General features: G+C 46.9%; 97 protein-coding genes, 13 long non-coding RNA genes and 3 other non-coding genes across 304 annotated transcripts; 60 read left to right on the forward strand and 53 right to left on the reverse strand.

Annotated features, from left to right (window-relative positions):
• Positions 1–6,037: 6,037 nt before the first annotated feature.
• On the forward strand, positions 6,038–19,822 carry slc38a10 (solute carrier family 38 member 10). 3 transcript variants are annotated; one of them, XM_086138670.1, is made up of 18 exons: positions 6,038–6,226; positions 6,369–6,623; positions 7,952–8,069; positions 8,361–8,406; positions 8,589–8,682; positions 8,783–8,926; positions 9,591–9,715; positions 12,892–12,994; positions 13,063–13,245; positions 13,774–13,885; positions 14,705–14,811; positions 14,902–15,055; positions 15,881–16,051; positions 16,119–16,517; positions 16,703–16,768; positions 17,194–17,214; positions 17,693–17,833; positions 17,960–19,822. In XM_086138670.1, exons 2-18 carry the CDS (start codon positions 6,534–6,536, stop codon positions 19,105–19,107), a joined length of 3,222 nt encoding a protein of 1,073 aa, XP_085994796.1. In that variant the 5' UTR covers positions 6,038–6,226; positions 6,369–6,533; the 3' UTR covers positions 19,108–19,822. The 3 variants fall into 3 exon arrangements, with proteins under 3 accessions (XP_085994796.1, XP_085994797.1, XP_085994798.1); XM_086138671.1 differs by lacking the exon at positions 9,591–9,715 and adding an exon at positions 10,282–10,406; XM_086138672.1 differs by lacking the exons at positions 6,038–6,226; positions 6,369–6,623; positions 7,952–8,069; ... (1 more) ...; positions 8,589–8,682; positions 8,783–8,926 and having other exon boundaries at positions 9,588–10,406.
• A 129-nt stretch (positions 19,823–19,951) lies between these two features.
• ndufaf8 (NADH:ubiquinone oxidoreductase complex assembly factor 8) lies at positions 19,952–20,862 on the reverse strand. Its single transcript, XM_086138673.1, has 3 exons — positions 20,579–20,862; positions 20,229–20,339; positions 19,952–20,164 (listed from the first exon to the last, which is right to left on the reverse strand). Exons 1-3 carry the CDS (start codon positions 20,657–20,659, stop codon positions 20,144–20,146), a joined length of 213 nt encoding a protein of 70 aa, XP_085994799.1. The 5' UTR covers positions 20,660–20,862; the 3' UTR covers positions 19,952–20,143.
• Positions 20,863–21,226: 364 nt separating this feature from the next.
• Positions 21,227–24,652, forward strand: tepsin (TEPSIN adaptor related protein complex 4 accessory protein). Of its 3 annotated transcripts, none has more exons than XM_086099413.1 (13): positions 21,227–21,330; positions 21,642–21,714; positions 21,802–21,893; positions 22,079–22,172; positions 22,240–22,307; positions 22,382–22,463; positions 22,610–22,681; positions 22,771–22,959; positions 23,049–23,241; positions 23,343–23,456; positions 23,540–23,618; positions 23,816–23,950; positions 24,041–24,652. In XM_086099413.1, the coding sequence occupies exons 1-13, from the start codon at positions 21,292–21,294 to the stop codon at positions 24,518–24,520; spliced, it is 1,710 nt and encodes a 569-aa protein (XP_085955539.1). In that variant the 5' UTR covers positions 21,227–21,291; the 3' UTR covers positions 24,521–24,652. The 3 variants fall into 3 exon arrangements, with proteins under 3 accessions (XP_085955539.1, XP_085955540.1, XP_085955538.1); XM_086099414.1 differs by having other exon boundaries at positions 23,073–23,241; XM_086099412.1 differs by having other exon boundaries at positions 21,642–21,893.
• A 343-nt stretch (positions 24,653–24,995) lies between these two features.
• LOC147189905 (uncharacterized) lies at positions 24,996–26,692 on the reverse strand. The gene is made up of 3 exons (XM_086099415.1): positions 26,091–26,692; positions 25,701–25,806; positions 24,996–25,627 (listed from the first exon to the last, which is right to left on the reverse strand). Exons 1-3 carry the CDS (start codon positions 26,105–26,107, stop codon positions 25,370–25,372), a joined length of 381 nt encoding a protein of 126 aa, XP_085955541.1. The 5' UTR covers positions 26,108–26,692; the 3' UTR covers positions 24,996–25,369.
• A 1,693-nt stretch (positions 26,693–28,385) lies between these two features.
• LOC147189906 (monocarboxylate transporter 7-like) lies at positions 28,386–32,478 on the reverse strand. 2 transcript variants are annotated; one of them, XM_086138112.1, is made up of 6 exons: positions 32,329–32,478; positions 31,035–31,274; positions 30,541–30,684; positions 30,332–30,460; positions 29,349–30,260; positions 28,386–29,248 (listed from the first exon to the last, which is right to left on the reverse strand). In XM_086138112.1, exons 2-6 carry the CDS (start codon positions 31,270–31,272, stop codon positions 29,046–29,048), a joined length of 1,626 nt encoding a protein of 541 aa, XP_085994238.1. In that variant the 5' UTR covers positions 31,273–31,274; positions 32,329–32,478; the 3' UTR covers positions 28,386–29,045. The 2 variants fall into 2 exon arrangements, with proteins under 2 accessions (XP_085994238.1, XP_085994239.1); XM_086138113.1 differs by lacking the exon at positions 32,329–32,478 and having other exon boundaries at positions 30,541–30,643; positions 31,035–31,180.
• An 832-nt stretch (positions 32,479–33,310) lies between these two features.
• arsg (arylsulfatase G) lies at positions 33,311–38,481 on the forward strand. The gene is made up of 10 exons (XM_086138114.1): positions 33,311–33,531; positions 33,610–33,845; positions 34,951–35,065; positions 35,358–35,510; positions 36,036–36,232; positions 36,315–36,395; positions 36,596–36,704; positions 36,883–37,003; positions 37,252–37,342; positions 37,973–38,481. Exons 1-10 carry the CDS (start codon positions 33,311–33,313, stop codon positions 38,242–38,244), a joined length of 1,596 nt encoding a protein of 531 aa, XP_085994240.1. The 3' UTR covers positions 38,245–38,481.
• A 164-nt stretch (positions 38,482–38,645) lies between these two features.
• Positions 38,646–45,369, reverse strand: LOC147189908 (WD repeat domain phosphoinositide-interacting protein 1-like). Its single transcript, XM_086138115.1, has 12 exons — positions 44,951–45,369; positions 44,156–44,238; positions 43,683–43,852; positions 43,422–43,518; positions 42,620–42,717; positions 42,441–42,533; positions 42,297–42,367; positions 42,021–42,128; positions 41,676–41,840; positions 41,484–41,591; positions 41,167–41,306; positions 38,646–41,059 (listed from the first exon to the last, which is right to left on the reverse strand). Exons 1-12 carry the CDS (start codon positions 45,028–45,030, stop codon positions 40,947–40,949), a joined length of 1,326 nt encoding a protein of 441 aa, XP_085994241.1. The 5' UTR covers positions 45,031–45,369; the 3' UTR covers positions 38,646–40,946.
• Positions 45,370–45,979: 610 nt separating this feature from the next.
• LOC147189909 (cAMP-dependent protein kinase type I-alpha regulatory subunit) lies at positions 45,980–51,732 on the forward strand. 2 transcript variants are annotated; one of them, XM_086138386.1, is made up of 11 exons: positions 45,980–46,127; positions 47,342–47,550; positions 47,745–47,915; positions 47,991–48,082; positions 48,283–48,344; positions 48,431–48,477; positions 48,612–48,770; positions 48,846–48,906; positions 49,193–49,314; positions 49,428–49,509; positions 49,701–51,732. In XM_086138386.1, the coding sequence occupies exons 2-11, from the start codon at positions 47,377–47,379 to the stop codon at positions 49,871–49,873; spliced, it is 1,143 nt and encodes a 380-aa protein (XP_085994512.1). In that variant the 5' UTR covers positions 45,980–46,127; positions 47,342–47,376; the 3' UTR covers positions 49,874–51,732. The 2 variants fall into 2 exon arrangements, with proteins under 2 accessions (XP_085994512.1, XP_085994514.1); XM_086138388.1 differs by having other exon boundaries at positions 45,995–46,127; positions 47,347–47,550.
• On the reverse strand, positions 51,732–56,330 carry fam20a (FAM20A golgi associated secretory pathway pseudokinase). Its single transcript, XM_086138385.1, has 11 exons — positions 55,829–56,330; positions 54,924–55,117; positions 54,798–54,848; positions 54,390–54,468; positions 54,218–54,310; positions 53,738–53,853; positions 53,133–53,313; positions 52,940–53,049; positions 52,557–52,638; positions 52,398–52,457; positions 51,732–52,273 (listed from the first exon to the last, which is right to left on the reverse strand). Exons 1-11 carry the CDS (start codon positions 56,173–56,175, stop codon positions 52,003–52,005), a joined length of 1,584 nt encoding a protein of 527 aa, XP_085994511.1. The 5' UTR covers positions 56,176–56,330; the 3' UTR covers positions 51,732–52,002.
• Positions 56,331–62,787: 6,457 nt separating this feature from the next.
• Positions 62,788–79,952, forward strand: LOC147189911 (myoferlin-like). Of its 3 annotated transcripts, none has more exons than XM_086138324.1 (54): positions 62,788–63,014; positions 63,577–63,632; positions 63,827–63,918; positions 66,222–66,330; positions 66,402–66,495; positions 66,571–66,725; positions 66,993–67,121; positions 67,211–67,273; positions 67,362–67,412; positions 67,505–67,535; positions 67,684–67,793; positions 67,883–68,009; positions 68,081–68,184; positions 68,272–68,340; positions 68,410–68,453; positions 69,044–69,126; positions 69,302–69,340; positions 69,965–70,089; positions 70,205–70,318; positions 70,411–70,588; positions 70,662–70,786; positions 70,881–70,990; positions 71,071–71,263; positions 71,412–71,567; positions 71,657–71,788; positions 71,944–72,107; positions 72,505–72,619; positions 72,726–72,828; positions 72,891–73,273; positions 73,422–73,515; positions 73,614–73,691; positions 73,771–73,952; positions 74,035–74,193; positions 74,338–74,439; positions 74,519–74,680; positions 74,856–75,021; positions 75,137–75,213; positions 75,340–75,396; positions 75,913–75,924; positions 75,996–76,094; positions 76,229–76,357; positions 76,441–76,596; positions 76,680–76,771; positions 76,844–77,014; positions 77,219–77,367; positions 77,518–77,657; positions 77,735–77,823; positions 77,908–78,003; positions 78,103–78,244; positions 78,405–78,504; positions 78,604–78,797; positions 78,869–78,978; positions 79,059–79,206; positions 79,447–79,952. In XM_086138324.1, the coding sequence occupies exons 1-54, from the start codon at positions 62,927–62,929 to the stop codon at positions 79,483–79,485; spliced, it is 6,285 nt and encodes a 2,094-aa protein (XP_085994450.1). In that variant the 5' UTR covers positions 62,788–62,926; the 3' UTR covers positions 79,486–79,952. The 3 variants fall into 3 exon arrangements, with proteins under 3 accessions (XP_085994450.1, XP_085994449.1, XP_085994447.1); XM_086138323.1 differs by lacking the exon at positions 75,340–75,396 and having other exon boundaries at positions 72,891–73,033; positions 73,103–73,273; XM_086138321.1 differs by lacking the exon at positions 75,340–75,396 and having other exon boundaries at positions 66,402–66,725; positions 72,891–73,033; positions 73,103–73,273.
• aarsd1 (alanyl-tRNA synthetase domain containing 1) lies at positions 79,776–82,857 on the reverse strand. The gene is made up of 12 exons (XM_086138325.1): positions 82,736–82,857; positions 82,087–82,215; positions 81,801–81,960; positions 81,675–81,732; positions 81,412–81,568; positions 81,133–81,249; positions 80,892–81,022; positions 80,719–80,785; positions 80,548–80,639; positions 80,403–80,457; positions 80,236–80,330; positions 79,776–80,104 (listed from the first exon to the last, which is right to left on the reverse strand). The coding sequence occupies exons 1-12, from the start codon at positions 82,772–82,774 to the stop codon at positions 79,966–79,968; spliced, it is 1,239 nt and encodes a 412-aa protein (XP_085994451.1). The 5' UTR covers positions 82,775–82,857; the 3' UTR covers positions 79,776–79,965.
• Positions 82,858–83,083: 226 nt separating this feature from the next.
• Positions 83,084–84,442, reverse strand: ptges3l (prostaglandin E synthase 3 like). The gene is made up of 7 exons (XM_086138326.1): positions 84,340–84,442; positions 84,159–84,272; positions 83,997–84,063; positions 83,820–83,918; positions 83,631–83,720; positions 83,489–83,551; positions 83,084–83,396 (listed from the first exon to the last, which is right to left on the reverse strand). Exons 1-7 carry the CDS (start codon positions 84,372–84,374, stop codon positions 83,388–83,390), a joined length of 477 nt encoding a protein of 158 aa, XP_085994452.1. The 5' UTR covers positions 84,375–84,442; the 3' UTR covers positions 83,084–83,387.
• Positions 84,443–85,244: 802 nt separating this feature from the next.
• Positions 85,245–90,149, forward strand: kat7b (K(lysine) acetyltransferase 7b). Its single transcript, XM_086099334.1, has 14 exons — positions 85,245–85,439; positions 86,206–86,356; positions 86,439–86,687; positions 86,768–86,850; positions 86,967–87,050; positions 87,130–87,228; positions 87,333–87,443; positions 87,554–87,745; positions 87,830–87,919; positions 87,992–88,132; positions 88,456–88,549; positions 88,628–88,774; positions 88,969–89,075; positions 89,505–90,149. Exons 1-14 carry the CDS (start codon positions 85,422–85,424, stop codon positions 89,604–89,606), a joined length of 1,668 nt encoding a protein of 555 aa, XP_085955460.1. The 5' UTR covers positions 85,245–85,421; the 3' UTR covers positions 89,607–90,149.
• Positions 90,150–118,253: 28,104 nt separating this feature from the next.
• LOC147189915 (uncharacterized) lies at positions 118,254–119,403 on the forward strand. The gene is made up of 3 exons (XR_015104035.1): positions 118,254–118,308; positions 118,485–118,576; positions 119,337–119,403. It is a non-coding gene; the product is annotated as an uncharacterized LOC147189915 (long non-coding RNA).
• Positions 119,404–130,794: 11,391 nt separating this feature from the next.
• itga3b (integrin, alpha 3b) lies at positions 130,795–170,880 on the forward strand. Of its 3 annotated transcripts, XM_086138691.1 has the most exons (33): positions 130,795–130,925; positions 133,575–133,619; positions 133,706–133,865; positions 142,440–142,621; positions 147,405–147,464; positions 148,093–148,165; positions 149,133–149,208; positions 153,367–153,591; positions 155,013–155,139; positions 161,369–161,496; positions 161,684–161,766; positions 161,995–162,244; positions 162,320–162,424; positions 162,663–162,867; positions 163,354–163,547; positions 163,847–163,935; positions 164,014–164,150; positions 164,245–164,331; positions 164,407–164,474; positions 164,558–164,703; positions 164,933–165,079; positions 165,178–165,275; positions 165,369–165,537; positions 165,680–165,754; positions 165,855–165,934; positions 166,026–166,103; positions 166,529–166,631; positions 166,812–166,988; positions 167,475–167,609; positions 167,766–167,879; positions 167,959–168,057; positions 168,143–168,268; positions 169,280–170,880. In XM_086138691.1, the coding sequence occupies exons 8-33, from the start codon at positions 153,564–153,566 to the stop codon at positions 169,445–169,447; spliced, it is 3,216 nt and encodes a 1,071-aa protein (XP_085994817.1). In that variant the 5' UTR covers positions 130,795–130,925; positions 133,575–133,619; positions 133,706–133,865; positions 142,440–142,621; positions 147,405–147,464; positions 148,093–148,165; positions 149,133–149,208; positions 153,367–153,563; the 3' UTR covers positions 169,448–170,880. The 3 variants fall into 3 exon arrangements, with proteins under 3 accessions (XP_085994817.1, XP_085994816.1, XP_085994818.1); XM_086138692.1 differs by lacking the exons at positions 130,795–130,925; positions 133,575–133,619; positions 133,706–133,865; ... (3 more) ...; positions 149,133–149,208; positions 153,367–153,591 and adding an exon at positions 168,408–168,564 and having other exon boundaries at positions 154,800–155,139; positions 169,280–169,428; XM_086138690.1 differs by lacking the exons at positions 130,795–130,925; positions 133,575–133,619; positions 133,706–133,865; ... (3 more) ...; positions 149,133–149,208; positions 153,367–153,591 and having other exon boundaries at positions 154,798–155,139.
• On the forward strand, positions 136,442–139,632 carry dlx4b (distal-less homeobox 4b). The gene is made up of 3 exons (XM_086138738.1): positions 136,442–136,995; positions 137,745–137,938; positions 138,977–139,632. Exons 1-3 carry the CDS (start codon positions 136,653–136,655, stop codon positions 139,238–139,240), a joined length of 801 nt encoding a protein of 266 aa, XP_085994864.1. The 5' UTR covers positions 136,442–136,652; the 3' UTR covers positions 139,241–139,632.
• Positions 144,012–146,368, reverse strand: dlx3b (distal-less homeobox 3b). Its single transcript, XM_086138663.1, has 3 exons — positions 145,844–146,368; positions 145,359–145,543; positions 144,012–144,888 (listed from the first exon to the last, which is right to left on the reverse strand). Exons 1-3 carry the CDS (start codon positions 146,202–146,204, stop codon positions 144,574–144,576), a joined length of 861 nt encoding a protein of 286 aa, XP_085994789.1. The 5' UTR covers positions 146,205–146,368; the 3' UTR covers positions 144,012–144,573.
• LOC147189919 (uncharacterized) lies at positions 151,454–154,935 on the reverse strand. Its single transcript, XR_015104115.1, has 2 exons — positions 154,836–154,935; positions 151,454–154,522 (listed from the first exon to the last, which is right to left on the reverse strand). It is a non-coding gene; the product is annotated as an uncharacterized LOC147189919 (long non-coding RNA).
• A 332-nt stretch (positions 170,881–171,212) lies between the features above and the next one.
• ace (angiotensin I converting enzyme (peptidyl-dipeptidase A) 1) lies at positions 171,213–182,186 on the reverse strand. Its single transcript, XM_086138689.1, has 25 exons — positions 181,655–182,186; positions 179,535–179,702; positions 179,364–179,451; positions 178,917–179,060; positions 178,589–178,780; positions 178,344–178,441; positions 177,931–178,100; positions 177,565–177,788; positions 177,342–177,486; positions 176,774–176,872; positions 176,136–176,258; positions 175,857–176,062; positions 175,636–175,772; positions 175,257–175,415; positions 175,096–175,183; positions 174,876–175,019; positions 174,585–174,776; positions 174,126–174,223; positions 173,704–173,876; positions 173,388–173,611; positions 173,076–173,220; positions 172,891–172,989; positions 172,545–172,667; positions 172,152–172,336; positions 171,213–171,415 (listed from the first exon to the last, which is right to left on the reverse strand). The coding sequence occupies exons 1-25, from the start codon at positions 181,874–181,876 to the stop codon at positions 171,213–171,215; spliced, it is 3,849 nt and encodes a 1,282-aa protein (XP_085994815.1). The 5' UTR covers positions 181,877–182,186.
• On the forward strand, positions 182,182–196,059 carry abi3b (ABI family, member 3b). Of its 26 annotated transcripts, none has more exons than XM_086138717.1 (14): positions 182,182–182,313; positions 185,664–187,340; positions 187,506–187,673; positions 187,776–187,955; positions 188,038–188,108; positions 188,436–189,873; positions 190,548–190,690; positions 191,031–191,146; positions 192,081–192,499; positions 192,626–192,706; positions 194,047–194,175; positions 194,370–194,428; positions 194,750–194,801; positions 194,847–196,059. In XM_086138717.1, the coding sequence occupies exons 2-6, from the start codon at positions 187,206–187,208 to the stop codon at positions 189,169–189,171; spliced, it is 1,290 nt and encodes a 429-aa protein (XP_085994843.1). In that variant the 5' UTR covers positions 182,182–182,313; positions 185,664–187,205; the 3' UTR covers positions 189,172–189,873; positions 190,548–190,690; positions 191,031–191,146; positions 192,081–192,499; positions 192,626–192,706; positions 194,047–194,175; positions 194,370–194,428; positions 194,750–194,801; positions 194,847–196,059. The 26 variants fall into 26 exon arrangements, with proteins under 26 accessions (XP_085994843.1, XP_085994844.1, XP_085994845.1 ...); XM_086138718.1 differs by having other exon boundaries at positions 194,047–194,147; positions 194,367–194,428; XM_086138719.1 differs by having other exon boundaries at positions 194,047–194,147; positions 194,367–194,428; positions 194,867–196,059.
• A 1,334-nt stretch (positions 196,060–197,393) lies between these two features.
• Positions 197,394–198,277, reverse strand: LOC147189922 (uncharacterized). The gene is made up of 2 exons (XR_015104116.1): positions 197,680–198,277; positions 197,394–197,525 (listed from the first exon to the last, which is right to left on the reverse strand). It is a non-coding gene; the product is annotated as an uncharacterized LOC147189922 (long non-coding RNA).
• A 2,463-nt stretch (positions 198,278–200,740) lies between these two features.
• Positions 200,741–202,930, reverse strand: LOC147189923 (uncharacterized). Its single transcript, XR_015097454.1, has 9 exons — positions 202,920–202,930; positions 202,698–202,833; positions 202,250–202,291; positions 202,082–202,173; positions 201,534–201,693; positions 201,389–201,452; positions 201,201–201,304; positions 200,964–201,049; positions 200,741–200,885 (listed from the first exon to the last, which is right to left on the reverse strand). It is a non-coding gene; the product is annotated as an uncharacterized LOC147189923 (long non-coding RNA).
• Positions 202,931–203,899: 969 nt separating this feature from the next.
• ascc1 (activating signal cointegrator 1 complex subunit 1) lies at positions 203,900–208,365 on the reverse strand. 3 transcript variants are annotated; one of them, XM_086099308.1, is made up of 10 exons: positions 208,026–208,365; positions 207,817–207,919; positions 207,639–207,736; positions 207,255–207,433; positions 207,025–207,158; positions 206,832–206,951; positions 206,639–206,763; positions 205,693–205,766; positions 205,475–205,592; positions 203,900–204,147 (listed from the first exon to the last, which is right to left on the reverse strand). In XM_086099308.1, the coding sequence occupies exons 1-9, from the start codon at positions 208,138–208,140 to the stop codon at positions 205,476–205,478; spliced, it is 1,065 nt and encodes a 354-aa protein (XP_085955434.1). In that variant the 5' UTR covers positions 208,141–208,365; the 3' UTR covers positions 203,900–204,147; position 205,475. The 3 variants fall into 3 exon arrangements, with proteins under 3 accessions (XP_085955434.1, XP_085955437.1, XP_085955436.1); XM_086099311.1 differs by lacking the exon at positions 203,900–204,147 and adding an exon at positions 204,802–204,963; XM_086099310.1 differs by lacking the exon at positions 203,900–204,147 and adding an exon at positions 204,802–205,403.
• anapc16 (anaphase promoting complex subunit 16) lies at positions 208,356–210,060 on the forward strand. The gene is made up of 4 exons (XM_086099314.1): positions 208,356–208,501; positions 208,708–208,852; positions 209,708–209,782; positions 209,856–210,060. The coding sequence occupies exons 2-4, from the start codon at positions 208,711–208,713 to the stop codon at positions 209,963–209,965; spliced, it is 327 nt and encodes a 108-aa protein (XP_085955440.1). The 5' UTR covers positions 208,356–208,501; positions 208,708–208,710; the 3' UTR covers positions 209,966–210,060.
• dnajb12b (DnaJ heat shock protein family (Hsp40) member B12b) lies at positions 209,549–223,343 on the reverse strand. 3 transcript variants are annotated; one of them, XR_015097461.1, is made up of 10 exons: positions 221,145–222,791; positions 220,068–220,245; positions 219,789–219,934; positions 219,454–219,621; positions 219,313–219,383; positions 218,929–219,038; positions 218,679–218,851; positions 218,386–218,538; positions 218,078–218,184; positions 209,549–211,408 (listed from the first exon to the last, which is right to left on the reverse strand). XR_015097461.1 is itself a non-coding variant. In XM_086099307.1 (10 exons), the coding sequence occupies exons 2-9, from the start codon at positions 221,275–221,277 to the stop codon at positions 218,417–218,419; spliced, it is 1,101 nt and encodes a 366-aa protein (XP_085955433.1). In that variant the 5' UTR covers positions 221,278–221,501; positions 222,799–223,343; the 3' UTR covers positions 216,866–218,184; positions 218,386–218,416. The 3 variants fall into 3 exon arrangements, 2 of the variants coding, with proteins under 2 accessions (XP_085955433.1, XP_085955432.1); XM_086099307.1 differs by lacking the exon at positions 209,549–211,408 and adding an exon at positions 222,799–223,343 and having other exon boundaries at positions 216,866–218,184; positions 221,145–221,501; XM_086099306.1 differs by lacking the exon at positions 209,549–211,408 and having other exon boundaries at positions 216,866–218,184.
• Positions 213,393–215,464, forward strand: ddit4 (DNA-damage-inducible transcript 4). Its single transcript, XM_086099313.1, has 3 exons — positions 213,393–213,542; positions 214,254–214,416; positions 214,679–215,464. Exons 2-3 carry the CDS (start codon positions 214,257–214,259, stop codon positions 215,149–215,151), a joined length of 633 nt encoding a protein of 210 aa, XP_085955439.1. The 5' UTR covers positions 213,393–213,542; positions 214,254–214,256; the 3' UTR covers positions 215,152–215,464.
• A 285-nt stretch (positions 223,344–223,628) lies between the features above and the next one.
• scd (stearoyl-CoA desaturase (delta-9-desaturase)) lies at positions 223,629–227,484 on the forward strand. Its single transcript, XM_086099312.1, has 6 exons — positions 223,629–223,795; positions 223,980–224,258; positions 226,016–226,146; positions 226,230–226,435; positions 226,684–226,916; positions 227,214–227,484. Exons 2-6 carry the CDS (start codon positions 224,018–224,020, stop codon positions 227,411–227,413), a joined length of 1,011 nt encoding a protein of 336 aa, XP_085955438.1. The 5' UTR covers positions 223,629–223,795; positions 223,980–224,017; the 3' UTR covers positions 227,414–227,484.
• A 2,775-nt stretch (positions 227,485–230,259) lies between these two features.
• sec31b (SEC31 homolog B, COPII coat complex component) lies at positions 230,260–240,585 on the reverse strand. Its single transcript, XM_086138835.1, has 27 exons — positions 240,450–240,585; positions 239,581–239,680; positions 239,370–239,493; positions 239,091–239,286; positions 238,902–238,997; positions 238,555–238,695; positions 238,338–238,480; positions 238,154–238,253; positions 237,925–238,086; positions 237,658–237,810; positions 237,353–237,583; positions 237,183–237,257; positions 236,890–236,982; positions 236,665–236,776; positions 236,415–236,593; positions 236,142–236,268; positions 235,920–236,065; positions 235,557–235,730; positions 235,350–235,478; positions 235,056–235,239; positions 234,593–234,985; positions 234,422–234,460; positions 234,001–234,059; positions 233,540–233,665; positions 233,336–233,455; positions 231,737–231,808; positions 230,260–231,071 (listed from the first exon to the last, which is right to left on the reverse strand). Exons 2-27 carry the CDS (start codon positions 239,657–239,659, stop codon positions 230,892–230,894), a joined length of 3,633 nt encoding a protein of 1,210 aa, XP_085994961.1. The 5' UTR covers positions 239,660–239,680; positions 240,450–240,585; the 3' UTR covers positions 230,260–230,891.
• A 143-nt stretch (positions 240,586–240,728) lies between these two features.
• ndufb8 (NADH:ubiquinone oxidoreductase subunit B8) lies at positions 240,729–242,530 on the reverse strand. The gene is made up of 5 exons (XM_086138836.1): positions 242,405–242,530; positions 242,049–242,175; positions 241,784–241,883; positions 241,540–241,695; positions 240,729–240,894 (listed from the first exon to the last, which is right to left on the reverse strand). The coding sequence occupies exons 1-5, from the start codon at positions 242,493–242,495 to the stop codon at positions 240,802–240,804; spliced, it is 567 nt and encodes a 188-aa protein (XP_085994962.1). The 5' UTR covers positions 242,496–242,530; the 3' UTR covers positions 240,729–240,801.
• A 517-nt stretch (positions 242,531–243,047) lies between these two features.
• On the reverse strand, positions 243,048–244,371 carry gpx9 (glutathione peroxidase 9). Its single transcript, XM_086138585.1, has 5 exons — positions 244,160–244,371; positions 243,859–243,952; positions 243,630–243,760; positions 243,439–243,569; positions 243,048–243,292 (listed from the first exon to the last, which is right to left on the reverse strand). Exons 1-5 carry the CDS (start codon positions 244,289–244,291, stop codon positions 243,235–243,237), a joined length of 546 nt encoding a protein of 181 aa, XP_085994711.1. The 5' UTR covers positions 244,292–244,371; the 3' UTR covers positions 243,048–243,234.
• A 30,028-nt stretch (positions 244,372–274,399) lies between these two features.
• Positions 274,400–392,789, forward strand: raraa (retinoic acid receptor, alpha a). 2 transcript variants are annotated; one of them, XM_086138191.1, is made up of 11 exons: positions 274,400–274,718; positions 281,685–281,812; positions 311,223–311,397; positions 328,010–328,611; positions 377,234–377,382; positions 383,172–383,313; positions 388,383–388,543; positions 388,628–388,804; positions 389,260–389,464; positions 389,612–389,770; positions 389,868–392,789. In XM_086138191.1, the coding sequence occupies exons 4-11, from the start codon at positions 328,458–328,460 to the stop codon at positions 390,062–390,064; spliced, it is 1,344 nt and encodes a 447-aa protein (XP_085994317.1). In that variant the 5' UTR covers positions 274,400–274,718; positions 281,685–281,812; positions 311,223–311,397; positions 328,010–328,457; the 3' UTR covers positions 390,065–392,789. The 2 variants fall into 2 exon arrangements, with proteins under 2 accessions (XP_085994317.1, XP_085994316.1); XM_086138190.1 differs by lacking the exons at positions 274,400–274,718; positions 281,685–281,812; positions 311,223–311,397; positions 328,010–328,611 and adding an exon at positions 356,078–356,811.
• Positions 277,153–278,489, reverse strand: LOC147189933 (uncharacterized). Its single transcript, XR_015103860.1, has 2 exons — positions 278,424–278,489; positions 277,153–277,933 (listed from the first exon to the last, which is right to left on the reverse strand). It is a non-coding gene; the product is annotated as an uncharacterized LOC147189933 (long non-coding RNA).
• A 1,341-nt stretch (positions 392,790–394,130) lies between the features above and the next one.
• Positions 394,131–402,693, forward strand: mki67 (marker of proliferation Ki-67). 2 transcript variants are annotated; one of them, XM_086099209.1, is made up of 14 exons: positions 394,131–394,275; positions 394,580–394,678; positions 395,093–395,174; positions 395,321–395,436; positions 395,566–396,185; positions 396,276–396,502; positions 396,582–397,410; positions 397,589–397,719; positions 397,807–397,984; positions 398,064–398,207; positions 398,285–399,180; positions 399,337–399,379; positions 399,502–400,707; positions 400,820–402,693. In XM_086099209.1, exons 2-14 carry the CDS (start codon positions 394,590–394,592, stop codon positions 402,370–402,372), a joined length of 6,114 nt encoding a protein of 2,037 aa, XP_085955335.1. In that variant the 5' UTR covers positions 394,131–394,275; positions 394,580–394,589; the 3' UTR covers positions 402,373–402,693. The 2 variants fall into 2 exon arrangements, with proteins under 2 accessions (XP_085955335.1, XP_085955334.1); XM_086099208.1 differs by having other exon boundaries at positions 397,589–397,984.
• A 309-nt stretch (positions 402,694–403,002) lies between these two features.
• tut1 (terminal uridylyl transferase 1, U6 snRNA-specific) lies at positions 403,003–410,704 on the forward strand. Of its 2 annotated transcripts, XM_086137785.1 has the most exons (10): positions 403,003–403,185; positions 403,575–403,765; positions 403,869–404,075; positions 404,243–404,357; positions 404,606–404,730; positions 404,814–405,046; positions 405,123–405,232; positions 405,818–405,940; positions 406,186–406,278; positions 406,760–410,704. In XM_086137785.1, the coding sequence occupies exons 1-10, from the start codon at positions 403,110–403,112 to the stop codon at positions 407,875–407,877; spliced, it is 2,391 nt and encodes a 796-aa protein (XP_085993911.1). In that variant the 5' UTR covers positions 403,003–403,109; the 3' UTR covers positions 407,878–410,704. The 2 variants fall into 2 exon arrangements, with proteins under 2 accessions (XP_085993911.1, XP_085993912.1); XM_086137786.1 differs by lacking the exon at positions 403,003–403,185 and having other exon boundaries at positions 403,623–403,790.
• Positions 410,705–411,610: 906 nt separating this feature from the next.
• pyyb (peptide YYb) lies at positions 411,611–415,099 on the forward strand. 2 transcript variants are annotated; one of them, XM_086137794.1, is made up of 4 exons: positions 411,611–413,147; positions 413,316–413,506; positions 414,494–414,574; positions 414,844–415,099. In XM_086137794.1, exons 2-4 carry the CDS (start codon positions 413,328–413,330, stop codon positions 414,866–414,868), a joined length of 285 nt encoding a protein of 94 aa, XP_085993920.1. In that variant the 5' UTR covers positions 411,611–413,147; positions 413,316–413,327; the 3' UTR covers positions 414,869–415,099. The 2 variants fall into 2 exon arrangements, with proteins under 2 accessions (XP_085993920.1, XP_085993919.1); XM_086137793.1 differs by having other exon boundaries at positions 411,611–413,506.
• Positions 415,100–415,350: 251 nt separating this feature from the next.
• Positions 415,351–428,010, forward strand: mpp2b (MAGUK p55 scaffold protein 2b). 5 transcript variants are annotated; one of them, XM_086137791.1, is made up of 14 exons: positions 415,351–415,654; positions 417,795–417,907; positions 418,903–418,982; positions 422,526–422,626; positions 423,163–423,315; positions 423,419–423,574; positions 423,781–424,008; positions 425,140–425,271; positions 425,376–425,478; positions 426,136–426,204; positions 426,306–426,467; positions 426,560–426,762; positions 426,914–427,042; positions 427,136–428,010. In XM_086137791.1, the coding sequence occupies exons 3-14, from the start codon at positions 418,952–418,954 to the stop codon at positions 427,310–427,312; spliced, it is 1,644 nt and encodes a 547-aa protein (XP_085993917.1). In that variant the 5' UTR covers positions 415,351–415,654; positions 417,795–417,907; positions 418,903–418,951; the 3' UTR covers positions 427,313–428,010. The 5 variants fall into 5 exon arrangements, with proteins under 5 accessions (XP_085993917.1, XP_085993916.1, XP_085993918.1 ...); XM_086137790.1 differs by lacking the exon at positions 417,795–417,907; XM_086137792.1 differs by lacking the exons at positions 415,351–415,654; positions 417,795–417,907 and adding an exon at positions 418,563–418,581.
• A 2,840-nt stretch (positions 428,011–430,850) lies between these two features.
• On the reverse strand, positions 430,851–442,724 carry LOC147189938 (uncharacterized). Of its 43 annotated transcripts, none has more exons than XR_015103928.1 (6): positions 442,483–442,695; positions 441,697–441,779; positions 440,447–440,547; positions 440,153–440,211; positions 439,993–440,033; positions 430,851–432,139 (listed from the first exon to the last, which is right to left on the reverse strand). XR_015103928.1 is itself a non-coding variant. In XM_086138093.1 (6 exons), exons 1-6 carry the CDS (start codon positions 435,876–435,878, stop codon positions 432,120–432,122), a joined length of 417 nt encoding a protein of 138 aa, XP_085994219.1. In that variant the 3' UTR covers positions 430,851–432,119. The 43 variants fall into 43 exon arrangements, 16 of the variants coding, with proteins under 16 accessions (XP_085994219.1, XP_085994216.1, XP_085994217.1 ...); XR_015103927.1 differs by having other exon boundaries at positions 430,851–432,136; positions 442,483–442,694; XR_015103942.1 differs by lacking the exons at positions 439,993–440,033; positions 440,153–440,211; positions 440,447–440,547; positions 441,697–441,779; positions 442,483–442,695 and adding exons at positions 432,445–432,614; positions 432,739–432,832; positions 434,198–434,280; positions 435,774–435,893; positions 436,194–436,922 and having other exon boundaries at positions 430,851–432,321.
• Positions 430,905–432,871, forward strand: LOC147189939 (uncharacterized). Of its 2 annotated transcripts, XR_015103943.1 has the most exons (8): positions 430,905–431,050; positions 431,257–431,298; positions 431,375–431,466; positions 431,871–432,175; positions 432,260–432,400; positions 432,463–432,511; positions 432,591–432,650; positions 432,729–432,871. It is a non-coding gene; the product is annotated as an uncharacterized LOC147189939 (long non-coding RNA). The 2 variants fall into 2 exon arrangements; XR_015103944.1 differs by lacking the exons at positions 430,905–431,050; positions 431,257–431,298; positions 431,375–431,466 and having other exon boundaries at positions 431,882–432,030; positions 432,112–432,175.
• LOC147189940 (uncharacterized) lies at positions 434,891–437,051 on the forward strand. The gene is made up of 3 exons (XR_015103947.1): positions 434,891–435,198; positions 435,280–436,152; positions 436,920–437,051. It is a non-coding gene; the product is annotated as an uncharacterized LOC147189940 (long non-coding RNA).
• On the forward strand, positions 438,591–440,581 carry LOC147189941 (uncharacterized). 2 transcript variants are annotated; one of them, XR_015103946.1, is made up of 9 exons: positions 438,591–438,737; positions 438,817–438,971; positions 439,044–439,250; positions 439,594–439,753; positions 439,835–439,898; positions 439,983–440,108; positions 440,171–440,217; positions 440,299–440,358; positions 440,437–440,581. It is a non-coding gene; the product is annotated as an uncharacterized LOC147189941 (long non-coding RNA). The 2 variants fall into 2 exon arrangements; XR_015103945.1 differs by lacking the exon at positions 438,591–438,737 and having other exon boundaries at positions 438,823–438,971; positions 439,044–439,135.
• Positions 442,725–443,235: 511 nt separating the features above from the next.
• Positions 443,236–446,667, reverse strand: LOC147189942 (nuclear distribution protein nudE-like 1-B). Its single transcript, XM_086099466.1, has 9 exons — positions 446,545–446,667; positions 445,891–445,981; positions 445,543–445,696; positions 445,072–445,220; positions 444,850–444,986; positions 444,617–444,784; positions 444,460–444,545; positions 444,226–444,371; positions 443,236–444,138 (listed from the first exon to the last, which is right to left on the reverse strand). Exons 2-9 carry the CDS (start codon positions 445,974–445,976, stop codon positions 444,045–444,047), a joined length of 1,020 nt encoding a protein of 339 aa, XP_085955592.1. The 5' UTR covers positions 445,977–445,981; positions 446,545–446,667; the 3' UTR covers positions 443,236–444,044.
• A 722-nt stretch (positions 446,668–447,389) lies between these two features.
• trnar-acg (transfer RNA arginine (anticodon ACG)) lies at positions 447,390–447,462 on the reverse strand. Its single transcript has one exon. It is a non-coding gene; the product is annotated as a tRNA-Arg (tRNA).
• A 122-nt stretch (positions 447,463–447,584) lies between these two features.
• Positions 447,585–468,569, reverse strand: LOC147189944 (rho GTPase-activating protein 44-like). 4 transcript variants are annotated; one of them, XM_086139148.1, is made up of 23 exons: positions 468,296–468,569; positions 460,592–460,631; positions 460,389–460,508; positions 459,595–459,671; positions 459,409–459,520; positions 458,978–459,054; positions 458,669–458,786; positions 458,320–458,388; positions 458,166–458,247; positions 457,604–457,731; positions 457,337–457,448; positions 456,464–456,545; positions 456,301–456,381; positions 455,630–455,743; positions 455,012–455,103; positions 454,729–454,909; positions 454,085–454,102; positions 453,338–453,529; positions 452,041–452,529; positions 451,338–451,444; positions 450,765–451,148; positions 450,497–450,533; positions 449,806–449,954 (listed from the first exon to the last, which is right to left on the reverse strand). In XM_086139148.1, the coding sequence occupies exons 1-22, from the start codon at positions 468,346–468,348 to the stop codon at positions 450,526–450,528; spliced, it is 2,736 nt and encodes a 911-aa protein (XP_085995274.1). In that variant the 5' UTR covers positions 468,349–468,569; the 3' UTR covers positions 449,806–449,954; positions 450,497–450,525. The 4 variants fall into 4 exon arrangements, with proteins under 4 accessions (XP_085995271.1, XP_085995272.1, XP_085995275.1 ...); XM_086139145.1 differs by lacking the exon at positions 450,497–450,533 and having other exon boundaries at positions 447,585–449,954; XM_086139146.1 differs by lacking the exons at positions 450,497–450,533; positions 468,296–468,569 and adding an exon at positions 461,233–461,315 and having other exon boundaries at positions 447,585–449,954.
• On the forward strand, positions 461,712–466,260 carry LOC147189945 (uncharacterized). 2 transcript variants are annotated; one of them, XR_015097512.1, is made up of 4 exons: positions 461,713–461,909; positions 462,269–464,625; positions 464,767–464,906; positions 465,085–466,260. It is a non-coding gene; the product is annotated as an uncharacterized LOC147189945 (long non-coding RNA). The 2 variants fall into 2 exon arrangements; XR_015097511.1 differs by having other exon boundaries at positions 461,712–461,909; positions 462,269–464,906.
• Positions 468,570–469,727: 1,158 nt separating the features above from the next.
• stx4 (syntaxin 4) lies at positions 469,728–473,598 on the forward strand. The gene is made up of 10 exons (XM_086139153.1): positions 469,728–469,961; positions 470,847–470,951; positions 471,080–471,179; positions 471,276–471,350; positions 471,471–471,541; positions 471,637–471,745; positions 471,832–471,905; positions 472,094–472,231; positions 472,399–472,509; positions 472,900–473,598. Exons 1-10 carry the CDS (start codon positions 469,932–469,934, stop codon positions 472,975–472,977), a joined length of 891 nt encoding a protein of 296 aa, XP_085995279.1. The 5' UTR covers positions 469,728–469,931; the 3' UTR covers positions 472,978–473,598.
• A 429-nt stretch (positions 473,599–474,027) lies between these two features.
• srcap (Snf2-related CREBBP activator protein) lies at positions 474,028–496,078 on the reverse strand. Of its 3 annotated transcripts, XM_086139152.1 has the most exons (33): positions 495,879–496,078; positions 494,486–494,562; positions 492,403–493,745; positions 491,368–492,294; positions 490,859–491,098; positions 490,412–490,738; positions 489,895–490,087; positions 488,842–489,011; positions 488,506–488,599; positions 488,246–488,335; positions 487,886–488,056; positions 487,597–487,811; positions 487,199–487,376; positions 486,976–487,112; positions 486,571–486,740; positions 485,867–486,196; positions 485,609–485,795; positions 485,364–485,533; positions 484,968–485,200; positions 484,445–484,660; positions 484,039–484,197; positions 483,575–483,697; positions 482,996–483,313; positions 482,378–482,595; positions 481,492–481,808; positions 481,064–481,266; positions 480,742–480,911; positions 480,226–480,422; positions 479,990–480,104; positions 479,790–479,915; positions 479,269–479,445; positions 479,071–479,154; positions 474,028–478,965 (listed from the first exon to the last, which is right to left on the reverse strand). In XM_086139152.1, exons 3-33 carry the CDS (start codon positions 493,528–493,530, stop codon positions 474,898–474,900), a joined length of 11,451 nt encoding a protein of 3,816 aa, XP_085995278.1. In that variant the 5' UTR covers positions 493,531–493,745; positions 494,486–494,562; positions 495,879–496,078; the 3' UTR covers positions 474,028–474,897. The 3 variants fall into 3 exon arrangements, with proteins under 3 accessions (XP_085995278.1, XP_085995277.1, XP_085995276.1); XM_086139151.1 differs by having other exon boundaries at positions 483,590–483,697; positions 491,368–493,745; XM_086139150.1 differs by having other exon boundaries at positions 491,368–493,745.
• Positions 496,079–496,574: 496 nt separating this feature from the next.
• fbrs (fibrosin) lies at positions 496,575–509,656 on the reverse strand. 3 transcript variants are annotated; one of them, XM_086138870.1, is made up of 18 exons: positions 507,907–509,656; positions 506,511–506,675; positions 506,263–506,289; positions 506,131–506,160; positions 505,741–505,789; positions 505,084–505,420; positions 504,432–504,655; positions 504,044–504,339; positions 503,896–503,940; positions 503,574–503,675; positions 502,790–502,873; positions 502,571–502,609; positions 501,850–501,921; positions 501,614–501,767; positions 501,208–501,288; positions 500,942–501,025; positions 500,025–500,241; positions 496,575–499,848 (listed from the first exon to the last, which is right to left on the reverse strand). In XM_086138870.1, exons 1-18 carry the CDS (start codon positions 508,213–508,215, stop codon positions 498,273–498,275), a joined length of 3,891 nt encoding a protein of 1,296 aa, XP_085994996.1. In that variant the 5' UTR covers positions 508,216–509,656; the 3' UTR covers positions 496,575–498,272. The 3 variants fall into 3 exon arrangements, with proteins under 3 accessions (XP_085994996.1, XP_085994995.1, XP_085994997.1); XM_086138869.1 differs by having other exon boundaries at positions 500,025–500,244; XM_086138871.1 differs by lacking the exon at positions 502,571–502,609 and having other exon boundaries at positions 500,025–500,244.
• Positions 509,657–510,924: 1,268 nt separating this feature from the next.
• Positions 510,925–512,382, reverse strand: mrm1 (mitochondrial rRNA methyltransferase 1 homolog (S. cerevisiae)). The gene has a single exon (XM_086138812.1). It carries the CDS (start codon positions 512,195–512,197, stop codon positions 511,136–511,138), a length of 1,062 nt encoding a protein of 353 aa, XP_085994938.1. The 5' UTR covers positions 512,198–512,382; the 3' UTR covers positions 510,925–511,135.
• A 297-nt stretch (positions 512,383–512,679) lies between these two features.
• chmp2a (charged multivesicular body protein 2A) lies at positions 512,680–515,610 on the forward strand. Its single transcript, XM_086138847.1, has 6 exons — positions 512,680–512,828; positions 513,684–513,851; positions 513,934–514,113; positions 514,477–514,607; positions 514,769–514,830; positions 515,009–515,610. The coding sequence occupies exons 2-6, from the start codon at positions 513,684–513,686 to the stop codon at positions 515,128–515,130; spliced, it is 663 nt and encodes a 220-aa protein (XP_085994973.1). The 5' UTR covers positions 512,680–512,828; the 3' UTR covers positions 515,131–515,610.
• Positions 515,611–515,760: 150 nt separating this feature from the next.
• msl1b (MSL complex subunit 1b) lies at positions 515,761–521,147 on the reverse strand. 7 transcript variants are annotated; one of them, XM_086138840.1, is made up of 11 exons: positions 521,048–521,147; positions 520,500–520,554; positions 520,346–520,405; positions 519,255–519,858; positions 518,688–518,887; positions 518,206–518,507; positions 517,994–518,118; positions 517,846–517,913; positions 517,445–517,569; positions 517,252–517,324; positions 515,761–517,058 (listed from the first exon to the last, which is right to left on the reverse strand). In XM_086138840.1, exons 4-11 carry the CDS (start codon positions 519,819–519,821, stop codon positions 516,968–516,970), a joined length of 1,551 nt encoding a protein of 516 aa, XP_085994966.1. In that variant the 5' UTR covers positions 519,822–519,858; positions 520,346–520,405; positions 520,500–520,554; positions 521,048–521,147; the 3' UTR covers positions 515,761–516,967. The 7 variants fall into 7 exon arrangements, with proteins under 7 accessions (XP_085994966.1, XP_085994971.1, XP_085994969.1 ...); XM_086138845.1 differs by lacking the exon at positions 521,048–521,147 and adding an exon at positions 520,780–521,000; XM_086138843.1 differs by lacking the exon at positions 521,048–521,147 and adding an exon at positions 520,773–521,000.
• A 386-nt stretch (positions 521,148–521,533) lies between these two features.
• snf8 (SNF8 subunit of ESCRT-II) lies at positions 521,534–526,077 on the forward strand. 8 transcript variants are annotated; one of them, XM_086138519.1, is made up of 10 exons: positions 521,534–521,858; positions 522,053–522,103; positions 522,220–522,358; positions 522,433–522,537; positions 522,620–522,692; positions 522,914–523,055; positions 523,133–523,207; positions 523,370–525,197; positions 525,281–525,347; positions 525,482–526,077. In XM_086138519.1, exons 1-8 carry the CDS (start codon positions 521,805–521,807, stop codon positions 523,505–523,507), a joined length of 777 nt encoding a protein of 258 aa, XP_085994645.1. In that variant the 5' UTR covers positions 521,534–521,804; the 3' UTR covers positions 523,508–525,197; positions 525,281–525,347; positions 525,482–526,077. The 8 variants fall into 8 exon arrangements, with proteins under 8 accessions (XP_085994645.1, XP_085994646.1, XP_085994648.1 ...); XM_086138520.1 differs by having other exon boundaries at positions 523,370–524,524; positions 524,988–525,347; XM_086138522.1 differs by having other exon boundaries at positions 523,370–524,524; positions 525,005–525,347.
• calcoco2 (calcium binding and coiled-coil domain 2) lies at positions 523,773–527,709 on the reverse strand. Of its 2 annotated transcripts, none has more exons than XM_086138516.1 (11): positions 527,467–527,709; positions 526,995–527,139; positions 526,421–526,523; positions 526,099–526,265; positions 525,829–525,954; positions 525,664–525,768; positions 525,477–525,593; positions 525,209–525,325; positions 524,963–525,128; positions 524,842–524,873; positions 523,773–524,515 (listed from the first exon to the last, which is right to left on the reverse strand). In XM_086138516.1, exons 2-11 carry the CDS (start codon positions 527,136–527,138, stop codon positions 524,351–524,353), a joined length of 1,242 nt encoding a protein of 413 aa, XP_085994642.1. In that variant the 5' UTR covers position 527,139; positions 527,467–527,709; the 3' UTR covers positions 523,773–524,350. The 2 variants fall into 2 exon arrangements, with proteins under 2 accessions (XP_085994642.1, XP_085994643.1); XM_086138517.1 differs by lacking the exon at positions 527,467–527,709 and adding an exon at positions 527,354–527,462.
• ttll6 (tubulin tyrosine ligase-like family, member 6) lies at positions 527,051–540,022 on the forward strand. Its single transcript, XM_086138526.1, has 18 exons — positions 527,051–527,172; positions 528,745–530,103; positions 530,454–530,590; positions 531,011–531,136; positions 531,381–531,421; positions 531,504–531,622; positions 532,088–532,218; positions 532,289–532,445; positions 532,999–533,142; positions 533,260–533,345; positions 533,419–533,644; positions 533,905–534,083; positions 534,294–534,482; positions 535,326–535,467; positions 536,606–536,812; positions 536,881–536,946; positions 538,036–538,153; positions 538,583–540,022. Exons 4-18 carry the CDS (start codon positions 531,012–531,014, stop codon positions 538,768–538,770), a joined length of 2,118 nt encoding a protein of 705 aa, XP_085994652.1. The 5' UTR covers positions 527,051–527,172; positions 528,745–530,103; positions 530,454–530,590; position 531,011; the 3' UTR covers positions 538,771–540,022.
• Positions 527,682–527,754, reverse strand: trnar-acg (transfer RNA arginine (anticodon ACG)). The gene has a single exon. It is a non-coding gene; the product is annotated as a tRNA-Arg (tRNA).
• A 1,652-nt stretch (positions 540,023–541,674) lies between the features above and the next one.
• Positions 541,675–543,669, forward strand: hoxb6b (homeobox B6b). The gene is made up of 2 exons (XM_086138639.1): positions 541,675–542,208; positions 543,086–543,669. The coding sequence occupies exons 1-2, from the start codon at positions 541,749–541,751 to the stop codon at positions 543,346–543,348; spliced, it is 723 nt and encodes a 240-aa protein (XP_085994765.1). The 5' UTR covers positions 541,675–541,748; the 3' UTR covers positions 543,349–543,669.
• Positions 543,670–544,062: 393 nt separating this feature from the next.
• Positions 544,063–545,661, forward strand: hoxb5b (homeobox B5b). The gene is made up of 2 exons (XM_086138590.1): positions 544,063–544,792; positions 544,861–545,661. The coding sequence occupies exons 1-2, from the start codon at positions 544,186–544,188 to the stop codon at positions 545,106–545,108; spliced, it is 855 nt and encodes a 284-aa protein (XP_085994716.1). The 5' UTR covers positions 544,063–544,185; the 3' UTR covers positions 545,109–545,661.
• Positions 545,662–551,884: 6,223 nt separating this feature from the next.
• LOC147189958 (uncharacterized) lies at positions 551,885–553,340 on the forward strand. Its single transcript, XM_086138834.1, has 2 exons — positions 551,885–552,074; positions 552,718–553,340. The coding sequence occupies exons 1-2, from the start codon at positions 551,885–551,887 to the stop codon at positions 553,287–553,289; spliced, it is 762 nt and encodes a 253-aa protein (XP_085994960.1). The 3' UTR covers positions 553,290–553,340.
• Positions 553,341–554,168: 828 nt separating this feature from the next.
• Positions 554,169–555,614, forward strand: LOC147189959 (homeobox protein Hox-B1b-like). The gene is made up of 2 exons (XM_086138798.1): positions 554,169–554,967; positions 555,103–555,614. The coding sequence occupies exons 1-2, from the start codon at positions 554,463–554,465 to the stop codon at positions 555,417–555,419; spliced, it is 822 nt and encodes a 273-aa protein (XP_085994924.1). The 5' UTR covers positions 554,169–554,462; the 3' UTR covers positions 555,420–555,614.
• A 7,729-nt stretch (positions 555,615–563,343) lies between these two features.
• On the forward strand, positions 563,344–593,889 carry skap1 (src kinase associated phosphoprotein 1). Of its 4 annotated transcripts, none has more exons than XM_086138665.1 (13): positions 563,344–563,521; positions 564,183–564,288; positions 564,741–564,766; positions 565,186–565,302; positions 578,170–578,250; positions 578,615–578,698; positions 578,782–578,906; positions 579,082–579,145; positions 580,410–580,631; positions 583,429–583,482; positions 583,587–583,693; positions 592,645–592,748; positions 592,932–593,889. In XM_086138665.1, the coding sequence occupies exons 1-12, from the start codon at positions 563,473–563,475 to the stop codon at positions 592,735–592,737; spliced, it is 1,128 nt and encodes a 375-aa protein (XP_085994791.1). In that variant the 5' UTR covers positions 563,344–563,472; the 3' UTR covers positions 592,738–592,748; positions 592,932–593,889. The 4 variants fall into 4 exon arrangements, with proteins under 4 accessions (XP_085994791.1, XP_085994790.1, XP_085994792.1 ...); XM_086138664.1 differs by having other exon boundaries at positions 593,641–593,889; XM_086138666.1 differs by having other exon boundaries at positions 593,659–593,889.
• Positions 593,890–594,808: 919 nt separating this feature from the next.
• LOC147189961 (uncharacterized) lies at positions 594,809–596,865 on the forward strand. The gene is made up of 8 exons (XR_015104109.1): positions 594,809–594,953; positions 595,134–595,402; positions 595,927–596,086; positions 596,169–596,232; positions 596,317–596,418; positions 596,481–596,527; positions 596,613–596,672; positions 596,751–596,865. It is a non-coding gene; the product is annotated as an uncharacterized LOC147189961 (long non-coding RNA).
• On the reverse strand, positions 594,955–599,854 carry LOC147189962 (uncharacterized). 5 transcript variants are annotated; one of them, XR_015104111.1, is made up of 5 exons: positions 599,767–599,854; positions 598,988–599,070; positions 596,761–596,827; positions 596,463–596,521; positions 594,955–596,193 (listed from the first exon to the last, which is right to left on the reverse strand). It is a non-coding gene; the product is annotated as an uncharacterized LOC147189962 (long non-coding RNA). The 5 variants fall into 5 exon arrangements; XR_015104110.1 differs by having other exon boundaries at positions 594,955–596,196; XR_015104113.1 differs by having other exon boundaries at positions 594,955–596,196; positions 596,733–596,827.
• A 1,424-nt stretch (positions 599,855–601,278) lies between these two features.
• On the reverse strand, positions 601,279–608,863 carry snx11 (sorting nexin 11). 2 transcript variants are annotated; one of them, XM_086137866.1, is made up of 7 exons: positions 608,715–608,863; positions 604,818–604,923; positions 604,479–604,565; positions 603,589–603,689; positions 603,233–603,328; positions 602,528–602,755; positions 601,279–602,299 (listed from the first exon to the last, which is right to left on the reverse strand). In XM_086137866.1, the coding sequence occupies exons 2-7, from the start codon at positions 604,830–604,832 to the stop codon at positions 601,672–601,674; spliced, it is 1,155 nt and encodes a 384-aa protein (XP_085993992.1). In that variant the 5' UTR covers positions 604,833–604,923; positions 608,715–608,863; the 3' UTR covers positions 601,279–601,671. The 2 variants fall into 2 exon arrangements, with proteins under 2 accessions (XP_085993992.1, XP_085993993.1); XM_086137867.1 differs by lacking the exon at positions 608,715–608,863 and adding an exon at positions 605,876–606,077.
• Positions 606,473–609,759, forward strand: cbx1b (chromobox homolog 1b (HP1 beta homolog Drosophila)). Of its 2 annotated transcripts, XM_086137868.1 has the most exons (7): positions 606,474–606,678; positions 607,587–607,669; positions 607,914–607,995; positions 608,440–608,596; positions 608,743–608,896; positions 609,011–609,105; positions 609,242–609,759. In XM_086137868.1, the coding sequence occupies exons 3-7, from the start codon at positions 607,947–607,949 to the stop codon at positions 609,381–609,383; spliced, it is 597 nt and encodes a 198-aa protein (XP_085993994.1). In that variant the 5' UTR covers positions 606,474–606,678; positions 607,587–607,669; positions 607,914–607,946; the 3' UTR covers positions 609,384–609,759. The 2 variants fall into 2 exon arrangements, with proteins under 2 accessions (XP_085993995.1, XP_085993994.1); XM_086137869.1 differs by lacking the exon at positions 607,587–607,669 and having other exon boundaries at positions 606,473–606,678.
• A 772-nt stretch (positions 609,760–610,531) lies between these two features.
• nfe2l1b (nfe2 like bZIP transcription factor 1b) lies at positions 610,532–622,915 on the reverse strand. 3 transcript variants are annotated; one of them, XM_086137864.1, is made up of 7 exons: positions 622,717–622,915; positions 621,102–621,860; positions 620,292–620,495; positions 619,773–619,862; positions 615,857–615,991; positions 614,007–614,648; positions 610,532–613,580 (listed from the first exon to the last, which is right to left on the reverse strand). In XM_086137864.1, the coding sequence occupies exons 2-7, from the start codon at positions 621,648–621,650 to the stop codon at positions 612,936–612,938; spliced, it is 2,265 nt and encodes a 754-aa protein (XP_085993990.1). In that variant the 5' UTR covers positions 621,651–621,860; positions 622,717–622,915; the 3' UTR covers positions 610,532–612,935. The 3 variants fall into 3 exon arrangements, with proteins under 3 accessions (XP_085993990.1, XP_085993991.1, XP_085993988.1); XM_086137865.1 differs by having other exon boundaries at positions 619,773–619,823; positions 620,292–620,528; XM_086137862.1 differs by having other exon boundaries at positions 620,292–620,528.
• A 621-nt stretch (positions 622,916–623,536) lies between these two features.
• cdk5rap3 (CDK5 regulatory subunit associated protein 3) lies at positions 623,537–626,802 on the reverse strand. Of its 2 annotated transcripts, none has more exons than XM_086138750.1 (14): positions 626,670–626,802; positions 626,479–626,524; positions 626,107–626,238; positions 625,897–625,997; positions 625,755–625,803; positions 625,484–625,662; positions 625,244–625,380; positions 625,019–625,163; positions 624,862–624,942; positions 624,684–624,747; positions 624,511–624,611; positions 624,201–624,406; positions 623,776–623,947; positions 623,537–623,647 (listed from the first exon to the last, which is right to left on the reverse strand). In XM_086138750.1, the coding sequence occupies exons 1-14, from the start codon at positions 626,673–626,675 to the stop codon at positions 623,582–623,584; spliced, it is 1,485 nt and encodes a 494-aa protein (XP_085994876.1). In that variant the 5' UTR covers positions 626,676–626,802; the 3' UTR covers positions 623,537–623,581. The 2 variants fall into 2 exon arrangements, with proteins under 2 accessions (XP_085994876.1, XP_085994875.1); XM_086138749.1 differs by having other exon boundaries at positions 626,479–626,527; positions 626,670–626,801.
• Positions 626,803–628,352: 1,550 nt separating this feature from the next.
• On the forward strand, positions 628,353–631,124 carry prr15lb (proline rich 15 like b). Its single transcript, XM_086139108.1, has 2 exons — positions 628,353–628,501; positions 630,044–631,124. Exon 2 carries the CDS (start codon positions 630,069–630,071, stop codon positions 630,375–630,377), a length of 309 nt encoding a protein of 102 aa, XP_085995234.1. The 5' UTR covers positions 628,353–628,501; positions 630,044–630,068; the 3' UTR covers positions 630,378–631,124.
• On the reverse strand, positions 631,122–640,450 carry LOC147189968 (uncharacterized). 3 transcript variants are annotated; one of them, XM_086139105.1, is made up of 13 exons: positions 639,101–640,450; positions 637,525–638,061; positions 637,100–637,395; positions 636,784–636,964; positions 635,708–635,847; positions 634,758–635,326; positions 634,340–634,613; positions 633,912–634,104; positions 633,359–633,543; positions 633,059–633,154; positions 632,756–632,914; positions 632,465–632,558; positions 631,122–632,326 (listed from the first exon to the last, which is right to left on the reverse strand). In XM_086139105.1, the coding sequence occupies exons 2-13, from the start codon at positions 638,046–638,048 to the stop codon at positions 632,263–632,265; spliced, it is 2,775 nt and encodes a 924-aa protein (XP_085995231.1). In that variant the 5' UTR covers positions 638,049–638,061; positions 639,101–640,450; the 3' UTR covers positions 631,122–632,262. The 3 variants fall into 3 exon arrangements, with proteins under 3 accessions (XP_085995231.1, XP_085995233.1, XP_085995232.1); XM_086139107.1 differs by having other exon boundaries at positions 634,758–635,323; positions 639,101–640,449; XM_086139106.1 differs by having other exon boundaries at positions 637,525–640,450.
• On the reverse strand, positions 633,606–633,687 carry trnas-gcu (transfer RNA serine (anticodon GCU)). Its single transcript has one exon. It is a non-coding gene; the product is annotated as a tRNA-Ser (tRNA).
• Positions 640,451–649,710: 9,260 nt separating the features above from the next.
• sbk1 (SH3 domain binding kinase 1) lies at positions 649,711–660,535 on the reverse strand. Of its 2 annotated transcripts, XM_086138219.1 has the most exons (5): positions 659,846–660,535; positions 654,907–655,151; positions 654,536–654,738; positions 653,483–653,967; positions 649,711–653,317 (listed from the first exon to the last, which is right to left on the reverse strand). In XM_086138219.1, the coding sequence occupies exons 1-5, from the start codon at positions 659,881–659,883 to the stop codon at positions 653,140–653,142; spliced, it is 1,149 nt and encodes a 382-aa protein (XP_085994345.1). In that variant the 5' UTR covers positions 659,884–660,535; the 3' UTR covers positions 649,711–653,139. The 2 variants fall into 2 exon arrangements, with proteins under 2 accessions (XP_085994345.1, XP_085994344.1); XM_086138218.1 differs by having other exon boundaries at positions 649,711–653,967; positions 659,846–660,530.
• A 1,731-nt stretch (positions 660,536–662,266) lies between these two features.
• Positions 662,267–664,950, forward strand: LOC147189971 (retinol dehydrogenase 13-like). The gene is made up of 7 exons (XM_086138220.1): positions 662,267–662,406; positions 662,820–662,938; positions 663,074–663,229; positions 663,332–663,436; positions 663,628–663,840; positions 663,983–664,084; positions 664,643–664,950. The coding sequence occupies exons 1-7, from the start codon at positions 662,342–662,344 to the stop codon at positions 664,948–664,950; spliced, it is 1,068 nt and encodes a 355-aa protein (XP_085994346.1). The 5' UTR covers positions 662,267–662,341.
• On the forward strand, positions 664,682–669,710 carry decr2 (2,4-dienoyl CoA reductase 2, peroxisomal). Of its 5 annotated transcripts, XM_086138221.1 has the most exons (10): positions 664,682–664,830; positions 666,266–666,367; positions 666,490–666,558; positions 666,763–666,814; positions 666,892–667,027; positions 667,326–667,450; positions 667,667–667,760; positions 667,829–667,933; positions 668,098–668,286; positions 668,798–669,710. In XM_086138221.1, the coding sequence occupies exons 1-10, from the start codon at positions 664,787–664,789 to the stop codon at positions 668,827–668,829; spliced, it is 948 nt and encodes a 315-aa protein (XP_085994347.1). In that variant the 5' UTR covers positions 664,682–664,786; the 3' UTR covers positions 668,830–669,710. The 5 variants fall into 5 exon arrangements, with proteins under 5 accessions (XP_085994347.1, XP_085994351.1, XP_085994349.1 ...); XM_086138225.1 differs by lacking the exon at positions 664,682–664,830 and adding an exon at positions 664,884–665,015 and having other exon boundaries at positions 668,098–669,710; XM_086138223.1 differs by lacking the exon at positions 664,682–664,830 and adding an exon at positions 665,633–665,745 and having other exon boundaries at positions 668,098–669,710.
• A 188-nt stretch (positions 669,711–669,898) lies between these two features.
• Positions 669,899–689,426, forward strand: rab11fip3 (RAB11 family interacting protein 3 (class II)). 2 transcript variants are annotated; one of them, XM_086138410.1, is made up of 14 exons: positions 669,899–672,500; positions 675,665–675,758; positions 677,073–677,149; positions 679,301–679,473; positions 681,593–681,793; positions 683,202–683,339; positions 684,186–684,221; positions 684,330–684,423; positions 684,519–684,763; positions 685,040–685,121; positions 685,231–685,368; positions 685,521–685,676; positions 686,065–686,205; positions 686,294–689,426. In XM_086138410.1, the coding sequence occupies exons 1-14, from the start codon at positions 670,998–671,000 to the stop codon at positions 686,405–686,407; spliced, it is 3,192 nt and encodes a 1,063-aa protein (XP_085994536.1). In that variant the 5' UTR covers positions 669,899–670,997; the 3' UTR covers positions 686,408–689,426. The 2 variants fall into 2 exon arrangements, with proteins under 2 accessions (XP_085994536.1, XP_085994537.1); XM_086138411.1 differs by lacking the exon at positions 683,202–683,339.
• Positions 689,427–689,721: 295 nt separating this feature from the next.
• On the forward strand, positions 689,722–696,566 carry telo2 (TEL2, telomere maintenance 2, homolog (S. cerevisiae)). 2 transcript variants are annotated; one of them, XM_086138915.1, is made up of 21 exons: positions 689,722–689,819; positions 690,451–690,821; positions 691,194–691,474; positions 691,623–691,691; positions 692,102–692,249; positions 692,380–692,482; positions 692,560–692,628; positions 692,829–692,970; positions 693,079–693,215; positions 693,376–693,461; positions 693,614–693,724; positions 693,894–693,982; positions 694,085–694,176; positions 694,788–694,904; positions 694,982–695,053; positions 695,143–695,301; positions 695,423–695,514; positions 695,611–695,710; positions 695,792–695,856; positions 695,972–696,087; positions 696,419–696,566. In XM_086138915.1, exons 2-21 carry the CDS (start codon positions 690,481–690,483, stop codon positions 696,538–696,540), a joined length of 2,511 nt encoding a protein of 836 aa, XP_085995041.1. In that variant the 5' UTR covers positions 689,722–689,819; positions 690,451–690,480; the 3' UTR covers positions 696,541–696,566. The 2 variants fall into 2 exon arrangements, with proteins under 2 accessions (XP_085995041.1, XP_085995042.1); XM_086138916.1 differs by having other exon boundaries at positions 689,758–689,819; positions 690,468–690,821.
• A 1,030-nt stretch (positions 696,567–697,596) lies between these two features.
• ift140 (intraflagellar transport 140 homolog (Chlamydomonas)) lies at positions 697,597–715,255 on the forward strand. 3 transcript variants are annotated; one of them, XM_086138914.1, is made up of 31 exons: positions 697,597–697,746; positions 698,286–698,520; positions 698,620–698,841; positions 699,031–699,152; positions 699,221–699,351; positions 699,621–699,796; positions 699,877–699,968; positions 700,057–700,163; positions 700,365–700,507; positions 700,571–700,774; positions 700,997–701,069; positions 701,289–701,380; positions 701,449–701,576; positions 701,652–701,769; positions 701,944–702,065; positions 702,130–702,265; positions 702,438–702,569; positions 702,713–702,748; positions 702,975–703,189; positions 711,567–711,744; positions 711,842–712,032; positions 712,131–712,226; positions 712,300–712,432; positions 712,528–712,671; positions 712,824–712,952; positions 713,246–713,428; positions 713,498–713,701; positions 713,930–714,139; positions 714,217–714,380; positions 714,524–714,665; positions 714,762–715,255. In XM_086138914.1, the coding sequence occupies exons 2-31, from the start codon at positions 698,374–698,376 to the stop codon at positions 714,939–714,941; spliced, it is 4,350 nt and encodes a 1,449-aa protein (XP_085995040.1). In that variant the 5' UTR covers positions 697,597–697,746; positions 698,286–698,373; the 3' UTR covers positions 714,942–715,255. The 3 variants fall into 3 exon arrangements, with proteins under 3 accessions (XP_085995040.1, XP_085995038.1, XP_085995039.1); XM_086138912.1 differs by having other exon boundaries at positions 697,606–697,746; positions 698,372–698,520; XM_086138913.1 differs by lacking the exon at positions 702,713–702,748 and having other exon boundaries at positions 697,606–697,746; positions 698,372–698,520.
• Positions 704,127–710,924, reverse strand: tmem204 (transmembrane protein 204). Its single transcript, XM_086099370.1, has 3 exons — positions 709,821–710,924; positions 708,891–709,046; positions 704,127–705,289 (listed from the first exon to the last, which is right to left on the reverse strand). The coding sequence occupies exons 1-3, from the start codon at positions 710,098–710,100 to the stop codon at positions 705,045–705,047; spliced, it is 681 nt and encodes a 226-aa protein (XP_085955496.1). The 5' UTR covers positions 710,101–710,924; the 3' UTR covers positions 704,127–705,044.
• A 119-nt stretch (positions 715,256–715,374) lies between the features above and the next one.
• ccdc78 (coiled-coil domain containing 78) lies at positions 715,375–722,058 on the forward strand. Its single transcript, XM_086138792.1, has 12 exons — positions 715,375–715,437; positions 715,565–715,690; positions 715,786–715,872; positions 716,121–716,465; positions 716,552–716,602; positions 716,730–716,818; positions 717,000–717,063; positions 717,392–717,517; positions 717,592–717,788; positions 717,883–718,217; positions 718,290–718,372; positions 718,482–722,058. The coding sequence occupies exons 1-10, from the start codon at positions 715,375–715,377 to the stop codon at positions 718,064–718,066; spliced, it is 1,332 nt and encodes a 443-aa protein (XP_085994918.1). The 3' UTR covers positions 718,067–718,217; positions 718,290–718,372; positions 718,482–722,058.
• A 2,865-nt stretch (positions 722,059–724,923) lies between these two features.
• On the reverse strand, positions 724,924–729,744 carry metrn (meteorin, glial cell differentiation regulator). The gene is made up of 4 exons (XM_086099228.1): positions 729,449–729,744; positions 728,150–728,589; positions 726,585–726,644; positions 724,924–726,096 (listed from the first exon to the last, which is right to left on the reverse strand). Exons 1-4 carry the CDS (start codon positions 729,535–729,537, stop codon positions 725,783–725,785), a joined length of 903 nt encoding a protein of 300 aa, XP_085955354.1. The 5' UTR covers positions 729,538–729,744; the 3' UTR covers positions 724,924–725,782.
• A 7,195-nt stretch (positions 729,745–736,939) lies between these two features.
• stub1 (STIP1 homology and U-Box containing protein 1) lies at positions 736,940–744,202 on the forward strand. 4 transcript variants are annotated; one of them, XM_086138901.1, is made up of 11 exons: positions 736,940–737,090; positions 738,325–738,474; positions 738,874–739,052; positions 739,139–739,229; positions 740,337–740,559; positions 740,837–741,035; positions 741,119–741,284; positions 741,379–741,454; positions 741,537–741,593; positions 741,865–741,981; positions 742,416–744,202. In XM_086138901.1, exons 5-11 carry the CDS (start codon positions 740,446–740,448, stop codon positions 742,539–742,541), a joined length of 855 nt encoding a protein of 284 aa, XP_085995027.1. In that variant the 5' UTR covers positions 736,940–737,090; positions 738,325–738,474; positions 738,874–739,052; positions 739,139–739,229; positions 740,337–740,445; the 3' UTR covers positions 742,542–744,202. The 4 variants fall into 4 exon arrangements, with proteins under 4 accessions (XP_085995027.1, XP_085995026.1, XP_085995028.1 ...); XM_086138900.1 differs by having other exon boundaries at positions 738,874–739,229; XM_086138902.1 differs by lacking the exon at positions 738,874–739,052.
• Positions 744,203–744,402: 200 nt separating this feature from the next.
• Positions 744,403–745,905, forward strand: LOC147189980 (C-reactive protein-like). Its single transcript, XM_086138904.1, has 3 exons — positions 744,403–744,507; positions 744,583–744,649; positions 744,824–745,905. Exons 1-3 carry the CDS (start codon positions 744,505–744,507, stop codon positions 745,432–745,434), a joined length of 681 nt encoding a protein of 226 aa, XP_085995030.1. The 5' UTR covers positions 744,403–744,504; the 3' UTR covers positions 745,435–745,905.
• Positions 745,906–759,867: 13,962 nt separating this feature from the next.
• On the forward strand, positions 759,868–768,066 carry prr35 (proline rich 35). 3 transcript variants are annotated; one of them, XR_015104125.1, is made up of 6 exons: positions 759,868–760,012; positions 760,924–760,981; positions 762,727–764,180; positions 764,326–766,960; positions 767,666–767,724; positions 767,833–768,066. XR_015104125.1 is itself a non-coding variant. In XM_086138854.1 (5 exons), exons 3-4 carry the CDS (start codon positions 762,874–762,876, stop codon positions 765,113–765,115), a joined length of 2,097 nt encoding a protein of 698 aa, XP_085994980.1. In that variant the 5' UTR covers positions 759,868–760,012; positions 760,924–760,981; positions 762,727–762,873; the 3' UTR covers positions 765,116–765,143; positions 766,790–766,917. The 3 variants fall into 3 exon arrangements, 2 of the variants coding, with proteins under 2 accessions (XP_085994980.1, XP_085994982.1); XM_086138854.1 differs by lacking the exons at positions 767,666–767,724; positions 767,833–768,066 and having other exon boundaries at positions 764,326–765,143; positions 766,790–766,917; XM_086138856.1 differs by lacking the exons at positions 767,666–767,724; positions 767,833–768,066 and having other exon boundaries at positions 760,927–760,981; positions 764,326–766,406.
• Positions 767,399–771,542, reverse strand: LOC147189982 (dihydropyrimidinase-related protein 2-like). 2 transcript variants are annotated; one of them, XM_086138858.1, is made up of 15 exons: positions 771,300–771,542; positions 770,897–770,985; positions 770,409–770,593; positions 770,170–770,334; positions 769,899–769,960; positions 769,688–769,768; positions 769,558–769,626; positions 769,363–769,483; positions 768,947–769,103; positions 768,738–768,879; positions 768,554–768,638; positions 768,364–768,449; positions 768,109–768,288; positions 767,825–767,990; positions 767,399–767,722 (listed from the first exon to the last, which is right to left on the reverse strand). In XM_086138858.1, exons 1-15 carry the CDS (start codon positions 771,540–771,542, stop codon positions 767,631–767,633), a joined length of 1,923 nt encoding a protein of 640 aa, XP_085994984.1. In that variant the 3' UTR covers positions 767,399–767,630. The 2 variants fall into 2 exon arrangements, with proteins under 2 accessions (XP_085994984.1, XP_085994983.1); XM_086138857.1 differs by having other exon boundaries at positions 770,170–770,561.
• Positions 771,543–772,180: 638 nt separating this feature from the next.
• jakmip3 (Janus kinase and microtubule interacting protein 3) lies at positions 772,181–778,809 on the reverse strand. 2 transcript variants are annotated; one of them, XM_086138852.1, is made up of 23 exons: positions 778,669–778,809; positions 777,721–777,902; positions 777,402–777,644; positions 776,967–777,206; positions 776,628–776,792; positions 776,270–776,383; positions 775,759–775,914; positions 775,546–775,683; positions 775,274–775,309; positions 775,124–775,195; positions 774,913–775,017; positions 774,603–774,731; positions 774,432–774,515; positions 774,281–774,343; positions 774,095–774,193; positions 773,927–774,025; positions 773,802–773,855; positions 773,591–773,656; positions 773,457–773,525; positions 773,294–773,371; positions 773,003–773,236; positions 772,800–772,925; positions 772,181–772,665 (listed from the first exon to the last, which is right to left on the reverse strand). In XM_086138852.1, the coding sequence occupies exons 2-22, from the start codon at positions 777,853–777,855 to the stop codon at positions 772,809–772,811; spliced, it is 2,496 nt and encodes an 831-aa protein (XP_085994978.1). In that variant the 5' UTR covers positions 777,856–777,902; positions 778,669–778,809; the 3' UTR covers positions 772,181–772,665; positions 772,800–772,808. The 2 variants fall into 2 exon arrangements, with proteins under 2 accessions (XP_085994978.1, XP_085994979.1); XM_086138853.1 differs by lacking the exon at positions 778,669–778,809 and adding an exon at positions 778,506–778,641.
• Positions 778,810–779,376: 567 nt separating this feature from the next.
• LOC147189984 (rac GTPase-activating protein 1) lies at positions 779,377–784,239 on the forward strand. Of its 3 annotated transcripts, XM_086138861.1 has the most exons (17): positions 779,377–779,493; positions 779,925–780,019; positions 780,098–780,300; positions 780,385–780,524; positions 780,600–780,672; positions 780,736–780,789; positions 781,499–781,597; positions 781,732–781,864; positions 781,971–782,059; positions 782,129–782,287; positions 782,360–782,455; positions 782,520–782,718; positions 782,804–782,909; positions 783,492–783,624; positions 783,711–783,813; positions 783,932–784,025; positions 784,107–784,239. In XM_086138861.1, the coding sequence occupies exons 1-17, from the start codon at positions 779,483–779,485 to the stop codon at positions 784,153–784,155; spliced, it is 1,836 nt and encodes a 611-aa protein (XP_085994987.1). In that variant the 5' UTR covers positions 779,377–779,482; the 3' UTR covers positions 784,156–784,239. The 3 variants fall into 3 exon arrangements, with proteins under 3 accessions (XP_085994987.1, XP_085994985.1, XP_085994986.1); XM_086138859.1 differs by having other exon boundaries at positions 782,129–782,455; XM_086138860.1 differs by having other exon boundaries at positions 782,129–782,455; positions 783,711–783,801.
• A 712-nt stretch (positions 784,240–784,951) lies between these two features.
• On the reverse strand, positions 784,952–789,770 carry syde1 (synapse defective Rho GTPase homolog 1). 2 transcript variants are annotated; one of them, XM_086138851.1, is made up of 14 exons: positions 789,634–789,770; positions 788,786–789,021; positions 788,365–788,704; positions 787,998–788,288; positions 787,754–787,916; positions 787,496–787,659; positions 787,353–787,427; positions 787,195–787,283; positions 786,943–787,080; positions 786,725–786,851; positions 786,406–786,581; positions 786,084–786,339; positions 785,629–785,898; positions 784,952–785,422 (listed from the first exon to the last, which is right to left on the reverse strand). In XM_086138851.1, exons 1-14 carry the CDS (start codon positions 789,716–789,718, stop codon positions 785,241–785,243), a joined length of 2,592 nt encoding a protein of 863 aa, XP_085994977.1. In that variant the 5' UTR covers positions 789,719–789,770; the 3' UTR covers positions 784,952–785,240. The 2 variants fall into 2 exon arrangements, with proteins under 2 accessions (XP_085994977.1, XP_085994976.1); XM_086138850.1 differs by having other exon boundaries at positions 788,786–789,027; positions 789,634–789,768.
• LOC147189986 (transcription factor COE3-like) lies at positions 789,622–799,516 on the forward strand. 2 transcript variants are annotated; one of them, XM_086138862.1, is made up of 20 exons: positions 789,622–789,770; positions 790,046–790,130; positions 790,936–791,155; positions 791,350–791,644; positions 791,757–792,479; positions 793,411–793,567; positions 793,659–793,722; positions 793,803–793,858; positions 794,241–794,314; positions 794,398–794,466; positions 795,035–795,116; positions 795,577–795,694; positions 796,546–796,679; positions 796,743–796,869; positions 796,937–797,025; positions 797,984–798,049; positions 798,114–798,276; positions 798,338–798,532; positions 798,690–798,854; positions 799,096–799,516. In XM_086138862.1, the coding sequence occupies exons 5-20, from the start codon at positions 792,358–792,360 to the stop codon at positions 799,125–799,127; spliced, it is 1,713 nt and encodes a 570-aa protein (XP_085994988.1). In that variant the 5' UTR covers positions 789,622–789,770; positions 790,046–790,130; positions 790,936–791,155; positions 791,350–791,644; positions 791,757–792,357; the 3' UTR covers positions 799,128–799,516. The 2 variants fall into 2 exon arrangements, with proteins under 2 accessions (XP_085994988.1, XP_085994989.1); XM_086138863.1 differs by lacking the exon at positions 799,096–799,516 and having other exon boundaries at positions 798,338–798,585; positions 798,690–798,838.
• A 3,535-nt stretch (positions 799,517–803,051) lies between these two features.
• On the forward strand, positions 803,052–807,844 carry LOC147189987 (uncharacterized). Of its 4 annotated transcripts, none has more exons than XM_086099345.1 (4): positions 803,052–806,820; positions 806,982–807,023; positions 807,392–807,454; positions 807,538–807,844. In XM_086099345.1, exons 1-4 carry the CDS (start codon positions 806,781–806,783, stop codon positions 807,666–807,668), a joined length of 276 nt encoding a protein of 91 aa, XP_085955471.1. In that variant the 5' UTR covers positions 803,052–806,780; the 3' UTR covers positions 807,669–807,844. The 4 variants fall into 4 exon arrangements, with proteins under 4 accessions (XP_085955471.1, XP_085955470.1, XP_085955468.1 ...); XM_086099344.1 differs by having other exon boundaries at positions 803,054–806,820; positions 806,898–807,023; XM_086099342.1 differs by having other exon boundaries at positions 804,371–806,820; positions 806,898–807,066.
• On the reverse strand, positions 807,840–809,861 carry rpp30 (ribonuclease P/MRP 30 subunit). The gene is made up of 12 exons (XM_086099341.1): positions 809,747–809,861; positions 809,482–809,540; positions 809,337–809,393; positions 809,186–809,251; positions 809,039–809,110; positions 808,883–808,972; positions 808,689–808,805; positions 808,595–808,624; positions 808,478–808,515; positions 808,330–808,409; positions 808,174–808,257; positions 807,840–808,097 (listed from the first exon to the last, which is right to left on the reverse strand). Exons 1-12 carry the CDS (start codon positions 809,826–809,828, stop codon positions 808,021–808,023), a joined length of 852 nt encoding a protein of 283 aa, XP_085955467.1. The 5' UTR covers positions 809,829–809,861; the 3' UTR covers positions 807,840–808,020.
• A 468-nt stretch (positions 809,862–810,329) lies between these two features.
• LOC147189989 (uncharacterized) lies at positions 810,330–812,524 on the forward strand. Its single transcript, XM_086138919.1, has 4 exons — positions 810,330–810,649; positions 811,262–811,421; positions 811,497–811,555; positions 811,624–812,524. Exons 1-4 carry the CDS (start codon positions 810,476–810,478, stop codon positions 812,452–812,454), a joined length of 1,224 nt encoding a protein of 407 aa, XP_085995045.1. The 5' UTR covers positions 810,330–810,475; the 3' UTR covers positions 812,455–812,524.
• A 256-nt stretch (positions 812,525–812,780) lies between these two features.
• Positions 812,781–818,530, forward strand: noc3l (NOC3-like DNA replication regulator). The gene is made up of 21 exons (XM_086138918.1): positions 812,781–812,897; positions 813,523–813,727; positions 813,815–813,923; positions 813,991–814,145; positions 814,281–814,352; positions 814,502–814,635; positions 814,779–814,940; positions 815,027–815,120; positions 815,327–815,502; positions 815,581–815,709; positions 815,824–815,955; positions 816,039–816,119; positions 816,247–816,347; positions 816,426–816,498; positions 816,576–816,639; positions 816,712–816,783; positions 817,032–817,213; positions 817,283–817,411; positions 817,485–817,582; positions 817,675–817,762; positions 817,834–818,530. Exons 1-21 carry the CDS (start codon positions 812,889–812,891, stop codon positions 817,948–817,950), a joined length of 2,382 nt encoding a protein of 793 aa, XP_085995044.1. The 5' UTR covers positions 812,781–812,888; the 3' UTR covers positions 817,951–818,530.
• A 1,075-nt stretch (positions 818,531–819,605) lies between these two features.
• On the forward strand, positions 819,606–822,392 carry acta2 (actin alpha 2, smooth muscle). The gene is made up of 9 exons (XM_086138920.1): positions 819,606–819,740; positions 820,138–820,292; positions 820,370–820,498; positions 820,588–820,698; positions 820,937–821,021; positions 821,115–821,276; positions 821,453–821,644; positions 821,718–821,899; positions 821,979–822,392. The coding sequence occupies exons 2-9, from the start codon at positions 820,164–820,166 to the stop codon at positions 822,120–822,122; spliced, it is 1,134 nt and encodes a 377-aa protein (XP_085995046.1). The 5' UTR covers positions 819,606–819,740; positions 820,138–820,163; the 3' UTR covers positions 822,123–822,392.
• A 329-nt stretch (positions 822,393–822,721) lies between these two features.
• On the forward strand, positions 822,722–824,678 carry ankrd22 (ankyrin repeat domain 22). The gene is made up of 6 exons (XM_086139173.1): positions 822,722–823,082; positions 823,380–823,571; positions 823,785–823,892; positions 823,971–824,048; positions 824,116–824,214; positions 824,286–824,678. Exons 1-6 carry the CDS (start codon positions 823,062–823,064, stop codon positions 824,361–824,363), a joined length of 576 nt encoding a protein of 191 aa, XP_085995299.1. The 5' UTR covers positions 822,722–823,061; the 3' UTR covers positions 824,364–824,678.
• Positions 824,630–827,941, reverse strand: lipf (lipase F, gastric type). 5 transcript variants are annotated; one of them, XM_086139170.1, is made up of 11 exons: positions 827,788–827,941; positions 826,783–826,926; positions 826,605–826,716; positions 826,314–826,512; positions 826,133–826,242; positions 825,910–826,046; positions 825,684–825,830; positions 825,528–825,599; positions 825,265–825,333; positions 825,091–825,201; positions 824,630–825,023 (listed from the first exon to the last, which is right to left on the reverse strand). In XM_086139170.1, exons 2-11 carry the CDS (start codon positions 826,912–826,914, stop codon positions 824,901–824,903), a joined length of 1,212 nt encoding a protein of 403 aa, XP_085995296.1. In that variant the 5' UTR covers positions 826,915–826,926; positions 827,788–827,941; the 3' UTR covers positions 824,630–824,900. The 5 variants fall into 5 exon arrangements, with proteins under 5 accessions (XP_085995296.1, XP_085995295.1, XP_085995294.1 ...); XM_086139169.1 differs by having other exon boundaries at positions 827,659–827,807; XM_086139168.1 differs by having other exon boundaries at positions 826,783–827,035; positions 827,659–827,803.
• Positions 827,942–828,261: 320 nt separating this feature from the next.
• Positions 828,262–832,148, forward strand: bbs1 (Bardet-Biedl syndrome 1). Its single transcript, XM_086139163.1, has 7 exons — positions 828,262–828,538; positions 828,967–829,369; positions 829,643–829,825; positions 829,893–830,024; positions 830,148–830,254; positions 830,323–830,443; positions 830,620–832,148. The coding sequence occupies exons 2-7, from the start codon at positions 828,992–828,994 to the stop codon at positions 831,442–831,444; spliced, it is 1,746 nt and encodes a 581-aa protein (XP_085995289.1). The 5' UTR covers positions 828,262–828,538; positions 828,967–828,991; the 3' UTR covers positions 831,445–832,148.
• An 11-nt stretch (positions 832,149–832,159) lies between these two features.
• minpp1b (multiple inositol-polyphosphate phosphatase 1b) lies at positions 832,160–835,536 on the forward strand. 3 transcript variants are annotated; one of them, XM_086139164.1, is made up of 7 exons: positions 832,160–832,729; positions 833,120–833,311; positions 833,399–833,593; positions 833,678–833,775; positions 834,076–834,206; positions 834,296–834,429; positions 834,499–835,536. In XM_086139164.1, the coding sequence occupies exons 1-7, from the start codon at positions 832,297–832,299 to the stop codon at positions 834,750–834,752; spliced, it is 1,437 nt and encodes a 478-aa protein (XP_085995290.1). In that variant the 5' UTR covers positions 832,160–832,296; the 3' UTR covers positions 834,753–835,536. The 3 variants fall into 3 exon arrangements, with proteins under 3 accessions (XP_085995290.1, XP_085995291.1, XP_085995292.1); XM_086139165.1 differs by having other exon boundaries at positions 833,198–833,311; XM_086139166.1 differs by having other exon boundaries at positions 834,283–834,429; positions 834,499–834,648.
• A 178-nt stretch (positions 835,537–835,714) lies between these two features.
• On the forward strand, positions 835,715–837,729 carry rnls (renalase, FAD-dependent amine oxidase). Of its 2 annotated transcripts, XM_086138795.1 has the most exons (8): positions 835,715–835,904; positions 836,123–836,228; positions 836,326–836,468; positions 836,682–836,707; positions 836,819–836,840; positions 836,962–837,147; positions 837,215–837,393; positions 837,472–837,729. In XM_086138795.1, the coding sequence occupies exons 1-8, from the start codon at positions 835,772–835,774 to the stop codon at positions 837,622–837,624; spliced, it is 948 nt and encodes a 315-aa protein (XP_085994921.1). In that variant the 5' UTR covers positions 835,715–835,771; the 3' UTR covers positions 837,625–837,729. The 2 variants fall into 2 exon arrangements, with proteins under 2 accessions (XP_085994921.1, XP_085994920.1); XM_086138794.1 differs by having other exon boundaries at positions 836,682–836,840.
• Positions 837,730–837,767: 38 nt separating this feature from the next.
• ptenb (phosphatase and tensin homolog B) lies at positions 837,768–841,874 on the reverse strand. Its single transcript, XM_086138793.1, has 9 exons — positions 841,326–841,874; positions 840,375–840,459; positions 840,237–840,281; positions 840,115–840,158; positions 839,547–839,785; positions 839,229–839,370; positions 838,982–839,145; positions 838,552–838,791; positions 837,768–838,369 (listed from the first exon to the last, which is right to left on the reverse strand). The coding sequence occupies exons 1-9, from the start codon at positions 841,402–841,404 to the stop codon at positions 838,184–838,186; spliced, it is 1,224 nt and encodes a 407-aa protein (XP_085994919.1). The 5' UTR covers positions 841,405–841,874; the 3' UTR covers positions 837,768–838,183.
• Positions 841,875–842,765: 891 nt separating this feature from the next.
• Positions 842,766–846,034, forward strand: atad1b (ATPase family AAA domain containing 1b). 2 transcript variants are annotated; one of them, XM_086137719.1, is made up of 10 exons: positions 842,766–842,878; positions 843,301–843,523; positions 843,641–843,739; positions 843,832–843,952; positions 844,035–844,235; positions 844,385–844,491; positions 844,562–844,651; positions 844,837–844,887; positions 844,993–845,123; positions 845,222–846,034. In XM_086137719.1, exons 1-10 carry the CDS (start codon positions 842,781–842,783, stop codon positions 845,340–845,342), a joined length of 1,242 nt encoding a protein of 413 aa, XP_085993845.1. In that variant the 5' UTR covers positions 842,766–842,780; the 3' UTR covers positions 845,343–846,034. The 2 variants fall into 2 exon arrangements, with proteins under 2 accessions (XP_085993845.1, XP_085993846.1); XM_086137720.1 differs by having other exon boundaries at positions 842,767–842,878; positions 843,297–843,523.
• A 245-nt stretch (positions 846,035–846,279) lies between these two features.
• On the forward strand, positions 846,280–853,164 carry LOC147189999 (kinesin-like protein KIF20A). 2 transcript variants are annotated; one of them, XM_086137705.1, is made up of 29 exons: positions 846,280–846,398; positions 846,805–846,918; positions 847,044–847,127; positions 847,206–847,325; positions 847,415–847,553; positions 847,629–847,813; positions 847,908–847,950; positions 848,056–848,201; positions 848,304–848,376; positions 848,462–848,573; positions 848,653–848,727; positions 848,800–848,946; positions 849,066–849,228; positions 849,411–849,689; positions 849,871–849,974; positions 850,046–850,136; positions 850,213–850,338; positions 850,478–850,676; positions 850,753–850,880; positions 851,033–851,155; positions 851,255–851,382; positions 851,632–851,777; positions 851,852–851,926; positions 851,995–852,179; positions 852,270–852,344; positions 852,412–852,471; positions 852,609–852,687; positions 852,769–852,878; positions 852,957–853,164. In XM_086137705.1, the coding sequence occupies exons 2-29, from the start codon at positions 846,811–846,813 to the stop codon at positions 853,044–853,046; spliced, it is 3,393 nt and encodes a 1,130-aa protein (XP_085993831.1). In that variant the 5' UTR covers positions 846,280–846,398; positions 846,805–846,810; the 3' UTR covers positions 853,047–853,164. The 2 variants fall into 2 exon arrangements, with proteins under 2 accessions (XP_085993831.1, XP_085993832.1); XM_086137706.1 differs by having other exon boundaries at positions 850,216–850,338.
• Positions 853,165–857,420: 4,256 nt separating this feature from the next.
• Positions 857,421–868,543, forward strand: asah2 (N-acylsphingosine amidohydrolase 2). 11 transcript variants are annotated; one of them, XM_086137715.1, is made up of 27 exons: positions 858,005–858,087; positions 858,252–858,395; positions 858,461–858,555; positions 858,636–858,779; positions 858,852–859,028; positions 859,111–859,238; positions 859,307–859,384; positions 859,466–859,586; positions 859,752–859,877; positions 859,951–860,037; positions 860,119–860,223; positions 860,295–860,376; positions 860,457–860,572; positions 860,652–860,746; positions 860,839–860,878; positions 860,969–861,067; positions 861,144–861,239; positions 861,534–861,683; positions 861,765–861,821; positions 861,941–862,029; positions 862,114–862,839; positions 865,781–866,107; positions 866,176–866,684; positions 866,780–866,848; positions 866,947–867,198; positions 867,431–867,671; positions 867,770–868,543. In XM_086137715.1, exons 2-21 carry the CDS (start codon positions 858,266–858,268, stop codon positions 862,310–862,312), a joined length of 2,214 nt encoding a protein of 737 aa, XP_085993841.1. In that variant the 5' UTR covers positions 858,005–858,087; positions 858,252–858,265; the 3' UTR covers positions 862,313–862,839; positions 865,781–866,107; positions 866,176–866,684; positions 866,780–866,848; positions 866,947–867,198; positions 867,431–867,671; positions 867,770–868,543. The 11 variants fall into 11 exon arrangements, with proteins under 11 accessions (XP_085993835.1, XP_085993834.1, XP_085993841.1 ...); XM_086137709.1 differs by lacking the exon at positions 858,005–858,087 and adding an exon at positions 857,421–857,723 and having other exon boundaries at positions 866,947–867,671; XM_086137708.1 differs by having other exon boundaries at positions 857,812–858,018; positions 866,947–867,671.
• Positions 860,138–861,657, reverse strand: LOC147190001 (uncharacterized). Its single transcript, XR_015103881.1, has 2 exons — positions 861,509–861,657; positions 860,138–860,733 (listed from the first exon to the last, which is right to left on the reverse strand). It is a non-coding gene; the product is annotated as an uncharacterized LOC147190001 (long non-coding RNA).
• LOC147190002 (uncharacterized) lies at positions 865,295–869,493 on the reverse strand. Of its 9 annotated transcripts, XR_015103879.1 has the most exons (13): positions 869,129–869,493; positions 869,038–869,049; positions 868,854–868,936; positions 868,570–868,770; positions 867,928–868,416; positions 866,750–867,827; positions 866,591–866,669; positions 866,355–866,482; positions 866,174–866,278; positions 865,903–866,088; positions 865,757–865,819; positions 865,643–865,694; positions 865,296–865,560 (listed from the first exon to the last, which is right to left on the reverse strand). It is a non-coding gene; the product is annotated as an uncharacterized LOC147190002 (long non-coding RNA). The 9 variants fall into 9 exon arrangements; XR_015103880.1 differs by having other exon boundaries at positions 865,295–865,560; positions 868,854–869,258; positions 869,424–869,452; XR_015103878.1 differs by having other exon boundaries at positions 868,854–869,049.
• Positions 869,494–880,166: 10,673 nt separating this feature from the next.
• Positions 880,167–884,647, forward strand: a1cf (apobec1 complementation factor). Of its 3 annotated transcripts, none has more exons than XM_086138947.1 (13): positions 880,167–880,317; positions 881,011–881,159; positions 881,234–881,368; positions 881,484–881,614; positions 881,683–881,921; positions 881,992–882,156; positions 882,221–882,318; positions 882,387–882,533; positions 882,840–882,990; positions 883,493–883,719; positions 883,804–883,940; positions 884,022–884,167; positions 884,256–884,647. In XM_086138947.1, the coding sequence occupies exons 2-13, from the start codon at positions 881,058–881,060 to the stop codon at positions 884,402–884,404; spliced, it is 1,827 nt and encodes a 608-aa protein (XP_085995073.1). In that variant the 5' UTR covers positions 880,167–880,317; positions 881,011–881,057; the 3' UTR covers positions 884,405–884,647. The 3 variants fall into 3 exon arrangements, with proteins under 3 accessions (XP_085995073.1, XP_085995074.1, XP_085995075.1); XM_086138948.1 differs by having other exon boundaries at positions 883,517–883,719; XM_086138949.1 differs by having other exon boundaries at positions 884,022–884,177; positions 884,256–884,403.
• A 339-nt stretch (positions 884,648–884,986) lies between these two features.
• Positions 884,987–894,173, reverse strand: acsf2 (acyl-CoA synthetase family member 2). Of its 2 annotated transcripts, XM_086138946.1 has the most exons (17): positions 894,007–894,134; positions 893,466–893,512; positions 892,967–893,162; positions 892,394–892,522; positions 892,271–892,324; positions 892,085–892,203; positions 891,854–892,016; positions 891,635–891,730; positions 891,400–891,553; positions 891,219–891,308; positions 891,049–891,125; positions 886,994–887,101; positions 886,583–886,734; positions 886,040–886,181; positions 885,745–885,855; positions 885,302–885,370; positions 884,987–885,145 (listed from the first exon to the last, which is right to left on the reverse strand). In XM_086138946.1, the coding sequence occupies exons 4-17, from the start codon at positions 892,460–892,462 to the stop codon at positions 885,083–885,085; spliced, it is 1,467 nt and encodes a 488-aa protein (XP_085995072.1). In that variant the 5' UTR covers positions 892,463–892,522; positions 892,967–893,162; positions 893,466–893,512; positions 894,007–894,134; the 3' UTR covers positions 884,987–885,082. The 2 variants fall into 2 exon arrangements, with proteins under 2 accessions (XP_085995072.1, XP_085995071.1); XM_086138945.1 differs by lacking the exon at positions 893,466–893,512 and having other exon boundaries at positions 894,007–894,173.
• Positions 887,098–890,777, forward strand: chad (chondroadherin). The gene is made up of 3 exons (XM_086138953.1): positions 887,098–888,290; positions 889,272–889,435; positions 889,567–890,777. Exons 1-3 carry the CDS (start codon positions 887,385–887,387, stop codon positions 889,709–889,711), a joined length of 1,215 nt encoding a protein of 404 aa, XP_085995079.1. The 5' UTR covers positions 887,098–887,384; the 3' UTR covers positions 889,712–890,777.
• A 186-nt stretch (positions 894,174–894,359) lies between the features above and the next one.
• On the reverse strand, positions 894,360–899,306 carry LOC147190006 (antigen peptide transporter 2-like). Its single transcript, XM_086138944.1, has 12 exons — positions 899,049–899,306; positions 898,057–898,554; positions 897,729–897,840; positions 897,518–897,648; positions 897,110–897,315; positions 896,831–897,028; positions 896,626–896,754; positions 896,199–896,390; positions 895,964–896,137; positions 895,608–895,767; positions 895,374–895,510; positions 894,360–895,097 (listed from the first exon to the last, which is right to left on the reverse strand). The coding sequence occupies exons 2-12, from the start codon at positions 898,544–898,546 to the stop codon at positions 894,903–894,905; spliced, it is 2,124 nt and encodes a 707-aa protein (XP_085995070.1). The 5' UTR covers positions 898,547–898,554; positions 899,049–899,306; the 3' UTR covers positions 894,360–894,902.
• A 245-nt stretch (positions 899,307–899,551) lies between these two features.
• On the reverse strand, positions 899,552–903,278 carry slc16a5a (solute carrier family 16 member 5a). Of its 3 annotated transcripts, none has more exons than XM_086138952.1 (6): positions 902,776–903,278; positions 901,867–902,176; positions 901,321–901,464; positions 900,937–901,243; positions 900,329–900,828; positions 899,552–900,252 (listed from the first exon to the last, which is right to left on the reverse strand). In XM_086138952.1, exons 2-6 carry the CDS (start codon positions 902,084–902,086, stop codon positions 900,032–900,034), a joined length of 1,392 nt encoding a protein of 463 aa, XP_085995078.1. In that variant the 5' UTR covers positions 902,087–902,176; positions 902,776–903,278; the 3' UTR covers positions 899,552–900,031. The 3 variants fall into 3 exon arrangements, with proteins under 3 accessions (XP_085995078.1, XP_085995076.1, XP_085995077.1); XM_086138950.1 differs by having other exon boundaries at positions 900,329–900,831; positions 902,776–903,277; XM_086138951.1 differs by having other exon boundaries at positions 900,329–900,831; positions 902,602–903,277.
• An 801-nt stretch (positions 903,279–904,079) lies between these two features.
• On the reverse strand, positions 904,080–907,384 carry LOC147190008 (BTB/POZ domain-containing protein KCTD5-like). The gene is made up of 6 exons (XM_086138018.1): positions 906,699–907,384; positions 906,317–906,425; positions 906,147–906,238; positions 905,964–906,059; positions 905,767–905,892; positions 904,080–905,521 (listed from the first exon to the last, which is right to left on the reverse strand). The coding sequence occupies exons 1-6, from the start codon at positions 907,014–907,016 to the stop codon at positions 905,492–905,494; spliced, it is 771 nt and encodes a 256-aa protein (XP_085994144.1). The 5' UTR covers positions 907,017–907,384; the 3' UTR covers positions 904,080–905,491.
• An 82-nt stretch (positions 907,385–907,466) lies between these two features.
• On the forward strand, positions 907,467–912,516 carry tubgcp2 (tubulin gamma complex component 2). Of its 4 annotated transcripts, XM_086138015.1 has the most exons (18): positions 907,467–907,665; positions 908,152–908,305; positions 908,376–908,504; positions 908,671–908,850; positions 908,945–909,098; positions 909,221–909,428; positions 909,541–909,740; positions 909,820–910,009; positions 910,124–910,269; positions 910,400–910,580; positions 910,677–910,857; positions 910,959–911,131; positions 911,198–911,326; positions 911,404–911,524; positions 911,585–911,728; positions 911,812–911,892; positions 911,988–912,142; positions 912,316–912,516. In XM_086138015.1, exons 2-18 carry the CDS (start codon positions 908,156–908,158, stop codon positions 912,389–912,391), a joined length of 2,598 nt encoding a protein of 865 aa, XP_085994141.1. In that variant the 5' UTR covers positions 907,467–907,665; positions 908,152–908,155; the 3' UTR covers positions 912,392–912,516. The 4 variants fall into 4 exon arrangements, with proteins under 4 accessions (XP_085994141.1, XP_085994139.1, XP_085994140.1 ...); XM_086138013.1 differs by having other exon boundaries at positions 911,404–911,728; XM_086138014.1 differs by having other exon boundaries at positions 911,988–912,516.
• On the reverse strand, positions 912,457–918,318 carry LOC147190010 (inhibitor of nuclear factor kappa-B kinase subunit alpha-like). 2 transcript variants are annotated; one of them, XM_086138017.1, is made up of 22 exons: positions 918,195–918,318; positions 917,787–917,915; positions 917,619–917,713; positions 916,981–917,098; positions 916,826–916,895; positions 916,560–916,648; positions 916,242–916,331; positions 916,033–916,157; positions 915,846–915,953; positions 915,574–915,709; positions 915,304–915,498; positions 915,123–915,225; positions 914,815–914,938; positions 914,583–914,734; positions 914,447–914,508; positions 914,086–914,195; positions 913,858–913,907; positions 913,679–913,784; positions 913,454–913,601; positions 913,243–913,379; positions 912,991–913,090; positions 912,457–912,908 (listed from the first exon to the last, which is right to left on the reverse strand). In XM_086138017.1, the coding sequence occupies exons 2-22, from the start codon at positions 917,892–917,894 to the stop codon at positions 912,843–912,845; spliced, it is 2,292 nt and encodes a 763-aa protein (XP_085994143.1). In that variant the 5' UTR covers positions 917,895–917,915; positions 918,195–918,318; the 3' UTR covers positions 912,457–912,842. The 2 variants fall into 2 exon arrangements, with proteins under 2 accessions (XP_085994143.1, XP_085994142.1); XM_086138016.1 differs by having other exon boundaries at positions 913,243–913,382.
• Positions 918,319–918,663: 345 nt separating this feature from the next.
• Positions 918,664–931,790, reverse strand: LOC147190011 (PH and SEC7 domain-containing protein 1-like). Its single transcript, XM_086138482.1, has 17 exons — positions 931,523–931,790; positions 929,466–931,125; positions 929,097–929,202; positions 928,275–928,818; positions 927,648–927,932; positions 927,416–927,547; positions 927,266–927,334; positions 927,003–927,115; positions 926,596–926,654; positions 926,345–926,434; positions 923,031–923,074; positions 921,857–922,059; positions 921,695–921,765; positions 921,454–921,611; positions 920,888–921,032; positions 920,524–920,667; positions 918,664–920,399 (listed from the first exon to the last, which is right to left on the reverse strand). The coding sequence occupies exons 2-17, from the start codon at positions 931,017–931,019 to the stop codon at positions 920,178–920,180; spliced, it is 3,939 nt and encodes a 1,312-aa protein (XP_085994608.1). The 5' UTR covers positions 931,020–931,125; positions 931,523–931,790; the 3' UTR covers positions 918,664–920,177.
• A 792-nt stretch (positions 931,791–932,582) lies between these two features.
• LOC147190012 (microtubule-associated protein tau-like) lies at positions 932,583–939,774 on the forward strand. 3 transcript variants are annotated; one of them, XM_086138491.1, is made up of 11 exons: positions 932,583–932,749; positions 935,434–935,573; positions 935,747–935,784; positions 935,893–935,938; positions 936,021–936,268; positions 936,365–936,457; positions 936,590–936,682; positions 937,305–937,386; positions 937,470–937,576; positions 937,937–938,051; positions 938,238–938,415. In XM_086138491.1, the coding sequence occupies exons 2-11, from the start codon at positions 935,450–935,452 to the stop codon at positions 938,264–938,266; spliced, it is 975 nt and encodes a 324-aa protein (XP_085994617.1). In that variant the 5' UTR covers positions 932,583–932,749; positions 935,434–935,449; the 3' UTR covers positions 938,267–938,415. The 3 variants fall into 3 exon arrangements, 2 of the variants coding, with proteins under 2 accessions (XP_085994617.1, XP_085994616.1); XM_086138490.1 differs by lacking the exon at positions 937,937–938,051 and having other exon boundaries at positions 938,238–939,774; XR_015104052.1 differs by lacking the exons at positions 937,937–938,051; positions 938,238–938,415 and having other exon boundaries at positions 936,866–937,386; positions 937,470–937,545.
• A 991-nt stretch (positions 939,775–940,765) lies between these two features.
• Positions 940,766–954,246, reverse strand: kansl1a (KAT8 regulatory NSL complex subunit 1a). 3 transcript variants are annotated; one of them, XM_086138484.1, is made up of 16 exons: positions 954,205–954,246; positions 953,330–953,412; positions 948,265–949,618; positions 945,547–945,688; positions 945,176–945,238; positions 944,640–944,728; positions 944,432–944,567; positions 944,146–944,302; positions 943,861–944,016; positions 943,340–943,498; positions 942,880–943,016; positions 942,673–942,797; positions 942,543–942,600; positions 942,293–942,405; positions 941,942–942,176; positions 940,766–941,806 (listed from the first exon to the last, which is right to left on the reverse strand). In XM_086138484.1, exons 3-16 carry the CDS (start codon positions 949,548–949,550, stop codon positions 941,579–941,581), a joined length of 3,084 nt encoding a protein of 1,027 aa, XP_085994610.1. In that variant the 5' UTR covers positions 949,551–949,618; positions 953,330–953,412; positions 954,205–954,246; the 3' UTR covers positions 940,766–941,578. The 3 variants fall into 3 exon arrangements, with proteins under 3 accessions (XP_085994610.1, XP_085994611.1, XP_085994609.1); XM_086138485.1 differs by lacking the exons at positions 953,330–953,412; positions 954,205–954,246 and adding an exon at positions 952,556–952,785; XM_086138483.1 differs by lacking the exons at positions 953,330–953,412; positions 954,205–954,246 and adding an exon at positions 952,278–952,785.
• Positions 954,247–956,255: 2,009 nt separating this feature from the next.
• crhr1 (corticotropin releasing hormone receptor 1) lies at positions 956,256–971,647 on the reverse strand. 2 transcript variants are annotated; one of them, XM_086138488.1, is made up of 14 exons: positions 971,029–971,533; positions 969,155–969,248; positions 967,895–967,960; positions 967,691–967,819; positions 963,341–963,426; positions 962,543–962,649; positions 961,396–961,516; positions 960,852–961,005; positions 960,340–960,400; positions 959,564–959,636; positions 958,643–958,728; positions 958,441–958,576; positions 958,315–958,356; positions 956,256–957,461 (listed from the first exon to the last, which is right to left on the reverse strand). In XM_086138488.1, exons 1-14 carry the CDS (start codon positions 971,041–971,043, stop codon positions 957,321–957,323), a joined length of 1,311 nt encoding a protein of 436 aa, XP_085994614.1. In that variant the 5' UTR covers positions 971,044–971,533; the 3' UTR covers positions 956,256–957,320. The 2 variants fall into 2 exon arrangements, with proteins under 2 accessions (XP_085994614.1, XP_085994615.1); XM_086138489.1 differs by lacking the exons at positions 956,256–957,461; positions 958,315–958,356; positions 958,441–958,576; positions 958,643–958,728 and adding an exon at positions 958,744–959,436 and having other exon boundaries at positions 971,029–971,647.
• Positions 971,648–973,196: the final 1,549 nt, after the last annotated feature.

Below are 973,196 nucleotides of genomic sequence, written 5' to 3' on the forward strand. Positions count from 1 at the left end.
TGCGCAAGCGTGTGTGTTGTAGCGAGAGTGGCGATATTGACCCATCAGTGCTGCTCTGTCACCTCTTCTCTTTATGAGTCTGGCCTTTGAAAAACAAACTGGATTTATGGTCAGTTCGAGACTGCGTGTGTGTGTGTGTGTGTGTGCGTGTGTGAAAATAGGGAGGTCGGGGTTGGAAGAAAGCCGGGGTAAATTAGTAAGGAAATCATTCCCAAATGTAGCAAGAACAGAACGGCAAATTGTCACTGCTTTGAAAAAAATAAAAAAAATATATATAATGCAGTGGTGCCTTGAGATATGAGTGATCCGACTTGCAAATTTCAATCTTTTTTGCTTTGATTTGCAGACAAGCGTTTGAGATACGATTCAGCTCATTTCACACTAAGAAGCAGTTTGACAGATTTTTTTTTAAGGACTTCATGCCACTCCCAGTTGACGTTTACTGTCAAACTAAACAAAACAAAGAGAAGGACGTGTGTATTTAAAACAATAAGTTTGCCTTCAAGGCTGCTAGTTTAATGCTAACGCGTCAGGAAAAAACATTGCCAGGATGACCAATAGCATTAACGTGATGATCTTATAATGCTTTAAAGAATGGATATTTGAACACAAATGTGGAGCAACGCATGTAGACAGGCAATATAATACACACAGGCATTTATTAGATGAATATGACTGCTGCTACTGAGCAATTGTGACAGTCTCCCTCATGTCCCTCATGTTTGTCATTTTTATTTTATTTTTTTGAATATATATACTGTATATATATATTTAAATGCGTGATACTAATTGGAAGCCTTGGCCATTTCCTTAAAGGGGGAAAAAAAGCAAAAGACAATCACAAAGCTTCAAATGGATTGAAGGAGAAAAATTCCACTAAGTACTTCAAACGGGGATGTTGCCGTTTTCCAAAGCATTGATAAAGTGAAGGCATTAAAAATGTTTTCAAAGCACAGCAGCGCGTTTACATTGGAGGTAAACCATTCGAGTGTGTGCTGTTTAAACGTGTTGACCTAAAACCGTGATTTTCAGGGGTAGGGCGGGGCTGTAGCATAATTTCACGCGTAAACACGGTGATAGATGTCGATATTAACGCGTAAATGCTGCTCGGTGTGCGTGCGCGGCGTGCAGATGGCGACCTGGCATCTTTCTCTCCCCACGTCAGCTTCAACCCGCTCCGCTTCAAAAAATTGATTTCGCAGTGCGACCACCTACCCCCCTCCCTCTCCAACCCTCCCTTGGAGATGAACAGAATACACTTGGCCTGTCCATTTTTCTTAAGATTAAATCATACCCGAGCAGAAATGCGGGATTTTTCTTTTGGGCCTCTATTTCGAACGGGAGGGCGACGTGATTTGCTGATGAGTCTAACGTGTGGTCCGTTGGCCTCATTAATGAGACTGACACACGCCGCCCTGGCCGAGAAAACGCCTATTGTCCTCTTTACCTCGGGAGTTCTTAATGTGCAGCATTCGTTGTTAGTGCTCGACTGTAGTGCTTTGCTGATGGTCAAATGACAAAGTCTTAATAGAAGACAGAGGGGACGGCCGGGGACAAAGGTGGGCAATGTTCGGTGGGATGTGGCCAATTCCAGCGTGAGAGGCCTGCCTAAAAACCCCATTCACGGGCCGTCTAATGCTGGTGTGTAATTAAATGTGATTACTGGAGCAGAGGGCTCCTCTCTGCCTCTCCGAGGGCCACACACAAGCACTGGAGGCGGCGCGCACGCGCTCATTAAGGAGCCGCTAACAGATGTACACAAGCGGCGACCACAGGCGGACCTCGAATCTCTCAGGCTGATGCACGCACTCAAACAAACACACGCAAGAATTAACTCGCCTCCAAGGTTTCGATATGCACCGGGATCAGGATTGGAAGGGGTATGAAAGACCAAAGCTGGCTTTGTTTGTCTTTTTTTTTTTTCCACCCCTCTACGATGAAGGAGTTTTTGGATTATTTGGATTGGAATAAAACGTAAATTAGAGTGGCAAAGTTTTCATCAGTCAAAGTAAATCTTTCCCCGGGTGCACGGAAATCAAACGCACCCACATGGAAGGTAGCAAATAAAAAAAAATAAAATCAGGGCATCTTGTCAAGGATAATCACACATCAAGCAACTCGAAATCCAAACAAAAATCAATTACGCCGCACGCACACACACGCACCTCGTCTCTCCGCCTCTCCTTTCCTGGGCAGACATAGTCCCCTGGCGCTCATGGGAAATCGTGAGCATGCCAGGCACCACAAAGGCGTCCTTTCAGCCGCCCGCATGCTTGACCTGTGCGGGGTCGCCGCTCTGCTTTGTGCCCCGTGACCCCCTTGGTCACTTTGGGGTCACGGCAAGGACCCCGGGTCAAATCCAGATGCCTGCGTCTAATTTCACCCAAAGTGGGTTATCCGTCTGAATCTGCCCTAAAATGTGGCCCTCGCCCCGCTCCGATAACCCACTACTACGACCAAACACATGACTGACTCTTTGGAATATACGTCGCTACGCCCCGCTGTTAATTGGACTACCGGGGGAGGAAAAACTCAAGCATTCACACGTACACACACAGGCCTGACCTCTATAACTGCGCCAATGCCCCAACCCGTGGCTTGTGCTCTACCCTGAAGGATTAGGTGCAGAAAGACTCAGATGCAAGTGCACGGATGCACGGCACGCACACACATACACACAACACACACACAAGCGCATGCGCACACGCACACTTAAACGCAGCAGGCCTGGCCGAGGGTCTACCTTGAGGGATTAGGTGCAGAAAGACAGGACCTTCCAGCCAATCAACTGGTCTGTCACATTGATTTGGAGGGGTCACTGGTGCAAAAGGAGCAGGGCTTTCCTGTCTTAACCTCTCTGATCACACACATATGCACACTTACACACGCATAGTGATCAGAGTTTGTATTCTTCGAAATTACATTTTCGCCGTAAAATGGCCAAAAGTTGTCAGCTTGAGACACAAGATAAAATGGTATTTGCTCAAATAGGGTAAAAGTTAGATTTCCATCAGAAGTACAGTGGTGCCTTGAGATACGACTTATGTTGTGCGATTAAAGATAGAAGTAAAAACAAATCATCAAATGGTTTTGCTCAAAACAATCGGATCACACATCGTCGTTCCCCATTGAAACAAATGGAAATGCCACTAATCCGTTCCACACACACGACAGCAATAAGCAATTGCGCATTGTGCATTTTTTTTTTAATGAGAAGAAAAATAGCTTTCTCCAATATTTTGATTCTTAAACACATACCGTAATATGGGGCGTTGGATTTCCATTGATTTGTAGGCGTCAAATTGTCACTTCTGTGCACACCCAATGCTAACGGAATATGTAACCGCCATACAGAAGCAGTACGTAGTCTTTCATGACTCGCTTCTATCAATAATGCAGTGCAGCTCGAGGCAGAACTAATTGTTTCCCTACCCACTTAGCATTGACGCATCTGCCTCAACAGCACATCCGGAGCTGACAAGCGTGAGCGCTATGGCGAAGTAGCATCTTGTTAAATGGGATGTTTGTATTGTTCAACTACTAGCAAGATTTGAACGTAGCCTCACTTCACTACCCCCCCCCCCCCCAACATGCATGTAACATTTTATTGCTTTGTAGATGCTTATTTACCAACAGCTATCTGTGGTGAAAGCTGTACATAATGTAAACATTCATAATGGATACAGATAAGTAATGTAAAGAAGCCAATGTTGGCCACAACCGCTACAACAGTAGCATGACTTATTGGCAATGGAGGGTTGCGATAACACGGAATGTTCTCGGTTCAATGTTTGAATTATTTTGAAAAATGCAAATAGAGTAAAAGGCAATTCTGACTGTACGCTCATGCTTGTTCGTTTGCTCTTCCGTCTTTTTAGCTTTGTTGGCTTGGTTGCGCTGCTTCTGTTTTCTAGTCTTATGCCCAGTTGTTGCAAATGAGGGATAGGCATTTTATTTCGACCTGTACTCCTTATTTGCTATAGATTTTGGAAAGCTTCCAAAGCACAAGGTAATAGGTCAGCACAAGGCTGCAGGGGGAAATGATTGACATCTCGGCGGCCACAGCGTCTTGTCTCTGATTGGTTATTTTACCCGGATGTGGTTTTAATTGCAAACGCGCCCTTTAAGTTTGCAACAATGGCGCCCCCCCCCCCCGCTCCTTGCAGCAGAGAAAAAAAAGAATCCATCCGACATACACTTTCATTCATCCCCCAGCTGCCTCCCTAACCATCACATCCCAGCCTCTGAATAACCTTGATCCTTGGAGATACAGCGCAACCCTTCTTGGGCAAAATGCTCTGGGTTCCCCCTCCCACTACCCCGAGAGTCTTTCTTCCATTTCCTGGTCAAACAACACAATAGTCTTTTATCTGAGAGGGCAGCAGGCAGGCAGCAGGAATAAACCATCACAAGTTACATTTAAGGTGCTGGAGTTGAATGCCCCCCCCCCAAGTGTGTTTTAGGGTTTTTTTTTGTTTGTTTACCCTCACACCTTTAGCCTCGGCATCCCCCCCCCCCCTTGTTTCCCTTTCCTGACCGGAATCTGAAGGCTGGAAAAACAGGATCTGCTTATATACATAGATATATTAGTGCTGTTATGATTACAAAGCCAATCAGTGTAAGAGGAAGAAGGCTGCACTTTCTGACTAGAAGGGCACCTTGGTTTTATGACATTAACGTTCCGTTCCTTTGACCCGGACATGAGCCGATTTTGTACGCAAGTCCCTAATGCAGGAGCGAATTCATAATTACATGAAAAAAAAGAGAACATTCCTTACCTTTGCTGCTTGTTGACCTGCATGCTGGAAGCGAATGAGTTCATAGCATAACCAGATAACCTCGAACGTCGGGACGGTCGTAGACCGAGGCCCACCTGTAAATATAGCAACACAAGTTAGAATATTCAAAACGCACGTTACTTCTCAAAAGTACTGAATTTTATGACTGAAAATAAACTGCTTTGGACGTTGTTACGATTACGGCTGTTTTCACTCTCCAGTCTACATTTCAGTTGCTTTGTCCATATTTTTGGAGGCTATTATTAAGGCAACAAAGAAGAAAAACATGAATGCTTGAAACAGTTGATGACGGCTGTGGTCCACAAGCAGTTAGTTAAATGAAACCATCTGGGAGGTTTTTCAGTGATACTATCTGCCGTCAACTGCTCTCAACCGAGACATCTGAAACCTGGCATCGGCATCTCAATTTATCAGATGAAGAGATGAAAGGCTGAAAAGGTTGGAAACAAATGAGTGGATTAGATTAAACTTTATTGTCGTTACACGTCGCAAGCACAGGGCAACAAAATCCAAAGTTCCCAGTTTGAGAACCACTGATTCGTAGTAGGCCTTTAATTGTGGTATCAAATAGAAGTAGTGCAAATATATTTGTGCATACAAACTTCAAAAGGTTACAAACTCCTGGCAATTCAAGTAGAGAACGATGAAGGCCTGGTGGGAAGTACAGTCATGAATTACTTCATTGTACTTCATTACAGTAAGATTTTTCAGGTGTTTGTACTTTCCTGCAGTACTGTATTGTGGTGATTCTTAAAATACGGGACGAGTACTGCTCCTTTCGTGTTAGGCAAAAGAAGCATTGCCCCAGTACAGATCTAGGTATTTAACATTTTAGGGCAACACCTTAGCATTGAATTTTTAAGCACAGTGAAGAACGTTTCAGTACATTTTTTTATTTTACTTTTATGTGTCATATACAGTATTTAATTGCATCAGTATTTAAGTTTTATTGAATAAACTTTAAGGAGACAAACCTCTTTATGATGACTAGAGTGTTTTTTTTCTTTTTTTTTGAGGCGGTACACGGTGTCAACTGTTTGAGAACCTCTGCTGTCAAGTGTTTTTCTTTTACACCTTAAAAACACAGATCAAAAGCGAGATGATGCCTCATTGCATCAAACGCGCAACCACGAGAGAGACGCTTGGGGGCGCCCCACTGTTTCATGGAAGGCAAAATGCAGGCTGTGTTGTCTTTTTTCACTTCGTCGACTCCAATCGCTGCTTCCTGGTTACGACAGCGAGCAGGAGGTGGGGGCGGAAACAGTCAAGGCGCATTTTTGATTTACTATTTCGAATTAGAGTTGTTTTAAAACTATTGCGTCCACGTTTTTAAAGGACACAACTCTATGGACATAATCGACACGATGACATCCATGATTACGCAAACAGACCGACGCTTCGATCAGTGAATGATGAACCTTTTAACGGTTAAGTTGTTATCTTTGTGCTTTCGTGATAAACTTAACTTTGTGCGACAGGCGCTGACACAATAGTATGTTTTATTTTTATTTTATTCAAACGTTAAAAAGTAGTTGTCAAATGGGTGACGAATGTTTACTATCCCCACAGCGCCACGTCACTGGAGCAAATTGAGGCGCCCCGGAACTGAGACGAACCCCGCTGTGGCCAAGAGATACATTTCGACGTGTTCTCGTGCTTTCGTGCACTGCTGTTCTTTTACCGTGTTATTTGACATTTGCCTACCGAGGGAAAGAAGAGGTTGCATGTCCCAAAATGACGGCCTCGAACTGGGGTCTCATCATGAACGTGGTGAACAGCATCGTCGGTGTGAGCGTGCTCACCATGCCCTTCTGCTTCAAACAGGTGCGTCACCTGTGCGACGTGCGCGTGCTCGGATTTGACGTGCGCGCTCCAAGGCCGCCATCTTAGCCCACCTGTTTAAAATTGAAATTGACTTTTTAAATGTCTTATGTTCAAATAGTTGTCTTTTTGGATTGCTTACCCCCTTTAATTTTAGAAAAATCCACAAAAATAGCCGCCACTCGGACATTGCTAGCCTGACACCCCGTTGGTCTCATCTGTCGCTCATAGGTAGTTCTTCCTTGGTCTGCTTGTTTCTTTCAAAATAAAATAAAAATAAAAACTGCAAGGTCTCACTTTTATGGTTATCGTAATATGCCGACATGCTGTTTACACTAAATTCAAATATTGGATATGCATGTACAGTAAGCGCCTTCCAAATAACCATGTAAAGTATCTCACCACCTAGCAAACCTGTTCCTATGAAAATGAAGCTTGTGTCTGGATTTAGCCACACAAATATCCCTTGGGATATTTACTGCAGTGATTGTCTTGTTTCACTTGCCAACAAGTTCATGAAGCTTAGGTAGTAGCTTCTCAGTCTTAAACAGTAAGCGTGATATAGCCCAAGGTGCAGGACTTTTTTTCCTTTTTTTTTTTTAACAGTAGTTTGTCAGGAGTCAAATTAAACGGAAGAGATCACTTTCTGAAGCAGAAACCCATTGAGAATCTTTCATGAAGGATGACCAGTCAATGCAACAGTGCACGGAAATAAATCTTGTGACAAACAATGCAATGCTGTGGTCAAAACTGGAAGCAACACAACCAAATATGGAAGGGCGTGTCTTCTTTTGTGTAATAGTAAATGTGTTTCATGTGCTTAATTGTGCATACCCATGTATATTTGCCTAAGGTAGGACAACGTTAAATCTGTCAACACTAAGATCAATGGATCCTTTGTTGAACTCAAACATTGTTTCATCCACTGTGAACACCAACAGTCCTTCTTTCACACATGCGATGCCTACTGCACGTGCGATTCGGGGTTTACGTTACTGCCGTAGGTATGAAATTTCGTCATTTGCTGTTCATTTCCTGCCTCATTTCTGCTCAATTGTGCGTGACTTGAAGTAAATGAGTAGAAAGGAAGTTCAGTGCGAGAGGCGAAGAAGAACAAGAACGAGTAAATGCAACGCTCTATGATATGGCAGTAGAAATGACATGTCAGCAGGTTGATATGCCATATTGGAACCAATGTGTTTTCTATTAACTAGTGTGCAATACGAATGTACCCTTGACTCCTTGCTCTGACATTTACTGTATAATGCAAAGTACATTTCAAGATGGATGCACGCATGTACTAGCTTTGACTTGTGCTTGTTTTTCCTCAGTGTGGGATCGTACTGGGAACTCTCCTATTGTTCCTTTGCTCCTGGATGACGCACAAGTCATGCATGTTCCTTGTCCACACCGCAAGCAACACCAAGAGAAGGACCTATGCTGGATTGGGTGAGATGTAATCTGGGAAATTGTGCAGAAGTGACGTTTTTATAATTCGTTTTTTAAGTCATGCACAAGACAGGCTAACCCGTTTAGCCAGTTAGCAGCCAACTTGACACTTTCATGGCTTACGCCCACGTCACTCACCAGGTCTTTGACAAATGTATCAAATGATGTTTCGATACGCACACAGTGAAACACCAGTCTGTCCAGTGTGTTTTTAGTGCAACATTTGCTTTGTTTTGCTGATGATAATATCAAGACAGACCCCACACGCTAACTTCGTATTTGTCTTTGCAGCCTTCCACGCTTACGGTAAAGCAGGAAAGACACTGGTGGAAACCAGGTAAATATACTGTTAATATATACTGTTACCCATACACCTCAACACATTTATATTTGTAGCATAGATTGGTTTTGAGGAATTTATTGTATTTTTTTTACCTTTAACATAACCAATGTTTACAAGTTAAAAAATAAAATAGACACAGTAGATTTGACATGCCGCTTCACCTTGTGTCCTTACAGTATGATCGGCTTAATGTTGGGGACCTGCATTGCCTTCTACGTGGTCATTGCGGATCTGGGCTCCAATTTCTTTGCCCAGCTGTTGGGTTTACAGGTTTGGGATTTTGAGTCAACATCTCAACGGCAGAATTGAAGGCGCCGCAAAGCCAATTCGTGTTTGGGTTTCTGAACCGCCTCCGTCTTATTTTCTCAAGGTGACAGGCAGTTTTCGCGTGCTGCTGCTGATCGCCGTGTCGCTCTTCATCGTGCTCCCTCTGAGTCTGCAGCGGAACATGATGTCCTCTATACAGTCCTTCTCGGCGATGGCGCTCATGTTCTACACTTTCTTCATGTTCACGGTGAGCCGGTCGCTCCTCTCTCTGTGCCGCCGACTTCAAATTCGAATATCAGATGCATTTTGTAAATGCCTTTTGTAGAAGATAAGCGGATTAGAAAATGGATGGATGGATGGATGTTTCAGCCCTAATTTGTAGCCCTAAATGTGACTTTGTTACATATTCCACTTATTATTAGTAAACACCATCCTGTCGGCAGCCTCTTATTGATGAACCACCTTCGGGTAAAAGCGAATGCTTTTTTTAATACTCAAGAGCAGATGCACAGAATATACCATGCTAAGATTTTCTTCCTTTTTTTTTTTTCCTCCCCCCGCCTGGAGTCCAGCACCCATTTTCTGCCTGTTGTAAGAACTCACCTGTGTGTTTGGGTCCTCACATGCACTCCCGCTTCCACAGACTTCCCACTGCAGTTTACAGTAACTCTGTAGGCAAACCCGGAATACGTTTGGCGATGTGTGTCTGCTATTTAGTAGATGCAGGTCCAGCCTGGTCCATGTATAACCCCGAAGCCTCTAACAATCACAAATCTCCTTCTCATCCCTCCCACTCTTTCCTTCTTTTTACCTTTTGTGTCCTGTTTTCCCTTCATTTTGACTTCCTGACCCCCCACCCCCTCCTCTTCCCTACTTTCTCCCTGCCGTTCTCCCCGCTGCTCATGTTGTAGATAGTGTTGTCGTCCCTGCGCTACGGCATAGTCTCAGGCTCCTGGTTGGAGCGGGTTCACCTGTGGCGCTTGAAGGGCGTCATTCAGTGTCTGCCCATTATCGCCACCACCTTCTGCTGTCACCCGTAAGTAAACCATTGGACCCACCCCCTCCTCCGGGCATCTTACACCATCAGGAGGGCAGTGAAGGAGGCATTGGGTGAAGGAGCCTGAATTTCATGACCTCATAAAAAGATCTCCCACAATTGCGAAACATTTGGCCAGCTTCTCCTCACTTCTCACCTTTCTTTAATTCGGCTTTTTCCTCCTCAGATCACGTGTGTGTGTGTGTGTGTGTGTGTGTGCGTGTGTGCGTTTGGACAGCAGTAGCGGTGTTAATAGTCAAGTGAAATATTTTGGACCCCTTTTCATCAGGTAGAGCGAGTTGGATTTAGTTGCATCATTTATATTGACTGTATTATTTTTATTTATTTTTTTTTTCATCGCCATGCTCTACGCGCCCATCTTTTTGATTCTGGCAGGTGCAGCATGGGGTGTATCCATGTCCTCATTTCTTCTGTTTCTCTCTCCTCATGCATGGGAGGAGCCCCCCCCTCCCCCGGCCGGCCCCCTGGCCACGCCCCTCTTTCCATCTTCCTCCCCCTGTCTTGATTTGGTTTGCGCTGTAACCCCCCCTCCTCCTTCCCCTTAGATGGTGCTGTCTTCATTCAAACACGAGCTGCTCAGTGGCTGGTGGCTAGGGCAGGTCAATGTGGTGCGCTGGGAGGGGGTGTTTCGCTGTCTCCCCATCTGTGGGATGGCCTTCGCCTGTCAGTCGTAAGTACACTTCTTGCACTGGACCGGACTGTAAACGTCTCACGAGCTCAGTGACTGACAAACAGTGGTCCCTGTAAACCCGATGGCGGATGGATGGGCACACTTTATCCTTGCATGATTGCAGAAAGCCACAACAGGGGGTGGTGGTGTTTGGGGGGTGGGGGGGGATCTGACAATATGCAGTGCAAGAGAATTATAATTGCACAAAGAGATGGCTGATTCTGCTAATGTGCATCTCACAGTCACGCGGTAATTGAAGCACATACGACTCCGTGACATTGCCAGTATTTGGCACATGACAGCTATTAAATTAGGAAATATATTCAAGAGGAGTTTTGCAGCGATTTTCTTACTCCATTAACTTTTGTAGTGGCACCACCTTGTTTAAATTCTAAAAAAAAAAAAGAAAAGAAAAAAATGTTTCTATTTTTCTTCCCTCACATCCATGTGCATGCTGTTTCTCTTTCTTTGTCGTCTTCTATTTTAGTCTTTGGTTTGAGGTATTTCCAAAAAAATGCAATTTGAAAACAACGTTGGAGATAGATTTAGCGATTGTTGCTGGGAGGTCAGCAGGATCCGGACTGTGTGCATAAGCGTCGGTGTGTGTGTGTGTGTGCGTGTGCGTGTGTGTGTGTGTGTGTGAGTGAGGAAGTGACAGCAGGGGGTGACAAAGCCCGGGACTGAAGCGAGACCCTGTAAAGCGCACTCACAGATTTGCTCCAAAATACCTTCTACATGTTTGAAGTTAATTGTCAAAAGTGTGCAGAGACGCAGTACTCAACAATTTTTCGCCATTTGTTTTCCTGCCTTGTGCTAGGGACTTTGGATTTCATCATGAGTCCCTCCCCCCACATAATATAAACTAGAGTGTCTTCGTTCCCAAAAACACATCTGCTGTTCGAGGTGGCGGTTTAAGAACGCCTCGTTGTACGCAATGAGTGTGCGCACATCGCGGTGCGAAAAGTGGAAGCGGCAGGAGGGGAAAAATAAAGGGAAATAAAAAGAAGTCCGATTTCGGCGTGGCTGATCCGGAGTGCCTTGTTGTCCGCCATGAGTGCATGCAAATCACAGTGCAAAAGTCCGATATGTTTTCAAGGGATATACGTGTTATGTTTAGGCATAATAAAGATGCTCGACGAATTAGCATGAGAGTGGGGTGATTTCAGCACATTCGGTGGCTTTGCCGACAGCAATCTGATACACGTTTTTGAAGCCTCGTTTTATATCCATTCAAATTTCTTTCTTTTTTTTAATTAGGCAGGGTTGTTAACACTCTTCTCTGCGGTGTGTCAAATTCACAACACGTTTATTTTCCCTTTACAGGGGGGCTTTAGTCACTATAATGGGACAAAACTAGCCAAATGCGACCGTCTAAGCGGGCGGGTTCATTAACGAGCGAGGTGCGCCCACGCTTAAAGGGGAAGGACGCCTCCTCATATGTTTGTACGCTCGTGTGTCCAGGCGCCAGGTCCCGCTAGAGCCGCTGAGTGATATTTGGCAGGATGATGCATTTGGCCCGTTGTCAGGGCCGAGCGAGCGAGGCAGGAGCGCCGTTAGATGGCAGGCAGCCGAAGCCAAATCCACTAATCAACACGCTGGACCGCGGCCCTCCTACAGACACACATTGATGCATTCACAAGCTGATTAAATAGCTCTCAGCACATTGGAGTTTTATGACATTCATGAACCGTGTTTACTCCCCGTTACATCATTACTTAACATTGCCATTATGATGGAATGGGAGCCGGACTTGTTTTTTTTTAAGATAAAGATTTGGATGCTCACGGGCGATCAGCTCACACATGGACAAATACAGTATATGGATAAAGAGTTTGAGACTTACGACCTGGACATTTTTTTAAAGTCAACTAATTACGACGAATCTCAATACATATTTGCCCCTCAGCTTTTTTTTTTTTGGACTGCTTGAAACAACTGTAAATGAAATCGCAACGGTCAACGCTTATTGGGAGACCGTTGACACACCTTAGCTCCCCACTTACAGTGCGCCATTTTATTTCACCTTGGCATTGAGATTTCATGGATTGTGGATTAAGCGCGGAGCGGGAGTGCAGGACGGTTCTCGCTCATAAACTTCCCAAGCGTATGAAAGTGAAAGAGAAAAAGACGAAAGTCACGGTCCCTCCAAATTTCTCAAGAGCGCACAGAACAGAAAAAAAAAAAACGTGGGAAATCAGACACACGCATGAACCACACACGTCCGACAGCCTTGAGCGCCGTCACCTCCTTCTGTCACACAAACTGCCTTTAGGTCATTTCCATCCAGTGCCGTTTTGAAACTGCCTTTTTATTCTTCTACATTTTCTGAGTATTCATATGAATTTGAATTCAATGTGAGAATTTTACACTGACACACCGATTATTTATTATTATTATTATTTCTTTTTATTTATTATTCCTAATAATTGGCTGAATGATTCCATAAAAATGCAATTTCTCCCGCCGCGCGCTTTGTCTCTCGCAGTCAGGTGCTTCCGACCTACGACAGCCTGGATGAGCCGTCCGTCAAGCGCATGAGCACCATCTTCACGTCGTCCCTCAACGTCGTCACCGTCTTCTACATCACCGTAAGTGGACGCGCACCTCAAAACGGCGCGTCCGACTGACGACGCGAGCAACCGTTCTTTTCTTCCAGGTGGGCTTCTTTGGCTACGTCAGTTTCACGGAGAACATCGAGGGCAACGTGTTGATGAACTTCCCCTCCAACCTGGTGACCGAAGTGATCCGGGTGGGCTTCATGATGTCCGTGGCTGTCGGCTTCCCGATGATGATCTTACCGTGCCGCCAGGCCATCAACACCATGCTCTTCGAGCAGCAGGTGATCTCGGGAGTTCTTTTCCGACGGCCACGACGGTCTCGCGGTGTGTTATGTGTGTTTGCTGTGCTTGATGAGAAACCGCTGAGTCATTCTCTGGGCGTGACCCGTGTCGGCACAGCCCTCCTCAAACATACCGGGAAAGGAACTCATCCGCGACCTCAATTTCAGTTGGGTTTTTTTCATATCCACACAGCTTCGGTGCACAAACATAACTGACTTTAGTTTGGCGGACAGGATTGAGGGACATCAAACACAAACGGGTGTCAAAGTGAAGGCTCGGGGGCCAGATCTGGCCCGCCACATCATTTTATGCGGCGATCCGAAATAAATCAAGTCCGTGTACTTCTTGTTCCAGACTCAAATCTGGACCACATTTGCAAATTATTTTCTCGGTCTGTGTAGATTCTCGGTTTTCCCCAAGTCATCGTAACCAACCCGTCGAAACCAAAATCCAATGGCGTCGTAATGAGCCCCATTTTTCTTGTTTTGTTTTTCCAAGCGTTGTCATCCCTTTTTTTTTCTCTGCAGCAAAAAGATGGGACGTTTGCAGCCGGTGGCTACATGCCTCCTCTGCGCTTCAAGATGATCACCCTCGGCATCGTCTTTGGCACCATGCTGGGAGGCATTCTCATCCCCAACGGTACAGTCGCCGTGCGTGCGCATCGCCGACCGGGGGTCTCGAAAAGCGCACGTGTTTCTTTGTGTGGGCAGAGTCACTGGGACACTTTAACGACCCGCGTGAATGTGACTTTACGAGTCAGTGACTGTCACAGCGGAACGCAGTCCTTAAATCAGGGCTCTAACTTTTATTTCCTTACAGATGGGTAGGCAGAGGGTCGTGGGGGGGCTGGGAGAGTGCACACACAACCGATCCACATACACACACCTGTGCCGTCGCTGACATTGCGTCAGGTTGACGGTCGGTCCCGCTCGCAGCTCGGAAACGGTGCAAGAGTGAGTTCTCGTGCATTCGTTCGTCTTTTTTATGGGCACTGCGTGTTAAACCCTTGATAGGTTGGCCGCGCAAACAAAAACAAAACCGCGCTTGGCTCTTTGTGTATCTAATCAGACTAATAGACTGAGGAGAAGGGAGGTAAGGACCCTGGGGAGAACAAACACTAAATCTAGTGGGAGACAATATGGTGTCCGTCCTCTGGATAAGCAATGGTTTTCCGGGGGGGGGTTGGGCCGAGGCCCGTCCGCCGCCAGGAACGGGATGCCGGAGATGCGAGCCCGGAGCCAGGGGCTGCGCGGCAGCTGATTATGAATGGCGCCCACCGATAAGGAGCAGGCAAGAGACAAAATCCTCTTTGCCATTGTCTATGATGACAAAACCAGGTGACTTTGTGTTGACAAGTGCTTTTTGCTCTCAAAAGTGGACCGGGACCGAACCAGGTCAGCTATTCAGTATTTAATCAGTAGTGGATGGTGAACATGAATTGCTGCTGTGTCTCCCCAGTGGAAACCATTTTGGGTCTGACTGGAGCCACCATGGGCAGCCTCATCTGCTTCATATGCCCGGCTCTTATCTACAGAAAGATCCAGAAGAATAGCATCATAGCTCAGGTACCATCGTCAGACTTCTTGTCGCCCAAAAAAGGAAGAAAAAAAATCCTTTTCAACAACTTACAGCATGTCTCTTGTTTTTCCCAATAGCTCGTGCTTTGCGTGGGTCTGGGCATCCTTCTCATCAGCACCTTCACCACTTTGTCCATCTCGGCCCAGGGCCCCGCCACCAAAGTCCAAGCTCCCCCTCCCCCGGCACCCGACAAGAGCAACGTGCAACCACCGGACGTCATTGAGCGGCACGGTAAAACACGTGACCGGCGGCTCCCAACGCGTTAAGCTAATGAGGCTCACGTTTACTTTGACGGTGGTCGCCGTGTCCTGCGCGAGCAACGTAAGGAATATGTGATTCCATAGTAAGGGTCCAGGAAAAAAAAAAAAAGAGATAAAGCGATATTATTTTTCATCCCATGCCCAACAGAATGACTGATAGGGAGACAGGCAAGGCAAGAAGATAAGACTTTGATAGTATCTCTGAGCATCTCTGAGCTGGGTGACATTGATGGAGCAAGAATGATGCCCTTCAGACTGAGGCAATTTTCTCGACACCCCTTTTCCTCATTTCCTCTTGACACCCCCTCCACCCCCACCACCACCACCACCAGATTCTGTCTTTTCACCACCTTCTTCCAATATCTCCCCGGGCACCTCAAAAAGGCCTTGAAGCTGCGTCTCTATAAAGCAGAAGGAGGTAATATTAGTTTGGTAGCGAGAGCGACTGGAGGTAAAGAAAGAAAGTTGATGTGTTCACTTTCCAGATCGTTTCGCTTGACCGCGATAGTTTGACAGTCATCTGTTTGTCACCTCCGTTTCATCTTACTGGCATGGATGCAATCTGCGTCTTTTATTTTTTATTTTATTTTTATTTTTTTGTCCCTTGTTGTTCTTGCCAGCATAGACTGCCACCTAGTGGACGTATTGCCGTCGACATCAATGCATCTGCATTGCACCGTTCAACATATTTTAAGTTGTTCGGTCAATAAATTTATATCAGGGCCGAATTGAAGCAGTGATTCGACACGCGTTACGTCTCGGAACTCATGTTGCATTTTAATCTTTCTGGACACAGAGAATCTTCCCAATGTGAAACCAGGAGACATCGGCCAACCCGACCTCCCGGCGGTGGATGAGCTGGAACCAAACAAAGGGCAGCCGGAGGAAGCCCTCCAGATTAAAGGACCAGTAGGACTGCCGGAGAGCAAGAAGGAGGAAGAAGTGCAATTGGACCGCCCCGATGCCGGTAAGGAAACTGAACCCGGATCGGAACATGACCCGGCTTCTAAATTGGACCTTGTCCGCTCACACAGGTGTCGCCGTACCGGAGGGAGAAGCCCACCGCCACGAACCGCCGATCCCGCACGACGAGGTCCAGATAGACACCAAAAAGAACAATGCCGAGTTGGAGGAGGAAAAGAAATTAGCGGAGGACGAACGCAAACGAGACATGGAGCCGGGCGGAGGTCAGGACGCCGCGAAAATAGAGGAGAGTGCGGAAAGCGTGCTGAAGCCGGCGGCAGTTGTTGTCAAGAAAGAGGAAGTGGACCTGGGCGGGGGCGAAGGGCGTTCCAATGAGGTGCTTGAGAAGGTGGCGGAGAAGAAACGAGAAGTTGTACCCCTGAAAGAAGCGGAGAGGCTCGACGCTGTGAAAGACCAAGGGGACGAGCGAGTCGACAAAGTGGACAACGCTGCGGAGGCTGCGGGGAAACGTGAGTGATTGATATTTACATTAGACGAGTCATTCCCAACTCGGCTCGAGCCGCTTGCTTTGCCTGGAAAACAAACGCTGCATCTGTTTCTAGCTAGGAGACGTCATTGCCAAACCCTTTGGTTAAAAAAAAAAACAACGTAAAATAGATCAGAGTTCCAGCCTTAATATTTGATGTGATTTTAGCGCCACCTGCTGGTGAAGAAGCCCAAGCGGCAGACAGCAAAGATGCTGGAGATGAGAAAATGGACGGTGAGTAGGAACTTGACATTTCATTGATTTGCAATGAATAAATAGACAGCGGCAATCACGTACGGCGAGTTACTGTTAAGAATCCGGCAATGCGCATCTCCGACGTATTGTGAAGGTCAACGTTTTGTGTCACCAAGAACGTCGGCAACGGTCTGCAGTATTTGCCACTTGCTACTTTTAATCTCACTCGACTTCTTTTTAATCATCGCTGTGATCCCCTTCTTGCTTGTTGCACTCTTGAAAGATAAACGTGGGGGATGGACTAAGGCAGAGCCGCTCTTCTCTGACTTTCCAACATTTCAGGATGCAAGGCTTGCCATTTTTTGTTTTGCCACTTTCTCATTATGTTGTTGACTTCTGCCCCCCTCTCTCTCTCTCTCCTCTTCAATCTTTGCCTCTTTGCTCCTTTCTCTGCCGGATCACAGTGATAAAAAAGCTGGTTGCAGGTACGACATCCCCTTCTCGCTCCGCCTTCTCTTGGTCTGTTACTAAAATCTCTCAAAACACCCATCGAGCCGCGTCTGTTCACCGATGTATTCATAATAATATAGCACCTCGTGTGATTTACTAAACGCACCATCACCACCCGTCTAACGTAGTTCTCGTTAACTGGTTCTTGGTAGTTGATTTGTGTTAGATTCATCTGTCCAATTTGAAGACTTTGTACACTTGCTGGACACTGCCTGAGCCAAGCAGTTTTTAAAATGAATATTGACATCTCGCAGTAAAATGAGCATTTATTTATTTTTTTTAAACAAAGGCAAATAAATTGCTATATTTGGAAAGTGTCCAGTATGTGCGTAGCGCTTCCCCAGTCCCCCTCTCCCATTGAGACCCTCGGTCATGCTAACTTAAGGGCTTGTACGGTCTTCCCCCCTGAGTCGACTGATGATTGCGTTGTCCCCCCCCCCGCACCCCGTGTAGAAGGCCAGCTGGATCACGCGGTGCTGCTGCAGGTCATCAAGGAGCAGCAGGAGCAACAGAAGAGGCTTCTTGACCAGCAGGAGAAGCTTCTGGCAGTCATCGAGGAGCAGCACAAGGAAATCCACCAGAAGCAGCCGGGCGGTAGGTCGACGAGATAAAACGAGATCTGGTAAAAGGGCCCCGGCGGGAATTGCGAACAGTCAACGTCAAGTTTATTTCAATTTCTAAAACAAGTGTTTCATCCATGAAATGCGCTGCTTCGTCCAGAGCTCCAGGAGCACGAGGAGGAGGCGGACGGAGGAGCGGCGAAGCCCCGAGACTCGGATGCGCAGCAGCCCGAAGAGCCGGCGGCCGCCGGGGCTCTGCAAGTTGCCGCCGTGGAGCCTCGCGGCGCGCCGCCGAATCCAGCTCAGGCTGCTGAAGACAAAGGACAGGAGGTAGCCAAGGTAGCTCTTGCGGCGCCTCACAAAGAGAACAACCCAGGTGAGTCCCATCAGCAGAGTGAGCTGGGGGCCAGAGGGGTGCCTCTAAAGAGGAACCTACCCACCGTCCATCCGCCGGCAGCGAACAACGAGCACGTTGCTCAAGTCAGAGTTGAGGAGGACAAGCTAGATGATGAAAAACAGAAGCTGGAGAGCGCGGCGCGAGCCAAGATGGAGCAGCTTGAGGGGGAGAAGAAGGAAAAGGCGGCGGCGGAGGAAAGAGAAAGATTAGAAAAAGAACAGCTGGAGAGGGAGGCGAAGGAAAAGCTGGCCAGAGAGCAGGAGCGGCTCGAGAGGGAGAAGATTGAGAAAGAAGTGCAGGCTCGAGTGGAAAAGGAACGACTGGAGAGGGAAAAGAGAGAGAAGCTGGAGAAAGAGAAGGCGCTGAAGGAAAAATTAGCGCAGGAGAAGGCCATCGAAGACAGACGCCAGCAGGACATTGAAAAAGCAGACAAAGCTTTGCTGCAGAAAAAAGAAAAGGAGGCGCAGGAGCACTTAGCTCAGTTGGAGCGAGCCAAAGAAGCCCAAAACGCCGGCAACGCCGCGCAGGGGGGGGCTCCGAGAGAAGACGGCGAAGCTTTGAAGAAAGGAGGACGAGACCTCAAAGAGAAAGTTGCCGCTCGGGGGGACCCGGGAGAGGATGGCGAAGACGGGCCGGTCAAAGCCGCAGCTCGCCCTCGGGGCTCTCACGAGAACGCCAGGGACGACGAGGGAGAGCTGGATCTAAAGCGGAGGCGCAGGGCATTGGAACGCGGCGAAGACGGGCCGGCTCCGCAGGGGCCCGGCGTGCCCCAGGCCGTGCGCGGGCTGGAGCCCCTGCTGGAGCTGGGCGGGCCCGACCTGCACGTAGCCCTGGAGGAGAAGCTCCTAGCCGGGGCAATGGTTCACTCGCGGCAAATTAAGCAGACCTCGGAGGACGAGGAGATGAAATAACACGCATCACTCGCACATTCTCTTTGACACGCCGACCTGGACAGCCTCCGGATTGACACGAAGGAGAGCGCGACATCGTTGTCTTCGACTCGCTTGCCTTCGGAATTGTTACACGGACGTACGGTGGTGCCTTGCGGCGCGAGTTTCATTTTTGACCACACGCAAAACAAAAGTTTCAAATTGTCCAAATTCCTTAGTAAGCAAAGAGTTTGTACATACTAACTTATTGTCTCGTGGGGCGGAATACAAATGATTGTTAAGTTGTTTAAATGTACATACATCTATGCAAATAGATTCTGTCAAGGGTGGGTAATATCTACCATGAGTCACTTTATTTTTTTTGGGGGGGGCTGCCCATTCTTGTTTTCTACATCCCGCCCACCGAAATTGAAGTGTAAATATTGTAAATCTTGCTGTGTCGATGTCTCCATTCAATGTAATGCTGGAGCTGCCTCTTATAATGTAGGGGATTTTTTTTTAACTGTTTAGTGACGCTTCAGTCATGACTGAATGTGCAGCAATGGTCATGTCAGGTATTTTTGCTGTAGAATTACAGTCATATATTGAACAAGCATCAGTATTGTATCAAAAAATGGAGTGCAAACCATTTTGTCAGCACATCTCGCTTTTGTACAGAGGTTATTTTCTGACTATTTTCCTATCGACAATGTTTTAATGTGCACTCGGATGATAATAAAGGCTCCATCACAACGTTGCAAGTCGTTCTCTCATGTAGACATGGAACCAGTCACCAATCAGAACACACGAACAACCATCATTTACATTAACACCTGCAGGCAGTTTAAACCACATGAGATTCGAACCCAGAACTGTGAGGCAGCTATGCGCACCACTCGATCAGTTTATTAACATTGTTTTAGAAATGTTTGTGAGTTTTCCATTAATGGCACATACGCCGTCCTTTTTGAGCGTATTATGACGCGTACATTCAGTACGTTCCTTGTCAGACGTGATTTCGCAGCATTGTTCATCTCTCAGTTGATTTCTCCAATTGCATCCAATCGGGATTTCCTGCTCATTTGCAGTTTTTCTTGGCCTGTAACAAGAGACAGTTATCAATAAAACGGACCTGCAGAACAATTTCAGACTAAGTTACTTACAGCATTTGCAAAGCACGTTTTCAGGGCAGCAAATTCTTTAGCACAATGGTCCTTCTTCAATTCCTGCTTGCTTGCTGTGGTAGCTGCCACACATTTGCCATAAGCTGCTGCCTGAATAACAAACAGGACGATGGACCACACGAGAAGTGTCATATATTCTGCATTTAGAAAATCGGTGAAAATAACCAAGTCCAAACTTATTTTACGGTTTGTTGTGTTATGGCTTGTCTGAGGATTTTTAAAACTACGTCCGTGACGTCACCTCGCCGCTCAGTGAGCTGGTTTTCAAATGCGTATTCAGAAAGCGAGCTCAGAATGAACTGTGAATCAGCAGGAATTTCAATGCTTACCTCTTCCGTACATTGTGCAAAGAATTCTGGAAAACGTCTCAATTTCTCCCGGCTGCGATGCCAAACATTTGACCCAGACATAGCGCTGTGTTATGACCTAAACTGCAATTGCTTTATCTCAGTTTGATAATATTAAGAACCTGTGGATTCCGGAAAGTTATCTGACTCGTCGTTTTTTTCCCAATAAGTCAAACATTTCTCTTAAACGTGGAGAAAATACAAAAATACTCAACAGAGAGGAGCACTTCGTAAATACGAGGGCAGCGCCATTATGTTTTGCTTAAACAAAGACCAGCGGCGCAATATTATGCATTGTGATTCGCTCGTTGTTTTGTCAATCAAGTGACAACGACAGTTTTACGTTATGTGATTGGTTGCTTTAGCTTTTTAGGCGTTTCCAAATCAGCCTCTTTTGGGTAGCCGTTGACTCGGCGTCAAGACGTTTTAGAAAGTGGAGGAAAAAAAATAATGACAACGAAAATACCAGATGGACTGAACTATTTCTGTATTCTGATGTGCCTGCTGATTCGTCTACCAAAACACAATATCAAATTTGCGTCCCGCGATTGGTTGCTTTAGTTTCCTAAACAGCCAATTAAATGTCTTTTGTAGTTCTCACTTCTTGTCCAATGATTGGCTGACTGTCACATGCAGCCCCGCCTCCATTGGGCCCTTCTGAAAGATGAGTAACCCACCGCTAGGATTGCTAAATCATGGCTTCATTCATGGAACGGTTAGCCTTCCTTCAGAAAGTAAGTGACTGTTGTTTTGATCACAGGTTATTAAAACAGACTTCAGCTAAATTCTCTATGAACTGTTCGGCATTTTTGTTTTCGTGTCACAGAAGCTATGTGGCTATGCCAAATAGCTGGCTTGCAACATAGCCTGCTAGCTGAGAGACTGAATTGTTGTCATTTTTCCTCATCATTGCATGTTGCCAGAGTTCCAAAGAAGGGGGTGCTTTGGCGATAACAATAATCTCACGTGGGGTCTTAACTCAAGATCTAAATGAATGTATGTAGATCTATTTAAAAAATATCTCTACCTTCCTGCACGACTGAAGGTCCCGACTCTAATGAAGGCGACAACGGATGACGAGAGCCCCTGTCCTGGCTATCTTTTCCAAGAAATCGGAAGTATCCTTTGCATTCCACGTTTGTTGCAGGAACAAATTCAGCAGGGATGCACATGTTATCGAGTCCTTAACTTGCCTTGCTTTGCAGAAATCTCCCATGAGTCTTTGGCGAGTGATCAGTGTCTGTTGGAGTACCTGCTGGAGAGGCTTCAAGTCGAATCCTGTCATGTCAAACTCAAGGTGAATCGGTTTCTTAGTGTATAGTTTATATATGCATATTCTTCGTCTATCTAGTGCACTGTCGTGTGACAGGCATAACAATGAAAAGCTCTTTGAGTAGATAGAAGAAGGTATGCCTATGTTAGCCTTCTGTTACCATTCATACACTTTTTTGAAACGATTCGATCCCGGTCTTTGCGGTTCAGGTGCTGAAGATCTTTGTTCATCTGTGCGGCCATGGCTCCAAACATTTCCTGACTGAACTCAGGAGGAATTCCACCTTTATTCAGCAAGCATCAGGTTGGACATTTCTTAACTCTTCTCTGACGTTCTACGAATATTTAGCTTCTGTTTTTATTGTTTTAAGTATACAGCGGCCCTCCTGATCCCATCCACGGGACGGCTTTGTATCAGAAAGTGAGAAACAAGGCACAGGTAAAAACAAAAAAATATTTCAATATTCCCAAGCCATTTGCACACGAAAAAATTCTGCCTTTTCCTGTTTACAGGAAGTTGCACAGCTACTTTTCACTGATTCATTTTATGTAAAAAGTGGTGTGCTGCCATTGAACGTGACAACGTCATCAATGGGTGAGTAACAATCGATATCCTTTCAAACTAGAAAATCCCAGTTAAAAATATAAAAATGTCACGATTTAACGGTATGAATAATGGATGACTTCATTGTACAAACTAATTCGATTCAACTTGTGGTTATTTGGTGTCTCTCTGTCCAGGTATGGGATCAGCAGCCTCCTACAGGGCAGGAATGCAGGGCTTTGGCTACAACCCCGGCAAGCAGGGCACAAGTGAGTCACTCTTTGTACAAGTCTCATCTTCTCCCCATAGCTTTTTCTTCACCCCCCCCCCCCCCCCCCCCCCCCGGGGTTTTCCGCAGGCAACGACTCACTTCTGGATAAGATCCAGAAAGCTGCAGAAGTAGTAGCCAACGCCGTCCTTCCCCCGACGGAGCACCAGGGCATCCGTCTCCACGACAACCACTACCGGGCCGTCGTGGCGCCATCTGCACCAGTAGAAGTGGCTGTACCGGCGTGTGCCTACAGTCTGCCTGCTCGCAGACTTAAAGGTCCAGAATTGCTTATTTTTGGGTTGGCAATCAATTAATTGAACTGTATTGTTATGGATGATTTTTTTTTTTTTTTGTACATGTGACAGATGAGGTTTTACTACCCACTACAGGATCGACCCAGCGGTGTCCAGGGCAGGTTGGAGGTGGCTGGGAAGAGACTGACAGTGGCAACATCTCCTCTCACAATTCATCTCAGGACATCTCGGCGGGAAGCAAGTCGGCCTGCACTGGGAGCCAGTCGGGGGCCAGCAGAGAAAGCAGCGGAGACCTCTCGGAACGGTGAGCGGATAGGCCCGTTTCCACTTGAAATTGACCAGGCAACTCCTGTTTGTAATTTCTTAACAGGTTAAATCTCGTTCTTGTGCTTCTCTGTTGGTCAGGGTGGAGGCGTTGCAGTTGGGAGACTGCGGCCAGGAGATGGCGCTCATTAGCAAGCTGATGGAAGGCTCCAGAGTGTTTCTATCCAACGAGGAGAGCCAGCACTTTATCAAAGAGTCAGTCCAGCAGCGTTATTGAGTCGCGTTCAAGTTCCCTATTTGTATTTGTTGACATTAGTGTGTTTGTTTAATTCTGTCAGGTGCGCCATCCTTAACTGTGAGGTCGTGGTCGAGTTGCTCTCGAGCAGGCTGCGAGATCCCTCCGACACTGTTAACATGGTAAGGATCATTGAGCAGCCATCTGTCCGTTTCCGAAATAGTCAACCCTCCTTAGGGAGCAAGATCCACTGCAAAAAGCAAAACATTTGCAAATAATGGATGGCCCAAAATATTTATCTTTGCCTACATTTATCACGGGGAAAAAAAACAATATTCCAAACAAATTTTAATATTGTTCTTCTCATTTTGACTTACAGAGGGCGTTGTGCGCTGTAGCCTGCCTCATGACGACCGACCTTCTGTCTCTCGAGCACATTTTTGGAGCCACGCAACACAGGCTCCGTCAGCTCAGTGAGGGCCCACCAGGACCTGTGGCCAATAAAGCCACAAAGGTATGAGAGCCAGTAGAAAGCTTTAAACATTTAAATCCAATAAGCCGGCGGGAGATAACACGGCTCCCTTTTCCTATCTGTTTCGACCAGATCCTGAGACAGTTCAAAGCCCTGATGGGTGGAGTTCACCAAGCCGCCAAACAAGATCCAGCCAGCAGCAGTCATCAGATCAACCACGCATCCAGCCAACTTCTTCCATCTCCATACTTGGGTTCTTTCCAACCCGCACTCTCTCTCCATCATGATCACGTTCATCATCCGTCCTCGCCGTTCGCTACGGACACCTATGAAAAGCCTCCCCTGACGGAGCAACAACTGCTCCTGGCGCCTATTAGGACTGAGGTGACAGCCGCGCAAGATGAGTGTGTTCAGCCTTGTGTCAGCAGACTGTCCCTGTTCAGCGGTATGAAGCTGGTGAACAGGGCGAGGCCTCTGTGCGAGACTACAACGTCCCACATGGACCCAGACTCACTACAGGACTTTCTAAAAGAGAACCAACCTGACAGCCAAGCTTTGGTTGCGTCTGACAGCAGCCAGCAGTCGTCTGCCTTCTCGTTTCTCAACTCTTGACCTCTAGCATGACACTTTGCGCCCTTTTAAAACTGTTAGTTATATCATTGAGTCGTCGTCAGGAGGGATTAGGGCTTGCCTTTTCCTATGAGGTTCCAGAGGCCGTCTTGAGAATAAATGTCAGTTTCGAAACCTGCTTTCAGCTGTGGAAACGCAAAACCAATTTCTACAAGATATTCACTGGATTTGCAGAGAGTATAAACGCACAAAAAGGAGGAGTCAATCGTAGCTATTTTCTAAAGTGGGATTAAATATGAATTATTAAATATTGCAGCATACTACAGGGTCACTTACAGCAGTAAATAGTTGTAATCGTACACGGACATACTGTATATTATAACCTGGGACTACCAGTGACCTCTAAAGTCAGAGGGCAGCCATCTTGTGTTGCCAGTTATGTGTTTCATATAAATTTCGTACATGGGTACAAATGTGGTGTGACGGTTGACGAGGGGGATAAAAATGGACACACATGTTGGAAGTAAAGTGCAACGCTTTATTTACTTTTGCAAGCACTTTGGATCCCACTTCTCTTGTGATTAGCACCAATGAACATGTCCACACATCAATGCACGCATGTCAAGAGAATGATACCTCTTTATAAAGTGCACAGGTCACGTACATACGCACGCACACGCCGAACAATACTGCACAATAAACCACAGTGGCTGGGCCATGACAAGGCAAATGTGCTTATGGTCTTCACAAATGGTATATGGCAGGGGTGGGGATGAGCCTTACAGCCCATAATGTGTAAACGTCCCCACTCTTCATTCACCCCGTTTGGACCCGGGGGGTTCCCGCTCGACTCGGCTGCGAGACTTGAAAAGGTGTCAGGGACGTCGCCGGTCATGTCGAACCTGGGCGCCCTCTCGTCTGTAGACTGCTGAAGTGCGCCTCCCTCAGGACCTTGTTGATGGAGTCGTAGGAGAAAGTGCTGCCGTCGCCATGGAAACCGTGCTGCGCCGAGACCGCCGAGTCCTTGGGCTTGCCACTCGGGGAGTACTGGGGGATGCGGGTGCTCTGACTGTGGATGCACGGCCTGCTCGTGACCACCATCGGTCTTTCCGTACTGCAGATGCCACTGCTGCTATCGCTGCTTGAAGACTTGAGTACACGACACAGAAACGAGCTTTTACTAGGCTGCTGAATAAAACATTGTACAACACTGCACATGTACCTCGGAGTCCAAATCGGATACAAGCAGGCACGGACCCCTTCCTGACCTCTTGGCCTGAGAACTCAGCTGTTGATTCTCTTCACTGTCGCTGCTCCGATGCCGCTTCCTGGACACGGGGAAACATGGAAAAAGGAAAATGTTCAAATGTGGTGTGTGTTGGAAGGAATGATGCAGTGAGCAGCGGAAAGGGAGGGGGGTTAAGGGGGGGGGGGGCGTGCATCTAAAGGAGCACCGAGATGAACCAAAAATAGCTACGGCTACACACAATCACGGCAGTTACATGATCGAATATGACAGGGACACTGACGGTTCACTAAGTTCTTTATGGAGTTGATGACATGACACTGGCATGAAATGTCAAAAATAAACCACACAATGCATTTACTGTACCTGTTATCTGTCAGCATTGCTGCAGTCTTGGCAGATGTGGCAAAGAGAAATGTGGACACTCCCTGTGAGCTGAATTTGAACGTATAAAGCTTCTGGCTCGGACTACAGCTCCACAACTATACGGCAAGACATACTCCTCATTCCTTATTTAACGTTTGTATATATGTGCGGTGTGTGTGTCTGTGATGGGGCTCCAGCCGGCTCAGCAAGATGCAAGATCACACTTCCAATCGTAGCGTTCTTGCTCGGTCGCTAAGTGGTGAACAGCTAACAGTTGAACCCTCGTGAAAATCTTTTTTCAAATATCAGCATGACAAGCAAAGCCTGCGAACGTTGACACAGCTAAATGTTGGAGCTAACTAAGCCCCCAAACGCTGCACTGTGACCAAGTTCTTCCGCTGTCGTATTCCACTCGCCCTGCTGGGGGAAAAAAAAAGAAAACTGGAGCTGGCTGTTCTTCGGAAAGAACTAATATGGTTAAATCTTTGAATGAATGTGTAAAAAAAACACGATAACGTTTAAATTGTCGAGTCACATAAGCGACATTTTAGCTTTGCAATGACATGAGCTCGCCCGCTCGTGTCAACTACAGTCGTCTCCAACGTTTCCCTGACGTCAAAGCCCCGCCCCGATGTAGTGACGTCGCCAACAAAGGCGGAAGTAGCTACGTAACATAAGAAGTAGCTTTTGGGTCAAGACGTAATTCTCTTTTTTCGTAACTTGGGTGTTATTTCTGTTGTTTGCATGCCTCACCCTGGATTGCATGGCTCATCCAGGCGGGTGGTTTACAGTTAGTTCATCCTGTTATTAGTCTTTCACTGCGTATACACGCGGATGAATACGATTACTGCTCGTCTGCACAGTATTGTCATCTGTAATATACGTGCACACAAAATGCTCATATTTGGTCTCCAAATGCATTTTTTCTACAATATACTAATTTGTGACCCCGCAACACGTATACTGTACTGGGCCCACAAAACAAAGAAAAATAATGTTTTTATGATTTATTTTAATTAAATTACTTCTTCACTTACATACACGTGGCGGCCCGGTAGTCCAGTGGTTAGCACGTCGGCTTCACAGTGCGGAGGTACCGGGTTCGATTCCAGCTCCGGCCTCCCTGTGTGGAGTTTGCATGTTCTCCCCGGGCCTGCGTGGGTTTTCTCCGGGTGCTCCGGTTTCCTCCCACATTCCAAAAACATGCATGTCAGGCTGATTGGACGCTCTAAATTGTCCCTAGGTGTGAGTGTGGGCGTGGTTCGTCTCTCTGTGTGCCCTGCGATTGGCTGGCAACTGATTCAGGGTGTCCCCAGCCTACTGCCCGGAGATGGCTGGGATAGGCTCCAGCACCCCCCGCGACCCTAGTGAGGATCAAGCGGTTCGGAAAATGGATGGTTGGACTTACATACACACACACATATATATATATATATATAACGAGTATATATATATATATGTGTATATATATATATATATATACGTATATATATATGTATATATATATATATACACACACACACATATACAGGGTGTTCTTTCAAAATTAACCACGGCTCAGCACATTTTCAGCTGCAGTAATTGGAAATATCCACTTAAAGCAAAGTAGACATCACATATAAATGAACCATGCCAGTTTAAATTGCTTGTTAATTTCGTTTGATCTATGCTTTGTTCACACGATTGCCATTTCTTCTGGTAGGTGACTTGCTGCAGTTTTTGTGGAAGCGGAAACCAAAACTTGCTTTTTGTGTTGTTGGAATCACAACGATTGAGCTGTACCCAGAAGACTCTTTCGACTTGGACAAGCATCTCTTTATAGGGGTAAGATTTTACTTTGTAATTCATAAATCGCACAAAGAAAATAACTAATGCGGGGCAGAAAGGTTCGCCTCGTGGTTTGCACGTCTGCCTTACAGTGGAGAAGATTGCGTGTTTCAATCTCAGCCCCCAGTCTGTCTGGAGTTAGCTTTGCAGATCATCTCAACAAGTAAAAAAAAGTAATTTGTGAATACAGTTTAATATAGAAAGTAAAACACTTTTAATGATTTCCAACGCAAGAGCTGGATAAAAAAGTCTACCTTAAAAAGGACAACAATGATCATCTTGTTTATAAATGTCGGCGATATTGCAACATGAATGCGGGTGAGGGTGATGACGATCGTGTAATGTGGTTGTGACACCACTCGAGGGCGCTCCAGGGAAATACTTCGCCCCATGTCCAAATTAAGGGGTGTCAAACTTTATATTTATTGTATTACTACACAGTCAAGTCTCGTAAAATAAAAACCACAGTTTAAAGGTTAAAACAATCTTCCTTTATTGCTCGTGAACATGTTTTTTCATAACAAAAATAGTGCATCTTTGACATCTCACAACACGTGCGCATTGGTTCAAAAATAAACGTTTCAATCAATCACACATTTCTCCTGAGCTTGTTGGGTTTCCTATAACACAAACGCAAGCGTTGATGTTACAGAAGTTGTGCAATTCCATGTACAGTATTTGCTGCTACATTGGCTTCACAGTTTGCCCGGCTATCAGGTAATTATCAACAATGACCCTGATTCCCTGAAGACTATTTCCAAAAATTTTTTGGGGTAAATTAAAGCCATTACAACAGAACAGTATTAACCTGCCCTCGAAATAAAACACTTTTTGGTACATTAGGCGTGCAAGTCAAAATTGTATCGTACATTTCTGATCCCCTCAAAGCGACCAGTCAGCATCTTAACCCTTTCATGTGCACCCTGTAACCTAATAACATGATAAGCTATCCACTGTAGTAACCGCAATCCCTCAAAGGGTTAAACAATTTTGTCAGTTTTTTTTTTAACCTCAGTGTCCACCTTTAGATGACCTTTGCCACCATATTCTTCACTGTTAAGACTCAAGCAACATGTAAAACCTGCGTGTCATGCCACATGACATCTGTCGCAATCCGGTTCAAGTTCCTCATGAGCCTCCGTCAGCGTCTTCCGTAAAGTCCCCTCTCGCCACATCAGGCCTGTCTTCGTTTAGCCTCCCTGTCCTCTTCCTGCAAAGTAGTCCTCTCTTTGCGGGTCTCACTAAGCCCAGGAAGACGGCACTCACCGCCATGCCCACTGCACACGAGTAGAAGGCTGACCCGTAGTTCTGAGTCACGTCCACTAACACACCTAGAGAAGAAGTCAAAGTGTTCAGCGCCGCATTATTCGGATCAATGTGAGGATTGATCGAGTCTCGAAGAGAAAAAAAAAAACTTGCAATGACGTTTACCTCCGAGTGGTGGTCCAGCCAGGCCCGCGAAGCTTTGTATGAACACATAGACTCCGGCGGCGGAGGACATCCTCTCCAAGCCCACCACGTCAGCCTCCGCCAGCATGGGAATATGCGTGCATGCAAGGGTCCCCATGAAGAACCCGTACACGCCGCAGCAAACCGCTAGGCCGTAAAACTCGGTGACCAGAGTAAATCCCACCAGGTCGGCGGTCATGGAAATGACGCAAGCCAGGAGGACGAACAGCTTCCTCTTCTGGATCCGATTCCGTGTCAGAAGCCATCCGATAAAAAAGCGACCGACAATTTCAGCTACCGCCATGGTGGACAGCATGTAGGTGGCGCGATCGCGCTCGACGCCGCGACTGACGCTCAGCTCGATGATGTAGAGCTGAGGGGCGAAGAAGCCCAGCGTGGCAAACAATCCGAAGAGCGAGTACAAGATGAAGCTGCACTCTTTGAGTATGGAGAAATCCAGAAGTTTAAACCTCTTTGCGGGTTTCTCATCCACTTGTTTCTCCACATCGTTCTTCTGTCCTCCAGCGTTAACGTCATTTTTGACACCCGGGGGCAACTCCGCTACTTCATTTGTTAGTAATGTCCTCTCATCTGGCTTGCAGTTGACCTCGTAGCGGACATCAGCGTTCCTCACAAAATCCCGTCCATTTGTCTCATCGACAATCAAGTCGCCTTTGGCGGCTCCATGTCTCCCACTGACATCCACGTTCCCTTGTGTGCTTTGGGCGTCCCCGTTCTTCGGAGAGGATCTGTCCGTCTCCGTCTCCTGCCTTGTTTTGGGCCGGATGACGATTGGCCGAAGCAGAGCGCCGCAAATAACGATGGTGCCTTGCAAAGCTCCGATCACCGCCATGGTGTGACGCCAGCCGATACGATCCCTCAAAGAGGAGAAGGCTGAAGAGAAACAGCAGGCGGTAAGTGACCCAAAGTATGAGAGAGTCCCTCGCCGTTCGTTCGAAACGTACCCGGAGCGAGAGCAAACATGGACAGGGCCTCTCCGGTGGACGCTATGGCGGTGACCAGCGACCGGCGTCGGCTAAAATAATGTGACAGGATCGTCACCGTGGGTAAAAACGTCAAGCAGTAGCCGAGACCTGCGAGCAGCGGGACGAGAGGCGTGCTCAAAACCGGCCGATCGTAGCTTGCTGAAAAGGCAAAAGGAGTCATTTCAAACCTGCCACCGTGCCGTAGGTGATGTACATTTGATTGACGGAGGTGGTAAAGCTCGTCGCGACGGTCCCGGCGGAGATCAGGGCTCCTCCGATCATGACGACAAGCTGGAAGCCAAAGCGGTTGGTCAGCATGGAGCAAAGAGGGCCTGCGCAGTCGGATAAGTTCACTTTAGGTCAGTCAAGGTAGGAATTCACGTCATAACACTTGGACGTCAAAGTTGGTGATATCGTGTACTTTCCAAATGTCCCGAGGGGGAAAATTCTGGAAAAAAAATATTGACTTCCCGCGTCACACAATGAATGAGGTTGAACAAGGAGCAAGTCTCATGAGACTCGTGCATAATTTATCAGAAATCTCTTCAGCCAGAATGAATTCAAAGCATGCTTGTTTTTGTTTTCTATTTTTTGTGGCTTTTTCAAAAAATATAAACGCGCATAAAATAAATCCATGACTTGAAAAATCATCCCGCACTGCAGTTGATCCACTAACACTCACCGTTAAAGGTCATGACAAAGACACAGATGGAAACGATCCAGGACACCCGGCTGTTGCTCTCCCCAAATTCCTTCATCAGCTCTTGGAGGAAGATACCGAAGCTCTTGATGGTGCCGTAGGTGAAGACCTCCACCAAGAAAAAGGCCACGGCCACCACCCATCCCCAGCCTCCATCTGGGGGCTCCGCGTATACGTTAGGCCCCAAGAAATGTGGTCTCTTGAGTCCACACAGCACCATTTCTTAAAAAAAAAAAAAGTTAAACAATCATCACTATTAATCTTGTGAAAAACACATTTACTTCTTGTGACAAATTACAAATACAGTTGATCTTTGTTCTATCTGTGCTTGGGACAGACTTGCAGAACAATGAAATGCCCCTCATCGCAGGCCTACGGTTGGCAAACATCAACACCATCCCCTGGTCTAACCCCCCCCCCCCCCCCCAAAAAGAAATCCTTTTCCTGTGGGAGAGACCTTGAGAAGTGGCCGCAGATGGAGGAACCCCCTGTCCAGAATGACCAGGTTGCAATAGAGGCCGAGTAGGCAACATTTATCACTTAGTATGATTCTCCCGCCTCCAATTTTATTGAAAACAACACGAGAGTCTTTTTTTTTAATATTGAGATGAAAAATGCCAACCGAATGAGTCACGGCTTCCTGCGTGTACACCAGATTTGTGACAGGCCTAAATTTGACATATGACGACCATTTCAATACACATACTTTTTTTATGACATTTTGTTCGGTGGCGTAAATTGGCTGGCCAATATAGAAATGGTCATTTAAAGCAGAAAGGTTCAAATGACTCTTATTTCAAGACAGCGTTTTATATACACCATTTAAAGTTTTATTCGGGTACATCGAAATCATGCACTTAAAGTGATAAGTGACTGAATCTTCTTAAATGTGTCACAACACGACTGGGGGGGGGGGGGGGGGGGCTTTTGCGTTGTTGGGAATGTTTCTATTAGTAGCGCACGTTGAATTGAACGGTGGAGCTCCGGCGAGGCTGCAAAGTGTGAAGGCGGCCGAGTGTGTGCGTCCGCGCGGCTGACGCAATGCTCGCTTCACCCCCACCCACCCCCCAGCCCTACGCGCGTGTTTCCCCAGGTTCTCGGTGATCCACAGTGCGACTGCAATCACCGCGCGATCACAGTACTCCCCGTGGCTCTATTATTTGCTTGCAACATGTTGGGAAAGGGTGCGGTGAAAAAAAAAACAACAATCTCAACAGCGTCTCATTTTTCTCGCTCGCTGTGCAAAAATTGAAGCCGCGGTAAAGTTGCGTCTCACCTGTACGGTCCCTACCGCCAGCATAGAAAGGAGTCCCGGTGTCGCCACACGCGCTTCCCACTGCCCCTCATGGGAATTAGAAAGCGAAGGGTTAAGGACAAATCTGGTTCCAGCCAGTTTTTTCTTCACACAGACGCCCAAACAACATCCCAACTTGCACACTGTACGCCTTTCGAGGGTGTGGAGGCGCTGTTCGGGCCGCGGATGTCATTGGTGCGCTCGGAATCCGTCATTCGGTGACAAGCGTTGCGTGGTCGCATCCAAATCGTTTCCACGAAGTCGAACCGGGTTGTTTCATGGTAAGGCGTGGACAGGGGCGTGTCTAGGTATTTGGGTGGCCCCAATTAAGGCGCACCCGGTCATGGGATCCTCAACATCAGTTGAAGAAAGCCTGATAATTATTTACAAATATAGAGGGAGGGGGGGGGGGGGGTGACTGTTATTAGCAGTGGTAAGCACAGAACGAAACGTCCCTGGAGTTTTGCCATTTTGCCAAAATGACAATCACCGATCACCGATTTATCTGCTCAGCCAATCAGCTCTGCGTAAAGACAAACGTGTTATTTTCCTGTGACAAATCTGAAAGTTATGATTGTTTAAATGCGCTTGGAAATACACCAAGGGGGGGGGGGGGGTGAGATCTTTGGTGTAACTTTTTTTTTTGGCTCTTCCCTAATGTTCTTCATCTTTATCCTATTTTGAAAAGACTAGTTTCAGTGGAAAACTTGGCCGCTGCTTCAGCTCTTTAAGACTAAAATGATCATTTTTAGTCGGGTAAAAATAACCCAATCTACTGAAAATCATCAGCTACCCAACGAGTGGTTTAAAAAAAGCAACCTAGCAATTGTGTAGGTGTGTGCGTCCGTGTGTACAAACGTCCTCATCCGAACCCATCTCATTTAGCTAAGCAAACAAAACTTGTTGAATTTAAAACAAACTTTGTTTCTCCAAAACACGACTCTTTTTCAGGCTCCGTGACAAAATGCTGGAGGGATTCGCCCCGTGGCCTGTGTGTCGGATGCTGCTGTGCGGCCTGTTTGTCCACCTGGCGTCAAAGCGGGCTGCCGGGGCTCACAACAAGAAGCCCAACTTCATCCTCATCCTGGCTGACGATATAGGATGGGGTGACTTGGACGTGAACCACCCTGAGCAGAAGGCCAACAATACACCCAATCTTAACCTGATGGCAGAGCAAGGATTAAGGTCGAGCCCAATGATTGAAAAGCGCATTCAATGGCGGCGGTCTGTAAAATCTCCCACTTTCATCATCCTTCATTGCAGATTCTCAGACTTCCACTCTCCGGCCTCAACCTGCTCGCCATCCCGCGCTTCCATCCTGACCGGCCGCTACGGACTCCGGAACGGGGTCACTCACAATTTTGCCGTGAGCTCCGTGGCTGGTCTGCCTCTGTCCGAAGTCACCTTGCCGCAGCTCCTACAGAAGGCGGGTTACTATACCGCCATGATCGGGAAATGGCATCTCGGCCATAATGGACCATATGGCCCAACGAAAAGAGGTAAGGGGGGACTTTGACCTGATCGGGTAGTAACCGTACAAATGTGGAATTTGCACCATCAGCCATGTAGGGATGGCCTTGCCAGAACCGGCATCGTCATCAACAGCACGATAGGTTTCAGTGACACCTTCAAATCGGTTATCTGTATATTATATTATTTCAGCCTTTGCGGAATTATTATTACGTTTGTGTAGATATTTGTTTGGTTTTTTTTTAATTGATCCATCATAAATACTACTGTAAAATAATTCATCAATAAAAAGCCAATATACATGTATTTTAAAACATTTTGTTTATGTAATAATGAATGAATTATAATCCAAATAATTCTGAATAAAAACATTTACGGGAAAAAAACTAAACAATATTACAAGCATTTTTTTTTTTACCTCATCATTTAAATTTTTTTTTTTGTACTACCTCAACAATGACCTGGCCCACCCGTCCATTTTAAAAACCAAATGTAGCCCTTGCGCAAAAATCGTTTGCGCTTGAAACAAATCAAGAAAATGGCTTCCATGTTTTTCAACGTGATGTCATCATTGGGTGTTCAAAGGTTTGTGTTTGTGTTCAGTCTCGAGGCAAAACCAAACCATGTCACTGCATCTCGACTTTTGACTCCTCGCCTGATATCCACCCCCCCACCCCCTGCCCCCTTCTCTGCTCCTCTTTCCAGATGCTTCTTTCCAGCCTCAGCGCTTTGGGTTTCATATCAATAATTTACAAATGCGACCAGCGGCAGCCTCGCGGGTTCGTTCAAAATGGAAAATCAACCGCATGTAAAGAACGCAAAATTATTTGCTGGAAAACGCTGAGATACACGAACATGAATCAAATTAGCGCGCTAAGTAATGAGGATTTGAAAAGCAACAGTTCAATCGATTCATCGTTGATGAACTTTAATATAGCCCAAAAAGACATTCTTTTTAAAGGGCGCAGATAAACACAACGCGATAGAATTCTCAGTCAACTCGTGTTCTTGGGAATGTTTTTCAGGAAGTAGAAATGTCGGCGACCGACAGTTTAATCGTGTGGTTTGGCAACGCCAATTGATCAATTTCGGGAGCACAAGACAGAAATGAGCCATTTCTTGTTTCTTGAACAGGTTTCGACTACTACTTGGGAATTCCCTTCAGCAATGATATGGGATGCACCGACCACCCTGGATATGATATTCCCCAGTGCCTCGGTTGTGACTCTTCTGGAGGGCAAATCGTGAGGTGGGCGGGGTTTGATTTTGCAAATAATCCAGAGTGTGGTTTTGCAAGTATTTGATTTCAAACTCGTGAAATGAGCTCCGTGTTGCATTGTGTACCGAAACTTCACCCGAGTCTCCTCATGACAGTTTTTTTACAAATGACACTAAGACAGTTGGTCGTACATTCACTGTTGACTTCCTGCGCCGCCGAATCTCCTGTAATCTGTCGTCGAGCACATTAGCTGCAAAAGCCGATTCGCCCCGTGTGGTCTGCGCACCTTCTACATTATGCATGGCGTTATTCTTTATTGTAGATTGCGGGGGAGTGAGCGCCAACAGACGGACTGCTATTCCAAAGTGGGCCTTCCTCTGATGGAAAACAGCCGCGTTGTGGAGCAGCCGCTCAACCTGTGGAATCTTACGCGACAGTACCGCTCTGCCGCGCTGAGAACGATGCGCGAGGCGAGGTAAAGCGCGTGCAAATCATCTTGACGCTGAACATGAGCAAAGCTGCTAAATTCTTCGGCGCTGGTGTTGTCGTTTGTGTGCGAGAGGAGCGCCAGCCCTGCTGGTCCGCAGCTGTCTCGTGAAAATAAACACGTTATAAAATTCAAGGCCGCGCGAAAGATTTCAGTGGCGGCCACGAGAATACTCGTATTCCGGCCAGGAGTACGATTATGTGATACCGATGGAGCGTGACGAGCGGCCGTTGAAGTTCACTGTCAAACTAAACATAAAACAACATCATAAAGCAGCACATGTAGACAGACAATACAAGAGCATGCCCGATCATATTCTTTATCCTCCGCACAGAGCAATTGATTTTTAGTGCTGTACTGATGAGCTGAGAGAGGAGTTGAGACGTCTCACTGAACAATGCTAGCTGATGCTGTGCGATTGCATTTACATTACACGTTAGAAATTTTTTTTTCAATCTAAACTGCAACTTGCGTCAACATGAATCGTCTTTTCTGTCCCGCGTGTACTTGCAGAGAGCGAGGACAGCCCTTTTTTCTCTACATAGCGCTAGCTCACATGCACGTACCCTTGGCCCCGCCACTTGCGTCCGGCGCCACCCCTTCGCCACCTCACAGCCGAGCGTACGCTGCCAGTCTGCAAGAAATGGATGGCCTGGTGGGGTCCATCCGGAGTGCCTCAAACAAAGATGATACGCTCATCTGGTTCACTGGTAAGTCTTGCGCTCCTCGACTGTGACCGGTTTGTCCGCATCCGGGCACACCCATGATCTGAAAATCCTCTCTCAAATGTAGGTGACAACGGTCCTTGGGAGAAGAAGTGCCAGTATGCGGGAAGTACAGGACCATTCAAAGGAAAATGGCAGACCAAAAGAGGTGGAACACCAAATTTGTGCAATTTTTGAGCGAGGAGCTTTTTACGCAATGAAAAGCCTTCCTTCCATGTCGGATTTTTTTTACCCAAAGTCTTGAAAAGTACCTGGGATTGAATGTGTGGAGTCTCAAAAGACAGACAAATATGAAACACTTGATGGAATGAGGAGTTTGAGAATGGTTTTTTTTTTTTTTTTTGTAAGGTGGGAGTTCAGCTAAGAAGACCACTTGGGAAGGAGGCCACCGAGTGCCGTCAGTAGCCTGCTGGCCCGGTGTGATCCCTGCAAACACGACTAGTACCGCCTTGCTCAGGCATGTTCTTTCAATTGTAAATTCCTCTGGGGCTTGAAACCACGCTGGCATCCTGCTCCCATTGTTGACTGCGGCACACAAACTATTTCTTTGACCGACAAACGGCACGCGTACTTTCCCCGTGTTCCTCGGAAAATAAATGACGTCCCGAATGAAAAACAGAGAAATATTTTCACAGCGGGATGGACATTTTCCCGACGCTGCTCTCCCTGGCCGGGGTGACGCCACCTTCTGACCGGCGCTACGATGGCATGGATGTTACAAGCGTCCTCCTCGGCGGTGAACAGACTGGCCACAAGGTAGCAGGGCTCACTGTCTACAAAGTCCACAATGCCGTCGTGACTTATTCAGACCTCAAGAGATTAACATTTGATCATAAAATGCATCAAGATAACACGATGCCTCCTCCCAAATAAGAGCCAGGCTTAAATTACAAATGTGCTCGGTCGGCGCCGGAGTTGGCGAGGAGGAACAAGTTTAACAGGTTAAGAGGTGATAAGAAAGCAAATGCCAGTTTGAGTTGTTATAATAATCAGTTTTTTTTTAGGTCCTCTTCCATCCTAATAGTGGCGCCGCAGGCCGGTTTGGTGACTTGCAGACAGTGCGAGCTGGGAAATACAAAGCTTTCTACATGACAGGTAGATGGCACGCACGTCTCCTTTTTCGTCACAGTTTGTCAGCACGGGCATCAGGCCGTGTTTGTGTTTCTTCTGTCACGCAATCGCATTTGTTCTGCTTGAATGGGCATATCTGCGTCATTGTGTGCTGGACAATTGGGCTAAGGGCTCTCCTGCATATGAGCGTTCAAGGATGGCACAAAACTGCTGAGCAAGAAATCAACATTTAAGTGCAAGAGCTCATTTTGTATTTTTTGTTTTTTCCTCCACCAAAATAAACACTCAAAAAATTAAAACTCGGTTTGTCATTCCAAATCTACAAAAAAATTTACATGACCTCTTCATGTTGTACAAGAGGGCGGTGTGTTAGAAAACTGGAGTTTGTTGACATTCAAATTTGGCTCGTCGCAAACGTGAGTGACATCATGCGTGCTGTGCTCTCGAGATTTCAATTTCTCCTCATTCTACAAATTTCAATTTTATCTCTTGTGAATGACTAGTATATATATATTTTTTAATCGTATTGTTATTTCAAACGCCGTGTTTCACATGCAGCGCTTTGTTACAGCTGCCGTTGTTCTAAAAGTGCTTTCCAAGTAAATTAGAGTTCTGTTTTATACTGTTCTAATAACCCAGGTGTGCATGTTTTAGGTTCATCTGAAGCATGCGGCGGTGACGTAGGGACACAGGAGCTCCACGACCCACCGTTGATTTTTGACTTAGAGCGTGATGAGGCCGAAGAAACACCCTTAAAGGTCGGAACACCTGAATATCAAGCGACAGCCGAAAGGGTCGCCCTGTGGAGGGAGGGGTTGTTATGGGACATCGCCACCGACCCATCCGTGTCCGAGGCCGACTACACCACGGACGACTCGGCCACGCCTTGCTGCGAACCCACGCGTCCCGTTTGTCGTTGCCTCTGACTGGGCCGACAGCAGGAAGCCTTCGTGGACAAGAATGCAGACGCAAATTTTGCAGTTTGAATGGGCACTCGGGAGTCGTGGGGACCGCCGTGGTCTTTGGCGGGTACAATGTCCAGATGCGACAAGGAGGCGTGCAAACAAACAAGTAAACAGAAAAAGCAAAGAGCAGCGGGCGGCGAGCACAAGGTCAGAGGGAGGCCAGTTGCCTGTCGGATCAATAAAGCAAAGAGAAAAATATTTGTTTTGTCGGTTGTTGGGCATTCATCGTGCATTACTGCCAGGTCATGACTGAACATGTGACAACATGTGATTTAATAAAATTTTTTGCAAAGTCCCCATTTTTCAAAAACCTCCCCCCCCCAAAAAAAAACACGCGATAGCCAAATAATACTCAGAGCGAATTGATTCTTCATCAGCTTTATTGTTTCTTCATTGTCAGTATGCAATGTAGTGTAAGGGGTCTCAACAGCACCACCTTTTGGCAAAATTCAAAATATCACCCATACACACCGATCACCTAAAGTTAGTCTGTCAAATTTTTGGATGAACATAAAATGGACTATTTCCTCTAAAGGTGACCTTATTTGGACATTTTCGACACTTTTGAATGTCCAGCTGTAGAAGGTTTCAGTGTGTGTGTGTGGTTGTTGTTTTTTTTTTTTTTGCACAATTTGCTCATCCGTAAGAAGGAACTGGAATGCAAAATTCCAAACAGCTGTTTTATCCGTGAATTGACCAGCACGTGATCACTTGTCAATCAGCAGGCTGCACCAGGAAGCCCAGTACCTCAAACTTTTTTGTGAGTAGTGGATGCGATTTATATACACATTTTACACAATGTAAAAAAAGAAAATATAGGTCTGCATGGTCAGTTTGCGTTGACGTGTAAAACCTTTCCCCTTCATCAAAAATAACCATATTGAAATTCAAGGACCTGTCTTGTCACTTGGTCGTGCGCCGTTAAAGAGTTTCACATTTAACCACTGGCTCCTTCACATATCTTCTCATGTTCCACTCGCTACCAGAATTAGTATCACAGCTGCATCGTTAATCGTAGCGTTATCCGTAAAAAAAAAAAAAAAGTGCATGATTTGAATGCTCTTATTTGAAATACTCTTTGTCTGGAGGTGATGGCGACTCAAACTGTGAGGCTTTGTTGATGAAAAATATAAATGGAAATACCCTTATGGTCGATCTTGTGCAAAAACAGAAACTACCCTATCAAGCAGACTCAACTGCAACAATGCACGCTTTGCAAGGAGCCATTTGCGTGGAAATGTAAAAAAAAAAAAAATCCTAATTAAGACTAGACATAACAACCGCCACGAAGGAGGTTTCCACATGCTTCCTTTGGTTTGTTTTCAGCAGGATACACAAAAGCTATTCCCCCCCCCCCCCCCCCCTGCCAGCTTTGTGCTATGGGGTGTAGCTGGGCCGCGTCGTCTGCACTTTACAGCATGCATGCTCCCTGGATGACATTATGATTATACCGCTGAGAACTGTGGATCATAAAAATATCAAATCATAAATCAATAATAAAATCATTAAAAAATACTCTCGTCAAACGATTGAGTTATTTTGTGGCTGTGCCAAAATGTTAATAGGGCCACGCCGAAAGGAAAAAAAACAAAACCTTGATTCTCGTAAAAGGCCAACTTTTCTCTCCTAAACATTTTTTAAAGATGATTTATCATAAATCAAATCCAATTTTACGTTCATCTGATAAATGTCCATTTAAAAAAATGTTATCAAGTAATGAACTTCATTCTCTATAAATCATGTCTTTTCCTAAAATTAAAAATGACTTTTTTTTCCCCCCTGGGAATGTCTGACAGTATTCATTTATTCCAACCTTCAATACTTAATTTGAAAGTTACTATTTTATTCTCATAAAAGTCCAACCTATTCTCTTAAGTGGCAATTTGATTCTTGCAGAATCACAAACTTATTCTCTTTAAAATTAAGATTTTTTTTCTCGTTAATGTATGAATGTATTACTTTTTAACATAATACAACATTATTCTCTTTAAATGTTTGTCTTTATTCTCGTCGAGTCCAAGATTTTCTGTCATAAAATTACAATTTTATTATCTTGAAATGACAGCTATTTTTCTTGTGAAACTATCGACTTTCCACCCATACCGATGGCTTCATTTGTGTAATTCTACTCTTACTTCTAATTTCTCTCTTTTCAGTGTCGTCTCGAACATAAGCCGAGCAACATGCAAGGACCACTTTCAGGGAATGTCGACCTTGTCAAAAGGTCGGTGCTTCTCGTACGTTTTGATCGCTTCCCAAACAGAACCTGCTCGGAAGCAGCTTAAGTCGATGTCACGCGACGATCTATCAAAAATCACGTAGCCTGCGATTTGCTTCTGTGACGCTGGAGGCAATGTCACTCCCAAATTCGAACACTGTACCGTATTTTGTGGCGTGATAGTGTAGATTTTGTCGAAAACAGAATGTGAGACGTTCCTATTGAGTAAAATGTCCGCTCCAAGAATGTATTTGTAGGTCTCGACAAAATCCCAAAACACCCGGATGGGACTTTCTGGTAGGGTTAGTCCCCTTGACCTGCAGGGGTATGTGTGGAAGGAGGAAGCGGCTGGTTTTCATAGTGCCCCCCACCCACCTCCCATTCTCTCTACGTCCAACAGTGAGGGATCAGTAGTGAGGGGTGTAGGGGGGCTTTGAGAGTTTATCTAGTTACTGACTGGAGGAAATTCGTTTTCGTCATCCAGACACACGGGGCCCTCGGCGAACTCGTGCTCTGGGATGACGTCCCCCTTCTGCGCTCCCCCGTCCTCCGAGTACCCTGGGAATTGAAGAAAGGAGGCCGAGATGAGTTTTGTTGGTAGAGATCAGCCGCCGCCCCCCCCCCCCCCCCAAATCCTGAAAAGTTTTAATTCCCATCTAACTCACCCAAGAGTGTGGTCGAGCAGGGCGGGCTGGAGGGAAGAGCGACGGTGGCTGCGTACGATTGGCCGGCCGGTTGACTGGAGACCTCTACTGGCGTCTCGTCTTCCTTCTGTTCCACCTGCTCCTCGCTGCCATCGAACAACCTGCCGGGTCCCGTGCAGACACCAAGTTAAAGCGGTAATAGGTACAACATTTTCTGAATCGGTGTTTGTTTCTAAATGTACTCTGAATCTTCTGCGCAAACGTCTGCCCTCTAGTGGGAGAACATGTAATTGCTTGGTGATTTGTTTGCGGGAAGAATGTCTTTACTGAAGACACACCTGTGTTTTTGGACCAGCATACATTCACCTCCATCCTGCGGATCGACATTATAGATGTAAAGATGGCCGCACGAAGACGCCACCAGCAGGCGAGGCAGCTTCTGAATCCTGCCGTCCAAAATGCACCAAAACAGGATATGAAGATTCATCCGTTTTTTTTTTCCGCCCACCTCAAATAATTTTCTGTCTTACGTCGCCAGCGCGCAGATGTTCTTCAGGCCGAACGTGTTGAGTCGCACGGTGGCGAAGGCTCGGTCCTGATGCATCATGTCGGACACCTGAGCTGGCAAGTAGGTGCTGGCAGCTGTGAACATTTTCCCCACGTACGCAGACCACGTGGGAGACTCCTCCTCTTGACTAGAAAGCCAAACGTAATTTTGTGATTCAAAATAGAAGATATTGGCCCCGGCACTGTGCGAGGTTGTTTTTAAAACTGGGTGAAAGGCTTATAGTCACAGGAGTCCGAGTAGAAAACTCATTGTCGTGGTTTGGTGGGATTAAGTAAAGTCTAGTTTAAACTTATTTTCCTTTTCTTACCTGGGACTGTGCTGTTCCAGTTTGAAGATATGGACCGTCTCGGTGTTGCTGGAGGCACACAGAAACTGCGCGTCGGCGCTGAAGGACAATGAACTAATGCTAACGTATCTGAAAAGGAGAAGGGCAATTTGTCAGCCATGAACAAAATCTTTTCATAAAGTCCATGCAAATGGTTTCGCTGTTATTTACTTGCATCGCCTCTCCCAAGATATCGGTTAACGGCCAAACGTGTTCATCGACTCGTCATCTCTTTTTTTTGGCGATATGATTGCTAACCTTTTCATCCCCCGCCGGAACTCAAACAGCCTCTGTCCTTCGGGAATGCTGAACACCCTGATCACGGTGCCCTGTGGAGGGAAACAAGACGCCGGCGGGTCACGCCGGTGGATGCGAAGGAAGACGTTGAAGAGAAGGACTCACCTTCTCCGAAGCGCTAGCGAGTTTGGTGCCGGAGGCGTTGAAGGCGAGCGCCGCCAGGGGACTGGCGTGGGCCTGGATCAGCGTCACAGTGCTCTAAACGGAAGGTAAACAATCACGCTATCGGCACAATCGCTTGCCGCGATGTCACTTTTGACGATTGCGGAAAAATGAGGACTCACCAGGTTGTTTGCATCGTACACTGTGATCTCGCCAAGAGTGGCGCTGCCTGGATATGCCAAGAAAGAGTTGCCGTGGTTGACGGACAGGGCGCAGAGACCTGGGAAGGAGGGAGCAGGAGTTCTTTTTTTTCACACCGTCCCCTTCTTTTAATCGGTCCACCCAGCATTTACACAAAACAAGGGTCCTGTAATATTTGTTGCATTATTTCGCAGTTTTTGGTGAAATGAAATCAACCTATGATGTACGCGGCCTGACTAGGCAAAACGCTGTATCCCTGATTAATATTACGTTTATGGAATATGAATTAAGCGACAAAATCGACCCGTTTTAATCCATCTCAGGGGGGGTGGCCATTTTGCCACTTGCTGTCGACTGAAAATGACATCACACTCAAGGCTCCGCTAAAGCATGACCAATTTCAGAAAAGAAGTTGTAAGTATCAAATATACCACAGCCTATGATGCCAAAACACTTTGCTATCCTTTCAAGCTCCTCTTACTACCCTTAAAAAAATGGCTTGCAGATGATGTGATTTAAAAAAAAACAACAACAAAATAAAAGCCACCAGAAGTGCGCGTGTCCATGCAGACGTTACAAAAACTCTCGGTATCTTCCAGCTCACAACCCAGGCTAAACTTAGCTCCTCCCCAACGTTCCAAACATTAGTCTCTCAATCAAGATGTATCACTTCCACTTACTTCCTTGACACCAATTACGACTACTTTCCCATTAGCTGTGGCTTCGGAAGAAACTTTATTAAAGAGCACCAAACTATTCGTTCGTAGCACCACGTGCGCTTACCTGACGGGTTGGTGGGGGTGTTGAGAAGGGTCTTGAGGAGTTTCATGTCTTTGATATTATGGATGTAAATGGACTCTTCCAGGCACACCACCAGTCGCTGACGGGGAGACGGACTGGGAAGTTAGCGGCCGCGCTTGTTGACCCGCGGAAGCCGACAACGACGAACTATCAACAGCGATTCGCCGACATGGCGAGAATTCCAAGGAACACCGTTGCCGCCCCGCAACACGGGTTGGCCGATCGATGATACGACCGTCTTACCTGCCTGTTGAGCTTGACGGAGAGGATGTTGTTGGTGTAGCTGTAGTTGCAGATCTCGGTACCTTTCTTGAAGTGATAGACGTTCATCCGCCGCGGCACGGATTGGCTCACCACCACCACCAGGCTGCTGGAGAACAGCCGCTCCACGATGCACACATTGGGACACTCCACTGGGGTGAGAGGAAAATATCGGTTTGCCCATGTCACGTCAATCGGAGCCTGCGGGTTATTTCGGCGAGCATCTCGAGTACTAACACGATTTCTGAGCCACAGGTGAAGGCGGTGTTTTGCGTTGGATCATTTCACGACTGAATGCTGTCGTTCATGTAACATGGCTTCAGATATTATGTGCATGCCAGCTGCATGGCCTTCATGCTTTACCTCCATTTTAAATGCCGTGCTGCGCGAACAGAGGGGCTTCATTGTATGTACTAAATGATTTTGTATGCATGAGGAGAAGCATTTTTCCTCACCTCCCTCATGGATGCAGTCCAGTTTGTCCACGGCGGTGACTGAGAAAAGACGGTAGCCGGTCTTGGTGCCCACCGACAGGGAACTAAAACACACACACACACAAAAGGATCTGAAACCAAAGGGCAGAGTAGAGGCATCATTTTGGTTTACCTTCACTGATTTGTTTACAGATCTCACATAGGGTGTGTGATTCACTCATGTGTCAGACAGGAAATCTGAGCTGTGACACAGCCTGCAGTGCCATCTGGACCTCTGAAAAACTTGCTTTGTTCAAAACAGATGACGACAAGAACATGACGGTTAAGGCTGTGCAGCCCACCTGCTTTCTTTTACAACCAGCGCTAGTAAAACCTTATGAAGAGGTTGTTCTTGAATCAATAAATATCTCTGTATTTGCATGACATTTTATGTAATTATCTCAGTTTTTACGTTGCAGGTTGTTATTTTCTATCAAAGGATTTTTTTTGGAGGGGGGGGGGGTGCTGCAGCATTTCATTGTTCTCGCACGACAAATTATATTTGCACTCTGAATGTGATACTTTTTTAGATTAAAACATGGGTTAATACAGGTAAAATCAGCAGTGTAACAGCACTGTAGTTAATATGTAGGTGTTGGGGAGGACTTTATGGCAAACTGCTTCGGGGCTAAGATTTCGAGGAAAATTGATGAATAGACTGTTCTTAAATTTAAATCTAGAGCTCTTTTAAGTGTTGATCAAAGTGATTATACAACAAGCAGGTGCGTCAATGAGCTTGCGTTCGTGCAAGGCAATGAAGGCCCTAAGGTTGCTTACGTAGTATCCTGATTAAACGAGGCACAGATGAAACCTCGGAGCATCTCGGGTCCGCCGTCCGCTTCGTCCTGGGAATCCATCCGAGCCGCCAGTTTCCCCAGTCCTCTCGCTGGCCGAGCTCAGAGGCCTCGTGATCGGTTCGATCCACACCGGGGCCTCCTACGCTTTCTCCTCCTCCTCTGCCCCGACTCCAAACGCCACGCTCACAGTCCTCCGGGAGAGTAATGTCCGGACGGACTAGCCCCGGATGGTAAGCATGCAAGCACCGACAGCGAACGATCCTCCAATCGTTTAAAACTGTGAATGAGATAAACGATACTGATCGTATCGCTTGGGGGTGACAAACAACGACGGTGCTGTTTATATGAATATTAACTTACAGGCTCCATACAGCAAAACAATAACAACTGATGGGAGAAAGCGTCACTATAAAGTGCGTTCCGATTGGCTGGAAGAATCATATAAGACCCGCCCCCTGTGTTTTGGCAGGCAAATTTGTTTAACACAAGTCAGTGGTTTGTCAAAGTGACTGTCAGTCGAATAAGATTACGTAGCAATTCACTGATTGGTCAATGATACAATCGATGGACTGTTTTGGTGAGGCGATTGGCTAACAATTTTATCAATCTGTGTACAGTCATTTTCTTTACACAGACTATGTCACAAGACTCCAACGAAGTGCAAATATCACGTCAAAAAAGCACATTATCTTTCAAATCTTTGTATTTCAAACTTTAAAGGGGATCGTTAAAAACGCGCACCACTTTAGCACCCAAATAGCATATGGTCCGTAGACTTTTTTTTATAGATACAAAATGGCTCCAGGCTCTCTGTTACAACATTTAAGCACATTCAATATTCCCGCCGTACTTATGTGGCTTTCTTTCCCCCCCCAATCTCCATTTTTTCAGTTCAAGTTGAGCGCCTTGACGTCATTCTGTTGAACGCGGCGCCTTTAAGGTTGCCAGGGGTTACTGGCTCACATGTCAGAACGAGGAGAATTGACGTCAGTGAAGGTCGCTGATTGGCTCTCAGGCGTATCCGGTGGGGCAGCGGTCCAGGGCTCGGGGAAAAAAAAAGATCGAAGAGAGCAGAAGCTGCTAACGGTTACTGCTTTGACAAACACCACCCGTCCCGAGTCGCTGTCGTAGGGCTCGGTAGGATTTCACGACATCTTGTGAGTATTCCTCTTCCCTTTCGCCGATGCAACGTCATAACCTCTGAAATTTGTTTCCCCTTGTCTCGCGTTTGTTTATGATGGAACCCAAGATGGCGTCAAGAGGGCTTTGCCTTTGCACGGAGCTAGCAAGCGATACATCAAAACCTCGAACAAGCTTTTTAACGTGGAATTTACCCCAGGCGGAGAAGTAAAGCTTTTCTAACCACGTTGATTTTAGTGTCTAATCTAGGATACGTGACATTCACCCAGTGGTCAAGCTTTGTTTTGGCCAGCACTCCCTGACCTAGACGTCATTGCATACTGCACACAATGTTAACTTCAAAGATTAATTTTGCAGGAATTATTTTCATATTGCTTATTCAACTGCCACTTGTTTATTAGCAAGGTCACTGAGTTGTGCAATTGTTTCTTCCAAATAACTGACGACCGGAATTGACCCGGAATTGGGTCATTCATAAGTCCAAATGCCACTGTATTTATTTTTAACATAAAGAAAAAGTGAACGATATAATTTATATATATATATATATTTTTTATATTATTCGTCACCTGACATTAAGCATCTGATGTAAAACGTCATGCAAATGCATGTGCTTATTTATTTGTGGTTGAAATTTAATTTAAATGTCACACATCCTCGTAGTGTTGCTGCCACAGGATGCATGTGGTTTACAGATTCTTGCAGTTTCAAAACGTAACTTAGAGTCTTTCCTGTTTGATAAAAGTCCAAACCATCTCTTAGCACTCCGCTGTCATATCAGACTTTGATCACACGATCATGACCAGCTTTTCTGAGAAGCGGTTTTCTGTTTACATGGAACCTCAAACGAGAGGCTGGTCACGCTTTTGGTGTGTGACTTGATTTCAAGCAAAATTGCGCACGCGTTGTGCATGACCCACATTCACAGCCGGTCTTTGTGACATCAAACTTGACTCGAGCAGATGAAAAATGTTGCGGTCTGAAGGCAGACATCATCTGACCGTCTTCGGGGCTGTCGCTAAACAACACCAAACGTCTCTTCGCCTTCTCGCTCCGGTTCCACTTCTCTCACGTTCTTGTTATTTTTGTCCCCGTTTCTCACACAGAAACTAAAAGTGCCACATGCCTCATTTAGAATCCTGTAACTTATGGCATTGAGAAGATTTCATCACATCTGTTTTTTGGGGCTTTTCTTTGCCTCTTCCTGTTGGCTCTCTCTTGTACTCCCAAGGTTAGAGGTCATCGAGCAAGCTTGCGATTGTCGTCATGGCTTCTGGAAGCACGAGCAGCGAAGAGGAGAGGAGCCTGAGGGAGTGCGAGCAGTACGTGCAGAAACACAACATTCAACAGCTGCTGAAAGACTGCATTGTCCAACTGTGCACCTCCCGGCCCGACCGGCCTATGGCCTTCCTCCGGGAGTACTTTGAGAGGCTTGAGAAGGTGCGTACCAGCCCTTTTTGGTCACGTTATTGCCCGCTAGACAGAAAGAGAGTCAGCATAATGTGAAAAAGTGTGCGAGATATATTCAGTAGTCTTTTTGGAGAATGATTGGGGAATACAATAGGCAATCTTGAGCTTTCAAAACTTTTCCGGAAAGCCAGTCTTTTGATTCTTGCATCCCTCCTCCTGGTCAGGAGGAGGCCAAGCAGATCCAGAACCAGCAGAAGGCCAGCAGTTCGCGCTCCGACTCCCGCGATGAGGAGGTCTCCCCTCCCATGAACCCCGTGGTGAAGGGCCGCAGGCGGCGGGGCGCCTTCAGCGCCGAGGTTTACACGGAAGAGGATGCCGCCTCCTATGTCAGAAAGGTACACACCAAACACTTTAGATGTTCAGGGACGAGCTTGTCCTTCAGTCCATAGTGACGCGTGACGTTTCTTCAGGTGATTCCGAAGGACTACAAGACAATGGCGGCCTTAGCCAAAGCGATTGAAAAGAATGTGCTCTTCTCTCACCTGGACGACAACGAGAGGAGGTACCTGACTTGAACTTGATTTTCCTTCAAAAGCTTGAGTTCCTCAAATTTTTGGGGCGCGGGGAATGCCGACTGGGTTTATTTGGTCAATTTTTGCCAATTGCCGCGATTCGTAGCGGGGCTCAGTCCAGACAGCGCGCGGGGACAACTCATCTCCAGGTTTGTGCGACTGTGCCTAACTCTCAAACGTTTCTTTGCAGTGACATATTCGACGCCATGTTTCCTGTCACCTACATCGCCGGGGAGACCGTTATTTTGCAGGGTAGGATCCCGTGGGCAAAATGACAAGACTATCAAATCGAGGCGCATGCTTGCGAGGGTCAGTCGTTCGTTATTTTCTGTCCGCAGGTGACGAGGGTGACAATTTCTACGTGATTGACCAAGGGGAGATGGATGTGAGTATTTTCCCCGTTTCATTTCTGAAGGTTGATCGAAATACAAATTTGGGCCAAACGGGAAGCGCTCTGCTATCCGAACACAAAATGCGATGCGTCCAGGACTAAAATGTGCCTCGGCTTCCATCACGCAGGTGTACGTGAACAACGAATGGGTGACGAGCATCGGCGAAGGCGGCAGCTTCGGAGAGCTGGCGTTGATATACGGCACCCCGAGGGCCGCCACCGTCAGAGCCAAGACCAACGTCAAGCTGTGGGGCATCGACAGAGACAGCTACAGGAGAATACTCATGGTGAGGAGGCGTCGGGAGAAAATCGCGCGCTTGCCGAGAATCTTGACAAAACGATGCTTTTATTTTGGAATGCAGGGAAGCACTTTGAGGAAGAGGAAGATGTACGAGGAATTCCTCAGGAAAGTGTCGATTTTAGGTGGGTTTGTTTTTATTCATTGACAGTCGAGATGAAATCAGCAGAAGAACTTATTTCTGCCTGTTGCATTTTCGGTATCATTCTAAGCAAATGCAACATGAGGCACAGTGTCAGGCTCTATTTTGTGAGCGATCGATTCTTTCACGAACCACTGAAGGGAGCCCACATACCACACATTGAAAATCCCTGTCATTAAAAAAAAAAAAGGTTAGGAAGTAAAACAAAACTAATAACCAGTAAGTTGACTCTTTTTCAAACGTAATGTGTCATGGCTGCTTTTTCTCAGAGTCCCTGGACAAGTGGGAGCGACTGACCGTCGCCGACGCCCTGGAGCCGGTCCAGTTTGAGGATGGCCAGAAGATTGTGGTGCAGGGAGAACCCGGAGATGAGTTCTTCATCATTTTGGAGGTAAATGCCCCTCGCTGCCAGCAAAGAGGAGTACGCACGAGAGCCTCGAGTGACGACGGTGTGCTCGGCGTTGGATGGAATTCGAACGCGTGCGTGTTGTGTGCATATTTCAGGGTTCCGCCGCAGTGTTGCAGCGTCGCTCGGAGAACGAAGAGTTTGTTGAAGTGGGAAGATTAGGACCTTCAGACTACTTTGGTAAAGAAATTAATTATTTTTAGACCAAGGTTTCCACCAATAATGACAAAATAGCAGGTGGTAATTATCGGGGGGAATATTTTCATTTAACGTTGTTGGGAAGAAGTAGCAACATTCCTTTTTTTAAGAGTCATCAGAATACATTTGGTATTGTCGGCGCTGACCTCGTGTTGATTGCGTTTTTCACGCAGGTGAGATCGCTCTGCTGATGAACCGCCCCCGCGCCGCCACCGTGGTCGCCCGCGGCCCCCTGAAGTGCGTCAAGCTGGACCGGCCTCGCTTTGAGCGCGTCCTGGGCCCGTGTTCGGACATCCTCAAACGCAACATCCAACAGTACAACAGCTTTGTCTCGCTGTCGGTCTGAAGGGGGCTCGCGTTACACCCCCCACTCCCCCTCCCGTCCCCCTCTTTTGCTCCTTTCTGACCTCGGGTCCACCAACGCAAGTTGCTTTCCGCCACTTCCTGGCCTCTCCTTTTGCTTCTCCTCTTGAGTTTCCCCCCTTTTCTTTTCCACACACACGCCCCCCCCCCCCCTTTTAGCCGTTCACCAGCGCTTGTACCAGCTGCTGTAACGTTACCGTGTAGGCACAGTTGCATCACGCTACCCTACGTCATCGATCCGCCGGTTCCGCTTTGTTTTTTTTCAGAGAACGCAAAGCAACATTTGTTTGGAGATCTGGGCTCTGAAGGACAGGACAATCAAAAACCTCACATGGCAAATTAGTTACAGACGGATGTTTTATTTTTTTCCCCCGAGTCCCGTTACAGACACGCAGCAGGAGCTCACGAGCATAAGAGACGACGAATGCACCAAATGTCAGTCAGGCGTGACGGCTCGTTTTTGAATCCTTTTTGTTTTTTTGCTTTCCGAGCGGTAGGACGAGACAATGTCAAGATGTGGAAAAAGTTTTGAGTTTTAGTGTGCAGCTTGGAGGCTGGTGCCAAATGTTTATTACACGGTGAGATGAAATGTTACCGCCGTCTGTTTGGAGCGTTAAATAGGATTTTTTTTTTTCTCCCTCAAAACCTTTTTGTCCTAATCAGTAGAACACCTTGACTTGAAGAGAAAAAAATATATATAAAGGGGAACCCCCCCTCCCCCCTGAAACAAAAGTATTGTGTATTTCAGTATTCTGTTTTTTAGTATAAGCCAAATAAATTGGTCATTTATGCGCTATGGTTTATAATCAAAATGTTCTAGTTAAATGATCCATGACTCAATGACTATTATTCTTCTTAAATTTATGGTTCGGAGTGATGATAATCTTTAAAAGAAAAAAGAAAAAAAAGGTTTTCTCTGTCTTTTGTAAACACTTATTTTTCCATAAATTCTATTTTAGCTTTCCAGTGCCACAAAGTAAATAAATGCTTCTTGTCAATCGACAACAGTATGTGATTGTATTGAGTAATAATGGGTTCCGCCCCCCCCCCTTCCTCCAACTAAATGAAATGGTGTAAAGAAACCTATTTCAGGACATCTGAGGTATTTATGTATCAAGTGCGAGTTATTTATTTCAGACTTTTGCTTTGTTGCCTACTGGAAAACGCTGCCTGTCGTTTCACCCGCTTGTGATTTGGTCTCTGCGCTTTTTTGGCATGTTGTTGTGACACATCCTCGGCGCGAGAACAGCAGCTTTGTGCAGAAGCGACACCGTTATTGAATATTCCATTTGTTCCTTCATGAGTATCTTATCCAAGTGATTTCAGCCTACCTTCATTCCTGTCATTTTTTTCCCCTGAAGAGAGAACATTGTGATGCTGATTTGCAGTGTAGTTTACCCCGATTACAGCCCGATCATCCTCACGACGTGTCGCCCTTTCGCTCAGGCGGTCCTTAAGTCACTTCCTGTCCATCCCGCTCCGCAGGATTACGATTCTCGATAGGGCCGAAGGTGTTTTGTCGAACTACTGTCTCCGTGTAAATAGCAGCAACATCAGCAATCGGTTTTAAATGTTTTAGCCACACCGCAGTCGTCCCGGTTTGCCTTAGCTGAACTTTTCCTGGGCTTACAGTAGTCGTCAGTCACTCCTGCTGGTTCTGACCTACAAGCGGGTCCGTGTGGGACCTGTAGTCCTCCGAGCCCGCGGGTGATCAAAAAGGACCATTCTTTTTCTATTCTTCCCTGTATTCATTTTGACCTCCTATATCTGCAAAGATGTTTATCCTTTTTTGGTATAGATTGTTCCAGATGGCAGTTTAAGCAATAAAAAAAGTCAAAAGAATTCAAACCCGCCTCAGCCGTTTATTTTGCATATTTATTATTTATTTTGCATACTTTACCGTTTTTTTTGGGGGGGGGGGGGATATGTTCATTTTCCACATTGGCCAGTAGAGTGTGACATGGAGCTGTTAAAAAGTCAACACATCCCATCTGTGGCCAGGTTTTGAGAATAACCCCCCCAAATTCTGACTTGTTCCATTAAAATTGAAACGACTGAACTTCATCACGAAGTCTTAAAAAAAAAAGCCGAGTAGAGTTCCATCCTCCGCCGTTACCTGGCCTTTTTGCTCTCTGCGTAGGCCCGAGGATTCACTGCGGCTCGAACAAAGTCATCAGTGATGACCCGGGCGTCGCCCTGCTTGCGCGTGCAGCGCTGGACCGCTCTCAGGATCTTTATGAGCCGGCGATCCAGGGCTGAGAGGTGCGATTCTGTTAGGATGGGCTGCAGGGGGTCTTTTTGCAGAGACTCCCTCATCACGTCGCTCAGTCTGAACTGTGGTTGGGCCAAGAGCTGGAGCCTCAGGAGGGTGGAACGCTTTATCCTGTGGGAGAATAATAAAAGGGGGCTAATACAATCCTGGCTATATCAACATTCATTCATTCTGGACAAGTGCAATTGAAAACAAATAATTTTTGTTTTTCCACGCAGGATAGAATTTTGCTTACATGCAACACTGAGATAATGGGGCAAGGATGGAGATCTCATCTTTGCTGTGCTTCCCAAATCTACGATCACATAAAGCAACGCGTTTACATAAGGTCATACCAGCATTAATTATTATTATTTTTTTTTAATGGAATAAAGAAAATGATTTTTGCTCTCACCCTCTTGCATTGTCCAGGTGGAGAAGAAATCCTTCGTCACCAAATTTGGTGAAAATCTCATAGTGGTGTCGGTCCATGTTGCCTGTAAAAAAAAAAGAGAAGGCATGAAACATCACAATTGATACGTTTTATTATTTATTCACAAGATTTCCACAAGCAGTCATTTAATGAGATCGTGCTTGAAAATGTTCACAAAACCAATTCTCTGGAGTAAAAAAAAAACTGCAAAATGAATGCATTGGTAAATTATTTTAAATATTCTCTTAATTGTGTGAAGCACGTTGAGTTAACTTGTACTCATTTCATTTAGATTGGATTTACATTTCTATACCATAAATACGGGTGTTTTAATGAAGTGATCATTTATCACAATCATAACATACCCATAAGAAAGTCAAAGATGGACATGTCGATGATGTTGAGGAGCCGGTTGCCCGAGTTGTAAGGATAAAGTTTCTTTATGGTGTCGCAGTACGATGGATTCACCTGCCACCTTTTCCAGGAGATTGACAGCAAATTATCCAGAAATGCTTCAGTTCGGCCGTTCATGAGGTTGACAAAATGGAAGATTCTTACTCTTCCTGCCCGGTGAAGGTGTACGAGCGTATCCAAGGGTTGGGGATGGAGATGCGGGGGGCGATGCTGAGGCCGGGGAGGTAGGCCGAGAGGGAACCTTCCAGGAGGTCGGGGCTCCCGCAGACTGCGTATTCTGTCTTGCATACGTACAGGCATTTGGCGAAAAAACACGTGTTGTTTGCTGGAATGAGAGGAGAGGAGACAAAAGACTGCTATTGTTTCAATGCTGAAGAGCAGTGTGATATATCAAATTCCGATTTTACACCCAGCTTTATTTCATGTGACCTGCTTCACTTCCATAATTTATGCTTCTTTGTCCTTTGCATAAGGATGGGTGCTCTTTGGCAAATTCATCGAGTAAATTAGTTTTTCTAATATTTGACTTATTGAAAGACAAACGTTCGTTCCGTCGATCTAGATGTATTTCTGTTATTTTCCCACTAGAGGACGCCAATTCCCCAAAGAAAAATCTGGCATAGTCGAAGAAGAAGTCGAGCTGAAAGGTGCCCGTCAACTTGAATAAAGGTCAGCGAAATCCATATATATACTATATTACATTTTGAGCGCTACACGAGACCATCAAATGATTCTTATTTATTTATTACCAGGTGAGGTGAAGAAGACAGCCCGTAGATCGTCATTTCGGGTCACTTGGAGAACTTCGCCGGTGAGGTTCAGAAACCTGCCAACCACCGGTGGAACTCTTCGGAAATCCAGGATCCTAACAGTAATTCACCCACAAAAAAAAATCTCAGTTCTCTAAATTAACCCTCGTGTCTCTGTTTTATGCTCTCGTTTTAAAATGAGGACGGTTCTCTTATGAAACATGAACAAAATTCCGATTTTGACCCCCTGCGCCCTCAGAAAATGACAACAATAGATTGTTTTTCTATCTATATAATGTTGTTTGTGACATCTTTCTTGTTGTCCGGTGCCGAATTGATGCTTTACATCCTTATGTTAAGTGCCTTAATGATCACGTCAAGTCAGCATGACTGTACTTGTGTTAGTCACGCTGCCTCAGCTATTGTGCTGTTAAAATGAAGTGAACTGCATGGGAAAATGTGTGCGTGCAGGTTCTGTACCTGTCCAGGTGAAACGCTGCAATCTCTGCATTGTGTCTCTGGACATCGACAAAGAAAAAGACATCTTCTGGAGTCTCCTCGTCCCTCTGCTGCCTGATACCCGCGCATGAAAACATAATTTACAGGAGCGCTGGTGAAGATGGACGATGAGTCTCAGAAGACGTGAGCTCACCTCATTGGCTTGAACATGGCCTTGCCAAAGTTCTGCATCTTCAGCGCCAGTTTCAGGTGGTGTCCACTGGGCTTCACCACTGGATAGATAGACAGCAACCATTACCCTAAAATTTCTTCGAAGAGGGGTCACTTTTAGAAACCCGATAAACCAGATTAGTGTCAATAGTGCGGAGTATTTATAAGCGTTGGAGCTGGAGGATATTTGTGAAACTAACTATGCGGTGATAACTAATAGCACCCTATAACATACAAAAATGACACAATTAAATAGAATGTGGACATTGTACTGCTCCTTCTGGCGTTTTTTTGTTTTTGTTTAGTTTTTTTTTTTTGCAAAGGATTAAAAAAAAAAGGATAAACTTTGAATGCACATGAGGTGACTATTAAAAGCTTGAACTGACCTTACCTTGGCTGCAGTCACACGTTCCTTTCAGGGCCTTTTCATCTTGAGTGAAATCTAGAACAATTTCCATCATTACAATCATGTTTGAATTTCAGAAGTGAGAATTAGCAAACGTAGTCCACGCGTCACCTGAGTTGATTACTGTCATGTCGCGCATGTCCAGGAGCAGCCGTGCAATAGCGGGGTCATGGCGGGAGTACAGAGCGTGGCGGCTTATTCCCCCGTGGAATTTGAGCCAGTTGGCGTCCGGGTCGAAGGCCACTTGGTAGTCGGTCACGGTGATGTTGGAAGCGGCTACAGCTTCGTTGTATAGCTTCATGTGTCTGAGGACGCGTCGCGTGGCGAACGTGCGGTGCCGGAAATATTTGACACAAAGATGAACGAAAAAGAGAATTAATTTTGCTAGTTCACCACGTCAATGATCGAGACGATATTCTCTTGCATTGCGTCAAACTGATTTTTAACCACATCTTGCTGCTTTAAACAGCAGTCGAGAAAGTGGAAATAGCCATCAAGTAGAGCTTGACTGCTCATAATTCTTCTCCCTTTCCAGCTCAAGGGTCCAAAAATCTCCCAATCTTGCTGCACGAGCAGTCAGACAAGCGTCCCACGCCAAGACAGCGTCTTTTGTCTCCCGCACACGAAGACGGACGTCGCTTCTTTCACAACCTTTTCACCTTCGAGCGCGCCAGACGTGGGATCTCAGAATAACACGTTTGCGATATGGACTGGACCGACGCGTGAGTGTTGGCTTAATCGCTTTGCCCCAAAGCAAACACTCGCTATTGTCTATTGTGATTTTACAGCTGCGGGAGCGCATCTGTTACCGATGCCAAAGTGTATTTATACTCCTCGCCGTCTGTGCGCGTTGGGTTGAACGGCCGTAAAAATCGGTAATTCTGCCCCTTTCGCAATGATGAGAGAGAACTACGTTCTTTCTCATTCAGTACCATTTGCAACACACGCGGCAGAGATTCTTCACTAAACCTTAAAATCGGTGTTAACAAAAATATTTGAAGAAACCAGAAGCTGACCTTTCCCATCGTGACACTTTTTTCCTGTAGTAGTCCATCAGCTGGTCCGACTGCAGCAGCCTCTCCGCTGGTGCCACCGTGGGCTTCTCCATGTTATACAGAGGATGGGTGAACAACCCGTCAAGCTTGGAGCTCCCATTGCCGCGTCCGGAAGGGTCTAGGTCCTGGAGCGTCAAAGAAGTCCAGTTGGAGAACTGACCGGGGAGGCTGAAATTGCTGCGGCGGCACGAACAAAAGCGTCCCGATCCGTCTCCGGCGTTCCGCAGCTTCGGCAAGAGGATGAAGTAGAGGTCGGCGGAGAAGATGGCAGTGAGGGTTACGGCCAAGAAGAGACGGTCTTTTCTCATTATTGAAGAAGGGAAGAAGAACGAGTTGACTATAAGTGCTCTCTGCAGGTTGGATGAGGCATCACTGGATGGTTCGACGCTACTGGTGCACTCAATCCCCGGGCGCACCCTCCGGCACGTCCCTCGGCAGTCGCTGAAGAACCGAGAGCAGGCTGTGAGTGTGTATCGGCAAAAGTCACTGACAGCTGGGCCGCTTCCTGTGAACTGCTGCACTGAGAGTGAGGGAGGGAGAGACTGTGTGCGCAACAGAGTGGGTGAGTGAGGGAGAGGGAGGAAGTGGGGGGGGGGGGCGAGGCGCCAGCATGCAGGTATGCAAACACCGATTAGGAAGGTTCTTGGGGTGGGCGCATCGGATGCAGTCCCCCAGTTCGGGGTGGAGGTCTGAGTGACAGCGTGTTAGGCTGTCTCTGTGTGCAGTTTTGCAGGTCCAAAGTTTGGCTTTTAGTCATTTGGACTCTGCGCTGGTTTTCCAGAAGTGTTTGCCTTGGACGCTGCAGCAGTGAAACTCTGCGAATAATTGACATTGATGTCATATTTATGTGATAACACGTCAGAATTATTTTAGAGATTTTGTTGGGAGAAGTATTCTTCCGTTGTATCCATAAGACCTCATTACAATTAAAAAAAAAAAAGAAGAAGTTAAAACTACAAAAAAAAGCTAGCGACGTGCTACGTGTGTTGTTGTGGTATTTTGGAATACGTGTGGCGTGTTTGGGTTGTTTGCGCGTCTGCCGGCGTGGGTGTGGGTGGAGGAAAAGCCGCACGTCAGTGTCTGGGAGTTGTTTTAATTCGTTCTGGAGGGAAAACAAAGTCAGGAGCCTTTTGCCAGCGTGCCATTAAACCGGATCAGCGCACGCATGATCTCTCCAGCACAAACACGGAAAGCGAGAGGGGAGATGTTGCGTATAAATTTGAATAAATGACACAGAGTTTTTTTCTTTGACGCGTGTCAACAGTGTTTAACCACGGCACTTGCGTCAAATGGGGCCTATTTTGATGTTTGCCACCGATTGAAAATACTCCAAATGTCATTAGTTGATGCGGCCGACGGGGTCAAGAGTGCGCTCGGCACACTGCCTGTTTATATTCGTCACTGATTTTCCAGAAAGGCGCCACACCTTCGCCTTTTCCTCTGCGGCGCGAAAAAAAGATGTTTTCAAGGAACGAATGATTGCAAAAGGAGGTATTTTTTTTTTTTCAAATCGCTATTAGATTTCGATCAGGCTTTTGGTGTGAAGTGGAAAGTATAGCGCTAAAATGGTGGCTGAAGGGAAGGCCCGCCCTGCGGTTTTGGGAGAGTTATCATCTTGTAACCATTAATTAGAGTTGACAAATGACAAAATGTCATACTCTGATTTATATATTTACACTTTTACAAAACTCAGGCTGTCTCCTTGCATATATTCTCATGGAGAATCACGTTTGCTGCCAAGGGAGGTTTTCAAAATATATATATATACAGTATATGACTTCGTTTGGAACAAGCACCGCCCTCCGAATGCTTGGTGATCACATGACACACAGAAATGTGGATCTAATTCAGCATTCGCAGCTTCATTTCTTTTTATTAAAATAACTAGTGGGAACAATGGAACAAAATTTATCGTCCCCTGTACAGATTTTCTAATGCGGATCATTTGATTTACAATATTTTCCCGAGGGGGGGGAGGAGCAAAGCAGTTCTCATGTTTGAATGAGTAGAAAGCAAGCTAATTTTTCTTTGGCTTTGGCTTTTTGACTACTCTCAAGGGACTGCAGGTAAATTTTCACCCGCCCGAAGACGAATATGAGAGAGGAAGTGTTTGGGCTGCCTTGGTAGCGTCACACGTCTTATAAATAGTGGATGAAGCAGAGAGACATGCCCATCAAAGCATTCCTTACATGGCAGAAGATCTTTTTTCACATCTTTTACAAGCCCGAAGCGGTCGGTCTAGACGACTGGCACTCTTGGCCGCAAACTTCTCAACGAGACAGCAAATCACAGTTTCACGGGAAGCAACGTAGACGCATCGGAGGAGCCGAAGCCAGACAATGAAAAATATACTGCGATAGGCCTCACTTGGAGCCCCCCGCCCCACCCTCCCCCCCGCACATCAAATGCACCTAAAATATAACTCCTTCCTCTTCCTTCCTTTCCTTGTGGGCAACCTCCGCCAAACAGTGGAAGTCTGCAGCCACAGCGCTCGCCCACAAGTGCGGCCCACTAGCTCGGCGCATTCCTGCACACTTGATAGAGCCTTTTATAGTCGCTTGTGCTCACCGCTGGTGGATGAGCAGAAGCTGTAACCCGCGCACATGGCAGGAGTGCATACAGAGAAAAATGAAAATCAAATTTGCTGTGGTTTTTTTTTGGGGGGGGGGGGGGTTGTTGTTGCAGGGATTTGCAAAATGCACCATGTCCTAAAAGTTGTTCTTGATGGAGAAAATAAGTTGAATCATTCAAACGAATTAAAACAGAAATATCTCACATCTATTTTGGCAAAATGTCCTTTTTTTTGGGTTGTTTTTATGATGAAACACTGTGACCTTTTTTAATTTCTTTGCAGACAAATACCCTCGGTGCTTTACCATAAAACTAAAACTAATACCAAAAAAAAAAAAAAAAAAGCAATTTGGGTAAAAAATAAATACATAAAAATTTAAACTCGCAAATCCCCTCTATAAACTAACTAAAATAAGAGTCAAACCACCATTAAAAAAAAGAAATCATGAAAAATCCCAAACTCATCAACCCTTGCGTGTCTCTGCAAGGGTGTGATTGCGGAGCACCCATCTGTTATTCTCTACACAACGGGTTTCCATGACAGGAAAACAAATTGTTTGCAATCACAAGTGCACGCGCCCTTTATGAGTGCCATTTAAAACATCTGCACCTCCAGATGTTCTTGACTCAGCACACTGCAGAATTCCTCCTGCGAAAAGGTGATCAAAGGGGAAAGTTGAGCTCCAGACCTTTTTGTTTTTTTGTGTGCAAAACATCTGTTGTTACAGTGACCCTCGGGACAGGATTGCTCCTGAGAAGTCCGGTCACACGGAGTGGAGCTCCTCATTTCAGTTTCGGCCTCGCTGTCATCAAGTTTGAAATGAATCACTTCAATGATACTTCCTTGACACCGATTCCAATTTTGCAGGGCGTCGGCTGGCCTCCTATGTGAGTTTTTCATTCTATTTGCATACGACACTGTTTTTATTAGCAAGGATGTTGATTTTTTTTTTTTTTTTTTTTTTTGATCGGCTTTCTAAAAAAATATTTTTCAAAGTAGCCTGAAATGAACCCACAGAAGCTTCTCTGTTCCGGGCCCATGAATGTCTCTCACTATGCAACCACACATTTTTTTGCTGTTTCTCATTTTCTCTTCAACTACCGCTTTCTTATTCGCAGTCCCGTTTATATCCGACATGTGTCCCAAAAATGTGACATGACGGAGCCAAACCAGAGTTTACGAACTTTAGTCAGTCTTCAACTTGGTGGCGAGTGTATTCTAGGGATGAAAAGTCTTGGCCGAATGGTCAAGAATGTGCAACTTGAATCCACTTTTTTTTTTTTAACCCATATCAGCTGAGTTAAGGGACCTACGGTGGGTCTAAAAAGTCTACACACCCCTGTTCACATGCCAGGTTTTGGTGATCGAAGAAAAACTAGAGCAAGATATAAATAATAAATAACCGACATTTTACATGCCAGTTCCTGGAAAAGGTGCCCATTACTTGAACATATTTCTTCATGACTCATTTATTATTATTTTTTTTTTTAGATCTGGAGATAGTCTGCCCCTTTTGTCCTCAGAATTTGGACTATATAATTTGATATCCTTAACATCTGTTTTCTTTTCAGTCTTTTTTTTTTTTTAGCATTTATGACTTTGTTTACGACGATGATGACCGTGCACCATCTTGGATATCGCCGGTGGGTCACACTGTTAACTCTCAGTGGGCCTAACAAAAACACAACAGTCAGTTTTGTTCCCTCCCCCACTGATGTCTCGACGATTCATACATACGGGTCGTTTCGCCATGGATAAAGCAACCACAACAATTCTGAGTATGCTCTGAGACATCTGGCCCCGACTTGAGATCGAGCCAATGTAGAGAAACGTATGAGGTTCACCTCTGGTATGTTGTTGGCTCTGTGATGTTCCACATCGAGTCCAGTCCAGAGAAAAACCCGCATGATCGCCCTCCGTTGACCACAGTCCAACTGAGCCATCTGTGGAGTCCGTGAGGAGAAAGTGTTTGTCGGCCACCTTCGAGGATGTCCGCACTTACCGGCCTCGCCTCCAGCAATGAAACACTGGCAGTCAATACTGTCGTAAAATGTGCATTTAAAGCAATTGGGCTCCTCTGGGTTGTGGAGTACTTTCAAGCAGAGATTTACCACTGAAGATTTGGGATTAAAAGTGCCAAGCGGAGTCCAGTTGCCTCGATTCACCTTTTGAGGATAAAGTTGATTATATCTTCTCTCCTTTTTCCTCATTTCCAATCCATTTTGGAAGGAGTTCCCAATCTGAAGCGTATCTTTGGTGTTGCCTGAGTTCACAGACCAGAAAGTTTTACTGATCTGAGGCTGCTACCCCCCGCGCCCCCAAAAAACAAACAGTGCTCCGAAATGCCTTTTGTAAAATCTAAATCAGTTTCACCATTGTGTTTTGTTTTTATAGAAGTGATTCAGTCAGTACTATAGACCAGGATATTTCGATCGCAACCTCGTGTGACCCACGGCTGCAGCGTGGCATTCTTTCTTTTGTGTCAGCGCCATAAATAGCAAGTCAAGGCAAAGAAAGTCAAAGTAAAGTAAGAATGTGAAGGTTTTTACTTGTGCTGACCAACATTTGCGCTGCCCACATTTGCCAGATATAAAATATGGGATCGTTTCAGAACACTGCAGTCTGTTCGAGCGGAGGCAACAACAGCATAAATGGGACCCAGTTGGTTTCCTTGCACAATCTACAGTACTTGCAATTGTACCTTTGATTGATTTGGAAGAGTTGGCATGTAAAGTAAGGTCGGGATCACCTGATGTGGCAGAGCGCTTTGACAGAGGACCCTCTGACCGCAATCTGATCAGAGGATTTCAAGATTTCCATGTTATCGTACAAACAACACAGTTGAGTTCAATGGTGGAAAAAGTTATGCAACGGTCACATTTTGTCTCGTATAACAAAATGGCATTGGAACAAAGGTGTGTACACTTTTTTATATCCACGTTATGCTGCTTGTGCCTCCCCTAGATTGCAGAAAATTGCATTTAATAATGACAACAAGTAGGCGGTGGGGAGTGGCAGTTAGAAAGATATGACCGCGCAAGGTTATGGATGGCCTTAAAAGTTAGGATGAGTATTTCAGATTGGATGCGGTACCAGACGGTGAGCCAGCAGCGAGGCCGCAGGACGGGAGTGATGGCGGAGGCTCTGGTGATAATACTGCCGGAAGGGTTCTGGAGCTGTAATTTGTGGAGTGACTGATGGGGGCAAACCAAACAGAAGAGAATTGCAGCAGTCGAGATGGGAGTCGACGATGCTGTAGATTAGTTTGGCAGCCGTGTGCGAGGTTAGGGATGGGCCAAAGTGATTAATGTTTAGTCAATGCAACTAAGTGGACCGGGTGAAGTTGTTTATGTGGGTTTGAAAAGAGGATTCCAAAAGAGGAGTTGAAGGGAAGTGAAATCATGAAGTACGCACAACAAGTAGTTTGAAAGTGGCAGTGTGAATTGAAACTGGATTCGGGTTTAGAGAACACATTTGGTACCCTCTAGTGGAAAAATAAGGGATCACACGCTCAATTTGACGAACATACTTTACATCACTGTACTGTATACCGTTTGTTTCTCTTAAAATAACCCTTCCCTGGAAAGGAACACGAGATATTTCTCACTGGCATATCAGGAAATACACGACCTACACTCAGCCTACACAATCCGGTCTTCCACGTCATTTAACATTGATGTGTAATATTTGAGTACGCCGGGGGGTTAAAAGAAGACATCACGCATTTGTCTTAGTCCTTCATAAATAAAATGATGAGGATTACTATATGTTACATATTTATTTATTCAAACAGGAGTGTTTGTGTGTTCTAGATGAACATTGCAAACGCAAATAATAGGCACGAGAGCGGTCACGTGACCACGCAACTCGAACCAGGTGCATATCATTCGTCACCCTGGACTGACATCAGGAGGCGGCGATTGGCGTGAATAACTTGGTGTCAAAACGGCAATGGATGGTATTTTACATATTTTTTAAACCAATTTATGGACAGACTTTTTTTAACCACGCACAAAAATGTCGTGCTCCCTGGTACGGTACTCATGGGGCGATGGAACCGCGCGGCCACTAGACGGAGACAAAGTAAAATATATTTGCTTAAACTTGTGGGGGGGAAGTCAAGTGAAAGTTTGGAGTTAATTTTTGTTTAGCGGTGCCCAAAGTCCGTTTTACAAATGTAATAGTTAATTTAAAACATCCCGCTTATGTATTTGCTAGTTGAAATTCGGTGTTGTGTCAGCTGATCGCAGGATGGCAGCAGCTGCCCACTATCTGTCTCCACTCAGGATAATTACATGCCCATGGCCCGCCCTCCTTTCCACTTCTCAACGCTGCACTTGGAAATAAACGTTTGTTTGCGTCCCGGACGCGCCTGTGAAGATGTCAGGGTTGATCATTTCTCCAGGGATTGACCATTTCACTCAATAACTAACGTTTGTTTCTTTTTTTTTTCTCTCTTCTTTCGTTTTTTTTTGAACTGGATCATCATGTTGCGGATTTTGGTAGAATCTGCTGCGGGTCTGCCAAAAAAGAAAGTTGGAAGTCCTGATCCAATCGCGACAGTGGTGTTTAGAGGTAAGGCTTTTTCTTTTTTTCCCAAAGAAATACAGGATTTGAAAAAAATTAATACTTCTATATTCAATGGCATTTGTGCTGTGCTATGTACTTATTTCTTTTTATCCTGTGCTTCAATTAAATAAACGTTTCCCAAAGTTACTCATGCTATTTGAGGACAAACCCGAGCAAATTGTCTCAACGTGCCCAAACATTGCTAGTGGGATGTCAAACGGGAAAAAGAATGCAACGTTGGAATGAAACAGGGTTTATAAATGGCTGTCAAGTTGGGTCACCGCTCTCATATTAAAACTAACAGACCAGAGGCAAAAGGGATTCAATCCTTCCAAGTGTGTCAGCTTCGCGGGCACCTATAACCTGCAGGTGTGGTTTCTTCCCTTCCTCTTCTTTTTGCTTCCCCTTATAAGGGAACAACTGCAGCTCACTTCTTGTATCAGAAATAATGACTAAAAAGAACACTTCTGAAGGCACGACTGCTGCATTTTGTCTTATAATGTCATGAAATTCTTGCTGTCATAACTTGCGATTGTCATCAAATGTGTTTTTTCCCCCTCCTTTTCAGATGAAAAGAAAAAAACAAATTCTATTGATAGTGAGGTGAATCCGGTATGGAACGAGGTAAATGTTTATGTCCAACAACAACCCACCGCATTTCAGTTTCTATTTGTTGCCATGTCATTCAAATCTTGAAACTATTTGGATGGAATGTTCCGGTTTTCCTTCAATACCATTTTCTTGTTAGATTTTATGCAAAGAGACTTGCTGCAGTCTTTTGCTACAATAGCTGACGCTTGCTTCGTCTTGCCTCGCAGGTCCTTGAGTTTAATCTAAATGGAGCTGCACTAGAACCCGACTCCCACATTGATGTGATTGTGAAAGACTCGGAGACCTTTGGGAAAGATAAGTAAGTGGCGTGTCTTCCCCCCGACACTCTCCCCAGAGATTCGGCTCCCAAAAAGTCGATATAGTTGGGCAACTGACTAAATAGATTCTATAGATTGATGTGGCTTCTGTGATCAGTAGAAAAAAACAAATGCTTTGTTGGCTGCCTCTGCCCCCTCACGCCGTGCCGAGACTTGCCGAGTCGTGTGGGACGACTGATCCTGATTGGGCAACGATAGACAAGTCAATCGCTGCTTGTCTTCTCAGCCAGAGAGAATGGGGCAAATTCTCTGCAGCATTCGAGTTCCATCATGTCTGGACTACATGACATGTTCATGTTTAAGACCGTGCAGGAAGAAGCGTGTAGTTGCTCCAAAACGGCTTTGGTTGAAAGTGCAGAATCACATATGGGACTAATTCAGAGCAGCCACAAAGAATGTTTCCTCCGGCGGACTAATTACTGCTGTGCAATTCTTAAACTTAGGAACAGATTGTTTTTTTTGTAATTTATTTCTTTATGATTTTTCTCTTGTATGTTTCTTTGCATGTCTTATGTCTTTGCTTGGTCACCCACATACATGTGGCGGCGTGAAGTGGGGGGGAGGGGGGGCGTTTTTCCAAATGTCTCCAGCGTATGAGTCCACGTTGAGCAAAGTTTTCCGCTGGCTTGTCTGACACACTCCCCGAAGATGCAAGCAGTCATAGCACGGGGCTTTTCCCCCCTCTCTCTCTCTCTCTCTCTTGAGTAGTTTTCCAGCCCCTGTTTTTGCACTGGGCCTATGTTGTTATGGCAACGTGAAAGGGGAGGAAACCCGCCCATTGTGCCCTCTGGACTGATTCAATTTTCCAAATTAGAAGCAACACTGTCATGATCGCATCATCTGATTCGCAGATTCCTTTAGTGACGACCTTAACAGGTTACGGTCAGTGTTGGCACCAGTATTTTTTTTTAAAAATGGCTGATGAATGTCTGAATGAATTTGATGCTAACACTTGCACCATCCATATTTGACAGGACCTTTATTTGTTATACAGGCTCATCACTCGAGTGAGTTCTTTTTAATGATTGTGTGAAAGCTTTTGGACTTTTATTCCTTCATGTCCTCTTCACTCATCACTAATTCGCCCCCTCTTCCATTGTACCGATCGCTATCCTGGTGCCGTCCGGTGTCAAAGGTCTTTGCACACGAGCCTTCCACGAATCAATCGGGACCTCATGAACCAAATGTAGCTCAATAAGTTAAGTGTGCCGAGTCACATTTGAGTGTATGCTTTGCTCAGACAAACAAGTCAGCGATGGTTCAACCCAGCACTGAAGATCATCAGATCGGTGTCATCGCTTGTCGGCTATTAACGAAACAGTCCTACTTTGTGACGTCATCCGTTTTGGTCAGAAAGCAACCGAGGAAGAGAAGATGAATCTTGAGCAACACAGTAAAATCATTCTTTTGCCTGTGTAAGTTATGTCACTTAAACCTGCAGTGAAGCCCCCCCCCAATGCCGAGTAAGATCCCATTGGAGTACGCAATAAATATTGTCGGACACTCGTGCATCTGAGCAAACATACCAGGCCTGTGGAGTCACTGACACAAATCAGCGTCCTTCTTGATGAGGGACGCAAAGTCCTGCCAAACCCCCCCGATGCTCTATCCTCCCAATAAAAGTCTCTCGTCCAGCCGTTTGTTTGGCCACAGCGTGAATGTGCGCAGCTGTCACCGCCTCTCGCAGAGAAAGCGAGATTGTTGATTAGAAGCTTTTATGATGCTTAACCTTCAGTTATTTAATCAGCCGAAAGGTCATTTTACAGGGGTGCACCAACCCTCGGGGGGGGGGGGGGTGTAAATGGAAGAATTGGATCAAGTGCGAAGCCTTTTGGGGAATTTTGTATCTTATGTTAGCCGACACATGTAGCATTGGCAGTCAAGTCGAGGCGCTCAAAAATGCTTGCTCAACTAGTGGTAAAGCTTCGCTTGGGGATGTTGAAATTGTCAATGAAATGTCGTAAAATCTGTTTACCCGCTGCTTTGTGACTGCTCGGCTTCTGTTTCCGCAATTGTTTGCCTCAGCAGGCAGGGCTTGTTAGCTCTAGGTGGTGACCTTAATTGTGCCCCCCCCCCTTTTTTTTTTTTTGTGAATGAAGTCTCTGAGCACACATGCGGCACTTAATGACCACGGGGCCCATGCATTTGACTAATATGTTGGCTCGCCTGGTTGGCAGCCAGCTCGAGTTGACTTGACAAGGGGAAATCAGTGCAGAGGCGTCACCGAAAACACAAGATAAGGTTCTATTGATGAGGTTGCGTGTGTTTTTTTTTTTTTTGGCAGATTCATCGGGTCAACAAGAATTCCTTTGAGAGAACTTGCCTCTGGCCAACTGAGATCACTCCCGGCCAAAAATGTGCATTTGCTTGACGAGAACAGCCACAATATCGGCGTAAGTACATTTTGTGATTTTTGGCCGACATTTGTTGCATTTAAAAAAAATACATGATCATTTCCTTGCAGGCGACTATGAACCTCGTCATTGGGTATGATCCTCCACCCAATGCGAACCCAAATGCAGACGAATCCCACGATGGTGATTCCACCGTGGATTCCGGTATGTTCAACTCCAGGACTTCATTTTATGACAACACCAAACTCTACGTCACCTTCACGCGTCCCTCCATTTCAGGCAGCGGAGAGCAAGGTGACGAGACGGCACCCGACGGGGCCCCGAGCGGTTCTGCGACCGGCCCCTCCGCTCCCGGTCAGTCTGTTAGCCTCCGCAGGCGGATAGCCAGGTCGCAGAATCGACACCGGCTTGTCAACAAACCTCAGGACTTCCAGGTAACTCCAGGGACTGTAAATTGAGTCTCGGAAAAAAATGAACCGATCGAAGCTTTTTAACTTTCGGCAAGGCAATTTTCGCCAATTTGCTTCACTCTGCCAAAAACCACAACATCTAGAAGCATTTACAAGTAGAACAGTTGAAGACATTCAAAGGCAGAAAAGAAGCACTCAAATCTTAAGATTGCTAAAAGGATCTCGATACACAGCTTCACACATTTTTTGGGGGGATTTTACTCACACTTTCCGATGCCGTCTCTCGATCAGATCCGCATCCGCATCATCGAGGCCCGTCAGTTGCCAGGCAACAACATCAAGCCGGTGGTCAAGGTCCAGGCGTGCGGACAGACCCACAGGACAAGGATTAAGCGGGGAAACAACCCCTTCTTTGACGAGGTACTCCAAATTATTCTTTTTTTTTTTTTTTTCCTCTTGTTCACATGGAGCGGTTTCAACCATTTTTCACACATTGTGCTTTTGAACAGATGTTCTTCTACAATGTCCACATGCTTCCATCAGACCTGTTTGAACAGAACATCAATTTTCGGGTAAGCCGACCGAAATGAGCGTCTCTGCCTACTGTGAAAGTTGAGTCTTTTTGAGTAATCAACTTCTTTTTTTTTTTTCCTGCTGCAGGTTTATAATTCCTACTCCCTGAGGGCTGACAGTCTCATGGGAGAATTTAAGGTACCATTGTGAATTGATATGGATTTGCCCCAAGTGGTTTGAAATGCGTGCGTTTCGGTAGTCGAGCTCACGTTTTTTGTCTTCCTACACAGCTTGACGTCGGCTATGTGTATGATGAAGCAGGTAAGCTTGTGACAAAGCACCGCTTTCCATTTTCCAAGACTTTTAACGCACTCGGGGGGTGGGTCGCAATGCTGTTTTATAGTCACGCAATTTATTCAATGCAGTCACTCGGTTGATGTTCGAGTTCTAATTGCATCTTGCGCTGCAGGCCACTGTGTCATGAGGAAGTGGCTGCTCCTGAATGATCCGGATGACTCCGGAGCGAAAGGATACCTGAAAGTCAGTCTGTTCGTGGTCGGGGTCGGCGATGAGCAGCCGGTAAGCAAGGAGCTTGCTGGATGTTTGAGGAGCCATCTTCTCTCTGTCGCGCAAATAAATGTGTTGCCTCTTTCCTCGTCCTCACGCAGTCGGAGAAGAGGGAATCCGACGAAGACCAAGATGACATCGAAAGCAACCTGTTGCTTCCAGCCGGTGTCACTTTACGATGGGCCACGTTATCGCTGAAGGTGTTTCGAGCGGAAGACATCCCGCAAAGTAAGACGCTTTTGCAGAAAGCCGTCAGATTCACGACAAGAGGAAGACTTAGAGTCGGTCCTCTGTTTTAGTGGACGATGCCTTCATCCAGTCACTGAAGGAGGTTTTTGGCGGAAATGAGAATAAGAAGAACCTGGTTGATCCTTTCATCGAGGCCCGTTTTGCCGGGAAAAAGGTCCCTAATCATTCGTCTTTGAAACGGCCTCACATTTATACGCGAGGTACCATGGAAGGATACGTCTGACTCCTCTCGTCCGTGCAGCTACGTACTCAGATCATCGAGAGGAACGCCAACCCGGAGTGGAACCAAGTGTTGAACCTTCAGGTCAAGGTGATCCATTTTATATCTTAATAGCTCGTACCAAAGTAGGTCATGACGAACGACTGTTTTCTGTTCTAGTTCCCCTCCATGTGCGAGCGTGTCAAATTGACAGTCTTTGATTGGTAAGTCCCGAATGAAAAAGCGCATGCCGTTACTTGGTATCGCGAAGCGTCAAGAAGCTTGACTTTGCAGTGCGCGGGTGCGCTCCATCACCAGCCCGATGAGAATTATGTGGCCTATGAGTCAGACTGCGCTGGCTCCTCCCTTCCCGTCACAATAACAAACTGTAATCCTGTTGGCACCGTCTTCCTGCTCATTTTCATCACCGTGTACTCCCGAGCGAACAATACGTCTGATAAGGCAGGAGGGAAATAGATGGAAGAGGAAGTGCGAAAAAAAGGTTGACTGATTTGCCGGTGAAAACTTCTCACCCAACATGCTTTGCTGAGTACTCGACATGAACAATTAAATGTTCATGCAGGTCACATTAAGTGATCAATTCAAGAGCTGTATCACCCCAAAAAACTAATAATCATGTTGGAGCGGTGTGTTTAATATTGTGGGGTGGTGATCGCATAGCCACCATACGGCGATTTTTAAAAAGCACAGCATGCTAATCCATTGTGGGCTTTGCACCTCATGCATGTTTATCTTGCCACCTGAATGTGTGCGCTGAGCTGTGTGTTAAGGAATGTGACTTGTGTGACTGCAGGGATCGCGTGACTGGGAATGATGCTGTTGGTACCACGTACCTCAACTTGGCCAAAATAGCCTCCTCTGGGGGCGAAATTGAAGGTATGGTTCATGATTTAATTTTGCACCAAAACGATGCTTGATTTATTTTATTTTTTGCACCCTGCATCACTTGGACTTAGGTTCATGATTTTCCTGTGAACAGTGTTGCCACTTTTTCTACCGACTTCTAAATGGTGCCTTCGTTCTTGTCTTTTTTTTTTTTTTCCTGAAATAGAGGAGCATGCAGGAAGTACGGAATTGTCGTCATATGAAGGTTCATCCGTGCTCTCCTTTGCCGTGTTGCCTCTGTGCTATGAATATAGTGCAGGCTAACTGCTAAATACAGTGTTCCCCCAATCAGTTGCACTTTGTTACCCCCTCTCCCAACCTGCTACAATCCGTTATTTTCTTGGAGCGCATCTGTTTCAGAAATCCCTGCTTTATTGTCGAAATTTAAAGCAGTCTTTTTTTTTTTTAGAGATACAGATTTGACAGACATTTTTTATATGATTCCCATTTCCTATACACTTTATGATTGCATTTTTTTCTCCAAATCCATTTACATTGCGTTTAAAGTTGTTTTAATTACTTGGAATGTTTACAATACAATACATGCTGATTTTTTAAGCATGCGGGAGGGGTAAAACCACCATATTTAAAAATGCTCACCTACAGCAGGTGTATCTTGCCTGTAGCCCTTGTGACTGGGGGTTCACTGTTAAATTTAAACGCTGCAAATGCTTTTTTTTTGTGCATTCGTTCTCAAACATGATTTTTGGGTTGCCTGATCAAGAGCTGCATATACTGCTTACTAAAAAGCTTTTCGCTGCCTATTAACTTTTTTTTTAATCCTGCAGAGTGAAATCCAAGTCTAATTTGTGTTTGTATCTCCATGAAGCCGGAACGGGAGAGTCGGAGATCGGTTTCCTCCCCGTCTTTGGTCCCTGCTACATCAACCTCTACGGCAGTCCCAGAGAGTTCACTGGACTACCCGACCCTTATGAAGATCTCAATTTGGGAAAGGTAATGGTGACAAATGCACCGTTGTTGTATAAGCATAGTTTCTCCATGGAGGGGGGAAAAAAAAAAGAAACTGTTTAAATGGGTTTGTAACCACCACCCATGTGCTTTTGAACAGGGTGAAGGCGTGGCCTACAGGGGCAGGGTCCTGGTCGAAATGTCTACTAAGTTAGAGGGCAAAGTTGACAAAGCAGTAGACAGCATCCCCAGTGATGATATCTTGGTGGTGCAGGTGATATTCTTTTGCCAAGAGATTCAAAGAGGCAATACAAAAATTCTAACGTGTAACTTATTTTTTTTTGCTGTTTTCCTCTTTTATGTCAGAAGTACCAGAGGAGAAGGAAGTACTGCCTCTGTGCAGTCTTCCACAGTGCTTCCATGATCCAGGAACCGGGCGAGCCAATTCAGTTTGAGGTCAGCATTGGTAACTATGGCAACAAACTGGACAACACCTGCAAACCGCTGGCCTCCACCACTCAGTATAGTTGCGCTGTGTTTGATGGTGAGCGAGCCTCAATTCAAATTCTTGCCGAATGAAAGATTAATTTTTTTTTAACGGCGCGTCATGTTTCAAGGTAACCACTACTATTATTTGCCGTGGGCGGGCACCAAGCCAGTAGTTGTGGTGACGTCATTCTGGGAGGACATCAGCCACCGCATGGACACGATCAACATCATCCTTTACATCTATCGCCGCCTGGTAATGCTCCATTTTATCCCCAAATAAAACATTCCATTTTGGGGGGGGGGGGGGGGGATGAGAGTTCATCCAGGCATTTGATTCCCTGTTGCAGCAATCTAACCTGGAGGTCTTCAGAACAGCGGTCTCGGCGAAGGCACCCGACAAGCAAATGTCTGGCATATGGGTGAAGTTGCTGACTCAGCTGATTGAAGACATAGCAAAGTAAGTGAAGGATCGGAATCAAGCGGCGCTTAAACCTGATCACGTTGGATTGTGAAGAACCTGTGGTCTCCTTTCCCCAGTTTCCCAACACCGGAGCTGGAGGGCCGCTCCAACCTGACATCCTTGGACATCCAACTCAAGAAGCTGCGAGACAATGGCCTGAAGGGCATCCAGCAGGCAGCTATTCGCATGAGACAAGAGGCCCAAGACATTGCCGACACTCTGGCCGACATCGAGTCGTGGGCGGACAAACTCGCAGCGCTTGCGGAAGAGGTGAACGACGGAGAATCTGACTTTAATGTTTGAGTGGTCATGCTTATTCGCAAGTGGTTGATGATTTTTTTTTTTTGTTTTTTTTTTTTTGGGCGTCGCTCAATTTTGTAGCATCGCATGCATAATTCCCCACTCTGTGTGCCTTCAGCCTCAGAACAGCATGCCCGACGTGATCATCTGGATGCTGCGCGGCGAGAGCAGGGTGGCCTACAGCCGCGTACCAGCTCACCAAATCCTCTACTCCACATACTGTGAGCAGGCTTGTGGGCACCGCTGTGGCAAAACCCAAACCATATTTTTAAAGGTACAGATTACAATCGAAACATATCGGCAAAGCTCGCCGACATCCCTCCTGTCGATCCAAGTCGAAGCCGGCTGTCTTGTTTCTCTCAGTACCCCATGGACAAGAACAGAGGCTTGAAGGTGCCCGTTCAGATCCGAGTCAACATGTGGCTGGGTTTATCTGCACATGAAAAGAAGTTCAACTCCTTCTCCGAGGGAACTTTCAGTGTGTTTGCAGAGCTGGTACGTTCATTCAAATCAATCTCAAAGTCGGGCACACGCTCGGCAGGCAGAAATTGCAGGCGGAGGAAAGGACATTGTTCGCTTTGTTTTGATTCTGAGTCCTGGAGCCGGCGCGCATTTGAAACTGAGCCATGGTGCCGTTTTGTTTTTTGCAGTACGAGAACCAAGCCAGTATGTTTGGAAAGTGGGGAACCACAGGACTGGTGGGGCGCCATAAATTCTCTGACGTAACAGGCAACCTCAAGCTGAAAAAGGAGTATTTCATGCCCCCCAGAGGATGGGAGTGGGAGTCGGACTGGTTTATCGACCCGGAGAAAGCGTGAGTGTAGCTGCATACTCATCGGTCAATAGGCATTTGTCCTCCATGAAAACCGAGGGGGGGGGGTGGGTGGGGGGCGAGATGACACTGGCTATTATGAATGCCTTCAGGGTGGTTATTTATAATGTTCATTTTCTCAGCTCTGCAGAGGAAATGAGTCAGCCGCTTGTGTTAACATTCCTCTCGTGCCACTCACTGTGATTTCTTGAGAAAATAGCAGTCCTGCCAGGGTGGTCAAAGGGTCACTTTTTACCCCTCTCTGTCTGTGTTACAAAATGTGTATCTGTTACCTGCATCTCCACTGTACGGTACAAAAGCCATCCAAGGTGCAACTGAATACGGCAGAAGATATACAGTTTTTGTTTGCTTGTTTCTTCTGATGCGACTTTTGGGTTAGTCTCTTAACGGAGGCCGACGCAGGACACACTGAATTCATGGATGAGGTTTTCCAAAATGAGACCCGCTTCCCCGGTGGAGAGTGGAAATCAGCCTCGGAGCCCTTCACCGACGTGGTGAGAAAAGCGCAGACGTGCAAATATCCCGTGAAGCTGTCAAGTGCGCACACAAACGTGAACGTCGCCACGAGGTCACGAGTTCATAAAATGCCTTGTTGCGCAGAATGGTGAGAAGAGCCGAAATCCACGGGAGTTTGATTGTCCTCCCGGTTGGGCGTGGGAGGACGAGTGGACGGTTGATGACAACAGAGCTGTGGATGATCAAGGTGCTGTCATGAATCCATTGGCCCCGAATGGCAAACTCCAAGGAAAAATGTATTTTCCACAGGTTGGGAATATGGACTGACCATTCCGCCGGATGACAAGCCCCGGTCCTGGGTGCCGGCAGAGAAGGTCTACCATGTCCATCGTCGGCGACGAGTGGTTCGACCTCGCAGGAGAGCCGCACTTCCTGCAGGTGCAACCGCAGAGGTCAGCATTTCGTCGGTGTCGCTCCGAGTTGAGCAAAATGGCTCGAACGACGCGTCGCTTTGCGCGCAGAGGCGGGACCAGGGCGACCCGGAGGGTTGGGAATTCTCTTCGCTGATCGGCTGGAAGTTCCACCGGAAGGAACGGTCGTCTGATACGTTTCGTCGGAGGCGTTGGAGGAGAAAGATGGCGCCGGAAGACCGCTTGGGAGCGTCGGCCATCTTCAAACTGGAGGGGGCACAGGTGGGTACAAATCTGTTTGATTCCGAGTCCTTAGGTCTGGCTGAAATCATGAACCGGTTCTAGTATTAAATATTGACTTGTGCATTAAGTGTGAAGTGTGCCATTTCCCTCAGCAGTCTTTGGATCCTATGTTGATTTTACTTTGCAGGGTGTTGATATGGAGGAGAAAGAGAAAAGCTCCAAGGGCGATGTCACAAAGATGTTTGGTGCTAACACACCCACTGTGTCCTGCTCCTTAGACAGTGAGTGATATGCAGCGTATTGACTAGAGGCATAAATAGAAATGACTGTCCACAACGTGTTAAAGTGATTGTGTTAACCCCCCCGCCCACTCCTTCAGGGTCGTGCATGTATCACCTGCGTGTTTATGTCTATCAAGCAAGAAACATGACATCGATGGACAAAGACAGTTTTTCTGGTATGTTGACACATTTTAGTGAAATAAATTCGAACAATCTTTGGCCACAATCCACCATTTTTTTTTCTTTTCTTTACAGATCCCTACGCCCATGTCTCCTTCCTGCATCTAAGTAAGACAACAGAGAAGCTGCGTGCCACGTTAAACCCAACCTGGGACCAAACCCTGATTTTCAACCATGTGGAAATTTACGGCGACCCGCAGGCTCTTGCGCAACATCCACCGGATGTTGTCATCGAGTTCTACGACCATGACCAAGTGGTAACGCTCCACAAAGGGAGTCATTTAGTTCATCCGGTCTGAGAAAATGTTCCTTCCCTGACAAGATCATTGACTGTGCCAGGGCAAGGATGAGCTGCTGGGTCGGTGCGTTTGCGTTCCACTGGTCAAGTTGAATCCCAGCATGGATCAGATAACCAAACTGCTATGGCACCCCATCATGCAAAGGGGACGCCAGGAAGGGGAGGCACTTGTGGCCGCGGAACTCATCCTGAAAGATAAGGTCTGCACCCCATAAAAATGCCTCTGGACTTTGTCAAGCGTTGAATTTTTTTTCCCCAAAATTGTTGCAAACTTTGATAAGTGCCATGCAAATTAAAGGAGATTTATTCCAGGATGATCTCAATCCTCTTTGCTCTCTCTGCAGTCAGGAGAGTCAGATCTTCCTCTTGCTCCCCCAATGAGGGCAGAGAACCTCTACATGGTTCCGCAGGGCATCCGCCCCGTTGTGCAGCTCACTGCCGTGGAGGTAACACCTTGCATTTTGTCCGTCTGACAAATTTGAAACGCAAGGTCTCTGAGTGTGTATTCGTCATTGCCACCTGCAGATTCTAGCATGGGGTCTGAGGAACATGAAGCCCTTTCAGCTGGCCACCGTGTCCTCCCCCAGCCTGGTGGTGGAGTGCGGCGGGCAGAGGGTGGAATCGACAGTCATCAGGAACATGAAAAAGAGTCCCAACTTCCCCAGCTCGGTGCTCTTCATCAAAGTGGTAACGACCAACCGCAGATTGCATTGAACTGCATTTGGTGAAATGGCATATCTGAATGATCGCACTTGTCAAGTCAACAAATGAGCAACACCTGTTTTTAAGTTTCCAGTGCTTGTTGAAACTTGGCCTCAACTGGCACGTGGACCGACTCGTTTCATCTCTGTCAACCCTCCAGCTTCTACCAAAGGATGAGATGTACACGCCTCCGATCGTGCTGAAGGTGATTGACCACCGTCCATTCGGCAGGAAACCGGTGGTGGGCCAGTGCACCATCACCTCTTTGGAGCAGTTCCGTTGTGACCCATACGTCATCACGGCTGAGGGAGCGATGGCTTCCAAAAGTAAGCGCCGCAAAATAACTCCACTTGAGGGGCCATTTGACACAGCGGAGTACACATCTTCAAGTTCCAAATGAAAAATCATCAGTCCCAAATGCTTGATGTTGTATCCTTGCAGTGGCCCTCATGGCAGCGACTCCATCCGGACACCTCTCCATCAATATGGAAGAAACGAGATTACTGTTAGAAACTCAGGTAAGTCGTATTAAGAATGTTTTCAGCCGATGTTTTAATGATTTAATCGCAAAGGATTTTGAACTAAAAAGTCAGAATTTGACCTGCGGAGTCAAATTTGACCACTGGTGTCACTCTGGCTTGCAGTTAATGTGCAGCATGTCGGCTGCTGTCAACAAAATGACTCCCCCTACCTCCTACTTTGTATGTATGGATACTTGTTGTTGCTATTTTCGCTCTATCACAAAGCTGACGCAGCGCTCGTGAAGTCACAATGCCATGAATGTGTGCTGGAGACGACACGCTTTTGCAATCTCTTGTTCATTTATGGAGCACATCTAATGAGCACATCTAAACTAATCCAACTTGTCACTGAAGGAGAGTAGCGTGACCATGGCCCGGAACCTACAAGGCCTTGACGTTTGTATCAGTAGCACAGTGAAAAATGGAACGCAAACGTCCAAACTGAATGCTGACGTGCAAGTCATGCATTTGGTTGGCAAAAAAAAAAAAGCTCTTGCTCAACAAAATTGTTTTACGGGTGGTACCAATGTGCTTGAGATACAAACGTTCTGGACCAGTGGCTTTGGGCCTCGTCGGTCCTCAGTCTGCAGCTTCATTTTCACAATGTATTATAACTGCTGCGACGTCTTTTGAGGAAAAATGTCTTAATTCTATAAATAAGTCTTTCTCTTCTTTTTACTTCCTGTGTATGCACAGCACGTAGAGAAGGTACGTTTCCGTTGATAGATTTCTTTTCAAAGTGAGGAAAATGGATTGATTGGGCAAAATCCACTTCCTAGGAAAAGCAAACGGTGGATTGGTGGAGTAAATTCTACGCTTCAGTGGGGGAGAATCAGAAATGTGGCCCTTACCTCAAGAAAGGATATGACACCCTCACAGTAAGAGTTCGCTTCAAATGTACACAAGTTGACTCTGTGGTGTTCCGAATCGTGTGGTTATGACGCTTTCTCAATATATGCAGTCCTTGTCGTCCTTTGGATTTCATGAGCTTGACTCCCCCCCCCTCCCTCAGGTGTATGATTGTGAATTAGAAGACATTCAAGAATTCAAAGGCCTGACAGACTTCTGCAACACTTTCAAACTGCAACGAGGCAAGAACGAGGATGGTGACGATGACCCGAGTGTGGTTGGGGAGTTGAAGGTACTTTGACACAATCACAATAAAAAATTAAATAAAAAAAACTCCTGATCTGTGAAGTGATATTTATGGTTTTGCACCTGCAGGGCTCTTTTAAAGTGTACCCGCTGCCAGATGACCCCGGTGTCACCCCTCCTCCCCGGCAATTCCGAGAGCTCCCCGACAGTGGTCCTCAGGAGTGTCTGGTCAGGATTTACGTGGTCCGGGCCATCGATCTGCAGCCGAAAGACAATAACGGCAGAGTGAGAATGATTTGGCAACAAACCACATTTTTTTTTTTTAACAAGGTCTACGCAATGTGTTGAACTTGTCGCTTTGCTTTTAGTGTGACCCATACATGAAGATAACCCTGGGAAAGAACACAATAGAGGACAGAGACCATTACCTCCCCAACACAACCAACCCCGTGTTTGGAAGGTAGTTGATGCCCGGGGGAGGATTTGTTCATCAGAATGTGGTTCATATGCCCCACCTTTGGTTTTGTCGTAGGATGTTTGAGATGAAGTGTTTCTTACCCCAAGACAAAGACTTGAAAATCTCCGTGTACGACTATGACCTCCTGAGTCGCGACGAGAAAGTCGGGGAGACCGTGATCGACCTGGAGAACCGCTTCCTGTCCCGTTACAACTCCTACTGCGGCCTCCCGCAGACCTACTGCACGTAAGGCAACCGCGGATGAGTGAAATACGCTTTGTTTGCTCTTCTTGTACTTTTTTTGTTTCGGGTATCATTGAGACAGAAGGGAAGCAGTCAGAATTTGATAGTTTGCTTTTTTCTTTTTTTTTTTTGCAATGGAGCTCTGCATCAACAAAAACTCAATGACATCACGATAGTGTCTTTTTATCCGTATTTGTTTGCTGCCAGTTCTGGAATCAACCAGTGGCGCGACCAGCTAAAGCCATCCGAGATCTTGGACAACCTAGCTCGTCTGAAAGGCTTTTCCAAACCTCGGAGTGAGGACAACGGCACTTCGCTCACCTTCAACGGAAAACAATACACTTTGGCTCACTTTGGTCAGTTGACTTGCGACTTTTGCGGGCATTGATCCAAGTGTGACGTGCTGCACTTGCACCGTCATTGGGACCTGTGCTTTTCCGTCCCCAAGTCCAGATGTTCAAAAAAAAAGACATTAAGAAGACGACATGACTTGTTTCCCCTTCCAGAGGGCAAAAAGGAGATTCATGAGCACTTGGGTCCAGCCTGTGAGCGTCTGTGTCTGCACATCCTGCGAACGCAGGGACTGGTGCCTGAGCATGTGGAGACCAGGACACTTTACAGCAGCTTTCAGCCCAATCTGTCCCAGGTTTGTCCAGATTGTCATACACGCATCGACATCCGCGTTATGCGGCCTCTTCTAAGAACCTGTCGGTGCGTGTACAGGGAAGGCTTCAGATGTGGGTGGACATTTTCCCCAAAAGCATGGGCGCGCCCGGCCCACCTTTTGACATCACCCCACGCAAGGCCAAAAAGTGAGCGTACGCTAAAACGTCTTGCTTTTTCGCTCGCAAAACATGCCGTCAGCGCTGATATCGGATTTCATTTTTTTATTTCAGACATTTCCTGCGCGTCGTCATTTGGAACACGACTGATGTGATTCTGGATGAAACCAGTGTCACCGGAGAGCACATGAGCGACATTTACGTCAAAGGGTACAAATGACCCTTTGACCCTTTTACTCTTCCCTCATTAAAAAAAAAAATGCATGTTTTACGGAACAGTTATTTTTTATTTTATTTTTTTTGCTGCAGTTGGATGCCAGGAATGGAGGAGGACAAGCAGAGGACCGACGTCCACTACAGGTCTCTCGACGGAGACGGCAACTTCAACTGGAGGTTCGTCTTTGAGTTCGACTACCTTCCCGCAGAACAACTTTGCCTCGTCTCCAAGAAGGTGAGCGCCCTTCCTCGTCTGCTTTTTATGTTAGCCTCCTGACTTTCGACCCAGTCGGTCTCAAAAACGACATCGTTTGCAATAAATTGTGCGACAAATGGGGGGGGGGGCAGGAGGAGCGTTGGTGCGAGAACATCAAACTGACTCACTGATTCAACAGGAGCACTTTTGGAGTCTGGACAAAACGGAGTTCAGGATCCCACCGAAGCTGACGATCCAGATATGGGACAATGACAAGTTCTCACTGGATGATTATCTCGGTGAGAGACGTACACTTTTAACAAATATGTTTACACTATTTAACGGTTGGGAAACTCATTCTTCAATAACCGTTGTTGTTGTTGTTGTTTGGATCCCAGGAACGCTGGAGCTCTATTTGCACAACTTGATTCCGCCCGCAAAGACACCAGAGAAGTGTACACTGTCCATGATGGACAACGTGGAGACCGACGTGCCCCACAAGCCCGAAGCTACCAAGTGCTTGTTTACCCAGAAGTCAGCGAGGGGCTGGTGGCCCTGTTCCATTGAGCGGAATGGGCACAAGACCCTTGGGGTGAGAATGGACTAAATTAATTGAAGAAAATGAGATAATCAGGCCCCTGAGCTGCTGTTTTGCGTCCGTAGGGCAAAGTAGAGATGACTTTGGAAATTCTCAGCGAGGATGACGTGGATGAAAAACCGGCAGGAAAAGGCAGGGATGAACCCAACATGAACCCGAAACTGGACCTTCCCAAGTAGGAGCCCGCTAACAAACGCTTTGGTCGTCTTTTTTAACGTGGGCGTCATCTTTATGAAACATCTCCATGACCAACAGGCGCCCCGAAACATCCTTCTTTTGGTTCACCAACCCGTGCAAGACCATGAAGTTTATCGTGTGGCGACGGTTCCGCTGTCTCTTCATTGGACTCATCGTTCTCACCGTTGTGCTCCTCTTCCTCGCCATCTTGCTGTACTCTCTACCGGTAAGCGTTACCCATCGTGTAGGTGTCATAAAAAAAAACAAAAAAACATAGGATTGCAACTGGTACAGTGCAAAAATGAAAATCTCACATGAAGTGGTCACCCAAGTTAAATTGTCTTGCTTTAATGCCAGATACTCTCTCAAATAATGTATTCCTCGTGCCATTTTTTTTCCAAGTAGTGTATCCCTCGATGCCTTTGTACTCGATGTTAAATGATTCCATTTCTTTTGCCTTTTCCAGAATTACATCTCAATGAAGATAGTGAAGCCACTCAAATAAAACGGACGGCCGCCAAGGTGCAGTGGACCTCTTAAGGACGATGGAAATGTCCAAAGGATCAAAATGCAGTAATGTCAAACTATCTCACTGTCTTTTTAATCACGTCATCTTATCTGAAACAATTGTGAATGGGAAGGGATGCTTGCTTGTTTGCACTATTTCAACATTCTGCCACGCACAAAACTGTGATTAAGTCAACAGGAATGGTGATGAACTTTTCCGCATGAACACTGGTATCACTCAGTGGGTTCTATTCTTAACGTTAAAAACATGAGTTACAAACACAACACTTTTGAAAAAAAATCATACATTTATTATTTTTGATTAAATTAGAAATAAAGATTTTTACACATTGAACTAGTGTAATCAGCCAAAAATTGTGATATTGGCTTCATCAGATGTGCTCCACATTTAACATGTTCCCGCAAGTGCTTTTGTATTATTGTTAATAAAGAACTATGAAGCTATGTTAAGATGGATTTATTCTTCTTGCAAGTTAAACTGGTTGCAGCGTTGTTGCAAGAAAGCTTCCACCTCCCCTCTTCGCGCCAGGCTGTTGGCTTTGCCTTGGAAGCGGCCATTTTTTCCGGCTCCCTTCCCTTGAAGCAGTTCTAACAGCCTGCGGGGAGAAAACGATGGATAAAATAAATGTCGTCCCACAATTGCATCATAATTGGCACTTGATGACAAAAATGCTGTGCAGCTTAAGGGATAACGGGATTTAACCCCCCCCCCCCCCCCCTCCCTTACCGTGGTCCCATCTGTGTTACTTGCTCGCTCGGTCCAGCTAGTAGAAACAAACCTGGCCCCTTTTCCTCCCCAACAGTCAGGAAAACCAAAGTTTCCTGGGAACAGTCAAAGGAGAGATTGCCGATAATTTATGCAATACCAGAAAAAAAAAAGTTTTACATTCTTACCTCTGTGTTTATTTCATTGACGATGATGTTCATGAACTCATGGTCCCCTTCTTTTCTGTTGGATGGGAGGAGACCATTTTGTTGATGCTTTGGGAGAGGGGGGGGGAAAAGCTGACCATGTAACAGGACAAGAAGCAGCTCTTACTTGTGCAAACTGAAGAAATTCCCTCTGCGTGGGTCATTCTTAAAGTTGTGAGCGATGAGAAGGGCCATGTCCCGAAGTAGGTTCAAGTTAGTCTGCATTTTACAACAAAATGTCTCGACAAAAAGATGACGAAAGCCTCTTGTGTGTAAATCAATGAAAATGTTGTCTCACTTTCTGCACAAGCTTCACAGACTTTTGCAACTTGTCCACGGCCTCAACGTGTTCATCTGGGCCAGTTCTGGTGACAGAAGCGTTTTCATTCACACAAACGATTGGTGGTGGAAAGTAACAATTATGGTTCTTGACGGAAAACAATTGCCGACTGTTTTGATGGATCAGCTTACTTGAGCAGAGCCACCAAAGAACGCTCGGTGCTGTAGCTCTTCTCTGCATATTTCAGCACTCGGTTTCCCGCCAGGAAGATCAGATTGGTTTTATTTTTCTTTCCTTTTTCTGTCCCCAGCAGCTTAATTACCTAAAATCCAAATTTATTTCTGCAATTACTGGAGGTTATGCAAACAAAGTCTAACACTGTATTTTCCTGAGCGTCAATGGCGGAAATAAAGGCAAAGTGTTTTTCGGCACCTGCAAGTGACTGAGGTTCGACACGTGCGTTCCACAACACATGTTGGCATCGACCCCCTCGATATCAACAATTCGAATTGGCCACGCGTGGTCGTCTGGCAGTCCTCGACTCCTCACCTGCGTCGTACACACAACACGGATAAGCACTCGTTGACATCGAAGCCGGCTACACCGGCAAAAATTGAGTCAATACATTGCAATTTCAAGATCTGCAATACTCGAATAAGATCATACTCAGTCTTATGCGACTTATACTCAAATGAGCACTGACATACGCACCTTTTCCAACTCAGGGCTGTCATTATAAAGTAGCTTAACATTGACTGGGACGTGAGCTCTGATCTTCTCATTGACAGCTTCCTCCAGTGCTTGTACTTGGGCTGCTTTAACAACAGGGGTGTCCAGTTCAATGGTGCTTCTCTGACGTCCAAGCTCCCTTAAAAAAAAAAAAGATGCAGGTGTTCTGCAGTAATGTGAAGTGTTTTCATTTTATACAGGCAGCATACAGTGCTCCTCAGCTATATAATATACACAACATATACCAAGATGTGGTCATGTATCCAAACATGCTTTCTGCCAGGGCTGTGATCAGATGTTGTCCTAAAAGGGGAAATAAAACAGCAATTAGTGTCAATAATTAGCTCTTGAAAACTCTTTGCAAGGCCCACCTGAGTGTTGCTGCATGTGGTCAAACCTCCTCTCCCAGTCCACCTTCACTCGCACTTCCTGACCAACTTCCAGGGGCGAAGCCACAAAGTGAGCGGCATCTTGGCCCTGTCGGGTCACCCTCAAAACGGGGATGTCCGCTATGAGCCCGTGGTCATCTGGCTAGTGGAGGAAGTGAGAAAAAAAGGGCTATGAAAAGCAAATATTTCTGCATGTTTTATTGCCGCTCCTCCCATATCATCATGCCATTCGATTCAGAACTTCACGTGTTTGCAATATCATGCATACCTGGCCACCTCCCTCGGGGAATAAGATGGTGTCTTGCAGCTTGACAGTGAATCCACTCACACTTTCTTTCTTTCCACCAATTTCCTGCTTGAGCTCCGCAGGACAGCAGGAAGCTACAGTTGTGACAAACTAAGAGAAAGTCATGCGGAATTGTTTTCCATTGTGCCAAATTATCATGAGTATATTGCATATAATAATTGTATAAAATTTTTACTTCTCACTTTTACACAAGTAAATTTCAGTCTATAATTTTAAAAAAAACTTGCACAGGAGTGAAATTAGTACAGTATCTGCAGTTTTAATTTTCTTTTTTTAACAAGGATTCATACGTACGTATTTTTTTAAAAATAGAAAAAACATTTATGAAACTGAAATGCTCCATTTTTCATAGGTTCATGAGGTCAACTTTGATCATCTTGCAGAATGTGTGTCATTTCTTGAAACTACGTTTGTAAGTTGACAGCACCCCCCCCCCCCCCAAAAAAAAAGAAAACCCGTTAGTCCCACAAGTAATAATATCACAATAGACAGGACTGTCACTTTTGGCAGCCGTTAGCAATCGTGCTAACCACTTCTGCAGAGAACACAACGTTAGCGTTATTGTTTCAAAGAATTAAGCGTTGACATACGACCCCAGTCATGCTCTTACTTCTTTCATATAGCAGTCCCGCTGACATTGGAAAGCCATACTGACTTATTTTTGAAGAAAGGCCGTAAATGATGAGAAACAAAAGTACAGCGGAGTCTGTTGCAAGTGAGCTGACATTCTTCTACGGGGAGCGGGATGGCCAAAATCAACCAGGCGAAAACAAACCTAATAAATCTGACATTTTCATATTAACCGATTTGGATATGTCTTTAAACCACATTTCTAAGGATAGCAGGAAGATGCTGTTTACATGTATCTCCAGGTAAAGGAAACAGTTGTCGGGACAAAAAAAAATTATATTTCATTAAATAAATACAGTCTTTGACACAAGGAAACCTTTTTATTCAAAATGACAATGATTTCATGACTTTATACAAACAAAAATGTTTATTTAATATATATATATGACAAGATGAATAGTTCAAAAGACAATTACAAGCACCAACAAATACCCTCCTCTGCAATAAACGTGGTAGTTTCCAACCTACAGATTCGGATTGTTTAGATTAAAATTTACAATGATGTATGCATGGAAAAAAGGCACAATGAATAAATTATTACATTGAAAGTTCACTTTGGTAAATTGTTCACAAGAGACTTAAAAGCACTGAACACTGTGGTGGTTTCCAACCTGCAGAAGACACTGTAGGTCTCAGTCAGACTGTGCCGCAAGTGAGATGATCAGTGATCAATGTATTGTACAGCAATATGCTTAAATTCTGACATTTTATTTTTGCATCACACTGGACTTACATCACTAAGATCCCCCATGTCTGGTGCTGCTCCTTTATTACTAGTGGCCATGTCCTGGATCATCTAGGAGGGGCAGAAGTATTTCCGTGCACAAAAAGCACATGCTTTGAGAAATACTGTACTACTAAATGACTTTACTTACATCGACGTATTTTTCATACTCTTCCCTTCCATCTTCTTCTTCGTTCTCCCAATCCCTCCAGTTATCAAAGTCCACAGAAATCCAACTAGGCTGCATAAGGAAGGAAAGCATGGAGTCCTTTATCTTTTCTACAAATGCAATTGTCCGACTGTCCTCAATTAAAAATAAAATACGAAAATAAAAATGTACCCTTTCTGGGTCCTTCTGAAGACGAGGCCACGCATAATCAGGCTTTATTTTCCTGAGCAAGACATTGATGGTGCGGTCATAAACTCTTTCCCTTGAATCCTTTGAAGAAATAAAATATTTTTAAAGACCGTTTGCAATAAATCTATTAGATTTGATTTCATATAACCGGACACTGACATGAATTTGGACTTTTTCATAAAAGTGGAGTTCATTGTAGATCACATCATCTGTGTCATTCTTGCAGCTGTTGGAAAAGATAAAGCAAAGCAGGTCCAACAACACAACACGTGCTTACAATTCCAAGGGATGTACACATATCGGTTAAGTTTTTAAACTTACCACAAGATCATTTTGTCCGTCTGGATGTGAACCTGGACATCTTTAGGTTTCTGCACTTTAAAGTTAACGGTGACATATTTCTTCCTGTCAAACCACACCGCATGTGCTGGCTGACTGTTGAAGAACAGAGGAAAATGTGGAGATATTTTCACAACATTAAAGCAAAAAGGGTATCACTTACCTCTCTTCTGGTCTAACAATGTTAAGTTTGTTCATTGTAAAGATTTGAAGAAAAGCACAACAGAAACAATTATACTGAGTATTGCTCACTCTTCCAAGTTCGCTGCTCAAATGGATCGCAAAGGCCTGGAAGATGCTATTTATAGTAGCTGGGAGAAGTTGGTATCAGCTGTTTGGGGGAGGGGGGTTAATGGAGGGGTTCCCACTACCTTTTATGGTCATCCAGTGGATTTCTCCAGGATGCATGTATTTTCTGGATTACCCTTGATGGCTACCCCCAGCTGTGCGGAGCAGACACGGTTTGGTACCCAGCTCTACCCGTTTTGTTTTGATGCTGTGCCACCTGTCACATGACTCAAGTGGGCTTATTATCAGCACTTTAACAAAGAAACAAATGAACATCAATATGCAGCCTTTTTTCCATTCATCTCTGCAAATGTTTACATTTACAAATGATCACTTTCCAGAATTCTCAGGAAATCTTAGGAAATCAGAATATTATTTAACAGGACCGTGGGCTAATCCAAGATTTTTCCCTCCCCTCTTTACCAGTCCCACAATGAGCACAAGTACACTTGAATGTCATGAAAGTCAAGTCATTAATTCATACTCAGCAAATTCATGTTGCATCTTCATAAAAAAAAAAAAAAAAAAATCAGTGATGGGTTGACATTGGCGATACTGGGTAACACATTAATTGCCTCTACTATAAATTCATTTCTTCATATTTACACATTTTGAAACGTTTCTGATAAAAGATGATCAAATTAAAACTAAAATAAATGAAACCAAACGAATGAAACGTGGGTTTAGCCTACTCTCCAGTCCACTAGGTGACAGTAAAGGGCATTAAGTTACCACGAATATACACCACAGAAAACGAAAGAATGCGTGAAGGCGCCGACTGCTGGCCGCGTCGTTTAGTTTTAGTCCGTTTGGGCGATGTGGCGCCAGAGCCATACTACACCGTTTAAGTTTAGCTTATACTTGTACGATTTTACGTTCCTTTGACTACCTTTAATTTAACGAAATTGTGGCCGTTGTTGAGAACGTGCGTCCAAGCGAATCTTCATCGAGCTGAACATGCCTCGCAGACGACAGGTAAGGAAAAAAAGCGTGCTAGTAAACAATGTCAATGGGGTTAGCTCGTTAGCGACAGTGTTGAACTCGAATTGTGGGAAAAATGTTCCACTAAATCACACCGCACGTCAATATTTAGTTTGTTTGAATATCATTAAGAAAGTATATGTGACAGGGAAGTATAAAATTGTTACAGTTAAGATTTGGCTTGTAATTCATTAAAAAAAACAATCAGCGCAACATCGTAGCCACAGCTGGTTGAGAAGAAGCTAATTATTATAGATAGCTTTGCTGTTAACATTTTTGACGAAGCGTTTTTTTTCAAACGACAGCCGCCTTACTGAAAAAAAAAGCCCGCGGTAATTGTTCATCAAGGGAATTGATACAGAAACGGCTGCTGGAAATGAAATTAGTGAATGTAACGTATGAATTGGCTGATTGAGTAAGGTACGTGTGTAAAACGGGTTCGAAACTGGGCGCCAACACGCTACGATAAACCACCATTAATCCACAACACACAAGTCTACCCTTAATGTGATTGAGACGGAATTTTATATAAAAAAATACTTAGTGTTCAGTGGGTCACGTAGCATAGGCGGCTAACTGTGGCCTGTCCTAAAGCAAGACCACAGAGGTTTCGGAATAAAGAAATAGCATAGCACGTAATTCGTTGCTTTGTTGAATAAACCCAATTGTCAAGTCACTAGCAAAAGTTAAGTCATTTAACTCGTTGAACTACCAAGTCTTTGAGGCAAACGTGCCTCACATTGTTTGTTCATCACAACAGAGACATATGGCAGGGAGTGGTTCTGATGGAACTGAAGATTCTGACTCTTCTGCTGAGAGAGAGCAGACCAATAGTTCAGAAAGCGATGGGACCCGGACCAAGAGACAGCGTCTCACCAGAGCCTCCACACGCCTGAGCCAGAGTTCTCACGGTTTGTGTAATTGAAACACCACTCTTGTCATTCCATTCGCTGAATAGATATTCTGTTTTGACATTTTTTTTGTTTAACACAGATACGGCTGACTTAAAGCAAGCTGCGGATCATGATGAATCCCCGCCACTGACACCAACAGGAAATGCGCCATCCTCCGAGTCTGAGCTGGATATCTCCAGCCCGAATGGCTCTCATGACGAGAGCCAGGCCAAAGATCAGGTCAACCGAGACTCTGATAAGGACCTCTCCCACCGACCCAAACGTCGCAGGTGCCACGAGACGTACAACTTTAACATGAAATGCCCAACCCCTGGATGTAATTCACTGGGTAAAGTTGCCTTACATTTGGCTCAAGTTGCTTCTGAAAATCTCGATCAATTAATGTGTTAGTTCAATGATGTCAAACAGGTCACCTCACAGGAAAGCATGAACGACACTTTGCTGTGTCAGGATGCCCTCTGTACCACAACCTGTCCGCAGATGAATGCAAGGTGACAATTGGGTGGGGGTGGGAGGATGTCAGCTATTTTATTTTATTTTATTTTTTTGCGCAAAACCAGCCCACAGTTTGTGTTTATAACATGCACACCTTGCTTTTCATTGTCAGGTGAAAGCTGTCAGCCGTGAGAAGCAAGATGACGAGATGAAGGGACAGGAAGAAAGCAATTCCCGCCATGCAACCCGTCACCAGGTCCGGTTTGGGAAAACTTTCAAGCAAATTTAGTTGGCTATGTAATTAGTGGAGTTGCTTTTGTTTGTCTTTTATTTAGACGCCAACATTGAAGCAGAGCAGATACAAAGAGCAGGTGGCTGAACTGAGGAAGGGGAGAAACTCTGGGCTGCAGAAGGAGCAGAAAGAAAAACACATGGTACCACAGCGGCTCTTCGCCTCCGTCGCCATAGCGACCGGCAGTTGAGTTGGTCATCACTTATGTGGTCTCATCTTTACTGCGCCTTTCTGCGTGATCCGCAGGAGCATCGGCAAACGCACGGCAACACCAGGGAGCCTCTGCTGGAAAACATCACCAGCGATTATGACTTGGAGCTTTTCAGAAAAGCTCAGGCTCGTGCCTCTGAGGACCTGGTAAAAATCCTGCTGTTTAACCTCAATCAACCGAATTAGACATTTTTGATCCAAAGTTTGTATCGGCAGGGTAATCATCAGTTTGCTTCTTGATTTTGGCCCGCTCGCAGGAGAAGCTGCGCATCCAGGGTCAGATCACGGAGGGCAGTAACATGATCAAGACCATCCTGTTTGGGCGCTATGAGCTGGACACCTGGTACCACTCGCCCTATCCCGAGGAGTACGCCCGCCTGGGTCGCCTCTACGTGTGTGAATTCTGTCTCAAGTACATGAAGAGCCAGACCATCCTCAGGCGACACATGGTGAGAATCGCAAATGGGTGTCGTCACTACTGCTACACCTACTGTGTAAATGCTCTTGAACCATTTTTTTGAATTGTTTGTCAGGCCAAGTGTGTGTGGAAGCATCCTCCAGGAGATGAAGTGTACAGAAAAGGCGCCATATCTGTGTTTGAAGTTGACGGCAAGAAAAACAAGGTGGGCTAATGCAGACTCGTACATAACTGCGACATGTTACTAATTGATGAAATGGGTTATGGGACTCCACAGATCTACTGTCAGAATTTGTGTTTACTTGCCAAACTCTTCCTGGACCACAAGACGTTATACTACGACGTGGAGCCTTTCCTCTTTTATGTCATGACTGAGGCCGACAACACAGGCTGCCATTTGGTGGGATACTTTTCCAAAGTGAGTACCGAACCGAGCCCCATGGGCAATGGATTAGTTTGACAGCAAATAATGGCGGAAAGGTTGAAAAAAATGTGAATATAACCTCGCAAAATAATTTGGAGAAAAGTGTAATTTCCTTCATTACGTGTAAAAATACCAACAATGACACCCATGCGGTTTTACTAGCCTGAGCTTTTTAATGGCCATCCGACACAGGAAAAAACATATCCATGAAAGAGCAAAACTATGCAGTGAAAATGGCGAATAGCTGAGGATATGTTCAACAGGGGAAAAAGAATCACTGTGATATATATATATTTTTTGTGTGTTTGTGTTTCTAGGAAAAGAATTCCTTCCTCAACTACAATGTTTCTTGCATTCTGACAATGCCGCAGTACATGAGGCAGGGCTTTGGCAAGATGCTCATCGACTTCAGTATGGATACATGCCCCAAAAGTTGTCTAAACGGTCAAAAGGCATCCGCGCTGACCGTTGTCTGCTTCACTTTTGTAGGCTACCTCCTGTCCAAAGTGGAGGAGAAGGTGGGTTCGCCAGAGAGGCCTCTGTCGGACCTCGGCCTCATCAGCTACCGTAGCTACTGGAAGGAAGTGTTACTCCGTTACATGCACAACTTCCAAGGAAAGGAGATCTCGATCAAAGGTAAGACTGTATACACTGGAGGACATGCAATTTACACAGTTGTAGGGCAAAAATAAAAATAAAAGTAAACAAATCCATGGAATAGAAAAACAAAACACAAAAAAGCAGTGTGGCAAAAGGGATCGCGCAGACAAACAAACCAAATGTTGGGCAAAAGGCTTGGAACAAAGTTGTGCTGTCTACTTGATGCACAGAGATTAGTCAGGAAACTGCCGTCAATCCCGTGGACATTGTGAGCACGCTACAGTCTCTTCAGATGCTCAAATACTGGAAGGGGAAGCACTTGGTGTTGAAGCGACAGGTGAGATTTCAATTTTTTTTAATTTTTATTTTTTTTATTTTAAATTTTTGGTAATTCCATCGCATGTAGTTAGTGTTTGTGTAGTCAAGCCCCCCCCCCCCCCCCCCCCCCCCCGTCATTGTGCTGATGCTAATGCATGTCATGATTACATACCGGCATGATTGTGCTCATAGTTCTGCATGCAGAGATTGTGTAGACTCTCCGTCGATTTTACCTTGCGTATTAGTCAAATAATCTAATCTACTAATCTTGAAGCTTTTAACACGTGCCTGTAAGGTTTGCATGCGACTCCATTGTAGATAATACATTTCAGCTCATACTAATGCAAATTAACACGTGCTCCTAAAGATGTGCCTTGTGATTTGAAAATGATTTCTGACCACTCCACATACGCTGGCTCACTCCTCTAGTTTATTTCCCTCCACACAGGACCTGATCGATGAGTGGAAAGCAAAGGAGGTCAAGAGAGGCAACGGCAACAAAACCATTGACCCCAGCTCACTGAAATGGACCCCTCCCAAGGGGACTTAAGCGCTCACGCCCTCAGGCTACTCAATAAACTCGCCTTCAGCATCACCAGCCGCAAGTAGCCTCGACCTCCTGTCATTGTAGATCAGGCTGTCTTTCTTCGTCGTTGTTTTTTTTTTTTTCCCAGCTTCTTACTTTTTTTTATATTGGATCCCTTTTGTCCATATGTTTCAGTTAAATCAATAGGTGGAGAGTCTCAAGTTGAATTTTGAATGTTCAATGACAGTTGATCACATGAATGTTGTGCCCTTACAAAAGAATACATAACTACATTATGGAGCAGTTATTGTCCTTTTTTTCTCCCTCTTTGAAGCCGAAGAAAGCAAATGATAATGACGTTGTCTTGAGGTGCGTCGCTCATTTTTTACGCGCTCCCTCCCATCAATACAGGATTCATACCCATTCCTCTGGTAAACTTGCCTGATAATGAAAGAATATAATTTTGGAGTTGCTGCAAATTGAAATTCTGACAGTACCACTGTAAAAAAAAAAAAAAGCACATAAAATCAAATAAAACAACCTCAGGTTTTTATACTGCTACAAACACATCCTGTTTGTGTGGTTTATCTAAAGAATGTGTTGTTGAAGACTCTGCACTTGCTATGAATTTTGTCGGACACACTAAACAAAATGTCTTGGCCTGTACATGTGAGTTTTGACATGGACTTACAGGATGTTCTATTTTTAGAATGCATTCAAGCAGTCTGTATGAAGTTTATTATTATTATTTTTTGTATTTTTGCTCACCTCTGGGCAACGTGATCCCGAAATATTAAACTCCTTGATCAGTAATTGGACAACTAGTCACATATTTACGCAAGGGTTTCTGCAGTACTGTGTATTTTGATTACAACAACAAAAGTGAAAGATGACATGCCCAAATACTTGGTGCCGGCACACTTTTTCGGGATGTGAAGTGTCACCCCGAGCGTTTCCCCATGAGTCCGTAGAAGCGCAAGGCTTTCGATCTTTTCACAAGGGTTGCAATGGGCCAGAGCAGCGCCCCCTCCGTTGATTTAGCTTCGCCCTACACCCCAGCAAAGAAAAAAATAAATCTGTGTAAAACTCTCTCAATCCAGCACAAACACAAACTCACCTGCATGTGATGCGCTAACGGCTGCTGCTCTTCCTCGTCGCGAGACGCCCCCTCATAGATTTGCACCAATGTGCAGAAAGTCACAAAAACAAACATAAGCCTCCATTTATCCATTTCTCCTCCTTTGCGCTGAACGGCTTAGTTTGAAAATGTGGTAAGCGAATTATTCCCTCTTTATTGCCCTCATCTGGGTCTCCGGCTGCCTTTTATACCCTTTCGACAGGATTAAATACAAGCGTCCAAATTCAGTGGCTCCATTCTGCGAAGCGTCGCACGCTTTCATCCGAGCGCAGGTGCTTTGAGAAACTAGAAAAGCCGCGGCAATTACAGGCTAAAAGGCCGTTACAGCCGCATGGCCCCTCGTGACTGAGCGGCGTAGGGCACAGTTTAAGCCGCAGCGATGAATCAAAAGAAATGTGCTTCAAGTGCAAATCCTGCCTGATTTTGCTGATCAAATAGTTGCGTCTCAAAGACCGCTCATGATGACAGCGCCGCATTTCCATGCGACATTGTTGAGCCGGTCAATTCAATGTATTCATCTAAATCTTGTGATCTCCCGGAGGTGACGATACTGACACAACCGTAGGCCGAGCTAGTCCGAATGTTATTTAGGCAGAAAATGCAATCGAACGTGTTACATTCCATACGCTGTGGCAGCATCACAAACATTAGTTCTCACACTGGGCTCAAGTGCGTCGAAGAGATTATTTAGATTATTATAAAAAAAGAGCACGTATTTGAACCAATGGGATTTTATCTTTTATTTTTGAAAAATCTTTGTGATTTATTACTTGTGGTCAACACCTCCTGCGGATACTTTCAATGCAGTCTTGTTTATGACTTTGTGCGCTGAAATAATGTTGCCAATTCTTCCAAATGCAGCCTACTGAACAACTGCGATTGTCATCCCTCGGGCTTGGGAAATTGTCAGCGTATCAACTCATAATTTGTCTGTGGTTGAAAGTAATATGAAACATAAATGCTTCCTGTCAATCTTATGACTAGCTGCTGTCGCATTCAGTTTGCTACGCGCCAGACTTTTACTACACAGTACTTGCAGTCGCCCCCCCCCCCCCCATAAAACTGATTATAAATCATGAAATGACCTCAGGTATGTCTATGCAGATGCCACCAGGTAGAGATGTTTGACAAAAACCAAAGTTGAGATTATTTGAGTGAACGTAGCCGCGTACTGTGAAATTTTGGATTTTAACCGCCTTTTGTCAGCTGACGGGTCGTGAATGGGTCTTCAGGCATGACCGAGCATAGTGCCAGAGAGGAGCCCTTTGAGAAGAAGCATGTCAAGGTCCAGACCTCAACCCCAGGAAGGAGAAGGTTCCGTTTCCAAGTGGCAGCCAAGAAACTTGATGCGATTTAGAGAATTCTTGTGGGACAAAATCCTTTCTGAGCAGTTTTTAAACCTGGTGACCAGCTACAGTCTTATTATTACTCGATATTCTCACCGGTAGCATTTGAGTGAGCAAATTTACAGCACGGGTTCAAACTTATATTTCTTCTTCTGAATATAATTTGGACCATTTCAAGGTTCAAACTTATCTACCATTTTGTCGTTATATCAAATATTTAACGTCTAATACAAATTGTTACATGATTTCCTTAAAAAATATCCAAAAGGAAAAAGGTTTGTTTGCAACTGAAAACAATAATCAACTCCAGTAGGTGGCAGTGTTGTCCCACACACGCTATGAGCCCTCTTTTTTTTTTTTTGAGGGGAATCTAATTATTTCATCCAGTACCTTAATAATAATAATAATAATAGATTTTATTTATAAGCGCCTTTCAAGACACCCAAGGACACTTTACAATAACAAAAAACACAAAACAATACGGGTTAATGACATATTTGTAAGTTATGTACATGATATCTTTCTAAATAACTGACCCATATTGTTTCTTTGATTCAATGCAGTGCTGTTTGCCAATCGTCCATTAAATAAATGCAGGATAAATATTCTATAATATCTAGAATATCACAAAAACACATTTCCACCCGCTCCATAATTCATCTCTTAAAATGACAAAAGAGACTCGAGGACAAGAGATTCCAGACAGTGTGGTGTCACAATTCAAAATGTTGTTTTCAAATTGAAAGATATGAAAATGATCATCAGGTCGGCTTGTCCGACGTCGAATGGAAAAAACAAACTATGGACGAAATAGAAAAGAACAAATATCAATGATGATTTTGCTCATGGCTTGAATTAAATCGTAGGCAAAAGTTTGCAACAGATGACTAACCGGTTTAATGTTGGAAGCTTGGCACGCCAAACTAGAGCAGACATGATGCGATGAAGACTCCATCCATACAATGGTGGGCGGTACAGCCTCGCTGACATGATGTCGTAAATCATGGGAGTCTTCACTCTGTTGTCGGAGTGCCACCAACTCTCTGGTTCCCTCAGTTGTTTTTCTCGTTTGGTGCCCTGTGGCACTTTCCTGTGGTTTTTCCTCTCTTGAGAAGAAGAAAAAAAAATGGCTCATCAATGTTCTCTTTTGAGTGAAATACTGCTTTTTCGTGTTTGGCTTTGACTGGGCGCTTCCAACTGGTCTCAGACAGGCTCTGCATTCCCCGTGATGGAAGCGCCTTTTTGACTTCCTTTACCAAAGGCCCAAGGGGACGCGATGTTGTCGGCGACGCCGGCGCAGACATCAGCAGTCACGCTTTTTGGGGGCGACATCATGAGCAAACAGATCGCCCTCAGAGGCCCGAAAAGCAGCTGACTGAAAGTAAATCACAGTGTGTCGACTTGTGACTGTGTGGTCATACCCAGTGAAATGATTCTTCATACTTCCTCCGTGTTCCACTACTGCTTTGGCATCGGGCTCGATTGAAATGTCACTCTTTCGCAGTCCGTCACTGTGAGCTAAATGCTTCAGTTTGTTTTGCAATGCCACAGTTGAGCTTTGGAGGGGTGGTGGGGAAGAAAAATCTCGGAGTCCCTTCAGGTGAGCAGGGAGGTTGCCTCAAACATGGCAATAATTGTGAGCTTTTCAAATGTACTGAATGTCATGGTTTTTGAGCAAAACCTTTTTTTTTTGGGTGGTGGTGGTGGGGGGGGGGGGTTATCAAAGATAAAAAGTACCTCAAGAGTTGCATTAGCAAAAGGACAAGCAGCAGTCAGCCATAACCCACACAAGGGAATCATATTATTTGTAGCTGTCTTTGCATTTGCTGCATCCATGTCTTCGATTCAGTTGTGGGTCCAATTGTTGCAGAGCTCAAGGCCCCGAATTTGGCCCTGTTATCAGAGTTGTTGTGTGTATGTGTCTTGTGGCTTCCTTGACACTCTCAGCTGATGGGAAAGGCCCACTTTGGTCAGATGTGCTTACTTTGTCCAGGAGCCACTCACCAATTCATCCTCCAAAGCCTCAGAGGCTCCAAAGCCAAGTGCGTAATTGCTCCTTAAGTCGATCTGCAAATTTTGTGGCATCTGAGCAGCAAACATTTGGCCTGGAATCATTTATTCAAAAGCAGTGGCTGTCCAGGGTGTGTTTAAAGTTGGTAGAGATACTCCTTTGCTGGTCTTGGCAGAAAAAAAATCCCATTAGAATCAGAAAATACGCTCAATGTTCAATTATAGGATTGCGGCTTGCCTACATTTTTCATTTAGCTGGATACAATTCATTTCATGTGTTGAACCTTTCTGGGTATCTTTTGTGTTTTTGCGGTTCTCTGGAGAGAGCAGTTGTGCAGCCCGGAGGTTTCTCCCAAACTTTGCAGTGCCCGCTTTCTAACCAGCTGCTGCAAGTGTGTGTGTCTGTGTGTGTGTGCGTGTGACTCATGAGGCAACAGTGCGGTTGCAGCAGTGTCGCATTAAAGAACAGACGCATCTCAAAGCCCTCCATCTTTCGAACAGCTCTTCTGACACCCGGCTTTTTATGAGTCTCCTTCAGTGCGCACGGTCCTGCCCGCCGATCCTTTTCTTTTTAAATTTTTCTTTTCTGTCTTGTCTATCCCTCCTTCCGGCATCCTCTCTGTCTCCTCGATCCTCCTCCTCCTCCTCCTCCTCCTCTTCCTCCTCTCCCTCGCTGTATTTGCAGGCAGCTTTAGTGCCAGACACCCTGAGGCAGCGGTAGCGCCAGCGAGTCTTCCCACCTCTGTTTTTGTGGTGGGAGATGACATGTCAAAGCTTTGAAGGGCGGGAGGGTGGGAGGGAAGGCGGGAGGAACGGGAAGGAGGGGAGGGAGCACATCACTCGGCGCAGAGGCGAGCGAAGGACCCAGAGAGAATGTCATGTGGCTTGCAGTCAGCCTCAGATACACTCTCTTTTCTCCGTCTGTCTATGTGGGCAGGCCAGAATGGCGACAGGAAGCAACCCCTCCCCTCCTTCCTCCTTCCCACACCCTGCCTCTCTTCCTCCCTTCCCTTCAGCACTCGCTCCCTCCCCTCTGTCAACCACCATCCACCTTAACCCCCCCCTCCCACCCACCCCCCAACTCAAAACGTGGGCCCGATTTGGCATAGGTGAATTTCCCTCATAATTTCTCTTGTCGCCCACAGGCGTGCCCGTGCATCGTAAGTCATTCTGTGATGAAGTGTGCCGAGGTGTATCGAGGCGTGGTGAGGTGTGAACGGAGGGCGGTAGCAGACAAAACATGTTGGGTTTCACATCCTTGGGCATCGCTGAAGTCTAAGGGGAAGAACAAAATGTGCGGCAACCATATACAGGACAGTATGGCTAGTATACATCCAAGCTCTATTTAGTTTACGTTTTTTAGTGGAAGTTGTTTCACCTCTATGACGCGACGCGGTTCTTGCTTTTCTACATTTGCTTTTAGATCATGCGTACCAGTTTATTAGCTGCAGGTTTGTCCAAACAGTTTGGAACACGTTTGGAATTTCCTTACGAATCCAACGCTTCACTTCACAGCGGCAGTGTTTTCAATAACAGCCGGAAGCATTTGTAAACAGAATGAAGATGCGGCGACCATGATTCGCCGGTGCGAGAGACCACACGACCACAGTTTCGGTATATGGCGACGCTTTTCGTCCGCGGGGGGAGATGCCTCCACCTTTGAGCTTTTCTTCCTCCATTTGAGCCTGCGTGAAATTGACAGTATGCACAAATCAAGTTGTGAAGAGACACTTCAGAATTGCTCGTATGAACATCTAGAATTTCTTGGAAGGAGATGATCAGTTTTAACTGGACTACAGGCCGGAATTGGGAGAGCACCCAACATGATGTAGTGAAATAGTCAAGCCGTTTTTGTTGAGTCACATTGATGACATTTCAGATCTGGGAGGTTTTTTTTAAATTTTCCAGGAATGGACAAGAATTCAGTCTGTGGTCTCTGCATGGGCACTGCTTTTTGAAGGCTGAAAAAGCCAAAATTAAAAAGCAAAAAGCTTTATTTTCATCGGAATCCTGAAGAATTGCATGCATGTGGAGTCTCGATTAGTCTCGGCATGCGCAAATGCGTCACTATTCCTCAAAAATGGTGTGCCACAGGCACCGAAAAAGGTTCATGGCTCACCGCCTGCGCCCTTCTGCTCTGTTGGTTTAAATGCCCAACTGCATATTGTAGCATTTTGAATCGGGGCATTGTTTGCTCATCATCTAAACACATTTCAAGCCTTTTACTCTTTGGAAAACTGCAGTAGAGTTGACATTGATTTTAAGAAGTCTTGTCATTAAGGGTCTAGCTGTTACTGAGAGAGTTTGTCGTTGCAGGTGACCCGTTTGTGCAATCATTTCAATGAGATTTGCACACCACAAAGTCACCAACGAACATCCTAGATATGCTCGGTTTCCTGTTTGGCCTTTGTTGGAGCAAATAAAATGATGAAAGGAAATAGAGGCCTTTTACTGTGGCCGTTAAAAAAAAAAAGACATTTGGCTTTGATGAGTCTCAGACAGCGCTTGAAGTATACCTTATATGTGGCTGCTGATGAGTTTGTTTTGAAGCACCGTCTTGAGAGAACAAAGATTGCAACATTTCGCAAGGGCATTTTTTTTGAGTACAGTATATAAAAATGTGCCTGACAACACACCTTGCCATTTTTCAGTTATCAATCCCTCATTTTGAGCCGGAAAGACCAGCTGCAGGCAAATAACCTAAAGCATAAGCCCCGCCTCCACTCATAGATGCGTTGTTTCCATGAGGCAAAACAATGCAATAAAAATATTTGAAATGCTCCGCACGAGTCAATGCGGTTTTGCACAAATATCATTGAGTGGTACCTATGGCTCAGTCCAAGCCGTTTTTGATCTTGGCGGAGGCAGACGTCTCATAGCTCTTGTGTTCGATCTAATTTGATTCGACAATATTTCTCGCATGTTGTCGCGCGCTTAGGTGCGGAGTGAACATTTCTACGCCAGTTTGATATTTCTTAGTCATTACCAACATGTGAAAAGTGAGAGATTACAGGGTAGTGCAGCCGTAACACTCGCTATTAGCAAGTCAAGGTGTAATTATGAGACATCAGACGCCGTGTCACTCATACAACCGCTGTATCGGCACTCTTGGCATCATCGACAACTATGAGATGCGTATAAATCTTCCCTGCTGACAAAAGTCAACCTTGGATTCAACAGTCCATTTAAAAAATGATTCATATAATTTTGTGCTCCCCGTTATCCTCACCGACTGCCGCGGTGCAGTTTCGCCTCATTCCCTTTTTACAGTGAATGTGCTAAAGCCATTAAGAAAAGGCTCGTGGCCACAGATGTGAATGAGCATGAGAATGAATACAGCCCACCTCTCTTTTTTTTTAATTTTATTTTTTAGTTAACTCCCACCCTCCCCTTCGCCGACATCTTTCGTGTTGCGTCTAAATTTTCCATGCCTGGCCTCCCTACTGCTGAGAGTGCTGTTCCCTGAAGCCGCAGTATATTTTGAAGCAAGGTCGGGAGAGAGACAAGAGTCTCCAAAATCAGGCACAAGACTCCCAGTGTTCCACTGTTCGGCTTGCTTTTGGCAGCGACTCCTGACCAGAGAGGTCTCGCTGGCCACAGCCACTGTGTGCGTGTGCGCATAACCATATGCATCCCCCAAACCCTCCTATATCCAAATATCTTTGGTTGACTCATTTATGAGCTCGCCCACGCAGCAACAGTACCTGGATGTGAGTCAGGTTTTTTTTGATTCCTAAAATCCATACCCTGCTCAAGTTGTATCCACCATAAGAGAGGGTGTCCATGCAGCAGAGTGGATGTGGCTCCAAATGTCTTTTGACATTTTTGTTTTGACAGAGCGAGACACACGAGTGATTCCGGGGGAGCTCCCTTAAATTGGTTCCATACCTCGTTCTGACAGTGGTGAGGTCATCCCCCAAGGAAAGGCGCTCAAACATTGTGATTCTTGCGACACTCAAATTGCGTGCGTATTCTGCCGCTGCCTTGACACAAAAAAAAAAATCACACAAAATGTCAAGTCATAAAAGTGGGTCCGTTTCTCTTCTATCATAGCCTGACAGACTCTGGATATGATTTAAAAAACAAAAAAGGCGGAAGGGACCACACATCATAACCTCACACTCGATTAACATATCCATTATGGATGTGACATTAATCCCGTATAGTTTGTTTAGTTTAGAGTTATAGTTTTTATGTATGTCAAATGGAATGCCATCCGTCCATCTCCATCCTCAGATGGAATATCCACCCCGGGTCTGGAAGTCTAGGACGTAACACGCAAAACCACAGCGAATATAAATAAATTGGCTGTATTTCGCTCCCTGCTTTTGTCTGGTCAGGACACTCCACGGAGAGCCTGCCAAGTTGAGCATCTACATTTGGGTTTGGCTGTTCCCCTCTCCTGACAGCTCGGCCCGGGCCAAACCACAGGAAAAGGAAGCAAAAGGTCCTCTCTGAAGGGCTTGTAAAATATTGGACCGAGTTAAAATGGCCGAAATGAATGGCAACCTTCAGTCCTTTCAATACAAACAAAAAAACCTTTGAAGGAAGGACATGGGGCAAGTCTTTCTCCTGCCCAGACCCTTGTTGTACTCTCTCATGGCTCAGGTCTATTTCAAGGTTGTAAGGTTTTTTCATCTACTGTGACAATTTGCTGATGTTGTTTCTAGGAGGTCATACGGGATTGTATCGTATTTTCCATTCGTTGTCATCTATTGGCTCTTTAAATTTAAAAAAAAATGAGTCCGAGCTTTATAAATATAGGCGCACTTCCTTGAAGAGGATTTGGTTTCGTAATCTTTTGGGGTCACTGAAAAAGAGAAGTCAAGTCAAAACTATTGTGCTCCCATTTGGCTAAAGTCGTTACCATGTTTCATATTTTATTTGTGGAATATGAAGTAAAATCCACCCATTGTCCATCTCAGGGGGTGGACATTTTGCCACTTGCTGTCGACCGAATATGACATTGCAGTGCCTCAGGCCTAAATCGTCCGTAGGTTCATATAATGTGTTTTTGAATGGTTGGAAAACTTCTCATCTTTTCACCCTTTCTCACTCAGCGAGTCCATGACACAGTTCGGTGTCCTCGAAGTGAATGAAAGTTGCTGATGCATGACGGCTCATTAGGACATTAGCGCGTGGCTACTTGCATGTACGTCAGCGCTCGGCGTGCACATACGACTTGAGCCCAGGGCCATCTGGTCACCGTCGCCATGCCGTGGTCCTTTCAGCGTGGCCACTGTGGTCTTCGGTGGCGACTGGAGACTTGCTGTACAGCACTTCCAGGCCAGGCAGCAGACCTCAGAAAAGGAAATTTGGGTCGCTGAAATGGAGGGGTTGCTCCAGTGCTATTTGCAGAGCCCTCTACTGCTCCAGCGCCACCCACGATATTCCATATGAGAACCGCTGTGTGTGTGGTGCCTGTGGTGTGGTGTGCGAGTGTTGGGGTGGGGGGTTAAGAGGAGAAGGGGGGCCGGGAAGGAGGCTTCGTTTGTGTGCCTGTGTGAGTACACAAAAAGTTTTATGAGAAAAATGCACACAAGTATTTCGCTATTGTCTGGAGGTTTGCATGCCGTGTCTTGCATCAGCGTCATTATTTTTATTTTCAATTTAAAAAAAATTAAAATACCAAGTCTCCCTTACATTTAAAGCACAACTCATCGAAGCAAAAGTGTGGCTCTCAAATGCATATTCATATCAAATGCAACAGACAAGATCCCCCTCATGAAATTTCACAATAAGGGCATGAAACCACAGTTCATATTCCTTTTAGACACATCATGAATCACTGTCACATTTCAGGATATTGACTATTCAGCACGCCTTCTGGAACCGAGACTGACTTGATCCTTTTCTCAACTTGCCCGTATAAATATCTGCGGCATCATGGTCGCTGGAGATGGAAATAAGATGAGGATATGGAGACGAGAGGAGCCCCTGATTAATGAGAAACCTGAATGGTGGAAACTTTGCTTCTGGTGAGATCATGGGCATTTCTCTTGTGATACCCAACGTTGGGCTCGGTGGATTTTGAGATGAGCTCAGTAGGCGATGGCCATGGCGCACAGGATCTGCCCTGTATTATATACGCCGTTTCAGTGATGAATCGCATTTTATAGCCGATTCTAGCATGACTCATCCATTGCAGACTCTCATGTGTGCATCATGCTCACAGCCATTTCGCAGGCTCTATTTGGGATGGTTCACGGACGGTTCAATGAGCACCAAGTCCACATACCCTCGATGTATATGAAAGATAATCAAGTAAACAATCTTTAAAAAACTTGTGGACTTATGACAGAGCCCACTGCCACCCAGAGGGAGACCTCCAGCATCTCTCAAAGTCTCTCTATGGTGTGAATATTAGGTTAAGGTTATTTTAGGCTGACCCGTTGGAGAAGCAAATTACAGTGCAAGAAAGGGGGTGAAAAACCCAAGTGGGTTGTCCACCATGTAATTTTCCTGTTTCTCTTTCAAAGGATGAGGTATTCCTCGAGGAAGCCTTGTGAAATTTACAAGCCATGACCCCACATCAGCGGGAAGGAGGCTCCTGTGACTAGGGAATAGGAAAGAAATGATGGAGCTTCTTGATCTCGTGCTTTATGGCGCTGCTTAGCTCCATAAGTGCGGGCACAAGCATAATTATCAGAGCATCTGCTAATTTCTCCAGAGCGACATGAAACTGATAGAACATAGAGTAAGTCTGCAGCTAAAACACCTTTTTCTCCACTATGAAACTCTGGATTGTATCTGTGAATATCTGCCCGTTCATCCAGACGAAATTTGTTAGAAGGGTTGAACTCGAGCCTCTTTGGTTCTTCGGTCCCCAAAGTCCTCCAAGCATATCTTTATGCACTGTGCATTATCATGCCGCAACAGAACAGGGTCTTCCCTCAACTCTTCCCTCAAAGCTGGACACATGTTGTCCACTGAACAAAAAAGCCCGAGCTGGGCTTCCACCTAGACCTCCGTACCCCCAGAAGCAACAAAATGACGTGCTCCCTCTTCGGAAGCGAGCAGCGGCATTTTAAGACAAAATCTTAATGAGTTTGAGGAACGCCTTATGCGTGCGCTCAAAGCTCAGGCATCCCAATGTAGGCGGCAACGTGATTGAGAGATCTGAAGAAACCTCACCGACATACGTCTCAACCAGTCGCACCAGGTGCCCCAATCATTGCTTTTAATACACAAAAACACCTCCTCTTATCATATGCCAGTGCTTCAACCCTTTGATGTTTGTTGCTGTAATTATATGTTCTGCGTTGCATGCTAATTTGCCGCTAAGGCATTCGTGCCCTTCAAGAGAGTGCGACGGCAAGCTTAGACGACTAATGCTTTGCCTGCACACATACTGTACAAACACACGAGTCCAGAGCATCTTCCTCGACAGGCTGCAGCATTGGGCCATGCGCAGTGTGCGTGTTTCAAAGGGGGGCCCCTCGCAGTACTGTGGGGAGCGGGGTAGAGGATGTGCGCTGCAAATGCGGCTTGCTGCTTAATTATGGGTCGCGAGCTGCAGCTCGGCTGGCCTGGGCGGGTGTTGGAGCCAGTGGGTCTGGCACAGGGAGGTCTGGCCACAGACCCCGGCGGTGACGGCATGAAGTCTGGGACGAGTCAGAACACCAGCCTGGGGTTTGGAGCATTCCTCGCATTCCCTCCACCAATGGCTGCCGGTCTGTGTATGTGTGCGTGCGTGCGTGGGGCGGAGTGGGAGGGGCGGCGTTATGAGTGTGTGTGTGTGTGTGTGTGTGTGAAACGGCGAGTAGGGAAAGGAAATGAGTGGAAGATGCAACGGTTGTGCATATATGTTAGTGCTTATACACAGCTGTACCATGTACATGTGTTCCACCCAGAGCGGCATCATTGCATGCAATGTGATGTCACGATAGAATATTTTGGACAGCTCAAGTCACTTTTGGCAACCAGTAAAACATCTCACAGAGCTGTTGCAAATTGAATGCGGCTTCGTCCAGTGGCCGTACTTTAACCTAAAAGTAAAAATATAAACGACAGTTGTTTTTATTTGATTGATAATGCATGATTTCTTGAGGACACGCCGTGCACTGTTTCAAGGTGTGTTTGTTCCACCTGTCATCAAATAACAATGTTGGTCGGAACCTTTGACAGACTCTATTTTTAAATCCGTGTGATAATTATCGAGTGGTTCTATTGCAACACAGTTGTACTTGGAAACCTATCTTGTGCAGGTGTATCGTTATGTTCAGCAAGCGTTGGCACAACTTGGTAACTCTTGGTGGTTTTGTACTCAAGTTTTGTGGAAGAATTCGTCTGATGACCAGACTCCGTGTTACCTGCACTCACATGTCCGCATCATCCAGAAGACCTTTTGGCGGCTCAGCGTACCTTCAAGTTGTCGTTTATTGTTCATAAGTCCTCCTCACCTGCCAGTCAGACTGGCTCCTCGCCACACCCAAATCCAAACAGGCTGCCTGCCTGTCATGTTTTCTCCCAAGGCAGGTGTGGCGAGAAAAAAAAAGGATGTCTGAGCATTGCGTGATTCCACTAGTGACATTTGTTTTGTTTCCATCGTAACAGCAGCTGTCAGGGAGCGGCTTTGGAAGGCAACCAGCCAAGTGCATTCTGGTTCTTTCTTTCTTTATTTTTTAAAACTTCATTGAGCAGGTTTTATAAATAGACTTTCCTGTAATGAACCACAAGATCTCAATGTTTTTCCTTCGCATCTCGCTGTGGCTTACAAGTACAAAAATATAATAACACTGCATAACAAAAATAATAACGGCGTCTCTGGTAGAGTAGCAGTACATATTGCTGACTTTCATTGATTCCCACTCAGTGACTGTATTTTTGCAAGTATACTCGAACTCTGCCCAGTCAATCCAAAATTTGCTCTACGTTTGCGAGCAACAGTGAGATTCGGGCTTTAAAAATCTGAACGCACACCTTTCTGCCTGACCAGTTCCTTCTGTATAGTTTTACGGGAATCCATTTTTAATAAAACCGGCTTCCTGAAATTTATCTTACTTTTTTCTCCCAACTGTTACTTCCTTAAAAACATTCAGACATCAAATCTTGAGGCGACGTTATGCCACACGGCTCCTGCGGAGTGAGGAGAGAGGGCGATGTTTTACTCAACACTTCTCAGGTAATTAAGTGTTCAAGAGCGCTAATGTATCTGTACTCAGGCTGCTTTCAACACTTAAAATTTATTAATAATGTATTAAAAATAAGAAAATGTGGGGACAGATCAAGGGGATCGACTTGTTAAAAAAAAAAAATCATGACATTGACATTTGGACCGTGATGGGAAAAGAAAAAGGCAGTACACGAACATCTGGAATTAGATAATTTGAGTCTTTTCTTCCTGCCCCCTCTGTGTTGAATGTAAAAAGAGAAAAAAAATCAAGAAAATAGAATCGAGCTTTGTAATCCCAGTAGAAATTTAGCGAATGATGCTTCAGTCTAAAGCCGAGCCAGCGTTTACCCGTGAGAGGCAGGTGACGAGAGCCCTTTCAAAGCATTTTTGTGTGTTTTGAGTGGCGACTAGACACACACACACACACACACACACGCACACACACACACACACACACACACACACACACACACACACATTGTAGACACAGACAGGTAAGTGCAATGAAAACGAGGAAGTCTCAGCCCACTGAAACACACACATCAAAGCAGTAACGCATCAACAGTATCCCGTGTACTCCCCACAGCTTAAGGGCCTTCTATGCACATCATACTTGGCAAGACTTTGCTCCATACAGGCGTCAGATCAGCTCACCTGTGACTTATGTGACCAAAGCGACTTGTAACAGCCGCATTTGTTCACTTGCTAAATTTTCTAACCTCGGAAACCAAGTCATACCATTTTTTAAAAATCATCTTTTGGTGTTGACCCACACTTGAGTCTGTGGGTCAACACTTGAGTCTTCCTTTTTCATACCTTTGGAACTTCACCCAAAGTTAGTTTGCTCCAAAATAGCAACAAACCGGGGCCGATCGACACCGAGCGGAGCCTTATTTCTTTCTTCCAGCGCGACCTTTATTTTGACAAGGCTGCAAGAAAAAGGGTATTTATATATGGGGCTGTGTGCTGTGGTTTCCCCACAATTACAGAGTGGCGGTGCTTAGACTGGGAGGCGTGCTGAAGGTTTATGGAGGGGGACATGAGGGAAACGGCCCTTACTACCTGCCATACAGACACAAATACCACACATTCATACATTATCGTGACGTATGCATAAAACCCATATGAGCTGCAAACAAATCACCCAGTGAAATGACTCGAGTTTGTTGTGATTAGAACGCGCGCGCGCCGTGTTTCCAGGCAGACTCAAACCTCAAAACGTCACGTTGCAATGAGGCTCAATTTCTTTGTTTAAAGGTGTGGTCAGTAATGTTTTTGAACGGGTCGGCTTTGTAGGCCGGAGTGCCTCTTTGTAGACCCGCCATGTTATGGTTGCGACATAAACAAGGAATTGCGACCAAACGTCTTGCACAACCGCCGCAAGCCGCATCGGCGAGAACAGTGGGAGTTTGTGTTTGTTTCGGAGATGCAGTGTTGAATCTGGCGTCGGCCTCTGTGGGGGTGAGCGGAGGGAGTCGGGGTTTGGATAGGAGAGGGGAGCAGGATTTTGCGGTTCTGCCGAGGAGCCTGGAAGTCAGTCAGGGCGGTGGCTGAACCACCTTCCCTCCAAAACATCCACCTCACGACTAAATTGTACACACACACACACACACACACACACACACACACACACACACACACACACACACACACACACACACACACACACACACACACACACACACACACACACACACACACACACACACAAGCATACTAAAGTGAACATGCATGTTTTCATGATCATTATTATTGCAGCATACAAGTACAGACAAAATCTCAGTGTTTGGCACCTCTTGTAGAGTTTACACAACAGTAACTATGTCATTGTAATTATGTATTCCATTATGTCAAATGGATTACAAAAAAAAAAAAAAAGTCCCCCACTAAGCTCCGGTAATAGTCGTCACTCCCACAGTAGAAGGTAAATATCCGTGTGAGTATCGTTTTTAAGTGCTATTTGTATGCGTTGCTGCTCGGTTAGTGTAAAGTAGCAGTTTGAATGTTTATATTATCATCATCACATTGCGTATGATGTTAGCATTAAGCATCTGATTGCTTTGACCTTTTCCTCTTCACGTCTTCTGTAAGCGGAACTTGTATTTCCCATCATCCCCAAAGATGCTCACCCTGCATCTTTTCTACACACGGCAAATTTCTAATTATTGACGCTACACGATATTAAACCATTTCAATTTACGTTTTTAATTTTAGAGGCATATTATTCCCCTAACTCAGCAACAGCAATAAAGTAGCGCTGCAGCAAAAGTATTTTGGATTGGATTGGATACAACTTTATTGTCAAATGTGCTGTATGTGCATACAGCACAGTATGCTGTTGCATCGGACGGGATGGTCATGATGGTTTTTGGACCAGTCATATTAGTTAGAACGCCCTTTGCCTTGACACTTCTGTAGCAATTTTGATTCCGTACTTTTATTCCAGCGTCGTTCTCTCGGCCCGCTCTTGCTTGTATGTCTACAGGGGTGTGAGCGACCACAATAAAAGGCCGCGTGCTTGTTGTCTCTCCGCTCGGATGACACACACTTACAAGGGCAAAGTCAACAAAAGTGGAGCAGGTGATGATAGATAAGCCTTCGGCATGTGCCGCCACTTTTTTGTGTGGCGGCATGTCCCTTAATTGTTACTTGTTGATGGTACACTGGTGTGGTAGAGGGAAGTCAGAAAAATGGGACCAAGGTAATCAGGAAGTCATTCTATCAGGAAAAGGTGGGTGCAGTTACACTATTTAGCATATTAAGATTGAACAGTAAATGGATAATAGTAATAGATGGATATGGTCTAATATAAGAGGGGTGCCAAAAATAGATAGCACTTTATATATATTTTTTAAGTTTGCATGTAGTATAGTCTTTACCTGTTCATGTTAATAGATCACAATTTGTAGTATTATTTTAATACAGAATGAGCATTTATATCTCCACTGGCTGTTGGCCTTCGGGCTAGCCATGTTTACAGCTTGAGCCCCAGAGTTGTGTGCGCACGCAGGAATTTTATTTTCTCCGCTTCTTCCTGTTCTCTCAGCACTCGCTGGCAGATCAAATGAGAGCTGCACCCGTCACCTGTCAGCGTAATGTTCCAGTGCTCTCATCCGTCAACGCGACTAGAACAGGCATAACTGTGACCCAGTGTAGGCCTCAGCGAGCCCCTCGGGCGGCATCACCTTACCTGGTGGATCAGCCACGCCAAATGTATATGCGGACCGATCGTCACACAGGTTTACCCCCTCACGCGTGCTTAGCGAACGCCTCGAGACAGCTACCGGCTCCATCTCGTAACCCAACATGTTCTGCCCTGCTTGCCGGCCTATGTGATGTCTGAGCTTGAGACAGGGCGTTCCAGTTTCTTCACCACCAACCTCTGAGAAAGAGGAGGATTTGGCATGTGTCAACAAGCATACCTGTAACCCAGGAGATGAGCCCTGAGGGCACCTTGTGATTTGCTCATGATTGTGATGGCCAGATGCAGATGACAGGGCTTGCAAAAGTATACTCCTCAGCAGAACCGAGGTGGCTTAAAGTGGCGTCAGACGCACTTGCGCCGCGGCATTCTCACGGGATGCTCACTGTATGCAAAACAAGAGTATAACTCATGCATATTTGCGTGTGTCTTTCTCAATTACCGTGAGTGTTTGTGGCGACCTCGGACTGACATGCCCAACCCTCAAAACAAGAGGAACCCGATTCGACGTCAAGGGACGTACTGAGTTTAAGGGGCTTTGGCCCGGCCCGACAAAACACTAACGTACTGTATGTGCTGTCTCTGTCGTTGTATAATAGAAAACAAGAACTTTGGTCGAGACACTGAATCCAAGGGGGCACCCCAAGGCTTCTACCTGGGCCTCAGCTTTTTGTTCTATACCTCACTTTTGTTGCTGGCTTTGGTCATGTTGAAACAGAACTATTTCCCCACCACCCTTACCTGCCTCCGCGTGAAGTACTCTTAAACTGTCAACTGACATTCAACAGAAATGCATCAAAAACGCCGCCGTAACAAACATAACAGTAGACCTCCAAATCCAAGGGGTGATTTATTTTACTTGAGGCTTCCTTTCAGAATGGGAAGCATAGCTTACAAAAGTGAAAATCAATGTCTTCTAAATTTGATGCAGTCGAGAAAGTCCTGACTTTTTTTTTTGCATCACTGCAAACTACAGTCACCATAATACAAAAAAATGGTTTAATGAAGACCTCTGCGACTGTCAGTCCAATGTTTTTTGACAATGACCTAATCAATTGTGACTCCTCTTCATCTTATTGTATTCACCCCCCTCCCCACCCAGTGGTTTTGAAGATGTCCCATGAAAATTATTCATGTACCTCAGGCGGTCCGAAGACAAATGAACGTTGTGTTGATGGAAGTTGCTGCGTGTGAAAATCCGGGGCGAGGGGGCGCTTTGCGCGACAGATTGCGTTGCAAGACAGAGAGGCTACTGATCGCTATCAGCTGTCATGAGCCTGGAGATGATGGAGAACGTCATGGCTCCTGCTGCTGTTTGAGTCATGTCACTTCTAAAGACGCGCCGTGTTTGAAGTCGCTTTTTGCCTCTGTGAGTGACAGAGAGGGGTGGCCGGCACGTACGCTTTGTTCTGTAACAGAGTACTTGTGCATTTCAGGCTATGCGTTGATGCGAAAGCATATCGGAGGACCAATTAGTCGAGGTTAATAGCTTCTCGTTTTCATGCCCCCATCTGCCTTCTGATAGCAGTCACTATGCTGGGAATGTTTGACTTTCTCCTGTCCTGTTATTTACGTTTGCCGAGCATTAGTTGTTCTTTTATATCGACACGGGCAAACTGATATGATCATTAAGATAAGGCGACTGCAGACCCCTGAGGAGAAGCTTTCTGATTTGTGTGTGTGTGTGTGTGTGTGTGTGTGTGTGTGTGTGTGTGTGTGTGTGTGTGTGTGTGTGTGTGTGTGTGTGTGTGTGTGTGTGTGTGTCACAGTCATAGCAGGGCTCCTCCACAAGCGGGCACGTGGAGTCGGGGAATCTCTAATTGCCCCAATTATCAAGGAAAACCTCCATTCCGGCAGGGGGTTGTTGCATGGACAGAGATGGCTGTTGAGTTTTTATAACGTTAATTGCCGCATTAACTTCTCGCCAAATTACAACACTGAAAGTGACTGCAGCTCAGTTTCACCTGTCTGACTTGTAAGGATATGGCACGAGATTTGATTTTTTTTCTTTTTTCTTTTTTTTTGGGCATCTTTCGCATTTGATCCAAAGACAGGACGAGAGTCATGAAAAGTCGCATGAGTTGAAAACATGACGGCACGCACGCCGTTTGTAAGCTAGCATGCTGACAAAATGAAATCAAATATTTACCTCAGATGAACCCGTCATTAGCTCGACGCGCTGCTTAAAGCAATGTTCTAACTGCCAGTTTCTGTGTTGTGCTGCCAGGTTTTCACTCTGGATGGATCAACTGGTTTCATAGTTAAAAATTAAAACGAAGCAGAAATACGTGCTGGGCTCAAGATTTTACCCATGTTGCTCTCTGTAGTTGGAATAAACAGATCCACATTGACCCCAAACACCTCTTGGGTATTTAGAAGTCACTCTCGAGGAGACTGTGACACGTGCCCGTTGCGTGTCGAGGATTAGTCACACTCTGACAGTCTGACGTCTACCTTGCACATTATTTATCAGCGGGCTCCATTCTCACTTCACTCCGCTTCAACCAGACTGTTAAGATTCATAATTATTGCCATGCAGGCAACAAGCGCACCCGTTCAGAAAATCGAGAGCAAGTATAGCTAGACTGACAAGGTTGTTTTCGGCTAAAAAAAAAAAAAGATTAGATATGACACCTGTCAGCAGGACAGTGTGAAAAGTGCATCGAAACGCCATCCCTATACTTGCGGTGGGGGCGACACGCTCTCGCGTTTTCAACAAGGTACAAAGTACTGTTAGGCCAGAGGTCTTAGAGGAACTAATTGACGCTGGAAGGGGTTTTCAGCGTCGGGATGAATATTTCATAGCGCTCGTATACATCCAAATGTTCAGGCACATGCCACCAAGACCTTGCTTCTTCTTGCGCAGTGGAAAAGAAAACTAACACCTGTAATCACGACAAGGTGTAACAGGCCGCAACGCTGAGACCCAAGTATGTTTTGCGGATCTGTGTTCCCCAGCTACTGTTTCCTCCCTGTTACTAATTACAGCAACGTTCTGACAGCCCGTCCACCTTCCCACTAATGAAGTGCCTTCTATTAGGATAATAGCAGAAGACAATGTATTAAAAGTCTTTCAAGGAGGAGCCATTTTATTCCTGCCTCCCCAATTACCCGCTGCGCGTCTTCCCTCTTTCACAGCCCTCCGCATAAGTGAACATTTGTTTTTATCACTAACACCTGTTCTGCATCGAAGTTCAGCCTGCAGACATTTTCTTCCACGCAACTTGTCAGTACGTTCAAGGAAGCGACAATTGGCAAATTGTCCCAGCTCGCGTTAGGGGATAATTGCTTTGACTGCACATCGCAGAAAAGGAACTTGCTAAGCTACTTTCTGATGCCAGCGCGGCCAACTCTGTTTCACGCACATCATAGCTGGAACACAGGCCGAACAGACAGTCACCGCTGAGGAATGTAATTGAAGATCGCAGGAGGAATAAGAAACTTTTCTGAAACCTCCACCCATTTTATTTGTGAACAATCACAACACTCTCATTTTGAGACTCAACCCCCCCCCCCCCCCACCCCCTTTCCTTTCAGAACACTTAGTTTATTCTGCATGGGTAACGTGAGACTTAGGGCGCAATCAAAAAACTCACCTTGATTCTCTCCCACCTTTTGGGACATTGAAATGATGATGTCTCCTTGAAGACGGCAGACTGTTAATTCTCCAGGCTGTATCACTAGGGGGCAGTCTTGAGCCAGAAAAGAGAGACACGGAGTGGAAGGGGACAAACCTCCATGCAGACACAGCAAAATATTTCCACACAGGATGGAGCAACTTGAAGCTACCACTTGGCATCCTTGTCCAACAAAACTTTGGTCACTTTTCTTCCGGGTGGTGGGGAGGGAGGCGGCGGTATGCAAAAAACCCCCCAAAAAAAACAAATGCATCAGCCACCTGTCAGTTTTAGGTGTAAAGGCAGTCAGTATGCAGGATGCCCGCACAACGCAATCTTTTCGATCTGAATGACACCATTGTCCCACTGAGGCTATGCGAGAGACTGGGAGCATTGTGCGCCGCTGCAAAGTCTGAAGGGACGTAGCTGTCACCAGCAATAGCCTAGAGGACACGCCGCTGTCTCTACTGTGTTTTGCCGGCGACAGGAGGACAAGGGGGCCGCTTCTAGGGGGAACCTTGTTTCCCTGATCAAATGATGAAGTGAGCTGCTCAGGATTCCCAAGCGTCGATGACGGCTGTCAGCGCTTGTTTGATGCTGGATGTCTCTCCTGGAAGGCCAGCGGATTGATAGATGATGCAAATCGGGGATAGAATAAGCCCTCTCTGTTTTTACATGATTCTGAAGTGCCCCGTTTTGTTTTTTGGACAACTGCCTAATTATTTGGTTCCACGTCTTCCATATGTGGAAGTTCTGATCCTTTACACATTTTTACGCGAGTCTCTGAGTCAGTCATTCTGGAATGGAGACATGCCCAGCTCTCCTTAATGGCCCTTTGTTCAACCTGCGGGCTGAGAGGTCAGGGGTCAACAGCACCTGAGGCCGATTCCCACAAACAAAAGCGCTTGTGTTTACTGGCACCAGGCCACCACTTCCATGTCTCTTCCAGAAAGGGAGCCCGCTGAAATTGACGGGACATCTTGATTAAGCACCTTCCGCATGATAATGTGAGAATTAACCCTTTTTTTCCATGTTTGTTTGCTAATTGCGTAACTGTAAGTTATCCTCGGTTTCTTTGTGAAACATTTTTATCAATCTTATTTTTCCGGAACAAATACCGCCTATGTCTCATTTTATTACAGCTGAAAAATCCGTCCTTGGTATCCACAAGCAATCGTACTAAAATGTAAAATAAAAACAGTATTTGTGTCTGAAATGAAACGCTGTGAGATGCATTCACTTGCTGAGTCGAAATTTCAAAGAGAGCGAGAAATAGAAGACTTTAATAGTGTGCTAATAAGGCACGGTGTTTATCTGTCACTACGTATCATGAAGGCAGCAAATAATGTAAGAATAGGCAATTTCACTGGAAGTAAGTGATTTAAAACAAATGAATAAAACGGGTGTGCCGCGGGCCACCCGATATCTTCAGATCCCTATTAAAATTATTTACGGCGAATAGTGTATCTTTGCTCAACTATGCCAGTGACATTTAATCCAGAACAGGTAGCGTAATTAAATGCTGCAGGCACAGTGGATATGAAAACTCTACACACACATCAAATGTCAGGTTTTTGTGATACAATATGAGACCAAGAGCAATCATTTCGAAACTCCTCGCACCATTGTGACCTATAACCTGTACAACTTGATTGTGGGAAGGGCAAAAAAAAAGTTGCACTGGGAAGTTATATTTAGCAACTGAAATAAACGAATAGTCGCACACCTTCTGATCCCGTCGCTGGGTTGTGGCTGTGTTCAGAATTCAACACTGCCCATTTAAGCTCATGTGGAAGTACCTCTGATTAACCACCAAATAAATGTCACACGTTTCTAAATCTCCAAGCACGCGGGAAAATGTGTGATGGTCTGACGAGACCAAAGTTAAACTTATTGCCCCATAATTCCAAAGAGTATGTTTCCTGCAAATGCGGCCCCGCTTCTCACCAAAAGACGACGTTACCTGCAGTGAAAGCTTTGCTGTTGGCAGCATCGTGCTTTGGGAGTGTTTTTCTTCAGCTGGAACCGGGGCCTTAGTCAAGACTGAGGATTAAGAACAGTTCCAAATAGCAGCTGGTGTTAAAACAAGACTTTGAGGCTTCTGCTGGAAAGCAAAAAAAAAAAAAAATCTACTAGAACATCTGAAATTGATGGCGGGTTATTCAGAGGCACTTTAAATGGTGGCAGGTGTGTACTGACTCCTATTTAACATTTGTTTGAATATGAATGGTGAATTCGTAACCAAGGCACAGAGGGCCAGTTGTGTACGTTTACTCCCCCTTTCAAAGATGAAAAAAAATAATAATAACACATTTACATATTATAGGTTGTAGGCCACATTAGTGGTGGAAAAAGTTTTCAAATTTGTCTTGGTCTCATTTTTTAAATTTTATTTTTTTAAACACTCACACCAAAAAAACATATAAACTGTGAGGTGTACAAAACAGACCTGCGTATCCACTTTTTGTGACATTTTTGTTTGGTGGTATGCCGTAAGGTTTTTCTAAAGTCATGAGCCTTGGCTCAAGAAACGTTGGGAAACACTGAGTGACGTGTTCTTAGGGGAAAAAAAATCTAAATTCGTATGAAGAGTATTTGGGCAAAGAAAACAAATTACTAACCCGTATTACCAAGTTCAAACCTATTGAGTGATGCTAATTATAAAAGTAAAATGTGTTTTTTTTTTGTGGGACGCACAGCAGCATGTGAAAGCTTTTCTCTCAGCTGCCAGACAGTAACCGACTCCATGTTGCTGTCGTCACTTTTTTTTATGGGACATGTGCAACAGTGACAAACGGACACAACCAAGAAATGATTGCAATCAAGTGTTTGATATTCCAACAACTATGGCAAGTATCAATATTTCCCTTTTACTCCAACACAAATATCAGTGACGGCTTTCGTCGGCCATGATCATGGAAGAAAGCTCAACAATTCCACTTTCTGGCATTCCCGCCGGCTTCTCTCCGGCACCGATTCAAGGACAACAGATGGGAATCTTTAAGCTGCCACACATCCGCGCTTGAGCTGTGAAGTATACTTGGGGGGGGGGGGGGGGGGGGCTGAACAGGACAGACTGAACTCCAGGAAGGAATAAAAGAATTGTTGGGTACTGGGGACCGGGTGGCGGCGGCGGTTGGGATGTGGGGTGGGGCTGTTGGGGGGGGGGGGGGTCGTACCTGTCACGGCATGAGCGCAACAGGTGAAGCTCGTCCCCGAGGCTCTGCCTGGAACACCCAAATGGGCCAGCCCCCTCCACCTGTCACATTGTCACACGAATTGGGAAGCAGCAGGGTGCCCCCCCCCGGCCCCCCGCCCCACCTTGTCCACTCCCACTCCTCTATTGCTCTTAATGCATCAAATCCTGCATGCTTGGAGCGACTTGGGTATGCCTAATCATTAACTTTAAAATTAAGAAAACATGTTTTTTTTCTTTGCATGTATTCCAGCAAAAGGGAAAAAAAAGAAGCAAATATTCTCTGAATTGACTTCCAAAGATTAATTTTGCGTCTCACATTCTCAGTGATGGCAGTTAGCATGAGAAGTGACATCTGCTACTTTGGGAAAGACAAATAAAAGAGAGCCAACATGTGGAGAAAATGCCAAAGCGACACCACTGTTCCGCCCTAACGCTTTGATATCGCAGAGAATGTCATTGCAATAAACAAGAGACGACTTCAGACACCGGTAATGATATAGATTCTTTCAAACATACGACTCGGAATCCTTTGTGACATAATGCGACAGAACCCAGCAGCTACTCGTCAGGACTCACTTGGGGATTGTTTCTCTTCTAACTGTGGGTCAGGCCTTGCGAAATCCTTGACACGGTCGTGAATTTCGACATTCGCTTTTGGAGAATTTGAAGTTATTCTTCTAATAACATCTTCTTGAAAAAAAAAGAAGACTTTATTCTCGTAACTTCACCCCCCCCATGATTTGACTCTCCTTTTCACTGCACCTCTTATTTTCGCGCTTACATTTTGCCATCGCTCCCCCTGCTCTTTAATGGTAACCTTTGTTGACTGTAGCCGGAGAGGCTTCCCGGCCAAGCTTTGCTCTTCCTCACGGCACCTTCCCGTGCGACACTCTAGTGCTTGCCGCTTCAGTGAGCAACACGTGACTGCGCTCTTTCAGGCCGCCGCTGTGTGGATGAGCAACAGGCGGCCGGCGGTCACTTCCACGAGGTGAGACGACGTCTGTCTGACACACCTCAGCTGCAGTTTAGCCGCAGGGACGTTATTTGAGTTACCTTGCTAACATGCCTGCCGAAAAAGAATTTCGGATTATGATTGTGGTTATGAAGGCTGGCCCGACTTGTCCCCGCCCTTTTGCGGCTTGAGCAGTCTCTGTTCTACCAGTAACATTGAGCAATCCAAGTTCTTCCACATCAATCTCCACCCGACCTGGCGCGGAACCAAAAACATGCAACAGAATGAGCCGAAACGTAGTTTATTTTGATTCACTTGACTGACTTATCGTCGGTATCACAATACCTGTATGCTAAGCGAAGTCTCATGCGGGGTTTGTTTGTTTTATGCGGGCTTTTAAAAATTTCTGTGGGATTAAAAGCGGCTTGACGCACACAACACACTGCTATTTCCCTCCAGGCAGGAGAGGAGGAACCTTTCCACTCTCGGCTCTTACACTCTGCGCTAGTCACGCAAGCCTCATCAAAAACACACCGCGTTACACACGTACACACGGGCAAAACCTTGCACTCGAACAGAGTGAGTCAGCGTTGCAACCCCGGCCGGGATGGTGAAGTCTCATATTGTGTAACGTTGAGTTTTGTGTTTTATGTGGCTATTGAAATGCTCACCACATGTTACGGATACAACTACGTGGGCGACTTAGTTTTTGTTACATTGCCCTGCAGCTAGTTGACTTCACGATTCTGAGGTTTTGTGTCATTTCACGTGAGGGGACGGCAACGGCAATGGACATTTGTATTGGCGTGCCAGAATGTATCGAACATATGCACTTGCACACACACACTGGATTAGATGCACCCGCATACGATCCATAGAAATCGAATACAAATGTCAAAACAATTCGATAGGGAGTCGAGCAATGTTATCGTCGTACCGACACACATTTCCACGTGATAGGTCACAAATGATGACCCCTGAGGTCCCAGGTTACCCCCGTCAATCCCCAGACTTGTGAAAATAAAAATGGAGCAAAATTATTTCATGGATAAATATAAATATTATGTTCGGCCCTAATTTGGAGGGACTTGCTTTTGATTTGACAGCACTGACACATCAATGACAATGTGAGCAAAGAAAAAAATATTTGAAAAGCCTCAGTGGTGGAGTTCGAGACAACCTACTTCAGCCACTGCAATAAACATGTTTTAAATGAATACCCATCTCTCATCTGAGCGGCGTGCTGTCTTTGTAATGGGAGAATCTTGAAAACTGGTGCTGGCCCCTTTTGTTGTGCATGTGTACCTAATAAAGTGTCCTCTCAACGTGTATTGCATTGATTAATTTGAGTGGCGCGATGTTCACTTTCTGGCTTGCCAACTTGTACAAAAACAAAGCAATAAAAGCAAAGCTGGCAGCGTGCTTCAAAACGACCCTGGAGGGAGGGCATTCGTTGCTCAATGTCGAAAGAGAAAGATGCACCACCCCGCAGTCAACGAGTAGAAGTCACGTCTCGCCAAATTCGCATGAACTTACCGTCCGGACGCACGACATTGGCTGTAGACATATAATTCATGCAGCTCACGCATACACAAACACTGTCGTTTTTCATCATCTTGTCTACACAGTGCGACTGGGCGGGCGGGGGAATAAGAACTGCCCATAGTCTCAGTCAGAGGTCAGACACTGTCTTGTTTGAGGTAGAAAGTGTTTTTGGCGCAGATGTACATTTCATTCTGCAGTCTTGGGGTGTTGCCCGTCCGATTTCAGAAGTTATTTATTCTCAGATGCTCGGCAAGGGGAGAACGGGGGGTGGGGGTGGGGGTGAAAATTGTGTGTGGTGTTGCTGTGAAAGTGAGCTTGCACACATGACAGTCAGGACAGGGGGCCGAACAAAGAACACTCACGCTTTCCTGAAATATAGCAACCCCTTAAAAACTGTCGATTAAAATGATGGCATCAAAGTGCATTGCGCATTCGTGAAATGAAAATTTGCACCAAAATATAATTTTTCAGTGAAACGTTTTGGAAATCCCAATTGTGTATGTTGCCTGTCAATCTACCATAAAAGAGGGCCTCGTGCCACTCACGATAGTCGTTTGTTTCAGACAACTGAAAGGGCCCGATTGAAATGTCACAGTCATGCCAAAGCAGTGTGGTCATGCGTTTTGGCACCTCACCCAATCAAGGGCGGTCTGTGCTCGCTGTTCTTGGAATCCCACATTGTGTCAAATGCTTCTCCAAGCCCGAGTATACCGAATTTTAACATAGCCTCTTCTGAAAGAGCCGTCAATGTGTCATGAGCGGAGGGAACCCGACACTCGGGGCAGTGTTTCTTTGCCTCCTCTGCAATGAGAACCCATGATGGCAGCTTGGCCCCTCGCTGTAGTTCGCATACAGTGCGCTGCAGGAAGTGATTAACAGGAAAAGATCAAAGTCGGCGAGTCAGGATAAACACTCCTATTCCTCTGGGGTAAACAGCACCACTTCCTCTTTTTACAGACTGACGGCTGTCTCCTCTGCTGCAGCGCAGTGCACACATTGTCCCCACATGAGGCGCTGAACCAGCAGCCAGGAAGCGAGTGTGATGGAGAGGTTGCCCAAATGGTAGGGGGGGGGGGGGGGGGTGTCGCAATGTCTGCGTGTGCGAGATCCTCGAGCGAGTCAATATACAATACAGTATATATAAACATTTCACTGGCAGAAGGACTTGCACTTAAGCAGAAGAAAATATATCTTCATATATATTTTTTGTTCGACTGGAAATACAGAATTTTTACTGTCAGTTAGCTACAGTGCTCCTTTTATTTTGATCATTTGAAATGCTGATCTAATGTCTTCCCATAGCTTTGCATTATGAGCTGTTTAAAAAAAAAAAAATTGGCTCATAATGCCAGGAAAAATAACACACCTTTCCTTTCCCCGAAATTTCATAAATGTCAGAAGCTTGTGGTTTTTATGCCGCCACAGCGTTATTTGCCACCAATCATTCCTGGAGCGGTTCACATCAAACACTTGTCTTAAATTAGGCCACCGTCTCTCCGTCTGTTGCATCCGCGCGTGGTTTACGGTCCGTCTTTTGAATTCAATCAGTCAATCGAAACCTGAACCACAGTTGACGTTACGTCGTCATGTGTGGAGGTTTAAAAAAAAAAAAACGTAAGGAAGCTGCTTTCATAAAAAAGACGGTAAAGATTGCAGTTTTCAAAATCTAGTGAGTCGTAGTAAAAAGTTGACTGATAAAATGCTCGAGGAAAGTCGAGTCCAGTGGCACTTGAGTACTCGCCTTGTTTATCCTCTGCAAAAAAACAATACTCTTCTTTGTTCTTTGCACACACGAGAAGTAGCTGGCATAAATAAATGAGGCTAAAACGTTTTTTTTTTTCTTGAAACATTCCATTTAATTATTACAGCAAGCGTTTTTCATGAAGTACAATAATATAGATATTATATATTTTTTGTCGGGAGCCTTAAGCGGATGATTGCCGTGAACATTTATTTTAATGGGGAATTATCATTGGCCATAAGTTGTTTTTCACAGAAGACGTGGTCACAAAACAAATTGAACTTGTTTTTGAATGTATGACTGTACCTCAGAAATTTATTCAAGCACAGTAATGAAGTAATTGTGCGTCATTACTTCCCACCCCTGTTGTTGGTTCACAATTTTTGCGGTGGTGACCTCACCGTATGCAAATTTTCTCAATTGGATGCATTCGCCGGTGCAAACCAACAGCTGTGCTTTCAGGAGCTTTTTATGTGTGTGTGATTCAGGCAGATGTGCAGGTGTATCACTGCGAGGCAGGAAGCGGAAGCTATGAAGTGCAAACTAGAGCCAAAGTGCTTACTATGCATTTTGGCTGCACGTGAGGGTGAGAAAAACACCTGGTGGGATGAAGAATACCGCGTGGACCAAAGTAAAGGGGGACCGTTACACATCCCAACGGCAAAAATCCTTTTCACTACACCATGAACCGCTTCTGGAAAGACATCCAACAAGATTGCCCAAAATGTCTTCATAAAAATGAAGATTCCTTTGGAGCCGCACCAGCCCTTGGGTTCATCAATTGAGTTGAAAAGCCTCACAAGTTGGGTCGCTCGTATCCGAAGCCACCCGCTGTCATGAATCGTGACATTCTGATCCCTGGTAGGAAACGTTTTGCATATTTAATACATTCGTACTGAGCGACTGCGTTCCACATACCGCGAGACAACGATTTGTCGAAAGAATCTGGTATTAACCTTTTGATGTTGTCGCTGTGTTTACGTCAATGTCAAGGCGGTCCTTGTTGAATCCCCCACCCCTCTTCTCTCCTTCCTTAGGTGAAACATAACCTTCTTTTGGGCTCAATGGATGGCAGATCACAGGCCCTCGAGATCTCAAAGAGACAATTATCCTCAATTGAAGGCCGACGGTGAGAACAAACACTTTGCAAGCGGCGCAGGGGTCTTTCTTCTCTCAGGCAGTCAAGGGGGGGGGGGGGGTTCGGGGGGGGAGGGGGTCTAGTCCACTGACCAGGTCAAACTGAATCTTCACCAAGGTCCTGGCTGGCGTGTTAAAACGTTCCGGGAGAAACGAGACACAAGCGCGAGTGTCGCTAAATCCAGACTGTCACAGCTCAGTCAGTTAAGCTTTTGCAAGTCCGTGTGAGCGAGAACCGGAAAGTAAAAATACAGCGTTTGGCCTTGTTGGTGCTTTTGAGGCTCCAGCCTTTGACATTGTCTTTGTGCTCGGCTTCCATGATGGATCGCGCAGCCTTTGCTGTGGTAGGCATGCAGCTCCAAGGCCAAATGTGGGTTTTATAAATAGCGAGCCCTGTGGACGCGCGGCTTGCTCGCACTGTTTCTCTTGGCCCGTCGAGGCCCCGACACATTGCCATTAATCCGCCTCAAATGCAAAGCAACACGAAATGATTCCTTGTCATTGCAGCTTGCCAGCTCTGCTCAGAGTCGATCACATTTGAGTCGGTGATAGAACAACTCAGGCTAACTGTGGGTTTTGTTCTGCTGTTTTTCTGGAGCCACTCAGACACCAAACAACAGCAAAAAGAAAAAGAAAAAAAAACCTTCACACACAAATGATTTCCTGTAATAGAAAGATTTTTGGGCTTCTCTGCTTGCCATTAAGAAAAAGAAAATGCATCTAATAGATTCATTTGTCTTTGCGCCTGACAGGTCCAAGGGACGCTTCCATCGTTTAATTGGACGGGAGGTTCATTGACATCACAAGAGGTGAAAGGTCAGTGCGGGACAACCTTTGCCGCTTCTTTGGGTGCCAAGTTGTGTTTGAGATTTGCCAGGTGGGAAAGGTTTTTGCTTGTCTGGGCGGGAGTCTGATGCGAACATCTGCGCCGAACATCTCGCCAGAGCAAGAGAAGTCGGATTCATGCTGAAGCTCAAATGTGGACTTAATCAGATTGGGGGAAAGGGAGGCGATTTTTCGGAAAGTCTCAACAACAACAACTCACCTGTAAAGAAAAAAGCTGAGCTGCCCCTCCAAATGTTGTACGACGTGACAGCCAGGGGCTTCACCGTGAAATGGCTCTAGATTCCTTTCGAGCGCCTCATTGTATTCCAGCCAGTGGAGGCTTTAAGATGTTTTCACGCCTCAGCTTTTAGGAAATATTTTGTCACAAGTAAGACGCTAGACAAAGTTGCATCCGTTTTTTTCAGGATGTAGAAAGCCACCCGTCCAGCTTCATCATCTTATCACCAATTTCTGGCTGTTCTCAAATTCCATTTGTGTTACCCATATTCTCTTCATGTGAGTCAGTGCCACTGTTGCATCCAAAACGTAGCCCGCTTTCTGCCTCCTGATATAAATAGACAATGTTTACTCACACGTCCAGTTTAGCCAACAAGCGTCTAACTCTGCGCCTGACCCCTAACATAAACACGACATGGCTCCTTTCCCCAGCGACCCAGAGGGGCGCAGGTGGTCCACATGGACACCTCTATACGGGTTCTGACCCCGGTTCAAAGGTCACACCCCTCAAATGACGACCTTCCTCGCCGCCCCAAATTGCCCTGTTTATTTTTAGTCCGCACCGGGCTGTGTTGGGCTATTATAAGAAACATGAACATGAGGCCGTGTGCTAATTACCGTTGGGCCAGCAGACCCCCACTTTTGCTGATTGCTGCCATATGTCAGCCCACTCAAAGAGCGCAGTCTCGTCTGTCACCTTCACTGTCTCTCAGTGCTGCGGCGGGATGGCACTTTGCACAAAGTGCGCATTATTACGATTGCGGGCTGGAATCAGCCAAGTGTTGGATTTCCAGGAGAAGGATTGACAAAAAGTTTCACACTGACTGTTATCCCATGTCTGTATGTAATATGGGCGCCGCTCATTGGTAAACAACTTTGAAGGGGGTTCAAAACGAAACATATTGAGCAAAGTAGAAAACACTTTAAAATGGCTTAAATAAATGTTCAAACTGTGCATAAATGTATCATGTCTCAACAGTGCAAGCACTGCAATATATCAATTGAAAATTAAAACCGTCGATTTCTTGTAACATGTCCCAGTGATGTTGGATGGCATCTCAAAAGTGGAAATCAAGTAAAGAAGAGCACATTATCACAGAGCCCGTTGCTGGAAAGGATCAGTAAACGCGGTGCAAGTATTTAAAGAGGCACAAAGTAATTGGGTCGATTTAGGCCTATTTGTGGTCTGAAGGAGGTTTGAAATAAAGCAGCCGAGGTGTCGGCGGCCCCCAACTTGTGAAGTTTACAAAAGGTTTGATTGGAGTAGGAAGCTGGTTGTGTGGATTAGCACAAAGAGAGCGCATGCTTCTGTTTGGCACTGCGGACATTTGATCTGACGATTACCGAGCCGTTAGGCACTGAGCATCGGGGAGCAAAAACTATCCGTTCAGTAAAAAAGTGATATCATGCGAATCATTTTGAATTTGTATTCATATAACTCTCCATGTCTTCGACCATATTGGATGCAGAGTTTTCATCAACGCTACTATCAACCTCAATTTTTTTCTAACATATGTGGATTGTTTCAGTTTTTAATTTTTTTTTTTAAATTCCATAAACTTTCATGACTCAGCCCTCTTTTGCCCTACGTTGCCGGGTAACATGTGCATCGGTGCTGTGGCCGGCCGGGGCTGTCACCGAGGCGTCTGGCCAGTATCAGACAGCGCTGGCCCACCCGCCTCGATCTTCCCTGATGGATTAGGTTTCCATCGTGCCTCAAACCTGCAACTTCCTGCGCAAATGAATCATTGAGAGAAAGAAAGCAATGCGTTATGCTTCTTCTCAGACCTGCTAGTTAGCTATGATGTGATGTTTCCTGAGCGCATAAATGACTTTTAGGGAAGCCAAAAAGCCCACCTGTTTCGTGATCCATTTGGATGTGGATATACAGTATATCGGTAGAAACACCTGAGTCAGTGACGAGTTAAGGAAATATCAAGAAAGTCACTTTGTTTGCTGTGGTTAAGGCTTTCAATTTACCTATTATAACATTTTCTTACTGTTTTGTGAAGTGAATAGAGTGATATTTTCCTCATAAAAAGTACATTACATTTTTTCAGTTTTTGTTTGGGGAGGTGGAACGGATTAACGGCACAACCATTCATTTCAATGAGGAAAGATGATTTTTAGATACAAATGTTTTGAGTTACGTATTCACTAAATGTTTTTAAAAAAAAACACTGCCGTCGCATTTACAGTTTCATCCAAAAGCCACGTAAAATGCTTCGTGTTGAGAATCTAGCAAAAGTGCAAAAACACTGTCCTGCATCCTCACTTACAAATTTGAACAGCTGCTGCTTTCCCTGCAGTCTTTTTGTAATTCTGTGGAAATTGTTTAGAAATAGTCTTGTTGTTAACAGGCATAACTCCAAGGAATTATGTATGACTGTTTGTTTTGCACCGACTTTAAATTTCCCGTTGGCCGTAGTCAGTCAGATATGATGCTTTACGATAGTTGCACGCAGTGCGCAGGTGGGCTTTGCAACTTCAGCGTTTCATTTATGTTAATGGCACCATGCCAATGTAAGGAGCTGGGGGCCTTTTATGATCTCGTTGCACCTTTCCCCCCCCCCCCCTCTTTTTTTCCTTTTTTTAAAAATTTGCTCTTGGCTATAACTACATTTTGTGCAACAGAAACGATGTCAGACTCATTCGTTTGAATATTAATCTGAATGAATAATATTCCATACATGTATGACCCATGTTTGTTTATACAAAGGCTTCAAAGCCAAGATAGGATCGAGCGCTAGTTGGGCTGTGGAAGCATCTGGCAACACTTTGCGGTAATGGTTGCTAACTTTGGTTATCAGGACTGAGCTCCCTGGATTAAGCTTTTATCCCAACGCTGGAATTTCAAACTTTCTGCTTTGTGAAAGCCTTAATTGAGGAAAGTTTTTTTTTTGTTTTTTTGGAAGGGGTGGGGGTGTCTGCTGAGGTAACACCCAGCGAGTAGAATGTAACACCCAGCCAAGAGATGTTAATTTCTGGAGTGTCTCAGGAGCTTTTCTAATCACTTTTTGCTGTTTGTCTTTTCTGCTTTTTCTTCTACCTCTGCTGCAATTTTATTTGGTTGAGGTAATCCTTCAGTGTGCCAGGCAGCTGTACAGTAGATTTTAGTGCTCTTGTCTTTGGTGGAAGACTTTCTTTGCCACCACTCATGTATAAAGGGATGTGGATTCATTATTTCTTCGACAAACCTGCTGAATTTCCATATTTTCTGTGCAAATAAAAGGGCGAGACGCGAAGCGCGGCAGCAGACAACAACTCGCCGTAGATTGCGCAATCCCTCACCCAGCGGCCTGTGTTGGCAAGTTTCTGCCTCTTTATGTCTCCAACATGTTTTCAGGCACGTCTAAAATAAGCTCTAATTTCCCCCTGATTTGGCGAATGTGTTTAATATTCGAGTCTTACACGTTAGCTTTGCCAATTGCATAAAACTGCGCATAAACGAAAAACAAAGTGCGCCACTTTGCCCCCGCGCTGTGGCAACCAGGTTACAGTCGCTGCCATTCTTCTTCCACATGAGCCCTGGCCTCTCTGCAAATTTTGCACCCATTTTTTAAAAATATTTTCAGGTTGCCACGCCGCCACTCTATTTGACTCAGAAATCTATAAACCCGACGCTTATGTCGGTGCCTCACCAGCCGTGAATCTGACTTGAGCGATACCTCCTGGGAACATGCATATGTGTGTGTTTTCCCCCCCAGTTGTGAATCACTGTTGCCACCTGGACATCTGTTGTGGGCCACCTGATGAGCACCTAAGCAGGGCCAGCACACCTGATGGTGCCCCCCTGTGGTTCTGGCCTCATAGGAGCCTCCCAGATGCTCCAAACACTTTTGGGCATCAGTCCAACAACAACAACAACAACAACAACAGAAGCAGCAATGGCGAAGTCAATGGGGCTTTGAAAATAAATCCCAGCACTTCATCACTCGTGTTTGTGTTTGTGACGTCTGCTGCCATTGAGGGAAAAGCCCCTTGAATGAGACAGAGTTTGGTTCTTAATAATGAAAGCGCTGGTAATAGAAACCCCCGCTGTCTCGCTGCGAAATTGGTTTCACATTTTTGAATGATAGCCAAAGCAGTGAAAGATAAAAAGCTCGCAAGGTTGTTTCAATACAGCATGAAATTCAAGAGGAGTTCTCCTAATTCGGTTTCTAGTCCCCCTCCAGAATACTGGAATACTCTCCACCCAGGATTGACGACTGCACACAGTTCTTCTACTCTTTCTTTCCGGTAATCTTCCTGAGAAACCAAGGTGGGACTCTTGGTTGAAAAGGTCACTGTCCTCCAGCATTCTTGGCTTGGCAGGGGGGCAAGGGTCGGGTTGAATTGGAGGGGCAGGTAACCAAGGGCATTGAAAGTCCAGGGGAGGTACCGAAATCGGGTTTGGCCCTTTTGGCTTTTTTTTGTGATGTTTTGTGGTCATTGTTGGCTGGGTTTTTATGCAACATTCCTCCTGGCCCAACGGTCCGTTTAGACGGCAGAAGTTTAGAAGCGAGTGGGGGAAGTGGCCATTAAAAAGGCGGACTTTAAAATCTCAGCAGCAACAATAGACGCTGACCCCTGAAGCAATTTTTGCGATTGGGTACCTTCAGCCCCCCGCCAAAAAAACCCTAAATAATAAAAATGATCACAAGACATTGAAGGTTAACTCGGACAAGAAAAGGAAAGAGGATAGCGTGAGGAAATGCAGTGATGGCTTTGTTCTTTGTTTTGCTAGAATGTCATCCAATTTGTCAATCGCTCTGAGACTCTTTCTCCTGCCTCGATTGAAAACGGCAAACTTTTATTTATTTATTTTTGGGGGTCATCAAAACAATGTTGTAGTTTGCCCAAAGGGATGCAGCCAGAGCAAACGGGGTCAAGCTGTGGTCAATTGAAGCTTCACGTAACCTCTCGTCTTTCTATTTTTCCAACACTTAACGAGAGTCTCCTAAGGCAGGGCTCCCCTGAGACGGCTTTGTCGTCGTCCGCCGACCCGCCTCGCTCCTCCTAGGCGGCTTTATAAAACAGATTACAGGTAAAATGGGTTGTTTTACCCTGGAGCCTGCTGTCACTGAAATATGGATGCGTTTGAAGTGCGAGCCCGTACGCAGTCAGCTCAGAAGTGACATGTATGTATGAGCGGGATCAGTCATTCCGACGGCGCTATCGCTACCCAGTTTGTCTTGTCACGGTGAAGCGTGGCCAAATTCCTCAAGCCCATCGCTATCCTACGGTTACTGCTTGCTCATCGCTTGCTCTCTGCGGCTTTGTGCAAACGAGAGATGAAGCCACAATTCCGACAGTGGATTTATGCGGCAGATTGTGTTTACGAATTAAGTACTTCTTGCAAAACAGCTTGCCCAATATAAGGGACGGCAAGTATGCGCACTCTTTGCAAAGCAGCAGTTTTTTTTTTTCTCAGGCGCAAGATCTGTAATCTGCCTCCATACAGGAAAAAGTTCCAAACCCTCTGGCATCAGATAAGTGTGTTTTTTTTTTTTTTTTTGTATCTGGGTCAAACGCATTTCTCTTGGAGCGTTTGGAGCAATGCCTTTGCTAGACAGAGGTTATTCAAGGCTGGCCTACAGGGAGCCGATTATGACTAATGAGTTCCAAGTTAATGTGACTGACCAGAGGCGGCAGCTGTCGGGAAAACCAGCCCAAGCGTTATCGTGAGATCTCGTCACAAGCCCACAGGAAGTGCACCGCTGCCGACGCCGCTCACGTCGGACACGGGATGTTGCGAGCTTCGTCGACTTATAAGGAAATATTCATTGGATGTTACGGGCAACTTTATAGCACAAATGCTTTCATGATCATGATTTTCAGTACGTCTCGGCATCAAACCGCATGATCCAATTGAACCGCGCGTTGCCTTTGCCGCCTGTGCTTCCACTCACAAGTCTGATTTTGTACGATGCGACGCTAGTGTCACGTGTGGCGCTGTTTCAGCTTGCAAGCAGCCAAGATGCGCTTTGTGGTGGTTGTGGAAAAATGGTTAGGCGTTGTGGGAACACAACAAACCTCAGCGTTAACCCAAAGTACGAGGCATTGACGACGATGAGGCAGCAGAGGAGAGCACCGAGGCGTTCCTTCGGTGTTGCCGGCAGGGACTGAGGGAGAAAGTATGTTGCTGATATTTTTCGATATACCAGGCACATTTCGGTGCATTTGCCCAGATGACCTGGAACAGAATCGCTTTTGCCGACACCAGCTTTCTTGTTTTCAGATCGGAAAGAATAGAGGTGATAATGAATCTCATTCTTGACTTAACCCCTTTCAAGGACAGCGATTACTACAGTGGACAGCATATCATGTTATCAGGTTACAGGGTACACAAAAGGGTTATTAATACAGCATATTGATTCTTCATGATTGACGTTGCCATTATTGTTATTGCGCAGTTAATTGAAATAAAAAAAAGAAAGAAAGTGAATACTGCTCTATGCGTATATCTTGGCAAGCTGCATCCAGTTTGATTTTTCCCCAGACGGAGACGAGATCCCTAAAGGTACACTTTTGTTTTCCCCTATACTTGCTTTATTGAAAGCTGCGCTGTGATACCTGACAAACAGAGATAAGTGATCAGTAATTGCTTTGTGGTTCCAGGCCCTCCAATCAATTATTTTGCCTCCCCGGCAAAAATTAGAGCCATTTATTTGAACACAAGCTCCGCTTAGGTGAGTCATCAGGGCTAATTGAGACCTGGGGATGGTGGCCCTTGTTGGCAAGCGACGGAAATGTCGCTGTTAAAAGTTTTGCTTGTGCGGGATTATACAAACTTGAGCCCACCAAAACGCATTAAACCGTGGCACAGGACAGCCGGTCAGAGCGCCGAGGTGAGAGCGACAGGTGTAGAAATGATCTCAGACCCCACCCAGTTTTGCCGGGGCTCCTATTCACCCCTCGGCGAAGCTGCCATACGTGCATTTTGGCCGGCGAGCAGCAGAGAAACCTGGCAATTAGAACATTACGGCTGGCTGACTGAGCAACGTTCGCAGCTGGTGAGAAACAGAAGGGAGAAAAGCACCAGCAGAGTGCGAGTGTTCCCACCGGAAAGCGATCCAGCACATACAGTCTGGAGACTGCGTTGATGTGCCTCGGGAGGGAGGTGGGGGGTGGGGGGGGGGGGGGGGGGGATTCCGTGATGCCACGCCACCCCTTAGGGGGGACAATAGGGTGTGGCCATTTAATCCATCAGTGATTTGCTGCGGGTTTAAAATCGTTAATTAACTTTGCGTGCGACTCACTCGATTCTAAATATCTTTTTCCGACAGAGGAAATAGTTGTCTACACCGTATGATTAGAGACTTGTCCAGATCACGCCGTGAATGATTGTAGCACATGCCTGGCGTCAATCTGCAAAGAGGTGTGCATTCTTGGCGTTTTCCAAGGAAAGCTAAAACCTGCTCATTATTTATTGATTTTAAACAAGAACGGTCCGTGACTTCGTTCTAACAATTGGTGCTTGAGATTAAACACCCCCACGGCCTCTCTGGTTCTTTTATTCATCGGATTTCAGTTGACAGATGGATGCAGTCGTAGCTGCTCAGAGCGGCCAGATGTGGGAGCAGACGACCAATGTTTTATTGACAAATCAGGAATGTACAGTATTTTGTAATACGAGAATGTATAGTCATTATTTTGGGAGGCGGGGCTAGTTATCTGCATAATGCACACACAGCGTTTAATTAATGAAACAAATGAGAATCCACAGGTTGAGATTGCGCTGCTTTAGATCAACTCAACTCAGATGGACGCGACTGGATTCCGTCCTGGTTCAACTCAACTCGCCCCAACCCGAACTTGACTCCGCCGGAACGCAACTCCACCCAGCTCAATTCAGATGAACTCCCCACATTTCCCTCAGCGACACCCCACCCGAGCTCGACTCAATTCCAATCTTCAGCCCGACTTCCATTTCAATTTTAATCTTATTTTTAAATCAAATCGATAGGCTACACATCACAATCAATTCATTGTAGCCTGGGTCTAAATATACATTGAGGTATTAACCGATCTAATTGATTTTGTCCCATGTTAAGTCCTTTTTAAGGGTCTGTTGGTTTTGTTTTGTTTTTTTCTTTTTTAATACGCTCCACCGCGTCCACTTGCATACCTGAACCGATGCTATAAGTAATCAAATAGGAGCCTTTCATGTGATGTCCCACCCAGAGGCTTCTTCTTCTCCCTTGAAGGAGACAATACGCCAATTCATTACCGGAGCTGCCTCTTCAAAGCCACTCAGCCACTCCGCATCGAGAAACTCTAAACTCACATCCCAGACGGGCTCCTTGAAACACCCACTCAACCCCCTCTGGGCGCTGAGGTGACGGCTGGATGAGTCCACATAAGTCACGGTGGCCTGCACACATCCCCTCCTTAAAGCCTGCCGCGCCACACCTATCCCCCTCGAGCGACAGGTGGATTATTGGGCACTGGTATTTTTGCATTCCCTTGCCCGTCTTGCAGCACGCACGTTAACTGCGGGAAAGGCAGTTGAGATCCCGATAGGTTGAGTGATGCAACTTCCTGTGGAGCATTTGTCTTGCAGAATACAGGACTGTATTCCAATTTTTTCCCGTGGTGGGTCGAAATGATTTGCTGAGGACATGACTCACGTGTGAATTTAAACTTTTTTTTTTTTAAAGAAAATAAAATATAGTTGGGAAATGGAGTAGCAACAACACTGTATCCCATTTCTAAAGTCTAAATTTTAAGTAGCAGGGGCAGGCAACACATGCTATCAATCCAATGTTTACACTTGTTGACTGACTAAATCATAGTGGCCATAAACGCCGCCAAGATGTTTCCCGCTCCCGTCATCGTTGAATTTGTAGCATCCTTTTGTGCCTTCGTTAAGTGTATTCAAAGCAAGTCCTTTCCGCCGTGTTTGTTTTTTCTCTGTCATGCTTTGTCACGACCTCAGGAGGCCGTTGAACCACTTGAGGGAAACAAAAGTCGCTTGACCCTGTGCGCTTGAGGGGATTCATGAAGCGAAGCGCTGTTTGTTCACCATCCGCCGTGAGCTTTACTCGGCACGCGTTGTTTTGTCTGGCTATTTTGATAGCGCTTTAGGATTTTTTTTTTTTTTTTTTGAACTATGAGGTTTTTTTTAAGATTGTAAAGCCTGAACAAACACAGCTCGACTTGAGTCATCTTTTCATCTCCGCAGCCAAGTCTCCTAATTGTTATTCTTTGGCGACATGCTTGTATCGCTGCAGATCACTTTTAAGCACGCTCACGCGACACATCGATTTAAGAAGCGCTTCCTTCCGAGGGTGGCAAAAAATATTGCATTATTGTCTCTCTCTTTCTCCCCCGGTTCAATTGTTCTTTGCCAAGTCTGATGTCAGCCCACGGAGCGCGCGTGTACAGTTTCTGTTTTGACACAAGTTCCTAATTACACATGTAAATGATTGATCACCTGGTCTCCTGGCAAGCGTAGATGGAGGTCCTCGTTACGAAGATGTTTCTGTGATTATGCCCAAGTTCAGGACACTCTGTCCGCCGCCGGGTATGAATGAAAGCGATACCTGCGCAAGGCCCGCGAGGTGGGCGATTAAGTTTTGAGCACCTGCCGTTTGGACCCAAGTTTGTCTCTTTTAGTCGGCTCCAGCCCCACAGGTGTGACTGGGTGTCTGTGGCTTTTTTTTGGGGGGTGGGGGGGGTCTAATCCCACACAATTTAAATCCGAGCTGGCCGCTCGCACCTCTAAGCCGACTCTTTGACACCCGAGGAGCCTGAGCGCTTGAAGGCACAACGGCGCGACTTTTGTGAAATGCGATTTGGCTAATTGATTTTGGAGTGGCCAGTTTAGAGCGCCCGTGGTGGGAAACTGAAACCGCTTCCCCTCCGTGTGATACGAAATGACGCTGGATGCAAAACCCTTGCCCGTGCTGTCTGGAAAATAAACAGCGGGCCCGAAGTAGCCGCTATTCCCCTGCTTTCACAGATGCGTTTAGAAGCTCTCGTTTCCCTTCTTCGTTCGGCAACAGCTGTTGATTCATCTGCACTTTGACTCAGGTATGGAGCCAATCTGAGGGCCAGGAGGGTTTTAACCCCAATCTTCTCCTCTCCTCCGTCTCGCGGCCTGGCCCACATGGGCCGAGCAGCTGCACTTCCCATTGATGTGCCGGGCTGCCTGGATGGCTGCCTGGCTGGAGGGAGATAGATTGGAGGGGAAATGGCTTAATTGTCCTCACTCTCACTGCTGGAATGCAAATAGCCCTCCACTGTTAAGCCTCCTCGGCGAGGAAAACCCCACGCTGAGGAGCATCAAGGTTTTGTTTTGTTTTTTCCTTTTTGTCTTTGCGTGGAGTTTTTCCTTATTTTTCCGAAGCGTGAGAGAATGGCCGCATTTCTATTCAATAGTCTATTGTTACTAAAAATGTATTCAGAATGATGTATGACCATTTAGGGTGGGGGGAAAAAAAATCAATTGTGATTTTTCTCCCCAGATCCTAATGATGGTGTTACACCCACATGGTCACCAGGGAGCCCTCAAGTACTACGTGAGTAGCCCGCCGGCCAATTCCAAAAATAGCTCACCGGTGATTAGATGTTGTGACTCTCCAGGAATATTGTCGAAGCGATCGTTTCAAAATGTGAACACTGGCAGAGGTGTGGCCGACTGATATTTATCTGTTTCATCACTCTTGTGAGAAACCACTAATGTGATCAATGTCTTCTCAGAAATGAATAGCATGGATCATTAATTATAACCGATGGAGGTAGTTTGAGCAAATTTATTCCAAAAGTGCATACTATCAGTAGCACCCCCCTCACATTCCAATCCAACAAGTGCTGTGAAAATTTGAGTATGTTTGTCGGCACTGAGTTTGTAATGCGTATTACTCCCACCAGCATGGCTGGAGTGGAGCAGTATTGTTTAGTTTCTTCAAAGGAGTCATGTTTAGGCTTGTTAAACGTTGGCCGAGGTCTAGTCATACCTGTTTTTTTTTTTTTTCCTCGGCATGCAAAATCACCGTTTCATAGCCCAGTAGGCTTCGCCATTCATCATTGCGAGGTCAAGCAGATAGACAGGTGAGGGGTCGTGACTCGTGTCGAAAAGGTTGGAGATGAAAGAGTTAAATGCCGAGGCGTATGTATCCTGTCTGACTTTGATCTCTGCCTCAGGTAGCTCCTTCCTGGTCATCAGTCTTGGCCCCCGAGCAGACGGGAGGCTGCGCCTTTCTCAGAAAACGTTTGCTCAGACGCAGACTGTCTCCTCACCTCCACAAGAGGGCCGGCGTGATGTTTTCAGCCGTACACGCAAAGTGACACGTGTAAGAAAGGTTGTTCATTACATTTCAGTTCGGTCACATTGTCGGTTTCGTGTTTGCCAACTCTGTGTTACAGTGTTGGCAGGCTTCAGACAAACACTGAGAGTGATGCTGCATTTTAAAAGCCCTGGCCCAACCCGGTCCCGGTGGACTCGCCCTCCAGTGACAAACTCTTTAATATGACAAGGTTAAAGACCTGAAGCGCTGCAGCAAAAGGCGCACGACGAAGTCGGGGTCAAGTGAGCAAACCAAAAATGGCGGCCAGCAACGTTTGTCCTTATGTTGTTGTGTCGTCTTTGAATTGGGACACGTGCGCTCAACGAAGTGAGCTATGCTGAGAGTGGTTAATTGGGCTTTTGCATCAATTTCTTTAATTTACCATTTGCTTTTAAAATGTCATTTTTCCAAACAAAGAGAAGAAGAAAGGCATAACACCCCATATTGTAATATCCCCTCACTGTGTTTCTCTATGAAAGTTGTCATTTGATCGGGCGTGAAGTCTGGCTGTCGCAGAGCCTTTGTGCCGCGTTGTATGTCACAACGGAACTTAACACTTGACACAATCGAGGCTCGTTGTCAGCCGCCGAACTTAATCCCTTCAATTCGTTCCCATCGGAGAGGGAAAAACGGAGATGTGACTTCATCAAAATGTTGACGCAGCAGTGACGGCTGATAAAAAGAAAATAATACAAATGAAAATACTTCATTGGAATAACACTGACTGCCAAAGCGACCGTTGACGGACTCATCCTGAATAATGATCACATTAGCAAATTTATTGCTATATACGAAGAATGTCTCTTGTAGCTTGTCCTGGTCTTAACATGCGTGCCACGTTGTGGGGCTTTTGCACTGCGGGCTCGAGATGTATATCATCGCCCCCAAAAGCATCAGATGAGTGCATTTTCATATTTGAGCGATCTCTCTCCACTCGCTTTGACATTTCCCAACTCCCATTTAAAGTGGTCGGAACTCGGAACCTTTTTTATTTTTATTTTTTTAACCGCCTTTCCTCACAACCGCCCCTTGTCCCGAAGGCCAGACAGATGCCCCCTTCCTCCTCCACTTGTCATCCTGGTCACCTCTGGCATTTCAAACCAACGCTTATCTCGCACATTGTTGTCTGTCGGGCCACAAAGGTGGGTTCACGTTACCCAGAGGGGGGTGGGGGGGGGGCAGGTAACTCCAGGAGGATAATCCTCGGACCTGGCAAACCGGTCCTTTTGTGGGACCCGTAGCCATGTTTCATTGTTTCTGCGGTTGTGTGTGTGTGTGTGTGTGTGACTCCTCGGGGTAAATGATTGTCCGCTTGCGTCGCTGTTTCCACCTCCATCTGTCAGCTTGTAAAAATAACTCACCAAGCCTGAGAACGTCTGCCTATTTTACATGTAAGGATATCGGCAGCTTGTTAAAATGTGTTATGGATTATTATTTGCTGACTTAAAGGCACTATTAATTTGTCTGCCTTTTTTTCAGCTGCTGAAGTGATGCAAGACTATTCTATTACTGACATTAACTCATTATTATTATTAAATGCAAGACACATTTTTGTCTTCAATAATTAACCCGCAGATATCATGATGACTTCACGGGACTTCCGATGCCACCTTTCAACTTTCCAGCAGGCGGGATTCGGAGTCGCAATTCTGCTCGCCTCTCTCTTCCCCCCTTTTTGGGAGTGATGCGTGCCAGCTTATGTTTTATTCCCACCTCCCCTGGCTCTGTGGCCAGGATTTACAATGGAAAAAAAACATAGCACATCTACCCCCACCGCCGTGTTGAGCTGGTGAAACTGGAATGTGTGCTTTGGCAAGATTTTGTGAGGAGCGTGAAGAATTAAATAAGAAAAAAAAAACACTGTGCTGTAAACACCCAGCGTGCACCCAGACTGGCTTCTTTGTTCCAGATGTGGAGGATGCATGCATCCATGCATGAGGCGGCGCTATTAGTGCAGCTACATTCCAGCAAGCACAGTAACGCAAAAAACACTAGCACTACTGTACTCTGCTGCATGTGCATCAGCTGGGCCTTGGACACCGTATAAAAAACTCTACGCCAGTGTGCCCAGCTCTCCAAAGTCCAAACCGGCACCGAGTGCACTCCCAAGCGGCCATCCAAAGTGGAAGCCATGCAATTGCCCTAATTGTCGCTATTTGAAGCACACGTGACCGTGTGACAAGAGTACTCTCATTATTGCCCAAGCTTATTGACTTATTGTGCCTAATTGGTTCCAGAAGTCCTTTTTTTTCCCCAACTAATCAATTAAAAGTTGACACCGAGCGATGATGCTGTCTGGCAGTCATTATGTAAGGGAGTCGTTTAAAACGCAAGCTTAACAACCGAGCTTCGGTGGAAAACGGGCGTGTTGCTTTTGCAGGGAATCAATTCGAACCGTCCCAGTGAATCGAAATAGCATTACATTGCTTTTAATTGAATCAAATTTCAGCCACAATGTGGAATACATCATTGAACTTTGGTAATCATTGTCCATGAAGACATGTTTTTTTTAGCAAGCGTGTCTGCGCTCAGAACATCGAGCGCTTACTAAGTTGGCTGACGTAAAGTTGAACATTAATTCTTTTTCGTTCAGGAGCATAGTGTTGAGGTGCAAATCGTGTTTTGAAAAATCTCACTCTTTCTGTTTTGTTTCAGGTATCATTCAGACCGGCGTGAGGCCATCGACATTTAAAAGCTTATGTAAGCACATCATTTCTATACCTATGGCTTGCCAATTGACATTGGAGCAGTGTTGGAAGGTTTTTTTTTTTGGTACCCGTTTTCAGATCAGCGCCAGTTTGAGACACTTCATGACCACTCTAACAACGCGTAGTGCAATGGACGCGATTCCTGGCAAGGTTCTCCAACCAGGACCAGTTCTCGACCTGGACGTGCAGCGGAGGGCCTGCTACTGCCACCACCGATGAGAACACGGGGCAAAGCCAGGTAATGTCTTTTCGAAGTCCTGCACGGGAACTCGGCATGAACAAAAACCCGATCGAGCAGATACTTTGGAAAGTGAGAAAGCTTCACTCGTCGCAGCATTTCGTGTCGACCTCCATCTTGAAACGCCGCGCTGAAATGGGTCGGCGTGTTTGTAAAACATGACGTGCTAGCGTGGAAGATCAGAGCCGCTACAGTTGTTTGGGAATGCGCTCTTTGGTTTTAGGCACAAAGAATGTCGTCAATCTGCGTCAGAGCCGCATGACGGACAAACTCGACTGGTGTGCGCCGAGGCCACACACACCTGTAGTGGAACAGGCCCCGACGCGGGCCTTGTGTGTGGCGTGTGCTTAGACGCCGCCGAGTCTGGGCTACGTTGGAGAGCGCTGATGTTTTCAAAATGTTTGTATTAAGAGAGACATGGCGTGGACCCATCCCTTTGCCCCATGACTGCAGGGCTCGTCTTTGTTCTGGGCTCGTTGTACAGACATAATTACAAGCCTGGCAGGGCCTCCCGTCCTCCTCGTGCGTGTGTGCGTGCGCCTGCGTCCACACCTTAGCTCTCATGCAATGTGTTGTCTTCTCTGTTCTTCTCTTCAATGCGGAACACTCAACGCCGTCTTTGCTAGTCTTGAGCATGTTTTTAACCTCTTTGGAGCCGTTTTTTTCCCCTGGACTTTTTATGAGTGCCAGTACACTCTTTGCTTCTCGTCAGCATAGAACACGAAGAGGTCTATTCACTCATCCTGGAAAACCTTTTCAACCTATTTGATGAAATATTTTTTCCAAAATAAATCAAAATCATCCTTAGGCTGTTCTGTTTTACCTTCTTTATTCGGAAGCTCAGATCCCTCACAAAGAGTCATGCCCCACCCCTAAAAAAAAAAAAAATTCATCATCCTGCCCCCAAAATGCTTTTGATGTTAAAACCAGAACAATATGAACCAACACCTTTTTTAAATGTCAATAAAGCAATGCGCCGCATGCCGGCGGCCAAATACGATGAATGCAAAGTAACCATATGAACTTGCAGTGTAGTGCCAAGGAGGCGTCAAATCACAATTTATACCCTCTGAATCAATTTTTTTCCCCCTCTGGTTTCTAAAGTAAGAGTTCACACTCACGTTGTATTAAATATTATTTCACCAGTATCTCAGTGTTGACGCTCACATTTCTAGCTATGAATGAAATTGCCCCGTCATGCTAATAATTTGTGGCTTTGTTCTGGCGGCCTGTTTTGGCTGCGTGAGGCTCGGGAAGCAGTCCAGCCCCCAGCAGGCAAGCCTTTGCCATGGCCGCGTAGCTGCAGGCGGCGTTTAGTAGGACCTGACCAAAATGATGGGTTTGGACAGCACAGCAGCAACACGCTCAGCCCACCAAACACTCTCGCCAATGACACCATATCTTATTGTACATAATACATATGCGTGAACACATGACGGCTCTATTTTGATCAAGAAATACCTGTGTGTGTGCGTTTGTGTGTGTGTGTCATCATGTTTTCATTCACAGTGCATTTTTTGTCAAGTTGAAGGGAACTATGAAGACAGCATTACTTTTAAGACTCAGGGTTCTCTCCCATGTTTCTGTGTGTATGTGCATTTATTTTATTTCTTTTTTGCTGAAGCAGCACCACTCTCCCATCCTCTTTTGCCACGATGTTTATAAACCTTGTCACAGCCCCAGTGCATCACTTGTTTAACAATTGTTTTTGACGTGCCGTATTTGTTCTGTTGCCACCATCATCTTTTTTTCCGTTGCTGGGAATATTTAGAAATGGTCTAATTGTTTAAAACACATAGGAAAATAGATGCATTTTAATGACATGAGCTTATGTATGACCTGAAGCTGCATCTACAGTGTCTAGTATGAATTTAATTTTGCCCTTCAAAATGCAACGTGTATTGAGGAAGTCAATGATTTGAGCTGTTTTGAGAAAATATCCTTGAATGCAAAATGAAACCTGGATACATCAGAAAGTTTGTGCAAGCACAGACAAAAATCAAATATAACAAAATATAATTACCTATAGCGAAAATACAACTATTCCGGCCAACATCGAGGATATAATCCTGCCATTCAATTAGATTTGTATTTTCTGCAGTCATTTGTATTAATAACTCGTGTCAGGTGATTGATTTCTGCATTTCGTCTAGTCTTTTGTCGGGGTTGTCTCTCGGTTAAAATGCCCCGTGGGTACAAATATTCACTTCAAATCTTTCCAAGCACTTTTCCTTGTAGCCGGAATTCTCTTCCAGAAAACACGAATAGCTAATAAAGACATCTTTTAATGATATTCGTTGTGCGCTCCGGGCGCTGTTTGGCCGCCGGTGTGGACTCGCAGACCGCTCTCGTCAGTCACCGCGAGCATGACACGATGAGGAACATGATTGAATCTGTTGCTCTTGTATGGAAGGGAAGGAGGGCCTTGATTCGTGCGTGCGTGCCGCTACGGCGCTGCATCTTCGCGCATGTTAATGAGGTTGCAGGAGCTCCAGTGACAGTTTGCGGCTGAAGACCAATTGGGGGGGGGGGGGGGGGGCGAGAGAGAAAGAGTGAGAGAGAGAGTTTGCATGACACAAGACAAGCAGTGTGTTAAATAAAGCGTTGCCCGCAGGAGCATTGTCAGCTGGGAAGAACGGTTTTATTTGTCAAACTTGCTTTTGTTGGATTTTCCGTGGGAGCTGCGGACGCGCTGCCTTTTGGATCTTCTCGCCATTTTCGTGTGGATTTTGTACAGGTTCTTCCCCACCTCCTCCTCAGAACTCATGAAACCATCTTCCCCTTCTCATGATGTCTATGGCTCTCATGCCTGACACTCTCAATGGCCCCGACCCGTCCAAATCGGCTTTTCTCGAGTTTGCACACGCGCATCCGGCTCACCAGCAGCGCTCGCCGGGGCTCCCTCACGTTTACCCCGTGCACGGCTTCCACGCTGCCGGCCATTCGCAGCACGACGGCTCCTTCCCCGCCACCGCGTCCTATGGCCGCTCTTTGGGCTACGCCTACCCCGGCGTCTCGAATCCTCATGCACAGTCTTCTTACATGCCCTACCAGCACAACAACAACAACAACAACAGCAGCAGCAGCTCCAGCAGCAGTTTGAGCCTGCACGGACGATTAGAGCACACAGGTACGTACAGGGAAAAAAAATCACTCTTGGACGCACGAAAAATGCCTGTTTGAACGAATTCAAATTGAGCATATCGTCTCGAATTTCTCCATTGAGTGCTCCTAGTTTTCTATGTAGAATCATGGATGTTTTATAGAACTAGTCTACAGTGGTGCCATTTACAACCGGGAGTGCAATATTGAGCTATACTGAAGCGAACCTTTCTTTTTTTTTTAGTGCTTGTTAGTTAATTTTAAACAATGCATTGAATTTGAAATAGGTCATGGAAAATAGTGACAAGCAATTATTTTCGTGTTGTATAAAACTGTTGATCAATTCATCCGAAAGGATTTGGTTTAAAAAAAAAAGCTTCGAAAAACTGCACCAAAGAAGGTAAATTGCAGTTTTGATCAATCTGCCAAATTAGGCAAAACATGAGGCACTTTTTCTTCTTTGGTGGACCACAAAAAAATGACGTGGGCCAAATCTTGCCCATGGGCCTTGAGTTTGTCAACAGTCTTTTACAGCAAAGAGGAGCTGTCGTCAACCTTGTTTTTTTTTCGCTAATTCTCACTAAACACAATAGCAGAAAGAAGTCCTTTATATTGTCATTAGGAAATGTCATTCTTAACTGTAAATAAGTATAGATAGGTTGTGCATGCACAAATAAGCACGTGAGTCTTTTGTGTCATCCTGCTTCAATCTTGCACATCGCTTTACAATATCATCCGAAATGGTCACACTTCATCTTGAACTGATTTGATTCCCAGATCACGACAAGTCCCCCGCGCTGGAAAACCGGGACGTGCGTTTAAACGGCAAAGGGAAGAAGATCCGGAAGCCCCGCACCATCTATTCCAGTCTGCAGCTGCAGGCTCTGCACCAGCGCTTCCAACAGACCCAGTACCTGGCCCTGCCCGAGCGCGCAGACCTGGCGGCCAAACTGGGACTAACTCAGACTCAGGTGGACGCCCAAAACTGTCACTCTTATCGGCTAGAGAATAACTGAAAAGTCACTTAAAAAAATCTAACTTGCCTTGCAGGTGAAAATAAAATGATCAGGAATCATTCCAGACACGCCTGGAGATCAAACGTGTGGAGGGGGGGGGGGGGGCAAATCCCAAAGCATAATTGTTGTGATTTGTCACCGGATCTCATAACGCCTGACTTATTTACTCCACTAATTACACTGTTTGATTAAAGCGCCTTAACCACAAGTTAAGAAATAAGATCACGAACGCTTCATGTTTACGCGACACATTAGATCCGGTGTACGTGTGATAATTGGATGCTGTCTAATTACATGTAGCTACCTGAAATTGGTTTTTGGATGAAGTGAACACTGCGTTCGATTACGTGTGAGAATGTGAAAGGCTATGAATCGTCTCATTAAGATGCAGTAAAAAAAATAAAATCCCCCCTTCATTTAGTTGCTCTAATTATATACATGCGAAGTGTAATGAGGAAGTAATATTCGTTTTGACTCGAAATAATAATTTAATGACGGTTTTGACACCCAGTAGAGGGCTGTTACTCATATTTTGACTTTCATTTGTGGCCTATAAAATTCTACGCGCTGTCGTACTCCTCATAAAAAAAATATCGTTAAACAAATACCTCTTTAAGAGTGCCAGAAGATTATAGCATCATTAGTTTATGAATACTTTTTTTAAATGCACTTTTAACGTATTAGGTTCCATTGTTAAGTGATGCGATCGTTTCCATTTCAAAAAAATCTTACTCGTCAACAACGTCCCAAAAAGTGGTCGTGGGAGAGCATTTCAACTGTTGCTGGCTTCATAGATGAACGAATGCATATCATATCGTGAATTAATTGTGATTTTCCGATCATGTGAGCAAAATTGCTGCGTTTGATAATCAGGCACCGTCACTTGCTTCAATAAAATACAATTGTTTAATGTTCAACAATCACATCGAATTGAATTGGGTTCCAGCCGATCGGACAATAAAGTGCAACGTTTTTTTCCTCTCCTCTTTACAGGTGAAAATCTGGTTTCAGAACAAGCGCTCCAAGTACAAAAAAATCATGAAGCACGGGAGCGGAGCCGAAGGCGAGCACCTGAGCAGCACCAGCTCGGCCTCGCCGTGCTCGCCTCACACTATGCCGCAACTTTGGGACGTGTCCATGCAGGCTAATAAAGCAGGTGGCCCGATGTACCCCAACAATTACATGAACAATCTGGGCCACTGGTACCCTAACCAACATCCTCATCAGGAGGGAATGTCCAGGCATCCGATGATGTGAGTGGATTGTCTACTGCAAACTCCGCAACACGAATTTCTTGGCTGGATTACGCGCTAATTTTGCGCATCGTTTGACTGGACATTTAAAAGACATTGAAGAGGACTTTTTTTTTTCAAACAGCGCAATGTCTGGATGAATTCGTTTTGAACAGGTCGCGTGCATGATTATTAACAAAGGCGTTGAACACATTCTCTTGAGTATTGAGCTAACGAACAGATGTCGGGAGCCTTGCTGTGACTTTGCAATCGGAAAATTGCGGAGATGGCTCCTTGAAATGCGCAACACGGCTCAGCGTCGTCTTCAGCGAGGGGACGCTCGAACTGGACCCGGCCAATCCGTCGCAAATGAAACACTGTCGCTGTTTTGAAATGAACACATAAAGATTGGTTAATTGCTGCTATGTGTTTGTGACGACTGCAGTCTCTTATTCCTTGTACAAAAGAATCGGCATTTAATGCAGTTACATATGTACTATTTATACACAAGACTATATATATATATATATACATATATATATATATATATATATATATATATATATATATATATGTGTGTGTGTGTGTGTGTCTACATCACAGAAGGGATATTAGAACTAAAACAAAACATTTTAAAAGGAAAACAGCTGTTTAAAAAAAGAGGCAAATTTATCACTTTTTCCCCCCCATCAATTTCCTTTCATAGGACATCATATTTAAATCTCATCCCTGTTAAAATCACATTGCAAAGCTGTTACACTGACTTGTCGATGTTTGGCTCCAATAATTTCCGACAGTACGCGTAATTATGTTCATTACAAATAGCTTGACTCGGTCACTTCAAAAGTTGTGTTCCAGCAGTTTGTTAAATTCATCATTATGCCTTCTGGCTTTTGGGCCCATTAAAGCTCCCGATACGTAAATGTTAAGTGTAAACACTTGCCAAAACCAACATCATAAACAGTGCGCCGTTGCTTTTTAACCACCTAAAAATACAGATCGCGACCTCACAATGTGACTAAATTTAAACCCACATTTCTTCCAAGTGTCCCCTCACCTTGTTTGGTGCTCCATTTGTTTGAGTCAGGTCAGGAGAGGAAGAGCTGAAGTCACTTTATAACCCCCCCTCCCCCAACTTCACTCTTTTATAGTCCCCTTTATATCTGCAATATGCAAGGCCTTTCCTCGTAGATGACGATTACGCGCCTTGTTGAGCATTGTGACTGGCCGTCTGGGAAAATTACAGGCAATTTTACATCTTCAGATTAGAATAATGGCTGGTGGAGTTGGACCGATGAATCTTTCAAACCAATTATCATGCAAGCACAGTGAAGGGGACAGTCAAAAGGGTTTGTGGAGGTCTGAATAAAGCCGCGTAGATACAAAGTCTGTTCGGTTTTGATTGTGCATTCGGCGATAGGATGCAAAATGTCTGGAAGAATCCAAGCGGGCCTCTCGGGTGATTATCATTAACTGCAGCGATGTGACATGTGAGCGTTTGAGTGAGCAATTTGGTTTCCTCTCAAGCGAGTCTTGACTTCACAAAGTCCACGGGACACATCGCGTCGTTTTCTCGAGATTCCGAGGCAGAATCAAATTTGGCAGGCGTCAGGCTCGCGAGCGGAGGACATGCAAACACACCATTGTGTTTACATCCTTGCAGATGACATTATGTTGACTTATACTCACTCTCTGGAGACCCCCCCCCCCTCAACACCCCCAAAACCATAATCACTACTTTGCATCTCCAACTCAAGTCTTAAGCCTCAAATGTAATGATTTATGCGATGGAGACTCGCGCTTTGTTCCCGGAAGGGTTGGATTGGAGTCACTATGATGTGGGTCAATGTGCTGTATTCTTATGAGTAATTCATAAGACATTCAACAACAACAAAAAAAAAGCTAAGTATAATTTACGAGCATTCAAAACATCCCAAACACTGAGTGTTGCAGTAACGCATTGGAGGAAAAAAAATGCACGCCAAGAACAACACAATTTCCCGCAAAATTGCAATTAAAACGTATTTCTATTTTATTAGAATATATGCTGCTCTGCTGCAAGGTTATGACCACGTGCTCAGGCTGCGCTCCCAATGCAAGATTTATATGGGGGGGGGGGGGCTCCATTAAAAAAAAAAATTGTCAGTATGGTTTGCGGTCATGGTCGCTCTCACCATGCGACGAACGTCGTTGATACAGCTGTTGTTGTGCCTGTTGTGCTCTAGTCTCTCTCATGGCTGCGCCAACCTTCTATCTTGCTCTCTCTATCTCTTTTCCACCTTCTGTCTATCCATCTCAACCATCCGGACAGTCACTCGACAGAGCCTGGATTCAGTTCAAGATTACTTCATCGCTCTTGCTCATGTGTTCGGGAATGGGGCAGGAGATGCTACACTGCAAAAAAAAAAAAAGAAGTAAAATAAACGTAATTTCATACAGGAAGGCATTTCTAATATTTTGATATGCAGTCAATACCCGTGTCAAAATATGACATGGTTCAGCATGCCGCAGTGCACTTCTTACACCAGTGCAAGCCACAGCAATGAACGGATCTTAACTGATGTCGATGAAAAGCGAAGAGGATTATCTTGGCGAAGGCCGGATTTTTGTTGCAAGTTGGCTATTGTCTTTTTCCAGAGTTATGATCATGGCAAGTTATTTTTCAAGGGACATGCCTTGTCTTAAATCCTGTCACACCAAACATCATTATAAACAGATTTGCAGGCACCACATGGACATAAATAAGATTGCAGCATTTACACGCTTGTTAATCTTTATCACATGTGCTCTTTTCCACAATGTAATATATACTTCATGTGCTGGGGTTGATCAACTGGTGGGCACATCTGCCTGAGTCGGTCGGGCCGTCCTGTGTGTAGTTTGCATGTTCTCCTTGTGTTGTATGAGGTGGCTCGGGCATCTGTTAAAAATTCCTCCCGGGTGGAAGATCCAGGACACGCTGGGAGAGACTGTCTCTCCCCCAGAAGAGCTGTCTGAAGTGGTTGGGGACAGGGAAGGCCGATTATGTTGCTATTTCCATGCTAAGTGGGGAAAAATGGATTGATGGAGAAAAATGCATTGAAAAGTCAAAATTGTCCTTTCAAATTGCACTCGAGATATCAACTGGACCAAGCATATAAAGCTGGCTTTGCTCAGGGTCGGCCAGGGTTCATAAAGTGCACAGCTGTCGCCTCATTGCTAATATATTTCTTTTGTGTTTACAGCAAAGCGCAACATTTGAGTGATCCGAGGCTCGGTCCGGACCCGGTCTACTGGTCGGACAGCTGCTGGAAGTCTTTCCGTCATCGCGTCAGCCTCGCCGAGGAGCTCTCGACCTCCACCTAAACCCGCGTTGTAGCCCCCTCAGAGACTGGCGTTGACACCGTCCTGCTGACTGCTGAACGAGGTAAGGGCCTCACTGGTAGCTCAGCACCGCTTCTATTTAGAGCCAAGTGGGTTTTGCTGTTGTTGGGGTTTTTTTTGCCGTGCAAGATCAGTTCAAGTTCAATAGTTCACCTTCATGGCTGCCCTCCACTTGTTCATATTTCGAGATAATGTGAACGTTGGAGGGCCCACACGCTCGCGCGCGTTTGTCTTCAGCACAAATGGTTCTCCTGATGAAGGGTGGGCGAGGACCACACATGACGGGTGGTGCGGCGGGTTTTGGGTCAACTCAAGGAGATCACATGACCCTGTGATGAGAATGAATTGATAGCGGAATACAAATAATTCACATCTGCTAGTGAAAGCACATCCAACACGGCAGAACTTAAAGGCAGCTGGTGGTGAGTTGAGTGGGAAAATAGGTACGAAGTAGTCCGCCTACTGTTTGGATTGCAAAAATATTTGAGTGAAGTCAATGACATAAATCCTTTGCAAATCAAAATATAAAATTCCGAGTGTGACTTTTATAACTCCTCCAAGTTTATTGTTGAAAACCAAGCAATTTCATTTTGAATATAATGAGGAATCACTTAACGACACCCTTTGTTTTGCTCCTTTACAGCAACAATGTGACTGATATAGGACATGAATTATTGACTTTTTTCCCCCTTGAACACCATATTAACACAGACTACCGTTCAAATAATTTACTCATAAATGCCATTTTTATCAAAGGCATTTCCTTTTTTCAAACAGCAATTTAAATAAATATACAGTGTCTATCTCGTTAAACGGTTTGGATCACCTTGAATAGTTATATGAACTGTATTGGAAACGAGCGACTCCAGCCTGCATGCAGTTGCTTCGCCTCCTCCTGCAGTGGCCACATATACTGCCAAAACCTACTGATCTGCACAACTTGTTTTTTTTTTTGTTTTGTTTTTTTTTTTTTTGCACTACGCGATTACTGACGTCAACAACATTGTTCAGCGCTGTCAACAACCAGTTCAATTGGCAGGTTGACGCTACCAGGAAACAAATGAAAGAATTAAAACAGGAAAAAAAATTGACTTCGTGTCTAGTTAGGCTTTGAGATTAAGGGCAAATATAGGAAAAAACGTGTTTGGTTCTACTAAGTGAGTATTATTTTTCAATTGAGCGGACATTCACCGGACAATTCATTAGGTACGCCTGCACAAGCAAATACAAAAATACGATGCGATGCGAGCTGTTATTCTTGAATGCATTTTAATATGATGAGCCACTTCTACACCACTATAATCACATTAATAAATCCATTCAATTATTACCGTTTTTTTAATGTGTCGCTTGTATTGTTTCTCATTCGATTCTGCATTTGAAGGCACCAGCATCGATAAAGGGGCTCGACACACACGCACACACACACATGGTGCAATTAACACTTTTATTCAGAAGACAAGAAGGCAACGATCGTGGGCTAATTACAAGAAAATAAAAAAAAAAGACTTCTGCATGGAGAACCGCAATTGAGTCGTTCAAACAAATATGATCATAATAGTGGTTCTATATAAACACGTATTTACAGCCTTCGACGCTTTGTACAAAACCTTATAAATATGACCTGAGTTTAAGTAATGTGACGCTCGCCGTGAATTATCACTCGAACGTATTAACTGCATAGTTTTATTTCCATTCTTGCGTGGTTGCTGTTTAACAAAAATATCGTTGCATATCTTTTTACAAAAAGAGAACATAGGGGAATATAACAGAGGAGATAAATTACATATATATATATATCTAAAAACAAAAAGCACGTCAAAAGTCCTTTAAATACGTCGTTAAAGTGATCACGAATCCCTTTGTGAATGGAACAAGAAAAAGTTCTGATCTGGGTGACTGGATCACCTCCTCCGGCGTGTTCCCGGTCCAAACGTCATTTTTTGGTTAGACCTCGTAAAAAAAAAAAAAAAAAAGAAAGGCTTGGAGTCACTGTTAATAAACAGCTCCCACGCTCTGCGGCGGGACCGGGTGGTGCACGGTACCCGGATGATGTAGGTGGGATCCCTGTTGGTACCAGTGGTTGCTATAATCGTCCATGTAAGGCGGCGACGAGCTGTGCGCCGGCTGCGGCACCTGAGCTCTGCTGAGGGGGGTGCTTTGGGGGGTGCCGTTGTCCCACGCGGCGGGGGAGGGCGGCGAATTGCACGCCATGGAGTCGCTGGCGTTCGGGCTGTGGTCGAGGGGCACCTCGCCGTTCTTGTACAGCTTCTTGAACTTGGATCTCCGGTTCTGGAACCAGATCTTGACCTGGGGAAGATAGATTTTGCACTCGTTAAAAGGAGAACATGTTCGCGCCGTGCCTAATTGCGCAACGCGTTTAAGACCCACGGTGTAGCAAAAAAAAAAAAACATGTGAGTGAAGTCAAAAATTTCAATTCAACAAAATATTTATCAAGTGTTGCTGTCGTGAAAATTAGCTTTCCTGCACTCCACAACAAGGAAGTAAGAGGTGGAACAGAACTACTGGTTCCTTGTATTGTCCCCCGACTTGGAAGATTTGAGTAAAACCAACTCAAAAATTTGTTTTGGTTTGCTTGCTTTGGTGTGCTAACTAACATTCATGCCATACATGTAAGCATTTATATTTTAAAATTGTTCCGATTTTAATTATTGTTTAATCCCCCCAATAAATTTCTCAATTTTCTACAGTGCAATTAACATTCAGGAAAAACAGACTTTTCTCTGCTATGGACTCTGTCAATCCACACGTATCGTACCTGTGTTTGGGTCAGGCCCAGTTGGGCCGCGAGTTCGGCTCTCTCGGGCAGAGCGAGGTACTGCGCCTTTTGGAAGCGCCTCTGCAGAGCGGCGAGTTGATAGCTTGAATAGATGGTCCGGGGCTTGCGGATCTTTTTCGGTTTGCCATTCACCATGCGGACCTCGGGCTCTGGCTCCTCTTTGACTAGAAACGAAATCGTAAAAAAAAATCAAATGAAATAAATTGCTATTTAATCAAGCTAAGGCAAATCAAAGACTTAAAGTGCTAGACCATTTTAACAGAAAATAATTCATTGTGACATCGTCCATTGGCTCCTTTATCGGCATCACCAAACATGCATTTTATGCCTTGACAATAGTACTTGACATATACACGCACACAATATGTGTGTGTGTGTGTGTGTGTGTAGTATATATATATATATATATACTACACACACACACACACACTACAGTATATGGATTGATGGTCATTTCTCCTTACCTGAGCTCGCAGGTGATGCCTGCAGGTGATCTCTGTTGTAATGTCCGTACTGTCTGTAGCTGTTCGTGTAAGGGTACTCTGATTTCGTGGCGTACACTCCAGCGGCTCCCATTCCGTTCAGGTTAAACTGCGGGTGGTGATGGTGGTGGTGGTAAGAGTTGACGGGCTGTCCGTACGCCTGGCCCTGGTAATACTCGTGATGGCCGTGGGCCGACTGCGCCGCGCTGTAGTAGCCCATGTCCGTCACGGAGGACTCGGGCAGAGTCGGGGAGTCCTTGGGAGTCGGGTGGGAGCTCATAGATCCGGGAAGGTCGGTTAGAATACCGGCGAGTTTCTTCTCGTATAGCTGCTCGGTAGTCATGCTTTTTTTTTTTTTGGGAGGGGGGGGTTGGCTGCAAAGGTGGGTGGGCGGGTAGGGAGGGGTGCTCCCTCGAAGGGGTAAATCCACGCGTGGATGAAGGAAAAGAGCTTCTTTTTTTTTGGAGAGGGGGGGAGAAAAGTCCACTTAAAGTCTTCCAGCTGCAAGAAGTTGGTTGTGGCATGGCTTGGTGTCTGTGACATGAAGTTATAGAGAAATGGGCGGGATGCTGCGCTCCCATTGGCTCCCCCCCCCCCCCCCCACACACACACTACTCCCACCCCCTCCCTGCAGCCTTCAAGCCAAGCGCGCCCGCACGCAATCCTCACCGCCTTGAGTTTTTTATGAGGGTTTTTTTTTAATGACGCATTTGCATTTACCTGTTCGTGGTGAGGAAACACAACATCAGAAGCTCTTTCGGGCCTTGATCCAACAAGATTAGCCTTCAACTACTCAAATACACTTATTTCATTTTCGCAGCTTTCCAGTAGTTGCCCGGAGCTTTCTTTCTTTCTTTCGTCTACTTTTATTGTTTGTGTTTTGGAGACTTATGCCATCGCCAGACCGTCTCCTTGATGCTTTTATGCAATCTTTTGCCAGGAGATGACACTTTTAGTCATCAAAATGAAAAGGTTCCCCGCTGCTAGCCATTGTCATTCTAATGTGATGGAGAGGCCCAGGAGTCAACTGTAGGGTGAGAAAAACGAGAAGGAACGATATAGCTTTAAAAAAATGCTTTAGCTGATGCAGCCCACAGGGTGAATTCCTCTGAAGTGTTTATGCGTGTTTTTTCTGGGGTGTGGGTGGGGTGAATAGGCGTGTTAAAAAAAACCAAAAACGGATGGATTACAGAATATCACGTCGAATGATTCGGGGTAATATTTCAAGCTTTAATTCTGCTTTTTTTTCCAGTGGTGACCTTTTTTTCCATAAAACGCAACAAGCTTTTCGTTGCGTTGCTTTGTCAACCATCTTTCCTGATGCTCTGTCGCCCTCTTCTGGTGGATTCACACAGTGCAACTCCATATTTCAAACGGGACATTGTAAAATGCGGAAGCGGGATGAAGGCGGACAGCCCATTGCGACACAAAAAAACCGCTGAATAAATTTCAGTGCGCATTCACACTCATGTCCAGTAGATGGTGCAGATGAATCAAATATGGAGTTGCACAAATAACGTTCCCTATTGTTTTTCCATTGCAGCCACTACTGCTGTTAGGATCCAAATAAGAGAAGATTCCGGGTTGTTGCAGAAGCACTGAAGTAAGAATTCTCCTTTCACTTCTGACAATATACCTTTGTGCGTGGGGGTTAAAAGGTTCTGTACATAGCCAAATTAATTCCTATATACCTTCGCAGTAAGCCGACATATTAAAGCTCAGCGTTCCGGTAACTTGAGAAGGCTTCAGGGACCATTGTTTGGTACTTTACTAACACAGTAGGTTGAAGTAGCACCGCTGGCCTGGTTCCAGCCTTGGACCAAAGCTCAGCTAAAACAGCGACAACATCCAGGAGGAAGTTCAGTCACCATCAAGAAAAAATGTCATTTAAAATGTACTGAAATAATTTCCTCACATTTATTTACTCAGTGCGAAGTCTGGGCCTGTTTTGTTGAACACAAAGCTAACTAATTAAAGCAAAAATGTTAAAAAAAAAACCCAAACTAAAACGAATAAACTATAAATTGCACCTTCTGCCACCAACCAGGAAATAATTAATTTCATCTCTTTATCACCGTACATTGCTGATATAGATGACCGAAGATACATGACGTCAATTTGTAGAAATATCAGAATGATTTCTATGCCACCTCTAATGAGCGTTCACACACTAACGGACACAGAAATTGGGAATCACTCTGTATGATTTTCTTATTTCTTCTGCATTGCAGCTGGAAGAAGCAAACATAAAAGTGAAAGTGGGGACACTGTACAGCCATTTTCACAGGACCTTGAATGCTTAAGGTGATCAAAAATTCCACCAGGGAACAAAATCCATCTCTCTTGCTCTTACTCTCCCTCCCTCTTTCTCGCTCCTCCCATTCCTTTGTTGCCGTTTTATTTCAAAATACCACCTTCTGCATTCCACTTTCAATTGAGTCTCCTTCAGGCTGTCTCATATTGTACTGCCGCTACGCGTAATAATATTGGACCAATTGGACCAGGTTTTATTGCACCCTATGAAAGGATCACAAAAGAGTTATTATGGGGAAGTTCTGCAGACTCCTGATACGTTATGCAGTGGAGTAAATAAACACACTAGCACTAGAGGAAAACTGAATAGAGCAGAGCCTTGATAATACACATCCTATGTCTAATCCCACTGCAGAGGATGTTTACATGTTGTAATTACGAGGGGCTGACGGCCACGCAATCGCTTCCTATTGGCCCCCGCTGCAAACAGCGACGCAATTTCACCACCCTTTGAAAACTTCAAGCAAGTCTCCGTAATGAAGCGCCACGGGCTAGTTTAAGATGATCTGATTGAATGGGAATCAGGCTGTCTGGCGAGTGGGAGACCTGCAAGTCTTATTTACTGCCAACTCTCTCTCGTTATCTCTCCCCCACTCGCCTCCCCACAACGCTCATACCGCCCCCTCGTCAGTGGTTCTGACCTGAGATAAAAAGAGAGGATGGCAATGAGTCAATCTGGAGTTTTTAATTGTGCAGTGTGGTTTATTTATTTTCTTTGTCTCAAGGGTGGCATACCCAGAAGTTGAGTTTTTTCTTGATGTGAACCACAAAGTGAAACTTGAAGAACTTGTCTCTGTTAGTCTGAGCCACTCTGAAACTACATCAAACCAGCCACAGACATCCAAAGTGAAAATACAATCAGATTTAAAAAAAAAAAAAAAAATTTTACCGAAGCATCCAAGGAGTATTGTAAATCACCTCTATTGCTTGTGTAACACTGAGGCCTCCATGTTCTCAGGTGGCGTTGCACCAAAGTCCAGCTTTCTGTGGAGACGTGTGTTGCACAGTGATATGCATGAGAGGCAAGAGTCCAGGTAAGGCTTGTGCGTTGAGCGTTTGCGCAGGGCCCCGCAGCTGCCCACAAAGTGCAAAAACTTAAGCTCTTTTTTGCGACTCATTGCATCTCCCAAATTCCAGACCATCTCACTCCCTACTAATTTAATCTTCTACATCGTTCCCAAGTACATCCTGACCCTCACCCCCTTGTCGCCATTCCCGTTTGGGGGATTATCACAGAAAATAAAGTGCGACTGCGTGGTGATATTTGGACTGGTGTTGATGTTGTCTCTCCCGTGGATCAAGCAGGAAACTCCACCCTGAATCAGAGCATGTTTTGACTCGGGGCAAGATGAAACTGCTCCCTCGCGACTTGGGAACATCTTGACAACACTGTCCGGTTAAAACATTCCATCCTAAAGACAAATGTTAAATGTTTGAACAAACATCCCAAATCGAAAAGACATCGACTATGTAATGTATGAAAGTTAAAAAAAAAAAAAAGTCTGAATTACATACAGTACTAAAAAAGACCTGCTCACAAAATAAGAGCTTGCATCGATCCTCTAATATTCCGAGACCCGACCCCACTTACAGCCTGTCATACAGGATAGTCGAAAATTAGCTCGCAATTACAACTTTCAGATTTTGGAGTACTTCAGTCACACATCCACCTTGTCATTAGGTGGCCTTGTTAAACATCGCATCAAGACTAGCAATTCTATCCAGGCATGCCTGAGCTTGGCCCATTTGGGGAGTTCCCGTTTCTGCCCCCGTTTTCCTCTCCCGACTTGGTTTGTCATCTCCATGTTGTAAACGTACCATTTTCAAATGAAGCAAAGTGTACACGGTTGGCGCATTTGTGTGTCGAAACGCCGCCGAATGTGCATTGTGGCGTTGAAATCTTAGCCCCCCGTGAGGACACTCCTTATCTGCTCCGCAGCATCTGTTCCCCTCAGGCAGGTGATGACGACTTCAAGTGCTTGTCCAGGATAAAAGCAGCCCACAAAGATGAATGACTTTTGAGCATAGAATGGTTACTGTTCATGGGGGTGTGTACAGAAAAAAAAGTCCACATTTGATCCAGGAATACAAATCGAAAGACACCCGCTACCCTGTTGAGAATGAAGAACAGAAAACCTTTTGGGGCCCAGAGAACCCTTTAGCTATGACTTGCCGACCGATGACCCCAGTTTGAGAACCACAGATTAAGACGAGCAGAAATAATTGACTAAAATTTATGCACGGTCATATGTCAGGTGAAATTCAGAGGCCACCACCACCCACGGCGCCACAGTGCCCCCTCCTCAGAGACCCCCCTCCCCCCCCTGCCCAATGTTTGCCTTGCAGCTGAGCCCCTGCTAGTGTCCCTCACTAATGAATGGACGCTTAATGATCTGAGCAGGCCATTCAATTGAGTGGAAAATGTGCGAGCATCTCTTGCACTTTCTCACTCTGCTCCATTTATCATAGGAAGGTAACAAAAGGCCAAGTTCGCCTTTCACACGCTCTCTGCTAATAATATTATTTTACTTCCATGTTTATGAATGATAACAAATGAGGCCACTCTGTGTGTATTCTATGTGTATATATATATATATATATATATATATATATATATATACTGTATATACAGTATATGTTATATAAACAAATACTGCATTCTGAATGTCATTGTTTCGAATAAAAACCATCAAGTAACCGTAGCACCCGAACACACAGACGACATATTTTTCATTTTTGCACTCGTGACTATTTTGCCGTTTTTCCCCTCAACCCACCGGTGAAATCGCTCTCAGCGTCCGTCCTGTTACAATGGCACATTTTATTTGTACGACATGCACATCCGCTGATAAACAAAACGTGGCACCATGTGGATCCGAGCAGCAGCTGCTCCAAAGACGAAAGGAAATAAAGTTCTGAAGGATGAGCGCTGAGGGATTGGACCCTTGCAACAGACAAGGGGGATCTTGACAGAGCGGTGTTGTAAATCATGTAAACTCACTTTACCGCGGGCAGGGTACGCGAGCAATGTGAGGGCAAGGCGATGTTGTGTTTACTGCTCAAGTGCCATTTTTCAAGTCTGCTCACAAGATTAATTAGGCTTAGCACAGGGGGCGAGTTTTAAACTGAGTAACAGTTGATGAATGTGGATGGGAATGTGATAATCATTCAACAGGATTTTTGACTTAACTTCCATTTAGACTGGAACAAAATGTGCATTAAATTGTCACCAGCCACGTAAGGGGAACGGAGAAGCTACCAACAGACAGTTACGAGGCAGGCAGAGTAAGGCAGCTTTATTTATAGAGCACATTTCAAACACAAGGTTTATGATTTAAAAGCATTTGCACGCAACAGAACTGAAGACCATTTAAAAACAAACTCATAAGCAAGAACAGCCAAAGTTACTGAAAGACTTGAGGATAAACAAGAGGATACATAATGGTAAACACCATTCATGGGCTAATGATTAGCATCAGCATTGCGGGTTATCACCTATTGAGCAACGGATATCTGAACGAAACAAAAGAAAACACAGGACAACAAATATAGACTGATTATATGACAGTACTCATTTGCATACATTCTTTATCCCCTGCAAAGAATGAGTAACATTGCTGCAGCTTACAGAGGAGTCAAGCCGCACCTTCAGTAAACATTGATGAGTGATGCAAGCCATTGTGTGGGCTTCACGCTGGGCTAATTCAGTATCAAGTTCTGAGGCAACTTGTCCCACAGCAGCCGGGTACGACGTTGACCCGGGCCTAATGCTCTCAGTGTCGCTGTCAATTTCAATAAAGTTAACTTTTGTGACGGTGCCGAGAACACAGGAAGAGCGCGTGTGATGAATGAACTCTGGGTAAAGGTCAAGCTGGTGTCACGCTCCACAGACATGGCCCCTTTTTACCTCCGACTCTAGAATGTACGCATGCAGCACGTAAAGAGCTACTTTCTTCGTGTAACAAATCTGTGCTCAGCCAAATGAAACCTCCCCTCGAATATCGTTTCTTTTGAATCTGCGACTCCTCCGCACATCGCAATCTACTGTGATTCATTTAGAACAAGAGGAAGACGAATTCGGTCCTGAACAACTCCCTTTTTTTTTAATGATTAAACAACACCTCCAATGCACCGCAGTGCAACAGGTGTTCACTTATTATTTTTCTTGCAATAAAACATTAACTCAGGACAGATTCTTTTCACTGGTAAGAGTCAAGGAAGTGGAGGTGGATGGAGGAATTTATTCCGTTTTTCGACCTCATTCACTGTGAACTGTAAGAAAGTAGCCTGATAACTAATAATCACACTGAACTATGGCAACTTTTCTCGCTCTTGTCTTGGTAGTTATGAAACTCGCTCAGCTTTGCTGTCTTAGGGAGTTCCACGGGGATCACTTTTAGGGCCACTGCTCTTTTGTATTTGCAAAGTCTGGCTTCATCTTGAGAAAACATGGCATTTCCTTTCCAGATTGATGTGCCACTGAGGAAGAAAAATGCATTTGAAACAATAACACAATAACAAAATGTTTTGTTTCCACAAAATGCTGAGTGTGTCCCATGAACTCCTAGCCAGGCCCAAAGCTAAACCAAAAAACAGGTGCCACTGGACAGTTCATGGGAGAGTTCTGAGCCGCGCCTTCTTCCTCGGGCTATACATTCCTGGGCTTTGCACAAACCAGTGACCTGTATTCTGTATTAGCAAGAATTTCAGTCACATTTTTTTCAACAGTCGTCACTAGAGCGTTTGGAAATGTCACTAAATATAGCAATTAAATCACCAAGATGGCAACACTGACTGCTTTTGTTAAGTACTTATTCTTAGTTGATGGCCCTGTTGTTGGTGCAAGCAGTGCATGTCAGCTGGTGATGATTGTTGAATATATTTCATCCAATTCATTTAGTGGTACAGTCGCTATGGTTCATTGGCATTGGGATTATGATTGGTCTTTTGGAAAATGTTCTCCACTTAACTGGTCCCGGGCCCAACAGGTTTGAGAACCCATGCAACATGCATTTCACCTTGCTGTAATCTTGTTCCGTGCTATCCAAGAAGGAACTGACAAATTATTAGATTTAGCTCATTAATCTTTGATGATTTTCTCCTGCAATTAGATTTCATCCTTGCCAGCCTGATTGAGTTACAACAGGAGAATACTCACTTACAGTACGTCCGAAATTCTGTTTGTGTTGCAGTCTGGACCTGCATTTGATTCCCGTTACAGCGTAACAAGTGGCTGGCCCGCCTCAGAAGATAAAGTTTGATTCCCGTGGAAAGGTCATCCGAGCCCAGCGAGACTCCTGGTTGAAGTTTAAACAGGCCACGCTGTCTTCCTGCTCTCCAGAACATACTGGCTTCGTAGCAACCCCCAGCGCCATGGCAACGGCTGCCTATGTCATCGCAGAGGGAGCGACTACTCGGTGAGTGAGAACATGCTGTGTTTCCTATTCATCCAATGTCCTGCTTGCTTTATTTATTCTCCCTCCTCCAGTAATTAAGGATTAAAATTCATAAGGTACCAAACACGGGACTGACATCGAAATCAAGTTTATTCTCTCTATTTTTACACTGTGTTTAGTCAAAGACTGTACCAGTGGTAGAGCAAATGGACCATAATTGCGCATATTGTGTGCATTTGTTCCAGTTCCAGAAGAGCATTTGTGCTATCGCACATTCAGATCAGAATTCACCTGCAATCCTGTTAGGCCTTCAACAATGTCTCAAGGCTCCAGAAAATGAGATGCTGTTCAGGTGTCAAAAGGGTCAGATGAGCCCACGTTCAGAATCAGATTCCCTCCCAGCCCTGAAGGGGGTGAAAAAACCCCCCAAAACATGCAACTTAATCATTGCTAAACATGAAAAAAAAGACAGTTCCTCCCTGCTAAAAACACAACAGCACGGCTCTGTTGAGTGTCACCGCTGTCGATGGGGGCCTTGATTAAGGCAGCAGGATGTTGACAGTGTACACACCGGCATGTTGTGCACTCATCTTCAGGCTGATGATCATGCTCCCGAGCTAGACAGTAACATACAAATGCAGACGCGATAATGGTTGAAGGACAGCGGTAGACCTGGTTCCATGATGTGGCCTCTGCATGTCACACACACTGGCCTTGTGTAAGCACAACTAAGCGTATTTTGACAGCAACTTCAAGCATAATGTCACAATTGAATGCACACACTTTAATTATCACCTGGACATGATGAAAGAGGGCACACAGCTTTGGAAATTGGACACATTCTGGTGGAAGGAGGTTGTGGTGCCGCTTCCAAGGCCGCTATGAAAGGCGACTTGGTGGACTCAAGAAAGCGAAAGAAACTCTTTATTGCCTCCGTGAACTCTCAAATTCTCTGGAAAGGGATTAAGGGTTGAATGAATGGCCGGTTCCAGGCCACAAGTGCGGCTGATAGGTGGACACAGGGTGGGCGTTACAGGAGAGCTCATGTGAAGGTGGGCCCACTTGAGTATTAGTGGGATTAGGGGAGCGTTTTCAGGGGTGCCAATGTTCCAGGGAACACTAACAGAACACCTTAAATTCACATAAACGAAATGCAGCACACAGTTTTAGGGAGGGAGGGGGAGAGGGACGGAGCGTGACATACAAAGACAGAGAGGGGGGGGGGGAGAAAGACAGAGAGAGAGAGAGAGAGAGAGCGCGCTCACCTTCTGAATGAGTGTGCGAGTGCGCGTCGCGACTGCAGTTCTTGCGTGGGGAGGTCCCTGCTGTGTGTGTCTACCTGTCGGATCCGCGCCGATCGTGGATCTGCCGCTCCTTCTCACAAACCAACAAAATGTCCCTAAGGCTACTCTTTTGCCCGTTGCTGCTTTTCATCCACGCAGCGACGGTGTGCCGTGGATTTAACGTGGACGAGCGCTTCCCCGTGATCAAAGAGGGCAAAACCAAAGGCAGCTTCTTCGGATTGTCGGTGGCCATGCACGAACAGACGGAGGGGTCCAGGAAATACCTGTAAGTTACTTTGTTCCCCCTCTCCACTTCTTTCTGGTTTGATGGGTAGTGGCCTGGAAACAACTGACACCTGCTTTGACCCAGTGGGCGGAACCAGATACTACCGCCTTAACAGCGGTCTCATTCTCATTCAGTGGCTGACTGAGCACGTAGAAAAGCTGCGAGCCCCCCTCCAGTTCTGCTAAACTGCAGAACCTGTTCTCTATTTTACACGTTTTATGTTTTAGTTCCACCCGCAAAGCACCCGTGAGAGGAACTTTTGAACGGTGGTTCTCCAACTGCGGTCACAGGGCCCCTGAGTTTCCTTCAACTGTAACTTTGCAATAAATTGGTTTATATTTTTAAAAAGTGCAGACAGAGCGTATGGATGTAGCCTTGCCATAAATAGTGAAAATGTGTGAGTGATTGACCTTTAGAACAGTTGACAATCAAAATAAGCCAAAAGGTGATGGCAAAACACGACCATTGTCTAAATGAAACTCCTCGACTCACTTTGACAGAGCTCCTTAGCACCACATGATGGTCCTAAAATACAAGTTTTGTCGATTTCGCTTGAGTTTGGTGCTGGACCAATTAAAAGCCCTAATGTCGGTGAACAAAGATATGTTGTTTGTAGTCAGAAACTTCACCCAGCTGAAGAGGGACAAAGATGTGCATTAGTGTGAGAAGAATGGAGAGCAGTGTCTAGATGACATGGGATCAATGTGCCATCTTGGACAAGTCCCAGCTGAGATGCAGTCATCCTCAGTGGACTGACACTCAAGAGGTGGGACTACATGCTAGGAGCACAGAGGAGGGTCCCACACACTTGCTTATAACATGCCGACAATTTGTATGGACCCATAGTAATGCAAGTTTTGTAAGCTCTCAGAAGCAATGCGCTGTGCAGTGAAAGCCGACTGAAATGTGTTACGATGCTAATATGCTAAAATGTAGCAACCTGAGTACCGAAAACACAAGGGCAGATCAATAAGGTGTGGTGCCCACATTGGGTCCTATGATCAGCTATTGCACTGTTTGTAGCTATAGTATTTATAGCGCAAATGCTAGCAGGGTCGCGTGCAGTATGTATATTGGTATGCTAACATTTATATACCAAGAGATAATGTCTCATTGATTTTTTTTCCCCACTATTATTGAGTGCACTTTTGAGAAATACAAGTGTAGGAACCAGCTTCAACAAGTCCTAGCACTTAAAGTGGGCGTTCTTTCTTGCAGGCGTGAGTCAGACTGAGGATGGGATGTAAGTCAAGGGCCGATTGCCACTTCCACTTCTGCAATAAAGTAAATGCAATAAAATTGTGAACCCTTGACGCCATGAACCAATTAGTCTGGCAGTGAATCTTGGCTCTGTCGGGCCAGTTTAAGAGTAAATTTATGACTAGCTTGAAGTTAAAGTTGAACCCAAAAAAAAGTCAAAGCTACCGGAGGCGAGATTGTACGGATCCCTACTACACTACTAGTCGCTGAGTCGAGTCTCCTCTGTGGGCTTTTTTTTGTTCTCTTTTGTAGCCAGGAGGTGGGACTGGGCAGTCAGCTGGCCACCTATTGGCTCTTCCAGTTCCCTGACCCCACGGTATGTGTGGAATGTATTAGCCTTCTGTGCACAGTCACAACCTGCCAGGTTTCAGGTTGAGACAAGACAGGAGTCAGGGTGATGATCTGTTGGAAAACGCACGTGAACCCACCAAAATCTGGAGTATGCTTATTTTGCAGCCGACACAATTCCTCCAATTTGTAGTCGAGACTCATAGTGGCCTGGCCCCAAAAGCCTCAAATTAAAATCCTCTAATGAATGAATATGGATTCCAAATTGGAAGTTTTTCTGCTGTTTTCCACCTTCGTCTGACTGGATCAGCCCCAGGCTATGAAAGTCCGCCATTTAATTAGGTGGTGCTGTTTTTTTTATTTTTTTAACTGTGAGCGCAGATTAAGCAGGTCAAACTATGCAGGGAGTTTTATAAACACAAACAAGCTCATGCATCTGTCGGTCTACGTGTGTTGTTCGGTCCCCACGTCTGTTGGTACTCCATTCTCTCTGATTTACCAGAAGATGAGGCGCACATGGAAGTAAATGACGCCGATTCCCAGCGTGGCATGTGTCCAAACATTCTTTATCACCAGCGCGCTGGTGGTCCCTGTGCCAGCAGGAGGTCTACTGTCATGCTCAGCGAAACATTGAGATAACGATTCATTCTTGTTTCCTGCAACGTCGTTCATGTTTAACATGACTGTGACTCGATATAAACTCTTATTGCCTTACATCAGCCAAATTTTAAATTACAATTTGAAAAATGCAAAATATCATGATTTATTTTTCTCTCCCCCAAACAAAATGTTATACTGTTATTTGAAAATTGTAGTTCACTTTACTTTTAGAGAATAAATGGTTTGAAATCTGTCCATGGTGATTGCTACTCACCCTCCTGCTATTTATTTTGTGGGTCCAATCAGTTTGTTGTGTCCCGACTGAATGAAGGACGCCCTCTAATAATTACACGTTGAAATGGATCCCAGCAGGATGTTGCGCTTCCCACTATTCTCCAAAGAGAAGATTCTCTCTCTCTTTACCGCTACCCGTCGAGTCAACTGTAGCACCACTGCAAGAGATCCTTTTCCTTTTGCTCTTGTGTGTAAAAAAAAAAAGGGAAAAAAAGCTGGTGTAAGTTGGCTGGCCTGCGGGTGGGTGAGGGTCACCTGTCTGGAGAAAAACTATATCCTTCAATACCTTTCGGATCATTTTTCATCTCTGACACGGAAAACGAGTGTTGACTTACACTAGGTACGCGTCTGCGGACCTGTGCATACGTGCAGTGTGTTTTGCAAGAATAATTTGCTTAACCTTACACCCCAGCAAACGCCACTTGCTTGTAATGTTTGCGAGTGGGCTCCCCACCAAAACATAAACCAACCTTGTCAGATGAGGTTTTACGAGTTGCTAATGAAAAGCAAGTTAGCGGAATATCAGGGGGTGGGGGGAAAACCTGCCATGTTTTATTTGTCGCCCGGGTCCGAAATGAGTTTGTTCTCTTGTTACTGTTTCACCGGTGGCAGTTGGTGGGCTGCAAAACAGGATGTTTGGCCAGCTGAGATGTCTGCTTGACGAGTGTTTGAAGAACAGGCGTTTTTGTCATTTGATGTGATCCGTTTTGCCATCACATTTGATTCAAATGTGTCCCTTTTGTCAAACAAGAAAATGATCATCGATCAAACCTTGTTCAATTTTAGTGCTGTAGATGCTTGATTAAAAAAAAATATTTTTTTTTATTAATATCATTATTTCAGTCTTGGCGGCGTTCTCTGCGCTCAGCTTGTTTTTGTTTTGTAATGAATATGACGTCGACGTTTTAATCATGCTCCCCGCGCTTAATTCTCGTGATGAATGTTTTCCGTTGCTACGGAGCAATTTTAATACATTTTCATCCTTCCAGGTGGCTGCGTCACTGTGTTTCCATTGCCAGTTCACGTGTGAGTCACGGTGGGGGCACCCGCTCAGTCAATGGCGAGGCACGTTTGCTCTGAATAGTCTGATAGCAATGTGTGTGTTTACCCTCTCCGGCTGCTCTCTGACACTGTTGCGCGAATGGACGGATTCCAATCATCATTGTGCCATTGTAGCACACCGGGCACAGAGAGGTTATGGAGTCGCACGCAGAAAGTATACGTGTCACCCCCATATATTTATGATTTAATACTCATGAAATTAAAAGAATGTACAGTATATATTGGTAAATATATTGCAGATTTGTTTTTAGATGAGTGGGATATATATTCATGGCGAGTCAAGTTGTTTTGTTCATCTGTTGTGACATGTTTCCGCCCTGGGGACACAAAAGTCTTGACGCAACGGGGCCTCTCCAGATTTTGGTTTTTGCTTCGGAACTTTCCTATCTGAGCGAGATTACTTGGAAATGTTTGGATAAAAGCTTGTTTGAATTCTAAAAATGCTGAGGAAAGGTGCCCTGATGCAACTTTTAACCCAATTTGAGCATAGGTTGCTCCTGACCATCAGTAAGGCTCAATATCGTGGGATTATGTTGGTTCTTAGGTTGGAGTAAAGGAAGCACCTTTTTTGTCTCGCCAAATCCACGAGATTACAGAAGGATGCAAGCGCCAATGCAGAGTCAATATTTTGGATCGTAGAGGAGAATGGACCACGTCAGCAGGTTCATACGACGAACTAACCTCCCACCACTGGGCTGAGGTTACATCTGTCTGTCATTGAGTGTGGCTGATTGACAGGTCGAACATTTGTCATAATAATGGATACGACCGCTTTCAAATTGAGTCATATGCAAGTCCTTTTTGTGCCGATGTGTAGAAGGCAGCTACTCTCACCTCTTCCGTGTGTTGTAAGCCGCACTAACCACACGCTTCGAGCAGCAAGTTCGCATCACCTGCTGAGGAGAACAGGGCAGATTTCAACACGTCCCGTGTACTCAGTTGGAATGCAGGAGCTCAGTGCCCACTCGCTATCCCTCCCGTGGGCTCTTTGTCAGCGCATTTATGAGGAGGTGATGAGTTGGCAAGGAGGCGGGAGGTGGACACGCATTGTTGGACTTGACACCAAGCAGGATATGAGTTGCGTTGTCCTGGCCGAGTCAGGGCGTCTGGAAGTTGAGAGAGAGGCTTGTCACAAAATGCTTTGTTTTGTTAGCAAAAAAAAAAAAAAAAGGATTATTGTTGATGTTTTATGATTATGGTTTTAGAAGGTCTACGGTTATGATTAGCTTGTCATACCTTGGCATGCCAAATGCATGAGTCTATTCAAACAGATGGGCCAGGTTGTTCTTAGATCAGGGGTTCCCAAAGTTAGGGTGGGGTACCGAAACTGATCTCAGGTCAGTTTTTATTTGTTCCCTAGCATGGGTCAAGCGACAAATTAATATCTGCCTTAATAAAGCCTGATACATACCACTGCATAGGAGAAACGTGTTCAAGACTGAAGCATAGGCGGTGGCTCTGATACTCTACATACTGTCACTCTGTCATGTCTTCAAACCTTTGTGGAATCTCATTTATCAGACGCTCCAATCACCGCCGGCAGCCCTTTCCGAAGGCCATCTTGGCTCCTGCTAGTTGTCATCACTTGGGCCAGATAATTGGCTCAGGGCTGATAATCTCCTTCTGGTGGCAGAGTGACGAGATAACTTTCACGTTGTGAACATCGAGCATTGTGTTTGCTGCAAAAGGATACTCTTTGGTTTTTATTGCTTTTGAGTCTAAAAAGTAAAAAAAAAAAAAGTTTTCCTTTTCCCACGGCGTTGTCACGGGAAGACATCAGGGATGGACGAAGTTGTGTCTGGCTGCATGTTGATGTTCTGTTGATAAGATTGCAGGTGTCTGTAAGTAGACTGATAGAATTGGCAATTTCGAGGCTGAAATCGGACCCAAAAAGAAAATCTAACATCCACATGCATGAATTGAAAGCAACGCAGCTAAGAGATGACAAAATGAGGACGATACACGGTTGGGAATGCATGAATGCAATTTCATGAAGCACGTGACTACAGTATGTAAAATTGTCGGCTTTTGTCCCAAAAACGTCTCACTTTGCTTGCGCTACTTTTGTCTCCCTCCACGCATGATGAAACGATTCAGCAAACAGCTCGGCCAACCTAAACAGGTTTGTCCTCACCTTCTGCCTACAAGTGCAGATAATAAATCTGGTGCTGACAGTCAACCGTGTGTCCCAGTACACGGCACCATGGCCTTAATCCTTCCACTTCAAAGGTCGCCGTGTTGAAAGGCGCCGATACAGGGCGTGTCAATACGTGCGCGACAAAAAGATTGAGGTCCACCACCAACAACCTAGCATGTGCGTCGTGTGCTGTTGCCCGGACTTGCCAAAGGTCCAGCTCGAGCTTGCCCTCTCGAGAGAGACTGCTTTCTTTTTATAAACCGTCCAACCCCCCGTTTACCATGGGGGATACATTCCAGACCCACATGTATTTTTTGTAAAAATAGTTTTACTCCTCCCACATGCTTAAAACATATATGAACATAATGAAACACATTTTGAATACATTGTGAATGTTTTCTGGAGAGAAAAAAATTGCAGGCATAAAATATATACCAAATACTTTTAGCAATGTTTTTTTTTTTTGCATGTGACAAATTTTTCATGCTGCTATCATCTTTGTATACTGTCACACACCATGACACGGCTGCGATGCAATCGTGTAATCTTTATCTGCCACCGTCTTTGTGTGTGTGTGTGTCCGTGCAGGCTTTTAGCAGGAGCCCCCAAAGAGAAAGCCTTATCGCTGGCGAACGTCAATGAAACAGGTGCCGTCTACTCCTGCCCCATTACCACGGACGCCTCGGACTGTTCCAGATTGGACCTGGTCAGCTCAAGTGAGTGAGGAGAAGAGTTTCCAGGCAATCCCTGCCCGTTTCTCCTCATCTTCAACTGCATCGAGGCTCCAGTGCCTCTGCATTTTTTGCGGTTGCGTGTCAGAATGTGATTCACTTTGCTTGGTGCTTGTTTTTACCGTTTCGGCAGAAAGCGACTGACAAAAGCCCTTTTATGACGCATTTACAGCAGACCCGTCCGAGATGGTGGAGGGCATGTGGCTGGGCGTGACCGTGGCCAGCCAGAGAGTACAGTCGGCCGGGCGCATACTGGTGAGAGGGTCGCCATGTTTTATTGTCTCCTATTTAATGCTAAGTTACACGTTCAGGGTCCTTATGGAGTCGCTTTTGTTTGTCATAGTTTATAAAATGTTGCAAATAAACAATTCCCATTTTTCCTAAAATCTCGTCGGGGAAATTACCAACGTTGGGTCTATTGTGTCATCGGGGCTGGCCCTCGTGTGTTTTGATGAAAGCAAAAATCTTTTTTCTGGCGTGCAGGCATGCGGCCATCGCTACATCAGGATCTTCGGAAGTGGCGCAGAGGAGCAGCGGCGGATGATCGGAAAGTGCTTCGTGAGGAGCAATGACCTGACCTTCGACCGTAATGACGACTGGCAGACTCACACCTACGAGGTGTGTGACCCCACTTCCGACATGAGAGACGAGGGCATGTGCAACATGGGCATCTCAGGTGGCATGACGGAGAATGACATATACATGGGCAGCCCGGGCAGCTACATGTGGCAAGGTGGGCACTGGAATTAAAATGGATTACTCTCAGGCTGTCATGCATGACGAGTCACTTGTTTTCTGTTTCATGTAGGAAATGTACATGTCATATGGAGAAATCCTGATCCTGCCAATTCGTGGGACTCCATTGAGAAAGACTTTGGCTCTCTGAAAAAACAATACAAGCTCTACTATATGGGTAAATGTCTCTTTCTAATTCACGTGTCTGGTGAGGAAACTGTGTAGAATTAAAAAGAAATGTAGCAAGGAGAAGGTCTGCAATGGGTTTCGAGCGGAATCCAGATAGAAATTTCTCAAACATTGATTATTGCTCAAGTAGGGAATTTATTGCGTTGCATCAAGGATCAGCTCGAAGCCCCTTCTTGTTTGCTACACCATGTGGAGCTTTAGCTCATCTTTAAGTCTTTCCCCTTCAGGTTATTCCGTTCTTCAAGAGAAGCGTCTGCTGGGCATTGCCAACTACACAGTGGTGACGGGCTCTCCTCGGTATGAGTCCAAGGGTTCGGTGGTCCTCGGGGTGAGAACTGACAACAACATCGAGACGGTGCTCATCATCCCCGGGAAACAAGTAGGCTCGTATTTTGGGAGCAGTCTGGCTGTCGCTGACCTCAATAACGACAAGTACGTGAATTAACAATTACATCACAAAGTAAAATGTAAAAAAACTGTTCATTTCAGGGCCACATTAAAAGTCAGAGGCCACAGCTCTGGTCTACATTGTCAAAAACCACAATACTTTATTCACATGATACCAAATGCTTCAGTGGAAAGCACAAAGTTCCAGAGGGAGACTAAGGACGACCTTGCTGCCGTGTTATCTTTTGTTGCGCTCAGCTGGCGCACCGCTTGAACGCTTTGTGGCCGTGAGCCGTCGTGTTTTGTGGAATGGTCACTGAAGTACATCTAAGCAGAGTCGAAGAGCCGTCCGCAAGGCCGTTCAAGATGTTTGCTATGATATCATGGCTCAATCACCTTCTGCTTCTCCTTTTCATGCCTGATTGAAATTTTATGGAGTCTGACAGAAGGGGAAATGTTGACGTTACAGGGCGGATTTCTTGTTCAGATTTATAGCGTTTCAATTCATTTTTGCGTTTCCTGTGCTTCCAGTTGGAACGACTTAATTGTAGGGGCCCCGTTTTACTTTGACCGCATGAAAGATGAGGGAGGAGCAGTTTATATCTACATGAACGAGAATGGCTCCTTCCAGAAGACTCCTACCGAGGTGCTTAAGGGCCCCACATCCTCTGCATTTGGCAATGCAGTTGCCGCTATTGGTGACATCAACCAGGATGGATTCCAAGGCACGCACGCGCAAACACACACACACAAACAGTACATATTACATTTTATTTTCATGAAACATTAAAAGTATCATCAGCACCATAATACACTTTACTCCAACATTAAAATGCAGTAGCATAATAAGCCCAAGTGTTTCTGAAAAACAAGACAATCATTATGTTCGCAATTTCTAAATTATTTTGCATATTTTATGGACTGTCACTTTCAAAAAATGTTGGAACGACCGTTTGCCCACTTTACAGTGTCAGGTTGTCACCTACTGGGCTCTCGCTGTCATTGCATGTCTTTATATCTGCAGACTTTGCCGTGGGAGCTCCGTTCCATGGCACAGGCGAGGTCTACATCTGGATGGGAAGTAAAGAGGGAATCTCAGAGGAGCCGAGCCAGGTAACACATCTCATGATGTGAAGAACACTTCCAAGCTCTCCTTGACCGCCGTCCACATTTACGTCTGGCCCTCAAAAGGTGATTAAGGGCAAGTCGGTCGAGAACGGAGGATTCCAAACGTTTGGCTACTCCATCAGTGGAGGCATGGACATGGACGACAACGGCTACCCTGACATTTTGGTGGGCTCCCTTGATGACCGCATCGCCTTGCTCAGGTGGGAAATATAGGTGTCCTCGAGGAGTGACGGTGGTGCAACATTGAGAGACAGGGCAACACGCATTAAAAAGCGCCATCTTCATTTATGACAGGACTCGGCCTGTCATCCACTTAACTAAGAGCTTTGATGTGGAGCCAAAGATTGTGGATCCGAATCAGTGCCAAGGAAGTACGCCATGGTGAGCGAGTGTCATGGTCAAAGCGGCTCATGTAATAGTCTTTGCAGCATTTTTGAGTTTATTTGTGTTTCCCAGCATCGTGGCCACTATCTGCACGTCGTTCACCCTAAGCAACGGCAACAAAAACTTCAAGAAAAACATCAGTGAGTCGGTCCGCCGTCATCCAATGACTGGTTGTGCGTCTCGCTTGAACAAAAACGCACGTGACCCATTGACAATGTTACAGCGGTGAAGTACACAGTGGAGGCCGACATTGATCGGAGAAGGAGCCCACGCGTTCGTTTCCAAGACAACGGTGATAACACGTATACAGGCCTGTTGACGCTGCCGGCCTCCAAAAGTCAGTGTCATCGTCTCAACTTGAATGTTGTGGTAAGTTCTTGGTATGCAGTGGTTCTTGAAAATTGCATCATTTGACCTCAATTATTTTCTCCTATCATTTTAAAAAGAGCATACCGACACAGGGGGACCAGCTGCCAGTTAAAAAAAAAGACCAAATTACCTATACCTGTATCTCCCTATACCGTAACTTTAGGCCAGTTAAAATTGCTGATATAATTGTGACGTATCATCACATAAATATCCTTGGGTGTGTTTTAAGGTGCCTGTGAGGGACAAGCTGGAGCCAGTGGTCTTCTCCCTCAACATGTCCTTAGATGAACAAAAACCGAAATCAAGACGCGCCATCCAAAACCTGGACTCATTCCCCATTCTCAGTCAAGACCAGAAACTCACCCAAAGAAGGGAGGTAAGACTCAAAAGTGCACACAGGTCACTTTACAATCCTGCTGCCATACCTGTACCAAATGGAACGTCCACTCATTGTCCAAACTGGTTGGTTCTCAGATTAACTTCCATAAGGAGTGTGGTTCTGACAACAAGTGCACCAGCAACCTGCAGCTGACGGCCCATTTTGCCGACAATAAGGAAAAGCCGTTCCCCAGGTGAAAACCAAGAGCAAATGGTTTATTTAAACACAAAGAAAAATGGAAGCATCGTGTTATACTGTATATCAACCGCTGTGTTCCTGTGCCCAGGCAGGAAAAATCCCAAATCCTCCAGTTTAACAGCAGCATGAAGATCATACGCCTTATGGTGGAGGTGACCAACTTTCCCGCAAGAGGGAAGGTGGCTGAGGACGCCCACCAGGCCACGCTCAACGTCAGCATCCCTGATGCGCTCAAATACTCTGGCGTCAGGTCCCAGGTACAGTCAACAGAGGGCAGCAGATGACACTGTAGCTACAATTGTATACACAGTTCTTGCCTGCTGTTCTACATCCCTAAATTATTTATATGGCGCGTTCACAAAAGCTGTTAAATTGTTTTGGTTTTTTTCTCCCATTTAGGATCATGATGTCGAATGTCGCTATGACGGCTCCGTCCTTTGTGAATTGGGGAATCCACTCAAAGGCAAGGGAAAGGTACGGCATCTCAGCGCTGACGTCCCGTCAAAGTTGAACTATTTTGGGCGTTTTCTGAAAATAAAATAATGTTCTCTTTTTCTCCCCCCCTTGTCAACAGGTGTCACTTGCCTTGAAGTTGGAGACGTCAGGCATCGATCTGTACACGCAGGAGATTCAGAGTCAGCTGCTTCTGTCTACGTAATGTTGACGTTCCCAACGTGTGTGCAATAATAATAATAATGATGATAATGACTTTAACGCAGCGCTGTCATTTGATTGGCTCCTTCAGTCTCAGTGAACAGAGCGACTTGTTGCCTGTGCCTGTCACCCTGCTGATTGAGAACACCATCCTCCCCTCCTTCTCCATGTGAGTTGCTATCACGAATACAACAAAAGACCCAAAAAATTGATTAATAGCTTTAAAATAACTTAACAAAATACCTGCAAGAAATCTTTTTTTTTTTTTTGGCACTTACATGACTTGAATCCAAAAGTGGATAATTCTGCATTCAAATAGATTTTAGCCACTATTACTGCTCTTAGCGACTGACACAATCCAGGCTTCAAGCTTCTGCAATTTCAGCCCCTCGCTCTCCTCCGCCTTCAACTTTCCCGTTTTCCATCCCAGATAAATCCAAAGACCTGCTGGTAAAAACATTCAAAGACCTGATGATCAAGTATCCAAAACGTTTAGCAATCATTTTGAACAACAGCCACATTTACAAAATCATTACATCTGGTTTTTCAATTGACCTTTATTCATTTTTGTTTCACCTCTTCTCTACTGTGCAGTGAAAACGCGCTCATCCAAACCAAATTTGGCGGGGCGGTGATGGGCGAGTCGGCCATGGTGAACAGCAGCGACGTGGGAAGTCTGCTCGAGTTCACCTTCAATGTGAGTCACCTCGACCGCTCAGCTTTTTACTCCCTCGTTGACGCTTTTTACTGTCAGATGGTTAATATTATTTCAGGGAACACAAGTCATGGCTTGTGGCGCAGCCGTATGCAGGGGCGGATGCTATTTCGGGGGAAAGAGGAAGTGTGGCTGTCCATTCACGTGGTGACTTTACACTAGGTCAACATGAGGGGGCCGGCCTTGGGGGACTTGGGGATCCTGGCCGTGGAGTTTGAGTGGCCCTTTGAGGCGTCCAATGGGAAGTGGCTCCTGTACCTGACTCAGATCATCGTTCAGACGCAGTCCCAGAGCGAATGTCGACCGCCTGGAGACGTCATCAACCCGTTGAACTTAACTGTGAGCTTCCTTTTTGGCTTTGTTGTACGCTCGAGACCGTATGCACTTTTTTTTCTCCATCCCAATAATGGCTAATAATTAGCAAACAGCTGCAAATCGGTCTCCCAGAATAAACACGGAGATGAATTTGTGAATGCTGAACTACGAATAATCTAATGGGCTCCTTCCGCTCTCAAAGTTGACACTGTCTGGCAGCATCTCTTGTGTGCAAGCTCAATTCTGTATTCCGCTTTCCGTCCGAATGGCGGTGGTGTGACTGTCTGAGCGGTGGTTTAGAAAGTGCTTCACATGCAAAACAAAGCCCGCGTTAAAGTCCTTGAGGGAAGAATGTCCGATTCACCACATCTGAGCCTCCCCTGGCCGCAAATCGAAAATAGAAGTAACGGTGCTATTCTGAGAATCTGATCTCGCGATCAAACCCACTCGTTTTGCCTCTGACGTCTCGTCTCTGTCTGCACTGCTTCCTTGCCCGCGTTTCTATTGCAGCTGTCAGAAAGTGCATCGAAACGTGTGAAACGGCAGATCGAGGCAGACGATCTGGATGGTACCGCCCCGCCTCAGAGGATCGAGCCACAAGCGACCCTCACGCTGCTCACGCCACGAAAAGAATCACACCTGTTGGTGAGCTCGGGAGTAACAAACCACACTGAGAGTGTGTGAGAGAGTTTGGGTGGGGGCGGGCGACTTGGTGCCCGTCTGTCCTCCCTCAACCGTGTATGCGTGTGTCTGCGGGTGTGTTTTTACCCATACGGTGACGTTTCCTCTTTGCGTTTGCAGGAATGCGCCGAAGGAACGGCGAGATGCGTGACCTTTACGTGTCCTTTGTTGAACATGAGCAACTCAACCAAGATTCACGTCCGCGCCCGTTTGTGGAACAGCACCATGCTGGAGGTGCCTTCACCAGCTGCGACCACGCGGATCGCGTTCAATAATAATAATTTATTCATTCATTCATTTATTTATTTTGCAGGATTTTGCCAATGCTTTGTGGATCAAAGTTGTAGGTGCAGCCACCCTGAAACTCATTACAGACAAACCCACCCTTAAAATGAAAAGCCAGACCACTCCGGTAACACACGTCAAATCAATATCATCGACCGTTACGAACAGCTTGGCGCTGAGTTGAAATGGCCGCTGTCTCCACTCCGATGCAGTTCGCCGTAGATATCGAGCCGGAGGCGCGGGTGGAGACGCCCTATGAACTTCCCCTGTGGATCATCATCTCCGCCATCGTCGCAGGTGTTCTACTTCTAGGAATCATCATTCTTATACTTTGGAAGGTGAGCCGACACCATGGGTCAGTGGATTTGCACACGTTGAAAAGCTCGCCACATGTGCTCTTTCTCAACCCAAACCATGCTGTCCCGGAGACTCGCACTGACCAATTGAGTCTTAACCTCCTCCGCCTCCTCCATGCAGTGTGGCTTCTTCCAGAGGGCCAACAGGAGGGAGATGTATGAGGCCAAAGCCCAGAAGGCTGAGATGAAGATCCAGCCCTCTGAGACAGAGAGGCTGACCGAGGACTACTGAGACCCACTAGGGGTGCTCAACTGCACACAGCATTTGGGGCTTTTGGGTAACAACACCCCTCCGATGAATGGATTTACACCTTAACTCCTCCTCGTGGCGTTCTGGCCTCTCTCTTTCCGACCCTTCGCTTGTGCGCAATATGTCTAACGTCTCCTCGCATCCTTTTCAGGCTGGAACTTCAGCGGCTTATCATTGTGTGAACGCTGAGAGTATTGCTACGATGCACTCAAACATACTGCGATTTGTCTCCTGACGACCAGCGGAGTTGTAGCATTCAACTTTGGTGGAGTAATGCGTCAATCTGAGAGGTGTTTCAAGCTCAAACGGGTGAAACTAAGTGGCTTGGCTGAACAAACGTTGCGAAACACCGATCTGTGAGGCAGCCGTGTTCGAAACAGGTCTCAGTTTGATGCATTGTTTTACGCTACATGCTACAAGCACAATAATAAACATGAATAAACTGGTATATCATAGCACATACCGATGTGTTATATTAACCAGTTTATTCCAGTCTTTCTTACAAACGTAATCTCTCAGCATTTACATGCATTTTCTATGGGAATTAGCAGTGTTGTATACCTTGCTTGTGCTTTCTTTCCACGTCTTCCTCCTCAGCGGGGAGAGTGGGGGGCCACCCCCTCTCGCTCTTTTCCCCGACGTTCCGTCTCTATAAGGAATCTAAATCTCCTAAATGTCGTTCTCAAGCTGCCATTAAATCTTAGCTGTGCTTTAGTCTCTCATGTCACCTCTTTTCTCCCCAGCTTGGATTCTTCAAGCGATCCCTCTACTACCGGATAATGCCAAAGCACCGCGGGGTGAAACTTTGCAAGGCCGATCGCTATCAGTTCAATGTCGGATTTGAGCCGGAGGAGCCACACAGAAAGTATTGGATTACCAACTGGACAGAGATGCAGCATATCTACTACTGAGGCCGTGATTTAGACCTCTCAGCAACTGACTGGCCAAACGAAAGAAAACTCGACCCAGTCTGGGCCAACTGGGGATAAAAATGCGTTGATTTTATTTGTAGATTTCTCAGTGCAATATGTTGAACATTTTTGTCTCAGAGATTGTAATTGTTGAGTATTCGTACTGACTGCAGTGTTGTGAATTGAATATTGGCGCTCTCAGGTCGTCCTTTTCCACGTTCAGGATTTGGTGCGATAGCTTCTTCCTCATGTTGACCTTTTTTTCTTTGTTACCCCAATCAGCCCCATTTTTTTTTCGCAGTGATGCCTTGAGATACAACAATTCCTCAAAAGAGTGTCTTCAAGCGGTTTCATGCAAAACTTGTACACCTTAATGCGAACAAGCAATGCAAAACCTCAGGCAAGCTCACAAATTGCAGCGGATATTTGAACACAAATGGTGCATTAACACAGGTAGACAGACAATATAACATTACTTACAACAGGCATATATTTTTTAATTTTCTGCGGAAACAACTAATATTCCTGCAGCTTACTGAGCCTCTTCCAGTAGTTGTGAAACTCTTCTTCGTATCTGTGTATGAGTGCGTTATACTGCCCCCAATGGCACACCAATAAAAGCAGCAATGAATTATGACGCACACATTCTTTACATTTTCTTAAGTGTTGTACTTCATATTTTATAAACTGCAATATTTTTGTGTCAAAACACATTCCAAACATTTTGAATTTCTGGGGTAAGGTGGAACAGATTAATGGGATTTCCAATCATTTCAATGAGGAACGATGGTTTATGTTACAAGTGTCATGTCACAAATGAACCTTGTATCTTAAGGCACCATTGGACAGTATTTGTGCTTCTGTGTCATTGCTATCAGCGTCAAGCGGCGGGCTTTATACCTTCAGCAGTTTTTTTTTTTTTTTAAATCTGTTGAACTGATCTCCTGTGCAGAATGCGATGAGTTCATTTTTGTTTTGACAACTCGTAAATGTTTCGATTGTGATATGTGTCATCGGTACATTATCGCTCAGCAAGTTACCCCCCGGTAATCTGCTAATGTCATGGCCAATGAGCGGAGATCATTTGTTGTGTATATTTGTACGAGACTTTGGGATGCCGTCCAAGGCTTTTGGGAAGCTTTTAGGTCCGAAAAAGCGGGCTGGACTGAGAAGACATTGATTCAGTCGTCTCTCGTGGGACAAATGTTGCCTTGCTGCTTTTTGCTCATGTTACCTGAGAGCTACCAGGTATTCCGCTGTGGCACTGAGAACTGCAACCCTTACAGAGGCCCCTTTGACTCCTCAGGATGGAGCGGGCGGGGGGAAGGGCTAAAATGCACAAACTCTGCTCTGATGATTTTTTTTATACTGTGCAGTTTTGATGTGATGTAATTGAATTGTTCATAAGATCGTTTAAATGAGTTCTCTGCAAATGTTTGATGTCTCATTCCAAAGTCAGTCAGTTTGTTTGTTTTTTTTATTGTAGAAACACAAAACAAAATCAAAAATGCTGACACGATCAATGACTTTACAAATATTTCCTCCCTACATATTAACATATTCCTAATAAATTACAAAATTGCAATGTTTTTTTTTTTGCATATGGAAATATATAATTGGAGTATACAATAAATATAAAAGACGTAATAGGAAGGCAGACCCAAAACGAATATTATCAAATCAAATGTGATCAGATGCACTGTACAGAATGACAAAACACCGATATTCACATTAGGCTCGTTTCCGTCCAAGCTGCAGTTGCCACTTAGTCTTTTTGCTTGAGCTCTATCGTTGATAATGACATGTTGGACCTCTTTGACTTCCTGTATCTGTACGCCAGGAAGATGGTGGCAACCAACAGGACCAGGCCCAGCACCAGCAGGACCCACTGGCCCGCAATGGCGGCCGCGCTGTCCACGTTCATTCCCAGGAAGTCCACCGTGCTGGTCTTCACCTCGGCGTCACCCGCTGGACGTGCAAGGAACAATATGTAAGCTTTTCAGACTTTGTCTTTATTTATTTTCATTGAATGGTACACACATTTTGCAAAATACCAGATCCTTTTAGTTTATTTTTTATTTTTTTGCAGAGGATCAAGAATACATGACTGGAAGTAGGATTGGGCGAGTACCGATACCGGCGTTATTTCAATGTATCAGGTTCTTGTGAAAGCTGGCGCTAATCGCCAGCTGATACTTAATGCAAAACAAAATCTAATGTGGAGTAAGTCCTCCTTCCCAGTAGTTGGCGTTACACTGTGGCACGTTGACATATCGGTTAGGTTAGGGATAAGATTTAAAAAAAAAAAGTCTGACTAAACCCAAACTGTGTGTGTGTGTGTGTGTGTGTGTGTGTGTGTGTGTGTGTGTGTGCGTGCGTGCGTGCGTGCGTGCGTGCGTGCGTGCGTGCGTGCGTGTGTGTCGTCCAAACAGCAGCTGCTGTTGTCTCTCCCTGGCACTCTTTCACTCCCATCAATCTAATCTGTTCACATCCTTTCATCAGGAAAACAAGCAGAGGGAGAAAGATTTTGCTGTAAACTGCAACCCCTCCACCCCCCACCCCAGTTGAAGTCTTCCAGCAAATACTTTTACTACTTCCTCTTGGAAGGACGTTCACTAGGAAATGTGCTTCCCACATGTTGGACTCCCATCTTGTACACCATGAGACTGTCACGTCTTTTAATGCGGCCGTCTGAAAGACTTACTCAAAGGCTTCCAGTCGTAATCAGGCCACCCGCGTATGTCCCCGTTCTTATCGTTCTCTCGCTCCAGCCATTTAATGAGAGGTTCGAAATACTCCATGAGTGGCTTGGCGCTCATCTTGGGCTCGCCTGTGATCATGGTCATGGCCTCGGGCCAGGGCTTGCTGAAACCCAGCTTCATCACGTCTCTGCGGGTACGAGCAGGGCGTCAGAATGACACATCATGACAATATCGCGATGAATCACTCAGTCGTGGTGAAAAATTTAGGAGAATAAATGAAGCTATGAGGTCTAAAAAGTGGCCCAACATTTGCACAATGTTTCAATGATAAGGCGTTGTGGTGATTTAGTCTTTTTTTATTCATGACATGATTCGTGTTTGTCGTGTTCACTCACCCTAGCAGCTTCCCAGCCTCCTTCGATTTGTAAATGTCGCACGTGTGCAGGGGCCCCACGTGCTTGGCAGTGTTACACAGGGCCTTGTGGAACTGAAACTGGATAATGAAGCTGACAAAGTACCTGAGGGGATGATAAATATACTTATCATAAATGCGCTTATTAAACCGACTGGCGCTGATTATGGACGCGACATATGTTGAGTCACATGGAGAGAGATCGTGGCCGCCTGCCGTCACGCCGCCTCGTTTATCTTATCTCATCGTCATGTGTTTGCACGCCGTCGGTTCATCTGTGATTAATTATCAGATGCGTTTGTTTGTTTACCGAAGAGAACGGCACTTACCTCACGTAGGGAACGTTAGCCGGGATGTGAAACTTTGCACCTGGGTCGAAGTCATCCTCGTCGCGGGGGACGGGTGGACACAGGCCTTGGTACTTCATTCTGCGTTGACAAACAAGCGACGCATCGGTTGATGTTTCTCAGTCTGGTTCTCAATCTCCGAACTCTTGTTTGAGTGCTGACTTTACCTGAGGTTCCACCATTCTTTATTGTACTCGGACGGCGGGATGCGTCCATCAAACACTTTCCATCGCCACTGGTCCATCAGGTAGCCAAACGGCAGGAAGGCGATTTTATCAAGCGCCATGTTCATCAGAAAGTTTATGTCACTCTCTGTAACATTAAAACAAGGATTTGTAATTGCTGTGTATGTGTAGATACACTGTCTATTTGTGTAGAGGTGTGTATGTATAAATGTAAATGTGGTCCGGAAAAAATGGCACCGGTCAAGGCCCAGTTATAACGCGCATACGCTCAGATTTCAGTTGATGCCAACTCACCGTGATTGTTTTCCACTTTGTCCAGGAGGCCGATACTCTTCAGGTGCTTGGGTGTGGACACGGACAAAGCCAGGACATCGCCGATGGCCTCGTGGAAGCCAGGGTTGGCGCCCTCGCGGAACGCCACGGGCTGATCCTTATATTGCAGGAAGTACTGGACGTGGCCCATTTCGTGGTGGACGGTGATCAAGTCATCCATGGTCACAACGGTGCACTGTTTGATTCTGAATTTGGTGGCACGAGGTAAAATTTAGTCACATTGCGAGAGACATTTTCAAACATGAAAATCGTGCCGTTTTCTTTTTTTTTTTTTAACCTGAAGTCTTTTCTGTTGTAGAAGTCCCATGCGGAAGCGTGGCAGACCACTTGGCGCCCGTCGGTGGGCTTCTCCAGCATGGATTTGTCCCAGAACTCTTTTGGCATTGGCAGCAGCCCCAGAGAGGTGAAAAAGTTATCTGATTCCTGGAACATTCTTTTGGCATTCCAGCCCTGTAAGGAAAAAAAAAATCAGTGATAATGTAAAAGCCTCATGTTTGAAATATGGAAAAACAAAAGGACAGTCTAGGAGAGGAATCGTTTTGCATCACATGCTTACTGTGCTTGTACAAACTGAATATTTGGTGTGATTATGAGGAAGTTTTGACGGAATGATTGCAAGGAAAACTTGGATTTAAAAAAACCCTGCAGCTTGTTTTCTGTAAAAGCCGCTCAAAGAACGCATGCAGTCAGCGTACTCACCTTTGCCACCATCGCTGGCGTGGCATCAACTTGCGTAGCGTGCGGATAAGGCATGACCAGATCCATGATGCCAGACCACGTCTGCGCCCACATGTTACCTGAGGCGATACACAAGACGTGTGATTTTCCTGTCAGAACACACTTCTGCTCTGTTGTGCTTATTCAAGACACGGAATTCTTGGGAGGACCAGTTGAATTCCTAACTGTGTGGAAGTGTCGTACACAATCTCACGCTGGACGCCTCTGAAAGAAAATGAAATCCTTCCCAACTCCAGAGGCATTTGCCGCCGGCCGCCAAATATTAGCGGGGCTATGCCCGAACACAAAAGGAACATTTTCGCTGGGTTGACTGGCTTGTGATTGTGTATGGTCTGATTAAATCAAAGAAACATTTCTACCCGGCCAAATAATAAAGGTAGCTGACTATCGGCGCTGTCCGTTCGGGTTGTGCCGCCTCACCGAGCAAGTGAGCAGGTATGGGCCCCCTCGGGTTGACGCGTTTAGGGCCGTACTTGTTGTACAGACCCCTGCGAACATAGGAGTGCACGTTCAGGTAGAGCGGCTCAAGTTCTTTCCAGAGTCTCTCCAGGTCCTCCTCAAAGGTCGGCGTTTCGTACAGCGAGCGCCAGAAAGCACCGTTGTCGCTGTGACCTATAAATAAGGACGGATGGTGAGAACGAGAAAATGTGATATCACATAGGAACATTTTAAAGTGCGTAATCTGAGATTCAAAACATGGCCAGTTCATACCGTTGAGTCTGGCAGCTTGGTTGGCCAGTTCCACATATCGCTCGTAATCCGAGCGAAGTACTTTGCCGGCTGCATCTCGCCAGCCCTTCCAGGCAAATAACAGCTCGTCATAATCTCTGGACTCTGCCATGATCTTCTGAAGGTCTGAAAGAAAACACAACACGGTCACTGTGGCGTCAACGACCACGGATGATGCACAACGCATGATTTGAGTTCTTACCGGGATCCAGTGGGTGGCATTGGCCATTATCTCTGCACACTTTTGCTAGGCTATATTTGGTCTCCATGTTGGACAGGAGATTGTTGTACTAAAATGATCAAAAACAAGGCTCAGTTACATCCTCTCTCCTGTTGGCTGGCGCAAAGTCAACTTTTCCCCACCTCCTCAAGCTGCGCTGACGGCAACGCGGCCCTCTCGATGTCGCTGAGTTTTTTGATGATGCGTTTGACCGCGTCTTCCTGGAAGTCCGCCGTGTCGAACCGCCGTGCCCGTTGGCCATATTTTAATGTGTGGGCTGACATGGCCAGGTTCTTCTGGAGCTGGTGAACAAAATTAGCTTTCAGTCAGCGGGTGGATGGATGGATGGTTGAAGGGTGAAGAAGGCGTGATAGATGACCAATGGTGACTGCTTGGGTGGTGTTGTATTTATAGAAGGAAGGTGGTAGGAGGAACGGAATAGTTGGATGTGTCTGAAGATGACGACTAGTGATAAATAGGTACTCAGCAATGGCGGCTGAATTCGGGGAATTCATCCCTCACCATGTTCTGCTTGTTGGCTTCATTGATGTCAGTGTTGTACGCCCAGGAGGCTTCCGTATAGGCATTCCACACCACTTCCGCTGTACTATTGTATTCATCCAGAAGATTCTTGGCAGCCAGCTCATCTGTATTCTTATCTGCACGGACAAGGACGACATAAGCCACAACGCGGGGTCAAGGAAAACCGAGCATGAAGCCTTTCTATGCACGGTTTGTCTTACCAATGTCCTCCGGATAGCCCTCCGGAATGGGCGGCACCCAGTTAAAGTCAGGCCATCCCAGGACATCGTTGACATTTTGTTTTTCCAGCCACGCGATAATGGGCTGAAAGTATCTCATCAGTGCGCCGGCGTCCATCTTGTTCGTCCCGATGGCGTCTTGAAGCACTTCAGGCCAAGGCTTGGAGGAACCCGCCTGAAGAACTTTTCTGGAACAACAAAAAGCTTATGTTGAACACCGCCACCTTTCCTGAGCTTGATCCCACGTAATATAAAACGTACTTTAAAATGGCCCCCGCTTCTGCAGAGCGGTAGATGTCGCATGTGTGCAAGGGTCCGGCGTGTTTGGCCGCTTGGCACAGTTTTTCGTGGAACTGAAACTGCAGGATGAAGCTCACAAAATACCTGCGGAAGAAAGAATTTGAATTGAATTTTGGAGATGGAAATGACGGACGGTCTGCAATGTCACAGTCACCACGGATGCTGATTATTAGATTAGCGTGTGCAGATCGCAACAGATGTTGGCCTTTAGATGGCTCGCGACCGGTACCCCCCCCCCCCCCCATCCGCGAGCACAGGGCGAACGCGCACGCTCGGTGGCAAACCACAAGCGCCGCTGTGCCGTCTGACTAAAGAAATAATTCCCTCAAGGTAGGAATGCAAATGTCCTGCCTACTACTCGACATGTCCTTTTGTGGTTAGCTAAGTGCAGCTGGTTTCCATGCCGCCAGTTTCCTGCTATTGTAAAGCTTTCGTATTGCTGAAAATCCCATTACCGGTATTTCCGATGACAGATCGCAGTATGCAATGACACCTTTATTCCCATCTTGCGCGCATTGTGTTTTGCGTTTTAGTGTGCAGCGCCTCGAGGTACGCGCGCCCTCAACATTTTAGGCACTGCGGATAAAACAAGACGCTACCTGATGTACGGTGTGTTTCCAGGAATGTGGAATTTAGCGCCGGCATCAAAGTGCTCTTCGGTGCGCTTGGTGGGTGGGCTGATGCCTTGATATTTTGTCCTTGAGAGGAGAAGAAGAAGAAACAGATGGATGGCGCGGATTATGTAAGACATCGGTCCTGGAAAGAATGACTTTTGTGGTCGGATTTGAACAACAACAACACAAACAAATAGTGGCACGTTATTTTCACAAAGCAAGCAGCTGAGAGGACAGTTTTCAAAGGATGGGAAGTGAAAACTTCCGTCGGAGAACATTTGTCGTAAACAGCCAGAGGCTAACGAAGCCAAGTTCATGATGCTAGCGTAACATTTTTTTGTATAGTGCAGTTTCCCTAGCATAACCACAAACACTGACTCATTATTTTTAAGGGTCCAGTGAGGTTTTTCCACTCACTTGACTCAATTTGGAGGAGTAATTGCCGCCATGGCAATGAAAGAAATGCCATTGTCCTAATTGTTTGCATCCCTCTATATCATTGTAGCTTCACACTCACGGACTGGCTTGGAAAGTCAAGTGAACCGAAGCCTACCTGAGGTACCACCATTCTGCATTGTATCGCTCCGGGGGGATGTTGCCCCCAAATACGCCCCATCTCCATTGGTCGATAAGGTAGCCAAAAGGAAGGAAGGCTATCTTCTCCAGTGCCATCTTTAACAGGTAGTTGATGTCGGATTCTAGAGGAACACCACGTGGAACTCGAGTCAAAACACTTCCGCTGAAATGATCTGCACGTCTCTCGTACTTCTCTTTACCAGGGTCGGACGTCACCGACTCCAGCAGTCCGATGGTCTTCAGGTGTTTGGGGGTGGAGACGGACAGAGACAGGACGTCGCCGATGGCTTCGTGAAACCCGGGGTTGGCCCCGCCGCGGAAGCCCACGGGTTGGTCCTTGTACTGGAGGTAATACTGCACGTGGCCCATCTCGTGGTGGACGGTGAAGAGCTGCTCCATCGTGACTGTGGTGCACTGCTTGATCCTTACCGCGTGCGAGAGAGACCGACCGTGAGATCCAATATCGGCGCGAAATAGAATCGCAGGAATGTTCTTATTGTTGGAAGAAAAGCACACGCGGACCCCCTTGAATAGCTACGCATGGTTCTCGGTCCAATCCCGGTTACCTGAAGTCTTTGCGGTTGTAAAAGTCCCAGGCGGACGCGTGACACACCACCTCTCGATCATCGGGCTTCTCCAGCATGGATTCCTGCCAGAATTCTGGAGGCATCTCGGCTAAACCAAGAGATGTGAAGAACTCCTCCGCAACGCGAAACATGGTCGTCGCGTTGTAGCCCTGTCAAGTGCGGGGAAACAAAAAAGGCCGTCTCAGTTGAATTCATCAAATTTGGGGGCTCCTCTTCCTACGATCGGGGGTTGCTCGGGACATCATTCTCGATCGGAGAGACTGCAGATATCTTAATTCAAAACATTTTGTAATTCTAAAAGATTTAGGATACTCAAAAGCCAGTAAGTGTCAGCGTTTCGCTTGTAGAAACTGTTTTTGTGGCGTGATCCTCGGCTCACCCCTCTCCCTTACTTGCTTGAGCATTTCTTCAGTCACGTCCATGTTGGGTTTGTCAGGAAACGGTATCATCAAGCCGTAGATGTTGTTCCAGGTCTGGGCCCACATGTTTCCTGAGGGCGAGGAAGAAAAACACACTTGAGCAACAATCCGTCCTCGAGAGGCGACGCCGCGCTCGCGGGCTCGAGAGGAAATGCCTGCTTGAAGCGCCCGGCGTCCAACGTGACGAGATAAGCCGCCGCGACAGCGCGCGGTCGTACCCAGTAGATGAGCGGGGATGGGTCCTCGCAGGTTGATGTACTTGGGGCCGTACTGCTTGTAGAGTTGCCGGCGCACAAAGGCGTGCAGGTGCTGATAGAGCGGTTCGATTGTTTTGTACAGTTGCTCGATCACTTCCTGGAAGTTGTCCGTCTCGTACCAAGAGCGCCAGTAGGCCCCCGTGTCTTTAAATCCTGTCAAGTGGAACCATTCAGCCCCGTTTGACTCGTTGCGCGCTCATCTTTGAAATCAAAACCGACGTTCCGATTCAAATAATTTTTTTTGGGGTGACACAAACGACATTGCCGTATTTGCATGTGGATTTCCTACCGTCGGCTTGCGAGGCTTTCTTGCTGAGCTGCACAAATTTCGGGTAGTACGCCTTGAGGGGGACGCCCGACGTGTTGTGCCAACCTTCCCAAGCGTACAGCAGCTTCTTGTAGCTGCGGGAGGTGGCCATGATGTCGGTGAGATCTGCAAAGAGGACACACAGACCCACGAAAAGCTTTGGGCTGAGTTTTATGACCAAAAGTGACTTTGGGGGGAACTGCATCGTGCATGGGAAACGCTGAACGATGTTGGCAGACAAAACATCGGGCCATTGTTCCCAATGCACGGCACAGTTAAGGGCAATTAGCGCGTTGTTGTTCCAGCATTTTACTCAACACCCGCAAGCACCTCGATAACACTTGCCCCCGGGGCAGTCACTTTGCCCCATCCTGTTACTCTTTACATTTTGCGCCGTCAAACTCCCGCCATCAGTCAGATTTTACTCACGAGGTTCCAGGCTCCAGCTGACGTTGGGCTGCGGATGCACTTTAGCGGTTGAATAAATACTGTCCATGGTGCTGAGAATGGTGTTGTACTGCGCACACGCACGGGAGAATCAGAGCTCAGTTCTTTTGGCAGTTTCGTGAGAGAATTGACTCGAAACCGTTCGACACCCACCTCTCCTCTTTCTTCCGGAGGCAGGTTGGCGGCTCCGAGGACCATGACGTTGCTCATCAGTTTCTGATCTTTGGGGTCAAGGGTGTCAAGCAGCTCACGGGTGAACACCCTCTTGGCCTTGAGCCCCCAGGCCTCGGTGAAAGCTTGCTCCTCCAAGGATGCGTTTACCTGAACGCAGCGGGGGGGCACGTAAGAAACTTTTTGTGCGTCTTGCTCCCTCTGATTATATGGTGTGTTGAAACGTGTTTGTGTGTTGAAAGAACTCAAAAATGAATTGCCCTAAAAGGTATGAAGACACGCCTAAGAAATATTTACTGTACATCTGTATCGCGTATTTTGCTTATTGTGGGGCCGGTTTGGACCAGAACCCCCGTGACAGAGGCGGGGATTAGCGAGGAAAAAAAATTTTTTCGGGTTTAGCATGTCCAGAATGTTAATGCAGTCGATTGTTGTTGCACAAGGAGCTTGTGCAGGTGCAAAACTTCAATCCCCTCCTAAATTCCCGCAAGACCAAGATGCTGTATGTTCCCACGCTTTCTTTGTGTGTGTGCGTGTGTTGCAAAGAAACATTTCGCTATCCAGCCTATGTTGCAACAATGTTCATTTTACACAAGGTCAAGAGTGCCAAACACTGATTGGCTCAATCACAAATGGGAAAATATTTGCACACATGTGTTGTGATTAGGCCGCACCGCCGCTCGTTTCCAGCCCGGCTTGTGTTTCTGCTGCGAGCGAGCGCTCTTATCTGCGGTTTTCTCAGCGGGCTGACGGAGTGGGAAAGCGGCGACGCTCGAGTTGAAGCGTTAACGCTAACCTTTGTGCACTTCCCCTCCGTTGCTGTCTTTTTCTCAATTACTTTTTTTTTTTCTTCAACCGCCCTCCGCCCATTCAAAACAATCATTGCGCCCTCCGTGGTAGGACAGTAAAAATCAAGGAAGCGGATTTGTCTTGATCGCGACATCCAGCCTGCACGTGGCCATGCGTTGAATGGCCAAAACATTAGGTACACAAGCTTCGACTGCTATTCCTCCAAAATACAAAACATACAGCAGTGACGTTGCAGCATCAATGCTATTTGTTAGCCTGTCTATGGTGTTTCCCATTCATGGTTAGCATGAGGCTAACTGGGAATCTTGCGATCATTATTTCTACTTTTGTGACTTTGTTGCAGCATGCAGTTGCTTATATTGTGAATAATTGTCTTGACTCTCATAGATTTCTCAGGTGTTAGATAAGTAAACACAATTATTTAAAATAATAATTATGAATATATTTGTCATTTTGCCAGAGGAGAATGAGCCATCAAATCCCTGACAATCTTCTTGGTAAAGCATCCATCCTAAAAAAAAAGTCGCCAACAATGAAGTCTATTTGAGAGTCTTGACGCCGTTCATAAATCTCATCTATTTATTTCCCGTTAATGGCTTTTACTCTGATGCCAGCCGGTATGTCATTTGCCCTGAAATCAAATCCTCCCCGACTCCGATGCCGCACTGATGGCACTTAATGTGTTTTAACGTTCCATTGATGCACTTCTCCGTGTTTGTTATCTACGGAACCGCAGGCTGATTACGGGTTCCAAATGGGTTCTCGTCCCACTCTATGACCCGTTCTTCTTTTACCGTTCACCTTTATAGGCTCAACGCTTTTGAGGCGCAAGACACGTTCTGCGTTGTGACCCTGCTGGCTTTGGCATGGCGGGGGGGCGCCTGCATCTCCACCTGTTCTCCAAGACTGGATGCGATACAGAATTCCTGCTGTGACAGCTGTATCAGCACAGACATCACAATAAAAGCCTCAGAGTAAGTCTTTTTGGGGGGGGGGGGGGGGGTGATTATTCAAATCTCACTTGGTGACTCTTTGGCTTCATCGGTGAATGGAAATTTACGACATTTTAATGTTCATATCCTGGCTTGCCTTTAGGAGGCCGCTGTCACAAAAACTCGCCAACTGTAAAAGTTGGAAATATTTGCACCACAGGCATCCTTTCATCCAAGCCGAGTTGTCTGCTTTTCATTTTTCCGACAGATAAATTGTGGCCGGTGCTCCGTTTGCACGCACCGCAGTTGTACACGCAGCGCCGGCAGGGAACTGATCGGATATTCCAGGAGCGATCTTACCTGCTGTTGAGAGTTGTACTCTGTCAAGTTGGTGTTGTAGTTCCAGCTGGCCGACACGCTGTAGAAGAAAACCTCCTCCGCCGTGCTGTTGTAATCGCCGAGGAACCTCACGGCATCGGCCGCCGTGTTGGAATACTCTCCTGGCAGCCAGCTGGCTGGCAGAGCGTCACAGTGCTGCACCACTTGCAGCACCAGCGCGACTGACCAAACAAACTTGTCCATGTCTGCCTCCCAGCAGCAAGTGTAAATACAAAAAAAATAATAATTAAAATAAAAATACACCTGAGAGAACGCCTCTCACTGAAGCTCCTCTCCTCTGGTCACCAAACTCCGCAAGTGTCTTTTAAAGTAGAAGCGTGACCCAGCCCACACGCCTCTGCAGGCTGCACTTGCACCCGTTTACGACAGCGAACATAATCCCCACCCTTGAACACGGCGCAAACCAATGCCTTACGTCTCTCTCTCTCTCTCTCTCTCTCTCTCTCTCTCTCTCTCTCTCCCTCCCTCCTCCCTGCTTTCCTCCAGCCGGGCAGCATCAGCATCCGGAGGCCAATCCGAGCACGGGGAGATAAGATACGATCCAGCAGCTGAGCCGAGAAGAGACTTGTCACCACCTCGCGGACCGGCACGAGGAGGGACACGGCATACTTTGCTCTCTGGTGCCTCTCTCCGTACAAACACACACACACACACACGCGCATGCACGCACGCACAAGCTCAGAGGGGAGTGACGAGTAGGGGGGGAGCTAGTCATTGAGGGGGTAGAAAGCAGAGGCTTGACGGGCTGGGGGAAATTAGAAAAGTGAGATGCACACAAGCGCTAAAAATTCAAATGTACACTCACTGAAAAGGTATTCCCCAGTTCTGTTTTTCCTAAAATGTGCACCGACTGCTATTTCAAAGTTTGGTCGTCACCTTGAAAATAGAAAATGCCTAGTGTGGTATATACTGTTTTGGTGCTAGGAATAAAATGTTTCAATTGAAGTCAGCACATACCTGTTCCCATTTAAAGTGCCTGTGATGAACCCAAAATGAAGTCCAGCTGTTCTCGTGGGCTTTTTGTTTGCTTTCTGGCAGAAGCCTGAAGGTTTTGTTCTCACACTGACTGTAATTTGGACCTGTTCATCATTCATCCTGGTTGACTAAAGCCCCCCCGCCCCCCGTTTCAGAAAAAAAATTAAAATAAAAAACAGCTGAGATCCTTTAGAGAGGGGAAACAAAAACAAACAAAAAAAACCCTAAGATAACGTAATTGCGCAAAATGTGGAAGAAGAGAGAAAAAAATGAATAGCATAGTAAGCCAAAGTGTTCACAAAAATGAGACAAGTTGTATTCCTCAAGTATATTTAATATTATTCTAAGCCACACGAACAACGAGAAGTTTAAAAACAAACACTCCATAGAGAATAGATACAAATGTACTCCAAGTGCGTGGCTTCTCACTGAGATGCACAGTAGGCCTATCTTCGCAGAAGATAAAGAAAATGTGCCCGTTGATGATTATTGTGTCCACGTCTTCAGACAATGATTCTTTCCATGAATCTTTATCTATGGTCTATTAATTATACAACTGCACTGTTTAATATACCCTGACACACATGCCCCGAGTCCTTGTCCAATAGCGTTGCCCTATTGCTTTTTACCACTGATGACCGTGCACGTGGCAGCCCGACTATGCCTTGGCCTTGACTTTGGCGTGACCCCGCTAAATTCATTTTGGCTTTGCCGTCCCCATTTTGTTCAACCGCGTCGTAATTAAACCGAAAAATAGTTTTCTCTGGAGCCACGTGTTAAGTTTCTCGAAACTGCTTGGACCCGGCATTGCTGAACTAAACCGTTGAAAAGAAAAAAAAACCTATGGAAGTATTCAAACCCTTTGGGGTGACAAGGTGGTCGAGTTATCGAGTTCATGGTCACATCGTCTTATTTTTTGGACTGAAAACACACAAAGACAAGAACCAGCCGTCCCGTTGGATCTCCATAAAGATTTACGCCGCTGATTTCAAAGATATGCGATATCTCCACAGACTTGCTGATGTCTACGCAAACCAAAGCTGGCAACTTATTGACAGCCTGACCGATTGTAAACTGATGTTTCGCCGCTCGGCGAGTAAGTTAAGAGATGCTGCGGAGGTGATTCGTGATTGTTCGCCGCTTGGTTTTCGCGGGATCGTGTGCAAATGATGAGACCATCTAAAGCCGCCGGTGGGGAGCGATCAAAGTTTTATCCATCCACCGGCAATGTGTTTACTGCTGTTTTGTATTCTGAGCGCAGGCACGGGTGTGTAAATCTGTGTGGGTCCTGCAAAGGATTTTCTCTGCATTCTTCCCAACCCCCAAATAATTGACTGCCCCCCCCACTCCCCAACCCCCCGTAATGGAGTTCTGTGAGGTGTGAAGGGACTATGATAGCTTAAAGGAGCCAATCTTGAGTGTAGGTTGCACACCACTGGCCGTGAATACTGCTGTGTAATGCGTTGTGTGTGTGTGTGCGTGTGTGTGTGTATGTTGGAGGAAGGTCGCGTGTCATCAGGTGTCACATCTTATCTAATATTGACGTGTTCTTTATCAGTGATTCACAACCAAGATGAAGAGATCATTGATGGGGAAGGAAATGATCCAATTTAACTTCATTGCTCCAAAAAACGATAACAACTCATCTGTGTATCGACCAGGGTTTAAATAGTTTGGGACTTTTCATCGTAGTTACTTTTTATTTCATTTTGACTTTTGTTTTTATTTAGTTTTTGGTGCAGATTTGTTGGATTTTCTTCTTTTTTTTTTCAAAAATGTTTGGTTTTAGCGTAGTTATTAGTTTGTATTTTAGTTTTATTTATATATATTTTTTTTTACAAACTCACAAGCTCTTGTAGCGACTTTATTTTTCTGTTTGGTTCATGTTCTAGGTCGTTATGGCCGTCGCTCATCGTGGCATGCGCGTGGTGTACGCGTGCACGTGCGATGAGCGGGTCAATCGCGGGAGGTCGGTTGCTCGAAAAAATCGATCTTCGGTCGAAAAAGATTGGGCACCCTTCATCGAATGTAAACGACGTGCCTTATCCATCAATCTATCTAACGTCAAGATAGAGAAGTGCTTCAAAAGTACCCAATCCGATGGTCGCACGTGTTAGTTGCCGAGGGAGGAAGGATGCCGCGTAAAAGAGCCGCGCTGACTGAAATGTGCGTCGTCCCATCTGAATGCAACTAATCAGCGAGGGAGGCGTGCCCCCACGATAGGATATCTTGACTCGATAATGCTATCATGTCCTTTGATTAATTCATGTTCAAATTGCCCATGAGACGCAAAATGCGTTCCGTTTTCAAATCCCCGGGTTTATTGAGTCTCTTGTTAATATTTTTCCCACAAAATGCGGCGTTTGCATTGAGCTTTTTTTTTTGCGAGCGCGAAAATGATGATTGATGGTTACCAGATTCCGGTTGCGCATTTGCGGCTCTGACACGACTGACATCATGTCTGAGGTCGCGGAGTGTGACTAATGTGTCAACTGGAACCATATTTAAAGCACTGAGGCGAACTTCTGCATTGAAAAGGAAACATTTTAAAGGAAACTCGACATAACTTGTGCGCTCTGACGTCTGCTCGGGTGAACGGTTAACTTTGACGGCGCTGGTTTCTGGGAGGAGGCCAGTAAAATTAGATTAGATTAGATTAGATTAGATTAGATTAGATTAGGGTGAAAACCACCAAAAAAAGGGGGGCGGAGCGGACTAATCGCTGTGACTTGGAAAAAGTTCTTTTCACCATTTAGTTTGATCTTTAGCCTCAAACTGAGTAGATCAGAGGTTGATTTGGGTAAAGTTTAAAGATAAACCATGCCACTACTCTCACAAAAACAGGTTTTTATGACAGGTTTTTGTTAAGAAACAGGAAATGTACCAGCGATAGCTAAAAAATGGTTCAGGAAACGATGAGAATCAAATACCATATAAAGCTTGGCAGTGTTAGTAGGCTTTTCTTGACATTGTTTTCTTACAATTATACTTTCAGGCTGAAGATTTTGCAAATGCGTGCACACTTTCAATAGTGGCGGATGTGTGCTGACTTCTACTTAACATCGGTTTGAATATTAAAAATACTCCCCCAGGGAAAAAAGGTAAGTTCAGGTAAGTCATTGAAAAGCCCTCAATGAATACGCGAAGACATTTGTAGGTAGCACTGCAACAGCGTCTCGTTATTTTATCACTTGTGGTCAAAAGGGTGCCTTGTTATGAGATTCAATTCAACCAAAGCGTTGAGCATCTGACGCATTTATATGTTGTCGTTCCCTTTTACTCAAAAGTTCACATCAATGTGTTTACACACCTGTGGTTGTGGTTCCGAGCCAACCAAATGTTTTTGCACTTTGTCACATAGCTCAATACGGACCCAAATAGTCAGTTGATAAGCATGGGAATCTCTTTCTAACGTGCCGATGGTTTTCCCATTCATGGATTTTTTTTTTTTAGATGCAGAGCGTTGCTGTCCCAACTCCAGTGGAATCTCGCTGATTTTTTTTGAACTGTGTAGGGTAACTGGCCAACCGCCCACAGGGACACACACTTGGTGCTATTACGCAGTAATTGGTCTACTTCCAACTGTTCCGATAGCATTTCCTGAAAAACATGAAGCGCTTTGACTCTGTTGTTCCACTTGTCAAGTGGCACTGCTCCCCTCACACTGGCTACTTTTTAGGAACCAGTGAAATCCTAACCACTATATGAAATAATAAAAGGGGAAATGGAAACTTTAACCTGAGAAAGGAGCCTTAAGAAGGGATGGATCATCATGAAAACAACAAATCCAGTAATAATGTTGAGTACAGCGTACATAAGGAGTCACCAAGCATTTTTAAAACTGAGGGCTACTTCTTTGGCACAAAGTCATGCAAACTGCTGCTCTCTTGATACGCACTTCTGAACTGACAAATTTGCTCAGTTCAGCTTTGTCGACGGCCGGGTCAACGACATTCCTGCCAAATCGCTATTATTAGTGGTACGAACGCGCTCTGGTGGTCCGATTGTGCAGCTACGGAGCCATATTTGTGGATCGAAATACGCATTTGTTATCGTTTTAGTGACAATAATTGTCCCATTAACGTCTTTGCGAACTTTGAAAAAAAAAACCCGATGAACAAGAAAGACTCACTTCGTCCGCACACTCTTGCACACCGTTGCTCACTGAAATATGGTCTTAACATTTACTGGCGTCATTGATCATGTTTGTCCACTAGAGGGAGGTATAAAACAAAAAAAACACGCGTGTGACTTAGGGCGTGATGCTTTGTGGATCAAAAATTTGAGTTGGTAATTTGAGTTACTTTTAAATGTCTTAATTTTTTGTAGATGCTTTTATGTTGTTTGTGTTAACGACGTTGAGTTAACTTGTGTGCATTGCCTTTCCAAAAGTAAGATCCAATTGCCAAAAGAGACACGCCCTCCTCGCCAGTGGAGCAACGCCTCTGTTAGAGCCCAGAACACAACGCTCCTCCTTCAAGTAGCAACATGAAGTAGTGTGAAGTCAAGGATTTTTTTAAAGCATTTTGAAAGAGCAATGGCGGAAGCTAAAAACATTTCTCAGATTATTTCTCAGATCTTCGAAGAGGTGCCAACGGCCAGGAAGAACCTGATTGAGAACCACAGCAACCTGCAGCAAGTGGCAGACTACTGCGAAAACAACTACCTGCAGGTGACAAATGACCTCCAACCACACGTCAACATTAAATATTATTAAAACGCCAGCACTTTATGATACTAACTGTGATCGAGTAGGATATTTGAGTTCTCTTTCGACTTGTTCTCTAAGGGAAGGCAAACCCCGTATGTGTGTGCGCGTGTGTGTGAAATTCTGCAGGCAGATGAACCAACAAAAGCTCTTGAGGAGGCCAAAGCTTTGGCCACTCAGGCGTTGGCTAGTGTCACCTATCAAATCAACAGCGTGGCCACTCTGCTGCTCCGACTGCTTGACTCTCAGGCCATTCAAATCAAGAAAATTGAGTCCTCCATCAACCTCATGTCACTAGTGAGGAGTGGCGTTGGCCTTTGAAAACTAATTCAGTTACTTTTATACCTAAGTATCGGTACTTTATTTTTACCAAATGTTTTTTTTCCCCCTTTGATCCAGGCAGCTTCTATCCACTATGAGAAGGTAGCCAGGAGAGAGATCAGCATCTTCACGACATCTAAAAACAACACGCGCGCCAAGCTTGTGGCTCCGCCCGCTTCGGGCAAGGAGCTAGAGAGAAGCTATCCACGAGTACCCATATCGTACTCCAGCTTGGACGCCATTGGACACTGTTTCCAGGTAACCTTAAAGGTCACATGGTGAGTGCCATGCGCTGACTGTAAAGAGTACAACAATGTCAGCCTCCCTCCACCGCCAACAGGTCTCACAGGAGCCCCCCAGAAACAGGACAGGGACCACCGACAGCACGGAAAGCCATGCAGATGCTCCTGTGTACGTCAACAACTTTTTTTTTTTAGTTTGGAAATTGTCTTTGGGTTTGTGTAGTTTCAACAGCAACAGGCTCCTTAAGAGGAAGCAAACACAGAATAGCCTACTGGAACACTTGAAATGTATTTAAGATCAATTCGAGGCACTGAATGTTGACCTATAAAAACTGACGCAATACGGATTTCACCATGCATTGTAAGATAAAGCTATGATGTTTCAGAAAAAAAAAGAATCCATTTTCAATCAATAGAAAATAAAAACAGACAATAGTTGATTTTATTTATGAAATAAAAATGTATTTCTCATTTTTCGTCAATTATTTGGGTGTAGCTCCAACCAAGGCATGGCTGTGCCGATGCCATCAGTCCCCACCTTGCCTGCTGACGCCAACTTCACTGACGACCTCCCTCCTCCTCCACCTCAAGCTACAATCGACACCCTTTCATCTGCTCCTCCTCCTCCTCCTACCATGATGGACATTGGCCTGCCCCCTCCACCTTCCTTGACCTTGCCAACATGTCCGCCGCCACCTCCTTTGCCGCCACCAAACAACCTCAACTCACCCGTTTCACTTCCCCCTCCGCCACCTCTACCTGCAGAAACTGCTCCTCTTCCTTCACCACCCCCTCCACCTCATTTTGCAGGTGGTCCTCCACTTCCTCCTCCTCCACCACCACCTCCTCCTCCTACCATGATGGACATTGGCCTGCCCCCTCCACCTTCCTTGACCTTGCCAACATGTCCGCCGCCACCTCCTTTGCCGCCACCAAACAACCTCAACTCACCCGTTTCACTTCCCCCTCCGCCACCTCGACCTGCAGAAACTGCTCCTCTTCCTTCACCGCCCCCTCCACCTCATTTTGCAGGTGGTCCCCCACCTCCTCCGCCTCTACCTCTAGCTGTCGCAGGAGCTGCCTCACCTCCTCCTCCGTCTTTGCCTCCACCTGTTGTGACAGCTGCTACTCTTCCTCCGCCTCCTCCTCCTCCACCGCCACCACCACCCACTGGTACTTCAAGTAGTGTGCCACCACCTCAGCCCCCCCCACCGCCACCTCTGCTACATTAACATCCATCCATTGATTTTTTTTTTGTCGTGCTTCTCCTCAATAGGGTCGCAGATGAGCCAAACCCAGCTGACCAGGCATGTATCTTTTTTGCGCTGTGGGAGGAAGCTGAATTTTGGCAAAAGGCGGGATACCCCCGGGATTAGTCTGAAGCACTACAGATTTTCCTTGTGTATGAATTAACCATGCCATGGAGTGGTAATACTAATGTGGAAAAAGTTTTATAGTTTGAGCTCCCTCTTGCACGTTAACATAATTGAAGACACGGGGGGCTGTGATACAGCAAGACCGCGACAGGAGAAGCATGAAACACCAGGGATTACTGTTATATATAGTATGCTAATCATACATTAAACTTTATGCATGGAGTCGTCGTGCACATTTCTTGCCTGTTAAGATAGTATATTTTTTATTTTATCTGTCCCATGTACTGGCAAACTATAGAGCAGCAGCAGAGCAACTGTCAACATGTTTCAACACTTGCCTCACAACATTCCAAAGAAACAAGCTCAAACATGGATTCTCACTTTTCCCTTGTTCATCTCCGAACCTCTTCCTGAGTAGGTCTCTGTGTTTTCTGCCAGGCGGGGACTGAACCACAAGGAAAAATGGTCATTATCATGCTAATAGTTTAAAAAGATGTTTGCATTCTTTTCAGGTAGCCCTAAAATGTCAGCGAATGGCTGATCCAAAGGTGCCAAGAGGTATTCATTTACTTCTTAATATTTGGTTATGGTTTGGGATCAGAAAGCCACTCTAGGCATTGCTAATATGATTAAAAAATTGTGAAGGGTTGTGTTTTTTTATAAAGACAGGAGGAAAAAAAAAAAAAAGATAAATAAAGCACTTGCCGACCGGCAAGGCCCGGTTCCGAACTTGGGTTTAATAGTACGAAACTGCAGTCACATACCACTGGACTACTGAGTGACGTGGATATAACTGCAAAAAAAAGTCTTTGTCGTCATCAGATGGTCAACTATGGAAGCGTGTACAGAAGCGATATAAATATAACCAGCCACAAAGCGGTTTACGGTGGTCGCATGGTTCATAATGTTTTGTGGTGACTGTAAAACCTGGGTTCGAATCTTGCTCAATCTATAAATGAAGCAGACGGTGGGGTTCAAACCCAGTAAGCCTGACTATCACATGTCCTCTCTTACCATTAGACCAATCTGCAGCTGAAATTTGTGTTATTTTTAACGTAACTATGGGCCACATCCATACATGAGTGAAGGTTAAAAAAGGCAACAAAAAAAGGTTTGCATCCAGACAAGACCTGCACTCGAACTGACACCCAACAGGCGAGAATCACTGTCGCGTACCACTTAACTATTGAGCGACACTGATATTGTTGCTATTAATTCTTTGTCGTCATCAGATGGTGAAGCATGGGCGTTTTAAATGTAACGCCCCAACACGGACTCGCGTTCCTTTGCACAACGACCAGACGTGGTCACCAGGACAGCCGGGTTCGATTCTTGCATAAATTATAAATGGAGCAGCGAGTGGGAATCCCACTAGGTGAGATACAGTTCGCAGAATTACCACGCGATGCCCTTAACCATTAGGCCATGAAACGCGTAGTTTCTGGAGCTACTAAAATACATCAGTGGATGGGTTGTGTGTCGGTGGGCGGAGGGATGGCGGGGTATCTGCGGCAAAGGATAGTTTGCCAAAATTCTGTAAAGCGTTTCATTACAGCTGTTGTGTAAGGTCTGTGGAAATCAATATGTATTGTACTGTGCGCAATTACTGCAAACTCACATACTCGTTTACATAAAGACGTATTTTTCAAATTGTCTTGATGGCAAACGACATGTCTTCCGTTTCATCTTTATCTCCTGTTCACGCAAATGGACAGTAGGGGGCGGTACTGACCAAGGAGATCGAATCCACCAAAAGGAGAGCAAGAACAAGAACGGTGCCACATCCGGTTCAACGAGCAAGTTTTTCCGCTGACTATAAGCCCGATTCTCAGTGAGTAATTTTAACATTTTAAACTGACTCTTCGCCATTTATCTGTAAATGTATTTACGTGTATGATTTAGCAGCATAATTACGACACATTGCTCCTCTAACTTGTTTATTGTTACTAAGTCACTGGAAGTTGTCGTAAAAACAACATCAACAAAGGTGGCCAGTTATCTCGCCCTCAGTTGTCAATCAGAAGCAAACCTACAAGAGCGTTTGGCTTGAATGTTATTTTGTATGTCTACCACACCAATGCTGCCGTCCACAGTGGAAGTGTGATGGGTTCACATACGGGGGCAGTTTTCATTTTCACACGTGTTTTCGGATCCCCAAATCCACTCACGATTTTCACGTGTTTCTTTTTGTGGTGTGTACATTTTTCATTAATTTGAGATCCTTTCCTCGTCCAAATTCGGGAATTGAATAAATGGAAAACGAGCCATGATCTGACCTCTTAACGCGGCCGTAATTTGTTTACCTCAAGCTTGTTTCGCTTCGACACGAAGGCGTCCTTTTTCTCCCGTTGGTCCGCTGATGCGGAGCCGTAGAATATGAGGCAGAATGTGAAGGTCCTCCGGGTTAAGGCGAAACAAGCTCGAGCTGTATTTTCTTCACTAACTGCCATGCAACAAATGAGGCCTATCTCAATAGTTTTTCTTTTGTGGACGGTCGAACGATATTGAGTGTTTTCAATAGATGAGCAGTTGATTGAAAGGAGGTTGCCCAATGTATTTGAGGTGTGGAGAGAAAGCCGAGAGCGGATCGCTCAGACAGATGCGTTGCGTGTGCGGGCACGTTGGAAATAGACCGGTTAAAAGTGAAAGTCTGCCGCTTTATTCTACGAATAATGACTTCAATAAAAAACAACAACAACAACTTTGTTTGTGGACAAGAGTGTGACTTATGAGGGGGGGGGGGGGGGGGGGGTTCTGCCTGACAGATTGAAGAGGCTTCTGGCCAAAGGTGCAGCCGACAGACTCGGACCACATGCGGAAGGGAGCCCAACCTGCATTTGAACACGCGAGTTTTGAGCCTTGTTGTGTGCTTGAAGAGCTGATGTTTGATGTCACGTCGCACCACAAAGTGGAGGTGAGTGCGCCTGGCTGTCTCTCACTCAACTTAAATTTCTGCTCCGTGTACTGCACAACATTGTCAACTACTTGTTGACAACCCGAGCATCATCAAGCACTTCCCAGAAGAGTGTGATCATGATGTTGTGGAGTACACGGCACTTAGTTTTTGTCTCAGTGAGAAAAGTCGGACGTGCTCATGTACCCCTTGGTGTGTCATCACACATGAGCTGGTCAAGCACATGCAAGACTTAAGCTGCTCCCATCTTGGACAGTGTTAGAAGTGAAGGTCTGCCACTTATTCTGTGAAGAATAAAACAAATCATAACAAAAAACGACCAAAAAAACTTTTATTTGGGGCGTGGGGGCAGAAGAGTATGACTTCCCCCTTTTGTTTTTCTTTCTGCCTTACTAGATCAAAGAGTCGACTGCGCCAAAGGTGCAGCCGACAGACTCTGAGGACATCCTGAAGGGAGCCCAACCTGCATTTGAACACGTGAGGATTGAGCCTTTTTGTGTGCTTAGAGAGCTGATGTTTGATGTCACGTCGCACCACAAGGTGGAGGTGAGTACGCCCGCCTGACTCACTCAACTTAAACTTCTGCACCGTGTACTGCACAACATTGCCAACTACACATGGCATCATCAAGCACTTCTGGAATATGTTTTTAACATTGAGGTAGCCCAAGTTAGTTTGCACATATATATTATATATATATATATATATAGTGTGTGTGTATGACTAACTTGGCCCACTTCAATGTCATTTAAAAACTTGACCAGAAGAGTGTGATCATGATGTTGTGGAGTACACGGCACTTAGTTTTTGTCTCAGTGAGAGAAGTCAGACGTGCTCATGTGCCCCTTGGTGTGTCATCACACATGAGCAGGTCAAGCACATGCAAGACTTAAGCTGCTCCCACCTCTGGCCTGTCGTCAGTGTTTGTGTGTGTGCAACTTGAACTGGCCCACGCAAACATTGACTGGTAAAATGCTTTCACATTGTCCTGTTTGCCTTTCTGGATAATAAATTGTTGAACTTGAATTTGAGTCTTTGCCTTCCATGACTAAGTCCATCCTCAACTCACTCAAAGCCTTTCATGCTAAGTGGTCACTGCAGCTGAAGACTCAAGTCTTGAGCAGAGAGTTGCACATCAGTCACTCGTATGGCCACAAGTGTAACACTGCTGTGCCGTTAGTCTCCACATGACTCGAAACTCCAAGAATTGAGCTTTTGGGTCATGTGAAATCGATGGGAACAGTGAAAAGACTGTCTGGTGTGACCTAAGTGCAGCTCTCACCTCAAAACTCAAGTGGGACTTAGAAATTTTTCTGCAAAGCTCGCCCAAACCACACCCAATTTGGCACCCACCAATCACGGCGATGCCCTCATTTGCATACATTTGAATAACCAATCAGAATGCTCCGATTTGCATAACCACGCCCGCTTTCCCATATCAGACCAATCAGATTGCTCCAAATTTGCATATCCACGCCTCATAAAGACCCAGCTAATCAGAGCGCACCTAATTTGCATATCCACGCCCTTGTTTCCACCAATCACAGCACGTTATTCCCATGCTCCACCCACTTCCACTGCCATCAGCCAATCATGAGCCGCCATTCCAGCTGTGCCACACCCACTTTCCTCAAAATTTCTGCCCGGGGGGAAAAAAATCCCTGAAAAAAAAAAATCCAGAAAAAAATTTTGGAAAAAAAATTTTAGAAAAAAAAGAATTTTTAAAAGGAAGTTATAAGTTATATTTTTGTGATGTGTTTAGGAATGAAGTTGAGAGTTTAAGTGTTCTTTGTAATCAAGATTTATTTCTTTTGCAGAACAGACAATCACAAAGCAGAGGAAAAAGTTGCAAGTTGGATGACAGTCTGCTTGTCGCTGGATGGCGAAGTGGTCGGCTCGTGAGAAGAACGTCGGACAGGTGCGTTGACCTGAGAGGAAAGACATCCGTGAGTTACACGCAAGTCAATGTCTTGTGCAGACAAAGATGTTTTCGGCGTGAAACTTACCCTCGAGCGAGACAAGTTGTTGGGTCTTTTGTGCGGGAAGCCGATCATGTTCACTGCTGCCTGAGGGGGGGGGATTGTCTTCAACTCTGCGGAGAACATGCTTGTTGAAATGAAATGAGCCTTGTTACCAGCAGATGGCTCAGTCACATTTTGCCTCAGACACCACCGGCTTCATCTGGATGACAAAGTACAGGTGAGTAGGCACCAATTACGAACCAAAATGCAGTTCCATTTTACCCGAAGCTGCTGCCGCACGAGCTCTTCATTTTTCAACTGATTGATTCACTGGACTCTTTTGCTGCAACACTTGGGCCAGCATGATCAGCACCAACAGGCCAAGGTCTGTCTGGTTTAGAGTACTGGTCCAGTGACTCATCCAAGGTGGTCAAACCTGCCAATGTCACAAACGAGACCCGTCAACTCCTTTTTCATACCTTTGAACGGCAACGTTGAAAATGGAGGCAGCAGTGAAGACCTGCTACATGCTTGTCGCATTTGTCTCTTTGCCCAGCAGGCGGAGGGTCTGACTGGAAGCTGCACTGCATGCAGAATGAAAGAAAAAGCAGGTGAGTGTGCTTGAAAATTCGATGTGCATTGCTTTTTGTTTGTAGCTTCCGTCACCTGACATCAGGTGGATCGTGACGCCACGTTTCCTGAGGGCCTGCACCAGCGCCTCCTCCAACCAACAGTTCCAGGACTTTGATTGGAATTTTGCGACAGGCCCAAACCTTGACGACTCGACTTCACAACGTGTTCTCTGGTTCTTCAGCACCACCTGGTGGATGAGAGCGGGACAAACGCAATGCCGAGTAAATGTCTTGGGGTCACTCTCCCACCCGTTTCCCCCCCTGGTGCAACACCTGATTCAAATGATCAGATCATCAGCATGGTCGGCGAAAGCCAGACAGCGAATCTGATCATTTGTCTCGGTGTGCGAGAGAGCCGGAAAAGAGCCCCGCCACCGTTTGATTTTAGCCACAGGTGCGCCGACTCAACCAGCTCTCAAGAGCTGGTCGAGTAGGAGGTCCTGTGGTTAAACCAAACTTTTTCAAATTTCTGGATTTGACACCTGTGCTCAATCATGTGCTGATGTAATTATGAGTACACACACATGTGCACCTCTATAAAAAGAGTCGGCTTCACTTGTGAAGAGAGCAGAGCGCTTCTTCGACAGCACGGTGGCCTGAAAGACACGGTAACGTTAGATCTTGACTCTTAAATATTCAAACCTTCCAAGAGTGTGGCTGGGCAACCCCATATTTGGAAGACCCAAACCCCACAGGATGGCAGCCATTTTAAGGGTCATTCTGTCGAGGTGAGCCTGCGTAGACAGAAATGAGAATCGACACATTTGAGATTTAGTGTGATATGTATTCAAATGCGTCAGTTTTACCTTGTTGCTGTCAATTTGGCCATTCTGAAGAAGATGCAAAGCCTGTGGATAGAAAAGAGACAAATTAGTTGGGCTTGCTCTAAATGGTTCACATTTCAAATTCCACATTGAAACACACAAGTGTCCCATTTTATACGCGATTTGAAGAATTGTACCTGTGAACAGAAATGGCACAATTAGTATGCACACATGCATATTCGGTTTAATTGTGAGTTTAGAAAGGAGTCTACTTACACTCGCGGCGAATGTAGCTTTCCTAAGAAGTTGGAGAAAAAGTTTGTTGCAAGGTCGCAGGAGACGTTAATTACAATGCTCGAACAAACATTTTTACTTTGCATGTTTGTCAGGTGCGAGCACGTTGAACGTGCTGCTTTCCATTCAAAGTGAGGAAATGAGAGTGTTTTAAGAGGCTATTAAAGAGTAAAAAGTCACCTTGTTGGGGTTCTGCGTGATCTTGTGGACAGGCGTGCGGAGCAGGAGCAGCGTGTGGCCGAGCGGTGGCTGTCGAAAGAGAGAAAGAATGATTGCCTCGTTGTCGCCGCTTAAATATGTTTCCGTTGATGACGTCAGTTCCGGGAAGAAAAAAAATTAAAATAGCAAGCGAAGACCCGGACTCGAACCGGAGTTCTCCAGTCGGGATTCCAATTCGTACACCATTGAGCCATTGTCTGACTGTCACATCAATAGCTTGCACATGTATATTTAGAAAGAAGGTGACCGTGTAGGGAGAAAAAAACTATTTGCTAAGGTTAAACAACCGGAGTTCTCCAGTCGGGACTCCAATTCGTATACCATTGAGCCATTGTCTGACAGTTGCCTCATTTGCTTTTACCTGTACACTAAGAAAGAAAGTGAATGTAAAGTGGGAGAGGACCATTCGCTTAGGGCAAACACCGGGTCTCGAACCTGGGTTCACCCGTCGGGACTCCCAGGGGTTTACCATTAGGCTATAGACTGACAGTAACAAAAGTCACTTTTACTTATATAATTATTATCACGAGCAACTGAACCCTTCTGGTATTCATAAGATCATCTAAATACGACCAACCAAATTCTGACCAAAGTCATCTGCGTGTTCGAATAGATAAAGACCTGACGTGGCCCCCGGGCAAGCCGGATTCGATTCTTGCTCAATTTATAAATGTAGCAGACAGTGGGGCTCAAACTTGCGTCGCCTGACGACGACGCGTCCTCTTTTACCATTAGGTCATTCTGCCGCGAAATTTTCAAAAAATTATATATTATGATAGGCACCTGACCTCAACTGGAACGATTCATGAGCGGGTGCATCTCGTGGAGTATCCGCTTCTGGTCCGAACTTCGCCCTTGGACGACGTGACGGGAAACCCGGGTTCGATTTTTGCTAAATTTATAAATGGAGCAGATGGTGGGGCTCGAACTCGGTTCACAGGACTAGCACGCGCTGTCTTTTTTCATGAGATGAGGCCATTGGTGAACGGAAATTTCGATTTTTAAAATTTGTAATCACAGGCGGTTGATCACAAGAATGGACGGTTGGCGTCTCTCGTGGAGTGCTCACTTCTGAGATGGGCTTTGTCTTGCCTTGAGGCGACGTGAGGCACTCAAACCTCATCCTCGACCCCGCCAGTATTCTCAACCACTGCATGCCTTCATCATGCCATCCTGAGATTTACAAAGCCAACTTCGTTTGAGATTGAAGACGATTATCACAAAGAGATAGTCATTTTGCATTGTTGGTGATCGTGAATAAAGTGCAAATAAAACATCCCTCCGCACACTTCCGAACGTGTAAGACAACTTTATTCATTGTTTCAAGCTTTGTTGACAAGGGCAACTCCGCTGGAACAGTCGAGACGCAAGTCTCGTCTGGATGGTTGCGGGGTGGTCACTGCTGGTCCCAACGGGACTGAAGTACCTGCAACACCCAAAGGATCACGGTGAAATCAAACTTCGTTTCAGATTGAGGAGGAAACATCGGATGACTTTCTGAGGGCCCCGATATCCCTCTCACTGTCTTGCGGAATATGTCCCAATCAATACGCTTCAACCACTTTCAGAACAAAGTTTACCCAACGACGACATTGCCTCAACAGGAGGCTTCTATGTCGGCGGGCGGGGGGCGACGTCCTGACCATCCGGCACAGGATCATTTGCCAAAATTCTGCCAACCGCTTGATGACAGCCGTTATGAAAGCGCTGATGTATTGTATAAAATGACCGCAGGCTATCTTTTTCTGAATATACTCAAAATGTCGTTGTGGTGTTGAGCTGCTGGAAGGGAGGGGGGTGTTCGGAACTGGTCATGTCGTAGCCTCGCCGGTCGTGTCGTAGCCTCCTTGCTCCGAGTACACCCGCATGAACTGCAGCACAATGCGGTCAATTCCCAGCCGCTGCACCACCAGGAGCAGCCCGTCACAGCCGGACAGTCTCACAAACATTTAAATCTCAAATTCCAGCAGAAGGCTCGCCATTGGCAAGAGGAAACAATCAACCCGATTTCGATTTTCCAATGTCAGCTAACAGCAGGAAGAATCATTGTAAAATTCGACCGCAAACTCGCGGGAGGCTCGCGCCCGTCGTCGAAAGTGTTTACGCTTCAAAACAAACCAAACAACAACACAACAAAAAGTCTTCACGAAACGTAAGGGCGCCGTCTACTGGTGTACAATAGGAATGACAAACCTGCGACTGAACTGGCCCTCAACTTTACAAGTGTCGTCCCACCAAAAAAATACAACTCTCTGGGTATCTTTGTCAGGCGGGGGGGGTAATATATTGGTCTTTGTTGTTCTGTTTATGTTCCTCTGGACGAGTCGTAAATGGAAGGGGGTGGGGGGTAAATTCCTTTTGTGGTTTTGCATTCTTGACCAATACGGTGAATTTGATTCCGATTCTGATTTCTTGCCAAATGCCTTTGTGGCCTCCTGGACAGCAGAGGGCGATATAGACCATGGAGATTCAATCTACCAAGAAGAAGAACAGGGACAATAACAAGAAGCGTACCACATTCCGTTCAGCGAGCAAGTTTTTCGGCGGACAACAAGCCGGACTCACAGTGAGTAGTTTTAACCTTTTAACGAACTATATGCAAATGTAATGACGCAGACAATTTCGGAGCATCATGACCACACGTCGCTCCTCTAATTTGTTGATTGCTACTAAGTCATGGAAGTTATCGTAAAAACACAACTACGGTGGCCAGTTCACAAATGAAGGCAGATTTGTCTGCAAACTATTCCCACAAATGCATCCGTGACTTTTTTGCAATTGTTTTTCGAAATAGATTTGTGGGTTTCATCAAATAAATACTCAATTACATAAAATACGTGTTGATAATGTCCACAAATATACTCGTCATTTTCACACGTGTTTTCGAGTCCCCAAATCAATTCAGGATTTTCGCGTGTTTCTCGGTGTGGCGTGAGCATTTCTCATGATTTTGAGATCCCGTTTTCGTCCGCGAGGAGGAGGCAGTGTTGCTGTCTCCAATTGACGGGAACTTTAGTGGACGGTTGAACGACGTTCAGTCTTTTCAATAGTTGAGCAGTTGATTGAAAGGAGGTTGCTCAATGTACATGAGGTGTGGAGAGAAAGCCGCGAGCGGGCAGATTTGGAAATGGACGTGTTAGAAGTAAAGGTCTGCCACTTATTCTGTGAAGAATAACACAAATCATAACAAAAACCGACCAAAAAAAACTTTTATTTGTGGGTGGGGGGGTACAGAAGAGTATGACTTCCCACTTTTGTTTTTCTTTCTGTCTGACTAGAGAAGAGGCGACTGGGCCAAAGATGCAGCCGACAGACTCGGAGGACATGCTTAAGGGAGCCCAACCTGCATATGAACACATGTGAGTATTGAGCCTTGTTGTGTGCTTGGAGAGCTGATGTCTGATGTCACGTCGCACCACAAGGTGGAGGTGAGTACGCCCGCCTGTCTCTCACTCAACTTAAACTTCTGCGTCGTGTACTGCACAACATTGTCAACTACACATGACATCATCAAGCACTTCTGGAATATGTTTTTAACATTGAGGTAGCCCAAGTTAGTTTAAAATGTTGTGTAGGTGCGCATATAATATGTATATGACTAACTTGGCCCACTTCAATGTCATTTAAAAACTTGACCAGAAGAGTGTGATCATGATGTTGTGGAGTACACGGCACTTAGTTTTTGTCTCAGTGAGAGAAGTCAGACGTGCTCATGTGCCCCTTGGTGTGTCATCACACATGAGCAGGTCAAGCACATGCAAGACTTAAGCTGCTCCCACCTCTGGCCTGTCGTCAGTGTTTGTGTGTGTGCAACTTGAACTGGCCCACGCAAACATTGACTGGTAAAATGCTTTCACATTGTCCTGTTTGCCTTTCTGGATAATAAATTGTTGAACTTGAATTTGAGTCTTTGCCTTCCATGACTAAGTCCATCCTCAACTCACTCAAAGCCTTTCATGCTAAGTGGTCACTGCAGCTGAAGACTCAAGTCTTGAGCAGAGAGTTGCACATCAGTCACTCGTATGGCCACAAGTGTAACACTGCTGTGCCGTTAGTCTCCACATGACTCGAAACTCCAAGAATTGAGCTTTTGGGTCATGTGAAATCGATGGGAACAGTGAAAAGACTGTCTGGTGTGACCTAAGTGCAGCTCTCACCTCAAAACTCAAGTGGGACTTAGAAATTTTTCTGCAAAGCTCGCCCAAACCACACCCAATTTGGCACCCACCAATCACGGCGATGCCCTCATTTGCATACATTTGAATAACCAATCAGAATGCTCCGATTTGCATAACCACGCCCGCTTTCCCATATCAGACCAATCAGATTGCTCCAAATTTGCATATCCACGCCTCATAAAGACCCAGCTAATCAGAGCGCACCTAATTTGCATATCCACGCCCTTGTTTCCACCAATCACAGCACGTTATTCCCATGCTCCACCCACTTCCACTGCCATCAGCCAATCATGAGCCGCCATTCCAGCTGTGCCACACCCACTTTCCTCAAAATTTCTGCCCGGGGGGAAAAAAATCCAGAAAAAAATTTTGGAAAAAAAATTTTAGAAAAAAAAGAATTTTTAAAAGGAAGTTATAAGTTATATTTTTGTGATGTGTTTAGGAATGAAGTTGAGAGTTTAAGTGTTCTTTGTAATCAAGATTTATTTCTTTTGCAGAACAGACAATCACAAAGCAGAGGAAAAAGTTGCAAGTTGGATGACAGTCTGCTTGTCGCTGGATGGCGAAGTGGTCGGCTCGTGAGAAGAACGTCGGACAGGTGCGTTGACCTGAGAGGAAAGACATCCGTGAGTTACACGCAAGTCAATGTCTTGTGCAGACAAAGATGTTTTCGGCGTGAAACTTACCCTCGAGCGAGACAAGTTGTTGGGTCTTTTGTGCGGGAAGCCGATCATGTTCACTGCTGCCTGAGGGGGGGGGATTGTCTTCAACTCTGCGGAGAACATGCTTGTTGAAATGAAATGAGCCTTGTTACCAGCAGATGGCTCAGTCACATTTTGCCTCAGACACCACCGGCTTCATCTGGATGACAAAGTACAGGTGAGTAGGCACCAATTACGAACCAAAATGCAGTTCCATTTTACCCGAAGCTGCTGCCGCACGAGCTCTTCATTTTTCAACTGATTGATTCACTGGACTCTTTTGCTGCAACACTTGGGCCAGCATGATCAGCACCAACAGGCCAAGCCTGCCAATGTCACAAACGAGACCCGTCAACTCCCTTTTCATACCTTTGAACGGCAACGTTGAAAATGGAGGCAGCAGTGAAGACCTGCTACAAGCTTGTCGCATTTGTCTCTTTGCCCAGCAGGCGGAGGGTCTGACTGGAAGCTGCACTGCATGCAGAATGAAAGAAAAAGCAGGTGAGTGTGCTTGAAAATTCAATGTGCCGTGCTTTTTTCTGTAGCTTCCGTCACCTGACGGCGTGCATGACATCGTGACGCCACGTTTCCTGAGGGCCTGCACCAGCGCCGCCTCCAACCAACAGTTCCAGGACTTTGATTGGAATTTTGCGACAGGCCCAAACCTTGAGGACGACTCGACTTCACAACGTGTTATCTGGTTCTTCAGCACCACCTGGTGGATGAGAGCGGGACAAACGCAATGTTGAGTAAATGTCTTGGGGTCACTCTCCCCCCTTTGTGCAACACCTGATTCAAATGATCAGATCATCAGCATGGTCGGCGAAAGCCAGACAGCGAATCTGATCATTTGTCTCAGTGTGCGAGAGCCAGAAAAAAGCCCCGCCACCGTTTGATTTTAGCCACAGGTGCGCCGAGTAGGAGGGCCTGTGGTTAAACCAAACTTTCAAATTTCTGGATTTGACACCTGTGCTCAATTACGAGTACACCTCTATAAAAGAGTCAGCTTCACTTGTGAAGAGAGCAGAGCTGGACGCTTCTTCGACAGCACGGTGGCCTGAAAGACACGGTGACGTTCGCTCTTGACTCTTAAATATTCAAACCTTCCAAGAGTGTGGCTGGGCAACCCCATATTTGGAAGACCCAAACTCCACTGGATGGCAGCCATTTTAAGGGTCATTCTGTCGAGGTGAGCCTGCGTAGACAGAAATGAGAATACACATTTGGGATTTAGTCAGATATGTACCGGTATTCAAATGTGTCAGTTTTACCTTGTTGCTGTCAATTTGGCCATTCTTTAGAAGATGCAAAGCCTGTGGATAGAAAAGAGACAAATTAGTTGGGCTTGCTCCAAATGGTTCACAATTTAAATTGCGCATTGGAACGCACAGCAAGTCTCCCATTTTAAACGTGATTTGAAGATTTGTACCTGTGAAACAGAAATGGCACAATTAGTATGCAAACATGCAGATCAATTCGGCTTTCATTGTGAATTTAAAAATTTGTTTTATCTACTTACCTTCTCGGTGAACGTAGCTTTCCTAGGAAGTTGGAGAAACAATTTTTGTTGCAAGGTCGCAGGAGACGTTAATTGCAATGCTCGAACAAACATTTTTGCTTTGCATGTTTGCCAGGTGCGAGCACGTTGAACTTGCTGCTTTCCATTCAAAGTGAAAAAATGTGAGTGTTTTAAGAGGCTATTAAAGAGTAAAAAGTCACCTTGTTGGGGTTCTGCGTGATCTTGTGGACAGGCGTGCGGAGCAGGAGCAGCGTGTGGCGAGCGGAGACTGTCGAAAGAGAGAAAGAATGATTGCCTCGTTGTCGCCGCTTAAATATGTTTCCGTTGATGACGTCACTTCCGGGAAGAAAAATTTTTTAAAAGTGTACTTGAAGACCCGGGCTCGAACATGCGTTCAGCGGTCGGTAGTCACATTCGTATACCACTGGGCCATTGTCTGATAACTGCATCAACTCCTTTTATATGTATAGTAAGAAAGAAGGAGAACGTGAAGAGCGAAATAAAACTGTGCATAGCGCCAATAACGGGTCTCGAAACTGCGTTCACTAGTGGGGACTCGCATTCATATACCATTGGGCCATTGTCTGACAGTTGCATCAGCTACTTTTACATGTAGAGTAAGAATGAAGGAGAATGTGAAGCGGGAAATAAAATTATGTGCATAGCGCCAATAACGGGCATCGAACCTGCGTACACCAGTGGGGATTCAGATTCGTATACCATTGGGCCATTGTCTGAGATTTGCAATATCCGCTTCTCCATATATAGTAAGAAAGAAGGTGAATGTGAAGGAAAACTGTGCACAGCGCCAATGCCTTGTCTCGAACCTGAGTTCACCTGTCAGGACTGCCAGTCGTATACCATTAGGCTATAGATTGACAGTAGGTCTAGCCACTTTTATTTATATAATTATTATCACTAGATACTGAATTTTAAGTATTTGTAAGATCATCTACATACGACCAACCAAATTATGACAAAATGCATCTGCGTGGTCGAATGGATAAAGACCTGACGTGGCCCCCGGGCAAGCCGGGTTTGATTCTTGGTCAATTTATAAATGTAGCAGACAGTGGGGCTCGAACTCACGGTGCATGGCTACTACGCGCCCTCTTTTACCATTAGGACATTCTGCCGCGAAAATTTCGAAAAAATTATATATAATCATAGGTCAACTTATACGCGTGAGCTGTGGTTAGAATCTCTCGTGGAGTGAGTGGCCTCTTGTGTTCTAAACTTCACCCCTCAACCTCGTGACAGCACTCAAACCTAACACATAAGCCCTCAACCTCAACAGTTTCTCCCCTCCGCTCCCTTCATAATGCCATCCTGAGATCAGGAGAGGGAGTTTGCAAAGCCAACTTGCTTTGAAATTGAAGACGAGCATCACAAAGAGATAGTGTCGTTTTGTTACTTTGCTTTATTGGCGATCGTGAATAAAGTGGTTGAATAAAACACACGTTTCTTGTCTGCTTCAGTCACAAACAAAACATTCGTAAGCACACACTTCCAAACATGGAAGCCAACTTTGTTCATTGTTTCAAGATGCTTTGTTGAAAAGGGCAACTCCGTTGGAATAGTTGAAACCCAAGTCTCGTCTGGGTGGTTTTGGTCTCTGCAGGTCTCAACGAAGTCCGGAGGCTGCAGAACCTGCAACACCCAAAGAATCATGGTGAAATCAAACTTCATTTAATATTGGGGAGGAAACATGGGACGACTTTCTGCAGGGCCCCAATGCATTTTCCCCCCTCACCGTCACTCTCTTGGAATATACACCAATCAAAGTTTACCGAACTACAAAAATGCATCAATGGGAAGGTTGTGTGTCGTTGGACGGGGAGAAGATAATTTGCCAAAATTCTGGAAAGCGCTTTATTGCAGCCGTTGTGTCAGCGCTCAAGAAATCAAGAGTATTTGTATAAAATGACCGCATGCTAATCTTATTTGAATATGTTCCAAATTTCTTTGCGCATGCCCACCGACAGATGATTTTGCTGGCCTTCAGAAAAAAATATATTTAAACTACACTTTTTTTTTTAGCTGGGGCCTGTGGTCCACTGGTTGGTTCATCGATTTCTCAGTACAGCAGTGCAGGGTCCAATTCCGGCTCTGGCCTTCCCATGTGGAGTTTGCATGTTCGCGGCGTGGGTTTCCTCTTTCCTCCCACTTTCCCAAAACATGCAAGGCAGGTTAATGGTTTGTGATCATAGTTTTAAAAACAGCTTTCTATACGTAGTTGTGATTTTAAAAAGGCTTGACTATACATGGTCATCTTTTTTAAAAATGACTTACTCTATGACAAGATTTAATAAACATGTTTGTCTCTTTATTCACATGTGATTTCCATGTTGACTGGTCGTGATATCATTGCACTATTTTCCAATCCAATAGCATGAGTGAAATCATCTTTTGATATGAACCCATCGCTGTCTTCCTCATGGGTCCCAACATCCAAAAAGGCAACTTCTGTGTGGCGAAAAGAGGTTTCAGAACCAACCGTTCTTGTCACAGGCGACAATTTACACGCGTGTGTGTGCTTTGGCGACGTTGAAATTCATTGGCGAGGTCCTAACGGAGAATACTCATCACTGACAGCTGGATGCTAAAGTTGGGACTCAATCTGGGTCACGCGGCAATTCCAAGTGGGACTTCAGGTGAAGCCAACACAGAGCTCAAAATAGTCTGTATCAAGTCCACGCAAGCTCCCAAATCACAGTTTAGATATTAAGTCCCTCTGACAAGGAGGTTAAATTGTTGTTTGCATGATTTTGGTTTGCATGAATTCCACGCTGCCATTCAGGGGTCGCCCTCTCTTTGGCCTCAAAATGTTTTTCAGAAGGGGAAACGACAGCCTCTGCTGCCGCCAGCTGGACAAAATCCCTCAGAGCACCGTTGCAGTCTGACGGCTGAGTGTCACGCCGGAAAGAAAACAAACAAAAATAACTCAAGGCTTGGAACAGTCCGTGGGCAAGGCTACCTCAGCAGAAGCTGATGCTTCCCGCAGACGCGTAGTAGCCCGTGCAGTCGGCTGAATATCGTTGCGACAGTGACACCCGGTTCAGATCCAGTTCTCCAAAATGATAAGATCCAAACGCCTGCATTCAAAAACAAAACACACACAACAAGAAAGGGCTTTGACTGCCTTAATTTGGATTTAAGATGTAAATGAAATGTATGACTGCGTGTTGCTCTAACCTTTAATAGATTTCTGGCATCAAACGCCTCTCGTTCGTTCGGGCCTTGTCTTGCCGAACCGCTGGCGTCTTCCGCTGGGAGAAAAAAAAATTAAACGGCAAATTGGGAAAGAGGAGTTTCGTACCATCACGGTGTCTTGGGATCAAATTGTCTTGCTCACATGATGATGCAGTGGGCAGGAAAAAAAACAAAGGTTATTTCAAGGCTATAATTGGAGTTGACCACATGCTGGTTGGTCAACATGCTGCGTTAAGAAATGCTCGGGAACGTTGGAGGCTGAGGACGGCTTGATCCGAGGTCAAAATGAATCGAGTCTTTGTCAGGACTTGGAAAACATGCTGTGGGTGTAAACAGAGCTTGCGCATGCCACAAGCGTCTCTTGAGGAATTTGTTGTCCGACGGCCATGTGTCGACATCGCAGCTCGACTTGGCTCCAGTGAAACATGCTCAACATGTTGACTTTTTTTTTTGTACCTCTACCTAATGCAAAAAAAAACAACGCAGGAAATGAACACTAACATACTTTGGCCCCTCACAAATGGCAAGATATTTTTTGTTGTTGCTTTTTCACTTTTAGTCACGATCAAAGAACATTTCAGATCGTGTCAAAGTATATCGGTGATCAATCAAATTCATTTCAAGCAACATTTAGAGATTTCGCAAAAACGGGAGCCAAGTCAAAAACGAATGTCATTTTCTTTGGACTCGGGAGAAACCATTAAAATATCTCAGAGGGTGGGAGACGTTTCTTTCTTCTTTTTTTTTTTGCGCTGGCCAGTGTTATCCAACACATTTCCATGAAAGATTGCGAAGAAGATTTTTGATCAGCGATTTGGAAATTTCAAAGATACCTCAATGGCATCTCGGGACTCATATGACCTCCTCACAATAAATCAAATCTAAAATTTGTCCTCACCCTTTGTGTGGCATTGCCATGTTTACACACCTGTTGTGTCTTTTCTGAACAGGGTGTTCATCACGGTGCCGTGCAGCTTGACTCTGTCCCACTCTCTTGCCATCTGTCCCACGGAGACAAAATATTCCACCAGACGATCCGCAATCACCTGCAATCTGTGCCACAACCATCCTGCTGTCAATTTCAATGCCAAGAAACTGACTTTTTGTGGTTCTCTCATTACTTATCGGAGCCATCCGTCACGTTGACTTTAGCGTACAAGACGTCCACCATGGACGGGTCGTCGTTCATATACTCGATGCTTGCCACCTGTAAAGGCAACGGCTTCCCTCCAGTGATGTCCCTGAAAGAAAAATTGAGGGGGTTTATTTTTTTAATTTGTATTTATTAAAGCGCTATCCAAATGAACAACATACCTGATAAAGTTTTGACAGTCCTGGAGATGCCCGCAAGCTTTCCTCACTTCCGACTCGTCCAACAGCGTGAGGGTGCCGACAGTCAGGTGAAGCTTTGTCGGGTTCTGAAAGATGCTTTCATCTAGTCCGTGATCCTACACGTTGAAAAAAATAAAAATAAAATACAGAAACTGTCTGAAAAAGTGAAGCTCTGGGAATACTTTCTTGATGCGCTGCATGTTTATTAGTACCTGTGAACATTGCTCCAAGACATCGTCTTTAAACCTCAAGAATCCCTCTTGGATTTTGGGGTCATTGAGGGGGAATGACAAGAAGTGCGTGAAAGGCTGCTTCTTCCGGAAATTGTCAACAAGGACCTCGATTCTCGTGATGGCGGAGGAGACCGCAGCTTTGTGTGGCCCTGTGATGACTGTGAGGTAAGGGGAAACAAAAACATACAAATTAATTACTTTTAGACTTTGTGCTCAACAAGTTGCCCAAGTAACAAGAGCCCTATGTGGGACTGGCCCAAGCAGGAGCGAGGATGGAGTGAACAGTGGCTCACTTCCATATAACATGGCCGCCCCCTCAAAACAGGCTAATTTCCAGTGAGACTCCAATAATTGTGGTGTTACCTATCTGTCCTTCCATCCCTTGCTTGGGGATGTTAATCGACGTCTTTGTGTCCGACTCCAGGCGCTTACGTGTTTCACCCTTTTTCCCAATGATGTATCTGTCGAAAAAAGACAAACCACAAAGGTGCATATTTGACACAGAACTACATGAGCTTTCCTATACTTTTGTATGACTCACTTGTACAGGACAGTTGGCACATCGATGGCACAACGGAATCCTCTCTCAGTTTGTTCAATCAAGTGAGTATCACAAGTGTCCTCTGCTTCGAATTCCTCGCTCTCTGCACCAAAAATAATCATTTGTATCATTACTTGGTGGACCACAAAATTGACCATTCATTTCGATCAATTTTGATTCCAAACTTTATATTGCCTGTGACAACTTACCAGGTGGTCCCATGTATGCGAAATCTTCCTCCTCTTCATTCTGTTCTTCTTGAAGGACGTTTCTTCGGTATATTCTGCCATTTATATTAATTAGAGGAGGGCGTAGAACGTCCATGTTGTCAACGAGAAGCCGCGAAAAATATCGAACAGCGATCCAATCCAAATTCTTAAGTTCGTCAATTGCTTGTGCTCGTCAACACACGACTGGCTTAGCTTGTACACATACTGTACAGTACAGTATATACAACTCAGACAAGAATAAAAAATCCCGCCTTGGCGCTTACTCGTACGTCAGCGTCGCCGCCATATTAAATGTGTCCAACCTTAGATCCACTCTGTCTTTGCGTTCAGTCATTTGCCGTAAACAGTCGTTTTTGTCGTAAAGCGCAACCACGGTCTCTGTGCATATATACAAACGGCAGCATCAGCTGGGCGAATTCATCATCAGAGTTTTCACGTTATCACGTGCATTGGCGGTATGTAACTTTAAAACATGATTCAACTGCGATGTTTAACAAGGTGACAGCGTTCATTGCCATATTCTCGATCGGCTGCTTTCCTTGTTAACTATAGCTAGCTCGAGCTAACGTTTGTGTTTTCATGAGGGCCGTTTCCCTAATACTAGCGTTAGATGCAAATGCTGCTCAAGTGACAAGTGCTCGTTTCTAAAAATGTTGCGCAGGCAATGGCGGCGTCTTCTTCGTCCTCCTCGGCCGGAGGCGTTAGCGGAAGCTCGGTGACGGGTTCGGGATTCAGCGCCTCCGAACTTATCCCTCCCAGGAAGGTCCTGTACACTTATCCCAAAGGAGCTGGCGAAATGATGGAAGGTATGCATCCTGTATGCATCCCGCAGTATGTCACGTCCATACGTGTATGTTTAAAAAAAAATAAAGCATACCTGTCAACTTTTTGGAGCGCCAACCAGTATAAACTACCAAAAAAAATCCTTATAAAGAGCAAAAAATCCTTATAACATACTAAAGCATTTTATATGTCAAAATAACGGCAGAAAAAAACCCACGAAATTTTCAATGATATTTATTGTAGATCTCCATAATACAATGTCTGGTTAATGTATAATCATCATTCTACTTACTGGCATTACTGTGCTCAGAGTTGTATATGCGTTACTTTTTTCACCTCCAAATCATTTGGAACGCCAAATCATTTGGAGTTGGTGAAAAAAAACCCGGAAATGTTCAGAATCCGTATGATTTGTGCGATACGGCCATATACGTAAGATTCACCACAAAATCCGTATGAACTATGGCTAAACCGTATGAGTTGACAGGTATGATAAAGTTACAAAGATTTAATGGGCGTGATCTAATACGTGACGTCAGGTGATGCAATTGGGATAGTTCAGTGAGCGGCTGGATGCGTGTTGTGGTCAACAGCAGCTCTTTGCAAATGTTCTCATTTTGTGTTTTTGGACAAATTGTTTCATTCAAAAAACGTCTGAAGCCTTATTGTTGAATGCCTCTCCTTGTCCACATGCAAGGGGGTGAGGGTACCATACTGCCCCATTTTTGTTTTCACTTTATTCAAGCAGCAGTAACTCAGGAACATGCTTGTTACACAATCAAATTTTTTTAAGCCAACCTTTCAGTCTTACTCTGTGGTTTTGTTGGGTCCATGCGCTGCAGTTTGCCTAACGCCCTTGTATTTGTTCCCCTTTGCAGACGGCTCAGACAGGTTTTTATGTGAGTCGGTATTCAGCTACCAAGTGGCGTCGGCACTAAAGCAGGTCAAACACGGTACGTGACTGAAACACATGACTAAATGTATGTGGTTTTTTTTTTGTTTTGCTGACTGTTGATCTCTCGGCAGATCAACAAGTTTCCCGCATGGAGAAACTGGCAAGCCTGGTCGAGGAGCTGGAAGCGGACGAGTGGCGGTACAAGCCAATCGAACAGCTCCTGGGGTTCACGTCGTCGTAAACAAAAGCGCATACCGACACGCCTTTTGGGGTTTTGGACATCAAGGATATATATATTTTTTGTATTTTATCTAATAAAAAGCGGTGGCAAAAGTACTTACTTTGTTCTTGAATATAACTACAAGTACTTGTATAAAAAAGGATGTTGGTAAAAGCAGAAATCCTGATTCAACTCTTGTACATATATGTATATATAATGATCTGATATTTTGTATTGTCAATAAGGTTAATTTATTTGCTTGCGTTTGTTAAAAAAATACATGGGAAGAGGACCTTGAAAAAATAATCACATTAAATCACAATCGCAATATTGAGAAAATAAATCACAATTAGATTATTTTATTAAAAAGGTTGAACCTTACTGGAATGGATTAAAGGCATTTGCATTAATTTTAATCGGGAAAGCTGATTTCAAATAGGCGTGCTCTGAGTTGCGAGCATTGTCAAGGAATGAATAACAACACTTCAAAGTACAGTCACTAAATATGTACTTTGCTACTTTCCACCAATGAAAGTCACAGAAGCCGTCGCAAACAATCCATTCATGCACGTAATTAAAAGAAGTACATTCTTCGGGTCAGCTGACGTTTGTTTTTGCACGCTTGACTGCACCCGTTCACACACAAACATGTTCTAGTTAAATGAGGAGTGGCGTCACAGGTCTTGTTTCAATCAGCGGACGTGCCGTGTTGACAGCGAGCAAACACGATGTTTTGTTCCCCCCAAGTGAATGAGCGTGTGTGTGCTTTTCTTTTTTTTCTTCGCAGCGAGGGGTGGGGGTGGGAGTGTACAGAATGTCCCGTCACACTTGGAGAAGAGCAGTTCAGGCGCTTGGCAAAGGCACGCCTCTGGACGCGGTTGGAATTTAATCCCAAGGAGGGAGTTAAAAACATTGGCGTGCTCGACAACACTTTCTAAGAAGTCGGGCGTCAGGAATGAAAAGCTCACTCTCAAGTAAATATAGTCAAGTTTGGAGTTTCAGTGCAGACACACACATAAAAATAATAACAATATACACACCTTAACGCCAAATAAAGTTCACTTATTTCAGTGGGCGGCTTTCTCGAAGAAAGCTGAAGATTTTGTGCAAACGCGGACTGCAACTTGTGCGTATTTCCATCCACCTAAACAAAGACAACCACTACCAGCTGAAGAATTACAGACCCTAAAACATAATAGTAAAACCACTACCATGCTTCACTGTCGGTATGGCGTTCTTTTAGTGACGACCGGTGTTATGTTTTCAAGTGTTTTTACAAAATGTAGCTGGGCTAGCCTTCCGTTCTGCTCTCCAACCCCGCAGCCCCGACATTTGGTGAAGACAGGAGAATGGTGTCGCGTGTGCTCAGTCGGCGAGTACTTGCCAGAAATTCCTGCAGCTGCTCCAATGTTGTTGTCGGCCTCTTTGCAGCTTCCCTAACCAGTTTTCTTCTCGTCTTGTCACCTATTTTGGAGGGACATCCAGTTCAAGGTAATAATGTCACGTGTGCCATATTTTCTCCACTTGATGATGACCATCGTCACCGTTTTATATTTAAAGCCTGGGTAAATTCCCTTTCTCATGACTGACACCTTTACAAAGTTACATCAATCTAATGATGTGCCGTGTGCTGTATTGTGCAATGACAAAAGCCTACTAGAACAGCTGAACATGAATCGGGGTGTACATTCACATAAGCGTATATCTGCTTAAATATCTGAGTATGTATTTTAAAAAAAAACACGACCACCACTTCTATGAAAAGATTGACCTACATAATTGTTGGGGGGTCGCCAGTGGGCCACACCACACTGTAAGACATGAGTCCAACCCACCCTCGCCCGCCCTATTGGGACACAGAGTGCTTTGTGGTGGTTGTCTTGTTTAAACAGCCACTCCCACTCACGTGTACTCACTAAAGTACTGCTCTCAACTTCCTCTCACACACCAACTTCCTCTTTTGCAACCCAACACTATGCATGCACAATCTCCCCCTTATCCATCTCCTCTGTCGCATCTGACCCCAAACTAGTCGCCGGTCAATGGCAAGGTGCATATAGACAAACATTCACACTCACATTGACACCTGTGACAGCGATTTCAAGCCTTTCATGAACCCAACATGCGCGTTTTCTGAATGTGAGAGGAAGCAGAGGTACAGGGACAACATACGAGACGCGAAACCCAAACCTCAAAAATGCGAGGCAAGCATGCAAACCACTTGCCCTGTGCACAGCTCATAAACAAATCAGCTGCTAGTGTCATCTTTATGGCATTGAGAGGCAGCAAAACATTTTTTTGGAACAGTCAGGTGACGGCTGATGCAATGTCATTGGTACACATTGATATAGAACACCCTGTTTGTACAGACAGACAGAAAACATTAAGAATAGTTTTTAAACTTTTATTTCAATATGATTTTGTCGTTTTTACTCTTATAATATGTGCAAAAACATTTGCATGGAATCATTACCTGACAATTTTTTTTTGTTTTGTTTCCTGAATTTAATTGCAATGTTAGTGTTCAAACTATGCATAATTTTACAATTACCACGTAGGCCTCCTCCACTAGAGTATTTTATCGTTGGTCACTGAAGGGGTACTTGGTGAGGGAAGTTTTTCTCTTTTGGTAGGTGAAAAAAACAAAAAAATCACTGCACTAGTCCCTCAATTTTAGAGTAGTAATCTTAGAGCTTCGTTACAGGCTAATTTGTTTCTCTGAAGGCTTGATTTACTCAAATTTGACTATAAGTGTGACGTATAGAGCGGAGGTGGTGAAAGTACAGATACTGGTGTAAAAAAAGTACTGTACTTAGTTATCTCTCAACACTGGATACAATGGCGTCAAATTCTACGTGGAATATTGAATGCTTGCATGTACAACACTTACTCTATAGTCATGTACAGTGATTATAAATTAGCAGTTACAAAAACCAGCTTTCCAGCAGGATGCAGTATTTATGTTCATGATGTGCATCATGAACACTAAGATGCTATGTCATCTATGTTTGTTAAAACAGCGCGCTTTGTTTATTTTACTAAGATGCTGCTGCAGTGTTGTTTTCGAGGCTCTGCAGCAGAAAAAAAAGTGATGTAATGCTTTAGGAGCAAAACAGGTGATGTCATGCCTTTGCAGCCATACAGCATACGCTACCAGCCCAACCGGATCGCGACTTTTAGCCATTTAATGTCCCCCACGCTTGGATAATTAAAAAAAAAAAAACTAAAGATTTTTCTAAAATATGTTCCCAACAAGCCCAGGCAAGTTCTTGTACATTTCCACAGCAGTGGGGTCTGCTATTCAACACTAGCCCCCCTGTTTTTTCTTCTTTTTTTGTTCACTGCTGGCGTGTTACAAGGCAAAATGCAGCTCAGGGGCGTGTCCGTGCCGCTTCTCGTTTTTGATTGGCTGACTGGCCTAAGGAGCAGGCGTGGCCTCGAGGACACTATAAAGACATTGTTGCGGGGTAAGCCGGAGCCGCAAAGCTTTTCGACAGCTGGTTAACAAGTACAGAAGACGACAAGGGAGTTATCCGATGGTTGCTTGCTGCAGACAATAAAACTTCGAATATCTAACATTTTTGCTTTGTCTTGGAAGGTAAGAACTTTATTGAGATTTGATTACGCTGCATTTGGAAAGTCACAGTGCACTTTCCTCAGCCTAGAAAATTTTAATGTACAGCCCTGAAAAAAAATTAAGTCACCACTGCAAAATTATATTTCTGATTTTGTCATTTATAATTTAGTTAGTTTGTTGATACGATTTACAACAGCCAAATTCTAAATTGTGTCTTTCAGAGCATTAACAAAAAATAAAAATGGTTAAAATACTGTAAAGGTCAAGGTTTATTTTCTTTTATTGTCAATTTTTATTTCGGAGCTGTATATTTAATATTTTATTATAATGTACTGTACTGCTTGGATCCTGCTCTTAATAAAAAGTACAGTGACAGCACAGTGACTTTCCAAAAACCCTTTAGGGGAAAAAAATGGAAATGTATGGAGCCCCAGACATGACATGGGGGGAAGGGAAAATTCAATTGTGGAATCCGAATGATATTAACTTATTCATCATAACTGTAAAGCATTTGCACTTTGTGTGCATATTGCCGACTTCGCGGCCAAAAACAAAATATTCTTTTTGCATGTTATATTTGAATTGTTCCCATAATGAAAAAAAATCCCCCAATGTCATGTCCAGGGCGCCGTAGAAAAGTGATATTCTTTGTCCTCAAGTTCCCTTTGTTAGCCCTTGAGCAACTTCAACAGTCATCTCATCCTGTCGCCTTTTTTTTTTTTTTCGACGCAGGTGATGCATTCGAGTGCCTCAAACGTGCAAAGTGGCAGCTTGCCCCCATCCCCGGTGGACAGCAGTCCCAGGAGGCTTTCTTGGGGCAACCTGGTGCAAAGGCTGACCGACAGTATGGAGTCCAGGTCCAACAACAGCAGCAGGAGCGACCTCTCTGACTCAGGTGGGTAAAACGCAGAATTTGGTACCTCGGGCTTTTGTAATGCTTGCAGATCTGGATATGTTTTGCAAGTCAAATTTGGCTGTAACGAATTTTGCGCAAACAAACCAATCAGAGGACGGAACACTGCATTAATGTGTGCCAGTTTGCAGAGAAACAACCCCTGATCTTAGGCCAGGGTTGTTTTTTTCCCCCCTCTCCACCTCCCTTACGTTTTCTCTCTCTTTCCGGGTTCTAACTGTCGCTATCCTTCTGATCCCAACAGTGTCCGATATGTCCGAGGAGGACCTCTTCTACAACCCCACAGAGGAGGCCATCCTCAAGGAGGTGGTGGAGCTGATCGAGCGAAGCCTGCGCGAGGCCAAAGACTCGGCGTGCGCCCTCCGCTGCGCCAAGCTCCTCATCCCCGACCGGCTCCTGGAGCGCATCGGGGGCGAGCTCCTGCACCTGGCGGCCAGCGAGCCGTGCGGCCTGCGCGGCGCCCTGGTGGACCTGTGCGTGGAGCGGGGGCCGCAGTGCGAGAGCGTGGCGCAGCTCTCGGCCGACCCGTACCTGGTGCCCACCTTTCAGCTAACTCTGGTACTGAGGCTGGAGTCCGGCGGGCTGTGGCCCAAGATCCAAGGACTTTTTAGTTCCAAAGTGCCAGCGGGAAGACAAGCTATCAAGCTGAGCACTGGATTCCGTGTCATCAAAAAGAAACTGTACTGTTCTGAGGAGCTGCTGATTGAGGAATGCTGAACATGACTGTAACCTTCTAACAGAGAAGGATCTTACCCCGGTACAGGTGAAGCATTCTCAAGCGTAAACCTCCGTTTCTACAGAAACCGCCCAAATGGCAGCTACAGCTATACAGTCATTTAAAAAAAAAGAAAAAAAAAGAAAACATCATTTGTCATAACAGCTTCTAGGTTGACGTCATTCCATACCCGTGTGGACGCTAATTTATTTGATATTCAAATGCTCATATGACATTGCACTTTGTTTGCACAAATTTTGTTTTGCTTTTTGTATTTTCACAATGGCAAAAAAAATAAATTATTTTTTTAAACAAGTGGAGTCGTGTTTTTTTTTCATGTATTGTGAATATATACAGTATATATATATATCCATCCATCCATCCATCCATTTTCCGAACCGCTTGATCCTCACCAGGGTCGCGGGGGGTGCTGGAGCCTATCCCAGCCGTCTTCGGGCAGTAGGCGGGGGACACCCTGAATCAGTTGCCAGCCAATCGCAGGGCACACAGAGACGAACAACCATCCACGCCCACACTTACACCTAGGGACAATTTAGAGCGTCCAATCAGCCTGCCATGCATGTTTTTTGGAATGTGCGAGGAAACCGGAGTACCCGGAGAAAACCCACGCAGGCCCGGGGAGAACATGCAAACTCCACACAGGGAGGCCGGAGCTGGAATCGAACCCGGTACCTCTGCACTGTGAAGCCGACGTGCTAACCACTGGACTACCGGGCCGCCCCATATATATATATGTGTGTGTGTGTGTGTGTATGTGTATGTATATATATATATATATATATATAAAATCAAATAATATTTTGGAGTGCCCTACAAAGGAAGTGCCAAGATTTTTCTTTCTTCTGATTTTAATAATATTCATTAAATTCATATTGGGCGGCCCGGTAGTCCAGTGGTTAGCACGTCGACTTCACAGTGCAGAGGTACCGGGTTCAATTCCAGCTCCGGCCTCCCTGTGTGGAGTTTGCATGTTCTCCCTGGGCCTGCGTGGGTTTTCTCCGGGTACTCCGGTTTCCTCCCACGTTCCAAAAACATGCATGGCAGGCTGATTGAACACGCTAAATTGTCCCTAGGTGTGAGTGTGAGTGCGCATGGTTGTTCGTCTCTGTGTGCCCTGCGATTGGCTGGCAACCGGTTCAGGGTGTCCCCCGCCTACTGCCCGAAGACGGCTGGGATGGGCTCCGGCACCCCCCGCGACCCTAGTGAGGATTAAGCGGTTCGGAAAATGAATGAATGAATGAATAAATTCATATTATATGTGTATAATGTAAAATATAAATATACAATATTACAAAACGAGACATGTTATCATCTATATTTTCGCCGTATGTATATTATAATGACAATTTGGAGTTAGGATTAGATTGGAGGTGCAAAGCAGATGAAAAGCACCTGTGTCACATGCTTTTCCAAAGTCTCAAGTGTTATTTTGCATGAACTGCGCACGATCTGCATCTTTAGGATAAGGTTGTCGAAGTCTGCCCAGCGACACACATAGACAAAAAAAAAAAAAAGGAGGAAGGCCTTTTTGAGAACATGACACTCCGCTTCCTGCCAAACACATGCGGCACATCGGCCAAGTAACGTGAACGTGCGGGGAGCAGCGATCCCAGCTGCGACCTTGAAAAAGTGCTGACACGGCGCGCCGCTTTAAGTCTTGTTTGTTCAACTCCGAAACACAAAGCTGCCACGCCGTTGTGAAGCATTTCCACTTTTTATTTCATTCCCCTATATCGCCCGGTAAAAACACGGTGGGAAGAGTTTTCAGGTGACTGACAATGCAATTATTCCAACCGAGACAAACATATTGACAACAAGGAAGTATTGTGCAAAGGTCTCGATCCGCCAATAGGCTTGTTTGAATGACCTTTTTCCTCAGCAAGAGTAAAAAAGCCGAGAGACACATGTGAGAGGCAAACCGGATTGGTGAGGGGTGGCACAGGGGCAAAGGAAGATGCCAATGTGGTTAAAGGTGCAGTTATCGGAATTTTCGATCGCCGTTTAATGAGTTACAGACCAAGAAGTAGCCAAATGGCACGCCTCTATTTTTTTTAAACTGCTGCGAACAGTCGGGCCTTGGCGGAGGCCAAGGTTAGAGGTTAGAGTCACGGGAAAATGTTGATGGTTCTCGTTTCATCGACTAAGCCGCCATTTTTGTATATTTGTCTCTGGTCCTTGGCCTTGTTTTTAGTCAAACATTTCCACATGCTTGTTTGTGGTGCGGACCCACCGCACGTTGCTTTCAGTGAGGTGTCTGCCGTCAATGCCAGAACACGTGCCAAAAATCAGACGTGGTCTTCTATTGGCATCGTGACATGTCAATCATTGGCATTCGTATGGGGAATTTGCACCCATCTGTGGCCTTCTGGAATCGCCTTCTGTCAAACAGATGCGAGAAGAGATGGCGGGTGCGCGCGCCTAACAGGTTGTTCGTGGTGGTCGTGGAGTGCGGTTGGGGTCTCGCACAGGGTGCCGTTCTAAGATGGGACCACCACTGGTTAAAGGGTTAGCGTCGTGGTTTAGTGTTTGGGGCTTCAGGGTTAAAGTTACGATTGTGACCATCTGTGACGCATTCAAAATCCACCCCCACGACTCACATGACTGTCATTTTAGAATTTACCGTTTATGGGCATGCTAGCATTGCTAAAACAAGACATCTAACCGTGAATTTCTTAAAGCCTTTGCACACTACTGTGGCCGAGACATCAATGACAACATATATGAGGTGATGGGGCAATACGCGTGTGTTTTCGCATGATTTCTGCATAGATTCAAAAGGGTTGCTTCGAAGGTGCAAAACTGAAGCCGAATGCCCAAACTTTCTTATTGATTAAATGCGCCCACAAAAAGAAATCCCGTGCCACAGGCTTATGAAACACAGTTTGGTGGCCCGGAGCTAATCCTTACCCTTTGCTTTGTCACTTTTTAACCAGTTTAGCAGGAGCCGCCGAGTCACGGGTTCCATGTCAAGTCGTCTTCAGGAGTGAAGCTCATCTATTTACAGCTAGGTCAGTCTGGAAGGGACAAAATAATAAACAGACAATAATTGTCACCTTTTGTTGTCTTTTTGGCCGACATAAACAATCATCAATCAACCACTCAGCCAACCACCCGGTATATATTATTTCCTTTCTTCCTTCGTACCTTCCAAGCATTCTTCCTGACTTTTCCTTATTCTACCACCGTTCCTTTACTAAATAAGTTTATTTCCTTACTTGCAAAAATAAAGAGGGAGGCAATGCGACTTCAGCCGTGTAAGGAGGCGGTGATCTCGGACAGCTTGGCGCAGCTCGGCGTCCGAGCCCTCTGCGCCCTCTGGTACAGATCCGAGTCACCGAAATAGCGTGCTCGGTACAGCATGCCTTCCTCTGCACAAGAGAGAAAGCATTCAAAAGGTAAATAAAATGTGCAGAGTTGACGTTTTTGTTCTTGCAACGATGATTGACGATCATCCGTTGACAAGAAAATTACTCTACGTGGTTCCAAACTTATTGAGTTTACTACATACTTTGCTGTTTCTCTTTCCAGCAATTGTTACGCAGGTTGGAGATATAATCGTCTTCCACCGTCTCCTCCAAGCGCTTGAGGTTCCCATCGTTGACGTCTTTGGGGAAGTGCTCGGCCACGTAGTAGGCCACCTTCAGGTTCTCCGTCAGCCGCTTCTGCGTGTGGCCTGCCGACCTGCCACGTGACAAGGAGATACGCTGTGACAGTTCTGGAAGTAAGTAAAACCTCTTCTTTTTTTTTTCTCAACTCACGGCCGATAGCTGAGGCTGTAGGTGGGGCCTTTGACCATAATTTGGCTGAGAGCCGACACAATAACCAGGATGAGGATGGGCATGACCTGCACGAAGAGGGCGAGGCCCCCCTGAGGATATTAAAAAAAAAAGAAAAAAAGATTATCTCAGCAATAGGCATGTGAGTTTGGGTCTGAAAAGCATCATGCCGCACTCCAAGGCATACATTTTTTAACTTCTGAAGAAGAAAAAAAAAAGTCTTGAATGCATTCCCCACGGCAAACTGGGTACACGGAAATGCACAAATTTTAAAGGGGAGAAAACAACCTCAACATGGCTTCCCATAAACATGACTCAAACACTCCTGTTGGCTAAAGCGGCACATTGCTTTGAGACAATACTCACATCTCGTGGTCGCTCTCTTCTTTGTGGCCTCTGGTGATGCACCCTTCCATTTGTGTATGTGTGGTGACTACCTATACAACAATACAAGCTGAAGAGTTAATCAATAGATGAGAATTGAAAGGTGATAGCGGCTGGACGCACTCGCTGGGTAACCTCCTCCAAAGAACATGTTGAAGAGGTCTTCAGGGGAAATGTCCGCGTCAAAGTTGCCATCCGCCTGGCTGGAAGGATGCTGCCTTTCCTCGCCGCACGCGTCGTACTGTCGTCTTTTGTTGGCGCTGCTCAGGACGGCGTACGCATTCCCAATGGCTGCTCATTTAACACACCCACACACACAGTTTAACAAAATGATTCTTCTCATTATGGTTGTGTGGCATTGCTCTAAAAGTGTGAGAAAGAATGTATGACTACAAGTACAAGATCCTTAAGTTGAATATAGTCAATAAATAGCTCAAAGGGTTTACCACAAAGGTTACCTTTAAATGCCTCCGTAGCACCGGGAGCGTGATTCTTATCTGGATGGAATTTTAATGCGAGCTTTCGGTAAGATCTTTTAAGTTCGTCCTCAGAGGCATCCTTCTGCACACCGAGGATCTCATAGAAATCTTTGCATTGCTTGATCCTGCAACAAGAACACAGGGATTCATTAACCAAGACATTTATTATTGCGCTTGTAGTTATATAGTTTTTATATTTAATGTTTTTCTTTTTTTTGTATTTAATTCTTATTATTTTTTTGTATATAGATTAGTTACCTTCGCACAGCAGCCATCTGCTCTGCGGTGTAGGACTTTGAGGTATCTGACGGGGTCTCTTGAGGTCTGTTATGGTCATTTTGGTTCTGTCGTAGTCGAGGCCCTGAGTTTCCATTGCAGTCCACGTGTGCGCCTTGTCTGGGTGTGAAGCCGTTCTTGGAGATGAGCTCCAGCAGCACTAAGGACAAACAATAACAACGTAGATAGTGTTTGACCATTTCATCCTAGGTTTTCTCCTCGGTAAAAACAAAAAAACAAGGAACAATAAATTGACTCTTCTTCTATAAGAAAGGGACTTGGCGCCACCTTGTGGCGTATTTGGGTGTTTCAGCGGCAAGCTTTTCACTGAACATTGAAGGATTGGTTTTGAAACATTTGCAACGAGGTGAACTGAATAGGTGGGGCAACACTATCTTGAAATGATGTGGCTTGGTTGAACATTTTGGTGTTAAAATACACAATTCTTAATGAGTTATTTTTCTTATTTGTCAAATTTACAATAAACTTCAAATGGGAGTGACAAATAAACTAAGGAAAGATTCGAATGCATTTTACACAGTTTCAACATATTTTAAGCAATGGATGGATGAATGGATAAAGCTAGAGTATTCATGAAAATATGTGGCTGATTCTCACCTATCGAGTATGCAACGAATCCCCGTGGAAAACGGGGTCCAATATAAATGTACTTATTAGTGACATTTTCCCCCCATATGTGCCTTGACTGAATAAAGGGTGGGAACCTCAACATCTCAGTGCCGTTTGATCAGCTCGTTTTTCCTCAACTTCCTCCAAGCCCGCAATTTATTCTGCTGTGACCCAAACTGTTCCAGCACGAGCTGTCCAAAATGGCCTCTGGTCCAAGCACTAATGTTGAATGAACTGATTTAAAAAAAAGATGCATTTACTGTACGTGTACTGAAGGATATTTATGGGTTGTGATAGCGTCCTGGGTCAGTTAATATCCCAGTGGTACTGCCCCCCCCCCCCAACATACTGTACATCATACTGTATTGGCACATAGACATCCATGCAAAAAGCAGGTGATGCGTTCAAGTGCTGGTAGGTCCGACTCACCCCTCGCCTTGTCGGTGGGGAAGAGCCTCTGGGCCTTCTCCAGGAACCTCCTCGCCTTGTCCGGCTGCTCGCTGCCCAGCGCCGCGGCGGCGATGTCGATGCACCGCTCCGCCTCATCCCGGTTCACCTCCATGGTGATGGACCTCGGTGGGTTAGCGGCAGGACCGGAAGTCGATAAAGAGGTGCGATTACGTCATGCGCACGGTGACGTCGGCAAACGCAAGGTCGTGGATGTCTTTTTTTACCACCTTTCTCATTCTGTACATAGCTGGAGACTTCAAGAAATAGGTTAGCACCGTGAGCAAGGGGTGACCAATAATGTAGTGGGTTAAGTCATCCACTAGAGGGAGACAAATCCTTAAAAACAAAAAATGTAGGTCAAAGATGTCTCATATTAACAGTGCTTGCAAAAATGAAAATAAATAAATGAATAAAATAAAATGTGGCCCTAGTAATCCATCATAATTTCAACCATATATTCAAAGACACGGTATCGTGAGAGTTCCTATTATTTTTGCTGTGGTTGTTTTATTTTATTGCATAATTGCGTAGGTGTTTATTTGTGGTTTTTTAAATGTATTTTTCTTGGAGTTGATTTATTCATTTGATCATATTTCTATTTACACGACTCAGAAAAATTTAAGGATATTTGTACAGGTGAATTTTCAGGAAGAATATAAAACGCACTGTAACCGTACCGCATGAACTGTGGTACAGCGCATTAGACAAAGTTGTATTCAATTCAATTCAATTAATTCGACCTCTAAAATTTGGGATGCAAAAGTGTACATTGATGCAATACTTTTTGCACACGTTGCTTCCCTCTAGTAAGAAGATGAACAACAAAATTCACAACAGGCATTTGAGTAGCATGAATCAAGTAAATTTCCTGGTTCAGTTCGAATCGGCATTTAAACAGATGCCCTTTGTGGGAAGTGGTCACTGAATTTAGATTACAGTAGTCCCAACCTTTATTGAACCAAAGCACATATTTTACATTAACCCCCAAGACCTCACAACAATTTAATAAAAAATGAACACACAGGTTAATTGAACTTCATGCCACATAGTGGAAGAGCATTTATTTGTTCTGCCTGTCACTATACATTGCTACATATTTAAACAAATATACATTAGTTGTAGTAAATATTTTTCAAACAGTTAAGTGGAATTGGATACTTTTTTTGCAGCACACCTTATTATTCTCCCATGGTCAACTAATCTGCTACTGCCATAGCCCACGGGTTGGGAGTCACTGGCTTAGTGTTAGTGTGTCATCAGCAGATTGCAATATAGATTAGAGGGGAAGAGTCACACACACAAAAAAGGCATTAAAATGGACGTCCTTGCAAATTTACTGGGCGATTCATGGTTCAAACACCTGTTGTGAATTTTGCTGTTCAGTTCCTCGGTAGTATAGTCATAGAAAAAGCACTGAAACACTGTCTGTTTGGACATTTGCATTCAAAAGTTTTGAGAAGGTCAAATGTTATAATCTGTAAATCGGTAAAAGTTATAATACACTTCAATTTAATCTGTAAGACCAATATTCCTTTTTGTGAGTGGTGGAAATACAAATACAAGATACACCAAGATGAATAACAAGAATTAACACAAATAATTAACATAAAAATCCATTAGAAAAAATACCCACCCCAGCTGACTTTGGGTAAGAGCCAGGGTACACACTGGACGGTCTCCCTCCCAGGCTATTGCAGGACATATTTGAATGTGGAAGGAAGCCGGGGTACCTGGAGAAAACACACACAAGCACAGGGAGAACAAGCAAAGTCCACACAGAAAGGTTGGAGCCAGGATTTGGACCCCAAACTTGATTTGAGACGTGCCAACCAAACACTGTGCTGCAATTTCAATCCATTAAAACAAATAACACAAGAAAAAAATGCACAGGTGAAATCAATATTCAATCAAACAATATAACATAAAATGAAGAATGCACATCAAAACAAAAATCCTCACAAGTAACTCCAAACATAAAACAACAATTAAAATAATAAAATTTGAATACAATGAAAAGATCAAATTGAAAAATGTAAAAGAGTAAAAACTGAAAATAATACAAAACTAAGTACAAGTTAATACAACTAACGAAATCAACACCATGATCAAATCAATAAACAAAAAGAAAAATATTCCAATTTGATTTCAAAGGTGATTGGATCGTGCCGGTATACCAAACTTGTACGTCGATATGCACGGGCGTTTACGTACTGTTGCAGGCGTTCCTAATTTAAATGTTCTGTTGCTTGTGACGTCAAACTTTTCATTCCACGCGCGCGTGCCTGTTGGTGTGGGGCATTTGGTGCGCGTGTGACAGTGTGATTGGGAAGGGTGTCTGTGTGTGTGCGTATGGGGGGGGGGGGGGTTACACGGTTCTAATAATCACACATCTGGATGGAAAGCGAAGAAGAGGTGGCGAACAGCAGATGGCCCGGCAGCCAATCAGAGAGCGGCAAGTGAGCAGGGAGCTGCACGCCGATTGGCCGCGGAGCCGCAGAAGCACCTCGCGCTTCCCCATCCCTTTTTGGTTTTGATGCGACACACTTCTCTCTCTTCTCTTTTATTTTCTGTTAAAGCAAGACGAACGGCTGGCTATCACAGCGTCAAAGGAGTCTTTAATCCCGCCTTCGGTGAGTTGTTAAAGTTGTCTTCAGCTCCCCCCGGTCTCCCTTATTTTCAAGGAGTCTGTCATATCGACGTTACGCAACGATCCCGAGTGGCCTGAGCATCATCTGTCGCCTTTAACCCCCTCCATTGGACTAGCAACCGTTCTAACTGTTATCTTCGTTTTGCATTTTTCCGTGGTGGCCGAAGAGCATTTATCCAGCCAAACCTGACAGACACCAACAGCGATGACGGAAGCGGAGGAGCAAAAACAGAAACAACAACAACAGCCCGCATCCAGCAGCGACTCTCCGATGGAGGCCCCCTGCAGGGAAGACGCGTTCGACCACACGTACGAGGAGAAGCAAGGCCCCAAGCCGCCGAGGATCGTCGTGTGGAGGAACGTTATCCTCATGACCCTGTTGCATATAGGTGCCCTGTACGGCGTGCTCCTCGTCCCCAGCGCCTCGCTCGCCACGCTGTTGTGGTGTAAGTGCACTCCTGTCGCGCCTTCTAGCCTCCTGTTTGTTCACTCACAATAATGTTTTTTATCCATTCCTCAAACCGGCATGCCACAGACAAGGGATTACACTTGGTTTAATGGTAGCAAAGTGCATGATTTGGGAATGTCTGTCAAACGTCATAATATGGGTTCGTATAAATCATTTAGGCGGCACGCCGGGCAACTGGTGAGCACGGCGACCTCACAGTGCAGAGGTGCGGGGTTCGATTCCGGCCTTCCTGGGTTTTCTCTGGGTACTCTGGGTACTCCGGGTTCCCCCCCACATTCCAAAAACATGCATGGCAGTTTGATTGGGCACTCTAAATTGTCCCTGGGTGTGAGTTTGAGCACAGATGGTTGTTTGTCTATGTGTGCCCTGCGATTGGCTGACAATCAGTTCAGGGCGTACCCCGCCTACCACCCAAAGACTGCTGGGGTAGGCTCCAGCACGCCTGCGACCCTTGTGAGGAGAAGTGAATTAGAAAATGGATGGATGGATCAATTATTGAAATCACAGTCTGGGTGCTTTGAGGTTCAGTGGAACTGTGAAAGGTGGATGCTGGAACCATTTGTTGGGAGTTTCAATCCAGTTTGCAAATACTGGTACTTGGAAGTACCAAACTGGCACTGTTGAAACACTTTAAACAGTATCTTGGCTTTGAAGGAAATTTGGGATTAATGTTCCCTGGTCAAACTGTGGCCTCAGTGGCCGTACAAGTTAAATCCAAACATATTTAAACTTAAATGTCAAACGAGAGCAGAAATCATTCGCCAAAGCAAAGCTTAGAAATATATTATGTGGGGATCTAACTGGCCTTTGTGAAACATTCTTTTAATTTCTTTGAACTCTTTTTGATGACAAGCGAGGAGGGCGTAATCAAGTCTCGTTGCTTTCAAATGATTTTCCTGTTGGAAAACGTTGTCAGTTGGGTCATACATTGGAAATAATAGAAACTAGACCCACACATAAAAGAAAGTAACATTTCACGATTACATATTTATATATACCATTAAAGGCTGTTCTGTGGGAGCGTGTAAGTTGGATGTTGGTCCCATTTGTTCGAGTTTCAAAATATTCTCCCTGCAGGAAATAGTGGATCATGGAATTAAACTTGTCCCCGTGGTTATCATAACCATGAACAAAGGGACACCACCAGGTCAGTTTTTGTGGCATCTATGACGCTTTTGAGGGTTGGTGAACTTTGCTCCAGTGTCAACTGCACAGGAGTCTTAAAGGTCTTTGATGAACGATGACATCATCCTGTTGCCGAATATATAGGCACCAAATCGCAAGCAGTATACGACAGTCGGGCCGCGCTTTGAACTAGAGAAGACGCTTAAAATCAAATTTTGAAGTCCTGGCAAACAAACTCCGATAACAGACAAAATGGATTCATCGCCCAGCTCAGTGCGAACCTGCACGTTGCATTTCCCCCGTGTGAAACGTGAATAAAACAAACGCAATGCGGTCAGTCAGTGATCATGTGCAACTTTATGACTCAGTTCACACGACTGTGTGACATGCCTTGACTCGCCGCTTATTCAGTTGAATGCGAAACACGGTTTGGCCTTGAAATAAAGAACGCCACAGTGAACACTCAAGGGCAATATTTGTCACGCCCCTAAAAATGTTTGGAATTGACTCCGCAGCTTGCTAACGATTAAAAAACAAATAATGTCATGTCATGAAGCTATTAGAGAGCGTTCGGGATTGCATGCTGATGTGTGTTTTGTCTCTTTGCAGCCGCACTTTGCTTTTTGATAAGTGCTTTAGGAGTGACAGCAGGCGCTCACCGCCTGTGGAGTCACAGATCCTACAAGGCCACTCTACCTTTAAAGATCTTCCTGGCCGTGGCCAACTCCATGTCCTTTCAGGTACCAAAAACAAACAAACAACAACATACCGGTACTACTGTCAGACTTTGGCCATTTATTCTAAAACATTTGCGCCCGGGCAGAACGACATCTACGAGTGGGCCCGCGACCACAGGGTCCACCACAAGTACTCTGAGACGGACGCCGACCCGCACAACGCCGTGCGCGGCTTCTTCTTTGCCCACATTGGCTGGCTGCTCGTGCGCAAACATCCCGACGTTATCGAGAAGGGACGCAAGCTGGAGCTTCACGACTTGCTGGCTGACAAGGTGGTCATGTTTCAGAGGAAGTGAGTACGCTTTTTTTTTTTTTTTTAATACGAAGCAGAACAATCAGTATGGATTACTATGTGTGGCCTAAGCACATCTGTAAGGTGCTTTCATAAAGAGGTGCATTAACAATATAGAGGCTACATGCTGCCAGTCTGGTTTCACAAGGTAATTCAAGCATGCAGGCATTGACACACAATGACAACAGCGATGCCGCCCTTCGACATAAGGAAATATACATTCATTTCCGTCTCTTTCCTCCTAACAGACACTACAAGCTGTCGGTGATGCTCATGTGCTTCTTCGTGCCAATGTTCGTGCCTTGGTACTTTTGGGGCGAGTCCCTGCGGGTGGCCTACTTTGTGCCGGCGCTACTGCGCTACACGCTGGTGCTCAACGCCACCTGGCTGGTCAACAGCGCCGCGCACATGTGGGGCAACCGGCCGTACGACCAGGGCATCAACCCCAGGGAGAACAAGTTTGTCACGTTTAGCGCCATAGGTATGACACAACGCAAGCAGGCATAGTAGCGAACGGCAGCACGTTGCGTTTGCTCTTTCAGGCTTCACAAACCCTACATTCCCCCAAATGATTTCCGGTGTGCTGCAGCTGGGCAATTGAAATTTGCCTTGTTTTAAAAACATGCTCAGTGCTAAAGCTAAAGCCAATGTAAAATCCTGTTGACAGGCGAACAGGAAACAAGCATCGCCTCGTAAATCTAAAGAATCATGGTTATTAATTTTTCCATTCCAAACCCTCCCGTGTTGTAATAAAGTGCCCCGATGTATTTTGGTCCAGGCGAAGGATTCCACAACTACCACCACACGTTCCCCTACGACTACGCCACCAGCGAGTTCGGCTGCAAGTTCAACCTGACCACCTGCTTCATCGACCTGATGTGCTTCCTGGGCCTCGCCAAGGACCGCAAGCAAGTGTCCCACGAGATGGTGTTGGCACGAGTGCAGCGGACGGGCGACGGCAGCTACCGCAGTGGCTAAAAAATAAAAAATAATCGAAGCGCCCAGACCTCGCCGAGCTTGAAACAGAAAATAAAAACCTCCACAAGTCATTTTTTTTGGATGGCGTTTCATCTCTTCATCCACCACGTGGAGTCTTAAATCGGCTTCACGGGAGGGAGGGGGGTGGACGCGACCACATTTTTGCTTGTTTTTGTGGTATTTCGTAGCTGTAACTCAAATTTGTGAAGCCGATTTATAATAAACATGCTTTAGCTAAGCTCTCAGCCTTCTAACGTTCAATTGGGCTTAGGTCTTTGGCAAAAGTGTTTGCGATTTGAAGTGAATTCATTTGAGAAAAGAAATCTTTGCTGTGTTTTCAAAGTTCGCTAAAGTAGTCACATTATCCTACACAATAAAGCTTGTTAGCGTTTGGTTTAAAAAAAACCCAAAAAAAAAAACTTTCGAAACTAAAACCGAACGCGTACAAAATGGTTCCTTTTGTCGTGAAATTTAACGATAAAGCCGTTTATCTAGTGCCATTATTTTTTTTCTTTTTCAATGCGCTTTGTGGATGTTTTTGGATATTCTCGTGGCTTCGTTTCCACTCGCGACATTTTATGCAACATCTCCACCGGTCCATGTAGCAGCCGGGTCATGTGACCATGCGGCCATCCATGCATGATGATGATAGTACATGCTTTGTCGCCGAGCGGCGTGAACCTCAAACCCCCTTTTGAGTGTCGGGTTTTACAGAATACTTCTACGAACTTATTTATGTATTTATTGTTGAGTTCTTTTTTGGTACCGACTGAAATTGCATCGCTCAGATAAGAACCGCAAGCCTTCAAAACCCATTTCGTATCTTCTAGCTGGAATTGGAGCACCGGTTGAGTTTGTCCGCCCCCGATCCACCTTTAAAAACAATGTCAGGAAACTACCAAATGCCTTATGACTTGAATTCATTCCTGATGGTCACCCGTTCTGTCCCGACAAAAATACGCTAAAATGAAAACGAGGTCCATGTTTACAGGGGCATAGTTGGCATTGGAATTAAAAGTAGCACTTAAATAACATTGGGGGACTTTGATATCAAATATCACGTACAAAATTCGGCCCTCTCTCTCTCTCAACGAATGTGCCAACAGGTTGGCGATGCCACACGCTGTGCATGCAGCTACCCCCAAATTAAGGTCGCTCCGAAAGCGACGAGGGATCGCAAAAAGATTGAAGTCTTGAATTGTTTTGTCAAATTGCTCAGTTCGGAAATAAAGTTCACAATATTTTCAAGACACGTGTCATTCTTGTTTGTGTGTCCCTGAGGAATTTTGCCGACCGACAGTAAAATGTTGTTGACGTCCGGCACCACTGTGTAAAAATATGACCGAATAAGTCTAAAAATGGCATTGATGGATTTACATAGGACGAGGGAGGCCTATGCAGGCGGGCACACGGAACTTTATGACATCAACCCCGATAGATGAATGAATGCAGTCCTTGTGTCACATTTCAGAGCAGGGGTGGCTTTTAGGGGAAAATTACTACAACCATTACATGACTTGGTCATGTTCAAGCTCATCCCAGATGTGGGAGTTTGTATTAAAACTGACACTTTCCTCACTAATCAAAGATTTGCATTGAAGTCATCATTCTAATATACTGGGGTCACAGTTCAGTGCTTGCAGCCCAAGAGAATCATGACTCAGGCTGCTGCTCCGTGTGGCAATATTAACTCACCACAAGCCACCACCGTGCTTGCATGACTGGAGGTTACTGCAGTTCAACCTTCCCAAAAAATGAACACACAATATTAACTCACCACCGTGCTTGCATGACTAGAGGTTACTGCAGTTCAACCTTCCCAAAAAATGAACACACACTGACACAATATTAACTTACCACAAGCCACCACCGTGCTTGCATGACTAGAGGTTACTGCAGTTCAACCTTCCCAAAAAATGAACACACACTGACAACCGTTGCTCCTAGCGTCTGACTGCCAAGTAGCCAATCAGCAATTAGTTCCTGACTTCTGATCACCCTCTCACCAATGGCGGCGGGGCAGCTTTGTGTCAACGTGCGTGAAGTGCACGATGACTGTTACGCAACAAGTCCTCAAAGGCGGCACACTCTGCCGTCCTGCAGGTGATGCCTTGGAATGTTTTCAATGGATGTGGGAAATGGGAGGAAAAGGGATCAAAGACTACTACCTTTCATAAGTGCAAAATACAATGATTACTACTCATGCATCCATCACACTTTCAAAATGTGTACCCAAAAAAATATATATAAAATTAAAAATACAGTTCACATTAAAAAGTGACTGGATGAGTCTAATGCAAACAGAATATGACGTGCCACATTTTTACTACATAGCCATTATAAAAATATAAATTAAAAATCATTCTCTTTAATCACGAGTCCGAATGATTTTCACAGATACATTTTTAACGTTAACAACATATTTGGCTTTCAAAATAACATTTTGAATATATTTGAATATTTAAATATTGATATTTCCTTGTGACATGGCTTCGTTTTTTGTGTGACACAAATGCACAAATACAATTTAGTGTTTTTCACGCTTAGTTTTTAATCATAAAATGGACATAATTCTATTTAATTTTATATATATAGTAGGTATACTGTACAGTACTTTGTAAAAAATATAGTAAACATATTTTGTGTTTTTGTCTTGAAAGGCGCTTATAAATGTATTATTATTATTATTATTATTTTCACTAAGTACTTAAAATCGAGCAATTGTTTAAAATGTTTTTTAAAATTTGCTTATAAAAATGGTATTGGCAAAGCATATATATAATTTTATTATATATAAAAAATTTAATTCATTTTGGTGCGGGATTGAAGAGCAGTGAGCCTTGAAATGGAAGGTACATTTTTATTTGAAAAGGGGGGAAAAAAATCTTACACAGGTTAAATACGCGAAATGGAGTGTACTGTATAAACATTTGTGCAACCCAAAAAAAAAAATGAGCACGTACACACACCCACACAAACGGAGGCACTTTACTGCCTTTTCCTTTCGTGACACGGCACACGATCCCACCAGAATATACACTGCTTTCCAACTATGCCATCTACTGTACGAGTAAAAGTAAAGTAGAAGACACAGCCAGGTGGCAATCAAAGTAGCAATGTCGAATGAAAAGAATATGCTGATCATTCATACACGACTAAATAACAGACCGAATGGGGCGGAAAAGATGATGGCACAATTCATGAACGGATCGGCACACTGTTAATGAATTTCTAACATGATTTTTGTTTCATTCATGTCCCACCGAGCCTGGCTGATTATAAAACCGTCCGCCAACAACAAAATCGCAATTAAGCACACAAATGTTTTGCTTTGTACATCGTTGGTTCCGCCACAAGTTTCAGGATACATTCATCTAACGCATCTCTTGATGCGACGAAGACCATCATCCGCTCACGTAAGGAAATAAATATGATTTTTTGTTTTGTTTGTTTTAACACTGAGGCGTGGGCATGTGACTCAAACGCCCAGTTTGTTGGCGATGGTCATGACTACTTTGAGGATGGGCATGAAGGCAGAGATCTCGCTGAAGTTGCTGCTGCTCACCACCATGGTGTGGACCTCCAGGCCGCGCTGGTAGTGCTGGCTGGCCACGCAGCGGCCGATCTCGTGCAGGCCGTTCAGTATGTTGGGCGAGAGCTGAGGAGAGGGCGCCGATGCACAAGACAAGCGGTGCCGTCCGTTAAGAGCGCAAGAAGATGACTGACGATGACGAAAGTCCCGTTAATGAGATGGGAAATCAAGTGGCGACATGGCCGACGGCGTCAAAAATATCCCGTGGGTTGAAGGTTAAGTGAATATTCTTTCAATGCTTGTCATCATAAAATCAATTTCATTTTAACATTCACATACATACTACAACCCGATTCTAAATAACAATTTAGAATCGGGTTGTAGTATGTTAGGATAGGATGAAATCCAAACATGGGTACCGGAGTCTGAGGCTCAGAAAACAGAACTGCCTATGAAATATTGTTTTTGAGAAACATGTCAACATGTGACAAGTTGTTGAAAACATGGGAGAGGTATTTTCAGTTGTGCATTTTTTTGTGTTATCAGTGTTGAAAATGTTTGCACACCTCACTTTTAAATGGATATCTTCATGCATGTTTTTGATTTCTGGTAAACCTTAATGCCACAGCATGATGGCTGCTGCCCTCAAATACAATTCAACGTAAGCATTGCTCCACGAGTGGCAAGATTTCACATTGGTTCTCGGTTAATGCGGGCTTATCACTAATTAGGACAAAGCCAATTTTGTAAAATGATATTAGTGGACAACACGGCATTGAACAATTCCTTACCGACTGCTCCCTCAGCTTGTCATACAGGCATCCCAAACGCTTGGCTGCGTCATCGAGCTTCCTTTTGGTTTGCTGTCAAGAAAGGAATTGAATAAATACAATGGCAGCTTAATTTATGGGCTTACGCATTCAAATGACTCAATTAATTTAAGCATTAAATAATCCCCCCCCACTGGAATGAATTAACGCACCCCCCCATCCCACACACACAAAAGAAGCACTATTTACTACACTTACACCATAATAAAAGCAAAAGTGTAGTTACTGCACATAGTTGTATTCATGTGGTGGATGTACCGTATTTTCACGACTATAAGGCGCCATTAAAAGTCAAAAATTTTCTCCAAAATGGACAGGACGCCTTATGATGCGGAGCGTCTTATCTATGCGCTGAGTTCCAAAACCTGACTGACAGCCGACACGCTGTTTATATAGAGAAAAGGCGGAAGTGATTGTGGACAGGCATGCGGCAAAGAAGTCGGCCAATCAGTGAAGGGTGGGCGTGTATATATATATATACACATATGGAGAGCGAGAGAGAGAAAAGGCAGATGTGAGTGAGGACAGGCATGCGGGGAAGAAGTCCGCCAATGAGTGAAGGGTGGGCGTGTAAGTGGTCGCTAAAGGTACGCCCCAAGCAGGTACCAACACCTGTATAGAGTGTGGCTATGTGCATTGTTGCAAAGCAACTTCGGTTTTGGTTTCTAAGAACCCCCGAAAATAAATTCTACAAAGAGACACGCCTACGAAGCTCAGTTCAAACTTCAAGCCATCGGTTATGCTTTTGGCATGCGTGCCCATCTCACAGCAGCGGTGAAAAACCAAGTCAAGCAAATGAACTCTGAGCTTTCCGTTATTCCCGGAGGCTTGACTAAAGAACTCCAACCGCTGGACATCGGCATCAACCGGGCGTTCAAAGTAAAGTTGCGAACGGCATGGGAACAATGAATGATCGATGGCAAACACAACTTTACAAAGAGTGAGAGGCAGCGCCGGGCGAGTTACGCCACAATTTGCGAATGGATTGTGGCTGCTTGGACGAACGTGTCTGCTTGCACTGTTGTTCGAGTTTTTGGCAAAGCCGGCATCATTTCTGTGGAGCCACATGGCAATGAGAGTGACTGACAACGAGAGGGAACGCGGCGTTTTTGATGGATTACCGGTACTTGCACAATTGTTCAATTCTGATACAGAGGATGAGGACTTTGATGGATTTCTGGGTGATGATTGATCGAAAAACGTGAGTACATTGTACGATGGCTAAATAAAATACAACGGAACTCAGTTTTCCGTTGCCTTTTTAAAAACGTGTTTTTAGCTTGTATCTGTATGTCTTGGCATGCTACCGTATGCTACAAGCTAACGTGTTTTTAGCGTGCGCGCATGCATGCCGTATGTTTAAGCTGGCGTATGTTTTACCACTTTAAAATTGCGCCCAATAATACAGTGCGTTTTGTCTATGTGTAAAATACAGAAATAGCACCCATTAATGAGACTGCGCCCAACCATACGGTGCGTCGAATGGTCATGAAAATACGGTATCCTTTAAGGGGTGTGGTTGACCGAGTGAGTTATGTCAGGATAATTTTTTGGACTCACCGGGTCTCCTGCTGCGAGCTGGCAGCGCTGCACTAGACTGTCGAAGGTGGATTTGAGCACCATGTGCTCGGCGGGGATCTCCTTCTGCTCCACCCGCTCTGCCGGGAGCTGCTGGAGGAGCTGAGGGTGGATGCAAACGCAGGATGAGGTGGAATCTGCGTGGTTGCTTGTGATATGCTGCAGGGCACTTTGTCAGACACTGACCTGCATGTTGGGCTCCTGGGGGGCTCCCGGGGGCACCTGGGTGTTGTTATGCTGCTGAGGGTCCTCCACTGGAAAACCCATCACGGGTGCGGTGATGGGGGCGGGTGGAGTGTAGTTATCAGGAACCTGTTTCACACATGTAACTATTAAACTCGTAATGTCCATTTGGAATTTTTCATCTGTGTGTTAGTGGTGTAAAAGTTAACACTGGACAGCCCCCCCCCCCCCCCCCGACATGGTTTGAGACATCACAACAGACGCTAGCCCAGAAGACATCTAATTATCTATGATTTCAGCACGCTTCGTTGCACTGTTTCAAACTGCACGCGAATGAAGCAACATCTTCTCTTTGGTGACTTCCGTGGAGCAGGCAGAGCTGAACTATTTCCTGTGAATGAGCTGATGCAACAATATTTGGGATTTCTGTGCAAAACGAGGCTTTTGAGACAAACTAAGTGTACCTTCTTCTTTCTGGGTCCACTTCGTACCGCTGGTGGATCATTCCAGCCTTCCTGGGACACTAAACCAGAGACAACAATGACAATTTGTATGTTGAGCTAAAGAATAATTTGTTAAATACAGTGAAAGAAAATTACAAGCAATAAAGAAACAATTAAGCTGGCAAGACCTGTTTGTCCAAATGCTTGATAATCACCCAAGAGCAATCAAGCAGATGCTTTAGAATGTTTGAATTCACACGATAAGGTCGCATTGTTGCAATATTCCAGCAGCAAAAAGCAAGAGGCAGCAAACATACGATGTGTCCAGAAAAATAGAGCTTTCAATTCAATGCCAAAGTCAAGAAAAATAAATTATAGCAAATTTTCAGATGTGTTTCTATTTTTCTGGCTTTCATTGAACTCTTATTGCTAACACTGTCACCTTGAGGGTCAGACTGGGTATTCAGCCAAGGAAAGAATCCTGCAAGTCACATGAGGAGGACAGCTGAGTGTAACGTAACCATCTCTAATGATGCGCACATGATGTCAGAATATGTGAGAGAAGAGAAAGACGGAAGCTAAACAGTGAGAGAGAAAAAGAGGTGGCACCAACCTGCAGGAGGAGGAGCGACAGCTGAAGACGCAAAGGGCTTTGCAGCTGGAGCTCCTGGGCCCCCTTGTGGGTAACCTGATCCAAGCGGGGCATAGGGGCCAGTTGCCATGGGGGGCCGAGGCCCCTGGCTGTGGAGCCCTCCAGGGTACATGGGGACGGGGGCTCCGGGCTGGGAGCTAGATGGCATGGGGCCTGACGGCAAGGAGGTAGATGGCATGAAGCTTGTCGGTGGAATACCGGGGCTGGGCATGGGGGGGAGGCCCCCTTGGGCCGACGACGAGTGTTGCAGCGGAGGTCCTGACAAGTTAGCGGCTGGCATAGTGGGGCCTGGAGGAGAGAAGGCTGCGGGTCCGCTCATGGGGGATGGCTGGAATGGCTGATGAGGAACAAAACCTTGAAGGCACAAATGAATTCAAACATATCAAATTCAAGATGTGACAGACGAATCAACCTCTGGCCGTACCTGGAGTTGGATGCTGCGGGTACGGAGGCCTCATGGTGGGAGGCGGCAGCCCATGAGAAGAAGGGGGCAAGCCTGGGCCAGAACTACTAGGAGCAACTTGAGGCTGAAATAGAGCTGATGTCGGCATGGGAGGCTGCCACTGCTGGTGCTGGTGATGAGCGGCAGGAGGGGCCTGGTACTGATCCTTAGTTTGAGAAAGAGAACAATACTTCATGTAGTGCCATCTACCCTGAAGAGGCATATGTTGCGGGGAAGCAAATAATGAAGCGTGACAGTGATGGAGCAAATCCATACCATGATTTGTGCTTTCTGTGTAGGAGCGTGAGACGCAGCAATGGGCTTGGCTGTGCTTGGAAGATGCTGCGGGCTGGCAGCCTCTCCCTGAGCATGGAACAGTCTGTTTCTCAGCATGGTGAGTCCAGGCTGAGGAGACAAGACTCACACTCAAATCAGAAACCAAGTCGATTTTTACTTGATGTGGGAATGAGGACAAAACCTCACTTGATTGGAATTGTCAGGCAGGTAGGCCATGGCAGTGGCCAGGCTGCCCTCTGCAGCCAGGATGCCGGCGTAGCACGTCAGCTTCTCGGCCAGGACGGGGCTCTGCACCGCCACCTCGCTGTTGCGGAGGCGTTCGATAGACTTGCGCAGCATCATGACTTTCTCCACCAGATCCTGGGATAAATAGGACAAAATGGGAATTGTAATGTTTTATTTGAGATGCTAACAAAGCATTGACTAGATATGAGAATAATAATTTAAATTAAATGAACTAAAGATTGTTTCCAGAGTTTGAATGACAAATAGCATTTTTTCCCCCTTCTACATCCATTCAGAGCCTTGAACAAACATTTTTTTCTTTACCTCCAGGCCAAGAGGAGATGAACAGTCCCTGTGCAAGGCCCAACACTCCACAAGCCTCTCAATGTTTCCGGAGCAGATGTAACACAAGCACGCCTGCAGGCAGCGTTTCTCCAGCCCTCCGCGCTCCAAGCGGCCTCCCAGGATATCTAGTCCGACATACAGTCTTACGCAACGTCTCGAACGCTAGAAGACGCTCTTCTTGTGAAAGTTGGGTAATCTTACCGCACAGCTGGGCAAATTCTTCGGGGTGAGCGTAGGTGAGGAGAGCGGCGAGCGCCTCCTTCCAGTTGTCCAGCTCACAGCTTTGCACAATGTCTCTCCAGTTCTGCGTCACCACTGACGATATAAGCTACAGAAAAGTAATACTTTCATTAAAACTTGCCCCTCTTTTTTTTTTTGACGAAATGTGGAATCTGCCCTAATTTCATTTCATGTTTCCCAACCTTGATGGAGCAGAGACATATTTTACCAAAGAAAAATCTGACAATGCCTCACCATGGAGATGCTGTTCTTCTGCTTGCTCAGGTACTTTTGCTGGGTCTTCTTGAGCAGCTCCTCCCCACCACTGATGGATAGCAGGATGGCTTCGGCGTAGCGGCCGTCGCTCAAGCACAAATCCACTGCGCCCTCAAAGTTGCCCACCAGCAGCGCCTGGCTTATCAAACCGTCTGTATCTAATGAAGAACGTTCCTCGTCAGCCACGCGGCGCTCAATTGCTGCGGTCACAAGATTTGCTTGGGCTTACCGCATGAAACGGGGATCTGAAAGTTGGGGATTTCGTTCCTATTCTGGCTGAAAAAGTCAGCAGGTGAAACGGAGCCTGATGTCCTGACTTCGCCATCGGCTTCTTCAGACCGCTGAGGACAAAACAGGAATGGCGAAAACAAAAGAAGGGGGTTTTATTACTCTGTGGTTCAAGTCCAAAGAATTATTCTGAATTTTTGGAGGTTCCATTGAATGGGTTACAGACCTCGGTGGAGAGCTGCAGCATCTTTTTAGCCAGGTCCTCAGCATCCACGGCATGTCCATTGGGCTGAAAACTCTTCCCCAAGCATTTAGAAATCTGTTGGATATAAAAGTAGTGTGCATTCTTATTAACTGCGTTGTGTTATTATGTGGTATAAATACTGGCCTCCATCATTGCTGTGTGTTGTGTTTAGAATTGTGAGGATTTTTAAATATATAATTCCAGTTTGGAATAAGGCAGGACAAAAACTCTTAATACTTTCCATGCACTGTATACGGCAGCATGTCTCATAATACCTTTTTCTCCAGTTCATCTTTGCTGAAACCCAAAAGCCTCAGAAATTTGATGCGTGCCTCATCTTCAAAATTCACCTGTCAAAACACGCCCACACGCAAATGAGTAAAGTAACTTCAAAAAAGTAACATATGAGTGATGTCTCCACATCGTGAGAACATGCACGCCCTACCAGAAGGAACTTCCATATGTCCTGCTCAGCCTCTGACTTCGCGCTCTGGATTTTGGCCTGGCAGTAGCTGTTGAAGGAACCAGATTGCAGTGCCACCTGCAGCTCCCTGGAGCGCTGCAGGAACTCCGTCTCTGTGGTGACCTGGCTGACAAACACCTGCATGGGGATGGGCTGGGGGCTCTGCACGGGCGCCATCTTGGGATTCTCAAACGTGATCAGCTTCCCGCCAAACTGATGTGAAACAAACCATGACTCAGGAGCGACAATGACACGCAACTTTCCACTCGGGGAGCTTTTCCACTTACGGCAAAGGAAGCTCCCACCGGCCTGCGCACCCACTTGGGTGGCTTCTTCAGAGGGGGAACTATGGTGTCCTGCACTGTAGGCTGAGGAACCTGCAGGGGAGGGAGCACCTGCCCTGTACCGAAGGGATCCATTGTATCAAATGAGGATGATATCTGGGAAAGAGGAAAAAAATGTTAAAAGGAGGGACACTATGCTATTCTTCCCCACAATTTCTTGACGTTTCTGATAATATAGCATGGCACACTTTCTCTGGTGGAGCCTTCTACCTTATCAGCAGTACTTTGCTGCTGAGCCTTTAAGCTTCCGCCCATCACGGAGTAAACTGTGATTTTGCCATCAAACGAGGCCGCCGAGAGCAGAGCAGGATTCCTGGGACACCACTGGACGTCGAAACACCACTGGTTTGTCGTGGGAAGCTCGTAGATGACCTATTAAAAAAATAACAATAATAATTCCATTTGTCCTAATTAAGAAGGCAGGAAAATATTGCAATACCTCTGCAGTGTTTGGATTCCAGCAGAGGATGCGGTTGTCTTTGGCGCTGCTCAGTAAGAGCTCAGAGTCAGCCTGACTCCAGGAGACTGACAAAATCCCCCTTTAGGAAGACAATGGCAACAACACATTTAGTCTTTTGAATAAATAAACAAATAACTAAATAATTGATCTATTTTAGGCTGACCGCGTGTGATTCTCAAACACTTTAAGAGGAGACGTGGCAAAACGGAGGTCCCACATCTGGATGATGGGTAGGCGGTCGTCCTCGGAGGCCAGCACCAACTGAGTGGCCACCTCGGGGTGCCACACCATCCCGGAACAGTGCATCTGGACATGCGACAACTTTTCAATTTTGAAGTGTTTCGCTGTGCCGAGCTTTCAAACCCAAAGGGCCTACAAACCCGGTTGCTGTGGTCGCTGATCTTGATGATGGGCTCATTCTTCCTCAGGTCCCACACGACGGCTTTGCCGCTGGGGTTGGCCGAGGCCAGGATGTGCTGCACTTGCCGGTTCCACGACACCACACTGATGTCCTCCGCAGGCTGGAAAGTGAAGAAGAGGTTACATGGGCATGGGCTTCCAGTAAGCAAAGTTTATGTGCAGCATAACGGTAAATGTTGCTTCATTTGGGCTTTGCTTATGACCCTGAGTCAAATAGTAAAATGTGACAACAGGTGGAGTCAGTAAAAATGAGGGCATTCTTTTAAAATGTTTCAATTCATTTAAATGCTTGCAAAAATGTTTTCACCTGCGCTTTTGCTCCTGGTGTCATCGGACTGCTGAAGTTGTTGAGATCCCAAATATATATCTCGGAATCATTCGCTCCAGATGCAAGGAGATTGCTCTGTAGGATAACAGAAGGAACATTATGTTCATAGAGTAACATCAAAAACCTTTTTTCGAGACACGCATTGCTGTATTTGGTGGCAAAACACACCTGGAAAGGGTTGAAGTCAAGTGCTCGCACGGGTCCTGTGTGCTTGTCGCACTGTCCCACTACAGCTTCAGCTCCGGAGTTCACAATCGCCTCTGGGTTATAAACTGTTAGTGTGCCATTCTCGCTGCCTGCGACCAGCCTCCCTCCCGTGGCATCCTCACCCATCCCAAAGTTAACCCACACCAGACTGTGTAATCTGTGGAGAGTTGTACAGTCAAGAATATTTTACCTTAGGACATATTCCTCCAGAAATAAAGGTTTACCGTTATTACAGTTCACCTGTTGGTGGTGCACAGTGACCCTCTCAGCTTGATGTCTAAAGAGGGGTCTGCAAAATCCAGTTCAAATATCTCTAGAGCCGCCGTTGTGTTGAACGAGGCGTCAAGCTGCTGCGCCGATGTGCCTGTTGAAAAGAAATCACAACATGCCCAGTTAACAAGCACAGTACAGACAATGTAGTCGCTTAATCTTAAAGACTGTGTTCGAGTACCTAATGCCAAGCAGATGGGATGGTGTCCGGCTGGACTCCATGCCTGCTGGGCGGTCCTCTGGATCTCCTTCAGCCTCATCTTCCTTTACCTTTGAACACACTACAGAAATACGGACTTAGCTGTAAAGAAATATATATTGCAGACTGTACACGTTTAAACAGAGAAAATAAAAGACATCATACAGGATATACTGTATAGGAAAACAAAAAAACGATATAAGTGGGTCTTATGCGAATGGCCACTTTTGTGTTGCTCAAATAACATGGCCTTATGTGATTTTTAAATGCCATTACGGAAAAACTCCACATTTATCCGAACACATTATGCTGGTGGCTACTGAACTTTGCCACAATTTCATGATTCATCCGACTCACGCCTACTCTTGACCGGACAAACTTGCGAGTCGTTTTAATAGCCGCAAAAGATGATAAGCAAGCCATAAGTCTTGTTAGTGAGCGCCTTTCAGTCAGTGAACAGGAAACGTAGCGTAAAGCCGCCTCGCCGCACGGCTAATAAAACCCTCGTTTGGGTGAAGTCCGAGTAAATACAAGCTAGCGGTTAGCATTAGCTTTGCACACGAGTAGTAGCTGATAAGTGCCGCCATTATCTGAAGCAAGCGACACACATTTCAAAATTAATTATTCAACCAAATGTACAACGCGGTGGTTACTTTTGCTACGAGCTAAGGACGTCGCCGAATCAATTTTCCCACGCTAAACCTAAGCCGGCTATTCGGCTAACGACAAGTCAAGCTAAGCAGCCAACACCCTTGTTGCTGAATTTCGCACGAAAAATAAGCGACGCGCGCCCCTAAAACTGAAAACACAGCAAACAAAAGACATTGATAATTCACGCGACTATCACCTACATCAGTCTGAATGCCAGCCGGACAGCCCACAAGCACTGAGCGGACGATGGCCGCAGCCGAGCTAATCGTTTAGCCGCCGACGGCCGGAGTACGACCCGAGTGTTGCCGTGTTGTCACTCAGCTACGGTGGCCGATAGTGGAGCACTTGTAACCTGCAGTAAACCGAAACGCAAATATTTTGGGAGCCCATTTACGCTCCTGAAAATAAATATCCCCACATCACATTACTATATTCATCATCCCACTATGACTAACAACGTGTTAAAATAATGACACTAATTGTGAAGGCTGGTAGACGTTTTTATTCTTGACAGAAATATATATATACACATGGAGAAGAGGATGATATCATTTAGATTTCATAATTCTTGACTTCTTCCGGCTCTTTATTAGGATCTCCCCCTTTCTCCAAGTACAGGTTGTTGAAGGGATACTGTTTGGGTGCCTGGAATGGCGAGAAATAGAAACAGAATTATATATACTTAAAATACCATAAATTAGCTTACACCGTTAGTCTAATAGTATAATTGCCATAAGGATTTTTAGACTTTTCAGAAAACAAGCCAAACAACAATTTGAATAAACACGAGTCCTGTTTCTTTAATGCATGCTTTACGATTCACATCAGAGTGACTTTGATTACTGGAGAGAACACACACACACACACACACACACTTAGTAAAAACTATGTTTAAGCAAACAGTTTTTTAAAATTGATATGGTGTCAATTAATTTAAAAATGACTTAGGCAATTATGCTAACAATAAAGTTATTGTCTAATTGTATGATGATGAATCAACAACAATAAAAGTAAAATAAAGATACAAAAAACAATCTCATAAAAGATCTCCAAAAAAAGAAAAACTATTTACAAGAAAACATTTTAATGCTAAATAATAAAGCTGCAAAATTACAATACACTTGTGTTCATGAAGTGCCTCCAAATGCTTGTGATAAAATTTTGAAACCGTTTGTTTTAAGCAGGAATACAATTTTATTACTGTAAAAAAGTGACTATTTTCAATATTTTTCTTTGCCGTGATTTCCTTTCAAAAACATTTATTGTCTAAGTGCTGTGGTTTATACTTACAACAGGCTGATAACAAGGAAATTTCTCTCCAAGGTAGAACATGAACAACATGAAGCCAATGAAGCCAAACAGCTGTTTGCACATGCTATTCCAGGACAAAGGAGTGGGAGATGTATCCACGCGGTTCCTGATGTACATGTCAAAATCCCAGTGTATCTAGGAACAAATATATATATATATTTTTAAAAAACTGAAAAAAATATGGAGGGGCAAAATGTTGTTCATCATCTATTTTGCTTTTTACTGGCTCGCCCCAATTCCTCCTCAGGTCTGGGTGGTCCCATTGATACCAGGGGTCCCTCTCATGCTGAGATCGGTCAGGAAGTTTGGGATAATCACCATAGCTGCAAGAAACAGACCCATGAAAGGTGTCAAAATTTCAAATAAGAAATGCATTGGTTATTGGTTTCCTTTTCCAATTGCAAGGGCAGTATAGTAAGTATGCAAGTAAAATACTACCATTAAAAATACATTTAACAAATTTAAATTATTATTGCAGTCAAGCGTACCCCTCTCCTTTGTCTGGATAGGGTTCATAGTCCTCAACCCTCATGTTGTACTTCTTTGCTGCCGCAGCTCTCTCTTCTGGAGTCTTGGGGTACGCGCCAGGAAGATCAGCCTTTGAGGTACCAGATGCTGAAGAAATAAAAATAAAATGCATTGCACATACGAGCATACGATTGAAGGCACACGAACGGTAAGAGCAAGTGTCATTCCTCACCGTCAGATGACGGTAAACACTTAGCTCAAGCTAAAATTAGCATGTCAAGGTTACGTTAATTTGGGTCTCCAAACAGAGCACACAACGCGTTTATTTGAAAACGCTCATCAAATACACATGACTATATCCACCAGCTAAACTCACCTGCCCTAGCTCCAGAAAAAAGAGCTGAAATTCCGGACCCTTGCCCCTTTGAAAGAGCTCGGGCCCACCGTCGGAAGCCAACGACGGCCATGTTTATTGTTCAATGCAGACTGCCATGGAAGAAAATGCGCATGCGTGAGCCTGAAGTACGGGTGTCCATGAGAAACAAAATTGATTGGACGACAAAGTTTAATTTGACTTTTTTAAAGTTTATCTTAATTAAGATTTTTGAGACTCACTATAGTTTTTTGCGTACTTCGGTGTCATATGGGTTCACATTGTTTTTTGATTATTGATTTGTTATATACATATATGTACAGTATTGACATATACTGTATGTATGTATATATACAGTACAGTACATATATGATTAGCCTGTTTTAACAATTTCAGTTAAATAATAATAATAATATTACATTTTATTTATAAGCGCCTTTCAAGACACCCAAGGACACTTTACAATAACAAAAAACACAAAACAATACGGGTTGAGCAGCGGCAGCCAAAACGCGCCAGCGTTCACTCAACCCGGAAGTCAGAAAAAAACCACCAAATTTATCAAACTTCCAACATGAATAATTGGGATCCATTAGGATCAATTGTCTTGCTTTATTTGCTGAGTAATAATGAAAGAATGCATCACTTTTCATTGATTCATCCATATTTAATAGCATTAATTGTATTGGTGGCGGAGAGGAATTTGCTCTCAGAGTGAATGCACTGTTGCTCCGAGTTCTGTTCCTCTTCCTCATCAGGTCCAGCTCAGGGGCACACGTGCTTTTACCGAGGGACCATCACATTGCCACCACTGATCAACTGACAAGAGTCGGTTACAGAAGCTCCACGATGTCCTTCTCAACTTTGTCAATGGGGCAGTGAAGTTCATACCTGCGGAAAAGTGAACGCATTGTTGTGAAAATTGTGTGTCTAATACATCGTCTATTAAAAATATATATTTACTGTATATTGGACCAAAAAAGTCATTTGGGGCCTCGACCTAAAGTTTCGGAAATTAAGATGGTTGATAACTTTACCTGCTGAAGGGTCTGCCATCTGCATTGATTAGAAACTTTTCAAAATTCCATCGGATATCATTGACCGTGATTGGTGACCAGTAGAACTTCTTAATGTCGCCAATGACAGGATTCACAAAGGGCAACGATTCCTGTGAGATGACATGACAAATGAGAAAAGCTGCCATTTTACAATCAATTTATTCATATACCTTCAGGTAAGTGAACAGCGGCTCCTCATTGACTCCATTCACTTCTACCTTACCAAAGACGGGAAACTTGGGCACAAATCCCCCTCCGGGTCTCACGTACTTAAGGATGTTTAAGGTTTCATTATTCACCTCTAAAAAAAAAAAAAAAACCCCGCACAAATAAAAGAGAGATGTGCTAGTGAGGAGGACATTATAAGGGCTAAAATGCCAATAGAATGAGTCGACTTACCAGGGGACTGAAGGCCAAACTGGTTGCAGGAGAAGGCCAGCACGGTGAAGTTGAGGTCACCGAACATTTCCATGAGTGCATTCAGTCGATGGTACTAAAGAACAAAGTTGAACAGAAGAGAATAGAACACATAAAACATTTGAAGGAAATGTATGAACAAAAAAAAAAAATCATGGACAAAGGTTTTGAAATTAGGTTTTCTATTGAGGTCATCGCCTCTGATAGTGCGGCTCACCACAAGTAAAAAGAGAAATGGCCCTCGATAGGCAAATGGTGCTGGGAAGATTGGTGCAGAATTTACCTCCTCTATAGTTGACCCTCAGAAGGTGGCAACGTTGACGACAAGAAGCACCTTACCGCGGAAGTTGCCCAGCGGCACCATCACTCCATCCAGGGTCTCGGCAGAGAAATCATAGATCGATTTATTTGCCATTGCTCCTATTTTAGCTAATGCAAACGTTTCGCTCGCACACACCGGCCCAGGACTGAGCCATTCGCTGTGGCACTCTCTTCTTACCATTCACTGAAACAAACATGGGTCAGCAATTGTTCGGCGTGACTGAATGCATTGTTGTTGTGGGCAGAGGTGAGCAAGTCAGACATTGGTCGTTTGTTCAGGAATAGGACACTAACCTCTGCAAACCATACAAAATAAACGGAGACGCCATTGGAGAATTAAAATCCACTCTACTCACACAGTTAACTACTGTCTGTTCCTGTATGTTGTACGATTATAGTTTTCTGTTGCAACGAACCTTTGTAACCACATCACGGCGCTGCTGCACTGTAATCTACGTTGAACCCACGAAGCAGGGTTGACCCAAACTCTTCTGTGACCCCAAGGAGAATTTAACTTAACAGGTCACCTCTGCACGACAAACTCCTGAAACAAGAGATACTTATCAGTGCTAGACAGAACTGTGTAATTAATTGCGCTGACATGGCAGAATGCTGAGGATGGAGAATGGAGATTCTTGACTCGAAATTCTAGAGTCTTCAAAAACTATGCATGTATTTGGAGTGTGAAACCGGAGTACAATACCTGGAAAACAACCGCAAACATGGAGGAATACATATAAAACTCCACACAGGAGGCTCGAACCCAGGACCTTTCATCTATGAAGCAGTTGTGGCAACCTCTTACTCACCTTATTGTCCCTTTAAAAAAAAACTGAATTACTAAATGGGGCGGGCTGGTCAGATTCACTCAAACATACTAGATAGGTCAGCTTTCCCCCCCCCCCCCCCCTCTCTCTGCCCAAGTGTCATCTCTTAAGTGTACGACGTCACCACACATCACACCTCCAGCCCTTCCCCACCTCTTCTCCCCTTTCTCTTGCCACAGGGTGTGCTTTGTGATGGCAGCATTTACAGTGACATATTGCCACTGCCTCTCTTGCTGTCTCCCTCGATTTCTCAAGAAAAATATTGCATGAGGCCTTCAGGCTAAGCCCACTAAACCTCATTTTGTGTGTGTGCGCGCGCGCGCGTATGTGTAGGAAGAGCAGAGGGGACGAACACAATCAGCAAACAATGCTTCTTGGCCGCTTGTCTTGGCTTGACGTTTTTACGTGTCCATTAAGTAAATTGTTATGCTTCATGTGTTGCCTCGCGCGTCAGTGCAACATCTGTGTGTAAAGGGCTTCTTCTCATAACAAGAGATTTCCTGTTTTGATGAAAGCGTGGCGCCAAGAACATCCAGCTTATGTATGATATGGCTCCAACTCGAAGGAACACACAGTGGAATTATCATGGACGGATGGACAAATTGGATTCTGATTTATCTTTTTCCAATCGTTTGAGGAAGGAAAGGGAAATAGTTGAACACCCAAAAGTTGGACAAACTTGCCAAATCTTGTGTGCGGTAAGCAATCAGCTCAGTGAGCTTGGAGAGCGGGGGGTTTTCCAACTTTCTCCACCGAACACCACCTCACAAGAATACTTAGCCCTTAGTAGCATAGTAGGCCAAAACATTCATTAAATACTGGCCACGTTTATTAATTTGAAATACTTTTGTGATATTATCCGCTGTTTGAATATCAACACTTCATGCACTTCAATATCGGAAAATAAAAAGTGCACTTAAATAATGATTCAACTAGAAATCTTTTTTGCATAAAATATGAGTAAAATGAAAGTATGCCCTCTTGATGAGGATCTTGTGTTATTCCTCCACTGTCACATGCGTCTTTCTCAAGTTGGATCATTGACTTTCTTTGCAAATGTGACTTTCTTTACAGGAGATTTGAGCAGTCACGCATCCAAAGTCGTTTAAATACACTCCAAAGAAGCTTAGGATTCTTAAACGTTCTTCCCACAAGTAAACACACACACACACACATGCGCCCACACACTCCCGTATTCACACACACCTCCTGCTGTTCCCTGGGTGAATCATATATGCAGATTGGCAAAGCTTTGAAGTGCACGAAATAGAATAGGAGATGTGTGTTATATAAACAGGAGGAGGAGGATTAGCGTCAATACTTCCTCCTCGTCTCGTCTGCCACTCTACCTTTTCCCACTCCTCAAAAAAGTGCACTTTACTTACACCCTTTTTCATGATGCTCATTTTTGCATGTGCAACACTTGGGTCGCCCCCCCCCACCCCCCTTTTGCCCCTGGAGCCTGCCTCAAAAAAGTATATGTAGGTCATGTGTCGTCGCCTTCTTTCATTCCGCCATGCAGGAGAAGATGGAAGTGATGAAATCCTTCTGGAAGTGTCTCTACCCCACCTTTCTCTCTCTCTCTCTCTCTCTCTCTCTCTCTTTCGCCTGCACTACTTTTGCTTCCTGCCTGAATGAGACATTAAGAGGCTTTACCTGCCGCCCCAAGAAGACACTAAACATCTTCCTTTCTGCTCATACATTCTGTGCAGCGATGCAATGAGGAACCTGCCTCATTGCTGGCTTTTGCTGCCTCATTCGCTGGCTCTAAACTAATCAGGCTGCTTGCTTGGTTAGAGAGATAGAGATAGAGAGAGAGAGAAAGAGAGAGAGAGAGAGATTATTTTTGTTCTTTAGTCTGTGTAAAATGTTTTGGTCTTTCAATTTTTTTTTGTCATGTGTGAGATTTCTGGGCTATGTGTGAGAGTTTTGGGGACACGCAAGAGTTTTTTTTAGGGTGAGTGTGAGAGTTTTGGCGAGCATTATTCTTAAAACTTGAATATGCAGCGTGGCCTGAACACTCCTGAGGAAGCGCGTAGAACTGAAGGAGTTAACTGAATTTGCAATTTTAAATTAAAATTTAGACTAATTAAAATCCCCCAAGATTTGAATGATGAATTCATTTGACACTCTTTTCTATTGGGGGGATAGTTGCGCATGATCGGATGGATTATTATGGGATGCCATATTGAGGGGTAAGAGGGAAGTTGGTGCTCCCTTGCGTTGGGTGTCCTTGTGATATCTACAGTACAGTGGGTGTGGGGTGCATATGAGTGTGTTTGTGTGTAGAGTGCTGTGTTATGCACGGCTGGCCACTAACACGATGTGACAGGGCAGAAATACCAGTACGGGCCACACTCGCCCACCCACTGTCTCTCTCACACACACACACACACACACACACACACACACACACACACACACACACACACACACACACACACACACTACCCCCCCCCCCCCCCCCCCCCCCCGCTCTGTTGCGCTGCGGCCTCACCCGATTGGCTGTCTACTTCCGTCACTCCACATCTTCTGCTCGGAGACAGAACACTCCATATTCCCCCCACCCCCTTCCTCTCCCCCCCACACACCATACCCCCATTTTCTCTTATCGTGTGGGGTACTAACGTGCACCCGAGAATGACGTGGTAAGAAGTGGGACGCATTATGCAACATCCTGTTATGCAAGATTTTTTTTTCCATCATATCTTCATCCACCCAGCCTCTTGAGACTTCTTCTTTGCTTCCCCTCTTCCCCCCTTCCTTTCTGCTACAGTCAGTTGACATTTAGGGGCAGTCCCTGGTTCATCTTTGACCTCTATATCTTTACAGTGCTAGCTGATTCTCATATGAGAGGAGGGTTTTTTTTAAACCACCTATCTTCTTTCTGTGTTTAATATATTCACGAGATTTAAGTTTTTAAGCTGGCGGCGAGACTATCTGGTCAAAGCTGAGTGATGGTGCAACACTGTGCCTCATATTGCCATCTCTTATTAACAAGCTTTGGCGATAAAAAAAAGGTTTACTTTTATTACTTGCAGCCTCTTGTAGATTTTCCTATGCAAGAAGCCATATTGTTATTGCACTCCACAGTGGAATGAAAAACAGTCCATTCTCATGCAGTTGCATCAGTATGCGGTATTGTTGCAGTCGTGCATTTCGAGCACATTACGATGAAATGTATCTCAGAAATTGTGCAAAGGTACACTCCAAAAAGAGTTGGGTCAAAAATAACCCAATTATGGGACAAAAAAGGAACAATTCCATTTGGGCCAGTTGACCAATTAGCTAATTAATAGTTCTTTGATAGTTTTTCAAAAAAATAAAATGGGTCAAAAAATGAACCAAACTACTGTTTGGGTCAATTTGACCCAATTGTCTGACAAAACAACCCAGACAATTGCATAACACAAGGTTGTCTTGTAGAAAACAACACAAAGTTGTGTCTAATTGAACAAAGTAGCAGGCCTGTCCAATTTTTTAATGTTTGCTTTTTGGATCAGCAGTTTCATATCGCTGTTTCGCGTTTACTGGCACTAAGCAAACTTTGAGGAGTGTGGTTAGCAACATGTCACACAAAAACTACAAATCTGCCGACTTTTTTACGGCATACGTCACCTCTCCTTTAACCATTGGTTGCAAAGCCGTAAATCGATTCGAACATTTACACGTGATTACTGCTGTCATGGCAGCAATAATCGGCCTGAGGACCCCTACATTTAAAAAAAAGAAAATAAGTAAATAAAGGAGAAAGAAAAAGTTAGGCCACACGGTTAATAGGACAGTCAAGGACCAACAGTGACTCGGTTTTCACTCTGGCGTGAACTCAAAGACAAGGAGGGATTTCCGACCGAGTAAGGAGATTTCGATGCTAAATCAAAATGATAATGCTATCGGAAATTTACGTGGTAACAATAAATAGTCATCAATTTGATAGCCTTTAGTAATTCAGAAATGACAGTGAAATCACAGACTGGCATAGAATAATTTTAATAATAAATGTAAGGTATGTGTTATCCCCCATATGGAATGCCATTAGTGGAATTTTAACAGTAGAGGAAACTATACAATGTGAAGAAATGACAGGTCGTGCTTTCGATGAGAGACTGAACTGGAAATTCGTTCAAATGGTGCTGTGTTGGTATTAAAGCACCACGACACCTTCCTGCCGGGATCTACACGCGTGCCTACTGTGAAATTATCCAAGGTACAGTAACGTTTTATTCATCTGTTTCAAGGCTCTAAACTCGCGCTGGTCCTCATGCGAAATGTGGTTTTCCTCCGGGCAAAACACTCCCGCTTTTGTCCGAAGGAGAGCGCCATAATCACCGAAAATTGAAAGTTGCTTTCAGTCTGCACTAGTGTGTGCCACGGGACTATTAAAATCATTACTAGTAAGACGCAGTCAATCCGCTAGCGTAGTAAATTGCCTGATTAGTGAGGACAGAGTGGAAAAGTTTATTGATATCACGAATATTGATGAAATGTTTGAAAAGTTTCTTTAAGGAATGGCTATGACAGTAGCATATTATAAGAAAGTCTGCAAGGGAAGAGACATCAGTCTGCCCACTTCCAATTTTGACCTTTTACACAGACAAATCTATATTAAGACAGAGCACCCTGTCTATATTTTCTCTCTGCATCACTCTACCTCCCCACCTCCTCCTTCCATCATCCTGCCTGTGTTTCCCCCCCCCTCCTCAGGGACGTCGTGCGAGCATTGTGGATCACTGAGCTTCAAAGACACAGGATCTAAAATGAATGCACCGTTGTTACTTTTGCTAAAAGCGCAAGGTACTTTGCTCATGGCACCACTTGTGGAATCAGCTACCGACGTCACGAGTTGGAGCGTTTGTTGCGACATGACATGGAGTTTATGTAAAATGCTCAAACCAAACAGAGTATGACTAGTCTCGCCCCTTCCATCTCTAATAGTGTGCATTTCACAGCACTTTGGGCCCTGGAGGCATCCATCTTGGATCTTCTCCAGTCCAGTGGTTGCGTGGGTGGATGGGACTGTACTGTATTTTGGCCGCGTTCCAGTCCAGTGGGCATGGAGCAAGCTTGAGAGACGCACGGGATTTCCCTTTTTACACCAACCCCCTCTTCCCTCCATTAACCAATTAGACAGTAGAAAAGCCTAGCTGGATATTTCAAGGAATTGTATGCTGCTTTCAAAATGTAATGTACAATCTAGCAAATAATATAATAATAAGCTTTCCTGACTGGCAGAGTGGAACAGTGGAGATGTGAATGAAAAAAAACCCCCCACAGAGTCCATCAGGGAAACCAAAGAGCCAATTTGTGACAGACTGTTTGAATGGAGTCAGACATTTATTTTGTGAACTGTACTTTCAGGTTGAGAAGGCCCTCCCTTCTCTCAAACGGTAAATTCATTTTTGAAACATTTCAATAAAACACTCAAAGGCAAGGTCATTCTTTGTTCAAAGAATTAGTGAGGAATACTGTGCTGTGTCCTGCATCTATTTTTACCCTGCTATGAATTTTTATCTCACTATAATGCTATGTAGTACACGATGTAACTATATCATTCTCTGTAAATATCACCGCCACCGCTGGTATTAGACCAATGTTGAATTATGTTGCTCCAGAATCAGTCAATTAGAAATGTAAATCACAAGTAGTCATGAAATACCACTCACTCCATTGTGACAAGGAACCAGAGGCGGGGTCGGAGCGGCCCTTCATTGCCTGCACGTGATGGCTATTCACCTGTTTCCGTCGTAAATATTTGTGCAAATTTACTGTCAGCGAATGATGAATGTTATCAATATCACACAGTTACAAAAAAAAATGCTCCCCCATTCTAGAACTGCGCATGTTATCCACCAACAGGGGTCGTCCTTGCACAGTTTGTCCTCACTTGACTGGTGACTCCAAACCAGAGGCAGCATGTGAAGTAGCTGCATGGTTGCCCTACTTGCATCTGTATATAAAGGCAACCTGTATAGAGTAAGTGTTTTTTTTTCTTTCCAACCATAGACATTTTTGCATGAAGGACAACCTCATCCTCTTTGTTCGCCTATTCTTTCCGCCCCTGTGCGCCCAAGTGTTCTCGTCCTTGCCCCGGCCGTCCTCCTGTAAACGACCCACATCAATTCACTGAGCCTCTGCCCTTTTACAGGGGCTGCCTGAAAAAATATGATGTGACATGTGGGATGAGCAAGACGGAGCGAGAGGAGGAGGCGGACGCCGGGGTTGATGTATTTGCAAAGGACACTTCACCATCGCCAGTCTGACATTGACAGACTTCATCCTGACAAACTGGTGCATACTTGAAAGAGGACATGCCTGGCACATATGAGTAAGCGCATTTACATTGTAAGGACAGCATGTGACCTTCGCCGGGGCACACTTCAACAGTGCCTTGCAATACGAGTGGGACAAGTTTGTTTTTGAAATACTATCCATCGACACATTGCTTCACTTGATGTCAAACAGCAGTTTGGCAAATAGTTAATGATTCCTCAAAAACGATGTTGAGTGACAGACATGTGTTTCAGAAATAGAATTGTAATCTCGACATACGTTGGGGGACTCAAGAGCCTGTTTACAAACCACCGTGAAGCAAACGTCTTCCATATTATCGCCCTCGCTCTCTTTCTTTTGAGTGCTACCAGGATGACTGCGCGCCATATGCATGTCAGCTCTAATAAGTCAGGGCCACACAAGAGGTGTCGAGAAAGGGGAGCGTCATCAGTCAGCGGGCTGACAGAGCATCTCGGACACATCGGAGTGATTTCGGAGTTATCATGCACAGTAGAGAGTACAAAATGTAGCCCGAAAATAAATAACTAAATAAAGTCTATCCCAGCTGAGTATGAGTGGGAGGCAAGGCGTCGCCAGCAGGCACGGAGCTGACATAGACAAATAACCAATCACAATCTCCTTCCCACCTAGAGACAATTTTGAGTCTGTTTTAATTAACCGAACATGTCCTAGCATGACCAAGCCAATTCCACAGAGGATTGCTCTGAACCAAGTTCAAATGAAACATTTATGTTAGTTATTATTACACCCCGCCCCCTCAAAATGTCAATATTTTCTTGAAATACAAACAATGAATTAAAATTGAAACAATCTCCAATCCAATCCAGGTTTGTATTTGGACTTTTGGATGGATTTTACTGTCCAAATGTACTCATGGAGGTGCATATCTATTAAAGTACTGGTCAAAAGTACCGGATTGTTGCCTTGGTGGAGGTTTGCGCTTTTCTGACTGCCGTCTTGGGATTGCAGAGCTCTTGTTCTGTTCTGGTCAGTGATGTGATTTATTACTTGGTCTTGTGTATAAATTCTTGTAAGAACATGTTCTGTTCTTTCTGAAGGGATAAAAGGATGGAATATGGGAACAAATTTTCTCACAGAGGTTTCAGTGATCAAAAGAGAATTGTTGTTGTGCCGCAAACCTTTTCAAGACTTTGTGTGATTCCCGTTCCCTTTTGATTTTTCTCCCTCCCGCTTGCGCTTGGCGTTCCTCGTCAGTCCTCCTGGACTCTCTATCTGCGCGGCCCATGTGTTCTCTTGACACCCAACTCCGGAGCATCCTAGACCTGGGTCATGTGACACTGACCTGCTATGTTTTACAAGGCTGCGGCGCTGCACGGGGGCCTCAGAGGAAAGGCAACAGCAGGAAACCAAGCGCAGGGCGTGTGCATGTGACTTTCATGGACATGTTTCAAACCAGAGAGCGTTTAATTGGGGACAGCTTGTTCAGTTGCGGGGGGAAAGGTCTCCTATTGGGAGTGTGCTATACTTAAGGTCAGTTGTGGGTTGAACATTTTTTTTTCAATGTGAAGTGGTGCAACAAGGTACACATACTGTACATTATGTCCATATTTGAGAAGCTTGAGCAGGCAAATCTTTCAGCAATTAACTGAGGCGTCATTTATTGCGTTGTTGTATTTAGATTCCTTGTCACTTGTCTGCCAATCGGCTTCCTCAGCCACTCGTTCCTCGTCGTCTCGCGAGTTTGCTCGTCTTTAGTCCCCTGCTTTCTTTTTGTCGTCCGTCGCGTTTCCCTGAGTCACGTCTCTTATACGCGGATGTTTATTCATTTATTTGAAGGCAGCGTCACATGATAGTAGTGGCAAGTTCATCCAAACTGTAAAACTGCACACCTCTATAGCTCTGGATTAAATCTGAAAATGCAGACAGTCGAACCTCTGAAGTCAAAGGCCCAAGAGAAGATACAATTATGAGGTTGGCAGTTCAGCGGGCCTAGAAGTGTTTTTCGTAGAACTATTCGCTGTAATTATGACTTTATGCTGAGTCCCACTTAGGTGCCAAAACATTGTTGCCATAGGAACGGAACTAAACTAAGGACCCCCTGTCTAGAATGACCGCAATGGCGAGAGATTGAATGTCTAAGCAAGCAAGTAGTTAAGATTACTCTCCCGGAAATGACTGTGAGCCTCTGAAAAATCCCAAAACGAGTGCATGTGAGCGAACAGAGAGAGCTGGGTGGGGTCAGGCCACAGTATTTCAAGAGGTGGAACTGGGCCATAAAAGGTTCGACTCCAAGAAGCCAGCGAGACGGCGTTTAAACTTGCCGCCCCGTAGCCTCGCTCGACTTGGATCAAAACCGCTTGGACTTTTTCCACCTGGCTGACGCTCGTTTTTTTCAATGCTCCGATGGCCTTAATCTCCTCTCTCCTCATCTCCCTTTTCCCGCCCTCCCCCTTCTCTTTCCCGCCTCCCTCCCCTGCTCTAAATCTCACACTTCTGCAAGAGCCTTCTCCCTTGTTTCCCCTCCTTTCTCTTTCTCTCTCTCTCTCTTTTCATCCCCAAATGAGTTGACCTTCACTGTCGCCTGACCGTAATTCTGCTCTCGCTCGCTCTGTGGCCGTAATCTACGGCTGTAGACTTGTATCCTGTTGCCCTCCGACGTGCACACGTGCGCAAACACACACACACACAGGAGAGATTACACAGCAGAGTCGGTGCATGAAAGATGACCACAGACACACACACACACACACACACACACATACACAGGGGCGGATTTTAGGCCATTAAAGTAGAGGCCAGTCCAGTCTCAGATCGCTGCCTCCCCTCCCGCCCCCCTCTTTGTTCCCCCAAATCAGGAACAGCTGTTCTTCTCCAAAGTTATAAGTCACTCACTCGGTGGAAATTTAAAAAGCCATTAAGCGAGCCCCCACATCTTCCACTCCGCCCCGCTAGTGCGTGGGTGCTGGCTTATCTGCGGCTGCACACGCTGGCGCGTACACGAAAATTACAACAGGGAACCACTGCGTTTACTAGTTTACGGGAAAGATTGTATTCATGTCTCCCATACCCGGAATACACGTCATTGAGGCGGGAGAGCAAAAGCGGGAGTCGGCCTAAGTTGCATATGTGCAAGTCAGAAGTCTTAAAGTTTCGAGTTACCGTGACAAAAGTCACTCCACATTCATACAAAAAACTAAAACTAATACTGAGACCAATTAAACCTAAACTAAAACAAATCATTTTTTTCACAATACAAACTCAAAACCGTTATATCCCTGGTCCCCACAAAATTTCAAGCAATTCATAAGTCACAAGCAACCTCATACAATCTGGCTCAGTCAAAAAATATTTGCCCATTAGCCACTCTGGATTCACAATCTCTACTTGGGTTAGTTAGCCGTTTGCCCGTACAATCTTTCTTTCAAAAGCAAAAACAAATGCCAACTAAATGTTGTTCTGAACAGGTAAGACATTCAAGTTATGTGGCTCAAGTTAAATTGAAGTCAAGTGGGTTTTTTTTGTCAAGTTTTATACATGCAAATCCCAAATTGAGATACAAGTTAAAATAAAACATAATTTTCATCGATTAAGATGTAATGGCAATTTCATGTATCGGTACTCAAATGTAAGTAAGCACGTGTACTCTGTCTCCAAAAAAGTAGTATCTGTGGATTTCACTCCTAAAATTGATGAAGCAAGTCTGACTCGAGTCAAATCATGTGACTCGAGTCCCCCACCTTCGCTTCGAAAGGCTGGAAAAGCTTGCTCGCTCGTCCGCTTGGGCTTCAGCAGCCAGAAAAAACAAGGCAGGGGCCAGACGCACATCAAGCCCATTATAAAGCAGCACAGTGGATATTTGCATGCCAAAAGTGAAAATTGGGGCTGTATTATTATTTTTTTTTTCAAGCCGTCTCCTCCTTCTCTATCTTTTGTGGAGATCTTTCATTTCCTGCAGGCCCCAATGGTGATTTCATAGTGAAGCTCGGGGTTTAAGAGTGGCAGTCTGTGGGAGGGGGAGGAGGAGGTGGTATGTGGTTGTGAAGTGCGGGGGTATTTGGGTTCAAGCCAACATCAACCTCCACCTCGCTCCACTTGTCTGTTCTGTATGTTGTTTTTTTTATAAATGTGTGCATGCTAGCGTGGACTCTTGTTTTCTTACTCTGTCTGCAATCACATTGACCGCAACGCCTGGCAAAGCTGCAGTTAGTCTTCCACAAATGCACTTTCAAAATATATTCACGGTTTACAATTTGTTTTTCACAGGTGCAAAAAAAAAAAACCCTCACCCATTGAGGGTGAGAGTTTTTTGCCCTGTCCAGATAGGAAAGTAGTGCAGGAATTGGTGGTCAATGTAATGTCGAGGTGATGCAACTTTTGGACATTGGGGAGGAGCTAGATTTAGCCTGGGTTGTTAGTGGATATTATGGAGAGTCTCTGTAACGTGTAATGTTTTAAAATGACAGAATGGAGAAGCCTGACGAGTCGCCAAAACAGCACCCCGTTTTTTCTTCGATTTAAAAGAAAAACATAAGCAAGGCCGAGGGAGAAAATGTAAGTCCCAAGCTTTTGCTCCTATAAGGGAGGGGCACAGTATGGGATTGGAAAAAAAAAAGATTGCCAGTCAATTACAGGGCAGAGCAAATAACGTCAACATATACAAACATTAAAGGGCTTACAGTAAATGAAGTGCAGTGAGACTTGTTTATTAGCTGTAGTTCCACCAAACATTCCTATTTAAATAATTCTGTGACTTTTGCGGGGAGCGGTGCTGTAGGGCTAACCCGGTTTTCTTTTTTTTAATTAAAAATAAAGTAGAAGTCTTCCAGTGGTAAGTGGTAGTTATTATATGACCTTGTGAAGTGGTGAACCTTTTCAGGGCACTGATGACTCATGCGTCCATGGAGCTGATGTCTTCTTTTTGGTGTCTGTCCAATGTGCTTACCCAAAGAAAAAAAGAGAAGAGTGTCATGCCCTGATCCCAATAATTGTGGCACATGAGCAATTTCTGCTCTTCACTTCCTTTCTCTTCTGGGTGACACACACACAGACCGCAGAGAAGCCAACAGCTGCAGCCTTCAGCTTTCACTTCCCCTTCTATGAAAGCACACATATATCTGTTACCATAACAAGTTCCCCAAATGTGGCCTCTCATGCCCTCTGTAGCCCCGCCGCTCACGCCGTACCAACACATGCGCCTGTGTGCACGCTTACATGTGCAAGTCTGAAAAAAAAAAAAAAACCTGCTGCCAAAAAGTCTGGAGGAATAAAAGTAGCGCCGCTTTGCTAGATGTGATATTTCCATTTTATTTAGGCGAGATGCTGTCCCCGGATGCTCAACTCCGATAATCATAAAATTACATGCACGGCATACACTGTAGGTGTTGCAATCTAAAATGAAAACAATATCACTGAAAGTTGATCAAGAAAATCATATACAGACATAGACCATAGAATGGGGCGGGTTTTATTTATCTACATCTATATCTGTATTATATATCTGTGCGTGTGTGTGTGTGTCTCACTAAATTCTGTTGTCCATGTGCAAACGGAATTTTTTTTTTCCATAAGAGAAAGATGGTATCATAAACAATGATTTCCGATGTGCATGTCTCATATTGTCGAGTGGACTTTGATGCCAGTCGCGAAGTCTACTTTTTACTTACTGGACATGCACACTCACAGTAAACCAGGCCAGACAGAGTGGCATCGCGTGACTAAGGCTTCACACCTCTCTTTCACTCAGTGAAAGCACGAAAATCCCTGGTGCACAGTCATGTGAGAAGTGTGTGTGTGTGTGTGCGCGCGCGTGCACTTACATTCAGTGTCTGTCTGGCTGAGCTCTGACCTGGTTTGGCCTCTCTATTTGTCATTTACACACACTGACTGTACCGTGCGCACACACTTGCAGAAATAGCCGCCGCCGTGCGCTCTCTGGCTTGTTTGTCAGCAGGCAGCCACGTCAATCCCAATTAAGGCAGAGCAAACAGCGGGCCATTGTTTGTTGGACTTCACGGCTCAGTTTATGTGCAATCCCACCAGGCCGCCACACTTTATGTCCGCTGTTGCGGCCTCGGTGTAAATTGTCAGCGATCTCGGTGACATCATGGATTTTCATTGTCGCTGGGGCTTTTTCTTCTCGGCGGGTGGGGCTGGGGTGGGGGGTGGGGGTTAGCTGAGGCAAAGTGAATGTCTGGGCTGTTAATGTTGAACAATTGCTCTCGGATGATCTCACCGCATGCACTATAGACAGTAAATGGATGATTCGGAACATTTAAACGGGGCACGGGTACAGTGAACACCCGAATAGTCGTGGTTTGGAATTTGCCTATTCACAGATTTGTACTCTTCATGTTCGATATATAGATTTCCACCGATCGTGGGCGGGTCTAGAACAAAATCTACAAGTAATTGACGTCCACTTCAAACCAGTACCAAGATGCCACCCTAAACAATAGTGTGATTGATTTGTGCCCCAAAACAGCTATGAGTTCACCAGGGTTTTCAACGAAATCAAGCAAATGGGTGACTTCACGGTCGCCAAACTGCGACTATGTGATGGTTCGCCATATCGCCTCTCCTCCTCCTCCTCCTCCATCTTCTTCTGCGGCCCACAGGCTCACTATTGTAACAGCGAGCTTGCGGCCAGATGGTTGACTGTGCTGTTCTCAGGGCAGACTGTGGCCGCATGCCACTCTTTGCCATGGTGCCGAGGTTTCCCAGGACACACTAATAAATGTTGTTATTCCCCCTCGCCAATGTGTAACGTTGGCCTGCACAGCTGGCACAGAAAGATGCCGGGTCCCGTCAGCTTGTCATAACACGCCACCCATGCACTTAGAAGAGCCAGCATTCCTCCCAAGTAAAATGAACTCTCGACGCAATTGTTTGGAACTGTCCGTTTGGCTTTCCACAGTGGGATGGGAAAGACGAATGGGGTGTTTCCTTTCCATGTTTCCATTCATTGTATTCCCCTAGACAAGCTGAGGTTGAAAGTAAACAAGCAACTGTAGTTTGCTAACAATCAATAGTTCGACTGCTGGCGAGCAACACTTAATGAATGATTGTTTCAATTCTCGTGTGCTTTGAAACGACGAATATTCCGTGGCCGAATTTTGGGGCCCAGTACATCCCCGCCCTTGAAAATGGTTTAATACCTCTTCAGAAAGAATCAGCAAGAGGGTGCAGATTTTGCAGTGGAGACAGGAAGATTTATCAACATGTCTGGAGTATTGATACCCCTCCGCATAGCTGGCCCAGGTTTTTTAAAAACAGATATATAATAAAGAGGATGATAATAATGATGCGTTCAAAATATGATGACATTACTACACATTCTGTATTAGCGCAGGGCAGAATCTGTCTGGCTTTGCCTCGATCAAATTAATCAAAATTCCTTGACGCCACCTGCACCGCAACTTAGACCTGGTTTCACCTGGTCTAAAGTCTAGTCTGATTTCAGTCATCAAATAGTCAGGTGTGTAAAAGAAAACGCCCGCGGTCCACCAAATTCCTAAACGCAGTCAACTAGACTTGCCCCCAGCACAAAAATGAAGATGCGCCAGTTTTTACGCCGAGCGCCTGTGCGCTGGCTGCTAAAATAGGGCCTTAAATGTCAAAGAAAGGGTGGACAAAGTACAAATGAATGACATTTGTGGAGCTGTTGCAACCCGAGGGAAAAACACACAGCAATGCCACCCCTGCGCAGGCGCACACGTTGCGCATGTCAGAAACCGCCACTCAGATATATTTTACAATAAAAATCGCGGGTGAATTTGTGAATAGCAAACTCGATATCGTACTGTGCTACATTGTACCATACTCACGGCCACATATGTCAATGGAAACTGATGCGCGTTGAATTTGATGGTGGGGATGGGGATGCCTGGGGGCAACGGGGTGGTTTTTGCCAGCTGTGTGGGATCACTTTCAGGATTGTAAACATGGCGAGAGGGACACTTCACGTTCCCCAGCGCTGAAAGGGTGGCCCTTTTGAAATGCTTAAGCCCGTGGGTGTGCCTTTTGCCCCCCAGTGCCCCCACCCTCCTCTACCACCACCTTCCTACCCCCCCCCCCCCCCCCCCCCCGCCTCCTTTCCTCTCCGTGTTTCCTGTTGAGCTGGCTAGACTCCTTTGACAGATTTACAACTTTGGGGTCAAAGTTTTTCGACAGCAGCAGATAAATCTTACACCGCCCCCTCCTTGCTTCGCCCCTCACCTGATAAAAAGACACATACTCTCACAGCCCACACCCTTTCATGTATAATCTGCCTTTTTGTGTGTGTGTGTGTACACCTATGTACTGGAACACATGTGTGAGGATGCCTGCACTTATGTGTATTGGGGTCACGCTAAAGTGCCTTGTCTCTCAATTGACAGAAAGAATGCAGGATTGTTCCCGACCCCGAAAAGATGGGCTTTTCTCCTTTTCGAGAAGGTGAAGGTCTTCTAATTTTACCTCCTGCAATGTTTTAAGGTTCCGTGCTTGATTACCGTTTTCTTCTCCTCCCCCGGATACATAAGATGAGCCGGAGTGTGCTTCACCCCCGCTAGCGAGCCATCATTTGTGTTTTCTTGCTCGTCTTTCTTTCTTTTCTCCCACTCTGTGTCTCTCATTACGCACTCTGGAGGCGCCAAGAGAAGTATTGGCTCTAATTTGTTTTGGGGCGTGAGGCAAGAGAATCGCAATTTACAGTCTCTAGCCAAATCGCAGAGTCTTTTTTCCCCATTGCCGTTCCAGTGAAATTGTATTTATCATTCATCACTTTGTGATACCGAGCACGCGTTATCCCCGAATCTGAGAGAAGCAGCACTAAGATGTGAATTGGATTGGTTCAGAGCAATCCAGGCGTCTTCTTTTTTGTGTTGATATTGGATGTGTACTTTGTGTGTGAAGATAAACGATGTGCTCATATTTAATGGGAAGTTGACTAATTTCTGTTCTTCTCGCTGCAGAGGGCCTTGCTTGTAGGTCATATAAAATTTGTGTTGATGGTGAAACAGAGTGTCCTTGTCCCGGATAATAACCTGCATACATCATGCAGTACATGTATAGAGACCTTGGGTCTGGCCTTGCTCTGTTCATGTGCGCTTGAAAGACTCCTTGCCTCGGTTTTGTTGAATGACAAGCACACTTTTTTTTTAACCCCTTCACTTCAATCTTGCAAATATACAGAGCCCCCAATATGCCTATTGCATGGCCAAAAATTAGCATTTGCACCCTAAATTGTGACCACAATATAATCGTGTTTGGGACATATCGGCAACTAATTTCCCGCCATTTCAAAGCTGACACTCAAATCATATCCTGTTTATACCAGACGACAGTGGCCATTCGGCACTATCCACACATTTTTCTCCAACAGGGGCTCGATCGATAGACATGATTGATTGGCTGGTGCGCTGTCGACAGCCAGCGCTGATCGATGTTAGCTTGGCTGACTGCCGCAGATCGTACGTCACTGTCAAATGCCAAAAAAATAAAGAGACTTTTATATAATATCACGATCGCGTAAGAAGTTATTTTAAATGAATTGTGACAAAGCGTAGCTTCAGCCTACAACAACCAGATAGTTAACGTCAGCATCGAACTGCAGCTAACAAGGCTGTTTAGCTAACTGGGCTAGGTGGCTAACTAGGCTATGTAGCTAACTAGGCATGTTGCTCACTAGAGCATGTAGCTAACTAGGCTTTATACAATACAATACAATACATGCTGATTTATATAGCGCTTTCACAACAGCGACAGCTGTAACAAAGCGCTTCACAAAACAGTTAACATAAAGTAAAATAATAAACACAACACATAACATAAAACACGGACAGTCGTGCAGTCCTAACCACTTTTCCGTCACACGCTTTGTTGTTTGAAGCAGTTTGAGATGAAAGAGGAGAGAATCGAAGTGTCCTTTAACCAGTGGATCAGAGACGTCATGCTCAAAATGTGCACACGTCGGCTACAAGCTAAGTTTCAAAGTCAACAAGAAGCTGTAGCATCCATATTTAATACTATCTATCCATTTATCATTTGGGTGTGTCAACTTTCTATAGCGAGGCTCTGTTGCGAGCTACGCTATTTATCTGCTCATCCATTCATCTTTTTTTCTGTTGAGTTTGATATTAGTGCTCTTAAATAGTCTAAAAACGTTGGCAACACAAAAGCCTGCTGTTTTCCAATGTGTACACACACACACACACCGGCTTGGTAGGGAAGTGCGTCAAAGATTGCAAAACACGGCATGCCTTGTGAAACATCGCATACGCTGCAGCGCACAATTGTCAGGCGGTGACCTTGAATTCTTAAGAGGCCCCCGTTTGGCCCGTAGCGTGCTTCACGCATCACTGCTGCACAGTGATAGGATAGGCCACGAATGAAGCAGCTAAATGACAGAGATGAGCTCTACAAGCACCTCCGCCGAATACCAAAATGAGGGAAATGGAGAAAAATCAGGGGTGGAGTCACAGCATCTCCAGGGAAATCTTATCGTACCAAAGTTGGGGGAGGTTTAGGCGTTCTGAGCGAGAGAGCAGGATGAACAGATCAGAGTTAGCGAGAGCTTTAGGGGATTAACAAATGAACAAACCTGTTGTCCTCTCTTCACCTTCCCCGTTCTTTATTTTTTGCAAACTGGAACATGCTTTCAATATTCGAGTCCTTGTGTAACCTCTGCTGAGTTTTTCGGGTGAATGTTTCTTTTTGCCCGAGCTGTCTCCAAAAACTCTCCTGGCGCCTTCCACGCTTCGATTTCTAAACCCTCTCTTCTGGCTGTTTTTTCTCACATCCTTAAAAGGAGGGAAAGACTGACAGAAAAGACACACGGCACGCTAATGCCGCATGGGCAGGTTTGGTTGGATTTTTCTTTCTTTTCATTTTTTTAGTGGGGGGCGGGGTCCTTTAAATGAGTATTAGAGCTGCAGTTCAAGAAAATGTACAATTATGACTAGCCCCTTTTAAAAAATATATGAGTTCTTAAATGGTATATGCTCCAGCCTCCCCCAAAAATCCAACCGGAAACAAACTCACATTGTTGTACTTTATAAAAATAGAGCAATAGGATACGTAAATAGAATGTCAAGAATTTGTGCATCACGATTGATACGTTGCGGCCAACTTGGCCACAAGAGGGCAGCATAATATAGTCATGCAGACACAATCAAAGAAGATTTTCACAACTACTGGAAGATTTTTGCCAAGGTCCTTGTAAATTCCGTTTTTCCCCCCTTTTTACCGTGTCAACCGTAATACTCCTTTGTGCGCTCCCCTTGGTCCTTTGACACCCGTGATAATCTCATGTGACAGGCCAGCTTTCCACTCTGGTGGCCTAAAAACTCGGGGACAAGACAGGAAGTGAGAAGCAGACAGCGAAAGACGGAGAAAGCGAAGGGAAGGTACAACAATTTCAGAACTTGGATGCCGTGAGTTGCAGCGAGTTCATCCAGCCCCCATCCTACTTGAATTGTCCTGCTCGATAAGTGAACTTTGATCGCCCACATGATGTTAACTTCGCGTGATTTATTTGGCTGCGCCGCGACGAAATTGGATGGAGAGCAACAAATCGGAAAGAAAGAGAGAAAGAGCATGGATAGACTCGATCCCCCAAAACTAGGACAGTCACTGTCTAGAAATGTGGACTCTTGTTCCTGTTTCCAGCGATTCCCAGGAGCCTGCTTACTCCAAAGCGCAGTCAGTTCAGTACTGCCCACCGGCCGCTTTCGCTGTCCTGAGCAGCCTCGTGTGTTGTTGATGTCTGATCTTATGAACACTGAAGCGTAAGTGAGTTAAGGCATCGCACCACAGCAAGTACTGGACACTCTTGTCTCTTGGAATATATCCAAACAGTTCAACATTCATCTCCCCCAAAGGCGCCAGACGGGCATAAGTACGTGGGTAAAATCTGACCGCATCGTCTGCAATTAGAGAATACAATTTGCGCAGAAGTTGTACTTGTACGGTTGAAATGTACGATGTCAGACGTGAACTTGGAATGCTTTAAATCGGTCAAGAAATGTGAAAAGAGAACATGCGGAAATACCAGATTTGTTTTAATTTTGTCATGAGCAAAAGTGAGATGCTGAATATTTGGCAATTTCGTTGTTCGAAAGCCCATTTCGACACGTGGTTTACTATTTATATTGTTTCTCTTGTATTTGATTGTTGTCGTGTCCTGTGTCAAATTGACTTCCCTTCTCCGTTTCCTCTTTTTGTCCACACACTCGTGTTTTTGCAGCTGAGTGAGGAAACAAAAAGTGATGCAGTGAGTATGCAATAATAAAGGAAGGCCGGTTGGAATATTTTCGGACTTTTTCAAAGCTCTGGCTGATGCTCTGTATGTCATTATCCATCTGTTTGGCTTGAGAAGAACTGGCTGGCGTAGGCGACGCGGAGCCTCGCGTGGACATCTGCCAGCCTACCTACGCCTTGCCTCTGCCGCCCCATTAGCATCATGTGGCGCCTGGCGCCCGTCCAAGTGAGACAGTGTGACCTTAATCTCTGTGCCTGTCACTGAGCTCCGAACGCATCTGGTCAAGTCCAGATGCACGGTCATGGCCGCCTCCTCCGTTTCTCGCCCCGTGTGGTCGACGTGACGATCCCGACGCGTTGTCGCCGCCTCCTCCCACGGTTGACAAAGACGCTTCAGGTTGTACCGCATTTGGCATCTTTTCAATTGGGTCAGTCTCTGTTTGACAGTGTTTCTTTATCGGTAGCCCAGGAAGCTACCTATTACTATAATCTGATGCTGACTCATACTCCTATCGAAATATCACTTCCTTTTCCGGGGGGGGTGCAATGAGCCATATAGTCGCTTGTAAGAATGTCAATGAAGTTCTAAGGTGGTGCAATTCCCCATCTCGGGGCTTCGATGGAACGTACTGTCTGGTTTGATTTACAGCTGGTCTATAAGTGATTTAAAATTGAAATACTAAAAATATAGAGCACATGGCCCTGAATACAAGATGCCTCAAACAGCGATTTTAAGTCAAAATGTAATTAAAAAGCATTTTGCAAAATCCTTGACATGGTTATTTCGTTTTCAAGTTGTTTCCGTTTGCCTTTGACTTTTAAAAGCGAGTGTCAGGCGTGTTATGATCAGCGCTTTTCATCGGGCCGCTCAATTAACTTGCCCCAACAGGACACGAGAATCCATAAGCAATTAAACAACCTGTAGCAGAGAGGTGACTCCGGACATCACGTTGGACTGCTATTAAAGTGAGTCAGTCCAGCTCCGATTACACGGAGAGGAAAAAAAAAAAAAACAGGTTGTGTTACTTGATCTTTTCTATTGACTTGACAGAGCTATTTGCAATTTTACAGTTGACATTTGAGTAACTTCCGTGTGCAAGTAGCATGAAGAAATAGAGCTTAGAATAAAGTTCGGTTTTTAAGGGGGGGAAGACGAGCCAGCCCAACGTCAGGCGATACTTGGCAAAAACCGAGACCAGGAAGAGCTGTTGAAACCACCCATCCTGTGTGAAGGAATAGTTGCTCGTTTACGAGGAATTCTTACATGGAATATAGCAAAGTTTTTCCAGAGCGCTGATATTTTAGCATCGAGAATACTTTACGACGTTACGGCGCGCAGTCGGAAAGCATCGCATGACACAAATACTCGTCTCCAATTATTCGCAGGCACCCGATGAGCATATCAACCGTGTCACTTCACAGTTTACAGTGCTGTCAGAGAGGAGCGGGGGGGGGGGGGGCAGGATGCGTGCGTAGGTGTACGAGCGTGTGTTTGGTCTGCTTGATCCGAGCGCCGGCACCTCATTCGGTTGTCTTCCGACTCGGCCATTTAACCGACAGTCCCCGCCCAGCGTCGGACATGGACGAAGCGAACGCACGTGTTGTGTGAAAGCTGCGTTGTGGGACCGCTTCAGAATGTTTGATTCTATTTTTTTTTTTTGTTTGTTTATTAGGGCAGTGGTTTGCGATTGAGAGTATGTTCGTTTGTACGAAGTCGTGTATGCACTTCTGTGGTCGATTTGGCTAGAGTGTGTGCGGAACAAGCTAGGGAATGTTTTGCAGGCAGGGGTGGCCCAACTCATGGGCCGCAGTCGATTTTTTTTTGTTTTTGTTTTTCATCTGGACAGATGGGTTACATGATTCATAAGATGAGGTCACATATTTTTCCATTTAAATTATTCATAGAATTTAAAAAAATGTATAGTTGGTCTAACTTTGTATAAACAGCCTCCTATTTTACAATCTGTCCCAAAAAAATGACAACTAAAAACGATTCAAAGAAATTCCTTTTTTTTTTTTCAGTCTTCTGTTCCTTTTCCTCACATACTTTATTTTTTTTACAGGCTTCCATTTCCACTAAATTAGTGCCCAGGGTTTTAATTGCTGTTTATGAAGCTCGTTTATTAGCGTGGGAGTCTGCGTTCGTGTGATCTGGCATCCAGCAAGCCGGGCCAAGTCCTCTCCAAACCTCCCTGTGGTTTTTGCATTTCTTTTTTTTTTTTCCTCCTGTTGTTTCATTCCCTCGGCCCTCTTCCTTTCTTTTTTTTTTTTGAACACCACAATGTTGCTGAGCTCTAACCGTACATGCTGCTGTTTTTATAGAGAATTAGCACGTCCCGACGCAGCGCTTTTAAATCAGGCCTCCCTCCGTCGCTAACTGCCGAGCAGGCACGTGCCAAGAGCCACACATTTAGCATACGGAAGCTATGATTTAAACCATTGTCCGGTCAATATTGTTTTATTGCTCCAGCGCCACACTGCTGGAATAGAATAGAAGCAATTCATGACCCGCGCGGATGCTACTTTCTTTCCTTTTCCCGAAATTTCTCTTTCACTTCCCCTCTCGCTCTTCCTCCACGTCGTGCCCCCTCCGCGGCTCTCCGCGGGCACCCTTGGGGCTAATTAAACCTTAATTACATTTGTTGGAATTGATTTGTGATTTAGTCTTTCCTCTGTTGTTCCAGCTCATTGGGCCCCCTAGAAATGTCATTAATGCACCATTATTTTCACGGGCGGCCTAATTAAAGGGACATACTCCCTGGGTTTCCTCTGATGAGATGCTGGGAAGGGGAACATGTTGGCATCTGGCACCCCGGCGTTCCAAAATGGGACACTCGGTGGTGGTGTAACTTAACCCCGTCTATGTTCGAACATTTTGTGTGATTCTAGGATGCCAGGGGGCTGTTTGCGAAAGACGTCTAGTCATGTTTTATGGCAGGTCATTATCATATGGCATGGTTGTTTGGGATCGATGCCCGGGAGGGGGCTCTTATTCATTGGCGTTTTCTCTTCGTCTCTGCCAGCTTTAGCAGAAGCTAATATGGAAGCGGGCAGATTTTTGCCAAGAGCAGCGAAAGCCTTCGCGTACGGAGCCAGAACGCTTTCAGCCATTTGCCTCCAATTGTACATAAACACCGGCACACTGGGGGAAATGCTAGCCAGACTCGATTTAAAAGAGAACAACACCCACCTGTGTCGATAAAGCTCACCAATACACGCAAACATCTGCATACAAAAACATTTCACACCAGCTGCGGTGCATGGGGAAACATGCGGCGTGACGCATTAAATCTACTTTTCTGTCTGATGGCGATGACAAGGAATTAAACAGATTCCACCTCAAAAAAAAAAAAGTTGTAGTCTGTGCTTTTTTTTTTTTAACGGGTACGGCGAACCCTGGCCTATCTTCCTTGAATTGTGTGAGTTTACCGTATGAGGCATGTCCGAAAAGTTCCAGGACTGGTCTTCCAAGATTTAGGTCCACATTGGTGCCTTGAGATACAACAGTGCAGGAACAGGAGCAGACTCAAGACACAAAAGGACACAATGCGTCGTGAGACCAGTGTGTGTGCGAACATGAATTTTGCAGCTGAATCACAGCTCTGTATTAAATATGAAATACATGTTGACACTATCCGCTGGCACTGTTTGGGCTGATTTTAAGAGCTAATTTTGACTGATTTAATCGGGGCCTACTTCAGAGTGTATCACCTATACGTATTCCATGCGCCATCAACTACGCGTGTACCTGTGGCTGTAAACGGTGGTAAAACATGAAATGACGTCGTTTGCGTTCGTCAATCTCCATATGAAGGCATGTCCACCCTCATTCCGCATGAAGCGCGCCCGGGTTCTCCTTCAGAAAAGGAAAAGGAAAACGAGAGAACACAGCGGCAAATGAGTTGGCAGCTGTTTGCGCTTCTTTTAAAACGCAGTTCTTTTTCCTCGGGGAGACTTGTGGGAGAGGGGGCTCTTAAAAGGGAGGGGGAAGGAGGGGGAGGGGGATGCGGTGCATTTACATGTGGAAGCTCAAAGCAGTAACAAGCTTTCCCAGCCTGCTGTGGCCTGGTATGGCCTACAGTATCCTGCTACAGCTTCTCTCCCTCCGACAGCTGCCATGTTATCGGCTAGTTTTCTTGTTTTCCTGCAGCTCGCTCGTAAACGAATCGCCGAGCCACAGGCGGACTTGACTTGGCGTTCGGCAAACGCAAGCAGTTGCCTGAGGCCACGAGATTTCCGGGGGATCGCAAACATCACCTGAAACCGTTTCACCAAGTTCAATTCCATTTAAAGCGGAAGTCAAGTTTAAAATGTTTTTTGCAATATGTCTTCCGTCCGTGTCGGGACGGTGAAGCAGGTGCCTGGCTTAAAATGTCTGGGAAAGGCCGGACCTGGAGCGACTAAGGTCGGAGACCATCTGTTCCAGGAATGCCTACTGACAGTTTTTCCTTTGGTCCTCGCTGCACCAAGCTCTTCAGGGTACATCAATGTGTCGCTGGTCCAATCCAAAAACAGAACGAGCACAACTCTGAACTGACTGAGATCTGAATTTTATTTGAACAGGAAATTCCAAACGTCAAGAGCGCACAAAAATTGAGAGAGCCCAAAATTTAAACATTTTAAAACACGTAATAATGATGTTTTTTGAGTGGTGCAAGATTATCGAAAACTAACAAAAGTACTACAACTAAAATTGATTTAGTGCATTTTCATTAACAAAGCAAAAAATATATAAATAACCAACTGAACCTACATTTTACATTTATAAAACTAGCTGTAACAAAGTATGATAGCAAAAAATGTGTTTCGTTTTCATCTTTGTCAATTCATTTCAGACATGATCTGTCGGGGTTTATTTTGAATGTATTTATTTCAGTGTTAAGAAAGAAAGTTGAACACTCCTTGAGAAATTGTCTTGCACTCCACATCAACATATATAAAAAGAAAATCTAAAACTAATCCTGAAACTAATAAAACAGATGTTTTAGAAAAAAATAAAATAAATAACTACCATGAAAAATTGTTACAGTACTGGTCCAGGATGTACCCTGGCATGCGCCAAAAGTCAGCTGGGATCGGCCCCGAGATGAGGAAACATGGCATCAAAAATGGATGCTGTTATATAAGTGTTGATTGCATGTGAGTGAACAAAAATGAACTCCCGCATTCTGACAGCGTCGTTGCACGTTGCTCACCGTCGTTCACCGCCGGTATGAAAACAAAACAAAACATTGCCGCCGAGCCGCAATAGCTTCTGATCGCAATCGCGTCAAGTGCCTGTCTGTACTCTGCTTTTACTCGTGTCCGTCCATTATCATTGCACATAATAGGAGTTCAATTCAGTGGCGAGCAGCCAGCCACTCCAATATGCTGGTTGGCTGGCAGTCTGACGGGTATGTAGGCCAACTGCTTCATAGATGGCTGGGCTGGTGAGAGCGAGTGGGGAGAGGGAGGAGCGGCGAGGAGGACGGGTTCACACGAGTTTGTTGCTCACGTCTCTTAGCGCCTTCCCTATCTTGATTATTGCCATCTTTGGGGGTGTTCCTGCAGCTACCGTAATCCATCACCGTAGTTCGTAGTCTGCACCTTAATGCGGCCATGCAAACACGGTGGCAAACTAAGCCATTAAAAAAGGTCTTGCATCAACTCAAAACAGTAGATGAGAATGCCTATCTCGATCATGGTAGTGAGTGAATGCGATTGTGATTTTACTGGTTGCTTGTTGGGGATGGGGCAGGGGGGGAAGAAAAAAAAAAGCAATACAGTGAGAAAGTGTCACTTTATTCGTTATAAAATTGATTTGCGGTGCTTTACCGGAACCCTGCAATTGCTGAGTCATCTGGAAAAAAAAAAGCAGCGCCTTTGCACTCGTTCCTGAGTAATCCAGGATAAGATGACATTTTTATCTTAGTTTACGGCAAATTGCGTTCAAGTGTAGCTCAACGGGCCCCAACAAAATGCGAGCTAATAAGGGATAAACACTTTTGATTCGGCTCAGACTTTCTCCATGCAAGGCGTCCTTCATTCCTCCTCGCTGCCACTGAACTGGAAAAGAATGGGTTAAACCTGTCTGCGAGCCACATCTGGGAGTCATTTGAAACATTCCACAAGGCTTACCACATGTTTTCAGATGGACTAAATCCTGCGCAAGTCTCGGCTGTCAGAGGTTTGAAAAATCATCGTTTTTTTTTTCTTTCCTTTTTTTTTGCCAGGAGAGGAAAAATGAGAAAATTAAACTGTATAATGGTTTTTCGCTCTTGCAGGTGACGGTGTAGGAATGTGGATGCTTTTAGGGGCCTGTCCCAATGTGTGGTAGTGTGTGGAAACACGATTCTGTGCTCTGCTGGGTGTTGTTTGAGTGCTGTTTGTCACTATGCTGCCTTTTGGTGCAGTTCAAAGGCAACTTTCAGGGTTTTTCTGTTTCTATGCAACCGATAAAATCGCATCGGCACTCCAACGCTATAAGGGGTGGGGGGGGGGGGCGCAACCTGAAACTCGAGCAGCTTTTCAGTGCACTCATTTGAATGCATTCAGCTACATACTGTATATCTTCATGCTATTATCATGCTTTTAGTCTTTTTTGTGGCCTTCGGCCTTACTGCAGAGCATAATGACAGCTTGCCCCCCCCCCCCCTCTATAGTTTGAATGACATACTAATAAAAGCAGGGGTTATACTGTGATGAATAGTGGGCTGTCTGGAGTTTGAAATAAATCTGCGGCAGACAGGAGGAATGAAAATTCAATGTGGATGGTGATTGACCACCAGACCTTGGCACCGCCTCACCCTCGAGTTATTCGACAACTCTTTACATAAGCTTGCCACAACGATGGCCGCACTCACTCTCGGGAAGATTGACAAGTAAAATCGGATTTGCTTGACGAGTGCGGGCTTGAAGAGGCTCGGCTTGAACATGGTGCACTTTCTTTCTGCCAAGTTGTTAATGATAACCGCCAATATGCATCACAACGATAAACGCGGCAACTCGAAATTAGCCGCAAAGCAGTGGCGGGAAGTAATTAAGTGCAAGTAGCGCAGCGCCATTCTCAAACGTGGCCGTGCATGATGGGAATTTGATTATGAAAGTGCGTAGTCATGATAAATAGTCATCGAGAATGTTGTCCAGCGTGAACAAAACAGCAGTTTTGAGCAGCTAAGCTATCATTAGCATTGTAAACAAAGAGATGTTAGCCATGGCTGATACGACGTATTCATCACAAATCATAGAGGGATTTTTTTTTTCTTTTTCACCAATCATTTTGATAATATCAGGTTCTTCCAAATGCTCCACCTTTTACTGAACTTGTGGGAGCTGGTAAGGTTTCTCTTGGCTGCACAGGGGGAAGACTCCCTCTCTCCATCTCTGCCACCCTGCGACATGTGGTATGTGGCTCCATGCTGGGGGGTGAAAGAATTGATCGGGCCGGCTCGTGTTACAACACTTTGGAAATAGTTTTGCACTTTCATACTGGACAATAAATGGCTGCCGAGGCCATTTCAAGGGGGTGGGAGCAAAGCAGATCGTGTAAGGAACCTTGTAAAGCGAAACACGAGACGGTGAGAGCGACCCTCGGTGACAGTCTTGCAACAAAACGATACATACCGCGGCCGCTCTGTGTGTGTGGGGGGGGATCCCGACCAGAGGCAACTTCCTGGTCTTCTCCCAAAACAAACAAACAAACAAATAAATAAATATACGGCGGAACGGTAAAGGCAGATCACTCGTACATTCAGGTACCACCGTATCAGCACACACGTGCCGCGCGCGTAGATACAAGCCTGCGCACCGCTGTCAGGCTTGTCTGTCACTCTTTGTTGCTCTCTCGAAATAGCGTTCAGATCCTTGAAACGTGTCCAAATTCAAATTCTCTTCCTCTGTACCGTTGCCAGACACAAGGCGAACCGAGTGCCTCGCGAGCCGGCCGACTCAAGCTTGACAGTTTGAAGATTTGCTGGCGTTAAATTAAATGAAGCTTTGCACTCTTTTACACCTCACAGCCGCACGGCGCAGAGCGAAATCCAGTTTACAGTTTTCTCAGGCCTTCCCCCCCCCCCCCCCCAATATGTTCCAATTTCCGATTTCAATCTTTACTTTTTCCTTTGCTAATGTAACCCACAATTTTGAGGTTATGATTGTTGCAATCTGTGTTACAATTGAGTGACTTGTGTTCAGTTGAAGCAGTCATTGTGAACGCTGTTAACAATTGAGGTCAGTAAAACAATCTTTCATATTAATTCATGGTTCGTTTGCCTTTATTTTAGCATAAACCTAGCATATAAGACCAACATATTGAAAAATAATCAATCAGATTTTGTTTATTGCAGGAAATATCGATTGGTTGCGGGTGTTTGTTAAATAATAGATGTGAGGAGGACCTTGAAAAATTATCACACATTAAATTGTAATCGCCATATTGCGGAAAATAATGTGCAATTACCCCCCCCCCCCCCCCGCCAAAAATGGTTCAGCTCTACTGGGAAGCCATTAAAAATCAGCCCCGCTAACTGGCAGCGTAAATCCGGCCACAAGATGAGACTGCAGCCGAGCTTTGGCGACCCCACAGCCCTCACTCACCATCTCATGACAGCACACGATCCAAAATTCCCACATTGAGCCAAAACAGACTGCAAAACACTGTCGCAAACCTGAATCGATGTCGCTGGACGCTGGCAAAATAAGACATCTGTTCAAGAATTCTGTTATGGCAGCAGCCGCTTCTACCGGCGCATGTTTTTAACATCAACATTACATGACTTGTACGCAGGCCTGTGTGTCCCCTGCCACCCCGCCGCTCTCCACCCCCTCGAGCACCGCATTCCTCGCATATGTGGTGATGTGTGACAACTGACACAGCTTAGTGCCACTCACAGCCTCAGAGCCTCGAAAGCGGCCAAGGAAACAAAGCGGACACTGTTGCTTGCTGTCGACCTATTGACACGATGTGACCTGGAAATAAAGTCGCGGCATGATTGTGTTGCTTTTGGCAGCTATCGTTTTATTTTGATCTTTTTTGTTTTTGTTTTGCATTGATGAACAAAATAAACCCACTTGACATCAGACAGACAGACTTTGAACTTTTGTGTGCACAAAAAAAAAAGAACCGTCTAAGACTACTCATCATAATAACATTGAGAACACAGAATGGAGAAAAAGCCAAAGGCAGGTTATGACAAAATCACACTGCGCAATCTGTGATGGAGGATATTTTAGGCTTTAATGGTGCTCTCAGCAGGACACGGGGGCACAGTCACGCAACGGCGGAGGGACCAGGTTGTTTAAAATTTAATGCAAAACACATCCTACGTATTTGCCACAGTGCTCGCCAGGCATCCTGCTGTTCAACAGTGATCATTTTTTTGGCCTTTGGGTCCACGCAGATGACAAAAAAAAAAAAAGCGTGAATTGGCTTTAGGAACTTCTCGTGACAACTCACATAATTTCATTATTAGGGAGGAGTAACCTTACTAAGTGCATGAAAAAAAAAGATTCAATGGCCAAATACACGTGTATTTTGAGCATTTGTGACTATTTCTGGCAGTGCCTCTTCAGATTTATTTGCTCTTAGAATTGCATGGCAGGCTATATAATTCCTGCTTGTGTTCCCATTCGACTCTGGCTGAAAATCAAGAGAATATGATTTTCAGCCAGAGTCGATATTAACCAACTTTTCTGAACAAAGGGCTTGAATATGGATATTGTATGACTGGTGTCGTGCATTTGGTATTTGTGGTCGGCTGCGCCCGCATAAGGCAGAAGCAGATGTTTAATTTCGTACATGATGGGTGGGCATCCTCTCCAGAGGCCCTAATGTTTGTATTTAAAAAAAAACAACATAAAAAAGACAATTATCCAAAATTTAAAACATTGCCTGCACAGTGTGATTATGAATGATATAATCTTTTTTTTTTCAGCTCGTCAGCATGGCCCACAGAGTAACACGCACTGAACCAGCACTTGTTTACATTTTCTAGCTGCAATAAAAGTTACACAATCACCCAGGGCCGATTGACTCAAAACCAAATACGATTGTGGGAATGTTAAAAGGGGACATATTATGGAAAAATTGACTTTTTAATGTTTGCGTATAAATAGTTGGGTCTCTGGAGTGCCGACCCTCCCATCAAGCATGAAATTAAACAACCGTTTCTGAAAACGAGTCTGTGCGTGAGCCATTCCGTTACTATTGCAAAACAGTCGGGCGAATTGACATAATAACCACACCCGCACTAAATTTCTGCACCAATAGTACGTTCAGCTCAGCTGGTCGAAGTTTCAGAGCAAACAATATTTTGAAGCTATTCTTTTAAGATGAACACTAGATCAGGGCTGGGCAACTGGGCGTGTGATAGATCTTTCCCTCTTTGAATCAGGTGTGTTGCAGGAGGGAAACATCGAAAGCATGGAGGATAATGGCCCTCTCTGACCGGAGTTGTCCATCCCCGCGTTTGATGCATTCCATTTATGTTTTTCTGTGGAAGCTGGATGGGAAGGGAGTTCAAATCCATTCCCCGTGTCACCCTCCCGTTTACTCACGTGACGGTTATTTGGTCACGCGCTCAACAAACATGGCAGCCACTTCAAAAAACGTATGAAATGTACATTAAAATAATGAAGTTGTCAAATTAACTGGAAACACAATATTAACTTTTTAACTGCTGGAAAGGGCGTGCATATCGGTGTGAGGTATCCCTTTAAATTGCACAAGTTGTCTGAATAGAAAATTCGGTTGATTATAATTCTTAAGATTATTATTGTTGTTGTTATTGTTGTCGGTGTTCGTGCAAAACGTGTCGCACATCTGGAGTGGAGCAAAGAGGAGCAGGACGTCCACTCTCCACCACTGGCCCTCAAGAGAGGAAAGGGGCGGGCTCAACACCGGGGTTGGCTTTCTGAGCCGAAGCGAGTCTCCGATGGTTGCCAGCGAGAGAGCCGAGCCAAAGTCGCCGAGCTCTCCAAACGCGGCTCGCCGCCACTCGTCCCGAAACGTGCGGTTCCCAACCCGGGGGGCGAGATTGACTGGCTCTCGTTACGCCCGAGGACCGAAGCGATCCGCTCAGGAGGATACGAGCGACAGCCGGCAAAGTTTGCAGGAGGCAAGCGGGGGTGGAGGGGGGTGCAAAGCTCCGTGACTGAACTTCCACCGTGCAGCCCCGGAAGGGACCAGGACCAGGAGGAGGAGGACGAGGAGGAGCCAACAGGTCCCAGGTAGTTCTGCACTCTTGACAGCTTGTCAACGCTTGACAACACGCGATCATTACTGGGGACCGACATCACCTGGCGGACGTGTACTTGCCGATTGACACGAGTGTTTTATTTACCCCCCCCCCCCACACAAATAAATAAATATATAAAAACTACATTTACTGATTGGGTTTGGGTTTAACGTGTGAAAAACAACAATTGTCGAATAATTGCGTAGCGTCGATAGGATCGTGTATTAGGGGGGGGGGGTGAGAGGGGGAGGGGCTTAGCATGGATAGCTAAGGTAACGAAAGGACGCTTGTTTTGTGTCTGCGCGTGCACAGTATTCCTGCGCCCATCGTCTTCATTAAGTTTTGTCCATTCGAAAACAAAACAAAACCCCAAAACGCGCGCGCGCGTGTGTGTGTGTGTGTGTGTGCGTGTGTGTGTCTATCTATCTATCTGCATCAAGCTTTATTGTCAAATATGCTCTATGTGCAACATGCAGCACAGATGAAATTACTTTCCTTGCAGTGCATTGAAACATACACAATTAAAAATAAGGGCAGCAAAACTGAACTGCATAAAAAGACATAAAGGAATCAATATATCAATATAACAAATAAAACAATAAATAGCATTCAACAGACAACCAAGGGCAGCTGTGATTATTGCAGGTTAAAGTTAGGCAGTGCATTGTTTAAGTGCAATAATCGGATGTCAGATACTGAGGGAGGGTCACAGTCTGTGGCAGGAGGCAGGGGTAGTGGGTGGGGGTTGAGCACATTTTGACTCTTTTTGAAGAACTGCAAGATCAGGGAGGAAAGTCTAGCACAGCTTGCGACAGGCTGGAAAAGTTCTTTAAGGTGCGGTGGTATCGGAGCAAGTACCAGTACAAGTGGACAGTTTCGGTGGGTCCCTCCAGACAACCATTCACACTCGGTCTTAAAACCACCACTGAGTGAGAACTGAATCCCGCCAAAGTTAGCCAAGTGAACCACTCTTCCATCAGTGGCTCGAAATCCCAATTACGGGCAATTTGTTCACACCTTGGATTAAACCCTGCCAATGTGTCAGCGTTCCGGCAAATGAAATGTCAGCACTCTTTTTGGCTTTGTCACCCCCCGCGGCATCGCAAGCCGACAGTGTTATCATGTGAAATTCCGTCTTGTAAAAACTGCAAATGATAGATGTTATTTAGTTTAATTTAAGGCTGTAACGAGTGTAACGGGCACTTCTGCTGTTTACCCGCCTCACCTCACGCATCGTATGTGTGTGACATTTGATTCATTGAAACGTCATGTTCATACAACATGCCAAATGCCACCTCAGCCCACTTCCTTTTTGCAACGGTGCACCCCCACCCCTTTTTGTCCTCTGACAGCCTGTGACATTCAGACAAGATGTGGTTGACAGCTTGTCATATTTTGGGAAGTTAAGTGTCTTTGAGGGGTTTCCGAACCTGTCGCCTTTCCTCGCGGGTGCCATTCATAGTTACACGTTGTGCCATGGACGGCGGTCATGTGTCCTATGGCAAGCCATTTGAGCATTTATTCCAAATCCCTGATATCAAACATAAGTGTGTTACACTAGTTCGATCTCTTTCAGCACTAGTTCGACACTCGGCCACACTAGTGACACCGAATGTCGAACTAGTTGCACAGAAATCCTCACTAGCCACTCATTTTTGGCAACTAGTGCCACTTTTGTCCAACTAGTGCTGACAAAATTCTAACTAGTGACACCTGGAAGCACACAAGCAGAGGGAACTTCCCAGCTAGTCAGCTTTTTTATGCCCTAGTGGCCCACTAGACCAAACTAGTGAGGTTCAAAGTCTTACTAGTTTACTAGTAAGGTTTAAAAAGTGTTAACATGTTAACTAGTAAAACGTGGATTGTTCTAACATGTTAACTAGTGGCCTATGATTTCCTGCACTAGTTAACTAGTGGGAGCTGAAATATCCATTAGTTAACTAGTGGAGGATAAAACGTTGATAGTGCACTAGTTTAAGACCGTTAAAGCCTTGATATCCAACTAGTGAGTCCAAAAATGTTACTTGCTCACCAGTGATGCCCCAAATATCCACTAGTTCCACTAGTGCGACATTTTGACTTCACTAGTTCGACTAGTGAAGTCAAAATGTCGCACTAGTGGATGTCACCCTACTCACTAGTCAACTAGTTAAATGGTCATTTGATTTAACTAGTTAACTAGTGATGGCAAAATGTTCACTTGCACAACATGTGAAACACTAATGGCTCACTGGTCACACTAGTTACGCTAAATGCTAATCAGGAGGCAGGACAGTGCCAGAAGTGAACACCTCCTATTGGCTCCACGATAAGAGCACCACCCAGCAAAAAATTAACCCTTTAAAACCTGATTCTGAGCTTTCACAATTATTTTGCGTAATATCTGCAGTATACAGAAGGAATCAAGCAATTTTTACCAGTCAATGTATCTGTAGGTGATGTTTATTTATTATGTACACGGAGATAAAGAGTAATGGTACAGCTCTACAGTATCTTTCCACTTTTATATATGTATGCTATACTAAATAAAATTAATACGGCACCATATAATGCAACAGTTCTGCAACATATTCTCCCTAAATAATGATGTGAATTTTCAGTTGTTGCTAAATCAGTTAGGATGCTATAATTTGTGGTGTAGATGCGAATTTAGGAGAGCAGGACATTGCATTGCAATTGGAGCAGCAGCTTGGTTGATGATGTCCCCAAACCGGCTCATCTATTATATTTGTCGTGCAATACAACGAAAATGAGCACAATTGAAAAACATAGGCTTCTTGTATTTTAAAATAAAATAATCACATGTTTACCGTCCTGGGGTTTCTACAATCATGAATGAAGGCATTATTTACAGCATCTTGACAGCAGTGTGATCGAGCAGATTAGATGGAGTAGAATTTGATTGGGGCTTCACTGATTTATTTCATACAATTCATATCCAAAACACAGTTGAAAAATATTTGATTGTTAAAATATTTAAATACAAGAACTATATCAAGAAATTAACAAAACATACACAGTTTTTTTTAATGAGGAGAAAAGTCTAAAAACATATCACAGATGACAAACGTTGTGCCTCTCCTCCTCCTGTTCTTCATTGAAGCTGATCACCCTCCAGCTCCCGTTAGAAACATCGTGCTGCTGACGGTGTGCCGGCAGAATGGTTGTGATGCAGGAGGTGCTGTGGACTCTCCCAGAAACGAGGACCTAGTTTAGTTTAGTTGTAGATCCAGTAAAACATAGTGCAAATGTTACATTATTTATAATGCACAGTTACAGTCTTGTGAATATTAAAAAATGTACTTCATGTAATGCAGGCAGCGAATAATTCAAACGAACTAAGGCAGCAAACAGTAAGAGCAAAATCATGTTCCAAACATTAACTTTAACTCTTTTTTAAATGTCAATTAGCTTGTGAGTAATAAGACAAAATGTGACTGTCAGACAGAGAACTGTCAGAGCAAACGGCAGATTTGAGAAAGTCCTGCCGAAATAAATCTGCACCCGACTGCGACTGTCAGCGTTGAACTGCCGCCATTGCTGTCAAAGTCAGACACATCTCCGAAATCGTTGGAGCAAATTTTTAAGCAGGCTTCATCTTGATAAATTGACCACATATTTGACATTTACACCATAACCTTACCGCCTAAAATAATCGTAAAACAACATTTTGTGTAACAACAAGAGTAATATTTACCCGAAAAGCTTTCAATGCGTCTGAAAGTTTTCTCCTCCGTTCTTGGCTCGAAATGCATCATGATTGGCTGCCCGAAGTCACGTGTCTGTCGGACGTGCTCTCATTGGTCTACAATACAATCACGGATTATTATTCCATATTGCCCACTAGTTCACTAGTAAGATCATTTTGACGCTTACTAGTGAACATGTAAGCCACAAAACGCCCACTAGTTCACTAGTAAGATCATTTTGACGCTTACTAGTGAACATGTAAGGCCATAAATGTGCCCACTAGTTCACTAGTAAGATCATTTTGACGCTTACTAGTGAACATGTAAGCCACAAAACGCCCACTAGTTCACTAGTAAGATCATCTTGACGCTTACTAGTGAACATGTAAGGCCATAAATGTGCCCACTAGTTCACTAGTAAGATCATCTTGACGCTTACTAGTGAACATGTAAGGCCATAAATGTGCCCACTAGTTCACTAGTAAGATCATTTTGACGCTTACTAGTGAACATGTAAGCCACAAAACGCCCACTAGTTCATTAGTAAGATTATTTTGAAGCTTACTAGTTGACATGTAAGCCGCAAAACGCCCACTAGTTCACTAGTAAGATCATTTTGATGCTTACTAGTTGACATGTATGCCCCAAAACGCCCACTAGTTCACTAGTAAGATCATTGTGAGGCTTACTAGTTGACATGTAAGCCACAAAACGCCCACTAGTTCACTAGTAAGATCATTTTGAGGCTTACTAGTTGACATGTAAGCCACAAAACGCCCACTAGTTCACTAGTAAGATCATTTTGAGGCTTACTAGTTGACATGTAAGCCACAAAACGCCCACTAGTTCACTAGAGACGCTCGTGTTTATTCAACTAGTTAACTAGTGGGAGGCATTTTGTCTCACTAGTCAGACCAAGACATGAACTTGTGCAAGGTTTGACTGAACATTTTTGACATTTTTCCTACATGTTGGGCTTTTCTTTTCACTTGTTGGTGTTAATCAGCACTTGTGAGCGACTGTGCACGAGTGCAACAAATATCTAACATGTAGGGATTTTTGTTGCACTAGCTCATGTTTTTGGCATACTAGCTGGCATGCACATCGCACTAGCTAAATAAAATTGCTTACTAGTTGACATGTGTGCACAACTAGTGAACTTGTAAAGTTTTGTAACTGCCAAACATGTAAACTAGCCAAATGTGATTATTTCACTAGTAAACTAGATGTGTGCACATGTCACCTAGTGCCCAGTTTTGGCAAACATGTTCAGTCAAAGTCTATACATGTTCAGCATTGAGCCTGACAAGTGAGACAAAATACGTTCCACTAGTTAACTAGTGATATGAAAATCTGTGTCACTAGCTCACTAGTATGTCACACTGAACCCAACTAGTTTACTAGTGAGGAAACATGTGTATCACTAGTTAACAAGTACAGTGAAAATGAGCCCAACGAGTGTAACTAGTGGATATCTCTACATTGACTTGTGAACATGTTCACATTTTGAAACCGTCTAGTTAACATGTAAGGTCAAATCGATTGCACCTAGTTTACTAGTTTGGATTTCTGGATTCACTCGTCGACATGTAACCAATAATGGGCATCCTCTAGTGAACTAGCTGCAAATCCTCAGGACAACTTGTAAACTAGTGTAAAACATGCAAATGAAGTGGGTGTGATTATGACAAAATCTGAATCCCGATTGGTGTATTTTAACTGCAGATCCAATAGGAATCCTGCAGCCACATTTCTGCCCCACCTCCTCATTATATTTTGTGCAACTAGCTTACTAGTGAGCAGGTTGGCATCCACTAGTTCTACTAGTGAACATTTTAGACCTCACTAGTTGAACTAGTGCGACATTAAATGTCACACTAGTGCAACTAGTAAATATTTGGGGCATCACCAGTGAACAAGTAACATTTTTGACACTCACTAGTTAGATATCAAGGCGTCAAGGGGCTTTAACTAGTAAACTAGCTACTGTTTTATCCGCCACTAGTAAACTAGTGAGTATTTCAGCTCGCACTTGTTTACTCGCGCAGGAAATCACGGGTCACAAATTCACATGTTAGAATAATCCATGATTGACAAGTTGACATGTTGCTGAAAATGAATGACTAGTTGGAGTTTGTATGCAACTAGTTCGACAAAGTGTGTCACTAGTGTGGCCGAGTGTCGAACTAGTGCTGAAAGAGATCGAACTAGTGTAACACACTTATGTTTGATATCAGGGATTTGGAATACATGCTCAAATGGCTTGCCATAGTGTCCGCATTCGTCTCATTATTGTACCTTCTGCCATCTAGTGGAAGAGCATGGTATTTTTTTTTCCTGTCACTATAGGTTGCTGGCATGGATAGATGAAAAGGGATAATTTGTCGTAAATAATCATTTTGGAAACCATTCAGTTCTGTTGGATCATTTTCCATGGCGCACCAGTGTGCTGTCGCACTGCGGTTGGCATTCGCTATTATCGAGCATATTTGCAGTGCATCGTTTTGCATTTTGACCCTCTTGTGTACTGTAGCTGCAGAATGTTGAGCCCAGTAAATTGGCGTATCAAAAGTGTAACAGTCCAGACGTTATTTTCTTTTGACCTGACATTTGCAGACAGAATTGACCGAAGCAGGACATTGCCGACGAAGGTTTGGCCATTAACGTAATCAATTTGAAACAAATCTCTAAAGAGAGACGGCGGCTGCTGGTCTCAAACCGTGCAGAGAAATTTGACATTTCTTGTCTCCACTTTTCCTCTGCAAAGATAAAAAATGGATTTAATTCATCTTGGCCTCTCTGACATGCGTCAACGGTGAGGAGTTGGTCTCTCTGTGCCAGCTTGACGCCTCACCCGCCTTGGTTATCACATTGGACGAAATGTGTCATCAGAGTGGCGTCTGTGTCACACTCGGAAGTGCCCACTCATGTCTTCCTACTGCCCTGCCTTGTCTCTCTCGCTTGTCTCCACCACCGGACGTTGTGTGTCTCTCTTCTAAACACACTGCAGCGTGTCAGTAACCCTGCCGCCACTTCTTTTTTCACCACATTTGTTTATTTTTCCGTCCTCATCTGGCTTGGCACAAATCTCACCGATGAGAGGCGATGACATTTTGTGACATTGTCGTGCAGCTTGATCTTGTTAGCGTAAAACAGGAAGCGCTTGCTGAAACCGTTTTCTAAACTGGCGACAAAGTTTGGACGGAGACGTGGAAAAGCCCCCTCTCCTATTATTATTTATTTATTTATTTTCTTTGTCTCTCTCACAGTGACGGGTGGTTTGGTTTAATTTGGCCTGCAGCGGTCGACACGTCTGCTCGCCACGGCAACCCGCTCGCCTGCGTTTGACAAGCCCAAAGCTGCGGCGATGCAGCACAAACACACCAAGCATTGACAGGTGAGACACGCTCCCGACAGAGATGTCACCCAGAGCTTGTTTAACGGTAAACACCTCCGCCCAGTCCTGCCCCCACACTGTCAAAATGTGCTATTTTGGAAGCTCTTTGTGTTCACCGAAAGCCTCACTCGCACAGCTTTGCTTGTCTTTAAAAATGCAAACCAGCGTGAGGATTCCTTTGATGTGCGCATGTTTCTAATTTGCCGATGTTGGGCTTTTTCGGAGTCCTTAAATAAATCTGCAAAACTGCATTGTGCGCACGCAGAGCGCATCAGTCAGTGTCGGGAGGAAAGTAACGGTTAAAGTCAGTTGGAAAGGAGTTAGTGACATCGAAAGTCACAACGCATTGTGCAACGGCAGCGAATCCAACAAGGTGAATGAGGAGTCCAAGACCTCAATAGCCATTTTAGACTAAAATAGAGCCACGCGTACTAGCAGACGACCTCTCACGGCGTCGTCCGATGTTGCATTTCCTACCTCTAAAAAAAAAAAAATGGGGCCTCAATGAAATGAGAGAAAAGGCCCCTTTGAAAACCTTTTTTAAGCCTCTTAATTGCAAAGAATACTCATTAACAAGTTGACCATTTTCATATTTTCCAGCTTTGTATTCTATGCCACTCGGAAAAAAAACAAAACATGAAGCCACGTAACATGTAATGCCATCGAAAGGAGGCGTAAAACATCAGAATTCCGCCGCTTTTTGGAAAGTAACACGGCACTACTGAAAGATAACCGAGGCTACGTTGACACCACAGCCGGCAATGTTGTCGGTCGTTGTGTGGCAGTGTGGCCTCACGCTAATAAGGCGGCCTCGCTCGAAATGAAACAGGGCTGACTTTGTCGGAGTAAGTCGAAATAAATTGCTATATTACAGCGGTTTGGCTGTGGTGTCCGATGACGTCGTCAGTGCCTCGGGGACTGGGGTGAGTGTGGGAAAAGTGAGAGGGAAGAAGGGCGGGAGCTGATACCGAGAGAATGTAGCTGTAGCCGAGTGGGATTTTTTTTTTTTTGGAAAAGGAGTCGAGTCTGTGATGTTGAGATGTGAGAGCTCCACTCATGTTGGCCGGCGGCACTCGGGCAGGCCGACTCGTGCATACTGATCCTCTTTTTTTTTTTTCGCCGCCGCCACGATCCGCACGCCTCACTGGCCAGACACGCGAGGGTTAAGTCTCCTGCCTTTTAACTCTCCTTCTATTCCTCTTTTTATGGCTTTGATGGTGTTAAATAATCTTTACGTGTCAGAGTGCACTGCTCCCAGTGTTCGTGTCAGCAGAGCGAGAGCGCAATTAGGTCAGGCTGGTAGAATAACATGGTTTCTTCCTGGCCTTAAAGCGGCAGGACATCTCCCGCTTGATATTCACCTCAAGCCCGCAAAGGGTCGCTTGCAAAGTGGTCCGAGGCCAGCGGGGGTTATCCAAAGCGCATGTCGTGAGAACGTTGCGTCTTTCCAAGGACCGTCTGATTAATTTGATTGATTTTTATGATGGCGATCCGACCGGTATCGCCGACCGTTGAGTTATTTTTAGGACGTGAGCTGTCAGAACATCTTTTTTTGTATCTTAACATATGTTAATGTACTTGAGACACAATTGTGACTTGGAGTGGTGCAAAAATAATATTGTGTTACCGTATCCTGCGATACTACTGCCCAATATCAATTTTGTTTTTTTGAGTTAGCATTGATTGTTATTATGGATAAAATATCGTGATGCTAATCTTTTGTGAGATCATCTGTAATTCATACCCCAAAACTGTCAATAGATTTGCTGCGACATCAGATCCGTGTCGGGTAAACGGCGCACAGTATGAGTCTTCACCCCCCCCCCCCCCTCCCCCGAAGGCAAAACAACAATCGCATAAACATTTCTGTTCACGTAATCATCCCGAATGAACGGCGTTTTAAGATACCGCACATTTCCCAGCGATGTCAAACTCACTCATGATTGAATGTTCTCTGTCCCAGGACCCTTGACACCGTAGTGCATGTAAACATTAAATTTAAAAAAAAAAAAAAAAGACTCAGGATCCGGGAGCTAAAAATACATCTTTATTTGTTTGACAGAAAAGCTAACCCGAGCCACAATTTGGCCACGCCGGAGATGATATGCAAAGAGCAAATTAGACATCTGCGTACTGTAAACGATACTGTAAATGATATCACACATTTCTGGTGCATCGTATAAGTGGAAATTACTCATATCTCCTCTCCATTTCCGAATTGCTTTATCAAACCGTAAAGCATATTTACCGCTGCAGGCAGCCGTCGTGCACAAATTACAAGCGTCTTTGGCGCCAGATCATTTCCATCACGTTCGCCTTAAAAGATAACACGTGCCCATTGACTAAGAGTCAAAGCTCATCGATACACGAGTGCAGTCTTTGATAATGCAGCGTTTCCATCTCCAATCTCTCCATGGCATGTGATGAAGTGTCCCAGAATGGATCGTGCGTGGTGATATTTTCGGTTCTTCAACTATGTTAATTTGCCTCAAGAATCAGGCCACGTTTTGTCTCCTTTTTTTAATGAGGTTGCGATAAAGACCCATATAACGCAGCATCCTTTTATTGATTGGGACTGCGTTTCACGGCATTAATTGCTTTGCTCGCCCTTGAAATCATCGACGCATTTATTTGCGTCGGCTTGTGGTATTGCTTTTCTGTCAGTCGAAACAGATCCTGCCAGGAAACGCCGCACGCCACAGCGGTGCCTTGAGATACGAGTTTCATCCGGTCCACGCTCCTAACTTTTCTTTCAAATATGTTTTCCCTCTATTGAAATGAATGGAAATGCCATTCATCTGTTGCAGCGCCGCTGCGTATGAGCAACTATTACGCACGAGACGACTGGTTCGCTTTGATGCGGCCTCACGTGATTTGCGTCAGATATTTCCCCGATGATTTGTTGTTCCTTTTCAAAGTCAACCATTTGGCGTTTGAAGGTCTATGTCACAGTGCATCAAAAAGTCATTGTTTTTTGTTCCCCCCCCCCAGCTTGATCACTGCAATTTCCAGTGAAAGAACTCTATTGTTGCTTTCTAATTTTCTTCCACGTCCGACCCATAAAAAAAAAAAAAATCACTGGTATCAATTGCTTCTCGAGAGCGCATGAGGACGAGACAGTCTGGCTGGTTCTGTTAGCGAGCCCACCGGGCATTCTTGAATCCAGCCGGGCTGGGTCCCAGTTTTCTTCTGTCTGGCCCGCTTGACTTTCTGGAGAAACTAATATTATCCCCGTGGCATGGGAACGAGCCCTTGATATTGGAGCTGCGCCGCAACCACATAAATGCAAAAATAATGGCGCGCGTATTTATTCTTCTGGGAAGGCGGTTAGTGAGAGAAAGGCGATTTTATCAACCATCTTAATAAATAGTCTATCGTCTTATTTCCCTTCATTTCCGCCGAAGCCACTGACTTTAACTGATGTCTTCCTTTTGCGAAAAACAATGATCCCGAATCCTTTATCAGGTCGTTCTTTTGAATCTTCATTCGGCCTCACACTTTTGACTGAGGGACAGCTTGTTGTATTATTTTGTAGACCACCATTGGCCCCGGGATTCCCAATCAGCCGGTCCACGTTGGAGTGCTTCAAAATAATACGAGTGCAGCTCCAGGCCTGTTAGTAGTTTTATATGGAAACGCTTGGTTTGGCAACAACCACTTACATAAACAGAACCCCCCCCAACCCCGACAATAACCTTATCTTACTTGTCACTTTTAATTTTTTTATTGCTTTCTAATTTCTTACACAAACATTACAAATCCTTGAATATTGCCGAACAAGTATCGTTTTAACTTTTATAGACGCAATAACATTGATGAGCAGAACTGCTCAAATGAATTATTCGAAGCAACCGAGGCAAAACCGAGTACAGGACACAGAACAGTACTTGGCTGCCACCTTGAAGAGCAACATCGAACATCAGCAGATCTCTGCTCACTCCTGTGTCGCTTTAGATTTATACATGTTCTCTTTTTATTAAGAATATTTTAAAAAAAAAAATTAAAAAATAAGTATAAATCATGCTCAAGGAAAAGCTGCTGTTGGCTAATAGTTCGGTAAATCTGATCTGATTACCAGAAAGTAAAGCGTGCCATGAATTTTTAATATACAATGGAATTTGAGATTTGGGCCGTGTATTAAAGAGGAACTGCAAAGGAAAAGATGTTTACACTGGATGGCGTCGGTGATCGTCTGCATGATAAAATCCTTCATCCTTGTAAAGCCCGTGTAAGTACCTTGCGAAAACAGTACACACGAGGCTCCTTTTCCGCGCGCGGTTTCAAATCACGACACAATACAAAGCATCCCAACACTGATTTCGGTGGAACAAATCCTCTCCATGGTGCCCCCACCCCCCCACCCCCCGTGTGGGAGTGTGTGGCAGTTGACTGTGTGTTACCCAGCTGGTGCAGTTGCAGCTGCTTGCACATTAGCTCGAGTTGCGCGCCACATTTGTCAGCGACGAGTGAGCGCGGCGAGAGGGTGGGTTGGGTAATGGTCCTGGACGAAGATGATTCCGTGCTATCCGCGGCAGCTAGCATGTCCTCGTTGGCACGGCTCGCAGTGTTGCCCCCCCCGTACGGCACTGCTGCCTTGGCTCGTGATTGTCAAGACTATAAAGCTAGTGAGCCACTTATTTTGTCTGTGTGGGCTGTCGTCATCGTGCAGCCAGACTCGGTGATGAGCCATCAGGCCTTATCACTGTCATGTTGCACGGAAGAGCCTTTTGAGTGGCTGGATTTCTTGCAGCCGGGGATGGGGATGGCAAGCCTGAATAACCCCCCCCCCCCCCCCCCGCCCCATACAATTCAGTGAAATGATTGCTGGTGTGCTACTTGTACCGGTGGGCATCCGTGTATTTCCATGAAGTGCTCCGATGAACGCTTGAGGTATTTGAGTAGAGGTACAAATACTCTGGACGTGCATTTCTACGATTTTTACCATGCTTGTCAATTGTCATTTATAATCAGTGTCGGGGCATCCCTTGATTTGTTTTTTAACAATTTCCCCATTTTTTTTTTCTGCTGTAATCATTTTTGTAACGGCGCATATCGTGCAGCATACGGCGGCCATTTCTGATCAGCAGCGGCCATAAAGAGGTGGCTGCAGTATGCAAATGGCGCCACGCTAACGGTATCGTAATGTAATGAAGTGCGCGGACTATGACCGATAATGAGGTGTGGTTATTGAGCGTTGATGGCTTCTTTGCGGCCTCGCCTTTTGTTGTTTTCGCATCTCGTTTTCGCCGCGTGACACCGCTTCGCTACAAAGCCCATTAGTACGCAAGCGCGCTGGCACCGACTGAGATGTATGAAGATTGCACTTTTGTTGATTCACGGCATTGGCAGGAAAGGATATTGATCAATAGCTCGAGAAGTTGCTCATTGAAATTGCGGAATTAAATTGGGCAGAACCGAGACAGATGCGTTGCAGTAAATTAAACAAGCGGTCCTGTCTGCTGGCTGACAGCACAATGGTGATTAGGGTTTTCATGCGAGCTGCCCTACATTATTTATAGCTGTGCTGAGGCCTGTCTGCAGTTGAATAGACCCACAGTCCATTGACCGGGCACATTACAGGAGGCCGCCTGGTAGCAAGAGGGGGGGTTCAAAATGGTTTTATTTCCTCACGTCGAGGTGCATTTTCATCTAAATGGAGGCGGGTGCCCCAAGCGTGTTGTTTCCAGACCTTACATGTCTGAAATGTGTTGCGACTGTTCCAGCCCGCTCTTTGCTTGACTTGCATTCAGCCATTCGCATTTTTCCTTGCCTACCTTTTTTTTTTTTTCGGAACCGAGTATCCCCGATACATTTAACTACATCGCCTCCTGTCAGTCATCGGCATCGACGATGGGGAAAATTAATAAGCAATTGATGATGATGGTGATGAATGTTTTATGAACCGGGGACAGTTTCTCTGCCAGTGTTTTATTGAACAGAAAAATGCTGCCCACAGGAATTGTGTCAAATCGGAGGTCTGCGTGGCTCTCGCTCAGCTTCCCAGAAACTGATGCCATGTTGTTCTTCCTCAGACCACAACGCTAGTTAAGACCGAATCAACAACATCTTTGCCGGTGGCGGCCAAGCAGTGCCTCAATTGCTTCAAATGACGATTTAACGTGCAGTCGGCGGAGAGTCGGCTGCCGCAAACTCAGCTTCGCGGCTGGCTGTTAACCGGCTAACCATTACCCAGTCTGTGTTTTGAGTGCTTGGGCGTCAAGTCGTGGCCGTAGCAGCGTGTGCATGAATTTTGCTTATTTCATGTTCTTTTGTGACAGTTTGTTCCATAAATCAATTCATGGCGTGTTAGTGATTGACTTTGTCAGCCGTCGACGTGCTGTTGTGGTCTGTCAGTTAGTTTTCCCTTTTGGTGGACATTTTCTACTTTATCTTCTATTTTTTAAGTGAGATATTACATCCCCTTTTCTCCGACTCGCTGCCGTGTGCCAACTTATTTCTACACCGAACGCTACGTGTTAGTTCACATGGAATACGATCACTTCGAGGCATCGGGGTGGAGATTTTGCCTCGATGTTTTTTATTTTTTATTTGTAAACTGATTAATTTGTTTTCAGCCCTAAATGTGAGTATCCCCCCAAATCCCTCTGCTGCCTTGTTCAGAGACGGATGCTCTTGAACTTGTATTTGGACGCACGTCAGAGTGTGGGAAATGACATTGAAATGTCAGTTCCAATTTGTTTAATATGCGTGTCCAAATGTCCGGCAGCATCGCGCACGTTATTGTATTTAATTGCCGACTGGCCGGCTCTGTTTGTTTTAATTATGAAATCATTCGAAGGGTGCTTGTTGCATAAGCGTTTGTTATTTGTGCCCCCCGTGCCAGCAGCATTTTCTCATTCTTGTTTGGCTCCGAGCCCAAGAACTCTGTCCACTCGTCCAGCGAATTTAACGGGACACTGTCAGCCCGCTCCCCGCCGGGGCGCGGGGGCGGAGTGACTCCGATAACTTTGAGCCAAATCTGGTTCCTGCTCTCAATGGCCTCTTTGTCATTTCCTCCATGTGAATATGAGTGTGACTGAGCCGTAGCTTGCCTGCCTCGGAGATACCTTGCCTGGCTTTCATTAGACGTAAGCCTCCCCCTTTCAACCACAACCGAAGTCTCTTCATCCTCCGACCATTGTTTTGGTTTTGAACGAAACCGAGTCATAAGCCCCGCTCATGACGCATGAAATACTCGGCTTTATGTTGGCACCGCCGACTATTTAAACTTGTGATCCAACCCAGGCCGCGCTCATTAAATCGTGTAAATGATGTCACGTTTTGCCGCCGCTGCCGTGTGCCAGCGAGACATGTTTTTCCACTTAGGGATTCCAATATTTGTCCGTGTCATAAACACAGGGCATCTGGTTGCCAGTGGTAGGCTCCTTTTCTGCTTTGACACAGAAATGCGCTTGAATCCTTCAGAGAGATTGAGCAGCTTTTGGAGCGATGATAAATGTTACTAATCACCTATCGGCCCCCAAAGGTCAAGCCTTTTCCTGGTCGCCCATCACCTCCCTCCTTCCTGCCGTCTTCGACCAGCACCCCGTGGATAGCCTTTATCTCGCTCAGGCAATATTTTGTCCAGCTATGCACATTCCTTGTCTGCAGTCAAGTGTGAGGATTCTTTTTCTTCCACGTAGCCTCTGGAATTCATTGATCGTAAATGTGATTCGATCACAAATCAGGTGTCAGACTTTCATGATCGCTGTTGTTGTCTTTCGGCATCTCGCATCTGGTGTGCGCCGTGACGGCAAACGAGGATGAGGAGAATCCAACGGTGAATAAGAGAGCCCAGATGACAGCGATATTTTTTCACCCGGGGTGAAAAGTGTGGCTGTATTTTGGTTTTGGCGAGACCGCAGATGGAAATGAATTCGGGTAATTAACCTGAAGTCAGCGGTGATGTCGTGGTAATACTCGATGCAGGCAGTGTGGATCCAGATCACCTCAACCGCGCCGATCGCGCTCAACAGGATGAGCGGTATTGAAAATGGATGAATGGACGGAGAGAGAATTATTATTATTTTTTAATCATTTATTTTAGCGACGTCATCATAGTACCATGATTGTTTTGCTCACTGAAATTTGGACATGGTGTCATCGCAGCTTCCAAGTGGAGTGAGCAACAGGCCTCCCGACATCACACTCTTAGGCACAGCGTGCAGACACGGTGCAGTGGGAGCGACAGACCTTTGGATATTTTTCAGCACTCTGCGCACAGAATTGACTCAGCAGGTGACACGTAGGTGTGAAAGGTTTTTTTTTTTTTTTGAAGATTGGAGAGTGAAGCAGCTGCTTGATGTACTTTGAAGTGCCAAGAAGCTTGGAAGCAAGGGATCGACAGTAGATGAAGGAACAAGGGGATCGCACGGATGGTCCACAGTATTGATTATGCACAAAACAAGGAGGGACCAACCAGCTGCTGACAGATTCATTGTTCTAGGTGCTCAAGTGCCAAATTCCAAAATAAATTGCGCGCGTGTGCGTGTGTGACCTGACAAGAGAGCATCCCAGGTTTGAATGTTGGGTTTTTGTTTCCTGGATGCCGCCCAACCAACCTCTTCCTTTTCCCTTCCTCGTCTCAACTTTAACGTCTCATTCAAGACTGATTGAACAATTTTTACCGCTAAGCTGCATGAAGAGTGCGACTTAAATAGTGAAGGAACACTGCGAAATGTGGAGCTTTGGCAAATCTACTTTGTCCATGTCCCTACATTGTGGTTTGACGGATTAGGCCTAAATTTTTGTACCACTTAACTCGTCAACGACATTTTTTAGTATTATTTCCAAATAACAACAAAAAAAAAGGTGTGAAGGGCTTTCGTAAGTGGGTATCAAGGGGCGGTGCTGGGATTTGAGGTATTGACAAAAAAGGCTGTGAAAGAGATTGTCGAGTGCCAGCGAGGGGCTTTGCATGAAAGTGAAAATTTGCATACAAATCTCCAAAAATGGGTATCTGTAGGGCTCGGCCAGGCAGCAGTTAAAATTCCTCAAGTCTTTGAGAAATATTTTATTTGCCTTTGCTCCCATCACACTGCGTCTCGGGAGGCTCCGGGCGCTGAGATCAGAAAGCCTGGTGGAACATCAACACACAACTTTTCTTTTTTTTTTTTCACGTTTTGCACTTACCTTTCACATACTTGATATTGTGTAATTTTCCACCACATTTGCACAGCGGTGCCTCGATTTCCAAGTGATCCGACTTTTCAGTTTTAAGCACTAGCTACTAAGACAGTCAGCGGATAACAATTCTTCCTAAAATAAGCCGAGTGCATGTCGGGTATTGAGACAAAGCAAAATGCCATAAACGGGCTAACTACTGCCAATGTTACCATAATTATAAACCTTGAAACAACTTTTTTTTTTTTTTTAGTACAATTGATGGCAACAAACACAGACAACACTAGTATCAATAAGGCACACATAATTGCTTCTAAAAACAAGAGAGGGATGTGCATTGAAGTTATTTGAATCGCTCATTGATTCCCCTTCAAGGTCAGCATCAATTCTCCTTTGCAGTGTCTTATGGAGAATCAACATATATTAAAAAACAACTTGCTGTTCAAGTGAAAATCAATAACAACTCAAAGAGGGGCGCATTTGTCGTGGGGAGGGGGGGGGGGATATTTTGCCGCTGTTATGTAATCTGCTTTTGTGTTTTCTAGCGTTGCTGGTGATGAGCGTCGTATAGCGCCTGGCCCGAGGGCAGAAATGTTTTGTGCGAGGATGTGTTCGACAGGTGGCTAGGAGATGCTAATTGATGAATGATCAGGGTGATATATGAGCCCCCGTGACTAGACCAAACATAAAGGACCACAGAGCTTCGTCGACGCCCTAAATCATTTCCAACCAGGCCCCGTAAAGCCAACGAATTCCCCTCATTTGCATTTGAAAGACCATTTGGAGGGCCACTGTCCTTTCCGAAATCTATTGTCAACACTTTACGGCTACATTAACAGGCTTGCGTTTTTGTGCCTGCTGAGTAATGACGGCAAAGATGGTTTTATCATAAGGAGCGCTCGGCCGTAAGGAATGATGAACATCACCGCGAACGACGCGTTTTATGTGGACTTGACTTTTCTCGTTCTTCATTTTGCCGATTGTTGCCGGGGTATCATAAAAGCACAGCAACAACTGGAGGTCTATTACCCTCAACAATGAAACTCACTGAAGAAAACAAACTACCGCTATGCACCAAACATTAAATCACATCTTTATAACCGTCGGCTGTACGTCGCGCTCGTTTCAATGAGTCCGCCGTGAATATTTGATCCCAAATTGCAGAAGCACGGCAACGGCAAAGTCATTGTCTACTTTCATGTCCGTTTTTCGGCATCTGCCTCTTCCTCTTATCGGTCAATGTGGATTTGCACCATCCCACTGGGGGTGGGGAATCACGTGACGACCCTCCTCATTGTTCTGTTTGGATGACTAACGCAGAAAGGCGGTCTTGGATGGAGCGCGTGCGAGTTTGCATCCTTCCACTGGGATCCCTGTCCTCCCGTGTCGAGAGAGGTCATGTGATCCATGTGTGACTTAAGGGGGTTTCCACCGCTGAGAGCCTCAACGAGAGAGCTTCCTATTGTGTGTATGCGCGTTTATGGCTGCTGATTGGAATCCATTGAAGCCAGATAGTTGAAGGGGCGGGGGATTGTGATCGTCCGTGTTTGCTGGGCTGCCATTCCCAAGTAACGTGACACCTGGACTCTCATTTATTTCCCCCTGATTGGCAGTGGCGGGTTGGCGCTGTCACATTGAGTAACAGTATGTCCCACGGCCGATGATTGATTTCACCCGAGCGCGAAAGTGGCCGCGATCAAACCCTTTTAGCCGCCCGCTCTTCGAGTCACACAAATGGCGGTCTCAAGTGCCAGACATTGAGTGAGATTGCCGCCGTTCTCCCATTCCAAACCCGCGCTTGCCGAAAACGAGGGTCCCTCAGCAATCGAGATCTTCCCGTGTGGTAAATTGGGTCCCATTTGCATAAAGTCAACCCCGTTTCACCCTTTCTTTTCCTCCAGACTGCCCTTGGTCATGTGTCTCAGACACACTTAAGACCACAAACAGGAAGTGGGGGGGGGCAGGGCATGGAGGGAAGGAAGGAAATAAGATCAGGACTCCAGGAGGACTGAAGCCCGAGCCAGTTGATCGGCCGACACACATTCCGATATCGTGCATCTTATTGCTGCAGGCGAATGAATTTCCAATCACCGTGACGCTTCTGTCTGCGTTCTATTTGCCCCCCCCCCGTTCCATTTCCGAGAAGACAAACTGGAGCAGCGGGGGGGGTCGAATTGATCTGGGAACAGGAATGCCCCCGTTTTTCTATCACGCTAAATGCAATGTTGCAGTTGGAAGTTGGATCAAGAAAAGAGCCTGTGAAGCTTTTAAACTTCCTTTCATACAGTATGTTCCAGGATCTAAAATTGTTCCAAAATGTTGAAATCCAGAAATGAATCACTGTAGATCTGTACAATCATCGATCAAGGGAATGTCCGAGAATGCCCATCTTTTGTAACCAAGTGGACCTTGTGGGGGGGAGGGGGGAGACAGTTGCCGTTAATATGTGTGCGACGTTATTTGTTTGACAATTGCTTTCTTCTTGGTAAAAAAAAAATGAAATTGATTTCCTGCTTAAAAAAAGGGTCAAGAAAAAGTGTTTTTTCTTTCCTCCCTTGTAATGGAATTATAGCCTTTCTCAGAAACGCGTCTTCCTCGTTGTGTCACGTTCTTGGTGATTTCCACAAATTCTATTTCATAAATGGCTTTGGTTGTTATTGATCGTGTTCTGGGTCTTGATTCCCAAGACGCTAATACGAGGCGCCAAAGACGCGGCTGACAGATAAACATCTTTCAAGTCTGACCATGACCCCATCCGCGGTCGCCTCCATGAAATCGAATATGCTCAGAGCGCCCATCTGTACTCACAGCTTACTAATAACTCCGTGTCTTTACAATCAAGCGCAAATCGTCGTGCGACGCGACCGTGGAGCGACGGCAGCGCGCTCGATTTGTCTGCGTCTTTCCATAAAGGCGCTTCTGTGTTTCTTCCGTCCGCGACGGGCCGATGGGATTTCTCCACTGCCACCTGATTCACATTGCAGTAAATTGAGTTGCGGTCATAAGCACCGCCGTGGCCGTCCGACCACAAAAGGACCGTTTTACTCCAATTTTCACATGATGCCGAGCGAGAGCGAGAAGGTCCGAGCTGTTGGATTAAACGGCGGGGGTGATTTCAGGCAGAGTGAGAGACGCCGGAGAGTCACTGAAGCCGGAACACGTGGCTAAGGAAGCACAAAGCACTTCACATCTCCCCCACCGCCGCCGCTCCTTCTTTCTTCACATTTCTCAGAGCTTAGAGCCGCAATCGATTCGAGGGGAGATTTCCACGTTCAAATACAGGGTGATTGACGTTTTGGGGGTAAGCCCGAATTTGTCGCTCCCGTCAACGCCGCATAATTGGATACCCCTCCACTTTTATGTTGGTATCAAATGCCATCTTGCTTTTGAACAGAAACCTTGATCGTCATTATGGGACTGCCAAATTGTTTTTTATGATTTGTTTGACACATTTCTTTTGTGGGTGAACACCAATTTGTTCCATTCGGAGCTACGAGTGCTGGGCAATGTGGATTAAAAATTGCTTCGTGGTGCTTCATGGACTTATTTTCTCTCCATACGCATCTTAATCTACCTGCTATATTTGCTGTTCATAGTTGATGACTCTGATCTGTAAACGCGCTTCCAGACAGACAGCGGCTGATTCGCGAGGGTTCGTGACTTCGGGGAGCGCCTCCGCATCATGTATTGCGAAGTGTTTAGCCGCTAGCTAGCCAGTCGAAGGTCGTCGCTCGTGGAGAGGAAGTCGGCGTCCATTTGTGATATTTTCCCTCATTTCCTCGTTAATATTGCCAAATCGAAGGGCGAGAGTAGAGTCGTCAATTTAATGTTGACAGCCTCGGAGTATTTTCCTTCAGCGCGTTTTCCAAACCAATAGCCGCATAAAGCTTTGGGTAAGCAAATTATTTGTGTAAATGTCAAGGCTAATCCTTGATTTGCGACTTCGGAATTGGTACATGTGGCTCCATCAGGACCAATTAAAAAAAAAAAAAAGCTCATTCATGTCTGGACTGATTTCTTGCTCTTTATTCTGAGGCAAGACTGAAATAATATCCTGTTTTGTCAAAGTAATGAGTGATGAGGGAAAGCAAAAGAATTGATTTTTCCCTTTCTGCCATGCAACAATGGCGTCATTCTCCTGGACTGGAGCTGCTTCCACTGAGCTTTCACCCACTTGTCTTTTCATTTCCTGCCGTGCCCCCTTTCATGCCATGTGTCGCCTCGTGCCATCCTGTTCTTTTTCCTGACCGCGCCGAGAGGGAATCCCTCCTACAAAGTCTTACTAAATCGGGAACAGAATGAGTGCAGAGGCCTTACCTTTGCCCCCTTTTTTAAAATGCTTTTCCCCTCGCGATTGTGGCGCAAAAAATCCTGACGAAACAATTTATTTCATTCGACTCTAAATGCATTCATCACTGTTTTTATCTTGTGATTTCTGGTGGGGATACTCCGTCCTTTCATGTCTTCAAATTCACTGTCACGATCTGGCACTCGCAAAGCATGGTTGGGATTTTTATCTTCACCTAAAGAGCCTCCCTTCCATTCACCCTCTCTCTCTCTGTCGCTCTCCCTCCTTCCTGTCATGATTTAGATCCCGACTTGTAAGTGGGTTGGGAAGTGGCCCCGGCGGTTGATGTGGAACACATGCCTCCAATGATTCACACTCGGCGTGCTGTAGGTCATGGCGGTCTGCCTCACCAGCCCACCGCCTCCCTCGTTGTCTAGCGTGGCACTCCTGCCTTTTCAGAATGGTCCCCCCCCACCCCACTTCCTTTCCATGCTTCACATTTTGAATGCCACCTGACCTCAACCTGGACGGGTTCAAATCATCAATGCCTGGTGCGTTGTTGTACAGCCAGATTTCTTTTTCGATTCTTTTTTTTTTTTTTGTCTCTCTAACAAGTTCCCGCACTCTTCCAAATTTGTATTTTTATTCATAGCAACGCTATGATCAACAAGCCTGACCTTTTGGGGATCACCTGCTTTGTTTAGATTGGTCATTTAAGGCATTTGCTTGGTGTTTGAGATTGAGCAAGAGCCGCTGAGCATTCCCGGACCAACTGAATTTGCCACAAAACTCCAAATGCGGAGACTTGGTTCAGTCAAGTGCTTCAGAAACAGGATTCCGAGTCTTTTGTTTTTAAATTGACACGGCCAGATAATCTTGAAAAATAAAGTTGTCATGAACAGAATATGTCATATGAGAAAAAAATAAATGCAGTTTTCGTAGAATATAGTTATGGTAGATTATGAGGAAACTGGCGATGTATTTTTACTCGAATAGAATGAGTGTCGGAATAAATACAGGTATGCCTCAATTTTCTTTTTTAAGAGTCTCATCATAATATGGTGATGAAAAATTTTGAAGCAAAATGTGACGAGACTCCTTTGTAATGTGCACGTACGTGGCTTGTAAATGAAGGAGTCGATGTATGGCTTCCGGCCTTTTCTTCCTCGTTGTGCCATCAACCGCAGCCACCATCGTCCCATCCACACTTGCCTCTCTCTTGCTCCTTCCCAATTTTTTTTTTCTCTCTCGACAGACAGACAGAGGAAGCCATTCGTCTGTCTCGCCTACTTGGATCTCACAGCTTCTTCTGTCGGGATCTCTCCTCCACAAAAGGCATACGCGCACGTGGCACGACTGCCGCGCATGCCGTACACGCTGACGAACTGCCGCCGTGCTTTCAATTACAGCCAATGGGTGGCACTTTGCATGTGGCTTTCATTACGTACGTGACGCGAGTCGGTGTCAAGGGTTTTAAAAGATCCGTCCGTCTGTGAGGGAATGAGGCTTTCGGAATGTTTTAACGGCGATCCTTCAACTTTGCTGTCATCACATTGGCGTCAACTATTAAGAAAGAAATAATCTGAATTTAATTTAAATTCTACTTAGTGTGAAATCTGCGCCCGGTTAGTGAAAAGAGCATTTGTGATGCCATTTACGACACTGTACATTGCTGTCTTTGATCGTTTATTTGAAGAAAAATAAATATTAGACCATTTAAGTGGATAATTTCCCACAGCACGCTGCCTTAGTTCCACTTTATTAAGGAATTACTGAATCGTTTATTTCTTCCGCCTTTTCTTTTCCGCAATCGCTTGCCTAAATATGCGTTCATTTTGTGGTGCTCAGGTTTTACAATAGCCATAACCTCCTGTATGTTTTGTACGCTCTGTTTTTACGATCCCCCGCAGCCTAACAACTTACCTCATAAAGTGCAGCTTCATCCCGACCGTTTTAAGTGCAATTTCGTGTTAATCCATTGACAGTGGGAATCATAATTCTGTTAGAACTCGTTTTTTTTTTTTTTTTAGAAATCATGACACGAAACAAAAAGGGGGAGTGCTTCAAAGCACGCTGTGATATGATATCTGGAGTCGCTGATGGCACCTTCTTGGATAGCACTGTTGCTATACAGCAACGGCCCGATTGGCAGCACAGAAAAGCCCGGGGCCCGCTGTACAGTATAGACGAGAGGGTGTAGCCGCCAGTGCCGAGTCGTCTGCAGTTGCTCTTTGGGGCGCCTCCTGACAGGAACTTGGCAGCCAGAAACAAAAACAAACTCCCTGTGGTGGGCAAGCAGGCTGGGCGGTGCAGTCACACCCCCCGCCCCCCCTTTTCCCTCCCACATGTTGCCATACATATTGGCCATTACATGACCAGACTGTGTTTCTGCAACCTGAGGGAAATTGAATGGAATCTTCAAAGCAGGATACAGTTAGCCATTTGGAAAAAATATATATATATTCCAAAGTGTCAATTGTTACTGTTGCATAACCTTGAATAACTGTAAAGTCAATATTTTAATTAACATTTTAACATTGTTCTTTTTTTTTGGGTTAATCGGACTATTATTATTTAGTTAGAAACACTCCCCCGCTGCCCGCTACTAAAATGAATCAAAAAGCAATATGATGTGAAAACGTACAACACTCACTACCGTTTGTCTGCTAACCAGCTAGTGGCTAGCTGAGAAGTTAACATAGCGGTCTTCATCTTCACTGCCGACAATGACCAAACTTCCACGCAGTCAATCCTAATGCCGAATGAGAGACATTGATATGCTTGTCATGCATTCATAGTTTGATGTCCAAAATTCGAAAACACGTAAGGTATACGTTTGCTTTTAATTTTAAACTCCAAATTTCAACTAGGGGAGGCTCCACTGTATATTTTGAAGGTACACGTGCAGCCGGCGCTCCTCACCTTACCTCTACGGTATACTCTGCTCGCACTTGTCATTCATCTTCCGTGATCGTTTAAGCCGATATATTTTATTCCTGGCGTATTGACCCCGCGTCGCGTTCCAAGAACAGCATTCTATCGCCGCCTCAGGGGGTCGAAACTCCTGCCAAGGTTCCCAAAATGCATGTGCCGAGGCAGCAAAAAAGCCTCCGTGATCATGATGTAACTAACTATCGATGGACATACCGTATGGGAGGCCTGCCTTCCAATCCAACATGGAGGCTCAACGCACATTCTCGGAATGGCGTCAAAACAAAAATACACTCAAGCTTACCATCCAGGTCCTGACATACGCACAACACATGTCTTCATATGCACTTTGCTCTTTGCTGCTCGCCAAACACAGTGGAGTATTGTGCAGCCTGACTTGGTGCAGGTCCAAAGCCAAAGAGAAGCCAGATTGCTGAAACAGAAAGCCCACTACAAACTGGCCCAGTCGGCCTATAGTTGTTACAGCCTGCTCTGGTTTTTCAAACCAATGGGGAACGGCGAGCTGAGCTCATAAATTGCATGTGAATTTATTTATTTGATTTTTTTTTTTTTTTTGGTCAGCCTCAGAAATGTTCTACCTTAGCCAGAGCCAACATGGCACCTCAGTTGAATTTCATACACCCCGCTGAAGGAACCTCCTTAACTCTAATTAGTGCTGCACATTCTATGAATATATTTGTCCAGTCCGGTTGAAAAATAGCATTGAAAAAATACTGCGTATGGTTACTGCAACGGTGTTTTTACCGTCGCACTACGATACATATTATAAAGCACAGATCTTAGTCGGCAGTAGTCGGATGCTTCATGCCGTCTGGTTGTTGTGATGCTTTTTCCACATATGTGGCACGGTGAAAAAGAAGACTTCCGACATACATCTGTGAACTTTTTGAATGGTCTCCGCGGTCCCATTTTGGGGGGCCCAGCCAAGAATTTCCTCTTGCGTGTGCCAGTTATAGTTTGTCCGATTTGAGACATGCGACTGGAGTTCAAGCTGGAAGCGGTTTCTTTGATGTTATTGTCATTACGAAGTGGACCGCAAATAGAAACGGAGCTGCTTCCGATTCCCTCTGATATTTAAGTGTGGTCGTTTTGCCAGCGCAATGCATGAATTGTAACCACCCATCCATCCATTTTCAAGAGGTGGGGGGGACACCCTGGACTGTTTGCCCGCCAATTTAGAGCCGATATAGACACACACACACAAAAAAAATCATACTCGCGTACAATAATTTAAAGTATTCGATGCACCTAACATGCATGTTTTTGGAACACAAGCACGGGGAGAACGCTCACACTCCACACAGGAGGCAACCCCCCCCCCCCCCCCCCCGCCAAGAATTGAACCTTAGAACTATGACACAGACGTCCTAACCACTTGCTCACCATGCTGCCCTGAATTCGTAACAACAGTTCAACGAATGTGCCATTTACTCTTTCCGTGGCATACGTACCGAGATGGTGTAGCACAGGAAGTGGGGTGGTTATGTCACCACCGTACCATTTGCGCAAGCGTAATTTGACATCCTCCATAAAAGAGCACGGCGCCGCGGAGTCAAGATTCGGTTTTTATGTCACATGTATATTCGCGTAACGTGCAACAAAGGCGGCGGGCGTCACGCTGCGTATCGTCCCACAAAAACATCATCAGGAATAGAATTTTTTTTTGAAGAAGCTAAAACAGATATTGGGAACAAAAGCAGGTTGTGCAGACAGAATGGGATGAGGATGTGCCACCCCGTTTCTCCGGGGACACCATTAGCTTCCGCGCGCGCCGCGTGCTGTACTATATACTCCCGCATGCCTTTGTTACTGCCGTGTGTGTTAAGCACTCGCTCGCATGAAGTAAAACCTCTCACCAAACGAGGTATAGAAGACAGCATCAAGTGCCCTCGATGAACACTCATCAGCGCACACACACACGCACTTCCTTTCTCAGTTCCCAGTCGTCCCATCTCAATAATGGCCCCCCCATCGATCCCGAAGCCTCGCTGTCCACACTCATCGCCCATCGATCGGCACCTTGCAAAGAGTCTCCAAGGGCTCCTTCACATCCTGTAGTTCACCTTGTGTTGCTGTGTGTGTGTGTGTGTGTGTGTGTGTGTAAAATACTTTTGATGTACATATATTTAAGAAAATATCTATCTGCTTGATCATATATTTGTAAGATGGCATCACCATGAGGGAAGGCAAATGTTTAACTTGCCTCTGGGCACTGCCAACACATGCTAAGCCTTTTTTTTTTTGCACTTTTTTCCCCTCACCCTTATTACCTACTTGTGAATTTGTTAAATGTTTCTGAAAGCAGTTAATATCAAAATTATCCCAATTTGTACCTACCTGGGGGAAAAAAAAACTGACCGAAAACAACCCAACACAGAATTTATAATGCAGGACTGTCAAAGCTGTGTTAATTGTGGGCCAAATTGTATCTACAGTATGTTTCCCTTCTTATAACAATGAAACCACATAAATGTGTAAACACAACTTTACACTAAATGTTGTGGCTCAGGAAGTGCGCTTTGACTAAAGTTAAGGGACCAAAATTCCAACCAAAGTGCCGATGCGTTGTGCAGGATTGTATCTTGTTCGTGCTACCCGAGGCCTGCTTGTGGCTCGTGGAAACCTTGAGCTAATACTCCGCCTCGACGGCTCGCGATGTCGTTGGCTATATAGCAATTTACATTGGCCGTACGGCAATTTATATTGGCATCCGGGCAGCCTCTACAGAGACTTGATTCCTTAATTAATCCAAACATCCGCTGAGATCCTTTTGCACCATGCAGGACCTCGACCTTAAAGCTCGACCTCCAGAGCCTTTTCACAATTACTATCAAACAGAAAAAGAAAAAGACTCCCTTCCCTTCCCCGATTAATCCGTCAAGCCACGCGAAAACTTTGCTTATTATTGTTACCGCTTGATTTATTAAAGGCGTCTATCTGGGTCAAGCACCCCCCCCCCCTTCCTCCTCATTCCTCTCTTCCTCTCCCACCCCCCACCTAAATAAAAGCCCCCCCGCCGCCCCAAGTCTCTTCCCTTTGTCTCTCATCTGGTTTTCTGTTTTTGTTAAAGGACACTTGATTAATGGTGCCACTGACAAAGGCCGCACTCTGCTCCGGGTTGAGATAGGGCTCCGTTCGAGCTAAAGCAAAACACATGTGCTCCGGACAACCCTGGGGAATCCCTGAGGAGAGAGGGAGAGGGGCGGACATAAACTACAGTAGTCACTGGTGACCAGACATCAACGAAAGGGCTCTTCCTTGTTTGCAAAAGGCGTCCGAGACTTGCGGATAAGGGCTTCGATATCGCAAATGTCAATCAAGCGCACCTCCTAACAATTCCAATGTGGCAAACGGAGTCGTGTTTCCGAATGAATCCACTTAAAGATCTGGAAAACAACATCCAAATAGTCCTCCTCGTTTGATGGAGAACGAGATGTCCCCGTCGAAACCTCAGCGTTACGCGAATAGAGCCTCCGCCCCAACTTTCGGTGCTCGTGCCAACGCAAGCAGGGACGCAGTGCGGGTTGGGAGGCCGACGGATCCGGGAGACCGTGCAGCTGGTCAGCAAGGTCACCGTCCAACAGCAACACCGGAGCTCCTACGCACCCACTTCTGAAGAGTCCGCCGCAGTCATCCACTGCCCCCTTTTTTTCCCCCCTCGGCTTCCCCGCGGGATGACTTTGAGGCCTTCCTCTGGCTGTACGGGGATTAACTGTGGCTTGTGGAGAGCCGTGCGAGGAGTCGGGCAGCGAGCAGCCATGCAGGAACTGAATCCGTCCAACAGAAAGTTATTCTTGTTGATCCGGTTATCTTGCGTTCACACTTGGAATTTTTGCTTTGGGTTCTCCTGGACCTTCTGTCTTCTTCACCGTAGCGTGCACCCACTCGCGGCTGACAATGAGGCACTCTAAGCAGTGGCGTCTGCATTTTTAGGGTGCAGGCATAGCTAGCTAGCTAACTGTAAGTTGCAAGTGAACATAATGGCTGTTGTTCAAGGCGCTCCGGTTCGTATTCAGTCGAGATTGGGCGATTTATGCCAGTGCGTCACGTGGCCCCGTTTTAGCCGATCGTGTAGTTGGTTTGGTCAAGCGTCATTTAGCGGATGCTCGTGCAAACGGTCGCACGGTTCGTGGAAATCCTCGTTCCAGATCAAGAAAATGCATCCATTGTCACCCGAATCCCTCAATGTTTGACACACTTTGGTCTGATTTGAAAGGCTGATGTCAAAAATACACCGGGGACTTTTCGGCACGCTGATTAGGATTCCCGGTGAATTAGGACAACGGTGGTTGCGTTTCTTGCCGAGTAGTTAAGTTGGAAGTATTCAACTATGAACATGTTCTCAATAATTCCCATTGAAAGGGAACGAAGGGGTTTCGTTCCGCGCTTTGTATCACTTTCCACCGTCATGGCTTTTATCACCGTCCTCCTCGAGTTACCGGGAGATGGTGTGTGCCCAATCTACTCTTTATCTCTCATCCCCGGGGGAGGGGATGCCTGTTCACTTCATAATTTACTGCATTTATCTGCCTTGTTCGCTTTTCTCTCATCTCTTTTTTGCTCATATGTCAGATTTAGTATCTGCCCCAAGGCCTTGATGGCCTCGTATTGGATAACACTTTAGCACTTAGCACCGCTAAATCACAGAGGTGCACCTCAACCCTCTAATGTGGAAACTTCCGATTTGTTCAGATTTAGAAGTAAATGCCCCCCCCCCCCAAGCAACGGGAATAGTCCCGCTGCCTTTGCAAACCGCACTCGCAATGCTTCAAGTCATCCTCCAATCCCAAACCTCGAAAGTTTGGTCTTCTTTTTTCTCCCCCCGCCCCAGTATTTGTCGTGCTCCGCTCGACGTCGTCCTTCCCTTCCACCGTCCCGTCGTCTCTGTCCCTCGCGTCTCCCCTCCCCTCCTCCTGTTCCGCAACCCTCTCAGCGGTCTCATTAGATGTGACGCTGGCTGCCTTGAAGCGCGTGTGGATGTGGCTTCTCTTCGGCAGAGTCTCACTTGACTGAGCATGCCACTCGCGCTAGCGGGGGCCACTCGCGCTCTATTATTACCACAAAGCTGTCAGAGGCAGAGTAGAAAGTAACCTCCTGTTGCTGCGCGCTAGGTGAACACAGGACACCGGCTGAGCGATCGCAGGCTTTTTGAAGCGACGCCGTGTACAAAAATGTCAACAGAAAAATACACGGAACTGCATAATATTTGAATACTTGCTATTCTTGGGTTTTTGTTTTTTTTGGGGGGGAAAATATGCAAGTAACGGACATCCCGCGAAATACAATTCTATACTTTGGCCGACTGCGCCTTGTCGCTCTCACACCGACACCACATACTGAAGACATTTGTCTTTTTTTCCCCAGCATGTCAGCCCACCTATGTGGTGCAACCGATGCGATGCTACTCTGTCTTCCTTTCGACCGAGTGACCGGTGTACAAATGTGTGCGCGTGCGAGTGCGTGTATACGTGTCACTGTTTTGCTAGTGTCCAGTTACGCGGATGATGGGGCTGTGTGTGCAGGAATGAGACCCGAGTGACCCCGCGGCAGGTCAATGTCGACTAGCACATGAATCCTACGTGTCAAGCGCGCACCCCCTGCGATCGCTGTTTGATTGTTTCTCTGCGGGTCGCGCGGCATTGATGTATGCAGGCGCTCTCACCTGTTCGTCTTTAAGGAGGCAACTATGCATCTTGAGTTAAGATACTCTTGGTCCTGATCATGGCATAGAATCATTTATTTGTTTTGTTTTTTGCACAGTGTAACTCAATATAATATCACAATATTTCTCCAACAACAACAACCATTTTTAAGAAAACACCAAGTAGGTCTTTGATGGTCTCTTGTGATGCAGTATCACCATATCGGTATTCGGTCATGTATGCGTGTGTTGAGTCGCCAGTCAAAATTTCATTCCGATTTCAGTTTTTGTGTCATTTATGGTCCTCTAAAAGAAGGATGATGGCGTCGTCTATTGTGCGATAAAGTCTCATTTTGGCCCAGCAGGGACAACGAACTATAGTGGTGCCTTGATAATAACCCGAGTCGTTCGTTTTCATTTTGACGATCTTCCAAATGTTGACAAAGGAAATAGTTATTTAAAAAAAAAAAAAGGTAGGTGCTGCAGCAGCTCTCCCTAGTTGACTGGTGATGTCATTTTATTCAAATTTGGCATGCGAGCAGCAGCTTTGTTTCGCTTGTTGAATGACTTAGATACAGCGACAGGCGCGGACATTCATAAGGAGGCATCCGGTGAGCTCGCGCCATCACTTGTTCCCCAAATGACTGTACGACGTCCATCCATTTTCAAAGACGCGCCACACACACACACACACACACACACACACATGTGCAACACCCAACTTGTTTACAAGGAGCTGTCCTTTTGATGAATAAACAGGGATGTGTCCACTTTTTAATGACGACATACACAATCCCGCAATATTGACAGAAAGATTGAAAGCATTCTCAAGGGCCCCTCCAGCATGACGCATGGCTCTTCTCCCCCCGCCCCCACTTCCTCTCCTGCCCTTCATTTTTACCCTCCCACCCCAAAAACCTCTCAGCTCGGCTTTTATTTATCTTAGACGGTGGCTTGCGCGGGGATTTGTCGACACATAAACACATTTATCAACGGGGGAGTCGGCCAATAGGGGAAACATCAGTTCCATGGACTGAAAGAATGTGATGATAAACGCGGAGGAAATCGCATAATAATGAGAAAAGATGAATGAAAGTGCCAGGGCGTGCCAACGGGGAGTAGATTTCTCTTTTTGTTTGCGTAAGCCAGAGGTGTAGTCCCGGATATTACAGGAACCGTGCCACAGGCGTCTGTGCTCTGACCACGCGGCGCTTTCTCTTATAAATGTTTTTTCTGTTTCCAGTCCGACATGCACAGCAAACAGCAAGTTTATTTGGTTTTTGTTTCACTATCATGTACAGGGAACCGCCAACAAGTCAGGGTTTTTTCATTTTTTGTTTTTGCCTGTGGAACTTACACCCAGATGTCACAAGATGGCGCCAAAGCCCTGGATTAATAGGAAAGTAGCAATTGGTGTTAAGGAAGTGTGTTGAAGGGTGTGCATCTCGACCGTGAGACTTTTGGACGTTGGGGAGGAGTGAGATTTTGGGTTTTCCAGTGGTGCATTTTATTTATTTTTTGACTCATTCACTGATGTGGAAATGATATTCATCAACGTCCATATTCCTCCTTTGGCAATTAGTTGTTGACCAACTCTGAGTGTAAAGGTGACGGCTCCTCGCGGAAGGCAAATGGGCCGAGTGGATCGTCCGCCCGGGGAGAGGGACGTCAAGGCTAATTGATTCCTGCATTTGTCGCAGCGCTGATTGATTGCCATCTCGCCTTGTTGGCTTTTTTAACCCCATCGTGTGATTACATTTAAATGTGTAATCTCGCCGGGCGCGTATGACTGCGGAGGGGGTGTGGGAGCTGACGGCGCCGTAGCGCCCCGTAGCCCCGTTTCTCCATCACAATTCCCCACCCCTCTCTGCATGCTGATAAATGTGTTTTTCTTAACGGAGTCTCTTTTAATGTCCGTTTGTCTGTGTGCGTGCTAATGCGGTGCAGAGTCGTGCTTCGGGGCTTGGAGGCAGGCAGATTCGGAGGCAGGCCCGCAACCTCGACCTCGGCATCATTTGTTTGGACGAGGGCCGTCAGCGCCTGTCGCGCGGCTCATGATGAAGTGTCAGTTGGTAATTGTCCCCACGAAGCAGCCACATCTCACGGGGGTGATGGGGTTTGGGGGCGGGAGGGGGGGGTGACTTGCGAAGAGGGGGAGAACGGGGGAGGCAGGGAGCCGACACAGAGAGAAATGACACTCTGGGCTCCTCCTTTTCTCTCCGGCTGTCCGTTGCTTTTCAGTCCTCCCTCTTATTTGTATTTTCCAGACTTTGCTACGTGCCTGCTCGAGGCTCTCAGGGAGCTCCAGCGAGGCCCCGGTTGCAACATAACATGTGTTTGCGCAATTACCGTATGTTTCTGTGAGTTTGAAATATGTCTGCCGATACGCTACTTTAGGCGTTTTAACCTTTTCGTGCCTCCGTTATTCAAACACTTCCAGACCGTCGGGCACTTTGATTAACTTTACTCGTCTCGAGTCTGGTCTTGAAATGAGCTGATTGAAACCATTCGCCGGAAACAATGGCTCCTGCTGATGAAATTTGGCCCGGGTAGTTCGTGATTAGATGATGTCTTCATGTAAGGAAAAGCTTTAACGGGCCGCTCGGTAGCTATTTACTGTGCGATCCATAACATGGGATTGCTTGGGAGGACTGAAATGCGCCTTGAATGCCTTCTTTGCATTCAACCCCGTAGGCGCTATCAAGTCCGGTGCATTTAGCTCTTTGATGTCGGTGTAAAGACAAAAGATCGGGGATGATGTGAAACACCGTCGTGAAAAAAACCCCGCAAAGACGGACGTGCAGAAAACGGATTTGTGGGGAACAAAGCGAGAATAAAGAGAGGGTCGTCGGCATGTTAGGTTCTTTCAACGACATGGATTTGGTGTCTCAATTGTGGGTCATCTCGCGGCCCAATGAAAACCTCTCCGATTACTCACTGACCGACAAATGCATCTTAACTCATTAACTCCCAAAGACGTATTTAAACGTCTTTTCAGACTTGGTCCAGAATTGGCTGGTACTGAATGAGTTAATTTGAAATGATGCCACGCGCATTCCAGGATAGGAGACCGAAACAAGGGAATCTGCCCCTTCAAAATGACGCCGAATGATAAATGGAGTTGGCGTCGAGTTAGGTCGAGGAGGGAGGTGCAACGCTCGGGCCTTTTAATGGGCCATCATTTGGAAGATAACAGTATTGTCCTATCTCTCTTGACATTTAAATCTAATCAGACCCTTCTCGTTAGCGCCGCTATCCCAAAACGGACGAGCCCGGGAGGGATTCAAAGGCGGCTCGCGGAGGAGGGATCACCCCTACCGAGGGTTTGCCGAGCAATTATTAGAGGCGGAGCCCAGGGACTCGCATTTATGCCCCGTTTTATCTGGATTTTGTCGAACTGACAGCTCAGTTTACAGAGCCACTGTTCATTTAGCGAGATAATAGCACAACAGACAAATATGATCCGGATTCCTTTCCACCTCCCCCCCCCCCTGCACCCTCGCAAACATCCCTTAGGAGCCACTTTGAGGTCTCTCCTCCAACTCCTTCTTTGTGCAGATGAGATGCTCCGTTTTGATTAACACTTCTCTTTCATCCTCTTTATTAGCGCGGCCACCACGGCAAGCGGCGGCCCCTGAAAAACAGCCCATGAATTAGATTCCACTTATTCCATAGACTGCATCTAATTCCGCAGAATTGCGCTTAACGGGGAGGGGGGGGGGCGTAAATAGGAAAAAGGTGGTTGAAATTGTTTCTCTGGACTGGGGCGCGAACGCGCGCGGGCACAGATGTTTCTGCAAAGCGGAACAGGCGGCTCAAAGATCCTCGGATAAAAAAAAAGAGGGCGGGGGCAGCGGCCGGCGTTTGGACACAGCTCGTCAGCAATAAACGCGCGCAGAGGAGCCAATTTCCTCCGTCCGAGCGTCCCGCCGCGTCGAAAAGTCGGGCCTCCGTCAATGAGAACCACCTGGCGCTAAAGGAAGTGATTAGGCTTGGCACCACTGTGAGCCAACAACTGTTTTGTTAAGGAGTGTTCAGATGCCGGGGGGGGTTGCCGGAGAAATATTGACGCACCTTTTCTGTCCCGCCGAGATCTAACGGTGCGCTTGTTGTTGTGTTAGCGCTTCGTCACGAGGGACTTATTTTGGTCGCAGCGTGCGTCTCGGGGGGGGTTTGATCGGCCACTTGACTTCCCCGAGTCGTGCCACGGCGGCGTGGATGTGGCTTTGAAACTCCCCAGCAGACTAAACACGTTGGAAATAGCACAGCGAGCGGCTGACCATTCGGTGGAGGAAAAGCGTATCTCTGCAGACGCACGCGGAATGGAGATAATGACTAGATGGTTGCGAGGTTTTTGATCGAAGCGTGCTTTTGAACATAAAAACATTCCATGAAATTCAGTAGGCTTCTCTGCGCCAGCCAAAGAAACACGAGATACAATTCACATGCTATTTATGAGAATTCTAAGACTTTAATCCCCCCCCCAAAAAAAAATCTTGTGCAAATCCAACACAGGCCTCCTCGAAATCATCGAAAACCCACTTTATTTTTATTTTTTTGAGGCTAGCTTGAATGTTATGAAACTAACATCCCCTGCTCTCCAAATCACTTTTAAGTCATGTCAAAATATAGCATATTCTTGGCAAAATGAAACCTTGAATATTTGAGGGGATTGCTGCAGGGATTTGTCCGTGTTTGGGGGAGGGGGGGTTGCGACTGAACAAAGATTCGCCATCCCCGCAATCAGTACATCGTTCAGTAGTACAAGGCCGTATCTCAATTTACTTCAATGTCCTTATGGAAATGATTCCAAATGTCATGTATCCATTCCAGCCCTCCCAGTACGCTACAAACGTTTTTTTAAAAAAAAAATAAATTGTAGTCACTGCACGTACTGTAGTATCCGTGTGTTGGATGTGGGCCTCTCCTTGCCCCCATGTGAGGGCATTGAAGTATCTCAGTGGGAAGAAATGTTGAAAATGCATGGGTGGGGGGCAGGGGGGGGGGATCTTGAAAAAACAATTGTTGCATGTGCAAAATGGAGACAAGAAAACCTTTTTATTTTTCCCAAAAAGTTGTCAAGAAATGCCATGGAGCAATAAAGCCCAAATTCAGTTAACAGCAATGATTGTGCTACATATTTTCTGAGTGACAACACCCCTCCTCCCCCCATGGTGCACCCCCACTGAGCCAGCACACTGTTCATTCTCATTCGCTCTGATGATTATTTAATTTGTTTGACCTTTTTATTTTAACAGGACTTGTCAGCTCCTTCTCGTCTACCTTGTTTTCACCCTGCGCCTGCGTGTGCGCGCCTGTGTGTGTGTGTGTGTGTGTTGTGGTCTAAAAGTTCAATATTGAGCTGTGGGAAATGTGTCATCATGTGAGGATGAATACACCTTCGCATCGCCGTCGTCACGCATGAGCGAATGTTGGCTTGTGGACAGTCGCGCTGATCACACCTGATGATGGAAATGCGCGTGCGTGCGTGTTTGAGCATACCAGAGGTCATACATCATACAAGGGGTCTTAAAAATAATCTTTATTTATTTAGTTTTAGATCGGTTAGAAGAGCAGAACGAGGTTTGAAAGGGTATTTTGTATTATTATTATTTTTTAAATAGTACCTGCCCGTCTTCCCTTGTGACGTTCCTCTTCCCGAGCGTCAGCCATTGACTATTCCTCTTCCTGCTCCACATGTCTCCTTCATTGCTCTCGGTCTCCATCCTGACATTTGGGCTGACTAATTCGTCATTTGAATCGAGAGCAGAGCAGGAACAGCAGAGAATCCTGCCATTGTTTTCTTCGTTGTGCTCTCAATGGGCTGATGTGTTGGTTTTTCTTTTTTTTTTTTTAGGCAAGGGGGAATTTCTGGAACGAAGAGGGGGGGCTCATTTGTGCTCTGCTTATGTATTGGGTCGATTTCGTAACCATCTCTGTACTCTTTTTTTTTTTTTTTTTTCCCCCATTGAAACAGTTGAGGAGTTTGATTCAAAATAGTTGGCTCCCACGACCAGTATGTGCCAACTGATTTTGTGAAATCCGCCTGACAGCCAGCGCAGCTCTCCACCAACAAATCCCAGCACACACACACACACACGGGCGCGCTCATACGGGCACATATACACACAAATACCTGGCGACTAATCCCCCAGCAAGCTGCAGTGCTGTGCAGGGGTAGCGATCAGTCAAACTGAGGTTGTGTGGTCCATTTTTTTTTTTTTTTTTTGTGATGCGGCACATCCCCGCTTCACTTTTTGATTTTTGCCTCCAAGGCCCTTGGGGCGATGTGTGAGTGTGTGTGTGTGTTTTGAGAAACGGAGTAAACTTGCATTTTTCTCCAGAGGGTGAAAGAAATTGAGAGAGAATGGACATAGAGCAAAAGACAAGTCTCGGGTTTCGCCGGCACCAAGTCCTCGGACTCGCACTCGAAGGCGCGCACAATGGAGACGTGAAATATGAAACTGCGGCAGAGCTCATCGGCGCATACAGTGAATAGATCCGCACGCACACACCCCCGACATGTACACCGCGGCGATGTCTGTGCGAGTCTTTGTTCTTTCTCGCTGTCCTCTTGGCACGTAAATCATAATGGATCTCATTATCCAGCTGGGTCAGCTCGGTGGGGCCCGTCTGGTGGGAGATGATAGCTCGCTGAGTGAGGGGCTGCCATGACACACACACGCATACGCACACACACCGCTCTGCCTACACCATTGCACGATACGCCCGTTATTTGCCTCATCCCGATCCGCGTACCATCAAGATGATGGAGCCGTACACACTTCCATTCCACACACGCACACATCATCCAGACGCAAGCAACATTAGTGCCTCAGCTTGCTATCAGACAGGCGGCCATGTGATGGGATGCAGAGCAGAGGGAGGGACGTGTTAAAAAAAAAAAGGCACTTCCTCCTCTTCCTGCATCTCTATGGCGCCTCCTCCCCTCAATGGTTCGGCGTAGTCTATCACTTCCAGTGCCAGAACCCCCCCAGACTGTTACGCGTCGTCTGATCGGTCGAGCGCGTTTTGTGTGTGTTTGAATAAAAATGTAATCGGAAAAATGTCCAACGGTTCCGAGATGAGGGCGGAGCAGTTGGTTGCTCGTAACAAGGTTAGGCCGCGCACCATTTGTTTGGACATGACCGTTACCCGAGCCAATTACTGGATGGTATACCAGCGGCTTGCCAACGAGCTAATGTTTTCCCGTCATGCCTGCCCCTCCCCTCGCAAGTACGCACACACACGTATGTGAAAGGAGGGGGCGAGCGGGGGAAATAGATTGCGAGAAGAAGCGTGGAGAACGGCCCGGGGCGCATCCCCCTCTCCACCTGACTGACTGATGCAGCTAATAAACTTTCATTTAAGCTAATGTTGCTCCTTTTTCTTCTTTCTCCCACCAGCCTCTTCTCCCCCCTCCAGCCCCCTTCCGCCTACCTTCTCTCGACTTCCAGAAGACGCCTGGGTGCGAGCAATCCATGCGGGCAGTCTGCCGGCCGGATGCCAACTTGGCTGAACAGCGTGCCACTTAATCAGTCTGAACCTCAACACATAGAAAGCCGCTGCCGATCAACAGAGGTAAGAAACGGCGTGGAGCGATTAAGTGCAGCGGCTACGCACTCACCGCATAAATCAAACGCACCCCTCCTTGCGAGGCGACTAAATTGAAATTTTGTGTCACGGCAACATTATGATTTGACTACGACAAGAAACAAAATCTTCCGTCCACGTCGATTGGGTTCACAACAAAATGTGATGGGTTGGTTTTTTTTTTTTTTCCGCTACGGTTACCCACCTTAGCGCCCGCTCCACTTTTAGGCTGACACCCTAACCGCATGCTCCTCCGCGCCGCGAATTCTTGCTCACCAACAATAAACAAAGCATCAAAGCACCATCTCTCTCGCGCTAACAAATAAAAGCGCGTCAAAGCTTCATAATTGTTTTTCAAACGTAGCGCGTATTTCGGATCGCTGCACCCTGCCAGCTAGCTCTTTTTTTTTTTTTTAAACTATATGCTCTTTAATCCTTGAGACAAAAGCAACAGCTATGATGCTCTTCTATTTGCATCTGCAGCAAAGGCTTTGTCTGAGGTCACGGTTGGCATAGCGTGTGTGTGTGTGTGTGTGTGTGTGTGTGTGTTTTAAATCCCAGCTGTGCTTCTGCAACTGAGTTAGCTGCATTTTAAGCAGTGTGCGACTTCTGAATTTCTATGAAGTCCCTTCAGACCGCCAAGGGGCGATTTTCCAAGGGCCAGTTGTGTTGTGTGGCATCATCCGTGTCTTTTTTTTTTTGCTGGGAGGAGGGGAAGTCCAACAAAATTAACACCCCCCCTAAATCTGTAAATAATTGCTCACCTAAGACTCACTCGTTCAAACGATGTGAGAAGGTCAACAACTTAGCAAGCCTCCCTAATTGAGATGATCTCCTCATGTGCCACAAATCACGATCCATTAAGAGCGATTAAGCGACGACAAGTATAGCACGGTAAATCAAGGTCATCAGATGGACACAGACAGGCAGAGGACAGATGAAGAGCAAGTCTCCATGCAGGAAAAAACAAAACAAAAAAAAACAGTCGGCTCGTCCCGTCTGTTTGTGCGTATAATTTAGCAGCCGAATTTTATTTGTTGTTGAAATTGCTGTCGTTGTTTTCGCAAAGGCCTGGAGCTCCGTTTGCTCAATGACCTTGCGACGTGTTGAGCCGACTTCAAAATGCCACCTCGGCATCCGCGAGTGTGAGTCGCCGTCATGCTCTTCTCCAAAAGGCAAATCTGGAGGCGTGATACAATAGGTGAGGCAGGCGGTGTCAGGATTTGAGAATAATACCGGCAATAACAATAAATCCCACGGGCTAATCATTTACTCACCGCTCTTCTGCCCCCCCCCCCGCCCCCCCCCCCCCCCCTTCTCTGAACCTGGAGCGATGCTGCATTACCCCGCCGCCGCCTTCAATTACACCATTCATCATGAGTCTTATCTGGCGAGCGCTTTGATTGAGTGTGCAAAGGGCATTCTTGCAAACCTCCTTTACAACTGTGCGTGTGCGTGTGTGTGTGTGTGTGTGTGTGTGTGTGTGTGTGTGTGTGTGTAGCTTTTGACAAGACCGGGCGCATGAATTTGGCTGCATGTGGCGGCGAGAGTGTGTTGTGTTGGGATGTCGAGTGTGTGTGCAAGAACCCACAGCACATCTACTTGAGTGTATAAATCAAGTAAGATAATCGCCCCCCACCCTCAACTCCATCTCTGTGATCCTCTCTGTCTCAGCAAGCCCATTTTTCTTTTTCTTTTTTAACCTTCTCCCGTCCCATTCTTCCTTCCCGCTTCTTTTTCTTGAGAAGCCATTTGTCTGGTGTGTGGTGGGTGGGGGGGGGGGGGGGGGGGTTCGCATCCCCAGCAGTCGGAGACAGGCGACAAATTTTAATAAGCAACTGGGTGCTGTAATTTAGCGGCCTGGGAGGGCGATTAGGCTGATTGATACCGGGCTGGCCTAATGGCCCAGCCTACGGCTCCTGGTCCAAATTGGTAGTAATGAAAGTTTTGTGCAAATTGAGATGGAGGTAAAGGAGGCACCTTCCTCTCACTCTCTGCTTCGCAACAGCCCCCCCCCCCCCCCCCCCCCCCCCCCGTCTGTCTGTCTTTGTTACGCTCGAGTGTTGTCTTTTTTGTTTTCATCTGGTACGTTTCACTTTCCGTGTTTGGAGCTGTCGGCCGGTTTCTCCGTCATTGCTCTTGCCCGCCCTCCGCTCTGCCTCTCGTTACGAAAATCGATGTGCGCCTCATCCGCTGTCTCTCTCCTTTTCTCTCTTTCGAGCACTTTATTGATTTTCAGTTGTTCATTTCCTCCCTTCTTAAGAGGCACCTATTATTCTCATTTTGGGCTGCACTTGAGTAGTTTGCCGCAGTCGCAAAAGTCCTTGTTCATTTTTCGAGCAGACTTCATCTGCTGTCTGCGGGGGGGGGGGGGGGGGGGCAAATTGCGTAAGACGCCTTTAAAGTAAAACCAAAACAAACCAAACAAAACGAGACTACTGTGTTGTTTGTTTGTTGTTGTTTTGTCTCCATCAGAGGTTCTCCAACATTTTTGGGACCAGGAAAGCTACAAAATTCGAACTCAACACGGGTTGGTTTCTGACTAAAAAGCGGAGAAAAGATGCTTTTTTTGTCATGAACCTTTGTTTGGATGCGCCACCTCACGCCACTCTCTTCGTCCCACCAAATCCTCCTCAGCTGGACTTCCACATTTGAGCCGCCTCCATCTGCATGATGAGACTGTGGCGATCGCTTCGCTCTTTTCCAGCAAATTTCAAATGTGGATCCGCGCGCGGCGCTGGCAAGCTCATTCTTGTTCTGCGTTTGACAATGCTGCAGATTCCTTCGATTTTTAGACCTAGTCGGGATGTGTTTTCTCAGCTTTTCTTCCTGAGTCAGGATTCTCTTACTGTCCTTTTTCCGATAATTACATGTAGAATAGTGAGAGCATTTCTTGCATTAGCGAGAAGAGAGAGCTGTTAAATTGAGGGATGGGCACATTTAATCTCACGGTAACACCTTCGCAGATGTAGATCTTGCGTAGTAGTGCGTCGCGCGGAATAAACTCGACACGGGTTTCCGCTCTCACGGGGTCGGCATCTTCTTTTGACCGCCCTCAATCGAGTGTACCAGATAATGAAAAAAAAAAACAATTAATGTGCGGCAAAAACAGGCGCTTTGAGAGACGAGTTGTTGAAAAATCCTCCACGGAGAACCGAGGTGATGGCCTCAATTCACACAAGGACGCTCAGCCTCCTGTAATGTGCGCATTAAATGTACAAGTGCATTATCGCCGCGGACATACACGTATGTGGGTGCTTGCGCGCCATCCAATTTCCCGACAAGCGAATGCAGCTTTTAATTTTTTTTCCCCCGGTTCGGCTTTCTCTAAACTCCCACTCGTTCCTTTATTCACGACATTTCTCTTAAGATGACGCTCCCCATCATCGCTCGCTGCCACTTTGAGTTACGTGCTTATCTATCATTAATAGCTTTATTAGCATTTTCCCTCTCCCGAGGTGCTTTTGTATGCGATTCAAACTAGACCACGGATGCCGGCATCATTATGCGAGGAAACATGCTGAATTCTTTTCGTGACAAAATGATGGTGGGTAGAAGAAGAAGGCATAGCGGCGACACATTTTGACAGCTCCCAAATTAGAACTTGTATCCTTGTTCTCACGCGTAGCTGCCTGTAAAGTTTCGGAACTTTTATACCCCGACTTGATTCCCCGGCAAAATTCGGAGGAAACTTTGAACAAGTATTAGGACGCATTTGCACACGGCGCCGACTTGCGGATGAAGGGAACATTATTGATGTGTCAAGTTTGATTGGGAAGTGTGAACAGTGACAATGTAAACCCAGGCGGCGGGGGGGGGGGGGGGGGGGGGCGTTTTAAATGTACGTCCCTGCAGATTAGCTCGATCACATGATCCGGGCGAGTGGAAAAAGGCGATAATCCATTCGAACGAGAGCCGATGAATAGCCCGTGTTTTCGTACCTTCGAATTTCATGGCGGATGAAGCTATGAGATATCAAATTGGACGATGAGGTGCTTCGAAGTTCCGGCCAACGCTAGAGGACTGCAGGGGGAGGTGTGTTGTCTTCCCCCTGACAAGTAACGTGGAGGTAAAAATGAGGCGCGTATGGCGGAGGAGGGAAGAAGGTGCTGATGGGAAAGAGACTAATGGCATGCCGGTGTCAGAAGCGGTCATGTGCTGAGGAAGGAGTGCGGCAGAATGAGAGGGAAGATGGAAGGAGGGCTTGACTGATAATCTGTTTACCTCCCTGAAAACGCTTCAGGCGCCATTCTGATTAAAGTTCAGCCTTTCATCTATCATCACGCGGCCGTTAAGAACCTTCAAGAGCTGCCGATACCAAAAACCGCCATCCGACGTTTGCCGCGTATCATCCTCCTTTGTCTTCACTTGAGTGCTTGGAAAACTGGCCCCTTAGGATTCCTTCTTCCTTCCCACTGCGCGTTGTTTTTTTGCCTTGAATGCTGACTTTGGATGTATGTCCTTCTTCGTGTGCCGTTCTTACTTTTCTACAAAGCTTCTCATGCTAAAGTGCTAGCGCGTTTGTTCCTGTGACGCTCTTCCCCAACTCAAGGCTTTTAGCACCTCCAAGCGCAATACAATTACACCCATTTAGGGGACATGATATTGTCAGCAGCTTTCTAAAAATACCGCTCCAATCCATGCAGAGTCGCGCAGGAGAATGTCGCGGAGCAACGGCCGGGCGGAGGCGGCCCCGCGCGCGATGTTCTGGCCGCTCAGGCACAAATGCACTTTAAAAGCTTTTTACGCCCTCCAAGGCCTTGTGAGCGAAGGACAGTCGGGATGGACAGAAATACGTCAAGGTTGGCAAGGAACCTCGACCGTTCTGTTTTTCTAGCGGACAATTGTTGTGGATACAACCCGGTGCCCGCGGCTTTGAAAGGTTACGGAACGGTAAACCCGAACAGAGGGATGTCGGCGGGATGCTCATACCTGACATCATACCGGCGTGACATAAAGTATTTTGGTGCGGCCTAGGAACCCATTTGCAGCACGACAAAAGCAAGTTAATTAGGTAATCGCTTCTATTGTGGGTTTTTTTTAGAGCAGAAAGATTGGTTCGGCAAGAGGCAGAAGAATGACCTCATCGGGGATGCGCGCTCTCTTGTGGTGATGAGGGTGAGATGAGTGTGACCCGTCTGCTTGCACGATGCCACACAAGCGGGAACTTGTGGACAGTCTGCGACAGGATTTAACAAAGAGGAAAACACACGAGCCTTGATGTCAGCCGGACCCAAAAAAGCAAAACACGGACCCCACTGCTACTGCGTTTCCAAAATATTTGCTCTCTCTCCACCGCACAGCCCAGTGAAAATCCAAATATTGCTGCGGCTCAATTGAATTTCAGAGTCATCTTCTGATCAGTTAGAACGCAATGTTTTTTTCTTTTGTTTGTTTATGTTGCATAGACGTTTGACAAATATTCCATCCTCTTTGTCAAACGTAGCCGATGCGGTCGCCCGTTGGCGCACCCGCGTGCACAAAATTAGCTTTGGGAGCGGTGTGACTGGTCGACATCGACCTTAACCCCAGGGGGCAAAAGGAAAGACTTAGCTGAATTCACTTCAGCCCAGACAGCCTCGACGCTCTCACGGCCTTTGATGGACTGATTTAATCCCGCTGATGGTGCTCATAAGACACCGGAGAGGGCATTGACGAAGGCACACAAACACACACACACACACACACACACACCCTTCAGTCATACATGTGGACACAACAGGCCCGTGTGTGTGTCTGTGTGTGAAGCGGAGAGGTCAGCGGGGCTAACACGGTCCCCTGGCTGTTCTCAAGGTTAATGCGAGCCCGACAGCGGCGGCTGTTAGCGGCCTTCAGGCGGTGTCCCCCCCATCGCCGGACCCGATTCATCGCGGTAGCAGCGGTGCATTAAGATGTAACGGCTCCCCTACCCGGTGTCACTCACCCCTTTCGCCGCGGCCTACGTCGTGATCTTAACGCTTCCTCTTGAGTGCTTTTGTCCACCGGGGCTCGGTTGTCACGTGTCGTGTCGACCCCCCCCGACGTGTCATGATGTCATGTCATCCCATTGTCTGTTAATTGAAATGCGTCCGACATTGTCTATATGGTCCATTAGAGGAACAGGAGCCTTGTTCGCCGAGTGTCACCCCTGCTTCAGCACCTCGCTCATTCATTTCCATCGGCAGTGTTTGACTTGCCGACGCAAAAGGGGAGGCGGCGATGAGACGAGGTGAACTATGAGGGGGGGAAAAAAAAATGCAGGCTGGCATGTAGGAGTCTTCCCCCCCCCCCACCCCCAAACCATTGAAATCTAATTTACATTTTAATTCAAAGACATTAAGCAGATGCGCTTATCAAGTGCAGGTTGACGTTGAGTGCCACGTTCAAGGACGCGCAGATGAGAGGGCGCGATAAATGCGCAACGTGCTCGGATTATGACAGATTTATGGCGAAATACTTTTATTTTGAAGTTCCGGGGAAGTCGAGTGTGTTTCCAGGGTAGATGCTATCTCCACAACTTTGACGTCGAAGAATTATTGAACGTCATCCCGAGGGGAAATTCTGTGCAGACGTTTGTCTTCAGGATGTCGCTGTTTAAATTTGTTGTCGCGCGGGGTGGGGGGAGGGGGGTGCCGAGCGCCCGAGTCCATGGAAGAGTGATGATGTTGTTGACTCATTGTCGGCCAAATGCCAATCAATCAATTAACCGATCAATAGTCATCTGGTGAGCGCCTAAGGACACTGGCGAGAGGGGGTGGGCTAGCGGGATCTCAGAGGAACACTCAAATCAATCCATCTCTGCCGCCGCGCAAGGTGCGTGAAACCTCGCGAATACGCACAAATAAATACGCACGGTTTAACTATTAGCAAATGCGCCGCTCAGCTTATTTCCCAACCGCTCCCATTTTCCACGCGCTCAAGCACGCGGCCGTCAGATTGCCGTGTCGTGCCAAGGAGAAAAATGACTAAATCTAGTCTCATTTCTCATCCTTCATTCCCACCATCTCATCTAGCCCCGCCTCCCCTCCTTCGAAATGGAAAGCCGAATTCCCTGGCGGACGTCTGCAGCTATAGCCAGCTACACTATAACACAGTTAATAGAAAGGCTTGGCAGCTTATGGAGCCCATGCAATTTTCAATGTGAGTTTTATGACTCTGCGAGGGAGGACGGAGAGAGATGTGCTTGATACGTCTTTGCTGATGTGTTTCTATTAGAGGCGGATTAACTCATGCGGGATGCGTGTCGCACTATTGCTCTTTGTGGTGACATCATCCAGGGTCCTTTTTTGGGCCATGGCCTGTTGGGCCCACATGAGCTATGGAAGCGGTGGCACTGTATATATTTATGATCAAATATGATACGTTTTGCTGATTACTTCATATTTAGCATCTTCAGGTGTATTTTTAGTTTTATTTTTTATTTTTTTTAGCATTTCAAGCGGAATATTTTATCATTTGACAATTTCTCGGCTGGACGTCTTCAAGCCATTCCTGATGGTTGACGATTTGCAGCAAGAGTGGGCTGATTTCATCATTTATTTATGAAATATGGACCGGCTCATCCAGGCCAGTGTCGGGGGAAAAAAAATACTGTATATATACTGTATATACTCCGATTTTTACCTACAGCCGCCCGCCAAAGCCGCCCCCTGTTTGTACTTGGCTTCATCCGGCTGTTGCTGTTGCATCCCAAATTAGTTTCGCGTGCTTCCAGCTGGCTGCATCTCAGCGTTGCGCCGTATATATGTCACCGCATAGAGAGCAGATATCCATATGTGTGGTTAATGCGCGCTCTTAATCTCAAAGCTCTGCTATTTGTATCGTGACCTCTGGGCCACTCAATCTGATCCTTGCCGTTTGTGTTTCTAGCTTATGCGTGTATAGTTGGAATGATCAGAGCGTGTTATGTCAGCAGCCAGTCGAGTTGGCGTTTTACTCGCATCGCTACTACTACTACTATTTACATTTTACCGAGCGTATTGTAGTCCGAGTATGAGAGGTGTAACAGAGGCAGGACGGCAAATGCGAATGACCTTTGCTATTCTGAGGGAGTGAGGGAGAGATTTCCTTTCGACTTCATATTGATTATATGAAGTAGATGTTGGCTTCCAAATCCAAAAAGATGACATTTGACCTTCAAAACTCCACTTAGCTCTACAATCCAAGCTTTGCTCTCTGTCATGCGTTAACGCCCCTGTGAATATGCACAGCGCCACCCAGGTATAAATGGACTAGGATGGATTATCCAAGCAAATAAACGTTGCCTTCGAGTTGCTAACAAGCCCTCCAGGACATGCGGTGACATTTGCCTGGGTGCTTTCTCTTCACACCCTCATGCTTGATACCAACGCATTGACACTTTTACGGTTGCTTTCAAGTGTGAACGCATCTCCGTGCCGATGTGAAAGCATCCCGCCGATCAAGCAGGGAAATTGTTCCTCTGGATGACCCGATTCTGGGTTCAGTTTCACCACATTGCACCCGGGGTATTGATTCCGGACCGGCTAATAGAAACTCTGGTCCAAATACTGGCCCGTCGCTTTAAGAGGGCACGGCCGCACGTCTTTTTTTGATCCTCAAGTGGGCGAGCGGCGGCATAAACAGGAAGGGGGCCCTGCCTTTAAGTGCGTCATTCACTCTCGTGTCATCGGATCTTCTGTGTTGAAATATGCGCCGGAGTCTTTCTCAAAACATTGTTAGCTTGACATCCTGGATATAGGTATTCAAAGGTGACACAGCCTTGTGTGCCGTTGCGGATGTATGCTGATTGTGTGAGCTGACGCATGTGCGCGCGTGTGGAAAACCGAAACATCCTCTTGAGCAATCTGTGCCGTGTTCCCCTGTGAGCCTGGAGAGTAATGTAAATATGGAGGTTGAAGGTGTGCATGTCGGTGCGTGTGTGTCGAGGCATTGGAATACGGCAACTCAAGTATTTGGAGTCCATATATTTTGTGGGTGGAAGGCGGTTGGGTTTCCGCCGTAGAAATGTGGTCTTGATTTGTGCAGGGGGGCCTCTCCGGTTAACTGGAACAAGGTTGGCGATGGTGTCACCTCGCTAACGTTCACGAGAGACACCAGCACCATATGCGCGCTTAATATGCTCGTAAGTGTACGGTGTTGTGTTTTCGGGTTTTGCAAAAGCCCGCTTGACCTCACGGCGATTAACTCGGTCTCGTGTTTACAAATGGCCTCGGATGATTTCGCAGCCAATTTCACGCAAAAAAAAACCGTCAGCTCCGTTTTCAGAAAGTATAGTTTACATGGTGACATGTCTGAATTAGGCTGTCTAGTCAGACTGGACATGAAACAAATGACCTTGCCATTTCCCCGGTAAAAGTCCACGTCATGGCCAAATATAGCAAGGCGACTTTTGACATGATTCGACTGTCGCCAAACCTCCGGATTTCGGAGATGAACATCTGCTAGAAAGGCCAAAGTTGAGTTTCGGACCAAATATATCATTGTGCGCCACGTGCTCTGGCGACACTTTGATCGTGGAAGGTCACAATATATTGGATACACGTCGCATTTTCATCATGCTCGGCCAATTTGATTGTATGTCGAAACCTAAAATCTCTATCGGGGCTGTCATGTTGAAATAAAAAAAAAAAGTCAAGCAAACGTTCATTTGGTATGTCGGTCAAGAGAGGATTTTCGTGCATTCGTCGTCATCATGTCTGAATCAGGTCAGTCCTTCATCACGGCGTGCAAATTTTATTTTAATTTTTTTGTTGTTAGAAGTGATCCACCATGCTGTTCTGGGTACAAACGCAGTGAGGCAATCGCAGTCGGGTCAGGCGGGGGCGAGAGCAAGCGAATGAAAGTGGTGTGTCACTGCAGTGAAAAGAATAACATGGACCCCAGACCGCAGGAGGCATGACTCACCACAAGGAAACCTCAACGCTCTCTGCTCCTTGTTGTGCTGCCCCCCGCCCCCTGCCCCCCTCTCCACCCCCACTTACTCCCTACACCAAAGATGAATAGATTCTCAGTGACCAAGATTACACAAGAACTCATGGCCCGAGAGAAACCGTTACATTTTGGTGCAGATCTGGGTTTCATTTCCATTTGATCTCACATATTTTTCCACAGTTTTTTTTTCTTCTATGGTCAGCGCTGGTATTCTTTTGTGGTGGTGGCCAAAGGTCAAAGAAAAAAACAAAACGATCGGGTCCGGCTGACGAAAACCATATAAAGAAGTCTAGAATAACAGTTTATTCACCTATTGTTTAAGTGACTGTAATGACTGGTTTGGTAACAGGAAAATGCTTACAGTATCACTCTTTTTTATTAGAAATGAGAATTTGAAATTTTGGTACAGATTTTAGCAAGCATCATGAAAGTTGACTTTTTTGATTTGATTTCGGGGGCCGCATAAAATGATGTGGCGGGCCAGATATGGCCCCCGGGCCTTGGGTTTGACACCTGTGTCAAAAGTGAATTTATACAATAGCTTCGACGTCTGCACCTGACGCCCAATCGCCCAACGCGCAGACTGACTAACGGTTAGCCCGTTCGCAGCAACAGCCGGCTGCACTCTCATTGGCTCGTGCAAAGTCCCATCGTGTAGAAAGAGAAAAATAATACCTGTGCCCCATATGCATGATGTTATCTTCTACTTTTGGTTGGCGTTAATACCGCGATGGGATAATTGGTCGAAAAGACCCGCCCTTTTATCCTGGCTCCGGTCGCCATTTTCCTCCCGAGTTCTTTCCCCTCTCACCTCTCTACTCTCTTCATATTTCATATTAAGCAAGCCGCTGTGTGGAGCCAGCTGTGTAAACAATCGAACCCAGCCCTTCATGTTTTTACAGCGCTGGAAAAATGTCCTGAAGAGAAAAAAAGAAAAGAAGTGAGACACAAGGAGCTTGCCGCGGGCCCTTCGTATCAGTGATCTATGGCCCTTTGTATCTCAGGCCTCCTTTGAGCGCGAGTGGGACTTTTTGTGTGTGCGTGTGTACCTTCCAAGCCCATGTGTTTATGTGCATGTGGGAGCTTTCTGTAACCATAGCCTCCTGCAAATATTGACGGAGTTGAATGGTTACGTTGGGTAGCCCGAAATGCAAATACGACATGTTGTGTTCCGCTCCTTTCTTGATTAATCTTTTCCTTTTTTTTTTTTTTAGCTTGATATTGATAAGCACAAAAGAGTCATGTGGGACTTGTTGAGTTGGGGCCCCGTCTTGACTACACACCAAGAGTGGGACTAAGTCACATACGGTATGTGCAAATCATCCTGCGCCTGAATTAAAAAATAAAAATAAAAAATCTATGAGGACTAACTAACCGATGCAAAAAATTAATTCAAGGTATTTTTAGAATTCACACAGGGGCCCCTTCAGGTACTTCAGGGGTCATCTTGTTCTGACAGGACATGGAAAGGAAGGGAAAGTTGCAGAGAAAAAAACCTGTCAAAATCTGAAGAAGGCCCGAGAGTATCCAGAGGGTGTACAGATGGTCAAGTTCTGCACGGACAGTCACACGGGCGGCGCACATTTTGTGTGAAGGAAGCAACAACCTCTCTGGAATCCTGACACGCATGCTTGTGACTCATCCACAGGTTTTACTTTTATTCTTTGCAGCTCCGCGCCGCTTGCTGGCCTTTTGAGATAATTAGCGTCTGACCTTTCTGAGGTGAGGCGCAAATGTCACCCTGCCTGCCTCGCTGACAAGTAGATTCAACCTACTTTGGGGGTTTGGCAAAAGAGCTGACGGTTCTCACTGGCTTGGATGTGCACTTAGCACACTTTAGCCTCCTCGCGCCACACCTTCCTCCCTCGCCCCCGCTTGCTGCTCTCTCACCCGTAAAGTGTCTCGGGCTGCTTGAAGTGGTGCTCTGCGCGGGACACGAATCATACGACGAGTTATTGAATAACAAAAAATAAATAAATGAATAAACATTTTGCAAATAGGAAAGAGTGTTGCCCACCGTCTTTGTAGCTGAAGCCCAGTCCACTACTTTTAGTGATCCTAGCGTAGCCAGTCTGGCCTGAATAATTTGCATAACATTAGCTGAGATACAGTGCGAGAGACTTGTCGCAGAGTGGTCTACTTTTTATGCAAATCTGAGCATGAAACGTACAGTTTGACGCCACCCCTCGCCCCCTCCCCACTCCCACAGGGCAGATAGACAGCACGCCAAGGTGACACGAGACACACACATATGTACACACGCGCACTCGCTTCGACACTTGTTGATATTTGCGAACACGCGTGCACATTCGCGACCGAATCGGCGCATTTTACTCGTGACATGTATTCAAAGCGCACCAAGCGCTCCTCATGAAAATTTGAAGGCGTCGTGCCCGAGCGACTTCCATTACCGGCACCTTTGCAAAAGCCCATACATGGCTGGGGGATGGAGCACATGGAAAAAGATTCCCATCCACAACCGAGCTTGACAGCCTTTGGTGTTCCCCAGGAGAGCTCGCTGTCTTACACTTTCAAGCCTTCAAAGTGAAATTCAAAGTCATCCGGATCGTTTCGCAACGTACTCTCACGAGAGTATCGCCAGATGTCGGTCTAAAAGTTACAGACAATATTTCATATTTCATTCATCAGTTCATACCCGGGATTAATGTCCGGCAACAGGCATGTTATCGCACCTGTTCGCGGTAACGCACTCCACCTGTCACGTTAAAAAAAAAACAAAAAAAAACCTTTTTTGTCAGTTTGGGTCAGAATTATATTCTATTCATAAATTCGGCAGGTAGAGATTCATAGCACTGTGTTCAAAATGAAAATAACTTTTGATTTCCATACAGGTAAATCCATTGGGAACCTGCAATTTCCTTACAAACAATTGTGTCAAAATCAAAATATATTTTCTTTCATAAAAACGGCCTCAGAAAACCGCGTTACCTCTGTTTTGCGTGGAATCAAAACAACCTCTGGCACCTGCAAAACTGATTCAAGCTTTAATCCAGACTTGCATCAACATTTCAGCGGCTATGCTCCGCTTCATTCACAAAAATCTGGAAATTAGCGTTCGCGTCATACCGGGGGTGCCTCGAGATACGAATAACTTCGTCTCACATGTCCGTTTCGCTTCATGCTAATGGGCGATTTCAAACGTGGGTGTCCTGGTGTGACAGCAATGGATATTTGAACACAATTTAAGAATGCTCCCAGGCATATGTTCTTTATCATCCCCCCCGCCCAACCCTCCAAAAAAGGACTACCAGAAGTATTATTGCATATACTGCCCCCAGGTGGTCACGATTTGCACACTTGCGTGCGCGCGCGTGTGTGACCATCTCGACATGTGTTGTGCACCTCGTGCGTCTATTTATGCACGCGCCAGCCTCCACGACTGTATGTCATGCGTCGCATACGCCGTCCCCCGTGGCTGCGCTCGCCGTATTGTCCGCCCGTCCACCCCCCGACCTCGCTCTGCCATTTGCTGCTTGGCCGATGATTAATTCAAAGTTTGCTGTCACAAGCGATTTGGCTCTCTTCGTGCCACGCGACCTCTGAACCTTCCGCCTCTCTGGCTGTTACATGCCACCACCACAGTTAAGACCAAGTGACCCAGATTGTTTGTTTACCCCGCCCCCCCCCCCCACCTCCTCCCTACTGTTAGCGATCACTCAGGCTCTCCCTGGAGCTAACCGTCATACAGTTGTGCACTTAATGGCGACTACATATGTTGAAATGAATATAGCACGTGCTGGTAAAAGATAAAGCTTTAAAAATAGATACCGCCGAGTTGAAACACTTTGCAAAGTAGTCCACTCGATGCATGAATCCAACCCTCGAGCAAACTATAGGCGGAATCGCAGTCGCGCACGGTAATCGGATGTTACGCCGCTTTGAATATTTGCGCTTTTAAAGGAATATAGTCACGTGGCGGTCGGTCAAGTAAGCTACTGTAAGATGCTGCGGGAAACCCAAAGTTGACGTTTGTTGTTATGCGCGTTGTTGGACATCTTTATTTCCGACACAATCGTCGCCTTTGACATCTTTGCACTGGCAGCCAAGCGCTTCAGCATAATGTACACAGCAGCAGCTCCCTTTTTCTTCTTCTCCCCTTGTATCTGTGACCTTGCGCGTCAGCCCGATCAAACAGAACGCATACATCACACGAGGGGCGGTGTGGGTGAAAGCGATTCAAAGATGGAACTTGGTGCTTTGTGTGTGTGTGTAAAGAGGTTTTTATATTCTTGTAGCCGAATGCGCTGACAGTGTGCATCTTTTTGCTGTCGGGAGAGAACAACGTTGGCAGGAAATGGTTAGGCGGCATTCATCATCTGCAGGTTCGCTACTGTTTGCTACGAATAGATAAAAGGGGGCAGACCTATAGCAGGACACATCCTTAAAGGGGAAGTCAAGTGAAAACTTTTCTTGGGGATAATATCGTCGATGCGTCTCCGCTAGTCGCGACACGGCATTTGTATTAATATTGCAATGATGGAATTGAAATCAAGCAGAAAATCCACCTTGTTTTTTTCCATCTCATTGGATGGCATTTTGACATGAGACCGCCCTGACTGAAAATGCCAATAAGTTGCTTCGAAAGTTGCTCTTGAAGCCATTTTCATTGAAGGGCAATGTTTTCATGTCAATTGAAATGATATTCAGCTGTGATTTGATCATAGGTTGTGTTATATTTACTGTTAAAATGATTACTAGAGGCAATATTAAACATCTTTTGAGGTTTGAGTCATGGTTTTGCACTGTTACTATTACCTCATGGGGGGGGGGGAGAAAAAAAATAATCCCAGAGGAAATAGAAATATTTCATCTTCTTAATTGCCATGTTAATTTACAAATTAAAAAAAAAATTCTTAACTTCTGCATGTGTGAGTGTGTTAAAATCAAAAGTGTCATGAATAAAAATTTCGGGTTGCCTCCCACTCTGAGTCGTCAGGGCGCGTCGTTAAGCCCCTTTCTATTTACTGCGGCGTCACTCAGGAAGAGTTGTCGCTCCGCCACAACAAAGGCGTAGCGACGTGCAATGCGCCGTGTCACTCACAGCGGCTTCTAATGGCGGCCACACAAATCGCTGCCATGAGAATGGGGAAGAAAGTAGTAGTAGTTTCGCCGCTCGGGAGTTCTCCCATTGACCCAGTGAGAACTCGCTCCTTGTTGAAAGACTCGAGCGTCTATATAGCCCCCGGTCGTTACATGAAAATATAGATGGCGTTACATCACTCGCCGGGTGTTGACAATTCTAATGAATTTTTTATGATACCTCCGACGTGCAATGTTGGGGGCGGTATTTCCAAAAATGGATGCTTGGAAAGCAAATACCTTGCAGGCTTTTTTTGTGTGTGTTTCTTAACCCGGCTCACTTATGATTTAATGGCAGGGGTTATTCAGTGAACAGTGTGGCCTTTAAAAGCAAATACCACGATAACCACCTCCCATGGGTTATCATTAAAAAAAATAAAATAAATGCTGTTTAAGATTTCAGCCTAATATAAAATCAGTCTTTGGCTTGTCCGGAGAAGCACCAGCGCCAGCTCACAATGACAAAGTGACAAGAGTACTCTCGCACAACAATCAATGAGAATAAGTCTGTGAGTGGAATCCCATCAAGTCAGCTCTCGGTTTGATTTAGCGACTTATTAGAGGCCGGGACATGCACTGAAAACAGACCCATCAGTCTTGTTGTAACTATCGCAATGTATGTCGCCGCTGGAAATATGGTCAATGTGGTGTCAAAAACATGGTGGATTGCATAACCCGTTCATCCATCCTTCAGTTTTCTACAGTCCGACACGTGCCGATTTGAATTGGATGAATTTTCCAGCTTTTGTCTCCAAGTGACTGACGCTTCCGACGGGTTCCTCTCCCATCCATGTTGCCGTACACGCCTCTCGCCTGCCGCATCGCGGCCCTTTATGCGCGCTAAACAGGTGGCGACACGTCCGCCTTGACCCCTCTCCCTTTCCCGAGAGTTCATCCGTGATGTCCTGGTGTGATTCATGCCCCGGCGCCGCATTCTTGCGCAACAGCTTTCATGCAAAGACACATTTCCCCCCCTCCTTGCTTTGTTTCCAACCGATAATTCCAGTTTACCTCTCAGCGGCTCGTAAATGGCTCATTACGGGAGGGAATAAACGGCGCTTGTGTTGTGACAAGCTGTTTTGAATCCCTGCTACTCTCTTCATCTTGTTTATGCCGGGGTGTCAGTGTACCTCTTGATGGCAATTACGTTCTCTGCCGCTCTCTGCGCCGATAACAACTCTGTCTTTGTTATGGAAGTTAAAAAACTCCGCAGCAACAAATCTCCAGTGGTCCCAGAGTGGCACCTTGGGTCTCACCTCTGGCTTCGGCAACCGGCGTAATTAGCCAAGTTTTTCTTTTGTGTTTGCGTTTGCGCGCCTTTCGCTCGTCTCACACACTATTTTTGCAGCCTGTCACCGTTAATGAGCGGCGCGCAAAAGCTGCGAGGAAACATCGCGCGCCCACTGCTCTCCTCGCGGTTTTAACACCCCATTAGGTAATTAAGGCAGATGGGTTGTTTTCGTAAGGTTTCAGATGAGACATTACCATTAATTAGCGTCAAAACAAAAGCGCTCTTTAGCTCAAGCTCTCCGGCGGAAAGGGAAACAATCTCTTTACCTCGTCGCCGCAGCACCGAATCATCCCCCGTTTGTTTCGTTTTTCTCGACAGAGGCTGCGAGGAGGAGGCCCGCCCGTCCCGAGAGAGCATCATGTGATCTGAGCCCGAAAGGAACCCCATCGAGGAAGCGCGCAACCACTCGCGTCGGCATCACCACTATCGGCACCTCGGATTGCAGTTAACAACCTTTTCTTCTCCCACCCCCCGTCGGGACTGGAAGAACCATGACCTCCTTATAAGCCCGCGCGGCACCCTGGAGCTCCTTTTTTTTTTAATATATATTTCAACCATTGTTTTCTCAGTAACTGAGCCCTCAACTGGATTTTAACCTCGCTGACATCCAAGCGACTAGTTCGCGACCTTCGCCGGACACTCTGTTGGATTATGCGCTAATCCAGCATTCCCATGGGGGATTAAAGCAGACCGGTGAACGACACTGACTCACTTTTGGCTCGGATACAAACTGCGCAGGGCTTTTCTTCAGCGAGCGGCACGCGTCATGGCCGGGAAGGGCAACCCGATGCCGGGCCCGCACCTAAACGGCTTCCCAATGCCCACCTACTCCTACTTCTTCCCGCACATGTTGGGGAGTCTCTCGCCTCCGGCCTTGCCAGGACTTCCTCTCAGCGGCTACAGTACCCCCTCGCCAGCCAGTAAGTCCAATTTTCAGTTCCCTTTTGTCCTCGCTTGACCTCTGTGACGCGCGTGTGACGCGCGTGTCATACACGTGAGCTTCTCGGAGAAAAGACGCTTTCCTCTCCGTGCGGATCGGTCCCGCCTGACAGACGTGTGTTGGTAAACAGCCACAAATATACGCCCCCACGCGCTCACGGGGCCTCCAGCGCTGTCCTTAATTTATGAGCCCACACACACACACGTAAATAACAACATCAGGCAGGACAGGCAGAGAGGAGCGCGGCTCATTGCGAAAAGACAAAAACTGGCAAGCGCTCCCGGAATAAACTTCTCACATATGATCATTGCTGCCAACTCCTTTTTTTGCAGTCAATCATAAGCCTGTCGCGCAAAGTTTCTCGTCTAAGTAGGTGAAAAAGTTTTTTTTCTGTCTTTCCAAAAGGAAATGTTGCAGCCATGTGCTAACTCAGACAAAGTTCGGGCTGCTCAACCATGTTTTGTTTTGTTTTGTTTTTCCGCGTGATGCTGCAAAGACAAAACAAAGCCAATAAGGGAAGATTTTTATTATTTTTTTTGCGCATCCAGATTCATTTCCGCCTGTTGAACTGCTCAGTCCGATCACGCTTTGTATTTGTTGCATCACTCGTGAATCAAAGATCTTTTGTAGAACACAGGTGCCTGCTTTTGCGAAGTTCGAAGGCTTTTTTCGCTGGCGTGGGGACAGCGCAGGCTACATGCTAGCGGCGCGGCCGACGCGCAACAGCGACCATATGTGGCCTGTGATTGTCTGTTATTTTTGGTATCCTTCACCACTCGTGACCAAAAAAAAAGAGCAACTCTTTGTTTGAACTCTTTGAACTTTGAGTGGCATCCCAATACACTTTTTCCCTCCTCAGAGGTCGAAAATTTCCGACGTCCCGGTTTGCTGGAATGCAAGCAATAGTGGCCGACCCCTCCGGCTCCCACTTCCCCGCTACCAAATGTGGCGCCTCTCTCACAAAGACTGGCGCTTCCGTCAGATTCCCCTTTTTACACGCTTGTAAGTGTGTGCGCGCGCGCGCGCGCGCGCGTGTGTGTGTGTGTGTGTGTGTGTGTGTGTGTGTGTGTGTGTGTGTGTGTGTGTGTGTGTGTGTGTGTGTGTGTGTGTGTGTGTGTGTGTGTGTGTGTGTGTGTGCGTGCGTGCGTGCATGCTGGGCCACTTTCCCAGTGTTTGCGATACGGGGCGGCAAGCTTCCCCTCCCTTAAGCCTGGACAAACATTTCCTGTCAGTAAACACCAGTGAGCTTGGGACACCACAGCTGCCTCACGCATACGCACACACGCGCAAACACACTATTAAGCTTAAAACATCACGATGGCCCCTCACACTGGCATGTGGAGTCCCCCACATGCCCACCTATCTGCTCACCTTCCCATTTGAAACGGCACGGCGAAGCCCTCTCCGAGCCAATCCGCTGCTGAAAAGTGACAAAAGAGAGACAAGGGTGCCAAGCCTGTCGTTGCTTGAAGTTGCATAGAGAGGGATTTGCAGTCCGTGGGATTGGAGGCGGCGAATGGATGGAACGTTGACGCGCGCCCTTGTTTCCCGCCTCGCCGCGTGTTTGCGCGCCGTCAGATTGCGCCGCATCATCATCTCCCCGAGACGTTTGCTTTTGTTTTGTTTCAACTTTGCAATCGGCTTGGTACCTCTTGCCAAGAAGGTTATTTTGGTCTCTTGGTTCGCACGCTTACGTAAATCTACTTAAACGATTAATCGGAAAACTTTGGTAGAGACGGTGCAGCACGGGGCTACCAATCTACATAAAAATGTGAATATTGTATTGGATCTCTATTGCAGATTTTTAAGGGTCCGTCGATCCATTGCTTGGTCCGACCGCCAGTCCTTGTTTCTATTTCATCTTAACTGATCCCTAAATGCCTTTTACGCCTGTCATGATTCGGTTTAGGGACCAACAGGTGGCACTGTAGGGCTCCCCCGGCAGCTGCACACCTGTTGGTCATAACTAATTAAGGCTTTAAAAGGACTCCCAGCCCGAACACTCGGTGTCGGGTCATTGTTGCTTCTTGCTACTGTCACGTGTGTTGCTGTTTGATCTTAGTTTCTGTCATGTTTAGTTCATTGTTATGTTTTAGCTTTCGTCATGGGTTTGTTTGATACTTTGGACTTTGTTTGTTTTGGATTTAGTTTTCTTTGTTTTAAATACAATTCTTCAAATACACCCTGCTCCTCCCTCCTGCCTGCTTTTTGGGGTCCACCTCGCAACGTGACAACGCCATATAGAAAGCATCATAACAAACAGTTGAAGGACGCCTAGTGGGACGCATGATGGTCATGTGATCATTTATTGCTAAAAAGGACGCTTGATGCAGTGGTCTACACTGTAAAAGTGGACAATTTGATGCAGAAAAAAAAAAAGCATTCGCCTTAGCAGAGATCTTCTCAAACCTTCACTCTCTCTTCTGCGGACTCCATCCTTGGCCATACAGTATTGAAGCATTATTTGGAACAAGCAGAGCCCCGGTTGCTATTTCTCAGCATTTTTACCACCTCGGGCGCCTTTGCATTATCCGATCGTCATCATCAGCTTGGCTTACACTCGAGAGCGGGTATTGATATGGCATTTATTGCCTGGAGCTTTATTGCTTAAGGGGTGGATCATCAACGGGGAGCACTCGCGCTCGGATCGAACTTCAACAAATATTATTACGCAGCCAATCAAATGTCTCATTACACACAATCGGCGCAACGTTCACGGGCGTTTTCAATTAAAAACCCTTTGGAGACGCTCGCCCTGATGAAAACGGAGCCAAGCAGGCGATAACCCAACTCGGCTATTGATCCCGTTCTTATCGTTAATGTCTTCCGTTGTCTGTCACCGTGCTATTAGATTAGCATGGTGTTTTGAGGGATCATAAAGAGTGCAGCCGGCTCGCTACCTGCTGCCACGCCGGACTAATTGGCTTCCCCCTCGACAGGCTGCGCTTGTTTCGGCGGCCTCTGTAATTGCTTGCCACTCCAGCGTTTCTCAGAACCGCTAAAGCCCTTTTTTGATTTTTTTTTTCTTTCCCAAAACTATTAGAGGGCCAAATCACATTTATAAATGTGCTTTTTGGCCAGGTGGAGGACTATGAAAGGGTATTTTCAGACCTTAAGGAAGTGAAGCCATTAGGAAACCCGCAGAGAAACGCACCAGCCGTGAGTAAATATGGATATGCTAATCTTGGCCGGAGCGTGTGCGCGCTGCTTCCTGGATGGACAGGTGGTTCCTCTCTGCCTCGGTGGTCCGCCCGAATCAAGGGGGACGTGCGAGCGCGCTCCATGGGTGGCGAAAATATACAAACACTTGAGCTCACAATGCCCCTCTGATTGGGATATGATGACTGAGAAAAACTGCGAGGTGCTCCCCGTTGGCAGCAGTCCAACGTGCACGTGTACACAAACGCCGTCTTATGTCATTGACCTAAGCACTTTGTAAACGGGCGACACGATTCATTGAGACTAACCCCGACGGAGGAGGCGCTCGTCATTATTGGAAAGCCATTCCAAGGCTGCCGATACGTCCGATAGCAAGAACGGAAGCTTATTAAAGATGGCCGCGCCAAGCGCATTCAACAACGGCTGCGTCGCATCCAACCTATCTCGCGTTTTGACCACGTTAATTAACTGGAGCATTATTGGAACCTTGAAAAATGAAGTGACACTCTTGATTCTGCCGTCCCCAGCTTTTTTTTTTTTTTTCGCGCCACTAACTGGTTCCTTGTAAAGCAATATGTTGACCGACTCGATACAAATAAAATTATTAAAATAAATACAAATGATTAATAATATTTTAGATATATATACTAAATAAATAAATACATAAACAAATAAATGCATTTATATATATATGTATATATATATATATATATATATATATATATATATATATATATATATATATATAGGGCGGCCCGGTAGTCCAGTGGTTAGCACGTCGGCTTCACAGTGCAGAGGTACCGGGTTCGATTCCAGCTCCGGCCTCCCTGTGTGGAGTTTGCATGTTCTCCCCGTCCCCTGCGTGGGTTTTCTCCGGGTGCTCCGGTTTCCTCCCACATTCCAAAAACATGCATGGCAGGCTGATTGGACGCTCTAAATTGTCCCTAGGTGTGAGTGTGGGCGTGGATGGTTGTTCGTCTCTGTGTGCCCTGCGATTGGCTGGCAACTGATTCAGGGTGTCCCCCGCCTACTGCCCGAAGACGGCTGGGATAGGCTCCAGCACCCCCCGTGACCCTAGTGAGGATCAAGCGGTTCGGAAAATGGATGGATGGATGGATATACATATATATATATATATATATATATATATATATATATAATTGTATAAATCTTGTGTTCTATTGTGAGGGCACAATGCAAGCGGCGGGGGGGAAGCTTATCCAGCTCCTAAATTCAACTCATTCGCTTTATCGGCTAAGTGGTGAGAATGGATTAAACACGCTGTCGGGAGCTGCCGATGATGATCTTGCACACGTGCGCTTGTGCCCATGGATGGCTAGGTACGGTTACAAGTGATTTGAATAGAGAGATAAGCATGAAAAAAAAAAAGAAAAGAAATCACCAACTGCTCAGGTTTTGTGTTGCAATGAAGCCTAACACAGAGGTGGAGTTTATATAAGAGGGAGTTTGCAATTTAAAAAAAATAATAATAATGATAATATTTTTGATATGTTATAACCCTGACAATTTGAACGTGAATGAAAAGATTTTTAAGAAACCACCCTGCCCGAGAAAATGAACCAATCACAGACAGACGGCCTGACAGAAGAGGTTTCAATCATTTGCCGTGCACTCGCCGGAACACTTGTCGCGCTCACCTTGGGTTTCAGGAGCTTCGGTGAAACTATGGCTGAATAGACTGCCCACATCTGGAAAAAAAGAAAATGCCCACCTCTCATGATTTCTCCACAAAATGTCCATTTAATCGTTTAAAAAAAAAAAAAAAAAAAAAGGAGCTCAGGGTTTCAGAGTGAGATGAGAGCGGTGACCGAGATCCAGATGTCGATCTCTCAAAGCGCCGACAGGAATTGCAGCCCGAGGCTCACACGTGCATACGCACATGTGGCTCCTGCCAAAAAAACGCCGGTGAGCTTCTTCCAACAAGGCTTCCACGAGAAACGGTGTCACTGTGTCCTCCCGCTCTCCATTTTGGCCTCTTGTTGTGCGACGCATCCCTCTCCCCTAATAGCATCTCAAACCTTCCCCGTAGCGCTTTTTGTTTTATTTGTCCTCCTCGCCATCCCCCGACCGCGTTGCGTTGGCCCACACTTTGCTCTTTTCATTCCCTATTATCCTCCTCTCTCCACACTCTTGCCTTTCTCCACTTTAGAACTTGACAGAGCTATCATTACCCGACCACCTATTTACTCTCAGCCTGTTATTTTCCATTTGCTTGAAGGGAACCTGGGGCCAAAGCCCTGCCCGGAATACTTGATCCTAACCGCAGGATTTATCCCCGAGTGGCTTGGCGAGCGTGGTCGCACTCGCTAAGCCCCCTTCTCTGTGTTTCCTTTCCTCTCTCTATCTCTTGCTGTGTCTTTCTTTTGACATTTTTTTTTTTGGTCACAAATCCCAGGCCCCCACTTTTGCGAGAGCTGTCCCCCCGTAATCCGGCGGACGGCTTCATCCCGCGTGCCGAGCCGCGTGGCGCGCTCTATTAGGAATACAAGGACGCATGCTATCTATGGCGAACATTCGCACGGACGGGGGAAAATCCATACGTGCGCATTGTGACGCGCAAACGGCGTTGAAAAGCAGCAGGCTGTCGCCAGCAGCCGCGCGGCGCTCCGTCGGGTAAACACTGGCATCATCGAAATCTCATACTGAGGTGCCAGCGAGAGTGTCTTTTTTTTTTTCTCCCTCTCTCGCTCTTCTCTTCAAAGGCCCTGTGAAGAAGTCGAGACAAGGGTAACGTGATAAGAACTCATCTTTTTTTTTCTCCCCCCCTCGTCTCTCGCTCCTTCAGCGCGTATCCTTTCCTTCAACCCGCTCTCGCGTTGACCTCCTTCTCCTTCCTTTTATCCCCCCCCCCCTTCCGCGCACAAATATATATCGCTATCTCCTAATGCCCTTTATGCGACACCCATCGCGCCGTGTCATAATTCACCCGCGCCGCGTGCATTCAAATGTCAATGACTCTCTCTTAGGCGCGGTTCCTCTATTGTCCTTTGATAAGCGCCAGGAATGATGGCATATATCAAAATATAGGGCGGTTACCTAATGGAGGAGACGATTGAGGAACGAAAAAAAAAAAAAGATTCCGAGCGGTTTCATTGTATTCTCTGCCTCGGAGAGTGATTGAATTATCAAGCTTGTTGTCCGAGGGGGGTTTCAGGGGGAAAGCCCTTTTCTCAGCAGCTAATGCGCTTTTTTCAGCCGCGGCACAATGGCAGGCTGTGTTGCGCTAAAGTGCGAAAAGAGCTCGGCCGGGCCGCAGCTTATGGGGCCACCGGCTTTATCTTGGCACCGTTTCTTAAGGGACCCGCTGCCATACGTAACCTCGCAGCTTTGGGCTACATCGCACTTTGTCCCCTTCAAAATGAGCGATGATGCGCTCGGCGAGGGCAATCGGCACGCAGGCTCGCTTACGTTTGTCGGCCTTGCTTTACTTTGCGCTCACGTTAGGCGTTGGTGGAGCTTAAGGATTCTCAGGGTAATTCGGTTGGCTTGGGAGAAGTTTGGTCTCTCATCCGAGCCGTGGCGTAATAAATTCACGTCCACTTTAGTGCTTTTGGCAATGGGACCAAACTGTATTCCTGAAAATGGCCATTGTGTGTCGTTTGGTAAGTCAGCACAAGTCTTTGTGATTTGTCCTTCATTTACTGTATGCCAGATCCCCCCGCCTCCTCCCCGCCCCAAAAAAAAGAGGAACACACACAAACCCCCCGCATACAATAATATTAGCGCTCAAGAAAACGGACGTTCACGATGCCTGCGGACGGGCAGCATCCGTTTATGATGATATCTTTCCTTCTTCCTCTCATTGTAATTAATTTTCGACTTGATCTTTGTTGGCTCTTCCCCTTCATTTCACGCTCGTCTTTTCTTTTGCTGTGTGTCCCCCTTCCCCTTTTCGAGTCAGTTTACGAGGCGAGGCAAAAAGCTGTTGAGCACTGTGATCTGTGCTCTGAGGCACATGAAAGCAGCGCTGTCCCCTTCTTCCTCGCAGCCTTCTGCCACCGGCACACACACACACACACACACACGAATATCCCCTGCAGTATAATGCGTGCTACAATAAACACACACAAAACGTGTGATAAGTAAGCTGCTTTTGAACACAAAAACCTTTTCAGCATCATGTAACGTGTCATCACAATTATTACATGCATTATAGTTTTGCTTTGTTTGTTTTACTTTGAAGTAACACAGCCGAGGAAAAAGGTGACACGACTTTTCCAGCGCACAAGTCCGGCAGTCCTCGTGTTGTTTTGACCGAGGAATTTCACGGTCCGCGACGTTGACTGATCAGCTGCTGTCAAGATAAAATCTAACCGATAAGCGCACACACACACACACACGCATGCGCGGGGGCAAAAACACAAATTCCAGGCATGTGCTGACTGAAAGAAACAATGCCATTGGAGCTGACTTTTAAACCCGAATAGGCTTTTTATATGAACCCTCTGGATTATTTAGTCGAGACACACAAACACTCTTGGCATTCAACATCATGCCTAACCAGTTAAGTGATCTGTATCATTTTATCGAATGGGTTTCAACCACGTCTGAGCCAAAAGAGCTGCGAGCTGTATGTGAGTCATCGTCAAACAGACATCCATTCTCCCTTCTGTTCCGGCGGCTCAGGAACTACCGGGGAATAGGAGGCGCGACGCTAACTTGCTTCGCCTCAGCTACGAGCATCAGCTAGCGCGGCGAAACTTCTTACAAAAATTGCGCTCACCAAAAAAAGGACGAGTAGTTGCTAATCATGCGGCAAGAAGCGAGAACGAGAAAAGACGAAGAAGCGATGATAGCCGACAAGCTAATGTGGCTGACGATTGCGGTGTACCGCATTTTAACTCATTCACTCCCAAAGACGTTTTTAAACGTCTTTTTGGACTTGGTCCAGAATTGGCTGGTACTGAATGAGTTAAGTGGTTTTTGCAGTTTTGTATGAACACGATTGTTTTTGGCAATGTTGTCAGATGTAAATGACATTCAAAAACAAAGAAAAGACAAAAGTTCAAATCAATCCTTGATAGACTGACACATCACTCCAGACCCAGAAACTCTGCTACTGGCTCATTGTTTGGAAGAGACTGCGGAGAAAGAGGTGCAAGATCACGAGAAAGGAGGAAATGGAGGCTCACTTCAGGCATTTTAAATCACTGCAGGCCCAAACGAACCCCAACCTACCCCAAAGAATCGCCATTGGATTCCGACCGATGACCGCCGGCTTCTTGCCCTACCGGTCCGCCCAAACGAGGCGAACTAATGCACAGGCCGCGAGTCAGAGGCTTTCGACGGCGTTCTTTTTGTGTTGCTGATGCCGAACTCAGACGCTTGGGTCAATAAGTGTGTTGACGTGTTATGTTTTGATGCCTCGGAGTGAAGGTGAAAGCGTCTGTTTGCTGTTGACACAGACGACTCGGAGGGAAATGCAGTAGGCAGCGCAACAGTCTTGCTGATTCAATATTTACCCACCAAACACATCTATTTCCTGTAAGCACTTGCCTGACTTTGTTTGCCCTCATTTTACTTTTTTGTTTTATCTCCTCACGGTCTCCTTTCTTCTTCTTCCTTTTCATGGGATATTTTTAATCTCGCCTTTCTCCACCCCCCACCCACAACCCCCAAAACGGTAACAAGCCCCTTCAGCCAGAAATGTTCTGCTATACACTTGACTTGGGACCGTCGTCTATAAATTACGGGAGTCGGTCTTTGTGCAGCAGAGACACGATATTCCGATATGATCCCAGGGAGCAAGTGTAGGCCTGCCATGGGGAGGAAATTCGCTCGATGTGCGCAGGAAAGACAAGGATGTGGCCCCCGCGCACCTCCCACAACACAGGCAGGCAAGCGAGGGCGTCTCCATCCTGGCAGATGTGCTTCCAGACCTTTGAAGAGTAGCCTCTATGTCAAAAGCAGATCGCTTGGACAGAAGGTACGCACGGAAAGTCGTGGAAGCGCTCCAGGGGAAAACGCTTTTTTAAAGGGACATTTAAGACTTTATCGGGAAGGCAGTCCGTCGCCTGTCTGTCGACACGCTCGGGCGACCGTTTGTACTTTCGTCTCAGAAGTTTGTCTCGTTGCTTGTGTGGATCAGCGCATCGTTTGCACATCTGTCCGGCCCATAATGTGCTTCCGGCCATGCCGCCAAAATGTAGCCTGGCGCTGACATGTCGCACCAGATAAAAGGAGCGGGCGCAAATGAGCCGTGGATTCAAAGGATTGTTTTTGTCTGTTTAATACGCGAAACTCGTAACTCCTCCAGATCAAATTCTACCATCAGGACTTAGCCCAGTGAACTTCATTTTGATTCTTAAGAATTTCACTTTTTGGGGGGTGGATTCTGGATTCTTGTTTGACTTTTGGAAGATAGGTTTGTGCTGATTTGATACGATTCTTGATACAGTGAAACTCCTCTACAATGAAATCATGTTTGCGGCACGAAAATTTTCACAACAGACGTCAAAGATTAGTTTGCCGTGGGATCGGCTTACTGTACTTTCTGCTCGGTAGCGATGACGACTCTGATTATTGCTTGCAAGAAAAGATTTTCCTTGTGTTTTTGTCTCCCTTTACGTGAAGGCAAATGATATGCCAGAGTAAGTATAATGTGCAGCAGGGCGTGCAGGATTTCTCTTTTTTTTTTTTTTACGAGACGTACCTCCAGTGTGTTTTAAGGATGTGGAGGAGGCCACCGGTATGATTGCTCACTCTCTCCCTACTCTCGCACAAACACGTGCACGTGGACGTGCACATGCGCACACACACGCTCAGCGGGACGCTTGCTCCTCCTCCTCGTGGACTTCAAAGCCGAGCTGCCCCCCTCGACAAACTTCAAACGCGAGGGAGGCCATTAAAAGACAAAAATGATTTTCTGTAAAGGTCGTGATTTATTTGATTGAAAAATGAAACCACTTTCCCGACAGACGTTATTTTATTTTATTTTATTTCATTTTTTTTCGCTCGTCAGGGTCTGCTCCACTGGGTTAAATTGCTACCAGGTGGGAATCCTCTTTGGAGCATGAGGATTCGGAATGAATCCTTGGAGCTTTCCCCCCCCTGCTTGCTCATATCTCAACGTCTTGAGATAGAATTCCTGCGTTGAGATGCATAACTGCAAACACATGAGCAATTCCGACGGCTTTGCTCCTCGCTGTAGGTCATACGACAGCAACCTTGCATGAGATTACAATGCGAGCGCTGATGTGCAACGGTTATACGTTCACGCCAACGAATCGTTTTCAGTTCGACGGGGTTGAAAAGACACCGCTTTTCAGCCTTGTGCAGACTTTTTTTTAATTTTTATAATAACTTTTGAAGATGTTCCTGGCACCGACTGAACGACTCAATGGAGGCCAAAGCTTGCTACAGCCATTAATGAAACGGTGCCAGAACATCAAATACTTTGACATGAATCGCTGGAATGTTAATATTGTCACTGATGATGCCGCCAAAAATGCTACAGAAGTCTTGCGGACTTGTTCGCAATTTGATACGGTCCCCCCCTTTAAGGAAACGGAAAATAGATCAAACTGTCGCTTATATTATACAGGCTAGTCACATTTTCACATTTTTAACTCTCATGTAGATAGTGCGGCTATTCAATAACTTGAATATTTTGATTGCAAAAGAAAAAAAAGGTCAAAGTAATCTCTGTTGCAAAGCTTTGCAGTAAATGAAGCGGATAAAGTTGAAATTTCCTTCCCCTCATTAGAGAACAGAACATTATTTCAATATGACCGTGTAGAAAGTGCAGAAACTTAAATGAGTTCTAATTCAGTTTCTGGCTTGGTCTGGAACATGAAAAAAAAGTAATTATTTTCCCCAAGTGGAATCAGAGCTTTGGCAATGTTTTATGCTGATTCAACACGAAGATGATGCTTGCACGGAGGACGACAAAATTCTGACAATATTTACTGTTGAGAGGCTGAAATTCTGAGGAATTTAGACAATATTAAATTAAAACTAGGTCTTTAGATACGTACGAGTAAGTCATTATCGATTTCTTTGAAATTCAATTTTGTTGTCAATGAATTGATGAATCATTGCACCTCCAACTGACACCCACGTCACTCACCAGGCCAGACCCCGCCTTTTAAAGCCATACATGCCCATTCATGCCCGCTATCATCTCACCAGTGTAACATTCTGCCTCCCTCTGTGCATTTCAACCTGAACAACGATTCGTAATAACCTGGCCAATGAGTTAGCATTTGGTGTGCCTGCTCGCTGCAGTTGGCGTTGTTTTACGAACAGGGCACCCGCCGCCAGCTCGTGCATCCTTTTCAACTTTGTTTTGTTTTCCCTCCATTTGTTTGCCAATGCGCCTTTGTGTGTCCCACTGATGACATTTCACTCTTCCTTCTCCTCTTCATCCCACTAATGTTATTTCACTTCCTCTAGGCCTCAAGACAAACGGGGAGAAAATAGAGCGCTTTATTGGGACGCCTGTCGGGACTCCCTCTGGATTTATAGCCTGTAGACAGCATTTATCACTCCGCCGAGAGAGGCGCAGGACAGGAAAAGGGTGGGGGGGAGTGATTAATTTGCATATGGAGCAACAACCATTTCTAGATCTTTCAATCACGGCGTCGTCAACAAACGGGACGATCGGATGATGTTTCACCCTTTACTCTTTAACTACACTCAATCTGCACAATTTCTGCTGTCAACGCTCCAGATGGTCTTCCCGAAAGAGTGGCCGCGTCCCGATACTTTTGCCCGATTCTTAGTTCATCTACCTTGTCTCTTTCTATCAAAAGGATGAATTAGGGACGACAGCATTTGGGCGCGGGCTTTTAGCAGAGATAAAAGAGAAGGGGAGGGGGGGGGGGGCAAAGGGGTTAACACACTCATTAACACATTATGATTTAACCGCTTTGATTTAGTGTTACTCGGCTCTCGGGATATCCCCCCGCCCCCCCCCCCCTTCACTCCCCCTCGCAGCAGCATACCTCCCTCCTGGTCTGCCCTCACGAGTCTCTCTTCATGTCTCACCTAAAAATTGACTTTGAGTTTTGTACCTAAACACATTTCCGAGTCTGTATTTATTTATTTATTTTTACTTTCAAGTATCGGAACCGGGTCGCTCCTCCTACTTTATTTTTCATCTGCGTTTATACTTAAAAACAGAGTCGGAAGACTTCTTCCAACTCACACACACACACACAAGCCTCCGCCGTTCCCTCCTCTTGCGCTTTCCATCCACTTTCTCCCTCTCATCTTCTCATTTGCGCCGTCCCCTCACTGGCACTGCTGTGCATTAAGATTTAATGCCCCGACCAACAAGCTTTCTGTGTCACACCACTGAGAATGCCAGCGGGGGCGCTCTGTTTTGCCTTCTGTCTCCGCTCTGAAAGCTGCTTAGGCACACGCGCTTGCTGACACACACACACACACACACACACACACACACACACACACGGTGACAGGCCTTGTGTCGCCTATCTCTGCACGTGTGTTTATGACTATATTAAAAAGATAAAACTAGAACAAGAACGTCCTTTATTGCCTTCAATTCAGATTTCTTCTCTTCTTCATTGCCTTTAATCAGGAAAAAAAAAGCCTTTTTCTACCTATGGGCGTCAACGTCCCAATTCACCTGCTTGATGAATAATTAATAGCAGCAGGCCGGGTTGGAATAAAATAACATTCCAGCAAGGAGACGCATGTCTCTGTTCTGATGTTAGTGTGAGGGGACGCTCATTTGTGATATGAGCCGTCATTACGTTTGTATGTGCGCCACAATGACGTTTTGCAACAAGTCAGCAGTGATTCACAGCCACGGTGAGGGGAGAGATGAAGTGTGCTATTCAAACCCGATAGAGCTTTGAATAGGAACAGTTGAATAAAGTTGGGCTCGCTGTTCATAAAAATAGGACTCCGTATTATTGTACTTTATGAAAACTTGCAGTAATGATGACGTTGTGCTGCTCCTTTTGGTCTGCCCGTCTTGGCCATATGGCGGCAGTTTAAGACGGACAGTTAGCAGAGACATCTCAGCTCGTCTCAGCTCCTCAGTACGGCACTCACACTAGCCATTGCATGCAGAGAGGATAAAGAATATATGACTCTGAGTACTTTTAAAGTCTGTCAACGTGTGTTCATGTTCATTCCGTCACTTCCTGTGTGAAGCACCTTCGCCTTAGCATTAAGCGAGCGAACCGAAAGCCCTCAATTGTGGCAGGCCCACGCTAATGTTACCCCGGTACTTTGTTTGTGTGCACTTCTAATGTCTTTGCCGTCGCCCGCTCTCCGACAATTACAAGGGTGTTGCGACATTTGCTTTTCCCCCCCTATCCATTGCAATTCCAAGACGGATCTGAAAGCGGGATAATGAAACGAGGATGCATATGGCGCTGTCTGCACACTGTTTTAATTAGGCACACTTCCTTTTGATATGTCGTCGCCCTCGCAGAAGGAGGCGGGTTGCGCCGCGTCTGCGTGCGTGACATTGTCGAGCGGGCGCGCAACTTGTTTACCGCTCTTGAGCGCTCTGAGCTGACCGTCCAAATACCGCTAATGAGTTTTGGGTTGTTTTGTTTTTTTTCCCCCTCCCCTCCTCAGTCCTCGTTGACATTGCAAATCGGTACAGCCACTGGAGGTCATTGTTCTCCCCGAGGTCCAACTACAACTCGGTTGCGATACCACCGCTCTGCTTGTCTGTGCGTGCGTGTATGTCCCTGTGTGTATTTTGACCGCCTCATTAACGCATCACAGCGAGGGATTTGGCGTAATGCTGGCGATTGGGTCACTGCTTTTTGATAATGTGTTCATCCGTGGCCCTCGTTGGACTCATTTACATTTTTGGGGGTTTGCGTCTTCACTTTTTGTATTCACGGCCGCGTCCCGCTTTGTCTCCCTCTCTCATCTCCACAAGGTCACCCCGATTCTTGTTCTGTGCACCGGCTCTCATTGGCATGCGTCTTCTCGTGAATATCTCTCGCCCTCATTTCTGATTGGGTTCACTTCCGCTTTCTCTTGCAACATCTTCACACTTGTTAGCGCCGATCTCTTTCGGGATCGTATTGATATCAGCGCCTTTTGATGATTTTTTTTTAATTTAAACCCGATAAGCTTTGAATATTGAATCCCCCACAATTTAATATAATACATATAAAATAAAAATAGAGCAACGAAACTTAACCTGTGTTGTTTATCAGTGTGAGCTTTTTAATGGCCAATCAACAAAGTGAAAAAGTGTGAAAACAAGGCTCTTATAATGAACACCCCAAGCTAAAATTAGTTCCTCCCTGACATACGAAAATCATAAGAACAGTCAAAATGTATTTTCTAGTCAAGGTGCCTTGAGATGCAAGTTTAATGTTTTGTGACCACACTCCCTTGTTGTTTTTCAGCCTCCCCTTGAAAAAGAAAAAAAAAATTTGGAACTATTTAGCTCTTTGTTAACCTGTACATGGTGTTTTGCTTTATGTGTTAGCATTAAGCTAGCAGACCGCTTTCTTTCAAATACACACAGTCAATTCTCAGCGTTTTACAATTTCACAGAATAGCTGAAGATAGATTCCACAGAAAGCGCGTTTACACACGTTTCTCATTTGCCGCTGCTTCTTGCCGGTTCTCCAGGTGAGCCCGTATCACTTGTTAATGGGATTAGCGCTTGACCTTTCACCGGGGCGGCGAGATGGCCAAGTACAGAGCGAGCACATGATGGCTGGAGGATTAATGCCTGATCTCTGGATCTAGTAAAGCCTGTTTGGTCAAGTAACCCACCCTTCACCTGCCTCGGTTGTATAGATTCTGCTCCACACGAACGGCCCGCACACACATACGCGCGTACACCGAGCCAGACAGGAAGCCAAGCAATACCGAGTGTCTCTGTGTTTTTGTTTTTTTGTTGTTGTTTTTTTTTTTTACAACCAGCTTTCTCCGCATCGCAGCGCGGTCGGCCGAGCCTCCTTCCCGGCCCGTTCGCCTGTCACAAAGAGCCGCGGCTTTATGAGGGGGGCCTGGCTGCTGTAAAAGCCAAGGGTTTGTAGGGGGGCCGCAGAAGGCTGTCGGAGGGGATGTAAATTACACAAATAAAACCTCCTCGCTGGCACTGATCTTCCCCCAAGAGCGAGGCGGGTGAGAGCGGGTGGGAGAGATAAAGGTATTTTACTGGGCTTGCAGAGAAGGAGAGAATGTGACAGAGACAACAGAGGCGGAAAAGGACACGGAGCCAATAAAGTTTGGGGCCGAGTGAATAGAAAAAGAGGGAGGCAATCATTTGTGAGGCAACCGCGCGTCCCAAAAAATGACCGCGCGTAACTGTTACAGGACGGCCCTGAAAGTCTGCTACGAACCCAATCACGTAACGGTGTTTGTCGTCATGTCACAATTCAAGATGGGAATTTCACGTACGACGCAAAAGTCAAAGGTCACCAAAGGCTTTGTTTTGATAATGACCCTTCATATGACTCATAAAGCATGACCTAACGGGACACGGCAGGCCGACGTCAACGAAAACCGGCGTCCACAAAAATCGGGCGAGGAATCATAGCTTCGGTTGAAACGTCTCGACTGTGTCGCGCTGGGATGATGTCACACGCTTCACATTGCTGGAGCAATTGAATTCCTGTCGACAAGAAGCGAGAAACTGTACAGTGCAATTTCCAATAGTTTTCATCACCTTGTGACGCACTCTCCTTGGCAATCAGTCTTTGTTACTTAAGGCCTTTTTCCGTCTATTTACTTGTTCATGCCCTTTTTTGGGGATTTGGGGGGGGGGGGGCAGACGACATCCTGTTGCAGCCGTGTTATTAGAAACTGCAATTTACATCATGCAAATGTGTTTTGTGCTACCACAGCAGAAGCGGCCCCCGCCGCCTAGAAAAGGTGGCTTTCATTATTAAGAAACTGGGTGTGCGTTGTAATGCTGGCAGTATTTTGCAACTTGGCAACAATAACACTGAGAGGAAACCAGACTTGAACCAGTGTTTCCTGTCAATGAAATACGACGGCAGAGAACAAATGTTGCCGGAGTTATTTTTGGGCATGTATTACCAAGCAAACAGCGGGCGGTATCTTACGCCTCTTATTTAAGAACATTATTATGCAAATGCGGGTGAATTTGTGTAATTTGGAACAATTACTGTGTTTAAAGAAGAGGTGGAGATCTGTTCTCCTTACCGGAAGCTATGCGACATTCATGGGGAAAAAAAAACATGATTTATTTACTGGTCTATTATGTAGCAGGATCATTTTGGGGTGAAATGTTTTGGCACTTTTTATGCTATATTTTTGTTTATGTATTTTATTTTTTTAATCGAATCAGTCAGTAAGTCAAGACGGCGAATACCCTTAATCTTCAACAAAATATCAGCGCGAGCAGCCGCGCCGGCTACATTGATAGCATGACTTCACTCTTTTTGTGCCAGCCATTTTACAAAAAAGAGAACCTTAAATGTCACCCAATTAACAGCATTCTACATTCATAAGAGTGTCACCATAACACTAAATGTTACCGATATTAAGTGGGGTTTTTTTTATGTATAATTCAATAAAAACAAAAGAGGTGATGAATGTACCAGTCGAGCAAAAACTGCTAATTTATTATTTTTTCTTAATGTCATGTCGTCATCCGCGGAAATTAAAAGACTTTCAGCTTGTTTGGTCAGAGGTCGGCACAGATGATTTGCCCAGATACCCAAAAAAAATCTCCTGAAGTACAGTAAGAAAGTATTTGTACTTCATTGCTTCCCCATCGCTGCTTCTCAAAGAGACGCGTATACGGTTAAAATAGACGATCCAAAGCAGTTTGGCTTTTGTTTCTTTTTTTGAAAGCAACGCACGGTTAAATATAGTGTTACGTGTAAGCTGAGAGGCTTTTCTTAACACACACATAAACACGCACGCTGTCATACTGTCTTTTGTGAGCCACTCAATCAGCGCGGCCAACGAGAGGCCCGGGCTCCTCTCTCGCTACCGCTTGACTGCTGCACGCCGCGAGATAAGCCGAGCGAGCGCGGTCGTGTGACCAGTAAACCTCATGGCGGCTCAGCATGGCGGCATACGGCAAAGTGGTTAAGTTGATTATATAGAGTTGGAGGTTTCCTCGGGGGCGGGCGCGGGCACGAGGGACCGAGTGATTTCTCGGAGGGGGAAAGAAAATGGACAATTGAAGTGCACAAGACACGGTTACTGAAAATTCTTTGCCATTCCAGAGGTTGTAATTCCAACCTTATCGCTTCAAATGACATCAACGCAACAGAGCCTGAGCTGTCATCGCGGTGTTGACATGCGGTCGGCCATTGTTTGACTTTGCTTTGGGACAACGGGAATACCTCGGATGATGCGGCCCCGTGCTCAGCTGTTTTGCCAGACGGCTGATTTTTTTTTTTTTTTTTTTTTTTTGGGCACAGACAGACAGCGGACGGCCACCATTGTTGCCTCCTTTGCTGGAATAATCGGGCACCTGCATTGTGCTGATGATGGCATTTACCGTCCATAAGTGCGCGTCTGCCTGTGCGTGATAGCGCCGGACTGGAACAAAGCACCTTATGCGGCTTTATGACAAGCCGCACTTCAATCTGAAACGTGAAAGCTCACTTCGAAATGACTTGCGGTGCTTAAAATGATGTCAGGGGTGGGCGGGGGGGGGGGGGGGGGGCTATTTCTTTGCGGCGTGTGGCTCAATGCCCTCATTGATTGTTTGCGCTGTTGTATTGACCCCCGTGTTGTCATTGTTCTCGTGTCTACCAGGATACGGGGAACAGGGTCCGAGTGGCAGATTGCGCGCTCCTCTTATCACGCGGTTTGCCGTCATCATTACCGTCAGGAAATGCTCGGCCCACGGGCAGGCGACGTGACGTTCGATTTGAAAATACGTCAGCAATGCAAGGCTTCCCAGGAGCGCGTTGTGTGTCATGGTGCTCCCGCGTGTGTGTGTGCGTATTGAGTTGAAGAGCAGTCCTTTTGCGTTCAAACTGATTAGCCAGATGCAATATTGACCCATTCCCAAATTGGAATCCGTAAACCTGCTGAGGGAGGATCACTGCGTGAGCCCACGAGGCGAGTCTCTTCACATCACGTCCAAAGACTAACGGTCTTTGTCGCCTTAATGCTGCTTTATGCTTACATGGTGGTATTAATACTACTTTGGTCTACTTTAATGGCTCCATATAGGATTGTGGTCACCGGGGGGGGGGGGGTTTGGTGTCGACTTGGGTCCACTTCTGAGTGTTTTGCAAAATAGTGAAGTTGAGGTTCAGAGGAGGGAGGAAGTGAAGACATTGGTCACCAATTACTGTTAAAGCTCGTGAGCAACTTTTGTTGACGTCTTTCTGAATATTGCCTATACTGTATTGTGTCACTCGGTTATCCGGAAGGGTTGCGTAAGGCCGTTTCACCACAACTACATTCAATATGATAAACAGCGGCGAACGCTAGCGATCGCTATAATAACAAAGTCATGTTTCGGGCTGATAAGAATGGGGAGGGTTGTTTTGTTGACAGGACCCTTGTCATTGTTTACCAGCCCATTATTGTATCTTGGAAGAAGTAAATGACTTGTTATCAGCGAAATAGTCCGATACATGACTTTCTCAACAGCCTCTAGTACGCAGGCTGCAATGAAGATAAAGTTTAGTTATGTGTTATTGTACTCAATTACGTTCAAATTCAGTTTACAAACAAGACAAGTGATCATATTTGTATGATATCAACCAAATACATTGAATGTTATTTTTAAAGACCCCTGAATACAGAGTTTAGGGGGCGTTGGTCCGAGGCTTTGTTCTGGTCGTTTCAGAGTGCCTCATTGTTGGACGTGAGTGTAAGCACATCAATGTGAGAAAAGTGCAAGCACCAAGAGGTGGGAATTTAATTAATTTATTTTTTTTTTAAGTCTGACTTGACAACAAGCATGTGGACCTTGACTTCAGGGATCGAATGGGATGAATTAATTATTTGGATGATGTACACGATGTCCTAATCAAAGATTAATTAAACTGAGGGAGGAAAAAAAAGGTTTGCTATGACAAGCCAGATCTCCTCAAGTCCCCGGCACTCCTTTTCTCCGTCCCTTTACGCATTTAACTGTTGCGAGTTTAGTCCGAACATGGACAAAATGTGCTTGGACTGAACATGCAAGACGGAACACGCTAAATAGAAACATGCAAGGGCCTGTACGCACGCATATACTGTACAACGAACTGCCTTTCTTACCGGCAAAGCCTGCCCGTCCGCGTCTTCAAGGCCCATTGGCATCACTGACGAAAAGATGTCAGGAGAAGTGAGGGAAGAAATTTGCGTCTGTCCATCATACCTTCTTGCTTTCGCAGCAAATCACGTGTTCAACTGGCATCTCTATATTCAGCGGTGCAAAGTGTCACACGATACACCGCTTGAGAATAGCCAGACTTTCGCCGTGGCCGGTTGACGTTTTTGTTAGGCCTGACATTGTAACATATTATTGGGAGAGGGGGTGGGGGGAGTGTTCCTCCTAACCGCCGCCCCGCTCCTTTCATAGCTTAGTGGGAGAAGTAATGTAGTTCGGAGGGTGCATGTAAGGTGCAACAATGGCTCAAAAATATTCAATAAAGAGTGAAAGGGATGTCGGGGTGTGAATGACAATAGGCCAGAGTTGGGGGGTGAGGACTGATGGTTTGTCGGGAGGGGTCCAGATTGATGATAGATCTGCACTGGTTAAATATTATCAGGGCTCTTTCTCGTGTTTCGCCCCCCCCCCCCCTCTCCTGTCGTGGTAACGCGGAGAGAATGGCTAAGACGCGGCCTGCTAATGATCTGCCCTTCTGAGCCATTCACTTTTCCCATTAGTCTATTTACTTACTATTGAGACACTCCCCCTCTCGATGGGTTCACAACACAGATGGTTTGGGTCGCCATAGTGACTGCTCAGCTTTATTTCTGTCAGCCCCGAGCCCCTCTTGTGTTTCTTTTCACTTTCCTTTCTGGGAAGTTTCGCCACAGATGGAAATCTAACGCGATAGGCCAACGAAAGAAAAAAAAAACTACACTTGCAAAGGCACAGTTCTACATTCATATGTGCATATCTTTCATGATTTATCTTTTTATTATATCTGCCAAATTACTCTTTTGTCACTCGCCCAGAATCAAAGTAACTCAACATTTTTCCGATATGGAGTCGTTGTCATTTCCACTTCCACAAGATGGAAAAACTCTTCAAACTCTGCTGAATTGAGCCGAATGAGGCAAAATGATAACGCGCTGACTCAAAGTGGCTCAAGCCATCGATGGAATTGTAATCGAAAATGGCAGCCCAATCATAGCCTCTTATGTTGTCATCCTAACTTAACCAGATGGACAAACAACCACCCAAAGGCGGTCCACAATTAATTTTTTCACTCCAACAGCTCCGCCTTGAGGGACGCCTGTTGTAATTTATAGCTTGAATCGAGCTCCGTACTTTGAATTGGCGACGCCACATGCAATAATGTCAGAGAAAACCGATTCCACTGATAAAATGTTGACCTTGGCACTGGGCGAAGGTATGCGCAACATTGTTGAGCAACGGCACATCAGTCATCTGGTGTTGAGCAGAAATGGATGCACATTTTGACACCACAGGCCACATGTCGATTGCCGCTTTCCACTTCCTTTTTCTTCTTTGAATTAGGTCCTGCATGAAGCGCTATTGCCACACAGTCAGATAATAGGGCGTCCATTTCGCTCACGGCAAAGGTACAATGTAGACCACCTATGGAATTTAAAACTCAAGACTCCCAATCACATTAGGGACATGTGACCAAAGAAAAGAGGGCGCAGTCTTTCAGATGCAACCAACAACAACAATACACGCGCACACACACACACACACAACAGTTACAGAGAGAATAAGGCGAGCTGCCCCATCTACATTCTCAGTGTCCCCTTCTTTTGAAATGCTGATCACTCCTCCTCCCTCGCCGTCATCACTCTGCTACCTTCTCCTTTTAAAGCGGCAGAGTCATCCATTCCATTAATTCTCCTCCTGCTGGCCTCCCCAGGTTAGAATGAGGAGGACCCCCGACACTCCCCCCCACCCCCACTCCCCAACCTCCCTGCAAGATGCAGGGCAACAGGGGCCACATCGGCAGCGATGGCAGGGGCATTTGTCATGCTCCCGGCCGCGGCGGTCTGTCGCTCACCCCCCACCCAAGGGCCTTTGTTGTCCCCACATCCCAACTTGCTGGCTAAGCAAAGGGGCTTTCATTAACATTTGAACCGGCTCTGCATTTTGACACACACTCGGAAAAAGAATTGATATGTTTATATTAGTGCTATCAAACGATTAAAATATTTAATCGCGATCAAATGTATAATTTCATACTTAACTCAGAATTAGCTGTAATTAATCGCAGTGTTTTATCTATTCTAAATTTCCTTTGATTTCAAACTTGGAGCAGATTTTATTATTTTAGAGCAACGTAACATCCGTGACGTGGTGCCGTATTAATCTCGCGATAAAAAATAAATAATCGAGTTAAAAATGTTTTAAATTAATGCCGATAATAACGCTTTTAAACTGACAGCACTAGTTTATATATTTGTTATACTAACCAAATATTTAAAATGTTTTTGTTTTGTTTTTTACAATCAATAAATGTTGTCAACTGTAATTTACTCAGCTATGCTCTGGCGCTCTTTATAATGCACTCTTGCTTGGGACTCAATGATAGTCAACCTCTGTGTTATTCACTCGTTTAAGTTTAAACCCAACGCAACAATCGTGGCGTGCCTTAAAATCGGCGCCACTTTTAAGCGGGGGGGGGGGGGGCACCGCTTAAGTGGAGGTCACACGCAGAGGTGTTGTAATGCTTTTGGCTGGGCATAACTTGACTGAGGGCAATCCACTTAAAGCGAACCACAGAGTATCCGCCTCCCCCCCACCCGCCCACCACCAGGTCTCACATCCCCTCAAAGACACACGTGTGAATTGGGAAGCAGGAAATCGGCTCTTTGCGGGGCTTGGAGAGTGAAAGTCGTGATGGAGGAGACTTTGGAGGAGGGAGTTGGTGCGCGTTTTTCTTTTAACATGGGCTAACAAGATTTTAAATGTGGATTATTTCTATGCATAATTCCGGCGTGTATACAAAAGAGAAAATTCCTACCGGCTGACTGACTACTTTGGCTGAAAACTTTCTTCCGCTTTTATCATTTCTCCAACTAACTTGATACCTTCAAGAGACTTCGGAGGGAAACTTTGTCGAGTCTGAGAAAATGGAAACTCGGAATACATCAGAGAAAAACTTCCACTGCAAACTGTGCACGTCAACTGAGTGTTTTATGAGTCGGCGAAGGTTGGATTGAATTCCAGGCTTCATCCATTCCAGGCTTCCTGCGCTTTGTACGTATACATTTGAGAGTATCTGTGTCGGTTGCATCAGTCGTGGCTTAAACGTGTCATACGCTTGTTATTTTCCTGAAGTCTTTTTTTTCTTCTTTTCTTTAAACGTCACTTTGATTCCTTGTAGTTGACACAAACGCGGCACTTTTTGGTGATTTTTCTTCTGTTCCTTTCTCTTGGCCGTCTTGTTATTCCGAATGGAATTTCGCCCACGAGTCTGTTCATATGTGAACTTGCCGATGTTACTGACAGCTAAAGTCCCGCGTGACCTGAGATATCCTTCCTCCGGTGGTAACATCCATTGCAATTTTCCCTTTGATTTGCTGAGTGATGGTCTCAGTGCAAAGAAGCGCGGGGGCTAATGATCATTGCCGAGATGGATTCTCTCACTCAAGGCCACAGAGTGTGGAAGATTCCAAGCAATACAATAAGCTATATCCCCCCCCACACACACACACACACACAGACCGCCCCCCAGCCTGCCACTGCTCCGCTGAGGCATTTCCAGAATGCCGCCGGCCCCTGATGGATTTATGAGTGGGCCATACTTTGGTAAACACCGATGGTGGGCAGCTTTGTCCTCCTCCGGTGTGATATAGTGAAGGTCCCCATAAAAAATGGAGAACCAGGTTACGGTCACCACAGAGTTCGGCTGAACAATAAAAGGCTTTATGGGCAAATGTAGGCCTGTACCATAAATGCTGGAATCTGCTGTTGGAGGGACATTAAAGGGATAATGACAGGGCGGAGCTCTCAAAAGATCCCTGCAGTCAGTAAGAGGTTCTTTAAAAAAAAAAAAAAAAAAAAAAGACGCAGAGGAAATGACGGCAAAGCATCCCGGCTGCAGTTCCCTTTATTTTTTTCCCTTTTGTGAATATGCCGAGTAGATTGACAGAACGAGGTGCAAGTGTTCATTGATGAGGCTTGTTCTCACGTTGTACGGTCGAGCCCCTCATTACACCTCGGCGCCCGAAAATCAGCTGTGTAAACAAACACGTACAGTACACGCACGAAAACCAGCACACACCGACAAGAGTCTCAGGTGCACTTTAAAGTCAATAAGCTACTCGGCGTGCCCACTCAGACACATACAGGCAATGAGGAATGCAGCGATGGCAGACGCTGGAAAATATGCTGTGAGCATGCTAATGCTAGGTGCTAATCACAAAGTCAACATGTCATAAGGCACAAGCCAAGAAATTTACACAAGTGGAAACATGTACCAACAATAGCATTTTGGAGCCCCGACTGACAACAGGACTCAAAGTGGCTGTTTCTTTTTTTTTCTTCTTCTTTTTTTTTAAATGACACAGTTATCAGTTCCATCTATACTGACAACCCTTGCCGGAAAATGGAGGACATGTCCGTACGTGTTAAGTACCAAACTGTTGGCATGCATGGCTCCGTCGCAACCAAGAAGTTGTATTCGCATTTGCGCTTTGACCGAATCCATGTGGAATTCGTTCAGTCCATTCTCAACCGGCAATTATTGAACAAAAAAAATAACAAAAGTGACTTATTCGTTTATTTGTTTTTTATTCCACCAATGGACGAATTCATCTGGTGCTCTGTGTGTTCACTTTGTATGTCAAACTTGACAAAATCATTAACCAATAAATGTTCTAACTTGATTGCATGCCGTGAAAACAACTTCCTTTGCTACGTTTCTCTGCCAGCGTAGCTCCGCTTAGCTTGCCTGTATTAGGTCGCTGTGAAGATTTAGGGACGATAGAAGGCTTTGCCAGGGCTTGCCCCAACGTCTTTAGTGCCTGGGCATTAGCCATCTGCAGGCACATATGCAGGAGAGCTCGGGTGGTGGCGTGAGGGCACCGTTGTCGGTGTCGTAGCAACCAAATCAGACAGGAAGTCCAAAATTAGTCCTTGTCCACTTCAATTCAAAAAGCGTCTGGCCTTATCTCATCACGGGGACGGCGTTAAGTCCAACCAAGTGTTAACCCCGTTTGACAGGCCCGGGTCTGCTTTGACCTCATTTAGTGTCCGAAGGCCCCCCTTGATGACTTTGACATGACTTGAACTCTTTTGTGTTTGTTCGATTGGATCGAAACATCCACCTGAATGAAGCATAGCTTGCCTAGGGAGTGTTCATTGACACAAAGGGAGAAAAAAACGAATGCTTCAACATGAAGCAGATGTTGATGGAGTATGTCCAGAATGTCCAGAATATGCTGAATGTTCAAAAATGCTCAGTCACCACCAGCTGCAGTGAAGTCACTCTTCCTCCACTCTTTTTTTTTTTTTTAATCTATAATCCAAATGACGTAACAACCTATTGTTTGTTTTAACCTGATGGCTCATCTCCTCGGCAGAGACGATGGTTTAGGGAGCGCTCTTTACTGCTTCCCCGCACCCCTGATTGGCCTGAAGAAAAGCAGTGAGAGGGGAGCAGTAAAAATAGTTTGACACCCTCAAGGTCCAGCCAGCAATCTCCTCTCCAGCCTTGCCCATAAAACTCTTTGAATCCTCTTCTCAAATCCCACCGCCCCCCACCCCCGCCGCCTCCTCCTCTCGCCATTCTCCCTCCCCCCCTCACTCTCCGCCGAACACTCATTTTCTGCTTTTCTCCAGATCGCTTGCATAACCGCCCATTGCTGCGAGGTTCTCATGTGTGATTGATGCTTTAATCGGGCCCATCGCGTTGCTTGAACTTTCCGCGCCGCTTTCCAGCCACGCAACCGAGGCCGGCCGCTTGATATCAAGTTAGCAGATCAGGACTTTAATCTCACTCGATCAGACTTTGCTTTAAGCCAAAATCGCCTCTTCAACTTCTTAGGCATCATACTTAAAGAGGCTGGACCAAGACCAGCTACCTGCACTGCAGTGATAACGCCATTTGAACCTCACTCGACCCCCCCATCTGCCCCCATTTTCTCCCATTTAGACAATCACGCAGCCCTAAAGATGCAATATACTGAGAATGGGAACTCATCTTTCATGTTAAACCAACCAGGCACCATTGATTATTCGCCGTTTGACGTGCAACCTGTAAACATCCATCCATTTTCCGCAACGCTCGTCCCATTCAGGGTCAACGCCGAGGCCGGAGTCTTAACTTCCGCGCAGTTTCTGCAAAATTGCCGCGGCAGAGTTATATCAGTAAAGATGGCGTCGAATCAGCTATGTCTTTCTCGCCGAACTGTGGGCAAGTTCGCACAGCTCCGCGGCTTCCCGCAAACAGAAAAATGAGATGTCTATCGACTTTGCGTCCGTGCCAGTAACCGGTGCGATGTATGCAATCCATGTACGCAGCAGAATAATACTTCCGGTCTACCGCAGTTGGTAGGATGAACCTTCTCCCCACCGCCTGGCAAATTAGCATTTTCTGACAGCCATGACCCAAATTGTTGATGCTGTCAAGGAATGCACGGCTGCGTTATCAGTGCAGGTGATGTGAGGGCGTGGCGCCCGTTGCCACGGCTCAGGCCTGCACACTGTGCTCTTATCACGTTGGGTAAACACAGCCCGGGCCCTGCATTGAATGAAGTGTCACGGCGAGTGGGTGGCGGAGCAGATCGCACTCCCCCACCACACGCACATACGCACCCCTCCGCGCAGATAATCCCACTCCAAAGTGCTGTTGGCGAGAGCCAGCTGTGGTTCAGGTGGGGGGTTGGGCGCATTGTCGAGGTAATGGAATGGGTAACAGAGTGATTCAGTGGCGCTGATAAAGCTCCGTTTTTAAGAACCATCCCAGGCGTACCAGTCTCCGTGCTTAATGCCTTTAAAGAACGATACAGGATGTGGATGCCTCATATGAGCTGCACTGTAAGCGTGAAATCAATACCACTGCGTGCAAGTCTATTCAAAATGTTGTAAAAATGTCGCATCTTTCTTGTGCCGACACATTGCTGCGTGCTTGAGACACAAAAATATAGCCGCTGAAAAGCCTACGCTGACTGGAATGTAACCCACCGGGAGAGCCAGAAAGCTAGCCCGTATGCTAACAGGGTCTGCTCATGATCACGAATTATCTTTCACTAGCGCAGGATTGAAAAAAGAATGTTCCCTAGAATGGTTTGATGGGGGGGGGGATGCTTTTCCAAATTTTGAACAAAGAAAGTGAGTCTTTGCGCGTTGCACTTTGATCGTTTAGGCACATATCTCCAAGCCGCCAAAGCCATGCGTCTGCATAACGAGTAACAACAATGCTGTATGGAATGCTGCGATGTTGAGGAGGAGCGACGCGGGCTCTCAGGGATGTGACGCACGTTGGCGGCAGAACAGAAAACAGCTGGATTTTACCGAAGCTGTAATTACTGTGAGAGAAAAAAAACCACACACACACAAGCGACGGTCACCTTGACTCTGGATGCTAAAAGCTCGCCCCGGCAGCCCCCCTCGGGTGAGGCGCTTGGCACTTGAGGGGGAAAAAAAAAATCAAGTGTAATAGTGTTGCATTGAGTGTTCAAGGTGGCAAACCTTGAATAATGGTGAGATGAGAGCGAACCGGAGAAGCGAATCCAAGTCATCCGGCGGGTCACCGGGAGGTGAGGCTGCCTACTTGCCGGGGTTCAGGAAAAGTTCAGCTGCATAGCATTAGGCAAATGAGGGAGACAGGGGGAAAAATGTGAGGGTTGGGAGTGACGAGAGGATGGGTGGGGGGACAGGGTCAAACGAAATGGAATGAGGGGACCGGGATGGGAAATATGTTGGAAAGTATCACAGCATGGTTTTTTTTTTTTCCAGAACTTAAAGTAGACTGAGAGGAGGAGGCCGCTTTGGCGGTGGTGCCTCTCTCGGGATGGTCTGTGGAGAAGCGTGGTGACGTGCCGAATGGGTTAAACGGAGGCGGTGCAACGGATGAAAGCAGAGGGAGGGGGGAGGGGGGGGGGATTGTGTGTGTGTGTGTGTGTGTGTGTGTGTGTGTGTGTGTGTGTGTGTGTGTGTGTGTGTGTGTGTGTGTGTGATTTGGGGGGGGGGGGGGTGGAGCCTCAGCCCTCAGCTGCTGCGCCTTGTCACATTGCTGCAGAACATGATAGCGGCGACACGCTCCCTCCGTGTGGGCTCGATCCGTCTACGCGCACGGACGCAAACGAAGCGCTTTTGCTGAGGAATCCGAACACCGACGCCGGGTCGCTGAATTGCGGGCACGCGCAGCGGACGAGTCTCGCGCAAAGGCTTGGGGACAAACACGGATTGTTTTAAAAAAAAAAAAAAAGGAGAGAGAGACGAGGGGGGGGGGGAAGGTGCAGTCGGACGGGATTCCCTCGACTATTTTGCGTGCGCGTTCCTCTTTGGAATTTTATTCGGCGCATCTTTTTTTTTTTGTTCGAGCGCGTCTCCGCCGCAGCATGCGTGTTTTAAATCCCCTCCACTAGCTTCACATCGCGTTCAAAAACGACAAGGCAAATGTTCAAATGGATCTATTACTATTGCGCTGATCCCGTTTGGTGGCCTCTCTTTCTACCTCGGCTGGTGTGCGCACTAGTTTGATTTCTTTAGATTTTTTATTTTTTTTGGGGTGTGTGGGAATACGACCCCCCCCCCCCTTTTTTTGGGCCCGTATGATGTACGAAAGCGTGGACGTAGTGGGACTGAACCCCAGCCCCAACCCCTTTTTGATGATGGATTACTACAACCAGAGCAGAGGGTGTCTTCTCCCGGAGAAAGGACTGGTGCCCGGGGCTCCTCATCCTTACAGCTCGTCCGTCAGAAACCAGCACTGGAACGGTTCCAATCACTGTAGGTACTCCCGCACCCCCCCCCCCTCCCCAATCCTCACTTCCATTGAATTGTATGGATTACCTTTCACGTGATTGAATTTAATCTACATCCTTATATTATCAAATTTTCCCCCACAAATGAACTCTTTATCAGTAATCCAGAGCTCCACATCTGCATTATATATACTTGACCCACTTTCTCAGCCCCTCGTGGGCATCCACGTTGGCTCGTTTTTCCTCAGTCTGGGGGGGCCACAAGGCTGAAATATGCACTTAATACAAACACGGTTCTGCAAGGCACGCTGACTGTAATTAGATCAAACCGTTCCTGCCAGTCTACAACCTTCTGGTATTCTCTGTGGCACCAGGTCACTTTTTCTGTGCAATTTTGTGGGTTTCACGTGCCCCCCCCACCCCCCAAAACATGCAAAAAGATATTAAGCTTTAACAGAAAATGTATATTAGTTTAGGTCAGTAGTTAGTGTTGTGTGTGTTTAGTGTCGTAGTTTTATTGCATCCGAGTGGTATGGCATGGCAAGTTTTATTTATTTTTTGGTGGAATGACCCCGTACGTGCAGCTGCAATCGAGTTTTATTGCAACAACAAAGTCTTTTTGGCAACTCTGTAAAGCCGAGGCAGTGCAGGCAGGCATTTTAGCGGGAGATAGCTCTGTTGTCTTTCACAGCTGAAGGAGTGTAAAAAGGCAGGAATCTCCACAGACTCTTAAGGGCCAATTTCCTCCTTGACTCGAAACTTTAGAAGCACATGACAAAGGGATTTTTTTTTTAAGGGGCTTTCTGATGTGTGGCGGGAGCAATAAAACCCCTCACGACCACCACGCTGTTTACTCCGATCTTGCTTTTGCCTAATTTCTCAAATAATAACCCCCTCTGCCGCGCACCCCCTCCCGGCCTGAAAGCACAACAGGAGATAAGTTGCAAGCTTGATAGTAATTATTGAATTGGCCCACTAAACAGTTTTAGTGGTAGCATTGATTCGAACCATGTGAGCTCGGGTGAGACGGCGTGGGGGTTTGGCCCAGGAAGAGACCTCTGATCCCTCACTCCGCTCCACATTGTTGAGCTCGGCCGTGGAGTCGCTGCGTGTCGGTGGGTGGGGGGGGTCGATGTGGGCATTATAGCCTCTGTTTGCCTCACCGGGCCCATGTAATAAAAAATTTAGTGGCCAACTGGAGACTGCTGCTGGTGGTGGTGGGTGTGGAGTCGAAAGCAGTGCAATACGCGCTGTTGTCATCACGGGGCTGTGGGACTTATTAGATCATAAAGGCCCACGAAACAAAACCCAGCGTGTTTCTGTTTTCACCTCTGCATCTTTCGCAGGAATTTTAAGCAGCCCCCGTTCAAAAGCAAAAAACATTTCCCTAAACATCAGCTGGCATTCTGTTTTTCCTTCTTTTTTGGTGTTGGTTTTTTTCCTGTTAGTGTTTTTTTAAAAGCAGATGCTTAAAATACCACTTGTCTCTGGGTAACCTTTCGTTCTGTGCATGGGATTGCAAAGCTTTTTTAGTTTTCATTTTGGCTCGTCGTTTTTCAAGGCGCCACAAGCCTTTTAGCTCTTTTTAGTGGGTACAGTCATTATTGCATTTCATTGCCTTATCAACACGTGAAATCTTGATTTAAAGGCTTGTTTGAATTGTATGTAGTTGGATATATACAGGAGCTATACGGTAGATGATGTACCCATATGACCTTGTGCTGACCTCTTACCTTCGGCTTAAAAAGCTTTCCCCAAAGTGCAATAGTACCACAAAACAAGTTTTATTCTTTGCAAGGCAGCGGCAGATACGTCCACGACGAGTGTGTCCACGAGTGCAAAATAAATGATTGACACCTCATAAGCCATGTCTGGGATTGGTTGTTTTTCCTCGGGCGTGCTGGTTCATTGTACAACAAATGAAGACACAAAACGGGGGGCCCGAGATGCCTCCATTTTTCTTTCCAGAATGACCATTTTAACAAATATGTCAACAATTGATTGTATTATTATTTTTTTGAATCGCAAACTTATAGCAGTGAGCGCACAGCTACTTCCAATGTAAACAGTGTGCCTGCTGACTGCGTAGAATGAAAGACTCCGGTCTTGCCGATGAAATGCCCGTCCAAAACCTTTCAGCAATTACGGACTCATGCATGAAAGAATGTGCATGGTCCTGTTCACATGACTGTCACACACACACACACACACACACACACACACACACACAAATGGGGGGTTATGAAGGAAAACAGGGATTGCACGGTGGGCTCAAAATGCTCGACAGTCCATAGGCTTCTTGTGCTTTTTGTCTTTTTTTTTTTTTGACCCCTGCCATTTTTTCTTTTCAGGCAGTCCACTGTATGAAAACAAAGCGCTGACCAGGGATTGTTAATAGATAGTGTCCAGGTCAGGGCGTGCTTTTTCTAGTTTGTCTTCCGAAGTTAGGTGTGCCAAGTGGGCTAGCGGTTATGAACATAGCCTGAAGTGGGGGTCAAATGAATGGTGCCTTAATCTGACTCATGTGCTATTTAAGAAGCCGGAGCCACAAATAATTTTTTTTAAAAAGTGTTGTATTTTTCCATGCAAAGGGAGGTCAGTGGCACATTAATTCATCAAGAGGAGAAAAAAAACCCAAGATATGTATCTGAAGTGTCTTTTTGTTGTGGTTGTCAGACGGAAACATGGCAAGGCGGGGGTGTTGTGTTTACACTTGGCCGGCAGAATTGTGTTAGACATGCAAACAAACTGTGAACAGCACATCCTCCCCCTCTCGATTTCATAATATTAAGAACCGTGAATACACACTCAGCTCTTGACATTGATGGGAATTTCACGATCCCAAACATCCGGACTAAGAGGTCATTGAATATGTTCTACGCTTGCTTTTTTTCTTCTTCATTCATCCACTTAAGGGTCTTGGCAAAGCAGCTTTCTACATCAGTAAAATTGCAAACGTGTGGCCGCGTTGACATGAAGTAGGAAAATCCCCCAAAATAAATATTCTAAACTGCACTATTAGTCCCTCGGCTTTGGAAGATTTACTTTTACACCCGTATTGTGGGCTGTGGAAGGTCCCAGATGTTGGAGTGGCATTGAGACAAGGTCCTCTATTCTTCTCGGGGAGGGAAGCGTCAGACAGGCCCCCTTATTGTGCCACATGCCTTTTCAGCCATTGGCGACAATGATTTAGTTGGGCCCAAATGCCTGGAATTGCCGCAGACTCTTGACAGAAAAAGAGAGTGGGCTCAAGTTCTGTCCACAGAATCACACCCGCTTTCACCTGCAGCCGAGCGCAGACAATCCATTTTTGTCATCAAGGTATGTTTGGAATAGCGAAAGGTTGAAGGGAGTTCAACGGTTCTCTTTGCCTTTAAGGCCGCGGGGGCGACATTTTGCAACCTGCCATCACTCGCACCCCCAAACAACGCCTTGTCACCAACCTTCAAGACGCTTGTTGCACCTTTTTCGATGAGACACATCCGTCATTAAAACGTTGACGCGGCAGGAACATGCAATGTTTGTGATCTATTATTTATTGCACTTTGCGGTGATTACAAATCATTCCCGAGCAACAGCCCTCGAATGAATAAATCATGACAATTATGAATAAATGCAATTCAATCAATACACTGCGGTTGTATTATTGTGCATTGTTACGACTGTAATGTCGTAACAATGCACTACACTACTTAAAATCACTGGTCTCGTAATATCTAATATGTATAATATGTACATCTAATGTAATACACAGTAGACAGGCTAACGAATAGCATATTCACAGACATATATTCTTTATCTTCTGCACACAGCAACAAACATGACTGTAACTTATTATTGAGCAATTGTGACTGCTCGGGCCCTCCCGTTTGCAATTTGCATGCTCTCCCCACGCTTGCGCGACTTTTGTCCGGCCACGCCGCCTTCGCCCCACATTACAAAAACGTGTGTTAGCTTCAGTGGAGATTCTAGAATGTGTGTGCGAATAGTTGTTTGCCGGTACGTGGCGATGACACTTCAGGGCCAAAATGTTGCATTGTTTGCGGTCGCCTTAGCCCACAACTTTTTATCCCAACCCTAGTCTGGTGTGTTGTTATTTTGGGATTGTTTGTGAAGACAAACACACTTGGACCCACTAAAGGGCCCATCTCACTTTCAATAATTACTTTTCCCCTTGCGTCTATCGGTGTTGTGCACATACACAAGACTGAGCGGGCGGCTCAGCTTCAATTGTGGGGGAGGAGGGGTGGCAATGGGGTGACGGGTGGGGGGGGGTGCCCTTTAAAATATTCATAGCTTCTTCATTTAAATCAATTCGCTGCGTGGGTGCAGCCAAGCGTCAACTGTCAGAAATGGAGCTGGCCCCGTTGTAATCACTTCTTTACTTATCTCTACAGATGGCTTGTTCGCAACGCGCCGTGCATGGCTAGCTCCTCAGCACACCCAGGGAGGGCTCTCTCCGTCCTCTCTCCACCCACCGCCACCCACCATCTCCATGTTTCATAGCCAACCCCCTCATAATGGAACACATATAAATTCATCTGGCTATCGAACCTGGTTCATTCATCACCACAGAATTCATCTGCGAGGCATTTTCATTCCCAAAGTGTCTCCTTTCTCCAGCTCACTTTATCTTCTGCCCCCACCCCCTCAACCACCCATCCCCTATAACTACACGGTAAAATTTGCAACATGGCGGTCCTAAGCTAGGCAGTCAGCCTCGCCGTAAATTCATAAAAGCAGACCTGCCCTATGTTTTTCTTTTTTTTTTTCTGTATCTAATAAGTAGTTCACTGGAAAATCATCTACATGAAAAAACTCCACACAGGAAGGCTGCAATCGAACCCTTGCACCCAAATGTGCTAACCAATCCACTACCGTATCACCCGCCTCTCAATTCCACAGCAATGAATAAAAACAGTCAATTTATGAGAAAAAAAAACCCCGTCACATTAATGCACTTCATCAGTAGAGCAAAGGCCAGCCACTATTTGACAATATGTGATGTACCTTCCATATTTCGTGTGCTAACGCGCAACAGTTTAGTCACACCGGTCCGCATCACACGACCGCCTCCACCTCGCATACCTACGCATAGGCCACAATGGAATGTCATGCTGTTCGGAGAGCGGGGGGAGCCAAGAAAATAGTCTCGAGCTTAGCGTGCTAAAAATGCAAATTCCGCGGCCGTTCATTTGCCGCTCCGTGCAGAAAATAGCACGGCGTTGCCGCCGTCTCAGTCACTCAGCAGGCAAAAAAGAGAGAAACGCCGCGGCCTCGTTTGTGCCTCGTGTCTTTTAGAAGAAACAAAAGCGCATACGGGATTACTCGAACCTTAATCTTTATTTGTTCAACAAAACCAGCATGCCCCCCTCGCTACAATTGTGGTTTTGATTAGCTAGCATTCCTCCTTCTAAGATGGACAAGATAGCCGCACTCTGCCAGATAATCTCATTACTGTCCTGATTTAGGCTGGCTATCGTCATATCTGGTCTAAGTGCCTTCCTGGAGGAAGACGAGGCCCTCCCGTATGTCTTGGATTTATGGGGCCTTTTTCTATCATGTAACTTTAGATATACATACTGTGTATCTTCATCTCTTTGGCTCCGTCACGCCAGCCTGACCGAGGCCAGACCGGCCCAGCTTGACTCAATCGAGTCCCGCCCGAGTGTCAGAGGAGATTTGTCCCTCCGAATGTCGCTCTGCTCCCACAGCCCCTTTTCAATCATTTCATATTCATTACTTGTACGTCTGGAACGCGGCCTCCCGACATTTGACTCTTAAAGGCCCACCTGGGACCCAGATGAAATGGACTGCCAAAATGAGGAGATGGAAAGGAGGAGTGCGTAGCCGCTTAGTGATGGATTGGAAGGTCTGTCGCGGCGACGGAGGCAGACGCGATCGGGTTACCGGCCGCTTGTTGTTTGCGATGCAAGTATTGTGTCAACTGAGAGATGGCCCCAAGCTTGACTACTCCAAACACATGTCGGTTAAGACAGGACACCGGAGAAGGGGGGATTGCGTTTATGAATAGAGCCACTTTGTGATAAGGGAACTCTTGTCTCCGGCAGGCAAAGCTTTTCATGTTTAGCCAAAAAATATAAATGGCTGATTGGAAACACGACACTTAATCTCAAGTATATGTCTGAATTATTTATTTGGTTACCGTGTGCCCTTTTCTTTTTTCTCGTCATAGATCCTCTCCGCCTGGTTGAATTCTTAATGTCGTGCTTTGTCTCCGCGCATGCACACGTAAACACCGTATCTGCAAACGGAACTAGAATGGCTCCACTTAAAAGCACAGACCGCCCCCCGCCGAGGCAACGATCGCAACACATTTAGACTTGGTAAAACTGTTTAAATATGATGTATTTGAACCGACACACACACACACACACACACAAAATGCAAGCATAAAATGTATGGAAAATACTCTACGTACTGTCGTGTTTGTGTCCATATTCGCTTTTACGCTAGCCTGCGTGTGAGCGTCCGGCCGCGAGCTGTGGACAACAGCAGCTACCGAGCTGACGCCTGCTCTCTTCATTCATTGTGAAATTGAGGAGGACAATGTGCCAAATCATGACTCAATTTGATGGACTTCCAGATGAGTTGATATTTTTGAAGCCTTCTATCGAATGGCATGGGAGAATAACGCTGCAAGTGTGGCTGGATGTATTTGGCTCATCTTAGTCTGAAACGACTTGAGACTCAATCAGCAGCACATGTGCGCTCTGTTTTTCCTCTATGTATCGAGACGCGCTTAATAATCAACAATCGGTTCCGTGCAACCAAGCCAGTTATTGTCGAAACTGACTCCGCCCGTGCCTTTGTAAATTTAACAGACATGTTTGGTGGTGCTCAGCAAAGCTGCTCCATCCTCTCGTGACCCTCTTTCCCCATTTCTGGTAACAGCGTTTCACAGTGCTGCTGCTTGCGGTCTTACAATGGAGTTGGATCATTGTCTCTGGGCTGTCAGCACCTTGCAGCCGAAAAAAAATAAAAATAAAAACCCCACGAGAGTGAGGAGAGAGATCTCAAGGTGCGTGGGGGGCTTATCTGTGGGAGGGCTGCCATTTTCAAATGATAATATCTTGAGATGTATTTTAAGCAAAAAGCTGTCGGGTAGTAAAAGTAAACAGGAGATTGTCGTGGCTGATCAATTGTCTTTTCTTTTATATTTTTCGAGCACGAGAGACTTGGCCCGCATCCCCTGATTGCCAACAGTATTGGCGCGGCGAGGCTGGTACACAATGACCCAAATCCTCGTCCTATTAAACTCATGCAAAGTATCTGACTCGATCTTGCCCGTCCCTTTTAGAATGTCAAGATTAGAGCGAAAAGCCCCCATTAACGCGGCTATTTTGCCGGTATTTATAACGCTCATGCGTGGCCCAGTTTTCATGGGAAACCCCTCATTACCTTTCGCCTTCTTGAAATGAGGCCATGTGGTTGTCAGGCTGGTGAAAGGGGGACAGTCAAATATGTGGGCAGTCAGGCCTTTTATATCAAGTACTGTGCGTGCCGTGTGCATGGCTGCCCAAATGGGCTCCGTCTGGCTCCACCGTTGTAAATTATGGATCGGATGTAACGCGGCGATTAGAAGCCCGAGCACGTGTCGCGCGCTTTGCCACATTTTATGAAAACGTGGTTTTTTTTCCCTTTCGGGCGCCTTTACCTATTCACCTGGCCACCCCTTTTGATTCCGCTGCTCACCTGCGATCAACTTGCAGAGCTACAAGCGCCTCCGTGCCGTCAAAATCCACCCGTGAGCATGCACTCGCCGGAGCCTTTCATGGCTCTAATCCCCCAACACCTCGAAGACATGCATGGGAATCTCTGTCGGACAACTTGAAAGGATGGTCGAACCGAGGAGCGCCCCCCCCCCCTCCTTCCATAAAGCCTGCTGGGATGCACCGCGGGCTTGATGCAGCCAGCCCAACCTGCTTTAGCGCTCGGTGGGAAGCACCATCACAGACTCCCCTTGAGCGGGCCTGCTTGAACTGTTTGATCTTATTGTGGAAGCAAGTGAGCTTGCTTGCTGCCTGGCAGGCGGAGAGGGAGAGGCTCTTGATGCCCAGGGTTGAAGAGGTGGACTCAGCTTCAGTGGAGAGGCTTAATAACTGTATTAACATCAGTGGCTCCCCGAGGACCCATGCTTGATTGTTGGGAGAGGATGAGGAGAAAAAGTGAGGTGGGGGGGCGTCGCACTTAAAATTTGCTTTCCCTCATATGAATTTGCTTTGGTACTCGTCTGCTTCCAGTTAAGCTCACACTTTCCTGCATAGTGATGAGCGCCGAAATAAAGTGTTTGCAGATGCGTCGTCCGGAATGGCGTGCGAAGCCCGACCTCACCTGTGCGTGTCCCTATTCATGACAGTCCTCTTTGTCCCCTGAATTATGCATCGGCAACTGTTGAATAAATGATGGGCCCCACTTAGCTTTATGGACAGAGTTAACTGGCAAGAAGTGTGCGCTCCTATTGGTCGCCGAAGTGGGTCACGATAAATGCTTCTCCCGCTTCCCGCAAGGTCGTAATGAGGCCCGGGTCGCAAGGCCGAGAGACAGAGGAGTCAACGGAGGCCAGCCGGGGTTAACTGGACCCTCGAGGGACAAAGGACAAGGGAGGGAGAAGTGGAAGCTTCCACGGCGGGCTCACCTGAGAGCTGAGTTCAAGTTATTTGCGTCTGTTTGCAAGTCGCCCGAGGTGACACCAGAGAGAATGTCTTTTTACGGGCTCCAAGCTAACTAACAATCGATTGTACTGTCATGTCCGGAAGTGTTTGGTCATCACTTGCAAGTCGTCGTTTGCTGGATTTGCGCTGTATCGTTCAATAACGGCCACTTGTAAAAGTATGATATGGCGCGCCGTCAACTGACCTATCAAAGTGTGTGCTTACAAGCCCAGAAAGAAAAATTTAAAAAAGCCTTGTATACTTAACAAAAGCAAACGGCTGTAACATCATCTTCCCCAGTTCTTTCCCAAAGCTCTGAGAGCCATGAGTAACGCAATAAATAAAACAGTGAGCTGACTAAGCAGTTTAACAGGCGAAAATGAATCTGCACGCGCTGACCCTCGTGGCTGACTAGTTCCCACTGCACCGAAGCATTACGGCGATCCATTTCTAACAAAACAGACTCAGTTAAATCGATCTAACCTATTTTCATTCATTGTAAAAAATAATAATAATACGTGGTTTAAATAGACGTTTGTTGCCAATCCCCTGGATGATATCGTTGCTACGCGGAGGCTTCGTATTGTACACGATACCCGAGTCCGGCCATTCATTGGCTCCACCGAGGTAAATCAAACTCCCAAATCATACATCCAGTGTAAATACCAGTGATAAATGAGGAGCGCGGCGGCGTCGCTAAACCTGCCATGTTTATGGCTCTGACAGTATATCTGCTCAGGCCTCAGGAAGAAGCCACATCAGTGGCTTTAAATCACACAGCGCTCCTTCGCGCTGGGGAAATCGGACCGACTTCCTGTGGAGGCTTACCAGAGATCACGTCTGGCGAAAACCAGTGGTCACAAGGAGGCCAACATATCACAGAAAATTCGATGTGTGTGTGTGTGTTTGAAATGATCAAATAGCTCCCTCCAGGCTACACGGAAAGGTCAGGGATTCATGCAGGAAATTGGTGTCTGCAGAAGCACCGACAACAAACACACACACACACACACACAGACAGAGAGGGGAAGCTTAACTTGTCCTTCATTAAATTCGAGTAACATCCCACTGTGCTCTCTCGATGACTCCGCGAGTCAGCCATTGCTTTCCCGAAGCTAACTTAGCCTCCCGATGCTACCCACGTGCAAAAATCCTATCATCTGAATTAGCGGAGGCAGTCGAGACAAATGTGTCCGTCTCTCGCTTTTCTTCCCTCGCCCTGCCCAAATTTTCCACAAAGGAGCCCCCTGACACCGCACATCAGACAGTGGAGTTCAACTGCCTGTCATCAGTCATCATTAGTGTGCGTGAGCGAGGGAGCGGTGGCTTGGCTGCCGGTAAAGTTATCGCGGGGGTTCCTGATGGTTTTAGCTGCGGTTCGATATGCTGCCAAGAAACGCTCAACGCTGCAGCCGCAGCCTGTAAAGCGACGCTTCCAGGTAAATCGTAGAGTTGTGTACGGGGTTTTTGGATTCTATTGTCGAACAATGTCAAGAATATCTCGCCGATCGGGTCGTTTATGTCCACCGGGAGCACCGAGCGTCACAGGCGGAGTTGTGTTGACGGAATGTAGTTCACTTGCAAAAAGTACAATGTGAATATAAACCGACAAAAGTTAGGTCAGCTTTTGGGCGGGGCCAAATGTAACAAAACGATCAGTTTACGGTTTGTTTTGATCTAGCGAGTGTACAGCGACGTACCGTACAGCTTGTTTTTGACACTTTTTTTTTTTAACCCTTCAGACATCCTCTGGCATCTCGAAGCGCTTTAACAAAGTTAGTGGCGCCGTCGCCGTTTGGTGCCAACCGTTGATGAATACGCGGTGACAAACAGGAGAGCGTTTTCGGAATTCAAGAGAAAAAGGCCCAACCCGGCCCATTATTTAGCATCGTTGCACACACTGTCGTCAGGAGTCACGCACACGCTGCACTCCCGACCTCTCCCTCATTTCCACTGTCATGCCTCCGCTCTGAAGTTGAGAAGATCAAACCCTCGTAATCTATTCCCCTGTGATTGACCATTGTGTTATCCGCCGAGGGCGTGAGCGGGGGAGAGAGAGAGGCAAAGAGCGAGGAGGGCAAAGGGAGAACACGGGTCCAAAGAGGCGCTTTAACATGACAAAGCCTGTCCCCGGTGATCTTCTCTTCTCCCCATATCGTCTCTGATGAGCTTCCCTGATCCTTCGTCACCCCCCCGTGCCCCCTCCTTCCCCCCTTCTCCTCTCCAGGTCCACGTCAGCCCTCTCATGTAAAATAGCTCCTCATATTTATGACCTCCTTGCCCACCCCTGCTGAATATGCGCTTAAGAATCGCAGGGGGGTGGGGGTGGGGGGCCTTTCAATGCTGTCAGTCAAATTGGATTAGCGATTATCAATGTGCTGATAACCTCTCAGTTCGAGTGAGTGAAGAGCAAACACTCGAGCAGGAGCATTCATGAAGGCCCTTTGGCCTCCCGGCGTAGAGAGGCACTGTGTGACGCCCAGCCCGATAAAGATGAATAGGGTCCTGGTTAATATGTATGGGTGTCATTGCAGAGCCAGGGTGACATTTTGTTCAAGATGGACGCCAGGTTCCTCATCTCGGAGTTGTTGTGGGGGGAAAAAAAAAACTCTTCCCGCTAATTAAAAATAGTCATCGTCATGTTCTATACAGACACTTTAAGGTGCTCTTGTTCTTCCTGCTCAAAGTGTGTCAAGCTGATGCTGTGGCATCGATGCATAGTATCAGTGCACTTTTTGAAGTACCGAGTAGTGTGCAGTGTTGGTCCTGATACAATGTTTGTCATGGGAAAAAAGTGTCCTGTAAAAGCTACAAAAATCCAAAGAAAAAGTGCAACATGATCACAAATGGTCCGGCTTTGGATAATGAGTCTGCTTGTTATCGCAGGAGAGATGTTGAGGCACATCATTCTCTAATTGATCAATATTAATGTTTCCCAAAGCCATTTTCACACTCTTAGCAGTAACCTGAAAAGAGAGCGTTGTAAAAAAAAAAATAAAAAAAAAGGCAGCGGTGTCACAACCTTGACCTTGATTTATGCGTCGGTGTTCAACACCGGATTCGTTCGCTTTGCGAGAGTTGACAAAGGGTGGTTACGCCTCGGCTACGCCTTCTGCCAGCCGAGTGCGTGTGTCACTAAGCAAACGCGTCAGCGCGCAGGGCTGTGTTTCGGCGGGGACGCACGAGACTTTCTTTTTGAAATGTTTGCTTGGTACAGGACAGTCGGCCATCTAAATCCTCTCCCGTTGCCATCACTAGCTGCTTCCACTCTCTCATCCTCATCATTTCTTTTTTAAATGCTATCGTGCTACGGGAAATTTGGACTCACTAGGTGGAGTGTCCATTTACAGGAATGCGAAGGATTTATTTTTTTTTTACAAGCTTGGTCGGTGTTTTGGCATGCTCGGAATCTCAAAGCTGTCAACAGGTGATCTCATTCACTAAGCAGGTACTTCTCATGTGTAAATGATACTGAAAACACCTTCAACAAAGGGGGGAAGTGTGTGAAGCGCCTCAGAACAAAACATGCACCTTGTCCTTGTTCTATTTGCTGCCGTTCACTGTTTTTCACATGTCAACGTTTGGGAACATTTAAAATATGGGAATATTTTACCACCAATAAGCAGGTGGTTTCAGGCAACCCCTGCCCGCAAATATTGAATTCTCTGCCAGCGCGACACAAAAACAACACCACAAAATCAAAATCTATTGGATTTTTGATCATCAATCGGATAATCATTGGAATCGACAATTCTGAAAATATTCTGAAGCTGCAGTCACAGCCATTCAGCAGAGCAAAAACGGGCGAACATCTCCGTAAAATCGGCAAACAACCCTGGCTAAAGCTAGCTCCTCCCCAGCAATACAGAGATCCTAGAACAGTTGAGATGTGTCACTCCCTCATACTTCCTTCGACACCGACGACTTCAGCAATCGGGGAGTTTTGCAGCAAAACGGCTGAGGACAACGCAGCCACGTTCCATAGCTGACGAAAATATCGTCCGAATGCTGGCGGACCCTGCATGCCCACCACGTCATCAGCTCAAGCCGCGTAGCCCGGGTCGCCTGGGGGCAACTTCCAACTGCCATCGAGGCTCTGCCACTCTCGGACAGCTGCTGGCTGGAGTCACCCCGTATTACTCACGTCGTTGCCAGGGAACTTGCCGCACTTTGCCCCCCCCCCCCCCTCCCCACATTCAACCGACTGGCTGCTGTTTTTGCTCCGTGTTTATAATTAACTTAATGTATGCGCGTTCGACATGCTCTGCGCTTGACTGTATTTAAAAATTCAGTCGCAGGAGCAGCAACAGCGGTTAACATGATTGCCGCACAACATTGAGCCCCTTCAGACCTCACCTTTGCCATCTGCTCCATCTCTTGGTGGCCCCCTCCCCCACCGGGGCTCGAGTTTATCCACACATGTTTCTCAGTTGTGGCTCCCATTTGCCGGGGCAGCACAGATAGGTGTGTTGTTGTTTCAGAGGCCTGGGCAGCGCGAAGAGGGAACTTATCTTTGAGACGAGGCGGGGAGCTGGTAGATTGATGGAAAGCAGACCAGAGTGCGCCGGTGTTAAGTAGCAGATACCGACAGCGTGCAAGCAGGCAGATGGACACTTTAGTCACTACATTGGCATATTTGTTGTTCATGTTAGTCCGACACAAGTCCTGGCTAAACACCACCACCACTTCAGGCCCAAGACAAACATCACCATTTCCTGGCGTTCCGGAGGGGGTGACGGTAACAGGCTAGAAAAGCTCCTTGCCCCAGACCACCCTGCCCTACGGCCTCTGCTCGGACCCCTCATCTATCACGAGCACGTGTACTTTTCCATGCCGCGGTGGGAGGGGGGTGACTGGGGCGAATCATTTGGACCCAATCTGAAGCACTATCCATCAAAATTTAGTTCTCGGAGCTCGCGTCGTCTTCAAGCATACTGCGCAGGCCTTTAACAAGTCAAGCTGTCACATCCATTTCTGCTCCTGCTGCAATATGCGTAAAGTGCAGCGGTTGCAAAACAAACTGTCATTTCTTTGAAACGTCAAACACGACGTGTCTTTTGCCGCGGAAAAAAAAATAAAAGTCCGAATAATTTGACAACTTGATATATGGGCCACTCCATCTGTATATTAAATAAAAAATACGACACCATTAATCTATAACTGACCTTTTTTTTATATATACCTGTGAAAATTGAACCAATCGCAACTGTTCTGGTCGTTCCAGAAGATTTTTCTCCTCTCGGCAGTTCATCCACCAAAGCTCGGTTAGGACTGCCCCAGCTTGAGTTGCTGTGGAAAACCCATTGATATGTATTCCAAGATGGAGGTTCGCCCCGCTCCCAAACAGGATCGTTCTATTGTTTTGAGACTATAATGTGCAGGCTGTTCCTGTTGTTTTTAATTTGATTTTTTTTTTTGTGTGTGTGTGGGAAGCTTGTGTTGTCATCTGCATCACTTCACTGAGAAGGTAGACTGCAAGATAAACACATAGCGGCTTAGGTGGAGAGCGTTAGGGAGAGGCGGGTGGGGGGGAGCGCGGTCAATGCTAATCCTCCTAGCTCACCTTCACATAAACACAAATGTGAATATTTGTCGCGCTGACTTGCAAAGCTGCAGGAAAACAGTCTTGCCACCCCGCAATTTTAATGTGAGCCAACGTTAAAAATCAGCTTTGTTTTTTTTTTTAACCCATAATACCCAAGACAAAAATTGCCCCCCCAAGCCAAAATGTCTGCCCATTGTTGCCAATGTGTTGTAAACTTAAGCAAATGAAAGATAAAGTATTGAAAAATAGTCAAATGTTCTGCCTGATATTCATATCTTTATTTTCGTCAGCATTCAGGCACCAAAAAAGCGGTTATTTTTTATTCATTGTATCAATTTTTTTTTAATGAATCACCCAATTCATCTGCAATCGAATTTTTATATCGGAATCGCGGCATTAACTCAGAAATATTCTTAGCTTAAAGAAAAAATGTTGAACGGATGTGTCTCAAATATTTTCAGGTTGAGACAATTAATATAGGCAATTATCAAAATATTTCCGCGTGGCGTCAATTCCGGCTGCCAAGGCGCCTGACACTCGCATGCCAATGGAAAAAACAGCCAATGTCTTTGTATTTTAATAATGAGCTCGGTGCCCGAGAATGATAGAACAAGAAATGCTAGATGTCCTCCATTGTTGTTTGCTGACTGCGTGGCTTTCCTTTTGTCTTTGGTGAAGGCATTGTGCGCGTTCTGCGGTTGCGCTGGTATGATAAATGTTTAACGATTCGGGTGCTGATGCAGCCTAGTTGCCAACACGCCTTGTGAACACAAGCCAAATAAAGGTGGGCAAGCTTTTGCCTTCAAGCCCCACGGATGATTTTGCAAAGAGTCACGTGACCCAAATCATCATTCAGAGACGAGGTTAAAAAAAAATGTAGTACGTCTTGGCCGCCAGGGGGGCGCTTAAATCCGGACATGGAAATGTTTGCGACATGGACACAGTCGCAGGTCCTGCGTGATTGTCTACGTTGTTCTTTGCAGAGGATAAAGATGTTACATCAGTGAGTAATGTGACATGATCTGTCTGCATGTTTTAGAATTCGTGCATTAGCGTTAAGCTAGCGGACATTAAGACAAAGTTCGTGGTCATGCGGTTCTTTTTATGCTTAGTTTGACAAAAAAGTTTCGCTGGGAGCGGTGGGCCAAAATGAAGAACTTTGCCCATCCTTGTTGTGAGTGCTCCACGAGATCTTCCATCCTCGCATGTGTGTTTTCACTTCATTCCATCCGTTCGGCCCCACTCTTCCAACCAGTAAGTGTTCACACTTGTGTTTAAACACAAACACACCCCGCCGGCTCCTTCCAGCCACCAGTGTGTGAACGCACACGCCCCGAGTCAAACTGCAACACCCCGTCTCATTCCTCGGCTTTTGCCGTCAGGCGTCAAAAGCGGCCGATGGCGTCCCGTCCAGGGAGCTGTTATGACGCTTTGTTCGAGAATGACAGGATTTCCCAGTGATCAAGGAAACGCTTTCCACCTTCCCTCTCGGTAATTGAAGAGTGCTGACAAAACATCCTCGGATGTGTTTGCGCGCATGTTTCCACTCTGCGAACACCCAAATTGAAGTGTGAATATTTATAACGCGGACAACGAATGACGAATGGCCTTTGCCTGCTCACTTGTTGCTCTTTCAAAAGCGCAAAATGACCGCCAGGCGTTTGAAGCACGGGCCCACGACTGGCTGGCTTTCATTGGACGCTTTCGCACCCCGAGGCTTTTTTCATCGGCTGTCCCACTTCATTATTTTGAGTCGACTTACAAGCCTTTAGCGCGGGGGTCTGTCTAGCATCTCTTCGATTGCGCACTCGCTGTATTGCAAGACAAATGGACCTCTTTATGCTCTTTTATGTATTTCACACATGGTCAGCGTGTGTGTGTGTGTATGTGTGTGTGTCAGTGTGTGCCAGTGTGTGTGCGCGTGCGCCTTCGCATAACCTAATACAAGTCATGGCGAACACACGAGTGGCCGACCCCTGTCCAAGACCCCTCGGCCTCAAGTCTCATGTCCAGAGTCCCCCCAGCACAGCAGCCAGCCCGCCTAACGTAGTTAGCTGCCCCCTAATGACGGTGAAATGTCATTAATATGCCGCGCAGCTGGACCCAGTCACCAGTGGGGATGAAAGGTAATCGAATCTCCACGGACTAACCCAAAGCTGAACCTCCAAAACTGCTCGGCAACACAGGACCGAGACAGACAGCAGTCTGGAGGCTTTTGTCTTTTTGTGTGTGTGTTGTGTGTCTCTGCATGTGTGTCTGCGGTCTCTTGATTCCTTTTGAAGTGTTTGACGCTCGCCAGACTTCCACGACGACGGAACGACTGCACGCGCCACTTCATCATCGGGATGCCTCGCGCATGTTTGTCCGTTTTGCGCGGAGTTATGCCGTAATTGTTTTAGGAGGATGTGGCTGAGTGCAACCAACTCAGCCCCCCCCCCCTTGCCAACCCCCCCCCCTTAAGTGCGCTTGTGGCTAGTCGAGTGAATCTTAAGACTGCCATTACAAACCGCTCACACATGAACATAATTAAATCATCGGTTTGAAAGCAGCACATTCCATTAAGCTATCTGGGTGGTAGATAGAGGGAGATATCTTTCCTTTTTTTTTTTTTTTTGGAGGAAGGATTCTTTGGTGTTGTACACAAAAGCTGATCACGTTACACTTTATACAGATTTCGTAAGGATTTTACCAGAAAGGGAAAGAATAGCATGGTGGTAGTGGTTATCATGTCTGCCTCACTGTTCTTACCTCTGCGTTCCCGAAACATGTATGCGAGGTCCATTTGAAGACTCGAAATTCGATCCTGGGTATATTCTGGCATGAAAGTGTTTTGTTATGATAGTTTGGGCTAAATTTGTGGCGTAAACTGGGATTACAACAAACATTTTTAGGTGTGGGGTCAATGAAGCACAGTTAACCTCCATGAACTCTACACTCTCATTTCCTGACACCCACATCACTCACCGGGCGCTGATTTGACAGCCTTTTTTCAAACGAGCTGTCAGTCTGCATCACGACACGTGCAGCTGATTCTGCAGTCTTTTGTTATTTTGTTTTGTTTCGTGCGACTTGCAAACACAGTAACTCAGATACAGATCGCGCGCTTTCTGTTTCACCTCCTTGCCAACGAACAATAGCATCTTTTATCAGCTCGTTCTTGTTTTTCATTTCGACACTATTTTCTGGCTTCCTGTAGCACCAAGTGAACGGGGGTGGGTGTGGGGGGCGGGGGGGGGGGGGGCGTTATCGTGTTCATCACGCCGCCGCTTTCCTCGGCCGGCTGCATTCTTTTCAATGTGATGCTTGAGTCAGACTCGCAAGCGGTGACTTTTCGGCAAGAGCGACCTTTGTCGACGCGTGCGCATTTTGCGGCATTTGTAGCCTGTTGCAACGATCCGGACAGGCGCTTTCCGGGCTATGTGAGTCACTTCCTCCACTGTATGATTGTGTGGCTCGGACAATAATAGGCAGTGTTGATTGAGAGCCTGGGATGGTGTTGAATAATAGCTGGTGGAGGGCTGCAGACTGGGCCAGGAGCTTCTCCAGCCACAGGCCTGCCATTGTTTTGCTTCATGTCTCGGCCTGACGGGACTCCAGAAGCCAGCCATTGTATTTAATTACAGTTGCCAGTAACCCCCCCCCCCCCCTCCACCCACACCCCAGCCCTCCCTGCACAGACTCATGTCCTCGTGTCCCAGATTTCTGTGGATGCTCTCATTAAGACTTTCAGTGTGTGTATATGCGCGAGAGAAGTCCACCGATAAGAAAAACTCCCATCGCATGTGTGGATGAAGATGTCATTTTGATGTCGGCGAGGGGGGGGCGGCACACACTACGTTTGTCTATGTTTCGAATCAAGGCAGTTCTGAATGTGGATGAATCGCCCTGCGCTTGCTCTAATTACGCCGCGCTGTAATTAGTCCTCATCCAAAACTGTGAATGGTCGCTTGCTAATGAGAGAATATGCCACATTACGTAAGGTGCGCTCAATTTGGGGTTTAATTTGTGTGACACGGGTGTAGCGGCGGCATGGCCTGGCACCATGACAGGCGCTGTGGGCCCCGGATGACACCCACGGAGGTGCAATGAAAGGCAAAGGACGGACACTTCCTGCCTGCGGTCTGCCTTTGTCCTTTGTTTTTCTTCCATTCTCCAAATTACCTCTGAATAATTTGGAAAAATAATCTAAAAGATAATGCTAGAATAAAAGCAAATGAGTAAATATGAAAGACAGTCAATGTATCTATTTCAGTCAAGAAAGTTTACAATAAAGCGAACAAATCAGTGGCTTCATCGCTTAAAACTTTTCATCTTTCATAAAACAGTGAGATATAAACATGTGGACTGCAATCCTTAATGCGGTGAACTTATCTCGGCCCTATAGAAATTAACAAAAAATATATACGTATATCATAACACTTGATGTCAGTACATGCCGTCATAGTCGACGTTCTTCACAGAGGATAAAGAATATATACCCGTGAGTGTTGCTATATTGTCTGTCTGCCTGTGTTGCATCACCTTTTGTGTTTGAATAGCCATTGCTTATGCAACACCACAAACACAGATGCGAATGTTTAGCTTGTCTGGAGCGTTTTGCATTGTTTATTCAGAGTCCTGATTGGGTTTCAGTGTTGAGTGTTGCAAGAGTACCGTGGCCAAACCCCTTTGCTGTACATTCTCCCGACCGTAAAGATAACTTTGCAAAGGTGCTGAGTGGGCAAGAGTTTCCTCTTCTAGGAAAGCCTTAAACAGATCTGGGCATCAGGAGTGTTTATTTTGGTTGCGGCGAACATAATCTCTTGTCCGTGCACCATCTGCCGCACCGACACGGAAGTTGGCACGCTGAGCCGAGACATGCGGGCCGCGATCGATGCCGTCGACCCGATCCGATGTAATCACGCGACGTGTGTTGACTGCTGCGCACCAACTACAGGCTCGCCGCTGTGCCCAACCACCTCTGTTCAATACAGATGGCCCATTTGCAAAGAAGCCGCGTGCCCCCCTCCCAAATCCTTCCTGGAGCCGACACACGCGCGTCATTTTCGCTTCAAACTCTTTCAAGCTGTTAATTGTAGCATACAGTATATATCTTAACTATTCCCAGTCAATTGGATGTATTCGTTCTTTTACATGTATTGCTTACATACAATAATTATTTGATATCAAAAGCTTTGTTTTCGAGAGCCATCAGGTGCTTGGGTTTGACATTGGGAAAATAATTTTAACCTTTTAACCCTCCTCGTAGGTCCACTACTGCTGGCTAGGAATAAAAAGTCAATTAAAAAAAAAAAAGAAAGAAAAAGGAGAGGGACGTCATTCCAAGTAATCATAATGGCATGTGAATAAAAATGGAAGACAACATGGCCTAGTTCCACGCTCACGCCGAGCTCAAGCGGGGATTATGGCATTATTTGCTCGGCTGCAGAGCTGTGCCGTGAATGCGCGCTTTTCATATTTGACATCCGTGTCCTGCCACGCACACACGCAAACACTCGACACTCACGCAGGGATATCGAGGTCAAAGTCCAATACATATTACATGAAGAAAAAAACGGTGAAACATGAACGCTTTGTGGCTTGAATTGCTCTCTTCTAATTTTTCGCACTGGACATTCGAAAAGCCCACCGCCGAACAAAAAATGAAATGTAATGAAATGTAATCATTTCCCACGGCACACCTGATGAGCTCTTACACCGGTTGGGGGATTACTGCTCTCTTCATTCTCCTTTTCCCATTCTAAATGGGGGGGGGGGGGGGGGGGGGCAGGGTGCTTCGCAGTTTTTTTTTCCTCTTTCTCTCCGTAATGTCGAGGAATGAGTTGCTAAGCATCCCTACTTAAAGGCTTGATTATACAAGGATAAATAAAAGAGCAACTGCGGGCCATGTATCAGAGGGAAGCACTTTCTTTGAACCCTGCCAGCGATGCAGTTCCTCGCATCAAGACATCACTTTGGCTCCGAGGGAAGAAAACCCTGCAGAGGGGGGGGGGGGGGCTCGCTATTTCTTTGATGGTCCGCGTGCACGCGCGCGAGTGTGTTTGTGTGCACCGCATCTGAAAGCGCACCATCCAGCAATGTGCGTGCGGGTTCAAGGTGTGCACATCGGCCTCTCCGTGAATGTCACCGCTTATCGATTAAGCGCGCTTTGACTCAAAAGCCCCCCTCAACCCCCCCCCCCCCCGTCACGTTTTTTTAAACGTATTTTTATTTTCCCCTCTCCGCAGCGATAGAGACGCAGAGTACCAGCTCGGAGGAGATAGTGCCAAGCCCGCCCTCGCCTCCCCCGCCGCCCCGCGTCTACAAGCCCTGCTTTGTGTGCCAGGACAAGTCCTCAGGGTACCACTATGGTGTCAGCGCCTGCGAAGGCTGCAAGGTGAGACTCCGGGGCCCTTTTCTCGGAATCTGCTAAGCCAGCAACATTGTTTGTTGGTCTCATAACCATCATTTGAAGTCTTTGGGGGGTTGTGGGAGGGGCGTGGGGGTGGTGGAGGGCTCTTCAAGTGGTTTTGGATCATTAGTATCCATGCGGGGGAGACATGTAACACAAGAAAACTTTTGTTTTTGCAATGAAAACGTGGTTTTTGTGTCGTCTCTCAAACACACAACGTGGCACCAAAGCCTCGTCCGGATAGGAAAGTAGTACAGTACTGACAAGGCGGCAATCTTTTTTTTTCCTGACGTGAAAAGTGCTGGGTTCTTCCGTGTGGAAGTTACCTCGTGTCCTCGCCACAAGTGGATGTACAATCAAATGTCCCTCTCGACACTGTACATGAATGCACTTTGTAAAATTAGATAAAAATCCATATCTTATCGTCACATCCAGCGCATGCGCACGTTTGCACGACACAATCGTGTTTTGCTGGATCTCTTTTTTTTTTTTTTTTTTTTGCTGACGTGCACATCAATGTTCTCAGGAGGCCTTGATGTGTTATCACTTGAAAGGTTGCTGTACTCGTGCATGAAAGGTAACGTGCAAAAGTCTTTGGCCGGCACAAGCTTGCAGGTTTTAATAACCAGCAGTTGTTTTTTTGTTCTTTTTTAATGTTAGAATAACAGTGTTTCTCAAATGATCAGACCAACTGCCAAAAATATGGGGGGGGGATAAATTGGCATGGGACAAGGAAGAAACAAAATAAGTTGTTGTGTCTTGGCAGAGGACTGTATTTTCACTCTGCTTCTCATTATTTGTGGTCATCGCAACAAAAGAAAGACCGCGGAGTACTGCGTGTTGTCCGGACTTATTGAAGTTCGTATAAAGACAGACATGAGGGAAGCAGAATTGTGCATTCAGATGGAATGTAACTACCAGGTGCCTTGGTTTTGGCAACAATCTCGACCTAGGTCTATAAACCTACCCCAAAAAACCCAATAAAATAAAACTTGGAGCTTCGGTGGCGTGTGGACTTTCACAAAATGACACAAAGATGGCACAGACTGCCGGGAAGGAGACGGCAGACGTTGGCGGGCAGACGCAGAGAAAGGGAGGGGGGAAAAAACGGAAGTGGGGATGGTCTGAAGGGTTACAAATCAGTTTGTCGGGGTCGAGGGGCCACAGTTGAACCCGTTGACATCACTGAAACGATGGCCAGTGCGCCATATGTGAAGGGGCGGGGCGCTGAATAGCCCTTTCACGTGAAAGCTCACGACAATGAACCTCGACTCCCCCGGGCGCATCTTGCCTCCATCGCATAAGCGATGCACGACTTTGTCAAATTAGCGGCAAACTTTTCTTTTTTTTTTTTTTTTTTTAATGAAAGCAAAAAGGAAATATTTGGAGCGCTGAGCGCTCACAGCAGCGTGACGCTCGCTCGCAGTTCTCAGTGCGATAAACAAAAAAGCGAGCGGGGGCCAGGCGATAGATTTGAGTAATTAGCCATTCCCCCGCCTGTGATCAAAGTGTTTCTCATTCCGAAATCAGTCTCAAACCCGACGCAGTAATTAGTTTTTTTGTTGTTGTTTTTTTTTAAGGCCGAGGAGACTGTCTGTTTCTTTCGTTTCTCTGCCTCACAGATATTTGAAAGTGAGTTGAAAAGAATAACTCGTAGGTTTCGCTGTCGCCCGTCAACATCTCAGCGCAGCTCAAAACGCAGCCCTCTCCGTCGAGGCTATTCATATCTATTGGACCGCTTATATTTAGTTCCCGTGTTTATGTATCTGGAAAGGTCAAGCGTCTCAGGCTTTACCCCAAACCATTTCAGAGCCGATAGGACATTGCTGGAAAAAGTGTCACAGCATGAATCATCAGCTAAACGTGTGCTTTTCCCAATACGGAGCTAAAAATAGCTTCCTTCACCGTTGCCAAATTGTAGACTCCGGATCGGTTGTTGCACCTATTGGCGTTCAAAATAAGAAATCCACCTTTGCTAAACTTAAAGACTAGTTGTCTTCAATAAATTGTCTTTTAGCTCTGCTAGCGCCCCCTGTTTGCGAACCATCCTCCCGCAAGCGTGCGCATCCGCAGTGCCTCATTTGAAAAATTCAGGATGCCTCCTCCGTATCTCTGACTACAGAGGAGATGACTTGGCAAAGCGCGCTCAATAATTCAACGCAAAACGCGCCAACGTATATGCTTGTCTCATTTGAGACCGGGGTAAGTTGAGGGTTAGCCGCGTTGACTTTGCTGCAGCATGCCAAACTACAAAGGCATTTCCTGGGGGCTGCAGCGAACACGGGAGATGGATGCTGATGGAGGAGGGAGGGGGACGGGGGGGGTGCTGAGCTCTCTTACTCTGAGACAGCTGGCTCGTTTGTTGTTTAACTCCCACTGCACCGCACACACTCACCGGCATTGCACTTCTCATCCCCTTTAGATATTAAGACTTGAACGTGAAATATGCATGCTTACACCCTCCTAGTTATGGTTTCGTCTTGGGGGCATAGCGGCGTGCGGCAGGCAAACTCGCTTCCCCGTGTCCGCAAATCTGCCGTTTCCACAAGCGCTTGGCGTGAGACGATGATTTATTGGTTAGGTTTGTAATTCGGATGGAATTCAAACTATTTTATGTTCATAAAAGTTGGAGCTTCATAACAATTATACAACCAGCAGAGGGGGCGATTTAAAATCGCATAAGAACTCGGGTTTAGCCTGGGTTGATAGTGGAAATGCTTATGTATTTGCTTTGCTACGCGTACATTTCCTGCGCATTTTTTTCAAAATCAAAGCTTTGATAATATTTTGTACTCCGTAGTTGCCACAGGGCTTGGTTTCGCTGTTGTTCAAACAAGGCAGCAAATTAATTAGCGGGAAAGATACCGTAATTTATTTTTTTTCTGTCACTCTCGTCTCGTTCTGAATTTTCTGCATCATAAATCAAGGAAATGACTTCTATCTTGGACGTTTCAATTCTCCAGCCGCTGCTTCTCGCCTGGCTTCTTGGCTTTCAAACACGCCGTCCATTTTTAGCATACTTAACATATGAGTACTTGCCGTGGCTGCGTCATCATAAAAGAGAGAGCTCCGTTTGACACATTCGTGCATAAAAATACAAATAAAACGCACACGTGAGAACGCAGGAGGTGGCTGGGAAGCACTCTTAATCTGGCAACAATGCGAAAGTCACGTAAGAGAGGATTCCTTTGCTCCGCCCGTGAACTCGCCAACACCTTCCTCCGCCGCCACTTCCGCTCTCACGCACGCTCGCCACACGGAGCACAAGTGCACAAAGGCTGCGAGGCGCGCATCAGGTACCGAGGGCGTGAAAGACGCAGTCGCGTTTGAATCTTTGGCAAGCCCCGCCTCCTCATCTCTCAACCCGCAGGGTGTCTGACAGGCCCGATGAGGGCTCTTGTCGCCGGGTGGATTAAGCGAGGATACAAAAAGAGGCTTATGGGCCGCAGGAAGCAATGACTCCTGAAAGAAAAGGAGGGGGAGGGGGCGGGAACAATTAACTGGCTCACAAGCGGTGGGGATGGGGGGGGGGGGGGGCTGGTGCTGTCAGAGGGCACCTGAGCCTGGTGTTGTTGGGAAGGACTAGGTCAATCCCCTGGTGACAACAAGGTCAGGGTCGGGGCACCATTGGATGAAATGGGACATGATACACGCACACAAACCCCACGCGTCCCTCGGCGTGTGCTCGTTCAAAGGCAAGTTACCCCATCTAGCGGACTGACCTGCTTTTGTGTTTGTTTTTCACCCGTTTGGGAAGAGCAGGTTGCAAAACAGATGTAAGACCTCGATGAAAGACGACCAGAAGGTTAGTCAGGTGACCCGAGGAGGATTGAAACAGCTCCTGGGCCAGCTGGGAGCACACGACGGTGTTAACGGCTTTGTGCCGCGATACCTCGTTTGCCGTGTGCATTTTTAGAAGTCAGGTGCAGGACGCGTGTTTTGGAGCTGGGCTTTCAGTGGGAGAGTTCAACCACCTCTTCATACCACTCCTCTATGGCCGCAATTATAGAAGCCATCGTGATGACGTCTTCATTGCTTCATTTCAAATCCACTGTGGTGTCGTTCTAGAGCTGGAATGCTGAAAAATTGTGTCTATGTCTGAATATTTAATATTGAATATTTATGGGCCTGAGCATACACGGAGCCGGTCAAAACGCCTCAGTAAGACGCAGTAACAGTAGTCGTTCTATGCGGCGGATGAAGAATATATTGTCATCTATCTTGAGTATATAGTATAGTATAGTATAGTATAGTATAGTATATAGAGTAATACTCCATTGGAACTGCATTTCTTATGTTCCCCCTCAACCCCAAAAAAAAAAATGTAAAAAGCAAAATTGCACTCCACATGAATCACTCCGCTGGGATTCAAGCGACGGCCATCGCTTGAAAGCAATTTGCGGGTTTAGGCCCAGCGACCATCTGTTGGCCAGCGACGCTAATCCCGCAGCGTGATTGGGGGCGGGGAGGGGGGGGGGGACTGCCCCGGTTGGCCCCACCCACCCGTCGCCCCTTCAAATACTAGCGTCCCACTGCATCTGATCAATAGCGACATTGACCTGTTTTGCATGTGTGCAAGCGGCGTGTTTGCATCCGTACTGAGGGCGCGCTCGGTTGTAGCTGATCTGCATTAACCTCTTTTTATCTTTTTGACACCGCAATAATGCAGCCACTGAGGTGAACATTGATTTTATTGGGGCTTGTGGGGCCGATGCGCGGCTTGCAACCCACGCAGTGTGCTGAAAGGCTGACTTACAAAATGACAACATCTCGGCTGTCATCTTTTTTTTTTTTTTTTTAAATTTAGAACCGGGCTGGTTGATCCCATTGCGACGTGGCGTCTGTCTCAAAGGAACGGTTTGAATTGTTTGATGAATCAACTGCACTTGTTTATATCCTGTCCCCCTCTTAAGGGGAAATACAGGAAATGGAACTTTTTTTTCCCCCTCCGTCCATGCAATCGCAATGTTGATGCGACCTTGAAGCCTTTGGATTATTTTACATGACATCATTACATGAGACAAGGACATTAGGTTTGCATCAGTGTACTTTTCAGACATGATTGTGATGTTACAACAAACAACAACTATCTAAGTCTAAAATTAAATAAGTAACGTCAACCCACAAGTGGATCAAATGGGCTCTTCTTCTTTCCGGCTAGTTGCGGCACAAAGCTACTTGAACACACACGGGGCAGCAACACATACAAACAGCATGCCACAAAAGTAAAATAAACATGATATGTTTTAACGCCGAAATGTTACCGCGAACTAAATAATTTCATTTCACAAATTAACAAGGGGGAGCGTTCATAAGGTTCATAAGTAGGATCACAAATCAGCAAGGTGTGAAGGATGAGTGGCCACAAAGTGGGGGGGGGGGGGGGGGGGGGGCACTTTATTGGTAGGTCATGTGTTTTTAATAAGATCACGCCTGACATGTTTACCTCTCATTAGCAGTTAAGATCTTCAATTCTCGCGGTTTCCACATTGATAACCGTGACACAGCCTTTGCCGAACAACGTCACGGTGACATGTCTTTGTCAACATCCGCGCCAGGGATTAAACCTTTTGAAGACGTTTTGACAGTTCGTCGCCTTTTCACAGCAGCTGCCATATCCGCTCCGCGTGGCCTATTTACTGGAATATTTATAAAACGTCATCAAGGACTTTTTTTTTTTTTTGGTCGGCTCGTGAAGGCAAAACAATAGCATGATGAGGGAATTGTCATCAGATGTCCTTAATCCTTTTTCTTTCTTCTCTTTGCCACACCAGGGCTTCTTCCGGAGAAGCATCCAGAAGAACATGGTGTACACTTGTCATCGTGAGAAGAACTGCATCATCAACAAAGTCACTCGAAATCGCTGCCAGTACTGTCGGCTTCAGAAGTGCCTGGAAGTGGGAATGTCCAAGGAGTGTGAGTACACCAAGCGCCCGAGCCGCGATGCCCCGCTTACACATCTGGCTTGCAGGGGGGGAGACGTATTATTTAAGAGTCCATCCCAGATGGGTTTGCGTTCATTCGTTGACACCCACGTCACTCACCAGGCAAGGCGTCACCTTTTAAATCCATACAATGACAAACATGAGGATGGTGCCTCCGAGTGGACAAAAATAAGTCGCTAACTTCTGCTAGCCCATTCGTCGCTAGCCGTGAAAAATTCAGACCAGTGACAACGGGACCAGAGTGCAAGGGCAGTGATGCGAAGTGACGCATCGTCATGAAATTATTGCGTTATCGTGCATTTTAGGTTGATCCTGAAATTTCACCCGTAAGTCGACCGACCCTAACCTCTTTTTGTGAGCGCTGTGCATAGCGCGATATAATATCCCCATCATGTTCCCGTTGGAGCGAACGCGTCTGGCTGAGAATATTCATTGCAAACGTGATGCAGTCTGGCAGTAACAGTCAGGGTGACGCCAGGCTTGGCAGGCCCGTGATGAATATGTTTTCACCTGCCGAGAGCGGATGAGCAGGCGTGCAAACCCCCCGGGGATTGTGTGACAACGCGCGTACACACGCACACACTCTCACACCCTGACATACATACGCATCAAGACCTGATAAAATAATTGCCACAAGTGTGACCAACAGAGAGCGCTGCAGGCTTCGTACCGCCGCCCGACATTTTATACATGACCCCGATGTGTATCCGCTGCCCATTTGTACTTCAATCAGCATACGCGGTCAGAAAGTGTCACTTGCCGCTTTCCCTTCCGCTATTTAGCTCGTTTTCCTGCCACCGCTGGGGCAAGGGCACTCCCCATGCCACAGCTCTGTGGCTTACAGTAAAAGAAGTTATCCTCTGAGCTACTTACCTTGAATGGGGCCATTAATCATGGTTCGAGGGATCTCAGCAGCCGGCTCCCGGGCGCATGCTTTCCAATGGAGTCAGAGAGCCACTTAGTGGTGGGAGCCTGTCATTACTTTCAACGGCCCAAATTGATTCTTGAACGGAAGCAAGATTGCTTGCTAGATTTCAGCCACCCTCCACTTACTCGGCCTTTTGTGTTTGGCCCTTTTTCTTTTTGACTGTGGTCATTTAGTGCAGATTGTGCAGATTGCTTGCCACGTCTCCTCAGCGGTGACTTTGGCGGTTGAATCTGGGGTGGTGAGGAAGGAGAGGCATACCATCTGGGCCCAGTAGGGAGTCTCCCTCTCTCCCTTTTTTCCCTGGCTCATCCCATCATGCACACATGGAAACATTAACACACTTCACGTCCACACGCGCAAATAAAAGGTGTCTATGAATAAAGATATACCTTCAAACGGCTTTAAAGCGACACCGGCGCACAGAAGGTGAACCTCCTGCGAGAGCCAGGGGACGTCTGGGTGACCTTGTGTCCGCTGGCAGACAGCTCCAGACGACAGCGCCAGGCCTGTGGCCAGCTGGCCGTGCCAAAGAGGACAGCGTCGGGGACAGGCTTGGAGGGAGGGGACGTGAAATGATCTTAGTGCTGTCACTCCATCGGCGCCGCCTTGTAGGCTTACACAGTGACGTTGACTCGGTAAAACCTTGCTGCATCGCGCATTTTGTGATCCTAAGATGCTTTTACATCATAACATAACATTGCCCTTAAAGGGGAGGCCAGTCCCAAAATATATTTCTGAATAATATGTTTTATGCGCTTTCACCATCGGCATTCTGATTAATATTTGTGGAATATGAGTTAAGCAGCAAAATCCAGCCGTTTTTCGGCATCTCAAAGGGGCGGCCATTTTGATACTTTCTGCCGACTGAAAATGACATAGCAGGTGCTCAGGTAATGTACCTTAACGTGCTTTTAACTCCCACCACTGCCAATAGCCATTTGGGCCTTTCTTTGCATCACCGTGAGAAGTTTACCACCTGACTTTCTCTGCAGCCAAGCACACGAGGCGCCTGGTCTGCCTCTGCCACACTTACCGTCTTTCGTCATTGACTTTAAAATTGACATGTTATGGAGCTTTGCAGCAAAGCGAAAGCAGCACGAGGAAAGCCTGCCGTATGCAGCGCAAGTGCGAAGGAAACCTGGCGAGGGGGAGCTTTGGAGGATCAAGAGAGGAAAAAGTTTCATCAACGTCCATGTAGGCTCTGCACCGCAGGAACATTGACATTTTTATCTTTTCATTGAATTTAATCTGTGTGATGGACGAGCTGCCAGCGCTTTAATTTTCCCCTCACTCGAATTATCCCCGTCGGCCCACCTCTCACTGTCACACGGCCGCTAACAGGAATTGTCTATCAAATGAAGGCTGGGGCAGGATTCCGCATCTCCAACAAATGATTGAACGATAGCCGCCTGCGCGTGCGCGCGCGAGCGAGCGCGTGTTTCTATCCACACCAGCTACTGTAAATCATTTCCACACAATAAACATAAAGCCACAAAGAAAGTCGGAATGTATAATAGATATCCATTAGCATTGTTAATTTCATATGACATTGTCTGAGATGCATTGCTCACACACACAAAAAAACAATAGGAAGCAAACGGCCATATTTCTTTCATTTCCGCCCCCCTACTCAAGTTATTGCATGTGGCAATTCAGCGTGACAGATCGCCAGGCGCTCCTAATAGTTCTTTAATGACTTCATTAAATTGCGTGGCGCGGCTTATGATCGCGCTGCCAATTTGTCAGCCCGGGTAATGTCCGCGCGCACAAAGGGATGCCCCACTTTAATTTGGGAATTAATTGGACATTGAGAGTGTTGCAGATCGGCAGTCAATGCCGCAAATGGGCTTTTGACCCAAATATGGCGAGCGCTTTACTCCACTTTTATGTAGCTGTCCCCCGAAACTGACTTGGAAGGAGGAAGGGGGGGGGGTGATGTTTAAAGGCGACATTAGAAGAAAATACTTTCTACTGCACAGCTTTTAACTCTTTCAATGCCAGCCAATTAAAAAAAAAAGAGCGAGAGAACCAATTGAGTGCCAGCCAATTTATTCTGACTGATCTTTTAAGGCTCACAGAAAATTGTAAGCAAAATGTAAACACACCAAATGAAAGATTAGACTCTTTCATCGCACCCAAAAAAAAAAGTTTGTTTCTTCCTTCTTCAATTTTTTTTTCATCATTGGCAGTTGAACATGGGTTGGTTTCATCCAAATCCCCTAGTTTGGATGAAAAAACAAGCTTTTTGCCAAAAGATATATTTTATATACAACAGTGACTCTCATGCTAATCATTTTTGCTTCTTTTCTTCCGTAAAATACCAACAATAAAAATGTGTTTTTGGTGGCAAAATAATGGATTTATAAATACTCACCAGTGTAACAGTTTGACATCTGCCAAACTATTTGCACACTATTATCTAGTAGTAGAATTTAGTCGTGTGAGCGCGCATCCTCCATGCATATTTGTATGTGTGCGTGTGTGCATCTTCATGATGAAACCAGAGCTGGCCAAGACTTTTTCTCCGCCCATTCCGCATCCAAAAAAACGTAGTTGACGACAATTGCTGGCACCCCTCGTTAGGATTGCCGTTGCAGCGGGGAATCCTAACGAGATCCCCGCTGAAATAACATATAGGGAAGTACCAAATGCACCGCCCGCACAGTGCATCATCCGAGTTCTACCTGCCTTCACGTTCCCCCTGGCAGGGAGGCCTGTCCGCCGGCTGATGAATGAGCCGCGACGCCAAGCAGCGTTTCCCTCCATGGCCCTCGGGCAAGGCCCTCCTGTCACCATCGCCGATCTCCCATCAGCGTTGTGGCCCTTAATGGTCAATGTTCGGATTAAAACCAGAAAATCTGATCCAAGGTCACCAGGAGGGGTGTTGGGGGGGACTTTCTTTTTCCTCGAGGGCGGAAGTGATGAACCTGAAAAAGATTAGCGATGATGATTTCAAGCGCAAAGAAATCCGTTTTGAGGGGAATGTAACTCTTGTCATGGACGCCGGCCTGCCACATTGACAGGGAGTGTGTTGCTCAACGCGGGGGGAGAGAGAGAGAGCGCTGGGAGGCTTTTGCCGCTCTCGCCTCCACAACCGCACCCTTTGAAAACCATTAGAGGCAGGAGATTTGTCATATTATGTTATTAGATTAGCCGGCGCTCCCTAATGAAAGCTGTGGTGATTTGTCAGCCTTATGGATAGTTCCATCCCCACCGCTATTTATCAAGCGGCACCCCGTCTCACCCAAACCACCCGCGCACACGCAAAACCTCACCTCGGGTCTGGACGGCTCGGGGGGGGGGGGGGTGGATGGAAGGGCGTAATGTAATGGGATTCCGATGCTAAACACGCTGTCTCATGCTTTTGGTCATTTGGGGGGAGGGGGTGATGCGTTCTGCCTGTTTGCCTCGAGGGGAACTCTTGGGAATTATCGCGAGTTTGCTTGTCTTCGCCCTCACATGCATCTCGATGAGAAATAGCACCCAGCGTCAGATTAGGACACTCGGGGGGGGGGGGGGGGGGTTGCTATTCTGCTTGGCTCTTCACACCGTATTACACTATAGGAAGACTATTTTGCAGCGCATAAGGATCATATATGTGCTATATGTGCTAGTTTAGGTTTTTCCAAGTACGCTACTGGCATATGTATTCCAGGCCATAGGAATTAGAGACTGTTTATTCTAAAAGGGAAAACAAGTTAGAATGCTCCGATCAATTTTTCAAAATTGTTGTGTGAAAATAGTTTTGCCCACCCCTCCCCCAAAAGAAGTTATTTTGTTGCAATGAAAACTCAAACGCTGTTTTTCCATGACCCTCCTATTATTATGGTGACAATTGTCAAAATCGAACAAAGCGACTTTCACTTAAATCCAACTACATTCTCGACAAAACACATTTGACTTTCTTCCTGTAATAATTTTTTCTCGAGGTCTAATGCTGGAATGTTCGATTGATGCCATTTTTATTTAATTGAATCTTTCGTTCTTCTCCAAGCGCCGTCTTGTCTACTCACGGGTCAACATTTTTTTTCTTGACAGAGGTTACAACCACTCAAACAAAAAACAAACATCAACGCCAAAAGCCAAACTCATATTTTCTCTCCTCTCTGAAGCTGTTAGAAACGACCGGAACAAGAAGAAGAAGGACGAAAAGAAGCAGGAATGCACGGAGAGCTACGTGCTGAGTCCCGACACGGAGCAGATGATTGACAGGGTCCGCAAGGCCCACAAGGAAACGTTCCCCTCCCTCTGCCAGCTCGGCAAATACACTACGGTCAGTCCGGTGGCGCCGTCGTCGACGTCGCTAAACGCGGCCGCGTGTCATTAAAACCGCCGTCTCGTCTTCGTGTGTGGACAGAACAACAGTTCGGAGCACCGCGTGTCCTTGGACGTGGACCTCTGGGACAAGTTCAGCGAGCTGTCCACCAAATGCATCATCAAGACGGTCGAATTCGCCAAGCAGCTCCCCGGCTTCACGACGCTCACCATCGCCGACCAGATCACCCTGCTCAAAGCCGCCTGTCTGGACATCCTGGTGAGGGCGAGCGAGCGGTCGCAGACGCGGCCTAAGCGGGCGGGATGAAAGCCCCCGCGGCTGTCTGACGAGCGCACGTTTCAAATATTCATGATCCTCAATGTCAGGCTGTCCTACTTTGAGCCGAGATGCGAGCCGCATTCAAAGCCCACGCTTGTTTTCACGTTGATTCGCAAAGCTTTATTGGCACGTCTCTGGGGTTCTCAAACTTGAAGGCTTACGATGGAGATTTTTCCAAGTGCCCCCACCCACCTTCCACCCCTCCTCATAATCCTCACGTCAATTAACCGGCCGCCAGCCATTTCTAGAGTTCCCCATGTGGACGGCCATTTTTGTTTGACAATCTAAGCACCCAACCTAGCAAAAAAAAAAAAAAGTTGGTTGGTTTCACATGTTTGTCTCATTGGTATGTCGTTTCCTTGACTGACATGCCCCCCCCCCCCTTGCATCTACAGATACTGCGGATCTGCACACGCTACACCCCAGAGCAAGACACCATGACCTTCTCAGACGGACTCACGCTAAACCGAACCCAGATGCACAACGCCGGCTTCGGACCGCTCACCGACCTGGTCTTCGCCTTCGCCAACCAGCTGATCCCTCTGGAGATGGACGACGCTGAGACGGGGCTGCTCAGCGCCATCTGTCTGCTGTGTGGAGGTATGCGACATTCACCAAAAAATTTTTAAAAAACGTCTTTGAAGGCTTCTCACGGCAGAAGTAGCCGAATGATTTCTGGACATTTGCAGAAGTGACCAATTTTTTGTGCTCCCCCCCCCCCCCCCCCCCCCCGCCTCTCCGGAACAGATCGTCAGGATCTGGAACAAGCAGAGAAGGTGGACGTTTTGCAGGAGCCTCTTCTGGAGGCACTGAAGATCTACGTGAGGAAGAGGAGGCCCCACAAACCGCACATGTTCCCCAAGATGCTGATGAAGATCACCGATTTGAGAAGCATCAGCGCCAAAGGTGCTTTTCTTTTCTTTTCGTGCCATTGAATGAGATTGTCACAGTCTCAAGAAGACTTTTTGTGCTCATGTTCTTTTATTTTATTTTTTTGCAATAGGGGCTGAGCGTGTCATTACGCTGAAAATGGAGATCCCGGGCTCCATGCCTCCCCTCATCCAGGAGATGCTGGAGAACTCCGAAGGTCTGGAGAGCGGCGCCGCGGGAGGCCGTCCCTGCGGCACCCCGCCGGGCAGCTGTAGCCCCAGTTTGTCCCCAAGCTCCGCCCAAAGCAGTCCAGCCACACAATCGCCGTAGTAACGGCCCACCTTGGGTTGTGTCTGTTTGTTTGTTTTCACACACGCCGGTCAGTCAGAGGAGGGGCGAAGGAGGAGGCCTTGACTGCTGACGGATGGAGACCTTCCTCCCCCTGGTCCGCTTTTCCTCACGTGAGGGGAGGCACGGCCCGCCGGGGCACGCCGCGCCGCCGCCCAGAGACCACACCGTAAACACTGCTGATGACTCCGCCCCTCCTCCTCCTCCTCTTCCTCCTCCTCCTCGTCTTCTTCCTCACTCCACCGCCGCGCTGCTCTCCACTTCTCTCCAGAAGGCTGTTGGAATGTCGCATGAATGCAGTGTGCAGCACAGGAAGCGAGAGTGGCCAGGTTGAGAAGTGACAGGCTTCTGGACAGATTTGACAAACACCAGACACTTTTTTTTTCTTTCTTTTCGTTGTTGTTGATGTTGTTGCTGTTGATGATGATGCAGACTACAAGCTCGGGGCTTGTCAAAAGACCCTCTTCCTCCTCTTCCGCCTCCTCTTCCTTCCTCCTCAGAGACTCTGGGTCTTTTCTCTTTTCCCAGCTTCAAAAAGAAAAAGAAAACAAACAAACAAACAAACGGATTTCGTACACAAAGATATATATAAATATATAGAAAAGTTAAGGAACTATTGTGATTGAATGGGCGGCCGTAACGAGGACGTGTTTTCTGAGATTAGATTGTCGTACTCCCTCACTGTTTTACTCATCATGAGAGGAAACGAGTAAGTTTGATCACACGTGTACATTATTCGAATTAACAAAAAAAAAAAAGATAATGTCGTTTCCTTCCAGTCCTCAGAAGACTTCATACACACACACACACACACACACTCACAGACACACTAATATGCACAGAAAACACGTTGCAATGAAACGAGCATCTATCCCTTCTCTTCCAGGTTCTTTCTTATTTTATTGCCTCCAGGAACATGGAAACAAATGATTGTATCAGCTTGGTTGTATGATATGGTCACAGGTCCTTTCAAGAAATCCAATTAATGAAGATTCATTATTAAGGTGTATTTTAAGTAGCCTTTTGAGTTTGTGTATATAAGCTGTATTAATTTCTTAAAAACTATGAAGAGTTTTAGGCTTCACATGATTTTTTTTTTTAAGAATACCTTTTATGTGTTTCGTTCATCGGTTTGTGATTCAAGAAAAAAAATATATACATTTTGAGCACACTTTACTGAAGGAAGTTCTTTCATGTTATGTGTCCTACTAAATACTGGACAGACCCTTAACGCCCCCCCCCCCCCCCCCCTCACTGGCTGTCCACAGTATGGTGTTCATAAACACAACTGTGTGTGTGTCCATAACATCAATGACTACAGTAGCACTCCAGCATTTTTGGGGCCATGTAGCAGAACCAAATGTGTTTGTTTTCTTTTGCTCTTGCATGGATATCACTTGTAGCTTGCCAGGCTCAGGTTTGCAGCTTCAGAGACTTCAAATGTGAAGAATGGTGGACTTGTACACACTGTATTAAAAAAAAACCCAAGGGAGTCTCACTAATAGCTGATTTGGTCAGTAGTGCAGGGGTAGGGAACCTTTTAATGACGCAGTGGTACCTTGAAAAAAACAAGTGACCCCACTTGTGGGTTTTTCGAGCATGATGCGATTGCAGCAAACTCAACTCGCTCTTCCAGGAAGCAAAAATAGGCTTCAAGCTGGTTACTGTCCAACTAGGAAAATTACAAGTTTTGTGCTTCAAAGGATTAAATAACTTGGCTGTGGAAATATCCTTGCTAGCTTGGTGCTAATACATAATTGAAAACGGCATACACGTTTTAATCGATAGTCGCTGTGTTATAACCCTTTAGACAACTGATATGTATCCTCATACACATATTCTTTGTCCTGGGTAAAAAAGTCTGGAATAGAGTTCCATTCATTTCTAGAAAGATGAGTACATGTGTGTCATTATGGAAAGGATTATAGTAAAACATATCTCAAGGTGCCACTGTATTAATTCTTCCGAGAGCCATACTATATTTCCCAAAAAGTAAACGTGTGTGTGTGTGTGTGTGTGTGTGTGTGTGTGTGTGTGTGTGTGTGTGTGTGTGTATATATATATATATATGATCAAATGTTCAATGTTTCGGGTAAGTTTATGACAGTTCCCCAGAGGGATTTTTTTTCTACGTTCCCACGGGCCATGGGTTCCCTACCCCTGCTGCATTGGGTGGCAAAAGATTCCATTTCAGTGGTGATTTGTACCCATCTCAAGAATGACTTTTTCAAGCAACCCTGCACCCTGTGATCACTTTATGCCAAAACGCCTTCACTTCCATCGTCAACAGACCATCTTTACTGTACACACACGCACGCCAACGTCTCAGGAAGGAATCATTTTGTATGCTTGGCCTGTCCTTCGTATATGTTCTGTACTGCACTCCCCTTCATCGCACACACACACACTCTGCTACTGAGCCCTGATATTTTCCTTCAGTCACACACCCACACACAAGAGAAACTGAAAGAGACCCAGTGACATCCGTATGGTCCAAGCTGCTTCCCTCGCAATGCAAGACTGTCTGAAAGAGCGCACAACTTGACTCTCTTTCCACGGCTCATCTGGATTACTTACATTTGAGATGTATGGAATATGTTGCAATTTTTTTGTCAAGATTATCAAGCGACTTTGGGGAAAAAAGAAGAAAGAAAACAAAAAAAATCCCAAAAAATAAATAAAAATAAAACCAACATTTAATAATAAACCAATGTGTCTGTGTGGTTTCATGTGTTTAATCATTGAAAGCAAGGTCTTAATAGCACATTTTTGCTCTCAGCAACTACTGTACACTGTACACAGCACTTGGAGTCAGCCAGTCCTCCATTAAGCGCCTTCAGCTGGTCCAGAATGCCGCTGCTCGCCTCTTGACTGGTACTCGTAAGAGGGAGCACATAACTCCTACTCTGGCATCCCTTCACTGGCTCCCCATACATTGTAGAGTTATTTTCAAGATCCTCTTATTTGTTTTCAAATCTCTGGATAATCTCGCACCACCTTACCTCTCTGAGCTCATCCGCCCCTACACACCTGCCCGGCGCCTCAGGTCTGCGGACCAGACATTATTAGAAGTACCAAGAACTAAACTGAGGCTCACAGGGGATCGAGCCTTTTCTGTTGCTGGTCCCTCTCTCTGGAATGACCTCCCACTGAACATTCGGCAAGCCTCCTCGCTGCCCATCTTCAAAACCCTCCTCAAAACTCACTTGTATTCTTTGGCATTCGACTCAGCATGACTTAGATTTGTTCTTGGTTTTACTGTTTGGTGCTTTCTACCGTCTTTATTACCGATTTGTCTTACTGTTTATTGTGCATGTTATATTGCTCCGTGTACAGCATTTTGTATGCAGCGATGGCTGTTTGAAAGTGCTCTATAAATACAGTTGACTTGACTTGATTCACAACCACTTGTGGTGCAGAAGATGACTCTTTTTTTTTTTTTTTGTAATTTGAAATTTTGTTATTCGCTACAAATAATGCATCTTTTTACAGCTATCTGCACCAGGAACGATGATGGTCATTAAATGGTCTTCCACTAAATGGCACTGAACATTTGCACAAAATATTGTCATAGATGGGCGGCACGGTGGTGGACATCAAATAAAATTTTCCGAGTTCAACATAATGGTGACGTCAAAATATAAATTTTGTTTTTAAAACGCGTCACATCCTTTAAAAAACAGGAAAGTCAGACACGTCACACCGCAAGCAAGTGGGAGTCGTTTGACGGGCCCGCCTACCAGTTCGACCAATTAGAGTCCTTCGCGCGATATTTTAAACCTTTTTTCAAATTACTATACTATCAGAAGAGTTATCGTTCCGCGAAATCCATAAACAATATAGTTCCTTTCATCAAACAGCGATACAATTTCAATTACACTATCCATGAAGCTTTTACAAGTTATTGTTAAAAACAATTATTCTCTAATTCACTGTGAAACTAACGTTAATTTGTCATAGTTGTGTCAAGAGGATGTTTTGTCCGGACGGGCGGATGGATACAGTAATCTGAAAAGAGGAACACCGGCCGCTGCAGTGAAGTAAAGTAGCTTTCGCGACGCATGGTTCCGCTGATTTGGTTTTACCGTAGATTTCAAATGATATTAACTTTTGAAGAAGCATTTATTCGAACTGCAGCCTCGTGTGTACGTTTATGGATTTGTTAAAGCTGACGTGTCGTTGAAATAATCCAGGTAAGGCTACGTTTAATTAAATGTACCCGTATATACTTGAATGACGAGGTTGACGAATTTCGCTTCTATTACATTTTTTTAAATATATGTTTTGTTTGTTAACGTTACCTAGACCTTTTCCGATATAAATTGACTTCAGAAGCTATCGCAGGTTATACTAGAGCGACATTTAAGGACTTTAAGTAAATAAACGCAACGGTATTAATTTGCTTGCTAAATGTCCATTTTGTTAGCCATTTGTTATTGCCATTTATCTCAGACTACGTGCAATGTTTACCAATTCCTTACTCTTGGCTAAATGTAGCGTTGCCAGAATGCCACTACATGGAAAGATAGTCGTGGTTAAGCGGACCGGAGGAGATGGGGCCGAATTACCTCTGACTGCATCGTGCTTGTTTGGAAGGTAAACTCAAATGTACACTTTGTTCATGTTACTCTGCAACACATACAGTATCATCCGGTCTCCTTTGCAGGAGGAGAAATGACTAAACTTAAATTACATAATAACAATGTCACAACTTGGAACTGGGAGTCACGGCTTGGAATTGAAGCTGATTTACATGAGACAGGAGATGTGAGCCAATCTTTTTCGTCAATGGACGCTACAGCTTCTTGTTGCTTTCAAACTTAGCTTGTAGCGGACGTTTGCACATTTTCAGCATGACGTCTTTAATCCACTGGTGAAAGGACACTTTTATTCGCTCCTCCTTCCCCAGCGGCTCCTCTCTCCCCTGTGGTTGAGAGGAATGTAATTTCATCTGTGCTGTATGTTGCACATGTGGCACATTTGACTTTTTTTTCCAATGCTGTGCTACAGGAAGGCTGACTGTGACGTTCGTATTCAGCTTCCCCAAGTCTCGAAGGAGCACTGCAGAATTGACTTGAATGAAAATAAAGAGGTAAAAGAAGTAACACCAAACATGCATCCCGTGTTTTTTGATGTTATTGTATATAAATTATTCTCAATGGTGCTTATGTCAGTGTTGAAGTTGTATGGTAAACGGCTGTTTTTGAAGCACTTTCATTTTTCTATTGTTTCTTGTAGGTAATTTTAACAAATTTGAGCTCGGTGAACCCGACCCTTATCAACGGAGAGCAGCTACAACAGTCTGAGCGTTTGAAGGATGGAGATGTCATAACCATTGTTGATCGTTCTTTCAGGTGCGATATGCAAAATGGTGAAATAGGTGCTTTCCTAACAAATTTTTTTTGTCATTTATTGGGAACACATTTTTTCCTATCACAAGGGAAAATGGATGGTCTATACGTCATGCATTTTGTGAATTTCAGGTTTCAGTCTCCTCCGGCACCCACGCCGAAGAAATTTGCCAAAGGAAGCAAAGCTGGAACCCCCAACCCTCATCTAAAAAATGGAACCAACCACAACATCCAGCAAGCACTGGAGCAGGCTAAAGGGGAAGACCCCAAGGGGGATGGTGATGCGCAACAAAGCAAGCCGGTGTCTCCGTTTAGTGATCTCTATCAAATGATAAGAAAATCTCTGGATGTTAAGACCCCCCGTCAATCTTCGGGCACCTACATCCAGTCGCAGAGGAAAAGCAATGTTTCCACAAATCAAAGCACATCGGAAGTGGCCGAGGCCAAAGTCTCTGATGGTGAAACCAACCTGTCAGAGAAGAAGCGTAAGAATTCCCCACAGGTTCTTTCTTGCGATGTGGTGACACCAGGTAAAGGTGCACAAAATGTCAAATCTGAAGTGCGCTCGCCGCAGAAAAGGCAGCGTGTCACTCCTCAGACGTCTGGTGCCGGAGATGCTGTTGAGAAAATGTGTACTCCAGCACTCAAGTCGCCATTGAGATGCAGGAGTCAGGAGGCCACACCAGCCAAGGAACATGTGAAAGAAATGCCTACCCCACAAAATACAAATTCGCCAAGAGCCACCGGGAAAGGTAAATGTTATGTTCCTGAAAATGACCCCCCCCCCCCCAATCAAACTGCTGATTAATTTAATTCATTTTTATTTTATTATGATTTAATAGGGGTGCCAAGAAAACGCAAAAGCGCAGAGCTTGTGCGTAATTCACCGGCCCCACAGATGAAGAAGAGACATGTTTCTTTTGGAGGCTACCTGGTTCCTGAGCTGTTTGACAAAAAATTGCCGCCTGATTCGCCACTACGAAAAGGCGAGAATCCAAGGAGAAGTCTCTGTCTCGCGAAACCCAAACAGTCAGTGCTGAGGCGAGCATCGGTCATTGGCCTACCAAAGGTAAGACTCTTGTTGTTGAACCTTAACGTTTAAGATGCACATTTGCCGTTCTTTGACAGCCCAATTTATTTTTGGGTAGAAGGCTCAAAGTCCTGCAAAGAAGAGCCCCGAATCTCCCAAAATCTCTGTTAAGAAATCTCCAAAGCAAAGGTCCCCATCTCCCAAAGATTCTTCTCCGCAAAAGAAGACTCCAAAACCCAAGACACCCTCTCCCCAGAGGAAGTTGCCAAAATCTACACCTGCCACACCGAGAGAGAACTCTCCTGGGAAGAAGTCACTAAAACCCAACACACCGTCCGCCAAGGCTTCATTTTCAGGAGAGAAATCGGCCAAGTCAAAGTCTTTTTCCCTTGCGGCTTCACCCAAGTCACCAAAATCTACACCGGCCTCACCCAAATGGGCGTCTCCTGCTCTTAAGTCACCAAAACCCAACATGCCGTCCGCCGAGTCCTCGCTGTCAGGAGAGAAATCGACAAAATCAAGGTGTTCTTCCCCTTCGTCTTCCGAGAAGACTTCAAAATTCAGCACACCGAGAACATCTTCCTCCGGTAACAAATTGGAAACTCCTTTGACCAAAGGCCCGACTCCTAATGAAATGCCCGTACGTACAAAGAGGGCAAGCCCCAGACTTACCCCCCCAAAAACTGTCAACCAACTGCCAGTGAAAACACCCCAGGGCTCCCAAATGAAGATTTCGTCGGCCCAGGGACGTTTTTCTGTGTCTCGCGTCGAAACCCCATCACCCATTGCAGACGATGCTGTCATTGAGCCGGTGCGATCAGTCACGGTGACACCCAAAATCCCTCTGAGGAGGAAGAGCATGAAGAGCACTTCGCGCAAGACTCCCTTGACCAAGAGTGCCATCAAATTGCTCCGAAGAAGCGCCATTTTACGAGCCTCCCTGAAAGGTATCTTTCAACCTATTCAGCATACAATAAGAGCAGAATGTAAACGGTGACAGACATGACAATGCACTTCGCCAACTCTTGCTTAGCATCATTCCATTTACTGCCAGTTGCATCGTAAAATTTTTCTCACCCATGAAAACTTTCTTTTGCCTTCATTGCCCGGGCTTCGCCATTCCAGCCACGTGCTCTTGGGCCGACACCGTCAGGTTTGGGCAGGCTAAAGTCCGCGCGGCTCTCCCCATTCTGAGAACAGTCAAACATACTGTCCCCATCGCAAAGGTATCAAAGAAGCTGGCGTCCAGAGCACAGGTAAATGTACAGTCAAAACAAAGAACGCCTTGTACTTGGTTTGATTTCACGCGACGATCTGCGCCTGCTACGTTCTCAATTTCTCAGACGCCTGTAAGAAAGCAGCTGGGCCACGCAAGCACCGGCCATGCGGCGTCACCCGTTACCATTGTTGTGGGCCGAGCTTCCAAGCGCCAAGTTACGCACCCGGTCGGTGCTCCGCCAAAAGTCATCTTCAATACGGCAATCTCAAAGAAGAACATGAACATGGATGAGGATTTGTCTGGTAATTACATTCCTGAAATCCTCACAGCTGGTCTTGTTTTTTGGGCTCTTATACTTTATGTTATATTTTATTGTTTTAGGCATCTCTGAAATGTTTAAAACGCCTTCGAAAGAGGGGAAGAGGGGATCGGAACATCGCCGCGGCAGCTCCGCCAAGACTCCATTGGTAGTGAATGAACCATCTGTCGTTGATCCTTCTGTGTTGAACACTCCCGAGGAGCCAGGTAAAGCGTCCCATTTGAATGACGGTGTATTCCGTGCAATATGCAGGTGGAAAAATAATGAACTGACCCATCTCCAGGTGAAATGGCCGTGTCTCCGCTCTCTCTCGCATCCACGGTGAAAGCGGGCCGATATAACAAAGAGGCAGTGAAACGCCTTCTCAACGGCAGTCGGGAATCCAGCTTCGTCGCCGACAACTCTGCTCTGGAGAAGACGAGCGAGTCTGTTGAACAGCAGTGCGCAGAAATGATGGCGAGTGCTGCAACAACTCCTGAGCACAAGCCGCAGGAGTGTCTCACCGGTGTGAAGAGACTCCTAAAGACCCCAAAACAGAAGACTGAACCTTTGGAGGATATGAAAGGAAGACTCCTGAAAACACCCAAACAGAACCTCGAGCCAGAGGAATGTCTCACTGGAGTGGAGAGGATTCTGAAGACTCCCAGACAGAAGCCTGAACCGGTTGAGGATCTGAGAGGGAAACTCCTGAAAACTCCCAAGCAGAAGTCTGAGCAAACAGAATGCCTCACTGGAGTCAAAAGAATTTTTACCACGCCAGAACAGAGTGAACCCATCGACGTAGCAGAGAAACTCTTCCAAACTCCCGGGGATGCAGAAGTTGCTGATGTTTCTTTCAATAGTGTTGGAGACCATCTGGAGACCCGAGCCCGACCACCAGCGGCTCAAGAAACTCGAGACCTACCGGAACCGACAAACTCGTCGACTCTGAAAGTTGCCAGCTCCCTGGCGGACAGCCTCTCGGCTATCAAGAGAGTCATGAAAACACCTCGGCAAAGACACGCTCCCGTTGAGGACTTCCTCGGAATTGAGAGGCTCATGGCGACTCCCAAAGAGCGGGGTGAACCGGTGGAGGAGAACTTCGGCATCAAGCAGCTCATGAGGTCACCCAGATTGAGGGGTATAGCTCCTGTCGAGGACTTTGAGGGGCTTCAGGGGCTCATGGAGGAACCATCTGAGGTAACGATTACGTAAGAAGAAACAAGCGCAGCTTGCTGTTTAGGTTTATTTATGTGGCATTGCTTCTAATTCTGCCATCTGCTTGCTTTGTAGTTTGATATCTCGCTGCATGCTAATCTCTCTCTCTCTCTCTCTCTCTCTCTCTCTCTCTCTCAGTTTAAAGATCAACCTGCCAGTACTGACTTGGATGTCGCAAAAGGTACGTTATATTTGTTTTGCTTTGAATACTGCTTTGGGCTGTATTACCTCACTAACACCCCCCACACCTTACCTGGCACATATTACCGGCATGCTAATGTAATTTTTTTTTTTTACTTTTAGCAGGGGCAACTGAGGTTTTCGTAGACGTTCCGAGTGTTGCTTGTGAATCGTCAGGATCTACGCAAGCGGTTTCTCAGGCTGCGATAGAAGATATACTGGGAGTGACGGAAATGGACACGTCCTATTCCAAGAAATCAGTCCGAGGCCGAAGGGTCAAAGCAGCCGATCTGGTGACAGAGGAATCATCTCAATATCCTGTTGTCTCTGCTCCTGTCAGAGGAAGACGGGGGAAGAAAGTAGAGCCTGGAGAAGAAGCTGCCCCGAAGCCTAAAAGAGAAAGATATGCGAAAAAGGTTGAGACAGTCAGAGAGCTTCCCGCTGAAACTTTACCGGAGCCTGAGAGTGAACCTGCAGTGACTGACAGTGTTACATCTTTAGAAGAAGAGGCTGTGAAGCCAAGAAGAGGAAGATATGCCAAAAAGGCTCTGAAACAAACCGAAACCGTTCCACAACCTGCCGCTGCAACTTTGCCGGAGCCCGAGAGTGAGCCTGCAGTGACTGAGGGTGTTGCATCTTTGGAGGAAGTAGCTGTGAAGGCAAGAAGAGGAGGAAGATTTGCCAAAAAGGCCTTGGAACAAACCCCACCAGTCCCACCGCCTGCAATGGAAACTTTGCCGGAGCCTGAGAGTGAGCCTGCAGTGACTGACAGTGTTACATCTTTAGAAGAAGAGGCTGTGAAACCAAGAAGAGGAAGATATGCCAAAAAGGCTCTGAAACAAACCGAAACCGTTCCACAACCTGCCGCTGCAACTTTGCCGGAGCCCGAGAGTGAGCCTGCAGTGACTGAGGGTGTTGCATCTTTGGAGGAAGTAGCTGTGAAGGCAAGAAGAGGAGGAAGATTTGCCAAAAAGGCCTTGGAACAAACTCCACCAGTCCCACCGCCTGCAATGGAAACTTTGCCGGAGCCTGAGAGTGAGCCTGCAGTGACTGACAGTGTTGCACCTTTGGAAGAAAAGGGTGTGAGGCCAAGAGGAGGAAGATATGCCAAAAGGGCTCTGAAACAAACTGAAACGGTGCCACAACCTGCCGCTGCAACTTTGCCGGAGCCCGAGAGTGAGCCTGTCGTGGCCGACAGTGTTGCATCTTTGAAAGAAGAGGTTGTAAAGCCCCAAAAAGGAAGAACCCCCAAACAGCCATCTTCTCGGTCCAAAAAAGCACAACATTCTTCCCGCAGCGATGACATTTGCCAACAAGACATCGCACAAGGTATGGAATGTCCTTCCCATTTGCTGGATTCAAAATGTTTCTTTTTTTTTCTGAGTGTGAAGTTATGTCTTGCAAAAGGCTGAAGTTCCTCATTTGCATTCTCCACTTCCAGATATCGAGGAAGTTTGTGATGACCACCAAGAGCAGATGCCATCTGAACACCGTGAAAAGAAATCCACGGAATCAACAGAGAGTTTACAGGAAGAGGAGATCACAGAGGACGTCCCTGTCGTTCAAAAGAAGCCTCTTCGAGGGAGAAGAGGCAACCCGGTGGAAGATGAGCAGGGTGCCGCTTTACAGGAAGCTCTTATCTCTGCTCCAGTCAGGGCTGTAAGAAGGAAGAGAACTGAAGCAACCGCGCCACCCGCAGGCAGACTAACTACCAGAAGTCGGAACACAAAGGTACAATCTTCTGATGCTCTCGCTGAAATGGTGCCGGAGAAAGATGCGGAGGTGAATGTGTTGACTGAAACTTCAGAAACTAACGCCAGCCAAGAAGATTTCCAGACTCCTGCAGCGGACTTGGTCATGAAGCCTAGTAAGGGCAGGAAAACCAAACGCGCACCTGAGCCAGAAAAGGCAGTTGCCGTGGAACAAATCCAGCCACCGGCACCCACCGATAAAAGGGGCAGTCGCAGAAAAGTCATCTCTGAGACAGCTGAGCCGCAGGAACTTGAAAAAGTCACCTCTGAAGAAACGAATTATCAGACCATGCCTCTCGCCAGAGGAACGAGAGGCCAGAATGCCAAACGCAAAAAAGGGCAAGAGAATAGTGACAAGGCTTCCATGGCGGCACTCCAGCAGCCGAGAAAAACATCCAGTAACAAAAAGGGTGACGTCGAAAATCTTGTCCCAGTTGAAGCAGAAGGACCACCGGTCTCTGAACCAGAGCAGATAAGTGAACCCACTTCTGGCCTTGCAAAAACAAGACGAGGAGTGATACGAAAACAAAAGCAAGCAGCAGTTACGCCTGATTCCACAGAGACCCAAGATGGTGCAATTGAGTCGGCAACGGTAAAACCCCAACGAAGAGGGAGAGCGAAACAAGTTGAAGATGTTCCCACCGCACAGGTGCCAGAGGAAAAATCGGAACTAAAACAGAAGCAGCAGAGGGGAAGAGGTTTGAAAGATGACATAAAACAAGTCGATGCAGCCAAGAGAGCGGGACGAGAGCCAACCTCCTCCCGTGAGGAGGCCCAAAAAGGTTCAGTGGCAGTTCCGGAGTCAGCTCCAACTTCAGCAGAACCAGTCAAAAGGGGAAAACGGCCACTCTCCAAATCGGATCTGTCTGAATCGAACAAAAAACAGTCAAATGCCAGCAGCCATTCAAATGCCACAACTCAAGAACCACAAAACCGCTCCAGAACAGTGAAGTGGAGCCTGCATGTCCAAGTCGGCAAAATCCCCAAAAGAACCCCGAGAGTGGTTCGAGGCAAGCGGTCAAACATTGGTGATCAAATGGAGACTCAAAGCCAGAGTGAGTCAGAGAATGTGGAGGAGGACCTCTCAGAAAAGGCAGCGGAGCCTCAGCCCGCCAAGAGAGCCCGGCGAGGGGCAAAGGTTGCAAAGGAAGCAGAGTTCACCACAAAAGTCGACAACAGCAAAGCTGAAGATGCGGAGACTCAGCCCAAAATCAGAAGAGGGCGATCAGCTAAGAAATGTTAACACCTCTGCATATATCCATTGATCAGAACATGTTTTTATTTTAGGTTTTTCTACAAGTTGTTTAATTGGTGTTCTTAAATGTATTTTCGCCTCTATGCAGATGAAAAATTAAGCACTGTGTGTTCTGCCTTTTTCTATTTTATTTTTGACAGCAGGGAATTTTATAAACTTACGTTTTCAATGATTTTCATTCATTACTTGTCTTGCAGCTGTGTTGTTAGGTTTAAAAAAAATTGTATTAATGACAGCATTTCTGTGTTTTTTCTTTTTCTGCGCTAGTGTTGACTGGTTACCGTCAATAAATGTATTTGTGTTCTGAGATTACTTCTTCGTTCTTATTGACATGGTAAAATTGCATGGGCAATTTGAATAATTTTGACATTTTCACAAATGATTGAGGAAGTTTCCCCAGAGCTAGGATAAAAAAAAAAGTGAAATGAAAAGATTGAGATTTTTATTTAGCATAAGCCACACCTTCAATACAAATATATTTCTGCTTAGAAACTGTATTAAATTCTTTTTTATTGTAATATCTTAATAACTTTATTAAATATATCCACGGAACCTTTTGAAGTATATGTTTGAACAACCCGGAAGCTTTTTCGAGCCAGACCCGGAACAAACGTTAGGTTCACGTTGGAGGGAGATTTGAGAAACGCATGGAGGACCTTCTTTTCCTTTCGACGGTTTTTCGTAATTAAACTTTTCCTAGTTCAATCTTTCTTTTTTTTATTGTCATGGAATCCGAAAGCGACATAAAAACGACGCCGAGAGGTTTCCACTGTGTTTTGTGCGAGGTCAATTTACCAAACCGTAAGTAACACCGCTGAGCTTGATGTTTTCTCACTTCACTTTTTCACATTAAACTATGATAAACGCCGCTGAGCCTTATGTTTTCTTACTTCACTTTTTCACAGTCTGAACTATTAATATGAAAGTATCCCATAAAGGCCAGGTTGTATACATGTACAAGGTTAGCAATGTGATTCATGAACTCCGCTTCTCGTGTAGTTAAATGAAGCAACAACAACAAAAAAATGGTTCTAAATTATGTAATATAACCACAATCATCAACATATCCACATTGAATCCATAACCACTTTACAGTATTTACATAGGCGTAAGCCCCGTTGCCACATATTCTATATTTGCATCTCTTACCATTGTTTTTTTTTTTCCTGTATTTCTCGTGATGGCTTTAGAGTCGAGCGTGGATCAGCATGTCAAAGGGCGAAAGCACCAAACGTTAAGCAACGTGCGAAGCACCAGGAAGACCCAGGAGCAGTACAGCGTGTTTGTCAGCGGCATCAACTCTGACACTTCACAGGCTGACCTAGCTGACCACTTCCAGCAATTTGGGACCGTTTCCGACGTGATCATGGACAAAGACAAGGTCAGGCGACCGTCTTTAATACACTGTGAGTTCAATACTTTTTTACGTTTTTGTTCGACATCCTAAAATCCAGCGTTGTTGTTGTGACCCTCTGCATCTCCAGGGCGTGTTTGCCATTGTGCAGTTCAGCCAGCCGGAGAGCATTGAGGCCGCCTTGTCCTGTGTCAAGCACAAAATGAAAGGACTCAATCTGCGTGTCAAACCCCGGGAGAAGAAGGAATTCAAGTACATCCCGAAACAGAAGTGTGACCTGCAGAACCTGCAGCAAGTTCTGGACCACCTAAAACCACAACTCTGTCAGCTGCCTTGTGTAAGTAATGATACGATGCAGCTGCCCAATACAAAGCACAAGGGTTGGGATTTGACATTGATTGACGGCCTTTCTTGATTTAATAAGGTCACAAGCACATCAAGGTTATGGTCTGAGTGTGTAAGTCCCTGTTGTCATGTGTGTTGTTTTCCTGCAATGTCCTTCAGGTTAATGCTCAGATTCAGTACATTGAGAAGCGGTTCCAGCTTGGAGATAATGAGAAGAAGGCTCGAAACTTGCTGGTGCAACTCTTGCAGGAGGTCTTTGTGGAGTTTTTTCCAGGTCTGCAGAAGCCATCCATTTGTCGTTCTTTCCATTTTCCATTGCCAATTGTGAAAATTTGAAAACAAAATGAAAAAGTGAATGTTTTATTTGATTGAGGGGAGCCCCCCCCCCCAAAAAAGACACATTAAAGGTTACGCTCAGCTAATTAAGATGAAATTGAAAAACAGTCAAATGTATTTTCCGCAACTTTATTTCAGCTTACTGTTAAGAGCCAACTTCCACATCCACTCATGTGCATCTCACAGATAGTCAAATTCTGCCGTTTGGGTCCTCCGTCAACACCTTTGGTATTCATTCCTGTGACTTGGACTTGGTTCTGGATTTGGAGAACACCAAAGTCTTTCAGGCTCGTGCCAGGACTACATCAGAGGTTCGACGTTTATCAAAAATTGTTGGGTAGTGAAATACTGTCGGTGTGCATTGTCCACGAAGGAATAATTGATCTCGCTCTAGCCTCAGGCAGCCGAGTGCATGTCAGACGACGGCCGCTCGGAGGACTCCATCCTGTCCGACATCGACCTGTCCACAGCCTCTCCGGCCGAGATTCTGGACCTGGTGGCGACCATCCTGAGGCGCTGCGTCCCCTGCGTGCACAGAGTCCACGTGGTCAGCAGTGCCCGCCTCCCGGTGGTGAAATTTCATCACCGTGAGCTCAACTTACAGGGTGACATCACGGTCAACAACAGGTTCATTTGCATGATTTAGTTATATATATTTTTTCCGGTTCATATTTTGATTTTAAAACTGATTTTACATCCTCAGACTGGCCGTGAGGAACACCCGCTTCCTTCAGCTGTGTTCAGGGGTGGAAGAGAGATTGAGGCCTTTGGTGTACACGATACGCTGCTGGGCCAAACAGAACCAACTGGCAGGTAAAATTTGCACTCGGTGAGAACGTACATCTCTTGTACGTTTTTTGAACAATTTTGAACAAAATCGTTGATTTTGTTAAAAATTCAAATGAGGGTTCGCTTGCATGTTTTTTCATATTTTGGTCAGCAGATGTCGGTAGAACCTCACTTCTGGATACCTGTCAGGGTAAATAATATAGAGAGGTAATAAATACAATAAAAAATTTAGCATCCATTTTTATTCCACTTTTTTTCCATTACAAAAAATGAAATGGAAATAAATTAATTTATTGAATCACAGTTTAACATTTTACCTCATGACAACTGCTATGTCTCATCTGCCCGTTTTATAAAAGCAATCACAAACGTGTGCCCAGCGCTCATTTATAGCATTAATAAAAATGACAATATTCTCCCTTTGGCAGTTAAAAGCAGAGTCCAAATGAGGAGGAGCTGTTCTAAACTGAAGAACCATATTATTGTTCTCTTTGACATAAAATAAACCGGTACCAACTAGTACATCTCCAACTTGGATTGGCCCTGTACTAATTCTGTGCTCAACCTGTCAAATACTGTGCTCAGTGGTCTGTTATTTGTAACACCAAGGTAACCCCAGCGGTGCCGGCCCCCTGCTCAACAACTACGCTCTGACGCTGCTCGTCATCTTCTTCTTGCAAAATTGTGAGCCTCCCGTTCTCCCCACCGTGGACCGCCTCAAAGACATGGCGTGTAAGTGTCGACTCTCTCTGCCAAATAGTGAGCTGATCATGGTCATGCTACAAACCCAATGATGAGAGTACTTGTATTATCTGTGTTTCGGTACGTAAACAGATTACGAATGCAACCTGCTCAACAAATACGTCCTGTAAATGTTTCTGAAGAGGAAAATTGAAATGATATATTACAAAATGCATTTGCGAGTTTGGCTGCCGTGAACAAGCTCCGATGTGTGAAAGTGTTTGTTGACCTTGTAGGTGAGGAAGAGGAGTGTGTGATTGAGGGATGGAACTGCACCTTCCCCAGTCAGCCCATCGCCGTGCCCCCCAGTGGAAACACCCAAGATCTGTGTAAGTCTGTCTATCTATGATTTTAGTATGCCATAGTGCCTTGAGATAAGAGTAACCAGAGTTGCTCATTTTTTCGAGAAACAATCCATTTGTCCGATTTTTGTTTTATTTTTTTGCTTGGGCTTGGAAGCAAACATTTGAGATATGAAAGCTGTATGGTATCAGTGAACTCAGCTCACTCCACAAGAAGCAAGAGTTTGGAAGATAGTGAGCAATTCTTCTAAAAAAAAAAAAGAGGATGTCAAAATATTTAGTCATTGTTGTTTATCAAATTTGAGTTCCTACGTGGTTGCTATGTCAAACTCATCTACCCAGGGCCCTCCAACTCAGTCGCGCTAGTTGATGTACGCTAAATGTTTAGGTTCATTTGGAAAAAAAAGTCTCATATTAAATCGCAATCTCGATATTGAGGGGGAACTAAATTGCAGTGAGTTGATTTTTCAAATTCGTTCAGCCCTAAAATGAAATCTGTTTCCACCAGGCACCCTTTTGGCTGGTTTCTTCTCCTTCTATGCCAAGTTTGATTTTGCAAGTAGTGTCATATCTCTGAGGGAGGGGCGTGCAATCCCAATTACAGACTTTCTTTGTCGCAAAGACAATAAGGAGGAAAACCCCACCAGGCCCTATCAGAGTGGACCTCGACTGGGCCCCCTCAATGTTTTGGACCCCTTCGAGCTATCCCACAACGTTGCAGGAAACTTGAATGAGCGCTCCCAAAAATGTTTCCAGAAAGCGTGTCAGGATGCCGAGAAGTACTGCCGCAGCCTCCAGTACCTGCGCAAGTCCACCAAGGGGAAGTCCTGGGGGCTCGTGCGTTTGTTCACCCCCAGCGGCGGAGTCTCACAAACCAAAGTGGACGAGCTGAACATCAGCATTCCTTTCAAACCATCTGCGCTCCCCGAAGCCCTCCGCGGTCAGCTGCAGACGGCAGGAGAGGATTTTCGATCGGTGTGGTTTGAGAAAGTGTGCGGTTGCGTGGAGCGAGTCTTCCAAAGCGTTCTCAGATGTGACCTCGTGTTCTCCTCGGGTTTTGGCTTTCCGGAGAATTCGGCCGCCGAAGTGTCTGCCGAAATGGAGACCAGCCCGGGCCCCGTCAACACGTCGGCAAACGACGGCATGGATTCGCCCACCAACAGCGCCGCGGCGGGCGCCAAGCGGCGACTCTCCGATGACAGCGACATGTCCGTTTCCCCTCAAGGAAAAAAGCCGAGGATGTCCAAAAGGGGCAAGCGGGAGCCCCCCCACTGGCTGTGGGTGCAGAAGCACCCAGTGTGGGCCGGCAGACGGAAAGTGAGGCGGGAGCTCATCAAAGACGCCGACCTACGGCCCGAGGGCAGCTGCGTGGAAATCGAGGCCCAAGTCACAGATGGCATCATCGAGAAAGAAGAGGAGCTCAAGGAGCCGCTGGATTTCAAGGTTCAGGCCCACGTGGTGGGCGAGACGGAGAGCACAAAGGTCGAGTTGAAGTTGGAGCCGTGCAGCGACCAGGCTGGAGTTTTTCAGGACTTTGTTCATTTCCTGGAACCTTTCCTACCCAAGATGGTGGAGTCGCTGCTGGCGAAAGAAGCAGGTGGCGCAGAAAATGGGCCGTCGCGATAAAGTTTTTGTTTTGAGTCACAATAGGTTTGACTGTAGAACGAACATTCGAGGGAGCATTGTGTGTATTGACCAGTCATCTCTCCCACATATTATAGACCGTTTCCTCGAAAATATACTGAATTTCTGACTGACCGTTTTTCATGTACACTTCTCACAAAAAGTTAGGGAAATTGGGCTTTGGTGGGAAATTTTATGACCAACTTAAAATGCGCTTCAGATAAACCCCTAACCCAGCCATCGCAGGTTCTAGGTTTGCGGCCCTTTTTTTGGATTGGGAGTTGTATCGATAGATCAGTGGCACGACTACGCTAATGCAACACAGACAAATGAGAGGAATTACTTACTCATGCAGACATTTTTATTGCTGCAGGTGAGGGATTGCGACCGTGCTGATTAATGTCATTCATCTCGCTGTTGGGCAAGTGCAGACATGCGGCGGCGTAGCCGAGCTCCTTACGTGGCGTTCGGGGAAAGCGATGTTTTTATTTACATTTGGAAATCAAAATTGCGCTTGCTATGGGAATTAAGTCTAAAATTACAAGGAAGCATCTTGAAATTCTATTATTCTGTTGATTTTCTCGCTCTGGTTCGCGTCACCTCGACTGTCCGCTTTGGCTCTCCGATGCTTCCGGCTACTCTGTTATTAGCTTTCTTTGGGTTTCTTTTAAAGCCACGATTGATATATGACCAGTCTTGCACACTCGCAGCTCGAAGCCAGAGTCAAAGTGATTGATGCCAAACTCTCAGTGTTTGCTACAGGTGGCCCAAAATAAGGAAGCGGATTTTAACCGCCAATGTTGATCCACACAAAAGTCCTTGAGTTTCGACCACCATGACAGATGCATCTGACAGGTAATGCCAACCTTTTTCTCCACTTGAACATGTCGTACTTCTTTTGTAATCCGCACATCCTCTCTGACTTGAGATGTGTTGATTCTGTCCCATCCAGATTTATTGTGCGATTGTCGGTCCATCGCAGCCTTTTTGTCTTGAAAATATAGCTCGCAAATGGTTTGTTTTTTGTTTCAAACAGTACTTTGGATCTCAATATGGGCCAAAAATGCGTTGTATCTCGCACTAACAACCTGAAGTAAATTTACCTTTGATTTGAAATGCATTGATATTGTCACTTGAGCCTACCTCTGTCATCAATTACGTTTTCCCCCATTAGCCATAGCTTTGGCGCCATCTTGTGGTATCTTACAAAGCATGCAAAAATAAATGCGTTTGGGTGAATTTGTGACAAGCGAACCGCAATTAAGTAGGTTGTCAGGGGAGTCCAAAAATAGTGATAACAGGATGATCGCCGAGAGTTCGAAAGATGCCAATTTCTTCCTTCCAAATCGCTCAGAATCATAAATACTGTCCTGACTTTCCCCCAAATTGAGAGCCACCCTCCCAATCGAATCAACCTCGTATTGGCCAGACACCTGTGTCATCTATCAGAGTTACCTGAAGCTGCCGGCCAGCTCATAAAAGCATCAGTACGTCGGGCCCGCCGCTGTAATTGGCCCGCTCTGCTTTCCAGCAAAGACAAATGGTTCTTAGCAAAAAAAAAAAAGCAAGCTTGAGTAGCCGAGCTCCTCTTGGGACACGACAATCGCACGAGACGCTGCGATTTGAGAAAACAACTGACGTCTACAGTCACTGTGTTTATGCCAGTAAATAGCCCGTGTCCATAATATACCAGCCAAGGGAAATATGACGAGCTTTTCCCCGTGGTCACTCCACACTGATGCTTGGATGATCCATTTAGACCGCATCTACGGTTATGAATGATCATCAGTTCCCCAGTTTGTCTTGCAATGACTCCAGCAAACAATCTGGGCTCAACGGAGCAACGAAATGGAGAGGATATATTTTCATTAAGTTGTGGCCACTAAAAAAAAATTACTGGGTCCCTTTCAAATGGTTACCCATCCTCCCTGTTGCTCAGGTAATGCGTGGTGCTAAGCTAAATTTGCTAATGCGAGTGAGAGCTTGCTAGCTAAGTCATTCCTCCTCACCTCCCTGAGTGCAAATAAGCGACACTTCTGACAACTGTCACCACTCAAGGAAACCATGCGAGACGAGGTGAAAATGGAGAAAAGACCACACGCTAACTGCAAAGCTAATAATAAACATTGCATAGCCAAACGCCGGAATAAGTGCTTCGCCCCTTCGTCAATTTGAATCCGCAAATGAACATTGTGTGTGCAGTGTCATCTCTGGGGGTTCCATATAGCAGACTGAAAAGCACTCTGTTCATATTAGCGGCTGACTGACAGAGATAAGACTGAATAAAAAAAACACATCATTTCCCCCTTTTGCGAGCCTTTGGCAGGAAGGAGTCAGATTTTCTCCCGGGAGATTGCGCTTGCACCCTGCCTGTGTGTGTAAACTGCGCGAGGAGTGCTAATAGAAGAAGTTTTATCTGGAGTGGGACTTTTGACGGCAAAGAAAAGGGTCACATTTCGGACAAAGCGTCGCAAAAGTTGGTCAAGCTGTTTGTGATCAAGTAAAGTTTGCCTCCTATTCGCACTTCTCCACAGGAGGGTTTTTAACTAAGCGCTAGAGGCCTGTGAAAAACTTAGCCGGAGCCCTTTATCCTCTTATCTGGGCTGTTCACACGCAAACACTGTGGACAGCTAATGAGTTTGTCCTGTGCACATCGTTGTTTCTTCCCATTGACTTTTATGGCACCGGAGAGTCAACGCTGAGATGTTGATTACTGGGGTAGAATTAAAATGTTCCGGAAAAGCCACCGTTAGGGCTTGGAAATGGATGGTGACAAGAGAACCAGCTCATCCCTTTGCTTCAAGGACTTCATAAAAAAATTTTGAATCCATTTTCACTTCAATCTGGTGTTGTGTGTGTGTGTGTGTGTGTGTGTGTCTGTGTGTGTGTGCTTGAATGATAGTGCAATAATTGCTGAGAGATGGTCCGAGCAATCAATGTGTAATCTTCGAATCCACTTACAGCCTTTTACGGCCTGGTCGTGTACACTCTTAACAGCTTGTTTATTGGCAGCAGGAGGTCCACAGAGGCCACCAGTTGGGATTTATGCCCAAATCAAGTTGTTTTTGACAAGGGCCTGGGGACAGAAAAAAAAAAAGCTTTCCCCCCTCACTATTCTATTCTATAAACAGCTCGTGACTGTGGAACTGTCACCATGTCTCAGGGGAGACCCCCGGGACATGTACCAGGCAAGAGTCTGACTCAACACAACCAAACAATCTAATTTTGCATGCTATTTAAAAAAAAAAAAGCTTTATTTTTGACATGCGTGAATCATTGTGCATGTAGCTTTTTTTTGTTTGTTTTTTTGGGAAAGAAAGTTCTATTTCAACGTGTATAAACACTGACATTATGCTCTGGAATATAGACCAGGGCGATCTTAAAGGGTCTTGTGACAATTCATTCTTGTCACATTATGACTATTAATGACCATTAATTGTATTTTAATTATCTTAAATAGAATGCCCACAATATACTGTATTTTTGTAAATACTTAACTATTATGCTGTCAGATTTGGTTGCTATTTAGCTACTCTTTAGCTCCAATGGTTAACTAAATAAACAAATTGATTCGACCACAATTCCACGTTTTTCGCCCCCTCATACTACCTGTATTAAAAATGATGTCGAAAATTCTTTGTTTTGTAGCAAAATGAGAGCAACTCCTAAATTGTCGATGCATGATTTGATCCTTCTTCTTGCCCGACTTCTCACGTCTCACCACAATAATAAACCCGTTGTTATTGTAATACGTCTCCGGTGTCAATCAACAGCGAGCGTTAATCGCGTTCTAACGGCTGAATTTTTTACTGCAACTCGTGTGTTGGAGTTGCAAGAGTTGTGCCGCGGGAAAGGATCCAATTTCACTTAATTGGTTCTGAAAGTCGTTATTCTTTTTGTTATGATATGCTAACATAAATGTAGTTTGAAATGATACACATCATGTTTATCTTTGTTCATCTGTCTATGTGTACGATTTATCGTGGCATGCACTTTCTGCCACGTTCTGAATTTGCAAGGCCCTGATTTCACATGAGCCCCTACTTTAGGATCTATCCTTTTTTTTGCTCCCACTTCCAAAGCACCATCTTAACAAATAACTGCAACGACCGCGTCCCCAACACGGCAAGCAAACAAACCCCGCACAAATGTCGCCAAGCGATCGAGCAATAAAAAAAAAAAAAAAAAAAAAAGTGAAGCAGATAAAGGATAGGTGCACAATTGCGCATCGCTATCGCTGCCGTGAATGCAAACAGACAAACACCCGCATAACGTTTTAAGTGCGGCTTCGCTCTTCAGGCGTCATGAGCTGGACAGCGGACTGTGAAGATGCGAGATAAACCGGAGCTCCTGCAAAGGTCATTAAAAAAAAAAAGTATTCGACAAGTCTGACCACCGGAGAGATGTTTTTCATGTCACTGTGTGCTGGTTGAAACTATGGGTACTCGCCAGGCCTTTTGAGAGTTTGAAAAGGCAGCAATTGCAAGTGTCAGTGGAGATATTTGATCTTTCGGTTCACTGTCACCTAGAGAAATAATGTGCGAAAAAGGGCACGTTGTTGCTTAAAATTGATCTGTGCAGCAATATGGAAGGTTTTACCACCGCCGTAATAATACTCTACACTTGTGATGACTGGGTAGACAAATTAGGTCGTTATGCCACTTACAATGCCATTCAATAATGAAGGCCTGGCAGAGTGAAGCTCTTCCTCCACTTCAACATAGTTCCAAAGCATTATCTTTATACAAATAATCGTGTTGACCTTTTAAAAAAAAAAAATCTGTGAATAGCAGAGGACTAGTTGCGCCAAAAATTTGCAAATCGCCAACTGTCATGTATCCCATATTGGGAGATTTTTCTCATGTACAAAGTGGTTCGAGCTACTGCGCCTCATACTGAAATGTGTTTCAAATCTGTTGAGACTCTCGGTAGCTGAGTAAGGTTCCCAAAATATATCAAAATACTTTTTTTCCAAAAATGATGAAGTTCAACCCACAATCACAATCCCGTAATGAATGGATGCTTCCAAGCTGCGCAATCCCCCGATGCGTGACTTTCTTCTCGGATGCTGGAGTAGCGGGAAAGTGAGAGGTGTGGTTTGGTGTTAGTCAGCAGCGCGCATCAGGTATGCACGCCTCACTATAAAAGACGGCAAGCGGAGGAGAGGAGCAAGTCAGGGCACCAACACCACCACCAGCAGCAGCAGCATCATCAACCATCCAGTGCGCTCCAGAAGATTTAGCCCCCTCCACCCCCGCTACCAGAAAAAAAAAGTAAGTTTTCATTTGTCTTTTGCCTTACTGCCATGATGAATTATCTGTCGCTGTATTAAGATATCCTTTATTTGTCCCACACTGGGGAAATTTACAGTGGCATTTGACTCAATCGTGTCACTCCCAAAGAAAAATGTGCCTGAAATGCTACGTTGTTTCCCTTTCAAGGGTCCATCCAGCATGCTGAAACCGTGCATGATGTTCGCCGCGCTCCTCTTGTGCTTGCTGGTGTTTTGGGGCAGCCTCGCCGACGCGTACCCTCCCAAACCCGAGAGCCCGGGCAGCAACGCCTCCCCGGAGGACTGGGCCAAGTACCAGGCTGCCGTCAGGCATTATGTCAACCTCATCACCAGACAGAGGTGAGCGCAGTCGGCGCGGTGTAATGACATTTGTACTTTTCTGAAGAGTTCAAAGAAAGAAATATTACGTCCCCCCCCTTGTAAGATCGCACCACACGCATTCCAATCCCATCACCTAAATTTTTATTTGGGATTATCTTTAACAACCTGTGGACTGTATCCAAATTTGAGTAGGAATTTCTTGAAAAGGAGACGAGCAAGGGTGATGGTAAATAGCGGGGATTTCTTTGTATGATTTCATCAAGCTGAAGGTTCTCATGAAATTTGATCGGATGGGATTGGATGTCTTGAAAGAGACAAAATGTCCCAATATCCGTTCCACGCAAGCTTGTTTATTAACCTTCGTGCTTTCTGTATAATGTGTATTCCCCCCACCCCCTCAGTTTTCAGCGTTATTGTGTACTGTAAAGTCTCCCCAAATAATTTTTTTTTACCAAAAATATCCCGCAGAGACACCAAGTAAAATATTTGTCTAGACTTAATAACGCAGCCAATACATACAGTGTTGGAAATTAATTTCCTCTGACAAAAATGTTCAAATACATCACGTTCGGCCTTGGAGGGTACCGCTCCAGTGCCAAGATTTTTATTGACTGATGTTGCGTTGCGACTTCATTTTATTGATGCCCGCCGCATGACATCTCAAATGACCAATTTGTGCCTGAGTCGAAAAGGTGAACAGCTCCCCTGATCAAATGCATAATCTCGCATTTCAGCTTTGCCAAACATTACGTCACCGCTCCAAGTAATAAAGTGGAGATCTGGTCACAAGAGTACACAGTTTAAGGGGGGGGGGGGTTATTTGGTACACTCGGCGTCATTTATACTCCTGCTATGTAATTACACAGGCTGGTTTTGTCATGGTGTCACTCAGCTTTCACGCTTCTGTGGCTAGGCATTGATCTCAGGAGCTTTCTCATGGCTCGGTGAGACAAGCAGTGAATGAAAATGCAAATACTCGACTGTGTCTTATGTCGCGTAACGCAGATATGGGAAGAGGTCATCCCCTGAGCAGGCTGTGGCGTGGCTGCTGTATGGTGCAGAGCCAAGCCAAGACTCCGAACCACGGTGAGAGATCAAGCTTCAGATGGTTTCGGGAAATTCCATCAAGTATGATCGTAATTCCAGTCAGTCCAATTTGGGTCTGTAATGTATCCAACACAATACGACAAGGTTCCTTTGTCCTAATTTCATCGTATTGCTGACTGCACATCTCAAGGCACAGGCACTTGGTACCGGTTATAAGGAAAAGGAATAAATGTAGTTGCAGTGTTGTTTTCTGTGGCACAGAAAGGATGAGGTACTTAACCGACCTGCTTGTGTCTATTATTTTACAGTTTGGACTATAACAGTGCGTGGTAATCGCCCCAAAAGGTGACCCGTCCTCCTAAAAAAGAATCCAACAATCAAACCCTGGGATTTCCTGGAGGGCCAACCCACAGCGAAATAATCTATTTCAATTTCCCAATATGCACGCATGTTTATCGTTTTGTTTGTCTGCATTGCTTCTCTTTGTACACTTCTTTGTTTTCTGGGCGACAGTGTAAATAATTTGTATGAGGAAACTAACTTTACAATAAAGGAAATAATGGCATAAAAGTGTTGAGTCAATACCGTTTCATTCTGAGGTGGGCTCCGTTGTTTAATTACGCTCTGACCAACATTATTTTAGCTTCACCCAACTCAATTAAAATTAGTTGATTTATCCATCCAAAAAAAAGTACAAATCAAACGTGGCCCGAAATGTACAAAACAAATGTACAGTAATTATCGAGTTGTGTGTAATTCAGGTTTCCCACCACTAGAGTGCGCTGTCGAAGCAAGAGACAGGTCATTCGTTTCCGCTGACAGCAGGTTCGGAACCACGGCAGATTCGCGTTCTCCCGTGTGTGTTGTCGAACACCACCGTCTCGCGTATTCTCCGTCATTGAACCTTATAGAATCACATTGAAGAAACGGGGCGGTTTAAACCCCCAAGGTATTCTTTGTCTTCAGGCACGCTTTCGTTAAAAAAAAGCGCGTTGAGTGGGTTGCCGTTGGCGCTTGGAAGAAACCGTGCGGATTAACCGAGACCTGCCGCCGCCTCCAGCAACACCGAGCCGAGTGGCGTCCGCAAGACGTCCTCCGCGACGCGGCAGCCGTATTCAGGTGAGCAGGCAAGCCCCTTTCCCACGGGGGGGACGTCGAACAGAAAAACGGCCAGGCTATTGTTTTCATTGCGTTTTTATTTTTATTTTCATTTTATGCGAGTAATTGTGTTTTACTGATCCCATGACGAGAAAATCCCCGTTATAAGTCACGCACGAACGGCTACATTGATCCCGCCGCATCCTCTTCAACCAGGCCAATTAGTGGCCATATTAGAAATGTGCTGTGTTCGTGTAATTGACCTCACTGCACCTGTGCAGAGACGTCACGCGTTTCCGTAACCGCGAAATTCATATCATGTTGCATTATTATATGTGTTTCAAATAACTCTTCTTGACTGTAACTGTCTATGGAAACGTACACGATACACTAATAATGAATGTATGCAGTGTTTTAATGGCGTTGAAACGCGCATGCGCACACGCAGGGCACGCGCCTTGTTGTTTTGAGGTGCTCTTGCTAACTGACGTCACGAGTTCGCATTTCTTATACTGTATATGTAAATATTTGTGTGTGTAGACGGAAAAGCCTTTGAAATTACTGTTTTTTCACATCACAAAAGCCTCCCATTTGAGCAGGGGTGTGTAGACTTTTTGTACCCACTGTATGAACTATACAACACCAGCTTTTGCTGGCAGCAAAGATTAATATGTAACATTTCTTTTTGTAATCGGTTTCTAATTTGGATGTTAGAGAATTAACGAACTCCCTGATAGAATTTCCCATGCATGACCTGTTCGACGTGCATGCTGAATATAGTACGTTAAGTTTGTCCTTAACCTCACATTTCCTCAGGAAGATTTAAATACATAACATCACTTTCAATTATGTGATGTGCCTTTTTATAGTACGGTGTGTGCATTCCGTACTATTTTGGTGTTATTCATAACAATCGTCAGCATCTCCTGAACCACATTTGTTATTGACGACCGACTCATCTCTTCGGGTTATTTACGTACTCTACACACTTAAAAATAGTGCAATGACTTTTAGAAAATGCTAAAAATATGTATTCTTCCACACACACGTTGAAACATCTCATCAACTAATGGATGGGCTGTCATGGGGTCTTTTGTGTGTGTTGGTTGCTTGGTGAATCTACAAACTTGTCCTCAGGGGAGATTCTCAGCATGTTGCCTTGAGCCATACTGTGCTATTGTATACATGACATCCATTTTTTATTAGAAGCTGCTCATATTCTATGGGGGTTACTTTAGGTATGATGGCAGTATGCGGTGTCTGGTTTATTATTCGGACATTTTGTGAAGAACATCTCGAGTGATTGTGATGTGATCTTTTTCTGGTCGCGGCGTTCACATGCCACGTACTGTAAATCTGATCAACTCTGTAATTAAGACGAGCATGGTCAAATTTTCAAATAGCATCAGTTTTAATTCCGTCCTCATTATTCTACGCCGTTTCCCTTGTTGCCATGGTAATGCACCCGGGGGATGGGTGGGGGTGTGGGGGAGAAAGTGAGGAGCTGCTCACGGTTGTCTTGGATACGGCAGTTTTCTCTGTAAAGTAATGAGAAGAGTTGAACCTGTGGGAGCATGGGGTTATTTTTAGGCCTGACGCCAGGCTCCATATGTGGATTAAGACTTGTTTGGCTGCTGCTTTTGTGTGTGTGTGTGTGTGTGTGTGTGTGTGTGTGTGTGTGTGTGTGTGTGTGTGTGTGTGTGTGTGTGTGTGTGTGTGTGTGTGTGTGTGTGTGTGTGTCTTTGCACGCTGCTGCATTGTGGGAACGCTTTGAGGCGGTTGACATATGGACACCTGGGCCGGCCCAGAATGTATACAGATGACATTTCAAAATATTCCCATGACCAGGAACGAACGCTTCTGAAAAGTAATCTTCTTTACGATACCCCGATCAATGTTGCGATTTCTTTCTTTTTAACAAACATTAACAAACCGTTAGCCTTTTTTTTTTTCATTGAAATTTTTGTGGGGTAATGTAAATTCAATGTGGATTAGGAATAAAGTGTGTCTGCAATTTTTAGGGTTGAATCTATTAGCACAGGCAATTGTCAACATTTTAGCCTTTGCATCGGGTCTCAGTCCTTAACGATGAGGTTTCACTGCACCCTGCAAAGTTGAACACCGAAATAACGGCTTGACATTCAATGTGTGTCTCAATCAGGTGATCAACATTTCAGAGCATGTCGGTGCCATGCCAGCTGGGGATGATGCAATGTTGATCGAGCAGTTTGCCGTAGGCGTGACCGAGCATCGCAAAGTTTGCGAAAAGGGCGAGTGAGTAAAAATCCAGGCGAGGCCTCTGCATACTTGAACAAGCTCTGTGATTGCCTCGTGCAAACACGGACGGGGTCCCCTCGGGCTGAACCCCGATGTGCCGTTAACGACCAAATCCGAGTTGGGGTGAGGTTGGGGCTCCTATATTGACACAAGCGGAAGGCTCGGGCTGCCGTCGCCCTGCTTTCGACCATGGGTAGATGTTGTCATAGTAACCAGAAATTAGCATCCTACTGGCATCTCATGTTCAACAGCTGTGTGCTTTTTTTTTCTCCTCATCCCTGTTATTTCAACCCATTCTCCTCCTGTCAGACCTCCCACTTGATGTGTTGCCACAACTCCCACCAATTTTTTGTGGCTCCTCCCCCTTGTCACATCACTTTTGATTACACTCTGTTTATATTACTAAAAGCTCATATATTGCTATTTAAAGTGTCGCTGTCTCCAGTGACGCATCACCTGACAAAGCTAGGTTTGGGTCCCCCCCCCCGCCGGGTGTTGCTTCGTTCTCATGCTGCCTGATGTTAAATGGATCAATTAGAATCAACAGATCCTCTCTTAAGCCAAACCTTGGCTGGCCTGCCCGCTCGTTCAATCTTTCCATCTGTTCGGAATATTCCCCCTCGCGGACACAAGGCCACTAACTGCCGGGGGTGTCTATTAATAGTTCCAAAGTGAGTTAGAGAGCAGTTAGCATCGGGGTGGGAGCTTGTTTAGACGGTTTGAAAACGTGATGGCGATGGAAGGAAGAGTTTGTTGTCATTGTCACGGCACAGGGGAGCACATCCGTGGGGGAGGGGGTGGGGGGGGGCACGCTTCACAAACTTCACCCTACAGGCTAATCTTTCCAGCCGTCTGACAATCGGGCCTTTGTTGACTTTGGTTGGGAGGCTCACAATCGACCGGATTATCTTGCTTGAGACAGCAACTCACTTTTGTCTTGACTTTTTCTCTGATGTCTTTCTCTCTCTCTTTTTTTTCTCCCCCTTTCACAGGTGACCGAGCAAGTTTGGCGGAGGGCGCAAGGAAGAAGCAAATCCTAAAATGCCCGTGGCAACGGCTTTTTCTGACTCGGGTAAGTGGCTTCATCAACTGTGACAAGAGCATCTGTGTACAAGCCTCAATTTGTCACGCCTGCAAAGGAAATGAATGCAGCACAAGACCAAAAAAAAAAAAAAAATCGAACTTCAAATCGAACGGTCACTGTCAGAGAAGGTTTGCCCCTACGAAATCGAGCGCCTTGAGTAGAGCATCGGCCATCGGAGATGTCAAAAGAACGCAAGCGATAGTGAAAGCTTTGCGGCTAATCCGGCACTCCAGACGCGCATCTCATCTCACCAGTTCGAATGTGACTTAATGAAGCGAATAATGGTTCACTCCGACGCCGGTCTTAAATTAGTCGCACCTCAGAGGATTTTTCCGCTGTATGCTTTTGAGTGCGGAGCCAGTTGATGTCACTGGCAGACTCAGACTTGGGGGGACCAAAAGCTGCATCACACTTCATTCCTGAGCGATGCGGCCGAAAGTGACTCGAAATATTCATCCATCCATTCAATCTCTGTACCGCTGATCCTATGAAAAGTAGACTTTTTTTTTTTTTAGGCCATTCTATCGGTATGATGTTACTGAGTACTTGGGCACAAACTGTTTTTTTTCCCCCAAGCATTTCACAAAGCAATTTTCAGGTGGCTTTTTGAACGGGGACGTGGGGGATTCGTCGACTTCCCAAATGGCCTTTTTTTCGTCACACGTCGGCGAGGCCGATGACTTGCGTTTTCCCTCATCTGTGACGTCGTCTCGGCGAGAGTTTATTCCTCATTTATGATTTCCTCCCCCCTTTGCGCCGCCTCCTTCGGCCAGTCTCCTTCTCACCAGCGCTACTCGTCTCCCCCCAGTTCACCCCCATAGGGAAGCCTCCAGGAAAATTGCCCAGCCTCTCTTCCTCCTTCCCCGAGTATACGCATCGCACTTCCTATTTCCCTCCCCACTCCCCTTTCGCATGTCGACCCCCACCCACATTCTCCCCCCGCTCCGCTCATGCACACAAGCCTGTCGTCTGCATTCATTCATGCGCGGCGGAGAAGACGCCCAGTCAGGCGTAGCTCGCGCACATTCACGTCAAGAGCAGGTGGAAGAGGGAGGGAAGAGCCAGGAGCTGTTTTGGCAGGAGGAGGAGGAGGAAGGGGCGCGAGCTCCCCCCCCCCCCTTACGCACAGCATTGTGTGTGTTGTCGCCCCGTGTATGCGTGTGAGCGTGCTGTCGTGAGGTGTTGGTCACCATGGCTGGCAGCCTGTTTGGAAGACTCTCCCTCGAGGAGGGGGGCTCGGCCTTCTCCCTGGAGGGATTGGAAATGAAGCTCGGGGGAGAAGGTAAGAGCGCACTTGTCTACCTGCAGGGTCTCCGCGCGGATAAATGCTTGGCGACGCGTTCACCGGCGCGACATGTACGCAATTATGGGTTTACGCCGGTCCGCGTAACGCACCAAAGCGCTTCGACGTCGCGCTCAAGAGTCTGTCTGTAGGTCTTCGGTAACGCCGACAAGTAGCGACCGAATGGGCCGATGGATGCGGAAAGATGGCAAGGATGGCACCCGGGTGTCAGCAGCGAGCAGTCCCGTCCGTCTTTTCATGATCTAAGCACACGTTGACTGCCCGAGCGAGTGCGATGCATCGCGACAGAAAGTGGGATAAAGTTAGAATTTTGTTGTCAAACAGTTCGCGACTTTGACATCACCCGATCTCCTGCGTGTACTGTTTAAATTGTGCTGGGAATTGTCCCTCAAAACATGTTCTTCTACTTTAGATGATGATGGACAAAAAAAAAAAAAAGTTTTGATATCTGCATGTCAAACGCTGCCCTGTGGCTTAATTAGGCGTTTCGATGACCTCCCCGCCTCACAGAAGCCGTTCCGAATTCTCCGCTTATACGTTTCAAACCTTACGTGCACCTGCAGCGATGCTTGTGCAACATTAATTTGTTTCTGGTGTTGCAGAGTGCGCTCTCATGATTCTTGTCTATTGTTTGTTTGTTTGTTTTTTGTTTAGTTGTTGTTCGTCATGTCCAAAACAGAAATGCTGAAACACATTGCAAATTTCCCCAGTGTGGGACAAATCAAGGTCATCTTATCTTATTATTATTACATTGTTGTCATTAGACAGTGACAATGCAGTTTTGTGTGTGTGTGTGTGTGTGTGTGTGCGCGCGCGTGCATCAAATTAAAATGCACACCCGTTGGCCAGGAGCGTCGAGTCGGACGTACCATACACGCGGAATCCATAATTGACCAAGTTCATTAAGATTGCATTGTGTTTCATACTGCGCATTCATATCCCTCTGCGTGTGTGTGCGTGCGTGTGTCCAGGGTTATTTATGCGCTTGCATCGGTTGTCCACAGTGACCCACGCATGGCTCGCCTTAAATTGTTAACGGCGCCACTAAAACCGTCACGCTTGCCAGATGAAGTTAGGCGGCGGCGCGGCTCTCGACGTCCATTTTTAAATCCGCGTAAGTGTACATTGTTCTAAGCGCAGCGCCGATGCCACGCCGTGATGCTGCGGCGAGCCAAAGCCTCAGAGTTTGTAATCCGACCTGACGGGTTGTGACAGCCATATGGAAGCCCATTTATCGGGTGGGGGGGGGGGGCATCAGAGTTTGCGTGCGCGCGTCCATTCATGAAGCGTAATGAGCTCATTTCGTATGCCGTCGCGCGCTTACCAGAGACGGCGCAGAAACTGTCGCTTTTTCCGAAGGATCGACCTCAACATTTCCGGCGTGCCAAAAACGTTCTCAGGCCCCGCACGTAATAGCACAAGTCCTCGAAGCGTTGTTTTTGCATTCGAGCTCCCGACCGATTGCGCTCCGCGAGCACGTCGGCATGGAGCGTCTCGGCGCTCGGCAGCGTGACTAATGAGCACCTCATTCAGTCAGAAATGACTCATCGGGTGACTCAAGCCACCGTCAAATGTTTTCACCCTCTCCATCTTCACTCACCCGGCGAGTTAGATCGTAACGACCTCATCAGGCGAGGAGTTATCTGGCGGTTCGAGATGGAAGCCAGCGGCTCTCTGCGTCCCCAGGGCAGTCCCCCTCGGCCTCCTCTCCGCGTCGCAAAACGCCGCTCCATAGCAACCCAGATAACCTTCGCTAAATGCTTTGTAATTAGTAACTCAATTTGCTTTGAAATGATCCGGCGACAGGGCGGAAGGACCGTGTCACCAACGATCAAGGTCGTCGGCTTGCGTCGCTCCTTTTATCGCCCATCTGGCTACCGTCTCGTCCCGAGGGGGAAGCCAAGATGTGACTGGCGTGCTTGACGCTGACTTTCAGGATCCGGCGCAACACGTGCCGGAGATTAGCGGCGAGCCGAAGTGACAAACGCTCGCCGTCAATCGCTCTTTCTCGAACAGAATTGTCAATCGCCTCGTTTCCTCCGTGTTGAGAGTCGCCGCGGGCAGAACAAGACACGGCGGCGGGTTCGATGCTGTCATTCGCGCGGCCGCCGAGTCGGTGTCCTCCGCTCGCTCCGTTTTCACTTGTCAGTCAAACGCCCACAACTGCACTTTCCGCAGTGTCCGCGGGGGAAATCATTTCTTGTCTTGTGTCTCTGTCTCGTGCGTAGCCATGCATCAGACTTTGGACACGCTGAGCGACAGCGTCAGCTCGACGACGGCCAACGACCTGGACCTCATCTTCCTCAAAGGCATCATGGAGAGCCCGGTGGTGAGAGAGCAAAATCCGAAATGCCAACGCTCTTGGCAAATTCTGTTGCACCGAAACGCTTAGCGCGGTGCTAATATAGCAAAAGGAAAAAGCCCGTCGATCCTAATGAGCCGCTTGAACAAAAGGTCATCGAGGCCGGCGGCTCCCCTCGACGTGTTTGACCCGCCGATGCGAGGTAACTTCCAATTAGGGCAGACTCGACATTTGGCATTCGAAATCGGTTCGCTTGTGGCGGTTGTCACTCACCCTTGATCATTGTTCAGATCCTCCCACGTCGTTCTCAAGCCGTTTTATTTTGTGACGGACACATCCGAGACCTTGTCCGATTCTCCCGACGAGTTGAAATTCGCTGTCGGTGTGAGTCAGTAATACAAAAACGAGAAGTCCTTCACTTTAGAGAAGCAGAGAGCGGAAAATTCATGATTCCCAGAAATGTGAAAGTGCCTCGGGAAAAACGTACAAAAAAAAAAAGAAGAATATCTGCAAGACACCAATACTGGGCAGCTGAAATCTGCTTTCTCCTCATCCTTACCGAGGCTCACGAGCGCCTTGAGGAGCCCAAGCTGGAGGCGGTGAGGGAGAACAACGTGGAGCTTGTGCAGGACATCCTCAAGGAGCTCGGCCCTCTGGCGCACAGGAGCCAAGCCGCCGACGAGCTGGCGCGCATCCTGAAGGAGCCTCACTTTCAGGTCTTTTCTCCCAATCTCATTGATCATGTTCAAGTACGCGAATATCTTCCCGTCATCTCATTGCGACCCTCAACCTTTCCTGTCGTCTGTCCCTCCTCCAAAGTCTCTACTGGAGACTCATGACTCGGTGGCGTCCAAAAACTACGAAACTCCTCCCCCCAGCCCCTGCGCTTTCATGGACGCGGCCCTCAACAACCAACCCGTGCCCCCTGACGCCGTGAGGATGGTGGGCATCCGCAAGGTGTCCGGTGAGCACCTGGTAAGTGGAACATCAATCAACTTGCTCTGAAAATGAGAGGGGAGATTTATTCTTTTTTTAATGGCTTTGAAAAATGATGATTCTACCTCACGATAGAAAATAGAGTGAATCGATCCGGAGTCACTTCATTAGCTTCTTGATCAATACTCGGCGTCAATGCCAAGTACAGTCAGGGAAAAAAAAAATAACCGCTCGCGTGTGTGAAGGGAGTGACGTTTCGCGTGGAGAGCGGCGAGCTGGTGATCGCCAGAATCCTCCACGGCGGCATGATTGACCAGCAAGGTCTGCTCCACGTGGGCGACATCATCAAGGAGGTGAACGGCAAGGAGGTGGGCAACGACCCCAAAGTCCTGCAGGAGATGCTCAAGGAGGCCAGCGGCAGCGTGGTGCTCAAGATCCTGCCCAGCTACCAGGAGCCGCACACGCCCAGACAGGTCGGTGCGGGATGCTCGTCGACTTTGCTTTCTTTTTTTTTTTGAAACAAATCTTTGCTAGCTTACGGGCTTGCTGTCTTACGACTGCATCAGAGGAACCGAGCCAAACGCTCCTCTGAAAACCGCCTTCATGAATGAGGTCTTTTTGATTCCGTGTCCTCACTTCAACCTTTGCGAATGACCAAGTTCAAAATTGGAATGGCATTAAAAGGCTGACAAAATTGAATTCTTCTTTTTTTTTTTTTAAGTACCAAATGGTTCGAGTGACTCAAAAAAATGATTTTAACAGACCGGAAATTGCGGTTCCCAATGCACCAGCTACCCGATTGACACGTCGCCGACATTGAATCCCAATGAGATCAAATCCGCAGCGAGCCTTTCAATCCTCCCATTTGCAATGTGGCGTCAAAGAGGAAAGTGGCTGCCGATTGTGTTTTGTCCGCGCCGATAAACATCCGCTTTCCAAGTCTGCGCCTCTTTTTGACCGCAGCCGAGACTCCGCCGATATGAATACAAAAAAAAGCAATCGTTCCTCTCATCGCGATTCTACGATTCAAGAGATTTCAGCTTTGACTTCTCCCGACAAACGGTCAATACATTGTCACAAGTGCCATCTACGTGCCCCGATTATAAAAACGTAAGATCGGGCCTATTGTCAGTCTTCCAAAAGGGTGCGGGCTACTCGACTGCTTCATAGTTTTTGCGATTACAATCTCGGTCCCATCTGCTGAGCTCGCACCTCCAGCCGCAGCCTCTAAAACGTTATTTAAAAGCGCCACGCACAGAGCAATGTGTGTGCCTGTGTGTGTTTTAATGATCATGCATCATCAGAGTATGAGAAAAGGCATCAACCGCAGAAGGGGGAGGGAATGGTTTCCATGGCGACGTGTTTTGGCTGGCTCTCCTTTCGCCGTCGTCCTCTTTCTCGCTCTCTCCCTCGCGCTCTGTTTGTGTCTGTTGCCGTCCCGCCTTTTGAACACGGCGGTCATGAGCCTTTAAGCGGTGACGGCGAGTCGATTCGATTGTTCTTCCGCCAAAATGAATAACGCTCGGCCCCGAGAGGGATTCATTGTCCGGCGTCCGTTTCGAATTCCCTTGTTACGTTCAATCCCCCGATGTCTCTCCTCGCAGGCTTTTGTCAAATGCCACTTTGACTACGACCCGTCTCAGGACAACCTGATTCCGTGCAAAGAGGCGGGGCTGAGCTTCTGCAGCGGAGACATTCTGCAAATTTTCAACCAGGAAGATCTGAACTGGTGGCAGGTCATTACAGCCTCTCCCGCCTACAGTAACACGCACAGGCTTGTTCACACACAAACACGACACCACACGGGGGCTGTTAGTTGCTCATCTTGTGTCTCTCTCAGGCCTGCCATATCCAGGGAGGTAGCGCCGGTTTAATTCCAAGTCAGCTCCTCGAGGAGAAGAGGAAAGCGTTTGTGAAAAGAGACCTGGAGCTCGTCACCACAGGTACGAGGACCCAAACAAAAACAACGGAGCCGACGGATGCAGATTTGACCCCCGTGCTGCGTTTAAAAAAACACGCCGGGAACAAAGACGACATCTGTGCCCCCGCTCGGCATCACGCGTGCATTCCCACCGCGCTGTCACCTCTCCGGTCTGCCCGTGAGCGCCGGAGTCCTGGTAAATGAGCGCCGGCGTGACTCGGTGGACCCGGCCCACCATGTCCATGAAGAAATTTTGCAAGAGTGACAGTCCATCGTTCAGATTAAAAATCGGCACGTTACTTTTGATCAATGGACGTGGTCGACGCAGCGTACAGCCCGGTCATATTTGTTGCCTTCATTTTCCAATCTTATCCTCGAATTGGCTGTAATTTTTGTCTCTATTAAATTGATAGAGCCGGATGGGTTTTTTTTGGGAGGGTGGGGGGTGCACTTTGCTTTATGCGCCTCGGTTTATGCCTCTTAACAAAAGACATTATTGCCTGTCACACAAAGGCGCAGTCTAAGAGCGTTCGGATGGGGCCATCTAGTGGTCACATGCGCACATTGCATCAGATTCTTCCCCTCGTTGAAAATCCAAAATGTGGACTTGTTCCTTGGCACCGTGTGGGAATAGCTGACAAAAGCGAGCAATGCTCAGTCTTGTTTTGGTTCCTCGCAGGTCCTTTGTGTGGCGGAGTGGGTGGCAAGAAAAAGAAAAAGATGATGTACTTAACCACCAAGAACGCAGGTACCCGAATCTTGTGTTGTATGGAGACCGACATGCTAAAGAAATGAAATGACACTTCTCTACCTTGTTGCAATTCCTCACGAATGGTGTTCCTTTGCAAGAATTTGATCGTCACGAGCTGCGGATCTACGAGGAGGTGGCCAAGGTGCCCCCCTTCCGAAGGAAGACGCTGGTCCTGATTGGGGCGCAGGGCGTCGGCCGTCGCAGTCTAAAGAACAAGCTGCTGGTGTTGGATCCCCAGCGCTACGGCACCACCATCCCCTGTGAGCGCGGCGGCGTAGAAAAGCGCCCGTCCGTCCTTTTCGTCGGGTTTCCGAGCGTCTTGAGAACTTTCCGCACCTTTTTGTCTCCCAAGTCACCAGCAGGAAACCAAAGGTGGACGAGAGAGACGGCCAGATGTATTCCTTCATGACGCGCGGCGAAATGGAGTGCGACATCAAGAACGGGCGTTTCCTGGAGCACGGCGAATACGACGGCAACTTGTACGGTACCAAAATCAACTCCATCCACGAGGTGACGGAAACGGGGAAGGTCTGCATCCTGGATGTCAACCCTCAGGTAAGGGAAGACTGAAGGATATTGGGGCTCTGGTTGAAATACGCTTTAACCTTTCCGGGTCAACTGTTTGACCTCTAAAGTTTGGCATGACCCGCCGTACAGTGACGACAGTATTCCCTCACGGCCAAACACGTGTGTGCGTTTCTTCAAGGCTCTTAAAGTCCTGCGGACGTCGGAGTTCTTGCCCTACGTCGTGTTCATCGAGGCTCCCGATTTTGAGGTCCTCAAAGCCATGAACCGATCGGCCATCGAGTCGGGAGTGGTCACCAAGCAGCTCACGGTGAGTGCAAACGTTCTCGCGCTTGAAAGACGACCGAAGCGCCCCCGACGCAACGCTCAAGCACTCGGCCTGATCCCCCTCCCCCCCTTTCAGGACTCTGAGCTCAAGAGGACGGTGGACGAGAGCGAGCGCATCAAGAGGGCCTACGGACATTACTTTGACCTCTGTATCGTCAACGACGGCCTTGAAGCGACATTCCGCAGCGTGCGCTCTGCCATGGAAAAACTGTTCAACGAGCAGCAGTGGGTACCTGTCAGCTGGGTCTTTTGAGTTTCGCAGCTGGAGAACGTGGGACCATTTTTTTTGACACCCCCCTCCACTGTGCCATTCGCGGGGTTGGGGTGGGGGCAGTCAGAAATGTTCATTGATGTCTTTGGGCAGACTTGGTGTTCTGTGGATGTCGGAACGGTTTTAGAGTTGGCTCTCTGTTTTTGTGGTAGTCGTGCGAGCGGGTGTGTGCCGATCGCAAACGTGGTAACAAGACGTCTAGAGTAGGGACGGCCATCGTTTGGCCCATTGTGTGGGACTGATTGTCGACTACGATGTAACCCCCCCACCCCCGCCCCTCCACTATTTGCTCTTTCAGTATCTTTTAGGGGCGATCGGGACGCAACATTCTGGCATTCTGGCAACATCTGGCATTGATGACCCGTTCGCACCACGGCCTGCTCGGTTCACTTGTATTTGTAGCACTGAGAAATGCAAACCAGCTAAAAAAAAATCATCTGAGCAGAATGGGAGACCGATGAATATGAAGACGGACACCTGTTACCTTTTCGTGTTCTGTTCCAGCCGATAGTCGTTATTTGTGACGTACGAGCCGCCCGAGACATACTTTTGCCTTAACGCGGAGTCATCGGTTATTTAAATACCCGTTCTGACAATACCCGCAACCTCCACATATTTATTTGACCTTCGACTCATCAGTAGTGTATTGTAATAAAGGCGATGCTGTCACTCAAAGACAAGTGTTGGTGTGGCTGGTGTGTCGACGGGGGATGATCTGCATGCAATCTTTAATGCGGAGCAAGAAAAATATGCCTATCGGGGAAACGCGGTGTGCGTTGGTTAAAGTTCGGCAGAGGGGGGGGCGCCTTATGCGCATGGGTGCCGGTCGAGGGGGGCCAGTGGCAACGAGCCCCCTGGTCAAACGCTCGTCAGTTTGGAGTCGTCTGTCCGCCACCTCCTGACCTTCGGCGAGCGAAATGGCTTGGATGGAGGCACCGCTGTCTTCTGGAACAGTTGCCATGGTGACGGCACGCACCGATCTCGTCGTCTTGGTGCGTAAGAAGAAGCAGAGCAGCACCACAGCAATGGACACCACCAAGCAAGGGAATCTGAGAACAGGTAATTGTCTATTAGGATTCTGTGATGATTATTCGGTCAGGAAGTGCTTTGGGATACGAGTTGTATTTGTTACATGACTGAGCTTGTAACCATAAACACCTCATTGAAGCGGAGAGAAAAGAAGAAAAGTGTCACAGAAATGATATTCGTGGGCAGGACACTACGAATGACGTTTTCCATTGCGTGTTCAGCAGGCAGACTCATGGCTTGGCTTCCATTCATGCATTTTCTGATCCGCTGATCCCCTCACAAGGGTCTCGGGCAGTGGGCGGGGTTAAGCCCTGAACTGGTTGCCAGTCAATCGCAACCATTTGCGCTCACACTCACAACCAGGGACAATTTGGAGTGTTCCATGAACCTGCCACACGTTTTTGGAATGTGGGAGGACACTCGTTGAGACACAGGAAGAACAAGAACATTTTCCCCAACGATGTGAAAAAAGGCATGCTTGCATGCTTCACCGGAAAAGGTGAAGCATGCAAGCTATACACAGAGAGCCCAAAGCTGGGACCCGTACCCTGCACCGCTGTATTGGAAAGGGAATGTACGAACCAGTGGACCACGGGTCGCATTCGGGAGTCACTCAAATACTCAACCATACACGCGCGCGCGCACACACACCTGTCCGTGCGCATGCGTAAAATGAACATTCAAATCGAATTAGTAAACGTTAATTTTATACAATATATCTTACTTTCGATAGCGCTTCCACAACGGCCGCAAAAAAACGCCTTCCATGGTTTCCAGAAATTATCCTCTGCTGGTCGGTGGGGACATACCCCCCCCCCCCCCCCCCACATAGACCCACAACCCTTCAAGTGACGCATTTTCGTCGTTCGGTCAACTTTATTTCGGAGGGGGTGGTTGTGGGGGGGGGGGGGCATATTGATTGGAGTATATTCCCGAAGACAGCGAATACTTTGAGGGGGGTGGGGTATTGGGATTCTGCAGAAAGTTTTCTGCCCAATATGAAATTAAGTTTGCTTTCACCGTGATTCTTTTTGTGTTGCAGGTTCTTCAGCCTCCGGACCCGTTTGGACCAGCAGAGACCAAAAACACCCAGACGAGACTTGGGTCTCAACTATTCCAACGGAGTTGCCCTTTTCAACAAAGCATCTTGAAACGATGAACAAAGTTGGCTTCCATGTTTGGAAGTGTGTGTTTACGAATGTTTTGTTTGTGACTGAAGCAGACAAGAAACGTGTGTTTTATTCAAGCACTTTATTCACGATCGCCAATAAAGCAAAGTAACAAAACGACACTATCTCTTTGTGATGCTCGTCTTCAATTTTAAAGCAAGTTGACTTTGCAAACTCCCTCTCCTGATCTCAGGATGGCATTATGAAGGGAGCGGAGGGGAGAAACTGTTGAGGTTGAGGGCTTATGGGTTAGGTTTGAGTGCTGTCACGAGGTTGAGGGGTGAAGTTTAGAACACAAGAGGCCACTCACTCCACGAGATTCTAACCATCACAGCTCACGCGTATAAAGTAACGTATAATTATATATATATTTTTTCGAAATTTTCGCGGTAGAATAGCCTAATGGTAAAAGAGGACGCGTAGTAGCCAGACGCCGTGAGTTCGAGTCCCACTGTCTGCTACATTTATAAATTGACCAAGAATCAAACCCGGCTTGCCCGGGGGCCACGTCAGGTCTTTATCCATTCGACCACGCAGATGCATTTTGTCAGAATTTGGTTGGTCGTATGTAGATGATCTTACAAATACTTAAAATTCAGTATCTAGTGATAATAATTATATAAATAAAAGTGACTAGACCTACTGTCAATCTATAGCCTAATGGTATACGACTGGGAGTCCTGACAGGTGAACTCAGGTTCGAGACAAGGCATTGGCGCTATGCAGTTTTTTCACATTCACCTTCTTTCTTACTATATATGGAGAAGCGAATGTTGCAACTCTCAGACAATGGCCCAATGGTATACGAATCTGAATCCCCACTGGTGTACGCAGGTTCGACACCCGTTATTGGCGCTATGCACATAATTTTATTTCCCGCTTCACATTCTCCTTCATTCTTACTATACATGTAAAAGTAGCTGATGCAACTGTCAAACAATGGCCCAATGGTATATGAATGCGAGTCCCCACTAGTGAACGCAGTTTTGAGACCCGTTATTGGCGCTATGCACAGTTTTATTTCGCTCCCTTCACGTTCTCCTTCTTTCTTACTATACATATAAAAGGAGTTGATGCAGTTATCAGACAATGGCCCAGTGGTATACGAATGCGACTACTGACCGCTGAACGCATGTTCGAGCCCGGGTCTTCAAGTACACTTTTAAAAAATTTTTCTTCCCGGAAGTGACGTCATCAACGGAAACATATTTAAGCGGCGACAACGAGGCAATCATTCTTTCTCTCTTTCGACAGTCTCCGCTCGCCACACGCTGCTCCTGCTCCGCACGCCTGTCCACAAGATCACGCACAACCCCAACAAGTTGACTTTTTACTCTTTAATAGCCTCTTCATACACTCACATTTCCTCACTTTGAATGGAAAGCAGCACGTTCAACGTGCTCGCACCTGACAAACATGCAAAGCAAAAATGTTTGTTCGAGCATTGCAATTAACGTCTCCTGCGACCTTGCAACAAAAATTGTTTCTCCAACTTCCTAGGAAAGCTACGTTCACCGAGAAGGTAAGTAGATAAAACTAATTTTTTAATTCACAATGAAAGCCGAATTGATCTGCATGTGTGCATACTAATTGTGCCATTTCTGTTTCACAGGTACAAATCTTCAAATCACGTTTAAAATGGGAGACTTGCTGTGTGTTCCAATGTGCAATTTAAATTGTGAACCATTTGGAGCAAGCCCAACTAATTTGTCTCTTTTCTATCCACAGGCTTTGCATCTTCTAAAGAATGGCCAAATTGACAGCAACAAGGTAAAACTGACACATTTGAATACCGGTACATATCTGACTAAATCCCAAATGTGTATTCTCATTTCTGTCTACGCAGGCTCACCTCGACAGAATGACCCTTAAAATGGCTGCCATCCAGTGGAGTTTGGGTCTTCCAAATATTGGGTTGCCCAGCCACACGCTTGGAAGGTTTGAATATTTAAGAGTCAAGAGCGAACGTCACCGTGTCTTTCAGGCCACCGTGCTGTCGAAGAAGCGTCCAGCTCTGCTCTCTTCACAAGTGAAGCTGACTCTTTTATAGAGGTGTACATGTGAGAGTACTCGTAATTGAGCACAGGTGTCAAATCCAGAAATTTGAAAAAGTTTGGTTTAACCACAGGCCCTCCTACTCGGCGCACCTGTGGCTAAAATCAAACGGTGGCGGGGCTTTTTTCTGGCTCTCTCGCACACTGAGACAAATGATCAGATTCGCTGTCTGGCTTTCGCCGACCATGCTGATGATCTGATCATTTGAATCAGGTGTTGCACAAAGGGGGGAGAGTGACCCCAAGACATTTACTCAACATTGCGTTTGTCCCGCTCTCATCCACCAGGTGGTGCTGAAGAACCAGATAACACGTTGTGAAGTCGAGTCGTCCTCAAGGTTTGGGCCTGTCGCAAAATTCCAATCAAAGTCCTGGAACTGTTGGTTGGAGGCGGCGCTGGTGCAGGCCCTCAGGAAACGTGGCGTCACGATGTCATGCACGCCGTCAGGTGACGGAAGCTACAGAAAAAAGCACGGCACATTGAATTTTCAAGCACACTCACCTGCTTTTTCTTTCATTCTGCATGCAGTGCAGCTTCTAGTCAGACCCTCCGCCTGCTGGGCAAAGAGACAAATGCGACAAGCTTGTAGCAGGTCTTCACTGCTGCCTCCATTTTCAACGTTGCCGTTCAAAGGTATGAAAAGGGAGTTGACGGGTCTCGTTTGTGACATTGGCAGGCTTGACCACCTTGGATGAGTCGCTGGACCAGTAGCAGCTTGGCCTGTTGGTGCTGATCATGCTGGCCCAAGTGTTGCAGCAAAAGATTTCAGTGAATCAATCGGTTGAAAAATGAAGAGCTCGTGCGGCAGCAGCTTTGGGTAAAATGGAACTGCATTTTGGTTCGTAATTGGTGCCTACTCACCTGTACTTTGTCATCCAGATGAAGCCGGTGGTGTCTGAGGCAAAATGTGACTCTGAGCCATCTGCTGGTAACAAGGCTCATTTCATTTCAACAAGCATGTTCTCCGCAGAGTTGAAGACAATCTCTTCCCCCCCCCCCCCCTTCAGGCAGCAGTCAACATGATCGGCTTCCTGCACAAAAGACCCAACAACTTGTCTCGCTCGAGGGTAAGTTTCACGCCGAAAACATCTTTGTCTGCACAAGACATTGACTTGCGTGTAACTCACGGATGTCTTTCCTCTCAGGTCAACGCACCTGTCCGACGTTCTTCTCACGAGCCGACCACTTCGCCATCCAGCGACAAGCAGACTGTCATCCAACTTGCAACTTTTTCCTCTGCTTTGTGATTCTGTTCTGCAAAAGAAATAAATCTTGATTACAAAGAACACTTAAACTCTCAACTTCATTCCTAAACACATCACAAAAATATAACTTAAAACTTCCTTTTAAAAATTCATTTTTTTCAAATTTTTATTTTCTAAAATTTTTTTCAAAATTTTTTTCTGGATTTTTTTTTTTCAGGGATTTTTTTTTTCCCCCGGGCAGAAATTTTGAGGAAAGTGGGTGTGGCATAGCTGGAATGGCGGCTCATGATTGGCTGATGGCAGTGGAAGTGGGTGGAGCATGGGAATAACGTGCTGTGATTGGTGGAAACGAGGGCGTGGATATGCACATTAGGTGCGCTCTGATTGGCTGGGTCTTTATGGGGCGTGGATATGCAAATTTGGAGCAATCTGATTGGTCTGATATGGGAAAGCGGGCGTGGTTATGCAAATCAGAGCATTCTAATTGGTTATGCAAATGTGTGCAAATGTAGGCCACACCGTGATTGGTGGATGCCAAATTGGGTGTGGTTTGGGCGAACTTTGCAGAAAAATTTCTAAGTCCCACTTGAGTTTTGAGGTGAGAGCTGCACTTCAATCACACCAGACAGTCTTTTCACTGTTCCCGTCGGTTTCACATGACCCGAAAGCTCAATTCTTGGAGTTTCGAGTCATGTGGAGACCAACGGGACAGCAGTGTTACACTTGTGGCCATACAAGTGACTGATGTGCAACTCTCTCCTCAAGACTTAAGTCTTTGAGAAGTCTTCCGCTGCAGTGACCACTCAGCATGAAAGGCTTTGAGTGAGTTGAGGATGGACTTAGTCATGGAAGGCAGAGACTCGAATTCAAGTTCAACAATTTATTATACACAAAGGCAAACAGGACAATGTGAAAGCATTTTACCAGTCACTGTTTGCGTGGGCCAGTTCAAGTTGCACACACACACAAACACTGACGACAGGCCCAAGATGGGAGCAGCCTAAGTCTTGCATGTGCTTGACCAGCTCATGTGTGATGACACACTAAGGGGCACATGAGCACGTCTGACTTCTCTCACTGAGACAAAAACTAAGTGCCGTGTACTCCACAACATCATGATCACACTCTTCTGGTCAAGTTTTTAAATGACATTGAAGTGGGCCAAGTTAGTCATATACATATTATATGCGCACCTACACAACATTTTAAACTAACTTGGGCTACCTCAATGTTAAAAACATATTCCAGAAGTGCTTGATGATGTCATGTGTAGTTGACAATGTTGTGCAGTACACGACGCAGAAGTTTAAGTTGAGTGAGAGACAGGCGGGCGTACTCACCTCCACCTTGTGGTGCGACGTGACATCAGACATCAGCTCTCCAAGCACACAACAAGGCTCAATACTCACATGTGTTCATATGCAGGTTGGGCTCCCTTCAGCATGTCCTCCGAGTCTGTCGGCTGCATCTTTGGCCCAGTCGCCTCTTCGATCTAGTCAGACAGAAAGAAAAACAAAAGTGGGAAGTCATACTCTTCTGTACCCCCCACCCACAAATAAAAGTTTTTTTTGGTCGGTTTTTGTTATGATTTGTGTTATTCTTCACAGAATAAGTGGCAGACCTTTACTTCTAACACGTCCATTTCCAAATCTGCCCGCTCGCGGCTTTCTCTCCACACCTCATGTACATTGAGCAACCTCCTTTCAATCAACTGCTCAACTATTGAAAAGACTGAACGTCGTTCAACCGTCCACTAAAGTTCCCGTCAATTGGAGACAGCAACACTGCCTCCTCCTCGCGGACGAAAACGGGATCTCAAAATCATGAGAAATGCTCACGCCACACCGAGAAACACGCGAAAATCCTGAATGGATTTGGGGACTCGAAAACACGTGTGAAAATGACGAGTATATTTGTGGACATTATCAACACGTATTTTATGTAATTGAGTATTTATTTGATGAAACCCACAAATCTATTTCGAAAAACAATTGCAAAAAAGTCACGGATGCATTTGTGGGAATAGTTTGCAGACAAATCTGCCTTCATTTGTGAACTGGCCACCGTAGTTGTGTTTTTACGATAACTTCCATGACTTATGTAACCAGGTGAACCATACTTAGACTTTTGTAGTGAAGGCTGCCTTGTTTAACAAATGTAGCACTGTCACTTTAAGAGCCACGCTAGATGAAAACACGCGGGAACATATAGAGCGTGTGGGAATCAGACCAGGAAGCGAAGTAAGGGTGACATGCACGTGAAGGAGGGTAGTCGTTGAACTGTGCCTACTGCTTGTCCCAACTTGATACACCCATGATCGTCGTTGTAACACTGGCGATATTCAGAGCAAAATATCGTGTTTTGGAGTTTGAAATCTGCCGCTAGTGAGTCGTGTGAACAGCTGTATAGCGTAAGTGTTTTCTCAATGTTACAAGATGTAAATATGTTTTTTTGACTGTGAAATGATATGAACTGTGTGTCTGTTCTTTAGAGGGGAGATCATTTGTGTTTTTCCACGTGTTTTGTATACACCCAACATGCCGGAAAGTGTCGAGTAAGTGTGTCCTCTCATCACATTGGATTGTAATGATTGCACTTTTAAGTTTCATGGATTGTTGGGGCTTGGAAATAATGTATTTTTATTTCTCTTTCCTTATCAAGCAAGCCACTGCTGTTGTTTATTATGGTGAAATTTTCCTTAATCTGTTAGATAATTTTCTTTGATCTCTTAGATCCCGTTTCCAACTCTTTTAAAATTCAGTTAACATCTCAGTCTTTCATCTTAATGCTGAACAATTTTTCATTGTTCAGTCGGGAATAAAGCCCATCTAAAAATTATTTTGTGTCCAGTCCAGTCTTTCCAAAGACCCGGCTACACTTAGTAACAATCAACAAATTAGAGGAGCGACGTGTGGTCATGATGCTCCGAAATTGTCTGCGTCATTACATTTGCATATAGTTCGTTAAAAGGTTAAAACTACTCACTGTGAGTCCGGCTTGTTGTCCGCCGAAAAACTTGCTCGCTGAACCGAATGTGGTACGCTTCTTGTTATTGTCCCTGTTCTTCTTCTTGGTAGATTGAATCTCCATGGTCTATATCGCCCTCTGCTGTCCAGGAGGCCACAAAGGCATTTGGCAAGAAATCAGAATCGGAATCAAATTCACCGTATTGGTCAAGAATGCAAAACCACAAAAGGAATTTACCCCCCACCCCCTTCCATTTACGACTCGTCCAGAGGAACATAAACAGAACAACAAAGACCAATATCTCACCCCCCCCCCCCCCCCCTGACAAAGATACCCAGAGAGTTGTATTTTTTTGGTGGGACGACACTTGTAAAGTTGAGGGCCAGTTCAGTCGCAGGTTTGTCATTCCTATTGTACACCAGTAGACGGCGCCCTTACGTTTCGTGAAGACTTTTTGTTGTGTTGTTGTTTGGTTTGTTTTGAAGCGTAAACACTTTCGACGACGGGCGCGAGCCTCCCGCGAGTTTGCGGTCGAATTTTACAATGATTCTTCCTGCTGTTAGCTGACATTGGAAAATCGAAATCGGGTTGATTGTTTCCTCTTGCCAATGGCGAGCCTTCTGCTGGAATTTGAGATTGAAATGTTTGTGAGACTGTCCGGCTGTGACGGGCTGCTCCTGGTGGTGCAGCGGCTGGGAATTGACCGCATTGTGCTGCAGTTCATGCGGGTGTACTCGGAGCAAGGAGGCTACGACACGACCGGCGAGGCTACGACATGACCAGTTCCGAACACCCCCCTCCCTTCCAGCAGCTCAACACCACAACGACATTTTGAGTATATTCAGAAAAAGATAGCCTGCGGTCATTTTATACAATACATCAGCGCTTTCATAACGGCTGTCATCAAGCGGTTGGCAGAATTTTGGCAAATGATCCTGTGCCGGATGGTCAGGACGTCGCCCCCCGCCCGCCGACATAGAAGCCTCCTGTTGAGGCAATGTCGTCGTTGGGTAAACTTTGTTCTGAAAGTGGTTGAAGCGTATTGATTGGGACATATTCCGCAAGACAGTGAGAGGGATATCGGGGCCCTCAGAAAGTCATCCGATGTTTCCTCCTCAATCTGAAACGAAGTTTGATTTCACCGTGATCCTTTGGGTGTTGCAGGTACTTCAGTCCCGTTGGGACCAGCAGTGACCACCCCGCAACCATCCAGACGAGACTTGCGTCTCGACTGTTCCAGCGGAGTTGCCCTTGTCAACAAAGCTTGAAACAATGAATAAAGTTGTCTTACACGTTCGGAAGTGTGCGGAGGGATGTTTTATTTGCACTTTATTCACGATCACCAACAATGCAAAATGACTATCTCTTTGTGATAATCGTCTTCAATCTCAAACGAAGTTGGCTTTGTAAATCTCAGGATGGCATGATGAAGGCATGCAGTGGTTGAGAATACTGGCGGGGTCGAGGATGAGGTTTGAGTGCCTCACGTCGCCTCAAGGCAAGACAAAGCCCATCTCAGAAGTGAGCATTCCACGAGAGACGCCAACCGTCTGACCAATTGTTCATTCTTGTGATCAACCGCCTGTGATTACAAATTTTAAAAATCGAAATTTCCGTTCACCAATGGCCTCATCTCATGAAAAAAGACAGCGCGTGCTAGTCCTGTGAACCGAGTTCGAGCCCCACCATCTGCTCCATTTATAAATTTAGCAAAAATCGAACCCGGGTTTCCCGTCACGTCGTCCAAGGGCGAAGTTCGGACCAGAAGCGGATACTCCACGAGATGCACCCGCTCATGAATCGTTCCAGTTGAGGTCAGGTGCCTATCATAATATATAATTTTTTGAAAATTTCGCGGCAGAATGACCTAATGGTAAAAGAGGACGCGTCGTCGTCAGGCGACGCAAGTTCGAGCCCCACTGTCTGCTACATTTATAAATTGAGCAAGAATCGAATCCGGCTTGCCCGGGGGCCACGTCAGGTCTTTATCTATTCGAACACGCAGATGGCTTTGGTCAGAATTTGGTTGGTCGTATTTAGATGATCTTATGAATACCACAAGGGTTCAGTTGCTCGTGATAATAATTATATAAGTAAAAGTGACTTTTGTTACTGTCAGTCTATAGCCTAATGGTAAACCCCTGGGAGTCCCGACAGGTGAACCCAGGTTCGAGACCCGGTGTTTGCCCTAAGCGAATGGTCCTCTCCCACTGCACATTCACTTTCTTTCTTAGTGTACAGGTAAAAGCAAATGAGGCAACTGTCAGACAATGGCTCAATGGTATACGAATTGGAGTCCCGACCGGAGAACTCCGGTTGTTTAACCTTAGCAAATAGTTTTTTTCTCCCTACACGGTCACCTTCTTTCTAAATATACATGTACAAGCTATTGATGTGACAGTCAGACAATGGCTCAATGGTATGCGAATTGGAGTGCCGACTGGAGAACTCCGCTTCGAGACCCGTTATTTAACCTAAGCAGTTTTCTACCTAAACATTCTCCTTCTTTCTTACTACTCATGTAAAAGGGGTTGAGGAAACTGTCAGACAATGGCTCAATGGTGTACGAATTGGAATCCCGACTGGAGAACTCCGGTTCGAGTCCGGGTTTTCGCTTGCTATTTTAATTTTTTTTTCTTCCCGGAACTGACGTCATCAACGGAAACATATTTAAGCGGCGACACCGAGGCAATCATTCTTTCTCTCTTTCGACAGCCACCGCTCGGCCACACGCTGCTCCTGCTCCGCACGCCTGTCCACAAGATCACGCAGAACCCCAACAAGCTGACTTTTTACTCTTTAATAGCCTCTTAAAACACTCTCATTTCCTCACTTTGAATGGAAAGCAGCACGTTCAACGTGCTCGCACCTGACAAACATGCAAAGTAAAAATGTTTGTTCGAGCATTGTAATTAACGTCTCCTGCGACCTTGCAACAAACTTTTTCTCCAACTTCTTAGGAAAGCTACATTCGCCGCGAGTGTAAGTAGACTCCTTTCTAAACTCACAATTAAACCGAATATGCATGTGTGCATACTAATTGTGCCATTTCTGTTCACAGGTACAATTCTTCAAATCGCGTATAAAATGGGACACTTGTGTGTTTCAATGTGGAATTTGAAATGTGAACCATTTAGAGCAAGCCCAACTAATTTGTCTCTTTTCTATCCACAGGCTTTGCATCTTCTTCAGAATGGCCAAATTGACAGCAACAAGGTAAAACTGACGCATTTGAATACATATCACACTAAATCTCAAATGTGTCGATTCTCATTTCTGTCTACGCAGGCCCACCTCGACAGAATGACCCTTAAAATGGCTGCCATCCTGTGGGGTTTGGGTCTTCCAAATATGGGGTTGCCCAGCCACACTCTTGGAAGGTTTGAATATTTAAGAGTCAAGATCTAACGTTACCGTGTCTTTCAGGGCACCGTGCTGTCGAAGAAGCGTCCCGCTCTGCTCTCTTCACAAGTGAAGCCGACTCTTTTTATAGAGGTGCACATGTGTGTGTACTCATAATTACATCAGCACATGATTGAGCGCAGGTGTCAAATCCAGAAATTTGAAAAAGTTTGGTTTAACCACAGGACCTCCTACTCGACCAGCTCTTGAGAGCTGGTTAAGTCGGCGCACCTGTGGCTAAAATCAAACGGTGGCGGGGCTCTTTTCCGGCTCTCACACACTGAGACAAATGATCAGATTCGCTGTCTGGCTTTCGCCGACCATGCTGATGATCTGATCATTTGAATCAGGTGTTGCAGCAGGGGGGGGAAACGGGCGGGAGAGTGACCCCAAGACATTTACTCAGCATTGCGTTTGTCCCGCTCTCATCCACCAGGTGGTGCTGAAGAACCAGATAACACGTTGTGAAGTCGAGTCGTCCTCAAGGTTTGGGCCTGTCGCAAAATTCCAATCAAAGTCCTGGAACTGTTGGTTGGAGGCGGCGCTGGTGCAGGCCCTCAGGAAACGTGGCGTCACGATGTCATGCACGCCGTCAGGTGACGGAAGCTACAGAAAAAAGCACGGCACATTGAATTTTCAAGCACACTCACCTGCTTTTTCTTTCATTCTGCAAGCAGTGCAGCTTCTAGTCAGACCCTCCGCCTGCTGGGCAAAGAGACAAATGCGACAAGCTTGTAGCAGGTCTTCACTGCTGCCTCCATTTTCAACGTTGCCGTTCAAAGGTATGAAAAAGGAGTTGACGGGTCTCGTTTGTGACATTGGCAGGCTTGACCACCTTGGATGAGTCGCTTGGCCTGTTGGTGCTGATCATGCTGGCTTAAGTGTTGCAGCAAAAGAGTCCAGTGAATCAATCAGTTGAAAAATGAAGAGCTCGTGCGGCAGCAGCTTCGGGTAAAATGGAACTGCATTTTGGTTCGTAATTGGTGCCTACTCACCTGTACTTTGTCATCCAGATGAAGCCGGTGGTGTCTGAGGCGAAATGTGACTGAGCCATCTGCTGGTAAGAAAGCTCATTTCATTTCAACAAGCATGTTCTCCGCAGAGTTGAAGACAATCTCTTCCCCCCCCCCCCCCCCTTCAGGCAGCAGTGAACATGATCGGCTTCCCGCACAAAAGACCCAACAACTTGTCTCGCTCGAGGGTAAGTTTCACGCCGAAAACATCTTTGTCTGCACAAGACATTGACTTGCGTGTAACTCACGGATGTCTTTCCTCTCAGGTCAACGCACCTGTCCGACGTTCTTCTCACGAGCCGACCACTTCGCCATCCAGCGACAAGCAGACTGTCATCCAACTTGCAACTTTTTCCTCTGCTTTGTGATTGTCTGTTCTGCAAAAGAAATAAATCTTGATTACAAAGAACACTTAAACTCTCAACTTCATTCCTAAACACATCACAAAAATATAACTTAAAACTTCCTTTTAAAAATTCTTTTTTTTCAAATTTTTATTTTCTAAAATTTTTTTTCAAAATTTTTTTCTGGATTTTTTTTTCAGGGATTTTTTTTCCCCCGGCAGAAATTTTGGGGAAAGTGGGTGTGGCATAGCCGGAATGGCGGCGGAAGTGGGTGGAGCATGGGAATAACGTGCTGTGATTGGTGGAAACGAGGGTGTGGATATGCAAATGAGGGCAGCGCCATGATTGGTGGATGCCAAATTGGGTGTGGTTTGGGCGAGCTTTGCAGAAAATTTTCTAAGTCCCACTTGAGTTTTGAGGTGAGAGCTGCACTTAGGTCACACCAGACAGTCTTTTCACTGTTCCCATCGATTTCACATGACCCAAAAGCTCAATTCTTGGAGTTTCGAGTCATGTGGAGACTAACGGGACAGCAGTGTTACACTTGTGGCCATACGAGTGACTGATGTGCAACTCTCTCCTCAAGACTTGAGTCTTCCGCTGCAGTGACCACTCAGCATGAAAGGCTTTGAGTGAGTCGAGGATGGACTTAGTCATGGAAGGCAGAGACTCGAATTCAAGTTCAACAATTTATTATACACAAAGGCAAACAGGACAATGTGAAAGCATTTACCAGTCACTGTTTGCGTGGGCCAGTTCAAGTTGCACACACACAAACACTGACAACAGGCCCAAGATGGGAGCAGCCTAAGTCTCGCATGTGCTTGACCAGCTCATGTGTGATGACACACCAAGGGGGACATGAGCACGTCTGTCTTCTCTCACTTCTGGTCAAGTTTTTAAATGACATTGAAGTGGGCCAAGTAAGTTTTAGATATATATGTATACATATGCATGCACATTTTTAAAATGACTTGGGCCACTTCGATGTTAAAAACATATTCCAGAATGCTTGACGATATGATGCTCGGGTTGTCTCTGTGTGGTTCACAGTGTTGTGCAGTACACGGAGCAGAAGTTTAAGTTGAGTGAGAGACAGGCGGGTGCACTCACCTCCATCTTGAGGGGCGACGTGACATCAGACATGAGCTCTTCAAGCACACAACAAGGCTCAATACTCACATGTGTTCAAATGCAGGTTGGGCTCCCTTCCGCATGTCCCCCGAGTCTGTCGGCTGCACCTTTGGCCCAGTAGCCACTTCAATCTGGTCAGGCAGAAAGAAAAACAAATGTGGTAAGTCATCCTCTTCTATCCATAAAAAAAGATTTGAGTGACAGAATTTGAGTCATTATTCAGAATCAGAATCATCTTTATTGGCCAAGTATGTAAAACACACAAGGAATTTGTCTCCGGTATAACACGCTGCTGCATTAGTATCCTCGTAAACAAGGACATGACATTCATAGAATAAAGTGGCAGACCTTCAATTTTAACACGTCCATTTCCAACCCGACAACACAAATATACTCGTTGTTCTCACGAGTATATTTGTGGCAATTATCAACACATATTTAGAATTCAGGATTTAGTTTGTGAAAACCACAAATATCTTTCGAAAAACAGGTGAAAAAAAGTCACGGATGAATTTGTGTGAATAGTTTTGAGACAAATCTGCCCCTGATGTGAAGCCAAATCCACTGGTTGACAGCAGCTTTGGTGTGGAAAACATACAAGATAACATTCAAGCCAAACGCTCTCCTCGATTGCCTTTTGATTGACAGCTGAGTGCTATTTGTCGGCGGCGTGCTCGCGAACTGGCCCCTTTGTTCATGTTTTTACGATCAACTGCCAGCGACTTAGTAACAACGACCAAATTAGGGGAGCAACGTGTCATAATTATGTTCCTCAATTGTCTAAATACACACAGTTAAACAGCGAAGTCAGTTTAAAATGTTAAAATTACTCACTGAGAACACGGCTCGCGGACAGCGGAAATACTTGCTCATTAAACCAGATGTGCTCCCGTTCTTGTGCTTGTTCTTATTCTTCTTCTCGATGCATTGAATTTCCTTGGTCCATATCGCCCCCTACTGTACAGGACATCACAAAGGCATTTTCCAACCATCCATCCATCCATCCATTTTCTGAACCGCTTGATCCTCACTAGGGTCGCGGGGGGTGCTGGAGCCTATCCCAGCTGTCTTCGGGCAGTAGGCGGGAGACAGCCTGAATCAATTGCCAGCCAATCGCAGGGCACACAGAGACAAACAACCATCCACGCTCACAATCACACCTAGGGACAATTTTAGAGAGTTCAATCCGCCTGCCACGCATGTTTTTGGAATGTGGGAGGAAACCGGAGTACCCGGAGAAAACCCACGCAGGCCCGGGGAGAACATGCAAACTCCACACAGGGAGGCCGGAGCTGGAATTGAACCTCTGCACTGTGAAGTCGACGTGCTAACCACTGGACTACCGGGCCGCCCCATTTTCCAACCAATTAGAATAAAATTTGCAGTATTGGCCAAGTATGCAAAAAGACGAAGGGAATTGACTTCCCCAGTTATGACGCGTTCAGAGGAACGTAAACATAACTTAGATGAACATGGGGGGAAGGGGGGCAGAACGGTTCGCCGAGATCTTCGAAAGAAAAATAGTAGAACCCATGCCCTTTATTTGTGAATAGATAGAATGCTTCTTTCGTGGATGTTATCACAACATTGAAGTCTTTTAAATTTTATTTAAATAAATTAAAAATACAAACATTGACACACACAAGTGATATTGCACATGAAAGAATAAATACAAATGAACTGAAGTGCTTTGTTGTGTTTGGACCAAAACATCCCTCCAAAAAAAAAAAACAATGACTTGGGTCATTGAAGTTGTAATTAATCAAATCAAATTCATTCAAATACAAAATATGTTGAAACATCACCACTAATAATTCTTAGTCTGCTACGTTCAAAATTATTTCACTCATCAATTAAATTAAGTATTTTTAAACAGTTCTTCTGAAACTTGCACAGTATAATTTAAAAAAAAGGCTATTTTACTGAGATTTAGTGACAGTCTTTCTGAGAATTATTTTTAGAATTATTTTAGTCCGCCATAGTAATGAACTGTTTTTAGGAATTTAAACAGTCAACAGTCACCCAATTGATTTCTTGCCACCTGTAACTGCAATATAAACGATCAATATGACCAAACGTGTGACACATTTGAACGGTGTCCTATTTGTCTTTGGTCATACGTGCAACAGAAAGCAAACAAAATGCCCAAGATGACCTCCCTTAAGACTTTTTCAACATTTACAAACATCGAGAAATAATGAAAATACAATTATCCAGGAAACACTTCAGTGAGCATGTGAATGCTCGCTCTGACTCTTTTTCTTATTGCTGAGCGATGAGTGATAAATCGTTTGCATATCACTTTACTGTCTCGTATGTGTGTGTGTGTGTGTGTGCGCGCGCGCATTTGGGGGGGGGGGGAGCGGGGGGATCTGTGGAGATGGTTGCTGTGGTGTTCACACGGTGAGGGGCACCAAGCCGGCCGTTGAGGCGGCAGGAGGGACCGTGATGGCATTGAGGGTCCCTGGATCTAGCCTGCTGGTCCCTCTGCTGCAAAAACAAAAGAATCAAATTTTTAAAAATATACAAAATTAGGTTACGGCGTAAGGAAAGTACTCAACTCACAAGGAAACTCACCCTTTGTCCAAATAGGTGAGATGCAATGACTGCGAGTAGGCGCTACTGTTAGCATTGAGGATGTTGCCGTTGTCCAGAGTATAAGTCTTCTTGGCGTGCTGTTCCTTAGCCAGGTTCCTGCACGCTGCCAGTTTGGCCTCCAGAACCTGCCGACACATGAGGCTCATGATGAGCAGTGGCAAAAATCAGATGAGTGGTTTTTTTTTTTTTTTTTTTTTGGAAAGCATGACTCACCCCGACTTTCCTCAGTAGATCGCTGACGATGTTGAGAGCTGATATCCGCGCTGAGGGAGTCAGCGGTGAGTTGCTCGTGGAAAGTCCTGCAAAAAAAAAAAAGTTGTGTGCCAATACTTATGTCCATATGGAGCAAAACATGCAAGGCCGCACTGACCTGCCACGTTACCAATGAGCGTGACGTCCAGACTTTTGCTAAGAGGCAACGCGGGACTGCAGAGTGACGCCGAGTCCATCTTGACGTCGTCGTGGGTGGGCGAGTTGGAGCCCGACGTCCGGCTCACGTCCGCCTGACGCTCCCGCACGGCCAGTTCCTGACGCAAATCTGATGAAAGAAATGTTTGTTAATTAGTCAGAGGTGAAAATGAATGACTTCAGTCAAGGTGTCACCTCTGGCTTCATCCTTGAGTCTCTGAACGGACTCGAGAAGCGACTCCTTCTCGTCCAGCTCACTCTCCAGGAAGGCGTTCCTCTCGATGGCCTGGTTCAGACGTTGCTCAAAGTTCTCTAGAGAAACGATGGTCGCTCTGTGGGGGGCCATAGCAAAAACCCAATGTGGTCAGAAGAAAAATGCCACACTGACGGAACAGCGCCGGCAAAATGTCTCCAGACCTCTTGGCTCGTTCCAGGTCATCGTTGGACTGTTCCAGTTCTCGCACGTATTTGTGGAGCTGCTCCTTGATGCTGCGCGTCTGCACCAGGTCGTCCTCCAGAACAGAGATCTGCTTGTAACTCTGGGAGTACTGCTGCTCCAGCCTTTCCTGTCGCGGCACACAAAAACATTTCGCTATCCTCTTACATTTTTCATGCCTTCCTCATTGTCCTCAGTTGTGACCTACATTTATACCTTTAAACGGTGGGCCAAAAGTTGCTATTTACTCACAACCTATGTCTGAGGTGGACGGTGCAACACAAGTAGCTTTAGCAAAGAAAGAATGAAAGGATCCTAAGGTGATTACAAACATGTCAGAAGGAGGGAAAAAAGGAAATTATGTTTGGGCAAAGGGAGGAAGGGGGTAAGGATTTGTTCATAAAAAGCAGGTCAGAGTGATGGCATGACCAATATTTGGGTTTACGTTTTACCTTGAGCGTCTCCACATCATTCTTCAGCCTGAGGTTGTCCGACTGGAGGTCCTTGAGGCGATGCTCGGCCTGGCCTAGCTGCGCTTCCAACTCAGCCTCCAGCTCCCTGCTGCCCTCCTGAAACTCCAATAGCTCATCGTGAGCCTCCTGGTAGCTGCCAGACGATAGTAGAGAGCACATATGCGGACAGAGACGGAGAAAGATGTCACGCTAAATGTGACTGTAACGTCAAGAAAATGAAAGCACGCTTTCCTTCCCAGCTGGCAAGAACTCAGAAAAACTCCACAATCGACAGTCAAAAGCTATAATATAGGTTAAACCTCACAACAAACACGAAGTGCCACATACTTTGCCTTGTACTTGACGTAGAGAGCTTTCCAAAAGTTGATTTCCTCATCCTTGGAGGAGAATTTAGGTATCTTGTCCGCTTCCATCAAATCTAAGCAGGAAGGAATGTTCATTTATTTTTTTTAAAGATGGTCTCAGCTGGTTAAAAGTGATGTAAAAACCTGAATACAGTAATCATTGATTTCAAAACCTGACATATGAAGAGGGGATGTGAAAACAACTTTGCATCACTACGTATAGCCTGCTGAGCTACATACATGGTGTATTGTCCACTGATTTTAAGTCAAATAGGGCTTTTAAACGTGAAAGCTCGTGTAGCCGATGTGATTTGTCATCTTCTAGCACGTAAACATCAAATCTATGCTTTATGTGGATGCCTGGACGACTGACCTGATGTAGATTTCTAGCTCAGACGACGATTATTTTTTTAAGTCAAATAGGGAAATGTAAACAAAAAATAAGCAAACAGCCACCTTAAAACATTACTGAGGAATAATAGATATAAAATAATAGAAAAGACAGTAGGATTATCGACATAAATAAAGACGGAGGCAAAATGTCAAACATGGCTGAGCTCGTAAAAATACACTCATCCGTGTTGTTTAAACATTCGCACTTTTACTTCGATCTAAAAAAAGACAGTTGAAAGGTTACCTGCTGAACATCACCATATGAATATAATGATTTTTCATCTAAATGAGATGTTTATCGGTACATTTAGCTCGAAGCTTGAGAAGATGCTTCTTCCTTGTCGTGTTAAACGGCGGCCGACGAGGTACATAGCGGTATATTAGCGCCCCCACTGGACATGTTGTATAAGCACCCTACTCTTGGATAAGAAGTGTGAAGGGACTAATATCAGTTACACTATCAAAAGGAAAAGCTTGGAGTTATATAACGCATTGTTTTTGTGCTTTAATAAAATACAACAATTAATTGTTCATCTGAGCCTTGATACAGTGCTATGTCTTAGTCAAATAAGCACGAAACTTAGTCGTGACGCAAAAGAACGTAAACGGTCGTCATTACGTCATCTTTTTTTAAGTGTAAATGCTTTATTGAACAAATTGCAGATACAACAGCAGTGCATCGTGTACAAGTCATATCAAATTTAGAACAAACATAAAATGCAAGGGTGGTACAACACATTACAAAAAAAAAATTCAGAGTGGGTTTCGGTCAGTAATAGTTTGCAAATTTCACGTGAAGTTATAAAATATGCATCACTACAGCCGCCAAGGAAATTGTTCAGCAAAAAAAAGATGAAGCAAAGCACATCATGGTCGAGAATCCCTGTAGGCAGAGACAAAAAAGGTCCAACCACGTTGCCTCGGTATGGTGATGCAATGCGGCCCTTGACTACCGCAGAGACCTTGAGGAGACCAGGCAAGTCAAGGGAAGCCGTGAAACAATAGAAAAGTCAATTGAATCGGATAAAGTGACGCTCAATGAAATGGGTTTCGAGAGACATTTGAGGAATGAAGTTTCTTTAAAAAAGTCGAGCTAGCCAGGAGTCGAACCTAGAATCTTCTGATCCGTAGTCAGACGCGTTATCCATTGCGCCACTAGCCCCTTCCATGAATCGGTTGAAACAATGTTTTTATAGTCAATATCAACAGCACTTCATGCACATTTTACGTTTGTCTCAGTCTAAATCCCATTGAAGTAAAAAATGCAACAAAAGCACCACACACTGCAAGTCTTACAAAACATTTTTAATTGTAGTCACATTCTGATGACACCCCCTCCCCTTCAAACACACACTTTGATACGAGATGTTCACATTTGTTTTTGAGTCCATACTTTAATAGCATCATCAAGACACATTGTCACAATCACTTCCAACTTGTTGGGGCCTCCTCTGATGCAAAGTAAACACAAGATACACAATGATTAATTTAGTTTTTTATCCTGGACACACCGCATTTTTTCAAGAAGACAATTCTCGGGCAAATTTAACCTTAAAATTTTTTTTTTAGAATAAGAAGCATCACTTGCTTCTCTTCATTTGTATCCACAAACGGCATAGATGAGACATTTAGAGGTGGTTAAAAAGCATGCTGGCACACTTTCACTCAGGATACACACACACACGTCTATTACTGCCTCCTTTGTCACAAAACACACACAACCTGCCAGGTTTACATTCCAATTAATCGTGTAGAAAAAATGGTGTCACCAATGTGATGACCAGAAACCAGGACACTTACAAAAGCACAAGCAAAATAACATAACAGATGATTCGTTGAATTGTTCTACCTTAGGCTTTTCTAATATTGAAATTGTAAACAGTGCTAATTAGCTGTCACTTCATATTGTGAATGGGGCTCTTTCGTCTCTTTTTCTTTTTTGGGACAAGTCCGGTCCCACTAATAACATGTCCAAGTCAACACACATTTGTCCATTTCCTTTATCAAATAAATATGGAAAGTTGTTTAAATAGTTAATTGTGTAAAACAAAACACAAGTACTCTAATATTAAAAATGGAGACATAACTTAAGCGTCCTCTTCATGTGTTCATTTCAACCAATCCAGTATTCCTATACATCTACATATATATATATATATATATATTTAGATTTAAGTCACTATATACAGAAAGCATGTATGTACACATACAGTATGTATTTACACGGTTAGTCTTTGTTTTGTTTTTTTTTGCATGTGACAAGCGAGAGGAATGTCTGGTCCCACGTGGAAGCTACTCTTCGCCCACCTGGATGTCAAGTAAAAAGCCTTTGCAAGAAATAGATCTGTATCATAAATACTCTGCTCAAAATAAACAGGATGCTTTGCACATCTGTGCCCACACACAGTCATCCTCCACGTGGGGGAAAAATGTACATCCATCAACAGGCAAAAGAAGAAAAAAAGTCGCAGCCCGCTTCTTGGTGCTAAGAGCCTGTTTTCAATATTCGTTCTTGTTCACCTAAATGACTTAAATCAGTGGCTCTCAAAGTGTGGTGCGCATGCTCCCTTTAGTGGTACGATTGAAAAAAAAATCACTGAATAGAACGTTTAAACTCTGCCTAATGGCTACATTTGTCTACCACAAATACATTTGAATTCAATCCTTTAGAACTATTTTTAAACCTATTGTTAGGTAACTCGATGAAACTTTTTTTCTGTAGTGGTACTTGGTGTCAAAACATTTGAGAGCCACTGTTTGTCATCAGCCACAACTATGAAACGAGCCATAAAACAGGGATGGGCAAAGAAAGACCTACAGGCCACATGGTCCTCTTCGCTCTTTAATCTGTTTACATTGTTATGAGTCAAAAGATATTTTTTTTTATTGATTCCCCAAGGGGAAGATTCAGGAGCCCTGTTACATTTGTTGCATTAATTTAGCTGTTTTCCCCCCCTCTAGGTTGGTCAATTGATTCTGATTTTTTTTTTTTAAAAAGTGACTTGTATAGTGAAATAGGTTAATTGATTTTTAAATCATAAAATGAAACCCACCCCTGCACTATTTCATATACTGTATATCCTGTTTTCTCGTGTCAATATAAAATAGGATCTGATGTTTGATTAGGAATCATAAATTCTGCAAATGTACACTATAGACAATAAATAGATTTCAGTAATTGAATGTTAACCATCAAGATGGGGTTTTTTTTTGTTAGTTAATCGGCTAAGTATGTACAGCGTGCATGTCTGTTGATGGTACACCCACACACACACCCACACATGCGCACGGTGCACACACAGGCAGATGTCCATGGCGAGAGCAGAATGGTTGTCGAGATTCCTTGTGGAAGAATTGAATCCTGCCCCCACTCACGTGTTCCTTGTCTGGCGTTCAAGGCATCAAATAAGGCAAACACAAACTAAAAATGGAACAATCCAAAACGCATGAATAAATCAGGGGAGGAAAGGAGCGAAAGGCTGGGGCGTCATAACACTGTGCTCTCCGAATCCTCCCCCTCCTCTGACTTGGTGGTTCCGAGGCGGCTCGAGTCCAGCAGCGCCACTGAGTGCCTGAGGTGGGAGATCTGCGCCAAGTCCAGAAGGCCGTCCAGCTCCATGTTGATGACGGGAATGTCCAGGTTGCAGAAAGAATCTGCGGGAGGAGGAGGCAGAGGAAGAGGAAAACATTTATTCATCATTCAAAGATTTCTTCGGGGTCGGGATGTGGAGAAGATTCCAGGTGGGGGCTGGGGGCCATGCTGGGCAAGGAATGTGCGGGTCCAAATCAGGCATGAGGGAGGAAAAAAAATTCGCAATATGACCAGAGAATGTTCAATAATGTAGCTAACTAGGCTATGTTTTTAACACTTTTAACAGCCCTACTGCAGTATGTATCATACAGCAGCAACACACCTAAAATAATGTTGTGTAAATTCAAGCATGGAGGAGTGGGCAGGGAGGGAGAAGGTGGCGGTGACGTTGAAAGCGGGCAGCAGGAGCAAGGCATTACGGGTGCCAAGCTGAAGCTTAGTTTTGCTTAATTTAGCGCATCCCTCATGCCCACACGAGCCATGCGAAATGGGCGCAATGAGATGTCGGGGTTGGATTTATGGGGGGAAGAGAGGAGGGGGGGTGTCACCATGTGGCCAAGGTAGGGTTTGAGGGATGGTGGATGTCAATGGAAGTCCGGCTTACCCTAAAAGTCCCTCAAACACAACGACGGCTCAAACGGCTGCAAGTGATCAACAACAATGACGCATCAGAGCAGTTTGTGTTGAGCACACATTTTGTGTCAACACCAACTCAAAAAGCGCTCTTCACGAATAGTGAGTTTGACCCTTTGGGTTTTGACACGCACTCGTACAGCATCTCACGGCGCGCATGTTCACCATTTTGAAGAAAATGACAGCTCCTACCAGGATTAAGCGGTTCGGAAAATGAATGAATGAATGACAGCTCCTACCTGTGGACATGCTCTCTCCAGGAGACAAACCATCCAGCAGGCCGGACGAGTGCTCCAGTGGCTGCGGGCTGCTGCCGGGGGTGGAGGGCGGCTGCGGGGGAGCCAAGCTGGGCCTCTGCCGGGGCGGCTTGGGTGTGGGCCGGGGCTTGGTGAGCGTTCCGGCCAGCGAGGGCGGCGAGGACAAAGACGGCGCACTGGCCATCTGGACGTGTCCCAGTGAGCCGATGGTGGCGTAGCCCTGCGGGTAGCCGAAGCCGTACGGCGAAGGGGTGCTGGGGGGCGTGGGCGACAGGCTGACGGGAGACGGCTGGCCCGTTGACTGCTCCGACACGGCCCCCGTCTGGCTGTAGGGGACTTTAGGCGGGATCGGAGCAAGCTTCTTTGCTAGCGGGGGAGCAAAAAGCATGTTTTCAGATTAGAGTCACCCCTGGGTGTCTGCGAGCTGTAACGTGGGGGTCCGCAATCCTTTGCAACCAATGATGATGATGTGTCAACATTTGGGGGAAAAAAAAAGGGCACACCTACAGAGGACTGCTCCGTGGCCAATTAGTGGCATCAATGATGACATCTTACCTCTTCTCACCGTGTGCGGGCTGTGCTCAGACTGGCTACCAGAAGACAGCGTGGCTTGGAATCCCTTCTGTCCGATCACTGGAGACAGTTCCTTGTTCTTCAGGGTGCTGAGGTGAGACAAAAACTAAATGAGGCGCCAAAGCTGATGCCGCCATCGTTCTCGTATCCTTTCATCATCGTAATAAAAAAAAAAAAACATCTTGACTTTACTTATCATCTTATTCATTTTACAGGATAGCCACGATGAGGGTTGAAGGGCAAAACCATCTACGGCTCCATACGGAAACTTCCAAGAAATGAGGATGACTGAAGCGTTGCAAGTCGGGGGCGGAGCCATGCAGATGAGTCTTTGACATTCACATGTCAATGACCATATAGTTGTTTTCCTTTCTCTTCATGTTTTTAAATGATGCAGGATCATTTTGTGGACCCCCAAGCTGTGACTCGCAGCTCCCTGGTTCCTGCCCACACGCCATACCTCTTTCATCAGTGAAGGCTTTGACACTTCTTTGTTGCCTAGCAACTGCCTCCTGCATTTCCTGGCAACCGGCACATAGCCGTGATGACTTGCATTAAAGATGCATTTGATAGCTGCAACAAAAAATGGCTGCTGCTTCTCTCTCACCCACCTCTTACCGGAGGGGCCGCATGGAGGGGGAAAGCAAAACCAAAAAAAAAAAAAAAGCGGTGTTCTTGCATTTACCTAGTGGCCTTGCGTCCTCGCTCTCGGCTACAGGTGGCCCAAGGAGGGGGGACGGATAAGGGGGTGCCGGGGGATTTGGGGGAGCCCAGGAATAGATCGTGACGCATAAGAACGAGCGGGGGTTTGATGTAGAGGTGGGAGCCGTTGGTGTCAGCTAGGGGCGCATGCAGGGGCTCGGATAGGGAGGCCTGCTTGTGCAAGGGCGGGGAGCTTTGGGCTCGGGGGTTGGAGTTGATGTCAAGGGGCTGCGGGGATGGGCACAGGGAGTGGAGGAACGGGGGCGGGCTGTAGCCCGAGCGGCGGGGGACGGGCGACGGGCCCGTGGGCACGCATTCGGGACTGCGGGAGAGCGGGCGCATACCAGGGGGTGCTCGGGCGTAGATGTGTTGAGGGGGGAGCGAGAAGGGTGTGGAAGAGGGGTAAGGGGGGGGCGGCCTCTCCTCCTCGGGGGAGGGGTGGGCGTTACAGGAGTCCGAGGCGTCATCCGAGCTGGAATGATAAAAGAAATGTTTTACGGCGAGCGGGGGAAGCTGCTGAAGAGGAGAATGGGGTGGGAAAAAATTTCCTGTTGGTGAAGAAGGGGGGGGGGGGGGGGGGGGGAAAGAAGCGTCACCTCATCCACTGCAGAGCCTTGCGACAATGGAAGGTGAAGCTGTGAATCATGCGGGCGCTGACGGCCAAAAGACAACATGAGAGCGCTGCACGGGCAGCCAGAGCCCCTTTCACGCCGACGCAATTGGCACATCGTAGGAGTACCGTTCCATCGCCTAGTCACAGTTCGGGTTTACTGAAAAACTTCACCTAATCGCTGTTTTTGTATCCTAGACAGGAAGCCCTTAGATGTCACTAGGCTTAAAAAAAAAACATTCTATCTTCATGCCAATAAGCTAGGTTGAAGTGAGTCGATGGGTTAAATTTAACCGTGAAGAGCTTTGCTTGCAAAAGAGCTTTAGATGCAAAACGTGAGAGTGGGAAGCTGCATCTAATTATCTAAATGTGACAAGTCGCAAGAGCTGCGTAAACCCCCCGCTAGGGAGTTCGGTCTGAAAGGCACCGGCGAGTACGTTTCGACTCTACGTTATACCTCATTATGTGCAAATTTGCCAGGGAGACAATGTGAAAAGGGCTCCAAAAAAGTAACATATTCAAGCATGTTCTGGGGTCAAAGGTTAAAAAGTCGAAGGAAGGTCTTTGGAGGGTGACGATGACATAGCACTGGTCTGGGGGCAGCTGCGGGCGCAGTTTTCAGGGGCTGAAACAGGGGGACGGACTGGGGCGGGGGGCACAACAGCCTTACCTGGCTCGCTCGCTGCTAGTGGGAGGAGGGGTGGGGGAAGGGGACCCTGAGGGGTCCCCAGGCGGCTCAGGGGCGAGTGCGTCCGAGGGCGGGGTGGGTGCCCGCACACTTGGGGGTGTGGACGAGGTTTTACGCGAGGACGACGAACCCCTGCGGGACACCCAAGAAGTGTCCATCACCCTGACTCCCATGCTGCAGTGGGACACAGACGCACAGCCAATCACTGCAAAGGAGGGCGCGAGCTTGGGGGGCGGGGGTGGGGGGTATAGGGGGTGCTCAGTCAAGGGATCAGCTTCCTCCGTCTAACCATTGATGTTTTGTTTCAGACTTGAAAGCCTTGAGTCTTGTTCCTTGGCGACCAAATGGTAGAAGCAGAAGTGCTGATTATAAAAAAAAAAAAATCAATGCCTAATTGTTTAGTTTGATCATTATTTCTCATTGATTTGCTCTTAATAATTAAAGAATAACAATCAAATAATTAGGTTCCAAACTCGCTATATTTTTATGACTTCATTTGATAAAAATGAACTTGTGAAAGAGTTTTTTTTTTTTGCTGTCAAACGAGTCCATTGGGTGCCAAACATCACAGTGATGCAACACACACGCACTCAAACATTCAAACACACACACACACACACACACACACACACGAAACAAGACCGCTTTGTTCAAATCCACCGAAGACGAACACCACACACAAAGAAACTGTGAGACGTAATGAAAGGGGCGAAAGGGGTATCACGCTACCTCTGAATCTTCCTGATGCTGCATGGTTCAAATAGAGAAAAAAAAGCAGAAGGGGGACACGGTGAAAGGTCAACACAACAGACACGTCCTTGAGACCCCCCCCCCCCAAAAAAGATGATTCATTCTCTGAAAGAATAATACTAAACAGAGATTCCAAGCGGACCTAATAATTTTTGGTCACGTTTTTTTTCTCGAGTTGAACTGTTTTAATGGAAATAAAATCGATGAGTCCTATCAAGTTCAGAAGTTTCATGGCAAAGCCTTACTCCTTTACAGCTAAGACCGCCGCCGGCTGCGCTCTACGGATCAGAGCCGGGTCCGGGTTTAATTAGCCGAGCTGCGCCGAGACGCCCCGCTGGGCCCGATAAGGCAAACGAGAGTTTGAAAAGAATGGTGGGAGGATCACAAAAAGTGAGAGAGAGAATGTCTTGACATAATCCATTGTCACTTTGGACTTAAGAGACTTCCTGAACCTAAAACCCGGTCTTCATTTTTGACAGCTCTGTTGTGTCCTGAAGTCTAAGTCGAAATCACCTGGCATTGGCTCGGTGCCTTTCGTGCCCAGCGCTGGGTTAGCTATTTCACCCAATTTGGGTGAATTTTAAACCCGCAGTCTTAAGAGCTGTTTAAGAGAAGCCTCGTACCCGTCTTTCTTGTAGAACTCCAGCATCATGTTGTCCGTGGCGACGCTGAGGGGTCTGCGACTCTGCTCGCTCTGTCGCCGTTCCATCTGCTCCATGTCGGGAGACGGCATGGAGCTGTAGTTGGCGTTGTGGTTGGTGTGCACCGGACTCCCGTAGTTGCCCGTCACGTTGAACTCGATTTCTGGGGAAAAAGCGCAGTGCATCGCTCAGTCTCGGGATGAAAGGGTTCATCTCTTTCTGGTTTCCGAGATATTATTTGAGAAATTCGGTGTTGACGCCTCACCTCCAGGGAAGAACCAGTCGGCGTGCTGGATGATAGGCTCGATGATGCCGACGATCTGCAGGGACACCGTGGTCATCATCTCCGTGATGTTGCTGCAGAGGACACGACGCGCACCATCATTTGGAATTTTTCAATTGTACTTCATGAAAAAGAGCTGAACCGGAATGTCTACTTTAACCTGTTTTCCAATTTAAGTATCTCTACTTTAACTTCAGAGTACAAATACGTTTGCCAACTCTGCGGGAAACATTAGCAGGGCGACGGCTGTGAAAGGATAATTAAGAGCTTGATAGATTGATGGCCGACACATTGAGAAGGACGCCGGGGAGGGCGACTCGTTTCCCAAATTGCTGCGTCACCATCCTGAGGAGACCACATCTTGGAAATGGTCGTCCCGAGGTTTTTATCAGCATATCCAAAAGGACAGCGAGAACTGTGAAGGTGGGCTTGTTGGTCTTGCACAAACTGGGGCTACATTTGATTCTTGAGTTGAAATATACATCTGAAATTGTTGGTTTTGGTCATAGGCTAAGAGTTATATTTTACAGACGTTTTATTGAAAATGAATGTGATTACAGTTGACGATTGACTTAAAAAAAAATGAATCGAAAATGTTACCCGTCGCTGTGCGTCCACAGCAGGTTGGGCCCCAGCACGATGGCGATGTTCCCAGGAGTCATCTTATTCACGTCCTGGTATTCCGTCAGTTTGGACAGGAACTTAATCAGATATCTGCAAACATGTCGCAGGAAGTAAAAGGAAGGTCGTATTGCACATTTGCATAACCTACTTTTCCTCATTTCTTCTTTTCCCAGCGGACTCACGAGAAGAAAAACACGAGATTACTGAGCTGTACAAGTTTCCCGACAACCGAGTGAAGCCGCGTGTGATAAACTTCCATAAAAGCCTCCCCGAGCTAAACACTACTCCCATTTGAGAATACCCTTGAGGACACAAAAGTGGGCCAGTGGGCCGAGCACGTGTGCGCGTGCATCCGCAAACATCAGGCAGCTCGTCGTGGCGAACGACGGTCTCTTGCTCGTGTCTGACATCTCCTCTGAGGAGAAGCGCTAAAAATAAACTCGATTTGTAAGATGCGACAGACACACTGACGCGTGCAAGATCCGAGACCCAATAAGTTGACGTTTTTAAGCTCTTTTCACACCAAACAACTCAACTATTTGTAAAGGACCGAGGATGAAGCAAACATCCATTTTGATTCGTTCTCAAAAAGCAATTTGGAGAAGGGGCGATGTCACGTGTTAAAACACAAGGAGCGAAGGTCTTACCTGAAGTTGTTGTTGCTGGCGGGTGGTAGTTTGTCACAAGCGCAGCGGAGAGCTTGCAGTCTCTTGTCCTGGTCCGGAATACTGCGGGAAGCACAACAAAAGTGAAATAAAAAATAATAATAATTACACAACTCTATCCTGTAGTATGTTTGAGGCTACTTACTTTGAGGCCTGGATCCAGTCGTTGTAAAGCTCAAATGTCATCAGGGGCTCGGGGAGCTCACGCAGGTAAGATTTCAAAGCTCCTACAGGACAATGATTAAATTTGTGTTACGCAAGATTTTCTTGTGTCGGAGGACAGATTTGGAGCTAATTTCTATCTGCAGCCTGCGTGGCAGGGAAATGGAGATTAGGAAACGTATATGCATACAGAAGATACATTCATAAAAAACATTATTCACAGCTACGCAGTGATGGGACAGTTTCACATTGAAGCTGATGCGGGATGCGCACGGGGGATGTGCACCCCCCCCACCCCAGCTCACAAATTCGATGCGCCGTAGCAGCCGAGTCACATGAATTTGGGATTACTGGAGAGGGATTTGTCCTCGGCGCTGAGTTGTCTCGTCCTCTCGCCTCGACGAGCGAGTGACTTTGGATTTGAGTCCGTATTTAACGAGCCGTCTGCACACTTGGGCTCAAGAATAATTCTCCTCCCATACAGTGCACTGGGGAGCGTGAAAGCTAGGCACCACGGTCTGTTGCTACGCATTCATGACATGCTGTAATTCCGTCTTTTCAAAACATCACAGAATGATGAGTTGGATAAAGTAGCGGGTTCGGTCCATTTTTTTCAAAAGTTTTTTTTTTTTTTGGTGGGGTGGGCGCAGCAGTTTTAAGAATGTCTACTGCTAACATGTTTCTGAGTAGCTTGAAGTCATCAGGACAGGTAATCAAATCCTCAACCCAATGCGTATTTATAACCCAGAGTTGGCTGACTCCTTTTTGGAGCTAGTGCTGAGTTAGCTATTTCACCCAATATGGGCTCCCTTTTGACGCAGCAGTTTCAAGAGCGCATGGAAACACATGAGCCCACCTGCGATGGCATGCGGGTCGGCCGAGTACTCCTGCACGTCCAGCACGCCGCAGTCCAAAGACGCTTTGAGCTTCTTCAGCTTGGAGGCGGACGGAGCCACTCGGAACAAACCCTGACATCGGCAGAAACACGTCACGTGTCACGATATTTCCGTAACGTGTCAATTTGCTTGCTCAATTGAGTGTCACAGAGGTCGTGTAAAATAATCTGTTTGTGTGCACGTGACATCATCATCCCAGCCCGTGCGTTTGTGTGTGTGAGTCTGACCTCCTCTTGCATGCCGCACTCGAGCAGCATGGTGACACAGGCCTCGATAGGGAAAGCAATATCTCTCCCACTGAGCTCTAAGTGCTCTTCCAGCGGCTTCCCGTAGCAAGGCTTCTCCGCCCACGACTCTGTCAAAACACACACACACACAAACACGCTTTAGATGCACACTCAGATGTACAATATTCCCTTGCTGTATCACAGATTTTTTTTTTTTGTGGAACGTATTTTTGCGGCTGTTGGGGAAATCTATATCACAAATGTTCTTTGTTTTTTACACTCATGTAAATACTGTACAGCGATGATTCTAAAAGTGTGACACTTGTGGTATGTGGTTCCCTCTAGCGGTACATTACACACAAATGACAGATTACAGTTCTGTTGTATTTAACTTTTTCGTACAACAAATTTAAAATGTATTTACTCTTCAAGAACGGTTTGTTTGAACAATTATTCAAGTCAAAAAATTTTGTGTGTTATGTTTATTTGAACTGGAATCATTTAAGTACAACTTTATTTATTTTTTTCTATATTTGAAAGCAGTGTGTGGTCACTTGTTTACCCTGATGCACTTTAATCTGAGGCAGAATGTTCTGCAGCAGCTCCAGTGACTTCCTATGGTACTCGGCCTGGACTTCAATCAGCTGCAGGGCACACAAGACATCAGTGTGTGTGTGTGTGTGTGTGCGTTTGAACGTGCGCATGTCTTTACTTACCGTCTGGAAGTAGTTTGCATAGTCGAGCTCTTTGGCCATGGAGCTGTACATGTCTGCAGACAGCTGGTCCTAGTGACAAGAAACAAAATACAAGTGTGTCATCACGAGTGTGTATAATTACAACAAAATCATTCATGACATGCATGCACCTGTTTGCAGTGCAAGAGCTACATGGTCACATTTGACCCTTTCATGCACCAATAATGATAACCTGTAAACTGATAACATGATAAGCTGTACCACTGAAGTAACCGCTTATCATGTTGCTTTGTCCCCTGAATGGAGAGCGGTCCATTTTAAAACTCAGACATTGCGCGGCAAAGGTCACACGTCAAGGTAAACTCCTGACCCGACAGATCTCCATGCGATTGGCGGCCTCCTCCATCTCCTCCCTCAGGTGGTCGGCCTTGGCTCCGCTGGGCTGCAGGTTGCCGGACAGGCCGGACGACTTGCTGGACTGATAGTATCTGCGACCAGTTCAATACACAGTGAAGAATGAAAAACATGAATTCGATCCATTTTAAGGTCCGTGTACTTGTACAATTTTTTTACCCTAACAAGTACGACAATTTACAGCACTAGCAAAACAATTCAAGGTTGATCTCAGGTCTGCTTCTTAGCCACATCAATCATCAATATACTAAACATGCACACTGACCGTGTTCGTGCAGAGTCCATGTCCAAGACCAGTTTGGCTAAATGTTTCCTTTGTTTCTGGATGTTTGGGATTTCCACCTGAGGGGGGGCAAGCAGAGTTGACTTTTGTTGTCAGCTGCGAACAAGTGGAACACACACACACACACACACACACACGCACGCACACGAATGTGTGCCGGTCTCATGCGGATTCATTTACAAGCATGCAGGTGTCACATTGAGGTAAAGCAGGAAACACAAGGTCAGCGTTCATTTCATTACCTCCACCAAGGAAGCTACATCTTCTTGTATGTACTGTCACTTCTTGTCTGCCGCTTTTGATTTATCAATCAATCTATTACTCTATTTTTCTCTTTTTTTTGCGGGCTTTGGTTAGAATAGACATTGCCGTACAGTGAACGCCTGCCAATTTTCAAAAGGTGGTTTTTGTACCTCGGAGAGATCGTATAGTGGGTCCATGACGTCTCTCTCGATGGTGACTTCGAACAGGATGAGCTCCTGGGACAGTTTTTCCTGCGTCTCGCCGCACAGCTTCAGCATCTTCCTGCGACACCACAACAGATGACAGACATTTCAGAACCGACTGCAGGCTCACCACTAATGCACGAATGTACTCACCCTAGCATAGACTCGTCCCCGAGCAACGCCGCCCCCTCCAACATGCATTGTGCGAGTGTTGCGAGAGGAAGTTTCTTCTACACGAAAAAAAACATGAAAGAATCACAATGATGCCCAGCTCCACGTGTTTAGCGTCACACAAACCAGTGTTGACCCAAAACTAATCTCTCGCCCTACTATAGCCCTGAATTATTTTTTTTATTTTGGTCCATTTTATTGCCGCTTCTCCTCCTACTCCCCCCACGTCTCGTCATTTCTGTCACCAAGAAAACCAATCAAAACCACCAACTTCATTGAAAGAAGCTTGCCATGACAGATGGCGTCCATTTTGCGATGTATGGAGCTAATTACCGATTTTAATCGATTTCACACCTACGCTTATAGAAAAAGTAAATGACAATGTCATTATAAGTATTGCTTTTTTTTAAATGAGATATGCTTTATTTGAATATGTAGGGCACCAAAGCCATGTCAAATATAAAAGTATTGAATCTAGTGGCATCTGGGTGCCAAGCAACTATGTTGACGTGAAGGACTTAATTTAGTCAGGCCATAACCTTGTCGAATAGAAAAAAGTGCTACGCTGCCATTTTGTGACATATATAAGCAATTACTCCTTACTAGGCAAGTTGACGTTGGCAAAATAGTGACTTTGGAAAAAACATACCCATGCCTCAAAAGTTTCCAACATGAGGATAAATAAACTGCTTCAGCAAACCTGACAAATAAAGTCGATTGGATCACTAAAGCGGTGAATCGTAAATAAAAAGGTTAATGATGGCGTGTTTGCTCACCGACGGCGACCTGACCGACTTCTTGTCCACTTCCACGTTCTGCTGACCCTGCAGACACGCGGCCAACTTCTTGTGGGTGCTGTGTGACACCTGCTTGACCAGCTCCAGGCGCTTCTCCGCCTGACACACGCGGTAACAAAATTCCAACGAATGAAATCATTCTCATTCATTGCTTAGGAGCGCACGCGTCCACGACGACTTACCTGCAGGAGGTCTTCGCTTAACACTTCAGTCTTTTCGGCCCTGCGAGGGAACAGAGAAAAGTAGCCTCATTGTGAGTCAGACTCAAGTTGGAGGGATATAGTTGCCATAGCAACTTGGGAAAAACACACACACACGCACGCACACACCTATTACATGCATGTCACAATGTCGTTTGCTGCATTTCTTATGAATATTGCAGCAAAAGAGTGGAGCAAATGATTCATTTCTGGTTCCGCCGTTGACGCAAAGGATTGTGGGAAGCCCTTTGTTGCTCTTCAGTGAACAATGTGAGGAGATATTGAAATGAAAACGGAGAAAAGAGGCTCGATTGAATAAAATCAGAGACTACACAGCGGCTCGCTGATATCGCAGTGCATTCTGGGAGTTGAAAAGGACAACTTCATTTCTGTTTGTCCGGAGTTTCAACTTTGTTTTCACCTTTCCCAGCAGAAAATCACCATTCATCGTAAATCATAAATCGTGTTCTTATAACTTTTTCTGTTCAGACTACAATATCCATATACAGTATGTTATACAAAAACAACTCCCCAAAGCCACAAGTTATCAATAAAGTCATCAGCCACATCGGGTCTGTCCTCCCTCACTTCCTGTACGTCATAAAAACAAACAAACAACTCACAGAACGGCAGCTCGAGCCCTGCTGATCCGCAGCTTTCTCTTCCACATCCCCTCGCAAGCAGGCGGGACGGCGCCTGCTTTCAGACCCGCCGAGGCAGCGAGTGCGGAGGAGGAGGAGGAAGAGGAAGAGGAGGAGGAGGAGGAGGACGGATAGGGAAGAGGGAATGAGACCTGACGATCTGGTCCTTACGCTTCTTTGCCTCATCAGCCATCAATCTGCCTGATAATTGTCACCGTGACAACGGGGCCCATTGCACAATCGTGTTGTTGTGTGTGTGTGCACACGTTAAGGTGTACAGTACATATTTTTGAGTGCACATATGCTAGTGAGTGTTCGCATGCAATTGTGCACGTGTGTGTGTGTGTGTGTGTGTGTGTGTGTGTGCACTTCCTCCGCCTTCTCACAGACACACAGTGTCAGCCTCAATGTCAGGATTAGCAGCGATGTGACTAATAGGTCTTTCAGTCTGCGCCCATTGTTAACCAGCCAGTGGTCTCCGTGGCAACCACAGAGCAGGAGGAAATACTTTCTGGGATGATGTCATCGACGGGCAGGCAGAATAGTCGCACTTTGATACTGAATGAGTGCACTTTACGCGGCGGAGGCGCGCTATTGTGGAAAAAAGCCGTGATGAGGCCAGAGGTTATGATTGACAGCTGCTTCGAGGGGACGACAAGGTAGGAAATGCGCTTGAGACACACACGTACATCTTTCGGAGTCGCAGAAGCAAATATAATAAATATTAAGGCAAAACTGAATGAATGCACTTCACACGTTGAGACGCACCATTGTGTAAACAAGCTGTGGCGGCATGGGGGCGTTCTGATTGACAGTTGCTATCAGGAAAGACGTCAGTAGGAATTCCACTTGACACACACACACACACACACACACACACACACACTTCTGACATTGACAACATAATGTAAGCTTGATTGATGGTGCACTGAGACGGTGAACTGATCTGATGGGCTGACAATCTGTACGAGTACGCAATTTGTCGCCAACATCCGAATGATGAAATTGTGTGTTGCAGTAATCTTGGAAAACGGAGACAACTACAACACACTGCTGAACCAGGCACACACACACAATATACTGCTGAAACAGGAGTCACAGAAGCAAACGTAATAAATATTGCCGGCTCTCGCCCACATCTCCCCACCACACAGCACTGGTGCCGTTGGTGTTGTACTGGTGTTGCACGCCAAACGGAGTCACGTGACGACAAAGCCCGGCCTTGAGCTGGAGCTGGCCCAGAAAGAGGAGCTCATCAAAATGCCGATCATGGCCCAAAGTTGCAAAAGTGTCCAGCGGCACCCCAGGGAGGGACTTGCACCCCCGGCCCCACTCCTCCAACCTCTCTACACAAAGACAAAGCAGGCTGCGCTCCAAATTCTGCCACCGTACCTCGATCCACTTCGCGCCGAAATGTTATCGGGCACGGGATCCAATCTCGGCAATGGTCTTCATGCGAGACACAACTGTGCCCTGAAGTTGACTGTCGACCATTTCATTGTTTGTCAAGCTCACCTGCAACCCTCATAGGACAAATGCTTTAGATCACGGACGAATGGGAAAAGAAAATTTGAACTTCATGTCGTGGATCTGGTGAGTAAGTGCTGAGGTTCTGGTTCTGATGCAGAACTTGCTGCAGCAGCTCGACCTTAAAACTTCAACGTTTCTCTCACCGACAGCATCAATAATTCAGAAGGGCTAAAAATAACAACAACACTTCTGTGCCTCTGTGAAGACAGAAAGGAGGAGGTGTTTAAAATTTCTCTGTCAGGGAACTATAGATTCTTACATGTATTTCGTTGGATGCTTATGTCCCTTAAGGAAAGAAAAATGGCCATTTTTGACTGCGATTGACAAGTGACAGTCAAACCAGTGCTTCCAAACTGTGAAGCAACGATGGACAGTTTCTTTGCGGCGGTTATTGGCAGTGAGACGAGTGTTTGCTTTCCAACCACAAAACAAACAAAATGTGGCTGCAGTGGTCGATGGTGTGTGCGGGTATGCGCTGTCGTGTCAAGGCGTCCATTCAGGAAAAAAAAACTGCCGGATGACGAGTGTAATTAGCGCTATAACATAATAGCACTAATGACGTCATATCGTTAATAAATGCATACCGAAATATGGAAGTAGGGGTCCCAATAAAGCAAACATAGCAATTCCTTCTCCAAAACCTTTATGAAATGACTGATGAAAATAATAGTACATGAATTTGACAATGCAGGTTTTCTTCTGTACCTTGTCGACAAATGGGCCGGCTGCTTGAAAAGCGTTAACAATGACGACGCATCCTGATGTTCGCCTGCTTTACCCCATCAAGCAGATGTGTTGCAACATCTCGAAGGATGCTCTCTCTCTCTCTCTCTTTATGTAAAGGCAGCTCAACATGTTTGATGAAATAACGTGAGAGGAGGCTCCTGTGCGTTTTTCAAAGCGCTAACTGGCCTCGGGCTCCTCTCAGCTCCTCTTGGTGCCGCGTGGACTCGTTACTGCGAGCGCCCAATAAAGCAGTGAGCGCCATTTAAAGTAGGGAGATATTTATGGCGCTCCCCGCAAGGCCTCTCCTTCTCGTTTCGACCCACATTCCACATTCCTCGACGTTCGCAGGAATGGGACAGGGGGGACTTGACTGACGCGACCTGACTCGAATCAGACTTAAGCCGCTGATTTTGGGACTGCGGAGTTGCTCGGGCTAAAACTTAAGAAAGACTGAAAGATTGTGAATGTACTGGAATAGAAGAGAATCAAACTTGGTTGAGCTAGTTAACACAAGTACAAATATTATTATCAAAATATTACAAATATAAAGCCTCAGGCGTCCCGTCCGGAGGGACGCCTGAGGCCTTCTGAGGAGAAACATACTCGCGACGGCATCCACAAGACGACGCCTCGGGATGTGCCGCAGCTGCTACGTGGCGAAGCGCGAACGCGGCAACGCAGACACGTCTTTGCAATTAACGGGAAGATGAACACGCTGTGCGAGGATGTTATTTGCTACTGATGGTGAGTAAACAGGGGCGGCCCGGTAGTCCAGTGGTTAGCACGTCGGCTTCACAGTGCAGAGGTACCGGGTTCGATTCCAGCTCCGGCCTCCCTGTGTGGAGTTTGCATGTTCTCCCCGGGCCTGCGTGGGTTTTCTCCGGGTGCTCCGGTTTCCTCCCACATTCCAAAAACATGCATGGCAGGTTGATTGGACGCTCTAAATTGTCCCTAGGTGTGAGTGTGGGCGTGGATGGTTGTTCGTCTCTGTGTGCCCTGCGATTGGCTGGCGACTGATTCAGGGTGTCCCCCGCCTACTGCCCGAAGACGGCTGGGATGGGCTCCAGCACCCCCCGCGACCCTAGTGAGGATCAAGCGGTTCGGAAAATGGATGGATGGGTGAGTAAACAACTGACTTGCTTACTCAGGAGCCTTTCGTCCACTTGACCTATGAAAGTTTAAAGGCATGAGTCAACGGCAGTAAATCTTGAATGTTTAGCGTTGGACATGAATAACATCCACGTCCACTCTTGTGCCCAGACAGAACATCCTAAGATGCGCTCATCGGTCCCGGGAAGGAACGAGGCGGCCGGTGGGAATGTCCGCTGAGCACTGACTCATCACCTGACTCACGGTGTGAAGGCAACATTCCAAGACCTACTTTTTCCTGGTCCTAAAATGTAAATGAATGATTATGAAAAGCATTCGAAAATAAATCATTAGATTATGGAATTTTCTCTGATATCACAATAAAAAAGACCATAAAAGTCAAGCATTTCTTTTAAGTTGTAATTTTCTGCAATCAAAAGAAATCCTAATATTACAAGATTCATAATATAGATGATGGGCTGTCAACAGGAGATGCCTTGGCAACCTCAAATTTGGAGCCGACTGGTCGAGTGTGTTGTCCACACCTCATGTGATCAATGCCCTTGGGTGGACCTTCATCAGTGTCAGCTGACCCATCTCAGTCGAGGGTCATGTCGACACACGGACACGGGGAATCACCGCGATTGCCGTTGCCATAGTTATAAGAGGCCACCGCCGTTGCCGTGGAAATGCCTGAATGAGGTCACGCAGTACGTGGCGCCTGCGTGTCACTGTTCCAACAGCTCCAAATAAAATAAAAGATGCAGCTGTTTTTTTCGACATTCCTGAATGAAACGGAACATTGCAGGAAGTGTCCTGGCTCTCATCAAGCTACTCCTAGCATCGCTGAAGCGCCGCACCCCACCCGGGACATCACTTCCTGTCCTGTAAGTGCTCTCAGCACAAAGCGAGCAGGAGCACGCACGCCTACAGCTGGGTGGCTAACGTCACCTCGAGACAGCCCTGCCCCAGTCGCCGCGGCAACATAGGCGTTTGCCACCACAGCTACATCAGACACACAGTCAACGCTCTTGAGCTTTTTGGTGGCCATGAACGCGCCACAAACTCGTCAATGACGTCCAAAAGGAACACGCGTGACAGGAAACAAACTTTGAACGCCATCCACCATTTTCCTGCCCACACGTAACACGACTCATGAAGGTTGTGTGCGTCATGGGGACGGCAGTGATGGGATTACACGCGGAGGACAAACAGTGGGAGCGTCCCCCATCTCTTTGTCATGCGTCCATCTAATCAGAGGGAAAGCTCCTCATCCTCATTGAAAATAAGCCGCAAAACCCCAGTCTACTAAGCTCGCTTCGGAGGGTCACAAGTCGCAACAGAGCGCAGATGTTTCTCATCACCAGCGTTACAGGAGGATACACACTTACATGCATACATACTGTATATCCAGCTACAACATAGGTGGGCAAAGTTCTCCCGGTGGCGCACCGAGCCTTTACATTATCAAGAGCACGGCGATATTTGTTGCATTCATTTAGGTGTTTTTCCCTTGAAATTGCTTAGTGACATTTTATTTATATCTTACATATATTATATTTATATATAAATATAATTAAAATAATGTTTCATTCTATTCCATCATTGGTTGCGACAACTGATGGTAAATTATTATTATAATAAAATGAACTATGTTACCATTTGGATGCACTTTTATTTTATTTTAGTCCTTTTACGTTTGTTGCATTAATTTCTCTGTCCCCCCCCCCCCCCGTACAATTGGTTGATTAAAAAGATTTAAATGCTCATTTGTGGCCAAAAATTGGGTGCACTGCACGCAAAAAAATACAAGTAAATAATATAAATATAATTCCTGGAGAGGTTGGTGAAAATCAAGTGCACCTTATCAAGAAACACAATGTCGAGCACATTAATTATTCCAGTTTCTAGTCAAGGTGCGCTCCATTTGTTTACCAGGACGTCCAAGTTGTTCTTGAGAATGGTACTGAACCCAAGTATTTTATGTGCACGTTATACCATTTTGTGACCACAAATTCCTAATGTCTGGGCCTCCGTACCTTCTGACTTCTGTTCAATTTGGACCAGCGCCTCGTCTCGGCATACCCAGCCTTGAAACTCCCCCTTTCTCTTTACGGCATCATCGCCATGGAAACCGTGAATGAAATCGAAGAGGACACGTCATCACCCCCCACTCGTACTGCACGCTTTGGGTTTACACTTTGTCGCTCAGTCACACAGTTTAGGCGGGATTAGCGCTGCACGCTGGCTGTTTTGGAGATGAGCTGAACTGCGTCTGAACCTCTGGCGACCCACATCTGGATTGGAGTGACACCATTGGGGGAACAAGTTTCGTTGGGGGAAAAAAATGGTTGTGCGGCCATCTTTTTGATAATTACGTCTGAATAAAAGAGTATATTTCATGATGTGGCTTTAAGGTCACAATCACAGAAAACACTGGTGGCTTCTAAGTAAAGCGGGATACCATACATTGCACTTTTGTCCTCCTCTAAACACGCTAATTGTGTCACCTATGAGGTAGGTCATTATCGGCATGTTCCACCTCAGTGGGCTCCATCAACCACATACTCACACCCAAAAAAATATGACAACACTGCTGCCATTTCTAAATCAAAACTAAACGTGACGATGATGAGCTTCTGAATCTCACTAGTATCTTTTCTTTCATGGCTGGAATCAGCACCTCCTGTCTGCAGGCCCAGCTCCAGTTTGAACAAACACAGAGCTCATTGGTGGATGCGAGGCGACAAGTCGACCCACTTTCTCACTGTGGTTGATGCGTCTGCGAACAACAAACAGGCCTCTGCCAAGGCCAAACAGCTATGTTTGATAGTAGTACATTATTACGTGACAGGCAGGAAATACACATGGTAAGCGGTTATGAATACTAGTCTTGGACTTGTGGAACTCGTGGCAAATGGGTGTTTCTACTTGATCAGGTGTCGCCAATACAACTATTTGGAATTTTGGAAAAAAAGAAAGAAACGACTGGTGTACTGAGCAAGAGACATTCGAAAAGGTGGGCCAAAGATATCAACAGTAATGGAGAAAATAAGCAACTTGTATCCATCATGGCGTGCAACAACACAAGCTACGCCACAATCACTTAGCCTTACCAGGAAACAAAAAGAAGAGAACAATTAGAGTACCTCCCCTAAACCAAAAATATGTAGCGTGTTTCTGCACTTTGTAGATTCAAGCAGGATTAATCACATCTTCTCTCATCAAGTGTGACGTGTCACTGCGTTTAACCGGTACGGCCGCTTAATACTTGGATGCCCGGTTCAAGTCTGGGATTAAAAAAGATTTTCTGGAATCCAACACCAAAAGAAGAAGAAGAGGGAAAAAAAGGCAGTTTGTCTGCGGGAACCAATCTTAAAATTAAAACAAAGCTACAGCATGGAGACACAGCGACTTGATAATCTATAATATCAGCAATATAGATAGATAGATAGATAGATAGATAGATAGATAGGAGTACCTAATCAAGTGTCCTCAGTGATGATTGTCAGATCAATACGTGACAGTCATGCAAGTGAGCCCCCCCCCCCTTTATAACTGCAGAGTGCCTAAAGGGTGTGTGGGGGGGGGGGGGGGCATTGCCCAGTCCTACACGGCCATCATGCCCGCGCTTGTGCGTGCGCGTCCACGCCGTCAATCACACGACGCGACCTCCATCCATCCATTCCTTCCTTCCTACCTGCCCACTGTTTGGTTGGCGAGCTGTCTCATTCGGTTGAACTGCTTCTTCATTTTGTCGTCTTCTTCTGCGCCACACCAACTCCACGGGGTCTCATTGATGTCGTCCGCCGCCGTGACAACCACGCCGAGCGACCGCTGCTGCCTTCATGGCGGCGACGACGAGGGCGGCCGGCCGGCGTGTGTCCGTGGGCCGCCTCACTCGCTCGCTCCCGAGGAGATGGCGGTGGTGGTTGTCGACCGAATTTGCGCGTCCGTGCTTGGCCACTGACAGTTCCCGCTCTCCCTCCCTCCCGCTCTTGACGCTCGGTGCATCATGGGAAGTGTAGTCTATCAAAACACAAACATTCAATTCAGTTGAATCAGACAACTGTGATTCCAAAAGGTCAAATAAAATCTACATTTGTCTTGTATAACACATTTGTAGTTGTTTCATATCAATGGACCTGCGTTTGACCCGATTTTAGTGGAATACATTTCTTCAGTACATTTCAGTGGGCGTTAATTATGGATTGTCCTTGTCCCCGCAAAATGCCTCGACACTATCTGAAGCATTGAACTACATTTACAATTTACATTCTAATATTTGTTCAATTCTCCTCATTTCCCACCTTGCTCTTTCCAGTATTGTACATAAGGCACGGCTGTGCTAGGAAAGTATGCGGGTTAAACCGGCTCTGAGAGTGTCAAAGAACTGTTAGCGAATCTCGTCTCGGATTTCAAACGCTTCTATTGCCTGTTCCGAATTTCAGGCTTTCTTGCACTCCGCTTCCCTTTTTGTCTGTAATCGACCTGCTCCGACTGCTGCGAAGAACACTTTCAAGTTGTTTGAACAAGTGGTGAAGCACGCGCTTCAAATGAAAAAGTCATTGAATCAGAATACCGTGCCGATGACCGAATGCCACAGGGCGCGTGCATACGTCGTTGGAGATCAGCAGCATTCCACATCGCAAACCAAAACTAGAGAACAATTCTGCTTACCCATCTCCGCGTAAAGACTTGGGCAGACACTACGGGCTATTTCAAATCTGTTCACGATGCCGTTTCTTGACTAATGCGCGAATTATTTATGTCTTGTGACCCGTTGTAACTGTCATATGCTTGTGCAGGAGTTTTTTGCCTCACTCAAATTATCCTCAAATGAGGGTAGTTCGAGCGTGGGGTTTTTTTTCTCCCCCTCTCCCTCCCTTGTTTCTTTCTGACTTTCGGGTTGAGTGAACGCTGGCGCGTTTTGGCTGCCGCTGCTCAACCCGTATTGTTTTGTGTTTTTTGTTATTGTAAAGTGTCCTTGGGTGTCTTGAAAGGCGCTTATAAATAAAATCTATTATTATTATTATTATAATACTGTACTGCACAATTAAAACTGTTGTGCTAAACCCCTGTAACTATTGGTGAAATTACACAGGGGCGTCCCTTGAGGCGCTAATGAGTCAAATGTCTGCTTCCGCCCATCAACGGCATGTGGAGAAGCAGAAAGAAACGAAGCACAACAAGTAAACTTGTTGAATGACAACCAAACTAAAAACTTTTCACCCTTTCATCGCCGACGTTCTTCCAGCCTGCTGACAAGTCGGCACACTTCGGCGCACCGCTGCGGCGTCTCCGGCACAACTCTGCGCGGTTAGAAGCCAACAAAAATGCGGGATCGAACGAAAGAATTGGGGAACGTAAGTGTGAGGAGTACTGCAGTACTATATGTGCAGTAGCCCTTAGCTTTAGCTCGCTAGGTTTGCAATTTAGCACCCACTCGATTAACGGTTCCAAATGTCAACCTTCACTACGCGACAACTTTCACATCAGGATATAATCAAATCGGGTTTAAAATACACTTAAGATCATTTGACCTTTTGATTTGCCTCCATGCTCGGTTTGGGCGTTGTTTTACCGGCGACTTCCGCTGGAGGATGTGCAAGAGGGTCGGCCAGTCGCAGTGGTTCTCAATCGAGACACATGTTTTGCATTCGGAAAGTCGGCACACCATACACATGACACAAAAAGTGGACACACGGGTTAAATATGTACTTTCTGCTACCAACCTGATGAACATACAATTGTTATGATGGTCACTACAGCCTGCTGGCATCCATAGGTGAAGAAAGATACAGTATTTGATGCAAATAAACAATTTCCAGAACAATTATTCCCATAAAAAGGAAAAAATGACTGAAAATTCAAAATATTTGAACCCGTGGGTTATTCTGGATTAACCAAACATATTTTTTCAGCCAAAAATCCATTAGTGTGGAAACCCGTTTCTGCCTTGGGTAAAACAGTTCACTTTTTTTAACTTTAGCATTTTTTTCTGGTGAAACAAAAATCACCTCTTTACTGGCAGAAACAGCCTTCCATACATTTCTCTATCATTAAAATGTTTTTTACTGGTGGAATGGGAAAATTTAGAATCACAAACTGTATTGTTTTGTCTGATTTAACTTTTTTGGGGGGTGGACTGGTGAAATGGGACAACTCATCACTTTTTTTCCCTGGCATACAAGTTTAAAGGCTCACCTTACGACGTTTTCTCACTGTCTGTTTTCTTTCCACGTGCGCAGAAAGGTGACGCTTCAGATGACGATGATGAGGGCAAATCTCTGATGATCAAACCTGGAAGCTCTTCAGCCAAGGAGGAAAAGGACAATGAGAGCTTCTTGAAAAAGGTGAACACAACTTTCCATGAGTTTGTGACTGACCTTGAAGAGTGGCTCTTAAACTGGTGTCTGCGAGCCATAGAGCCACGGAGCTGGTTGACAACTTGGTAAAAGTGCATCTGGTTTGGACTGTGTAGGTGCAAGAAATCCATGAGGGTCTTTACAGCTTTAAGAGAATGGTGTGCGACCTTGAGAACAAGCAGAAAACGGTTCTGGGTGTAGCGCTGCCCGAGGAGGGTGAGATGTGATTGTCATGATTTTGTGTGCGACGTGTCGAATGTACACTCCACGAGACAACTTTGTTTCTTAAGTGCGTTGATGTCATCTTTGCAGGGATGAAGAAACAGCTGCAGACACTCCGAGATGAGATCAAGACGCTGGCCAGTCAAATACAAAGGAAACTGAAGAGTAAATGTCACACTTGAAATCAAGACTTTGAGTTAATTCGTCAGAATGCACTTTTTTGGTAGCAAACAGAGATGTTGAGTTGTCTGTGTGTTTGATTGACTGCTTGTCAATACAATGCAGGCATTGAGCCCAAAAAGGGAGACGACGATGGCAAATATGTGTCCATCAACGCTCGCATGCAGCGCACTCAGGTAGCGCCGCACACTCTTAAAAATATATATATATAATTTACCACAAAAGGCTTTTTGACCTGGGCACTTGTCTCCGTATTTTTCTGTGTCCGCAGCACGCCGTCCTGTCCAGGGAGTTTGTGGAGCTGATGGGCCACTGCAACACCATCCAGGCGCAGTACAGAGACCGCAATGTGGAGAGGATACAGAGGCAACTCAAGATCAGTGAGTTGCACACATGGTGCCGCCTCTTTGGCACGATGAGTTGCTGAAACGATGATTTAATAAACAATGCAAACTTGTTTTGTTAGCTGGCACCCAAGTGGCCGATGAGGAGCTGGATTCAATGCTGGAAAGTGGCCAGACAGATGTTTTCACGCAAAATGTGAGTACAGCATTTTGACTCATGGTGAATTTATGTTTAATATAATTTTACATCTTTATTGTATGCGTTTGAAATTGGAACAGGACCTTGAAAAAAAATATTAAATCGCAATATTGAGGGAAAGAAATCTCACTGAGATGGGTCTGTTGCCATATTCCGAAACCCAAAGTGTTGAATTTGTGGGTCAGATTCTGAGCGATGCCAAAGCCACGAAACAAGCGCTGAACGAGATCGAGTCACGGCACGACGAGATCCTAAAGCTGGAACGAAGCATCAAAGATCTTCACGACATGTTTCAGTACTTGGCCATGGAGGTGGAAGCTCAGGTCCGACATCCACCTTTACTTCTCACCCCCAGACACTGCAGATTTTTTTTCCAACTTCTACGCTTTCACAAAATATATTTACATCGGTATTTCAGTAGTACACTTAAGAATGGATTTAAAATGTGCCAGAAAGGAAGTTGAGTTTCAGAACATCTTGTGTCCTGCAGGGAGAGATGGTGGACCAGATCGAGCACAACATCAAGCAGTCGTCCAACTACGTGGAAAGGGCCAAGGAGAACACGGAGAAAGCGGTCATATATCAACAGAAAGCACGCAAGGTAATATTATTTATTGTCCATTAAAGGAGATCACAGAACTGATCCCTCGCTCCCCCATTTTTAACCAATACCGCAATGCATCATACTGTTTTGGTAGTGTGTGAGTGACATATTCTTTAGTGTCAGTTTCAAAATGAAATAAAAACTATAATGAAAAATCCCAAACTGTGATACGTAACCTTGCTCACGAACAAAAATTTTTCACTCGCGCACACGACTGAATCGCTCACAACTACGGTGTTTTCACATTCACTACGGAATAGCTTTTAAATTTGGGGGTGGGGGGCTCACACACTCTGCTCAAACACACTGAACTTTTTTCACTCAGTTACTGAAACGCTATTTTGCACGTTTGACATCACACAACTGTTCATTTTTGTTCTGCCGCAGAAAAAGATTTGGATCGCCATCTGCTTGGCCGTGGTCATCATTATTCTCGCCATCTCGCTGGCCGCTACCTTCTCCTGACGCAGAGGGCCGCCTGTAACGCTTGGGTTTGGATCTGTTACGAATATGCCCGGCACCTTCCTTTTGCCTCTCTTAACACATAGTCGGCCTTCCCCTGTGTTGCTCGTCCCTGTAAAAATGTCCCATGCATCAAGACCAGGACTGTTATAACAGCCCCGCCGCCCCCCAATCAGACTGGAGCCTGACTGGCGCTGATCAATCAGTACTCAGGAATACTTTTGGTTTTATAGGACAAAGGGGGATCTCTTTTATAACTAATTGTACATAATGTATGGTGCTGTTCACGCAAACGTTACTAACTGCCCTAGTGTAATTATGTGGTGTAAATACAGATGTTTGTACCCCCACGGCTCCTCCCCTTTGGATTTTTAATAACGTCGCGGACCAGTTTTTGTATTTATCAAGTGAGCTTGGGACGTGTGGGATGCCAAGAGCATATTAAATTCTTAAAGGCCTCATCATGCACTGAAACGTTTCCCCCCCCCCCCCCTTCCTCCGCTGCTTGCAGTCAAACTCGAGCTGCAGTTGGTCTGTGCATTTGCAATGAAATAACTTGGAAGATTCATTTGAGAAATATGTATTACTGTGGCTTTGGTCTCAAAATAAAATGCTGCCATCTTCCCTGGTTTTGTGTCATTCAAAGAGAACAAGAGTAATGTGGCACAGGTGCATGCGAAAGCAAAAACATTGTCGGCTGCCATGATTTTTGCTGAAACAAATTAATATTTCGATGTTCACATTTAACATTTTTAATGAAATAATCTGTTAAATTTTTATAAATACAACAAAAATTGTAAAAAATAAAAATGCACATAATCTGTCAATTATATGGTTTAAAATGAGCATGTAGCATTTTAGTAAATGTTTTACATAATACTTTTATTCCATTTCTATTCCATTTGAAGTTGCCCCTATCCCGAACTTAAAGTATTAACTGAACTTTTTTGAACAAGCTGCACAAAAAGCATTAATTTAAAAATGAACGCTATGTACTACTAGTCTGAAAATGAGTCGGAAGAAAAACTTTGGTAATGAAGGGGGAAAAAACTATTCAATTTTGGTCTTTTTATTCAATAGTAACTGTCTTATTGTTCAAGTAAAACAATGTGGAATTATTACAAGGGATTGAAGGAATGCAACAAATAAATTGACAACCCCTCCCGCCCCCAAAAAAAAGACCCTCACCCGACCAAACAAACCCCCCGCCTCGCATCCTCAATCCCACACCTGAAAGGAAATTCATTGCTGGTCACTTTCTGTGGACCGCTCCATTCACATATTCTGTCCCTGTTTGTATTTTACAGAACAAAGGCATGACAAGTAAAATAATTTGGTAGCACAAATACAGATCTCATTCCTTGCTCATTCCAGAAATGTATCATAATTTTTTTGAGGGGGGAAGGAGGCTTTTCTTCACAAGAAAGAGAAAAGCTCAACACTCCAGAGTGCTTCACAAGGCAAACTCGGGTCCGAACCCTTTCACAAGGCCAAAGAGGCACTGACGCACTAGAAACACTACAGTAACTTTGCCTCGGGATCGCTGGGACCACATCACAATTTTGCTGTGATGAGATGAACCAATGATGGAAGAAAGAAAAAGAAGTGAGGATGTGCAAATAAGACGAACCAAGAGAACGCAAAGAAGCTCCAGCTAGCAACCATCTCTGCGATATTTCTCTTCAGTCCTGAAATGATGACAGTACACCACGCCCACGCTTTACCTCCATTCCGCCGCCCAGCCTGCTGTCACGTGGATCTCTTCCACCCAGTCCGGCCCCCCTGCGCCGCCCCCCGGCCAGCTTCGTATCTAAAGGAGGGCGAGGGGTGCCCAAGACACCGGCTTGTCCCTGGGCTTGTGCGGTACACCCGAAGGCCCGGACGCGCTCCGTGACGACACCTCACACTCCAGGGCACTGGCGCTCATGTCTTGTTGTGGCGTTGTTGATTGGCGGAGGACCGCGTGCTGGCTGCCGGGGACCGGGCCTGAACAGCAGCCGCCGCCGCCACACTCCTCAGGATACGGTCTGGCGTGCCCTCCGTCCCCGCGGTGCCCGCCGCCTCCTGCATTAGCTTCTGAGTCTTACGCCAACCCTTTCGTGGGGCCTGCCGGTCCTTGCCGCCCCGTTCGGCGCTGCGGTCTCGGTCGCTACCCGAGGAGGTGGCACAAGAGCTGGCCCCTTTGCTGTCCGTGTTCTGGGAGCTGACACTGGGGGCCCGCCGGCTGCTGTCGCTGCTGCTACGACTTCGGCAACTTTGTGGCCCCCCGCCGTCTGCCCCACAGCTGCTGTTGTCCGGCCTCTCACCATCCACCTCGCCATCGCTGCTGCAGGCGCTCCTGCCCTGCGTCAGCTCCCCGTCATGCTCCTTCACTCTTGCCACCTTTTTACTTCTGACATCCTTTTCGTCCCCTTTATGCCTTTTGTATTTAGGCCCATCCAGGGGGGGCACAAGGGACCCCGGGCACTGCCTGGTGGAGCGAGGTATGGGGCGACTGGCCTGATTGTGTGTCAAGGGTTTGCTGTCATTTTTACTTTGGGTAACAGAACTGTTCTGAATGGAAGCTGGGACAGTTTTACTTTTGGATTTTTGTTTTTTTTGGTCAGGAGACAAAGACGCAGCAGCAGCGTTTCCACCGGCTTTAGCAGCAGGGTCCTTGCGGGGGGTGTGACCAGGGGTATCCACCCTACCTTTCATGGCGAGAAGTTTGGCAGCTGCGTTGAGTGCCGAGCACCGCTTCCCCAAGACTTCGGGTTCAGGGGGCTGTGGGGCCGCACGGTTAGCAGGAGCCTTCTTGTCTCGAGAAGACCCTGCTAATCTCCTTGTGATCCTAACAGACGACGAGTCGCTGCCAGAGTCGCCACCAGTGGATGTGTTGGCATTGCTGTCGGAGCTGAGGGTTGGCTTCCTCCCCCGCCGCTTGCTGCTCTGCTCTTTGACTTTGTCTTGGTTCTGGTCCCGGTCTTGCCGCTGGTGAGTTAAGCGGCATTCCTTCCCCTGCTCATCGTCGTCTGAGTCGCAGGAGGACGATGAACCAGATCTCCTGTGAGGTGATGTCGCATCGGGGTCCCTCTGGCTTTCATCCTCTTCCAGTTTGTCTCCTGTTGCCCCATCTGAGGTGACGTCCACTCGCTGTTTCTTGGGAGGATGTCGGTTCTCGTATGTCCTCTTGTGATGAGCGTGACGAGTGAGGGTGGACGTGGAGCAGCCGGATGAGGGTGACGACGAGCAAGCCGACTCCTGGCTGCTCTGTCGACTGAGAGATCTTTTCTGAATGAGAGCCTTGAGCTCCTCGCCGGGTTCCTTGACTTCCCTTTCCGTGACAGAGGCACTTTTGTCCATGTCTGTCGCTTGGTTTTCCTTGTCGATGGGTTCGGCCTCAGCAGAAATCTCCTTCTTTCTGCATTTGATGTCCAGCTGCGTGTCCTCTTCAGCCTGAACACCATCCACTTCCATCTGGGTAGTCTGGTCTAGATCCTTTTCAGACAAGGAGGGGTTTGACTCTGTATCAGCAGGGGTCTTTGCTGACTCTTTAGCGGGAGAGATGACTGCACATACGGTTTCTGCTTGTGAAGAGGTGACTGGAGACGTTTGAAGAGCAAGTGCTGTGGTCATTGATGTGATTGGTATTTCTGTGTGGGCCGTGCTCATCAACACTTGGGTAGTTGTGGTGCTAATTATGGTAGACGATGGAGTGACTAGTTCAGAGTTGGGCAAAGCAACAGAAGTACAATCCTCTGAGAGGGCAGCGGATGTTGACGTTGTGACTGTGTCGGTGAGTGTTGCATCTATCGTGGTCGTAACTGCTGATGGAGGAGTGAGGGCTGGAGAAAGTGAAGCAGATGTTGCCGAGATTGTGTTTTTAAGTTGCTCGGTTGTTGATGGCTCCACAGGAAGCTGTGCTTCACGTGCACAAGCCGTGACGGTGGGCGAAGACGTGGGTTCGCTAGTGTTCGACTGCTCCGATACATGCTCATTCTTGTCCGGTTCTGGGTCTTCCACTGGGCTTGCTGAGATGGCGGAGTCACGCTTGAGGGTTTCTGTACTGTTTGCTGGCGAATCAGTAACAACAGGAGGTTCAGCAGGAAGGACAGGGGCTGCCTCCAGGATCTCCATGGCTGATGGCATGACGGCGTCCTGTTTTGATGTTGGGTCTGCCTCCACCATTGTCGGTGGTGGTGGTGGTGAAGAAGGGCAAGAAGCTGGTGTTGCATCAGTGGTGGTTTTGGCAGAATCAAGTTCTGTAGAGGGCTCTGATGGAGCATCAGATGGTCTAGAAAAGTCTGGTACGGGAGGAGGTGACAAGACAGAGCTGACAGGTGGTGATAGAATTGTGTTACTTTCAGGGATCGGGACAGTGGAAACCTGGTTTGGGGTCGCCGAGGAAGGGCTGCAGACAGGATCAGGGGAGGCTACATGAGGTTCTAGTGTGGCATCAGCTTCGACTGCTGAAGTTGAAACAGAAGAGGATGTTTTATTTGTATGTGTTATCGATAATGCAGACTCTACAGTCTTTGAGTCTGTTTCCTCAGCTTTGGCAGACAGGAAGTCCCGATCCGTGCTTTCTGACTTCAGTGGATCAGGATTGTATTCACTGCATACATCCGCAGCAGGGGTGACCTTTTTAGATTTGTGTCCATCAAAAACAAAGTCTGGAGTACTTACAGAGTCTTTCCGGGGTCGTCCCCGTTTGCGCTTTGGGGAAAGGCTTCCATCCTCACATGGTGAAACAGGTTGCGTGGGAGGAGGAGACACTGTGTTGTTGTGCTCAAGCAACTTGGACTGACATTTAGGGGGCCGGCCCCTCTTTCTTTTCATGGGCACATCAAGGGAATTACCACCAGCATCAGGCGAAGCAGGAAAGGTCTCTTTACTCAGTGAAGTGTCCATTTTCTTGTGCTGGTTCCTTCCTCGACCGGCATGCAGCTGCTCTCCAAGTTGAGCCGCCATACGAGATTCCGTTTCCAGCCTGCGGCGGACTGGAAGATTCCTCAGCACGGGCATGTCCGGAGACAAGTGGGGAGGAGAATATGGAGGATAAGCTCTAACAGGCTGCAGGTGCACAGGTGGACTCGATGTAGAGTCTTGGTCTTGACAAGATTTGGTCAAAGGGTTTTTCAGGCTGCTGTCAGGGACCAATGAGTCTTTATTTGGTTCCTCACTTGAGTTCTCCTCCACCAACGCCTCCTCTGAAGATGCTCCAGCTCCACTTCCTCGCCACCTCTTCTTCCTTGGCTCCTTCTCCTCCACCACAGTGACAAGCCGACCTGGAAGCTTCCGCAGGACTTTGGCTGACGGCGAATCATCTACAAGGCCCTTCAGGACTTCATCGTCGGCGGACTGGCGCTTGCGAGGCGAGCGACAGCTGGTGGAGGGCGGAGACATGGCGCTTTGGTCTTTAGCCTCATCATCTTTTGCCTCATGGTGCACTGGACAGACTGATGTGAGCGAGGACTCAGAAATCATGCTTTCCTCTTTGCCTCTCTTGGGCATCTTGCTCTCAGTTTCAGCCGCATTTTGTTGCTTGCCTCCAGGGGACAGGATTGAAGGCGAGGAAGGCACTGAATCGGCCGGAGGCTTGATTACGACGGTTTGCTGGTCTCTGGCAGGAGACAACGAGGCTTTGGAACATTTGGGGGGATCCTGCAGCTTTGTTGATGTCTTTGGAGGGTCTGTGTGAGACGGGATACTAGAGTCTTTGGCGGCGTTGCGTCCTCTAAGACCAGTGCGGGTAGGCACTTCCCTATGCGTTGTGGGCTCAGGCTCGGTTTCAGGCGAAGCCCCACGCAGACGACCACTCGTCCTTGTCGAGGTGACAACCTTCACCTTGTCCTTGTCCTTGGGCTTGCGTCCACGTCGTGCGGGGGCAGGCTGAGTGGGCTCCACAGAGGGTTGAGCCAACAAAACCTCATCTTCATCAGAGGAAGCGTGCAGCCTTAGGCCCCCTTCCTTGGCCTGGTCCAGACCCTTTCTGGCAGCCTCCACTTGTTCCTAAACACGCAGAAAGATTACACGTTGATTCAGATCACGGTCTCATTCAAGCATGTCAAACTCAAGTCCTGAGAGCTAGATGCTGCCAGGTTACTCAAGACTTACCTCAGCTTGTTTCAGTTCTTCTTTGCAGACATCTTCTAAGGAGGCTTCCAGGAAGTTCATGGCATATCGCTCAATAGGAGTGAGCTGGGAATATGAAAGAGGGTATAGCGGTGTTTCAGAAGAGAGTCACAGGTGTTCTCAAAGAGAATTTTTTTTCTCAAAGGAAACCCTCATAACTGTCGCGCTAATTTAATTCACCTGTTCCACCAGAGCGGCTATTTCCTGCTCCGCTTTTGAGAGCTCCTCCACTTCTTCTTGATCGGCCGCGTCATCCAGTGGAATGTTCTCATTGAACTCTGCCAGCTCTGCCACCTGCTCGGCTTTGGCTTGAGAGGCTGCCACAATGTCCTCCTCATCTTCTGCACGACAGAGCGCCTGCAAGATGGTTGTGCTAATTCAGTCAATGAACTCAATTTATCTTTGTTCATAGAGCACTTGAAAAACAGGCAAACGAACTGTTTGCTCGTGTGCACATCATTTAATCCCGGGGTTCTTAACATTTTTAACCTTAGAGCCCAACTGTTTTTGTACACATTGGCTTGGAGACTCTTTACGTATTCATACTGTATTGATTTAATTGCTGTAACGCTAGTTTGATTAGTATTCCATAAATAAATAAAACCCACTTACAGCTTAACAAGCTAAAATCTTGCCCCCCCCCCAAAAAAAGACTACCAAAAGCATATTTCTCACAAATATTTAAGAATCACTGATCTAACCTGTTCCAGAATGGTGGTGTTCTGCTTGTTGCCAGCTTCCTCGTCCTCAGCGTGAGGCATTGACACCTCCACAGCCGGCTCCCTCCTCTCACCATCGTTGACGTCAAACAGCTCTCGGATAGTTTGCTGAGGAACAACAGACAACGCGGTTGGAAAGTTTTCGCAAGCGATTTCATTGGTATGCGGGCAGGAACTTGTACCTCTTTGAAGAAGGCAGTGGTGAAGTTTCCTCCTTCGATGGCCATATCTCCCAGCATTCTCTTCTGGTTGGCTTTTTTCAGAATATTCTCCTCCACGGTGCGTTCGCTGATTAGCCTGAAGACGAGCACAAAAGCATCATCAGCGTGAAATGCATGTTCTTGGGATGTGGAGGGAAGCTGGAGTAAAACATGAAAACTCCACACTGGAAGGCCATTAGCAAGATTTAAGAACCTACCTGTAGATGTGGACATCTCTGGTCTGTCCAATCCGGTGGCACCGGTCCTGGGCTTGAGCGTCCATGGTGGGGTTCCAGTCGCTGTCGTAGAACACGACCGTGTCGGCACCCGTCAGGTTTACTCCTACGCCTCCGCTACGTGTTGACAAAATGAAGCAGAATATCCGACGATCTGCATTGAAGCGCTCCATCAAGGCCTGGAAAAGAATGAAAAATTTGGAACTTGTATCAAAAAAAAGAAATCAGAGGTGGGAATAAATGTGCAAGTTATAAATCTCAAGTCTTAACCTCCAAATCTCAAGCAAAATCTAAGTTACTGTTGCAAAAATCAAGCAAGGCATGTTCAATGTCCAAAGTTCAAATCTAAATGAATTTGGGAGTGTGATCAAGCCAAGGCCAAGTCACACCTAAGTTTTGTCCAAGCAAGGAGCCAACTTCTGAAATTGTCCACTTCAGTCTGACTTGAATCAGTTCATTTGACTAAAGTCCCCACCTCTGATAGACATCTGCACTGACCTGTCTCTGCTCCACCCGTGTGCTGCCATCCAGCCGCAGGTAAATGTGTCCGTGATAGTTGAGGAACTGTTCCAAAATGTCCAACATACGCGTCATCTGCGTAAAGATCAGCACTCGGTGACCGCCCGTCTTCAGGTTTCGTAACAGCAGGTGGAGGGTCTGCAGCTTCCCTGAAGTAAGATGAAACCAAAGTCAAAAATAAGGACTGCGTAGGAAGTACACAACGTTGTTGTGGAGTGGGACAACATGGTCTGAACGTAAAATCTAGGAGTGTAGTCAACTTTAGTTGTGTATTGCCAACTATGCAAAATAGACTTCTTACCACAATCATACTGGATAAGCCGCAGATCTGGGAACTGGGTCCTCATGTTGCACTGGATGCGATGGAGGCTGCGAGTGAGAGGCGCCACTTGAGCAGAGAGCTCTGAGGAGAACACCGCTTCCTTATGGCTCAGCGAGGGAGGAGGATGGCAGCAGTGTATTGTTATGCGAGCAGCTTCCACTGGCGGGATGGCAAACGTAAACCTAACAATAAAGAGCACAATTTGTACTTTTCTACCGGGTACATTTGGAAACATGTTCTTCAAGTCACAAGCCATCGCTTGGTCGGCTGGAGTGAGTTTCAGATCAGACACCGCTCGGGTGAAGTGAAAAATACTCAGAATCTCGTGTTGTTAAAAAAAAAAAGGTTTTTGAGAATTACCTCCAAACATGTTCTTAAAGTCATACAATGGAGGTTTAGAAACCTACCGGTCCACAATGTCTGAGAGCAGCATTAACCTCTCCTCAATGCTGTGGATGGCATTTGCCACCGAATGACTGTGACTCCACAAGTTGTGCGGGTGTCGCCATTGTGACATCAAACAGCTGCCGTGGCCCGAACGCTTCCACTCGGCCTCGGCAGGCCGAAGGGCGGCAGGTGAGGGCTGGGGCCCGGGCAGGAATGTCAGGAAATCCAGAACCTCCGTGCCAAACACAGGCTTAGCAGCAGAATGGCACTCGCTGACCCTGAAGATGAAGTCCAGTTTGCTGTCCCGCTGCTTCTTGACGGCCTTGGCCTGCGACGGCTAACAGCCAGGAGAAAGGGGGGAACAGAAATGAAGAGTGAGGACGGGATGCTGATAAAATCATGTTAACTCAAAGGTAAACAAAGAAAGAAGTTATTTGACAAGTGAATTTTTTAAATACAATTATTCTCACCTTATGCTTGTTCCTGTAAAAGATGTATTTATTCGCTATAAAAATAATTCTTGAAAAAACATGCCGTTTGTTATATAAAAAATTAAAAGGGGACTTTGTGCCAGTAATATTTGTTCTAAAATAACAGGCATGTCAGACTTATGTCACATCACAATCATATCAGAGCTTCTGTTTTGGCTTCTAATCTCTTTACCAATTCTAGAGGTACGGTCATGAAGAATAATTGATTTATTCGGCTTGTTTTATTGGCGCACAGCTCCCCATTTTTTTTTGGGATCCACTTTTGTAAATGTTACAATGTCATTTCTTGCAAATTACTTAGTGGTTCCCAAGCTATAGCTCTAAAATGACTGATGTTGTTTGCATGGACAGAAGCCAAACCATTGCAAATTTGCTATTTTGATGTTGACATTATTTAAAATTTGCCTAAACTTACAATGTAAAAAGGAGAGCGAGGAAGCAGTCGTGGCCTTCTTCTGGGTGGAAGACGGGCTTTCGGAGCAGCAGTGGGTTTTGCCTTTATTACAGCTGGAGTCTGACTGGTGCTGGCGACCGCTGCGGTGCCAGTGGAGGTTGTGGTACTGGTGTCGGTGCTGGTGCCATCAGGGGCTGCTGGCTTGGATGCAGCACATGATGTCGTCGCCTCTGCTGGAGCTGAGAAGGAAGAGGGCAAAGACATCAGCATGGCTGGAGACACTCCAAAGTAATCAAATTAAATGGGAGTGGGACAGTGAGGGGAGAAAGAGGACTGAAGATCAGCCGCCAAGTGGGACTAAGTCACATTTGTGCAAGTTAGAGTCTCAAGTCTTAACCTTGAAGCCAAATTAAATTTCAAACAAGTCAAACCCTATCATTAATTGGGTTAGCCGCTTGTGATATATCACAAATTACAAGTCAAGTCTTTCATGGGTTTTAGCCATAAAAAATTATGACTTATGTCTTACTCCAGTTAAGTCATGTGACTCAAGACCCCCCCCCCCCCCCCTTTCTGGCTATGATCCACTTCTGCTCATGCACACACCATATTGAGAGACAAAAACTCAAGTTCTCTCACCTGGCTGCTCTGTGCAAGGTGGAGGAGGCTGCACTATTTTGAGGATGGGGACCGGGGGCTGGGCTTGGTTGGGGGTGGTGCTGGGAATTCTAGGGGGGGCTAGAGTGTAGTGGGCGGTGGCAGGACCAGGGGTACGCTGGGCCACCTGCTGCGTGGCCGTGTTTCGGGCAGGGGTTGCGTTTGGGTGGGGGTGAGAGGAAGCCACACGAGGGGACGGGGCCACGGCCAGGGTCGGCACGGGCCCCCCCTCCTTGCCTGCTGCTTGACGTACGACGATCTTTACTACCCCAGGGCTGCTCACCACACAGGAAGGTGGCCCTAAAGAGAAATTATATAGAATATTTATCTGCAGCTATCAACATATGAACAATTTAGGAAGATTATAACTTGTTTTTCATGAAAAGATATGACGTAACTCTTATAACATTTTTTATAGTACTATTTCTAAAAAAACAGCACACTTTTAAACTCATGTGACATCAAAAAGGGAAGGTCCATGATAAAAAAAATCTTCCCCTGCAAGGGTCACTGGTGCAAAAAGTTTGAGGACCCTCGCACTACACAGACGAAGAGAGACACCTTGAGAAGACGCACTGGGGGTAAGTCGGTGGGCAGTGGGTGCAGGGCTCTGGACCGTCACCTGGGCGGCCTGGCTGATGAGATGATGGTGCCCCCCACTGGACAAAAGGTGCATGACATTGCCTGCAGGACACAAAGTTGGTCATTTCAGATTAGATTCTCAATTTGCAGGTTAAGAACCAAAAGCGAGTTGCAGACAACTGTGAGAAAAAACTGACAGGGCATTCTCAATTTCTAATTGTACAGACATACGATGTAAAGAGGCAAGAACCAGCTTGCGTTCTGGCCTAAGAATAGGCGGTCATGTGTTTGCACCAAAGCACTCTACATTAACCGCCAGTTATTTTTTTAATTGAATCCTTTAATATTTATGACCTTGATGTGTTTTTCTTACAAAAAAATACTGTAATTATGACTTTAAAATTGCTAAAGATACTAACACCAATTTTAAAAAACCAACATACCTTGTATGGGACGTGGAGGAGGTGCCTGGTGTATGGGCGCTCCTGAGAGGGTCAGTTTGTTGCCCTGCAGCTGGAAGGTGACCGGTTTACTGCCCTGACACGACGACACCGGACGCCCCGCCAAGGAGGCGAGCTGCGCTATGCTCACCACCTCACCAGCTAGGCACAGATACAATACCGTACTGCGTATTTTCGGGGGATAATACTGAAGAAATAGGACTGACGTTAAACGGTTTGATGAAACATTTTGTTGTTTAAATATACATCGATAATTCTCTTGCTTTATGCATCAATTTTACAGTAATTTTCAGATGGGAGCGAGGAATAAACAGCTTCAAGCAAGCGCACTTGTCCTTTGATCTTTTCATATTGGCAAAACGAGCATGAGTAAAAATGAAAGACTTACAAGGCAGCCTGGCTTGCATGTCTGGACTGAGGAGAACCCTTTGCGGCATGATGGTGCCGGGGTTGGGACTCGGGTGTCCGGGAATGCCGGTGGTGCACGGAGCAGGGGGAGGGCGTACCGTCAGCACCTGCTTGGGAATGCTGGATCTCACAGCCGTTTGAGCACCAGGAGGCAGAGGGGCGCGAGGAGGGGGTGTGGCAGTCACCGAACATATCACTGTAATGGGGGAAAAAATGTGGATGCCATTTTTGTAGAACTTCTGTGTGAATGGTGAAAAGTTGACTTTCAAGTTGAATTTGTTCAGTGATTTACTTTTGAAAACTTTTTGGGTGGAAAATGGCAAACGTTGGAAAGTGAAAAATAGCTTCCATGGTGTCTTAATTGATCGGAACATTTTGAAATTTAATGGTTTGATTGTTTGAAAAATGTGGAGGTTTGTAGGGACAAAAGGTGGGAAGAACAATGTCCTGTATGTACAAATAGCTGGCAAGAGATGCGATGTCATCACATGCATAACATCTACCTTGTTGAACAGCTGGAGCAGTTGGGGGCGCAGATGGGGGCACAGGCTGGGGTGCAGGCGCGGGCACGGGTGTAGGCATGGGTGTAGGTGTAGGCGTAGGCAAAGATGCAGGCGCTGCTGTGGCCTCTGGGCTCGGAGGTTTGGAGGTCTGAGCTGCAGGCGGCACCGAGCAGGTGGGTTTGTTCATAGGCGCCACAGAGCCGCTGTCGCCTTTGGGAGGCGGGAGGAGTGTCCTGAAATATCAGACACTACAATTGTAAGGAGCAGCATCGCTCAAAACGTTTTCAATACAGGTTTTTTTCCTGGTTCAAATTGATTCTTTTGTCAATTTCTATATGAGACCTTAACAAATGAGCACATCTCACTGATAATATAAATAGAAACATGACTATGTACCTGTTGACCTTCATGCGGATCGTTCGTGGTCTAGGCAGGGGTTCGGGAGACTCGATGATCTCCTGAATGAGCTGGCGACTGACTTTGTGGTTTGGTATGAAGACATCCGCCTGATAACGAGTCACGCGGCCCTCCAAACCAATGAGGTCGAACATCGAAAGGTCACAGCGCTGCATGCGGATGAGAGAGAGAAAAAAACTCAGTAACACAGCTGTAAAAATGTAACACGATTGCTAGTTGCCAACCTTCAGAGGAGACACCTCCAGGGCGTCCGGCACCAGGGAGGCGGTACAGAAAACTATAGGCTTGGTGATGAAAGGCGACTGGATGGGTCGAGGGTCAAACAGGTTGGGGTGGTTGCACACTTTCCGAAGCTGCATTAGAATGTTGATGACGGACATGAAGTGCCCACTAGCAAGGGTCTCCTTGGTCCTGGGAACAAAGAGACGTTTGGAGGTGAGACGACGCAGAGACCAAAAGGTCCTATAATGTACTTTACTCACGAGGCCTGCGCCATGAAGTCATCGTAGAGAAAACGCTGCCTCTTGGAGAGGCGACAGCGCACTACGTGCTCATACTTCTTTGGCATCTGCTTCTCCACGTCGACCTTGATCCTCCTGAGCAGGAAGGGCCTGAGAACCTTGTGGAGCCTTTTAACCAGGCCGTCGTTGTACTCCTGGCTGCCCTCGATCATGCCAGTCAGCGGGTTGGAGAACCACTCCTTGAATTCGCGGTGCGACTGGAAGACGTGCGGCATCAGGAAGTGCATCAGAGACCACAGCTCCATCAGGCTGTTCTGCAGTGGAGTCCCTGTCAGCAGCAGGCGTCTGTGGCTGAAATTCAGAGGACAAAGCCAACATTTAGCATCACTGATTCGATTGTTCATAAGAAACTGGAGGGTCATAAAATCATCACTGTTGGTGACTGGCTTATAAATGAGGCGGAGAATACAGTGACGTAAAAGCAGAAAAAAAACAAGCACTTCTACGTAAAATCTCAAACAGGTTATTCCCTACCTCGCCTCCAACTTTATACATAATACTCAATTTTATAAGTTAGGCTCTCAATTTGAGCCAGTGTGCCCCTCCTTGTCTCACCCCACCATGAAAAGGGAGGTTACAATTGAACACTACATGACGAATGCACAGTTGGACATTTAAGTTCTGAGATCTCGAGTCCTCATGCTTATTCAGACGGCTGCAGAGACCTGTTGAAGTTTAGCAGGCTCTGCCAGCGTTGGGACTTGAAGTTTTTGATGTTCTGCGCCTCGTCGAGAATCAGGTAGCGCCATGACTTGCGTCGGAAAGCCTGGTGATCCTGCAGCACCAGCTTGTACGACGTGATGCAAACGTGGAAAGCGTTGGGCTTGGTCCAACCCTGTTGAGGAGAACAAAAGCGTTTCGTACAGTGGGTGTCAAATTCGGGACCGTGGGGCCGCGAGTCGTGGCGTCCACAAAATCATTTACAATATCATTTAAAGAAGTCAGTTGGGTTCTGGCACACCAATAATATTCAAACACAGACTACTCCTCCCTACCTTCGCAGAAATTAAAAGCTCAGTCAAGAGATTCGCCATTCTGTATGTGAACTAAGACGATGCAATAGTCATTACCTGTCTCTTCAGCTTTCTCTCCTTTTGGCTTCCAAAATAGGTGAGGATTTTGAAGCCGGGACACCAGCGCTTCAGCTCCATCTCCCAGTTTAACATGACACTGGTGGGGACGATGATGAGGTGAGGGCCCCAGTTACCTGCACGCAAGACATGAACCATCAGAAAATCTTCAATCCCCCAATTTTCTTTTTTAAAAAAGTGTGAGAGAACACATCAGCACTACTTTTTTCGCAAGCAAGGTGAGCCAGGAGTGCGATGGTCTGGATGGTCTTGCCCAGACCCATCTCATCAGCCAGGATTCCGTTGAGCTTCTTCTCAAACATGGTGACTAACCAGTCCAGTCCAATGTGCTGGTACTCTCGAAGCGTGCCATGAAGGAGAAAGGGGATGGGCGTCTTCACCTTAACGACACAAGAAGGGCGATTTCAAGGATTATTTTTCACTTTCTGCACACAGCACAGGTCAACAACTCTGGTCTTCAAACCAGGACATATTTTGGTTGGGGAGAAAAAAAAACTTGTGATATGGCTGGTCTATCAATTATGTTGTGACACAGTTTACTTGCGACTCAAATTTTAAAATTGCCGCAAAACTAACAGTCGGCCTAATGTACTAATTCACCTTGGTGGTGGCCAACGTATAGCCTTTGGGCTGCAAACTCTCCGCGGTGGCTGCAATGTGGCTGATCTCTTTCTTGGGCCGTGAGCCTGATGAAGACGGGCTTTGGTCTCCCTCCTTGAGCAAGACCTCCATCCCTTCATCTGCACCGTCGTCCTCTTCCTCGCTCTCATCTTTCTCACTGTTCTCCTCCTCCTCTTCACTTTCCCCTGGAGAGTCTGACAAGACACTTATTTATCATCAACGGGCACAATGCTGTTGGTTGATTCTTGCGAAGAATCTTGTCAATTACCTGAGGAGGAAGTGTTGCTTTCTACATCACTCTCATCTTCACTGTCATCTTCTTCATCGCCGGACGCCTCCCATTCCGAGCTTACCTTGGAGCCGGAGGCAGAGGGCTCCTCTACATCAGACGCGTACGCTCCTCTGTACTTCTCCAGGAGCTCCTCCATGCTCATGTCTCCTGTAGGTGCAAAAGGGGACGGCAGCCATGAAAAAGCAGACACTGGATGGCTAAATCAGTGGTTCTTAAACTGGGATCCCTGACCCCCAGGGTTCCACGAGCCATAATTTAGGGGCCCATAATAAATTAAATGACGAGTTTGTATCTACAAATTGGGACCAATAAAATAAAGACACTAATTAAACGCACCCTCTTTGGCCAAGTCATTTAGTTCTTCTGCATGATCCACATCTCCTTCCACCTTCTCCTGGGCTGCTATGGTGTCCTCCTCATCTTCAGCTGGTAACCATATGAAAAAAAAACAATCAAATTTAGTAACAGTCCATAAATGTCAAACGTTACCATGTAAAACCGCTACAGAAGACTGATTTTCTTTCCCTCTTAGCTTGTCAAACTTTCCTCAATGTAGGACAGATAAAGAATGAGGTCAATACTGAAAGTCATCTCACCATCCTCTTCATTGGCAGCAAACTCTCCATCTTCCTCCCCTTGTTCTGCCGATGACGACGATTCATTGGAGCATTCTTCATCCGAGACCAAATCCTGCGCATCCACATCATTTTGTGCTTTAGGACTAACTACACCACGAAGCCAATGTGATTTATTCATCCAAAGAAAGGTTAGCCTAAGGGCAGCCCATAGGCCACAAATGGCTATATTCCGTTCTTTAATCCGTCCTAACTACATGATCAAGAAAAACTGCAAAGGTTTGCCTACTCCTGCACTGAAACGTCACAAAGACAGATAAACTCATTTTTGGGGTGGAGCGTTGACGGGTGTTACACCTGCGCCTGCTGCAGCGTGCTGAGCAGTTGGTCCAGGGGCAGCGTGCTCTCCTCCTTCAGCAGTTCAATCTCCCGGCGGTGGCTCTCAGCGTCGTTCCCGTCCTGCTGCTCCTCCACCTCGATGGTCTCCTCATCGTCTTCCTCCTCACAAGGAGGCTCAAAGTCTCGGTCTGCATGAGGGGACACAACTTTTATTTTTGTTACAACAATGTTCCCTGGCTTTATCATGGTTCATCATCCGGACCCTGGCAAAAGAACAATTGCTTTTACGGATACTTAGAATAAATAGGCAAGTGCAAGTTTGTACGCCTTCAGTGTAGCATTATGTTGTGGCATGACTTGTGAGTAACAGAATGACAACATGCACAAAGGAATACTTTAAAATGTGTGGTTAAATAATTTCAAGTGAATATTAATAAGTTTAAATGTGTTTAAAGAATGTGGGAGATGTAAAGACTAAGAAAAAAAATTGGGAGTGTAACATATCTCAGTGATGAACGGGACTTCACTGTATTCAGAAATGTTTTGAGGCCGCATTGAATGAAATCAGTGGAACTTAACCAGGTCAGACATTCAAGGTCAGTCTGAGCTCATGTAGTTGTCGTCAATCATGTGCGAGTCACGTGGGGCTGCCCTAGTGGCGCAGGAATGATACGTAAGTAATAGCGCAGCGGCAGAGGCACAGTCAAACAGGTTAGACGGGTCGTGATGGCCGAGGCCTTGTTCCTGGGCCTGTCGTGCCACTTTTGTCTGTGCGTTTAAAATGCATTACAAGAGCTCAGACAAGGGCAATGTGACAAACGGTTTACCCAACAGCCATCACAACTCTTACTCAAAGTATCCGCGATGTGCAGCTATGACAACGTCTCTCTGGGAGATCAGCTTCACAACGACAACAAAGACGTTTCAAGGTTTTTACATACAGTTTATAAGAAAATCTCAACATTTTGTCCAAGAAATTCAATTTCTGATTTTAATATATTTTGTCTCTTCCGCTTAGAAAAATGAATTAATGTGAACAATTTAAAAAGAAACTGATTTATTAGCTCTCACCATCTTCATCAGCGGTGGCGGGCACAAACGTCTTGGAAGGTGATGGGATCGGTTCGGGCCGGCTGGCAGGCGCCAGAGACTTGCTGAGGAGGTCCGAGTATTTCTCCGTCTGTCCGACGATGAAGTCCAGCTGGAGGTCCAAAGCCTTCTTCCTCTTTTCCTCCAGTCGAGACTGCTGCTTATACTGCACCACCTGTATGGGACAAACAAGATGCAAATGCTCTTCACCCTTCTGATTATTTTTGCACGTTTTTTCTTCAAATTTATTTTTTTAATTTAAATCTTGTTAGAATAAATTTCTAGGGAAACGTTGCATTTTTAAAAGCCACTGTCTGCTGACAAAAGAATAAATTAAAAAAAACGTACACAAAACATTTGTTAAATCATCATACATCAACATCTTTTCCTGGTTCCACAAGTAGTCCCGTCCAGATGAAGGCTGGTAAGGCTACAAATCTGAAACAAACTGCACATCTTGGTGTGGAAAAAAAAAACATTTTGGAAGGGCATATCTTACCTTCTCCACGCTGCTCCAAAAAGCACGAACTTCCTTGGCAATAGAAGACGCGACCCTCCTGATTTTTGCCTGCTCATCTCTCTTGGCCTTTTCCTCTTTTTGCCTCACTTCCTCGTGGTGTCGCATCACCATTCGCACCACCTTCCTGGCCACGCCCCTCTTCCAGCGCCTCTCCTGGGCAAAGTCAGCAGATAGCCACTGCATCTCCTCGCACAGGTAGTCCCAGTGCACTTTGAGCCGCGGCGGCTCAGTCAGGCGGTTGAGGCGCTTAGTGGACCAAAAACCCTCTCGCTTCAGCGCCTGGCTTCGGTGCTCTATGTCGGCCTCCTGCGGGACAACATCAAACTGAAAATTATCTGGACGTTTTGATTTAACTATTGTATAGAGTTGGATTGAACCTAACAAAGCGGCAAAAGAGCATTCGGTAAATTGGTTTGGTCCACTCACGTGTTTGGCCAACTCAGCCATGTCGGAGCGGCGCTCTCCACGGGGCCGCTGCGGGGTGGAATGATCGGGTGGAGACAACAAGGAAGTGTAGCCCCCGAATGAGGTGGGAGACACAAACTTGCCATGAGGTCCTCGCAGAGGCGACGACTTGTCACGGCGGGAGCCGACCCAGTCGCTGCCGGGTGACGGTTCGAGGAAGGAGGACGAAGAGGTGGAGGGTGAGGACCCATCTCCTAGCCACTGCCAACACACAGAGGATGGATGAATGACAAGTTTGAGAAACATGTCTTCTCACTATTCCTTTGTGTATCTATTTTGTACTGTAATCTCCATTATCATGAAAGAAACGAATGCTAAAAACATGCGTAGAGCAATCCAGCGTGCTGCATGTGTGATGAGCTGCAGTGAAACATTCTTTAACCAGGGATTCACTCAAATAATTACACATGCATAAATAACACTGTTTCAAGATGATTGCGACTCTTCCTAAGGTAACACAATCTGTTTACCTTATGTGAAGAATTTGGAGCGGTCATGTCTCCGTCCGGTCTCTCTGTGTCGTCGTCGCTGCCATCTTCTTCACTGCTGACTTGTCCGGAAGCGGCATCCAAGGCCTCCGCGTCCCCCGTAGGTTCATCATCATCATCATCATCGTCATCGTCATCCTCTTCGTCGTCCTCCTCCTCCTCAAAGAGGGAGTCGTGCTCTGTCAGGTCCTTGGCGCTAGATGAAGAGGGCGTGACGACACTTTCCTCACTAAAAGCGCAAGTCGTCGGGCTTGAAGTTCTGACATTTAGGGCCTCTGATTGGCTACACCGTGAACCGGCTGTGATCCGCCTGGCGACTGGTTTCGCCACGTGTGTTCCACCACTCTCAGATGGCATTGAAGAACCAACAACGACGGATTCGGTGGACACCGCGGTGCCCTGATTGTCATCCGGTTTCGAGTCTACTGCCTTCTTGAAGAATGTAGTTGCCTGCTTCAAGAGAGATGCTGTTCCTGGTTGGATGAGCAACAGCTTTGGATTAATACTTCCTGCAGGGTGAGCAATAATAGCGCCCGGTTGGGCACCTGTGGACACAGCAGCAGGCTGGGACGAACCCTCACACGGAGGTTCTTTCGTTCCTGCAGAAGAGGGAATGCCAGCCTCAAGTGTGGCATTGAAAACTTCCGCCCGCTCACTTAGAGCAGCATCTACCGGCAATACGAGCGAGGAAAAAGCAGCATGCCCATCCGCTTCCTGTCTGTCCTTGCTCACCTGCTGACAAGGTGTCAAGACTTGTGTCCGAGTCTGCTCCATGGGGAACGAGTCCACTTCGAGCAAACACACCTGGTTGGAGCTGGCGTCGAGAAGCAGGTGTTGTCCCACTGCAGCTACAGAAATACCGTGGACATTGTTGGTGGAGCAAACTTGTGCTTGGTCTGCATCGTGTTCCTGCTGGGATATAATGACTGTGTCACTGTCCGTAATAGTGTGGATTGAAGGTTCTAGGTGGGATTCCAGATCCTCTGAGGGGTCCAACAAAGCATTGAACAGGTTGACCTCATATCCCGGAGAGTGAGGTATCTGCACACTGGTACTGACGCACACTGTCTCCTCAGCCACTTCCTCCACCAGGCCGCAGAACTGGTACACTTCCACGTTTTGCGCGTCTATACCTATGTCGCCCTGCACGCTCTCCTGGTACAGCTTGGCCTCAGCCGGTGTGTGCTCGGTGACAATGGCTGCTTCGCACACGCTGCCGTCGGCGCGTTGCAGGAGGTAACTCTGCTTCAGGTGCACGTTGGACCAGCCGCCCCCTAGGTGTGCAGCCTCGCTGACCACCACGATTTGCTGCGACTCAGCGGAATGCACCAGTTCGGTAATCATGGGCGGTTCCGTTAAGGTTTGAGACGGTTCTGCCTCTGCCTGCAAAGATACAAGCAGGCCCGAGTCGAGCACCGAGCGGACAGCGGAGGACTTGGGGGAACAGTCACTCGGTTCATCAATCACGCAGCCCGTCTGAGCGTTTGCTGTGCTGTTGAACAACGCTGGCGTATGTGAAGAACCTGAACCAAGTTCTCCTGTGTTTGGAGTCTCAAGTGTTTCAGCCGAGGGAGAGGCTGCATTGTTTGACGCATCCTCCATCTCATTAACGTGGACAACATCCTGCTGGACCTCTTTGAGGACCCGTGGCAGGTTAACTTGCTCACCAGAGTTCGAAGCAACAGGCGAAGGCGACGTCGATTCCCGACATGCTTTCGCTTGATCTGACTGTTCAGTAGGTCTGTTCTCCATGGTGCTTGAGAGGGATGAGGCCATGATGCAGACCTGAGCTTGTGTGGCAACAGTTCCACTCGCGTGTTTTCCGTCAAATTCCAAGTATGTTTTAGTCTCCGAGTTACACTCCAAATTTTCCCGCCGACCAGTGACGAGTCCAGCGTTGGCTTGGGGAGACTGAAGGGGAAGCGACTTGCTATTGGAGATGTTTGTCTCTTTATTAACAGTATGCAAGCCAGTTTGCAACCCTCGAAACCCGCTGGTGATTTGCGGATGTGAGGCAAGGGGGGCACATGGTTTGAAGTCCTCAGTGTTGGACGAGTTGATGCCATCGACTTGGGCGACGGGCTCGCCATGTGAGATGCAGACGTTAGCAGCACCGGCAACGGTGAGCGGAGAAGCGGTCTCCATGACCGGGAATGGCGATTGGACGCTCTCTGGCAAAGGAGGAAGCGGGCGGGGGGCAGCGGCGGCCGGCTGCGAGACATGCCCAGGTGACTCCCCAGACACATTGTGTGCGGCCTGGGACTTGCCACCCAGCACATCCACAGCCGGAGAGGCTCGCTGCCGCACTGCCGCCTCCCCACAGCCTCCTTGCTCGCTGCTGCTGCGGCCACACGTTGAGCCTGGAGATTCAAAAATATAATAATAATAACAACAATAATGATAATAATAACGTTTTTATCGTTTACATTCAAGACCCACTCACATTGATGAAAGTTTGTATGGCAATAGAGCGAATGCAAACACATTAATATAATAAAATAAACAATAGAAGTTTGTATTTTAAGACAGACTGTTTTCATATTACATTATGATATGTAGATAATATTAGAACTTCGTACACAAACTTTACACAACATTTTCGGCTTATCTGTAACAGCTGAATATATAACAACTGCAAAGGTCACGACAAAACCTGAACACTTGGTATCACTGACGTCTGCAGGCTCAAACCTGAAATACTCCCAAATGACTGCCATGCTGTTTTTCTTGGAAATGAAATCTCCAACTTGTCTTTTGGTTCCACTAAAGCCAAAACATGTTAATACTACAAAAGCATGAGGAGCAGGTTAAAACTTGGAGGTTAGTATGTCCTCTCCGTTCCTTTTGCTCTTAATTACATTACACCTCATCCAGTAGTCCTCAGTGCTACCTGGCATATTGCGACACAACTTATTAAACGTAAGAAGTGTCATTGAAATTCAGACTTGCCTGTATGTGCGTGTGTGTATATACTGTATATTTATGTGTGTATAAATCTATATGGTGAGGACGCAAATGAGAAATGTAGTAACGAGGGAACACTGGACAACATTCAATCACATTTATGTACAATACGATTTGAATGCAGGCAACTCCTCACCTGTCTGTGGAATGAGACTCTGATCCTCAGTGCTTTCTACTTCCAGGATGATGAAATTAGGGTCCCCTCCACATGTTCTTGGGAAGCAAACACAGAGACAGGGAACTTTATTCGTCCGGGATATTGGCCCCAAGCTTGGTGTACAGCGACATGAACATGATGTGAGAAGTTACTGAGGACAGCTTGGTAAAGTGTCATCCATCTCATCACAAAAGTCACGAGGTGCGAGATGGGTGACTAGCAGGCTAATTCGCCGCTGCTACTGCCCCAGTGTGCTGAGCTTGTGGGTATGGAGTGTGCATCCTGCAGTAGCAGTTAAAAAAAGAAATGAGTGAACTTGTGTTTGCTGCATTCGCCCACAGGAAGAAGTCTGCAGCACGCGCCCTCACACCACTAGCCGGCGAATGAGTGTTAGCCTCCGCTCATTCATTTCAGTCACTTTTAAAAGATTCATTGACCACAAGTAGGATCTTTAATTACAAAGACATCTTCAATGGAATCTGCGTTTAGCCAATTCACATATATGCTCGGTGGCTACACGAGCACTGGCGGCTTACATAAAATGCACAGACACGTAGCGACTGTGGATAAAAACAACACAGTCAAAGAAAACACCGTTTCCCCGTCATAAAAGATGACTTAAATTTGGTGTTTTCGCAACGCCGGTTTGGCTAACGCGGTTAGCTGATGAGCTAGCTAGCGTCGTACAACAACAGACTAGGGTGGCACTAGGCAGCTAACTAGCAAGCTATCAGGAGTTAGTCGGTTGCGTTCGTGGGACGCGCAGGCGCCCCATTCCCACCCGCAGTTATGTAATGCTTTCCATTATTGCGTTCAAACGTGACAAGTTGCTTTGAAATGGGCCACCGCGGCTGAAAATGGGCCATTAAAAGCCGCTTGTGCGTGTACTACAAATAGGGGACAATCATTCGTGACGTCAGTACGCGAGGGTAGAGGGTGTTTTAGCGAAAACCAAACCCGGTATTTTTTTCTTTTTATCACACGGGCCATTTACTTGTCTTTATAGTAAAAGTGAAAATTAAAATGGTGTTTCAATTTAGTATACATTAAACAATTTTGTACAGGGCGGTTCGGGGGGGCTCGCTCTGGTCGACTGTAGGCTCTTTAGCAGCGACCACATTGATAGAACACTCAAACACTCGTTTAGTCCGATAATCAAATTTCGATTCCATTTCAGATTTAAACCACGACCTAGGAGTTTAGTGTCTGGTCGTAGTTGTTTTTACATTCCGACAACCATTTACGGATGCACACCGAAAAAAAGTGCAGTGTTATAATGCGGTGTCGTCAGTCAGAGCGCCCCCCGAGTCTCTCATGACTTCCTCTTTGGCCCCCTCCCTTTCAAAGGCCGCCATCTTAAGTTCCCACCTACCTGAATTTTCCGAGCAGTTTTCTTTTACTAAATTCTCGTTGAAGGAGTCGTCATCCGTGTAAAATCGCACTCAATCCGTGATGCCGGCGGCCCAAACTGCCTCCCGGTACCCAACGAGGTAGCAGTCGACCTCGATGAAGAAGTTAAAATACGGACGGGGAGAGAGTGTCTTTCGGCTCAGAATGTAGCGGTCGCGGGGAGGAGACTTAGCGCAGCGAAATGGTGGAGCGGCGCTACTCCTCGCAAAGTACACAACAGACGCAACTCTCGCGATACCAGAACCGGCGCGACCCTTGAAATGTTGACGACTTTGCAATTGAATTGCCGCTTTCAAATCTGAACTCGGCCACGACTTGCACCTATTTATCTAATGTTTAAGGAACACGGTGTATTTTAAATAACAATGGTGTTTCTATTGAATTCTATTGAGAGAGAAAATAATCTACGTTCCGGCCTAAATTTGCTAAGGAAAATGTACATTCCAAAAATATGAGATATGATTCTTTAACCAAATCTCTTCACATAACTTGAACAATAGCTGTATATTTAAATATATGCATGATACACAAGTTTTCAAGGCCTAAATGTACACGCATTTTAGTCAGCATGAAGTTTGATATTCTTTTCGTTTTACTAATAAAGGACTATTAAAGCCGACTAATTATGAGACCAGAACAAAAGACCCACACGAGAGAGTAAACAACAGTTCATTTAATAATTAATCTTTGTGGTCTCTAGGGGGAGGGATTGGAAAGGTATAAAATGGTCATATTAAAATAATCGACCCAGTCTTTCCCCTCATTACGTCCACTGTGGATATCCTTTGTATGCCTTTTCAGTTCTTCCGCAGATGTCCCACTCATCCATGTATATAACTTATTTATTTTTTGTCAGCAACACAAACCGTTTCCAAATCTTACTGTACAAGGCTCTACAACATCGACCCAAATGGATAGAACACACAAAGCAAGGGCCCAGTCAACTCTCCCTGTGAGCGTATTAAAGGCATAGATGAGATCCTTGAAGAGTCCAAAGGCTTCTTCACCAGCATTTCAACCTTAGTGTGGAGCAAGCCTTTTGCAGATGTGTAGAATTACTACCTGGGGGGAGAGAGAGTACTGGTGCATACCTGAAACAATGACAATAACATAACAGTGAATATATTTATTATTATTGAAGATAATGTTAAGAATAATAATTACAAAGGCATTTTGTCTAGACTACAATAATCTGGTCCTGCTTGTATAGTCCAGAGGAGAGTGGGGAAACAGAGGAAGCTCTAAAACGCTGTGTGAGTGAACACAGCGTTGCACAGTTCATTTCGCCATCCATCCTCAGAGAACAAAACAAGCCCAAAAACAAACCGAAATGGGATGAATCTCATGTTTCATGAGGGTGAGGCTTTGGGTTTTTTTTTTTAATTTTTGGGTAAAGCAAGAAACTGAGGTACAATACTGACTCATGGATTGGTCTCATCAGTATTCTGTCTTTTCACAATGACAAACGTGCACACAAACAAAACGTGCCACTTTAAACCTTTTCATGTCTACACGCCCTACTCCTCAGCACCGCGTTTTCTGGATTTTGAGACTTGACCTTATGAGAATCTGAATTCTAGACACATTTTCAGGTGCTCTGGAAGTCACTGCTGATCCACGCAGAAAAAGGCCTGTTTAAAAGTCAACAGAAAGTGTGCCGCCAATGACGGCCCTGCAGTCAGCAACTGCCCGCAGAAAATAAAACTCGTCAGATGCGCCTGATGTAGCATGGAGAGCATTTAATTGACATCCCTGATATCAAGCGTCCATGTACTTACTGGTAGACTTTGTTCTTACTAGTAAGACATCCATCGTAGGATAGTGAATAAATACTCCAACGGCTTTACGGCCAGCTGTTAGAGCATTCATTTGGTATCCTTCTCAGGTCCATGTAGCTCTCTGTCTTTTAGATAGCAGAACAGCTACAGGACAACCAAAGGTTACCAATGAGGCAAAACCATGCAGTGAACTAGCAGTGAAGCTCGAGGTGTTAACCTGGAGATTTTTTATTACATTTTTTTTGTATCACGCATTTGTCAACAAATGCAGTTTTGGACCTTAAACCATATCAAATACATGCTCAAATGGCTTCATGGCAACCTGTTTGAGCATTTATTTAACATCTGAATAGTGTGTTGATATGTCTTACTAGTGTCTGCAAAGAGCGTACGAGAACAGATGTGAAGCTGGATATCCAGGATAAATGCTCAAACTAAATTGCACTAGTAACCCCTCAGTAAGTCTTGCATCTTTACCAGCAGCTGGCTTCCGCTCGCTGGGACTATTTTGTGTAAGAGACTGTGTTAGCGAGCGGCACAGTGATCCTGACATTTCCCTTCATCTCCTTCAACCTGTACTATCTGGATTCTCCATCTTTGTGGGCGCCGAACAGCGTCAGCTCGCCGGGGCCCATCAGTCTGGAACCGCGGGGTGGTGTGGACGCCCGGCTGGTAATGGACGGAATGAGAGGCGGTGGCGCCCCCATTGATAGAGCCCCCACCAATCCCGCAGGCGTTTTCGCCAGGATGCCGTTGGGCACGTGGTGTGTGTTAAGTGGGCCCAGACGCGCGTACAGAGACGCGTGATGCTGGGAGGCAGCGGCGGCCCCTGGAGGCAGGTGGTGGGACAGAAGGCCAGGATGCAGCTGCTCCAGGTGAGCAGCTGTAGCAGCATGGGAGGGGCTGGAGAGGTGGGAGCTGGGCGGGAGGTGGGAGTGCATGCCAAAGAAGCGTGCCCGCGCAAAGTCTTCCCGTAGGATTTGAGCACGCTGCTCCTCATCCATCAGGCCCCCTCCCGGCGGTCCCAGCTGGTGAGGCCGGTCAAAGTGGTGGGCCATAAGGGCGAGCTCCTGGCGGACCGCCTGGGTGGAGGCAGTAGATGTGGAAGGGTGGTGAGGCGCGGTTGCTGCGGCTGCAACGGCTGCCGCCCTCTCCGCCTCGAGGAGGCGCTGGTGCTGAAGGAGCCTCGCCAGGTGGGGATCAGAACGTATGGTGAGGTGCGGGTCGGAACGAAGTGCCATAGCTTCCCTTCGATGTTGCTGATGCTGCTGGGCAGCAAGCTCTCTCCAGGGATCCCAGGTGAAGCTGTGGGGACCTTGCGACGGTCCCTGGGGTGCCCCGTGGGTGAAACGCTCCCCACTTGGGCCCATTACCAAGCCGGAACCTGCCGCGCTCCCCAAATAGGCTTCAATAGCCCGAGAGCGATCCAGCAGGGAAAGGTGAGAAGGTGGGTTGGGAGTAGGTGGAGGGAGGGGAACACCTGGAGTGGGAGTCAGTGAGAGAGAGGACGAGGGCGTACCAGAACTGTGGTGGTGTGGGTGGCTGTTGGGGCGGTCGAACGTGTTATTGGGTAGCGGGGCAGGCAGGGAAATGGGGATGTGCTCCGGCTCCTCTTTGCGCTCCTCCTTCACTTTAATCGGCCCCAGGATCAGGGGGGGCTTGGAGACGGGCGTCGTGGTCCGATCAGACTTCTTAGCCTGCGATAAAGAAGTGACGGAGGCAGAAGCCGCCGAGGACGCAGGTAGGCTGCCGTCTCTTTGGGAGTGTTCGTTGTGATGGACGTGTGCTGCCGGCCCTAGCGATCGGGGGTAAAGGTCCAGTGGTGATTGGGCTGAGCGGCTTGCAAGCGGAGGGGTGTTGAGCACGGAGGACGAGGAAGAACGTGGTCTGTCCCGCTCTGCTACTAAAGTGGAAGCGCCAAGGGGAAGCCCCCGTGAAGACACTGTCGGCAGCGGCCTCTTGTCCCCGTCTCGATCCCGCTCGCGTTCTCTGTCTCTGTTCAGACTCCGAGTCATGTCCTCAACGGGCCCGCCTCCACCACCAAGGGAGCTGCTGTGACCGTTGATGTGGGAGATGGGGGTGCTACTGCGGGGCTTGAAGGAAGGTGCCACAGGAGACATCCTCACAGGTGGACGGCCATACAGCGTGTTGTCTCTGAAAAACACACAGTTCAAGCACAGTTAATATGGCAAATCAGCTCAGTGATTCACAAACTCTTTGGGTTAAGGGAAGAACATTTTTCTAATTTTCCCAATATAATCCTAATCAATTCAAAACAACTATCATAGCCCTTTGTAGATAAAAAAAAAAAAAGAAAATCCACACCCTACCTGTCCTTTTCATCTTTGATGTGGGGTATGTCTCTCCGCTCGCCATCTTTGGCGCGATCCCTCTCGTCTCGCTTGTCGCCACCTTTGGCCCAGCTAGGGCCCGCCGGGAAGCCCGACGGTGTGCCGTGGAGGCGGTTCCACGGCTCGTGGTGGTTGGAAGCGTTGGGCAAGCTTCCCACCACGCTGGCAGGTGAGTCCTTAGGACCGAACATGGAGCCTGCTGCAAACCAGAATTTGTCTGTTACTTTTGAATTTAGGGTACTTCACACTGTGCCCTTGCAATGTCACCGATTTTTTAAGCGATCATTTTCTTCATGGGTTTTTACAGTACACGAGCGAGTGCAAATTCATAGATGTACTGTATGTGTCGCTGCTCCATGTGAAAGTGGCGGTTGCTTAAAGGTTTATAATTACTGTTAACATCTACGCTCATTTCTGTTTGCATAAATTATGGCTTTTTGCATTACACTGTATGTTAGCATTATGACAGCAGACTACTTAAGATTCCAGTGTGGGTGAACTAAATGTTTGATTGGATTTTGTTTTATGCCAGTTGTAAATTCGCTTCAACTGGCAGTTAGGTGCTAAGGAATAATTTAAAATGTTTAATACGTGTGCTTTTGTAAGTTTAAATGTGCCTGTAGGTGGTGGGGTAAAACTATATTAAAAACTGTACATGGTCTTTCTATATCCATGTTTCATGACCTGCTGGCGGGTCTGTAACACATCCTCCACAGTAAAAGGGATTCCATTTTATTTTGCATGAATATCTATCACAACTCATGACTGAGCTCATATAAAACAGCAATTATTTAACATAAAATTCACTCCTACAGCTTGCTATTTGTCAAAATGAGGCCAGTTTGAGGTTTATTAAAGCCAACAATTTGCAAGAAAGGGGACAAGATGAGACTGACCAAGTGTTGGGCTTCCGAGTCCTCCAAAGGCAGCCGAACCAAGGGCTCCCAGCGGTGTAAAGGGTGGAGAGCGGCCATATGGATCTAAAATATGTGCGCATATATGCATCACAATTATTGTTTCAAATTCCTCTCCACGGGCTTCCTGGGCTGCAGTTAAGGAGATTCCATTTATTTAAACCGCAATCCAAACCCAATAGTTAGCCAGTCAATCTTTCAAAAGAGTGAATCAAAGCAACATTGTAGAATTTAGACGTCGCTCTTACCCAAATGTGCAGCTGGGGTGAGGAAAGATGAGTGGGGTGCTGATGGGGCGATGAAAGGGGCTGAGGACGGATTAACTGCACCTGATGGAAGGTAACGTGACAGCAACGATCAAATCCAGTCCTTCCAACTATGAAAGACTCCGCTCCAAAGCACATCCGAAACATGTTAAATCAAACATTTCTGAATGAGTCCGGATGTCTACATTTTGAATTGTGCGCTTTCAGTGTATACCAGGTTTTGTCTGAGCCCATGCCAGGTAGCACTTTGGTCTTGAAAGAAGTAGCGCTACAGTGCAATGAAGAGTAAGAAGAAGCTACAAACAGCCTCGTGGAAAGTAACTTTCTCAAGTAGGAGAGTGTCTGGATATAAAAAAAAAATGTACAAGTGCTTGTCAACTGGCTGCACCTGTTGCTGAGAAGAGACTGGGAGGTCTGGTCATGTCGTGATTGGGAGGCAGGGGCCCTCCGATGGGACCCATAGGGCCGAGTCCACCGGCCCCAGGAAGACGGGCCAGCAGGTCATTGCGGAAGTCCAACTTGTGAGGATCAGCCTGCATCAACTATGGGAAGGAAAGATCACAGCGCAAATCAAACATTTGTTTTGGGGAGTGTGTCCAAGTGTTCTTACGACCGGGGATGTACCTTTACTTTCTTCTGATGGCTCAGGATCATCCACGCCACATATACATGCATAGCACACCACTTTCCAGGTTTCTGCACAGCACAAAAAACATGTTTGCTTTGTTAATCAATCAATGTTGCCTTTTATTCTATGATCTCAGACGTGATTTCTTCTCTGATTATGTGCCTACTCCAGGGATGGGCAAACGTGGGTGCTCAAGGGCCACGTTGGCTTTTTAGAACAGTGGGCCATATCAATCAGGGATGAGGTTTAAAAAATATAGATTGTTTTAATAAAAATAATAATTTGTACAATTTATTGTAACAATTTATTTGTTATTAGTTTGATAATACTTCATCTACCAATTATGTAAAATATTTTTTTATTATGAGGGGAAACAAACACCTACAGCAATACAACAAATATGACTTTTTACAATGTAAACAGTGGGTCGTGTGTGGCCCCCGAACCATGCTTAACCCACCCCTGGCTAATCACTAGCACTCAATCCACATTTCTAAGTCATCTCTCAACATCTTTTTACTATTACAAATGAGAGCGGCCATAGTGAGGACAGGAGAAGTCAAAGCATTATGAAATGTGAACTATCCAACTGGTGTGCAAGGCCACTCGATGAGCAATAGCGAGCCAACATGTTGTGAGGTTAGTGCGGTGTGAATGAAGCAGTGAGAAAGTAAGATAAGCTGAGCCAGTGCATTCAAAACATCCGTTTGTGCTTACATTACTGATTTTCAACGATGTCCCGAATGGATCAGTTAGCTACGAGAGAACACAGTTGTAAAGCCACTTTTAATCCACATTTCTCACACTGCATAGGAGAAAACACTCTTCGTCTTAGGTTGGAATACAACCTGACGGGCTACATATTGTAAGTGCAACGAAAAATGCGACGTCGCTGTGGAAACGACAAGACTGACTCAACAACAAGGCAGTCCTTACCCGGTGATCTTTGGGCTGCAGGTGGTGTGGCACGACCCCGAGGCGAGCACTCAGATCCGGACCAGTTCCCTGAGGGACAAGAGGCTGTCGCACAAAACAGGACGTCAGGTATCGCCAGCAGACCAGCCAATTACTAACGTCTCACATCTACACTTTGGTCCACTGCCTACGCTAAGAAAATGCCTGGGAACAAAAAGGTGCTTCTTCGGAACTTTTCAGAACTTTATTTTATTTTTTTAAACCTAGAAGGCACAAAAACAAAAATAAAATCTGACAATTACAGAGGACCTCCCCCATATATGCGCAGTTTGGTATCCACAAATTGGCTTATTTAGCTCAGTCCTGGGGATCCACTGGACAGGATATTGTAGAACAAGGTCATTGTGATTTACTTTTTCTATGAAGAGGGAACTCATTTTATTTCAAGGCCAAATCACCCAGTCCTAAGTGTCGAGAACAGGTCCTTACATGCATTCCGAGTATCGTACCATAAAGCAATAAAGCATTTGATTGGAGCTTTACTTCCACACTCCTTTCGAGGACACCTCCTCCCTTTTAGCAGCACTAAACTGACAAAAATGCTTAACTATATCAAACTATGTCATGAGTGTTAATCGACATGAGGCCATGACTGAGTGTCACAAGTCCTAAACAGGAGGTGAGCTTTCGCCGGATTCCTCTTGTGCACTGAAGAGAAGCACAAGGAGCCGCCACCCATTTCTGATCTCATCGGTCAGGATCGGTTCACAGTAAGTATGAAAGATGTCAAGGAAGTTCTCCGCACCTTTGGCTGGAACGCTCCTTGCAGGGAGCTGAAAGGCCCGGTGGGAGGAATCACAGGCTGGATATTGGGCACTGAGGGCGGCGGTGGGTATTGTGGGAAGAACTGTCAAGAAAGACACATTCATGAACACTCAAAGATTCGATGAAGCAGCACTAGCATGGTTGATGATCATTAGTGCGGGCGTTTTGTATTTAATTGGGTAGTCCATATTAAAATGACCCCAATGATCCAAAACATTTAGGTGTAAGGAAAAGCAAAACGAAAAGGAAGGGGGGAAAGCCTTTTTCACAGCAGTGTAAGCGTGATCATTAGTGGTACTTACAGGATGCCGGTACAGCCCTTCCATTTTGCCTGGGTACTTATCAAACTGAAAAAGCAAAAGTGGGAGAAGGGTTAAATAACACAAACATGGAATTCAGTCCACATTTCAGAACGACTGCAATTTGACATCTGTCAAGGATACTCCTCACCAGGGGGGGAGCAGTGGCAGTGGGGTGCAGGAAGGGCGTGAAGTGTTGGTGCGTGTGCGTATGTTGGTGCTGGTGGTTGTGCTGATGGAACTGGTAGGCCAGCGGCTGGACGCTGGGCTGGTTCTGGGATGTCCGACCAGTCGATCCCGGCGTGGAACTGGATGCCGACGCCCCACCGGGAGTGGAACGACCCACGGCGGCGTTACTGCCTTCGGCTCCCGGAGCGCTGCGTCTGCCCTCGCGTTCTTGTGCGTTCAGGAAGTGAGAGTTTAAATTCTGCCGCAGCATTTCCTGATCTGTGGTGGATGGCATTACAGTGTGGGAAGGACAATTAAAATCACCTCGTGAAAGTTCAAGGTAATAATGTGCTGCTCTATGTTAACTGTACCTGCTGCTGATGAGTGGGAAGGGCCCTGTAGTAGAGGAGGAGGGGGAGGCAGCCCTGGTGAGGAAGTAAACAAGGCCCCCGAGTTGGCCCGGGATGGAGGCCGGAGGGGCCCCGAGGACCCTGCGCCCCGGATGTAAGACATGGAGACACTGGTGGAGGGAGTTGGAGGGCGCATGGAAGATGACGACGAAGCAACAGACGCCGGTTTGACTGGCGTGTTGCTCCTGGGGACAAAACAAGCGAGTCATTTTTGCCTCCAGTAACCATTAGTGCGGGACTCGTTACATGACTTGAGTCGAACTTTAAGTCAAATAAGTTCAATCAGATTTATTGGTTTTGTTGCAGAAAATTGGCATTTTCGGAATCAAAATATGGACAGTGGACACCACTTCTATGTCAAAGACAAGATGCGAGAAGACAGCAAAGTAATTGACAATTTGTACACCAGGTTAGGACCATTAAAAATTACACGATAGTGAATGTTTAAGTTCAGTTAGCTCAAGTACAGTTATTGAGTGAGTGGGGTGAACTCAGCTAAAAATTAAGTGTGGACCCGACTTGATTTTTGCCACACTGGCTTACGACTTGTAGGTTAGAACTTGAGACTTGCACGTATGTGACCAAAAGGTGTACATCAACAAGTAAAACAAACCTGCTGTAAAGGGTGTGAGACCGTCCCGGCAAGGTGAGGAAGGGCTTCGGTTTGGACAGCGGGGGGCTGCCGTTGTGGTGGCGGGCGCCATTACCGTTGACGGCACCGGGCCTGGGGACCGGCCCTGCCGCTGAAGCCGGGGAGCGGGAAGACAGGCGCGAGAAGGAGGCGGAAGAGGTACAAGACGAAACGGCCTCTGGGAAATGCGACTCCAGGCTTTTCTCCTGGCTCCGCTCCAGGCCAGAAACCCTGGGCGTCACCATCAAGCGCGGGATGCCACTCCGCCCCGACATGCCCGGGCAGCTTTTGCCCACGGTTGAAGTCGGAGGCTCAACAACTTCAAGTGAAAAAAAGAAAAAGACAATTAGTGTCAAGCAGCTGGCCTCTTTTTTCTTTTCTTTAACCATGACCATAGTGTTGTACAATTCATTTCAACAACAGAGGATATAAAACTAAGCAGTAGTGGAAAGTAATCAAGTACAAATACTTGGTCATTATAGTTTTCAGATGCCCATACCTTAGTTTTACTCATTTTTGTGAAGACTTTTTAATTTTACCTATCATCTTGCCATGCTATATTTAACCTCATACATCAGGTAATGGCTATTCTGGTGTGGATTCCAGTCAGGTGGGTGCAGCATTTAATGAGACACTAACCTTTTCGGGTGCTGACTGTGAACACTGGATCCATGTCACGGTCCGAGGCCTTGAAAAAGTAAAGTGGCTTATTACACCGAATGTCTAAAACACCATGAAGTGCTGAATTACTCCAAAATGATATGAATGAGGTGATCTCAAATTTCCAGAAGACTCTCGACGCTGTCAACAGCAGAAAACACGGCTTTGTGCCACACATTTAATGAATTAAAAAATACAATGGTGGCTAGACTGAAGAGTCGGCATGGGCCAACTTGCAGCTTCAAGGTACACCGTGAAACTATTTTGAAAATACTTTTGCTCACGGTCATCATGCTGTCAGAATCAGATACCAGCCAATGGCTACTACCACTGGATGTGAAAAGACTGGTGAGTCGGTGCAACACATACCTTGTCTCCAGCATCACTTTCAGTGTCACACTGAAACAAATTGAGGTGAAGGGGGAAAAAAACCCCAGTCATGATCAAATCAGATTTAAAAAAGGATTCTGCATTATGTTCAATGCTCAACTTGACACTTACAATGTAGCCAGTCTCCAAAGGGTGTCCCTAGGGCAGGAGAGAAATGTTAGTGGTTCCAACAGTTTAAAAAGACACTCTCAGAGTTTTTTTTAAAAAAAAGTGAATGAAAGGGGAACGCAAGACAAAAATGTTCTTTGCCCCCAGTGATTAATACGGAATTCGTGGAAGAGGAATTAAGCTGAATATTCCATCTATGCACACCGAGAACTCAGCTGATGGGACACCAGAGCCCGAAAGATTTGTCTCACCTCGAGCTTCCTCCTCTTGTTCCGACAGCTGCTAGGGTAGCTGTGCGGAACGCCTTCCTCCGGCTCAGACAGCGGCCCCCCGCCATTCTCCTCCGGACCCCTCTTGCCCTTGTTCCTCCTTCCCAGCATGTCGTTGTGCTGGCTGGGCTTCATAGAGCAGTCCATCTGAGGAGAGCAAATTCATTCGGGTAAGCCCAAAGAAGACAAAGTAGGAGGCTGAATTATCATCATTGTGAGTTGTATGTTTCTGCAATGAATAATCATCAGAAAACCATCGCCGTGATGCGCAAGGACATAAGTGTTGCATTTCATGGGGCTTGTTCGTTCGCACTCAATCCATTGAATAAATGTACATTATGAAAAATTACTTCAGCTACTTAAACATTATCTCATTTCCCCTCAACACCACTTTAGACAAATTCTTATGCCCAAAAAGTCATTTTGATCGGTGCTCCTTTGTTGTCATCTAAATTAAACCAGAATTGACTGACTCGTCATGAAGACTATGCAGGAGTATCTTTCTTCTTCAAAACTGATCTCTTTGGTCAGGATTTCGCTCTACTCAGAATCATCTCACTGACCAGTTAGTTGAACAGCAGCTGATGAAGGCTCAGCAGAGCCCCTGTTTGTGCCCATCACCATGGCAATGCTGCGATTGGCTGTAATTAGCATCAAGACTGACAGTAACCCTTTACCGCCCACCAATCTGTTCAAATCAATCACCTTTTTCAAGGCTACTCCTCTTATGTATTAGTCAATAAAGTACTCGTGATTTCTGACTGATGGTGGTGATCACTATTCCAATGCATTCAAATGGGAAAATCCTTTTTAAAAATTTGTAACATTTGACATATGAAATAAAAAATGTGTGGCTGGCGTGTCTTGACATTGACACGCCTAGTGAGACACACCAAGACACAAATTGGTGTGCGGATCATTTCACAAACATTTTTCTTGCAAAGCCATTTGGCTGCTTATCAACACCTCCTGGAACGAGTGCATGAATAATTGAGGCCTCTCCGCAAGCCATCAATAGCCTGACTGAGTGGATTGCATTTTCCAAACAAGGAATGGTGTCAGAGTTGAGGAGTTCAAGGATAATGAGTCTGATAGGAAGAGATAAACACAACACCCCCTTACTGTGACACATGTGCACACACACACACCTACACACACACAGACATACATTCACTACTCTCACAATGTTCAGGACATTGGGCTTTCGGGCATAATTTCAGGATGAATTTTAAATGAATTTAGTTTGACGTTCTTAGCTTTCAAAAAGATAATGCACCTGTTCAATGTTTCAGTACTTTTTGCACAACTTGCTTTTCCCTGAATAGGAAAATTCACAACAGTTGTTTGATGAAGTGAGCATCAACATGCACACATTTACCTCCAAAGCTTCCAAGCTGACAAAGCTGGCAATGGCAAAGCCATCGATGATGTCTTCCTCACACGACACCGACTCTCTCTTCCTGCGACGCGGTGGTCTGTGGCGACCAAAACCAGGCCGGCCCTCTTTCTCACCCGGACCAGGACCGAGGACGCTGTTTGTCCCACGATCCTCCCGATCGGAACCCGACGACAGGGACGTGGCCCGCTCCTCCGCCAGGTTGACTCTCCTCCGCCGCCGCTCCCTGTCTCGCTGGGAACGGGAGCGGCGGCTCTGCCTGGTTCCAGTGCTTCGGCTCGGACCCTCCATGTCCTCCAAGCCTTTTGTCCAACTCAAATGACGCCAAAGGCACTTATTTCAAGTCCCGGTCCGGTGGAAGGTGGCACCTAACCGCAAAGAGATGACACCAGCCCCCCCGGGCCCTAGCTCGGAGCCCCAGTTAAAATGGCGTTAATTGAACCAGTGGATAATACTATTTTCCTTCCTTTGACAATAGTCTATTGGCATCGGGGCCTTTCTTTCGGCGGAATTTGAGTGTCATTTCAATTATTTTCAACGAGCCACGACGGAAGTGAAGCACAAGTACAACGATCAAGACATCTTCGAAATGGCTAACATTAGCTCGCTAGCAAGGAAAATAAGTGAATACGCATGTAAACAACGACGACAGCCCTGCTAAGATTGATGACAACGCCCGCTAAACTCTCTCACACGGGTTTAGTGTTAAAAATCAGGCCATCGCCAACTAACAATTCCGTCAACAATTTACCGACAATTTATTTGAGTGCTAGGACAAAAACGACACGGTTAGCTAGATAGGAAGGCCCAGAGGCCAAATAGTGGAACGCAAACACACTGGCTGTCGTGACATTGTAATATTAGGTCAAAACTAAACCAGTCACTCACAAATGTCAAATTTAAAGTCCAAAATTTGCATCTGTTAACGCTATGAACGCGACCACTTGCCAAGCATTCGTTTCGCGTTGACTCCAACACATTAGCATTTGCTAATTCAATACCACGAAGGAGGCTAACTTCGATACATCACAATATATGCAGACAGCAACCTAAGAATAAATACCTATTTTCGCGACAGCGACCCGCGACTAACATCCAGACAGTTAACCGCGTGGCCGAAAAATGTTCTCCAGTTGATGTTTCTTTTTTTCAACTGTCGATGAGTTTGACGGTCGATAAATGATGGTTTGAGTTTGTATCCCATCAAAAGAAAGACGTAACGTTAGCACTTCAGCTAGGTTAGCATTAGCTGACCCAGCTGTTAGCTAGCGGGGGTTTATCCTTTTTTCCTCCAGAGGAAACTGGAGGAATGCGAAGCCAGGATTGACAATCACTCGTTTAATAACGTCATATTAGTCCTTCAAGCTCAAATATGCTTCCGATCCCCCTCCATCACGTGGAACAATAAATCAAGGCCCGTTCTTGAAAGCCTCGGTGTCGATTTCCATAAACGAGGGTGTCGACCAACCCCCGTCGGGCTGGGCAGCTCCTCTGTGCAGCCTTCACTGTTTAGATCCAATGTTTAGCACAAGTTCAACTGGTCACCGGCGTCCCCTGCTCGCGATTTAAATTACCTGGCCAAGTCCAGTGTGCAAAAAACATATGTGGGTTGGGGGCACCCAGCGTCCTCCACGGCTTCCTTTTCACGCGTTTCCTCGGAATTGTAAATGTATCTTGGACATCGGAGAGACGCAACCCTTCTCCGCCGTGCAGTGCATTGTGTGCGCAAGTCTTCTTCCTCCGTACGACGGGTGCTTGATGCCACCTCCGTTTGTTCACACTGCCGCCTTGTGGGAGATGGCGAAATGGAGGACATGTGCAAATAACCCATGGACAAAATACAGAAACGTACAGTGCACTTAAATTACTTAGACAAAATGAAATCGTAGCTCTACTAAGTTGGACTTTCCATGTTTCCCTTCTTTTACCCTCCTGGCGTTTCCGTTCTTAATATGACATGCAGCACTCACAAGCAACAATGAGGCGCTCTAAAGCAGCAATGCCAGAGAAGAGACCCGGTCTCCACACACTGACTGTCAAGTCTCATGTTTTCTCCTTTTCCCTTCCCACCACGTCCGCTTTTCTTAACGTGACGCGCATACACTCACAGTAGACAATGAGGCGCAGCTTTTCCAGCATTCTACTGTGCACTCCATTGTCATCACATCATTGTCATCATCTTCTGTGCCATAAAAATAGTCAATTAGGTCAACTTGTTGCACAGTTGTTGTTCTCAGTTTGTATTAGCAGCAGTTTGATTGAGACATTTGTCTTTTTTTATTCCCTTGAAGGAACTCTTCATCTTTAAACTTGCAGTCGACAAGGTCATGTGACTGTTGAGCCCATCTGAAATACAGTTTTGAAGTGACTTGCGCTGCTAGGTGTGATTAATCTGATTGGTGTGATCAACCCACCGCCTGTTGCAGTCTTCAGCATGGTGCTCTAGTTCTGTTCCATCCATTATTGCAGTTGCCGCAGATATGGCTGATACATCCAGCGATCTGGTGGAGGACTCGGTAAGCTTGTCCTCTGTCCGACTGCATTTTTTAATTTTTTGTAGCTTCCAACCAACACCATCTCTGTCCTTGAGTGGTGTTTATTACGAAACCTGCAACCCCCTCCACCTCAAAACAAAATGCAAAACGTCTAATATCACCTTTAACATTTCTTGGAGCCTACCTTAACTCTTGCTGTCAGTTTTTGTTGTATATTGCCTACATCACCATTATTAAGTTGACAGACCAGTTATGTCGTTTACAGCACGGCTGTCCCTATCAAATATGTACTGTATGTTTGTTATTATTTCAACAATTAAGTAATATCACACGAAAGGGACAGCGTCACACTCACCAATGCACTTTCAGCTATTTATTGAACAGGACAAGCAGCCAAACACAGACAGACACAAAATGAAAACACCTGCAAAGAGCATGGACCAGACATTAGTTCAGTGAGTGATTAAAGTCAAGTGAAAAAAAATGAGGGCCACACGAATAGATGTACTTTCAGCTTCACTTTATTAAACAAGTCAAGCAGCCTAACACTTAAATGCAAAATGACAACCCTCGCAAGGAGCACCTCCATTGAAAATGGCCAACTGAACCTGGAGTCAGATGGTAAAGCTTGAATACTTGAACTGGCCCTTGAGCACCAAAGTTTGCCCACCCCGCCCTGTTGTACATTTCATTTGCCCAGTTCAAACTTCGGAGCGTCATGTGGGCCTGGTAGAGGCAAGCAGCGTGTGCAACAGGATACCGGTGGCCACAGACACATTGAGTGACTCTACGCCAGGTAGAAGCTGTCTCCCGGCTGGAATGGTAACAAGCGTCTGACACAAAGCCAAAAGCTTCCGGGACAATCCTTCACCCTCCCCTCCAATCAGCAGCAGCGTGGGCATGGTCAAGCGAAAGTCCGAACATGGCATGACGGGAATGCTCTCAGTTTCCGGCGCCTCTGCCCCCACTGTGCCGACCACTTGCCAGCCTCGTGCCGCCTTGACCTTGACCATGTCCTCCAGGTCTTCGTACCCGTACACGCCCATCACTTCCATGATGCCGGCACTGGCCTTGCTGACCACCGGCGTCAAAGGGCAGCTGTGCCGGATGCTGCTGGCCACCCGGTCCACGCCGAGGAAATACGCAGAGCGCAAGATGGCCCCGAGATTCATCGGGTCTTGAATCCCATCCAGGACAAGCCAGAGAGGCGTGGACTTTGAACTCTGGGCTGAGTCTTCAGTCAGGTAGCTCAGTGGAGTGGCTCGCAAACAAACTCCTTGATGAACCCGACTTAAAACCATCCGATCCAGGTCTTTCTTATTGACCCGCTGGATGGGAACTCGTCGCTGGTGAGCTTCCTCACAAACCTTGAGAAGCGATGACCTGTGCGAGATGTCACCATCTTTCACAAACAGCTTCAAGGCCTTCCGGCGAGCCTGAGTGAGAGCCAGGAGACAAGGAGCGACCCCAAAGACAATTTCATGCTGGTCGAAAGACTCAAAGGATGGTTTGAGTCTTGTAGTCCTCTCCCTGTCTGACAAGTCCTCCAGAGCCAGCTTCTGAAGCTCTGATGACATTCGCCTTGGATTCTGAAGTTTATTTGGTGATGCTTTCTCATCTGGGTACCTTCCTCCTGACAATTTAGATTTGCTGGATCTTCTGGTGTTATTCACTCTGTTGTCCTCATGGTAAGCAAAATGGGAGTCCAGACCCCAGTTAAATTTCCACGCCCTAATAAACAGCAGCCTGTGCTTAGAAGCATAATTGAATAACCTCATACTGGGGCTTTCAGTAGAGCCTTTTAAGCCGCAAAAAAATTGTCAAATATCGAGACATTTTAATTCCATACTGATAAGAATCCTAAATATCAGGTCGCAAGCGCTTAACTGCTTTTGAAGACCAGAACGCGAACTGACAAAACCAATACTGAATTAACCACGTTGGTCTGTAAGGTCGCGGTACAATTGAGCTCAAGACAGGATAACGAGCGATTTGCACTACAAAAATAACAGTGCACCAGTCAAAATATTGGATCACAGTCGTAATTTGGTGATTAAGATTGTACAAGCATTTTTTTGGTTGTATAAGATAAACTACATGTTCCCAACAAAACAAACTATATGCTACTTTGAACACTTCTAATGTTAACAAAATCGTTATTTTGAAATGTGTTCATGGTTGTCATATTCACTTCCTGTATTTGCTTCCATTTCGTGCACGTGACCGATACGGTCGGCGTCACTTATGACGTTGACGATGAAATCACTAACCGGAAGTAAAACAAAGGCAACACGGAAGTGTGTGGAGGAAAACAAAACTCGTCGTTTGAGAAGATCGTTTGTGAGGAAATCTTAATAAACGTCGTTTGTCGTTTGGATTTTTGTGCTGGTTCGACCAGAGCGCATCAAGGTGAGCTGAGAGACTTTGTGACGGCTAACGCAAGTAGTGGAGGTGGAGGGGAAGTGTTGGTGAGGTAATGACGGCTCCAAAAAGACGTCATGTCGGGAGCCAAGAAATGAACAGCCCTGAAGGCACTTAGTTGACTACAACGCTAAACTGGAGTACCATTAATTTAGTGTTTGAATTTGGCACAAACTGTCAGTTGACGACGTAAGTTTTTACAATTATATACACTCTAAAGTAGCATCTCCCGTATACCCTCTCTCGTTATTTCTAAAATGTAAACATGTCATTACGAGAAATATACAGGGACAATACTTGTTTGGATGTTCTCCAATCTCTATTAAGCTAAGGCACACATTTTCCATCTGAAGAAATGTCGCAAAAATGTGGATTTACAGGTTAGCAATGTACCTTCAGTGTAAGCGCATACAATTGTTCTCCTTGTCGCTGACCTAAATAGTTTTGTTTTCATATGTGGAGGTTGAAAAGACTGACAATCTTATTTTGACAAACTGCTTTTCAATTGTAGTGAGTAAAAGTACGGTAAATAAGTCATCAGAATCGTGAATAGTCAAGAAGTACCTAGAACTGAAAAAAATACTTGAGTACATTAGCAAAGTATTTGTACTTGGAATCCCGGCTACAACATTTCACCCCATTCTTACATCAGGTTTCCCTTTCATATCCCAAAAACAGGCATGTTAGGTGAATTGAAGACTAAATTGCAGATGGCTAGTGACGAGTCTCTTGCCGAAAGTCAGCCTGGCACCTAACCCGCGAGTGTGTTGAGGATAAGCAGTATAGAAAATGTATGAATGTTCCTGTATCATCAGTTTTTTCCCCCTATGTGCTTCCAAACAGATGGAATTCCTTTTTGGGAAGAGAAAGACTCCGGAGGAGATGCTGAGGCAGAACCAGAGGGCGCTCAACCGGGCCATGAGGGATCTGGACAGAGAGCGAGGAAAACTGGAGCAGCAAGAGAAGAAGATCATCGCTGACATCAAGAAAATGGCCAAACAGGGACAAATGGTGCATAAAGTCTGCTTGTGAAACAAACAAACAAACAAATACAAAAGATCAAATTCTGAACATGTGATTGAAATGTTTGCAGGATGCCGTCAAGATCATGGCCAAAGACTTGGTCCGCTCCAGACGCTACGTGAAGAAGTTCATCATGATGAGAGCCAACATTCAGGCCGTCAGTCTGAAGATTCAGACGCTCAAGTCCAACAACAGCATGGCGCAAGCCATGAAGGGCGTCACCAAAGCCATGGCCACCATGAACAGACAGGTCCGCCTCAGTCATGTCAAACACACTTGAAGAATTGTTTGGTAGAATTTTGAGAAGTTGCCGTCGTGGGCGCAATTTAAAATGTTTAACAAGTTAAATCCAATTGAAGTAGATAAATAGTCCCCTACCAAATGAGACCAAAACTGTGATATTGTTTCTTGTAATACAGATTCACCTATCACTTTTCTTTGTAAAATAAAAAAATACATGGGAAGAGTACCTTGAAAAAACGATTCCATATTCAATCACAATATCAAAGGGGTGGGGAGTAGGATGCAATCTGCTTATTTTTCAAAATCATTTTAGCCCCTTTCATAAAAAGCACAAATTGACAGCAGTGCATATCTGGGTGTTCCTCCACAGCTCAAACTGCCTCAGATTCAGAAGATCATGATGGAATTTGAGCGGCAGAGTGAGATTATGGACATGAAGGAGGAGATGATGAACGACGCCATCGATGACGCCCTTGGGGACGAAGATGACGAGGATGAAAGGTGAGCCGCGACAGCATGGTTTGAGTTGAAGCATCCTCAGCTATCGCTCCTCTTTGACATTCAAGATGACTGCGGCATTGATGTATGATTCTGCAACACTGTATACATGTATTTCAAGTCTATGCTGTGTGCGCTGACTTTTTGCTTGATCTTTCTCACAGTGACGCCATTGTGTCCCAAGTCTTGGATGAGCTGGGTCTTAATCTTAGTGATGAACTCTCCAGTAAGAACAAAACAATGCCAAGAGTTATTACTGCTATCGTAACTTTTTTTTTTTTAAACACACTTGATGTAGACAAAAGACTCATTTGGAGATAAGTTAACATTTCATAGAACAAATATCAGTGTTTGGAACAAATATCAGTGTTTGGATTGTAAATTGTTCACTGTGTTCCTTCCAGATCTCCCAACTACTGGTGGAAGCTTGTCAGTGGCCGCTGGGAAAAAAGCGGAGCCTCAAGCCACCTTAGCCGATGCGGACGCCGACCTGGAGGCACGGCTCAATAACCTCCGCAAAGACTGAATGCAAAACACATGCTGACTTGACATTTAATTTCTTGGAAGCAACGTCTTGCCATGACAAGTGGTTGGCTTTTTCTTTCTGCGGTGTTTCATTTGATGTGGGTATATTATATCAAAATACAAATTATCCTTGATGGGGACCTGAAAAGTCCCGTCTCATTTATGACAATGCCAAAAGACAAATCCACTGACAGCGTGTCCATGCTTACTTTTTACTTTTAAATTAACACTGACTAATAACCCAAGTTATAGCACAATTTCTTTAGATATGTGATCAGTGGACATCAGTGCAGAGCTGTTGAATCTATTATCTAAACATTTTGTTTTGTCCACAAAAAGGGTGGCTCATTTTACGAAAACGTAAAAATACACCCTTGGTGGGCTGATATCAACCCAAAACCTGTTTATAGTTTTTACACCAAGAGATGGAATGGTGTTCATTTTTTGTTGTTGAATAAACTTTTTTCCACATTTAACAAAAGCTGTTTCGGTTAATGTGAGATAGAAGATAATTTTGGTGTAAAAATTCCAAACAGCAGTTAGGCTATTTTAGAAATTTAAAAGTTGCCGACTTCCCTATAAATAGCAAGACTACTCAGGATAACAATGACAAAATGAAAAGTCAACCTCGCAGTGTGGAGATGGGGAGGGGGAAGATCTAAATCCAACCCCGCAAGAGAGAAATGGTAATTTTATTCCAAAAAGAAAATGCAACTTTCAATTTGTCAACAATCATTGAATTTTGAATGTACACAACACGTTCCAACATTAAATAATAAAAAAATAACAGCCATGTTTTATGTACATTGTGAAAGCTATGTACAGACGAAGCTTCCGGACCTAGCCAACATCGATTCCACTTGTTACAGTATAGCGGTTGAAGCTGTTGCCTCGTGAAGGAAAACAAACCAAATAAAATTTACTGCGGAGTGGAGAGAATGGCAGCATGTCGTTAGAACTACAAGCTAGGAACGTTTCCGTCTAAAATGGATTCCCCGATGTTGACTTACTGCTCCTGGAAGAGGTCAATGTATACACATTCACTATTTGTGTGCGTGTCATTATTTTCCGACACTTTGCAGCCAAAAGTCATGCTTGCATCCTTTTTATTTTGCTTAAGAGCAGAGAAGATCCATCGAGGGGTTAAGCCATGCTACCGTTGTTTCCGATGTCATGCAATTCACATGTTAACGACTCACAAAAAAGGGGATTTGAGGGTGAAATTTCAGGTTGGAACTTAACCTGTACAGGTGCACTTCATTTTTGAACTCTAAACCTTTGATTGAAGGTGTCTCAGAACTTTTTGCACAGAAGTCACAAAGGGGCATAGAAGTGGAACCGAAAGCCCACTTTACTTTTTGTGAGTAGTGTGAAAGTAAAAGAACTAAACTGAGGAAACAGAACATTCGGGTTCAAGCCAACATTAGGACCCGTCTAGTTTTTTTTTCCTTCCTCCTACAGAGAAAACAGATTCAGGCTTTTTTTTCCCTCAACAGACCTTCACTGTGTGTGAAGAGTGCATTGCTCCATAGATGGATGGTTGAGCGACAGATACACAGCACCACAGTAAAGTTGGGACATTTCTTTCCTAAAGCAGTCGCAAAATGTAAAGTTGTCCAAGGAGCTCTGACACGAACCATATTTTTCTTTTTCGGTGTCAGCTGAGTGCAGTAACAGTGAAGGTATTCGAAGATGGGAACGCAGCTACCGCATCACGCCGCGTGATGAGTGATATGTTTGACACGCCTTTCTCTTCCGCAAAGAAAAGCAACAGCAGTTACACAATTGGTGACTTGACCGTATCGAGCTAAATGGTGGCGTCTCCCACTCGGCGACATTCACTTGCGACAGGTCCGGTGAGGAGTATGTTTCTTGGGCACCTCGATGCGACAGCGGCTGCGCTCATCCAGCCAAGGGAGCTCAAAATTCCTGGAGGGGAGAAAAAAAGATATATTTTAAAGAACCATTAGAGAGAAAACGACTCATGGCCATTTACCAATTTTTGGACTTGAGACTTGCTTGGTCAAAATTTTATGGTCAGTGACTCAAGGTAATGTTCACATTTCATCTCAAACAAGTAACATGGACTGATGAAAAGCACTTATAAAATGTTCAAACTTACTCTTGTGAAAGTTTGGGCAACGGCCGACCAAACGCGACCACTGGCAAGAAGGGTGTGATCATAATCGCTTCGACTGGAAGGAAAACAAAAAAAGTATTAAATAAATGTATCTTTACAAATATATTTTATATTTTTTGCCATGCAACAAAAGGTAGTAAATTTAAGGAGGGCACAAGGGTTGACGATGAGGTACCGTCTTCAGTTTCTGGATAGAATGACGAAAGTTCAGGCTCAGTCTCCAGTATGATCTTCTTCCTGTTCATGCGCTGCTGCAGGCGCTGAAACATGCGCTGCTCTCGGATCCGTTGGATGTCCCACCTGTGTGCAGGAATCAAGAGGAACCCTGTGAGGTTGACATTTGAAGCTTCGAATAAAGGGGCGTCCAAATCTTTTCTTCCGAGTGCCGCATAGAGAAAATTCAAATGGGCCTTGTGTTTATTAAAATCGCTAAAAACCAGTGTGGGTAAAAACATGAGACCACAGCTTTCAGCTCTTGTGGTACCAGTTGACAATCTTAAAATCAAATGGACCACTTATTGACACCCTTGATGTAATTACCCCCCCCCCCCGCCAAAAATATGACAATGCTTTCACCTCTTCCTCCTCTTCTCATCCAGTTCCAGCTTGGCGTGGCGTTTGAGAAACACACCGTCGTCCAGCGGCTGGACGAAGAAGACACGCGGATTTGACTTTTGACACTTTTTTTTTGCAAGTTCAATTTCGATCTTTGCGACGTTCTCACCTCTTGTGCGTCAAAGCTTAAATCCTCACCCAACGGCTCGATGACATTTTCCCGCCATGACGGAACTGAAAGGCGGCACGAAGACGGGAAAAGGAAGTTCATCATGGAGTGTGTGCTGGATGCATCTGAAGGACATAGTGGTGGTGGAAGGTTAGGCTCACAAAAAAAAAAAAAGGGGGCATAATCTGACGGTACACGAGCAGTCCACTCACTGGCCACCTCCTCCTCTTCCTCCTTCTTGGGAGAAGTCTCGCGCAGTGGCGACACGGGAGGTTGGTTCCAGCAGCACAAGTACATCTCCGTGGTGGACAGGAAGGGGAGGTCGTCCATCTGGCAGCTCAGATCCGCCGCCTCCTCTTCTTTGCCCCTGGCCGGAGCGCTCCTCTCCGGCGTCTCCTTGCTGCGCAGCTCGCGCTGAGATGGAGACGCCGGTTGACTCTCCGGCTTGTGGGGACTCAGCTTGGCGCTTTTGCCGCGAGACCTCTGGAGTTTGGAGTCCCCAAAACAGGATTTTCTGTTGGGCACACATGTATCAATTTGGGAATTACGCCAAGGAAAAATTTAAAATGTTGAAAACTGGAAATCACTGATTTTACTCATTCTCAATGCAACATGACTAGTTTTTTTTTTTTTTTGCATTTTCCTAATGTCCCATTTTACATTTCCCCGAATCAAATTGCGTTTCAGACTTCACCTCTTTTGCCCTTTGCTGCCTCGACTTAAGGGTAGCAGGGTAGATGGATTGGGCTGCGGGCTCTCCTCTACTTCTAGGTCCCACATGTCCTCCTTGTCGGGGGTCCAAGGCTCCAGCGGCTGGAAGAGGCGCTTGTCACGTGGCGGGTCCTTTTTGGTGAGCTGCAGGCGGCGTTCCATGCGCTCAATACGTGCCAGAAGCTACACAAGTGGAGGCAAAGTCTCATTGCTTCGGAGTAACTAATAACTTGCGATAAGTCATATTTGGAAAACATTGGCAGTTTATTGCTGGCAGTCAATGGAAAATCCTATTTACTGAGGGATCTACCTTCAAATAATGAAGACTCAATGCTATATATTTTTCCTAATCTTTTTGGAAATTGGATTTTACAATATATTTTCCTCTACACTTTTTATCATGTGTCTTCACTTTTTTTATATCATCACCCAGTCCTATGTAAGAACTCATTGCCAGTCAGCGGTATGAAACCGTTGAATGACTATGCTGACAAGTAAAAAAAAAAATGTACATGTCAGTATATTAAACAAGCCCATTTGTTTTCCATACCGTCTCCTTGTCTGCTTTGAGATCATCGATCTCTTTGTCCTTGGACTGCAGCTGCTGCTGCTGTTGTTCGATGAGGTCCAGCTGCAGCAGCAGGATCTGCCGCAAACAGTTGGCCTGCGTGTGAGGGTTGGCCGGGTTCTTCCGAAGGTTCTTCCACTTGCCCTCGGACGACACTTCGATTGACGCGGCGCCGAGAACGCCATCGGCATCCTTGGGCGTGTTGTTGTTCGGCGCCATCTGAGGGTTTTCCATGCTGTCCATGGAGAGGGGTTTGCCTTTCACCGGGGTTCCCTCACCCCCCATTTGTCTGACAGGGGACAGAACCCCCAGAGCGGCGGCTCGATCTACTTCGACAACTTCCGAGACGTCGCCGCTCATGTAAGTCTGTTCCGAGCTCCTGGACCTGCTCGGGATCTTTCCGGCCCACCGGAAACCGCCTGGAGCATCCGAGGGTGAGTCACGTGACTCCCTCCTGAGGCTCACGGGAAACAAAGACAACGTCCCACCTATGGCGTTAGCGTTTGCTTTGGATCCCAGATGCGGGCCTGGGGAGGCTCTCATGCTCATGGCGACTGTTCATGGTGTGAACGTGGCTAGCTGCCCCCTGCAAAGTCCACACAAACCAAGTTTATTCCACTCACGTATAAAGTTTGGAAGTATCTACCTCTGCTTATTTTTACCAAGTTCAATCAAGTAACAATTGTTTTTTGCAACCAAGAACATCTGAATGTGTCCAGGATGGTTCTCGCCTCTTACACAAAGTCAACAGGGTAGGCTCCAGCTCATGTGTCTCAAGTGAGGTAAGATGTACAAGAAATCGGATGCACAGACCCTTTACGGCCATCTTGGGGCCAGGGCATTATGCTGAAGTGTGCAGAGCAGCTTCATTTAGTTAGGCCATGGCATTGTCTAATAGAAGAATCTGCAGTTCCACACACACAGAATTCTCTTCTACCTTCTCCTTTTCAGGCTCAGTCTTAAGTTTGATTGGAATATTGTGTTTTGGTTGCCTTGCTTATGTTTACCGCTACCTGAAATAAATGAAAAGGGTGGGGGGGGGGGGGGGTCTGCGTGAACAGGGAATTACAAACCCTTTACGGTGGACGTCATTCGCAATCTCCTGGTCCTGTATCTTAAATATGCATCACACCCTGTGGTTTTGGAAACAGAGTATTTTTCCAGGATTTTCTTTGAAAAATAAAACGTCGAAAGTACAATAAAATACATCAAAATAAGCATACACACCTGTGCGAATGAACGGAAACTACCACTCCTGCCTCAATTTGATCCAGGAAAAACCCTGCAGACACAAACGGTTTTGTTTGTGACTTTCGCTTACGGCCGTGTCGTGTCTTGTCCGAACAAATACACTCGCCGTTATGTTGTTACTTTACGTCAAGTCTGCGTTACCTTTCCTTTTCATACGAGTCACACGCCGGGGTTTGAAATTGCAAGCTAAGCTATACAAGCGCACACGCCACACAAACACGCAAGAACTACAGTACTTTGGCGTCTTACTTCTCACATTAGCAACGATTTAGCCGGAGTGTGCAGACGTTCAAGGACCCGGGAGTGGCAGTGAAGCAACCTCCATTTTAGCTCCTCCATTTTAGCTCGCCTTGATTAAAAAAACAAAAACAATAACAGCTACCTAGCTCCAGTGGCTAGCCTGCTAGCTTAGCACACACAAAAACCCGCGGTCAAAGCGTCGCCGCCGCACCGATCGCAGCTAAACACTCAAATTCCTTACAGGCATGTTTTCAAACACACACGATGTCAGCTTGTGAGCTTACCCGGGCTATAATTGAAGTCCACCAACAATGTTCGTCATATTCCCTGTTCAAGTATTATAAGCACTCTCTTCTGCGCATGCGCGGGGGAGTTAGATTGCCATGTCTTGCTTTAAGGGTTTTCTTGAAGACACATCACACTAAATCATCAAAGTCAACCGGGAGATGTGGTGCAATAGTGTGGCAAACAGGCAATCACATTTACACGTCTGATTAAAGTACTCTACACACAGCAGCGTGTAAATAGTTGGAAGTATTAGTAGTTTTCATTTTTATTTCGTCTTAAAATAATTGTAATTGATTTCATTTATTCGAAGAACATACTTATTTAAATTCAAATAGGTCCTCCGTGTTTCCTCCCTCAAAAGTTTACATTTGTATTTAAATTTAACTGCGGTGACGTTGAAAATGAGGTTGCAATATTCGCCGAGCCTCTAGAAGGCAGCTTTTAGAAAATGGCACCCCCAAACCCATCAAATCAAAGCGGAAATGCTTGCACGGAAGTAACTCTCACCTCTGCCGTTCGAAGCATTCTTTTCCCTAAAAAATGTATATTTTTTCATCGCGCTTTAACTTGAAATACAGTACATCAATAAGATGTGAATTTTAACGGTTTTAAATGGTTCAATACCTTGATGAGAAGTGAGAAAAGTGCTCGTATTTTTTTAGCTTTCTTCGTCACATCGAAAGCTGCCATTGTTTTGTACATTAACGGAGTATTTGATCATTTATTGATTCTTTTTTTCTTATTAAAGTCAAAATGCACCGGAGAGGCGTCGGGGCTGGCGCCATCGCCAAAAAGAAGCTAGCCGAGGTAAGAAAACATTCTATTTAATGTACCCAAATGAATGAAGTGGATCAAAAATACAACTGAACTCTTATTTAGAGAGTAATTATTTTGCAGACCACTTCAGGGAGCCCACATGCCTCTCAGTAAAAAGTCAAAATTAAATTACATTTTTTGTTGGTAGATTTTTGATTATCTTGACATGTTCATTTTATTTTCAGGCCAAATATAAAGAGAGAGGAACTGTTCTTGCAGAGGATCAAATAGTTCAGGCAAGTAATTCCCTTTATTACTTGAAGCGTGTCCACATTACAAGTGATGCTTCTTGCTGTTGCACTTACGCTCCAACAGCAACATTTTAATTACGTTACTTCATCTCTCTTGTCAGATGTCCAAGCAGCTGGACATGTTCAAGTCCCACCTGGAAGAGTTTGCCAGCAAGCATAAACAGGAAATCCGCAAGAGTTCCCAGTTCCGGGTCCAGTTTCAGGAGATGTGTGCCACTATTGGAGTTGATCCGCTTGCCTGTCAGAATCGTTCTGAAGAAACAGTTTGAACATACGCTTTAGTGTATTTTTTGAACAGATTGTTTTATTCACAGCCGGCAAAGGTTTCTGGTCAGAGATGCTCGGCGTAGGCGACTTCTACTATGAGCTCGGCGTGCAGATTATTGAGGTTTGCTTGGCCCTCAAGCACAGAAATGGAGGTTAGTGATAAAATAAATGCCACTTAATCAACATCACCGTGGCAACGGGAGTGAAAGGAAATGCTTGTATCTTTTCTGTCAGGACTCATCACTTTGGATGAACTCCATCATAGGGTGCTTAAGGGACGCGGTAAATACGCTCAAGATGTCAGCCAGTAAGTGTTTCCACTTTTAGAACCATTTCTAAGTTAATGCAGCATTTTTTACTACATGCTTATTGAACCACAAAAACATAGCATGATTGTCAAGGAAGAAACATGTTCCCACAAAGAGAGGGAAGTGGACGAGAGTCGAGGAGATATTAAGAAAGTCAAGTCCGCACATTGCATGATTAAAGCTGTTAAATTAAACTTGTGTGTGTCGCGTGTTTCCCCAGGGATGACTTGGTTCGAGCCATCAAAAAACTTAAAGTCATGGGCAATGGCTTCGGGATGATTCCGGTGGGTGGCTCCTACTTGGTGCAGTCCGTCCCAGCGGAGCTCAACATGGACCACACAGTGGTTCTGCAGCTGGCCGAAGTAAGCCGCATGCAGGGGAAAAAAAAACATTTTATCTCTTCTCGTTCAAACCTGTTGTGCTTGTCACTTATTTGTAGAAGAAGGGCTACGTGACTGTGAGTGAGATCAAGGACAGTCTCAAGTGGGAGAATGAGCGAGCGAGTCACGTCCTGGTGAGTCCATGTCAACAGTGTCTAAGGGAGAAAAATTAAGAATAAGGCCTGGAAGATACGGCTTTCAAATTAAATCTCACAAAAACAACCCTTATTAATACATATCGCAGCAAATACAGTACACCCCTTTAGTGTTGATCTGACCTGCGTTGTCATTGCCAGGACCACCTGCTAAAGGAGGGCCTGGCCTGGCTGGACTCTCAGGCAAGTGGCGAGCCGCAGTACTGGCTGCCCGCGCTCTTCTCCGAGCTCACCTCGCGTGATGTCACGCCCGAGGAGGCCAATCAGATGAGCCCCTGACCAAATTGTGGATGGGTATTTATTAGCCCGTACTGTGACATTGCAAGAGGGGGGGGGTTAGGGGACGTGTGTCTGTACAAATTATGTTACTACCCCTAAAATCAGTCACACCTTCTATTGGTGAAAATTCACGATATACTCAGCTACTTCTTAGTCTTTCTTGCACTGCTTCTCTTCTATTAGCCCTCAGTACTGCCCAGCCAAATCTGCGATATAGCGGGGAAACACTATCATGTCTTCAGATTAACGTCAATGCGATCAAGAATGGTTGAGCCTTTTGTTTTTATGGCTGCACTTTATTGTCTAAAAATCATCTCATGAATAAAAATACATTTAGACTGTTGTGATCTCTTTAAGACTGTGCAAAGCTTTGGCACCGTTTAAGCTGCAATTATCGTGGCTTTACCCCCTGGAAGCAGTGATTCTCGACTGGTGGGTTAAGACCGAAAAGTAGGTCATCCAAGTGATCTTGAGGTTACAAAAGATGAATTCTCTCCTTTCATCTATTACCACTTCAAACAGCAAGGCGTAAATAGGCATTGTTGTGTGACTAAAGTGTGTAAGAATATATGGTCACGGGGCAGAAGAGAGCACACTGTTACAACCGTACATGGCTGTGCATTTTTTTTCTAAATACATATTTGCAAGTGGCTATTTTTGAACAATAGATTTTCTTTCTTTGTTCACTTCTATGCAGGAGGATCACGACTTGGCAGCAAAGGGTTAAAAAAAAAACAGTCAAGAACCACTGCCTCGATTCAAAATGCTCAAGCCCACCTTTCCGCTTTTTAACAATCATTCATTGACTTCTTTTTAGGAACGCCGGGCAGGTGCTTTTCACCGTCACATCTCGTGGCTGTAGACGTGGTCTTCGAACACGTTCTGCTCCATGTCGTCGCATATGAGCGTACAGAAGGGACACACTTGATGATTGCGCTCATGACATTCCACCTCCGCCCGCGTGCTTCCCGGGAAGCTCTCCAGGCAATGGCGGCACATCAGGGCCGGCTGGTGGGGGTGAAAGGACACACAAAAAAAAACCCCATACATACACACATTAGAACAGAGCATGTATGTCCGCTATTCATGTTTGTTTAAAATATATTGCTTTGTATATTTTGCAAAAATATTGCTTTGTAGTAATCAAGCACCCATTTTGACCTCGGGAGGACTTGAAATTGGTGCTTTGCTGCCGTCTTGTGGCATCAATAGGTAATACCGAGGTTTAAGCAAGAAACAGGCCACAAATTATGAGTCCAGAATATGACACCAGTGGTCGAGTGAGGGATGATCACATTCAAAACACAAAATATGAGTTGGCTTTTTTTCGCTACCTGGTCTTCCTCATCATCTTCGACAATGCTCACTGCAAAAAGCACAACAGCGTCAGATGAAGATGACTGACATTGAATGGGAAATCAATCATGCTAAAGTTAAATGTGGCCATACACTGACCTACAGGTATGTTGTCATATGACAGGTCACATGTCTCCGCAGCATCCGGCTGTGTGGTGGCACAGTGGGTCGTCGTGGTGGCATTCTGCTCCTCCGAGTGGGTGCTCGTACGCATTTGAAGCTCATCCAAATTCCTGCGCAGCTCTTCAATCTCTCGCATGAGTTTCTAACGACAAAATGGACCCCACCGTGAGGACAGCAGCGGCAAAATATGCAACTTCCATTTCAGTAAAAGGTGCTGTTTACTTGGTTCTCTTGAGCAAGCTCCTGGTTGTGGCGCTTCAACATGGATGACAAGTTCTTCTCCTCCTTGATCAGGGCATCCTTGTCCGCAATCACCGCATGGGCTTCTCGGAGTTGCAGCTAGAAGACCAAAAAAAAAAATGCATGTATAATATGAACTATAATGTACAATTACAGGAAAATTAGACGAGTGGTTAGCATGTCTGCCTGACATTTCTGCGATTTGAGTTTTGAATCCATGTTCTGACCTTTTTTTTTCTCCTTTCCGTACCTTAGTTTGTAGCAACAGTCCGTTTTCATCACCTGAATTTGGATCTGACTGTTTGCATTCGGGAAGGTTCTGCTTCTGAAGTTCCACCTGATTGGCCATGTGGACCAACATCTCTTCCTGGAGAAAAGACACAGCAGAATGTTGACACGGTCAAAAGGTTCTATGGGCATAACGGGCAAATTAAAACCTTTAAATGTTGGATTTCTTCATGTTGCTCCTGCAAAGTGCACAGAAGACTCTCTTTGTGCTCTTTCGTCTGACGCAGTTCTGACACGAGTTCATCGTGTTTGTCCTGTGAAGCAAACAGTCAACTGGCGCCCGTCCGTCACCATCACTGATGTCGTGTTAAGACCTTGATGATGGCGGCTTCTCGTCTCTCCTCCCGCAGAGCTTTTTCCAACTCTGCGTTTTGCCGTTGGATGCCCTGGGCCTCGTCCTTCAGCGACGCAATCTCCCGATTGCTCTGCTCCACTTGTTCCTGGTTCCGCACAAAATAAGCTGCTGACCCCGATGTGACTTGAACACACAACCTTCTGATCTGGAGTCAGCTGACCCCACGTTTGTGTCCCAACACATTCGCTTGTATAAAGTCTGAAGCTAATCTGTGTGCATGTGTGTGTACCTGTGTGGTAATGACCAGCAGGTCGTCTGAGCTGTTTGCCGCACTTTGCTCATTGTTGACATCCTGCGCTTTGAAGCTAAAGGGTGTGCTTGCGCCACACACTTGACCCGAGCTGTCCACGTAGCAGAACTGATAGAACTCCAACTCATCCTTGGGCAGATAATAATCTGTCATAAGAAATGTAATCAGTTGAATTTTTTTTTGCTATGGGGAAAAATGTTGTTTGACTTTGGACAACACGAAGAGCTTGAATGCTGATGTTAAGGAGCTCCACACAACAAAGTGGATGACTCAGCAATAATATCTAAAAGGGGTGGCCCACCTTTAAAATAAGCATGCCTCTTCGATGACTGTTCTTGGCTCGAGTCCCCGTACGACTCCACCCACACAAATGTGTGATAGTCCTTTATGGTGCTCCACCCAACCTGGAAAAATCAAAAGGAGAACACAGCTCAGTGTGCAGGAAGTGCTCAAAGGCTCCATAAAGTGGGGGGAAAAGCAGAAAAAAAAAGCTTTACTCAGATATATTAGTTATCCTCTGCAAAAATCTGTATGGCTGTATTCTCCTGCCCTCTATTGGCTAATAAGCACAGACTAGCAGGACCATTTTACTGATATGCATATACTGTATATATTTTTTATCCTCTGCAAAAAACAAACAAAAAAAACAACAACTATACTGTACTCCATCTTCAGCCAGTTGTGAAACTTCATGTTTCTGCATTGCTGTATGATACACCCCCTTGTGGTTAAGGCACTTACAACAGAAAGGAGCACGATGTGGGGCTGGAACGGAGTAATTGCATTTCCATTCATTACTATAGGAAAGGATCACTTGAGATCTGAATGTTAAAACGCTTGTTTGCCACGTCTCCGAAAAATAATAAATTATCCACCTTAAAGATGCCCACCCAGTCGCGTGGACTGGGCTGGAAGTGTGCAGCGAGAGTGTAGCAGCAGCTGACGGAGGTGGCTGGAGGGTACGAGTGCGGGATGTCCCTGAACACCACCTGGGAGAAGCCGCTGGTGGAGTTGTGCATACTGGAATAAAATGCACGCAGTTATAAGGCTGAGGTGAGTGAAGACAGCAGGTGTCACCGAGACATAACGGTGACATGACACTTCTTTTAAAACGCTCTTTCCCCTCGTCGTCTTCTACGTTTTTGCAGTCTAGTCTGCATTTGTTTAAAAAAAACAAACATAAAAGTTTGCACTGAACACGCACAAGCGTATAAACAACCGCCGCCATAGTCACCTGTAAGATCAGGATCTCGTTTGTCATAAAGCGTCACGGTGACAAATAAATAATTGAATAACAACAAGAGCTGAGATGACGACACAAAGCTTGTCGGAGTGGATAAAACTTACATTTTGTTGTTGTTGTCACTGCGTCCGACGAGTGAAGTCACTCGGATATGTGACTAATCTGGTGCGTTCACGGACAGCTTAAATGTGTGTTTATTTCCGAACGAGTCGTGTTCCGGCAGCTAAAAGTGAACTTTAACCATGAAGCCACGGGATCATCTCGCCAGATCACGTATCGGTCGAAGGCCATTTAAAAATTCAATCACAGGACAAAAGATCGAGCTAGCCAGGAGTCGAACCTAGAATCTTCTGATCCGTAGTCAGACGCGTTATCCATTGCGCCACTAGCCCGTTGTCCAATAGTGCTGCAACAAGATAATTGTATACGATACAAAAACCTTTATTTGGAGATTCCAAATTCACAGCAGCAAAGTTATGAGAGGAAGAAGTAGAACAACAAAATATAGGAGCTGCTGGTAAGGCAGCCACTCTCGCGGCGCCATTTTGAAATCAAAATAACAAAAATAACACAACACAACACATAGGACACAGACAGTCGTGGAATCTTCACCACTTTTCTGCATACACTTTGTTGTCAGAAGCAGTTATAGATACAGTATATGATATATAGATATATACATACATATAGTATATGTAGACCACTACTTATGCCACTAGAGGGAGACAAATCCATCAGAAAATTACACGTTCCTTTGCAGCGTATAGTATACAGTATTTATATTTTTGCTGTTACCTTGACAATATATACTTCAACGTATTTATACTGTCATGTTATTCTAAAAATATACAAAAAGAGGACGTTTCATTTTGCAGCAGTACTTTTATTCATTATTTAATTTTAGTTAAATGCAATTTGTGTCTCTACTTATTACCGCATTAATTTAGAAAAATGTTACTAGTGGACAATATGTTTGCTTTATTTTATTTTTTTTACATTTTAATGTAATTCATTTTTAAGAGTCACAATAATACATACAAGACAGTTAAATTAGTTAAAGATAAAAGTATGGCGTTAGTCTCATACTTTTAGTGAATGTATACTTGAACATTCTTAGATTTGCAATATTGTAAAAATTGTGTAGATATTCTTTAATACAGTAGTTCAAATATTTTTCAAACCAACAACATAACTAACAAAATATAAAAAAGTTGTGGTACATTTCACGGTACATTTTACAATATGAGGATTGACGAAGTAAATATATATTTGTCAGAATATACAGGGTAATTTTCAGGCGTTTTATAATCATGAAATATCAAATATCTCAAAATGAAACCATAATTAAAAGTCATAACCATCTCGGTCCAATTCCCATGAAGGCCAGCGGGGACCAACGACCAATCAGCGAAGAGCAAGCCAACATCCAATCAGAGTGAAGAAGGCCAGCGTCTCCCTGTTGGTGATTGGCTAACAGCAAAAGCGGCAATGTGAGCGTGAAACTGGTGACTTGTTTTCGTGTTTGACTTCGTGTGAGTGTCAAGAACAGCAACTCCGCAGCCGAAATAAGCCAACGGAGCGACGGCTTGTCGGTAAACACACTCCACCAGAGCAGGTTTGTAACCTTCAAAGCCGTTTTCAAGCTAGCACGCTAACTGGTTTGCTGCAGAGCGGTGTCGAAAGTCAAAGCTGTCGGTCTCCATAGGGATGTTGCAGCATTTGGTGTCCATGGCAGCATGACAGCAGGGCGTATACTGGTGGAGGTTTAACCTCCTTTTACTTTCGCAAAGTTTACAACCTCAATAAAAAGGATACATGCGTGTGAAGTAGTTATCCTTGTGATATTTTTAGGGAACAATTCCTGCGAATGATTATCCGTCAAGTGCAGGGATGTTCAGTTTAATGGTTTCGACTCGACCACGATGTTGATTTAACCATGTGTCTGAAACACTGTTAAAAAATGCATTTCATTACCCACCATGACAGTTTTCATGGTAACTTTTTCAAACTGAGGCTAGTCAAAGACGTTACCCTGAAATGAAGATACAGTAATGGTAAATGTCAACGGAAGCGACTGGACCTTTCTTGGTAAGTAATGCTGATTCTTCAGTTCAAAATATTAACTTATTTGTCTCCTGATTCAAATGATCATAACAATACTAATCACGAAAAAAAAATACTGAGCACTCCCAGTACCACTGTAATGACTGTCATTAAAATACAGTACCATAGTAGGTCTAAGTCTTTATAAGAATACCGGCACCACGAGCGTGACAATGGTGATTGTGTTGTTGTTTTTAAGATGTTGGTTGCCATGGCAACATTTGTGTAGTGTACCTTGAAGCTGCTCTGTTTATTTGTTCAGTGACTGACTTGCATCTATGCTAGACATGTAATGTGCAAGTCATATCTTTCATGATTGTCCTGCATGTTCACAAATGTGGAATAACTTTGTATCCTCTCTCATCTCTCCATCAAGTGTGCACCAGTCAGATTTTTTTATTCTGCCACCTTCAAATTGTTCAACAAATCCCAGCGATGCTCATCTGGCCTGAGCTCGCCATGACAACATGACGCCTGCTTCCATTCCTCCTGGAGACGGCGGCTCAGGGCTTTATCTTGACGCAATTTGGCATCCCCTTTTGCGTTGGCTCGGCCATGCAGGCGAAGGCGAGTGACTGAAAAACATACGCGAGGTCACTCGGATGCTGAAAAAAATGAATCATCTGTGAGTTTTGAAGGTAACAGAATTTATTTGGAAAATCAGCACTGAGTACCTTTTAACTCTCTCTTGCAGCAATGTATTTTAACCCTTTTAGGGACAGCGGTTACTACAGTGGACATCTTATCAGGTTACAGGTTATCATTATTGATGCATGAAAGGGATAAATGTAATGTCATTCGTTTTTTTACATTTTTGGCATGGTTTACTATACAGCAGCGTGTACATTTGTATTTATAAAAATTCTCATTTTAGTTCAATGTCATACGAATGGAACACATGCATTTTTCTTGCCGTGAGCATTGATGAAGGTGAAACGGTAACACAAATACTGCAGTGTAACTAAAGCCAGCAAATGTCATCACGCAGGCTGACCGGCGCCCCAGAGAGACGCTGAGGATTATCCACCTCATTGGATCCCAACACTGACCCATCGCCCCGACCTGGCCCATTTTCTACCTGTGATGCTTCCAAAGGCCGCGCCTAGCCTCCATAAATGATTCACAGTAAGAACACACGTCTGCACACGTACAGTGGGATCGTATTGGAGTACAAATTACAATTCATTTGTCACACGACACTCTGAATTCAATCTAGCCTCCGTTATACACTGCTGATGAACTTTTTGTCACGTACACAACTCTGTACACACTAACAAGATCCAATACAAGAACACCGTCAGAAGAGCTATTCATTTGACAATCTTAATCATTACATTTGTATAACTACACGACATAATAGCGAGAGCTCGTTCCAAAATGTTTGCTACCTTACTTAGCTAAATGAGAGGTGCAGTAACAGACATTTTTAATTGAATACGCATTATACCTAAATGAATACTCTGCCCCTCTGACAGTGTCGCATCCAAAACAGTGTCGCATCTCCTGGCATGTTGATCATCCAATATGTCACATTTGTGTGTTCAGGATGACTCTGCCACCTGAAGACGAGCAGCAGAATGAAGGACAAGCAACAAGCATCACCCAAACCCAAAGCACGTCAGGTTGCACACCGCCAAACGTCCAAAAGAGGCAGAGGAAGTCCAAGAGGAGGTAGAGGATCTCATGCCGTGATCTGCCGTGCATTCGGGAGCTATTCAAAGCACTTCAGAGTTTCACATTTTCTGTTATAAATTCGAAATTCTCCACACAACACCTTATATTGGAAAAAAAAAGTTGTTGACAATTTTAAATACAAGTTGGTTATTTTTTGAAAAAAAAGTTGATATATTTATTACGTCCTGGATACATTTTTTGCATGTTGATGTCGCAGTGTGTGTCTTTGGCCCCCTTACAGATACGTGTGGGTTAACTTGACCAACTGCAAGTACGAAAGCGGTAAGCATTACGAGACATCAAATAGACAAGGGAACACATCTTTTATACCCACTAAAGCACAGGTTTGTATTTTGAACATCAGTGCGGCGTGCCGCTCGTCGCTATGGCCTGAAAGTGGCGACGGACGGAGACGACTGGACCTTGATGTGGTCTGACTGCTCCGTGTCTCTGGAGAGGGTCATGGCCATGAAGCAGTACCAGGTAGTCTCGCCGGAAAAGTTCTAAATTAAAGGACCTAAGTCAAACTTGAAACATTTCATTAGCCTCCATTTGTTGCCACTTCTTTGAAACGACATTCATCATTCAAAAAGGATTCCAGATTCATATATGAAAGGCACATACCTCGGCTCAAAAGTTTGTAATGATTTATTGATCAGCATTTTAGGCCTCATTTCGAATCCATGACATCGTCTCTGAAAATTACATCCATTTTCTAGACTGCTTATCCTCACAAAGCAGCTGGAGCCCAACACACCGGCCTTTGGATGAAAGGTGGAGTACACCCTGGAATGGTTCCAAGCCCATCGTGACGCTCAGAATTAACTTCATTCATTCATAAATTGCCATTTCTGATGGAATTATACCTTCTACAGTAGTTGCAACATCGTCCATCTTTGTAACCCAGAGAAAAAGAAGCCTTTTACGTGTGTGTTTGCTGCATTCCAGAAGATCAATCATTTCCCCGGGATGATCGAGATCTGCCGAAAGGACACTCTGGCCAGGAACTTGAACCGCATGTTGAAGCTCTTCCCGAAAGACTACAACATCTTTCCCAGGACGTGGTGTCTTCCCGGAGAGTGCGTTTGCTTGTTTTCTACCCTACAAAACCACCTGGAGCATTTACCCCTCCTCCATTCTCTTTTGTAGCTACTGCGACTTCCAATCGTACACGCGCATCCGAAAGCAGGCCACCTTCATCTGCAAGCCTGAATCAGGCTGTCAGGGACGGGGCATCTTCATGACAAGGTCCAGTAGAGACATTCATCCTGGAGAACGCATGATCTGTCAGCTCTATATCACCAGGGTGGGTGCTCAACACATCAGAGGTGACAGTAAGTTGCATGCACTACTCACGTGAACTAAAAACGTTATGTAATCATGACGGGTGAACCTTTTGAATGCAGATCCAATTGTCCAGCATTTCAGTACGAAGATTAGAGAACAGCAAGTTGTGCGGACGTGTGCGTTCACATCAGCCGTAAAGGATATAGTGCATCTTTGCTTGATGCTGCATTTCACGCTAAAGCTGTAACCGCTGTATATGTAAGTCACAAGTCTAGTCATAAATGTACTTTGAACGAACGGAATGAGAGGTGCCGGCAAATCAGGTTGGCTGCGTTCACGCCCACAAAGGTGCAAACCACCTGTTTTAAAGCTGCGTGTGAAAATACCGAGACAAAGTCTAGCCCACCCCTGCACAGATTTCGACCGCGCCTAAAAAAAGAGAGCTCATGAACACCAAGCCATGGTTTTAACCATACAAGTACCAAGTCCTGGACTCGAGTCCAATCATCTGACTCAAGACCCTTACCTCTCCACACGTACACATACTCAAATTGTAAATGTCTTGAATCCAGCCTTTAATCATGGACGGCTACAAGTTCGACTTGCGTATCTACGTGCTGGTGACGTCATGTGACCCGCTCAGGATCTTCCTATTCAAGGAGGGGCTGGCCCGCTTCTGCACCACCAAGTACCTGGAACCAGCGCTCAGCAACATGGTGAGGACCGAAGTTCTCAACTCGATCACTCATTCCACGACGAGAGTAACTGAAGTGCTTTTCGTATCACCACAGCATTGCAAATACGGTTTGGTAACCTTCCATTTCTCTCATTAGGACGAAGTGTGCATGCACCTGACCAACTACTCCATCAACAAGCACCAGGACAACTTCATCCATGATGACCACACTGGCAGCAAACGGTGCTTTGCCATTATATCGGGAGGGTAAAACAAGCAAGAAAAGTTCTCACCGGGGCGGTTCGGGTTCCTCCAGGAAGCTGTCCACGCTCATCCAGCAGCTGGAGGCGGCGCGCGCCGACGCGGCGAAACTATGGGACGACATTGAGGACATAATCATCAAGACGCTGATCGCCGTGCAGCCCATCCTCAAGCACAACTACCACGCGTGCTTCCCACACCACGCCGCCACCAGCGCCTGCTTCGAGATCCTCGGCTTCGACGTCCTGCTGGATGAGCGCATGCGGCCCTGGCTCCTCGAGGTACCTCTAGAGTGTACCGCACTAACCATGGACCAGAGGATGCGAAGTAGACAGTTGTCGCAGGAGATTCAATTAAATTTAAAATGATAGACGAGGGCATTAAAGGTAAAAAGGCTTTAAGACCATCTCCAAGCAGCTCGATGTTGCACATACAGTTGCACATATTCAAAAATTTAAAGAACCTCGGGACTGTCGCCAACGTTGCTGACGGACAACCGGGATAAACAGCAAGGAACTGCTAATTTGTGTGATGTTGACAGGTGAACCACTCACCGAGTTTCACCACCGACTCGCCGCTGGACAGCGAGGTGAAGGACGCCCTGCTGCTGGACACGCTGCTGCTCATCAACTTGAACGCCTGCAACAGGAGCAGAATCATCAAGGAGGAGCGCAGGTGCTCCAAGGAACGTCTGCAGGCGAGCCAGTCCAGAGCGGCAAGGTTTGACTCACGTTGCATGCCCGTGTTTTGTTTGTTTGCATACTCCAAGATCACATATGGTGACCAAAAAATATGTTATGCTCACATTTTCATAGTTCAACTGCACGTTTTAAACTGGCCCTTTCATGGCAGGCAGACTAAAGCAAAATAGCATGGCGACCGAAGTACGACTCGACTCCACAAGCTTCTGCTTTGTGTTTGATCTCGAAGGTCCAAGGAGCTGCACAAGTGCAAGGCGGCCTCGGCCCAGCAGATGGAGAGATACGAGAGCAAACATCTGGGAGGCTTCAGGAGGATCTTCCCCAGGGAAGGAGCGGACATGTACGACAAGTTCTTCATGCAGGGAAGTTCGCTTGTGCCAACCACGGAGGCTTCGAGAGCCCGACAGGAGTGCGGCAGGTATGTCTGAACACCAGCCAGCTGCAGGGATGTCTCATGTGGCCTTACAATATAAAATCTCTGAATTTTTTCCCCCAAAATTACATTTCTGATTTTAATTGATTTTTTTCACCTTCGCACATAGTAAAAGCAAAAAAATGTTTGTTTTATTCCTCAGCTGGGATTTGCTTCATTTTGACTTCATTTACAGATGTTTTTTTTAAATTGATTGATTTATTATATTGAAAGACTAGTAAAAGAAACTTTCTTCCATCGAGTACACTTTCATTGTTCTAAAAGGTATGCATTATTTATAATTGGTTAATTGGGTATTGGTTGATTATGGATAGTTAAATTAATCATACAGATTTAGAACGTTTAAGATTACAATCCTACACAGCTGGTTAAAAATATTAATCCTAAAAATAACTGAACATGTTACAAATAAAATAAGAACTGTTGGGGTGTTTTTGTTTGTGACCAACAGGTGTGCCACTGCAGGAAGAGCCCTACAGTGCCACCTGTTGGTCACAAACAAAAACACCCTAACAAGAACATGAGAATGAATGTTAGAAACTATTTTATGGATACATACATACTTGGATGAGTCTGATTAAATTCTTTAAATTGCAAGGAGTTTGTATATTTTTTTAAATATCGACTCATTCATTAAGAATAATTAAATTATAAAAAATTGAATTTATTATAAAACCAGACACTCACGTTTACAAATGAAAATAAAAAATGGTTGGTCCAGCCCTCCGTTTGCAACTTCAGAACAAAACGCATATCATCTTCTTTATTGTATCATAATTGAAATTTTGTCCAGTTGAGCTGAATGATGACTTTGCCGTCGATGCACAGGCAACTACGACAGGAGCTGCTTGACAGGCAGAGGACCGTGACCTTTGCCCGGCATCGGGACTCTCAGGGCGAAACGGCAGGGGAGCGCCCCAAACGGCCCAAACCTCGAGCGGCACCGCGCAGGCCCCCCGCCACCCACCTGGTAAGACTTCGAAGCCGCCACAAGAGGGCGTCCACGCGCTCTTTTGTCCCAGGATAAATTGCTGGCCTTCTCTTTGACCCCACTGGCAGCATTCAAATGAGCCAGATGATGCTCGCTCACTTTTAGTGCCGCTGCATGCAAATGTACAGAGCCCCAGACATGACATGCGGGGTGGGGGGTGGGATTTAATTGTGGCCACACTACTGAAATAACATCTGCAAAAAAAAAAAAGATAATGTGAGGCCGTGAAACACTAATTTGGAATAATATGATCATTCCTGGAGTGTACCGTCTTTAGAAAAGGTCAAGTTTCTTGCAAAATGTGTGTTCCGTTTGTACCAAGTGTTTTTTTTGGGGGGAATGAAAATAGAGCCAGAAATGAGTTACACCTATTTCATGGCGTCAAATTTGTATTTTGTGTTTAGATGTTAGTATTTTGTGGCCACAAGTTAGTATTTTGTGCACACGAGATACGGTTTTCTAGGCCGCCAATGAGTATCTTGCATGCAAATTAGGGCTATTTTGAGGCCTCAAATTTAAATTTCTTTCCCTGAATTTTTTGTAATTAATGCGCATATCCATATTTAGTGGCAACAAATTACACACAATAAACCTATTTTGCTGCCACAAAATAAGCAAATGGAATGCACCTAATCCAAAGAAAAAAATGTGCGCCATTTGTTTTCCCTGACGTGCAAATTGTTCATCCACAAATCAGCCTTTTGTGATCACAAATCACTATTTTTGGGTGCATGTTGCGCCTTTTTCTTGGCCAAAATTTGCACATTAGTGCCACAATTTAGTGTTTCATCGGTCAAATTCGTTTTTGGTGCAGACGTTACACCTATGTCAAGGCTAAAATGAGCATATCCTGGCCACAATTTAGTGTTTCATCGGTCAAAATTTTTTCTGTGCAGACGTTACACCTATCTCAAGGCTAAAATGAGCATATCCTGGCCACAATTTAGTATTTCGTGATCACAAAATTGTATTTTGTTGCAATAAATATCCTTTTTTTTGGACGGGTTATAGCTTTTTTGTCATAAAAAAGTGACAATGTTCTGCGGGGGTTATTGATAATACATGTGCAGCTCACCCCATCAAAATATATATATATATATTTTTTTCCCTCCTGGAGCCTCCTGCTGCAATCAAAACCTGTGAGGTGGAAGAGGAGAATGATGAAGAGGAAGAAGAGGAACGGGTCAAGGCGCTGATCCAGAGGAAGAAGCTGCTGCTGGACCTGGGCCTGGTCGAGCACATCCGCCAGCTGCTGCAGCTGGAGGGCCGTGACGCCAACAATCCCAGCCAGCAAGGGCCGCGTGTCACAAAGCAAAATTTAACGGTGACATGCTCGTCTGTGAACACCTCGCCAAAACATCAACGTTGACTCACCTTGACTTTTCGCCGCAGCTGGACGCTTCGACAGCGCTTCCTTCAAAGTCCAAGGCATCGTCCTGCATTCTGACATCCAGGCAGGTATGTGACTGACACAAAGAATCAACAACAGTAATTAGATTGGACACTTATTATTATGATTTAAATGCGGGGAATAAAAGGAGACGTTATTCTGTCACACACACACACACACACACACACACACACACACACACAAATAATTTCTCAAGGGTTTTTAGAATCTCATGGCAGGCCCACTGGTGTAAGTTCCCCACCCACCCCATAAATCTGTGACATAGCGCCACCTGTGGTTTTGACGGAGACTTTGGAGCTTGCAAATGTTTTTCTTTATTTGAGCAGAGGGTTTTCTGATCTTGGAGGAGGTGGAACGTTTGTATTTGGAAAGATGTGTGCATGCGTGGGCAAGATTTATGGTCTCAACTCAAGTGGAACTTGAAATGTATGTTTTCCTGTCAAAGAAAATAATAATTTCACAGATGTTTCTTGTCTTGGATCATATGTTTTGATATGACTGATCCACCAGCGATGCAAAAAAAAAAAAAAGCCATTGTTTTTCTCTTTGCATTTCATATTTCCCTTGGGCTGTTTTTACCAAAAATCAATTGCTTTTCAAATAGCTTGACACCAAATTGCCAAGATAAGAAATACAAAGCTTGAACATTTGCGTTGGATTCATTGTATTTTTTGTATTTGTAATTGCTGGGGGGGGTTTTCCCTCCAATCCATGGCAATATTCCAGAAAATCGCGAATAACACACCTCAGAAAGCGTGTCCCTAAATATTGAATCATTGCTTATAAAACATGGTCTCTTTCCTTTCTTAATCTGCTCAGATTATATGATATAGTGGTACCTTTTTATTAGTAGTGTTTTATTATTATTATTATTATTATTATTATTATGTTTCTCTTTGTCTTGCAAGCCAAATGGGGGAAATGCTGAAACTATAAAGAACTGTAATGCCCTCATGCAGCCACAATCTTGTTTGCACTCCCAGCTGTTTGTTGAGCAGAACAAAAAGTAATGCACATCAATAGAAAATGAGAGCAATCACAAGGAGCGAATTCTTATTTTGTATTTTAGTCAAAAGGGTTCAGGATGAATCCGATGAGTCATTCTGATTCCAAAGTGTGTTGCATTGTCCCCCAAGAGCTCGTTGAGGCCTTCGAGTACCATCAAGAATTTTCACACCCCACTTGAGACAGAAGGCAGCCAAAAAGTGAAAAGCAAAGAATTGACCATGAATGCTGTCAGGGTCCCTGGAGCAGGTGAGGACCTACCGGACTTTGTTTTGGGGTTTTTTTTTTTATTTTTAATTCATGCTGCAGTGAAGTCACAAGAAACTACCTAGGAGGTGGAAAAAGTACTCATATGCTGTACCTAAGTGGGAAAAAAAATCACAACAAAGAAAGAAGAGTTTATAGAGTTCATCGTGCCTCCTTTGTATTTGCATTGTTACCCCCACTTAAAGATAGAAGTAAAAACAACTCAGGAAATTGTTTTGGAGCAAACTACTGAACTAACATTATTGCATCCATTTCAGTCATGTTTATATTTTAAAGTTGTTTTACTTTAAATAATTGTTTTAACCACCATCCCCCATTCCTCCCAAATGCAAGTTATTTATTTGCAGTGAAATACTCAAAAATACTCAAGTACAGTAACGAGGTATCTCTGTGCCCGTATATTCCCTGCAGGGCCCCGCTTGCAAAACGCCAGGATCTCTGACCCGCGGGCCCTCGTGACGGGGGTCACCAAAGGACGTTGCCCCTTAGCGCAACGCGACACGGCGAACCTGCACGCGGGCCTCCTGGTTACCTCCACGCGCCCCCCTTTGCTCCGGAGACCTCAACTTGCCCGATGCCCCCCCCACCCAGCACGGTGAGGGACCTTGAAAGGGGAGGGGGGGCCACCGGAGACCCAACACGGCTCATAATTTCCAACAAAATCAAAATACACTGAAGGTTTTTTTTTTAATGTTGCTTTTTTTTCTGGGGGTGGGCGGCGTTGATAATTAAAACACAAACAGACCTCAGGGCATAAACCACTCACTGAGAATAAGGAAATCAATTCATATTTAATTCACATGAATTAAGGTCGTTATTGCTAAAATTGGTCTAGAAATGGCCTTTCCAAATTTGATAAACAACTAAAAATGAATTAAATGGGACATTGTCGTCATCATGAGGCTATTTCTAATTCAAGAAAATGTCGTCTTATATCGGAAGCAATTTACGACTCGTGTATCATATTGCATTTTTTTCCCTACTCTGACCTTTTTTATTAAATGAAAATCCACGTGGTAGCATTTTGTCAGAGGCCATAAAACTTTACAACGTTTGTCAGCTGCTTTGTGTGCGCTCCGAAAACAAACAACAAAAACACGACAAATTGGCCACAACAACACTGTAAAATACAAAAAAAGTATTTTAGTATTGTAGAAAATGAGGGCTAAATAGTCCTGTTTGAAACGAAATCGATTCTTGTGCTGTGCAAAATATTTAAGATTGCCTTTGTATTTTTACTCATCAATAAAAGAAAACGAATAAAAAGATTGCCCTCGATGAGAAAATAATTCGGGCATTCTTTAATAAAATATGTTGTAACGATAATTCCACTTGAATTAATTAGCATGCCATTTCAGATTTGACGTCTTTATTTGCGAACATTTTGACCTTATTTCCTGAGAGTTTTAGAGGTGGGGGGGGCTTAAAAAAGAAAGGGACACAAAGGTGGAATGTGTTTGAGGAATTTATGGTTTTATTGCGTGTGTAAATTCCGGAAATCCTCTTTCATGCTGGCCCACGGCTGGAAAAGACATTTGAGGCAAATGAGAAGTCCAAAATATTGAGAATTATGAACAGAACATTTTGAAGACATCTACGGGGAATTTAATGCGAATCCAAGCAGGAGGAACTTTTTGACTTTAAAGGGGAACAGGAATTAAATTTGAAAATTACAAGAAAAGAATTCTGGCCTTAAGAATTTGTGACTGGTGGAATTAATAGGATTTTAATAAGCCTTCATTTTAGTTTTATTATTGTTTGGCTACACTTAATGCTTTTTTTTTTACCTTTGCTTTGTTCAAAACCAAACCTTGATGGCCGATTTCCCATCTCCTGCACGAAATGTCGAAAATAAAACAAGTGACTCTTCCGTATCTTCATTCTATATTTGAATATTATTTGAAGGCTCGGAGGAGACTGAAAATGGCGCACGTTAAAGGGCTGCACTTTATGAAAATTTACAACTTTGCCGTTGCAAGTTTTACGACTTGTGCGGCTCGGGGATTGGCTGCTGCGGGATCATGTGCACGGCCACAATGACAACTTCTTGTTCCCCAACAGCTCGTCGTGCAGCTGCTTCTTGCTTCTTATACAACCCCGCGCTTATCGCAGCACCTTTTTTTTTTTAATTTGCGTGCGCTCGTTGGGACTAAAACGGCCCAAAACTGGAAAGGATTTGGATTTGGGCCCGGAAGTGGACTGTGTGTTTTATACTGAGGATACGTGAGGTGTCATGGCGGCCTGCGCAAAGTGGGATTCTACTGGACCTTCTTGGAGAAAATTGGACCCGTTCGGTGGGGGGCACACGGTGCCACGGCTGATGGATGCGATAGTAAGGTAAGGCCCGTATGTGTTGTGTATGTGTGTGTGTGTGTGGGGGGGGGGGGGGTATTTTGTTGCTATGTGCAGCAGGAAAGATGCTGCGGTGCATGTCAAAAAGCAGATATTGTGGTTAAAGGCGCGTGCACGCCTGGCCCGGGGGGCTGCAGGTGAGGCGAGCACGCGCAGGTCCATTTTGTCGATGAGGATCGAGTTTGTGGTTGGAGAATTTTGGATGGGTTTATTTTTGCTGTGAAATATGCTTGCTCTGTGTGTGGCGTTCAAAAACAATCGGGGAAAAGAAATATTCACGAAGCTTTATTGTCGATTACGTGTTGTAGAAATGCAGAGAGCAGTTCTCTTAAGATGAACGGGATGAAGTAAAGAGTATAAAAATGTGGCCTTGTGAAGTAAAAATCAAACAAAACACCCTGAAAATGTAACGTGAGGAAAGTAAGGCTTCTTGAGTCATAAAAACAACAGTAAATATGAATACGTATATCAAACTTGATTGATGTCGTTCTGCAGTCGCCATCTTGGCTGCTGTGGCCTGCATGTAATTAACCTGAAATATTGCTTTTTAAAAATAGTGTTTGTTGTTTCGGTGTTTTTAATGCTGCCTCGTTATAATCGTTTGTGTTGTGTTTTACTAAATATTCCACACGACTCCATGGATTGATGGTGCATTGGAGATTTGCATTTTTGGTTGGAAAAATGTCTGCATCCACGATGAATTGAAGTGTAAACGTCGCAATATTCATTTCAGGGAGCAATTGATGATCATTGAAGCAATCTGGCCTCATCGATCAGGGTGAAAGAAAAACATCAAAACAATCATGTTGTCCCTAATGATGTCATCGATCGGCGTTCCCGTGAAAGACGCGATTGGGATGATTGGCGTGCCGAGTGATGATTTGGTGCTGATGATTTGGAGGGAATTTTGGAGTTGAACGCGCGATGATGACGATGTCCTACACGCTAACGATCGTGCGTTTTCCACGCACTCGATTTGGAGGCACCCGGGACCCGGTGCGCGCAACAAGAGCCCCCCCACGGGCGCAGCCGTGCACGCGCGGACGCCGGTGATTGGCCAGAGGTGGATCAGATGGTACATTTCCCCTCTGTGTTCAGTGGCACCTCACAACCACCCCCCTCCTCTCAGCAAAAGGCAAATCTCCGATAAAGTAATGGCAAAAGCACTTGGACTATAAAAGACAACAAATCATTTTCCTCCGGAGTGCGCCCCGTTGTCCACCCAATGAGTTCCTATTTTGTCAACTCAACTTTCCCCGTGTCTCTGCCGGGAGGACAGGACTCTCTCCTGGGCCAGATCCCCCTCTACACGTCGGGATACAGCGACCCGCTGAGGCACTATTCCGGCGCGGCAACCTATGGAGGCGCTGCCGCCGCCGCCGCCGCCGCCGTGCAGGACAAAGTCTACCCGGCTTCTTATTACCAGCAGACGGCCATCTACAGCCGGGCCACCGGCGGGGCTCCGTGCGACTTCAACCCGGCGGGGGGCTTCTATAAAGACGCCGAGGGGTCGTGCGCTTTCTCCGGCCGGGACGACGCGCCACCGCCGCCGCTCTTTGGGGCTCAGGAACACGCCCAGCGCAAAGGCGAGTGCGTGGGGGAGCAGGGTGCGGGCATGAGCGTGGACGACAAGTCCTCCGCGCTCATCTACCCGTGGATGCAGAGGATGAACGCCTGCTCGGTCGGTGAGTGGCACCCGCGCACGCACGCACGCACGCATGCACGCACACGCTCCCACGCGCGTGTTTGCCCTGGTTCGGACACGTTTGCTTCACGCGCCTAAAGATGCGCGTTGAACCGCGCGCACACGCACACGGGCCTGCAAGAGCCAAACAAACAGTTGTCGTGACTGCTAGGAAACACGAAAAGTTAAAAAGAAAAAGTAGCAGGAGACGTGAAACTACAACGCGTTAAAAATACTCTTCCAGCACGGACTAATGCAATTCTGTCCGTTAACACACGTATACGACATGATGTCATTGTTTACATGCATGTAAAATGATTTTTTTTTAAAATTTATTCAGAAATAGAACGAGAGTTGCATTGATCTAGAAGTGTGTGTGTTTGTAAAATGGACGCAGCAGCACCAGGCATGCGCACTAATACGTATTTGCCTGACGTTGCAAATATGCACGTAATGTTTACATTTTATATAATTGTACCTCACCATACTCGAGTGCTAAATGTTACCATTGTGAGATGATTCGATTTTTTTTCTTGTCTTTATTGCCTGGTTTTGCCTTATATTTTAACCGGAACAGTAGAAGTATCTATCACCCCTTCAAAACTGCTGGGTTAAAAATAAACCTAATTTTGTTATTTTTAAAGATAGCTATCTATCTACTGTATACAAAATGAAAAGGTTAAACAAACTTCATCCCGATACGCGCGCAATGCAAATCATGTATCCGCACGATCAAAACAAAAGCGTGACCCAATCGTGTGTGTGTGTGTGTGTGTGTGTGTGTGTGTGTGTGTGTGTGTGTGTGTGTGTGTGTGTGTGTGTGCGTGTGCGTGTGCGTGTGCGCGCGTCTGTGTGCTTGTCCCTCCGTCCGCACGCAGGCCCGTTCGGCACCAGCGGTCGCAGGGGCCGCCAGACGTACACCCGCTACCAGACGCTGGAGCTGGAGAAGGAGTTCCACTTCAACCGCTACCTGACACGCAGGCGCCGAATAGAGATCTCGCACGCGCTGTGCCTGACCGAGAGACAGATCAAAATCTGGTTCCAGAACCGCAGGATGAAGTGGAAGAAGGAGAATAAGCTGCTCAACCCGCCAAAGACGCCCGAGGAGGAGGAGGAGGAGCAGGCGGAGAAGAAGAGTTAAAAAAAAAGGACACTCGACGTGTACAAAATATGCTGTAGATATTATTCATGTGTGGCGTACTATCTTCTAGAGCTGCTTTTAGACCTCTCTGTGTGCTCTGTCTTGGTTTAGAGACTATGCAAACATGTACAGAAATTTGTAGTGCTTTTTTGGACCATGTCGTTCCCCGTATGTACGTCGTGTTGTTGGCCTCTGTACGTGCACGTGTTGTACTTGTTCTTCCAGCCTGTACATAAAATGTCAGCTTTATCACCATGTCATTATTTATTGCCATAACGTGTTTGATGCAATATTTTGTTCAGGAAAAAAATGTACATAGAAATAAAAGGCCTTTTGATGTATAACGGAAAGACTGCTGATCTTTTTTTTTTTTTTTTCATTTTAAATATTACGTATGACAGACTAAGTGTGAGGATTGAAACAATCGAGGTATAGCCGCATGAGTGTCGAATCGGATGACGGATGACTCTCGAGGCCCCGTGACGGAGGCCACGGAGGCCGCTTCCCCATCCAGCCGCAAGATGGCGCCCTCGCCCCGCGCGGCCATGCCGGTACGCGCAGCGGGGAGGCACCATTGACTGGAGCCTAACGACCATTATTTCGTCATCATTTGTAAGCGGCGAGCATGAATTACCTCTTGAAGTCATCAGTGAGGATTTACGACTGGTCAACAAAGGCACGTGATTCCCGAGCGCGCTCCCATATTTGGCGGCATACCTGGCAAAGTACAGTAGGGCTTCATTGCTTATAATTCATGATTGCGTCCATAAATCGTGCAAGCACACAAGGATTATAGCGACAAAGATCTACAAATCGAGGCTTTAAAAAAGCAAGCAAATGAGCTCATACTTTGTAAACTCGTTCTCAGGGCGCTACCCAAATGGCTCCGACTATCAGTTACTAAATTATGGGACTAACGGCGCAGTGAGCGGCTCCTTCAGAGACCCTGGCACCATGCACTCCGGGTCCTTCGGCTACAACTACAATGGCATGGACCTAACCGTGAACCGAGCCACAAGCGGCGGAGGCGCTGGCGGAGGAGGCGGCGGCGGCGGCGGTGGCGGCGGACACTTCGGGGATGACGCCCGGGGCTTCGGCTACCGCCAGACGCCCAATTGCTCGCTGTCGTCCCCGGAATCGGTGCAGCCTCCGCCGCCGTCGTGCGCCACCGCCGGCCGGGACCCCCGGGAAGTGAAGAGCCCCTCCCCGGCGTGCGAGCGGAGCAACACCTCGGCGGCCACCAAAAGCGCCAACAACGGCGGATTCACGGACATCGACGACCCCGCCGCCGCCGCTGCCACCGACACCGAGGACCGCGGTTCGGGCTCGGGCGCCGCTCAACGGGCGCAGGAGCCCAGCCTGGCTACCTCGTCCGCCCCCGCCGCCAACGAGTGCCACGCGCCCCAGATCTTCCCCTGGATGAGGAAGCTGCACATCAGCCACGGTAAATAAACCTGCCAGGTGTTTCTCGAGTGAATTTCCAAAATCCAAATCTTAATTTGATCCTCTTAGATATGACCGGACCAGACGGCAAGCGCGCCCGGACCGCGTACACCCGCTACCAGACGCTGGAGCTGGAGAAGGAGTTCCACTTCAACCGCTACCTGACGCGACGGAGGCGAATAGAGATCGCGCACGCGTTGTGTCTTTCCGAGAGACAGATCAAAATCTGGTTCCAGAACCGCAGGATGAAGTGGAAGAAGGACAATAAGCTGAAGAGCATGAGCCTGGTGACGGGCGCAAGCGCCTTCCACAACTGAGCCAAGACCGCCGACCTCCGCCCCCGCCATGGCCAACCTCTGCAGCCGCTGCATATGGAGGTGAAAGCGTTCTAATAATTATAATAACGATCATAATAATAATAATGATAACAAAACGGAGAAAAATAATAATTGTAAGGCTTTGAAACGCAGCACCTTGCAGCATGCTATTGTGATAGAAGACAAAAAAAGTATCTTGTGGTTCTTTTTAGTGCTAGCGTGTAGGTGTCATGTCAGATTGATGTAAATATTCATATTTGTCTCTTGGACGTGAGCTCTTTCTTGAAGTGGAGTGTTTTAAGACAAAAAAAGTCAGAATAATAAGAAAAAATAAAGCTGCTGCCATTTGAATGTAAACATGGGCCCATTGAGAAGGCTTGTCGTGCATCGGTTTGTTTAGTGCGGACGTGGGTGTGGGTGCGTGCGTGTGTGTGTGGGTGCGTGTGAGAGCGCGTGTGTGTGCGTGATGTCAACTTTGTTTTCTTCTCGCCAACAAGCTTTTTGTATGTGAACTCATAGCGCTTGGAAATAAAACTTTCTCTCTCACGCGTGACTTTTCTGACACTTTTTTCCGCCTTGCTGTGTTTTATCAGATAATAATGAAATCAAAGTGACTTACCTTGTGGTGGTAAAACGTCCCCCACGCGTGTTTTCCACGATTCTATCTCGAGAAACTTCCTCAAAAGAGAAGCAGAGATTGTCTTATAAGCGAGTACAAGTAAAAAATCCCTCTTTGCAAAGATTGTAAAGGCCCTATATGACATACAACAGTCGCGGCAAAGTCACGTGAGCTCCATAAAGTTGCTTTTATGGTTTTGGGGAGTAGACAATGTTCAATATAATTCACGCGGGCTTGAATGAGAGTGACGGCTTAACGGCGTGCAGGGGACCGAGCGCGCACGGACGTTCATATATGTGGACTCGCAATGTTTCAATAAAAGTATCGAGAGGGCCTGGGTTTTTATTGCCTTTTAATCGCATCTAATTCCATTTCAGGTTACATCGCGCTTGCCTCCACGTTTTACGGAGTTAAAGAGCAATTATTTGACATTTTATTATCGACTGACAATATTCCTTTAGCATTAAAAACACACACACACACCGCTGTAACAATTAGATTTGTTTGTGTGTGTGAAGAACTTGAGAATAGTTCTGCAGTGATTGATGCCGACCAGGCAAGTCACTGGACGGCCAAAGGTGGTACACGGGCCGCATCCAAGGACGTGAAACACATCAGGCCAGTTTGTCTATTCTCTCACTTCAATAAAGAGAAGTTCAAAACTAAAAAAAAAAAGTGAGCTCAACCCTGGACATTTTGCACATATTCATAACTATATTAAGTGGCAATTTGGCCTTCCTGTAACGACTATTGCATATTGATAGGGCTAATGTGGAGCCGGATGTCATGCATTATTCATGACACCGGGATCATCCGGGGGTCAGGAGACCAAATGGGAGCTGAGATGCTCTTGCACTGTCACAGTGCCGAACAATATTTACAATTATGTAGGCAGCAAATTTGGGGAATTGCGTGCAATAGTTTCAGCCACAATTCATATGTACTATACTTAAATTATATATATAAAACAGAAATAAAAATACTTTAGCCCTCACAAGAGCATGTAACTAATTTTAAGAAATAACAGCCTCGGCTGACAAACAAGTACCGACTCGTTTGACCATTACCATGCAATAATTAAATATAATTTAATCCTGTCAATGAGTCTCGACTGATTAATTCAGATTCTTTTCATTATGATGAGGAAACAAGTGAAATACGCGCTTGGATTTTGTTAATTGATCAGAAACGAGAGGCAAGAGGTGATGTAATGAGACCTGGCTGGCAGTAGAGGGCGCCTCAGACCGGCCTGGAGGATGATGGATGTTTTTTTTTTCTTTCTCTCTTTTTTTTCTGCTCGGGGTTCTTATCTTCGACAGCCAAAAGGGGAGGAAAGGTGGCCTGGGGGTCACGTAGGTTAGAGAACCCGGGGCTTTCTTTTGTATTAACATTTGGATCCTTTTTTCCTACCCATGCAGCACCAGCAAACAATTGTTGGGTCAAAAAAAACTGTTCTGGGCCAGAAAGGCACCGACTCCCACTTGGGTGAGTTTGATACTTTTTTGTTGCACAAAACTTAAAAAATGGAGTGGTTTTGTACAAAAAAAAAAAAAAATCCAACAACAAACTGGGTCAAATTGACCCAAATAGTGGATGGACCCGTTTTGACTCATTCTTTTTGACACAGCTGTTTCTTGAGTGCACACACTTGGATGTTTTGCGAGATAATGAGCCAGTAGAAAGACACTGAACGATTTAAGTAGTCCTCTTCAGTCACTAAAGTACCTTCAGGGGTTGAGTTTTGTTCAATGATGCACATTTTTAAATTCATTTGAAAAGGACAGTGTCGGACTTGCTTTTTGAAGCACAGACATTTGCTGAAACATTGTGTGCCATAATGTTTTTTTTTTCACTTCATACATTAGTCCACACAAATGAAAAATAGCAATGGAAAATTATGACATAATTTACCTTCAGTCTGGAAAATAACAAACCAGACCAAATTTCCACAGCATGAAAAACACATTCATATGAAGTGACAGAAATTCGAGAATTGATTCAATAATTTGACCTCTGACAATATCGGCCTTTCTTATGGTGGCAATGTTCCCTTATTCAAACTTCTCCACGTGAATTCCAAACACCGAAGCAATTTATGTATTTATTTTTTGAGGACAGGATGTGTTTTCAACATTTACGAGTCCATTCATCATGATAATTTCACTTTTATGATATGTTTGGGTTTTGTAAATGTCCCATATCACAAAACAATTGGGATCAACCGGGAAGCGTCGTCTGCGCGGAATCACAGATTTCAGAATTGCCTCCAGTGCACTTGAGGCAAACATTTTCCCAATGTGCTCCCTCAAGGAGTTAATTGCATTTAATCAACTATTCATGGTGCAATTGAATGCCTTGTAATTACAAAAATGTGTATTTAATATCAAGTTATGGTTGCTTTGAATCCAATTTTGTCTTGGTTCACACAAGTACATCTTGTTAGCATGTACTGTAGATGTGATTTTGTTTTTTTAAAATCATGTTTTGTATGAAGGCTGAGGACTGTGCGAAGACCCAAATCGAGAGAGGAATGACAATGTTATCATTTCTCAAGTACAGTTCAGTTATATTTAACTTTTATATTGATTACATTTGCATTTAACTTTTAGGGACTGTTTATTTTCAAATCCTTTTATCATCTTGGGAATCTAACTTAATTTTCTTACGTTTCCTCTGTTGAAATGCAGTTCAAACTGTTTATAATGTATTACTGTCTGACAATAATAAAAACACCTTTTAGAACACTTGGGCCTACTATGCTACTGTAGTTTCATGTTGGTCATTATGCTACGGGAGTAAAAAGTTTCAGAAGCAATGTACTTATAGAAGTATATTTTCTGCTATTACATTTGAACTTTTCCGAGTTGCGTGGGCTTGATTGGCTCTCCCGGATGGCTGCCTTGCCTCCCTGTGGTCCATGAGTGCAGAAGATGGCGTGTGTGAAAGTTGCCTTGAATGAGGCCATTGTTCTGCGCATCATTTGTCACCTCCTCCATTCACGTCTGCACTCCACACGAGCAGTTGGAGTGTGGAGGGGCACACACGCACATAACGGGCGTGGACTGCCTCTTCACTATGGGCATGGATTATGCGCGTGCGCGTGCTTTCCAGTTGTGGGAAATGAGAGGAGGAAAAATAGTAGCGGCATAAAGATGTGGTCCTGTTTGAAGAGTCAATCAAAAATAAGCATTTTGGGGGTGCATCTTTTTGTTGAAGTACACCTGAGCATCGTTATCTCAAAATTGGAATATGTATTAAATTCAAAATTTTTGAGTATGACTGTGGGATATTATGATTATGGTCATAATATTAATGTCTAGTGTGTTCTATGAAGCTGTGTGTACGTCTCCCTACTACACACTCACACACACAAACACACACACACGCACAAAATAATCATATGCGGGCTCAATGTAGAAAAACAAGGTAACAATTTGCATGGATCTTTTTAAATTATTACAATTTAACCATTACTGGATTAATGCCGTTCTATACTCAAATAGATGGAAAGAAAATTCATGAATCACTAAAATAATTGAGAAGTCAGAAAATTTGGGCAATAATTATAAAGTAAGCAGGAGTGTCTGGGATGAAACATGACTTGGAGAGAATATGTTTTTTGTTTCGTTGCTATTTTCATAACGCCAACTATTAATTTTTTCCATACATCACGTGTGTTTTATGGTTTGTTTGTATACTTATGAGTGTGGTGTCAAATGAGATGACCTGAGAGCAATCGATCTAATCACGTCACTCCTGGAGGGGGTGGTGCCTGCTCATTATGTGACGTCAGAGCGAAGCGTTTCTCCTGTTTACTGCCACGGGGATTAAAATGTCTGTCTGTTTTTTTTTTGTTTTTTTTTTTACACACTTCTCCTGTTTTTACATGACAGTTGAATTATTTTTAAACGGCCAGGTCACACCTCAGTGACGAAAACGACTAGTTGATGTTCGTTAAAAATGACCTCGACCAGCCAATCACATCCATCGACATGCAGGGTGAAGACGAGAGTTCACAAGTGTCCCAAATCAATGTTTGCGTCACTAAAGCGCGTCCAGGCCTCTTTTCGTCGTCCGTCTGCAAATGTCCGGAAGTGTTCTCATTCTTGTTTGTATTATCGCGATTGTACAAATATCATGTTTAATGCATCGCCACGCAAATTTTGAGCAGGGTTATGAGGTCGGCGTTAAATACGACGGCCATCAGATGATTTTAAGAGCAGTCAAGAGGACCCTGCAGTGCAGGTATAGTGCTTATCTGCCAGCCACTTAAATAGCAAAACACTCCATCATGATGGCTCTGGCTGCTGTTTAATTTCCACAAAGAGGCCATTGAGTGTTCATTAAAATAAAAATAAAAATCTGTCTTATCATTGTTATCACGGTCTATATTAGCTCGTTCGCATGCATGATGACCACAAACGTTTTTTTTTTAATCCGCTTCTCCCGTCTCGTCATACATGCACGCGCACCACTCACGCGCAGACAGACGGAGCGCGGGGCGGTGTGTGTGATAAGGGTGCGTGTCACAAAACTGTCTACTCCGTCTGCATGCACGCAAACATCCGCAAATGCTGAATCCCGACTCGGCCCAGCAGGATGATTTGAGTTTTTATCTTATGAAATAGTAAGAAGTGTATCGGGTTGAGGAGAGGCGTCGTTTGCACGCGCGCGCGTGGGGATGAATGGAGCTTTCCGAGGTAAGGCGGCCGCATGCAGACGCGCTGATGTGTCTTTATGATTTACGAGCCTGACTCGAGGCTGCTCGGTTCAAGCAGAGTTCATAAAGCTGCATGCCTCCACACTTCTTATCCCCCCCTTTTTTTTTTTTTTTTGCTGCTGCTGCTTCACCTCATTAAGAAGACAGTGGTGATGCATGGAAACATGTTTACAATTTTTTTCCCTTTCCACGATGGATTTGAACAAAACCTGCCCCGGCACAATGGGGATCTTGTTGAAGGTTATCATCTCGAAAAAAAATAACACATTATTGCTACTCCATTAAAATGCGATTGCTGATATTTTGTTGATACGTAATGGAAGGAAAGGCAGAAACCAAAACGATTTCATGTTGTCGTTTTTTTAGAGTGGATATAGACTATATTTATTGGGATCTTGTCAAGCATTTAGTTTTCCTTAATTAAAAAAATCCAATGAAAGATTCACCTCAAATTATTATTATTTCGTACATTTATTGAACAGTGACAAAGCACGCTGATTGACGTAAATGCGCCACAGTCAGCCAAGGGGCGATTAACCATCGTTTTCTTTGTTTTAACATTTTTAAAAAGCATAATAAAAAAGACTATAAAGTTATTCAACCCTTTTAAACATAAAAAAAATTAACAAAAAGAAAAGTGTTAAAAAATATTTATAAAAATGAGATGTCCTTTTACAAAATAAGCCTGCCAATTTGGGTGATTTAAATGCGATGTTTAAATTCTATTCCATAGTGGGTCATGTCAAAAATAAATACTTGATGGTATTACAGGCATATGATATTTTGAAACGGGCATGTTAAAAAACCCCAATATGTGCTCCTTTAAAACTGCTGGGTTGAAAATAGCCCATATTGGGTTATCTTTAAGGATTAGGCTTGAACCCATTTTGGCTTGGAAAAAGTGACATTTTAGATAACACATGCTGACTTCTTTTTAATCCAGTTGGTTCTTTTTTTTTTAAACCCAATTAGACTTGGACTAGGTAAAAATGTAAATAATTATTGGGTTGCCCACTTTTTATCCAATTAGACAAAAGTTAGTGGAAAAGTTAATGTTTGAAATAACCCATATTGGAGTGTTCAGGTAACCCCTATTGTTTGTTTCTTTGTTTGTTTTTTTGCTGTGTACACCTAGGAAAAGTAAAATGACCCATTTTGATTTTGAACCCATGTTTTTCTTGTTGTTTAAACTCAAATTTGGGTCATTTTAAACCAGCAGTTTTAAGGTGCCACAGAAACTTTTAGCTCAGCCTGTGTTAATCTCGAGCATGCCTGTGTGCAGGCTATTCATGTCAGCGCACTATTGAGTTGATAAGATGGATCATTTGGTCTCCTCCCTGATTCTGCCTTCTTTCAGGCTCTCTGCAAAGCTGCCATGTGACATTTTGGCTGCCGGAGCCGCGTCACAAGGTCAAAGGGCCTCGCTGTGTGCGTGTCATGGAGAGCAGCCAGCAGCAAAGACAGACGCACGAGGAGCAGCAGCAGAAGCAGCAGAACTTCTCACTGTGTGCTGCGTTTATGTGCAGCAAGCAGACAGTGGATCACAGGTTTTGTGCGAGCAAAAGCATTTTCCCCTGGATGAAAGAGTCCAGGCAGGCCAAGCGCAAACTCGACAGCAGGCTGACAGGTTTGTTTCACGATCCGCAACGTAACATCAATCAATGCAATCGTTAGTTTAATACAAAGGAAATACTTCAAGTATGAGACAAATGAAATCACCATTCAGATCAATCAGTGAAACATTAAAATAGGCGTCAAATCAGTAGCTAATAATAATAATAATAATAATATACAAGTGAAGTGTAATACAAGTCAAATACTCAAATACCAAAGCAGGATAAATGGTCACAGATAATGCAATGAAAACTTTAAAATATATATATTTAAATTCACAGCATCAACAAAAACTATGACACCTGAAAAATAAATATGATCATTGTATATATACTGTATATAGTCTAGATTAAAATTTTAGATAATAACACACCATTTCAGTCAGCTAAAATCACAAATTAACGTTTTTTTAAAACACCCACAGCTGCATACAAAGTGCTGTCCATAAGTAAAAAAAAAAAGCAAAACAATGAATTAATAACATTAAGCACAATAAAACAATGCCGAGTGGAAAGCCAATTCATAAATAACCAGCAATAACGCTTTCAACAAAGCTAAAAAAAATCCGCAGCACTCTGCAATTATGATAACGTTGTCGGTATGCTTTGGGGATTAAAAGAAATGTGTGTGGTTTGATTGTACTGTTGGTCTGGCAGACCTTGCAAGCGTCACCAGCACCACCGACTCTCCCAGCTCCAGCAAGCCGGCCTGCAAGCGCACTCGCACGGCGTACACCAGCGCGCAGCTGGTGGAGCTGGAGAAGGAGTTCCACTTCAGCCGCTACTTGTGCAGGCCCCGTCGGCTGGAGATGGCCGGCCTGCTCAACCTGCAGGAGCGCCAGATCAAGATCTGGTTCCAGAATCGCCGGATGAAGCAGAAGAAGGACGAGAGGCTCCAGCAGCAGCAGCAGCAGCAGCAGCAACTACACGGCCTTGCTTCTGCCTCCTCCTCCTCACCTGGCTCGTCCCCCTCCGCCCCGGGTAGCCCCACTCTGTCCAGCCTAGGCTACGTGCATTTGGGCGGGGACTACCAACCGACCTCGCTCCGGCCCCAGTCCCAGCAGCAGTGGTCGGATTATCCCGCTCCGAGCACCGGGTTTGACGCGCGCTACCGCACGCACAACGCCGCGCATGCGCAGAGTCCAGACGAGGATTTTCCGTCATCTTATTTGTCCTCCTGCAGCCCTCACGACAGAATCATGCACGCTCCTAAACTCACGCATTTATAATAGTGCGTCCATATACGTGCATGCAATTTTGTTATTATTGCTATTATTGTAAAGGCATTACACATTTCATTCATCGAATGCAGAAGCATAAAACGGATGTTTTTTTTGTAACGTAGAGTTCCCCCTCAGAGGGCGAACATAATTTAACGATAAAAAAAAGGACTCCTGCTTGAATTTTTAAAAATGGAAGATAATTTACAGTTTGGCTACAAATTCCAGCAGCATACAAGAGTGAACGTCCTCTACTGGTATGTGAAAGATTCACCAGTTCAGTTGTATTTAACTTTTTAGTAAAATACATTTGTATTCGTTTTTGGATTTATTTTGGTACAATTTCTATTTCAATTATGCGCAATACATTTGAATTGAATCACTGTTTAATTCACTTTTCTGAACAACAATTTACTTTGATATGGGCCTAATTTGTGCGTAAAAGTAAGAGGAATAAAATTCATTTGTTTTTAATGTATAGCCCTTGACTCAGTACAAGGCCCTAAAAGAAAAGTCAGCCTGTGATAAGAATACATTTGACATGTGAGAAGAGTGTCATTGTTCTTTTGAGGGTCACAGAAGCTGCCTTTTTTTAAGAGCACATGATGGATCACTATGCGGTCTTCTGGCACAGTCAGTCAAAAAAAAAAAAAAAACAAGGCCCAACAACACATCCCTCAATTCTGCAGAGAAAAGTACAACTAACCACGTTAAATGTTGCATTTCACTGACAGCTTCACGACCCTAATAAGATGAACGGCTACTGGAAAAGTCTCAAGGCCACATTTCAAGACACTATTTTTTTCCCCTCCAGTTGTTTAGATTTAGAAACGGGGACTTTAATTTGGAAGAGAGGCATTTTTTTTCCAAGTCACGCACGACGGCGAACTCATTAAGAATTTTAGAGGGGCAATTACTTGTCATTCGGCCTGCCCGACGTTTGTGTTCTTATCAGATGGATGAGCGCGTTTGATTGAAGTGTTTGTCATGCAAATGCGAGCCGCTTGATGGACGAGCGCGACGGACGTGACAGAGAAGCCGGCGGGCCGCGCCATTGGCCGGTCGTGGGTCACGTGGCATGTCAGGAAGGTGATATGAGGGGTGGAGGGCACTTTTTACAGCTTTGACATACTACCTCCGGGGTTAGGGCGATTAATGACTTCTCTGGTGTGAGTGTCCGCGATGAATTCCTACCTCGACTACCCGCTCTGTAACCGCGGGCCGAACCTTTTCAAAGCCGGCTACCACAACCTCAACCACGGATACGTGACGCCCAACGCGGATAGTTACGGTCAGGACGGCCACCAGAACCTTCCTTTGCACCACCACCACCACCACCAGACACACGTCAACCTGGACCTGCAGTATGCGCCACCCCCGCCGGGTAACTCGGTATTCGGGTCCCCCGTGGAGTACGGACACCACCAGTACGACCTGACCCCCGAGCAGGAACGGGGCTACATGCACGCACAGGTCTCGCCTCTCGGAACCAACATGCCGCCTTACACCGGGGACAGCTGCAGCAACGCTGGCGCACAGTACGTCCACTACGGCGGCGCTGAGCAGAGGCCCCCGGAGTACCCTCCAGAAAATGTTTACACGGCCCAGCACAAGGACGCGGATCAGGCGGAGGAAACATCTAAAACTTTCGACTGGATGAAAGTGAAGAGAAATCCTCCCAAAACGGGTGAGCTGCTCCGCGCAAAGCGATGCGTAAAACAAAGTTGATCCGCAAACTAATGTTTCATCCACCTTTCATTCATTCACCCCAAAAGTTTCACGTCTTCCATTCCATCCATTTTTTTTCTCTCCTTCCTCCCAGCAGCGGTTGTGTGCGAGTTCGGTGTTCCGGGCCAGCACAACGTGATCCGGACCAACTTCACCACCAAGCAGCTGACCGAGCTGGAGAAGGAGTTCCACTTCAACAAGTATTTGACGCGGGCCCGGCGGGTGGAGGTGGCCGCCAGCCTGGAGCTCAACGAAACGCAGGTGAAGATCTGGTTCCAGAACCGGCGCATGAAGCAGAAGAAGCGCGACAAGCTGGGCTGCGTCGCCGGCGGCGGGCCTGCGGAAAAGCTCTCGGGGCCTGAAACCCCCTCGGGACCGCCGCCGCCCCCCAAGGCCAGGCCGACAGAGTGAACTTAAAATACTCACGGAGGAGGCGACGTAACACAATGGGAGGAAAAAAAATCAAATGCACGTGGACTTTCAGGGTATATAGCCAACTACTAAATGTGTGGGTTTTTTTTTTGTTTCCTGCTTATTTTAAAACTTAAAACAAAATATATGTTTGTGTCCAAGCACTGAGCCGCTCAGTGTCACTGATTGCACTATTTATTTGACAGGGTATTTTACAACAATTGTCCAGAGGTTTTAGATGAATAAAGTTTATGAATTTAAAATGAAACACTGAAATTCCTGTTTTACATTGTAACATTTTGGGGGAAGGTTAAAACAGTCATTTAAGTTGGGACAACTTTAAAATATAAATAATTAACATTTATGGCAACAGTGGCCTAAAAAAATTTGCTGAGTTATTTTTACTTACAGCTTTAATTAAGATGGGGGAGGTAATCCAAGGGATAACAGTTTGAAAACTATTTTCATAACTCAAGCTGAAGTTGAAAATATTTAGTTGAATTGCACAACTTCAAATTTTCTCAAGATTTGTGGCCTTAAAATTTTGAGATCACCCAACTTTTTTTATTTTATTTTTTTTAAATCGTGGTAAGTCAAGTTGGCAAAAAAATGTGGTGGTCTATATTTATTCCTCTCTTGCATAATGTGACAAGTGGAATCTTTCAGAACACACAGGGTGGTTCCTGGTGACCTATTCACCTCCAAATACCTCCAGGGGCTCTAAACATGACAACAAACTGCAGGGTGCATGTGAGTCTCCATTTTTGTTACCCAAATCCTGCTGGATGGAGCCGACAGTCAAATAAATGCATTGCTGGGTTTTTAAGCTCACAAAATTTGTCGGGACTAATCCACAAGATGTTATGTATTTCAACAAAACATAAGCACACACTCATTCTACATATACATACAGGACATTCAAACGGAAGGCAAAGAAAACAAAATTAGCTGTTTAAAATGACTAAAAGAATGTTCATTGACAACATTTAAAAATTCATTCATTTATTTTTCTGGGTGTACATTTACACATTTTTCGGGAACCTACATGACACATCAGTACTTACTTGGGCTTCCGTCGAACCTGAGCGCCTTGCCGGGTGTGATGGTGAAGGAGGGGCAGGGAGTTTCAATATTTACACTGGGTGTTGGGTTTGAGCACAAACACCCACAGGCTCATACTGGCCAAGCAGCCCCGGCCTGTCGGCGGCCTTCTTTCCTAACGCCCGAGGTTCACGCAGAGTTCAGCCACAAATGAATGTGGAGTCAATCTGTCAGGACACCGGGGTGGCTGCAGACCCTCTCTCGCACTTCACGGCTTTAGCATTTGAGGGATCTCTCATCAAAGTTCCGCATAAACACGGAAATTAGTCACCATGTGATTTATAACAGCTGGACTTAATTAGATTTAAGGTGGAAATGAGGCAGTTGGAGGTAAAAGGACATTATTTGACATGTCAAAAGTAGGTATGGGTTTTAGTTTTTTTTTGTTTTTTTGTTTTGTAAACTAGCTAGTTAGCTAGCTAGTGTGTAAGCAGCGCCTGTCAGCAACTCCCATGTTTTGAATGACGGAAGCCAAATCAATCGGCTGGGCCGCATTATGGAAAAGTTTGGAATTGAAAATTATAAACCAGTGAAGAAAATGGAGATGTGTTCATGCATTTTTCAGTTTAGAAGCTGTTTCAGCTGAGTCGCAAAGCCAAGTGCTGTGGTGGTGGGTGATAAGAGGCGAAGGGCTATCATCCATACGGGTCACGGCGGCACGTTTGACAAGAAGGAAGCGACCAGCGCTGAAGACAAGTGTGGGATTTCATTCCGGAGGTGTGATCCCTGCCAGCTCGATGGATAATACCTCAACGCTCCCAGCGGGCTCTCCATCTGGAGGTGTCAGAGTCAGCGCTGTGGCCGACGTCTCCGAGACAGATGTTCACCTCGGGAATGGGGACGTAGAACTCGGAAGACTTGCGTTGGACAACGCAGGATGAAGGTGAGGAGAACCCGCACGCCAACAAACAGCTATAACAAGTACAAGAAAAACCAGGATTGGGTGATTAATTGAATTCAACTCGACACTGTAATGCAGGAGGAGGCTGCCATTTTGAAAAACAAAACAAAACAAAACAAAGCCTTTGGTTCATTTTGGTTGTGGTGGTGTGACCGATGAACCAGGACATGGGGGGGGGGGCACACTGCACAGCATTTGATATCTGACACATCTCAAGATGACCGACACCCCCTCTGAGCTGACTTTGAGGTCAAGCCAGTGCTGTTTGTACCCCATGCTGCTCGCAGTTGTTGCCAGCTCTTTTACAAGTCTATTGCCAGGCTCACTTCCTTGGGTTTCTACCAGTTCCTCTGTCGCACGTCACCCGGCAGGGACCCCCGGCTTCAAAGGGCCAGCCGGGTCCAGTGTTCATGGAAGGAACAGGGGGGCGTTAGGGGGCGGGGGGGGGGGGACCTTCTCCCGTCACACAGATGCCTCAGAGTGCCTTGTGTTTTTAGGGAAATCTGCTCACAGGTGAGGATATATGCTGCATTGTTTACCCGTGCTCAATATAAACACGTGACCATACACTAAGAATACATTCTTATATTTAGAAGCAATTGGACATTTATTTTAATTGCTCATCAAATTTACAAAGTACACATGACAGAAGACAAGCACATTATTTCAATGTGTAGAACATGAACCTGTAAATAAAGCTGACTAATGAATAAATCCGATGGCTTATTGAAACAGTTTCATCCAAATGATTTGTCCAGCTTGGACAATTAACCTCTAACTGCAACGGTAGATGGAAGGAAAAGCGGCTCGTTGTGATCAGCGCGTTCCCTTCTTCCTTTGTTGTGGAACTGAAGCTCCATTAAACTCGAGACCCTCCCCCCCATCCGTGTCAGGCTCTAATGGATGTGCAAGCCCCAAGGCCTGGGCTCTCGGATCCCCCCAGCGGCCGCATCCTTTCTCCATCCCGTCAGTGCGGTAACTGGGAGAGACAGGTGACTTGGCCATGGTTAACGTCTTAATACTCGCTGGGATTGCCTCCAGGATCGGAGCGGCGAGCGCTAATAGTTTTCCTCCTGTCGTGCCGGCAAGAAAAACAAGCCTGGCAAGGAGACGGAGCAGCCGAGCGGCACCGTGGAGCACAGAGAACATGAAACATGAAACGTTGAAGTGATCGAGTCACTGATTCGGTTGCATTAGTGTTGCGATCTGATATATGACGTGGTGGCTTAAGTTGACGCCGCACTTGTTGGGTAGAATGCTGTGACGTTGCCATTGTGGGGGGTTAAAAGACCGCAAGTCCAAGGGTCTTATTTTCACACCCAGTATAAGTCGAGTGCAAAGTGCAGTCTGAGTGTGCGCATGGGTGGAGGTTTTTTTTCTTTTGCTATCTTGGTAGACAATTCGTGCAAAGGTAGAAAGGTGCGTTTGCGCCATTGCGGGAGTGAACAAAACCGGCTTGCTTTCTTTCAAATTCGACACAGGACAGGCGCACATTCTTGAAAGATTGCAAAAGTAGAAATAGGCATTGAGATTTGAGTCCTAATATCCACCCTAAAAACATGAAGAAAACGATCACTCAAAAATCTGCGATATACCGCTAACGTGATGAGCCGGCATACAGTGAGGCTCCATCTTCACGGCGAGGGCGCGAGAGTCACGTGTGGATCCAGGAGGATGCTCCTGGTGTGGACACACGTGGAAATTGGAGCGGCTCCTTCCAGAACTCAATCAGTGTCACGTCACATGGTTCAAAGCGGCCAATTCGCCGGCGCCAGCAGGTTGAGAAATGCAAGGTGACAGTTCATTTTACCACTGACAGTGTGTCGGTCTCGCTGGCTGGTTCCCCCAGTCAATTCCCAGCGAGGAGTGAAGGTTGCTGGAGACAGACAGCCCCCCCCCCACCCCCCATTCTCTCTCCTTCTTCCTCCCTACGCCGTTCCCTCATCGACCTCGCTCTGCTTTGTATTCCAATTAAGTAGACGGGGAGGGAGGCGGCAGGATCACAAGTGCAGGCAGACACGTTCTCCTGGCGTCCTTCCAGTATCTCAATCCCACTTGTATCAATAGCGTTGGCTGACTTGTTTCAGCGGGATAATTCATGGATTCTTCTGGAGCGACCGCCTCTAGGGACAATGTCTTGGCCGTGAAAAATAGGCCGCTCTCATGCGTGCATACATCAAGTGTAATGGAGGTATGTCATCGCTCAGTGAGCGAGCTGGGATCGCTATGCTTAGCGGACACTTCAAATAATGCTAGATTAATATTTGCACATGGCTCATATATTCTACAATAATACAATCTCCCCATCCCGGCTTTCTATACGCCGAGGCAACCGCAAGGAACGCTCCCGCACGTAGCGTTAGCTCTTATTGTCTTTTGTGTCCTCAATCTATCATCGCTTCTTACCTTTATCCCCCCCACAAAACTCCCCCTTGCACTGACATGTGTGTGAGCAATGGGTGGGGTGGGAATACAAGTATTGTGAGGAAATCCGAAAAGCAAACTGCGTCTTTTTATCTCCTGCGGCAACACAAACATTTGCCGGCGACCCTCGGATGTGTCGGAGGGTTTGGATTTAAAGGGCAGTGGCGAGCCGTCAGGGTCGGCCAGGCCTTCTCTGCTGGCCTATCAGAAGCGCTGACCGACATCCATCCATTACTTTCTTTTCTTGCGTAATCTACATCCACTGCTTTGGGTTAAGGATTTGTCAAAAGTAACCTAATCTGCTCAAAAATTACAGCCAGCGGGTTTGGAAAACGACCCAGTGATTTTTTTTTTTGTATGTGTGTATGAATACAGCAGGGGGGGGGGGGGACTGTACCTTCCTATCTTGAGAATGCTCTGTGTGGCGCAAATGTGTGTGTGCACCTCGCTAGGACAGGACACAGACCCACGCTCCAACACCCCGTGTGCCCCGAGGAACCTCCTGACTCTCTCTCCTGGCGCTATCAGATCAGAGGGACCCGCTGTCCCTCCCCACCCCGCAATGCAAATGAAAAGGAATGCGCTGATAAAAGGCCAGATCCCAAAGATGAGAGGGCAGGAGGAGGACAGAGCCGGTGAATCCTAAACGGAGGGAGGGAGGGATATGGGTCGAGGGCGTGGAAGGGGGTGGGTTGGGGTGGGGGGGCTCTTGGTGAGATGAGAGGTGGTCAAGGAGTCAGTGTTGGTAGTAGTGGGAGATCATAGCCTCGCTCCCCCTCAGCGACGTTTGATACAGGGCTTTTGTCGCTCTTTCAGCGGCGCATTGTTGCCTGGTGTAATCCCCGTCGGATTACAAAGGGCTTCCCTTTTCATATGGGACTGACCCAGCAGGCAGGTGGCTGCGACTCTGTGGAGCTGTCAAGGGGAGGGACCCCTCTTTTCCAAGGGAGGGGACCCCAGTTCCTCTTACCTTCACAGGGGCTTTTTGCTGGGAAGCCAGTCAGGCGCAGGTCAGCGCGGGGACAATTCCGACACGGGACTCAACTCGGGCTGACCCCGCGGCTTCCTGTGGGGATGTGACGGGGAAGGAGGCTGTCATCGAACCGCGCTTTGCGTGAAAACCACAAACAAAGACACAAAAGATGTGTTATTGGGAAAGTTAACATCATACAGTGTCCCTCCCCACTACGTTGCGGTTTGTTGTTCTCGCTGAATTTTACCATATCCTTTTTTTAGATGGTTCCCCTACATCGTTGAGTTTCATCGATTGCGCAAGGGTCTTGAACATATCCCCCGGTTCACTGTTTGGATGTACTAAAACATTGAGATGATGCTCATAAACCCATTACATCCACGAACAAAAGCCTCAGGACACACCTACTCATTAAATAGTCAATAAAGGGGTTGAACTAAAACCAGAATGACCCTCAATCTTCATTGTTCATTTTATGAAGACAATTGTATGCTTCCAATGTTGTGGGAGTAGTTTTGGGATGTTGCTTCACTATTCCCAGTGCTCGAAGCAAGGACGGGCCAATCCAGATGATTAATTTCCATATTTAAAAAACAAATTAAAAGCTCAGCTTGAGTGGGCGCCGTGAGCCACGTGTGATTGAGCAATGGTCATTTGATGGCTTCCCTTGCTGTGCGTCAGATGTGTTGCACGATCAATATAACGATAGGCGAGGCCCAGCGTGTGTTCTACTCATTTTATACTCCCCGTACGCGTTCAAACTGTTTGTGTTCCGTCACACATCTACTGCTGTTATAAATCACTGTTCAGATACTGTGAGGAACCAATTTAGAGAAGCTTGTGTTGTCACAAATATCCTAATTAGTTTCTCAGCCCACATCGGAGAGCCATCAAGATGGTCAATACGATGATTTAAACCCAGGGAGAGCGAATTAAATCTATTAAAGTATTTGCTAATATGTGCTCTTCTCTGTGAAGGTAATGTACGGATCCTTTCAAAACCTAATCGGCTAAGACGGAGACCAAACGACAGTCGCCGTCGTGTAATTTCTAAACACAAAGCAGCAGCCATGATTGAATTTGAAGAGTAGGTTTGCGTTTAACAGTTCCAGACAAGCCAGCTCGCAAATCTGCATGCTAACTGGATTCGACCATAATAATGCCAACTCCCAAGTGTGACAATTTATGCATGCTCAATGCGGCAGTATTTTCTCCTCATTATGAAAACACAATGGGCAAACACATGCAACAAACTCTGTCTTTAACAAAGCATCCAGTGAGTGTATGGGCAATGCATTAAACATACCCAGAAACCATTCTATAGTGGTTATTTATTTTTTTCGATTTCACTAGGGTTATTGAATGCAGCATCCACACTAACACGGAAGTCAACCGCCGAAGACATTCTAATATGACACTTTTAAAGTATTTTGATTCATATTATTATTATTATTATTATTATAGCGAGTTGTTTAACGTATAAGGTTTCTTGGACTTCAATAGGCCTTTATATTTGAGTACTTTAAAACTAGAGGGGAGATTGTGTGCATTATTTTGATTTGTGCAACAAACCGAACTTAAGATAAACAAAACAATATTTTTAATTTTTGAGACGTGTTTATTTATGGGTTTTTTTTCTTTAGATTTTAAAATTCAAACCCGGGCAAATGTTTCCGGATTGAAGGTCACCTGTTTGGGAGGTGAGGAAATACGTCATTTTACAGCCCCTCCCACTTCTCTTTCCGGCGCGGAAACAACAAAGATGGTGTCGGTGTTGAATCGAGTGCTCAGCGCAATTAAGGGGGTATTCAGGTATGTTCGAACTTTTAAGTAAAGAAGTAAATGATTCGTGGGCGTCATCCAAAAGAAACACCCGAGCAGACGACCTAAAGTTTGGTTTTGTCAAATGTGGGCGTTTGAAGTGTTAAATAGTGACGTCACACAACAGTGCCTTCGATTAAATGCCATATTTCAGATTTAATGTGTTTAGTCACGGGATATACAATATATTTATCTACAAATGTGAAGTAAAAATCATGAAAACAATTCTTATCATACCCAACGTGATGTAGTGTACTTTTTAAGGTCTATATGTATATATCTATATATCTACAGTATATATCTATATATATCTATATATCTACAGTATATATCTATATATATGTGTGTATCACATCTGTCCAATAGAGTTCAACTAAGCTTGAACACTGACATAGTCTTGGTGGAGGTCTGTACGTTATTGGTATCGTAGTTAGAGTATACACGCAGGAATAAGATGGTATAACAAATGTAATGGAGGCCTACGACTTTTTTTCACAGTACCGTCCATACATTTTTGCTTAACCTTGACTTGTGTATGGCTGTGATGTTGTAGGACGAGCTACGGCCTTCGCTTCCTGTCAAACTTGTCGTCAGCATCAAACCACAGGAAGTTATCATCTTCTGCACCCGCCCCCCCCCACCCCCCCACCCCACAACACATCCTCGCATGTTCACCACGATGATACTGGCACGGAAGTTGTGTTTCAGAGCGTAGGTGGTTCTTGTTTCTGTGTCAACGGTGCAAAGGGACGTGAGGTGAGGTGTGCGAGTTAAAAGCAAAAACTATACCTGTACGAGCACAGCTGGTCTGGCAAAGTCAGTTGCAGTTGTGGATGTCAGGAATGGGGACCATCCCAAACGACATCAGGAGACTACTAGATGGTAATATTTTTTCATCACTTTCCCAAATACACGCAATCTAATTCATTTTTAAAAAGAAATCTACAGTGGTCTGAAGTGGGTGAGTGTGAACTTACTTTATACGGATCTGTATATTGGATTGGGAGTGTTTCATAGCCAATATCATGCGTTTGGATAACATTTGCATGTATCAAGATATGAGTGATGGTGTGAAGGATACAAGTCAGATTAGTGATGTGGGCTAACCTGTTTGTTCGCAGAAATGGCTGCCACAGTGCTCTCTTATGTTTGCAGTCTAACATGTGGCATCATTTAGGCTAAGTTCACACAGATAAAAAGATCAAATTTGCCCAAAAAAAAATCCGAATTGGGCAGTGTGATGTAGCCGTAGCCTTAGGGAAAAAGCTACTAGCAATTTCAGTCAATGCTTTTATTTTAATGTTGATTCAGTGAAAGATATTGTCGATTTAATTATGATAGTACTCAGTTTTTAACTTTACAATATAGTACAAGTGCTTTCATGTCTCAAAAAAGAATCTCATTCCAACTACGACCACAATAAGCACCATTGTCTCATTTTCCTAATGGCTCTAAGGTCTCATGAGGACACTTGTTGTTGGCTTGCCCCTCATTTAACATTTACAAACTTCTCTGATTGTTCTTTGCGTTTCTGTTTATTCAGACTGCGAGCTGTTTGTCTCTGAGATCCTTCAGGACGAGGAGCTGAGTGAAAATGCAGCCGAGACCCGCAAAATCCTACTGAATAATTTCAGAGTGGTGCACGTGAGGTAGGAGTCGACATCATCACTGTTTACCTTTTTACCAAAAAATAAATAAATCTCATGAAAGTCCACTCAAGCGTCACAATGTAATTTCATGGCCCAATTATCTAATGTTTGCTGCTAATACCGAACAAGAACTGTAATTGGTGCTGTAATTGCCTTAAACACAGTTTGCTACATTCAGATGAACTCATCGAGTCTAATGGCTTGTTGCTTATTGCTGTTATCAGTTTTTTTAAACGTCTCATGCAAGAGAACCCTTTTCTTATCATTTCCTTTTAATTTGATTCAATTTGTGGACGTGATCGTGACAGAATCCCTTGTGAAGAAGAGAGCGGAAACAACATGATACAAAGCTCATGCTCCGGTGCAGAGAAACTGCTAGTTTTTTCGTCTTTCACTGAAGATGTTTCCTTCTTTTTTTCTCTCTCTCTCTCTCTCTCTCTCTCTCTTTGCAGAAACCCGCAGGAATTCCCCTTCCCCTGTAAGTATCATTTTATTTCTAACACATGACCTTTACATGTGCCTGGCATTAGCAACTGTTTCAGCTGTGAGTCTGTGCATGTCACGCAGAGAAAGCATGGCAACATGTTTTGATGGCACTAAACCCTGAGCCAACACTGCAAGCTTTCCCCCCCCCTCAATGCATACACCAGTGTGTGGGTTTTTGTTGTGCCACGTTCTGAAAATGAGTATGATATGTAACTGACAGGAAATAATGATATACCTTTACACTGGAGTACATTTCAGAGTTTGTACTTTTTTTTTCTTAAGAAGTTGAATCAGTATTTTTACTTGAGGCTTCTATAGTATCTGTACTTCTACTCCAGTGCAGTGTGTTAGCACATTAGCCACCACCACCACCGCCGTGCTGATTGCCCTTCTATCCACTATTGCATTCAGCTGACTCGAGGGAGGAAGACGGTTCTGACGACAACCGCAGCTCGAGTCTGGGTCGCTCTGCGCCGTCAGACGCCGCCTCGCTGGCTTCCGACTACCAGGAGGACGGACCGGCTGAGTGTAAGCGCTCTCTGTCTCACTCTCTATCTATGTGCGTCTGCGTGTTGTTGATCGAGCGAGGCAATTAAAAGGAAGAGTTATTGTTTGTATCCTCTGAGAAAGCTGCCCGGCTGCACTTTTAACACCCTCTCAGATGGCCTCTTCACTCCACAGGAAGCACACATTGTTGTCCTAATTTGAGAAAACAGATCACGCCATATCTCTGTGACATCACTGACTCCTCCCTCCAATGCTGCCCCCCCCCCCCCCCGCCCTCTCCATCATTGGCCAGTGAGCAGGTGGGCTTCTCCTGCTTCCTCACAGGGCTGATTGGTGATCTAGAGCGCCCCCCGGTGGTGGTTGCAAGCTGTCAGCAGCCCACACAGGCACAAGGCTGTGTAGCTGCGGGCTAATGCCGTGATTGATTGAGCCCCTGCCCCTCTATTCTTTCACAAGCGGGTTTGAAATACAACACTGTACCTGAGGGCCCATGTGTGTCCTGTCCCTCTCTGGCTTTATCAATCTTTCCCTCCATCTTACTCGCTCCCTCCTCTTCAGAATTTTTGCGTTCCCAACTCGCCGCGCCGGCTAATTGCCCTTGACATGCCGCAGTTGGGCATTATTGACTCGGGCGTCTCTGGTGCCCATTTCTTGTTTTATTTATTTTTTTTGAGGAGCACATGTAGACTGTTCCGTGCGTACGGGGGGGAAAAATGTTTCCGGTGGTTTTAGCGCGCTGCTCATTAATGCCAGCTGGTTGTCGTCAAATATGGCTACGTGAAGTCGTGCGTTTCTGCAACGCAAGGAAAATGCAGCAGACGATCCTGGCAGATGGCGGGATGATCGTAATTTTTTTTTCCTCTGCATTTGCTTGAAAATAAGCAGCACGGTGTACGAGCGGTTTGCGCATCTGCCTCGCAATTCAGGGGGCCTGAGTTCATATTCCAGTTACGGCCGTCTTGTGTGGAGCTTCCTTCCACAATTACAAAAACCATGCATGCAAAGTTCATTGAAAACAAACAAAAAAAAAAAATTGGGACATTTTTTTAAGTTTAAACAAATAGTCAAACTATGCCCCCAATAGAGTGATTGTACTTTATCCGATAATTTTTTTTTCAAGCAATATCTTACAGGTTATGCTTATACTAAAATAAAGGCAAATGAACCGTAAATTAATATGAAAGGCAATTTATTATCTATTTCAATTAGTCTCATGGAACCCGTTCACTTTCAGTCTTTTTAAGCGTTACCTATGAGAACTTCACAAAATTCTCCCACACGTGCAACATAAAAATAAGTCACCAAGTCAATAATTCTTTTAATAAATTGCCTTCTTCTGCATTGTGACATCGATTTGAATTCCATTAATTGTTTATTCCCTCGAGTGAATGGATTGTTGGCTCTATGCGCCCTGTCCAGTGTCACTCGGCTTCGGTCAGCTGGGATTGGCTCCAGCTCACTCGTGACCCTAATAAGGACAAGTGCCGGAAAAAACAGGTGGATGGATGGATTTTCTTAAAATGCCTTCAAATGCTCTTGAAGCCCGTGAGGCACACCTTTTGCTCCATACTTTGTTGATGCATCTTCGGCAACAATAACAGTCTAAAGACCTTTCGAATCTGATGCCACGAGCTTCTCCGCATCTCGCAAGCTGCACCCTGTAGGATGCCGATCGGTCGATGTACAGCCATTTTCAGATCTTGCTGTAAATGCCCCCCCCCCTCTGTAGTTTTTATTTATTTTTTTAAAGCTCTGCCAGTGTGCCTCACCCTTGTCAGTGTTAAATGTGAGCAATAGCCAATTAAGCTTTCGATGTGCCATTTGGCTGGAATCAAACAACATCAGATAGCTGGACTTGAAACGTAAACATTTTAGCGCGGCATTAACAAGCGCAACCTTTGCTTCCTGGAGAGGAGCCTCTGGCGCTGTTTGCTTCTTTCTCATGATGGTGTTAGCATAGTGAATGGCTTGTGTCCTCAGCCAAAGGGCATGTGGAGTTCAAAGTTCAACCTGTGTTCACTGGGCGCACTTTCTTGCGGGGGTGGGGCGAGGGTGGCGGATGCTAAATGAAAATCACTGACATCGTACGTCAGCCGGTGCTCATTTAAATTCCCTCAGGATGTATTTGATTGGACTGGAAGGAGTTGCGGTCGTATCTTTGGCTGCAAGTGGAAACATTCACTCATTGCCTACCCCTTAATCACGACGTCGAGATTTTTATATGGCAGACGATATAATTCACTCATCAGTGGAATGAAAAATCATTTTGAAACGCGCGCTTAATTACGTCATTGCTGTTGCACGATGACAGCGTATTGGATCAATGTCAGCTAGTTTACCTTCCGTAAAATAAATATTGAGGACAAAGATAAATTCTAACAACATTGAGTCTTTTTTTTTTTTAAGTGCATTGTACAAAATTAATGTAAACAAATTGAGATGCAATGAGTAATTGACAACTAATCTACTATCAAATTAATTCATTTGAAAATTCAATCAATGGGTTTTGAGACCGTGTTTAATTTAAAATGGTCTCAATCCTCAGAATCTCAACAAATATTCTCATATTTCTGTAGTCCACCTTGAGAGATGATTACGTTTGTGATGAATCATATTGATGTTTGTGAATCATGATTCACAAACATCACAAACATTGTTTGTGAATCATGATTCACAAACAACCTCTTTTACTTTGAAAAACTGGGACCAAAACGATGATGGAATCAAAATTCATTTGTTTGTGCATTTTCTGCACTCTCAATTTGGAATCATGTCTTCTTGAATGAACGGATGGAAATGCAAATAAATATTTGTATCCAATTCATTATTAAAATATATACAGTATTTTTGCACTCCTCCAAACAAAACACTTCCATCCGCTCCTTTTGTTGAAGATATTTTCGCACCGCAACTTGCGTCTCGTGCTGAAAAATCAAACAACACCCGAGAAACTGAACAATGGGGGGATAGCGTCGAGTCGCAACGCATTCAAACGGCACTACAAAATGGCGAACTGACTCGATGGTGCGCCAAATAGCAGACAGGGAGCGAGCTCCTCAAGGGCGAGGATACGTCATCCTCTGTAATCGCAGCGCTCTCGTCCCAAGTGGACGGCTGCGTTTCCTTCGCCTCGGTTTGATGAGATGCGGCGGGCCGTTGTCTTCGACGGAGCAACTGACACCAGATTTGTAATGGCTGACAGGAACAGATGGGGGGCTCCATTGTTAGCCCGGCTGTCTGGATGCTAATGTGAACTGCGTTTCACCCGCTGACCGCACCGCTGACCCCTCAGCGCGCCTGCGTCCTCGCCGCGGCCTCGTCTGACGCCGACCGTGCCCTCCACCTCGCGCTCGGCTATTTGGAGCTCATGCACCGTGCATCATTTTTCACCTCCGCATACACCACCCACCCCCCCCTTTTTTTTGCATGCATGCATCACATTCCTGCACATCTAAATACATAAACACAGAGACACAATGTTTTGTCCTTTGACACGTGCACTCACACAGGGGACGTGTGCATGGCAACAATCTGGTCCCGGTTTAATTTTTAAAATGCGCAGATGGGCCTGGTCATTGAAAGCTAAGGTTAAGAAAAAGTACAAATATGGAGAATACTTTTGTTTTGGAGAGAAAAAAAAATCCCCATTTGAAATCCAGTAATTGTTTCACATTTCGTATTTTGAAATGATATTTATTACAAATAAATGGTGTTAATTGCAATTTTCTTTTATTTCTAATCAAAACATGCTGACTGAGGGAGATAATTGAGTTAACAAAAAAGAGAATAATAAATAGGAACGTTTCAATATTTATTTACCAGCTCTATTTTTTATTCTATTTGATGAGCCAATTACCTAATAAAATGTTAAACATGTCTAAATGGTTTATTTTATTATTCTATTGAATTTTATACGCAAAAAAAAATCACAGGTCACCAACCAGTTAGCCCCCAAGGACCATACGAGTAGCCCGTGGGCCTGTTCTTAAAAAAAAAAAAAAATAATTACCCACCTGTGATTAGGACATTGTGATTTCCTTTGAATGTTGGAGAAGTGATCATTTGAAAATGTAAATGTAATTTGAGCAAACGTCTTGTTTCAAAATCAATTCACATTTATTTCATGAGATGAAGCAAGAAAAAGAAAAAAGAAATACACTTTGTGGCCAAAATAAAGTATTTCAACAAATACTAGACTCTTGGTAATGTAAATTTAATTCTTCAATGACCTAACGAATTGAGAAAATAACAGTTGTATAAATTATATTGCTCGACCAACAATACTCTTAACCATTTTCCATACACATTATCAACATTTTTTTTTAGGGGGGATTTGCTTTTTCACGCTCCAAATTGCCTATTGTTTTTTTTTTTTTGGTAAATATAGTGGTATGTGTGCAACCCCCCCCCCCCCTCCTCTTCTTGCCATTTGCAGGTCAAGTTTCATTCTTGTCTTGTTGTCTCCGGTGCTGCTGTAAGCACGTTGTTCCTCAGGTGTGCATTGCGATTGCGTCTTCCTCTGAACCAAACCCGTCTCGGCTTCGCTCTACAGCGGTTTTGTGTTTATTCATAGTTAAGAACTCTCGAGTCATGTCCACGTATTTGGTGATTGAGTAAAGGCAGGTGTGTTGGAGGCCTCTTTCAGGCATGCCAGGCTTTCCCTCCAGCAATTAGAGTATTGGCAGAGGAATTTATCGCCATTCTAACCAGTGTGAAGCGATGTCTCGTCGCTTGCTCATTTGAATACGAGCAGCCAATCTGCAGGAACAACATTATTACACCGAGCTGGCAAATGGAATATTAAATCTAAAGGCTGTCAGTCTGGAACGACGTTAGGAGGGCCAGCGCGCTCGGAAGCAGAATGTTCTCCATCAGCAAGCTTATTCATGCCAACTTGGCTCCTGGCGGCGCGAGGCGCCAAGTTAACTCACGGAGAACTTTGAAAAAGGAGTGTGAGATTATTTGGTTCATATAATTGCATGTCGAGGGTGCCGCCATATTGGAAGTGGAAAAGTGGACCCATTGGGTGACGATTCTTTTATTTATTAGCTATGTACTATATTGTACTATATTTGCTATCTTTGAACCATTTTAAACGCAGATTGATTATATTTGATCAGCAGCAAAAAGCAACCTATCGCTGGCATTGGGCAGAATCTTGGGAATTATCAATTTTCAACACATGGGCAATCATTTGTAAAACTAACAGACCCATGTGGAGATTATTTTCGACCAAACAAGTGTGATGTAAACATAAGTCATTAGTCAGACACAGACATTTCACAAATAAGTCTTTTTTTTTTTTCTTCAATTAAAAATAAAACAACTAAGTACAGTAACAACGTATTTGAATTTCGCTGCGTCCAAAAACGGTTGGCGCAGCGCACTTGACGTCCGTATCCCGCCAACAGCCGTTGGCGGGGCGTCTCTGATTTGATGTGTTTGTTTGGAGCCACCTTTTCAACTTTTGAACTTTAGTCAACCCCCGAGAGGTGCCCGCGTCCAGCGTCGCCTTCCGCTGCGAGAAGTTTGCGACTCGATCACGGCTCCGGCGACGTTTGGCGGCGGCTCGTTTACGACGGAGGCGACAAGTATGTTAATGACCTCCACGTCGGCTCGTTCCCCTCCGCTCCCCTCGCCCCGCCGCTTTCCCGGCGAGGCGCGGGCGGCCATTACGAGGCGGCGACAAGCGCTTTGCATCGCTGCGACTGTTCACCATCAGGGTTCAAAAGTTCACCGCCTTCCCCTGAGGGCTACTGTGCTGCTGCTGCTGCAGATGCTGATAGTTTCTCCTCCACGTGCCCCCCCTCTCTCGCTCTTTTTCCCTCTCTCTCTCTCTCTCTCTCTCTCTCTCTCTGTTTACATTATTAATCTTGTGCTTTCTCTCTTTCGGTCACACACACTCATTCACACTGGATGGCAAGACGATAGTGGCTTGAAGGGGGGATTTGGACGTATTTAACCAAAGGGCATCCATCACCCCCCCCCCCCCCCCCCCCCCTTCCAACCGCTGTGCAGTGGTTGCATCCTCCCGGTTTGTCTCACGCAGCCTCTGTCCTCGTTTGCTTTGTTTTATTGTCGTGCTCGTTCTAATTACAACCGGCGCTCGCCTCCGGTGCGGCGCTCTCCAAGCGCTTGGCGTATAAGGGGTGCGAGGGGGTGCAAGAGGCAGGGGAAAATTGTGCCGCAGTCCATCTGTAAGGCGGCGCGCGAGCAGAATGCAAAGTGGGACGTCCTAATCTCCCCCAGAGCTGTCAATGTCACAGACAAATAGCAAAACTATCAGATGCGGCGGGTTCACGCAGAGGTTAGCGTTCCCAGGTACCCTCCCGCGCGCTCTCTCCTCCTTTCTCTGCTGCCTTGCTAATGAGAATTTGATTTTGCCCTCCACTGGAATCCATTTCTGGAGATGAATGAAGTTGCGATGCCAAGCCCAGGTGGCCTCACTGATTTCTTAGGGAAATAAATGGAGATTGGAGATATGCGGCGGCCCCTCTTGGCGCACACACTTTACGGACTCCCGGAGCCTCTGGGAGCCTTGTGTTTAATTGTTGCTCTCATGAGCACTTTAGGCTCATTAACATGCCCTTGTGGACTTATTGGAGGATGTTGACGACGTATCCCTCTTGACGCCTCCGGCCCGAGTCAGCGCCGCGTGTCCGAGCCAAGTGGGCCAGCGGAGCCGTGCCTTTGTTGCCTTCGCTCTCGTGCTTTTGACATTCTTGCGTGAATGGACGGACATTCGAAAAAATTCATTTGGCACACGACAATGTCACGTTTAACAGGAATTACATGAACGTAGCATTTTATTTTTGACCTTTTAAACGTTTTGGATAGAACCTCAGCCTCGTTGGAATTTTCTTTAGGAGATTACAAACCCAATTAAATGTACCATACTTTTGCACTTTACAGAGTTGTTTTAAAATGTGTTTTTCATCATCATGAACATATTTTAATTGGTGTGCAATGCAAAAAGAACGGTAAAACACAATGACAGTCAATCCTCCATTAATTAGCATGAAAACAATTTTTTCTGATCAATTGATTTTTTGGGGGATTTTTATTATGTAATCTAGAATATTTAGATCAAATTTCTTTGGGTGGCAATTAGCGAAGTGTGTGTGTGTGTGTGTGTGTGTGTGTGTGTGTGTGTGAGAGAGAGAAAGAGAGAATGACGCTGTCAAAAGAATGCCCACATAAATCATTTATTCAATTCAGTAAATGTGTTTTTGGATTACAAATACAAATCACCTTTTAAGCGGAGGTGTCATACATTTGTTGTATCAATCGCAGGCATATTTGAATTTGACATCTCCAAAGTAATCTGAGCTTGGTGGTACAGGAAATGTTCATGGTAAATTTATGTTAAGATGCTCGTAATCCATGTTAGCTCTTTATATTAATGTTCCATAAGGGACACATTCAAAGTTATTTATGAAGCTAATAATTACATTTATTTAAGAATAGGAAAATTCAGAGTATCCATTCTGTAAAAATACTGTCCTAATTTTAGGCATGTTTTTTTTTAACAGGTTAATCATATAGAAACATTAAGAGGTCAAGTGCATTATTCAAATTTGAATAATTATTCTTTGTCTGCTTAAAATATCCAAATAACATTCAAGCATGTTAATCCACGTAAAATTATGTTTCCAGTTGTGTCAGTAGTTTAAAAAAAAATGCAATATTGCTGTTTAGCAGACTTGTTAGTGTGAGCGACAATAATTGGACGTTGTTTAAAAAGTAAAAGCAGTTTTGCTTTAGAACCCCAATAAGAAAACAGGTACTGAGTATTAGTGTCGTATGATGGGAAATAAAAGGAAGTACAAATGGCAGTCACCGTCCGTTTAAGCGTGTTGATTTTTCCCAAAGTGTTTTAGCCTCCAGGTTGGTTTTGACGGACCCATGTCCCGTTTTTATCGCCCATCCGCCGCCTCTCCTGTGGGCCCCGAACGCCTCCGTTGTTCGTATTTATATTCTTTTTTTTTTTTTTTTCCCCCCCTCTGCCGTCCAAGCAGCTGAAAAGTGTCCCTTGCGATTAGAGGATCATTGTATCTGCACTTAAGCATTTGAATGGTGGTTGTAAATCTACAAAAGGGAAATTCAGGGTCACCGTCGACGCCGCTTATGGCCGCCCAGGGGGGAAGCCCGTGTCATGTAGTAAATTTAGCCCCTTAGTGTGCTTCGCGTGTGCTGTGTGTGTCATCTGGAGTTATTCCATCGCCGAGATCAAGAACTTTCCAATTTGTGTGAGGGGAGAAAAAAAAAAAGAATAACAAACACTCATAATGTGAAATTGTGAAAGTATATTCTGCCTACAATGTGCCAAATGGTCATTTGTGTCCTCAAAATACAATTAATTTGTGCCCACGAAATTGGTATTGATGTTTGCATGAAATTTGTGACATCTTGGTAAGCAAATGAAGCGCACCTTCACTTGAAACTGCAAATACTGTACAAAATGTTTCTAGAAAAGGTGCACTCCATTTGCTCACGCAGCCGTCCAGGAGTGACACAGATATCAGTCATATTTTCATTTTGTGCCTACAGTTGTGTTCACAACATTTGTATTTCGTGTGCTCATTGTCCCTAATTATTGACCACAAATGAACATTTTGTGTGCATGTTTTAACTATATTCTGTTGAGACGACAATTACTTTTTTTCCCCTCCTCCAGTGTTGCGGTCACAAATGGCATCATTGCGGCGATAAAAATGGTTATAATGTGCGTGTAAAATATTAATCTGTGTGTTTAGTATAATTCACGTGAACAATTTAGCCTTTACGTTAAGCAACTATCACTATCTTTAGTTTCTTCTCCCTTTGTTTACGCAACTGTTTTACTATTGAATTTGTATTTTGTGTGCATATTACCCCCAACTCCACATGTCATGTCTAGAGTTTCATATGTAAATGTTACTATGACGATTGGAGGAAAAAATATCTTCATGTTTTCAAACTGGCACCGAACGAAATTGCCCAATCAGTTCTGCTTTGTGTCGGGGAGGGGGGGGGGGGGGGCTCCGAAGGCTTTCTACCTGCAGAGATTTGTGTCCTAATCTGATTGACGCGCCTGATCAAAAAGCCCAGCATAAATTGCGGGTGCCATTAAAGTTGATTAGATGACAACGCAGGCATCTCCCAGGCCTGTCGTAATGCCCCGCATGTTTTGTGTGCATTAGGAGCTTCTAAACACGCTCTCTGTATCGACGACTTTGGTCCTAATCACATCAGGCCGAGGGAGGAGGGAAAAGGGAGGACGCGGTGCCCTTAACCTCAGTGCCTGTCGGTCTGCACGCTCGCTGCAGGGACGCGCCGCAAAGGCCTCCCTTTGGTAATGAGGAAAAATGCGTCAATTTGGCCTGGGCCCGTGCGCAGATTGAGAGCCGGGCGGGTGAAGGTGCACCCACTGAATCCTTTTTCCTAATCAAGGACGCCATCGAAGAGGGTCTGCGGTCGCTCGCTCGCTCCCTTGAATCAGCGGCATTCCTCCCCGCAGCCCCCTCAGGGCCGAGCCGCCTCTCTCTCTGCCTTCTGTTTCACCTCATCAGCAGAGTTCACGCGGGGGTCACGCCCCTCCCCGCCATCCCCAAAACACTGCATTCAATGCAATACCTCTCGCGTCCAAGGACTAAGCACAGCAGAGAGGAAACATATGACATCTTGATGCCTACCTGCGCTTTGTCACCTCTCGGGCTCATCCCGCTAAGTGCCTAATGCTTGTGCACGCAAAATACACGTCAAAAGCCTTCTATTTATTGGGAACCCCAGATCATAGCCTACTTGTTTGACCGCTTTTGTGCCCCCCCCCCCCCCCACAGCAAAGTGATTCCCCCCACCCCCCACAAATAAGGATGCGACCCCTAACATTTAGGACATAATCAGGTACTCTCACAGTCTGTGTTAATAAATCGTTAAGACATGAATAAAAAAAGTAATAAAAAAAGACCAAAAAAAAAGCAGATCTACTCAGTTTGCATCCTATTACATAATATTCATCAACCTGGAGAACAGTGACAACATTTAACTTCCATGTTTGGCATCCTGCGGCTACAGTGAAAGGGCCTTCTCCTAAGCCCCCCGCCCCCCCCCACCTGCTGTGTGAACCGCTGCACTCACACCGCAGCATCCCCATCCTCTTCTGCATCCCCTCATCTGGATCTCTGCTGCTCTGGCGCGTCGTAGCGGGCATCAACGCCGCATTATGACCACCGTTAGTTTTAATGCGACGTATTAGCTGTGCCGCCCGAGCATTTCCTTCCATTCCTGATTGACTTTGGGCTCGACCGGAGTGGATTTTAATGAGAGTAGTCATTAAGTTCCTGTGCCGCCGCCGTCATCCGTCAGCCTTCAGTCTTCTGAGCTCGTAACGCCACGCTGAGCTGGCGTGAGTAACCAAATGAGAGATGCGCCAAACAGCTGGCCGCCCCGTGCGTTGCCGCGTCGACTCTCAATGCCAATGTCGGTCTTTCTGTCTCGATCTAGCCATTTCTGTCACTCGTATCTCGAGCTCTCTGTGTCTCTACCGGTCTGTCTTTATCAATACAAACCTGTTGTTACGTTTATTTATTTCATTTTTTGAGAGCTTTTGTTGCTACTGACTCCACATCGCCTCCATTTAGCAAACACGCCACATTCGTCCGCTTGTCTCTGCGGCTAATTGCGCTCCACTAAATAGTTTATGGGGGAAAGATCGATACGTTCCCATCAAATTAATGTCAATAGCGGAGCTGTGGATGGTGCTAATTAAAACTCAAAAGGGGACGAAAATGAAGTCGTGCTATTGGCCTGAATAATTGATCGAGCAATTTATGATTGGTATGAAAGAGTGCGGCTGTCTGCTCGCAGATTTTGATGAGGCCTTAATAACATGCATGAGAGAGCAGGGGTGGGTAAAATATGCCCCGCGGGCCACATTTGACGCATTGTATTCTGTAATCAGCCCTATTGAGGGTCCTGGAATATTTTTATTTGTTGCATTCCTTCCGCTGTTTCTCCGCAAATAGCCAAGGATTTACTTTGCAAATAAAAACCAATTTACTTTGAGTCTTTTCCATGTGTGCTGCCCCCTTGTGGAATAATTTAAAACAGTCCCATTTTCGTGAGGTGACGTGGGGTCAGGTGACTCAGGAGCGTACTTTGAGGCCCAAACGTGTGATGTTTATTGACTCAAGCATGTTGCACCTACTTCGCCATTAGTCGGGCTCGACCTCTTGAGACGAATGAAGAGCGAGCAGGCAGACGGATGAGGGGATTAGAAGGCGGGCTGCCGGCGGATAGATGAGGTGGGGGGAGCGTAATGGCCGCCGTTTGTTATGATGGACTGAATCGGCTCCTTTGACAAAGTCGCCCCTTCTCGCAACTCCGTATTTATAGTGTGCGCGGTCAGTCCATCCACAAAGGCGGGATTGTGATACGTTCACGCCTGCGCGACGCGCTCATCTGTCAGAATCGTACACCCGGAATGCCAGAGACTCCGGCGAGCTTCCGTAAAGTTTCATCTGCACTTTGCGCGGTCCCAACGGCATCACATGCTGCATCCCGAAAAATAAGCTGCGCTTGGTTGCAAACAAAGCTTTAGCGAGTTAAAAAAACAAAACAAACAAACATGAAACCCATTTAGAAGGAAAATCCACAATTGTTCCCATAGTGTGGCAGCTTTTTCTTTTTAGTTTTAAGAGTGAGCTCCAACTGTTTTCGATCGCTGCTTCATCAATTTGGTGCGATTGCATTTTAAAACGACCATCTCCAAATTTCCAAATTTCCTGCACTGCGTTAACCCTTGGCTGGCTTCCCACCGGGCGAACGCTGGGTGACGAATGATTGCGGAGGAAGCTGAACTTTGTTTTTGACACGCGGAAACGACACATCACAACCTGACCCCCGAGGCCCACCTTGGGTCAATTTCACCATTTTTTTTTCCAGCTGAAGGCTGAAAAAAGACACCAATGTACACATTTTTTTCCCTCCCTCTCAGGCGCTTCAATGCTAATGTAAACAAGTACTTATTAGCGTGTTTGTCAAGTAGTCATGGATGTAAACATCACATTGAAGATGTGACTTTGCGAATCAAAGGGGTCGAGTCGGTGCAGCGTGAGCAGACGGATGGCTGCAGAGCTCAGCAACACTGTAAATGTATTGATCCCACTTCCCCAAAGCCTCGCGGCCATGTATTTAATCCATAGTGTGGAAGGGCTACGTCGCCTTGATGACTCACCTCGGAAATAAAGATCACCCTGGAAGGAACCGGTGCTGAAACAATCACAAGACGAATTAAAAGTTGCAGGCAGCGATGAATGGGCGCTTTTTTGGGGGGGCCAGCCTTTAAAATACGGTAATCATCAAACATTGACGCAGTCACTGCCTACATTGGATGGCATATGCAAAAAAAAAAAAAGATGCAATTGGGCGTCACTCCAGAGGACTTTCTTCCTGTCAGGACTCGAAATGGCTGCTTCCCAAAACCCCCCCAAAAACTTTCTGTTGAACTTCGGACTTTTTCAACATTCCCTATTATGATAGACATCTCCACCCAATTGAGTGTTCGTAAGTGAAACTGGCAGGGGGGGGGGGCTGACTGATTGATTTGCTTTTTAAAGCCGAGTTATTCGATTACATCTTTGCTGCCATGGTCCACCCTCATTAGATGATGTTGGCAAAAAAAAAAAGCTTTGCGGATTAGTGTCAGCCATCTGTCTGATTGGGTCTTACTTTGGACGAATTCCCTAATAGGGGTTCCTTAAAGTGCAAGGCAAGGCAAGATAGCTTTTTTTTTTTTTTTTTGTGGTGTGCGGCGACAGGGGTTGCTGGTTCAAACTTGTCGGCCACCATCATTTTAAGTCATGTCACGGAATGACTCGCTTTATGACTGCTACTTTATGTTTTCAGACTTTGAGGACATCCCCCTCACAGCCGCTCAAGACCTTGGCAACATCCTGAAGCAGGGTTACTTGGAAAAGAAACGTCGAGGTATCAGTAATGGAGGCCATCTTCTTTTAGCAACGGAGGTTGACTCACATGACTTCGCTCAAGTCAGACTTTTGACCCTGCCCAACTCTAGGACTTTTTTTTTTTGTGCTTTCCAGTTGCTTTCTAATGGAGAGTGGATGATCCGTTTCATTTTTCATTCGGTAACAGTTTTTCCATGCATCAGGGGACTTTGACAATGTCAGTCAGGACCCTCCTATTTCAAACTTTGCCTATTGTGATGATTTTTAAATTTTAATTTAATTTTTGAGGGCAGCGGGGGGAATACAATCTGACAGAGCAAAGTTTGTCCATCACTTGACCTTGACTCCCACCCAAGGCCACTCACTCCCTCATCTCTCTGCAGATCACAGCTTCTTTGGCTCCGAGTGGCAGAGGAGATGGTGCGTCCTCAACAATTCCATCTTCTTCTACTTTTGCAGTGACAAAGGTCGGCCGGCAAACGCAACAAGCCGTAGGGGAGCGAAATTGCTTGGCGTCCCTCATTTTGCGCGTCTTCTCCCCCCCCTGCAGATAAGCAACAGAAAGGCTCGTTTTACATCAACGACTACAGCGTTCAGCTCGTCAACAACCTGAGGAAAGACTCCAAAAGGAACGCCTGCTTCGAGTTGTCTGCTCCTGGACGGAGGACTTTCCAGGTTGGTAATTCATGGCCATCAAATCTGATGTGAGGAAATCGATGCAATGCAACAACAAACAAAATAAATAGTAAGAGAGTATCATGAACTGGTTGCGTACAAAATGTGACTGAAACTGCAGATTGAAGTGACAGCTCAGTTTCAAATGAGTATATTTATATTTGTTTCTCGCCAGTTTACGGCCAGCAGTGCTCAGGAGGCTCGAGAGTGGGTCAACTACATCAGCTTCGTGCTCAGAGGTAAGTGGGCGGGATCAATTCATTTTAGTTTATTCACTGGATTTGGGATTTTTTTTATTTTTATGTTGGTCTTTTGAGAGGGATCTGGACTTCAAAATGCATCACCGCTGCTGTGCACTGCTTGCACTAGAAGCATGACTGCAAACCGTAGAGGAACTGAGTTGCGTAAATTGATGAGTAAATTGATGGGGAAGAAATGCTGGCAGGGGGTGGGGGGAACGTAGTGTACTTTTTTTTTTTTTTTTTTTGCTATTAGGAAAAACAAAGCAAATCGCAAAATGAGGGGAGAGCAAAACTAAATTTAAATGACAAATCAGAAAAAAAAATCTGAGATTTTATTTTCGCACGCGCACAATCTGTAATCCCACCTCAAAAATCAAACAAAAACCCATAATTTGCATGTCGCTCTTGCATATGAAGTCGACCCCCCCCCCCCCCCCCCCACCGTGTCCCCCTCCTACTGAATTCCAGTTTACAGGAAATTGATTTGTAGCTGTTCTGGTTATCCTCCCGTGACATTGATTTCAGCTCAGACCTGATACCTCGTGGTTGCAGCGGCCCGCGTCGCCCGCAATGAGGCTGCTCGTCCATCTGGAGAGAGCCGGGGGGCCGCCGTGCCCTCCGTCTTCGCTAAAACGGGCTCGGGCCGCGCCACTTGCGGGAAGTAACGGACACATAGCAGTTTGTCTTGCTTCCTTTTTTTTTTTTGGGACGACAAAATGCAGCCCGATGATGGATGGGCCTCCTCAATTCGAAAAAGCCGTACTACATCTTCAACATTTTTTCTTTCCTCTCTTAAGAATGGGAGATTAGATCAGATCAAATGTTTCTAATTATCTGATCGAATCAGACTGGAAACACATGTTCAGTATTGGGAGAAGCATGTTTAGTGTCGCCGATTTGGACGACTCCGAGACAATATTTGATCCATATTTGGTATCAGTAGAACCACACTGTTAAGTCCCCCCATATTAGAACCATATTTTCATTACCCATACATTTTTGTAAAAAATTTCAAACAAAAAAAAAAAAAGAAGAAAACTCAACGCCTACGAGTAAACAATTGCTGCATATTTGGACAGAAAAGCGTCAATCATTTTGTCAGTAATTGTCATCACTTGACAGTAAACATTGAGACTTTCTGGAAGTGGTTATTAGAGCTTTGTGTGCAAAGATGAACTAATCGGAGCCAGATGGAGCCTGAAATCCAAACACAAGCTCTCTTTTTCTGTATTTTTTTTTGTGAACATTCCTCTTTCATCAGATCTCAGCTCCAGCACCATTCCCTTTGACGAGGACGAGGATGATGAAGTGGGCGACGACGAGGACGAGGAGGGGACCTACGATGACATTGAAGGGGCGAGCGGCCCGACCCCGCCCTGGCCCGCGGCCGTCGCCGTCGCCAACCGGGCGTCCCTCGGTAGCACGGGAGGGCGGGCGCAGGCTGACGAGGACGACGACAGTGACATTTACGAGGTTCTGCCAGGTATGGAGACTCAACTCGCATCTGTCGTTCAGACGCATGCCCGGACATATTAAGCCCTTTTTTAAGTATCGAAAATTGCTCCCACTCAGAATAATATCAAGCAAATTCATTTCTGAATGCTGGTCTGTCTGCGTTTGGCTGCTGACGAGTCCCAACAAGTCCCGCTTTTGCCATCGAAAATGAATGGATAGATTGATCGATACTTCTTTCCTTTGTGTTGCAGCACATCCAATTAGCCGACGTTGCCAGGCAACAAATAGCCTCCCCGTTTCAGCTCACAAAGTACAGTTTGGGATGAAATTGCCTAGCAACAGCAATTTAGTAGGAATGAAGACCCGTCTGGGATCTTAAAATGGTTTTGCAGCTCTTCCTGTTAAATCTGGCATAGATTGAAGGATTTGCTACATGTTTTAGGACCTTTGACCTCTCTGACCTTTTGGGACCCAAAAAAAATGAATTTGAACAATTTTTATAAAAAAATGATGTACCATATTAGAATTACATTTTCCATTCACATAGATTTAATACCTAAACGCTGTTGTAATGACATTTTAGTAGTCAACACAAGTCAGTGTTTACTAAGTTAGCATTAAAAAAAAAAATTCAATTGCATTAGAACCATATTAGTTGTGGTTTCTCTGGCCAAGACGCACACAAACATTTCACCGCTGACAAATGCGGACAGAAGGACATCATTGTTTGACAATGTCGTAGATGTGTGTGTGTGTCCAAAAATGATAGTTTTAATTAAAACTGCCCAGCAACAGCGGTTTCGTAGAAGTAATGAAGGCCCGTCCGGGAGCTTAAAATAGTTCTGGGGCTCTTCGTGTCAAATCTGGGGTAGATTTGAGGGAAAACGTTCCTGCGAGTCTTTGCTAAGGGCACGCGTGGCCTCGTGTCCGGGAGTAGGAGGACAAAAGGAGCGAGCCGATCTTTTCAGGGCCATCGTCCATCACTGCTTCTATTAAATAAGATACATCAAGATTCGGTTTCACTCCCCGAGTACATTACCTTTGCCAAAATCTGCGCTGAGAGGCTGATCAGTCTTGTGTGTGTCACGCCGCCGTTCAAAGCCATCTGGGAGGAGGCACGGGGCCCGACCACAGATGGCGGATCGGATGACGGCCTCTTTCGTTCACATTCTCACCCCGTCACTTATCAATCACCGCGCGCCGCACTTTGCTCCCTCGCAGCCCGCGCGCGCTCATTGCTTTCCCTTCAATTCGTATTTATGGCCGTTTTCATCCTTGAACTTTTCCGGAGAGCTTTTGGAGGAACCCACAAAATCACGTCAGAGACATAGTCGCACATGTTCACTTTTTCTCCGCATGATACCATTTCGAGTATTGAATCTATTCTCGCCGCCACTGAGCACCGTTGACTCTAGTACTAGTAACACAATGACAAAAATTGTGAACTCTGACCTTTCCTTCTGACGCAGGTGATTGAATGCTGATGTGTCAAACTGCCTCAGTATAATGCCAACTACTGCCGAGGAGGATTTATTCTCTAAGATTGATTTATTTTTTTGCCTTAAGTATCGGTGGCTGGTATCGGCAGCCTCCGTAAGGATATCTGATCCCTTAAAATAACACCTGTATCAGCCCAACATGATAACTGGTATCGCTAGTCGTCTATCCTTGTTGCCAATCGAACCATTTTCAAACCGGCTTATTCGTATTAGAACGATATTGTAGTTCCGTTAAACCAAAAACGGCCCATAGAGTTGTAGAATCATATTCGAAACATATTTGTAGTACTCATAGAACCATGTTGTCAATTTTTTTTTGTCCCCCGTGTTTATAATATTCATATAAATAACATAATTTTAGTTTTCTGTTTCGAGGCCAAACTGCTGATTAAGGACAAAGAGACCGCAAAAAAAACAAACCAAAAAAAAAAAACAATCCAAACAGCAAAATTGTACTGACAAACTTGTGTCACTCATTGGCATTGTGTGACATTGTAGTGCGTGTATGTTCTTGGGTGTGTGTGTGTGCGTGCGCCCTTCTCTTCCTGGAAGCACGGGTGCAGCTTGCTGGCAACGGTATAGTGTTGCCTCGCGCTGGCGTGGCTGTCATCCGGCGAGTGTTGACGATGGATGTGCGGAGCAGACGACGGTATCACTGTGTCCCAGCTTAGCCCGCCGGGTGCGACCCCCCCCCCCCCCCCCCCCCCGATCCGCTCCCTCGGCCAATGAGGCTCGGCAACATCCTCTTCTTCGTATTGATCGTCACGTGGGCGGGCAGTCTGCGGCGAGAATCACAATCAACCTGCGCCGCATTCACATGAATCTCACCCTGACTCCATTTTACACTTTTTTTTTTTTCTTCGTAATGGCTCTTTTATTGTCTCCTTCAATGGATGCACATCAGCAAATGTTAGCATTGCGCCGCGTCACTTTGACGCTCCCTTTTTAATGCCACCGTACAAGGCGGCTCTCCACTCCAAACCGTCGATACTCTCGTTTGTTTGCGATTATGCACAATTGAATGTATGCCGATATTTCAAAGTGGGTGTAAGCATTTGAAGATTTTCATGACTATTGATCTTACCTCATATTCCACTGAATTAGATTCCTAAAAGATTTATCCTAAAAAGAAAAAAAATAGCAGTGCTATTTTTCTGCTTTTTCAGATTTTTATTTAGAAAACTGGCCACTGTTGTCAATGTGGTAAAGATCTGTTGCAAATCATTTAAAACACACCAAATACAAAACAATGCAACATTGCGGAAAAAATGAAATCAAAAAGCCCGTGAATGCCACATTAATAAATGGGCCATTTCATTTTCTTAGATGAGGACTTTCCAGATCCTCCCGCCGACTGTTTGGAGTCGCCCAGCGAAGCAGGTGAAAAAAAAATAATTCAGATCTGATCAATTAATTTAATGATTTAAAAACAATAATAAATAAAACAAATAATAACACACTTTTGCTTTCCGTTGTGTCCTTAGCAGTTTTGGATTATGCCAACTACTACCAAGCTGTGTGGGATTGCCAGGCTGACGCGCCAGACGAGCTGTCCTTTCGCAGAGGAGACCTCATCTTTATTCTCAGCAAGGTCTGTCCGCACTCGGTCGTGTGTGTCTCTGTGTTTTATTTTGAAGGCTTGTGCTCGAGCCGACTGGATAAAACATGTCTAAAACGAACTCGAATTAGGCCTATTTGTTTTTGTCTTTGTCAATTCACTTCGTCCACGTGCCTTCAGGCTTTATTTAAAATGTATTTATTTCCGTATACGTGTTCAACGGTCAAGGAGGAGGATGGAATTGTAGTTGACTTTTTTTTTTTTTTTTTTACACAATACTAAGACTATTTTTCGGGTCTTTCACTCAACAAATACTCTGTATAGGAAAGAAACTAAAATGAATGCCAAAAAGAAACTAAAAGCATTTTCCAAAAAAAAAAAAAAAAGCGAATATTTCGAATCGTGGCTCAACTAGCTGTCGACGTTTGGCCACGCGTGAAAACTGGTTGCAGACAGGCGCACGCGGCATTCGCCCGCGTCACTCCGTGCGCAGTGGCTATTAGCGGTGGCATTTTCACTGTCAGACAGCAGCGAAATCTTCTCTTAGAAAGCAATGAAATTCGCCGTAAGAGAGCCGTGAAATTTCTTATTATGGCAGCGACATTCCCTACGGAGCTGGTGAGTGCCAGACAACTTGGCGGGGGCGTCGTTCTCCTCGCGGGGCTCGATGGCGAAGTGGCACGGCGGCGCTGGGTAATGGTGCCGTCGGTCATTATGGCGCCGCCATCTCGGGGGTTAATTGACACTGCCAGCGGCTTCTCTCTTCCTTCCTGCCTGCTTGGCGTCGACGGCAGGCCATTCCCCTTCTCGCGTCTCCCTGCAGCACCCCCTTCTGGAAATATGCCCCGCCGTTGGAACCGGCCTGCACTCTCTTACGTTTTGCTCCCCCCCTAAAATGATCACCAACGGTGTGTGCGCGCTGTATCTCAATTGGAGGAAATTACGGATATGCTTCACACCAACACAAAACAAATCGCCGATAATGGACGTCTCTTCCAGGGGTTCACCTCAAGCCACCATCCAAGATAAAATACGAGACCGGTTTCATCTTGAAAGTCCTAAAACGGCATCGGTAATGATCTCGTACGTGCAAAACAAAGCCGCGCAAGTCTCTCTCATGTCCAAATTGCCTGGAAGCAGAACTCGCGCGCGACTACACCTTTTAATCAACATTTAAAGACACTTGAGGGGGTTTGCTTTGCGGCTGACGTGAGAGCGGGCGAAAATAAGTTGGCAGCTCCTCCTGGCACTGCCAGATGGATGAAACGGGATTCTGCTTTGACATTTTCAGCCAGTCAGCCGCTGCTGAAAGGCTGAAAATGTCAAAAGGGCGAACTTACATTTGTCTCTTCGGTGTGCTAAATAATAATGCATTTTATTTTGGGCAAAGTCGTAGAAAGCACATACAACACAAATAAAAATAATTGTATATTTATTAGAAGCAAAGTACTTGTTTTTGTTTAAAGAGGACTGATTTTAGAAGTGACTTAAAGGGCAAGTCAAGTCAAACATTTTCTTCATATGAATTAAGCAGAAAAATTCACCCGTTTTTATCCATCTAAGCGGCGGCCATTTTCACATCAGGCCGCTCTGTGCTGTCGACTGAAAATGACAAACCAGCGCCTCAGGGAAAATGTCAAAATGGCCGTGTCCTGAGATGGACAAAAGCGGGTGGATTTTTTTTTTTAATCTTTTGTTTTTTCGGCATATTCCACAAGCACAAGATTAGTTCTGTATTTACGCATCCATATTTCTGTCATGAAAAGTTTCGTCAGGATGTAAAAGCATCCGCGAATGGCTGACGTAAACTCCAGCCTCAAGTCAAAGTTCACTTTCATGCGTGTTTTGGACGATGCGCTCGTAAATTGCGTGCAGACAATCTCCTGTCGTCTCCTAAGTGTTTGCTTTGATGACCCGCGTCCGTATAACGCCCCCGCTGAATAGGACCACGCCGATTATAGCCTGGAATCGCCTATTTACTTTAACGAGCCCTCTGGGAGGACTTGCCCGCGTCTCGCGCGAGCCGTCGACTTTTACGGCAGCTTTCCGAAGAACCTTGACCTCTTATGGTGAAATACGGGCCCCGGGCTTGGGACTCTAGTCCGTCGCCTATAAAAACTGGGAGCCACACACGTGAAACGAGCGTAATAAAAGCACATAAATTGCGAGGCGGATGAGGGGGTGGGGGGGACGTTTGTCCGTGCTGTTATGTCAACACGGAGCATAATTACAAGGTAATAAGGACACGCGCGCTAAGTGCTAAATCAATGCCGCTAACAACGTGTTGCGTTGAAGACTGAGTGTCGGCGCTGCCGAATGGACCCGCGGTTGTCCCGTGGCTGTGAACCGAGCGCAACGTGCCCGTTGTACGCAAGACCCTCGTCCATCATTATTGATCCCTCGCTTACTGTAAAGTGTGCACATTTTTACTGTATGCGTGCGTGCGTTGCATGTGCGCGCGCCCGCTCGTATCAATGACAAAGTAAATAAATTAGGAAGCTCACAACTCATGTGAACGCCATTAGTTGGGAAGAATTCATCTCTCGGTCGCCATGTTGGCCCGCCGCTGGTCCCTGATGCATGTGACGCGGGTCATGACCAGATCCGTCATGGAGATCTTTAGCGCCGGCATCTCATAGAAGATCAAGTGCGATTTTCAAAACGTGTGTCATGACTGTGTGCCGATGTTAAAAAATAAATTAAAATGACATGATACGACACTGGGGGCGTGAATATAGATATAGCACGCCTACAAAATGAAGGCCAGGCTGATTAACAGCACCAATCAACAAGTTTTAATGACATATTTTTCGCGATGATTCTTTTTTGCGCTAATTCGGAATCCCCCTTTTTTTCCTAGCAAAAATTGTCCAGTTTATTTTTTTTCCCTCTAAAGTTAGATACAAAATGACAAAATATTGTAAAAAAAAAAAAAAAGTCAAATGTTGTTCCTCTAATTCATATCTTTATTTCTGTGAATGTTTATGATGAATAAACATTCATCAACAATAATCAGATGAATAAAACATTTTTTTTATTCATCTGTTCTCTGAATTATATTTTGCCAAATACCAGAATCCACCTAAAAAAAAATCCAGATCACTTAAATTAATATTTTATGTTCTCAAGTCAATATACAAGAAGACACACACAAAATACTTTTTTGTGGCCACAAATTAGTTACAACGTGCACAAATAATATTAATTTGTAGCTACAAAGAGGATATAATGTGTGCACAAAATACAAATGAATCCTATTGATGACATTCATTGTTCATGCCCACAAATTAGTTAGTATAATGTGGACAAAATTTTGTACTTTTGGGCCGCAAAATCATAGTTTATGGTCAGGGATAATAATGTTGATGAGACCTTTTTGGCGAGTGGTGGCAGTGACAAGGCAGTCAGTGCAGACAAAAAAAAGAGCAAAATTAACAACCCTAATGATATTTTTTTTAATTTTAATGTGACCAACAGCCACGAGCGTTTTGGTAGACTTTTTCCTCCAAAAATATCACTTGGCCACTAATCACTATGCTGTAGCCACAAAATGCTCATTTGTGAGCACAAATGAGCATTTTGTGGCAACAAATTTGCATTTATTTTTTCCTTTTTGGTGCACACGTGATATCTTGATTGTGGCCCCGGTTTCATTTTTTGTTCCCCCCATCACGTCAAGCCTGGGCCACCATAGACCGCCGCTCGAGGCCCGATTGATTATTGATTTACACGCGTTCCGCTATTGCTCGAATTTGTCACACTGGCTAAAGGGCTGTTGTTGTTTCACATGTGCCCTTCACTACAACATCAGCTCGCCCCTGTATTCTGCCCCACTAATTTATGTGCCCAGCGACGTGGGCTCCACAGGTCAGCTGTCACATTCCAGTATTCCCACGGGCGCTCATGGAGAACGGCGGGATGGACTGGGAGGCGATTTATGGTGCAAACCCGCCTCTCCTACCTCTCCCCGTTTTTTTTTTTTTTTTTTTTCTCCATCGTGTGTCTCCCCTCTTCCTCAGAGCGGCGGCCAATCGGAGGCCGCGAGGGGCGAGCGGTGCCGACCAATGGCGGGCCAGCTCCAAAGTGTCCAGCTGCTTGTCAAAAGAGACGAAAGCTCGTGGACGGCAGCGGCACCTGGTGGTGCCTTCCGACAAAATACTCAAAGGGGAATCGTGACGTGGAAGGGGGGGGGGGGATGGCGGAATGGTTTTAAGTTGAGGAAATGCTCAGAAAACATGGACGCGCACAAACGAAGACACTGACAGAGATTCACATGGACGCGCGGAATATATATCGACACAAAAAAGCTTGAGGTAGATACACAAATACACATTTGCATAGAAGGCAGACCAGCGTGCACACAAAAAACACATTCAGGGCGTGTGTGCAGACACACACCACACACACACATACCCTGAGGGAAGGGTCTTCCGCAGGTCAAGACACGCACAAAAACTCAGACCCAAACTTGAAACCGGAACACCGGCCTTTTTTTTTTTACAAACCCTAACCCCGACCACATCCCATTTGAAAGTCCCAACTTTGCAACACTATCGCTGCGTTATTTCGAAACCCTTAACATCCCCCTGAACCCCAACACTTGGCTCGCAGATCCGACTTTGTGACCGTAACACTTTTCTTGACAGCACTCTTGACTTTTATTGAAATGGATGCCGATGGGAATTTGTCTGCCGCTGTGTATGACAGTCCTCTGGAAACCTCGCAGGACTGATGCATTGCCCAAAGAGGACATTTCCTGCATTTGCCAGATTAAACCGCGCCCAATAAAAGTACAGTCATTTGAATCGATCAGTGTAAATCGAATCAAATGAAAACCTTCCGTCGAAGCGCGGCTCTTCCCGGGCGCCCCACGAATAGCGGAAAAAGGGACCCGCGATTATTTCTCAATTGGAATTATCGTTAATATAACGACAACCCAGGCAGGCAAAACTTAACCCCCTCCCTGGCATCCAGTCACGTACTTCCTTGACACCGATGACTAATCGCATTAGCCCATAACAAACTGTAATTTGTAGCTATGACGTCTCAGGAAAAAAAATGCTGCTGAACTGTTATTTCATAAATATTACAAAATATGTTCTATTTTTTGATGATGAAAACCTAAAGTGTAAGAGGAATCAGCATCAACCAAAAATTCCCCCAGTACAGCTTACGTGCATCTCAGATGAAAACATTTTGTCAAGAAACTGTTGAAATCTGCTTTCTTGGAAGAAATCGAAGATTTTTTTTTTGACTGTTTTAGAGGCTGAAAATTCCCATGTACCTAAGGTCTGTAAATGCGAATTTATCCGAATATTTTCTGATTAATTCAGTAATCGATGAGTGACAATTAATCAATGGATTTTGCGAGATCAACTTGCTCACGGTGTTCTTACGTATCTTGCAAGCGGGAGTGATTACAAACTCGCTCGTAAAAAAAACAAAACGTTCATGTCGTCTCCCGGGCGCCGTCTAAAGTCAAATGCGGGATACAAAAGAGATGCTGAGGTCGCCCTTTCTTCTTTTGTGTGAACTCTGTCCCCCCCCCCCCCCCACCCACCCCCTGCTCTGTCACACGGCCATTTAAGGACCCCCGCTGCTATTGTGGCCATAGACACCAAGCAAGACATCCTATTTACCACCCCGAGTCGCAGGGGGTGAGTCTGGGGTCCGGGGTCACGCAGGAGGCAACGGTCACCGTCCGGTCAACTACAGTAGGTCATTTATTCAGGCTGGGGCGAAAGCCCGATCCATTCCGCTTAATTATTATGAATGTGAGGGGTTCGGGGGGGAGGCGTAAACAGCAGTCATCATTACAGACGCTTGGTGGCGTACACAAATGCTCTTTAAATGGCCATTAGCTTAAGCAGCCCCGCGTCGTCCCAAAGCCCCCCTCCTCCTTCCCCCCTGCCCCCCATTTCATCCCGTCATGCCGAGATCTTCTCCGAGCTTCCCCTTCGTCTTTCCCAACACTTCACCTCACTAATTAAAAGGCCTTTCGGAACAAAGAGCGATGCTAAGTGGCCCTCCGGATGTGCAGAGGTGCACAAGTGGCGTCCATATTTCTGAAATGCTTCTGCACCTCATGTTTGGATAGACGGTCAGCCGCGGTTTATTGTGGGCGATGAGGTCGCAGAACCACTTATAAAGGCTGAAAATCACGTGTGGGTGTGGGTGTGTGTTGTGTGGGTGTGGGTGTGTGTGTGCGCTTTTTTTTTTAAATAGGCATGGGCGTATAATGATACCAGGTGTCAGGGTAATCATGGAGGCTGCTGATTCCAGCCGCTGATTAAGACAAAAAAATAAAAACATCCTCCTCGGCGGTAGATCGTGCTAACAGTTTGACACCAGATAGAAAGGTTTTGTGCACAATTCTTTATGACGACAAATGAAATTTAATGTCAAAAGTAATTGGTCCTCAGGATAGGTGAGGAAGGCTTGTAATGGTCTGAAAATTGCAGTGTCAAACAACTTCCCATAGGCTTTAAATATTATTTATTAAAACGCAATTAAATGTGTTGAAACAGTTCTTCTAAGAAAGAAATTCAACTTCCTTGCCATCCGGGTTGTACCTGATTGCAGGTGAAGGAGGGGGGGGGCGCATCTCCCTGCCTGCCTGCCGAAGGCCTCCTCCATGTTTCTTTGTTCGCGTGATTCAGGAAGTGCAGCCTCCCCGAGCGTGGGCTGGGAGGACGACGACAAGGAGGTGTGCGGAAGGGGCGGGGCATGGGGGGGGGAGTGTGAGGTGGCGGCGGGTTCAGCAGCAGGGCAATGAGAGACTTCCTGCGCTCCATCACTCCCAAGGCCTCTGCCTCGAGTCAGCTGGTGGCCGGCGACATGCACCATTATTAGCGCCGAAATAGCTCGAGATAGATATGGATGGGGGGGGGGTGTCGGAGAGCTCGGCGTGTAGCTCGGCATCCTTAAATATCACGACACATCCAGTAAATAGAAGCCATATGGCGCACAAACACAAAAACTAACCTTTAACCACTCAATCATGCGTAAAATATTAAGAGAGAAATATTTGTAAAAACGCGAGGAGGAAGGTGAGGCAACAAACGGCGGCGCCGGCGATGGCGCCACGGGCTCACCTTCCTCCTGGCGGTGAGCAATGTGCCGATCAGGGCGTCGCCATTATCCGGGTAACCCCCCCCACCACCCCAACCTTCCGAGTGGTAAATAAAGGACGACGGCGGGCATACTGCTGCTGTTGCCATGGCAACTCCATCCTCCCCGCGAGATCGTTCCCTCGACGGCGGAGGAAGGAGAAGAGTCACCGGGAGGTCACAGAGTCGAGGCGCCGCCGCCATACCGCGGCGCTGTCGGGGCCGCGGTATGGCGGATGGATGTGCTCAGATTTTTACAGTCATTTTCGAAAAGGGGAAGTCGAGTCCAAAACCTGACCAAACCCAGAAAACAACATGACACTTGTGACCTGAGCTCTTTGGCCCTGTGATGTCATCCCCAGTCAACAGCAGAGGGCGCTATAATGTCAAAACAGCCTGCCGATCTGAGGTGGATAAAAACTTTGCTGCCAATTTCATCGTCCACAAATGGAATATTAATCAGAATGACGTGTTTACGCTGGCGCGTAGAACTTCCTTTTTTTTCCTTGCTTGGCTTCCCTTTTAAGAAACATTTTTATGTAAATTCAACTATTTTTTTCATTGACTGCAAAAAAAAGGGAGTTGAGCTTGGTCATAATGTTAAGTGAGTCGCTCAATCGCTCCCCCACCCCCCAGCCCTTGCTGGGCCCTCCCACCACCCCCCACCCCCTTTTCAAAACAAGACATCGCACAGAAGGAGGAGCACGTCGTTTTTGTCATTTGGATAATTCACTCAGCGATGTGGCCATTACGGCAGGTGTACTCTGGATGAACCCGTTGCGAGCGCGAGGAAGATGGACTCTGCACGCCTGACAGACTCCCGCAGCCGTTGGCTCCGCCACCCCGCCTCGCACCGCGCCCCTCTCGTATTAAAATGGTGCCGCCGATAATCCAAAAGACCTTTCCGGGGGAGAATTTGAAAGTGTTTTGCACAGATGGGCGGCGCAGATAAATACAATTCTCTTGTCGCTGCGAGAGTGCTGCGCTGCTCATCTCTCTCTATGGCCAACCCCCCCCCCCCCCCTTGCACCCCCCATTTTCCCTGATGACTCGCTACCAAGACCGCCGCCATTGCGGACATCTTCCTCGACATCATGCTGAGCCCATTGATGGACAGAGAGCTAGTGCCAAAATTTGATCCAATGTGCGCATGCTTGCTGTCACTTGACGTTTGCCCCCGAGCTGAGTTTGAGCGTGGCCAGTCGTCATTTTCAAACAGCCGAAAGTTCGCCCGCTGATGAGACACGCGAACAAGAGAAATATCGGTGAACTGTCTGATACGATATCTCCCGTTCATACAACTAACAATAATTATAATGTCCGTTGTTTTCATGGTTCTCGATTAATTAATATCATTGAAAGCATTTCCCCCAAAAAGTAGCCAACAAAATACTGTCTGAAATTGACCGTGATATACTGATCAAGATGTACCGTTTATAGGAACTTAAAGGTCCACATTGCATTATTGTAATTTTTTTGGTTTTGTTTTTCTGTTGACGTCTCCTCCTTCTCCAACAGCTCCAACAAAAACAACAGCAATTAAAACCAAGTTATGCAATCAAGAACCAATTAACATCGAGTTGTCCTTCTGCCGCCGCAGGCTAAATTCTTTCATTTAAAGTTAATTTTTTTTTCATATTGTGCGGCACAAATATCATTTTAGGACTCGAGGCAACACGAGTTAATCTTTTCATATTTAACAATTGCTGGATCGTTAAATATAATATGGACGCATTTTGTTGATTGTGGTTTAATTTTGAATCGCAGTGTAAAAGGTAGAAAAAAATGTCTCCCTTTCGTTTTGAATTGTCCCGAACACTCCAATCTTCCTCACAATGAAAATGATTGACAGCTGTTATGTTTCATTGCTTTCAGGAATACAACATCGATGGCTGGTGGATCGGCAACTTGAATGGTGTCGTGGGGATCGTCCCCAAGGACTTTATGCACCCGGCCTATATCCTGTGAGCCGCAGCAAGGTACGGGCGAAGCAGTCCCAAAAGCGACCAATTCTAACAACAGGCAACACAGGGGGATTTTTTTTTCTGAAAATAAAATCTGAGTTATTGACAAAGATCACACAATTATGCTGCAGGTGTTCAGTCACTCACGAATGAAGTTTGCAGACGATGAACTATTTGAGGTCTGCTGGGGGATTTCAGTTGCAGGTTTCTATCTTGGCCACCAGGCGGCAGAGTTTCCCTTGAATTCAGAGTGCAACGGGTCAAGCGAGACGCATCAAATCTGTGTGTGTGCCCTGTGATTGGCTGGCAACCGGTTCAGGGTGTCCCCCGAAGACAGCTCCAGCACGCCCTGGGACGCTTGTGAGGACGAGCGGATCAGAAAACGGATCGACAGTGAACATGTGGCGAGCGCTTATGCATCACAATTGCAGTTGAAGGGTTTGAATTTTGGGTTCCTGCGCATGTGAAGGTTTCCTCCTACATTATAAAAATAAGCACATGAGATGAAGCGAAGACGAATTGAATCGAGCTTCTGAAGAACTCTGGCGCCCTCTGCTGTTACAAAAGAGACACGACACCATTGAGAAGATGCTATCAAAGTGTTCAAATAAATGTCCATCCATCCTGATCCACTTATCCTCGCAAGAGTTGTGCTGGCTTTAATGGCCTAAAAACAACTAACCACATAGCCCGGTAGAGGGAGAGCATGCAAGCAACACATAGGGAAGCCAGACACGGGTTTGAACCCTGCTCCTCTGTGCTGAGAAGTAAACACACTAACCAGTGAACCACGGTCCTCAGCTAGAATTCAGGAGAGTAGTATATATATAGTAGGGTAGTTTTTTTTCTGATCTCCATGTTTCCTGCCCAATATGAAATGAAGTTTGATTTCACTGTGATTCTTTAGCCGTTGCATGTTCTTCAGCCTCTGGACCCGTTTGGACCAGCCGAGACCACCCAGATAAGACTTGCGTCTCAACTTTCCAGCGGAGTTGCCCTTATCAACAAAGCATTTTGAAACAATGAATCAAGTTGGCTTCCACGTTTGGAAGTGTGCAGACGGATGTTTTATTTGTGACTGAAGCAGACAAGAAACGTGTGTTTTATTCAAGCACTTTATTCACGATCGCCAATAAAGCAAAGTAACAAAACGACACTATCTCTTTGTGATGCTCGTCTTCAATTTTAAAGCAAGTTGGCTTTGCAAACTCCCTTTCCTGATCTCAGGATGGCATTATGAAGGGAGCGGAGGGGAGAAACTGTTGAGGTTGAGGGCTTATGGGTTAGGTTTGAGTGCTGTCACGAAGTTGAGGGGTGAAGTTTAGAACACAAGAGGCCACTCACTCACTCACTCCACGAAAGATGCTAACCATCTCAAAGCTCACGTTTAAATAATAACCTATGATCACATCATTTTTTGGAAATTTTCGCGGCAGAATGACCTAATGGTAAAAGAGGACGCGTAGTAGTCAGGTGACGCGGGTTCGAGCCCCACTGTCTGCTACATTTATAAATTGAGCAAGAATCCAACCCGGCTTGCCCGGGGGCCACGTCAGGTCTTTATCCATTCGACCACGCAGATGGCTTTGGTCGCAGTTTGGTTGGTAGTATTTAGATAACTTTACAAATACTTAAACGGTTCAGTATCTAGTAATAATAATTATATAAGTAAAAGCGACCAGTACAACTGTCAGTCTATAGCCTAATGGTATAAAACTGGGAATCCCGTCCGATAATCTCAAGTTCGAGTCCAGGAATTGGCATTTATAATCTTTTCCAACCTTCACATTCACGTTCTCTGTTAAATACACGTAAAAGCATTGTCTTACTGTCAGACCATAGCTCAATGGTATACGAATTGGAGTCCCGACTGCAGAACTCCGTTTCGAGACTCGTGGTTTAACCAAATTGGTTTTGCCCCTTCACATTCTCCTTCTTTCTTACTATTCATGTAAAAGCGGTTCAGGCAACTGTCAGACAATGGCTCAATGGTATACGAATTGGAGTCCCGACTGGAGAACTCCGGTTCGAGTTCGAGTCCGGGTCTTCGCTTGCTATTTTAATTTTTTCTTCTAACCGGAAGTGACGTCATCACCGGAAACATATTTAAGCGGCGACACCGAGGCAATCATTCTTTCTCTCTTTCGACAGCCACCGCTCGGCCACACGCTGCTCCTGCTCCGCACGCCTGTCCACAAGATCACGCAGAACCCCAACAAGGTGACTTTTTACTCTTTAATAGCCTCTTAAAACACTCACATTTTTTCACTTTGAATGGAAAGCAGCAAGTTCAACGTGCTCGCACCTGGCAAACATGCAAAGCAAAAATGTTTCCTCGAGCATTGCAATTAACGTCTCCTGCGACCTTGTAACAAACGCTTTTTTTCTCTAACTTCCTAGGAACGCTACGTTCACCGAGAAGGTAAGTAGATAAAACTAATTTTTAAATTCACAATGAAAACCGAATTGATCTGCATGTGTGCATACTAATTGTGCCATTTCTGTTCACAGGTACAAATATTCAAATCGCGTTTAAAATGGGAAACTTGCTGTGTGTTCCAATGTGCAATTTAAATTGTGAACCATTTGGAGCAAGCCCAACTAATTTGACTCTTTTCTATCCACAGGCTTTGCATCTTCTACAGAATGGCCAAATTGACAGCAACAAGGTAAAACTGACACATTTGAATACATATCAGACGAAATCCCAAATGTGTATTCTCATTTCTGTCTCATCCTGTGGGGTTTGGGTCTTCCAAATATGGGGTTGCCCAGCCACATGCTTGGAAGGTTTGAATATTTAAGAGTCGAGAGCGAACATTACAGTGTCTTTCAGGCCACCGTGCTGTTGAAGAAGCGTCCAGCTCTGCGCTCTTCACAAGTGAAGCTGACTCTTTTATAGAGGTGTACTCGTAATTGAGCACAGGTGTCAAATCCAGATATTTGAGAAAGTTTGGTTTAACCACAGGCCCTCCTAGAAAGAAAAAAGTCGGCGCACCTGTCGCTAAAATCAAACGGTGGCGGGGCTCTTTCGCACACTGAGACAAATGATCAGATTCGCTGTCCGGCTTTCGCCGACCATGCTGATGATCTGATCATTTGAATCAGGTGTTGCACCAGGGGGGGAAACGGGTGGGAGAGTGACCCCAAGATATTTACTCAGCATTGAGTTTGTCCCGCTCTCATCCACCAGGTGGTGCTGAAGAACCAGATAACACGTTGTGAAGTCGAGTCGTCCTCGAGGTTTGGGCCTGTCGCAAAATTCCAATCAAAGTCCTGGAACTGTTGGTTGGAGGCGGCGCTGGTGCAAGCCCTCAGGAAACGTGGCGTCACGATGTCATGCACGCCGTCAGGTGACGGAAGCTACAAACAAAAAGCAATGCACATTGAATTTTCAAGCACACTCACCTGCTTTTTCTTTCATTCTGCATGCAGTGCAGCTTCCAGTCAGACCCTCCGCCTGCTGGGCAAAGAGACAAATGCGACAAGCTTGTAGCAGGTCTTCACTGCTGCCTCCATTTTCAACGTTGCCGTTCAAAGGTATGAAAAAGGAGTTGACGGGTCTCGTTTGTGACATTGGCAGGCTTGGCCTGTTGGTGCTGATCATGCTGGCCCAAGTGTTGCAGCAAAAGTCCAGTGAATCAATCGGTTGAAAAATGAAGAGCTCGTGCGGCAGCAGCTTCGGGTAAAATGGAACTGCATTTTGGTTCGTAATTGGTGCCTACTCACCTGTACTTTGTCATCCAGATGAAGCCGGTGGAGTCTGAGGCGAAATGTGACGGAGCCATCTGCTGGTAAGAAGGCTCAATTCATTTCAACAAGCATGTTCTCCGCAGAGTTGAAGACAATCTCTCCCCCCCCCCCCCCCCCCCCCTTCAGGCAGCAGTGAACATGATCGGCTTCCTGCACAAAAGACCCAACAACTTGTCTCGCTCGAGGGTAAGTTTCAGGCCAAAAACATCTTTGTCTGCACAAGACATTGATTTGCGTGTAACTCACGGATGTCTTTCCTCTCAGGTCAACGCACCTGTCCGACGTTCTTCTCACGAGCCGACCACCATCCAACTTGCTCCTCTGCTTTGTGATTGTCTGTTCTGCAAAAGAAATAAAGCTTGATTACAAAGAACACAAACTCTCAACTTCATTCCTAAACGCATCACAAAAATATAACTTTCTTTCAAATCTTTTTCAAAAATATTTTCTAAAATTTTTTTCAGGGATTTTTTCCCGGGCAGAAATTTTGAGGAAAGTGGGTGTGGCATGGCTGGAGCATGGCAATAACATGCTGTGATTGGTGGAAACGAGGGTGTGTATGCAAATTAGGTGTGCTCTGATTGGCTGGGTCTGAGCCGTGGATATGCAAATTTGGGGCAATCTGATTGGTCGGATATGGGAAAGTGGACGTGGCTATGCAAATCAGAGCGTTCTGATTGGTTATGTACATTTATGCAAATGAGGGCATCGCCGTGATTGGTGGATGCCAAATTGGGTGTGGTTTGGGCGAGCTTTGCAGAAAATTTTCTAAGTCCCACTTGAGTTTTGAGGTGAGAGCTGCACTTCAATCACACCAGACAGTCTTTTCACTGTTCCCGTCGGTTTCACATGACCCGAAAGCTCAATTCTTGGAGTTTCAAGTCATGTGGAGACCAACGGGACAGCAGTGTTACACTTGTGGCCATACAAGTGACTGATGTGCAACTCTCTCCTCAAGACTTAAGTCTTTGAGAAGTCTTCCGCTGCAGTGACCACTCAGCATGAAAGGCTTTGAGTGAGTTGAGGATGGACTTAGTCATGGAAGGCAAAGACTCGAATTCAAGTTCAACAATTTATTATACAGAAAGGCAAACAGGACAATGTGAAAGCATTTTACCAGTCAATGTTTGCATGGGCCAGTTCAAGTTGCACACACACACAAACACTGACGACAGGCCAGAGGTGGGAGCAGCTTAAGTCTTGCATGTGCTTGACCAGCTCATGTGTGATGACACACCAAGGGGGACATGAGCACGTCAGACTTCTCTCACTCAGACAAAAACTAAGTGCCGTGTACTCCACAACATCATGATCACACTCTTCTGGTCAAGTTTTTAAATGACATTGAAGTGGGCCAAGTTAGTCATATATATATTATATGCGCACATACACAAAATTTCTTGAGATTCAATGAAAAGAAGACAGAGGTGATATTGTTTGGTCCCAGTGGCCCTTGTACATTCCATCCTGTAGACTTGGGCCCCCTGTCTCCTTATCTTAAGTCAACAGTCTCAAACTTGGGCCTTAAACTGGACAGTGATTTCAAACTCGATCGGCAAATTGGTGCCGTTGTTAAATCCAGCTTCTTTCACCTTAGACAGCTGGCCAAAATAAAACCTCTCCTCTCACATGAACACTTTGAGACAGTAATTCATGCCTTTGTCACATCCCGGCTCGATTACTGCAATGCCCTTTACTTTGGAGTCAGCCAGTCCTCCATTAAGCGCCTTCAGCTGGTCCAGAATGCCGCCGCTCGCCTCTTGACTGGTACTCGTAAGAGGGAGCACATAACTCCTACTCTGGCATCCCTTCACTGGCTCCCCATTCATTTTAGAGTTATTTTCAAGATCCTCTTATTTGTTTTCAAATCTCTGAATAATCTCGCGCCACCTTACCTCTCTGAGCTCATCCGCCCCTACACACCTGCCCGGCGCCTCAGGTCTGTGGACCAGACTTTATTAGAAGTACCAAGAACTAAACTGAGGCTCAGAGGGGATCGAGCCTTTTCTGTTGCTGGTCCCTCTCTCTGGAATGACCTCCCACTAAACATTCGGCAAGCCTCCTCGCTGCCCATCTTCAAAACCCTCGTCAAAACTCACTTGTATTCTTTGGCATTCGACTCAGCATGACTTAGATTTGTTCTTGGTTTTACTGTTTGGTGCTTTCTACCGCCTTTATTACCGATTTGTCTTACTGTTTATTGTGCATGTTAAATTGCTCCATGTACAGCACTTTGTATGCAGCGATGGCTGTTTGAAAGTGCTCTATAAATACTGTTGACTTGACTTGACAACGTTTTAAACTAACTTGGGCTACCTCAATGTTAAAAACATATTCCAGAAGTGCTTGATGATGCCATGTGTAGTTGCCAATGTTGTGCAGTACACGGCGCAGAAGTTTAAGTTGAGTGAGAGACAGGCGGGAGGACTCACCTCCACCTTGTGGTGTGACGTGACATCAGACATCAGCTCTCCAAGCACACAACAAGGCTCAATTCTCACATGTGTTCAAATGCAGGTTGGGCTCCCTTCCGCATGTCCTCCTTGTCTGTCGGCTGCATCTTTGGCCCAGTTGCCTCTTCGATCTAGTCAGGCAGAAAAAAATAAAGTACAGTGTTCCAAAAACTTTTTTTTTTTTAATGATTTGAGTCATGATTCATAAAGTGGCAGACTTTTACTTTCAACCCATCCATTTCCAAATGTGCCTACACACGCACCACATCAGTCTGAGCGATCCGCTCGTGGCCCCCTCGCCACACCCGACACACAATGAACAATTGCGATATCCCTCATTGTTTTTTATGTTGTGTGTGCATTTATCACGACTATACGTTTAAATTTTAAACTGCGTGTGAAAATTCGGAGTATATTTGTGAATATTATCAACCTATATTTTATTGAAATTTTATATTTAGTATGTGAAAAAAAAGTCACGGATGCATTTGTGTGAATAGTTTTAAGACAAATCTGCCGCCAAATGTGAAGCCATCACACTTCCACTGGTTACAGCAGATTTGGTGTGGAAAACATAAAAAATAACATTCAAGTCAAACGCTCTTCTCGATTGCCTTTTGATTGGCAGCTGAGGTCTACTTGTTAGCGGCGTGCTAGCTAACTGGCCTCTTTAACGTTGTTTTTTACGATAACTTCCAGTGACGTTAGTGAGTAACAACAAATAAATTACAGGAGCAACGTGTCGTAATTATGCTTCTCAATTGCCAACATAAATACACTGACAGCTAAACGGCGAATAGTTAGTTTAAAATGTTAAAATTACTTACTGAGAAAACGGCTTGTTGAAAGCGGAAACACTTCCTCAATTGAGCCGGATGTGGTCACGTTCTTGTGCTTGTTCTTATTCTTCTTCTTGGTGGATTGGGTCTCCTTGGTCGATGCCGCCCCCTACTGTCCAGATAACCACAAAGGCGTTTGGCAAGCAAACGGAATCAGAATCAAATTTATGGTATTGGCCAAGTATGCAAAAACACAAAAGGAATTGACTTTCCCAGTTAGAATACATTTTGATTTCTACAGCGCTTCCACAACGGCTTCAATAAAGCGCTTTGCAGAATTTTGGTTCGGACAACCCTTCAATTGAGGCATTTCCGTAGTTCGGTAAACTTTATTTTGGAAGTGGTTGTGGTGGGTGGAGGCATATTGATCGGTGTATCTTCTCGAAGACAGGGAATACTTTGAGGGGGAAAAATTATTGGGGCCTTGCAGAAAGTCGATCCATGTTTCCCGCCCATTATTAAATGAAGTTTGATTTCACCATGATTCTTTGGGGACCAATATGGACCATATTATCAAATGTAATGTTCCAATCATATATTCTCTCCATGTCTGCACAACTACACACATACTCATATCTAGTCCTATATATATATCTGTATATACCTGTATATATATATATATATATATATATATTAAATATGCTGTGTTATTTCACTCATTTTACCATAGTTTAGACAGGGAGAGGGGTGCGTATATGGTCAGAGTAAACAAGTATGTTTGAAAAAAACAAGTGTTGAAGTTCCCATGCAAATTCATGTAATCTCAGATTGAATATGCTGTTGCAATTCATGTGACTTTCAATAAAAGCTCAGGGATGGGATGAATCTGCAGAGATCCGCCCAACTCACTGTGGTTTCATTTCTCCTGCCAGGGGTGTCTGTGCCCTTTTGTCTCTCAACTTCCTACTTGTCGTGGTGAGGGCCACTCCAACGAAATAGGTGCGGTTCTCCCATGACAAAATTATATATAACATTTTTGCACGCGCAAGGACGTGTGTGTCTGAGTGTTTGTGCGCGTGCGCATGGACAGACACACACACGACGGTAAGGACTCCTCAGTGGACCACGGGCTCACAGCTAGAATGCTGTTTTGTTTTATAATATACTTTTCTGAAGGCCAATGTTCGAACAAAATTTCTCTCTGAATATTCAATTTATTAGCTGAACTAACAGGCTTCACACGGGAAGGCCGGGATCTGCACTGGAAACTGAAGCACAAACCAATTCTGTTCAATTCAGTTTTATTTGATAATTTTCTGAAGGTCAATGTTTATTAAAACTCTCTTGTAAGTATTCAAATAATCAACCACACTCACACATGCAAACTCCACACGGGAAGGTCGGAGCACTGGGAGGCCGACGAGCTCACCAGTCCACCACCAGGCTGCCCTCAAGTGAATTTTAAATATTTAAATCTGAAAAAAAAAGATGAATAACAACAGATTCTCTGCAGGTTTTTTTGGTTGCAAAATCGATGGTCAAAGAATTTCTCAACAAGTATAATTTAGAAAAAATATTTTACTGTTTTTTTCTACATCAGAAGTCACAAAAAATGTACAACTTCTTTCACACTGTCTCGAAAAAGACAAAAAAAATCTGAGCTTAACCTCCAAAAAAGTGAATGAGATTTCCTTTCCATATTTACGATTACCTTATTAGCAGGGGGGGGGGGGTGTCACCAAAGTATTGCTTTGGTGTTATGGAATGTTGACATGAAAGGAGGAGATTCAATTCCAATTCAGATCTTTTGGCAACTATAGGCAATAAGAATATTTTCAAGGGTGGGCAAAGCAGAAGAGCCTCCCATCAAGCATTCAAGTAAATGTTTCGGTTAAAAAAAAAAAAAAAAACAACAACAACAACAACCTATCCTTTAAAAACCATACATTGTCTTCAGTCTGGCAACGGTGAGTGCTTTCCGCCGGCTAACTCGGGAGCGGAGCTGCTCTCCAACACGCTGAAGTCGTTCTCGGCAAAATTGATGTCCAAAGAATTACTCAGCTCCCGGTCAGTGCTCCCGTTCACTTGGAGGTCCGCAGCGGTTCCGCCGGACACATGCGGCCAGCGGCTGTCATCCTCGGGCGACATCTTGGCGAAGCCGTTTGGTGCCAAACAGTTTGGGTTGACCATGTCTTCTTCATCGCTGACTTTTACAATGCTCTCATTGGATGACGAGAGCCGGGCGGCGTCCTCATCGCTTACGGCTCCCTGGCTTCGACCGACCGTCTCAGTCGCCAGTTCCTTCTCCACCTCAGACGTGCTAACCAGGACCAACACCTGTGCTTTCTCCTCAATGCCAGGAGAGTGGACCTCCACTGGCGTCTCCATGCGACTGCTCCCGTGCGTGGCGTCTTCAGGCGGCGTCCGCTCGTCCAGGCCGTCTCCCAGGTAGAAAATGGCCGACGTGGCTTTGGCCCGGGCAGTCGTGTCGCGCAGTTCGTTTATGTCGTCGTCGACGCATGAGGAGAGCACCAAGCTACTGACGTCTTTGTTGTGAGGGCGAGGGTGATGAGGAGCCGGGCTGTGGAGATTTTAAGTTGAAACGGTGAACTAAGGAACATACAGAAAATATTCACATCCTCAAATTATCGATTTACTTTCTTGACGAGGACAGCACCATTGGTTCATTTGTTCTTCGGGATCTCATCAAATTCACGTTTTTAGATAATATCGTACCAAATACCAAACTTTCAATGAGTCGGCGAATGAGTTGAGACTGAACAGTTGGTTGCTATCGCGATGCCCTCACCTCTCCATGGACTCGTATGACACATTGAGACTTGGCTCCTTGATGACGGCGTCTTCCTCCTGAGCCTGAGCCCAGCCCCGATTGGATGAGGCGTAGGTCAGGATGGCGTCCGTCACCGAGTAGGGCGTGTGGCCTTGCACGCAGTCCAAAATGTGCCCCACGGGCAGCTGCGTCTGCAGGAACAGGTGAAGCTGGCTGTCTGACAGACACACAGTCATGTTCACCACCCTGGAACACACACGCGCGCACAAAAAAAAATTAAAAAAAAAAAAAAAAAAAAGATCAACAAACGCAAACACCCAAATAAAAACAAGTCATTAAACAAACCCATAAATATCCCCAAACATAAATTAAAATCACAAGCACGCCTATACAAACAGACAAAAAGAAAAAAAAAATCTTCCACACCACGCAAAAACAAACAATGCACTCAAAAAGCACACGACAGAAAAAATAAAAACAACGTGCACAATAATACACTAAACAAAAATCAAAAGAAGACAAAAAAAAAATACACACAAAACGATGGGTGAGCGACTACCGAGACCATCAACAGCATTGGGCCGATACCGGCCTTATTTCAAGGTACTCAAAGGATTCTGATACCAGCCACGGATACCGCTCCTATCAGAAGTACTTGTGGCATCGGTACTTAGTATTGGTGAATACTCAAGAGTCAATATTGGCTGTGAAGATGGGACTGACTTGTCCAGAAATACTTGAAGTCCTTGACGCCTCCGCTCCAAGAAATCTTCATTGCTGAAGGAGAAGAAGGACTTTCCAGGAAGGTCTGGAACGGGCCTAGAGCACCACAAAAATCTCTTGTCAAACTCTGAAATCTCGCCTTGCTGCCAAGAGCAAAAACATGCAAGGCATTGACACCACCCATAAGGGTTTGTGGGTGCCACGAGGGGATAGCAAAGCACTACTTTTGTCTCAGTCAAAGTCCTCGACTTGCTTCAAAACATTTCCTCGGCTCCATGCTGCTCACCACGTGGTGCCAGAGACATCAAAACGGAAAAGAATTGGCAGATGCCAAAGAGTAAATGTGCTAAGCTCACACCAAGCCGGCGTTCTTCTGCAGCTTCTTCTTCAGCCATGCAAACTCGCTGTAGCGCCGCCGCACGCATGACGTCTTGGCGGTGAACGCCTTACTGTTTGTCTGCAAGCGCACAAAGCAAAACACACTTTCGCATCAATACTACTGAGTAGTCGTCAGGTCAGTTGCATAGTAGACAAAAAAAAAAAGATTCACTAGAAGTTTCCTCTTTTTTTCTGTTCATCTACTGTATATTGGTGCCATAAGTTACCAGTTCGGCTCCGCTTTAACATTGGTCCCATGAGACTACTTCAACAATCACGGTCACGACATATTTTGTTTTTCAGTTCAGATTTGTCTCACGTTGATACAGTATGACGTTTTTTCTTTTTTTGTCCATTTGTGCACAGTCAGGAGTCAAGTGGATGACAGTGACGGAAGATCACGAGGGGGGTGGGTGGTGGGGCGGGGGTGGAGTGGGGGGCTTGTCACTGCTGCTGACTTGGCGGTGCTAAAGACAGACAGTTGCCACAACAATGCCAGGAAACGATCTGCCGACGTCATCTGTCTCAGATTAAAAAGAGGTGTGGTATGTCATGGTCCAGCTGTTTGACGAATTAAAGCAAGTGACATTCTATAAAGATATTTAAATAATTTTTCAATAGTTTCTTCGAATAATAAAATAAGTCAATATTTGTTTATTGTCTATTTTATGTCTTGCTTGATAATCTATAATTAATGATTACTGAGAGGAGCCATGCTTAAAAAAAAAAAAAAAAAAAGCTATATTTTGTTTTCATGCTGGTCTTGCTTGTCACACCAGTAACAAAAACAGCAGCAAAACTAAACAGTCAAAATTCAAACAGTCGTCGTTCAAAATCAATCTGAAACAAACAAATTACAGTCACTCACATGGAGGAAGATCTTGTAATCCACGTATGAATTCCACAAGCCTTCGTTCTGCACGCGGGGATCTTGAACCCGCACGGCAACAAACTCCTACGTTGAGGCGAGGGGAAAAAATGCATCCTTTAAATATTTCTACGGTCTATATTTTTGTCGTCCAAAACACTGGGATGCCTGATATGCTACAACTGGAATTTTGACCAAGAAGACGTTACTTAAAACATATAAAATAAATGTTGGACATTAAGACACGCAGTGCACGGCACACTTGATTCTTAAAAATGCATGTGGTGGAAGGGGTGTTGCATGTAGGGCCAATAAATCGAATACGAAAAGGTGACTTACATCTTCGTGGTTCATGGTCACTGTCGCAAAGATGCTGGCGTGCCGACAGAGATGAGACACAAGAAGCGGTTTCAATTCACATGCTGCAGTGTGACCATGACTCAGCCTGTGAAGCAAGAAAAGAAGTTCAAGTCACTCTCGTTGCACTTTAACGAGTCACACACGAAATGACGAATGGCGTGAATGCTGGGGGTAGGGGGGGGGGCGCTCACCTACAGCAGTGCCTTGACTTAGGAAATAATTTTCTTTCATGAACACATTGGTCACTCCGAACACTATTTACTCATCATATTTCTCCATAAACAAATGGAACTGCGTTTAACCCACCCACTGCCCTCAAAGAACACAGGCATAAAAAATGTAACACGTTCTAAATAAAAGTACAAACTACAATAATGTACTCTATAAAAAAAAACCTGACAATTTTCCACGAAATGAAATGATTTTTACATCTAAACCTCTGCACATTTCTTGACCGATTTCTTTCGTTTAACTGTAATAATTTCAGTTCGATTCTTCAGCATTGACACGCACATCCGAGAAGAACTGTACCATGTGGTTTCCATTACAACACTGACAGCCCATCGAGCAGTGACCTAGCTGGCCATCACAAGGCCAAGGAGGGAGACTAATCGATTGAGTTGAAAAACGAGCAGATTGTGTTGCTGACACGTGGTGCATCAAAATCAGAGGATTAGGCTGGACACACTCGATGTCTAATAACCAATTTACTTTTAAGTTCTTTTTTTCAAATATAGATATCATTCTTACACCAACGCATGTTTTGAATGCCTCACCTGTCTCGTTCGTGGTAAGCATGTCAAACTGAACTGTTGCCAAATTGGAACGATTTGCAACGTCATTTATGACGCCACCCTGCACACTTGTTCAGAAGTAGTTGACACAACGACTACAAAAGTGATACTTAACCATACATGTTTTTTCAATGAATATTTTGTGCTTTAAGTCCGTTGGCGCTTTACGAAAAGCTGTCAGTACAGTATTTGTTGTTGCGCAAAAAGCAAACAGGAGCTAAAAGCTAATTCTGGCGGACTTACTTTGCACAAAGTGTTTGTAAATTGGCAAGCGAGCGTATTGGGTTTAAAGTGAGCCGTCTGGTAGATGTTCCTCAAACACGAGCCGAAAGCTTCCCGGGTCTGGCGGTTTGTTAGTCCAACACCTTCAGTCTCCATTTCGCAAGTCACACGAGAGCTACTGTATGCTAGCCCGGCTAGCCTCACGCTTCGAATTGTGACGTCAGTGGGTGGAAGGATGGAGGGGAGCACCACCCCTCCCTTTTTACGCATGCGCATTGGCTAATTGCATTACAATAAGTGTTACGCATATAAAATATAAATAAAAGTAGTTATGATGTAAAAAGGTCGCCATCTTGCCGCACCCGTGCACTTCATGAATCCCCCTCGTGCAGACTTGTCTCTAAATAAACCTTCGAATTCTGCTTGTTCAATGGCGGTTTGAATACCAGCGCCACCCAGTGAATTGTATGATGACTGCTTTGGCTTACCGTGGAAATTGTTTTCAATTTCGCGCCGCAAAAATAAAAGTGAACAAAAGGCATTAAAAAGCGCAGTGTCCCAGTGAAAGGCCATTACGCATGCGTGTGACGCCTGCCTTTCGCCACTTCCTTCCCCACTCGTCTCAGACGATAAGGGGCGGGGCCGCTCGGCTACATTTAGCTCCAAGCTAGTCAAAAAGCTAGCCTCGCTGTGTAACCTACCAGGTAGGGAAAAGCAAAACACTGAATCGCCGACGCGATTGGGCTACAATAAAAACCCTAGCGTTGCACTGTGATCCTTTTCGGGAGGGGGGTCTCCCGAAAAAAACGAACTGCGAGTCAGAGGTGAGTTAATTTTTTTCCCTCCAAAAGCGAGTGCTTTAAAAGACAATGTGTGTGTGTTGTGTGTGTGTGAGAGAGAGAGAGCGAGATCGAGAGGCAGACAGAGCAAGTACAGCTCGTCATCAGCCACTTGAATTAATACATTCTCCTTCACCTTCACATCGTTGCATCAAAATGGAGCCCGTGTTAATCGGAAAACCCCCCACTACGTATAAATCTAAATGACACCAGACTACGTGATGCATCGGACTGGAGGTGAAGGCATCACAACACAATATGGAGGGTGGAATGCTCCCTTCCATGCTAGCCGCCTCCTGCATGCACGGCTTTGTCGTGCAGCGCTTTGATTCCCCCACGTTACTTAGCGGCGACCTGAGCCGCATAAAACGCCCCCAAATCGTCTTTGTTTCCAGTTTATTTTGTTACCCTCCCAACTAGCTGCTGCTGCATCTGTTATTCTCATACAATCTTCTTGCTTGAACAGGTGGTTGCTTGCAGCTTTTTAGATGCACACGCACTAGTTTTTGCTTTCCATTTCAACAAAAGTCCTTTTTTTCCGCCTGGGGTAATTTCCCCAGTTTCATTTTAATAGTGCAAAAATTATTAATTTGCTACAAATGCTGTACAGCCCTGCAAACACAAATGTGTCAAAACATCTTTACCCATTGGAATGAATGGAAATGCCTGTAATCCGTATCCGCAATGTTTTTTCATTTATTACATAGGAGCATTTGAAATTTTGGTACCTATTTTAGGAAGCATTATGGAAGTTTACGGGTCTGATTGGCTTTTGCAGGCCACATAAAATGACGTGGCGGGCCAGATATTCTGACCAAAAATTCTTGAAGCCAAGTATATATGGTTTCTTTTAACTCAGCAACATAATTTTAATTTTTTTTTTTTTTTGCCAGTTCAATCGGGAGTGGCGTCAAAGCGCTAAAAGCGTCCTTTCTGAAGAACTGATCGCGCTCTGCAAACTTCTGCTTGTTGTGAAGTAAGTTTGGGAAAATTGCTGCCACAATGTAGCAGCATACCATGAGAATTACCCGGCTTAATATTATAAAATAATATACATTTGATAGTGAATTGAGTCTTGGTACTGAACAAATTCGACTTACATATTTTATTTTTCATATAGTGTATCCTGTTCATCGACAACTAGACTTAGTAAATTAAAACTGATTAATTGGCTGTAATGTGTGCAATGCACTTTTCTTCTTTCTTACCAATTTGAGCAGGACCCTGCTGGTCTCCAGGTCTCCCAGAAGAGTATGAGCCTGACTACCGAAACTCCCAACGATGGCCCCAGCGTTACAGAAGGTTCGGGCATTCTCTCGCGTCATACAAAATCACCTAAATTTGGCCGATTTTTATTTACATTTTTATGTGAGCTGGCCTTCCAATTTATTGGTAGGACCCTTTTTTTTTTGTTGCATTTTAATCAGCATTTATGTCTTAAATGCTGCACAACGATTCTTAAAATGTGGTACACATGCTCCCTCTAGTGGTACAATGTAATCATTACCTGAGTATGGTTCAAAGATATTGAAATTTTAACACGATTGCATTTCCTTTAGTGTTGGCTTGCAGTGCTATTAATGAGATTTTTTCGCCTTAAAACCACAGTCCTGATTTTTGTTGTGTATTTACAAAAAATATAAATATACACACACACACGTTCCACCTAAAAATCTGCGGGGCTGTGGTAAGGTCAGTTGTGATGTACGCCGTTTAGATGCCTGACTGTACATTGTCATCTGCCAGAGAGTAAGCAGCCTGCGCCCGAGAAGAAGGACAAGAAGGCGGATGATGTAGCCGAGGAAGATGAGGAGGAGGAGGAATACGTGGTGGAGAAGGTCCTGAATCGGCGGGTGGTCAAAGGGAGGGTGGAGTACCTCCTCAAGTGGAAAGGATTCTCGGAGTGAGTGCCGTTTTAGAGCGCCACTAAATTCAAAACTTTCGATTGCTGTTGGTTTTTGTGTGTGTGTGTGTGTGTTGTTAACATGTATCGTATGTGTCTCGTTTGTGGTGTGGCCCACCTTTTTTTGTGTGTGCGCACGCACGCAGGGAAGATAACACATGGGAGCCAGAGGACAACCTAGACTGTCCCGACCTCATCGCAGAGTTCCTCCAGTCTCAGAAGTCGGCGCACGAGGGCAAACGAAAGGCGTCCGCTGATGGAGACGGGGAAGAAAGTAAATCCAAGAGGAAGAAAGATGATGTGAGTTCAAAATACTGCAGGAAATTCACAGATATTGAACTTGTTTGGTTGGCTCACTTTCAAGATTAAAAACGAGAACCCGAAAATAAGTTGATGGTTGTTTTTTTTTGTCAGACAGAGAAGCTGAGGGGCTTTGCCAGAGGCTTGGACCCAGAGAGAATCATCGGAGCCACCGATTCGACGGGAGAGCTCATGTTCCTCATGAAGTGGTTCGTACCCACCGCATGAAATGTCAACAGCTTTATTTACAAATTCAAACTCCAATTTTGAAATTTTTGCAACCCTACCGTCGTCATGGTGCCGCTCTCCAGCGTTCTCACTCCACTTTTAAAACATTTCTTGAAGGAAAAATTCTGACGAAGCAGACCTGGTTCCAGCGAAGGAAGCCAACATCAAGTGCCCGCAGGTGGTCATTTCGTTCTACGAGGAGCGGCTCACCTGGCATTCGTACCCTAGCGAAGATGAGAAAAAAGATGAGAAAAACTAACAAAACAAAAAAAAGTGCAGTTTTGAACTTGGTTGTACTTTGGGTTCCGAAGGAGGAGTGACCTTGAGCTTAAAGGGAGGGAGTGGGGTTAAACGATTCACGGTTAGTCTGACGTTGGTTGTGATTTTATGTGTTTAGAACGCTGTCATCCTGCATGACACCGTGTCCATGCAGTGTTAAACTTTTGCCATTTCACACCTTTTACCATTATGCTTATGTGCCATTTTATATATATGTATTTTTTTCCTCTTTCCATCTTAGCCGTCGTGTTCCGATGATGATTCGTTTGCCGTGATGACTACGTGCTTGGTGATGGTTATTGTTGTTTTTCCATGTCTCACTGTCATTTTTTGGACAATAAAATCACTTTTTGTTATGCCTTTGTCTCAGGGTGGACATCGGTTGCGCCACGGCAAAGCAGAATTTGAACGTTTGGGGCCTTCCGTTTCTGCCAATAATGTTGATAACTTATCATTCATAAATTTATTTGAATGTTGAAGATACAAAGTAAGGACAAGAGTTGACTGGGGGGCAATTAACACAAAATTCAAAGTTGGGAGTTTCATCGTTCTACATCAGGGGTTGCCCAACCTATGATGGACCCGTTACCGCATACCCACGTAATTACACACCCATGTCATGAGCAGAAACAGCCATAATGGCTCTTAAGATTAACGAAACCGAAAAAAAGTCGTCACAAGAGTTTGTCATCAGGAAATCACTGCCTACCTTCGTCGAGACCTGACGCGCTTCCAAGGCGTGGTAACGATCGTAGGACACGTGTACCGTTTTAAAATGCTTCTCTCGGCGCTCCAGATTCCAATTCTTTGCCAGTGACCTCGGTGACTTGGACAGGAAACAAACTGAATGAGAATAACAGAAGATTCGGCGCAAGAGCTCTGATTGCTAGCTGCAATCGCAGACTGCTCACCGCAAACAACTTCCGGTGATGCAGGTCACGTGGCATCGGAGGTTAAAGGTGACCCGTTTTATTTTGTTTTTTAATACTTATTGTGAGACTGAGAGTTGCCGGTCGATCGTGATCGACTAAAAGTTGTAAAATAAAGCAGTAAACGCCAGATTTACTGCAAATGTCTCATCTGGTTGAGTTTGACATGACCAAAGCACTGAAGTGAAAATGCAAAGGCTGGAAATAAAAACACTTTATTAATCCATAAAAACAAATGTTGATTGCCAGCAAACATGGAACTACATCTAAATCAAAAGGTGTTTGGGGAGGGGGGGACACACACACACAAATATTTACAAGACAGACAAAAAAGTGCTTAAGTTTTAGCAGGATGCAAGAGTTTACGACAATAAGGGGAGATGCTTTCACGCCCATTCCGAATGTGCTCTGGAGCCCCAAACATGACAAAAAATGTAATTGTGGCCATACAATAGATAAAACATGCACACAGAATGCGGATTTGTGGCCAATAAAATTTGTATTTTATGCCCAAGTTATATTTTATCTCAATTCTGGCCATTCTACCCCCTCAAAAACAGATCAGGTCTGGGGCTCCATCGTCCATACTCATTTCCCACTTGCTTCAGATTCTTTTCAGGACCACAAAACGACATCTTTTCAGTACCGCCCCTGATACGAGCGTAACAAGCGTGCTTCCCCCATCACCGCACGACATTCAAGACTACAGTAGTTTTACCATCATCACCACCACTGACATACATACACACGCACGCGCGCGCACGCACACACACACACGCGCGCACGCACGCACACACACGCGCGCACGCACACACACACACACACACACACACACATCCTAACTGAGAATAATCGCTTAGATTTGAGAAGGGTGCAAAAAAAAAGTTCTGATGATTACATTTAAAAACTCAGGAAAAAGTAGTGCAGGCCTTGAATGTAGAGCTGACTTGAGTAGACAACAGTGGTTCTCAAACTGGGGTCCGCGGGCCACACACAGCAAGGCGTAACTTGGGGGTTCGCAAATGAATTAGCAATAACTTATCCGTGTCCTTTACAGTATGTACGTGGATACCCATGTATGGCGCGCCCAAAATCATGTGGCGCTTAGTCCTCCCTACCTTAGTTGTGGGCCAATTAAAAGCCCCGATATGATTGGGAATAATCACTAGAGGGGGTCAGGAAAAGTTGCTGAATTCGCAAGTGGCAACATGCTTTTCTAAACTCGATTTGATGCTTGTAAAACCAAGCAAAAAAAGTAGAATTTCTGTACAGATTTTCTGCCAAAAGAAGAAATCAATTTAGCAAGAAACAAAACGTAAACATGGTACTTGCTGTCCTGGGCCACAAAAATGAGATAGCAGACCAGCTGTGGCGCCAGTGCCTTGAGTTTGACACCCTGCTATTAATAGCCTTAAATCTCAAGCTTGAAACGTTTATTTTGAGTTACTGTATGTTTGATTGGTGATAGGAGTATTGAGGGGGGTGGGGGGTTCTTGAAAAACAATTCTCCCCTGTAAGGGGTCCCTGAACCCAAAAAGCTTGAGAACCCCTGGACTACAGACGATTGAGGAGTTCATGTCAGCGGAGCGCATCAAGCCGAACATTTTGGAGACGGCGGTGCACATGGATGGAAATCTAGAAGAACACGTGGATACATGTTGCAAGGCAGCGCTACTTCCTCAAACCCTCGGCGCGGTTCCTGATGTTGGAACCGAAGAATTTGTCCTCCACAAAGCAATCTCTTCAAAATGTCTTCTTTTCCGTCTGTTTTCCCCCCTGTCTCGGAAGTACGTAAAGAGCGAAATAGGGAGCGCAGATTTTGGGTTCTGGCCGGAGGCTTGTTGGAACTCCTTCACGGGGAGATTGCTGATCTTGTGGTCGGACGTAGGGGATCCAGAAGCTCTGCTGGGGGCTGAAGCTTGAATTTTTTTGGGGGGGGTGCGGAGGCGGTGAGGGGGGGGGGGGGTCTGGGTCTTGGGGAGCTGCAGGTCCTTGGTGAAATGGGTTCTCAGCCCTTCCTCACCGAGTACAATTTTTCCTGCGACCAACCTCCACGAAGCGTTCCCTCTTCCCGCCTCGAAAGTCCCGAAGGATGAGTGGTGAAGCAACAAGCGAGCGAATAAAATAAAGAGGAGCGACACCTCCAGTTCTTGGCCAGAAGCTTGATGAACTCCCCCATGAAGATGTTGATGATCTTGTGTTTGGATCTTGATGATCTGGTCATAATAAGTCTTCATGGCTTGGCCCGGTTTCGCTTTCCCTTGAGCTTCGGCAGGAGAGGCGCAAGTTTCAAGTTGGTGGGGAGCTTGAGGTACTCCATGAAAGTCTATCCCAGACCGTCACAAACCTCCCTGGGTCACTGCTATTTGTCCTCTGCCCGGTCTCCACAAAGCAGCTTCTTTTAAAAAAAAAAAAAAAAAAAACGTCTTTGCATTCCCTGTTCCCGCCTCGGATATCCGGAAAGATGAGCAGGCAAGCGAGGGAAAATAACGGGGAGCAGAATGAAAAAAAGGGCCAAACGAATATGGGAAGCAAAGCGCGGGCAGGTTGGCGGGCCTCGCCTTTGTCCCGTGTGCAGAAAGTCCCCCACAAGATTGGTGGCCTCACTTCTTTTTGTCCTTGGTCTTCTTGTCTGCCCTGGGCCGGTTCTGCTCGCTGCGCGGTACCACCAAAACGCTCCCGTCCGCAGCGTACTGGAGAGAGTACCGACTGGGCGGGTAGGGCCGGCCCTGCTCGTCTCGCACGTGGGCAAAAACCTCCTGGCACAGACTCTGCATTTTCTGCTTCATTTGCCGGATGCAGCGCAGGAACTCCATCTTTTCCTTGAGTAGCCGTGCTTTGTCGCGCCTGAGCTGGTGCACGCCTTCCTCCAGGTTGATGATGGTGTCCAGCTTGCGCTTGCGACAGTTCTGTGCCGCCATTTTGTTTTTGCCGCGCCGGCGGATGTCTCGGACCAGAGCCAACTGCGCTTCGCTCAGCTGGTGCTTGGCCAGGAGCTCGTTGAACTCCTCCACGGGGAGGTTGACAATCTTCTCGTTGGAGAAAGGGATCTTCATGGCGCGGGCTCGCCGCTCGTCCCGGCTCGAGTGCTTGTCCAGCAGCTCGGACGTCGGGGGAGGAAGCTTGGAGTTCTTGGGGTTCTGTTTCTTGGGGTGCTCGGGGTGCTCGGTCAAAGGGGTCCCAAGCGGTAGGTTGTAGGTATGGTTGTGGTTGATTCCTCCCAACTGGGGGAGACCGTGGAAATTGTCCTGGATGGATAGATAGGAATGAGAGACAGATGGCGAAACAGATAGATGGCAAGACAGCAGATTGACGCACGTTAGTCAGTCACGTGGGGATATGCATCCATCCTTTTTTTTTTTAATAGCGCTTTTCCTCATTAGGCTGACTTGGAGGCTATCCCAGTTGACAGGCTGAGAGGCAGAGTACACACTGGACTGGTAACCAATTCATTGTTTGCCCATGCGTGCCTTAACATTAAATGGCAACTCGTCCGTTGTTGGTTTATGGGCCCTGACATTGGACACCACTCCGTGCTACACCCGCAGAGACGAGCCAAGGGTGTACCTCGCCTGTGGTCAAAGTCAGCAGGGATTGGCTCCAGTTAGCCTCCGACCCCGAATGAGGAGAAGCACGAAATTGGATGTATGGATGATTTGAAATCAAAAGGCAACCTGGAAGCTCATGCGGCACAGCTTGCTGTATTCCGGCTGGTATCCACCCACGGCTCCTTCCTCCGAGTCGGACGCAGCGGTGCTGTAGCCCACGGCGCCCTCCTCCGAGAAGGTGGCGGAGGTGGAAGAAGAGGAGGAGGAGGACGTCTCCGAGCTGCTGGGGGACGCCGGACTGCGGCTGGAGTCCAGGGACAGGCCCGAGTCCGAGTCCAGCTCGTCCCGCAGCTGCGAGGCCTGAGCGTGGCTGAAGCCCTCCTCCATGGCCAGGTCCAGGAGGCTGATCTCATCCAGCATGGATTCCTCCAGAAGGCCGCCGAAGGGGTCCGCCGGGATGGGCGTGGCGCTGATATTGGCCCCGGTGGCATTGAGAACAGGTGGCAGAAAAAGTCCGGTGAGGTTAGTGGACCCAAAGGTGGCGTTGATGTGGCTGGAGTTGCTGGAGGAATCCAGCACCCCTCCGGCCGAGTCCAGGTGAGTTGGGAAAACCGGAGGGAACTCCTGGCTGCAGCTGGCCAGCGAGGCCTGGTGCAGACTCACGTTCTGGTGGATCGGCGCCGCGGGCGGGACCAGTCCAAAGTCTGACGTCAATGTCCTGCTTATGTCAACGCTGCAGCCTGCGCCGCTGTTGTCCACGTCCATGGCCTTCGACATATAACGCCATACATTTAGATCATTCTGATGCAGATGATGATTTGTCGATATGTCAAAACTGCTGCTGAAAAGTGCCAACCACTGCCGAAAAGGACTTCAATGAATGTCAGAATTTTTTTTTAACCTTTTATATCAGTATATATATGTTGGCAGCCGCCATGAGTACTCAATAACCTTAAAATAAGGCCGGTATCGGCCCGATACATAGACTTGGTTTCAGTACTCGCCCATTCCTAATTTTAATGATTCCGAATTTTTGTGTGGACTTTTCTAATGCTTGCCTGAGATGTCTGTGGACACTAAATTGTTCTGCTGACCAGCTGAATGGTTTTTTTTGTTTTCATGTGAGTTGTTGATTCCCGTTCAGCACTTTTTGTTTGTTTGTTTGTTTATTGAACATAAAACATATATACAGTAATAATTTGACAGAAAATAAGGTAGATAAAAAAAAGTAAAAAGAAAGAAATCAATCTTCATTCAACACAGTTATTATGTTCAAGGGAGTAGGAAGAAGTAAAAAACTTATCTAGTCCTACCCCGTTATGTGTTTATATCTAATAAATCATTTTTATATCAATCAGAAAAGAAAAAAGTAAGAAGAAAGAAGTCTCCATTAAGGCTCATACTTTACCCTTAACCGTGATATTTTTACAACTTTTGGTTTGTATCGGGATTATATACTTCCACACCCTGACACTCTTGTGTCAATTTTCTCTTGTATTCATAATGGATATTTATATACCTTTCTCTATTTATCAACTTAGTTCTGATTTATCATTATATTTAATGTTTTGAATTTATCATTTTAACTCTGATAACTTCGTTTGTTTGTCTGTCAGTCACCCAATTAAAATCAACTAGTTTACGGATGTGGAACGTAATCCTCAGCCTCTGTTTCAGTAGGTGGTGCTATTACTACATTTAGTTGAGTGAATTTGAACGAACTCATCCGTTTTAGTCATTACCTAAGTACAGTTACATATTTCTCTACTGATTTGAGGGTCATGTCTTTCAGCACAAAAATCGTGACAAAAAGCGCTTTGTCCTCATTTGGTGATTATTTACTGGAGCCCCCATCCCTGCTGAATTAGCGCAAGAGGCGGCATGCATGCTGGACTGGTTGCCAACCGGTCGCAGGCGTTTCCAGTTTGAGTCATCAATTTGTGGTTTGCGTGCGAGAATCGTGGTGCTTTGCCTACTTGGAGCTCCATGACAGCCATGATATCCTGCCACTGCTGCTCCAGGTCCAGCTGGGGTGCCAGGCCCTGTGACGACGTGGACGGAGCTTCTGCGCTGGGGGGCGCCACTTCGGGTGGTGCGGCCGGGGTGGGAAACTAAGGAAAAATAATTTTAATGGTGAGGTTAAAAAGTCCTCTTTCTCTGTCTTCAAGATAACAATTACACTTGCGGGTATGCTACCATTTATTCCCTGCTGCCTCAATTATTAAATGGGAATTTTTGGACTACATCCATCCATCCATCCATCATCTACCGCTTATCCGGGGCCGGGTCGCGGGGGCAACAGCTTTAGCAGGGAAGCCCAGACTTCCCTCTCCCTAGCTACTTCTTCCAGCTCTCCCCGGGGGATCCCGAGACGTTCCCAGGCCAGCTGGGTGACATAGTCTCTCCAGCGTGTCCTGGGTCTTCCTCGGGGTCTCCTCCCGGTGGGACATGCCCGGAACACCTCACCAGGGAGGCACTCAGGGGGCAACCGCATCAGATGCCCAAGCCACCTCATCTGGCTCCTCTCGATGTGGAGGAGAAGCGGCTCGACTCTGAGCCCCTCCCGGATGACCGAGCTTCTCACCTTATCTCTAAGGGAGAGCCCGGACACCCTGCGGAGAAAACTCATTTCGGCCGCTTGTAACTGGGATCTCGTTCTTTCGGTCACGACCCATAGCTCGTGACCATAGATGAGGGTTGGAACGTAGATCGACCGGTAAATTGAGAGCTTCGCCCTTTGGCTCAGCTCCTTCTTCACCACGACAGACCGATACAACGTCCGCATCACAGCAGACGCTGCACCGATCCGCCTGTCGATCTCCCGCTCCCTCCTGCACCCACTCGTGAACAAGACCCCAAGATACTTGAACTCCTCCACTTGGGGCAAGATCTCCTCCCCGACCCGGAGGGGACACTCCACCCTTTTCCGACTGAGGACCATGGTTTCAGATTTGGAGGTGCTGATCTTCATCCCAACCGCTTCACACTCAGCTGCGAAACGCTCCAGTGAGAGTTGGAGAGACCCGTTTGAAGGAGCCAACAGCACCACATCATCTGCAAAAAGCAGGGATGCAATACTGAGGCCCCCAAAACGGATCCCCTCAACGCTTTGGCTGCGCCTAGAAATTCTGTCCATAAAGGTTATGAACAGAATCGGCGACAAAGGGCAGCCTTGGCGGAGTCCTACCCCCACTGGAAACGATTCCGACTTACTGCCGGCAATGCGAACCAAACTCTGACATCGGTGGTATAGTGACCGAACAGCCCGTATCAGGGGGTTCGGTACCCCATACCCACGAAGCACCCCCCACAGAACTCCCCGAGGGACACGGTCAAACGCCTTCTCCAAGTCCACAAAACACATGTAGATTGGTTGGGCGAATTCCCACATACCCTCGAGGACCCTGCTAAGGGTGTAGAGCTGGTCCACTGTTCCACGGCCGGGACGAAAACCACACTGCTCCTCCTCAATCTGAGGCTCAACTTCCTGACGGACCCTCCTCTCCAGCACCCCTGAATAGACCTTACCAAGGAGGCTGAGGAGTGTGATCCCTCTGTAGTTGGAACACACCCTCCGGTCCCCCTTTTTAAAAAGAGGGACTACCACCCCGGTCTGCCAATCCAGAGGCACTCTCCCTGTTGACCACGTGATGTTGCAGAGGCGTGTCAACCAGGACAGCCCCACAACATCCAGAGCCTTGAGGAACTCCGGGCAGATCTCATCCACCCCCGGGGCCTTGCCACCGAGGAGCTTTTTAACCACATCGGTGACTTCAACCACAGAGATAGGAGAGCCCACCTCAGAGTCCCCAGGCTCTGCTTCCTCCAAGGAAGGCGTGTTGGTGGAGTTGAGGAGGTCTTCGAAGTACTCTGCCCACCGATTCACAACGTCCCGAGTCGAAGTCAGCAGCGCCCCATTCCCACTGTACACAGTGTTAGTGGTGCACTGCTTCCCCCTCCTGAGACGTCGGATGGTGGACCAGAATTTCCTCGAAGCCGTCCATGGCCTCACCGAACTCTTCCCACGCTCGGGTTTTTGCCTCGGCGACCACCGAAGCTGCCTTCCGCTTGGCCAGTCGATACCCGTCAGCTGCCTCTGGGGTCCCACAGGCCATAAAGGCTCGATAGGACTCCTTCTTCAGCTTGACGGCATCCCTTACTGCTGGTGTCCACCAGCGAGTACGGGGGTTGCCGCCACGACAGGCACCAACCACCTTACGGCCACAACTCAGATTGGCCGCCTCAACAATAGAGGCACGGAACATGGTCCACTCGGGCTCAATGTCCCCCGCCTCCCCCGGAACATGGGAAAAGCTCTGTCGGAGGTGGGAGTTGAAACTCCTTCTGACAGGGGATTCCGCCAGACGCTCCCAACAAACCCTCACAATACGTTTGGGTCTGTCAGGACGGACCGGCATCTTCCCCCACCATCGGAGCCTACTCACCACCAGGTGGTGATCAGTTGACAGCTCCGCCCCTCTCTTCACCCGAGTGTCCAGAACATGCGGCCGCAAATCCGATGATACAACTACAAAGTCGATCATCGAACTGCGGCCTAGGGTGTCCTGGTGCCAAGTGCACATATGGACACCCTTATGTTTGAACAAGGTGTTCGTTATGGACAATCCGTGGCGAGCACAGAAGTCCAATAACAAAACACCACTCGAGTTCTGATCGGGGGGGCCGTTCCTCCCAATCACGCCCCTCCAGGTCTCAGTGTCATTGCCCACGTGAGCATTGAAGTCCCCCAGCAGAACAAGGGAGTCCCCAGCAGGAGTACTCTCCAGCACACCCTCCAAGGACTCCAAAAAGGGTGGGTATGCTGAGCTGCTGTTTGGTGCATATGCACAAACAACAGTCAGGACCCGTCCGCCCACCCGAAGGCGGAGGGAGGCAACCCTCTCGTCTACCGGTGTGAACCCCAATGTACAGGCACTGAGCCGGGGGGCAATGAGTATGCCCACACCTGCTCTGCGCCTCTCACCTTGAGCAACTCCAGAGTGGAAGAGAGTCCAACCCCTCTCGAGAGAACTGGTACCAGAACCCAGGCTGTGTGTGGAGGCAAGTCCGACTATATCCAGTCGGAAATTCTCTGCCTCACACACCAGCTCGGGCTCCTTCCCTGCCAGAGAGGTGACATTCCATGTCCCAAGAGCTAGCTTCTGCAGCCGAGGATCGGACCGCCAGGGTCCCCGCCTTTGGCTGCCGCCCAGCTCACATTGCACCCGACCCCTTTGGCCCCTCTCATGGGTGGTGAGCCCATAGGAAGGGGGACCCACGTTGCCTCTTCGGGCTGTGCCCGGCCGGGCCCCATGGGTGTAGGCCCGGCCACCAGGCGCTTGCCAACGAGCCCCACCTCCAGGCCTGGCTCCAGAGGGGGGCCCCGGTGACCCGCGTCCGGGCAAGGGAAACCTTGGTCCATATATTTTTGTCATCATAAGGGGTCTTTGAGCCGTGCTTTGTCTGGCCCCTCACCTAGAACCTGTTTGCCATGGGTGACCCTGCCAGGGGCATAAAGCCCCAGACAACTTAGCTCCTAGGATCATTGGGACACACAAACCCCTCCACCACGGTAAGGTGACGACTCACGGAGGGGTTTGGACTACAGTATATCAGTCAAATGAAGAGTTGTTTTGGAACATGACTGAAGCGCATCTCTAATAACGATGTTGCGGTCACATGACAATTCGACAACTTGTAGTTACAACATCCGGGTCAATCCACGTCGGGTTGTGGTTTGATGAAATAGGTGGCGCTTAAAATGTTGGTTCACCGATATGGACAACAGAGGTTATATTTTTCTATCACTGCAATAATTGGTTTGGCGAAGGTCCAGTTTGATCTAGTTAGGTCGCTCAACGTGCGTCTGGCCTTGACGTGGCCGCCTTTTACCTCAGGGTCTTCTCCAAAGGGGAACGTGGTCTCCAGCAGCCTCAGGCACTCCTGCAGAGACAGGGAGGTCTGTGAGCCCGCTGCAGGCAGCTGCACAACATGCACACCACAAAGTGGGAAATGAGAGAAAACGTGAGGCGCCTAAGATGAAGAACATGACACAAAAGATGCAGAGAGTAGGATAGGGTTGGGCAAAGAAAATCGGCAACGCTCAGGTACCAGTTCTTATACAACAGATGAGTACCTGTTAAAATAAGAGGAGAAACTAATTGTGGTTTCATAAGCTTGGGCCAGGACTCAACGCAGGCATGGAGAGGTGTCATATTGCCCCCCCAAAAAAAGCTAACATGAACATATTTCTCCCGTGAAAGTGCTGACTGTGTTGCTGAATTGAGACGCTTTGGTTGTATTTCATTTTCAAGTGCAATGCATTCACAGTACAGTTTTACAACATTTATGAACATACAATTGGGATGTCACGTCTGTGGCAAGACAAAAGAGAGGAGGAGTTGATCAAACCTGCTGCGGGATGCTCTCTCCCGTCTCGATGTCCACAGAGCGAAGCGTCTGGAGGTTCACGTCGTTCCTCCAGCTTTCTCGCTGCTGCTGCTGCTCCTCGTTGTTTTCCTTGCTCTCCTGGGCCGGGCGAGGCTTGTCCTCTTCGTTGTCCTTCTGCCGGCTGCTGTAGTTAAACACCTCCCTGCCGGCGCCCAGGTCGATGTCCTGTCGCCACAGGATGTCAATCAGGTCGATGTCCTGCAGTACAAGAATTAGTACGCATGTAACATTGCACAGTCGCATGGTGATCTTTTAAAATTCGAGAAGCATCAGTCAGTTGACGTGAGCATGATATTGGTGCTACGCTAACGTGACCATGTGAGCATGATGTGACCAAACTGGAGTTTTGCTTCATTACGGCCCCACAGAGCCCCACAGAGACTTTGTGTGCTGCAACAATATGAGCATTCTTAAGAGGGAAAAGATGCTATTAAGATATTTCGCCTTTCATGGCCGCATGATTCTTAGGTTTTGGGTGCGAATTTGGGCTCAGGTCATACTGTAGGAAGCATGTTCTCACTGTGCTTGCGTGGGTTTTCTCAAGCCTTTAAACTGTGTGAATATGCAAAAAAATGCTTGCTTGTCTCGATTTGACCGAGTGTAACACTGCACTGGCATCTTGGTCTGCATCTATAGGCAATTACAAACGCTCCTGGGTGGGTGCACTGTAAATTATCCAGAGATTTTCACTCTCGTCCTAAGTCAGCATGGAGAGACTTCAGCTGATCCAAAATATATGACAAACAGATGAATGGAATATTTCCCACTTACCTCTTTGCTGAGGTCATCGTCGTTGTCCTGCCGCTGGTCACCGTCGGAGGCTACTGCCCCGAGGCTGCCGTCGGCCACGTTGAGGTTGTAAGTGGTCTCCGGCGGCCCCTCTTCGCTTCCCCCGGTCCCCCTCATGGCCGGGGCAGCGTCGAGGTCGTTCACGTCCTCGAGGCCGCCCCCATTGTCCAGGGTGATGCTGGCCCCGCCCGCCTGGCCACTCTCTACGTCGCGGTGCACAAGCCAGGTGTCGAGCTCGGGGCTGGGCACAGAGAGGCGATCCAGTTGGCGCACCCGGTTCAGCAGGCGGCGGGTGGCGAAAAACTGGTCCAGGTCCACGCTCTTAGGGTGAATACCATAGCCGTCCAGCGTGTTGCGCAGGTTGTGGAACTGAGCGGGTGTGTAGGCTGAGCTAGGGCCCAGGATGATCTCCCTCAGGGCTGGCAACTGGCCGCTCAGGTAGGTGTCCACGTCCACCCGTAACCCGATCAGACTCAGAAGGATGGTGAACTGAATCAGGCCCTCTGTGAAGTACTTTTTCAGGTAAAGCATTTCTTTGGAAAAGGAACAAAAAGGTGAAAGTAAAAATAAAAATAAAAACGGGGCCTTGGAGTGACAAGTAGCAGAGGACTAATAAAGCTTAACAATTAGCCAGGCCAGGGAGAGTCCAGAGGGAAACGTTTTCATCTCTTGAGGTGGGGGGGACAAACGTTTCCACTTGTGAGAGACTCCACTTTCCTTCTTCATATGAATGTCATCTTCCTGGCAAGAGAAACAACCATGAATGCTCCATAGAGCTCTGAGGAAGCAGCAGACAATTCAGACATCTCAAAGCTCGACTGCATTTGCACATTTGAGGACAGGATTCAGTCACTCCCTACGTCGCAGACAACTCCCAACAACGTCGCTGTCATTCTTTCCTATTCAACAGAACCGAGGAGCGGTTTGAGCATCACCCACCCCACCCTTGACGGGACAACAACTTCTTGCGGTGCAGCTGAAGGTGAAAGCTGGCCAAGCAGCAGACGAGGTCCCTCCCTCCTCCCCTCTTCTCTTCTTCCTGGTGGCTAGCACTTAGCCGCCTTGTATTTTTTAACTCGCCGAACGGTAACACGGCATCACGCTGTAAATACAACAGGCCACTGTAAGAGAGACATTTAGCCGTGGGCATGTTAAGTTCACTTGAATTTTCTCTCCTTAAAATGAAAGTGAGAGGCGTTGTCACCTGATTCGACGTTTTAGCATCAAACAATCTCCCTAGCAACAAGTGGTGATTGACGGGAGGGAACAACCATTCATCGGAGCCCAAACGCGGAAGCGACACGGCAGTGCAGACGTCCAAAGCCAATGAGATGCGGAACGTGGGCGGGACTAGACAAAGTCTCACATTCTATTGGAACTCGCGGCTGTCAGCTGCGATTAGCCTTGTTGGGCTACTTGCTGTCAAAATACCAAATACTACAAAACTACGTGACTGGATAACTTGTTTAATGGTTGAAACACAAATGTTATCCACTTCCAAAATTTACTTCTTCGTATAAGCGTGTATCTAGCATCACTACGTTGTTCGCTGTGATGTACCGGCTTACCCATTTAAAAATATTTAGTTAATACTCACGTCAAGCAGCTTTTAATTGTGTTACGTCTCCATGCCACAAAGTCCACAAAACGCCGCAATTACAATCCAGCCCGGACCAAAGTTCCGTGTTACCGTCGTCCCATGTAGCTCAGCCCACCCAGCCTTCCCTCGTTGGCTGGCCCAGCATGACTTGCAGAATTGCTAGCTGCTCCGGCTAACGTTAGCCTATCCGCGGCGGTTGACACCAAAACACGCTTTCGTACAGCGCATGCGTAGAACCTTCTAGTCGCCGCTTTCATCATCCGACTGAAATCCCCTCCACGGATTTATAAATATCATCAGGCCATACGCGTCACGCGGTGGAACTCTTCCCTTTTAACAAAAACAACTTCTCGTCACTTACTTTCCACGAGTCATATTTTATGTTGCAGTGTTTTTGTTATTGTTTCACTCAGTGATGTAAAATACAGTATTGCAACGTTCTTTATATCATCACCATGTCAAACCATTATATTCTGTCTTTTGGAATAATGACAAATGAGTTTAATTGGTTTCTTACAATTCTGTTTACACGTCAAGAATTATTATAGTGGCATTTTGGACGGAGCACATGATGTAGTGCAGTTAGTCCCAAGCAGTGTTATCCAATTTCAGCTACTGTACACCAAAAATAGTTTATTTATTACGAATAAAACGGTTTGCTTCATGTGTGGACTGATCATGAAGTGGACACTATAAAATTGGTGAATCGAGTCTGTTTTCATATTAAATGCAATGTGTGTGTGTGAGTGAATGTAATTAAATGGATGGATGCTAGAACGCTGCAGTTCTAGCCTTGACAGAAGACACTCAGAAAGACTTTTTAAATGAAATAAAACTTTTTATTTTGTCCTGGTTAACCTTACTATATCATGACGCCCATCAGGTTGACTGGTCGGTTGTTGTAGCGCTTGGAAATGTCACTTTCAATCTGTGAGAAATAGATTTTAAAAACCAAGTACAGTCAGCAGCACTTATTATAAACATTGGAGCATATAAAATAATACAATACTAAAACATCATATTGGACACTGAGCATTCACACAATAAAGTGATTACCATTTTTTTGAGCTCCTGTGTGCGTTCTACCAACAGGTCAACTCGAGGCTCTAGCCTGGACTGCTCCTCCAAGGCTTCCCGCCTCTTCTCCACCATGCTGATGGCCTTCAGCTCCAGAATGTCGGCCTGCTTCATTTTCTGGCTTAGCACCTCTGTCAAGCGCTCCACATAGCTGCACACGAGCGTTTATTGTTTAGTTTTTGTTTCTTTGTCAAGGACCACGTCGAGAAAACAGCAAACTGCTCTGTGCCAGATTAGCTTTGTATCTAACGTCTATCTGCAGTCTCTGTGACATCTTAGAAATCTTAAGAAAAGCCTAAACATATAAATCGAGAATCTTAAGAAGTGCGAACCATATAATGAAATGTTGCCATATCAAATTTTCCTGTCCGAAGCCCAGTTTTTGCAGCGCAGTGACGACGTACCGCGGCGAGGCCAGGATCATGAAGAGGTGCTGCATCCGGAGCGACGTGAGACGGCCCAGCAGGTCCTGAACCTCTGACAGCATGCCTCTGATGTGCTCGCTGCTCTGGATCTGGATGACCCGCGGCGCCGACTGGAACTGACTTATGGCCACCACGTCGCTCTCTTGGTCCATCTCGGTGAGGCGCTGGCTGAGGAATGTTTCCAGCTGCGCGGGACAGGAACAGGGTGCAGATTTGAGGCCTTGATTACAAACCACTGTGACTTGACTTGTGTCATTCGTAAGTCCAGGTACGAATGAATTTCTGTTACCTCCATGAGTTCATCAATGAACTGGCTGCGGGACTTAGCGTTCTCCAGCAAGCTCAAGGCATCGTTGCCCTTCGCCACGCCCTTCGCCACGCCCTCGGGACCTACAATGATGTGCAACAAGCATGTAAAAATATTCAAGCAAGTCTAATTGGTACGAGTGGAAGCTCCCTCACAATGTGTGCCTGCTTGTACAATCTCAATCTCAACGGGAGCGACATCCATGGTATCGCCGCCACCCTGTTGGCAGACAACATCAAGAGTGCAATCTGGAACGTATCCACAGATCTTCACTTTTTCCACATTTGATTATGTAACAGCGTGAACCGTTCTCATTATTTTCGTGGATCGGACCTCAGTGATGCCCCAGTCGATCCCGTCGTCTACTGTGATTTCTGAGCTCGGCTCCTGAGTGCTGAAGTCCCCCCAGTCAATCTAGGTGACAAAAATCAGGTGCAATTTCATTTAGTTACCTATTTTTACTGAGTAAAGCTTATAGACGGCTATTTACCGTGTCCTCCGCCGGCATTTCAACGGGCGTCTCCTCCACATGCGGCCTCTCCACCGCCGTGGGAACCTTCCCAGTCCTCCACTCGTAGAAGGTGGCGTTGCCTCTCTTCTGCGCAAACGTCAAAATAGGAAGAACCGGCTGCGACCTGCCGACAGGTGCTCCTCAGCTCAGTAACGGGAAAAGGAGCGTGTATGAATTTTTAGTTGGCTTGGTCTACTCACTCACCACTCACATACAAAGTTGGTGAAAGCGGTGTAAAGTTGGATTTTCTCTTCAAGCCTGGCGGCGTCTGTGCCCACTTTGTCAAGAACATCTGGGAGATCTTTGACCAGAGCCTGCAGCTCACGAGGAACGTTGTCTCCCTGGAAGAGGGGGCAGCATGGTGACAACAGTGCAAGCAGAAAAGTGCCCTTTTTCCAAATTTTATGGTGGGACAGCATTTCAATTCGTACAACGTCAACTCACCTTGATGCCGTACTGCTTGCAGGCGGCGTAGTAGTGCTCACGCATGTCAGCGGCCGAGCTCTGGCACTCCACCTCCCGTCTGCTCATGTCCTGCTGCAGCTGCTTGACTTTGGCCAGCTGCTTTCTCAGAGCCGGGCCCTCGTAGCTTACGTTGCGACTTAGCAGGCTGGCCATCTCAGCTACATTAAAAAAAAAAAAAAAAAAACGCTGGGCACACTTGTTTCCTCTTTTCTGATGTTTTCAAGAGCACTTCAATTGATTCTGTGTTCACCTAAATAGATGTTATCTGCCTGGTACAGGTGCACAATCTCTTGCCAGTCCTGCAAGCACACAATCAGACCATTCGTAGACTTTGAAGTCCTTTCCCAACAGAGAAGACGACTGCGTTTCTTTTTAAATTTGCATCTTCTCACCTTCATCCTCTGCGAGGAATATTTGCCAAAGATGTTTTTGGATGACTGTTCCGTCCCCTTCAGGATCTCCACGATTCTTAAGCAGTGGAAGTAGTGAATGTCTACGTGAAACACCGTCAATTAAGCCGTTATAAGTGCGTTGTGTTCAGTTTGTTGGCGTCAACACATATCATGACCAAGCATCAAGATCCAGTGTGGATAGACACCTACAGGAGCCCGAGAGGAGCTCCTTTATCTCCTCATTCTCTGGCATGTCCTGTATGGCGGCGTTGATCTTCTCTCGGATCCCTTTGACGGCATTCTGCCACTTTAGATTGCAGTGACGCCGATCTATGAGCCAGTCTGCACACAGGCGCATGCATACACTTATACAAAAACTTGTCTTCTGTTCGCCTACCAATCGATTACATATAGTGAGATGAAAAACAATTAAAGTCTCTTCCAATAGATGGTAGAAGATACAATTAAACAGTGCATCCATCATCATTTACATTGCCTCAAAAAAATCCGGGTATACTACTCTACGTAATGACAGTGAACGCATCATTAACTGCAATTAACAAAATATTATTTCTGCCTTACCTAAAAGTTTGCTGGTCTGAATGTCGATTGGGATGTTCTGTATGTTCTGCTGAAGTGAGAAAATATTATAGACAAACGTAATTAATAACGTTATACAGCAGCGAAGCAGAGCCACAGCTGCACAGCTCCTCATATTGATCTCTAAAACAGTTAGCTCACTCTTTATGAGTTGGTTATTGTATTCCTCCTACCTCCATGATGACTTGTTCTTCTGTTAAATCCTGTTTAAGGCTTTATTCCATGTTTATTTGAAGGCTTTCTGTAGAGAGGTACTCATTCGGTTGTGACACGTTACGAGAGTACCGACCAATAGGAAAAGGCGATGTTACGTTACCAAAATAATTCGCCAATCAGAGCTCAGTATCTTGAAGACTCCCTTCTATTGGTGAATGGGAAATGATTTATTTTCGTGTAGAGGTCGGGTCGGTCAATAGAGAGCGACAAATCATCAAGACTTTGTTTTGTCTTTTTACTTACAATGAGTGTATTTAACAGCGAAGTATCTCTATTTTTTGATTCTCGACATTTCATAGCGACTTATTTTTTATGCTTGTAAAATTGTTTGATTGCTAGACATCTCAAATGATCAAGGATGTTTTTGTGATAACGACCAAGCCTATTGTGCTTGTATCAGGATGAATAATTTCTCATTTGTCTACAGTCGATAAAGCGCATTTGTTCATGCAAAATACTGTATATATTTTTAAATACAATAATTCAACTTTAAACCTTTATTTAATGCATATAAAAGGCCTAGAAGGTATGTTGTGGGTATCTGATTCCATCCTCATCCAACTCATCCTTTAATCATAAACTTTATGGTGCATTATATAGCCGCTTTCCAACTATTGTGTTTATTGTTGTTAGTTATGATCTCCAAGTTGTCCTTCCTCCTTTGTTAACCCTAGGTGCACACTTTTGAGATTAACTTGTTTAAAGGAAGAAAGGGACAGAAGAAATTTGAGAAAAGAAACCCTAATCCTCTCTAGTTTAAACCCTATTTTGAGACCTCTAATCGTCTGTATAATATACAGTATATTTCTAAAAATAAAATATTTGACAGGATTTCATAGTTCCGGGTGGTCATTTAGCTTGCGCCCTCCATTTTTGTCATTTTACAGGAGGGTTTTATGGCTACAATCAAATCTTGGGGGTTAATCTTTTATATTGATATGGCAATGATGACCTCTTTCCAATAATGCACTTGAATTTGTGGTTTCCCTCTGACACTGGCATTTTGCCAAACATAATATTCACATTGCTTGCACTTCTCTCCTCAACTGAGATCCCATCAACATTTTCTGTTTCATCGATTGGATCCCATTCGTATCATCAAGGTTGCCTGAATGAAATGAAGTAACCTGGGATTAGATGACAATAATGGAGTTAGCCCACTCTAGTTCTCAGTGGCTCAATTCATACTGTGTATTCAGGCATTTGAACGTCTGGCAAATTTGTGTGCAAAACCCACACACAATTTATGCAAAACACGGCTAACTGACGCTGTATTCATATGCATTGTACGTGAGCGTGTGCGTGTGCGCGTGTGTGTGTGTGTGTGTGCGTGCGTGTGTGTGTGTGTGTGTGTGTGTGTGTGTGTGTGTGCGCGTGTGTGTGCGCGCGCAATCTAGTTGTGAAACAGAAGTAGCACATGTTAAACACAAAGGTGACTTTATTCCGAGTCCAAATTCCACATTAGGGCCAGAGCGTTTGAGGCTGATAAAGGGAAATTTATGTGCAGTTTTGGAAAGCTGCTTGGCTCACAGGAATCTCGACGTCGTGGACCAAAAAAAGGTCCCACTGAGTCACCGTCACACACGTCTGCACGTCGGCTGGGAGGGACCAAGGTGTGCGTGTGCGTGTGTGTGTCAGGTAGCTGCACGGTGACAAGACAGGTGGACAAGAGAGATGCTGCTCACCTGACAGGACGACCGCAAAAAAGGGGGGGAACGACGACTTAAGCATGGCGGCACTTAGTCATTTTTGACCACCTTGTCTGTCTTTGCCTTCTTCAGCCAGCAAGGTAGGACATTATCTATCTATCTATCTATCGATCTCATTCATCAAACCAGGTGTTGCCTTCAGGGACAGTTTGAAATCATAGCTTTACCCGCACAACAACTGAGTGATTGGGTCAAATGTCTCTCTCTCTCGATATATATAAATTTCTCTAGCGACCGACCTATCTGTCTATAGTATCTGTATCCCCTGTATGATTGTTATTGTAACCATGGTAACCAATTCAACTAACCATAATAGGAACTGAAAGTCCGAATCACAAAGCACAAGAGAGTGTGACGGCGCAGTAGATCAGTGCAGGAGAGAGCCTTGTCTCGCCGTCAGCTGGTTAGTGATTTGCCCCCCAAAAAAGAGGTGTTTGGTGTTCCTTTCTTTTTTTTTGGGGGGGGGGGGGTTGTCTGGCTTCTGTGATGTGTTGAGGCATGACAGAACACACACGGTAACTTATTAAAAGTCAACTGCGGCTGGGCCTTCCATGAGTCAACAGTCAAAGGTCCGACACACCCGGAGGAAATATGCACATTGTAAAAGTTATTCTCCAGAAGCTGACAAGCCATTTCCGTCAATAATTATGATTAATGTCCCTCCTAATGCTGATGGAATCATTCCCTAGTAGAGTTTAGTTGTATTTAATATTTAAGGTCCATGTATTTGCATTTAGTTGCAAAAACAGCCATAAAAAAACTATTATTATGTTCCTCGGTTCTACTGCGGGTTTTGTTGATTGTTTATCGCTTCAGTATTAAATTGACCCCTGCCCCTGAGCAGTGAAACACAGGACTTATCGAGCATGGAGCGTAGCCCTCTTAGCAGCATAAAAAGAAATAAAACATTTACGACTTTAGGAGTCAACACAGCAGATCAAACACGACACGGGACCTTTGTGCCGACAGGTGTGCGCGCCCCTGATAAGACCGCCGCACATGTGCACTATTTGCATAGCTGCTCATATGAAACCGAGTACATTTGCACACACCATAGAATTGAATACACACTGCATGACAGAATCATACGATAACAACTTCCTAATCCATTGACAACAAAGAGGAGAGAACAGAGTGGAGTAATGCGGGGAACGCTTGACCATAGAGGAGTGTAATGCAGTGTGACAAACCTCTCGTCTAGTCTAGTCTAGTCCAGTCCAGCCCAGCAGCTCATCTAGGCTAGTCTTGCATTGAATAGTCTCGATTCGTCTAGTGTAGTCTTATATTGTGTGATCTTGTATAGTTGTAGAGTTGTCTAGTCTAGTCTAGTGTTGTCTAGTCTAGCCTAGTACAGTCCGGCCCAGCCTGTCTAATTTAGTCTTGTATTATCAAGTCTAGTCTAAGAGTCGGATGCATGTTGTGTAGTGTTGCTACTTCATCCAGGAGGTGTTTGTGTGACATAACATCAGATTACATGAACACCAGATACTCATTCATTCAATTATTTATTCATTCAAAAGGTGAAAACCAAGTGTCAGGTGGCCCTACACCCCCCACTCCCCCCTCACACACGCACAAACACACACACATAATGACAACCCTGCATGCTTTGTGTCCCGTAGGTCTCGTATCTGTCCCGCCGCCATCATGTCCGACCCCAGCTGGTGGAAGCTCACCTTCTCTCGCAAGAAGAAGACTGAGTCCAAGGTCCTGTATGAGATTCCGGCAGAATATGGCAGCAACACCAAAGACCCCGCCGGGGGCGGCGGGCCCACTCCTGAAGCGTCCGAGTTCAGCGCCAGGCTGGAGAAAATTGTGGACAAGTCGGCCATTAAGGGGCGCCAAGTCAAGGTTTCCCACTCCGGACGCTTCAAGGAGAAGAAGAAGGTCCGAGCCACGCTAGCCGAGAACCCCGACCTGTTTGGGGAGCAGAATCTGGCTGAGCAGAACCACTAGAAGAAGAGTGACAAGTAGCACGTCACGATTGAAAGACTCTAAACCAACATGCGCCGGGCCAACATCACAGACCCCAACAGAACCTTCATGTGCTCCAGTCAATTTCGATATTTTAATCTTCTAACGGGGGTGTTTAATTAAAACGAACTTTCAACACTTGTGCTACACGATCAGTACACAAGTGGAGGAACCAAAGCAGTGAAACATCGACAATTGTTGTACATATCAAACAAGACTGTATCAGTGAATTTATTTGACGCATTCAACAAAGACAGGTTGATGTAAAGCAGCCTCTTCACATGTTGTGATAATCCCCCCCCCCCCCCATTTTCTAACAAAAGTGTCATGGAGGGATGTCAAAGCCAATATTAGCACTCTAAAGGATTATTCGAGTATCAAAAATAATTATCATGTGTGTGTGGGGGGGGGGGGGGGCGGGTAAAACTGTGAATAAACCAGCGACCAGTTCAGCGTTTGTCTGTCTGCGGACTCCAAAACTGGATGAAGTCACTTCATGAAAGCCTCACCGCTTATTGCCTCCGTCGCCATGGAGACTGTAAACAGACACTTGTCAGTCGATCCACTCGTCATGGACCAGTTCATCCTCATCCTCTAAGGTGGATCTTTACACTGACACCTACTGGCTACATATGCTGCACATGGCCAGCACTCTTCGCAAAGCATAATACATATGAGAATTAAAATATCTGTGGAGAAAAAAAAACATCAAAAATGACTGCAATATAACTGGGGTGATTTTTTTTAATTTCAAACCTTAAGGAAGACAATGTCTGGTCTTTACAGACAAATTTTACAGTAAAACTGTCATCGAACGTTGCAATGTGGCATAAAGGTAAGTATGATTCTATTAGATATATTTGAAGAACATTTCTAATAATAAATGCCAACATTTTTTTTTTAAGAAATTGGAGTTGTATTACCAAAGAAAGATCATCGATTGAAATTTCACATTACACCTTGTGTTGGCATCTATGAAGGAGTATTTATATTTTATATTTATATTTCCATTTATAGTGCGGCTGTTCCTTTAGCAAATAAGGTTTTAACCTAAAAACACACAATGCAGAATGACCATTTCGGAGGCACTGTCAATATGAACATAAAATAGATCCCATTACCCATAAGTCAACCTTCATAAATGAAATCCATCCTCATCAAAGCTTGCGTCCCTTTTTTTCATAAGACAAGAAAATGTAAACGTTACTCTAAGTGAGCATAGAAAGTGGTAATTGGCACACATTCAAATTTGAAAACAAATCATGTTTGCAAGAACTTTAAAAAAAAAAATGTAGCGAAGCAATCAGGGGTGATCATATTTGATGCAATACACCAAGTAAGAAAACAAGGACGGAAAGGCTGTTCAATGCAGAGAACTTGCAGTGCAAGTTGAAATGCAGGATCAACCGTGTACATGTCAATACATTTACATCATTTTCACAGTCAGTAAGTGTCCAAAACTAACACGCGGCTTGCAACAAATTATAAACACTCCATATAAGCAAATATAAACATTTTCGACTAACTGTATATTTTTGTGGCAGGCCTTGGTTCACTGTACTTACACGAGGTAAGAATTAATAAAAAAAAAAAAGGAAAGGCCACTCAATGCCGAGAACATCCCGCTTCACTTAATTAAATCATTTTAAAGCCCCCCCCCCAGAAAAAAGACTATTTCTCTCAAATATTACCATTCAACCCGCCGACTCCCACCCTCTTCCCTTAGTACCTCTTTCCCTTTCACAGTAGTAACCAGTACTGTTCACAAACAATGACCATTATAAAAATATGTTCCAAAACAGCTGATTCATAAATTTTTAAACACACTAACAGTCACATGCAAACAATTTAAACGAGCCCCCGGTTACTATAGATCTGAAAGACCCTCTGCGTGCTCGCTCAGCTCCATGGTGGCGTAGTCCAAAGGACGCCTGCAAGCAGAAAACACCCAGACACCCTTTGAATTGATAGCGGTTTTCAAACTGGGGTCCCTCCATCTGTGCATGTTTCATTTCATGAACGCAAATCATTTGTCATGTCAACAAACGAAAGAAAATCAGAATACATACTTCCTTTTGAAGAAATACGTGACAAGAGCTGCTCCAAGCGCGAGCAGCGCGAGCAGGCCGACTACCAGACCAACCTGTAAACCCAGGCTGGACCCTAGGACATCGTCAAAATGACACAAAACAGAAAATATAAACATTCAGTGGATTGGTTGTCATGTTCCATTTAGAGAGCAAATCAATTCTAGTCAGACTACATACATACCTTGTTAGATACAGTAAATATGTAAAGTGAGGCTCTTAATACTATTCAGGAGGTGTACCTAATGAAGCGTCCTGAAAGACTTGACTGACCTGTGCCTGTGCGGCTGTCAGTGGTGGGGGCGGAGCAACCATCGTCATGCGGGAGCTTCCCGGTGGACATCTGGATGATGAGGGCCTTCTGGTGGTCCGAAAAGGCCCGGATATTTCCCCACACTCGCAACCAGCCAGTCATACACGAGAAATTGGCCCCTTGAACAGGAACAAAGCAGAACATGTAAATGTCACAGTGCAGTGGAGAAAAAAAAAACTGATGCGGGAGTATAAAGTCGAGTCATGAGTCAAGTCACATCATCTTCCTTTAAAAAAGTTCCATGTGACTCAAAATCTTTTTACCTTGGAGCGATAAAGCGGATATTCCGCAGAGACACTTTTGCTCCAGATACTGGGCCACTTGGACCATCCTCCTTCCTAGACTGAGACCACTGCAGTCTGCAACCATCCCACATAGATCACATTCTGTATCACAAATCCATCAGAGCCAAAATAGTACATTTTTCCCCCTAAATACTTTTATATACGTTTAAATATATACTGTATATATACTGTAAATTTCCCCAGTGTGGGACAAATAAAGGATATCTTTTAATTCAGAATTTCATCATACGTTCCACTTTATCTCATGGTTTCATTCACCTCCCGACTTCTCCGGCCAGCCACTGGACGGAGGTCCGAGGCAAACGTCGATGTGACTGGAGAAGGCCATGCTGGGGCAGATGTTGACGGTCTGAGGAGTTGGCGAAGACGTCGTCCAGGAAGAAGGGCTCCTCGTATCGCAGCAAGCACAGCGGCTGAGAGAGACCGCGCCGTTTTGGACTGACCTGGACATGCACAGACAAACTGCATTTGTTGGGAAAACCAAACAAAAAAGTAACTAACCACACGACGAGGATGGGATTCGAACCCACGCGTGCAGAGCACAATGGATTAGCAGTCCATCGCCTTAACCTCTCGGCCACCTCGTCGGGTTGTGTCACTGATCTATTTTTAAGCACCGATTCATTAAAAGCATGTGCGCAGGGGAAATTTAGTCAGAATGCATGAGGTGGACAGCAGCAGTATGTCATTGCAGAGTATGCTCATTATGTTGTACTGCGCTCCCGCCATTTAACCAGTGTATTAGTATGACGGAAAATACTGTAAAAAACATTTTAAAAAATCACGAAAGATTGCACATTTCCGTGCTCACCTGAGAGCCGGAATGATCTGGCTCCCTCTAGCGGACACCGAGGAGAGCAGCAGCTGGACGTCGCCGAATATCAGCTCGTCGCGCCGACTGGAGTTGGTCAGGGCGGTGGCAGCTCTGCAGACGCTGAACAGGTCGTAGCACAGGAGCACCGCTCCTCGGGCCGGCACATCTTCGCCTTCTGGGAAAGTCTGATCTATGCAGAGAAGAAACACATAAGCACGGGGAGTGAGAATATGAAGCTGTTGTGAAAAAAAAAAAAACTATGGCCATAAAACAGAGAAAAAAAAGAAAAAAAGAAAAATCCATCAGACTTAAAATTATTTTTTTTAAATTGAGTCCACAAATTAGCAGTTTATGCAAGTGGCCACAATGTTAAAAAATGTGTCCCCTACGCCATATCTAATTTTCCATCCGATCTGTCTGCTCACCCGCTTCAGTGACATTGCCGACCGTATAATACCCGTCATCGTCGATAAATCCAGTCAGAGGAAGCGCAACGATCCTGCCGCTGTGTCCCTGGTCAAACACGACCAGCACCAGACCACGCAGCTCGGTCAGCGGGGGGCCCCGCAACTCCACGAAGGACCGTTGCTGGCTGTGATTGGTCCAGTGGCCACTCGCCACCTCGTTGAGCACCACGCCCTCCGGAGCCGGAGGAGGGCGGGGGCAGCTGTTTTCCCTTAGCGGAGTGGGCGGAGCTACCTGTGGAAGGATAGAAAATACTGTAGAAATGAATAGTTCTGTCTTTTGACTTTTTTTTTTTTGCAGTGATCTTCAAACTTGTCAAAACAAATCGCTGAATTCACTTGACAGGGTCTTTAATCTTGACTCAATTTTTGTACTTACTGAAAATGAAGACAGGTCATAGGGGTAAAGGCCTCTGCAGCGGCTGAGCGACTCGTCACCGGGAAGAACCTCCGGATCCTCCAGTAAGGCAAGCTGTCCAGGTGTCAGCGCCTTGCTCAGCTCCTGCGCCTCCTTATCGGATCCCATCTTGCGATACACCACAGCATCCAGGAGCCCTTTGGTGGGGATCCCCCTTTGCTGCGAAGACGGGGGCCCGAAGGGGCTGCGGTACAGCGCCACAGCGTCCGGTCCGTTCTGGATGGTGTTGGGAGGCAGGCGGATAGAAGGCGCAGGCACCAGCCTGTCGCTGCCCAGCAGGAAGTAGCCCTTGGCGGTGGTGAAGTGTCCACTGAGGCTGATCTCTCTGTAGGGTTTGTTGTTGTGCGCGCTAAAAAAAAGAATCCAGATGCCCTGCAGGGACACGCGGCGTCCGGATGGGTGCCACAGCTCCAAGTACTCGCCGTCTTCAGCCATGCCGGGAGTGTCTGTGTTCAGCTCGTTGATCAAGAAGTCACCAGTCCCCCAAGACGGCAGGTGTGGGGACGTATCTGCACCGCCTCCCGGAACTACTTCAACAGGAGAGTGCATTTATGAAGGGCTGTTAGGGATCAATGGATCATAATGATGCTGCCTCGGACATGGAATCCTTGATTTCGCGCTTTAACGCTGGACGTTATGTTGCTTCTTCTGGTTCTGAGCCACCAAGGGGCAGTATTATATTTACCGTACAAAATAAATACAGAAATGTCTCTTCTAAATGCAGTAAGTATAATTTTCCATAAAGGATAAAGATTATATGCCTGTGAGTGTGTGGACACACACACACACACACACACTATGTATATAAAATCTGCCTGCAAACTCCATATCCAAAAATTTGTGCCAATGCTCTCTATCCAGATCCTGAATTATTTACACATGCATAAACAGTAAGTTGACCCAACACTCACCCATAGCGTGAGGGCAGATTTTTGGCCAGGGGCATTGGTTGGGTTGCCCCGGGGTTTGCGGGGCCTCCCAGAAGATGCCGGGATCTCTGGTCCACGTGGCCATGCCGCAACGGCTGAGGTCGAAGCCTCCCTCTTTTAAACTGACAAAGGAAAATGACGTTGGACATAATTATTACACATACTGTACATTATATGTCTGTCCTAGATATAAAAAGTCTACACACCCCTTTTCAAATACCAAGTTTTGGTGATGGAATGAGAATGTGAGTTGTCCTGACATGTATTTTTTTAAACTTTATTGCAGATTAAAGCCAATAGTAAAGAAAAAACCCTTGCGGCGTTTGGACCAAAGCGACAAAGAAAAGCTGCAATCCTTGACATGTTCTTGAAGTTGAAAGGAGAAGCTGTCACTGAGTGAGCCAGAAGACGATGCAGTCCAAGTCAGCATGACTCAGAGTGTATTTTTGATGACAATGCAGGAAGGCAAACTTCTGTAAAGAGGAACAGTGGTCACAAAATGACCATCAAATCCCGCCATCGATACAAAGATGGTGTCGTAAGAGTAAAAAGTACAGTTTGGAAACCCCCTTTTTTTGGGTCATTTATTTTCAACACTGACCCTCAATGCACTAAACTTCTAAAGCTAGGGTGGGGGAAAAAAATGGACAGATGGGCATTAATTAATAAAAATTCTTTAAAACAATTATATTTGAAGCAATTATTTATGAAGTGAATAATAATCATTTATATGTAGTTAAATTATGATTATTCAACTTTTTTTTTAATAAAATGAAAAATTGCCAATCCATCTACAGTATAGTTTTTAAACATTATAATTTATCATTTATCATTTAACAAACCATTGAATGCGATAAAAAAAAGACATTTAAAAATAATATTTACTTTCAATTAACTAATCTGAGGGAGAAAAAAATGGCTCAATGAATGCAAAAAATATCAATGGGCTCCTGATAATGTAAATGCTCAGAATGCAGAATGGATTTTTCATGGTCCTCAATCGGCTTAATTTGTTTTGACTTTGAAATGAGCGAGAGTTGTGTCATCATTTCCCTTGCCTGTTGCTGAGCTGATAGGGCTGCCTGCCAGGGATGAGGGTCTCCGTGAGGTTGGCACTGGGTCTGTCACCGGGGCCGGCGAACACAAACGAGTCCAGAGGCTCGATCTGACTTAGCGGGCTGCCGACAGGAAACTCTGAAGTCGTACCGCTGTATATGGCGACTGCCCCAGACTCATCTCCTGGAAAAAAAAAACATCATCAATACTATCTTCTCGCATTATAGATACATCAGTGCTACACTGAAGCAGAATTTAATAGTCCCAATTCGAATGTAAAATCCGTACTTGGCTCAGTAAGGGTTGGGAAACGCTTACCTTTCATATAACTCTTGTCGACCGTCACGGAGATGAGTCCGGTCCTGGAGGTGTCCACATTCACGTTGAAACTGAAGCTGACTCTGTCTGTTTTCCCGTTCAGCACCACCAACACGAGAGGACCGGCGTCGGTCGTCGACGTTAGCTCCACCAAGCCGTCCACCTGACCTCCGCCCAGCTTCAGCTCGGTGATGACGGGAAGGTTTGACGGCGCGGCGGACGGCGTGCAGTTGTTCCTCTGGCCCGGGGAGGGAGCGGACACCCGGAAGCCCCAGCGATCTTCAGACAACAAACACCTAGAGAGCAAGAGAGAGAGAGAGAGACAACCACAGCTGTTTATGAGCGTGAATTGTGTTGCAAACTTGGTCAAGGAACAAATTAGACTTGATTGATTAAAAATATTCAAAACGGATCCACTCGGGTACCTCTCGATGGATTCGTCCCCCTCCAGGGCGGTTTCATCCTCGACAAAGGCCAGCTCCCCCGGGGTGAGGATCTCAGCCAGGACCTCGGCACCGCCCCTCTTGCGCGACGTATAAACAACGGCGTCCACCAAACCCGCGGCAGTGACGTTCATCTTCTCGACGTAACGAGCCGCGGACGTGTGGTAGAGCGCGATGGCGTCGTCCGGACCGTTCTGGACGGTGTTGGGAGGAAGGAGGATGGCGGGTTTGGGCAGCATGTCCACCGAGCCCACCAGGAAGAAGCCCCTGTCGTCGGTGCTGTGGCCCTTCAGATCTAAGACTTTATAAGCCACGTTTCCGTTGCCGTTATAGAAGACCAGAGTGTATCCGTCAAGCGAGGAGCGCTGTCCGCTGGTGTGGTACAATTCCACAAATTCGCTCGTGTCCAGTCTGGGGTTGTCGGCGTTGATCTCGCTGATGATGAGGCAGGGCTCGCCTTCAGCCAGGGTCGCCAGGAACAGACACAGAAAAGTGAGCGCCATCATCGTGGAGCAGCTTCTGTAAATGCCAAAAGAGCAAATTGGGCAGTGAGAGTCAGTGGTGGTGGGGGGGGGGGGGGGTTAGTTAGGGCCCGAGCAGTGACTGCTGTGAGGTTCCGAATGTACCCGTAGAAATTCTGATGCTTCTTCGCCTCAATTAATTGCATTTTGTGGGCCTAAACATGCACAAAAACTCACCAAAGTTTGCACACCCATTGGGCCTGGGAAAGAAAGATTAAAAAAATATATATACAGGTACTAAAAAGTAGTCTGTAGCACCCCTACCGAGGATACGTTTAACCTGACGTCCAAAAAGTCTTTGGTAGCCATGCTGTAAAATGTACAGGAAGTGAACAATTAGAATGTCCAATTTTGGCCCATTTGGTGCGAAAGAGTTCATCCCATTGACTTCAAACTCGGCCGGTAGTATCGCAAGACCTGGTACATTAACGAGGATGAAAATGTGGAGTTTTGAACATACTATATGACATGGGCGCGGCATCAAACCATGCGCTTTAGAAAACGGATGGAATGGATGTGACATGTGTTGTGCAGATGGGGCAGCTTTAGGCAAATGGTATGTCATTTTGGATCATCGCTGTTATGTGTGTGGCGCTTTCGTTCAAATGAGATGGAAGACAACATCAAAACAACATTAAGAAAGTCAGAAGTGCTGACGTCAAATGTCCACGATAGACACTCATCATAACAGCATGAATGAGTCCTCTGTGCGTGAGTGTGTGAGTCTGTGTGTGTGTGCGTGGAATGGTGACACCGCGCATTGCACGTCTTTTGCGTGAGTCACGTCATGTTGCGAAACGGAAAGTTTGCATGCATGAAGAATATCGCAAAACCGTTTCACCGAGTGAGGGGGGAAAGAAACGCGCCGCCGGATGATCGACGGAGTGGCGAATCGTGCATGGGAATGACCAATCATCACAAGACACTTATTCCGGTCACGGTTTCGGCTGCCGTGCATGCATCTTTGCATCCTAAACCACACACACACACACACACACACACACACACACACTCCTAAAACAAAATGAGTGGCTTACCTCGCGTGGTGTTCCCGTGACGCTCCGTGTGTGTCGTGGAAGCTTCTTCACGCCGAAACGTGGAGAAAAGCAACGGCGTTTTTTCTTCTTTGGGAAAAAGTTTGCTTTCTGCTCCTTCCGCCAATCCCTTCATTCACAAAGCAGCACTTTCTCCCCCCGAGAGTGGGCGGGCGATCAGATTCGCTAAGGGGGGAGGAGGGGCGGGGGGGGGTGATGATGATGATGATGATGCTGTTGACCCCCCCCCCCCCATACCCTCCCACGCTCCCTTCTCTCCTCCCCCCACGCCATTCAAGCATCCCAATGAAAAAAAAAAAGTCAGGGTTGGCAAACTTTTGTGTGCTTTAAAATGTCATCATTTACGGTACACTTTGTTATCATCATTTGGAAAATGTTACTCAAATAAATAAATGAGAAAGTTGAATATTATTACTCATGTTATGCTAATGTTAGAGATAAGATAAGATAAGATAAGATAAGATATCCTTTATTAGTCCCACACTGGGGAAATTTACAGCCTCCAGCAGCAAGAATGTAGGCAGAAAGAAGAAGAAAAAACAAACAAACACCGTCCAATTAAGTGCAATATAAATACGAAATGGATAAATCGCAGTGCTATTTACAGTTGTTTTCCACATCATTCAATTATTAAATATTATTGTTGCTATTTTTTATTCAGCAGCCTGACAGCAGTTGGTAGGAACGAGCGTCTGATAAGATATTGAGAGATAGATATTGCTAATTTTGCTATAATTAATCAATCTATTCTTTAAAGAAATGATTAAACCAAAAAATACATTCACTGTGAATGTGAAGTTGTTCATTTTATAAATAAATGTAGGTTTGTTCTAATTAACTAATTAAATAGTTTAATAAAATAATTACTTAAATATACAGATTTAGAGAGGATGTTTTTAAAGAATGTATATATATATATACATACAGTATATATATATATATATATATATATATACACAATGTACACGTTTTTTTCTAAAATAAAATAGACCTGAAGGGGGCCCCCTGAACTGAATTTTCGTCAAGAGTTTCACCCCTGACGGGAAGTTCCGCCCCCACTCAGATTTGACGAGCCTTTTCTTCCTCCAGTTGCTGGAACAGGTAAAAAAAAGTACTTCTTTGTTTATTTTTTAAATAGTTTTAAAGCCACTTTTAGTGTCATTTGTGTCGAACTGTCAGAAATAACCGGGTAGTTAGAATTCAATGATAACTGTGTTTAACAACAATGTATTAGTGCGTTTAGATGCAAATATTCCCCTTTCTGTACTTTGCAAAGCAATAACTCGTTGGCTCGCTGGATGACACGGTGACAGTTTCATTGCAAATTGACAAGACAAAAAAAACTTAGGTTGAATCGATGTTGCATATGTTGACGCCACGGGTGTGAAGCTTTCTTTTTGTGTTTGTTGTGATTGTGGAAGTGACGGGAGCTCGAATGGGATGTAGAAGGAAATCAATCATTTGTTTGAAATTTGGATGTCTTTTTTTTGCGTCAGTACAATCAAACGCCACAGAGTGTCGCTAATGGCCCGATCTAACATTGAGCTGCTTGAGTTAGTCAAGACTCAAAAGAATCAACAAGAACATTGTGCTTCTTATTAATTTTTTAACCAAATCTTTCTTCTATCCAATTTCATCTATTGCTATTGAATGAAATGATTTTCAGGCAGCACAGTGCGAAAGTGGTTTGCATGTGTGCTTTCCAGTTTGGGGTATGAATCTCGGTTCTGACCTTTCTGTGCGGAGACTTAATTATGCATTGGTTTGAATGCGAGTGTGAGCCAGTCCATTGCCGAATAGAGTAAGGTGACCTCCCCTGCATATGGAGGAGGGCATAACACAAGGCAATTTAATTAACAAGATGATTTAATATCGGTTCATCTACCCACCACAACCATTCAGTACATTGAGAATTGGTTTCATACTCGGAGGAGGAGGAGAAGCTTGACTGTGCTGAACCACAGCTGACAGCTAATTCATTATAACATGCACATAACTGGATTACGGCGTTGCCATTCATCACATCAACTCCAATTTGTCACGTTTCGTGGGCTCCTAATAATGATTAAAACGTTATTTCATCACAATAGGGACGACCTGGCCAAATCCGTGAATATATTTTTGCTTGGTTTTCATGAGGGGGGGGTGAAAAAAAAATGGGATTCATAAAATCTGCATAGCAGTGCGGTAAAAAGTCCAAGCTCAGCAAAATGTGTCATCCTTTAACGTGCCATCATGTCACTTTGTTGGAGATTAGACAGTACAGTTCAGTGAGTCATGTCCTCGCTTTTGTTGACTAGAAGCAGAGTGTCCTAACTTTGGTTGAGCCCACACGCACATTTTACATGAAAAAAAAAATCTCATGAGACGCCCAAAAAGCTTGAATCCTGAAAATGATGACTTCATTTCAGTTGACTCACAACTTGACTCAGGGCCTCTTCATTTGAACACAAAGATGACGATACATCACGTGCTCCATGTTAGCACAACAAAGCTAAGCGAGTTGTATGCTCCAAAACAATTTTCGGAGTTCTTTTTTGATTTATATCTTTAGGATGGGGAACAATACAAAAAAAAGGGACATTTAGTTCATTTTGTTCCTCGCACGCTGTGAAATTGAGAAGGTTTCCCTTAATAGCATTCAATAAATGTCTCTCCAAACAAATCCCTTTGGCCTTCATTCAATCCTTGCTCAATCGTGACCTGGAAAAGACATCAAGCGTCTCTCATCATCACTGCCCTTTTGAATAATCCCTTTTATGTGGAGTATAAATACACAATGCCTAATCTCCCCCACCCCACCAAGCCAACCCCCCAAACAAACAAAAAAAGACCATTTCATGTTGTTGCCTCTAAAAGCTTCCCTGGAGAGCCCGCAGCTCATTTTTAACCTCATTAGCCTGGACAGACATTAAAAGTGGGCCATTGTGATGATAAAGACGGAATTAAACACAGAGCGGAAGGTGGGATAAGAAAGGCCAACAAACCCTTCGATTGAGCATCCCGTGTAGATGCAAAGGTAAAATCTGAGCCGTGAAGGGGTTTGGACAAGAATGAGCAATGTGGTAGGGCGATCTGTTTTTTTTTTTCCTCTCTCACACCTTCCCTTATAACTCTGTCTTGCAGCAAGAGAGGAGGCTTTCTTTTTTCATTCTCACCCCCCACCCCCTTTCCCACCCTCATCAGCATTCTGCATGCACCATCGGCTCACCACGTCCACTCACGTGCGCTCACCATAGTGATGTGTGAGATGAAGGAAGACAAGCGAGGAGAGCCCCCTTTGTGTTACGATGAAGCCCCCCCCCCCACCCATCCCCATGCACCATCACTACCAAGGTCATGCATGTCAATAAAAGCTCGGTACACACTGAGAAACAGACATCTAGAGATACTAAAGTGTGTTCAGCGAGTGTGCAGAGCTTTTTTTCACATTTTGCTCAGTTCTTCGATTTTCGCTAAGTGTAATTTGTCTTATTTTATGTAAGGAAACAGATCTCATTTTTGAGAATAAACTCATGTTATGTGATTTAAAATCTGATTAATTTGAGCAGAAAAGGAAAAAAAAAACAATCGGAATATCTCTGTCATATTAATCTAAAATAAATGACAAAATAATAGCAAACAATAAAAAGTACAATAGCTGTGAATATCAATTGTTTATGTAACATGTCATCATGATTGTGTACATCCTGTATGCATGGTGTTGATGCTTTATGATGCTTCGCCACCATCATGTGACATTGACTGGCGATGCAATTTTAAAGTCCAAGGTCAATTATTTATGGATTTTCATTCACACTATGGGGTCTTGTATGAGGATTTTTGAGGGAAAAATCGAATCAATTTTAGAAAAAGGCTGTAACGAAACAAAATGGGGGGAGGGGGATGGGTCCACTGTATTTGAGGTCACAGCGTGGGATTACATTATTATTTTATTTTATTTTTTTTAAGTTAATGGCTTTAATTGTAAAGGCGTGACTGGGGTTGCATTTCTGACACACCAGATGTGCGCTGGATTATTGATCGTCTCCTCACTGGTCTCAACTCATTCCCATCCCGCTAATGTGATGCATTTGACATAATCTGGGGAAATAATCTCAAAAGGGGCGAACCGGCGAGGGAGGATAAGAGATGTCCGCAAGTCCGTCCCTGCGGGAGTAGCAAAGATTGCGGTCTTGTTTGATTCTCAGTTGCCATGGCGACCGTGCGCCGCACCTGACCTACATATTGGCTAGATGTACACACGCCAGCCATCTGTTAGCGTCTCTTCACGCTGCGGCTCTGAGGGAATGTGAGTGAGATGATGTCGGACGACTCGAGAGAACAAACGAGAGGAGACAGCGGCTCATTTCAATGACTTGTGTCAACAAGTGATAACATCGAGCGGACAGCACATGGGGAGGTCCTACTCATGCGGGATGATAGTTGATGGATATTTCATTGGGTACACCTGCACTAAACAGCTCAGTAATCCCCACTTTATAATGAGCCGAAGGAAAACAAAAACAAAAACATTTTGGGTAACATGGTTGTAGATCTACCCTCACAGTCCTTATGCTACATGTCAAGTACGTACCTCACGTGGAGTGTATTCAATCATTCCAAGCCTTCTTTTCAGCCTCAGATGGTGACATTAACTATTCACGCTCATCGACACTTGAAAAGCCGTACCGTCGTTCATCAGCGATTGATTTGCCATCTGCACGTTCCACTGAAATCAAGTGGACTCCACATGAATGATGATTGACGTCACATATATGCAATCCACAGTTAGACATGCGGCCCTCCAGGCCCGGAGCTGGACTTGCCTGGTGTAGTCACTCCCCCCACACGGCATTCTGCATAATAAATCTCATTCCTGTTGCAGAGGCTCAAGGGAAAATTCCGGCCCACTTCTTTTTTTTTTTTTTGCCCAGACATATTTATCTGGAAAAAAATGGTCGAAAGTGGGCCAAAAAGTAGCACCGAGTCCCATCCGAGATGTCATTCTAAGCAAACTATAGAATGTACATGGAGAGCCCCAGTCTGTTCTTTAAAAATCCCGTGTCCCTTGAGCGTGAAAGTTTGCCCACCCCTGCATTAGCGCAACCTTTTCCCTCGAGCTCATGAATATTTAAATCCCTCGCCACAATGGAAACGGGGGGGAAATTATGTAAGATAGAGCATCTCGTTTCACCTGTGCAGTGAAAACACTTTGTTGCCAACTTGCTGTGAAAGGGAATTTTAGACACACTTCATTTCCTCGCTCCAAAGTTAAAGAGAGGACACAGAGTGCACATATATTCCCTCGAAGTAACTTTTAGACAATGAGTCTACAAAGGCATCTTTTCCCCTGCTGCCTTGTTTTGTTTTGTTTTGTTTTTTCAACTGCTTTCCACCATGAGCGCTGCCTTGCGACTCATCGAAAGTGAACATGTTTGAATTATGATTAAGATTTTTTTTTTAGATGTTGGGCTCATTCAACCTGAATTTTGTGTTTGTGTTTATTTTTTGGATTGTTTTTTTTCAGCCCTCCATCACCAAAAAAACCCACATTTCGAAACCACAAATTTCACGACAACATGAGGGGACATGTCAGTGTTATGTCATACTGTATACGCTTAAATCTGTCCAGACGCGCAGTTCTGTCATATTTCCATCACATATGTCCCAATGATATTTATAGTAACTTCTCCCAGAATCTGCGCCAAAGCTTCGGAATGGCACCAAGGACAGATGGCACTTCCTCTGTAAGTCGCATCTTTTTAGAAAAGGATATGGCATGAAATCTAAAAATGAAATGAGTACGACGGATAAAAATAACGATGCACGGTATGGCGAGAATTCACTTAAGGGAGTCCAGTAAAGTGTTCCCCTGCTATATTGCGTGTTTTGTTAATTGCTTTTTCACTGTATACAGGCAAGTCCAAACCAAAAACCACCTAAAAAAAAAATTAAAAAAAATTTAAGAATCAAATTTAGGAAGAAAATGGCGACATTGGCACAACAAATAGTACCAGCGTCATGATTATTAAAGAACAGCACGGGCTGTATGTGGACCGCGGGCCATCCTTTGCACACCGCTGATCTAAAAATGGATGAATGCAAATGATCATTTCTGCAGCTTTCTTAATTGCCAGTGATGACGTAAACGCATAAAAGCGTATTTCAAAGCCATTCTGTTCATCCAAACCCCCACTTGCCCCCATTTCTTTCCCACATACTTCACATTCTTGTCTCTTTTGACCCCCCCAGGATGCTTATTAAGTGCCTCTGACGTCTTTCCACGGCAAGAATGACGCAGATGTGTTCGGGTGGGGTGGGGTATCGTCTCGGTGTGGAGAGAAGGTGTGGTGAGGTGGGGGGGGAAGCTAGCGGGAAGAGAAGCGAGAAATGAAAGGAGACAAAATGGGAAATGTGTGCATGTGTGTGGCGAGGAGGTGACGGAGTGAGACAGATGAAGAGGAGGAGTGAGTGAGTGCGGGGACAGATTGATGAATGAATGTTTGTGCAAAGGCAAATGGCAATTTACTATATTGAGTGAGTGTTTCAAAATGAAGTGATGCAGGCAAAGAGTGAAAAAGAGTTCTCAGGAATCGCAAAGGAATGATATGACCAGAGGTCATGAGCGGTCCAATGTATGTTTGTAAGGCATATATACAAATAACCTTTGTCTCATAGTTATCGTTTTGATTTGAACCCCCCCCCAACAGTCCAAAACTTTTCCAATAACCAACAAACTTGCAAGTGTTGAAAGCAGAGCGTGCAATTTGTATTCGGGACAACTTCCTCACGGCTAACCCAGGTCAAGCCGACAAGCCAAAGCACTTAGGAAACAATTAAAAATGTAAACTACCTTTTTTTTTCTCCCCCCTTCAACCTGCATTTTAATTTAATGGCGTAAGCAAGTTACGTAACGTGACAAAATGTAATCAAGCTCCGAGTGTGTTGCGTAACAAGCGCACACATGCGAGAACCTGAGAACATTGTGTTTTGTTTTTGTAGGTGGAGCAGCCGTAGGGGGTCATCACAGATCGGACAATATCTGACATACTGATTGAGCAAATCATTTCGCCGATTAATTTTTGATTTAATTTGAGTTCTCAGTCAAATTATGTCACGGTGTAGGATAGCTTTCATGAATTCTTTAACCTTGACCAAACCTTTGTGCTACTGTACGTTGAATATGAAACAGATGGGGCCAGGTCATTCGTAGATGAGATTGCAGGCAACAAATGCGACTTGCTTTGCTGTCGCCTTCCTCTCTCTTTCGCAAACTTTCCATTTTGATCACTTCAACTTTTAAAGCCCCCTTCATGGAAATGAGTTTGTGCACTCTTGACTTGTTGCCAAGTCATTTGCAAGCAGAGATTTGTCCGTGTCACCTTGGACTTTTTTGTTGTTGTTGTTGTTGTTATTAATTCATCAGTGCTTTCTTTACCCACCAGTGAGAGAGACACACTGGCAAGTTGTATTCATAGAAAATAATCAACCAGGCAGTGTTGCAGATGAATCCACTGGGGTGGCATCTAATCCCCCCCGCCCCATCCCACGATGTGATACAGTATCTTTTACGAGCGCGGATTGCTCTCCCTTTGTCTCACTCGCTAGGATTCCCGTTTGCTTCATTAAAGGCCGCATTTTGTTTCCACGCGCGTCGAGGAATTGAATTGAATCGACGACGGCAACACGGCGAGAGTGTTTACGGCCGACGCAAAATAACCACTCTAAACTGGATGGCATATGTTTTAATTAATGACTCAATGAAACCCCGCAGAGTGTGTGTTGTTAAACACGCGCCCGCACACACACACTCCAATCATGTCTCAAGCACGCAAAGCCCACGAGAAGAAGCAATCTAGCATGAAGCTAGACACAGTCTTCACCTCATTACGTTTACTGCAGCTGTGACTCACTCAGGTGTTGACCTGCAGCATAGGAACTATTTACTTGTCATACTGTATTGTATTCCGAGCACGATGCTGCTTTTTTTGTTTTTGTAGTGACTTCATATGGCGTAATTTAACATTGTTTCTTATCGTGGTTTAAAGAGATGGCTGCGCCGCTGTGGGAGTGATCACAGGTGACTTCAGTGAATGATTGATCCCTGCTTGCACAGGCAACAACAAAAAAAAGCAGGAAATGTTGACGTACAGTATATGATCACGCCGACTTGACACATTTAACCTCCTGCTATCCGTTCACAAAGGTGGACATGAATCATTTGCCCGCCATCCGACGGTCGCAGACACACAGCTTCACGCTCGCCCTCTCCTCGCCCCGACTCATTAGCGCACTCGTTAGCGCATGATTGAAAGTAACTGATGGTGAGCCTCGCATGAGCAGCGTCCTCAGGGTTCTTTTCGATTTACAAGCTGGTAATGACAAGCCGACAAAGCTATTGTTGACTACATCTCCGAGCGGGTTTGAAATGTTCCCTGCACAGGCGAGGAGTGAAAATAGTTTGGGGTTATGATCCACAATGCTGTGTTTCGGCATGATGAATTCATCCCGCCTTCCGAGCTGAGGCAGGTTTGCCTTTTCTCTGAAGGAAATCAATCCCATCAAAAGATACTAGTAGGAGTGTGCGAGTGTTGATTAGAAAATGCAACAGCCTAACACAATAAACATCTTTAAAAAGAAATGGCTGTTTGGAGATAAAACTCCATTTAACCTGACTCTAACACAAGATAACATGTATATATGGCATATATTATCATATATGTAAGCATGAAGATACATATATACTGTATATATATCTCCGCACACACACTTAAAATATTGAACATACCGGGCTAATTAAGTTGACATCCGATTCCAATTCGCATTCCGACGATGCCGTGTTGGTTCCCCAAAACAGCGTCGGTGTCCTCTTCTCCACTCGGGTTGCTACGGCAACGCAGTCCAAGCCCCGCACACTGTCTGAGAGTTTTTGTCTGGCATTGGCAAAAAACAAGTTGCGCAGCAGAGCATTCGTTGTGTCGCTCTGGATTGTAATGACCTTCAAAGCTATTTATTTCTTTTTTTTTCTTTTTTTTCTTTTTTTTTATGCTCATGTGCAATATGTGAGCATAACTCTGCCGCTCAACGTCTAAACCTCTGGCAACAAAATTGAGTCCACCCCGAGGTGAAAATGTCCAAATTAGGCCCAATTATTAGGCGGAGCATCATCTGACTCAGTCGTGTCACAATTTCTCAGATGTGGATGGGGAGCAGATGGGTTCAATTCTCACCCTCATACTGGTGACGAGAAGTTCAATCTGACACCTTTATAGCTACGGACTCTCTCAGGATCTTGAAAAGAAAAATGGTGCTGGAAAATAATTACAGACACACAAATTATTGACACGTCCACCTTCCACCTTTTCTCACTTTGTCACTCGCGCAGTTCTCCCAATAGGAAGCAATCAAAGCTTGCCGAATTGACGCTCCCTGAACGTTTTTTTAACATGATAAACGCAGGTGTCCCATTTTGCGTACATTTTTCCCTCCCTCCCCGCTTCTTCCTTCCCCTGCCACACATTCTTTATCCCTCTTTGTTCCCCGAGATCACTTCTCCAGCTGTGATCCGACACAGATTCTTCCGATGCGGATCTGACAGAAAGGGAAGAAACGACACTTTAGTCGTCTCGCCGAGGTTACGATCTGGATTTCTGTAGCATTCTCTGCATCATGCCGAAAAATGCTGTGCAGAAAGACATTGGGGGGGGGATACAAAATACTGTATTGGTCACAGTAGCTTTGTGGAGGGGACACTGATGTGCCACCTGCTTTCCTTAAAAAGTATGTCGCATTTAATGGCGGTATGACAAGGTCTTAAAAGTTAACAGTCACGTGTAAGCTACACCAGGTGTGGGCAAAGTTGTGTGCATCGGGGTCACTTTTCATTTTCTATTCATACAGCTAAGCTCAGTACGCTGCAGTATTATTCATTTTGTTGTTGTTGGCGGAGGATAAAGAATATATGCCTGTGAGTGTTGTTGTATTGCTCGTCTTGTTTATTTTCACACATCCATGGCTTAAAGGGCTAGAACATTGATGCTAGTTTCGTTAGCCGGTTTGGAGCAATCCGCATCGTGCGTTCGCGTCAAAAAGTGGACAGAAAGTGCCCTGGAATTCTGAAATGACCCAAATGCGATGATTGGGGTCTTGCCATTTCAAAAGCTCGGTGGGCCAGGGGCAAGAATGGCCATTTTTTCGCCATCCCTGCTTTAGCCTTTGATGAGCTCCTTCTTTGCTCTAAATCCGTCAGCAAAGTCAAAACAAGGACACCCTATCCTGCTTGGTCACGGAGGATATTCATCTAATGAAAAATTTCGAGAGCACAGAAGGCGCGCTTCCTCGTCTCATAAGCTCGCGCATCATGGGTGACCTTTCCTTTCTCCTGCTGTCTGAACTGACTCGCTTTGATCAGACATCTTCCACAGTTGGGAATGAATCCCTGTTCAAACTCATAAACAACTCCCACCAAGGTCTCTCCGGCATATCATGACAAGAGATCGCACCGCGGTCGTTTTCGGCCAGTGTTCTGTCGCGAAAACATCCTTGAATTCAGTTTGCGTTCACTGATGAGATGAGCAAACACTACCAAAAAAACATCCAGGAGTCACAAGAAGTGGCGCACGACTGTATTTTATTTCAACATACTGTATATTAACACCTTTCTCATTTTTATTAAAGACACAGAGTATTTACAAGTTTCTACAACAACTATCTCTGCCAAAAAAAAAATGAAAAAAATTGGTTTTGCTTATTGCAACAATACCCAAACAATACGTACCATCACGAGTGTCACAAAAAATGATCAAATTTTGCTGAATTGGTCTGAAAATGTTTTATTATTTACCCCATACAAAGCATTTGAGTTCTTCTATCTATGCCAGTGATGTATATCGTCAGGCGGAGCAATTAAATGCTCTTCCACTCGATGGCAGTAAACACAATTCACCATTGCAACCGTCATTTCAGATCGATACCTTGGGTGACATTTTTGTTCAGGAAGAATATTCTCAGATTTGACAACACTTGAACGTGAGAATTGTGATTTTAACAGTCCGGAACAACGATGCTCACGTAAGACGTCTTGCATCGCTTGGTGAAGAATGTCACAATCGGTCGGCCTCGTATCGAGTAATAGTGGCTCACAGCACCTTTTTTAAAATTATATAACATGTATAATGTGCACCTGCTGTGCACGTCATCCTGACCTTTTATGCCGATGCAGATAAACCCAGCGAACAACACGGACGCCCAGGCTAATTGCAACCGTCTCGCTCGTCCGACTGTCGACGCGTCAGAATTGGAAGGTCAAGGTGAGCCGCTATCCATTTGTCTTTTAGATGCGACCCCCCCCCCCCCCCCACCCCCCCATCCCTGACGACAGCCTCGGAAACACGTTGCAATTAGTGGAGGTTACGTGATGCCGCAATATGTTTGTAAAACAGTCGGGAGGAGGCCTTTATTTGTACATATGGGTGGTACGTGTCCTCCAATTGCGACGGGAAGTGTCCGTTTGCGGGAACCAGGTGTTTATTTGAAGGAAGTATCTATTTGAGAGGCCGTTCTTCATATAAATGGATACGTTTTTTATCGGAAGGCGGTGTCTATTTTTGGAGCTATTTCAATTTCCCGCCTACACACCCGCCAACCAAATCTATATGTAGTGCACCCAAGCGAACTTTTAGTGCTTGGGGGAAATTAACCGGCCATAGAAAATATTATTGCAGCTACCGAGGGGCACCAACTCTTTATTTTTTTATTTTACTTTTTTTCCAGAGGGGGCATCGGATAGCGAGGAGGTGTGGATGACTCACCTTTCATGTGTTAGACTGGAGGCCACTTTTTGAAGTAAGACAGTTTATAACTTTTTACAGCTCGGGAGCATTCTTGAAATGTTGCAGTTGGCGCGACATGGGTGCAGTTTGTACCGTGAAGGACAAAAAAAAAAAAAAGGCTCTTTACAAATTCCATTGACGGCAAAAGCATAGGGCTGTAGCTTATCAATTGCCTTTGCAAAAAAAAAAAAAAAAATCTTGACATTCGAATGAGACTTGATGGACAACTGATAACGATTTTATCTTGATCTCTGCCGGTCTCGTCCACAGAAATAAACCGAGCAATTGTTTCGAACGGCCGTGCACGCCAGCAAAGTCGTTTAATTTGGGCTCAATTAGACTCAAGGAGGACAGAAGCCCGACGACGGCGGCAGTGTGGCACTGTCGCTATAGCAACAGAGCTGATGGGCTGTCAGTGCGAAGACTTAGAGGGGGTGGCGGGGGGGATGAGGGATGATGAAAACAACACCGGCACAAACATGAGCGGGTTTCCGCGCGGAAAAGAAGGACGAGCGTGGTCACGAGCGCACGCTGAAGGATTCACACGCTGCTTTCCTGTAATTAGCTGAGGCTGTTTGGAGCCTGAAGAGAAGGATCAAATCAGTCCTTTTGAGAATTTCTTTTTTTTTTTTTTGAAGTGAAGCACTGTGATGAGTTTCTGGATGCGGCGTACACTGTAAAAAAAAAAGTTGGGTGAACTCAACATTTCAAGGCAACAAAGTTGCGCCATTTATCGAAAAGTTTTGCTTTTGTGGAAGTTGGCTTTCCTGTATTTTAACGACAAAGAAATAAGAGTTAACTGAGCCGCTGTCCCTTTGATTGAACCCCAACAAACTCACAGACACGAGTAAAAAAACATCTTGCTAGCTTTGCGGCGATTGCGATTCGAGTGGTTTTCATCATCGCTCGCGGGAAAAAACCCCATCCCAGCCGATGTAGCCGCGTGATTTCCAGTGTTTCAAACAATTCCCACCTGGCGCTCCAATTACATAAAGAGGGAACCCCCGCCAGTTTACGAACGGAAGTGTACTGTACAAAGCGTTCAGTTTCTACAAACAAATCAAATCGAGAAAAAAAAAAACACTCATCGTTGACGGATAAGCAGCAGCTACTGTGTCACACATCTTCATAGATTCTATTTCAAGGTTCGCTAAAGGAGTATCTTCGTACTGCGCGCGCCGTCCCGGTTGAGTTGCTACATACGATGCGTTAACCTGACCAAGTCCCCTGATTTAAAAAACTAGTACAGCTACATAGTTGAACTACCTGATGTGACGGAGCACTTTTGTTGTTTTAAATACCAAATACGTCTACAATATGGAGTGAGATTCCTCATCCTTTAAAAAAAACAAAAAAACATTTTGTGCTTTAGTATTGGAAAACTCACACGGACACACACTCACACACACACACACGCGAATAGGAAAAAAAAAATATTAAAACATATTCTCTCCTTGTTGCTTGCACCTCGGCGCCCATAAAATGTTCCCGTAAATGGAGCTCAGCAGTCCAACAGCTGCAAAGGATTTACTGGAATGGATGAGTCATAAAACGGCAAGCCATCCACTCAAGTGTCCTGAGGTGGTGCACGTTAGCGAGACACGGTGCCTCGTACGCACTGCTACGTGGAGGTCCCGTTTGATGATCTTAAGTGTGGTCGTGCAGTGGACGATGAAGTCAAAGGTTGACCAGGGCAGCCCTGGATCGGCTCCTGTCGCTTGACGGACCCCGAGCAGATTTAGCGGTTTTCTGTAGAAAGCAGATGAATGGAAGTGTGCTCAGTTTTCAAACAGCGGTGGCTTCTCGTTCCTGTCCTGGAGACCGCTACTGTCCAGCTTCCTCTCTGGGGAAAGAGAGGACGTTCCATTTGACCGGAGCCGGACGGAGGCAGGAGGTTCCAGGAGGCGTGGGAGGCTACGGGGGTCTGGGGAAGGTGTGTAAGGAGGAAGAAGAAGTGGACCAAGTCAAAGCGCAGTTGCCATTGCACATTCCCGAGCCGGACGGTTCGCTTCTCTTGGCGCGGTAGCACTCTCGGCTGTCTTTGGCCACGAATGCCAACCAAAATGGCCTTTGACCTCAGTCCGGGCTGCTGAAGGGATGAAGATTATTAGATTATTAGATTTTCCAGTGTGATCTAAGCTTCTCTCTTCAACTGCCTTTTCAGATGGACTTTACATCTAGAAAGCACTTTGGCAAAAAGTCATGTAGTTACACACAGATTTCAATCGCAGTGGCCATCACCATCTGGCTTTTGTTCTTGTCGCGTCCTGGAGGCTGTTGCTGTCCGGCTTCTTCTCGATGGTCAGAGAGGACGCTCCGTTTGAGGGGAGCCGGGCGAAGGCAGGAGGTTCCGGGAGGCGTTGAGGGCTCCGGGTGTCTGTGGGAGCTGCGTGAGGAGGAGGAGGAGGAAGTGGATGAAGATGAAGCGCAGTTGCCGGTGCACACCCCCGAGCCGGACCGTTCGCCTCGCTTGGCGCGATAGGACGCTCTGCGCCTGAGCTCACTCACGAGCTCGTATTTGACAAAGCAGAAGATGTCCTTGACCCCGCACCGTTTTTCCGGCTCGGCAGCGAGAAGCCTCTGGAACATTCGCAGGGCGTCGTCGCTGAATCGGCGCCACTGAGACGGATACGTTCCCACGGGGCATCCGGCTTTCTGCCAGCGCCGAAACTCCTCGTAGAAGGCGTCGGTTAGCAGCGCGGCCTCCCAGGGGAAGTTTCCCGTGAGCATGCAGAAGACCAGAACTCCGAAAGCCCACACGTCCAGGCTGGCGGTGACCAGGAAGCCCTCGGCGCGGCTGGCCCGGCACACCTCCGGAGCCGTGTAGGGAATGGTGCCGCTCACCCTCTTCACGCGGCAGCCCACCCGGCGGGTCATGCCGAAGTCGGCCAGCTTGATGCGGCGACACTCCCGGTCGAAGAGCAGCACGTTTTCCGGCTTGACGTCCCTGTGCACCAAGCTTTTACTGTGCATGAAATCGAGGGCCAGACCGAGTTGTTGCATGCAGCGTTTGACCATTTCTTCCGGCAGGCCCACCTGAGAGGAAGACAAAAGACAAGAAGAAAGGAAATACGCTGCGGTTGAAATGTAATGTATAAAGAACTCTGAGAACAGAACAAAACGGGGAAAACGTAGCACGCACGAGTACAGAAATGTCGGATGTGTTCAACCACATCAGCTGGCGCATAATTCATGGACCTAATTTGGTTGATTATGTTTTAAGTTGAACATTCAAGATGCCACACTTTATAATAGGAACCCCGAGTGCAGTATGGCACTGGTCAGGCGTCCCAATACATTTGTCCAAATGTTTTGTTTCACCGACAAAACACAAACTCAAGTTCAGGCGGAACACTGATTTTCTCCGCTCGGAAACCGTGAAACAAACGTCTCTCGTCTTGTGTTGCGCTGAAATTGCAATTTTAATGAGAAAGCCAAACGAAACAGTTGGGAAGTAAAGTCGGAGCTGCTCTCACAGCGATACAACCGAGAAAAGGGCTCGGGCCCCAGGGGAGCTTGTTAAAAGTGCGCCGTCTGAACACGAGTGGAGCAGCTCTGTCGGAGTGGAGATGATGATTGGTGGAGACAAGCACGATGGCGCTACCTGCGGGGGAATGATGTCAAAGAGGTCCCCGGCGGGAGCGTATTCTTGTCCAAATACGTAGCTGTCCTCCGTCTCAAAGAGCACGTCCAAGACTTTGATGATGAACGGGCTTGAGCTAAGCGAGCCTGTTAGACTGTACTCCCGCAGGAAACTCTTGAGCTTGGTCTTGTTTTTGGTCACAAACTTCAGTGCCATTTTAGTGCCTGGAAAGAGCAGACGGAAATATGAGGAAACGCCGACGGAGAGTGTGTTGCGCGGATGCACCATTCGTCTCCCATGCAGAGACCAGACACGATTAGTCTTCTTCATCATGCGCATTGCCCCCCCCCCCCCCCCCCCGGCAATGCCGCACATGTGCCGCCTGCGCTCACCTTGACTCCTGTGGGCCACCAGGTCCACTTTGCCATACGTGCCCTTGCCAAGCTCGCGAATCTGCTCAAATTGTTTGGTGACATCCGCAGCAGAAAGCGTGGTGATGGCTAATGCTTGCATATCCTCCACGGGCACCCCGACTCCACCGGGGGCCATTTTGGATGTCGGGGAGCTCCCGCCACTGCCCACCCGTCCCGGCCCGGTTGGAGAAAGAGACAGGCTGGCCTTGACGCCGGGCGGCAGACTGATGGAAAGGAAAACGCTACTTTGAGTCAGTGTGTCTTTTTTTCTTTTGATATAATACCGATTGAACTTATCAGCTCATCATCTGTGTTGGAGGAGGGAAACATCTAAAACACGGATGGGCAACTGCGGTCCTCGAGGGCCGCTCTCCTGCATGTTTTACCATCAGCTCCCGCCCGCTCATTTGCTTGCGCCGGCCCGCATGATGTCCACACCGTATCCCAAAGGGAGGACTAAATCGTTTGAACAGACTCTCGTTAGCTTGAAACCAATTTCGGAGTACGCGCGAGGGGGAGGGGCCACGAGTACACACGTGGCACATCACTTTGTGGAGCTTTACGATGCGGCCACGAGAATGACTGGCCTCGCAGCACTTACTGGCATGCGGTGGACGGGAAAATCAATAAGAAGCGCCAACAAACGGAGATAAATGACTGACAGTTTGGAGGTGTATTCCGGTAAAAGAGGCCACGTGCCTTCTGGGAAACAAAACGTCGTCACTTGTTGCTCAGGGTTTGTTCTCCGGGCTTAATATGCGCCGGCCGCTCAGTTAAATCAGCGAATGAGGTTTGGTGAAGGTGTAACAGCATACTGGAAAAAGAATGCAGCCGTTTTAATGGAGGGGGAAAAATAGGACGCAATCATCCATCCAATCACTCTGAGCAATTTTGCTGGTGGCCTGTTTTACTCGAGAGATCCAGCCAACAGATAAGCTTGTTGTTCCTTTCTCCTCTAACCCGATTTCTCAACAAAGCTCTGGTTGCTCCATTGGGTGAACCTGCACTATTGTGAGCGCCCCCTACTCGTCGAAACACGTTATTCGGATTCATATCGGGTTTGTGGGATATGAATTTAGCACCATCTCAGCGGGCGGCCATTTTAAATTTCTACCCATGAATTTTTTTCATCGATTTTTTTTTTTTTGTCCAACTGTCCCGTTTAAATGTTTAACCACTCAACCTGTGCCCAAGATTTGGTCCGCACGGAGCACAATCAAGTCTTTGTGGACTCCCTGAAGGCAACACGCAGTCGAGTGGGCACAGTTGGCGTGAGTAGGCAACAGGATTCACAACGTCTTACATAATCACCTCCGGGCTCATATCAAGACGTGCGATCAGAGGCGATACGAGCACATATGGAATACACAGGGCGCACTTTCCATTTTCTGCATCAATGTTTATTTTTCTCCTGCACTCGAAGAAGAAGCCAAGTACAAGCGTTGCAAATTGTTACGCCCTTTTCGCTAAATTTATCCAGCTCTGCCCACAAGATACAAAATTGGCTTCAGTTTTTCTTTCTACACGACATTCCTGTGAACTTGGGTGTCGTTCCCACGATGCCAACATTTTATTGACATGTATTTTTTTCCCTCAAAATATGATGACTTTATTTTTTTAGGTGGTACTTGGCAACAACATTCAGAGAACCACTGCACTTTGGAATAATACGACCCAAGTAAAAGTCGGAGCTACTCCTCCAAATAATTCCCCCCCAGCATAGCTCATAATCGCATCTTCTTAGTTCCCCACAAAGACAAAAACCCGCCCCCCCCCCCGACATCCATGAGCAAGGGATGCTATGTGCCCATTTCCTCTTTAGAACTGGATTAAGAGTGCCGTTATGCGACGGTGCAGCTGTGATGACATCCGAAGGTGTGATCCACAAACCGCAGTGTTGTCCCCGGAAGGTATATATGTGGGGGTGGGGAGGGGATTCTTTGGCTTTCTGCCAAGATGATGTGATTATTCGGGAGGCTCAAAGGGTCTGGAGTGTGACAGTGACGTTACATAGAAGGGCCCCTTGTGTTCCACGAGCAGCTGTGACCTGAGGCGGCAGAATCCATTCTAAGCACTTGCTGAGGGACTTTTCGAATTAAGGGACGTTAAAAGTGACTCGTCTTCCCACAAAACTGGTGGAGTAAGAATTAAGAAGATTAATCCACTCGTTTACATCCAGCTAAGAGTGCAGATAGTATTTGTTAGCACGTCTGGGGTTTTGTGTTGTTTGATCTAAAGCATTACCGCTCACTTCCCATTTTATCAGGTGGCTAAAGATGCCGTCTGGGGGTTATTAAATCCGGTCCCACTCATTCTAAATAATCTGGAAGTAGTTGAAGCCATCCCACTCGCTTGTTATACGTCAGGATATGTTTTGATCCCCTCGACAAATTCCCTAGCCCACAACATGCGTGCAAACACGGGAAAGAAAATCTCTTTATAACAATTTGAAATCAACTACAGAGTAAAAAAAATAATCTCTAATCTTAATTCCTGGAAAGTGTCTTACAGAACTAGAGTTGACAGAACAAATTTTAAAAGCAAAAACTGCAAGTTTTTTTTAAAAATAAAAAAGTAAGGCCTACATTTTCAATGTTGAAGATGCAAAGTTGACGGTCTGAACGGTGACGCGCCACCCTTTCGTGTGCAACAAATGTACCGTAGTTTAATATTCAGCAAGGTGTATCTAAAGTGGGTCAGGGGATCAGAGTCAGCAGCTTTGCACTGTTTACCGGTTTTATTGCTCAGTCCTTGTCCCTCTTGTCTGTTCCTGAAAATAAACAAGAGACTCGAGGAGGGGAGGGGGAAGTAAATAGATTTCGCCTCAGTCTCCCTCTTCACACTAATGGAAAACTTGTTTTGGGTGCGATGAGTCACCACTGGGGATGACCGAGCTCACGTATTGCCTTGTCTCCTGTTCCCCATTTGAATGAGTTCCAGTTAACTATGAAGGAAACACATCATGACTTGAATTGCTGCACAAATTACTGCCTCCAAAAGCACAAGTGTGCACTTTGTCCATCTGTCAAAAGTTGACTACGATTTTGACCCAAATAGGAAACACGGAGGAGCGTAATTACAACCAAACACTGACGATAGAACCAATCCAGATTCATTAGCGGCTGCCATGAGACTGCGGAACGTCTGGCTATAAACAATATTCCAAATCAGCTCAACTCATCATCCCAACGACTGCACGCCATGCAGAAATACTTATGTGGTGATAGATTAGTTCAAGAATTTGCTCCTTCCGCATGTCTCAGTCCGTTCCAACCATTTTAATTTGAAATTGTTCCGCTACTTCGTGGGACTAGTGAGCAAATTATGGAAATTCAGAATGAAATTCCAGAATACAAATGTCAATATTCACCACTTCCTTGCCCATTTGATACGTCACCGAGGCTATTCATCGCGTTCTCAAAATTGATGAAAATGTCGGAATTAAGAGACATGTTACCAATCGTGACAACTTGGGGCTTTTCGGTTTCTTGACGACTTATTGGGAGCCATTTTTCACTTACTGCAAATTCAGACTTCCACTCGCCACATTCTCACACCGACGTCGAGCATAACCGGCTCGAATGGCCCTTGCCTTTACGGCGCGCAGAAATCCTTAAGTGGTGACATGCCGTGGGGACATTTTATAACAACCACCCCACCCCCTACCCCCAACCCCCCTTGTACCCCGCCATCCTAATCCAGTCTCTTCCACAGGGGAGGTTTGATGTGAGCGAGTGTGTGTGGTTGGGGGACTCCGATGAGAGAGACGAGCATCCCTCCCTTTGTGCTACATGCTTTGATGTTGACGACATCGCGGAGGGTTGTGGAGGGGGGTTCAAAAGAAAGCTGCAGAAATTGGGTCTTGGGAGGGGAGGGGGGGCTGGTTGTCTAATGAAAAAGCAATTTCACCATCCCCATCAAGGCAAACTAACAGTCCTGTATATAATGGGATTTACGAGAATAATAGCACATCCCTTACCCTCCCCCACCGTCTCATTATGAAGCATTTGACTAAATTGCATGATGTACGCGCACGTGTATACAACACTGAGCAGACACAAAAGAGCAGTCTCCCAGCATCCAGCAGCCCAGAAACAACAACAAAAAAAAAAACAGTACTAATTGGGAAACTGCGAGAGGAGAGCAGAGCCTAAATGGAGCTGAATAAAACTGAGCGTGTGTGTACAGCAAAATCTCGCGTGAGGTATTGATTGAGAAGGCTCGTAATGAAATGATATTAGACAGCTGTTTCCTCCCAGATGGCGGTGGCAGCAGGTTGCTGTAAAAAGCTGTTTCTTCTATGGACACAAGATGTTTTGCAGACTTGGGAGGAAATGATACGCTCATTTGGACACTCAAGATATTCATTCACGTGTGGCAGCCTTGGATTCTGATGATACTTTTCCTTCTCATCTACAATGTGAAACTATTGTAGCCTGTGGACAAGCTGTACATTTTACTCAAAGCTCTGTCGTGAAGTCCTTTTCATCGGTTTCAAAAGCCTTTTCATGGGATTCCCCCTAATGAGCCGACATAATGTGTTTAGTAGTTTATGAAGTGGAACGGCATTCATTGTAAAGGTATTGTACGGAACAGAGGAGGATTTGTAGGACTGACAATTTTTGAAGCGTCGCTTATTCATTTCCAACTGATTTACAACTGAGACATCATTGCATTCCGAACACACTGTTTCTCTTTATTTCACTTGATTTTTTCTTTCGGAACACTCCTTCCATTCATGCCATCTATTGCGTATTATACACAAGTGTGTGTATAGATATGATAACTGTGGAACCTCTGAAGTAATGCCAAACAAATTGAAGGTTAGTGATGAAAAATACAACAACAATGCGAGTCTCCCGTTGGGTATAAAGAAGAATTGATTTCCCTTCTTATTAGTGCACCTCAATGCCCTCACCTGCTGGGGACTTGTCTCTCTCCTCCATGGTCCTGCATTCTCTGCACAGCACGGAACCTCTGGAGACTGCACGAACCTGAAGCACACAGGTAAAAATTTAAAAAAAAAATCAACAAAAGAAAATCCAAAGAATCCTGGGCAGGTCCCTCAAAAAAATCTCAAAGCTTTGGATGACAGACAGACTTGATGAAAAGTGCGGATGTGCTCCCTCAGTTGACTCTCATCCTGTTCCTTGAAAGGTTTGAGACTACTTGTCCGGAGGCGGATGCGGTGAGCGCATCATGCTGGGTGCTGCGGTGTGCGAGCTCGGATCATCTCTCCTCTGGCGGAAGGCTCAAGGGTAGTCCTAGGTGGGGGTTGTTTATCTTTCGCTCCTCCAGTAGTACTGCATGACCCACTTCAGTCCCAGTCATTCACAAACGGAGAAGCCAGAAGAAGCCTGCACATCCAGCGTAAATGAGTATGTTCCACTCCCAGCTCTTGTGTCCCGCAGGTGAGAAAGAGGGATGCGAGGTTGAAATGTAGTGCAGGAGCTAGGGATGGTTTTTGTGGTTCAGATGTTGCTCCTGTTCTGGTTCCCACTACTCTGCTCTCTTCATTGTTTGCCGTCCGCACTGCTCACATGCCCAGGGTCCTAGTGCCTCTTCTCATATTACCCCACTACTACGGAGGTTCTCAGCGACGGCAGTGCGGTGCAGTCTTTGCCAAGCTTTACTGAGACAAGACTCCTATTTCAAATTTCTCTTACGGAAAACCGCCAAACAAAAATGGCACAAAAAGTTCTTTATCCTCTGCATCGAATGTCTAATATTAGTGCTGCACTGGTGAGCTGAGAAAGGAGTTGAGACGTCTCAATGAACAGTGCAACTGTCTGTCTGTCTGATACCGCCCCCAGATGGCCAAGGCGGGCACACCAGAAGGAGCAGCGCATTGATGCAGTGCAATATTTAGTCATGTCAATAATCTAGGTTTTTACAAAGTACAATATTCTGGAGCGCTGTAATACCCAACAACCACTGAAAGGGGTTGCGGTGAATTTTTTTTCCGTGCAACCCGCGAGCACAGAATCATTGCACTGCTACTCCTGTTATTGTAGTTTGAGTGATTTGAGCACTCGAAAGGAACAAGCTGCTCCCCTCTTGCATAATTCAACAGCTTGAGCACTTCACGCGATGTCTTTGCCAACTGTCCTTATTAGGCAATTAATTCACAGCACTGGCACGTTCCCTTAACTGTACATGATGAACAACAGCACTCCTGCCAGCACTTGTTTGCTAAGATGAACAGATGAGACAGCTTGGATATGATGGGAATGACCTGGAAGAGCCATTAACTATCATGAGTGGGTGGATGGCTGCAGATAAATGGATAGATCAGTATTTCCCAACCTTCACGTGGAAAAAAAAAACATGACAAGGCACACCACCATACAAAAATGTCCCAAAAAGTAAATTAATGTAATGTGAGTCAGCATTGGACTGCCCGAGTGTACCAAGATGTGAAGGGAAATAATGCTTTCAGTCATTTTACATCCAGCAGAGAAGAACCAAACAGTGCAAAGTGGTAAATGGGCCAAGACGTTGTTTTTCCTTTTAATTTTACCAGGGTTAGCACAGAAACAATGCTGCTATTAATCATAGCCAAGGTCAAGTATTCACGCTGACAGCAGGGAGCACCGCAAAGGTCAAGCACACCAGGGGGGATAAGACACCTTCAAATTATTAACAGATGTAACCGTCTGCTCGGCTTCGGTCACTCTGTCTTTCATCTCCTCTTTGCCACACACCAGACTCACGGCCTAGATTTCGATTTTTTATGTGTGTCGCCTCAAGTTTCCACCTGGCCTTGTTTCTTTCTTGTTCCCAAATCTTTCCTCCTAAATTGCTTCCCGTGTCCTTGCTGCCCTATAAACGTCAGTGGAGTGACATAAGCTCAAGTTCAAATGGCCTCTTTACAGAAAGTTTCGAGTTTAACAACTTTTGGTTGCTATGTTGTTTTAGACAGTGACTTATAATATATGCAATTTTTCAAACTGAGAAATAATAGCACAATGGAATCCGCTCATGAATCTGACAAAAGCCATTCTAATTTTGAGCACAGATAGCTTCCAAATACTTGTAAGCTAATCAAATGCAAGAAAATAATATGAAATACTGGCAGTGTTTAGCGAAAGTGAAGTTGGGTAAATACTAGTGTGAAAGTAAAGTCAATAATTTTCAGAAAAACTATTAATTTTATGCATATTACTGAAAAAGCACCAGAATAGTCCAGTGCATTTGTTTATTTTTGTTTCATTAAAAGTTTAATTTATTATTATGATTATTATGATGATTATTATGATTATTTGCCCTTTTTGAAAGTCCCTTCCTGGATCCAGACTATATTTCCCAGAATGCCAAGCAACGCAGTGACGTAATTAGTAAGCGACCTTAACCTTGTACTGTTCGTTTTACCGTACCCCCACGAAACGTTTTATTTAGCGTAAGTTTATACACAATGAGGAAATATGTCTTGCCTGTTTCTGTCTTTGGAACTGTTATTGGATGTGCCGTCTTAGTGAAGTGAGTAGCTCTTGAATAAGCTCTGTTTAATAGACTGCACTGTACATAACAGTGTTTGTTGTGGCCTACTGTATATACTGTACACGTGGTTTCGTCTGTATTTTGTTTTCCTGTTAAGACAGTTATGTTCCTTCTGTCCATCAAACCAAGTCAAACACATTCTAGTCGACTAAACTTAATTGAATAGATTTTTAATACAGTGTATAAATGTGAATAGCAATTTTATTTGGTCTTACGTTCATGAATTATATCAGAGGAAAAGGACATGATCCCAACTGGGATCTCAAAAGGAAAAACTGCTTACCAATTACCCCTGACCTTATAATATTACTTCATTTTAAAAATCATCTAATGATTTCCTATCACACTTTTCCTCAGTCTACCTGAAATCTAGATTTGATTTACTTTCACAGGAACCACGTGACTGGGGGTCGGTGTCCTAGCAAAGCCAAGCTAAATGGGAAGACGGTTGTTATCACAGGGGCCAACACAGGGATCGGCAAAGAGACGGCACGGGAACTGGCCCAGAGAGGTGTGTAAACATGATGATATTTGGAATTAGAGACCAAGGCCCGCTGCAAAAATTCCACAATAATGGAATCCCCCACTAGAAACCGAGTGTTTACAGAATCTATGACTGCTTTCCCTCACTTTTCTTCATGGTTAGGGGGTCGTATCATTATGGGATGTCGAGACATGGAGAAGTGCGAGGCGGCCGCCAAAGAAATCCGAGGTAACACGTTAAATCCTCATGTTTACGCCTGCCACCTTGACTTGGCCTCCATGAAATCCATACGTGAGTTTGCCGAGAGGATCAAAGAAAGTGAGTTCATGAAAAAAAAAAACCTTACACAATCTTGTTTTCACCGCAGCTCCATGCTGTAAGAAAAGGTGATACTTTCTTAAAAATAATATTTCCTTGCAGAGGAACAGCGGGTGGATGTGCTAATAAACAATGCGGGGGTCATGAGATGTCCTGCCTGGAAAACAGAGGATGGCTTTGACATGCAGTTTGGAGTTAACCACTTAGGTACACGTGCGTGTGATTGTTTAAAATATGCATCAAGTAGGCCTAATCTTTCTTTATGTTAAGTTGAAAGGAGAAAATTCATAGATGGATGGACATGACACAAACGCGAGGGTGTATTCTATTTTGAATCAAAACCCACGAGAATGATTCTCCATGAGAAATGACAAATATTTTCTTCTGTCCACCTCCAGGCCACTTTTTATTGACCAATCTCCTGCTGGATCGGTTAAAAGAATCCGCCCCCAGCAGAGTGATCAACTTGGCCTCGCTCGCCCACCTTGTTGGAAAGATGGACTTTGAGGACCTGAACTGGGAAAGCAAAAAGTTTGATACCAAGCAAGCGTACTGTCAGAGCAAGCTTGCCAACGTTCTCTTCACCAGAGAGCTGGCCAAGCGTTTACAAGGCAAGTTAAGTGACATGTGTGGGAGGGAGTACAGTTTTTATTGTTTTGTTCTGATTTATTTTATCTACAGGGCGAGCCGAAAGTAGGAATACACTTTTAAATTACCGGTAACTTCTCTAATGTTTGTTTTTATATGTGACAGGCACAGGCGTGACCGTGAATGCTGTGCACCCTGGCGTTGTTTCCACTGAGCTTGGCAGGCACACTGGTCTGCACCAGTCCCAATTCTCCACCACCGTGCTCAGTGAGTACAGCTGAATTATTATTGGAAGATGAAAAAGCATCTTACATTTTGAATCCTTCATCCATCAAGACATCATCAAAAAAAAGAAAAATTTTAGGATTATCAATAATTCAGATGAAGCGCAATATAGGTCAAAAAAGAAAAATCAAAATCGTCTCAAAAACCTGATGTGCTTGAAAAAAGAAAATAATTTAAATACAAAAAAAAATACATTTAGGGACATCTCTGATTAAAATTTGCTATTGACCACTGTTATTTACAATAAATTGATGTCAATATATAATTGCAATTGTAATAATTTGTTTAAATATATCCAATAATTTGATTATTTAATGAGATAAATCCACCAGGACTTTTGAAAATTACAAATGCATGAGGGCGTGCAGTCGTCAGTTGCCAAGACGTGGTCTCTTCTCTCCAAAATGAACACACCAGCACTGCTCATGTTTTTTTTTCTTCCATGTTTGTGTATTCATTTACAATTCAAATCAAACTGACCCTAATAAAATTGTTGGAACACTCTCCAATGTTTCTGGCTCCCGTACGCTTGCTCCCCAGGTCCCCTTTTCTCCCTGCTGGTGAAGAACCCCGAGCTGGGAGCCCAGCCCAGCATCTACCTGGCCGTAGCCGAAGAGCTGGAGGGGGTGACGGGGCTCTACTACGACGTTTTGACAGAAAAGGAGCCAGCTCCCCAGGCCATGGATGAGGAGGCAGCTCGCAGGCTGTGGGAGATCAGCAGCAAGCTGGTAGGTCTGAAGGAGGACCAAGGACAGTCCAGCAATTCCTGCCACGCCGACCTGCCAGCACTAAGTCAACAGACACATGGAAAAAACCCAGGACCAGTTGTTGGAGCTGTGGGGTCGTAGCGCGTCTGTTCTACTGCCTCGGCCTGGCAGCGGCAAGGGACAGGGCTCAGTCGCAACTGATTTAAGTAAATATATTTTTGGCCACATGCCTTTATGCTCCTATGATTCCTTCGAGCGAGTTTCTCTTAAAAATGAAATCTAACAAACGAGTGAGTCATGTATAAAATGCAGACAGTGTTGGAATTAACTTATCTACAGTGCGTGCAAATCCGCAGCCTTGGCACGGTGTTTGTCTCCAAAATCTCCACAAGAGATATTAATGTTATTGTTGCCTGTTTCGTGATATTCTGGGGCAGTTTTTGAAAGACTTCATTGGGAATTTATGGTACAAGTATGCTTTTTATCTCATTAAAATGGCAACTTTATAAATTAATATGGCATACAGTATTGGGATGCTCGTGGAAGCAGGGTTTAATTTGGGGGTGCTAAAAAAAACGCCGCCTGTGCACCCCCCCCCCCCTCGTTCCTTGTGACGATTCGGTAATATGTTAAACAACAACGCCATCTAGCGGTCATTGTAATGTAAATACTGGATAATTTATTAACCAACTGTTCAATAAAATAAAACGTGATATTCACGTTAAATATATTGACATAGTTATTTACAAATTACTCATTCATCGAAAAAATGCAAACGAATACATTAGAATTTGACTATAGTATTTGAAACATAATCCTGGAAAACTTCATTTCCCAGGATGCTCCGCAGACTGCGTCTGAAAACTAGTGTCCAAGGTACAAACAACGACTCTAACTTCACAAGTAAAGGACGCGTACAAAAGCCACATTGGCCGAGTAAGCTCGATCATTTGTTTCAGAAATTGCTTTCAAAGTTCTTTTTCGGTGTTCTTGACCAATTTGTTCTTCGAAAGGTAACGAAAACAGGCTGCAGTTAGCTACATGACATTCATTGCAAAAGCACAGCATCAGATGCTAACATAAAAATTTGTTATCTCTTTGTACAAAAATAGCATTCTGTGCGACTGTAAATGTCCATTTGTTTTCAGATGGCCGTGCTGTCAATGTAATTGTGTGTATTTAATGTCGTAAAAATGTACAGCATTACAAAAGCAGTTCACCAGATATGTCAATAAGATTTGTTCTGTGTGTTTAGTGGTTATTTTTCAATAACATTGCTTTTGTTACGTTGCTTCTATGTCAGATTGATTCCAGACAGTTTGTTACAAACTGAGATTTTATGAACACGCCGTGTTTGATCCTTAATACTGGATTTTACAGAACATCATCATCGTGTGTGTACATAAATGCATCTGTGGCATATTTGATGAAAGCCCTTTCCATATTTCTTGACTAGGATGGCAGAGCCACAGCGAGTTTGTGATCTGCTACCTGAAGACCTTGCTTCCGATGACTGCCTGACTTCATACACTCACATCTACAGCCCAGACTTACTCAAGTAAGACACTGCATTGGACATTCGCCGGCTGCATGTGGGTTAGAATGACCACATTTCTAAATACTAGAAATCTGACGTGGAAATAATGACATGAAGTGACTTTTAAGTCTATGCATTTTCAGGGATCAGGTAGCATTTATCACGGGTGGTGGATCAGGAATTGGACTACGGATTGCAGAAATCTTCATGAGGTGAGGAAACTAGTCGGCATCGTCTGTGGAATCTAATGATATGAGTTTAAGATTTGGTATTGAAATACCAAAATAAATGAACTTTTCTGGAATATTCTAATTGCATTTTGAATTTGAATAAGTGAACATAAGTAACAATACAGTGGAGTTATATGACCCTGATAGTGGAAATCCCCTCATGTTTTTATTTGTCTCTTCTTTCAGGCATGGCTGTGACACAGTGATTGCCAGCAGGAACAAAGACAAGCTTACTGAGGTTTTCATTTTCTTTTGATTATCTTTGCCAAGTTGTCAGTCTTGGAGAATCCGATTAGCATTTGGTGTCTCCTCCAGGCGGCGAAGAAGCTGTCTGCCGTTTCAGGACGACGCTGCCTCCCGTTGTGCTTGGACGTGAGGCAGCCTGAGAGCATTTCAGCGGCTGTGGATGAGACCCTCAAAGAAATGGGCCACATCGACATCCTTGTTAACAGTAAGTCGAAAAAACAAAAGTGGAAGCGGAGTCACTCTTAAGGTCTTTAAATTAAGCAACCAATTATTTAATACCATTAATGTGAAAAATAAAATGTTGCAGGCATGCAGATAGACATGGAACAAAGATCAAGTGTGACAGATTTTGGGCTTAATCATCAACTTTTGTTTTATCTTTTCATGCCAAGAGCCCTTGAATCCACAGCACAAGATTGTGTCGCTGGGGAAGACATCGTCGGTGAAAGGTCACCAACGCTTCTCTGACGTAACACAAAATAAGATTCAGTGTCTTCTGACAGATGCTGCCGGCAACTTCCTGTGTCCTGCCGCTGCTCTTTCCTTCAACGCCTTCAAGACGGTCATGGAGATCGACACCATGGGAACGTTCAACACCAGCAAAGTTGTGTACGAGAAGTGGTTCAAGGTACAGTAAGTCACCACAAGAGGGCAGTAAATATCTAGATTCAAATTGCCGTTGCCATGTCATGGATGCAATTTAAAATGCAATTCAAATGTATATTTTTATTCAGCCCTACCCAAGTCAGTACACATCACACGTACAAGGCAGATTGCATCCAAGCAAAATTGCACGAGCAGTTCATTTATTTTGAGAGACTGATTTGTTTTTACAAATTTTCAGGATCACGGAGGCAACATTGTCAACATCTCTGCAACACTTGGATACAAGGGACAAGCGCTGCAGGTGCACGCTGGATCTGCCAAGGCTGCAAATGGTAAGATTTGTTTATAATTGACAGCGTTAAGAATTTTAACCCTCTTCTACATTTTCTCCTATTCCTAGATGCCATGACCAAGCATTTGGCTGTGGAGTGGGGACCCAGTGGAGTGAGAGTGAATGCTGTGGCCCCCGGTCCCATCTCTGGCACAGAGGGCTTCCGCAGACTGGGTAAAAAAAAAAAAAAATTCCATTATTCTGTACAAACTTAAAATAAAATTTCACACCCCCCCAAAAAAAGATTTCCAATTTTAATCAATGTTCATTTAAAAAAAAATCAGTTGTGTCTTCATTAAAGTAACAGTGGTGGAAAACACTTTCTTTTTTTCTCTAAGGTGGTCCGAGAGGGGAGGCCGCTGGTCTGTTCCAGTCCATTCCTTTGCAGCGATCAGGCAACAAGACCGAGATGGCCCACTGCACACTTTTCTTAGCCAGCCGGGCTTCGTCCTACGTGACCGGAGCCATCCTGGTGGCGGACGGCGGATCTTGGCTGACCTCAGCTAATGACGCCTCCAAGCTGATGGGTATAGCCTCCTCTAAATCCGCTAAACTCTGAGCAGGGGTTCTTCTGTTTTCCTGCTGTCCCAGGTGTGGAGGTGGAGGTGGAGGTGTAGCTTTTCAAATGACATGTGTAGAAAAAACATTTCGGTTTTTTTTTCCAGTGCTTTCCATTTTAAAAGTCTTTTACGTCCTTTTTTAAGCCAAGGCATGCATTGTCATTGAAAAAAAATGTCACTTTATTTAAGTCATGATGGCTACTCAGGTTAATTATACCTTCTGACATCAAGTGGAAAAACATTTAATTATTCTGTCTTGTCACTATATGTCGTCGCTGTCAAAGAAACATGAACAAAGATACACTCTTTGGACCGATTTAATGGAATTTTTCGCGGCATACCCGATGATGACTGCTGGCAGACTAATGTGCCGCAGCACAGTGGTTGGGAATCGCTGATACATGTTTTTTTTTTTTTTTAAACAAATTGCCTCACTGTCATACAGAAAATAATATATATTTCTTTTCCTTTTTTTCAGGTTATTGGTCATCTGAAAAGAGAGACAAATAAAAATGAACAAAACGGTAACAAAGCTGTAGTGCTGTGACACTGTTTCAGGCTACAGAATTGGAGACTGATACATATAAGTACAGTATGTATAGTATATCTAATCTTACCAGAGTTGGACTACAATTAAGCATATTTTCCAAACAATGACATGATCAATATTTTATTCAACTGGAATATGGAAATGTCACACATTCAATACGACTGCCAACGTTTGTGATACAGCACCATATAGTCTTCATCCTTTGTTGTGTCATTCTGCATTTCATGTACATTTGTCCTCACATTCCATTTTGTGATGATCAGTCACTTAGTAAAACATTTATTATATTTAATATTGGATCCTTTCTGGAGTCATTTCCTGAATTTTCCATAATGATCCAGTCTCTCCGGGTGCTAAAATGCAGTGTTTATCATCAGCTGTTACTTAATTGTTTGAAAAATGATGATTTTTATTTACTACACATAATGTATCTTTGTTCATCTAATATATGTCAGTGACGTATAGTGACTGGCCGAACAATTAAATGCTCTTCCACGAGATGGCTGAAATTACAATTGACCTGTGTAGCTACAAGCCACATGTTGCCTTTCATACCACAGATACCGTGTTAAGCTTTATGGTCAACTAAAGAAGGTCCAGATTTCAATTTGTGAGTAAATGGAGATGAGCTCGTCATCATTTTGGTATGTATAATTTGTATGACATTTTTATTTCTAATGTTAAATGTGTGCCTTGGCTGAGTAAAGGTTGGGAATCACTTTTAATATGGAAGACTTTAAAAAGTACAACATACGCACTGCCATCCAATCGGAGAATCAGTATTGGTTTGCGCCAGGTGGGGGCGCTCTAAAACTACAATAAAAAAAAATTATGTACCTTGTGCGTTTTTGTGTCCTATGACTTGGTGGATTTGGAAGTGTGGTTGGAGGAGATATAAATGCAAAACTGAACGTGTGCATTTTGGAAACTGTTGGGGAATACCAACCATCATTTAAAAAAAATGACATTGCGGAGTTTTGTACGCTTGCGTGAAACGTCAGCATGTGTCTGCGGTGACAGGAGGAGGAGGAGGGGGATGACGAAGAGGAAGAAGACGCGGAGGGTTGGGATGCTGATGCGAGAGAGAGATCGTACGTGACAACATCGGCGGGCAAACGATGGAACTTATTCTCGGTATTTAATCTCTGTTTTTTTATTTCATCGGAGCACAGTGACATTTTGTACGGAAGTATTTTTGGGTCGAGGAAAGAGCAAAGTCGTCACGGTCTGGGTTGGCCCTTATTTTTGAGCTGGATACAGGTGGATTTCCGTAGCAAAGAAATATATATACCATAGACGACGACATCCGCAACACTTAAATTGTGGATTTGTTTATTTATGCACTCGCCGAGGACATGGTGGCGGCCGGTCTGTTTGGCCTGGTACCGAGCTAATAGGCTAATTTGGGCTAGCTCATCACCTAGCCAATAGCAGTGAAGCGGTGGGATGCTGGAAAGGAGGAGCTAATGTTATTTTTCCCAATTCCTTTCAGGAGAAATTCACGAGAATCCCGTAGCAATGGCATTTAAACGCCGGTGTGGACTAATGTTTCTGCCTTGAACTGTTTTGGTAAACCTTACCACGCTCTCATCTTTATGGGGGAGGTAATTTTGCTCACGATGGGATACGATGAGCGAATCGGCTAAGCTAACGTTGACGCAATACTGGTTATAACTGTTTGATTCGAGATGCACTCCGCGTTTTTTCTGGGTTCGGCGCCGAAGTGTTATTCTCGTCGTTTTTACTAATATCTTGACTTAAACGTTTGATGATGTTTGGGCAGAGACTGATTTGGGAAAAGCCATACGTGGACCTGCCATGCACGAAAAAGGCATCAAGTGAGTCAAACCAGACTAAATATTTGGAAACTTTAATATGGCTTAGAGGTAAAAATGGGGAAAATGCGTTCGATATTCGATCATACGTTTGTTGAATGTGGTTGCCGACCTGTCAAGTTAAAAAAAAATGTACTCATTGACATCTGTATAAAACTTATAATCACGGCAAAAGTTTCCACACGCAAGACGGATGCATTAATATTAAGTTGTTCCGCATAACCCTATATAACCTAAGATAAAGTATGACATGCGAATTCGCTTTGGAGATGAGGCGCCCGTAGCCAAAATAGATGGAACCCACGGTGGTGTCTAGCCCTTTGGGGCGTGCGCAGTGGGAGTCCGAGCAAGCGTTTCCTCTTGGATTTCTCAGCCTGGACTCAGACAATGGGGGTCTCCTGTGTCAAAACAACTGTGGTGAAACAGGTTTGCATTTTGGCGACCCCGATCTGACATCTCAGCAAAGTAAAATGGACAAAGTCTACCAGGATGCGCCGGTCGAATTGGATAAACTTTTGTATATTTCCGATTATCCCTGTGGAGATTTGTTTTTTGAAGAGTGCCATTCCACTGCTTCTGACACATCGCCTCACTCGGAAAGAAACAAGGAACCTGATGACTTCATGCTTTCGTGGCTGTTTTCTCCCAACCTCACTGATGTGGTTGGGAAAAACTTTGCATTTGAGGAGGCCTCTCTTGGAGGCAACAGTACCCTCAATGGACAGACTGAGATAATAACCAACAGTAGCACGACAGTGCCGTCTTCCCAATGTAAGTATAATTCTGAATCAAATCCAGCAGATTCACTCATTTCCACAGATCTCCTCTTGGATAAGCAGACTTTTGTCACCTTTGAGTCAGCGGGCGTGTCACACGGTGTCAGTGAAGGACTGGTAGACCTGTCACAAGAGGAGGCCCTGGTACACAACAGGCCAACTTTGTCACGTGAAACTGGAGACAAAGGTTTATTCCCAGATCAAGTGACAGCTCTGCCAGTAAACAGTAGTTTGACCCCACAAGGGCTACCTGAGAACAGCTTTCCACTTAACCACAGCAGCACACTACTGGCTTGTCCTCAAGGATCTTTATTGGAGTTTGAGGGTCCAGAACTTGACGGCGGCCTGACCCTTCATCCCGATAGCCCAGCAGGTGCACAGCTGGATGCAACCCAGGATTCCGACATTAAACACGCTGCCCAAACGATATGCAGGACTTTAGATCTCCAAGACGAGAATGACTCACCTCCTGCGATTTCGTCGCTGGCAGACTCTCCGGCTGAGGATGTCATCATCAGAGGTGATCTCAGCTGTGGGAGCTTCTCTGTGGAAGGTACACCAAATGATTTGATGGAAAGCAAAATCTGCACCACTGCCGAGCATCGAGCCAACGATGAAATGGCTTTGGATTTTTGCTCAATCGCTGATAGAGTCTGCAGTGAGGGACCGTGGAACTTGAAGCCACAGGAGGGAGTAAATGATGAAACCGCTCCTGATGTGACGACAGAACAGAGGGAAGAGGAACTGCCGCCGCCTGTTAACAATCTGCAAGATTTTGATGTTCTGGAGTTGAGCAATTGCACAGAAAAGACTGGATGGACGATTGAGCCAAGTGTGGAGACGGTTGCTCTCTCCAAGATGGTGGGAGATGACTCACTGCCAATGGTTTCAGCTGTCAACACAAGAGAAGAAGATGCCTCCCCTCTCAAAACTGTATTTGATGCTTTAGACCAGGACGGAGATGGCTTTGTTCGGATTGAGGAGTTTATGGAGTTCGCTACTGCCTATGGGGCTGACCAGGTAAGATGTTTTTCATGAAGTAACTTGATTCATTTACTTGGAAGGCTCCATGTTGATGTTGATGTTAAGATAAAGTCAGGTAAGGCCCCACTGAAGGCCCAGGAACCAAATGCACTGCCTTTTCGCCTTTTTTACCCTTTGACAATTCGAGACCCGCCAAAACCAGCGTTCAAAAATAAGTCTTCAGTATCCCTGCGAGCGAGCTCATTGTCGCTAATTGCTTCTACACTAGGGTGTCACTTATGTATATTTGCTGCCAACCTCTCCCAATTTCCTTCGCTAAAGAAGCTCAGCGTCACATGACTGAAACCGCCGCGGGAATAGTCTTTCATGCATTCACGGGCCGTTCCAGCGCGAGGATTTGGGTTATCATCTAAACACGTCCGTCAAGCATATTGGTCGCATCGGCCTGGCGTTTCCTCCATATGTTAAAAAACATGCGCTCGTTTTCTCATTTGCATAGTATTAGCTCTCAGGGGATTATCTCCTGTGAAATGTCTGACGTCGGCCTCCGTGCATGACCCTCAACCATTTACTGCATCTCACATTATGACATAAATACTCTCTAACGAGGGCATCTGGCCCAGTTCATGTCTTCGGCATTCATGGATCACCCCGCAGAGAATTGTGAAGGCTTAAGAGTCAAATATATTTTCCTGACTTGGTTGCAGGCCGCAGGCTGCTCACTATTTTGTGTGAATGTGAAGCACAAAGCCGTGCTGTTGTCACATAGTTAGTCAACTATCGACTCCACCTGTTGTTATGCATGTGAGGACCCGAGGGAAGTGTTTATTTTATCAATTCTTCCCATAGTTTCCAGTCTGGAAACCTGTCAGCTCTGTAATTTCCTGCTTGCTGAAAATAAGCATTTTCATTTGTCTCTGTCGTGAATAGGCGCTTTAAACCACACAGTGGATAGTCAAATCCTCATTCAAGGGATGTTACACGTCACTGAGTGGTGGAGCACTGCCTGCGTGCCTGATGTTGACACCATATGCTCATGGAGACTTGAATAACCTCCATGCCTAATTAGTTCTGATCCGAGAGATTACAAAATTGACCAGAGTTGGAACGCGGTGCTATTTTAGCCGCCTATTAAAGGAAAAAAAAACAACAACAACACAGAGCAGCCTTTGGAATCGCAGGGATGTTATCAAGCACATGTGGGATATAAAAAGCCAGTGGGAGTGTTGGCCAAGTAGATAATTGAGTTGAGATCTGATATCAGAATCACTGCCATAAGCTTACTGGCGGAGGTGACTGTGACTAAAGCCTCCGATTTATGTAAGAGAGATAAACCACCAAGCTTCATTCACATGTCGTGATGGTGAAGTGAATGATTTTGGACCAGACGTCCGCTTTTGTTTGACCCGGTTCCTTGCAAATACGGCAACAGCTCAGCATTTGCCTACTTGTCCACGTTGGGCTTGTGCGTACGCATGCAAATGTCTTCAGTGGAATTATTCCAGGATACGATAGCTGTCGTGTGCAAAGACGGAGGTGAACCCGTGAATTCTGCAAGCCCCGAACCAGCTGAGCGAGTTGCGATTCTTTTCTGTCTCTAGAGCGCTAAAAGTCAGCCTGCCGCTTATGCTGTGCCGCTACGACTGCTGTGGGGGAAAAAGGAACAAGTGCTCCTTTAAACGCGTGCGCTCTGGTGCAGTTTTGAAGGCATTCCAAGCCCTCTTGCTAACCACCACGCTGACTGGTTTTGACACCAATTGTGCACAAAAGCCACGCCGAGCTGTATTGTGGCGGCAACCCGCTTGTCCGTCGACACTCCCAACCCCACTTTTAGCCGGCCTGCCTCCTCTGTGCTTTTTTGCGCTGCCCCTCTAATCCACAATGGAATGCTCACTGGCCTGAATTGTGTCTACTATCCATAATTTTTTTTCTCTTCTCTTTTTACCAATCTATTTGCATGTCTGTCAGCCTTGCAATCATTTTATTAGCACTTTGGATGGGAATTATTGTGACATCCTCTCTCCCTAAGGCAAACTCTTCCACCAAAAGCGTATTCTTCTGAAAAAGGCATGTAGGGGGTGCGATCAGGCGTGCCCCATCACTGATTAGACACAAATAGAAGAGCCATAAATAAAAAAAAACACCACATGCTCGGCCGACCAGAAGAGCCGCAAAAACACCTTTGAGTTCAGGCCTTGTATAGTGTTTGCGTTTGGGATTTGCAGTGTCGTAGTGCCGAATATTGCACATCAGGGAAACTATCATTTTGTATATTCCATAAAGTCAATCTCATGTCAGTTCGTCTTGGCCCTGCTGGTCTGTGGTTTGGATTTTGTACCGCCTTCAGAATAGCAATGCTCTTCAGACTGAGTCCTCACGCTGCAATCACACCTCCGCTTTCTCACATCACCCCCGTGGAGGTGTTTCTGCTTCGCCAAAAGTGAAATGGAAAAGATGAGTCGTCGTGGTACTTCAATTTAGGAGTGCGCTAACTCGGTCATTCCCAATTCATCTTCATTTATTTATCATGTATGTGATTGCGTGCCACCGCTCAAGATAAGGTAGTCCAAGCACATCAGCTTGTTTGCAAGAGTAACCCTACACAAAATTAGACACAACACGATGGTCCGCTACGCACAATAAAAGTGTTCGGAGAGCGCGGAAGACTTGCAATTTGACCATAATAAAGGGTTTGTGTCATCTTCTGCACCGTGGGCATGTGGCAGGTTGTTATTTGTGTGTCGGTTTTGATTGTTTGCTGCAGCTGCCGCAAAAAAAAAATCTTCTCCAAGGCAGCCCCGCCACAAAGTTGGCATTGGCGATGGACCCTGGAGTTTCTGCACATTTTTTTTTTTTTTACCCAGGACGGATCTGCTCCAATTTCATGTTATTTTTATTCTCCAAGGCGCTGCATCGCCGGAAGCATGTTCTTGTTGCTAGGTTACCGCCTGATGGAATATACAGTATGTAGGTGCCCTTACGTAACCCGTTGAACACTGGTGTGCCGATATTTCTGTGCGCAACCAACTGCTTCTCATGAGCTTGCAAGCGGGGTTTTTTCCCCCCCTTCTAATCCACCGTATGCAAATGGTTGCACTTTGCGCATATCAACATCCTTGTAAAATTTGAATTTCACGCATAAAATGAAACTTGCATAACATCTATTGGTTTATTTTTTGACTCTGAATCTTGATCTTCAGGTAAAAGATCTGACCAAGTTTTTGGATCCCAGTGGGCTGGGAGTCATCAGCTTTGAAGACTTCCACCGAGGAATTTCTGCTATCGGCAATGGAGGCGAGTGAACACGCATTTTAGTGGTGTTTTAAAGTTAGCTTGATTTCATGGAGTTTTGTAAAGGTCGCCTGAAGTGAATCAAAGAGAAATGTCAGCACCAGATTGTTGCTGTGCCGCATAAAAGCACTGCTTGCCTCCACCCGCTCACCCATATTGACCCCATTAGACTCCCCCCCCCCCCCCCCCCCCCCCAAAGCTTTCTGTCTTGAATAGGTCCGGTTACCCCGAGACATGAATAAGAGATGCGTTTGAAAGCCAGAGCCGCACGAACGCGTGTGCACGTTGGTTTCAGTGCTCGACTGAGGGCAGAGAGTCCTGTTCGCCCTCAATAATTTAACGCTCCCCTTCTCTCTCTGTCTCTCTGGGACCTGCGCAGTGTTTTTTTTATTTATTTATTTTTCTTAATTGTTCGGGTTCTCAGTCATTATTAGTTGAATGTAAAACTCTCAGGAAGATATGAAACATACAGTATGTCAACACTATTTGTTGTTGATCAGAAAACCGAGCTGGAACGAAATAGGTGGTGAACTGCTCGAAAGTGTGCGATGGCTGTATTTTACTTGTGTATTTTCTTGGTCGTCTCGATCCTGCGGTCACTGCCCGTTGGAAAGCCTTCTCGGCTTTACGACTAATTGTTGATGTGCGCACAACATCCATGACCGGAAGCAAAATCTGCTTTTCAAATATCCTATCCTGTGTCTGAAACTTTGAGTAAGGGGCAGGTATTTCTTTTTAATAAAAAGGAAAAGGCTGCAAGCTGCAGCTTATGGAAACGTCTCCTCCCTTGTAGCCGCTGTGGCATGTCTGCAGTCTAATCAAACTCAAATGGCCTGCGGTGTGTGCAAGTATCAGGCAGAAGGATATCCCGGCAAAGTACCGAGTCTACTCGGCTCTTGCTTTTTCACCGGGGCGCATTAAAAGCTTTGTTAGGCTGATACACACGACTCCATCTCGTCCATCTCGGGTTGCACCCCTTGTCCTTGGTTGTGTTTGGATACAAGTTTGCGATTGGCCCCTGTATTGTTTTGCTGGTGTATCTGTCACGGGATGCGCCGTAGCCCCTGAAATGTGAGTGTAAATGTTACGTAATGAGATCTAATACAACCCCCTCACTATTATCCCAAACTCACTCTCTGTTCTAATCACTTTTTTAAAGGTAAAAGGTGACTTCACCTATTTACTCTCCTTGTCCTTCACGAATGCTATTTGTACGTACGCACCCATTACTCCTCTCCCCCGTGTTTGCAGAGCTTCCTTTGCACAGTGATGTCATGTTTACACACACGAAACACGTCTTCCCTCTCCTATCTGCAGGTCCCGAGCCTCAGCTGTACAGGGCAAACTACAGTCCGGGCGACGGAGCTGTTGGGTGTCCGGAAGAATATGACGAGGTGGGACGCTGCACACAAAGGTCGTGTTTTGCCGCTACTTCCTGTCGTCGCTCGCGGTAGCTCCGAGTTGACGAGTTGAACTCTCGGTGCACTCTCACTCTTGCCGCTGCAACCGACCGAGCGAGCGGCTCGCAGGGCTATCATTACCGCTCTGAGAATATTCCACCAACCCGGTTTGGCTGACGTTGAGTATCATCTGGCAGGCTGAGCTTGACAAGATTCTTTGACAAATATTGAACTGGGCGTATCACGAAAAAGTCTTACACGAGTATGGGCTGTTTTTGTACTTGTGGTTTGCATATCTGACATTCCTGTGCACCACGCCAAATTTGTATATTTAAGCATCGTATTGTTGCTGGCGTCTGCAAAAAAACGTAACCGTTTTCTGCCGCTGTGTGCATTTTTGAACAATGGAGTGTCATGATGAGTGTTGCTTTAACCTTCTCCTGCCGGCCCAAGTGCCCCGCTTGGTTTCTTAGAACACGGCTGCTTCAGATGTGCATGTGCAGACAAGAAATCATTCGGGAGAGTAGATTAAAGTCAACTTTGTGTTGCGCGCTGTATGGAATTTATGTTAGCTATACAGTATCATAGCTACACATAATTCAGGGTCTACTGTGAATGTAAAGTCACAATTGCAATTATCGGAGTGCCCTCATTTGGTGTGGCGTAGAAGTGCAGTCCGGCGTATGCGCAAAGCGGACATCAGGGGTTCTGTCGACCAACACAAAAACGACTGCAAAATGTCAAGAAACTTTGTGGAGGGGCGGCTGGAAAATTCATTGGCAGGATCCAAAGGTGTGTATTCCTCAATATTGGTGGAGATTTTCCACAGTTTTAAAATACTCTTCTAATAAATTGCAATCGCAATATAGCGGGGAAAATAAATATATGTTGCGCAGTTAATGCAAATATTGAGCCACTGTTAATGTGATGAAGCCAAAGGCAATTGCTGTGCCTGCGGGTGTGACTGGTGGCTGTGAGCAATGTTTGTTTGCATCTTATTGAAGTAGTCCCCCCCTCCCTGTGTCCACAGGCTTGTTTTTCCACTCAGAAAAGGGTGCCTCCTCAATGGTGGCACTGTTCCGCCACTGTTTGCTTTCAAAACAAGCAAAGTGATGCTGAGCGGCACAAGGCCCCTCGCCCCCCAGTTATTCCTACACCTCACATTTCCCTCTGTTATTATGAAACACCTTTTAAAACCACGCCCCCAAAACTTAAACAAAAAGGCAAAAATCACTCAAGCTACCGAACAGTCCCCAGTTGTTCATCTGTAATGCAGACACATGGCAAGAGCAGTTATGCAACGCTTTCACGATGTGCACTTTGAGATATTGCGGAGGCGCCCCGTCCCTAATTATCGTGACGGCGTTGAAGCCCGAGAAAGATTACGTCGTCGCCATGGTGTTTTATCTCGCCGCCGGTCGGGGAAACGTTACAGCCGACTCACTTTTAGACTTTGGTCTCCACCCCCTGTGACCACCCAGCGGAACCGAACGTGTGTACAGGACTTTCCATTTTTCAAAGCAGCTCTGTCTCAGCGTGAGGGTGGAGGTTAAGGAAGCGTTTTAGGATGCGCTCGTGGCAGGCCAGCTTTCCTGTCTGTGAATGGTTTCGGACATGGTGGGTAGCTCTTTTTGCCCAACTTCTCTTGACGCGTCGTTCTGCCCGGTACGCCTTCCATTGTGACTCACCTGTCTTGAATCCATTGTTGCTTTACAGCCAGGACACAATTTGGTGTCTAGACGCTTCAAATCCACTCTCTATCTTTTTATAATAAGCTTGTTTTGTTGAAACCTTCGAGGCGTTTTGCTTCTACACGCTGTCTTGAAAAGCAGCAGACTGCCTCTGAAGTCTGCTCACGGCGTGTCGTTTGTTTTGGTCGTCATTCCGTGGCATCAGTTCCAATGGCGGCGTTGAGATTTTTTTAAATTTTTATTCCACAGTCTTTCTGAACTTTTTCGCCTGTCGTCATTTGTTGCTGAAATTGTCTTGACATTTTAATGCCAATCTGCAACAACTAAGTTGGTATATAGTTGTCGGAGTCATTGGACAAGTATTTGTTTTAATTTATAAAGGTTCAGATCTCTGCGTGCAGTGAGTTTTTGTTGTTGTTGTCGTTGTTGAAAATGAGTCTTTGTGTGACTGCAGCAAAATGAGGTGACGGACAGCGCGTACCTGGGTTCCGAGAGCACGTACAGCGAATGCGAGACCTTCACGGACGAGGACACAGGTGCCCTCGTGCCCCCGGAAATGCACGAGGATGTGGACACGGACAGCGGGATCGAGGCTGCACTTCATGACCCCGAAGAGGCCATCAATAGGTTGGTGGAACGGCACACGCAACGTCCTTTCTCTGCTTGTTACATTTTTGGAAATTATTTTATTACATTTTTTTTATGCCATCTGCTGGAATTAAACAAGCGTGTGGAAACTGCGACAAACGTTCAGCTAAAGCGGCGTTTCCGATGATAGATGAATGAAGATATTTGTCGTGAATCAATACTAGTGGCTAATTTCCCACGGCACACTTGACCTTATTGTTTGAGCCAAAAGTTAAGCTTAGCCAGCGCACTGACCCTTCACGTTGGTCATGTGATGTCAGTGCCAGCGCCAGATAAGTGACTGTCGGAGTTCTACTCGGGTCAGCAGACGGTCGGGTTAATTGGCAGCATAGCTTAGTATTCTTGTGCGGTTACTGTAGGCCCATCTGTGTTTTCCTCGAAGAGCCGGCAAAAAAATGTAACACACGAGCACACGACAGTGCGCTGCTGGAATGTTGACTGTTGATGTTTCAGGATAGCCGAAACTTGGCCACTTTGCTGAGATAACTTGAGATGGAAGACCTTGAACCGCAGAGGTCCTTCCACTTCTGTTCAAACAAATCCACTATGTTGTCATTCCTTTTGGGTGGGAAAAGATGGAAAGGATTGCAGTACCGACCCCAGAAAAGATTTTCTTTTGGCTGAGAAGATTTAAAGTGACAGATGCATTTTCATTCAACATCCCCCCCCCCCCCCCCTGGATATCTTATTTCAAAATGTCTTGTCTCTAGTTTTGATCGTGTTTAGGGCAAATGCCAACTGCTGACTTTGTGATCTGCCCCGGCCTCCTTGATGAATGATGACCGCATTTGGCCTTCCCTTCCAGCCTTGAATTCCAGGAAGTGTTGAGCTCAGCTCTTTTGTTGTTTTCCCCAAAATGCCTTTTTTTCTTCTTTCTTTCTCTTGGAGTAAGACGATTTTTCTCCATTGCCCATTCACACCGTCTCACTGACGGGAACACTGTTCCAATGTTCTGATGTCACCTGCTCTCCCTCTTTCCTTTATCCTTGCCAAACGTTGAACCTCATTTCTTGTATGAAAATCACTTCCTGGTCGATTAATTTCTGGCATTTTCCAGATTCTGGTTTTGCTACCCGATCAAGTTAGCATGGCTATCTCTGTAGCCTTGGACTGAAAACGAGTGTAGTGGATGCTACTATGGTCTGAGTGAGGGATTTAAGACTGTAACAGGATTAGCCCCCCCCCCCTTAACCCCAACCCTTCTCTGTCCAAGTGCTGTCCCCACACACATTTGGCTCTCGGACAGTCAGCTGGACCGTCTGATGGCTGTTGCTTAGCCTCAAATCTGATTAACCCACTCCCAGTCAGCCCTGATTCAGTCTGCTGGTAAGCACAGACGCTACATTGCACCCTTTACACGGCAGTTTTGGCTCTTTGGAGTCTTGGATTTTGTTTGAAGTTCAACCGTAAGATTTCAGGATTCCACTCTGGTTGGCTGGGGTTTTAACCCCAGTTGCTCCGAGGCTTTCACGCCAGAGCATCGGCGGGCGTTTAGCGATGCGTTCTCTTTCCTCACCGGGACTCTGCGTGAGGGACCTCAATTTGGGGACATGCACCAAGAGCCTGGGTAAAGGGTAAGTGGCTGGTGCATTGGTGTTGTTACAGTTTAACCAGTTCATGTTTATTCAGAGCAGTGTGTTTTTTTGTAAACCTTAACCCATCCATCTTGGTGTTAACGTGGTTTCAGTTAGCAAAACACTTGTGTTGTGAACAAGCCAAATGTTGCCTTGTATTTGTGTGCTGAGAGAGCGAGCTTTTCTGCTGATTGGGACATCCTCATCCTGAGTGCACGAGGCTCTCGACGTATCCCGTCGGAAAACAGGAAGAGTCATCTTTCCAGCTTGCAAAAATAAGATCAGTGGGTTTATTTTCTGAATGGTGTGGAGCTTTAAATTCCCAGGCGCCAAATGGTTTTTCTGTTGGGCTTTGTACATGCACCTTCTAGTCACATAAGGGTTTCTTGACCCAGACAAAGATGCCTTTGGGATTAATGTGAATGATCAGATTAGCCATCGCTCAACTGTTCTTGTTGCCATATTAATTGCACTTGTTAGAATTTTTTGAAGTGTTGTTTTGTTTCCCCTCCCCGCCCTAAAAGGTTCTCACTCAACTCGGAGCTGCACAACCCCTCCCTGGTGGCGGTCATCGGCGGCGAGGAGGAGCATTTTGAAGATTTCGGGGAGAGCAATACGTCAGAGCTGCTGCTCGAAAGTGCCGAGGAGGGCGCCGATATCGCGGTTGACTGCCCTCTGGCACAGACCCCTCAGCAGATCGATGTCTCCGCTCTGCTCTCTCCGAGGTACGCTCCCTATTTATTAATGACATCATTTTCCAATACGGTCATCATTGTGGCATTTCCCTAAAGGGAGAGTGACTATAATATGTTGCAGACTGTTCAACCAGTCCTGCACATATTACATACAGATAATAAAGACAAACACAAGCATGGGTTATTTAACCCTTTCATCCACCCTGTAACCTGATAACATGATAAGCTGTCCGCTGTAGTAACCGCCGTCCCCGAAAGGGTTAGTTACTCAAATAAGCTATTTCACATCGTACATAGTATCCATTCAATGTGAGCACTAAAGTTTTCCCACCCCTGATTTCGAGACTCTGAGGTCAAAACACGATAAGATATCTCCCAAGCGTCCTTTCCAACACCGTCTCTCCTTTTCTCGTGAAGGGCACGATAAATAAAGATAGTTCATTCCTCATGTCTCACTCCAAATTTATTTACACACGTCTCTATCCAACGAGGGACTTTTCCCCCCCAGCGTTTCTTCTCCACTCTTATTTCCCAGATACCGTTCTGATCTTGTATCAAGTTTTGGTCATTCTCACGTGAATACGTCACACGTTTCTCAAATTTTTTTTTTTTTTTTTTTAAGATTACATCGCATACAGAAAATGTTGCTCAGTTTTGAGAAAATGATACTGCGTCCCACAGACTTCACCCACTCGGTGTGAATGCGTCATACTCGGCAGTAGCAGCCTACACACACACACACACACACACACACACACACACACACACACACACACACACACATATTTGCCTTCACGTTATGAGTGTGTTTGACTACTTGTAAATTTGCCTCACTTCCTCTCAGAACGACGCGAGCATGTCCGTGAGATAAAAATGGCTCAGGGCAATAACGTGTACGACCATCAAGTGACACCTTGACTGGCATTCATTTTGACGCAGCGTTTGTGCCTCAGCGAGCAAAAACCTGTGCCAGGTGGTTGCATAATGGAAGAGCTGACTCACTCCTTGAATGAACAATCAGCTTGTAGCATGGCCGTGAGGAGCGCGCACAGGCTTCCCCGTTGAATTACGACACGATGTATTCAATCCGTTTTCTGTGGGGGGGTTCATACTGTTGCTACTTGGTAGTAGTAGTGTTCCTAAAACATGGCGAACCCTTACAAGGAGCCATTCCAAGCAGCTTGTCATTGATCAAAGTGTTTGTCACGTTAAAATCTGCTAAAAAGAGTGTCGCAAAAGAGCTCTGAGCTCACGTAGCAAGAGTAAGTGTTACCTACGTGGAGGGGAATGCCTTGTCCACCTGAGAACGTTTCCTTACACTTTGCCCACTTCATACCTCCGAAGTACCTCATGGGTCTTTTCCCACCTTGATGCACCTCCTGCTTGTCTGTCACTCACCACTTGTGTTCTCGCCCTCTTCCTTCCCTCCTTCTTGCAGTGCACCCGCTCCTCTCCCCGACTGCTTTCAGAGCTTCCTCAAGGAGGAGGCGCTGGACTTTTTCTGTAGCCAATGTCACAAACAAATAAGTCGCCTGGAGGACCTCTCCACCCGCCTCAATTTCCTAGAGATGACTAGGTAACGCACGTCTGCTCTGTGGCGCCGTGTGCAGTGTTGCAGTGGTGTGTTAGCTGACACGGGTGACGCGCGTTGCTGTCACGTTGTGCATGTTGTGATGGATTTGCGCCAACGCAGCATAAATGAGACATATTTTGGAGGAACGAGTCTACTCTTCAAAAGTAACGTGCATTAAAAATTTCAACTTAAGAGGACATTTTAAGTTTATAGTGCATTTCTGATTCACCCTGAAATGTCACCAGATCGCCCTAGTTGCCCTAACGTTTTGTGAGTAGTGTATTTTTTATTGTTTGATTGTCTTGCCCTAGTTACTGACACTCTTAAATAATACTCGATATCACAGGTGAGTCATGACTTTTTGTTCCCTCCCGCTTCACATTTTTGAGTTACACGGTCACTCTTTGAATAAAGCATTTCAAAAAGAGCCGTTGATTAGAAAAGACTCGCTGATCCGGGATTACTGGCAAGTAGCAGAGTTACGGTAACCCTGAAATCCCATTTGATTTGCCTTTGGTGGTAAAATGGTGGAAGGGAGCACGATGACCGAAGAACATCATGGTTGCGCTTTGCTCACTCATGCCTTATCGTTTGATGGCGAAGAAAAAAACTAAGCCGAGATCAGCACTTTTTAGATTCACTCTGCTTCCACGGGGGAGCGCTTGTTGTGTTGTCTGTATTTTGCTTCTGCGATTTTGACCGTAATAGTTTTTGAATTCGTCAAGCCCCCTTTTGCTCCACTAGCAGAGCAGGGATGGCACTGATAACAGCTAACAGGAGATGGTGTCTCCTTCCTCCATCAGTCTTCTCTTCCTGACCGCTTTCCTGTTGTTCTTTCTTCCAATCCAGTGCTGGCAAAAGACTGTCCAGCAAGAAGGTGGCAAGGTAAGCCAAAGCTGCACATAATTTTGTTTTTCAATTCATTAAATAATAGGCATTTGAAGTCCTGCATAAGCGTGATGGTAAGCTCTGTTTTGCCCCTTACACATTTAGACATCTTCTGCAGAACAGCTCAATAACGCTGGACACGGTGAGCGACCTCACCCGTGACATCCTGGAGCTGGCTGACAATGACATCACAGACAAGGTGAGCCGTCACACATTAGCTTCATGTTGTCGTCGAAAGAAGCGTTCGCACCGCTTTGAAAGTTCCGCTCATCGTTTGCGTTGAACCCTTGGCAGATGCTACTACTCGAGCGTCGCGTGGCAGAGCTGGAGAAGGAGTCGGAAACTTCGGGCGAGCAGCACGCGCGCCTGCGGCAGGAGAACCTTCAGCTCGTGCACCGCGCCAACGCCTATGAGGAGCAGCTGAAGGAGCAGGAGCTGCTCGCCGATGAGCAGCTGCAGCACGAGATCCGGCGCCACAAGGAGGCTCTGAGCAAGCTGGAGAGGGAGAGAGGACTGGAGATGGAAAACCTGCAGTCCAGGTACATTCCGGTTCCAATCTAATCCTCCTCTAAATACCACCGCTGTCACGTCGCAATTATGAAAGCATCAGAACTATACAAGTATGCAATTTAGCAGCACGCAAGCAACACACTAATTTAGCAACTACAAAATGTTTCGCGTGTTGTCCAGGTTACAGCCAGGAAGTGAAACAGTTGGCTCTACACTGCCACCATGTGGCAATATAGAGCCACCCAATTTCAGTGCTGACATGAGGGAGTATCAACATCGTAGTCTTGTTTATGTTTTCTCCTCAGATTGCAGCAGCTGGATGAGGAGAATAGCGAGCTGAGGTCCTGTGTTCCTTGTCTACGAGCAAACATCGAGAGGTTAGAGGAGGTCAGTGTAACGGCTCCTTCTTATTCCTACCGCAGTCAGTCGAAACCATCCCGGTTAATGTTTGCCTTCCTTTTTTCTTTTGTATTTTTAAATTTTTTTTTTTTTTCAGGAGAAACTGAAGCTCGAAGACGAGGTAGACGTCATGACCGTCAAGTGGCAGGATGAGATGGAGACCCGGCAGAAGATGGCCGACAAGCTGAGCCATGAACGGCATCAGAACCAAAAGGAGAAGGAGAGCACGCAGGAGGTGGGTGGGCCTGCTTTCTCAGCGCGTTCAATTGAAGGATTGCATTTTGATGACAATATACATTTAATTTGTATTTGCTGGGTTTAGTGACCAAGCCAGTGTAGATAGCAAAAATTTTACAAATGACTGCTCTCCCCTTCTGTCTCCTGCAGCTGATTGAAGACCTGCGAAAGCAGCTGGAGCACTTGCAATTGTACAAGTTGGAGGCGGAAGCAAAACGGGGCCGCTCGCCCAGCGCCGGGCTGCAGGAGTATCAAACTCGCACCCGAGAAGCGGAACTGGAGCAAGAGATCAAACGACTCAAACAGGTAGAAGATTCGGTCTTGCGTATACTGCGCGTTGGCATCGGTCCATGATCAACTAGGGTACTGACTTGCGGACAAATTCCAGTTACAGAACTATGTCTTAAACGAAGGAGCTGTACTATGAAATATGTCATGTGCACATTCAAATGAATGCTGGTGTATATTCAAAGGGTATTTTTGAGCAATACGTTTTCTTTCATTTTTCTACCTTCTATTGAAGCGGACCACGACTTAGTGACAATGGGAGGATGCGCGTCTGAGATTGACAGTTCAGAACAACGTCTCGAGTACACTGACCTTTCATATATCCCCCACTAATTGCGCGTGCAGTTTTTTTTTCTTCCTGTGCCATTGCCGTGATTCACAGTCGATGTGTGGACTTCCTCTGCAGGACAACCGCAGCTTAAAGGAGCAGAATGATGAGCTGAACGGGCAGATCATCAACCTCAGCATCCAGGGAGCTAAGAGCCTGATGTCTGCTTCCTTTTCCGACTCCCTGGCAGCCGAGATCAACTCTGTGTCCCGCTCTGAGGTGATTCATTCGAAATTTTAGAGCACACACGCACACCTTTTTACTATTTTTTTTTTAAGCTTCTGATCATTCTTTATCTGTATCGCAGTTGATGGAGGCCGTCCATAAACAGGAGGAGATCAACTACAGACTCCAGGACTACATTGATAAAATAATCGTGGCCATCATGGAGTCCAACCCCTCCATCCTTGAGGTCAAATAATCACCATCTGGGTACGAGGGGGGAAAAAGCCACACAGTGACCTCATCATCCAAAATAACAAGTAATCTGATATAAGAATAGAAGATTATTATATTTGTGCGTGCGTGTGTGTGTGTGCGTGTCTGCGCATCAGGCGCTCCTCAGGTTCTGGTGACTTCCATTTATTTTGGTCAAAGGAACCCGAGCCCGGATGAATGCAGGCATGAAACTTAAATCAACCTGCGACCCCCCCCCCCCCCCCCCCCTCATCCTTTAAGTTTTGACCTCAAAAGGAAGGACGAGGCAATTAATTACCTTGAAGGCCTTAAACTCAGAGGAGATGAAACGTATCCTACTAGTTCGCCTCAGTTGCAACTGGAAGTGTCAGGATTAGGACCGCCGTCTCTTGAACCATGCTGCTGACTCATGGGATGAAGCACTGGTCAGCTTGCTGTGGACTTTTTTTGGGTCAACCCAAGTGAAGGACATTTCTATGCCGGAAGGGTTTCTGCTTTTTCGTGTGTGATTTGACTTTTTTTTTTTTTTTTTAATGAAGGACCTCATTGAGTAATGAATTGCATCTTTTGTTTGTTTTGTTTTTGTTTGACTTCGTTTTTTTATTTGTGTTTTTTTTTTGTATGATGAACAAGGGGCCTGGCATTCAGGTGCAAAGGAATTAATTATTCTTATGAGATATGGAGCAATGCTTCCCAACATTTTATTGAGCCAAAGCATTATTTTGGACATCACAAAAATCTCACAACACAACACTAAACAAAAAAAACGTCACAAAACCTCCCAAATTAATTCTACAGTAACTAATTTTCAGGCCAATTCAATGAAAATGGAGAATTTCCAGCAGTGGTTGGGAATCAATGTAGAATTGAGAAAGAAAGGATTAAAAAAAAAACAGCCTCCACCTGATTCCAGTGTTCTTGCTGAGTGAGTGTTTTTTTTTTGTTTGTTTGAGTTCTTGTCAATGAAACTGAGACTGAAAAGATTAACTGCTTACATGTGAAGAGTATGGAAAACCGTTGGAGCATTGATTCAATGTCCTTCATGAGGAGGCTACTAGTGTGTGACACATGCCTACCCGTTGGCTTAGTAGAGCAGTAAGTACACCAGTTTACTAATTAAGTGTAAATGCGCACTAGTAGCGAAAAAATGTGACAGTCGTATAAATGCTCAAACGGTTTTTATATTCGAGTCCAATGGTTGCACTTTGCACTAAATTGTGATTTGTTTTGTTTTTTTTCCAATGGAAGGGATCAAAATGTAAAATGTTTGCGGAGATTTAAAGCACGCTCAGGTGTGGGCTCATGCAATGACCAACCTACGAGGCAATCATAACTGCCACATTTAATCGAAAAAGACTTGGCTCATGGCAGGTTTTACGTCACCGGATGGATTTGGCAGACTTGTCCCGGATGACATACGGAGCAAACCTTGAATCCTAATCTCACTTACTTTTTCTTCAACCCACGTTGCGCACGGATGCTCCACTCGTCTGGACTTTGGAGGACAAATGAAGATCTAAATTTCAGATCTTGCTAGGTTGAAAAGAAAAAAAAAACTGTCCAGCTTTGCTTTCCTCACAAAACGGTCTCATGCTCACGTTGTCACTCACAACGCTTCACCTGCCACTCCTCGGAATATGGCCTTGTATGTAAATGACTTGTAAAGTTTTTTTCTACGCTCATTCTGGATTGTAGGTATTTTTTTAGTCCGAGGGAAACAACAACAACAACAACAAAACATTTATTTTCTCATCTCGAGTGAGAAAAATGCTGAGGCTGCCTCTATTCCTTTCTAGCATGTAGCGTGTACAGTACTTTTACTCTTATTTGGAATCACACAGATATTTATTCAATATGCGACACAAAGGCAACACTTGTCATCTATTCTGCAATGGGGTTTTTTTGTTTTGTTTTGAGGCGAATGTTGAATTCACGGTGACGAGTAATGTGCATATCATCTCAGTGCGTGTGTAGTAATTTGCTGCAAGAGGTCGTTAGTCGAGGTACTCCTCTATATATTGTCGTGGCCGCTCGAGGGTCTTTTCTTATAGATATACAGCTCGTAGAGTCGTCTTCCCGTTTTGGAGTCAGGTACCGCATGGAAACACAGATTTTCATTGTATACTATTCAGGCTACTGACAGTACACGTTTTCTCACTTTGAGCGCGATTGGAGCTTTTCCCTCACGTGATTCATCACAGCGGTGGTTGTCAAAGTGTTGTCAATCACTTTGAGAATTGCGGATTTGCAGTGATGCAGAATCATTCAAGCTTTAGAAATGGGATGATGCCAACGGGCTAAGCGACAACAAAAGTGATTGTTGGAGTGCTATTAAGTCAGACAGTGACATGCAACAGTTCCTTTTTTTTATGCAGAGATGATTGCACTTTAACCACATTGATTTTTTTTAAACCAAATATCTGCTAATGTAACCCCAGTTCATCTGATTCAGAGAGACAGAAAATTAATAAAAAGAAAATCACTCTTCTAGTCTAAAACACTGTGCCCGTTTTTCAAAGATTGCCTCGGAACAAACCTGATAGGAAAAGCACTGACCACACCACAACGATGTTGTTGGTGAAACCTTTGCTGTATATATGAATTGTCATTTTTGAGGATTTTACTCCCACGCTCACTTCCAGTGTCCAAAGAAAATTGCAGGCACCACCCTCACTACATGTGTAGTGCATGATTTGCCATTTATTGTCTGACATGGGAAGATGAAACATTGTAGAAAGACAAAATTGTAAAACTTATTCATATTTTGGGAAATAAATGTATAAATTATAACAGTATTGGTTAAAACAATGTTTTATTTTTATGTTTGGACTATCCCCTGTACATCAAATTACTTGGAGTACATATAAACTGCTCAAGAAAATCAAGGGAACACTTAGTTACATTGTGCTGTTGAAGTAATCCCTTTATTTTTTTGAACAGTATACTTTCAGTCATTGTAAAAAAAGAAATTATAAAAGTAAACAGTGGGATTACGAGTAGGAAAATAAAAGGAATAAAATTAATAGCTGTGTCTGTTTCCTTTATTCCAGTGTTATTTATTTTGCATAATTTATTCATTCATATTCACATTTTACACATTTAAACATGCAAAGAATTAACATATGCTTAAGACTTAATGACAAAAAATGCATTAAAAAATCTAAATTGGCGTAAAATTAAAATGTTTAAAAATGAAGTAAAAGCGTAGTTAACACAAAATTGCGATAGGGGGAGGTAGCGTGCAACATGTATGTCTACCAACCTGTGGAAATTAAACAGAAGAAGATGATTGACGGAACCTTTTTTGTGCGGGTGGAGAGCTCCTTGGTAACACGAAACTATTTTGACAGAGCACAGCAGTTGGGATATGTCCATCTCCGCCAAATTATTTGGAAGACTTCTCTGAATACAACCAAGTAAGACATTATTGTTGCCATGATCATTAAATCAATATTTTATTCCTTTTTTTTTAAAGAATAAGAAGATACGAGTGTTAAGTTGGAGCGGTTACGAAGATGCGAAATGAATTAGCATACTTAGCTGCACTCCTCCACTTACTCGCTAGCTGTATTGTTTCGTAATTGTAATAGTTACAAGTCAGATTTAAATATAATACGAAAACGTCCCTAACCCACCCACAGTACTTAATAAACAGCAATATACATAGAGCACAACATTTTTTAAAACAGTTTTAGTTCTCTAGATAATTTAGATATTTGTTCAAATGATGTTTCCCTCTTAAAATGAATGGAAATGCCAATAATATATTTCAGCCACATAAAAACAACAGCATAGTATTATTATTTTATAGGGCTGGCTGACTAATTAATCAAATTGCCATCGCAATGTAGTTGAATGCAATTATCAAATCAACTGGGAAGAGGACCTTGAACAAAAATAATTCCATGTTAAATCACAATCACATTATTAAGGGAAAGAAAACTGATTATTTTTTGAAATCGTTCATTGACCTGTTTTTACATTTTAAAAAATCACATTGAACAGCATAATATGTACAGTATGATATATTTTTTAACCTTTTAACAGTTTTTTTCAAATTGGAGTTCTTCTACAAAGATGGAGTCTCCTACCTTGCCTCCTGATGTCCGTCTCGAAGTGTCCCAGTGTTTCCAGAGCCTCACCCCGTCAGCCCCAAAGCAAGATGCTATCCGTGCTCTTCAAGTCCTCCGCTCTTACTTGGACGAAACCCCCAAGAATGCGAATGCTTCAGTCCAGAAGGCAGAGTTTCGGAGGTCTCACTTCACTCGCGTTCTTCAGTTCCTGGTAAAGAACATTCAAGCCGAATGGTTCCACGGCCTGACTGCAGCGCAGCGCTCGGAATTATGGGATGGCCTCTTCTTGTGGGGGCCTCCTGAACAGACTCTGTTGGTGCTGATGGAGGGAATTGGCGAGCTAAGGTACAAGATTCAATGTAGATGACATTCTTACGTTAAACTTTGACTTTTACATTTAAAATCAAAAATAATTGTTGCCTTGTTTTGAAACTCTGCTGATTAACAGCCATGCGATAAGACAATTGTGGTACTCTCATGCATTCCGAAGGGTACACGTGATAGATGATAATCAACTAGCATTTGTATTATGAGCGCTGTCATAAAACTGTCTTCACCTCCTTGACTCCACAGCTAAATTTATCACATTTAACTTCCTCAGGTCCCTACCCCTCAAATTATTGCCAATATTTTTACATTATTGTTCAGGTTTTTATGCAGCAAAAAAGCACCATCAAATTATTATTATTAGAATGATCTGTTATCTCTCTTTTCCAGACCAGGTTCAAATTTGGACCACTTGGTCAGCATCACAGAGAAGTTTGTCCAGAGCGGTCGGCTGGCCGACCTGCTGTGGTCCTACTGCCTGACCACCACGGGTCCCGTTGACTCCCCCCAACTCCGAGAGGCCCTTCTCGCACGTATCGTGGCGCTGCCGGACCTCACTGCCAATAAACTTCAGCACAACAACAAGCCTGCCTTCCTCCCTCAGCAGTACTATCCACTGCTGGCAAAAGAGATGCTGACTGCCTTGGACCGTACTTGCAGGGCACTCAAAGGTAAAACATTCATAGCCATTAAGGGGTTTACAGATTTTTTAAGGGGAGTAGTAACATGCTACATTTTGCTACTAGATCGAGTTGTTTGAGTTAACTATCTGTGAAATACAAATGTGTATAATTTTTTTTTGTGTGTTATATTTGGCAGATGGCACCAGCTGTTCTTTGACTTTTGTGGCTCAGACACTTGGAAAGCTCTGTGCCCAAGGACATGGTGGTAAGTATATAGAAAGTACAGATCATGAAACTTGAATTATTCCTTTTTCTGACCACTAACATGACTTAATTTTTGAATTTAATATTTAATATTTCTCCTTAAGAGATGGTAATGAGTAGGACCATACCAATCTGAATTTTTTTGAGGCCGATGCCCATTCCAGTATTTGACAGAATAAAATTCCGATAACCGGTTAATTGATAAAAAATGTAAATATATTTTTGATGAATATAATAACAGAACAATAAATATATGAAGTACGGGCAGAACAAATGACTGTTTTACAATACTGTGTCCTTTAGTATTTGTTAATCTTGACAACAAAGAAAAAAAAAGAATTATTTATTCAGGGTGGGGCATGTTTGAATGTTAATGTTTTGTTTTCCATTGTAATGTGTTAAAAATAACAGGTCTGTTGCTGGCCGTGATGACTCCCAAATTGTCTGGCTGCACACGCACAGACATGGTGTGGCAGAGGGTTTGCTGGAAGTTGCTGGAAAATGTACCCCAGCGCTGGATGGAAAGCGTGCTCGTCGGCTTGGTGCAGGCCGTCCATGGGTGAGGGCGCTGGGATATCACAATGACACACAATAAAGTCATACTTTTTACTACGCTCCTCCCTCATGAACAAATGTTATTGTCGTGTCTTATTATATTTCACTGTTGTGGTGGGTGTTTAATTTTTCAGACCTGGAGCATTGGGTAGAATCATGGGCAATCTTGTGTTAAAAAATAAGACGGCCCAGTTTGTCATCACACATAAACTGCTGTTGCTGCAATACAAATATGAGGTAAGGTATTACTAAAAGCATGAATCATTAGACAAATTCGATGTTGCAATATTTTTTGAATTTTTTTTCCCACCCAGACTCGCACGTTGAGAGTTGTTCTGGATTACCTCGCCGCAGACAAGGACAGAAGACCGCTGCTTATCCAAGTGAGTGCACAGAGCGTCGCCATACTGTGATACCACTTATCTCAATTTACTCACGTGTCTTATTATTCCATTATATGACTCCCGGCGCCACACCCGATAATCTCTCACGGCACGCTAATATGGCTGCGAATCACTGGTGTAGAGGAACAAAGCCCTACTGCGGTTGTCATCGTTATTTTTTGCGTGTCTTCTTCCCGTAGGTGTTGCGGTGCCTGTGCCAAGCCTGGGCCAACCCAAGCGCAGTGAAACACACTCCCCTGGAGCAGCAGCTGTACGTCAGCAAGGCACTCCTGCTGGCTGTGGGTCTGCTAGAGGATGCTGAGCTGCAGGAGCTACGTTCAGGTGCGACTTTCTGTCGCGAAGGAGGGGTCTATATACTGTATATGTACTATACTGCCATTAAAATGTTTCTCATTTTAATTGTATTAACCGATTGCATTTTTCCCTCAGAACTTCTCCAGTGCATGCTGGGAGGAATGCAGAGCCACCTGGACAGCAACGTGCTACGTATCAGGCATATGGGGATGGTTGTGGGCGAGTGTCTGAGCTCCCGCATGAATATCAACGGAACCAAGCTCAAATTTGAGGTCAGTGTTGAATTGAGACGTGGTCAAAAAGTTTTTAACGGCATCGAATCAAATTGTTGTAAACCGCTGCATATTTGCAAATTCAAACTCTTTCGTCAAATGTAGGCATTTGAACCTCGGTGCTCACAAAGCATCGCTTGTTGCTGTTTGTTTGTTGTAGTATGAACAGGATGAGGAAACACGAGATCTGGTTTCTCTTCTGACTCCTTCCAAGATGGGCGAATCAGAGCCTGAATGTGACGATGGGTGAATATATCTGAATGATGACAAGCTTTTGACATAAGATGCCTAAATCTATGACAAATATATCTATTTTTTTAATGTATTAGTAGTACTGTATAACCTTGCATTCATGCAATGTGTGAATGTTGGCTGATTTTATTTCATATCATGCACAGGGTCAGCCCTCCAGAAGAGAGCAGAGAAAATCCGCCAGTTTGCAATGGTTCCTCAACAAATGAACGAGAAATGGCATCGTCAAAAAAGGAGCCAGGCTCAGACCTCGATAGGTAAGTGTCCACTGCACACATACACCATTTCAGTGAAAGTAGGATGTATGCCAAGCCTGGCACGTTTCTTGATTTTTAAGGTCATTCTGAAATGGCATTTATAGGTTTTTAGGAGTAATGTACCGTATGCGATATGTTACAAGATGAGTGACATTTTCCCCAATTGCAGCGATGATGAGTTCACGCCTTACGACATGTCTGGAGATCAGGAAGTAAATAAAGCATCACCACCGCGCTACCTACGAGATTGTCTGGAAAGTATGTTTCCTCGTTTTTCGTTCTTCCCTCCCCAGACCATGGTATTATTCTATCATATCCTGCCTGATTTTTATTTTTATTTTTCCCCCCTTCTGCATCCAGATTTAATTTCGTCTGAAGATCCGGAGCGCGTGGAGCTTAGTTTAAGGGTTGCTGAGGGACTGGTGAGAAAGAACATCTTTGCGACTAAAGAGGTACACTGGCCGCGCACAGCACAAGTCATCTATATTTAGTATGTCTGTTTTATACTCGGGCGGCCCGGTAGTACAGTGGTTAGCACGTCGGCTTCACAGTGCAGAGGTACCGGGTTCGATTCCAGCTCCGGCCTCCCTGTGTGGAATTTGCATGTTCTCCCCGGGCCTGCGTGGGTTTTCTCCGGGTGCTCCGGTTTCCTCCCACATTCCAAAAACATGCATGGCAGGCTGATTGGACGCTCTAAATTGTCCTTAGGTGTGAGTGTGGGCGTGAATGGTTGTTTGTCTCTGTGTGCCCTGCAATTGGCTGGCAACTGATTCAGGGTGTCCCCGCCTACTGCCCGAAGACGGCTGGGATAGGCTCCAGCACCCCCGCGACCCTAGTGAGGATCAAGCGGTTTGGAAAATGGATGGATGTTTTATACTCCCTACTGGTGACCAAAGCACACACACACACACACACACACCAAAATGAGACCAATTGCATAGGACAATCATGATGCGCAATTTCATTCTTTAATTCTATTCACTCGTCCAGTAGGAGGCAGCTTTGCATCGCTTGTGTTCTGCACGGTGTCACAAATGTTGGAAACAATGTTGTGTTTCATCAGATCAGTGTGCAGCTAAGCAAACTTCTTCTCCACATGGAGGATAAATACAGCATAAATGGCTTCCGGGGTCTCAGGCAGGCCGCCATGGTGGCACTTGTGGTCAGCGACTCCATCCCGGTATGGTTTCCCGCTTCTTCTGCGAAGAATATCGTCCCTTTTTACATGCCTAACTATTGTTTGACGATTGATTCCAGGTGACCGAGTTTCTCAACACAGAGTTCTACTCCTTAAACTACAGTCTTCGCCAGCGCCTGGATATCTTAGAGGTTCAAAAGCAAAAAAAAAAAATGAAAAAAACTCTCAACCCAAATAATCCTGAGTGTCGTCCTCAAAATAATGCTTTATTTTATTTCAGGTTCTTGCTGTGGCAGCTCAGGAGCTGTCAAAGCCAAACCCGGGAAACGCAAATCCAATCGTCACCACAGACCAAACGCCGTACTCGGCAGACGATGCTGCTCCATGGCAGCAGGTTGTTGAGAAGCGCATTCAGGCAAAGACCAAGCGCATCAGTCAGGTATTTTAAACCACATCAGAGGGTTAACCCCTTAGGCTGAGAGCTGGTTAGCTCGCAAGATACTCTAGAATAGATCGATAAATCTTTTATAAATCTACCAGTGGAAATTCACATGTTACAGGGAGCCTCCCAGCCACCAGCAAAAGCCACGGCCAACCGTTACGCACCAGTTGCTGGATATTTCTTCTTTCCTTTACTCAGAAATTATGACAAGTGAGTCAGAGATTTTTGTCCCCTCAACGTACGAATGCATGATCATCGTTTGCGCTTAGAGCACTTTTAAATGTGCGTTCACCTCATGTCTACCAGGCCTCAGGTAACCTTTGACTTGTTGGGAAGTGACCACCTGGTGTTGGGCAGGCTGATCCACACCTTGGGCATCTTCATGCATTTGGCAGTCAATGCGCCGGTACTTGAATCAATACAAAATCATGACCAAGTTACATTACTAAAATTACTGATGACACTATTTTCCGTTTTTGTCCTGCAGGTAGCTGCACAAATGGGTCGTGCCCTCCTTGATTTTGTGTGGGCGGTGCGTTACCACGCTGACCAGTATGTAACCGCGCTTGAAAAATGTGTTTTTAATTCAGTCGTAAAGTCCAATTTTTCAAAATTTGAATCTGTTCGAGAATGTCCCTACCAAGCAATGTTTCACTTTGATTTTCAGGATAGTAAGACGAAGCGTCCTCTTTGCCGTCTGCTCCGTGTTCATGAGTATGCCCAGTCCAAACCTCCTAGTGGACCTTGCAGACCAGATTTTTGAAACTAGATCTTGGTTGGCAGGTAAAACAAAAAACAAAAAGTGTCTTTCGCTTTCACTGAAACACTCTTGCACATAAATGGACATTTTCAGAATGCACACACAGCTGCGCTGATTTCTGGGAAGAGGATGACGATTCAGGATGTCCTGCAATGCACATATTGTCTGCGATAGGATTGGTTTATTTATCTATTTATGTATGTAGTTATTTTAATCCATCCTGTCGCTATTAACATGTTAACCAGGGGCTGAATCACCATTTCCTCTGACATGCTGGAGGTGCTTTTTGACAGACCAAAGTTTCTTTATTTTTTATTTTTTTATTTTTACTGTGCTATGTGTTATGTTCCCAAGATGTGGCTGAGGATGATGTGGATGCCGATTGCAGGAGTTTGGCCATGCAGAGTCTGGTGCTCCTGGATAAGAGCCTAAAGAAACAGCTTCAAAGTCCACAAGCCCTCAGCATTGAATCATGAGCAGCAACAACAACAACAAAAAAATGCACCAGGTCAAACTGAACACTCTGTCCTCACAAAGACTGCAGGTGTCGATTGCGACAGTCAAGGAAGCGGATGACACCAAACGGTGACCAATGTCCCTCAAGGTGGGATGACTTTTTTCACTTCCTGGAACACAAGGTCAAGTAAACGAAAGCAGGTTTTATCCCCCGACTCTGCATTTAAAAGTGCACACACATTTTTACTTTTTGTTCAAACTTAAAACTACGGTCAAACGAGACCAATTGTGGCTGAAAAGAAGAAATATTATGCCGGGTTTTTTTTTCCGGCTAATGATGTATGAAGAGGATATCCTTTATATAGTACAGGTAGATCCTTTCGTCTCTTTCCTGTACAAGCAGATCTTTCTATTGGGGTTGTTTGTTCACAAAGGACATCCTGTGAATATTTATGTGCAGTACTTCGTCGTACACAGACTGGAAAAATAAATTGCACTTCCTCCTGTGACATAAATGGGTAATTCCACACGAGAATGAGTTCTCTGAAATACCGTTTCTCTGATGAGAAACTGCAAAAGATGACAATTTGTAATTGTATGCTGTTGCATTGCATGTAGATCTTTTTCCTCCCAACTGAAATGCATGCAATGATTTACATAATCATGAACAAATAATATTTTGGGTCTCTTTAGTACAAGTTACAACATATTAGAGTGATACAACGACATTTATGATATTTTTTAAATTGCTGTTAAATGCTGAAAATGCGTGTATGTTTAAAGGATTTTTTTTTAAAAATTATTTTGAGCAATATTTTTCTCCTTATCGTTTGTTAGTTTTTTAATAGCAGAAAGTGACTCGTCACATTTCGGCCATGTTCGTCAATTTCCGTAACTCCTCCTCCAATGCAACCTGGGATGTTGTTAGGGGCAACTGTCAGAGACGCTATTGTAGCCACACAGGGCAAAACGTTTTCCAAGAATGCCTGAAAATTAACAGCTAATTGAGTGGTGTAGGCAAGTCTTGAAAGAAAAATCCTCGTCCGGTCCTGTTGTTTAGAAGAGCGCCATTGAAGGCTGGGGCTAAGTTTGGATCATGAATCCAAGCTAGCCGAGGTGGGGAAATCCAAAATGGATGCCGCCTGGAGTGATTTTGTTGAGTGAGCTGCCTAGATGTAGACTAACACCATCGGTAACACCGTTTGGAAGGAAAGACGCTTACGAGGGTATGTTTTTTCCTCATCTGTGTAAAAAAGTATATGACGAAGAGGTCAATAAGAACGAATTAATGCAAGTCGTGAAGTGTTCGCGCAAATTACCCCGCGTGGAGACGGTAAAGAGTTCTGTGAAAAATCTGTTGTTGTTCGACAAATGTGTAAAGGGATTAAATGTTTTGCTACTTTAAATTGCAAACTCCCTCCATAAACTCGTATCAATTTCACTAATCCCCCCCCCCCCACACACACACACATGGTTTACTAATAGTCGTGTCAATTCAATGTTATCAATAAATGGTCTTATAATTACTGTGTCGTGCATAACAATATCGAATCGATATAAAGCCAACATTTCCCACAGAGTTGTTAACAGGCCAGTAGCAAGGGGATGCTCAAGTGGCCCATCAGTGCAAAGCTATCAAGACGTGTCAGTCAAATAAATGAAAACATACTGCGGCGATAATTGAACACAATATAATCATAACAAAGAAAAAATAACACATTTCTATTGCCACATTGTGTCTCTTCCTCACACTTCTGAGGTTCAGGGGTCGAAGCTCAGTTGGTGCCCTCCCGTGTGGATTTGGTGTGTCATTTATCAGCCATCTTTCTAACCCACTTCGGTACACCGAAGACATGGCGGTGTATTTCGACCACCGTGTTGAGACCCCTGAAAATTGTGAGGACCCCTCTCAGTTGACGTGGCACTCAGCTCTGTCCATACTGGCTGTGGCTTCACGAAACTCCAGCACTGGAGGAAATGTAAACATCTACTTACAGCAGGTAAACTGGAATGTGGTTGTGAGAATGTGTTTTATTTGTCAAATAGATATTTTTTGTCTGTCTGCCGACCCATCGCAACGAATCCCTCTCCAAATGCAGGGAGAGCATGTGGAGACCTGCCATGTTGAGCGTCCTCATCGGCCCACGATGCTTTGCTGGCATCCCATAAAGCCAGTGTTGGCTGAGGGCTGGGAGAATGGCGAGGTGCTGCTTCTGTTACACCCTTCCGGGGATCAAAATGTCCTGCCGAGCACGCACACGGCGCACATCACACTGCTGGAGTGGAGTAGCTCGGGAACTCGCTTGGTAACTGGGGACCAGGTAGTGTCTTTTAAGAACACAGATAACTTTGCTTTTCTGTAAAACAGTGATAGACATCTGGTGATTTGGGACATAAAATATTTTGTACATGTGACTTAGCAACAGTTAGAAACTGAAGGTTCTAGGATGGCAACAGTTGAAGACCTGTAAAGCACCACATAAAAATGTCTTTCATTTATCTAACATCAGAGCGGAACTGTAGCCGTTTGGAAGGTGGATGCCAGAGGGAGACTTCAAGGGAACCATCAAGTGAAGCATGCATACAACTCCCCCATCACTTGCTGTTTATTCAAACCAAGTTCGCCTGGAGAGTGAGTAAACAGGATGACTATTGAAAAAAAATCTTAAATATACGTATTTATTATTATTATTTTTGCAGCGACGTGAAAATGCTGGCCCGTGCATCAGTGAGTGGGGATGAGAACGCTTTGGACATGTTCAGCTGGAAGGGAGCGCCTCTCAAGATGGGGCCGCAGGAGGGCCTTGCTTTCTATGTCAGCACTGCAGATGGTAAGAACAAGTGTAATTTTTAAAGACCCAATGAAGTGGATTTAGAAATGTGTTTCTAAATGCATTTTAGATGGAAAAAGCACAATACAAATTCAAGCTCATGTTTGTTTGTTTTAATGGTGCACCGGTCCCTATATGAAGTGTATACTTTTTTAAATGATACGGCATAACATGTTATTGTAAATTATTTTGTGGACCCCCAGCTACAGCTTCCGGACCCTCTCCCCTCCCCACGTTTGAGAACCACTGATCTAAAGCATGTTTTACAGGTAATGTACACAGTGTGGACGAGCATGGGAAAACAAGCATGCTCCTCAGTATGGACGGCGCCATCAAGAAAATGTTCTACCTGGAGACCAGGGAGGTGCTTACAGTGATCACTGACACGATGATGCTGTCACAGTACACTCTGGGACCAGAAGGTGACGCCCAGGAATTTCAAAAGGTGTGCTCAACAGAAGAAAAAAAACATTCTCCTTATTGCCTGCTGTAAAACACATTGTTTTCTTTAAAACACTTGACAAGGTCAAGCTGAGCAGTAAGAGTGGCCAAAGCGTCGACATCGTGTGGGCACAAAATGGTCTCGTTATCACAGCCACAGGGGAGCAACTCATCAGGTTGGCATCCTGTACGCTCAACAAACAAAGCACACCTACACACTTACTGACCATTTACGTGATGTTCTCTCCTTATTTGGTTTTCTAGGTTATGGGATCTCGAGCGAAACGAAAACTATGCATTGTCTCTTGATGAGACTCTTGGCTTTGAGAGGGGCGAGATGATCAACTGTGTTTCCTACTGTGCAGGAAAAGGTCTATATTAATATTTTTAAATAGAAGAAAGGGAATAGGAGTAGTGTTTCTCTCTAACAAAAGCATTCAGGTCGAAGTAAAATGTATGTTGCATTGGAATTACTATGAGAAGTGCAGTACCCATATTCTCCATACAGTACACAGAGTACTTTCATATGCAATTTATCATCTTGCATTTCCTGTTGCAATTTACTTCTCCAGAAATTCTTGCCGCTGGCACCAGTCACGGACGCATAGCGATGTGGAAGATGGCGGTGCATCCCGACCGCAGCAGAAGTGACACAAAAGCCCAGTGGAAGCTTCAGACTCCCACGGAAATAGAAGGAAACGTCACTCAACTGCAGGTATTTAACACACTTTTGTCTTGTTCAGTGCAAATAAATATTTGATTCGTACTCGCCTTACAGTGGGGCACCAGTCTGAATCTGCTGGCAGCCAACAATTCCGCCACGGTGGTCATCCTGCACGAGCACGTAATGTCAGCCCACTGCAGCCAGCAGGTGGCAGCGGTGCAGTTGACGCCGACCCAGCTCAGCATCACCCAGTTCCACACAGGGCTGCACCTGGCTCTGCAGTCAGAAATGCACATCAAGGGAGTCTGTGTGACCAAGGTAAGCAGCCAAGGGTGTCGAGAATGGAACCGAATGGGATGTAGACAAATCCGCATGTGAGTGTTTGGGTGTGAGCTGGGGCTGAAAACGACTAGTCACCGACGACTCGACTTGGATTTCAAATATTTTTGTTCTGTTTTGAATTGTGCCAGGTCCTGAAACTAAAACGCAGACGTGTTCAGAAACGTCACATCAGTTCTAATTGTGTGTCCATCCCGACAGGATTCTGCAACGGTTTGGAGCGGCAAACAGGTCACTGTGTTTGAGATGTCAGGGGCTGCCCTACATAATAAAGGTACACTCACTTACTCCACTTTTAACTGAACACGCTCTCAAAAGTACAAACGGTGCCTTGACACATTCACCCCGTTTATCCCTCCACCTAATTTTGTGAATGATGAGAAAGTCGAGCAGTTGTGCTCCCAGAACAAATGTTCTCATTTATTTTCCACCCACACCTTTTAAATTCAATCTCTTGTCTTTGCTTCTTTTTTTGTCTCTGCTGATACCCCAGGATCATTCCCTTGTGACTCCCATGTCGTAGCTGTACATGGTGAGAACCTTTACACCGTGGAACCCAACAGAGTCCAGATTCGCACACCGCAGGTTTGTTGAGCCTCTTTGGGAAGCTGTGGTGAACTCATTTAGTAACCATCCCGTTTCTCGTTAATTAGGGCACAGTGAAACAGCTCTTGAATTTCTCCAAAGCGGAGGGCAACCCAGTGCTCCTCAGTGTGTGCCAGTCTTACCTAGTGGTCGGCACAGACACGTCGCATATCAGAGTTTTTGATCTGACCCGAAGGTTTGTTCACGATGATGTTACTCCAGATCAAATACTTGTCCATATATGCGTCTGCGTCAATGTGTGTTTTTATAGAGATGCTAAAGCTCACTGCAATGCGAAGAACCTGACTGACCAGATTCCCAATCTGGGAGCCCTGCGTTCAGTCAAGTGTAATGCCAATGGCAGCCAAGTCAGCATCTTAATCACACAGGTAAATGCATAACAGCCACTCTCATTTGTTTATATTTATGATGCATATAATTCAGTTTGATGAATTTAATATGGACAGTGTTTGTACTCCAGTTGTGTCACAGATTTTATGAAGTGTCCTTTTTTAAAATGGTTTATTGAATGCTGATTCCCCTCCTCCCCTTCCCCCTCTTAGGTGAATGGTCGACCTGACCAAAAAGTGTACTTCTATGACATCGAAATGGACACAATGACACACTTTGACTTTTTCACTGGCAGACCACCCAGTGGTATCTCACAGCCCGAAGACGGTGAAAGGTAAGCAACGGCGCTTGCGCCCCGTTTCTATTGTTTTATAATCCGCTTGTGTTTTGTGTTTCAGACAGCAGTTTCAGGAGAGCGAGCTTAGCGGCCGATGCCCTGTATCGCACTTCTGGGACGAGAGTGAACCTCGACTCTTTGTGTGTGAGACTGTGCCGGTCAGCTCCGAAACCTCTTCATCTGGTTACTGGGACACGGTAAAGATAATGTTGAAATAATTCTCCGGCGAAAGCAGCTTTTAGAGTTTCATTTCACTGCACAACCAGCATTATTGGTCAAAAATAATTTTTAAAAAGTGTATACGGTGTTTATGTTTTTGCTCAGTATTGGTTTGATCATGACTTTGCACGTCCTTTCTTTATTTTCCAGGTGGATGTGTCAGTGGTGACGCTCTTCTGTACTCAGGAACATGGCCTCCTCTTGCAGGACTGCTACCCCAAACCAGCAGGACTACAGGCCCTCCTTGCTCTTGACGTGCCTTACTATTATTTCAGCTGCAAGGTGAGGTTGGGCAATTCTTTTGTTTATCCGTTGCTTCATGATTTTCTTCTTCCCTGGATGTGCTGATTCTGTCTGGTATATAGTTTCCTTTGCACCCGCCACTACTCTAATTTGCCACTCTTGTTTGGTCTAACGCACCCTAGCTATTATTTCGGAGGGGTGGTGTCTTCCAATCAGAAGTAAGTGCCTGTGTGCGCCTTTCCTTCAGAAAACTAAACATTTTCTTCCATTCCTGGCAGCACAAAAGTGTCCCTGTCTGGTGAATATAGCGTTGTTGTTTATTCCAACGCTGTAGTATGCTTTGACTCCCACCCACTCCAATGTACACAGTCCATCCAAGACGTCTTCACAGAACCTTTACTTTTTCCTCATTTTGTGACACGCTTATTTCTTGTGTTTCTAAAGGAGGTTTCCGCCACGTCAGCGCCAGCAAATCAGAGCCAGCCATCACGAGGGTCAGTGGCCCTCTTCCCCCAAATGGTCTCCAGGCGAGCGCTCAGGGACTTTGAAGGCCTGGAGAACTGCGACAAGTCCACACGTGACGCCATGCTCAACTTCAGCTTCTACCTCACCGTCGGCCACATGGACGAAGCGTTCAAGTCCATCAAACTCATCAAGAGGTAAGAAGTCAGGCTGGGTCAGCTCAGGGCCGTTTTTCCGCAGAGGTTACTACCCACTTTTATCCAGTCATCGTGTTCATCGGCAGTCCTGTCCACAAGGACTTGAGTTCAAAGACTTGACTAAAGACCAACAAGGAGAGCATTGTTTTGTTCGGCCTTGACTCTGATTGGCGTTCTCCACAATAGTGTTCAAGCACGGGAGGTTGATTTTGACTCACAAATCGTCTTCACAAGCTTATTCAATCCAATCAAGAGTTGTCATGAATAACATGCTTCACGAATTTTGCTTTTTAAAAAAAAGGTTAAGGCTTTTGGGCTCCCTCCTGAAATTTCAGGATGAACACACACTTGTCCGGTCGCCCTCTGCACTAAACGGGAAAAATCAAATTGAAACAATCAGGTGGGAAAAACATCCCGCTAGCCGGATATTCCAGAGACTTTAATAGATCTGCTGACAGCTTTACTAAGCTCCTCATTGATAGCTATTTTTACTGCTTTTCCAAAGTTTGACATTGTTTGCTGAATGAAAATGCCCACCTATGTTTGCTACCTTCTTTCTTATGGGTCAAGTCTGATCCTTGAATGACTCTGAATAGTGATCCAGAAACTTAATTCAGCTCACTCAATATCTCGTTCTCATGAGGATTTCGTAAAACGTCCCTGTAAATTTCTCAATATATCATTGTAAAAAAAAAAAAAAGTGTCTTATTTATATAAATGCATGTCCACTAGGGCTTTAGTGTCCTTGTTAAAATGCTTCATAAAAGTCCTCAGAATGAAGCAGCAATATCAGATACAGGCTGGAATGTCTGTATTCCAGACTCTGCAATTTCCTCTCATTCATGTCGTCCTTGACCTGCAGGGTTATCACCCACATACTGTCTTATAGCCTTCACATTGCAATTTAGACTGGAGGAACAACAGAGGAGGTCATAGGAATAGTCCAAGATATGTATTTAGAAGACAGTATATATTCTATAAAATGACATCACAACAGAAGGTACAATGATCCCAAAAAAAAGTGATGTTCAATGATAAAACAACAACACAACCACCACGCTTGACTTTAAAATTTATTGTAGTTATCAAATAATATTTGTATTCATTAACCGCCGTATGTTTGAAAGATCCACAAGGGTTCTTTACAGATGCATGATATTTATAATCTCAAATATTACGACACCCTATGAGAGCACTGTGTTGATTGGAGTTGACTAATATTAAATTAATATACGGATGTACCACAAAACAAGAAGACTTCTAAGTGGATTACATGGATTGCAAAAAGTGTTGACGTGTGTTTCCGCTGTTGGCTGCTTTTTATGGAGAAGCGCGTGTCGCCATTATGCTTGGAGTAACTATCCCCTTTTGCATTAAAATATGAGTTTCCTATTAAATATTGCCTTGACCCATTCAGAAACCTTCCAAGGCTAACTAGAATGTCCTGACCTACAAAAGATATATCAGCATTACATTTAGATATGCTGTAAAATTTACAGGAAGAGAAAAAAAAACCAATGAGGTATTCTGTTATTATGCTTTATATCCATTCTTTCACAACTCCAAGTCATCGTAATGCCAGAGGACTTTTGAGTAAGTGCACATATAACAATCAAGGTCCAGCTTGATCTTCTGCTTGGCAGGATGTTAAGCACAGAGTGTCCTGGTCCAAGTGTAGCACAGTGTGTAGCCACCAATAAATCAGACTCTCTCTCTCAAAAGGAAATATTTACTTGGTGATGTGACGTCCAAAAGTGATGGGTTATAAAACTTAAAACATGCAGGCGGATGTATGTTGAGCCATGGGAAAACAGGTTAATGAGTTTGAGCAGTCCGGTCCAGGGGGATTTTCTGCTCAACACGGCGAATCCACGTAATCGTTGTCCAGACGCGGGTGGAAAGGGGACGTCAGTGAGCGACTGATGATGATGACCCGCGGCGCCAGGCAATCGTCACGGCGGTGTAAAATGTTCCAGATGAGCATGGCCGCCGCCGTGGTCGCCAGCAGGCACGCCGCTATGTTCACGTAACAGGAGTAGGACAGATGCGTGTAGGGCCCGATCCTGTAGAACGTCACAAGTCCGATCACCAGCACAAAACCTACAAAAGACAATTGACTCAGATAAGCAATTGAGACAGTTTGGCCAGTGTACAGTTTTGCATGTAAGAACCAAATCTGCCTCTTAGTTTCAGTATTTAAGTCCAGTACTCCATTCATACTTGAGACCTTGTAACACGAAAGGGTCACATGACACCACTGAGAGACACGAATTAACAGTTCCCAAATTTAGACTTTTTCACTTCGGGGTCTACTCATGTTTGTTGCCGGTGGTTAATGTCAGAATGGCCTTCTTTGTGTGTCTTATTCTCGTTGTTGCCCCATGAAAAGATATTTTCAAAAACTATGAAGAGGAGGGGTATTCGTGTCTGTGAAATCTCCACCTTTCCTTTGGGTCAAAACTGTCTGCCAGTTGCACAAATCCCTTCATAACATTAAAACAAAGAAATACAAACATTCCACTGGCTGCATATTCTGATGGTTGTTTTACATGGTTACTCATTGATAGCTATTTTTACTGCTGCATTGTGTTTGATTCCTGAAATCCTCCACCCAGGCGATTACGCATTCCCCACCGCGCTAATTTGTTTGTTATTGAACTTTTGTGATTTTTTTATTCTTTTATTTATAGTCACGTATGTGTCTCTTTACCCACGAGGTCCATACTGCTGACTTATTATTCTCAGCTAAACTTACTCCTAACCAACCATAAATTCTCAATAACAAGTATAATCTCGTTCCGATTTTTAAAGAAAGCATGGTTGAAGTCAGTGAAATGATGTGTAAGAAATATAAGAACATTAGAAAAAACAAAGGAGCCTTAAAAACCCATCACTGGTCTTTAGGAACGAAAAGGCTTTGACAATAATTCCAGAGCGCACCTTTCCCGCACCTTTCTTGACCTCACGACGACCCGATACATTCATAAAAGCAAAATTGACCCGTTCAGTAGTTTTACGAGCACGACATGTCCAAGACTTAACAATCCTCAGTGTTCCGGTGTCAAAAGGTTCCCCGAAATAATGACTGGAAACGTGGATACTCTGTATGAATCAGTCGGTTTCCTGCATCGAAGCCTGCCGTTCGTTTATATTTGGCTCTCTCTCTCTCTCCCTCTGCGCTACGGTGATTTGTCATTGTTTCAAGTGAGGATGTGAATAATCGTTTCTGCCTATCGGTGTGTGTCAATCACTCAAATTGGAACGTCGCATTGTTCGCTCAGTGGCTTGGTGTTTAACCCGTCTGGCTCCTCATCCAAGAAAATGAATAATCTCCTGTCTCGGTCGCAGCTAGGGTGGTCTGTGTGAACCTCTCTTTTTTGGCACGCACTTATCTCATCAGCTTCCTTCCCCGTCTTCCTCTTTCCATCCTTCCTTCCCACCCTTCCACACCCTGGACTTCGAGGCTCATGCTTTTACTGGAAGTTTGATGTTATCGGTCGCGGAGAAAAAGCCTGAATTAATCTTGAGGACGATTTTTAGAAATAAGCCAATGGATAAGTTAACAGTAGGGGGAAAAAAGCAAGCAACTGATTTGTGACCAGAAGCCATGATGGAAAAAGTACACCATCTGTAAATGTAGGAAATTAATCCCGTGACCTTTTATGACACAACCTGACTTTCGACACAAGCGCACACATTCCAGCTTCTAGGGGTGAAACGGGCAAAGGCAAAGGAAAAATCCCTGAATGGACCTGAATGTTGCAAACTCACAGTCTGCGCGCACGTTTGGCACGTATCAAAATGAAAACATTCCGGTGCAAGAAGTGGATAAGGCTTAAAAATATCTCCATTCAAGCTGGGACTATTTCCATTCACTACTATAAAGAGTGTGTGGTGCCTTGCGATACAAATTTAGTTTGCTTTGCAACTTAAAACACTTGTACTATATATCAAATCATATTTTGAAATAATTGGAAATCTCATTAATCTGTGGGTGTCTATTCTTAATGTTTTACCATTTCAAATGGGAGAATATCACTGATCTTTTTCAGAACAAACTCCCCCAGAAATCGAGTACGTAGACAAAAGTGACCGAGAATATTATCGATTCATTCAGCAAGACTCCCCATCGTTTTCAGTTTCCATATGCCAAGTCCACTCCATAGGAAAAAAAATTTTAAAAAATGTAAAAATGGAAGAATTGACGGCATTCTCCGCAATGCGCAGCTTTTGCTTCATCCTCTGGGAATGCTTTCTACAAGCTTTTATAGTGGGGTCAGAGGTAAATTCATGTAGTATGAGGGGGGGCCTGGCGTCCGATCTACATTCTTGTCCATCCCAAAGGTCCTTCCACAAACCTTTCCCACAAACTTGTGAGCAGAGCATTTTCAGCCAGAGTAGAATTCATATCCGTTCTTTGGTTCGCTTCATATGTCATCCTCAAGCTGCTTTGCTAGCCATATATGGTCCGACCTTGGAAGATGCCATTTTTTTTTGTTTTTCCTCCCCCTTCCAGGAAGCCTTGTCTAATTTTAGATAGGAAATAGGTGTGTGCTGTTTCAACTGTATTGTCAACATACGTAAAGACGGTCTCATTGATCATCCCTGACTCTCGTCGTAAAAGCTATACTGTACATATCCACGTGCTGATCTGCGAGACATGTCGGATGTCTTTTGTACAGGTCGCTAAGAAGACTTGCGATTCACTGTTGTTAGTGAGTGTGAGTGTCAACCCTCGAATCAAAAGTCCACAGATGAGAGCCATCCTTGCTTAGGGTGGAGGAGCTCATGACAAAGGAGGGTAATTCCCACTTCTGTGCATTTAACTTCCAAAATCCCCCAGCGAAGGCACAAACATTGTCTTCAACAGAGTATCTCCAGGCGGTGCACGCACTCACGGCACAAACAGCCCAGTCCCCGTCGAAAGCGTCTTTCCCGTGCATTCCCCCTCCCGGCTTTTTCCTTCTTCATCTCGGGGGTTTGCATAACAGGTAGTCACAGACATTTCCTCGTCCTGAGCAGGGATATCCTGGCGCCCACCAGTCGCTCGCTGCAGCTCTGGCTCATGGGCTCTGGGCGAAGGCTAAATTTAGACCCAGAGGAGAGACCGCAGACTGATACAGAGCCAAGCGACTGAGTGTCCCTCACTTGAGGGGCAAAAGTCTTGGGCCGCGACTCTTAATTAACTTATCAGTCAAGGGTTGGGCTAGTTCATCCCGAGTCTCTTCTAAGTTTGTGGCAAGTTTGCAGAATGCCATTTTCTGTTCCCACGCCAGTACCCCGATACACGATACAAGGTCCAGAATGGCACGCTTGAGGAGTGTCCCAATAACTCCATCCATTTTCTGACTTTTAACCTTCAGACTGTGGTGTGGTGTGTGGATGTTCGTTGCGCCCTAACATGCAAATGACTTTTTTTATCATTATGAGTCGGGATTTTGAATACTACTTATATCTGACCAATGCAAGTATTAATTCTTGAGTACTCACCGATACTGAGTACCGTAGTACCCCAGTACCAGGTCGGCTCTTTGATGTCAGATGTATCAGTTGCTGGTATTGGCGGCATCGATGAGTAGCCGATACCTTGAAATAAGGCCGGTATCGGCGCGATTCCAGTATCTCGTATCGGTATGTGCCCATCCCCAGTTGTGCGTTTATTTATCCTTGTGAGTAGTTGTTTCGTAGGGTTGGTACTTACTGGCTAGCTGGAAGAGTGCAGCAATGGCCTCCTCCCACCACTGAGATTCTGGCGTGATGAAGGGCAGCTCCATCAGGCCGAGGAGGAAGATCAGTTGACCGGCCGTCAGGGCCACGGTCGCAATCAGGTTACACGCCCGCATCATGTCGAACTGCACTTGAGGGACCACGGGGGAGAGTTGTGTTATACTACCAGCCATCCATGGGCTGGACATGAGCAAATAAACATGCATTGCACATTTGACGAAATCTTGCCTTTCATTGTTGGGCAATAATAAGGTGACCTGACTTGAGACTTGCTTGAAAGTTGCATGTGTCTGTTGCAACGGACTGCAGCAGTTATTTGTTTTATCACTCTGCGCTGCTGCCCATTGTGCTTAGTTGGCAGTGGCCATGCGGTTCCCCAAACGTATTCTTGAATGGCCTTTTGTCAATGGCGCTTTATTAGGCGAACTACATGAATGGCTCATACTGTGTGAAAACTCCCAACGATCCAAATCAAGGGAATGAGGCATGCAAGAATTAATTTGATGCAGTGTGAATTCCATTGTTTGAGTAGTTTTGTCAAATATGCTTTGCGCTTTCAATATGAATAAACCCAGTTTCTATTTCTGCTTTCTATCTGTTCAAATTCTAATCTTCACTTGTAGGTGAGATGGAGCCTATCCCACGCGACGTTAGTACAATCTGGACTGGTTGCCAGACAATCGCGGGGCACATATTGACCCTTCACACTCATAGTCACATCTATGAGTAATTTTTCATTGAACACAACATGCACATTTTTGACACTTCAAGGGAGACCCTGAACTCTGTTCTATTAGGTGGAGGTGCTAACCAATATCCCACATTGCCCTCAGGATGAATATAAACAAGGGAGCACAACAAAAGGGACACCGGTAGTGGTAGCGTAATATTGTCTAATGCTTACATTTTACAGTGCTGCGGGATTCTTGATAGCCAGCATACTCAGAGCCCCATCCCAGACTTTCACATTGCCTCTGTGCCACCTGAGCCCTTCGTCCCGCCTGGAGCTCATCCCGACCCCTCTCCCCTCCGCTGGGGCACATCTTCCACAGTCCCACGCTCCTCTTGCGCCCGTCCTCCAGGGCTTGCAGGACCCAGCTAGGAGTGAAGGCGGCCACATTGTTTAGGACCAGGGACAGCAGTGCGACCGCGACCGCCGCAGCCACGAGCCTCTGCACGGCCATGTGACACCCGGTGACCGCCACCCCTCCTCCCCCGCCCTCTCCCTCAGCGGGTTCAGACCCTCGTTCTTCCTCCGGGTCCTGCCTGCTCCCTCGCCTGTCCTCCGGAGAAGCTCCGTGGGCCCCGTGGTTCCTGTCAACCGCCTCCTCCACAGCTGCCGCCGCCTCCCCTTCCAGCGGATCACTTGCAAGTTATACAAACGAAGAAGAGCCGAAGGGGTTGTCGTGACGTTTAGCTAAAGAACATCTCCGTTCATCCTCATTCGCGAGACGGTAACTCCTCAGCCTTCCTCTTCTGACAGCACCGTAGGTATGCACGCATCAATCCGACAGACGCCGAGGTCCATTCCACTGGCTCCAGGTGGCTGCAGCTTGACTCTTGGATGTTGGTTCCCGCGTCCCTTTACTCGCTCCCCCCCTCACGCCTTCACATCTAGTCTCGACTTTTTTGTGTGCAGAGTCCACAAGGAAGATAGAGTCTCACGTATTGTTGCAAAAAGTCTCTCCACCGCCGACAACAAAAAGTTTCCCAAAAACCACCTCGCTCTGCTTCCTTCCAACGTTCCCCCTTCTGTGTCCCTCACAGCAAATTCTATAAGATTAGAGTTGATTTCTTGCAGATGGTCAGTGTGCAACAGCAGCACGTCATAGCCGGACAGCTCCCTCCTTCGCAGTTGCTTTAAGTGTGCACACATGCCAAGGTTTTGGTGTGACTCGAATGTCCAAAAAGACCCCCAACCCCCTCCCCTCTCTTGGACGTCACTGTTGTGTATTCTTTTGTCTGCAGCCCGGGCGGAGGTGGGGAGGGGGGTGAGGGGGCGTTCACTTGAAGTCCTCTCTTGTGTGCAACAAACACGTTGGCCACCACAGTCGACCAGCAACAGGATGTGTTTCCTGAGAGGAAAAGAGACTGGGAAGAGGGGCCAAATGTGGACCTGTTCCTTCTCTTGTCTTTCCTTTTCTGGCTCTCTAGATGTTGCCGCTCCTCTGCATTTCAGAGTGCTTCTCTCATTGTTTTCGGCCATGCATACAAGGCCTGACTATTTCTGACAGGTCCTGTACAGAACTCGGCTTATCTGGCCGACATGTGGCTTGCTGTAGTTTGACGTGAATGCCGTTGCCCCCCCCCCCCCCCTTGTACACCATGGGCCCCTAAAGATTTGGGCTATTTCCTGTTGCCCAACTTTAATAAACAGCACACATCTGTATCTGCTAAAGCAATGAGGAGGGACTGGTGGGAGCCAAATAAGGAACAGATGGCTAAAGAATCTTGAATATGAGCTTTAAGCAATCGCAAAAAGGGATTCTGGCTTTTGATTTACCACAGAAAGTGTGTGTGTGTGGGGGGGGGGGGGGGGGGTACAAGTCCAGAAAGTAAGATACAGTTGTCGTTCTGTACACACCCTGAACTTTATTTTCTGATGACTAATCAAGAACACTAACCTGTTCCTGACTTTTATTCTCACCAGCAAAGCAGTATGGGAAAACATGGCACGCATGTGTGTGAAAACTCGCCGGTTGGATGTGGCCCGAGTGTGCCTCGGCAATATGGGAAATGCCAGGGCAGCGAAAGCTCTGAAGGAGGCCGAGGCAGAGCCGGAGCCAGAGACCCACATTGCGGCGTTGGCCATTCAGCTCGGCATGCTGGTAGGACACGAAAAAACTGAAGTCATCTTGCTCTTTGTTTCCTGTCTATGCCCATGCAACATCGAAATGTCACCCTTCCCTTGCTGTCCTCCAACAGGAAGATGCTGAGAAGTTGTACAAGAGCTGTCAACGCTATGACCTTCTCAACAATCTCTATCAGGCGGCTGGCCAATGTGAGAAGGCGCTAGAAATCGCTGAGAATCACGATCGCATCCACCTACGCACCACCTACTATAATTATGCCCGCTATTTGGAGTCCATGGGTGACAAGAGCTTGGCCCTGGCGAAGTAAGATGGTTTTCGACAACAGTTAGTCACACGCATATTCGTCATTCAATATTCACGATATGCATATGTATATATAATTTGTCCAATCATTCTTCCAGTTATGAAAAATCCGACACCCACCGAGTGGACGTGCCCAGAATGCTTCAAGATGACCCTTTGTCTTTAGAAATCTATGTTAAGAGGATGAAAGACAAGTATGTCTATTCTGTCTAAACACGCACGCTATGCCGACGCGCTTTGAAATAGACTATTATCATTACACCACAGGAGCCTCTACAAATGGTGGGCCCAGTATTTGGAGAGCCAATCAGAAATGGATTCCGCTCTGGACTTTTATGAATCTGCTCAAGATTACCTCTCCCTGGTTCGAGTTCACTGCTACATGGGGAACGTTCAGAAGGTGATCGTGAAAGTATTGACGTTCTAATGGACACAATCTAATCTGATTCAACACAGGGTTAATTTTAGCATTATTGAAATGAATTTGTTCGACAGGCATGTGAAATAGCCATCGATACAGGTGACAGGGCAGCGTCCTACCACCTGGCTAGGCACTACGAGGGTCACGAGGACATCAAACAAGCTGTGCACTTCTACACTCGAGCACAGGCCTACAACAACGCCATACGACTCTGTAAGGTGAGTTCATTGCTGGTTGTTCATACACAACTGACGGGTGTTTATTGATTGCAATTTGTTCAGTGGCAAGACTGCTGGTGCATTCATCATTTCTCAGCATTGTGATGCTTTTTTTTTTCCTCCATAAATTATTTTGTCTTCACGTTGAATAGGAGAACGGTTTGGATGACCAGCTGATGAATCTGGCTCTGCTCAGCAACCCGGAGGACATGATGGAGGCCGCCTGTTACTACGAGGAGAAAGGCGTCCACATGGACCGAGCGGTTTCACTCTACCACAAAGTATGTCGACTGTTGGTTTCATCCAGCAAACCCCCCCCTCAGGTCGTTTGCATTCCTTCACATATTCCATGATTCTCCACAAGAGGGCAGCATTTGTTTAGATTAGCATTGGAACATTTGTAAGTAGATGGTGTTTTCTGTTAAAGGCTTGAGTAAGGATTAAAAATGTGGAGTAATTTTCGTATTGTATCAACTCTGGGTATATTTCCTGAATGGCGTGCAGGTGTTATTGTCTTACGTTTTGGTTACAATTTACTATTTAATTTTCCCCTGTGTCGTGCGTGACTCTGTAGGCCGGTTACGTCTCCAAAGCCCTGGAAGTGGCCTTCGCGACAGAGCAGTTCGCAGCACTTCAGATGGTTGCCGAGGACCTAAATGAAAGCTCGGACCCGGCTCTCTTGGCGCGCTGCTCTGAGTTCTTCATCCAACATTCCCAGTATAAAAGGGCTGTGGAGCTGCTGATCGCGGCAAAGAAGGTGCCGTTCGTCCTTGTTCACGTCCATCTTCATACGGCGACTTTTATTTGACGGTGTTCTTGTTCTCAGTACCCTCAGGCCCTGGAGCTGTGTGTAAATGAGAACCTGACTATCACGGAGGAGTTTGCCGAGAAAATGACCGCGACGGATTCAAAAGACTTGTCTGAAGAGGCTCACAAGGAGCTGCTGGAGAAGATAGCCGAATGCTGCGTGCGTCAGGGAAACTACCATCTGGCCTCCAAGAAATTCACACAGGCCGGAAACAAGCACAAGGTAAGAAATGCTTCAACGAATTTTAAATGCACAGAAAACATGTCTGATAAAAAAGCCTGATGTTCAACTGTTCACCAACTAATAATTGGACCAGAATTGTTCTTTTACAACTGTATTTATTACGCAACTTATTTTTATGGTTCAGGTCATAAAATACCATGAGGAGGAGGTGGAAGAAAGTCATATATGTGAACGTCATAAGTCAATTTCAAATTATTTTCCAAACAGGCAATGAGGGCACTGCTGAAATCAGGCGACACAGAGAGGATTGTACTCTTTGCAAACGTTTGCCGTCAGAAGGAGCTTTTCGTCATGGCCGCCAACTACCTTCAGTCTGTAGACTGGAAAAACCCAGAGATCGTGAAGACCATCATTGCTTTTTACACAAAAGGGAGAGCACCGCACCTGCTCGCTGGCTTCTATGAAACCCGTGCACAGGTAGCACAGTGCTCCATTCTGTTCTAATCCAAGACTAACAGTGTACAACTTCACAGAACCTTTTTTTTTCTCTCAAGGTGGAAATCGATGACTATCAGAGCTATGACAAGGCTCTGGATGCTTTGAGTGAGGCGGTTAAATGCCTCTCCAAAGTCAAAAACTCAGATGGACAACAGGAAGCCAAACTGGCCGAGCTGCAGCGAAAAATCACTCTCATTAAGAAATTTGTCCACGCCCGCAAGTAAGGATATACACAGAACCCTACCATTCAAACAACATAACACACACACAAAAAAAGCACATTTCTAATTTACAAACATTTCAACTGTGGTGTGTACATTGTTTTTCTCTTCATTTCTTATTTTGGCTCTGATCTTCTCCTAGGTTGAAATCCGAAAATGGTGAGGAGGCACTGAGCATTTGTGAAGGCTTATTGGAGGAACCCGAGTTAGACGCCGCTGTCAGGGTTGGCGATATTTTTGGTTTCCTGATCGATCATCACTGTCAGCACGGCAACTTCAAAACTGTGATTGTTATTATTGTTATTATTTTAGTAAACTCTCAAAATGCACTTAAATACAAATTCCCAATTGTTCTAACTTCCACCGTATGTTTTTCCTAGGCCTATAGCAAGCTGGAGAAGCTCCAGAATGTGGTCCCTTCACAAAATATCAGATACTATGTTAAACAGCCCAACTTGGACGCCCTGCACAAACACATGGGTCTCACGATGCATTCCGGGGACCAAAAACATCACGATAAAGAGGAAGATGAAGTGGAGGAGGACTTGAACGTCCCCTAAAATCCCATGAATGACCTCAGATTTTTTTCAAATGAAATATTTTTCCCGTTGTGTCACTGGGTGGCGCTGTTGTCTACATATAGAAGCCATGTCAGTTTGTTCATGTCCTCACCGGTGCAATTTAATAATAGCAAAACATATACAATACTTGTCAATTTTTTTTATACATCTCATCTATAGCAGTGTGTGCAGATATGGACTTTTATTGTCGTTGTCTAAGCATCATTTTGTGTTCACATTTTACATGAAAAATATACAATCAAGTCCATTGTTTGCTGTATGTATGTAAATAAATGTTTTGAATCTTTTGTACAAAGAAAATTAGTCGTTTTGTTGTGAAGAGTTGTGTTGTACTGAACCATGGCAACATTCCGCTGAGGGACACAGAGTGAGTATCAAATACTCCACTGTACTTACTGAAGGAATTGTAAATATGGACCCACGGGAGCCTCGCTCATGTTTAAATCAAGCGAAGGACCAAATTCGAGAGGAAAATGTGAGTACAGCATTTTACATCTTGATACAATCGCGTCGGCCTAAATTTGGTTCTCCCACTAATGTTCAGTTCAGTCAGTTCACTAAACTGTCAAAAGGCAAACACTGACGTTGCTTTCTCTTTGCAGCCTCAAAACATGAATGAGCAACTTTCCATCAAAGTAGACTACTTGCAGAATGAAGTGACTCATCTGTCCACCTCCAACACAGACCTATCCAGCAAACTCGTCCGTAGCGAAGAGGAGAAGCTAAAGGTGGAGTACGCTATTCATTATTTTGGGCGTAACTTTATTGGATACATTCTATAAGCAGAAATATAGATATAGATATATTTTTTTTTCACACTCAGATATCAAAGGAGCTTGTGGAGGAGAAGCTTCACATAAACAAGATAAGAGCCCAGTTTGAAGAGGAGACGTTTGAGCTGAAAAATAAGGTCATGCTTTACCTTGCAATTTAAAAAATGCAATTTAATTAATTCAAACGTTTATTGTGAACAGAGAATCAAAACATTCAGTATGCAGTGAAACGCTTTTAACAATTTAATGGCTGCATCAAGTATTGGCTACTTGGTATCGGCGATGTTTGGGTGGAGTGTATGTGCCTTAGCACAATAAAGGGGAGGAAAAACTGTCTGATGTCATTTGTGTACTTCATCTTCTTTACATCTTCCCCCATCTTTAGATATTGAACCAAAAAGATGAAATAAAACAACTACAGACCGAACGAGACAATTTACTCTGCAAGCTCCAGTCAGCCGGGACCCACCGCAAAGCGGGCGAGGAGAGCGACCAAGAGTTGTCCTCGCTCAAGCAAAACGACCTGCCTCTGACTGAGGCCCATCACAAAGAACTGGGCCAAAGCAAGGAGCTAAGTGCAGAACTGCTGGCCTTGGCCCAGGCGCAGGTTGCCTTGCGCAGCCAGCTGGCCGAACAGCACCAGAGTGCTCGGGACACCTCGCAGGACCTTCACGGGGAGCTGGACCGAGTGAGGACCCTCGTTGGCCGCTTGTTGCAGACCAGAGTCAAGGTGAGGTGTTGGCCTTTGCTTGTGATGCTTTCAATGAATTCAGGAGATGTGAAGAAGGACTGACCTGGCCATTCTCATTTTAACAGCCGGAAGACCTTGCAGCTTTGAACAAGGGTCAGAAAAGCATGGAAAAAACGGTATGCGCCTCCCAGTCACTCTTCCTCGCAATAACTCATTCTTCCACATTCCTCAACCGAGTCGAACTAATCAAACTTGCATATAATCACAACATTCAGAACATTCAGGTTTTATTACTCCCCGCAGCTCCTCGGAAATCAGGAGGAGATGAAAGACATGCTGGGGAACTTGAAGCGCAGCTATGAGGAGCAGCAGAGGAAACTCGAGGAGGAGATGTAAGGAATGTTTTGGATTATCATTCTAAAACCGGAACGAGCTCGTGAAAGATGGTGGCGTTCATCCCATATGCGCATCTGCTCTTTGATTTGATTTTCATTTGTGGTCTCTTGACTTCCTCTTGTGATGTGGTTTGCGTTTTCTTCTCTCTTGTGGTTGCAACCGATGTTTGGCCGTCAGCGGGGCGATGGGAAAAGAGCAGCAAATCCAAAGCAGCCAACGGAAACCGTCTGAGGAGACTGTGGTGAGCGAGAACTGTCAAGATCACAGTAAAGTGCAGTCACTTCCAAAATGAGCTTCATTTTTATATACAGTATCTGTGCGCCAAGCTCGTGCCATCATACCCAAGAAGATTTGCGAAGATACAAAAGTTGGGGGGGGAAAAAACTTTTACATGTTGTTATTACGCGATGTTATGTGTCAAATTTTGAGGCGGAAAATTAATTCATTTCGTTTTGGAGTGAGGCTCTAAAAAAAAAAAAAATGAACATGGAAAAAGTGGCACACTGTTGTGGATGCGCGGTCACAAAATAAAGTACTTCTTGTTTCTGTCGTGTTTTGTTTCATCCAAGACATGTGTGTGCTGTCTGAGTCAACTGAAGGAGGCCAAAGAGGAGATTTCAAGGCTGCAGCTGCAAGTCAAACAGCTCCACGAGCTCTATCGTGGAAGGCTGCTGTGCTATTTAAAGGACATAACTGTGAGTAGCTGCACAAACACACAGAAGGATGTCCAAAATATCTGACACCACCGATGCTTTAATCGCGCCTTTAGGAGTTCGTCGATGGCGTCGGGGGAGCCAAAATGGCATCCGAGGGAAACAAATGGAGTGCCTTTGTGGACAACATGCTGAGGGATGTCCGTGCTTCCTACAGGGCCCGCGAAGAGCAGCTCGCCACTGCCACTCAGGCTTACAAAAAGAGACTGCAGAGGACCACCAAGACCCATCACGCCCTAATATGTGCCTATAGGTGCTCTGAGTCTTGTTACATTAAACGTGATTGTAATGAAACATAACTTCTCTAGGTAATGTTAGTTCACCTGTCGTCTCATCCCATCGTGTAGGGATCAGAGGCAGCAGATTTTGGCCAAACTAGACCAAGGTCTGGAGCCTGGACCCCCTGAAAGCCATTTCAGCCTGGAGCCCACTGAGCCAAGAGAAGAATCCGGCAAACGTCAACAGCAACTCGAGCAGCATAAGTCAAAGCGGGGGGCTCAGCGGCAAGTGGCCCGAAACCAGGTCAAGTAATCTTCTCTTGTTTTGTCTGCGTGAATGTTTGCATGGCACACTTTCCTTTGTATTTAAAAACCAAATATTATTTTGAAACCTTGGAACCTGTTGTAACATTTCTCTTCCAGGTGGCAGTCGTCAAAACGTCGAGCCGTTTGACCAATCAGGAGTGAGTGTTCTTTTCCTGTGTTTGAATGTGACCAAAGTCAGCGACTGTGAACGAAAATTGAACCTTACGCAGGATGCCAAAACCGGAGCAGATATTCCAAGAATCCTGGTCGGTCAACACGGAAACAGCTGAAGGAGATAACGGACCCCGCGCTGGTACGTGAAACTTTAGCTGCGCTGCGAATCCTCCATGCTCTAACGTTTTACCACTTTGGCTGCTATGGACGCACAATCTTGCATCTAATGTGGACTTCTTTTTTTTCAGTTGGTACAGGGAATCGATGAGGAGGAGCACAAGTTTCTCACCGCCAGAGCAACAGGTGTCCCATTTGCAGGACTATATCGAAAAGCATCTTGAGAGGTCGGAAGGTCACACAATGATCAGATATTTTCTTTTGAAAGACGTTTTAAATGAATTTTTCACTTTTTTTTTTTGAGAAAAAGTATTGGAAAAAAAAAAGACAGACATATGTCGGGATTGTATAAGAAAAAAAACCCCATCCCCTCTATTTAAAATGCACACTGGACTTAGTAAACTCACAAGCGCAATGGCATGGGAACGGCGTCCCACTCCGCATTCATTCGTGTGATCACTAGGTGGTGTGTTTTCTCCCCCACTGTGCTGGGCAAAAAAACAAGAAGAAATCTGGGCTTGAGAAAAAAATCCCAGGAATGTTTGTAAAGCTTATGTCAATTTCACGAGCTGGGGAGAAGAAAGCGCAGCGACAATGAGGGGTCACCCTAGTGAGAATAATGTCATTACATGTTACCCAGACGGGTACACGCCCGTCCGTGGACACTTTCCCTTTCTATGCTCTGATGTGAGTGGAGCCATTTTTTTTCCTTTCCCTGAATTGAACTTTCATATTATTGCCTCACATTTGTTGTGTAAGAGGGCATGCATACTTTTATTCACCTACAGGATTATTGTAGTACAGTTTTTAAAAACTCCAGATGTTCTAGTAGGCTTTCCTCGTGTTACTCACATCGCAGATGCAAATACACCAATTACCCCCTTCTGAGTTTATTGACATAATTTGGAGCTGCCATAACATCTTAAAGGAAAATGTGGCTTCGGTTATCTAGATAAATATCTTAACTAAATAGATAAAGATACATATCTTGAACTAAATTGAACCAATCTGTGGAATTATGGGAACATTGTCAGGGAGTCATACAGACATGTCACCCCAATCCCCTTTTGAGGGGGCACGGCTGTCCCATCAGGGGAGGGGGTGTGAAACGTTTGCGAGGAATGGGAAGTGGGATTTTGTTGGTAATGTATTACACTCCCAGGACCCTGGGAAAGGGTGTGTATGGTTGGGCGAGTGGTGTGGGGGTGCAGCTTGGGCCTGTGCCAACATAGTCACTGTGCCAAAGAGCTTGTGGGAAAATCAAAAAAGCAGGTTGCCTCTTTGCTGCTGTGCCAACAAGGACACAGAGTTGTAATCGGTGTGAATGAAACTTCCGTACATATAATTAAAAAGATAGGAGAAGATGTGCAAACTGCCTTGTAATAATAGTCAGAACTTTCTGTACAAGTTTACAAAGTGTTTTGACAGAAACAGAACGCATACAGGAAACTGCGTACCGTTTGTTCCATGAAATTGTATCCGCATATTCCCTAGGGTCTGTTTGTTGTGTTTGTCCGAGCCTGCGCTGTTTCATAGCGGCCTATTGAATGCTTTATAAGCCAAGCCTCATCAGCATTATGCCACTTTTTAGCATATCACGCTAACTTTGTAGTTCCTCTTTGCTCTGTTTGGTTGTTGACACTTTGCTCACAGATTTGTTTTGTGGCCAGCATGGTGGGGGAAGAAAGCTTATAATGTGTCCTGCCCAGGATGGGGAGCCATGCAGAGGAAGTACCTCACATGGGCTGTTCGTCAAGAGCCCCTTTGTTTCACGAGGTTAATGCCTAATTGATACGGGCTTAATGAGAACGGGGCTCGCGGGCCCGCAGTGTGTGAGCCCGGGGGCCGGACGGGCAGGCCGTAATTGGAACGGACAAGCCTTGTGTGCCCCAGTGCGCCGGGAAGAGATTTATTGGAACACAAGGAATGGCCAGGGAGAGTGGGAATGGGCAAGGAAAAGTGACAACAACGAGGAAGAATATGGAGCCAGTGGGAATTTGGGAGGTTGGGATTGGGAATATCATGAGAACCAAGTCGGTAACAATGGCAAGTGAAAAGCAAATAGTGTCAAAGCATGTGGAAGGAATTCATGTTTGATACTTGGATAGCTACAGTATGTGATACTCTCGATGGCTAGCTTGCTAACTTGCTTGTTAGCTAGATAAATAGATATAGTTACACAGTCTGATTAAACAACCAAATGCTGTTCCAAAGCATATCATTTCTTCTACTGAAATTCCAGTCATTTAAGGCTAACATAATGCAAAATGCCATAAACGGGCTAATGGAAATGAGCATAAATGTTGGAGTAGTTTGAAACCTTCAAACAACTTCTCCTTTAACACACAGGGAGCAGCAATACCTACAAAATGAGTATACTGCAATACTCAGAAAAACAACTCTTATTGCAATTTAGTTGGGGACCTGCTTTACGTCTTCGTCTTGCTGTTAAGTACACTGCAGCTCTTCTAGTTGATCTCAGTGCTGCCCTGGCATGTTGTGGCACAGTGTGGTTCTACAACTGTGAATTCAGTCTTGATGGGTTTAAAAAAATAAATAAAAATGAAACGACATTGCAATTTATTTGAATGGGGAAAATAGAGTTGAGAAAAAAACCGGAGGTATAATCATGGTCACAAGACGAATTGAACTCAAGGTCAAGTTACCGCCACGCCAACTTGATGCAAAATCCCTCTATGTTAACCCTCAACTGCAATTTTAGCCGACACCTGTCTCTTCTTTTCGGACAAGTTGTCTTTTTGGCCCCCCCACTTTTGCGTCAGACTATTCATGCAGAGTCCCGAGCTCCTCTCCAGACAAGCTTTCAGCACCCGGACTGGAGAGGCACTAAAAGGGAGGCAGGGGTGGAGGGCTGTTTGAAGCGGGTCGCATGCTCTTCAGCAAACCTTGAAGAATTGGGAGTGAAAGCTATAGAGATTCTGGGTGGCTGTGTGAAGAAAGAAAGAAAAAAGAAATAATGACAAGTAAAATTAAAAAAAAGAGGGGATGTGAGGGGAGCTTTGGAAGGAAAACGAATGCTTGACTCACATGAAAAGTTGTTGGGGGTAAAAAGATAAAAATAAATAAAAAAAGGAGAATTGAGGGTGAGAAAAGTAAGGCCGAGAGGTACAGTAAGGGTGAGAAAGACAGACAGGGGAGGGACGGACCGGAGCGAGTGAGAATGAGGCTGAGGGAAGGAAGGTGGAGAGAGACCCCTTTCTGCTTTCCCACACTCACGCCTGTTCCCACACTGGACCTGGCTAATCCCTGTCTTAATTGGGGGAGAATTCCAGCGCACATGTTCGCCTCGGCTGAGCGAAGGGAATGGCTGGAAGATTGGACGGATGGTTTGGGACACATCATCTGTGCATGTTTTAGCAAATGGATTCCAATTATCAATTTAAAAAAAAAATGCACACTGCGCACTGTTTATCCACAGCCTTCACAACATATTGTGCAGTTGTGCCTTGAGATACAAGTTTAAATTGTCCAGTGACTATGCTCGAAACTCAAAACATTTAAATCATCTTTCCCTATTAAAATGAATGGAAATGCGATTCGCTGAGGAATTTTTAAAAAATGCTCTTCAAGAAATACAAAAAAATATTTTTTAAACATTTTTAAAAATATTGGGGGAAAAAAATCCGATTATTTTTATTAGCTTTGATCCGATCTCACGCACTCTTATGACACCGTGCCAGTCAGTATCAGTTGACACATTTTGCCTGGAAGCTGCAGAACACAAGAGGGGAGGCGGGGGGCAGGGGTTGGGGGACGTCGTGCAAGGAGATACTAGTAACATAACAAAAAGAGCGTGAGTGGCAGTTTCGTTCCTCCCTACCTCTTTACTCAACGAGAGCTCGAACAATAGGTTCGTTCCTGAAGAGGTAACTTAAGTCTCGAGGGGACAAACGCTGCGAAGCCGTGGAAAGGAAACTCAAGTGATCTGTCCAGGAAATTTCTCCGATTTGAAGCCAAACTCTTGCGGTTAATTGGTCAGGGAACAGTGAATGGAAACAGGTGCAGTGGACTGTATGCTCCCTTTATTATCTTACTTGAACACCAATGACGTAAGAAAACAAGTTGGCCCATTTGAGGACAACAAAAAAAAACCCCACAAGTTAAGTTAGTTTTTGTGGAAACTAAAACCGTCAATTTCCATTGCTGTTATTTCAAACTGTTCATAATTCCTTTCAGAAGCTCTCTGCTCTCAGGCTACAAAAATGCAGTGGGGGGGGGGGGGGGCTCCTAGAACAGCTGAACTTTATTTGGGGTGAATCAGAGGTAATTGACGCAGCCATATCTCTGGTTATAAGGGGGTGTTTATTTTTACTTCTCTTTTTAAATACATATATTTTTTCCAGTTTAGAAAACTCAATGATCGTCGGGCCATCGGGAGATAAATTCTGGCTCATTTACCACAATACCGAAACAGCAAATCTCCCAAGTGGCTTTATTAGTGCACAGTTAGTGTTTTGTTTTTGTTTTTTAAAATACTGCCCATAGACCCCCTTCCCCACAACCAACCCTGCGGTCTCACGTCAAACCCAGGGACACAGCAAGGACGTGGCAGCTGTGTGGAGTTTGCCCCTTCATCATTCAACTCCCTTTTCCTTTCATCGACTATTTTGGCGGGAAAATTCCCCAGGATGCTTGTTTGAACCTCCCTGATAAAAGGGGGTGGCCCACCTCCACGCTGCTGCGCACCATGTCCACTCTTTCTTGCCTTGATGGATTTTCAGTGCACATTTTGGAAAGGATTACAGCCATCTGCAGGCTCTTGAGGAACAAAAGGGGCCTCCTCGCTCTTCTCCCTTCACTACTTCACAGGGATAACACGGCCACGCAAACATGCTCGCACTTGTTTTCCGTTCTGGCCTCACCTCTCAACCTACACGACTGCCTATACTCTGCTCCTCAGATGACCACATCCAACTCGACCACTTTTCATAAGTGCCTCGCTTAATGCATAGGAGTCAATGGCAGTCCACCCGCATAAGAATTGTGGCATTGTAGGTACTTAAGTCCACTCACCATTCCGTTACGTGTTATTCTGCAAGCCACCCCCACCTTTCTTTGTCATTGATTTCATAACGTCACATTTTTACAGAATGCAGCAACGGTCGGGAAATGACTCCCCGTAATAAATGACGGTTGACGCTGCGACTTTAATGCTCCATTCGGATCGACAGAGTCAGTTTAACAATATTGTTGTGGGTGAATTTGACAGCGTCATAGGCGGCAGATTAGATGGATGAAACGCGTCATCCATCACAGTCAGGTTTCCCGTCGCTTGATGGATGTAAATGATGGCGTGGCGGCGTCACCGAAATCCCAACCCGCAGTTCCAGCTGTCCGAAGGGTGTAATGGGAATCCGGGATGCCAGTGTGGTCGTGGAAATGCTCGCGCTGAGCTGGCGGCTGCTGATCTGAGGCGGACACGCCAGACTTGTTCTGTTTGGTTGCCAGGGATACGGCTGTATCTTCGTCACTATTAATCAACCGTATGCTGAAATGGGACACAAGCCATTAAATGCCTTCCTTCTGTTCTGGAGAAGACGAATTATCACATAATAGTTGAAAGATTCTGTGGCATTTTAATGTGTGTAGGGGGGAATAGGTGGGATCAGGACGGAGCCTTGCCGCGAGTATCGAAAAAAGTAAATGATTGATGGGCCCCTCCAGAATGTTTGGAAAGCAATGTACTTTTTCCTATTAGACAAGGCTATGGCCTGCTAAATAACGTCAAGCAAGAAAGAAGGGATAAAAGTTGTCAGAGCTCTTTCTTCACAGTTGAATCTTTACTAGATGTCATGAAGCTTTTTTCCACCACTAACGCAACATTGCCTGATTTGTAATCCCAAAGTGTCTTTTTGCCAGTGTGATTGCGCCGCGGTGACGCGTCAGCCACACTTTCCAAATCGGCAGCCGACACACCCCCACAGCTGTGGGGAGCGTTATGGGAAAGACCAAATCTAACATTTGAGGAGGATGTGATGGTGAAATAGTTCCAATGAGTCAAACAGGGTCGACGAGTTTGATACCATTCTTGTTTCCTCCCTTCTCACCCTCCTTTCTTGCGTGATTTCAGATGGTTGAGTTCATTTCAGTATGATGTGAAAATGCATTTCAGCAGTGTGTGTGCTGGAGGTAATGCTAAATTATATTTCTGGTGCCTCCCGTCCGCCCATTACTGTTTCATCTGGCACTTAAAACACACAGACACACACTCACACACGCATTTGCTCTCACACACATACGGTCAGGATGGAGCGAGCGACTGTGTGGCACCTCAGCTCAGACGTGCCTGCCACGGTGCTCGCTTGATGGCAATTTATTGCTTCCTGGCTCCTGAAAATGGCAGAGCGAGGACAACGGAATTTCAACCTCTGCACGCACACACACACACACACACACACGCTAAATCTTGTTGGCCTTCTATTTGTAAGCCTTTCACAAGTGACTTATGCGTGAGAAAGGTTTAGCCTTGAGCTCAAACCAAACCTTTTCAAGCGGGCCTTTTCCATGAATCAAATCACGTTTTGTAATTGCAATAAAACAAGCACGCATCTCTTGAGTGGTTTTTTTTTTTCAGTATATTTGAATGACACAGAACATAAAAAAACTCATAACAATATTGACATACTTCTTTAGAATTTCTTATGCACATATTTACATTTTTTTTCCGTATTCACATATACACAGCAAATGGCAGTACTTAAGACTTCGGCACTTAAAAGTCATTTGGTACGATCTCGTCATTGATGTAGTGCAAGAAAACGGCATTTTGTACGTTGTACGATTTTTTTTTATCCCTCCGTTCTCGCTTGCATTCTCGATTTGAAAACATGTTCTCGCCAGTTGCATTCGACAGACTTCTTTTGCATGTGATTGACACAAACTGTCAGAATAAGGGCAAGCCATGTGACTGTCTTATTATTACTGTACATGCTCACAATATCTGTATGCGCATATATTAAATTCAGAAATGCACGGCCGTGCTACATATACTTTGCTTTTTAATTATTTTTGGTTTTTCAATTTTTTTGTGTGTGTGTGTTTGCAGCATTGCGATTCATTCACTCAGTGCATTTTCATCTGATTTATAATCTCCATCGCCCACTCACGTCACCAACTAAAACTCGTTGGTTCTGCTGGGAAGTATTTTGTGTCCCTGCTGAGTTCATTTCTGTACATTCCCTGAGTTTCAGATTTCACCCTCTTGTGTTGCCATGTCAATCTAAATGCTTCTATTCTGGCAGCCGAAAAGCTGCCGTCACAGCTCGGCAAGCTGTTATTGCACTGAAAAGGCGTATGGGGAGACCCCTTAGTAGCTCGCAATGGTTTCCCCCACGACTCGAAGCGGGTCGACCCGGCGTTCCCCTGCGCCTCGGTTCCGTATCGTAGACGAGCAGCGACAAAAGTTTCGAGCTCAGTCCACGGGAAGTTCGCATGGGATCTGCTGGGCCGCTTTGGCCGCGATGTAAGCCTGCAGGAAGTCTTTATAGCGAGGGGCGCAGCCGAGCCAGGCCTCGCCGAAGTGGACCCGACCGGTGAAGAGGAAGCTGCCGGGCCCTGGTTTGACGCCGCATTGCAGAAGGGTGCGGATGTCCCCCCGAGCGGCCATGCGACCGTTGCCGGTGAAGAGGGCGTACTTTTGGCGGAAGACCCGCGTGGCGCTGACCTTGATGACCGCAGCGCGGAGGTTCTCGTCCTCGTCCACGGACCGGATGTTGCCTCGCACCACTGTGGAGAAGACGAGACGAAAGTTGTCACCGTGAGACCAACTGTGCCCAGGTTTGTAGTTTACGTTTCTACATATGCATAAAGCGTCATGAAGTTCTCCAATGCCGTTTTCTTTTGTCTGCTGAGCCGTCCAGGTTGTGATGATACGCAAAAGTTGACATCTGGACTCCTCTTGTTCAAGTTCCGGATGCGGATTCATCTTTGTGGAAACCCTAAAAGTCGCAGTGAGACCCATTCCTTCCATCATTCCTGCAGTCCACGTTTCCTCACCTCTTTCTGCCCTCCCTGCCATTCATTGTCCCACTCACATTGCAAAAGTAGACACTAAGTTTTTGCAACCTGGCAGGTGAACTCCATTGGGCGACTCCACACCTAAAATCGTTGCCTCTGTTCAACTTTGAACAGAGGCTAGCTTTTATTTTTCTGCTTTGCGAGATATTTAAAGGTTCTGGGCCAAAATTCTCCTCATGCGAGGCTGCGCAACTTACCAAAGTCACTGGTACACACGGCCATTAGGATCTCCGTGTCGTTGCAGGGTCTGCACGCTTCTGAGGAGGAAACAGAGGGAGAATCAGTTAGCGAGCTTGCATCAATCTTCCGGGGGGGAAAAAAAACACATACAGTGCATGCTAATAAGAAATCAAGAAGAAAAGCTCACATGCTCAGGAATGTGCACCACAAAGGGCTTGAAGGACCAACCACTAACAGACAGCTGCTACTTTTACAGTTGGGGCTTTCAAGGTGCACGGTTCTGTGGGCTGCACACCATTTACAGGCTAAAATCTCCCCCTCCCTGTCTCCCCACCCTAAAACCTTCCTGGGTGTCTGCAGTCACACCTCCACAAAGCCTCCGGGGTCCACAATAAGAGGAGGGAGCGGAGCGAGACTTCAAAGATATGTTTGAGTACCGCAATGATGGTCATTTAAAAAAAAAAAAAAAGAAAAGAAAACATAAACCTGACCGCTCCTACTTTAAATAGGGGCAGAAAAGACTCCAAATTTAATTAATGTAAATTGGGAGTACCATACAAAATGATCTTGCATTAGGCCTTAATGACTGAAGTTCATCTGACTTAATTGACAAGACCAAAAAAATTCAAAGGCAAGCACCTCAAAATGTCAAAGTTCCCAAACATACATGATCATTTATCTCCAGGGAACCAGGGAATTGAACTGTTTTTGGAGGGGGAGGCCGGGTTACACATTTTAATAGTTGCTTGAGGTTGACTGGAGGCCCCTATCCCGCCCTGCACATTCTCCACAGTGAAACCCCTCTTGATAAATGAGATTCCTTCCTCTCCAGTCCTAAAGCAAACTTAATGTGAACGACTGAGGGGGGGCAGTAGGGGGTGGCTGTCGGTCTCTGGCTACAGACAAGTCTACCCACAGCGAGGCAGCTCAACAAAAGAGTGGAGCATCTCAGCTGGGGAGAGGCTTCTGTTGCCTAGGAGACGGCAGTAATCCCAGAATGTTTCAGCGGCACGCATTCAAAGAGCCGTGGACTCTGGAGAAAGACCCACATAGTGAGCTTTTGTAGCCCCCCCCCCCCCTCCCCAACCCTACGTCCCATTTCCCCTCCTCACTGCCTACTCCCCACTTCTCCTACTCCAAACCAACATGCCTCTACTCTTGGGAACGTTTTCCCACTTCCTCCTGGAAAATCCAATCAGCCCACTGAGGCCTCCTCTATCGGGGCCTATGTGAGGGTTTGGGGATCTATTCTATCATCACTGTAGAATTGGACTCATGCATTTCCCAATCAGAATGCATGAATTTGAGCTTAAGCAGTGACACATGGGGTGCATCAATGCACACCCTTGTATCACAAATCATCCCTTGCCATTGGAATGAATGGAAATACCATTAATCCGTTTCAAAATTGTTGCAATTTGCTCTCCGCACAAGGAACAGCAACGTTCCTAAAAAGAGATCGGTGCCTTATATAAGCCTAATGTAAGTGAAATGTTCTGCCTTTTTTGTGCATTTAGATTTAGGAGAAGGGAATGCGAGAATGATTCCAAAGGCAGCTTTGGCCTCCACTTGAACAACTCACCAACAGTACTGATCTGGTTGGAGTCAAGTGACAGACGCGCAGTCCAGTCCCCCCTCAGCTCATATCGGAAGGACGCAATGCGCCGGCTTATGTCTTGGTGAGGTGTGGCCTGCATGAAGAGAGCCACCTTCTCCCCCGGCTGGCGGCTGAAGCAGCGCACCCTAGGCGGGGGGGACGACTCGGGTCGGTCCCCTACCAGCAGCTCCAGCACGCCGTCCCTCTCCAGGTAGAGCTGGGCGCCGTGGAAGTGCTCCGAGGGCTTGACGCAGGCCGTGATGAGGCCCGAGCTGCCGCCGCCGCCCCCGGGGCCCACAGCCACAGAGGGCAGGCGAGGCGACAGGGTTAGACGAAGGGCTCCTTTGGGGTACAGCCAGTCTAGGGTGCCCTCGGAGCAGTGGAGGGAGATCTGCTCCACGCTGCCTTGCTGCTGGGACAAACCACTGCAAGGAAGAAATGAGAGAATTATTTGATCGATACTGCTTATCGTCATGAGCTTGAATCTCTCCCAGCTGTCTTTGGACGAGAGACCGAGTACCCCCTGGATTGGTCGCCAGTTTATCTCAGGACACACCTAGGACACATTTACACCTATGAACAATTTAGTCTTCAATGAAGCTAAAATATATGTTTTGCAAACATGGGAGAACGTCTAAACTCCACACAGGAGGTTTGGAGCTTAGATTCCAACCCAGAACTACAAAACAGCCAGGCGTAAATGCTAACCTTTCAGGCACCATGCTGCCGAATCAAACGTACATTGTAGTAATCCAAAATGTCACCTTTGACATGTTTGAGAGAGTTAATGTTTTTATAAACCAAAATATGATGGTGGAATAACTGTGAGGTGTCAAATTGCAACGCCATATTAAGTCACCACATGTGTTCACATTTACAGGAATCTTAATGAAAAACTACTGAGGGAAAGCGCCACCTGTTGGCAAATTTGTGAAGCACAGCCTTGCTCTCAACATACAGTCGCTCCCCCCTTTTCCCAAACTATAACAGTGGGAATGCAATTCCTAGTCCTGCAGTGCATGCATCGTGCGAGTTCACAATTAATCCCCTCAGTCATCTGTGTGTCTGGACCCCCGCAGCCCCCCTGTAGTCAAGCCCCTCCACCACACCGAGGACTTGAAAACATTTAGATTGCCCCTAATGGCCGACACGTCTCAACATGTGGGTAGACGAGCGCCGTCCTGCAACCTGTGCGCCTCTGAACCGACCACCCGTAGCTCCGATGCGATTCAAAATCATTTCCAAAAAAAATGTCAATCCGAAACTGTCGTATGAAATACTTGCCTGCCTCTCCAACTGCACTGATCCTCGGAATAGTTGCACTGGGCTGCACGGAATAAAATCCAAATGGAGTAAATCCCCAAAAGATGCATCTTCAAATATAAGTGATGCAAACTTTAAAAAAAAAAAAAAAGATCAAATAATCCAAATATGAGCTCCTTTATAAAAGCAATCTAGTGTTCTCTTGACTTTGCAGCCATAGTGTTGCATCCTCCTCAGATAAGAGAATGTGTCTCCTGACTGCCTGACCCCGACCGCCTGTCTGTCTGCTCCACACTGAGTCAAGCTCCAAAGTTTATTCCCCCTAAAGAAACTTGGAGCCACCAATCAGAGGCCGAGGCAGGAAACTTTAAACCACTCTCACAAGTGGGAGGGGGACGGGTGGAGTTTGGAGGTGGTGGGATTTGGGACTAGGGACTAGGGGGTAGGGGGGTGACCTGAAGAAAGAGTGACAGTGCACAAGTATGTTACAATTCTCCATTGTCTTGGCCCCCACAGTGCATATACAGCCAAGTGAGACAATGTGAGCAGTCTGTCTAGTCTCCCCCCCCCAATTCTATGTAAATGTTTAGCTTTTTTTTTCTTCTTCTTTATTCTCAGTTAACGCAACTGATGCCACTTATTTTAATCATCGGCGTTATGCTATTCAAGAGCTTGTATTTTGAAAGGGGGCGTACACAATGGGAATTTTTTGTTCCCGAGGGCCACATTTGATTTTTAAAGCAAACAGCCATTACGTGATGCATAGTGCAGTTGTATTACTTAGAATTCACGTCATCATCCGTTGTTGAGTTAATGCAAATCAATGTGCTGACAAGGTAGGGTTTTCCACACATTTTCAGTCGACACAAAATAGCTTTTCACATTTTACAGGGACTTATTGATAACCTGTGTCAAGGTATGCCCGCCACTCTTGATGACGCTTTCTGTTTGTTATTTTACGCTCCGATTTGAAAATCCAATAAAGCAAACGAAAGCCCCTCTCCCCAGTTCAATAACGCTAATCTTATTTTCAGATAAGTGTAACAGCGTTGGCGATTGGTCATCCTCTGATCCATGTGACCTCCCTTCCTGCTCCGCCTTCGCCTTCATGCCGAGGTATTTAGAAACAAATGAAATATTCTTTTGTGCATCCATCTCGCTGAGTGACTGACTTTTGGGCATCAAAGTGCGCGATGAAACTCAAAGATGGAGTTATGACAAGGCCGTCGAGCTGGGTACAAAGGCACGTGCAGAAATCCAGCTGCTTTTTTGTCTCCAGCGGGACGGAGCTTTGTGTTTCCCTGCGGGCCGTTTCAAAACAGAGCACAGACGCGGGGCTGGAAAAATAAATCCATTCATGTCAAAACTCGGCGATGTACTACGTTTGTGATAATAGTTAAGTGTTACTCAAAGCATTTTTATCATTAAAAAAGTCCCAGTTGTAGAAGACAAAAAAATAACATACAGAAAATGAATGAAAGTCATCATTTAATTTGATCATTAATGACAGCTGTAATAATAATAATAATTATAGATTTTGCTGGCTACAGTGTCGAATCGAATGAAAGGTTAGTTTCGGTGTCTTTTCTAATCGGGGTCCTAGAACAATGCTGCCTTTGACTGCGCTCTGTGACACACACACACACAGACTGCAGCACTGTAGCAGATTCCCGCCACGGTCGACTTGTGCAGCTTTCAATCTCACCTGGCCGCCAATGGCAACGTCTTCAAACAGCGTCGCTGTACGCGTACGAGAGTTGGCGTTCAAGTGTGAGACGTCTGTGTATTTGCACAGTGTTTTGGATTCCTGTGTGTGTGTGTGTGTGTTTGTGTGTGTGTGTGTGTGTGTGTGAGCGCAAACATGCGGAGGATGTAGTAACAGTGTGGTGTCAACAGTGTTTATTGGACCTCGACATGTGTGTTAACTTTCCCTTAGCGCGTCTTCTCGCTGAAACATTCCCAAAGAGTCATGGTGGGAAGTTTGGCTCTCGAAAGAGCATGGGTGGGGAAAGGGTGGCCCGCAGGACACATACGGGCCCTTACTGTTCCGAAATCAGGCCCCATAAGGTCCCATGTAATACAATGAATTGTTTATATGTGTATATGTAAAATTCTATCAATTCAAGTGGATTCTTGTGCAAGATTTCAGTGCACACGGGTTGCGTCCTTCGAAGGTGTTCAATGCAAACACGAGCACGGCCTCCGCGTTTCCCACGACTGTTGGCGAGCTTCCCATGGCACCTCGGCGCTAATCCATCTGATCTGGCATAGCCGCTGTTTGTTTTCCAGCACTGAGTCATCTATCTATCTGCTGGTAATGAGATCTTGTCGCGGCGCGCCGATAATCAGCATTCCTGCACACTGGCGGCAAACCTTGACTGTCTGTTTCGCGTCTTTTTTTTTTCTTTTTTTTTTGGGCCTGCTTGCTTTGGTCATGGGAAAGCCAATGAACCTCGCAGAGGGATTTGCCTGAAAGTCAAAGATGAAGACTTATGATTTACTGCCACCTCTTGTTTTTGCTGATATTTACTCCCCAAGCCCCCCCACCGTGAGACTCGCATGTGAAAAATGACACCTACTTTCTCATTGCGCTTTCTCAGGATCCTGATGCGCGTTTGTTTGTTTGACAGTAAATATCTTATCTTTATTTTTTTTTCTTTCACCCTCTCGTCTCAAGTTGTGTGTGTGTTTGTTGCAGGGGGTGTGGTGGGGGGAGGGGGGCTCTCGCGTCAAGCCCAGCAGGGAAGTGAATACAAGACAGCAGATAAACAGAAAGGCTGGATGGCAAACGCAGCTGGAAACGCGCAGAGACGCCATGAGAACGCTCCCTAATGCTTTTCCAAACATGTAATAGATCACTTAGCTGCACTGTCACAATACTCGCATGTGCATTTTGATCTTTTCCATTGGGATCCCACCCCCGCGATATGGTTTTAAATCATTGTGGTGTATTTGAAAACAACAAAAACAAATGCGCCTAAAAATCAAAAATGTCTCGATTGTACACGGACATGGACTTTCCTCATCCTTTTTCTTACGCAGATCACTCAAAACCACTTTTCCCGCTTGGGATGACCTGTCATGGCCCTTCGCTGCTCTACCCTTTGACTTTTTTTTTGCCACTTTTATGCATCCGTCAGCTCTATATATAACTTAATTATAGCGTCTGGGGTTCAGAGGTCACAGCTGCGCGCCCCCCGGGACAGTCCATTTGCAGAATGATGGGACGAGGCAGACTGCAGGTGTCCAAAATGGAGAATTTCTTGACACAAAAAGATCGCGGCTGATCTTTCGAGGCTCACAGAATATTGCTTTTGCGGTTTTGTGTCCACACAGATTCCACCAAATGAAAAACGGGACTTTGTAGTAGATTTTAACGTGACGCTTTTCGGATCTTCTCGAATCACTTACCAGCAAACATTTACCAAGTCATATTCATCTTCTGGGTATGAAATATTTACGATTGTACAAACAAAGCAAAACAAATAAGGATATGGTGTACTGTCGTGTGTGTGTGGGGGGGAGACGCGAGCTTTTTTTCGTTTGATGCCGACATTCCTCTGCATCCAAAGCACACGCGGGAGCAGTTTAGCTAAAAAGCAAACAGGGCCGAGTCTTTTAAGTGGTTCTTCACACAACGTCGCCGCTGCGCAGTCCACATTTTTTTTTTTTTTTCAGATTGGGAATAACTGAAGAAAAAAGAAAACGTGCAAACAACTGCGCAGGAAGTTTCTGGTGAGGTTTGAAAGAAGTTAATTGCTGCCAGGTTTAAAGAGGCACGCGGTGCATATTAGCGCCGGTTTCGATCAACTGTTGAGATGCTCTCGTACTTGTTTGAGCCCGGCTGGGTGTGGTGGGGGGGGGGGGTGCGTTTGAGGGGGTCAGACAGAGGTTCACCACTGTCTTTAGCTTTTTCGGGGCGACCCTCCCCTCCCCACCACCACCGCTTCTAATTGGCCAGATCGATTTGGAGGGAAACTGAAATGAAAACGCAGGGTCTCGACAATGGCTCGTCCGAGCGTTTTTTTTTTGCATATGTCCACAAGGAAGACAGATGTTGGCGTTGCCCACCAACGTCCACATTTGAATAGGCGTTGTCGGAACACAATGGAGGAGACGACAAAAGGGTTGGAATTTTTTGAGGGGGCACTCGGGGCCAGATGCATCGTTGTGGCGGGCAAAAATAGTTCCTCCGATCGGGCCCCTTTGCCACTCGATCATTTCAAGCGATCAGTTGATCATTCCTTGATCAATTCAGCAATTTTCCCAGTTGGTCCATTAAGAGCACACCATGTGAAGTCAAGTAGGTGTCAAAACGGTTTCCGAAGTAAAGTAACCGCAAGCAAGAAAATATCCCCCCCCATCTCATCCTCGTAAAGTGCAACAAACTGCAAAAGCCCCCCAAAGAATGCATGCTCCGTTTTTTCCTCCTTTTGTTGCAGGACTATTCTTCACCCCCCCCCCCCCCCCGCTCCTCCTCCTCCTCCTCCTCCTCCTCGCTATCGAGTGTGGTCAGCGAAGGTCATCCCAGGCCGTGCACAATGTAATTAGCCTTCCTGCACACATGCACAAACAGACTTGGAACCAAACTTTAAGCCCCCCCAACACCACCCCACCCTTCAACAAGTGGCTTGCACAGACAATGGACACATGCCAATGCGTTGACCTACGCCGAGCCAATAGGGTCACAATTCAGAATTGCATCTCACACACGCACTCGACCGAAAATATCTCTCTCACACACACGACTGAAATTAATAATCCTGAATTATATTCCCGACGGCCCCTCATTACGAACCTTTGACTGCCTTCGCATGCACCGGCTCGCCCCTCTCACATGACAAACGGTCAGGTCACATTTCACGCGGCAAAAATTGATCAAGCGCTCCACAGCTGCTCAATCTCTTCCCCCCCGTGGCGAATGCGGACGGCGCTCGGCATTGCGCCGGACGCCGTCCCCGCGGATTGAATTTCATCTCCGAGACGTCATAAAATTAGATGACGACTCCGGCACTTGTGAAGTTTGTAACCCAAGATGGAAAGCCGGCGTTCGAGCTCGGGGAAAACTGTAAAAGTTGGGAGAATTTTTACGGTCACCGCTGAAGCATGAAATGCATCGTCTTCACTTGATCACGCTTTAATGGTGTTTTTTTTTTTTTAATTCACAGGTTTGAATGGACACTGACTGTGAGCAAAATTGCACACCAAACGGGTATGTGAAGCCTCCTTTCTATCTTTCAACGCTAATCCAGTCTACTTTGTCAACCTGAACCTCATCCCCGAGACACCCCCCCAACCCCCTACAACCCCACCCCTCCACATTAGTCTTACCACCTATGCCTCAAAACAAAACAAAAAACGCACCCCCTGGCTCATCATTGTAACCTGTCTTCTTTTTTTTTTTTGTGCTGCCATTAAAGGGCCTTTTGTTAAGAGAAACTGGGGGGGAACGCTGGAAGGCGCCGTCAAAATCGGGTGACATCCTGGCTCCATCGGTGACTAAACCCCCAGGCAACCAAGCCCCCCCCCCGCCCCCCAACCACCCTACCCCACCTGTCCACCGCACACACCTCTTTCTTCAGGGGTATCAGTTCACTTGTCCCTCCGGGGTGCGTTGGTGTTAGGCGGCAACATTCTCATGCAAGCAGGTGGATTGGAAAGCGTTCAATAGGTGTGGATGAATAACACTAGATGGGGGGCCGGGGAGGGGCGTCTTCACTGTTTGGCTTGACAAAAAGTGTGTTTTTGAGAGATTGTGAATGCAAACTTTGCCATGAGTCTCATATGTTACCGTCTCTGCATTTCCTCCATCCATGAGAGTAACAAATGAAGGACTTTCAAGAAGTTGGGCCGCAGTCTGGCTGGGCCTTACCCCGCCCCCCCCCCCCTCAAAAAAAAAAGGCGCTCACTTTCTTTCAGCACTCAACTGTGGTGAGAAGCCACAAAACAAGCCATGAGCGTAAAACGGATGCAAGAAAGAGCTGAATAATTAGAGCCTGGAGGATTGTCCCAAATTTGGCTGCCCCATTCATGCATATGCACAGACGTATGGATCAGTGCGTGCACTTGCCTTTACTTCTTCTCTAAACACACACACACACACACACACACACACGCATATTTCAACCTGGAGGATTTTTAGGCCTATCTTTGCACATGCACGCAGGCTAATCAGGGTCTCTTCACTGACAGAAAGCAAAGGGTCACTCGGGGTGATGGAAATTTGGACGGCAGGCGTAGGAAAACAAAGACGGGAGACGGGACGTCCCCGCCGACGACATACTTTACACATGACATAACACGTTTTGGATTTTTGGAGAGAAAATGCGTCCCTAAATTTGGATTGTGTGATTGGCTTTTAGTTGACTTCCGATGGACACCCAATTGGAAAATTTGCCTTCGCCTGACCACGGTCCCTTTGTCTGTCCGTCCGTCGCTTTCCCGTTCGGTCTTATCTTATTTTCTACGCAAAGGAAGGCGTCATGATCCAAAGCATACCACACAATACGTCAAACATATCAAGTTAGACTTGGCGACATGTCATGTCTCGGCATGCTCACATCACACACACACAATCAGCCCCAAGCTCATTATGCATGTCTTAGGCTAGCGGGGGGGTTGCTGACCCAGAGAGCATGACCCGAGGGGACATTCAGGGAGTTATGGGGGGGGGGGGGGGGGGTGGCCACAGCGTGGTGGTCCAATGGAGGGGGCAACGCAACTTGTTGGTGCCCCTGTTGGTTGCGTTTGCTGCCTCGAAAGATTCCTCATTGATTGGCCAAAAAGGGAATCTGGATGATTGAAAAAGTGGCCGCCACTTTTTTTTTGACTTGATAAGATGATGAGCTTGCAAAAACAAACCTCATTTGCATGATCAGAAAAGTCTTTTGTCTTTGGAGCCCGCAATTAAGAACAAGATGGAAGCAAAACATTTTAGTAGATGTCCACTGAATTGATAACGATGCCTAATCCATTGATCTATTTCAGGAAACTTAAAATGCCCCCCCTTTTTTTTTTATGTGCGGAATGTGCTGGGTGGGGGGGATGCAATGATGACTTTGCCCTCCTCAGTAGAAGTCAGACACAGGAGGTTTGATTTCCCTCCAAAAGTGCTCCACCATTGTGGATGCTCCACCCTCCCCCCCATCCATGCCTCCCACCCCAACCACAACAGCAGCCGCCATCCAGGCCCCCCAGCCGACACACATCAATCCACACCGTGTGGGGGTATGTTTTGGGAAGGTTGTACGTGTGTGTGTGTGTGTGTGTGTGTGTGTGTGTGTGTGTGTGTGTGTGTGTGTGTGTTGACCCCCCCGAGGGGGGGGGGCATGGAGGGTTTTTGTCCAAACAAAGGCGGGTTTTTTTCTTCAAAACAAACATTGCTTTTTAAATGGAAGTCATTGTTTGTGTCTTACAGGTTTTTCATGCCCGTGAGTCAGTCAACTTGCTGGAAAAGGAGATGCGATCACCCTGTAGGAGGGAGCTGTGACTTTTGCAACTCCTCCATTTTTCTGCATTTTTTTTTTTTTTTATCACCATGTATAATCAGGCCCGCAGAGGTGTGAAGATGAACTTTTGACTCTGTGGTGATCTCAAGCTTCGGGATGTCGCCCTTGTTTGGCGCTTGACCTCGACTTTCGGCGACCGCTCACCCGAGCCTCACGTAAGTTGCGTTCTGCCCGCTCTGCACTTTAAATCCTACTGGTTATGGTTTGCCGTTGGGGTTTCAAATCGTGGTTTCAAGTTCAGGGTTGGGCTTTCAAACGAGGGTTATGGTTTCAAATGAAAGCATCATGGCCATTTTTAGGGTTTCGAGTCTTCTGTGGGTCAATGCGACTGTGCGCCCAAACACATCTGTCCCGCTTTTTCGTGTGGCCCTCACATCGAACTAACCGCCTCAGAGGGATCAAGGCGCTTGACACGAATGACTTCGAATGAGCGAAGCGGGCCGGAGATGACGTGTGTGGGGAGCAAACACAACATCTGCAGCTTTTAGTCTCTCGTCACATCAATCCTTGTTTGACTTCCTGTCCACTCTGCCACCTCCTGCAAGTCAAACAACTCACGCGGGGGCATGCCGAAACATTACGAGTAGTTTCACACGAGTAAACCTAGCTGAACACAAATAGAACACGCTCTCTTTGTACTGGGGGGGGGGGGGGGGGCTGAAAGCCATCCGGTGTCATGTTTGCAATGTGTTTAATGAACACTTAGGCCTACTGTGCTATTATATTGTAATGTTGGTCATACTGGTGCTGCTTGGAGGCGTAAGAATGTTTGTTTGAGGGGGTACTTCATGTGATATTGTGAGAACCATTTCTCCATATCACTGAGATGATTGCAGATGTTGGTTCTGCAGTCCGATACCGTGCAAAAATTTACATAAAAGAACATAACGTGGCTTGTATGCAAATGTCCTCTCCCTCCAAGTCAAGGGCGGTTGCGAACTTTGTGAGGAGGTGTTGAACATTTGCATATTCGGGACACTTTATCCCACAGGTAAACAGATGACAAAGTGCGGCCCGTGTCGGGGGTTAAGATAACCGCGCACGCATTCAGAGCAACAACAACAACTAACTATTTCCCCGTCTTACATCATTATTTTATGTTGGTGTTCATCCTCCATTCAAGCACTTTTTGCAAAGAGTCGATGAGCCTTTTCCTCTGTCAAAGTGAGCAAATTCACCCAACAAAGAGCCGGGGCCATATTGATGAATGCTGCTTTTGTTTTTGCCCATTTGAACCTGAGCTTCACCCCCCCCCCCCCCCCAAAATGCTAAGAAGTGTGTGTTCACCCTTTTTGGCTTGCCGGCCGCTCTTTGGGCGCCAGTACCAAACGGGGAAAGCGACTACGGCTCGGATAGGAGAGAATCAATCAGGAAGTGTTTGTCTTTCAGCTGTGCCAGAGGAGCCGGGCAACTTCCTCATCTCGTCGCCGAGGTGACGGGAAGCTCTGCCAGCTGGTGCGGCGGCGGGGCAGCGCCTTTGAATGGAGCGGAGGGGCGACGGCGGTTGGGACGCGAGACACAATAACGGCCAGTTCAAATGTAAACACTTGAAACCGCATGCATGAGACTTTGTTTCTATGTCGCTCCTCATCCCGTGCCAAGAAAATGCTAATCCCTCCAATCAGTCTTGTTTATCGATGCAGGATTGCTTTGCAGGTGTATAACTTCATGCAAATCATCATGCAACATGTTTTGTCATTGCCCTTTTTCTCGATTAGATGTACATTTTTTAAAAATTCCTGCTCAATGCTACAGTCTGAGAATTGTGATTACCTTGTAGCCAAACATTTAGCATCCCTGTGCTAGGGTGGCTGTTATGTGGGATCGGACTGGTGTAGATGGGTAAACAAAGCTGGGGGGGGCACAGGCAGCAATGGTGACTCCCCCCCCCCTGCACCCTTCCCTACACTCATTTATTTATCTGTGTGTTTGCTTTAGGGATGTGCACTAATCTTCATGCAAGCCTTTGCAGAGGCTTCACAACCTGGGATGAAAGTGACCATCACGAGCTGGCTAATTCACCCAAGGCGAAATCGGAATGTTCTTTGTATTATAAAGGCCTAAAGAGGGCACAGGGGGTCATCCATGGATTTATCTCTGTGGGCTGCATTTTCTCAGTGGGTGGGATCCTCCTGAAGAAAAACATTTAAATTGTTACAGAGGATCTTGTGAAACTTGATTCTACTTTGCTGTCATTGTACAGGAACGATTTTTAACAGGAAGAGGCCGTGCATATCAATGGAATCATGGACTAAGCTACCACGATGGACTAGTGTTTGAGATCTGCCTCACAGGTACCCCTCGGACTCTTACGGACAGTTTTTTTCAGTGAACCTAACATGCATATTCTCTCCCTCTCGCTCCATTTCTCGAGAGACAAACCAAATGTGTCAAGTATTTTTGTAAACGACCTCACAAATAAGATCATTCATCTTCCAATCCTGAAGCCAAACTGTCTTCATATAATTAGTTTAGAACGTCCTCTTCCGGTGACAATTTATACTGCACGCACTGAAAAGTGTGGGTGGGGTGGGGGGGTTCTTGTCACGTTAAATGTTGTTCGTTCCTTCATTCAAACACGAACACACTAAAGACTGGGTTGTATAAGGAGAATGGGAACTGTAGTTTTTTTCAATTAAGAGTAGAATAAGAAAGTGCCCTTCGCGTCTTCCGTTGACGTCACGCGATGCGTGACGTCAGCATAACAACAAACTGCCTTGATAGCTCACTGGAGAAATTGAAACGATCAACATTATAAAATCAATATTTCTAAATCCACTTTGAATGTGAGGCATCTCTCGAAAGGTGGGCATTTTAAACTATGTCAAACGAGCAAACCAACGACTGTTGCCGTCGGCATGACATGCCAGAGAAAGATCTAAAAATCATCTAGCGTTCGAGCTAATTTAGCGTTGTTGTTAGCCAAATGCTAAAAGGCTTTATAACGGCCCGCTGATATTTCATATTCCTAACTTTATTAGACTTTGGCATCACCAACAGCTCTTGGTTCTCGGTGTTAAAATCAATAATCGATCTGTTACGCGTCACCTAGTGAGTTGTCACGATCGCGTACATCAGTGTGCTAGGTGGCTAACTAGTAAGCGTCAATTAGTCAGCGCAAAGTCAACGCTTTGATAAACGGACGCAAGTGGCAACGTCTCCGATTGCTTCGTGCGTGAGGTTTAAATGGCGCTTTAGTGTTCTGTTTGCTCTCTCTCTCTCTCACTCTCTTGCCGACGTCTCGCGAAGAGTTAAACTCGGCGGTCGCTGTCTTTTCTAGCTGCCTGTCAGCGAAATATCGAGAAAAACCGCTTCGTTGCATGTGTGTGGAAAAAAAGAAGCAGCAGGCATTGCAGTTGCATTGCGGGAAATAACTCGCATGCCGTCTTTTGGGTGGACAGTGTTTGAGATCCAGGCGGGGATCGGGCTTTCTTGAGCCTGTCGGTTGAGCCAGCCGGAGAGACGGGGAACAGGATTGGGAAGCAGGGCGAGGCGGAGCCGGTGGAGAAGATGGCCGGCAGCCCGGAGAAGAGTTCCACCGCGCAGGAGCTGAAGGAGCAGGGGAACCGCCTGTTCCTTTGCCGCAAGTATCAGGAGGCTGCGACCTGCTACAGCAAGGCCATCGTGAGTAAAATACCTTTGGACTCTTTTTAACTCTCGCTACTGTCATCGAGCAACCCTATTCAAGGATCATTTTGAATGGATGCACGATGTTATGTTTGCACCAAACATGCAAAAGAGTCCACATCAGCGATTGTCTTGTCATCCTATCCAATGACACAGACCTGTAGTATGTAGAAAGCAAGAAGTATTTATCATAAGGACAAAATCACATCAAAGATTGTTTTTTACTTTCTACCAATGTCTACGTGCGATGGTGGTGTGATGTCCCGCCTTCCAGAACCGTAACCCCTCCGTGGCAGTGTACTACACCAACCGGGCCCTCTGCCATGTGAAGCTGCAGCAACATGACAAGGCTCTGGCTGACTGTAAGCACGCGCTGGAGCTGGACACCCAGTCAGTCAAGGCCCACTTCTTTCTGGGCCAGTGTCACCTCGAGCTGGAGAACTACGACGAAGCCATCGGGAACCTGCAGAAAGGTCAGACCAAAGGCGCTCATATAGGTCCTGAAAACCTCCCGCGTCGGATTCTAAAATGTGCTGCAACGTTCTGTTTTCTGCAGCGTACAACCTGGCGAAAGAACAGCGGTTGAATTTCGGCGACGACATCCCCGGCGCCTTGCGCATCGCCAAGAAGAAGCGTTGGAACAGCATCGAGGAGAAGCGCATCAACCAGGAGAACGAACTGCACGCCTACCTGAGCAAACTCATCCTCGCAGAGAAGGAGCGGTGAGGGCGGCCAGTGAGCTGGCGCGCTATCTCGTTTTGTTTTTCTCGCCCTCTATCAAAAGATGACTAAGGTAACTGTCACGTTGCACTGCAGACAACTCGAAGACTACAAAGAAAAGCAGGACGACGATCGCATTAGCGGTGACGTGGCCAAGATTGCATCCAAACACGTACGTTCATACAGATTGTCGACCGCCGCTTGGTCTCTTGTGGTTACATTTTCATGAGTGCTTCCTCGTGTGACCCAATCAGGACAAGTACTTAATGGACATGGATGAACTCTTCTCTCAAGTGGACGAGAAGAGAAAAGTGAGTATCGCCTGCGTCGCAATGATGACCGAGCATACGTTTACTCTGTGTTGATGCTAATTAAGAATTAGACCAGTTCCATGCGTGCAGTCACAAAGAGTGTTTTTTTAACATAGTCTGTAACCCCCCCCCCCCCCCCCCGCTACTTTTTTTTCCTTTAAATCCTAGCCAATATTTGCAACATATTTGTTTCCGAGCATTCGTCGACATCTTTTAAGAGTCAAAGGAGTGAGCCTCACGCACTGTACGTGTTAATGCCCCGTCCCACCAGAAACGGGAGATTCCAGACTATCTGTGCGGCAAGATCAGTTTTGAGCTTATGAGGGAGCCGTGCATCACACCAAGCGGGATCACCTATGACCGCAAAGACATCGAGGAGCACCTACAGGTACCGAATTCATTCCGTTGCGACGCAAATGTCAAAGAAACCCGGTCACGTGATCGAAATAGCTTTTTAAAGTTGTGGTCTGTCCGCCATTGTTTGCTTTTAACGGCCCCGCGATTCAGCAGAGGGCACAATACTGTATCGAAAATGAAGTGATTTTATGAGTGCCGCAAGTCCCAAGCCATTGCTTCGTATCCGTTTTTATTTATTTTGAGATGTGAGTGCATCGGTACGCAAGCAAATGAATCTTGTCTGAATGTAGCTTGAACCGGGTAATGCCCCAATCAGTAAATCCAATAAATTGACGGTAAGTACAGTAAATTCATTTTGTCAAATGACAACGAGAAACTCATTGAACTGAGGTTGCGCCGTGTTGAATCGAATCCTAAAGGTGGGCCTTTTTGTGCCAATTTCAACATCCCTTTTTAACCCTTCAGCGGGTGGGACATTTTGACCCGGTCACTCGAAGCCCCCTGACCCAGGACCAGCTTATCCCCAACCTGGCCATGAAGGAAGTGATCGATGCCTTTATCCAGGAGAACGGCTGGGTGGAGGACTACTAGATAAGACACCCCCCCCCCTGCCCCCCACATCCCCCGGTCTCCCTTTTGGCCATCGCGAGTCTACACGAGACTGTCGAGATGATGTCGCGCTTCGCCTGGACATGAACTGTCACACTTTGGACTAGCGTAGGGGAGCCGAATGTGGACCTCGGAGCCCGTCGCCGCCCTCTTTGCATCTCAAATTTGCGAGGCCGTGTGTTTGTGGCCTGCTACTCCCTTTAACATCTTCGACAACTTTGATCTTTCATTTTCCTTTTGTCTCTCCTCCCCAACGCGGAGGCCGCTCTCTGGGGTCTCGTCTCATCTCCTCTCGTCTATTTCTATCTCGAGTGCCACAAATCCCAGGGACACGTCACTAAATGCTGCCGTGTACGCGCGCGACTGCCAAAAGCGGGCAAATCAGATTTATTCTTTCTTAGCACTTCGACTTGAAATGTTAACTATGCCCCCCCCCCCCGCCCCCCATCTGTTTGCATTGTGTGACCACTTTGTATGCAAGTTTACAAAATGACAGCGAGGGTTGGGGAGTGACAAAAAAACGGTTTACGTTTGTGTGTTTCCAGTTGTCGGCTTCTCCTGTAGGGGGCGCCACAATCCGCCACCCACAGCTGTGCGCTTTGACATTTACTCATATGCTCTTTGTCCTCTTTAGTAGGACTAAGACTGAAGACTGTGCCCAACTAGTACTGCTAGTAAGGCGCTAGATTTTAACTCGCAGAATCTTGCATTATCACTCGTCGTATTGTAGCACGCACTTGTAGGACAAAGGAGCGTACGGGTTTTCATACCTAATTCACCGTACTCGTAGGATAGCGAATAGATGCTTCGTCACGTGAGCATTTAGCCGTCCTACCAGTACGCCGAATTTTCTTAAGCCCCTTTCCCACTGAGCGGCGAACACTCGGGAGCGCAAAGAGTACACGGACCCGAAGCCGGGATCTCGAGGCTCGCCAACCGCTCAAGTACAGACAATTGAGATGAAATGAATGTATGTGTTTAGTTTTGAGCTGGAAATTTGTTGAAACGGGACACTTTTGTCATATAAAGTGGCCTTGGAAGTGAGCAAATGAAGGCGAAAGGCTTGCTGGTTTAAAAAAAAAAATGAAGTTTTCCCTTTGCTGGATATTCAGTCATGTATGGGAATCAGCTGATGTAAAACGTGATTTCAATGGCATTCCTGCACCCAAACTTGTGCTGTGACGATGTTTGATGCCCGCATCGCCCTTGAAGTGACTGCGTGCTTTCCAAAAAAAAAATTTTGGGGGGGGGGAATGCCTTTTGTTTTTTTACCTTGATCGTCCATGCTGGTAATTTGAAGCGTCGTCTTGCAAATTGCAGAAACAATCACCAGTGGGGGGAGGGTGTGCAGGGGGGGGGGTAATCTGTCAAACAAAAATTTCACGGTGTCATCCTCCCACTTGTTTAAAATGCTGGAAAGCGCATCATCAATCAGGCACACCCGCGTTTTCCCCAGCAGTCCTTGAAAACACCGTGCTTTGAGTTGACTGATCTTCTGGCCCGAGTGGTTGACGTCAGTGTGCAAGAAAGTGTAAATAATCAGCTTGTCTTATTTCTTCACAAAATATGCTTCTTTGTTCTCTTTTTTGTTTTTCTTGCCGTCTTTCATCTTGAAAGTGTATTAAATGTCGATACGTTGATAACATGGAGGCCCCGTTTCTTTTTTCTTTATTCTTCGGGGGCGGTGTTGGACACTAAATTACCATTTAAGAGATGATCACCAGTTACTTCAAATATCTGTGCACTCGGCACTTATTTGTCCCTTTAGTTTGGATTTCCCAGTCTAAGGTTTGATATACGCACACGCACGTATCTGTGAAGTGTGTGTGGGCGTGTATCAATCCCTCACTGAGCCCATTGTCTCTGCCGCCGTCACGGCTGGTACAAGGAGGGCAGAGGACAGAAGGCGGCATTACTTTTGCCGAGGCCACAGCACAACGCGATCATGGTAAGCGGGTTTTTCCAAACGGATTTTCATCTCTTGTGCCTTCCGCACTGACCGCTGGCGTGTGTGTCTTTGCAGAATAGCCGTATGTTAGCCACGCTTCTATTTGCCGTGTTTTCTTCGGCCCGCTCCTCAACCAGGAAAGGTAACGTGTCATTCCGTTCGCGTTGTGACTTTCCGGCGATTGGGCACAACCGCTGCGTGTCGCTTAAACGATATGAAAGATTTGCCGTCGTATCCGGCTCAATCGAGTAGCTTTTCATTTTGGCTCGCGCTCTTGCCGGTGAGAAAAATTTCCCGCCTGTCCCGTTGTCTTCAGTGGGTCTCGCCAGCAAAGTCCTGGTCTTCCCTTACGAGACGGATTTCAGCTACGTGACGCTGATGCCGCTGAAGGAAATGGCGCTCAAGGCCTTCACGCTGTGCATGCGCGTGGCCACCGAGCTGCCCGAAGAGCGCCAGATCATCCTTTTCGCCTACCGCACGGCCGACTACGACGAGCTCAACGTGTGGCGCGAGAAGGACGGACGCGTCTCATTTTACATGAGCGGAGACGGCGTTTTCTTTTCCCTCCCGCCGCTGGGCACCTTCCGCACCAGCCTGTGCCTGACCTGGGAATCCGTCGCCGGCCTCACCGCCGTTTGGGTGGACGGGAATCGCAGCACTTATCAAATATACAAACCCGGACACGGCATTCGTCCCGAAGGCACCGTCCTCCTCGGGCAGGACCCCGACAAACATCTCGGCGGCTTGGAGGCCCTGCAGAGCTTTGTGGGGGAGATGACTGACGTGAATATGTGGGACTACGTCCTCTCCCGGAGCATGATCCAAGCCTGGCATTACGGCCACAAGGTCCCCAAAGGCAACGTCTTTGACTGGGCCACCGTTGATTATGAGCCGAACGGCAATGTCATGGTGGTGGAAGATGACTGACTCACCGCGTCAGGGATTTGTGACCTCTACGGTGGAGCGCCTCTCATATTTGTCATCGTTTTACTTATATTCTGTCTTACTTTGCATTAGCCTCCTTATGTCGGTGGGTCTCGAACTGGGGTCAAGGACTCATGGTGGTCGACGATCTGTAGCCTGGGGAACAAAATATGGGGTTTTAAAAAAAAAAAGTTCCCGCTGCATATGGGGAGCAATAAAACAAACACGAAACTAATGCTGATCTTGTCTAAATTGACACAAAAATGTCAGGTATTTTATTTACCTCCTGCTAAGCTATCTTATCCGAACTTCATAAGTAATCATTTTTGGACATTTTTTTTCACTATATTTGTTGCAGACATTTAAATCAGGGAGTAAATTAGGGATTAGATTAGATTGACTAAACTGTAACCATCAACTAAAATGTGAACTTGTTTGTGTCACTTCAATAATAAAGGGATGGTCCTACCGTGACGTTTTTTGTGTTTTTGCGCACTGTTGATCCCAGAACTAGACACAATTGTCAGTGTCATCAGCCTCACACTGAGCCCATTGTCAGTACCGACATGACGCTCCTTGCAGAATCGGCGTCATTCAAATTCAGTCGCATTGTTTTATTTCATTGCGCTGGTCTAGGTGTCGCGTGAATTTAGAATTTAACCCAGAGGGCTGCGCATCCCAAAGACTCACCGTATGAAGGATTCCTTACACGTAACTAGCAGAAATGAAATCATATGGTGCCTCCTTGCCCCCCACCCCACCCCCCCAAAGACTCAGCTCAGGGTCAGATGTTCTCCATCCAAGTGTAAGCTTAAGCTCGCCTTCCCCATTCACGTCCGTGGCTCCTTGCACTCATTATCCCGGCCTGCGCTAAGGCGTAGTGACCTCCTTGCAGAGACCACGGAGAACTTTCTGGCGCATAGCCCAGGTTCCCTTGAGGGTGCGAAAGTGCCGTGTTCCCATTGTGTGTGTGTGTGTGTGTGTGTGCCGTCGGCGCTGTGGCTGCTGCTAAATAAGGAGAAGGCAGGGCCGATGAGTTGTGACTGCGGGTCAGCAGCCAAATGTTCCACCTTCGTGGATGTTGCAATGCATCAATCGCCGTGCCCACTCAGTGTGTGTGAACACCTTTGTGGACCATCTGGTGGACCGGGCCTGGCATCACAGCTCACATACGCACGCACACGCGTGCATTTCCGCCCCAAAAGGGATGCCGAGTCCTCGCACTGTACGAGTAGCTTGAACGCAATCTTATTGTGTACTATGCAGTGCTCGGAACTGAAATATTATTTTTGTCACTGCTTTTGAACTTTGCCGGAGCAGTTCTTACAACGTATAAGTAATTATCGTCATATTCGTACTGTCAAAGGCAGTAATATTTGTTGAGCAGAGAGGCATTGTCACACGGCTCTGACGGATGATGACCTATATTCTTACTAACGTCTAATGTCAGGGCCAATGGTAATATCGAATTTTTGTTTGCAAAATATGGTGAGTTTTTGTTCGTGTTAGGCCCTCAAAACTGTGCATATTATTCAATCTTCCCCAAAGATATCGACAGCTTCCACGCGTACCCGATACCTTGACATAAGGCTGGTATCAGCATTCGCCCATTTTGGCATTTTGACGTTTGTAAGTGGTAACAAGGCTTTGTGTTAAGTAGTGGAGTCGCAGGACATGACAAGTGGCCGTATAATTCCTGCTTTTGCGTCTTCTGTGGCCTGTTTTGTCCAAGTGAGCAAACGGTCGCCCCCCCCCCCCCGCCCTCCTCCCGTACCCCGCAGCCCGCACGGGGGGCCTGCCAGATCTGCATATCGGCCCCGTGGTGCTCGGAGGTGCCGCCGACTCGTGTGCGTGCGGAGCTGGTGAAATGTTTTCCACGCGAGAGGAGCTAGACGGGAGAAGCGCGCTAGCCGGTCGGGGGGAGACAGAAGGCGGGCCGTTCTGGATTCCTTCGAGCAACTCCAAAGAGATTTCCAGGCAAAACATATTTGCATACGGCAAGACAGTGCTACGAGCTATCCCGGCGAGCTGAGGCGTGTGCGCGCTGAACAGATGGAGAATGTTTTTAGAGCTTTCTTGCAGAAATTGCAGCCCATTAAATTGAGATCTTGGGCATTATTCAGCGGGCGTTTGTTCACGGACATGACAAAGAGGCGAGCGGATCAAGCTGCTCTCGTTAATCACACATCGTTCCCGACAGGCGAAGGGTCGGGCGGCTTTTCAGCTCAAGGGGCAGCGTTTGATTTGGACAGATGGGCCGGGTCAGTCGGAGATGAGCTTCAAAGGAAAAAAATAAATAAATAAAAGGACGTGCAATCTGTAATTTCTAAATTGTCTTTCAAATTCATATCAGTCTTATTCAAACGCTTATTTCATCCAAAATGTTTTTTTAATCACTCCTGCTCATTTTGATGTATTTTTTGAGTCAATGTATCATTAGTAATAACTTCAATTATTATACCCATAGCAAAGATATAGTAAGATTAAACATTTTTTTGGGGGGGGGGGGGGGTCAAGAGGAAGTTAAGAACAACTTGGGCAATGCTACACGCTCCCAAAAGACCTCAATATTAGTTCAACTCTTCCTTCCCTCTCTCGCCAAGACGATGTAATGTGCCAGTGTGTCCCCTTCGTCGTCCCCCTCTGGGCTGTATGAAAAATTCACCAGGCCCTCCCATTAGAGTCATTCCGAATCAGGGGGCAAGGCATCGCGTCGGGCCGACACCGCGCTTTTATACCTCCTCGCAACGCAAATTGTTCTCTTTACGAAAACACACCAAAAAAAAATCACAGCCGGTTGGCTCTAAGCTCGTTATGTTGATTTATTGCACAAATTACTTTTGGGACAAGAGGAAAGAAGGACCTTTTTTCACCATGTATGTTTATTTATTTGTTACTATTTTGGCGGTGCTTGTTTGAAATGAAGCCTTCAATCTGTTATTTATTCATTCACATGAACACTTATGAGGACATATACACACACACAGGAGCATCACGGTCAGTCGTGAACGGTTCAAACCAGATGGACAATACCCTTTTCAGTAAGCGCCTTTCACACTGGCGGTGCGAAGCCTGACCTTTAGAGCGGTGAGGGTGAGAGCTCTTGGCTTCCACCGGTGCCATACCTTCAGGCGCAACGGGCCCGACACTCCAGCGAGTCGCTTAGTGGACTTTAAAGCGTGTAACAATTTGACCTTAGAGCCCCCCCCCTTCAAAGTCACATGAATGGTTTTGTCAGCATGTGAGAAGGTGAAGCGCATGCTATCTCCTTGAAACCGCGATTCACATCTTTGTATTGTTGAGGCTTGTTGGCAAGTTTGGCTAAAAACGTAGCCGTTGTCGTCGAAGCGCACACCGATGCAGCATTTCGCCTTTTTTTTTCCTTGGCCGTTAACCGAAGCAATTAATGAAATAAAGAATTGAAACAGCGCGAGAAACATTTGAAAGTAAAAAGAAACCTAACCTAACCTCTTTGGCTGACGTGCGTGCGTGTGTGTGTGTGTATTTTAGCATGCTTTAGCTTTGGCCCTCCGTGGCCTGTGGGCTGTCGGGCTCCTCCAAACATATGAGCGCTGCCACATTGCACAATGCTGCCAGGCGTGCCGTGGCCTCCTGATTAAATATTACAGCCCTCTAAATGGATGGAGATTAGCCTCTGTGGGAATGTTAGGGCCTAATTCACGCCCCCCCCCCCCCCCCAGCTCCCAGCCACAAGCCTTCTCTGTTCATGTGTGTGGAAAACAAATGCGGGGAGGAGCGCACAAGGGCGTAAAATGGTTGAATGTTTTTCGTGGTGGTTTGAAGTGAATTTCTCCAACCAAATTTTCATTTTGGTTCCCTACAGATTTGGATCGTGACGTGAATATATTTCCCTCCAGAGCCGATACTGTGAATATCCGGTCGGTGCTGAAACAATATTTGTTTCATTGGATGCAGTATAGGTGACATGAACGAAAATGAGCCACTTGCAAGGGCTTTGATTCATATTTCTAGATGTGCTCGCGTTCACTACCGCATGATGAAAGCCGATTGGGGAAAAAAAACCTGTCAGTCAGCGCAAGGAAAGTGTTCAATTCCCACTTGCCATTCAAATTTGTGCATGTTTTCACTGTTGTGTTATGCCAGCTCAGCATTGGGCCCTGAATTATTGATGCCTTGGTTTTGTAGTTCACCACCTATAAAATGCTTTTAAGGACGCGAGTGCATGTTTTGAGGTCTTTGCATGAAACGCCTCAACTTTATTATTTATAAACGCACATTTTATGGAAAAGGGATTTACACACCTTTCACCACCAGACATGACATGGGGGTGGGGGTGGGGGGGGCGGCCGCAATGTAGATATAAGGCATGAATTTTAAGTGTGAGCAGGTGAGTCATTTAATTTGTGGCAAAAACATACTGCAGACAAAAAAAAATGTGAATTTGTGGGCACACAATACTCATATCTGTGGCCACAATTTAGTATTTTGAGCCCACAAAATCACATTTTTCTTCCCACTTGTTATATCCTTTGTGGAGGTGTACTGAACAACCCCCATGTCATGTCTGTGTCTATGTAGAAAAGGACTTAACACACGCACACACACACAATTTGTTCAACATATGTTGTCGTTGGATGCGCGGCGCCTGTAACAATGCGAATCCTTAATTCTCTCTTCATTTCCCTCTCCTAATGGACCAACACATCCATCACACGCGCATGTTTGTGGAGCATCCTCAGACAATAACCACACACACACACGTACACACAAGCAGCGTGCGCCACTGGGCAGAGACTCGCCTGAAAGATTGAAAGCAATTAAAACTATCATCTGCAGTGGCTCTGGGCTGGCCCGTGGCTGCGAGGGGGGAGCTGCCACTGTGCATCAGCCTCTCAGCCCTCACAATGCGCGGCGACGTCAGAGCCCAAGTGGCGGCACACAAACACACAAGAGCAGACCCACTCGGAGAAACGGTGAACCCCGTTTTGGCGCGCGGATATGTTTCGGACCCTCACCCCGCAAGAGGTGAAAATTTGTCATATCGAGACAGCATGTGAAGTCGTGCTGGATTAAAATTTTCCATAGCTGCCGGTTGGAAAAAAATAGCTTTTCCGTCATACTTCATTAAAACATAACATCATTCATTAATTCAATAAAATGTGACGAATCGAACAGTTTGTGCACCCTGATAAATTATGTAATTGCTTCTTCTGGTATGTGTATCATGGCCACTGGAGGACAGTATCATCCTGTCCTGCCGGTACAAACGGATCAGAGTTTCACAATTCCTTTAAGTGGACCCTACTGGGTCAAAGTAGGGTCAAAGTTCTGTCAGTCGTTTTTTGCAGAGGATAAAGAATATATGCCTGTGAGTATAGTTGTATTATCTGTCTACATGGATCAAATATCGATTGCTTCGAGCGTTACAACACAGCCACATAGATGCTACGTGTAGCCCGTCTATGGCGTTTTGCATTGTTCGCGAGAGTTAAGCTAGCATGAGGCAAAGTTTTCGTGACTGGCGTGAATTCTGCACAGCCAGGTTGGACCCCGATGTTGATCATTTTGCAGAAGGCTGGAGGATGTGCTAGAGGGACGGCTCTGCAATGTACGTCTCTCGAAACAAAAACCAGTCAACGCGGAAAAAGTTTTTTTGAAGTGATATGAAAAGTTTGTGCAGACTGCCTGCAGCGGTGCGCAGGTCTTCATTTAAAAGTCTCAACATTTGAGCAAATCCTCAACTTCCAACTCAAAGCACACCTGTATATACACACACACACACAGCGCGCCACAGTCAGATATCATTAAGTTGGACTCCTGTAACTCCAAGCTGTTTGGGTCAGAACCCCAAGCGTCTTCCACGTGTTCGTCCGTCTCGCTCTGTTTGGATTGGCCCTCAGCAAGTCTCCTCGGGACAATCCCACCATCGCCATTATCGGCTACTGTTACCGAGCGCCGACTTGGCTCTTTTTCTCCGATCAGCTCTCAAGCTGTCACTCTCACTTACCGTCGACATTAGCACCGGTGCTTCCCTCATCCTGGTCCTCCCCACCCTCCCCGCCCCCCTGTGTCCCATCGGTGCGTTTGAGTCACATCTCCGCTATTCGGCCTCGACTTAATTTGACAGGCCCCTGTTTTGTCAGTGTGACAGGCCCATAGCGAGACACTAATAGGCCACGGAGACCACCAGCAAAGGCACCAGCCAGGGAGGGCCCCGCGGTGCCAGTCCGCATCACCCTCCACGTCTCTCGGGGCGATGCGGGCTGGAGCGAGAGGGGGTCAGGCCTGGACTGGTCAGGCGGCATCGCTGTCACACCGGGCCACAGCAGACTGGACGCGGCCTCAGTGCTGACACCCGTCACTATACTGTAAGCAAAGCCCCCCCCCCCCCCCCCCCACGCCAACCGGACTAGAGGAGAGTTAAAAGAACAGCCAGTGGGGGTATCTAATGACTGTGGCTGCCAATCACAGACAAATATGCGGACTCCGTATAGCGAGGGAATTACCTCCACGTTATGTACTATTCATTTACTGTGTGTTTGTCTGACTGACAGTTACCTGCTAAGCTGTGATTACCCGTAATTGGTAGCCGGTGGCTTTTGGCAGATTCTGTTTTATGACCTTGTAGGTCAACCGTTGCATCAGTTGGTGTCCAGTAGATGTAAAGGGACCCAACAGACAACTTTGATGCATACAGTTGAAGTATGTACTGTACATGTACAGGAATACTCTGCAGTTGCCTTGAGACACGAGTGTCTGAACTTAAGAATTCTTCAACCGCTGTATGGTGGCAGAAAACATTAATCTCCTTACTTCTCAGAAATCAGTAGTTTGGCAAATAGTGAGCAATTCTTCCAAAAAGGCTTCAAATTTCCAGTTTAAGCTTCCTGTCAAAATGAAACATGAATTGATTAGAATTAAAAGTTGTGTATTTATCGATTGCAGAAGCCCCGAAGTAGAACTCTGTGGAACACCATATCTTGAAAATACTTTTTATCCCCCCCCCCCCCCCCCCCTTGGCTTTGTTAGCAGGGCGCGGCATTTAAGCGTGACAGGAGAAGGAGACGCGGGGATCTGCCAGGAGTACTCCAAGGATCTTGGGTGTGGTGAATTATTAAGTTTTACTAATACTTCATAAATCCCCTCTTTGTCCTGTCCATTACCGGCCTGTCACATCCTCTCGCCACTGCGAGACTGACTCACTTGCTTCATCTAGATGACAGAAGTTAAACTGTGTTCCGGAGGAGACGGGAGGAGGTGGTGGTGGGGGTGCAGCCGGGGAGGAGAGGGGGGGCACGCCACTCAGCAAGTAGGCCCCAGGGCTGAATGGTTTGGGAAGCCCACGCGCGTATTTAGCGCTCGCTGCCCTTGCGCGTTGTGCTTTCTTATAAGCAAACTAGAGGAGGCCATTTCTGCCGAAATTGAGTGTGAATGCCGAGGAGCTGATGCTGCAATGCTGTGGAATGAATTGAATTGTTGTCAGACTTGAAGTTAGAATGCTTTGAATCAATTGACAAAGTCAATATGTGAAATTTGCGAATCGTATTTTGAAAATGAGGGAATTTGGGCAAGGGCACATTTGCGAAAATTCCCCACAGTTGTCCCACTCGCCCGGCATGTCAGCGTTTGCAAATCAATGCGGACATTTTACATATTTAACTCCCCCCTTCCACATTTCTCACACTTCATGCTGAAGCGCACTCGCGTCATGACGGAAAGGCGCTTTTGCGAGACAACGAAGCGGCGGCTGGATGAGTTCAGCCAACTCCTCGTGCATCCTCTATCTTCCTCCTGAACTCCCCTCGCATCCACACCAGCATCTCTCTCCCTGTGATCCCCCCCACCCCCCCATCATTCCCCCCATCTCCTCCTCCCAAAACAGCAAACCTTCCTTTGCCTCAGTGCGTGCCTGGCGGACTCTCTCGGCGGTCTCGACAGCCGAGCTGGTCGTTGCCCCGAGCGCTGTGGAGCCGTCGCCTCTCATTAGTGTCACCACGCCTGCCTGCTCCTTGATTAGAGAATGAGGTGCATGGAAGGAGTACGCGTGTGTTTATATGGGTGGGTGTGTGTCTTCACAAGAGCATGGGGGTGCGTGTTCACCCCCCCCCCCCCACGCCCTTTCCCCTCCGCCTTGTGCCCGCAGAGCTGCTTTTAAAGATCAGTGATTTGGTCAATTGGCGTGGCAACTCCAATCCCGCGGAAGGTCACTGATGACTCAATGGACCAGTCAGTGAGGCCGGCTGTCATGTCGTTTAATGCGTGTGTGTAAAACAAGGTTATTAGAGTTAAGGAAAACGAATAAACTAGAATTGGGGGCCAAAAAAAAAAAGTTTCATTAACAAAAAAATAAATAACAACGGAAATGCTTAAAAAAAAAAAAAAAAAAAAAAACTAACTGAAATTGTATTTTATGGAAAAAAAAAATACATCTAAAACTAACAATATCAAAATGATCCTTTGTTTTCGTTTTTGTCAAAGGTTCATTTGAAATGCATTGCTTTTGGAATTACTGTAGAGTTCATTCGTAGCTAGAGAAAAATCAAGGTTGGTTTGAAAATTGTAGTTGAATTCACGTTGTACTTTACATATAAAAACTAAAACCAATACTAAAACTAATAAAAATGAAATGGAAACGAAATTGAGTGCAAAAAAAAAGAAGAAAAATGATACAGAACCAATAAAATAAAACTAAACAATGTCAAATCCAAAGATCTATATAGTGTTCCCCTACTTTTTTTTTTATGGAGTACCAGTACATTGTTTGTGCTTCATTCGTGATTTTGTATATTTTTGGGGGTGGGGTGGGTGGGGGGGTTGAATCGAAAGTTGAGTTTTTGCAGCAAACAAATTGTAAGTGTAGGAATGCCCCTGTTACGAAATGGTGATTTTGTGTGACCTTGGAGCAAATTTTGGAGCGATGTGATGGTCAGGTCAGCGAGTTGCTACACCCTGAGGGGTCCAGAAGTGTGCGATGTGCGTTAGTCCACTTCCCGAATGTCCTGCCCAAGGCGCAGCTGTCCATTTGTGGACAGTTTCTCTGCCCAAAGGGACCACTGACTGACCGAGTGACTCCATGGACCTTGTATACACACACGCTGTCCATCTGTTTGGCTCTGTCTATCATTCACCGCTCTGGAAAATACAAGCAGACATCTTGGTTCATTACGAATTTAAAATACAGGCTGGACAGTGACATTTTATTGGACTGGATTGAGGACTTGCTAGTTTCTCTCTTTTATTGGATTTTATTTAAGCTATTGGCGAGCTTTACTTGGGTTGCTAATTGTGAACTGAATAATAACAAATGCAAACTTAGCGAACTGAAATGTGCATCTTCCTTGTGCTTTTTCATATGAGAGAATAAGAGATTTTTTTTGGAACACCAAGAGATGTAATTTTGGGCTGGCGCAGGATGATTTATTCACCATGAATCAGACAACATTGAACCATTTTCCTCAATAAGGCTACAGCTGTGGTTTCCTCATTTGCAGCTTGACTGGAGAACAAATGTGATTGTTTTTATGCAGGAAAAAAAAAAAATTTGGGGTATTTTTGGCGAGTGCCGGAACAGATTAATTGCACTTTCATTCATTTCACTGGAGAAAGATGATTTGAGATGGTCACAGAACAAATTAAACTTGTATTTGTTCTACTTCAGTGACTTTCCACCACTGCTGATTTGAGTACAGTAAACCGTCATCCTATAGCCCCCACGAAGCCCCCCACTCACAGTGTTAGCCAGCTCCCAATAATGCAAACAGCTTAGCGGCAGTGAAAAGGCACGAGGCTGACAGCATCTGAGAGGCAAACAAGCCTCCCCCCCCCCCCCCCCCCCAAGCTATGGCTTCCTGACTTGTTTATTTGCTAACTGGCTGAGAGGGTCTGTGCTGCGCTGGGGGGAGAGGGAGAACATATGGTTTGCTAAAACGTGAACTTGTAGTTGGGAGGCCGAGGCACCCTAAGGGATGAGGCTGACGGCCTTTGGTCCCTGTCTCCCTCGATTCCTGCCGCATGGGCAGCCAGCGTTGCACGGGCGTCCTCCAGGAGTTGGCGCTCTCTCCCCACTCCCCCGGCCTGCCCCCCCCCTCACCACCACCAAGGGAAAGTGATGGTGGGTCCCTGCATGGGTGGGGGGGGCCCTGGTCGCAGCTGGGAAAGTGACTGACACCAGGCTCCCCAGTGAGTGTTGCTTCTGCATTACTGAGGGAATACAAGCCTGGTCCCGGCATGAGGCTGCGCTGGTGCTCGGGTCCCAACGCATATGGACGTTTGCCACGTGGCAATCGTGTTCCGATTTTGGACGCATTTGTCGGGAAATGCATCCTCGGCGCTTGGGAATTGGTCAGGAAGTGACGATGAGATTTGATTCAACTGAGGTGGCATCCACGCTATCTTCAGCACGGTATCATGTGGCTCTCGATTATCAACTGGTGAGTGAGTTCAAGTCGTTGAGGCTGGTCGGCCGCCGAGCTGGCGGCGACGTCAGCTAACTCGCACCGATTGCCGCGTTGACATGGAGACACACTCGTCAACACACACCCCCGAGCTCTGAGTGTTCACACGCACATCCACACACACACACACACACCCACACAGTCCGCAATACAGTACACACATTGTCTCGCACACCCTACATTGATGAACAAACACATGAACTCCCTGTGGGTCAGTGACTTAATATGCACATACTTACACGTTGTTGATACAGACACACAAACCCGCGTGCGCACACCCTGAAGGTCAACGCTGTGATGGACAGCAGTAGTAATGCACTGTGACACAATCAGCTGCTTTCCTTCATTTCCACTCACCCCCCCCCCCCTCCTCCCGTCAGGTGACACCCGTGAAATAAATAAATAAAAAAGACCCACCTCCTGAGGGCGTGGTGGGGTGGGGGGTGGGGGTGGGGGTACGGAGGGGTCAGCTGGTTGGAAGAGGAAGTCGGCATCGGGTGAAGCGAGGAAGGAAAATCGGGTGACAAGGGGTGGGGTGGGGGCTGGTTGGGTGGGGCGGGGGGTGTTGCCAGCTGCTTCCCGTATCTTAACCCAAAGCGAGAAACGAGGGTGTCAAGTCCTGAACCAGCTGGTTATCTCGTCTTTCCTTCTCCGATAAAGGTGGTGAAGCATCGCACGTTTCCATTGTCAAAGTCAAACGCAGCTACAAAGACTAGTTAATTAAAAGACGGTGTGCGCACTAGTTTTTTTTTTTTTTTAATTGAGTTCGACCACTTTTGAAGTCTCCATGGCTAGGAATCACTCTTTTATATTACATGTGTATTTGACGTCAATGTGTTTAACATTCCAAATAGTAGCAGGTCGCGCAGAAGTAAAGCATCTGATTTGCTGGAAACGTGTGTGTACGTGTGCGTGTGTGTTGAGACTAAAGAGAAGGGCACAAGTGTCTGCAGAGGAAAAACCCCCCAACGACTCATAGGTCCCGTCATGGCCGAACCTTGATATCTGCCCTTTGCACAAATCAAGCCAGCTGACTTTGAAGGGATGCCTTTCCACACGCTGGACGGCGGCCAGCGTCCGTCCGGCCCTCGACGGTGTAATTGCCTTGCGTGTTCATTTGAGTGTGAAAGTGGAAATGTCTCATTGTTTGCTCCCAGCGGCGTCGGCTGACATCATGTGAGGCCAGGTCTCCTCTGTCAGACACTTGTCAATCTTGTTACATTTTCTTTTTTTAAATAGTGTCAGTATTCAGAGACCTTTTGGGGTTTTATTTTTCTTTCTGATGACGATATTCGCTCCCTTTTTGAGTTCACTAAAAATATTACCGAACCGCCGACTTGTAGCCTAGCTTCGCTGAAAAATATTGGCGAAAACAGCCAGCTTGTGACTAGCCTAGTTTAGCTTGGCCTAACGTAATTCTCAGAGAGAAATGCAATAAACTGCTTTATTTTGGGTAAACGTGTATTACGTGTCTCGGTTTCAGAGTATTTCACCTGCTATGAAGGAAAATGAAACCACAATTAAGCTGCATATACAAAAAAGTACGAAAGATACCAAGATAACTAAAATGTGAAATGAAACAAACCGACTGGAAGGTTACCTTCACCCACGACTAATTGACAATATTGGCCTGTAAAAAAACGTTTGTTTTTGAGAGCACTTTTCCAGAAATTCAATTTCTAAGATTCGCCCTCGTGCCCTCTTTTGACTTTTTCCAGAAAGTGTGGCTCGCCAGTGCTCAAACTTATGTCGGAAAGTATTTTACACCTTTGTAAAAGAGCGTCAAGAAGCACACACCGGTCCGGTTGCTTCTATGCAACTTTTCAAAAAAGCAAATGACTGAAAATCCTCAGCAACATAAAACAGGGAATCGCTCAAGGTTGTTGCTCTTCTTTGATACGGAAGGGGGAGAAATGGGCTTGGGGGGGGGGGTCTGCGGTGAATAATTGATAGTGGCTGAGAGCGATATGAGTTTAGTTAATGTGCCCAGCAGCGCACGCTCAGAGAGGAGCTGTTAGCCATTCCACCTCGGGCCTCAAAGTCACAGAGTGGAAGGAGAGAGGAACACTCATCCCCGAGTTGGAGGAGTTTTCTATTTTCAACAAATAGTCCATCTTAGAAGACATGCGGCAATACGAGCGCGCGTGTGTGTGTGCGAGCGCGTGTTTGGATGCATGCGCACAGCTGGCTCAGCCTGGTGGGCGCGTTGTCGGAGCCCTCCAGTTCCTTTCCCAGAGCCGTAATGGAGTGCGGCTGTCAGCCTCCGCAGATGCCGCTCCATAAGGACCCTTAGCTCATCCTCCTCCTCGTCCTCCTTCAGAGCGTCGGTGGCTTCACTCTGCACGTCTCTTCTTCAATTCGCCCCTGCGTCAGGAGGAACGTTTTAGCGTCGAATGTAGACTAGGCCCGACTGTGGAGACCGCTACCTTCATTTAGAATGAACCCCTTCATGCAGCGTGTAACCTGATGACATGATAAGCTGGCCACTGTCGTCTTTTATCAGTACCAGAACCTTGATTTGGGATTAGACCACAGAATCAGGACAAGAACCTTATGTCTGGACTTGAGCCTGTTCTCAGGGCAAGAAAGTTCACTTGGGACTAGTCTAAACCGTTCTCTTAGGACTTTCTCACTAAAAAAGTGACTAGAACTGTCACTTGGGATGTTATCCATCCATCCATCCATTTTCCGAACCGCTTGATCCTCACTAGGGTCGCGGGGGGTGCCGGAGCCTATCCCAGCCATCTCCGGGCAGTAGGCGGGGGACACCCTGAATCAGTTGCCAGCCAATCAAGGGCACACAGAGACGAACAACCATCCACGCCCACACTCACACCTAGGGACAATTTAGAGCGTCCAATCAGCCTGACATGCATGTTTTTGGAATGTGGGAGGAAACCGGAGCACCCGGAGAAAACCCACGCAGGCCCGGGGAGAACATGCAAACTCCACACAGGGAGGCCGGAGCTGGAATCGAACCCGGTACAACTGCACTGTGAAGCCGACGTGCTAACCACTGGACCACCGGGCCGACTTGGGATGTTATTGTTGAGTAAACTATTCTTTCCCAAGCCGAAATCCCTGCTGACATGGTCCTGCTTCCTGGTACCAGCCAGAAAGTGACCACTCTTCCTCACAGTTTCTGCCATGGCAGTCTTGCTCAAGAGTACATCAAACGTCCAACATCAGGTTTCGCCGCACCGTGGAACTCAGTCATCCAGTCAGGGACCCTTCACGAGGCATCAGGCCGGCTGTCGCGCCGATGTGGCCAAATGGAGGCTGACAGGCCGCTTACATGGAGCCTAACCATCTGGAGCAAATGTGACAGTGTGGTGGTGGTGGTGGGGGGGGGGGGGGGGGGGACTATGTCTGCTCAATCAGGAGGAAGGGCAGGAGAGCTTGGTGACATGGAGGACCAAGGGGGAGAAATAGAAGAGGAGGTGGAAATGATATCTTTCGTGAGGCACATTGGCGTCCATTTTTCAAACTGTTTCTCTCAGACTGGAGAAGAAAAGGTCAGCTAGATGGGAATAGCGGCGAGGGAGATAGGTGAATCGATGATACAGTGGCTCAATAGATAGATAGAAATTAGCTAGCATAGATAGCTAGATAGAAGTTAGCTCGTAAGCTAGCCTTTGATCAATACTATCGCTAGATTGACAGACGGCTAGATAAATAGTTTGGGGCCCATAACCTCAGTTATACAAGGCTTCCCTCACACAACAACAACAACGTTCTTCACTCCATTTCATTTCAAATACTTTACCTGCGACTAAATGTGTTCGTCATAAGAAAAATAACAATTCGAAACCCCTCCTCATCACGGTTGAATTAAAAGAGTCACGTCCGGTATTAAGATGCCATCACTCACTGATGTAACCTTTTAGTTCAACTTGGCTGCGAGGTAGAGTGCACGTTTGAAAGTGTAGGTGGTCGCGGGGCAAAAGGGGGGGGGGGGTGTAAGGGTGGGGTAGGGTGGCTGTTTTATTGTAGTGCCTGAGGGCGACGCTCCTAGTCAATATAAATGTGCACGCTCGCTCCTGCTGTGCTCCCATTTGAGTACAGGGACGGACGAGAGGCAGGCAGACAGCACCGGGATAACAACCGCAATCCTCGACTCCGAAAGACAGACACTTGGATTGCAGGTATCACCCACTTGATTTGCTTTATTGTTGCTGATCGTTTTATTCGAGGTGGTCATGCAGGGACCAAGACAAGCGGTATCAAGTTCTTTTCTGCAAATTTAACTGAATCACCTTGTTCCGATATCTTTGTTGTGGTTATATGCTTATTTTATTATCATTGTGTTTATTTTATTTATTTTAGTTTTTTAAGTCATCTTGCATGGACGAAGAAGAGTGGCTGATAACGGGAGACACGTTGCGCTTGTTTATGTGTGTGTGTGTTTGCGTCGTCAAAGACATTTAAAAGCAAAACTTTCATTATATATATATACAGTATATATATATTTTTTTTTGACTTTTTGAACTGAAACAAATTATGTCAAGAACTTTGTTGCCGGTGTTTGGTTTCGTCTTATAGAAATTATGTGTTTCATATTTTGAATTGCATTCAACTGTGATGAATGTGTGCACCGTGAATCGGTAAATTGGGAGCGATGGATGGATGGATGGAATTAATATACAAAAATACTTGGTTACTCTAAAATGGTTCAATGATTTGTTGTTTACGATGATACTAATGCAGCGTGTTATACCGGAGACAAATTCCTTGTGTGTTCTACATACTTGGCCAATAAAGATGATTCTGATTCTGATTCTGATTAATTAATTTTATATATATAAAATGCACACAGTATCATTAAAGACATTTTTTTAAAATTATTTTCTTTAAAATTATTTTCACACGTGATTTAAAAAAAATGCATCCAAATACTATTTTAAATAATGGACAATTAACCTGCAATTTTTTTGTAGTATTAATAATTAGAATGACTATTTTAATAATTACAAAATTAGACATGCACTTTGAGGAAAAAGCGGAAAATTAAAGCCGACAAAAGTCATCATTAACGGTTGTTTTTATTTCTCTCCAGCAGGACTTGTGTGTTGTTGGAGGGAGACAATTCACGATCCCGGAAATCGTTAAAAAAGGTAATTCAATAAATAAACACGTGGATCAACATGTACATTGAGTTTTTCATTTGTTGTTTTTTTTTTGTTTTTTTTTTTAAATGCCATCCCATTGAGTGTGACTTTTGTGGTTGCTGATGCATGCCAAAGTGGTTCCAGTGTGCTCACACTGTCCGTAATTGTAACAATAGATGTTCAAGTGGTTCAGCTTGTTGGATCATCGGCTTTAAAAGCCCAAAACAAGACCGCAGGGTTTGGATATGGGATGGGGGGGGGGGGGGGGTCTCAAAGTGCACAGTCAAATGCGAGTGATCCACATCTAGTGGCCAGAAGAGGAGGAAACTGTACGATAGAAAAAATATTTTTATTGATTGTCTGGTAACAGCAGCTGCTCGGCTCCATTATGAGTTTAAACGGGGGGGACCCCCGAGGCAGACACGGGAGTCGATGAATTGGTCAACAGGCCCCGACAGAGAAACGAAAGTCAACGGTATCTACCGGCAGACGTGGCAAAAGTATGTTCAAGTAAGTAAAAAAAAGAATAAATATTTGCGGTAAAAGTGTAAGCCTTGATTCAACTCTTCGACGTTAAAAAAAAAAAGTACAAACTGTTGCAGCTGTCCCTGTTTTGACATCGTGTCATCGTTCACAGAGGTTGGAAAAAAAAAAAAAGTACAAAGTATTTTGAGATATTTGACAGCCGCCTGAGAAATCATTCTCCTTATCGAGTTTTCAGTCATCATGCCCTCTGAGTGAAACCACAAACAAATGCTTACGATGAAAATGAGTTTGAAGTCAAAATGATTTTGGACTACTGAGAGAAAACGGCCGCAAGCATGGGGGGGGATCATGAAAACTCCGCTCCGGGAAGTTCGGATTCCGTCCGCAAACCTGTAAGGCAGACATGCTAACCACTCACAACGCGTTCCTTGCGTTTGGTTTCAATGAATCTCAATTTGAAAGCGTTCACTCTTTTATCTTTGAATGACCTGAGGAAAAAGAAGAAATAAAAGCCTTCCAGCAGAGTGTTTTAAACGGAGGCTCCTCGCATCCTCATTCACCGCAGGGCCCTCCCTAAAGTGGAACAAGGTAATAGTTTCTTTTATTGTTCATGATGAGAGGGACGTGATATCAACTTTTTTTTCCCCCTCTCTCCTGTTTAAAAAAAATAAATTAGGATGTTTAAATTCTCAACTCGCAAGATGAGGCCTAGTTCAGGAGATCTATTGAACTTCTGCACTGTGTCTTGACCCAGATCCCAGTCCTGCCACTAATTATGCCCCCCGGGCATGACGCCAGGCACTCATTAGTAACCAGCCTCCATCCCCCCGCTGCCACCACCTTCTCGTCTTTAGCGAGCGCTACCCGCAACCCGGACTTGGACTCGTTCTGCCTGCTAGTTGGCCTTCAAGGTTTCTGGTCGGAAACACTAGGGGCCATTCCTAACCCCGCACAGGTGCACAGCCCCCCTTGTCATGTCCCATTTGCCCCCGAGGCCTTACCCTCACCCCGGCCTGGTATTCTGGCGGAACTAATGAGGAGTGGCAGGTACAGTGAGAATCTCAAGTTAGGTTAGTGGTGAGTTGACCTTTACCTCAGGTAGACAGCACATCTTGGAGTATATAAAAAACAAAAGACATTCCACGGCAAAGGGCTGGGGTGTGCAAACTTTTGTGCTCAAGGGCTGCATTCTATTTTGAAAACGGACAGATGGGCCAGTTCAAATGAAATGTCACATTCAAGAAAACGGTCGTGTCTGTTCACAGGTACCAAGAAAATCCACCGAAGGTCGGCGACCGCGCTGAAATCTGATGGACATAATCCAAATGAGCAGCAAAATCGCAAAGCGGCTTAACGGGTCTTGTGAATGAGTCGAACCTGAACAGGAACACGCAGAAATATCAGGACCAATCATGTCCAAGGACGACGCTTGCAAAGTGACGTCCGCCGGCAAACACAAGGAGCGCAAGCCCAAGAAGCCTCACTACATCCCTCGTCCGTGGGGAAAGCCCTACAACTACAAATGCTTCCAGTGTCCCTTCACCTGCATGGAGAAGTCCCACCTGTACAACCACATGAAGTACAGCCTGTGCAAGAACTCCCTGTCCCTGCTCATCGAGTCCGACTGGCCCTACAAAAAGGGCAACAACGTCCCGCACCCGGAGCAGCTGCGACCGTCACAGCAGGGCCTGCGCGGGGCCGGCAAAGAGGCCCCGGACCAGCGGGCAACGCGGACTGAGGAGGTGCAGCAGAGAGGTGTGGAGGAGGAAGCGGAAGATCGGGAAAACCGGGGACAGGAAGAGGAGGGAGAGGAGGGGCGGACTTTGGTGAAAGAGCGCTCCGAAAAAGGGGACGCCGCGGAGTGCAAAGCGGATTCCGAGTTGTTTATGGCCGACATGCTCTCCCTGCAAGACCAGCTCCTGCGAGCACGCTCCGTGGAGGTGGAGGCCCAGTTGAAAAACTACAAGACCCTATCCAAGAACTGCATCACGGCACCCGCGTTGCTCTCAGACCAGTGGCGCCTCCTAACCGCCAGCAAGGCCAAAAGCGAAGGCGCACAGGCCCGAATGAACAGCTCCATCCCGTGTTATCCTCCCCCGCCAAACCTGGTGGACTACCAGGACCCCGCCGGGCTCAATCTTTCGGTGCTCGGGGTGGGCTATCCCATCGGTCCGAGTCTTTTCTCCTACATGAACTCGACGCTGCCTGCCACTCAAACCCACGCGCAGCTCGCCCAGCTCCCGTTCCTGGCTTCGGCCGCCCAGCTGATTCATCCGGCCTCCGGCGGCCACGCGGACAGAACTCTCATCCCCCCGCGGCTCTACTACCCGTTCCTGTGCGAGCACAGCTTCGCACCGGCCTCCGGTCAGAGCAATGCCAATAAGGGACCCAAACCCTCCACAAACACCGTCGATACGTTTTCTTTATCTGGTCTCCAGCCGAAAGTTAACCTGTGGAAAGTGCCTGCCCTGAGGCCTGGGGCCACAACGGTTTCCCCTGTCGGTCGGACGTCACCTTCTGACCCGGCCTACAGGCTGAGGGATAAAGTGCAGGCTTCAGCCAAGGAAGGTAAATCTAGTTGGGGCCTCAAGAGGCCGGGTGGACCCGGAGTGAACCGTGAGGCTCCCATGGAAAAGAAGCCGACGACGGGCTTCGCTTTGGAATTTCTGAAGAACATCCAGACAAGTTCTACTCTAAATATGGCATCGGACAAACTTAGGTAGGTTAAATCACTGAAATAATACCCAGAGAAAACCGGATAAACTTAAAAATGACTATTATTGCAGGAGGGAACAACAACTACGTTGAATGACCTCTTTCGATCTTGGCTTGCTTGTTAGACTGAACATTTCTCTGCATTTCAGTTCACAGAATTTGCACCACAAGACCAGGTCATCGGAACCCCTGTACACAGATCATCTCACCAGTCCAAATCCTGAGGCATCCTCTCTACCTGCTTCTACCAGAGGGCACAGTAGCCAAGACCCACTGACCACACGCCCCATTGGGGACGGTGCCTCGGAATCAGTGGCTGCTCTCCTCAATGACCTCTCAAAGGCCTTACAGGAGTATCAGGAAGCGGAGCGCAACATCTCCCACCTGGAGAAGGAGGACCTCCCCGTGCAGCACCACCTTTGGGAGCACCTGAGCAAAATCCGAAATGAGCTCTCGCATATCCATCAAGCTCTGGAAAGGACGGCTCGCCAGAGTGACGGCCCGCTGGACCTTTCGTTCAAGAGAGCCTCCGCCGACTCGAAGGAACTCGGCCTGAAGGAGAACACCGCAGTGTCGGATGAGGAGGAAGAGGAAGAGGACAGGGAGGAAGAGGAGGGCAAAGCTATGCGGGGCTCGCTGGAGACTCGTAAGCAGTCGTTGGACATGCTGATCAAGATGAGTAATGCCGGAGCGTCGGTGGTGAGCCCGGAAGTCCTGAGTCAGGGAGCCTTGGCCATCAGGCACAGCCCCGCCGAGGCCTTGTGGCCGAGCAGAACCACCAAGTGCGAAGCCGACTCGAGCGTGCTGCTCTGCCCTGACGGCAGACCGGTAATGTTTGCGGACATCCCTCCTTCTGCCAAAGCGGCCAAAAGACCGTCGTCCATACAGCGACTAGAGGGGCAGTGCCCCCAGAGCCCATTGATGGCCACAGACACTTAATCTTTGATTCCCAGTCATTCAAATCATGGTACTTTGCCAATCCCACAAACACACTCACACACACAAAAACATTGTGTCTTCTTCTTTTGTTGGCATGTCTTGAAATTACTCAGACTGCAGCAGAAGCATTCACAACTTTTTTTTGTTTGTTTTTCATTTTCACAAGGATGTTCATGTTCAGCACCTTCCATGGAGCCCCAGACACGACACAGTGCAAAACAATTGTAAATTGTGGCAGCACATATTGATTTAACGTGCACACAAAATGCAAATTAATAATATGAATTTAACAGGGCCAGTTAAAAAAAATACTGGACTGTGTTATAATTCAAGAAAATCAGTGAAATGATAAATACCGGTCGTGTTCTTTTACTATATCCTCCATTATCAAAGGGTGGAACAAAAAAATTGATGTGTTCCTCTACTTCAATAATTAATGTGGCACTCCCTCTTTTAGTACAATTCCCGCCTTTTAACTCTTGCCGTAGTTCTCTTGATGTACATGGCGAGGTAAGCGTTTTTCGAGCCGGATAAAAACTTTTGGGGCAATATTTTAAAACATGGCTATGCCATATAATTTGTGTAGGGGTACGCCGTATCGCTCTAATTGGACATTACTTTCTGCTATTTTCGTCAGGTGTGTTGTGTTTTCTGGCGTCCCTTTTTTCTCTCTATGTCCACGGCGAAGGGCACGCATTGTCCATCAACTTGACAGGCGGACATTGTTTTCTGCTATTTTCGTCAGGCTTTGTGATTGAGACGATTAAACGCAGCCAGTACAAGAAATTCTGCTCTGCGTCGTCAATATTCTGAAACACAACGCAGTCGGACACGACCGGTCAAATGAATCTTCTAGCAGAGATGTGCGCTCCATTTATCTTACCCCAAATTGTTATGATATTAAGCCTACAAGGTAGTATTTTATGTGCATTTTACACCTATTTTGTGGGCACGTTATATGAATATTGTGGCAGGAAAAAAATGAACTCTTCTGGGGATTCGTACCTTTACGATAAAAGACAAAAAGAGAGTCTCACATAAGCACTATTAACTTTAGATTTTCACGTGGTTGCCGTTTGAAAAGTCATAACATTCAGTTGGAGAGACAATCGTTCCCACCCGTTTGTAAATTATTTCGGGGGGCGGGATACAGTCTTTTAAAGGGTAACTGATTTTATAAAGACAATTCTGTCTGTTGTGGGTTCACTGAAAATAGCATCGCATGGTCCACTCGTTTCTTGAAATAAAACCAGTAAAATAAATCAAAATAAATGTATTTTCAATGGGGAAACTGCACAGTCTGAGCGCTAATTTAAATGCTTCATGGACAATTTTGCCTTAACATGGAATTTATAAATTTACTGTCAAACTGCTTTGTCGGTGAGATAAAACTAGGCCTAAATAAATGAAGCTCCTCCACCCACTTTGTCATAGATGCTTGGTGCCATAACATGCTGCCAAATTGCACCAAAGCAATATTTTTATATTAAACACGGCTTAGGCCTAAGCATAACACAGCAAATGCAACTTGATTTGTGAATAACGGGGATAGAAAAATGTTTGGTGCTGTTTTTTGCAATTTTTCTAATGTCCAATGTGTGCCTGGCTGTGCAACGATGACCTGAATGAAGTGTCCAAGTTAAGGTCTATCAACATTCTCCACTATGAAATCAGACAGACTCTTAAAGTCAAGCGGCTCCGCAAGCTGAATCACTGGGCCACCTGAATCCACTCCTGCAAAGGTCAATGAGCCCCAAGTTCAACATTGACAGGATAAAAGAGGAGAACGCTGGACATTCAACAAGGAGCGGCACTGCGTCCTGTGGCCTCAACACCAAGTGAAAGGTCAGCCGTCATAACAGCGAAACCCTGAATCCGACCTTAAAATAAGTATTAACAGCGCTTTACTCTTTCCCCACACTCTGCAATGTTACAACCTTATTCCAGAATAGTTTAAATAAAATTTCAACACAGGGATAACGCAGAGCATACACACAAACCACTGACCCGAACTACCCTAACTAGGGATTTGGCTCCCTCCTGTGGAGACGCCGCGCCATTGCAGCTCCAAGCTCCAGCGTTCGGGATTTGGCTCCCTCCACTGGACAAGCCGTGCTCTTGCATTCTCACGATGCATTTTAACGGAGGGTCCATCTTAGAGGGTGTTTATTTATTGAAATATCTGTCCACCCATCTATCCAAATAAATAATCACCCCACTAACCAACTGAAAAAACGGATTACAGAATTTCTTTAACAGCCTACAAGAAGTAGAGAAAATCGCTTTCATGCTCTCAGGATTTTTATTGCTACTGGGTTACGACAATTGAGAGTTATGTGCCTTAAGTATAAAACAACTGAGGAGCAACTAGGTACAATGATGGCATCCAATGATGATAAGGGGATTGTGAAGGGAGTAAGAATTCATTGCTAGTTAAAACGTCACTTGTTTGGAGTTGCCGACTGTCTGCATGCTTGTCCACTTGGAGCCAGATTGCTGTTCATTAAACGCGTTTTTACGAAAGTGAAGTAATGTTTGATCGTCCGCCAGGTGGTGCCACAATCTTCTGAGCCGGCCGCCGAGGAACGTGGTCATCGATCTGAGTTCCTGTGAGTAACAAAACACTCTCTGATGATGTCCACAAATCCAAAGTTTGAGGAGAAACAGCTTCTTTTCTTGATAGTTAGTGATAGCAAATTGTTGTTTTACCGGCCAAGGTGAAGCCTGATTGGTGGAGGTTTCGGGGGCCAGTTTGGATTTGAAGACAAGGAGTTGCTATCTTAGTCCACGTGGGCGTCATCAATTTGTTCGTCATCATGACATCGTGGACTGGTCCATCGTATATTCCACGAGGTACACCTCGATTCTCAGTTACCTGAGGAAAAAAATAAATCAACCACAAGTCAATATGTTTGTTTGCCTGTTGTTTAATAAAGTAGAATTTAACTATAGTGATCATTTGTGGCCTTGCTCCTCTTGCAGGGTCGGGTTACCTTGCTGCGAGCTCTGATCCTGCGGTAAGCTTGATCAGGGAACGCCTTCCTTGGAATGAAGCGTGCAGAACCTTCTGTTACAGCGAGTTTTCCATCCTCCACAACAACTCGGCCACCTGCGATCACCACCGAGGCAATGCCTCGAAACTCCAAACCCTCAAAGATGTTTACTTCGACTGTCTGCGGGAAGCAGAATTTAGTTGGCTTTTAGATGGAACTAAACCACCTGCCTTATGATGAGACAAAATTTGTTACCAAGTTGTGTGTTTTGGCAGAGACAGTTTTGGTGTCTTTTGGGTTCCAAACAACAATGTCAGCATCAGAACCCACAGCGATTCGTCCTGTTTGGACATACAGAAGTAGACTCTTCAAAATTGCACCCAGAACATTAACAGAATGTTTGTTTGTTTTTTTACATGGTTAAACTTGATTACAAAGGTGTTACCTTTGCGAGGGTAAAGGTTGAAGAGCTTTGCAGCATTGGTACTTGTCAGCGCTACAAACTCATTCTCGTCAATCATACCTGTACACTACAACAACAAATGTATTGACAACAGATTTCATGAAACATTTTTGCTCCAAATAGACAAAAAAAAAAGTGTGATCAAGTTGACCCAAGTATCACGTACCACGATTCTGTCCCAGACCACAGACATCCTCTCCTCAATTCCATTGGTTCCCTCTGGTATGAGAGTAAAGTCATCTTTACCCATGGCCTTCTGTGCCGTGCAGAAGCTAGCTTGAGCACTGGAAGTCACCTGTAGGTCGCCGCTACAAAAAAACATACACTTGACTAACCAAGGCAAGAAAAGTGTGTGGTCATCCAAACAACACTAACCACGCCAAAAGAGAGCTTAGGTAGTGCGGAGTTGAAGGATCGGGATTGAGGGGTGGGCTCATAACGAGGGCCGCCGCCGTAGCCCAATCTTTGGACCAATACTCAGAGCCGTCCACTGCCAAACTGGCCGTGATCGGCTCCCCGTAGACCACGATCCCTGCCCAAAGACAAATGGGATTAATTCACCGGAGCCATGTGACCGAGCTGGCCCGTCGTCAAGTACACAAGTGGTCCAAAGAGCCTTCGGATTCTCTTCTTAAGTAAGAAGGTCTGTCTCCGTTTCTCTCCTTGTTGTGCAGCCTGCTGTTTACCAAAGACAAGTATTAATGTTTTTTGTTTTTATACAACAGCTTTTATGAATCCTGTCAACTCTTTTGTGAGTCAGTGCAAATTTGGAAGGAGGAAACGCAGGTCACCTTTCTTCCTGGCCTTGGCGATCACATCAGCGGCAGATTTGCTCATCACCTTCGTCACATAAAGTGGACAGTTTGCTTGTTTTGCAATGGTAACGGCTCGGTGGACTGCCTCGGCCTGCGCCTTTAAACAGAAGTTGACGTCTGATCGTTTTCTTTTGAGCTGTTTTGGCAGTCTCGAGAAGAATGAAAATGGACCTCTTCAGGGTGAGCGAAGACATGTCCTTCCGGTCCGCTGATGCCAAGACCGAGAACCATCTTTTGCCTCTGAAATATAACACAACTCTTTTTCAAAGATACCTGTTCCGGAAAGCTTATTTCAAGTTACCTCTGCGATGATGTCACCATTCTCAGCATGGACCAAGGCGACTGCTCCTAAATCCCTCAGGACACCAAAAGCCTCATAAAGCTGTGAGTAAAAAAACCCAACAGGACGCAGAGTTAGTCCAACGCGCACCACTGAGTTACATCAGTATTGTAATGATAACAATGGCACATGCTGCACACCTACAATTAAAAAAAAATGGAGGCTGTTGTACCTGTGAATCGGTACTCTGATATCTGTCCTTGTAAGTCATAAAAAAGAGGAAAGAGTTCACACCTGCAAGGCAAATATTCTCATCAGTCACTACCTGCGTACCGACCTGAAATGATCGTTTACCAATCACAGGACTGACAACTTGAGCATTCCCGCCCTTAAGTAAATATCACATTCATGCTTTGAAAGCAGGCCACAACCTACTCTTACACACACTGCAACGAATATGCAGCACGATTGTAAACTGTGCATTCCCCCCCCATCAGTACAACCTCTATCCTTGACAAGAATCTCCAGATCCTCGCCAACTCCATCATGCCAGCGCGTGACGTCCACGTGGAAGGAAAAGTCACAGCAGGCCCTTTGGCAGGCCACATCCAGCCATTCCTCAAACGCCAACAGCAGACTCGTCCCCGGCTCGGCCAGCACGTGGTCAACTGTTACGACAAACGCGAGTGGAAATGCGGCCACCGGTTGGGAAAGCGTGCGAATGACGGAGGCGTTTGCTGACTGATCATGGTGGTTCCACCGGCCAGAGCCGCTCGGGTCCCCTGATGGAAGTCGTCGGAAGGGTTCAGGCCATTCTGGGCGGCGCGCAGGTTGGTGTTGGCGTCTATGCCTCCGGGGATGACCAAGTGACCGCAGGCCTCCACTGCCCTGACACCTGCAGGGACCATCAAATTCTCCCCAATTTGTCTGTGCGGGGAAAATGAGCGCACATCACCTGGACAGGTCGTGCCTGCAGTTGACATGCTGGAGGAGCGCGACACAGAAAACGACCCCGATTCTTGATCGGCTGCTGTCAAGACGACCATGAACCAGTGTACAGGTACTCTTTCAAATGTGTCCTCTCAAACTCAATACATTGGCTCATTTCATTACCACTGAACATGCTAGTAAACACGCGACACCAGGACAAATCACACATTTTGACTGTGATGTTAAAAAAAACAACATTTGAGTTGATCATTATGAGATGTTGAAATAAAGGCAAGCTACTTGATCGTTCCATCCTCGATGTAAACATCAGCATGAAACGAATGGTCGTCATTGACGATCTTTCCTCCTTTGATGATCAGGCGAGTGTCCTGGAAACAGACGAAAAGATGCATTGGTTTAGCGCGCGACAAATGTGCGTGCAGACAAATAGGCATAAACACTCAATATTGTCTCCAAACGTTGCTGTCCGAATTGGAACACTCCCGTGAAATTCAAGTCAATCGAGTTTTGACTTCACGTAAGATTTACACTGAAATTAACGTCACAACATCAAACCCAAGAACCACCCTGTCCACTTGATTCAGTGACTGAGAGAAAAGTGAAGTTGTTATCATTCCAATTGATTTTGTTGCCTTGTGAACAATTTTATCGTCTCATTTGACATCCAAGCCTTTCCTCGTACCTGGACACGTCCAGAGGGGAACGCCGCAAAGCCTCCCTTGGGTGGGTCTTCTGCGGCGCGAGTCGTTCGGCGTCGCGGAATCTTCGGGCTGAGCGATTCAAAGTTTAGCGTTTTGTTTTCAAAAGCTCCTTCCACACTGCAGAACATTCCGCCATATTTCATCCTAGGCCGAGGAGAGTCTGAGCCCAGCTTGGACAGCAGTGAGGCGCTGTCATCGTCCTGGGAGATTCTTCTTTCAGACATCTCACCGCCACGAAGAAGAGATGCGACTGAAAAGGGAGACGACGAGACGACTGCTGCAAGGCGAGAAGTGAGGTGAGTGGTGGGGACACTTGACCTAAAACCAACGCGAAGGGAGGAGGCAGAGCAGTCAAGGGGAAAAAAAAAAAGCCACCGATCGAGGCCATTTCACTCAGCTGAGTTCATTGCTGAATACGCGATTGAGACATCATCGTGCCGAACTTGTATTGATTCTATTCCCTAAAATAGTAGCACAGGAAGACACCCCCCCCCCCCCCCAAAAAAAATTAAACATTTATTTAACCCGAAATGACTACACTTAACCTCACGCGTTTCACTAGATAACAGCACGCCTGTCGCATGACCTCACGAAGAAAACCAAAGTGTCTGGAGACAAAGAAGTGACGTCAGTGGAGACTTTGCGGCTCCACTGCACTCGCATCAGCGCTCATTAATGCTGACGTTCTGAACAGGACATGTTCTGAACTGGATTTCTATGCCTGTCAAATCCACGCCGTCCATACACATCCACGCTTTTCAGGATTACAATTGTGTTAAAAAAAGTATCCATTGTTTTTTTAACCTCTAAAAATGTTCAACTCGGCAGACGTTTAGAAGAAAACAAAAACAGATTTTGCGAGTGCTGTTCTCTCACGCTTTATTTTGCACCTTTTAAAACAATGTCCACAACATATTTCTGCAGATGGGTAAAATAGTTCTTTTTGACATCTGAGACAAAAGGCAGTAGAAACCTTCATCACCTGCTGTGGAAATCAGCACGCAGGTGTTGTGGGACGTTGAGGTTAGCTGGTCTCGGGGTGACTGAGTGTTCAGTTGCAGGGCGCCAGATACTAAAAGGTAAAAGCCAGACCCAAAGCTGAATGTTTCCACCACTTAAGTTGGTTGCATCCACGTTTGTCTGTTTGTTCCTGCCCTGGTGGTTCGATTTGTCGACTGGCAGAGGAGTGTGTGGGCAAAAAAAGAAATGTCAGCTTCCTCAAGAGCAAAGGAGGATGCGGAAATGGACCATCCATCCCCAACATTCCCCGGACCAACAGCTGCGTGTCCTCGAGCAAGATGACACCCTCGGACCAAAGTTGCCATCGGCCGTGAAGACGTCTTCTCTCTGACCAAAATTCAATTTCAAGAAAGTTGACAAACTGCACATCAGACAAGAAAAAGCAAATGGAGCAAAGCAACGAGAGCGAATGTTCCCTGTTCAAATGTCAACTTGGCTTATTTGATGCAACTTGAACTCACCAGAGGACGTTAGGACCACAGAATGAAGGCCAACGAGAAGAATAAAAAGAGAAAGAGAAACTTCTCCTCCAATTCTTTGATTTGTCGCTTCTGAGCTTCGATGATCTGGTCCAACTCTTTGTTCCGCTACGTCGGACACATGGAAAGTTGATGACGAAGCACAGCAAGGATCTGCGGAGCGCCCTGTCGTTTCCGCCTCTTACCTGTTGCGTGACTTGCAGCAGATCCATCCTCTCTTTGAGGATCTGAGCGTCTCGCTCCCTCAACTCGCACATCACGGCTCGTTTCCATTGGTCCATGGCGCTCCTCAGCCCCTCCCTCTGGTCGTCCGTCAGCACGTCGTTCACACGACCGTCGCTCATCTTTTCTCCGTCCGTTCTGGACTGTTCCTGCTGTCTTAGTACCTCGTACAGCATGGCCTCCAGCTCCAGGATTCTCTGCGCGACAATCCTCGTCCGTCAGCCGTCCATCCGGAAGATTTGAGGGCGGCTTACCTTGTGAGCCTGATCCATGGAACGCTTCCTGAAGTCCAGCTCTTCATCCAGGTAGCCCTTCTGCTTGCAGAACAAATCCTACCCGTGCGCACGGAAGCACACACATGGTTCAAGGTCATCGTACATCGCTGCGGTTTCTCTTGGCTGATGTCGCCTGTCTTACCTTCTCGCTTTCGATGTCCAGCATCTTCTGCTGAAGCGCCGACTTGGTCACCTCAATGGATTCCAACCACTGACAAAGAGATGTCATTAGCCCGCCGCTATCACCCGATCAGAGCGTGCGCGCGCGCACGTTACCTTCTCAGCCAGGGTGAGAACAGTCCTGGCGTGAATCACAACCACCTGCTCCTCATTGGTGAGATTCTGCGTGTGAGCAGACATGCACAAGCTTCTGTCAGTTTATACCCACAAGCCTGACAAAAGTCACGTGTTGAGCAAAACGAGTCCACACAGAGTGGAGGACGGAATCGGTTCAGCGGATCCGGAATAAGTTTCAACATACACTTACGGCGTTATCGCCGAGGATGTCCAACTTCTTCATCAGATCACTGATCACGATGTCCTGGAGAAACAGACAAGCTGACTGCAGCTCTCGAGTGGAAAAAGCCGTGGGAAGGGGATGCATTTACGTACCGCCACGCCCTCCGCCTCGCAGTAGATCTGCAATGGACTGAGACAGTCTGGGAAATGGACTTGGTGAAATTTCATGACGGGGGAGCGCCACTCCCTCTCCTGAACACAAACGAGCATTTGTCACACGTCATCAAGTGTCAAGCTCGTTGTCCGAGTCTTGGTTATCACCTCCAGCTCTAAAATTCGGAACTCAAGGAGTTCGTTTTGGTCCCTGATGTCCTGGATGTCGTTTTTCAGAAGCACTTCTTCCGCTTCCATCTCCCTCACCTGAAAAATGGAGGACATCATCTTCAGGAGATAGCAGGGATTTTGTGATGTTGTTTACTCCCCCCCCCCTCCCCCCCACTGGGTCACCTTTTCTACCAACTGCTGGTTCCTCTGATACAACAACTGCTTCTCCTCCACCCACGCCACATCCTAGAAGATGATGGTCATCGTAAATAATCCGACTGGGACAAAGTGAAACGCACGATCCCGCATAGCACGACTGGGCATGCGAGCGTACCAGTCCTTGTTGTTTCAGCGCCGACTCCAGATCAGTGACTCTGGTTTGATATTGGCTGATTTCAGCCATTAGTTGTTCTCTGGTCTGAAAAGGAGGAATTAGTATTGACCTTTCGATGAAAAAAAAAAAAGGAAGCCGTAAACTGGAGGTAGCAAGAAAGGGCGACATCACCTTGATCTCCTTCTCGGCGTCATAGTTTCCTCCGCTCGTCTCCGTTAGCAGAGCGTAGGCTCGCTGCAGCGCTTGATATTCCTGCGTCAACTGGCGGTATCGAAGCTCCGCTTCCTCACGAACACACACCTGCGACACGACACTACTGCCAGAATCAGTCCGACCGGTAATAAACAAACCACTTCTAACACAAAACGCTGACTTGTCAACGCGGCTTAAAACACGAGACTTAACGTGTGGCTGAAGAGGAACATTTCACGACAAAGCTCCGTTATCTGCCATTGTAAAAACGTAATATACAAGCGGGTACCTCTTCGGGTTCCGTGTCAGGGGTTTTGTCGGTGTGAAAAGATAAGGATGATCCATCAGAGTCCACCGACACGTCTTCGTCGTAGCCATAAAACGTTTCTATGACCTGCAGACGTGTACGGGCGAAAATCTCTCGTCACCTGTTGTCTCATGCGCGGCGAACAAAATAAAATTGCAACCCAAACAACTCAACAAGCAGAAAGTTGACTCACCCTGCAGGACCTCACCGTTCGTTTCCTCCGAAGTGATTCTTGGCGTCTGTATCGTAATAATAAATCTCTTTCCTGTTGACAGAAATACTTGCGGTTGGAGATTGTTCGCATGTTTGGGTGTCAACATCGTTGCGACGCAACAGAACTCACAATGACATTTTTGACGTAACCTCCCGTTTCCAGAGCCTGAAAAACATTTGGATATACTGTGAAAGTGTCGGTGGCGAATATTTTACAATATTCATCAGGGAAAGTCGCGCGCCAGTAAGATGTTATATTGTCACTGTCGTGGCGGTTCCAACCATTAAAAAACAAACCAAAAAAAGCGGCATATTTTCCGAAATTGGGTTATCAAAGGTTTATGGCCGGACAGCGAGAATGTGTCAATAATTGTGGTGCTGTATATCAAGTCGTTGAAGGACCTTGGACAAGTCATCTATGATGTGCTGCTGCTCCAGAACTTGAAGCCGCAGAAACTCCATTTCACTGTCCTCCTGGCTGTAACCATGGTAACCACCAGAGTTGCCGCGGTCCAGGTCGTTGAGCGAACTTGGCCTTCTCTATGGATGGCGACAAACGCAACTTTTCTGTGATCAGATGTCAGCTTTTCACGTTACAGGACGCTCAAGAGTTACCATGGTTGCCATCTCCATGTTCTCTTGCGTGACGAAGCGCAGTTTGTTTTCAAGGCGACACAGCACGAGTGACAGCTCCTCGTTCTTCCTGCTCAGACGTTTGTTTTTGTCCAGAAGAGGAAGAAACTGACTCTCCGTTTCTCTCAGACGCTTCAGCTGCACGTCCCACCCAACAGGAAACACAACGCACAGGATGTGAAAGATGCACAACACCGGACAAGCAGCGGATTCATCGGTTCACCAACGACCCTGTTCACAAACAAATCAAGCTACGACCAAAACTAACCGGTCCATGTCCACGGACTGAAGAAATTTTATTCTTCAAGTGTTTTGTTTTTTTGTTTTTTTTTCCCTCACGCCACTTGAAGGTTGCTCACTCAATATGTAGCTCACTTTTTTGTGCTAAATTAGCCTTCAGTATGGCTCCACCAGAAACTGCTATGAGGAACCCCAGGAAAGCTATGCGGTTCATACTTTTGCCCATGCAGAATAAATGCCGCCAATAAATTACCAGTTCGTTGCGTTCTTCAGACAACAGGGCGTTTCGATCCTCCAGCTTCCTGATGACCGCGCTGAGCTCAGCGATTTTCAGTTGAAACCTTCGCGTGTCTCGGTCCTCCTGAGACTTAACGCACACACGCAGACAAATGCCCCATCGTTTTTTTGGGGGGGAGGAAATTTTCGCAGTGAGCGGTGACGACGGCACAGAATTGTGGGACAACAATGATTGTTTGATCCTGACGTGACTGAATGTGCATGCTGGAGATGCGGGATGAGGCCAGGATCACACAGTTTTGGTGAGACTGGTGGGCACAAGCGGAGGTGGGGTTTATGATAAGAAGAGGATTGTTAGTGGTGGTGTTACCAACATTTCCAGGGTAGTTAAGACCCGCCCTTTGGGCATCCCTCAGGGCTGCGATTTGCTGCTCGGCAGCCTGAGTCTGCAGCTGAAGGCGGTGGGCGTGGCCAGCCTGCAGCCCCAGGGCTTTATCCAAAACACTAACCGCTCTGTCCTTCAGTTTGATCTCGTCCATCTGGACATACAAACAAGTAGCGCTTCGTTGGGCACACTGAGTTTTTTTTTTTTTTGCCAGCATTGTGGCAAAAGCAAACAAAAGAGTCGGAATATCCTAAAAGCAAGACGCAGCCCCGCGCCAGGCGTAGCCCTCTGATGGACATGACGCATCCTAATTGGAAATCAGGCCTACCAGTCGACGGATCTCCCTCTCGCAGTCTCGCTTGGTTCTGCTCAGTTCCTCCTGGTGCTGGTGATGAGCGGATCGGAGCTCGGCTATTCGGGACTGACAGGCCTGGTGGGCCACTGCCAGAGCTTCTTCTGCACTCCTCTTTGCTCCACGTTGCTCCTGAAGCTCCTGCTGGAGGCGAGATCGCTCAGTCTCCCAAGTCTTCCGTGTCTCCTCCACCTCTCCCAGCAAAGCGCTCCTCACCTGATGAACGTCAACAAGGCACACTGGATCAGACCGCAGATGACAGTGATGCTCGTAGTATGGCCGTTACTGGCAACATGTACAAAAAAAAAACTGGCGGAGATGTACAACCCACTGCACAGATCATTTGGAACAAAGTTGGACGAGATGGACAGGTGAGTGTGGAGAACTTCAGATGTGGATCAGCTGGATCACCTTATCCATGGAGCTGTCCCTCAGGGTTAGAACCAAACCGTTCAGCCGTTGGATTTCCCCATCTTTGATTTTGATCACTCTCATCAGCTCCATCTCATGTTGCCGTAGCAACGACTCCCTGGTGACGGCTAACTCTTTCTGCTTCTCCTCGTGGAGTTTGCTTTTGAGTTCCGTCATGGCGACGGTGGCGCGGTGGTGCTCCTCCCGCAGTTCCTGACTCCTCTCTCTCTCCAGACGGCTAACCTGACATCACAGACACGTCTCATCTGCATCAGGACGATTTGACACACACACACGCCGTGTCTGTTGATGACTCCACCTTGCTCTTCTCATGCTGAAGTTCTAACTGGACGCCGATCAGTTTGGCTCTCAGCTCGTCATCGACAGTTTGCACTGTGCCCATGGCGTCTGCCGCCTGACCTTTGGCCCGCCCTCCTGGAACTCGTTTGGACATCTCTTACTGCAGTCTTGCTCGTTGTCAGTCAGAGATCACATTGGTACCTGGAGAACGTAAACACGCAATACAATGCTGGAAGATTCAACATCTTGAGCAAGACGACGACTGTAAAGTGCATCTGCGTGAAGCTGCTTTCCGCTGGCATGGAACTGGACTCGGGCTCAACTTTTATCCTGCATGTAGCCAGCCGTATGTGCTTGTTATTATCACTTCATTTTTTTTGGTGTCTTTTTATGTTTTCAGAACCTTGCATCTGGACCATACCGTAACAATAAAAGGCTTTTTGTTTTATTTTAATTGACTATTGATGTGCAGCACTTTGTTAAAGTTGTGGCTGGTTTTGCAGTCTCTGAACAAATTTCAGCTGAGCATCTCAAAGATGTATTTTCATACAGATGCCTGGGGACGCAAATGGCACCATTTTGGTGGAACGGTATATTATGAAGAAACATATATTGTGTTGTTGCTTTAAACATGTTGGGGTTTAGCTTCCGTTTACAGTAAAACAACCAATAAGTCCAGAAGATTTGGTACAAGTGTTTCCATGGTAACTCCATCAACATGCTACAGATGACATGACATTCAATTGCACACAGGTGAACGCGCACGCGTGCGCGCATACACAAACACACGTTCGCATTACTCACCGTCCAAGAGGAAACCTGGGACAGTGCATCGCGTGTGTGTGTGCGCGCGCGCGTGCGTGTTAGCTTCCTTCCGTCAAGGCGGTAGGCAGCAATTGGTACAAAGCTGCTGTGCATATGATTTGTCACCTACTGTACTTCTGAGCCACCTTCCAGCAGTACGTACAAATGAGCGTGTGCGTGCACGTAGCAGTTAGCTATCAGCTGATGGCTTGCGCGTGTTTGGGAGTCGGTACTCTTCTGCGGCTGCTGTCATCTTTCCCTCCCTCTTCCTCCTCCTCCTCCTCGTCGTCGTCGTCAAGTTCCGAGTCCCAGCATCCTCAGATGTGACGTGTGCCTCGACGTAATCATCCTGACAAATGGCTCCTCCAAGTGGACATTCATCGCCTTTGCAGAAAAGTCATTTTTTTATTTTGTATTGTGCATGTTTCTTAGGCCCACTCGTGACGGGCGACTAAGACAGGTTTTTGTGTATTTTTTACTGAACCTACAAGGAGGAACTGTGGCGGGTATTTATTTACTTTTACTCACAAACGCGCAGGTCAAAACCTTGTAGCATGATGGGAAAATGCTCTTTGTAGCATTTAGTCTACAAGTGCGTTCGAACGTATTTGCCAGTCAAAACATCGATTCCACGTTTTATCAAATGCATGACTCTTAGTTGTTTTGCTTTTCAAAAAATAGACGGTGAGATTTTTCAAATTACTCGCTAAATAAATGTCAACTTGGTCCACCTGCGCAAATTACGTCACTGCCACGGCGACGTGACAGCGAGTTCGCACCGGGAAAGCCGCGTGCGAACCAAAACCCCGCTTCACTTCCTTCGCCTGCAAAATGTGAGTTGATTCTGAGAATCTTGTTTGTCTTGCAACAGTTCTCTTCGTCAAGTGGAGGTGCAGCGTTTGGTTCAAATGACGCAAGCAAGTATCAACGATCGTGTGTTCTGCAAAAGTTGAGCGGAGGCTCTTAGTTTGTTCCCCATGAAGTCACGGTGAGCACTTTATTTTTCAAGCAAAAGGATGACTGTTTTCAGCTTGGTTCTTCACTATTTTTCCGTACAGTTTGTGTGACGTTATTGACCCACCGCGTTTCTTTCTTTGCACCCTACATGTTTGCTCTGCCTACCCTCCAGAGGAGTGGTTGCCATGCATTTTTTGCCTGTGTACCACTTTACTTGATACGTGTTGATGAGTCTGCAAACGTAGAACGGAACATAACTGATGTTGAAATGAAAATCATTTCATTTCCTTCATTTGAACACGAATTTAAAAACACAGAAGTTCAAAAGATTTCACCTCCCAAAAAAGAACAGGTTTTCTCCCCCTAAATTTAAACCATGCATCCTGAACCAGTCCAGGCAGAAAAGGGTGCAAAAAAAAAAAGGATAGCACCTTGACAAAAAGACTGTGCGCCATGTTGCAGAGGGATGGGAGAGTCTCAACTTATCATGCAGGAGCTGCTGGCTTTCTGCATCCAACGAATTACAATGGAAGAAAAGGCGATGAACACTGAACTTGGTGAGACTGAAAATGACCACATCAACCAAACAAAAATGGCTTCCGTGATAGTGACGCTGATCCATTGTTGGTTCCCAGAGTTCATTGGGGTGGTGAAAAACTTTGAGACCGTCAGAAAGCAATGGCTGCACGCAGAGATGGAGCTGAAGAAGTACAAGGAGCTCCTGGTGAAGTCGGACGTGGCCAAAGCTGCGCTGGAGGTCAAACTCAAGCACGCCCGCAACCAGCTTGATGTGGAGATGAGGAAACGTTACAAGATGGAAGGCGATTATCAGTACCTGGTGAGTCTGCAACGCAGCCACGGCGAGCCGTCTCCGGCAGCTGGAATGCTAGCTTCACAGCCGTCCTGTATTTTATGTGGACAGCAAAGGCAGATGCAGCTCATGTGCGACATCCTGGTTCAGGACAGTAAATCCAGCGCATGTTTGAACGAGGAGCAGAAATCCCTTTTGGCCACGTTTGATCGCAAAGGTGCAAATAAGACTGCGCACCGCAGCAGCAAACGGTAAAAGTCAGCGGAAAGGACGAGCGTCGTTCCTAGCCTCCGGCCGTTGCCTTTACCGAACTGTCCGTGCTCCAGGTTGTCTGCCATCGACGAGTCGTCCTTCTTCTCGCACTCGGACATCAGCTACGATCGGACGGATGATGACATGGTGAGGTCATTGTTCCCCAGAGAGAATTGAAGGTTGTTCACTTTGAGCTTTGGTTGCTTTCAGGACCTGGACACAACGTTGCTGAAACCTTTGAGGTCACGAGCACGAGAGAGGAGGGTAAGCTAGCGTTCACGAGCAGAATGTTTCTGAACCTTATGATCCAAGGCACTTTTTTTTTTGCATTAGAGAAAAAGCCCACGGCACACACCCCAACACAGATGTTATATGGGTGTCCCACAAGTCACTCTTGGCTTCCATTTTTCCTATGTGTCTCACGTGTCATTTGCACAGATGTGATGTCTGCAGAATTTGACACCTCCTTGGCTTTGCGCTTTTCCCTTGCCCGTGGCTCGCCAATTGACTTGATTTTTCTGCCTGGCTAAGATGTTTGTTTCCTGTTCCCGACTGCAGTGCAGCAGTTTTGCAGCACTGCTACCGGAGTATCACTGGGCAAGGGAACGGTATGCTGATAAAGTCTAAAATGCCAAATGCTGAAGGCCTCACGTCTGGGGGATCAGAATGGCGCCCGAAACAAAAATATGACCAAGTGTACGGAGACTTTTGGGGCACCCTGTATCGTGAAGTAAAGATGATTGGCGTGTGAAATTTGGACCTTGATAATTGACCACAAAGTTACTTCACAAAGCACAATCCGCCATGGCTTGCGTAGACAGATGAGCAAATCATTGTAGTCCATCAAATAATTTTCTCACACACTGAAGTGAAATCATTTCCTGTGGCGTAGCTGTTGGGAATCACTGCACCTCGGGCACTCGCGCGTGGACATTCTTGTGCTTCCAAAGTTGACATTCTGCTGGTTCTGTAGCGTTCGTCGATGGGTGTGACGATTTCTGCTGCGCTCGGAAAGCCGGGGCAAAGTGGGAATGTTTCTCCTGAGACGCTGGAGCGGAAAACTGTGGAGAAGGTGAGGAATTTTAAAACGCATTCTGGGATATGTGAAAAGAAAGTCTCATCAGTCTTTCCAATGACTGAGAAGCTTTGGACGGTCTCGAGTTGTCAGAATATGAATGGGAAGGTTTTGACTTGTTTTCATCTCAGGAGGTGGAGACCATCGTGCAGGAATTAGTGATGACCCCCGAAACTGGAGGTCCTGTTCACACGGTGGCCGAAATCACCCAGGAGAGACCTGAAGAGCCCACGCAGGAATCTGCTCTTCCTGACAGTGGCAGAGGTTGGTGGTCAGAAGGTTTCATGACCTTGCACGATGACCCCTTGGCTGTGGAAGGCCATGAATCGGGTCCGTTTAATTGTTTTCATCATTGGTTGTCATTGTGCAGATCAAACGTCTGCGGGGTTTCCGAGTGATCCCAATGCAGCTCGAGTGCAGATGGAAACATGTCCCAAGCACGACTTTCTCTCTAAAACGGTGCGAGACTGTTTTAAAAGGTTCAACTTGCTCCACCTTCACAACCTGCCTCTCGCCCTCCTCCGCCAGGTGATCCGGCCTGAGATGTGTTTGCCTTGCGGCAAGAGGATCCGCTTTGGCAAGATGGCGCTCAAGTGCAGAGGCTGTCGCATTGTTTCTCATCCAGAGTGCAAACAGAATTGTAGCGAGACCTGTGCCCCCAGCGCATCTACAAGTGCGGCGCACATGGTTGGAATCTTTCAACGGTTTTGCCGCAAATTGGGGAATGGCAGCAGTTGCGTTCATCTCTCTGCTCATCAGGTCTCACTGGAGGGTTTTGCTCCCGCGAGCCATCCCAGGATTCCTGCGCTCGTCGTCGAGTGCGTGAAAGAGATCGAAAGGCGAGGCTTACAGGAGGTGAGCTCGGCGCTGTTAGTCTGTTGCAGTCCAGTCAGTCCCAGACTCTTGTTTCTGCTTTCAGCGAGGCCTCTACAGAGTTCCTGGCGGGGAGCGTCAGGTCAAGGAGTTGCGCGATCGCTTCATGGGTGGTAAAACGCAGCTCCAACTGAGTGACGTTTTGGACATCCACGTGGTTTGCGGTGTCCTCAAAGACTTCCTGAGGAAGCTGAAAGAACCGCTGGTCACTTTCAAGCTCCACCGCAACTTCATGGCAGCTTCAGGTATGGCGGCGGCCTCATCCACTCGCCGCAGCGTTGGTTCACGACGCCGCGTCATAACGTGTGACCCCCCCGCGTGTCTTCCCAGAGATGAGCAACGAACAAAAAAGGTCAGCCGCCATATTTCGGGCCATCGCGGAGCTGCCCAAGCCCAACAGAGACACGCTGGCCTTCCTCATGCTTCATCTCCACAAGTAATTTGTCTGTTTCATCAATTGAGACTCTTTTTGTGTCCCTCCCACACTTTTAAGAAGGCCTCTAAAGAATACGCATACGTATTTTTGTACAGAAACGCAAAATCGAGCATCACTGCAATCCAAGAGTATTTCTGTTTCTGTTTGTTGATTGAACATAAAACATATACAGTAATAATTTGACAGAAAATAAGGTAGATAAAATAGTAAAAGAAAGAAATCAGTCTTCATTCAACACGGTTATTATGTTCAAGGGAGTAGGAAGAAGTAAAAAACGTATCTAGTCCTACCACGTTGTGTTTATATCTAATAAATCATTTTTATATCAATCAGAAAAGAAAAAAAGAAGTCTCCATTAAGGCTCATACTTTACCCTTAACCGTGATATTTTTACAACTTTTGGTTTGTATCGGTACAAGCAGTTGAGTGCAGTGCTCCTAGACCAATACAGTCTTTAAATCAGCAAGGCGTCCCCCAAACCGCAGTCGGCTCTTCTGTCGATCGCATCCACAAAAGCATGTTGTCATCTAGATGACGACGTCAACATGCCAGTACGGAACCATCACTGTCCTTGTGTTTCAGGGTGATGCGGAGTCCTCCGTGTCAGATGGACCAGAATAATTTATCCCGGGTTTTTGGACCCACCCTGGTGGGACACGGACTGTCGGAACCATCGCCGTCAACAATCATGCGTGACACAAATATTCAGCCGAAGGTCAGCGGCATTTTGGCTCATTTGATGCCCAGTACACGCTTACACACGCTTGACATGTTGTTGAAGTAAGTTCTTATCTTTGTCAGGTTATTTGTCACTTCTTGTCAGTCCCTGAAGACTACTGGAGGCGTGTCCTCAGCGTCCAAGGAGCCTCGTCTCATAAACGCAGCAACCGGGGTGAAGGACTGGGTATACCAAATCATTTCACGTCTTCTGACACCACATTGAATTCAGGATGTCAAAAGGGCAGTGGTGGCAGGGGCAAGTTATTTCTGCTTTCCGATGGTCTTCATTTGTTGGCTTCCAGCTCATTTCTTTGACCCGCTAACGTCTCCCGAGCTGAACCACCACGACGTGCCCGGCAAAACGTCCATGCGAAGTCACGCTCGGAACTTGGGAAAGTAAGATTAAAAAAAGAGGGGAAAAACCGTCTGATTGTGTTATGATGATTTTATTTCTAAAAGAAAAAATGCTTCCTTCAGCAGTGGGGCTGCCGAGTCAGGCAGGAGGTTTTTTACGTCCCCCAGCTGAGACCTGATCATCCACCTTTTGTAGCAATTGAGTATCCTTTGAATTTGTGTTTTGTTTGTGAGAAATAAAGATTAAATGAAATATATTAAACCGGCCAAGCATGAAGCTGTTCTTTGTTTGTATATAAACTGTTGCATAGTGATTATGTTGCTGCTGATGCTAAGTTGGATGTCTTATATATTTTGGGTTTTTTTCCCAGAGCCTTTGGGGATTCTTGTGCCAACTTTGGAATTTTCCTTTCTGGAAGTTCTCTGAGGATTGGTTGTTGGAATTCGCAAAATGCTTCGGAAAGGTGTCTGGAGGTCGCCTGTAAGGTAATTTTCCCTTAGGGTAGGAAAAGACAGCCCATTTTTCATCTCACTTTGACTCCGAGATATATTCCAACAAACGTTAAGCAAAATTGGCCGTAAGAGCAATTTTAGGGTTTCATCTCAGTATTGGAGGCATTAATCGTAACTCCTTCAGAATTTGGCACTTCACCTGCTGTGGCCGAAAGGCTCGCACTCGGTTTGAGAGAAAAGTGATGAGTTTTATTTTGGGGACGGACAAGCTGCTGTACATACTTTGGTTATTAAAAAAACAAGTGCATTGTGAAATTGTGCAAAAAGACATTAATACTGACCCATCAGGGTGTGCTCAGTCTGGTGCATAAGTCACACCTTTTGGTACCGTCAATGCTGATCAGCATCTGTCAACTTGGTACCGTGAACACTGTTTGGCAACAGTCCAACTTGCTACCTTCAATACTGAGGTGAGCACAACCAAGAGTCAAAAGAAATCCAACTGACACTCTGAGTTGCTTTTTGCTGCGTGACATCTTATGGGAAATCCTATCACATACGGTTTTAAACAAAATGATTGTTTTTTCTTTTTGGGGCTCATCTTTAAATGAAGATGAAATTCCCCAATATGGAAAATCCATCAAATCTGAGTGCAGTTTTATGTATGGCTTGAACAGTGCAAAAAAAAAAAAAAAAAGTCAACAGTTGGCTCGTTTGAGAATTTGTTTCCTTGTCGGGCAATCGATGCATTCTCCAATGAGTGTGGAGCTTTTGTTTTTTGGGGCTTCGGTTCTTCCTCAGCATCTACATGCAAATGTTGATGTGTTTGGCTAGCTCTCGGTCCAGGTCGCTAATCAGGCGGTCAAAATCCTTCAGGCTGAGTCGGCAGTTAAACGGAGCGTCAAAGTCCAGGACGTCCTCCACGTAGACCGCTCGGCCGCCTCCTGCGAACCACGCTTCTTTCTTCTCTCCGTCATCTTCGCCCCCTGCGATGCCACACAAAAATCGATCAATCATCGTGATCCAAAAGCAGCCAGGCTTCATTTGAAGCGTTTCACATGACTCTTAAGAAGTGCGAGCGCTTCAATAGAAAGGTGGTTCCCAGCTGCAGGTTGAACATGCAAAATGTTTGCCTTGAGTGAGGTACAAGACCAAAAGAGACACTTCAAGACGTTCAAAAGTAACACTTGACCTTGGTCGCTTTCACTCCCCGCCACCTCGTCGTAATCGGCTTCCTGTCCACATACAAGCTGTTGCCCGCAGATGCTCCAGTCACCGGCATAGCGGTTGATAGGGGGTGGACTGTCCAGGCGGGCCACACCGTCTCGCCCTCGCCGCGACACCACCACCTCCTCTTCCTCCTCCAAAATGGGATGGTCAGGGCTCTGATGGGTCAGGTTGGGAGAGGGAGGAGGGGAGATATCAGAGCCATCGTTGTCCGCTGGGATTCGGTGGGTCGGCACTGTGGAGGAAAGCCATGACTGTCAAATAGTGATCGCGAGCGCTGCAAACCCGTCTTCTGAAAGCGGGAAGTCGAGTCAAAAGTCACGGGCTTTGTCAGCCTCCTTGAATTAATCACAATAGCGTGCTTAGACCGGTCGGGGCACCGAACATATCGCAAAGCAAATTCTTGACTCCTCCTCTCACCCGGCCACAGCTGCAGCAGGTAGTGCAAGGCCTCAATGTGGCGCTTGAAATCAACCGCACTCGCTGAATCCTCCCCTTGACACAAGGCCTTCTCTGTTATTGGCCCTCCTTTTGCCCGGCCTCCGCTCCAAGCCTCCTGTGTCTGTTTGAGGAGCACGGGGCCAAAACAGACGGCCAGGTTTTGGTGCGTCATCCTGTTGCAAGAGCTGAAGTACGCCACCAGGCTGAGATGGTCGAGCAGGAGAGTCAAAGTGGCCTAGAAAAGAGAGAGGGTCAAAGCGGCGCGCTGGCTCAATCGGGAAATGTCGTCCTGCTGTCTCACCCTCTCTGCTGCCGGCAGACAGGAAAGCAGCGCCACGGTGTTCTCGGCTAACTGGAGGTCAGGACTCGCCGGTGGGACGGGCGGGGGCCGTCGGATCATAGCTTCTGTCACCACTTTGTACAAAGTGGCTGTGATGAGTGACGACGGAAGCTCCCGCAGGTAGTCTTTTAGTATTCCTGTCCAAGCACAACTCGTTCAACTCTTTTTCGGCTTTAAATGTGTTTTTTTTTTTGTTGTTTTTTTTTTTTCAAGATGGCGTTTTCTCAACGAGTTCAAGATGTGATTGACTCGAGCGCAAAGAATCTCACTCTACGGTCACCTGTAATGACGTTGATGTCCGGATAGAGATCCTCTCCCAGGCAAACGGCCGAACTGTTGCTCTCAAACCAATCCCTCAGCTCCTTCTTCACTGCTGCAGAACCGCACAGTCTGTACAGACCCACAGCCTGAAACAACAACAGCAGCGGTCACAAATGAGAACACCTCTGACATTTGTCATCCCACCCCATCCGCTCCTGCGAAGGGCTGGAGCGCTACCTTCAGTCCTCGCCGTTCAATCTCTGCCACCGTCTTTTGGATGAGCAGAGGGACTGCGTAGGCAGATCCTTCCTCTTCCACAAGGCGGCGCAGTTCGACTCCAAAGACATTCGCAGGCGCAGTTGAGGAGCTGCCAAACTGAAAAGAATCCAAATCGATTGCGCCGTTGCGTTACATCAAAGGTTAAAACATTAAGATGGGAATAGACAACTCGCTGGTGTTCATGTTGAATTTGTTTCTACGCTTCTCTACCTGTATGTCCCATTGTTCCCGCAGTGACATTTTGATGTAAAGGAGGCCTCGGGGTTCCAGCTTTACACACAGCTGCTGACTGCGACTTCCTGACGGATGCGTCAATAATTACAATCGCACCTCGCTGATCAAAATGATTTGCTGTTACAGTACGGCACCTTTAAAGAGCGGCGGAATAGTGACTCCGCCCACGCAGCAAACTTTGTTCCTCATCTGATCCAATTCTGGCTGAGCTGCTTGGTCAAACGAAGACGGTCACGAGCGCCGAGGGCGCCAACGGTCGAGGCCGAAGCGGTCCTACCTGGCCTGAGTACCACCACGCGTAGTTGAGATGCTCTCTCCAGCTCCAGGTGGAAAGTGTGGTTTAAAGAAACGCCGTGGCCTTGAAGGTGAAGGAGGGAAGTCCTGGCTCGGGGGATTCCATCAATCTGAATTGCCAGAAAAATCTCATTGCTTTCGTCTGACCTGGTCAAAGACGGAAATCGGTGCTCATCAATTGTGACCGTCGTAAGGGCCTCGTGCTGCATGTTTGTACGCGGGCTCTAATTTTTCTGCTTACTTTGTCTTCATCTGGTCCAGGCCCAGAAGGTGAACGGTCAGTAAACCGGTGACACGCCGGCCGCATCGCGAAGAAGGCTCGGAGCCCACGTACAGCGGGAAAGAACCCAAATCGGCCGGTTGCCGTGGCAGCAGTTCAGGCGAGTCTCCGTCACTAAGATAACCTAAAGAGATTTGTGCCGAGAGAAGACGTTTTTTTTAGTTGCGAGTCAGCAACGAGCAAGGTGAGTGTTGAGCTGCTTGACCTCCTTTACTGGCTGAGCGTACTCTCGATGACCGCCGCAATGGCAAGGCGGGAGGGGCGGAGCTATCCAGGTGATACCGACTTATTACATTGTGGTCGGAGGCATTCTTTGTCGCGCTTTCGTCACCTCCTCCTGCTCTGTCGCTTCCTTGTACCACACGGGAGGACCGTAGACTGATTTTGCGTCGGAGTTCTGGAAGTTTCCTCATCTTTAGGGAGAGTTTCCTCACGGCGCCGGGAGACCTCAGTCTGTCGATCACACCCCCTTTCTTTGGCAAGGCGGGCTGAGAGTCTGCTCGAAGGAGACACGCGGGCTATCTTTAGACAGTCCAAAAAGAGAAGACTCAACAGAAGCCAAGTCTTCTTACCTGAGCTTTCTGCAGTTAAGTCATCGGCATGGTGGCCGAGCGTATCCATAGAAGGTCCGTCTTTCCAAGCGTGTCCCGGTTGTGCTTTTCTCTCTGCTCGAGCGGAGCTCATCTCCCTCCTCAGCCACAATTGTCCAGCCGGATCTTCCTCCTCCGGGATGGGGTTGTACCAAATGTCGCCTGCGCTTTCCCGCCACAAGCCGCAGGCCTCGTCCGAAGTGTTGGACTTTCCCGAGGACAGCACCCAGTCGCGACTGCTGCGATCCAAGCTTTGCAGGTACAGCTTGCCGCCAACTGTTGGGTTTGGATGAGTGGCGCCGCCTGCTAGCTGGGGGGGCACCTACAGCGTTGAAGTGCAAAACAAGGATGTACCGTCTAATCTGTCATGCTTTTTGTGACTGGCCCCTCTATCGACATTTACCTTATCCTCCGTGAACTTTGTCGCTTCTGAATTTCTTTCCGCATCAACGTTTTGAGGTGCCCGCGGAGCTTGTGATCCTTCCCAAACCCAGTGCTGCTGCTGCTGCTTCGCCGCGCCGGTCACGTGGCTGAGAGAAGGAGGTTTGGGGTCTGGCGGTACCTCCGTGGACTTGCTCGTCATTGCTGGCAAAGGAGGGCTGGAGTTGTGGAGCATGACGTCGGATCGAACTGCGACATCTGCAGCTAAAACAGGTGGGCGGTTACCAAGACATACGTTCAGATGTCGACGCTTGGCCGGTGACGTGACGGCCGCATGCAGCCTCTGGGTGTTGGCCTCGTCCCGGACAAGAATCACTTTGTGCAAATGTAAAAGGAGGTGGGATCAAATGTGTGTGTGAGTGCGTGTGTGAATGAAGTCTCTGTGTTGTCCAGCAAACACACTGCCTCTATTCACTATTCACCACTCTGATGCGCACACGGTCACTTACAGACACAGCGAGCTTCACGAGGCTATTCGGGCTAATCTATCAAATTCTTCCCTCCTGTGACACCCCACAGATAAACAGGAAGAACACGCACTCGCACTGGCAGGAAGTGCTCAGTTGGCCTGTATTCAGTCAGCGAGATTTGGTTTTCAATCACTTGATCATTGCCTCAAACATTTGCTCTGATTGTAACGCACTCCCAACTTGACTCGGTCGGATGCAAAGACGCACGGTGGTTCCTCGCAAGTGCTCACTCATACGCCGTTAAAGATGGCTGCTTTATTTCCCCATCTAACTGTCACAAAGTTTTAGGAGGCAAGAGCAGAACAGACCTCATTCTGGACGAGGAAGTGGAAGAGCTCACCGTTGGCTTGAGGCTCCGTCTTCCTGCGGGATCGGTTCTTGCCTCGCAGCCGGGAGAAAGTTCTCTTGAGCAGAGGCTGGGCCATGGCTGGCTGCCGGGCGTCCGTCTGCTCCCTGAGCTGGTTTTGCGGAGAGAAGGTAGTGAATATTTAAGCATTCCTTCACTCCTTCATGTCTCCTCACTCGTCGTCTATCAAACTCTCCGAGCTGCAGAACAGGAAATGAATTCCACACATTCTTTCCCAAACACCCCCCTGCCCCCCTTCCACTTCCATTTCCTCCTCCCACTCTCCTCAATACACAGCTGCGGACTGGGGGGCGGGGGGCTGTGGGCGGTTGAGTGGAGGCGGGGGCTTGGGGTCCGAGGGCTGTTGGAGGCTCATGGGAATTGCAGTCTGAATTTTCTTCTCCAGGCCCAAGAACTCAAGTGGACAACAAGACGTGGGAAGTTGCTTGTGATGAGAGCAGCGCGATACATTAGGTGGCGCCTGTACTGAGGTAATGCCAAGATGTGCACGTGCGCTGTTGTGATGGCCAGTCGTCATGGCTACATGCTCACGTGGACTCCGCTGTCTTTTGGGCGTGTGCTTGCCTTTTTGCTTCCTTTGTGTATGTATGGCCTGGCTCCATGCTAACGAGTCTGACCTGAAGCACATGTCAAGGTCAACGTCATGTGCTTGTGGAGTAGCAGATGGCCGTAGGTGGTAAAAGTACTCATGCAAGTCAAGATACAGTCCCTCATGTCAAAAGGGGAGGTCTCATACTGGGAAGAAAAAAAAGCATCACATGGCTAGTGTTGGCTCAAATGTTATGAAAACAATGTGTTGTCATACCTTTGCCAACATTGACAACTGATTTTTATTAAAATGCCTCATTAGCTATCGCACAAAACTCAACACGTTTGCCACAAATCATTCGTTGAGCTGACGACAAACAACTCACTTTTAGACGGCCGTGGATGGCGGATATCTGGCTTCTGGGAATCTGTTACATCGTCGTCATTATTGGAAGCCCGTTAACGTTTTTTGTTTTGTTTTTTTAACCCTACATATATAAGACCCCCAAATCCCAATCGAGTAATAAATCTAAATAATAAATGCAATTGCCAGCCCCTCGCTGGATTGGCATCTTGTTTGGTTGGAATGTATTTTGACGAGTGTAGAAAGTACAAATACCTGAAAACTGTCCCCGAGTACTAAACTTGAACAGGGATAGACGACACTATCACATCTCACAAGCTTCTGTTGCAATTTGTCTGAATTTCAACGTCCTTTTGTGATGCAACCTCCTTTTTGTCCGTTAGATGGCGACAGAGTCCAGAAAACGCGGAGCTGAGTGGACCCTTCGAGCCAAGTCAATCTTGAGACAAGAAAAGCGAAAACGGGGGGAGGCCTCAGTGTTTCTCGGAATGCCAATTAGCATTAGCATGATAGTCGCATCAGGTTTAGTGGGTCGCAACCAGAGTCCTGATGAGGACCAGGACACTTTGGACTCTGGCAGAGCCGACGAGCATGCAGCCGAAGGTGAATTCTTGGCCATCCAGATGAATTGAATGACGTGTTTGAGAACCAACCCAAATATTATTATTTGCTGACCTTTGGATTGAGATTTAAGTCAGTTCCATTGAACGCCTTTTATGAAATGGCTTGAAGTGCTAAATGTATTTCTGCTGTTCCAGTAGGCTTTTGCTGACATTTTTTCTTTTGCTTTCTGGCAGACGCCCAAAGGTTTGTGCCAACGCTGACTGCCACTTGGAGCTGTTCGTAGTCCCGTTAACCTTGACAAAGGCTCAAGGTGATTCGTTCCAACATGACAAACGAGTATAAAAATGTGAGAAAATGAATTGTGCTTGAGTGCCTTTTTCAGACACGCCACTTGGAAGCACTCATGTGAGAAATTCAAAGAATCTCCCAGCTCCCTTCTACGTTCCACTAGAGGGCGTCCATCTTGTTCTCTTCCACAGTTGCCATCTTCATCAGTCTTGGGGTGACTTCGTTCAAGCCAACACACACGTATGCACCTGCACACACGTTCACACTTTTTATTTCGTGCTGCGGTGCACTCTTGTGGAAGAAAAGCATCTTCATCTGCTTCTCTTCTTCTTCTTCTTCTTGGGGAGACCAGTTGACGGCTAGGGTAAGGGGGCGGAAGATCCGGAGGAATGAAGGTGTGCGGTGCTATGCGGTTGGTCGACCGGCTCTCTCTCCATCACTTGGCCCGTCCTTATAAGGGCAGGCCCCGCCCCCTCTGCCGTGCCGTCACAGTCGTGGGGTTTTGGGGTTTTGGCGTCGGGTCCTGTGGGGCCGCGGGGCTGAGAGTTCTTTGCCTTCTCATCATCGCGCCGTCCTCTTCCTCGCCCTCCTCTTCACCTCGCCTTGTCTTTAGGGAAAACGCGGGCGGGGGGGCAAGTCTTTGCTTGCGTGCAATTCGGTGATTTTTTTTTTTTTTTTTTTTTCCCCCCCTCTGAGGATTTTCTTTCGCTTCTGAATTCCCCGATTAAATTTCCTCTCACGGTCGCCTTCGAAACGTGAAAAAGCAAAAACGAAAATAAAAGTATCCCAGCAAGGCGGCACAACATTTTTCCTCGGCCTCTGGGGCACTTTTGCCAACTTCCAGAAGAAACGATTGAAGACCAGTGCTTGAGTTTTCCTGCGGGACATTCTTCCTTCCACTTGCTCTCCATCTGCTTCTTCTCGATCCAGGTCCGGGTTGTGGGTCTTGAGGGATGTTCGGGATTCAAGATGGGCTCCCGCGTGGCTCCATGGCGAGTCTGAAGGAGGAGCCGTTGGTGGTTCGCTCGTGGATGCATTCGAGTGCCGTGCTTGACGCCAACGCCGCCGCTCAGGGGTAAAAAAATCCGCGGCATCAAGGGATTGCGGGACCTGCAAGTCCCCGCAGGCCCACGCCATCCTTTATTCCTTCTTGCCCGCTTTCAACATCGCATCCCATCCGCTTTTTTGTCACTCGGAGTTAAAGGGAGGTCAAAGATCCAACTTGGAAGCCTAAAAATAGTTATGTTCGAGATGGTCAAATCTTCAAAATGCCACAACTAACTCCTCACATTCACACTTGATTTGTTTGTTCTGTTCATCGCTTTTCAGAGCAAAATTCAGAATCAGCTTCATCCTGAACCCAGTCGATGTAAAATTCCATTTTTTAAAAATCAGTATGATGAAAACAGGTTTCTATTTTGTTAGTATCAATATCATGATTAAGATTATTTGTCATCATTATTGTCATGACTCACATTAAATTTTTGCAGACGAGATCTATTTTGTTGAAGCAGGAAATAACAGCATCATTTAATATCATCACATAAATGACAATATTATTGTTAGATGCAAAAAAACAAAAACAAATATTGAATCAGCTTCAACTTTTCATTTTGCTCCAAACAAAAAGCAACGCAATTTGTCTCTTTTTACGTGCAGGGACAACATAATTTATGTTTATCATTGTCCTTATTTTTGTTCTTGTTCCCAATGAAGATCTGCACTCTTTTTGCCTTGAATGAATGAAATCCATCATCGCATGCATTTTTTTGGGGGGGGGGGGGGGGTGTTCCAAGAGAATGCAACCGAAAAATTAAAACATGGATTGTTTTTGTTTTTTCCACATGTTCACTTGTGTTATTAGATTGATTTATCAGTCAGAAATATGCTGTCATCAATTTTGAATCAGAAAATGTAACCATTTGGATGTAAAAAAAAAAAAAAAGTGTAGGGAAATTATACACTTGTTGTGCCCCGTAAATGTATTTTGTATGTGTGTGTGTCAGTGGGGTGGGCTTAGCACGAGCCCACTTTGAGAAGCAGCCGCCGTCCAATCTGAGAAAGTCCAACTTCTTCCATTTCGTGCTGGCGCTGTACGACCGCCAAGGTCAGCCCGTGGAAATCGAGCGCACTGCCTACGTGGACTTTGTGGAGAAAGAGAAGGTGAGGCGCCGCCGTGCCCAGACTCCCACGAGATGCTCCTCAATCGCTTTCCTCCCCACCATGCGCCTTTTTCTTGACTTTTGTCTCACAGGAACCCACCGTGGAAAAAACCAACAACGGAATTCATTATAAACTGCAGCTGCTCTACAGCAACGGTGCGTTCCATTTGCATGTCGGCGCTGCCCGGATGCTGCTGCTCTATAAACACTGTGCATGCATGTGTGCGCCTGCGTAGGAGTGCGGACGGAACAGGACCTCTACATTCGACTCATTGATTCCATGACCAAACAGGTGAGTTATTGATTATCAATCAGTTCACTACTCTACAAAATATCGTATATTTTGCCCAAGTGTGCTGTACCGCGGCTGCCGGTACGTTGTCTCCTGACCCGTCGCGTTTGGATTGGGGTCCCGCGCGTTTGTCGCGTTCTGTCAATATTTTCCAAGAAGGAAAGCACGTTTGTGGCCTTGGCGGATTGGAAGGTTTCTCCTCCACGTCGTGCCTGGCGTGACCAAATTTTAGGCGGTTTGAAAATCTCGGCATCCGCAGCAATCGCGACCGGCCACGGTCGCCTCTCCCGTCCCACCGCGCCGGTCCCGCTTTGCGCTCGACGTTGCGGCTGCCGGCAACGTGGTGTCAAACGTGCCTAATAGAGTGCCGTGCTCGTGTCAGGCGATCGTCTATGAAGGTCAGGACAAGAATCCGGAGATGTGCCGTGTCCTGCTGACCCACGAGATCATGTGCAGGTAGGTCGGCCGCGATTGGATTTCAGTTGACGTCCGTCTGGCAAGCGCTGACAGATTGCCGCTCCTTTTTTCCCCCCCAACAGTCGCTGCTGCGATAAGAAGAGCTGCGGAAACAGAAACGAGACGCCCTCGGACCCGGTCGTCATCGACAGGTAGCCAAGCGTGCGAGTGCTGCTCTTGAACTGGCTCGTGAACATGCGTTTGTGTCAAGGTTGTGATATCGCACAAAGCTCCCAGGTCACGTGATTGGTGGCACATTGATTGTTTGTCCAAAGCGAGGGAAGCGGTTTTGGTCCTCCAAGTGGGATGCCAAAGCAAAGCGGAATGTTCTTCCTCCTGCCTCTTATTTGAATCCCTCCCCTCTCCCTAGAGGAATCTGAGCGGCTCCCCTTTTCCCACCCGCACTATTAATCTCATCCTTCCTTCTTGAGGGAGGGGGCAGGGGGGGACATATCTGCTGCTTTTCCAGAGTTTTTTTGCCGCAAGCTTCACCTGCGATTTCGGCTGCATGTCCAGTCGATTTCTTCACAAACCGCTTTGGCACTCGCTTCGCTTTTCCACATTTGTTTTGATACGCTTTGTCTGATGTCCTTTCAAAATAAAAGATCTTCAATCATAAATGCGAGCGCCGATGTTTGCGGTGGCCGTTTGTTTCGTATTTCTCTGCTCTTCTGAACTGAATCAAAGTCGCTGAGGTCGCCGATGTGTGTCTGTTTGAAGGTTCTTCCTCAAGTTCTTCCTCAAGTGCAACCAGAATTGTCTGAAAAATGCCGGAAACCCGAGAGACATGCGGAGGTTTCAGGTGATGTGCACACACCGGGAACAAAAAAAATTTTTTTTAAAATTGAAAATGTGTGTGGGAGCATTTCAGGCCGAAATGCAAAGTGACATGACCTTCCTGCTCCCCCGAAGACGCCCACTAGCTTAATTTTACCTCGTCTCGGGTCCTTAGCGGCTTTTTACACTGATATATAAACTGCTTCTAACAACAAAGCGTGTGACGGAAAAGTGGTTGGGACTGCACGACTGTCCGTGTTTTATGTTATGTGTTGTGTTTATTATTTTACTTTTTGTGAAGCGCTTTGTTACAGCTGTCGCTGTTGTGAAAGCGCTATATAAGTCTGCATGTATTGTATTGTATTGTATATTGATGTGAAATGTACCCTAACATTAGAGTGAGGGTATCGGTCTGTACCTACCTAACGCGACTCTTGAAGTAGCCTCGAATCTAACAACTGATTGGTCACGTGGGGAATTTGCAGGTGGTGGTGTCCACGACGCTCACCGTGGACGGGCATGTCCTCGCCGTCTCGGACAACATGTTTGTGCACAACAACTCCAAACACGGCCGCCGAGCTCGGAGACTGGACCCGTCTGAAGGTACATCGAGAGCGGGGAACCTCATCGGGACTCACAAGTGGACCCCCGAATGTCACTTTTGTCTTCCTTTTTATGGTCACGAGCGATGTCGGTACGTCGAGTAAGGTGAGCTCATGTTTGCATCAGGCCGCGCCATCCCATCCGCGCCGAGTCGGCAAGATGGAGGACCGTTTGAACGTCTGTGAGCAAAGTGTGCGGCGGGTGTGTTGACACGGAACGTGCCCACGTGGGCTCGAAGAGCCTGACAAACTAAAATCGTCTTCATTTGCTCATTGAAGAAGAGCTGAAGCCTCCCCGCCGTCCCTGGAGAGGAGTCTGTGTGTGTGTGTGCGCACGCTGGCCGTTCAACCTCTTTAATAGCCATCCTAATTAAAGATGGTAACCATGGCGACACCACCCCCTTATTAATCCCCCCCGCCCAATCTAGTCGCTTTGAATGCTTCATTCACGCACTTTCCTCGTTCGAGAGCTAAAAGATGAAAGACTTGACAACCTGCAAGTCATCAGCACACTTGACTCGTGTCGGATGTCGGATTCTTTCTTGTAGTCACTCGTCCCGTTGAGTTTTATTCCCAAAAACTGAAGAGGAGGCCCGAAGAAGCCTGCGTTCTGTTCAACGGACTCCTTTCCGCCTTTGTTCTCCGCACGAGCCGATGGAACACACACACACACACACTTTTATTTCACTTCCTAATTAATGTGCAGTTGCTCTGATAAGAACATGAGGTAGCCCTTAGAAGTAAGATAAGTGTGCATGTGTTCATGTGAGTGACGTCAAACCCGTCGGAAGAGGCCAAAGTGAACAGAACTTTTTTTTTTTTTTTTTTTTTTTTTTTTTTTTTGTCCCCCAGCAGCGTGCCCGTGCATCAAGGCCGTGAGTCCCAGCGAGGGCTGGACGACGGGCGGCGCCACCGTCATCCTCATCGGAGAAAACTTCTTCGACGGCCTTCAGGTGGTCTTCGGAAGCATGCTGGTGTGGAGCGAGGTGAGGCAAGTTGCGCACGTTTGTCGGCACGCGCTCCGAACTAACGAGCGTTCCCCGGTCCAGCTCATCACGCCGCACGCCATCCGTGTGCAAACTCCCCCCCGACACATCCCCGGAGTGGTGGAGGTCACCTTGTCGTACAAGTCCAAGCACTTCTGCAAAGGGGCTCCCGGACGCTTCATCTACACGGGTAACGCGCCGACGGGCTTGCGGCATTTGGACGGCGTTTGGAATTTGCCAAACTTTCTCTTCATCAGCCTTGAACGAGCCCACCATCGACTACGGCTTCCAGAGGTTACAGAAGGTCATTCCTCGTCACCCTGGAGACCCGGAGAGGCTGCCCAAGGTAACCAACGCACGCACGCACACACACACGCGCGCGCGCAGGCCGCCAAGCTGATGCCTATCGCCGCGCTGAGCAGCCAAGCGGAACGAACGATGATTGAAGAACAATTGTCACTCTATTTTCTGTTTGACATGATTGACTGAGCATGTTTGTGCATGCGCCTGCGTGGGCCACTTGTGCCACCATTTATTTTGCACGAGCACGGCGTTAAATGAGTCACGTGATTGTCTGGTTTGAGCTAATTAGCCCCTCATGAAGGGAGTGCAGCTCTTGATTGCGGTGTCACTCACATGAGTCCACTCGGCGGACGAAACTTTCTGGTCGTCCGGCACCAACTTTCCCACTCTGATGTCAAGAGAGAGCGCCCAGCGTTATGATGTCATCGCACCTTCTCGTCCACTCGCTGACGAGAAAGCGGCGCTGTGCCATGCTTTGCGCTTTGACACCTGCCGGGGGGAATCCACGCCGCCGTAGCTTTTGTAACGTATCTCCAGCACGGGAGCGCTCGGCTTAACAAGGGCCAGTCACAGGCTGGCTCCATGCGCGATGTCGTCCAAGTTGACGGGTACACAAATCAACAAACAAGCTCACAAAAAGACATTTAATTCTCCAAACAGACAAGATGATTCAATACACTGTGTGTGTGTGTGTGTGTGTGTGTGTGTGTGTGTGTGTGTGTGTGTGTGTGTGTGTGTGTGTGTGTGTGGAATGTGTGTGTTTAAGTCCAATGGCAAACAAGAACTGTTGAAACAGTCAAATCAGGAAATCAGTGAGTGCAGTCATGTGGCAAGAAAGGAGATTGGCCTTCACACACACAGACACACACACTTTTGGATTTATTTTTTGTAAAGAGATGTCGAAATGTATTTTAAAAATAATCATAATTTTCGTGAAGATATTTAGTGCGTGTATTCCAAAAGTTGGATTCATGCCGGTGATGTCACTTCCTGCTCCACAGGAAGTGTTACTAAAGCGAGCCGCTGACATGGTGGAAGCTTTGTATGGGATGCCTCATAGCAACCAGGTGACCCTCTCACACACGCGCGCACGCACACTTGCACATATTTTCAAGGTCTGTTCTTACGCAGGAGATGATCCTGAAGCGAGCGACGGACATCGCAGAGGCCCTCTACAGCGTGCCGCGCAACCACGGGCAGATCCCGTCGCTGTCAAACGCGACTTCCCACGGCATGATGGGAGTCAACTCCTTCAGTGGCCAGCTGGCGGTCAATGTCAACGACAGCACTCAAGGTCAGTCTCTGCCAGGTCCCCGAGACCTTCCGTGGACACTGAGCTCTTCTTCGCGTGGCAGGCGGATACGCTCGCAACGGCAACAGCCAGCAGTCGCCCAGAGGATACGCCCCCACTTCCACCCCCCAGCAGACTAACTACGGCAACACCGTCAGCAACAGCCTCAACGCCTACGCGAACTCGAGCATGCCCAACCTCGGGGCGGCCTCTTCGCCCAACTTCCTCAACGGGTCCTCCGCCAACTCCCCCTACGGCAGTAAGTAGACGTCTGTTGAGGTCCGCCACCGACCAGGACCAATTTTTCGTCAAGTGAGTTTGAGGGCAACGTCTCGGGCCCGCCGGAAGCATGTGCCGAGACCGGTACTACAATCTGTGTGATGTCCACCGTTATATTTTTCTCTTTGCTGTGTCAGTTGTGGCGACCAGTCCCACCATGGCGGTGTCGAACTGTAGCTCCGCCCACGGCGTGTTCGCCTTCTCTGCCAGCATAAAAGCCAAGAGCGCCTTCGCTCCTGTGGTTAGGCCCGCCTCCTCGCCAACGCCGACCAACAACTGCGGCGTCAACGCCGGACTGCAAGGTGACCCCCGTGCAAAAGCACGCACGGACATGCGCAGCCACGCACACTTGCATGACGGTACTTCATGTCCACTGTCGTGCATGTGCGTGTTTCAGCATTCGAGCATGTTACTGGAAATTTGTCAGAATGATGGCGTATTCGGAGAACCCACATTTTTTTGACTGAATTTTACCCACCGCGGCTTGAGCGTTTTGGTCCATGTTTGTGAAGCTGGAGCCAATTTGTGCTTGCCATTGTGCAGCCATGTCGGGCCTGGTGGCACCGCCCATGTAGAAGACGAACGGCGAGCGAGGAAGCGTGAGGAGGCGAGCCGGGGACAATGCACGGCCGACCCCGACGAAGCAGCTGTGCGTTTGTCCGCGCGCAGCCTCTGTGCGGAACGCGTGATGTCATGACGGCACAGGAATGCACGGCAACGTTTTCAACAACCTTTTCTGATGAAGCCCCCCCCACCTCCTGCACCTGCTGTGTCAAGTGTCACTGTAATGTTTCCTTAATGTGCTTCATCAACAAGTCATTTTCATCAGCCGTAGAGTGCGTGCGCGCGTTGTCTACTATCCGGAACAAAAAGAAACATGTCAAAGTTTTGTGGTTTTAATTGTGGAGTTGTGACTTGATGTTATTTATTCCTCATGCAGAATAAAACAAAATTTTAATTTACAGCCCAAGTAACTCATCTGACATTGATACAACCTTATATAACTACACACACACACAGAAAATGCCAACATACAATGCAAAATACCATAGGCGGGCTAATGAATGAAATTGTTGCAGTTTTCAAACCCTTGAGAGATTTAATTTAATAATAAAAATAATTTAATATGATGCATCAGCACATGGTGGCAGACAATATAACAATACTCAAATTTTTTTTATCCTCTGCATCAAACGGCTCCTATTACTGCAGTCTAAACCTCATCTGCAAGGTGAAAAGGTCTTCAGTTTGACACAAGGTGTCTTTGAAGAGTCCATGCTCTTGAGCAAATGCTTGAGTCCTTTGGATGTCGTACACGGGCCAGAAATTGGACACAGATGAGATTTGCACACGTGGAACACCCGCCAAGCTCACATGCTCGGCTGTCTCCGAGGACCCGATTGAAAGCAGGCCGCTGCGGCTGCTGTGGCAGGCACATCTCGCCTTCTCCATGAGGCAAATGCCCTTGGACAAAGTGGTTAAGGTCACCGGAAGCAGAAATTGATGATGTCTGCTTATTGTTCTGGTCATGCACTCACACGTTTCCCCGCACCTGACTTGCCATTCTGTTTTGCGAGTCACTTGGAAGTTCCTCCAGTGATCAATCAGACCAATCGGAGACTTTTTGTTTTGTTTTGTTTTTTTGCTGTCGTGACGACCTGCAGGGCAGCGACGCCCCACCACCACCACCCCGCCCCTAAAATCCCAAGGGCGGCCATGTTTGTTGACTGACGTGAAAGAAAGCAAACAAAGAGACAAAACAAACTAATTACCTGCAAACATAGCCGACGCTGCGAACTAATGGCTTAGTGAGCTAACGAGGTCAACGCACGTCTCAGGTAAGTGTGTGCGTACCTCACCGGCACTAAAACACACGCACGCACATCTTTCAATCAAAGTGTGTCGAATGAAATCTCACTTGTCATGTTCATGAATGAATTATGAATTGACACATTACGCAGGCTGTCGATCACACGCACGCGTTACCCACAGCATTGCATTGTGTGTTTTGTGCGCATGACTGCCTATTAATCCTCTTGGAATGAAGCGAAACGATGTTGGCTTGTCTTTGCTGAGCAGAGGACGCACATGTTGCTTGGAGTGATATCAAGAGAGCGAGTGTTTGTGTGCAGTTGCGTGTTTGATGCAAAAGACGAAATGGCTTCATCGGCAGTCCTGTTTTCTTTATGGCTGTGTTGTCCCAAAAAAAAAGGGGGGGTCGGTTGGAGGGGTTTTTTTGTCTGTTGGACAACAAATTCAATAAATAAGGAAATCAAACTACGCAGGAGGACGAATCGACGGTCTTGACACGGTTTGTGTTGCTTGTGCTTTTGATTCCAATGTCACTCCCAAGCCTGTTGACCAGAATTTCACAGGAGGAGAGTTGAGAGGGAAAACCCCCCCCAAAAAGTCTATGTGTGTTTTTAATGGTTGATCCAGATAAAATAAAAAAAAAAGTGTTATTATTTTTCTTGGAAAAGTTGTCTGTGATGGATGTCGCTAGCACCTTCCACTCGGGACCAAATAAGAAAGTCGATTATTTCTTATCATCTTTGTTACACTACAAGTACTTTTATCAGCACGCTCTCTGATTGGTTGTCACTCAGCCCCGCCCCCTCCCCCAGGTTGGCCACGGCAGTGCTCATATGTGACGGAGGGGAGAGGTTTGGGGGGGTGGGGGGGTGGCTGTTGAGTGACAGAGATATTACTGCTCGGGAAGATTTTGAGCTCCGATTTCCTTCATGACGAATGACCTGCTGAGGATGAAGATGATGGTGCGGATGAGGATGATGACTATCATCCTCCTCCTCCTCCACAGGAAGTGCATCTGGGTCACTTCCTGCTTTACCTTTCATCTTTCAGTCCTGACGGAGAGATGATCCGGTTCTCTTGATTTGTTCACCCTTTGGTGAACGTCTGCTCTTGAAATCACGAGAACGTGATGACATAGTGTTTTTTTTTTAATTGAAAGATGGGAACTCGTTACTAACTTGAACAGAAAACAAGCGAAGGCTCACATCTTACAATGAGAACCTGCACGGAATCGAAAATACCGTAAACGTCAACCGCCTTAACCAAGTCAACAATGTAACCAAAGTGCTTGAAGTCGTTTAGCTTTGGTCCCACACGGCCCCGACTTTCATGAACCTGCGGCATCCACGTCAGTGTAATTACGGTGCGGCGGCGCGGCCTCCTCGTCTTGGTGCGGTGCATCCTGGGAATGAAATGAAGTCGGCAAGGAATGAGCACCGCTCATCTTAAATGAAAAGGCGACCGCCGACGCTTCTGGCGGCTCATTTGCTTGTTCGCGATGCGGGTTCGATTTCCCCCAGAGGACGTCGGCCGGAAGCGGCGAGCGGCCCGGCCGACTTCGGCGCGGCACCGTTCAATCAAATATGAACCGAGACGGCGATCCCATGTGGAAATGCCGCATAAATAAATTCTTATGGAAATGTGCGTCTGGAACGTCTTTGAAAAGGCGACACTTACGTGCTGGTGTTGATCCTGACGGGGGCGCTGTGGCGTAACCTAAAAAGTGGGGTCGGGGGGTCAAAGTGTCAATCAATCATGCGGTTGAGTGTTGGACATGAGCAGCAGTCCATCGTTGACTTGAAAGCTTCACAGGGCGTCTCCATGGTTACAGACAGGAACTGACAACATGGTCGGTATTACATTTGCTCATTAAAATCACAAGGTGTTAATAATACGCTGATAATTGATCTTTTAGAGAAATACAGTGTTCCTGTGTGTGTGCGCGCGCGTGTGCAAGTGCTCAACTCTGAGCTGACAAAAAAAGTTGTCAACCACACGTTTTTCTGTTATGCTCAGTGTGAGCTGTTGGCGAGTGTGAAGAGGAAATGAAAGAAGTTCAATTAGCGCGTGGTTACGGGAGTGAATTTGCTCGAAGTGACGACAAATTTGTGAGAAAAAAAAATCTTTTTTCTGGAAATCCTGATTGTAACTTCTTGGCTTTATCTTGAAATGTTCGACTTTGTACGGGAACTTCGACCTCGTGTCGAAAAGGCAATGACCGATATTGCAGTAAATGTGATAATAGTGAAGTAACACTTTAACAGTACAATAATTAGCGTACGGCAATGCTGTAATAATGCTTTATTTAATCATAGACATCGAGATATAGAGTCGAATATAGAGTAGAATATCTTGAAATCGAGTCGACGCAGAATACGTTTCTGCTCGCGGGTATGTCCGCCATATTTGATGTGGCGGCGTCAACTTTACTCCATTTCAAAAAGTGACGACCAAGTTCATTTCCTTCACGCATTTACACGCACTAATTAGATGCGGGTAAGAGATTGGCACCAGAAACAATGTTTGTCATCTTAAAATCTGATGATGATACATGTGGAGATGAAAAATAAATTAAAATAAAAATGTAGCATGCATTCTTCTAAATAATTGAATTGTAGACGTTCATTTTATCAGTGAATCCTCTGTTTGATGGGGCGATGGCGTTGATTTTTTTTTTTGTGTTGCCGTGACGACAAGGGAATTATCGATTGTTTTAACAAGCCGGAGCGTAATTGAGACCACGGTCAACATTTGTAATCAGACGCAACTCTTGCAGACACACACACACACACACACGGGCACAGTCGTGATTTGACTGATGTCGAAGGCACACACGCACCCTCACACGCAAGCGCACACTCATGCGCGCGGATCTGAAGAAAGTCAAATTGTTGGCGTCAGCACAAAACGTTCTTTTTTAAAAGGTGCCCTCGGGGGAAGTCTCATTGCTGACATTTTGTTGAAAGCCATAAAGTGACCCCGCCCCCCCCTAACCAATTTTACCTTTTTATTTAACGCTCACACTTTTAGCACCGCACTCAACTGCTACGCAACACGACAGTACAAAGGCCTATACGACGCTACCAAACATGGCGCCACGTACTCCGACGCGACTCGACAACTACTCGGGATCGAATTTACAAGTCCGCACCAACTTTTAGCACCGCTCATGACTGCGATTCTGAGATGCGGTGTCTGATTGAAGAGCCGCAGCGGTAGACGGGAGCCACGGTGCTGGATTCAACGCGAGAGAGGCAAAGTGGCAGGAAAAGACAAAAGGGGGGCCTCGCCGCCTCGACCTTGAGCGACGGCTCGGAGGACAAAGCGCTCGTTGGAGGAAATGCGTTTTGGGCGGCGACAGACGGAGATGGACGCGCGGCGGGCACACCTTAATAAAATCCTACAGGCTGATATGATCAAGCATGAAGTACATTACAAAGGTAATGTGAATTTAAAGCCACTTCCTTTCATTATCAAAAACACTGAGCCGGCGCTGGCGCACTCCGCTCGCCCAATTTATGAGGCCCACTTCCTCAATCTAATAGAAGGATTCAGGTGTTACTAATGGACCAGCCGCCGAGGTAATAGACGACGCACCCACACATAATGTGGACTGATGCGCCGCCGTCGCCGCGGAAAGACACAAAGACGGAAAAGTTGGGAGAGCGGGCTCAGCCGAGACCGCGCGCCAAGTCCTACGCCGCAAGTGGAGCTAACGAGGCCCCTGTGTCCAAATTCACAGGATGCAAAACTCCGAAGGCCTCATTTAGGGCACCGTGAACCACTTTGCTCCACCCATCTAGCAACGCCTTTTTTTATTCACTAAGCACAAGCGCAAATTGACTTAACCTCAGTCTGCGTGCGTGTGCGTGTGTGTGTGCGCGCGCGTGTGTGTGCGTGCATCTGTCTGTGTGCATGTGTGCGTGATCACTCAACTAAAACTGCTGCACTAATTAAAAGTGTGCTGAGTGTGTGTGTTCTTGTCAGCGGGAGCTTTAGACTCACTTTCCAGGGGGGCGGGGCCTGTGTGTGTGTGTGTGCGTGTGTGTGTGTGTGTGAGCCAGCCATTTGATTTTGTGTCAGTGCGCTTGTGAACTTTTAAAGGGTCAACAGACACACTTTCTGTTTCTGTCCATTTTTCCATTTTTGTTCCTTCACTTGTGTCATTGTGTCTGTCATAGACAGGACCCCCCTCAACCCATACCCACGCACACACACACACCCATCCATCACTCACCTACTCAACCAACACATTACTACACACACACACATACACACAGGGCTGAGCGTCATTACCAGGTGGCAGTGAAGCAGAAAAGCTTGCTAATGGCAGGTCACTGCCGTGCATGGGTGTGTGTGTGTGTGTGAGCGTCCGTGTGTGTGTGTTGACCAGTTGCCATTCTGACCATGTGATGTGATCGACCCATACGCCCTGCATGTGTGTGTGTATGTGTGTGTGCTTGTGTTGGTGAACGTTTCCGGCAGCAGATTGTAAGAGGAAAGCTGTCACCTCCGTGATGCTTTCGGTGCATTTCTTTTCATGCATGCCAAGGCCGCAATGCATTCTGGGAGTCGGCGTCCAAATGCTCCAAGGAACGCCCTCGTCTCCGCCGAGTTGACGATCTGGCTAACATTGTTGCTCAACAAAGACTTTTAATGACAATTCCAACATCCCGGGCCACATCGGGGCTGTCATCGGCCACTCATCAATCTCCGTCAACTTTTACGAGTTCGTATGAAATTTGATTGACAGACGTATGCCTGGGGACGCACCTTGCCCCGCCCCCCTCCCTGGCTGCCATGGTTACATCAGGTGAGCCCATTTCCTTCAGTTTTAGTGGCTGAGTCAAGTCCGTCTGTCTGCTTGACGAGCTCCCTTATTAGCTCGTTAGCTCATTAAAGACGGGAGGGTCATTAAAGAGACAAACTGACCATCTTTCACACACACCCACTCGCGCGCACACGCTCGCACACACACAGCAGCTGTTCAAGCACGACATTAAAAGTCTAATTTTTTCCTTTTATGGGTCTCGTTAATGTTTTTAGGGACCCGCTAATGACATCTCACAGGCACGCACGCACACACAGAGTCGTTGGGTTTTAGTAAGTGCGCCGCTGTTGACCTTTAGGACAAACGAGTGACAGGAAGTTTCATCAAACGTCAGGTAAAGAAGACTGAGAAACACGGATGAGCGTCATTGGACCACACTGACATGGACTTCACACACACACATCGCAAGCCACCGCAAGTGTTTGTGTAAACATGCCCGGCAGCGCCACATGACTCCTTTTTGCCTAATTCAACTTAAGGTAAAAAGAGTTCCCTGATGCTCGGTCAAAATAGGCCCAGGATCCAAAATGGCGGACGACATCTGCCAGCCCGTTTGTGATCATTCTGCAATTGGCTCTGTCTCATCCCTCCCCGTGCGCTGCCGGGCTAGTGGCGACCCCCATTTTGTTGGATCGGCAAGACGTTTGGCTGGATCGGTTTGTTGGTTCTGTCCCTGTTCCTGACGACGGCCTTCAAGAGGAGCACATAAAACAAAAAAAACAAGTTTGGCATAAATTGGCATCCAGCTGGCATGTGGCGCAGACAGGAAGGAGATCATCTTCAAGCAACAGAATTCCCACAGAGGATTCTAATCGGCTTCACCGTGCTCATGAGGCACAAGTGTGTGTGTGTGTGTTTCCAGCTGTTGGCTCTCTCTTGCTTGCTGTTCTTTTTCCTTTGTGGTGCTTCCAGGAGTTGCTTGTGTTGTCTTTCACTGTTGAAGCATGACCTTGAACCGTTTCAACTTTTTGTCATATTTCTTTGTGTATTTGCGGAGATTGTCGGTCAGAAGAAATGGGAGGAAGTCACTTGGTGTCAGCGTGTCGTCTCAAGTCATGTTTCAAGGAAGCAGGGACGGATCATTTTTCTCTCCCTGGTCTAAGAGCGGGCTTGACCAATACATAGGTTGGCTGAGAACAAAATTTATAAGTAAATTTTCGGGTTCTTTTGTCATTCGATTTGGTTTCGGTGTGGCTGTTTTTTCTTTTTGTCTCTTCCGAGTCTTCATTGACGAGAGGTCAACAGTTCTATTATTTCTATAAGACTCTGTTGCCACCTCTCGACAAAAAAACGTCCCTGCAGGTGATAACCTAGCTCTTATTTTGTAGAATGACTAGGTGTTGATTTTATTTTTAAGAGATCACTGTCCCGGAAGTGATGTATTTGTGACGTGTAATTTGAAGTCCACTCCGGCCGCGCAGGACCATCGGTAGGGCACATTTGGAGGACACACGAGAACGCCAAAGCGATCGATCTAAAATATGACAACATAGCGTGCACACCATTTCCATATGAAGTTTAGCTTCGGGCTAACCAGATGTTAACCGGCCGTCGTTAGCATGCATCGCGAGCAGCTTGTGAAGAGATGTTGGGAGCCGGAAGTGGATCTTTGGAACTGCAAACCGGTAAGTAATGTTGTTGTTGTTGTTATTTTTAATGTGTGAGACGTATTTGTCTGGCTTGGGTTGAAATGGTGGTGCAGGGGAAGCGCCTTCGTTTGGATGCGGGACTTCCGGACGGTTGTTGTCCAATGGAAATTCTTCCCGCTTTGCTTCGAACTCCTCAGGAGGAAGAGAAGAGGCGGGGCCAAGTGGAGAGCGGAGGGCAGGTCAGTCTCGGGTGCCATGACGACAATCTCTTCACATTTAAAGGTCAGATTCCAAAGACTTTTCAGGGTGTGTTAAAATTCATCTTCTCATCGCCGCTGAGAAACTTGGATTAGAATCAACGCCGTGCCGCTCAGAGCGGATTGCAAATAGCCTGGTATTTTTTGCACCTCTCTTTCTATATTTATTCGAGAGCACAACAGCTTTAGAGACTAACAGTTGGCCGTGCTGTTCGTGTGCGATTCATTGTAATGTGTCACCCGTACATGAAATGTTACACCGCCGGGGAACAACTTTTCAATCGTTTGTATCTGACCTTTAAGGCTTCCTGGTTGCCATAGAAACAAGTGATGTGTGCGTGTCTGTGCAGGAGTGCCTTTTCAGACCCGGAGGTCCTCCACTCACTTGTCTCAGATGTCTCGCGGGCGAGCCGGTACAGTACCAGAACCGCAACGCACGAGTAACACACTTATTTCGACTTGCTTGAGTTATAGATGATGTCATCGTGTCTTTCAGGGTCACATCAACCATATGATGCCTGCAGGAGGCGGGCCTTCCACAAACCCACGCTGATGATTGGTGGAGTTGCTGACAAGAACCTCAAACAGGAAACGGATGACGCGTTTCAGTCTTCCACGTTCCCTTGACCCTCGTCAGCTGAGGAATCCGTCTGACCCCAACTGACTGATACAGCCTGGACTGTTTGCCAGCCAGTCGCTGTAAAGCTGTTTGGACTTGGAATTCTTTTCTAATACATTTATATCTCTTTTGGACATCACTTCCTCATGCACATTTTGTCAAAATAAGACAACTTTCAATGGAACTCAAGTCGTACTTTTATTCTGAAAACATCCTGACATGAAGGTTCACTTTGAGTCTGCTGCAGTTAAAAAAAATAAAAATAAACAACAACAACAAAAGGTCCGTAATGTCCAGCTGGGTGGACTTTCTAAGACGGATAGCAGCAGAAGGTGAAGCTGATCTTTGGGACACGCTCACTCAGTCCGTCAACTGACTTTTGAGTCGCTTGGCAGCAGGGGCACATCCCTCGCCCGAGTCCCCTTCACCCGTGTTGCCTGCCAAGAAAAGCAAAAGATTTTGAATAGATTATGAATAGGCCCCACCCTGTTGGACAAGCCCGCCATCACGCACGAGATATGGAAGCCTCTTGCTGCTGGGGTGTCTCGCCACGGCTCTTTTTGGTAAAAATGACGCCGCTTGCTGTCTTCCTGGTTTCTGTGACAAAAAAAAAAAAACTTTTATTCGACACACCTGTGATGTAAGCTTCGTCCCACTTTGACCAACTACCTGCATGCAGTAAAAGCGAGCGACAGATGGAGGAAACTGAGCGCTTGGCTTCCTCGTCGGACAGACCCATCAACGAGCATCTGAGTGCGCGTCAGGAAAATGTGCACTTTGGTGGAGCCGGAAGGGTAGTGAGTGGGGTCAAGGATACAGGTTGATGATGTCATAGGGTCCTCGGAGCTCCTGAGGCTGGACACACAAATGCACGTCACAAAAACAAACACGCACACACACACACACATTCTCCAAGAAGCAACAGGTGCCGCACCTTCGTCGCTGCACTCGACACCAGCACGTTCTAAAAGACACAAGAGCGAACATCACGGTCATGTTTATCATGTCATCATCATTCTCATCCTCACCTTCCCTTTGCAGGCTTGCACCAGGCTAACAGCGTTAGCAATAGTGTAGCGCCTCATGGTGGCATCTCTGATGGCGGCAGTGTAGGACACTTCAAACGCCAAACCCCTCTCCAGAGCCTACGCACATGCACGCTCACTAAATCGACGTCATCGTCCGCATATTTCTGCGATATCGAGTCTAAATAATTCGTCACCACGTTGACTGGAGCTCTCTTGAAGAAGAACGGAGGTTTTTCCGTCATCGCCACGCTGATCACATCAACCTCCAACTGCGTGCAGGCCGCCTTCAACAACAAATGACAATGAGTGAGTGTATTTATTTATTACATTTGTGTGAGTGTGCGGCTCACGTGAAAAAGTTTTTCTGTCGTTGGTTGCACCGCCAGGAGGTCAAAGCTAGCATACTCCGTAAGGTTCGGCCTCTGCACAAACACGCAGGCACAAACTTGTTTCATGGGGTTTTCTAGTGGCAGTGCAGACTTGACAAAAGTACTTACAAAGTGACTCAGCTCTGACAGCACCAGCGTCAGTCTGTTGAGCACTCGGATTGGTCGAGAGCGACCCTGGCGCACGCACACATACAAACACGGCAACTCAAATGAAATTTAGTCGCAGCGTAAACACAGGGACAAAACAATCGGTGATCACCTGGACGATAGGCAGATGATCAATGAGGTCTTCGATCGGCTTGGGTGACGGAACCGCCTATAGACGAGAAAATACAACCACCTGTGTGTCGGTTTCAATTTGCTTTTTGCTTTCAATTGCATCCGTGAGTGAGTCACTGTCTCACCTCTTTCTTTTTGATAGAGGGTTCAAACGTATAGTTGACGGCTACCGTGGAGAAACCAACTGCGCCAAAACAACATATGTGATTTGATTATCGTTATTCGTGTCACAGTAGAGTATAGAAAGTATTGATTCACTGAAGACAGCGTTCTGTGTCTGTGCGCCCATGTATGCACCATTAGCTTCGTTAGCCTAGCTCTCTCTTTTGGGATGAAATAAAGTCGACTTTATCCAAGCGCTCTAGTCCATTTTAGTGTTGCGAAACTCACGATAAGCTGCCATATCGATGAGTTGTTGCATGTTGCTTCTATCTGCAGAGAAAGTCAAGTTTAAGTCCATGAAGACCGACATGATTGTGATGATGACGAGGTAGGAGCCACATGCAGAGCTAAACATCGAAATGCCTTGTGGGAAATGAAGTTGTTGTATGGTGTGATTCCAAATATTTCCGTCAGGGGGCAGAACAAACTGATGGAATATCGAAGACAAAGCTGAAGAAGAAGAACAAGACAGTTTAATTTGACGCTCCGAGCGGAAGTGGAAAATAATATCGTGTGTGAGGGAAGCTCTTTTTAAATTTGGAGAGAAAATTAACTTAAGTCTATTGTAACTCTTGTACATTAGGTGGCGGTATGCACCTAAAGAAAAACATTAGAAATGTCGTATACACTGTTGACTTTTGTGCCACAAAAAGACACGTGAATAAATAATGACAAACAAGCATTGTGTTGTACTTTCTTAAATTGTCATCTCTTATTACACTCATCACACAACTTGATGTGTCTTTATTGACGTCTACCTCGTTGATTTATACACTTGGAAACTTCCGGAAGTTTGACCCGGAAACGAAATCAAATCCTTCCGAGGAAGTGAATCCTTGTTGTGTTCATTACCTATCGTCAGAAGGGTTGGTGAAGCATCTTGTGAAAACTTAGAAATGAGTGCACAAGTAAAGTAAGAAGTACAAGAAGAGTCATCGGTTTGCGTTAGCCATCGACATGCGTGCGGACCTGCACGCGCAGCTGGCCGCCGTCATGGAGGCGCTCGTGCACGCCGCTGTGGCCGAGCTCCACAAGCAGCAGGAAGGCGGAAGCGGACCGCCGGTCGACCTCCGCCCCAGAGACCAACTTCTGCGTGCGGACAGCGTACGCAAAGAGAGTCGTGAGAGGCTGGTGAGTCGCCCGCAGAACACGGACCTAACATAAGTATGGACTGACAATGTCGCTTACTCGCCGTCGGGAGAAGCGAAGCCACAGGCGGCCATCTTACGTTGCCACTCGTTAATCTCTGCTGCTCTCAAGCTCGCATTTCGACGTTCTGGCGGTTGTACCAATTAGTGGAGGGGAAGCGCTCCATGTTATTTTCAATGTTCTCTTTTGTGCGAATGCTCACGAAAGACTCAGACATGTGCTCTGCGATGGTGTGCGTCACATTAGCAACGTAAGATGGCTGCCCTCAGGCTTCAGTCGCGAGGGAGTCCATTCATATATCAGTTGGTCGCAGAGACGTTTGAAATAAGACGTAAATGCGGTGATTTTATCATCATCCTGTCCGCCATATTTGATGTGGCAGATGAACGAATGCAAGTCAGAAAGTGACAGGTTACCAAGTGCACAAACCGTTCATTCGTGGACTTGCAAAACCAAACCCATTTTCAGTTTTAACATCAGGGTTAGAAATGCTAGTTAGTGCTCAAATGGTATCCAGGGATGCATGATACAGTTGCTGGCCCTTGCTGTTATACTCGTGTTTCACTGTGGCGTGACATGGAACGTCTGTTCCAGGTGTGCTTTGCCGCCATCTTGGAGACACTGGCAAACGAGGCTTTGGGGAAGATCGTCAACATCGTGGATGACGTCAAACCAGGACGGGACGGTGAGGGAGCGCACGGCGGCGAGACGGCACAGATCGCCATTGTCAGCATCCTCAACAACACCTGTGTGGGTATGTGCTGAGCCTATTTGCTGGAAATGTGACAACAAATAAGCTAAACTGCTGTCCCCGCATTTGCCACAACAGAGGCGGAGCACTCATACGGCGTCCCTCCCCCGAATCGCCACCCTCCCGCTCTGGCTCAGGTAAGTCTGCACGCTCGTCTGGCCACCTTCCCGCTTGCCTGACGTCGTTAATGGATTTGTGGAAGCAGGACCAAGGACTGGATGCAACACTTCCTGCAAGCTGGAACGAGTTGGCGGCCGACGGCACCACGCAGAAGCCTGAGGTGCGAGTACCCCGCAGGAAGTCCTTGTCATCTCCGAGCCAATCGGCCCGGCGCCGCCAACTGGGACAGGAGAGCGCCAACGTGAAGCCGTTCGCCTGTGAGGTCTGTGGCCGCTGCTTCACCCTGAGACAAAACCTGCGGCGGCACACCCGCGGCCACATGGGCATCAAGAAGTTTTGCTGCGGTGTGTGCGGGAAAGGCTTCACACGCGCCGTGGCGCTCCGGACCCACGAGCTGATCCACACGGGCCAGAAGCCCCTCAAGTGCGAGCAGTGCCCCAAAAGCTTCCGGCATGCCGCCAACCTGAAGAACCACCTGCGCGTCCACAGCGGCGCGCGGCCCTTCACCTGCGACGTCTGCGGCAAGACTTTCCGCCAGGCGGTCAATCTGAAGATCCACCGCCGCGTGCACACCGGCGAGCGGCCGTACGCGTGCCGCCAATGCGGCAAGACCTTCAGCCAGCAGAGCAGTCTCATCACGCACGGCCGCACGCACTCTGACGAACGGCCATTCGTCTGCACGTCCTGCCTCAAGACCTTCAACAACGCCAACAGCCTAAAGCTGCACGTGCGCGTGCACACGGGCGAGCGGCCGTACACCTGCGACATCTGCGCCAAGACTTTTACCCAGGGAAGCCATCTGCGCACGCACAAGACTCACGTGCACGACGGCGGCAAACGCTTCATCTGCGACAAGTGCGGAAAGGGCTACGCCAACGGGCGAAACCTCAAAACGCACAAGTGCGGCTACAGCTAGCGCACGGCGAACGCTCCCTGCTCCTGTCACGTCCTCGCCTTTCTTGAATAAAATCTTGGATTGCGCCAAATCTGAGTTTGTCTATTTTATTGCAAGAAAGGCTGCACGGCCAAGGAGCGGTCAGCACATTCGTGGTTCGGAGGCCTGGGCGCCCACTCTCAACTCGAGGAGGTTAATTATTTTCTTCTGTCTTGTTCACAGCTCTTTGTTCCAGATGCGTTTCTTCGTTTCAAATCTGAATTGTGAATATTTAAGAAGCATTTAGGTCGACAAGGTGCAGTGCCGCCTCCTGTCGCTAGGATCGCTGTTCGTAGCGTAGCTTTGACATTTCAGTCTTTCGAGATGTTTTAGTTTCCGGGTCGGAGAGTCTTTCTCCACGCGTGTGGAATTCTTACGTCTGTCGTCCGTCTACCTGCACATTTTTCCCCGTTATCATGGCTCCGGTGAGTCTGACTTGCGCAAAAATCAACCGCGACGTGCAATTGTGGCCGGAGGATCTTGATGAATCGATGTTTTATCACTTTGGCACTTTCTCAGCGCCTTCAAACGATTGGATTTCATTTTACGTCGTGGTTAGACTCTACGCCGCAAAGAAAACAATTAGCAATGAATGCAGGCGTTTGTTCCTTATTTTAAGTTTGGAATTATGGGGTCGTGGTGCCGTCAAAAAAGAAAACAAAACAAAAAAAAATGGGGTTTTTTTTGCAGACTGCTAGGTTGTTGTTTTGTCGCCTCAGCATGTAATCTGCAGATGTTTGGCACGAATTTTACGCCTGTCCTGACACACAAACGGCAAATAGCAAAGGGTCTCACCAAGGGACCCAACTGGATGCTCACTGTGGCCCGACTGTCCCATCAGGCTACTCGCAAAAAACATTTAAAAAAGTGATGTAGCATACCTACACCCAGCCACAACTGTGCACAAATGATTCCTCACAATTTGCAGAAAATATTTGCCATTTGCTCTTCATCAACAAAAACGATGTTTATAAGGGCGAATGACACTGCCATGCTTGCGTTCTGTCTTTTTGTGCCCTGCCTCCATCGCTCCTTGGCGGCTGGTTGCAGTCTCGCACCAAGAAACGCCGCCCGTCGTTCCGGCGGTTGCTGAAGACGAGCAACCTGAAGCTGGACAACAAGATGAAGAACCGGCAGATGAAGCAACAAAACTCTACCAAGAAGCAGCGCAAGGAGCACAGGAAGATGCGGCAGGCGCTCAAGAGCGTTGCACAGGCCACGCCGCGCCCACTTGACGTTACCGCCAAAAAGCCCGGTGAGACTGCACGCACGCATGCCATTTTGAACTCCGGCCATCGTGCCACCTGTGTGTAATCGACATGTGCCGTGTGTATGATGTCAGAGGAGGAAGAGGAGGAGGAGGACTTCCTGGAGAGTTTGCCAACTGACATGATGGACGACACAGACCTGCAGCAGATGTCCTCGTTCCTCAGCAGGGATCTGTCGTCATGGTAATCACACACACACACACACACCCGTGCATGTATACAAGGTGTGTCTGAGGCATGTGCGTCTTAGTGATTCGGTGCACGGCACCAAGAAGCGCAAGTCTGAAGTGGTCCGAGGCTACGAGAAGATTCCCAGGAAGATGGCCGCCGTGCCGGAGGAGGAAGTCATACACTTGCTGCCCATCAAAGACAAGACACGACTCATCCCACAGAGCATGCACAGAGGTGACGTCCGAGCGCCGATATTCACACGGCGCACAGTGTCGCGCAACAACAAGTAGCAAGCACCCAAACTAATGCTAACCATCGCTAAACGACTTTCCCACCAACTTTTGATGGCCATCTGTTGTGCATGTGCAGTGGTGACCAAGCAGCCGGATGAGGAAGAGGATGAAGAAGAGGAAGAGGAACCCACACAGGAGGCTGAAATCGGTGCGGATGGCCTTAAAACCTTATTGAAGCTTGACAGGCCGCTTGCAGGCATCTTTTGAACAGAATCATCACCATAGCGACCAGGGAAGCTGGCCGTGGCCTTTCCTCCCATTGGCTGTCAATCACGTAGCCCCCGACCTTGTTTTCAGGAGCGGCGAAGCTAGTGAACGATGCGCTGCTGACGCCGGCGCAGCAACAGAAAGTGAGGGCGCGCAAGATCCAAGACCGGAAGTTGACCATCGCGAACTTGGCATCCACCGTCATCGCCAACCCCAGCACCAATGTCAGACCTCCGCTCGTGTGTGTGTGTGTGAATGTCTTTACCTGCGTTTTGTCAGTGTGCAGGTTTTGATCATATGTGCGCTTGTTTTTGTTTTGTTTTGATTTCGTGAGAGAAGTCACGGCTGTTTGCATGTGTGCGTGCAGATGAAGTGCGTGAAGCAGCTGCGTGGCATGCTGATGGAGGTGGACCCTTGCATGGCGGTGACGGTCAGGAAGTTGGTGATGGTGTCGCTGATGGAAATCTTCAAAGACATCACTCCCACTTACAAGATTCGACCTCTGACCGCCACTGAGAAAGGCACCAAGGTAAGCGTCTCTGCGCTCGCGTGTGTGTAATGATTCCATTGGTGATGAGGATGGTGTTGATGATGATGATGATGTCATCGTCACAGGTTAAGAAGGAGACCCAACAGCTGCGGGAGTTTGAGGAAGGCCTGCTGAGTCAGTACAAGTTCTACCTGGAGGATTTGGAACAGTGCGTCAAAGGTGAGCACCGAACACTCGTTCGTTTTTCCTCCACGTCCGGTAGAGTAAATATCACAGCTCGTCACATGCTATGACCATTATTAATCATATAGTCACCCAGTTCTATTTACAATTGCCCCTCGGAAGGTAATCCACGAGGTGTGGGGTTGGCTGATGTTGTAAAAAAAAAAAAAAAAAAAAAAATCTCCATTTGTGTTTGCGTGCAGACTGGAAGCAGAAGAAGAGCAAGCGCAGCCAAGCGGTTTCTCTGGACAGTTACTTAGGCCTGGCCGTGGTGGCCGTGCGCTGCCTGTGCGAGCTGCTCGTCGCCATGACGCATTTCAACTTCCACAACAACATCCTGGTGGCCCTGGCGCCGCTGCTGAACGACCCCGTCAAGACGGTGGGTGCCCGCAAGCTCGTCTCGTCTCGTCTCGTCCCGTCGCGTCTCCTCACGCCTGACTCGCTTGTCTCCGCTCAGGTGTCTGACACGTGCTGCCGCGCCTTCACCGAACTCTTTCGCCAAGACAAGGTCGGCGGACCCTCGCTCGCCGCTGTGCGAGTCATCTCGGGTCTCGTCAAACGTCTCAACTACAACGTCAGGCCCAAGGTGAGGGAACCCAACACAAACGTCACCAAAAGTCTACATTTGAACAATAAGTAGAAGGAAAAAGTAGCCCTTTTATTTTGATGGGCGTCATATTTTGATTGTGAACCGGAGCAGGTGCTGCAGACGCTGCTGAGCGTGCGAATCCAGGAAGTGTTGGTGAAGAAGGACCTGAAGGACACGACGCCCACCATGAAGGCCATGCACCACAAAGACAAGAAGAACCAGCTATCACGCATGCGGCGGAAGGTAACCTGACGTCGGCGTAGCGTCTCGTCCGTCGCCCGGCAACAACGCTCTCCCTCTGTTTGTTTATGTTTGCGTCGGCGCAGTGGAAGAAGGCGGAGGAGAAGCTGCAGCAGGAGCTTCTCGAAACCGAAGCGTCGGACAGCAAAGAAAGGAAGATGAAAATGGTGCCCAGCACAACGCCGCCGTTTGTCCACCACCTTCGCGCACCTCGCAGTCCGAAAGTCACATTTGGTTCGCTCAGGCACGTTAGCCGCTCCTTTCTCTCTTCTGACATTCCTCTTCTTCCCGCAGCACACGGAGACACTGAATATCGTCTTCCTGATCTACTTTCGAATTTTGAAGAAAGCTCACAAGTCTGCCCTCCTCCCTGCGGTGTTGGAGGGGCTGGCCAAGTAACGCAAACACACGCGCACAGTCACCCGTTCACCCACGCGCACTCACGCACACTCTCTGATGTTACTTCCTGTCAGTTTTGCCCATTTGATCAACTTGGAGTTCTTTGATGACCTGCTCAATGTGCTTCAGGGCCTTATCCAATCAGGAGTGAGTACGACGCAGACTCCGCCCACTCGTCACTATCCAATACCAGACGATTCATTTGATTTTTCATTGCCGTGCAGGATCTGAGCAATCGGGAGAGACTTCACTGCATCCAGACTGTCTTCACCATCCTGACGGGACAAGGTGCGTGCGTGCGCGTGCGTATGTTTGCGGCCACCTGCGCGGGTCAGTGACGTGAGCGTTTGTGCGTGGCAGGTGACGTCCTCAATATCGACCCCCTGAACTTTTACTCTGAGCTGTACGCCATGTTGCCACAGCTGCATGCAGGTGGGTGGTCTCAACTCAGCTGTAGTTATCGCGCACTTTCAAAGTATACGCAGCAAAAAGTGATATGAATGTAATTAATAACAAAGACAAACAACAGATTCAAGGTGACTTACTGCAGTTTTAAGAAATTGAAACACCTACAGACATGAGCAAACTCCTGGCATGTGTTCTTTATCGTCCGCGAAGAGCACCTAATATTATGGCTCCACTGACAAAGAGTTTGAGTGCTGAATAACCGTGTCCCTCAGGAGCTCGCGATGACGACATTTTCATCGTGCTGCGCTGCCTGGACGCAATGTTGATCCGCCGCAGGAAGCAGGTGAGCCTGCAGAGGGCGATGGCCTTCATCAAGCGGATCAGCGTGCTCAGCTTGCACGTCCAGTCGCACTCCAGCGTCGGACTCCTCGCCGCCGCCAGGGCCGCGCTGCATGTGAGTGCTTGCGTACATGACAAGCAAGCTAACATGTCAACCAAAGTGACTTTTTTTTTGGGATGTCAGTCATTTCCAAGATCCGACTTCCTGCTGGACAACGAGGTTCAGGGCAGCGGCTTGTACCTGCCCGAACTGCACCACCCCGAACACTGCAACGCTCACAACACCGCCTTGTGGGAGCTCCACGCACTGCAGGTACACGCCCGCACACGCAGCACAGCGCATTGGTGCGAGCTGACGTTTCCACGACATGACGGCGTCTCCGCAGAGACATTTCCACCCGGTGGTTCGGCAACTGGCGTCCCATCTGAGTCGCGGCGCCCCCAGCGAAGGCAGCGGGGCGCTGCCGCAGGAGCTGAGTCGCAGGTACAAATACGCGTCGCCATCTTGCGCTGCTCGCTGCCAGCGCGCCGCGACCGTGTGGTTGCTGCGCTAACGTTTGAGGACTTCCTGTCCAGGTTGCCGGTGCAGCTGTTTGAGGATTATGACGTCAAAGACATGACCTTCAACCCACCAGTAGCTGCGCCCAGACACAAGAAGAAGAAGGTGCGTACGCACACCCACACGACATACACGCGCAGATACGCCAAAGTCAAATTGTATTTTTTCCCTTCCAGGAAGTTTTCAGAGTGGATTGGTCGCTGCTGGAATGCGATCTGCAGCGACTTGTTGACAACAGCTTGCGTTCCAGTCAGGAGGCGGAGCTTGACTTCTGGACAACACACAAACACTGACCCTCATGCACACACATACCATGAGTGTGTCTGTGTGTGATGTCATCTGTAAAATATTTTAATAAAGCTTTTTTTTTTTTTTTTTTTTTTAAGTATTGATGCTATTGATGCAGTGTGATCAGGGGTGGTCATTGGTCGCTCTTATGTGCCACGCATTCCCTCTTTCATTCTCAACAGAAAAAATAGAACATCAGCGGTGATGTTTGGGCAGGTGGCGGATGTGTACGTGACGTCACGAGGGGGCAACGGGTGTTCCTGTGTCACTGGAGGATAAATGAGGGCGGGGCTGAGCGTCTGGTCGCACTGTCGAGAGAAGGCGGCCGTGTTGCCCGTCCCTCAACTTTGCCATCGCCCGCTGGCTGGATGGTCTGGTTTGTCATCAGTTTTGAAGACAAAGATTGGCCATTTGTTTGTCTTTGATTTGGAACAACAAAAAGCGTTATGCCTGTCAGCTTAGTCGCTGGCAAAGATAGGTCAACACAATTTTGTGTTAAACCATTTTCACACTGAGAATGCGGTTTGGAAAAAAAAAACGGGAGCGCTGAATCCAATTTGAATAAAACGATTTTTTTTTCATAAATCAGTGGCGCCGTCTGCTGTTCAGTGAGCAACACTGCACTCACTAACGCTCAAAGTCTCCACATTCCACAAATCTTTCCAGACGGGTCCACAAAAAAACAGCCAAGACGCATAGAAACACTCTCGCCCCCCCCCCCCCTGCAACACACACAGACACACACATTCCACAGCAGCTACATGTGTGGATGTAAGCCGACCAATCACATTCGAGCTTCACAAGTCCGTCTACAGTACAAATGTTTTCCCATTTTCGGTCAACGTCAAGCAAGACTGTGCGCGCGCGGGTGCGTGAGAAATGAGAAGGTGATCAATTGGTGGCCCCTCCCTCACATATTTTTTTTTTTTCCTGGGGGTGGTGGAGAGTGGGGGGGGGGGGTCGCATGTCTCCTCAGCTCCTTTTTAGGACTTGATGACACTCCGATGTTTTGCTTCTTGTTGGACTTTTGATGCACGCTGGAGCAGGAAGTTGTCTCGTGCGTCGTCCATTTTCCTTTTAAGGACAAGCGAGTGTGTGCGCTTCCATCAGGACCTTTGGCCTCATCTTCATCCATGTCTTCCTCGGGACCTATCAACTACATTACCCACAATTCTATCAATGTCACCTGCATCATTTTTAGCTCAGCAGAAGCCAAAGAACCCAAGCCTGCCGATTGGTGGATCCGGCGGAGGGGGCGTGTCTAAATAGGCTCGGAAGGTCAACGCAAGGTCAGCATAGGGTCGGCGAGCCTAAGCTGACGAGGTCAACAACAGGGACCCTGATACCAGGAGGCCAGAACAATCTGAATCAGGAGAAGAACCTGGACAAGAGGGAGAAGTTGGAACGGAAAAAGAACTTGGACCTGCACCACGGCAAGAACCAGAACTGGGAAAAACAACCGAGGCTAAGGAAGGAGAAAAGCAACATCCAAAACATCTTCATGATGAAAATGCGGCAAAGTATGAAAGCGGGAGGACGTCCCCGACGCGCCATTGGCCGACTCCCCCAAGGCCTGCCCTACAAGGAGCCGAGCGGACCGACTGCGCCAAGGGGACCGGGGGTGAGGGGGGGGCGGAATAGGGGGACCGCTCCTTGTTTGGCTGGATGAGAGGAAGAAGAGGAGGAGGAGGAGGAGGCTTCTTAAGGTGTCTCCTCAAGACGCGAGCCTCACTTGTTTCCCTGCTCGCTCACTTCTCCAGCTTTCCCGACCTTCCCCGCGTCCAGCAGCACCGCGGTAAGATCTTCAAAGTCTCTTCTTCACATTCTCCTCAACTTCCTCACCTCCTCATCTTCATCACCTCCTCATCGCATCCCTCTCTATCGCCTCCCCCTCCTCTTCCACTCGCTTGTCTTTTATCCGCCGGACCGCGGGTGCCCACTGAGAATCTCAAGGCACATCAGCCGTCTGCGGTCCGGAGTCCGTTTGCGAGCGCGGAGGAATGTGATGTCCAAATATGGTGCACACAGCTGAGAGGTGCGGGTGGGCACGGCCAGGCGGGACGCCACCGCATGCCCAAATTAGGAAGTTTGTCCAGAGTGCCTTGAGCCCCCGCGTGTTCCGCCAGGCTTGTTCGCGCACCCCATCAGGTGTGTTCAACATCTGTGTGTGTGTGTGTGTCCCCTCCCCTTAGCGTGGTAGCATCCCCTGCCTGCAGCCATGTGCGACGACGAGGAGAGCACCGCCCTGGTGTGCGACAACGGATCGGGACTTTGCAAAGCTGGATTTGCCGGAGATGACGCGCCCAGGGCCGTCTTCCCGTCCATCGTGGGCCGGCCCAGGCACCAGGTCGCCGCCGAACTGCTCTTCTTTTTTTTCGACGCTGTCTGCATTGTGGTCTGATGATGTGTGTGTGTGTGTGTCAGGGGGTGATGGTGGGCATGGGCCAGAAGGACAGCTACGTCGGTGACGAGGCTCAGAGCAAGCGTGGAATCCTCACCCTCAAGTATCCCATCGAGCACGGAATCATCACCAACTGGGACGACATGGAGAAGGTGGCCTTCCGGACGCTCCCCCTTCTTCTTCATCTTCTATTTGAGCGGCGGGCGCCTTTGAACGTGTTTTGTGCTCTCCGATTGGCCAGATCTGGCATCACTCATTTTACAACGAGCTGCGAGTGGCCCCCGAGGAGCATCCCACACTCCTGACCGAAGCGCCGCTCAATCCCAAGGCCAACAGGGAGAAGATGACGCAGGTGACCCGCAAACCGCCGGCCGCGTCTCACCCGCGACGTTTTTTGCACCCACGTTGCGCCTCATGATGATTGTTGACGCCCACGTCACTTGAATGAGCTGACAATCCTGAGTCACACGCTGCTGCACCTGCGTCGCGCCGGGTTTCAGCTGCTTCCCACTTAACATTTTTGAGCTTGCCCCCCATCCCCCCCCCCCCCCTGAAACGTGACACGTGCGCGATCTCCTTTTGTGACGCAGATCATGTTCGAGACCTTCAACGTTCCCGCCATGTACGTGGCCATCCAGGCCGTCTTGTCCCTCTACGCCTCCGGACGCACGACAGGTGCCCCCCCCCCCCCCCGCCACCCCCTCCTAGCCAGTGATTTCTCTCGCTGGCGCTTGCACGCGCGTGACCTCGCTCTTTTCCTGCTCTCAGGCATCGTTTTGGACTCTGGGGACGGCGTGACCCACAACGTTCCCATCTATGAAGGTTACGCTCTGCCTCACGCCATCATGAGGTTGGACCTGGCTGGACGTGACCTCACCGACTACCTCATGAAGATCCTGACCGAGCGCGGGTACAGTTTCGTCACCACGGGTACGTGAGCGCCCGTCCGACTCTCGGGAGCTAGAAAAAGTTTCAATCACTGCCCTCCATTAGAATCGGCCTGACGACCGAATTCGACGTCTCATGATGTATGTCCGCCCTCAACGTTTGTCCATTTCTCTCGTCGCGCTGGCGTTTCATCCCGCCGATGGTTTTTGCCGCATCAGCCGAGCGCGAGATCGTGCGCGACATCAAGGAGAAGTTGTGCTACGTGGCTCTGGACTTCGAGAACGAGATGGGGACGGCGGCCACGTCGTCCTCGCTGGAGAAGAGTTACGAGCTCCCCGACGGCCAGGTCATCACCATCGGTAACGAACGCTTCCGATGCCCCGAGACCTTGTTCCAGCCGTCCTTCATCGGTGAGTCCCTCCGTCCGTCCGTTCGCCGCGCGAGCTTATCGCGAGGTCCGCTAACGCCGCGCGGCGGCCGCAGGCATGGAGTCGGCCGGGATCCACGAGACCACTTACAACAGCATCATGAAGTGCGACATCGACATCCGCAAGGACCTCTACGCCAACAACGTGCTGTCGGGGGGCACCACCATGTACCCCGGCATCGCCGACCGCATGCAGAAGGAGATCACCGCCCTGGCGCCCAGCACCATGAAGATCAAGGTCAGCATAAAGCACCGGGTCCACCCCCATCCGCAGACGCGGGTCCTCCCACGCTCACTTCCCGTTCCCGCCCATTTAGATCATCGCCCCCCCGGAGAGGAAGTACTCGGTTTGGATCGGCGGCTCCATCCTGGCGTCGCTGTCCACCTTCCAGCAGATGTGGATCAGCAAGCAGGAGTATGATGAGGCCGGCCCGTCCATCGTCCACCGAAAGTGCTTCTAGACGGTTCGGGCAGGACCGGCCCCGCCCAACGCCCGCCTCCGGAAGCGCCCCTCACCAGCTTGCAGGCTCGCCCCCCCCTACAAGCCCCACCTCCATCTTGGTGTCCTTCTTGTCCTTTGGTGTTTGTTTGGTTTTTATTTTAATTGTAATTTTTTTTAAATTTTTTTTTTTTACATTTTGGATGAAATAAAGCTTGACCGCCACCAATGATGTCATAGCCGGGGCGTGGCCTCCAGATGAAAAAAAGGCAAATAAAAAGCATACCACAAACCTTTTCATCATTTGTCACTATGTCAGACACCAATCATCACAATGCAACTCGCTCGGCTGCCTTTTTTTTTCAGTTAATCGATCAGTCAAATAAAAAGTCGTTTCCATCCCTTCGGTTTGAATATTTTCAAGTTCAATTGATGATCCAAATTAATTTGACGACTTGTCACTGAACTGATCCAATGATGCGCCTACTGATGGTAGCGGGTGAAACCACAAGGGGTCGCTGTAGCCCTTTGGCCAAATCATGCCAGGAAATGGACAAATTAGTGTCCAAATTGGTGTGCAATTTCCACGCCTCCTCCTTCCTGTGGCTTCAGTGCACCGCTGAAACCGCGGCCACATTCACTCGACGTTCTTGTGAAACAATGCAAAATGAAGACAAAGAGTGTGGAAAAAAAAGTGCGCCCTGCAGCAGCCTTCGCTCACACGCGAGCTACTCTCAATTTTGGGCGTCAAGTTGGACGAAATTGAAGGCCAGGTTGGAAAGCTCGATTTGGAGACACGCCAGAAGTTACATCGATTGGCCGTCAAATTTGATCTTTAAAGGACGCAGCCTGCGAAATTTGGACACATCCAAAATCTTTTATTTTGAAAAGGATGAGCTGTTTTATTTAGAAAGTGCAGGAAGTGTTGCAGACGTCCTGTGCGTTTTTTTTGGAAGAGGCCATGGGCAAGGTGTACTCGCAGGTAAGCGCGACTAACCAAACACACAACCGCAGTGAGTGAAACAATGGATAAAAGCCATTTGTATGACGAATTAAAACGAGAAGAATGCGAATGAGGGCAACCACGTCATTTGTAATTCCAAAAGTGCCCTTTTCAAACTTGACTTTGACTCGCCGAATTAGTTAGTGTGCATGCGTGGGCGTTGAACTGGTCCGGCGGGTTCATTTGGGATGTTAATGGAAGTCATACAACTGGTTGCCTTGCTGTGCGCGCGCGCGTGTTTGTCTCCGTCAACCGATTGGCCCTTCCCTCGTGCAGCCAGCCTGTCGGTTTGCGTACGACAGTGACATCCAGCAGCTTTTCACCCTGGTGGACCGCGACCCGAGCAGCATCAACGCCCGGGATGACGTCACCGGGGACACGCCCCTCATCGCCGCCTGCCGCGGTGCCAAGCTGGACGCGGTCACGTTCCTGTTGAAGTGCCACGCGGACGTGCGCGCGATCAACAAGGTCAGCCGCGGACTCACTTGCCGTCACGCAATCGATCGATGAATTGTTGCGAGGCTTTGGTTGAACGCATATATATCTGTGGTGCAATAAAAAGAGACCTTTGCAAATTTTTACTTTGACAAACAACAATCTAGATTTTTTTTTCCCGACTTTCTGATGTGATGGACCAGACCAGAATTTGATCGTTTTCGTTATTGCGTGGCTGCGTTTCAGAAGCATCGCACGTGTCTTCACTACGTGGCCAAGCAGAACTTTTCCCTTCTGGACCACCTCATCATCCTCCTCCTCATGCCCATCCTCCTTCTGGGATACTTCCTCTTGGCACGTCGATGGCATGATGAGATGATCACGTGACGTCATCGAGTGACATCATCACGTGACGTGTACGTGTGCGTATAGTTACAGAAGCAGAGGCGCAACGAGGCTCTGATGAAGGAAGTTCTGGACAGCGACGTGGACGTCAACGCAGCCGATTATGTACGTTCGCCATGACGATGCAAATGCGACCTCGTGTGTAACTCTGTGTGTGCGTTTCCCTCTGCAGAAAGGCAACACAGCTGTGCACTACGTTTGTCTAAGGAAACGACACCATTTAGTTCCTCTGTTGCTCCTCCGAGATGCCGACCCCCATGCCAAGAATCACGTATGTCCACTCTCGTACGCACTCTCTTTCGCCGCGGGGTCGCGAGTCTCACGCGGTGTTCCGGTTTTCAGGACGGCGAATCGCCGCTGGACATAGCCGTGAGGTTAAAGTTCACCAAGGTGGTGAGGCTGCTGAGGAAGACGCTGTGACGCAATCTGGGCTGGAGGGTGGATTTGGCGCCACCTTGTGGTGTGAGGCAATAACAGCAGACTTGTGATTTTCTTTCCATTTTGGTCGTTATCAAACTACTCATTGGCTGAGTTCTGATTTGAATTTCAACATCTTCAAAGGTTTTTCAAATTCTTCTTTCTTTGGCCAGTTCAATCTCATTCGCATCCACGTGGGCCAGCTCGAAGTACAAACTGGTTGCGTGGATATTTTATCGAAAACTGTGATCACCAATGTACAGGATACATTTTCTTTTCAAATGTATTTATTAAATCAATCAATGATGTGAAATGTAACACGTGACATTCCAGCTGCATTCAGCATCACGATGCTAATAACCCGAGCTGGACCCATTTTCTTGTCCGCTGTTCGGCAGATTAAAACGCCAACTTGACCGGCGAATAAAAACACGTAAACAAAAGATTGACGTGAAACCGAAAAATTGTTCCCAGCACGTCGATTTTGGTGGTTCGACAACTTCAAGTGATGATTGTGTGGCGGCGAGCGAGTGCTGCCCTCTAGTGGTACTGCTCCAGCAGCTTGAGGATGGCAGGAAACATGACCTTGGGGGCGTCCAAACCCCAAATGAAGTCCAGATGGTCCCAGTGTGGAATGTGTTGCTCGTACACCAGGTTGGACAGCTGCAGGTCACACAAAGCCGTCAAGCACGCATACACACTCGGGAGAAAGGGGCACACGCGTCTTGACCTGTGTGAGGAGTAACGCCACATCTTTGGGGTCAGCCAGCGTGTCGCGTCCCCCCGAGAAGATGGCAGTGGGAACCTTGACGTCGCGCACGTGGTAGTGGGGGGGCGTGGTCTGTGGAGCACACGGTAAGTCGGCACCGCTTGTTTCACGTTTCCTTTTTTTGCGCTCCCTCACCTGGTTGTAATGTTTCATGTTGCCCGCTGCGCCAAAGTCAAACGCCGAGAGCTTCCCGCTGGTGACGGCCTGCAAAAACATTTCGAGTCGAGTTGAAATTGTGTCGCCCTTTGTCATATGTTCGATGATTAATTTCCCCTTTTGATTCCAGTGCGTGAAAAGGCTTCAGCGGGCCACCCTTAACAAAGATGGCCGCCCTGATCCCCGCCTCCTCCCCTCATCTAAGCCCGCAATTCTCTGTCCACGAGTGTGCGCGCGCTGACCTGCGCCCAGTGCAGCATATTTTGGACAGACGTGCCGGCAGGACAGTGCGTGGTGTAGACGGCCGTGCGAGACTGCAAGCAAACATCAGACAACAAACCAGTTCGCTAGGCTGAAGTCGGCCACCGAGGGCAAAAAAGCAGAACGGCGCAACCGACCACGTTGAGGTTGAGCCGGTCGTAGCCGCACAGGACGAAGAAAAGATTTCCACACAACTCGTCGAGCAGATGTTTGGCGCAAATGTGCTCGGCGAACCACTCGATCATGTGACTCTGAGGCAGGAATTCCCGCCTTCCAAACAGGTCCTTCAATCAGGTAGGGGAGTTGGGAACGATGAATCCTTCATCCCTTTTATTTTCAGTGAATCTTTTTCGAGACTCCTACCCAAACCAGGAACTCGGGCAGGAGAGCCAGTTTGCTCATCGGGCTGGTGGGAAATGCCACCGTGGCCACCGGACCCAAGCCCACAAACAATTTGATCTTGGCGGCAAGGTGTGGCAGCGTGGAGAAGGCCATGAAGGCTGCCCAAACACAAGACGCGCACACGCCACGTGAGCATTTCATTTGAGCGACACGATGCATAGCGATGCGTGTGTGCGCCTTTTACCGATGGTGGTCCCCTGGGAGTGTCCGACGTAAGTGATCTGCTCTTGTCCCGTCACCTTGAGAATGTAGTCCAGCACCGCCGGAAGATCCAAAAGGGCCATTTCGTCATGACTGTACAGCCGCACACCAAAGCACGCTCGGTTGGTTGTGGTGAGCGGCGGCCAGTGAACGAGCGAGCGTACCTGAACTTCCAGAAGTCGTCGTGGTCGGGCGTGAGCGTGCGGTGTTTCCTGGACCAGGTGTTTCCTCGGCTGTTCCCCAGCCAAACGTCGTAGCCGGCGTCGGCCAGCGCGAAGCCCAGGGCGGACTCGGGCGGGTTGGTGATCCAGTTGCTGCCGGCCGCCAGGAGGCCGTGCTGGAGGAAAACCGCACCTCGGGGACCTGCGCTGACATGACGTCGCCAATACGAGCCAGCCACTTTTCGAGCTTTTCCAGATAGATAGCGTTACCCTAAGCCTATTAGTTGCACTGACTTTGCACGTGCTGGCGTCCTGCAGGGATCCTGTTGACCGTCAAGATGTAGCCGTCCTCTGTCATCACCTCATGCTCCTCCGCCGGGTAGCCCCACCGACGGATGATTTCTGTCTGTGCATGCAAATATGTGTATAACGTGTAATATGTCGTGTGTGTGTGCTCATGTGAAACACTCACAATGTTCATGTATACTTCAGGGTCCAACGGTTGCCGAGTGTCAATAGAGCGACGCCCCGCTGATGGCGGCCAGTCGCACAGGGCCACACTGCACAGCAGTGCCGCCCAGACTGCACAAAGCATACGCTGCATACTGTCTGCACTCTGCATAAACACACACACGCCTCTTCATAGGTTATGTAGAATCTGGTGAAATCTCAAAGGCCGAAAAGCAAAACTGAATGCACGTGACCTTTGATCCCTCAGGCAGAGACTGACAAAAAGGGGAGAGCATCAGAATCAGAATCATCTTTATTTGCCAAGTATGTAGAACACACAAGGAATTTGTCTCCGGTATAACACGCTGCATTAGTATCATCGTAAACAACAAATCATTGTAGGAGCATTTCGGAAAACGATTGTCACTTCACACCGTTTGGTCACTACATCTACAAAAGCAACTTTAGACTCGGCCATGCAAAGCCAAAATTACATATCAGTGTTGTTCAAAGACAAGGTGATGTAACACAGTGGTAAACATGGACCAGTCTGTCCTAACTTTTTGGTTTTGGGTTACTGACATTAATTTTTTTTAAAGGGTATGTTTGCGTATAAACACACAAACCCCAAAAAGTTAATCAATTTAAACATGAAATATTTGACCTTTATAGTTTATTACAGTAGATTGAGGAAGTTCAAAGTGATTTGCAAAACTTTATATTCTATTTTTGCTTGTTTACGATTTACACAATGTCACAATTTCAGTGGAATTTGGGTTTGTGTAAACACAATTTTAAAAAAAACGAAAACGAGCAGAGGAACTGCTCGCCACGCAAACATGACGTCAATGTGAAGCGAAGGGCGCACCTAACACAACGTAAACATGTGCAAACTCACCACGAAACTGATGTAAAGATAGACAAACAGGCGGGATCGGCTCCAGAGTCCATTCAAGACACTGCGGAGTGCGTCTGTGCGACTTGAAAGGAGTTTTTGGGAGGCGATTGAGGAAAGGAGATCACTCACCGGAAGCTGAGATCAGGCGCTTGAACCCTGATCATGTGACGCCGCATGTGACGTCACAGAAAGCTCCAACGCTCACAGCTTCAGGAGTCGATTAGAAAACAAAACACGAGTCGTTAAAAAAGGTGTGATGGAATCTGAATGGCTTTCTAGTTCTTTTAACGGTTTTAGGATGAAATGTTGACGCCTTCGTACAAGAAAATGTGCGAAAGAGCGTCCTCCCCCGCTCAATGGCTGCCATGTCACCTCCACAGCGCGGTGGATTCAAATACTGTAGTTGAACAAGTCTTTTTAGATCAACGCCACCTTCTTAACATTAACCATGGTTTCTTTTGTGAAACAAGCTGTCTTTGTGTGGTGTGTGATGTTTGCAACATACTGATCCGTACCAAAATCGGTCAAGAATTCAATGAATTAATTGCAGGGGAAAACTAATGTAAATGCGTGCAAGAAAGGCAGCTATGGCTCCCTCTAGTGGTTAATATCTCTAAGGACGCAAGGACAAGCGTCGCGTGAAACTGGCGTCATAACAAAAGGACCGCGGCCGACTGGCCGAAGAAGCTTGAAGCGGATTTATGGATTAGAAGAGCAGAAGCAGCAGGGATATTAGAGGCGCAACAGCGACGGTGTGTCTCTTGACCACTTTTTCTTGTTGTTTGGGTCCAAAATACTCGAAGACGTCGCCTTGTCAACTGCGAAAGCGCGGTAAACGGCACCACTGGGGAGACGCTGCTGCACGGTTTCCTTGACGACGGTGAGACAACCAGGGGGATACGGGATCAGTCGGTGTGCATCATCATGGTTCTTGTACTCGATCATTGGCATGCTGGGGAGGATCACCTCGTGGGTGTCGTGACCTTTTTGCTACTGTTTGTCCTTTGTGACATGGTTGGGTGGGTGAGCTTGGGAGGCAGGTAGATATCTTGCTTCCTGGCCAGGATGGCAAGACTCCGAGGAGGTTCGTCTAAATCCCAATGGTTGGCGCAGCAGAGATTGAGGGCATCATAGCGGACTAACTAATTGACTGCCGTGGATGTTTGTATTGGTCAGGCGGAATCCAAGCATTTACTCTTGCATATCTTGAAAAGTCGGATGAAAACTTCAACAAGTCAATATCTCCCTATAGTTTTTTTTCCAAATGTGTGGACGTCAAGTGACCGGCGTGCGTGTTTTGTCCTGCAGCAAAACACCGTGTGGCCATCTAGTCATGAGCGAGTGGAGCGGCGAGGATGGCAAGTGGCTGGACGCCCACTATGACCCCGTGGCCGGCCTGCGCACCTTCACTTCCTGCATGGCGCTGGCCGACTTGAGCGGCGACGGTGACGGTCGCCTGGTGGTGGCCGACCTAGGCGGCGGCGCCTCGGCGGCGTCCATGAAGCTGAAGGTGTACGGCGGCACGGCTCTGAGCAGCGAGAGCGTCCTCCTGGACCTTCCGTGCGGCCTGGTGTCCTTCTTCATGGACCTGCACGAGCCTCGCGTTCCTGCCGTGGCCGTGGCATCCGGACCCTGCGTGTACGTCTACAAAAACCTCAGACCTTACTTCAAGTTCACGCTGCCCGGACTCGACGTCAACACACTGGAGCAGGTGTGAGTCTTTGCTTCGTGAGTACCAGGCGATCTTACGCTTGTGGCTTGGGCTGTGACAAATAATCCATGAGCAACTGAATCAACGACTATTTTGCTAATCGATGGCTCGCGACTGTCGTGTCCCCACAACCCGCATTTTGTATCTTGGCGCTAATCTTTTTTTTTTCAGGAAACGTAAGCTCCATTTGAGAATGGTGCATTGTGAGATGTTGACCAGACGCCTGTTCCGTATTGGTCACTTTTTGACCGCCGCTGCCTTGTGATTGGTCAGGATGTGTGGCAGGAGGCCAGGGAGGGGCACATCGACCCCCCCGCCATCAAGGAGATGTTAGAGAGCCTCCGGAAGAAGGCCGACATCCCGTTATCCGTGCGCTCGCTCCACTTCCTGTCACTGGATGACGAGCACCTGGAAGACTTTGTCCAGCTGCACAAACAGCAGCCAATCAAACGACAGGTACGCATGCATGTACACGCACACGGACGCACGCATGCAAGTAGACGACGTGTTTTTTGGTCCTCAGACCGTCATCACGTGCATTGGCACACTGAAGAAAAGCACGGCGGACGAGGACGGCGTCAGCTGCCTGCTGATTGGCACCGAGAGCGCCCATCTTTACGTGCTCGACCCCGAGGCTTTCGTCATCCTTGCAAAGGTCGCCGTCCATCTGCCCTTTATTCTCTCCGTCCGTCTGTCATTCTCTTGAGTCCGACCTTCTGTCTGTAATTTTCTGTCCTTCCACCTGGATTATTTATTTTTTTTCATGATCCTGCTGCAGGTGGCGCTGCCGGCCCCACCCACGATGCTGGACGTGACGGGTCAGTTTGACGTGGAGTTCCGCATCACGGCGGCATGTCGGAACGGCAACATCTACATCCTGCGCAGGTCAGCCTGACATTTGGGACGGATTCACCGCTTCAAGAAGATCCTGAGCTCTTTGCGTCTGCTCCCAGGGACTTGGACAAACCCAAGTACTGCGTGGAGCTGTCGTCGCATCCCGTGGGCTTGGTGAGGGTCGGCAAGAACATGGTGGTGGGAACGACGGACCAGAACCTGCAGGGATTCACGCAGAAGGTAACGCCTAACTTGAGGGACTCCAGACTTGCCGGCTCTGAAGACTTGAAGGAGTTTAAAGACTTGATTTAGTGGTCTAAGCAATTGATGGGTCTGAAGACTAATTTAGTTTTTTTTTTGTGTGTGTCTGAACAAAAGAAAGCCAAAACCTTGATGGTCTCATGTGGCTTGTCTAGGGTAAGAAGCTGTGGAAGGTGGTCCTCCCGGCCCCCATCTGCACCATGGCCAGCATGGACCTCCCCGCTCGAGGCTTCCATGGGGTCTTCGCGGGCCTTGCCAACTGTGAGGTCCATTTATACAAGGACAAGAATCTGGTGAGCACCATCAAGACTCCGGACGCGGTGACCGCCATTTGCTTTGGGCGCTATGGGCGCGAGGACGGGACCCTCATCATGACCCTGAAGGGCGGCGGTCTGATGGTGAAAATCCTCAAGAGGACAGTAGAGTTCCAAGACCGGGACAGTACTCCCGGACCCCCGGCGGCCCAGAGCATCCGTCTCAACGTGCCCAAGAAGACCAAACTGTATGTGGACCAGACCCTGAGGGAGCGCGAGAACGGTACGGCCATGCACCGAGCCTTCCAGATGGACCTGATCCGCCTGCGACTGGCGGCAGCCAAGGCTTACGCCAAGGCCCTGGAGTCCAGTCTGACCCCGGTGTCGTCCGGTTCCGGGCGATCGCTCAAGCTGAACGCCGTGGTCCAGGGTCTGGGTCCGTCCTTCAAGCTCACGCTTAACATTCAGAACACGGCAGCGTGTCGGCCCATCCTCAATCTGGCAGTCAGCTTCCTGTACGACCAAAGCTTGTACAGGATGAGGAACCCGTTTTTGAAGATCCCGCTGCTGGTGCCGGGACTGGTCTACCCGGTCCAGACCCTGGTGGAGTGCACTAGTGACAAAGGCATCTCTGACATCATCAAAGTTTTTGTCCTACATGAAGAGCAGAGCACGCCGCTGCTCACCGCTCACATTAACATGCCCGTCAGCGAGGGAATCAACTGAGACGCTCGACTTAGCTTAACTTAATTTAGCTAAATTTATCTTCGCTTTCCAGGTCAAGCGTCTATAGGGCGAGGAAGCTGGCGCCGTGCGGTCCTGTAAAAAATTAGGGTAAAAAATTGGCAATGTTGATAAATGGCATTTCAGGACGCCAACAATATTTCTTTTGACACTCCTCTTTGCCAAGATAACATTTTAATGCATCAGACTCTGTTTTTTTAGTGTAACCGAGCCAAGGCACATGGTTTCTCTTCTCATGGCACATCGCCAAAAAGTGGTACACAAAGTACATACGTCTCCAAAATGACAACTTTTTTCCAAATCCCCGTTTTGCTTGAGTTTCCAAACACAGCTTGGTTGAAGTTGATATTTGACCTTCTATTGCTGTCGTATGTTGTTGCACTCTCACATCAACACCCCCCCCCCCCCTCCCGCAAATCATGTTTACTCAGTAAGGGCAGATAAAAAAAAAGTTTCCTTTTTTAGGCTGTCATTGAATTCAAAGGGAGAACACATTGGCAACTTCTGCTGTCCGCACCACAGGGGGCGCTCACGGCTTGTTGCCATGACAGTTTCACCGATTGTTTACGAATTTTGTATTAGTTGTAATGGTATTCGTCAGTCAATCCGTGGCTCGATCCGTATCATACATAAGCATTGGCGAAAGGAAAGAAACGTTTATTTAAATAAAAAAACTCCACAGCGTAGTTCTGATTGTCCAACAATCGAGCGAACACGTGAGTTGAAAGGTCATCAACCCGGAAGATCAACAATGCGCCACTTTGAAGCAAGACGAATTAGGCCGAAAAAGCAGACACAAACAAAAGGTCCAGAAGGGTTGGTTCCGATTTAGAAATGCTCTTCGTCGTCACCTACGTCGTTTTTGTGATATTGTCGAGCCGCCACGGCTGCTCAGCGGCGGACGTGCCAAACTTCGCGGCCCATTTCGGCTCCAAGACCCGCTACGAGGACTCCGCCGCGCACCGGAGGCTGCTCGTGGAGCTCAACGCCGGGCCCAGGCTCCACACGGACCCGGGATCGCTTCTGAGGACCCCGAGCGGAGAGCGTTGCTCCCCGATGCACCTGACCGCTGTTGTCCGCCACGGCAGCCGCTACCCGACTGTCAAGAACATCCGCGCCATTCGCCAACTCAGCAACCTGCTGCGAAGAGTTGATGGCCAACAACAGACCCAAGAAGCCCAAATGGGCGAACGAGGCGAAGGCTCTGCGGCCTGGAACCGGGACGTCCTGCGCCGCTGGGACATGTGGTACACCGACGACATGGACGGTGAGTACTGGGCAGGGATGCAACACAACACCTTACTCAATCATTAGACTTTCTTTCATTTAAATTTATGACTTATCCAGTGTGGTTTTGTGTTTAAAAAAAAAGTAATTGAATGTTCGTCAATTTATGTCTGTTGTGCATTTGATCAACCAGCAAAACATTAACTCGTCAATAGAGGGCGGTAAGGGACCGCTCTAGTGTAATAAAATTAGAACACAGAAACATACTAACAGATTTTAAAGGATGAGAAACACTGGACTAACCAACCACTGAATTGACTACTAAAGCAAGCAACAAACTCATCTCTATCCCAAAGATTGTCTGACTCTCACACCATGATTAAGTGGCCACTAAGGAGCCATTTTACATCTGATTGTGCACCTATTGCAGGTCAGCTGGTGGCCAAAGGTCGGGAGGATCTGCAGCAGCTGGCGACTCGACTTTCCACTTTGTTTCCATCCTTGTTAGGGGAGGAGTCGGTGCGCGGGGGACGCATCCAAGTGGTGACCAGCTCCAAGCATCGATGCGTGAGGAGCGCCGAGGCCTTCCAGGAAGCACTTCACGTCAGAGCCAACATAACACGTAACCTTCTCTTTCTGCTGTATGGCCACAAAAAGGAAAAGCTCAGAAAAATACCAGTGTGTTGTGTGTCTGTGTCCTGTCCGGTAGCGGTGCAGTACCGCCACCAGGTGGATGACGGTCTGCTTCGCGCTTATGACGGTTGCCCTGGTTATGTTGAGAGTGTGGAGAAGAACCGCACGGCGTTGGCCGAGGTCGACAAGTTCAAGCGCGGCCCGGAGATGGAGGCGCTGAGGAAGAAAGTGGCCGACAAATTGGGCCTTCCTCTCCAAGACTTCACGCCAGGTTACCATGGCGACCGTGGCAATACGCCCACACACAAAGAAGGAGAAGAAAGTGGAAAAAAATAACCAAGCACATCTCTCGTAGATCTGCTGGATGTGGCCTATTTTCTTTGTGCTTACGAGCTGGCCATCAAATCGCTGCACTCGCCCTGGTGTTTCCTGTTTGAGCCCAGTGATGCCAAGGTACCCCAAAATACAAAAGGACACTGGCATGTACACAATTGCATGCTAACGTTGACAACTCTACCCACCAACGACTGTTTTCAATGGAGAGAGGCGTGCGATGTTTTGAGGCAGGGTCCACTGTGAATTTCAGCCTTGGAAATAACTACTGATGCTGTAAATATGAGAGGAGTTCTTCTGGAGATTCTCAGCTCGGCCATTTGCAATGTGGCGACGGCGACGCAGACCTACCATTCAGCGCTGGTTGTGGCCACTCTGAATGCGCAGTGTGTTGATAAATGGGCCTCCCCGTGCCAACAGGTTCTGGAGTACAAGTGCGACCTGAAGTTGTTCTGGAAGCGGGCGCACGGCTATGCCATCAACCTGCTGGCCAGCTGCCCGCTTTTCCATCACATCTTCAGGACCCTGGACAAGGCCGGACGGCCGCGCAGGTCAGGCGGACGCCGCCACAATAAAGCCACTCGGCATACACCAAAGGATGGGCGACTGGACTTTTTAATGCCAAAGGATTGATCTGCAGGGAAACCGACACGCCGCCGGATCCCGCCTCTATCCTGATTGGCCACGCCGAGACGCTCCTCCCTCTCCTCAGTTTGCTGGGCCTCTACAAGGATGAGACTCCACCCACTGCAGACAACTACCACACGCAGGACGGTAAGACAATGCTGTCCCGCCTGACCCCCTCGAAGCCAAAGCTGTTCTGACCCCCCTGGCCCTCTCCAGGTCGCCATTTCCGTTCAAGTCTGCTGGTGCCGTACGCGGCCAACATGATCTTGGTTCTGTTGGACTGTGCGCGAGGCCCCCGGCTGCAGCTGCTGGTTAACGAGGAGCCCGTTCGATTCCCAGGCTTGCCGCACGAGGACGCGCCACTGTACCGTGACGTGCGTGCGGCGTACCGCCACCTGCTGGATGGATGTGATTATCACAAGGCGTGCAGCAGCACGGCCGGCGGGCGCGGACCCAACACCGAGCTCTGATTGGTCCCTTATGGCCACATGTGGGCAATCGGCAGAGCATCCTCTTTACGCTGACAAACTGGCTGTCAAAATTTCATGTCAATGTTTTGTTTGTGCGTAACTTCTGTCGCTCCCTAGGCTGGCAACCTACGTTCCAACCACAGAAATGTCGCTTGCATACAACGTAGGCAACACCCCTTTGCCACCAAGTGAGCTGACAATTGTCATTCTGTATGATTATTTTCTGCTGGAGAAACACAAAACTCTACTTCACTTTTTACAAATGGGAGACAAGGGGCCTCTTGTCATTTTCACTCCATCATACCCAGAGGTTGTTGTTGCAAGCGGCGCCATCAAGTGGGCCAGTGCAGCAATGTCGCTGGTCGACACCACCCCTCAAAACTCAAATGGTGTCAAGTCAAATCGTGCAAGATGGAGTAGGAGTTGATAAGCTTCATCAGCAGAGGAATGGCTTGGCTGAAGAGGAGGCTTTTATTGTTTCACCACAAAAGCTTTCTTGGTGATTGGGTTAATTAGAGCAATAAAGAAGGCTGGGAGCTGTTGAATCCTTCAATGCTACAAGGACCTAATGGGAAAGCAATGGTTGTGTGCATTTTCACAATAAGAGTATGTGGGTGTGAGGGTGAGGTTTGTATTCTGGAAACTTTTCAACCCTTTTATTTATTAGCTAGAGATTGACATTTGCACTGATGTTAAAGTTGTTGTCGATGATGATGAATTTGTGCTTGTATTCAAATTGATAAGGTTTCAACTTGAAATAAAGCAGGAAGCTGTTTGATCCAAATTTTCCATTTGGAAAATGTATCGCCATTTCTCAATCTGCCATTTAGCCAGCAATATAAAATAGGATCTACACATATTTAAATATGTGCACAAAATATTTTTTTCACAGCAAAAGAGAACGTTTTCTGTCTTTTTGTCCGATTTTTGATTGGCCCTTTTTTGACACGTCACTTCCTGGAGCTGCGTAGCTAGTTTCTGTTAGCTTGGAGCAGAAGGCACGAGTCGTCCGTCCAAACATGTCGTCGTCCTCTAGTCGAGTTCTGGTGGTGGGCGCCGGTCTGACGGGCAGCCTGTCCGCCTGCCTGCTCAGGAGGGAGCTCAAGGACAAAAATGTCCACATCGTCGTTTGGGACAAAGCTCGCGGAGTCGGTCAGTAGACGCACGCAGCGAAGCCGTCGACCACCGTGTCACTTATGTCATAGCTTCCATAATTCTTAACATATTGACAAATTTTAAACACAGTTTTGTTCCTTAATTCCAGATCTTTTCTGTGACATTGGTCTTGATGGAAAAATGTGTTGTCAGTCCCTTACATGTTTGTTTATATATGTGTGCGCGCGTGTGTGTGTGTGTGTGTGTGTGCGCAGGTGGAAGGATGTCGACGTTCCGCCCCCCTGACCCTTCATGCCATTCAGCCGACCTTGGAGCTCAGTACATCTCGGCTACCCGCGAGTATGCACGCTCGCACCACAGGTAACCCTATGACAAATCATAATAAAAGAATAAACAGTCACAACCTTCACACTCGGGATGGAAGCATATCGAAAACTTTCTCCAACATGTTTGTCAGCTTCTACACGGAGCTGCTGGCGGAGGGCATCCTGCGTCCGCTCGACTGCGCCGTGCAGGGCCTGCGACACAAAGATGGCAGCACTGACTACGTGGCGCCGCTGGGCATGAGCAGCGTGGTCAAACACTTTTTGCGCCAGTCGGGTGAGCGCTTCCTGTTTTCTGTGGGAGCCACTCACGTCGTCGTGTTATTTTTGTTCTTTAGGTGACGTGAGCGCCAGCTGAGCGGTTTGCATGCCCGCATCGCAGCGCTGAGGTGCAATCTTCCTATTCGGACTGTGGCTCCGCAGCATCTTCGAAGGAGACCGCTTCCAGTATTTACCTTTCTGTCCATCTGTCATGTGTGTGGTGGTCTAGGAGCCGACTTGTTCTTGGAGCATCAGGTGAGCGGCCTGTACCGCCGAGGCGCCTCCTGGGAGGTCCACAGGAAGCAAGGCGACAGCCAAAACTTTGACTCTGTGCTCTTGACCATCCCCGTCCCGCAAATTCTGCAGCTTGAAGGTGACCTGGGAGACGGTGAGCCCACTTAAATAATTTCAGGCGGCTTTTCTTTGAGAGTGTGTGTGTGTGTGCACATACATACGTGTATATATATATATATGTGTGTGTGTTTGTATAATATTAGATGTGCTGTCAGTTTTATCTGTCCAGCAGAGGGAGCTACTGCACGGCGTGTCCTACTCATCCCGTTTCGCCTTGGCGCTCTTCTTCCCTCCCGGGACCGATTTGGGTGTGCCCTGGGGTGTCCGATACTACAACAACGACGGCGACAACTCCAAAATTATATGCTATGCCACCGTGGAGCCTCGCAAACGCTGCACAGGTGACGCACTCACGCCTTGATTGACGGCGAAATTGATGATAACCCGTGACTTGTACGCCTTGTCCAGATGGGGGCGCGGGCCTAGGGCCATCCGTAGTCGTCCACACTGGCGTTCCCTTCGGTCTGCAGAACCTGGAGCGTAATGCCGAGGAAGTGCAGCCAATTATCTTGGGGGAGCTGAAGCGTCTCCTCCCTGCACTGCCACAGCCAATCGGCATCAAGTGCCACAAGTGGAGGTACTCGCAGGTGAGCCCATCACGTGAAAAGCTTTCCAAAGGGTGATGCCACGCATTTCACAATAAGAGCCTGATGTGTGTCGGTTAGGTGGCAAGCGCGGTGGCGGGCTGTCCGGGTCACATGACGTTGTCGGAGCATCCCCTGTTGGTTTGCGCCGGCGACGCCTTCACCCACTCCAACTTCGACGGCTGTCTGACATCTGCGCTGAGCGCACTTGAGGCATTCAAAGGCGTCATGTGACAGGACGTCGCTCCGTGCGGAGCTTGACTGATTGCTTAGCAACCATGGAGTGTGTGTGCGTGTGTGTCTTGGAAAGTGTCACCAACATGAAGACGTCACTTCCTGTCTAGTTTTCATCTTATTCCGTTGAAAGCAAAATTCAATTTCATAAATATTTTCTTTATTCACTGGACATTGTTTGATGCCTTTGGAAAACAAAGACACAAACAGAAAACAAAGACGTTCCATTCGAACACGTTTTCCGGACTGAAGCTGGGATCTTTTTTTCCACTCCCCCGACTTAAGTTGCATCTCGGCTTTTGGAGCCCCGAATGGGCGCTGCTTCTGGCAACTCCGCTCCAAGTGTCCAAACAAATGCGCTGAAGGTCTCTGTGGCAAAGCCAGGAAGTGGAAGGAATGATTTGTTGACAATCACCGAGAAGGCTTTTCTCTCCGTGACCTTATACGGCACGATAACGGGACCGCCGCCCAACAATGCCGCCGTTGACCGGGGCGAGGGGTGGCGTCCGGAGGTCGCGGCGGTCCTGGAGCTTCGGCGGCCGTTGGCCCAACGGGCGGCTCACACCTTGGTGATCTGGTCACGGTCGTCGTCGGAGGGCTCATTCTCAGGGTCCGAGTCGGTGGTGTCCGAGTAGCGGTAGTGATCAGGTTCGTTGTCGCTGACGTCCGGCGTCACCGACGCGCTGTTGGCCTCGCGGTCGCTGCCGCCGCCTTCATCCGCCGTCTTGGTGAAGAACAGTTTCACCTAACGGACCGGTCGCACACTTATTAGGCCGCCGAGGGATGAGACGATGCTTGGCAACATGCTCTCATTCCACGACTCCCCAGTGACTGATACATTGGCGTTTTCAGTGTAGGAAGTATCTCTGGCCGGCATGTGAATGTCCCAGTGTAGCGATTAGAAAAAAGGGAATGATTCAAACTAACCTTAAAGTTGGGCGAGAAGTTTCTGTTGGCTATGTCCTTGTTTGCCTTGTCCAGGTCGTTCTTCATTAAAGTCAGAACCAGGAAGTCGTCGTCATCGTTACTGCCACATTCCTGGTTCTGCTGAGTCCTATCAGATCCGGCGTCCCGCAAGGTTCCGCTTTGGCCATTCTCCAGCCTCTGCGGGTCCTCATCGGGCCAGGGAATGAAGAAGGTGTTCACCCAAAAGTGGAACATCTTGTCCTGAGAGCCAAGAGGAGGAAGGACATCAGCACGAAGATGTCTAAAGCCCTTTAGACATGAAAAATGAACTCTCACAAGATGATCGTCATGTTCAAATTTCCGATGACTGTGCGTTTGGGGAAAAAAATGATGCAAGCGCAACGGCGCCGCAGTGGGCCGAATAAGGCGCCAGGGGTTGTGCCCTCCTCACCTTCATCATCTTGTTCTGCTTATGGAAGAACTCCACCTTGATGTCGCCGCACACGGGGAGCGGCTGCGGGAACTCGAAGAGCATCAGCTTGTCTTCGCGGCGCGTGAACGCCGGGTTGGACGTGTGGATCTTCACCTTCAGCTGGTAGATGACAAACAGGGGATCTGCACGCAGGACCGGACGTGACGACAACGTGAGCGGGGGCGAAGAACAAGGTGAGGGTGTGTTTGTGTGTGTGTGTACTGACTGCAGGTCCCCCCGGTGAACATGGGAATGGTTTCAAAGAGCATCTTGTGGAAGAGCAAAGCCACAGGCGAGTAGTGGAGTCTGCTCCTCAGTAGCGTGTTGTAGTAGCACACGTAACGACGCTGGCTGGGGATGGTCACGCCCTAAACACACGCACGCCTTTTTTCAGACAAACGTTTGTAAAACAGAACACCGCTGCCCAAAAGTTGCTTTGGGGTTCAATGTCAGGAATGAGGAGGAAGCTCAAATGCAATCGAAATTTTACTGGGTCAAATCGAAGGTCCCCCGCCAGAGTTTTTGGTGCGTGTTTGTCGCTCACCTTCTTGTCCCGCGTGCGAACTTCGCCGTAAAAGTCGAGGGCCTCACGAGCCTCGCGGAACTTCCCGCGGTGCAGCAGGTAGGCACAGATCATGACGCCCGTGCGGCCTTTCCCGGCCTTGCAGTGGATGGCGGCCACGTGCTGCTCATCGCGGCTCAGCCACGCGTCCAGGTCCTCGCAGAAGGGCTTGATCAGCTCCAGCTGCGGCGGGTTGTGGTCCTCAAACGGGTACTCGGCCACTGGGGAGCGAGACACACGTGGCGCGCTAATGCTAGGCTACACCACGCCCCATCGCAAATTTTGTGCAGCCGCTTGTGGGGGACACGCAAGTCAAAATCAAATCCACTCCCGTGTCATCCCACTCCCACGGAAAAAAAAAAATCCGATCTTCGTCCCCGTCCGCTGTAAAATAACTAAATAAAATACCGTCCCGGTGAAAACAACGCCCATCCCATCCTGAATAAATATGATAAAAAGTTCAAGTAAAAAAAAAAGAAAAAGGCAGAGCCCGAGGAGCCATGTGACAAGACGCCATCCATTCTGATGAGTTTCTATGACATCATCTTACCTTGACAGTTGAACTTGGACGTGTCGTAATGTCGCTCCGCACACCTGGCAACGCACACACACCCAACAAATTTTTGTCATTCTGTGTGTGCGTTTGTGTTTGTGCGAGTGTGTTGAACTTACAAGTTGTAGATCTTGTAGTGACTCTTGTGCTTTGCATCTAAAAACCTGCATCATGCAAAGGAGCGGCATAAGTGCGACACTCAACAGGAAGTTGAGAGGGAAAAAAAATTAAGTTGAGAGTCCGCGAGGCAGTCTCACCGCACGACGTCGTCGATGTTGTTCCTGTAGACGCCCTCCAGACGCTCGGCGGGGAAGCCCATGGCGATGATGTTGGGGTAGATGTCTGACAGACTGGCTAAGGATAAACCAGGCCTTGTTTCTGCCTCCCGTCCACCAGAGGGCAGCTCACAGTCTCGCCTCTTTTTGCTATCCCTCCATTCCATCATCTCCGCTTTCATAGTGACCACCTACCGCTGCGCCTCAGGCATCCAAAGTAGACCAATAAGACTAGCTCGCTATCTGCATCCTTTCCAGTGGGACATAACAAGATGAATATATTGCAGTTATCAGTCACGGATATGATATCATCTTCTTACGCATACACACTAAAGATTGCACAGGCATCACCTACGTGATTTGTCCTAGTGCTCCAATTTGTGATCACAGATGGCTGACCTGTTGAGCATGTGCATCGCACATTGTGCCTTCGCACCTCCCAACCGGAAATCTAATCAAGCAGATTCTCAGAGGAGCAAGTCGCAAGTAGGTAGAAATGTTTTGGAAAAAGGAACCGTCCTTGCTCAATGACATTTTCATGGGGACGTCTAAGCGAGATGCCATCTCATCATTGACACACATTACACACACAGCCGTCTGAATTATTACTGTTGTCACAAAAGTCCACTTGATGCTTCAAGTTTCAAGTGGGATTCATCCATCCATCCATTTTCTGAGCCGCTTTATCCTCAATAGGGTCACGGGCATCTCATGATCTGTCTTCTAATTTGGTGAGGCCAAAAACTACGATCCACCTCTAGAGCCATTTCATTCGATTTTATCTTCACGACTTTATCTTCTAGTGCCAATTAAGATTAGCTTAGCACATGATCGAGCCGCTTCCTCCACAACGAGTCACAAAGTGCCACTGCTAGTATTAGCCAGGTAGCAAATTCACCAGAAGCAGAAGCTGCGGGTACCAGGAAAGGATACAAGTGAGGTCCAGGTCGAAGCCGTCCTCCTGGTACCGTCTTTTATTTCTGCTGACGATCTCTTTGATGAGCGCTGCCATGGCGACGGAGGATGAGGGGGAGGACGGTCACGGCCGGACGTCCGCGGGCCACCACAAGCCCGACGTTCGCCGTGCAAACGTTGCAAAGACGGAGAGAGAAGCACACGCCGTCGGTCCCCGGGGGCTTTCGGCCGGAGACGTCCGCAGAAAACGCGATTTAGCCGGCCCGCTAGCTGCCCGACGGCCCGGCTGTCGCGGCCCGTTTCTGGCTCACAACCGCCGGGAGGCGTCCGGGCCTCCAGCCTGCTCGCACTTAGAGCCTGGACCTCCAGGTCCTCCACCGGCCCCCTCCTTTGTCAGGTCCCGAACATCCGAGGTTGGAAGGAGCGAGTGTTGGCAGCCTCGCTCGCCGTGATTTGAGGCGAGCACTCCGACAAGACGACAACAAGACCGCGATCCAAACACTGGCCTGGACCAGCAAGACAGCGAGCAAAAGCTCACAAGTCGAGGTGACGGTCGCAATGCGACGACATTTCCTTTCTGGATTTTCGCAATAAATTTTTAAGCGCTGTTTTTCATTTTCAAACCTTTTTGTTTTGTCGGCAGAGGAAAAGCGTAATTACCCGTTACTACGTGTATCAGTGTACATTGACGAAGCTGGCTGTAAAAGCGTGAAGGCTCGCACGGTTGCCAAGTTAAGTTGCATTTGTCCCTCGTCCAAAATGTCAGCAGAAATAAATTACTTATTCAAATAATTTGACATCTAACCTCGTTTGCATATGAGATGACCCATATGTGCAGCCGAAAACCAAAGGTGAGACACATGAGAACAAATTTGACTCGACACTGGCCCAGAAGCAGGAGCCAATGTGGCACCATGCAGTGGAAACAACGCAAACCTGGCTGCCCAGTGAGCCACAGAGTTTGCGTAAAAAACACCTTTTCAAACATTAATTTCCCTTATTAATCCCTTTATAATTTCACAGAAAATTAATTGCATTTATAAAACCGCTTTGCAATGGAAAAAAAATCTCAAGGTGTAAAAGTAGACAATGGCGTATGTACAGTATCAATACAGATGGAAATATAACTTGAAGGATCCAAAGGCTACTATTTGAAATCTTCAGAGGTTCCAAATACAGGCCCAGAAAGTAAAATCTGCCAGAGTTTGGCTATAGCTACAGGTAGGTGCCAAGTTCCACACACCAATGTCTCAGGAGAAGAAACGACCCTGTTCGTACCAAACAGGCAAGATATTATGGACTGTTCTTTCAAATCAAGTTGCGGTCTTAGACACTGGTTGGGAGCGATGACGACTCACTTGTATTGTTTGTTGCAAATAAACATGTTCACAAAAACGCATACACGCAGGCGATTTGGTCAAACAAAGGTAGACGTCATTGTGCAGTGGACATGCGCGGCCTGTAGATGGCTTCATGAGACCTTGTGCTGTTGAAAACGAAGAAGAAGTAGAAGAAGAAGTCGGAAGCGACAGGACAACGGCTGAGCTACATTCGAGTGTCGTCAACACGCTGTACGTTTCTTTTTGACACACAAGTGAACACTAATACATTTTAGTTGTGTTTCGGCTTGTTGTTGTTTGATTCAGCACGTTCTCTGTGACTGTCTGGAGAGCCGCCTTATGGCAGCGGAGAGCCCGGAAGGTCAACCTCATGCTAAACGCTAACTCGAACAGCGCGAACTACTTTTGCTTTTAACACCGGAGAGTCGCCTCGGAAAGATGGAGAAATATAAGGAAATCGGGATGCGTTTTTGAATAGGCAGCTACATCGGAGCATAAAGACAGATGAATAGAAAATTGATAGCTAGGTGAACAGATGTGACGTGATGACTCAGTTATTAAAATAATTGGTGTCGTCTTGTGCGTGTATGCCAGCCATTGGAGCCATGTTGAAATGTCCTTTTGACCTTGAGTTGATTGTGTGCGTCAGGTAGTTTGCAGTGTGAGCCTCTGGAGGTGAGCGGTGGGCTTGGTCACATCAGGATGGTTCTGAGGGAGATTCCAGTGGAGCACGCGGCACGGCCCCTGGGCAGGAACGAGGTGCTAGGGCTCCTGTTCCGCCTGACCATCTTTGGCGCTGTCACCTACTTCACCATCAAGTGGATGGTCGATGCCATTGACCCCACGCGCAAGCAGAAGGTGGAAGCGCAGAAACAGGTCAGTTGATCCGTGCGAGCAGCAGTTTTAGCAGGGATCTTGCAATGACTCAGCTTTGCAATTGCTTCCATGACAATGTGCCACAGCAATACATTTCCTTGTCCATGCGTCTGTCAGGCAGAGAAGCTGATGCGGCAGATCGGCGTCAAAGACGTCAAGCTGTCCGAGTACGAAATGAGCATCGCCGCCCACCTGGTGGACCCCCTCACCATGCAGGTAACTATGAACGCTCAAACTAAAACACACAAACATTTAAGCGGGCACCCTGTCATGTGTCACGTTATTCTCGTGTTGGGTTTGTTTGACAGATGTCCTGGCGTGACATCGGCGGTCTTGACGAGGTCATCGCCGAGATCCAGGAGACCGTCATCATGCCCGTCCAAAAACGACATCTCTTCCAAAGCTCCAGACTGCTGCAGCCCCCCAAAGGTTGGAGGTCCTCTTCCTCTCCATCAGCATCATCATCCTCCTCCTTCTCCTCCTCATCATGACCCGGTTATCACGGTAACAGGGGTGCTGCTGTACGGGCCGCCGGGTTGTGGTAAGACGCTGATTGCCAAAGCGACGGCCAAGCAGGCGGGCTTTCGCTTCATCAACCTGCAGCCCAGCACGCTGACGGACAAGTGGTACGGCGAATCGCAGAAGCTCGCCGCCGCCGTTTTTTCCTTGGCCGTCAAACTGCAGCCCGCTCTCATCTTCATCGACGAGATAGGTGACAAACGTGTCTTCGCCCAGCGCATAGCCAACAAATGCTTTCATGGACATGGGTGGCAAACGGCGGCATTGATGAGAGAGCTGAAAAAGGCCCAAGTTGTCGTGCAATGTGTGGCCAATTGTTTGTATGCGTGTGTGCGCACGCAGACTCGTTCCTGAGGAATCGCTCGAGCTCGGACCACGAGGCCACGGCCATGATGAAGGCGCAGTTCATGAGTCTGTGGGACGGCCTGGACACGGACCACCGCTGTCAGGTGAGCCGGCAGCATCCCGCCTTTGGCTGGCGCCCCCGCCCTCCCTAAGCACGCCCGTTGCTCTTGTCAGGTGATCATCATGGGCGCCACCAACCGACCGCAAGATCTGGACTCGGCTATCTTGAGGAGGATGCCAACCAGATTCCACATCAACCAGCCGGTATGCACGCACGCCTCTTGTGATCGTACCCGCGCCGGGACTTGAGTGAGACAGTCAGGCTTACCGAGCCCGAAGGTCAGCTGCTGGCGCTGATGCGCCTGTGGCCTGCTTTGCCAACAAAGGAGGACAATGCATTAGGTGCAGTCACAGTTTTGGCCTTGTCTCTGCTCTTTTCTGCGTTGTAGAGTTTGCATCAGCGAGAGCAAATCCTCAAACTCATCCTGGAAAACGAGAGCGTGAGTTCACATGGCCGGCGTCCTCGTCACTCGCTCGCCGGCCACTCGTCTGAGTGTCGCTTGGCGTGCCTTCTCCCTATCTTCCTTCCTTCCCTCGTCCCGCAGGTGGACGAGTCGGTGGAGCTTTTGGAGATCGCCAAGCAAACGGAAGGATTTTCCGGCAGCGACCTTCGGGAGATGTGCCGCGACGGCGCCCTGCTGTGCGTTCGAGACTTTGTGCACACTGGCGGCGACGGGTCAGTCACGCCTCCTTCCACAATGTCGCCCCTGACGGTGCCCCGATGTTTCTCTCGACATGTTGCGTCCTTCCCATCTCGCCGTTTGTGACTTTCAGCCCATCAGAGGATTGTATCCGTCCCATTCACGCCTCTGATCTTCAGAGGGCCATCGCCAAGATGAAGAAATCCAAGATGGCGGGGGGTCACGGCGCCCTCCTGCACGCTGCTCTGGACTGAATGGCTCCTACCGAACACACAAGCCCGCTGCGTCACCGCTCGCATTTCCACCCAGTCAATTGTTCACGTGCCAACATTTTTGAACCCCAAGCATGTTCATGATTAGTTCAGCAAACGACCTTCAAGTCTTTTCTCTTCTTCACTTTTACTTTGAAAAGTCCTTTTTCAACAATGCCTCAACTGTCAAACAGCGAATTGATCTTTCCTATTTATGGCATTGCTGTGATTGGTGTCTTTTCTGATGGGAAGTTTGTCAACTAACTTAAGATATTCCTGTTATTTAACTCTTCAGTTGAAAGGAGCAAACCGCTCCCTGCTTTGTTTGAAATGCTTGATCTGTAAATTTGAAAACAAGCAAAGATATAATTATTAGTAAAAGCAGCATTGTGCCAACTGTCAGTCAAATATGTGAAGATTCCAGAGTAACAAATGTTTGCATCTACTGAGGCTGTACCCCAATGCGCAAGAACGGCAAGGGTGTGGTGTCGGACAAATGGGGTCGCGCCACACTACTCAAATGAGGCGGCCAATTCACAGACCGGGACCAGTGGAATTGGAACCAAAATGATGTTTTCTACATGAATGTGCCCACAGACTTAACTGATGAGGACTGCAACTGTGCCCAAAATGGTTTTGGAGCAGAAGAAACCCCTTTCACAAATTCTCTCCCCAATAAATGCTGTCAATCTTGAGTCATTCTTGGCATCACCATCGTGTTTGTCTGGATAAAATAAAATAAATTAATTGCGTGTAGTACTGAGAAATATTCTTGGTACTGTTTGATAAAAAAAAGTGACAGTGAGATAAGCTGTTTGTCCTTGATTGAAAGGAAACTTTTTTCTGCCTTGCTGGTTCGTAACACACCAGTCCAATAGGTGGCGGTAATCACCAAATCACTGGTTTACGAAAAATAACGTCGCCCATTTGTGACGTCATCGTCGTATCGTTTTCATGGATTGGTGGATTTGTTTGCTTAGATTTTTAAAAGTCGAGCGCGGACGGTGGAGAAGCGAGCGAGTCCTGTGATCGTCGTGGGCTTGCCCAAATAAATCCTCTGTGAGTTGAGCTTTATTGGAAAACATTCACATGTCACACAAACATTTACGTCAAACGGGTTAGATGTACAGAGAGGCCCTGCGCGATTGTTAGCTGGCTAGCTCTGGCTAATGCTAACAACAGCAGCGCTTATACAGTTGTACGTCAATGTTGGAAAAAAATCTCGAGCTCGTGAGACTTCATGTGCCCCCCAATAAACAGTAATTGTGATTCTAACTCTTGTGACTACATTTAAATTACTACGCTCCTAAGAAACAATTTTGCTCATGTTGAGTTCTGTGAGGTCTCGTTGCATTTGTACATCAAACCTTGTTTGTCACCAGAGAAGAAAATGAGTTAATAGAGAACATCAAACACTTGGGAATTGAATTTGGAAAAAATCACATCAACTGGTGTGTGCATATAGGTCCCGATGATGGAGTCTTGTTTAGCCGGCTGGAAGCCGGTGAGGGTCGGCCCAGTGGAGGTGGGAGACATCAAGCGAGACCTGCTGGATGAATTCTCGGCTCTGCCAAAGCAGGTGATGATCCTTTGCATAGTAATCATGGCAAAACCCATGATCAGGTTTGAAACAGGGACAGCCAAAAGGCTGTGACTCTTATTGATCGCTAGTGATCAGTAACAATCAGCTTGGTCTTTGTTCAGGCTGAAGTTCAGAGCCGGTCGGAGAACCTGCAGGTCTACCTCAGGGTTCGACCTTTCACGGGGGCAGAGAGTGGAGAGTTGCAGGTAACACACGCACACATGCATATAGACTGAATGGGTTGAGGGTGTCAGAGGTGTGAGTTGCGTGGCAAATCCGCTCAGGACTGCGTGGTCATCGAGGGACCTCACTCTGTGGCCATCAAAGCTCCCAGGAGCAGCCAGTCCAAGAGGCAGGGTGACAAGATCCCTCCACAAACTGCTCAGAGGTTTACCTTCACCCAGGTAAACTCATGCGCACGCACACACACACGCACGCACACACACATTCCAATCACCTCGATGACCCGTGAGGCGACGTCACTTCCTGTCAGGTCTTTGGACCAGACGCCAGTCAGAGGAAAGTGTTTGAGGGATCGGTTCGGGGTTTAGTGCAAGACGTTCTGCACGGGGAAAACTGTCTGCTCTTCACATACGGAATCACCAACGCCGGGAAAACCTTCACCTTCCTCGGTCAGAGCACAAAAAAGGCGTTTGTCCGACGTTCCGTACCGATCCGGCCGTCTCATTGCACGTTTTTGTTTTCAGGCCCGGAGCACGACAGCGGCCTGCTGCCGCGGTGCCTGTGGGTGATCTTCAACAGCACGGAAGGTCGTTTGTACCCCGGCTGCGAGCTGAAACCTCACCGCTGTCGAGACTTCACCCGACTGACTCCGGATCAGCAAAGAGCTGAGCGTGCCGGCAAACTGAGTCTGCTGCGTAGCGTCCGAGAGGTCGGCCGCTTGCCGCCCGTCCTCAAAACATCACTTGACTTTCCCTTTAAGTGTTTCAACCCTTGTGTGTTTGTGTTCTCGTTTGTCTTTGCAGAATGACAAAAATGGGACATCTGCCAGATCGACTTCTCTTGAGGGTTGCTCACTTTTTTTCTTCCCAAAAGCATATTTGTTCTAGCCACTGTGATGTGAACTTTGCTCAGTACATCAGCTAACCGTGTTTGTGCCTGTGTGTGCGTCAGCCTCATCCCTGAGCTCCGACTGCAGCGTCAACAGCATTTCCGAGAGTGACAGCTTGTGCCTGGACGTGCCGCCCGACGTTCGCTTTTCTGTTTGGGTTTCCTTCTGTGAGATTTACAACGACAATATTCACGACCTTCTGGAGCAGGTACCTCACCCGCAGGCGTACACGCACGGGTGACGTGAAGGTGCTGTGTAAATCGGTGAGTTCCATTGATTGGCTGATGGGGTCATGTGACCCGATATTCAGGTCCCCGGAGGACATGCGAAGAGGACGGCGCTACGTCTGTCGCAAGATGTCAAAGGAAATTCTTTCATCAAAGGTAACGTGCGCGCACACGGTCACACACACGCACTCGGACACACTTGAGTGAGTGATTGTGTATGTGTGTTGTTATTGTTTTGCAGACTTGAAGTGGGTCCAGGTGAACGGCGCCGAGGAGGCTTTCAAAGTCATGGAGATTGGCAAGAAGAACCAAAGCTTGGCCTCCACCAGACTCAACCAGCAGTCCAGCAGGAGGTGAATCTGCTGCCCGGCTCGCGGCTTCCCGCCTGTTCCTGCGCATGCGATCACCAGCGCTCCTCCTTTGCTTGCACAGCCACAGCATCTTCTCCGTCAGGATCCTGCGGGTGGACGCCGCCGACGCCGTCCCCAGGTTCCTCGGCGTCAGCGAGTGAGCGCCGCCGTCACTGCCGCCCCGCCCGCCCGCCCGACCGACTCTCACCCACGGCCTTTGTGTGCGCAGGCTGGTGTTGTGCGACCTGGCTGGGTCGGAACGCTGCTCGCGCACCCGCAACACGGGCGAACGCCTGAAGGAGGCGGGAAATATCAACAGCTCACTCCTTGCGCTCGGCAAGTGCATCAACGCGATGAGGATCAAGCAGAGTGCCAAGTAAGCGATGTAAAAAAAAAAGGGGGGGGGGGCGCCAGGGCCAGTTCGTCACCGCTTGCAGCATGAATTGTTATTTTTTTATTTTATTTTTTTTTTCACGACCAATTATTTGCGTGCAGGTTCCAGCAGCACATTCCCTTCAGGGAGTCCAAGCTGACCCACTTCCTGCAGGTCTTCTTCTGCAGTGCCGGCAAAGTGTCCATGGTGGTCAACATCAACCAGAACTTGTCCTGCGTGGACGAGACGCTCAACGTCCTCAAGTTCTCCGCCCTGGCCCAGAAGGTTGCTCGTGCACTTTTGTTTCTTTTCTTAACTTTTATTGGCCACTGAAGTGAAGTAATTCTCGTTCCGTAGCTAGCTAACAAAAAAAAAAAAACATTTGACATGGTGTGGGACCTTTTCTTTTTTTGTTATGAGCGAGTGGTTCTCAGACCATTCACTTCTTTTTCTTGGCGGTTCTCCAGGTGGTGATGTTGAACTCCAGGCCGGCCAGCCCGGACGACGCCTCCCTCAGGTCGGCCATGGACGTGTCCGTCCTCATCAACGAGGCCGACCAGCGCCGAAACGTGTTGGCGCGCGGACGCAAAAGCTCCATGGTTGCCTGGGAGAGCACCTTGGAGGACGTCATGGAGGACGATGGGGAGGAGGAGGAGGAGGAGGAGGAGAGTGGCATGGAGGAAACGGTGCTCAAGGCAGCAGATGAGAATGACGAAGGGGAGGGGACCATAGAGGAAGAGGACAAGGTAGAGGGTCTTCTTTTACTAGCTGACAAGTGGCCAGCGTCTCTTTGGGGTCTGTGCATTATTAGCGTAATAGCTCGGAAGGCTTTGATGCTATCTCATCAATTTCAATGTCAATAGTGCTCTTTTAGTTGCCTTTTTTTTTTACTCTTTCCCTTTTTTTTTGGTTTTGTGTTCGTGCCAGTCGGACAAGGAGGCGACGTTCCGTTTGGTTGCGGAGGCTCGGATCAGAGAGGAAGTCTGCGCCGAGTTCATGGAGATCTTCAAGCAGATGGAGAAAGACTACAGGTGAGCCACGGCACCGAGCAGGCCACGCCCGCACCGGCGCAACGGCCACTCACCGCTTGCGCCTTGACCAGCGAGCGTCTGGAGAAGGAGCGAGAGATCCTGGAGGAGCGAGCCGAGAGGAGGCTGGAGATCCTCAAGAACCTGCTCAGCCAGACCGCTCGGGTGAGTGCAACTGTCGTGTGCGCGTGGGGCGCGCGTGGCGCGGCGCCGACTGACAGAACCCGATGCCACTGTGGAGGAGGACAAGGAGGAGGGGCAGGCGGCGGCGCTTCTGGAGGGAGTCCTCAGCTTGGTGGGACAAGACCTGCAGAAGATCCGAGTGGATGCTCAGAGCGTGCAACAGCAACTGCTGCTGGCCAATCAGGTGAGCGCTTTCTTCAGCGTTGACCCACAACAAGTCCCGCCCCCGCCCTCCCTCGCCACACCGCCAACTGACTTTGTCTCTTTCTTTTTCTTTCTGTCTTTCTTTGGTCCTTTCATTTTGTCGTCGTCCGAGTGAACAGGTTGACCGCGCGCCCGCTAGGAAGCGGCGTGGCGTTGACAAAGAGGAGGACGACGATGACACTGAGGAGGAAGGACGCAGGCGGAGCGCCGAGGGAGGCGCTTTGTCGCTCGCTGGCCCTTGGCCGCTCCCCGTAGGCGGCCCGGAAAACCTGCGGCAGGACAACTCGCCTGACGTCAGCGCTGGCGGCAGGCTGCCGGGTAGGCGCGCACTACGGCGATTGTCCAATGGGCCGGCGCTGATGTCACTTCCTCTCTGCTTCCTTCCTGGGTGCAGTGAAAGAGGGCGAGACCAGCAAGTGTCCTGCCTCGTTGTTGCCCGCCAAGTCGCCGCGACGCCAAAGTTGCCGACTGACTCAAAGCAACAACGCGCTCGTTGACAAAATCTTTGCGCTGCAGACGCAGGTCAGAAAAAAAACACTTTTTTCCTTTTCTTTGTCTTTCTTTTTGGTTGTCTCACGCCTCGTATTTTTTGTCTCTTTGTTTGTTTCTTGTCGTTTGTGTGTGCGTCTCTTTTCATCTCTCCCACCCTCCTTCTTTTGTTTGTTTGCCGCCAGGCCAGTTCCCTGGAGCGCAGTCTGCGAGAGGAAGCGCAGCGCGCAGCCATCGCAGAGGATCAGTTGGCCGCCGCCGAGGCCCGCCTCCGGCACCTCGAGGACCAGCGGAATGCCAAAACCAAGGTACAGGAAGTGGAGGTTATTGTCGTCATTGACAAGTGTGTCGTCGTACGTCCGAGGGGAGGGGGGGGGCATGCTTTGATCCAACGATTGTGGATTTAGGAGGGCGAGGACCTGAGCACCTTCCACGCCAACATGGCCCAACTGCGGAAGGAGTGCCAGGCGGCTGTGGAGAGCTCCGCCCACAAGTCCAAAGTCATCCAGGAAATGATGCAAGAAAAGATGCGCAGGTATGAATGAGAAAATTACTGACAAGTTCAAGCTTTTTCCTGGCTCAAAAGCAAGCCAGAGAGAGAACGAAACAAAAGATGTAAAACAAAACGCTCTATTCAAGAATGATGTCACGATGACATCAGAAGGCGCATTTGATCGGAAGCGGTCTGGTGGAATGATTTCAGATTGTGGGCTCTGTGTGACTACCCAACTCCAACTAATAAGCTTTTCACGTTACTTGTTTACCCGGTCGCTTCTTTCTGCAGCGACGGGAAGTGTGAGCAGCTCACGGAGGAATTGGCCAATCAGAAAGCAGAATACTGCCACCGGCTCGGAGAGCTGAGGGCGGAGCTCGAGCGACAGGGCGCAGCTCTGCGGAGGCAGACGGAGGAGGATGTCAAGCGACAGCAAGGTGAGTGCGTGCCTGCCTGCGCACGTCCTGGTGGTCTCCTAATGTGTGTGTGGGGGTGTGCGGGCACCCGTCAGATCTTCAGCGCGTCCTGCGTGAGAAGGAAAAGCTCGTCGAAGACCTCGAGAAACAGGCGGACGCCATGAGACAAGGTGAGGATGACGTCTCCTGAGTGGCCGGTTGCCTGGTAACTCTCCGCACTCACTTTTGCGGCCATCAGAACTGGCGTGTGTCAAGGCCCAAGTGCGGCGGCGCCAGGAGGAGGAGGTGGAGGAGCGCAAGGAGAACAAGGAGAACAAGGAGAACCCGACGATGGGGACGCTGGCCCTGGTGGAGGAGCTCAAGGAAGAAATTCAGAAGCTGCACGACAGCCGGAAGAGGCGGAGACAGGAAGCGATTTTGCAGGTCACCATGACAACACGCCCACTGATGATGATGATGATGACGGCAGCAGCACAATAACAGATGTGTGTATGTATGTGCCTGTGTGCGCAGTTCTGCTGTCCATTGAACGACGCCGAATCAAAAGACCAAAGCGCACCGAAGAAAAGGAAAAGCTGCAAAGTGGAGGTGGGAAACGTAGAAACTTTAGGAAATATTTTCCAACGCCAACTTTCACATGTGTGTGTGTGTTCAGGGCTTGCGGTCGAGTGACAGCAAGCGAAACAAGCGAGCGAACATCAGCAACGTGACGCAGGTGAGACGTGCGCCGTGATGGGGTGCCCTACTTCCTGCTTGGGAGGACCCTGAAGCCACCTTTTGTTCTTCATTCTCTTCCTGTCTTTCTTTTTTGCTTCTCCTTCTTGTTCTCCTCAAATCTTCTTCTATCGGTAGGAGCCGCCGTCCTTCGCAGTCCAGTCCAGCCCACCGTCGCCGCCATCTCCGGCGTCTCCCCCCGTCCTGAGCGGCCCAGGTGAGAATCTCTCGACAGTTGCAACGGTGACCAGCAGGGAGCGCTGCGTCATTCACTCGGTCATTTGTTTGTCGCACTCAGCCCAAAGCGATTTGGGACTCTCTGTCACCACGGCAACCAAACCCAAGCGAGGGCGGAGGAAACTTTACGGGAAGGGAGTAGCCGCGGTGCTTCAAACGTCGCCACATTCGGTCAGTGCGTGCGCCCGCGCGAGCGTTTGCGCCCGCGCTCGGCTCCTCCCTTGACGCGTGTTTGTGTTGCGTGTTCAGGCGGGCGTGGCGGTTGCAGACCCAAGCGAAAAGGAAAGTGATCACATGATCATCAGGCGCAAGCTGCGTTCTCGGATGGGTCGGAAGTGACCTCATCCGCTGGGTTGTCGGGAAGATTTCAGGACGGGTTTGAAATCACCTCGTTGTCAATTTTGTAAATTGAAGATGTTTTTTGACTTGAAGGAAATAAAATGTGAGCATTCCCAAACTCATCGCACGTTTTTAGGGGGGGAAAATGGCAAAATGAAGACATGAAATCCAACAGTTTAGGACTTGGTTATGTAAAACCTCGGTTGGGAACGGCGGATTAAAAGAACGAAGCAGGCCGACGGTTTTGCGGCTCCCGGGCTGTACTTTCACTTCCTGTCACGTCCGCCAACCAACCTGCGCCCAGAAGAAGACGATGAAGAAGAGGAGGAAAATCTGACGACTGACCCTCGCTTGGTGGGATGCCTCCACGTGGCGCGAGGGGGAACGCCGGGGGTCTCGAGCCCCTGCTGCGGCTAAAGACCTACCAGCTGACGGGGAAGGAGAAGGGACCTCACCGGAAGGAGAGACACCCGATGCTCGCCCCGCCGGAACGGAGGGAAGTGGGAGTAGCCGCCCCACAACCCTCCTTAAACAAAAGTCAGGCGAGGGCCCTTTCAGGACCCGCACGTGGCGCGACGAGGGGGGAAAAAGGTTCCCCAGGGGGTGAGAAGGAAGCGTAAGCAGGGCGGGATGGACGAAAGGGAGGATGGGTGAAAGACAGACTGGTGGGGATTCACCCCCATCCAGGCCCTGGCAGGAAGAGGGGAGCGAGGAGCAGGGACGATAAAAGAAGGGAGAGGAATGAAAGGAGGGGAGACAGGAGGAAAGGAAGGGTGGGTCGGGAAAGGGGCAACAGACTGGAAGTTCGGGGTAAGAATGAAGAACGAGTGATAGTCACATGGAATGTGAGGCGACTGAGTGTGAGAGAGACATTTAGAAAGAGGTTAAGGAGAGTGGCAGAAAGAGTCAACAAGGAAAAATGGGAAGTGGTACTGATGACGGAACTAAAGGCAGAAGAAGCTGGGGTGGTGTGGTTGGGCGAGGAGGAGGAACAGGTAGCGCTTGTTCATGGGAGGAAAGCCGGAGTGATGTTGAGGGGAACGGCATTGAGGATGTGGATAGAGGAAGGACAACAGAAGTGGCTGGGAGAGAGAGTGGTGGCGGTGGTGCTGGGAGGGCTCAGGCTGGTATCAGTCTACCAACCGAGCTGGGGAACGGATGAACGAGAAATGGAGAGATGCCGACGAGATATGGGGAGTCAGGTGGCGATGGGAGGGAGTGAAAGACTGGTGATTGGAGGAGACTTCAATGCAAGTGTGGGAACGAATGTGAAGATAGGAGGAGTGTGTGGGGGGCATGGGTTGGGGAGGATGAATGAAGCCGGAAGGGGCCTAATAGAATGGTGCCAGGAGCACGATCTGGCATATGTGAATAGCTATAGGAGGTTTAGAAGGAGGGGGACGTGGCGACACATGGCGAGTGGAAAATGGTATGAGTTGGATGGATTTCTGGTGAAAGGGAATGAGAGACACCGCATGGTGAAAAGGATGTGGACTATGAGTGAGTATGAACTGTCAGATCACAGGCCGGTGTGTATGCAGGTGAATGGGAAGTGGAAGAGATGGAGGACAGAAGAGAGGATCCAGAGGAGAGTGGTGCAAGCGAAGTGGGTGGGGTTGAAAGTGGAGGAGAAGAAAAGAGAATATGAGAAGAGGACAAGAGAGAAATTGGGGGAGTTGAACAAGGAAGGACTGGTAAAGGAGGGCGGGTGGACGGAGCTGGCGAAAATAATGGTGGAAACAGCAGTGGAGGTATGTGGAAGGGAGAGAAGAGAAATATCCAACCCGTGGACGGTAGGGAGAGAGGAGGAGATAGAAGAGATAAAGAAGAGGGTATGGGAGAGGGTAGACAGAAGGAATAAGATAATGGAGACACTGAATGCGAGGAGAAGGCTAAGAGTGAGGGGAGGAGGGAGAGGAGTGGGGGAGATGGAAGAAGAGCTCACCAGACTAAAAGCGGAAGTGAAGGAAGCGCGAAAGGAATCGAAGAAGTTGCTGAGGAGGCTGGAAAGAGACTGGTGGGAAGGAGTGATTGAGGACCGTCAGGAAGCATGTTCTAGAGGGAGGATTGGCGAAATGTACAAATGTTTGAGGAAGATAGGAAAGAGGGATAAACCGGCCGCTCGGAGCACGACTGTGACGGCAAATGAGTTTAGGGAGCATTTTGAAAGTGTGTCGAGAGAGGGGTACGAGGAAGAACCAAGAGTGATTGAGGAGGCGGTTCGAGGAGCCGTAGATCTCAGGGACGATAGTAGGGCGAGCGAAGCAAATAAGATCATGAATGAGGTGCCAGATAGGGAGGAAATCACGGAGGCTATGTGGGAGATACGAGAGTCGGCACCGGGAGAGGATGGGGCGAGAATAGGATATTTACGGAATGCGTGTGAGGAAGTGTTAGGAAGGGGGATTAAGATAGTGAGGGAGATGTTTGAGCAGAGGGCGGACCAGTGGGATAGAAGTGTAAAAGTGGGACTGATGGTACCGTTACATAAGAAGGGGGACAGGAATGACAGAAACAACTACAGGGGAGTGTGCCTGCTGAGTATGTGCAGCAGGGTGTTAGGAAGAGTGTTAGCGAAGCGACTGAGTTGGTGGGCCGAACACCTGAGGCTCCTTGACGAAAACCAAGCGGGCTTTAGGAAAGGGAGGTCCACAGCAGATGTGACGCAGATGATGGTACGCATACAGGAGGATGTAAAAGACTGTAAGAGAAGAGTGACTCAGGAAGGGGTGAAGGATGTGAAGGATGACGACTGGCCATGTGCAAGACTGTTAGATCTGAAAAAGGCGTATCCGAGAGTGAGTAAACCAGCGTTGTGGTTGTTGCTGGAACGGTATGGGCTAAAGGGCAAATGTCTGGATACCATTATGGACCTGCATGAGACGACAGAGTACAAGGTGAGGGGAAGGGAGGGAGTGAGTGGAGGATGGATGCCAGCAAGAGGGCTGCGAGAAGGATGCTCTACATCGCCGATCCTCTTTAATATCTACCATCAGGCGGTGATGAGGCAGGCACTGGCGGCGAGGAACCGAGATGGCAGGGAGGAGAAAATGGTGGTGTGGAGGTGGATACCAGGAGGGTCGTTCGCAGGGGAACATGGCTGGGAGAGAGGGAGCTCGGAAACAAAAGAAGTGCGGGTATCGAGCGCCTTGTTTGCAGATGACACTACTATAGTGGGAACGAAAGGAGAGATACACGAGAGTGTAAGGAGGGTGAAAAGTGTGATGACGCAGTGGGAAGAGAGGAACAATGAGGAGAAGGAGGAGGTGCTGGAGTTTGGAACGATAGAGGGGGAGGAGATTAGAGTGTTAGGAAGCTGGATTGGGACTCAGATAGACGTGAAGAACAGGATCAAAAGGGCGGGACAGCTATGGGGGAGTGTGAAAGGGTGGCTGAAAGGGACACGACTATCAAAGCGGTGGCAAGGGAGAGTAGTGGAGGCGTGTGCGGAGAGCAGCTTGTTGTATGACTGTCAGGTAAGAACGTGGTTGAAGAGGGATGTGGGGAAACTACAGAAGTGGATGGATAGGTGCTATAGGTATGTGTGGAGTGATAGAAATGGAGAACCACTGAGGCAAATGCAAGAAAGGGGAGTGAATATGTATGATGTGAGGAAAATGTTGGGAGTAAAATCCGTTGAATGGAAAATTGAGAGGAGAGTGTTGCAGAGAATCGGACATGTGATGCGTATGGGGAATGAAAGACTAACAAAAGCTATGGTATTGGGATGGTGGGAGGAATTGGAAGGAAGAGGGAAGAAGATGGGGCACAAAAGGAAGACGGTGTTGTATTGGAAGAGAGTGATGAGGAATGCAGGAATGGACTGGACGGAGGTGGAAAGATTGACGAGTGATAGGGAAGGATGGAAGCGGAGAGTGAGCGAGCGAATGGATCACCTGTATAAATGGGAAAATCAGAAGGGTCACAGATATGAGGTGGGTAGGAACGAGGAGAGACTGGGAAGGAATGTTAGGAGAGTGAATGATGGGTTGGTATGTAGGTATGAGGGGTGCGGAAAAGTATGCAGGAGTAGAGCTGGTCTAACCATGCACGAAAAACGCATACACCGCAGGAACGAGGAACAGGTGGAGTTTGAGTGTGGGAAGTGTGGGAGGAGGTTTGGGTCGAAAGGGAATAAAATAAGTCACGAAAGGAGTTGCACGGGAGGGGCGTATGAGGAGAAGGGAGAAAGGAGACAGTGCGGAGGGTGTGAAAGGTGGGTGACGAAAGCAAACTATGCCAGACACGTGAGAGGCTGTGAAAGAGTGGACGGAGAGAATGAGGGGGAGGAGGGAGGAGGGAGAAGGGAGGGAGCGGGCGGGGCGCGTGGAGGGGGGGCTGGGGGGAAACGAAGGGCGAATGGGGGTCGCGGAGGTGTGGGAAGGAAATGTTGGCGGGGAACCTTGCAAGACACCAACGGGATTCGTGCCGGGTGTGGGACCCGGGAGGGGGGGCAAGTCCCTGACGGGGGCCGATTGCCCAGGATCAGGATCAGGATCAGGACCCATGGGCACGGGTGGATCCCGAAAGTCACATGGCCTTGACGCCATCCGGCAAGTTTTTGGCGCTTTTCACCAAAGAACATGTCGATTATCGACATGACGACAGCCGCCATCTTTGTGGAATCTTCAAACGCATGCGAAATCCTCCTGAAGGACTCGACGGTTGATGAGGCAAGTACGTGACTTTCTCACCGACCATTTATCATCCTTGGGGTGCTCAGACTTTTGCAAGGCAGCACTGACAAGACTCCCACATAAGAGCGATGTCCTCGCTGGCGTCCGTGAGCCTTAGCGTGGCGCCGTAGGCCGATGATATCACACACGCGATGCCACTAATTCTGATCGTATTAAGTCGTAAAAGCAAAACAAGTTTTGTTTATCAGTGTCGCTTTACAACCTTGAACTTTGCCCGGGACGATATCGCCGTCCGCTGCGAAACTCGCTGCCAGCCATCGAGCGCCGAGTCACGCGTGAGTTGTGGTCGTCTTGCCTCGTAAACTTTTGTGTTGTATCGTTGTCTCGTGTGGCGGCATTTTCTGGTGTGTGAAATGAATGAAGGTGTTTTGTGTTGTCACGCGTCTTGTGTTTTTGATGTGCCTGCGCCTGTTTTGACTTGCGTTGCGCGTCATTATCGTGTAGCAAAGTGAAGATGACTTTTGGAACCAAACCCCGAGTGTCAGCCGTGTTGTTTTCCTGTCACCAGTTTGACCCAACAAGATGGCCGCCGGGAAACGTTGCGTTCTTTCCATGCTGGAGGCGACGCTGGCCGTCCTCTTTGTGGTCATGACGGCCGTCAGCGTCACTCTCATCGCCATGACGGCCACGCGCGCCACAGCCACAACCACCTGTGAGTAGTGCCGCTAACGTTAAACCGCGACGTTTACGTCTTCAAGATTTTTACGCTTGCGCTAGGTCCTGCCCCGACTCCGCCTCCCAGTCCAGAACCGACATTCCGGATTGGAGTCGGACGCGCCGACTGCACCGGACCGCCCGCCGAAATTCCTCTGGTGGCTTTGACTCGCTATGTTTTCGCCGCCTCTCGTCGGCGGCGTCGCAACGGCTGACGCGTGTGCGTTTTGTGCGTCAGATGGGCTACGCCAACCCTCAGCAGACGGCTGCCGGCATTCACACCCGTTTGTTCAGTCGCGCCTTCATCATCGACGACGGCCGCCGTCGGGTCGTCTTTGTCGCTGTGGACGTGGGAATGGTCTCGCAGAGGTTGAGGCTGGAGGTGCGCACGCACACACACACAGTGCTTTACGACAAATCATATGGACTTCAATGCAATGCGTCACCTGAGCAGGTCCTAAAGGCCTTGCAGGTGAAATACGGCAACCAGTACCGGCGGGACAACGTGGTCCTGAGCGGCACGCACACCCACTCGGGCCCGGCCGGCTACTTCCAGTACACGCTCTTCATGATCAGCAGCAAAGGCTACCTCAAGGCGTCCATCCAACCGTTGGTCAAAGGCATCGTCAAAGTGAGACCGGCTTCGCTCGGCCGCCCGCCAACATCAGCTCCGTCTCAACGTGAATATACGGCGCCATTCCCTGCCGCTCCAGAGTATAGACCGAGCCCACGACACCGTGCGGCCAGGGCGGATCTACAAAAACCGAGGGCGCGTGGACGCCAGCAGCGTCAACCGAAGTCCTCACTCCTACCGCAACAACCCGCAGGACGAGCGAAACAGGTCAGCGGATCCGACGGGTCGGCCGACGGCGACGGAGCGCCCGTCACCGACTCTGATCGCCCCTTCAGGTATGAAGACGACGTGGACAGGGACATTGTGCTTGTCAAGTTCACCGATGCGGACGGAGACGGCATCGGCATGCTCGGGTGAGCGTCGCGAGGGCAATATGGCCACCGCGGCACGCGGGGCCCGGCCCGCTCTGACTCCCGCAATTGGTCCTCTCCCAGCTGGTTCGCCGTGCACGCGGTCAGCATGAAGACGACCAATCGTCTGGTGAGCAGCGACAACCTGGGCTACGCCGCCTACCTGATGGAGAACCACAAGAACCCCGCGGCGCTACCCGGACAGGTGACGTCAAGTTGAAGTCCAAATTGGGAACGTGAAGAATCAGGACCGCGTTGCAGCCTCTATCTCACTGAGGGGGGGCCCAATGGCGGAATCGCCTTCTTGTGTTGGAGTCCAACGCTCCAGTAGATGAATCTGACCCTCCGTATTTGTGTGTGTGTGTGTCAGGCAGCTTTCGTGGCTGCTTTCTCCTCCAGTAACCTCGGCGACGTGAGTCCAAACATCGAAGGTCCTCACTGTGTCAACTCTGGATTAGCCTGCGACTACTTGAACAGCTCGTGTCCTGACGGAGGGGTAAACATGGACACACACACACACACACATGCACGCGCAGAGTAAACAGGAAGTGTTTGTGTGTGTGTTTCAGACGAAAGAGTGTCAAGCGTTTGGACCCGGAGAGGACATGTTTGACAGCACCAGAATCATCGGACACAACATCTTCAGGAAGGCTAGGGTGTGTGTGTGCGTGTGTGAGAGGGAAAGATGCGACCTTTTAGCGGCCTTTGCGTGTGTGTGTGTGTGTGTGTGCTTGCAGGAACTTTACGCTGATGCGGTTGAGGAAGTGACAGGCTTCATTCATTCAGCTCATCAGTGGGTCAACATGACGGATGTCACGGTTTACATCAATGATACACATGCGGTCAGTACGGGCACACACGCGCACACACGTGCGCACAAGCTAACGATGCATTTTGCTAACGCCGCGTGCAGGTGAGTACATGCAAGCCGGCGCTGGGTCACAGTTTTGCAGCAGGCACCACAGACGGAGGAGGAGACCTCAACTTCACTCAAGGTCACTCTCATGCGTCGTACTCTCTCACATAAGCAATCGCACCTCAAATAAGTGTCAACAAATCTTTCGTGCGTGTGTAGGGGCGGTGGAGGGCGACCCATTTTGGGACGGCATCCGCGACACCCTCCTGGGCCGGCCGTCCAATCAGACGCAGGAATGTCACCGGCCCAAACCGATACTGTTCAGCACGGGAGAGGTGAGCGCCAGCGTCGCCCGCTCTTCAAATGGTCTCAAATGTGATACAATGGGCCGCTTTTGTGTGTGCGTGCGTGCAGATGAACTGGCCGTTGCCATGGCACCCGGAAATCATTGATGTGCAGATCGTCACCGTTGGATCTGTGGCGGTTGTCGCTGTTCCTGGAGAGATGACGTAACAACAAACGCTCACACACTCATCCACAAAATCGGTGCTGTGATGCAACAACAATGATGAGGTTGTGTTTGTGTGTGCGTGTGAGACAGCACCATGGCAGGCAGAAGGTTGAGAGAAGCTGTACAACAGGTAAGTGTTCACAGACACATACACAGAAATGTACGCACGCATCCGAAGTTCCTACTTGATGCCTTGTCAAAAACTGTGTGTGTGCGTTAGGCACTTCAGTTGAACGGAGAATTCTCGGGCGTGGATGTGGTGATTGCAGGCCTAAGCAATGTGTACACGCACTACATAACCACATATGAGGAGTACCAGGTACACACACGCACACACACTGCAAAATGTGAAGTAAGTAGGCCGATGATGAGAACGATGAAGGTGCATTGTCCAGGTTCAGAGGTACGAGGGCGCCTCAACCATCTACGGCCCGCACACGCTTAGCGCGTACATCCTGAAATTCGGCGACTTGGCGCGCGCCATCGCTCGGGTGAGACCCCCGACCGCCGTCTCGCAAGAGAACCGGTCAAAAGATTTGACCACGTGTTTGTCGACATATGCGACAAGATGAGAATGAGGATGGGCGGCACAGTGGCCTAGTGATTGGCAAAAGGCTCGAGGGGACCCTGACGCTAACCCGAAAACAGCAGCTTCCTTCTGATTGGTTAGCTCGAGTGGCGGGAATCACAATTTCAATCCCAAACCGCCAAAAACGGGTTCATTCCTAGGACTTGAGCAAACACATTGCAGGATGACCACCTCGAGTGATGATGTCATCTTGCAGGACCAAGTTGGGTCGCTCCCACCCGGTCCGCCGCCTCCGTTCTTTCAGAAGAATCTTTTCAACCTGTTAGCCGCAGCGGCGATTGACAGGAAACCGGACAACGGCAGCTTTGGAGACGTCCTGCAGCAGGTACTTCCCATCTACAGACAGGTATGACACACACACTCACACACATGCACAGTCAGTGAAGTCTGATGACGGATGCCCTGGTGGGCGGGGTTTGGTTTCCAGGGTGACGTGGTGTCCGTCACCTTTGTGGCAGGAAACCCCAGACACTCGGGAGACGTGGTGAGAAAACACTCCTCGTCTGCTTGTGTTGTGTTGTCTTTTTTTTTTTTAGGGTGGGGGGGGGGGGGGTCGGCTTTCTGGTTTTATTGCTCTCTCTGGGTTTGTCTTTCTGTCATCAGAGAGACCAAAACTTTGTGGCCGTGGAGATGCACGACAACGACAGCGACACCTGGACGCTGGTCCACAGCGACGCGTCGTGGGAGACCAGGTGTGTGTGAGCACGCAAAGCGCCTTTCGGCCGCCAGCGACGATGGGAAGGCTGACCGAGTGTCGCCCGCGCACCCCCTTGCAGGTTCAGCTGGCTGAAAGGCTCCGATCGGCAGAGCAACGCCACGGTGGAGTGGCACATCCCGACAAACGCCGCCGCAGCGTCCTACAGGATCAAACACTTTGGACACTACAAGAGCATGAAAGGCCTGCGACCGGTCATCACGCCCTACCAGGGCACGTCCAACGTCTTTCGGGTCATCGGTACTTTTTACTCCTCGTGAGCACTTACGTCTTGTCCTCTTTGGATGCAGCAATTCCGACTCTTCATGCCAATTAAATCACTTTGGAAGGAATCACGCCAGCAAGCTTGTTCTGGATTGTCATTTTTTTCCCCCCCACACATCAGGTTTTCATAATAATAGTAACAATGAAACGACCATGTAGAGAAAGGCTTTTTTAGCCGAAAAAAACAACCATGTATAGTAAAGCGTTTTTAAAACTTTTCCCGTGTCTTTCGACGCATATTAACCAGGTCCAGAATGTATTTTTCAAGTTCTCGGAGCTGAGACCCGGAAGTAAAAGGCGGACCAGAACCGGAAACGAGTCATTGTTTTCCTTGACGTTTTGTTCGCTCATATTTTTGGTGTTCTTCAAACACGTGAGCGAAGTTAGTTTAGGTACTTTCGGTCTAAGTCAGGCATTTTTGGATTTTTTTTAAATGCGCAGGAGACGACCACAGTGCAGGAACGTTGTCTCCGCGTCGGCTGCTGGCTGTCTGCGTGCAAAAGTGGCGACGTGTTGTGCAAAGGTAACGCGTGCTCAACTTTTCCTCCTTTTCACTGGATGCTTCCCTAAAAGAATATTTGTCTCTTTAAAAAATAAACATTGTCTTCTGTTAAGCTTGTCTCGATTCGATCAAAACATTGGGCGCATCTACACAATCAAACGAGATATAATGCTAATCCGATTTTTGAATGGAAATTTATTTCGACCGTCAAAAACGATCAATCATGTGAGCTATCTTGGAGTACAAATATGTTTTGAATGCAATAATATATCATTCTAACTGGCTAATTATATTGTAAATGACGGTTTACAGTTGCTTTTTCTTAGAAATAATGAATAGTCGGCTCGTCGTAAAAACCAAAAATATGACATTTAATGATCTCTCGCGTGTTCTCTAAAACATATAAACTGTTCCGAGACGTCCATTTTGTTGTTTTGCAGCAATAAGGAGTCAAAGTATACATCCCTAACGTAGTAATCGAAATTTGAATATTCAATGAGTACTCATTAAGTATTCACAAGGCCAGACAGAATGACTATTTTGGTCATTTTACTGATTTATTTTACATTGTTCGGTCGCCCGAACGTCAGCATTTAAAAAATGACCAAAATGCACATCTGTGCTTTTCACACGACAGCGTTAGACATAACAACACTGGCTGACAGGCTGTACAAGATAGCAGCAGCAGCACAGGGCGTCATTTTGTGTGCTTGAGGAGCCGTATGATGTCACTTAAGTGAACTTTGGCCTCAGTTTCATGGACTGTGTGACATTTGAACACGCATCAGTCAACGCTTCTGAACCTGTGCTTTGAAATGGCATTCCTGGGTTAATGTTAAATTCATATCTACAATGACAGACACAACATTTTGTCCAAAGCACATGTTCAGAAGCAGTGAGTGATGTTGTCAGCTTCCACGTGTGTCGGTGTTGTGCAGTCCATGCTTCGTCAAGCAGACAACACGGCGTCCTGTGCTGCTGGCTTAACCCTTGTTCCAATTTCGACAATTTTTCTGTAGATTTTTGCGTGTTGTCATCTTTAAATCAAAGACAAAGCATAAAAATGGTGTGATATGAAATATTCCAATTCATGTTTTGGGTATATAGATATCGATATTTGTTTTGGTCGTAGCACAGTACCGCTTTTATTGTCCATAGAGGGCAAAAATACAACAACAACAAAAAAGAACGACGTGTATGTATAGCTCTGATGCCACTGAACATGTCAAGTGGTTGAAAGTAAAATAAATATTCAGGAATAATACTTTTACAAGTTTTTAAAAAATTGTATGTTGCATTATATAAAATTATTTACATCAACTGCAGCACAAGGGTTAAATGTACTGCCTGTCAGCCAGTGTCGGTGTTCAACTTGAGTCAAGCTTTATTGCTAAAATGATGTGAAATTGTTCTAAAAAAATGCTTGTCAACATATTGTCCGGCTGGAATCAGAGTCGGCGTGTTTTGTGTCTCACAGAGTTTAATTAAAGTGGCCTTGTTATGGACGGCAACCGGGGTTGTTGGGGTTTTGTCCTGGAAGACGTTTGGCCTCTGGTCCGAGCAGACTTCTTGGATTGATGCTCAAGGCCAGAAAGGGCGAGCTGTCCTTTCTGGCGTTCGCGCATGAACCCAGGAAACCTGCTCGGACCAGAGGCCAAACGTCTTCCAGGACAAAACCCCAACAACTCCGGTTGCCGTCCGTAACCGCACCCACTTTACATAGCCCCGCATGCAGGACCAGAAATTTTAATGTAAATTTGTTTGCAGACCCCGCCCACATCAACCAATCACAACGCAGCATGGGAAATGCAACCAATCAGGTGGTGGCATTCAAATTTTATTTGCATATACCACGCCCACCGACCAAAAAGTTAATATGCAAATCGATTTGCATGGCCACGCCCACAACTGATTAGCATGGCCAATCGGATTATGTTATGCAACTGTGCTTGCACAACCACACCCACAACCGACAAGAACAACCAATCAAAAGACGGCATGCAAATTTATTTGCATAGCCACGCCCACTCGGACCCAATGTGGTGATATATTTGCATATCCCCGCCCACAACGAACAACAGCCAATCAGAATGCACTGTGCAAATAAAATTTGCATTGGCCCGCCTACATTAACCCGGTCCAGCCAATCAGATGACGACATGTAAATTTATATTTGCATAGACTCCGCCCACTGCGGCCTGATCACCAATTTGCATAGCCTCGCCCATATTTACCCAGCCAACCAATCAAAATGGGGCATGAAACTGTATTTGCATAGCCCCGCCCACAAGTTCCCACGTCAACCAATCAGAGCTGTATTTCAACATTTGCATAACCCCACCCACCCATAGGCTTTGCATAACCACTCCCATTATGCTAATTTATACTCATTAGCATAACCCCGCCCCTTCACAACAGCCAATCGGATTGTTGCCCTATTTGCATAGCCACACCCCCAACCCCACCCACTTTAATTGATGAAGGAAGTTGAGATGTGGTTTTGTTTATTTTATTTTACAAGAATACATGTTAAAAGACAAAGTTAAAGTAAAAAAAAAAAGTTAAAATTACAAAAAAAATAAGTTAAAAAAAAGTTCAAAAAATTATAAAAAAAAAAAGTCTAAAAAGATTACAAGTTTAAAAAAAACTACTCACCGAAAAGGTCCAAGTTGGATGACTTTGCAGCCTTCTACTTTTCGTTGCCTGGCAAAGTCAGCCTGTGACAGCAGAGCTGGACCAACACTTGGACCCAAGACAAAAATGAGATTGGAGAGTTTCAAGTCCCCTTGTGCAGAAATGCAATTTAAAATGTGATCAAACTAACCAGCACAGAAGGTGATGCCACATAAGTTGTCTGGGACTCTGGCAGTCAGCTCCTGTGCAACAAATATGGCGTCAAAGAAGGGATTAAGAAAACTGTCAAGAATTCAATACTTACTGCCCATTGTGGAACCTCTTCCAGCTGATTGCATCAAGCCAAGTGTTGGACGACAGTCGGCGCCTGGTGAAGTGGACCCAAGGAAAAAGGACACCGGCTTACAGCGCATTTCTGGTGCAGCAAATTTTAGACTAGAAGAAACCCACCAGGGAGGAAGAGGACCTGGGACTTCTTGGGTAGTCATCGGACCTTGAAGAAAAACCGCCAAGTTGCAGCGCGCGCGCGCACACACACACACACACACACACACACGTGTATGCACCTGTGCAACTTTTCTTGTTGGCACGCTGCTCCAAAGTTGGCTTCAGCCCCTTCTGGACGTCGTCCTCCAGCTGACCAAGCAGAAGCAGAGTAAGCGGTCAAAAATGGGTGCTGCGTGACCAAGGTTTTGTTGACATGACCATTTATTTCACTTGCAGGTTCCCTATCAAGTTGCAGACCGCGAGGAGGGAGAGGAAGAAGGGTGCACTTGAGCCCACCAAATCCAGGAAGACCCTTTCCCCAGGCAGCGTGACGTCACTTCTGGAAAACAGCAAGACACCAGTCCAAACATTCACCCTGTGTGGTTTTGATGGAAACCGTTTGAGATGAAACCCACCGCCACAAGCACCGACTTCAACCAAAGTTTGCCACCGTCTGAGGAAGAGAAAGCTGATGACGTTGGGCTTCACAGGCTACCATGTAGCGGAGGCAGGCAGCATTTGTCACCAATGTCTGAATGACCATCTGAAGAAAGGGGAGGAGAGAAAAAAAAGAATATTTTTTTCAGTAGAATCTTATGGAGCCAGTTGCCAGTTCTGCAAAGAGACGAAATGAGCAGAGTCGCATGCATACCCTCAAAAACTAACCAAGCGCTTCCTTGTGAGAAGGTCTGACGTAGACGTCATGGTGGGGCGGGGGCCAACTTGGATTTCTGGAGGGAAACGAGGTAAGAAACCCTGAAGGCCTTCAGTGGGAAATTTCCAGTCAAACTATTCGTTTTTCGAGTCAGACCTTTTTTTCCCCCCACCCATCCTGCGACAGAGGGATCGCGGGGGATGTCCAACCGCTTGCGAGGGCCTCAGAGTGGACAAGCCTGAACACAAACAGGAGGTACGCAATGGACCCGTCAAGCTTTTAATTCAGTCTCATTTTAATGTGGGTCAACTTGAAAGATTTCAGCTGCAATTTCGAAACTCTTTGCCCAGCAGGAGCAGCGTCTTGGTGGCCAAGGTGCAGACTCCACGATGGCACCAACTGGAAGCTTCTCTGCACAGTCAAAAAGAAAAAAAAAATGGGAAAAATAAAAACGCTCGTTGATTATGACTTCATGTTCGCTCCACCACCTGCAACAACAAAGTCATTTTTTAAAATCCGTCTTTTCCAACAGAAGCATCACTGGCGAAAAAGATCAACGGGACTTGAGCCTGTCCACCGTCTTCCCGGAGTGGATGCAGATTCAGGTTCTCCGGGGCCAAGAATTGTTTTGGCGCCGCCTAGTGGACATAAGCAGAAAGACAAAATTCGTACAGGATGTTAAATGTACCTTTTTACACTGTCCAGAGACATTTGTCCCAGCGCAGCTTTGGGGGGAACCTGCAAAAAAGAAATGTGTTAAAAATAAGCCATTTTGCTTTGCAACATGCTCAAACCCAGCAGACGGCCCCGTTCGCCGTTGTCTTGTTCCTCGGGCAGCTCTGGATGAAGTCAAGATGCCGTTTGACCTGCGCACACACAAAAAGGATGTCAGAGAGCGAATTGAAGTCATTTACGACGTCCTTACACTCCTTCCGTCTCATCAAGGAGCAAAACGGCAACTTGAGGCCAGACTCTCAACCTGCAGAGTGCCGTTGACAGCACCAACTTTGGCAATCCTCGAAAATGGCCAAGCGCTTCCGAGGGCCCCAGAGTGGACAAGCCTGAACACAAACAGGAGGTACGCAATGGAGCCGTCAGGCTTTTATTTCAGTTTCATTTTAATGTGGGTCAACTTGAAAGATTTCAGCTGCAATTTCGAAACTCTTTGCCCAGCAGGTGCAGCGTCTTGGTGACCACGGTTCAGACTCCATGATGGCACCAACTGGAAGCGTCTCTGCACAGTCAAAGAAAAAAAAAAAAAAAAAAAAAAAAAAAGAAAGCTCATCTCAACAAACGTTTGTTGTTGCAAGTGAAGGAGGAAACATGACAATCACATTTTTTAGTCTCTTTTCCAACAGAAGCATCACTGGTGAAAAAGATCGACTGCAGGGCCAAGAGATGCTTTGGCACCACCTGAGCAGAAAGAAAAACAAAATGAGTAGCAAGTACAGAATGGTAAATGTACCTTCGATGGTCCCAAGAGACATTCGTCCCAGTGCAGCTTTGGGGGAACCTGCAAAAGAGAAGATGTGTTATAAAATGTTCACTTGAGCCATTTTGCTTTGCAGCGTGCTCAAAATCAGCAGACGGCCCCATTCGCCGTCGTCTTGTTTGTCAGGCAGCTCTGGATGCCGTTTGACCTGCGCACACACAAAAAGGATGTCAGAAAGAGTGGATTGTTATTTACGATGTCCTTACCTTCCTTCAGTTTTGTCCAGGAGCAAAACGGCAACTTGAGGCTGGACTCTCAACTTTCTTTTTCAAGACGTCTGGGGAGCGCAGTTTGCAACGAGGTAGTGTGCAGCACCAAATTTTGAAATCCCCTAAGAAAAAAAAAGAAAATTGCACACTTTTTGCTTGCGGTTCCGACCTGAATCACGTCATCACTCGAAGTCTCCTGTAAGCTCATCTTCATGTGCTGAAAAATTAAAACATGATTTCAGAGTTGTATGCGCAGGAGTGTTTTTGTCTCTTACCAGTGACGAGCGCAGGGCTGAGTTGGACACCTCGGCAGTGGCCTGCAGCGTAACGGGTGGGCTGAAAAGACAGTGAAATAGTTCGCAATGTGACTTTTGGTAAGCACATTTAAACAGCCCCCCCCCCACTCCAAAAAAAAAAAAAAAAGTCGCAGATAGCCATTTTTAGTCAATTTGGCCAGTCACTTGAAGATGCCAAGCCTGTGAACAGAAATTGCACAATTACAACAAAGTAAGAGCAGGGTGTCATTTAAATTGTGGAAATAAAAACGCTGGCAACTTACCGTCTCAGCACGCTGGAAAAAAAAAAAATACAAATCAAACAGTGCCATTTAAAATTGCAGGCGACTTCGTAGAGTTGTACAGCCTGAAAACGCAAATTAATGTTAAGTTCCAAAAAGTTGGCAATGACAGGTGTAAAAAACAAAAACAAAAAAACGTTCGGTTTGTTAAACACTGGCAACTTACCTTCTCGGCGTGCTGGGAAAGAAAAAGAAAATTACAAAACGAGAGTTAGTTCCATCGAGCATCGTGCCGTTGCAAATTGCAGGCGACTTACCGTGGAAGAGTTGAACGGCCTGAAAAAGTGAATTAATGTTAAAAGTTACAAAAGGTTCGCGATGAAAAGACAAAAAAGAAACCTCAAACGTTGAGTTTGTCAAACGCGAGCAACTTGGCCTCTCTGCACGCTGTAAAGGAAAAAGAAAATTGCAAAACGAGAGTTAGTTCAAAAGAACACGATGCCATTTAAACTTGCAGGCGACTTAGCGTGAAAGAGTTGAACAGCCTGAAAATGGGAATTATTGTTAAAAGTTAGCAATGACAAGACAAAAAACGAAAGTTAAAGGGTTCACCTTGCCAAGCCTTGTGGTCGTCTTGCCGCGATGTGGACGTGCAGTCAGTCGTCAGCCTGGAGAGGAAAGAGAGCGCTTGTTGAATTAGTCGCAGCTTAAATAGGTTTTCGCTAACGACGTCATCACGTGTTGTTTTTTTTTAAAAAGCTTTATTTAACAAAGAAGTAAAAAAAGAAATTGTGAGAAACAATACTGAAAGAAAAATGTTGGTAAATGCGAGCTCGAGGCGAGGTTCGAACCCGCTCTCACCGGATCGCCCCGTTTGTCTCTAACCGTTAGGCCAATGGTGCTGGTGGCTTCCGGCATTAAAAGAGGTATTTTACTGTCTTTGTCATTTTTGGAGTACTGTTTTTACTGCGAATAAATATAAACTCCAACCGATCAATTTTCAAATCCGAATTCGTCTAGTGGTTAAAGATCATACTTTAGAGTCCGCTGACTCGTGTTCGAGTCTCCTTTTCGGCTCACCTGCATTTATGCACACATGGAGGTGAGTGCGGGGATCGAACCTGAGTCGTCTGAACCGAAAGCAAAGCATTATACCACTGGACCATCACTGTTGAGATTTCGGCCATTTTTTTGTCCTATTCATAGACTACACGCAAACATGACGAAGGATAAGTATAACTTCCAAATGGTCAATTTTCAAATCCGAATTGGTCTAGTGGTTAAAGATCATACTTTAGATTCCGCTGACTCGTGTTCGGGTCTCCTTTTCGGCTCACCTGCATTTATGCACACATGGAGGTGAGCGCGGGGGTCGAACCCGAGTCCCCTGAACCGAAAGCAAAGTTTTAGACCGCTGGACAATCCCGATTGAGGTTTTCGGCAGATTTTTTGTCATATTCATAACTACGCTTGACCATGGCAAAGTTGAAGAATAGGTATAACCTCCAAGTTGTTAATTCTAACAGCAAGTTGGTCTAGTGGTTAAAGACCATACTTTAGGCTCAGCTGACTCGTGTTCGAGTCCCGTTTTCGACTCACTTGCATTTATGCCCACATGGAGGTGAGCGCGAGGATCGAACTCGAGTCGCCTGAACCGAAAGCAAAGCTTTATATCACTGGACCATCACGTTTGAGATTTTCGGCGGATTTTTTGTCCTATTTATAGACTACACGTAAACATGAAGAATAGGTATAATCTCCAAATCGTCATTTTTCATATCCAAATCGATCTAGTGGTTTGGATACTACACTTTGGGTTCAGTTGACTCGTGTACGAGTCCCCTTTTCTACTCACCTATGCACACATGTTGGTGATTCCGGGAATCGAACCCGAGTCGCCCGAACCGGATGCAAAGTTTTAGTCCATTGGACGATCACAGTTGAGTTTTTCGGCAAACTTAATGGTGTATTCATAGTTCATAACAGAACATGACGAAGCTTCAATTCCAGTTTATTACTTTGATGGCGATAAGGGGATAAGTTTTACTCTCCTTTTCGATCAGTCAATACGAAGTCATCCCCATTCCCCATTCTTGAGTGTAGTTACCCTGGTCATTCACAAGAGAGGAGGATTGCAAGGCACCTTGCCCGTCTCCTTTTTCCTCGAACCTTTTATCAGGACTTCAGCACAGGAGTATTCTATTTATTTATTTTTGTTGTGTGTGTGACTGACTTTAACAAAAAGAACACCAAAGAATTGTTGGTTATTTCAGCTTTATTTGAAGGAACACAAGATGTCAAAAAAACAACCATGTATAGTAAGGCGTTTTTAGCCCAAAAAAACCACATAGTATATAGTAAGGCGTTTTTAGCCCGAAAAAAAAGAAACATAGTATAGTAAGGCGTTTTTAGCTAAAAAAAACGACAGTATAGTAAGGCGTTTTTAGCCCGAAAAAAACGACATAGTATAGTAAGGCGTTTTTAGCAAAAAAACAACAACATAGTATAGTAAGGCGTTTTTAGCCCGAAAAAAACGACATAGTATAGTAAGGCGTTTTTAGCCCGAAAAAAACGACATAGTATAGTAAGGCGTTTTTAAGCCGAAAAAAACAACATAGTATAGTAAGGCGTTTTTACCCCGAAAAAAACGACATAGTATAGTAAGGCGTTTTTAGCTAAAAAAAACCGACATAGTATAGTAAGGCGTTTTTAGCCCGAAAAAAACGACATAGTATAGTAAGGCGTTTTTACCCCGAAAAAAACGACATAGTATAGTAAGGCGTTTTTAGCTAAAAAAAAATGACATAGTACGGTGTTTTTAAGCCGAAAAAAAACGACATAGTATAGTAAGGCGTTTTTTGCCCGAAAAAAACGACATAGTATAGTAAGGCGTTTTTAAGCCGAAAAAAACGGCATAGTATATATAGTAAGGCGTTTTTAGCCTGAAAAAAACGACATAGTATAGTATGCCGTTTTTAAGCCGAAAAAAACGACATAGTATAGTAAGGCGTTTTTAGGCCGAAAAAAAACAACATAGTATAGTAAGGCGTTTTTACCCCGAAAAAAACGACATAGTATAGTAAGGCGTTTTTTGCCCGAAAAAAACGACATAGTATAGTAAGGCGTTTTTAAGCCGAAAAAACGGCATAGTATATATAGTAAGGCGTTTTTAGCCTGAAAAAAACGACATAGTATAGTATGCCGTTTTTAAGCCGAAAAAAACGACATAGTATAGTAAGGCGTTTTTAAGCCGAAAAAAAACCCGACATAGTATAGTAAGGCGTTTTTAGCTAAAAAAAAACCGACATAGTATAGTAAGGCGTTTTTAGCCCGAAAAAAACGACATAGTATAGTAAGGCGTTTTTAAGCCGAAAAAAACAACATAGTATAGTAAGGCGTTTTTACCCCGAAAAAAACGACATAGTATAGTAAGGCGTTTTTAGCTAAAAAAATGACATAGTACGGTGTTTTTAAGCCGAAAAAAAACGACATAGTATAGTAAGGCGTTTTTTGCCCGAAAAAAACGACATAGTATAGTAAGGCGTTTTTAAGCCGAAAAAAACGGCATAGTATATATAGTAAGGCGTTTTTAGCCTGAAAAAAACGACATAGTATAGTAAGGCGTTTTTAAGCCGAAAAAAACGACATAGTATAGTAAGGCGTTTTTAGCTAAAAAAAACCCACGGTTTTTAAGCCGAAAAAAACGACATAGTATAGTAAGGCGTTTTTAGCCCGAAAAAAACGACATAGTATATGTATGGCGTTTTTAGGCCGAAAAAAACGACATAGTATAGTAAGACGTTTTCAGCTAAAAAAAAACACATCGTATAGTAAGGCGTTTTTAGCCCGAAAAAACGACATTGTGTAGTAAGGCGTTTTTAAGCCGAAAATAACGACATAGTATATATAGTAAGGCGTTTTTAGCCCGAAAAAAACGACATAGTATAGTAAGGCGTTTTTAGGCCGAAAAAACGACGTAGCATAGTAAGGCGTTTTTAGCCCGAAAAAAACGACGTAGCATAGTAAGGCGTTTTTAGCCTGAAAAAAACGACATAGTATAGTAAGGCGTTTTTAGCTAAAAAAAACGACAGTATAGTAAGGCGTTTTTAGCCCGAAAAAAACGACATAGTATAGTAAGGCGTTTTTAGCAAAAAAACAACAACATAGTATAGTAAGGCGTTTTTAGCCCGAAAAAAACGACATAGTATAGTAAGGCGTTTTTAGCCCGAAAAAAACGACATAGTATAGTAAGGCGTTTTTAAGCCGAAAAAAACAACATAGTATAGTAAGGCGCTTTTACCCCGAAAAAAACGACATAGTATAGTAAGGCGGTTTTAGCTAAAAAAATGACATAGTACGGTGTTTTTAAGCCGAAAAAAAAACGACATAGTATAGTAAGGCGTTTTTTGCCCGAAAAAAACGACATAGTATAGTAAGGCGTTTTTAAGCCGAAAAAAACGGCATAGTATATATAGTAAGGCGTTTTTAGCCTGAAAAAAACGACATAGTATAGTATGCCGTTTTTAAGCCGAAAAAAACGACATAGTATAGTAAGGCGTTTTTAGGCCGAAAAAAACGACATAGTATATATAGTAAGGCGTTTTTAGCCGGAAAAAAACAACATAGTATAATAAGGCGTTTTTAAGCCGAAAAAAATGACATAGTATAGTAAGACGTTTTCAGCTAAAAAAAACCACATCGTATAGTAAGGCGTTTTTAGCCCGAAAAAACGACATTGTGTAGTAAGGCGTTTTTAAGCCGAAAATAACGACATAGTATATATAGTAAGGCGTTTTTAGCCCGAAAAAAACGACATAGTATAGTAAGGCGTTTTTAGGCCGAAAAAAACGACGTAGCATAGTAAGGCGTTTTTAGCCCGAAAAAAACGACGTAGCATAGTAAGGCGTTTTTAGCCCGAAAAAAACGACATAGTATAGTAAGGCGTTTTTAGCTAAAAAAAACGACAGTATAGTAAGGCGTTTTTAGCCCGAAAAAAACGACATAGTATAGTAAGGCGTTTTTAGCAAAAAAACAACAACATAGTATAGTAAGGCGTTTTTAGCCCGAAAAAAACGACATAGTATAGTAAGGCGTTTTTAGGCCGAAAAAAACGACGTAGCATAGTAAGGCGTTTTTAGCCCGAAAAAAACGACGTAGCATAGTAAGGCGTTTTTAGCCCGAAAAAAACGACATAGTATAGTAAGGCGTTTTTAGCTAAAAAAAACGACATAGTATAGTAAAGCGTTTTTAGGCCGAAAAAAAGGACATAGTATAGTAAGGCGTTTTTAGGCCGAAAAAAACGACGTAGCATAGTAAGGCGTTTTTAGCCCGAAAAAAACGACATAGTATATATAGTAAGGCGTTTTTAGCTAAAAAAAACGACATAGTAAGGTGTTTTTAAGCCGAAAAAAACGACATAGTATAGTAAGGCGTTTTTAAGCCCAAAAAAACGACAGTATATTAAGGCGTTTTTAGCCCAAAAAAAAACGACATAGTATATATAGTAAGGCGTTTTTAAGCCGAAAAAAACGACATAGTATAGTAAGGCGTTTTTAAGCTGAAAAAAAACGACATAGTATAGTAAGGCGTTTTTAGGCCGAAAAAAACGACATAGTATATATAGTAAGGCGTTTTTAGCCCGAAAAAAACGACATAGTATAGTAAGGCGTTTTTAGGCCGAAAAAAACGACATCGTATATTAAGACGTTTTTAGCCTGAAAAAAAGACATAGTATAATAAGGCGTTTTTAGCCCGAAAAAAACGACATCGTATATTAAGACGTTTTTAGCCTGAAAAAAAGACATAGTACATAGTAAGGCGTTTTTAGCTAAAAAAAAACAACATAGTATAGTAAGGCGTTTTTAGCCCGAAAAAAACGACATAGTATAGTAAGGCGTTTTTAGCAAAAAAAAAAACGACGTAGCATAGTAAGGCGTTTTTAGCCTGAAAAAAACGACATAGTATAGTAAGGCGTTTTTAGCTAAAAAAAACGACAGTATAGTAAGGCGTTTTTAGCCCGAAAAAAACGACATAGTATAGTAAGGCGTTTTTAGCAAAAAAACAACAACATAGTATAGTAAGGCGTTTTTAGCCCGAAAAAAACGACATAGTATAGTAAGGCGTTTTTAGGCCGAAAAAAACGACGTAGCATAGTAAGGCGTTTTTAGCCCGAAAAAAACGACGTAGCATAGTAAGGCGTTTTTAGCCCGAAAAAAACGACATAGTATAGTAAGGCGTTTTTAGCTAAAAAAAAACGACATAGTATAGTAAGGCGTTTTTAGGCCGAAAAAAACGACATAGTATAGTAAGGCGTTTTTTGGCCGAAAAAAACGACGTAGCATAGTAAGGCGTTTTTAGCCCGAATAAACGACATAGTATATATAGTAAGGCGTTTTTAGCTAAAAAAAACGACATAGTAAGGTGTTTTTAAGCCGAAAAAAACGACATAGTATAGTAAGGCGTTTTTAAGCCGAAAAAAAACGACAGTATATTAAGGCGTTTTTAGCCCCAAAAAAAACGACATAGTATATATAGTAAGGCGTTTTTAGCCCAAAAAAACGACATAGTATAGTAAGGCATTTTTAAGCCGAAAAAAACGACATAGTATAGTAAGGCGTTCTTAAGCCGAAAAAAACGACATAGTATATATAGTAAGGCATTTTTAAGTCGAAAAAAACGACATAGTATAGTAAGGCGTTTTTAGCCCGAAAAAACCGACATAGTATATTAAGACGTTTTTAGCCCGAAAAAAAACGACATAGCCCGAAAAAAACGACATAGTATAGTAAGGCGTTTTTAGCCCGAAAAAAACGACATAGTATAGTAAGGCGTTTTTAAGCCGAAAAAAACGACAGTATATTAAGGCGTTTTTAGCCCAAAAAAAATGACATAGTATATATAGTAAGGCGTTTTTAAGCCGAAAAAAACGACATAGTATAGTAAGGCGTTTTTAAGCCGAAAAAAAACGACATAGTATAGTAAGGCGTTTTTAGGCCGAAAAAAACGACATAGTATATATAGTAAGGCGTTTTTAGCCCGAAAAAAACGACATAGTATAGTAAGGTGTTTTTAGGCCGAAAAAAACCGACATAGTATAATAAGGCGTTTTTAGCCCGAAAAAAACGACATCGTATATTAAGACGTTTTTAGCCTGAAAAAAAGACATAGTATATAGTAAGGCGTTTTTAGCTAAAAAAAACCAACATAGTATAGTAAGGCGTTTTTAGCCCGAAAAAAACGACATAGTATAGTAAGGCGTTTTTAGGCCGAAAAAAATGACATAGTATAATAAGGCGTTTTTAGCCCGAAAAAAACGACATCGTATATTAAGACGTTTTTAGCCTGAAAAAAAGACATAGTACATAGTAAGGCGTTTTTAGCTAAAAAAAAAACAACATAGTATAGTAAGGCGTTTTTAGCCCGAAAAAAACGACATAGTATATATAGTAAGGCGTTTTTAGCAACAAAAAAAAACGACGTAGCATAGTAAGGCGTTTTTAGCCTGAAAAAAACGACATAGTATAGTAAGGCGTTTTTAGCTAAAAAAAACGACAGTATAGTAAGGCGTTTTTAGCAAAAAAACAACAACATAGTATAGTAAGGCGTTTTTAGCCCGAAAAAAACGACATAGTATAGTAAGGCGTTTTTAGGCCGAAAAAAACGACGTAGCATAGTAAGGCGTTTTTAGCCCGAAAAAAACGACGTAGCATAGTAAGGCGTTTTTAGCCCGAAAAAAACGACATAGTATAGTAAGGCGTTTTTAGCTAAAAAAAACGACATAGTATAGTAAGGCGTTTTTAGGCCGAAAAAAACGACATAGTATAGTAAGGCGTTTTTAGGCCGAAAAAAACGACGTAGCATAGTAAGGCGTTTTTAGCCCGAATAAACGACATAGTATATATAGTAAGGCGTTTTTAGCTAAAAAAAACGACATAGTAAGGTGTTTTTAAGCCGAAAAAAACGACATAGTATAGTAAGGCGTTTTTAAGCCGAAAAAAAACGACAGTATATTAAGGCGTTTTTAGCCCAAAAAAAAACGACATAGTATATATAGTAAGGCGTTTTTAGCCCAAAAAAACGACATAGTATAGTAAGGCATTTTTAAGCCGAAAAAAACGACATAGTATAGTAAGGCGTTTTTAGGCCGAAAAAAACGACATAGTATAGTAAGGCGTTCTTAAGCCGAAAAAAACGACATAGTATATATAGTAAGGCATTTTTAAGTCGAAAAAAACGACATAGTATAGTAAGGCGTTTTTAGCCCGAAAAAACCGACATAGTATATTAAGACGTTTTTAGCCCGAAAAAAAACGACATAGCCCGAAAAAAACGACATAGTATAGTAAGGCGTTTTTAGCCCGAAAAAAACGACATAGTATAGTAAGGCGTTTTTAAGCCGAAAAAAAAAACGACATAGTATAGTAAGGCGTTTTTAGCTAAAAAAAAAAAAACGACATAGTATAGTAAGGCGTTTTTAGCCCGAAAAAACGACATAGTCTCGTAAGGTGTTTTTAGCCGGAAAAAAAACGACATAGTATAGTAAGGCGTTTTTAGCTAAAAAAAAACGACATAGTAGAGTAAGGCGTTTTTAGCCCGAAAAAAACGACATAGTATAGTATGGCATTTTTAGCCCGAAAAAAACGCCATAGTATAGTAAGGCGTTTTTAGCAAAAAAAAAACAACATAGTATAGTAAGGCGTTTTTAGCTAAAAAAAACGACATAGTATAGTAAGGCGTTTTTAGCCCGAAAAAACGACATAGTATAGTAAGGTGTTTTTAGCCCGAAAAAAACGACATAGTATAGTATGGCGTTTTTAGCCCGAAAAAACCGACATAGTATAGTAAGGCGTTTTTAGCAAAAAAAACCGACATAGTATAGTAAGGCGTTTTTAGCCCGAAAAAACCGACATAGTATAGTAAGGCGTTTTTAGCAAAAAAAAACGACATAGTATAGTAAGGCGTTTTTAGCAAAAAAAAAAAACGACATAGTATAGTAAGGCGTTTTTAGCCCGAAAAAACGACATAGTCTCGTAAGGTGTTTTTAGCCGGAAAAAAAACGACATAGTATAGTAAGGCGTTTTTAGCAAAAAAAACCCACATAGTATAGTAAGGTGTTTTTAGCCCGAAAAAAAACGACATAGTATAGTAAGCCGTTTTTAGCTAAAAAACCGACATAGTATAGTAAGGCATTTTTAGCCCGAAAAAACGACATAGTATAGTAAGCCGTTTTTAGCCCGAAAAAAACGACATAGTATAGTATGGCGTTTTTAGCCCGAAAAAACCGACATAGTATAGTAAGGCGTTTTTAGCAAAAAAAAACGACATAGTATAGTATGGCGTTTTTAGCCCGAAAAAACCGACATAGTATAGTAAGGCGTTTTTAGCAAAAAAAAACGACATAGTATAGTAAGGCGTTTTTAGCAAAAAAAACCCACATAGTATAGTAAGGTGTTTTTAGCCCGAAAAAAAACGACATAGTATAGTAAGCCGTTTTTAGCTAAAAAACCGACATAGTACAGTAAGGCGTTTTTAGCCCGAAAAAACGACATAGTATAGTAAGGCGTTTTTAGCCCGAAAAAAACGACATAGTATAGTATGGCGTTTTTAGCCCGAAAAAACCGACATAGTATAGTAAGGCGTTTTTAGCTAAAAAAAACGACATAGTATAGTAAGGCGTTTTTAGCAAAAAAAAAACACATAGTATAGTAAGGCGTTTTTAGCCCGAAAAAAACGACATAGTATAGTAAGGCGTTTTTAGCCCGAAAAAAACTACATAGTATATTAAGACGTTTTTAGCCCGAAAAAACGACATAGTATAATAAGGCGTTTTTAACCCAAAAAAAACGCCATAGTATAGTAAGGCGTTTTTAGCTAAAAAAAAACGACATAGTATAGTAAGGCGTTTTTAGGCCGAAAAAAACGACATAGTATAGTAAGGCGTTTTTAGCCCGAAAAAACGACATAGTATAGTAAGGCGTTTTTAGCCCGAAAAAAAACGACATAGTATAGTAAGGCGTTTTTAGCTAAAAAAAACGACATAGTATAGTAAGGCGTTTTTAGCCCGAAAAAAACGACATAGTATAGTAAGGCGTTTTTACCTAAAAAAAAACCGACATAGTATAGTAAGGCGTTTTTAGCCCGAAAAAACGACATAGTATAGTAAGGTGTTTTTAGCCCGAAAAAAACGACATAGTATATTAAGACGTTTTTAGCCCGAAAAAAACGACATAGTATAGTAAGGCGTTTTTAGCCCGAAAAAAACGACATAGTATACTAAGGCGTTTTTAGCTAAAAAAAACGACATAGTATAGTAAGGCGTTTTTAGCCCGAAAAAAACGACATAGTATACTAAGGCGTTTTTAGCTAAAAAAAACGACATAGTATAGTAAGGCGTTTTTAGGCCGAAAAAAACGACATAGTATAGTAAGGCGTTTTTAGCTAAAAAAAAATGACATAGTCCAGTAAGGCGTTTTTAGCCCGAAAAAACGACATAGTATAGTAAGGCGTTTTTAGCCCGAAAAAACTACATAGTATAGTATGGCGTTTTTAGCCGAAAAAAAATGACCATGTATAGTCATGTGTTTTTAGCTGAAAAACGCATCATTTCGGCCGGTCCATCTTCCTGTTAAATGACCCAAACTTCCTGTCTCATGCCCTAAATGCTCTGCCCACAGAGGGAATCCTCTTGTCGAAGCGCTCAAATTCCTTTCACTCGGTCCGCTTCACCCCAAGGACACCGGAGATGTCCCGTCAGCTGCAGTGTCGCCCCGCACAACCAACTCGGGAATAAATTTAGCTCGCAAACATTCCCAAGAAGTTCCTGAGCTAAAAGAAGACCACACAGGGCGGGCACATAACCCCCCCAACCCCCTGCACCCACTCGCTCCCCCCACTGCGTGTGAGCTCTGTTGTTGTTTTTATTGAGCATTTGTGAGTAACGATTGAGTTATTAGTTATCCCGTGCATAAAACTGGCTGTGGCTCAAAGCGAGTTGGACAAGAAACACGATTGAAGAGAACATTCAAAATACGTTAAAGAAAATTATTTGGACGTTTGCATTGAAGTGTGACCACAACGTTAGGTACAAGCCTTTTCGGCTTGGGCGGCACGTTTCTCCAGTAACTCTGTCGGATGAACAATTCTCAAAGGTTTTATGAGGCTGGTGGAATGATCGCAAATTTTGACAGTCCTGTCGTAGACGCCGCATTTGATATCAATACTTTGGCTGGAGGATCGACACTCTGGATCGAAATATCGATGTTTTGGTATCGATCCAGCCATCCTCAGCATGGAGCGAATTTCAGCCTCTCGGAAAGTTCATGTGTGTATGTGTGTGTGTGTCTGAGCACACAGATAGCAGCAGGTTAAACATTAATGAACCCTTGTAAAGCTAACACCAAGAAAGTGAACCTTTGGAGTTTGATATGATGCGATCACACACACACACACACAGTGGTCAGAATGACACAGGTCTGAACAGAGGGAGGTGATCTCTGAAATTGCTCAGGTAGGTTTTTGTGTGTGTTTTTTTTTCTCTCCGCAAATAGAAAATAAGCGTTAGTCGCAAACGCCAACTTTGAAAATGTCTACATTTGTTTACGCTGAAATTGATGGAATGGATTGAAACGCATCATTTAGTCGGGTGAAGGCAAACAGAGGCGGCGAAACAAGTGTGTGCAGCGGCAAAGTGCTACCATGCTAAGTCTGCTTTTTCAGATGACCAATTCAAACGTCATCTGGGCTAAGATCGTCATCACAATGATTCAAAAGCCCAAAAAATAATAATAATAATAATAATTTTACTTACACTTTTTACAGATGAGCAAATCGTTAAAAAAAAAAAAAAAGATCCACCAAGTCCTCTGGTCCCTTGAAATGCGCAACAGAAATCAAAATTGATGAGAAATAATCAAAACGTAATAATAGCTGACTTTGTCGTAATTTCAAACAAACAACAAGTGACGTGACGCCTCCGCGACAAATGCAACTGATTGGTCATCACAAGGTGACGTGACCTCTTCCCTCTCATGACCCTTGACACAACACACGTCACCTGTATACACACGCACACACACAGATGGAAATATACAAAAACAATACATGCATAAACAAAACAAAGCGCATGCACACACACACACACACACACACTCAAGCTAGCTAACCTCATTGTCCCCTCTTACTTCTGGTCTTCGTCCTGCAGTGAGCTTTGCTAATTTCCTTGATTTGTCAAGCTGTCAATCAAACCCAATGGAAACCAATCAGAAGGCAGGAGGCGAGGGACTAGTGGGAGCACAGAAGGAGGCGGGGCTAAGGGCACTGGTGCAGAGGACGGGGTACCGGCTCCAGCAGGTAAAGTGGGTGTGTCCATGGCGAGCGGGGGGCTCGAACCCACGAACATGCTAACGCACGCCAACGTGTGGCAGGAGAATGGCCAGCGGCGATATGGCGGCCCCCCGCCCGGCTGGGACGGGCCGCCGCCAGAAAGAGGAAGCGAAATCTTTGTGGGGAAACTCCCGCGAGATCTCTTTGAGGATGAGCTCGTGCCACTCTGCGAGAAGGTGACGACGGCGCCATCTTACGTGGGGCACAGCATAGCAAGGCGCGAGTGTGCCCGTACGTTGCGCCAACGCGCTCTCTGTCCAGCTAACGATGGTTTTGATGTTTTCACGCGAGTTTGGTCGGATCTTCGAAGTGAGGATGATGATGGACTTCAACGGCAACAACCGCGGCTACGCTTTCGTCACCTTCGCCAACAAACAGGAAGCCCGAGCGGCCACCAAGCAGCTCAACAACTACGAGATCAGGTGAGCCGCCCCCCGATGCTCGAGGCGTCCGTCGGTCGGGCATCTCACCGGGCTCGCTGCCGTGCCAGGAGCGGTCGCCTGCTGGGCGTGTGCCCCAGTGTGGACAACTGCCGACTGTTCGTGGGCGGCATCCCCAAGAGCAAAATGCGGGAGGAGATCCTGGCCGAGATGCGCAAGGTGACAGAAGGAGCGGTGGACGTCATCGTCTATCCCAGCGCGGCGGACAAATCCAAAAACCGGGGTTTCGCCTTTGTGGAGTACGACAGCCACCGCGCGGCGGCCATGGCGCGACGCAAGCTGTTGCCAGGTAACGCGCCGCTGCCGCCGCCGCCTCCCGCTCGGGTGCCGCCGGCGTCACATCCCTCGGCCCCCCTCAGGCCGCATCCAGCTGTGGGGTCACGCCATCGCGGTGGACTGGGCCGAGCCCGAGGTGGAAGTGGACGAGGACACCATGGCCTCCGTCAAGATTCTCTACGTCAGGAATCTCATGCTGCACACCAGCGAGGAAAACATTCTCAAGGAGTTCAACGCCATCAAAGCAGGTGGTCGCCGGCGTCGCCTCGCCTCGCCTCGTCGGGCGGGCCCTGACAGGCGCTTTTCCTGCAGGTGCGGTGGAGCGAGTGAAGAAGATCCGAGACTACGCCTTCGTCCACTTCACGCACCGCGATGACGCCGTCAACGCCATGAAGGCCCTCAACGGGAAGGTCACGCGCGCACGCAGACAACACACGTGCGCACCCACACGACTCACTCAGGCGTACACGATGCGCAGGTGTTGGACGGGTCGGCGATGGAGGTGACGCTGGCCAAGCCGGTGGACAAGGACAGCTACGTGCGCTATACGCGAGGGACGGGAGGTCGAGGAGGGCGAGGAAGTTCGCTGCTGCAGGACGACTATGCTGCCCTCACCCTCGGACAGGTGACAAATGCAAATGGAAACTTTGGACAGGGCGATCGGACACATCCACCTCACATTTAGAAGCTTGGGGGGGGAGTCCCAGTCTGGCCTCCTTTTAGGGGCTTGACTTTGGGCTAGTTGACCTTTAGGGTGTTTGACTTAAGGGCTATTGGACTTTTGGGCTTTGACATTTGATACATTTTGACTTTTGGCGTGTTGGATCTTTTGAGCCACTTGACTCTGTAGGCACTTGAATTTTGGGGTACACTTTTGCCTGTTTTCACATCCACTGCGTTAAGTTCCAAGGGCCGCCCCCCCCCTTCTCAGGTGTATGACCCCACAGTGGCATATCTTGGTGCGCCGGTGTTTTACGCCCCGCACGCCTACGCTGCTGCCGCCGCCCCAGCCCACTTCCGCTTCCCGCCCGCCAAAGGCCACGTCGCAGGTCGCGGTGTGATCAGGACGCCCTCTGTTCGAGGTCAGAGGCCGCCTTTACGCTTTACATTTACATTGTCAATCAAAGAACAACTACTGGACGTGGGACACATGCCCGTTGCTACGTGAGGTGACTCGATGCTAGGCTAACACTCCCAGGATCTGTGTTATGCTAACGTGCTAAGCGACCAAACGTGCTGGTGACAACCAAATTTGGGGTCTGTGCTATGTGAATGTGTTGTTTTTTTACACTAACTAATGTGCCATATTATCAAATGAGGCCCTAATATTTCTTATTTATATTTAAAGGGCGTGTCCATTTTTGATTGGCCGTTACATCCGCGATGTTCAAATAGCACGTCGTACGCAAAGAGCTGGCGGATCAGGAAAGATTCCGGTTGGGCTGATGTTGCGACGTCCAGTAGAAGTTTACAATCAACGGGAATGCTGGGAAGGCTGTCTGTCCGTCTGTCTGTCCGTGTGTGTCTGTGTGTGTGTGTGTGATTGCGGCTGATTGGAACTGATGCGATTGGTTTCTCCTGTAGAAGTTTACATGAGTATGCCTGTAGGGGCTGCGGGGGTGCGCGGGCTGGGCGGGCGGGGTTACCTTACGTACGCGGCGGGGGGCGTCGGCATCGGCGCGTGCCGTCCAGGCGCCGCCCCCAAGCGGTCCGATGACAAGCTGTACGACCTCCTGCCCGGCATGGAGTTGACGCCCATGACGCCGGCCGCCGTCAGCCTCAAGGCCGCCGCGCTCAAGCCGGCGCCGCAGGTAACGCGAGCCGCACGCCACCCTCGTACAGTTCCTGCGTCTCACACACACACACACACTCACCCCAAGTGTGCATTTGTGCAGGTTCTGGAGGAGTTGTGCGAGAAGAACAGCTGGGGGGCGCCGGTGTACCAACTGCACTCGGCCATCGGACCCGACCAGCGCCAGCTCTTCCTGTACAAAGTCACCATCCCCGCCCTGGCCACGCAGAACCCCAACGTGTAAGCACCATCTCGCCTTTGGCAAAAAATATTTCTCAGTGATTTCCCGAACGGGATGACATCGTCTCGTCCGCCCCGCAGGCTCCCGTTCACCCCGAGCAAGCTGAGCGCCGCCGTGGACGAAGCCAAGGTGCACGCAGCCGAGCACACGCTGCACACCCTGGGGGTACCCACGGAGGGTGCTGGCCCCGCCCCAGATGCGACCCTTGCGGCGGTGGCCTTCCCAGGTATGTGAAGGTCCGTAGCCCGCGCCGTGCGCACGCAGCGGTTCGGGCCCGCGACAAGAGGTGAAGGTGTGCGCTTCGTGTCTTCCAGGTTACGCTTTGGCTGGCCCGGCGCCAGGGGGCGTGGCGTCCCCACTGAAGCAGGATGGGGTGGCGGGGGTGGCCGCGTACACCGCCTACGAGGCCTACCCCGCCTTCGCCGTGGCCACGCGACACGGCGACACGTACGCCATTTTCTAACCACCGCTTTGATGGTGAAGGCGCGGGATCAGGAACTGCTTTGGTTTCTTTCTCCTGCAAACCTTCCGTTTTGGAAGCCATTTTCATCTGGTCTTTTTTTTTTTTACGTCTCCTTTCTGTCTATAATCCACATTCCCGGGACGTTTACGACATTTTTTTTTCTTTTGTGAAGAAGCTGATTGGATCGGGGCTCATCTTCACCCTAACAGTATTAAAGCTTTATTTTGATAGGACAGCACATAAGCGACTTCACGTCTCCTATCCTGACACAAGCGTCTCAAAGAGTCACGTCCTTCCTCAGCATCTTGACAGCTCGTAGCTAAGGAGTGACAACTGACTGGCGATCGATCACAGGCAGGTGACCCTAACTATTGACCGGAAATACATGATAGCTGATTCGTGACAGGTAGACAGGTTAGTGGTGACGGGTGAGGACAGGTGGCAACCAACTACGATGGGAGCTAATTCGGGACATGCGTTCGGTGACAGCCAATAAGTGACTGGGGTCAGGTGACTCGTAATTATTGTTAGGCACTGGTGGCAGGTGACCGGATGGGCGTTGAAATCAAGACTGGGGCGACCTTTCGGATGTTTCCCATTTATTGCTCTTGATGGCAAAAGATGGTTGAGAGCCAACAGACTAATGTCCCGTTTCAAAATGGCTGACGTGGGGGAGGATCACGAGGCCTTGGCAAGTCCCAGCTGCTCCTCCATCTCCCGGCGCAGTTCGTGCTTCTGGACCTGAAACAGGGAAGCAGCCGCTCGCTCGGGTGCCGACAGCAGCAGCCCAATTCCTTGTGTCCTACTTTGCTTTTCTAGCTCCCCCCTTTCCTCACACGGGTTTGCTCGTGTCCTTCCGAAGATCGGTCGCGGTTGTCACCGAGGCGTCAGTCTTACCTTTCCGGTGACGGTGAGCGGAAATCTGCTGACAAACAGGACGTAGCGAGGAATCTTGAAGTGAGAAATCTGGACACAGACAAAGACGCGCGACATCACGTCACACGACAACGACTGGACGCCCGATAAGCCAGCGACCTAACGCGCTCTGTGCTATGCTAACGCACGCTAGACAAGCTAGTGATACAAGTTTTGGTTCGGCCAATTTTTTTTGCTTTCGCTTGAGTCATATTATCTTTCTCCTCTGCGTAGAACAACTACTATGAGCGCCGTACTGACAAGCTGAGAGAGGAGTCGAGACGTGATTTTGAAGCCCATTTGGTTTGTGGGCACGGACGGCCCCTGCTGCAATATGATTGGACGCTACTCCGGCGGTATTCAGAATATGGAGCGTCAATCCATTTTATGAATGCAGTGCGACGGTACACGCCAGTGAAACTGACCTTCCCTCTGCAGAAAGTCTTGACGTCGTCATCGGTCAGCTCCTCCTCGTCCTTCACTGTAATGCACGCGCAAATCTCCTCGCCCATGCGGGCGTCTGTCACGCCCACCACCTGTCGCGCAGTGGGAGCATTTCAATGTTTTGTGTGTAAGAAAATTTCAGGAGAGAGTGTGACAGCTTTTCAGTTGTGTTGGTTGAGAATGTTTAGTTGGCGCGTGAGAGCTTTTCAGTTGTCTGGAGGTCGACGGCGACAACGCACTCCCGCCTTTGCCGGGGCGACGCGTGCGTGACCTGACCTGCACTTCTTTGATTTTGGGGTGCGTGTGGAGAAACTGCTCGATCTCGGCAGGGGAAATGTTTTCGCCTCCTCGGATGATGAGGTCCTTGATGCGACCTTCGACGCGACAGTAGCCGAACTCGTCCAAGCTGCCGATGTCTCTGAGCGCACAAACGCACGCGATGAGCACTCGGCGCGCTGGCACACTCGCATGAGAAGCCGTCATAACTCTCACTGGAACGCTCGCGCGGCACTAAAACCTTCTCGCACGTACAACTGAACTTTTCAAGCATTTCGCTGTTTTGAGAGAGCGTGAAGGTCTAGTGGATGAGTACGGACTAAGTGTTGCATGAGTGCAACACTCCCACGGTCACAACTGAAACGCTGTCACGTATATGCTACACAAATGAAAGCGCTCCCTGATACACACTTGTGAAACACACCCTGACGCTCATTACTGAAATGCTCTCACACATACACTGCGAAAACGCCGTCCAAACTCTTGAGCCTTCCCGTGTTGTGTGAGAGAGCTAAGGGTGAACTAAATGTGAGGCCGACTCACCCGGTCTTGTACCAGCCACCATCCCCGATGCACTCGCGGGTCTTTTCCGGGTCGTTCCAGTAGCCCAACATGACGCAGTAGCCTCGGATGAGGATCTCGCCGGAGGAACCCAACGGAACCTGCTGCCCGCTCGACGGGTGCACAATTTTGGCCTGCGGACATGCGCGCCACCTCTAGCTTCACTCGCAGTCACGTTTGCTTCACCCGCCGCTTCCACATTTCGCCTGATTGACAGCTGCCAGTCAGTGACGGGTGACGTGCGATAGGTGACGGGTGATGCGCGATCTGTAACCGTGTTAGCTGAGGGGTGCGAGGTGTCGGCTAACTAGCGACAGTGGACTCGGGCGGGTGAGTCCTCGAGCAGATAGGGTGCAGAACGCAAGGGGGGGGGGGGGGGGGGGCTGGGGGCACCTCCGTGTGGTCCATGATGTATCCAACCGTCTGCGACTTCCTCTCCATGTTGTCCAACGGCGAGCCGCAAAAGGTGACGGGACTGTTCTCCGTGGTGCCGTATCCGATCTGTCAATCACAGGTCACGTGTTAGCGCGCGACTAATTAGCCGCACGGACCCTTCGCAAAGCTTTCGGCGGACACATCAGAGAGGCGGCGGCGTTCCCGACGACGTGGGAGAAGTGTCGAGTGAGCGGCACATTCCTTACGCAAGCGTCCCGTTTCCCGAAGGAATGTTCGGAACACGCGCGGGCCAGTAAAGCTCAAAAGCTTAGCCGGCAGCACACAAACTTCCTCCTCCTGCGGATGGGGGACTATTTTTTTTTCCTCTTTCCCTGGCGGCAGCCGCTCAATGGGGGCGAGTGTTCTGCCGAGCGGGTCGCGCCCCCCCCCCCCCCCCCGAGAGAGGGGGTCGCCGCCCACCCGCCTTTTGACGGCGCCCGAGCGTCAGGCCGCTCAGTGCGCGCGAGGCGAGGACGACATGCGGCGCGTGAGCTGCCTGCTGCTGCTGCTGGCGAGCGCGCTGATGGCCAGGGGAGCGCCCGGCCAGTGCCCGACCCCCTGCCACTGCCACGGCGACCTGCAGCACGTCATCTGCGACGCCGTGGGCCTCAAGAAGATCCCGCAGGTGTCGGCGTCCACGCGGCTGCTCAACCTGCAGAGGAACCCGCTGGGCGGCGTTCCGGCCGCCGCCTTCGCCGACAGCGGCGGCCTGGTGTCGCTGCACATGCAGCACTGCCAGCTGCGCCACGTCGCCGCCAACGCCTTCAAGGGCCTGAGCCAGCTGGTGTACCTGTACCTGTCGCACAACCACATCACCAGCATCCAGCCCGACGCCTTCCGAGACCTGAGCCGGCTCACCTACCTCCACCTGGACCACAACCGCATCAGCGAGCTGGCCAAAGGCATCTTCTCGCCTCTGGTCAACCTGTTTGTGCTGCGGCTGGACGACAACAAGCTGCGCCAGCTCCGTCCCGGCACCTTCGCCGGCGCCAAGGACTTGCGCTGGTTGCACTTGAGCGGCAACCAAATGAGCACGCTCCACGCCGGGTCCCTGGAGGACGTGGAGAACCTGGCCGCGCTGCACTTGGACCGTAACAAGCTGGCCGTCTACCCCGCCGCCGCCATGAGCAAGCTGCGTGTGGTGGAGGAGCTAGCGCTGGGCGAGAACCCCATGAAGAGCGTCCCCGAACGCGCTTTCAGCAGCTTTGGCCGCTACATGGAGAAGCTGCAGATGGACCGCATGGGCCTGGAGAAGGTCAGTGGGGGGGGGGTCCCGAGCCTCGCTGGATGGAAAAATTGAGCCACAACTGGCGCCACGCTTGCGCGTTTTGCTACAGTGGAGCCTTGTGAAGCTTGAAAATGTGTCGTTGGAAAAAAAAAACTCCGTTGTCAACCAAAATAAAATCTCCAACGTGAACATCACGTGACCAAGACCTGCAAAACGCCTTATCAGACTCCCGCTAATTAGCTTCGGTGACCTCTGATGACATGACACTTGGGGCGCCATTTTAGCAAGCGCAAGTTCAAAGTGTGAACGAGGACGAGTCAAGCCTAAGCGGCGAAAAATGCCGCTCGCGCAAAGCCGCAAAACAGGAATTGGGCGGTTACATAACGATTGTTAGTTTGGCGAGTCGGGTAAACAGAGTGTGTTTGTATGTATGGCCTGCGCACAGACGCCTCTTTACGCGTCTCCCAAATGGATCGTCTGCGGCAGGAGGGGCGGGGCGGGGGCGTGGTTTCGGGTATGCGGAGTGTGTGGGGGGGGGGGTGTTGTTGTTTCCCCCCCACCCCCCCAAGTGGAAATTTCCAACGAGTAGCTGTCGCACCTGCACGAAGCTTTTAGCGTCCGTCCGTCCGTGCGCGCGGATGTTGACACAAGATGAGAGGAGCCTTTCAGGCAGTCGGCGGGCTTCCCACGCCCGCCAAGACCCGCGACGCCCTCCTCCCAGGCTTTTGCGAAAGCCCCTTTCAGCAGGAGCGCTTTAGCGGGAGCTGCGTGTACTCGTAGAATGAGCGGGCCGCCCTCACGCTAGCCTCACGCCAATAAAAATCATTTTATGAGGTCACAAGTGGCACACGCCATTTTCGACGAGATGTCCTACGGGGGAGGACAAACGTGCACCTTAAGATGGATGTCAAGGAAATGGAATCAATAAATGCTCAGGGAATTTGTTTTCAAAGCATCAAATGCCGAAAGGTTGCATTTGTGACCTTTTTGTCTTTGGTGGCGTTTCAGATGTCGGAGGAGGCGTTCGCGGGCGTGACGGCGCTGACCTCGCTGGACGTCAGCAACAACAAACTGCGCTGGCTTCCCAAGAGTCTGGACTTGTCTCGAGTGACCAATCTGACCGTGGCCAACAATCCTTGGAGCTGCACCTGCCAGCTGGCGCCGCTGCGCAGGTAAAACCGCGAATCTTTGCAGCGTTTTCTCAATCAAACACAACGCCTCCTAAATGCTCCGAAAAAAAACGAGACAAGCGGACGAGAGCCGCACAAGTCGATAAGATGAAATCAACACGTGTGGCCCGCAGGTGGATGGACGGCAACAGCCGCAAGCGAACGGACGCCGCGTGTGCCTCGCCGCCGGCGCAGAGAGGCAAGCGGGTCCGAGACAGCGCCGCCTTCGCCGCCTGCCGGCTCAAGCCCAAAAGAAGCAAGATGGCCGCACGCCACTGAACGGGCGAGCGGCGGAAAGGGGAAGGTGGGGATTGTTGGGGGGTGGGGGCGGCAGTTGCATGACTCCACCCCAGTCACGCTTCAGTCGCCAATTTCCTCAGCCGCAGAAGGCCGCACATCACGCCAACATATGCAAAGATCTGCTTTTACTTTGCGAAACAATCATCAAAAAACTTTTCGCTAGATTTTGATTTTAAACCAAGTGACGGATTCACCATCGATCTATATTTGAGCATTTTCTCTGCAGTCAGTTGGTAGTTGTTTGATACGCCACCGCTGGTCTAAACACGGAATTCTGATTCATGTTGCGTTTGCGTTCAGCAGAAAACTCCATCCGTTTTGATCCATCGGCGGGGGCGGCCATTTTGCCTCTTCCTTTGGGTGGGCGGGCCCGGGTAACGACCATCACGGCATTTCTGACTTTGCTCAACGTGGCATTCGTGAGGTTCGCCTTCGGCGGGCACCGTGATGTCATTTTCAGTCGACAGCAAGAGGCAAAATGGCCGCCCCCTGAGCTGAAATCAGAACGGCTGCATTTTGCTGCTTCGTTCAAATTCCGCAAAGACAATATTTATCACAATGCCGTGTTAGATTCGTGAGGGCACATACAACTTATTATTGTCAAGAAAATGTTTGTTTTGACTTCCCCTTGCAAATCGTGGTTGGTTGCAGGCAGCCCTCGACAAAACAAGAAAGTCATTGAGACCGCTTGGGCGCCCGCTTGATGGGAATGTGTTCATGAGTCGGCATAATTAGGATGGAGATCGCCTGCCAAGTGGCCCAATTGCACAAGTTGACGTGACGTCTGCTTAATCGGATCATGACTTGACTGCACCAGCCACCACCGCCGCCGCCAACTTGCTGGGAGACGAATTAATTTTTTTTCCCCCCGCCCCGGTATGAACATTTCCGTGGGCTACGGCCCAGCGGGCCCAGTCGACAATTAACACACGCAACACCCCGTCGCTCGCCGCCAGCTTGTTTGCTCACGCTAACACCTTCCCGATCGTCCCGCCTGAGCTTCACGTTTGTGCTCGATGCCTCAATAAAAGAAAACGTTTCACCACCTTTGCCCATTTTGGTCATTACTGCTGCCGGAGCACATATCGCCACACCCCTGACCGCAAAAGTCCTAAAAGTTTGACAAGGAAAACAACTTGAAATGGATTCAGCAATTGCTGTCATTTGTTTCCCTCTCGTGGACAAATGACAAATTGCATGCACTAACTTTATATCGAATATCAAGTGATGAAGCGATGAAATAATGCATGAGAAGTCCAAAAAAAGGGGGGCAAGTGGACACATGCGCTCCCTGGCTCCCTCCGTCCCTCACTCACCATGATTTCCTTGATACCCAAGGTGGAGATGACGCTCTTGACCAGCTCAGGAGGGCACGGCGAGCCCGCGATGATGCCTGCGCACACGCAAAGGCCTCATCATTTTTTTGCGCAGCCGAATGAATTACCGCACTGGATGTCGGTCTGCTGTTCGGCGGTTTTGTGCTTACCTCCGACCACAGACGATAGGTCGTACTTGTCCACGTCGGGCTGACCGGTCATGTCCACGTACATGGTGGGCGTCCCGTACACAAATGTACACCCGAAAGATAAAAGGACGTTGTGACGCCAATCCATGCCAGAGCGCTTGTCGACAAACAAGGGACTGGTCACAAGGGTGCAGTCGGTCTTACTTCTCGTTCTGCATGGCGTCCAGGTTGTCTTTGCCGCTGTACCAGGGCGAAGGGAAAACCAGCGAGATGCCGTGGACGGCCATACAGACGCCGCCCCCCACGGAGCCGAAGCAGTGGTAGAGCGGCACGGGGAGGCAGACGCGCGTGGCGGGCTGCAGCCGACAAAGCGCGGCGAGGTCAGCCGAGGGAGCGGCAGAGCGAGCGTTGGCATTCGCCGTCTGGCGGCGTCTCACCCGCCAGTGGAAGCCGACGCGCTTGCCCACGAAGAAAGCGTTGTTCAGAACGTTGCGATGCGTCAGCGTGGCGCCTTTGGGACGTCCCGTCGTTCCCTGCCGACAAACCGGCGCTCAATCACTAACCTTTAGCTGATCATTATTCACGACAAGAAAAGAACTCCGAACGAAAATTTTCAAATCATTTTTGTCAACGTCATAAAAAGGAAGACGCGTTACCGAGGTGAACAGGATGTTGATGGGGTCATCGCAGGACAATTTATTCCGCAGCTCGTGCAGCTGACGCTGGAAGCGACCGTCGCCCGCCTGCATCACCTCGTCCAAGTGGAAGCTTCCGGCATGGCGGCCGTCCAGGACGATCACGCAGCGCAGCTCGGGAAGTCTGCCGAGAGGACGGAGTCACGCGCCACCATCGCTTGCAAGGTCTCGGGATGTCCCGATCGCTCCTACCGGCTGCTGCGAATGTCCCCGGGGGGCGACGTCGCCATCTCCGGGCACATAAGCCGCAGCATGTCGCAGTACTTTTGGGTCTTGAACGCCTCCGGACACACCACTGCTTTGCAGCCCACCTGCACGCACCCCCAAACAAATGCAGACACGTGCAAACACGGATGACGCGTTTCCCGCGCGGCTCACCTTTCGGAGGGCAAACTCGGCCTCCTCCAGTTGATAGGCCGGATTGACAGACACCTGCATGACAGAGAGGAAACGTCAAGCGAGATGAACGTCAAGCGAGGCGGCGACGCGGCCGACACCCACCATGATGATTCCCGCCTTGGCAGTGGCGAACTGCATCAGGAGCCACTCGTACGTGTTGGGCCCCCACATGCCCAAACGCTCCCCTGGACGAAGGCCCACAGCCAGCAACCCTGCGGCGGCGCGCTCCACCTACACGTGCAGCGAGGAAACAGCAGGAGCCACAGAACTCACCCCTGCCAAAAAACTAAGGACATGCTACTGTAACTCCTCAAACGAGCCCGTCGTGACGTCACACACAAGCGACGCACATGTGCAAACAGTAAAACGCACGCGCATGCTAGCACGTCACAACAAAAACAGAAACAAACAAAAAAATGGTGTTGAAAACTTATCTGCCAAGATGCGAAAGCTGTCAGCCGCGGGAGTCCAAAGGAAATTCCAAAAATTTCAATTAAGAAAACTGACAAACATGCCCATGACATTGTAAAATATCGTAATATTATTTTGCCATTTGCCATTTCACTTGCAATATTTTCCTGTCATTATTTTCGACTCTTTTGAGCTTCCGTAGTCAAGATGCGCTCGAAAAACAGCTGCCAGTCAACTCGTGGGCGGGCGCACGCACGCACTCACGTCTTGGTGGAAGCTGGCGAAGGTCCTGCGCACGCCGTCCCGCACGAAGACGGCCGCCTCCCGATCGGGCCAGGCGTCGGCCGCCCGGGCCAGCGTGTCGCCCAGGGTGGCGTTGAGCAGCGAGTAGGACGAGGTTCCGTGTGCGTAGCTGGTCGTCAGCGTGGGCACGATTGGCGGCGCCTCCACGTGCACGCCGCTGCAAGTGCGACAACCACAAGTTCTGCATGTTTACGCACGACTTGTTGGCGGTCGAGATACAAGGACCAGAGCCAAAAGCGGCCTATCGCATACGCCCCATTGAATGTATGTTTCCTCAAAACTCTGGCAAACATTCAGGACCACCCCCCGCGGAAAAACAAGAAATGACAAAAACTTTTACAGTGTGTGTGCAAATACTTGGCGCTGGACCGCGGCGGCGTGCTGTTGATGCCGGTGCTGACATTTCAGGCTCTGCAGCTTTTTTGTTTGTTTGTTTGTTTTATTTATTTTTATATCGTACCTGAACCGGAGGGAGTCCGATTACGTCCTGGCCTGCATGTCGCCAGTCTACGGCATGCAGCATAAAGACAAACACCGGACTGGTCTCATGACAATTGACAGGTCGCCAGTCCATTTCAGGGTCCGCGTAGACAAAAACGGACAGGTCGCGGTCAGTGTCACACGGAGACAAAGAATGGACTGGTCGCCGGCTGGAAGCTTTTAGAATGAAAACAGGAAACAGACAAGCTGGACACGTGACCACCACCCGCTCTCTATCCTCATACCCCGATCTGAGATATGAAGTCCGAATTCCACACGCGCTCAACACAAGGGGGCCATGTATGGGTTGCAGGGGGTGCTTCGTTTTTTGCCTCTTTTTCAATTGCATTCCATTAAAAAGGTCCCTTTGAATGGTGGGGGACACTCTTGTCTCGTGAATGGTCACTTGTGACGTAAGTGTGACGCGATGTGAGGTCGAAGGGGAGCGCGGGTGTGCAATGCGTTCGAACGTCGACTTGGGAGGCTCCCAAAAAAAAAAAAAAGTTTAAAGTGGAACTCACCGGCCGGTGGCAGCAAGTCCCCACGCGCGTGCGTGTGGAGTTTTCCCCGCGCGTAGAGCGGCGGAATTGCCGAGGATAAAGATCCGGGACGCGATTTGACTGATCATGTTGGCTGCCTGCAGGGAACAGAGACAGAGACAGAGTGTGTGGGGGGCGGGGGGGGGGGGGGGGGGGAGAAGGAAAAACCGAGACAGAGAGGCAAGACATCCGGTGTTACACTCGTGCGCGGCCTGCAGATGGCGCACTGGGGCCGTTTTGTGGGATCGGATCACGTGCAGATTTCTCCGCTCCAAATCCACCCCAGTTATGCGACGCACTCATTTCACCAATGTCGTGAGAAAAAAAATAATCCGTTTCAAAAGGAATTTGGCCCGTTTGTCGATCCTTGGCACACGGGTTCTTTTATTTCTCGAAAAGTGGAATCAAGAGCCAACACGATGACATCTTTTCTTCTCTGTCTTCAAACGTCACAACTCGGTACAAATCAACTCTGCCCTCGATAGTTTTAGACATCGATGAGGGCGCACTTGAACAAATAAAAACTAATAATAGAGGCAGTGTGCAAAAAACGGCGGGCAGCCGCGCCCCGTGTAAAACAGTTGGAATAAGACAAAGTCCGGTTTGATCCGGGGTCGTCATAAAAGTTGGTATGTGTGAGGAGGCAGACAATTAATTCCCAAATCCTTCATCCAGTAAGGCCGGTATAGTTGACGGCACTGCGATGCTCATCTCGGACGTGCAACGGAGTGTCGTGGCGTCCGTATTTTGGGATTTTCTTGATGAGGGCCAAAAATTCTCTTTTGTGGAGATTCAAAACCGTTGATCGGTGCGAAAGCCCTTTTTTTGCCGCACGCGCTCCGCGACTGGCCGGCTGCGATCGCGACTTGACAGATGGGTCACGGTCGCTGGTCGGAGAGCTCCTGCCTGAGTCCCTGGTAGCGCCCCCCCATGGCCATCAGCTGCGCGTGCGTCCCCTCCTCCGTCACAACGCCGTTTTCCATGAAGATGACGCGGTCGGCTCGTTCCACGCTGCGCAGGCGGTGCGCCACCATCAGGACAGTGCATCCACAACGGACCACCTCCTCGAGGACCTGCAGGACACACACACACACACACAAACCCTTTTTTTTTTAACACTTGAACTGCACATAGAGTTAAAAAAAACTAAAACCTACACTAAAACTAATTAAAAGCATGTTGTATACATATTCTAGTCTGTGTATCCCAGTACCATGTGTCCTTGTTTCACGTATCCTAGCTGAGGTAAGCTTGTCGTAAGCTACGTATCGGAGTTGCGCATGTCCTAGTCGCGCGTGCGCTAGCTCTAAGTGTTGTGGTCGCGTGTCGTGCGTTGCCGTGCCACTGACGGCGTGTTGCGTGTGGGCGTCCATCTGGCTGGTGGCCTCGTCCAGGAGGAGGACCCGAGGTCGGCGCACCAGGGCCCGCAGCAGCGCCACGCTCTGCTTGTCGCCCTCCGACAGATGCGCGCCGCCCTCGCCCACGTCTGCGCACCACAAGAACAGGAAGTGAGCGGGAAGCGAAATGCCGCGCTTTCAGTCTGCGGTCACCTTTGTCTCCCTCGAGAGGTGGGTGAGGCATACCTGCGTCGTAGTCGGCCTCCATTTTGGCCAGCAGCCGGTCCGCTTTGATCTTGGCGCACACCTCTCGCACCCGCCGGAAGTCGCAGTCCTCCAGGCCGTACTCCACGTTGTAACGCAGCGAGCCGCGCATGAGAACCGGATTCTGGGGAACCGAAACCACCTGCGGAAAGGGCGCAACCGTGACACCAGCGCTCGCCTGGGCTCCCGCCATTGCAGCATCCGTTTGCTGTCGCACTGGTCCTCTTCTGGGGGGGAGAGGGCGCCCCTATCCGGGGTGACTTTGGCAGAATTCAACGCTCCACATTGAAGACCACTTGTAACGTTGCTAATGGGGCATCGTTTCACGTTTCATTCACCTTACGATGCAGGTAGGCCTTGTCGTACGCGTGCAGCGGCCGACCGTCCAGCAGGATGCCCCCCCTCTGAGGGTCGTACAGTCGCTTGAGGAGTCCCACACAGGAAGTCTTCCCGCTACCCGACGGGCCCACCAGGGCGGTCACCTTTCCCGCCTCCAGCGCCATGGACACGTCCTGAGCGCATTTGGTCCGTGAGCCGGCCAAACGACAACACTCGCCGGGCCGCGGGCTTTACCTTCAGCGCCGGTTCGTCCCCCGCTGCGGACGGGTAGCCAAAGGTGACATTCCGGAACACGATCTCGCCCCGCAGCGCGTCAGGCGCCAGGTGGCCGTCGGCTCGGCGTTTGGGCGAGCGGTCCAGGTAGCTGAAGACTTTGGAGATGATGCCCAGCGTGGCCAACGTGTCGCCGCAGCACACGAAGATCTCCTGATGGAGCAAGTCAACGATGGACTCCTTTCACCACAAACGACTCCGTGGAACAAAATGAAACTCCAGTTATCACGGTGGAGATGTTTATTGTTTTTTTTAATATTCCATAAGTTTGTCCTCTTGGTCAAAAAAAGCCAACTAGATTTGCAACCCTGTTACAGTGACAGGTATTGCAAACGGCAAATTCATAAAAAAAAGTGCACCACTGATCGCAAATGTTCATGACGCTCACCTTGAGGTTGCGTGACATGGGCTTCCGGTACAAGAGGAAGGTCAGGAGGGTCCCACCACTCAGCTGCCCGCCGGACACCAGCGAGCGAGCCGCGAGCAGCATCGCCATCTTCGTCACCAAACTGCCCAACTGACAGATGAAAGGAATGAGAATGATGTTCGGGGCGGACAGGTCGCCAGCCAAAGCGAGCGCGGGAATGCCTCACCCTCCGCAAGAGGGTGAAGAAGGCTTTGCGTCGCATGGCTCGTATTCGGATCTCTTGAAAGCGTCGGAGTTCTCGATGGAATCTTTGGGCTTCGTCCGATTGGCCGCGGAAGCTTCGGACTGTGTGGATTCCGCCCAGCGACTGATGACAGAGCTCTTGGAGGCGAGCCAGGCTGTCCTGCTTCTGCTCCTTCAATTCCTGTCAGGGTTTTCCCTCATCAATCACGCCTAACATTTTCTCATCAGGTTTCTCGAGTATGCGTCCTCGTCTCCGGCTGACCTTGTGGTAACGGACTTGTTGTCTCTGCAGCGCGGCCAAGACCGGGATCTCGACGCACGCCAGCGCCGTGAGCGGACGCGACTGATACAACATGGCCACCAGCATCAGGAGGGTCTTGATCGAGCTGCGGAGCACGGCATTGAAGTTCAGCGACACCGTCAGGCCCAGCTGGTCCACGTCCGATTGCAGGCGGGAACAAAGACTTGCTGTCACAAAAAACAAAAAACATCATCCGGAATTGACTGGCAACCAGTCGAGGGTGTACCCCGCCTACTGCCCAAAGACGGCTGGGATCGGCTCCAGCACGCCCACGACCCTCATTAAGGAAAAGCCGATTAGAAAATGGATGGATGGATGGAAAAACATACTCAAAAAAAGCCATGACACAGCACTTCATATCATGCTCACCTGGTTGGTTTTCCTGGAAGAAGAGCACTTCCTGGGACAGCACCGTGCGGAACACCGCCATCCTCAGACGCTTATTGAGTCGAGCGTGCGTGATCTTGAAGGATCCTGACCTCAGGCCAGAGAAAATGCAGCTGCGGGCAACCGGGAGGGACGCTCCGTTAGGTCGGCTTGTTACTGAGCCGGCGACGTTGTGGCCTGGCGACGGCGCTACCTGCCCACAAAGAAGCACGCCAGGATTCCCAGCGTAGCGTTGAAGCCGTCGAGCGTTCCGCCTCGCAACATGTCCATTACCGTGCCCTGGAACAGCGGGATCAACGTGTCACCTGTCCACAAACAACAACGCTACATCAACACAATTTAGGAAGGGCAAGTGACGCAATGAGAAAAGTTATTTTGACGCGTCCACTTTACATACTTGTCAGATTTTCATCCCGGACAAATTTAGCGGTGGATATTTTGAAGACGGGCTTCCCAAAGTATCATGTATGTATGAGAATGGTGCAATAAATTTCGATGGATATGCGAATCATGAAACTTACAGGCTACGGTGAGGATGATAAAGCCGCAACCCGCAGTCAGCAAAAGGAAATCGGGTCTGAATTGCTGAAGCAGCCTGGCGAGCAGACGGCGAGTGCCCGGTGCCACCTTGCCCTCTTCCGTCAACCCGCCACCACCGCTGAAGGCCGTTTCCCAAAAGAGGCAACTCAACGCCGAGCACAGCGACACCTGAAGCTGATCGGACAACCCCGGGGGCGCGACAGGTTCCCCCCCCGGCTCGCTGCCGCTTCGGAGTAAGCGGGGCAGGAGAACGAGCAGTACGCCGAGCCTGCGTAATACCACCTGCTGCTTCTCGGGGGCCACTGCACGCGTCATGACGTCAAGGAGCCCCCACTTGAGCGCCGCGGCGGCCCATTGCTCGGCCGCGCTGGCCCCGCGGCCGAGCATCGCCATTGGGCCGCTCCACAAGGTCCACGTGAGAGACGCGTCCACAAACAGCAGCAGGAAACCGGAAAGGATGACTGACGACATCGTGCAGCCTGCAAGACAGGCAGCCACTCAAACGTTCGCTTAATAATGCATCAATAGGTTACTTTGAAATGCACAGGAGCAATGATGCCGTTGAGAGGCTTATTTTATTCTGTTAAATGTCGGGCATTTAAAATGTACATTTTTTTTCGTTTTTATTTTTAATAGAAATCATTTTAAGTGGGCGTTAATGCAAGTTTAATCTGGGAGAAAAACATATGGTGGGGGCGGGGGGCGTGGCGGGGTGGGGGACAAAAGTAACATAAGTCCCAAAAGGGGGAGAAAAAAAAACAACAAAGAGCAAAATGTGTTTTGAATATTTTTCTTTTTTTCTACAAGCGAAGGGGAAAAACGACGAAGATCAGAAATAGGATTCCTGGAATAAAAAAAACAACAAACAAACTCAGAATGACAAACTTGAAAAGATCCTTATCGATGAGAGTTATGCTATCAACACAATCGCCATTTCGCATCATAAATGCCACAAAACAAGTTTAAGACTCACCCTTCCAAACGGAGACAAACGTCGAGCACCTTCCCTGTTCAATCTACTTTCACTTTCGCCGCGAACGACCTTTGCTCCGCATTTTTTTCCTTTTTTGTCACTGGCTAATATTTGCAACGCGGAACTCGAGCACACGGTCAATTTGTTTTGCTGATTAACATTCGCATGTTGTAGATTTCATCTTGGCCGTATCAAAAAAATTGAACGAACGAAAGGAAAGCGAAAGTCACCGGGCGGAAGTTGAAAAAATAAGTTAGCGGAAGTGGTTGCTCCAGGTTAAGTGGGCGTTTTCCGGCAACAATTTAAAACTAGAATTGATGATTTGACAAATAAGAATCGTCATTTCAAATTAATTTAACCCAGAAAGATGTCATGTTCAAAAGCACTGAGAACATGCAGTGAAACAAGCGTGAATTACGTCACGAGAGACGGACTTCTTGAGTTTAAAAACGATGAACTAATAGGGGAAAATACTGTAAGTGAAACTAAATAATAACAAGATATTGAATTGATAAGATTTATGATAACATTCAAACGAGATTAAAACAAAATTCTAACATTTGCAGTTTTAGCTTCTCACATCACTCACTCATTCAATTGATGAGAAAAGATAATATAGTAATCGCATTACAATACTATGAATCAAATAACCAAAGATAAGAAGAATATTATAATGTTCAAATAATGACAGAAATGAAAACTGTGCAGTATAACCCTAATATCAAAACAATCATTTTATAAGGGTAAAGTACGAAGACTATAAAATGCTTTGCATTAAGATGATAGTGACAATTTTTAAATAAAGAAATGTGATCCAAATCATACAATGAAAGCAATAAATAATGCTCATCTCAGTTGCCCAACAAAGCTCAGCCGAGACTTTGTTTTGTTTGTTTTCCAAGGAAACGATCGCATGCCTGTCAAAGCTTGCCTATTGTAATGTTTCTGATACAGTATCACAAGCACAAATCGGCTTGTTTTGTTTATGTCACAGCGCCACCTGGCGGTCTGCGGACGACAAGAGAGTCAACAACCGGGTCGTGGCGGCTTTCTTCTTGTCTCGCTCTTTGCTCGCCGCGTCGGGCACGCTCGTCGGCATCCATCCACCAAAAGGCGGCGACCAGGAAGATGGCGGCCGAGGCCACGATGGCACTGCAGGCCAAGAAGACGTAGAAGTAGTGCCCCGTCGAGTCCACCAGGATTCCTGCGGGCACACCGGCGTTTCCCCACAATCATCTCGGTAAACGCGGGTACAACCGAACTGTCGCAGCCACGCTTACCGGCCAGCGGAGGTCCGACCAGCAACGTGACGCTCTCCATGATGGCGAGGAGGCCGAGCGCCGAGGCGAAGCGACTCATATCGACCACATCCATCAGGACCGTGAACATGAGGGAGCCCACCACGCTCATGGAGAGCCCGTAGAGCAGCACGTAGCTCAGCAGCACCGGGAACGTCGGCCCCAGGCAGCACACGGCGTTGCTCAGCCCGTTGACCAGCAGCGCGCCAGAGAACACGTAGACGTGGCGGCCCCGGAACCACGGCAGGTTGACCATCAAGCCGACAGGCGGTCGCACGGCGATGTTGACCAGTCCCAGGACGGAGAGCAGGGACGCCGCTCGGCCCGCCTCCATGCGGTTGTCGGTGGCGTAGGGCACCAGGTAGATCAGCGGCACCACGAAGCCCAGCATGGTCCACGTGATGGCCACAGCATAGACGCGATAGCGCCGGTTGTGCAGCAGCTGGTCCAGGGCCATGTGTTTGCTCACACAGGCTTGAATCCTGCTGCGTTCGAAGGCAGGAGGAAAGGCATGAAAATCGGTTTACGGATGGCGCGAGTCTCAAAGGAGGGCTCTTCTTTTGCTCGACAGCGCACGCGGAATCCCTCACCTAGACGTCCCGACGCAACCCGACTCGGGCGACGGCTCGCGACCCACCGCCGCCGTCTCCGTCGGCGTCTGCGTCAGAGGTCGCATCAAGGCGCCGCATACGCAGCAGTTGAGCAGTACGCCTCCCAAAACCAAAAAGCTTCCCCTCCAGCCCAGCTCGCCGTGCAGGAAGTTGGCCAGCGCCGGAAGCGTACACAAGCCCAGCGCCGTACCCGTAGATGAGACGGCATTGGCGAAGGCGCGGCGTCGCACAAAATACTGACCCAGGATGGTCACGGCCGGCTGGTAGCTCAAGCAGAAACCCAAACCTGAAAATATCCCCAGCACGGATTCAAACCCGGAACCTCAGCCTGTGCGAATTTGCGAAATTTCTGTTTGCGCTCACCGGTGATGACGCCGGCCGTGACGTAGAGCTGGCCGATGGAGCGCGTGAAGGAGCTGGCGGCCATCCCCAGTCCGCTCAGGACTCCGCCCAACATGACGGTCGCTCGGCATCCCAGTCGCTCCAACAACACGCTGCACACGGGGCCTGAAAGCAAACAAATGACATCCCACTGGAGATATTGTATTCGGTAGAACTTCATGTGTATGATCCCCACTCCATCTCAAGTACCTCAACCATATGTCAGGGCTCGCCGAGCTTTTGAAAAGTGCAAGCTGGTTACCAGTTACATAAACGGGTCTGAATTTTTTTTTAAAAATACCCTGCTGAAATTATTTTAGGCTAAGTCATTGCACTTAGCAATGACTTAGCCACCTTTCATGACACTCTATCGACCTTTTTCAACCCCCACCTGGATTGCTTCCAACTAACTAATCTACTCCGGCCATTTCTGCTCCGACTACTTTGGAATATGACGAATGCTATTCCTACTCTCCTATCGATGTGCGGAAATTGTGTGTACTGGGTACATGGACTGGTTCGGGCGACCTCCCGCATGGAGCACGGCCGTCATGATGGAGGGCACCCAGGAAGTTTGGCTGTTGGAGGCGTGGAAGTCCCTCTGCAGGTCGTTGTAGAAAATCCCCACGCAGGACGGGAAGGCCAGCGTCAGCGCCAGAACCAGCATGGTGGCCACCAGCACAACCCAGCCCCAGCCACCGTCCGGGGCTTGGGCCCCCGCGGCTCGTCTTTCGTCGTCTGAGGCCATCCCGTTGATGTGCGCGCTGACCCGCTGCTCATTGTACGCTAGGCGGCGCCGTCGCGGCTCCGGTCGCTCTCGCCGCCGGCCATGGCGCGCCTTCAAGGGGGGGGGGGGGGCACAACGTCAACACAAGTCGCAAGGGGCCGACAAATGTTCTTCGCGCTTCGTTAGGTGTTCATTTATTTTCCTAGGGGCATTCTGTGTTTTGCTTTTAACGCGGTTGGCTGCGACCCATATTTTGGTGTCAAAAGGAACGAAGAAAGTCAAGCGCCGCGCGAAGGGGAATCACTACTCGACAGCTCCATCCGTCTCGAGCGCAACGCAATGACGATGTGGTTCTTTTTCTCGGACTAGATCGCGGAGACTTTTGGATCGTAATTGTTCTCGAAGTGGGGAACATTCTTGCCCTGAAGGGGAACATGATGACGTCACCAGGCAGCGGATACTATTCGCTCATGTTGAAATGGGACTTTTTGTCACCCTCTCGCATTTTGAGCCCGATGGAATCTTTTTGCTTTCACCTTGCGTGTTCGTGACGACAGCCGTTGACGTCTTACGCGAGGCGTGGAAGTGCCTCGGTGTCCGAAACGCGCAGAAGCGGCTTGCGAGTTTGGACGAGCGCGGGGTGGAGGGGGGGGGGGGGGTTATAATTGCAAGCAGGAAGTAGGCAAAAGCAAGAACAGAGGCTTCCTCACTCAGTCCTTCTCGTCTCGGGTCCTCCTCAGTCGGCTGCAACTGTTCGCTCACGTGGTTCGCCTTCGTTTGGCGTTGCCCCTCCAAAAAAAAAAAAAAAAAAAAAAAAAAACGAGACGTAGATTAGGGATGGTCGACCGGAGGTGGGGGATGTGACGTGTCAGGCAGGCCTGCGGGGGGAGGATGTGTACCAGGGTAGGGCACCTCAAGACCACCAAATGCCTCCCTCCTCACATGTAGGTCAACGTGCCCAGCCTCGCGCACACAGCAGATAACATGCGCACCACGCGTCAAGGGTCATTTCAACAGATCGGTTTCCGAGACGCTATTTCAAGGTCCGTTCGGTCATATGAGACCTCCGGGGGCGGGGCTCAGTGGTCCCGAGTACTCAAAAACATGAGCACTCTCCGCTTTTTATGTGTGCAGATCATTAAGTTGCCCTTTGCATGAAAACTACTAGATAAATAAAACCGCCCTGCCTTTAAGGCCTTACTGACTAGGCTTGCTGCTGCCGCATCAGGAAAAAATAAAAAAAGATGAATCTCTCTTTATTCGGGATACCATACACATGAATGAATGAATGTGAACACGTGAATGACATAAAATAGCAACATCCATTGACAAAATTAAACTAACACTAAAATAAAAAAATAAAGTTACATTGGGCCTCTTTGAAAAGTAGTTGGAAAGATGTCCTTTGGCCAGGGTGTGCAAATTTACAACCTATGGCCTGTGGGGCAGTTACGCCCCCCACCCCTTTTCATTTTTTTAGCTGCTCAAAATAACATTTTTCCTTTAAAAAAATATTTTTAACAATCGCTGGAGATGAACATGATGCAAGGGCGACTCTTTTCCTGTGGGTCATCAAGCTGCTGAGCACCCCAACATTTGTTTAAAACGTCTCGACAGAAAGCCGCCACCCCTGTTGTAGGCTGTACGTATTTTCTACACCTACGTTGGATAAGGATCGCCTTCATACCCGTCTCCACACCCATTGTCACATCTTCATCGGCGTCTTTGTCAGATAGATAGATACCTGTTTCGGCACATGCCATCACACCGGTCTTGTGGGCTTCATACCTACCTTGTGCTTATCTTTTCACACATCATCCCCCTTTCGTCAGCTTGCCTCATCCATCTGACACATGACGTCATACCGCTCGATCTTCGGATAAATCTCGTCACTTTGTTTCCATACGCGTGTCCGCAACTTCAATATTGGTCTTGTCTGCCAACGTCATACCCATTTTGTCACATCCCCAAAGACGTTCTCACCTTCACGGCAGAAAGACGCTGAGGCATCGGGTTTGAAAAGACAACGTTTATGGTGAGAAAGTCGAAGTTAGAAGGGTTGCCCGGCAACAAAAAGACTCGTAGACAAAATGCGCAATAAGTAAAAAGACACAAACGACGCGAGCGCGCATGCACATTGGACGGTGTCGCTTCTGATCGGTCGCCGGCGGCCCGTTAGCGCTCTTCGCACGAGCGCACGTTGACACCGGTTAAGCCGACAACAAAGGACACAAGAGGAGGATAAGTGGCGTCGTACACCGACACGCCACGCCACGCAGCGGCGCTCCCCTAACTCGGCCCATCATGCGCCACGACACTTTGCACGAACACGGGACGTGTTACGGACTGCTCGACACCGCAACCCAATCTCTATCGTTCTGGCACACAAACGACACATTTGACTTTTGACACATGGACGACTCCAAATCAACTTCAATACATACAGTATAGAGGGACTTCCCATGGATATACGACTACTGTAGAGGTTTATGGGTCAGATTCATCTCATTTGATCAATAATGCTAAAGACAGAGCCCCACTGAATTTCATTTGGAAAATGGATTCATTTGACTGACACGAGTATCCGAATTGTTTGTTGGGCTTCAATTAGAAGCATTTGTATCTTCACCGTTATGAACTAAATGATACGAAAAAGACCCACAAATACGTGATATGTATGTACATTATATACTGTATGTAATGTCATGAATGTTTTTTCGTCTTCCCCGCTATCTGTCCGCTCCTCATCGGCGGCCGGTAAAAGCTAACGGATCGGACACACGCTAACATGCTTAGCGTCCCGATCGCATGTCGCGGCGTTAGCAGGATAAACCGTGACTGACAAATGCTCACATGCAAAGTTTTGTCACGCGTCGTCGCGCACGCGATGCTCGCCGCTCGTTAGCAAACATAGCATGCCATGCTACCTTTGCATGTTGGAGGAGCGACTCGCTTCATCAAATGTCATTTGCGGCTCATTTTTACAAATGTAGACAAATCGCATCAAAGTGACGCGTCGATCAAGAAAAGTTGCTGTCCCGGCGTTTTCATCCCAAAGCGCAGAGGTGAAGTTTTACTAAGTCGAGGCCTGGATGGGATTGGCCCAAGTGGACAAAGACTTTGTGGTCACCCTGCTTCATCACTCCCATGATGGCGAAGGGTGACGTGTGAAGATATGCCAAAAAGGTCAAAGTGCATGTGTGACAGGGATGGGAAATGAAGAGGCGGAGCCAGGATGTCACCATGTGTCACTTCCTGTGGGGACGTAAAGAGAAGAACCGACGTCTTCCTTTGTCACGTGGGAAGCGTCCGATGTGGGGAGGGGGGGGGGGGGCTCCCACCTTGGTCGACAGATCCAAATCAGACGGACGGATGAACAAAGGAGGAGCCCGTAGGGGTGTTGGGGGCGGAGTCCTGATGAAATTCTCACATGCGAGAGCCTCGTTCCTGCAAGATCTGGACAGGGGAGAGCGACGCTCGGCTGAGTGACTGCCGCCCACAAAAGTCCCCCTCATCCCCGTAGGGCCCGCCACCAGTTGGACGCATCCCCCTGAGGGTCCGCCCCCCGTGAAGCTTGCCTCCCTCAGGGACTGCCTGCACCCCTTACGAATCTTACCATGAGGACAGGCCCTCGAAGGTCAGGCCTAGTAAGACCCGCCCCCTTTAATGCACCACCGCACCCCGCCCTTCCCACCACCCACCTTGGCCTTCTGGCTGGGTTCCATGACGACGCCGTTGGCCGCGTTGTTGAGCTCCCGCGACACCACGCACAGAAACTCCGCCTGGTCCTCGTTGCCGTAATTGTACGACGAGCCGATGCTGATCAGCTGATGGACACAAACAGGGAGTGTACGGATCAAGAAAGGTCGAGGGAAGGGTCGCACGTCTTCAGGCTCACCTGTTCAAACTTCCACCCGTCCGACATGGTGGAGACCATCTGAGTGAGCTCTTCCTCCTGGCACTGCAGGACACGGTAGACGTGTTTCACAGGGCCCTGCAGGAGGTCATTGAAAAATGGCCATTATCATTTACCATAATGGCAAACGCAGCCGGAACGGGGGAGGGCGCTGGCGGTAGCTACCTGTGACGTGCGGTTCTCGTTGTCCCGTATGCGCTCCTTCACCAGACGCACCAGGGAGGCGATGTTGTAGAACTCCGCCTCTTCCAGGACACCTTGAACACAAACACACAAAAGCGAGCTAAGCGCTTGGTGCGCACACGCTCTGGTGGACGGTTTCTGGTGTCTCCTACCTTCCTCGGCGAGGTTCTTGTCCATGATGAGCTTTCCATGACGGAGATAGTTCAAGACAGGCCCGAAGTAGGTGGGGTCCCTGTCAATCAAATAGGCTCCTGTGCTATCCTGCACACAAACACAAATGAAGAAAAAGTAGGAAGAAACTGGTACGACATTCCTCTCCTAAAATTGTGTTTAAAAAAAAAAAACAACTCATCACATCATACACATTAAAATGTGAAATAGATCACCATATAACGAGACATTACTCACGAGACATTCCAAGAGCCACCACAAAATGGCCATGTCATTATTTCGTGCACTAGTAAACAGCCACTATGTGGTCGAAGTTCGTGGTGCTTGTGATTCGGGGCGCGACTGGGAAGAGAGCAGGCTCACTTTGTCGGAGTCCAGGTCCGGGTGGTCCTGGCAAAGTCGGAACAGGAACGATTTGGGCTCCCTGCACAGAGTCTGCTTGGTGGTGACGAAGTAGGTACCGCCCACGTTGAGGCGCACCCAGCGAGGGCCCGGCTCGGAAGTCGAACTGCCCTTGGGGGGCGAGCGGCCGGCTACGGCCGGCCCGAGTGGAGGTGGCGCCAGGCGAATTGAGCTGCGGACGACGTCGCGCTGCTGCTGCTGCTGTTGGTGGTGGTGATGGTGGTGGTGGTTGTGGTGGTCTGCCAGCTCGGCCGCTTCGAGCACCTGCAGCTCAGCCATGACGTCGCGCTTGCTCACGACGCTACGGAAAAGGCGCAGCCACAAAGCACCGCGGCTGCTTCCCGTCCGCCGCCGAAGTGCAACACGTCGCCGTAGTCCTTTGTGACGCTGAGCGTGGAGAGCCCGGTGACGTCAGCGGCACGTCTCGCCCGCGACATTTGACGTCGCTCGTGCAAAAGCCACGCTTCCGTGTTGGAACGATGACGTAACGTGGAGCACCTTGGGAGCTGTAGTTTTACATTTCATTTACCCTTCCCGGCCAGTGTTTGAAGCGGTAATCATAGAAATATTTTATTTTCTGCTGTATGATATATAAAGCGCTTTGTTACAGCTATAGCTGAAGTGAAAGCGCTATGTAAATAAAGATGCATTGTATTGTATATTACAGTGTCATAGTATCCATCTGGCTGTTCTTGCGATTTATTTCAGGGACTTTAGAAGGCAGTGTCGTTCACGTTTGTCGCGAAGAAGCGTAGAAGAAGAAGTGGCCGATGCCGTCACTTTCGCAAACCAAGATTTCTAGCAACATCCCTAAAATATGTAAATGGGTCTCCTGAACGTGCCTTCCCTTTGCGTGCAGATGTGACAGCTTCTCCACACACACCAGCTTTTGTCTTGTGAGGAGTCGTGACGACGGAAGTTCACTGCGGTACGTTTTGCAATGGCCGGAAAGACGAACGTATTAGCATGCTTCTCCGCGGGATGGCTTGCAGTTTGCAGCCCTCCTGCACGTCCCATTTTGCTCATTGCCACTCATCTATAGCTCAGGATTAACGCTCCAAAGTTGAATGGAGCCAACTGGACTCTTCCTGGGTGTTAAAACAACTAGCGTCCACTTGATGTAAATGGCGCTCTCGCAAGAAAAGCATCCTGAAGCGACCTAGAGTCACATCGTTCATCGCGAAGACAATAGAAGGATTATGCCTACTTTATTACATAATTATTGTCAATCCTGTGATTGGCCGCCTCTCGTCCAAAGTCAGCTGATATTGATGGAGGGACAGCATTCTCAACGCGCGTTTCTGAACTCAACTTTATTTCGGTTACAGTATGAGGGCGCCGCGATCAGCTGGGATGATAAAAGCTCGCTCTTGCTCTCTCTATCCGTGAATCTTTGATCTCTTCCTGCTTGCAGCACCATGAGTGAGTTCCGGATCCACCATCATGTCAATGAGCTGTTGAGTGTGTTGGATGTGCGAGGGGGCGACGGAGCGGAAGGTTACATCGACCTTCTGCAGAAGCACCGCACGCCCTACGTCACCACCACGGTTTCCGCCCACGGCGCCAAGGTACGAGCCAACGCTCCATTCCAACAAAAGACAGGCACGCAAACACGTTTTGTCTTTGAAACCCCGAAAGGTGAAGCTGGCGGAGTTCTCCAAGACGCCAGAGGACTTCCTAAGGAAGTACGAGGAGCTAAAATCCAAAAATGTCCGGCACCTGGACCCGCTGGTCTACCTGCTGTCCCGCCTGTGCGAGGACTCGCAAGTAAGACTTTGCCGAAAGATGTGATTGATGCTCATGATGCTAGCGGTGCATGTTGAGCAGTTCGATCACCACTGTCGTGTGGCAAGCTTGATTTAGAGGACAACGAAAACGCTGTTGTCATGGAGTGAAGATGAACTTGCCTTGACCACTCACCACCGGTGTGTAGACTCTGCAGCGTCTTCAGCAGAACGCCAAAGATCGTTCGGAAGCTTGTGCGGCGGCGGCGCTCGCTCCGGCGCCGAGCGTCCTGAGTGCGGCGACAAGCGTCTCCAAGATGTCCATGCAGGAGTTGGACGAGCTGCGCAAGAAGCTCGGGAACGCCACGGCGGCGTCCAACGCCCCCCTGGTGCCCGACAGCCGCTCGCAACGCCGTGTCCGTTGTGTCGGAACCGCTCATCTGATTGGTGGTCCGTGGATTTTGTGGCGCGCTTGGTCCGCAGTCGGCTGAGGTGACGCGAAAGATGCTGCGGGACAAACACAACAAGAAGAATCCGGCGCAGCTCATTCCCGTTTTTCCCGGCTGGGTGTACGAGCGGGCCACCCTCCTCGGGGACTTCATCGCCGGCCCCGCCCCGCCCGCCGATCCGCCCGTGGGTGAGTGTGCGCGCGCGTTTCCAAGCTGTCCAAGCGCACCCATTGTGTTATTTCGTTTCTCCTGAAAAGAGCAAAAATATGCTTCCGTACCTAACGTGACACGCGGGTCGGGTCGGTTGCAGGCACGCTGGCGCTGGCGGCACAGGAGCAGCTGGTTCTGGAGGATCTGCTCTTCGTTCTGGTGGGCGTGGACGGACGCAACGTGGCGGCTCAACCGGTCCTCGGCCGCCAGAACCGCTCCTTCATCGTGGACGCCACGCTGGACCCGTCGGTCAAGGAGCTGGTGCACCGGATCCTTCCCGTGGCGTCCTACTACTCCACCGTCACACGGTCGGTCCCCTCAGCCGCCACGCGAAGCTCATCGTGAGCATCGGGCCGGCTGGTAGGCCAAAGACGCGCACGACACACAGACGGCACCTCAAAGCCGTTTTTGGCGCCTCAGATTCGTGGAAGAGAAGTCGTCGTTCGAGTACGGGCAGGTGAACCACGCCCTGACGGCGGCCATGCGAACGCTGCTCAAGGAGTACCTGATCCTGGTGACTCAACTGGAGCACGTGCACCGGCGGGGCCTGCTGTCGCTGCAGAAGCTCTGGTTCTACCTGCAGCCCACCATGAGGACCATGGACATCTTGGCCGCCATCGGTACCGCCGGCCGCTCGCACCTTTGCCGTCGATCGCTCGCCGGCCGGCTCCCGACTCACTTGCGCGGTTGCGCCGTCAGCTTCGTCGGTGGACAAAGGCGAGTGTATGGGCGGGGCCACGCTCAGCCTCCTTCACGACCGCACCTTCAACTTCACCGGCGACGCCCAGGCGCAGGAAGTGTGCCTGTACCTCACCAAAGCGGCCAGCGTGCCCTACTTTGAGATCCTGGAGAAATGGATCTTTAGGGGCATCATCCGCGATCCCTACAGGTGGGGTCCCCGCAAGCCAAACATCAAGTGTACAACCTCTTTCCGTTTTGTTTTTGCATAAACATTTCGGCCTACCCGTTTTTGAATGTTGCCGTAAAACGTGCGTGAGAACAGCGAGTTCATGGTGGAGGAACACGAACTGCAGAAGGAGAAGATCCAAGAGGACTACAACGACAAGTACTGGGACCAGAGGTATACCGTTGTTCAGCACCGCATTCCGTCGTTCCTGCAGAAGATGGCCGACAAGATCCTCAGCACAGGTGAACCCCCCCGCCCTCGCTCGTGGCTCCGCGCCTGCGCGATCTTCCGGCGCTTTTCGCTTCGGTCTCACAGGCTCATCCGTCCACTGGAGCCCTTTTGCCGCATCTTCTTCTTCTTTGTGCGTGGCAGGAAAGTACCTGAACGTGGTGCGCGAGTGCGGCCGCGACGTCACCTGTCCCGACGCCAAGGAAGTGGTTTACACGCTGAAGGAGCGAGCCTACGTGGAACAGATCGAGAAGGCCTTCAACTACGCCAGCAAGGTGCTCCTGCACTTCCTGCTGGAGGAGAAGGAGCTGGTGGCCCGCCTCAGGTGCGCGCGCGTGTCGCTGGAAGGGACGCAAACAGAAATTGCTTTAATTCAATCAGTTTTTTGTTGGTATCTTGCCGACCTGCGCTGCGTGTTTAGGTCCATCAAACACTATTTCCTGATGGACAAAGGCGACTTCTTCGTGCACTTCATGGACCTGACGGAGGAGGAGCTTCGCAAGCCGGTGGACGACATCGCGGCGCCGCGTCTGGAGGCGCTGCTGGAGCTGGCGCTGCGCATGAGCACGGCCAACACCGACCCCTTCAAGGACGACCTCAAGGTGGGTCGGGCGGCACGCCGAGCGCGCGACTTGCCGTTTGTGCGTCTTGAGTCCCGCCCCCGCCTTGACGCCCCGCCTCCTTCTCCTCCGCGCCGGCTCAGATCGACTTGATGCCGCACGACGTGATCACGCAGCTGCTGCGGGTGCTGGCCATCGAGACCAAGCAGGAGAAGAGCGTCGCCAACGCCGAGCCGGCCGACGCCGCCCTCAGCGGCCTGGAGGCCTTCTCCTTCGACTACGTGGTCAAGTGGCCGCTCTCGCTCATCATCAGCAGGTCGCTGCCCGCTTAGTCCCCCGCCGCGCCTGCGCGCGCGCCCGCTGACTGGACTGTGCGACGCAGGAAGGCGTTGACGAGATACCAGATGTTGTTCCGTCACATGTTCTACTGCAAGCACGTGGAGCGCCTGCTGTGCAACGTGTGGATCACCAACAAACACGCCAAGCATCACTGGTCCCACTCGGCCAAATGGTGAGCGGCGCCGCTCTCCCGTCGACCGCTCGTTCCTTTTCCCCGTCGCTTGACTCGAGCGCGTCGCGCCGGCGCAGGTTTGCGGCGGCGTTTGCGCTGCGTCAGCGCATGTTGAACTTTGTGCAGAACATCCAGTACTACATGATGTTTGAGGTGATGGAGCCCACCTGGCACCTGATGGAGAACAACCTGAAGACGGTGAGCCGCCGCACGTTCCCTTCCGACCGCGAGGGCATTTTCACCGCAATCTCGTTTCAGGCGTCCAACATCGACGACGTGCTGTGGCACCACACCAGCTTCCTGGACAACTGCATGAAGGACTGCATGCTGACCAATCCCGAGCTGCTGCGCATCTTCTCCAAGCTCATGTCCGTCTGCGTCATGTTCGCCGGCCGCATGCAGGTAAGGCGCGCTCCCTCCTTCGCCCCCCCCCCCCACCTCTTCCGCGCCCCCGTCTGAGCCGCCGTGTTTGTCGCGTACTCGAGCGTTTCACGCAGACCCTCCGGCTGGAGCGCCTCCCCCTGGACAACGGCTGCCACGACCGGAAAAAGAGCCAAGCGGCAAAGGTCAGAGCCAGACTCGCCCCCACGTCACAAAACTCGAACACACTCACAGCGCGTGCGTGTACGTGTGCGCGCATTCGGCATTTGTGTGCGTTCAGTCGGAGGAGACCGACGCGGCCTCGGGCGCGGGCTTTGAGGCGTCCATCGTGAACTTCGACAACAGTTTCAGCGTTCTGCTGCTGGACCTTCTGGACAAACTCAGCATCTTCAGCTCCAACAACTGCGAGCACAGCATGATCAGCATCATATACAGGTCGGCCCCGCGTCTTCGTCAGCCCCGTGGACGGCCCGCGTCCAGCGCATCACCGGTGGCGGTCACGTTTTTGAATGTCCTATCGCAAATGGATCGGCCCTAGTGGTCCAACGACGGTGCCGCCGCGCTCCTTCCTTCACCCTCCACTCCGGTTAACCTTTGACCTCTCACAGGCTGGACTTCAACGGCTTCTACACGGAGCGTCTGGAGAAGATGGCGGTGGAACGTAGTCACAAAGAGGCCGCGTAGCGAGACGACGTCCCCTAAGCGAAGAACTCCAGGGCGCCGTTCTTCACAAGTGACGACTCAAAAGATGGCACCAACTCATCTTTATTCAAACTTTCAGCTGTTCAAATAAAATTTTGGTGTTTTGAGTTTGAGTTTCATCTTTTTGCATTTCTAACATGCTCTGCTCCAAGTTTGTTTGGTCCCAGCACAAAGTCATCAGTCAGTCAGTGAAAGTTTGGATCAGTTGATCAACTTCATCAACCGAGCTACATAGTGCACTTTTTCCACTGTCACTTCCTGTTTCCTGTTCAACATCAAATCAGCTGCCTGCAAATCCTCAACGCCCCCCCACCCCCCAAACACCGGAAAAAAAGAAGCAGCAGCACGACATCATGAGAAAAAAAAAAAAGTCAACGGCACCTCTTGAGGTCAAAGTTCATCATTGCCGTTAGTGTTTCAAGGTGAAAGCATCTCACGCATTTCTCTTCTTGAATTTGCCGCTTAACGTTTCGTATTTGGTCCAACTCCAGTCTTGATCCTTGGGCAACACCACAAATTTCAATTTCAACCACCAACAAACAAAACAAAAAAAAAAAGGGGCGGCCAATGCTGTGACTTACCACCATGCTTTTGGCCTGTTCATCCACTGCTTCCTGCATGAGGCTGGTCAGCTGACTCAGGTACTTCTGGGTCTCCTGCAGCAGGCGGGGGGCCGCGTCACTATGGGGAGGAGGGCGCGGGGGTCATTAAAGAAATTCAGTCACTGATGCGCTCCTTTTTTTTTTTTTTTTTTTTTACATGTTAGGAATCAAAGGCAAATCCTGTCAAAAATGAATAAAGCCAAAGTTTGTTTTGCGAGGAAGGGAGCGTGCCTGTCGTTGGGCCCGGGCAGCGAGGTGAGAGGATGAGGAGCGCTGGCGGGCGGCGCCGACTGGGCCCACTGGGACACCTGAGGGAGGTTGGCCGACTCGGGGCCGGTCGCCAGCGAGTTGCGTGTTGAGTTCTGCGCCTGCTGGAGGAAGATGCGCCATCGGTCGGGGTGCGACGGTGCGCCCTCGTCGGCCCCCCCGGTCGCTGGCTTACGCATGCGATCTTGAGGAGGTGCCAGAACTCGCGCTGGCGCTTGACCTGCATCTGCATGACCGTGTTGTCTGCTTCCTTGATGCTCTCCAACGTCTTCTCGATCCGCGGGAACAGTTCGATGATTTTCTGTTTGCTGCTCAGTATCTTACTGAAGATAGAAGGGGGGGGGGGGGGCCTTGCCAGTAAGTCAGCGTTGGTATGCGGCGCGCGACGTGCTCCTTGTACCTGAGGTGCGTGTAGAGATCCTTGAGCACTTTGTCCTGATTCTGCACCGTCTGGATGATGGCCTTCACCATCTCCGAACTGTCGATGCTCAGGTCCGCCTCCGGAACTGTCAAAATCATCGGCGTCATCATCGTAATCATTGTCGTCGTCGTCGCCGCGGTGAGAAGAACATGTCTGACCTTTACATTTCATCTTCAGCTGTTTGTAGAGCTCCATGGCTCGCTCCTCTCTGAAAACACAAACGGCATCACTCGCTGGGTGACTGATTGATTGAAGGCATTGATATGTGGCCTTACAATAAAATATCTGATCTACTTTCTAGAGTCATCAATGTTTTTTTTCCTCCTGAAACCAAACGAGGATCCGCGTGACGGGCCGAGCCTGCTTGAAAGAGGCGACGCACTCACAGCTGCTCCATCTTGTCCCCTTGGCGGCGCGCATACGGACTCCTCTGCAGCTCCACGATCTCCGAGTGCAGCGCCATGATCTCGTCGTCCAGGTGGCTCACCTCCGCCACCTGCGGGACGACACGGAAAGCGCGCTTCAGCACGCTGACGTCGCGCAGTCGCCTCATTGGCAACGCGATAAGCGGGCGCCGTATCAGAAAAGAGCCCGTGAAAATCCTCCAGAACAAATCCTTGGAGGGATTCTTCGGGGGCCAGTTTGGGGAAGTATCTTTCGAACAATGGCCAATGACAACCGGACTTTGCATTTTGACAAACGGTCGCTCATCTCGTTGCCAAGATCACCCTTCTCATCATCTGTGACCTGAGCAAAGGCCGCCGCTCTCTCCTCATTCTCCTGCCAGGCCTTCAGCATCTTCTCCGACGCTGCGGACGACAGCAAAGCACGTGAGAGGCCAGTCGAGAGTGCGTGAGAAGAACAGAGCGGTCGTGGCACTCACAGATGCCGTAGTGCATCTGGTCGCTGTACTTTTCCAGGTCGTACTGGATGCTGCTGCGGAAGAAGTCCAGCTTGGCTTTCAGCTGCTGCGAGAATCCAAACATGCTGTTCTTGCAGCGCGTCAGGTTGGTGTTGTAGCGGAGGAGACTGAGCCTGCGAGGCCACGGAGACACGGGGGGGGGGCGTGAGGAGACCGGGCGGAACGCGGGCGAGAGCAAGCGCCAGCGACTCACATGGCGGCGCGCTGGCCCTGGAAGAGGCGGCTGTAGTCGTCCTTCAGGCCGCAGATGTAGCTCAGCGCCTCCGCCCAAACCTTCTTGAGAACGCCCAGCGGCAGCGGCGTCCGGGCCTCCTGGACTGAAAACGCACGCGCGACATCGCAAACGTCAGGTCAAACGAATTTTCATGAGTTTGGCAAAAAGGGGGCGTGGCCGCTTTCATTTCAACCCTCCGATCTCAGGAACGAATTTAGAAGACGTTTAACCTGTGAGCCGCGGCCGCCCGAGACGACAGTCCGCGCAAAGGCGGCCGCGTCGCTCACCGATGGTGTTGACTTTATCCGGCAGCTGCCTGGCGCTGAACGGGCCCGAGTACTCGGTGGCGCTCTTGTCAAACAAGTAAACGATGTAGGCGTCCCAGCCTCGCTGCGCCACAGGACAGACGGGACACGTTTAGACGGCGGCGCGTCAGTACCGGCGGCCGACAACGGGCGGGCAACGTACCACGCCGTCCAGGACGCACTGCGCCGCCGGCTTGCGGGGGTCCAGGGACACGCCGGTTTCCTGCAGCAGCTCCTGGTGGACCACGTGGATGCCGCTCTCCGCCTCCACCCGTTTCTGCAGGGCGTGCAGAGACTCGTCGGGCGCCAGCTGGAAGGAGTGCACCTGGGCCGTGGTCATGTTGAGGATGTGCACCACCTGAGCAGGGGGGGCGGGGGGCCGGCGGTGAGCCGCGTTTTTCCAAAAGAGCCCTTTTGCATGTTGGATCGCGACCTTCATGCTCAGGATCTGATCGAGAAGATCGAAGCAGAGCGGCTTCCTGCTCTCGGGATGGACGCCGCCTCCTCGGTGGACCGGGTCCCACTTCAGCATGAGCTGCAACAGCGCCTCCATGGGCTCCAGCAGCGTCCTGCGGGGGACACGCCCTCATTTACACGCTCTCCCCAAAATGCCCGTCTGTCAAATTGAGGCGGGTGCTTGGATCGGGCACTTCAAAGAAGACGTTTGGCAAACCCACACGACGGGCGGCGGTTGCCCCCTCGCACCTGCTCAGGTTGTTGGGGTACGGAAGGTGCGACGAGAAGCGCACTTCTCCGTTGGCCTCCTCCACCGCCATAATGTCTTTTGGACCTTTGTTCCGTACTTTGCTGGCCCTGCGCCGCAACACAACGCGGCAGGTTTGCCCGTGGGTCGGCCCTGGCGTGAACTGCCCCGCCCATGTCGCAGACGTACCATTGCACGGGCTGCAGGTTGTGCAGGAACGGTCTGAATCCGCAGCTGCACTCGAAGATCATGGTCCCGAAGCTCCAGTAGTCCACGCTCACCGTGTAGGCTTTGTTTTCAAACAGCTCCGGCGCCTGCACGCGCACGTGTCACAACGAGCGCCCCGACAAGCCGGGCGGCCAGAAGCCGAGGACGGACGGAGTCGAAGAGTTTCTCACCAGGTACTGGAGCGTGCCCACAAAGGACGTACACAGACTGCCCTGGTCCAGGTCTTTGGCGTAGCCCAGGTCAATGATCTTGTGCACCAGCTGAAGCAGGAAACGGGCACATCCGTTAGCCGGGCGCTTCTCAAATCAAAGCGCGGGCGAAGAGATGTGGCTTGGGGGCTCCGCATAATGCTGTTGTAAACAGTGCATACCCCCCAAAAATCTCTATGGCAATTAATTACAGTTCTGTTGAACTGGCATCGGGATTATGTGGGAGGTCCACGGAAAGATCGGAGAAGCGCGACTGAAGGTCAAACTCGAGCATGTCACCTTGCCGTTGACTTCCTGCAGCACAATGTTCTCCGGCTTCAGGTCCCTGTGGATGATCTTGTTCTCGTGCAGGTACTGGATACCGCAACCTGCGGCACAGTCGCGCGGGTCACGAACAAGCACGCGAGTCAAGCCACGGAAAATGCCGCACCGAACATGTAAGAGGTCTTGCAGCAAGCACGCACGCGGCACGACGCGCGACCAAACACGTCGCGACGTGACGCGTGGCACGATATGAAAAACGGCGTGTGACATGAGACACGTACCAACATCGTTGAGCAAGGACAGAACGTCACTCTCCTTCAGGCCGCAGCAGTTCTCCGGTCTGCTCAGAACCTGAAGAAAGACGCCATTAGAGGGAGGGAAGGTGGTCGGCGGGTGGCAAACGGAATGCGTCGCCGGCCAGGCCGGCCCACCGTACCTTCCTCAGGTCGCCATGCGAGCAGAACTCCATGGCGAGCAACGGCAAGTCATTCAATGCGATTAAGTTGATTTCTTCCGGGACGTCCCGCGCCGTCACCACGTTGATGTGGTTTAACCTGAGCGGGCACAAGAATGCAAATGCACGTTTGGACACTTTTTTCCCTCCCCCAACATTCATTCATGTTCAGGATAACTTTTGAATTCCGTAGCCTAAAGCGCATCGCCTGCCAATGTGCACTGCTAACATGGCTGGCAACCGAAAAGAGGAACTTGTTGACAAAAAGGCAGTCAGAATCGACAAGGTCGCCACCATTTCCACGCTTCATTCCAGGAATTTTTTTACTTAAAAAAAAGCCACACATTTAACAAAGATCGTGTTTGTGGACATTTTGTTTCCATCAAGGGAAAGTTTGTTTTCACATTCTCACAGACAAATATCTATCTAATTTATTATTTCTGTGAAAATGGATGCATGTTAATGCTGGTTGGGGGGGGGGGCAAAATAAAAAGCACAACTTGTTTTTGATACAAATTATTGGTGCCATTTCCAATTAGCAAGGAGAAAGAAAAAAAAAACAAGAGTTAGGACTCAAGTTTGTGGCAGCCCTCGCACAAGATGAAAGTGGCAAGACCAACTTCTTCATGATCTGAATCTCTCGGCTCCAGCGGTCCTTGTTCCTGGGCGTCAACTCCAGTCGGCACATCTTCACCGCCAGCTTCTCACCGCTCACCTGCATTGACAGGACACGTCAATTGAGGGGCAGTGGGGGGGGGGGGGGCGTGACGCGTACACGGCGAACTCACGTGATGCTGGTAGAGGTAGACGTGGGCAAAGCCCCCCATGCCCAGCCGCTCCTTCAGCTCCCAGTCGCCGCACTTGTTGTTGTTGTGTCGGAAGGGAGGCTTCTCCATAGTGCTACCGCCGGCCGCAACCTGAGCCAGAGAGTAAATGGTTACTCACATCCGTTCCCTTGCGCCATCGTCCTGGTCTCCTCGCCACATCCACCTTGAAACCACTAACATTGGTCGACAAAAAATGTCTCATTGCTGAGCGTAACACGCGGAACAAGCTGGCCTAAATTCATGTTGTCTTGCTAGCTGGTGGCTAATGCTAATGTCAACATCCGACGGCGCTCCGGGACGTAAACGGCGGCGCTAAGCCGACGATCAACAGCGTGTATTTGCAGGTGAAAATGTCGACGAAACACTCACGTCGCAAGTCGTCCTACATGAGCCGCACACTTTGGTCTACTCTTCTTTTTGCTCTTTCTGTTATGATCGCGTCAAACTCCGCCAGCGACTGGACGCAGGACTTTTCAATGTGACGTCATCAATCTGCGCGTTCTTTGAAGGCGGGGCGGGGGTGAGGAGCATTTGTTTTCCTGTTGTAACAACGAGAAACTTTTTTCATGTTTTAAAATGAACGAGTCTTTATTTAACTACGACAACTCTTTTCTAAGGACGACGATGGGCTCTTCGGACAAATGAGAAAGTATTTCTGTGACATCTGTCAATTTTTGATGCAGATTTTATAGTGACATTTTCGTTTTCAGTGGGAAAATAAATCAAATATTCAAGTATTTTATCGGAAAAATACAGTTTAGTTGTTTGGGGAAACATTTGTCCCTGTTTTTTTCTGAATACTTCTACGCCCTGAGATGGGAAAGAATTTGAAACAATAGAGGCATTAATTCTTTTATTGAGAACCCGTAAACCAACATGATCTTACAGAAGCACATAGTATTCACCTTTTTTTCTGAGTCATATATATAATTTTTCAATAATGCGTTTTTTAAAATATTTTTGTGATCTTTTTTCCTTAAAATTAAAATTGTTCCAAAAAAAATGAAAAAAATATATTTTAAAAAATGTAAAAGATGTTTTTCCTAAAGTGAATGCAACACACTTGCGTACACTTCTCCTTCCGGTGAAGAACAAAGAAACGTTTTTATTCAACCAGATGAAAATGTTCACAAAGGAGCAGAAAGACGGACAGTGACCTGAATTAGTCCGAAAGCCCAAATCAAGAAGAATAAACATGCTTTATTATTTACAATTATCCCGTTATCAATGGAGGGGGGGGGGATGTTGTCAGGGCGACCACCACCTCGCGCCAAGCACAAGCGTGTGTCCATCACTTGGTGGACGCGGGCACTTTGGTTACCGTGGTAACTAGCCTCTGCCTCCACCTCAAGTCAGTTGCTAACGTGGGGGTGGGGCTTCACCTGTCCTTTGAGCTCAATCTTGAATGATACCCCCCCCCATAAACGTACGTGCACATCCACAGCATGTCCGTATGTGCGCACACACACATATCTCCAAAGAACACATGACACAGACAGACACACACCCGCATAGAAAAGCAAAGATGCACACAAACGCACACACTAAAATAAATGCAATTGATTGAAGGTGAAGAAGAGTTGAAGTGTCCCCCAGATGTCCCCCAGTGTCCCCCAGATGATGTATGCGAGGGGGCGGGCTCTATAAGCCGTCCTCCCGCCAACCAACAAACAGCCAGTCTGGGAGATGAGTGACACTTTTGAAATGCTTTTCTGACCTCCGGGCCATGTTCACCGTTCAAGGTTGGCCTCGGCCATTGACGACGCGCGTCCTGCAGTCAAATGTGGCGCGTGGGAGAAGCTGAAAGAACATTCCAGATCCGTCTGGTGAGTGAAAGCACAGCGCCTGAGTCCAACTGGTGGCCACGAAGGACAACAGATGGAGCAAGATAGTAAAGCGAAGAAGGCAAGATGAAGAAAAGAGTCAAAGAAGAGCAAAGAGGTGAAGAGAATAGGAGCAGAGGAGCACGAGAAGAAAAAGAACCCGAGACAAAAAGAAGAAAAGAGAAGTGTCAATGCGCTCTCTCGTTGCCACGCAGGAAGTGATGAGACAAGATGGAGGAAAAGCTGAAAGGAAGGAAAGAAAGGCAAAAAGGACAAGACGGAACAGAGGAAAAGAAAGAAAAAGGAAAGATGAGGCAAGTCGAAGGTGTTTATGCGATGCTGGCAGGGCACTTTCCTGTTCTGACTGGGTGCCATTTTGCACGCCGTTTTGGGCGCCATTGTCCCCGCCCATCCACCCGAGTAGCGGGCAAGCCGGCTGGCCTGAGGAAGCGGCGGGGCGTAGCGGGCGAGAGGCTACCGCCCGCTCCAAAGCAAAGAAAAAGCCCAGCGGCGGGCGTCGAGACCGTCCTCACTTCTTCACGGCTTGCCTGTAGCTGTGCCTTTGGACGTCCTGCCGAGCTTTGCCGCCCGCTCGGGTTCCACTGGCCTGGCTGCCGTCGTGCAGGGTGGGGCTGGACTGCGCCCTCTGCAGAGCGCCATCGTCCTCCTCCAGCTCGGCCTCGCTGCTGGGGCCGCCGCCGCCCTCCATCTTGGCCCGCAGCAGGGCCACGTACGTCTCGTAGCGCGTTTTCTACACAAGTCAGACAACACCCGTCAATGATGGCCCAGCCGGTAGCATGTGCCAAATATCATTGATATGTTTTATGCATGTTGGTGGCCAATCATCGCTAAAGAGTAATGGTTTCCACACGGACCTCAAAGTGGAGATACTGGTCCCTCTGCTGGTACTGGTCTAGCTGCCTGCCTTTGAGTTTGTTTTGGGGCGGGCAAGAAAGCAGCTCGGCCAGCTCCGAAGATACGGCCCGCAAACGGGCCTCATGGGAACGCGCTTGCTCCTCCTGCAAACACACATGGCATGAACGCGCGCCGCACGCTATTAGCATCTCTTTCGTCACTTCTTATGCAGCGTATTCGCGCTCACGTGGACGATCTACGCGACTCACAAATGATTTGGCTCTGCAGTTCATGCTCGTTACTCAGATTACAAGTTAGACAGTTGTCGAACAACAATCTTGGTCACAACAGTCAAACTGTGATTGCCGTGTGTTGCGGGCCCACCTCGGACTGTTTGGACATGTTGCCCGGCAACAGAGGCCTGCTGAACTTCTTCTGGGAGCCGACGGCGGGCGGAAAGGGCGGAGCCGAGAATGTGGCCGCCACCGTGTTGATGCTGGTGATCCACGACTGCATCTGCTCGGCGTTTCTGTCGTGGTCGATGGGCAAACGTCAACGAGCACCGGCGCCAATTACGAGCTTGCGGCAATCGGCGGTGTCGGGGGTTGATATGGGAAAGGTCCACACCCGACCAGCGCTCTCGACACATTCCAACAGGACCCCCGAGGTCATCATCAAGAAGAAGAAACGCAATGTGCAATGGTCGCTATGGAGACGCGGGAAGTCTCACACAAGCAGCCAATCGGCAAACTCCCTCAAGACCGAGGCAGCGTGGGGAGGCGGGGCTTGACTATCTGGGCCAAAGACCAGCTGGAACTGGAGCGGCGAGGCCTCAATGTGTGTATGAGAGTACGCATGCATGTGTCTGTGTGTGAGGGTTTGTGCGCGTGTGTCAGTGAGTGTTTGAACGTGTGTCTCACACACACACGCGTACGCACACACACACTTACGGCGCCTGGAAGAGGAAGAGCCTCCAGTCTGCAGTCCGCAGGTAGAAGACGTTTGCACGTTTGCTGTAGTCGGCCGCTTTGGTGGCGAGCGAGTGATGGATGGAGACGGCGTTCTTCAGGTCGTCGTCCGTCAGCGGCTTGTCGGCGCGGTACTCGCCCTAAGTGCCCCGTCCCGCCCAGGCGTCAGGAAGTTAGCGTGGCCATTCGCACGCGACGCGACGCGACGTGAGGCGCGACTCACTTTCTGCAGGTAGAGGATGAGCCCCTTCAAGATGGCGTAGAAGGTCTTCCAGCCTCGCTTGCCTCTCGGTGCTGCCGCGCGGCAAACAATCGTGAGAGTGTGTGTGAAGCGCTGCGGATGTACAATATCCTAAACCGGCGTCCCAAACGGCTTCTTACGTACTTCTCTTCCCGTCCGAGTCGGCGTGCACTTTGCGCACCAGGAAGCCCTTCTTGTACAGCGGCGTCCTACAGGGCGGCGTCTCATCCGCCGACAAGGTCCCGTCGTCGCTGCCGCCGCCGCCGCCACTGCCCTTGGCCGATCTCGACGAGTCGCACAGGCTGTCCCCGAGTTCCGAGAAGGACTTCCTCAGTTCCTCCTCATCGCTACGGAGACAGCAAACACATGAGTGCGACTGGTCACCAAAACAAAAATCGTCATCAAGTGGCCCGTGGCAGCGTCATGTCGCCGTAGCAATCTCGTAGCATCTTTAGCTCAAGCCACTTGAGAAAAAAAAAGAAATATATTTGGACAAAGTTACGATTACAAAAGTACACTTGTCAATTTTCAAATGTAGTCCAAAACGTTTATGTGTGTGTGTGTGTGTGTGTGTGTAAGGAAGAAGGCATGGCTGATGGTGTTGTCTGACGTCACACGAGCAACACTTGTTAGCTCAGCAGGTGGCGCCCTGAGTTCCCAAATAGAAGACAGACGAGAGCGCCACATACGCGTTTGGTCAGGCCAATCAGCACGCAGCCTGTTGCCTGGCAACTGCTGCACGGCCTGAGCGGCTTCTTACACCCATACTTACACAAGGGGGGCGGGGGGGGGATGTGTTTCCACGGTGACACCTCGCCATGCTGCGCAAATTATACACACGCTCCTGCAGGCACGCGTACACAAAACCCACACAAAGCGAGCACCGATACGCCCCGTCAGGTGGCCCTGCGACGTCATCAAACGGCGTCGTCATGGAGATGAAGTATTTTGCTCCCGCGGCTATTCTGGGAGAGGAAGTGGGAGGATGCAGGTGATGCGAGAGAGCGCAAACTGAGTGAGCGAAGTGAGACAGAGAGAGAGAGAGAGAGTGGTCGCCATGGTGCCGTCACCTTGGCAACAAAGCCCAGCCAGCCGCTCGCCTAATTGCCATCTCCGAGCATCTGTAGAACTGCCCGTTGTCCACGTTTGCAATTTGCTACTCTCTAATCACTCTAGAGGGATTTTTAGATACTGGATAGTTCCTCAAAAGTCTCGTAAATATCCCACGTCGGGATTGGGGGGTAGGGATCGTCTGAATAATTGCAAGAGTGTAGTCCCTAGTGACTAGTGCGTGTGTGTGTGTTCATGTTGGACTTACAGGGTCCACTGCAGCTTCTGTGTTTTGATGGAGTTATAGAGCGCCTGCAGACACACAAACAAACAGGTTACTCAGATTGGTCGTAGCTCATAGTTAGCTACCAGTTGCCGATCAATCATTCACCCGTTTGTGACCAGCTCGCTCAAATATGATACCGACAGCTGACTGGAGGAGACAACCGGTGCCGTTACTTACCACAAAAATGTTTTTGATAAGCACCCAGGGCGCAAAAACAACTCTAGGAAGTCCCTAGTCAGTGACATAATCAGGTCAGACCGATCACTTGTCTGCTATGGCCTGGGTTCGGGTCAGGGTTCAGGCTGAGTTAGCAACCAGTTAGCTGCTCGTTTTTGACCAATCACCGACCAGTCTGTCATAAGAGTAGGAAATTGATCGCACGAATTAGCCACCACTTAGCGACCATCGAGCGAGTTTTAGGATTAGTGTAGAAGTAGGTCAATTGCGCGGATCATCACAGCAGCTACCGAGCAGTTGATAGACAACTGCTGCAATTCATTGCAGGCCAGAAGATTTCATCCAACCCATTTTCATGCACCAATAATGCTAACCTGTAACCTGACAAGCTGTCCATCGTAGTAACCGCTGTCCCCGATAGGGTTAACGCCACAATAAACAGAAGATATAACATCCAACATTGACAATCATACACTCAACTATACCGACATACGCCTCAGGAGAGAATCAAAGTCTCCTTTCAGTGCATCTGACCGATCCTACGAAATAAAGCAGGCCGGAAGAACAATTCCAGTTCTTGCGAATCCGTACTGTCGTGAGACTTAAGAGCTAAAAATGGCTCCCACCAAAAAGAAAAAAAAAAGGGGAGTTTTCAACATATTTTTGAATAATTACTTTGTACATTGAAGTAAAAAGCATGAGATAAAGCAGATCCGCACATTTCAAAGATCACAAAGTTTTGTCATCTGGGGTGTTTGAAAGGAAATCCCAGGTATGAACAAGTTTTGGTACAGTTGCGCAACCGGCTAAGAATGAGCACTTCTCTGCCGTGCCTTGACATCGAGCGTGCAGGTCAGTTACGAGCGAGCAGCTGGCAATGACGTCACGAGAGCAGGAAGTCAATTGCATTCTTCATTGCAGTAGCGAGCGACGAGTTATCACCGACAACCGATCAGTTAGCAAGCCGTTAGCGACCGGCTAGAGCCCGGTCGGCGACGTACGTGGCGAGACCAGTGGTCAAGCGGCCGGACCAAAGTGAACTTCGCAGAGGAGTGGGGGGGGGGGGGGGGGACGACCTGTTGGTCGCCATAGCGACGTGTTTTGGCGTACCTTCCTCCTCTTGCGGGCCTGCGGGTGGTTTTGGCCGTCCTGAGCTTTTCCCAGCAGGTCGGGAAAGACGAGCGGCTTGAGGGACCGCGAGCGCGGCGTCCTGGGGTAGCGAAACGGGTCCATCATGCGGAAATCGCGGCCGTAGCGCACCGTGCAAAGCGAGCGCGAGCGCAGACGTCCCGCCGAGTGCAGGCTGTTCACGCCGATCATGGTCGCCGAAGAAGTCGCTCGATCCGGGCTGCTGCGAAACGGGGAGCAGATGGCCAAAGGGAAGGAGGAGTCGCTGGTGCTGATGAGGGTGGCTGGAAATCACTGGCCCGGCGTGCGCGCACCTGACGCAGCCGCGTCCATGGCCGCTGCACAACTTCTGCGAGGGGGTGTGTGCGAGGGGGGTGGCGGCAGAGGAGGGGGGGGGGGCTGTGGGGCGTCAACGCTCAGACTCGGCGTCGGGATTCCAAAGAGCGTCACTTTCGTCGCAAGCCGGCGCGGAGCAGACCAAAAAGAAAAAGAAGCTTCCTGTTGCTCGTGGCGTGGCCGTTTCTCCGTTTTTTCCCAGCAGGTATTTCTCTCGCAGGTTTTTTTTGTTCTTTCCTTTTGTGTTGCCACGGCGACCAGAAGGCGAGAAGCTGTCGAATGTCACCAGCCGAATGTCTTCCTCGCTCTCTCGTTCATTCTCTCTCACTTCATCACTAGTACCGCCCCCGTACACCCCTACTCCCCCCTCCCTCCCTCCCTCGAGCCCCACCCCCTCCCTCCATCCCTCCCTCTCTCTCTCCCTCCTGTTCTGTTTGGTCTTCGCACATCCAGGCGGTGATGAGCAGCTCGTGTGGGCGAAAAGGTGCAAATGTTCGCCATCAACTTTCCATCCACTTCCTGTCGGACTCTGACTGCTCCGGCACACGTGTGTGTGTGTGTGCCAGAGAGAGAGAGAGTGTGCGTCAGCGAGTGCGTGGAAGAGAAAGTGTGTGAGAAAAAGAATGAGTGTCTGTGTACGTGTGTGAGAGAGCGAAGGTGAATATGAGAGATTAAAGGGGGGGGGGGGTGAGAAAGCGAAACGTGAAAGTGTGTAGTGACGGCCTCTAGGGGGAAAAGCCAGCATGAAGACCAGGTTTGCCAATGTCATTTTTCAACTTCCTGTTTATGGGCACTCATCAAGAAGACACTGTAGCTGGGTCCAAATCGGTAGGCTGCGTCCTTGAGGGCCCTCACCATGGCAGGCGGGGGTCTTTGCAAGGCTCCTCAATCATGTAGCAGCCACAGTGGGCCGCAGAAACCGCGGCCAATTTGGATAAGCCGAGCGTAGAAGAAGAGCCGAGCAATGTAGGCGACCAACGTGGGCTCCAGAGCAGCCTTGGCTGAGGGCCGTCTCCACGGAAACAAAGGCCAGAGGTCAAGGCGAGACTTGAAGGCCGCGTGAGTTTGGACACAAGGCGTGCGCGGCGGAACTTGCGTCACGTGGCCTTTGGAGGACGAGTCATGCTAAGGAGACGCTAATGCCAAGGAGAACGGGGCCCCCGCTTGCTCACTGGGGATCGTCATCAGCACGGAAAGACAAACAAACCGCATCTAATGAGCTCGTTAGAAACAGGAAGCCAGAAGCCGGACAGATCAGCCGCCCACCACCTCGTCTCCATAGCGATCGGGCATAAAGGACGGGGGCGGGAGTGGTCTTGATAGCATCCACGCGTTACCGTGGCAACCACGCAGGGGGACACGAACAACACTTGGGGACTGCACACAGGAAGGAAGCCGCGGTAATGTTTGGGATGTTTACACACAATGAAAATGAAGATAATGAGGACAGCGGGCTAATGGGGGGGGGCAAGGAGGGGAGGGGCTGAGGACTGGGTGCTGCTGAAGGAGCGACAAAACAGACACCAGGAAAGCACAGGGAGGAAAATGAGAAAAATAGAGGGGGGGAAATAACAAAAAAAGGGACAAAATGAAAAATGACAAATGAAAAGTGCAAATGGTTCAAAGGAGACCCTGAAAAGGGAAGGAAGTCTTACTTTGAGCAGGGGTTTGGGGAAGGCTCGTCCATCATTGAGTCCGTCCAAGTCGTGGACAAATTGCACGCAAGACATCTTGGCGCCAACATTCTGACCAAAAAAAAAAACGACACCCGCATTTCATCCTTGACGCTAGTCGGCCACATTTGGATGGTTGGCATATCATTTGGCGAACGGCGGTTAAGACGCACTCAATTGGTGCGAGTCCACAGCAGATGTCATCGCAACAACAAGACTTTGGCGAAACTCACCGGGCCGTGCAAGTCCGTGCTGAGAGACGTGAGCGCACGCGTCAGCGTGTGGACGGCATCTGAAGAGAAACGCAACATTTCATCGCCGACGTGTTCTCACCAAAAAACGTTTCGAGATTTTTCATCATTCATATTTTGACTTCATTGTGCAGTACGGCAAATGTGTTGCTGACACGCCTGAAAAAAAAAAAGGGAAAGTTCCAACGTGATAAATTGCACATTTTAACATGATAGGCTCCACGTTACACCTGACGTCAAATTGATCATGTCACGTGTTTGTTTGTTGTTGTTTTTTTTGGGGGGGCGTAGCAGCAATCGAGCGTTCATCATCCGCTCGCTATTTCACGTGGACGCCATCATCTGCACCAGAGCGTTGCGTTGCGTTGCGTTGCGTTGCGTGTTCTCACCCTCCGAGGGAAAACCGGTCGGGTTGCACAGCAAATAACGGCGGGAAAAATGCCGCAGCAGCCTCTCTCGCTCTTGACTCTGCCCCGACATCGCCACCTGCTTCAGGAACTCCCTGCGCGCGCGTGCACACACACACACACACACACACACACACACACACACACACACACACACGAGCATTGTAACTGGCCTACACAGGTCAGAGTTGAGCACTGTTCACTGTTCTCTAAGGCCAAAATTACACACACACGCACGCACACACCTGAGAGCTTGGTCCAGGGGTAGATGCGAGAAGTCAAAGAGTCGGAGGTACTCGTCTGCCAGAAGGAGGCTGAAGTCATCGTTGCCGCACAAAAAAAGATAAGAAAATGAAGGCAGCGACGCTTCAGGATGCAGCGGCGCAGGCACTCACTTCCTGCTCAGCTGCTGCGCAGCGTCCGCCCGGCGGAAGCCTTCCGAGTGGTAAAGGCGTCGCGCCATGCGCTCGGCGTCGGCGCTGTCGTCTCGCCGCCACTTGGCCACGCGCCGCTGGACCGCCTCCTCCCTGCCGACGACACCCACACATTCTTTTTGTTCGTCTATCTATGCCAGCGACGTACCTGACAAGCAGAGACAACTGGAGGCACGAGAGCTTATGAGTTGACCTCGACACAGACGATGGCGGCGGGCGCAAGCAGCCCCGCCTCCCGGGCGGCGTGTCCGTCGAGCCGCCGCTCAGCCTCTCGCTGGACGGCGCCCGCGTGGCGTCCGAGTCGGGCGCAGGGTCGAGGCCGTCCAGGCTTTGGAAGGACGTCCCCTTGGCTCGCGCCGACTCCACGATGCTCTCAAAATGGCGGCTGAAGGCGTCCTCGGTGGCCCGGTGACGATGCTGCAGCCGGACAGGCGACTTGAGAGCCGGCTGACGGGCGTCTAAGAAACACTCCGACGCCCTGGACACAAAACGGTGGGTGCCGTTATTCCTCGTATCACGAGCGACGCTATTCTTATTTTTGTTCACCTGTGCTGGCTTTTTTTTGGTTTGTTTGTTTGTGTTGTTGTTGCTGCATCAATGTGAGTGAATCAAAAATTCCCAATCGAGGCGAGGAGGAGAGCGGGGTGCTGAATGTCATCATTAGCTGCAGTCCTAATTGGTAGTGTTCTACTTCTCATTCAAATGGGCATCAAAAGGCTTCAATCAGTTTGGAATTGATTCGAATGTCAACGTAAATAATGGAAATCAAACGGTGAGGTCCATTGCCGGCCGGCCCAAATGTTTGTTGTGTGCTGCGTACCTCTTCATGCATGGGAAACCTTGTTCCAGTTCCTGCGCTGCGTCTTGTTGTTTCCTGTCATCCCCTTGCATCCTCACACTAGCCCAGCTCACCACCTCTTCATCGTCGTCTTCCTCTTCCTCCACCTGCTCTCCTTCTCGACTCCCCTCTTCCTCAGCCCTTCCCGTATAAGACCCTAAAGCCAAACCGTACGGGCTTAGGCCTGAGCCCTGAGGATCCTCCCCGTGGACACTTCTGTTACTCCCAAACGCAGAGTCTTTGTCCACCCGCCCACCCATCAGCACCTCGTCCATGTCCGTCTCACGGTAGCAGCGCAGCGGGACGGCGTCCAGGTCCGTCTCCGAGTACTTGAGGGTGCGGCGGATGACGCCCGTTTCGGGGGACCACCCGACATGGGCGGCGGCGGGGGGCGGGGTCACCAATTCCACCTCCACGTGTCGAACATGTTGACTGGCGGCAAGCAGCGGCAGGGAAGAGGGAGGGGTCGGGGTGGGGGACTCGCTGGAGTTTCCACTAGGGGGTGCTGTGGAAGCTTCCACAAAGTCTACATGAAAACGAAGAAGGAAAACAATTCGATGAGATGTTTACCTCACTCCTTAGCCACTCTACTAGTCAACCAGTCGACTGTGGATTGGCCTTTTTTGCTAGTTTGCCACCACACAGTCCCATATTCACTTTTGTGGGTGGAACCCCCTTGTAGACCGTTTTGGGAACTATCTTGGTGCACTTTGTAAAATTCTCGACCGAGTGAGTGGGGAACGATTCAGTGATTCCCAACACCTCCAGTGTTTACAGTAAGACGATAAATGAATTCTCCATTACTTGCGGGCCCGCTGCCGGCACCCTCTTCGGGTCCGAAGAGAAACTCCCACTTGGCCCGAGCGATCTTCTGACAGTGTAGCGACAGGAAAGGCGCTGCACTGTCCGTCTGAAAAAGTCCAAACAACAACGAAAAACCATCTCAGATTATCTAAACTCGGCTAAAGATGGGTGGGAGTCGGGTTGCAAAAGTTTGGAACAGTTTGGCAAACAATGTGAATTTCAATAGATTCCCTGTTAAAAGTCAACCTTCATTTTTTTTTTTTTGTGTGTGTGTAAATTTCTTGGATCATGCCTGTTTACCCCCATAGACGTTTAAAAAGTGTCACAATTTTGCAACCCTTAATGGGGGCCCGGGGGTCCAAGTCCCACCTGTATTCCAGAGGTCGAGGCTCCGCTCTCATTTCCCTGGTGGCCGGACTGAAGGGACTCGGGTGACAAGCACTCCCGCTCCCCTAAACTGCCTGTGACTCCGCTGGACCCCGGTGAGGAACCTCCCATGGCATCCAAAGGGTAGTCACAGTCCGCATCCGGGGAGTCTAGGACCACAGGGCCCAGTAGGAGGCGCTCTCTCCTTTTTTGCTCAGCTCGCTTCTGTTGCGTTGTTGGGCTGAGAGATCCATGCTGGCCGGACCCATCGCGAGCCTGGTCGCTGTCCGGGAATGGGAAAGGACTGCTACTCCGCCCCTTATCCGGTGCCTCTTCAATCATCTGACTGACTAAGGGTTTGGAGGTCAACCATGAATGATCTCCTCTCTCTCTGCATCCTGAGCCCCTCCGGTTGGCGCTGGTGTACTGGGGTGTCTGACATCGATGCAGGGTGAGACTGTAAGGTGGTCGGAGATTACCCAGGGACACTCCAGGGTCCCTGATGGGGGAGCCAAGCTCGGTAGGAGGGTGAGAAGGGCGGTGGACGCGCGGAGGAGGGGAAGGTGAATCAGGAGCCCAGCTCAGGAGCTGGTTGGACTGGTGGAGGGGTCGCCCACCCTGGTTTGCAGCTGACATGTGGACGGGGATGTTCATCTTGTGGCTTTGATGTGGAGAAGCGGGTCTGGATTCTTTGGGATGAACCCAGGGGGCGGCTGAACGTTTAGAATTGCCACTCAACTGGTTTAAGCCTCCCATGACGTCATCTGCCAAGTCAGCAGGTCTTTGGGAGTGAAAAAGGGGACTTTGGGACTGTGAGGACTGCTGGTCTGACACCGGAGTCCAAGGCCACCCACATGTCCCGTGGTTTTTGTTGTGGTGCAGGACAGGAGAACCGGACCAGGACTGACAACGGGCTGGATGATGGGTTCGAGACCACGTTGAGCGCTCCAGTCTATGCGCCACTTTGATACTCAATAGCGGGGATCCAAAGTGCTCCAAAGCCCTTCGAGGTGCAGCCCTGCCAACGGGGTCCAGAGCAGCTCGGAAACCTGAAGGTTGAAATGTCAATTTAGGACTGCATGAAGAATCATACCAAAAAGGGTCACAAAGTCTTTTGTGAACCCGGGTGCCTCTTTCCTGACTGTTCGCTGGACTGCTTAAAGTCTTCACGTTGGACTTCTGCACATAACTGAAGGAGACCACAGACCGCTTCCCATCAATCCCCTCTTTGTTGTCGGAGCAGGCCTTGGTGGAGGTCTTCATGTCACATGGTAGACTCCAGCGCTTGAATGCCCCGGGATAACTGAAGGCTTGATTAAGGTGAGACCTTCCAGAAACTGGAGGAGATTGGTGGAGTAGTTTAGGACTGGGGGTCTGACATCTGGTGGGGGTCCGGCTGGCGAGCTGGGACAGGAGGTCCCGAGTATTGTCCTTAAGTCCCGAGTGATTCAGAGGAGAACCATGTTTGTGTTCTCCAAATGTCTTCCCCCCGACACTAGGATTGGAAGCAGACCTGACTTCCACATACAGGTGGACGACCTTCCCGGATTGGGACATCGTCTCCACCGCTTGTGTCCTTGTGGGAAGTTATTGAGATGGTTCGTGTGTGTGTGTGGGGGGGGGGGGGTGGAGTATCCGTTCAACAAGCACCCCTAGTCAGCACCTGGAAAAGGGGGAGGAGCTTGTTTAGGATTAAAAAAAAACAAGTAGACTCATGTGCAGTACACACATGCACATTTGTGTGAATGAATGAAGGAATATGTGTGAGGGGGGCGCAGGGGCGCTTTAATGAATGTGTGCATGAGCATGTAAAGGTCATGCAAAGAGTTGAGGATGAGTTCAAGAGGAAACATGAAGATGACGATGAGGAAGACACCAGCAACTTCAGTCGTGCAGGCACAAAAAAAAAAGTTGTGTGAATGGCAGACAGAAAGCTGCTGCGTCAATTACATGTTGGGGGACGTTTGGGGGGGGGTGTTCCGAGGGAGCCGCATACTGACGAGCGCGCGCGTGAGACGCTGTGCACGACGGACGCAAGAAGAGGAAGAAGAGTTACTCACAGGACGGAAACTCGCACGTACGCATCCATGTTGACGACCATCGCGACGGTGTCGGCATCTCGTGGTGCCCGCGCACAGCGACGGCGACCGGACCGCCGCATCTGGTTCGTCCTCCTCGCGGATTTTGCGCGTGCGCGTGCACTTGACGTCAGGTGGGAGAAGATAACACAACGCCCGCAGCCCCGCCCCTCCCCGTGCCGGCCGGCCAGCCGGGCACCACTGAACATGCGCAATGCCTTCGCCGCGCCAACACCTGCGTCTGCGTGCGCGTCCCCTCGCAGGACGGTTTATGAGCACGAGGAGCGTGCGTGTTGAGAATCACGTGACGCGCTGCTGCAGTGCACGTGACGCTCGGATGGAGACACGTGGGGCAGGTTCACATTTATCCAGCAGGCGGCAGCACACGCGCGTACACAACAGTGATTAAATTGTATTTTTGGGCATTTCTTCATTTGCAGTGAATTAATTAATGGTCTTATTTTAATTTTATTGTGAATGGCAACCTTTAAAATTAAGTAAATTAAAAGACTTGCACTTTATGTATTTCAAACAAAGGCAAAAGCTAGCATTGCTCGTCGCAGTTGTAGACAGCTATAACAATACCCACAGACATTGTTTTCGCTTGCGGTAGAAGTAGAAGAAGAAGTACGACTGGTCTCCGACTGAACTGTATTTTACTGTACTGCCTCCTGGTGGCCAAGACGGGCACACCAGAAGGATTGCAGCATTAAATCATGATGCAGAAACTGTTTAATGCTTTTCATTACATTTCACCGATTAAATTACCAGGTTTTATTAAGTCCAACATTATTAACAGACAAATATGATGAAGCAGGCAAAGGAGAAGAAGAAAACAAAGAATTAAAAGGAGCCACCGCGAATGTCTCTCTTCTCCAATGTTGTTTTTTCGCCCCCTTGTGGCCGTTCTGTTGACTGAGTGTGAGGGCGGGAACAGAGCAACACAGACACATTCATTCATTTATGTTCAAATATTTTTTGAAATACAAATAAAAGAGTGCGTGGTGGAAAATTTGTCGTTAAAAAATAGAACAAAGATGAATAAATACATTTAAATCAATTTACAAAAACGCTGGTTTGCAAGGCAGCCTCCGTTTCAACACAGGCGCGCGCCCCCCAGCGGCGTGAGCGTGCACAGCGAGGAGGAGCCGTGCTTGCGTGCGCGCCGTCCAGCCGAGAGAAGAACGAAGCGTCTCCAAGTGCACGCAGGTAAGAACCAACGCCGAGGCCCTTAATTCCAGACCAAAAACCCGGCCGGACCGCATTTAGCTCCACGCGCCAGGCATACACGCGCGGGCGGCACGGGCGCGCCTGTGTCTTCATTTGAGGTCATGCACGTACGAATCCACAATGTGCGTGTTCTATTTCTAAACGTATGCGTGTGTGTGTGTGTGTGTGTGTCTATGTGTGTTTTTTTCGCGCGTGGGCCGGCGGGCGTCGTTCGGCGCGTGCACGCGGAATCCTTCGAGCAGGCTCTCGCGACGAGCGTCTTTGTGTCGCGCGTGTCCGCTGCGAGAGCGCGCGCTGCTTTATTCTAGAACATGCAAGCAACGATGGTTGACACCATCGCCCCCCAACCCCCACCACCACGAAGAACATTCGAGCAGTCTGCCTTCGCCACCCGCCCCCTCCCTAAAAAAAAAAGATAAAGATGACATTTCCCTTGCGTGGCCTTCCATCACGCTCCAGCACAAGGTGCATGTATTAGTCGGCCTCTTTGGCCTGGCTAGTTTGGCGCCTTGAGATGCGAATGGCACCACAATCCAGTTTTTTGGGAAATGAGCAGTCGCTGGGCAGATTTTTTTGCTTTGCCTTACAAGAAAAAAAACTTGAGATACAAGCGCCACACGGTGACAGTGGCTCAACTCAACTTAATTAACAATAAGAACCGGTTTGGAAACTCGTGAACGAGTCTCCCGAAAAGAATCCTCCTGCTGTGACTTGCCACTCCCAGCTTAAGTTTGACTCGAAACCTAAACACAAAACAAATAGAATGACATAAAGAAGCAAACAAGAACAATCCCGCAATCTTAAGGCTAACAAACAATGAAAACAACATTAATACGCAAGTAGTTAACATTGATAGTTGCGCTTGCATAGGCAAAGTCTATTTGAACACAAATGATGGAGCAACACATGCAGACAGAGAATGACAATTCTTACCGAAGTATATTCTTTATCTTCTATGAAAACTGACTTGAGGAAAACCCTGCTAAATCGCAGCTCAGCTGTCACAGTCCCAGAATTTCTCATTTTGGAATAAATTTACTGTGATCAGCGACCTTAAAAATGTCATGTTACATCATGTTACTCAGTCAGTTGCAATCAAAGTTGACGACGACTACATTTGCACTTTAGGTGCGCCTCACACTGGCCATCAAGGATATGGAACAAAGCAATGAGGATATTCACCATGTGACGTGTGGGGTCACGCGGGGTCACGGTGCATGAGGACGGGTTTCCAGCTGACAACACATGCGCACAAGCACACAAGTACACACAGCTCCGTTGAAGTGAGAACTTCATGGTGAGGTTAGCGCTGTTAGCTTAGCATAAGTTAGCATGAGGCATTCAGGTGTGAAACTAGCGCCAGTGTTAGGATGTCAGGGGGCGCCAGCTTGGAAATTTTTGAAGAAAATTTCACACATGGCGGCAAAGAGTGTGCACGTGTGTTTTGCGTGTGTGTGCATTACATGTGTGTTTATGCTATGTTGCGCTTTGTGACTGTGCGCGTGTGTATGAGCAAGCTAATTTTTCCGGCAGCTTCCCAGGGTGGGCCTGAAGCGGCCAAGTGGGTCAAGACCAATCAAGCACAAAATGGAGCAGGAGCGGGTTGGGAGGAGTGGGTGCTACCTGGAGTGGCGTCCAATCCCAGGCAAGCTTTGAAGCAGCGAGCAGGACCTAGATCCCGTTTGCTCACGCGGGAGTGGCCGCCACAAAGCCGAGTGCAACATTTGTTTTGCGGCACAGGCTGCAGAACGTTTGGAAGCGTGCTTGAGCTCGAACGCGCTTGTTGTGATTGGTGCGAGGGCAGTCATCACGCGTGTGCCACGTTGGGTTCAGGGTAGCCCAAGGGCTCCCTTTTGGTGGCCATCGATGAAGAAGATTTCATGCCGGATGCAGCGCTTTTTGCCAATCTGGATCCAGAAGATGGCCTGCGTCAGTCCCCTATAAATTCCACAAAGATGACAGCCACTTGTTGTTTAGTCTCTTTGTGGCAGCCGGACGGTACCAAACGGTGCTTGGTGTCTCGACTGGCAGCTGGAGGTCGCCCCCTCTCGATGATGGCCACTCGAGCTCCACGTCGAACTACATGCAACGGGCAAGAATGCTAACACGTTAGCTTCTTCGACACGCGGCGGCGTCCAACGTCGGCTGCAAGGGGGCCGGTGAGCCCGGCCCCTCCCCTGCCCGTCCTCTTTGTCTTGTTCCGGCTGCTCGTTCATGCAGACGCCTCAATGGCGGTTTTGTCCGCGAGCGCTGAGGGAGCACCGCTTAAATGGGACACGCACGCGTGCGCACGCACACTGTGCGGCCTGACAAGGTCCCCATTACTGTGAAAAGTGACATCACCATTTGCTGTTGTTTGTTTGGAGCGAGTCGGGACACTGGAAGCCATCTTGTGCCGGAGGCAGCAAGTGGAAGGTGTGGGAGAGCAACCTCGTTGCCCTGGGGGGAAATCTTTGAATTAAAAGCACACTTTTTTTTTTTTTTTTTTTTTTAAATGTGAGTGTCAACAAGCTTAACAACAAGCGGCAGTAGTTTGGCAAATAGAAAGCAAAACACTTCCGGGCCACCAGTTTCTCTTGAGGGGCTCCGTTTCCATTGGGGGTGGCATCACACGGTCCTTCCTTCCAAATGACGTCGTGCGTCTTGCGTCTCCTCTTTCGCAGCTCTGCCATCGCCAGCATGGACCACACCGCCGCTAATAACAGCTACACGGCCGCCGCGGAAGCCAACATGGCCACTTTGAACCTCAACGAGCACCGCCACGAGAACGGCGGTGTCCCGACGGGACAGGCCAAAGACACAGGTGACCCAGAGCCCCGCCTCACTCGTGTCTTTCGATTGGCTCTTTCTGAACCCTGGTTCAACTTGGGCTCATCTTTCCAAAGCCAAAAGAAAGAGAAGACTCTTCGAGCTCTTTGCCTTCATTGGCCTTTTGGTGACCTTTTGCTGACCTCGTCCTCTTATTTCGTCCCGCAGCTCACGCCGCCAAGATGGACAACGGAGCCGCGGAGAAGGTACGTGATCGCCGGTCCTCGTTTAGCACTGATCTTAATGTAGTCCCGTGGCAGACGCATCCATCCTCCAATCTGGCAGTGTCTTCACTTGTCTTTTTGTGGTTGCAGAAGTCTCAAACTCCTGCAAGCAAAACGCCCGCCAGAGCTCAGCCAGGTACGTCAACGGGAGCGCGACCGCACCATCATAGAAACACAGCGACTCCCGTCACGGGACCGGCATCCGGTCTACTTTTCAGATGCTGCAAGCGGCCAGAGCAGTCCTGGCACGCCCAAGTCTCCCTCCAGCCAAGCGCTCGGAGGCAAGTCGGCAGGCGACGCCCACAAGGTGAGGAAGGTGGCGGTGGTGCGGAGTTCCCCGAAGTCACCCGGTTCCCTGAAGACCGCCGCCCCTCTGGCCTCCGCCCCACCCATGCCTGACCTCAAGACGGTCAAGTCCAAGATCGGATCCACTGGGAACCTCAAGCACCAGCCGGGCGGCGGCAAGGTAAGCGTGCCGAGCGGCGGAAGGATGGCTTCGGACGACGGTGGGGGAGGGCGTTGGTATTTTTGCGGTGACCCGGGGGTGCTCCTTCTTGCGCAGGTGCAGATCCTGGACCAGAAGGTGGACTACAGCAACGTCCAGTCTAAGTGCGGCTCCAAAGCCAACATCAAACACGTGCCCGGTGGCGGCAATGTGAGTCAGGCGTGCTTGTCCGCCTTGACGCTTATTAGCTGGCGCTACCTCGTTGTTGGGGCGCTCCAAAGCCGCGGCCGTGCGTGCTGCACTTTGCTTTCAGTGTGCTTCCTTCTTGTTGTTCTTATTCAGGTTCAAATCCTGGACAAGAAAATGGACCTGTCGGCCGTCCAATCCCGCTGCGGCTCCAAAGCCAACCTCAAGCACACGCCAGGCGGCGGGAAGGTGAGGCGGCCGTGTTAGTTGCGCGCCCCCCGCCGGAGGCCACGAACGTACGAACGCTCGCGTCCGTAGGACTCGGGTGTGCGGAGCGACCGCAAGGGTGCAGGGATGGGGGTGGGGCTTTGTCCAGGCACATTGGCCGTTTCGTGCGTGGTAACTGGCATCTCTGCCCGTGTTGACTTCCAGGTTGAGATTGTGGACAAGAAGTTGGACTTGAGCAACGTGCGTTCCCGCTGCGGTTCCAAAGATAATATTAAACATGTCCCTGGTGGAGGCAATGTGAGTAGCTCACTGCTGATTGGCTGCTGGACAGCCCAAGACCCTCCCCCTTCCTTCTCAAGGAGCAACCCCACACCAATCCTTACTCCCCCCCACCTGAGCGCTACCAGCTGCACTTTTGACACGAGTAGGCGTGTTCCTGAAGGGTTCCCTTTTGTGTCCGTCATGTGCCGTTCTCGTGGCAACGCAAAATCCATCATTTGGTGTGATGGACGTCCCTCAAAGCAGCTGGGAAATGTCAACGTTCCAACGGGACGGGCGGGGCGGGGGCGGCCTTTCGGGCACCGCGGGCGTTCCGTGTTTTGCGCGCCAAGGTCTTGAAGGTTGGCCTCTGTTCTCCCGTCAGGTCCAAATTGTCCACAAAAAAGTGGACCTGAGCAGCGTTTCGTCCAAGTGTGGCTCCAAAGATAACATCCGCTACAAACCAGGTGACGGCACGTGCGCGCACGCTCTCAAGCGAGTCCCTCCCACAATCGTCTGATGGTTGCGGGCGTTGTGTCCCCCCCCCCAGGTGGCGGCAACGTGGAGATCAAAAACGAGAAGCTGGAGTTCAGAGTTCAGCCCAAGGTGGGCTCCCTCGGCAACATCAGTCATGTGCCAGGAGGCGGCCAGAAAAAGGTACACAACAACCAACCAACTCCATCTCTCTGCCTGCCGCAAAACTCATTTGCTTTATTGCTTTTCTTGGCTGGAGGGAAGAACGTGAAACGTTTTGTTCAAACGTAAAATAATATCAGGGTAGGCGAATAAAAATGACATGAGGGCTTGTTGATGAGCCGCTGTCCGTCGCGTCCTCCTTGCGCTTTTCTTCCCCATCATGTACTCCTCATTATTATTCTCATGATGATTGTGATTTTTTTTTCAGCCTGCGCTTTGATTTGGTTTCTGTTGACGCCATCCCGTTTACTTTTGTTGCATGCGTCACCCTTCCCTGCTCAACCCCGCCTGCCCTGTTACCCTTCCCTACACCCGGTGTAGCGAGCGAAGGGGAAGAAAGGCGGGCCGGGCCCCTCGGACGGTCCCTCCCCCGCAGCCACCCCCCCTCACTCTCCTCAGACTGTCTCGCACGCGCCCGCCAAGATGGAGGACGCCAGTAAGTACCAGTGCGTCATCATCATCATCATCCTCATCATCTCCCTTCATGCAGGCGCTTGAAGTGGAGGAACTATCTAGGTCAGGCCGATCATTTCAATCGGGAGTGTTGGAGCAGGAAGACATCAAAAACAGGCCGGCGCCGTCACTGACGAGCGCCCGCGTTTGTACGTTTGCGTCCGCGCAGATCGAGAGCCACAAGCTGAGCTTCCGTGAGAGCGCCAGGGCGCGCACGGACCACGGCGCCGAGATCATCTCCCTGGAGGACTCGCCCACTCAAGAGCTCAGCACCGTGTCGTCATCCGGCAGCCTCAACATGGCCGAGCCGCCCCAGCTGTCCACGCTGGCCGACCGGGTCAGCGCCTCGCTGGCCCGGCAGGGACTGTGAGCCGCGGCCATTCCCTCCACCGCGTCGCCCTCCACGTCCTTTTTCTCACCGGACTTTTTGTAACCACCGTCATGTTTCGACAGTAATTCACATGAGAGCAGGGGTGTCAAACGCATTTGAGCTGGCGGGCCACATTCACCCCAATCTGATCTCAAATGGGTCGGGAAAGGACATTTAGACAGATATTTCGAAGGAGGGTTACCTTTTCATGTAAATGCGGCCCCTTTTTTTCTGTGAGGTGGGCTTTCTTTGCTGGCCAAACTTCACCGGGGCATCCTTCAAGAGCAGGCGTCAAATCCTAATGGACAGCCCAGTTCACAATGTCATTTTAGTGGTTATCAATGCGCCCTCTAGTGGGCAAAATTAGCAACGGTCATTACTTTGAAACACGGCAGTGTGAAGGTGTTCTCTTTCTCCACATAACCCAATCGGACCTCCGTCAGGCCCGCGGGCCCTATATGTTTGACACCCCTGCATTTAGAGCCTTTCCTCCTTGGGTGTTTTCAATGGAAAGTTCCGCATTCCATTGCGGGTGCTACAGGGTTGCCATGACTGCCGACGCTGCGTTCAAGTCAGTTTAGCTTCTTCCTTTGTGGCCATTTTGATTGAGGCTTTCCGCTCTCCCGCTCATCACTTCCTTGACCTTGTTTGAGATGAGAAAAAAAAATGTTGCTGAGGCGCCGTCGCCGTGCCGTCAGTCAGTCACTCTTCCGTTGCGTTGGCTTCGTGCGCGGGGATGGGGGACGGGGATGCTTTTGAAATGTCAGTTGCCAAATGAGGGACGGCAAGTGTATGATGAGCCAGCCTTTCAAAGCAGTATTGTCGCCGAGTCGAGAGAACCAAGCGAGTGGACTCCCGGTGCCGCCGTTCCGTTGTCGATGTCCGCGTATTTTTAGCTTCATGATTTGGCGGGTGTGCAAAGTCAGTTTTGTGTGTTGTATGTCTGTGTAGGTTAGTTGATTGACAGTCATGGATCTTTCTAAAGTTTAGGGCCAATGATGCTAAGACATCACTTCCTGCATGAAGCGCCAAATGGAAGCGAAGCTGAGCGAGTGCAGTTTGCTTAGTTTTTTTTCTTCACCCTACACGAACCTGCTGGATTTGATGCGTGTGCATATGCAGGGTAATGACGTTTATGTCCACCGCGTGTCGTGTTTTCATACCAGAGCAGAGGTGCATGCCAACTTCGTCGAATGTGTCGCTCGAAGACGACGACAAAGACGAAGAACTCCATGAGCCAGTTTCCATAGTAACCCACTCACGCTGTACAGTGGTGCAAATGTGATCGTTGTTGTGGATTTAATGTATGTGTTTGACAATAAACGCTGACCAGTCACCTAAGTCTCGTCGTATACTTAGAATTACTGCTGAAATCAATCACACAGCCTACAGACAAGTCAGGGGTGGTTCTGGGCTACAAGTTACACCAGGCGTCAGCGTGCTAACAGAAATAGAACTTGACTTGATTTCACTCACCCATGGGACAAAGTGTTGCCAGGAACGTCGGCCCGTCCATCCGTTGACTGGAGGGCAGGTGAAACGCCACTTTCAAAAGAGGGACGCAGCTCCAATTCAGTGAGATTTTGTCACACACGAAAACTGACAAAAAGATGGTCCTAAAGTAGGTCAAAAAAGTGCGTGGGGGGCGGGGGTCCATCAATTCAACCCCCCAAAAAATCATGGGCAAAATGTTTCGTGAGGCAATGTCAGGCACAATTGTGCGCAATCCAAACATTTCCAGTAAACGCCCACTTTTCGGTATGTTAGCGCCCTCTACTGGTATAAAGTTGACAATGCAGTCAGCTTTTCGGGGGGGGGGGGGGGGGGGCCAGTTCTGTTACCCGACTGTATGTATCCCATTCATTTTTTAAAATAACCCTGGCAGTGGTTTGGAAAGAAGGCCTAGCATAGTCAGATTAGGACTTAAACGGCAAAATAAAAGGTTGGTTCCCCAACCAGGCTCTGAGGTGCAATCAACTACCTTCCAGAGGCATCGAGTGGTAGCGGAAGCACTTGGCTTCAATCAAGCTGTTGCCGAGTGTTGGCGTGGGTGTCCGCGTGCCTCAAAATGGAGTTTTGATACCTTGGCCGCTCGCTTGTTTTTCACACTCACAAGCAGCAAGCGGACAGGCGGCAGGCCACACGAGATCCGGTCTACAGTTGCCGTGGTAACAAAAGCCAACAGCGCCATGATCCCAAGAGGACACAGGCCGAAATCTGGGGACTCTTTCAAATAGTTAAAAAAAAAAAAAAAAAAAAAAGTAAAAATATTACAATGCTCTCAGCTTCCACAAATCCCCCAAAACCTGATGAAGAGGGCGTCCAAGTTTAACATAAATGTTTTAATGGAACTATTTACAAAAAGCAAACAATAGTGATAACTGCTGCAACAATCAAACAGGTACATCAACATGTGACGTCACTACTGAAGAGAGAAGAACAGTGATTGGCTGAGGCAAAAGCAAACTATGAATTTTTTTTTTGACTTTTCGTTTTGCATAGTCAGAGTTGACAGACGGGAGGAACCCACGTGAGATGGAACAGCGAGAGCCTGAATAATCTGAGTCCCGCTACACAAGTGTTAGTAGCGCCTCCTAGGACAAGTGCGGTCCCCCCGGAGAGGGGGGAGGGAGGGGAGGGGGGGACTGGGTGGCTGGGGGCCTACAGTAGGAATGGTTCACAAGTCAAAGACAACGTTACGCTGGAACACGCGACATACGAACATGTCGGGAATGGAAAACGAAAGCAACCAAAGTCAACAAGTGCTCTGCTCTGAGGGTGGAGGGGCTGCATCCTAAATGTACCTGTTTATTTTGATGGGGGAGGGGCAGACTTTTCCCCATCTTTTCTTGTGAGTCACTCCACTACAATGTACATGGGAATTACAAACAAACTAAAGGATAGAAAAACACCCTTTGGCCATAGTGGAGGAGTCGCTACATCGTGCGCTACAAGTGTACACGCCACGTATCAAAACAACGCTAAGCCCCCCCCCCTCCCCCAAGTCCATGTACATGTTTCGCCTACTACACAAATCAGACTTGTAACATGTCGCGTCTATCTGCGTCGGATTCACTAAAAACTGTGAAAGGATTAGACTGATGTTTGAATATCAAACAACAGGAAGCGCACAAGTCCGCTCACAGTCGCCTGGGGCCGACGGCAGGCGCAGCGTCGTCGCCGTCGTCGTCATCATCATCGTCGTCGTGGCAACAAGACGGCTCGCCATCGTCCGAGTCGGGCCGGCCGAAGGCGCGGCATCCTGACAGGCTTCGCATTCTGGGCCTGGCGCGCTCGCCGTCCGCCTCGGGCTCCGGCGCCGGGTCTTCGGCCAGTGGGAAATTGCGCCGCTCCCATGGCGCCACCGTCTGGAAAAGAGGAGGAACAAAAAAAGGCTTCAGCCCTCGAATACGGCAGTAGTTGATGCATGTGTGCCAGCAAGTTAAGATTCACGCGGGACACGAGAAGGACGAGGAGGCGACGTAAGGTGGCGGCGGTCGTACCCTCTCCTCAAAGGCGAAGTCGGGCGTGGAACATCGGGTATCCTCGCTGGACATGAGGCGGTGCGAGTCACGCGAGCAGGGCGTGTCGGGGCTGGGGGGGCTGAGGGGCGAGGGCACGTAGCCGTAGTCGTGTAGCGCGGGGTAGTGGCTGGGCTCGGGGGACGCCGGCTGGGGGGTCGGGGGGTTGGTGCCGCCCAACAGCGGCGTGGTGCGCCCGTCCACCGACTTGTACGACCTGACGGAGAGTAAAAAAAAAAAGAAATAGTGGGGGGGGGGGGGGGGGGGGGTGGGATTACACCATGTGCGTGGTCGTTCCCACCGAGCAAACTGTCGGCGTGTTGCCGGCCTGACCTGCTGCCCCTCCGCTTGGCCGGCGCCAACGCCATCCAGGTCCAGCGGGAACGCTCCTGGTCCTCATACGGCTGGTGCAGCTGAACAAAGGCCGCGTCCGACAAGTCCTCCACCTACAAACAAAAACACGCAAGCGCATGTCGGCCTCCAAACGTCACCGTACTGCCGTTTTGAGAGCGATTTGTTCTCAGTCCGTCCCCATTGGGGTCAAAAATCAAGTGGGGGGGGGGGGGGGAAGCCAGGCACTCACCTCGCGCTCATTCTCTTCCGGCACCGTCGGCTGCGACAGGACATCCACGGCTCGCCAGCTGGACGCACAAGTCAGCCGGGTGAGCGGATGAGGCGGTCGGCAGGTGGCGAGCAAGCGGGAGGGAGCTTACCTGGGCGTGAGGATCTCCTTATACTGCAGCTTCTCCACTCGCGTGGTGGCGGCCACCGACATGGGAATCACGATGTTGTTGATGTCGAAGGAGCTTTCGCCGCGCCTCCTCTTGACAGGCTGCAGCTGGAGCGCACACGCATACAGTCACGGCGCTTGAATCCCCCCCCCCCCCCCCCCCCACATGTCTGATGTTCGTTGATCTTACAGGTGTGCCGGCGGCGCCCAGCGGCGCGGCGTTGTCCGAGCATGTGGACAGCTGTCGTGCGACGGGGCTGTGGACGCCGGCCAGCGCCGGGCAATGGGCCGCGCCGCCGCCCGACTCCAGGAAGAATTTCGGAGACGCTGCGGAGCACGCGGGCGGACATGTTGAAGCACAAGATGGAACAATTCCGCTCAAAGTCCTGCTCAGTTTCCGAAGGAAATTCAGCGGGGGCATTTGGCAAATATTCCAAGCTGGCAACTTCAGGGGAATTTCTGGAAATTGAGGCTAGTTTGAACGGAAAGGTATCGCATTCACAGATAAATCGTTTGGTCAGTTTGCAATTTCAGCCTCTCACCAGTAATTCTTCTCCCATTTCCGTTCCGTTTCTCTCTCTACAAATATCCGCTTCCACTTTGGAACGCGAACAACTTGGGCGGGGCCGAGCGGGCTCCCCATTACTCACAGTCGCTCCTGTCCAACGAGGGCTCTCGTAATCTCTTGCGGCTGTAGTTTTTGTCGTAGGGTCCGGGAGGCGCCGACGCACTGTGCAGTCGCTCCGTCTTGCAGGCGGCGGCTTCCGGCGTCCTCGATTTGTCGGCTCGACTCTTGTAATGGCTCAGCCCTGAAAAGTGCAAAGTGCGATTCATCCATGCATGAATTATTTCACAGTCTGTTGCTGTTTTTCCTGTGCGGCCAGTAATCTATTTTTTTTTTGGGGGCTTGTGAGTGCAAAGCACATCTTTACCGATGCGCAGTGCTTATACCAACAATTTGCGTGGGAACAAGTTGACAGTGTTCACAACGTCGCCACTTTTCTAACCCCGGTTTGTTTGGTACCAGAAGAAATTACAGGAAGGAGAAAGAAATGGCAAAAGCGGTCGGGATTTTGTCATTTGTGCTTTTGAGAAGGGGAAGAGATGAAACTGACTAAACGCGAACATGATATTTTGATTCAATCGCCGTGCGACGGCGGCGCACACTCACTGACTGCCATGAGCGAGCTGGCGAACTTGTGCTTCTCTTTGGATGACGATAGCTTGTGTTTGAGCGAGAACTTCTTGACGGGCTTGCTCCTCTCCGGCAACCGGCCGCTCCAGCAGCTCTTCATGGCCTGCTGCACGCGAAGGCCCACGCCCACATCTGTACCCAAAAAATAAATAAAATCAAGATTCCAAAAAGAGAAAGAATCACACACCGCAAAACAAATTCTCCCCTCAACCCCCGACAAAGGAGCAACGGCGATCTGAAGCAAAAACTCTAGCAACCGACCGTCTGGGAAGGACAGGATGGGGTGGACGCCGAGATCCAGTCTGGACAGGCGCTCCAGGACGGGCAAGTGGAACTGGGGGTCCTCTCGGGGGACGGGCCGGCCGCCGCACATCACGCAGCTGGGGTTGACTCGGCACGCGCAGCCGCTCCGAGACGCCTGCGCGGATGACAACGCACGTCGCTGAACGAAAGCCTTCAGCTGGGACGCGAATTTGTCCCCGTGACGAATCCCGCGACGCTCGTATCGCTAATCAAAAACAATCCGACGGTTAGCCGGCGTCGTTACCTTTCCCGTCAGGTTGGCCACCGTGTTGGGTTGGATGAGCCTCCGCCGCCTCCAGCCAATCAGAGGTCGCGTACGCGCCGCCACACACGTGCCGTCCGTCGTCTGCTGGTGCTTGCCGTCCACGCTCTCGCCCACCCTGCCAGCGCCACATTTCCGCCATCGTCATTATCATCTTCACCACCACCACCATCTTCATCATCGCCAGTACCTGCTGAGGACGCCGTTGACCGGCTGGCCGTTTTGAGCGTTCCAAGGTTCTGCGGTGACGACGTGCTCCGCACACTCTGAAGACAATTCCTGCAGCCACAACCGTTCGTATAATCACACACACACGCTTCCTTGCATGAGAATAGTTTGAGTGTGAATAAGCAAACTCATCGAAACAAACCGCTTCATCTTGGAGGAGTCAACCAAACCCCTCAAACTGAAGCCGCAAGCATTCATGACGGTGGCTTGGCGGTTCCAAATAATTATCAGGCTCACTCCACTCTTATCTCATAATTGCCATCACTTTTTACGCACACACATATAGTAATACACAGCTGCACATATTTTTTTCTCTTGTAGTTTAGTGTTAGCGGTGCCCTTTGACACAGTTCTCCTATAAGGCTGCATCTTGGTGGTCAAAAGTCAAGACAAAAAGCATACAGCTTGATATCCAAGTCTTCGTTTATTGCACGTCTTTGAGACATGAACTGAAAAAAAACAACAACAACAAAAAAAAAAACAATGTGGTAATATTACCTGAGAGTTGGCAGGCTCCGTCTTGGCTTCTTGAGGCCCGACACCTCCCAGCTCCACTGTGCCCTGCACAGGAGACAGCAAGAAAACATGACGGCGTGCTCTTGAGCAACTCGAAAACACGTACGTTACCCTGCCAAAAGTTTGACGAATCGAATTTTGAGTTCCAAGTTCAGGATGAAGCAAGAATGCACGATAAAGTCCCTCCATGAATCATTTGATTTCACTGTCCAACAGTTCAACGTTGCCCTACTTTCCACAAAACGGAGGGCACACCCGAAGGAGGTTTTTTTTTTTTTTCCCAATGTGGTGTAAACGGCAATTTAGTGCATTTCCCATCGATTGGAGAATGCGGTGGCAAGGGTGCGACTGACCTTGCTGGTGCGGATCTGCCTGAAGATGTCCGTCTGCTGTCGGATGCGGTACTCCAAGTCGGAGATGTGAGCCTGCAGCCAGTTCCAGTGACTGATGATGGCCGCCCTCTCCAGCGTGTAGCGACTCTCGGCGCGCTTCCATCTGGCACGCGCACATAAAAACAGGCATGAAGGTCATCCCCGCGGAGGACGGCGAGCGCCTCCACCTTGTTTCGGGCCGCCCCTGCTGCTCGCCAACGTCGGACGTGGGAACTGTTGTGCAATTGTGGCCGACAGGCAGCTAGGTAGCTTCACGCTAACACTAAATAGCATCTATGTTGCTGTGCTCAATCAATCGACTGAACACAAAGGGTGCAGCAACACATGTAGACAATGGCAATACTCATATATATATATTCATGGTCCTGTGCAGAAAACAACCGTTAGTGCCGTACTGATGAGGTGAGACATCTCAATGAACAGTGCAGTCGTGTCTTATATTGCCCCCAGGTGACTAAGGAGGGGGCATTTGAATTGCTGCAATGTGACAACAGGGGTTTAAAGGTACACCGTGTAAGCTACTACAATGGTACTAGATGACAATAATGAGCCCCTCCAACATTTTGCTGGGTTTCGGACCTTCCCACACGCCGCGCTCGCTGTGACCTTGCCGAGACGACAGCTTTTGGCTCGCGATGGGTTTCTTGACTCCCGTTTGTAAAGAGCTACCTCAATATTGTGCATTTCTGAAGCGGAGAACAATGAGCTCGTCCGAAAAATCCGTCTCCCGCAGGCTGTGCTTCAAATCAGCTGCGCCTCTCGTTTGACTGCACAATTCCAGCCTATGCGCGACGCAAGATACGAGTCTTGACTTCTGAGCACAGTCACGGAACAAATTTAACAACTCTTATCTCTACGGGTCACCGCAGGTGCCATACAAACAACACGAGGGATGAATCAACGAGTGGAGCCTTATATTTTGACCTTGGCCATTTTTAAGTTAAAATTTGGCAGACTTGTTAACACTCTTTTCGCTCTGGTGTGTGAAATTCACAGGATTGTCCCCCCCCCCCCCCGTGTTACTGTGCCTTCTTAAGAGCTCACCTTCCATATGGTAAATCCTCGCTTCATTCCCTCAAATTCGCATGGAAAGTTTCCAGGTTTGAAAAGGCCCCGAACGGCGTTACAATTCCAACGGTGTGAAATGTAAACAGCGCTGTCCCGGTATGCGAACTGAATCGTGCGCGCGAGCGGCGAAGGCCGACTATGGCGGGCAGCCCGACAGGGTGTGGGCAGGAAAGAACTGCAGCAGTCATGACATATTATAAAAAAAAAAAAGGAGGGCGCGGGGTGGGGTTACATAACAAGTGTGGCTCGCTCGGTGTTGACAAATTGACAAGTCAGCCCAACGCATCCAGATGTTTCCAACAAGCTCTGGCGTGCGCATGGCACAACCAAATAAACAAGCAGATCGTCACGGCACTCTTACTTTTATCCCCCCCTCCTCGCTTTTTTTATTTTATTTCCAAGGTTTGCTTCCTGAATGCGACAACCATTCGTTCCCAACAAGCTACTTGTCACTGACAATGAGGGGAGGGAAAAAAACAACAACACCAACAATAAAGCGACAGTGTCTGTCAACACACAAGAAAGGAGACAGGAAAGGCAAGTGGGTGACACACCTCGCCCGTTTCCGTGTCATATGCTGCAGCTGCTTGCGGTCAGGGTCTCAGACGTGCATGAACAACTCGCAATTGATGCGTCTGAATTTCCTACTCAGTCAATTGGAAATCTCCTGTTTTTGAATCAAGGCGTGGAAATGCAGAAATGCTTCAGGTTCTGAATCATCAAAAACAAGAAGTCAAGCTTTGTTGCCGCCTTGGTTAATAATGGACTCCCACAGTGGACTGAGTGCCCTTGCTGCAGTCCAAGCGAGGGGAACTTCCTGTCAAATAGTGCTCCTGGCGGCGCTGGCTGACGTCACAGCGGGCGAGCGTTTCTTCCTGCACTCAGACATGTTCGCGCCGCTGATAAACAACTTTGGCGCTTTTCCGTTATGTTCCCACCCAAATGCACTTGCCCCCCCTCCCCCCAGCAGGCTGTCCAATCACTATTTGCACCCTCTGCGATTACCTTCTGTGATATTGTGGCTCTTGAAGCAAATTCTTTTGGAGGTTTGTTTGTTTTTAACGGCAGACAAGTGCGCATCTGGAGTTTTGCGCCTACAACGCAGCACCACATTGCGCCAACGTGCCGGGCAGCGCGCAGCTCAGAGTAGGTCCCCAACAAAGCTGCTCTGTGTGTATGCGTTGCTACCTTTGTGTGTATTAAAGTAGCAGTTGATTAAAGGTTCACAATTACTGTCATGTCGATGTCAATTCGCATCAGACATTTGGCATGATGATGGCGTGATGCTCTCGTGAGTTGAAATGCTCTGCTCCGGTTGAACAATTTGCTGTTGAAATGTAGCTGAGCTGATGTGCCAAACCATGTGCTGCGTTTATAAAACACTAAACAGATGAAACGATGATTAAAATAATCGATAGTGCAGCCCTTGGTCCGTGTTTTGTCAGTGATTCGGCCGTGTTTGAACCACTCGCAATGTTTAAAGCATGTTGGAGGGGCAAAACTACAACCATCTAAAACGGCATAAATTATTTTGCCGTATTGCTAGTGCGGGTGTAACTTACGGCCCGTGGCGCAGTGTGACGGGCCGCGTGAATCGACAGCGCAACTCACATTTTGACATGGCGCTGCTCAACGTCCACCCTGGTGAGCTCCTCCTCCTCCAGGTCCGAGTCGCCGCCGGAACTGCTCTCCGTCACGTCCGAGTCGAAGGCTTTCTCCACCGAGCGCAGGTTGGCCGAACCGCTCAGGTACAACCGCTCCAGTTCCAGCGGCACCGAGCCGCTCTTCAGGAAGCGGGCCAGGCTGTCTCTGTTGCTCGCCGCCGAGTGGCGTCCCGTCCTCCAAGGCGCCGAGCCGGAGGCCGAGGCGGCGGCGTGGTCCTTGCGGCCGCCGGCCAGCAGGCGACTGACGGCGGAGTCCAAGAAGCTGCCCAGCTGCTGCTGAACGTGGCGCTCCACCTGCTTGGCCTGGACCACCTGCAGGCGCTTTCGCAGCCGTCGCAGGCGGCCTTCGATTTCCGCCTGCCGGGTGCCGTTGAGGCGCGCGCGCTCCCCCACTTGAACGTCGGGCGTGTCCGAAGGGGAAGCGCGGGACGGGGAGCCGCGCCGGCTGCAGCCCGGCCTCTCCCGGTCCGACTGCTCGGGACTTGGGCCGCCGCGCTCCGAATCCACTTCTTGGCTGGGGCTGTGGTTGTCATTGGAAAAGGGCGACGGCGCCGACGGTTGCGCGTTTGGACAAACTCCTGGAGAACGCTTGCGGTTAAGGGTTCCTTTGACGGCGAGGTGAGCCGGCCGGCCGTCGGCGTCCAATGTGTGCGACTGCGCGGGGACCGGAGGCTTATCCCCGTTGACGGCCGCCATCACGCAGCCGGAACCGGACACGGCGGCCAGTTTCTTGGCCAGGCCGTTGACGGGCGCCACGGGTTGGCCCCCGCCGTTGGCGCTGCCGCTCATCAGGCTTTTGAGCTGGCCTCCGGAAAGTTCAATGGTGTGCCGCTTCCTCAACAGGAAGTCTCCGCCGTTGAGCAGCGAGCCGGGCAGGATTCTGTGACTTTTCAAGACCGACTGTTTGATGAGGACCCCTTGCAGCGTGATGGACTCTTTGGTTGAGGGCACGGGGGTCACATCAGAGCAAAGGTAGGATGCCACCAGGGGCTGGAGTTTGCTCAGGGAGTCCCCTTGGGGCGGCGGCTTTTGCTGCTGATCGTCGAGGGGACACGCGTCTTCGGGGGCCACCTTACACTTGGGGGGGCCGCCGGCGTGGATGAGGATGTTGCTGGCGTTGGCGTGGTTGTCGGCGCTGGCCGGTGACAAACTCGATGACGGTGCAGCCAGTTTGAAGCGGATGTGGTGAGCTTCGGCTGGGGCGTCGGTGAGAGCGGGCGCCATCGCAGCCATGCAGTGCAGAGGGACGGGCACGGCGGCCTGCTCCACCCCCCCCGCTTACTGCCCCCCCGGAGGACAGCCTGGGTACGAGAGAGGTGCACACAGTTGGTACGAGAGCACTTTACTTTCGGTCGCAACATGGATACATTCAAATTGGTCTCTTATGTACAGCAACCGTCATTTCGAAGGTCGGACTCTGGATTGCTTCCCAGCAACTTGAAGCGGAGCTAAACCTGAGCGTTTCATTTTTTGGTGCACTGTATGCGCCTGTTCAGGTCAACACGCGGCATTCCGATGGATGTCGCGATGATGGAATAAGAATTCAACTGGGTGATTCATCGATGGACGTCATGCAGCGGCCATCGGACCGTGTGTACCTCAACTTCTTGATGAAGGACAGGCCTGCAAACAGAAATCCTGCCGGGATGTGTTCGTGGGCGAGATGGTTTCAACTTTTTCCGTGAAGAATAAATGTCCCACCAAAGAAGATGTGCACATTGAGAATGTAAAGAAGGGTTGGAAAGCCTAGGTTTAGTTCCCGCTGACCTCAACATCAAAATGTGACTGGAATGACGATCAAGGCCAGGAGTACCCGACTACGGCCCGGGGGCCGTTTGCAGCCCACTATCCATTCTTTGGCAGCCTGCTGCATTTACTTTCACGGATATTTGTTGACAGGGGCGGCAATGTTTGTTAAAATAAATAAATAAAATGGGTCGAGGTAGGTGTGATAAGTGATTGTCACCCCACGCCCCCAAAAATAAACAGTTGGGGGACTGCGGTAACACCACTCCTACAAATAGTATACAAACACTTTTGTAAAGATGCTAAATAAAAAAAGTAAAATGGTAACAAAGTGCCTCTGGTTAACAAATCCAACTTGTTTCTTGAAGCAATAATGCAACAATGCTCCACTTGCGGCTATGCAACAAACTTGGTTACTTTCATAATTTTTCACAAATCTGTATTTTGGGCAGTCCTCACAGAGCTATGTAATTCTATTTATTTCATCAATTAATTAATTTTTTTATTTAATTAGGTGTATTTTACTTTATTTTAGTCTTTACATTACGACTCATTGCAACATGTTGAAAAAGGCTTTCATGACGCAACGCTCATGGCTCAACAAACATGTTGTTTTTCTGGTTACCTGAAAAGTGATACTTTTGGAGATGTGAGGTTTCCACCCGACGTCAACCATATCAACTTAAAACGTTGTTTTGGTTCGTAATGCAGAGATGGCTTCGGCTGGCGTTGAGTAAAATACAGGGCCAACCCCCGGTCACCCCAAAAGTTTAAAGTCCTGAACTCTTTGCCTTAAAGACAAAGCTGTGAAGTAGCAGTTTTTCCCAAAATAACAAATAGACAATATGAAATTGCGTAGGTGGATTTATTTTAGTGAGTTGAATGAATTCAAGTTAGTGGCCCTCGCATCCTTATTTTTTTCGGTATGTTGCCTTTAGGGGGCTTAAGTTGGGACACATCACATGTTGGAATTTCATTTTAAACGGTCTTACAATGACACCGATTAAAATGCACTTTCTTGGGGGTTCAATGTTCATTTTAAATGCCTGGTACAATTAATGGTACATTTGTTTTGCTAAATATTGTAAAGGCAACAACACCACCAACAAAACGGTCAGAAGAGTTGCACTGATAAGATAATGAACGTAGCCATTTCCCAGGAATGTTTTCTTGTTGACAGCCAACAATCACTTCAGTTCTTCCGTCAATATCGATGGCATTGTACAGGCAAAGGGGTGCTTTTAAACATTAAATCTGAAATGTCGTGGTACCGGGCATTCAAATAAATGCAAAACTCAAGAAAACAAGGCGGTCACATCCTTTTTTCCCACGACTATGTATTATAACGCGGTCGGTCGGGGAACATGAGCTACAGTATAGTGAGTGGAAAGAGACTCCAGCAAGTCAGCTGTCCAGCTACAAAACCAGGTTCAGTCCCACCAACTCAAGTAGCACCATGTACTCCTAAATTGCTCGAAAAAGCACCTAGTGTAAAGCAGAAGGGAAACGAAACTAGCAAGTGAAGCTCCGAGCGCCCTGCTAAGTAGGTGGATTTAGGCCCCATGACGTCACGGCGTCTGCTGCACATTGTGTCAAAGGAGTTGTTGCGTGCATATGAAGGTGCGCGACCGAACGACGTGACGGCGTCGCCATCCATCCATCACACGAATGGCCCCCACTTGGTTCACTGCAGTGGGCGCAAGGCTACGCCATGTTGGGACTTCCCAAGCACATTATGTAATCCGCCTTTTAGCACACAAATACCGACAACGAAACGCGCGTCGCGTTCCATTCGTGGCCCACAAGCATCTAAAATGTCTTGGTGGTGTTGACGCAACGGGCGCAGGCACGTTGGCGCCAGTCGCCAACAACAAAAAGAAATGTCACCAAGGCGGCTCGCGTTAACTCCGCTGCTGCTGCAACAAACGCGAGCAGAAGCCCGAAAGCTGTCGCAACGACGAGATCACACATACATTCAATTGCCCGCTCGCCAGCGGTGCCGGGACGAGCAGGCAGGCAGGCACGCCTCATTACGCAAGGCAACATTTGGCCAACTGGTCCCAGAACGACGCTATGAACGCGCGGCCCGCACGGCGAGGCGCTCGCTTGCCTGCTCGCTCGCGGTGGCCCGCGCGGGAGCGGTGAAGGCGCGGACAAGTTGGGAGCAGGAAGACGACGCTAGCTGCGGCTAACAAAGGAAAAGGAGGAACCTACCACGTGACGAGCTCGCACTATCCGAGGGAATTCGCCCAACAATTGCCTGCACTCCGCTCGGAGGGTGGGTGGGGAGGGGAGGAAGGGGGGAACAAGGGCAAGGGGGAAAAAGGCTGCTGGAATCGACCTCTAGGCCATCAATTTGGCCCCAAAACGTAACCGGGGGCCCGCCCGACGGGGGCCACTCGGCTTCGTTCCGGACCGAGGCAATGGACGAATCAACGATCTCCACCTTGCTCGCTCGCAGACTCGCAACCTCGCTCGCCTTCCTTCTTTACCGATTTCAGCACAAGGCCGTCGAACGAGTCCTCCCGGGCCGCGAGGCGGTCAAGTGAAGAGCCTCTCCGGCCGAGCCTGGGCCAGATTCTCGCTTAGAGACGAGCCAGAAGAGCTCCGGGCGGCCGCTGAACGCTCGTTTTTTTTCTCGGCTTTTGGGGAGAGACGCTGATAAAATGGCGGCTAGCTGCTCGCTCGGCTTTGAGCTGACAAACACACGAGCGCCGCACTGCGCGTGCGCACAAGAAACGCTGCCAGGAGGCGGCAAGGCAAGGCGGCCCCCGGCAGTACCTCCGTTCACCGATAGGGGAGAGCGCACCAAACAAACAACAACAATGAACGACATAAAGGCTTTACACGTCACATTTGCGGCGCAGCACCACAAATACGTACTTAATCCGCGTTACTTACTTACTGTACTCACGGTATGCCTACTTGAGGGTGGAGCCTTTGGCTTTACTTTCCTTTTCGCATTTTTTTATTTTGATGGTACCTACACTGCAGTCTTTCTTTGGGGAAAGATTTTGACTTTTACTCCATTTTGTTTCTGACTATATTTCAGAGTAACTTGATTTCTCTCCAATGACAAACAGCTGTGTACTTTCTACTTCTTGCTTTGTTTTTCAACATCCGACAAAGTAAGATCTCGACTGATCGCTTGATTGACATCTGTACGACTGCAAAACAAAAAAAAAAATGGGGAGGGCGAACACCCATCACGCAGAGAGCATTCCCCACGCTCCCCAAAACACAAGGACATGAATTTAATGGTGTACCTTCAAATCCATGCTTGTGGACTGGGCGTCGTCTGTGAAGTCTTCCCAAGCGTCACGTTAGCCGACAAGCGTCTGCAGGGCACCTGAAGAGATAGGAATGTAAATTCAGTCATTTGCAATCACTAAGTGGCTGGCTGTCATATGGTCCTGTCCATCCTGTCACTTTGCTTCCTCTGGACTGGTCGCAAGGCAAAATCAGGGCACATAGAGACTAAAAATTATTGGTCACCAATTAATCACAGCCCGCGTGAAAACTAACTATTGACTGCACATCTGGAGAATCACCAGACTGGTTGCCAGTACGCATTATGACAAACAAGGGATTGGTCGCCTGTTAATCACAGGGCACAGCTCGAGTAGAAAAATATTGAACTGGTCGCCATCCAATGTCATGGCACGCCGAGGCCGGACAGGGATGCCTGTTGGAGAGACTCGAACCCAGACCGTGCCGCCTGCGAGCCAGCCGACGCTCACGCAGTTGAAAAAGTTGTCGGCGCGCCCCTGCATGCCAACGTTGAGTGGCGACAAGTTGCCAGCAGGACTTTTCATTTTGGTTTTGTTTGTATGCGTGTGCGTGTGGCTGACGGGCATGACTGGTCGCCGCAAGCTGTTTTGGGGGTCAAGTTTGATTACTGGTGAAGAGTTGAGCAGTGAAGCTAATGGTAACCAAGTAGCCTGAGCGACAGCAGGCTAAGCTAAGCTAAGCGAAACTAAGCCTCCGTTACTTGTGCAGCATGACTTCTGATTGAAAAGTGAGCGAAAAAGGTCCGCCTATTTCCGAGGGGACATTTCAAGTTGAGAGCAAATGGCTCTTGTGGTGGTGACAAGTGTGGCGTTTGTTGATTTGCAGCAAATAAGTCGAAAGTGTTACTTACCTGCTTGCCTGTACTGTTATTAAGCGTTTAGGAGCGCCCAACAAGCCTCCGCTTTCCTATTGGTCAGTGTCAATATTTCAGAGGTTCCTATTGGCTCACGCGGCTGCCAATCTGTTCAAATGTCCCGTACAGCGGAAATACGGACCAAAGTGATAGCACGAAACAAAACCAGAAAACCAAAACAAAACAATTGCGTTCACGTCAAAGGTGTTCTGTATAAAGTTGGACGTGACAGATCCAAATAGGACCGTAAGGAGCATTATGAATGTGCTCCAGCTAAATGAGCCAGCTGCTCTCGTGTCACCAAGCGCGTTTTATTTTAAATTATCGACACTTGACTGTAAACAACATCAACAAAGAGTTCTCGTTCGGTTTGGGGGCCTATTGTTCTTGTTGTGTGTCAGAAGACAACACAGTAGCCAGCCTCGATGTCTTTACAAGAGTGCATGATCAGGGAGTAAAGGAACGCAACTCGACTGAGTAGAAGCTGCATACTAACATGTCACATTTGTTTTCCTGCATACTTGCATGATGTCACATTTGATGTTCACATATAGTTGACTTCCGCAAGGCTGCAATTGTTGTTATTCCATCTAGGAATGCACCACCCAGAAATTCTCCAGCAATCTTTTGTCCTATGCTTAATATGGATGTGCAATAGTTCTATGACAGAAATGATAGAAGACAATAAAATAATTACATGTAAACGTGCCCCCAATACGGTACACATATTCATCACTTTAGAATCACAAATGAGAAATGCTAACCCACCTGAAATTGCGAGCATTACTTCATGCAGCAGTCCGAGTCATCAAGTAGTAGTCGCGATAAAGTGCCACGAGATGGGGTTAGTGTACAACAATGAAAAAAAAAAAGCTGCGAGCTGAGTCGGTGGGAGGCTGTAGTTGATGGCTGCCCTCGGCGTGCCTTGACATGGGCCTCGTCGCAAATCCAATCTAGTAAAATTGACGCCACTTTTCTTAGACGATGTGGCCACAGCACTGCTTTAATTGCATTCCTTTCCCTATTTCCTGCTGACGTCGGGCGACAGCGAGTACTGTTGACGTAACACAATGCACTCTCTAGCTTGCGGACTTTACCTGCAAAATATTTGCTTTAAAAATGTTTTTGGGACTACTGTTTCGAGCTGTCTGCAGTTTGTTGTTTAAAAAAAGCAACGAAAGGCCGGTGGGTGGGCCAGGAGGTGGCAGCCTTTGTCAAAAGAGGCTCTGGAATCTGGACTGGTGAGACCGCCACTGGGAGAAAGGTTGACTTGGTTGTTGCTGTCGGTGTGGTGAAAAGTGCCTGCAGCTGATTCGGCCTGACCTCTAAAATGAAGTGGCTGGGTCCTCCCGGTGCCCCCCCGCCCCCAAGTAGCCCCTGCAGGTGGTCACAGACTCCCCCTGCCTCTCCAAAGGCTGACGACGACAGCGACAATTTTGGAACTAGGCCCCTACCCCCTATCCACCATCACCACCACCACCACGCACTTGCCTTGATTACACTCCAGTGCAGCTCTCACCCCAAACCCCCTCCTGCACCGTGACAGCTAAAGAGGATCACAAGATGCTCCAAATGTGGACGCTGCCCTCAGGGGGGGTCTGGAGGCAAACGGCCGATGCTGTCATGCGCACGTGCATGCATTGTGTTGCTTCCAGAAATAAAACAGGCAGGCCCATTTGTTTGGAGTCATATGCTACACACACTTTATTTGTCAGTAGGAAAATACGCAAGCCAGGGGGACGACATGAACAAATCTTTTTTGTTTTTCATGCCATGCACGAAACTTGTAATTCGCACGTGTGCCACAAATCTCGGGATCCCGCGACTTCAGTCGGAATGGTCAGCGCAATTAGCAAGTCGCACCCGCATCCGGTAAGTGCTGTACAGGCCAAAAATCACATATACCCGTCACGCGCAAAAAATTCTCACGTTCGTCCAAAAATATGCTCTCACATACAACATTCCTCTCACACTAAACAACAGAACGGTGAGTTTTTGGAGTCTGTTAAAGATTTTTGGTGTCAGTGTATGTCTGTAGTTTGTGTCTATGTGTGAGGGTTTATATGCGTTTTTTTTTTTTTTTTTTTGGAGGGAAGGGCATGTTTTCGGGTGTGTCATAAATTGTAGGTGGGAGAGATTTTTTTGGGCTTGTGAGCGCGAGTTACAAGTTTTGGGTGCGACATGCGAGAAAAAAAACCTGTCAAATAAATAATAAATACAACGAACAGCAGCTAATACACAAGACGCGTGTTGATGACAGCACACCTGGGAACAAAAACAGGAGGAAGTCAGCAACGTGTGGAAAGCCGTCGGGGCTTTTATTCCATTACGCTTCTCTGTATTGACATGAGAGGTGCAACCATTAATTGATGAATCCACAACCATTTTGATCATTGTTCAGAGACCTCGTAGAACTTGAAAATCATTGAAATGTCAGCCTCTAAACAGTAAATATTCTCATATCTCTTTTACTAATCTCACATTTTTTAGTAAAGGGAGGGAAATTTGTACAATCATTTTGAATGAAATCAATCAGATTCACAGCTTAATCGGAAAAAAAACCCCCCCAATGAAGCAACAAATGGATTATTCAAATAATGGTTAGCTTCCGCCCTAAATAAAATGCTCCAACGGCTTTCCAGAGCAACCGGCGAGGTGGGAATGTGAAGACCGGACGCCAAGGAGGATTTCAAAGCATCTTATTTACATGGAGGCTCCCGACTGGCCGACCAGGAATTTTCATTCATTCCAAGGAAGGAAAAGTACATGACAAAGTACGTGTAATCTTCCTCTTCTTCCTCTTCTGATGATGATTAGCTCTCATTTTCATTTTGAACACACAAAGTATCACATCCACTCGTTTCCCAACGCCACCGTGTTCTCCCAAACAAACGCCGTGCAGGTGTCCAAGGCGATTAAAAGGACTTTGGAAGAAAAGTGCGGAATGTGTCAAAAGTTTGCGGAAAGTCGATGAAGGTGACGTGAAACGGCGAGCGAGGGCGGCCATCACCACGAGTCACGACGACGGACGAGAGACTTGCGGTACATACGCGCTCACGTTCCAATCCCAAGCGCCCCGATAATGCTTGGTGTTGATTGAGTTCATCGAGCTTTCACAGCGACGTGGACTGCTTGATGCTGTGGAAGCTGACCCGCGACGGCGACGTGGGGATGGACACGGCCTGCGTCATCCTCGCCCGGATGGAGTGTTGCTCCTGCCAGCGGTGGAAACGCTTCCTGGCGGCCGAACGCACCTGAAGGACAGCAACGCGCACACAAACACATGACACACACATACAACAGGCGTGTTAACACACACAGAACAGAAGCAGAAACACTTCAAGTTGTGCTGGCATTCATGCGCGTGTGCGCTCTGTGGGAGGCATACGGTCTCCACGGCGACCAGATGCCATCCATGCCGTCGTGGGGACGGCAACTCAAATTCGTCCTCCCAGCGCGTGGCCTTAAATCAAATCCCCGTCCCCCGCGCCAGGTGACATTTTGCTGTCGCGCGCAGAAACGCGCCGGGAGCGACCCGACCACGGCGATGACCGAAGACGACCCCGCGCTCCTCGTCATTTCCTACGAAATGACGGATGAGGACCGGGACCAGACATTGGATTTTGTCCGCCTCGTTGATTGCGCAAACACGCAATCGATATCCAGCGGGCGCAAGCAATCAAGCGCCTTCCTGCCAGCAGATGTCCGTTGCCGCTTTTCATCTTGGCGGCCGGCTGTCGCCATGGAGACCGCAGCCTGGCACCGGCACTGTCAACACGCCGCCTTGCCTGTGTGTGTGGTTATGTTGCCTGTGTGCACGCGCTGCCTTTGTCTGCGTCTGTGTGTGTATTCCTCTGCATGGTTTCGTGTTTGTGTGCTTTGGGTGATGTCAGCATATTGTGTGCGTGTATGTGGATGTATGTCACATGCGTTTATGTATACACGCGTGAATGATGAGTATAGGTATGTGCCGTGCGCGTATGAGTGCTTGACACTCGCGACCGCGTCCCGTGACACGTTTGCCACGACAGCGATGTAGCGGCGCAGGGGCCGGTCGCCACGGTAACGCGCCCGACAAGGTGGCAAAGCAGGCGGGGCCTAACTTACCTCGCTGTTCAGGAAGCAGTAAAAGACGGACACGAAGAAGCCCTGCGGGACGGATGCAGAAGGAGGGCAAAGGTCAGCGGGCCGGACAGGAAAGGTCGCGGGAAGGCGGGCGTGCCGTTTGTGTACCTGGAAGGATTCCAGAAAGGAGTTGAAATAAATGAAGACCAGCTGCGAGATCTCATCCTCGCCGGGATTGACGAAGAAGAGCATGTAGGTGATGCCCAGAAGGGGGAGCAGCACCAGCGTCGCCTTCACCGCTTTCCTGCCGGGAGAAAACGGGCACAGGGTGAGCGGTCGACCTCCGCCCGGGGCCCTTTGAGCGGTCTACCTGTACTGAATGGTCTCCGAGGTGGTGGATGCTCGCAGTTTGGTCATCAGGATCCTGACGATGTTGAACAGGAAGATGAAGTTGATCTGAAACCACATGTGCCCTTGACTGACCCGTCATCACATGATTGACAGTCCCCAAAATTGTGACATCATCAATGAGGATCACAAGGGTGTTGTAAGTATAGCTATGAGTTGGATTTCTTGGCCATGAATGGAACACTCATCCCAAAATCATCTTTTCCACGCGTGCAGCAGTCTACACGCGTGTCATTTGATGCCGTGATCACGTTTCTTTTGGCGCCACGGGGCTCTGGTGGTGTTTCTTCCCCTGCAAACATTCTGGTGGCAGATGGACACGCTGCAGGACTCAGCCGGGAGAGACAAATCCAGAGTCCGGCCGGGCCCCGGTTGGACTGAGCTGACAAGATTTCGGGGACGGCAGATGCGCCCAGCAGGACACGCCGAGACACACGCGCGAACATGCCAGATTGGGCTAGCGGTCCTTCCCGCCAAGGTGGGTCCACATGCGGCGTGTGGAGGGCGACGGGAGCTTCCTGATTAATTGAAGACCACCGATTATCAGACGCACGTTGAAATGGACGCCATGCGACATTGTCGCAATGCGTCTTTCCCTTTAATTTTGGTTTGTTTTGATTCCATTGACTTGTGACTTGTGATAGTAATGCCAAATGGTTCTTCAGCTTGCACGTTTATGAGGGGGATCCACTTTTGGGTGGTATTTAGCAAGAGAATGGGTGTTAAATGGTCTTTCAATAGATTGCAGGCAAGGAGCTGCAGCAGCACAAAAACACAAAAATCACATCCGCAGCGTCACCGAGTCCAAAGTCAAGTCAGGAGAGTGAAGTGCCAGACCCCCAGTCAGGGGACTTTCACCAAAAGAATGCAAAAAGCAACTCACCACCAGAACCAGAATCATGGGACCCTGGTAGATGTAGTCCGTGTAGACGCCCGTCCGCTTCCCAAACCAGCACCTGTCGACGCCAGCAGACAGACATACAGTACGTCATCGGGGCAACCAACTACATTATCAAACAATTTTGGCCAAGGTAGAATAAAATAAAATAAAATAAGTCAAAGTGTCACGGCTGTCCATTGTGTGAAATGTCGGTGTTGAGTGCATGCCTTAAAGAGGCGTGGCCTAGTGAGTGACATCTGGGAAGTTACTGTCGAGTATGGCGCTGACATCACCGCAGCGGTGCCACGGAGGAATTCCCAAAAATTCCCAGTGGATGCGGAACGCCGCCTGCTTAGTCCCACGGGGAGCGTGCTAGTGTGCTAACGTGCTAACACTTTGTGCTGATGGCGGATGGGATGCTCACTCCAAGGATGGCCTAGTTGGGAGGGGGTGGGCCTAGTAGAGTCACGGAAGGGGGTGCAAAGTCTTTGGAGTCGGGGAAGGGGGGTTGGGGGGGGGTCAGTGGGCAATTAAATGTGCTAGCACGCATCTGATAGCTCAGATGTTCCTGGTAAAATCCGCCACGGATCAGGAATCATCAGACCCGTCGAGCGGAAGGAAAGGCAGAGTTAGGGTGAGGATTAGCACGCTAATTACAAGCACTTTCGCTTCCCGCGCAGGATGAATGAAGTGTATTTGATAAAGTGTATCAGTCCGTGGGGGCCAAAGAAAATGTGTGGCCTGGATGATTTGTGTGAAGGTTCGAAGGTGAAACTGACTTCTCATTGTCGTAGTAAAGTTTCCCGATGGCCCAGGCCACGATGATGGGGAACGGGATACCTGCACAACCGCAAAACACAAAGCACACAGATATGACCATACATGGACAGCAACTTGTTTGCGTGCTCGGAATCCGAGCACACTTGTGGAATCAGCCCGATTTTGCGTGATGCTCGACTGCTGGCTTGGGAGTTTTGTTTCCGTTTTGCTTTTTTCAGTTGGCTGCTTGTGCGGTGCCGCCTGATCATCGGTCAGGTTCTCAAGGGCTGTACGGATGATTTTGTCAACTTTTTGCACTCGTTCGCTGGTGTGCTTTTTCCACGCCGCGTTTGACCTCGTTACACTTTTCTCACCCTCGGCCCCTGCTTCTCACATCTCTCGTCTTCCTTTCAAAACGTTTGCGCTATTTTTAGTCTGTTGTCCTGCCGCCCAAAAACGTTCCGAATTCAGCTAGCGTGACCGCTCTGTTCTCATTTTGTGTTTGTCTGGGAGCTCGCGTGCGTCTGCGTACACCAGCCGATGCAGATGAACATCCACTTGCGCAGCTTGTCGGTGGAGTACGTGAGCACGATGGCGGTGTGGAGGTAGCATCCTTCGCCAAACATCCAGAAGAAGTTGGTGGAGTGGAAATAGTTGAAGGAAGCTGTCACCAGCCGGCACCACGCCTTCAAAATAAAACACAACACGCACGCTCTCAAGTCACTGGACTGGTTTACGGCAAGCACGGCTTGTGTGCTCAAGGGCCACGTTTGGGTTTGAAAACTGACAGATGGCCTCAAGTGCACAGTTGCATTGAATCCGATTTTTGATTTCCCGGGAGGCTTGACCAATTTATGGGTTCAACTGTTCAATTTACTTGACTCCATTCGTTTACAATCAGGGAGTGAACCAACTCATTAGTGGGAGGAATTAATTTGAAACGAGAGGAGGCATTTTAATGGACCAATTTGGAGCGAAAAAGCTGAACGTGATATTGACTCCTCTTGGTAATTTCCCCCCACAGTCAGATCTCGTTGCCAGACGAAAGAAGTTTTCTCGGCTTCCTTTGGACTCACCACGTTGCTCTCGTGCACCTCTGGGCTCATGGTGAGCTGCACCACGAACCACGTGGCGTTCCTCAGGATGAAGGCGCTGATCAGGTTCCAGTGGATGATGTTCCTCAGGCAGCGGATGCTCCTATCCAGTCCGCCAGCAGAGAAAACAATCGGCACGTTGTCGGAATAACATGTCTGGAGACAAAGGACTAGCTTCTCCAAAGAGTTTCTCTCTCCCAGAAAAGAATTGATCGGTATATTTTCAAATATCAAATCAAACCGGAGAAGCTTAACTGGGGCTACAGTGAAGGCCTCGTCGATGTGGCAAAATGATCCCAGCAAAACGTCAGCTTGAAAATTGGGAATGTAGCACACCACAGCAGGGGGGGGACCGCATTTGCATCCAAGACATGACGTGTCTCATTTGTGCTCTCGAAAGTGGATGACAGCAAGCAGCAAGCGGCGCGGGCGAAAGGAACATTTTGCGCTTGTGACGCCACCCGGCGAAAGTCGCTTTGAGCCCCCTGACGGGGGAAATACGCCGGATGACCTTTCATGCTTGTTAGGAGGACAGGTGTGCTTGTTAGCGGGGCGGGAGCGGCTTGTTAGAGCTCAAGTGAAGCTAACACGACAACACGTCTTGTGAGAGCTTATTTTGAGGAAGAAAAGCTGCCGGTCAGATTCAAACCCAGAACCTTGAAATGGCGAGCGGGAGTGTTATGTGAGGTGATGACCTGGCGTCTTGTGATCTTTTTGGAGCTCTTTTGCTCCATTTTGTTGAGTGCACCTCCCCAGGGGTGACAGGCTGCCCCAACACGACTTGTGCATAAACGCGCTGGTCTCCAGCTTTTTGCTTTTTCTCCTTCGCGCTTTTCGCACTCTCCCAAGTCTGCAAGTCAGCCCGAGATCGACCACCTCCTCGGCCAGTGTGAACCCCCCCCCCCCCCCCCCCCCGTGACACGTGTGTGTGTTGCCCATGCCTGTACCTCCCCAGCTCCCGTTTCCTGCATGCCCCCCCTCCCCCCATTACTGCTGGCCCAGATGTTTGGATCGCCTTCTTCCACACGTATGGAGACGTTTCCTATTTGGCGGTGGATTGTCATTCCGTGACCAAATGGGGCTTTGCAATAAGATGTGGGAGGCGGGGGGCGGTGCTCATGGCACTTACCTCAAACACAGGAAGAGGAAGAAGGCAACCAGCAGCGCCAACATGGAGATGACATGACCCAGGAAGTTGATGATCACCGCCATCTGGTAGTGCATCTTGCCCCTTTTCTGGAAACGCCAGCAAACACCTTTGTCATCATCATCGGAATTTTTTATTTCTTTTTCTGGGAAAGCACGCATCACGACAGAAGGCTGTGAGCCAATCAATATTGGGACGTCAAAGCAACCCTTCTGGCCACGATCCGCTGGGGAAACGAGGACAAGCGGCAGAGCAACTGATTGGATGATGTCATTTTCTTAAATGCTTCCGGTGGCGATTTTTGAGGGAGCGAGCGGGCGGGCGGTCGGCCTGCATTTACGTAAGCCGCCGGTGCCTGCGTGGGGATTAAGAGCTTTAATCCGCACATCAGCTCTCCCAATTCGACATACACACCTGCCAGCGTGCTCCTGCGCAGGACACCCCACCTCAAAAGCATTTTCATTTTGAGTTCATTTCGTCAACAAAAAGTTTTCGTGACTTCATTCGTTTTCCTTAACGACAATAACCTTGCCCCTGATTCGCTCCTCGGTCACCACAAAGACATTTTCGGAACCATCCCGGTCTGGGAAAGAGTAAATGATCGGAGAACAGCCCAAAGCCGCGCTCGTGCGGATGGCTAGGCCTGGCGACCAATTGTGATGGCGCCGCATCAGAAGCAAAATGTGGAGCGCAGCGGGGAAATCGTTTTTGGCAAACAATGAAAAGTCATTCAAGATGGTGACCCAGAAAAATGTTCAAAATGATTTGAGACTGGCTCACCTCCTGGTTCAGGATGGCCTTGCACATGGAATAGTTCCCCTTTGCGGCCCAGGTCCCATTGGACAGGCACTTCCTGTACACACTGTCTACAATCACACACGCACACACACGCGCATTCCCGTCAGCACACACATGCCACTTCACTATATGCGAAAAACAGCTCAAATTGATTTCCATCGGGTAACAGATGACAGACAGGTAAGGAAAGTCTCGTGTCATGTGACCCGAGCGGGAAAGATGCGAACGACAGGCGTGACCGGTGCGTCCAAGAGACCAAAAGCCAGCAGGAAAAAAAAAAATGTTTGGAAGCATGTGAGTAGACAGCGTAGCCCGAGGGCGCCAAGGCGCTAATGTGCTCGCGGTGTGCTAAAAATAGTGACACGGCGCTGAATGGGGAAATGTCATCTGGCATCAAGATTAGCCACATCACGCTCAAGTCCCCGTAGCCCAAACCGGTATGGGAACGCCGCGACCTTGCTCCTCCGCAGTAGTTTGACGCCGTCTCAGTGATTCTATGCGACGTCTACGTAATGGACCTCCATGTTGTGACTGGACGCATCGACTTGACGCCGATGGCTCCCGTCACCGGTTTGACGCGGTGGCTCCTTCGCACGGATGGCTGCAGAGTCAAGACGCAGCAACCTGAAGTTGAATCTTGCCGTCATGGCGGCGTACACGCGAATTGAAGGCACTGTCCCACATCAATGCAACACACGTCACACTCCAAAAAATATATACTTCTTAATTCAGAAAGAACACGCACAAAAAAAAATACAAACGAGTCAAAGGTACAACGCAAATTCAGCAAGCTGCCATTTTGGGGATTTCATTTTGACAGGATGAGGATTTCAACCGAACGCAAAAATCCGTCCAAAGCACGGCGTGACTCATTCCAGTGACACAGCGACTCCACGCAGCCGTTTCATTAAGCGACTTGATCCAGAGCTCTGACTTGCCAGAGTGTCTCGCAATAGCCAGCGCACGCAGTCAAGCCAAAGCGCTGACACCGAGCGTGTTGATGCAGCGACTTGCTAGTTACTTTTGTCTCCAAGCAGCTGCCCGACGCAGTGACTCGATTTCTGTGAGTCAATGCAGCGACTCGATGCAGCGGCTTTCATTCGATGACTTCGACGCTGGACTCGACCGTCTCCATGCAAATGTTTGCAGGCGTGCAAAAAGACGGCGCAGGCTGCGGGCGCTAACGTGCTCACGGCGGTCTGAAAATAGCAGCACGGCCACCGAATGGGGGGAAACATCCTTTCGCATCCAGATGAGCCGCATCGCTCTGGAGTCTCCGGAGCTGCGCAAACCAGCATCGGGCACGACGATTTGACCTTCCTGACCGGGAAGCTCGCTTAAGATTCCACCGCGGCGCTCAAGACGTCAGCGGCTGTCAGGCGAGCGCCCTGTTAAGCGAGCGTTCTGCCAGGAATTCTATTAGCGTCATAATTCACCGCTCAACCGCCCAGCACCGTTGGTGGCGAGCAGGTGCCAAATCAGAGTGCGGGATGCGGAACATCCGCGGCCCGCCCGTCCTTCCTGTCCACTAATTAAGTTTTCGGGAAAAGGATTTGAGCGCTTTGGTGGGACTGAGCCGTTTGGTCACCGTGGCGACCCAAGGCTCCAGTTGCGCATCGGTGGAAAGGATCCGTGCATGATTGACTGCACAGTGCAGTGTCACCGAGCAGCCAATCCAAGCACTGACTCCAATTAAGCAAGGACGTACAGTGATTCCGCTCAGTGACTGCTTGCCTAGCGCGCACCGTCTTGACACAGCGTCTCGATGCAGCGGGTCCATGCGAGGCCTCGTCTCAATTCCAATGCCGGCGCATTTGTGTTTGGATGCCGTGACAACTCTCAATCACTCCCAAGTAGTGACTTGATGCAGTGACTCATCTTGACGATTCTCACTGGCGTCTCGATGCAATGACTCACTGGAGCAAGCTGACGCAGTGAGCCTGACTGCATCGCAATTTTTGGCTCGAGATGCAGTGAATGATGCAGCAAATGGACGACTCTGATTGGATGCGGTCACTTTCCGGAGCAAGTCGATGCAGTGGCCACCGCGGGTGCATGAAGACAACAACAAAGCCAAGACCTGAGAATTTCCACACGGCAGTGTAAAACAAAACCCATCAACAAATTTTCTTGCCGCTTTGGACGCGGCCGACAGAGACGTTCCGCAACCCAAACACGCAAAACTCATGTTTGCCTTTGGGACAAAACACAGAAAGTGGAACACATTTCCACTGTACTGAAGGGAACTCTCTGAGTTTGTGTGTGTGTGTTCGTTGGATAACAATCTCCCAATCCCGCTGCACGGAAGTGCTGCGTGCTTCTGTGTAGGCTTGTTAGCTGGCGTACAATCCCCCCCCCCCCCCACACACACACGCGCGCTCACACCTCCAGCTTGACTTCCACAAATCAACAGAGTGAGTCAGGGGGGGGGGGGGACAAGGGGGCTGCTGGTTGCTGAGGAAAAAGGGGAATGGGGCGGGGTTCGTCTGCGCATCCAGCAAGTCGCCTCTGGAGACCACCAAGTGAAAGCGGTGGGAGTTGGGGGGGCTTAGTTTAGCTGTTTGTCTCAGTGTGTGGAGTGTGTTTGTCCTGTCATCAGTGTGGTTCTCCATGTCCAGGGAGGATCTCGCTAGCGGGTGTGAATGAAAGAAAGAAAAAGTTTTTTAAAAAAATAGAAAGGATAAGAAACAAACAGACAAACAAACGATGGTCCAGGATTTGTTGGAATCTAATTTTGGAAATCCAGCCTGATTCCAGCGGGATGATTCATGGCACATATTCAGCGCTCACAATGGGCAAGTTATTTTTAGAAGGCAACGCTTTATTGGGGATCAGGTTTTCTTCTTCTACTCCTTGGGGTTTTCTTCTCCTCCTTCTTCTTTTCCTTCTTCTCGTCTCCCTCATACTAATTCCCACTTTCAAAACATCCTTTTGCCAAAGTCGGTAATGTTCAAGGTCACCCAACCAGGATTTGACGTTGATGACGTTTTAAAAAATGTTTTCATGGTGACGGGAACTGTACCATGCCGACAAGATTCAAAGTCATTCTGATTTCATCTTTTGCAGATTCCCAATAACAAGCTTTCCAAACAAAGCATCTGGACCGCAACATTCCGACAAGAAAGAACCCCAACTTTGAGTGTGTACGTGTGTGTGTGCGCGTGTGTTGGGTGTGGGGGTTGTTTGCAAGGTCACGAAAGTGATAAACATTGACAGTGGCACTCTATAAAAAGATGGCAAAGGAGTCATGTGACCTGGCCGCTGAGCTCATTAAATATTCAAGAAGGATGAATAATGAATTGGCAGTTTAAAATAGAGCGCTCCAGTATACTTTACAATCAATAACGTCCATAGGGTGATGATGAATATTCCCCCCAGTGTGACTTTTTGTTATCGTTGTAAAAGTTTGGATGACCTTGCTGCCAAACACACCAACACGTAACGTTAGCCACGCTTGTTAGTATGCAAACAGAAAAATTAGCCATGCTGGTGAATCCTTCCAACAGCCAAACTGGCAAACAATATTGTCAGCATGGCAACGGACTCGTGATAATGGCAAATTCAAATAACATTAGACACGCTAACAAACACAATTAGCTACACATGAACATGCTAGCCTTGTTCTTGTCAAAAAATGTTAGCCGTTTGCCCCCCTCCTGATCCCCCTACTTTTGATGAGATTCACATTGATGTTGTTGTTTTTTTTTTAAATGTCAGCACGAGGCAAAGAAATAGCGACACTTAGGCTAATTAGCGGCCTTGTTTGTACACTCAGCTGCCAACATTCATGAGGATGATGCCTTAAGGAGGGGAAAAAAAAAACAACAATGACAAAAAACCCAAGGGGGCTACTGTGACATCATCACAAAATGATGACATCGGGACATACTGATGACATCATCACGTGTCCAAGCACGTGTCCCCACCTCCTCACCGCTACTTTCATATGTCCTCTTTTTGTTTCCTACTTTCCATGACTGACTAATTTGAATGCTCATGCTAATTTCTATCAACAATTGTGTGAGCCCGCGGGAGCCACGGCACGCCATTTTATGTTGTTTTTCACATTTTTCTCTGCTGCCACTGGCAAGATGGCACATTCAGGCCATGTAAATGGCGTGTGGATGCTGGGCCTATTGTGTGCTGCTCTTTCGTAGATGCATGTCGATTTTGTGAAGGTGCCGTGTTGATTGAAGATGGTAGCGTGTCGATGGCAAGTAGCTGGCATGATGCTATCGTGTAGAAGCAAATGGCGTGTCGCGCATAGTTGGCGTGTTGCTTCTGTGCGGCTGGAGGAAGAGCGTGGCTGGCGCATAGTTGCGGCGGTCTTACTTGTGGTGTTGTATCGGACGCCGTACAACATCTCGGGACACGGTCTGGACACAATGTGAGCGGCGGGGCTGCGGGGCCAGCAGGTGCCGATGCCGTCCAGTGATGCCTCGCAATATGCGTCTACCGCCCCTGCAACGCGAGCGACACGCAAATTGGGCGTTAGCATGCACTTGTTGCGTGTCTTGTGTGCTGTTGTTGCCTCACCGGTCGGCTGGACGCTGGCGTTGCTCAGCATCTGCGTCTCGTTCCAGGTGGACGCCAGCGATTGGACTGAAAACACAAGCAAGACGTCGCATCACATCAGCGTGCGGGCACATCAGGTCCTTGATCTGCAGCTCAGGGTCAGTGTACTAGTTCATTCACTATCCTCACTGGGAGAACATTTTGCCCACTAGTTTGACAATTGTGTCTTATCAGGAACATTTTTCCCAAGACTTGTTACACTTTTGGCTGACTAGTAAACAATTAAACCCTACTAGTCTACCACTGTGCTGATCTTGTCACAAGTAAAACGAGTTTCCTTTTGTGTGTGTGTGTGTGTGTTTTTAAGGGCAACAGTAAGCGATGGTGACAGGGGTCCCCGGGGCCATATGGGCACCACCACAGGAAGGAAGAAAGCAGTCGTGTCCTCGGGTTTCGCCGTTCTTCCTCTGACAACTTGGGAGCCTTCGGAGCAGCGGGACCATACTCGAGGGGGCGGGGCACGTAGCCCGTGGGGAACGCAGCCTGACTCCTACACTTAAACACTCTTTGAAACGTCAAAGCAATTCAAGTCACATCTTGAGGATGACTAGTTATTTTTAACAACACGTCAGCTCGGCTGCTCATTAGGGCCTCGGTACGCACGTCGACATCGTTCATTAATGATGATGCCGACCAAATCATTCATTAATGATGATGATTGAGTCATTCACAAATTTATTGATGGTAAGGAGCCATTCAAGGTTGAGCACAATCAGCACAGTGTCTCATTCACAGATGTTCTACAAGCAAACAGCAGCTTGTGACAAATTACAAGATTAGGCTCGCCTGTGTGTGTGCTCATTATGAAAAGAGCATCCTGCCCTCCCCTGGCAGGAAGTAGATCTGACTTTCAGTGGACTTGATGCTTCCAACGGGCTTCGAACCGGACTCCCTCATAAGAGCATCAAACAGCTGCGGCTCGGGCACTGATCAGGTCATTTTACAGAATTCTACAGAATAGATGTGAAAATTCTGCTCCTCCTCTCAGTAAAATCAGTCCAGAGTGGAAATGCTTTTTGTCATTACCACTTATCTTTTCTTTACTTGTGAATGTGCTTCCCTTTGTGGTGGCTTGTGTGAAGCACATTGAGTTGCCTTTTGTATGAAAAAAGTTGCCTTTCAAAAATCATCAAATCTAGAAACATTCGAGAATGACAGCCCTCGAATGCTGTCATCGGTGTGATGTGCGCATTCCAGCCACGTGTGCGTGTGTCATCTTACCGGAGGAGGCATTGGCGGCCGCGCCGAGGATGGCGTCGCACGTTACATCGGCCCGAGAGGCCGACGGCAGGACGACGCAGAGGGCGGCGCACATCTGCAGAAACACACGCAAACGTTCACGCCTGTCACATGTCGTCACAGTGTCACCGCGGTGGCGGAAGACAGGGCAAGCAAGGCCCGCTGTGCTCGCCCTAAAACTTTATCGTGCGCTGGTTGACTACCATTCATATTCCAAATTCTCATTTGTTTTCTATGTACTTGTTTGCACAATTGTGTTGGTTGCTTCCAGTGTGTGGACGTTTGATTTTGTTTTATGCAATCGGATTTCAGCCTGCTAAGTCAATCTGTTCTACGCACTTGGTACTACACTGGGCTTCTCCACCTCTGTGGCACGCCACTGTCACTGTCGCATGCTGATGACATCATCACGGGATGTGTGACATCATCAAAACACAAGGTCGTGGAACTGTTATGTGAACTCTTGACTTCACGTGTAGCGTAACAGCTCACGTGTCTCGTGTCGACCAAGGTTTTTACGCACACACACACACACACACACACGCACAAGGAGATCACAGCTGCGACCGCGCTTTCATCTCGGATCGCTTTGGTGAAGCCTGCATGAGCGCACAGAAACATTTTGTGGGGAAAATCCCAAGTGGAACCACACACCTAGAACATCCTGACTGGAACATTCCGACTCAAACATCCTGAGCGCATCTTCTCGACCGCAACAACTAACTAGAACATCCCGAATGGACTCAAAGACCCTGCCGAGAAGCTCCCGACTGAACAGCCGAACTTATAGTCCTTGACCACAACAGCCTAACTGGAACATACCAAGTGGACACAACGAACAGAACATCCCGGACTAGCCCTTCTTGACTGGAACGTTCCAATGCTCCCATCGCAATTGGAAAGTGCTCACCGGGACTTTTGAACCTCCTGAGCCACCCGACGAGAAGCCGACTAGGCATTGTGACCATCCTGACCGTAGCGAGCCAACTTGAGGATCCCGAGTGACCGTCTTTGCTGTGGTGGGAGCCACTCACTCATTGCCTCCTCCCCCAATCACGTTACGTGCTTTTGGCCATGGGCCACTTTGATAGTTCTGGAACAAGCAAAACAAAATCATGGAGCAGTCATCATTCATGACTTCCTCTGCAGCTATTTTTGTAACGGTGGACTGTCTAGTTGACTCATTTGTCCAACCCAAAATATTTGGGAGCAACGTTATTTTCTCACGACCCCATGTAGTAAAGGTGCATTGTGGGATACACAAAAGCCAACCAGAAGAGTGAACTTCAACTGATTACTCACAATTTTCCAGACCACATTTTCTTTCGGACCGATACCAGCGATACTGAATACAGATCGTACTGTTCCCTTTGAAACCATAAATTTGGCTGAACACACTGACAGATCATTGTCAGCAAGGACCTTTCCTTTCTTCCTTTGTGATGCACAGCACGACTCGCCCAACTGTCAAACGCTCACAATGGAGTGTCAACTCCTGGTGAACAGGACTTAGCACATGCCAGATGTTGTTGCCTTAAGTATCGGTGGTTGGAATCAGCAGTCTTCACCAGTACCCGATACCTTGAAATAAGGCTGGTGGTATCCGTACTTGCCCAGCCCTACTCACTCGACATTCCAACAGATGCCCAAAACTGCCCTGACATGGCACATGTCATATGATGATGACATTGACTGATCCTAAAGTTGTGATGATACACAAAGAAAGTTGTTCTGTCAAGACAAAAAAGGAGCAATGTTTCTTTTGTTTTCTAACCACTCGACAATGTGTTGCTCTTCAATGTGACTATGTTGTTGGGTTTTGGGAAATGGGAGCAAGTCAGATGAAGAGAACTCACCTGGAGGACAAACATTTTGCCCTCACATCCTTCTCAGAAGAAGAGAAGAAAGGAGGAGAAGAAAAAGAAGAGAAGCTCTTGCGCTCATGGAGGAGCGGGTGTTGTGTCCACGAGGGGGAAGGAGGTGCAGGTGGAGTGTTGTTGTCTGCGGCCGACCGGCGATCGATCGCTTCTCTCGCTCCTCTCCGTCCCCCACTGTCCGTCCTCAAGCGAACCTCCTCGTCTCCGTCCTCCTTCTCCTCCTCCTTCTTCTTCTTCTTGTCCTTCTGCCGGCCCGACGACAAGTCCGCGGCGCGTCGGCTCATTCAGCTGGCGGTGACGCGCCGCGGACACGCGCGTCAACGCACCGCCCACCCGAGGCGAGACGCGCGCGACCTCGCGCGAAAGGTGAGAAGCCTGCGGGCGCGCTAAAGTTGTGCAGAGCTCCCGCTGGCCTGGTGGGAAACGAGAGACAGACCCGCACCACGCCACGGCTAAGTCTTGCGCGGCGCGCGCACGTGTGACGTGTTTCCATTTGGACCGGTGCCAAAGTGGGAGGAGCCGGAGGGTGGCACCCGTACGCGTGCGTGCTTGCTTGCAAACGCAATGATCCACGACAAAAAAGAAAGAGTGATGACGTTAACAGTTCTCACTATATGAGAGGCGAGATTCCGAGACATCTAGCAACTTGAAATGAACCAAGGCAGGAGTCAATGATCGAGTGGAGGAGTGAATGAATCAAGGAGGGGAGCGAACGTGTAGACCAGGGGCGGGCAACTCCTGTCCACGAGGGGCGCTACCCACCCTGTTTTAGATGATACCCTATTCCAACACACCTGATTCAAAAATCAGGAAAACATCTCAGACATGCAGGATAGCGGCCCTCGAGGAGCGCAGTTGTCCACCCCTGATGCAAAGGCTAAAATGGACATGCTAACATGCATTGAGGAGGAAATTAAGGAAGGAAGCGACTGAAGGGGGGGACAGCATTCTGTCCATGAAAGACGGACAATACATGCAAACCTCATCCTCATTTTTGCCAATATTCAAACCAGTCACCAAGTCACCATCCATTTAGGTTTGTGCATTTTCTGAGGAACATCCTGAAGAAATTAAGCTAATGGTCGATTCTTAAACGAATCCTTAGTTGCAGGCAGCATCTGATGGTCTGCAGAGATCGCCACCTGCAGTTTGGATGTGGGCATTGCGTCTGGGAACAAGCCACAAAGTCCATCCAAAATAAATGAGTGGAAAATAAGCAAATGTGAGTGAGTCCTGCACGTCCACCCCAGCAGAGCAAACAGGAAGTTGCGGTCAAGTTTTAACTGTTCGCTTATGGCAAACAGCACAGCCGGCGGGGAAGCGTTCTGGTCCTGTCGGACGTTTTTAAACTAGGGCAATCTTTGTGCTGCATTGAGGTGACAAGCAAGAAAGGGTGAAAGCTTCATTGTCTCGGAAACGAAAAATAAAATTGACATAACACCGAAAGGAGGCCAAATGTTGAGGCGTAGACAAAGGCTTGCTCCTGATTGGCGGCAGGTGTCAAAATGGACAAATCCCGCTTCCTCATTGGTTGCTCGTGTCTGACTGGACAAACCAGCTGTGTTTTCCTTAGCAGAGGTTGCATAACGCGGATATTTTAATCAAGCTCCCTGCAGCTGGAAAGGGGACAATGCTGAAATCCCCCTCACCCTCCCATCGCCACCCACGCTTGCCGCCGCTCTCTTATCCCCCTCCTTGCCTGCCCCCTGAATCGAAAAGACAATTTGTCTTCAATCAGCCAACATCGTCCATACACACTCACCTAGGCCTTAAATCCTCCCGTGTACGTATGTGTGCGCTTGTCCTTGCTTTCCCTAAAATATATATAATAGTGGGAGTCTACCATGTCGCAACCAAGAAGCTAACACAAAGAAGCTGACATGAAGCTAGCTATCAAGACGCTAACATAGAGACGCTAACATTCGGATAGGTTCCTATCATGAAGAAAAAATATATACTGTATATTTGAGGTTTTATTTAGATTTGAAGCAGCGTCCTCTGGTACTAACATTTGGAAGCTAACGTGGAAGCTAACATGAACAACCTAACAGGAAGCCAATGTGGGGTTTTTTTCCCCCAAACGTGCCTGCGAGGAACACAACGCAAACGTGGTTCGAGTGCGATGCAAAGTTCTGCAAAGAGCGAGT

Source organism: Hippocampus guttulatus, chromosome 19 (genome assembly GCF_054856545.1).
Source record: "Hippocampus guttulatus isolate MCC_2025c chromosome 19, RoL_Hgut_1.0, whole genome shotgun sequence".
In the NCBI taxonomy this organism is placed as follows: Eukaryota; Metazoa; Chordata; class Actinopteri; order Syngnathiformes; family Syngnathidae; genus Hippocampus; species Hippocampus guttulatus.

Excerpts from the sequence above, each read along its gene's own strand:
- ankrd22 (XM_086139173.1), top strand. The coding sequence starts at position 823,062 with ATGGGCAAGGTGTACTCGCAG. Across the intron at positions 823,572-823,784 it reads ACGTGCGCGCGATCAACAAG|AAGCATCGCACGTGTCTTCA; the intron begins GTCAGCCGCGGA and ends GCTGCGTTTCAG. Across the intron at positions 823,893-823,970 it reads TTCTGGGATACTTCCTCTTG|TTACAGAAGCAGAGGCGCAA; the intron begins GCACGTCGATGG and ends GTGTGCGTATAG.
- pyyb (XM_086137793.1), top strand. The coding sequence starts at position 413,292 with ATGCTACGTTGTTTCCCTTTCAAGGGTCCATCCAGCATGCTGAAACCG. Across the intron at positions 413,507-414,493 it reads AACCTCATCACCAGACAGAG|ATATGGGAAGAGGTCATCCC; the intron begins GTGAGCGCAGTC and ends CGCGTAACGCAG. Across the intron at positions 414,575-414,843 it reads AGCCAAGACTCCGAACCACG|TTTGGACTATAACAGTGCGT; the intron begins GTGAGAGATCAA and ends ATTATTTTACAG.
- slc16a5a (XM_086138950.1), bottom strand. The coding sequence starts at position 902,086 with ATGGCCTCAGACGACGAAAGACGAGCCGCGGGGGCCCAAGCCCCGGAC. Across the intron at positions 901,465-901,866 it reads GGCCGTGCTCCATGCGGGAG|GCCCCGTGTGCAGCGTGTTG; the intron begins GTCGCCCGAACC and ends GTTTGCTTTCAG. Across the intron at positions 900,253-900,328 it reads GGTCGGACCTCCGCTGGCCG|GAATCCTGGTGGACTCGACG; the intron begins GTAAGCGTGGCT and ends GTGTGCCCGCAG.
- LOC147189987 (XM_086099342.1), top strand. The coding sequence starts at position 806,755 with ATGCATCGCGAGCAGCTTGTGAAGAGATGTTGGGAGCCGGAAGTGGAT. Across the intron at positions 807,067-807,391 it reads CAATCTCTTCACATTTAAAG|GAGTGCCTTTTCAGACCCGG; the intron begins GTCAGATTCCAA and ends GTGTCTGTGCAG. Across the intron at positions 807,455-807,537 it reads GATGTCTCGCGGGCGAGCCG|GGTCACATCAACCATATGAT; the intron begins GTACAGTACCAG and ends CGTGTCTTTCAG.
- slc38a10 (XM_086138670.1), top strand. The coding sequence starts at position 6,534 with ATGACGGCCTCGAACTGGGGTCTCATCATGAACGTGGTGAACAGCATC. Across the intron at positions 6,624-7,951 it reads TGCCCTTCTGCTTCAAACAG|TGTGGGATCGTACTGGGAAC; the intron begins GTGCGTCACCTG and ends GTTTTTCCTCAG. Across the intron at positions 15,056-15,880 it reads GGACGTCATTGAGCGGCACG|AGAATCTTCCCAATGTGAAA; the intron begins GTAAAACACGTG and ends TTCTGGACACAG.
- bbs1 (XM_086139163.1), top strand. The coding sequence starts at position 828,992 with ATGAGCGAGTGGAGCGGCGAGGATGGCAAGTGGCTGGACGCCCACTAT. Across the intron at positions 830,025-830,147 it reads CTTTCGTCATCCTTGCAAAG|GTGGCGCTGCCGGCCCCACC; the intron begins GTCGCCGTCCAT and ends ATCCTGCTGCAG. Across the intron at positions 830,444-830,619 it reads TGCAGGGATTCACGCAGAAG|GGTAAGAAGCTGTGGAAGGT; the intron begins GTAACGCCTAAC and ends TGGCTTGTCTAG.
- LOC147190006 (XM_086138944.1), bottom strand. The coding sequence starts at position 898,546 with ATGTCGTCAGTCATCCTTTCCGGTTTCCTGCTGCTGTTTGTGGACGCG. Across the intron at positions 897,649-897,728 it reads GCGTGCTTCTTTGTGGGCAG|CTGCATTTTCTCTGGCCTGA; the intron begins GTAGCGCCGTCG and ends GGTTGCCCGCAG. Across the intron at positions 897,316-897,517 it reads CTTCCAGGAAAACCAACCAG|CAAGTCTTTGTTCCCGCCTG; the intron begins GTGAGCATGATA and ends TTTTTGTGACAG.
- LOC147190012 (XM_086138490.1), top strand. The coding sequence starts at position 935,450 with ATGGACCACACCGCCGCTAATAACAGCTACACGGCCGCCGCGGAAGCC. Across the intron at positions 935,574-935,746 it reads GGGACAGGCCAAAGACACAG|CTCACGCCGCCAAGATGGAC; the intron begins GTGACCCAGAGC and ends TTCGTCCCGCAG. Across the intron at positions 935,785-935,892 it reads ACAACGGAGCCGCGGAGAAG|AAGTCTCAAACTCCTGCAAG; the intron begins GTACGTGATCGC and ends TTGTGGTTGCAG.
- LOC147189999 (XM_086137705.1), top strand. The coding sequence starts at position 846,811 with ATGATGGAGTCTTGTTTAGCCGGCTGGAAGCCGGTGAGGGTCGGCCCA. Across the intron at positions 849,690-849,870 it reads CCATAGAGGAAGAGGACAAG|TCGGACAAGGAGGCGACGTT; the intron begins GTAGAGGGTCTT and ends TGTTCGTGCCAG. Across the intron at positions 850,137-850,212 it reads TGCTCAGCCAGACCGCTCGG|GAGGACAAGGAGGAGGGGCA; the intron begins GTGAGTGCAACT and ends GCCACTGTGGAG.
- ddit4 (XM_086099313.1), top strand. The coding sequence starts at position 214,257 with ATGCATTCGAGTGCCTCAAACGTGCAAAGTGGCAGCTTGCCCCCATCC. Across the intron at positions 214,417-214,678 it reads GAGCGACCTCTCTGACTCAG|TGTCCGATATGTCCGAGGAG; the intron begins GTGGGTAAAACG and ends TGATCCCAACAG.
- stub1 (XM_086138900.1), top strand. The coding sequence starts at position 740,446 with ATGGCCGGCAGCCCGGAGAAGAGTTCCACCGCGCAGGAGCTGAAGGAG. Across the intron at positions 741,455-741,536 it reads CCAAGATTGCATCCAAACAC|GACAAGTACTTAATGGACAT; the intron begins GTACGTTCATAC and ends TGACCCAATCAG. Across the intron at positions 741,594-741,864 it reads AAGTGGACGAGAAGAGAAAA|AAACGGGAGATTCCAGACTA; the intron begins GTGAGTATCGCC and ends CCGTCCCACCAG.
- mpp2b (XM_086137788.1), top strand. The coding sequence starts at position 420,186 with ATGGCTGGCAGCCTGTTTGGAAGACTCTCCCTCGAGGAGGGGGGCTCG. Across the intron at positions 425,272-425,375 it reads AAGATCTGAACTGGTGGCAG|GCCTGCCATATCCAGGGAGG; the intron begins GTCATTACAGCC and ends TGTCTCTCTCAG. Across the intron at positions 425,479-426,135 it reads CCTGGAGCTCGTCACCACAG|GTCCTTTGTGTGGCGGAGTG; the intron begins GTACGAGGACCC and ends GGTTCCTCGCAG.
- mrm1 (XM_086138812.1), bottom strand. The coding sequence starts at position 512,197 with ATGAGGTTATTCAATTATGCTTCTAAGCACAGGCTGCTGTTTATTAGG.
- ift140 (XM_086138912.1), top strand. The coding sequence starts at position 697,656 with ATGCCGCCTGGAGTGATTTTGTTGAGTGAGCTGCCTAGATGTAGACTA. Across the intron at positions 700,508-700,570 it reads GAAACGTCACTCAACTGCAG|TGGGGCACCAGTCTGAATCT; the intron begins GTATTTAACACA and ends CTCGCCTTACAG. Across the intron at positions 712,672-712,823 it reads ACGCCATACGACTCTGTAAG|GAGAACGGTTTGGATGACCA; the intron begins GTGAGTTCATTG and ends CACGTTGAATAG.
- ndufb8 (XM_086138836.1), bottom strand. The coding sequence starts at position 242,495 with ATGGCCGTCGTTGGCTTCCGACGGTGGGCCCGAGCTCTTTCAAAGGGG. Across the intron at positions 241,884-242,048 it reads TATCCAGACAAAGGAGAGGG|CTATGGTGATTATCCCAAAC; the intron begins GTACGCTTGACT and ends TGTTTCTTGCAG. Across the intron at positions 241,696-241,783 it reads GGAGGAATTGGGGCGAGCCA|ATACACTGGGATTTTGACAT; the intron begins GTAAAAAGCAAA and ends ATTTGTTCCTAG.
- itga3b (XM_086138690.1), top strand. The coding sequence starts at position 154,964 with ATGTCCCTAAGGCTACTCTTTTGCCCGTTGCTGCTTTTCATCCACGCA. Across the intron at positions 161,767-161,994 it reads AGTCGGCCGGGCGCATACTG|GCATGCGGCCATCGCTACAT; the intron begins GTGAGAGGGTCG and ends TCTGGCGTGCAG. Across the intron at positions 165,935-166,025 it reads AGTCAGCTGCTTCTGTCTAC|TCTCAGTGAACAGAGCGACT; the intron begins GTAATGTTGACG and ends TGGCTCCTTCAG.
- rpp30 (XM_086099341.1), bottom strand. The coding sequence starts at position 809,828 with ATGTCGGTCTTCATGGACTTAAACTTGACTTTCTCTGCAGATAGAAGC. Across the intron at positions 808,625-808,688 it reads TGCAAGCCTGCAAAGGGAAG|AACGTGCTGGTGTCGAGTGC; the intron begins GTGAGGATGAGA and ends TGTGTCTTTTAG. Across the intron at positions 808,258-808,329 it reads CTCGCTTTTACTGCATGCAG|AAACCAGGAAGACAGCAAGC; the intron begins GTAGTTGGTCAA and ends TTTTTGTCACAG.
- LOC147190011 (XM_086138482.1), bottom strand. The coding sequence starts at position 931,019 with ATGTCCCAATCCGGGAAGGTCGTCCACCTGTATGTGGAAGTCAGGTCT. Across the intron at positions 921,033-921,453 it reads CTCTTCCTCTTCCAGGCGCC|AAACGCCGAGCAGATGCAGT; the intron begins GTAAGTGTGTGT and ends CGACCACGACAG. Across the intron at positions 920,400-920,523 it reads ACCAGTATCTCCACTTTGAG|AAAACGCGCTACGAGACGTA; the intron begins GTCCGTGTGGAA and ends TGACTTGTGTAG.
- tubgcp2 (XM_086138012.1), top strand. The coding sequence starts at position 908,156 with ATGAGTGAGTTCCGGATCCACCATCATGTCAATGAGCTGTTGAGTGTG. Across the intron at positions 909,099-909,220 it reads GCCCGCCGATCCGCCCGTGG|GCACGCTGGCGCTGGCGGCA; the intron begins GTGAGTGTGCGC and ends GGTCGGTTGCAG. Across the intron at positions 911,327-911,403 it reads TGGTCCCACTCGGCCAAATG|GTTTGCGGCGGCGTTTGCGC; the intron begins GTGAGCGGCGCC and ends GCGCCGGCGCAG.
- dnajb12b (XM_086099307.1), bottom strand. The coding sequence starts at position 221,277 with ATGGAGGTGAACCGGGATGAGGCGGAGCGGTGCATCGACATCGCCGCC. Across the intron at positions 220,246-221,144 it reads CCCCACCGACAAGGCGAGGG|TGCTGCTGGAGCTCATCTCC; the intron begins GTGAGTCGGACC and ends GTTTGTCCTTAG. Across the intron at positions 219,622-219,788 it reads TGCTACGGAGGCATTTAAAG|CCATTGGGAATGCGTACGCC; the intron begins GTAACCTTTGTG and ends TTAAATGAGCAG.
- arsg (XM_086138114.1), top strand. The coding sequence starts at position 33,311 with ATGCTGGAGGGATTCGCCCCGTGGCCTGTGTGTCGGATGCTGCTGTGC. Across the intron at positions 36,233-36,314 it reads TACGCTCATCTGGTTCACTG|GTGACAACGGTCCTTGGGAG; the intron begins GTAAGTCTTGCG and ends TCTCAAATGTAG. Across the intron at positions 37,343-37,972 it reads CAAAGCTTTCTACATGACAG|GTTCATCTGAAGCATGCGGC; the intron begins GTAGATGGCACG and ends TGCATGTTTTAG.
- LOC147190010 (XM_086138016.1), bottom strand. The coding sequence starts at position 917,894 with ATGGAGAAGCCTCCCTTCCGACACAACAACAACAAGTGCGGCGACTGG. Across the intron at positions 916,332-916,559 it reads TGCAGGAAGTCAACGGCAAG|CTGGTGCACAAGATCATTGA; the intron begins GTGACATGCTCG and ends TTCCTGCTTCAG. Across the intron at positions 914,196-914,446 it reads GAGCGGCGGCCTTTGCTCAG|GTGGCGGAGGTGAGCCACCT; the intron begins GTCACAGATGAT and ends GTCGTCCCGCAG.
- chad (XM_086138953.1), top strand. The coding sequence starts at position 887,385 with ATGGGGGCGAGTGTTCTGCCGAGCGGGTCGCGCCCCCCCCCCCCCCCC. Across the intron at positions 888,291-889,271 it reads ACCGCATGGGCCTGGAGAAG|ATGTCGGAGGAGGCGTTCGC; the intron begins GTCAGTGGGGGG and ends GTGGCGTTTCAG. Across the intron at positions 889,436-889,566 it reads CAGCTGGCGCCGCTGCGCAG|GTGGATGGACGGCAACAGCC; the intron begins GTAAAACCGCGA and ends TGTGGCCCGCAG.
- kat7b (XM_086099334.1), top strand. Across the intron at positions 87,920-87,991 it reads TTGACGGCAAGAAAAACAAG|ATCTACTGTCAGAATTTGTG; the intron begins GTGGGCTAATGC and ends GGGACTCCACAG. Across the intron at positions 88,550-88,627 it reads CAAGATGCTCATCGACTTCA|GCTACCTCCTGTCCAAAGTG; the intron begins GTATGGATACAT and ends TCACTTTTGTAG.
- LOC147189908 (XM_086138115.1), bottom strand. The coding sequence starts at position 45,030 with ATGGATTCCCAGGACGAAGCGGACGGCGGACCCGAGATGCTCCGAGGT. Across the intron at positions 42,718-43,421 it reads CACCCCCACCAACCCGTCAG|GTCTCTGCGCCCTGTCCGTC; the intron begins GTAAGCGCACGT and ends CCTCCTTCCCAG. Across the intron at positions 42,534-42,619 it reads TGTACGATGCAAACAACCTG|AGCACTGTGACGCTGATCCA; the intron begins GTGAGTCCTCAT and ends CCTTCCGTTTAG.
- prr35 (XM_086138854.1), top strand. The coding sequence starts at position 762,874 with ATGTCCAAGGACGACGCTTGCAAAGTGACGTCCGCCGGCAAACACAAG. Across the intron at positions 764,181-764,325 it reads ATGGCATCGGACAAACTTAG|TTCACAGAATTTGCACCACA; the intron begins GTAGGTTAAATC and ends TCTGCATTTCAG.
- ccdc78 (XM_086138792.1), top strand. The coding sequence starts at position 715,375 with ATGGACCCACGGGAGCCTCGCTCATGTTTAAATCAAGCGAAGGACCAA. Across the intron at positions 717,064-717,391 it reads AACCGTCTGAGGAGACTGTG|ACATGTGTGTGCTGTCTGAG; the intron begins GTGAGCGAGAAC and ends GTTTCATCCAAG. Across the intron at positions 717,518-717,591 it reads GCTATTTAAAGGACATAACT|GAGTTCGTCGATGGCGTCGG; the intron begins GTGAGTAGCTGC and ends TCGCGCCTTTAG.
- minpp1b (XM_086139164.1), top strand. The coding sequence starts at position 832,297 with ATGCTCTTCGTCGTCACCTACGTCGTTTTTGTGATATTGTCGAGCCGC. Across the intron at positions 832,730-833,119 it reads GTACACCGACGACATGGACG|GTCAGCTGGTGGCCAAAGGT; the intron begins GTGAGTACTGGG and ends CACCTATTGCAG. Across the intron at positions 834,430-834,498 it reads CAACTACCACACGCAGGACG|GTCGCCATTTCCGTTCAAGT; the intron begins GTAAGACAATGC and ends GGCCCTCTCCAG.
- hoxb6b (XM_086138639.1), top strand. The coding sequence starts at position 541,749 with ATGAGTTCCTATTTTGTCAACTCAACTTTCCCCGTGTCTCTGCCGGGA. Across the intron at positions 542,209-543,085 it reads GATGAACGCCTGCTCGGTCG|GCCCGTTCGGCACCAGCGGT; the intron begins GTGAGTGGCACC and ends GTCCGCACGCAG.
- sec31b (XM_086138835.1), bottom strand. The coding sequence starts at position 239,659 with ATGAGGCTGAAGGAGATCCAGAGGACCGCCCAGCAGGCATGGAGTCCA. Across the intron at positions 237,584-237,657 it reads CGGTGGGAGCTTCCTTTGCC|TTTGGCGGGAAGCTGATCAC; the intron begins GTAAGTGGAAAA and ends GTTTCACATCAG. Across the intron at positions 234,060-234,421 it reads TACCCAGTCTGACCCTCAAG|TGTCCCAGGAAGGCTGGAAT; the intron begins GTGACAGTGTTA and ends TCTCTGGTTTAG.
- LOC147190008 (XM_086138018.1), bottom strand. The coding sequence starts at position 907,016 with ATGGCTGAGCTGCAGGTGCTCGAAGCGGCCGAGCTGGCAGACCACCAC. Across the intron at positions 906,239-906,316 it reads CAAGAACCTCGCCGAGGAAG|GTGTCCTGGAAGAGGCGGAG; the intron begins GTAGGAGACACC and ends TTTGTGTTCAAG. Across the intron at positions 906,060-906,146 it reads ACGAGAACCGCACGTCACAG|GGCCCTGTGAAACACGTCTA; the intron begins GTAGCTACCGCC and ends GACCTCCTGCAG.
- LOC147189911 (XM_086138324.1), top strand. The coding sequence starts at position 62,927 with ATGTTGCGGATTTTGGTAGAATCTGCTGCGGGTCTGCCAAAAAAGAAA. Across the intron at positions 76,095-76,228 it reads AAGGATATGACACCCTCACA|GTGTATGATTGTGAATTAGA; the intron begins GTAAGAGTTCGC and ends CCCCTCCCTCAG. Across the intron at positions 78,505-78,603 it reads CTCACTGGATGATTATCTCG|GAACGCTGGAGCTCTATTTG; the intron begins GTGAGAGACGTA and ends TTTGGATCCCAG.
- raraa (XM_086138190.1), top strand. The coding sequence starts at position 356,634 with ATGATGTACGAAAGCGTGGACGTAGTGGGACTGAACCCCAGCCCCAAC. Across the intron at positions 388,805-389,259 it reads CCGCCTGTCTGGACATCCTG|ATACTGCGGATCTGCACACG; the intron begins GTGAGGGCGAGC and ends TTGCATCTACAG. Across the intron at positions 389,465-389,611 it reads CATCTGTCTGCTGTGTGGAG|ATCGTCAGGATCTGGAACAA; the intron begins GTATGCGACATT and ends TCTCCGGAACAG.
- aarsd1 (XM_086138325.1), bottom strand. The coding sequence starts at position 82,774 with ATGGCTTTCCAATGTCAGCGGGACTGCTATATGAAAGAA. Across the intron at positions 82,216-82,735 it reads GGGACTGCTATATGAAAGAA|TTTGTCACAACTGTAGCTTC; the intron begins GTAAGAGCATGA and ends ACTTTCTCTTAG. Across the intron at positions 80,786-80,891 it reads TCTTTGGTGGCTCTGCTCAA|AACTGGCCCAGATGAACACG; the intron begins GTAAGCTGATCC and ends TTCTGTCACCAG.
- fbrs (XM_086138869.1), bottom strand. The coding sequence starts at position 508,215 with ATGGAGGGTCCGAGCCGAAGCACTGGAACCAGGCAGAGCCGCCGCTCC. Across the intron at positions 505,421-505,740 it reads CACAGTCAGCACCCGAAAAG|TTGTTGAGCCTCCGACTTCA; the intron begins GTTAGTGTCTCA and ends TTTCACTTGAAG. Across the intron at positions 500,245-500,941 it reads ACTCGGAAGCCCAACACTTG|CAGGCTCCATGTTCGGTCCT; the intron begins GTCAGTCTCATC and ends TCTGGTTTGCAG.
- dlx4b (XM_086138738.1), top strand. The coding sequence starts at position 136,653 with ATGATGTCTATGGCTCTCATGCCTGACACTCTCAATGGCCCCGACCCG. Across the intron at positions 136,996-137,744 it reads CGGACGATTAGAGCACACAG|ATCACGACAAGTCCCCCGCG; the intron begins GTACGTACAGGG and ends TTTGATTCCCAG. Across the intron at positions 137,939-138,976 it reads TGGGACTAACTCAGACTCAG|GTGAAAATCTGGTTTCAGAA; the intron begins GTGGACGCCCAA and ends TCCTCTTTACAG.
- syde1 (XM_086138850.1), bottom strand. The coding sequence starts at position 789,718 with ATGGCCCAGCCTCTGCTCAAGAGAACTTTCTCCCGGCTGCGAGGCAAG. Across the intron at positions 789,028-789,633 it reads GACGGAGCCTCAAGCCAACG|CTGCAGATGTCGCAGTTCGA; the intron begins GTGAGCTCTTCC and ends CACCTGTTTTAG. Across the intron at positions 787,917-787,997 it reads ACGCTCAGCCAGTAAAGGAG|GTTATCTTAGTGACGGAGAC; the intron begins GTCAAGCAGCTC and ends AAATCTCTTTAG.
- snx11 (XM_086137866.1), bottom strand. Across the intron at positions 603,329-603,588 it reads CAGAAGAACGCCGGCTTGGT|GCCCGTTCCAGACCTTCCTG; the intron begins GTGAGCTTAGCA and ends GTGGTGCTCTAG. Across the intron at positions 602,756-603,232 it reads CTTCAAGTATTTCTGGACAA|GGTGGTGAACATGACTGTGT; the intron begins GTCAGTCCCATC and ends TGTGTGTTCCAG.
- srcap (XM_086139150.1), bottom strand. The coding sequence starts at position 493,530 with ATGGAGACCGCTTCTCCGCTCACCGTTGCCGGTGCTGCTAACGTCTGC. Across the intron at positions 488,057-488,245 it reads AAATGACTTGGCCAAAGAGG|GAGACATGAGCATGGAGGAG; the intron begins GTGCGTTTAATT and ends TTGCACCTACAG. Across the intron at positions 486,741-486,975 it reads AGAGAAAGCTGAAGAGACAG|GGTTGGACCAAGCCCAACGC; the intron begins GTAATGACTATT and ends TCTCCTCAACAG.
- LOC147189944 (XM_086139145.1), bottom strand. The coding sequence starts at position 468,348 with ATGAAGAAGCAGTTCAACCGAATGAGACAGCTCGCCAACCAAACAGTG. Across the intron at positions 456,382-456,463 it reads GACTGGATCCAGGCCTCAAA|TATTCCGGACCAGGACAAGA; the intron begins GTAAGTAGCCTC and ends TGCTTCCCGCAG. Across the intron at positions 455,104-455,629 it reads CTGTGGACGCACAGCGACGG|CAACATCACGGAGATGATGA; the intron begins GTAACATTTTCG and ends TGTCCTCTGCAG.
- LOC147189968 (XM_086139105.1), bottom strand. The coding sequence starts at position 638,048 with ATGATGGCGCTCACTTTTCTGTGTCTGTTCCTGGCGACCCTGGCTGAA. Across the intron at positions 635,327-635,707 it reads AATCTGCCCTCACGCTATGG|TAGTTCCGGGAGGCGGTGCA; the intron begins GTGAGTGTTGGG and ends CTCCTGTTGAAG. Across the intron at positions 633,155-633,358 it reads CTGGCCGGAGAAGTCGGGAG|ACTGCAGTGGTCTCAGTCTA; the intron begins GTGAATGAAACC and ends GGATGGTTGCAG.
- LOC147189984 (XM_086138859.1), top strand. Across the intron at positions 781,865-781,970 it reads TCTTCCTGACAGTGGCAGAG|ATCAAACGTCTGCGGGGTTT; the intron begins GTTGGTGGTCAG and ends GTCATTGTGCAG. Across the intron at positions 783,814-783,931 it reads CAACCGGGGTGAAGGACTGG|CTCATTTCTTTGACCCGCTA; the intron begins GTATACCAAATC and ends GTTGGCTTCCAG.
- tut1 (XM_086137785.1), top strand. The coding sequence starts at position 403,110 with ATGGAATCCGAAAGCGACATAAAAACGACGCCGAGAGGTTTCCACTGT. Across the intron at positions 404,076-404,242 it reads AACTCTGTCAGCTGCCTTGT|GTTAATGCTCAGATTCAGTA; the intron begins GTAAGTAATGAT and ends AATGTCCTTCAG. Across the intron at positions 404,358-404,605 it reads CTTTGTGGAGTTTTTTCCAG|ATAGTCAAATTCTGCCGTTT; the intron begins GTCTGCAGAAGC and ends TGCATCTCACAG.
- ttll6 (XM_086138526.1), top strand. The coding sequence starts at position 531,012 with ATGACTCTGCCACCTGAAGACGAGCAGCAGAATGAAGGACAAGCAACA. Across the intron at positions 532,219-532,288 it reads ACGTGGTGTCTTCCCGGAGA|CTACTGCGACTTCCAATCGT; the intron begins GTGCGTTTGCTT and ends TCTCTTTTGTAG. Across the intron at positions 533,143-533,259 it reads AACCAGCGCTCAGCAACATG|GACGAAGTGTGCATGCACCT; the intron begins GTGAGGACCGAA and ends TTCTCTCATTAG.
- LOC147189909 (XM_086138386.1), top strand. The coding sequence starts at position 47,377 with ATGGCTTCTGGAAGCACGAGCAGCGAAGAGGAGAGGAGCCTGAGGGAG. Across the intron at positions 48,345-48,430 it reads GGAGACCGTTATTTTGCAGG|GTGACGAGGGTGACAATTTC; the intron begins GTAGGATCCCGT and ends TTCTGTCCGCAG. Across the intron at positions 48,478-48,611 it reads TTGACCAAGGGGAGATGGAT|GTGTACGTGAACAACGAATG; the intron begins GTGAGTATTTTC and ends TCCATCACGCAG.
- ptges3l (XM_086138326.1), bottom strand. The coding sequence starts at position 84,374 with ATGAACAAACTTAACATTGTTAGACCAGAAGAGAG. Across the intron at positions 84,273-84,339 it reads ATTGTTAGACCAGAAGAGAG|TCAGCCAGCACATGCGGTGT; the intron begins GTAAGTGATACC and ends GTTCTTCAACAG. Across the intron at positions 83,552-83,630 it reads AGTATGAAAAATACGTCGAT|ATGATCCAGGACATGGCCAC; the intron begins GTAAGTAAAGTC and ends TGCCCCTCCTAG.
- anapc16 (XM_086099314.1), top strand. The coding sequence starts at position 208,711 with ATGGCGGCGTCTTCTTCGTCCTCCTCGGCCGGAGGCGTTAGCGGAAGC. Across the intron at positions 208,853-209,707 it reads AGCTGGCGAAATGATGGAAG|ACGGCTCAGACAGGTTTTTA; the intron begins GTATGCATCCTG and ends TCCCCTTTGCAG. Across the intron at positions 209,783-209,855 it reads ACTAAAGCAGGTCAAACACG|ATCAACAAGTTTCCCGCATG; the intron begins GTACGTGACTGA and ends ATCTCTCGGCAG.
- decr2 (XM_086138221.1), top strand. The coding sequence starts at position 664,787 with ATGAGGAGGCAGCTCGCAGGCTGTGGGAGATCAGCAGCAAGCTG. Across the intron at positions 666,559-666,762 it reads ATTGCAGAAATCTTCATGAG|GCATGGCTGTGACACAGTGA; the intron begins GTGAGGAAACTA and ends CTCTTCTTTCAG. Across the intron at positions 667,761-667,828 it reads ATCTGCCAAGGCTGCAAATG|ATGCCATGACCAAGCATTTG; the intron begins GTAAGATTTGTT and ends TCCTATTCCTAG.
- atad1b (XM_086137719.1), top strand. The coding sequence starts at position 842,781 with ATGAGACCTTGTGCTGTTGAAAACGAAGAAGAAGTAGAAGAAGAAGTC. Across the intron at positions 844,652-844,836 it reads GATTCCACATCAACCAGCCG|AGTTTGCATCAGCGAGAGCA; the intron begins GTATGCACGCAC and ends TCTGCGTTGTAG. Across the intron at positions 845,124-845,221 it reads GTGCACACTGGCGGCGACGG|CCCATCAGAGGATTGTATCC; the intron begins GTCAGTCACGCC and ends TGTGACTTTCAG.
- lipf (XM_086139168.1), bottom strand. The coding sequence starts at position 826,932 with ATGCAGAGTGCAGACAGTATGCAGCGTATGCTTTGTGCAGTCTGGGCG. Across the intron at positions 826,513-826,604 it reads AGGACGCCAGCACGTGCAAA|GTCCCCGAGGTGCGGTTTTC; the intron begins GTCAGTGCAACT and ends ATGTCAGCGCAG. Across the intron at positions 826,243-826,313 it reads GACGACTTCTGGAAGTTCAG|TCATGACGAAATGGCCCTTT; the intron begins GTACGCTCGCTC and ends GCGGCTGTACAG.
- prr15lb (XM_086139108.1), top strand. The coding sequence starts at position 630,069 with ATGTCCGACCCCAGCTGGTGGAAGCTCACCTTCTCTCGCAAGAAGAAG.
- calcoco2 (XM_086138516.1), bottom strand. The coding sequence starts at position 527,138 with ATGCACAACTCCACCAGCGGCTTCTCCCAGGTGGTGTTCAGGGACATC. Across the intron at positions 525,769-525,828 it reads GAGAAGCCGCCATCATCAAG|GACAAACACGATGAACTCGT; the intron begins GTCTTAACACGA and ends TTTGCTTCACAG. Across the intron at positions 525,326-525,476 it reads GACTGTTGCTACAAACTAAG|CTGCAACTCCGAGAAGCCCA; the intron begins GTACGGAAAGGA and ends TTGGTCTTCTAG.
- mki67 (XM_086099208.1), top strand. The coding sequence starts at position 394,590 with ATGCCACTACATGGAAAGATAGTCGTGGTTAAGCGGACCGGAGGAGAT. Across the intron at positions 397,411-397,588 it reads TTTACGAGCCTCCCTGAAAG|CCACGTGCTCTTGGGCCGAC; the intron begins GTATCTTTCAAC and ends TCGCCATTCCAG. Across the intron at positions 397,985-398,063 it reads CATGGATGAGGATTTGTCTG|GCATCTCTGAAATGTTTAAA; the intron begins GTAATTACATTC and ends TTATTGTTTTAG.
- msl1b (XM_086138839.1), bottom strand. The coding sequence starts at position 519,821 with ATGAGCATGAGAGCCTCCCCAGGCCCGCATCTGGGATCCAAAGCAAAC. Across the intron at positions 518,888-519,254 it reads TCAAAGCAGACAAGGAGACG|CTTCTGGCACGTATTGAGCG; the intron begins GTATGGAAAACA and ends CCACTTGTGTAG. Across the intron at positions 517,059-517,251 it reads TTGCCCAAACTTTCACAAGA|GAATTTTGAGCTCCCTTGGC; the intron begins GTAAGTTTGAAC and ends TCTCCCCTCCAG.
- ace (XM_086138689.1), bottom strand. The coding sequence starts at position 181,876 with ATGGACAAGTTTGTTTGGTCAGTCGCGCTGGTGCTGCAAGTGGTGCAG. Across the intron at positions 176,873-177,341 it reads GCAGAATGGTGGTACCTCAG|GACAAAATATCAAGGCATCA; the intron begins GTAGGCTTCGGT and ends TCTCCTCTCAAG. Across the intron at positions 172,990-173,075 it reads AAAGAATGGTGGAACCTCAG|AATGAAGTACCAAGGCCTGT; the intron begins GTAAAGTCAGCA and ends TTGTCAACGCAG.
- chmp2a (XM_086138847.1), top strand. The coding sequence starts at position 513,684 with ATGGAATTCCTTTTTGGGAAGAGAAAGACTCCGGAGGAGATGCTGAGG. Across the intron at positions 514,114-514,476 it reads TGGCCACCATGAACAGACAG|CTCAAACTGCCTCAGATTCA; the intron begins GTCCGCCTCAGT and ends GTTCCTCCACAG. Across the intron at positions 514,831-515,008 it reads TCTTAGTGATGAACTCTCCA|ATCTCCCAACTACTGGTGGA; the intron begins GTAAGAACAAAA and ends TGTTCCTTCCAG.
- LOC147189942 (XM_086099466.1), bottom strand. The coding sequence starts at position 445,976 with ATGGAAGCGGACAAGATACCTAAATTCTCCTCCAAGGATGAGGAAATC. Across the intron at positions 445,221-445,542 it reads ATGATGTGGAGACGCTCAAG|GAAAGGCTGGAGCAGCAGTA; the intron begins GTAAAACGTAAA and ends GTGCCGCGACAG. Across the intron at positions 444,372-444,459 it reads ATCTACTGAGGAAAGTCGGG|GTTCTGGAGGCCAAACTGGC; the intron begins GTGAGTCATGCT and ends ATGTGTCGGCAG.
- LOC147189906 (XM_086138112.1), bottom strand. The coding sequence starts at position 31,272 with ATGGTGCTGTGTGGACTCAAGAGACCACATTTCTTGGGGCCTAACGTA. Across the intron at positions 30,261-30,331 it reads CATGTTTGCTCTCGCTCCGG|CCTTCTCCTCTTTGAGGGAT; the intron begins GTACGTTTCGAA and ends GTTTCTCTTCAG. Across the intron at positions 29,249-29,348 it reads GGCTGGACCACCACTCGGAG|GTGTGTTAGTGGACGTGACT; the intron begins GTAAACGTCATT and ends CTTCTTCTCTAG.
- dlx3b (XM_086138663.1), bottom strand. The coding sequence starts at position 146,204 with ATGACTACCGAGCAGCTATACGAGAAGAAACTCGCCGGTATTCTAACC. Across the intron at positions 145,544-145,843 it reads GGCATCACCTGCGAGCTCAG|TCAAAGAGGAGCCAGAGCCC; the intron begins GTAAGGAGAAAT and ends TTTCGTTTCTAG. Across the intron at positions 144,889-145,358 it reads TGGGCCTGACCCAAACACAG|GTCAAGATCTGGTTCCAGAA; the intron begins GTACGATACGTG and ends TATCTTCCCCAG.
- telo2 (XM_086138915.1), top strand. The coding sequence starts at position 690,481 with ATGGAGTCTCCTACCTTGCCTCCTGATGTCCGTCTCGAAGTGTCCCAG. Across the intron at positions 693,725-693,893 it reads CCAGGCTCAGACCTCGATAG|CGATGATGAGTTCACGCCTT; the intron begins GTAAGTGTCCAC and ends CCCCAATTGCAG. Across the intron at positions 695,302-695,422 it reads AGACCAAGCGCATCAGTCAG|GGAGCCTCCCAGCCACCAGC; the intron begins GTATTTTAAACC and ends CACATGTTACAG.
- crhr1 (XM_086138488.1), bottom strand. Across the intron at positions 967,820-967,894 it reads CGCCAGCGTCCAGCCGACCG|GGGCGGTAGACGCATATTGC; the intron begins GTGAGGCAACAA and ends CTCGCGTTGCAG. Across the intron at positions 960,401-960,851 it reads GTTCATCTGCATCGGCTGGT|GTATCCCGTTCCCCATCATC; the intron begins GTACGCAGACGC and ends GCGGTTGTGCAG.
- LOC147189938 (XM_086138085.1), bottom strand. The coding sequence starts at position 435,878 with ATGGAGATTCAATCTACCAAGAAGAAGAACAGGGACAATAACAAGAAG. Across the intron at positions 432,509-432,738 it reads GTGAGAAGAACGTCGGACAG|CAGATGGCTCAGAGTCACAT; the intron begins GTGCGTTGACCT and ends CCTTGTTACCAG. Across the intron at positions 432,041-432,444 it reads ATCTGGATGACAAAGTACAG|CTTCCGTCACCTGACGGCGT; the intron begins GTGAGTAGGCAC and ends TTTTTTCTGTAG.
- LOC147189989 (XM_086138919.1), top strand. The coding sequence starts at position 810,476 with ATGCGTGCGGACCTGCACGCGCAGCTGGCCGCCGTCATGGAGGCGCTC. Across the intron at positions 810,650-811,261 it reads AAGAGAGTCGTGAGAGGCTG|GTGTGCTTTGCCGCCATCTT; the intron begins GTGAGTCGCCCG and ends CGTCTGTTCCAG. Across the intron at positions 811,556-811,623 it reads ACCCTCCCGCTCTGGCTCAG|GACCAAGGACTGGATGCAAC; the intron begins GTAAGTCTGCAC and ends TTGTGGAAGCAG.
- nfe2l1b (XM_086137862.1), bottom strand. The coding sequence starts at position 621,650 with ATGCTTTACCTGAAAAAGTACTTCACAGAGGGCCTGATTCAGTTCACC. Across the intron at positions 614,649-615,856 it reads TGGCTGTCATGGAGCTCCAA|GCCATGGACGTGGACAACAG; the intron begins GTAGGCAAAGCA and ends TATATGTCGAAG. Across the intron at positions 613,581-614,006 it reads TGTGCCGCATGAGCTTCCAG|GACAATTTCCACGGTCTCCC; the intron begins GTTGCCTTTTGA and ends CTATCCATCCAG.
- ptenb (XM_086138793.1), bottom strand. The coding sequence starts at position 841,404 with ATGGCAGCGCTCATCAAAGAGATCGTCAGCAGAAATAAAAGACGGTAC. Across the intron at positions 840,282-840,374 it reads AACATCGACGACGTCGTGCG|GTTTTTAGATGCAAAGCACA; the intron begins GTGAGACTGCCT and ends TGCATGATGCAG. Across the intron at positions 840,159-840,236 it reads CACTACAAGATCTACAACTT|GTGTGCGGAGCGACATTACG; the intron begins GTAAGTTCAACA and ends GTGCGTTGCCAG.
- scd (XM_086099312.1), top strand. The coding sequence starts at position 224,018 with ATGACGGAAGCGGAGGAGCAAAAACAGAAACAACAACAACAGCCCGCA. Across the intron at positions 226,436-226,683 it reads GTGGTCATGTTTCAGAGGAA|ACACTACAAGCTGTCGGTGA; the intron begins GTGAGTACGCTT and ends TCCTCCTAACAG. Across the intron at positions 226,917-227,213 it reads TGTCACGTTTAGCGCCATAG|GCGAAGGATTCCACAACTAC; the intron begins GTATGACACAAC and ends ATTTTGGTCCAG.
- LOC147189905 (XM_086099415.1), bottom strand. Across the intron at positions 25,628-25,700 it reads TATCCGATTTGGACTCCGAG|TCTTCAAGCAGCGATAGCAG; the intron begins GTACATGTGCAG and ends CGTGTACTCAAG.
- noc3l (XM_086138918.1), top strand. Across the intron at positions 815,503-815,580 it reads TGAACGACCCCGTCAAGACG|GTGTCTGACACGTGCTGCCG; the intron begins GTGGGTGCCCGC and ends GTCTCCGCTCAG. Across the intron at positions 816,348-816,425 it reads GTGTTGGAGGGGCTGGCCAA|TTTTGCCCATTTGATCAACT; the intron begins GTAACGCAAACA and ends ACTTCCTGTCAG.
- rab11fip3 (XM_086138410.1), top strand. The coding sequence starts at position 670,998 with ATGGAACCCACGGTGGTGTCTAGCCCTTTGGGGCGTGCGCAGTGGGAG. Across the intron at positions 684,222-684,329 it reads TCCAGCAAGAAGGTGGCAAG|ACATCTTCTGCAGAACAGCT; the intron begins GTAAGCCAAAGC and ends TTACACATTTAG. Across the intron at positions 684,764-685,039 it reads ATGGAAAACCTGCAGTCCAG|ATTGCAGCAGCTGGATGAGG; the intron begins GTACATTCCGGT and ends TTTTCTCCTCAG.
- LOC147189959 (XM_086138798.1), top strand. The coding sequence starts at position 554,463 with ATGAATTCCTACCTCGACTACCCGCTCTGTAACCGCGGGCCGAACCTT. Across the intron at positions 554,968-555,102 it reads GAGAAATCCTCCCAAAACGG|CAGCGGTTGTGTGCGAGTTC; the intron begins GTGAGCTGCTCC and ends CCTTCCTCCCAG.
- a1cf (XM_086138947.1), top strand. The coding sequence starts at position 881,058 with ATGGAAACCAATCAGAAGGCAGGAGGCGAGGGACTAGTGGGAGCACAG. Across the intron at positions 881,369-881,483 it reads TCGTGCCACTCTGCGAGAAG|TTTGGTCGGATCTTCGAAGT; the intron begins GTGACGACGGCG and ends TTTTCACGCGAG. Across the intron at positions 883,941-884,021 it reads GCCACGCAGAACCCCAACGT|GCTCCCGTTCACCCCGAGCA; the intron begins GTAAGCACCATC and ends TCCGCCCCGCAG.
- ndufaf8 (XM_086138673.1), bottom strand. The coding sequence starts at position 20,659 with ATGTCTGGGTCAAATGTTTGGCATCGCAGCCGGGAGAAATTGAGACGT. Across the intron at positions 20,340-20,578 it reads TTGCACAATGTACGGAAGAG|GCAGCAGCTTATGGCAAATG; the intron begins GTAAGCATTGAA and ends TTTGTTATTCAG. Across the intron at positions 20,165-20,228 it reads AAACGTGCTTTGCAAATGCT|GCCAAGAAAAACTGCAAATG; the intron begins GTAAGTAACTTA and ends CTCTTGTTACAG.
- rnls (XM_086138794.1), top strand. The coding sequence starts at position 835,772 with ATGTCGTCGTCCTCTAGTCGAGTTCTGGTGGTGGGCGCCGGTCTGACG. Across the intron at positions 836,841-836,961 it reads TGAAGGTGACCTGGGAGACG|TTTTATCTGTCCAGCAGAGG; the intron begins GTGAGCCCACTT and ends ATGTGCTGTCAG. Across the intron at positions 837,148-837,214 it reads GCCTCGCAAACGCTGCACAG|ATGGGGGCGCGGGCCTAGGG; the intron begins GTGACGCACTCA and ends CGCCTTGTCCAG.
- LOC147189958 (XM_086138834.1), top strand. The coding sequence starts at position 551,885 with ATGGAGAGCAGCCAGCAGCAAAGACAGACGCACGAGGAGCAGCAGCAG. Across the intron at positions 552,075-552,717 it reads ACTCGACAGCAGGCTGACAG|ACCTTGCAAGCGTCACCAGC; the intron begins GTTTGTTTCACG and ends TTGGTCTGGCAG.
- LOC147189986 (XM_086138862.1), top strand. The coding sequence starts at position 792,358 with ATGTTCGGGATTCAAGATGGGCTCCCGCGTGGCTCCATGGCGAGTCTG. Across the intron at positions 793,859-794,240 it reads TTGATTCCATGACCAAACAG|GCGATCGTCTATGAAGGTCA; the intron begins GTGAGTTATTGA and ends TGCTCGTGTCAG. Across the intron at positions 796,680-796,742 it reads GCATGCTGGTGTGGAGCGAG|CTCATCACGCCGCACGCCAT; the intron begins GTGAGGCAAGTT and ends TCCCCGGTCCAG.
- stx4 (XM_086139153.1), top strand. The coding sequence starts at position 469,932 with ATGCGGGATCGAACGAAAGAATTGGGGAAC. Across the intron at positions 472,232-472,398 it reads CCATGGAGGTGGAAGCTCAG|GGAGAGATGGTGGACCAGAT; the intron begins GTCCGACATCCA and ends TGTGTCCTGCAG. Across the intron at positions 472,510-472,899 it reads ATCAACAGAAAGCACGCAAG|AAAAAGATTTGGATCGCCAT; the intron begins GTAATATTATTT and ends GTTCTGCCGCAG.
- asah2 (XM_086137709.1), top strand. The coding sequence starts at position 858,266 with ATGGCCGCCGGGAAACGTTGCGTTCTTTCCATGCTGGAGGCGACGCTG. Across the intron at positions 859,239-859,306 it reads CCGCAGGACGAGCGAAACAG|GTATGAAGACGACGTGGACA; the intron begins GTCAGCGGATCC and ends TCGCCCCTTCAG. Across the intron at positions 861,240-861,533 it reads TGGCGCGCGCCATCGCTCGG|GACCAAGTTGGGTCGCTCCC; the intron begins GTGAGACCCCCG and ends GTCATCTTGCAG.
- sbk1 (XM_086138218.1), bottom strand. The coding sequence starts at position 659,883 with ATGCAGGACCATGGAGGAGAGAGACAAGTCCCCAGCAG. Across the intron at positions 655,152-659,845 it reads GAGAGACAAGTCCCCAGCAG|TCTGCCGCCCGGCGTCAAGG; the intron begins GTGAGGGCATTG and ends CCTTTCCATCAG. Across the intron at positions 654,739-654,906 it reads GGTGGCCCACAGGAGTCAAG|GCACTAAAATGGCACTGAAG; the intron begins GTGAGCGCAGGC and ends TGCTCTTTCCAG.
- jakmip3 (XM_086138852.1), bottom strand. The coding sequence starts at position 777,855 with ATGTCCAAACGAGTTCCAGGAGGGCGGGCCAAAGGTCAGGCGGCAGAC. Across the intron at positions 776,384-776,627 it reads GTCTTAACTACCCTGGAAAT|TCTCAGGAGGACCGAGACAC; the intron begins GTTGGTAACACC and ends GTGTGCGTTAAG. Across the intron at positions 773,237-773,293 it reads CCATGGATCAGGCTCACAAG|AGAATCCTGGAGCTGGAGGC; the intron begins GTAAGCCGCCCT and ends ATTGTCGCGCAG.
- fam20a (XM_086138385.1), bottom strand. The coding sequence starts at position 56,175 with ATGAGAAAAGACCGTCTCTTCTTGGCCGTAACCCTCACTGCCATCTTC. Across the intron at positions 55,118-55,828 it reads AAAGTGTCACGATGGGAAAG|ACACATGAAGCTATACAACG; the intron begins GTCAGCTTCTGG and ends ACGCGTCCTCAG. Across the intron at positions 54,849-54,923 it reads CATGACAGTAATCAACTCAG|ATTTCACTCAAGATGAAAAG; the intron begins GTGACGCGTGGA and ends AAATTGTTCTAG.
- abi3b (XM_086138720.1), top strand. The coding sequence starts at position 187,206 with ATGGCGGAAGCTAAAAACATTTCTCAGATTATTTCTCAGATCTTCGAA. Across the intron at positions 187,341-187,505 it reads GCGAAAACAACTACCTGCAG|GCAGATGAACCAACAAAAGC; the intron begins GTGACAAATGAC and ends GAAATTCTGCAG. Across the intron at positions 187,674-187,775 it reads CCATCAACCTCATGTCACTA|GCAGCTTCTATCCACTATGA; the intron begins GTGAGGAGTGGC and ends CCTTTGATCCAG.
- LOC147189980 (XM_086138904.1), top strand. Across the intron at positions 744,650-744,823 it reads CCGCTCCTCAACCAGGAAAG|TGGGTCTCGCCAGCAAAGTC; the intron begins GTAACGTGTCAT and ends CGTTGTCTTCAG.
- metrn (XM_086099228.1), bottom strand. The coding sequence starts at position 729,537 with ATGCATCTTTTGGGGATTTACTCCATTTGGATTTTATTCCGTGCAGCC. Across the intron at positions 728,590-729,448 it reads CAGTGCAGTTGGAGAGGCAG|TGGTTTGTCCCAGCAGCAAG; the intron begins GCAAGTATTTCA and ends TCTTCCTTGCAG. Across the intron at positions 726,097-726,584 it reads CGTGTGTACCAGTGACTTTG|TGGTGCGAGGCAACATCCGG; the intron begins GTAAGTTGCGCA and ends TCTTCTCCACAG.
- snf8 (XM_086138518.1), top strand. The coding sequence starts at position 521,805 with ATGCACCGGAGAGGCGTCGGGGCTGGCGCCATCGCCAAAAAGAAGCTA. Across the intron at positions 522,359-522,432 it reads TGGAGTTGATCCGCTTGCCT|CCGGCAAAGGTTTCTGGTCA; the intron begins GTCAGAATCGTT and ends TTTTATTCACAG. Across the intron at positions 522,693-522,913 it reads TACGCTCAAGATGTCAGCCA|GGATGACTTGGTTCGAGCCA; the intron begins GTAAGTGTTTCC and ends GTGTTTCCCCAG.
- acsf2 (XM_086138945.1), bottom strand. The coding sequence starts at position 894,113 with ATGATCAGTCAAATCGCGTCCCGGATCTTTATCCTCGGCAATTCCGCC. Across the intron at positions 886,182-886,582 it reads GGTGGCTGGTACAAGACCGG|AGACATCGGCAGCTTGGACG; the intron begins GTGAGTCGGCCT and ends TTGTGCGCTCAG. Across the intron at positions 885,146-885,301 it reads CGCTCACCGTCACCGGAAAG|GTCCAGAAGCACGAACTGCG; the intron begins GTAAGACTGACG and ends TCCCTGTTTCAG.
- tepsin (XM_086099412.1), top strand. The coding sequence starts at position 21,292 with ATGGCTTCATTCATGGAACGGTTAGCCTTCCTTCAGAAA. Across the intron at positions 22,682-22,770 it reads CCCCGGCAAGCAGGGCACAA|GCAACGACTCACTTCTGGAT; the intron begins GTGAGTCACTCT and ends GGTTTTCCGCAG. Across the intron at positions 23,951-24,040 it reads TGGCCAATAAAGCCACAAAG|ATCCTGAGACAGTTCAAAGC; the intron begins GTATGAGAGCCA and ends TGTTTCGACCAG.
- ascc1 (XM_086099308.1), bottom strand. The coding sequence starts at position 208,140 with ATGGACGTTCTACGCCCTCCTCTAATTAATATAAATGGCAGAATATAC. Across the intron at positions 205,767-206,638 it reads GTTCAGAAAAGACACAACAG|CGGAAGACGCCAGCGGTTCG; the intron begins GTGTGTAAACAT and ends TTTTTCTCCCAG. Across the intron at positions 205,593-205,692 it reads ATGCCAGAAATCTATTAAAG|GCGTTTGGATCTTATCATTT; the intron begins GTTAGAGCAACA and ends TTTTGAATGCAG.
- LOC147189982 (XM_086138857.1), bottom strand. The coding sequence starts at position 771,542 with ATGTCTGAAAGAAGAATCTCCCAGGACGATGACAGCGCCTCACTGCTG. Across the intron at positions 768,450-768,553 it reads CAACCTTTACCCTCGCAAAG|GACGAATCGCTGTGGGTTCT; the intron begins GTAACACCTTTG and ends ATGTCCAAACAG. Across the intron at positions 767,723-767,824 it reads ATCAGGCTTCACCTTGGCCG|GAACTCAGATCGATGACCAC; the intron begins GTAAAACAACAA and ends TGTTACTCACAG.
- LOC147189971 (XM_086138220.1), top strand. The coding sequence starts at position 662,342 with ATGAGGAAATATGTCTTGCCTGTTTCTGTCTTTGGAACTGTTATTGGA. Across the intron at positions 663,841-663,982 it reads GCTGGCCAAGCGTTTACAAG|GCACAGGCGTGACCGTGAAT; the intron begins GCAAGTTAAGTG and ends TATATGTGACAG. Across the intron at positions 664,085-664,642 it reads ATTCTCCACCACCGTGCTCA|GTCCCCTTTTCTCCCTGCTG; the intron begins GTGAGTACAGCT and ends CTTGCTCCCCAG.
- tmem204 (XM_086099370.1), bottom strand. The coding sequence starts at position 710,100 with ATGGCCGTGCAGAGGCTCGTGGCTGCGGCGGTCGCGGTCGCACTGCTG. Across the intron at positions 709,047-709,820 it reads ATCCCGCAGCACTGTAAAAT|TGCAGTTCGACATGATGCGG; the intron begins GTAAGCATTAGA and ends TGGTCCCTCAAG. Across the intron at positions 705,290-708,890 it reads TGCACTCTTCCAGCTAGCCA|GTTTTGTGCTGGTGATCGGA; the intron begins GTAAGTACCAAC and ends TGTCTTTTGTAG.
- hoxb5b (XM_086138590.1), top strand. The coding sequence starts at position 544,186 with ATGAGCTCATACTTTGTAAACTCGTTCTCAGGGCGCTACCCAAATGGC. Across the intron at positions 544,793-544,860 it reads GAAGCTGCACATCAGCCACG|ATATGACCGGACCAGACGGC; the intron begins GTAAATAAACCT and ends TGATCCTCTTAG.
- skap1 (XM_086138665.1), top strand. The coding sequence starts at position 563,473 with ATGTCAGGAATGGGGACCATCCCAAACGACATCAGGAGACTACTAGAT. Across the intron at positions 563,522-564,182 it reads CATCAGGAGACTACTAGATG|ACTGCGAGCTGTTTGTCTCT; the intron begins GTAATATTTTTT and ends CTGTTTATTCAG. Across the intron at positions 579,146-580,409 it reads CATCAGCTTCGTGCTCAGAG|ATCTCAGCTCCAGCACCATT; the intron begins GTAAGTGGGCGG and ends CTCTTTCATCAG.
- cdk5rap3 (XM_086138749.1), bottom strand. Across the intron at positions 624,612-624,683 it reads TGTACAAGCAGGCACACATT|GTCCCGAGGGCGTGGCGAAG; the intron begins GTGAGGGAGCTT and ends ACATCATTGTAG. Across the intron at positions 624,407-624,510 it reads TCATTGATGAACTCATGGAG|CTGGAAACATTCCTCAGCCA; the intron begins GTAACAGAAATT and ends TGTCCCGCGCAG.
- kansl1a (XM_086138484.1), bottom strand. The coding sequence starts at position 949,550 with ATGGCTGCGATGGCGCCCGCTCTCACCGACGCCCCAGCCGAAGCTCAC. Across the intron at positions 945,239-945,546 it reads GGCAGATCCGCACCAGCAAG|GGCACAGTGGAGCTGGGAGG; the intron begins GTCAGTCGCACC and ends TCTCCTGTGCAG. Across the intron at positions 943,499-943,860 it reads CAGCTCGCTCATGGCAGTCA|GGCTGAGCCATTACAAGAGT; the intron begins GTGAGTGTGCGC and ends TGCACTTTTCAG.
- acta2 (XM_086138920.1), top strand. The coding sequence starts at position 820,164 with ATGTGCGACGACGAGGAGAGCACCGCCCTGGTGTGCGACAACGGATCG. Across the intron at positions 821,277-821,452 it reads GTACAGTTTCGTCACCACGG|CCGAGCGCGAGATCGTGCGC; the intron begins GTACGTGAGCGC and ends TTGCCGCATCAG. Across the intron at positions 821,900-821,978 it reads CCAGCACCATGAAGATCAAG|ATCATCGCCCCCCCGGAGAG; the intron begins GTCAGCATAAAG and ends CCGCCCATTTAG.
- cbx1b (XM_086137869.1), top strand. The coding sequence starts at position 607,947 with ATGAGCCTGACTACCGAAACTCCCAACGATGGCCCCAGCGTTACAGAA. Across the intron at positions 608,597-608,742 it reads AAGTGGAAAGGATTCTCGGA|GGAAGATAACACATGGGAGC; the intron begins GTGAGTGCCGTT and ends GCACGCACGCAG. Across the intron at positions 609,106-609,241 it reads CTCATGTTCCTCATGAAGTG|GAAAAATTCTGACGAAGCAG; the intron begins GTTCGTACCCAC and ends CATTTCTTGAAG.